Raw genomic sequence first — 1,122,533 nt, forward strand, 5'->3', positions numbered from 1 at the left:
AGATCTGGGTAATACTTTTAAACAATAAGGACATTTATTGATTTTAATGTAGAAGACTGGTTGATGTTGTAGATTCATTGAGTGGCTATGATGCTGTCAAAAAGCAATATTTCGAAAATAAATGAGAGTTAGCTATGGGAGGTTATGTTACAGAGCTGAATATATAAACATACAAATATTTTAACACAATTTTATAATTACATTACCAAAAATTATACAGAAAACGGACTAAATATATTGTTACAAAACGTGAGTATACAATTAATCTAACACAATTCAATAAAAGAAATATAATTTATAATAGGGCTACAGAAGATTATCAGAAAAAGGAAGATTAACATAAAAGAAAAGTAACACCAATTCAACACTTAATAATGCCTTAGATGAACTCAAAGACTATAAAATAAGATATATTATTGATGAAATACTGAATTTCATTTATAACTGTAAATGAACAAGAAACATACAATTGTGAATATATATTTATCTTTACAATTTTTTTGTTATTGGTCAAAATATGGATAAAGATTTATCATTTAATGATTTCAGTAATTAGTTAAGTGTGTTTGATAATCTTAATGAAATAGCTAGTGCTAATCAATGAATAAAAATATAGCAGAAACCAAATTATCTACCTGTAAATTAAAAAAACAAAGGCACAACTGTTTTAATAGAAGTAAAAGTAATCTCATTTGGTGAAATTGAATCTTGTATCAATAGATAACCAAATTCATATCTGGTGTTGAAACATAAAAAATTTACTGATGCACATAATCCAAATAGAACAACAGCAAAAAATGGAAGACAAAAAACTGATGGTACTTATACAGTTAGTAAAAATAAAAAAAAGTACATTTATTAAAAATTAGTGGGTGCTGGGACACAGTATAATAATTTTCAGGAACAAATAATGACTATATTAGACAAAATGATGAAAAATTTTAAAGTTATTATTTCTAGTTGTAAAGACGATTTGTGGCAAGGAGATTTAGTAAAAAACGGATTCTGAAAACTTGAAAGATATCTCAAAAGTAAATAACAGATATAAATACTAATTAACTGAATTGAAGTTTTTTCAAAGTTTGCTTAGAGTATTCCAGTTAAAGATAAAACTAACAAAAATATTTCAGAAGGTTTTGAAAGAATTTTAAAACTAATATATTTTAGATATTTACAGACCAATAATGTTAAAAATGTTTTTAACAGAGCTTCTAAATTACTTATTAAAAATATTAAATTAATCACTACTCAACTTTTACAGAATTAAAGGCTTTACATCTACATCTACATCTACATAGATAGAAGCCACCATGAAGTGCATGGCTTAGGGCACCCTGTACCACTACTTCTCATTTCGCCATCTGTTCCACTCACAAACACAACAAAGGAACAACCACTGACTGGACACCTCCGTATGAGCCTTAATTGTTTGTATCTTCGTGGTCCTTATGCAGAGTGTATGTTGGTGGGAGAAGAATTGTTCAGCAGTCAACTTCAAATGCCAGTTCTCTAAATTTTCGTAATAGTGTTTCCCAAAAAGAATAGCATCTTTCCTCCAGGGATTCCTACTTCAATTCCCATAACACTTACATTTTATTTGAACCTATTGGTAACAAATCTAGCAGCCATCCTCTGAGTTGTTTCGATGTCATCCTTAATATGACCTGGTACAGATCCCAAACACTTGAGCAGTACTCAAGAACAGACTCTACCAGCGTTCTATATGTGGTCTCCTTTACACCTAGCTGACATTCGTCACAGCAACTAGAAATTTTATCTAAGTCGTCTTATATCTTCCTGCAGTTACTCAGCTTCATCAGATTACTGTACACCATGGCATCATCAGCAAACAACTGCAGATTGCTGCCCACCCTGTCTGCCAAACCATTTACATGTACAGAGAACAACAGCAGTTCTATCACACTTCCCTGGAGCACTGACGATAGCCTTGTCTCTGAGAAGACTCGCCATCAAGGAAACATACTGTCTTTTATTATTTCAGAGGAATCTGTGAACTTATTCAATATGGTCAAACCCTTATTAACAAGATGCAGTGGGTCACCTTGTCAAATGCTTTCCAGAAATCTATAAATATGGGATCTGCCTATTGTCCTTCACTTGTAGTTCTCAGTATGTCATGTGAGAAAAGGGCAAGCTGAGTTTTGTATGAGCAATACTGTCTAATAATCATGCTGATCGTGGATGTAAGATGCTTAGCGTCAAAAAGTTTATTGTATTCGAACTGAGAATGTGTTCAAGGATTCTGCAGCAAACAGAAGTTTGGGATATTGGTCTGTCATTTCTCGGACCCATTCTTTTATCTTTCTTATATACTGGAGTCACATGCGCATTTTCCAGTCGCTTGGGACTTTGTGCTGGGTGAGAGATGTATGATAAATTCAAGCTAGGTAAAAGGCCACTGGCATAGAATATTCTTAGTAAATCGAACTGGGATTCCATCTGGACCTGGTGTTTTATTTGTTATCGAATTATGAAGTTCTTTCTCTACAACAGCTATGCTTATTTCTATGTTGTCCACATATGAGTCTGTCTGTCAAATGATGGTATGTTTCACTTGTGTGAACAATTTGTTTAATATAAAATGTAATACTTCGGCTATCATTTTGCTGCCTTCAACTGCTGCATCAGACTGTTCAAAAAAGAACTGAATGGAAGCATTAGACCTGCTTACTCATTTTACATACGACCAGAATTTTCTTGGGTTCTTTGACAGATCTTTTGATAAGGTGTGATAGTCATAGTTGTTCTACATTCCACATATACATCCTTTCACAAATGCATGAATGTCTACCAACTTTTGCTTGTTGACATTTGTGTGTCCACTCTCTAACCTAGAGTGCAACATCCTCTGCTTTCTGAGCATCTTACGAATTTCGTTATTAACACATGGTGGGCATTTTCCATCCTTTATCCATCCTTTACTAGGCATGTAACTTTCCAGACCCCAATTTACAGTCTACTTTAACTTTGCCATAATTCCTGACATCCATCTTATTGGTTCTCAGTGATGCTAATTCACAGTCTAAGTAAGATGTTAGTAATTGCTTATCATCTCTATCTATCAGAAACACTCCCGTAGTCTTCTTGACTGACTTATTAACTTTTATAATCATAGTTGCTATAATATAATCATGATGGCTAATCCCCATTGCTATACTTTCATGGTTGTTGAGATCTGGCCTATTTGTATCTACAGGGTCTAAGTTATTTTCATTGTGTGTGACCCTGCGCTAGCTGCTCAAGGTAATTTTCAGAAAACATGTTCAAAAGTATTTCACATGACTGTTGGTCTGTACCCCCACATTGAATCCATAGACATCCCAGTCTATTCAGGCAGGTTGAAGTCACTGCATGATATAAGAATTTATGTGTTATTGACTGTACACTTTCTCTGAATGACTGTAGAGTTGTTGAAAAGTTCAACACAATACCAAAATAAAGGAGAAAATTTGCTCGTCAAGGTAATTATAAATAGGTTGATATAGTTAGCAAACAAGTTGACAAATACCATAATACAAAACAATCAACAATAAAAATGAAGCTAAATAGATGTTAATGAAAAAACTAAAGATTACATTGTAAATGATAATAGACCAAAATATAAAAAAACATGATAAAGCTCAAGTCAGTAAATTAATAGATATTTCTGATAAAGGCTATACAACTAATTTGTAACCAGAAATGTTTAAAATAGAATATGACATACATTTTGATCAAATTACACATAAATTAAAAAATATAAAAGGAATTTATACGAACAAAAACTACAAAAACCAAAGTTAACAGATATATATGTTGTAGAAATAGTCATACATAAGCAAGATGATCATTTGTTTGTTAATGGTTTGGTTTTAAGAAATTACTCAGATAGTGAAGGGAGACGGAAATTTAATAGTCATGGGTGACTGGAATTCGGTAGTAGGACAAGGGAGAGAAGGAAACGTAGTAGGTGAATATGGATTGGGGCTAAGAAATGAAAGAGGAAGCCGCCTGATAGAATTTCGCACGGAGAACAACTTGATCGTAGCTAACACTTGGTTCAAGAATCATAAAAGAAGGTTGTATACATGGAAGAAGCCTGTAGATACTAACAGGTTTCAGATAGATTATATAATGGTAAGACTGAGATTTAGGAACCAGGTTTTAAATTGTACGACATTTTCAGGGGCAGATGTGGACTCTGACCACAATCTATTGGTTATGAACTGTAGATTAAAACTGAAGAAACTGCAAAAAGGTGGGAATTTAAGGAGATGGGACCGGGATAAACTGACTAAACCAGAGGTTGTACAGAGTTTCAGGGAACAATTGACAGGAATGGGGGAAATAAATACAGTAGAAGAATAATGGGTAGCTTTGAGAGATGAAGTAGTGAAGGCAGCAGAGGATCAAGTAGGTAAAAATACTAGGCCTAGTAGAAATCCTTGGGTAACAGAAGAAATATTGAATTTAATTGATGAAAGGAGAAAATATAAAAATGCAATAAATGAAGCAAGCAAAAAGGAATACAAATGTCTCAAAAATGAGATCGACAGGATGTGCAAAATGGCTAAACAGGGATGGCTAGAGGACAAATGTAAGGATGTAGAGGCTTATCTCACTAGGGGTAAGATAGATACTTCCCACAGAAAAATTAAAGAGACCTTTGGAGAAAAGAGAACCACTTGTATGAATATCAAAAGCTCAGATGGAAACCCAGTTCTAAGCAAAGAAGGGAAACTAGAAAGGAGGAAGGAGTATATAGAGGGCCTATACAAGGGCGATGTACGTGAGGACAACATTATAGAAATGGAAAAGGATGTAGATGAAGATGAAATGGAAGATACGATACTGCATGAAGAGTTTGACAGAGCACTGAAAGACCTGAGTCGAAATAAGGCCCCGGGAGTAGACAACATTCCATTAGAACTACTGACGGCCTTGGGAGAGCCAGTCCCGACAAACCTCTACCATCTGGTGAGCAATATGTATGAGAGAGGCGAAATACCCTCGGACTTCTAGAAAAATATAATAATTCCAATCCCAAAGAAAGCAGGTGCTGACAGATGTGAAAATTACCGAACTATCAGTTTAATAAGTCACAGATGCAAAATATTAACGCGAATTCTTTACAGACAAATGGAACAACTGGTAGAAGCCAATCCTGGTGAAGATCAGTTTGGATTCCATAGAAATATTGGAACACGCGAGGCAATACTGACCCTACGACTTATCTTAGAAGCTAGATTAAGGAAAGGCACATCTACGTTTCTATCATTTGTAGACTTAGAGAAAGCTTTTGATAATGTTGACTGGAATACTCTCTTACAGATTGTGAAGGTGGCAGGGGTAAAATACAGGGAGCGAAAGGCTATTTACAATTTGTACAGAAACCAGATGGAAGTTATCAGAGTCGAGGGGCATAAAAGGGAAGCAGTGGTTGGGAAGGGAGTGAGACAGGGTTGTAGCCTCTCCCCGATGTTATTAAATCTGTATATTGAGCAAGCAGTGACGGAAACAAAAGAAAAATTCGAAGTAGGTACTAAAATCCATGGAGAAGAAATAATAACTTTGAGGTTCGCCGATAACATTGTCATTCTGTCAGAGACAGCAAAGGACTTGGAAGAGCAGTTGAACGGAATGGACAGTGTCATGAAAGGAGGGTATAAGATGAACATCAACAAAAGCAAACCAAGAATAATGGAATGTAGTTGAATTAAGTTGGGTGATGCTGAGGGAATTGAGATTAGGAAAAGAGACACTTAAAAGTAGTAAAGGAGTTTTGCTATTTGGGGAGCAAAATAACTGATAATGGTCGAAGTAGAGAGGATATAAAATGTAGACTGGCAATGGGAAGGAAAGCGTTTCTGAAGAAGAGAAATTTGTTAACATCGAGTATAGATTCAAGTGTCAGGAAGTCATTTCTGAAAGTATTTGTATGGAGCGTAGCCATTTATGGAAGTGAAACATGGACGATAACTAGTTTGGACAAGAAGAAAATAGAAGCTTTCGAAATGTGGTGCTACAGAAGAATGTTGAAGATTAGATGGGTAGATCACATAACTAATGAGGAGATATTGAATAGGATTGGGGAGAAGAGAAGTTTGTGGCACAATGTGACTAGAGGAAGGGATCGGTTGGTAGGACATGTTCTGAGGCATCAAGGGATCACCCATTTAGTATTGGAGGGCAGTGTGGAGGGTAAAAATCGTAGAGGGAGACCAAGAGATGAATACACTAAACAGATTCAGAAGGATATAGGTTGCAGTAGGTACTGAGAGATGAAGAAGCTTGCACAGGATAGAGAAGCATGGAGAGCTGCATCAAACCAGTCTCAGGACTGAAGACCACAACAACAAAAGAACATATAAATTTCTATGGCAATTTCATACTCTAAAAATAACAGGATTTTTATAGTGTCAATTTATAAATTTACTATTATCACGAAAAGAGGTTCAGTAATGTTTTAGATATTTTATAAACTAAGGTTTATTATCTCATTCTAATTTTAACTGAATTTGATTTATTTGCATATTCTTTAATTTTTAAGTTCATATAGGTATCTTTTAATATTTCGCTATTGGAACCATTAGTTATATCATCTGCCATTAATTCAGGATATTTTTATTTTAATTAATATTAAGCCAAAAAAATTAAAAAGATTTTTTTGAGTGTACTCATAATTTTTAAAAACTATATATATATCTGAGCCTTTGCCTGGTACTTCTAATTTTAATGGTTTTTTATTTAAAAAAATTATAGGTTGATCATATGACATTTCCTTATTATTAAAATGTAATAAACACTAATCAAATTTCAATTATTGTTGCTCGTATTTATTAATCAGACTTTCAAAAAGTCTAGACTAATTTTTTATCCATCAGTAATGCAAGTTATTTTCGTCTTTAAAATATTATCAAATAATATGTTCTTCATTTTCCTATATTGCTATTTGTAATAGATATACATGATCGTTTACACAAAAAGGTTAAATATTACTAGATTTATTAATTATAGGTTAAGGATTGAGCTAATAGGCAGTTTTTCTTTAAGGACTGCAAAATATTTTTTATAATTTCTTGTTCTATCTAGATTTTTACATTTTTTCTATTCACTGGATCTATTGCTGGACCTATAAACCATAGAAAACATCATTGATCATTATTTTTAACATTAATACAAGCCTATTTTTTTATCTTCATCTGTTAATTTAATATTTGATGAACATATTAAATGGATCACATCTGTTGTGTGTGTGTGTGTGTGTGTGTGTGTGTGTGTGTGTGTGAACTGTGGTACGAAGCCTGTGAACGATATCACATAAAACTGTGCATTAAGAGTGAAATCTACAAATAAATATGCAAAAATGTAAATGTGAAATGTTAAGCAAAGTAGCTATATATGGGTATTTGGCTGCAATTTATTAAATAAATAAATTATTTTGAGTTTGATGATCGAATTTCTTAACTTCAATACTGGTCTGCATTCTGTAACCACAACAAAAAATAAAATTTATTTTCAAGCCATTGTGTCATTTCAATCTTCTTAAACTATTTTCGTAATATTTGGTTTTGATGCATTCAAGGCATTAGGTTAAACTGAGTTTAAATTATTTTCGAAATTTATAGTTTGTAATCTTTTTTAAAATGCGGTATTTACTAACTAATGATTGTTTTTCTGTTTTTGTTTTGTTTTTTCAAATGTATGTTAGACAGAAAATGAAACATTTCCTTTAATTATTTAGTTTCATTATTTTAAACAACTTCATTACTATTTTCCACTTTAGAATAGATTAACTGCTTCCAATATGTTCTTTTGATTCTTCTCAGATTGGTGATGACTGATGTTATTGTAAAAATAATTCATTCATCTTTTTTATCTATAATTGCTTTACATTATTTCTTTTACAACAGTCAATATGGTGAGCTACAGTGAAGTTTTTTAATTCTTCTTTCGTTTTTAAGGAAATAAAGCAATAGATTTTCAGAAAAATTAAAAATAAATATTTAATAATTTAAAAGACAAATGAAAATAAACAATTAATAGTTTAAAATAAAATAGAAAAATAATACATTAAAATGTAAATTGCAAAACAAGAAATCCAATAGATTACAAAAAATGAAAAATATACAATTACATAGGTTGAAATAAAAATAAATATTTCAATAGATTACACAAAAAATGGAAAAAACCGAGTTTAAATATTTTATATAGGTTCCGAATATTTTAATAAAAGACTTCAGGAGATAATTTATAACAAAAAATGTTTTACATCAGTGTAAAACTGAAAAAAAAACAGTTTTAAAAAAGTAAAAAGAGGTTATATTTTTTACATAGGTTGTGAATATTTCAACACTAGATTTAGGGAGCTAATTTATACAATAAAAAAATTCATTGTGTTTTTAAAAATGAAGAACAAACAAGTTAATTTTGTTTAAGTTTACATGTTTAGAAAAACTTTTTATTAGCTATTTATTTTTAGAATTTATATTTTTCGTGTTTATATTTAACACATTTTCATTAGATTTATATATTTTTTTGATTGTGTCTCCTGTACGAGATTATTTATTGAGTTAAAAATTATGGCTACCTGTATTTGAAACATTTTCATATTTAGCGAAAGATTTATAATTTTTTGTATTTTCAGCCATTGTCATTTTTATGTAAATTTATTTTTTAAATGAGTTTTCAATCGATTTGGTTCATGGGACTTAGTTGCAGGTGTTATTTGCGACAACCCCATCATATATTTTAACTGATTATGATGAAATGTGGGGCTGGGCTGGGAAATATCACTTACTAATGTATTTCTGAACTATATGTGATAAGCAGTTTCTGATAACCGTAATTGTAAGCAAACTAAGCATTATGTAAATGAAGTCACTTTGTGTATTAACTATACGCAAATTGTATTAAATGGTAGGTTATTTACTTGGTTGGGTATATAAAGTTTAAGGATAATCTTTACGACTTTAAGCACATATGGTCCTCATGCAAAGTATCCCCACCGAACATGCCTAACAGCGAGCAACTTACTTGTCTCACTTATTTGAAACCTTAATCATTATCAATAATATGGTTATGGTATAACTGGGTGTACAACGCCCCTATCATCACACTTAACTAGTATTGACTGCTATAGGTCAAGTGTATTAATTAAAGTGTGGCAGAGGGTACAACGTCTCCGTCATCATGTTTATGTGCTACTGACCGACATAGGTCAAGTGTACTAACCTATAATCTACAATGTTACGTTCATCTATGCTATTGACTGACATAGGTCATGCATATTAATTAAAGTGTGGCAGAAGGTACAACATCTCTGTCATCACAATTATGTGCTTATGACCAACATAGGTCATGCATATTAATTAGAGTGTGGCACAGGGTACAACATCTCTGTCATCGCACTTATGTGCTATTAACCGACATAGGTCAAGTGTAATAACCTATATTCTACAATGTTAAGTTCATCTATGCTATTGACCGACATAGGTCATGCATATCAATTAAAGTGTGGCAGAGGGTACAACATCTCTGTCATTACACTTATGTGCTATTGACCAACGTAGGTCAAGTATACTAACATATAATCTACAATATACCTTTGATGGGAATATTCTTCCACGGGTAACATTGTAAGTAACACGATAGGTGTGTAACATCATCGTGTCATAAAAAGGGGAAGTATTTAAAACAGCTAAGTCTTACTTAGTGTGTTGCATAATTGTTAAATTCAACTATAATGGCGTCCAAACTGTCGTGAAAGGGTAGTGGGCCAAACTTAAGTTTAAAGGGAAAGGCAAGGCTTGATGTCTGAACATGGTATGTGGCAACCAGGAGAGAAGTATGGTGGTTGATGTAACAGGGATAAATTAAACCAAACGTAACAAAGATTAGAAACCTTCGAAAAACATTTTATTTATCAGCAGCAGCTGATCGTCCAGAAGGTTTTCTTCATCGGATAGCAAGTGTTTAAAACATTACATCTCCTCTAGAATACCTAGCCTTGTTTTTTACCTCACAGTGCAACAGCTCAGTATTGGTTGGAGGATTGGGTGCATGGGCCACTTGGACCAGGTGCTCGGCGAAAGTCGAACCCCGTCTGCCATCACCACTACTCGTTGGCATATGCTCTTTATATCTTGCTGATAACGCCCTTCCCATTTGGCTGATGTAAAAGCTAGGGCACTCACCGCATGTGATTTTATATACCCCAGAGAGAATCGGTTTGTCCTTAGCTATTTTTAAAGAATAAATTAAATTTTTCTTAAGGCTGTTATTGGTAGAATGCCTTATAACCATGGTTCTTTAGAATTCGCCCTATGCTGTGTGAAGCTTTACCTATAAAAGGAATGGAGATTACGTTCACATGGTTATCATCTGCTGTGGCACCTCGTGTAGATGAAGTCATGCTTCTCTTGTTATTTACTCTCTTGTTATGGTTTATGCCCATTATTTTCGGCAATCACTTCGAGTGTTAATAATTCGTTCTCCAATGCCTCAGCAGAAAGGGGAATAGCGAGCGCTCTATGTAAACTGGAATGAAAGAACACCATTTTATGAAATTACTAAAAATTCTTACATCTTGCCACGCCTGTCATTATAGATTATCCTATATTGATAACATTATGAATGGGGTAGCGATTCAGCGTCTACTCTAAATTTTTCAGTTACATACTGCTGTGATTCTTCAAAGTGATAGAGAGACTGTCCTGTAGCTTTATTTCCACTTTTGATACTGAATCTTACCCACACTATCTCAGTTACACTTTCCAGTGCTAACTGGTGGATTTCAGTTTCTTGTCTACTGAAACAAATACAGTAACACCAATTCCTTCCAGCCTGTCTTCAGATACACACAGATTTTTCCCTGCTGTCAGTTTTGGGTTAATGATATTCAGGTTTTCTTCGTATGCTTAGGCAATTGATCACTAGCATTTAAACAGTTTCATTTGTTGCAGTAGTATTCTACATGAATGCTTCTGGGCCTAAAGCTATCATTATCTGGAATGGATAGAGAGTCTCCTAATCTAAAATGAAACGTTGTGTGGACTGCACACATCTGGGTAGTGATTCCATGAGGCAGTTAGGAGTACCTCACAATTCCCAATTTTATGTCGAAAGTCGAGAAAGTTACAGCCTAGCTTGTCACACAACCTTCAAAGTCACTGTTTCAGGCCTTCCATTCCACTCAGAATCACAGGTGACGATCAGTTCTGGGTATAATTCTGGAGAGTGTGTGCTTTTATTTAGTTCTGTGTGCAAGGCTAGTCTCCTCAAACTTGCCTTTAAGTCACTGGAGTGATTGAAGTATGATTTTGGATGACATAGCGTAACATTTCTGCCTGCAATGCAAACTGGACCATTACTTCAGGGACCCACATAAAAGGAAATCATTTTTTTCTAGTATTATTAAAGTTCAGAATGAAAACATAAAGTATGCAAATACAAATGTAGAAATATGTATAAAATAAGTAGCCTAATCAAATGCTGGTCTCCAGCGAAACTGTTTAATGGAATTGGTCAATGCTGAGTTGAATATAGTGCAGCTCTTGTAAAACTCAGTTCACAGCATATTGCTCGATCATCGCAAAAGAGCAGCACATATTAGCTACTGCAAAACAATGATATCAATGAAAATGTGTACCAGAGTATCACATTTAGGCATAAAACTATTCTTTCTTAATGTGTAGGGTACCTTAGGTTCTATTATGCACTTTCTTCTAAAAAATTAACTTATGACACACCTTTATTTGACAACAATGTCAATTATCCAACAGAGGTTGTGGAGTAGTAACAAACAATCAACAACCAACTCAGTTTCAGGTGAGCTGTCTTCACAGGAGGTTCACAGAAGTTGTAACCTGAAACTTTTCGTACTTTATTTGAACAGAATGGAATTTCCACTCTGCAGTGGAGTGCACATTGATATGAAACTTCCTGATGTGTGCTGGGCACTGATTCGAACTCAGGATCTTTGCACTTTACAGCCAAGAGCACCTGCCCACAAAAGATGTAAGTCCTGAGTTCGAAAATTTTTCTGCCATACAGTCTTAATCTGCCATGAACTTTAACTTTTTTTCGTTTTTATGAAACTATTTGTGGTGCACAAAAAAATAACAAGTGAGGACTGTTTCGAAAAACAAATTAGAGAAACTTGAATTCATTCGTTAGATAGTCCTGCTATCAAAGATTCTAGAATGTACTAATTTAGAATCCCAAATAATGCACTCAGCAAATGTACAGATTGAAACAGAGTGTTCTTGTGTTCAGAATGCAGCTGATAATTTATCTTGCTACCAAAAAGAGTTCGAAGAAGCAATGTCATCAGCTACATCTTTGGCAAAGAAATGGAACATTTCACAGTACCTCAAAAAGATAAAAAACATTCTGTTTAATTGTGTCAGGACAAGTAGGTGGTGGATCGAAATATGCATTTCAAAACCATTGGTTTTAGAAGGCAGTCTGGACGTTACTTTAGCCCAGTTTAAACCAGATTTGAGGGTATGTACAATATTGACAATTTCTTCGAAATTATTTTCCAATATTTGTAAATTCTGCAACCGACGAAGAGATTCACGTTTCAGCAATAATTCTTCTAAACGAGTATGAGACTGATTTATCCAGAATGTTTCCAGACGACGTGCTAGGTTTAAAAAAACGCCCTGAAGAAAGAAATAGCCTCATTAAACCCTGTGGTTGACTTCACACAAGTATTACTAAAAGAGAATTCAGTTGTAGCTGCTAACTTTGCAAATTTATGCACAGCTTTGGTACCTGTTTTTAACTATTGCTATCACTGTTTTTATGACTGAATGATCAAACATATAATGAATATATTATGGAAATTGAAGGTGGAGGAGGGTAAAAGAACGTAAAGGGAATGAACTATTTTTGTCATCTGTACCAGGACTTTATGTGAAATCAGTGGCGGCAGTGAAAATGTGTGCCAGACTGGGATTTGAAGCCAGGGTCTCCTGCTTACTAGCCAATTGCGTTAACCACTGCGCCACATGGACACAGCGCCACTTATCCACAGTCCCTGTCCATGTCCTCCATGCTTGCTACTTTGACATTCCCGCAGGAAGTTGAACATAATTGTACAAGACAGACGTATTGAACTCTGTATCCTAAATACCGGAAGTGACCGAACTGGTGCAATTGAAACCAGTGAAATCATCAATACCTTAGTGTCACAGAAGCTACACTGCATGGTTCAGTTTCACTATAGATCAAGGTGGGTGCAGTGAGGTTTTATAAGTAGAAGTACATCAAACACCAGATGGAAGTGTATGTCTATGTTTACTCACATTGAATTGTCAATCACTATAATGTAAATTTCTACTTCTACCTGCTGTAATTGAATCACTGAGTTGGAAAGTGGGTCATGTACCAGAAAATAGATTTTTCATGAGACACATGTAACTGTTTTACTATAAACTGGGTTTAAACATTGTGTTGTCGAGTTGTCGAGTAACAATTGGCTCCAGGATGAAACAATTTACACTATTACAACGTATTTTAACCATAGACTGTGGTCAGTAATCGAATCTGAATGAACTGGAGATTACCCCTTTTCGAACCACATGATGTGACTGAGGCGACTAGCGTTATGTTTGCAGCGGAATGATTGTGTTATGCAAGTTTATATTATTCATATCATTACAGCGCACATATTAATTCATAATGTATCCAAAATACAACCACAAACAAGATATAGCAAAGCACACAATAGTGGGTATGTTTCATCTTTATCTTGTCCATCCTTTGATGACTGCTGGCAGATATGTTATAAAATGGTTTCTGTTCATCAAGTATGTATTGCAGAATTTTCTTCACACTGTCTAGTTTCTTCTTTATTATTGGAACAGATCTACACCATACACTTGTTTATGGGAACATGGTTCGTTCTCTAACTCAATGCCCTTCTGAGTAGCAAATCTGTTGATGGGACATGATCCCCTGTCATATCAAATGATGCATATAAATATAAAGATCATTTACCTTCTGTAAACTTTATTTGAAAAATAAATTAACATTACCCCAACTCATCGATTCAATTAAACTTATATTGGTTACTGATAGCTTATACATTTTATTTTAGAGAGCCCAAATTTTTGTTTCCTCAGGCCAGCCCATATCATGTATGTTACACCACATTAACTGTATGTGTTGATCAACCCTGTCTCTTGCTCCCAATGCCATTACAAACTGCTTGTTCGATTTGCCAACGATTAACAGACACCTAACATTTTGTTCCTATGTCGCCCTGGAGTGGAAGCCCAAGAGGAGGAATGTGGCATATGGGATTAGTTTCAGTTTCAGTGGGAGAAAGCACTTCAAACACATTAGTAAGGGGACTGCATACAGAGAAAACAGATTCCAAGTGAACGGACTTTACTAACAGACCTTCGATACTACACTAGTTCAGCCCACAAACCCAGTTGCAGTACATTCCAACAGTTTGACAGAAATCAGATCGATTTCCATATTCTTAAAAACAGCAACTAATCTCCAAGGACTTAACTTTAAATTAACCTCACTGATTACATCTACAGTTTCTATTACGCTATTAAAGCTACAGCACTCAAAAGGTTGTTTATGGTATAATGTCACATGAAATTTCATGAAAATACTCAGTACCCTGGGTGTTGAACCCTTCACTTTTGGGGTCATGTGCACAGTCTGATTTCAGCCATCTTCTTTGACCCACATCAGCTGTGTGACATCATGAGTTCATAGTGGAAAGTATGTACTTATGTGTCAAAACTAAGGTGACACTCTACACAGTAGCTGTTGGGAGCGACCGTAAAAGGGAGGGTCTTAACATTTGCTCCCAGTAGCCAACCTGACAAATGTCAAATTACTTTGTGCATATAATACTTCGCTTGTTATTAAATGTTATCTGTGGTTGTCTTAGAAAGCAGTGTAATCCATGATGTTCGTAAACTACGCTGTTTGTTCAAAATATGCTATGATGTATGAGGGTGTTGTTATAGTCGAGACGGCATAAGAAGATCCATGACAGCTTGCGGCACTGTTGCGAGTTCTCAAATTCGAAGTGCTAACAGCTATAGGCGAAAACAGTAGCCCTCTACACAGCTCGGACAACACTGAGGCGTCACCATACAGACATTTACAAAGTAGCGTTTGTTATTGGGTGAGGTACGCCCACAAAGCTTTTGCAGCTAGCCCACTGCAACTGTCATGGATCGACTACGCTGACTCGACTATAGGATGGAACCTGAGAGCACATCCTGAACTGTTGAAAGAGAAACTACTAGCAATTATATATATTGCAAATATTTGACCGTTTCTCCTCTGTTTCGTTCTATTTCCAAGGGTAAGGTTAGGCAGGAATTTAAGAGCATAACATAAATTGTTGCAAGTTAAACGATTTGCAAGTATATTATTATGTTGTTGAAGATGAGGGGAGGCAGAAGCCTACAGTCAGTGCATAGCTCAAATTGTTGTGAGCGAAGCTAGTACTGGTAGTGATGTTATTTATAATTTCGATTTTTTCAAGTTTTTGAAACTTGCTGGCAGATTAAAACTGTGTGCTGGACCGAGACTCGAACTCGGGCCCTTTGCATTTCGTAGGCAAGTGCTCTACCAACTGAGTTTTTGTCTGTTCTTTTGTCGAATATTCCGTAGTGGAGGCATTGCGTGTATGAAATGGATTGTTCCTGTAGGAGTTGTGTTGTTCTTACCACTGTCTTACTCTTGTGGTTGGCGTTTGTGATGTGGTTTTAATAATAGTTCAGATTAACACGATCTAGACTTCGTTGTTTATTGCATAGTTATTTGCTTAGGTTTTTGATCTGTTACATTTCGTTTGTAGTGTGGCCCCAACTTTTTAAATATAATTTCTTTCGGTTGACTCTGAAGGAACTATATTTCGATTGTGTGGTTTTTGTGGTGTTTGTGTGTGTGTGTGTTTGGGGAGGGGGGGAGGCGGTAGCTGGAATTGCCGTCTTCGTTCGGCTATTTGGGTCCTGCATGAACTGAGATTCCACTGGCGTTGTGTTTTATATTTTTCTTAGGTTTATTATGCAGAAATTTGTGTGTATTATTTTTTTAATATTTCGTTATTTAGTGGGTGTATCTGGTATAGCTGTCTTCGTTTGAGCACACACGACACTTCTGAATAATGGAAAATTCGAATTTTATTTATTACTTTATTAAATTCTATAGTGTTTCCTGATACATTGATACATCCTTTATTGGGTTCAGAATGAAAAAATGATTGCGATATAGCAAATTTCAGCAGCATATACTGACAGGCCCCCTTTATTTAAACAATAGGAAACCATTAGTATTTCGCAAAACAACTTGAAAATTTCCGCTTTCAGCGATTCTGATTAGGATATTTATACATGTTGGTATCACTGCTGGTTTCCAGTGTATATAGATGATCATTTTTGCTTGTGTTTATTTTCGCTTCGTTGAAGTGTTTTGTCTATGGCCTACTAAAAGTTTCTTGCCTAAGTGTTACGGATATTTGTGATCTGTTAATTTCTAAGAAACAGTGCACGTGGAAGTCACAGCCTCACTGCGAGCGATATATATCGAACGCATGACTCTAGAAGCGAGAAATATGGATGTTGTTTTATGCTTTTACAATGGAACATCGCACGAGAGTAGTTCCTAACAGATGTGTCAATAGTGTATTCTAGGTACGGCGAAAAAGAAATGGTGCCTGTTTCCTACACCAGATGTGGTACTGTGCACGACGACTACATACCGTGAGTAATATAAGTGATATTATTCATTTCAATACATTCCCTTGAGTGAAAAAATTACTGTTACTCTCTCTTTTTAATGATTTTCTGGTTTCAGTACGTTCGTCTTATGTCATCCCCCTTGTCAACCTCTCGAGAATTGAGTGTTCGATATACATTTCTTGTAGTGAGGCCACGATGTGTACCGTTTCATAAAAAATTTCATGATTCGAGATGTTCATTGTTGTGCAATAAGTACTAACACTGTTACACATCTAGAAATTCGACAAAACAAAATTCATAGGTAACTAATTTACAAACAAAGCAGTCCATAGTACTGAGAAAAACTATCTATCTGTTCTTCTGGGAGTATCAAATCTCTGAGTTAACACTGAAGCTGTTTATTGTAGATCCTGTGTCCTTGGTACTGATCACACAGTTTCACTTGGCCCCTTTGCCATCAATGGAAGTCAGTTGACTTCATACTGCTCCAGAATGTTTACAATCACTACCAATATTAGTTACATAACAGCATCATGTGCCATAACAAAAGTCACTTTTGTGAATATAATGGTGATCCATGTGCAGTGTGACTGTTGATATTATTTGCAGATGCGAGTGATGATGCAGTATCTTGTCCTGGTAGCAAACAGCCATCAACTTTCATGTTACTTCTACGAAGCAAGAACCTATAACACGTTCATTCCTTTTATAAGTTGCAAGCTGGCTGCTTTGGAGGAAGGAGGTGTGGCTTGACTCACCAGCCAATCTGCTACGAGTGGATTACAAGCTTCCACTCCCAACATCCTGTGCTCAGGCAATCTGCACCATCACATTGTTTACATTTCGTTAGTTCCTTTATCAAAGAAGATGCTTCAATAATTAATAACTGATTTTGAAATTATATCACAATGGGCGCAGAATTTTGCCTCTAATGATGAATTAATCGTAGAATTCTATTGATAGGAAGATATAATTTGTTATGAGCAATTACATATTAATTTATTTAAAATATGTTTATCTCCCTAGCAACTTTATCTTACAAAAAGAATTTAATAGCTATATTTGCTGAAGTATATGGACATAAATATAATGAATTGAAGTATGTGGACATAAATACAAGTGTAATTATACACTTTCAGAATGAATTAATAAGTATTAAAAGAATGATAAGAGGAAGTTTGAAGCAGGATGAAGACTATGCTTCAGGCATTGACCACATTTTAGTCTAACACAGATCTTAATTCACAATTCCCTGCAAGTTGTACTTTTGAGATTATAGGTATGCATATGTCCTAAAGTTTACAAAGCATTTCACAATTTTTTTTGTGAAGGGCAATTGTTCATACTCATCTAGCAGACCTAAACTTTATAGCAGATTCAACTATAGAATAGAGAAATGAAATTCTGAAATACGAAAAATGTTCTAAAAATTAAAATATAATATACCATAACTTGTATTCTAGTAAATATACTTAATATGTAGAATTAAAGAGGTCTAATATGTCAGCCATATGACATGCATATGTGGTAAAAATCTGGTCTCTGTCAAATGACCAGTATTGAATTAAACAGTATTGAATTTGAAGAAGCATTTCAGATAATCAGTACTTAATTGTTGTTATTGTATAAGCATTAGTGGATCCAAAAACTGTTCAAATACTTGAAAATTATTATGAAAGTAATCTGCACTAACTGTGATAAAGAACAAAATTGAAATATACATACAGGACGAACAGTTGGTGAAAGACATACGTGCTGATTTTCACAAAATATAGAGTTGAAAAAGTACCCCGAGTCCTTCACCTCTACACGTAACCGAATTTTTCGATTCCACTTGAGTATTTTATGTCCATTTTTAGTTTAGTTTATTCCATACGAATTCATGTGCGTGATTTTTCAATTTGTTTGATTGCTTTGAATGATCTTATCTTTATTACCTTATTTTAGTTTGTACCCACCAAAAACGCGCTAATTCCCAACGTTGTCCCGTTAACTTAATTTCATTAGCTGACTGAAATATTTTGCATGTTTTTTACGTTTCTTTTCGACCATTATGGACCATTTTGTGGTCGCCATCTTCAAGGATGTCATCGGCCTGTTATTAAATATTGTCCATGTTTGTCTCATTAACTCAGGTAAACTATGCTCTTTACTCAAATTATGATGCCATGGGTCAAAGCAGATCGGTGACATCGGACGTTGCTCTATTCCCGACTTTGGCTAATGATGTAACAACAAGTACATAAATTTTACACAAACGTGTTTTAAAACGGCGACCATTGACGTTACCCATTCCCATGGCACCGAAATATAAACTTCAAACAGCTGCAGACTGTTAATAATAAATATTGAAGCTCATTGGACAAACACAGGAAATCGGGGATCTGGCCATGAGCAAACTACAACAAGAACTGCAGAATCACAACTACAAAATATACGAAACGAAACAAGCGAGGATGTGTGACGCAACGTTTGGTTTCAAAGACGCTTAAAAGACAAAATTAACAGGTATCGAAAACAACACTTGGCCAAAATAAATCAGTTTAAAAAACTGATACTAATACAAAGAGCAACAATGCAGGAGCAGAATGAAGAGACACAAAAGTTACCAATACAGATATCCAAAAATCAGTGCCACTGACGAAATATTTGATATAGAAATTATGATTTGATCTATACAGTTAAGCACTGGAGAAGTTGAAAACGCAAATCACTACAGAAAGTCAAAGGGCGATAGAAATACCGAAAAATAGCGATAAATAATGATATGCGGTATCAAAAACATCCATTGAGCTGCGTAGCCCTAGTTAGAACGCCGATACTTCTACAATATGCTAAAAACGGAGAGCTAAACATAACACAACAGGCGATACTAAAACACAAAAATTACGAAAAACCAACACAAAAGTCCAAAAATCGATAGCAGTACAAGAAGTCAAAAAGTGATATCAGCACAATAACTAAAAGTCGCGACAATCAACGAAACATGGTATCGAAATAAAACAAGTGATTGATATGTTAACATCATTATTACACGCAAACTGTGCCTCAATCATTCAAAGCAAGTAGCATGTCAGGCAAAAATTGTATATTTGGAAAGACTATGTATCTTAAATACTTCCTAGTTTATGTAAATTGTAATAACTACTCAGGCTCACTGCTACGACAAGCAGAGATACTGCATTATCTCTGACTGACGAATGACATCAGTCACCACTACGTCACAGTTCAAAGCATACGGGCAGTATCAAAGGCTCAAGTTCACCTACCTCGCTTATTGGCAAAAAAAACTGAATATCTGACTAGATTATCAATAAATGTGCGAAATACACGGATTTTGCACTTGACTAAGTCGCACCGTCTGCATAAGCATGCCAAACGTAGGTTCTGAGGCGCCACACCAGCCTCCTCAAAGCAGCGAAACTCATGGATCACTATCACAGGAAGTCTTTCACTTGAGATGATTAACAACTCAGTTATCACTTTAGCATTGGTTTATTAATTGTTATTTTCTCCTTATGGCGACAAACGAAAGCTTGTGAGGTGAATAGTCGCTAAGCTTTTTACGTATTAATGTTATTCCTTTTCTCGCTTGCTCAATATCTGACGTAAATTTTGATTGGCATTTCTGTTTTCGATCTCTGATTCTCTTCCTAAATGCGCAGTTTCATTTGTAGGCCATGTCTTTTGGTCATTTGTTTAGGTTACATGCTGAAAAAATATAACGACCCATGCAGAATCTTATAGAAGGTGCGAGTGGAGTGGTAATGTTAAAGTAATTTCTTTAATATTTTAGAACCCCTGTTTATCGCTTTATGTGTGCAATAAAAGTCTTACAACTATCACACAAGAAAAGAAACTTTATTAAGTTTTTTACCCTCAGACATGAAACATTGGAAGTATTTGTACATTTTCTTTTATAGAAATGAGTAATATTAAAGAGAAATTGGCATTTATCATTAACAATGCACAATGTTTACCAGTGGGCAATGTGCCAATGAACAAATGATGTATGATTTCATTGGTAAATTTGACAAACACAAACTTTTTGTCAAGAATTTTGAGAATTTCCAACTCTTCTTAGTGTCAAATAAATGTGAAGTGCAATATAACAGAGTAATGAGTTGGATGCCAAGAAATAAAAGCTGAACCAACCTTTCTGATATATGATAAAGTACACTCGCAAAGACTTTTCATGTTCACCTCATTTATGATCTAAGCAGAGAAAAAGGCAGATTTCTACAAAATTACAGTGCTCCTCGTTCTGCGAAACAAAAAAGACGATTTAAAAGTAATTTACACTGACAATAATGTACCACAGCCAACACCCACTGCTGGGACTTCTTGATAGAAAAGATGGCTAAATTAAATTGAATTCAAAGTGTGATTACAAGCAACCTTCTAACTCCAATCATCACTGAAGGATTTCTTCTGTGTTTTCTGTCTTCACTTCAGGACTGCACTATGCTATTTTGCAGGATATGTAGCCTAACTGCTAATTCGCTGATATATGATACAAGTGTGCAGCATACCAGGTTTGTGCAGTTTTTTAACTTGTGTTGTTAACCTTCAAGAATTTTCATTTCATTTATGTGTACTTATACCAAATAAATGTTTATATGAAACAGAGAATGAGGAAGAAAGGAAAGGGATGGGTGGGACTTCGTGACCTCCAACCACACAGGTCATTATGGTAATGTGATGGCGGACATTGAAAATTTCTGGTGGGCCAGGGTTCAAACCCAGATTTACCACTTCTCACAAACAGCTGCCCAGCCACTAAAATATGTAAATAAATATTTGGTATATAATTATTGTTTGCCACTGAGACAATGTCTTTTTACATTGAGTACTCAAGTAGTATGGGAGAGCATTGTAACTTAAAGAAAAGAACACATGATATTTCGTGTCCTGTGATTCACTCTAATGACAACTTTTAGATTCACGTGAATTAAGGCACGCTGTTGATTGCAAGGACAATAAATAAAAAGAAAGGAGTGTTTGATAGTAAAAACCTTGTAAAGGACGTATCAGAATCGGGAAAAATATTTCATTTGAAATATTTGGTATCAGCTACACAAAATAATTCACATTTTGTGAAAGTTTGACCTGAACATAACGACACCTCTGTCTTTGTGAAGAACAACGAAAAGACTGTTGACACGATTTGGCTACCAATGTGATTGAAGCTCTCCATAAATAGTTTTTTAGGCGATGGAAAACATTTTTCAGGAAACTGTTGGGCAATTTAATATACGATAGCTGTTTGTCATTTCAGATTTATCTCCGGAACGGTATTCTTAGACTTTAGTCATTTGTGCGTTAGCATTTTCTGGCATCATGTTTTACGAATTTGATAAACTACACCTGAACAGTGGCATCCACCCTCAACCTGTCTAAAATAACTGGTCATTACTGTGAAATACGTGAAAGCATTAATTTTTTTAGAATCAGATGTGCCTGGTATTAGGAAAAATTAACAGACAATTCGAATTTTTTGAATTAACAAGTTGTTAGTAAAATACCCATAATTCAAAAATTATCATAAGGACTATGCTACAGGAATTGTTGTAAAGTGGTGTATGTGTAAAAAATATTTAATTGTCATACATTAAAGTCTCGATTGCTAGAAGTAATTTAAAATGGGCTTAATTTTTGTCCTATGCTAGTCCCCTTTGTAACCATTATACCTGAAACTTTTTAGCTGTCAATGTGACGTGCAAATTATTTGGAACAGTTAGAGAAGATTTGGACAAACAACTGAGAAGAAGTCCATAAGGTTAAGGTCTAGGAGATAAAAGTAGATTTACGTTTTGTGTTTGTTGGGTATAAGTATAGCATAATGTATAGCATACGCGAGATGAACTGTCGTGGGGCAGCAGGGCACTTTAAAGGAAAGAAAGGGGTAATGGGTATCCCTGTCTTGAGGTTAGGTATGTCAGGAGGCAAGATAGTACACACGATAGCCATGCTCCTGATTGTCACCACAGAAGAAGCAAGGACCGATGGAGAAAAGGTCTACATTTCAGTTTCCTTTTCAGTAGCAGGGAAGCAGTGATGGATCCAATGTTACATAGTCCACATACATCTTGCTAAGCGACAGTACTGAAGAAGTATTTCGGTGTAAAAGTGCAGCACTCTTTGTCAACTGCAGAGGACAAAATGAGGCACGTGGAAAGGAAGATGTGGCATTGCAGAAGTGCTACAGAGGCGAGGTTACAGTCTATCTTAACGGGGTAGTGAGGGAAGGTCACATCTCATGTGCAGTGAAGTTACTGCAGGGTCAGAAAACAGAAAAATATTGCACAAAAGAAGTGGTTATGCCTGAATTACAGTTTCAGCAGGCAGCACATTGGTTGAAGCCTACCTTCTATAAAGTACTTGTAGCAGTCAGTTGTTTCTAACAGGGGAAGCACATGGCAGCAAAAAGGTTTTAGCTACACAGGAGTGGATTATGAATAAATGGGACATTGTGTGACAGTGGAGTCACCTTTCCGTCTACCTGCCACAGTTTCAGGAATAACCCTGCTGAGTATTTCACAGCTTCAACTGAATCTATGGAGGGATAACAGACATCAACTGGACTATGTTGTACCACATTTAGTACCCAAGTAACCTCAGTCGTTAGACAGGCTCATTAAAGGACAGGAGGGCGAGTCTCTGTGGAGGCGCTGATGCAGCATGTTGACCAGGACAAGGAGAACTAGTACCAAAAAGGAAGATATTATACCATGTATAACACCAATACTTACTCGACTCAACTTAGCCCTTGTTTATATGCATCACTCTAGTTTTTCATAAGGATAATCTAGGCTAAGGCGACCCAAGGGACCAGATCTTGTTAAAGAGGAGAGCAACTTAGCCCACTGGCCGTACTTGGTACGAAACACATTCTAATGGAAGTAGACTGCAGCTGCGCCAACTGCAGGCAAGCACCAGAGACACTGTGGAAGCGTTAAGCATATATGTTACAAGGCAGAGCACAATCCAAGCAAGCTCAGCCTGAAAGCATATAAATACCTAGATATGTTGTACTACAGTGACATGTGTTACTATCACAGCTCTAGAAGCACAGAGCTCTGACGCATGAGCACTGTCCAGAATGCTACTTGTGGTTCACAATTCGACTCTGTGACAGGGCAGTCCACCCTGAAACCACAGAAGCCAGAGCCATCCCGACTTCAGGCCAGCGCCAGCTCTGAGAAGCAACTTGCTGGCCATCATCACAGGGCAGTGGGGTCATGGCCATTATGCTTGCAGGATAGCACGGCCTTTATGCTTGCGGGAAAGCACTGAATGTGTGAGTTGCTCCAACACACTCGTGGCAATAAGGGCTGCACGGGCCTAAATCATCGCTGACAGGGGCAGATGTAGCCCACACTGCTGCTCAGCTGATGCCCTGCTCTGTCAGGATTTCTGGATGACACACATTGACACAGGAACCCACTGTACGCCTCAGACATGCTGCTGTTGTCTGTGCTGAACCATGATGGATAGCCATTATAAAGATATTTCGGTACTTTAAGCTGTTTGTCTGGCACTGTACCGTGTCTTCTTACACCCCTGTGGCTCCAGACCATTTCACAATCGAAGAACGATCATGGCAAGATTTTTGTTCCCATCTTCAATACAGAATTGTCAGTATATTTTTTGCTATACATATGGCCACCCCATTGTCCACCAATTTAAGTGCACAATATAGCCAATTTTAGCAGTTTTTAAATCTATGCTGTTTATACTACTAGTACTGTCTACTTTCTTAATTTTCTAAGCATACCAAACAAATATCCGGTTTACAATGATTGTTTCCCAACTAAGATTATTTACTTAGAGATCTCAAATACCTCATGACCTGGAGATCCTTCTGGTTCCCATACACACTGCCACAAATCAACCATTTCATTATCTGCCAAACATATGGTTAAAGACCAATGAGAAAGTACCACTCCCACACTGTTAGTGTTTTCCCAATATTTCCTTAACATTAGCTAACAGATAAAATATTCTATGGAAAACATCGACCATTAGACGAAGATCTTGACACTAATCTAAACTCACAATCCTTATTCCAATATTTTGTGACATTTGCTGACTTAGTACAAAAACAGTCATTTAAAACCACGAAATCAAGTGACATATTTCTAACCTTACTTCTTAATTGATAGGTCTTTAGGGCCCATTTCCATCGCAGAAAATGTGCATCAAAAGCAGCTGATCAGAAATTCACGATTTGTCAGATTGGTGCTTTCTACACCACCCTAGCTGCATTAGCAGGCTTCACAAAGTTGAGTCTATGAGACAACACATACAGATAATACGACTACTGAAACAAGGAAATGCATTATTCTTTTATCACTGTAAAAAATGAACATGCCTGTTTGTTAGAAATTAATATTGCTCTTCAAGTATCTTACCAATATGAGCTGTGAAATTCTACCTCAATCAAAATAATTCAGTTACTGAAAATTAATATGGTTGAAAGCGATATTGTCGGATCAAGTTTGTCACATATGAGCCTCCTCAATTCTGGATACATTCACACACAGAACCTACCTAATGTGTAGTATTGGGTTACTTAGCAGGATGGTACCAGTCCAATAATTTTACTGTGCACTTTTTCAACGTATATAGGATATTCTGTAACATGAAATTAACATATTGCACACAGAAACAATGCAGAAGACGAAAGTAAAGCATGATTCTTATGTTACCAGTCAGAAGCATCGTCTTCAATTGACATATGATGTAGAGATATACGAAAGCGGTGGACATACCAAGATGTGAGGTCAACTATGGCCATTCTCTGACAGGTTGTTGCCATGGTAATGCATATGTCTCTATTACTTTCTTGATCTGATCCAGAAGAACATTGTGTTGTAATTTATGCACAGGTATATCTATTCCTAAAGTGTATAACTAACGAGATAGCGCTTCAGTGAGCTGTGATACATAAATTATACTCATGATTACTGGCTTTTGCTTCATCTTTGCCACTTTAGGAAGATATTATTTCTCTTACTTAAAACAAAATTTCTTCATAAAATGGATGTTACACTATTATAAAATGAATTATTAGTTTGACATATAATAAATCGACAATATTAATAACAAAATTTGTATTTTTATTTCATTGATAAGTGATACTTGTGATGCTTCATCATTGCATTAGTCCATAATTTTACATCATTCAATAACATTTATGCTACTTTATGTTGAATGGTCTGCCCTATGCAAATGCTTAATGTGGACCTTGTCGAAAAACATAGCACATTTTTTTGGGAAATTGCTGATTTTAAATGACAGGATTTGTTGAGACATTTCTTCCATGTAACTCAAAAAAAAAAAAAAAAAATAAATGCTAACGTTAGCGAATTTTTAAGTGTACAGTTCACGAAAGATAAAATGTTCCCAAAGACATGCAGGTAGGATTAATGTGTACTCTGCAAATTCAGAGTATGACTTCTTCATACAATAATCCATTACAGTGTGAATGATACATTTATTTACTATGATAGATTCTTCAAAGTATCTGATGTTCATAGCTGCAAGACGAAACGGAAGTTGATTTTTCAGTTATGAACAATTACATGGAACACCACACTAATTCGTAGCCCACAAATGATGTTTTCTCCTTGTGAATGTATTGTGCAATAAGGGAATTTTGTGGATTAACTGTCATGATGGAATGTTACTTGTGGTCACACAATTTGTTGATCGGCATTTTGAATTTGGAGCTTCCTGATACCAGTGAGGAAATATAAGCATGTAATGAGTCACTGTGAGCCAGTGGAACCAATTTCTCTTACTGTTAGTGGCTGCACACATAATCAGCGACTGACATCTACAAACATGATACCACTCTCTCAGATACCTGCTTTTAATGGTGGAAGAGTCTAAGCTCAACACGTTCATAGATTATCCCACTGTCCAATAAGGGTTTTCTTAAGGAGAAATAAAACTACAGTGAAGTGTTTATGTACCTTAGATGAAGAAGGCATACAGTCAATGACATCCAGGAGAGCAAACTTGATTGACGTGCATAAACAATAATATATATATAAAGTGATTATTAAATAATGAAAAACCCAGAACGTAATTTAACAATATTATGAGAAGGAAAGTTGCTACTCACCATATAGCTGAGATACTGAGTCGCAATAAGCACAACAAAAAGTTTTGTTATGCCTATCTTCAACTCAGTGTCTCCGCTATATGGTGAGTTGCAAGTTTCCTTGTCATAATATTGTAAAAGGAATTATTGATTTTCTTTGATAATAAATTCTGTAATGCCTGATATGCAACAGCCTTTTTGTTGTTGTCTATGTAATCTAATGCCACATGCTATCAGTATTGTGGTGAAATGATCCTCAAACAACATTTGTGACTGAAAGAAAACCACACCGGCAGTTGTCACTGACTTTTCTTGTAAATTTCGCTGCTACTATAATTAAAAATGATGTATCTCCTATGTAGAAGTCTAAAGTACTACAGTCTTTCACTAACCTTGGCACAACAGACTGGGCAACTGCCTGAAAAGTTGTCATTTATGTCTAACAATAATTATTTGATAACAATGTGAAGATCATTGTGTTGGGTCACACTACTAGAACCATATGCTAGTGGTCAGATCAACAATTGTTCACAATTAGATGAGTGAAAGTGGCTCGTTGTCATCAGATTCTGGAAGGACTCTGTGGCTACTTGTAGGAATGCTGACAGATATACCTCCTTGCATATACTCAGTACCGTAATGCCAGATAGTATTTGAAAATATCTCACGTTATTTTACTTAAAGATTGTGTATTGTCAATATCACCAAGCACTAGAGAATATCTGACCAGAGCGATTTAAGCTTGATCTGGATGTTGGGAAAGTCAGAGTAAACTGTAAACTGACACACACTGAATAAATCTGAAATTTCAGAGTTCACATAACAGTACAGATTTGGATACATATTGCTTCCTCCAACTTAACATATCATAATGGCCTTAATTATCCAGTTACTGAAATAGCAGTATATACAACTGTCTCTTTCCACATAGAAAAGAATGAGATTATTTCACCAAGCCTGAATTCAATCAGAAGCTTTCATACGCATTTGACAAGCATATGTAAATGACTGCAATAAGTAAATTTGACGAAAATGCAAGGCTATTTTTATTATTTCAGCAATCTACTGAAACACCTCAAACATCCCTGTCATACATTCAAGTGACACATCAATCATGATTACAGTAGGACAGTGTTGAAATATTATCCCCTAAGACCTCTTTCTTGTCAGACTTACGTCTGACAGCAAAAAAGTCATGTGGGTGATTTAACGTAGATTTTAAAGCGACTGCTGCTCTCAAATGTCCTGTGAAACAAGTTGCTGCAATATGATGATTTTACAATGAAAGCTCTAATGACTAGATAGCTTAGTTCCTGATGACTCTTCCTGATTGTGTGGCAGTGGTCCATGAAACTTTCTCATTCCCAATGTTTCGTTCACAGCAGTACTTGACATCTTCAGATGTGCTGCTGATTAAACTGAGTCTTACTTTTGGTTGGCAAGATTCGCTACAACTGGACAAAATGTTAGGATTTGAAAAGTTTCATGGACCACTGCCATACAACGTGGAACATTCACCAACAACTAATAAGCTGATTTTCCTGTGTGAACAACCCACATACATGGTTATTTGAAGGTGTACCATTTTGTGTCAATAACTTGTCATGAATGCCACAGTTCTACTGGTGTTAATCAGTGATTCATGCCAGGTGTTGTGCCTCATCCCTCCGACACCTGTATAACTTGCCACACATGCCACATCTGAAGGATCAGTTGCCAGTGTGTATATGTAAATGCTCCTTCAGGACACTGATGCCCTTGAATCTCTTATGGCAAACACTACAGCTATATGAGCATTAATGACTGTGCTTCTCTGAATGCCTCTTCAGGCAGCTTCTGTGTGTGAATGTCTTGCTGCAAATGCCACAGCTGTATGGGTGCTCGCCAGTGTGCAGCCGAAAATGTTGCTTCAGAGTGCTACGGAGTGTGAAAGTCTTTTTGCAAATGTTACAGCAGTACGGGCGCTCACCAGTGTGCAACCCCATGTGCTGATTCAGTGTACTACTTTGAGTGAACGTCTTGTTACAAACGTCACAGCTGTATGGGCGTTCACCTGTGTGCAATAATGAGTGATGCTTGAGTGTGCTACTTTGTGCAAATGTCTTATTGCAAACGCTACAAACGTATGGGCGCTCACCAGTGTGCACACTCATGTGCCTTCTCAGGTCACCATCTTTCCTGAATGATTTGCTGCACACGTTACAAGTGAAGGGACGCTCGCCTGTGTGCACCCGTAAATGATCCTTCAGGATGCTGCTGGTTGTGAATCGCTTGTGGCACAAATCGCAGCTGTGGGGACTATCGTTAGCATGCAGCAGTGAATGCTGCTTCAGGTGAGTACTTTGTGTGAATGTCTTTTTGCAAATGTCACAGCTGAACGGGCGCTCGCCAGTGTGCAGCAATGAATGGTGCTTCAGTGTGCTACTTTGTGAAAACGTCTTCTTGCAAATGCTACATCTGTATGGTCGTTCACCAGTGTGCACAGTCATATGTCTCCTCAGGTCACTATCCTTACTGAATGATTTGCCACACACACCACAAGTGCAGGGACGGTCACCTGTGTGAACACGTACGTGATCCTTCAGAATGCTGCTTCTCTTGAATCTCTTGTGACACAAGTCACAGCTGTATGGGCGCTCACCAGTGTGCAGGCGGAAGTGTGTCTTTAAAGAGTTACTCCTTGTGAATGTCTTGTGACACACATTACAGGAATGCGGAAATTCATGACTGTCCACGTGGTTTTGATCTTTCGGGTGCTGCCGCTGTGGGAACGTCTTTTTGCAGATAGCACCCTTGCCTGCTGCTCCAGGCAGGGTAACTTTGGTAACCAAACTGCCACTGGCACCAGTGCCTTTGTTGCCCTCCACGCCAACGGGGACAGTACTGCACAAAAAGTGGAAAAACAGTGTAAGAAAATATTGTCTAACAGTAGAATTATGGAAATGAACAAGAATTTTAACATATGGTAGAATCCGAAATACCCCGCAACATCTCAATGAATGCAATAAATCTGGCAATGTCTACAATCTACGGTGTAAATGAGGAGCACACCAGCTCGATATCACAGAACATTTCTGCATTGAAGAGGCTGTTACAAGTCTTGAAGTCGCATGAAGCATGATTCTTTGGTAACAAGAGATTGCAAATTGGTCGGTTTATCTCTGATTTTGATGTTCTAAAATTCACTGATATTGTTTTGTTAATCCATTTATTCAGTTGTCATTAGAACAACTTCATAATTAAAAACATTGAATAACATGTTACACTTCACTTTTCATATGCAACATATATTGGAATGATGTGTTTCCTTTGACAACAGTAGTTATGATCTGAAAATGCTCTTGTTAAGCTTAAAACCAATTCACGACCTAAATTAATGTGGTAGAAAACCCCGAGGTGATTTTAATATATAACTGGTACTGTCATTGCAAAATGTAACAGCACAGAAAACTACGTGAATAAATGTCACTGCCACATATACAAAATTCTCTGGGTGGGGTTAGAAAAGACAAATGGATACCGCATGCATTTATCTTCAAACATCCCCATTGTTGAAACACACTAATGTCTTTGTACATGTTAAGGTACCGTTGTCATGGCCAGCCTACCATAGAAAAATCACCAATGAGTGACTTTTCTTAGACTACTACAGGAGATACTGACTCAGTCGGGCAACAGTTAATAAAACTTTTACAGACTAAGAAAGGGCGGTGTAGTTCTTGCAGGAAAACAGTATTTAAATAAAGAAGGATGGACAGAGAAAGGTTTATCAGAGATTTGTTTGAAATTTTGCACATGCATTCGTGTTACTGTGAGGAACACTGACAGCTACATCAGTCTCACCTGAAGTTTCATAAGTTTCAAGAAAATTAAGTTGGACGTTTCTTGCCTCATTTACAATCTAATTACAATTTTATTTGTTGACTGACTGATACATTTACTCATACAGAATGGCTCAATACCTAAATTATAAAATTAGTACTTGTACAGCTAAAATTCTGATTATACTACTACAGACAGTTCTGAATAAATTTTAAGGTAGTATGTTTATTAGTTTTCGGTTCGTACAGGAAAATAGCACAGTATAACCCGGATCATTCACTAGTGCACTTTATTCTGACACTGCTTCCTTCTATCAAATCTAAATTCACCTAATTTCCATACCCCAATCAATTATTTCAGCAAAGTACCTACTAATCCACTACTATCGAAGAATTAACAGAATTGAAACTAAATCAAACAGTCATTACAGGCAGTCTTCCAGCTCAGCCCACACAATGCGATTGTTACTATGCTCTTTTGTAGTGTACATGGCTTCAATATGTTCGCTTATGTGTGATCCAAGTGCGGAACATAGTACACTTTTCTTTAACTGTTTCTCTTTCTCGAAACTGAGTTGAAAATTTGTCCATTATTTTTCAGTTTTCCCTATTTCTAACTATGCCAAATAAATTAATAACTTGTAATTACTGTTTCTCAATGACATATGTTGTATGTGCATTGAGCATTTAAATAGTGTGTGATCAGTTTCTTCTGGTATCCCACAGTCATAACTATAAATCAAACTCTCACCAGTATGAAAAGGTTATGATGGATTGCATCTGCAAGCAGTGAAAAAGCTTTTTATTCCTCTTGTCCACGAAAAGTCTCTATTTTGTTATAGCTTAGATGTAGAGGAACACATGGTATGTGCTTTACACTCTTGACGATATTCCCACGGTTGGAGTCAGACCTCTCCAGTTACACTTCAGAGTCCTAGTTTACTAAGTACTTGCAGATGTAACAAAAATCTTAACTACTGAAATACCTCTTCTTTTACCAATTATTTCATGATTGCTGCTCATTTTCTAGGTCGTCTGAATACAGACACATTATTACAATAAGTGTACATGTAAATTTTAGGGAACCTTTAAACAGTCATGACCAAATTGCACAACGTTGAGCCTATGATCCATGGCCCACCATTAACACACTGCTCTGCATCTACTCCCATTTTATGCAACCTATGGTGAAGTGCATATTGTGTCAGAAAAGGGTGGTTTTTTTGCACTCCATTCCAGTATCGAGCACCAAACGAACATCAGTTTAAATGTCTCCATGTGTGTTAAAATTTGATGTAAACATGTTTTCCTTGTCCCTACAGGACTTACATATGATAGATATTGTAAATTTCTGGATTTCTCATTCACCATTAGTAATTGAAATACCTTAAAGTTGGTAAGAACTAATTAGTGCCCGCATTCAACATGCTTGTATAGCTTAATAGACACTGTAACACTGGCCAGCCTGAGTGTAGCCTTTACGTGGTTTTCCTCGCTCATCTGGGAAGATGCTTGACTGGTCCCCAATCTTCGCCACACAAAACACAATAACAAGTTTTTCAGTATTTTCGTTGCAGACTCCTAAGGTTTGAACAAAATCTGTCTCCATTCGTACTTCCCTTCCTTCTGCAAGTGCAATATCCCCACTTGGTCTCATTTGGTATAGGTGCCATACACTTCAACAATGTTCTAGTTGGGATCGATTGAGTGTTTTGTTAGAAATTTTCTTTGTAATATAAATGCATTTTCCCAGACTTCAAGCAGTGAACCAAATTCTGTCCACAACTTAATATATGAATGAGATAGTGTGATCTTTCCATTTCATATTCCCACAAATTATTACACCCACACATTTACATGAGCGACTGATTCGAATTGTGATGCATTAATATTGGCTATTGATACGCATTATTACATAGTATTTGGGAATGTTTAGAATTCTGGCACTTTATTCCGAATGTTTCAGGAGTTGATCATTAGGATTTCAATAGGTTCATTTGTGAGGGGCATTTACACATATACTTCAGGGTCTAAAGCTACCATGTGCACTGAATAGAGTCTCTAAATCTAAAATAAAACTTTGTATGCACCACAAACTCCTGGGTAGTGTCCGTGTGAGACATTTAGGAGTACCCTATAGTTCTCGACCCTATGGCGAAAGTCTAGGAAGTAACAGCCTAGCTTGTAACATAACCTTCAAGGTATCTGTTTCAAGACTTTCACTCCACTCAAAGTAAGAGGTGATGATGAGTTCTGGATACAGTCCTGCGGATTGTGTGCTTCAGTGAAGTTCTATGAGCAAGGCTGGTCTCCTCAACCTTGTTTCAAGTCACTGGAATGATGCAGGTATAACCTAGGATTCCAGACAGCAGGCACCATTCTTTCCATAATATGAAAATGATTCCACCCTTATTCAACACTGGATGCCGGAATAGCGTCTTGGATTAAGCCTCCAGGCAGACACTGTAACTGCATATATTGATCCATTCTGTAACTTGCTGCCATTTCCCTAAGGAGTGACTGCCAGTTTTCGTTGTGTGTTCAAGATTCCAACGATTAACAGAACCCTAAAAGTTTACTCTTCTGTCGTCCTGGTGTGGGATACTGTGATCTTCCTAAAGGTAAAATGTATCACATCGAATCAGTTTCAGTTTTAGCGGGAGACAGCACCTCATACATGTTGGTAACGTGACTGTGCATAGGATTGTACTTGGATTCACAGTAACTTTCAATTGTTCAACAGCACCAGATCGATTTCCATCTGCCTGAGAACAACAACTAGTCTGCAACTACAATGTCTTTTGGGAGTACTTAAGTTTAAAATAACATCACTGGTTGTGTCTCAATTATGAGGTTCTACTACGCAACATGGACGACAACATCCCTCTATGTACAGTATTAAAGCTGCAGCGCCCATTATGTATGGTATAATATGAGATTAAAGTTCCACGGAATTGGAAGAAGGCCCAGGTCATAGCAATCTATAAAAAGGGTAAAAAATCAGATGCACGTAACAAGCAGCCAATTTCACTGACATTGATTTATTGTAGAATTATGGAAAATATTTTGTGTTCAGACATAATGACCTTTCTAGACTCTGAGAAGACCATCTGCAGAAACCAGCTCGGCTTTAGGAAACAGCACTCATGCAAGACACTGCTGGCCCTCTTTGTGCATGATATACAACAGGCTCTAGATACCGGCTCCCAGGCTGATGTCATATTCCTCGACTTTCGAAAGGCGTTCGACTCAGTTCCGCACTGTCACTTGCTCAAAAACGTGCGCGCTTACGGTCTGCTCACTGACATATGCGATTGGATAGAAATGTTTCTAACAGACAGAGACCAGTATGTCGTCCTGAATGTGGGACACTTCAACAGAAGCAAGCATAACATCACGTGAGCCCATGGGCAGCGTAATAGGTCCTCTGCTTTTTGTGATTTGCATAAACGATCTGGTTGATGGTATTGAAAGTGGTATTAGACTGTTTGCCGATGACGCCGTAGTCTACAGGAAAGTAGTATCACACGAAAGTTGTGAACAAATCAAAGACGACTTGCAGAAAATAATTGTGTGAAGTAATGATTGGTAATTATCTCTCAATATTAGTAAGTGTAACCTACTGTGTATAACAAAGCGAAAATCCCCATTAACGTACAAGTACAAAATAAATGCCCATTCTTTGGAAGCGGTAACATCCGTCAAGTATCTGGGTGTGATTATTCGAAATGATCTCAAATGGAACAATGAGATTACACAAGTAACAGGTAAGGCGAACTCTAGATTATGGTTTATTGTTAGAATCCTGAAGCGATGCAGTCCTTCAACAAAGGAAATTGCTTACAATACGTTAGTTCGTCCAGTCTTGGAGTATCGTTCGTTTGTATGGGACCCTTACCAGTTTGGTCTGATTCAAGAGATTGAGAAGGTCCAAAGACGAGCGGCAAGATTAATGACTAGTACATTTAGCCATCGCGATAGCGTTAAAATCTCATAGAAAGTTTGAAGTGGCACGCACTTGCAGATAGACGGCGCGCTAAACAGTAGGGCTGCTCACTAAATTCCGAAATCCGATCTTCACCGGGGATGTAGAGCATATATTATTACGACAAACTTTCAAATCGCTCAATGGCCACAATTCAAAGATAAGGGAAATTAGAGCTCGTACTGAGGCGTTCAGAGAGTCGTTTTTCCCTCGCGCGATCCACGAGTGGAACGGAGGGGGGGGGGGGGGGAATATGACTTTGGCGCGAATACTGCCCTCCGCCACACACCGCTTGGTGTCTAGCGGAGTAAATATATAAATGTAGAAGATACTCGGAACTTTGGATGTCGAAATTTCTTTTGTCGAGTTTACACTATACAACAGCCTTGTGTAACAAACTCGACAGTAAAGGAAATTGAAAAGAAATGCTCACATTATTTAATGCAATTGTAATGGCAAACTAACTGGAAGTTGATATCACAATTGCATTGTGCACGTAACACAATATTATGCCACGGGAGTTTCCTTCGTAGGAGCTTTGTTTTCGAATACTTTCTTAGAACAAGCTGGTCAAAAAGGAGATAACAGTGCGAAATATTGCAGTAACAATGTGTTTATTTACAGGGTAATTATGAGAAACAATTTTGCTAAGGTATTGCTGCCAAAATTTGTAGAACACAACTGCAACTCGTATCCGTCGATTTATTGCAAAATAAGTTATACGGGGCACTCGTAAACTTCCGAAAACTATCAAAAACATACCTTGAATGGCGTGAAACACGCTATATTAAGGGGAATGATAGTCTGAATGAGGATGCTAATTGCCAAAATCTGTATAAAGCAAAAAGGTAAATTACAACTGACGACATAGTTCTACTTACTTTTTGCACAGCACTCGTAAACGTTATGAAACTCCTAATATATGACGACAGAGATAGTTTTACATGCTCTCGCTAGATAAAGCAGAGTCGTCGATAGCTGCGTTGTCTTTGGCCACTGACGTCATTATAAGCTCCAGAATGCTACACAAACACGATTTCAAAACGCTGACCTTCCCATGACACCTAAATATAAACATAAAACAGAAAATCCTGCAAATTCTTAATAATAAATATTGACGCTAACGAGAAAAATATTGCAAATCAGCAGTTCTGGATGGGGAGAAACTAAAATAACAACTGGAGAAATACACAACTGTAAAATATATAAAACGCCTCAACCTGAGAAACACAACACAATGGTTGGTTTAAAAGATACAAAAACCTCAACATTAGCATGAACCAACAATAACGGGCATTGAAGATATCACTTGACCAATACAGCTCAGCATAAGAGACCGATACTAATACTAAATGGCACACACCCAACAGCAATATAGAAAGCCAACAAAAGGTATCAATACAAATAGCCAAAAATCACGGCAATTAACGAAACGCGATATCGATACAGCTCAACTGAAGACAGATAGCAATACAGACAGCAAAAAACGTATATCAGTTAAGGAAGTCAAAAGGTGATACCAATACACATAGCGAAAATCGCGAGAACTATCGAAACATGGTGTCGAAAGCATTAGATTAGCTATATATCCCTAGTTAACTGGCCGATACCAATACTATGAGTCAAAAACGGATGGAAATACAAAAACTAAATGGCGATACCAAAACACACAGTTAAAAACTGCAAAAACTAACCAAAGGGGATGTCGAAAACATCACTGACCTATATAGCGCAAAGTAAGCACCAATGTCAATATAAACAGATAATAACAGAAAACAGTTAAAAAAAGCCAAAAAGCGATATCAGTACACATACCAATAGCTAAAAATCGCAGCTGTCTACAAAATGCGGTGTGTAAGTAAAACAAGTTTTAACAGGTTAACATCACTGTAACACACAAACTGAGACTCAACATCTTAAAGCAAATAGAACGTCAGGCAACAATTCTGTATTTGGAAGACGATTCCAAGTACATGTAAACTGTAGCCAGTGTTTTCGCTAGCCGCAAAGACAACCAAAGATATTGTATAATCCCTGACCGATGAATGACGTCACTCACACCAGTAGTACTATAGCATGCCTCAAGGCGGATGGGTGTTATCGAAGGCTCAAGTTGACCTATCTCACTTGTCCACAAAAAACTGGATATCTGCTTACAAATATACACCGATACTGCACATAACTGATTAAGTCACACCTTTTGTGGCGGAATGCCAAATCATGCCAACTCAGAGTAGCGAAATCCATGGAACTCTATCAGAGGAAGTTCTCACTTTATGGCTTTAACAACGTAGTAATAATTTTAGTTATGAATTACTAACTGAGAAAGCCTTTCAGCCCAATAGCCGTAAGGTTTTTTCTAATGTTAATATTATTGTTTTACTCGGTTTCTCAATATTTGACGAAGAATAAAGATTATTTTCTGTTTTCGATAATTGGTTCTGTACACAACAAGCGCACAGTTTCATTTTTGTGGATGTTTAGGTCACTTGTTGAAAAAGTAAGAAGACACCTGCAGAGTCTTATAAAAGGTGTGTCCAGTATGATGAATTTTAAAGCAATTTTTTTAATTTTTTAGATCCCTGTTTACAGCATTTTGCATTTTGAGTGTAATAAAAGAATTACAAATACAATACACAAAAACAAAATGCAGTAAGTGTTTTGCCCTGATATATGAAACATTTTTTTTCCTTTTTAGCCTGGTCATTCACAATTGAGTTTGCAGTAACGGTGAGTTATATTAAAAAGTAATTGACGTTAATCATTAATGCTTCAACAATGTGTACCAGTGAATAGTGTGCTAACAGTCATAGTAAATACGATTTTAATTGTAAATTTGACAAACATATACACGAATGTTGAACCCTTTTGTTACGAATTTTGAGAGATAGCAACTTTTCTTAACATAAAACACATGAAATAATACATAATAATCGAAACCTGAGTTAGATGCCAACAGCAGATCATTGCGGAAATAAAAGGTGAACCAAACATTCTGACATTCATTAAAATGTACTTCACCAACAATATGTACTGTAGCATATATTTGGAAAATCTGTTTATAAAATCTATAAAGGGAAAAAGACAGACTTCTACAAAGTTATAGCACTCTTCATTTTGGAAAACATATACCACTATTTGAAAGTGAATTACGCTGATTATGATATAAGAACATCACAACCAACACACACTACTGGTTGTTGTCGATGGGGAACATGGCTAAGTGAATTTACAACCAAAGAATGATTACAGGCAATTGTCTAGAGTCAGTCTTCACACAACAACTATTTCTATGTTTGCTGTTTCCTCTTCAGAATTGTAACTATGCTATTTTGCAACATAAATTGCCTAGTTTGTTATTCGTTAATGTATGATTAAATTGTGTAGCATGCCACGTTTGAGTAGTTCTCTTTAATATGTGTTTCTAATTTTTATAACTTCCCAGTACCTACACGAAAAAATGTTTACCATATAAGTATTGTTTCACACTGAGACAATTTCTTTCTACACAGACATTCAAATAGGAGAGAGATAGTGCATATGTACTGCCTACTTAGCAAAATGTGATGTGGAACTTGAGGGTTGGGTAAAAGGACTTAAAATGACTAACAGTCAAAAATAAGCTAATAGCACGAACAATAAATATGTTATAACCTGTTTGGACCCTGTTTTTTTCTTCAAACATGCTGATTCTAAAATAAAATCACACAATGTTTTCTGCTTGGTGTTTCAGGCTACTGACTAATTTAAGAAATCACTTGAAGGACTGCCCACTACACACACCCATAATCAGTTTCTGGTATTTTCTATGGCCTTTATTGTTGTGGTACATATTGTTCTAGGGAGATAATGTTAATTCTCGAGCTATAGAATCTTATGATGAGTAAAAGTTTACATATTTTTAAAACTAGTTGTAGTGTGGTCAGTTAAACTATATTTCATCAGTCATGTAGCATCTTTTATCTGAAAATAGAAGGTTGTTTACTATGAGAGATGTGATATTTATAAGGTTTTTAATGTTGTAAGAGCGTTATCTGCCTTGAAAATGGAAATTACTAGATTACTGGTTCCCCATAACATTTCTATTTCATCTGATTTCTCTTGCTGATTGTTTGCGTGTAGTAGAGTAATGTTGTAACAGATAGAACATTAAATACAGTAATGAAAAATTTTTCTCAAGTGCAACAGTTTTAAGTTTTCATAGAACTGCAGAACACTTCTTCACTTTCGGAAAAATCTTATTTTTATGTAGTAATTTTTGTAATTTCAAGAAGATAATGCAGACACAAAAACTGAATGCAGTCATTTAAAAATAGAAAAGGAAAATATATAAAACTTCCTCTACATGGCTTCCTAGATGCGAAATACTCAAAAGTGTCCAAGCTACAACACTCTCCCTTACACCATCTGTAATTCTGTCTGGTAGTAACATACTTTGTCACACATGAACACCTCATCAATCTGAAAGAGGTAGGACCATAACCAGTGGGAAAGTTTCATTCCATTTAGTGACTGACAGTGCCTAGTTTTCGACATGATTTGGACGAATGCTAACAAATGAAATGTTTGTTTGGAAATACAGTATTATCCATTTGGTGAAGGACACGACAATAATCTAAAATTACATTTTTCCTCCAGTTTACGTTAAATATTTACTGCCCTAGTACAAATATCATATACTCCAATTCCCTCTGCTTTTATCAACAGTTCAATGCCTTTTTTTAGGTGTCTCTGCTGTGGAATGTTTCAAAGAGCTTGGTCTGTCAGCCTGTACAGTACAACTGTATTCGAGTACTGTTGCAAGAAGAGTTATTACTTTGTATCACCTGGTGACACAAGCTTATGTATCCTTAAATTCGAATGTTGCTCTTTATCTACAATGTGGTCTAACAGAAGCCCAGAAATATCTTCTCCTAATGCCTGTAACTAGTAGGCTAGCCTTTCTAGAGTGCAGTGGTGAAAGTGTCATACTCAACAGTTGCGGTTTATGTTCTAGTCTGTTCCCTATAATGATGAAATTTCTTCTCTGATGCAAAAGGAAGGTTCTCATAAAATAATGATATCAACATATTTTAAACAGATTTATAGAGTCTTTGCGCAAGACATTGAGGACATTCATAAATTTCACAATTTCGAGCTTTCCATATACACTATTGGCCATTAAAATGGCTACACCAAGAAGAAATGCAGAAGATAAGCGGGTATTCAATGGACAAATATATTACACTAGAATTGATATGTGATTACATTTTCACGCAATTTGGGCGCATAGATCCTGAGATATCAGTACCCAGAACAATCACCTCTGGCCGTAATAACGGCCTTGATACGCCTGGGCATTGAGTCAAACAGAGCTTGGAATGCGTGCACAGGTACAGCTGCCCATGCAGCTTCAACACAATACCACAGTTCATCAAGAGTAGTGATTGGGGTATTGTGACGAGCCAGTTGCTCGGCCACCATTGACCAGACGTTTTCAATTGGTGAGAGATCTGGAGAATGTGCTAGCCAGGGCAGCAGTCGAACATTTTCTGTATCCAGAAAGGCCCATTCAGGACCTGCAACATGTTGTCGTGCATTATCCTGCTGAAATGTAGGGTTCTGCAGGGATTGAATTAAGGGTAGAGCCACGGGTCGTAACACATCTGATATGTAACGTCCACTGTTCAAAATGCCGTCAATGCGAACAAGAGGTGACCGAGACGTGTAACCAATGGCACCCTATACCATCACGTCGGGTGATACGCCAGTATGGCGATGACGAACACACGCTTCCACTGTGTGTTCACTGCGATGTCGCCAAACACGGATGCGACCATCATGATGCTGTGAACAGAACCTGGATTCATCCAAAAACATGACGTTTTGCCATTCGTGTACCCAGGTTCGTCGTTGACTACACTATCACAGGCGCTCCTGTCCGTGATGCAGCGTCAAGGGTAACCATAGGCATGGTCTCCAAGCTGATAGTCCATGCTGCTGCAAACGTCGTCGAACTGTTTGCGCAGATGTTTGTTGTCTTGCAAACGTCCCCATCTGTTGTGTCAGGGATCGAGACGTGGCTGCACGATCCGTTACAGCCATGCGGATAAGATGCCTGTCATCTCGACTGTTAGTGATATGAGGGCGTTGGGATCCAGCATGGCACTCCGTATTACCCTCCTGAACCCACCGATTCCATATTCTGGTAACAGTCATTGGATCTAGACCAACGCGAGCAGCAATGTCGCGATACGATAAACCGCAGTCGCGATAGGCTATAATCCGACCTTTATCAAAGTGGGAAACGTGATGGTACGCATTTCTCCTCCTTACACGAGGCATCACAACAACGTTTCACCAGGCAACGCCCGTCAACTGCTGTTTGTGTATCAGAAATCGGTTGAAACTTTCCTCATGTCAGCACGCTGTAGGTTTCGCCACCGGCGCCAACCTTGTGTGAATGCTCTGACAAGCTAATCATTTGCATATCACAGCATCTTCTTCCTGTCGGATAAATTTCGCGTCTGTAGCACGTCATCTTCGTGGTGTAGCAATTTTAATGGCCAGTAGTGTAACTTGGGAAGCAATGCATTATAGTGTATACCCTCCAATGCATGCATGCTAGTGTTGGAAATGTGTGTACACGTGTAAAGTTGAACAGAAAAAGGCATCGTCTGGATGGATCTTTATCTGCCTGGGCAAAACCAATGTTCACTATCACAAATTCCTCTTGACCCACAAGGACGTAATTTGAAAACGTGCAGCATCTTCATTCCTTCAGAACGTTCTGCTACAACGATTCTGCATTGCAGGTGTTACGTCTCAATACGTACATCTGCGCTGTTTCATTTGAATGGAAGAGGAGTTCTTTCGAAGCCGCTTATCATCACTGAAAAGGTGCATTAACAGAAAAAAATCTCAAATACCAAGGAGTTGTGTGACATAAACGAGAGCTGGTAGTTGTGTCCCTAGATCTGAAACATGATGTCTATTCAAATTTCGCACCAGTCGTGTAAGAGTTGTGCTACTATGCGAATGCACCTACATCTACATATACATACATACTCCGCAAGCCACTGCATGGTGCGGTATGCTGTACCACTACTAGTCGTTTCCCTTGCTGTTCCACTCACATATAGAGTCAGGTAAAAATGACTCTCTATATGGCTCCATATGAGCCCTCATTTGTCATATCTTACCTTCGTGGTCCTTACACACAGTATGTGTTGGCGGCAGAAGGATAATTCTACAGTCAGGAACGTCATCTTCCCTCCAAGAATTCCCACTTGAGTTCCCGAAGCATATCCGTAACACATGCAAGCTGATAGAGCCTAATGGTAACAAATATAGCAGCTTACCTCTGAACTGCTTCAATGTCTTCTTTCAATCCCACCTGGTGCAGATCCCAAACAAGCAGTACTCAAGAATAGATCGCACTAGCGCCCTATATATGGTATCCTTAACAGATGTACCACACTTTCCTCGAATTGCCCCAATAAACCAATAAATCGATCATTTGCCTTCCCTACCATAGTCTTCAAATGCTCGTTCCGTTTCATATGGCTTTGCAGCGCTACATCCAGATGTTTAAATGACGTGAATGTGTCAAGTAGGACCGTACTAAAGCTATAGCTCAACATTTTGGGTTTGATTTAAATACATGTTGTGAAAGTCGTTAGCGTTAGTCACATTTGAGATCAGATGTGGTGAGTTGATGTTAATCACGAATGCCTTTCCCGCGACAAATACAGTACTATCAAGACCTCACCGAGTCTGAATGTCTGCCCCTAGTAGCTGAGTGGTCAGTGCGACAGAATATCAATCATAAGGGCCTGGGATCGATTCCCGACTGGGCCAGAGATTTTCTCCACTCAGGGACTGGATGTTGTGTTGTCCTCATCATCATCATTTCATCCCCATCGACGCGCAAGTCGCTGAAGTGGCGGCAAATCGAAAGGCTTGCATCCGGTGAATGGTCTACTCGATGGGAGGCCCTAGTCACACGACATTTACTTTTACCTAGTTTGAATAACATAATCTAATAGGGCTAATAGAAGCTGAATGTTCACTTTACGACACTGAAAAAAAAAAAACTTAGCAGGAATGTAACCACCGTAGATGACTTTTGATAGAGATGGTCTCGAGAATGTACGGTCACGAGAAGTCTGGGTTCCAAATGACCACATGGCATTGTCAAGAGTGAAGACCATAGTGTTTGACATATGGCTCTGGCACATTGCATTGCATCTACAGGTGCAATTTGAGCAGCAGTTGGCACCACAGTGTCACAACGAAATGTTACAAATTGGTTATTTTGAGGAGAGTTCCAAGCCGTATGGTCTATAGCGTGCATTCCACTGACGTCAATCCACTACCATTTGCAACTTGGATGGCTGGTTGGTTTGTAGATTAAAGGAACTAGACTGTAAGGTTAATAGTCTCTTTTTTCCTTAGTCACACAGATCTAGGATTAAAACCATACTCCAAAGGAATTCTATCGCCTGAATTCCGGGAAAAGAATAAAATGCGTAAAACTGTGTGTTTAGCCACATCTAAAGGAGAAAACGAAAGTGTCAAGCCAAAATTGAAAACATTAACTAAAAGGAAAAAAGCGGTAGCAGGTGTTAAAATAATATAGCAGACGGCCTTGGCTGGCTCATCACAAGAATAAAAAAAGGATGAGCCAGTCACTCTGCAACACACTAAAATCTCCAGCAAAAAAAAAAAAAAAAACAAAAAAAAACATAAGGCATGTGAAACACAGACGCTGAAAAGACGAACACCAAGTCGAACAGACAGCACCAGTGGGAGGGAGAAAGAGTTAAATTCAGGTGGACTGTGGGCCTGAAAGATGACGCTGAGACGACCACCCTTAAATAGAATGACAAAAAACCCCTTCACGGTAAAAAACTTAAAACTAGATCAGCTGTTGAGGCATTGTCACCTAACACCATAGGTAGTGGGTCAGGAAGGTTGAAAGTCCGTCTCAGGGTGGCTAGATTGGGACAGTCCATCAAAATGTGGGCTACTGTCAGTCGAGAACCACAGCAACAGTGGAGTGGGTCGTCGTGACAGAGGAGATGACTGTGAGTCACCCAAGTATGGCTGATGCAGAACCCGCAAAGGACAATGGATTCCCTGCAAGTGGGTCACACGGATATCGCCCACACATTTGTCGTCTGCTTTATAGCATGTAATTTATTGGGTGCAGTTAGGATGTACTATTCAGTATTCCAGATCCAGAAAACTTTGTGGCATAATGCTGATGAAAGATCAGATTCCGGTTTGCCGATCTCTAGCCTCGGTTTACGGGTAGCCTCTTTGGCTAGCCTGTTAGCAAGTTCATTTCCCGGGATTCCGACGTGTCCCAGGATCCATATGAAGACCACTGACCGTCCACACCGTTCAAGGATGTAAACAGACTCTAGGATGGTCTTACCAAAGTATGGCGAGGATAACACTAATCGAGAGGTTGTAAGGTGCTGAAGGAGTCGCTACAAATGAGGAAGGACTCCGTGGGGCAGGAATGGGTATGCCCTAGAGCCTGAGAGATGGTTACCAGCTCTGCAGTAAAAACACTGCAGCCATGTCACTATTTCCTGAATGAGCATAACTGAACCCAATGTGACCATCAACCATGGAGCCATCTGTGTAAACTATCTCTGAATCCTGAGGCATGTCATGAAGAGAGACAAACAGGTGACAGAGTGCCGATGATGAACTAACTCTCTTGGGACGTGACAGGTCCAGACGAAGCTGTGGCCGAGATAGACCCCATGGAGGTGTGCATGAGTGGACACAGAGGAGAAGTGGTAGAGGGAAAGACTCGAGTTCAGTGAGAGGGGATACAGGGACTGCATTCGAATCCCCAATCTGGGATGCCACTGTGGGAAATGGATCGCCATCTTAGAGAAAAGGAGATGGTGATTCAGATGTCTAAGCAAGCTGTAAACGTGTGTGGTATACCTGGCAAGCAGTTGTCGCCTGATCTGCAATGTAGGAGCTACAGTTTCCACGAGTTATGCTGTTCACAGGGCTCAAATGGAGAGCTCCCATCGCAAGTCGAAATCCACAGTGGTGTAGAGGGCCCAGCATCCGCAATGCTGGGGTCGATGCTGAACCATACACCAGGCTCCCATAGTCAAGACAGGACTGTACAATGGCTTTGTACAACTGCATCAGTGGTGGTGGTGGTGGTTAGTGTTTAACGTCCCGTCGACAAGGAGGTCATGAGAGACGGAGCTCATGCTCGGGTTAGGGAAGGATTGGGAAGGAAATCGGCCGTGCCCTTTCGAAGGAACCATCCCGGCATTTGCCTGAAGCGATTTAGGGAAATCACGGAAAACCTGAATCAGGATGGCTGGAGACGGGATTGAACCGTCGTCCTTCCGAATGCGAGTCCAGTGTGCTAACCACTGCGCCACCTCGCTCGGTCAACTGCATCAGTGTAGGGCAGTCTGCATACCAATTGGTGTGGCTCAGGCAACGATGAATGTTAAGATACGGCCAGCACTTTTGCTTAAGCTGACGAAGATGGGGAAGCTAAGTTAAACAGGCGTCGAAAATCAGACCTAAAAAGTTATAAGAGTCCAGTACATTAAGGAGAAGGTCATCAAAATAAAATCGTGAGTGTGAGCGAACTCTATGACGGCGACAGAGGTGAGAGACGCAAGTCTTGGCGGCTGAAAAATGAAAGGCATGGGTGAGAGCTCGTGAATGCGCCTTTTGTATGGTTCCCTGCAGTAGATTTTCAGCAACACTAATAGTAGATCAGTGAAAGGAAATCCAAACGTCGTCGGCATATAAGAAGGCTGATACTGCAGAACCCACAGCAGCTGCAAGACTTTTAATGGCCGCTAAAAAGAGAGGGACACTCAATACAAATCCCTGCAGAATTCCATTCTCCTTGATATGGCGGGAACTGTAGGAAGCTGATTCGAACTCTGAAGGTGCACAGCGACAGAAAACTATGTTTAAAAATCGGGAGCAGGCCCTGGAAACCCCATTCACATAATGTTGCAAGGATGTGTGTCACCAAGTGGTGTCATAGGCATCCATCATGTCAAAAAAGGCAGCAATAAGGTGATGACGGCGGGAAAGGCCATTCGAATGACAGACTCTAGATATACCAAGTTGACAGTAGTGGAGCGAAAACCGCCCTGGGACAGAGCCAGAAGGCCCTGAGACTCAAGGAGTCAACATAACTGGTCGCTCACCATACGTTTGAGGAGCTTACACAGAACTTTGGTAAGGCTAAGAAGACGATATCTATCCAAATCTAGAGGGGTTTAGCAGGTTTTAGCTCTGGAACGATGATACTTTCTCGCCATTGTGACGGGAATTTGCTATCGCTCCAGATCTAGTTGAAGACAACAAGAAGATAGCCCTGGTAACGCACTAATGGTTAATCATTTGGTGATGAATGTGACTTGATCCAGGGGTTATGTTGCGACAACGTGTAAGGGCACTGAGAAATTTCCACTCACTGAATGGAGTATTATACGGCTGAGGGTGTTGTGTAGTAAAAGAAAGATACAATTCCACCCAGTGTTTTATGGTATGAGAGGCGGGATGGTAATTCTAAGACACAGAGTTTCGAGCATAATGCTCAGCAGACCGCTCTGCGATTGCATCTGGGATGTTACATACAGCACCATGTGTGGAAATGCCAGGTATACCTGCAGGGGTCTGACATCTATAAAGCCATGTGATCTTAATGGAGACCTGGGAAGGAGAGGTTCGGATTTCAATGGTGGATATGTACTCTTTCCAGCACTCCTGCTTCTGTCTCTTAATTAGCTGACAGACCTGGGTGTGGAGACATTTTAAGACAATGAGGTGCTCCATTGAGGGAGCTGCTTATGATGTTGGAGGGCCTGCCTACGATCTCTAATTGCAACAGCGATTACTGGCCACCACCAAGGCACTGAGGGCAACCTGAGGAACAATGGACTGTCAATTCAGCTGCAGAAGCAATGACTGAGCTGCAGAATCAATGGTTGTAGTAACATTCAGAATCATCACATCGACGCTGCCACGTAATGGAGATCCAACGGTGGTAGTGGAGGCTAAAGCAAACCAGTCAGCCTTAGTAAGAGCCAATTTTCACAAATGTCCTGGTGGGAAATTCTGGGTGAGAGACAAGAAGGGTGGAAAGTCTTCACTGCCACACAGTGAGCTCTCCAGTATATATATGGTAGAAGGCTAGGACTGCAAACTGAGACATCAATGGTCGAGTATGTGCCATATGCCACATGGAACTAAGTGCAGGCACCTGCATTTAAAAGGCAAGGGTCGAGCTTAGTTAGTAGATTCTCGACATCTTTATCATGGCCAGTAATATTGGTTCCACTCCCCATAAACACTTATGGGCATTGAAATTACCCGAAACTAGAAAAGTTGGGAGAGTTGAGAAATTAGTGAAACCAGTACATTTTGTGGTACTTCACCATCTCGATGAAGGTAGACGTTGCAGACGGCAATTGCCTGTGTTGTGCTCATCCTGATAGCCATAGCTTCTAAAGTTGTATGAAGCGGTGCAGGCTCGCTACAGACAAAGGTAAGGACATAATTCATACTCCACATGACACCCTGTTACATTCATTACGATTTTTGTAATAACCCCAATAGCCGCAAATGGTGGGGGTCCACATTGCTGGAAACCACGTTTCATGAAAGGCAATGCTGAAAGTGGATGAATGCTATGAGTTGTCATAGCCAGATAGGGGAAGAAACCACCACAATTCCACTGGAGGATGACCCTTTCTGCAGTCTGGGAAGCACAAAGGGATGGAGGAGGCATCAGGGTCATACAATGCCACTGGTTGAGTGCTTGTATCTATTACCATTGCTTTGGGGATGTCGGCGAAATCGAGGTCCTCAGGGATGCTGGAATTTTCAAATAGTACTCAGATGTGGAACCTGTAGGGAGTGATGACTTGGGGGCCATCAGAGTTTCTCGTTTCTTAACAGTCTTGTTCTTTGTCTGCCCTTTCACTGCTCTTCTCTAATGTAGCTTCAGGGACAGATTAAGAGTATGAAGCCCTTCGAGCAGCAGCTCAGTCAGCCACTGGTTGGTGACCACTTTGTCATGGGTGGAGACCTTGGAAGGTAGAGTCCCAAGGGACCCCTTCTGTGTGAGAGAAGCTGGAGGAGGCTGTTGCTTCTCCAGCTGGGGGATGGGAACGGATGTCCCCAGCATTTGGGGAAGCAATGTCCCAAAGCTGGAGCTTTGGAAGCAATGGACGAAGAAGTACCGCCAACTATCAAGGTGGGGGATGTTGTCAGGTGGCCCTGAAGGCCTGCTGCAGGAGGCATAGATGAAGGGGCTACCATTGCCAGCAAAGACGACGTCGTTGTAGCTGGAGCATAGGATGATATCAATTGAATGGGGTTCAAATGGCCATATTTCCTTTTAGCCTCTTGGGAAGTCAGCCTGTCCTGTATCTTGTATTCCATAATCTTCCTCTCCTTATGAACAACAATGCAGTCCAGCGAGCAGGAGGAGTGGTGCTCTCCACAGTTGAAACAGGTGGGAGGAGGAGCACATGGATTATTCGGATGCAATGGACGTTTGCAATCCCTACCTGTGGCTCTGGAATTGCACTGGGAAGACATGTGCTCGAATTTCCAACACTTAAAACACTGTATAAGGGGAGGGACGTATTGTTTGCAGCAGAACCGATGGGGAAGAATCACCCTCAAGAGCTGAGATGAAGCAACTGGTAGCAACCCTATTATCTTTTAGTCTCCTATAGACGTGCTGGATGTAGTGAACACCACGTCATTCCAATCAGGGGCTCTCCCAATGGGCGCCAACCAGCCACAGCAGTGGCCACCTGGTACCCAAAGAAGATGAGTATCTTCTCCTTGCCATAAGTGGGGAGTTTGTAGATCAGCAGTACGACCCCCATGTTGTCAAGGGGCTACAACCAAGAGGGTACATGACGACACTCTCAAGACAGACTGGCTACTGCACTGAATATTGGGTGCAGAAAGATCCATTATTATCAGGAGATGACGGTGCACAAAGGATGTAAAGTATGCACACCATAATACGTCCTTGCCCAAAAGGCAAATTACAGATGAAATAACATTTCCATTAGAGTAACAGGTGCAGAAGGTCTAAGCGCACAACGGATACATGATACACCCTGTAAGATGTCCTTTCCCAAATGACCCACACTTATGTAGAATTTTGAAACATGGAGGTCAAATCCTAAAAGGGGACCATAACTGATTAGGCTGGAAACTAGGAGACTCCTTTTAGTCGCTTCTTATGACAGGCAGAAATACCGCAAGTCTATTCTAGCCCCAAACACATGTGGGGTATTTGCGACTTCTATGGTGTCAAGTGAGAGCTAATGGGATGGAAGTTAGAGGTCTGTTTCCTTTTATGATCAAAGTCGGTTCTTTCTTGGTGTTGGTGCCAGTGATTGCTGTATGTTGGTTGGGAGGAGGCCAGAGTGTGTGCAACCGATCTGTCTGCATGTGAGACACACTGGATCTAAACCTGGAGTTATGTTCTGAGGTGCAATTTAGTATGACAGCAGAAGCACTCTCGTGGTTATCCTACACACTGATGGCCAATGTTTACATCAGTCTGATGATTCGACCTCTTCTGCTGCGATTCATGAACAGCTTCTGCGACAGTGTTTTCCAACAGGATAACGCATGCCAAACAACCGCTGTGGTAACCCAACACGCTCCACAGAGTATCAACATGTTGTCTTGGCCTGGTCGATCGTCATATTTATTTCTGATAGAATATATATCGGAAATCAGAGGACGACACTTCCAGCATCACCTATAATCATCATTAACCATCCCTCTATCAAGTGACGAACTGCAAGAGGCATGAGACTCCATCGCACAAACTACATCCAGCACCTGTATAACACAGTAAAAGAACATTTGCAAGCTTGCTTTCAACATTCTGGTGGTTACGCCGGTTATTAGTGTCTCATCACTTCACATTTGCAATGGCTTATCTCGCACTTACATTAACCTGTGATCTTGCAATGTTAATCAGATAAATATGTTACTTATACAAATGCATTAATGAAATTGCATTATTGTATATTAATTATTTTTTGGTGTTGCGATTTTTTCTCCTTCAGTGTATTCACTAACAAGACACAAACCTGACGCTGTCCATAAAACTAAGTGATAGGTATACATATTTTACATAAAGTTTCATAATAAGAAAAACATCTTGTGTTTATTTTCCGACGTAGATTGACAGTTTTGTTAAGATTTCTGTCCACTGGAGCAACATTCCAGACGTTGAGCCTTGCAATGAGAATGGCAGAAAATGAATTATTCATAGTAAATAACATCGACTACTGTTAGTAATAACCTACTACATTAAGAAGAGAGACCGATGATCTTTTAGAACAATAGAGTTAAAAAAAAATTTGAAAGAGGTGGACGCAAACTTCCTAGCTCTCCCTTCACAGCTCATGGCGCTATCAACTTTTTTTCTACAAAAATAGTAACAAAAGTGACTAGCTTACAATGAAATGACATAAATAAGGTGACAGCTATTTACAGTCATCAATTACAGCATTCACTGAATGATGAATGATATTTAATCTTTAACAGTAGGACATCGAAACGAACTTAACAACATCCTCCTTTCGGCAGGCATCTACACTGCCACTTCAAACTGTTGGCTGTTCAGCATCCGCATAGACTACAGCTTCAACAGTGTAGTGAGGTATCCGAAAAGGTATACACTGAAAATTCCTGGCAGTTTCAAACTGTGTGTTGCACTGAAACTTGAACTAAGGATCTTTGCCTTTCGCGAGCAGGTTCTCTACCAATTAAGTTACCTAAGCATGACTTACGACCTGTCGTCACAGCACTACTTCCGCCAGTACCTCATCTCCTATCTTCCAAACTTCACTGAAGCTCTCATGTGAACCTTTTGTTTGCGGAGATGTGGCTTAGCGAGAGCATGGGGGGATTCTTTCTAGAATGAATTTTCACTCTGCAGCATAGTGTGCGCAGATATGAAACTTCCTGGCAGATTAAAACTGAGTGCTGAGCCAAGACTCAAACTCGGGACCTTTGGCTTTCGCAGGCAAGTGTTCTACCAACTGAGGTACCCTGTCCTCACTGCCCTATTTCAGCCAGTAACTCATCTCTTACCTTCTAAACTTCATAGAAGCTCTCCTGCAAACCCTGCAAGACTAGCATTCCTGGAAGAAAGGATACTGGGGAAATATGGCTTAGCCACAGCCTGGGGGATTGTTTCCAGTATGAATTTTCACTCTGCAGCGCAGTAGGCATTAATATGACACTTTCTGGCATATCCGTTCTCGTATGACTGCTAGTCTTGCAAGGTCCACAGGAGAGCTTCTGTGAAGTCTGGAAGGTGGGAGTTGAGATAGTGGCGGAAGTAGAGCTATGAGGATGGATCGTGAGGCGTGTTTGAGTAGGTCAGTTGATGAAGCACTAGCCTTCGAAAGGCAAAGGTCCCGAGTTTCAGGAAGTTTCATACAAGCACACACTCTGCCGAAGAGTGAAAATTCTTTCTGTAAAGAAACCCCACGCTGTGCCTAGGCCATATGTCTGCAGTACTCTTTCTTTACAGGAGAGCTTCTGTGCAGTTTCGAAGGTAGGAGATGAGGTACCGGCGGAAGGAGAGCTTCTGTGAAGCTTGAAAAGTAGGAGATGACGTACGGCGGAAGTAGAGCTTCGAGAATAGGTTGTGTGTTGTGCTTGGGTAGCTCAGTTGGTAGTACTTGCCCGCGAAAGGCTAAGGTCTCACGTTCGAGTCTCTGTCTGGCACACGGTTTTAATCTGCCGGAAAGTTTCATATCAGCACACACTCCGCTGCAGAGTGAAAATTTATTCTGGTAAGGTATACTCTGTTTATAGATCGTATCAACAAAATCGATACACGTCAAAGTGATAAAAGTCCTGATATATCTCCTAATATCGTGTCGCACCACTTTTTGTCAGGCTTTAGTGGGACAACTCAACGTGACATGGGCTCAACAGGTTGGTGGAAGCCCCCAACAGATATACTGTGCCATACTCCCTCTATATTCGTTCATAACTGGGGATGTATTGCCAGTGCAGGATTTTGGGTACGAATTGACCTCTCGATTATGTCTCATAAATGTTCGATGGGATCACATCTGTAGATCTGAGTGGCCAAATCATTCGCTCGAATTATCCAGAAAGTTTTACAAAGCAATCGTGAGCAACTGTGGCCCAGTCACATGGCGCATTGTCATTCATAAAAATTTCATTGTTGTTTGGGAACATGAAGTCCCTGACAGACTACAAACGGTCAATGATCGGTTGAGTTGTACCAGAGGACCCAGCTCTTTCCATGTAAACACGGCCCAGACCATTTGAAGGCTTGCAGAGTGCCTTGCTGACAACTTGAAGCCATGGATTCGTGGGGTCTGTGGCGCTCTTGAACCCTATCAGCTTTTACCAACTTAAATCATGATTGATCTGACCAGGACACGGTGTCCCAGTCTTCTAGGGTCCAACCGAAATGGGCATGAGTCCAGGAGAGGCGATGCAGGCGATGCCGTGCTATTAGCAAAGTTACTCGCGCCGATCGTCCGCTGCCACAGACCATTTATTTCAAATTTCGCCACACTGTCCTAACGGATACGTTTTCCATGAGTCCCACATTGATTTCTGAGGTTATTTCACTCAGTGTTTCTTGTCTGTTAGCACTGATAACTCTACGCAAACGCCGTTGCTCTCGGTCGTGAAGTGAAGGCTGTTGGCCAGTGCGTTGTCTGTGGTGAAAAGTAATGCCTAAAATATGGTATTATTGGGACACGCTTGACACTTTGGATCTTGGAATACTGAATTCCCTAACGATTTCCGAAATGAAATGCCCCATGCATCCAGGCGCAAACACCATTCTGTGTTCAAAGTCTTCATTTCCGTTATGCCACCATAATCGCGCCAGAGACCTTTTCAAATGAATCATCTCAGCACAACTGACAGATCCACCATTGCACTGCCCTTTTATACCTTGTGTACGCGATACTGCCGCCGTCTGTATGTGTGCGCATCGCTATCCCACGGCTTTTGTCACCTCAGTGTAGCAATGCCTGCGTTGTACAGAAGTATGATGCAATGTTCCAAGCATGCATGTCTAAAGGGACAACTACAAGCCTTACGAAATACGTGAAATGTGATCACAATTGTGAGTATGGATAACCATCAGCTGTACAATGGAATGACGACAATGGAACTTTGTGCCGAACCAAGACTCGAACCCGTATTTCCCGCTAATCGCGAGCCTTACCGTTAAGTTATCCAAGCACGAGTCACGCCCAAAACCAAACTTCCATATGCCGTCAACCATTTATAGATTACGACTAAAGGTTGTAGACATATGGTCGACAACATATGGAAATTCGGGTGTGGCAGAAAGTCGTCCTCAGGTAGCCTAACTGCACGGCGACCGCGCGCGGTAAGCGGGAAATCTGCGTTCGAGTCTCCGTCTGGCCCAGATTTTCACAGTCGTCATCCATTATGTGACTGATGGTTGTCCATATTCGCAACTGCGAATACATTTCATGTATCTACAAACGTTATTATTTGATATTTAAGTATGAAAAACTGTAGAAAAACGACGCGCTTTTGATAGATCATTATGCTGTAGCATTGAAATCTACTATACAGATGACTCCAGAAACTCCATCCAGTACACTGAAACTATCTATCACGGAGTGTAATTCTGCTCGAGAAGAAAACTATATATATTGTGGAGACATTACTGTTACACTGAAGCGCCAAAGAAACTGGTATAGGCATGCGTATTCAAATACAGAGATATGTAAATCGGCAGAAAACGACTCTGCGGTCGGCAACCCCTATATAAGACAACAAGTGTCTGGCGCAATTGTTAGATAGGTTAGTGCTGCGAAAATGGCAGGTTATCAAGATTTAAGTGAGTTTGAACATGGTGTTATAGTCGGCGCACGAGCGATGGGACACAGAATCTCCGAGGTAGTTATGAAGTGGCGGTTTCCTGTATGACTATTTCATGAGTGTACCGTATTACGAATCTGGAAAACCATCAAATCTCCAACATCACTGTGAGCAGAAAAAAAGAATCCAACGACTACTGAAGAGAATCATTCAACATGACAGAAGTGCAACCCTTACGGAAGTAGCTGCTGATTTCAATTCTGGACCAGCAACAAGTGTCAGCATGCGAATCATTCAACAAAACACGATTGATATGGGCTTTCGGAGCCGAAGGTCCACTCACGTACCCTTGATTACTGTATGACACAAATCTTTACGCCTCTCCTGGGCCCGTCAACACCATCATTGGAATGTTGATGACTGGAAACATGTTACCTGGTCGGACGAGCCTCATTTGAAACGGTATCAAGCAGATGGACGTGTACGGGTATGGAGACGACCTCACGGATCCATGGACTCCGCATGTCAGCAGGGGACTTTAAGCTGGTGGAGGTTCTGTGGTGGTGTAGGGTGTGTGCATTTGGAGTGATATGGGACCCCTGATCTGTCCAGATACGACACGTAAATAAGCATCCTGTCTGGTCACCTGCATCTATTCATGGCCATTGTGGATTCTGACGGACTTGGGCAATTCCAGCAGGACAATGCTACGGCCCACACATCCAGAATTGCCACAGAGTGGTTTCAAGAACACTCTTCTGAGCTTAAACACTTCCGGCAGCCACCAAACTCCACAGACATGAACATTGTTGAGCATATCTGGGATTTCTTGCAACATGCTGTTCTGAAGGGATCTCCACCCCCTCATACTCTTACGGATTTATCGACAGCTCTACAAGATTCATGGTGTCAGTTCTCTCAAACACTACTTCAGACATTAGTCGAGTCTATGCCACGTTGTGTGGCGGTACTTCTGTGTGCTCGTGGGTCCTCCACACGAAATTAGGCAGGTGTACCAGTTTCTTTGGCTCTTCACTGTATGATACAGAATACATTACTGATAATTCTTTTGTACTGTTTTACTATGTACATAAGGATTGTCAGCAAATAACTATATTAAATGAACCAGTTACATTTGCCCTTGATGTCATCAGAAGTCTGTTGTTGGGCACGACAGGGTTATTGCAATAATGATGAAATTCCAATGTCTCATTGATTTGACATAATAACCACCGCATTTTTTTTTTTTTTTTTTTTTGAAGGACGAAATCTCTCTTCAGAATCCCTGTCCCTGTAATTTTCGAAAGGATTTCCCCTTTCCACAAGTACTCCAATACTGATGCTGCGACGATTTTCATGGTTACAGGTAAGACATAACATTTCTTCATCATCTATGCCATTTAAAACATCAAGGGCGCGCCATTTTAATATGGCACGTGTTTACTTTATTTTAATCTTGATCAATTCAAGATAAACGAGACTTCAACCTCGATCACCTTTAACCACGATTAACTCCCCCATTTAACTTTAAACGAGGTTGCTCCAGCCGCAATTTGCACCGACCAGGGTTAAATGCCGACGTAACCGCTGCTAACTCTTAGTAGACGTTGGTACAGTCGCCTGTCAGTGAGTGATGCATTCATGACTGCAGTCCTGTAGTCACGTATTACGAAACTGTGATATACTATAGGAAATTGAAGTGTAGAAATCTTGCACTAAATTATGTGTGTGTTCGTCAACAATGAATAAAAGATAGAAATGTAGTTATTTGTGTGGGCCTTTTTCTCTGTGAGCTGCAAGAAACATGGCAATATTTGTGGTCAACGTTATGCTTCGAAGTGACTGACTATAACCTGAGACAACATCTGCACCAAATGCATTCAACAATACTTTTATAAATCTAAAGGCACAGTGCCACAGTACTGCGCATTGTTTCGGTGGTTTCAGTGTGTCTCACAACCTCTGTGGGGCTATTAAATAATCAATACGTTTCTGGATCACGGCCTGGTTGTAACTAGACTATTGTAATCTCTTACATGTGATTAGAATTTCTGTACCTACAGAATTACTTCTGACACTATGGTGTTGTTATAACGAAAATTCCGCGATTATTTTACATTTAAAACTTGGAAGTCACAATTATACATGTAGTAACAACTTATTACTAAATACAGTTACAGCAAAACCACCATTGTGGACAAGGTACTGGACATCAATTAAAGACAGAGAGAAACACGTATATCAAAGCGAAGCGAAATTTATTTACAACACAATCAATTAATTCTCCATCCTTCCAACACCCTCACTTTTTCCTTCAACTAATTACGGTTAAAAATCGACACATACTTAGAGATAGATAACAAGCACAAACACTTAAGCATTAAGTATATCCTGATTTCACTATTAACGCCTTGAGAGACAGTTTACTGAAGTGTTCACTCATAGTTCCATTCAACATTTGTCTTTCCTAGATATAAGCCAAACTAGGAAACAATTGTTTCCAATGATGGTTATCTCTGTGAAGTTTCATGCAGATCTATGAAATACAAAAACTGTATTCCCCTTGCGACTGTGTTATGGCAATGGGAGAATCCTGCCAAGGAAGTGTGATGGTGGAATGTTACTTGATATCTATGAAAAAATGAACGCAGATGTTTTGCATAACATTTTATGTTGCACCCATTGTAATATCGCCACAGAGCAGGAGCCAAAGCCGACATCAGTATCAGTGGGGGCGACCACATCTGCCCCCAGAGTAGTGCATGTTGGATCTATTGGTGGGAATCATTCAATACCGCAGGTGAATGTTGAATTAAGTACGCTCATTCAATAACAGTAGTCTTCACTTCCATACCTGAGGTCGATATTGATGCACAGGACCTGAGCAGCGGGTGTGAACACAGGGATGGCAGCATAGTGCCTCAGCATAACATGGCCTGTACGCGTGTGACATCATCAACAGGAGGCTGATGTCAGCTCAGCACCCTGCAAGCTTCTGGCTGACTCTCAGTGTACTTTAGATGGCTCCAGGCATCTGGCAAGGCCGAGCAGATGCCTGCATGGTACCCAGGACACTTCAAGTCAGTCAGACTGTAGAGTGATTCTCGGTGGTAACAGTTTGAGACCCAGAACCATCAGGTCTAGCTGGTGGTTTGTAGTCCAGGAAGTTCACATAGCTGATGACGCTGCTCAGTTATGTTGTGACTCCTCAGCCATATACTGGACCAACAATTGGTGTGGAGACCATTATAGTACCAACAGAACTAAGAAGTCCAAAAACAAGTGCTGGATCTTGTGTGTTGTAAGAGAAGCCCGCTTCTCATCACACAGATGGCTGTGAAAGCATAGCGTTGTGCCACAGCATGAAACAACGCAACCCAGACCCGTTTTATTCCAGAATGCTATGTCACCAATATTTTAGCATAGTGACATGATTTCGCTGTTACAGTTCTGTATGCTCATCTGTTGCTGGTGATGAAATCTTTCCCACAGCTGATGCCACTTCCATACCTGAGGTCGATATTGATGCACAGAAACTGAGCAGTGGGTGTGGACACAGGGGTGGCAGCATAGTGCCTCAGCATAACATGGCCTGTACGTGTGTGACATCATCAACAGGAGGCTGATGTCAGCTCGGCACCCTGCAAGCTTGTGGCTGACTCTGAATATGGCTCCAGGCATCTGGCAAGCCTGAGCAGATGCCTGCATGGTACCCAGGACATTTAATGTCAGTGTTAACCTCCCCCCCCCCCCCCACCCCACTCAGGAGAATCTGACACTCCAAATTCCACATTGCTGATGAACCTGTGAACTATTAAAATATTATAACTTATTATTGATGTGTCTCTATCCCCCCCCCCCACACGCACACAGTTATGGTGATTCCTCTTTCACATTCTTATTTAAATTTTCACATTGTCTGTTCCTCCACCTTGCACTCTCCATCAAATGGTGCCTTTCAGCTGATATACTGACAGTGTTCAATAGTTATGGTCAATCCATTGGATTGGTAGACAATGGACTGGGAGATTGGATGCACAGATGGGTATCCATCATTGATCGACATAATGCTGATTGCATAATGCACTAGTTACACCCACTGCGGTCCTACTTCGTGAAAATATGTCCTATGGGCATCCTCCCACAACTCTACCATCACGAAATAGGTCTGTCTTGCATTTCCCCATTACAGTTTAGACTACCATGAAGGGACATGCCCATAACCTGCTCCCTTGTGGTATCAGCGCAGCTCTTCTAGTGTCAACTTTATGATCAAGCACAGGTTTCTTTCTGCCCTACTCTGAAAGGAACACGTGAAAATAGTAGGGAACTCTAAAACCATTCTACTATTACCAACTCTAGCGATACACTTCATGTCTTATTTTCCACATGTCGTGAACCAAGTGCCTACAACCTGCACTCATACTTCAGTTATGTATATTCCCATACAGGGGAGACACTTCCAGTAAAAGCCTCTTGAATGATTTCGGTTATTTTACGTTATTTCAGTTCCAGTGTTGTTCAGAAATATGATGCAAAATTCCATCAGACATGCATGCGTGTACAAGTTTTTTCTCCACAGGATGCTTTCTGCTTGGTGATGCTTCGTATCTTGCTGCCCATTCCTGCAGCTAGGGAAACTTTGCTTACCAAAATGTCACTATCACCAGTACCATTGTTGTCCTCCACACCAGTGAGGTTATCGATACAAAAATGTGGGAAAAAATATGTCAGAAATCAACTATGGAAATTAAAATTATAGTAACATATTCTAGGTCGCCACGTGACAATGGATTTTCATGACTGTACAGGATATGGCACACTCTGCAAACCAGGCTATAAATTATGTGCATATCGACTGGAAATAATTTTGTTTTGAGTCATTCAAGAGGCAACAGAGATTTAAGTTCATAGGAGGTACTATTTAAGTCCCAACAGTTTTTAAATTTGCCACAGAGTATTCACAAGAAGATACGTACGAATGTCCACTGATAGTGATGTTACGACAAAGCTAAACACCACGAAAACACACCTACAACCATTACTACATCAGACATAAGAAATTATGTGATACAGACTATAGGATCATAATCCACACTTTGTGAACTTCTACATATATACCCCACGTCTGTGTGAAAGACACTTAACTTCAGAGATTCCTTTTTTGTAACTCATTGCTATGTTGAAATATGTGACACGATTCTCATAGCCATCCTACTACCGAGATGCCATTGGCCACAAGAACGAATGAAACATTTTCCTTTCAATTACTCTAAACGATGCCACCTAGGTCGTGGAGCAGGAGAGAAAATATTTTACAGAGTGATGTAACACAGACTTCATGTTTCACTATGAAAACCCCATTTACATCTTGTGAATGACTGGAGAAAAAACTATTAACTTGACAATGGTTGGCCAGAAAAAGGCCCAACTTGGATTTGGCTCAAATTCAGTGCAGGGAATATCTTCAAAAGTAAATTGGCAACTATAATATCCTTCAGTCCAACATTCCATGTCTCAAAAAATAATTAGACATTGTTTGTATTATGTACATCCAAATTACGACTTTTAATTGTTGATACATTCGTTCACATACTATCGCCCAATATATTACAAACTGTGTTTTTCTACTGATACACAATTCCGATTATAACATCACAAGTAGTATTCCATTAATTTTAAATTAAAAAAATTGCTTATTAGCTCTACTACTTCCAACAGTCACTTGGACCCATACCACATGGATCACAATCACAGTCACAAGGAAATTGGTCCCATTCTGAGACTGTTGTATTTTATGAGCTCTAAACAACTCATATATATATATATATATATATATATATATATATATATATATATATATATATATATATATGAGTTGTTTAGAGCTCATTAGCAATTCACAAATTATCCACAATACTTTCCATGCTGAAACAATTAGTACAGATTAAATTACAATGAGGGAATATTTTATCCCCATTCCAGGATGGTTGACTGACCATTTTGCAATATATGGCTTACCTTTAGTGCAAGGATATTTGATTTGCATGGACAGGAGCCTGCTGGAGCCTTTACTTTTAGTTTGTAGTACTAACTGGCCCTATCTTCCCCTTTTCTTTATTTCTAACTTACGAAATATCTAGTTATACTAAATATCTGGTATATAAGGGTTGTGTCTCAATTGAGACAAATTGCATTAACATAGACTGTTGACATCCATTTTTACACCACACATCCCTTTTAGCATTGCACGTTTCTACTGTGTGGCATCTGTAATAGCTGTATGAAATCAAAGTGGCAAAGAAAAGCAATACATAAATGCAGTAGATAAGAGTTTTTCCCTTCAAATGATTATTTATGTTGTCGCTGTGAAACAAGATCCTTCTTATTGGTTACTATGCAAGACGCAATATATTTATTTTATTTATTTATTTATTGTTCCGTGGGACCACATTTAGGAGAAGTCTCCATGGTCATGGAACGAGTCAATACATGAAATTATAGCACGATTGTAGAAACAGATAAAATGAAATATAAGAAACATATTCAGGCGACAAGTCGTTAGTTTAAATAAAGAAAATCAAGAATGTAACACTGGAATTTGCTTAATTTTTTAGCTCTTCCAGGAGCTCCTCGACAGAATAGAAGGAGTGAGCCATGAAGAAACTCTTCAGTTTAGACTTAAAAGTGTTTGGGCTACTGCTAAGATTTTTGAGTTCTTGTGGTAGCTTATTGAAAATGGATGCAGCAGAATACTGCACTCCTTTCTGCACAAGAGTCAAGGAAGTGCATTCCACATGCAGATTTGATTTCTGCCTAGTATTAACTGAGTGAAAGCTGCTAACTCTTGGGAATAAGCTAATATTGCTAACAACAAACGACATTAAAGAAAATACATACTGTGAGGGCAATGTCAAAATTGCCAGACTATTGAATAGGGGTCGACAAGAGGTTTTCGAACTTACACCATACATAGCTCGAACAGCCCGTTTTTGAGCCAAAAATACCCTTTTTGAATCAGAAGAATTACCCCAAAAAATAATACCATATGACATAAGCGTATGAAAATATGCGAAGTATACTACTTTTCGTGTTGAAATGTCACTTATTTCAGATACTGTTCTAATGGTAAATAAAGCGGCATTTAGTTTCTGAACAAGATCCTGAACATGGGCTTTCCACAACAGCTTACTATCTATCCGTACGCCTAGGAACTTGAACTGTTCCGTCTCGCTTATAACATGCCCATTCTGTCTGATTAAAATGTCAGTTCTTGTTGAATTGTGGGTTAGAAACTGTAAAAACTGAGTCTTACTGTGATTTAGCATCAAATTATTTTCCACAAGCCACGAACTTATATCATGAACTACATTATTTGATAATGTTTCAATATTGCACACAAAATCCTTCACTACCAAGGTGGTGTCATCAGCAAACAGAAATATTTTTGAATCACCTGTAATACTAGAAGGCATATCATTTACATAAATAAGAAACAGCAGTGGCCCCAGCACCGACCCTTGGGGAACGCCCCATTTAACAGTGCCCCATTGGGACTGAACATCATTACCACTCTCAATATTGCGGAGGATTACCTTCTGCTTTCTGTTCTTAAAGTAGGAGGCGAACCAATTGTAAGCTACTCCCCTTACTCCATAATGTTCCAACTTCTGCAGTAATATTTTGTGGTCAACACAGTCAAAACCCTTCGTTAAATCAAAGAAAACACCTAACGTTCGCAACCTTTTATTTAATCCGTCCAAAACCTCACAGAGAAAAGAGACTATAGCATTTTCAGTTGTTAAGCCATTTCTAAAACCAAACTGTACATTTGACAGCAAATTATGTGAATTTAAATGCTGCAGTAACCTTGTATATACAACCCTCTCGATAACTTTAGCAAACACCGATGGCATAGAAATAGGTCTATAATTGTCAACATTATCCCTGTCTTCCTTTTTATAAAGTGGCTTCACTACCGAGTACTTTAATCGGTCAGGAAACCGACCACTCCTAAAGGAAAAGTTACAGATATGGCTAAGTACTGAGCTAACATACGTGGAACAATACTTCAGTATTCTGCTAGATACCCCGTCATATCCATGAGAGTTCTTGGTCCTTAGAGATTTAATTATTAACTCAATCTCCCTCTTGTCAGTATCATGGAGGAGCATTTCAGGTAACAGTCTCGGAACACTTTTTTCTAAGAGCGCTATATGATTCCCTGTTGGGACTAGGTTTCTATTTAGTTCACCTGCTATATTCAGAAAGTGATTATTAAGTACTGTACATATATGCGACTTATCAGTAACACGGACATCCCCACTATGCACTGATTCTATATTCTCGACCTGTCTCTGCAGACCAGCCACTTCCTTTACGACTGACCATATGGTTTTAATTTTATCCTGAGACTTAGCTATTCTATCTGCATACCACATACTTTTTGCCTTCCTAATAACTTTTTTAAGCACCTTACAATACTGTCTGTAATGGGCTGCTGCATTTAGATTTTGACTGTTTCTAACGTTTTGATATAATTGCCACTTTGTTCTACAAGATATTCTTATCCCTTTAGTCAGCCATCCAGGCTGCCTGTTTGTGCTAGTACCCTGTTTTGAACGTTCTAACGGAAAGCAACTTTCAAAGAGCACGAGAAAAGTCTTGAGGAAAGCATTATATTTATCGTCTACTGTATCAGCACTATCAACATCTTGCCACTCTTGTTCCTTGATAAGATTTACAAAAGTCTGTACAACAACTGGATCAGCTTTCCTAAAAAGTTGGTAACTATATTTAACATGTGTTGCAGCACAAAAATCTTTTAGACTTAAAATTTGTGCATCATGATCTGAAAGGCCATTCACTTTTTTGATAACAGAATGCCCTTCTAATAATGACGAATGAACAAAAATATTGTCTATGGTTGTTCTACTGTTCCCTTGCACTCTCGTTGAAAAGATTACGGTTTGCATAAGATTATATGAATTAAGGAGGTCTACCAGCATCCTTTTCCTTGCACAATCACTTATACAATTAATATTGAAGTCACCACATATAACTAACTTTTTGTATTTCCTATAAAGTGAACCAAGAACCTCCTCTACCTTTAGCAAAAATGTTGTGAAATCGGAGTCTGGGGATCTATAAATAACAACAGTAAGAAGTTTAGCTCCACTAAATTTAACCACACCTGCACAACATTCAAACACCTTTTCAGTGCAGTACTTTGAAACATCAATTGACTCAAATGGGATACCGTTTTTCACATACATGGCTACTCCCCCACACCGCAAAAAGCTCCTAGAAAAGCTGCCACCCAACATGTATCCTGGTATTTAATGATTATGAAATAATAATTCATGATAAAAACTTACATGACAGAACACATGATTCTGTGAATCTTCTGCAGTGTCCCAGGTCTCCTGATAACTTACATTTTTCGGATAACTGATTGGAGGAATATATAATTCATATTATGAGTCGAAGTGAGTTTGTTATGCTATATTATTGATGCTGGTAATACTGAAGAGTGGCGTTTAAAGTGGCTGTTGAACTGTGAGATTCTACAGTCATAGAGATGACGTTCATGACCAGTTAAACGTTCCTGTGAGTTGTCATTAATTATAGTTTCTCTGAGAAGACCACATGTGATAATTCTAGATATTGGACCTTAGATTATATGTTTAATTCGTATGTCATTCTCTGGACCTTAGGTTACATGTTTAACTCATTATCAACAAGAGAGACCGAAATAATGTTTTTCCAAGTTATAACCTTATATTGTTAACTGATGTGTGAAATGAATACTACCTCTTGCTAACAGTTGGAACATAAAAGAAAATTAATCTCATTTGAATACTGGTTCATACGGAAGCACAGGATTTCATTTGTGTTTTATTTATTTCACTTTTTGAATTACTGCAGAGAGAAAATTTCTGTAGCTCTCAAATCAAGAACAGGCATTTACCTTCCTCAGAGTAGTCCTTAGTTGAATGAATAACAATAATATCTAACGTGAGATTCGTATCTATATCTGTGGTCTTTTTTGCAAATAGTTCGACATTATTCAACAATCAGCGAATTTAGCAGAGCCAACAGGGAATAAAATCGGTTCAGCAATTGAATAAAGGACCCACGAACACAAAGGTAAGCCTATCATTACGTTTCCCAGTTATTGGACACACAAAACAAAAAGAGTAATTCCAGCATTTCCAATTAGAGAAAGAAGGTATGATCCAGAGTCATTCCAGTATCTACATTCACTGGTGTACATCAGCCTCTTCCCAGTCTCTTAAAGGTAAGACTCGTGCTAAATGGGAAAATATTAGTTCCTGTGTTAGTTGAAAGTGCATTGAACAGTGACTAACATATGGCATGTTCGAAAGGAGGAGTAGGTCCTCCAAAAGCTCCTGACCTCTTACAATGATGTTTCTCTGAACTACCATCACAGTCATGGCAAGCTTCACAAAACAGAGAGTGGGAGCATGCACACTAAAGCTGTGGCTGACAATTGCTGGTAAAGGATGAATTTTTCCTTATGAAATGATGTAGTCCTTGATACGCTCACTTCTTCACTATGGGATTCAACTGTTGAAGGAATCACTCTCAAAGTTCAGCCTTCATGTTATCGGGAAAGTTCTGTACCTATGTAAAAAAATTCTTTTTCGATTAATTAATGGGTAAATCAGTACTGTTAATGCAGTCTTCCTTTGTAACATAATTATGTAACTAATTTTTAAGAAATTTCGAATTTTAATTTTATTACCTGTTAATATTTCTAATGCTTAGTCATTATATTACTAGACAACATCGTATTATTTGATAACATTAAGGTAGTTTCACCTCATACCACTGTTCATATGAAGTGCTAGACTTTCCTATCCAGTGGGTAGGAAATGAATGACAGAGACACCTTCATAGTTCTTCCGTGAAACATGAATAAAACTATGTTTCTTGAAAATTTCCCAGGGGATGGAATATTCCACCGTCTTTCATGTGTGCATCTGGAACAACAATATCTTGGCTGTTAACCATACAGCCATCTTCAAGGCGAGTAAGTGAATGAAATAAAACTGCATTGCATAAAGTGGTTAAATGCACCACCAGCTTGTTGTGAATTTAGCTGAATAGTTAGCTGCTGAAATGTTGGATAATGAAATATCTGTCCCAGGTTCATATCTGGAATATGATGAAGTATGAATAAAATAGTAATACCGATTTAAGAAAAGAAATTTTACAAAAGAAAGAAAACATATGCTAACAATAGGGAGGCAATTTTAAACTAAAGTCTTCAAATTTTGAGTATAATATTATTATTTACCCAATGGACTATTTTGGAGTACAGTGACATTGACCAGGAATGACACAGAAATTTCCCATATTATTTTTATTAAAAGCTATGGTGATTCCAGCTGTTATGTGAAGTCACACCCACACCCTCAAAATTGGCATCTGTAAGCAACAGTTTCGTGAATTTAGTTACTATACCAGAAGTAAGAGAGTCATCATACTTGTCGGTTTCATACTATTTAATCATGCACGTGACACAACGTTTCTTATGATGTGGCACAATTTTGAGGGTATCAGTGTACATGGGACCATGATGTAAGAAGTTCTGTAATGCTGCTACAGAGATATAATTCTGCTGTCATGCTGGAACTGTGTAGAAAATGTTACTGAACCCCCCCCCCCCCTTAGATGAATATGCTCAACCAACTAAGGCAGCCATCAAGTACAGAAGAAAATAGTGCAACCTGTTATCTTAAGAAACATATTGTATCTTCAGGTATTCTACAGCTTCTGCCATCACCAGACATACACAAAGAGCAAATAGGCAGCTAAATAAAAAGTAAATAATAAAAATCACATCACTACACAAATGGCAAGGTGAGTATATAAATAGGTATACCACAGCAGGTCTGGACCATGTGGTGGGGATGTGGATGAGTAGTATATGACAGCATTTCTCACCAACTGGCGATGCAAAGTTGATTGTAACTCCTAGCAACAGTTTCTTTGATCATAACCTAAACTGATACTGTGTCACTACTTTTTTAAATGTAAAAAGTGTTTGGAACAACCACATTAGAGTGCTTATTACTGATTCCATAGACACCATACAATACTTCTGAAATTTTATTTTGGATTCCATTAAATAATCCATATTTCCAATGTTGAAACCAGTTAAATTCATCTCCTCATATTTTGCTACTATGAACTGAGGTTATATAGCAACTAACAGTTATAATAGGGAAACTGGTCTCATGGGTAATCTACTAATTTGCATAATTCCAAAACTATATCACATATTAATGGAAAAACTTATAATTCAAGAGTGAAATAGTGAAATTCAATTAAACAACCGTTTTCAAAAAACTTTTTCATTCACCTACTACTAGAGTACAAAATTTATGGTATGCACATACAACTGTATCCCAAATGCATCACATGAATCAATATTACCTCAATATGAATGATAATATTAAGTTCCCCATAACTTTGGAAATATTACCAACTAGCAAAATTTAAGACCAATTTCGACCTCAGAATTGAAATTCCTTTAAGATGAGATACATCACACATCATTTCAAGGTCGTTTTAGATTCCGCTATGTTTCATTTATTTTATTTTGCTAAGATGGCAGAATGGGTTTTGGAAAAATAGTTGACTCAAATATGGTTGCTACAACATAAATATACATTATGATTAATTTAATATCCAAAGAATAAAAGCCTTTGAGTATAAATTAATGTAATTTAAAAGAGTGCTAACCAACAGACAGCTTATTCTACTACAAAACACATATTTATACTTCGTTTTTGTGATCTCACACATCTTAAACTAGTGAGTACAAACATTTTCATATATAGATTTCTGAAATGAGCCAGAAGGCAGTTCAGAGGGAAGTAACATTGCAAAACGGCGTGTAAATCTATAGCACTTGTATTTTTGTGAATGCCTTCTAAATGTAGGATGACAGCTGCAAAGAAACATGGTTAATGGCTGTTGCTATTCTGGACTCATATTGTAACTCTCTTCTCTAATTAAATATTGTGCACTGTGTTTACGAAATAAATATCACAATGTGAATAAATTGTTCAAATTTATTAATATTTACCTGGCAGAGGTGAAATCTGAGACCAAACGCCTGGAACTTACAAGCACCAATTCAATTAATTTATGAATTCCAAAACTAGGATTTGTGACATCAACTGAATGGGGCGCAGAATATAATTTTTCATTGACTCAAGTTTACAGGCCGCCACAATCATCTCTATAGTGCTGTATTTACACAAACAGTCAGAGTCTCTGGATTGCTCAGCATGTTTTCTTTGGTTTCTTGACTGCCTCTAACATGAGTTTCGGCAAACCACTTCTATTCTATATTAGCATATAGCAGCTCATGACAACTGAGTATGGTCCTGTGGACAACTAGGTATAAGCAATGCACCCTATACTTCGTAATTCGTAAATTACAAATTATTCAGGTGGGGGAAACAACTACATGTATGTCTCACTTGGCAACAGTACACAATCCACTACAACTCAGCAAGATTGATTAAGCTAGATTACCTCAAAATACACTGCAAGTCACATTAATATGAACACCTGTCAAAAGCCTGAATAACCACCTTCTACAACACAGACTGCCACGATATGAACAGGAAAAGAGTCACTGAGGTTCTAGAATGTACCAACTGGAACATGGAGAGATGCCAACTCCAGTACCAAAGTCAGCTATCCTAGGCTTCTCAGTTGAGGATCCATGGCACATACAATCCGATTGAGGTGCTCCCATAGATTCTCGATTGCGTTTAAATCCTCGGAGTCTGATGATCAGGAGAATATGGTAAACTCATCCTGGTGCTGTTCGAGCCACACACATACACTGTGAGTTTTGTGACATGTTGCAGTGTCCTGGTGGTAGACACATCATGCTGAGGAAAAACATACTGCATGTAGAGGTAGACATGTTCCTCAAGAAAAGATGAATACATGTGTTGACCCAGTGTGTCTACGAGAATGGCGAGATCACGCAGGGAACACCACAAAAACATTCCTCAGATGATAACGTATCCTCCTCAAGACTGAATCTGTCCAATGTTTGTTGCAGGGTGTTTGCTTTCAGGCTTTTCATACTGTAGGAGCATGAACCAGGTACCTAGTGTGGGGGCCCATAGGCAGTAATGTTCGCTGAATGGTCGTTGAGCACTCATTGTTGGTAGCCAACAGGCTCATCTGGATGGTCAGTTGCGCAACAGTTGTACATCTAGTCATATGTATATATTTCCATAGTTGTCATTTACCCTTGTCATCTATGGCCTGTGGTCCATGACAGCTGCTTCAGCGCTGTTTTTGGATAGCTCCATTTTGGCATGCACAGAATGCTTTACCCAAGGTAGCACATGCACAGTTCACAAACTTAGTCATTTCAGAAATGTTTTCGCCTTAGCTCCAAAAGCCAATGATCACATTCTTTTGGACATCAGACAAATTGCTCAGTTTCCACATTACTACAACAGCTGCACTGTCTTCTGCATCTCCACCCCAACACTCTTTATATATCCTCCAGTATTAGTGCTGCCATCTGACATCTGTGTGTGCTTATTGTATGTTGACACTGACATTTGTGGTGGTCACATTAATGAGACTGGACCGTGTAAGCTTTACATGTTTCATGACTACTATGAAGTGTAGGAGTATATCAGAAGTGGAATACCACTCTGGTATTGTTGATGATTACAATGGATGCATCGCTATGGTGACAGGAATGAAGTACAAGATGAATTGAGAATGCTTACTATAATAAAAGTAACGTAAATAAGTTCAGACAAATAGTGCCACAGTAATTCTAATAATTCTTGGAGTAAATCATGACGACCACTCTCTTCCCCATGCAGCTGTTATGAAGGTTCTATATTAAAAGGTAACGCAACTCAAAGTGTCCCTGCACTGACAGTAAATACAAATTGGAGAAATGGTGAAATAGGGCGACACTTGGATAATCATCTTGGCTCTACAGTTCATATCAAGTGCTACCATAGATATTGTAATAGGATGACTGGAGCAGGTGACATGGTCTAGGTTGTAGGGTGTGGCTGGGTAGAAGAAGGTGGCTGTTTTTGGCAATCTTCCTCTTTATTGTTGATTCTCCCAGTACATTTTCCAGTAGCTCAGCCCCATCGCTCGTGTCGTGGTGGAATGCGATGCTGGCCTTGGTCAGCAAGAGGCGCGCTGGGCTGGGCCTCAGGCCGCTAACCTCCTACCGCCTGCACAGCTGCTGACCGAGCCCAGCGTCGTATTCCCCGGACTCCTTGCATCAGCACATATTTCGGCTGTTAAGGATTTATCCACAAAGTTGAAAACAATCTGGCGGCAGGTGAAAAAAATGAACACTAAAGCGTTAGAGAGACAGGACAAAATTCACAATAGAAAGGCGGCTTTACCCAAATATCATGTAGGACAATGAGTGATGATGACTAACCCGTATGTGCCAAAAGGAAAAACGAAGAACCTTGTATCCCGCTATCAAGGTCCTTTCCAGGTGATCGAGATGACATCGCCGGTGAATGTAAAATTACAGCTTCCAACTCGCCCAACTATTGTGCATGTGAGCCGAATTAGGCCTTTCAAGGGAAATTTTGAGGAACTTCCTTCATTGTCTGCAGTAACTTCTAGTGGAGAGAAAGATAGAAAAAGAATAAGAAAGAAGTAGAAAAACAAGAGAACCAAGTTAATTGTGGAAGCGATCACACATGCTACTATACTCTTAGGCCACGCGCAAAAAGGAAGAGCTAATGTGAGTTGTTTTTCTATTGTTTCTCAGAAGGCGTGACGATTTGGTAAACCCAGCAGTTCCAGCGTCGTGGGTTGCGCTGAAGAGGGAAGAGGGAAGGTGTGCACTACTTCTCAGTATAGTTATTCTGTTTTGCTGTTACTACTTAGCTGAAGCCTTGAAGATACGTCCTGTATCAAGTGGTGTTTTGTTCTTGCGACAACCGGACGTAATTAAGTTCAAATAGTTCAAATGGCTCTGAGCACTATGGGACTTAACATCTATGGTCATCAGTCCCCTAGAACTTAGAACTACTTAAACCTAACCAACCTAAGGACAGCACACAACACCCAGTCATCACGAGGCGGACGTAATTAAGTCCGGACATCAATGGACCTTAAGAGTGGTTTGTAATATTTGGCTGGTTGAAGACGAAATCAATAAATTAGAGGATACGTTTAATAAACTTCATCCCATGGTCGCTAATCAGTCAAGGTTTAATGACACACAGGGGGAATATCAGCTACTACGAAAAGCTCTTGCACGCTTACAAGCTCAGTTGCGGCAAACTGCAGGGTTAATCCCGCACGTCCGTAGAAAAAGAGGATAGTTCGACGCGGGTGGCCGTATTCTAAAAACTGTTTTTGGGGCCGCTGACGCGGAAGATATTAAAAGTATTAACGATACGCTACGGCAGGTACAGGATAATGTGAAAAGCAACCAGGGAATGATAGATCTTCACACAACCCAATTAGAGAGTTAGGAGAAAGATGTAGGTAACAATACGCGCCAATTGCGAGCTTTGGCCACGACCTTGATGTCCCACATTAAGGTCACAGCCGACACAACCAGTCACGACTTGGGTATAATCAGGTACCGGTTGGATAACATCGATTCACAGCTGATAATCGCTAAGCTGCTCCGTTTTCTTGCTGATAGTTTTACAGAAACACGCATAGAAGCCACGGAACTACAGGAGGCTTTGTTGCACGCAATGCGCGGGCACCTAACGCCTGTACTGTTACCTTTGGAACAACTTCGGGAAGGATTACGGAAAGTTCAATCGGAACTGCCCCCATCCCTGGAGCTACTGACGACATTAACAGACGAACACTTATCTCTGTACTACAAAATGGCCACTGTTACCAGTACGTGGAGGGGTACGCTGCTGAGAATTCACATCATAATACAATTAACATGTAAGGATTGTAAATTTGAATGCTACGCCTTGCATACATATCTAGTGAAGTGGGAAATTTTGCAGAAATTCGTACAATTAATCGTACAGGAAATACTGTTAGTGGCACGTAACAGACAAGCTCATGCGTTTCTCACTGCACAAGACCTGCTGCGTTGTCGAACATGTCCAGTTACCATCTGCCCCGCGGAATTGTTACACACTGATCCCAAATCTTGTGAGTATTTTCTATTCCGCTCTCAAGAACCAGTCGCGGAGTGCCCTAAGGAAATTATAGAAGGCACGGTGCAGTTCTTTCAGCAAGTGGGTCCACATTGGGTATTTTCAGTAACGGAAAACACAGTTTTTATTTGCGTTTGTTACGAGCCGGGTAAGCAAGGGAGTACGCAAAGAATAGAAATGCAGAGGCAGGGACTGTTAATTAACGGCACACAGTGTGACATTTCAGGGCCAACTTTCCGTTTACCGACCAATCGGTGCAATTCGTCACGAAAGAAAATCTCACTCTTTTGAATAGCACATTAGACCCGACTTTGCTCGCCTCTTTGGACCAGATGCTAGCAGCTCAGGATGGACATATAACTATGGAACATCTTTTTCAACGAGTGCATGAGTACCGTAATGAGCATAAGCAACGCTTACTAGTTATTGGGTCATCAACCACCGCCACCTGTATTTTTATCTTTGTCGTAGGATTAGTGTACTATCGGCTCAAGAGAAAGGTAGCCCAAATCCCGCCCCTTCCAACCTTTAACCTAAAGGTCCAGACAAAATCACTGAACAGTTTTCAGGTACTGGAGGAGAACACTGAGTAATGTTTATGGACAAAGATTAGACTGAGGATAGAAGTGAATGAACACAGTGTAAATAGTGAATCAATCGCATTTTGTGGTGTTTTTGAAGTGAACTGTAGTTGTTTTGACTTTTTGGTTGAATTTGGGGACGAATTCTTTTCGTACGAGGGAGGAATTGTAGAGGACAAGGAGTTATTTTTAGGAAATACGGTGTGAAATTGTGATTTAGTGTGTTTCAGTGCGCGATGCGCCAGCCTCACGGCAAACGGCGGACGAAGGCCGGCCAGCGCATTATGCAGGTGACACAGTTTTGCAATGAGCATCGGTATGTGTGTACGTTCGCGGCAGCCATCAGAACGCAGCATTAGCAGAATTACGGGTACGAGGGCCGCGTGTGGCGCGGTTGCGTTAGCCAATTCATCGAGAACCTTCTAATAAACACGCCGCCGCGTAACCGGCGGATTCAGCAGCGGTCTGCACTATTTAAGGGCATCAGAGTTGGGCGGCGGCATTCGGTTCGACCGATTGGGCGTTCGGTCGCTGTCACGTCGTTGTCATCAGTGACGCTGTCCATGGGCCAGCGGAGGGCATTGCCCGCTGCTGCACCAGCGACTACTATGTCATTCCTGTGCTTTCCTGCCCCCTCCCCAACTATGACACCATCAGGGTTGAATGATGTTCCTTTGTGAAATGGTGCACATTACATTGTTCGGTAACATTAATGTTTTTTTACTTTACTTCTCCTGTTCTTTCTTTAAGTGTACATATGGTCCTTATAGTAAAAACACAAGGATCAGAAGGCACTGATACGTGAAGTACAGGAATTTTCCTTGGCAACTATTTCACAAAACACAAACAAAATACCCAGAATGTGAATTTCACTCTTCAGCAGAGCGTGCACTGATATGAAACTTCCTGTAAAATTAAATCAATGTGCCGAGCCGAGACTCGAACTCGGGACCCATGGAAGACAAAGGTTTCGAGTTGGAGTCCCAGTCAAGCACGCAGTTTTAATCTGCCAGGAAGTCTCACAAATAAAATTGTTTGTCATTTAGATCGTTTGCTGTTTTTAGTTTAATTTTACAAAAGGTAAAAGTTTTTTAGGCTGAGAGCATAATATCATCACTCAAGCATGGGAACTTGTTAGTAAGCTGATTCATAACGAATTTGGCGAAACAGCAATTTTCTATGTCCATTTATTCTACAGATGTGTGATATTTAAAGCCCGTCTTAATTATCTTGTCATCAATGAGAAATTAAGTCATAATACATATGTAGTGTTTGGAAATTTGTGGTAAGTTCCTATGGGACCAAACTGCTATGGTCATCGGTCTCTAGGCTTACACACTACTTAATCTAACTTACACTAACGACAACACAACACCCACGCCCGACAGAGGACTCGAACCTCCAATGGGGGTAGCTGCACATTAGACCGCACAGCCATATATGTGGTGTCTGTTCTTTTAGACATATCAAAAAGACCAGACACAACACACATATAATTAAGGTGAAGACTGCCACTGATCTCTTCAATGAAGATGCACACCAGAACCGAAATCTTATGGTTAGTATTGTGTGGATAAGTTGAGAATTTGGGTCTGACAAGAGACATGTTACGTAGTCCACGCAGTTGTAATGACCACTGTGTCTCAATGGCTTACTCGTCAGTGCATCTGCCTAGTAAGCGGGAAACCTGGATTCGAATATCCATGTGGCACAGTTTTCAAAATTCCCCACTGATTTAAATCAATGACCAGTTGCAGACAATGTCTGCAATTCCTTTGTGTCTTAAATCATATCTTCCTTCCTTTAATATATAAAGTGAACATTAAAATAACAACTGATGAGTCATACCTGTTAAGCAAATAACGTATTCCACACTAGACACAAATAAATTTTTTATAGTTTAGGATTCCCCTGTAATAAATCGATTTTTCATCATTCACTTGGTTCTTGGATATCATGAGAAAATTACTGAATTTATTATGATGCCTACCTTTTGGCTGTTACAGAAATCAATAACATTAAATGAACCAATTCTATCTGTGCCCTATCGCTATAACAGGCAGTGAGAAGATAGTTCCATAATTTGATGTACATTAATTTTTCTTAATTTTCCTTTTCTATTAACAAGCAATATAGAATTGCAATGGTTCACATCAAAATGTAGGTTTCCCTCTATATACTTCCTGCAAATGCTGTGTATGCAATTAAATTTTCATTTTTTAATGGTGTGTGCTTGCCCATTTAATACTTTACTTTTGAGTAAAATATTTTTGTATGCATAAAACTGTACATCCACGTGAAAAGTTTAAAGAATTGCAATTTATGTAATAATTTGCGAGAAAGCCGAGTTTTGTAATATATTGATAGGTCACACTATGCGTAGCAGTAACAAAGCAGTCTGCTAAGAGAAGTGGAAACTCATTGTTGTCATGAGTGTGGCATTCCACATATGTGAACTTGCATATATATAGATGAAGTATAGAACAGGAGGTGGAGAAGTAAAATGTGTCTACACGTTCACTATTGTAAGCAAATACGTGAAGTACTAGGAGCAGATTGTAATATCAAAGTACTTTTTTTAAGTGGACGGTTTTCAGAGTTGCAAAAAACTGTGGTTTAAACATTTACAAGTGACTGTTATTGTGATTATTATTTTACAAATTTCCACTGAAATGACATACACAGTGCAGCAAACAGTATAATAGGCGTTTTAAACAAAATGTTATATATGATGTAGCGAATCATCATTAAGACATTTGCATGTTTTTAGTTCGGTGGTTGCCAAAACTTGTGTTTTGTGCACTGACTGTTATTATAGGTCATAATTAAATTAATATACCTTACTGACTGAATTATAGGATGTTTATTAAATAAATCATTTTCTACAGAGCAACCAACTTTAAATTGGATGCTGACGGGTTGTGTTGGTTGCTACTGGAAGTCGCAGTTAGATAAGTTTTACAGCTGTAGTGAAGCCACAATACATAGTACGAATTTTTTAAAAAAAATATATTCTAAAGAATGAAACATTGATTAACCGACTAAATACTATAACTCACTCCAAAACGGAAGAACAGGCCAAATTTTTTCATACACTTCGCAAAGGTTAAAAATAACCAACGAAAGAGTACAACAAATAACGCTGTAAATAAGAGCAATTCAAAATGTGCTCAAAGAACTGCGTTCCCAGTAGCCATTATAACTGCATCACTCGTCAAAGCCGACAGTTAGCTACATTTTGGCGCCTGCAACATATTCATTCCTTCAGAAAGCTGTCATAGCCATTCTTTGCAGCAGCCACGATTCCTCAATACTTCCACCCAGACTGAGTGGTCCTCGCAGCTGTGAAATACTCGTTCCTTTGGTTACAGTTAACAGGAATGGACTGCCAACATCGATCTGCTAAGTCCCACAGACATGTTTACAGTTGGAGGTTTGTATGCTGTTCTGGATAGCGGTTCTTCGGTATTCAGTTCTGTAAACACCAAGGGTGCACATGCTTTTTTATTAATTCCACATTATGCCACATGTTACCCATGTTACCAAAACTGTGCTAAGTTATTGCTAATGCTACATATGTGTGTGATGGAGCATAAAACTGAAGTCCTTGTATTTTTCTTTTTTCTTTGCTGTAACAACCCATACAAAAAACCTCACAGGTAATGTATTGGTGTTAGTCCTACATTCATTCAAGTTCAGGGAGGCAACATACTGAAAAGCTGCTTGAAAGGGCGTGTGTCCTGCAGTCAACTTGCTGCTGTCTACAATGAGATTGTGATAAGAAGGTGAGGAACATTTGCAAATGTTAACATGAAAGCTTGATGGGCATGGTGTCATGTCACAGCGGAAAATAACTATTGCTCAATAAAACTAAGTTTTTAGGCAAGGTGGCACTGGTGGTTCTGTGAGTCAATAGACCCAGAGGATGACCACTGAAAATATGGTAGAAACTTCAGCATCGTTTAGTGGCAGTTATTTGACAATATCACATGGTATCATAATCTGAAAACGTTCATATTAACTCACTCTGGTCGTTGGCAGCCTATCCATATATATATCTGCGATGCTGAGTTATATTATTATCAGCAGTGTTAATAGCCATACCAACTACTGTTTGCAAACAGAGTGGTCAGAAGTACTGCAATGACAATAAGGTGTGAATATGTCTCCATGGCTACCTGAAGCAAAGCTGATTGGCTCTCAATACAAAAGTAATGTAATGTAATGTTAGGTAATACATGAGAAGAGAAAATACCGTTTCACAAAAAGATTGGGTTTCATTCATTCACAATTATCAAGTACTGACGGGAGGTTTAAGGTTGAGCTAGCCATGGGTATAAGAGAGAACAGTGTACAGCACAGTGTAGTGACTTACTCTCAAAATTCAAAGATCTGATATTTCAGTGATGGTATAGATCCATAGTTTACAGTAACTTCTATTATGATCATGTTTTAATTACATATAGGGTTTTGACAAGCCCCATCCCTGCCATCTAATTTCCCATCTGCATATAACTTGGTAAAGACTCCACATAATTCAGCCACCTAGATATGTTTGCAGATGTCACAGCTACATAGGCGTTCAGTTTTGTGCACTGAATGTGCTGTATTAGAAGTGTGTTTCTTGTTCCTCAGTCACATGAACTTTGGTAACCAAATCACCAGTGGCATAACTACAACTACAACGAGGACAGTATGTCAGAAAAGTGAAAAATAGTGTGACAACATACTGCTACACAGTTCAGTTATGGGAACGAATACTTATATGTTCTTACACATGGATCACAAAATACCTCAGAAGGTCTTCAAATATACACTGCATAAGGCAATGTCTGCATTCCATGTTATAAATGAGTAGCACAGTGTTACAACACTAAAGAATAATACGAGTACATCCATAGTGATGTTATTTCAAAGTGAAATTCCAGGAAAATACTATTACAGACAACAGTAATCTATTGCATGACATACAAATTACATTAATTTACAGTTAGTTAATTCCACAAACAGCTAGATATATTCCTAAAATGTTTCATTTTAGAGACATAACCATTTTCAGGCTATCACACCCATCTGTAGATGGCTTCAGATATTTCCAGGGTGTGACATTCAACACTGACATTAAGAATATTACGAAATATGCTACAGTAATTTAATTACAATATATTTGTTGTTTGCAATTCAACAACATATATACATCGACATGAAAAGCCAAATGGACCACAACAATACAAATCGCCATATACTGATACTTATCTGAGTGATTATAAATATTTCACATTATACCTAAATAAACGCAAGTACTTTCGAGTATTTTTACTAATGAAACAATTCATAAAGTGGCATTAAATATTAAATATTCTTGTGCAGTGAAGGAGCAGATGACATGCTGTTAATCAGTACATACTGAAAATATTATCATGAAACCAGTTGTGGCACTAAAATAAAACCTATTAAGAAGTATATGTGGCTGGTTGAGTTATTCAGTAACTATCATTAATAGTCATGGAGTTCACAAGATCCAACATGGATAATATAAAATATGAATTTGTATTCAGATTTGTTATTGTTGAAGCTCATTGATGTGTAGGGACATGTTAAAACACTTGTTTTCATGAATGCCCTAGTTATTAGAAGTCACAGATCCAAATAAGAAAACTTTCTTAAACTACCATAAATGACACCATCTCTGTCATGGAGTAGTGGATAAAAATGTTTACAGATCGATGCACTATGGAACAGATATTGCACTAAGATTTCGTAATTAGGTCTTGCGAATGCCTAGCAAAAGCATTTGACTGACAAACGATGGTCAGAAAAATCCCATCATAAATTTGGTTGATATTTCGCACAAGATTTCGTCTTTGAATTATAAAGACAGATATAATCCCTAAGCCCTACAGTCCATAGTAAGTAACAATCTGAATTTTTTATGTTGTGTACTTCGCAATTACTAGTTTCCCTTTTTGTAGCATGATACATTTAATCATAGGTGACCACTTCAGACTAAATTATAGAATGGTCATAACTATGGAAACCAATATTTTATCTAATAACTCTTAGGCATTTCAATAAAAATGAGTAAGGCAGACACACCATGATTCTATTGCACCTGGTGCATACTTACAAGATACACTAATAAAATAGATAAACCCACAACAGTGACAGAGTATGGTTAAACAACTATTGATAATATCATAACGATAATACTTCAATACTAACATGACACTCGAACAGTAAACTCCACACTAGCTGTGTGTTTTGAATTCATTATTTACATTAATAGCAAGGCTGATGGAACTGAGCACACACTCAAACTTCAAGAATCTCACATTTCAATACATATCACTTTCCTACACTTTGTGTCTCATAATAACCACAATAATGCAATTGCAGAATTTCTGTAACATACAAAGGCATGTTGACATTCTTTTCTTTGTAGACAGTATCCATGCCATAACGTTGGACATCTGGATAGAACTTGGTAGAACTCTACATAATCATGCCATCTGGCATCATTCTGCTCGAAGGAAATTACTTACATTTGAGTTATATGTTGATTACAGTTGAAGTTGATATTATCATGAGGTTTTTATCGTTCCAGCAAATTATTGTAGCACTGTAACAATTCTCACGACACATTTAATAGATGTGAGTCCTATAATTATTATGATTACACTGGTGTTGCTGTTCTGATACTAAGCACGTCTAAGACTGACTCCTAAGCCAGCTCTGCAGTCAGACATAATTTTTACAACATAGTCATAAGAATCGAGACATGCATGTGAGTTGCTGCTCTTGAACCTCATATGAGACTAGTTACAGTAACACTAGTATTCACTAGCATGCACCTGCAGGTATAGCTTGAGACCTTTCCTGTGTGAACAGGTGAGTGCTCCTCAAGTCTGCAACTGCTTGTAATTCCCTTCATTCACACACCATAACTATATAGTGATTGCCTTTCATGAAGAAGTAGATGTTTCGTCAAGCTGCTGTTAAGTTTGTATTTCTTTTCACAAAATGCTGCATTTCTATAGTCTGTTCCAGAATGCAGCCACAAGTTCTCCCTGAGGTTCCTCCTCTGCACGAATGTTTTTATACTCATAGACATTAAAGACTTACAGATGTTCACCAATGTGGGGTTGAGAATGTTGTATCTGTTCAGCCTGGTGCCTAAATGACTTTCCACCCAAATCACAAGTTCAGGGATGTTCCCCATTGTGTAACTTTCAGTACTGCTTTGGACTACCATTTTATGTGAATGTCTTGTTGCATACTACACAGCGTTAGAGGCGTTCACCATGGTGGACCTTCGAATGTTGCTTCAGATGATAATTTAGCCTGAATGTCTTGTTGCACACACCACAGCGGTAGGGGCGTGCATCAGTGTGCAGCTGTGAATGTCGCTTCAGATGACCATTTAGCTTGAAACTCTTGTTGCACATGCCACAGGTGTAGGGGCGTTCACCAGTGTGCAGCTGAGAATGCTGCATTAAGTTACTCTTAAATGCGAATGACTTGTTGCATACGCCACAGTGGTAAGGGCGTTCACCTGTGTGAAGGTTTGAATGTATCTTCAGAGTACTATTCTGCGCGAATGTCTTATTGCACACGCCACAGCGGTAAGGGCGTTCACCAGTGTGCACCTGTGAATGTCGCTTCAGATGACAACTTAGCTTGAAGCTCTTGTGGCACACGCCACAGGTGTGTGGGCGTTCACCAGTGTGTACCATAGAGCGGTGCATCAAGTAGCTGTTAAATGAGAATGACTTGTCGCAAACGCCACAGCGGTAGGGGCGTTCATCAGAGTGGATCTTTGAATGTAACTTCAGACTACTGTACCGTGTAAATGACTTGTTGCAAACGCCACAGCTGTAGGGGCGTTCTCCAGAGTGCACACGCAAGGACATCTTCACATGAGAACTGGAAGTGAGTGTTTTGTGGCACTCACTGCTGGAATGCAAAAAATCACGTCTCATGTGAGTGTGATCCTTCAGATCCTGCAGACGTGCAAATACCTTTTTGCAGACATAACAACTGTACCTGTACAGCAGAAGCATTGCACTAGTTTTATTCACACAGGGTGCTTCCTGCCTGGTGGTGCTTTGTATCCTGTTGCCTGTTCCAGAAGCCAAGCAAACTTTAGTACGCAAACCATGACTATCACCAGAACCACTGTCGTCCCTGATGTCAGTGAAGTTATTACTGGAGAAAAAACAAAAAATGTCTCAGAATATTTTGTCATAACAGTACAAGTATGCAAATGAACATTATACTAACATAAGCTAGGACACTGAAAGTGTCAAGAGATCACCATGAATGCACATCATATGATATACCCTGCAAATCACGCTATAAATTAAGAGCACACTAGAATTAATAGAAGTTTTAGGTTTTTTTCTTCTAGAGGCAACAGAGAGATTTGAGCTCATATGAGACATTATTTTAAGCCCCAGAAAGTTTGAAAATTTCTAAGGGAAGCCACAGAAGATGATAAATGTATGTACATCCACTAAAGCAATGTTATTACAAAGACAAACACCAAAAACAAAGCCACAATCAATGCTACAGCAGACATAAAAATCTACCTGATACATAACGCTACTGCACACTGCGAACTTCTACATCCATATCTATACAGCACAAGACATGCTACCATCTGTCTGGGAGTCATTTAACTTCAGATACTCCTCTTTTTGTAGTTCATTGATATTTTCGGACATATAAGAATCTTTTCTTACCCAGTACAATATTGCAATGGCTGCCCTATTCCGAATTACAATACAGTGTTCCTTTGGACATGTATAAATGTCCAAAGGAAAAAGTACTGCAGGGACTGCAGCCATTATGAAATACGTGAAATGCATCCACATTTGGAACTATGGACAACCGTCAGCTGTATAATGGCACGACAACAATGAAAATTTGTGCTGAAGGGAGGCAAAAGTGGACAAATGGTTGACGATATATGGAAGTTTTGGTCTGGCCTTGAGTTGTGTTTCGGTAGCCAAACGGTAACGCGACCGCTCGTGATAAGCGGGGAATCCGTATCTGTGTCCTAGCCTGGCACGAATTTTCACTGTCGTAATTCTGCTATACACATGATGGTTGTCCATATTCACAACTGTGAATTACGAGTATTTCATGTATTTTCTTAGCCGTCCTGACTATTAGAACTCAAAGGTTACAAAAACGAATGAGCGATTTCCCTTAGATTACTATAAACGATGCTACCTTTGTCATGGAGCAATGTACAAAATATTTTAGAAAGTGGTGGAGTATGGTATTGATGATTCACTAACAAAAGCCTGTGCAGAACTTGCAGATGCCTGAAAAAAAAATACTTACATGACACTATGTGATAAGAAAGATCCAACTAGGACTTGGTTTAAACTTAGCACAGGTAACAGTTTTATAAGAAAATCGACAACTGCAGTACTCTTATATCACCTGGATGAAGTGATGTGTTGTACGACACATACCAAACTAACGAATAATGTATATATGGTTCTCGGGCGAGACGTCGGATGTCATAGTGAAAACTCCACAATATTTCGTCAGCGCAACTGGCCGACATCTTCAGGTGCGACGAACACACTGCTAAGGCAGGACCAGGGCTCCCCATTTATGCCAGTTTTAGGCAGGAAGTGTGCATGCGTGGAGGCGCCAAATTCGATGGCCAATAGCGACGATATCAACTGATAGCTGGAAGGACAGTAACGCCACCTACAGGATGAAGAACCAAATACTTCGGCGCACGCGCGGAGGCTGCCGCCGCTGCTCTGGGCTGCCATCGGCAGCCCCAGCGACCTCTGTCGGAAGCCGCAAGCAGTACAGCGCGTCCACGTAGGCGCCTTGATTATCCTCCCGTTGTCGAATATTTATGTTGCTGGCGAATCGTCGTCCGTCTTATGACCAAAAGTATTCCTCTCTGCTCGAAGCGACTTCAATATGGCCAGTGCTGGATCCCATGCTGAACTAAGCTGAAAGCCCGTGTCTCTGTTTACAAGATTCGTCGAGCTACGTATTTCCACTGCTTCCTTAATAACACTGTCCAAGTACGAACTTGTCGATGCGAGAATTTTTGTATGTAGGTAATTCATAGAATGGCCTGTACTGAGACAATGCTCGGCCACTGCAGACTTTTCTGGTTGCTCCAGACGAGTGTAGCGTCGATGTGCAGTGCATCTCTCTTCTACAGTGCGACAAGTTTGTCCGATGTACGACATGCCGCAGCTACAAGGAATCTCGTAAACACCGGGTCTTCTTAGGCCAAGGCTGTCCTTAGATGAGCCCAAGAGAGCTCTGAGTTTTGCCGGCGGACGAAAAACACATTTAACTTTATGCCTCTTCAATAGTCTTCCTATTTTTGAAGAGACACCGCCGATGTAAGGCAAGATGACCATTCCCCTTTGTTCTTCGCCTTCTTCCACTTCCTCACGTTGAGTAGCCCGCTTTGGTTGTAAGGCACGGCGAATCTCCCGTTCGGAGTATCCATTTTGTTGGAAAATGGTACGCAGATGGAGTAGCTCATTGGATAAGCTGTCTGAGTCTGATATGGCTCGTGCTCTGTGGACCAACGTCCTCAGTACGCCATTTCGTTGCGAAGGATGGTGACAGCTGGTGGCCTGTAAGTATAAGTCCGTGTGTGTTGGTTTACGGTACACTGAGTGACCTAACGTGCCATCTTCTTTTCTCCGTACCAACACGTCCAGGAATGGAAGTTCACCGTTTTTCTCCATCTCCATCGTGAACTTGATGTTGGGATGAAGCGAGTTAAGATGCTCAAGAAAAACATTCAGCGACGCAATGCCGTGATGCCAGATAACAAAGGTGTCGTCCACATATCGCCAAAAACACGTAGGTTTCAAATACGACGTCTGGAGCGCTCTCTCCTCGAAGTCATCCATGAAAAGATTAGCCACAATGGGTGACAGGGGACTACCCATTGCGACGCCGTCAGTCTGTTCAAAGTATTGTTCATTAAATAAAAAGTATGTCGAGGTGAGCACATGTTGGAATAACTCTAAAATTTCCCCATCCAGCTTCTCGCTAATGAGCAACAACGATTCCTGCAATGGTACACGAGTAAAAAGTGAGACTACGTCAAAACTCACGAGTATATCTGATGGTGCGAGTCGTAAGTTCTTGAGCCGACGAATAAAGTCTTGTGAGTTACGGATATGATGCTCACACTTTCCTACTAAAGGGCTCAATTGCGCTGCCAGATGTTTCGCGAGATTATACGTTGGTGCCCCGATATTACTCACAATAGGCCGCAGTGGCACATTATCCTTGTGAATTTTTGGCAATCCGTATAGCCTGGGAGGTACTGGCGCCTGTGTACGTAGTCTCTTAGCAACCACATCGGAGATCGTGCTGTTTTTGAGGAGCTCCAAAGTTTTCCGCTGAATTTTTGCTGTGGGGTCCTTATTTAGTGTGCGATATGCAGAGTCGTCCAGAAGCTGGTGCATCTTGCTCAGATACATCGATGTGGAGAGGATAACAGTCGCATTTCCCTTATCCGCCGGCAAAATCACAATATCAGGATCTTCTCGTAGGGATCGAACCACTGACCTCTCTGCAGCTGTCAGATTGTTCTTAGGCACTTGAGCCCATGTCAGAGCACGGCAAGTCTCCCGCCGGATCTCCTCGGCAGATTCCCTGGGAAGTTTTAGGATGCCTTTTTCGACGGAGCTAATGATGTCCAGAACAGGTGGTGTCCTCGGAGTGGGTGCGAAGTTCAATCCTTTCTCCAGGACCGATACCGCCGCGGCAGGCAAAGGTTTGTCCGCTAGATTGTATACAGTTCGTCTACGAACTTAGTTGTTCTCTTCTTGTGGTAAACGGCCCCTGAAGCGATGAAACTTATCAATTTGACGTGCTGCGTCTTGTTGTTGTTTCCAGTCTGAGAACGACCAAGTAGCGCTGTCAACCCACGTCCAAGAATCAGCGGACAGTCTTGACGATATCTTCAAATGAAGTTCCATGAGCTCTCTGGATACGAAGTCCAGTTCTCGGCGAGTATGGTGAATTCTTTCTCTTACCAGTGCGTGGCTTGCTCGATTTTTTATCCTTTTAGCGGCTGCAGAGGTTATGAAGTGCGTCACCTTAGCGAACGTCGGAATAACTCGATGATCTCGGCATCTTAATAAAAACGTAAGGGCACATAGCAGCCTGCTCTTCTTATTCCGTAGTTTATCAAAACTATTAACTTCTTTTACCATCTCCTCCCCGTACAGGTATCGGATGTGTTGCTTGAGGCTTTCCCGACGGACATGTTGTATATATGGTTCTCGGGCGAGACGTCGGATGTCATAGTGAAAACTCCACAATATTTCGTCAGCGCAACTGGCCGACATCTTCAGGTGCGCCCGATAACCATATATACAACATGTCCGTCGGGAAAGCCTCAAGCAACACATAACGAATAATGATTAACACCTCTAAAGTTTTATTTATATAATGAGTTTAGTATAGTATGCTGTTCTGAGGTTTGCTTTCTTTCTTTGGATGTACTCTGGGGTAGAAGGGATGCAGCATATCTGCAAGCCAGGATGACGATAGCACTCTTACTATGCTTCACATTATCTGCTTTATGAGGCAGTTTATTCCATGTTGCTGGGTCCTGCAAAGAGATATGGTGTGAACTATGGAAGAAGAACTGCCATGAAAATCACTATGATACCATGTCACTATTTTAGCTGCTGTTCAAGAGACAATTAAAGTCAGTTACTATAAGATGAAATTGTATTGAAGACATGTAATAAAACGGCTCATTTGTTACAAAGTATTGCATGAGGCGTTCGACTACTGTAACGAATCGATCAATACATTGATATTATCGAAGAATTCCTCCACATCATTTATTCAAGACCTTTTCGGTTTCGAGCAAAGAAGAAGTTGCCAAAAGAGACGAAGTCTACATTAACGAAGACACACATAGTTATTCTGGCTTTGCAGTTCAAGCACAGTAGGTCATAATTAGTAATTAATGCTGACCGAAGATTTATTCACAAGCATATCACATGAAATAACGTGCAGAACGCTTCGAGTTGGCGACCAAGTCCAGAACCAGAACATTTCTGTGCTGGAAAGCCGATAAAAATTTGATGAGAAGAAGAATATAACAGTCTTCACCATAAGAAATCTCATGAAATAGTGTGGTTGTCCTTAGCAATGAAGGTCAACATCCACAACTAAGCAGCAGTGAAAAATTTAATTGGCAGCACAGCAAACTCCGGGTAGCTGTCAAGAATCCCATTTAGGACTCTTCACTCTAGAACATCGGCAGATTTAGCCGCCGAACCGATGTACTGCAACTCAATATGTCCATCGCATAGAATCCGTCTTCCTGTCGTTATCCCAACATGGAGAGCTAAGAAAGAAAAACTTGGTGAGCTGTGTAAATTATAATTTGCTTTCCTTTTGTTATAGCGGTCGTATAGTATTCAGAGAACTCTTTGGTACGAGCTTTGGCCATTGACATAGGAAATACGCGACAAACGTCGTAAACAATGTGCCAATTGTGAGGTCATATCAGTGTCTATTTCGTGAACACAATAAAGAGAAGCGTTATGTACAAGAACGCTTGCAAGCGATATATGCATCGAATGCACTACTGTCATGGAGCAAGATACCGATTTTGTTTACACTGATCGGAACTACTACGACGAAAGATGAACGATGTGGATTTCGGTTATAGCGTTCACAACTCCAAAAAGAATACATGAAAATTGACCAATGACGACATAAAATGTAACTTCATTTATTTACTCTTCATTGATATCTCATCTTGGACAACTGCATGTGATGTGTGTGCTGCCAGTAGAATTCCTTTTTTTCCATAGGTAAACTTTAGCAATATCTCTTAAGAAAATTGGCAAAGTCTCACAGGGAAGATTCATACCACGTAAGGGCCAATCGTGGTAGATGCACTGAAAAATGTACAGTTCATCTCAGTCTCCCAGTTGTCATTCTCATTTGATCGATAATTTCATGGATCTCCATAATCGCTCAGTGTTCTGTGTGTGCACAGAGAGATCATCAGAAGACACGAATTCGACAGAATGGTTTACAAACTCGTGGTGAAATCCCTCTTCCTTCAAAGTGTTTTACGATTTCCATTCATCTGTAATGAGTTTGGTGCGAGACAAGATGAAATTCTTAATAAGAGACACTAAAGTTTGTTTAGTCATGAAATATACTTTCACACAGAAACAGTTTCTTGATTGTCTTTCTATGCCTCCAAATACCCAAACCTGTTCAGATTCGTTCTTGAGAAGTCATCCTTTCCGTACTTTCTAGTTGTTATCTGCGACACATGTATTTCCACAACCTTGTTAACACCACCTATTGGACCACCGTCATTAGTCACAATTACATAACACACTTCACGACAGACGCCATAATAGTCATGAACAGTATTAATCGCCAGTCCAATTTCCGACGCTGTGTTTTCCAGCATGTAATCTTTAATCCAGCAGGAAACCAAGATGATGCTATGCTGTATTGTCAGTTTAGAATAATCAAACCATGTGTTTTTCCTTATTCTTATTCTTTTCCGACATTTGCTACAATACTGTTGTAAAATGAAATCAGAAACGCTACTTTCTGAACACAGTCTGATGCAGTTCTCTCCATAATAACCCACGCAATTTCTAGTGTCGTGATTCGGCAGCAGATGACACTCCCACATTCAATGGTACTCAACATAGGAATCAATTTACGCCACATGGGACAGACACTGCTGAAAACTGTACCTCCTTCAGTCTGCTCTACGAGACTACTGAAAACAAATATTCTTCACCACTTGTTATGGATCAATGCTGTCGCTCGAAGCGAGATACTTTGCCACAGATTATGTGTCATTGCTCTAAACAAATTCGATATCTGCCGGCCGTTGTGGCCGAGTGGTTCTAGGCGCTTCGTGTTCGTGTTCGAAATGTGCAATAGGTGGAAAATTAGTAACTGGCTGGTTTCTGCGGATGAGGCAAGGCTTCCCCTCCAATTTTCACAGTCTCTTCAATGGTTTGACGACTAATGTATGGTCTTTCATTGACACGCAAAAGAAGAACATATGCCATAGCTTTTGTCGAGCGATCTTGCTGAAGAAGTGCTTTAAACTGTTTGAGGGTTGTGACGGATGGGACAGAATTTATTGTGCATCCCTGCCCGAAAAAATCAACCACAGTCACACTCTTTGCATCCCAGAATAGCGAAGCCACACCTTTCCCTGACGATTCTACAGTTTTGAACTTTCTCTTCTTTGGCGAGTTTTTTATGCCATTTCACTGACTGCCTATTTGATTCTGCTTTAAAAAATGTACCCATGTTTCATATGTGGTCACAATTTACGCCAGAATTTCTCTCCTACTAAACGGAAGAGCTGCAATGGTTGAGAGCAAATTGTTTTTCTTGCCTCTTTATTCTGGTCGATTAACATTCTTGTATATCCAAGTTCCACAAACCTTGAGTATCCCAGCTGTTAAGGGGACCACACCCTGCTTATCTAACCCATGTTAATTTAGGCAAGCATTTTACCCATTTCTGAAAAAAACTATTTGATGCAGGAACTTAATATTTTTACTGTGTTACATGATGCTAATAGAGTCTGTACTAAAATCTACGTTAGCCATTTTATAGTTTTTAAGAAATACTTTTCTTAATTTATTAGCAAAATTTGTTAAGTTTTTCCGCAGAAAATATTTTTTGTGAACTTTCCAATGGGGGAATATTAATTAATGTAGTACCAGAGGTTGTATTTTATGTTATGCAGAGTCTCTGAAAATTTCATTTATTTATCTATGATGGTTTTTGATATAATTGGGGATATGTACTGAAAATTTTAGTTTGTGGGAAACTGACTTTAACCCTTTGTTGTCTGACGGTACTTAAAAGTACCAGTAAGTTTTGACTCTCATTATTTTCTCGTGGAGCAGTTTCGTGATCTGAGAGCCTGTCGGTACGTAACAGTAACTCTGCTCTACTGTTTCATAGATGTTATTGTGCAATACATAGACATCTCTGGCGGTCAGAGCTTGAAATTGTTTTTCGCGCGCTGCTGTGAAAACATAAGATTGTATGTGCTTGTTTCCATGGAGTTGCCTGAATTTGTGCGCATTTTATTGAAACTTCCGTTGAGTTTTCCATTGTACGTACTTACCTTCTTTGTTTTTTTATAATAGTTTGAAGCATTACGTTACAAGTGAATGAGATAAAGTGGAAAATATAAGGCGGACTTATTAGTACCGTCAGGTTGTGCGAACACTTTATTGTAGCAACAATGCGTTACCTCTCACTAGTTGCTCTGTCCACTTTTTCTCACACAGAAATCGGTAAATACATTTGCCTGTGGAACAATTAGAACAAACAGGACAGGTTTGCCAGGGAATTTACCTAAAGAAAAATGTCTAAATCCAATCACAGAATGTCATCTTTAGACATAACAGTATTTCAATGGAAGGAAAATAAAGTAGTGTATTTTGCGTCAAACTTCCATGGCACTGAACAGAGCGTAGAGACAAGAAAACAGAAAGATGGAACTAGTATGACTATACCATGTCCAGTTATTGTATGTGATTACAATAAAAACATGGGTGGTGTGGATCATACAGACAGATTACGTTCAACTTATGGTCTTGACAAGCGATCAAAGAAATGGTGGCACCATCTCTTCTGGGGAGCAATAGAAACTGCTTTTGTCAATGCTTGCGTCATTTTCAGTGATTTACATGGGGCACTGCCACTGCTGGAGTTCAGGCGTGCTGTGGCTCTAGGGCTAATGAATGAACAGCAAGTGCCAAATCTCAAGAAGAGAAACTCTTGTAAAGATGAAATAACTCCCCCAAAGAGAAGGAAGGATAACTTTTCTCTTCCGAAGGATGTACGTCTTGGCAACCGAGGAAACCATTTTGTAATGTTCAGTTGTAAAAGAGGTCGATGCGAAATGTGTGCGAAAAATAAAATTCAGTCGAGACCACATTCACAATGTAGGACATGTAAAGTGTATTTGTGCTGCAATAAGAAAAAGAACTGTTTCCTACAATTTCATGAGGTATCACTAAATATGTGATATGTATATACTGTCAAAAATGTATAGCTAAGTTACTATGTATTGTGAAGTTGCTCTAGAATAAATTTATGCGAGATTTAAAAGAAATTCAGAAATATATTTCTGTAAATTAATTTTCAAATGTAAAAATATTTAATATTTATGTGGAATAAAGTACAAGTTATAAAAATTGGAGCATTTTTCTGCGAATGTTGTGATTCGTCCATGGAGTCTGATGGTACTTCTGAGTACCAGGTGAGAAAAAAGTTGTGAAAAATAAAATAAAATTTTACAAAAAATCCTACCGTCATTTGAGGCCACAATAGCATAAATTCTGCAAAGAAAATGTTAAAAAGTAAATTTTTTCTTATGTCAGGAAACAAAGGGTTAAAGAAAAAAACTTTTGAAATTTGTTACTTAGAGTTAATTAAAACTGTCCTGCTGCAGATGACGGCCCTTCTTTGGCCTCTAACAGGTCTTCCAGCTTCCAGCTTCTTTTTCACCTTCCTGGATATTTGTCTTGCTTTCTTGGCCATATTAGATGCAGACCTGTCAGCATCAGTTATCCTCATTTTATCACAACATTGCAGCTCAGTGATCATATTTTCACCAGGATTAATTACCAGCATTTTCAGTACCCAACACTTACCAATATTACCACAATTGAATGTAATAACAGCATCATGAACTCCTAGTTTCATTGTATGCATGCCCACAATTATAGTTTTAGGAAGGCGGTTCCAAATTATACTGTTGAAACATTCATCTACATCTATATCTACACACATACTCCACAAGCCACCTGACGGTGTGTAACGGAGGGTACCTTGAGTACCTCTATCAGTTCTCCCTTCTATTCCAGTCTCGTATTGCTCATGGAAGGAAGGATTGTCAGTATGCCTATGTGTGGGCTCTAATCTCTCTGATTTTATCCTCATGGTCTCTTCTGAGATATACGTCAGAGGGAGCAATATACTGCTTGACTCCTCGGTGAAGGTATGTTCTCGAAACTTCAACAAAAGCCCGTACCGAGCTACTCAGCGTCTCTGCAGAGTCTTCCACTGGAGTTTATCTATCAACTCCGTAATGCTTTCACGATTACTAAATGATCCTGCAACGAAGCGCGCTGCTCTCTGTTGGATCTTCTCTATCTCTTCTATCAACCCTATCTGGTATGGACCCCACACTATTGAGCAGTATTCAAGGAGCGGGCGAACAAGCGTACTGTAACCTACTTCCTTTGTTTTGGGATTGCATTTCCTTAGGATTCTTCCAATGAATCTCAGTCTGGCATCTGCTTTACCGACAATCAACTTTATATGATCATTCCATTTGAAATCACTCCTAATGCGTACTCCCACATAATTTATGGCATTAACTGCTACCTGCTATATTGTAGCTAAATGATAAGGGACCTTTCTTTCTATGTATTCGCAGCACATTACAATTGTCTACATTGAGATTCAATTGCCATTCCTTGCACCATGGGTCAATTCGCTGCAGGTCCTCCTGCATTTCAATACACATTTCCATTGTTACAACCTCTCGATATACTAAAGCATCATCTGCAAAAAGCCTCAGTGAACTTCTGATCTCATCCACAAGGTCATTTATGTATATTGTGAATAGCAATGGTCCCACGACACTCCCCAGTGGCACACCTGAAATCACTCTCACTTCGGAAGACTTCTCTCCATTGAGAACGACGCGCTGCGTTGTGTTATCTAGGAACTCTTCGATCCAATCACACAATTGGTCTGATAGTCCATATGCTCTTACTTTGTTCATTAAACGACTGTGGGGAACTGTATCGAACACCTTGCGGAAGACAAGAAACACGCATCTACCTGGGAACCCGTGTCTATGGCCCAATAAGTCTCGTGGACGAATAGTGCGAGCTGGGTTTCACACGACCGTCTTTTTCAAAACACATGCTGATTCCTACAGAGTAGATTTCTAGTCTCCAGAAAAGTCATTATACTCGAACATAATACATGCTCCAAAATTCTACAACTGATCGACGTTAGAGATATAGGTCTATAGTTCCGCACATCTGTTCGACGTCCCTTCTTGAAAACGGGGATGACCTGTGCCCTTTTCCAATCCTTTGGAGCGCTACGCTCTTCTAGAATCCTACGGTACACCGCTGCAAGAAGGGGGCAAGTTCCTTCGCGTACTCTGTGTAAAATCGAAGTGGTATCCCATCAGGTCCAGCGGCCTTTCCTCTTTTGAGCGATTTTAATTGTTTCTCTATCCCTCTGCCGTCTATTTCGATATCTACCATTTTGTCATCTGTGCGACAATCTAGAGAAGGAACTACAGTACAGTCTTCCTCTGTGAAACAGCTTTGGATAAAGACATTTAGTGTTTCGGCATTTAGTCTGTCATCCTCTGTTTCAGTACCATTTTGGTCACAGAGTGTCTGGACATTTTGTTATGATCCACCTACTGCTTTGACATAAGACCAAAATTTCTTAGGATTTTCTACCAAGTCAGTACATAGAACTTTACTTTCGAATTCATTGAACGCCTCTCGCATAGCCCTCCTCACACTACATTTCGCTTAGCGTAATTTTTGTTAGTCTGCAAGGCTTTGGCTATGTTTATGTTTGTGAAGTTCCCTTTGCTTCCGCGGAAGTTTTCTAACTCGGTTGTTGTACCATCTCTTACGATCTTGCTTGGCACATACTCATCTAACGCATATTGTACGATATTTTTGAACTTTGCCGCTGATCCTCAACACTATCTGTACTTGAGACAAATCTTTTAAGTTGAGCCGTCAGGTACTCTGAAATCTGCTTTTTGTCAGTTTTGCTAAACAGAAAAATCTTCCTACCTTTTTTTAATATTTCTATTTACGGCTGAAATCATCGATGCAGTAACCGCTTTATGATCGCTGATTCCCTGTTCTGCGTTAACTGTTTCAAATAGTTCAGGTCTGTTTGTCACCAGAAGGTCTAATATGTTATCGCCACGAGTCGGTTCTCTGTTTAACTGCTCAAGATAGTTTTCAGATAAAGCACTTAAAAAAATTTCACTGGATTCTTTGTCCCTGCCACCCGTTATGAACGTTTGAGTCTCCCAGTCTATATCCGACAAATTAAAATCTCCACCCAGAACTATAACAAGGTTGGGAAATCTACTCGAAATATTTTCCAAATTATCCTTCAGGTGCTCAGCCACAACAGCTGCTGAGCCAGGGGGCCTACAAAGACATCCAATTACCATGTCTGAGCCAGCTTTAACCGTGACCTTCACCCAAATTATTTCACATTTCGGATCTCCGTCTATTTCCTTCGATACTATTGCACTTCTTATCGCTATAAACACGCCTCCCCCTTCACTGTCCAGCCTGTCTCTGCGGTATACATCCCAATCTGAGTTTAGGATTTCATTACTGTTTATGTCTGGTTTTAGCCAACTTTCTGTCCCTTGTACTATGTGGGCATTGTGACTGTTTATTAATGAGAGCAGTTCTGGGACCATTCTATAGACGCTCCTGCGCCTAGGGAGGGAATTCTCTAACCTAAAAAACCCACATGTGCACTCCACACACACTCCACTACCCTTGTAGCTGCTTCCTGCGTTCAGTGCACGCCTGACCTATTCAGGGGGACCCTACATTTCTCCACCCGATAGCCAAGGTCGAGAAATGTGCACCCCAGATCTCTGCAGAATCGTCTGAGCCTCTGGTTTAAGCCTTCTACTCGGCTCCAAACCAGAGGACCGCGATCGGTTCTGGGAACAATACTACAAATAGTTAGCTCAGATTCTACCCTGCGAGCAAGGCTTTCCGCCTTCACCAACTCCGCCAACCGCCTGTAGGAACTGAGGATGACCTCTGAACCCAGAGTCATTGGTGCCGACATGAGCAAAAATTTGCAGTCGGGTGCACCCAGTGCTCTCTATCGCTGCTGGCAGGGCCTCCTCCACATCTCGGATGAGACTCCCCAGCAAACAGACAGAGTGAACACTGGCCTTCTTCCCCGACCTTTCCGCTATTTCCCTACAGGGCTCCATCACCCGCCTAACGTTGGAGCTCCCAGTAACTAATAAAACCCTCCCCCCCTGTGCCTGATCGGACCTTGCTGAAGGAGCAGCCACATGTCCACTCACAGGCAGAGCGGGCAATGCCACACGGCCAGCCTCCACACTGACCCTCCGCCTCATGCGCCGCAAACGCCGCTGAACCCACCACTCCCCTTGGGGAGAGGGTGGCCCAACCGCGTCCGGTACCCGCGAAGATGTCTCGACAGCAGGGACAGTGGGTGAAGCATGTAACACCTGGAGTGTACCATGCGATGCACCAGACTCCACACTGCCACTACACTCTGAGGCGGCAGCCTGTAGACGGCTGGCCACGGCCATCAACATGTTCAGCTGTTTGCGAACAGTGACCAGCTCCTCCTGCGTCTGTACACAGCAGTCACTCATCCTATCCATCCTAAGAAATCAATTTACTGTAGAGAGTTAAGCAACTTTTAACTAGACTGTTAATTCACTAAAGGCGGCTGATAATTGAGTAAACTGTGGTTACTAGACACTTCTTGTAGAAAACAATGAAAATAGCACTACCTGTCTCTGGGCTGTATTGAAAACAAACACTAGCACTACTGGCACTATGTTGAGTAAAGGGACTCTCTCTGACTGTATTCAAAACAAACACGAAATCTATGGAACACTTTTACTAGCACTCGACAATTAAAGATTCCTAAAAGCAAAAACACACGGAAGAAGAAGTGTCAAGTAAGAAAAATACGGTTAATACTTAAATTAACGTAGCTCGCTGCACAGCAGAAGTGACGCAGACGGCAGTTACGACAACACTGATTTGGGTTCTGTGTCTGCTTATGCATACATTGCCTTAGACGGTCAGGATGAGACAAGTATCTGAAAATAGGTTTAATTGCTGTAAAAACAGCAGCAGGAAGAAAATGCTGGTGAGAATAATATTCTCCAATTGCCTGAGCCCTATTGTATTTGTGCCACAAATTTTCTCCTGATGGACATAATCCATGACATGGCTTATCAGTAGAGGACTTATGGAAGAATATGGCCCAAACATCTCTCTTCATTGCCTCCATATTTTCTTTATTTCTCCTAATTGCCTGCCCATAGTATACCTGCAAGTTTTCTATTTCAGTTTTAGTTAATCGATGCTGTCCAGTCAACGATTTTCCATCTTCTTATTTTTTTCCTCTCATATCAACAGTTTTCACAGCCTTGCTCCCAAACGTTTCTGTACATAGCCTACACATTATATTTTGCTAATAATGGCACCTCCATATGGTTTAGAGTTCACCACATAATTGTATGCCTTACTGTCACCATCAACCATATATTTGGTGTACCATATGCCTCTTGTTTCTATGGAGCGATGTAATATTTGTTGTACTCCATGAACTTCCACACCACCACTTGTTCCTCTAAAATTAGCCACACAGTTGTGTTCTTTATGTTCTTTGACTTTACAGCATTTGCAATTTTTAGACATTATCTTCACATCTAACACTTAACTGGTGTCTACACTCATGGCAGTCACTACTCCAGTCAGAGAAGTATGTCCTACTTTCTGCCAACTTCCACCAAGTGCAACTCCAATATCTAAACATCCACTGCTTTCCTAGCAGCTAGTCTCATGCTTTCCTCACTGACCTCACATACAGCTTTCTCTAAAATTTCAGTCAGCTTTTCAAATTTATTTAGTGGTTGATGTAAGTTCATCACTGAGCAAAATGTTCTCCCTCCAGCCAGGCCCTTGCCAATGGATTGTAAGGCATAAACTAATCTAGTACTGATTTCATAAGGGCCACTTGCATCTGGTTTTGAAGAACTCACAAATGGAATCACAGCTGAGCATTTAGTGCAAATTAAATCCAAAGCAATTGCTAGGCTTTTCTCCTACTGGCACTCTCACAACTTTTCACACTCTGTGACTCACCACACTGTCTATGTTTTGTACACATTTAGAAATTACATCTGATAATATTCTCAAATTTATAATAATGTTACTGCACCACTTCCCACAGTAAATTTGTTGTAACTCTCTTGAAATGGTGAGAGCTTCTTTGATGATGCAATTGTTGAAGAATTACAGTTAGAAACATCGTTGCCATGTGACACAACCTCTTGTACAGAAAGCTTTCTAAACTTGTTTCCTCTAAATTGTCGTTTCGTGGAAATGCCTTTGCGTTTCGACATCATCAATAAACACAACATAGCACACGTAAACAGGCACTGCAAATATAAGTATAACAATTACTCGCAATCTCACTCGAACAAAATTAACCACGTGTTTGAAAGCATGTTGTTTACAAACAGGAGAAACAAAAGAATACCGACCATTGCATTCCAAGAATAGCCAACACACTCGGGAGTAAAAAAAAAAAATCTCTAATGTGCAATGTAGGGGATGTAAAGATCTAATATATATGCAGAAAAGAGGGTGACAGAAAAGTGGGCGTGGCACATAAACACACGTGGTCGGAAAATGCTCTTCAAATGCTCAAAAAAAACTTTCAGCAAAATACTTTGCAGAGTACTTCAAACCTTAATGTACCGAAATATGATGAAAACCGAAAATCAATATTTTTCGATCTGAACCATGGTGTGGTCCCCTTAAATAATCGTCATTGTGCTACCTTTACTGAGAGAGGTAACACGAGAAAAACCACCTGCAGTTGCCTGGCGGTCACCACGAATTATGTCATTGACTCGCTGAATGTTGTTAAGTGTCACTGCAGTCACACCAGCCCACCACTCTGTGTTTCATCAGACAATGGTGTTTGCCATTAAAGTTTGATACAGTAATGATCTCCGATACAGTAATGATCTTATCACTTAACTGTGCTGACATCCAGTGTTGCATTGCCGCACACATTTTTCAGTCTTTCATGAATATTAATGGTTGTTTCACTTTCTGCATTCACGAATTCTATCACAGAATGCTGCCTGATAAAAAAAATCGATAACAGCCATTTTGAAAGCGCTTGCAGTAATGGCATCTGTTGATGCAGAAAATTACTATTGCAGTGGATTTGAGAACCTTCGCGAAATAGCGCCAAATTCAAATTTTTTCACTAACAAGCCTTATTTAAGGAAATAAAAAATAGGAGGCATTACATTTTGGCTGCCCCTTGTACTTTGTGTGAAAATCTGGTTGCAAATGTCACAGCTGTGTGGTCATTCAGTAGTGTCCATTGAATGAACACTTTCCAACTTCTGAGCTTTGTGGATTTTTGTGATAGGCACCACAAGAATGCATAAATGTCTAACTGTTCATGGGTGTGGGGGGGGGGGGGGGCGCATGCATGCATGCATGCATGTGAGGTCTCCCTCAGGTCCCTTACATATGCAGACTTCTTTTTGCAAATGAAATACTTACGTTGACATACACTCTTCCTACTTGGTGGTGAAGTGTAACCAAACCACCAGTGCCATTACTACGAGAATCGTACACCATGCCAAAGGGGACAGAGCAGCAAAAAGTGAGATAATGCTGGTCAATGTACTAGCCAACCACGACTCTATTGCACTTGGCCTCCCACAGCAGTTATCAGAAACATGCAATGATGTTAGAGTAAATAACGTGCAGCGGTGACTAATGAATACACATAGCACTGTGAATGCTTTCAGACAGTTGTGCATATACAGTCAGGTAGCAGAGCATCTCCTTGTGGAATATCACAATAAAAACTCACGAAAATCCGACCAAAGCGCCCTTAGTCCCAGTTGCAATAATATAGTGGTTGACTAGTAATATGATACAATATGATCATGAAAATGTAAAATTATGTGATCTCACACATGGGTCACAAAAGTGTCTTGGAAGCTCTCCACAAATGCACAGCATAAGACATTCTCTGAAATATACATTATAAATTAGGAACACATCCACCAATAGTGACGTTTTTTGAAGTGAAACTTAAGGAAACCACCAGGTGTACAGCTTAACTGTTAAACTTAAGGAAACCACCAGGTGTACAGCTTAACTGTTAGGAGCAACCGTAATCTATTGCATAAAATATGAAGTTACATTTAGACAATCTCATTGTTGAAGCTCATTGACATGTTGGGATGTGGTATGACACTCTTTCCATTACTGCCCTACTTGTCAGCAGTCACCAGTCACAGATACAAATGGGAGACATTGCTTTGACTACCATAAAGGGCGCTACCTCTATCCTGGTGTAGTGGATAAAAACTTTTACAACCATGGAACAGATACTGCATGAAGATCTTTCAAATTACTAGCAAACAGTGAGGAACAAATGATGGTCAGAAAAATTCCATCATAAATTTGGTTGATATTTCTCTCAGGTTTTCGTTCTTGAATGGTAGTGAGAGGTAATACCCCCTTCCAGTCTACACTCCAAATAAGTAATAAAATCACATGAGATCTTTATGTTATGTACATCGCAGTGACTAGTATGCTACTTTATTCCTGGATACATTCATATGTAAATAACCGCTCCACTTCAAACCATGGAACGGTCATTAACACTGCAAACATATATTTTATAATAATTATTTACATTTTAATATAAACATAAGGAGCAATGCAAACACACCATCATGTTACTGAAATTGTTGCATGCTTACAACCTACTAATATGAATCCATAAACCCACAATAGTGATAGAGTAGAGTTAAACAACTATCAGCGACATGGTAACAATAATAGTTTAATACTACTGTGACATATAAGCAGTAAATTTCACACTAATAAAGAGTTTTGCAGCCATTAGAAACATTAACTTTAGGACAGATGGAATTCAGCACCTACTCAAAATTCAAAGATCTCATATTCCAATACATATTACTTTCCCAGCTTTAATGTCTCATAATGGTTACAATAGTGCAGTTGCAGGAACTGGGTAATATACAAAGGCATGTTGAGAGTCATTCTTTCTACGCACTATCCCTGCTGTATCATTTTACTGGCCACCTGACATCAACCCACTTAAAGGCTATTATTTATATGTGATAGATATTTTATTATAATTACATTTGAGGTTTCTGTGAGGTTTTTTCATCATTCCAACAATTTACTGCAACACCTTAACAATCCCCATGACACATTTAATTCATCTAATACTTATAACCAGCCGGCCGGAGTAGCCAAGCACTTCTAGGCACTTCAATCTGGATCCGCGCCACCGCTACGGTCGCAGGTTCAAATCCTACCTCGGGCATGGATGTTTGTGATGTCCTTAGGTTAGTTAGGTTTAAGTAGTTCTAAGTTCTAGGGGACTGATGACCTCAGATGTTACGTCCCATAGTGCTCCGAGCCATTTGAATCAATACTTATAATTATTTTGATGACACTGGTGTTGCATTTCAATTATTATGCAAGCTTAAATGTGCCTGTGTAGGCAGCTCCCCAGCCACACTTAACTATTACAACACAAACAGCCACAATTGTCGACACAGACATAAGATTTCATAATCTCAGGAAAGACGCTTCTGCTCTTAAACTTCTAAAGACGCAAGTCACAGCAACAGTAATATTTGGTAATTTGCACTGACAACTATAGTTTGAGACCTTTCTTGAGTGAAGAAGTGTGTGCCTCTCCAGTCTGCAGCTGCTTGCAAATCTCTTCACACACATAGCAACTATAGATGGGCATTCACTTTCACGAAGAAGTAGGTGTTTTCTCAATCTGCGGTTAAGTTTGTATTAGTTTTGACAAATGCTGCAACTGTATGATCTCTCACAGCATGAAGCCGCAAGTGTTCCTTGAGACTCCAGCGCCGCGAAAATGTCTTTGGACACATACTACAGTTGTACAAACGTTCACCAGTGTGTAGTCTCGAATGTTGTTTTCGGTCAGACTGCTTCCTGAATGACTTGCCACATACATCACAAGTGTAGGGGCGTTCACCGGTGTGGAGCATCGAATGCTGCTTCAGACTTCCACTTTGTGTGAATGTCTTGTTGCAAACACTACAACTGTAGGGGCGTTCGCCAGTGTGCTGCTGCGAATGTCGCTTCAGATGATCGCTGTGCTTGAATGTCTTGTTGCACACGCCACAGCCATAGGGGCGTTCACCAGTGTGCCGATTAGCATGCTTCACCAAGTAGCTATTAGATGCGAACGTCTTGTTACAAACACTACAGCTGTATGGACGTTCGCCGGTATGCAGTTCTGAATGCTTTTTCAGGTCGGAATTTGTTACAAATGACTTATTACAAACGGCACAGCTGTAAGGGCGTTCACCAGTATGCAGCTGTAAGTGTCGTTTCAAATGACCACTTAGCTTGAAAGTCTTGTTGCACACCCCACAGATATAGGGGCGTTCACCAGTGTGCACAGGAGTGTGTACTTTCAAACCAAAACTTGTAGTGAATGTTTTGTGACACACATTGCAGGAATGCAAAAATTTACTTCTGATGTCACTACTGTACATTAGATGCCTTGTACTGTTTTTATTCCCACAGAACGCTTCCAGCCTGGTGGTGCTTTGTGTCCTGTTGCCTGTTCCAGAGGCTATGGAAACTTTGGTAACAGAACTGCCACTGTCTCCAGTACTGTTGTCGTCCTCCACGCCAACGAAGTTATTACTGGAGAAAAATGGAAAAAAAGTCTCAGAAATATTACAACAACATAGCTACGGAAGAGAAAATTATACTAACATATGCTAGGGCGCCAAATGTGCCAAAAAATCCCCAGAATGCACATATTTTAGGTCCCAAAAACTTGTAAATTTGGGAGAGATAGTTCTGAAGAAGTAAAATGTATGTAGATCCACTAATAGCTATGTTACCACAAAAATAACATCAAGAAAACACGAACCACCATCATTGCTACAGATGTAAGAAGTTACATGATAGGGACCATGTAACTCAAAGTGCATACATTCCGAACTTCGACATCTGCAGCTGTGCTCCTGAAGCCATGCTGGCGTGTGTGTGTGTGTGTGTGTGTGTGTGTGTGTGTGTGTGTGTGTGTGTGTGTGTGGAGGACACTTAATTTGAAATGAAACTTCCTGGCAGATTAAAACTGTGTGCCCGACCGAGACTCGAACTCGGGACCTTTGCCTTTCGCGGGCAAGTGCTCTACCAACTGAGCTACCGAAGCACGACTCATGCCCGGTACTCACAGCTTTACTTCTGCCAGTACCTTGTCTCCTACCTTCCAAACTTTACAGAAGCTCTCCTGCGAACCTTGCAGAACTAGCACTCCTGAAAGAAAGGATATTGCGGAGACATGGCTTAGCCACAGCCTGGGGGATGTTTCCAGAATGAGATTTTCACTCTGCAGCGGAGTGTGCGCTGATATGAAACTTCCTGGCAGATTAAAACTGTGTGCCCGACCGAGACTCGAACTCGGGACCTTTGCCTTTCGCCGGCAAGTGCTCTACGAACTGAGCTACCGAAGCACGACTCATGCCCGGTACTCACAGCTTTACTTCTGCCAGGACCTCGTCTCCTACCTTCCAAACTTTACAGAAGCCCTCCTGCGAACCTTGCAGAACTAGCACTCCTGAAAGAAAGGAGTGCTAGTTCTGCAAGGTTTCCAGGAGAGCTTCTGTAAAGTTTGGAAGGTAGGAGACGAGGTCCTGGCAGAAGTAAAGCTGTGAGTACCGGGCCTGAGTCGTGCTTCAGTAGCTCAGTTGGTAGAGCACTTGCCCGCGAAAAGCAAAGGTCCCAAATTCGAGTCTCAGTCGGGCACACAGTTTTAATCTGCCAGGAAGTTTCATATCAGCGCACACTCCGCTGCAGAGTGAAAATCTCATTCTGGACTTAATTTGAAGTTCCTCTTTTCGTTGTTCACAGATATTTTGGGATATGTGATAATATCTTCTTAGCCATCCTACCACCCAGAAAACAAATGTCACTGAAACTTATGAACAACTTTTCTTCGATTACTATAAACGATGCCACCTTTGTCACAGGCAATTGATAAAAAACTGTACAGAATAATGGAACATGGAATTCATGTTGCACTAGAAAAGCCTGTGCAGATCTTGCAGCTGTTTGAAAACAAAAAAAGTGCTACTTATATGACAATGTGTGGTTAGAAGAAGGTCCAAGTAGGATTTGGGTTAAATTTAACACAGGTAGCGTCTTTAACAGAAAATCGACAGCTACAATACCTCTCACATTAACACTTCATAGCTTAAAAAATATAATTAGCCATTACTTGTGTTACATACAGCCTAATTGCGACATTTAATTGCTGGTTGACTGGTATATTTGTTCACACATTATTTCCCAATACTTAAATTAACTAGGTTTCATTGTTGGTATCTAATTCTGTCAACACAATTTGAAGTAGTACACACCTAATTTTAATAAAACACATTTATTAGCTGTACCAATTCCAAGAGCCACTTTGATTCATATAACACTGGACATTATTCTGGTCACAGGAAGGTGGGTTCCTTTCTGAGACTATTACGTTTTATGAAAGGTAAACTATTCTAAAATACTCACATTATTTAGCGACTGAAATAAATTATCTACGAAATTTTTCAGAATTAAGTTATTAATACAGTTTAAATTGCAATTGGAGAACCACCACAGGTAATATTACGTTTTTGTTTCCTTTCTGTGCATGTAATCTGGGTTTCGATGAATGCAGCACATCTACAAGTCAGAATGACTCTTATTATTCTTCACGCTATCAGGTGACTGGAAGGTTTATTCCATATCGTCGGGGCCTTCCTTGCAGATATAGCACACGTCGTGGAGGAAGAACTGGTGTGACAATCGTAATGAAGTCGTGAGGACAGTTGCAGCATTTTTGCTGTCATTCTGTTAGCAGTCATTTGGGCGAGAATTAACGTCAATTACTCTCAGATAAAACTGTATTGAGGACATGTAATGAAACAGCTAATTTGTTACAAGAGACTGCATGAGATGTTCCACTACTGTACTGAATCGATCAACATATTGGTATGAGCGAAGAATTCGTCTACATCATTTCTTGGAAACCTGAGATTTGAGAGAGACATGTTCAGCTTCCAGCACAGAAGAAGTTGTCGAAGGAGATGAACTCTACAGTAACGATGACATACACTGTTATTCTGCCTCTGCATTTCAATTAACAGCGACCAGCAATTCATTTACAAGTACAAGAATACCACATAATGTAACATATGGAATACACCACTGTGTTAAATAAATATAATGTATATAATGTATGTCTCTCTACTGACAACAGGACGATCAGATTCTTAACTACGAGTTTTGATGAGTTTAAGGTACATTATAGGGCGACCTCTCTTGAAGACATGCCTAGAACCTTTTCATACGACTGCCCCTAGTTTCAAGATACTGGATATTGAAGTTTCTTTGCATAACTCCTACACATGTGAGAGTATCATTTCGATCAAGCAAGCGTGACACAATGGTTAGGGTTAGTGGCTTCCAGAATGATGTGATGGGTTCAGACGCTGTCCATGTACTTTTTCGCCCTTAACTGTCACTGTACAGAGCATCACTAAACATTATATGGCACGAAAAATATTTCAAAAATAGTCAATTTCGTCGTAGTTAGCACATTAATAAATCAATGATTACAGCATATTATCTTCAAATGTGTATTCCGTTTGTGGTTGAAATTCCTAATATTTAGACAGCTCCAAAGAATTCGCAACGAGGGACAGAGTATTGGCAACTGTGGAAGGATTCCACATACAGATGAAAGTACTGATCTCCAATTTTGACCTCGATTATGTAATTAATACCGATCAAAACGGCTGCCATGACCATTTGACATACAACAGAACCATTGCATAACAAGGAGTGAAACCCCCCTGAAAAAAGATTAGGACAGTGTACTGTAACTTCATCAGGAAAGATATTTTCGTACATTTTCTTATGTATGCTAGAACAATTTGAGATATTTGGTCAGATTTTTCAAAAAGCAGTCAACCTCTTGGTTCATAGATTTCAAAAATACAATTCTGTCCTGCGCGAAATCAAGGAGTTCACGAAAGCGCTGACGAAAAGTTTAAAAAAAACGTTATTGCATCATGGGGAAAGTAGACTGATCAGATGCTTTACTATCAAATCTTTGTAGACGAAAGAAAAAGAAAGCTTCTCTACTTTAAAATCATCCCACGCAAATGTACAACACTTTTCAAACCTCATGATGTTTATTTTCTAAGCAGGTTAAAAGTTTTACGAAAAAAATTCAAAATGCTCCAGACTAATAGAAAAATCACTTTGAGAGAAAACTCCATAAAAATACATCCGATTATTCTGCGTCAATTTAGTTCTTCAGCTACCACAGGAATGATCAAATATGCGTGGTTGTCATCGAAGTTGATAGAAGAAAGTACAATCATTTTTAATTCAAGTGAACTGTATTTTCCAGTATTGCTTCGAAAACATCTGAGTGCTTTCACAGCAGCAGCTTTCATTACAGGTATGTGGTGTTCTACAAATTTATGTTTAGATTGCTTCTATGACAGGCGCCATCGCAAATCCTGTTGTAGCACAGCAAGTAATGCAAGAGGTAGCGAATAAAACGATTCTGCAAACTATGCTGTAATAAACGAAATAAACATTTCAAGAAAGTCTGCTGTCATGATTAATTCATTAATAAAATTGCTACGGTGAAAATGAGTAATATGGACGACACACACTATTTAATGATATTCTGTACAACGACACTGAAAAAAGGTTATAAACAAAATTAGAACCCATACCGCCAGCCTGACAGCCAGAAACTTTATCTGCTGCACTATGACAACTTAGTCAAAAGATGAGTAACGTTACTGGTATAGAAAATACGCACAAAACTTCAACATCTATTTCACCATGAACTAGGGACTGCTGCATAAAAGGCCGCTAACCAGGTACTCATGACAGAGCCCTCTGCAAAACATCTAAGACCCATCAAAATCTGTGATCAACATATCTGAAGGTTCGCATGTGTACCAAATTGCGTGGCAATTGGTTTTTATGCAACCTACCACTCACACTGAAGATGGCAGTCAAATTATTTGAAAATAAATACTGCTGTATCAGGTCCATGCCCAAAAGAAGATGGATATGGTGTCATATTTACAAGGAAAGAATTTTCCAAAGAAAGAAAATGTATACTACTAATAGGTAAGTATACAGTCAGCAATTTCTACATATTGTAGGGGACAAGGGGTTATTTTTAGGAACTATGGTGCGAAATTGTGATTTAGTGTGTTTCAGTGTGCGATGCGCCAGCCTCACGGCAGATGGCAGATGAAGGCTAGCCGGCACATTATGTAGGTGACACAGTTTTGCATCAAGTGTCGATATGCGTGTGCATGCATGGCAGCCATCAACAGCCAGAAGGCAGCATTAGCAGAATGACACAGATGTGGGCCACATGTGGCACGGTTGCGTTAGCCAACTCATCGAGGACGTTCTAAACAACACGGCGCCGTGTAACCGGCGGATTCAGCAGCAGTCTGCACTATTTAAGGGCATCAGAGTTGGGCGTCGGCATCGGTTTGACCGATTGGGTGTACGGTCACTGTTACATCGTCGTCGTCAGTGATGCTGTCCCTAAGGACCTGCCGGCGGAGGGCGTTGCCCGCTGCTGCACTGGCTACTCCCGGCGTTGTCACGAGATGCAGCGTCTGTAGGAGGCGAGCTGGGTCGGGCCTCGTGCTGCTAACCTCCTACTGCCTGCACAGCCGCTGACCGAGCATGGCATCACGTTCCCCGGGCTGCGTGCATCTGCGCGTCTCCACCACGACATGAGCGGTGGGGCTGAGCTACCGGAAAATGTATTGGAAGAACCAACAATAAAGAGGAAGATTGCTAAAAACAGCCACCTTCTTCTACCCAGCTGCACCCTACAACCCCGACCACGTCACCCGCTCCAGTCATCCTATTACAAGTAGTGTCAGTTGGGCAACCTGCGCATCACACACTCCTGTTACAATTGGTGACAGTAGTGGTCTCCCCCCTGGATTTGGAGGAAATTGTGGCTGGTAATCGACGAGGATAAGTGGAACATGAGAAGGGCAACAATGGATCAGAAACTGCTGAAACATGACAAGTAAGTGCCAATTTTTCGTTTGGTGGTTTGTCTGAACCTGTAGCATAGTATGTCTTCCTTTCCTGTTCTTCTTTCTGGGCTTACTGTAGTCTTGATTCGATAGCTGGTAGTGATGGAGGAGTCTGTGTCAGCCAAGGTGGCTATTCAGCAGCTACTTGAGCTAGTGTCAGAACTAGAGATAGAGCTTGCTCCGTCTAAAGAAGTGAGCAAGGATCGGTTTCCTGTTAATGCAGTAATTCTTGACACTAATGCTGCGTCTTTGGTCACCCGTCTCTCAGAAAAAGCTGGGGAGCATGTTATGATTTTGTTTGAGAACCTTAGGACGGCCACTAAATTGGGAAATTGGGGTGTAGAAACACTTTTGCATGTGGCTAAGTTGAAAGTAACTGGGGATGCCAGAGCATACATTACATGCCATGAAGAATTAAGGGATGTTCGGACATTTGAAGTATGCAAAAAAAGGGTTGCTGAAAAGGTATCGAAGGAAAAATACGTCTAGATACTATCGGGAACAATTGAATAGAATGTATCAAAGGAATGGGGAATCAATAGAAGCTTTTGTAGATCGAATTTGAAAAATTTATGTTAATACCTATGAGCTAACGGATTCTGATAAGATTAATTAAGCCATTCTGCAGGAAGCTGAGCAGAGGGCACTAGACGCATTTTTTCGGGGAATACAACACAAAACCTCCAGCAATATTACGATGGAATTCCCTAAGACTCGCAATGAGGCAGTCGGAATCGCTGTGGCATTAGAGGAAGTTGAAGCAGTAACAAAGACGTGAGACAGGAAAGCAGTGTTTAATGCAGAAATAAATAGTTTCAGATGCGGTTGCATAGGACACATTAGATTCAATTGCAAGGAAGTACAGTGCAGGAAATGCAGACGTTGGAGTCATCAGGAGCGTAACTGCAATGGGTCCTGGCAGAAAGATGATAGGTAAACCGCAAGATGGGCCCCACCCCCCTCAGTTAAATGGGCCAGGGGGTGGTGTGTCCACTATGCAACAACCCCGGTAAGGATTAATGCTAGTGCAGAATCAGTGGCAGTCTTTCTTCTGACCGGCTTGGTGAGGGGCAGACCGTGCAAATTTTTATTGGATACTGGGTCTCAGGTATCCGTGGCGAGTAGAAATGTACTCGATACAGTAGAATTAATACCACCATGCTGGGCGTTAAGTGGCGTGGGTGGGGGACAGGTGAAGTCACTCGGATCAGCGGTGTTAAACTTCAGAGTGGAAATGAGGAACTTCCAGGTCAAGGTAGAAGTTCTTCCAGTTGTTGGCAGCAGCTATGATGTCATACTCAGATTGGATTTCCTGGTTGCGCATCACACAAAAGTTAACCTGGAACGGCGTACAGTAGAACTGGACGGAATACAATTTCGCCTAGGTTCTGTGGCCGAAAAACCATTACTGTTGCAAGGAACCGCCCAGACGGTGGGTGGGCCACCTAAACTGCGTACAAGGTCCCTTAGGGTTAACTCGCGGGATACTATACCGAAGGGTACAGGGAAAATAATCTGAGCAGATTTTGGAGCTAGCGTGCTGATAAATTCGTTGTGTGTCGTTGAACCTTTGTCTGAGAATGAGCTGCTGGATAAAATGAAGTGTTTTATGCACCGTAGCGTGTCCTACGTGCGGGAGATAGAAGGGAAAAAGGTTGTGCCTGTCAGTATCGATAATTTTGACCTTGAAGAGGTGCAGTTAGCATGGGGTACTGTAATAGCGTATCTGGAGATAATAGGGGAAGATGAACTGGATAAGGATTTCGCAGCAGATTACACAATACCAGGAGAATCTGTCTGTTGATCCGCACTGAGGGGTAACGTAGCACATTTAGAAGGGTAAGACAGAGAAATCATGGAGAACCTTTTGACGGAATATAAAGAGTTATTTAATTCTCATGGTCCACTGTCTGCCACACCGTTAGTTCAGCATTACATCCCCACTGGGAATGAAGCACCAGTGTATAAACGTCCACATCGTGTTCCTAAAAGTTTACAGCCTGTCATGGAAGAATTTATTAATCAACAGCTTAGGGATGGGATAATAGAAACCAGTAGTAGTCCCTGGTCCGCTCCTGTCGTAATAGTGGTTAAAAAATCACTTGGTGGGGACAAGGCATGTCGTTTTTGTTGTGATTATCGTTTCCTGTATCAAAAAACTGTATCTGATGCATACCCAATGCCCAATATCACTGAAACTCTGGATAATTTGGGTTAGTGTCGGTACTTCACGACCTTGGATTTTCGAAGCGGGTACCATCAGTTGGAGGTCGCCCTGGAAGACCGACCGAAGACAGCTTTTTCAACACCTGCAGGTCATTTTCAATATCGGCGAATGCCTTTCGGACTCAAAAATGCTCCAGCAACCTTCCAGCGGTTACTAGATAGCGTGTTACGAGGGCTGAAACCTAATCAGTGTATGGTATATTTGGACGACATAATTGTTTTCTCAAAGGACGTGGAAGAACATGTGCGCCGTTTGAGCGAAGATTTCGATCGTCTGAAAGCAGCGCGGTTAATTCTTCATATGGAAAAATCTCATTTTTTGTTGCAAGAAGTCCGTTATTTAGGTCATATTACAGGACAAGAGGGTGTACGCACGGATACAAAACTTGTAGAGGCGGTAACGAATTTTCCGACACCTACAAAAGTAAAAGAGTTGCAGCTTTATTTAGGTCTCGCCAATTTTTACAAGAGGTATTCCAAAATTACAAGGCCCCTCATACAGTTGTTGAATAAGGGAGCAAAATTTCACTGGTCAGCAGAATGCAAAGAGGCTTTTCAAACGTTAAAAAATTTGTTAACATCTAGTCCAGTTTTGGCTTTTGCAGATTTTAGTAAACAGTTTATATTAATTTGTGACTCTAGCAATTTTGCTTTGGGTATTGTATTATCTCAGGAAATAGATGGTGGGCAGGAACACCCAATAGCATATGCTTCCAGACAGCTAAACAACGCAGAAAAAAAATGGCTCTGAGCACTATGGGACTCAACATCTTAGGTCATAAGTCCCCTAGAACTTAGAACTACTTAAACCTAACTAACCTAAGGACATCACACACACCCACGCCCGAGGCAGGATTCGAACCTGCGACCGTAGCAGCCTCGTGGTTCCGGACTGCAGCGCCAGAACCGCACGGCCACCGCGGCCGGCCACGCAGAAAAAAATTACTCAACAACTGAGTGAGGAGTTATTAGCATTAATTTTCGGAATAACATACTTCCGGCGTTATTTGTATGGACGACAAGGTGATTACTGACCATGCAGCACTTAAGTGGTTGTTGGGGCTTAAAGACCCAATGAGTAGATTAACTAAGTGGGCTTTGCGTCTTAGTGAGTACGATTTTGAAGTGATTCATCGACCGGGTAAATCACACGGAAACGCGGATGGTCTGAGTCGTAAAGTATGCACCATGGAATGCACAGGAATAAATGAGAACGAATGGGAGGAGGTACAAACCGCCGACACAGATTGTCAACGATTTACCTCGCAGCGACAGTTCGTCGTGGAAGACGGGATATTGTACCGTAAAACTAGGAACGGTCCTCGCATAGTTGTACCAGAAAAATGGCGTAGCGAATGTTAAGGCAAACAAATTATTCAATGTTTTCTGGTCATTCAGGTCGAAGAGCAACGGAAAGGAGGGTAGCACAGAGTTATTGGTGGTCAATGCATAGGCAAGATGTCAATCAGTACGTAAAGAATTGCATTCCGTGTGCTCAACAGGCAGAATTGAGTCATCAGAAAATTGTGTTGCAACGACTACTGGAAGCGGATAGAACTTTTCAATTACTTGGCTTTGACGTCTTGAAACCGTTTGGGCAAACATCAGCGGGTAATCGCTATGTTTTAACAATAATAGATCATTTTTGCACTGTGTGTCTATGACAGCTATTCCGGACCAGCGAGCTGAAACAGTGGCTCACGCCATGGTACATCAATGGATATTGAAATTCGGAACACCTGAAACTATAGTTACAGATCAAGGGTCAAACTTTATGTCCAATTTGATGAAACAGTTATGCAAGTTGTTGCATGTAAAGGAATTGAGAATGAGTGTGTTACACCCGCAGCCTTATGGTTGGACCGAGAGAGTTCATCGTACAATAGCTAAGCTGTTAAGTTATTATGTAAATTCGGAACACAACAATTGGGATACCCTATTGGCGCTTGTAACCGCGGCATATAACTCAAAAGTGCATGAAAGTACAGGATTGTCTCCGTATGAAGTACTGTTCAGTAGGAAGATGCCATCTCCGTTTGAATTGCTCAAGACCCCACCAGGAACCGATATTTCGGCTGTTAAGGATTTATCCACAAAGTTGAAAACAATCTGGCGGCAGGTGAAAAAAATGAACACTAAAGCGTTAGAGAGACAGGACAAAATTCACAATAGAAAGGCGGCTTTACCCAAATATCATGTAGGACAATGAGTGATGATGACTAATCAGTATGTGCGAAAGGCAAAACCAAGAACCTTGTATCCCGCTATCAAGGTCCTTTCCAGATGATCGAGATGACATCGCCGGTGAATGTAAAATTACAGCTTCCAACTCGCCCAACTATTGTGCATGTGAGCCGAATTAGGCCTTTCAAGGGAAATTTTTAGGAACTTCCTTCATTGTCTGCAGTAACTTCTAGTGGAGAGAAAGATAGAAAAAGAATAAGAAAGAAGTAGAAAAACAAGAGAACCAAGTTAATTGTGGAAGCGATCACACATGCTACTATGCTCTTAAGCCAAGCGCAAAAAGGAAGGCCTAATGTGAGTTGTTTTTCTTTTGTTTCTCAGAAGGCCTGACGTTCTGGTAAGACCAGTAGTTCCAGCGTCATGGGTTGCGCTGAAGAGGGAAGAGGGAAGGTGTACACTATCCTCAGCATAGTTATTCTGATTTGCTGTTGCAACTTAGCTGAAGCCTTGAAGGTACATCCTATATCAAGTGGTGTTTTGTTCTCGCGACAAGCGGACGTAATTATGTCTGGAAATCAATGGACCTTAAGGGTGGACTGTAATATTTGGGCGGTTGAAGACGAAATCAGTAAATTAGACGATATATTTAATGAACTTCATTCCATGGTGGCTAATCAGTTAAGGTTTAATGACACACAGGGGGAATATCAGCTACTACGATCAGCTTTTGCACGCTTACAATCTCAGTTGCGGCAAACTGCAGGGTTAATCCCGCACGTCTGTAGGAAAAGAGGATGGTTAGATATGGGTGGCCGTATCCTAAAAACTGGTTTTGGGACCGCTGACGCGGAAGATATTAAAAGTATTAATGAAACGCTGTAGCAGTTACAGGATAATGTGAATAGCAAACAGGGAAAGCTAGATCTTCACACAACCCAATTAGAGGGTTTGGAGTAAGATGTAGTTAATAATACGCGCTAATTGCGAGCTTTGGTCGCGACCTTGATGTCCCACATTAAGACCACAGCCGACACAACCAATCACGACTTGGGTATAGCCAAGTATCGCTATGCTGCTCCATTTTCTTGCTGATAGTATTACGGAACCACGCAGAGAAGCCACGGCACTACAGGAAGCTTTGTTGCATGCAATGCGCAGCCACCTAATCCCGGTGCTGTTACGTTTGGAACAGCTACGGGAAGGATTACGGAAAGTTCAATCGGAATCGCCCGCATCCCTGGAGCTACTGACAGACGAACACTTATCTCTGTACTACAAAATGGCCAATGTTACCTGTGTGCAGACAGGTACCCTGCTGAGAATTCATATCATAATACAACTAACATGTAAGGATTGTAAATTTGAATGTTATGCCTTGCATTCGTATTCAGTGATGTGGGAAATTTTGCAAAAATTCATACTATAACCGTACAGGAAATACTGTTAGTGGCACGTAACAGACAAGTTCATGCGTTCCTCACTCCACAAGACTTGCTGTGTTGTCGAACAGGTCCAGTTACCATCTGCCCCGTGAAATTGTTACACACTGTTCTCAAATCTTGTGAGTATTCTCTATTCCGCTCTCAAGAACCAGTCGCGGAGTGCCCTAATGAAATTATAGCAGGCACGGTGCAGATCTTTCAGCAAGTGCGTCCACATTGGATATTTTCAGCAATGGAAAACACAGTCGTTATTTGCGTTTGTTACGAGCAGGGTAAGCAAGGGAGTACGAAAAGAATAGAATTGCAGGGACAGGGACTGTTAATTAACAGTACACAGTGTGATATTTCAGGGCCAACTTTCCGTTTACCAGCTGTGATTACTGGAGGTACAATCATGAACCTAACATGCACATTGATCTATGTACCCGACCAACCGGTGCAATTCGTCACGAAAGAAAATCTCACTCTTTTGAATAGTACGTTAGACCCAAACTTTGCTCGCCTCTTTGGACCGGATGCTAGCAGCTCAGGCCACGCTCTGGAAATTTCTATGCCACCCCTGTGGATTCCTCGGCTTCTGACCAATTAGGGCACAGGAAGCCGTGTGGCCGTGTTGCATGTACCTGGCCACCCGCCACTGGGCCGCTCTCTCTCGATCACGCGCCCTGTAGCAATCAACATCTCCTGCTCTTGCCGGTGCAGCGGCACCATGGTCTTTGTTTTTTCAGTAGCTGCCACGCCAGTCAGACTTGTCCGAATGGCAGACACTGCATTTCCCTAGCTATGCGAACTACGTTTCGCCCCCGACTATGCTCTGGCTCACCCTCGCCTCCCTAGGCCTGACTATGTGACCCATTTCAATGCATTTACTGCCAATAAATGGCCTTTTAACTAAAATGTAATGGTTCATTCCTGCCCACCACCTTCTAAATCAGATGTCCTGAACAAAAATTGGTGTCAGAAATACGGATGCATTCCCATAGCGACTTTGTCGCTATTCCAAATTCTTCCGGCGAAGCGCCGGGCACTTTGTGCATTGAGTGTGCCAACCAGCCGGCATGTTCGCCCCACATGGGCCGCGGCCATAGAAATGCTCAGGGCGCACGCTGCAGTGTCGGAGGCACCTCAGTCTGAGGGAACCAGCCACGGGAGTCGGGCGCTGCTGCTGCCCGCCGGTGTCGCTGCCGAGTACTGGCCAAGCCAGCGTCGACTCCCGCCAACACATCAGCCGCCACCCGAGGGTCCAGCAGCCGCCCACTCACACCTGTGTCCGCTGTTGGCACGTCGCCAGCCGCCGCCACTCCGCCACGTCGTCGCCGCCGCCAACATGTCGCATTGCCTCCACCTTCATGTAAGTGGCGATGATGCTTCCAACTTTAACATCGAGCTCTCTGCCACTGGAGTAGGTTATATGTAACAAATCGCTCAAAAGAGGAAAGGCCGCTGGACCTGATGGGATACCACTTCGATTTTACACAGAGTACGTGAAGGAACTTACCCCCTTTCTTGCAGCGGTGTACCGTAGGTCTCTAGAAGAGCGTAGCGTTCCAAGGGATTGGAAAAGGGCACAGGTCATCCCCGTTTTCAAGAAGGGACGTCGAACAGATGTGCAGAACTATAGACCTATATCTCTAGCGTCAATCAGTTGTAGAATTTTGGAACACGTATTATGTTCGAGTATAATGACTTTTCTGGAGACTAGAAATCTACTCTGTAGGAATCGGCATGGGTTTCGAAAAAGACGATCGTGTGAAACCCAACTCGTGCTATGCGTCCACGAGACTCAGAGGGCCATAGACACGGGATCCCAGGTAGATGCCGTGTTTCTTGACTTCCGCAAGGCGTTCGATACAGTTCCCCGCAGTCGTTTACGAACAAAGTAAGAGCATATGGACTATCAGACCAATTGTGTGACTGGATTGAAGAGTTCCTAGATAACAGAACGCAGCATGTCATTCTCAATGGAGAGAAGTCTTCCGAAGAAAGAATGATTTCAGGTGTGCCACTGGGGAGTGTCGTAGGACCGTTGCTATTCACAATATACATAAATGACCTTGTGGATGACATCGGAAGTTCACTGAGGCTATTTGCAGATGATGCTGTGGTATATCGAGAGGTTGTAACAATGGAAATGTGTACTGAAATGCTGGAGGATCTGCAGCGAATTGACGCATGGTGCTGGGAATGGCAATTGAATCTCAATGTAGACAAGTGTAATGTGCTCTGAATACATAGAAAGAAAGATCGTTTATCATTTAGCTACAATATAGCAGGTCAGCAACTGGAAGCAGTTAATTCCATAAATTATCTGGGAGTACGCATTAGGAGTGATTTCAAATGGAATGGTCATATAAAGTTGATCGTCGGTAAAGCAGATGCCAGACTGAGATTCATTGGAAGAATCCTAAGGAAATGCAATCCCAAAACAAAGGAAGTAGGTTACAGTACGCTTGTTCACCCGCTGCTTGAATACTGCTCAGCAGTGTGGGATCCGTACCAGATAGGGTTGATAGAAGAGAGAGAGAAGATCCAACGGAGAGCAGCGCGCTTCGTTACGGGATCATTTAGTAATCGCGAAAGCGTTACGGAGATGATAAACTCCAGTGGAAGACACTGCAGGAGAGACGCTCAGTAGCTCGGTACGGGCTTTTGTTGAAGTTTCGAGAACATACCTTCACCGAGGAGTCAAGCAGTATATTGCTCCCTCCTACGTATATGTCGCGAAGAGACCATGAGGATAAAATCAGAGAGATTAGAGCCCATACAGAGGCATACCGACAATCCTTCTTTCCACGAATAATACGAGACTGGAATAGAAGGGAGAACCGATAGAGGTACTCAAGGTACCCTCCGCTACACACCGTCAGATGGCTTGCGGAGTAGGGATGTAGATGTAGATGTAGATTTTATGGGTCAATAACGCCCTGCTAATTTTGTAAACACGCCGATGGGAATGAGAGCGATGGAGCGGATACTCCCGCAGAGGCATCAGCCTCGCAAGACCTGCTCAAAACTATTAATATTCAAATGCACCAACTGTTCATACAAAACCAAGAATTTCTTGAGCAAAACCGCGTCTTGAAACAGACAGTGGAAGCCAGTGTGTGACCTTCAGTACCTGAGGCTAGCTCCACGCCTCTAACAAATGTGCAGCCAGTGACAACTAATACTAATTCTGTCACTACTGCAGCTACCACAATTTCAGCTAACACGGCAACTAAGTAATTTTCCTGCAGCTGATTTCATCCACACCTTTTCTGGAAAGTCCCATGAAAATGTGGCTATGTTCATACAGAATATTCGCGATGTGGGTCGCACTTATGCCTGGCCGGATGATCTACTGGTCAACGTAGCCACATTGAAATGGACAGGGGAAGCCAGAAGGTTTATAGAGACAGTGGACGAGCTGCGTGATGCGCGTGACTTTGACGTTTTGGCCCGCGGACTAACTACGAGTAATTCCGATACCAGAGGTACCGGATATTACAGGGAATAATTATCAACTCTTAGGCAGAAGCCTAACAAGGATTTTGGTGCTTTCGCAGATCGCCTATGAGCTGTATCTTGTCGTTCCTAAAAACTACGCGAAAATGCCAATGAAAATAGGATTTTGCGCTCAGAAGCAGAAGTACGTGCAGTTGATGTGCTTGTTCGCAGTATTGATCCCCGCATCAGAGGAGAAGTTAAAGGAGCCTCCGCCACCTCTTTGCTTGGCGCTGTTAATTTGCAGAAGTACACGAATATGAATTGCGCTTCTGCGCTGCTGCACCGTGTCCGCCGGATCCAGTACCGGTATTAGCAAAGGAAGTATTTTGTCAGCATTGTAGGAGACCCAACGACACGGCAATGCACTGTCGCGCACCTTTCTGCACTATTTGCCAGACGGTAGGTCATCTTAATAATGTCTGTCCAACAAAGTCCCAATTTGCTAACCAGATGCGCGGCCAACGCCGCTACGAGGGGTCACAAACTCGGGAAATGTATGGGGGGACAGGCTCTGCCACCCACCCACGCCCCCGACCAGAATAATACACTCGGTGAGGGCCGGAGAAAGTAAGGAGGTGGACCATGTTAGTCTAAGTGGCATACTCGGGAACAAAGTAGTTAAGATTTTAGTTGACATTGGTTCACAAATTTGTAGATAAAAATGACTGAAGGGTGCTACAGCCACCCTGATTTCATATCACTGACGTTGGTGAAGAAATAATGGTCCCTGCAGGTTCGTGTGTAGCGAATCTGCAAATAGATGAGAATAAATACTGTCAAAGAGATGGAAGTAGTGAGGTTAAATAAAGGTGATTTTGACCTCGTAGTAGGGAATGACTTCGGCCACCATTATCAGGGAATAGTGAATTATCGAACGCAAACTGTGCAGTGTGGGGAAGCAATTCACTGTTTCGGTAGTGTACCAACCCATCAGATCCGAAGAAGCTGTGAAAGGTGCCGTTCACAGTCTCCTACAAAACTGCAGATGTGGGCGATAAAAACCACTGATCCTGTAAGGATAAAAGGCGGAAGCGGAAAAATTCTTTGGATAGATGTCAAAAATCGGAAGCAGCTGAAGATAGACGTTCTGGTGGATGCACTCAGCCAGAATGATGTATTAGATCGTCAATCAGTTCATGTTAAGAGAAGTATTTGCCGACCGGAGAGAAAACAGAAAGGTTTTGCAGTACCGGTGAGCATAGATAACTTTGGTATGAAAGATGTAACACTGAAAGGTACTATTGTTGCTAGTGGACCTGAAATCTTGGAAGAAGTACGAGGAGCTGAAATTTCACAAAGTAAAGATGAAGAGGGATGGAGGAGAAAGAAGTGTCCAGTCAGATAAGTGGGTTATGTCGTGTCGTCATTAAGGAATCAGTTGACAGAGAAGTTGAGTCATTTAAACGTTGAGGAGAAAAAGATGATGCAGCCAGAGTTTGAGGAATTTTCTTGGTTGTTTGAAGAGTGGCAGTTTCTACCGGTCACGGATTTGGTTCAGCACGAAATTCCGAACGGTGAAGCACGGCCGATTGAGCAAAAACCATACTGTATACCATATCATTTGCAATCTGTAGTCGAGGATACGATTCAGCAGCAATTAGCTGCAGGAATCATTCAGCCCTCCTCAATTTCGTGGACGACCCCCGTGGTCGTCGTGCCAAAAAAGTCAGTAAACGGAGAGAAAGCCGGTTGTTGCACGTATTGAAACCCACAGCATGCTAGGTATATTTAGATGACATTATTATTTTTTTCTAAAATCATCTAAGAACATGCAGAAAGACTGAGGGATGTTTTGGAAATATTGAAAATAGCTCACTTGAGTGTGAAACTGGAAAAGTGTGCCTTTGCCCAATTGCAGGTACAATATTTGGGACATATAATAAGTGAAGAATGTGCCAAACCAGATCACTATTTGAACACAGCAGTAAAGGAATTTCCAACACCAACAAATATCAAAGAATTACTGTCATTTTTAGGCCTTACTAATTATTACAGATGTTTTGCGAACAATTATGCTACATTGCTAAGCCCCTGACTAAAAGATTGAAAACAAGATCGAGTTTTACCTGGACCAAGGAATGTGATGAAGCAACGCAACAAATCCAACATGTTTTAACTAGAGCCCCTGTACTAACATACCTCGATTTTGAAAAACCATTCATTCTGTTGGTAGACAACTCTGATTATGCTGTAGGACCATCCTGTCACAAGAAATTGATGGAGAAGAACGACAGCTTAACAAAGCAGAATTAAATTACAGTACAACTGAGAAGGAAGTCTTAGCGCTCATGTTTGTTTCGATGCTATTTATACGGGAGAAAATTTACTGTCATCACTGATCATGCTGCATTACAGTGGTTGCTAAGTTTTAAGGATCCTAGTAGCAGGTTGACTCATTGGGCTTTAAAATTGAGCGAGTTTGAATATGATGTAAAACATAAACTGGGCAAGTTGCATCAAAATGCCGATGCGTTAAGTCAGAAAGTTAATGATTCTTACCAATGATGTTTCTATTGAAGAATTGAGGGAAGCACAGCAAAGAGATGTTGAATGTCAGAAGTACGAAACTTTGCCTGAATTTTCTGTTGAAGATGGAATTTTGTATCGAAAAACCCCAATGGGTAAACGGGTGGTAATTCCGAAAGAGCTATGTTTCTAGATAGTAGCACAATGTCATGATAGCCTGCAAGCATGTGATAATGGTCTTCATGCCACTAATTGTCGAACAGTCATCCGCTATTTCTGGGAAGGCAGGCGGAGAGACATACAAAAGTATATACAAAATTGCTTGCCCTGCATTAAGAGGTCATTGGACCCTGAACAAAGGTACCCTTACAGCAAGTGTCAGAAGCAACTTGTCTTTGGGCTCTGGTAGCAGCAGATATCGTGGTCCTTTCCCTTTGACTCCACAAAATAAGAAAAATATATTGTCCATCATAGATCATTTTTCCAGGTTCTTAATTCTCGTTCCCATACCAGATACTGGTATGTCCGCAGAAACTGTAGCTCGTGCATTTTTCACCCACTTCGTGTTACCCTATGGAAACCCTAAAGCTGTACTTACAGATCAAGGCACGAATTTTATGTCCACATTGTTTACAGAAGTCTGTCGATTGTTGCAAATCAAAAAGAGGAGAATGACACCGTTTCACCCCAAAGCGGACGGACGCTTGGAGCGAGTCCATCACACTGTTACGCGCATGCTCTGTTACTATGTCAATAAAAACCACTCTGACTGGGACAGGTATGTCCAACACATCACGTCGGCATATAATAGCCATGTTCATGAAGCTACAGGATATTCCCCTTATAAAGCAATATATGGCCGACCTATGAATTCACCTTTTGATATTGACAGACTGGAATTAAATCCATAGACGTGAAAGGTTTGGCACAACGTCTAAAAGCCATTTGGAAAAAAGTGTGAGGGAACAATGCAAAAGCCACTGCTCAACAGTTAAAGAGGGTCACTCAAAAACCAAAAATGCCCGAGTACAAGGTAGGAGATCTAGTTATGTTAGGCAATTCAGTAGTAAAAAAGGGAAGAACAAAGAAGTTTATACTTATGTATGAAGGACTGCACCGTATCACGCGGCTTACTTCGCCGGTAAATGCGGAAATTAAGTTAGCAGAACACACAGTGATCGTCCATTTCGACAGGTTAAAATTGTATAAGGGTTCCGAGCTACCCCTGCTTGATAGTGAAACAGAGCCTGTTACAACAGTAGTTCCACCCAAGAAAGAAGGTAATACAACCACCTAGACCACAACATAAATATGCTCCAAGATCAAAACACTCCTATGGGTTACATTCCAGGGATTAGGTCGAGTATGACATGTAATCAGCTGGAAAAGTCCTGAGGGAGGCAAGAGAATTAATTGATGTAAACTACCGTCATCGCTATATATTTATTTAATTTACTGGCCAGATACAAACATTACCGAGTGCATAAACGCAGCGATAGGTACATATATTTAACAGAAAGTTTCATAATAGCAAAGACATCCAGTATGTAAATTGTGTTTACTTTCACACGTAGGCTGCCAGTCACGATAAAATTTTTGGGAACTGGACAACATTCCAGTCGTTAACCTTTGCGACAATAGGCTTACACATTACTTAATCTAACTTAAACTAACTTACGCAAAAGACAACACACACATCCATGCCCGAGGGAGGACTCCAACCTCAGACGGGGGCAGTCACGCGAACCGTGGGAAGGCGACTCATACCACGCGGCTACCGCGCGCGGCCAGCATCTCCGAGGTAGCGATGATGTGGAGATTTTCCCATACGACCATTTCACGAGTGTACCGTGAGTATCAGGAGTCTGATAAAACATGAAATCTCAGACATCGCTGCGGCCGGAAAAAGATCCTACAAGAAAGGCAGCAGCGACGACAGAAGAAAATCGTCCAACGTGACAGAAGTGCAACCCTTCCCCAAATTGCTGCAGATTTCAATGTTGGGCCGTCAACAAGCGTCAGCGTGCACACCATTCAACAAAATTATCGAAATGGGCTTCCGGAGTTGAAGGCCCACTAGTGTACCCTTGATGACTTCACGACACAAAACATTACGCCTCGCCAGAGCCCGTCACCACCGACATTGGACAGTTGATGGCTGGAAACATGTTGCCTGGTCGAACGTCTCTTTTCACATTGTATCGAGCGGATAGACGTGTACGGGTATGGACACAACCTCACGAACCCACAGACCCTGCATGTCAGCAGGGGACTGTTCAAGGTGGTGGAGGCTCTGTAATGGTGTGGGGTGTGTGCAGTTCACGTGATATGGGACCCCTGCTATGTCTAGATAAGACTCCGACTGGTGACACGTAAGTAAACATCATGTCTGATCACCTGTATCCATTTATGTCCATTCTGCATTCCGATGGACCTAGGCAATTCCAGCAGGACAATGCGACACCCTACACTTTAAGCATTTCTCCAGAGTGGCTCCAGGAACATTTTTCAGAGTTTAAACACTTCCGCTGGCCACCATCCCCAGACATGAACATTATGGAGCATATCTGGGATGCCCTGTAACGTGCTGGTCAGAAGAGATCTCCTTCCCCCCCCCCCCTCCCCTCTTGTCCTCTTACGGATTTATGGACAGCCGTGCAGGATTCATGGTGTCAGCTCCCTCCAGCACTACATCAGCCATTTGTTGAGTCCATGTCCCGTCGTGTTGCGGCACTTCTGCGTGCTCACGGAGATCCTGCACAATATTAGGCAGGTCTACCAATTTCTTTGGCTCTTCAGCGTATGTAAAGACGCTAACTACAAATGTCATTATTTGATACATAACACGTTAATTTTACCAAACAGACGTGCTTCTGATGATCAATGTGCCGTGCCTTTGAAACGCTATACTTTCGTAGCACACAAGTTATAAAAATAATAACTTCAACTACAGGATGTCGTTACCTATCTAAATGTCGTTTCCTGTAATTTTATTATAACAAGTCGTACCTAAAACGACGTGTTTTCGAGAGTTTCTCAATTTGCTGATGCTTTGAAACAGCTTATGTTCGTATCACGTACTCTAAAAGAAATAAAATACACAATGTTTAACGCCGTACAATATGTCGCCTAGATACTAGAATACATGGTAGGGATCACTAGGTGTACGCGTAGTAGCAAGCCGCGCCGTTGACGTCAGAGTGAACCTAGCAGCTCGCAATTGCCATATAGAATTGTGCTGCAATGCGTTTACCAGTCAATATAAAGTTTCCTGCGGCAGTGATAATTTTTATGAGTGACTGTCGACTGAGTTCCGAGCTGTATCATCATTATTAGTATATACTTAATATATATACATTGGTATATACTCTTTAGAGTAAGTTTTTAAGTGAAAAATAATGATTTGCTGCACGGTCGCCAGCTGTACTGAACACAGCAGAAAACGAATTTAGTTAGGAATAAAGTTTCATATATTTCAAAGAGAGAAAACAAAAATGGATAAATGCCGAGTACATGTGCATATTCGATTTCAGTTGAAAATGCTCATTCTTGCTCAATACATTTAAATGATTTGGATTATGAAAGGGATTTGAAAAGTGAACCGTCGAATATTCCATCGAAATGCAAGTTGAAAAATGATGCTGTTCCATCTGTAAATCTACAATTCTCTGGTGCTGATTTGGGATGTAGTAGTAAGCCTAATAATGAGAGAAACATCTGTGCTCAAAAACGAAGCTACGATGAAGAAACAGACGATATTTTACAAGTAAATATATCAGGAGCTCATGAAGGAATTACGACTATTTAAAAGGTTAGCAATGAAAACAAACACTGCTGTCAATGTGACGATATGTGATTACGCCAACAATTAAAATTATGGAAAAAGAAATAAAAGCCCTTTGGCAAAAGAATGCTCATTTATTGGATTTTCTCTCTCGATGTAGCGCTACTAAAATTAAAAAAAGTTCAAAAGGGGTTTCAGAGGCCGCTTTTTGATGGTCAACAACAATTGGTTCCGAAAGGGCTAACTGGTCATCTGAAGATATTGCAAAGGTTGCGACTGTACATTGCCTACCTTATGGAGTGTTATATTTTGTCAGGGACGCATTGAAATCTGCTCTTCCAAGTAAGTCACTTAAAAAAAAGACATGCAAATTCAGCTTTCCATCAGGTTTCATTGTCTTAAACCTTAGTGTTTTGAAAAGTAAAAAAAAAAAATGGCTCTGAGCACTATGAGACTTAACTTCTGAGGTCATCAGTCCCCCAGAACTTAGAACTACTTAAAACTAAATAACCTAAGGACATCACACACATCCATGCCCGAGGCAGGATTCGAACCTGCGACCGTAGTGGTCACGCGGTTCCAGACTGTAGCGCCTAGAACCGCTCGGTCACCACGGCAGGCTTGAAAAGTCAGTTAAAGTTATTAACAAGATTTGAGAAAAAGACCTAGTGGAGAGGCTTTACACTAGCGTTTCATCGACCATAGAAAACACAACTCAGCTAATGTAAAGCTTAATAACCATAGTAATCACACACTAAAACCTTGAGGATCTCGATTACATTCACGCCAGCGTGCGAGGTAAGCATGTTTGCGTCGTCAGCTTATAAACTTCAATGCAGTGCGATTGGCGAGAGGGTTCACGGTGACGTCATTGCTGACAGCCCACCTGTGTCTGAGCCCTAACGTGTACTCTAGTATCCGTGATATTGGGGGGGGGGGGGGCATCTTTTATTCTTGTGCCAGAAAACGACGGCGCATCTCACTTGCTACGTTCCACTCCTCGAGGCAAAAATCTTACGTGCCACGTTCTTGATTTCACGCTCCGCAGTGTATTGGAACATGGCATTCAACGCTGCGACGTCACCAGCTCCTCGTCCTGGTGCGTTTCCACGTCCCGTGAGAGGACGGCTTCAGGCTCAGACAAATTCTCCCGTGTGGCGACCGTGTGTAAGGAAGAATTCTGCAGCAAAGCCACGATCACTGTTCGAAGCAACAAGACATCGGCCCACCAGTTTCAGCGGTTCTGTCCTGCCGCAATTCCAATTAGTCGCGCGAATAATTATATTTACGCCCTCCCAACCGTTAATGTGGTTCGTGGTAAAGGACATCACATGCTGACAGCAAAAGGTGACCAATAATGACGAATAATTCACCTTGGTGATAAGCAATTTCGATCAATAACAACAACATTGGTGTAGGAACCAGAATGAGATTATCACTCTGCAGTGGAGTGGGCGCTGATATGAAATTTCCTTGCAGATTAAAACTATGTGCCGGACTGAGACTCGAACTCGGGACATCCATGTTTGTTATACTTGGTTGGTCAATGTAGGGATAGTTAATTATGGTTGCGGATGACGCTGGAGTTGTCATCAGACGCTATCCCACATATGCTTGATTGCAGATGTTGTGATCCAGTGGCCTAAGGAAACATGTCGACGGCCTGCAGTGCACGCTGGGTTACAACAGCAGTATGTGGACGAGCGTTATCGTGCTTTAAAACATCCTCTTGAATGCTGTTCATGAATGGTAGCAAAACAGGTCGAATGGCCAGACTGATGTACAAATTTTCAATCAGAGTGAGCGGGATAATCACAAGAGAGTTCCTAATGCCATACGAAATCGCGTCCAAGGCCATAACTCCAGGTGTAAGTTCAGTGTGTCTAGCAACCAGGTTGGTTGGTTGGTTGGTTGGTTGTAAGTCTTCAATTGGCCTCCATCTAATCAACACGCGGCCATTGCTGGCACTGAAGCAGAACTGGCTTTCATTAGAAAACACAACAAACCTCCACCCTGCCATTCAATGCGCTCTCACTTGACACCACTGAAGACGCTAATTGGGTGGTTTGGTGTCAGTTGAATGTAGGCTAAAGGGCATTTGGCTTGGAGCTGTCACTGAAATAACCGATTTGTGACAGTTCGTTGTGTCACTAGGGTGCCAATGATGCTGTAGATGCAGTATGATACACCCGAGCAACGACAGTGAACATGATGGTCGTTCCTCTCAGTAGTGAGATGCGGTCGTCCGTAGCTCGGTCTTCTTAGTATTGTACATTCTCATGACCACCAGCTGCATGCAATCACGTACAGCGGCTACATTCCTGCTAAATCTTTCTGCAATATCGCAGAAGGAACATACAGCTTCTTATACCCTAACACACGACCTCAAACAAACTCAGTGAGGTGTTGATAATGGCATCTTTGTCACCTTAAAGGCATTCTTGACTGACATCAAGTCACCACGTTCAATCTCAAAGGTAACAAACTTTCACGACGGGTACAGCGTTTATTTAAAGCAAATTTGATTTGCATCGTCATAGTGGCACTGCTAGCGCTACACTCATGTGACTGAAATCAAATTGTAATACACATCATTTTTCAGATATAGAAACACACCTACTAACTCATTTATGACGCACAAATCTTTCATGCTGTTGCGATTTTTTTTTCGTCATTGAACATTATTGTAAGGTTGAGTGTCTTAATGAGAAAAACTGGGAAACTGGTACCACGAAAACAAAAACTTGGTAAATGAGACCTAATATTATGACTTATTATAACCTCATTAAAAGGTCTGAGGCGCATAATATCCTCTACAAAGAAGAGACTGCCGTAGATCCCAAACTCCGGTTTTCATTGAGAAAGTTACAGATAAAGCAGAAAACTATTCATAAGTTTTATGGCCCTAAATAGGGAGACAGAAGTGACAAAATGAACAGAGCACATTGAAAGATGGAAGAAATGATGCAGACCTTCCAGAAACAGCAAACAACTTCAGCTACAAACAGAAACAGAGTTACTGATTAGAAACCATTTTACAAAACAAAGAAAACATAAGCATATAAGAGACAGGCAGACTGCAAATTCCACATATAATATCACCACTCACACAATGGGTTACCTTGGAATTTTTTATGAAGAAATTTTCTGTACTGCTTTTGTAACAAATTATGGTGTTTCCTGCTGTAACATACAGTGAGATGACAAAAGTCATGGAATACCTTCTAATATTGTGTCCGACCTCCCTTTGTCCAGTGTTGTGCAGCGACTTGACATGGCATGGACTCGGCGAGTTGTTGGAAGTCCCTGCAGAAATACTGAGCCAGGCTGCCTCTACAGCCACTGATAACTTGAAAGTCTTCGAGGTGCAAGATTTTGTGCATGACCTGACCTCTCGATTATGTCGCATAAACGCTCGATGGGATTCATTCATGTAGGGCGATTGGGTGGTCAGATCATTTGCTCGGATTGTCCAGAATTTTCTTAAAAACAACTGTCAACAATTGTGGCCTGGTGTCAATTCCATCACTGTCTGAGAATATGAAGTCCACGAATGGCTGCAAATGGTCTGCAAGTAGCTGAACGTAACAATTTCTAGTCAATGGTTCGCTCAGTTGGCCTAGAGGATTCAGTCCATTCCATGTAAAATTGGGCCACGTGATTATGTAGCCACCACCAGCTTACACACTGCCTTGCTGACAACTTGGGTCCATGGCTTCGTGGGGTCTGCACCACACTCGAACCCTACCATGACCCCTTACCAACTGAAACAAGGATTCATTTGATGAGGCCACTGTTTTCCAGTCGTCTAGAGTCCAACCGTTATGGTCACGAGCCCTGGGAAGGCGCTGCAGGTGAAGTCGTGCTGTTAGCAAAGCCACTTGCATCGGTTGTCTGCCTATATAACCCATTAACACCAAATTTCACCCCATTGACCTAATGTGATGTGGTAAGTTGATTTCTGCAGTGCTATTGGACAAGCAACACTATGGTTATTTCATGCAGTGTTGCTTGTTTGATAGCACTGACAACTCTACGCAAACGCTGCTACCCTCGATCGTTAAGTGAAGGCCGTCAGCTACTACGTCGTGCACAGTAAGAAGTAATGCCTGAAATTTGGCATTCTTCTTCCACTCTTGATGCTGTAGATCTGGGAATACTGAATTCCCTAATGATTTTCGAAATGGAATGTTCCATGCATCTAGCTCAACTACCATTCCACATTCAAAGTCTGTTAATTCCAATCATGCAGCCGTAATCATGTCAGAAAGTTTTTCACATGAATCACCTGAGTACAGACAAGAGCTCCGCCAATGGACTGGGATTTTATACTTTGCGTATTCAATACTTTCGCCATCTACATATGTGTATATCCCTATCCCATGACCTTTGTCAACCCATTGTAAAGCCATAGCCACATACTCAAAGCGCTCCAATGTAAGACACAATTTGCTGAATTTAGTTATTACATCAGAGGAAAGTGTGTAACCACACTTGCCACTTTGAGCGCTCGTTTATTCATTTATTGATTAAGGTATCGCCATTATGTGACACTTTGATCCTTAATGCATAGCACAATGCTGAATAGTCTGAGGAGCCTTGTGATCATTACATAAGAGAGAGATACTCCTGCCGCTATACTGGAACTGTGCAGAAAATTATACTAAACACCCCTCTTGTAAGTATGGATCTGACCAATAATCCAGTCATCAAGTACTGAGGAAGATAGTGATCATCTTATTAAAATTTATTTTAATGTATGTTTCCATTAAAAAAATTACCTTTAATAGTCTTTGCATAATCATGGGCAAATATAGAATAAAGAGGAAGCCGAATAAGAAGAAAATTAGAAAAATTATGTCACTATGCAAAAGACAGGGTGAGCCCGTTAAGTAGGATGCCACCCCAGCCACCAGATCATGTGGAGGGGCAGTGCCTGAGTAGGACATCTCACCGACAGCTTGCTACCTCACCCCTTTACAATACTCCACGTACGCCTGCAGTCAGATTCTCTGTATTGCTGTGAAGATGAACCTGCTATCACCACATTGGCGGTATAACAGGTGGGAGAAACATGGTGAGGTTCAGGATGGCACTAGAGATCATGGTACTTGCTCCAATCTGTATGTGTCTAAGAATGAATGGTCAATATGTCAGGAATGATCACCGAGAGCAAAAAGTCTAGTAAACATTGGCTCTACTGTGTATACCTTAAGAGCTCTGAGCACTCGTTCATTTTCACTACTGTGAAACACATCTCTTCCACTGAACAAGTGCTCATAGCCTTTAAGCGTGCATTTTGAGCCCACATTTAATGGGCAATTTTTTCTTCTCCTCACAACATGTGGAAAGCAAAGAGCTTGAAGTAAAAGAAATTTGATTCAGAGTCTTTAAGATGAAGAAACGCTCATAGCTCTTAAGATATGCATATTAGAGACTGTGTTTACTAGGCTTTCTTCCTTCAGATGATCCTACTGGGACATCCTGCGTATGATTCATGTGCTCCTTCCCACTGTTATGCCACCAGCAGCTTTGACTATGTCATTTTGAGCTGCTGTACATTAGTCGTTCGATAACAATAACATAATATTATCTTAACAAGTTTCTGCTCTTTATGAGTATTCTGTGGACGTTGTAGTTAAACAGATGGAACACATGGCTGTTCCACACAAAGTACAGGAAATGAATGACAGGATTTACTTGGCAGTTTTTCCATAAGATACAAGTAATGCTGTCTAGCATTTAGATATGCACGTATTTACACTAGAGTCTGCAAAATTGGGGCATAGTGTCATTACTCGTCCACTGTAACACATTGTTGAACATTATTATTCATAAATGATACAGACACATTCTCTGTTTATTCTAGAGGTAGACGATATTCATCATAACTATTAAAATCACAGTTACTGAGACATATCTGTTTAGCAATTTAATATGATGCACGTTAGACTCTATTAAATTTTTAATAGTTTGGGATTCACCAACAGTACATCGATTTTTCTCCATTCAGCTCTGTCCTGGCAAAGTTCAATCGTTTTCGAAGGTAACCGCTTATGTGAAGTTGCATACAAGCTACAGCGCACAAATGTCAGCTTCCTGTTGTGGTTATGTTGTCCGGTCAGGGGGATCCTGTGGAAGTAGTGTGGTGACAGAATGATACTTGGGGTCAGTTGCAAACGATACAGAGAGGTTTTGAAGGATGTTTAATATTATATCCTGCATTGACCAAACACTTTTGGTACAAATATTTTATTGCGCCACTATGATTATTCTGGATTCGCTGTGATGCACCAAGACAAATTTCTCCCACTTTTAGTGACCTCATAGGTAGTCAACATGTCACACCTATCTATATGACACCTGTACTGACAGCTGTCGGCATTTAATCATGGAAGAATCGAAGTCAACAAAGTCACATCTTATACTGCCATGACATTAGCATTTATTACGGAGGAAACTTAATTCAGAGAAATGAATACGATGTCTGTGGATGAAGCAAAATTAGACTGAATGATATTCAGAAGAACAAGTGTGAAGGACATATATCAGACCTATACATAGAACATAAAAAAGAATTTTCAGTTCTCTTTAATTTTGATTTCTGTTGACGCCTAGGTTGCAGATGAATTTTTAGTAGCCACATTATACCACATTACCAGTATTGTGCTATATACGAATGTGAAACAACTACAGCTGTCATGGTGTCATTTATTGTTTAGCTGTAGGCGTTCCATTTTCTTACATGAGTGAACAGCTGAAGTCCCCCAGACCTTCAATCACAAGAATTAACACAAAAAAGTATTGTAACAAAAAAATGGCTCTGAGCACTATGGGACTTAACTTTTGAGGTCATCAGTCCCCTAGAACTTAGAGCTACTTAAGCCTAACTAACCTAAGGACATCACACACATCCATGCCCGAGGGAGGATTCGAACCTGCGACCGTAGCGGTCGTGCGGTTCCAGACTGTAGCGCCTAGAACCGCTCGGCCACTCGGGCCGGCAAAAGTATTGTAACAAGGATTAGTAATAGCACATTTGTGCTTAATGGAGATGCACACCTAAATTTATTATTTTCGTGTTGTTTTTCTGTAGCTATGAATATGAAATAATGCTGCACATAATGTGATTTTTAGTAGCTATTTTACGCCACGTTCCCTCTATTCTGAGGAGGTACTACTAATAGCATATTTGTGCGTGACTAGCATCCACACCTGAATTTGTCATGTGTATTTCTGTAGCTAGTAATACGAAATAATGTTGCAAATAATGCAGAGGTATCAGCGCTATATTTCTTCAAGATTATCAGTATGCCAGTAGGTTAGAATATTGCTTGAAAAGACACATTGTCCCACAGCCCCCCTTTCACTCCTTAGCAATGAATCTACAGTACAAAACTGAGAATCATCTGGAACAATGACTCGCACTACTATGACCAGATGCCAATAGGCAGATCAACCACTGTTCGCAATCAGATGAGTGGGAAATAATTCACTGCTGCTAATAGAACCCCTTGGCTTCCAAGGAGAAGTTGAATGTCCATTCTTTACTCAAATGTAATGCAAGGTAATACATGAAAAGATACAATACCATTTCACTAAACGACTGGATTTCGATCAGTCACACCTCTCAAGTATTTAAGACTGCTTGACTACAGAGATTTAAGGCTCAAATGACCACAGGAAGGACAGAGAAGGATGAACTGCATTATGAAAGACGCTCCTAACAAAATTCAAAGACATAATATATACTTATTACTTCCTTCAACTTATGACTCATACTGACCATGATGGTACTGTTATAGAAACTGGATCACAGACATAGGGATGTTGACAAACTTGCCACATGGTACGAATAAAAATAAAACTTTGTTAATTTCGTCTGTGAAACAAAGCTATTACAATACTTAATCCAATGAAACTGTAAGAGTGAGTCACTCCAGCATTTTACAGCAACACATCGACCATCCCCACAATACATTTAAGTCAGTGGTCGTCAAACTTCTTGCTCAAGAGCCAACAATGGCATTAATGCATGGCATTTTGGACTTCATATGTATGGATCTTATTGTTACTTGATAACCTACATAAATTCGTACTTAACAAGCGTCCAATAGACAATTTATAGTAAGGAAGTGACAAGGTGGTCTCTGATCCCCCTCTCCCCATCCCAACCACTGATCGTTAAATGTCAGAACAAACTGTTACACTTCGTGTCGATCATTCTCTGTTTCAGACTGCTGCCTCCCTCAGTGCCCGCAAAGTTGTGACTCTGTGATTGCCTGATGATGTGTTCTTGTGCTGTCTATGTGGGCATGTGATTAAATGATTAACTAACAATAATTTCCCTGATATTTAATTGCATTATGGAATATGAGACATGATCAAAAACGTTTACATTATTTTCTGAATGACATTATTGTTTTATACATTGTGTTGTACTACAAAGGTCTTAATTTAATTTCGTATTCCTTGCTATAAATACATACTGTGTCTATAATGTTCATTTAGGAATCCATGTTACTTGTGTGTCAAAATTTATACCATAGCTGCTAATCGGCATTGGTTGCACATGCCTGTTAGTACTGGAAGATGGACAACGCAACACTCTGCCTGTTACAGCCTCTAACCATTCTACTTAACCTTTTGCCCCTGAGGTAAGCGACCAGCTTTACTTAGGTCATGGTTATCTTCCGAGCTTCAATTAAAACTAAGCACATCTTAAAAATATTTCTGTCTCTGTAAGAACTTCCGTTTGTTACTGAGCACGAAAACTACACTCTTGAGAACCTTGATGTTAGTTGGCGTTTTGGTTCAAAATGGTTTTCAAATGGCTCCGAGCACTATGGGACTTAACTTCTAAGGTCATCAGTTACCTAGAACTTAGAACTACTTAAAACTATCTAACCAAAGGACATCACACACATCCATGCCCGAGGCAGGATTCGAACCTGCAACCATAGCAGTCGCGTGGTTCCAGACTGTAGCGCCTAGAACCGCTTCGCCACTCTTGCCAGCTGGCGTTTTGGGATTCATTTGCTATTGTTAGCTGCATCCATATTTACTATAACAATGGATCTAAGTAAGTATGTTCCAAAGGTCCTCCGAAACCATCAGACCGTTTTCAAACAACTTTTATATGTATATCACTTACTGCCTGGAAGAAATCTCTGTTGTAAGTACCACCAATCTATAAAAGGCGTGATGGTAGGGATGGAAAGAAAAAATGTAGCCCATGACCCGTAAACACACAGACTTTATTTATCCATTATTCGAGAGCACTTAATGACTTGCAACAAACTTTATACAAAATTTCAAACGTTTATGGCACTTTTTCTCGCTGTCAACCCTGACAAAATGATAAAAGAATAAAAGGTTTATCGCTTAGTACATTTTCGCTGTTTATACGGTAAAACTAGCACATCAGGCGTGACCTTTTATTTTACTACTTCTTTACTACTAACAGTATTTGCGACACATTTTGCGGACTGTATTCACATATATCACTGAATGTACCTGCAAAATTACAACATTGTACGACACACAGTTCAAGGAATATGAGCTCAAACATTGAATGCACGAAAAACTGCCGCATCATGCATGAGTATAACTTCTTTGCTACTAACTATTTGTAACACATTTCACACACAGTATCAACATATGTTGCTGAATGTACCTATAAATTTTTAACATTGTAAATCACATCATTCAAGAGATAGGACAGCGTAAACATCTGCAGGGCGAAATTCGCTAGAGATATAGATGAGCTATGTCTACAAATATCTGTGAAATATGTGAAATCTATTGGACGTTCACATACATAGGCGAAGCTATGGGCTAAAATCTTCTCCTGAATCCCTGGGTCGATTTCGACCAAACTTTCTACACACACTACTTACTATATTGAAAGAAATATTGTGGGAGTGAGACCCAGTAACCTCGTATTTGCTTAGAAGTAATAATGTGGGAGAGAAGGGAGTAGGAAGAGATGGACAGAGGGTGGAGGCGGAGACAGATAAAGGGGGAGGAGGATACAGATAAAGGGGGAAGTGGAGATGGATAAAGGGGAGGAGGATACAGGATACAGATAGAGAGGGAAGAGGAGATGGATAGAGGGAGGGGGAGGAGGAGGAGGAGGAGGAGGAGGAGATGGATAGAGAGAGGAGGAGGAGGAGGAGGAGGAGGAGGGGGAGATGGATTGAGGGAGGAGGATAGAGAGGGGTAGCAGATGGATAGAGGAGGAGGAGGAGGATGGAGAGGGGTAGCAGATGGATAGAGGAGGAGGAGGAGGAGGAGGAGGAGGAGGAGATGGATTGAGGGAGGAGGAAGAGGAGATGGATAGAGGGAGGAGGATAGAGAGGGGTAGCAGATGGATAGAGGAGGAGGAGGAGGAGGAGGAGGAGGAGGAGGATAGAGAGGGGTAGCAGATGGATAGAGGAGGAGGAGGAGAAGGTGACGAATAGAGAGGGGAAAGGATGGAGATGGATAACGAGAGTGTAAGGAGATGGACTAATAGAAGATTGGAATAAATGCTTACCAAGGCCACGCTAGGTTATCAGATAGTGTCATTATAAAATATGGCTGAGAACCACAGGCCACATGAATACTTTGAGTTGGGTTGAATGTGACCTGTGGGATGAAGTTTGATGCCCATTAAGCTACATGATCTGTGCTGTATAAAAATTAATAGTACATTGATATTGCAGTTGCGATTATATCCCAGAGTAAGTGTGCCTCCAAAATACCTGTAAGTGAGCTTTCAATCATGACTTAACTCTTATAGCAAAAACAGTCATAAGAATCATCCTAGATGAGAAATTTCACAACCCCTCTTAAACTTCGTATGATGTAAGTTACAGTGACTAGAGTATGTGTCAGGATGTAATCACAGGTGTATTTTCAAGCCATTAAGAACACTCATTGTCTTGACACACATGCCGCAAATGTGGCTTGTGTGGCAGATTTAGTGCCTCTCCAGTCTGTGGCTGGTTTTAAATCTCTTCACAAACATATAACAAGTATATGGACATCAGTTTTTATGAAGAAGGGAATGCTGTCCAATATGCATCAATGTATGATTAAGAGATCGTTTTGACAAACAATGCAGCTGTGTCTTTCTGTAATGAGCAGCTGCGAGATGACCTTCTGGTAACCAGCTGCAAAAATCTGTTACAACACACAAAAGAAATATAGGGACATTCAACACTGTACAGCTGCAAATGTTCTTTAAGAGTATTACTTTTTGTGACTGCCTTTTGCAAACGCAAATAGATTTAAGCACGGTCGCCAGTATGAATCTGTGAATGCTGCTTCAATAGATCACTTCGCGTGAATGACTTGTTGCAAATACTGCAACTGTAGGGGCGTTCGCCAGTATGCAGCCTTGAATGCAACTTCAGATGGTTATTTGATTTGAATGTCTTGTTGCAAACACCACAGCTGTAGGGGCGTTCGCCAGTATGCAACCGTGAATGCATCTTCAGGTTAGTATTTGTTACAAATGTCTTGTTGCAAACGGCACAACTGTAAGGGCGTTCGCCTGTATGCAGCTTTACATGTTTACGTAGATGGCTATTTGATTTGAATGTCTTTTTGCAAACGCCACAGTTATACGGGCGTTCGCCTGTATGTAGTCTAAAATGTTTATGTAGATGGCTATTCGATTTGAATGCCTTGCTGCAAACGCTGCAGCTGTATGGGCGTTCACCCGTGTGCAGCCGTGAATGCTCCTTCAAAGTACTGCTTTGAGTGAATGTCTTGTTGCAAACGTTACAACAGTATGGGCGTTCACCAGTATGCAGACGGAAGTGCTTCTCCAAAGTGTCTCTCCTTTTGAATATTTTGCTACACACGTTACACGAATGCAACAATTCACGTTTGTCCACGTGTATGTGCTCCTTCAGATCCTGCGACTGGCTGAACGTCTCTTTGCAGATGTCACACCTGTGTGCCAGCTGTCTTATATCAGTTTTATTTCCACAGGATGCTTGCTGCATGGTGATGCTCTGTATCCTGTTCTCTGATACTGCAGCCAGGGACACTTTGGTAACTGAACTGCCGCTGTCACCGGCAGCATTGCTGTTCAGCATACCAGCACGATTAATACTGCAGAAAAGTGGAAAAAATTGTGTCAGAAAATATTTTCATAACAGTTCAACTATGGAAATAACAATTACACTAACATACGCTAGGTCTCAAAAGATCTCGAAACATCCCCATGAAGGCATGGTGTACAGCATAGTCTGCAATGCAGGTTACAAATTATGAGCAAATGTACTTGCATTAATAGAACTTTTGGCCCTCTTTAAGGGGAGCCGGAGGTGGTCAAATCCAAAAAATTACGATTTTTTTTTTTTTGATATCGAGGATTAATTGGAACATTCCTCTTTAATGTAAACTTTGAATTATTGTTCTACTCGCCCTAGAAGTGGAGTTATTACCATTTTCCCCCACGCCTGCAGAGGAAATGGGCGGCCGCTGAATGCATCTAAGACCCTCTCGTGACTTCCTGGCGAACTGCTTGGGATTTTCTCCGCCTGTTACGCGTACAGCGCCTTATTTTACGCATACAGCGAGTGTGCAAGGGTTGGCTACATAGTTTTCTGTGACAAATGAAGCGCTAAGACCGCGGAACATCGTCTCTTTGCTGTTTACCGTTTCGAATTAGTTCAGTGTTGCGCCTGTTTTGGTAGTATTATACTTCTTGTGTAAAGCGTTGTTCTGGTTATGACGCCACGTTTTAGTAACCGTGTATATAAGAAGATGAAGAACGTAGGGAAAATAAAATTAACACTAATAGCAAGTTGCAATACTACAATTATTGAAACAGTGTGTTCTTCTGCTAAGCAACACATGGCCGGCCATAGCCCTGTGACATCTTCTAGCACGAAGCTGACTGGTGGAAGTGACAGATTTCGTGAATATGTTAGTGACAGTGATGATATTAACGAAGTACTGAATATTGGATTATTATCTTCTGTGCTGAAAGAAAGTGTTCTGTGCAAAATGTGTTCAAGTGTAGGAGTGGGACTAGAGATAACAAAGCACTTTGGTTTAGCTTGTGAGATGAAGATAAACTGTGCATGTTGCAAGTATCAAGTGACTTTCTACAATTTACATGCCAGTCTCTTTGGTGAAAATGGACAATCTAGAGTGTTTGATGTGAATGTTCGACTTGTGTATGGTCTTCGATCCATTGGAAAACGGTCTGCTGCTGGTAAACTGTTTTGTGGTATTATGAACTTGCCATCACCTCCAAGCAAATTTGGGTACTACTGTGAACTGGTAGGTTCCTCTGTTGAAGATGTGGCTTTGAAAACCATGAAGGAAGCAGTGGAGGAATCTGTAGAAATGAACGGTGGTTCTAGGGATTTGGTAGTGGCATTAGATGGTTCCTGGCAAAAGAGGGGTCATAAATCCCTGAATGGGGTTGTAACTGCTACTTGTGGTGGTAGTGCAAAAGTGATAGATGTTGCAATATTATCAAAACATTGTAGGTGCAAAAATAAAATCAAAGGAGAGCACAGTAGAACCTGTGAGGCAAATTTTAGTGGATCAAGTGGAGCAATGGAAGTGGATGGAGTGAAACAAATTTTTGAACGTTCAGTTCCCAGATACAACGTTAGGTACAAATACTACCTTGGGGATGGTGACTCCAAAGGTTTCAAGACTATAGAGGAACTGAAACCATATGGAAATGAATTTGTAGTTGAAAAGTTGGAATGCATTGGGCATGTGCAAAAGCGTATGGGTGCTCGGCTTCGAAGGCTCAAACAAATTTTGGGTTCAAGTAAGCTCAGTGACGGAAAGACAATAGGAGGGAGAGGCAGGCTTACTGATGAGGTGATTGAACGTCTACAGAGATACTATGGGTATGATGTAAGGCAAAATACTAGTAATGTTAGTGACATGCGAAAAGCAGTGTGGGGATTGTTTCTTCATACTGCCTCTTCCAATGAATACCCTCAACACAGCCTGTGCCCAAAAGATTCCTGGTGCAAATATAATGCAAAAAAGGACTATGATCACAAACATGGTTTGCCAGCAGCTGTGATAAATGCAATGAAACCAATTTTTCATGACTTAGCACAGCCAGAATTGTTACACAAATGTCTACATGGAAAGACGCAGAATCCTAATGAGAGCGTAAACAATTTGATTTGGAAAGTGATTCCTAAAAGGGTGTTTGTAAGCATAAAAACACTGCTCTTTGGCATTTATGATGCAATAGCAACCTACAACCAAGGGAACAGTATGAAGTGTGAAGTTATGAAGGCATTAGGATTTACAACTGGGGTGAACACTGTATGAGTACTAAGAAATATTGACAGAGAAAGGATAAGAGGAGCAGAAAGAAGAGAAAGGCATATGAAGTATGATGGAACAACAGGCCAGAAAAGAAGACAGAAGAGGAAGCTTTTGGAGGATGAAGAAGAAGACCCTGATAATCCATCCTATAGTGCAGGAATGTAATGAGAAACTTTGATACCCATTTCCCGTAAATTAGAATTTTTCGAATATAAGGAACATTTTCTCAAAATCCACTCAAGCTAGAGAGATGAAATTTTTATACAGCACCTCTAGTGGTCAAACGTACATTGTAACACAACCATTTGGCAATATGTTCAGTAGTTTCATTTCAGTTTAATTATAAAGGAATCGTATGTAAAAAAAATTTGGGTCATTAATAAAAAAAAATAATTGGAAGGAAACTAGAAATGATACTCCAAAATCCCTCTGTCATAACTGCACTACTAAACCACTCTATATGTAAAAAAAAATTCAAATTTTTCTATTTGGTAGTTTATTCATAAATGTTCCTCAAACTTAGTGATTTTAACATGGGCAGCATAGGCACCTCTGGCTCCCCTTCAAGAAGCAACAGAGAGACGAGTTCATATGAGGCGTTATTTTAGGTACCAAAACATTGTACTTTCATCAGAGAATATTCACAGGAGGTAAATATAGGCAAATCCCATAATTTTTTACATTTTTATGCAGCGACAGCAACTGATATTGTTTATATAAGAATATACAGCCTACAGTTGCAGGTTAACTTTCTCATTAACCTGGGTTTCAACGTTAGTAAAAATGTCTTCTTCAGAACATACCATATTATTTAAATGTTTGCCTAAAACAACCCATGTCCTAAGTCAACTTTATAAAACTTGATGCATAACCATAAGGTTTTGTCACTTCTATTAAACAAGCTGTAGCAGGTTCACTTTAAGCCCGTTGTATGGTCCTCGCGGTCTGCAGTCTGTAGTCACACAACGAGGCCCATACAATGTGCTTAAAGTGAACCTGCTACAGCATGTTTAATAGAAGTGACAAAACCTTATGGTTATGCATCAAGTTTTATAAAGGTGACTTAGGACATGGCTTGTTTTAGGCAAACATTTGAATAATATTTTATGTTCTGAAGAAGATGATATTACTAACATTGAAACCTAGGTAAACGATAAAGTTAACCTGCAACTGTAGGCTGTATATTCTTATATAGGCAAATCCACTGATAGTGATGTTACTCCACAGTGTAACACGATGAAAACACACCCAGAGATCCAGTAGATGTAAGGAGGTACCTGAATGGGGCAATAAAATTTTGATACGTACATTATGACCATCTATGTCTACATACCAAAGCCATAATAGGGTCTGATGCAGACAGTCATCTTCAGACACTCCAACGTTAGCAGTTCACTGGTATGTTGTGACATGTAAGGCTCTTTTCATAACCATGTACAATCTAAAAGTCATTGTTCACAAAAATGAATGAGGAACTTTCCTTAGGATGAAGCCACATTGGTCGTGGAACAATGGATAAAATGTTTTACAATTGAAAATATTTTAAACTAATTGAAGTCCGTTTAGACCTTGCTGACACTAGGAAAAAATATGTACATGGCAATGGTTGGTTACATATGTTCTACTTGGATTTGGTTCAAATTTAGCACACGTAACGTCTTCAAAAGAAAAATGACAATGTAATTTCATGCTGTATGTGTCGTGTTTATCAAAATTACTACTTTTAAATGCTGATGCATTTGCCGACGCATTATAGCCGAATAGTCCCGAATTAGATGATGCAGTTTCGTATCAGTTCAAAGAATACTTGAGTCCCATTTCCAATTCGTACCTCACACGTAACTTGGTTGTGATTTCAATACACCATTAATACGTCGACGAAATTACATGTTTAAAGTCGGTGGTAGGCATAAAACATCGTCCGAAATTTATCCGACAATTATTTTATATCTATTTTAAAAAGTATATAAAAATATGCATGATGCCTTTCAAAGAGACAGCTTCCATTTCTTCCGAACTATGCAAGTCTTGACCTCGCAAGGCTGAAATTCAAAGAAATAGTATCAACAGCAATGGAGACATTTATAACAAATAAATTAAGAAGAGACGGAAGTGAAACCCCATCCTACACTAAACAAGCCAAGAAAGTTGCAGAAGCAACAAAAAGGGATGCCCAATTAAAAAAAACTCAAAATCTCCAAGATTGGCGAAGTTTGACAGAAACTCGGAATTTAATGCCAACTTCAATGCGAGATCTTTTAAGAGTTTCCACAATGAAATTCTGTTTAGAAATCAGCAGAAAATTCAAAAATATTCTAGTTGCATGCAAAGTACACCACTGGCAAAACACAGGCAATACCATAATTGCACAATGGTGATACCAGTGCCACTTAAGAGGAGTTACCAAATACTGTTTACCTTAATTCCCCCAACAAAGACGACGAAGCAGATATTCCACAATACAAATCAAGAGCCGCTGCCTAGATTACAGCCTAGAAGCAGATATCCTCTGAATAGTGACGCAACTTATATCTCTTAATAAAGGCAAATCTTCCCGTTCACATTTATTAACAGTCAGGTTTCTCTCAGCATATGCTATAGCCCCATACTTAGCAATCATACACAACCACTCGCTTGTAGAAAGATGCGGACCCAAAGACTGGAAAAATGTACAAAACACACCAATACCCAAGAAAGAGGACGTCGTTATCACGAGAAAGAAAACTGGCGTTCTACGGATCGGAGCGTGGAATGTCAGATCCCTTAATCGGGCAGGTAGGTTAGAAAATTTAAAAACGGAAATGGATAGGCTAAAGTTAGATATAGTGGGAATTTGTGAAGTTCGGTGGCAGGAGGAACAAGACTTTTGGTCAGGCGAACACAGGGTTGTAAATACAAAGTCAAATAGGGGTAATGCAGGAGTAGGTTTAATAATGAATAAAAAAATAGGAATGTGGGTAAGCTACTACAAACAGCATAATGAACGCATTATTGTGGCCAAGACAGACACGAAGCCCACGCCTACTGCAGTAGTACAAGTTTATATGCCAACTAGCTCTGCAGATGACGAAGAAATTGAAGACATGTATGATGAAATAAAAGAAATTATTCAGATAGTGAAGAGAGACGAAAATTTAATAGTCATGGGTGACTGGAATTCGGTAGTAGGAAAAGGGAGAGAAGGAAACGTAGTAGGTGATTATGGATTGGGGGTAAGAAATGAAAGAGGAAGCCACCTGGTAGAATTTTGTGCAGAGCATAACTTAATCATAGTTAACACTTGGTTCAAGAATCATGAAAGAAGGTTGTATACATGGAAGAACCCTGGAGATACTAAAAGGTATCACATAGATTATATAATGGTAAGACAGAGATTTAGGAACTAGGTTTTAAATTGTAAGACATTTCCAGGGGCAGATGTGGACTCTGACCACAATCTATTGGTTATGAACTGTATATTAAGACTGAATAAACTGCAAAAAGGTGGGAATTTAAGGAGATGGGACCTGGATAAACTGACTAAACCAGAGGTTGTACAGAGTTTCAGGGAGAACATAAGGGAACAAATGGCAGGAATGGGGGAAAGAAATACAGTAGAAGAAGAATGGGTAGCTCTGAGGGATGAAGTAGTGAAGGCAGCAGAGGATCAAGTAGGTAAATTAAAGAGACCCTTGGAGAAAAGAGAACCACTTGTATGAATATCAAGAGCTCAGATGGAAACCCAGTTCTAAGCAAAGAAGGGAAAGCAGAAAGGTGGAAGGAGTATATAGAGGGTCTATACAAGGGCGATGTACTTGAGGACAAAATTATGGAAATGGAAGAGGATGTAGATGCAGATGAAATGGGAGATATGATACTGCGTGAAGAGTTCAACAGAGCACTGAAAGACCTGAGTCGAAACAAGGCCCCGGGAATAGACAACATTTCATTAGAACTACTGATGGCCTTGGGAGAGCCAGTCATGACAAAACTCTACCATCTGGTGAGCAAGATGTATGAGACAGGCGAAATACCCACAGACTTCAAGAAGAATATAATAATTCCAATCCCAAAGAAAGCAGGTGTTGACAGATGTGAAAATTACCGAACTACCAGTTTAATAAGTCACGGCTGCAAATACTAACGCGAATTCTTTACAGACGAATGGAAAAGCAGGTAGAAGCCGACCTCAGGGAAGATCAGTTTGATTAATATTGGAACACGTCAGGCAATATTGACCCTATGGCTTATCTTAGAAGCTAGATTAAGGAAAGGCAGGCCTACGTTTCTAGCATTTGTAGACTTGGAGAAAGCTTTTGACAATGTTAACTGGAATACTCTCTTTCAAATTCTGAAGGTGGCAGGGGTAAAATATAGGGAGCGAAAGGCTATTTACAATTTGTATAGAAACCAAATGGCAGTTATTAGAGTTGAGGGGCATGAAAGGGAAGCGGTGGTTGGGAAGGGAGTGAGACAGGGTTGTAGCCTCTCCCCGATGTTATTCAATCTGTATATTGAGCAAGCAGTGAAGGAAACAAAAGAAAGATTCGGAGTAGGTATTAAAATCCATGGAGAAGAAGTAAGAACTTTGAGGTTCGCCGATGACATTGTAATTCTGTCAGAGACAGCAAAGGACTTGGAAGAGCAGTTGAACGGAATGGATGGTGTCTTGAAGGGAGGATATAAGATGAACATCAACAAAAGCAAAACGAGGATAATGGAATGTTGTCGAATTAAGTCGGGTGATGTTGAGGGTATTAGATTAGGAAATGAGACACTTAAACTAGTAAAGGAGTCTTGCTATTTGGGGAGCAAAATAACTGATGATGGATGATGTAGAGAGGATGTAAAATGTAGACTGGCAATGGGAAGGAAAGCGTTTCTGAAGAAGAGAAATTTGTTAACATTGAGTATTGATTTAAGTGTTAGGAAGTCATTTCTGAAAGTATTTGTATGGCGTGTAGCCATGTATGGAAGTGAAACATGGACGATAAATAGTTTAGACAAGAAGAGAATAGAAGCTTTTCAAATGTGGTGCTACAGAAGAATGCTGAAGATTAGATGGGTAGATCACATAACTAATGAGGAGGTGTTGAATAGGATTGGGGAGAAGAGAAGTTTGTGGCACAACTTGACTACAAGAAGGGATCGGTTGGCAGGACATGTTCTGAGTCATCAAGGGATCACCAATTTAGTATTGGAGGGCAGCGTGGAGGGTAAAAATCGTAGAGGGAGACCAAGAGATGAATACACCAAGCAGATTCAGAAGGATATAGTTTGCAGTAGGTACTGGGAGATGAAGAAGCTTGCACAGGATAGAGTACCATGGAGAGCTGCATCAAACCAGTCTCAGGACTGAAGACCACAACAACAACAACCCAAGAAAGGAAACAGGAGTAATCCGATGAATTACAAAACAATTTACATTAGAATTTTGAAACACATACTGTGTTCAAACATTATGACTTATCTTGATGTAAATGGTCTATTGACAGGTAGTAGGGATTCAGGAGTTATCAGTCTTGTGAAACACAATTACTGCTTAATCTCAGCCATGCGAAGTGGCCGCACAGTTTGAGGCGCCATGTACAGATTGCGTGGCCACTCCCTTGGGAGGTTCGAGCCCTCCATTGGACATGGGTATGTGTGTTGTTCTTAGCATAAGCTAATTTAAGTAATGTGTAAGTCAAGGGACCGATGACCTCAGCAGTTTGGTGCATTAGGAATTCATACACATTTGAACATTTTCTTATTCTCATAGAGTAATGAGTGCTTTCGATAAGGATCATCTAATTGATTCCATATTTTGATATTTCCAGAAGGCTTTTGACACCGTTCATTGCCAGAAAATTCCAGTAATGTTACATACAGTACATATGGTGTATGGTCTCAGCTGTGGGACTGAATTCATGATTTCCTGTCAGAAAGGTAGCAATTCATAGCAATCAATACAACGTCGTGGTTTAAAACGGAAGTGATATCTGGCATTCTGCAAGAAGCTTTTACAATCCCTGTGCTGTTACTAATCTAGGAGACAATCTGTGCAGCCCGCTTAAATTATTTGCAGATGATGCTGTCATTTACCATCTAGGAAAATCATCAGAAGATGAAAACCAATTGCAAAAATCATTTAGACAATAAATCTGTATGGTGCAGAAAGTGGCAGTTGACTGTAAATAAGGGAAAGTGAGAGATCATCCACTAAAATGAATCCATTAAATTTCAGTTACACAGCAAATCGCGTGAATCTAATGGGTGTCAGTTCAACTAAGTATTAGAAATTACAATTATGAACAACTTAAACTGGTATGATCACTTAGGTAACATTGTGAGAATGCGAATCAAAGACTGTGTTTCATTGCCAGAACAATCAGAAGATGCAACAAGTCTACTAGAGAGACTGTCTGCACTACGCTTGTCCATCCTCCGCTAGACTACTGTTGTTCAATATGGGATCCTTGCCAGAAAAGTTCAAAGGACGGCTCATTCTGTATAATTACGAAATATGGGAGAAAGTGTCATGGATATGATAAGCAGGTTGGCGTGGCAATTATTAAGAGAAAGATGGTTTTCGTTGTAGCGAGATCTTTTCGAGAAATTCTATTGGTAACATTCTCCTCCTTATGCGAAAATATTTTATCGACACCCATCTATAGGTAGAAGTGATCAGTGTAATAAAGAAAAACAACAACAAGAGCTTGCACAGAAAGATTTTCCTCTTCATTTTTTCTGCACACTTTTCGAGAGTGGAACGTTACAGGAATAGAATGAAAGTGGTTCGATGAGCAATTTGCCAGTCACTTACATGTGAGGTGCAGAGCTAGTCGTGAAGATTCACATGTAGAGAAACATATTGGGTGATACTAATGCTACACAATTCTGGTGATAGCACTATAAGCAGTACCCTATGAAGTTTAATGAAATGTAATTATTATTTCTACCAATTTCAAGAGCCACTTGGCCCCACATAACACTGATCACCATTCTCGTCATAGGAATCTGGGTTTCCTACTGTGGACATTACATTTAACGAAATGTAAACGAACCTAAAATACATCTTAATCAGAAAATGAGACAAATTATCTACAAAAGTTTCCACTATGAAACACAAAGTATTATTTAAATTACAATCTAAAACTGAACACAAGTAATGTTTTATGTTAAATCTACACTCCAGGACTGTAGATGTGCTATTTTGTAATACACAGGAGCTCACCTTTTGTTCTAGATTGTTGATTCATATGGACGAAATATCCTCTTTAAGACTTTATTTCAAATCCGTGCCGCTAATTGCTCCAATACTTTCCAGTCATCTTTATTTGTAGACGTGTCAGAAAAACGGGCAAACCCTCAAATGTGAAAACTTACAGATAAGTGCTGCCATCGCTCTCTGCGTATGGGATCCAACAAAATTGACATTGGTCTCACCCCTAAATGTCACTTTAGGATGTAGTACAATGAAGAGGATTTCTTGTGTTTGACTAGATATGATTTCTGTGATGTCAAAATGGGCTAACCTTTCCCTAAACTCTAGTTTCCCTTTATTGGAAAGAAGCTGCCTAGCTCAGTAGCCAACACTGCGCCAAATGATAAACAGACAACAGAGATTTATCTCTAAGTTGGAAAGATTTGGAGGCACACTTAGATTATATTGGAATTAATGAAAGTGTAAACACAAACTATAATCCTTGTATAATTTGTAATATTATTCACTTTATGTACCAAGTTTAGAGTGTTTCTAGTGTTCGGTTGGCACATTCAGTACACATCAGAAATACTGAACATGGCGGATGTAAAAATGGCGTATGCTGATGAAAGTGTGGAAAATCAGCGAAATTTATCGACAGAAGAAGCGTAGTCAAGAGAATTGGCGCAAAGAAGTAGTAAAGAGTACAATAATTATACGTATGTAGTGAAAAATGCAAATTCACAAGGTTGAGATTGAGCCTACGGTAGAAAATGTTTCGATATTGTATCGAAGTAACAATGATCTTAAAAATTCTTATGTACATTGAAGAGCCACAGAATGTGATACACCTGCCTATAATCGTGTAGGGCCCCTGTGAGCACGCAGAAGTGTAGCAACATGACATGGCATGGGCTTGATTAATGTCTGAAGTAATTCTGGAGGCAGCTGACACCTTGAATCCTGCAGAACAGTCTATCAATCCGTAAGACTACGATGGGGTTGAGATCTGTTCCGAACATCACTATGATCAATAATGTTCATGTCTGGGGAGTTTGGTGGCCAGCGGAGTGTTTAAACACAGAAGAATGTTCCTGAAGCCACTCTAGCAATTCTGGATGTGTAGGGTGTCGCATTGTCCTGCTGCAATTGCCCAAGTCCGTCGGAATACACAATGGACATGAATGGATGCAGGTGATCAAACAGGATGCTTACATATGTGTCACCTGTCAAAGTCGTATCTAGACATATCAGGGGTCCCATATCACTGCAACTGCACATGCCCCACACCATTACAGAGCCTCCACCAGATTGAACAATGCCCTGCTGATGTGCAGGCCCATGGATTCACGAGATTGTTTCCGTATCTGTACACTCCATCTGCTCTATACAATTTTAACTGAGACTCGTCCGACAGGGCAACACGTTTCCAGTCATCAATGGTCCAATGTCAGGCCCACACGAGGAGCAAAACTACGTGTCGTGCAGTCATCAAGGGTACATGAGTGGGCCTTCAGCTTCGAAAGCCCATATCAATGATGTTTAGTTTAATGGTTAGCACGCTGACGCTTGTTGATGGTCCACCATTGAAATCTGCAGCAAATTGTGAAAGGGGTGCACTTCTGTCACGTTAAACGATCGTCATTGGTCCTGTTCTTGCAGGATCTGACAACGCTTACTCCACTCTTTAAACAGGGACAGCACCACATTTTTAACGTAACAGTCAATGGCCATGAAACAACGGTCCACCACTATGGGGCAGAATCAGAACGCCAGAGAATAAAGTGTAAACATCTGAGAACAACAAAGACAAAAAATTCCAGACTGCCACTGGCGGAAATCATTAAGCTAATAATTTTTCAGATGCAAAAGGGCCAGTGTAGGAGGAGAACATAGCAATGGGAACAACTGCCGACAAGGAGTCTTACAGTGGGGTGCTGGAAACACGCTAAAGACAGAAATTCACTACAAACGACGAGGTCTGCTGCCACAGAAAGGGTTCCCATTACATGACAACGTCTGCCCACACACATTTCACCACACCACTGAAACCATCAGGACAATGGACGTTTAGCTAATAAAACTCCTCCCTACAGCACATATTTTGTTCCAACAATCTTTCATTTGTCTGGGTCGCTCGAAGATGCTGTGTGAGATCATCGATTTTCGTCCAATGTGGAGGCTGTAATGACTGAATCATGAGGGCTGCCAGAAAGAAAAAGTCGTGTAAGTATGAATATTAGCTGTAAGCCTGTAACTTAGGTTGAGGCATACAGTGCAAGTCACTTTCGTCAGTCCATTACGTGGCCATATGAATAGAGATACCTTTGATTTCAAGCTCACTGACTGTGAATTGGAGGTAAAAATCCTCGCAGCGACATCCTACCTGTACGCAAAAACAGCCCCAAATACCATATATAGAAGCCCTCAAACGGGACACAAGGCATAGTTCTACGGTACAGCGATCAAAAGAGTTCTTCCTAGGATGACAGACAGCCTATAGTGTTCACCATGTGAGTGATAATTGTCTTCAGTTCAGGTTGTTCACTATGAAGGACTTAAAAAGCTTGCCTTAAAGTACCTCTGGATTAGGGTTACTGATTTCTATCATACATCTGTCTACATGTATCAGTGTCTGCAAGTCACTTGATTTGTGACTAGTCTTGAACCTAAGGTTCCAACAGAACATGGTAGGTCCCAGGCTCGTCGTTTGTAGTAACACACATTTTAATAAGAGGACAAATGAAAAGATTCAGAACTGTATATCACTAGGAGAAAGAGAGATACCGCGTACAGAAAATTAAAAAGGCTTTGGAGTAAAGAGAAGCAGCTATATAAATATCAAGAGCTCAGAAGAAAAACCAGTACTAAATAAAGAAGGGAAAATTGAAAGGCGGAAGGAGTATATACAGGCTCGGTACAAGGGAAATGAAGTTGGAGGGAAAGGCATAAAAAGGAAAGAGGACGTAGATGAACATGAGATGGGTGACAGGATACTGCAAAAAGAAGTTGACAGACCACTGAATGACCTAATTCGAAACAATGCCCCTGGAGTAGACGACATACCCTCACAATTTCTGATAACATTGGGGGAGCCAGCCGTGACAAAACTATTCCATGTGATGTGTAAGGTATATAATACTCTCAGGATTAAAGAAGAACATTATATTTACAATTCCAAAATTAAGGTAGATAAACTTTGTGCAGCAGGCCACGGTTTTTGAGTTTCTAGAAAAATGTACAAAAGTGACCATCATGAAACATCTTCACCCCCCAACTAACCCTCACCAGTCATGATTTTTAGTATGTTGTTCGTAGCACTCCCTCCTAGCACTGTACAAAACTTTCAGACTACAGGAACTATACCTGATATTCCATCTTCTTTTGTCTCTATAGATTGGGTTGTTACATCATCAGCACAGTCGGCTATTTCAATCACATTATTAATTTAAACGTACCCATGAGAGTAATGAAAGAAAATCGACTACTACAGACGTTACTCTAAAACAAATTACGTTAACAATTCGATCCAAAAGTAACTCTTAAAACGTTCTCGTAGTCAGAAGACCTGACAAATACTACTATGTCATCATTTAAATTCAGAAAACTATTATATACAATTTATCTAAATGTCAGTTTCATCATTTCCAAGTGCTCAACTAAACTGATAGTGTAATGGTACAAAACTTAACTACATTACATTTCCTGCAAAAAAGCTCTAGTTCATTTTTTCTGTATGGCTAACAGTTTGCACGTTGCCAGAAGGGGAAAAGCTTGCATGTAGTTTTTGAAGACTTGCTATAATATTGTGGTTTGCATAAAATGACATAGCTAGGGGCAGCTGCAACACCCTGTATAACAAGACAAAAAAACTAATTATCAGACTTCTTCAATATTCGATTCTGTAAATGCTTACTATGCAACTGCATTTGTACTGTTGTTTATACAATGTTGTGCCACATTTTATCAGTACTGTGGTGAGCTGATACCCAAACTACATTTGTGTTTGAAGGGAAACCACACAAGAAAATTGTCGCTGAATTTTTGGTGTGATTTGGAATAATTGTCAACACCAAATATAGTACAGTCTATTGTAAGGATGCAAACACTATATTCCTTCTCTGGTCTGTGAGCCAACAGATTGGGCAACTAGTTGTATAGTCACTGTTTCTATCTAACAATGAAATTAGATAACAAAAGGGAAGAAAATTTGCGATATTCACTCACACTATTACCAACAGATGTTACTGTTAACATCAAACACTGTTCACAACTAGATGCATGGGAAGTGACTCATTTCTTGTTGTGCAAATCCTGATTATAGAATGGGAAATAGGTGAACTTGTTCCAACTTGATATTCCGCCGTTACGAGCAGTTATTGACGTTATGGGTATGAAGTTTGTAGACATCAGTTGCTAATTCTGTATGTTGTGACATATAGTAAAAGAACAAGATGTCATGGACTCACAGTAACTCAACAGTGTTCAACTATATAGCACTATATCACATCACTGGTATGATGAAAATCCAAATTCAAACTGTTTGTGCAATAGATTGTTGGTCAGATGTGGAAAGACACCATGTGTTCTTCAAGCAACGTCAACAGCTCAGTTTTCCTGCTAATACAACACAATGTAATGCTATATAATATATAAAAAGAAACCTGATATTGTTTGATTTAAGGGTTGGTTATTGAATCAGCACAATAAAGACTCAAGAATATCTGACAGGCGAGATTTAAGGTGTAACTGTCTCTGGGGAAGGCAGAGTATCTCAGAAAGTGTCATAGACTGCATAAACCTGAAAATTCAGATTTCACATTGTAGTACTGATTTGGATACATATTACTTCACATAATTTTAAAATATACCATAATGACCAAGATTATACATTAATTTGAGGCACACTGGGTTAATATGTTTGTCCAGCCAATGCTCATAGAAAAACTCGACTTTGATATATGTACAGTCTTAAACATGGTTTGCATGCTATTATGGAATATACCATTCTGTCTGTTATGATGATATGTACACTGGGTTCAGGTAACCCAGAAACAGTCATGAATTAAATAAAAAAACTATATCCTTCAACTTTCATGTTTTCTGTATCAAACAAAATTACACAATTACAGAAACTGAGGCATATATGCAGGAATGTGAACGGAATTTCTGTGTACATGTTGTCTGTGCTACTTTTGAATAGAACAATGTGAAATTACGCCATCTGCTTTGAATAAAGTCAGTTTTTATTCACATATTATCAGCATCTTTACAACAACATCTAAAATTGAAAAAAATAGGAGGCTTTTGTATTATTTCAGCAAACTACTTGAACACCTGAAGTATCTCTTGATACAATCAAGTGATATTAGTATAAAAATAAAAATGTTGCACTATCCCAGCAAGTGACGTATCATACAAGCATTAATGTACCACAAAGGGGCCCCTTAGACCTCTTTCCAATCAAACTCTTACAGCAAAAACTTATGATTCGTCTAAGACCAGTGATTATATGTCGATTTTCAAGCCACTTCTGAACTTAAACTTCCATCAACGCAAGTCACAGCACCAGTATCATTCCCCTGTGGGCACACCAAATATATACAGGTGTTTGGCAGAGTGTCATTTTCTTTCCATGACTTCTTGTGAATATTACAGATGCATCAACGTTAACCAGTGTGCCCTGCTGAGTGTCGTGACAAGTCCCTCTGACACCTGTATGACTTGCCACACAAGTCACATTTGAAGTGGCGATTGCCAGCGTGCATACGTAAATGCTCCTTCAGAACGCTGCTGAACTTGAATCTCTTTTGACATATACCACAGCTGTATGGCCGTTCATCGCTGTGCTTCTGTGAATGCGTCTTCAAGTGGCTTCTTTGTGTGAATGTCTGGTTGCAAACGTCACAGCTGTATGGGCGCTCGCCAGTATGCAACCAAATGTGCTGCTTCAGAGTGCTACTTTGTGTGAACGTCTTGTTGCAAACGCCACAGCTGTACGCACGTTCACCAGTGTGCACGGTCATGTGTCTCTTCAGATCACTATCTTTTCTGAATGATTTACCGCACTCATTACAAGTGCACGGACGGTCTCCTGTGTGCAGACGTAAATGATCTTTCAGAATGCTGCTGCTTTTGAATCTCTTGTGACACAAGTCACAGCTGTAGGGGCTAAACCCAGCGTGAACCAGCAAATGCTGCTTCAGGTGAGTCCTTTGTCTGAACGACTTTTTGCAAATGTCACAGTTGTATGGGCGCTCACCAGTGTGCAGGCGGAAGTGCGTCTTCAAATTGTCACTCCTTTTGAATGTTTTGTGACACACACTACAGGAATGCAGAAACTGTCGATTGCCCTTTTGAGGGTGAATTTTCACGTCCTGACACTGTGGAAACTTCTTTTTGTTGAATGCATCCGTGTCTTTTCCTGCAGGCAGGGGAACTTTGGTAACCAAACTGCCATTGTTACCAGTCCTGTAGCTGCCCTCTGCGCCAACGGGGATAGTACTGCACAAAAGTGGAAAAACAGTGTAAGAAAGTGTTTTCATAACAGTACAACTAAGGAAATTAACAAGCATATTAAAATACGCTAGGATTCGAAATATCCCACAGGATCTCCACAAATGCATTGTATCTGGAATAGTCTACAAAACTAGGTTATAAATTAGGACAATGCCTCAGTATCACAGAAAATTTCTGCCTTCAATGAGGCAATTAAAAGATTTGACCTCCTATGAAATATGATTTTTTTGTCATAAGAGTTTGCAAATTTCTCAGCGTATTCCCCAGAGTGAATTTTCCGATATTTTTGTTTAAGCTGATCTTTCCATCGCTTCCTGGTAGAAAAACTTCACAATTACACGTGAGAACCACAAAGAGTTGGTGCAAAAGATATGACAATTCACTCTCCATGTGTAATAGCTACTGCACTGTTGTGCACATAAAACGTAGCTGTAAACGTCGCCCGCTGATACTCTGACAGAATTTCATTTACTACATCAAGAGTCCTGACCCAGAGAATAATTTCGTATGCTGAGAGTAACATATGTCTGCACATGAATCCATCAGATATTCAAATGGTGCATGTACGTTCCTATGAATTATAAAAGGGAGGTATAGTAATCCAATTGTTGTGAAATTTTGTATAAACTTTTGTAAAGCTGATAGTTAACAGCAATTTAAATTTCAGTTTTTTAAGTAACTCTGGTACACAATAAACTATCGAAAATTCAGAAGTTATTACTTTCCTTGATAAATAAGGTCTTGAGATGTTAATACGTTTTCTGTAGATGCCAATGAAGGATGTTAACTAAACACTTGAACCTTAAATAACAAATAAAACAACATTTCAGTCAAAAGACAGGAAATCTGTATAATGCAATGTATTCAAACTACTACTGTTCATCTAATGGACAATATTAGATTTTTGTAGCTGAGAAACATTATATGTGATCTCAGGACAGACTATACTTCTGCAGAACTCACTAAGATGAGTATTATTGGTGTTAGTAAGATGAGGGAACAATATGTCGCACTGCTGCACACCAGTGTTGTACCCTCCTTGATGATGACAGTTAAAGTCTGATGATGGCCTTGTAGGCTGAAGACAAATTGTCTGGCAGCTACTAGTGGACACTTCTGCACACTAAATGTATTTCTCTTGAAATATCCCTATCGTTGAGGTTCACTGAGATGTTTGGACATGCATAGGCACTGCTGTCATGGTCACTATGAGCTATATGCGTAAATCAGATTTTCCACTTGTGTGTCGATTTATTGAATGATTTACTTGTGTAAGTGACTTTTCAGTCACTTTTCTGAATTATAGGCTGTTGGCGAATTTGAGAGTGCATTACTCTTTGTTTCTGGTGTCAACAATGAGAGAGGTTCAGTGTGCATCAGCCTGCTGCGAATGTTGCGGAGTTAGAGAAAGGTGCTGCATGGATGTGTGGCTAGGAGTCCGCACTGGTCTGATGTGTGTACTGTGTAGGGCTGTCTGTATTGTAATAGTACATGACCACAAAAAAATTAAGAACTGCCACGACAGTTGTTTTGTCAAATCTACAAAATGAATGTGGACTGTGTTCCACATGGGTTGACTTATGTGTTAACTTGCGACTTTCACAGACCTTTTCAGAACCTGGCAATGTAGGAGCCTACCAACAAAGTTTGTGAGTTCCGTCCCTACGATCCCACACATCAAGCCAGGGATTTCAATTCTTCCGAGCCAGAATTAGGTTCTAAAATGCTCTTCCGATTCATACATTATTTTTAGTTCAAATGGTTCAATTGGCTCTGAGCACTATGCGACTTAACTTCTGAGGTCATCAGTCGCCTAGAACTTAGAACTAATTAAAACTAACTAACCTAAGGACATCACACACATCCATGCCCCAGGCAGGATTCGAACCTGCGACCGTAGCGGTCGCTCGGTTCCAGAATGTAGCGCCTAGAACTGCACGGCCGCTCTGGCCAGTCATTATTTTTAGTCAGGTATATAATAGTATTTCCCAATCATCACCTAACCTGGGATTTCAGATATCATCATCCACTCAATTACTTGATCTTTATTGAAAGAAATAGTCCTTTTCTCTAAGTAAACAACAAATGTTATCGTAAAGAAAGCCATTGTCTCTTCCTCAAACTTCCAAATCAAATTAATTGTTTTTTGGTTACAGTTCCCATTCTTTAATTCGCTCAAATTCACCTTGGTTTGCATGCCAATAAAATTAGCGGTATTCCTTTCATTCAGACATCTTTGGGTGTCGATTACTATATTTATTATTTTAACTATCAAGACTTTATTCTTCTCCGCTCTTTTTATATTTTTTCAAACAGAGCTAAGTTTAAATGCAGAAGTAAATTTTAGTGATTGGACTAATGAAAACATGTTAAATTATTTTAGGTGGCATGTCTTCAGGGTCCAAAAATTGTTTAATGGAATCCAGAGCTTACGAGTTCTGTCAACTGGGGGCATTAACGATAGCTATCTTATTTTTGAGTGTGATAGTAGTCTGACAACTGACAGGATTCTTTTCAACCTCTCTGTCCTTATCGTATATATTGAAAAATAATCACATATTTTCATGGTGATTATTTCAACATCGACAGTTAAGACTGCAACAGCGCTTGATATACTCGTAGTATCGTCAAGAATATGGGCACGGATTCCAATTTCTTCCACGTGTTTTCCTATTTCTTCATTAATTTGACGAAACACATTCCTCTGGTCGCGTTTTTGAAGCCTTCTGAAGTTGATATTGGTATTGTCCCCACAAAACGCGATTAATTTATCTAATGGAATCTACAGTTGTCTTAAGGTGTCTAGACAAAATGCTGTTCTCTCCGATGTTTCGTTATTCAGCAAAACAAACTTCAACAGCTTCTGTTGGATTCCTTCAGTTTCAGTAAAGTGTCGAACAACTGCAGGAAACATCTTTCCAGCCTTGTAGTTTGCTGCATCAGTGCCTATGTTGTAAAATGAAACTTCTTGTAATTGCTTTATGCATTCGGGAACAGATTGTAGCGCGAGAATATTTTCAACAACCGCTGTTCCTTTGGTCCTGGCTGTAAACTGCTTTGTAGCGACTTTGGAGTCAGGATACGTTGCGACATTTAGATTTACGGAACTGAAGGACTGATGATGCTTGACAACTGTATAAGCTGTTGTCAGTTCTGCAGCAGCAAAGAACAATTATTCCTCGAATCTTCTTTAATCGTGAATGTAGAAACAGGCTTTGATGTCGACGCTACCACGGATCTATTTGTACGAGCCTTCATAGAAACGTGATGCCTCACATCTGTCTTATTTTCGTACGTTAATGAGATGAATCAGTTATGAATATCAAACAGCATTTCCTAATCCGTATGTCCTATCATGACAAAAGACCATTATTATGGTAATCGTTCAAAAACTGACATTTTCACTTTATATCCTTTGACATTTTCGTAAGTTTTGATGAGACAAGTTTATTAGTCGGTAATCAGTCGCCATTAACACTTGAGTCATCGAAGTATACGTCACCATACACTTCACGCCCTATATATCCGCGGTAAACACTTAAAACATTATTAACTTGCACTCGTTGTTCGTATTACGTTTAGAAAGAGTTGGCTTATCACATCGCTATACAAATGGGAACTGCCCGATTCTTCCGCGTGAAGCTGCTTAAGTGGTTCCAGCCGCTTACTACTGGAGAGGTCTGGTATTTGCCGAATGATGGCACTAGATCTAGAACGTGCCTGCATAGCCAACAGAGGACACGCAACATGTAACGCCATGTGTGAGACAACCTTGTCAACATAAACTTGTTGACATAAATAACTGAGGTTGCATTTACATTTTGTACAAACAGATGGCGCTGCTTAAGTACATGAGACAAGCTAGTAACAGTATTTTGCAAAATCGGGACTAAATTGATTCTTGTTGGGATGTTGGGACAAAAAGATCCATAACGATGACTGTTCTGATACATCAGGGTGGATGCCAACTCTATACACAGCAGGAAGATAATAGTGGGGGAGCTTGCAATGTGGCGATGCGCGCCGAAGCGACAGACAATGTGTAATCTCTGGATGCGTTCGATGCTGACTGCAGCAGTTACATGGTGAATCTGTTAACGAAATACGTAGCAGCGACTCGTAAGAAACCGCAAGAGCAACGTTGAATAATTATGTAGGAAAAATAGACTATGGTTCAAATGGTTCTGAGCACTATGGGACTTAACATCTGAGGTCATCAGTCCCCTAGAACTAACCTAAGGGCATCACACACATCCATGCCCGAGGCAGGATTCGAACCTGCGACCGTAGCAGTCGCGCAATAGACTATGGCTTTTAAAATTTGTAGAAAGATAGTTGCCAAGTATTACTTTAAGTGACTCGAGCAGAGAGATATAGAATGGCTTTTCACAAAAGAAGAAGAGAAAATGCGGCGCCTGGTTGGCTTTGTGGATTGTGTTGTTAATAGGCTCGTTAACAACGTAACAGGTGACACTTCCAGAACAGAAAAGTAATTCTAGGATTCGGATAAGATTGACTGTAATTAATACCTTCAGTGGCTTCAGTGTTCAACAGTACAGTGAAAGCCCTGCAGTATGTATTACACATTCCTCGCTCAGAAAAATTAGCCTATGTTTAAGTGAGAAATTTTCATCACTTTTGCCTGTAATTACAATACTATGTCAGGTAAGAACGAGTGCATTTTATGCTTTCCGTCTGGTCATCTAAGAAGTGTGCGGTAGTGCTAGAGTTTCTCCGAATATTACTTCATACTCTTTAAAAATTAAATGATATTCGAAGCTATAATGTCTCTATGCTCGTCCGTTTTTATATCTGAACTGCGACTGCTCACATCATTGCAGGTTAGTTCGACTGCTGGCTGGCCAATGCTGTCCAAGTTTAAAGCGCCGGTAAAGCTGTTATCCCGGATTATCGCTCAGTCTGTGTGTGTTACACAGCGTAAAACGTATCCTTATGATCGTACTTGACTGTACTGTCACAGCTTGGCTTCCGCTCCATGTGAAACGAAATCCAATGAGATTCAAGCAAACGCGGAAGTATACATGGCGTAATGTTTACACCGGGTTTATTCTTATGATGAACAGAGTATAGAAGTATTGGTCCGATCGTTGCACTAACACTTAAAGATGGAATTGAAAGGAGAGTGTCCCACAATGGGTTTTACATTTTTGATCTTTAATACCTGGAGGTCCCCCGCTCGCGGTAGCGCTCTCGCTTCCCGGGCACCGGGTCCTGGGTTCGATTCCGGCTGGGTCACTGAGTCTCACCTGCCCCGAGATGACTGGGTGTTTTGTCGTTTTCATCATCATCATTCATCAACATTACGGTCGGAGGAAGCCAATGGAACACCTTGAGACAAACTGGTAATAGATAATCTGACCCGATTGTAATTATATAACTTGTGTGTTTCGCCATTCTTTTATTTTATTTTCAGTTGACAGCAACTACACGTAAATAACAAGATGGCTGAAAACTAGACCTTCGACCAAAGAAAGGGGATTTTAAAGTGCTATTGGAAATGGGAAAACATAAAAGTGCAACCGACTGCGGGAAGAATTTGATATTGGGCCACCGTTTAACGAAATTACGCGACAAATGTGATAGGGAAGGAACTGTGCTTGGCCTGAAAAAGAGACTGTGTCGCAGGAAGAAATCAGTAGCGGACGAAAGAGGTGTGAGCACAGAGGTATAAGCTTCACCAACGTCGCCACGGAAGTTCACAGGGCGAGCTGCGCGTGAAATCAGGTGCCAGCAAATAAAGACTTCGCTCCATTTTATAGCAAGTGAGTTAGAAACCCTACATTTCCAGTTTGCTTCACGCGATGAATGACGACGACCAGGATTGGCACCTCGAACTTTGTGAATGGATATACAATAGTGAACAGTTGACAGACGTTATTGTTTGATCTGATAAGGCTATGCTTAAACTCAATGGATCCATCGATCGCCATAACAGTGTGTACTGTGACAAAGAGATAATCCTCATGGCACTGATGTATGAAATGTTAATGTTCCTGGGTTACCAGTGTGGTCTGGAGTGGTGTGCCTGTCTCTAAAGGACTTATAGCACCTTTCTTTTTGCAGGAACAGTGACCTTACAATGTTGCAGGAACGATTTGTATCAGCTGTTCACCAAATGTACTGAGATAATTTTTTTTTCAACAAGACAGTGCACCGTCACATTACCATCGTGATGTATGGTTATTCCTGGTTGAAACATTTCTTGAGAAGTGGATAGGCCGACGAGAAAGTGCCGAACATCCAGCCAGGCTTCCCGAGCACGCGCCTTCTTTCTGTGAGGAACTATGACGGACACTGCCTTCACCACAAAGCCACGTACGCTGGATGACACTAGAGAAGCGATTGTGACTGCCTGCCCATTAAATGGCAACTACTACGCATCTGTATGGAGCTGGTATCTGTACAGATATCATTGGTGATCTTGCACTCTCGATGAATGAAATTATAATGAAATCTAGACCTTTTAGCTGCTTACAGGCGTTGATAAATATCAACGGGGACAGTTAAATAATGTTTGCACCGACCGGGACTCGAACCCGGGACCGCCTGCTTACATGGCAGACGCTCTATCCGCCTGATCCATCTAGGGCACAGAGGATAGTGCGACTGCAGGGACTTATCGCTGGCAAGCTCCCCGTGAGACCCACACTTCCAACTTACTGTCCACACACTACATTTGTAGTGCCTCTGGACACTATACTCATTACTCGCGGCAGTCAATCTACCCATTCTCGTAAGAGTTCGGGCAGTGTGAGTGCATCCGCACTGAAGAAGATCATTGGCCAGTAAGCCTTACCTGTATGAAGATGATATCTGTTTTTTCATACATTACGAAGTCGAAGCCGATAAACGATCGTGCTGTCGTCGATATTTTGCTTGACGTCAAAATGACGTCATGTATGCAGGAAGTAGTGTGAAACGACTGTTATCCTCAGAGTTTTCTTTTATCTAACGTCATTGTATCTTCAACTTTCGAAAATAAAAAGAAATTTCCATAAGACCCAGAACTACGTCCGATTATTTATGAGCATAAATAATGACGCCACATAATTTGTGACCCTCTCAAAAACTTTCGTAGCTTTCGGTGGCGTAGGCGACCAGCAGCTAAATACGCACGGAGAAAATGAGCGACAGCAGCAAGATACTCCATGAAGTCATTGAGTAATGAGTGCTATCGACAGGTGATGTCAAATTGATCGCATATTTTTAGATTTCCAGAACGGTTTCGACACCGTTCCTCACAAGCGTCTTCTAACTAAACTGCGTGCCTGTGGAATATCGCCTCAGTTGTGCGACTGGATTCGTGGTTCCCTGCCAGAAAGGTCGCAATTCGTAGTAATAGACGGAAAGTCGTCGAGTACGACAGAAGTAATATCCGGCGTTCCCCAAGGAAGTGTTATAAGCCCTCTATTGTTCCTTATCCACATTAACAACATAAGAGACAATCTGAGTAGCACTCTTCGATTGTTTGCAGACGATGCTGTCATTTACCGTCTTCTAAAGTCATCAAACGGCCAAAACGAATTGAAAAATGATTTAGATAAGATATGTGTATGGTGCGAAAAATGGCAATTGACCCTGAATAAAGAAAAGTGTGAAGTTATTCACATGAGTACCAAAAGTAATCCGCTAAATTTCGATTACTCGATAAGTCACACAAATCTGAAGACTGTAAATTCAACTAAATATTTAGGGATTACAGTTACAAATAACCTAAATTGGAACGATCATATAGATAATGCTGTGGGTAGGGCAAACCAAAGACTGCGATGAACTGGCAGAAGGTGCAACACGTTTACTAAAGAGACTGCTTAGAGCATGCTTGTCTGCCCCATCCTGGAGTATAGCTGTGCGGCGTGGGATCCGCCACAGGAGGGACTGACGGATGACATCGAAAAAATTCAAAGAAGGGCAGCTAGTTTTGTATTATCGCGAAATAGGGGAGATAGTACCACTGACACGATACGTGAGGTGGCAATCATTTAAAAAAAGGAGTTTTTCGTTTAGACGGCATGTTCTCATAAAATTTCAATCATCAGTTTTCTCCTCCGACTGCGAAAACATTCTGTTGGCAACCACCTACATAGGGGGAAATGATCGTCACGTTGAAAAAAGATAAATCAGACCTCGCACAGAAAAATTTTAGTGCTCGTTTCTCCCAAACGCCGTTCGAGAGTGGAACGGTAGAGAGACAACTTGAAGGTGGTGCCCTCTGCCAGGCACTTTATTGCGAATAGCAGAGTAATCGCGTGGATGTAGATACAGACTGATGACATTAACGAACTTCAGAATGACATAAAGGCTTTGGAGCTTGAAATTCTGATACATTCTGGCATGAAGTCCATACAGGACAACAAAAACCGCGTTAACTCTCCAATGTCCACACATCGCAGCACGGTTGTCCAGGTGGCGCACGGTATTAGGCCAGGCTTCAGCCGTCTTCAAACGGGACGAGGCACCTAACGTTGACGATGACGCTGACGAGACATCCGACATCCGACCTCACAAAGGACAGCACTCCGCCACCCGGGACGAGCTGGTTAACGTGATCTGTGCCCTCAGCGCTCTTCAGCGGTCATTTTCGGCTTTATTTGGCTCGCAAACCACACTCTATACGAAAGAGAACGAGCGTAAAATAGCTGTTAGTTATTGTCGAAGATGAAATGGAAAAATCCAGAAGGAGATTCACGACTCGTCGATGGCTTGAACAAAGAATTTCTGGTAGAAGAACACTACATAATATTCTAAAACGGTCTGAGACACATATCTGTAGTAGTAGTTATTCGTTAACTCAATTGAAATTTCATCCAATTTTCGATTTTAAAGTGAATATAGTTAAGTTATAACGGCCAATATCAGTTTGCGCAAGCATAAATCCATATTCTCGATATTGCATTGTGTGCTGACACTGAAATGACGCACTGCATCACATAGATTTAAAGATCGAGGTTAGTTTCGTATCTTCATTCGAATGAAGAAACGAGGTTTTGGCAGCAGCTCATCATCAGCAAAAAAGGTATTTACCAGCAAGATACAAACATGAGCGAGTCCATAAACACAGAGACACGTACATATAAACTACTGGCCATTAAAATTGCTACACCAAGAAGAAACAAAGATGATAAACGGATATTCATTGGACAAATATATTATACTACAACTGACATGTGACTACATTTTCACGCAATTTGGGTGCATAGATCCTGAGAAATCAGTGCTCAGAACAACCACCTCTGGCCGTGATAACGGCCTTGATACGCCTGGGCATTGAGTCAAACAGAGCTTGGATGGCGTGTACAGGTACAGCTGCCCATGCAGCATCAACACGATACCACAGTTCACAAAGAGTAATGACTGGCGTATTATGACGGGCCAGTTGTTCGGCCACCATTCACCAGACGTTTTCAGTTGGTGAAAGATCTGGAGAATGTGCTGGCCAGGGCAGCAGTCGAACATTTTCTGTATCCAGAAAGGCCCGTACAGGACCTGCAACATGTGGTCATGCATTATCCTGCTGAAATGTAGGGTTTCGCAGGGATCGACTGAAGGGTAGAGCCACGGGTCGTAACACATCTGAAATGTGTATCATGATGCAGTAAACAGAACCTGGATTCATCCGAAAAAATGACGTTTTGCCATTCGTGCACCCAGGTTCGTCGTTGAGTACACCATCCCAGGCGCTCCTGTCGGTGATGCAGCGTCAAGGGTAACCGCAGTCATGGTCTCCGAGCTGATAGTCCATGCTGCTGCAAACGTCCTCAAACTGTTCATGCAGATGGTTGTTGTCTTGCAAACGTCCCCATCTGTTGACTCAGGGATCGAGACGTGGCTGCACGATCTGTTACAGCCATGCGGATAAGATGAATATCATCTCGACTGCTAGTGATACGAGGGCGTTGGGATCCATAACGGTATTCCGTATTACCATCCTGAATCCACCGATTCCATATTCTGCTAACAGTCATTGGATCTCGACCAACGCGACCAGCAATGTCGCGATACGATAAACCGCAATCGCGATAGGCTACAATTCGACCTTTATCAAAGTCGGAAATGTGATGGTACGCATTTCTCCTCCTCACAAGAGGCATCACAACAACGTTTCACCAGGGAACGCAGGTCAACTGCTGTTTGTGTATGAGAAATCGGTTGGAAACTTTCCTCATGTCAGCACGATGTAGGTGTCGCCACCGGCGCCAACCTTGTGTGAATGCTTCCTGTCGGTTAAATTTCGCGTCTGTAGCACGTCATCTTCGTGGTGTAGCAATATTAATGCCCAGTAGTGCATATTACAGAAAGTTTCATAACAGCAAAAACTTCCAGTGTGTAAATTGTTTACTTTCACACGTAGCCTGGCAGTCACGATAAAATGTCTGGGCACTGGGCAACATTCCAGACGTTGACCTTTGCGACAAGATTTGCACCAAATACATTATTTATGATAAACTACATCGACTACTGAGATAATAAATCTATGAAATGCATAAGAAAGACCCAGTCTCTAAGGCAAGAAACAGAAAAATAATATACAACATCAAAAAAAGATATGCATCCTTCCTGTTCCCAGAACTCCTGTACACAGACATTGACTGTGGATATTGTATCACAGCCATAGTCCCTTTGATTGTTCAGAGATGTCACTAAACCCGCCCAAAGATGTAAACAACCATGCCTATTAGACGGAGAGGGTCCAACAACCGATCAGTTCCAGGCATTCCAACACGAAGGAGGTACACGGATCATGTTGTCTGTAGTTCAACCATGCCTAGATGGTCAATACCGCGGTTAGATTGCGTCCACATTGTTACTTTGTGCCAGGAAGGACTCTTGACAACGGATGCGTCCAGGCATCTCGGAGTGAACCAAAGCGATGTTGTTTGGACATGGAGGAGATACAGAGAGACAGGAACCGTCGATGTCATGCCTCGCTCAAGCTGCCCATGTCTACTACTGCAGTGGGTGACCGCTACCTACGGATTATGATTCGGAGGAACGCTAACAGCAACGCCATCATGTTGAATAATGCTTTCGTGCAGCCACAGGACGTCATGTTGTGCGTAATAAGCTGCATGACGCGCAACTTCACTCCCGACCTTCCATTGCGAGGTCTATCTTTGCAACCACGACACCATGCAGCATGGTACAGATAAGCCCGACAACATGCCGAATGGACTGCTCAGGATTGGCGTCATGTTCTCTTCAGCGATAAGTGTTGCATATGCCTTCAACCAGGCAATCGTCGGAGATGCGTTTGGAGGCAACCCGGTCAAGCTGAACGCCTTAGACACACTGTCCAGCGACTGCAGCAAGGTGGAGGTTCCCTACTGTTTTGTGGTGGCATTATGTGGGGCCGACGTATGCCGCTAGTGGTCATGGAAGGCGCCATAACGGCTGTACCATACGTGAATGCATATTGGCGAGGCATTCGTCTTTGTGGACGATTATTCGCGTCCTCATCGTGCACATCTTGTGAATGACTGCCTTCAGGATAACGGCATCGCTCGACTAGAGTGGCCAGCATGTTCTACAGACATGAACCCTATCGAACATGGCAGGGATAGATTGAAAAGGGCTTTTTATGAAGGACTTACTCACCAAGCACTCTGAGGGATCTACAACGATTCGCCGTTGAGGAGTAGGACACTCTGGACCAACAATGCACTTGTGGATAGTATGCCACGACGAATACAGGCATGCATTAATGCAAGAGGACGTGCTACTGGGCATTAGAGGTACCAGTGTGTACAGCAATCTGGACCACCACCTCTGAAGGTCTCGCTGTATGTTGGTACAACATGCAATGCGTGGTTTTCATGAGCAATAAAAAGGGCGGAGATGATGTTTATGTTGATCTCTATTCCAATTTTCTCTACAGGTTCTGGAACTCTCGGAACCGAGGTGATGCAAAACTTTTTTTGATAAATGTATATGGAACAGGCCTCTGTATATGGAACAGACTACTCTGAAGCGCCAAAGAAACTGGTGTAAGCATGCGTATTCAAATATAGTGATATTTAAACAGGCAGAATAGGGCGCTGCCGTCGGCAACGCCTATATAAGACAAGAACTGTCTGGCGCAGTTGTTAGATTAGTTACTGCTGCAACTAATGTGTGTGAATTCCTAAGGGACAAAACTGCTGAGTTCATCGGTCCCTAGACTTATACAATGCTTAAACTAACTTATGCTAAGAACACCACACAAGCCCGAGGGGGGACTCGAACCTCTGACGGGACGGGACGGGCCGCGCAATCCATGACATGACGCCTCTAACCGTGCAGCCATTCGCCTACGGTTATTGAAAGTAAGTATGAGTGTTTCCGGGAGCACTTTCAATTATTGATTCCACAAGAACCAAACATTGTACAGATATCACACATATGTCATTTTGAAGTTTTTTTTCATGTATAACGCCACAGCAAAATTTGGTAATTTTCCGATAGTTAACGCTAGTCGCAAACATGGCGAGTTCAGCTGCGGAGTGGGCTTTCTGTGTGTTGGAGTTCAACAAAAACAAGTGTGCTACAGCTGTTCAACGGATGTTTAGAACCAAGTACGGTAAGAAGCCACCAACAGGAAAGGCCATTTACCACTGGCACAACAAATTCGTTACGACGGGTTTCGTGTGCCCGTCAAAGAGAAGCGGACGTTCCAATGCGTGTGAAGTGAATGTGGAGCACGTACGAGAGATATTTATTAGGAGTCCAAAGAAATCGGTGAGTCGTGCATCCTGTGAACTTGAAATGGCTCCAATGACTGTGTGGAAAGTCCTGCGACAGAAGCTGCCTATGAAACCATTCGAATTGGAACTAGTGTAGAAGCTCAGTGACAGCGACAAAGACAAGCGTTTTGAGTTTTGTGCGCTGTTGCAACAATTGATTGAGGATGGGGACGGCATTGTTGATTGCTTAATTTTTAGCAACGAAGCTACTTTTCACACTAATGGGAAAGTGAACAGGCATAATAGTCGAATCTGGGGTAAAAAAACATCCACACGAATGCACTGAATTTGAGTGTAATTCCCCAAAGGTAAATGTTTTTTGTACCTTGTCATGTCGAAAACTGTATGGGCCATTCTTCTTCGCCAAGAGCACTGTCACTGGATATTCCTATTCTGACATGTTGCAGCAATGGCTCATGCCTCAAATGCAATCGGACTCTCTGTTCATCTTTCAGCAGCATGCGGCTCCACCCCACTTTCATTGAGAAGTTCGTGGGTACCTGAACACGGATCTGCCACGTCGATGGATTGGCCATGGTACAGAAGGGGACAGCTCTTTCATGAAATGGCATCCCCAATCACCAGATCTCACACCGTGAGACATTTTTCTGTGGGGACACATTAAAGATCTGGTGTATGTGCCGCCTCTACCACGTGATGTAGCAGAGCTCTGAAACGAATAAGGGAAGCGACTGCCACAGTCGACCATGCCATGCTGGGATGGGTATGGCAAGAATTCGATTACCGTATTGACATCTGCCAGGTCATTCATGGTTCGCATATCAAATGTTTGTAAAAAAAAAAAAAAAACTTTCATAGTGTCTCTTTAAATGCAATAATGTATGACATCTGTACAATGTTTAGTTCTTGTCCAATAAATAATTGAAAGTTGTCCTGGAGTTTATGTATGCCCTGTATGTGGTCGAGTTTTACTCCGATGTACTGCAGGTTATACCGGTGTTGTAGTTGCTGTCCCCTCCAAGTAACATCCAGTTATTGCCTAGCTTGTCTACATATCAAGTGAAACGTAGAGACCCGTGATATGGATGGGTTAGGCTTCAGGTGGTTATTGTTCTAGTGTGCTACCAGATCTTCTAGGGGTGCAGTCAGTTTCATTTCTAACTCCTCAAATGTTCCTCCTCGGGATGCAACTGCTGTCTCGTCAGCATATATGAAAGACGTAGTCTTTGTTCCGACAGACTGATCACTGGTGTAGGTACTGTATAGAAGCGGTCACAGCACATTGTCTAGAGGAAGTTCCCTTGCTTTAGAGTTTATGTTTGCTTTTATCTAACGTCATTGAATCTTCCACTTTCGAAAATAAAAAGTAATTTTTTGTACATCAATTATTTATATGGATAAATTACAAGGTAAAAACCGAATATATAAAATGGTTTTCCTTCACTCACACTATCTCTGCTCTAATAATATATACAGTAGATTTTATCAAATATCCTGAGGCAGTTTGTACATATTTTCCATGTTCCGTTAACCATACTTTGACATTATCTTCTAAATATGCACTTTAATAAAATTTTTGAAGTTTGTCACACATACCAGAAGCTTATTTCCAAATGAGGTAACAGGTGGCAGCATTACCTATAACAATTACGTATGTAATAAGAACTGTTATGTATCCAAAAACGTACCATATCTATCATATATTTCTCCTTAAGACTTTCTGTTCATGGCGAAGAGTACCAAATCCAGTCTTATTTCGTTTCTTAAGTCCAAATCCTGGTAGCTAATCGTTGTTCTTTTTGATAATGACATCACAAACAACATGGCCGACATTTGTTTACATGACAATGTATATTGTAAGGGCATGTCAGGCGTTTTATTTTTTAAATTCATTTTGAGTTTTTAATTAAATCATGGAGACTGATATATTAGGTGAATACCGTGAATCACCAACAGAAGCTCCAGAACAACAGTTACCAAACTGAACACAATTTTCTATCAAAAGGTACCATATCCGTTTTTATTTACGCAACAACAAATAAACATGTAACAGAAAAACTATAATGTGTCTCAATTCCGTCTGAATATAACAAGAAAGCCATAAAACATATTCTGATGCTACCGTGGTTGTAAAACGTTTTTCGTCCCTCCTGTTAAATTAGATTTTATGCATTTGGTTCCTTTAGGAAAAGAGCATCTCATTTCACTGTATGTGTCAGGAAGTATTTGAGACACAGCAGCTACTGAAATGCGGAACATTTATTAAAGTCAATGTCTCCAGTTGATAATAATCAGAGTGTAAATCTCAGCTTTTTCTTCAGGTGGAATTGCTCGTCGTAATTATTCTTCTGCTTTTAAATACCCCCTTCAGTTGGATTGAGAAGTCAGCGAAAAGCGACAACCAACAAATCTGCACAGTTTAGGAATAATGCTAAGGAAAGCTGAACCAGCAATTCAGTGTTAAGTCCATTACCTCCACGCGTTTCATGCTTGCATGCAAATTTAGACACCTTCATTCTACTTTTCTTGCATACGTCATTTTGATTGCAAAGTCAAAAACAGCGCGCTCGCCAGGAAAAATAATCCTATCAGAATATCACAGTCTTGCATCGTGGCTAAAAATAGTGTTGTATCTAGCGAAACTCGTGTGACAACGTTCGTAGAGCCGGCTGCTGTGGCCAAGCGGTTCTAGGCGCTTCGGTCCGGAGCCACGCTGCTGCTACGGTCGCAGGTTCGAATCCTGCCTCGGGCATGGATGTGTGAGATGTCCTTGCGTTAGTTAGGTTTAAGTAGTTCTAAGTCTAGGGGACTGATGGTCTCAGATGTTAAGTCCCATAGTGTTTAGAGCCATTTGAACAATTTGAACGTTCGTAGAGTTGGCACGTTATCCCCGTTCTAAAGTGCTCTCTTCATTTCTTCCGGTGTAAACAATGGGCAAATTATCTGCGATTGCATGTTCGCTTCCACTAGCTTTGGTGTAGAATCCGCCAATGGATGTGTTCGTTTTTGTCAATCACAAGCTTAAGGCTTTTTCTTTTTTCTTTTTTTTGGTACTAGTGAAAGAAGTTACGACACTTTTCATGTCATTTGGTTCAATTCTGCTGTATCTGAAACGTCATTAGAACAAAATTTTTACGTATTCATTGTCATTTTCCGACAGAAGTTTCATCAGTTAGTTACCCATTTCGGTACAACAACCGCAGAGTTTCGTTTCAAACGTCCTTAAGCCACCAGTTTACCAAATTCCGCGTGTTTGTCAAATTATTTGGCAGTGTGCTGGTTTATTTTACGAGTTTGTCAAAGAATGACTTTGTCTGGCATCACTGAGAAATATTTTAATTGGTAACCGATTTGTCAAGCAATTTCGATCGTTTTGTGCTTATCAAACATAAGCCAGCTGCATGCCTGACTTCGAAGATTACGGACCTATTAGCGTGGACGTTCCGCCGCGTATTTTGGGCGAAAAAGAAATTGAGGTGCTGAGTACCATAAGGGCCCGAAGCACAGACACGAAGTTTTCAGACAAACAGGCATATGCAAAAATCAAATTTGTAGACAAGCCACATGTCTCCTAGATCTGAACTGTTTTTTTTAAAACTAAGTCTCCACAGCCTCTATTTTACAAAATTACCTTATATAAGCTAGTGACAATAATATCTTTTGACTATGGTAAAATTTTTAATTAATATGAAATTAGAATCAGAAGACAAAGAACAAATACTAAATGCACTACATACAAAATTATTACTACCTGTATGAACACTTCGTGGTCCTCGATACCATCATTTTTATTACGCAGATTCTGTGGCTTGAAGTTCAGATAAAACCTCAGATTACGAAGTGCTTCTACTGTGTACATGATGTAGACGCTAAATTATGTCGGCAACTATAGATAACAATTTAACAGCACAGTGTAACAAAATTTTGTTATGTGCTTTGGGCCAATTTGAAAATGAATATTCGACAAATATGGGAGGCAGCTTTTGGCGAATCCTCATATAAATAATGTGGGCTTACAGATATAGATAATACTGATTCACCATAAGATGTCAGGGGCATGCATAAATGGTGCAAACTCAAAATTGATGGTGTGCTTTACGCCCTTATGGTTCTCAGCGCCTCAATTTTATTGCAGTTTCTCTCTTAGCGTCATGAGTTACAATTGTGAAATTAATCTCGAAGGTTTATACGGACAGAAACAAAAGATCACAGGTCATTACCAAAATGGTAGAGGTGTTGCACCTTTCTCCTTCAAATATTACACAGCAAGACGTAAAGAGAAAAAAAAAATCAGTTTTTTGCCCCAGAAGTCCAATCGAGAATACAACAAGATAATACTGTCTTTTAATCCTTCATTTATTGTTCCGCGGGTTTCCATAATAATGTCTCTCAGCGTGCGAGATGCAATGCAGAATACAAATATTAAGTCTGTGAAATCTGCTTCAGTTCACAGATATCCCAAAGTTATATATATATAATCGTTGAGAGACTGAAACAGAATTCCACATAACTGTGTCCTCTTAATCATTGTGAGGTCAAAGTAATTCTAACAAGTCATTAAAAGTTTGATTGTCCATTTGGAGAAAGATCATGTTATCACCAAAGGCTGAGTGTGGTACTTCTTGTAGCAGATTTTGATGGGCCTCTGCCACTCAATTTCAACCATTCTCTATATCAACGTCCTGATTTCTTTTTAATCTTTGTACGCAGTGCTAAAGTAAATGCAAGAAATGCTTTGTTTGCTATGGTAGACATTCACACTAGTGCGAAAATACGACACAACATGATACAGAGCGAGAGGAGCTTCAGAAGTGATGTTAAGTTTGACAAACTTGGTTTACACATCTGCAAACTGATTTCACAAACACGCGAAAAGCAAACAGCATATATGACCAACAATTGTGACCGTTTACAAGGGCGATACAGACACAGATAACTCTTTGCAGTTCTAATTCGTTCATCACAACATTTAAGCCAATGTAAACAAACGCAAACGCAGTGACTTGTCAGCATCCGTAGCACACATATACTAGTGTTGTTACACTCTTGGCAGTAGGTCCTACGTATGTATTAGATATCTTATTACTATGTTACGTAAATGAACTTTAACAGATTTAATATATTAACAGCCATCAATGATTTTCACAATCATACTTCAGTTATGTAGTTTTTATCTCAAAAGCAGTGTACAGTATCTGTACTGTTGTGCTCTGACTGTCGCGCTAGTATACGCAGTGGAAAAAGGGCTGGCGTTGCTTCCTGATCTGTGTGAAACGCGCACGTGGAACACCGTAAAAATGGCGAGAAACAGGTAGTTCTTAATGTTTTTCACAAGTCTACCAATCCAGTGGATGACCGCTTCCCACGGATTATGATTCGGAGGAACTCTGACAGCAACTCCACCATGTTGAACGATGCTTTTCGTGCAGCCACAGGACGTCGTGTTACGACTTAAACTGTGCGCAATAGGCTGCATGATGCGCAACTTCGCTCCCGACATCCATGGCGAGGTCCATCTTTGCAACCACGACACCGTGCGGCGCGGTACAGACGTGCCCAACAGCATGCCGAATGGACCGCTCAGGATTGGCATCACGTTCTCTTCACCGATGAGTGTCGGATATGCCTTCAACTAGACAATCGGAGACGTGTTTGGATGCAACTCCGTCACGCAGAACGCCTTAGACACATTGTCCAGCGAGTGCAGCAAGGTGGAGGTTCCCTGATGTTTTGGGGTGGCATTATTTGGGGTCGACGTACGTCGCTGGTGGTCATGGAAGGCGCCATAACGGCTGTACAATACTTGAATGCCATCCTCCGACCGATAGTGCAACCATATCGGCAGCATATTGGCGAGGCATTCGTCTTCATGGACGACAATTCGTGCCCCCATCGTGCACATCTTGTGAACCTGCAAAATTACCTCGAGCAATCAAATAGAGAACCGACTCGTGGAGATAACATCTTGGACCTACTGATAACAAACAGACCCGAACTTTTCGACTCTGTAAGCGCAGAACAGGGAATCAGTGATCATAAGGCCGTTGCAGCATCCCTGAATATGGAAGTAAATAGGAATATAAAATAAGGGAGGAAGGTTTATCCGTTTAGCAAGAGTAATAGAAGGCAGATTTCAGACTACCTAACAGATCAAAACGAAAATTTTTGTTCCGACACTGACAATGTTTAGCGTTTATGAAAAAAGTTCAAGGCAGTCGTAAAATGCGTTTTTGACAGGTACGTGCCGAGTAAAACTGTGACGGACGGAAAAACCCACCGCAGTTCTACAACAAAGTTAGGAAACTACTGCGAAAGCAAAGAGAGCTTCACTGCAAGTTTAAACGCAGCCAAAACCTCTCAGATAAACATAAGCTAAACGATGTCAAAGTTAGCGTAAGGAGGGCTATGCGTGAAGCGTTCAGTGAATTCGAAAGTAAAATTCTATGTACCGATTTGACAGAAAATCCTAGGAAGTTCTGGTTTTACGTTAAATCAGTAAGTGGCTCGAAACACCATATCCACACTCCGGGATGATGATGGCATTGAAACAGAGGATGGCACGCGTAAAGCTGAAATACTAAACACCTTTTTCCAAAGCTGTTTCACAGAGGAAGACCGCACTACAGTTCCTTCTCTAAATCCTCGCACAAACGAAAAAATGGCTGACATCGAAATAAGTGTCCAAGGAATAGAAAGGCAACTGAAATCACTCAACAGAGGGAAGTCCACTGGACCTGAAGGGATACCAATTCGATTCTACACAGAGTACACGAAAGAACTTGCCCCCCCTTCTAACAGCCGTGTACCGCAAGTGTCTAGAGGAAAGGAAGGTTCCAAATGATTGGAAAAGAGCATAGGTGGTCCCAGTCTTCAAGAAGGGTCGTCGAGCAGATGCGCAAAACTATAGACCTATATCTCTGACGTCGATCTGTTGTGGAATTTTAGAACATGTTTTTTGCTCGCGTATCATGTCGTTTCTGGAAACCCAGAATCTACTCTGTAGGAATCAACATGGATTCCGGAAACAGCGATCGTGTGAGACCCAACTCGCTTTATATGTTCATGAGACCCAGAAAATATTAGATACAGGCTCCCAGGTAGATGCCATTTTCCTTGACTTCCGGAAGGCGTTCGATACAGTTCCGCACTGTCGCCTGATAAACAAAGTAAGAGCCTACGAAATATCAGACCAGCTGTGTGGCTGGATTGAAGAGTTTTTAGCAAACAGAACACAGCATGTTGTTCTCAATGGAATGCCGTCTACATACGTTAAAGTAACCTCTGGCGTGTCACAGGGGAGTGTTATGGAACCATTGCTTTTCACAATATACACTCCTGAAAATGGAAAAAAGAACACATTGACACCGGTGTGTCAGACCCACCATACTTGCTCCGGACACTGCGAGAGGGCTGTACAAGCAATGATCACACGCACGGCACAGCGGACATACCAGGAACCGCGGTGTTGGCCGTCGAATGGCGCTAGCTGCGCAGCATTTGTGCACCGCCACCGTCAGTGTCAGCCAGTTTGCCGTGGCATACGGAGCTCCATCGCAGTCTTTAACACTGGTAGCATGCCGCGACAGCGTGGACGTGAACCGTATGTGCAGTTGACGGACTTTGAGCGAGGGCGTATAGTGGGCATGCGGGAGGCCGGGTGGACGTACCGCCGAATTGCTCAACACGTGGGACGTGAGGTCTCCACGTACATCGATGTTGTCGCCAGTGGTCGGCGGAAGGTGCACGTGCCCGTCGACCTGGGACCGGACCGCAGCGACGCACGGATGCACGCCAAGACCGTAGGATCCTACGCAGTGCCGTAGGGGACCGCACCGCCACTTCCCAGCAAATTAGGGACACTGTTGCTCCTGGGGTATCGGCGAGGACCATTCGCAACCGTCTCCATGAAGCTGGGCTACGGTCTCGCACACCGTTAGGCCGTCTTCCGCTCACGCCCCAACATCGTGCAGCCCGCCTCCAGTGGTGTCGCGACAGGCGTGAATGGAGGGACGAATGGAGACGTGTCGTCTTCAGCGATGAGAGTCGCTTCTGCCTTGGTGCCAATGATGGTCGTATGCGTGTTTGGCGCCGTGCAGGTGAGCGCCACAATCAGGACTGCATACGACCGAGGCACACAGGGCCAACACCCGGCATCATGGTGTGGGGAGCGATCTCCTCCACTGGCCGTACACCACTTGTGATCGTCGAGGGGACACTGAATAGTGCACGGTACATCCAAACCGTCATCGAACCCATCGTTCTACCATTCCTAGACCGGCAAGGGAACTTGCTGTTCCAACAGGACAATGCACGTCCGCATGTATCCCGTGCCGCCCAACGTGCTCTAGAAGGTGTAAGTCAACTGCCCTGGCCAGCAAGATCTCCGGATCTGTCCCCCATTGAGCATGTTTGGGACTGGATGAAGCGTCGTCTCACGCGGTCTGCACGTCCAGCACGAACGCTGGTCCAACTGAGGCGCCAGGTGGAAATGGCATGGCAAGCCGTTCCACAGGACTACATCCAGCATCTCTACGATCGTCTCCATGGGAGAATAGCAGCCTGCATTGCTGCGAAAGGTGGATATACACTGTACTAGTGCCGACATTGTGCATGCTCTGTTGCCTGTGTCTATGTGCCTGTGGTTCTGTCAGTGTGATCATGTGATGTATCTGACCCCAGGAATGTGTCAATAAAGTTTCCCCTTCCTGGGACAATGAATTCACGGTGTTCTTATTTCAATTTCCAGGAGTGTATATAAATGACCTAGTAGATAGCGTCGGAAGTTCCATGCGGCTTTTCGCGGATGATGTTGTAGTATACAGAGAAGTTGCAGCATTAGAAAATTGCAGCGAAATGCATGAAGATCTGCAGCGAATAGGCACTTTGTGCCGGGAGTGGCAACTGACCCTTAACAAAGACAAATGTAATGTATTGTGAATACATAGAAAGAAGGATCCTTTATTGTATGAATATATGATAGCGGAACACACACTAGTAGCAGTTACTTCTGTAAAATATCTGGGAGTGTGCGTGCGGAAGGATTTGAAGTGGAATGATCATATAAAATTAATTGTTGGTAAGGCGGGTACCAGGTTGAGATTCATTGGAAGAGTCCTCAGAAAATGTAGTCCATCAACAAAGGAGGTGACTTACAAAACACTCGATCGACCTATACTTGAGTATTGCTCATCAGTGTCGGATCCGTACCAGGTCGGGTTGACGGAGAAGATAGAGAAGATCCAAAGAAGAGCGGCGCGTTTCGTCACAGGGTTATTTGGTAAGCGCGATAGCGTTACGAAGATGTTTAGCAAACTCAAGTGGCAGACTCTGCAAGAGAGGCGCTCTGTATCGCGGTGTAGCTTGCTGTCCAGGTTTCGAGAGGGTGCGTTTCTGGATGAGGTATCAAATATATTGCTGCCTCCTACTTATACCTTCCGAGGAAATCACGAATGTAAAATCAGAGAGATTCGAGCGCGCACGGAGGCTTTCCGCCAGTCGTTCTTCCCGCGAACCATACGCGACTGGAACACTAAAGGGAGGTAATGACAGTGGCACGTAAAGTGCCCTCCACCACACACCTTGGGTGGCTTGCGGAATATAAATGTAGATGTAGAATGATTTCCTTCAGGATAACAACATGGCTCGACTAGAGTGGCCAGCAGGTTCTCCAGACATGAACCCTATCAAACATGCCTGGGATAGATTGAAAAGGAGTGTTTATCGACGATGTGACCCACCAACCACTCCAAGGGGCCTACGCCAAATCGCCGTTGATGAGTGGGATAATCTGGAGCAACAATGCCTTCATCAACTTGTGGATAGTATGCCATGACGAATACAGGCACGCAACAGTGCAAGAGGACGTGCTACTGGGTATCATAGGTATTGGTGTATACAGCAATCTGGACCACCACCTCTAAAGGTCTCGCTGTATGGTGATACAACATGCAATGTGTAGTCTTCATGAGCAGTAAAAAGGGCGGAAATGATGCTTATGTTTATCGCTATTCTAATCTTCTATACAGGTTCCGGAACTCTCGGAACTGAGGCGATGCAATTTTTTTTTTATTTGTGTACGTAAGGTTATGAGAGTCATTCTTCCCTCGTACTTTTCCTGCCATATAATCACACATCTGCTTAGAAATTGGCAAAGAATCCAAATAGTTACGCCAGCAAATTTGATACCACCCAACGGCTGGTATTTACGTACACATTAGAGAACCAATTAATAAAATTAATACAATTTATTTTAATGAAAATATCCTTATTACTGCAACAATTCAATAATCACCAAAACATAGCATATCGATCACAGCGTTATAATAATTACGATTCATTGATATTGCAGTTGTGAAATTACAGAAGCTTTAGCAGAACTCCAAAGTACCGTCTTAGGGAGCCTTCCAAGAAGATTCACTTGTTACAGCACAAACAGTCATAAAAATCGTACTAGGAGTGAAATTTCATGTACATCCTAAAGCCACTGCTGCTCCTATGCATCTTATAACACAAGTCACAGCAGTACAGTAGTGGCAATTAAGACATGGGTGTTTGTAGGAAAATTAACACTGCCGGTTGCAATAGTCGTGCACAGTGTATATGCAATACTATGAGATTCATTACATCGACAAATGCACTCAGGTGGTACGGCGTTTCATGTCAGTAGTAATGTACATAACAAGACACCAACAGTTCAGGTGGCAGAGTGTGGAACTCCGTATAAAGATAGTGCGCTCTGTGCGGTGTTAGTACGTGCGTACGTGCCTTTACTAATCGCCAAAATGTTGAACCGTTCACGTATAGTGATTGATAATATCGATTGTTTGGGTACACGACATGGACAGAATGGAGCATATGGGCAAAGTACAAAATTATCTGAGGCATCGAAACGGTAACTTTTGCGCAAAAGAAGGCCACAAACGATTAGTCTTCTCAACTTCTTGCTGATTTACAGTGACCACTAACTACTAGATACGCATGACAAATTTTGTCAGATGACAAGCATCTTCCATTTACGAAACGACAACAGAAAGCAGCTTTAACACCCAAACGTAAACAACTCAGATTGGAGCTTGCTGGAAAACGTACACTATGTGATCAAAAGTATCCGGAAACGTGGCTGAAAATAAAAGTTCGTGGCGCCCTCCAACGGTAATGCTGGAATTCAATATGGTGTTGGCCCACCCTTCATGACAACTTCCACTCTCGCAGGCATTTGTTCAGTCAGGTGCTGGAAGGTGTCTTGGGGGATGGCAGCACATTCTTCACAGAGTACTGCACTGAGTAGAGGTATCGATGTCGGTCAGTGAGGCCTGGCACGAAGTCGGCTTTCCAAAATTCTCAGAGGTGTTCTATAGGATTCAGGTCAGGACTCCGTACAGGCCAGTCCATTATAGGGATGTTATTGTCATGTAACCACTCTACCACAGGGCATGCATTATGAACAGGTGCTCGACCGTGTTGAAAGATGCAGTCGCCATCCCTGAATTGCTCTTCAACAGTGGGAAGTAGGAACATGCTTAAAACATCAACGCAGGCCTGTGCTGTGATAGTGCTACGCAAAACAACAAGGTGTGCAAGCCCCCTCCATGAAAAACACGACCACACATAACACCACAGCCTCCGAATATTACTGTTGGCACTACACACGCTGGCAGATGACGTACACCGGGCATTCGCCATACCCACACCCTGACATCGGATCGCCACACTGTGTACCGTGATTCGTCACTCCACACAACGTTTCTCCACTGTTCAATCGTCCAAGGTTTACGTGGCTTACACCAAGCGAGACGTCGTTTGGAATTTACCTGCTTATGAGCAGCCGCTCGACCATGAAATCCAAGTTTTCTCACCTCTCACGTAATTGTAATAGTACTTTCAATGGATCCTGATGCAGTTTCGAATTCCTGCGTGGTGGTCTGGATAGATGTCTGCATATTACACATTACGACCATCTTCAACTGTCGGCGGTCTCTGTTAGTCAACAGACGAGGTTGGCCTCTATGCTTTTGTGCTGTACATGTCCCTTCACGTTTCCACTTCACTATCACATCGGAAACAGTGGACCTAGGGATGTTTAGGAGTGTGGAAATCTCGCGTACAGACGTAAGACACACGTGACACCCAATCACCTGACCACATTCGAAGTCTGTGAGTTCCGCAGAACGCCCCGTTCTGCTCTCTCACGATGTCTAGTGACTACTGAGGTCGCTGAAATGGAGTACCTGGCAGTAGGAGGCAGTACAATGCACCTATATGAAACATGTATGTTTTTGGATGTGTCCAGATACTTTTGATCACATCGTGTACGTTATGGACTTCAGAATGGGATAAGTGGTCTTCAGTAATGAGATGAAGTTTAATTTAGATGGGCTGGATAGATTTCAGTATTATAGGCATGATCCGAGAACAGAGCAGAGCAGGAATTAAGAATACGCAGAAATTTTACTGGCCGAAGTGTTATGATCTGGGCAGTCTTCTGCGCTAAAAGTAAATCACGCATTGTTTGGTTGAACACTATAATTAACTGTAATAAGCACACTGAAATGCTAGAGACAGCATTGATCAGAATGTATGAGGACCTAGGGAGAGGAAAATTTAATGTTTAACGGCATAATGCAAATGTGCATGTTTCTGCTACAACCAAAAAAATGGTTTCGAGATGAAGATATCGACGTCGTGTCTTGACTTGCACGCAGCCTGAATCTGAAACCTGTGGAAAACCTTTGAGGAATACTTGCAAGGCGTGTTTATTGCAATGGACGGTTATTTGAGGCCGTATGTGAGCTAAAGAGGGTGATATGAAACGAGTGGACGACAATTTCACTGCGTGACCTACAAACCTTAACGAAATCAATGTAGAAGAGAATTTTTGAAGTACGGTAAATAGGAAGAATGGAGGTTGGGCAAAGTACGAAGGGCGTTCAATAAGTAATGAAATACATTTTCTTTCTCGGCCAATATCTGTTGAAAAAAAATGCGGAATTTGTCGCGGAAGATTCCCGCTTCGTCCCCTACAGTTCCATAAGGTTCCGACGCGTGGTGGCGATACACGTAGCATTCAAATTGGCGTCTGTTACGGAGGTGCGTTCCAAGTAGAGTTCTGTCACTGAGTTTATTTTGGCGGAAAACCAGATCATCGCACATATTCGAAGGCGCTTACAGAATGTCTACGAAGAACTGGTAGTGTTTACTACCAGTGCTCGGTGAGTCGTTCTGTCATCATCACAACAAGGTCACGCAAATGCAAACCAACTTCTCCTTCTCTGTGACCATGCAAGGCCTCAAACGAGTCTGCATACCCGAGAGGAGCCCACAAAGTTTCACTGGACTGTTCTTTCTCATCCACCCTACAGGCAGAATCTCACACATTCCGCCTTCTATCTATCTGGCACAATGGAGGATGGACTCAGCAAGAAACAGTGCGCGGATGTTGGGGACGTCGCTGATTGGTTCTGACGTCGACCAAAAGAGTGGTACCATGCAGACATAAAGGCCCTCCCAGTATAGTGGCGTACCACCCTCACATTGAACGGATACGGTGTTGAGAAAAAGGGTTTTGTAGCCAAAAGAATGGGGAATAACATTGTGCTTTGCAGTCCCGAATGAAACCAACCGGCTTTCAGAAAAAAAAAAAACGCCCCTCATACTAACAGTCCAATAACCAACAGGACACCAAGTCTCTTCATACCAGTTATCTTCCCAGAAAGGCAAACACCTTATTTTGTTATTTGTGTTACGAAATAACCTATGTAATTCCGTCATGGTTCCAGAATGAGATTTTCACTCTGCAGCGGAGCGTGCGCCGATATGAAACTTCCTGGCAGATTAAAACTGTGTGCCCGACCGAGACTCGAACTCGGGACCTTTGCCTTTCGCGGGCAAGTGCTCTACCATCTGAGCTACCGAAGCACGACTCACGCCCGGTACTCACAGCTTTACTTCTGCCAGTACCTCGTCTCCTACCTTCCAAACTTTACAGAAGCTCTTCTGCGAACCTTGCAGAACTAGCACTCCTGAAAGAAAGGATATTGCGGAGACATGGCTTAGCCACAGCCTGGGGGATGTTTCCAGAATGAGATTTTCACTCTGCAGCGGAGCGTGCGCCGATATGAAACTTCCTGGCAGATTAAAACTGTGTGCCCGACCGAGACTCGAACTCGGGACCTTTGCCTTTCGCGGGCAAGTGCTCTACCATCTGAGCTACCGAAGCACGACTCACGCCCGGTACTCACAGCTTTACTTCTGCCAGTACCTCGTCTCCTACCTTCCAAACTTTACAGAAGCTCTTCTGCGAACCTTGCAGAACTAGCACTCCTGAAAGAAAGGATATTGCGGAGACATGGCTTAGCCACAGCCTGGGGGATGTTTCCAGAATGAGATTTTCACTCTGCAGCGGAGCGTGCGCCGATATGAAACTTCCTGGCAGATTAAAACTGTGTGCCCGACCGAGACTCGAACTCGGGACCTTTGCCTTTCGCGGGCAAGTGCTCTACCATCTGAGCTACCGAAGCACGACTCACGCCCGGTACTCACAGCTTTACTTCTGCCAGTACCTCGTCTCCTACCTTCCAAACTTTACAGAAGCTCTTCTGCGAACCTTGCAGAACTAGCACTCCTGAAAGAAAGGATATTGCGGAGACATGGCTTAGCCACAGCCTGGGGGATGTTTCCAGAATGAGATTTTCACTCTGCAGCGGAGCGTGCGCCGATATGAAACTTCCTGGCAGATTAAAACTGTGTGCCCGACCGAGACTCGAACTCGGGACCTTTGCCTTTCGCGGGCAAGTGCTCTACCATCTGAGCTACCGAAGCACGACTCACGCCCGGTACTCACAGCTTTACTTCTGCCAGTACCTCGTCTCCTACCTTCCAAACTTTACAGAAGCTCTTCTGCGAACCTTGCAGAACTAGCACTCCTGAAAGAAAGGATATTGCGGAGACATGGCTTAGCCACAGCCTGGGGGATGTTTCCAGAATGAGATTTTCACTCTGCAGCGGAGCGTGCGCCGATATGAAACTTCCTGGCAGATTAAAACTGTGTGCCCGACCGAGACTCGAACTCGGGACCTTTGCCTTTCGCGGGCAAGTGCTCTACCATCTGAGCTACCGAAGCACGACTCACGCCCGGTACTCACAGCTTTACTTCTGCCAGTACCTCGTCTCCTACCTTCCAAACTTTACAGAAGCTCTTCTGCGAACCTCAGATGGTAGAGCACTTGCCCGCGAAAGGCAAAGGTCCCGAGTTCGAGTCTCGGTCGGGCACACAGTTTTAATCTGCCAGGAAGTTCCGTCATGGTTGTTTATGCTTGTGTGTATCTACTATATTCATAATGAATTCGATATGTGTACGCTTCAGACACTGTAGAATTACTTTTGTAGCAACCCTGCATTTATGATTTCCACTACATCTACATGGATACTCTGCAAATCACATTTAAGTGCCTGGCATAGAGTTAATCGAACCACCTTCACAATTCCCTATTATTCAAATGTCGCATAGCGCGCGGAAAGAACGAACGCCTATATCTTTTCGTACGAGCTCCGATCTCCCTTATTTTATTATGGTGATCGTTTCTGCCTCTGTAGGTCAGCGTCAACAAACTATTTTCGCATTTGCTGGAGGAAGTTGGTGACTGAACTTTCGTGCGAAAAACGCCTTTGTTTTAGTGATATCCATCCCAAATCCCGTATAATTTCTGTGACTCTCTCTCCCCTATTTCGCAATAATACAAAACTTGCTGCCCTGCTTTGAACTTTTTCGAAGCACTCTGTCACTCCTATCTGGTAAGGATCCCACACCACGCAGTAGTATTTTAAAACAGGATGGACAAGCGCAGTGTAGGCAGTCTCCTTACTAGATGTGTTACATTTTCTAAGTGTTCTGCCAATAAAATACAGTCTTTAGTTTGCCTTCCTCACAACATTTTCTGTGTGTTCCTTCCAAATTAAGTTGTTCGTAATTGTAATTCCTAGGTATTTAGTTGAATTTACGGACTTTAGATTTGACTAATTTATCGTGTAGCCGGAGTTTAACGGATTCCTTTTAGCACTCATGTGGGTGACCTCACACTTCTCGTTATTTAGGGTCAACTGCCAATTTTTGCACCAGCCAGATGTCTTTTCTAAATCGTTTTGTAATTCGTTTTGACCTTCTGATGACATTTTCCAGTCTATAAACGACAACGTCATCTTCAAATAACCTAAGACGGCTGCTCAGATTGTTTGCCAAATCGTTTAAATAGATAAGGACCATCAAAGGGCCTCTAACACTACCTTGGGGAACACCAGAAATCACTTTTGTTTTACTCGATGACTTTGCGTCAATTACTAAGAATTGTGACCTCTCTGACAGGAAATTAAGAATCCAGTCACATAACAGACGATATTCAACAAGCACGCAATTTCACTACAAGCCGCTTGTGTGGTACAGTGTCAAAAGCCTTCTGGAAACTCAGAAACACGGAATCAGTTTGAGATCCCTTGTCAACAGCACTCAAGACTTCATGCGAGTAAAAAGCCAGTTATGTTTCACAAGAACGATGTTTTCTAAATCCGTGTTGACTGTGTGTCAGTAGATCGTTTTCTTCAAGGTGATTCATAATGTTCGAACAAAATATATCTTCCAAAATCCTGCTGCATTTCGACGTTAATGATATGGGCCTGTAATTTACTGCATTACTCCTACTACCTTTCTTGAATATTGGTGTGACCTGTACAACTTTCCTGTCTTTGGATACTGGTCTTTCGTCGGACGAACGATTGTATATGATTGGTAAGTGTGGAGCTGTTGCATCAGCATACTCTGAAAGGAACCTACGACTGTAGGAGTATTCGTCATTGGGCACTCGCCAGTGTATTTTCAGTCAGTTTGGAGCTCTGAGTGACCTGCCACACACATTACAAGTGCACGAAAGGTCCCCTGTGTACATAAGTGAGTGTTTCTCCAGGTTGCCAACACACCTGAATCTCTTACGACACAAATTACAGACCTATGGGCATTCGTTTGCATGTAGATGCAGATTCTTCTTCTCAGCATGTCGATGAAAACTACGTAAATGAGATGCTGCGTCTGAGAAAGGTGCACTGCTTTTGAGCAGGGTAGTGAAGAAAATTGATCATCATCTGTCCAACCTCCAGGCACAAGACAGAGCCCTGTTATCGCAGAGTCGCTGTTTTAACATGGCTGGCTTACTTAGGGCAATGCCCGAGGGGAGATTATTAAATATCTCAATGTTGGCCGTGACAGGATGTTTTCTGGGGGGCATCTCCTCTTTTGGTAGTATCCTATCACTTTTGGCTCTTTCCTGCCACCATTGTAGCCTCTCTTTTGCCTTTGACTTCACCAATGGGGAGGTACTTGAGATGATGATTTTACTGCTGCGAAGACGTCAAGAAACAGGTTCATGCTCATGAAGAGCATGTCTGTCATCAGTGTTGATTCTGCTCCTCTCGGATTTCGTTGTTACTATTCGACTGATATTGGGTGGAGCTGCTCCAGCCAGAGCCTGGATCTTCTCGACAGAGGTTGTGTGAGGCACACACTCACATGGCTGCAAGTTCGGTGAAGACCAATACCAACCTGTTTCGAGTGGCAGGTTTGGTACCACACAGGGTAAGTACATTCTTCCCCTGAGTAGCACAAGGCTACAGCCGACGTCCAAGGTACATGAGGGCTTGTTCCCCAACTTGTGCCATTGAGATTTTTTAAGATACTGTTTCGTGTTGCAATCTTCATTTTGACACTGTCAAAATGTTTCTTGAATATCCTATCACAAATAAGGCTGAGATGTTTAGGCACAGAGCTGTGATTGAGAGAAGTTTCCAACCATGAGGTTTTTAGACTGTAGTTAGCGTATTTGTTATGGAGATGGAAAGCGTTGACTACTTGTTTGCTTGGATTTGGCTTCCCACAGTTGGCCTCATAATAGTTTCCAATGTTGTCAAGAGCATACTAAAGGTGAGCTGCGGATCATTCTTCAGGTGAGTACTATGAGTGAATGTCCTGTTGCTCACATCACAGATGTACGGGCGATCTTCAGTGTGCGGACGAGTGTGCGCCTTCAAACTGCCACTCTGCGTGACTGTTTTGAGACACACACCACAGGTATGCAGAAATTACTCACTGACCATGTGTGGGCACCTTCACATTCTGCAATTGTGCAAACATCTCTCTGCAGGTGATATGTATAGGATAACAAAACCGCCACTGTCATCAGTACTACGTCTTCCATGCCAGTGGGGACAGTTCTGTAGAAAAGCGAAAAAAACTGTGTCACGAAGTAGTCATACAGTACAATTATGGGCCTCAGCATTTATATTAACTTACACATAATGATAAAATACCTCAGAATCTCTCCGCAAATTTGCTAAATAAGGCATTGTGTTTGAAATGAGGAGCACACCGTCTCCACAATAGGGATATTTGAGACTTCAAGTAAGGTAACTGACAGGTATACGTTCATATTAGGCATACATTTAAAAACCATAAGCTTCGAAAATTTCTACATTCCAAACGTAGTCACATCCACTGACAATGATGTTTTTTACTTTACGGTGTAATTGGTTCATACAAGTAATTCACTGCTAGGGAACACAGAAATCTAACGTGTAACACCTACACCTGCATACATATTTCGAAAAATACAATATGGTGCGTGGCGGAGAGTATCTTGTACCACAACTAGTCATTTTCTTTTTTGTTCCACTCGCAAATCGAGCGAGGGAAAAACAACTGTCTATATACCTCGGGACGAGAGCTAATTTCTCTGATCTTTGCGGTCCGTACGCGAAATGTACGTTAGCAGCAGTAGAATCATAAACCAGTAAGCTACAAATGCTGGTTCTCTAAATTTTTTTAATAGTGCTCCGCGGAGAGAACGTTGTCTTCCTTCCAAGGATTACCTCTTGAGTTCATGAAGCATCTCCATGATATCGCGTGTTGCTCGAATCTACCAGTAACAAATCTAGCAGTCCACCTCTCAATTGCTTCGATGTCTTCCTTAAATCTGACCTGATAGGGACCTCAAACACTCGAGCAGTTCTCAAAAATGGGTCGCACACATGAAGATATATTCAGACATGTTTATTGTTCGCCTGATTGACAAGTTGGGACACGACACGATACTGCAGTGATGACAGAATCGTAAAGGGTTGCCAGAAAAATGAAAAAAAAATAGTCTTAGTACGAATATTTGTAAGAAAAATTTTAAACTTAGATAATAACATACAGTTTCATCCACTTTCGCCAGTTCATTATGAGGTCATACACATATATATGTCGCTGATTTCACGCGCTGATTGCGAATTGAACGCAAAAGGGACCACAGTCACACACCATCTACAACCAAAGAGGCTCAAAAGTAGTATATAGAACCCACCTATCGACAATTAGGGCAGAATTCCTGCCAGCAACAAAGTTCTACGCCGACAGCCACCTAAACCAGCGCCTTGAATAAATACTTGCAGACAGCAGGAACTATGGGAGTGAGAATTAGCAGCTTCAAAATGTACTTTTTCCCCAATTTAAATTCTGATCAATATGGACATCTAAGAGTTTTGAAATTTCCAGCCTATTTATTATTTTCTCGCCCTATGTTACACTTGCCATTGGTGTAGCACCACTAGATGTGCAGAACTGAATATGTTTTGTTGTTTTAAAATCGAGGGTGAGACTATTGGCAGAAAAACAGTCAATGATACTTTCAAGAACGATATCATTTCTTTTGTTTCTGTATGTATGCTTGGACTGATCGCAAAACGAAATAATTCCTCTTGTTGTATATTAGATGAAAAATCGTTTACGTACATGAGAAACAATAGTTGAGCTGGGATTGAGCCTCGGGGAACCCAATACGTGTTTCAGTTAAGCTTCTACACTACGAAGGACTTGTAAAATTTTCCTGTTGGTACCCCTTGACTACAGTTAGTGGTTTCGTTTGAACGTTTGCTTATATGAACCTACACGTGGTTGTCACTTTCACTGTGGCGTGAAACTGAAACTATGGCTTCGACCAGAGCAACAGAAACTGGGTTCTTTCATCACTTACTGTCTGGAACACCGTCGTTATATGTTGCTGCGTGTACCATATTCCTAATAGTATGTTAGGCTGGTTACGCCATTTGTTCTAATAATTGGTTAATAATAGCTTACGGTTTCAAACCATGTCTGTCTTTTCCACCTACATTAAGTGAGTCTTGGACTTGACTGATAAACTAGTGTCTCAGTGCTTCAGCATATTAGTTAATGTTCCACAGAACATTTGCGTGATACAGTGTAATGATGTGGACCAGGTCATTTGAAGTACACATCACAACTTCATTTTTAAATATGGCTAGATGCTGCATATTTACAAAGTAGTGTCTTTTTTTAAATCTATACAGATGTGGGTTAGTAATTCCTTAGCACCACCTTCTACACATTACAGTAATATAAATTCTTTTACAGAACAAGAGTTGTAAAGGAGAAACTTTTTGGTTTGTCTCCAAACTTTATTTTGCAATGACAGATATTTTATATTCCTGAAAAGTTATCAGAAATTTTTGCTGCAGCATTGTGCACCACTTTTGTGCTAAAGACACCCTTGGTGTGGAATAATGTCATTTTTCCTTCTGGTACTGTAATTATGTACATCACTGTTCCTTATGAACTGCAGTGGATTATTTACAACAAACATCACGAGGGAATATATATACTGTCAATCAGTGGTCAGAATGCCCAACTCCTTAAACAATTGTCTAGAAAATGATCATGGGTGACCACCATATATCATCCTTACTGCATGTGTTAGTGCAAATAAGACTTTCTTTCTTAAAGATAAGTTACTCCAGAACATTATTCCATATGACACTACTGAATGACAACATGCAAAATATGTCAATTTACTGATTTGTCTCTCCCCAAGACTTGCAATGATTGTAAGTGCAAATGTGACTTAATAAAATCGTTTTAGGAGTTCAAAAATGTACTTTTTCCAATTTAAATTCTCATCAACATGGATATCCAAGAATTTTGAAATATCCACCCTATTTATTATCTGTTGACCATATGCAACACTTTCCATTGGTGCAGAACTGAATATGTTACGTCGTTTAAAAATTGAGGGTGAGAGAATTCGCACAAAAACAGTCAATGATACATTCAAGATTGAGCCTAAGGACTCGATACTATGTTGGTTGAATTACTAAGTACAACTCTCTGCATTCTTTTGGTTAGATATGACATTGTCCACTGGTTGGCTAGACCATGAGTCCCATAAAACTGCAATTTATCTAGGAAAATACTGTGATTCACAAAGTCAAATACCTGAGACAGATCGCAGGAAACACCAACTGGAACTATTATATAATTTAATGCCTGTAAAATATGACGAATGAAAAAGTAAATGGCATTCTCAATACAACAAAACTTCTGAAATCCAAACTGTAATTTGCCGAGGCTATTATGGATGCTGACATGAGGTACTATTTTAGAATACATCACCATCGCAAATTAGCCTGACATCCATGTCTGTTTACAGTATACTACAGAGACCTAAAAATATATTTCACCCTGTCGCCATTTCACCTCCGTAGGTAGCTGCTTGTGTGCCAGAGGTAAAGTACCAAAATTATCATGTCACCGCCAATCTGACATTCAAAGTATGTATGTTGCGACCCATGTCTGGTTATGACAGTTTTCATGGCTGCCCTTCTAACGAGAAGGCATCAATCGCAGATCCAAATCAGAGAATTGCTTAGCTTACCATAAATGACGTCATTTTCGTCGCTGAACATTGGATAAACAGTTTTACAGAACAATGGACCATGGAACAGATACTGTACAAAGAAAAATTCGTATGTAGATAACATCGCCTTCAGGTCTAAACTCCATGGCAAGTAACAAGACTGACTCAGACTTTTTTTGTGTGCATCACAGTTATTAAGTCCCTCGGTTACTGTGTGAAATATTTATTCCTACATAATCGCTCAACACTAAATTATAGAATGGTCATTACTACTGCAAACACGTATGTTATCTAAAAATTTCTGAGTGTCTGAATACAAACACAACGAGATATGCAAAAACACGATGACATTATTGCACTTGCTGAATACTTACAACCTACTAATATAAATACATAAACCCATAACAGTGACACTGTTTTGAGAAAAAACTATTGATCACATGATAGCAAATACACTTACATGCTGCTGTGACACCAATATCTTCGTACTAACGTGACACCCATAACTTCATACTCGGATGACACCCATACCTTCATACTATGGTGACACACAAACGTTTATGCTATATTGACATGCATTTCCACACTAGCAGATCATTTTGCAATGTTAACATAAGAAGTGATGGAAATAAGCAGAGGAGAACCGGCAGGTTAAATGGCAAAACGTTAATGCAGAAAAAGTGGGAAAACAATACATGCAAACAATGAGGCACATTTCAAATGTCACCAGCTTTTACTTCATTTAAACGCTGACAGAAAAAAATCGCAGCACCAAAACATAATTAATACAAATTAATGAAATTTCGAGAATACATCCGTCTAGGTAATGTATTCCAGTGATTAACACTGCTAGATCACAGATGAACGTAAGTATGAGATAAGCCAACACAAATGTGAAATGATGGTACATTCATAACCATTCTAACCGTCAGAATGTTGAATGCAGCTTGCAAACGTGCATGCCTTGTGTTGTACAGGTGCCATATGTCTGTTTGTAGGATGGAGTTCTATGTTTGTTACACTTTCTTGCTCAATATAGGGACAGTTAATGATGGTTGTGGATGACGCTGGATTTGTCATCAGACGCTATCCCACATATGCTCGATTGCACATGATGTGATCAAGTGGCCCAAGGCAACGTGTCGACACCCTGTAATACAATGTACGGTAGTACAGCGGGTCGAATGGCCAGACTGATGTACAAATTTGCAATCAGAGTGCGTGTGATAATCACAAGAGAGCTCCTAATGCCATACAAAATCGCGCCCAAGGCCATAACTCCAGGTGTAGGATCTGTGTGTCTAGTACCCAGGTTGGTTGGTAGTAGGTCTTCAATTGGCCTCCTAATCAACACATGGCTATCGCTGGCACTGAGGCAGAACTGGCTTTCATCAGAAAACACAACAAACCTCCACCCTGCCCTTCAATGCCCTCTCACTAGACACCACTGACCACTGAAGTCTCAAATCGGGTGGTGTCAGTGGAATGTACGCTACAGGGCATTTGGCTTGGAGCTGTCCTTGAAAAAACCGATTTTTAACAGTTCATTGTGTCACTAGGGTCCCAATGCTGCTGCAGATGCAGTATGATGCAACAGAGCCCCGACACCAAACATGATGGTCGTTCCTCTCGGTAGTGATATGCAGCTGTCTGTAGCTCAGTCTTCTTGGGACTGTACATTCTCATGACCACCGGCTGCCAGCAACAAGATACAGGGGCTACATTCCTTCCAAATATATCTGCAATATCACAGAAGGAACATACAGCTTCTCGTAGCCCTAATACATGACCTCATACAAACTCAGTGAGGTGTTGATAATGGCATCTCTTGTCACCTTAAAGGCATTCTTGACTAATATCAACTCACCACGTCCAATCTCAAAGGTAACTAACTTACACGACCATTACAGCATGTATTTAAAGCGAACCTGATTTGCATCCTCATAGTGGCGCTGCTAGCGCTACTCTCATGTGACTGAAACAAAATTTGAATACAGATCATCTTTCAGATGTAGAAACAAGCTTACTAACTCGTTTATGTCGCACAATTCTTTCTTGGCGTTGTGATTTTTTTTCGTCGGGTGTACATTAGTTGTCTTAATGATAAGAAACCTGAAAATCTGGTACCACGAAAAAAGAAAGTCGGTGAATGAAGACCTATTATTATGACTTATTATGAACTCATTAAAAGGTCTGAGGCGTATAATGTCCTCTACAAAAAAAGAGAGTAATGTAGAACCCCCAGAGAAGCGAACTGCAGTTTTAATTGTAAAAGTTACAGATACAGTAGAAAACTATTCAAAAGATTTATGGGCCCAAACAGGGAAACAGAGGTGACAAAATGAACAGAGCACATTGAAAGATGGAAGAAATTATGCAGACCTTCCAGAAACAGCAAACACCTTCACAACAGACAGCATCGAACAGTAGCAGAGTTACTGATAAGATTAGAAAACATTTTACAAAACAAAGAAAACATATGCATATAAGACGTAGACTGACTGCAAACGTCACATATAATATCACCACTCACACAATGGGCTATCTTGTAAAACAGCAACATTCATCACGAATTTTTTATAAGGCAATTTTCCGTACTGCTTTTTTAACAAAAGTCATGGGATACCTTCTAATATTGTATCCAATCTCCCTTTGTCTAGTGTTACACAACAACTTGACATGACATGGACTCGACAAATCGTTGGAAGTCCCCTGCAGAAATATTGAGCCAAGCTGTGTCTACAGCCATCGATAATTCGAAAGTTTTCGAGTTGCAGGATTTTGTACATGAACGTTCGATGGGATTCATGGAGGGCGACTGGGTGGTCATATCATTTGCTCGAATTGTCCAGAATTTTATTACAACCATTCATGAACAATTGTGGCCTGGTAACAATTCCATCATTGTCTGAGATTATGAAGTCGATGAATGGCTGCAAATGGTCTATAAGTAGCTGAACATAACAATTTCCAGTCAACGACCGGTTCAGTTGGACCAGAGGACCTATTCCATTCCATGTAAAAACAGACCACACCATTTTGTAACCACCACCAACTTACCCAGTGCCTTGCCGACAACTTGGGTCCATGATTTCGTGGGGTCTGAGTCACACTCGAACCCTACCATCACATGTTACCAACTGAAACAAGGACTCATTTGAACAGGCCACTGGTTTCCAGTTGTCTAGGGTCCAACTGATATGATCACGAGCCCTGGGAAGACACTGCAGGTGATGCCGTGCTGGTAGCTAAGGCACTCGCATCGGTCGTCTGCCTATGTCAACAAAAACACCAAATTTCATCGCATTGTATTTTATACTTTGTCTATGTAATACTATCGCCATCTGTATATGTGTATATCAGTATACCATGAGCTTTGTCAAGTCAGTGTAAAGCCTTAGACACATTCTCAAAATGCTCCAATGTAATAATTGCTGAATTTAGTTATTATGCAAGAGGAACTTGTGTAACCACACTTGCCAATTTTAGGGCTCGTTTATTCATTTATTCATTCAGGTATCGCTGTTATGTGACACTTCAATCCTTAATGCGTGGCACATTGCTGACTAGTCAGAGGGGCCCTGGGATCGTGACAAAGAGAGAGATACTTATGCTGCCATTATGGAACTGTGTAGAAAACTATACTGAACACCGCTCTTGGAAGTATGGATCTGATTAATAATCCAGTTAACAAGTACTGAGGAAGATAGTTATCATCTTATTAAAATTTATTTTAATGTATGTTTCCATAACAAAACTTGCCTTCAATTACCCCATAGTCTTTGCATCATCAAGGGAAGATAAAGAATAAAGAGCCAGCCAATTAAGAAGGAAATTACAAAAATTACATCACTACGCAAAAGATAAAATGAGCCTATACATAGGATGCCACCCCAGCCACCAGGCCATGTGGAGGGGCAGTGCGTGACTAATACAGTACAGCACATCTCACCGACAGCTTGCAGCTCCACTACCCCTCTACAGTACTCCATGTACGCCTGCAGTCAGATTCCCTGTATTGCTATGAGGATGAACCCACTATCCTTGCATTGACAGTATAAGAATTGGGAGAAACAAGGAGAGGTTCAGGATGGCACAACAGCTCATGGTACTTGGTCCCATCCGTTCATGTCTCAGAAGGAATGGACAACATTCAGGGATATGACAGGAATGATCACCGCAAGCAAAAAATGTAGTAAATATTGGCGCTACAATGCATACCTTAAGAGCTCTGAGCACTCGTTCATGTTCGCTACTGTGAAACACATCCCTTCTACCGAACAAGTGCTCATAGCCTTTAGGTGTGCATTTTGAGCCCTTGTTTACTGGGAAATTTTTTCTTGTTTTGGTCCATACTATCTCCTCCCAACATGTGGAAAGCAAAGAACTTAAAGTAGAAGGGATTTTATTCAGAGGCTCGAAGATGAAGTAGTGCTCAATGCCCTTAAGCTATGCATATTAGACGACGATTCCTCCTGGGACATCCTGTATATGATTCCTGTGGTCCTTCCCACTCAAGCGGACGTTGTAGTTAAACACATAGAACACATGGCAGTGCCACACAAAGTACAGGAAGTGAATGGCAGGATTTATCTTGGCAGTTCTTCCATAAAATACCAGTACCGTTGTTTATCATTTAGATACGTGTGTATTTTCTCAAAAAAGGTACATTTTGCATAAGAGAAAATATTTGCTTGATTTACAATAGTCTAAAAATTTGAGGTGTAATATCATTCCTCACTCACTGTAACACATTGGTGAACATTGCGATTCACAGTCAATAGAGAGACATTCTACGTTTATTCTAGAGGTAGACAATATTTATCATAACTATTAAAATCACAGTTACTGAGACATATCTGTTTAGCAATTTAATATGATGCACACTAGACGCTATTAAATTTTCAATAGATTGGTATTCACCAAAACTACATCGATTTTTCTCCGCTCAGCTGCTTTTTGGACGCTAAGAGAACCTATTGTCTCTATTACAGAGCTTTTCTTCTTATTGGTAAAATTCAGTCTTTTGAAATTAGTCACTACCATTTGTAACTTGTCAATGTAACAGGTAGCGCTGCAGCCATGACTTACTAGTATCTCTGTCCTCGCAAAGTTCAATCGTTATCGAAGGTAACCACTTCCATGAAGTTGCATACAAGCTACAGCACACAAGTGTCACCTTCCTCTTGTGCGTTGTTAGACCAGGGGGATCCTATGGAGGTAGCATGGTGACAGAATGATACTTGGGGTCAGTTTCAACCGAAACAGAGACGTTTTGAAAGATGTTTAATATTATATGCTGCGTTGACCAACCATTTTGGGTACAATCTTTTTATTGCACCACTATGATTATTCTGTGGTGTACAACTAGACACTCGTGATTCACTCTGTCGCACCGAGAAATATTTCTACCACTTTGAGTGACCTCATAGGGAGTCACAGTGTTGCATCTATCAATACAAACCCATACTGATGGCTGGCTGCTTTTAATCATGGAAGAATCAAAGTCAACAGAGTCAAAACTTATACTCCAACGACATTAGTGTTTATTATGGAGGAAAAGTAATTCAGAGAAATGAATATGTCGTCTGTGGATGAAGCAGAAATAGACCGAATGAAATTTGGAAGTGTGAAGGGCATATATCAGAACTATACATACAATATAAAACAGAATTTTCAGTTCTGTTAAAACGTAGGACGCAGATGAATTTTTAGTAACCATATTATGCCACATTACCAATATTGTGATGTGTACGAAAGTGAAGCAACTACAGCTGTCATTTATTGTATGGCGGTAGGTGTTTCATTTTCTTACATAACTGAATGGCCAACGTCCCCCACACCTCCAATCACAGGAATGAACATAAAGAAGTATTGTGATAAGCATTAGTAATAGCACATTTGTGCTTAATGGAGATGCACACCTAAATTTCTTGTGTATTTTCAAAATTTATTGTGTATTTTCAAAATTTGTGTATTTTCGTATTGTTTTTCTGTAGCTATGAATATGAAATAATGCTGCACATAATGTGATTTTTAGTTTCCATTTTACTCCATGTTCCCACTATTCTGAGGAGGTATTACTAATAGCATATTTGTGTGTGACAAGCATCCACACCTGAATTTGTCAGGTGTATTTCTGTCGCTAACAATACGAAATAATGTTGCAAATAATGAGGAGATATCAGCGATATATTTCTTCAAGATTCTCAGTATGCCAGTAGACTAGAATATTGCCAGATAAGACACATTGTCCCACAGCCCCCTTTTCACTACATAGCAATGAATCTACGGTACAAAACTGAGAATCATCTGGAACGATGAGTCACACTACTATGACCAGATGTCAATAGGCTGATCACACACTGTTCACAATCAGATGATTGGGACATAATGCACTGCTGCTAATAGGACTCCTTGGTTCCCAAGGAGAAGTTGAATGTCCATTCTTTACTCAAATGTAATGCAAGGTAATACACGAAAAGATACAATACCGTTTCACTAAACAACTGGATTTCGAACAGTCACAACTCTCGAGTATTTAAGACTACTTGACTACAGAGGTATAAGGTTCAAATGACCACAGGAAGGACAGAGGAGGATGAACTGCATCACGAAAGACATTCCTAAAAAACTTCAAAGATATAACAATTCAAAAATTATTACTTCCTTCAACTTGTGTCTCATACTGACCATGGGGGGGTACTGTTATAGAAGCTGGATCACAGACACAGGGATGTTGACAATTTTGCCACATGGTATGTAACTGTAAGACTGAGTCACCCCAGCATTTTACAGTAACATCTCAACCATCCCCTCAGTACATTTAAGTCAGTCATCGTTAAATTTCTTGCTCAAGAGCCAATAATGGCATTGTTGAGCGGCATCTTGGACTGCATACGTATGGATCTTATTGTTACCTGATAACCTACATAAATTGGTACCTAACAAGCCTCCAATAGACTATCTACAGTAAGGAAGTGACAAGTTGGTCTCCGGTCCCCCTCTCACCCTCCCAAGCACTTATCATTAAATGTCAGAACCTACTGGAACACTTCATGTCGATTATTCTCTGTTTCAGATGGCTGCCTCCCTCAGCGACCATAGAGTTGTGACTGTGATTACCTGATGAGGTGCTCTTGCGCTGTCCATGTGAGCATGTGATGAAATGATTAACTAACAGTAATTGAACTCATATTTAATTGTATTATGGAATATGAGACAAATCAGAAACGTTTACTATATGTTCTGAATAACATATTTGTTTTACTCATTGCTTTGTATTATAAAGATCTTAATTTAATTTCGTATTCCTTGCTATAAACACAAACTGTCTCTATAATTTTCCTTCATGAATCTACATTACTTCTGTGTCAAAATTTATAGCATAGATGCTGATCGGCATAGGTCACACATGCCTGTCATTTGTCAGTAGTGGAAGACAGACAAGGAAACCCTCTGCCTCTTACAGCCTCTAATCCCGCAGTAACCACTCTACTTACCCTTTCGCCCCTGAGGTAAGCAACGAGCTCTACTTAGGTCACGGCTAACTTCCCATCGTCAATTAAAACTAAGCACATCTTAAGATATTTCTGTCTCTGTATAGTTTTTCGTTTGTTACTGTGCCCGAAAACTACAATCTTAAGAATCTGGCGTTTTGGGATTCAGTTGCTAATTGCTTGATGCATCCATACTTATTATACAAATAGATCTAAGTATGTATGTTCCACATCTCCTCCTAAACCACCAGATCTTTTTCCACCAACCTTTGTACACATATCACTTACCATCTGGAAGAAATCACTGCTGTTGTAAGAACCAATAATCTATCAAAGGTGTGAGGGTAGGGGTGGAAAAAAAATGTTGCTTACGACACGTGAGCACACAGACTTTATTCATCCAGTATTTGAGAAAGAGAGCAGTTAATGGCTTGCAACAAACGTTATACACAATTTCAAACGTTTATGGCACTTTTTCTCGCTGTCAACCCCCACAAAATGATAACAGGAAAAAAGTTTATCGCTTACTACATTTTCGCTGTTCATGCAGTAAAACTGCCGCATCAGGCATGACCTTTTAATTCTTCTTTACTATTAACAGTACTTGCGACACACTTTGCAGACTGGATTCACACATGCCATTGAATGTATCTGCAAAATTACTACATTGCACGACACACAGTTCAACAGATATGAGCTCAAACATTGAGATGTGTGAAAAACTGCCACATCATGCATGACTTTATTCGCAACACATTTCACAGACAGTATCAACATATGCTGCTGAATGTAACTACCAATTGGTATCATTGTATGAGACATCATTCAAGAGATACGATGGCGTAAACATCCACAGGTCGAAATTCGCTAGGGGTATAGGTGAGCTATGAGTACAAATATCTGTGAAATATGTGAAATCTATTAGGTCTGTACATATGTGGACAAATCCACAGGTGAAAAGCATCTCCTAAATCCCTGGCTAAATTTCAACCGAACTTTCTTCACTTATTACTTACTATCTTGAAGGAAATACTCTGGGGGTGAGAACCAGTAACCTATCTGGCTAGGGGTAATAAAATGTGGAGAGAGAAGGGGGTAGGAGGAGATGGACACATAGAGAGGAGGAAGGAGGAGATGGACAGATGGTGGAGGCAGAGAAGGATAGAGTGGGGAGGACACAGATAGAGAAGGGGGGAGGGGTGGATAGAGGGAGGAGGAGGAGATGGATAGAAGGGGAGGAGGTGGATAGAAGGGGGTAGCAGATGGATAAAGTAAGGGAGGAGGTGATGAATAGAGAGGGGAAAGGAGGAGATGGATAGCGAGAGTGGAAGGAGGCGGACTACTGTAAGACTGGAATAAATTCATACCCAGGCAATGCTGGATACTCAGGTAGTATCACTATAAAGTATGGCTAAGAACCACAGGCCACACAAATACCTTGAGTCTTTGATGACCACTAAGCTAACTGATCTTTGATGTATAAAAATTAATAGTACATTGATATTGCAGTTGTGATTTTATCCCAGAGTAAGTGTGCCTCCAAAATATCTCTAACAGAGCTTTCAATCTTTACCTGACTCTTATAGCAAAAACAGTCATAAAAATCATCATAGACGTAAAATTTCAGAATCATTATGACGCCTCTCCCTCTCTCTTCAACTTCGTGAGATGCAAGTTACAGTCATTGGAGCATTTGTTGGGATGTAATCACATGCGTATTTTCAGGCCTTTGAAACACTTATTGTCTTGACACACATGCCGTAAATGTAGCCTGTGTGGCGAAGTGAGTGCCTCTCCAATCTGTGGCTGGTTTTAAATTTCTTCACAAACATATCATGACTATATAGACATCCCTTTTTCTGAAGAAGGGAATGTTGTCCAATATGCATCATGTATGGTTAAGAGTTTGTTTTGACAAACAGTACAGCTGTGTTGTCTTTCTGTAATGTGCACCTGCGACCCGAACTTCTGGTAAACAGCTGTTCACACACACACACACACACACACACACAAACACACACACACACACACACACACACACAAGAAACATAAGAATGTTCAACACTATGCAGCTGCGAATGCTCTTTGGTGTGATGGTCTTGTTACAAACGACACGAGATTTAAGCACGTTCGCAAGTTATGAATCTGTGAATGTAGCTTCAGAACATCACTTCAGGTGGATGACTAGTTGCAAACACCACAACTGCAGGGGCGTTCGCCAGTATGCGACCGTGAATGCTTCTTCAAGTTAGTGTTTGTTACAAATGTCTTGTTGCAACTGTAGATGGGTACTTGATTTGAATGCCTTGTTGCAAAAGCCACAGCTGCAGGGGCGTTCGCCAGTATGTGACCGTGAATACTTCTTCAGGTTAGTATTTGTTACAAATGTCTTGTTGCAAATGGCACAACTGTACGGGCGTTCGCCCGTATGCAGCTTTAAATGTTTACATCAGACATTCCTACTTTTGCTGCTCACTGGCATGTTGCGACATTTGAGCCTTGTGGGACTGATGACCTTAGCTGTTTAGTCCCCCTTCAACATCCCAACAACCACCACCACCATTTGAGGCTCTTTTTCACAGCTATCCTACAATCCAAAAGTCATTGTTCACATAAACGAATGAGAAACTTCCCTTAGAACGATGACACATTGGTTGTGGAACAAATGGTAAAATATTTTACAGGGTAATGGACAATGGAAAACACTTTACTTAAGCTTGATGGTGACTTAGTACCTACGTACTGCATTTTGAAAATGTGACTATGCCTATTCAGGTTGTTTTAGCTTTATCTCTAGACCATGCAATCGTAGACATATTATAGAATCCGGTATATCTTCTGAAGAAGGCTCAATTACTTGGGCTGAAACATAGGTAAAGGTTGGTTTCAATACCGCAATCGAGGGTGATAGTTTTTTATACAGGGTGTTCCATTGATAGTAACCAGGTCAACTATCTCACAAAATAAGAGACAAACCAAAAAACTACAAAGAACGAAACTTGTCTAGCTTGAAGGGGGAAACCAGATGGCGCTATGGTTGGCCCGGTAGATGGCGCTGCCATAGGTCAAACGGATATCAACTGCGTTTTTTTAAATAGGAACCCCATTTTTAGTGCATATTCGTTTAGTACATAAAGGAATATGAATGTTTTAGTTGGACTACTGTTTTCACTTTGTGATAGATGGCGCTGTAATAGTCACAAACATATGGCTCACAATTTTAGACGTACCATTGGTAACAGGTAGGTTTTTTAAATTAAAATACAGAACATAGGTACGTTTCAACATCTTATTTCAGTTGTTCCAATGTCATACATATACCTTTTGAACTTATCATTTCTGAGAACGCATGCTGTTACAGCGTGATTACCTGTAAATACCCCATTAATGCAATAAATGCTCAAAATGATGTCCGTCAACCTCAATACATTTGGCAATACGTGTAATGACATTCCTCTCAACAGTGAGTAGTTCGCCATCTGTAATGTTTGCACATGCACTGACAATGCGCTGATGCATGTTGTCAGGCGTTGTCGGTGGATCACGATGGCAAATATTCTTCTACTTTCCCCACAGAAAGAAATTCGGGGATGGAAGATCCGGTGACCAATCCACCTGTCATGAAATATGCTATTCAATACCGCTTCAACCACACACGAGCTATGTGACCGACATCCATGATGTTGGAAGTACATCACCATTCTGTCATGCAGTGAAACGTCTTGTAGTAACATCGGTACAACATTACATAGGAAATCAGCACACATTGCACCATTTAGATTGCCATTGATAAAATGGGGGCCAATTATCCTTCCTCCCATAATGCTGCACCATACATTAACTGCCAAGGTCGCTGATGTTCCACTTTTTGCAGCCATTGTGGATTTTCCATTTCCCAATAGTGCATATTATGCTGGTTTACATTACTGCTGTTGGTGAATGACACTTCGTCGCTAAATAGAACGCATGAAAAAAATCTGACATCGTCCCATAATTTCTCTTGTGCCCAGTGGCAGAACTGTACAAAACATTCAAAGTCGTCACCATGCAATTCCTGCTGCATAGAAATATGGTACGGGTGCAATCGATGTTGATGTAGCATTCTCAACACCGACGTTTTTGAGATTCCCAATTCTTGGGCAACTTGTCTGCTACTGATGTTCGGATAAGCCATGACAGCAGCTAAAACACCTACTTGGGCATCATCATTTGTTGCAGGTCGTGGTTGATGTTTCACATGTGGCTGAAGACTTCCTGTTTCCTTAAATAACGTAACTATCCAGCAAATGGTCCGGACACTTGGATGATGTCGTCCAGGATACCGAGCAGTATACATAGCACACAGCCGTTCGGCATTTTGATCACAATAGCCATACATCAACACGATATCGACCTTTTCCGCAACTGGTAAATGGTCCCTTTTAACATGGGTAATGTGTCACGAAGCAAATACCGTCCGCACTTTTGGAATGTTACGTGATACCACGTACTTATACGTTTGCCACTATTACAGCGCCATGTAGCACAAAGTGAAAAAAGTGGTCCAACTAAAACATTCATATTACTTTATGTACTACACGAATATGTAATAAAAATGGGGGTTCCTATTTTTAAAAAAACGCAGTTGATATGCGTTTGACCTATGGCAGCGCCATCTAGTGGGCCAACCACAGCACCATCTGGTTTCCCCCTTTAAGCAAGACGAGTTTCGTTCTTTGTAGGTCTTTCATTTGACGCTTATTTCGTAAGATATTTGGCCCGGTCACTATCAATGGACCACCCTGTATATTGGGTTGTCACGATTTCTGACTGGGCTGCAATGTTGAAAGTACTACAACATCTAACAGGTTACTGTAGGTGTGGTAGACGCTCAGATTTGTAAGAAAGTTTGTCTATCAATCTTCAATATGAGCAATGGACGCCTATCGCTGGTGAATCAACAAAAGAAAACACCAGAACTGTACAGTTAGTTTCACTATTTCATTAGGCAACAAGACACTAGACATACATTCACAATGACAGATTTACATGTAGCATGACATTAAGAGCTAAATATTTTATTTGAGGAGGATAAGCGGGGAAGATGTAACAATCGCTCAAATAAATGCAGGAAGGAGGACCGGAAATGTGTATTTCCTCATATAAACAGTTTTGCTATTACTCCAGGAAAAAGAATCCCAACATGACGTATTTGTACGTAATTCTAAACATTACTAAAATGTAAGTTTGCATCAAGATAAGTGCAGAGATAGCAACAAGGAACCACTGAGTAATGGCATGTGCTGTAAAATATTTTATCAGTTTTTGGATATTGGCTTTGCAAAAACACATAGTGACAACTGTCACGTTTATCACCTTAAGAGGCAAATTTAATCTGAGGAAAACGATCACAAAAAAGAAGCAACTAGAAGCAAAAGAACATCCATTTAAACAGGCAAATAGTGCCTACAAAAATCTCAAAACGGACTTAGAATATTCAAAAACTAATAATTCTGTTATGCTCATAGCTTTCATCAATGGTTGCATTGTTTTGCGACGTCAGACTATGATAGCCAGCATTGGTTCGATTTACTTGAGCCATTTGTGATGTGTTATCACCAATTTTCCCTTTTACAGTACTTTTTGCTACAGTTTTTGGTAATTTGTGCTTGTGGATGTTTGATATTGTACAAAACAAACCTTCACATATTATTGATCTTCTTTATTATCTTTTTTTCATGTTACATTCAAGTACAAACAATATGACAGATTAGAAACATTAACTGGTCCATACTGTATACATTTCTGTTATAAAAATAAGAAATAAAATAATCTGATATATTTTTCCAGCCTCATTTACAAAATCCCATTTTTCTCCATTTCCAAATACTGTGGGTCAGCTCATTTTTCCGCGCATTTCCTCATTTCTAAATACACTAAATAAGTGTCTGGTATGTAATGAGTCTCTTCCACTGAGACTAGTTGTGTTACAAGTAGGGTGTGATCCAGAGATCCTTCTGGTGACCACATTCAGTGGCACACATCAACCACATCCCAATCTGTTCAAGGTACATTCCATGACTAGCGAAAAAATATTACTTCTTGACTAGTGCGAAGGTGCTAGGTTTTTTGCTGACTGAAAGAGTTTTGTTTGCAATATTTCTTGAACACTGGCTAAGATGAGAAAAGTTTAACGGGAACTGTTTTTCACAGAGCGAATATCTCTGTGCCTTTTAACAATAATCAGCTGCTTCCTTTTTCATTGTTGGATCTACAGCATAAAGCAGCATGGTTGGAAGATTAAATTTCTTTTATTTCACGTCAGTGTTCATAAAATTGTACGTCCTCAGATGTTTTGGTTAGCAATGACCATCTTCAGATCTTTTTTATAAAAAAATATGTCTTAAAATGCTGGAGCCAAGTGCTATGTCTTATGCACATTAGGACAAGTTTTTTACAAAATAGATCTGAAGATGGTCAGTGCCGACTGAAACTGGTAGTCTGAGGACCTACAAGTTTGTGACCACAGACACGATAAAAAAATTTATTCTGTATTTTTGGATCACTGTCCCATTTGCAATCATGTCGCAGTTTGTGGCAGTTGGAAGAGGTGCATGAGCAATAGGTGTTCTAAAGCTACTGATGTCTCACTGTGACGTTTGTCTGTATTACAGTGCCATTCAAGGAAGGTGTCCCATAATTTCAGCCTTGATGCCTACACACTAGAAACGTTAAAACATTTGTGAATTCCTAAGGGAGCAAACTGTTGAGGTCTTTGGTCCCTAGACTTACACATTACTTAAACTAACTTATGCTAAGAACAACACATACACCCACGAGGGAGGACTCCAACCTCCTGTGGGAGGGGTCACACAATCTGTGACATGGCACATCTAACTGCGCCTACACATTAGAGCTGTACTTAACAATTTTTTATTGTATACATCCTGATAACAACCCGCCAGGGTAGCTGAGAGCGCTAATGCGCTGCTTCCTGGACTCTAGTAGGCTTGCTGGCCCACCAGATCTAATCCGGCTGGTGGACTAATGATGAGGGCCGGTGTGCCAGCCAGCATGTATGTGGTTTTTAGGCGGTTTTCCACATCCTGCTAAGTGAATACCAGGCTGGTACCCACATTCCGGCTCAGTTACACAGCTTTCAGGTATCTGAACACATTTGCACTATTCCATGGCTTAGGGGAGAGTTAGGTTAACATGGCCACTTTCTTTAAAATTGGTCTGAATCATTTTCTGTACAACTTATGAGTGTTTAATTTTATGGGAAGCCTAGAATACATATTTTGTTTGCAATGTAGTGTTCAAGGACACTGTATTACTTCCAGTTTGTGTGAAATCTGAGGTAATAAACTTCGTCTCAAAATGACCACTTAACCTAACCAGTAAGGTTAACTGGTCCGAGGTGATATGGTTAACTGGTCCAGGTAGAAAAATCAATATAAATACAGTAAATACATTTAAATTTGAGTTTTACAATGTTTTAAAGTATATTTCACCAACATTTAGTTTTTATTACATTACATGTCAAATGTACTGATTTAAATTTTAAATAAAAGCAGTCTTAGCGAAGGCTGTATTCATATAAATCGACACTGAAATAAATCATGTCTTCAAATCTTTGACGGAAGTCTTTAAGGGGCTGGGGTAGTTTCATAATAATGTCTGCAGTGGCAACAAATGCATTTTCATCTGTTATGGAAAATCTGTCAGCAGTTTGTGCTGCTTATAGAAAATCACTTCAGCCCCCGAACTAAGAGATTTGTTTCACAACAGCTACGTAATTTCTGAGTCTTTCTTGATTCCATGGACTTTAACAATTAAGAGGTCAACAGCTTTAATTTCTGAAATATCCTCATCTGCTTCAATATCTTCATCCCATGAACAATCGGATTCTTCTAAAACCAAGTGAGTGCTGTCTTCTGATGATGGATCTGGTTCTTGTGGAGTAGGTTTTTTTTTAATTCTTTTTATTCTTCTTTTCATCTCTGGCCTTCACTGGTGAACTTGTAAGAATAAGAGATTCTGCTTTCTTTCGGCCACGATTATCTCTTTTTCGGGGACCACACTTTGGAAATGGAAGCAAGGCTTCCGGAGCCACAAACAGTTCTGCTTTGAATTCTTGTTCATGAGGACAATGAGGAATGAGATTATAAGCGGAAGTTGAAGGAACTGGATGAGAAGCAGATGCAGGAGGAGGTGGAGGAACTGAACCTGGAACTGTATTAGGAACGTTACTTTCTGAAACAACTTCATTCTCAGTTGGCTCAAATGGTTGGTCTGTCACACATGAACACAAAACATCAGCGTCACTAAATGTTTCATTATTGAAAGGCATTATTCCTGTAGCATTGAAACCTTTGCTGATATTAGACAGAGTGAAAGCAGATGGAAACGTTTCACCTACTAGTCCTGCTACATCATAGATACGTAGTGTCTGACAAGGATGATTTAGTAGCCATCTGTCACAAGCTTTGTTGTAAAAGGACTTGAAAGGCCCAAAAACGGCGACATCCAGAGGCTGCAGCTTATGGCTGCAGTGTGGTGGTATTGTTAACAAAACTATGCCATTTTCTTTGGCAAATGTTATTGCCCTTATGGACATGTGGCTTTCATGATTGTCAATGATAAGAAGTTTTGGCTTTTCTTTGCTTCGTCGTTCATGTTTGGCAAAATGTGCCAATTCGTGCATAAATATGTCCCCGGTCATCCATCCTGAGGTGTGAGCCACCCCTGCACTTTCAGGTGGTGCATTGTGTAGCATGTGATCATGAAAATGGACACGTGGGAACACAAAAAATGGAGGAACAGCTTTTCCAGTGCTTCCAATTATGCCACACATGGTTACACACGTGCCTCTCTCTGCAGACGTTATCTTCCCCACTTGCTTCTGGCCACATGGAGACACTACCTTTCCTGGCTTCTGTACTGTTGTGATGCCAGTCTCATCAAGGTTGTAGACGTCTTCTGACCAAATTTGAAGTTTCTATAAGCTTCCTTCAAATTGATAGAAAATTTATCAACATTTGATTTATTGAAACTAGTAGCATGACTCAGACTAGTAGCTTCAGGTTGTCTAAGAGAGAGCTGATGCCTCTTCATAGAAGAACGAAGCCACTCCTTCCCAGCCATATTTTGTTGTTGCCAGTTTGCCAGAAGTTCCTTCTTGTTATCTGCAGCAAATTCATATGCTAACTTCCTCGTATCTGTGAATGATAAACCATAATGCATACCAGCGATTTCTTTCAAGTAGGAACACAAAGAAAGCTCCTCTGCTGGTGTAAACACCCTTTTATGCTCATTTGATGGCCTGAAGTTTACTTCATGGTCATCAGCAGATTTGCAGACATAATGTTTTAGCGTTGTTCGAGGAATCTGAAACCACTTAGATGCTGCACGAATACTAGTTCCTTCTTTGATAGCAGTCACTGCTAGTTTAAGATCCTCAGCTGAATACGACCGGTGGTTAGTTGTACGAATACGAACTCGTGGCCTCTGAAAGAAAAACTTATACCTCAGCTAAACCAGGCCTTAAGTACAGTTCATCACTATTCTAACTCAATATTACGTGAAATATTTTGAAATTAAAAGCTGTGTAAGTTACAAAAGTAAATAGTTATATTATGGTTAACTGGACTGGTCCACATAACCTAACTGCCTTGGTATCCAGTTAACCTAACCACACATTTTTCTTTTAATGTCGCTAAAACAACTGCTAAACTAACGTTAGTCAAAAACAGAACCACCTGCTGTAAAGGGTAAACACTTACAATTGTTATGGTGTATTTGACTTCACCAAAACTATTTCTGAAGCCACAAATAAACAACAACCAATATGAGCAGGGAAAAAATGTGGGAAATCGGAAACAAAGAAAGCCACACAAAACAGTTGTTTATTGCTTTTCGACTGTTACTGGTAGCTGAAGATCTTTGACCTGAGTAGTTACTTGAGTCATCTGCTGAAAGACACAGAAAACAGATTCTGATACAATTTATGGGTGAAGGACGCAGACAGCTGGGGTTTACTAATTCCATCCCAGGGGGTACAGGGTGGTGGCAGGAAGGGCAGCTGGCCACCCCTTAAATCCACGTGCCAAATCCGGTTAACCACAGCCAAACCTGAACAACTGCGGGACAAGGCACAAGGAATGGATAGACATCCTACAGAGGAGAACGTGTGTACCCAGTACTTAATTGTTCATCAACATGTTGACTGCCACGACGCCGTCAGAAGCCGCCTAACAGTATATCACACTGAAGGTTGTGTGCCCACCGGCCCAGCTGTGAGACAAACATACATTATCACGCATGTGGCAATCAACGTGTTTAACATCTTTCCCACCTTGGTCCGCACATGTGGACCCTGGTAAATTGTTTTTGTTTCTTCAATAAATAGCCGTATTTTTCTGCTCATAGACTGATGGTCTGCCAGCGTTGGCCTTCTAGTTCTCAGTTTTGAAATCAGGGCACAGCACCTTGCTAGGTACGAATCGTATATTAATCTACAGCTGGTTGTACATAGACAATTGTTACTTCAAAAAATGTAAAAAATATTTAAATAATTACTACGTCTAAATATTAAACTGAGAAAATGTGTTTTTTACTCATAGTTCACTAACTACTCTAGATGTTCAGAATTCGTTTAGATTTGTATAAATTTTGTTCATTACTATAAACTAATCCATTTTCTGAATGTCCTCGCACGTGAATCTTGGGTCATATTGAAGTCTGCTAATTTCAATTTCGTCTTCTATAATGGAATATTGAAACAATTGGTTTTTCTACACACTATACCAATGCACGAAATACTAACTGATGGACCGTTAGAAACGCTTTTTAATGAGAGCTATGCAGAATTATCTGATTGGGAAGATGAGGAATTCTGGTTTTTGGTGAAGATTGTTCTGCTGAGCTTGATGAAACTGACCACTAAAGAATAAGAACATTAAGATGTCATGTCAGTAGCTAGGAAGAGAGAGGACGTCCTTGTACAGTGAATTCCTCTGATAGTGAAGATACAGATGCTGTTGAAAATGTGGGTAAAAAATCAAGAAGAGCAGTGTTGCGACCAGTTTCAGAAGTTAGAGTTTACAATGTCGGCCAACTACCAAAATTTGTTGAGGCAAGGAGTGCCTCAAAACGCAGGAAAGCTTACTTCATTTCCAAGATAAGATACATGAGCGTCAAATGTGGAATGTACACTCCTGGAAATTGAAATAAGAACACCGTGAATTCATTGTCCCAGGAAGGGGAAACTTTATTGACACATTCCTGGGGTCAGATACATCACATGATCACACTGACAGAACCACAGGCACATAGACACAGGCAACAGAGCATGCACAATGTCGGCACTAGTACAGTGTATATCCACCTTTCACAGCAATGCAGGCTGCTATTCTCCCATGGAGACGATCGTAGAGATGCTGGATGCAGTCCTGTGGAACGGCTTGCCATGCCATTTCCACCTGGCGCCTCAGTTGGACCAGCGTTCGTGCTGGACGTGCAGACCGCGTGAGACGACGCTTCATCCAGTCCCAAACATGCTCAATGGGGGACAGATCCAGAGATCTTGCTGGCCAGGGTAGTTGACTTACACCTTCTAGAGCACGTTGGGTGGCACGGGATACATGCGGACGTGCGTTGTCCTGTTGGAACAGCAAGTTCCCTTGCCGGTCTAGGAATGGTAGAACGATGGGTTCGATGACGGTTTGGATGTACCGTGCACTATTCAGTGTCCCCTCGACGATCACCAGTGGTGTACGGCCAGTGTAGGAGATCGCTCCCCACACCATGATGCCGGGTGTTGGCCCTGTGTGCCTCGGTCGTATGCAGTCCTGATTGTGGCGCTCACCTGCACGGCGCCAAACACGCATACGACCATCATTGGCACCAAGGCAGAAGCGATTCTCATCGCTGAAGACGACACGTCTCCATTCGTCCCTCCATTCACGCCTGTCGCGACACCACTGGAGGCAGGCTGCACGATGTTGGGGCGTGAGCGGAAGACGGCCTAACGGTGTGCGGGACCGTAGCCCAGCTTCATGGAGACGGTTGCGAATGGTCCTCGCCGATACCCCAGGAGCAACAGTGTCCCTAATTTGCTGGGAAGTGGCGGTGCTGTCCCCTACGGCACTGCGTAGGATCCTACGGTCTTGGCGTGCATCCGTGCGTCGCTGCGGTCCGGTCCCAGGTCGACGGGCACGTGCACCTTCCGCCGACCACTGGCGACAACATCGATGTACTGTGGAGACCTCACGCCCCACGTGTTGAGCAATTCGGCGGTACGTCCACCCGGCCTCCCGCATGCCCACTATACGCCCTCGCTCAAAGTCCGTCAACTGCACATAGGGTTCACGTCCACGCTGTCGCGGCATGCTACCAGTGTTAAAGACTGCGATGGAGCTCCGTATGCCATGGCAAACTGGCTGACACTGACGGCGGCGGTGCACAAATGCTGCGCAGCTAGCACCATTCGACGGCCAACACCGCGGTTCCTGGTGTGTCCGCTGTGCCGTGCGTGTGATCATTGGTTGTACAGCCCTCTCGCAGTGTCCGGAGCAAGTATGGTGGGTCTGACACACCGGTGTCAATGTGTTCTTTCTTCCATTTCCAGGAGTGTATTTATATACCGTAAAAAATAATTGTTTTGAAGCTCATAATAAAATGTAGCATAAATATTTATGTACTGGGAGTAGCAAATTATTATTTGCCAGAAATTGATGTAAAAGTATGATTATTATTTTCTTGCATTTATGAAGTTTTTTAATGCACATATAAAACCTGTATTGGAAAATCATATTTTTCAAAAATTTAACATTGAGAGGCATATTTTCTGTGTGCCTCAGCAAACACTATTTACTGATTCAATTAAAATATATTACCGAATGTTTTTATTGAACAACGGGGAAAAATTTTTGTGGTAGGTTCCTATTGGACCAAATTGCTGAGGTCATCGGGCCGTAGGCTTACACACTACTGAATCTACCTTACACTAACTTACACTACGGACAACACACAACCATGCTGTAGGGAGCACTCGAACCTCCGACGGCAGGAGCTGCGCAAACCGTGGAAGGTACCTCACACCATGCAACTACCCTGCACAGCTTGGGGAAAGAAAATATGTGGCACAGATTAGTAAGTTTTCATGCTAAGTGGGACTTCAGGTCCACATATGTGAACTTCCATTTACGCCTTAGTGAACAATCAAAAAAATATTACATTTGCATATGGATCATGCTTGTTTCCTAGCTTGTTTGAAAATACTAAAAGAAAAATTTCCCGCGATTTTTTTAAATCTCAGGAATGATGTGGTTAACACTGACTTAGTTCTTGTATATGCTCACTTGCATAGGATTCAAACATACTAGTGAACGCATCTTACTGAAGTTCTGCCTCCTTATTATAAATAATTTTTTCCTTATTGGAAACATCCTTTTTTCGTAAAGTGTTATTATCGGATTTATTACTTTCTTCCACAATAAATCGAGAAGTTCAACGGATTTTGCATTTTAATTTCGTTGGCAATATTTGTTACGTTTAGCTGTTATATTATTCCATAATACTACGTTATTCGATAATATCAATGTAATTTTACCTCTTACCAGTGTTCCTATGGAAGTCAACAGTTTGCTACAAGAAGGGCAGGAAATGAGTTACAGGATTCCCTTCGCAACTCTCAGAAAGGAAAAATATAATGGGGATAGTGTGATGATGGAATTTACTTTTGCTGCATGGCAAAGTGAACATATGACTTTTCGTAGAACGCTTTAGTCTGTCTCTAACGACCTCGATGTCGACGGGACATTAAATCCAATCGTCCTTGCTTCCAGAACTCTTTACGAAGGAGAGTCAAAAATTATGTAAACTTTGGTCATATCACACTTGTAAAAATTTCGCTCTGCTTACAGTTGCAGTGACGTACGCATCGTCAGACTACAGTTGCTTACATTGCATTCTGTCGAAGGAACAACGAGCGTGGTTCAATTTCTTTCGTCAACATAAACTTTCAGCACAATATCAGGGTACTGCCATGTAACGCATAAATGTTTATTTCTGTGTCAAGATACTTGAAAGTGGACGGACTAGCTTGACATGTTGCAGCATGCACGTCGAGGGACACGCGAGTTACCATCGATATAGCAGCACCTTCATGGTTCTTCCTACTAACTTGGCTCCCATGAAGTTACTGCACAATGGGTACGCAAGATAGCTTACAGAAGAAACCAAGGTCAATCATGTTGTCATCTACCAACGCTTCCTCCACTCTTTAAACAGGGACGACAGCACATTTTTGAACATAACAGTCACTGGCCATGAAACATCGGTCCACCACTACAGGCAGAATCAAAAGGCCAGAGAATAAAGTGGAAACATCCGAGAACAACAAAGGCAAAAAATTCCAGGCAGCAATAATTAAGCGAATAATTTTTCGGATGCAAAAGGGCCAGTGTTGGAGGAGTACATAGCAATGGGAACAACCGCCGACAAGGAGTCTTACACTGAGGTGGTGGAAACAAGCTAAAGACAGAATCATAGCAAATGACGAGGTCTGCTGTCACACCCGTTTCACCACAGCACTGAAACCATCAAGACAACGGATTTTTAGCTAGTGAAACTCCTCGCTGCAGCACATATTTTGTTCCAACAGTCTTTCATTTGTCTGGGTCGCTCGAAGATGCTGTGTGAGATCATCGATTTTCGTCCAATGTGGAGGCTGTGATGACAACCATGAGGGCTACTAGAAAAAAAGTCGTCTAAGTATGAATATTAAATGTAAGACACGTAACTCAGGTGGAGGCATACAGTGTGAGTCGCTTTCGTCAGCCCATTACGAGGCCAGAGGAGATACCATTGATTCCGAGCTCACTGATTGCGGACTGGAGGTAAAAATCCACGCAGTCGCGTCCTACCTGCAAGCAAAAAACAGCCCCAAATGCCATATACAGAAACCCTCAAACGCCAAGAAAGGCAGAGTTCTGCAGTCCAGCGATCAAGAGAGTTCCGCCTCGGATAACAGACGGGCTATAGTGTACACCATGTGAGTGAGCATTGTCTTCAGTTAAGCTTGTACACTATGAAGGACTTGAAAAGCTTGCCTCTGGATTAGGGTTACTGATTTCTATTGTACATTTGTCTACATTTATCTGTGTCTGTATGTCACTTGCACTGTGACGAGACTTGAACCTGAGGTTCCAACGTCGAAGGTTCGTGGTTGTAGTAACACACGTTACTGTGTACACCCAAATCTTAGTACAGTTACAGACTTGGGTGACCTTCGTTCTGGTAACTGATTGGAGTATCTAGTAAGCCTCATCTACATTTTTATAAACCAGCGTCTGCATTCTTTGCATGTTCATTGCAAACACGGGAAGGATAAAAATCAGGCCAGTAAATCAACCCAGTGGCTCGATTCCCTTATATCTCCATAACTACTTTCTTAGCCTAACATCCAAGTGTTTCCGTACTGTCTCCTACAACAGAGATCTGAAAAATCTAAGCTATACACTGTCGCTGTTTCAGTACTGTTCACATCCGTTCGCGTACCAAGAAATGGATGACCTTAAATCCCGCATCACCTCTGATCTGAGAGTGAGCTTTTAAAGTAAGTTTGATGCGACCAATGTTGGGTTACGACAAGGTTAAGATTGTGGTGCGTAAGTGGCTTTTGCGAGCAACTTCTTCTTGGCAGGAATATGCAAGCTTGTGGGTCGCTGGACCAAGTGCAATAAAAAAGATGGAGAAAATGTTGAAAAATAACATGTCAAACCAGCTTTTTTCGTAAATAAATTGTAGAATGAAAGCGTATTTAATTTTTGACTCTCCCATGTATTGTACATTGCATCCCACTTTCGGTTTGGGTATGGACTTTTATTGTGCCACTGTGGTAATACAGTGGTGCAGAAATGGACGCTGATAATCAACTGTAAAGCTGTGGCGCCAAGTTCAGATGCTAGCCACCATGTGTGGAGTCAGTACATCACAACGATGGCACTTATACAAGCAGCTGTCTGCTTTTAATTTCGAAATAATCAGCATCAAACAGATTCGCAACTCACCCTGTCATGACATTAGCATTGCGATTGTACAATACATACAATTGCGGTGTAGTGAATATGAGACATAAGTAGACCAAGGAAGAATATTCTGAGCGACAAATAGGAGATCACGCGCGAGTGGCATGTGTTAACACAACAGACATGTAATGCAAAAATATAAGTATTGGCGTTCTTTGGTATTCAGTACTCTAAATGCCTACCATACAGTCATCCTCGTACTGTCGTACCTGGCTCATTACTACAAATGTTGGCAGTATTTTGATGAGTTATTACAAACTTTACTCTTCTGTCTGAAGGAAAACCACACATATGGCTGGGAGTACGATGTGACTCGCTGTTAATCTGGTGCTGAGAGGATTACAAGGGTATCTGATGACATTCTGATCATATATTGCTCAGTGACATTGAAAAGGCGCCACTTATTGAAGATATCCAAAGTAAGTTCACATTTGCGGTTTCCATACTCAGACAACAGTGTTGCATCAACCTCCCATTCGAAATTCTCAGGATGTCTTTGTTTCTTTCAGTAGCTCCCATATTTCACGATGTTCATTCTTAAATGCTTCTGCACCTACATGACTACTCTGGCATGTGCCTAGTAGAGGGTTTATCTAACCACCTTCGGACTCTTTCTCTCCCATTCCACTAACAACAGTGTGTGTCAGCTCTGTTTTCTCTTATTGTACTATGATGATAACTTTTTCCTAGATAGGTTGGCGAAATTAAATATTTTCTCGTTCAGAGGAAAAGGTTGGTGAGTGAAATTTCGTGAAAAGACTTTGTCACAACGAAAAACGCGTTTGTTTTAATGACTGCCACAGCAACTCGCTTATAATAGCCGTGACACACACTCCCCACTTCTTTATAACACAACACAAGGTGCACTATTTTGGACCTCTTCCATCTCCTCCGACAATCCTTTCTGGTAAGGATCCCATGCAGCACAGCAGTATTATAGCACATGACGGTCAAGTGTAGTGTAGGCAGTTTCTTTAGTAGACCAGTTGCATTTTCTATATTTTCTGCCAATGAACTGCAGTCTTTAGTTTGCATTCCCACAACAATATCTATCCGGTCATTCCAATGTAAGTTGTTCGTAATTGTTATTTATGACCATTTAGTTCAATTGACAGCCTTAAGTTTCGTGTGATTAACGTATACGTGAAATTTAATGGATTCTCTATTTAGAGTCAATCGCCACATTTCGCGCCATAAACATATCTTGTTTACATCATTTTTGCAGTTGGCTTTGATCTGCTGATGAGTTACTTAGACGGTAAACGACAGCATCATCTGCAAACAATCTAAGCGGGCTGCACAGATTGTCTCCTAACTCGTTTACACAAATTAGTAACAGTGGAGGGCCTGTAACAGTTCATTGGGGAACGCCAGATATTACTTCTGTTTTACTCAAGGACAGTTTTACTCGAGGAACAGTGGCAAAAGCATTACAGAAAGCTCAGAATATGGAATCAAGTTGACGTTCCCTGTTGACAACACTCATTACTTCGTGAGAATAAAGAACTAGTTGTGTTTCACAAGAATGATAATTTCTGAATCTGTTGTATGTTCAATATACCATTTTCTTCGACGTAATTCATAATGTTTGAACACACTATGTGTTTCAAGATACTACTGCAAATTGACGTCAGTGACATTGGTTTAGAATTCATTGGATTACTCCTATTTTCTTTTTCTTTCTTGGGTATTGGTGTGACCTGTACAGCTTTCCAGTCTTTGGAAACACATCTTTCTATAAGGCCCAGATGTATATGGTTCCTAAGTATGGAGGTACAGTGTCAGCATATGCTGAAAGAAATCTGACTGGTATACAATGTGGACAGAAAGACTTACCTTTATTAAGACATTTAAGCTGCTTCGCTACATGGAAGCTATCTTTTTCTAAGCTACTCATCTAGGCAGCTATTCTTGATTCGAATTCTGGAATATTCACTTCATCATATTTGGTGGAGGAATTTCGGAAAACTGTGTTTAATCACCCCGCTTTAGTGTGTGATTGGTAATATTACCATTGGCATCAAACAGTGAAGGTTTTGATTGCCTTGCCACTGTTGTACCTTACACATGACCACTCTGGGTTTTCTGCCAGATTTCAAGACAAAGTTTCATCATGGAAGCTATTACAACCATCCTGCACTCAAGCCAAGTTTCAGTAAAACATCGCCAACGTTGAGGATTTTCCATTATTTTGATTTTGTCATGCTTTTTTCGTTGCTTCTGAAACAGCGTTCTGAGCTGTTTTGTGTACCATGGGGGATTAGTACCATCTTTTATCAATTTACACGGTAAAAATCTTTCATTTACTGATGATACTATTTCTTCAAATTTAAGCCACATCTAGTCTACACTTACATAGTTTGGAAGAAGGGGAGATTGTCTCTTAAGAAGGCGTCACGCGAACTTTTATCTGCTTTCTTGAAGAGATTTATTCTGTGTTTATTTTTTGTGGATTTGGATGTTACGGCATTCATTCTCTGAGCAAATACCTTGCGGGCACTGATACCTTCATCCATCTTGATGCTCCGTATTTGGTCAGGATTATTTGTTGTTAAGAGGTGAAGTATGGTTTCGCAACAATTCACACCTCGCGTGGGCTACTAAACTAACTTTTCAAAATCATCGACGTCAAACAGAATCTCTGAGTCCGGTAACACCAGATTGGGGGGTGGGGGGGATGGGGGTGTGGGGGTGTGGGGGGTGGGAAGGTCGGTCGGTAGAGAGAAACAAATACTACTTTACTCCTATTGTTAAGTATAAGCCCTACACATTCTAACTCACAGACTTGAATTTCACTACAATATAAACTACGTCTAACAGTAACAAACACTCCCCCACCCACTATGGTCGCAGGTTCGAATCCTGCCTCGGGCATGGATGTGTATGATGTCCTTAGGTTAGTTAAGTTTAAGTAGTTCTAAGTTCTAGGGGACTGATGACCTCAGAAGTTAAGTCCCATTGTGCTCAGAGCCATTTGAACCATTTTCGAACCCCCCCCACCAACGGTATTTAACCTATCCTTCCTGAACACTAACTGCGGCAGTCATAGCAGTGAACTGATTGGGAGATACATGGGACATGCTGGACCTGCTTCCCTTGGATCGCCACATTGCCCCCCTCACCCCCCCCCCCCTTTCAAGTGATGTCTATTGTGAAAAGATTAAAGCTGTGTGACTAAAACCAGGATCACCTGCAGATGTGAAGAAAGGGCCACCAACAAAATGATTATATCTAAAGTGCTAAAAGTAAATGAAAACAAGTCGTTTCTTGTCAGAAGCTCGTTAGAACTCACAAACGAAACAGTATACTGTGATGCACTGCAGCAGAAATAGAAGCTGCCTCCCAAATGACGAGTTCTACAACCGAGTTCTACACAGCGTTAAAAAACCATTTGTCCGACAAAATAAAGACTTAAATTCTGAATCTAGTCTTCCAAAACTGCTTCAACAAACATGAACATAATGTAGTGTGATAGTTTTAACACTCTGACACATGGATAAATTACACACAAGGTAACAAGTCGGTGCAGAACTGGAATCCATTCAAGTACCTGAACAGATGAAATGACACGTAAAACGAGAGCACACTGAATTCTAAATTTATATTGGACGATAGAGTAGTTTATAATCGATTCTCGACAAAATAAAGTGTGACAAGTCACTACAAAATTCTACAGAAAACCTCAGACCTATTTCACTGGCTTGAGTATCGTACACAGCCGTGGATCGTAATGACGACGTTTGTGCTAATTCAAAAACATCGATGCATCAAAAAAAAAGTTTCCTTACATACCAATCACATGAAACCCAATGCACTCTGTCCACTCTTGAGATTCACAGTGCAGTCGATAGCGGGGTTCAGGTTGATGGTGTGGTTGATGACTTCAATACATCCTTTGGTATTGTTCTGCAGTTGCCAGTAAAGAAAATACTTATATGCAGAATACTGGCATGTACATGTAACTGGTTTCAAGAATTTCTAGTAAAAAAAAAAAAAAAAAAAAAAAACAACCTGAATTTTCATTAACTGAAAGGCCTCTCCGTAAGCGAAAACAATGTCAGGGCTACCTCAAACTAGGGTGACTGGAGAATACTATACACGACATACATCAGGGACAGGGGACATACTTTATGACTTCAGCAACAGGATGCTGTTCTCAAACGATTCATGTTTGTATAGGGAGAAAAAAAATCGTTGGAAACTTGAATGTAAATGCAGTGAAACTTGCAGATCATAAGTGACCGGTGCAAAGTTGCCTGTTGACCCTCAATGAAAATACGATACAATGTAATGACAGCCTGTCACAAGCGTAAAGTACCAAACAACATCTAACGCATGAGTTTTAAGATGGAATAGGCCATGGGGAAAAGCAGAGAATGGAGTACAGCATCACAGAGAGTCTCAAACTCATAATTCAGATGTGTCACAAACGATACACATGAAGATTGAAGTTACTCCCTCCAATTTTTATCTGTTCATAACGACCATCAATGTACAATTAGCGAGTTCAGCTCATTGAGCTTGTATAAGCTTGATAAAGCTATGTGAGTCTTTATAATCTCTAATGATGTGTCCAGCATTAGGAAATGAAAAGTCAGCCACACAAACATGCCTTGGTCTACGACTTATTGCCCCAAAAACAATACATCATTGACGCAAATACTGCCCATGAAAGCCTATATGTAGACAGTCTTTCTTTCCATCTACTATCTCAATTGCTTTTATTGTAAGATATCCTCACATCTGCATGGTATAGGTCAAAGGCCTCACATAATTACTTCATCAAACCCGGTTCCACTCAAAAGCTGTTTAAATTTGCCAAGTATGTTTATTACAATAACATAACTTTATGAAAACATGAGGCTTTTGTCTGATTCCATGATTTTACAGCACCTAATCAATGAACCTCATGACACACTACAAGTGATCCAAAGTTTGTAAATATTTAAAAATTACAGCTGTCCACCTGTCTTCTAAAGTTGTTGTTGGATGGGGATTGCCGTGAATGACTGCAGATCAGGGGCAGGCAAGAATTCAGCTCACAAGCCACACCCTGGCATGGCACGAGTACCATGGTGCTCAGCTTTGCTGCACGTTTCCCCCACTGGGACGGCACACTGTGAAAGTGTGTAGGGGTGGGGGGGGGTGGGGGGAGAGGGGCAAACTATGTAGACACTGCTTTTAAATAGCAGTGCAGTCACACTGCATACGACTTGGTTTTACAGTTCATATTTCTCAATTATTTGTGACACACTGAAGATGTAATATAACTTTTATATGGTACAAAATGTCAGCATATGGAAAGATACGGACTATTTCTTCTCCTCTCTCTCTCTCTCTCTCTCTCTCTCTCTCTCTCTCTCTCTCTCTCTCACACACACACACACACACACACACTCACTCACACACACACACAAACACACACGTCAAATGAAACATTTATCATGTTTGACACCTGTTTGTGGAGAAAGCAATATATAAAATTATGGACAGTCTTCGCATACAAGGATTCCTCTTCAAAACCAGAATTATCTTGCAGACCAGCCAGTTACATTTGCACATGCAACAGGGCGCTTTTCAAATGAAACAAGATCGAAAACCAATGCAAGACTGAAAGTGTACTCAAAACTGTTGCAAAACTATCCTTGTAATTCTTTCAAGTCCACAATAAACCATCCAAACTTTTCTTATCGTCAATGAGTTTAGGGAACTGTACTGTATTTGTCAGAATGTGTCTCTTCTATAATGCGATTCTCTTTTAAAATGCATCCTCTCCAAATCAATAATAAGATCTTTCTCACGTTGTAGACTGTGTGCAGTTATGTCACTTAAAATGCGACATCTGCAGTCCACTTCAGATGTCCTAACTTTAGTTCATGCACTACATGTTTCTTCACAAAATTAACAACAGCGAGTTTTAAATCGAAAAATTGTTCCGGCACACCCCTTGACTTAACCAATGTACCCTGTACTGCTTATTCAATTCCATCGAAAACTGTTGCAACTGACAGTAGCATAATGCGTACAATTTCATAAATTTTACTATTCATACGATCAATTTCAAGTGCTGCATGCCTGGGAATTTAGCGAAGAGTACCTCTTGACGTGCAGAACAACGAATCCCATCCACTGATGGTTGCAAGTCTTTGCTTTAAATTAAATTCTTTCTTCATGGTATTGCAAAGTCGTTTCATGGAAAATTTATCGTTCCTGTTGCTCATGCGACTGCACAATAGATATTGAGAATTCTCATTCATTTTTAAATAATTGTGATGACAGATCGCTAGAGTACCTCTTTTTGTTCAATGAAAGCTCTGGACATGTGAAAGTCTCTCATACAACAAACAGTGAATGATAAATAGCGCAGAAGTCACGATTCTGCAGAACTGAAGAGAGATGCCGACTGAAAAATGCCACACTGCAGCAGTAAATGAAACGTTGCTCTGCACCGAATACTTCCTCTGGGAAGGACCGAGCAAAGCTGACACAGCCCTACCCTTGACCCACACGTGTCTCACTCACATTACTGGCATGAAGTTGGCACATCCTCCTGTAACTGAATGCCGTGACAGATAGCTGCATACACAACTTTTTTACAGTGGCTCCGTAGGATATACATCTAATGGGTTGAGGTCCAGAGACCATGTGGGACATGCAACTGGACCACCTTGTCTGATTGACTGACAGGGATATACGCTGAGATACGAAGACTACAAAACTGCAGTTCTTAACACACAGTTTATTACAAAATGAGTTATGAGTTACACACTAGTTAGTTTCATCAGAAAATCCTCCGTAATATTCCTTGAATGGCATAGCAATACTCTAGAATAAGAAAGAATGATAGGGATATGGTATAGAAATGCTCTAGAGTATGAAAGAATGTTTTCTTGGGGGGGGGGGGGGGGCGTGTCACTGTCAAAACTTCTACAAAGCCAAAATTAAGATTGCAAATCGAGATGTAGTAAGAATTACGTCTTCTGCAGGACCTGCCAGGTCAAAAAGTTATGAAAACAACACAATATATGATCATGCCAATGATGATGTGACTTGTGAAACATGTATGAGGTAACTGCACGAAATGCACATACAATGCTGCACATACATTGCTACAATCTACAACTTTCAAATAATTTTTTTCCGATATACATGGCCTCACTTGCAGATAAACACAAAAATTGTAGTCAATTTCTATTTAATAATAAATGTGCAATAGATTTTGATTGTAACGAATTTAATGATATCTGCAACAGTGCCATGCCAAAGTTCAACACTGCAATCTCAATTTATCCCTCTCAGAGCTGCACAATTCGTTAAAAACCACCACAGGAATCCTTTCGATGTCAGGCATTTAACAACGTAATTGTTTTATTATTTACATGTTAATTATTACTTTAAAAGTGACAGCATCTTCACCCAATACTTGTAGGTATTACAAATGTTGATCTCTTACTCGTTTGTTCAATATGCGATGTAGAATAAAAATTAGCATTTTTTTTTCAAAATTTAATTATGTGCACAGCAAGCATGAAGTTTCATTTGTACAGACGTTTAGGTCATGCTGAAAAGTAAAACGCCTGATGCTGATGCCTTATTCCAGGTGTGCCTGGTATAATCAGTTTTGATGAATTTCTTCAATTTTTTAAGATTTCGTTCTTTTTAGCATTATGTGTGAAAGGCAGATGTTATAACTATTGCACAAGGAAGATAAACTGTCAGCCAGATATATCGAAACATACTGGAAGTATTTGGATATTTTTGGGCAGTCTGGTATTTCAAAACTGAGTTAGTAGTAAACATGAGTAATATCATAGAGTACCTGATGACAATATTAACAGAAACGAGTTTTCAGGACAATATTTAAACAAACACACACACACACACACTCGCTCACTCACACACACAGAGCCTTTTTTGTTAAGGATTTTATAACATATTACCCTGCCGAAATATAAAATATATGGTTCAAAAACAATCAACACAATTACCTATTAGTAGCTGATCATTGTGAAAATTAAAGGTGAACCACCATTCTAATACATAATGTAGTCTTCTTGAATACTAAAATATGTAGTAGTACATTTATGTAAAACCTTTTCCACACTCATCCCTCTATCACCTAAAACGAGAAGCGGAATTCTTATTTCAAAACGTAAGCACAACTTCAGGAATCAATTGCAGTGATAATCGTAACTTCCCATCAATACCCGGCACTGAAACTTTCAATGGAGGAGATGGTCCGGTGTCATTGCAACAGACGAGTTAACACCACATTTTTCAATCAGATCGAAAGGAAAGACAATGGAAAAACTCAAATTACGTTTTTCTTTTGTGTCATTACATGTACATATCTGCAATTGTGGTCGAACTGAAATCACTGTGCCAAAGTAGCACAGCACAATGCTTCACTAGCGAAATCAAAGTGGTGCAGCTTACACGTAAAGTAGAGATGGGCTGCGAATATGCACATTAAATGTGGCAACGAAAAATTTTTCAACACCTTACATGACCCTAATTGACAAACAGACGTATGAACCGTGGTAGACGTGAGACTTCAAATGTATTTTAAGCCACTTCTCCTCAACTTCTTAGAGCACATTCATATCCCTAGCAGCAATCACAACAATGCACTCACAAGTGAATTTTTAGGCAGGTGTCATGAGTCATGTGTGCAAAAGTAACAACTTTCTAGTCTATGAATCTCTAAGGAGTCGGCCGCTATGACCGAGCAGTTCTAGGCGCTTCCGTCCACAACCGCGCGACTGCTATGGTCGCAGGTTCGAATCCTGCATTGGGCATGGATGTGTGTGATGTCCTTACGTCAGTTAGGTTTAAGGAGTTCTAAGTTCTAGGGAACTGATGACCTCAGATGTTAAGTTCAATACTGCTCAGAGCCATTTGAACCATTTTTGAATCTCTAAGGAAATATATCACAAGCACATGGGAGTTCCCTCCAGTTAAGAACAGTATTGTATTTTATCAATGTACAGCTGCTAATATTCCCCCTCGGGTTCCTGATATTCCTGCACCTCTTACGACACACATTACATCTATAGGGCCTTCAGAAGTGTGCAGCAGCAAATGCTGCTTCAGGTGACAACCTCATTCACAGGTCTTGCTCCAGATCCCTGAGGCTTTACGAGCGCTCACCAGTGTGCAACAGTGAATGCTTCTTCAGGTGAGTACTTTGGTTGAATGTCTTCTTGCAAATACCACAGATGTAGGAGCGTTCACCAGTGTGCAGATGGGAATGACGTTTCAGTGCCTCACTTTCCACGAATGTCTTGTTGCAAACGCCACAGGCGTAAGAGCGTTCTCCAGTGTGCAACCGAGAATGCTTCTTCAGGTGACTATTTTTCTTGAATGTTTTGTCGCAAACGCCACAGATGTACGGCCGTTCAGCAGTGTGGAACCGCAAATGCTGTTTCAGGTTACTATTTTGCCTGAATGTCTTGTTGCAAATGTCGCAGTTGTATGGGCGTTCACCTGTGTGCAGATTCAAATGCTGCTTAAGTGCCCCACTTTCCTTGAATGACTTATTGCAAACGCCACAGCTGTATGGGCGTTCACCAGTATGCACACGGAAATGCCTATTCAAACTGCCACTCCTTGCGAATGTTTTGTGACACACGCTGCACGACCGCACAAGTTCATGTTTGTCCGCAGGTGCGTGTCCCATCAGTTCCTGCAACAGTGGGAACATCTTTTTGCGGAACCCATGTCTGTGCTGCAGACTCCTTGTACCAGTTTTATTCCCACAGCATGCTTCCGCCTTGGTTGTGCACTGTGTTCTGTTGCCTTTTACTGCAGCCATGGAAATGTTGGTAACCAAACCACCGCTGTCATCATTACTCTTGTCGTCCTCCATGCCTCTGCAGAAAAGCAGAGAAAACTGTCATAATGTATTGTCATATCAGTGCATCTTTGGAAATGAAAGATTATGTTAACAAATGCTAGGTAGCCAAATGTATCAAAAGATCCACAAAACTAGGTTATAAATTGGGAGCACACTACCTTAACAAGTTTAGGGCCCATAAGGTTGTAAATTTGTCAGAGTGTTTCATAGAAATGAAATGTAGCAAAATAACAGGCAGTGGGAGTACTGCAAAGTCAAACATTAGGGGTAGAAGAACTACCATTATCACTCCAATACTGTACAAAAATACCAGATAGGGACCGTAGAACTCTAATGCATACTACGTGAACTTCTACATCAATTCTGTACTTCGCTAGCCACCTATTGTAAGTGGCAGCTACTAATCTTCAGACATTCCTTTTGTTGTAGCTCACGCACGTTTTGGGACGAATTAAGATTTGTGTCTTACCCACCCTACCATCCACAGGTCACTGGTCACAAAAACTAATGGACGAATATTGATTTCAACAAAAAGTTTCTTTTTAATAATTCAGTTTACAGAACAAAGCTTTCCATTACATAAACTGGAACTAGCAGTTCAAACAGTGGTAACATCGTATGTACCCTGTGTCATCCGCTTCAAAGTGCTTTACAAAGTACATATCTACATGTAGAAATGACGTTTCGCTACATTATTTTGATGGCCAAGACAGGCTATACAAAATTGCGGCTGAAAGCCTACACACCGGAGCTGTAACTGAGGGCTGAGGCAACCAGACTTGCCTCGGTGAAAGATGCAGCTGTGTCTGCCCAGTATTTAATTGTTTACTAAATATTAATGTAGATCTTCTCCTTGTCTTCTGAACATGGGATGCAAGGAAAAACATGGTGCACATGTCATATTCAGCATCTGCAGAAGGGGTCATGTCTGCTTTAATGTTATAAAAAAGCACTCCATCTTCAGACCACAAGTGGCCTACCGGGACTGTCTGACCGCCGTGTGATCCTCAGTGGAGGATGCGGATAGGAGGGCCATGGGGTCAGCACACCACTCTCCCAGTCGTTATGATGGTATTCTTGACCGAAGCCACTACTATTCGGTCGAGTAGCTCCGCAATTGGCATCACGAGGCTGAGTGCACCCCGAAAAATGGCAACAGTGCATGGTGGCCTAGATGGTCGCTTTAATGTTATGAGAAAATTAACAGTCTTTTGTATGTATGGGTCCATGTCTGCTATGAATTTCTTGTGTGGAGTCTTTTCCTACTAAGTAATCTGTTGTTATATTTTCTAATAACCATGTTATTTCATAATTTAGCAATTAGCTAATTTGGCCCCAATGGGGATAATCAAAATACTTGTGATAAAAAGAACAATGCCAAAAGTTGTAGCTGCTACCAGACAAAACATTAAATTAAGGGGACCCCACCCTGCCTATCTAACCCATGTTAATTTAGGCAAGTAATTGACCCATTTCTGAAAAATTATTTGATGCAGGGCCTTAATCTTTTTACTGTATGTTACATGATGCTAATAGAGTCAACTGTACTAAAATCTACTTTATCCATTTTATAGTTTTTAAGAAGGACTTTTTTTAAATTTATTAACAAAAATATTAAGTTTATCTGCTGAAAATATTTTTTCTGGAACTTCCTAATGGGGGAATATTAATGTAGTACCCCCTACTTATACTTCCCGAGGAGATCACGAATGTAAAATTAGAGAGATTAGAGCGCGCACGGAGGCTTTCAGACAGTCGTTCTTCCCGCGAACCATACGCGACTGGAACAGGAAAGGGAGGTAATGATAGTGGCACGTAAAGTGCCCTCCGCCACACACCGTTGGGTGGCTTGCGGAGTATCAATGTAGATGTAGATGTAGATGCAGATGCGGCTTTTTATATTATGCAGAGTCCCTGAAAATGTCATTCATTTATCTACTATACTTTCTGATATAATGGGGCATATGTATTGAAAATTTTAGTTTGTAGGAAACTGACTTTAAAGAAAAAACTTTTGAAATTTGTTAGTTACAGTTAATTAAAACTGTTCTGCTGCATATGATGGCCCTTCTTTGGCCTCTAGCAGGTCTTACAGCTTATTTTTCACCTTCCTGGATGTTAGTCTTCTTTTCTTGGCCATATTAGATGCAGACCTATCTGCATCGGCTATCCTCATTTTATCGCGATGTTGCAGCCCAGTGATCATATTTTCACCAGGATTAATTCCTAGCTTTATCAGTACCCAACACTTTCTAATATTAACACAACTGAATGTAATAACAGCATCATGAACTCCTAGTTTCATTGTATGCATGCCTACAAATTCAGTTTTTGGAAGGCAGTTCCAAATTACGCTGTTGACACATTCATTTGGGTCTTGTGTCTGCCCATGCAAACATTTCCATAGAAGGTCAGGATGAGCCACGCCTCTGAAAAGAGATTTAATTGCTGTCATAATAGCAGCAGGAAGAGAATGCTGGCGAGAATAAGATTCTCCAGTTGCCTGAGCCCTATTGCATATGCAACACGAATTTTCTCCTGATGGACACAATCCGATATGGCTTATCATCGGTAAGGACTTACGGAAGAACATGGGCCAAAAATCTCTCTTCATTGGCTCCAGATTTTTATTTTTCCTAATTACCTGCCCAAAGTACAACTGCAAGTTTTCTATTTCAGTTTTAGTTAACTGACCCTGTCTGTTCAACAACTTTCCATTTTCTAATTTTTTTCCTCTCATATTAACAGTTAGTTTTCTCAGCCTTGTTCCCAAACGTTTCTGAACATGGCCAACATATTTTATTTTGCTAATAATGGCATCTCCATATGGCTTAGAGTTCACCACATTGTTGTATGCCTTACTGTCACTATCGCCCAAATATTTGGTGTAGCGTACACCGATTGTTTCTACGGAGCAATGAAATATTTGTTGTACTCCATGAACTTCCATACCACCACTTGTTCCTCTAAAATTAGCCACACAGTTGTGTTCTTTACGTTAATTTACTTTACACCTTTTGCGATATTTACACATTATCTCCACATCTAACGCTTTACCGCTGTCTACACTCGTGGCAGTCACTACTCCATTAAGAGAAACATGTCCTCTTTTCTGCCAACTTCCATCAACTGCAACTGCAATATCCGAACATTCATCATTTTCTTACACTGCTTCCCTAACAGCCAGTTTTATGCTTTCCTCACTGACCTCACATACAGCTTTCTCTAATATTGCAGTTAGTTTTCCAAATTTATTTGGTTGTTGATGTAAGTTCATCATTGAACAAAACTGTTCTCCCTGCAGCCAGGCCCTTGCCAATGGATCGTACGGCATAAACTAATCTAGTATTGATTTCATAAGGGCCACTTGCATCCGGTTTTCAAGAACTCATAAATGAAATCACAGCTGAGCATTTGGTGCAAATTAAATCCAAAGCAATTGCGAGGCCTTTTCTCCCACTGGCATTCTCACAGATTTTCACACTCTGTGGCTCACCGCACTGTCTACATCGAACAAACTTAGAAATTACATCTGATGATATTCTCAAATTTATAATAATGTTACTGCACCTCTTGTCACAGTAAATTCGTTGTAACTCTCTTGAAATGGTGAGAACTTCTTTGATGGTGCACTTGTTGAAGAATTGCAATTAGAAACACCGTTTCCAGGCGACATAACCTCTTGTACAGATAGCCTTCTAAACTTGTTTCCTCTAAATTGTCATTTCTTGAAAATGCCTTTACATTTTGTCATCTTCAATGAACACAACAAAGCACACGTAAACAAGCACTGCAAATGTAAGTATAACAACTACTCGCAATCACACTTGAACAAAATTAACCGCGTGTTTGAAAGCGTCTTGTTTACAAACAGCAGCAACAAAAGAATACTGACCGTTGCATTCCAAGGATAGCCAACACACTCAGGAGTAAAAACCAAAATCCCTAACGTGCAATGTAAGGGATATAAAGATCTAAAATATATGCAGAAAAGTGTGTGTGGCACATGAAAACGCGTGGTAAGGAAATGCTCTTTAAATGCTCGAAAAAAATTTTTTTCAGCAAAATCCTTTTCAGAGTACTTAAATAAACCTTAAACTAACGAAATATGGTGAAAACCGAAAATCGATCTTTATCAACCTGAACCATGGTGTGGTCCCCTTAAAACAGAAACATAAATATAACAAAAGTTTACGCAACTCTCTTACATCACAGTGAGAATTGTAATATACATAGCATGAAATCTTCGACACAGCTACGTTGCGGAAGCAACGAGGAATGGTGCCCCCGATACGGTTTTTGCAAAACCACAGTAGTTACAGTCACAGCCTGCATGTACTTCACTATTTAACGTACTTCACACTAGAAACGTAAAATACAATCATATGATATTACCTTCGAATGGCATAACAATTTACTATCTGGGACGTGAAACCCACTGTAGGTAACTGCATCATCTGCAACCGTCTGAGAATACTATTGATACTGATTGTCAGGACATTGATATAGGAAGGGCAGTCAAATGAAATCCAAACAGCGGCTACAACGGGACCTTGGAATGGTTCCACTCGAAAACAATAACAACATCCGTTAAGAAATTTATCCCACTGGGAGATGAGGCGATCAGTTCGTATTACATAGAACACAGTCGGCTGCAGATGGATCCACAACTGCATCCACTCTTGCACTTCCTCGTCCGACTGAAACGAGGTGAAAAGCACATGGTGAAATATCCAGACTGTACTAAGAATGTTGGCAACGGCCTTGCCGCAGTGGGTACACCGGTTCCCGTGAGATCACCGAAGTTAAGCTCTGTCGGGCGTGGCCGGCACTTGGATGGGTGATCATCCAGCCGGCATGCGCTGTTGCCATTTTTCGGGGTGCACTCAGCCTTGTTATGCCAATTGAGGAGCTACTTGACCGAATAGTAGCGGCTCCGGTCAAAGAAAACCATCATAACGACCGGGAGAGCGGTGTGCTGACCCCATGCCCCTCCTATCCGCATCCTCAACTGAGGATGACACGGCGGTCGGATGGTCCCGATGAGCCACTTGTCTCCTGAAGACGGAGTGCACTAAGAATGTTGCAGTTTTTCCCAACCAAACAGCTGCAAAGTAGCTTCGCTGATAGGCATTGTAGGGGCGGCCATTATCGTGCAACTTGATGATTCCGTTCGACATCACACCTGGACGTTTTGATTTTATGGTGCGTTGCAGTTTCTGCAAAGTGCCTTCATAGTGCTGCGCATTGATTGTGGTTCTACATTCGAGGAAATCGATGAGCAGACGGCCCCTGCTGTCGAAAAAGGAGGTCATTATGACCTTAGCGGAACTTGTATGAACAACTCTGGATTTCTTTGGCGGGGGGATGTGGGATGTTATCCCTGTTGGCTTTGCCGTTTGTTGCACTTGGGGTCGAAATGGAGGTACCACGTTTCGCATCTGCGACAATATGAGACAGAAACGGATGCCCTTCCTCGTACTACTGCAGAAGATGCGTCAGACTTGATGCCATTCTGTATATCTTATGTCTCTCCATGGGGTGATATGGCACCCACTGCAAGCAAAATTTGCGGAAATGCAATTGGTCTTTGATGATGCCATGCATGGAGCAATGCAATGGCTAACGCCGCTGATCTGAACATGAATTTCACCCTCCATGATTCGTTGGTCTCTCCATATAAGGCCATCAATCCGATCCATCACACCACATCAGGGGTAATGGCTCGATGGCCCTGTCTGGGGCATGGAACGTCTTGCGGTGATGTGTGCCCTTCCCAGAATCTCCTCTGCCACTCGTGCACACACGTCAGGGACAGACAACGTTCACCATACGTCCAGTAGGACGTGCAAATGTGAATTTCGCACACTTCAACACCCTCAGCCACCAGAAAACGAATCACACATCTCTTATCTTCTTTGGACGAACAGACTAGACCAGTCCACAAAATACAGTCATAATACAACTGCATGCACCTGGGATGTGGCACTATGCCGTTCCCCTATCACAACAGTGACAATATCAATGTGGTGCCACCTTTTGGATGTACTGTGGATTATGGTGGGTGTTCAGTTTTCATTTGACTGTAGTCTATATGACATGGACAGCAAGGGTTGTAACACTCTCTCCTGAATCACAGCTGAAGTCAAGTGCACATCTGTTGTTGAGCCTCCATCGAAAATAATTCCTTCCTTCCAAAGAATCCTCAATACACTTCTCTATACTATGCCTGAAGTTAATTCTGCACCTGTTGATGACTCTCCATTTAAAAGTAACATGCTCCATAATTCTTAATAAGGAATCAATAATGCACTACCAACACCCATAAGATCGTATTTTCGTTTATAAACGTTGACGTTTTACCGAGGAAGTGTTTCTCTAAAGTTCAGAAGTACTGCATTAATCTCTCTTTACTCACGGGTTTGTTTTGAGCAACAGGTTTCAGGATGACATGTGCAATTTTCGCATGATCCACGTTTAGAAATCCGTGCTGGTTGATATGAAGAAAATCATTCTGTTCGATAATCCGCACTATTTTACAACATATAGAGGAAAAAACAAAAAAAATTGGACAGTTGTATTACGGATTACTTCTGCTACCCTTCTTGTAAATGGGTAAGACCTGTGCTTGCTTCCACATCAGGAATTTTTGGGTTATTGTCTTTTAAATAGTTCTGAGATTAACGACAAATTTTATACAGATTCTGATACAATTTACATAAGGCCCTGGGACATTGTTTAATTTTAACAGCCTTTGCAGCGGCGCAATTACGATGTCCTGCCTACAGGAACGTCCACTCAACTAGCGGTGAACTTCTCCTCCTGCAGTCCAGTCCTCACGTCTCGCATGTTATAAAATGGGCAATGTTGCTCGGCTAGAGAAAGCTGTGGCGGAAACTAGACACACTACACGCCTCTACAGACTGTATCAAATTATTTTTAGTATCAACTTGGTGGAGTTATTAAAGGTTGATTAGTTTTATAATGAAAATTTCGATATATTGCTACCTCTTTTACACAAAACACCATCAAATCCGTGATAATCAGAAAGTTACAGTTTCATTATTCTCACGCGATCACATTCACTCATACCTTCTGGTAATTAACCTAACCAGTTAATAGAAAGCTTACAAAACAATGCTCGCTCTAATATTATCTCATCGAATGTGCAGTTCTTAGACAAAGCTTGTATAAAATGGTACATTTAGTACATTTAGAAGTCACACTTCACAGATAAAAACCAGGATTTCCGGCGTTCGTCTTTATCATTCGTTGGCGATTTCTTTGCGGCGCTCCACGGTCAAAATTTAACTCGTAATTGCGCAAAATCTATTCACAGTCCCTACTTCACACATCCCATCGTCATAGTGGCTGACCTCCGAACTGAACTCAGACTTCACAAATCAGTTCTTTAATTCATCAAATACGCGCAGACATCCAGTCTTTTAATTGTCTGAGAAACATTACACCACGTGATCTGTCAGTATAAACCCGCGCTAACACTCGTTTTTTCGTTATGAACCAATCACAACATATTAGCTCAGACTAGCAATTTATTAAAAAAACATATTTATAAAATCGACAAACATCAAAATATCTCCCTCTTTAAATAACTGAATTATCATAAAATGTTTCTTGTTTCGCCAGTACCATTAAATGAAGAACTGCACTTTACAAATTTCCGATCAGCATATGATTCACTCATGCTGCCTACATACATTTCTCACGCTAACGTATACTCAGTTAATAAACATATCAACAATTATTTATTATACTACTTCGTATTAAAGGCTTCATTTACACTAACACTCAAATACGAATATTCACAGAAGATACAGTTTTGTTCCCAAAATATACCGCTTTGACTGCTCCTGATTTTATTGCCCATAAGATGCTGACACCTGTCAGCCACAGCTGTCACTATTAGGAACTGCTGCTGGATCGGAATGCAAATCTGTCACGCTAGAATCATGGCTCTGAGCACTATGGGACTCAACTGCTGAGGTCATTAGTCCCCTAGAACTTAGAACTAGTGAAACCTAACTAACCTAAGGACATCACAAACATCCATGCCCGAGGCAGGATTCGAACCTGCGACCGTAGCGGTCTTGCGGTTCCAGACTGCAGCGCCTTTAACCGCACAGCCACTTCGGCCGGCTGCTAGAATCAAGACTCATTGTCTGTATGAGGCCCCTTACTATCATGAATTGATACATACTGGGTGACAAAAGTCAACGAGTACCTTCTAATATCGTGTCGGACTCCTTTTGTCCGGTGCAGTGCAGCAACTCGACGTGGAAGTCCCCTGCAGAAATATTGAGCCATGCTAGGTTAGGTTAGGTTAGTGTTGTTTAACGTCCCGTCGACAACGAGGCCATTAGAGACGGAGCGCAAGCTCGGGTTAGGGAAGGACGGGGAAGGAAATCGGGCGTGCCCTTTCAAAGGAACCAGAAGTTAAGTCGCATAGTGCTCAGAGCCATTTGAACCTGGACGTGCCCATACAACCATCTCAATAACGTAAGGACAACAAAACAGCCAGTCCCTGAGCAAAGAAAATCTATGACCCGACCGGGAATTGAACACAGACCCCATCGGTTAGTAATTCACCGCTCTGGCCACGCAGTTACCGAGGTGGACTGTCTAGGAATTTGCAAAAGTTATTACATTACGTTATCTATAGAGAAATGTTTTGCACAATACGTTTGCTCAACTATATCATAGAACAGCTCCGAGTTGTGGAACAGTTAGCCGGCCAGTGTGGCCGAGCGGTTCTAGGCGCGTCAGTCTGTAACCGTGCGACCGCTACAGTCGCAGGTTCGAATCCTGCCTCGGGCATGGATGTGTGTGATGTCCTTAGGTTAGTTAGGTTTAAGTAGTTCTAAGTTCTAGGGGACTGATGACCTCAGATGTTAAGTCCCATAGTGCTCAGAGCCATTTGAACCATTTGTGGAACATTTATAAAATTTCACAATAGCTCTTTGGAAAAGTATTCAACAGACTTTTCAGATTTTAACTGTGAACAGCTGCGTGGTGTCAGAACTTAGTTTATTCTTGGACAAATTCATGGATCAATCTGTGGCTGCACTCACTGTATTAAATAAAGTGAGAAACAAATAATTTTACCTGTATCCATCTATACTGTATTAAGGTGATATTTATTTCTAAATCTACATACAGGGGGTGGACAAAAATATAGGAACACCACATACACAAACGATCACCATGTGGTGTACGAAAATCTTTGCCATTCAAAACAGCTTCCACTTGTCTCGAAATGGATAAACATAGGCACTGTGTGGTTTTCAGGGGAACCTTGTAACATTCTTCCGGAAAGGTAGCCGCAAGTTAAGATAACAATGATGGAGGTGGATAGTGATCATGCACCCTTCTCTCCAAAGTACAAGGCGCAATAATACTGACATCTGGTGAAAGTGTGGCCAGAGGAGATGCGATAATCCATCCATGAGACCACAAAACGAGTTCTGACGATTCTGTCGTTTTGGAACCCAGGATTACCATTGAGGAAAAACACACTGTACCATGGGATGGACCTCATCAGCCAAAATGCTCATGTAATTCTTGATACTTATGCGACATTGCAGAGTAGCCATAGGGCCCATGGAATACCATGAAATGGCTGCCCACATCATCACCAAACGTCCACCATGTTTTGCTTTTGGGATGTTAACTTGGCCGGAAGTTGGAAAGAGCGTGCAACAAGTCTCATGCGACCAAATGAGTTTCTTCATTGCGCCATAGCCCCGGTTTTCTGGCTACGCCACCACGTTTTCCTGCTACGAACACTTCGACTGCTGATAAGTGGTTTTAGAATTTCCTGCTTCTGCAGCTCCCTTCATGTTGTATTGACGATGACAGGTTCACGAGTGCAACATTCAACAACGCAGCGACTTTTGCAGCTGCCGTCCTCTTATTTGTTGTCATAATCCTCTTCGATGACCACTGTGACGTTACCTATGGAATACCGTAAGTAGAATCTCTAACCAGAATCCCATACAAGCAAACCAATTGCCTATGGTTGCTCGCCTTTAGGTAAATGGGCTATGTACAGCTCTGCTTAAAAAGAAGGTTCTGAGAGACGAGGCACATGTCTGCTTTTATGCCCAGTCGCTAACTCGATGCAATTCTGCAGTGAGATAGTCAATGCATTGAGGACTGACATGCCAAGGGGCCCGGGTTCGATTCCCAGGTGGGTTGGAGATTTTCTCCACTCAGGGACTGGGTGTTGTGGTATCATCATCATCATCATCATCATCATCATCATCATCATCATCATCTATCCCCATCGACGCGCAAGTCACCGAAGTGTCGTCAACTCAAAAGGCTCACACCAGGCAACCAGTCTATGCGATGGGAGGCCCTAGCCACACGACATTTCCATAGAATTGCGAAATTTATAAAATAAAGAGAAACATTAAATAAAAATAAATGAATAATTAATAAAAGGTTTCTATACTAGTATTTGAAATTGTTATAGATGACGCCAGAGAATTCTGCTGAGTAATGTTTATTCATGATAGAATTTCTAAAACAAATGGTAAGTGGCCAGATGATAACCAGTTATAATATAGACAGAAAGATAACCTCATAAAATCCAATAAAGTTCCATTTAGAGATAGCATCATGAGAATGGTAGCAAAATCCCCACGCTAAATAATTATACAAGATGTGTGAAAAAATAAGTTCATTTCGTGATCACAATGCACGAAATATTCGCCAGCTCAAAATAGTTCAGATTTCAGCATGACAATTTACACGCTAACACGTGAAAGATAACGAGTGCGAACTCACTCTGTATCGTCTCAGTTCTGTAAGCAATCGGAAAAGTTAAAGTTCTGCAATGGAACGCACTGACACCCTTCAAAAGTTAAGGTATTCTAGCGGCTGTGTAGTCCGCGCAAAATGCCGTGGCCAGTAGTTGCACAGTCGTAAGGGCACGTGTGGGGAGAGTGGTAGTGGTGGGGGTTACGCGTAGGTGATGTAGGAGAAATGCCGAGCGCTGGAGAGGCAGTGCCTTTCTGAACTGAAATCTACGATCACATTTTTTTTTTTTAATATTAAGTGGAGCCTCTCCACGCCCACACTTGCATGGTCACCATTCAAGGAGATCTGTCACCACTGCTTTGATCAGAATCTAAAAAGAATTCCGCTGAAAATGCAGCGATGTATATCCGCTTGGTTTGTTAACCATTTGTAACATTCAGAGAAACGTCATGAGTGGCGAATTTTGAGTAAGACTAACACATTTCTCTTGTTGCCATGTTAAGATGTCCTGCTTTTGTAAAACACAGTAGAGTTTACACAGTGTCACCTCTCTAACCTGCTGCGCACATGCAAATGCGAGAGAATTCTGGAACAGTTGTTTATTAACGATCGTGGGGCATCAAACAGGCCGACTTGGAGCAGGAGAGGCACCAAAAGACATTTTAATTTACACTGTTTATACTTCTGCAAATAAATTCATAAAACTTTGTCAGCATGACCAGGAAGGATTCAGGATTTACACTCATAGTAGTGGAAGTTCAAAAACATAATAAAATAATTTTTTAACATGTGGAATTTCATCATTTTCTCACTTACTATTGGCTGCATTTATTGCTATAGGTACACTTTTCTTCATAAATAAGATAGATTCTTCGATGAATTTTGCACAGTATACAAACCATACTTACAGGTGTATGAAACTCTACAATTTTCCAAATCTACATGTAAAAACTGTGGTGAAAATTGAGATAATTAACTACAAAATCTGATTTTTTTCTAAATATGGAAGTTCAATGCAGTCAGTAGTAAGTGAAAAAATGGTGAAATTTCACATGTGAAAAAATTATTTTGTTATGTTTTTAAATATACACTGCTATGAGTGTGAATCCTGAATCCTACCTGGTCGTGCTGACAAATTTTTATGAATTTCTTTGTAAAAGTATGGACAGTGGAAATTAAAATGTCCTGTGGTGCCTCTCCTGCTCAAAGTCGACCCGTTTCAGTTCCTACCACTATCGATGGCCCCTAAAAATTACATTCTTTCATCGAAAAAGTCTGTATTTAGTGGATTATCAAGGTAGATAAAGGTTTTGCATAATAATCATATGGTACAATACTCTCCTCTTTATGTGCTATCATTTGCAAAATCTCATTTCGATACGTCAAACCGTTTATGAAATATGACGAATGTTATGGATAGTTCATTTTGGATTCATCACTGGCGCGGCGCGATCGCAAATGAGTGTGCTACATCAGACCAATTTTCTCGACATTGGTTCCACCCAAGTCTACAGAAAAATTCGATATGTTAGCTAAATTTCATAGGCAGCAACATATTACGTAATTTGCTCCAAAACCAAAATCATAGTAACCACCATTTTTCACTGCAACACTTTTTCGAATTTCGCGCAGTGTGTTACTTCCACGCAAATATCGCAATAACTACGACCATTAACGAAATATGGGCACATCATCATGAACCTGACATATAAAGCTATAAGTAACGCAAAAATGATTTTCTTTTACCGAATAGTTTCGTTTGAGAAAGGTTGCAGGGCGTGCGCCTCGATTCTGTTATTCTCGATCGGCCAAAAGTTGGCAAAAACTTGGTGGCCTCCCCTACTGAACAAACGAATGAATTCGCCCAGCGCTTTGGACGAAAACTGGTCACTGGGCATCGCTACCTTATCCTGTGCGGACTATACACCACCCAGAATCTATCACTCAGATACCGAATGTCGCACTATACTACAGGCAGGTCTGCCTCCTTCATGAACTTGCATGAAAGTACCCGAATCGCACCCTTGAGTGCACCACTCGAAGGAGTGACTCCAGTAGTCTTGTGCCACTGCTTGCTCCTCCTTAGATGAAGGCCGTCTGCACCAAAAACACGTTCTTAAGTTCTATAGACGTGGTCTGACTCAATGTGACCACTTCCTACACTAAACTAATATATTACAACAATATTTAAATAAAGAAATGTTATAAATATTTGGTCACACTCGGATCATTTACAATAACTATAAATAAAGATTTGTTCATAAATAAATAAGCCAAAAATTTTGCGTAAGTGCGCTCACTTTAATGGCAACAATATGTTGTTAAATATTGTGTAAACAAATATTTGTGAGTGCTTGATAGAAGTGCCTTTTGGCATTCTTTTAAACAGGAGTGTCAACTAAGAAATGCGACTGACCACTTCTTAAATTGTATTGGTTACTTAATGTAAAGTGTTATCATATTTAAATAAAGTTTTTAATATATTCCTTAAATAACGACACAAATATGGGAAGATATGATGTATTCATGTCGTATTTAGTTGCGGTGTTATTGTGGAGGATATGATATTCTGACAAACATTTGCATAATGAATAAGATATAATACATAATAAATCAATAAATAATTCAGACACATTGTAGTGCTTTTCAGGGATGATAGCTATAGTGCAACGCATATCTTTTTTTATTTTGGGAGAGGCAACACTTCGACGAGGTACTAATCCACCATTGTCGTGACTTTATTACTAATTTTAAATGTCATTTTTTCTTCTATTGTGCAACCTGAACCTGCAGCCATTCAAGGAAGAAGTTCGAGAATTTTAACTAATCACCCAGTACAAAGTGGTTATCAGGTCATGATATGCAAATTTCATTTTCAAAAAATCCAGTGTGCCACATCTTTAGCTGGACTGCTCCTAATACCAATCTGGGACAATTACAACGTGCCTTCTTCACTGCTAATTGTTCCTATTGTTCTGTTTGTCTTTCTTTCATGGTCGAGCGATCAAGATGCATACCTTTAGCTGTGATTATTAAGAATTGACACATAAGAAAAATAAGAACATTGATAAATGTATCAATGATGAGTTACCTCGAGCGGTGAAGTGGTAGTTGAGTGACTACTTTTCAAGCAATGAAATTTCAAAACCAGAACAGGCTTATGAATTTAAATAACTTTGACAAACTGTTAACAAAGATATGTCGGTTTGGCAACAAAATGTGTCTTCACACTTGTCCAATTTGCAAAATTAACTAAAAAAAGATACAGTAAAGTGTAACACATTCATCACCCACAGTTGCACCCAAAAAAGAAACTCTGAAAGTTCTTGTCACGTGCAAACTGCACGAAGTGTTGGTAATGAAGATGCGTACGGTACCCAGTTCCCCACTAATGACGTTTTGTATAATCCACGCGCAGTACCTAACTTGCCAACTGCATTACTAGACGAGAGTTTTAGTAAAACATCGTCAATTCCAGGTATTCATTCCGGCGAAAAAGTCTGTCCACCCCGTCGTTTTTCTTAAAGCATTCAAACCGGCCTTGCCTAGGACCTGGACAGAGCGACAAAAGATCAATTATATACTCGGCTAGATACAGGGTGAGGCCCTGATACGGGCATCAGAAACTGTGGACAACTGTATCGACTACGAACTGTTTGAATGCGCTTTTCAGAAACTAAGTTTGGCCAGGCTCTGTTGAGGAAGGGTTAAAAAACAAGTTTCTGAGCTAGAATTCTTTAATCTACGTCGAGGTAGTTAGGTAGTTAAAGGCGCTACTGTGGCTAAATACGACGCACTACTGGGACGATCCTGTCTCCAGGCCTTGATGTGTTGCTCCATGCCTGATGTGTTGCGGATTGTAAAGCAAAATTATCGTTTGAGATATGTGAAAAACTTTTACAGGTGCCAGAGGCAGTATAGAATACTTTATATATGTACTTAATTCACCGGTCTTACTCCAGGACGACATACACGGCTCACCAAATAACAAGAATATGACAGTCCACGTGACACAGTCGCAATAGTACAGCCAACCTAATTTGCGCCATAAAAGCTTTCTTAACTATGTAGTACCAGCTAATCAGCCGCCAAATGCGAATCCGGCTCCTCAGAACTATGGGCGAATTCGCCTAACAAGAAAAGGAAGTACAGAAACCGTTTTCATCCAGGGTACAGCAGTAATCATAACAGATGAAACAACAGTATTCAGGTACACGAATAATAATGGAAACTGTAACTACACTAACTGCCGTAATAACAGCAGTAACAATAACTTACTGAAACGGACAACGTCAGTGGTACCCGCCAAACACCAACAATAATTGTCCTGGGAACCTGTCTGCCAACAATAATAACAGTAACAACGCAAAATAACACGCAAAGTTGTGCAGTCCAAGGTGGCTGGAGGAGACACCTTCATCAAGTGAACGTAATAGAGCTAGCGAATGAGTTTCAACCGTCAAATGACGGCCCGGTAAACTAGATTTGGTCCCATTTTACACTCAGATGATGAGCGGGGACCAACACAGGGGCAAAAACCTGTCACACATTATTAACAAGAACCAGAATAAATCAAATAGTGATCAGATTCGTCCCGCACTCTCATTATGGTACAAAGAAAACACAGAAGAAAATCAACGAAAACACAGAAAAAAAACCAAAGAAAATATGAAACATAGTGGCCCACAAAATGAAATGGTACAGGTCACAGCACAACCTATCGTATGTGTTCTAACGACCAGAGTTGTTATACATGTGGGGACAGCAGCATATGCTGCAACATACAATTTGTATAAGAGGACGAAGACATTCGGCCACATTCCATATTTTCCTGTCAAGAAATGCCAAATCATGAGCACAGTTGCCATTAAGTCACGTGGGGTTAGGATGCAGGTTTTGTGACAATTAAGATTGGAAATGTAGTGATGGAATGCGCTTTCCTAGTTATTGATCATTTAGTTACGGACTGCCTACAGCCGTAGTTTCTCCTTAAGAAGATGTTTCCTGACGAAAGATTTAAGTAATTCTGGGGAAAGAAAAATTAAATCTAGGTAAATGGTGCCTGAGCTATTGTACACAATTCTTAGGCACTGATGACAGCCATAGAGTTAGCCATCATGTAACAACAGATGAGATACCACACATAAACAAACTCGTAGGTGATAAAATGATTGAATCTACAGTAACTATAATGGAACAACAAGGTAAGTTACATGCCTTATTACTACACTGTTTACAGGTATTTACATGAAACCAGGTATTATTAAAACCTATACTTACAATATGGAAGCTCGACCCCACGGTGTATTTTCCCACAACATATTTACAGGCTGACAATTATTGAGCTATATAAAATAAAACCGTCTTAAATTCTGAACATTTTGCGTCAGGACGTTCAAACTGCACGGTTGGCCGCGTGGTGTGGTGGGAATTAGTATCGTAGGTATGGTTTAGTTTAGCGAGGAAGCCCACTTTTTGATGGGTTCGTCACTAATTGGCGCATTTGGGGGACTGAGAATCCACAGGTAATAAAATGTTCCGGGCTATTATGCCGTGGTCAAATGGATTTCACATTAAAACACTACGTTTTGTCCCCTTCTGCGGAGGACGATATTCCTTGACGGCACGGTGAGTACCAAACGGTACGTGAAGGTTTTGGACGACGATTTCATACCCATAATCCAAAGTGACCCTGATTTCGACAAGATGTGGTCCATGCAAGACGAAGCTCGATCCCAACGAAGCAGGAGTGTGTTTGATGTCCTGCAGGAGCAGTTAGGGGACCGCATTTTGGTTTGGGGTATTCAACAGGCCACTGGCAGGGGCCTCGATTGGCCGCCATATTCTCCGGATCTGACCACAGGGACTCCTATTTGTGGGGCTATGTTAAAGATAAGGTGTACAGCAATAACCGCAGAACCACTGCTGAGCTGAAAACAGCCATTCCGGTGGTCATCGACAGAATCGATGTTCCGATACTTCAGTGGGTTATGCAGAATTTCGCTATTCGTCAGCGGCACATCATCGCCAATAATGCTGCCATGATGCCTATCGAATATATCATAATCTAAATCCGAATATCTGTAGTAATAGTAGAATAAAGTGTGTGCCCGCCGTAGTTTGCAACTAATTTACGTTTTTTTTCATACAGTTCAGTAATTTTCACCCTGTATGATCCCCTGGTCAGAGCGAGTGGAAGTGAGACATGAGACCAAGCAAACGCTAGAATGGAACATAATTGAACCATCTATATCACCACTGCAAGTGATAACCAAATCTAATGAAAATATTCGTCTTGTGTTAGACGCATGAGCCACAAATAAAATAACTGCATCTGCACACTCAATTCCAGAAAACCTCGAAGAGGGATTACAAAAATTTCATGGTGCCAAATACTTTACAAGTACTGATTCAAATCGTTCATTTTGGCACGTAAGACTAACCCAGAATCTAGAAAATATCGAGGCTTTGTTTTTGGCGGCCGGAGTTACCAGTTTTGAGCCCTACCTTTTGGACTTAATGTCAGTTCTGGAGTGTTCATCATTGCATCAGACACAATGCTATGGCCAGAACTGCTACAAAGTGTACCACTGCATGCTTGCGACATTCTAAAGGGAACAAATACTGGGAAATAAAATCTCGAAAGACTAGAAGAAAAAAAAACTAGTGGAGTTTTCACAAGAAGGAGTAACGTGAAATTAACAAAAATCTAAGTTTGTGTGTGAGGAGATCAAATTCTTATGCTCGTATCTGTTTCAAATTTATCAAGAACAAGGCAAGCATGGAAAAAATGATTAGCTTTGCCAGTAGAACACTCACTGAATGGGGGCATTCAAAAAATTCAATTACTACATTTATAGTAGAAACATAAATATACATAACGATCACTAAACTTTGAATTTGTTGATATTGTGCTGATTATTCGACCAGCACCTGGTGCAATGGTCATTGTTTTACAGGAATATTCATTTGAAATGATTCGCCTACACGGAAACAAAACATTGTACCTGATGCATTGTTTAGACTGCAACAAATCCAATCAAAAATGTAGAAAATCTAGTATAAGTAACAGACTATCGTAATTTACTCAAGACAAATAATATCGACAATACTATACTGATATGTGCAGAAACATGAAAGAACTACAAGAAGCAGATCAGCTATGGCGCAAAGTGAGAACACAGTTGAAACAAGATAATGTAAACAGTGTAGGATACTTTTACACCCTACACAATAATGTATTGTTCTACAGAAGGTGTCCCAACACAAACTCTTGGTGCATATGCATACCTGCTGAAAGTGTAGATAAGATCATTTAACACACACATCATACCTGGGGGTACTACGGAACTACAAACTGTGTAAGAAAACTCAACTCATACTGCTAATTTCTCAATATGCAATGAAAAGTACATTGATTACTCAGCACATGAGTCACGTCAGAAAGAAAAATACATCTACAAAACTAGTAAGACTGAATTGCACTCTATTTTGTGCAGCAAACCACTTGAAATCACAGATATTGATGCTGATAGTTGTAATGGGACACCCTCCTCTAACACTACCTTTTTTTTTTTTAAATAACCGATACCATGTATACTATCGATTCTTGTATAGGTGAACATTCTCGGCTGTTTCACTGAAGGAATTTCATTTGATTTTGTATACGATATATTATATTTCAGGTTAAAACGTAAAAAAATAAATTAATTTGTTACACTCTGTATGTGTGGTTAAAATTATTCTTCTTGTAAAAAATTTGAAATTACAAAATATCTGGCATATTTAAAATTCATATTATTAATCGCACAATGTAATGCTAATTATTAAATTTATGTCGATTCATTTACAAAATACTGATATATTTTAGCGAAGATTCTTCTTTTGTCAAGAAAGTCTTTAAACTCTTTTGCTTTGTAAGCTCTTTGGAATATTGTGATTACCGCAGAATGTTAGTAGTACTGGGCATACCTCTGATGGAGACAGACATATTTACATGATCGACACTAACAGTATAATTTGGAATATTAAGTGGAAATTGTAAAAAAGGTGTGATATTTAATAATGTGCAAAGGATAAAATACTAGAAATATACAGGCAAATCTTTATCAGTTATTTACTCATCAGGAATCCACAACGTTAAAGCAAAATTCCGCAAGAATGTAACCCTAGACGCAAGACGTCGAGCCAAGAGCAAGAGGAGAAAATGAAGGTGACTAAAAAGTTTTTCTTTTGTAAATTTTACGGCTCTCGAAGCTTTTGAAACTAATGAAGACACTAAGGAAAATTTAATAAAGACGTGTGAGAGGGTAAGATTACGTGGTCCATATCTGACTGCCTGTGGAGGCATCAAATAATAAAATGCACTATAAGACATCTTTTCCCAAGTTTGTAAAGCTATATGCTGCAAAGTCCATTAGGGCTACATTAATTATCAAAAAAATTTCTTATGATTACATTCCCACAGTAGGACACTCAAGACATTGCTAACGGAGAATGCATTTTCCTTCACTGGTTACAAATAGAATTTGTGCGAGAAAATGGCATACGAACAATTTTAATATCACTCTTTAAGTTGCAAGCCAATCCGTGTGAAAGGGTGTTCCACGAATTAAACAGGTTCGCATGCACCTATAGACATAATCAACGCATTCGCTGGGTGTAGTATCTTGATTTGTTTGACCAGGTAGTAAACCATCTTCCTATTTATGACACACAATACGCTCCTGCAGGCTTGATACTGAATGTGGGTAGACACTCTTCCGAAATCCGTGTTAATTGCACTCACTCCCCTATTGCACCTTAGAGAACTGCAGTACAGGCCCCTGTAAACGATCAATCGTGTTTGACAAAATCGCTCTTAACCAGCCAACACTAAACAACCGAACTAGGTTAATAATTGGCTCCTTTTACCGACCTCCCGACTCAGCAGCATTAGTGGCAGAACAACTGAGAGAAAATTTGGAATACATTTCACATAAATTTTCTCAGCATGTTATAGTCTTAGGTGGAGATTTCAATTTACCAGATATAGACTGGGACACTCAGATGTTTAGGACGGGTGGTAGGGACAGAGCATCGAGTGACATTATACTGAGTGCACTATCCGAAAATTACCTCGAGCAATTAAACAGAGAACCGACTCGTGGAGATAACATATTGGACCTACTGATAACAAACAGACCCGAACTTTTCGAATCTGTATGTACAGAACAGGGAATCAGTGATCATAAGGCCGTTGCAGCATCCCTGAATATGGAAGTTAATAGGAATATAAAAAAAGGGAGGAAGGTTTATCTGTTTAGCAAGAGTAATAGAAGGCAGATTTCAGACTACCTAACAGATCAAAACGAAAATTTCTGTTCCGACACTGACAATGTTGAGTGTTTATGGAAAAAGTTCAAGGCAATCGTAAAATGCGTTTTAGACAGGTACGTGCCGAGTAAAACTGTGAGGGACGGGAAAAACCCACCGTGGTACAACAACAAAGTTAGGAAACTACTGCGAAAGCAAAGAGAGCTCCACTGCAAGTTTAAACGCAGCCAAAACCTCTCAGACAAACAGAAGCTAAACGATGTCAAAGTTAGCGTAAGGAGGGCTATGCGTGAAGCGTTCATTGAATTCGAAAGTAAAATTCTATGCACCGACTTGACAGAAAATCCTAGGAAGTTCTGGTCTTACGTTAAATCAGCAAGTGGCTCGAAACAGCATATCCAGACACTACGGGATGATGATGGCATTGAAACAGAGGATGACACGCGTAAAGCTGAAATACTAAACACCTTTTTCCAAAGCTGTTTCACAGAGGAAGACCGCACTGCAGTTCCTTCTCTAAATCCTCGCACAAACGAAAAAATGGCTGACATCGAAATAAGTGTCCAAGGAATAGAAAAGCAACTGGAATCACTCAATAGAGGAAAGGCACTTGGTGCAGGGAGTGGCAACTGACCCTTAACATAGACAAATGTAATGTATTGCGAATACATAGAAAGAAGGATCCTTTATTGTATGATTATATGATAGCGGAATAAACACTGGTAGCAGTTACTTCTGTAAAATATCTGGGAGTATGCGTACGGAACGATTTGAAGTGGAATGATCATATAAAACTAATTGTTGGTAAGGCGGGTACCAGGTTGAGATTCATTGGGAGAGTGCTTAGAAAATGTAGTCCATCAACAAAGGAGGTGGCTTACAAAACACTCGTTCGACCTATACTTGAGTATTGCTCTTCAGTGTGGGATCCGTACCAGGTCGGGTTGACGGAGGAGATAGAGAAGATCCAAAGAAGAGCGGCGCGTTTCGTCACTGGGTTATTTGGTAACCGTGATAGCGTTACGGAGATGTTTAATAAACTCAAGTGGCAGACTCTGCAAGAGAGGCGCTCTGCATCGCGGTGTAGCTTGCTCGCCAGGTTTCGAGAGGGTGCGTTTCTGGATGAGGTATCGAATATATTGCTTCCCCCTACTTATACTTCCCGAGGAGATCACGAATGTAAAATTAGAGAGATTAGAGCGCGCACGGAGGCTTTCAGACAGTCGTTCTTCCCGCGAACCATACGCGACTGGAACAGGAAAGGGAGGTAATGACAGTGGCACGTAAAGTGCCCTCCGCCACACACCGTTGGATGGCTTGCGGAGTATCAATGTAGATGTAGATGTAGATGTAGATTTGCCAAGCACACGTTCAAACGATGTTTTTCGGTTTAATCTCACTTTGAAGCAGACGATTTTTGTGTGTGTATTTTGACAGTTGTCAGAACGGCGGATAAAGCAGTTCTGGCACTGTGTTTGAAGAAGAAACCCGTACACGTACCAAGACAGCTTGTCAATTTAACCATACTTTTGAAGCACAAGCTTTTCATGTATGCTGTGTTTTGGCACTAGTGGCAATGGCTACAAATGCAAATAAAACATTTCTAACATTGACTCTGGCACTGTGTTTAAAGAAGAAGAAAACAAGAGACTGGGCCAGAGAATGTATTAAAATGAGCAATATACAACTGAAAAACCGTTAATGGAAATGTTACACTGAGAACCTGGTGATTACGTAACTTTCTGCGGATGGACAGTGAAACATTTAATAACTTCTTCAGCGTTACATCCCCTCACATTAAAAAAGAAGACACAAATACGGGAAAATTTATTCTTACTACTTGGTCTTCTAATGACAGTTCATTACAATACCATACCATGGCAACATATAGCCCTCACTGGCCGTGGTAGAACCGGAGAACTTCGATTTCTTTTATTTCATTCCACTCCGCTTTTATGTTACTGTATGCGTAAAATACTGATTTTGTTCATAACCTCTTTATGTGTCATACAGGGGTTGGAAAGATGTGATACCTCTACCATTTTAGTAATTGTCAGCGCTATTTTGTTTTTATACTCGATAGTAATTTTCATAGTTGTGAAATCTCACGAAACAGTGAGATAAAATCTAATAAACTTTTTCAATAAACATATGTGACGACACATCGACGCAAATGTATTTGTGGAGATCCACTGCCTCCAGATGCTTAAAAAACATAAATATGGTCCGTAGTAGGCTGTAACGTGAATTTTATTTCATCGTGAGATTAGCTGATTTAGAATACTTGTCACTGTCAAGCACTTGTAAAACTAACATCGAAAAGCATTAGACTGTCTGGATGTATCGCATGTATAACTAAAGCTGACAACGACAAGTAGTCGTACAATTAAATAAAAATCACGTTAGCCAACTTCGCCATCATACTTCGGATCATGATAACTTTTAAACATCTACACAAGCAATGTCCGCCATCCTGTCAAACTTTCCATCAATCAAAATTTCTCTCAAACACGATTTATGCTTGACATACACGTTAAACACCACCGTACACGGTCAAATACTTGGCAAGCATAGTTACGTTTAACAAAAATCTCGAAAACATGCAAAATTATGAAGTAAGAAATTATGTTTTACTCAGAACTAACCGTAAAGTGGTTATTTACCCACAAATCCTAAAACCAATAAGATTCAAGGTTTGTAACCACACAAAGATCAAATATCTGAAAAAATTTCAACGTACACAAAACCAATAAATAAATATTATGAAAGGAAAGTACCAGCTACGAGAATATTTGTCATACTGATCGTTGGATGAACTAAAACACATATAACGAAACATATCCTGACTTCGTTTTGGAATGAGCATTATGTTTGCAACACGCGTATGTATCAGTAATAGAGAAGCTATTCTAGCTGGAATCATATTTATCCATTTTCCTACATACACACGTATTATTTTGCGGAAGACGTACTGTAGCACCGACTCATTTTTATCTGCGGTTTTCCATGTTTATTACGATGCTAAGTACTTTCACCTGTATAGATATAACGTTATTTTCTCTGAGAGCAGAGGTGAATGTCAAACTTACACACTGCTGAATATCAACTATGCTTACCGCATTTTAGTACTATGACATTTATTTTATGAAGAGGGTAAAAGATGGTCATTAACTTATAAAACTGAGTGACTAGTGTAATGCCAGAGATGATGTCCTGTCGATAAATGAAACCATTTATACGGATACACTGCACTGTGTGCTATGTATCATCGGAGCACACCATAAATACACAGGAGTATGTAATGTACTAGTCTGTTCACGAAGTACACATCAGTAGTACATTCACATAAAATACTAATCAGCAACATGAACGATAGTATACGGCAGACACGAAACTTGTAACTTGATGCTTTTCTTCTGCTCGTTTCGGGTGAGCATCTGTTTCTTTTGCACTTTAATCGTTTCTAAAAGTAGGTACTGTGGTATTTAGCACTCGTATACTTTAGGTTAGTGATGTCTTGTAGAGACTTTTCTCTGACGTGAATAGTATGTGTATGTAAGCAAATGCAATATTAACTTCATAATATATGAATGCTACACCCGGATTCTAAAGTATTTTAAGGCTGATAATTATTATTATTATTATTATTCGTTACAGTCAACTTTGGACTACGCTAAGCATCAGTCATTTCTTGTGCTTTTTCTTGCGTTCTTCCCAGTACTTCTTCATTTTTTCTGAGTGGGCTTCTTTACGTTCTTGCGACCAGGTTGTTCCCGTCTTCTTTGATTGCGTTCGGTCTTTGAATCCCTGTATTTTGTTGATGGCATTCCTATATTCCATTCTGTTGTAAACTGTCTCTGGTATAATGTTCATTTCTGCAATGTCTTCTTTTACTTCTTTCAGCCAGTTAATTTGTGTCTTTCTGCTTTCCATGTATTCCAGGATTTTCTTTGCCGTTCTTTCTGGTGCCATTCTTTTGACATGCCCATAGAAACTCAGTCTTCTCTTTTTAAAGGATGTTGTCAGTTTTTCAATTTTCTCGTATAACTCTTTATTGGATCGCAATTTATAATCCTGTCCATCCTTTTTAGGTCCTAAGATCTTTCTCAGTATTTTTCTGTCTTTTATTTCCAATTTCTCCAACAGACGTTTTCTGTTCAGTGGGATGCATTCAATCGCATACAAACTTTCTGGTTTTATTACCGCATTGTAGTGCCTGAGCTTGGCATTGATGGAGATCGACTTTTTATTGTATACATTTCGGCATAGCTGGTATGCCGTTTCCATCTTTATTGCTCTTTCCTGTAGTGAAACATTTGGTAACCCTGTCGGTGTAATCCATTCCCCTAGATACTTAAATTTATGAACTCTCTTAATTATTCCATATTTAGTTTGCAATGTCTGTGTTGGGTCTGTTTTGTCCTGTATCATCAGTTCTGTCTTTTCATACGATATTTGTAGACCTGTCTTCTCAGCGATCTCATGCAGCATTTCTATCTGAATCTTTGCTGTTTCGATGTCATCTGCCAATATTGCCATGTCATCAGCAAATGCCAGACATTCAATTTTTGTTTTATTTCTTCCTAACGTTATCCCATTTTTCACTCCAGCTTCTGCCATCTTCTTTCTCCATTCCCTGACCACTTTTTCAAGGACAATGTTAAACAACAGCGGGGAGAGCCCATCCCCTTGTCTAACACCTGTTCCAATTACAAACGGTTGTGACAATCTACCCAAAAACTTCACTTGCGATTTTGTTCCCGTAAGGGTTTCCTGGATTAGACTTCTGCTTTTATCATCAATCCCAAATTCTTCTAATGTGTTAATCAGAGTTGGTCTATCAATAGAATCATATGCTTTTTTGAAGTCTATGAATGTAATTACTAGATTTTTCGATGTGCGTGCGCGAAGTTGTATTATGGAGAGTAGACTGAATATCTGTTCACTGCATGATCTTCCTTTTCTAAACCCAGCCTGATATTCACCCAGTTCTTTCTCTACCTGATTTTCAATCCTGTTTTGTAGTGCCTTGGATAGGATCTTATAGGCCACTGATAACAATGAGATACCTCTGTAGTTATTTGCATTTGTCTTGGCACCCTTCTTATGTAACGGATGAATCAATGCTGTCTTCCATTCCTCCGGAATCTTCTCTGTATTCCAAATCTCTTCAAACAGCGCCTCGAAATTATTTATTAAGTTTTCTCCTGCGTATTTCAGTAGTTCCGCGACTAACGAATCTTTACCAGATGCTTTATTGTTTTTCAATCCTTTCAAGATCTCTTTAATTTCTTCTTTATTAGGTGGTTCAGAGTCTGGTAGCTTATTCTTAGGCTTCTCAAATGTCAAGGTTTCATCAGGTCTTTTGCAGCTTAGCAGCGTTTCAAAGTAGTTCGCTAGGTGTTGGCAAGGCTGATAATGGGTTAATTGAAATTTCAAAAATACGTGATTAGTTAAAAAGAATTAGTAAATAAAATGTCTTGGACAGAATCTGCAAATATAAAAGCCCATAGTAAATACGAGTCATCACACGAAGGTACCTAAACTTATACTACAATGAATACAAACTAGTGATGTGTAAGTCATAAAAAATGACCAGTCGTGTGGTGGGGTAGAAAATTAGGACATAGTGCATAATCCCAATCTCTGGCGGAGTGCTCAAGGAAAACTACAACAAACAGGAGCATCATTTCTGCCGGCTAAAAGGGTGTGCACATACCTGTGGGGAAACTGGAATGGCTTCCTCCAGAAGAATTTGATACCGAAGGGGTGTTGATGGATTCCGCAGCACAGGAGCTCAAAGCGCGTATCCAACACCAATCCTCGCTGAGAAAACTTCTCATCCCATAAACAACATGTGCCGCATCCATCGATCATGCTAAAACGGCCGCCCGCTGTGGCCGAGCGGTTCTAGGCGCTTCAGTCCGGACCCACGCTGCTGCTACGCTCGCAGGTTCGAATGCTGCCTCGAGCATGGATGTGTGTGATGTCCTTAGGTTAGTTAGGTTTAAGTAGTTCTACGTCTAGGGGACTCATGACCTCAGATGTTAAGTCCCATTGTGCTTAGAGCCATTTGAACAATTTTTATTTTTTTTGCTAAAACGTGTATAAGTAAATAAAACGTGGACACGGTAATATTCATGTGAATTTATCAACTCCCGACTTTTGTAGATAAACAACACACTAACACGATTTAAAAAAAAAAATCTTTTAAGCTTGGTCTGAATTCAAACTGGGCAATGTCCAAGTCTCTCCAATTATCTTAAAATCAAATAAAAATCAAAGATTTCTATTGTACACTGTACGAACATTCTAAATTTATGTGATTAGCTATAGTTACGGACGAAATTCAAACTTTATTTATCGTATATGTATATTTTTCACGTGTTTTCACTCTATGTGCACAATAGCAGTCCATCTTTTTCAACAGACTGATGGCGCGATACAAATGATTCGTGACTACTGGAGCTTACACTGCTGCGCGCATGCGAGCGAACACTGAGATGAGAAGCAGTAAGATTGCAAGGCATACTGAGGAAAATCGTGCCGGCTGGCCGGTCGCCACCACATGACTTCATGGAACCCACATCTGACATCCCTCCATTGGACTCTCGACCTGCATTGCGTCACGTACACAAATCGAAAAGTGTCCGAAACCAACTCTTCCTCACTTATCATACAGAGGCATACCTACAGACAAGCCTGTGCCAAGAACTTGACAACTAATGAACCATTCACTTATTGGACTGTTCTTGTCGAACAGATAAAAATTTGTAAATGAATTGATCTTTTCTATGTAGGGAATCTATCATTTTTACGAGCTGATTGACTGCTCTCAATAAAACAACCAACTGTGTCACAGTCATTCTAGGGAGTATTCAACTGACAGCGGGGCTCAGGTTGACGCTGCGTTTGCTGACTTCATGATAGCCTTTGTTACTGTTCCACAGTTGCCAGTAAATTAGTTTCTTACGTGTAGAACACTAACACAGACTTGCAGTTATCATCACCAATTTCTAGCAAAAAAATTCTAGTGCACCTTTAATAACTGACAGCCATACCGAAAAGCGAAAGCAGCGTCAGCAAACCTCAAAAGTACAGCGACTCGGGAATACTACACACGATATACATCAGTAACCTTCCACATCACTTGTCTGCAGCAACATGTTGCTGTTCTCAAACGACTCACGTACGTACAGGGAGATAAAAAACGACGAAACCTTGATTCCAAATGCAGAGACACACACAGATCGTCAGTACCTCGTGCAAAGCTGCCTGTTGACTCTCAACAGAAATATGATACAGCTTAATGCTAGGCAATAAATGAAGACATCTGATAATACGGAACCAAAAACAATCGGCGATCACTTATGACGGCCTGTCATAAGCGTCAAGTACTAAACAACATCGAAAGAGTGAGTTTTAAGCTGGAATAGGCCATGAAGTAAAGCAGAGAGTGCTGTAAAGCATCACACAGAGGCTTACTCTCAAACTTCAGAGATCTAACATTACCGGACACATGAAGATTACTCCCTGCACCAAATTACTCCCTGCAACTTTTATCTCCTCATAACGACCATTAATGTACAATTAGAAAAAAAAAACGTTAGGTACACAGAACTTTGTTGACAGTCCTTGGAGATAGTGATCCAAGGGAAATTTCTGCTCCTACAGTTTCGTATGCAAGTCTGCAGATATCACGTAGCAGTTTCAAACTTAAACAAGCTCAGCAAGCTTATAAACAATTCGGCTCACTGAGCTTGTATGAGTTTGATCCAGCTGTGAGAGTCTTTATAATCTCTGATGATGTCTCCAGCACTAGGAAATGAAAAGTCAGGCACACAAACGTGCTTTGGACCACAACTTAATGCACAAAAACAATTCAGCACTGACGCAAATACCGCCCATGTAAACCTGCTGACAGTCTTTTTCTCCACCCACCGTCTCAGCTGCTTTTAAGTGTGACTTATCCTCGCATCTGCAAGGTAGAGGGCAAAGACATCAAATAATTACGTCACCACACGCGGGTCCACTCAAAAGCTGTTTAAATTTGTCAAGCATGTTTATTACAACTTAATTTTATGGAAACATTAGACTTTTGTCTGACTCCATGATTTTACAGCAACAACTCAACAAACCTCATGGCACGGCCCACGTGACCTGAGGTTTATTAACATTTAAAAACTACAGAAGACAGAAGCAGGTCTCTTCTAAAGTTGTTAAACTATTTCTTTTCATAAACGCTACAACTATATTGTCCTTCCCCCATGTGCTGTCGATAATGTCCATGATGCTGTCACGCTGTCTAAGGTCATCAGGGTTGTCAATCATAAAACTGTTTTCCTCGAACATGAACGATTAAAAATCTCGTTCTTTGGCTTTCAAACCTCGTACATTTATCAAGCATTTAAAATGTTATAAAACCAGAAGTACGGCTTACTAAATAAGTGTGAATTTAGCAGGCATTTGTTAATTAAAAAATTTTGAATTGTACGAATAAAATGTTGCGGTTGCCATATTTTCTAGACCCAAATTCTGGACACCTCACTAGTCTCGGCTCTTTGGACCGTGCCGGGAGGAGGGGGCGTGGAGGGTGGGGTGGGACTATGATATAATTTCTCTCTCGGAAGTAACAAGGATTCGCAAAACGCATTATAAATTGACGTTAAATGAGAATGCACATTAATAAATAATTTCATCATGGGACATAACACTTGGGTGATAATTTATTAGTTCATAAAATTACAGAAGTACATGATATATTATTATTATTATTATTATTATTTAGACGATCTTTAAGGCACTTTAGTAAACTGTGTTGTTAGCTGACTGGAATATATTCCCCTCTCATTGGCGGTAAAAACCTCTTCGTTGCTTTGGCAAATGTTTGGTGACATTCAAAGTTTTTCGTTCCTGTTGTGCCATTGAGGTGCGACTTACGCCACGACACCGCCGCAGAACACTCAACTGTGGCGCCATCTAACCTACATTTGCATGTAACTACGAAATTTTTTGTGGTATTTTCTAGTCTTTATGTCTCCAAATATAATATCATGTACATCCTCAGCCTCACTGACACAGTTCTTATTTATGTTGCTGTATAATTTTTCCCTTGTCATAAGGCTGTACATGTCTTTTTTTTCGGTTCAAAATTGACGCAATTTCCAGTACGTATTGGTCCTTTTACACTCTCTGCAGCAAGAAGTGTCCTATTCATACTTTCCACAGTTAGCATGTTTCTTATGTCTGTTTTTATCAAATGAACCTTACTAAAAAATTCGCTCCCAGTCAGCGTTTGTATGAGGCAGGGACAGTGCATTTATAGGAAAAAAGAGCCAGCTCAGAAAAATCTTCAGTTTTCAGTAAAAGATCCCGAAACTTATCTGGCTCATTAATTTCATTCAATCTTTCAGGACACCGAGCTTGTGCGTTTAGCATCAGTCTCCAATGATCGATCTTTTTTGTTTTCGTGATCATCTGGTCAATTTTAAGCGGAACCACATCAATAAGGGGAATTATTGTTGGTAAACGGCTCCTGAAATTGTGAGAGAGCGCTGGCTCTGGTTTGAAAACTTGCAAGTTTGACAAGACAGGGTTCTCGATCATGTATCTTTTTTTTAATTTCTGTGGCAGCAACTTTGTAGAAGTTTTTGTAACATGAGAAGAATTGCTCAATATCTGCAGGATGTCTGACCACATCAGGATGTTTTATGAGCTCGTACACTTTGACGTCAAGACACAGTTTAGTGTTACGGAATTGATGTTGCTGACTTTAAGGGTGTATTTCACCTACGTTTGGCCTCATGATATATTCACGTTGTAGATAAGGCAATAGGATTTGCTGGTAGAATTCACGTATTTTCCCATGTAGATTGTGAATAACTACTTTCTCGCTTTGAAATTCCAGGCTGAATTTATTAAATAAAGGGAGCGACCATTCAAGGAAACAAAAATAAAGTTCGTAGGATGAGTTGCTGAGTTTTTCAGAAATAAATACTGCCTGATTTCGCACATCGGCTATGGCGTTATGTGCACGATTTGACGTGAAATCGATAAAAAATAGACGTAGGGCTTCCCACCGCTCTAATATTCTTTCAGCCACTGCTGACAATGAAAGCCATCTTGTCTGAGATGGCTTAAGAATGGAAATGACTGGAAGTTACGAAAATCAAACTGGCGTTTATCACTGTGTTTAAAAAAGATATAAATATCACGAGCTAGTTGCTCTACACTTTCAGGTAACTGTTTACGTGCTTCGCTGGCACACAAATGGGCTGAGTGACAAACACATTTCACTATTGTAATTCCTTTACAACATTTTTCAGTGGGACATTATAGCTGGCGAATGAATCGATAAGAGATCTGTATAAAATCTCGGCACTGGCTGTGGGAATATCATCAGCATAGGTTCTTTCCTTAAAAACTTTGTGCAACTCCCAAAATGTCAAAATGTGCTACATACTTTCAGAGCTTCTAGATCAAAATAGCGTACCACAACGCAAGCAGTTTTGACCGTTGAAATGTCGGTTGTCTCGTCCGTCATGACCGAAAATTTATATATTTTTTGTAGTTTTTGGGCTAATTCTGCTTTATGGTCAGCAACCGTAAATGCAATGTTATGTTCTTAGAAAAAAAAATCACGGCAAGTTTAATTTCTGCACGTGCTTTTTCTTTATTTTGTGGAGTTACACTTTTTTGGAATCCAAGCGTTTTTTCACTAGAACCAGGTTTGTTATTTACATATTTTTTGGTAGTGCCGTGAGTTTCTCAAATTAGATATTTCAGCTACCATCGATGTTCCCAGGAAAAATGCACACTTAGCTTTAGTTGAATCACTGGTGTCTGGCAAAAGTCAGTCCTTAAAAGCTGGATCCTTTAACCACTGATGTCTAAAATTTTTTGGGCGATTCTGCGATCACGTGTTACTTTCCTTTTTCCTTGCCCATACGCCTATTTTGGGTATTTTTCTTGGTGGAGTAAGAGTACAGGAATGGTCAGTGCCTTCCTCACAATCTTTCTCTGCCTCGTGATGACTGGGTGTTGTGTGATGTCCTTAGGTTAGTTAGGTTTAAGTAGTTCTAAGTTCTGGGGGACTGATGACCATATATGTTAAGTCCCATAGTGCTCAGAGCCATCTTCCTCACAATCACTCACAATTAATGGTAAATAGGAAGCACAAACAACTACACAAAAGACACTATACTACACGTATGGAAAAGAGAAAAGTAGATACTGCATACGGCGAGGCGTGCTATTTCCACTGATGGAGACACACCAGCGCTTAAATACTGGCGCACAGTGAGCTCAGAGGGCCGTAACGATCGCCAGATTTCGGTAAAAGAGCATTGAATATGTGTTCATGTTTAAATGTGTGGATACTTCATTATGAAATACCTATTGAAATAATACCGGACCACGCACTGTTAGACTGCATATGTTGGCAGCGCTACGATTTCAGTTCGGTAATTGTCGGTAAGCGTCGGAGGAAGGGGCCATCTATTCTTCGCTTGAGTAGTACTTTCGCTTTTATGATACTGACGGCAAATACAAAGAACGGAATTTGTTCCTTGCGGATTCCCGGCTAACTAACCGTAGTGTAGATCGCTTTTTCTTTTATAAGCTGATATGCTTACTTCGGGATAGCTTAGACTAAACTCTCCGTGTACGATTGCAAGTGTCAATTTTTGTATGACTGAAGGCCACTGAAAAGAAAATTCATATCAGTGAGAACAAAATTGTTTACTTTCCATTGGACTTCCTCGTGCTTATTGTCACGCACTGTAGTGTGCAAAATCCGAAACTTAATTAAAATTAATTCCAGAGATAGGCTTTATCAAGTAATTATTTTTTATGAATTGGAAGTAAATAAATACAATGTCATTACAATAAAACATCTATTTTCTTTAGTAACAGGAAAGTCACAGGCACGTTTCGTTTATGTCAAAATTTTAGAAATTTTAATTCTAACTAAAAAGTACAAAAATCTACCAACAGAAGCGCTAATTTAGAGACATTGCGCCATATTTAGTAAATGACCAAGACTAATTTATTAACATGGATAGTAGATTTATTCTCCTCGAGTATCACATTTACCAGTTTTTCAGTTGCTGAGTAACAATCTGTTGCGTATGTATCATTCCCATTCAGATTAGAAGTGTAAGTGTAAGCATGGGCATGGCCCACTATTCCTTGTGAAGTTTTTCTAGTTTCCAGGGATGATGGGTAAGCGCGGCAAGGAGGAACGAAAACAAAAGCCAACGCATAACAGCGAAAGGCAAAGGTCCCGAGTTCGAGTCTTGGTCCGGCACACAGTTTTAGTCTGCCAGGAAGTTTCATACATGAAATATATTATCATGTTAGCAAACTCATTATGGAGAAGTGGAAACTCTTCCTGAGGAAACCAATGTAAACGTCCTGGACTGTTTTAATGTGAAATGACATGTTTTAAAACAGAAATTACCTTGCAGATCAGTCAGACAGACCTGCACATACACAGGGGCGCTTTCAACAGCTCCAAAACAAATTTAAGACTGGCAGTGTCATCAAAATGTTTACGAAACTATTCTCGGAATTCTTTCAAGACGACAACGAATTATTCAAACTTTGTGTTTTCCTTAAAGCCACTGTGCTTGTCAGAATGTGTCCCTTCTTCAACGCGATAATCTTTTTAAACGCAAACCTGTTAAATCAGAAAAAGTTTTTCTCACATTGCAATATCTTACTGTGGACAGTGTGCAGTCTGCAGTCAAGTCACTTAAAACGCAAGATCTGCAATCCATTCCGGATGTTCTAATTTTCGTTTCTGAATTCTTTTTCCTTCATAAATTCAACAATTGCAAGTTTTAAACAGAAAAACCGTTGCAGACATGCCCCTTGACTTAACCAACGCACACTGCAGTAGTATATAAATTCGGTGAATCCCGTGTATTGATTGTTGTAACTTTTTGCTCTTTCATTATTGCTAAATCTTTTAAACTCTTTCCGCATGGTATTGCAATGTCATTTGATAACAAATCTGCGGGACCTGTTGCTTATGCGATAGTATTAATATACGAGGGTCGATCCAAAGCAACACCTATTTTTTTGTGGTGACTTCGGATATCCGCGCCACATGTTGGTGTAGTGCTAATGCTTGAACCTCCCTCTTTCCTTTGCAGAGGGTTCCGTTGTTCTGCGGTACTTGGCGCCAGCAGAGCAGTGTTCCGAAATGGAGTCTCATATGGACGAGCGTATAGATCAGCGGTGTGTGACTGAATTTCTCACTGCTGAAGAAACTGCGGCGACTGAAACCCATCGACGCTTCCTAAAGGTGTATGGAGACGATACAGTAAACGTGAGTAATGTGAGCCGATGGGTGCGGCATTTTCAAGGTGGTGGAAAGGGTATCCATGACAAGTCAAGGCACGGTCGATTCCGCACAGCTAACATCCCTAGCAATAAAGAACGTCTCGATCAGCTCATCCGTGCTGATCGGGGGATGACGACCGGAGAATTGTGTGAAAAGCTGAATATCGGCTGTAATGCCTTGGAAACAATGTTGGAACATCTTGGTTGTCGCAAAGTCTGCGCGAGATGGGTCTCACGGATGCTTACAGAAGAACACAAAACTCATCAAATGGAAATTTGTCGGGGCCTGCTGACCAATACGCAGCTGAAGGTGACAATTTTCTGAATAGCATTGTCACTGGAGATGTGGTGTCACCACTACGAGCCGGAATCCAAAAGACAGTCCACGGAATGGCGACATGCGAATGCTCTGTCGAAGAAGAAAATCTAGACACATCCGTCTGCAGGCAAACTGATGGGCATATTCTTCTGGGATAGCCAGGGAGGATGTCCTGGAGCCTGGAGAAGCTGTCAATTCAGCACGCTACAAGATGACACTGACTAATCTGAAAGCCGAATTTCCAGGGTAAGCCCAGAGAAGAAACCAACTTTCACACGAAACATGATAACGCCAGGCCCCACACCAGTTATCCGACCACGCAATTCATTGCAAAATTCGGCTGTACTGTCTTATCACATCCACCGTCCAGTCCCGATTTAGCGCCTTCAGAGTTTCATTTCTTTGGGCCTCTGAAACGTGGACTACCTGGCGAATATTTTCAAGACTCGGATGTTTTTCTCAAATCTGTAAGCAAGTGGTTAGTCTCAGCTGGTACCGATTTTTACAAGCGCGGCATGCAGGCTCTGGTTAATCGTTGGCAAAAGTTCATAATGAACGTTGGTGACCGTGGGGAAAAAATGAAAGTCTGAGTAGATGAAATACTGCTCTATTTAGCTCTGCTGTTGCGATTTATGTACCTCCAGTAGTTTCCAAATGAAAATAAGAGGCTTTACTTTCGGAACGACCGTCGTGTATTGAAAATTATCATCCGTCCTTTGTGTCATTTCCATTCATTTTGTGCAAACAGCCAATGGATCTGTAATGTCCTTCATGCCATTAAAAACAGCGAAGGGTAAACAGAGCTGATACCAGGATTCTGCGGAACGGAACAGAGTTTTGCTGGCCGAAAAATGCCACAACGCCATACTAATTGAAATGTCGTACTGCACCACGTACTTCCGAGAGGGACCAGGAAAACCGAAGCAGGTCGAGTCTTGGCACGCGCGCTAGACCAGTGAAGTTTGGCACGCTGTGGCCAGTCCTGCTGCAAATACACTTCACACATCTTTGAGCAGTGATCAAACGTGCAACCGTTGCGGTCCCCTCGGCATGCCTTGGCTTTTGAATGACTTGCCATACACACCACACGAGATTAGGCTCTGCTTCTAAAGAGCGCGTCATTTACGGCGGCGGCCGTGTTTAGGTTCGTTCTGCGCATCAGACGTCACAAAGCACAGTCAACCAATGAACAGCGAACGACGTTGCCAGAGCTCAACTGCAGTGTAGAGCACGGACGAGTGTCTTCAGTTTTAGAAACGTTCAGTCATAAATAAAGTAATAGAACAAAAGCAATGTCTTGATAGCAGACTTTCTTTTATAAAAAGTTTGGAAAAAGCATTCTTTACACCAATTGCTTCATATTCTATTAATTAACTAAACCAAACAAGCAATAAGTCTACTAATTCAGGCGATGGCAAAGAAAGGTGTTTGTATCATTCTCACGAACCGCTTTTTCGCAATGAAGAACAGCGGTAATTGTTTATTTCCTATTGAACTCCGCCGAAACGTGAGTAATTCATAGTCATACCAACAGTGTTTGTCGGTATTTTGCGTCACATTTTAAAGTCCTCCGGGTAGACAATTGAATGACGAGCTGCGTTAGCGAAATGGTAACCATGTTTGGCTGCTAAGCGAAAGGTTCTGAGTTCAAACCTTGTTTGGTACCTAATATTTTCTTTATTTAAAAACAATATCGAAGTGTCTTACTTCATGAATTTTATTTGTTTGAATGTAATTTTTTTGAAATTTCTAGTGGCAACTAAAATCGACCATACGGAAAGTATATGCTATAGACTTCTACCTCTGCAAACTCTTCCAAATTTCGTGCAATAGTTTACTACGTCTAATGCTGCACAATAACTGCATTGAACATCGAAACAAAATTAAGTCATTTTTGTGGGATGGGTATCAGTCAATAATATGTGAAAAAACCAAATTTTTGGGCCAAGTAGTTTTTGTAAAATCGAATGATAAGTGTGTCAAAGCAGTCTAAACACCATGTGTCTGCGAGCAGTGCAGTGATGACAAAATGGCACACAGCGCGGAATGCAGGGAGCACGTCTCTGTAGCAGTGAAAGCCGTGGTGGCTTTACTTCATAAACTGCGCGCTCCCCCCTAAACGTAAGTTTGCGAACTATACTATGGCGCTGCTTCTCTTGGCGCGTGCAACTGGCAACGCAGCAATCTCCCGCGTCTGGGCGGGCATGCGTGAGCCGCCAAGATAAAAGAATTGAACTATAGTGCTCCTTCAGGTTGCCGCAGCTCCTGAATTCATGACAGACGTCACAGCTCTACGGCCGTTCACCTGTGTACATATGCAAATGACAGTTCAGTGAGCTATAATGTGTGGCCATCTCGTTACAAACGGCACAACTGTATGAACTCACACTAGTGTGCATGCTTGAATATGGTCTCCGACTGCTTTCCATATAAAAAGTGGAAACAAATGTGTCAAAGGTGATGACAAAACAATTAACTCATGCATGTGTCATAAAATATCTTTTGATATCTCCATGAATGCACTGTGATAGGCATAGTTTGCGAACTAGAATATAAATAAGGAACACACTGTGCCAATATCAAAGAATATTTTTTGCTCCAATAAGTAAGAACAGTGATCTGAATCCATTTGAAGGATGGCTTTAGATCGAAAGCGTTTGTAATTTCTCAGAGTTTATTCACAGGAGTTAAACGTAAGCTAGTCCACTGACATCGATCTAACTTGAGCAGCTGTGACAATAACTGCTGTGAAATTTGTCATTTTCTGACTTTGCAGGCCCACTAGAGCCCCCAGCTGCGTGAAAGCAATTCATCATTTAACGTCACACTGTGCAGTAAGATTAATTTTGGTTTTTACCTCTTTTTTTTAACGCTTTATAATATTGATTACATTAAACTTACAGTTATAAATGATATGTCAAATGAAAGAGCAACTCAAATAGTTTTACCAAGAACCTTAGAAATGTTCAATGTGGGCACCATTTGTCGCACGGCACACACCAAGTTTATAACCCAAGCGCTGGATAGGCCGGCAAGGGGCCCAATGACAGGGCTGCTTTGCATGGCCTCCACGTTCACCCGACCTAACACCATGAAATTTTTTCCTCTGGGGCTTCATCAAGGATCGTGTGTACGTGCCTCTGCTACCAGCAGACCTCCCTGAATTAAGAAACCGGACTGAAGTAGCTGTTGCTACAATCACTGAAGACAAACTTATGAACGTCTGGGAAGAACTCGGATGTAGACTTGATGTGTGCCGTGTGATAAAGGACGCTCACATTGAACTTTTATAAGGTTCTTGGTAAAACTGTTTGAGTTGCTCTTTCATTTGACATATTATTTATAACTGTAAGTTTAATGTAATAAATATTATAAAGCGTTAAAAACCCAATATTCATTTATAAACACCCTGTATTTCTTGTTTAACAAGCATATTATATATCCATTGCTGACTCTTCGTGATACCGGTGAGCACTTTATGACAGCAATTTTGCGCAGAGTCTACAAATATATGCATGTTGATGCACTTCACTCGACTTTACAATACACTATTTTTTTAATGTCACTTCTTCACGTTATTGTGCAGATACACGACGTCTTTCTGCAATAGGTCATGTCTTCTGCAGCTTGTCATCCATTTCACGTTCTTAAAAAGAACGTTATTTTTTAGTGAAAGTTTGTAGGTTACAAGAAAATTGTAACTAAACTGTACTGTAATGTAGTGTTTCATTTCTCTTGCAGTTCTTAAACAGGATGACAAATTTGGTATCTTCTGTTTTGTTGTTGCTATAAGTGCGCCTTGTACGCTCTTTTATACTATCCGCATTAATCGGATGTCATATTCAGTACAGCCTACTGTCTGCTTGGCACGCCGCTGTCGCAGTGTGTGACATGATATTTACTGTATTCGACGCCCCACATATTCGTCTACCATGCAACTACAATTTTGGCTGCTGAAGGCAGGGACTGGAGGTATTCAATGCTGAGCACAGCACGAGGCTACGGAACGTAGTTGAACTCCTTAGTCGACGAGTGACTCACAAAAGAGCTACAGTGCTAGATGTGCTGATACAAAGCAGAGCAATGGCAACCATAAACAAAGCAAACAACAGTGGCTGAAGTTAACCTTTCGTCGGAAATGAATCTGCGGAATTTCGCAGAGTGGGGAAGAAGTGGAAGATGAAATACTAGCGTTTCTGCAATATGAACCAGTGGAATAGGCGGTGTCGTATACGCTCTTCTGTGCGGAAAACGTACATGAGCAGTACAACGATGATATGCGCTTAACAAGTGAAAGTGATACTTAAATACACTCCTGGAAATGGAAAAAAGAACACATTGACACCGGTGTGTCAGACCCACCATACTTGCTCCGGACACTGCGAGAGGGCTGTACAAGCAATGATCACACGCACGGCACAGCGGACACACCAGGAACCGCGGTGTTGGCCGTCGAATGGCGCTAGCTGCGCAGCATTTGTGCACCGCCGCCGTCAGTGTCAGCCAGTTTGCCGTAGCATACGGAGCTCCATCGCAGTCTTTAACACTGGTAGCATGCCGCGACAGCGTGGACGTGAACCGTATGTGCAGTTGACGGACTTTGAGCGAGGGCGTATAGTGGGCATGCGGGAGGCCGGGTAGACGTACCGCCGAATTGCTCAACACGTGGGGCGTGAGGTCTCCACAGTACATCGATGTTGTCGCCAGTGGTCGGCGGAAGGTGCACGTGCCCGTCGACCTGGGACCGGACCGCAGCGACGCACGGATGCACGCCAAGACCGTAGGATCCTACGCAGTGCCGTAGGGGACCGCACCGCCACTTCCCAGCAAATTAGGGACACTGTTGCTCCTGGGGTATCGGCGAGGACCATTCGCAACCGTCTCCATGAAGCTGGGCTACGGTCCCGCACACCGTTAGGCCGTCTTCCGCTCACGCCCCAACATCGTGCAGCCCGCCTCCAGTGGTGTCGCGACAGGCGTGAATGGAGGGACGAATGGAGACGTGTCGTCTTCAGCGATGAGAGTCGCTTCTGCCTTGGTGCCAATGATGGTCGTATGCGTGTTTGGCGCCGTGCAGGTGAGCGCCACAATCAGGACTGCATACGACCGAGGCACACAGGGCCAACACCCGGCTTCATGGTGTGGGGAGCGATCTCCTACACTGGCCGTACACCACTGGTGATCGTCGAGGGGACACTGAATAGTGCACGGTACATCCAAACCGTCATCGAACCCATCGTTCTACCATTCCTAGACCGGCAAGGGAACTTGCTGTTCCAACAGGACAATGCACGTCCGCATGTATCCCGTGCCACCCAACGTGCTCTAGAAGGTGTAAGTCAACTACCCTGGCCAGCAAGATCTCCGGATCTGTCCCCCTTTGAGCATGTTTGGGACTGGATGAAGCGTCGTATCACGCGGTCTGCACGTCCAGCACGAACGCTGGTCCAACTGAGGCGCCAGGTGGAAATGGCATGGCAAGCCGTTCCACAGGACTACATCCAGCATCTCTACGATCGTCTCCATGGGAGAATAGCAGCCTGCATTGCTGCGAAAGGTGGATATACACTGTACTAGTGCCAACATTGTGCATACTCTGTTGCCTGTGTCTATGTGCCTGTGGTTCTGTCAGTGTGATCATGTGATGTATCTGACCCCAGGAATGTGTCAATAAAGTTTCCCCTTCCTGGGACAATGAATTCACGGTGTTCTTATTTCAATTTCCGGGAGTGTAGGTGTCCAGCCGTGTCGGTCATCATCCTTGTCAGACAGGGAGCCAGAAATCCCGTCTCCAGTGAAACGTAGTAAAGGACAGTCGTTGTCCAAGGAGCGAGTACTAAACATAATTACGTACATCGAAGATCATCCGCAGCACAGTAAAAAAACAATTATGAACAGATTTCGAGTAAGTCCACAAAAATATGACCGTGCAGTGATTACGGAAAACTACGGATGTTTAAGGGTGGACGAGGCGCTCTTGTTACATAAACTGGTGTTTGCTCGTTTCATAGATGCTCGACTCAATTTGCAAGATGTGAATGATAGTGGCCTACTATGTTATGCACGTCAAATTCTGGGCGACACAGATTACAGTGATTTCAAGGGAAGCAGTGGATGGTTGCATAACTTCAAACACTGTTGGAAGACGTAAGATCACGAAATTTCAAACAAAGTGGTGCACAGAAAACCGCGTAATCGGCCTGAAAATTTGTAGATGAAATAAGCAAACTTATCCCATCGTTTGGTATAGAATTTATTTTCAGCTCCGACTAATCGGGATTTGAAGAGGAAATGCATATGAAAGGAACTCTGAAAATTAGAGGTACCAAGAGAGCTGTATCAACATCAACTAACATCAATGCCTTAATGCATTCGTATACAATTATGTCGAATGTTTAATCTGGATGGTAAATTGGTTGGAATGTTGTTTATTGCACTGCGAGAAGTTGGAGGTGCTCTGCCCCCTACGATTATTTCTCATGTGCGTGATCTTGCGATAACAGTAGGGAATATTTACGTCACAGCGAGCCAGAGTGGGAAAATCGCCGTAAGAGAACTACTGCTACGGTATGAGCACTGCTTTTGGCCAATAGCTGGTCAAAATAACTTGCTTCTGGGTTACTCCTGGTCTGCGTATAAAAATCATACTACTTTAGAGCAAATTATCCCACCTACAAAGCCGCCCGTGGTGGCCGAGCGGTTCTGGGCGCTTTAGTCCGGAACCGCGCGACTGCTATGGTCGCAGGTTCGAAACCTGTCTCGGGCATGGATGTGTGTGATGTCCTTAGGTTAGTTAGGTTTAAGTAGTTCTAAGTTCTACGGGACTGACGACCTCAGATGTTAAGTCCCATAGTGCTCAGAGCCATTTTGAACCACCTAGAAAGTGTGTGATGTTGCAATTCTTACCATCTGGAACCACAGGCCAAATTAAGCTTCAGTATGTTTGTTTCTTTCCGTGCCTGTAACACATATTATCGCTCTATCTGCAACTACACCTTAATGGACAACCAGTTTCACGATAAGCTCCCCCACAGACTGTTTCGCATTCGGTTGCATTCCATCATATTCCATTAGATCTCATCACCCCATTACACCTGTATGATCCTATTTGCATTCTTTAAGAGTGGATACCTAGCGGAACGGCATGCGTGATTTGTAACTCCCAAAGAGTTCGCCTTCGATCTCGATGGTGTGAATCTTTGTAATGACTGGGACGCGTCATTTTTCATTTGGTGTTCATGGTACAAGTTAATGGTTTGTTTTGAACGTTTCTTGAATGTCGACGATGTCCATTTTGTGGAGTGCCATACATACAGACCACAGAAGGTTGATCTCTGCACCTTCCGGACACTCACTTCCTATCGCATATCTGATATGCATGGTGAATCTTTAAAAGATAATATTTTTCCTGCTATAAATGTTAACACATTTTCAAATGATCCATACTAAACACTGAACTTGCGACCTCGCACTCAAGTGGTTCCTGGTTAGACTGAAGGTGAAGATCAGGAAAAATACGATGTGTAAGTAATTAACTGCTTAACTGCTAGAAACCCTATAAATCTAATGGAAACTATGTATATTGTTTTCACACATCCCCACGCAAACCATTGACCTAGCACTATTCCCCCAAGTGCTATGCTGACTGATGTTCTCCTTCCACCATACTTCGGACAGGGGACGAAACGGAAAAGGGGGGGGGGCGGCATTAGGTAGGGAGGGGGAGGGGTGTAATACTCCACAACTTCACTGTCCATTTCCCAACCCAGCTCATGCAGGACCCGATCCAGGTGATGTCTCTACATCAACATCCATCAACAGGAAGCCAGACCACTTCTACACACAGACAGAAGATGTAGAGGGCCAAAGAAATTATCCTACATACCTTCGACACTAGCACTCCAAGAAGAAAGAATACTGGAAAGTAGGAGATGGGAAAGTGGCAGAAGTAAAGCTGTGACGGCGAACCGTGAATCGTGCACGGGTAGCTCAGTCAGTAAGGCATTTTCTCACGACAGGTAAAGGTCCCAGGTTCAAGACCCAGCCCGACACACAGATATAATCTGTCACAGAGTGTTATTACACTACGTATCCTGCTACATGACCGGATAAAACTATTCGCGGAATTCTGGTGTTTAGATAATCATGACTCACTGTGTAAAGCCTCGAATGATTATAACAGCAAACGTCAAGCTAAATTTACACCTAACTCGTGAAAATAATGAACAGCGTAGAAACAATAATTCCGTAGTATAATTTGTAATCTGGAAGTAATGTACATTAGAACTTCATCAACACGCTTGTCACCTGACCCGAATGTAAAAAAGCGTATTAATATACATAGAAGTTTCAGACTCGCAGCCAGTCACACTTTACTACATCCACGATATTTCGACTGGTCACATGCCAACCATCTTCAGGTGGTACGGCCTTCCTAATTACTAGGCGGGTCTACTTCTGCGGCCAATAGTAGGCAACACTGGTGTTCGTCCACGTGATTTAGCCAAACATTTTGCTTTCATGGTCATATCATATACATAACTCGGCCGATTCCATCAAGACTGGAAACTCTCTATCGAATCAATTCTGACAGCTAAAATAGCTTCGATGTGGTATCACATTTTACAAATGCCTCTCTCGCAAAGCCATTAGCACTAACAAATTTCCGTTGGGCATCACTGCGTTGTTTCGGAATGCTCTGTCTCCAACCTATTTCATGTTCAACCAAGATTCTTTTGCGAAGGCTGCCGTAGGCCCCTGATTGCCAACTTTTTTCCAGATGACTTTGAGATTATAGCGGTGATATCAGCAGCTCTTCAGCCAACTGTATTTTGGCGGTATGTGGACGATACTCCCATAGTGTGGCCTCATGGAGAAAATAAATTAACTGGATTTTTACAAAATGTGAACTCCATTCTTAAGAACATAGAACATTCAATTCACTGTGGAACAGGTGAAGATGACTGTCTACTTTCCTAGATGTTTTGGGTCACTGAGTTTATCATGAGCCCACTCATGCCGATTTGTACTTACAGTTGTCGAGTTGCCATCAACACCGCAAAATACAAATGTGCTTAAAGCACCTGCACACAGAGCTCACACAGTCTCGGATCCATATAGTTTGCCCAAAGAACTCGCCCACCGAAGTACAGTTTTCAGATAAAAATGGCTCTGAGCACTATGGGACTCAACTGCTGAGGTCATTAGTCCCCTAGAACTTAGAACTAGTTAAACCTAACTAACCTAAGGACATCACAAACATCCATGCCCGAGGTAGGATTCGAACCTGCGACCGTAGCAGTCCTGAGGTTCCAGACTGCAGCACCTTTAACCGCACGGCCACTTCGGCCGGCACAGTTTTTAGAAATAAAGAATATTCTACCCAGCAGACTAACAGGACATTATCAGTCAAAGACAAAAACCAGGAAGTGTATAAAGTGGAAAGCACGCCAGCAAAATCTCTAGCTTTTCTTCCCCGTTGTTGGCAATATTTCACTCGAGACAGCCAGAAACCTCCGGCGATTTCTGGTTTAGGTGGTTTTGCGTCCAACACCAAAGACTGTACATCTTCTGGGATCAATGAAGAACAATTTGTTATTGCGGGAGGCTGTAATTACAATATATCTTACCAGTGGGGTACGGTTTATACGCGCCAGACGACTCACACTGTGGAAGAACAACTCGCGAAGTCTCGTAATACCAAATATCGTACCTCCAAACCCGTGCAAACACGCTTGGTGGAAAATCTGATAAACTGCGACAGCGGGATACAGCTGGATAATGCATGGAACCACGTCATCTCCATGATTTGCTGCCAACGAAGGCGACACAGTACGTCAGTGGGCACGCCGGGTGGCAACCCTGAAGACAGCCGAGTTCCGCAGATGCACCAGCGATGGCGCTGACTTACAAGGTAAACTTCTCATCGCACCCCCTCAGGTTTAGTAGTAAGATGGTCCAGTGTACAGTCCCTCAAAAACTGAACACAGATGAAGCATGAATACAGAAAGAAGGTGTGCTGAACTGCGAAAAAAATCAAATAGGAACAGTGAACGGTCGAAGATTAACAAGCGCAACACTGAGCGAAGTGTAAGAGCGACAGTGTCGTGGGTAAGTGGTCACGGTATTGGACTACATAGCGGGCGAGCCGCGTTCAAAGCAAACTTGTGCTTTTTTTTTTTTTAAACTGTCTCTCCGGTCATTGAAATGTTTATTCCCTTTCCGCAGTCTTGACAGTTGTCTCATACGATTGGTTACATATTTCGAGTCATGTCGTTAAGAATACGTTTCTGCCGCAAGTAAATGTGATGCATAGTCAGGGCAGGCGAGATAGCACATAGACGTCTCGCAGAAGTGGAAACAACAAATAAACGAATGTGATCTATGTTACAAAAAAAGGAATTCAAGAGTCAAAGCTTCCAAAACACAACATAACTTCAAAAACGTTTCGAAAATATTTCCTGACAGAGCACAGAGAAACTGTGTGATTGTGAACCTGCTGTGTTCATTTGTTGCAGTTTTTGTGACAACTATTATGTTTTCATCATTTCCTTGGGAGTGATCGCATTCATATTCATACAAACACCTATATCGGGCAAGGCGGCTTATCTCACCCACGTAAAATTAGATGCGTAGATAAAAAGATTCTTATCACATGACACACGCACTGTCACTAATGACGCGTATCGCAGAACAGACGTTTTTTACCGGTGGAGGATTCGATTAACTTATAGCCCTGTCATCAAACTTTTGCGGTTCCCATTCGAAAGCCACTTCATTTTCGGCTGCTAACAACGTAGTTGTGCATAATCAATTGTCATTATAGGTCCCTACCTTAAACCTAACTGTTGTAAACGGACGTAACAACACGACACAGACAAAAATGTGAAAACGTGAACAGTGGGGGGGGGGGGGGGGGGGGGGAGAAAGAACTGGCACGAGGGAAGCTTGAACACGGGTCGCCCGCTTGACAGTCCAACACGGTAACCTCTTCACCACGACGCCATTTCTATTCCCGGCTAATCTATATTGCAGTTCTTGGTATTGGACCATTCGCTGTTTCTATTCTGCTTCTTTTTCACAGTCCAGTACACTTTCTTCCTGTTTTCATGCTTGATCTCAGTTCGGTTTCTAACGGGCTGTCCTCTGGACCCTCTTACCACTAAATCTGAGAGGGGTGTGATGTGGAGTTTCCCTAGTTAGCCACACTACGACCTCAACATGTGTGCGGAACACAGAGCGCTAATAAAGTGTGTGGTGGAGTAAGTCTCTGTCACCAGGGATGGCGGCTAACGCTGATACACCTGGATTCCTGTTATACTGTTTCTTTTTCTTTCTTTTTTTCTCAAAGCCTTTAAGTGGACTCTTAAAACCGTTCAAAATAAAAGGTTTCTGAAATAACCGATTTTCAGTTATTTATTCATCTTATTTCCTGTAATAAACGTAGAAATCGAACAAGGATTGAAAATTTTTGATTCCATCAGTTTCACGATACACATAACAACAATATTAAAATAAATTGGCAAACGAAAGAAAACTTGGTCTGTCCACCGTTTGCTTCTTTTCTCGAAATGTAATAAGTGGTTGAATACTACAAAAAATCACCAGCATTCTCGTATTGATTGTAATTTTTTGAAAATCTGCTCAAAAATCACGTTGAATTGGGGATATCACTATTTGGACATTACGAGTAGCCAGTGATAAAGGGTAAAAACTGAGGTTGAAGAACACTATTTTTCGTGTTAATTTGTCCATTTTCAATGGTTACAAGAAGATAAACGCATGTTAAAAAGACACAGGCAGCAGATCAGCTGTTTTCTATTTTTATTGCAACTATGAACTTTTAAATTTTTGCCTTATATTATGTCACAAGTTTGTTGTGGCTGCTCCTATTTGTCATCTTTTAAAGCAAATGGGGCACTATACTTCACTAATACTGCACTTCGTAAAATATTTGCAGATTAGGGATGGTGCCATTCTGCAATATAAATGTCCGATAACGACAGGGAGAAACTATCATCTATATGAGATACGACAAGTCCCGCACATCGCATGTACACGGGTACCATCCTATAGGGAACGCCACATCATAACGGGTACATTGCTGTCCAAGCAATGCTGTACCAATTATTCTGCCACATGTTAGTTGCTCATTTCTGAGAGAGAGAGAGAGAGAGAGAGAGAGAGAGAGTTCCAGAATGAGATATTCACTCTGCAGCGGAGTGTGCACTGATATGAAACTTTCTGGCAGATTAAAACCGTGTGCCCGACCGAGACTCGAACTCGGACCTTTGCCTTTCGCGGGCAAGTACTCTACCATCTGAGCTACCGAAGCACGACTCACGCCCGATCCTCACAGCATCACTTCTGCCAGTATCTCGTCTCCTGCCTTCCAAACTTTACAGAAGCTCTCCTGCGATAGTTTGGAAGGTAGGAGACGAGGTACTGGCAGAAGTAAAGCTGTGAGGACCGGGCGTGAGTCGTGCTTCGGTAGCTCAGATGGTAGAGCACTTGCCCGCGAAAGGCAAAGGTCCTGAGTTCGAGTCTCGGTCGGGCACACAGTTTTAATCTGCCAGGAAGTTTCAGAGAGAGAGTTGTATATAATATTACCGGGCGTGAGTCGTGCTTCGGTAGCTCAGATGGTAGAGCACTTGCCCGCGAAAGGCAAAGGTCCTGAGTTCGAGTCTCAGTCGGGCACACAGTTTTAATCTGCCAGGAAGTTTCAGAGAGAGAGTTGTATATAATTATTATAATTATGAATTTAAATGAAGGGTCCTGGAATAGAATGAGCTAAGCCTATTTTTTTGTTTTTTGAGTTTTCACCATTATATGGAGGTATGGAACAGACCCAAAATTGCTACTAGACTTTGTGATAAGAAGAAAGTTCAGTCCCACTATAAACGAGCTCAGAGCTCAAAAAAACTTGGTCCATCAAGTGCTGGCCTTTCAAGTAAATAATGGTATAGGTTGCAGCCCTAATAAACAGTTGTCAAATGATGTGCATTGTTGGTCTTTAGATAATGCACTATAGTTTCTGCAGTTTTGTGGAAATGCTGATATGGAAAATGAGCCACTGAGTGCTGACATAGTGGAAGTGTGGAAGGAAGTCAGGAACTAACGAAAGAGAAAAGGCATGGCCACTTATATTATGTCAACAAAAATTAATGGAAACAGTTTTAAATGTTGCTGAGCAACAGTCACAACACTTTTTAAATGAACACACCACCATTTAACTGTTTTATTCTTTATCTAAGTACAACTCAAGTTTCACCTTTTATGCCATATTTAATTATTTGATTTTATGTCTTTAACATATATTTCAAGACGCTTAACATGTTGTCAAGCTCAAAGTTGACCATAAATTAAGAAAAATATTGGCTCCCCATGAAATGTCAGATGTAAAATCACCATCTTGTAGTAGATCAATAAATAATCATGGGAGTACATCATATTTACTAAAAAGTGGCTTATGTTGGTAAATAAAAGATGAGTACATTTTCTTAAAATATAATGATAGCAAAATCAGTCATCACGTTTTAAGGAAATGTCCTCATCTTTTACTTAGCAACATAATCCAGTTTTTACTAAATATGATGTGCTCCCATGATTATTTATTGATCTGTTACAAGATGGTAATTTTACATCTGACATTTCATGGGGAGCCATTACTTTTCTTAATGTATGGTCAACTTTGAGCTCGACAACATGTTAAGTGTCCTGCAATATATGTTAGAGACATAAAATCAAATACTTCAAAATGGCATAAAAGTCCAAAACCTGGACTGTAGTTATAGATATAATAAAACATTCAATTGGTGGAGTGTTCCTCTAAAAAATTAATGTCTCATGAGATGGGAGAAAACTGCCACTGTAGGTTACAATGTTTTGATAACATGCCTGAAGATACAAGACAAAATATTTTATAGGAATTCCATGTATCCGAAACTGTATGTCTGCAAAACTGCTTATTTATGTGGTCTCATTTCTGTACTTCTAATATAGAATAGAATAATTTGAAACAATATTTAACCATGTAGTCTACAAGTACAGAGCTTGAAGGCAAATAGGGGATGGAGTGAAGGAAGTTTTAGTTTGTTGTAAGGCATTTATGGCAATGAATGGCACATCAAAAAAATAAGATTCAATATTTTGTATCTTGTCTTTGAAGTACTGGGAACACCCCTATTGATATAAGAAGGAAACATGGGAACAGGCATTGGAAATTAAGTGATGAGACGGTCATACCATTGTGCAGAATATTTCCTGCTTTCCAGGTAGAAATAGTCATTACGAGTTAAAACCTGAGACAAAAGTTTACACCTCTGAGGAAATAGGTATAAATCAAATGCTCAATTTATTCAAAGTGGCTTACTCAACAGTTAAGGCATCTTATGAAACATATACAGACATATTTAATATAAACTTCAATATTTACTTTGAGTATTCTCTCACACATAAATAAAGTACCTGTGACAAATATATAGCCAAAGTTAATTGCCTGGAAATGGATAAACAATAGTGCACTGAACCAGCAGAAATAAGAGGAATTGAGTGTCAAATGAAGAATTTGAAAACATTAAATAATTTTTTTCAAAGAACATGCCAATAGGTTTACTGAGAGGAAGAAAAAAGCTAAAAAGGAAAATCAAAAGAGTATGGAAAAGGAAGTCATATGTACAGATTTTGGCAAAAATCTGTTTCCGTCTAACATTACAACTAACACTGTATATTAAAACAGTGATTACCTATGTATACTTGCAACATCCACTGTTTATCAAATGCCTAGGGTACATTTTTCCTTTATCCTGAATGTTTTGGCAAGAAAGGTAGTAGTGATGTCTTTTCAACTGTTCAATGATTCATAAATTCTGTTATAATGACTGTGATGGGGCCATAAAAAACCTTGATATATTTTGTGATATATGTTCCAGCTCGAATAAGAACTACATCCATAATGTGATTGTTGCAGTACTTGGTTGCAGTATAGAGAAGATCTGACACTGTAAAAGCAATATTTTTAATAAGAGGACATTCTCATTTGGGATGTGATAAAAACATGGAGCTTATAAATGAGAAAGCTCATACAGGACTCCCCATAATTTGGATAAAAGTGTTCATATCAAACTTCCTGGCAGATTAAAACTGTGTGCCGGACTGAGACTCAAACTCGGGACCTTTGCCTTTCACGGGCAAGTGCTCTACAGTTTTAATCTGCCAGGAAGTTTCACATCAGCGCACACTCTGCTGCAGAGTGAAAATCTCATTCTGGTGTTCATATCAGCTTGGTCAAGGCCTTCAACATCTGATGTTGTTAAATGAACATCTGAAGCTTTTTTCTGATGGATAGGATTCCTGAAGACCTCCTACAGGCAGAAGTTATAGAACTCTTTATAGTCAGAACTCACCTGAAATGGTACAAGATTTTCCACTGTTTTATTAGTAAGAATTTCAAACAAGAAACCGTTTGACTGATGGGAAATTCCAAGACTAGTTTGATGTATAAATGAACAAACATAGTTGAGCATTCTGACATAAGGTTTATTAGAAAGGACATTTTGAGGGTTAGAACTACCTTTATTATGTATAAAGGTTTATTATGGAGCACATTCTGTTGTGGTTGTTCGATTCATTTGCCTGGAGTGTTTCCTATGAGCTTTGTGTGGTGACAGGATGTAGTGCTACACATGATATTATCACAGCAAAGAGATATGTGGTTCCAAGGGATATCAATGACTTGAACGTGATGTACTGCACTAATGTTAACATATACTGAATCTTTTTGTAATAACATTTTGTTAAGTTATTTGAAAGTCAGAGACTGCATTGGATGTCAGCCTAACAAAGACACATGACTAATGCCTTGTTTGATGTATAGTCAATGTATTATGAATTACAACTGTGGCTTCAAGTTATGCGTATACTGATTTTGTGAACATTGGAATCAAATCGAGATTTAAGAAGATTTCATCCAGTCAAGAGTTTGAGGATTATTACAGAAGAGATGTGTAATTTATTGGTAACATACATTGTGACTGATCTCTAGCACACCCATGCTTGATGAATTCACAACAACCACACCCAAGCCTTATCAAATTCAGAACAACTTATAAGGTGTGGCTATAACATAACGGGGCTAATGCTGTCACAGAGTAAAAACACAAGATGAATGACCAGTAGCTGTGAAGTGTGAAGCCTTCTCAGTCAACTGCAGCATCTCTGGTGTCCGTAGCAAATCATTGTGGCTGTGGCTTTCATTTGTGTAAGAGCTGTTACTTTGTGTATATGGAAAAATGATATGAGTAATAATAGAGAACCAACTGTCATGGAATTTCATATGAAACTTGGAAGAACTGCTACTGAAACCCATTTTTTTACTAAAAGAAGTGTATGGCAAAGGCTGTTTTCATGTACAAGAGTTTCTGAGGGATTCTTATCAAGATGTCTGAGAAGATGCTGACAATGTCTTGTGCCTGGGACAACCCTCTACATAAAAAAGGATTAAAATATTGAAAAAGTAAGTGATTTGATTTGATCTGACCATCAGTTGAATAATTGATTGACTGCTGAAACTGTAGTAACTGACAGTGAATGTATAAGGCTAAATTTAAATAACCAATTTAACATGAGGAAAGGACAGGCAAAACTTGTGCCAAAAATTCTCATGAACGAACAAAAAGAATCTCATGAAAATGTTTGTACTTGCACTTTGAATACCACTGAAAATGATGACAGCTTCTTGAAATGAGTGGTAACATGTGACAAATCTTGTTTTTTTTTTCAGTTATGTTCCAGAAACTAAGTGCCAATCCATGCCCTGGGAGGGTCCAACTTCACTGCGAGAGAAAAAAGCTCGAAGGAGCAAATCAAGATTTAAAGTGATGGTAATTGTTTTTATATATATATATTTGTGGAATTGTGTATTTTCACTGGGATCCTGAAGGTCAAACTTCTGACCAACATTACTACCTTGAGGTTCGTGCTCAACTCATGAGAGGGAAAAAAAGGCCTTCAACATGGAAGAATGAGTCACAGGTTCTATATCGACAAAACCCAGTGACTCTACCACATTGTATGTTAAGAGGTTACTAGTGAAGTACAGCATCCCAGTGTTAAACCTGCCACCTCATTCCCTTACCTAGCAACATGTGATTTTTATCTACTTCCTAAGGACAAATCTGCATTACAAGGAACAAGGTTTTAGTCCACTGAAATAGCATGTTTCATCAAGAAGTTTTAAGAGGAAGACCTCCAGCACTGTTTCAATTAATGAAAAAATCACCTGAATCCTTGTATCGATAGATAAGGAGAGTATACTGAGAGTGACAATAACCAAAAATATATATTTTTCAAATAAAATATTTTAAAGCAATAGTTCTGTTGTTTTATGGCCAAACCTTTCATAGTGGAGTGTGGGAGACTGTTGCTTTGAAACTGGCTCATCAAGCTGAAGAATTCAATGGACTAGAGTTTGATTTGCCCGAGTTTTCCTATACTGATAAGATTGTACAGTAATCTCCACATGTTATTTAGTTTTTACTATGACATAGTTTCAAATTCTAAAATGTTCTACTTTATACTTTCAGACCTACTGCCCACATCTCAGGCGTGAGAAATACCAGGATCTGCAGATTAAAAAAAAACAAATTATGTGTTACACGCACAAGAATACTTAGCCAGTATACCTACCTATTGCTTGAAGCTCTCTGACTACACTTGTACAGCTTTTAAAATATAGTTTGTTCTTATTTCAAGTAATAAAGGAGGAGGAGGAGGAGGAGATTAGTGTTTAACGTCCCGTCGACAACGAGGTCATTAGAGAAGGAGCGCAAGCTTGGGTGAGTGAAGGATGGGGAAGGAAATCGGCCATGCCCTTTCAAAGGAATCATCCTGGCATTTGCCTGAAGCGATTTAGGGAAATCACGGAAAATCTAAATCAGGATGGCCGGAGACGGGATTGAACCGTCGAAGTAATAAAGGAAAAAGTAATGTTTATCCCCACTTAGAATTCATGGACTCAACCCCTTCTTCCACTGAGTAAATTATTCTTACTCAACTTCTTAACACGTAGCATCACAAGTTTGAATAGATGTACAATAACATTGTTACACATTTATCCCTCAAGGTGTGTAATTTTCACCAGTAAGTTTAAACCTTATAGCATTATAAGATCAAGAAAAGATTTAAGTAGAAATATTAATGTTCTGTAATAAACTTTATAAAACTAGACCCTTCAACTGTGTAGTTATCTGAAGACCTTCATTGCTCTAGCTAGCAGGCAGCATATATTATGGTATATTATGACAGGTTAAATAATGTGAAGACTCGACTCTGAAAGGGCTGTAGCAACATTTCTTTCCAACAAAGTACCAATTTATAGGTTATTACCATAGTCTTTGTACTCTGTGCATGGAAACAAAATTTTTCCATGCTACAAAGAAATACCATTTAAATAGAATAAAAATAGTGGAGGAAACAGAATATGATCTAACACATTTCCACTATGAGAGGCATGCAACAATTTAATGATGTTTTCAATCCCGTAACAAGTTTAAATTAAGATTACTATTCTAAATTAAATATTGCATCCATCCAATGACAGATAAGGAATTAATGAATTTTTAAGGAGTTTTGCAGATTTAATTTATAAAATGAGGAAAGCTGGTGACAGTTTATAAGGTTTTCTACTGGGTGGTAACAATAATTGGTATGGACTTAGTACAGAGGGATTTCGTACTATTTTGAATTTACTAAATGGTATGATTGGGTTTATATAATTTTTGTTAAGGAATGTTAGCGTATCTTAGTATAAGTAGTTAAGATCATTTCTTACACTGACATAATTAAGGAGTTTAAGATTAAGTTAGGGGTGTAACTGGCTAATGCAGTGTACTCCTCATACAGTATGAAAATTATTATTTTCATTGCTACTCTCTCCATAGGCTTTCACTAGTAGGGTGTTAGAACCAATTTTCAGGGCTTATGTGGAAGAAACTGATGGTGTCCATTCTATAGGACTGATAAAGATCTCTCTCGTCCAGCCCATCAGTAAAGTAACATCCTTCCCCCTCCCCCCCACCTGTCCATTAATGTATCCTGGGTCAGAGTTGGGAAGGGTATCTGTCTTTGTGGTCTGTCTTCTTTCCTCTTTATGTTCTAACTTGGTTAATCATACCTTTCCTTTCTCACTTCCCCACCTAGGTCACCATTCCATCTTCCCTCTTTCCATGTTCAACAGCTACATTGTGTGAACCCTTCTTATGTCCATACACTTAAATCTGTTTTCACAGGACAGATCATGTTGTAGCAATGCTTGAGTAGCTTGTGGACAATGCATTCTAACATTGGCATCACAAAGGAATTTTAACATATCCCAGATTTGACGTTGAAATGAATGACTAATGTAATGTATACATAATATAGAATACACAAATACAGTATAATAATAAGAAGGCCAAAAGGCTCTACGATTATAATAAGCGAAATATTGCAACAAATCAAGTACAAAAGATTGCTCTGCTGAAACAAGTACAATGCTCAATGGCTAGAGATATTTTATGACACTGAGCTAATTTAGATCCATATGGTAATTTGTTTCGAATGTAAAATAAAGATAATAATTATGATGGATAATAATACAAAAAAGAATACTATGAACACTTACCTGATGTAACTTGAACAAGTAGGTTTTGAGACACACAAAGTTATGAATGTCTTAAATAAAAAAATAATTCACCAACATAAACAAGAGACCAGTATAAATTATTTCCAAACATATGAAGGAAAGATGATTCTTGTTGTAATGTTTAACATTTGAGTTATAGTATTTACAAAATAGGAACACGCTTACACATTTATATGGGGCGGCATGTATGAAGGTACAGAACTTTCGTGGAATTAAAGCCAGGATTTTTCCCTTAAAGAGTCCAAGGTACAAAGTATTATGCACCCTCATTGTTCATACATCATCAGTAAATGTGTTGATATTTAATTTTGTTACAAGTTGTATCTTTTAAATAATACACAGGCATATAAATACTTGTTTTGAATTATATCTTTCGGTTTTTTTTGTTTGAGGTACTCCTTGGGTGGTGTACGACTGTTTTAGTTAAACGGAAGATGCACATCATTGCAGTAAGTACAGTACAGAGGCTCCAACACTGCAAGAACAGGTTAAGCAGAGTCTTGGAGAAGGCTATGTCAAAACTTGTCAATGAGGAATATATTCTAAATGTATATTTCTAAAAAAATGTTTCTTTTACTGTTAATTGTATTCCCATGCAGAAAGCATATCAGTGCATGGCCAGACAGTAAATGTCCATAGTTAAATAATCCAATTAAAATTTCATTCAAGAGTATGATTGAATTAGTAACCATCAACATGTTGTCTTTAAGCAACACCTGTGATTGTCATGCTGTATTATGATATGCCATAAGAAAATAAGTTCCACTTCATTTGAAAAAGTTAATAATAATAATAAACCCTGTGGAGGCCCGTGAAAAGAATAGGCCTCTGGTATGTTCTGCCAGTCGTAAAAGGCGACAAAAAGAACAAACCACTAATATGGCTAACCCCCCATTTTAGTGTAATTACTTGGTTCAGGACAGAACTAAAGAAGCCTCGGACAAGCGCCATCATGGTCGGGGACAACGCTTGGACCCTATGCCCACCCACAATGGTAGCGACACATCTAGTCTACACTTACATAGTTTGGAAGAAGGGGAGATTGTCTCATAAGAAGGCATCACGCGAACTTTTATCTGCTTTCTTGAAGAGATTTATTCTGTCTTTATTTGTTGTGGATTTGGATGTTACGGCATTCATTCTCTGAGCAAATACCTTGCGGGCACTGATACCTGCATCCATCCTGATGCTCCGTATTTGGTCAGGATTATTTGCTGTTAAGAGTTGAAGTATGGTTTCGCAACCATTCACACCTCGCGTGGGCTACTAAACTAACTTTTCAAAATCATCGACGTCAAACAGAATCTCTGAGTCGGGTGACACCAGATTGGGGGGTGGGGGGGATGGGGGGGGGGGTGGGGGAGGGGGTGGGAAGGTCGGTCGGTAGAAGGAAACAAATACTACTTTACTCCTATTGTTAAGTATAAGCCCTACACAATCTAACTCACAGACTTGAATTTCACTACAATATAAACTACGTCTAACAGTAACAAACACTCCCCCACCCACTATGGTCGCAGGTTCGAATCCTGCCTCAGGCATGGATGTGTATGATGTCCTTAGGTTAGTTAGGTTTAAGTAGTTCTAAGTTCTAGGGGACTGATGAACTCAGAAGTTAAGTCCCATTGTGCTCAGAGCCATTTGAACCATTTTCGAACTCCCCCACCAACGGTATTTAACCTATCCTTCCTGAACACTAACTGCGGCAGTCATAGCAGTGAACTGATTGGGAGATACTTAGGACATGCTGGACCTGCTTCCCTTGGATCGCCACATTGCCCCCCTCACCCCCCCCCCCCCCTTTCAAGTGATGTCTATTGTGAAAAGATTAAAGCTGTGTGACTAAAACCAGGATCACCTGCAGATGGGAAGAAAGGGCCACCAACAAAATGATTATATCTAAAGTGCTAAAAGTAAATGAAAACAAGTCGTTTCTTGTCAGAAGCTCGTTAGAACTCACAAACGAAACAGTATACTGTGATGCACTGCAGCAGAAATAGAAGCTGCCTCCCAAATGACGAGTTCTACAACCGAGTTCTACACAGCGTTAAAAAACCATTTGTCCGACAAAATAAAGACTTAAATTCTGAATCTAGTCTTCCAAAACTGCTTCAACAAACATGAACATAATGTAGTGTGATAGTTTTAACACTCTGACACATGGATAAATTACACACAAGGTAACAAGTCGGTGCAGAACTGGAATCCATTCAAGTACCTGAACAGATGAAATGACACGTAAAACGAGAGCTCACTCAATTCTAAATTTAGATTGGACGATAGAGTAGTTTATAATCGATTCTCGACACAATAAAGTGTGACAAGTCACTACAAAATTCTACAGAAAACCTCAGACCTATTTCACTGGCTTGAGTATCGTGTACAGTCGTGGATCGTAATGACGACGTTCGTGCTAATTCAAAAACATCGATGCATAAAAAAAAAAAGTTTCCTTACATACCAATCACATGAACCCAATGCACTCTGTCCACTCTTGAAATTCACAGTGCAGTCGATAGCGGGGTTCAGGTTGATGGTGTGGTTGATGACTTCAATACATCCTTTGGTAATGTTCTGCAGTTGCCAGTAAAGAAAATACTTATATGCAGAATACTGGCATGTACATGTAACTGGATTCAAGATTTCTAGCAAAAAAAAAAAAAAAAAAAAAACTGAATTTTCATTAACTGAAAGGCCTCTCCGAAAGCGAAAACAATGTCAGGGCTACCTCAAACTAGGGTGACTGGAGAATACTATACACGACATACATCAGGGACAGGGGACATACTTTATGACTGCAGCAACAGGATGCTGTTCTCAAACGATTCATGTTTGTATAGGGAGAAAAAAAATTGTTGGAAACTTAAATCTAAATGCAGTGAAACTTGCAGATCATCAGTGACCGGTGCAAAGTTGCCTGTTGACCCTCAATGCAAATACGATACAATGTAATGACAGCCTGTCACAAGCGTAAAGTGCCAAACAACATCTAACGCATGAGTTTTAAGATGGAATAGGCCATGGGGAAAAGCAGAGAATGCAGTACAGCATCACAGAGAGTCTCACACTCAAAATTCAGATGTGTCACAAACGATACACATGAAGATTGAAGTTACTTCCTCCAATTTTTATCTGATCATAACGACCATCAATGTACAATTAGCAAGTTCAGCTCATTGAGCTTGTATAAGCTTGATAAAGCTATGTGAGTCTTTATAATCTCTAATGATGTGTCCAGCATTAGGAAATGAAAAGTCAGCCACACAAACATGCCTTGGTCTACGACTTATTGCCCCAAAAACAATACATCATTGACGCAAATACTGCCCATGAAAGCCTATATGTAGACAGTCTTTCTTTCCATCTACTATCTCAATTGCTTTTAACTGTGAGATATCCTCACATCTGCATGGTACAGGTCAAAGGCCTCACATAATTACTTCATCAAACCCGGTTCCACTCAAAAGCTGTTTAAATTTGCCAAGTATGTTTATTACAATAACATAACTTTATGAAAACATGAGGCTTTTGTCTGATTCCATGATTTTACAGCACCTAATCAATAAACCTCATGACACACTACAAGTGATCCAAAGTTTGTAAATATTTAAAAATTACAGCTGTCCACCTGTCTTCTAAAGTTGTTGTTGGATGGGGATTGCCGTGAATGACTGCAGATCAGGGGCAGCCAAGAATTCAGCTCACAAGCCACACCCTGGCATGGCACGAGTGCCATGGTGCTCAGCTTTGCTGCACGTTTCCCCCACTGGGACGGCACACAGTGAAAGTGTGTAGGGGTGGGGGGGGGGGGGGGGAGAGGGGCAAACTATGTAGACACAGCTTTTAAATAGCAGTGCAGTCACACTGCATACGACTTGGTTTTACAGTTCATTTTTCTCAATTATTTGTGACACACTGAAGATGTAATATAACTTTTATATGGTACAAAATGTCAGCATATGGAAAGATACGGACTATTTCTTCTCCTCTCTCTCTCTCTCTCTCTCTCTCACACACACACACACGCACACACACACTCACACACACACACACACACACACACACACACACACACACACACACACAAACACACACGTCAAATGAAACATTTATCATGTTTGACACCTGTTTGTGGAGAAAGCAATATATAAAATTATGGACAGTCTTCGCATACAAGGATTCCTCTTCAAAACCAGAATTATCTTGCAGACCAGCCAGTTACATTTGCACATGCAACAGGGCGCTTTTCAAATGAAACAAGATCGAAAACCAATGTAAGACTGAAAGTGTACTCAAAACTGTTGCAAAACTATCCTTGTAATTCTTTCAAGTCCACAATAAACCATCCAAACTTTTTTTTATTGTCAATGAGTTTAGGGAAATGTACTGTATTTGTCAGAATGTGTCTCTTCTATAATGCGATTCTCTTTTAAAATGCATCCTCTCCAAATCAATAATAAGATCTTTCTCACATTGTAGACTGTGTGCAGTTATGTCACTTAAAACGCGACATCTGCAGTCCACTTCAGATGTCCTAACTTTAGTTCATGCACTACATGTTTCTTCACAAAATTAACAACAGCGAGTTTTAAATCGAGAAATTGTTCCGGCACACCCCTTGACTTAACCAATGTACCCTGTACTGCTTATTCAATTCCATCGAAAACTGTTGCAACTGACAGTAGCATAATGTGTACAATTTCAGAAATTTTAGTATTCATACGATCAATTTCAAGTGCTGCATGCCTGGGAATTTAGCGAAGAGTACCTCTTGACGTACAGAACAACGAATCCCATCCACTGATGGTTGCAAGTCTTTCTTCATGGTATTGTAGAGTCGTTTCATGGAAAATTTGCCGTTCCTGTTGCTCATGCGACTGCACAATAGATATTGAGGATTCTCATTCATTTTTAAATACTTGTGATGACAGATCGCTAGAGTACCTCTTTTTGTTCAATGAAAGCTCTGGACATGTGAAAGTCTCTCATACAACAAACAGTGAAGGATAAATAGCGCAGAAGCCACGATTCTGCAGAACTGAAGAGAGATGCCGACTGAAAAATGCCACACTGCAGCAGTAAATGAAACGTTGCTCTGCACCGAATACTTCCTCTAGGAAGGACCGAGCAAAGCTGACACAGCCCTGCCCTTGACCCACACGTGTCCCACTCACATTGCTGGCATGAAGTTGGCACATCCTTCTGTAACTGAATGCCGTGACAGATAGCTGCATACACAACTTTTTTACAGTGGCTCCGTAGGATATACATCTAATGGGTTGAGGTCCAGAGACCATGTGGGACATGCAACTGGACCACCCTGTCTGATTGACTGACAGGGATATACGCTGAGATATGAAGACTACAAAACTGCAGTTCTTAACACACAGTTTATTACAAAATGAGTTATGAGTTACACGCTAGTTAGTTTCATCAGAAAATCCTCCGTAATATTCCTTGAATGGCATAGCAATACTCTAGAATAAGAAATAATGATAGGGATATGGTATAGAAATGCTCTAGAGTATGAAAGAATGTTTTCTTGGGGGGGGGGGGGGGGGGGGGGGTGTCACTGTCAAAACTTCTACAAAGCCAAAATTAAGATTGCAAATCGAGATGTAGAAAGAATTGCGTTCTGCAGGACCAGTCAGGTTAAAAAATTATGAAAACAACACAATATATGATCATGCCAATGATGATGTGATTTGTGAAACATGTATGAGGTAACTGCACGAAATGCACATACAATGCTACAATCTACAACTTTCAAGTAATTATTTTCCAATATACATGGCCTCACTTGCAGATAAACACAAAAATTGTAGTCAATTTGTATTTATTAATAAATGTGGAATAGATTTTGACTGTAACTAATTTAATGATATCTGCAACAGTGCCATGCCAAAGTTCAACACTGCAATCTCAATTTATACCTCTCAGAGCAGCACAATTCGTTAAAAACCACCACAGGAATCCTTTCGATGTCAGGCATTTAAAACGTAATTGTTTTATTATTTACATGTTAATTCTTACTTTAAAAGTGACAGCATCTTCACCCAATACTTGTAGGTATTATTAATGATGATCTCTTACTCTTTTGTTCAATATGCGATGTAGAATAAAAATTAGCACTTTTTTCTAAAATTTAATTATGTGCACAGCAAGCATGAAGTTTCATTTGTACAGACGTTTAGGTCATGCTGAAAAGTAAAACGCCTGATGCTGATGCCTTATTCGAGGTGTGCCTGGTATAATGAGTTTTGATGAATTTCTTTCATTTTTTGAGATTTCATTTTTTTTTAGCATTATGTGTGAAAGGCACATGTTATAACTATTGCACAAGGAAGATAAACTGTCAGCCAGATATATCGAAACATACTGGAAGTATTTGTATATTTTTGAGCAGTGTGGTATTTCAAAACTGAGTTAGTAGTAACCATGAGTAATATCATAGAGTACCTGATGACAATATTAACAGACTCGAGTTTTTAGGACAATATTTAAACACACACACACACACACACCCACAGAGGCTTTTTTGTTAAGAATTTTATAATATATTACCCTGCCCATATATAAAATATATGGTTCAAAAATAATCAACACAATTACCTATCAGTAGCTGATCACTGTGAAAATTAAAGGTGAACCACCATTCTAATACATAATGTAGTCTTCTTGAATACTAAAATATGTAGTAGTACATTTATGTAAAACCATTTCCACACTGATCTCTCTATCACCTAAAACGAGAAGCGGAATTCTTATTTCAAAACGTAAGCACAATTTTGGGAATCAATTGCAGTGATAATCTTAACTTCCCAGCAATACCCGGCACCGAAACTTTCAATGGAGGAGATGGTCCGGTGTCATTGCAACAGACGAGTTAACACCACATTTTTCAATCAGATCGAAAGGAAAGACAATGGAAAAACTCAAGTTATGTTTTTCTTTTGTGTCATTACATGTACATATCTGCAATTGTGGTAGAACTGAAATCACTATGCCAAAGTAGCACAGCACAATGCTTCACTAGCGAAATCAAAGTGGTGCAGCTTACACATAAAGTAGAGATAGGCTGCGAATATGCACATACAAACGACCCATTAAATATGTAATCTTATCTTTTAAATGTGGCAACGAAAAATTTTTCAACACCTTACATGACCCTAATTGACAAACAGATGTATGAACCGTGGTAGACGTGAGATTTCAAATGTATTTTAAGCCACTTCTCCTCAACTTCTTAGAGCACATTCATATCCCTAGCAGCAATCACAACAATGCACTCACAAGTGAATTTTTAGGCAGGTGTCATGAGTCATGTGTGCAAAAGTAACAACTTTCTAGTCTATGAATCTCTAAGGAGCCGGCCGCTATGGCCGAGCAGTTCAAGGCGCTTCAGTCCAGAACCGCGCGACTGCTATGGTCGCAGGTTCGAATCCTGCATCGGGCATGAATGTGTGTGATGTCCTTAGGTCAGTTAGGTTTAAAGAGTTCTAAGTTCTAGGGAACTGATGACCTCAGATATTAAGTCCCATACTGCACAGAGCCATTAGAACCATTTTTGAATCTCTAAGGAAATATATCACAAGCACACGGGAGTTCCCTCCAGTTAAGAACTAGGTGGTTTCCTGAGATGATCTAATTGAGAATTTCTTGCAACAAATGTTGCAACAGTATTGTATTTTATCAATGTACAGCTGCTAATATTCCCCCTCGGGTTCCTGATATTCCTGCACCTCTTACGACACACATTACATCTATAGGGCCTTCAGAAGTGTGCAGCAGCAAATGCTGCTTCTGGTGACAACCTCATTCACAGGTCTTGCTCCAGATCCCTGAGGCTTTACGAGCGCTCACCAGTGTGCAACAGCGAATGCTTCTTCAGGTGAGTACTTTGGTTGAATGTCTTCTTGCAGATACCACAGATGTAGGAGCGTTCACCAGTGTGCAGATGCGAATGACGTTTCAGTGCCTCACTTTCCACGAATGTCTTGTTGCAAACGCCACAGGCGTAAGGGCGTTCTCCAGTGTGCAACCGAGAATGCTTCTTCAGGTGACTATTTTTCTTGAATGTTTTGTCGCAAACGCCACAGATGTACGGGCGTTCAGCAGTGTGGAACCGCAAATGCTGTTTCAGGTTACTATTTTGCCTGAATGTCTTGTTGCAAATGTCGCAGGTGTATGGGCGTAAACCAGTGTGCAGATTCAAATGCCGCTTAAGTGCCCCACTTTCCTTGAATGACTTATTGCAAACGCCACAGCTGTATGGGCGTTCACCAGTATGCACACGGAAATGCCTATTCAAACTGCCACTCGTTGCGAATGCTTTGTGACACACGCTGTACGACCGCACAAGTTCACGTTTGTCCGCAGGTGCGTGTCCCATCAGTTCCTGCAACAGTGGGAACGTCTTTTTGCGGAACCCATGTCTGTGCTGCAGACTCCTTGTACCAGTTTTATTCCCACAGCATGCTACCGCCTTGGTTGTGCACTGTGTTCTGTTGCCTTTTACTGCAGCCATGGAAATGTTGGTAACCAAACCACCGCTGTCATCATTACTCTTGTCGTCCTCCATGCCTCTGCAGAAAAGCAGAGAAAACTGTCATAATGTATTGTCATATCAGTGCATCTTTGGAAATTAAAAATTATGTTAACAAATGCTAGGTAGCCAAATGTATCAAAAGATCCTCAAAACTAGGTTATAAATTGGGAGCACACTACCTTAATCAAGTTTAGGGCCCATAAGGTTGTAAATTTGTTAGAGTGTTTCATAGAAATGAAATGTAGCAAAATAACAGGCAGTGGGAGTGCTGCAAAGTCAAACATTAGGAGTAGAAGAACTACCATTATCACTCCAATACTGTACGAAAATACCAGATAGGGACCGTAGAACTCTAATGCATACTACGTGAACTTCTACATCAATTCTGTACTTCGCTAGCCACCTATCGTATGTGGCAGCTACTAATCTTCAGACATTCCTTTTGTTGTAGCTCACTCACGTCTAACCTACCCTACCATCCACAGGTCACTGGTCACAAAAACTAATGGACGAATATTATAAATCACGCTACGCTAGCGAGGGAGTGGATAGAAATTTTTACAGAGCAATGGACTATGGAAAGTTAGGTTCCACTAAGAGAAACCTGTGTAAACCTTGCAGGCGCCTAGAAAAAAGATATTTATGTCACAGTAAACAGTTAGGAAAAACTAATATATGGTTGAAAATCTGCACGGGTGTTCTTCTTAAAAAGTATTGACAGCTATAATGGCCTTCTGGTCCTAATTATCACTTTCAAATACTGATGGGCTGGTACATTTATTCATACAGTATAGCCCATTAATTCGAATAAAATGTGATTATTAGTTATGTCAAATTGGACCCATTTAATTATAGCCACCAATCTGTTCCAAGGAAATAGGTTACTACTTGATGCTACTACATTTTATGAAATCTGAACTAAACTGAAACACATCTTTACTCGTAACTTCAGGAAGTGTCTACCAAACTAATCACTACCAAATACTTAATAAATTTACAATGTAAATTGCAATCAAAGAATGATCACAGTTAAACATAAAGTTGTAATGTCCACTCCATGATGTTGGACATTACAAGTTCTAATCTGTGCTCCGAATATGTGCGATTCAAGTGTTCAAGATAGTCTCTCTAAAAAAAAATATTCTTAAAAAGTACTGGTAACTGGTCGGTATTTCAATTATTTCTTCATTTCTACAGTATACTAAACACATTTCAGACTTTTAATAATTGCTTACTCTTTGAGGCAACTTGTGTTTACATATAACACTCAAATTGTGCACAATCAGAAGTTCCTGCTAGTACCTACATTCTGTGGAACATAATAATCTCTTTCCATTTCAACAACTGTAGGACACATGACGAATGAGAATGAATTACTCCATTTCTAGTCTGAAAGACGCTTGTTTTCCATGTTACTTGATCCTTGGCTAATACATGAAATGTTGTACTGGAATTCTTGTCCATTGGATAAAGGTCTTGACAACGGAATTAGATATCTCATTGCAAACTTTATTCAATACTTGTTGACCTAGTGCGAATTTCCCTACTTCAAAATCCTTTTGATTTCAACAAAAAGTTTCTTTTTAATAATTCAGTTTACAGAACAAAGCTTTCCATAAACTGGAACTAGCAGTTGAAACAGTGGTAACATCGTATGTACCCTGTGTCATCCGCTTCAAAGTGCTTTACAAAGTACATATCTACATGTAGAAACGACGTTTTGCTACATTATTTTGATGGCCAAGACAGGCTATACAAAATTGCGGGTGAAAGCCTACACACTGGAGCTGTAACTGAGAGCTGAGGCAAGCAGACTTGCCTTGGTGAAAGATGCAGCTGTGTCTGCCCAGTATTTAATCGTTTACTAAATATTAATGTAGATCTTCTCCTTGTCTTCTGAACATGGGATGCAAGGAAAAACATGGTGCACATGTCATATTCAGCATCTGCAGAAGGGGTCATGTCTGCTTTAATGTTGTAAAAAAGCACTCCGTCTTCAGGCCACGAGTGGCCTACTGGGACTGTCTGACCACCGTGTCATCCTCAGTGGAGGAATGTGGATAGGAGGGGCTTGGGGTCAGCACGCCACTCTCCCGGTCGTTATGATGGTATTCTTGACTGAAGCCACTACTATTCAGTCGAGTAGCTCCGCAATTGGCATCACGAGGCTGAGTGCACCCCGGTGGCAACAGTGCATGGCGGCCTAGATGGTCGCTTTAATGTTATGAGAAAATTAACAGTCTTTTGTATGTATGGGTCCATGTCTGCTATGAATTTCTTGTGTGGAGTCTTTTCCTACTAAGTAATCTGTTGTTATATTTTCTAATAACCATGTTATTTCATAATTTAGCAATTAGCTAATTTGGCCCCAATGGGGATAATCAAGATACTTGTGATACAAAGAACAATGCCAAAAGTTGTAGCTGTTACCAGACAAAACATTAAATTAAGGGGACCTCACCCTGCCTATCTAACCCATGTTAATTTAGGCAAGTATTTGACCCATTTCTGAAAAATTATTTGATGCAGGGCCTTAATCTTTTTACTGTATGTTACATGATGCTAATAGAGTCGACTGTACTAAAATCTACTTTATCCATTTTATAGTTTTTAAGAAAGACTTTTTTAGATTTATTAACAAAAATATTAAGTTTATCTGCTGAAAATATTTTTTTGGAACTTCCTAATGGGGGAATATTAATGAATGTAATACCAGAGGTGGCTTTTTATATTATGCAGAGTCCCTGAAAATTTCATTCATCTATCTACTATACTTTCTGATATAATGGGGCATATGTATTGAAAATTTTAGTTTGTGGGAAACTGACTTTAAAGAAAAAACTTTTGAAATTTGTTAGTTACAGTTAATTAAAACTGTTCTGCTGCATATGATGGCCCTTCTTTGGCCTCTAGCAGGTCTTCCACCTTCTTTTTCACCTTCCTGGATGTTAGTCTTGCTTCTTTGGCCATATTAGATGCAGACCTGTCTGCATCGGCTATCCTCATTTTATCGCGATGTTGCAGCCCAGTGATCATATTTTCACCAGGATTAATTCCTAGCTTTATCAGTACCCAACACTTTCTAATATTAACACAACTGATTGTAATAACAACATCATGAACTCCTAGTTTCATTGTATGCATGCCTACAAATTCAGTTTTTGGAAGGCAGTTCCAAATTACGCTGTTGACACATTCATTTGGGTCTTGTGTCTGCCCATGCAAACATTTCCATAGAAGGTCAGGATGAGCCACGTCTCTGAAAATAGGTTTAATTGCTGTAATAATAGCAGCAGGAAGAGAATGCTGGTGAGAATAAGATTCTCCAGTTGCCTGAGCCCTATTGTATATGCAACACGAATTTTCTCCTGATGGACACAATCCATGACATGGCTTATCATCGGTAAGGACTTACGGAAGAATATGGGCCAAACATCTCTCTTCATTGGCTCCAGATTTTTTTTATTTTTCCTAATTACCTGCCCAAAGTACAACTGCAAGTTTTCTATTTCAGTTTTAGTTAACTGACCCTGTCTGTTCAACAATTTTCCATTTTCTAATTTTTTTCCTCTCATATCAACAGTTAGTTTTCTCAGCCTTGTTCCCAAACGTTTCTGAACATGGCCAACATATTTTATTTTGCTAATAATGGCATCTCCATATGGCTTAGAGTTCACCACATTGTTGTATGCCTTACTGTCACCATCGCCCAAATATTTGGTGTAGCATACACCGACTGTTTCTACGGAGCAATGAAATATTTGTTGTACTCCATGAACTTCCATACCACCACTTGTTCCTCTAAAATTAGCCACACAGTTGTGTTCTTTACGTTAATTGACTTTACAACTTTTGCGATATTTACACATTATCTCCACATCTAACGCTTTACCGCTGTCTACACTCGTGGCAGTCACTACTCCATTAAGAGAAACATGTCCTCTTTTCTGCCAACTTCCATCAACTGCAACTGCAATATCCGAACATTCATCATTTTCTTACACTGCTTCCCTAACAGCCAGTTTTATGCTTTCCTCACTGACCTCACATACAGCTTTCTCTAATATTGCAGTTAGTTTTCCAAATTTATTTGGTTGTTGATGTAAGTTCATCATTGAACAAAACTGTTCTCCCTGCAGCCAGGCCCTTGCCAATGGATCGTACGGCATAAACTAATCTAGTATTGATTTCATAAGGGCCACTTGCATCCGGTTTTCAAGAACTCATATATGAAATCACAGCTGAGCATTTAGTGCAAATTAAATCCAAAGCGATTGCGAGGCCTTTTCTCCCACTGGCACTCTCACAGATTTTCGCACTCTGTGGCTCACCGCACTGTCTACATCGAACAAACTTAGAAATTACATCTGATAATATTCTCAAATTTATAATAATGTTACTGCACCTCTCGTCACAGTAAATTCGTTGTAACTCTCTTGAAATGGTGAGAACTTCTTTGATGGTGCACTTGTTGAAGAATTGCAATTAGAAATATCGTTTTCAGGCGACAGAACCTCTTGTACAGATAGCTTTCTAAACTTGTTTCCTCTAAATTGTCATTTCTTGAAAATGCCTTTACGTTTTGTCATCTTCAATAAACACAACAAAGCACACGTAAACAAGCACTGCAAATGTAAGTATAACAACTACTCGCAATCACACTTGAACAAAACTAACCGCATGTTTGAAAGCGTCTTGTTTACAAACAGAAGCAACAAAAGAATACTGACCGCTGCATTCCAAGGATAGCCAACACGCTCAGGAGTAAAAAACAAAATCCCTAACGTGCAATGTAAGGGATATAAAGATCTAAAATATATGCAGAAAAGTGGGTGACAGAAAAGTGGGTTGCCATATGATCACGCGTGGTAAGGAAATGCTCTTTAAATGCTCGAAAAAAAATTTTTTCAGCAAGATCCTTTTCAGAGTACTTAAAAAAACCTTAATCTATCGAAATATGGTGAAAACCGAAAATCGATTTTTATCAACCTGAACCATGGTGAGGTCCCCTTAAAACAGAAACATAAATATAACAAAAGTTTACGCAACTCTCTTACATCACAGTGAGAATTGTAATATACATAGCATGAAATCTTCGACACAGCTACATTGTGGAAGCAACGAGGAATGGTGCCCCTGATACGGCTTTTGCAAAACCACAGTAGTTACAACCTGCATGTACTTCACTATTTAACGTAATTCACACTAAAAACGTAAAATACAATCATATGATATAATCTTCGAATGGCGTAACAACTTACTATCTGGGACGTGAAACCCACTGTAGGTAACTGCATCATCTGCAACCGTCTGAGAATACTATTGATACTGATTGTCAGGACATTGATATAGGAAGGGCAGTCAAATGAAATCCAAACAGCGGCTACAACGGGACCTTGGAATGGTTCCACTCGAAAACAATAACAACATCTGTTAAGAAATTTATCCCACTGGGAGATGAGGCGATCAGTTCGTATTACATAGAACACAGTCGGCCGCAGATGGATCCACAACTGCATCCACTCTTGCACTTCCTCGTCCGACTGAAACGAGGTGAAAAGCACATGGTGAAATATCCAGACTGTACTAAGAATGTTGGCAACAGCCTTGCCGCAGTGGATACACCAGTTCCCATGAAATCACCGAAGTGAAGCGCTGTCGGGCGTGGCTGGCACTTGGATGGGTGATCATCCAGCCGCCATGCGCTGTTGCCATTTATCGGGGTGCACTCAGCCTCGTGATGCCAATTGAGGAGCTACTTGACCGAATAGTAGCGGCTCCGGTCAAAGAAAACCATCATAACGACCGGGAGAGCGGTGTGCTGACCACATGCCCCTCCTATCCGCATCCTCAACTGAGGATGACACGGCGGTCGGATGGTCCCGATGGGCCACTTGTGGCCTGAAGACGGAGTGCACTAAGAATGTTGCAGTTTTTCCCAACCAAACAGCTGCAAAGTAGCTTCGCTGATAGGCATTGTAGGGGCGGCCGTTATCGTGCAACTTGATGATTCCATTCGACATCACACCTGGACGTTTTGATTTTATGGTGCGTTGCAATTTCTGCAAAGTGCCTTCATAGTGCTACACATTGATTGTGGTTCCACATTCGAGGAAATCGATGGGCAGACGGCCCCTGCTCTCGAAAAAGGAGGTCATTATGACCTTAGCGGAACTTGTATGAACAACTCTGGATTTCTTTGGCGGGGGGATGTGGGATGTTATCCCTGTTGGCTTTGCCGTTTGTTGCACTTGGGGTCGAAATGGAGGTACCACGTTTCGCATCTGCGACAATATGAGACAGAAACGGATGCCCTTCCTCGTACTACTGCAGAAGATGCGCCAGACTTGATGCCATTCTGTATATCTTATGTCTCTCCATGGGGTGATATGGCACCCACTGCAAGCAAAATTTGCGGAAATGCAATTGGTCTTTGATGATGCCATGCATGGAGCAATGCAATGGCTAACGCCGCCGATCTGAACATGAATTTCACCCTCCATGATTCGTTGGTCTCTCCATATAAGGCCATCAATCCGATCCATCACACCATCATATCAGGGGTAATGGCTCGATGGCCCTGTCTGGGGCATGGGATGTCTTGCGGTGATGTGTGCCCTTCCCAGAATCTCCTCTGCCACTCGTGCACACACGTCAGGGACAGCCAACGTTCACCATACGTCCAGTAGGACGTGCAAATGTGAATTTCGCACACTCCAACACCCTCAGCCACCAGAAAACGAATCACACATCTCTTATCTTCTTTGGACGAACAGAGTAGACCAGTCCACAAAATACAGTCATAATACAACTGCATGCACCTGGGATGTGGCACTATGCCGTTCCCCTATCACAACAGTGACAATATCAATGTGGTGCCACCTTTTGGATGTACTGTGGATTATGGTGGGTGTTCAGTTTTCATTTGACTGTAGTCTATATGACATGGACAGCAAGGGTTGTAACACTCTCTCCTGAATCACAGCTGAAGTCAAGTGCACATCTGTTGTTGAGCCTCCATCGAAAATAATTCCTTCCTTCCAAAGAATCCTCAATACACTTCTCTATACTATGCCTGAAGTTAATTCTGCACCTGTTGATGACTCTACATTTAAAAGTAACATGCTCCATAATTCTTAATAAGGAATCAATAATGCACTACCAACACCCATAAGATCGTATTTTCGTTTATAAACGTTGACGTTTTACAGAGGAAGTGTTTCTCTACAGTTCAGAAGTACTGCATTAATCTCTCTTTACTCACGGGTTTGTTTTGAGCAACACGTTTCAGGATGACATGTGCAATTTTCGCATGACCCACGATTAGAAATCCATGCTGGTTGATATGAAGAAAATAATTCTGTTCGATAATCCGCACTATTTTACAACATATAGAGGAAAAAACAAACAAAAATTGGACAGTTGTATTACGGATCACTTCTGCTACCCTTCTTGTAAATGGGTAAGACCTGTGCTTGCTTCCAAATCAGGAATTTATGGGTTATTGTCTTTTAAATAGATCTGAAATCAACGACAAATTTTATACAGATTCTGATACAATTTACATAAGGCCCTGGGGCATTGTTTAGTTTTAGCGGTTTCAATATTTCTTAAACAGCCTTTGCAGCGGCGCAATCACGATGTTCTGCCTACAGGAACGTCCTCTCAACTAGCGGTGAACTTCTCCTTCTGCAGTCCAGTCCTCACGTCTCGCATGTTATAAAATGGGCAATGTTGCTCGGCTAGAGAAAGATGTGGCGGAAACTAGACACACTACACGCCTCTACAGACTGTATCAAATTATTTTTAGTATCAACTTGGTGGAGTTATTAAAGGTTGATTAGTTTTTTAATGAAAATTTCGATATATTGCTACCTCTTTTACACAAAACACCATCAAATCCGTGATAATCAGAAAGTTACAGTTTCATTATTCTCACGCGATCACATTCACTCATACCTTCTGGTAATTAACCTAACCAGTTAATAGAAAGCTTACAAAACAATGCTCGCTCTAATATTATCTCATCGAATGTTCAGTTCTTAGACAAAGCTTGTATAAAATGGCACATTTAGAAGTCACACTTCACAGATAAAAATCAGGATTTCCAGCGTTTGTCTTTATCAGTCGTTGGCGATTTCTTTATGGCGCTCCACGGTCAAAATTTAACTCGTAATTGCGCAAAATCTATTCACAGCCCCTACTTCACACATCCCATCGTCATAGTGGCTGACCTCCGAACTGAACTCAGACTTCACAAATCAGTTCTTTAATTCATCAAATACGCGCAGACATCCAGTCTTTTAATTGTCTGAGAAACATTACACCACGTGATCTGTCAGTATAAACCCGCGCTAACACTCGTTTTTTCATTATGAACCAATCACAACATAATAGCTCAGACTAGCAATTTATTAAAAAAACATATTTATAAAATCGACAAACATCAAAATATCTCACTCTTTAAATAACTGAATTATCATAAAATGTTTCTTGTTTCGCCAGTACCATGAAATGACGAACTGCACTTTACAAATTTCCGATCAGCATATGATTCACTCATGCTGCCTACATACATTTCTCACGCTAACGTATACTCACTTAATAAACATATCAACAATTATTTATTATACTACTTCGTATTAATGGCTTCATTTACACTAACACACAAATACGAATATTCACAGAAGATACAGTTTTGTTCCCAAAATATACCGCTTTGACTGTTCCTGATTTTATTGCCCATAAGATGCTGACACCTGTCAGCCACAGCTGTCACTATTAGGAACTGCTGCTGGATCGGAATGCAAATCTGTCACGCTAGAATCATGACTCATTGTCTGTATGAAGCCCCTTACTATCATGAATTGATACATACTGGGTGACAAAAGTCAACGAGTACCTTCTAATATCGTGTCGCACTCCTTTTGTCCGGTGCAGTGCAGCAACTCGACGTGGAAGTCCCCTGCAGAAATATTGAGCCATGCTACCTCTACTGCGAAAGTGTGGTCGGGGTAGAATTTTATGCACCAGCTGACGTTATGTTCCATAAATATTCGATGGGCTTCAAGTCGGGCGTTCCGCGAGGCCAAATCATTCGCTTGAACTGTACAGAATGTTCTACAAACCAAACGTGAACAACTATCGCCTCGTGACATGGCGCATTGTCATCCATAAAAATTCCATCGCTGTTTGGGAACATGACGTCCATGAATGGCTGAAAATGGTCTCCCAGCAGCTGAACATCCAGAGGAATCAGTCCACTCCATGCCAACACAGACCACACCGTTACGGAGCCACTTCCAGCTTGCACAGTACCTTGTTGAAAACTTGGGTCCATGGTTTCCTGGGGTCTGCGCAACACTTGAATCCTACCATCACCTCTTCTGACCAGTCGCCTAGGGTCCAACCGACATGGTCACGATCACAGGAGGGGCAATGCAGGCGATGCCGTGTTGTTAGCAAATGCACTCACGTCAGTCGTCTGCTATAACGCCAAATTCGCCGAACGAACACGTTCCTCGTACGTCCCACATTTATTTCTGCGGTTATTTTACGCAGTGTTGGTTGTCTGGTGCCACTGACACCTCTACGCAAACGCCGCTGCTCTCGATCGTTCAGTGGAGGCCGTTGGCCATTGCGTTGTCCGTGGTGAGGCGTAATTCCTCTAATGTGGTTTTCTCTGCTCATTCTTGACACTTTGGATGGTAGAATATCGAATTTCTTACGATTTCCGAAATGGAATGTCCCATGCGTCTAGCTCAAGCTATCATTCCGCGTTCAAAGTCTGTTAGTTCCCGTTATGCGGCCATAATCACGTCGCAAAGTTTTTCACATGAATCATCTGCGTACGAGTGACAGTTCCGCGAATGCACTGCCCTTTTAAATCTTGTGTACACGTTACTCCAGTCATCTGTATACATGCAAATTTCTATCTCATGACTTTTGTCATCACATCGGTGTAGGTGTGACGTAAAGGCACTACGACTCACCTTGACACTAGCGGATATACCATTCATTTCTGCCGTAATGTGAGAAATAAACCGCCTCTACCCACGGAACTTTCTATGTAAAAGAACACCTGAGAATGGTTCGCCCTACTACCCCCAGTTTCATTCCCGATGTTTTTTAGCACTGTCTTTAAAAAGACTGTACGGCATGGACAGCCCCTTCCATCATAAATTATTCTACTAGACATATATTAACGCATATATTAATTCACATTTGTGCCAGGGTTCCTCTACACGCTACAACACAGACATAAATGTTTCGAGTTCCTCCGCGATATGAGACAGCATTGCCTGTTTACCTATTTTTCTGAAAATATCTATCTTTCTACTTGTTCCAGTTAGCTTTTGTATTTTGGCAATCATTACGGCGACAACCACATTGATACGAATTTCAATCACGTCAGACCGCCAACTCATGAAATATGTTTCTGTTCGAAATAACCTTCTGAGTTATCTGTTCCACGTTGCTTTCAAAGAAGAAATTTAGTATTACATGATAGGATCCCTAGCTACACTTGCCATTTACAAAATGACACTGCCCTCTGGTTGTTGACGATAGAAGTCTTCTCAAATGACGTCATGACTACGAGATACACGTATTATGGTGTCAAAGTTTGATCCAAAGTTACATCTAGGGTGATCCAAATCGATATATGGTGTACCAACTACTTACATTATTAGAATTATGTTAACACTTCTCTCCCTCGATAACTTATTTAAATGATTTTGATTAGCTTGATTCGTGTTAATAATACCTTCTTAAAGGTTTCAACTAAACTTAGTGTAAAATAACTCGCCAAGATAAAGCCTGTTGAATGTTTGATGTGTCAGTTGCTACTAAAGGAGTTAGAAATTTTCGTGTAACATACCGAAGCATTTCTTTTAATTCACTGATTTTCTGGACGTGCCGGCCGGAGTGGCCGTGCGGTTCTAGGCGCTACAGTCTGGAGCAGAGCCACCGCTACGGTCGCAGGTTCGAATCCTGCCTCGGGCATGGATGTGTGTGATGTCCTTGGGTTAGTTAGGATTAAGTAGTTCTAAGTTCTAGGCGAGTAATGACCTCACAAGTTAAGTCGCATAGTGCTCAGAGCCATTTGAACCTGGACGTGCCCATACAACCATCTCAATAACGTAAGGACAACAAAACAGCCAGTCCCTGAGCAAAGAAAATCTATGACCCGACCGGGAATTGAACACAGACCCCATCGGTTAGCAATTCACCGCTCTGGCCACGCAGTTACCGAGGTGGACTGTCTAGGAATTTGCAAAAGTTATTACATTACGTTATGGATAGAGAAATGTTTCGCACAATACGTTTGCTCAACTATATCATAGAACAGCTCCGAGGTGTGGAACAGTTAGCCGGCCGGTGTGGCCGAGCGGTTCTAGGCGCGTCAGTCTGGAACCGTGCGACCGCTACAGTCGCAGGTTCGAATCCTGCCTCGGGCATGGATGTGTGTGATGTCCTTAGGTTAGTTAGGTTTAAGTAGTTCTAAGTTCTAGGGGACTGATGACCTCAGATGTTAGGTCCCATAGTGCTCAGAGCCATTTGAACCATTTGTGGAACATTTATAAAATTTCACAATAGCTCTTTGGAAAAGTATTCAACAGACTTTTCAGATTTTAACTGTGAACAGCTGCGTGGTGTCAGAACTTAGTTTATTCTTGGACAAATTCATGGATCAATCTGTGGCTGCACTCACTGTATTAAATAAAGTGAGAAACAAATAATTTTACCTGTATCCATCTATACTGTATTAAGGTGATATTTATTTTTAAACCTACATACAGGGGGTGGACAAAAATAGAGGAACACCACATACACAAACGATCACCATGCGGTGTACGAAAATCTTTGCCATTCAAAACAGCTTCCACTTGTCTCGAAATGGATAAACATAGGCACTGTGTGGTTTTCAGGGGATCCTTGTAACATTCTTCCGGAAAGGTAGCCGCAAGTTAAGATAACAATGGTGGAGGTGGATAGTGATCATGCACCCTTCTCTCCAAAGTAGAAGGCGCAATAATACTGACATCTGGTGAAAGTGTGGCCAGAGGAGATGCGATAATCCATCCATGAGACCACAAAACGAGTCCTGACGATTCTGTCGTTTTGGAACCCAGGATTACCATTGGGGAAAAACACACTGTACCATGGGATGGACCTCATCAGCCAAAATGCTCATGTGATTCTTGATACTTATGCGACATTGCAGAGTAGCCATAGGGCCCATGGAATACCACGAAATGGCTGCCCACATCAACACCAAACCTCCACCATGTTTTGCTTTTGGGATGTTAACTTGGCCGGAAGTTGGAAAGAGCGTGCAACAAGTCTCATGCGACCAAATTAGTTTCTTCATTGCGCCATACCCCAGGCTTTCTGGCTACGCCACCACGTTTTCCTGCTACGAGCACTTCGACTGCTGATAAGTGGTTTTTGAATTCCCTGCTTCTGCAGCTCCCTTCATGTTGTATTGACGATGACAGGTTCACGAGTGCAACATTCAACAACGCAGCGACTTTTGCAGCTGCCGTCCTCTTATTTGTTGTCATAAGACTCTTCGATGACCACTGTGACGTTACCTATGGAATACCGTAAGTAGAATCTCTAACCAGAATCCCATACAAGCAAACCAATTGCCTATGGTTGCTCGCCTTTAGGTAAATGGGCTATGTACAGCTCTGTTTAAAAAGAAGGTTCTGAGAGACGAGGCACATGTCTGCTTTTATGCCCAGTCGCTAACTCGATGCAATTCTGCAGTGAGATAGTCAATGCATTGAGGACTGACATGCCAAGGGGCCCGGGTTCGATTCCCAGGTGGGTTGGAGATTTTCTCCACTCAGGGACTGGGTGTTGTGGTATCATCATCATCATCAGCATCATCTATCCCCATCGACGCGCAAGTCACCGAAGTGTCGTCAACTCAAAAGGCTCACACCAGGCAACCAGTCTATGCGATGGGAGGCCCTAGCCACACGACATTTCCATAGAATTGCGAATTTATAAAATAAAGAGGAACATTAAATAAAAATAAATGAATAATTAATAAAAGGTTTCTATACTAGTATTTGAAATTGTTATAGATGACGCCAGAGAATTCTGCTGAATAATGTTTATTCATGATAGAATTTCTAAAACAAATGGTAAGTGGCCAGATGATAACCAGTTATAATATAGACAGAAAGATAACCTCATAAAATCCAATAAAGTTCCATTTAGAGATAGCATCATGAGAATGGTAGCAAAATCCCCACGCTAAATAATTATACAAGATGTGTGAAAAAATAAGTTCATTTCGTGATCACAATGAACGAAATATTATCAAGCTCAAAATGTTTCAGATTTCAGCATGACAATTTACACGCTAACACGTGAGAGATAACGAGTGCGAACTCACTCTGTATAGTCTCAGTTCTGTAAGCAATCGGAAAAGTTAAAGTTCTGCAATGGAACGCACTGACACCCTTCAAAAGTTAAGGTATTCTAGAGGCTGTGTAGTCCGCGCAAAATGCCGTGGCCAGTAGTTGCACAGTCGTAAGGGCACATGTGGGGAGAGTGGTAGTGGTGGGGGTTACGCGTAGGTGATGTAGGAGAAATGCCGAGCGCTGGAGAGGCAGTGCCTTTCTGAACTGAAATCTACGATCACATTTTCTTTTTTAATATTAAGTGGAGCCTCTCCACGCCCACACTTGCATGGTCACCATTCAAGGAGATCTGTCACCACTGCTTTGATCAGAATCTAAAAAGAATTCCGCTGAAAATGCAGCGATGTATATCCGCTTGGTTTGTTAACCATTTGTAACATTCAGAGAAACGTCATGAGTGGCGAATTTTGAGTAAGACTAACACATTTCTCTTGTTGCCATGTTAAGATGTGCTGTGTATTTAGTGGATTATCACGGTAGATAAAGGTTTTGCATAATAATCATATGGTAAAATACTCTCCTCTTTATGTGCTATCATTTGCAAAATCTCATTTCGATACGTCAAACCGTTTATGAAATATGACGAATGTTATGGATAGTTCATTTTGGATTCATCACTGGCGCGGCGCGATCGCAAATGAGTGTGCTACATCAGACCAATTTTCTCGACATTGGTTCCACCCAAGTCTACAGAAAAATTCGATATGTTAGCTAAATTTCATAGGCAGCAACATATTACGTAATTTGCTCCAAAACCAAAATCATAGTAACCACCATTTTTCACTGCAACACTTTTTCGAATTTCGCGCAGTGTGTTACTTCCACGCAAATATCGCAATAACTACGACCATTATCGAAATATGGGCACATCATCATGAACCTGACATATAAAGCTATAAGTAACGCAAAAATGATTTTCTTTTACCGAATAGTTTCGTTTGAGAAAGGTTGCAGGGCGTGCGCCTCGATTCTGTTATTCTCGATCGGCCAAAAGTTGGCAAAAACTTGGTGGCCTCCCCTACTGAACAAACGAATGAATTCGCCCAGCGCTTTGGACGAAAACTGGTCACTGGGCATCGCTACCTTATCCTGTGCGGACTATACACCACCCAGAATCTATCACTCAGATACCGAATGTCGCACTATACTACAGGCAGGTCTGCCTCCTTCATGAACTTGCATGAAAGTACCCGAATCGCACCCTTGAGTGCACCACTCGAAGGAGTGACTCCAGTAGTCTTGTGCCACTGCTTGCTCCTCCTTGGATGAAGGCCGTCTGCACCAAAAACACGTTCTTAAGTTCTATAGACGTGGTCTGACTCAATGTGACCACTTCCTACACTAAAATAATATATTACAACAATATTTAAATAAAGAAATGTTATAAATATTTGGTCACACTCGGATCATTTACAATAACTATAAATAAAGATTTGTTCATAAATAAATAAGCCAAAAATTTTGCGTAAGTGCGCTCACTTTAATGGCAACAATATGTTGTTAAATATTGTGTAAACAAATATTTGTGAGTGCTTGATAGAAGTGCCTTTTGGCATTCTTTTAAACAGGAGTGTCAACTAAGAAATGCGACTGACCACTTCTTCAATTGTATTGGTTACTTAATGTAAAGTGTTATCATATTTAAATAAAGTTTTTAATATATTCCTTAAATAACGACACAAATATGGGAAGATATGATGTATTCATGTCGTATTTAGTTGCGGTGTTATTGTGGAGGATATGATATTCTGACAAACATTTGCATAATGAAAAAGATATAATACATAATAAATCAATAAATAATTCAGACACATTGTAGTACTTTGCAGGGATGATAGCTATGGTGCAACGCATATTTTTTTTTATTTTTTTATTTTGGGAGAGGCAACACTTCGACAAGGTACTAATCCACCATTGGCGTGACTTTATTACTAATTTTAAATGTCATTTTTTCTTCTATTGTGCAACCTGAACCTGCAGCCATTCAAGGAAGAAGTTCGAGAATTTTAACTAATCACCCAGTACAAAGTGGTTATCAGGTCATGATATGCAAATTTCATTTTCAAAACATCCAGTGTGCCACATCTTTAGCTAGACTGCTCCTAATACCAATCTGGGACAATTACAGCGTGCCTTCTTCACTGCTAATTGTTCCTATTGTTCTGTTTGTCTTTCTTTCATGGTCGAGCGATCAAGATGCATACCTTTAGCTGTGATTATTAAGAATTGACACATAAGAAAAATAAGAACATTGATAAATGTATCAATGATGAGTTACCTCGAGCGGTGAAGTGGTAGTTGAGTGACTACTTTTCAAGAAATGAAATTTTGAAAAGATACAGGGTGAGGCCCTGATACGGGCATCAGAAACTGTAGACAACTGTATCGACTACGAACTGTTTGAATGCGCTTTTCAGAAACTAAGTTTGGCCAGGCTCTGTTGAGGAAGGGTTAAAAAACAAGTTTCTGAGCTAGAATTCTTTAATCTACGTCGAGGTAGTTAGGTAGTTAAAGGCGCTATTGTGGCTAAATACGACGCACTACTGGGACGATCCTGTCTCCAGGCCTGATGTGTTGCTCCAGGCCTGATGTGTTGCGGATTGTAAAGCAAAATTATCGTTTGAGATATGTGAAAAACTTTTACAGGTACCAGAGGCAGTATAGAATACTTTATATATGTACTTAATTCACCGGTCTTACTCCAGGACGACATACACGGCTCACCAAATAACAAGAGTATGACAGTCCACGTGACACAGTCGCAATAGTACAGCCAACCTAATTCGCGCCATAAAAGCTTTCTTAACTATGTAGTACCAGCTAATCAGCCGCCAAATGCGAATCCGGCTCCTCAGAACTATGGGCGAATTCGCCTAACAAGAAAAGGAAGTACAGAAACCGTTTTCATCCAGGGTACAGCAGTAATCATAACAGATGAAACAACAGTATTCAGGTACACGAATAATAATGGAAACTGTAACTACACTAACTGCCGTAATAACAGCAGTAACAATAACTTACTGAAACGGACAACGTCAGTGGTACCCGCCAAACACCAACAATAATTGTCCTGGGAACCTGTCTGCCAACAATAATACCAGTAACAACCAGAACTGTTCGCAAAATAACACGCAAAGTCGTGCAGTCCAAGGTGACTGGAGGAGACACCTTCATCAAGTGAACGTAATAGAGCTAGCGAATGAGTTTCAACCGTCAAATGACGGCCCGGTAAACTAGATTTGGTCCCATTTTACACTCAGATGATGAGCAGGGACCAACACAGGGGCAAAAACGTGTCACACATTATTAACAAGAACCAGAATAAATCAAATAGTGATCAGATTCGTCCCGCACTCTCATTATGGTACAAAGAAAACACAGAAGAAAATCAACGAAAACTCAGAAAAAAACCAAAGAAAATATCAAACATAGTGGCCCACAAAATGAAGTGGTACAGGACACAGCACAACCTATCGTATGCGTTCTACCGACCAGAGTTGTTATACATGTGGGGACAGCAGCATATGCTGCAACATACAATTTGTATAAGAGGACGAAGACATTAGTCCACATTTCATATTTTCCTGTCAAGAAATGCCAAATCATGAGCACAGTTCCCATTAAGTCACGTGGGGTTAGGATGCAGGTTTTGTGACAATTAAGATTGGAAATGTAGTGATGGAATGCGCTTTCCTAGTTATTGATCATTTAGTTACGGACTGCCTACAGCCGTAGTTTCTCCTTAAGAAGATGTTTCCTGACGAAAGATTTAAGTAATTCTGGGGAAAGAAAAATTAAATCTAGGTAAATGGTGCCTGAGCTATTGTACACAATTCCTAGGCACTGATGACAGCCATAGAGTTAGCCATCATGTAACAACAGATGAGATACCACACATAAACAAACTCGTAGGTGATAAAATGATTGAATCTACAGTAACTATAATGGAACAACAAGGTAAGTTACATGCCTTATTACTACACTGTTTACAGGTATTTACATGAAACCAGGTATTATTAAAACCTATACTTACAATATGGAAGCTCGACCCCACGGTGTATTTTGCCACAACATATATACAGGCTGACAATTATTGAGCTATATAAAATAAAACCGTCTTAAATTCTGAACATTTTGCGTCAGGACGTTCAAACTGCACGGTTGGCCGCGTGGTGTGGTGGGAATTAGTATCGTAGGTATGGTTTAGTTTAGCGAGGAAGCCCACTTTTTGATGGGTTCGTCACTAACTGGCGCATTTGGGGGACTGAGAATCCACAGGTAATAAAATGTTCCGGGCTATTATGCCGTGGTCGAATGGATCTCACATTAAAACCCTACGTTTTGTCCCCTTCTGCGGAGGACGATATTCCTTGACGGCACGGTGAGTACCGAACGGTACGTGAAGGTTTTGGACGACGATTTCATACCCATAATCCAAAGTGACCCTGATTTCGACAAGATGTGGCCATGCAAGATGAAGCTCGATCCCAACGAAGCAGGAGTGTGTTTGATGTCCTGCAGGAGCAGTTAGGGGACCGCATTTTGGTTTGGGGTATTCAACAGGCCACTGGCAGGGGCCACGATTGGCCGCCATATTCTCCGGATCTGACCACAGGGGACTCCTATTTGTGGGGCTATGTTAAAGATAAGGTGTACAGCAATAACCGCAGAACCACTGCTGAGCTGAAAACAGCCATTCCGGTGGTCATCGACAGAATCGATGTTCCGATACTTCAGTGGGTCATGCAGAATTTTGCTATTCGTCAGCGGCACATCATCGCCAATGATGCTGCCATGATGCATATCGAACATATCATAATCTAAATCCGAATATCTGTAGTAATAGTAGAATAAAGTGTGTGCCTGCCGTAGTTTGCAACTAATTTACGTTTTTTTTTTTTTTTTCATACAGTTCAGTAATTTTCACCCTATATGATCCCCTGGTCAGAGCGAGTGGCAGTGAGACATGAGACCACGCAAACGCTAGAATGGAACATAATTGAACCATCTATATCAGCACTGCAAGTGATAACCAAATCTAATGAAAATATTCGTCTTGTGTTAGACGCATGAGCCACAAATAAAATAACTGCATCTGCACACTCAATTCCAGAAAACCTCGAAGAGGGATTACAAAGATTTCATGGTGCCAAATACTTTACAAGTACTGATTCAAATCGTTCATTTTGGCACGCAAGACTAACCCAGAATCTAGAAAATATCGAGGCTTTGTTTTTGGCGGCCGGCGTTACTAGTTTTGAGCCCTACCTTTTGGACTTAATGTCAGTTCTCGAGTGTTCATCATTGCATCAGACACAATGCTATGGCCAGAACTGCTACAAAGTGTACCACTGCATGCTTGCGACATTCTAAAGGGAACAAATACTGGGAAATAAAATCTCCAAAGACTAGAAGAAAAAAAAACTAGTGGAGTTTTCACAAGAAGGAGTAACGTCAAATTAACAAAAATCTAAGTTTGTGTGTGAGGAGATCAAATTCTTATGCTCGTATCAGTTTCAAATTTATCAAGAACAAGGCAAGCATGGAAAAAATGATTAGCTTTGCCAGTAGAACACTCACTGAATGGGGGCATTCAAAAAATTCAATTACTACATTTATAGTAGAAACATAAATATACATAACGATCACTAAACTTTGAATTTGTTGATATTGTGCTGATTATTCGACCAGCACCTGGTGCAATGGTCATTGTTTTACAGGAATATTCATTTGAAATGATTCGCCTACACGGAAACAAAACATTGTACCTGATGCATTGTTTAGACTGCAACAAATCCAATCAAAAACGTAGAAAATCTAGTATAAGTAACAGACTATCGTAATTTACTCAAGACAAATAATATCGACAATACTATACTGATATGTGCAGAAACATGAAAGAACTACAAGAAGCAGATCAGCGATGGCGCAAAGTGAGAACACAGTTGAAACAAGATAATGTAAACAGTGTAGGATACTTTTACACCCTACACAATAATGTATTGTTCTACAGAAGGTGTCCCAACACAAACTCTTGGTGCATATGCATACCTGCTGAAAGTGTAGATAAGCTCATTTAACACACACATCATACCTGGGGGCACTACGGAACTACAAAGTGTGTAAGAAAACTCAATTCATACTGCTAATTTCCCAATATGCAATGAAAAGTACATTGATTACTCAGCACATGTGTCACGTCAGAAAGAAAAATACATCTACAAAACTAGTAAGACTGAATTGCACTCTATTTTGTGCAGCAAACCACTTGAAATCACAGACATTGATGCTGATAGTTGTAATGGGACACCCTCCACTAACACTACCTTTTTTTTTTTTGAAATAACCGATACCATGTATACTATCGATTCTTGTATATGTGAACATTCTCGGCTGTTTCACTGAAGGAATTTCATTTGATTTTGTATACGATATATTATATTTCAGGTTAAAACGTAAAAAAATAAATTAATTTGTTACACTCTGTATGTGTGGTTAAAATTATTCTTCTTGTAAAAAATTTGAAATTGCAAAATATCTGGTATATTTAAAATTCATATTATTAATCGCACAATGTAATGCTAATTATTAAATTTATGTCGATTCATTTACAAAATACTGATATATTTTAGCGAAGATTCTTCTTTTGTCAAGAAAGTCTTTAAACTCTTTTGCTTTGTAAGCTCTTTGGAATATTGTGATTACCGCAGAATGTTAGTAGTACTGGGCATACCTCTGATGGAGACAGACATATTTACATGATCGACACTAACAGTATAATTTGGAATATTAAGTGGAAATTGTAAAAAAGGTGTGATATTTAATAATGTGCAAAGGATAAAATACTAGGGGTCAACAGAAGCGTCCGATCTTACCCGTCGGCTTTGACCCGTGACGTAAGCGTGTTGTGGTGTGTGACGTCATTACGGCGCGGAGTTTGATTTGCGATTGTGGCGTGTTTGTAGATGTCTTGTTTTTGTTTGTCGTGCTCTCTGGTGGTGTGTTCTTGGGAGTTTTTTTTTGGAATACGGCCGCGGCAGCGGCCGCCTATGATTCGAAAATATTGATTTGACACTAATGAACATGTATACGTAATATGAAGCAATTTGATGAACATATTGATCTGTAGCGTAGCCCACTTGAGGTTAGGTTGGGAGTTTTTTTTTGGAATGCGGCCGCGGCAGCGGCCGCCTATGATTCGAAAATATTGATTTGACACTAATGAAGCCTGTGGGGGGATGGGGGGGCACTGCAGACTCCCCCCACCGCATAACGACACATGATGATCAAATTTTGAAAAAAAATGAAAAATTTTTTCCGTACCTGCTAAACTGCATAAGTGCCGATGTATGTAGGTGTAAGGGAAGCTTTCGTTTCTTAGTTTTCTATTGGGGGATGTGATCGGTAGGTTCTGTTGAGCTATATAGGTTAAGGGAAGTGTCCGATTATGGATAGGAATGTGTTTTTTGGTATTTGGTCAGTTTTGTGATGTTGATTTATTTCGTTGTTTTGCGTGGTTTTGAATGGCGGTCGGTGGCTACATTTCTGTATATTTAGTTTCTCCGCACCCAAAAACCCCTAATTTCCCACGCTTGTCCCGTTACAGTCATTAGGCTTTTTGTGAAACTTGTGTATTTCAGTGTTTACAATACGTATGCGATGTTTTTATATCCGCCATATTGGAATTGTTTATAGTCGTTTCCGCGGTATTTGTGACGTCATGGGTCAAAGCCGACGGGTAAGATCGGACGCTTCTGTATTTCCAATACTAGAAATATACAGGCAAATCTTTATCAGTTATTTACTCATCAGGAATCCACAACGTTAAAGCAAAATTCCGCAAGAATGTAACCCTAGACGCAAGACGTCGAGCCAAGAGCAAGAGGAGAAAATGAAGGTGACTAAAAAGTTTTTCTTTTGTAAATTTTACGGCTCTCGAAGCTTTTGAAACTAATGAAGACACTAAGGAAAATTTAATAAAGACGTGTGAGAGGGTAAGATTACGTGGTCCATATCTGACTGCCTGTGGAGGCATCAAATAATAAAATGCACTATAAGACATCTTTTCCCAAGTTTCTAAAGCTATACGCTGCAAAGTCCATTAGGGCTACATTAATTATCAAAAAAATTTCTTATGATTACATTCCCACAGTAGGACACTCAAGACATTGCTAACGGACAATGCATTTTCCTTCACTGGTTACAAATAGAATTTGTGCGAGAAAATGGCATACGAACAATTTTAATATCACTCTTTAAGTTGCAAGCCAATCCGTGTGAAAGGGTGTTCCACGAATTAAACAGGTTCGCATGCACCTATAGACATAATCAACGCATTCGCTGGGTGTAGTATCTTGATTTGTTTGACCAGGTAGTAAACCATCTTCCTATTTATGACACACAATACGCTCCTGCAGGCTTGATACTGAATGTGGGTAGACACTCTTCCGAAATCCGTGTTAATTGCACTCACTCCCCTATTGCACCTTAGAGAACTGCAGTACAGGCCCCTGTAAACGATCAATCGTGTTTGACAAAATCGCTCTTAACCAGCCACGGATTTGCCAAGCACACGTTCAAACGATGTTTTTCGGTTTAATCTCACTTTGAAGCAGACGATTTTTGTGTGTGTATTTTGACAGTTGTCAGAACGGCGGATAAAGCAGTTCTGGCACTGTGTTTGAAGAAGAAACCCGTACACGTACCAAGACAGCTTGTCAATTTCACCATACTTTTGAAGCACACGCTTTTCATGTATGCTGTGTTTTGGCACTAGTGGCAATGGCTACAAATGCAAATAAAACATTTCTAACATTGACTCTGGCACTGTGTTTAAAGAAGAAGAAAACAAGAGACTGGGCCAGAGAATGTATTAAAATGAGCAATATACAACTGAAAAACCGTTAATGGAAATGTTACACTGAGAACCTGGTGATTACGTAACTTTCTGCGGATGGACAGTGAAACATTTAATAACTTCTTCAGCGTTACATCCCCTCACATTAAAAAAGAAGACACAAATACGGGAAAATTTATTCTTACTACTTGGTCTTCTAATGACAGTTCATTAAAATACCATACCATGGCAACATATAGCCCTCATTGGCCGTGGTAGAACCGGAGAACTTCGATTTCTTTTATTTCATTCCACTCCGCTTTTGTGTTACTGTATGCGTAAAATATTGATTTTGTTCATAACCTCTTTATGTGTCATACAGGGGTTGGAAAGATGTGATACCTCTACCATTTTAGTAATTGTCAGCGCTATTTTGTTTTTATACTCGATAGTAATTTTCATAGTTGTGAAACCTCACGATACAGTGAGATAAAATCTAATAAACTTTTTCAATAAACATATGTGACGACACATCGACGCAAATGTATTTGTGGAGATCCACTGCCTCCAGATGCTTAAAAAACATAAATATGGTCCGTAGTAGGCTGTAACGTGAATTTTATTTCATCGTGAGATTAGCTGATTTAGAATACTTGTCACTGTCAAGCACTTGTAAAACTAACATCGAAAAGCATTAGACTGTCTGGATGTATCGCATGTATAACTAAAGCTGACAACGACAAGTAGTCGTACAATTAAATAAAAATCACGTTAGCCAACTTCGCCATCATACTTCGGATCATGATAACTTTTAAACATCTACACAAGCAATGTCCGCCATCCTGTCAAACTTTCCATCAATCAAAATTTCTCTCAAACACGATTTATGCTTGACATACACGTTAAACACCACCGTACACGGTCAAATACTTGGCAAGCATAGTTACGTTTAACAAAAATCTCGAAAACATGCAAAATTATGAAGTAAGAAATTATGTTTTACTCAGAACTAACCGTAAAGTGGTTATTTACCCACAAATCCTAAAACCAATAAGATTCAAGGTTTGTAACCACACAAAGATCAAATATCTGAAAAAATTTCAACGTACACAAAACCAATAAATAAATATTATGAAAGGAAAGTACCAGCTACGAGAATATTTGTCATACTGATCGTTGGATGAACTAAAACACATATAACGAAACATATCCTGACTTCGTTTTGGAATGAGCATTATGTTTGCAACACGCGTATGTATCAGTAATAGAGAAGCTATTCTAGCTGGAATCATATTTATCCATTTTCCTACATACACACGTGTTATTTTGCGGAAGACGTACTGTACCACCGACTCATTTTTATCTGTGGTTTTCCATGTTTATTACGATGCTAAGTATTTTCACCTGTATAGATATAACGTTATTTTCTCTGAGAGCAGTGGTGAATCTCAAACTTACACACTGCTCAATATAAACTATGCTTACCGCATTTTAGTACTATGACATTTATTTTATGAAGAGAGTAAAATATGGTGATTAACTTATAAAACTGAGTGAATGGTGTAATGCCAGAGATGATGTCCTGTCGATAAATGAAACCATTTATACGGATACACTGCACTGTGTGCCATGTATCATCGGAGCACACCATAAATACACAGGAGTATGTAACGTACTAGTCTGTTCACGAAGTACACATCAGTAGTACATTCACATAAAATACTAATCAGCAACATGAACGATAGTATACGGCAGACACGAAACTTGTAACTTGATGCTTTTCTTCTGCTCGTTTCGGGTGAGCGTCTGTTTCTTTTGCACTTTAATCGTTTCTAAAAGTAGGTACTGTGGTATTTAGCACTCGTATACTTTAGGTTAGTGATGTCTTGTAGAGGCTTTTCTCTGACGTGAATAGTATGTGTATGTAAGCAAATGCAATATTAACTTCATAATATATGAATGCTACACCCGGATTCTAAAGTATTTTAAGGCTGATAATAGGTGAATTGAAATTTCAAAACTACGTGATTAGTTAAAAAGAATTAGTAAATAAAATGTCTTGGACAGAATCTGCAAATATAAAAGCCCATAGTAAATACGAGTCATCACACGAAGGTACCTAAACTTATACTACAATGAATACAAACTAGTGATGTGTAAGTCATAAAAAATGACCAGTCGTGTGGTGGGGTAGAAAATTAGGACATAGTGCATAATCCCCAATCTCTGGCGGAGTGCTCAAGGAAAACTACAACAAACAGGAGCATCATTTCTGCCGGCTACAAGGGTGTGCGCATACCTGTGGGGAAACTGGAATGGCTTCCTCCAGAAGAATTTGATACCGAAGGGGTGTTGATGGATTCCGCAGCACAGGAGCTCAAAGCGCGTATCCAACACCAATCCTCGCTGAGAAAACTTCTCATCGCATAAACAACATGTGCCGCATCCATCGATCATGCTAAAACGGCCGCCCGTTGTGGCCGAGCGGTTCTAGGCGCTTTAGTCCGGACCCACGCTGCTGCTACGCTCGCAGGTTCGAATCCTGCCTCGAGCATGGATGTGTGTGATGTCCTTAGGTTAGTTAGGTTTAAGTAGTTCTACGTCTAGGGGACTCATGACCTCAGATGTTAAGTCCCATTGTGCTTAGAGCCATTTGAACAATTTTTATTTTTTTTGCTAAAACGTGTATAAGTAAATAAAACGTGGACACGGTAATATTCATGTGAATTTATCAACTCCCGACTTTTGTAGATAAACAACACACTAACACGATTTAAAAAAAAACAATATCTTTTAAGCTTGGTCTGAATTCAAACTGGGCAATGTCCAAGTCTCTCCAATTATCAAAAATCAAATAAAAATCAATGATTTCTATTGTACACTGTACGAACATTCTAAATTTATGTGATTAGCTATAGTTACGGACGAAATTCGAACTTTATTTATCGTATATGTCTATTTTTCACGTGTTTTCACTCTATATGCACAATAGCAGTCCATCTTTTTCAACAGACTGATGGCGCGATACAAATGATTCGTGACTACTGGAGCTTACACTGCTGCGCGTATGCGAGCGAACACTGAGATGAGAAGCAGTAAGATTGCCATGTGTACGTAGACTGCAAGGCATACTGAGGAAAATCGTGCCGGCTGGCCGGTCGCCACCACATGACTTCATGGAACCCACATCTGACGTCCCTCCATTGGACTCTCGACCTGCATTGCGTCACGTACACAAATCGAAAAGTGCCCGAAACCAACTCTTGCTCACTTATCATACAGAGGCATACCTACAGACAAGCCTGTGCCAAGAACTTGACAACTAATGAACCATTCACTTATTGGACTGTTCTTGTCGAACAGATAAAAATTTGTAAATGAATTATCTTTTCTATGTAGGGAATCTATCATTTTTACGAGCTGATTGACTGCTCTCAATAAAACAACCAACTGTGTCACAGTCATTCTAGGGAGTATTCAACTGACAGCGGGGCTCAGGTTGACGCCGCGTTTGCTGACTTCATGATAGCCTTTGTTACTGTTCCACAGTTGCCAGTAAATTAGTTTCTTACGTGTAGAACACTAACACAGACTTGCAGTTATCTTCACCAATTTCTAGCAAAAAAATTCTAGTGCACCTTTAATAACTGACAGCCATACCGAAAAGCGAAAGCAGCGTCAGCAAACCTCAAAAGTACAGCGACTCGGGAATACTACACACGATATACATCAGTAACCTTCCACATCACTTGTCTGCAGCAACATGTTGCTGTTCTCAAACGACTCACGTACGTACAGGGAGATAAAAAACGACGAAACCTTGATTCGAAATGCAGAGACACACACAGATCATCAGTACCTCGTGCAAAGCTGCCTGTTGACTCTCAACAGAAATATGATACAGCTTAATGCTAGGCAATAAATGAAGACATCTGATAATACGGAACCAAAACCAATCGGCGATCACTTATGACGGCCTGTCATAAGCGTCAAGTACTAAACAACATCGAAAGAGTGAGTTTTAAGCTGGAATAGGCCATGAAGTAAAGCAGAGAGTGCTGTAAAGCATCACACAGAGGCTTACTCTCAAACTTCAGAGATCTAACATTACCGGACACATGAAGATTACTCCCTGCATGAAATTACTCCCTGCAACTTTTATCTCCTCATAACGACCATTAATGTACAATTAGAAAAAAAAACGTTAGGTACACACAACTTCGTTGACAGTCCTTGGAGATAGTGATCCAAGGGTAATTTCTGCTCCTACAGTTTCCTATCCAAGTCTGCAGATATCACGTAGCAGTTTCAAATTTAAACAAGCTCAGCAAGATTATAAACAATTCGGCTCACTGAGTTTGATCCAGCTGTCAGAGTGTTTATAATCTCTGGTGATGTCTCCAGCACTAGGAAATGAAAAGTCAGGCACACAAACGTGCTTTGGACCACAACTTAATGCACAAAAACAATTCAGCACTGACGCAAATACCGCCAATGTAAACCTGCTGACAGACTTTTTTCCCACCCACTGTCTCAGCTGCTTTTAAGTGTGACTTATCCTCGCATCTGCAAGGTAGAGGGCAAAGACATCAAATAATTACGTCACCACACGCGGGTCCACTCAAAAGCTGTTTAAATTTGTCAAGCATGTTTATTACAACTTAATTTTATGGAAACATTAGACTTTTGTCTGACTCCATGATTTTACAGCAACAACTCAACAAACCTCATGGCACGGCCCACGTGACCTGAGGTTTATTAACATTTAAAAACTACAGAAGACAGAAGCAGGTCTCTTCTAAAGTTGTTAAACTATTTCTTTTCATAAACGCTACAACTATATTGTCCTTCCCCCATGTGCTGTCGATAATGTCCATGATGCTGTCACGCTGTCTAAGGTCATCAGGGTTGTCAATCATAAAACTGTTTTCCTCGAACATGAACGATTAAAAATCTCGTTCTTTGGCTTTCAAACCTCGTACATTTATCAAGCATTTAAAATGTTATAAAACCAGAAGTACGGCTTACTAAATAAGTGTGAATTTAGCAGGCATTTGTTAATTAAAAAATTTTGAATTGTACGAATAAAATGTTGCGGTTGCCATATTTTCTAGACCCAAATTCTGGACACCTCACTAGTCTCGGCTCTTTGGACCGTGCCGGGAGGAGGGGGCGTGGAGGGTGGGGTGGGACTATGATATAATTTCTCTCTCGGAAGTAACAAGGATTCGCAAAACGCATTATAAATTGACGTTAAATGAAAATGCACATTAATAAATAATTTCATCATGGGACATAACACTTGGGTGATAATTTATTAGTTCATAAAATTACAGAAGTACATGATATATTATTATTATATTATTATTTAGACGATCTTTAAGGCACTTTAGTTAACTGTGTTGTTAGCTGACTGGAATATATTCCCCTCTCATTGGCGGTAAAAACCTCCTCGTTGCTTTGGCAAATGTTTGGTGACATTCAAAGTTTTTCGTTCCTGTTCTGCCATTGAGGTGCGACTTACGCCACGACACCGCCGCAGAACACTCAACTGTGGCGCCATCTAACATACATTTGCATGTAACTACGAAATTTTTTGTGGTATTTTCTAGTCTTTATGTCTCCAAATATAATACCATGTACATCCTCAGCCTCACTGACACAGTTCTTATTTATGTTGCTGTATAATTTTTCCCTTGTCATAAGGCTCTACATGTCTTTTTTTTCGGTTCAAAATTGACGCAATTTCCAGTACGTATTGGTCCTTTTACACTCTCTGCAGCAAGAAGTGTCCTATTCATACTTTCCACAGTTAGCATGTTTCTTATGTCTGTTTTTATCAAATGAACCTTACTAAAAAATTCGCTGGCAGTCAGTGTTTGTATGAGGCAGGGACTGTGCATTTATAGGAAAAAAGAGCCAGCTCAGAAAAATCTTCAGTTTTCAGTAAAAGATCCCGAAACTCATCTGGCTCACTAATTTCATTCAATCTTTCAGGACACCGAGCTTGTGCGTTTAGCATCAGTCTCCAATGATCGATCTTTTTTGTTTTCGTGATCATCTGGTCAATTTTAAGCGGAACCACTTCAATAAGGGGCATTATTGTTGGTAAACGGCTCCTGAAATTGTGAGAGAGCGCTGGTTCTGGTTGGAAAACTTACAACTTTGACAAGACAGGGTTCTTCATCATATATCGTTTTTTTTTATTTCTGTGGCAGCAACTTTGTAGAAGTTTTTGTAACACGAGAAGAATTGTTCAATATCTGCAGGATGTCTGACCACATCAGGATGTTTTACGAGCTCGTACACTTTGACGTCAAGACACAGTTTAGTGTTACGGAATTGATGTTGCTAACTTTAAGGGTGTATTTCACCTACGTTTGGCCTCATGATATATTCACGTTGTAGATAACGCAATAGGATTTGCTGGTAGAATTCACGTATTTTCCCATGTAGATTGTGAATAACTACTTTCTCGCTTTGAAATTCCAGGCTGAATTTATTAAATAAAGGGAGCGACCAATCAAGGAAACAAAAATAAAGTTCGTAGGATGAGTTGCTGAGTTTTTCAGAAATAAATACTGCCTGATTTCGCACATCGGCTATGGCGTTATGTGCACGATTTGACGTGAAATCGATAAAAAATAGACGTAGGGCTTCCCACCGCTCTAATATTCTTTCAGCCACTGCTGACAATGAAAGCCATCTTGTCTGAGATGGCTTAAGAATGGAAATGACTGGAAGTTACGAAAATCAAACTGGCGTTTATCACCGTGTTTAAAAAAGATATAAATATCACGAGCTAGTTGCTCTACACTTTCAGGTAACTGTTTACGTGCTTCGCTGGCACACAAATGGGCTGAGTGACGAACACATTTCACTATTGTAATTCCTTTACAACATTTTTCAGTGGGACATTATAGCTGGCGAATGAATCGATAAGAGATCTGTATAAAATCTCGGCACTGGCTGTGGGAATATCATCAGCATAGGTTCTTTCCTTAAAAACTTTGTGCAACTCCCAAAATGTCAAAATGTGCTACATATTTTCAGAGCTTCTAGATCAAAATAGCGTACCACAACGCAAGTAGTTTTGACCGTTGACATGTCGGTTGTCTCGTCCGTAATGACCGAAAATTTATTTTTTTTGTAGTTTTTGGGCTAATTCTGCTTTATGGTCAGCAACCGTAAATGCAATGTTATGTCCTTAGAAAACAAAAATCACGGCAAGTTTAATTTCTGCACGTGCTTTTTCTTTATTTTGTGGAGTTACACTTTTTTGGAATCCAAGCGTTTTTTCACTAGAACCAGGTTTGTTATTTACATATTTTTTGGTAGTGGCGCGAGTTTCTCAAATTAGATATTTCAGCTTCCATCGATGTTCCCACGAAAAATGCACACTTGACTTTAGTTGAATCACTGGTGTCTGGCAAAAGTCAGTCCTTAAAAGCTGGATCCTTTAACCACTGATGTCTAAAATTTTTTGGGCGATTCTGCGATCACGTGTTACTTTCCTTTTTCCTTGCCCATACGCCTATTTTGGGTATTTTTCTTGGTGGAGTAAGAGTACAGGAATGGTCAGTGCCTTCCTCACAATCTTTCTCTGCCTCGTGATGACTGGGTGTTGTGTGATGTCCTTAGGTTAGTTAGGTTTAAGTAGTTCTAAGTTCTAGGGGACTGATGACCATATATGTTAAGTCCCATAGTGCTCAGAGCCATCTTCCTCACAATCACTCATAATTAATGGTAAATAGGTGGCACAAACAACTACACAAAAGACACTATACTACACGTATGGAAAAGAGAAAAGTTGATACTACGTACGGCGAGGCGTGCTATTTCCACTGATGGAGACACACCAGCGCTTAAATACTGGCGCACAGTGAGCTCAGAGGGCCGTAACGATCGCCAGATTTCGGTAAAAGAGCATTGAATATGTGTTCATGTTTAAATGTGTGGATACTTCATTATGAAATACCTACTGAAATAATACCGGACCACGCACTGTTAGACTGCATATGTTGGCAGCGCTACGATTTCCGAAACTTAATTAAAATTAATTCCAGAGATAGGCTTTATCAAGTAATTATTTTTTATGAATTGCAAATAAATAAATACAATGTCATTACAATAAAACATCTATTTTCTTTAGTAACAGGAAAGTCACAGGCACGTTTCGTTTATGTCAAAATTTTAGAAATGTTAATTATAACTAAAAAGTACAAAAATCTACCAACAGAAGCGCTAATTTAGAGGACATTGCGCCATATTTAGTAAATGACCAAGACTAATTTATTAACATGGATAGTAGATTTATTCTCCTCGAGTATCACATTTACCAGTTTTTCAGTTGCTGAGTAACAATCTGTTGCGTATGTATCATTTCCATTCAGATTAGAAGTGTAAGTGTAAGCATGGGCATGGCCCACTATTCCTTGTGAAGTTTTTCTAGTTTCCAGGGATGATGGGTAAGCGCGGCAAGGAGGAACGAAAACAAAAGCCAACGCATAACAGCGAAAGGCAAAGGTCCCGAGTTCGAGTCTTGGTCCGGCACACAGTTTTAGTCTGCCAGGAAGTTTCATACATGAAATATATTATCATGTTAGCAAACTCATTATGGAGAAGTGGAAACTCTTCCTGAGGAAACCAATGTAAACGTCCTGGACTGTTTTAATGTGAAATGACATGTTTTAAAACAGAAATTACCTTGCAGATCAGTCAGACAGACCTGCACATACACAGGGGCGCTTTCAACAGCTCCAAAACAAATTTAAGACTGGCAGTGTCATCAAAATGTTTACGAAACTATTCTCGGAATTCTTTCAAGACGACAACGAATTATTCAAACTTTGTGTTTTCCTTAAAGCCACTGTGCTTGTCAGAATGTGTCCCTTCTTCAACGCGATAATCTTTTTAAACGCAAACCTGTTAAATCAGAAAAAGTTTTTCTCACATTGCAATATCTTACTGTGGACAGTGTGCAGTCTGCAGTCAAGTCACTTAAAACGCAAGATCTGCAATCCATTCCGAATGTTCTAATTTTCGTTTCTGAATTCTTTTTCCTTCATAAATTCAACAATTGCAAGTTTTAAACAGAAAAAGCGTTGCAGACATGCCCCTTGACTTAACCAACGCACACTGCAGTAGTATATAAATTCGGTGAATCCCGTGTATTGATTGTTGTAACTTTTTGCTCTTTCATTATTGCTAAATCTTTTAAACTCTTTCCGCATGGTATTGTAATGTCATTTGATAACAAATCTGCGGGACCTGTTGCTTATGCGATAGTATTAATATACGAGGGTCGATCCAAAGCAACACCTATTTTTTTGTGGTGACTTCGGATATCCGCGCCACATGTTGGTGTAGTGCTAATGCTTGAACCTCCCTCTTTCCTTTGCAGAGGGTTCCGTTGTTCTGCGGTACTTGGCGCCAGCAGAGCAGTGTTCCGAAATGGAGTCTCATATGGACGAGCGTATAGATCAGCGGTGTGTGACTGAATTTCTCACTGTTGAAGAAACTGCGGCGACTGAAACCCATCGACGCTTCCTAAAGGTGTATGGAGACGATACAGTAAACGTGAGTAATGTGAGCCGATGGGTGCGGCATTTTCAAGGTGGTGGAAAGAGTATCCATGACAAGTCAAGGCACGGTCGATCCCGCACAGCTAACATCCCTAGCAATAAAGAACGTCTCGATCAGCTCATCCGTGCTGATCGGGGGATGACGACCGGAGAATTGTGTGAAAAGCTGAATATCGGCTGTAATGCCTTGGAAACAATGTTGGAACATCTTGGTTGTCGCAAAGTCTGCGCGAGATGGGTCCCACGGATGCTTACAGAAGAACACAAAACTCATCAAATGGAAATTTGTCGGGGCCTGCTGACCAATACGCAGCTGAAGGTGACAATTTTCTGAATAGCATCGTCACTGGAGATGTGGTGTCACCACTACGAGCCGGAATCCAAAAGACAGTCCACGGAATGGCGACATGCGAATGCTCTGTCGAAGAAGAAAATCTAAACACATCCGTCTGCAGCCAAACTGATGGGCATATTCTTCTGGGATAGCCAGGGAGGATGTCCTGGAGCCTGGAGAAGCTGTCAATTCAGCACGCTACAAGATGACACTGACTAATCTGAAAGCCGAATTTGCAGGGTAAGCCCAGGGAAGAAACCAACTTTCACACGAAACATGATAACGCCAGGCCCCACACCAGTTATCCGACCACGCAATTCATTGCAAAATTCGGCTGTACTGTCTTATCACATCCACCGTCCAGTCCCGATTTAGCGCCTTCAGAGTTTCATTTCTTTGGGCCTCTGAAACGTGGACTACCTGGCGAATATTTTCAAGACTCGGATGTTTTTCTCAAATCTGTAAGCAAGTGGTTAGTCTCAGCTGGTACCGATTTTTACAAGCGCGGCATGCAGGCTCTGGTTAATCGTTGGCAAAAGTTCATAATGAACGGTGGTGACCGTGGGGAAAAAATGAAAGTCTGAGTAGATGAAATATTGCTCTATTTAGCTCTGCTGTTGCGATTTATGTACCTCCAGTAGTTTCCAAATGAAAATAAGAGGCTTTACTTTCGGAACGACCGTCGTGTATTGAAAATTATCATCCGTCCTTTGTGTCATTTCCATTCATTTTGTGCAAACAGCCAATGGATCTGTAATGTCCTTCATGCCATTAAAAACAGCGAAGGGTAAACAGAGCTGATACCAGGATTCTGCGGAACGGAACAGAGTTTTGCTGGCCGAAAAATGCCACAACGCCATACTAACTGAAATGTCGTACTGTACCACGTACTTCCGAGAGGGACCATGCAAAACCGAAGCAGGCCGAGTCTTGGCACGAGCGCTAGACCAGTGACGTTTGGCACGCTGTGGCCAGTCCTGCTGCAAATACACTTCACACATCTTTGAGCAGTGATCAAACGTGCAACCGTTGCGGTCCCCTCGGCATGCCTTGGCTTTTGAATGACTTGCCATACACACCACACGAGATTAGGCTCTGCTTCTAAAGAGCGCGTCATTTACGGCGGCGGCCGAATTTAGGTTCGTTCTGCGCATCTGACGTCACAAAGCACAGTCAACCAATGAACGTTGCCAGAGCTCAACTGCAGTGTAGAGCACGGACGAGTGTCTTCAGTTTTAGAAACGTTCAGTCATAAATAAAGTAATAGAACAAAAGCAATGTCTTGATAGCAGACTTTCTTTTATAAAAAATTTGGAAAAAGCATTCTATACACCAATTGCTTCATATTCTGTTAATTAACTAAACCAAACAAGCAACAAGTCTACTAATTCAGGCGATGGCAAAGAAAGGTGTTTGTATCATTCTCACGAACCGCTTTTTCGTAATGAAGAACAGCGGTAATTGTTTATTTCCTATTGAACTCCGACGAAACGTGAGTAATTCATAGTCATACCAACAGTGTTTGTCGGTATTTTGCGTCACATTTTAAAGTCCTCCGGGTAGACAATTGAATGACGAGCTGCGTTAGCAAAATGGTTACCGTGTTTGGCTGCTAAGCGAAAGGTTCTGAGTTCAAACCTTGTTTGGTACCTAATATTTTCTTTATTTAAAAACAATATCGAAGTGTCTTACTTCATGAATTTTATTCGTTTGAATGTAATTTTTTGAAATTTCTAGTGGCAACTAAAATCGACCATACGGAAAGTATACGCTATAGACTTCTACCTCTGCAAACTCTTCCAAATTTCGTGCAATAGTTTACTACGTCTAATGCTGCACAATAACTGCATTGAACATCGAAACAAAATTAAGTCATTTTTGTGGGATGGGTATCAGTCAATAATATGTGAAAAAACCAAATTTTTGGGTCAAATAGTTTTTGTAAAATCGAATGATAAGTGTGTCAAAGCAGTCGAAACACCATGTGTCTGCGAGCAGTGCAGTGATGACAAAATGGCGCACAGCGCGGAATGCGGGGAGCACGTCTCTGTAGCAGCGAAAGCTGTGGTGGCTTTACTTCATAAACTGCGCGCTCCCCCCTAAACGTAAGTTTGCGAACTATACTATGGCGCTGCTTCTCTTGGCGCGTGCAACTGGCAACGCAGCAATCTCCCGCGTCTGGGCGGGCATGCGTGAGCCGCCAAGACAAAAGAATTGAACTATAGTGCTCCTTCAGGTTGCCGCAGCTCCTGAATTCATGACAGACGTCACAGCTCTACGGCCGTTCACCTGTGTACATATGCGAATGACAGTTCAGTGAGCTATAATGTTTGGCCATCTCGTTACAAACGGCACAACTGTATGAACTCACACTAGTGTGCATGCTTGAATATGGTCTCCGACTGCTTTCCATATAAAAAGTGGAAACAAATGTGTCAAAGTTTTGTCATGACAAAACAATTAACTCATGCATGTGTCATAAAATATCTTTTGATATCTCCATGAATGCACTGTGATAGGCATAGTTTTCGAACTAGAATATAAATAAGGAACACACTGTGCCAATATCAAAGAATATTTTTAGCTCCAATAAGTAAGAACAGTGATCTGAATCCATTTGAAGGATGGCTTTAGATCGAAAGCGTTTGTAATTTCTCAGAGTTTATTCACAGGAGTTAAACGTAAGCTAGTCCACTGACATCGATCTAACTTGAGCAGCTGTGACAATAACTGCTGTGAAATTTGTCATTTTCTGACTTTGCAGGCCCACTAGAGCCCCCAGCTGCGGGAAAGCAATTCATCATTTAACGTCACACTGTGCAGTAAGATTAATTTTGGTTTTTACCTCTTTTTTTTAACGCTTTATAATATTTATTACATTAAACTTACAGTTATAAATGATATGTCAAATGAAAGAGCAACTCAAATAGTTTTACCAAGAACCTTAGAAATGTTCAATGTGGGCACCATTTGTCGCACGGCACACACCAAGTTTATAACCCAAGCGCTGGATAGGCCGGCAAGGGGCCCAATGACAGGGCTGCTTTGCATGGCCTCCACGTTCACCCGACCTAACACCATGAAATTTTTTCCTCTGGGGCTTCATCAAGGATCGTGTGTACGTGCCTCTGCTACCAGCAGACCTCCCTGAATTAAGAAACCGGACTGAAGTAGCTGTTGCTACAATCACTGAAGACACACTTATGAACGTCTGGGAAGAACTCGGATGTAGACTTGATGTGTGCCGTGTGATAAAGGACGCTCACATTGAACTTTTATAAGGTTCTTGGTAAAACTGTTTGAGTTGCTCTTTCATTTGACATATTATTTATAACTGTAAGTTTAATGTAATAAATATTATAAAGCGTTAAAAACCCAATATTCATTTATAAACACCCTGTATTTCTTGTTTAACAAGCATATTATATATCCATTGCTGACTCTTCGTGATACTGGTGAGCACTTTATGACAGCAATTTTGCACAGTCTACAAAGATTTGCATGTTGATGCACTTCACTCGACTTTACAATACACTATTTTTTTAATGTCACTTCTTCACGTTATTGTGCAGATACACGACGTCTTTCTGCAATAGGTCATGTCTTTTGCAGCTTGTCATCCATTTCACGTTCTTAAAAAGAACGTTATTTTTTAGTGAAAGTTTGTAGGTTACAAGAAAATTGTAGCTAAACTGTACTGTAATGTAGTGTTTCATTTCTCTTGCAGTTCTTAAACAGGATGACAAATTTGGTATCTTCTGTTTTGTTGTTGCTATAAGTGCGCCTTGTACGCTCTTTTATACTATCCGCATTAATCGGATGTCATATTCAGTACAGCCTACTGTCTGCTTGGCACGCCGCTGTCGCAGTGTGTGACATGATATTTACTGTATTCGACGCCCCACATATTCGTCTACCATGCAACTACAATTTTGGCTGCTGAAGGCAGGGACTGGAGGTATTCAATGCTGAGCACAGCACGAGGCTACGGAACGTAGTTGAACTGCTTAGTCGACGAGTGACTCACAAAAGAGCTACAGTGCTAGATGTGCTGATACAAAGCAGAGCAATGGCAACCATAAACAAAGCAAACAACAGTGGCTGAAGTTAACCTTTCGTCGGAAATGAATCTACGGAATTTCGCAGAGTGGGGAAGAAGTGGAAGATGAAATACTAGCGTTTCTGCAATATGAATCAGTGGAATAGGCAGTGTCGTATACGCTCTTCTGTGCGGACAACGTACATGAGCAGTACAAAGATGATATGCGCTTAACAAGTGAAAGTGATACTTAAATAGGTGTCCAGCCGTGTCAGTCATCATCCTTGTCAGACAGGGAGCCAGAAATCCCGTCTCCAGTGAAACGTAGTAAAGGACAGTCGTTGTCCAAGGAGCGAGTACTAAACATAATTACGTACATCGAAGATCATCCGCAGCACAGTAAAAAAACAATTATGAACAGATTTCGAGTAAGTCCACAAAAATATGACCGTGCAGTGATTACGGAAAACTACGGATGTTCAAGGGTGGACGAGGCGCTCTTGTTACATAAACTGGTGTTTGCTCGTTTCATAGATGCTCGACTCAATTTGCAAGATGTGAATGATAGTGGCCTACTATGTTATGCACGTCAAATTCTGGGCGACACAGATTACAGTGATTTCAAGGGAAGCAGTGGATGGTTGCATAACTTCAAACACTGTTGGAAGACGTAAGATCACGAAATTTCAAACAAAGCGGTGCACAGAAAACTGCGTAATCGGCCTGAAAATTTGTAGATGAAATAAGCAAACTTATCCCATCGTTTGGTATAGAATTTATTTTCAGCTCCGACTAATTGGGATTTGAAGAGGAAATGCATATGAAAGGAACTCTGAAAATTAGAGGTACCAAGAGAGCTGTATCAACATCAACTAACATCAATGCCTTAATGCATTCGTATACAATTATGTCGAATGTTTAATCTGGGTGGTAAATTGGTTGGAATGTTGTTTATTGCACTGCGAGAAGTTGGAGGTGCTCTGCCCCCTACGATTATTTCTCATGTGCGTGATCTTGCGATAACAGTAGGGAATATTTACGTCACAGCGAGCCAGAGTGGGAAAATCGCCGTAAGAGAACTACTGCTACGGTATGAGCACTGCTTTTGGCCAATAGCTGGTCAAAATAACTTGCTTCTGGGTTACTCCTGGTCTGCGTATAAAAATCATACTACTTTAGAGCAAATTATCCCACCTACAAAGCCGCCCGTGGTGGTTGAGCGGTTCTGGGCGCTTTAGTCCGGAACCGCGCGACTGCTATGGTCGCAGGTTCGAAACCTGTCACGGGCATGGATGTGTGTGATGTCCTTAGGTTAGTTAGGTTTAAGTAGTTCTAAGTTCTACGGGACTGACGACCTCAGATGTTAAGTCCCATAGTGCTCAGAGCTATTTTGAACCACCTAGAAAGTGTGTGATGTTGCAATTCTTACCATCTGGAACCACAGGCCAAATTAAGCTTCAGTATGTTTGTTTCTATCCGTGCCTGTAACACATATTATCGCACTATCTGCAGCTACACCTTAATGGACAACCACTTTCACGATAAGCTCCCCCACAGACTGTTTCGCATTCGGTTGCATTCCATCATATTCCATTAGATCTCATCACCCCATTACACCTGTATGATCCTATTTGCATTCTTTAAGAGTGGATACCTAGCGGAACGGCATGCGTGATTTGTAACTCCCAAAGAGTTCGCCTTCGATCTCGATGGTGTGAATCTTTGTAATGACTGGGACGCGTCATTTTTCATTTGGTGTTCATGGTACAAGTTAATGGTTTGTTTTGAACGTTTCTTGAATGTCGACGATGTCCATTTTGTGGAGTGCCATACATACAGAGCACAGAAGGTTTATCTCTGCACCTTCCGGACACTCATTTCCTATCGCATATCTGATACGCATGGTGAATCTTTAAAAGATAATATTTTTCCTGCTATAAATGTTAACACATTTTCAAATGATCCATACTAAACACTGAACTTGCGACCTCGCACTCAAGTGGTTCCTGGTTAGACTGAAGGTGAAGATCAGGAAAAATACGATGTGTAAGTAATTAACTGCTTAACTGCTAGAAACCCTATAAATCTAATGGAAACTATGTATATTGTTTTCACACATCCCCACGCAAACCATTGACCTAGCACTATTCCCCCAAGTGCTATGCTGACTGATGTTCTCCTTCCACCATACTTCGGACAGGGGACGAAACGGAAAAGGGGGGGGGGGCGGCATTAGGTAGGGAGGGGGAGGGGTGTAAGACTCCACAACTTCACTGTCCATTTCCCAACCCAGCTCATGCAGGACCCGATCCAGGTGATGTCTCTACATCAACATCCATCAACAGGAAGCCAGACCACTTCTACACACAGACAGAAGATGTAGAGGGCCAAAGAAATTATCCTACATACCTTCGACACTAGCACTCCAAGAAGAAAGAATACTGGAAAGTAGGAGATGGGAAAGTGGCAGAAGTAAAGCTGTGACGGCGAACCGTGAATCGTGCACGGGTAGCTCAGTCAGTAAAGCATTTTCTCACGACAGGTAAAGGTCCCAGGTTCAAGACCCAGCCCGACACACAGATATAATCTGTCACAGAGTGTTATTACACTACGTGTCCTGCTACATGACCGGATAAAACTATTCGCGGAATTCTGGTGTTTAGATAATCATGACTCACTGTGTAAAGCCTCGAATGATTATAACAGCAAACGTCAAGCTAAATTTACACCTAACTCGTGAAAATAATGAACGGCGTAGAAACAATAATTCCGTAGTATAATTTGTAATCTGGAAGTAATGTACATTAGAACTTCATCAACACGCTTGTCACCTGACCCGAATGTAAAAAAGCGTATTAATATACATAGAAGTTTCAGACTTGCAGCCAGTCACACTTTACTACATCCACGATATTTCGACTGGTCACATGCCAACCATCTTCAGGTGGTACGGCCTTCCTAATTACTAGGCGGGTCTACTTCTGCGGCCAATAGTAGGCAACACTGGTGCTCGTCCACGTGATTTAGCCAAACATTTTGCTTTCATGGTCACATCATATACATAACTCGGCCGATTCCATCAAGACTGGAAACTCTCTATCGAATCAATTCTGACAGCTTAAATAGCTTCGATGTGGTATCACATTTTACAAATGCCTCTCTCGCAAAGCCCTTAGCACTAACAAATTTCCGTTGGGCATCACTGCGTTGTTTCGGAATGCTCTGTCTCCAACCTATTTCATGTTCAACCAAGATTCTTTTGCGAAGGCTGCCGTAGGCCCCTGATTGCCAACTTTTTTCCAGATGACTTTGAGATTAAAGCGGTGATATCAGCAGCTCTTCAGCCAACTGTATTTTGGCGGTATGTGGACGATACTCCCATAGTGTGGCCTCATGGAGAAGATAAATTAACTGGATTTTTTCATCATGTGAACTCCATTCTTAAGAACATAGAACATTCAATTCACTGTGGAACAGGTGAAGATGACTGTCTACTTTCCTAGATGTTTTGGCTCACTGAGTTTATCATGAGTCCACTCATGCCGATTTGTACTTACAGTTGTCGAGTTGCCATCAACACCGCAAAATACAAATGTGCTTAAAGCACCTGCACACAGAGCTCACACAGTCTCGGATCCATATAGTTTGCCCAAAGAACTCGCCCACCGAAGTACAGTTTTCAGAAAAAAATGGCTCTGAGCACTATGGGACTCAACTGCTGAGGTCATTAGTCCCCTAGAACTTAGAACTAGTTAAACCTAACTAACCTAAGGACATCACAAACATCCATGCCCGAGGCAGGATTCGAACCTGCGACCGTAACGGTCCTGCGGTTCCAGACTGCAGCGCCTTTAACCGCATGGCCACTTCGGCCGGCACAGTTTTTAGAAATAAAGAATATTCTACCCAGCAGACTAACAGGACATTATCAGTCAAAGACAAAAACCAGGAAGTGTATAAAGTGGAAAGCACGCCAGCAAAATCTCTAGCTTTTCTTCCCCGTTGTTGGCAATATTTCACTCGAGACAGCCAGAAACCTCCGGCGATTTCTGGTTTAGGTGGTCTTGCGTCCAACACCAAAGACTGTACAGCTTCTGGGATCAATGAAGAACAATTTGTTATTGCGGAAGGTTGTAATTACAATATATCTTACCAGTGGGGTACGGTTTATACGCGCCAGACGACTCACATTGTGGAAGAACAACTCGCGAAGTCTCGTAATACCAAATATCGTACCTCCAAACCCGTGCTAACACGCTTGGTGGAAAATCTGATAAACTGCGACAGCGGGATACAGCTGGATAATGTATGGAACCACGTCATCTGCATGATTTGCTGCCAACGAAGGCGACACAGTACGTCAGTGGGTACGCCCGGTGGCAACCCTGAAGACAGCCGAGTTCCGCAGTTGCACCAGCGATGGCGCTGACTTACAAGGTAAACTTCTCATCGCACCCCCTCAGGTTTAGTAGTAAGATGGTCCAGTGTACAGTCCCTCAAAAACTGAACACAGATGAAGCATGAATACAGAAAGAAGGTGTGCTGAACTGCGAAAAAAATCAAATAGGAACAGTGAACGGTCGAAGATTAACAAGCGCAACACTGAGCGAAGTGTAAGAGCGACAGTGTCGTGGGTAAGTGGTCACGGTATTGGACTACATAGCGGGCGAGCCGCGTTCAAAGCAAACTTGTGCTTTTTTTTTTTTTTTAAACTGTCTCTCCGGTCATTGAAATGTTTATTCCCTTTCCGCAGTCTTGACAGTTGTCTCATACGATTGGTTATATATTTCGAGTCATGTCGTTAAGAATACGTTTCTGCCGCAAGTAAATGTGATGCATAGTCAGAGCAGGCGAGATAGCACATAGACGTCTCGCAGAAGTGGAAACAAGAAATAAAAGAATGTGATCTATGTTACAAAAAAAGGAATTCAAGAGTCAAAGCTTCCAAAACACAACATAACTTCAAAAACGTTTCGAAAATATTTCCTGACAGAGCACAGAGAAACTGAGTGATTGTGAACCTGCTGTGTTCATTTGTTGCAGTTTTTGTGACAACTATTATGTTTTCATCATCTCCTTGGGAGTGATCGCATTCATATTCATACAAACACCTATATCGGGCAAGGCAGCTTATCTCACCCACGTAAAATTAAATGCGTAGATAAAAAGATTCTTATCACATGACACATGCACTGTCACTAATGGCGCGTATGGCAGAACAGACGCTTTTTCCCGGTGGAGGATTCGATTAACTTATAACACTGTCATCAAACTTTTGCGGTTCCCATTCGAAAGCCACTTCCTTTTCGGCTGCTAACAACGTAGTTGTGCGGAATCAATTGTCATTATAGGTCCCTACCTTAAACCTAGCTGTTGCAAACGGACGTAACAACACGACACAGACAAAAATGTGAAAACGCGAACAGTGGGGGGAGGGGGGGGGGGGGGGGGGTAAGAAAGAACTGGCTCGAGGGAAGCTTGAACACGGGTCGCCCGCTTGACAGTCCAACACGGTAACCTCTTCACCACGACGCCATTTCTATTCCCGGCTAATCTATATTGCACTTCTTGGTATTGGACCATTCGCTGTTTCTATTCTGCTTCTTTTTCACAGTCCAGTACACTTTCTTCCTGTTTTCATGCTTGATCTCAGTTCGGTTTCTAACGGGCTGTCCTCTGGACCCTCTTACCACTAAATCTGAGAGGGGTGTGATGTGGAGTTTCCCTAGTTAGCCACACTACGACCTCAACATGTGTGCGGAACACAGAGCGCTAATAAAGTGTGTGGTGGAGTAAGTCTCTGTCACCAGGGATGGCGGCTAACGCTGATACACCTGGTTTCCTGTTATACTGTTTCTTTTTCTTTCTTTTTTTCTCAAAGCCTTTAAGTGGACTCTTAAAACCGTTCAAAATAAAAGGTTTCTGAAATAACCGATTTTCAGTTATTTATTCATCTTATTTCCTGTAATAAACGTAGAAATCGAACAAGGATTGAAAATTTTTGATTCCATCAGTTTCACGATACACATAACAACAATATTAAAATAAATTGGCAAACGAAAGAAAACTTGGTCTGTCCACCGTTTGCTTCTTTTCTCGAAATGTAATAAGTGGTTGAATACTACAAAAAATCACCAGCATTCTCGTATTGATTGTAATTTTTTGAAAATCTGCTCAAAAATCACGTTGAATTGGGGATATCACTATTTGGACATTACGAGTAGCCAGTGATAAAGGGTAAAAACTGAGGTTGAATAACACTATTTTTCGTGTTAATTTGTCCATTTTCAATGGTTACAAGAAGATAAACGCATGTTAAAAAGACACAGGCAGCAGATCAGCTGTTTTCTATTTTTATTGCAAATATGAACTTTTAAATTTTTGCCTTATATTATGTCACAAGTTTGTTGTGGCTGCTCCTATTCGTCATCTTTTAAAGCAAATGGGGCACTATACTTCACTAATACTGCACTTCGTAAAATATTTGCAGATTAGGGATGGTGCCATTCTGCAATATAAATGTCCGATAACGACAGGGAGAAACTATCATCTATATGAGATACGACAAGTCTCGCACATCGCATGTACACGGGTACCATGCTATAGGGAACGCCACATCATAACGGGTACATTGCTGTCCAAGCAATGCTGTACCAATTATTCTGCCACATGTTAGTTGCTCATTTCTGAGAGAGAGAGAGAGAGAGAGAGAGAGAGAGAGAGAGAGAGAGAGAGAGAGAGAGAGAGAGAGAGAGAGTGTTCCAGAATGAGATATTCACTCTGCAGCGGAGTGTGCACTGATATGAAACTTCCTGGCAGATTAAAACCGTGTGCCCGACCGAGACTCGAACTCGGACCTTTGCCTTTCGCGGGCAAGTGCTCTACCATCTGAGCTACCGAAGCACGACTCACGCCCGATCCTCACAGCATCACTTCTGCCAGTATCTCGTCTCCTGCCTTCCAAACTTTACAGAATCTCTCCTGCGATAGTTTGGAAGGTAGGAGACGGGGTACTGGCAGAAGTAAAGCTTCGGTAGCTCAGATGGCAGAGCACTTGCCCGCGAAAGGCAAAGCTCCTGAGTTCGAGTCTCGGTCAGGCACACAGTTTTAATCTGCCAGGAAGTTTCAGAGAGAGAGTTGTATATAATTATTATAATTATGAATTTAAATGAAGGGTCCTGGAATAGAATGAGCTAAGCCTATTTTTTTGTTTTTTGAGTTTTAACCATTATATGGAGGTATGGAACAGACCCAAAATTGCTACTAGAGTTTGTGATAAGAAGAAAGTTCAGTCCCACTATAAACGAGCTCAGAGCTCAAAAAAACTTGGTCCATCAAGTGCTGGTCTTTCAAGTAAATAATGGTATAGGTTGCAGCCCCAATAAACAGTTGTCAAATGATGTGCATTGTTGGTCTTTAGATAATGCACTATAGTTTCTGCAGTTTTGTGGAAATGCCGATATGGAAAATGAGCCACTGAGTGCTGACATAGTGGAAGTGTGGAAGGAAGTCAGGAACTAACGAAAGAGAAAAGGCATGGCCACTTATATTATGTCAACAAAAATTAATGGAAACAGTTTTAAATGTTGCTGAGCAACAGTCACAACACTTTTTAAATGAACACACCACCATTTAACTGTTTTATTCTTTATCTAAGTACAACTCAAGTTTCACCTTTTATGCCATATTTAATTATTTGATTTTATGTCTTTAACATATATTTCAAGACGCTTAACATGTTGTCAAGCTCAAAGTTGACCATAAATTAAGAAAAATATTGGCTCCCCATGAAATGTCAGATGTAAAATCACCATCTTGTAGTAGATCAATAAATAATCATGGGAGTACATCATATTTACTAAAAAGTGGCTTATGTTGGTAAATAAAAGATGAGTACATTTTCTTAAAATATAATGATAGCAAAATCAGTCATTACGTTTTAAGGAAATGTGCTCATCTTTTATTTATCAACGTAATCCAGTTTTTACTAAATATGATGTGCTCCCATGATTATTTATTGATCTGTTACAAGATGGTAATTTTACATCTGACATTTCATGGGGAGCCATTACTTTTCTTAATGTATGGTCAACTTTGAGCTCGACTACATGTTAAGTGTCCTGCAATATATGTTAGAGACATAAAATCAAATACTTCAAAATGGCATAAAAGTCCAAAACCTGGACTGTAGTTATAGATATAATAAAACATTCAAATGGTGGAGTGTTCGTCTAAAAAATTAATGTCTCATGAGATGGGAGAGAACTGCCACTGTAGGTTACAATGTTTTGATAACATGCCTGAAGATACAAGACAAAATATTTTATAGGAATTCCATGTATCCGAAACTGTATGTCTGCAAAACTGCTTATTTATGTGGTCTCATTTCTGTACTTCTAATATAGAATAGAATAATTTGAAACAATATTTAACCATGTAGTCTACAAGTACAGAGCTTGAAGGCAAATAGGGGATGGAGTGAAGGAAGTTTTAGTTTGTTGTAAGGCATTTATGGCAATGAATGGCACATCAAAAAAATAAGATTCAATATTTTGTATCTTGTCTTTGAAGTACTGGGAACACCCCTATTGATATAAGAAGGAAACATGGGAACAGGCATTGGAAATTAAGTGATGAGACGGTCATACCATTGTGCAGAATATTTCCTGCTTTCCAGGTAGAAATAGTCATTACGAGTTAAAACCTGAGACAAAAGTTTACACCTCTGAGGAAATAGGTATAAATCAAATGCTCAATTTATTCAAAGTGGCTTACTCAACAGTTAAGGCATCTTATGAAACATATACAGACATATTTAATATAAACTTCAATATTTACTTTGAGTATTCTCTCACACATAAATAAAGTACCTGTGACAAATATATAGCCAAAGTTAATTGCCTGGAAATGGATAAACAATAGTGCACTGAACCAGCAGAAATAACAGGAATTGAGTGTCAAATGAAGAATTTGAAAACATTAAACAATTTTTTTCAAAGAACATGCCAATAGGTTTACTGAGAGGAAGAAAAAAGCTAAAAAGGAAAATCAAAAGAGTATGGAAAAGGAAGCCATAATTACAGATTTTGGCAAAAATCTGTTTCTGTCTAACATTACAACTAACACTGTATATTAAAACAGTGATTACCTATGTATACTTGCAACATCCACTGTTTATCAAATGCCTAGGGTACATTTTTCCTTTATCCTGAATGTTTTGGCAAGAAAGGTAGTAGTGATGTCTTTTCAACTGTTCAATGATTCATAAATTCTGTTATAATGACTGTGATGGGGCTATAAAAAAACCTTGATATATTTTGTGATATATGTTCCAGCTCGAATGAGAACTACATCCATAATGTGATTGTTGCAGTACTTGGTTGCAGTATAGAGAAGATCTGACACTGTAAAAGCAATATTTTTAATAAGAGGACATTCTCATTTGGGATGTGATAAAAACATGGAGCTTATAAATGAGAAAGCTCATACAGGACTCTCCATAATTTGGATAAAAGTGTTCATATCAAACTTCCTGGCAGATTAAAACTGTGTGCCGGACTGAGACTCAAACTCGGGACCTTTGCCTTTCACGGGCAAGTGCTCTACAGTTTTAATCTGCCAGGAAGTTTCACATCAGCACACACTCTGCTGCAGAGTGAAAATCTCATTCTGGTGTTCATATCAGCTTGGTCAAGGCCTTCAACATCTGATGTTGTTAAATGAACATCTGAAGCTTTTTTCTGATGGATAGGATTCCTGAAGACCTCCTATAGGCAGAAGTTATAGAACTCATTATAGTCAGAACTCACCTGAAATGGTACAAGATTTTCCACTGTTTTATTAGTAAGAATTTCAAACAAGAAACCGTTTGACTGATGGGAAATTCCAAGACTAGTTTGATGTATAAATGAACAAACATAGTTGAGCATTCTGACATAAGGTTTATTAGAAAGGACATTTTGAGGGTTAGAACTACCTTTATTATGTATAAAGGTTTATTATGGAGCACATTCTGTTGTGGTTGTTCGATTCATTTGCCTGGAGTGTTTCCTATGAGCTTTGTGTGGTGACAGGATGTAGTGCTACACATGATATTATCACAGCAAAGAGAGATGTGGTTCCAAGGGATATCAATGACTTGAATGTGATGTACTGCACTAATGTTAATATATACTGAATCTTTTTGTAATAACATTTTGTTAAGTTATTTGAAAGTCAGAGACTGCATTGGATGTCAGCCTAACAAAGACACATGACTAATGCCTTGTTTGATGTATAGTCAATGTATTATGAATTACAACTGTGGCTTCAAGTTATGCGTATACTGATTTTGTGAACATTGGTATCAAATCAAGATTTAAAAAGATTTCATCCAGTCAAGAGTTTGAGGATTACTACAGAAGAGATGTGTAATTTATTAGTAACATACATTGTGACTGATCTCTAGCACACCCATGCTTGATGAATTCACAACAACCACACCCAAGCCTTATCAAATTCAGAACAACTTATAAGGTGTGGCTATAACATAACGGGACTAATGCTGTCACAGAGTAAAAACACAAGATGAATGACCAGTAGCTGTGAAGTGTGAAGCCTTCTCAGTCGGCTGCAGCATCTCTGGTGTCCGTAGCAAATCATTGTGGCTGTGACTTTCATTTGTGTAAGAGCTGTTACTTTGTTTAGATGGAAAAATGATATGAGTAATAATAGAGAACCAAGCTGTCATGGAATTTCATATGAAACTTGGAAGAACTGCTACTGAAACCCATTTTTTTACTAAAAGAAGTGTATGGCAAAGGCTGTTTTCATGTACAAGAGTTTCTGAGGGATTCTTATCAAGATGTCTGAGAAGATGCTGACAATGTCTTGTGCCTGGGACAACCCTCTACATAAAAAAGGATTAAAATATTGAAAAAGTAAGTGATTTGATTTGATCTGACCATCAGTTGAGTAATTGATTGACTGCTGAAACTGTAGTAACTGACAGTGAATGTATAAGGCTAAATTTAAATAACCAATTTAACATGAGGAAAGGACAGGCAAAACTTGTGCCAAAAATTCTCAAGACCGAACAAAAAGAATCTCATGAAAATGTTTGTACTTGCACTTTGAATACCACTGAAAATGATGACAGCTTCTTGAAATGAGTGATAACATGTGACAAATCTTGTTTTTTTTTTTTTCAGTTATGTTCCAGAAACTAAGTGCCAATCCATGCCCTGGGAGGGTCCAATTCACTGCGAGAGAAAAAAGCTCGAAGGAGCAAATCAAGATTTAAAGTGATGGTAATTGTTTTTATATATATATATTTGTGGAATTGTGTATTTTCACTGGGATCCTGAAGGTCAAACTTCTGACCAACATTGCTACCTTGAGGTTCGTGCTCAACTCATGAGAGGGAAAAAAAGGCCTTCAACATGGAAGAATGAGTCACAGGTTCTATATCGACATAACCCAGTGGCTCTACCACATTGTATGTTAAGAGGTTACTAGTGAAGTACAGCATCCCAGTGTTAAACCTGCCACCTCATTCCCTTACCTAGCAACATGTGATTTTTATCTACTTCCTAAGGACAAATCTGCATTACAAGGAACAAGGTTTTAGTCCACTGAAATAGCATGTTTCATCAAGAAGTTTTAAGAGGAATACCTCCAGCACTGTTTCAATTAATGAAAAAATCACCTGAATCCTTGTGTCGATAGATAAGGAGAGTATACTGAGAGTGACAATAACCAAAAATATATATTTTTCAAATAAAATATTTTACAGCAATAGTTCTGTTGTTTTATGGCCAAACCTTTCATAGTGGAGTGTGGGAGACTGTTGCTTTGAAATTGGCTCATCAAGCTGAAGAATTCAATGGACTAGAGTTTGATTTGCCCGAGTTTTCCTATACTGATAAGACTGTACAGTAATCTCCACATGTTATTTAGTTTTTACTATGACATAGTTTCAAATTCTTCTACTTTATACTTTCAGACCTACTGCCCACATCTCAGGCGTGAGAAATACCAGGATCTGCAGATTTAAAAGAACAAATTATGTGTTACACGCACAAGAATACTTAGCCAGTATACCTACCTATTGCTTGAAGCTCTCTGACAACACTTGTACAGCTTTTTAAATATAGTTTGTTCTTATTTCAAGTAATAAAGGAGGAGGAGGAGGAGATTAGTGTTTAACGTCCCGTCGACAACGAGGTCATTAGAGACGGAGTGCAAGCTCGGGTGAGGGAAGCATGGGGAAGGAAATCGGCGGTGCCCTTTCAAAGGAACCATCCCGGCATTTGCCTGAAGCGATTTAGGGAAATCACGGAAAACCTAAATCAGGATGGCCGGAGACGGGATTGAACCGTCGAAGTAATAAAGGAAAAAGTAATGTTTATCCCCACTTAGAATTCATGGACTCAACCCCTTCTTCCACTGAGTAAATTATTCTTACTCAACTTCTTAACACGTAGCATCAAAAGTTTGAATAGATGTACAATAACATTGTTACACATTTATCCCTGAAGGTGTGTAATTTTCATCAGTAAGTTTAAAACTTATAGCATTATAAGACCATGAAAAGATTTAAGTAGAAATATTAATGTTCTGTAATAAACTTTACAAAACTAGACCCTTCAACTGTGTAGTCATCTGAAGACCTTTATTGCTCTAGCTAGCAGGCAGCATATATTATGGTATATTATGACAGGTTAAATAATGTGAAAACTCTGAAAGGGCTGTAGCAACATTTCTTTCCAACAAAGTACCAATTTATAGGTTATTACCATAGTCTTTGTACTCTGTGCATGGAAACAAAATTTTTCCATGCTACAAAGAAATACCATTTAAATAGAATAAAAATAGTGGAAGAAACAGAATATGATCTTACAGATTTCCACTATGAGAGGCATGCAACAATTTAATGATGTTTTCAATCCCGTAACAAGTTTAAATTAAGATTACTATTCTAAATTAAAGATTGCATCCATCCAATGACAGATAAGGAATTAATGAATTTTTAAGGAGTTTTGCAGATTTAATTTATAAAATGACGAAAGCTGGTGACAGTTTATAAGGTTTTCTACTGGGTGGTAACAATAATTGGTATGGACTTAGTACAGAGGGATTTCGTACTATTTTGAATTTACTAAATGGTATGATTGGGTTTATATAATTTTTCTTAAGGAATGTTAGCGTATCTTAGTATAAGTAGTTAAGCTCATTTCCTACACTGACATAATTAAGGAGTTTAAGATTAAGTTAGGGGTGTAACTGGCTAATGCAGTGTACTCCTCATACAGTATGAAAATTATTATTTTCATTGCTACTCTCTCCATAGGCTTTCACTAGTAGGGTGTTAGAACCAATTTTCAGGGCTTATGTGGAAGAAGCTGATGGTGTCCATTCTATAGGACTGATAAAGATCTCTCTCGTCCAGCCCATCAGTAAAGTAACATCCTTCCCCCTCACCCCCCACCTGTCCATTAATGTATCCTGGGTCAGAGTTGGGAAGGGTATCTGTCTTTGTGGTCTGTCTTCTTTCCTCTTTATGTTCTAACTTGGTTAATCATACCTTTCCTTTCTCACTTCCCCACCTAGGTCACCATTCCATCTTCCCTCTTTCCATGTTCAACAGCTACATTGTGTGAACCCTTCTTATGTCCATATACTTAAATCTGTTTTCACAGGACAGATCATGTTGTAGCAATGCTTGAGTAGCTTGTGGACAATGCATTCTAACATTGGCATCACAAAGGAATTTTAACATATCCCAGATCTGACGTTGAAATGAATGACTAATGTAATGTATACATAATATAGAATACACAAACACAGTATAATAATAAGAAGGCCAAAAGGCTCTACGATTATAATAAGCGAAATATTGCAACAAATCAAGTATAAAAGATTGCTCTGCTGAAACAAGTACAATGCTCAATGGCTGGAGATATTTTATGACACTGAACTAATTTAGATCCATATGATAATTTGTTTCGAATGTAAAATAAAGATAATAATTATGATGGGTAATATTACAAAAAAGAATACTATGAACACTTACCTGATGTAACTTGAACAAGTAGGTTTTGAGACACACAAAGTTATGAATGTCTTAAATAAAAAAATAATTCACCAACATAAACAAGAGACCAGTATAAATTATTTCCAAACATATGAAGGAAAGATGATTCTTGTTGTAATGTTTAACATTTGAGTTATAGTATTTACAAAATAGGAACACGCTTACACATTTATATGGGGCGGCATGTATGAAGGTACAGAACTTTCGTGGAATTAAAGCCAGGATTTTTCCCTTAAAGAGTCCGAGGTACCAAGTATTATGCACCCTCATTGTTCATACATCATCAGTAAATGTGTTGATATTTAATTTTGTTACAAGTTGTATCTTTTAAATAATACACAGGCATATAAATACTTGCTTTGGATTATATCTTTCGGTTTTTTTTTTTTGTTTGAGGTACTCCTTGGGTGGTGTACGACTGTTTTAGTTAAACGGAAGATGCACATCATTGCAGTAAGTACAGTACAGAGGCTCCAACACTGCAATAACAGGTTAAGCAGAGTCTTGGAGAAGGCTATGTCAAAACTTGTCAATGAGGAATATATTCTAACTGTATATTTCTAAAAAAATGTTTGTTTTAGTGTTAATTGTATTCCCATGCAGAAAGCATATCAGTGCATGGCCGGACAGTAAATGTCCATAGTTAAATAATCCAATTAAAATTTCATTCAAGAGTATGATTGAATTAGTAACCATCAACATGTTGTCTTTAAGCAACACCTGTGATTGTCATGCCGTATTACGATATGCCATAAGAAAGTAAGTTCCACTTCATTTGAAAAAGTTAATAATAATAATAAACCCTGTGGAGGCCCGTGAAAAGAATAGGCCTCTGGTATGTTCTGCCAGTCGTAAAAGGCGACAAAAAGAACAAACCACTAATATGGCTAACCCCCCATTTTAGTGTAATTACTTGGTTCAGGACAGAACTAAAGAAGCCTCAGACAAGCGCCATCATGGTCGGGGACAACGCTTGGACCCTATGCCCACCCACAATGGTACCGACACATCTAGTCTACACTTACAAAGTTTGGAAGAAGGGGAGGTTGTCTCATAAGAAGGCATCACGCGAACTTTTATCTGCTTTCTTGAAGAGATTTATTCTGTGTTTATTTGTTGTAGATTTGGATGTTACGGCATTCATTCTCTGAGCAAATACCTTGCGGGCACTGATACCAGCATCCATCCTGATGCTCCGTATTTGGTCAGGATTATTTGCTGATAAGAGTTGAAGTATGGTTTCGCAACCATTCACACCTCGCGTGGGCTACTAAACTAACTTTTCAAAATCATCAACGTCAAACAGAATCTCTGAGTCGGGTGACACCAGATTGGGGGGTGGGGGGGATGGGGGGGTGGGGGAGGGGGTGGGAAGGTCGGTCGGTAGAAGGAAACAAATACTACTTTACTCCTATTGTTAAGTATAACCCCTACACAATCTAACTCACAGACTTGAATTTCACTACAATATAAACTACGTCTAACAGTAACAAACACTCCCCCACCCACTATGGTCGCAGGTTCGAATCCTGCCTCGGGCATGGATGTGTATGATGTCCTTAGGTTAGTTAGGTTTAAGTAGTTCTAAGTTCTAGGGGACTGATGAACTCAGAAGTTAAGTCCCATTGTGCTCAGAGCCATTTGAACCATTTTCGAACTCCCCCACCAACGATATTTAACCTATCCTTCCTGAACACCAACTGCGGCAGTCATAGCAGTGAACTGATTGGGAGATACATGGGACATGCTGGACCTGCTTCCCTTGGATCGCCACATTGCCCCCCTCACCCCCCCCTTTCAAGTGATGTCTACTGTGAAAAGATTAAAGCTGTGTGACTAAAACCAGGATCACCTGCAGATGTGAAGAAAGGGCCACCAACAAAATGATTATATCTAAAGTGCTAAAAGTAAATGAAAACAAGTCGTTTCTTGTCAGAAGCTTTTTAGAACTCACAAACGAAACAGTATACTGTGATGCACTGCAGCAGAAATAGAAGCTGCCTCCCAAATGACGAGTTCTACAACCGAGTTCTACACAGCGTTAAAAAACCATTTGTCCGACAAAATAAAGACTTAAATTCTGAATCTAGTCTTCCAAAACTGCTTCAACAAACATGAACATAATGTAGTGTGATAGTTTTAACACTCTGACACATGGATAAATTACACACAAGGTAACAAGTCGGTGCAGAACTGGAATCCATTCAAGTACCTGAACAGATGAAATGACACGTAAAACGAGAGCTCACTCAATTCTAAATTTAGATTGGACGATAGAGTAGTTTATAATCGATTCTCGACACAATAAAGTGTGACAAGTCACTACAAAATTCTACAGAAAACCTCAGACCTATTTCACTGGCTTGAGTATCGTGTACAGTCGTGGATCGTAATGACGACGTTTGTGCTAATTCAAAAACATCGATACATCAAAAAAAAAGTTTCCTTACATACCAATCACATGAAACCCAATGCACTCTGTCCACTCTTGAGATTCACAGTGCAGTCGATAGCGGGGTTCAGGTTGATGGTGTGGTTGATGACTTCAATACATCCTTTGGTAATGTTCTGCAGTTGCCAGTAAAGAAAATACTTATATGCAGAATACTGGCATGTAGATGTAACTGGTTTCAAGATTTCTAGCAAAAAAAAAAAAAAAAAAAAAAACCAACCTGAATTTTCATTAACTGAAAGGTGACTGGAGAATACTATACACGACATACATCAGGGACAGGGGACATACTTTATGACTGCAGCAACAGGATGCTGTTCTCAAACGTTGGAAACTTGAATGTAAATGCAGTGACACTTGCAGATCATCAGTGACCGGTGCAAAGTTGCCTGTTGACCCTCAATGCAAATACGATACAATGTAATGACAGCCTGTCACAAGCGTAAAGTGCCAAACAACATCTAACGCATGAGTTTTAAGATGGAATAGGCCATGGGGAAAAGCAGAGAATGCAGTACAGCATCACAGAGAGTCTCACACTCAAAATTCAGATGTGTCACAAACGATACACATGAAGATTGAAGTTACTTCCTCCAATTTTTATCTGATCATAACGACCATCAATGTACAATTAGCAAGTTCAGCTCATTGAGCTTGTATAAGCTTGATAAAGCTATGTGAGTCTTTATAATCTCTAATGATGTGTCCAGCATTAGGAAATGAAAAGTCAGCCACACAAACATGCCTTGGTCTACGACTTATTGCCCCAAAAACAATACATCATTGACGCAAATACTGCCCATGAAAGCCTATATGTAGACAGTCTTTCTTTCCATCTACTATCTCAATTGCTTTTAACTGTGAGATATCCTCACATCTGCATGGTATAGGTCAAAGGCCTCACATAATTACTTCATCAAACCCACTTCCACTCAAAAGCTGTTTAAATTTGCCAAGTATGTTTATTACAATAACATAACTTTATGAAAACATGAGGCTTTTGTCTGATTCCATGATTTTACAGCACCTAATCAATAAACCCCATGACACACTACAAGTGATCCAAAGTTTGTAAATATTTAAAAATTACAGCTGTCCACCTGTCTTCTAAAGTTGTTGTTGGATGGGGATTGCCGTGAATGACTGCAGATCAGGGGCAGCCAAGAATTCAGCTCACAAGCCACATCCTGGCATGGCACGAGTGCCATGGTGCTCAGCTTTGCTGCACGTTTCCCCCACTGGGACGGCACACAGTGAAAGTGTGTAGGGGTGGGGGAGGGGGGGGGAGAGGGGCAAACTATGTAGACACAGCTTTTAAATAGCAGTGCAGTCACACTGCATACGACTTGGTTTTACAGTTCATATTTCTCAATTATTTGTGACACACTGAAGATGTAATATAACTTTTATATGGTACAAAATGTCAGCATATGGAAAGATACGGACTATTTCTTCTCCTCTCTCTCTCTCTCTCTCTCTCTCTCTCTCTCTCTCTCTCTCTCTCTCACACACACACACACACACACACACACACACACACACAAACACACATCAAATGAAACATTTATCACGTTTGACACCTGTTTGTGGAGAAAGCAATATATAAAATTATGGACAGTCTTCGCATACAAGGATTCCTCTTCAAAACCAGAATTATCTTGCAGACCAGCCAGTTACATTTGCACATGCAACAGGGCGCTTTTCAAATGAAACAAGATCGAAAACCAATGTAAGACTGAAAGTGTACTCAAAACTGTTGCAAAACTATCCTTGCAATTCTTTCAAGTCCACAATAAATCATCCAAACTTTTTTTATCGTCAATGAGTTTAGGGAACTGTACTGTACTTGTCAGAATGTGTCTCTTCTATAATGCGATTCTCTTTTAAAATGCATCCTCTCCAAATCAATAATAAGATCTTTGTCACGTTGTAGACTGTGTGCAGTTATGTCACTTAAAATGCGACATCTGCAGTCCACTTCAGATGTCCTAACTTTAGTTCATGCACTACATTTTTCTTCACAAAATTAAGAACAGCGAGTTTTAAATCGAAAAATTGTTCCGGCACACCCCTTGACTTAACCAATGTACCCTGTACTGTTTATTCAATTCCATCGAAAACTGTTGCAACGGACAGTAGCATAATGCGTACAATTTCAGAAATTTTACTATTCATACGATCAATTTCAAGTGCTGCATGCCTGGGAATTTAGCGAAAAGTACCTCTTGACGTACAGAACAACGAATCCCATCCACTGATGGTTGCAAGTCTTTTCTTTAAATTAAACTCTTTCTACATGGTATTGTAAAGTCGTTTCATGGAAAATTTACCGTTCCTGTTGCTCATGCGACTGCACAATAGATATTGAGGATTCTCATTCATTTTTAAATAATTGTGATGACAGATCGCTAGAGTACCTCTTTTTGTTCAATGAAAGCTCTGGACATGTGAAAGTCTCTCATACAACAAACAGTGAATGATAAATAGCGCAGAAGCCACGATTCTGCAGAACTGAAGAGAGATGCCGACTGAAAAATGCCACACTGCAGCAGTAAATGAAACGTTGCTCTGCACCGAAAACTTCCTCTGGGAAGGACCGAGCAAAGCTGACACAGCGCTGCCCTTGACCCACACGTGTCCCACTCACATTGCTGGCATGAAGTTGGCACATCCTTCTGTAACTGAATGCCGTGACAGATAGCTGCATACACAACTTTTTTACAGTGGCTCCGTAGGATATACATCTAATGGGTTGAGGTCCAGAGACAATGTGGGACATGCAACTGGACTACCTTGTCTGATTGACTGACAGGGATATACGCTGAGATATGAAGACTACAAAACTGCAGTTCTTAACACACAGTTTATTACAAAATGAGTTATGAGTTACACGCTAGTTAGTTTCATCAGAAAATCCTCCGTAATATTCCTTGAATGGCATAGCAATACTCTAGAATAAGAAAGAATGATAGGGATATGGTATAGAAATGCTCTAGAGTATGAAAGAAAGTTTTCTTGGGGGGGGGGGGGGTGTCACTGTCAAAACTTCTACAAAGCCAAAATTAAGACTGCAAATCGAGATGTAGAAAGAATTGCGTTCTGCAGGACCTGTCAGGTTAAAAAATTATGAAAACAACACAATATATGATCATGCCAATGATGATGTGATTTGTGAAACATGTATGAGGTAACTGCACGAAATGCACATACAATGCTACAATCTACAACTTTCAAGTAATTATTTTCCAATATACATGGCCTCACTTGCAGATAAACACAAAAATTGTAGTCAATTTGTATTTATTAATAAATGTGGAATAGATTTTGACTGTAACTAATTTAATGATATCTGCAACAGTGCCATGCCAAAGTTCAACACTGCAATCTCAATTTATACCTCTCAGAGCAGCACAATTCGTTAAAAACCACCACAGGAATCCTTTCGATGTCAGGCATTTAACAACGTAATTGTTTTATTATTTACATGTTAATTATTACTTTAAAAGTGACAGCATCTTCACCCAATACTTGTAGGTATTATTAATGATGATCTCTTACTCGTTTGTTCAATATGCGATGTAGAATAAAAATTAGCACTTTTTTCCAAAATTTAATTATGTGCACAGCAAGCATGAAGTTTCATTTGTACAGACGTTTAGGTCATGCTGAAAAGTAAAACGCCTGATGCTGATGCCTTATTCGAGGTGTGCCTGGTATAATGAGTTTTGATGAATTTCTTTCATTTTTTGAGATTTCCTTTTTTTTTAGCATTATGTGTGAAAGGCACATGTTATAACTATTGCACAAGGAAGATAAACTGTCAGCCAGATATATCGAAACATACTGGAAGTATTTGGATATTTTTGGGCAGTCTGGTATTTCAAAACTGAGTTAGTAGTAACCATGAGTAATATCATAGAGTACCTGATGACAATATTAACAGAAACGAGTTTTCAGGACAATATTTAAACACACACACACCCACAGAGGCTTTTTTGTTAAGAATTTTATAATATATTACCCTGCCCATATATAAAATATATGGTTCAAAAATAATCAACACAATTACCTATCAGTAGCTGATCACTGTGAAAATTAAAGGTGAACTACCATTCTAATACATAATGTAGTCTTCTTGAATACTAAAATATGTAGTAGTACATTTATGTAAAACCATTTCCACACTGATCTCTCTATCACCTAAAACGAGAAGCGGAATTCTTATTTCAAAACGTAAGCACAATTTTGGGAATCAATTGCAGTGATAATCTTAACTTCCCAGCAATACCCGGCACCGAAACTTTCAATGGAGGAGATGGTCCGGTGTCATTGCAACAGACGAGTTAACACCACATTTTTCAATCAGATCGAAAGGAAAGACAATGGAAAAACTCAAGTTATGTTTTTCTTTTGTGTCATTACATGTACACATCTGCAATTGTGGTAGAACTGAAATCACTATGCCAAAGTAGCACAGCACAATGCTTCACTAGCGAAATCAAAGTGGTGCAGCTTACACATAAAGTAGAGATGGGCTGCGAATATGCACATACAAAAAACGACCCATTAAATATGTAATCTTATCTTTTAAATGTAACAACGAAAAATTTTTCAACACCTTACATGACCCTAATTGACAAACAGACGTATGAACCGTGGTAGACATGAGATTTCAAATGTATTTTAAGCCACTTCTCCTCAACTTCTTAGAGCACATTCATATCCCTAGCAGCAATCACAACAATGCACTCACAAGTGAATTTTTAGGCAGGTGTCATGAGTCATGTGTGCAAAAGTAACAACTTTCTAGTGTATGAATCTCTAAGGAGCCGGCCGCTATGACCGAGCAGTTCAAGGCGCTTCTGTCCAGAACCGCGCGACTGCTATGGTCGCAGGTTCGAATCCTGCATCGGGCATGAATGTGTGTGATGTCCTTAGGTCAGTTAGGTTTAAGGAGTTCTAAGTTCTAGGGAACTGATGACCTCAGATGTTAAGTCCCATACTGCACAGAGCCATTTGAACCATTTTTGAATCTCTAAGGAAATGTATCACAAGCACACGGGAGTTCCCTCCAGTTAAGAACTAGGTGGTTTCCTGAGATGATCTAATTGAGAATTTCTTGCAACAAATGTTGCAACAGTATTGTATTTTATCAATGTACAGCTGCTAATATTCCCCCTCGGGTTCCTGATATTCCTGCACCTCTTACGACACACATTACATCTATAGGGCCTTCAGAAGTGTGCAGCAGCAAATGCTGCTTCTGGTGACAACCTCATTCACAGGTCTTGCTCCAGATCCCTGAGGCTTTACGAGCGCTCACCAGTGTGCAACAGTGAATGCTTCTTCAGGTGAGTACTTTGGTTGAATGTCTTCTTGCAAATACCACAGATGTAGGAGCGTTCACCAGTGTGCAGATGAGAATGACGTTTCAGTGCCTCACTTTCCACGAATGTCTTGTTGCAAACGCCACAGGCGTAAGGGCGTTCTCCAGTGTGCAACCGAGAATGCTTCTTCAGGTGACTATTTTTCTTGAATGTTTTGTCGCAAACGCCACAGATGTACGGCCGTTCAGCAGTGTGGAACCGCAAATGCTGTTTCAGGTTACTATTTTGCCTGAATGTCTTGTTGCAAATATCGCAGGTGTATGGGCGTTCACCAGTGTGCAGATTCAAATGCCGCTTAAGTGCCCCACTTTCCTTGAATGACTTATTGCAAACGCCACAGCTGTATGGGCGTTCACCAGTATGCACACGGAAATGCCTATTCAAACTGCCACTCGTTGCGAATGCTTTGTGACACACGCTGTACGACCGCACAAGTTCACGTTTGTCCGCAGGTGCGTGTCCCATCAGTTCCTGCAACAGTGGGAACGTCTTTTTGCGGAACCCATGTCTGTGCTGCAGACTCCTTGTACCAGTTTTATTCCCACAGCATGCTTCCGCCTTGGTTGTGCACTGTGTTCTGTTGCCTTTTACTGCAGCCATGGAAATGTTGGTAACCAAACCACCGCTGTCATCATTACTCTTGTCGTCCTCCATGCCTCTGCAGAAAAGCAGAGAAAACTGTCATAATGTATTGTCATATCAGTGCATCTTTGGAAATTAAAAATTATGTTAACAAATGCTAGGTAGCCAAATGTATCAAAAGATCCTCAAAACTAGGTTATAAATTGGGAGCACACTACCTTAATCAAGTTTAGGGCCCATAAGGTTGTAAATTTGTTAGAGTGTTTCATAGAAATGAAATGTAGCAAAATAACAGGCAGTGGGAGTGCTGCAAAGTCAAACATTAGGAGTAGAAGAACTACCATTATCACTCCAATACTGTACGAAAATACCAGATAGGGACCGTAGAACTCTAATGCATACTACGTGAACTTCTACATCAATTCTGTACTTCGCTAGCCACCTATTGTATGTGGCAGCTACTAATCTTCAGACATTCCATTTGTTGTAGCTCACTCACGTCTTACCTACACTACCATCCACAGGTCACTGGTCACAAAAACTAATGGACGAACATTATAAATCACGCTACGCTAGCGAGGGAGTGGATAGAAATTTTTACAGAGCAATGGACTATGGAAAGTTAGGTTGCACTAAGAGAAACCTGTGTAAACCTTGCAGACGCCTAGAAAAAAGATATTTATGTCACAGTAGACAGTTAGGAAAAACTAATATCTGGTTGAAAATCTGCACGGGTGTTCTTCTTAAAAAGTATTGACAGCTATAATGGCCTTCTGGTCCTAATTATCACTTTCAAATACTGATGGGCTGGTACATTTATTCATACAGTATAGCCCATTAATTCGAATAAAATGTGATTATTAGTTATGTCAAATTGGACCCATTTAATTATAGCCACCAATCTGTTCCAAGGAAATAGGTTACTACTTGATGCTACTACATTTTATGAAATCTGAACTAAACTGAAACACATCTTTACTCGTAACTTCAGGAAGTATCTACCAAACTAATCACTACCAAATACTTAATAAATTTACAATGTAAATTGCAATCAAAGAATGATCACAGTTAAACATAAAGCTGTAATCTCCACTCCACGATGTTGGACATTACAAGTTCTAATCTGTGCTTCGAATATGTGCGATTCAAGTGTTCAAGATAGTCTCTCTAAAAAAAATATTCTTAAAAAGTACTGGTAACTGGTCGGTATTTCAATTATTTCTTCATTTCTACAGTATACTAAACACATTTCAGACTTTTAATAATTGCTTACTCTTTGAGGCAACTTGTGTTTACATATAACACTCAAATTGTGCACAATCAGAAGTTCCTGCTAGTACCTACATTCTGTGGAACATACTAATCTCTTTCCATTTCAACAACTGTAGGACACATGACGAATGAGAATGAATTACTCCATTTCTAGTCTGAAATACGCTTGTTTTCCATGTTACTTGATCCTTGGCTAATACATGAAATGTTGTACTGGAATTCTTGTCCATTGGATAAAGGTCTTGACAACGGAATTAGATATCTCATTGCAAACTTTATTCAATACTTGTTGACCTAGTGCGAATTTCCCTACTTCAAAATCCTTTTGATTTCAACAAACAGTTTCTTTTTAATAATTCAGTTTACAGGACAAAGCTTTCCATAAACTGGAACTAGCAGTTGAAACAGTGGTAACATCGTATGTACCCTGTGTCATCCGCTTCAAAGTGCTTTACAAAGTACATATCTACATGTAGAAACGACGTTTTGCTACATTATTTTGATGGCCAAGACAGGCTATACAAAATTGCGGGTGAAAGCCTACACACTGGAGCTGTAACTGAGAGCTGAGGCAAGCAGACTTGCCTTGGTGAAAGATGCAGCTGTGTCTGCCCAGTATTTAATCGTTTACTAAATATTAATGTAGATCTTCTCCTTGTCTTCTGAACATGGGATGCAAGGAAAAACATGGTGCACATGTCATATTCAGCATCTGCAGAAGGGGTCATGTCTGCTTTAATGTTATAAAAAAGCACTCCGTCTTCAGGCCACGAGTGGCCTACTGGGACCGTCTGACCGCCGTGTCATCCTCAGTGGAGGAATGTGGATAGGAGGGGCTTGGGGTCAGCACGCCACTCTCCCGGTCGTTATGATGGTATTCTTTGACTGGAGCCGCTACTATTCGGTCAAGTAGCTCCTCAATTGGCATCACGAGGCTGAGTGCACCCCGATAAATGGCAACAGCGCATGGCGGCCCAAAGTACAACTGCAAGTTTTCTATTTCAGTTTTAGTTAACTGACCCTGTCTGTTCAACAATTTTCCATTTTCTAATTTTTTTCCTCTCATATCAACAGTTAGTTTTCTCAGCCTTGCTCCCAAACGTTTCTGAACATGGCCAACATATTTTATTTGGCTAATAACGGTATCTCCATATGGCTTAGAGTTCACCACATTGTTGTATGCCTTACTGTCACCATCGCCCAAATATTTGGTGTAGCGTACACCGATTGTTTCTACGGAGCAATGAAATATTTGTTGTACTCCATGAACTTCCATACCACCACTTGTTCCTCTAAAATTAGCCACACAGTTGTGTTCTTTACGTTAATTGACTTTACAACTTTTGCGATATTTACACATTATCTCCACATCTAACGCTTTACCGCTGTCTACACTCGTGGCAGTCACTACTCCATTAAGAGAAACATGTCCTCTTTTCTGCCAACTTCCATCAACTGCAACTGCAATATCCGAACATTCATCATTTTCTTACACTGCTTCCCTAACAGCCAGTTTTATGCTTTCCTCACTGACCTCACATACAGCTTTCTCTAATATTGCAGTTAGTTTTCCAAATTTATTTGGTTGCTGATGTAAGTTCATCATTGAACAAAACTGTTCTCCCTGCAGCCAGGCCCTTGAAAAATGGATCGTACGGCATAAACTAATCTAGTATTGATTTCATAAGGGCCACTTGCATCCGGTTTTCAAGAACTCATAAATGAAATCACAGCTGAGCATTTAGTGCAAATTAAATCCAAAGCAATTTCGAGGCCTTTTCTCCCACTGGCACTCTCACAGATTTTCACACTCTGTGGCTCACCGCACTGTCTACATCGAACAAACTTAGAAACTACATCTGATAATATTCTCAAATTTATAATAATGTTACTGCACCTCTTGTCACAGTAAATTCGTTGTAACTCTCTTGAAATGGTGAGAACTTCTTTGATGGTGCACTTGTTGAAGAATTGCAATTAGAAATATCGTTTTCAGGCGACATAACCTCTTGTACAGATAGCTTTCTAAACTTGTTTCCTCTAAATTGTCATTTCTTGAAAATGCCTTTACGTTTTGTCATCTTCAATAAACACAACAAAGCACACGTAAACAAGCACTGCAAATGTAAGTATAACAACTACTCGCAATCACACTTGAACAAAACTAACCGCGTGTTTGAAAGCGTCTTGTTTACAAACAGAAGCAACAAAAGAATACTGACCGTTGCATTCCAAGGATAGCCAACACGCTCAGGAGTAAAAAACAAAATCCCTAACGTGCAATGTAAGGGATATAAAGATCTAAAATATATGCAGAAAAGGGGGTGACAGAAAAGTGGGTGTGGCACATGATCACGCGTGGTAAGGAAATGCTCTTTAAATGCTCGAAAAAAAATTTTTTCAGCAAAATCCTTTTCAGAGTACTTAAATAAACCTTAATCTATCGAAATATGGTGAAAACCGAAAATCGATCTTTATCAACCTGAACCATGGTGAGGTCCCCTTAAAACAGAAACATAAATATAACAAAAGTTTACGCAACTCTCTTACATCACAGTGAGAATTGTAATATACATAGCATGAAATCTTCGACACAGCTACATTGTGGAAGCAACGAGGAATGGTGCCCCTGATACGGCTTTTGCAAAACCACAGTAGTTACAACCTGCATGTACTTCACTATTTAACGTAATTCACACTAAAAACGTAAAATACAATCATATGATATAATCTTCGAATGGCATAACAACTTACTATCTGGGACGTGAAACCCACTGTAGGTAACTGCATCATCTGCAACCGTCTGAGAATACTATTGATACTGATTGTCAGGACATTGATATATTAAGGGCAGTCAAATGAAATCCAAACAGCGGCTACAACGGGACCTTGGAATGGTTCCACTCGAAAACAATAACAACATCTGTTAAGAAATTTATCCCACTGGGAGATGAGGCGATCAGTTCGTATTACATAGAACACAGTCGGAAGCAGATGGATCCACAACTGCATCCACTCTTGCACTTCCTCGTCCGACTGAAACGAGGTGAAAAGCACATGGTGAAATATCCAGACTGTACTAAGAATGTTGGCAACGGCCTTGCCGCAGTGGATACACCGGTTCCCGTGAGATCACCGAAGTGAAGCGCTGTCGGGCGTGGCCGGCACTTGGATGGGTGATCATCCAGCCGCCATGCACTGTTGCCATTTATCGGGGTGCACTCAGCCTCGTGATGCCAATTGAGGAGCTACTTGACCGAATAGTAGCGGCTCCGGTCAAAGAAAACCATCATAACGACCGGGAGAGCGGTGTGCTGACCACATGCCCCTCCTATCCGCATCCTCAACTGAGGATGGCACGGCGGTCGGATGGTCCCGATGGGCCACTTGTGGCCTGAAGACGGAGTGCACTAAGAATGTTGCAGTTTTTCCCAACCAAACAGCTGCAAAGTAGCTTCGCTGATAGGCATTGTAGGGGCGGCCGTTATCGTGCAACTTGATGATTCCATTCGACATCACACCTGGACGTTTTGATTTTATGGTGCGTTGCAATTTCTGCAAAGTGCCTTCATAGTGCTACACATTGATTGTGGTTCCACATTCGAGGAAATCGATGGGCAGACAGCCCCTGCTCTCGAAAAAGGAGGTCATATGACCTTAGCGGAACTTGTATGAACAACTCTGGATTTCTTTGGCGGGGGGATGTGGGATGTTATCCCTGTTGGCTTTGCCGTTTGTTGCACTTGGGGTCGAAATGGAGGTACCACGTTTCGCATCTGCAACAATATGAGACAGAAACGGATGCCCTTCCTCGTACTACTGCAGAAGATGCGCCAGACTTGATGCCATTCTGTATATCTTATGTCTCTCCATGGGGTGATATGGCACCCACTGCAAGCAAAATTTGCGGAAATGCAATTGGTCTTTGATGATGCCATGCATGGAGCAATGCAATAGCTAACGCCGCCGATCTGAACATGAATTTCACATTCCATGATTCGTTGGTCTCTCCATATAAGGCCATCAATCCGATCCATCACACCATCATATCAGGGGTAATGGCTCGATGGCCCTGTCTGGGGCATGGGATGTCTTGCGGTGATGTGTGCCCTTCCCAGAATCTCCTCTGCCACTCGTGCACACACGTCAGGGACAGCCAACGTTCACCATACGTCCAGTAGGTCGTGCAAATGTGAATTTCGCACACTCCAACACCCTCAGCCACCAGAAAACGAATCACACATCTCTTATCTTCTTTGGACGAACAGACTAGACCAGTCCACAAAATACAGTCATAATACAACTGCATGCACCTGGGATGTGGCACTATGCCGTTCCCCTATCACAACAGTGACAATATCAATGTGGTGCCACCTTTTGGATGTACTGTGGATTATGGTGGGTGTTCAGTTTTCATTTGACTGTAGTCTATATGACATGGACAGCAAGGGTTGTAACACTCTCTCCTGAATCACAGCTGAAGTCAAGTGCACATCTGTTGTTGAGCCTCCATCGAAAATAATTCCTTCCTTCCAAAGAATCCTCAATACACTTCTCTATACTATGCCTGAAGTTAATTCTGCACCTGTTGATGACTCTCCATTTAAAAGTAACATGCTCCACAATTCTTAATAAGGAATCAATAATGCACTACCAACACCCATAAGATCGTATTTTCGTTTATAAACGTTGACGTTTTACAGAGGAAGTGTTTCTCTACAGTTCAGAAGTACTGCATTAATCTCTCTTTACTCACGGGTTTGTTTTGAGCAACAGGTTTCAGCATGACATGTGCAATTTTCGCATGACCCACGATTAGAAATCCATGCTGGTTGATATGAAGAAAATCATTCTGTTCGATAATCCGCACTATTTTACAACATATAGAGGAAAAAACAAACAAAAATTGGACAGTTGTATTACGGATCACTTCTGCTACCATTCTTGTAAATGGGTAAGACCTGTGCTTGCTTCCAAATCAGGAATTTATGGGTTATTGTCTTTTAAATAGATCTGAAATCAACGACAAATTTTATACAGATTCTGATACAATTTACATAAGGCCCTGGGGCATTGTTTAGTTTTAGCGGTTTCAATATTTCTTAAACAGCCTTTGCAGCGGCGCAATCACGATGTTCTGCCTACAGGAACGTCCTCTCAACTAGCGGTGAACTTCTCCTTCTGCAGTCCAGTCCTCACGTCTCGCATGTTATAAAATGGGCAATGTTGCTCGGCTAGAGAAAGATGTGGCGGAAACTAGACACACTACACGCCTCTACAGACTGTATCAAATTATTTTTAGTATCAACTTGGTGGAGTTATTAAAGGTTGATTAGTTTTTTAATGAAAATTTCGATATATTGCTACCTCTTTTACACAAAACACCATCAAATCCGTGATAATCAGAAAGTTACAGTTTCATTATTCTCACGCGATCACATTCACTCATACCTTCTGGTAATTAACCTAACCAGTTAATAGAAAGCTTACAAAACAATGCTCGCTCTAATATTATCTCATCGAATGTTCAGTTCTTAGACAAAGCTTGTATAAAATGGCACATTTAGAAGTCACACTTCACAGATAAAAATCAGGATTTCCGGCGTTTGTCTTTATCAGTCGTTGGCGATTTCTTTACGGCGCTCCACGGTCAAAACTTAGCTCGTAATTGCGCAAAATCTATTCACAGCCCCTACTTCACACATCCCATCGTCATAGTGGCTGACCTCCGAACTGAACTCAGACTTCACAAATCAGTTCTTTAATTCATCAAATACGCGCAGACATCCAGTCTTTTAATTGTCTGAGAAACATTACACCACGTGATCTGTCAGTATAAACCCGCGCTAACACTCGTTTTTTCATTATGAACCAATCACAACATAATAGCTCAGACTAGCAATTTATTAAAAAAACATATTTATAAAATCGACAAACATCAAAATATCTCCCTCTTTAAATAACTGAATTATCATAAAATGTTTCTTGTTTCGCCAGTACCATAAAATGAAGAACCGCACTTTACAAATTTCCGATCAGCACTCATGCTGCCTACATACATTTCTCACGCTAACGTATACTCAGTTAATAAACATATCAACAATTATTTATTATACTACTTCGTATTAATGGCTTCATTTACACTAACACACAAATACGAATATTCACAGAAGATACAGTTTTGTTCCCAAAATATACCGCTTTGACTGTTCCTGATTTTATTGCCCATAAGATGCTGACACCTGTCAGCCACAGCTGTCACTATTAGGAACTGCTGCTGGATCGGAATGCAAATCTGTCACGCTAGAATCATGACTCATTGTCTGTATGAAGCCCCTTACTATCATGAATTGATACATACTGGGTGACAAAAGTCAACGAGTACCTTCTAATATCGTGTCGGACTCCTTTTGTCCGGTGCAGTGCAGCAACTCAACGTGGAAGTCCCCTGCAGAAATATTGAGCCATGCTACCTCTACTGCGAAAGTGTGGTCGGGGTAGAATTTTATGCACCAGCTGACGTTATGTTCCATAAATATTCGATGGGGTTCAAGTCGGGCGTTCCGCGAGGCCAAATCATTCGCTCGAACTGTACAGAATGTTCTACAAACCAAACGTGAACAACTATCGCCTCGTGACATGGCGCATTGTCATCCATAAAAATTCCATCGCTGTTTGGGAACATGACGTCCATGAATGGCTGAAAATGGTCTCCCAGTAGCTGAACATCCAGAGGAATCAGTCCACTCCATGCCAACACAGACCACACCGTTACGGAGCCACTTCCAGCTTGCACAGTACCTTGTTGAAAACTTGGGTCCATGGTTTCCTGGGGTCTGCGCAACACTTGAATCCTACCATCACCTCTTCTGACCAGTCGCCTAGGGTCCAACCGACATGGTCACGATCACAGGAGGGGCAATGCAGGCGATGCCGTGTTGTTAACAAATGCACTCACGTCAGTCGTCTGCTATAACGCCAAATTCGCCGAACGAACACGTTCCTCGTACGTCCCACATTTATTTCTGCTGTTATTTTACGCAGTGTTGGTTGTCTGGTGCCACTGACACCTCTACGCAAACGCCGCTGCTCTCGATCGTTCAGTGGAGGCCGTTGGCCACTGCTTTGTCCGTGGTGAGGCGTAATTCCTCTAATGTGGTTTTCTCTGCTCATTCTTGACACTTTGGATGGTAGAATATTGAATTTCTTACGATTTCCGAAATGGAATGTCCCATGAGTCTAGCTCAAGCTATCATTCCGCGTTCGAAGTCTGTTAGTTCCCGTTATGCGGCCATAATCACGTCGCAAAGTTTTTCACATGAATCATCTGCGTACAAGTGACAGCTCCGCGAATGCACTGCCCTTTTATACCTTGTGTACACGTTACTACCGTCATCTGTATACATGCAAATTTCTATCTCATGACTTTTGTCATCACATCGGTGTAGGTGTGACGTAAAGGCACTACGACTCACCTTGACACTAGCGGATATACCATTCATTTCTGCCGTAATGTGAGAAATAAACCGCCTCTACCCACGGAACTTTCTAAGTAAAAGAACATCTGAGAATGGTTCGCCCTACTACCCCCAGTTTCATTCCCGATGTTTTTTAGCACTGTCTTTAAAAAGACTGTACGGCATGGACAGCCCCTTCCATCATAAATTATTCTACTAGACATATATTAACGCATATATTAATTCACATTTGTGCCAGAGTTCCTCTACACGCTACTACACAGACATAAATGTTTCGAGTTCCTCCGCGATATGAGACAGCATTGCCTGTTTACCTATTTTTCTGAAAATATCTATCTTTCTACTTGTTCCAGTTAGCTTTTGTACTTTGGCAATCATTACGGCGACAACCACATTGATACGAATTTCAATCACGTCAGACCGCCAACTCATGAAATATGTTTCTGTTCGAAATAACCTTCTGAGTTATCTGTTCCACGTTGCTTTCAAAGAAGAAATTTAGTATTACATGATAGGATCCCTAGCTACACTTGCCATTTACAAAATGACACTGCCCTCTGGTTGTTGACGATAGAAGTCTTCTCAAATGACGTCATGACTACGAGATACACGTATTATGGTGTCAAAGTTTGCTCCAAAGTTACATCTAGGGTGATCCAAATCGATATATGGTGTACCAACTACTTACATTATTAGAATTGTGTTAACACTTCTCTCCCTCGATAACTTATTTAAACGATTTTGATTAGCTTGATTCGTGTTAATAATACCTTCTTAAAGGTTTCAACTAAACTTAGTGTAAAATAACTTGCCAAGATAAAGCCTGTTGAATGTTTGATGTGTCAGTTGCTACTAAAGGAGTTAGAAATTTTCGTGTAACATACCGAAGCATTTCTTTTAATTCACTGATTTTCTGGACGTGCCGGCCGGAGTGGCCGTGCGGTTCTAGGCGCTACAGTCTGGAGCAGAGCGACCGCTACGGTCGCAGGTTCGAATCCTGCCTCGGGCATGGATGTGTGTGATGTCCTTAGGTTAGTTAGGTTTAAGTAGTTCTAAGTTCTAGGGGACTGATGACCTCAGATGTTAAGTCCCATAGTGCTCAGAGCCATTTGAACCATTTGTGGAACATTTATAAAATTTCACAATAGCTCTTTGGAAAAGTATTCAACAGACTTTTCAGATTTTAACTGTGAACAGCTACGTGGTGTCAGAACTTAGTTTATTCTTGGACAAATTCATGGATCAATCTGTGGCTGCACTCACTGTATTAAATAAAGTGAGAAACAAATAATTTTACCTGTATCCATCTATACTGTATTAAGGTGATATTTATTTTTAAACCTACATACAGGGGGTGGACAAAAATAGAGGAACACCACATACACAAACGATCACCATGCGGTGTACGAAAATCTTTGCCATTCAAAACAGCTTCCACTTGTCTCGAAATGGATAAACATAGGCACTGTGTGGTTTTCAGGGGAACCTTGTAACATTCTTCCGGAAAGGTAGCCGCAAGTTAAGATAACAATGGTGGAGGTGGATAGTGATCATGCACCCTTCTCTCCAAAGTAGAAGGCGCAATAATACTGACATCTGGTGAAAGTGTGGCCAGAGGAGATGCGATAATCCATCCCTGAGACCACAAAACGAGTCCTGACGATTCTGTCGTTTTGGAACCCAGGATTACCATTGGGGAAAAACACACTGTACCATGGGATGGACCTCATCAGCCAAAATGCTCATGTAATTCTTGATACTTATGCGACATTGCAGAGTAGCCCTAGGGGCCATGGAATACCACGAAATGGCTGCCCACATCAACACCAAACCTCCACCATGTTTTGCTTTTGGGATGTTAACTTGGCCGGAAGTTGGAAAGAGCGTGCAACAAGTCTCATGCGACCAAATTAGTTTCTTCATTGCGCCATACCCCAGGCTTTCTGGCTACGCCACCACGTTTTCCTGCTACGAGCACTTCGACTGCTGATAAGTGGTTTTGGAATTCCCTGCTTCTGCAGCTCCCTTCATGTTGTATTGACGATGACAGGTTCACGAGTGCAACATTCAACAACGCAGCGACTTTTGCAGCTGCCGTCCTCTTATTTGTTGTCATAAGACTCTTCGATGACCACTGTGACGTTACCTACGGAATACCGTGAGTAGAATCTCTAACCAGAATCCCATACAAGCAAACCAATTGCCTATGGTTGCTCGTCTTTAGGTAAATGGGCTATGTACAGCCCTGTTTAAAAAGAAGGTTCTGAGAGACGAGGCACATGTCTGCTTTTATGCCCAGTCGCTAACTCGATGCAATTCTGCAGTGAGATAGTCAATGCATTGAGGACTGACATGCCAAGGGGCCCGGGTTCGATTCCCAGGTGGGTTGGAGATTTTCTCCACTCAGGGACTGGGTGTTGTGGTATCATCATCATCATCATCATCATCATCATCATCATCATCATCATCTATCCCCATCGACGCGCAAGTCACCGAAGTGTCGTCAACTCAAAAGGCTCACACCAGGCAACCAGTCTATGCGATGGGAGGCCCTAGCCACACGACATTTCCATAGAATTGCGAAATTTATAAAATAAAGAGAAACATTAAATAAAAATAAATGAATAATTAATAAAAGGTTTCTATACTAGTATTTGAAATTGTTATAGATGACGCCAGAGAATTCTGCTGAATAATGTTTATTCATGATAGAATTTCTAAAACAAATGGTAAGTGGCCAGATGATAACCAGTTATAATATAGACAGAAAGATAACCTCATAAAATCCAATAAAGTTCCATTTAGAGATAGCATCATGAGAATGGTAGCAAAATCCCCACGCTAAATAATTATACAAGATGTGTGAAAAAATAAGTTCATTTCGTGATCACAATGAACGAAATATTAGCAAGCTCAAAATGTTTCAGATTTCAGCATGACAATTTACACGCTAACACGTGAAAGATAACGAGTGCGAACTCACTCTGTATCGTCTCAGTTCTGTAAGCAATCGGAAAAGTTAAAGTTCTGCAATGGAACGCACTGACACCCTTCAAAAGTTAAGGTATTCTAGCGGCTGTGTAGTCCGCGCAAAATGCCGTGGCCAGTAGTTGCACAGTCGTAAGGGCACGTGTGGGGAGAGTGGTAGTGGTGGGGGTTACGCGTAGGTGATGTAGGAGAAATGCCGAGCGCTGGAGAGGCAGTGCCTTTCTGAACTGAAATCTACGATCACATTTTTTTTTAAATATTAAGTGGAGCCTCTCCACGCCCACACTTGCATGGTCACCATTCAAGGAGATCTGTCACCACTGCTTTGATCAGAATATAAAAAGAATTCCGCTGAAAATGCAGCGATGTATATCCGCTTGGTTTGTTAACCATTTGTAACAATCAGAGAAACGTCATGAGTGGCGAATTTTTAGTAAGACTAACACATTTCTCTTGTTGCCATGTTAAGATGTGCTGCTTTTGTAAAACACAGTAGAGTTTACACAGTGTCACCTCTCTAACCTGCTGCGCACATGCAAATGCGAGAGAATTCTGGAACAGTTGTTTATTAACGATCGTGGGGCATCAAACAGGCCGACTTGGAGCAGGAGAGGCACCAAAAGACATTTTAATTTACACTGTTTATACTTCTGCAAATAAATTCATAAAACTTTGTCAGCATGACCAGGAAGGATTCAGGATTTACACTCATAGTAGTGGAAGTTCAAAAACATAATAAAATAATTTTTTAACATGTGGAATTTCATCATTTTCTCACTTACTATTGGCTGCATTTATTGCTATAGGTACACTTTTCTTCATAAATAAGATAGATTCTTCGATGAATTTTGCACAGTATACAAACCATACTTACAGGTGTATGAAACTCTACAATTTTCCAAATCTACATGTAAAAACTGTGGTGAAAATTGAGATAATTAACTACAAAATCTGATTTTTTTCTAAATATGGAAGTTCAATGCAGTCAGTAGTAAGTGAAAAAATGGTGAAATTTCACATGTGAAAAAATTATTTTGTTATGTTTTTAAATATACACTGCTATGAGTGTGAATCCTGAATCCTACCTGGTCGTGCTGACAAATTTTTATGAATTTCTTTGTAAAAGTATGGACAGTGGAAATTAAAATGTCCTGTGGTGCCTCTCCTGCTCAAAGTCGACCCGTTTCAGTTCCTACCACTATCGATGGCCCCTAAAAATTACATTCTTTCATCGAAAAAGTCTGTATTTAGTGGATTATCACGGTAGATAAAGGTTTTGCATAATAATCATATGGTAAAATACTCTCCTCTTTATGTGCTATCATTTGCAGAATCTCATTTCGATACGTCAAACCGTTTATGAAATATGACGAATGTTATGGATAGTTCATTTTGGATTCATCACTGGCGCGGCGCGATCGCAAATGAGTGTGCTACATCAGACCAATTTTTTCGACATTGGTTCCACCCAAGTCTACAGAAAAATTCGATATGTTAGCTAAATTTCATAGGCAGCAACATATTACGTAATTTGCTCCAAAACCAAAATCATAGTAACCACCATTTTTCACTGCAACACTTTTTCGAATTTCGCGCAGTGTGTTACTTCCACGCAAATATCGCAATAACTACGACCATTAACGAAATATGGGCACATCATCATGAACCTGACATATAAAGCTATAAGTAACGCAAAAATGATTTTCTTTTACCGAATAGTTTCGTTTGAGAAAGGTTGCAGGGCGTGCGCCTCGATTCTGTTATTCTCGATCGGCCAAAAGTTGGCAAAAACTTGGTGGCCTCCCCTACTGAACAAACGAATGAATTCGCCCAGCGCTTTGGACGAAAACTGGTCACTGGGCATCGCTACCTTATCCTGTGCGGACTATACACCACCCAGAATCTATCACTCAGATACCGAATGTCGCACTATACTACAGGCAGGTCTGCCTCCTTCATGAACTTGCATGAAAGTACCCGAATCGCACCCTTGAGTGCACCACTCGAAGGAGTGACTCCAGTAGTCTTGTGCCACTGCTTGCTCCTCCTTGGATGAAGGCCGTCTGCACCAAAAACACGTTCTTAAGTTCTATAGACGCGGTCTGACTCAATGTGACCACTTCCTACACTAAACTAATATATTACAACAATATTTAAATAAAGAAATGTTATAAATATTTGGTCACACTCGGATCATTTACAATAACTATAAATAAAGATTTGTTCATAAATAAATAAGCCAAAAATTTTGCGTAAGTGCGCTCACTTTAATGGCAACAATATGTTGTTAAATATTGTGTAAACAAATATTTGTGAGTGCTTGATAGAAGTGCCTTTTGGCATTCTTTTAAACAGGAGTGTCAACTAAGAAATGCGACTGACCACTTCTTAAATTGTATTGGTTACTTAATGTAAAGTGTTATCATATTTAAATAAAGTTTTTAATATATTCCTTAAATAACGACACAAATATGGGAAGATATGATGTATTCATGTCGTATTTAGTTGCGGTGTTATTGTGGAGGATATGATATTCTGACAAACATTTGCATAATGAAGAAGATATAATACATAATAAATCAATAAATAATTCAGACACATTGTAGTGCTTTTCAGGGATGATAGCTATAGTGCAACGCATATCTTTTTTTATTTTTTTTTTATTTTGGGAGAGGCAACACTTCGACGAGGTACTAATCCACCATTGTCGTGACTTTATTACTAATTTTAAATGTCATTTTTTCTTCTATTGTGCAACCTGAACCTGCAGCCATTCAAGGAAGAAGTTCGAGAATTTTAACTAATCACCCAGTACAAAGTGGTTATCAGGTCATGATATGCAAATTTCATTTTCAAAAAATCCAGTGTGCCACATCTTTAGCTGGACTGCTCCTAATACCAATCTGGGACAATTACAACGTGCCTTCTTCACTGCTAATTGTTCCTATTGTTCTGTTTGTCTTTCTTTCATGGTCGAGCGATCAAGATGCATACCTTTAGCTGCGATTATTAAGAATTGACACATAAGAAAAATAAGAACATTGATAAATGTATCAATAATGAGTTACCTCGAGCGGTGAAGTGGTAGTTGAGTGACTACTTTTCAAGCAATGAAATTTCAAAACCAGAACAGGCTTATGAATTTAAATAACTTTGACAAACTGTTAACAAAGATATGTCGGTTTGGCAACAAAATGTGTCTTCACACTTGTCCAATTTGCAAAATTAACTAAAAAAAGATACAGTAAAGTGTAACACATTCATCACCCACAGTTGCACCCAAAAAAGAAACTCTGAAAGTTCTTGTCACGTGCAAACTGCAGGAAGTGTTGGTAATGAAGATGCGTACGGTACCCAGTTCCCCACTAATGACGTTTTGTATAATCCACGCGCAGTACCTAACTTGCCAACTGCATTACTAGACGAGAGTTTTAGTAAAACATCGTCAATTCCAGGTATTCATTCCGGCGAAAAAGTCTGTCCACCCCGTCGTTTTTCTTAAAGCATTCAAACCGGCCTTGCCTAGGACCTGGACAGAGCGACAAAAGATCAATTATATACTCGGCTAGATACAGGGTGAGGCCCTGATACGGGCATCAGAAACTGTGGACAACTGTATCGACTACGAACTGTTTGAATGCGCTTTTCAGAAACTAAGTTTGGCCAGGCTCTGTTGAGGAAGGGTTAAAAAACAAGTTTCTGAGCTAGAATTCTTTAATCTACGTCGAGGTAGTTAGGTAGTTAAAGGCGCTATTGTGGCTAAATACGACGCACTACTGGGACGATCCTGTCTCCAGGCCTTGATGTGTTGCTCCATGCCTGATGTGTTGCGGATTGTAAAGCAAAATTATCGTTTGAGATATGTGAAAAACTTTTACAGGTGCCAGAGGCAGTATAGAATACTTTATATATGTACTTAATTCACCGGTCTTACTCCAGGACGACATACACGGCTCACCAAATAACAAGAGTATGACAGTCCACGTGACACAGTCGCAATAGTACAGCCAACCTAATTCGCGCCATAAAAGCTTTCTTAACTATGTAGTACCAGCTAATCAGCCGCCAAATGCGAATCCGGCTCCTCAGAACTATGGGCGAATTCGCCTAACAAGAAAAGGAAGTACAGAAACCGTTTTCATCCAGGGTACAGCAGTAATCATAACAGATGAAACAACAGTATTCAGGTACACGAATAATAATGGAAACTGTAACTACACTAACTGCCATAATAACAGCAGTAACAATAACTTACTGAAACGGACAACGTCAGTGGTACCCGCCAAACACCAACAATAATTGTCCTGGGAACCTGTCTGCCAACAATAATAACAGTAACAACCAGAACTGTTCGCAAAATAACACGCAAAGTCGTGCAGTCCAAGGTGACTGGAGGAGACACCTTCATCAAGTGAACGTAATAGAGCTAGCGAATGAGTTTCAACCGTCAAATGACGGCCCGGTAAACTAGATTTGGTCCCATTTTACACTCAGATGATGAGCAGGGACCAACACAGGGGCAAAAACGTGTCACACATTATTAACAAGAACCAGAATAAATCAAATAGTGATCAGATTCGTCCCGCACTCTCATTATGGTACAAAGAAAACACAGAAGAAAATCAACGAAAACACAGAAAAAAAAACCAAAGAAAATATGAAACATAGTGGCCCACAAAATGAAATGGTACAGGTCACAGCACAACCTATCGTATGTGTTCTAACGACCAGAGTTGTTATACATGTGGGGACAGCAGCATATGCTGCAACATACAATTTGTATAAGAGGACGAAGACATTAGGCCACATTTCATATTTTCCTGTCAAGAAATGCCAAATCATGAGCACAGTTCCCATTAAGTCACGTGGGTTTAGGATGCAGGTTTTGTGACAATTAAGATTGGAAATGGAGTGATGGAATGCGCTTTCCTAGTTATTGATCATTTAGTTACGGACTGCCTACAGCCGTAGTTTCTCCTTAAGAAGATGTTTCCTGACGAAAGATTTAAGTAATTCTGGGGAAACAAAAATTAAATCTGGGTAAATGGTGCCTGAGCCATTGTATACAATTCTTAGGCACTGATGACAGCCATCATGTAACAACAGATGAGATACTACACTTAAAGAAACTCGTAGGTGATAAAGTGATTGAATCTACAGTAACTGCAAAGGAACAACAAGGTAAGTTACATGCCTTATTACTACACTGTTTACAGGTATATACATAAAACCACGTATTATTAAAACCTATACTTACAATATGGAAGCTCGACCCCACGGTGTATTTTGCCACAACATATATACAGGCTGACAATTATTGAGCTATATAAAATAAAACCGTCTTAAATTCTGAACATTTTGCGTCAGGACGTTCAAACTGCACGGTTGGCCGCGTGGTGTGGTGGGAATTAGTATCGTAGGTATGGTTTAGTTTAGCGAGGAAGCCCACTTTTTGATGGGTTCGTCACTAATTGGCGCATTTGGGGGACTGAGAATCCACAGGTAATAAAATGCTCCGGGCTATTATGCCGTGGTCGAATGGATTTCACATTAAAACCCTACGTTTTGTCCCCTTCTGCGGAGGACGATATTCCTTGACGGCACGGTGAGTACCGAACGGTACGTGAAAGCTTTGGACGACGATTTCATACCCATAATCCAAAGTGACCCTGATTTCGACAAGATGTGGCCATGCAAGATGAAGCTCGATCCCAACGAAACAGGAGTGTGTTTGATGTCCTGCAGGAGCAGTTAGGGGACCGCATTTTGGTTTGGGGTATTCAACAGGCCACTGGCAGGGGCCTCGATTGGCCGCCATATTCTCCGGATCTGACCACAGGGGACTCCTATTTGTGGGGCTATGTTAAAGATAAGGTGTACAGCAATAACCGCAGAACCACTGCTGAGCTGAAAACAGCCATTCCGATGGTCATCGACAGAATCGATGTTCCGATACTTCAGTGGGTCATGCAGAATTTCGCTATTCGTCAGCGGCACATCATCGCCAATGATGTGCCATGATGCATATCGAACATATCATAATCTGAATCCGAATATCTGTACTAATAATAGAATAAAGTGTGTGCCCGCCGTAGTTTGCAACTAATTTACGTTTTTTTTTCATACAGTTCAGTAATTTTCACCCTATATGATCCCCTGGTCAGAGCGAGTGGCAGTGAGACATGAGACCACGCAAACGCTAGAATGGAACATAATTGAACCATCTATATCACCACTGCAAGTGATAACCAAATCTAATGAAAATATTCGTCTTGCGTTAGACGCATGAGCCACAAATAAAATAACTGCATCTGCACACTCAATTCCAGAAAACCTCGAAGAGGGATTACAAAAATTTCATGGTGCCAAATACTTTACAAGTACTGATTCAAATCGTTCATTTTGGCACGTAAGACTAACCCAGAATCTAGAAAATATCGAGGCTTTGTTTTTGGCGGCCGGAGTTACCAGTTTTGAGCCCTACCTTTTGGACTTAATGTCAGTTCTGGAGTGTTCATCATTGCTTCAGACACAATGCTATGGCCAGAACTGCTACAAAGTGTACCACTGTATGCTTGCGACATTCTAATGGGAACAAATACTGGGAAATAAAATCTCCAAAGACTAGAAGAAAAAAAAAACTAGTGAAGTTTTCACAAGAAGGAGTAACGTCAAATTAACAAAAATCTAAGTTTGTGTGTGAGGAGATCAAATTCTTATGCTCGTATCTGTTTCAAATTTATCAAGAACAAGGCAAGCATGGAAAAAATGATTAGCTTTGCCAGTAGAACACTCACTGAATGGGGGCATTCAAAAAATTCAATTACTACATTTATAGTAGAAACATAAATATACATAACGATCACGAAACTTTGAATTTGTTGATATTGTGCTGATTATTCGACCAGCACCTGGTGCAATGGTCATTGTTTTACAGGAATATTCATTTGAAATGATTCGCCTACACGGAAACAAAACATTGTACCTGATGCATTGTTTAGACTGCAACAAATCCAATCAAAAATGTAGAAAATCTAGTATAAGTAACAGACTATCGTAATTTACTCAAGACAAATAATATCGACAATACTATACTGATATGTGCAGAAACATGAAAGAACTACAAGAAGCAGATCAGCGATGGCGCAAAGTGAGAACACAGTTGAAAAAAGATAATGTAAACAGTGTAAGATACTTTTACACCCTACACAATAATGTATTGTTCTACAGAAGGTGTCTGAACACAAACTCTTGGTGCATACGCATACCAGCTGAAAGTGTAGATAAGCTCATTTAACACACACATCATACCTGGGGGCACTACGGAACTACAAAGTGTGTAAGAAAACTCAACTCATACTGCTAATTTCTCAATATGCAATGAAAAGTACATTGATTACTCAGCACATGAGTCACGTCAGAAAGAAAAATACATCTACAAAACTAGTAAGACTGAATTGCACTCTATTTTGTGCAGCAAACCACTTGAAATCACAGATATTGATGCTGATAGTTGTAATGGGACACCCTCCTCTAACACTACCTTTTTTTTTTTTAAATAACCGATACCATGTATACTATCGATTCTTGTATAGGTGAACATTCTCGGCTGTTTCACTGAAGGAATTTCTTTTGATTTTGTATACGATATATTATATTTCAGATTAAAACGTAAAAAAATAAATTAATTTGTTACACTCTGTATGTGTGGTTAAAATTATTCTTCTTGTAAAAAATTTGAAATTACAAAATATCTGGTATATTTAAAATTCATATTATTAATCGCACAATGTAATGCTAATTATTAAATTTATGTCGATTCATTTACAAAATACTGATATATTTTAGCGAAGATTCTTCTTTTGTCAAGAAAGTCTTTAAACTCTTTTGCTTTGTAAGCTCTTTGGAATATTGTGATTACCGCAGAATGTTAGTAGCACTGGGCATACCTCTGATGGAGACAGACATATTTACATGATCGACACTAACAGTATAATTTGGAATATTAAGTGGAAATTGTAAAAAAGGTGTGATATTTAATAATGTGCAAAGGATAAAATACTAGAAATATACAGGCAAATCTTTATCAGTTATTTACTCATCAGGAATCCACAACGTTAAAGCAAAATTCCGCAAGAATGTAACCCTAGACGCAAGACGTCGAGCCAAGAGCAAGAGGAGAAAATGAAGGTGACTAAAAAGTTTTTCTTTTGTAAATTTTACGGCTCTCGAAGCTTTTGAAACTAATGAAGACACTAAGGAAAATTTAATAAAGACGTGTGAGAGGGTAAGATTACGTGGTCCATATCTGACTGCCTGTGGAGGCATCAAATAATAAAATGCACTATAAGATATCTTTTCCCAAGTTTGTAAAGCTATATGCTGCAAAGTCCATTAGGGCTACATTAATTATCAAAAAAATTTCTTATGATTACATTCCCACAGTAGGACACTCAAGACATTGCTAACGGACAATGCATTTTCCTTCACTGGTTACAAATAGAATTTGTGCGAGAAAATGGCATACGAACAATTTTAATATCACTCTTTAAGTTGCAAGCCAATCCGTGTGAAAGGGTGTTCCATGAATTAAACAGGTTCGCATGCACCTATAGACATAATCAGCGCATTCGCTGGGTGTAGTATCTTGATTTGTTTGACCAGGTAGTAAACCATCTTCCTATTTATGACACACAATACGCTCCTGCAGGCTTGATACTGAATGTGGGTAGACACTCTTCCGAAATCCGTGTTAATTGCACTCACTCCCCTATTGCACCTTAGAGATCTGCAGTACAGGCCCCTGTAAACGATCAATCGTGTTTGACAAAATCGCTCTTAACCAGCCACGGATTTGCCAAGCACACGTTCAAACGATGTTTTTCGGTTTAATCTCACTTTGAAGCAGACGATTTTTGTGTGTGTATTTTGACAGTTGTCAGAACGGCGGATAAAGCAGTTCTGGCACTGTGTTTGAAGAAGAAACCCGTACACGTACCAAGACAGCTTGTCAATTTCACCATACTTTTGAAGCACAAGCTTTTCATGTATGCTGTGTTTTGGCACTAGTGGCAATGGCTACAAATGCAAATAAAACATTTCTAACATTGACTCTGGCACTGTGTTTAAAGAAGAAGAAAACAAGAGACTGGGCCAGAGAATGTATTAAAATGAGCGATATACAACTGAAAAATCGTTAATGGAAATGTTACACTGAGAACCTGGTGATTACGTAACTTTCTGCGGATGGACAGTGAAACATTTAATAACTTCTTCAGCGTTACATCCCCTCACATTAAAAAAGAAGACACAAATACGGGAAAATTTATTCTTACTACTTGGTCTTCTAATGACAGTTCATTAAAATACCATACCATGGCAACATATAGCCCTCATTGGCCGTGGTAGAACCGGAGAACTTCGATTTCTTTTATTTCATTCCACTCCGCTTTTGTGTTACTGTATGCGTAAAATATTGATTTTGTTCATAACCTCTTTATGTGTCATACAGGGGTTGGAAAGATGTGATACCTCTACCATTTTAGTAATTGTCAGCGCTATTTTGTTTTTATACTCGATAGTAATTTTCATAGTTGTGAAACCTCACGATACAGTGAGATAAAATCTAATAAACTTTTTCAATAAACATATGTGACGACACATCGACGCAAATGTATTTGTGGAGATCCACTGCCTCCAGATGCTTAAAAAACATAAATATGGTCCGTAGTAGGCTGTAACGTGAATTTTATTTCATCGTGAGATTAGCTGATTTAGAATACTTGTCACTGTCAAGCACTTGTAAAACTAACATCGAAAAGCATTAGACTGTCTGGATGTATCGCATGTATAACTAAAGCTGACAACGACAAGTAGTCGTACAATTAAATAAAAATCACGTTAGCCAACTTCGCCATCATACTTCGGATCATGATAACTTTTAAACATCTACACAAGCAATGTCCGCCATCCTGTCAAACTTTCCATCAATCAAAATTTCTCTCAAACACGATCTATGCTTGACATACACGTTAAACACCACCGTACACGGTCAAATACTTGGCAAGCATAGTTACGTTTAACAAAAGTCTCGAAAACGTGCAAAATTATGAAGTAAGAAATTATGTTTTACTCAGAACTAACCGTAAAGTGGTTATTTACCCACAAATCCTAAAACCAATAAGATTCAAGGTTTGTAACCACACAAAGATCAAAGATCTGAAAAAATTTCAACGTACACAAAACCAATAAATAAATATTATGAAAGGAAAGTACCAGCTACGAGAATATTTGTCATACTGATCGTTGGATGAACTAAAACACATGTAACGAAACATATCCTGCCTTCGTTTTGGAATGAGCATTATGTTTGCAACACGCGTATGTATCAGTAATAGAGAAGCTATTCTAGCTGGAATCATATTTATCCATTTTCCTACATACACACGTATTATTTTGCGGAAGACGTACTGTAGCACCGACTCATTTTTATCTGCGGTTTTCCATGTTTATTACGATGCTAAGTACTTTCACCTGTATAGATATAACGTTGTTTTCTCTGAGAGCAGAGGTGAATGTCAAACTTACACACTGCTGAATATGAACTATGCTTACCGCATTTTAGTACTATGACATTTATTTTATGAAGAGGGTAAAATATGGACATTAACTTATAAAACTGAGTGACTAGTGTAATGCCAGAGATGATGTCCTGTCGATAAATGAAACCATTTATACGGATACACTGCACTGTGTGCTATGTATCATCGGAGCACACCATAAATACACAGGAGTATGTAATGTACTAGTCTGTTCACGAAGTACACATCAGTAGTACATTCACATAAAATACTAATCAGCAACATGAACGATAGTATACGGCAGACACGAAACTTGTAACTTGATGCTTTTCTTCTGCTCGTTTCGGGTGAGCATCTGTTTCTTTTGCACTTTAATCGTTTCTAAAAGTAGGTACTGTGGTATTTAGCACTCGTATACTTTAGGTTAGTGATGTCTTGTAGAGACTTTTCTCTGACGTGAATAGTATGTGTATGTAAGCAAATGCAATATTAACTTCATAATATATGAATGCTACACCCGGATTCTAAAGTATTTTAAGGCTGATAATGGGTTAATTGAAAATTCAAAAATACGTAATTAGTTAAAAAGAATTAGTAAATAAAATGTCTTGGACAGAATCTGCAAATATAAAAGCCCATAGTAAATACGAGTCATCACACGAAGGTACCTAAACTTATACTACAATGAATACAAACTAGTGATGTGTAAGTCATAAAAAATGACCAGTCGTGTGGTGGGGTAGAAAATTAGGACATAGTGCATAATCCCAATCTCTGGCGGAGTGCTCAAGGAAAACTACAACAAACAGGAGCATCATTTCTGCCGGCTACAAGGGTGTGCACATACCTGTGGGGAAACTGGAATGGCTTCCTCCAGAAGAATTTGATACCGAAGGGGTGTTGATGGATTCCGCAGCACAGGAGCTCAAAGCGCGTATCCAACACCAATCCTCGCTGAGAAAACTTCTCATCGCATAAACAACATGTGCCGCATCCATCGATCATGCTAAAACGGCCGCCCGTTGTGGCCGAGCGGTTCTAGGCGCTTCAGTCCGGACCCACGCTGCTGCTACGCTCGCAGGTTCGAATCCTGCCTCGAGCATGGATGTGTGTGATGTCCTTAGGTTAGTTAGGTTTAAGTAGTTCTACGTCTAGGGGACTCATGACCTCAGATGTTAAGTCCCATTGTGCTTAGAGCCATTTGAACAATTTTTATTTTTTTTGCTAAAACGTGTATAAGTAAATAAAACGTGGACACGGTAATATTCATGTGAATTTATCAACTCCCGACTTTTGTAGATAAACAACACACTAACACGATTTAAAAAAAAAAAATCTTTTAAGCTTGGTCTGAATTCAAACTGGGCAATGTCCAAGTCTCTCCAATTATCTAAAATCAAATAAAAATCAAAGATTTCTATTGTACACTGTACGAACATTCTAAATTTATGTGATTAGCTATAGTTACGGACGAAATTCGAACTTTATTTATCGTATATGTCTATTTTTCACGTGTTTTCACTCTATGTGCACAATAGCAGTCCATCTTTTTCAACAGACTGATGGCGCGATACAAATGATTCGTGACTACTGGAGCTTACACTGCTGCGCGTATGCGAGCGAACACTGAGATGAGAAGCAGTAAGATTGCCATGTGTACGTAGACTGCAAGGCATACTGAGGAAAATCGTGCCGGCTGGCCGGTCGCCACCACATGACTTCATGGAACCCACATCTGACGTCCCTCCATTGGACTTTCGACCTGCATTGCGTCACGTACACAAATCGAAAAGTGCCCGAAACCAACTCTTGGTCACTTATCATACAGAGGCATAGCTACAGACAAGCCTGTGCCAAGAACTTGACAACTAATGAACCATTCACTTATTGGACTGTTCTTGTCGAACAGATAAAAATTTGTAAATGAATTATCTTTTGTATGTAGGGAATCTATCATTTTTACGAGCTGATTGACTGCTCTCAATAAAACAACCAACTGTGTCACAGTCATTCTAGGGAGTATTCAACTGACAGCGGGGCTCAGGTTGACGCTGCGTTTGCTGACTTCATGATAGCCTTTGTTACTGTTCCACAGTTGCCAGTAAATTAGTTTCTTACGTGTAGAACACTAACACAGACTTGCAGTTATCTTCACCAATTTCTAGCAAAAAAATTCTAGTGCACCTTTAATAACTGACAGCCATACCGAAAAGCGAAAGCAGCGTCAGCAAACCTCAAAAGTACAGCGACTCGGGAATACTACACACGATATACATCAGTAACCTTCCACATCACTTGTCTGCAGCAACATGTTGCTGTTCTCAAACGACTCACGTACGTACAGGGAGATAAAAAACGACGAAACCTTGATTCCAAATGCAGAGACACACACAGATCGTCAGTACCTCGTGCAAAGCTGCCTGTTGACTCTCAATAGAAATATGATACAGCTTAATGCTAGGCAATAAATGAAGACATCTGATAATACGGAACCAAAAACAATCGGCGACCACTTATGACGGCCTGTCATAAGCGTCAAGTACTAAACAACATCGAAAGAGTGAGTTTTAAGCTGGAATAGGCCATGAAGAAAAGCAGAGAGTGCTGTAAAGCATCACACAGAGGCTTACTCTCAAACTTCAGAGATCTAACATTACCGGACACATGAAGATTACTCCCTGCATGAAATTACTCCCTGCAACTTTTATCTCCTCATAACGACCATTAACGTACATTTTAGAAAAAAAAAACGTTAGGTACACAGAACTTTGTTGACAGTTCTTGGAGATAGTGATGCAAGGGAAATTTCTGCTCCTACAGTTTCGTATCCAAGTCTGCAGATACCACGTGGCAGTTTCAAACTTAAACAAGCTCAGCAAGCTTATAAACAATTCGGCTCACTGAGCTTGTATGGGTTTGATCCAGCTGTGTGAGTCTTTATAATCTCTGATGATGTCTCCAGCACTAGGAAATGAAAAGTCAGGCACACAAACGTGCTTTGGACCACAACTTAATGCACAAAAACAATTCAGCACTGACGCAAATACCGCCCATGTAAACCTGCTGACAGTCTTTTTCTCCACCCACTGTCTCAGCTGCTTTTAAGTGTGACTTATCCTCGCATCTGCAAGGTAGAGGGCAAAGACATCAAATAATTACGTCACCACACGCGGGTCCACTCAAAAGCTGTTTAAATTTGTCAAGCATGTTTATTACAACTTAATTTTATGGAAACATTAGACTTTTGTCTGACTCCATGATTTTACAGCAACAACTCAACAAACCTCATGGCACGGCCCACGTGACCTGAGGTTCATTAACATTTAAAAACTACAGAAGACAGAAGCGGGTCTCTTCTAAAGTTGTTAAACTATTTCTTTTCATAAACGCTACAACTATATTGTCCTTCCCCCACGTGCTGACGATAATGTCCATGATGCTGGCTCTTGCTGTCACGCTGTCTAAGGTCATCAGGGTTGTCAATCATAAAACTTTTTTCCTCGAACATGAACGATTACAAATCTCGTTCTTTGGCTTTCAAACCTCGTACATTTATCAAGCATTTAAAATGTTATAAAAGCAGAAGTACGGCTTACTAAATAAGTGTGAATTTAGCAGGCATTTGTTAATTAAAAAATTTTGAATTGTACGAATAAAATGTCGCGGTTGCCATATTTTCTAGACCCAAATTCTGGACACCTCACTAGTCTCGGCTCTTTGGACCGTGCGGGGAGGAGGGGGCGTGGGGGGTGGGGTGGGACTATGATATAATTTCGCTCTCGGAAGTAACAAGGATTCGCAAAACGCATTATAAATTGACGTTAAATGAGAATGCACATTAATAAATAATTTCATCATGGGACATAACACTTGGGTGATAATTTATTAGTTCATAAAATTACAGAAGTACATGATATATTATTATTATTATTATTATTTAGACGATCTTTAAGGCACTTTAGTAAACTGTGTTGTTAGCTGACTGGAATATATTCCCCTCTCATTGGCGGTAAAAACCTCTTCGTTGCTTTGGCAAATGTTTGGTGACATTCAAAGTTTTTCGTTCCTGTTCTGCCATTGAGGTGCGACTTACGCCACGACACCGCCGCTGAACACTCAACTGTGGCGCCACCTAACCTACATTTGCATGTAACTACGAAATTTTTTGTGGTATTTTCTAGTCTTTATGTCTCCAAATATAATATCATGTACATCCTCAGCCTCACTGACACAGTTCTTATTTATGTTGCTGTATAATTTTTCCCTTGTCATAAGGCTGTACATGTCTTTTTTTTCGGTTCAAAATTGACGCAATTTCCAGTACGTATTGGTCCTTTTACACTCTCTGCAGCAAGAAGTGTCCTATTCATACTTTCCACAGTTAGCATGTTTCTTATGTCTGTTTTTATCAAATGAACCTTACTAAAAAATTCGCTCCCAGTCAGCGTTTGTATGAGGCAGGGACAGTGCATTTATAGGAAAAAAGAGCCAGCTCAGAAAAATCTTCAGTTTTCAGTAAAAGATCCCGAAACTTATCTGGCTCATTAATTTCATTCAATCTTTCAGGACACCGAGCTTGTGCGTTTAGCATCAGTCTCCAATGATCGATCTTTTTTGTTTTCGTGATCATCTGGTCAATTTTAAGCGGAACCACTTCAATAAGGGGAATTATTGTTGGTAAACGGCTCCTGAAATTGTGAGAGAGCGCTGGTTCTGGTTTGAAAACTTGCAACTTTGACAAGACAGGGTTCTCCATCATGTATCTTTTTTTTAATTTCTGTGGCAGCAACTTTGTAGAAGTTTTTGTAACATGAGAAGAATTGCTCAATATCTGCAGGATGTCTGACCACATCAGGATGTTTTATGAGCTCGTACACTTTGACGTCAAGACACAGTTTAGTGTTACGGAATTGATGTTGCTGACTTTAAGGGTGTATTTCACCTACGTTTGGCCTCATGATATATTCACGTTGTAGATAACGCAATAGGATTTGCTGGTAGAATTCACGTATTTTCCCATGTAGATTGTGAATAACTACTTTCTCGCTTTGAAATTCCAGGCTGAATTTATTAAATAAAGGGAGCAACCATTCAAGGAAACAAAAATAAAGTTCGTAGGATGAGTTGCTGAGTTTTTCAGTAATAAATACTGCCTGATTTCGCACATCGGCTATGGCGTTATGTGCACGATTTGACGTGAAATCGATAAAAAATAGACGTAGGGCTTCCCACCGCTCTAATATTCTTTCAGCCACTGCTGACAATGAAAGCCATCTTGTCTGAGATGGCTTAAGAATGGAAATGACTGGAAGTTACGAAAATCAAACTGGCGTTTATCACTGTGTTTAAAAAAGATATAAATATCACGAGCTAGTTGCTCTACACTTTCAGGTAACTGTTTACGTGCTTCGCTGGCACACAAATGGGCTGAGTAACAAACACATTTCACTATTGTAATTCCTTTACAACATTTTTCAGTGGGACATTATAGCTGGCGAATGAATCGATAAGAGATCTGTATAAAATCTCGGCACTGGCTGTGGGAATATCATCAGCATAGGTTCTTTCCTTAAAAACTTTGTGCAACTCCCAAAATGTCAAAATGTGCTACATACTTTCAGAGCTTCTAGATCAAAATAGCGTACCACAACGCAAGCAGTTTTGACCGTTGAAATGTCGGTTGTCTCGTCCGTCATGACCGAAAATTTATATATTTTTTGTAGTTTTTGGGCTAATTCTGCTTCATGGTCAGCAACCGTAAATGCAATGTTATGTTCTTAGAAAAAAAATCACGGCAAGTTTAATTTCTGCACGTGCTTTTTCTTTATTTTGTGGAGTTACACTTTTTTGGAATCCAAGCGTTTTTTCACTAGAACCAGGTTTGTTATTTACATATTTTTTGATAGTGGCGTGAGTTTCTCAAATTAGATATTTCAGCTACCATCGATGTTCCCAGGAAAAACGCACACTTAGCTTTAGTTGAATCACTGGTGTCTGGCAAAAGTTAGTCCTTAAAAGCTGGATCCTTTAACCACTGATGTCTAAAATTTTTTGGGCGATTCTGCGATCACGTGTTACTTTCCTTTTTCCTTGCCCATACGCCTATTTTGGGTATTTTTCTTGGTGGAGTAAGAGTACAGGAATGGTCAGTGCCTTCCTCACAATCTTTCTCTGCCTCGTGATGACTGGGTGTTGTGTGATGTCCTTAGGTTAGTTAGGTTTAAGTAGTTCTAAGTTCTAGGGGACTGATGACCATATATGTTAAGTCCCATAGTGCTCAGAGCCATCTTCCTCACAATCACTCATAATTAATGGTAAATAGGTGGCACAAACAACTACACAAAAGACACTATACTACACGTATGGAAAAGAGAAAAGTTGATACTACGTACGGCGAGGCGTGCTATTTCCACTGATGGAGACACACCAGCGCTTAAATACTGGCGCACAGTGAGCTCAGAGGGCCGTAACGATCGCCAGATTTCGGTAAAAGAGCATTGAATATGTGTTCATGTTTAAATGTGTGGATACTTCATTATGAAATACCTACTGAAATAATACCGGACCACGCACTGTTAGACTGCATATGTTGGCAGCGCTACGATTTCCGAAACTTAATTAAAATTAATTCCAGAGATAGGCTTTATCAAGTAATTATTTTTTATGAATTGCAAATAAATAAATACAATGTCATTACAATAAAACATCTATTTTCTTTAGTAACAGGAAAGTCACAGGCACGTTTCGTTTATGTCAAAATTTTAGAAATGTTAATTATAACTAAAAAGTACAAAAATCTACCAACAGAAGCGCTAATTTAGAGGACATTGCGCCATATTTAGTAAATGACCAAGACTAATTTATTAACATGGATAGTAGATTTATTCTCCTCGAGTATCACATTTACCAGTTTTTCAGTTGCTGAGTAACAATCTGTTGCGTATGTATCATTTCCATTCAGATTAGAAGTGTAAGTGTAAGCATGGGCATGGCCCACTATTCCTTGTGAAGATTTTCTAGTTTCCAGGGATGATGGGTAAGCGCGGCAAGGAGGAACGAAAACAAAAGCCAACGCATAACAGCGAAAGGCAAAGGTCCCGAGTTCGAGTCTTGGTCCGGCACACAGTTTTAGTCTGCCAGGAAGTTTCATACATGAAATATATTATCATGTTAGCAAACTCATTATGGAGAAGTGGAAACTCTTCCTGAGGAAACCAATGTAAACGTCCTGGACTGTTTTAATGTGAAATGACATGTTTTAAAACAGAAATTACCTTGCAGATCAGTCAGACAGACCTGCACATACACAGGGGCGCTTTCAACAGCTCCAAAACAAATTTAAGACTGGCAGTGTCATCAAAATGTTTACGAAACTATTCTCGGAATTCTTTCAAGACGACAACGAATTATTCAAACTTTGTGTTTTCCTTAAAGCCACTGTGCTTGTCAGAATGTGTCCCTTCTTCAACGCGATAATCTTTTTAAACGCAAACCTGTTAAATCAGAAAACGTTTTTCTCACATTGCAATATCTTACTGTGGACAAAGTGCAGTCTGCAGTCAAGTCACTTAAAACGCGAGATCTGCAATCCATTCCTGATGTTCTAATTTTCGTTTCTGAATTCTTTTTCCTTCATAAATTCAACAATTGCAAGTTTTAAACAGAAAAACCGTTGCAGACATGCCCCTTGACTTAACCAACGCACACTGCAGTAGTATATAAATTCGGTGAATCCCGTGTATTGATTGTTGTAACTTTTTGCTCTTTCATTATTGCTAAATCTTTTAAACTCTTTCCGCATGGTATTGTAATGTCATTTGATAACAAATCTGGGGGACCTGTTGCTTATGCAATAGTATTAATATACGAGGGTCGTTCCAAAGCAACACCTATTTTTTTGTGGTGACTTCGGATATCCGCGCCACATGTTGGTGTAGTGCTAATGCTTGAACCTCCCTCTTTCCTTTGCAGAGGGTTCCGTTGTTCTGCGGTACTTGGCGCCAGCAGAGTAGTGTTCCGAAATGGAGTCTCATATGGACGAGCGTATAGATCAGCGGTGTGTGACTGAATTTCTCACTGTTGAAGAAACTGCGGCAACTGAAACCCATCGACGCTTCCTAAAGGTGTACGGAGACGATACAGTAAACGTGAGTAATGTGAGCCGATGGGTGCGGCATTTTCAAGGTGGTGGAAAGAGTATCCATTACAAGTCAAGGCACGGTCGATCCCGCACAGCTAACATCCCTAGCAATAAAGAACGTCTCGATCAGCTCATCCGTGCTGATCGGGGGATGACGACCGGAGAATTGTGTGAAAAGCTGAATATCGGCTGTAATGCCTTGGAAACAATGTTGGAACATCTTGGTTGTCGCAAAGTCTGCGCGAGATGGGTCCCACGGATGCTTACAGAAGAACACAAAACTCATCAAATGGAAATGTCGGGGCCTGCTGACCAATACGCAGCTGAAGGTGACAATTTTCTGAATAGCATTGTCACTGGAGATGTGGTGTCACCACTACGAGCCGGAATCCAAAAGACAGTCCACGGAATGGCGACATGCGAATGCTCTGTCGAAGAAGAAATTCTAGACACATCCGTCTGCAGGCAAACTGATGGGCATATTCTTCTGGGATAGCCAGGGAGGATGTCCTGGAGCCTGGAGAAGCTGTCAATTCAGCACGCTACAAGATGACACTGACTAATCTGAAAGCTGAATTTCCAGGGTAAGCCCAGAGAAGAAACCCAACTTTCACACGAAACATGATAACGCCAGGCCCCACACCAGTTATCTGACCACGCAATTCATAGCAAAATTCGGCTGTACTGTCTTATCACATCCACCGTCCAGTCCCGATTTAGCGCCTTCAGAGTTTCATTTCTTTGGGCCTCTGAAACGTGGACTACTTGGCGAATATTTTCAAGACTCGCATGTTTTTCTCAAATCTGTAAGCAAGTGGTTAGTCTCAGCTGGTACCGATTTTTACTAGCGCGGCATGCAGGCTCTGGTTAATCTTTGGCAAAAGTTCATAATCAACGGTGGTGACCGTGGGGAAAAAATGAAAGTCTGAGTAGATGAAATATTGCTCTCTTTAGCTCTGCTGTTGCGATTTATGTACCTCCAGTAGTTTCCAAATGAAAATAAGAGGCTTTACTTTCGGAACGACCGTCGTGTATTGAAAATTATCATCCGTCCTTTGTGTCATTTCCATTCATTTTGTGCAAACAGCCAATGGATCTGTAATGTCCTTCATACTATTAAAAAACAGCTAAGGGTAAACAGAGCTGATACCAGGATTCTGCGGAACGGAACAGAGTTTTGCTGGCCGAAAAATGTCACAACGCCATACTAACTGAAATGTCGTACTGTACCACGTACTTCCGAGAGGGACCATGCAAAACCGAAGCAGGCCGAGTCTTGGCACGAGCGCTAGACCAGTGACGTTTGGCACGCTGTGGCCAGTCCTGCTGCAAATACACTTCACACATCTTTGAGCAGTGATCAAACGTGCAACCGTTGCGGTCCCCTCGGTATGCCTTGGCTTTTGAATGACTTCCCATACACACCACACGAGATTAGGCTCTGCTTCTAAAGAGCGCGTCATTTACGGCGGCGGCCGAGTTTAGGTTCGTTCTGCGCATCAGACGTCACAAAGCACAGTCAACCAATGAACGGCGAACGACGTTGCCAGAGCTCAACTGCAGTGTAGAGCACGGACGAGTGTCTTCAGTTTTAGAAACGTTCTGTCATAAATAAAGTAATAGAACAAAAGCAATGTCTTGATAGCAGACTTTCTTTTATAAAAAGTTTGGAAAAAGTATTCTTTATACCAATTGCTTCATATTCTATTAATTAACTAAACCAAACAAGCAATAAGTCTGCTAATTCAGGCGATGGCAAAGAAAGGTGTTTGTATCATTCTCACGAACCGCTTTTTCGCAATGAAGAACAGCGGTAATTGTTTATTTCCTATTGTACTCCGACGAAACGTGAGTAATTCATAGTCATACCAACAGTGTTTGTCGGTATTTTGCGTCACATTTTAAAGTCCTCCGGGCAGACAATTGAATGACGAGCTGCGTTAGCGAAATGGTTACCATGTTTGGCTGCTAAGCGAAAGGTTCTGAGTTCAAACCTTGTTTGGTACCTAATATTTTCTTTATTTAAAAACAATACCGAAGTGTCTTACTTCATGAATTTTATTCGTTTGAATGTAATTTTTTGAAATTTCTAATGGCAACTAAAATCGACCATACGGAAAGTATACGCTATAGACTTCTACCTCTGCAAACTCTTCCAAATTTCGTGCAATAGTTTACTACGTCTAATGCTGCTCAATAACTGCGTTGAACATCGAAACAAAATTAAGTCATTTATGTAGGATAGGTATCAGTCAATAATATGTGAAAAAACCAAATTTTTGGGCCAAATAGTTTTTGTAAAATCGAATGATAAGTGTGTCAAAGCAGTCGAAACACCATGTGTCTGCGAGCAGTGCATTGATGACAAAATGGCGCACAGCGCGGAATGCGGGGAGCACGTCTCTGTAGCAGTGAAAGCCGTGGTGGCTTTACTTCATAAACTGCGCGCTCCCTCCTAAACGTAAGTTTGCGAACTATACTATGGCGCTGCTTCTCTTGGCGCGTGCAACTGGCAACGCAGCAATCTCCCGCGTCTGGGCGGGCATGCGTGAGCCGCCAAGATAAAAGAATTGAACTATAGTGCTCCTTCAGGTTGCCGCAGCTCCTGAATTCATGATAGACGTCACAGCTCTACGGCCGTTCACCTGTGTACATATGCGAATGACAGTTCAGTGAGCTATAATGTGTGGCCATCTCGTTACAAACGGCACAACTGTATGAACTCACACTAGTGTGCATGCTTGAATATGGTCTCCGACTGCTTTCCATATAAAAAGTGGAAACAAATGTGTCAAAGTTTTGTCATGACAAAACAATTAACTCATGCATGTGTCATAAAATATCTTTTGATATCTCCATGAATGCACTGTGATAGGCATAGTTTGCGAACTAGAATATAAATAAGGAACACACTGTGCCAATATCAAAGAATATTTTTAGCTCCAATAAGTAAGAACAGTGATCTGAATCCATTTGAAGGATGGCTTTAGATCGAAAGCGTTTGTAATTTCTCAGAGTTTATTCACAGGAGTTAAACGTAAGCTAGTCCACTGACATCGATCTAACTTGAGCAGCTGTGACAATAACTGCTGTGAAATTTGTCATTTTCTGACTTTGTAGGCCCACTAGAGCCCCCAGCTGCGGGAAAGCAATTCATCTTTTAACGTCACACTGTGCAGTAAGATTAATTTTGGTTGTACCTCTTTTTTTTTAACGCTTTATAATATTTATTACAATAAACTTACAGTTATAAATGATATGTCAAATGAAAGAGCAACTCAAATAGTTTTACCAAGAACCTTAGAAATGTTCAATGTGGGCACCATTTGTCGCACGGCACACACCAAGTTTATAACCCAAGCGCTGGATAGGCCGGCAAGGGGCCCAATGACAGGGCTGCTTTGCATGGCCTCCACGTTCACCTGACCTAACACCATGAAATTTTTTCCTCTGGGGCTTCATCAAGGATCGTGTGTACGTGCCTCCGCTACCAGCGGACCTCCCTGAATTAAGAAACCGGACTGAAGTAGCTGTTGCTACAATCACTGAAGACACACTCATGAACGGCTGGGAAGAACTCGGATGTAGACTTGATGTGTGCCGTCTGACAAAGGACGCTCACACTGAACATTTATAAGGTTCTTGGTAAAACTGTTTGAGTTGCTCTTTCATTTGACATATTATTTATAACTGTAAGTTTAATGTAATAAATATTATAAAGCGTTAAAAACCCAATATTCATTTATAAACACCCTGTATTTCTTGTTTAACAAGCATATTATATATCCACTGCTGACTCTTCGTGATACCGGTGAGCACTTTATGACAGCAATTTTGCACAGTCTACAAAGATTTGCATGTTGATGCACTTCACTCGACTTTACAATGCACTATTTTTTTAATGTCACTTCTTCACGTTATTGTGCAGATACACGACGTCTTTCTGCAATAGGTCATGTCTTCTGCAGCTTGTCATCCATTTCACGTTCTTAAAAAGAACGTCATTTTTTAGTGAAAGTTTGTAGGTTACAAGAAAATTGTAACTAAACTGTACTGTAATGTAGTGTTTCATTTCTCTTGCAGTTCTTAAACAGGATGACAAATTTGGTATCTTCTGTTTTGTTGTTGTTATAAGTGCGCCATGTACGCTCTTTTATACTATCCACATTAATCGGATGTCATATTCAGTACAGCCTACTGTCTGCTTGGCACGCCGCTGTCGCAGTGTGTGACATGATATTTACTGTATTCGACGCCTCACATATTCGTCTACCATGCAACTACAATTTTGGCTGCTGAAGGCAAGGACTGGAGGTATTCAATGCTGAGCACAGCACGAGGCTACGGAACGTAGTTGAACTGCTTAGTCGACGAGTGACTCACAAAAGAGTTACAGTGCTAGATGTGCTGATACAAAGCAGAGCAATGGCAACGATAAACAAAGCAAACAACAGTGGCTGAAGTTAACCTTTCGTCGGAAATGAATCTACGGAATTTCGCAGAGTGGGGAAGAAGTGGAAGATGAAATACTAGCGTTTCTGCAATACGAATCAGTGGAATAGGCGGTGTCGTATACGCTCTTCTGTGCGGACAACGTACATGAGCAGTACAACGATGGTATGCGCTTAACAAGTGAAAGTGATACTTAAATAGGTGTCCAGCCGTGTAGGTCATCATCCTTGTCAGACGGGGAGCCAGAAATCCCATCTCCAGTGAAACGTAGTAAAGGACAGTCGTTGTCCAAGGAGCGAGTACTAAACATAATTACGTATATCGAAGATCATCCGCAGCACAGTAAAAAAACAATTATGAACAGATTTCGATTAAGTCCACAGAAATATGACCGTGCAGTGCATACGGAAAACTACGGATGTTCAAGGGTGGACGAGGCGCTCTTGTTACATAAACTGGTGTTTGCTCGTTTCATAGATGCTCGACTCAATTTGCGAGATGTGAATGATAGTGGCCTACTATGTTATGCACGTCAAATTCTGGGCGACACAGATTACAGTGATTTCAAGGGAAGCAGTGGATGGTTGCATAACTTCAAACACTGTTGGAAGACGTAAGATCACGAAATTTCAAACAAAGTGGTGCACAGAAAACTGCGTAATCGGCCTGAAAATTTGTAGATAAAATAAGCAAACTTATCCCGTCGTTTGGTATAGAATTTATTTTCAGCTCCGACTAATCGGGATTTGAAGAGGAAATACATATGAAAGGAATTCTGAAAATTAGAGGTACCAAGAGAGCTGTATCAACATCAACTAACATCAATGCCTTAATGCATTCGTATACAATTATGTCGAATGTTTAATCTGGGTGGTGAATTGGTTGGAATGTTGTTTATTGCACTGCGAGAAGTTGGAGGTGCTCTGCCCCCTACGATTATTTCTCATGTGTGTGATCTTGCGATAACAGTAGGGAATATTTACGTCACAGCGAGCCAGAGTGGGAAAATCGCCGTAAGAGAACTACTGCTACGGTATGAGCACTGCTTTTGGCCAATAGCTGGTCAAAATAACTTGCTTCTGGGTTACTCCTGGTCTGCGTATAAAAATCATACTACTTTAGAGCAAATTATCCCACCTACAAAGCCGCCCGTGGTGGCCGAGCGGTTCTGGGCGCTTTAGTCCGGAACCGCGCGACTGCTATGGTCGCAGGTTCGAAACCTGTCTCGGGCATGGATGTGTGTGATGTCCTTAGTTTAGTTAGGTTTAAGTAGTTCTAAGTTCTACGGGACTGATGATCTCAGATGTTAAGTCCCATAGTGCTCAGAGCCATTTTAAACCACCTAGAAAGTGTGTGATGTTGCAATTCTTACCATCTGGAACCACAGGCCAAATTCAGCTACAGTATGTTTGTTTCTTTCCGTGCCTATAACACATATTATCGCACTATCTGCAGCTACACCTTAATGGACAACCAGTTTCACGATAAGTTCCCCCACAGACTGTTTCGCATTCGGTTGCATTCCATCATATTCCATTAGATCTCATCACCCCATTACACCAGTATGATCCTATTTGCATTCTTTAAGAGTGGATTCCTAGCGGAACGGCATGCGTGATTTGTAACTCCCAAAGAGTTCGCCTTCGATCTCGATGGTGTGAATCTTTATAATGACTGGGACGCGTCATTTTTCATTTGGTGTTCATGGTACAAGTTAATGGTTTGTTTTGAACGTTTCTTGAATGTCGACGATGTCCATTTTGTGGAGTGCCATACATACAGACCACAGAAGGTTGATCTCTGCACCTTCCGGACACTCATTTCCTATCGCATATCTGATACGCATGGTGAATCTTTAAAAGATAATATTTTTCCTGCTATAAAAGTTAACACATTTTCAAATGATCCATACTAAACACTGACCTTGCGACCTCGCACTCAAGTGGTTCCTTGTTAGACTGAAGGTGAAGATCAGGAAAAATACGATGTGTAAGTAATTAACTGCTAGGAACCCTGTAAATCTAATGGAAACTACACTCCTGGAAATTGAAATAAGAACACCGTGAATTCATTGTCCCAGGAAGGGAAAACTTTATTGACACATTCCTGGGGTCAGATACATCACATGATCACACTGACAGAACCACAGGCACATAGACACAGGCAACAGAGCATGCACAATGTCGGCACTAGTACAGTGTATATCCACCTTTCGCAGCAATGCAGGCTGCTATTCTCCCATGGAGACGATCGTAGAGATGCTGGATGTAGTCCTGTGGAACGGCTTGCCATGCCATTTCCACCTGGCGCCTCAGTTGGACCAGCGTTCGTGCTGGACGTGCAGACCGCGTGAGACGACGCTTCATCCAGTCCCAAACATGCTCAAAGGGGGACAGATCCGGAGATCTTGCTGGCCAGGGTAGTTGACTTACACCTTCTAGAGCACGTTGGGTGGCACGGGATACATGCGGACGTGCGTTGTCCTGTTGGAACAGCAAGTTCCCTTACTGGTCTAGGAATGGTAGAACGATGGGTTCGATGACGGTTTGGATGTACCGTGCACTATTCAGTGTCCCCTCGACGATCACCAGTGGTGTACGGCCAGTGTAGGAGATCGCTCCCCACACCATGATGCCGGGTGTTGGCCCTGTGTGCCTCGGTCGTATGCAGTCCTGATTGTGGCGCTCACCTGCACGGCGCCAAACACGCATACGACCATCATTGGCACAAAGGCAGAAGCGACTCTCATCGCTGAAGACGACACGTCTCCATTCGTCCCTCCATTCACGCCTGTCGCGACACCAATGGAGGCGGGCTGCACGATCTTGGGGCGTGAGCGGAAGACGGCCTAACGGTGTGCGGGACCGTAGCCCAGCTTCATGGAGACGGTTGCGAATGGTCCTCGCCGATACCCCAGGAGCAACAGTGTCCCTAATTTGCTGGGAAGTGGCGGTGCGGTCCCCTACGGCACTGCGTAGGATCCTACGGTCTTGGCGTGCATCCGTGCGTCGCTGCGGCCCGGTCCCAGGTCGACGGTCACGTGCACCTTCCGCCGACCACTGGCGACAACATCGATGTACTGTGGAGACCTCACGCCCCACGTGTTGAGCAATTCGGCGGTACGTCCACCCGGCCTCCCGCATGCCCACTATACGCCCTCGCTCAAAGTCCGTCAACTGCACATACGGTTCACGTCCACGCTGTCGCGGCATGCTACCAGTGTTAAAGACTGCGATGGAGCTACGTATGCCACGGCAAACTGGCTGACACTGACGGCGGCGGTGCACAAATGCTGCGCAGCTAGCGCCATTCGACGGCCAACACCGCGGTTCCTGGTGTGTCCGCTGTGCCGTGCGTGTGATCATTGCTTGTACAGCCCTCTCGCAGTGTCCGGAGCAAGTATGGTGGGTCTGACACACCGGTGTCAATGTGTTCTTTTTTCCATTTCCAGAAGTGTATGTATATTGTTTTCACACATCCCCACGCAAACCATTGACCTAGCACTATTCCCCCAAGTGCTATGCTAACTGACGTTCTCCTTCCACCACATACTTCGGACAGGAGGACAAAACGGAAAAGGGGGGGGGGGGACGGCAGTAGGTAGGGAGGGGGAGGGGTGTAAGACTCCACAACTTCACTGTCCGTTTCCCAACCCAGCTCACGCAGGACCCGATCCAGGTGATGTCTCTCCATCAACAGGAAGCCAGACCACTTCTACACACAGACGGAAGATGTAGAGGGCCAAAGAAATTATCCTACATACCTTCGACACTAGCACTCCAAGAAGAAAGAATACTGGAAAGTAGGAGATGGGAAAGTGGCAGAAGTAAAGCTGTGACGGCGAACCGTGAATCGTGCACGGGTAGCTCAGTCAGTAAAGCATTCTCTCATGACAGGTAAAGGTCCCAGGTTCAAGACCCAGCCCGACACACAGATACAATCTGTCACAGAGTGTTATTACACTACGTATCCTGTTACATGACCGGATAAAACTATTCGCGGAATTCTGGTGTTTAGATAATCATGACTCACTGTGTAAAGCCTCGAATGATTATAACAGCAAACGTCAAGCTAAATTTACACCTAACTCGTGAAAATAATGAACAGCGTAGAAACAATAATTCCGTAGCATAATTTGTAATCTGGAAGTAATGTACAGTAGAACTTCATCAATACGCTTGTCACGTGACCCGAATATAAAAAAGCGTATTAATATACACAGAAGTTTCAGACTTGCAGCCAGTCACACTTTACTACATCCACGATATTTCGACTGGTCACATGCCAACCATCTTCAGGTGGTACGGCCTTCCTAATTACTAGGCGGGTCTACTTCTGCGGCCAATAGTAGGCAACACTGGTGCTCGTCCACGTGATTTAGCCAAACATTTTGCTTTCATGGTCACATCATATACATAACTCGGCCGATTTCATCAAGACTGGAAACTCTCTATCGAATCAATTCTGACAGCTTAAATAGCTTCGATGTGGTATCACATTTTACAAATGCCTCTCTCGCAAAGCCATTAGCACTAACAAATTTCCGTTGGGCATCACTGCGTTGTTTCGGAATGCTCTGTCTCCAACCTATTTCATGTTCAACCAAGATTCTTTTGCGAAGGCTGCCGTAGGGCCCTTATTGCCAACTTTTTTCCAGATGACTTTGAGAATATAGCGGTGATATCAGCAGCTCTTCAGCCAACTGTATTTTGGCGGTATGTGGACGATACTCCCATAGTGTGGCCTCATGGAGAAGATAAATTAACTGGATTTTTACATCATGTGAACTCCATTCTTAAGAACATAGAACATTCAATTCACTGTGGAACAGGTGAAGATGACTGTCTACTTTCCTAGATGTTTTGGCTCACTGAGTTTATCATGAGCCCACTCATGCCGATTTGTACTTACAGTTGTCGAGTTGCCATCAACACCGCAAAATACAAATGTGCTTAAAGCACCTGCACACAGAGCTCACACAGTCTCGGATCCATATAGTTTGCCCAAAGAGCTCGCCCACCGAAGTACAGTTTTCAGAAAAAAATGGCTCTGAGCACTATGGGACTCAACTGCTGAGGTCATTAGTCCCCTAGAACTTAGAACTAGTTAAACCTAACTAACCTAAGGACATCACAAACATCCATGCCCGAGGCAGGATTCGAACCTGCGACCGTAACGGTCCTGCGGTTCCAGACTGCAGCGCCTTTAACCGCATGGCCACTTCGGCCGGCACAGTTTTTAGAAATAAAGAATATTCTACCCAGCAGACTAACAGGACATTATCAGTCAAAGACAAAAACCAGGAAGTGTATAAAGTGGAAAGCACGCCAGCAAAATCTCTAGCTTTTCTTCCCCGTTGTTGGCAATATTTCACTCGAGACAGCCAGAAACCTCCGGCGATTTCTGGTTTAGGTGGTCTTGCGTCCAACACCAAAGACTGTACATCTTCTGGGATCAATGGAGAACAATTTGTTATTGCGGAAGGCTGTAATTACAATATATCTTACCAGTGGGGTACGGTTTATACGCGCCAGACGACTCACATTGTGGAAGAACAACTCGTGAAGTCTCGTAATACCAAATATCGTACCTCCAAACCCGTGCAAACACGCTTGGTGGAAAATCTGATAAACTGCGACAGCGGGATACAGCTGGATAATGTATGGAACCACGTCATCTGCATGATTTGCTGCCAACGAAGGCGACACAGTACGTCAGTGGGCACGCCGGGTGGCAACCCTGAAGACAGCCGAGTTCCGCAGATGCACCAGCGATGGCGCTGACTTACAAGGTAAACTTCTCATCGCACCCCCTCAGGTTTAGTAGTAAGATGGTCCAGTGTACAGTCCCTCAAAAACTGAACACAGATGAAGCATGGATACAGAAAGAAGGTGTGCTGAACTGCGGAAAAAATCAAATAGGAACAGTGAACGGTCGAAGATTAACAAGCGCAACACTGAGCGAAGTGTAAGAGCGACAGCGTCGTGGGTAAGTGGTCACGGTATTGGACTACATAGCGGGCGAGCCGCGTTCAAAGCAAACTTGTGCTCTTTTTTTTTTAAACTGTCTCTCCGGTCATTGAAATGTTTATTCCCTTTCCGCAGTCTTGACAGTTGTCTCATACGATTGGTTATATATTTCGAGTCATGTCGTTAAGAATACGTTTCTGCCGCAAGTAAATGTGATGCATAGTCAGGGCAGGCGAGATAGCACATAGACGTCTCGCAGAAGTGGAAACAACAAATAAACGAATGTGATCTATGTTACAAAAAAAGGAATTCAAGAGTCAAAGCTTCCAAAACACAACATAACTTCAAAAACGTTACGAAAATATTTCCTGACAGAGCACAGAGAAACTGTGTGATTGTGAACCTGCTGTGTTCATTTGTTGCAGTTTTTGGGACAACTATTATGTTTTCATCATTTCCTTGGGAGTGATCGCATTCATATTCATACGAACACCTATATCGGGAAAGGCGGCTTATCTCACCCACGTAAAATTAAATGCGTAGATAAAAAGATTCTTATCACATGACACACGCACTGTCACTAATGGCGCGTATGGCAGAACAGACGTTTTTTACCGGTGGAGGATTCGATAAACTTATAGCCCTGTCATCAAACTTTTGCGGTTCCCATTCGAAAGCCACTTCCTTTTCGGCTGCTAACAACGTAGTTGTGCAGAATCAATTGTCATTATAGGTCCCTACCTTAAACCTAGCTGTTGCAAACGGACGTAACAACACGACACAGACAAAAATGTGAAAACGTGAACAGTGGGGGGGGGGGGGGGGGGGGGAGAAAGAACTGGCACGAGGGAAGCTTGAACACGGGTCGCCCGCTTGACAGTCCAACACGGTAACCTCTTCACCACGACGCCATTTCTATTCCCGGCTAATCTATATTGCACTTCTTGGTATTGGACCATTCGCTGTTTCTATTTTGCTTCTTTTTCACAGTCCAGTACACTTTCTTCCTGTTTTCATGCTTGATCTCAGTTCGGTTTCTAACGGGCTGTCCTCTGGGCCCTCTTACCACTAAATCTGAGAGGGGTGTGATGTGGAGTTTCCCTAGTTAGCCACACCACGACCTTAAAATGTGTGCGGAACACAGAGCGCTAATAAAGTGTGTGGTGGAGCAAGTCTCTGTCACCAGGGATGGCGGCTATCGCTGATACACCTGGTTTCCTGTTATACTGTTTCTTTTTCTTTCTTTTTTTTTCTCAATGCCTTTAAGTGGACTCTTAAAACCGTTCAAAATAAAAGGTTTCTGAAATAACCGATTTTCAGTTATTTATTCATCTTATTTCCTGTAATAAACGTAGAAATCGAACAAGGATTGAAAATTTTTGATTCCATCAGTTTCACGATACACATAACAACAATATTAAAATAAATTGGCAAACGAAAGAAAACTTGGTCTGTCCACCGTTTGCTGCTTTTCTCGAAATGTGATAAGTGGTTGAATACTACAAAAAAATCACCTGCACTCTCGTACTGATTGTAATTTTTTGAAAATCTGCTCAAAAATCACGTTGAATTGGGGATACCACTATTTGGACATTAAGAGTAGCCAGTGATAAAGGGTAAAAACTGAGGTTGAAGAACACTATTTTTCATGTTAATTTGTCCATTTTCAATGGTTACAAGAAGATAAACGGATGTTAAAAGACACAGGCAGCAGATCAGCTGTTTTCTATTTTTATTGCAACTATGAACTTTTAAATTTTTGCCTTATATTATGTCACAAGTTTGTTGTGGCTACTCCTATTCGTCATCTTTTAAAGCAAATGGGGCACTATACTTCACTAATACTGCACTTCGTAAAATATTTGCAGATTAGGGATGGTGCCATTCTGCAATACAAATGTCCGATAACGACAGGGAGAAACTATCATCTATATGAGATACGACAAGTCTCGCACATCGCATGTACACGGGTACCATCCTATAGGGAACGCCACATCATAACGGGTACATTACTGTCCAAGCAATGCTGTACCAATTATTCTGCCACGTGTTAGTTGCTCATTTCTGAGAGAGAGAGAGAGAGAGAGAGAGAGAGAGAGAGAGAGAGAGAGAGAGAGAGAGAGAGAGAGAGAGAGAGAGAGTTCCAGAATGAGATATTCACTCTGCTGCGGAGTGTGCACTGATATGAAACTTCCTGGCAGATTAAAACCGTGTGCCCGACCGAGACTCGAACTCGGACCTTTGCCTTTCGCGGGCAAGTGCTCTACCATCTGAACTACCGAAGCACGACTCACGACCGATCCTCACAGCATCACTTCTGCCAGTATCTCGTCTCCTATCTTCCAAACTTTACAGAAGCTCTCCTGCGATAGTTTGGAAGGTAGGAGACGAGGTACTGGCAGAAGTAAAGCTGTGAGGACCGGGCGTGAGTCGTGCATCGGTAGCTCAGATGGTAGAGCACTTGCCCGCGAAAGGCAAAGGTCCTGAGTTCGAGTCTCGGTCGGGCACACAGTTTTAATCTGCCAGGAAGTTTCAGAGAGAGAGTTGTATATAATTATTATAATTATGAATTTAAATGAAGGGTCCTGGAATAGAATGAGCTAAGCCTATTTTTTTGTTTTTTGAGTTTTCACCATTATATGGAAGTATGGAACAGACCCAAAATTGCTACTACAGTATGTGATAAGAAGAAAGTTCAGTCCCACTATAAACGAGCTCAGAGCTCAAAAAAACTTCGTCCATCAAGTTCTGGTCTTTCAAGTAAATAATGGTATAGGTTGCAGCCCTAATAAACAGTTGTCAAATGATGTGCATTGTTGGTCTTTAGATAATGCACTATAGTTTCTGCAGTTTTGTGGAAATGCTGATATGGAAAATGAGCCACTGAGTGCTGACATAGTGGAAGTCAGGATCTAACGAAAGAGAAAAGGCATGGCCACTTATATTATGTCAATAAAAATTAATGGAAACAGTTTTAAATGTTGCTGAGCAACAGTCACACAGCACTTTTTAAATGAACACACCACCATTTAACTGTTTTATTGTTTATCTAAGTACAACTCAAGTTTCACCTTTTATGCCATTTTTAATTATTTGATTTTATGTCTTTAACATATATTTCAAGACGCTTAACATGTTGTCAAGCTCAAAGTTGACCATAAATTAAGAAAAATATTGGCTCCCCATGAAATGTCAGATGTAAAATCACCATCTTGTAATAGATCAATAAATAATCATGGGAGTACATCATATTTACTAAAAAGTGGCTTATGTTGGTAAATAAAAGATGAGCACATTTTCTTAAAATATAATGATAGCAAAATCAGTCATTACATTTTAAGGAAATGTGCTCATCTGTTATTTATCAACGTAATCCAGTTTTTACTAAATATGATGTGCTCCCATGATTATTTATTGATCTGTTACAAGATGGTAATTTTACATCTGACATTTCATGGGGAGCCATTACTTTTCTTAATGTATGGTCAACTTTGAGCTTGACAACATGTTAAGTGTCCTGCAATATATGTTAGAGACATAAAACCAAATACTTCAAAATGGCATAAAAGTCCAAAACCTGGACTGTAGTTATAGATACAATAAAACATTCAAATGGTGGAGTGTTCCTCTAAAAAATTAATGTCTCATGAGATGGGAGAAAACTGCCACTGTAGGTTACAATGTTTTGATAACATGCCTGAAGATACAAGACAAAATATTTTATAGGAATTCCATGTATCCGAAACTGTATGTCTGCAAAACTGCTTATTTATGTGGTCTCATTTCTGTACTTCTAATATAGAATAGAATAATTTGAAACAATATTTAACAATGTAGTCTACAAGTACAGAGCTTGAAGGCAAATAGGGGATGGAGTGAAGGAAGTTTTAGTTTGTTGTAAGGCATTTATGGCAATGAATGGCACATCAAAAAAATAAGATTCAATATTTTGTATCTTGTCTTTGAACTACTGGGAACACCCTTATTGATATAAGAAGGACACATGGGAACAGGCATTGGAAATTAAGTGATGAGACAGTCATACCATTGTGCAGAATATTTCCTGCTTTCCAGGTAGAAATAGTCATTACGAGTTAAAACCTGAGACAAAAGTTTACACCTCTGAGGAAATAGGTATAAATCAAATGCTCAATTTATTCAAAGTGGCTTACTCAACAGTTAAGGCATCTTATGAAACATATACAGACATATTTAATATAAACTTCAATATTTACTTTTGAGTATTCTCTCACACATAAATAAAGTACCTGTGACAAATATATAGCCAAAGTTAATTGCCTGGAAATGGATAAACAATAGTGCACTGAACCAGCAGAAATAAGAGGAATTGAGTGTCAAATGAAGAATTTGAAAACATTAAATAATTTTTTCAAAGAACATGCCAATAGGTTTACTGAGAGGAAGAAAAAAGCTAAAAAGGAAAATCAAAAGAGTATGGAAAAGGAAGTCATATGTACAGATTTTGGCAAAAATCTGTTTCCGTCTAGCATTACAACTAACACTGTATATTAAAACAGTGATTACCTATGTATACTTGCAACATCCACTGTTTATCAAATGCCTAGGGTACATTTTTCCTTTATCCTGAATGTTTTGGCAAGAAAGGTAGTAGTGATGTCTTTCCAACTGTTCAATGATTCATAAATTCTGTTATAATGACTGTGATGAGGCCATAAAAAACCTTGATATATTTTGTGATATATGTTCCAGCTCGAATAAGAACTACATCCTTAATGTGATTTTTGCACTACTTGGTTGCAGTATAGAGAAGATCTGACACTGTAAAAGCAATATTTTTAATAAGAGGACGTTCTCATTTGGGATGTGATAAAAACATGGGGCTTATAAATGAGAAAGCTCATACAGGACTCCCCATAATTTGGATAAAAGTGTTCATATCAAACTTCCTGGCATATTAAAACTGTGTGCCGGACTGAGACTCAAACTCGGGACTTTTGCCTTTCACGGGCAAGTGCTCTACAGTTTTAATCTGCCAGGAAGTTTCACATCAGCGCACACTCTGCTGCAGAGTGAAAATCTCATTCTGGTGTTCATATCAGCTTTGTCAAGGCCTTCAACATCTGATGTTGTTAAATGAACATCTGAAGCTTTTTTCCGATGGATAGGATTCCTGAAGACCTCCTATAGGCAGAAGTTATAGAACTCATTATAGTCAGAACTCACCTGAAATGGTACAAGATTTTCCACTGTTTTATTAGTAAGAATTTCAAACAAGAAACCGTTTGACTGATGGGAAATTCCAAGACTAGTTTGATGTATAAATGAACAAACATAGTTGAGCATTCTGACATAAGGTTTATTAGAAAGGACATTTTGAGGGTTAGAACTACCTTTATTATGTATAAAGGTTTATTATGGAGCACATTCTGTTGTGGTTGTTCGATTCATTTGCCTGGAGTGTTTCCTATGAGCTTTGTGTGGTGACAGGATGTAGTGCTACACATGATATTATCACAGCAAAGAGATATGTGGTTCCAAGGGATATCAATGACTTGAACGTGATGTACTGCACTAATGTTAATATATACTGAATCATTTTGTTAAGTTATTTGAAAGTCAGAGACTGCATTGGATGTCAGCCTAACAAAGACACATGACTAATGCCTTGTTTGATGTATAGTCAATGTATTATGAATTACAACTGTGGCTTCAAGTTATGCGTATACTGATTTTGTGAACATTGGAATCAAATCGAGATTTAAGAAGATTTCATCCAGTCAAGAGTTTGAGGATTATTACAGAAGAGATGTGTAATTTATTGGTAACATACATTGTGACTGATCTCTAGCACACCCATGCCTGATGAATTCACAACAACCACACCCAACCCTTATCAAATTCAGAACAACTTATAAGGTGTGGCTATAACATAACGGGACTAATGCTGTCACAGAGTAAAAACACAAGATGAATGACCAGTAGCTGTGAAGTGTGAAGCCTTCTCAGTCGACTGCAGCATCTCTGGTGTCCGTAGCAAATCATTGTGGCTGTGGCTTTCATTTGTGTAAGAGCTGTTACTTTGTTTAGATGGAAAAACGATATGAGTAATAATAGAGAACCAAACTGTCATGGAATTTCATATGAAACTTGGAAGAACTGCTACAGAAACCCATTTTTTTACTAAAAGAAGTGTATGGCAAAGGCTGTTTTCATGTACAAGAGTTTCTGAGGGATTCTTATCAAGATGTCTGAGAAGATGTTGACAATGTCTTGTGCCTGGGACAACCCTCTACATAAAAAAGGATTAAAATATTGAAAAAGTACGTGATTTGATTTGATCTGACCATCAGTTGAGTAATTGATTGACTGCTGAAACTGTAGTAACTGACAGCGAATGTATAAGGCTAAATTTAAATAAACAATTTAACATGAGGAAAGGACAGGCAAAACTTGTGCCAAAAATTCTCATGAACGAACAAAAAGAATCCATGTAAATGTTTGTACTTGCACTTTGAATACCACTGAAAATGATGACAGTTTCTTGAAATGAGTGATAACATGTGACAAATCTTGTTTTTTTTTTTTCATTTATGTTCCAGAAACTAAGTGCCAATCCATGCCCTGGGAGGGTCCAACTTCACTGCGAGAGAAAAAAGATCGAAGGAGCAAATCAAGATTTAAAGTGATGGTAATTGTTTATATATATGTGGAATTGTGTATTTTCACTGGGATCCTGAAGGTCAAACTTCAGACCAACATTACTACCTTGAGGTTCGTGCTCAACTCATGAGATGGAAAAAAAGGCCTTCAACATGGAAGAATGAGTCACAGGTTCTATATCGACATAACCCAGTGGCTCTACCACATTGTTTGTTAAGAGGTTACTAGTGAAGTACAGCATCCCAGTGTTAAACCTGCCACCTCATTCCCTTACCTAGCAACATGTGATTTACTTCCTAAGGACAAATCTGCATTACAAGGAACAAGGTTTTAGTCCACTGAAATAGCATGTTCCATCAAGAAGTTTTAAGAGGAAGACCTCCAGCACTGTTTCAATTAATGAAAAAATCACCTGAATCCTTGTGTCGATAGATAAGGAGAGTATACTGAGAGTGACAATAACCAAAAATATATATTTTTCAAATAAAATATTTTACAGCAATAGTTCTGTTGTTTTATGGCCAAACCTTTCATAGTGGAGTGTGGGAGACCGTTGCTTTGAAATTGGCTCATCAAGCTGAAGAATTCAATGGACTAGAGTTTGATTTGCCCGAGTTTTCCTATACTGATAAGATTGTACAGTAATCTCCACATGTTATTTAGTTTTTACTATGACATAGTTTCAAATTCTAAAATGTTCTACTTTATACTTTCAGACCTACTGCCCACATCTCAGGCGTGAGAAATACCAGGATCTGCAGATTTAAAAGAACAAATTACGTGTTACACGCACAAGAATACTTAGCCAGTATACCTACCTATTGCTTGAAGCTCTCTGACAACACTTGTACAGCTTTTTAAATATAGTTTGTTCTCATTTCAAGTAATAAAGGAGGAGGAGATTAGTGTTTAACGTCCCGTCGACAACGAGGTCATTAGAGAAGGAGCGCAAGCTCGGGTGAGGGAAGGATGGGGAAGGAAATCGGCCATGCCCTTTCAAAGGAATCATCCCGGCATTTGCCTGAAGCGATTTAGGGAAATCACGGAAAATCTAAATCAGGATGGCCGGAGATGGGATTGAACCGTCGAAGTAATAAAGGAAAAAGTAATGTTTATCCCCACTTAGAATTCATGGACTCAACCCCTTCTTCCACTGAGTAAATTATTCTTACTCAACTTCTTAACACGTAGCATCAAAAGTTTGAATAGATGTACAATAACATGGTTACACATTTATCCCTCAAGGTGTGTAATTTTCATCAGTAAGTTTAAACCTTATAGCATTATAAGATCAAGAAAAGATTTAAGTAGAAATATTAATGTTCTGTAATAAACTTTATAAAACTAGAAACTTCAACTGTGTAGTTATCTGAAGACCTTTATTGCTCTAGCTAGCAGGCAGCATATATTATGGTATATTATGACAGGTTAAATAATGTGAAGACTCGACTCTGAAAGGGCTGTAGCAACATTTCTTTCCAACAAAGTACCAATTTATAGGTTATTACCATAGTCTTTGTACTCTGTGCATGGAAACAAAATTTTTCCATGCTACAAAGAAATACGATTTAAATAGAATAAAAATAGTGGAGGAAAGAGAATATGATCTTACACATTTCCACTATGAGAGGCATGCAACAATTTAATGATGTTTTCAATCCCCTAACAAGTTTAAATTAAGATTACTATTCTAAATTAAAGATTGCATCCATCCAATGACAGATAAGGAATTAATGAATTTTTAAGGAGTTTTGCAGATTTAATTTATAAAATGACGAAAGCTGGTGACAGTTTATAAGGTTTTCTACTGGGTGGTAACAATAATTGGTATGGACTTAGTACAGAGGGATTTCGTACTGTTTTGAATTTACTAAATGGTATGACTGGGTTTATATAATTTTTTTTAAGGAATGTTAGCGTATAAGTAGTTAAGCTCATTTCTTACACTGACATAATTAAGGAGTTTAAGATTAAGTTAGGGGTGTAACTGGCTAATGCAGTGTACTCCTCATACAGTATGAAAATTATTATTTTCATTGCTACTCTCTCCATAGGCTTTCAGTAGTAGGGTGTTAGAACCAATTTTCAGGGCTTATGTGGAAGAAGCTGATGGTGTCCATTCTATAGGACTGAGAAAGATCTCTCTCGTCCAGCCCATCAGTAAAGTAACATCCTTCCCCCTCACCCCCCACATGTCCATTAATGTATCCTGGGGTCAGAGTTGGGAAGGGTATCTGTCTTTGTGGTCTGTCTTCTTTCCTCTTTATGTTCTAACTTGGTTAATCATACCTTTCCTTTCTCACTTCCCCACCTAGGCCACCATTCCATCTTCCTTCTTTCCATGTTCAACAGCTACATTGTGTGAACCCTTCTTATGTCCATATACTTAAATCTGTTTTCACAGGACAGATCATGTTGTAGCAATGCTTCAATAGCTTGTGGACAATGCATTCTAACATTGGCATCACAAAGGAATTTTAACATATCCCAGATTTGACGTTGAAATGAATGACTAATGTAATGTATACATAATATAGAATACACAAATACAGTATAATAATAAGAAGGCCAAAAGGCTCTACGATTATAATAAGCGAAATATTGCAACAAATCAAGTATAAAAGATTGCTCTGCTGAAACAAGTACAATGCTCAATGGCTAGAGATATTTTATGACACTGAACTAATTTAGATCCATATGGTAATTTGTTTCGAATGTAAAATAAAGATAATAATTATGATGGGTAATAATACAAAAAAGAATACTATGAACACTTACCTGATGTAACTTGAACAAGTAGGTTTTGAGACACACAAAATTATGAATGTCTTAAATAAAAAAATAATTCACCAACATAAACAAGAGACCAGTATAAATTATTTCCAAACATATGAAGGAAAGATGATTCTTGTTGTAATGTTTAACATTTGAGTTATAGTATTTACAAAATAGGAACACGCTTACACATTTACATGGGGCGGCATGTATGAAGGTACAGAACTTTCGTGGAATTAAAGCCAGGATTTTTCCCTTAAAGGGTCCGAGGTACAAAGTATTATGCACCCTCATTGTTCATACATCATCAGTAAATGTGTTGATATTTAATTTTGTTACACGTTGTATCTTTTAAATAATACACAGGCATATAAATAATTGTTATGGATTATATCTTTCGGGTTTTTTTGTTTGAGCTACTCCTTGGGTGGTGTACAACTGTTCTAGTTAACCGGAAGATGCACATCATTGCAGTAAGTACAGTACAGGGGCTCCAACACTGCAAGAACAGGTTAAGCAGAGTCTTGGAGAAGGCTACGTCAAAACTTGTCAATGAGGAATATATTCTAAATGTATATTTCTAAAAAAATGTTTGTTTTAGTGTTAATTGTATTCCCATGCAGAAAGCATATCAGTGCATGGCCGGACAGTAAATGTCCATAGTTAAATAATCCAATTAAAATTTCATTCAAGAGTATGATTGAATTAGTAACCATCAACATGTTGTCTTTAAGCAACACCTGTGATTGTCATGCCGTATTATGATATGCTGTAAGAAAATAAGTTCCACTTCATTTGAAAAAGTTAATAATAATAATAAACCCCGTGGAGGCCCGTGAAAAGAACAGACCTCAGGTATGTTCTGCCAGTCGTAAAAGGCGACAAAAAGAACAAACCACTAATATGGCTAACCCCCCATTTTAGTGTGATTACTTGGTTCAGGACAGAACTAAAGAAGCCTCGGACAAGCGCCGTCATGGTCGGGGACAACGCTTGGACCCTATGCCCACCCACAATGGTAGCGACACATCTAGTCTACACTTACATAGTTTGGAAGAAGGGGAGATTGTCTCTCAAGAAGGCATCACGCGAACTTTCATCTGCTTTCTTGAAGAGATTTATTCTGTGTTTACTTTTTGTGGATTTGGATGTTACGGCATTCATTCTCTGAGCAAATACCTTGCGGGCACTGATACCTGCATCCATCCTGATGCTCCGTATTTGGTCAGGATTATTTGTTGTTAAGAGGTGAAGTATGGTTTCGCAACCATTCACACCTCGCGTGGGCTACTAAACTAACTTTTCAAAATCATCGACGTCAAACAGAATCTCTGAGTCGGGTGACACCAGATTGGGGGGTGGGGGGGATGGGGGGGGTGGGGGAGGGGGTGGGAAGGTGGGTCGGTAGAAGGAAACAAATACTACTTTACTCCTATTGTTAAGTATAAGCCCTACACAATCTAACTCACAGAATTGAATTTCACTACAATATAAACTACGTCTAACAGTAACAAACACTCCCCCACCCACTATGGTCGCAGGTTCGAATCCTGCCTCGGGCATGGATGTGTATGATGTCCTTAGGTTATTTAGGTTTAAGTAGTTCTAAGTTCTAGGGGACTGATGACCTCAGAAGTTAAGTCCCATTGTGCTCAGAGCCATTTGAACCATTTTCGAACTCCCCCACCAACGGTATTTAACCTATCCTTTCTGAACACTAACTGCGGCAGTCATAGCAGTGAACTGATTGGGAGATACATGGGACATGCCGGACCTGCTTCCCTTGGATCGCCACATTGCCCCCCTCACCCCCCCCCCCTTTCAAGTGATGTCTATTGTGAAAAGATTAAAGCTGTGTGACTAAAACCAGGATCACCTGCAGATGGGAATAAAGGGCCACCAACAAAATGATTATATCTAAAGTGCTAAAAGTAAATGAAAACAAGTCGTTTCTTGTCAGAAGCTCGTTAGAACTCACAAACGAAACAGTATACTGTGATGAACTGCAGCAGAAATAGAAGCTGCCTCCCAAATGTCGAGTTCTACAACCGAGTTCTACACAGCGTTAAAAAACCATTTGTCCGACAAAATAAAGACTTAAATTCTGAATCTAGTCTTCCAAAACTGCTTCAACAAAAATGAACATAATATAGTGTGATAGTTTTAACACTCTGACACATGGATAAATTACACACAAGGTAACAAGTCGGTGCAGAACTGGAATCCATTCAAGTACCTGAACAGATGAAATGACACGTAAAACGAGAGCTCACTCAATTCTAAATTTAGATTGGACGATAGAGTAGTTTATAATCGATTCTCGACACAATAAAGTGTGACAAGTCACTACAAAATTCTACAGAAAACCTCAGACCTATTTCACTGGCTTGAGTATCGTGTACAGTCGTGGATCGTAATGATGACGTTTGTGCTAATTCAAAAACATCGATACAACAAAAAAAAAAGTTTCCTTACATACCAATCACATGAAACCCAATGGACTCTGTCCACTCTTGAGATTCACAGTGCAGTCGATAGCGGGGTTCAGGTTGATGGTGTGGTTGATGACTTCAATACATCCTTTGGTATTGTTCTGCAGTTGCCAGTAAAGAAAATACTTATATGCAGAATACTGGCATGTACATGTAACTGGTTTCAAGAATTGATAGCAAAAAAAAAAAAAAAAAAAAAAAAAAAAAAAAAAAAAAAAAAAAAAAAAAAAAAAAACCTGAATTTTCATTAACTGAAAGGCCTCTCCGAAAGCGAAAACAATGTCAGGGCTACCTCAACCTAGGGTGACTGGAGAATACTATACATGACATACATCAGGGACAGGGGACATATTTTATGACTGCAGCAACAGAATGCTGTTCTCAAACGATTCATGTTTGTATAGGGAGAAAAAAAATTGTTGGAAACTTGAATGTAAATGCAGTGAAACTTGCAGATCATCAGTGACCGGTGCAAAGTTGCCTGTTGACCCTCAATGCAAATACGATACAATGTAATGACAGCCTGTCACAAGCGTAAAGTGCGAAACAACATCTAACGCATGAGTTTTAAGATGGAATAGGCCATGGGAAAAAGCAGAGAATGCAGTACAGCATCACAGAGAGTCTCACACTCAAAATTCAGATGTGTCATAAACGATACACATGAAGATTGAAGTTACTTCCTCCAATTTTTATCTGATCATAACGACCATCAATGTACAATTAGCAAGTTCAGCTCATTGAGCTTGTATAAGCTTGATAAAGCTATGTGAGTCTTTATCATCTCTACTGATGTGTCCAGCATTAGGAAATGAAAAGTCAGCCACACAAACATGCCTTGGTCCACGACTTATTGCCCCAAAAACAATTCATCATTGACGCAAATACTGCCCATGAAAGCCTATATGTAGACAGTCTTTCTTTCCATCTACTATCTCAATTGCTTTTAATTGTAAGATATCCTCACATCTGCATGGTATAGGTCAAAGGCCTCACATAATTACTTCATCAAACCCGGTTCCACTCAAAAGCTGTTTAAATTTGCCAAGTATGTTTATTACAATAACATAACTTTATGAAAACATGAGGCTTTTGTCTGATTCCATGATTTTACAGCACCTAATCAATGAACCTCATGACACACTACAAGTGATCCAAAGTTTGTAAATATTTAAAAAATACAGCTGTCCACCTGTCTTCTAAAGTTGTTGTTGGATGGGGATTGCCGTGAATGACTGCAGATCAGGGGCAGCCAAGAATTCAGCTCACAAGCCACACCCTGGCATGGCACGAGTGCCATGGTGCTCAGCTTTGCAGCATGTTTCCTCCACTGGGACGGCTCACTGTGAAAGTGTGTAAGGGGGGGGGGGGCAAACTATGTAGACACTGCTTTTAAATAGCAGTGCAGTCACACTGCATACGACTTGGTTTTACAGTTCATATTTCTCAATTATTTGTGACACACTGAAGATGTAATATAACTTTCATATGGTACAAAATGTCAGCATATGGAAAGATACGGACTACTTCTTCTCCTCTCTCTCTCTCTCTCTCTCTCTCTCTCTCCCTCCCTCTCTCTCACACACACACACACACACACACACACACACACACACACACACACACACAAACACACACGTCAAATGAAACATTTATCATGTTTGACACCTGTTTGTGGAGAAAGCAATATATAAAATTATGGACAGTCCTCGCATACAAGGATTCCTCTTCAAAACCAGAATTATCTTGCAGACCAGCCAGTTACATTTGCACATGCAACAGGGCGCTTTTCAAATGAAACAAGATCGAAAACCAATGTAAGACTGAAAGTGTACTCAAAACTGTTGCAAAACTATCCTTGTAATTCTTTCAAGTCCACAATAAACCATCCAAACTTTTCTTATCGTCAATGAGTTTAGGGAACTGTACTGTATTTGTCAGAATGTGTCTCTTCTATAATGCGATTCTCTTTTAAAATGCATCCTCTCCAAATCAATAATAAGATCTTTCTCACGTTGTAGACTGTGTGCAGTTATGTCACTTAAAATGCAACATCTGCAGTCCACTTCAGATGTCCTAACTTTAGTTCATGCACTACATTAACAACAGCGAGTTTTAAATCGAAAAATTGTTCCGGCACACCCCTTGACTTAACCAATGTACCCTGTACTGTTTATTCAATTCCATCTAAAACTGTTGCAACTGACAGTAGCATAATGCGTACATTTTCAGAAATTTTACTATTCATACGATCAATTTCAAGTGCTGCATACCTGGGAATTTAGCGAAGAGTACCTCTTGACGTACAGAACAACGAATCCCATCCACTGATGGTTGCAAGTCTTTGCTTTAAATTATACTCTTTCTTCATGGTATTGTAAAGTCGTTTCATGGAAAATTTGCCGTTCCTGTTGCTCATGCGACTGCACAATAGATATTGAGGATTCTCATTCATTTTTAAATAATTGTGATGACAGATCGCTAGAGTGCCTCTTTTTGTTCAATGAAAGCTCTGGACATGTGAAAGTCTCTCATACAACAAACAGTGAAGGATAAATAGCGCAGAAGCCACGATTCTGCAGAACTGAAGAGAGATGCCGACTGAAAATGAAACGTTGCTCTGCACCGAATACTTCCTCTAGGAAGGACCGAGCACAGCTGACACAGCCCTGCCCTTGACCCACACGTGTCCCAATCACATTGCTGGCATGAAGTTGGCACATCCTTCTGTAACTGAATGCCGTGACAGATAGCTGCATACACAACTTTTTTACAGTGGCTCCGTAGAATATACATCTAATGGGTTGAGGTCCAGAGACCATGTGGGACATGCAACTGGACCACCTTGTCTGATTGACTGACAGGGATATACGCTGAGATATGAAGACTACAAAACTGCAGTTCTTAACACACAGTTTATTACAAAATGAGTTATGAGTTACACGCTAGTTAGTTTCATCAGAAAATCCGCCGTAATATTCCTTGAATGGCATAGCAATACTCTAGAATAAGAAAGAACGATAGGGGTATGGTATAGAAATGCTCTAGAGTGTGAAGAATGTTTTCTTGGGGGGGGGGGGGGGGGGTGTCACTGTCAAAACTTCTACAAAGCCAAAATTAAGATTGCAAATCGAGATGTAGAAAGAATTGCGTTCTGCAGGACCTGTCAGGTTAAAAAATTATGAAAAGAACACAATATATGATCATGCCAATGATGATGTGATTTGTGAAACATGTATGAGGTAATTGCACGAAATGCACATACAATGCTACAATCTACAACTTTCAAGTAATTATTTTCCGATATACATGGCCTCACTTGCACATAAACACAAAAATTGTAGTCAATTTGTATTTAATAATAAATGTGGAATAGATTTTGACTGTAACGAATTTAATGATATCTGCAACAGTGCCATGCCAAAGTTCAACACTGCAATCTCAATTTATCCCTCTCAGAGCTGCACAATTCGTTAAAAACCACCACAGGAATCCTTTCGATGTCAGGCATTTAACAACGTAATTGTTTTATTATTTACATGTTAATTATTACTTTAAAAGTGACAGCATCTTCACCCAATACTTGTAGGTATTATAAATGATGATCTCTTACTCGTTTGTTCAATATGCGATGTAGAATAAAAATTAGCACTTTTTTCCAAAATTTAATTATGTGCACAGCAAGCATGAAGTTTCATTTGTACAGACATTTAGGTCATGCTGAAAAGTAAAACGCCTGATGCTGATGCCTTATTCCAGGTGTGCCTGGTATAATGAGTTTTGATGAATTTCTTTCATTTTTTGAGATTTCCTTTTTTTTAGCATTATGTGTGAAAGGCACATGTTATAACTATTGCACAAGGAAGATAAACTGTCAGCCAGATATATCGAAACATACTGGAAGTATTTGGATATTTTTGGGCAGTCTGGTATTTCAAAACTGAGTTAGTAGTAACCATGAGTAATATCATAGAGTACCTGATGACAATATTAACAGACACGAGTTTTTAGGACAATATTTAAACACACACACACACACACACACACACACACAGAGGCTTTTTTGTTAAGAATTTTATAATATATTACCCTGCCCATATATAAAATATATGGTTCAAAAATAATCAACACAATTACCTATCAGTAGCTGATCACTGTGAAAATTAAAGGTGAACTACCATTCTAATACATAATGTAGTCTTCTTGAATACTAAAATATGTAGTAGTACATTTATGTAAAACCATTTCCACACTGATCGCTCTATCACCTAAAACGAGAAGCGGAATTCGTATTTCAAAACGTAAGCACAATTTTGGGAATCAATTGCAGTGATAATCTTAACTTCCCAGCAATACCCGGCACCGAAACTTTCAATGGAGGAGATGGTCCGGTGTCATTGCAACAGACGAGTTAACACCACATTTTTCAATCAGATCGAAAGGAAAGACAATGGAAAAACTCAAGTTATGTTTTTCTTTTGTGTCATTACATGTACATATCTGCAATTGTGGTAGAACTGAAATCACTATGCCAAAGTAGCACAGCACAATGCTTCACTAGCGAAATCAAAGTGGTGCAGCTTACACATAAAGTAGAGATGGGCTGCGAATATGCACATACAAACGACCCATTAAATATGTAATCTTATCTTTTAAATGTGGCAACGAAAAATTTTTCAACACCTTACATGACCCTAATTGACAAACAGATGTATGAACCGTGGTAGACGTGAGATTTCAAATGTATTTTAAGCCACTTCTCCTCAACTTCTTAGAGCACATTCATATCCCTAGCAGCAATCACAACAATGCACTCACAAGTGAATTTTTAGGCAGGTGTCATGAGTCATGTGTGCAAAAGTAACAACTTTCTAGTCTATGAATCTCTAAGGAGCCGGCCGTTATGGCCGAGCAGTTCAAGGCGCTTCAGTCCAGAACCGCGCGACTGCTATGGTCGCAGGTTCGAATCCTGCATCAGGCATGAATGTGTGTGATGTCCTTAGGTCAGTTAGGTTTAAAGAGTTCTAAGTTCTAGGGAACTGAAGACCTCAGATATTAAGTCCCATACTGTACAGAGCCATTAGAACCATTTTTGAATCTCTAAGGAAATATATCACAAGCACACGGGAGTTCCCTCCAGTTAAGAACTAGGTGGTTTCCTGAGATGATCTAATTGAGAATTTCTTGCAACAAATGTTGCAACAGTATTGTATTTTATCAATGTACAGCTGCTAATATTCCCCCTCGGGTTCCTGATATTCCTGCACCTCTTACGACACACATTACATCTATAGGGCCTTCAGAAGTGTGCAGCAGCAAATGCTGCTTCTGGTGACAACCTCATTCACAGGTCTTGCTCCAGATCCCTGAGGCTTTACGAGCGCTCACCAGTGTGCAACAGCGAATGCTTCTTCAGGTGAGTACTTTGGTTGAATGTCTTCTTGCAGATACCACAGATGTAGGAGCGTTCACCAGTGTGCAGATGCGAATGACGTTTCAGTGCCTCACTTTCCACGAATGTCTTGTTGCAAACGCCACAGGCGTAAGGGCGTTCGCCAGTGTGCAATCGAGAATGCTTCTTCAGGTGACTATTTTTCTTGAATGTTTTGTCGCAAACGCCACAGATGTACGGCCGTTCAGCAGTGTGGAACCGCAAATGCTGTTTCAGGTCACTATTTTGCCTGAATGTCTTGTTGCAAATGTCGCAGGTGTATGGACGTTCACCAGTGTGCAGATTCAAATGCCGCTTAAGTGCCCCACTTTCCTTGAATGACTTATTGCAAACGCCACAGCTGTATGGGCGTTCACCAGTATGCACACGGAAATGCCTATTCAAACTGCCACTCGTTGCGAATGTTTTGTGACACACGCTGCACGACCGCACAAGTTCACGTTTGTCTGCAGGTGCGTGTCCCATCAGTTCCTGCAACAGTGGGAACGTCTTTTTGCGGAACCCATGTCTGTGCTGCAGACTCCTTGTACCAGTTTTATTCCCACAGCATGCTTCCGCCTTGGTTGTGCACTGTGTTCTGTTGCCTTTTACTGCAGCCATGGAAATGTTGGTAACCAAACCACCGCTGTCATCATTACTCTTGTCGTCCTCCATGCCTCTGCAGAAAAGCAGAGAAAACTGTCATAATGTATTGTCATATCAGTGCATCTTTGGAAATTAAAAATTATGTTAACAAATGCTAGGTAGCCAAATGTATCAAAAGATCCTCAAAACTAGGTTATAAATTGGGAGCACACTACCTTAATCAAGTTTAGGGCCCATAAGGTTGTAAATTAGTTAGAGTGTTTCATAGAAATGAAATGTAGCAAAATAACAGGCAGTGGGAGTGCTGCAAAGTCAAACATTAGGAGTAGAAGAACTACCATTATCACTCCAATACTGTACGAAAATACCAGATAGGGACCGTAGAACTCTAATGCATACTACGTGAACTTCTACATCAATTCTGTACTTCGCTAGCCACCTATCGTATGTGGCAGCTACTAATCATCAGACATTCCTTTTGTTGTAGCTCACTCACGTCTTACCTACCCTACCATCCACAGGTCACTGGTCACAAAAACTAATGGACGAATATTATAAATCACGCTACGCTAGCGAGGGAGTGGATAGAAATTTTTACAGAGCAATGGACTATGGAAAGTTAGGTTGCACTAAGAGAAACCTGTGTAAACCTTGCAGGCGCCTAGAAAAAAGATATTTATGTCACAGTAGACAGTTAGGAAAAACTAATATATGGTTGAAAATCTGCACGGGTGTTCTTCTTAAAAAGTATTGACAGCTATAATGGCCTTCTGGTTCTAATTATCACTTTCAAATACTGATGGGCTGGTACATTTATTCATGCAGTATAGCCCATTAATTCGAATAAAATGTGATTATTCGTTATGTCAAATTGGACCCATTTAATTATAGCCACCAATCTGTTCCAAGTAAATAGGTTACTAGTTGATGCTACTTCATTTTATGAAATCTGAACTAAACTGAAACACATCTTTACTCGTAACTTCAGGAAGTATCTACCAAACTAATCACTACCAAATACTTAATAAATTTACAATGTAAATTGCAATCAAAGAATGATCACAGTTAAACATAAAGCTGTAATCTCCACTCCACGATGTTGGACATTACAAGTTCTAATCTGTGCTTCGAATATGTGCGATTCAAGTGTTCAAGATAGTCTCTCTAAAAAAAATATTTTTCAAAAGTACTGGTAACTGGTCGGTATTTCAATTATTTCTTCATTTCTACAGTATACTAAACACATTTCAGTCTTTTAATAATTGCTCTTTCTCTTTGAGGCAACTTGTGATTACATATAACACTCAAATTGTGCACAATCAGAAGTTCCTGCCAGTACCTACATTCTGTGGAACATACTAATCTCTTTCCATTTCAACAACTGTAGGACACATGACGAATGAGAATGAATTACTCCATTTCTAGTCTGAAAGACGCTTGTTTTCCATGTTACTTGATCCTTGGCTAATACATGAAATGTTGTACTGGAATTCTTGTCCATTGGATAAAGGTCTTGACAACGGAATTAGATATCTCATTGGAAACTTTATTCAATACTTGTTGACCTAGTGCGAATTTCCCTACTTCAAAATCCTTTTGATTTCAACAAAAAGTTTCTTTTTAATAATTCAGTTTACAGAACAAAGCTTTCCATAAACTGGAACTAGCAGTTGAAACAGTGGTAACATCGTATGTACCCTGTGTCATCCGCTTCAAAGTGCTTTACAAAGTACATATCTACATGTAGAAACGACGTTTTGCTACATTATTTTGATGGCCAAGACAGGCTATACAAAATTGCGGGTGAAAGCCTACACACTGGAGCTGTAACTGAGAGCTGAGGCAAGCAGACTTGCCTTGGTGAAAGATGCAGCTGTGTCTGCCCAGTGTTTAGTCGTTTACTAAATATTAATGTAGATCTTCTCCTTGTCTTCTGAACATGGGATGCAAGGAAAAACATGGTGCACATGTCGTATTCAGCATCTGCAGAAGGGGTCATGTCTGCTTTAATGTTATAAAAAAGCACTCCGTCTTCAGGCCATGAGTGGCCTACTGGGACCGTCTGACCGCCGTGTCATCCTCAGTGGAGGATGCGGATAGGAGGGGCTTGGGGTCAGCACGCCACTCTCCCGGTCGTTATGATGGTATTCTTGACTGAAGCCACTACTATTCAGTCGAGTAGCTCTGCAATTGGCATCACGAGGCTGAGTGCACCCCGGTGGCAACAGTGCATGGCAGCCTAGATGGTCGCTTTAATGTTATGAGAAAATTAACAGTCTTTTGTATGTATGGGTCCATGTCTGCTATGAATTTCTTATGTGGAGTCTTTTCCTACTAAGTAATCTGTTGTTATATTTTCAAATAACCATGTTATTTCATAATTTAGCAATTAGCTAATTTGGCCCCAATGGGGATAATCAAAATACTTGTGATAAAAAGAACAATGCCAAAAGTTGTAGCTGCTACCAGACAAAACATTAAATTAAGGGGGCCTCACCCTGCCTATCTAACCCATGTTAATTTAGGCAAGTATTTGACCCATTTCTGAAAAATTATTTGATGCAGGGCCTTAATCTTTTTACTGTATGTTACATGATGCTAATAGTGTCAACTGTACTAAAATCTACTTTATCCATTTTATAGTTTTTAAGAAAGACTTTTTTAGATTTATTAACAAAAATATTAAGTTTATCTGCTGAAAATATTTTTTTGGATCTTCCTAATGGGGGAATATTAATGAATGTAATACCAGAGGTGGCTTCTTATATTATGCAGAGTCCCTAAAAATTTCATTCATCTATCTACTATACTTTCTGATATAATGGGGCATATGTATTGAAAATTTTAGTTTGTGGGAAACTGTCTACATCGGCTATCCTCATTTTATCGCGATGTTGCAGCCCAGTGATCATATTTTCACCAGGATTAATTGCTAGCTTTATCAGTACCCAACACTTTCTAATATTAACACAACTGAATGTAATAACAGCATCATGAACTCCTAGTTTCATTGTATGCATGCCTACAAATTCAGTTTTTGGAAGGCAGTTCCAAATTACGCTGTTGACACATTCATTTGGGTCTTGTGTCTGCCCATGCAAACATTTCGATAGAAGGTCAGGATGAGCCACGTCTCTGAAAAGAGGTTTAATTGCTGTCATAATAGCAGCAGGAAGAGAATGCTGGCGAGAATAAGATTCTCCAGTTGCCTGAGCCCTATTGCATATGCAACACGAATTTTCTCCTGATGGACACAATCCGATATGGCTTATCATCGGTAAGGACTTACGGAAGAACATGGGCCAAAAATCTCTCTTCTATGGTCCAGATTTTTATTTTTCCTAATTACCTGCCCAAAGTACAACTGCAAGTTTCTATTTCAGTTTTAGTTAACTGACCCTGTCTGTTCAACAATTTTCCATTTTCTAATTTTTTTCCTCTCATATCAACAGTTAGTTTTCTCAGCCTTGTTCCCAAACGTTTCTGAACATGGCCAACATATTTTATTTTGCTAATAATGGCATCTCCATATGGCTTAGAGTTCACCACATTGTTGTATGCCTTACTGTCACCATCGCCCAAATATTTGGTGTAGCGTACACCGATTGTTTCTACAGAGCAATGAAATATTTGTTGTACTCCATGAACTTCCATACCACCACTTGTTCCTCTAAAATTAGCCACACAGTTGTGTTCTTTACGTTAATTGACTTTACAACTTTTGCAATATTTAGACATTATCTCCACATCTAACGCTTCACCGCTGTCTACACTCGTGGCAGTCACTACTCCATTCAGAGAAACATGTCCTCTTTTCTGCCAACTTCCATCAACTGCAACTGCAATATCCGAACATCCATCATTTTCTTACACTGCTTCCCTAGCAGCCAGTTTTATGCTTTCCTCACTGACCTCACATACAGCTTTCTCTAATATTGCAGTTAGTTTTCCAAATTTATTTGGTTGTTGATGTAAGTTCATCACTGAACAAAAGTGTTCTCCCTGCAGCCAGGCCCTTGCCAATGGATCGTACGGCATAAACTAATCTAGTATTGATTTCATCCGGTTTTCAAGAACTCATAAATGAAATCACAGCTGAGCATTTAGTGCAAATTACATCCAAAGCAATTGGGAGGCCTTTTCTCCCACTGGCACTCTCACAGATTTTCACACTCTGTGACTCACCGCACTGTCTACATCGAACAAACTTAGAAATTACATCTGATAATATTCTCAAATTCATAATAATGTTACTGCACCCCTTGTCACAGTAAATTCGTTGTAACTCTCTTGCAATGGTGAGAGCTTCATTGATGGAGCACTTGTTGAAGAATTACAATTAGAAATATCGTTTTCAGGCGACATAACCTCTTGTACAGATAGCTTTCTAAACTTGTTTCCTCTAAATTGTCATTTCTTGAAAATGCCTTTACGTTTTGTCATCTTCAATAAACACAACAAAGCACACGTAAACAAGCACTGCAAATGTAAGTATAACAACTACTCGCAATCACACTTGAACAAAACTAACCGCGTGTTTGAAAGTGTCTTGTTTACAAACAGGAGCAACAAAAGAATACTGACCGTTGCATTCCAAGGATAGCCAACACGCTCAGGAGTAAAAAACAAAATCCCTAACGTGCAGTGTAAGGGATATAAAGATCTAAAATATATGCAGAAAAGTGGGTGACAGAAAAGTGGGTTGGCACATGATCACGCGTGGTAAGGAAATGCTCTTTAAATGCTCGAAAAAAATTTTTTTCAGCAAAATCCTTTTCAGAGTACTTAAATAAACCTTAAACTATCGAAATATGGTGAAAACCGAAAATCGATTTTTATCAACCTGAACCATGGTGTGGTCCCCTTAAAACAGAAACATAAATATAACAAAAGTTTACGCAACTCTCTTACATCGCAGTGAGAATTGTAATATAGATAGCATGAAATCTTTGACACAGCTACATTGTGGAAGCAACGAGGAATGGTGCCCCTGATACGGCTTTTGCAAAACCACAGTAGTTACAGTCACAACCTGCATGTACTTCACTATTTAACGTAATTCACACTAAAAACGTAAAATACAATCATATGATATTATCTTCGAATGGCATAACAACTTACTATCTGGGACGTGAAACCCACTGTAGGTAACTGCATCATCTGCAACCGTCTGAGAATACTATTGATACTGATTGTCAGGACATTGATATATGAAGGGCAGTCAAATGAAATCCAAACAGCGGCTACAACGGGACCTTGGAATGGTTCCACTCGAAAACAATAACAACATCTGTTAAGAAATTTATCCCACTGGGAGATGAGACGATCAGTTCGTATTACATAGAACACAGTCGGCCGCAGATGGATCCACAACTGCATCCACTCTTGCACTTCCTCGTCCGACTGAAACGAGGTGAAAAGCACATGGTGAAATATCCAGACTGTACTAAGAATGTTGGCAACGGCCTTGCCGCAGTGGATACACCAGTTCCCGTGAGATCACCGAAGTTAAGCGCTGTCGGGCGTGGCTGGCACTTGGATGGGTGATCATCCAGCCGCCATGCGCTGTTGCCATTTATCGGGGTGCACTCAGCCTCGTGATGCCAATTGAGGAGCTACTTGACCGAATAGTAGCGGCTCCGGTCAAAGAAAACCATCACAACGACCGGGAGAGCGGTGTGCTGACCACATGCCCCTCCTATCCGCATCCTCAACTAAGGATGACACGGCTGTCGGATGGTCCCGATGGGCCACTTGTGGCCTGAAGACGGAGTGCACTAAGAATGTTGCAGTTTTTCCCAACCAAACAGCTGCAAAGTAGCTTGGCTGATAGGCATTGTAGGGGCGGCCGTTATCGTGCAACTTGATGATTCCATTCGACATCACACCTGGACGTTTTGATTTTATGGTTCGTTGCAGTTTCTACAAAGTGCCTTCATAATGCTGCGCATTGATTGTGGTTCCACATTCGAGGAAATAGATGAGTAGACGGCCCCTGCTCTCGAAAAAGGAGGTCATTATGACCTTAGTGGAACTTGTATGAACAACTCTGGATTTCTTTGGCGGGGAGATGTGGGATGTTATCCCTGTTGGCTTTGCCGTTTGTTGCACTTGGGATCGAAATGGAGGTACCACGTTTCGCATCTGCGACAATATGAGACAGAAACGGATGCCCTTCCTCGTACTACTGCAGAAGATGCGCAAGACTAGATGCCATTCTGTATATCTTATGTCTCTCCATGGGGTGATATGGCACCCACTGCAAGCAAAATTTGCGGAAATGCAATTGGTCTTTGATGATGCCATGCATGGAGCAATGCAATGGCTAACGCCGCCGATCTGAACATGAATTTCACCCTCCATGATTCGTTGGTCTCTCCATATAAGGCCATCAATCCGATCCATCACACCATCATATCAGGGGTAATGGCTCGATGGCCCTGTCTGGGGCATGGGACGTCTTGCGGTGATGTGTGCCCTTCCCAGAATCTCCTCTGCCACTCGTGCACACACGTCAGGGACAGCCAACGTTCACCATACGTCCAGTAGGACGTGCAAATGTGAATTTCGCACACTCCAACACCCTCAGCCACCAGAAAACGAATCACACATCTCTTATCTTCTTTGGACGAACAGACTAGACCAGTCCACAAAATACAGTCATAATACAACTGCATGCACCTGGGATGTGGCACTATGCCGTTCCCCTATCACAACAGTGACAATATCAATGTGGTGCCACCTTTTGGATGTACTGTGGATTATGGTGGGTGTTCAGTTTTCATTTGACTGTAGTCTATATGACATGGACAGCAAGGGTTGTAACACTCTCTCCTGAAGCACAGCTGAAGTCAATTGCACATCTGTTGTTGAGCCTCCATCGAAAATAATTCCTTCCTTCCAAAGAATCCTCAATACACTTCTCTATACTATGCCTGAAGTTAATTCTGCACCTGTTGATGACTCTACATTTAAAAGTAACATGCTCCATAATTCTTAATAAGGAATCAATAATGCACTACCAACACCCATAAGATCGTATTTTCGTTTATAAACGTTGACGTTTTACAGAGGAAGTGTTTCTCTACAGTTCAGAAGTACTGCATTAATCTCTCTTTACTCACGGGTTTGTTTTGAGCAACACGTTTCAGGATGACATGTGCAATTTTCGCATGACCCACGATTAGAAATCCATGCTGGTTGATATGAAGAAAATCATTCTGTTCGATAATCCGCACTATTTTACAACATATAGAGGAAAAAACAAACAAAAATTGGACAGTTGTATTACGGATCACTTCTGCTACCATTCTTGTAAATGGGTAAGACCTGTGCTTGCTTCCAAATCAGGAATTTATGGGTTATTGTCTTTTAAATAGATCTGAAATCAACGACAAATTTTATACAGATTCTGATACAATTTACATAAGGCCCTGGGGCATTGTTTAGTTTTAGCGGTTTCAATATTTCTTAAACAGCCTTTGCAGCGGCGCAATCACGATGTTCTGCCTACAGGAACGTCCTCTCAACTAGCGGTGAACTTCTCCTTCTGCAGTCCAGTCCTCACGTCTCGCATGTTATAAAATGGACAATGTTGCTCGGCTAGAGAAAGATGTGGCGGAAACTAGACACACTACACGCCTCTACAGACTGTATCAAATTATTTTTAGTATCAACTTGGTGGAGTTATTAAAGGTTGATTAGTTTTTTAATGAAAATTTCGATATATTGCTACCTCTTTTACACAAAACACCATCAAATCCGTAATAATCAGAAAGTTACAGTTTCATTATTCTCACGCGATCACATTCACTCATACCTTCTGGTAATTAACCTAACCAGTTAATAGAAAGCTTACAAAACAATGCTAGCTCTAATATTATCTCATCGAATGTGCAGTTCTTAGACAAAGCTTGTATAAAATGGCACATTTAGAAGTCACACTTCACAGATAAAAACCAGGATTTCCGGCGTTTGTCTTCACCATTCGTTGGCGATTTCTTTGCGGCGCTCCACGGTCAAAATTTAACTCGTAATTGCGCAAAATCTATTCACAGCCCCTACTTCACACATCCCATCGTCATAGTGGCTGAACTCAGACTTCACAAATCAGTTCTTTACTTCATCAAATACGCGCAGACATCCAGTCTTCTAATTGTCTGAGAAACATTACACCACGTGATCTGTCAGTATAAACCCGCGCTAACACTCGTTTCTTCATTATGAACCAATCACAACATAATAGCTCAGACTAGCAATTTATTAAAAAACCATATTTATAAAATCGACAAACATCAAAATATCTCCCTCTTTAAATAACTGAATTATCATAAAATGTTTCTTGTTTCGCCAGTACCATGAAATGACGAACTGCACGCTAGAATCATGACTCATTGTCTGTGTGAAGCCCCTTACTATCATGAATTGATACATACTGGGTGACAAAAATCAACGAGTACCTTCTAATATCGTGTCGGACTCCTTTTGTCCGGTGCAGTGCAGCAACTCGACGTGGAAGTCCCCTGCAGAAATATTGAGCCATGCTACCTCTACTGCGAAAGTGTGGTCGGGGTAGAATTTTATGCACCAGCTGACGTTATGTTCCATAAATATTCGATGGGCTTCAAGTCGGGCGATCCGCGAGGCCAAATCATTCGCTCGAACTGTACAGAACGTTCTACAAACCAAACGTGAACAACTGTCGCCTCGTGACATGGCGCATTGTCATCCATAAAAATTCCATCGCTGTTTGGGAACATGACGTCCATGAATGGCTGAAAATGGTCTCCCAGTAGCTGAACATCCAGAGGAATCAGTCCACTCCATGCCAACACAGACCACACCGTTACGGAGCCACTTCCAGCTTGCACAGTACCTTGTTGAAAACTTGGGTCCATGGTTTCCTGGGGTCTGCGCAACACTTGAATCCTACCATCACCTCTTCTGACCAGTCGCCTAGGGTCCAACCGACATGGTCACGATCACAGGAGGGGCAATGCAGGCGATGCCGTGTTGTTAGCAAATGCACTCACGTCAGTCGTCTGCTATAACGCCAAATTCGCCGAACGAACACGTTCCTCGTACGTCCCACATTTATTTCTGCTGTTATTTTACGCAGTGTTGGTTGTCTGGTGCCACTGACACCTCTACGCAAACGCCGCTGCTCTCGATCGTTCAGTGGAGGCCGTTGGCCACTGCTTTGTCCGTGGTGAGGCGTAATTCCTCTAATGTGGTTTTCTCTGCTCATTCTTGACACTTTGGATGGTAGAATATTGAATTTCTTACGATTTCCGAAATGGAATGTCCCATGAGTCTAGCTCAAGCTATCATTCCGCGTTCGAAGTCTGTTAGTTCCCGTTATGCGGCCATAATCACGTCGCAAAGTTTTTCACATGAATCATCTGCGTACAAGTGACAGCTCCGCGAATGCACTGCCCTTTTATACCTTGTGTACACGTTACTACCGTCATCTGTATACATGAAATTTTCTATCTCATGACTTTTGTCATCACATCGGTGTAGGTGTGACGTAAAGGCACTACGAGTCGCCTTGACACTAGCGGATATACCATTCATTTCTGCCGTAATGTGAGAAATAAACCGCCTCTACCCACGGAACTTTCTATGTAAAAGAACATCTGAGAATGGTTCGCCCTACTACCCCCAGTTTCATTCCCGATGTTTTTTAGCACTGTCTTTAAAAAGACTGTACGGCATGGACAGCCCCTTCCATCATAAATTATTCTACTAGACATATATTAACGCATATATTAATTCACATTTGTGCCAGAGTTCCTCTACACGCTACAACACAGACATAAATGTTTCGAGTTCCTCCGCGATATGAGAAAGCATTGCCTGTTTACCTATTTTTCTGAAAATATCTATCTTTCTACTTGTTCCAGTTAGCTTTTGTACTTTGGCAATCATTACGGCGACAACCACCTCAAGGACATTGATACGAATTTCAATCACGTCAGACCGCCAACTGATGAAATATGTTTCTGTTCGAAATAACCTTCTGAGTTATCTGTTCCACGTTGCTTTCAAAGAAGAAATTTAGTATTACATGATAGGATCCCTAGCTACACTTGCCATTTACAAAATGACACTGCCCTCTGGTTGTTGACGATAGAAGTCTTCTCAAATGACGTCATGACTACGAGATACACGTATTATGGTGTCAAAGTTTGCTCCAAAGTTACATCTAGGGTGATCCAAATCGATATATGGTGTACCAACTACTTACATTATTAGAATTGTGTTAACACTCCTCTCCCTCGATAACTTATTTAAATGATTTTGATTAGCTTGATTCGTGTTAATAATACCTTCTTAAAGGTTTCAACTAAGCTTAGTGTAAAATAACTCGCCAAGATAAAGCCTGTTGAATGTTTGATGTGTCAGTTGCTACTAAAGGAGTTAGAAATTTTCGTGTAACATACCGAAGCATTTCTTTTAATTCACTGATTTTCTGGACGTGCCGGCCGGAGTGGCCGTGCGGTTCTAGGCGCTACAGTCTGGAGCAGAGCCACCGCTACGGTCGCAGGTTCGAATCCTGCCTCGGGCATGGATGTGTGTGATGTCATTGGGTTAGTTAGGATTAAGTAGTTCTAAGTTCTAGGCGAGTAATGACCTCACAAGTTAAGTCGCATAGTGCTCAGAGCCATTTGTACCTGGACGTGCCCATACAACCATCTCAATAACGTAAGGACAACAAAACAGCCAGTCCCTGAGCAAAGAAAATCTATGACCCGACCGGGAATTGAACCCAGAGCCCATCGGTTAGCAATTCACCGCTCTGGCCACGCAGTTACCGAGGTGGACTGCCTAGGAATTTGCAAAAGTTATTACATTACGTTATGGATAGAGAAATGTTTCGCACAATACGTTTGCTCAACTATATCATAGAACAGCTCCGAGGTGTGGAACAGTTAGCCGGCCGGTGTGGCCGAGCGGTTCTAGGCGCGTCAGTCTGGAACCGTGCGACCGCTACAGTCGCAGGTTCGAATCCTGCCTCGGGCATGGATGTGTGTGATGTCCTTAGGTTAGTTAGGTTTAAGTAGTTCTAAGTTCTAGGGGACTGATGACCTCAGATGTTAAGTCCCATAGTGCTCAGAGCCATTTGAACCATTTGTGGAACATTTATAAAATTTCACAATAGCTCTATGGAAAAGTATTCAACAGACTTTTCAGATTTTAACTGTGAACAGCTGCGTGGTGTCAGAACTTAGTTTATTCTTGGACAAATTCATGGATCAATTTGTGGCTGCACTCACTGTATTAAATAAAGTGAGAAACAAATAATTTTACCTGTATCCATCTATACTGTATTAAGGTGATATTTATTTCTAAACCTACATACAGGGGGTGGACAAAAATATAGGAACACCACATACACAAACGATCACCATGCGGTGTACGAAAATCTTTGCCATTCAAAACAGCTTCCACTTGTCTCGAAATGGAAAAACATAGGCACTGTGTGTTTTTCAGGGGAACCTTGTAACATTCTTCCGGAAAGGTAGCCGCAAGTTAAGATAACAATGATGGAGGTGGATAGTGATCATGCACCCTTCTCTCCAAAGTAGAAGGCGCAATAATACTGACATCTGGTGAAAGTGTGGCCAGAGGAGATGCGATAATCCATCCCTGAGACCACAAAACGAGTCCTGAAGATTCTGTCGTTTTGGAACCCAGGATTACCATTGGGGAAAAACACACTGTACCATGGGATGGACCTCAGCAGCCAAAATGCTCATGTAATTCTTGATACTTATGCGACATTGCAGAGTAGCCATAGGGCCCATGGAATACCATGAAATGGCTGCCCACATCATCACCAAACCTCCACCATGTTTTGCTTTTGGGATGATATTTAAATAAAGTTTTTAATATATTCCTTAAATAACGACACAAATATGGGAAGATATGATGCATTCATGTCGTATTTAGTTGCGGTGTTATTGTGGAGGATATGATATTCTGACAAACATTTGCATAATGAAAAAGATATAATACATAATAAATCAATAAATAATTCAGACACATTGTAGTACTTTGCAGGGATGATAGCTATGGCGCAACGCATATTTTTTTTATTTTTTTATTTTGGGAGAGGCAACACTTCGACAAGGTACTAATCCACCATTGGCGTGACTTTATTACTAATTTTAAATGTCATTTTTTCTTCTATTGTGCAACCTGAACCTGCAGCCATTCAAGGAAGAAGTTCGAGAATTTTAACTAATCACCCAGTACAAAGTGGTTATCAGGTCATGATATGCAAATTTCATTTTCAAAAAGTCCAGTGTGCCACATCTTTAGCTGGACTGCTCCTAATACCAATCTGGGACAATTACAACGTGCCTTCTTCACTGCTAATTGTTCCTATTGTTCTGTTTGTCTTTCTTTCATGGTCGAGCGATCAAGATGCATACCTTTACCTGTGATTATTAAGAATGGACGCATAAGAAAAATAAGAACATTGATAAACGTATCAATGATGAGTTACCTCGAGCGGTGAAGTGGTAGTTGAGTGACTACTTTTCAAGCAATGAAATTTCAAAACCAGAACAGGCTTATGAATTTAAATAACTTTGACAAACTGTTAACAAAGATCTGACGGTTTGGCAACAAAATGTGTCTTCACACTTGTCCAATTTGCAAAATTAACTAAAAAAAGATACAGTAAAGTGTAACACATTCATCACCCACAGTTGCACCCAAAAAAGAAACTTTGAAAGTTCTTGTCACGTGCAAACTGCACGAAGTGTTGGTAATGAAGATGCGTACGGTACCCAGTTCCCCACTAATGACGTTTTGTATAATCCACGCGCAGTACCTAACTTGCCAACTGCATTACTAGACGAGAGTTTTAGTAAAACATCGTCAATTCCAGGTATTCATTCCGGCGAAAAAGTCTGTCCACCCCGTCATTTTTCTCAAAGCATTCAAACCGGCCTTGCCTAGGACCTGGACAGAGCGACAAAAGATCAATTATATACTCGGCTAGATACAGGGTGAGGCCCTGATACGGGCATCAGAAACTGTGGACAACTGTATCGACTACGAACTGTTTGAATGCGCTTTTCTGAACTAAGTTTGGCCAGGCTCTGTTGAGGAAGGGTTAAAAAAGAAGTTTCTGAGCTAGAATTCTTTAATCTACGTCAAGGTAGTTAGGTAGTTAAAGGCGCTACTGTGGCTAAATACGACGCACTACTGGGACGATCCTGTCTCCAGGCCTGATGTGTTGCTCCAGGCCTGATGTGATGCGGATTTTAAAGCAAAATTATCGTTTGAGATACGTGAAAAACTTTTACAAGTGCCAGAGGCAGTATAGAATACTTTATATATGTACTTAATTCACCGGTCTTACTCCAGGACGACATACACGGCTCACCAAATAACAAGAGTATGACAGTCCACGTGACACAGTCGCAATAGTACAGCCAACCTAATTCGCGCCATAAAAGCTTTCTTAACTATGTAGTACCAGCTAATCAGCCGCCAAATGCGAATCCGGCTCCTCAGAACTATGGGCGAATTCGCCTAACAAGAAAAGGAAGTACAGAAACCGTTTTCATCCAGGGTACAGCAGTAATCATAACAGATGAAACAACAGTATTCAGGTACACGAATGATAATGGAAACTGTAACTACACTAACTGCCGTAATAACAGCAGTAACATTAACTTACGGAAACGGACAACGTCAGTGGTACCCGCCAAACAACAACAATAATTGTCCTGGGAACCTGTCTGCCAACAATAATAACAGTAACAACCAGAAGTGTTCGCAAAATAACACGCAAAGTCGTGCAGTCCAAGATGACTGGAGGAGACACCTTCATCAAGTGAACGTAATAGAGCTAGCGAATGAGCTTCAACCGTCAAATGACGGCCCGGTAAACTAGATTTGGTCCCATTTTACACTCAGATGATGAGCAGGGACCAACACAGGGGCAAAAACCTATCACACATTATTAACAAGAACCAGAATAAATCAAATAGTGATCAGATACGTCCCGCACTCTCATTATGGTACAAAGAAAACACAGAAGAAAATCAACGAAAACACAGAAAAAAACCAAAGAAAATATGAAACATAGTGGCCCACAAAATGAAGTGGTACAGGACACAGCACAACCTATCGTATGCGTTCTACCGACCAGAGTTGTTATACATGTGCGGACAGCAGCATATGCTGCAACATACAATTTGTATAAGAGGACGAAGACATTAGGCCACATTTCATATTTTCCTGTCAAGAAATGCCAAATCATGAGCACAGTTGCCATTAAGTCACGTGGGGTTAGGATGCAGGTTTTGTGACAATTAAGATTGGAAATGGAGTGATGGAATGCGCTTTCCTAGTTATTGATCATTTAGTTACTGACTGCCTACAGCCGTAGATTTCCTGAGTGAGAAAGACACAATAGTCAACTTCTCCTTAAGAAGATGTTTCCTGACAAAAGATTTAAGTAATTCTGGGGAAACAAAAATTAAATCTGGGTAAATGGTGCCTGAGCTATTGTATACAATTCTTAGGCACTGATGACAGCCATCATGTAACAACAGATGAGATACTACACTTAAAGAAACTCGTAGGTGATAAAGTGATTGAATCTACAGTAACTGCAAAGGAACAACAAGGTAAGTTACATGCCTTATTACTACACTGTTTACAGGTATTTACATAAAACCAGGTATTATTAAAACCTATACTTACAATATGGAAGTTCGACCCCACGGTGTATTTTGCCACAACATATATACAGGCTGACAATTATTGAGCTATATAAAATAAAACTATCTTAAATTCTGAACAGTTTGCGTCAAGACGTTCAAACTGCACGGTTGGCCGCGTGTTGTGGTGGGAATTAGTATCGTAGGTATGGTTTAGTTTAGCGAGGAAGCCCACTTTCATTTGCATGGGTTCGTCAATAATTGGCGCATTTGGTGGACTGAGAATCCACAGCTAATAAAATGTTCCGGGCTATTACGCCGTGGTCGAATGGATTTCACTTTAAAACCCTACGTTTTGTCCCCTTCTGCGGAGGACGATATTCCTTGATGGCACGGTGACTACCTAACGGTACGTGAAGGTTTTGGACGACGATTTCATACCCATAATCCATAGTGACCCTGATTTCGACAAGATGTGGTCCATGCAAGACGAAGCTCTATCCCAACGAAGCAGGAGTGTGTTTGATGTCCTGCAGGAGCACTTAGCGGACCGCATTTTGGTTTGGGGTATTCAACAGGCCACTGGCAGGGGCCTCGATTGGCCGCCATATTCTCCGGATCTGACCACAGGGGACTCCTATTTGTGGGGCTATATTAAAGATAAGGTGTACAGCAATAACCGCAAAACCACTGCTGAGCTGAAAACAGCCATTCAGGTGGTCATCGAAAGAATCGATGTTCCGATACTTCAGCGGGTCATGCAGAATTTCGCTATTCGTCAGCGGCACATCATCGCCAATGATGCTGCCATGATGCATATCGAATATATCATAATCTAAATCCGAATATCTGTAGTAATAGTAGAATAAAGTGTGTGCCCGCCGTAGTTTGCAACTAATTTACGTTTTTTTTCATACATTTCAGTAATTTTCACCCTATATGATCCTCTGGTCAGAGCGAGTGGCAGTGAGACATGAGACCAAGCAAACGCTAGAATGGAACATAATTGAACCATCTATATCACCACTGCAAGTGATAACCAAATCTAATGAAAATATTCGTCTTGTGCTAGACGCATGAGCCACAAATAAAATTACTGCATCTGTACACTCAATACCACAAAACCTCGAAGAGCGATTACAAAAATTTCATTGTGCCGAATACTTTACAAGTACTGATTCAAATCGTTCATTTTGGCACGTAAGACTAACCCAGAATCTAGAAAATATCGAGGCTTTGTTTTTGGCGGCCGGAGTTACCAGTTTTGAGCCCTACCTTTTGGACTTAATGTCAGTTCTGGAGTGTTCATCATTGCTTCAGACACAATGCTATGGCCAGAACTGCTACAAAGTGTACCACTGTATGCTTGCGACATTCTAATGGGAACAAATACTGGGAAATAAAATCTCCAAAGACTAGAAGAAAAAAAAACTAGTGAAGTTTTCACAAGAAGGAGTAACGGCAAATTAACAAAAATCTAAGTTTGTGTGTGAGGAGATCAAATTCTTATGCTCGTATCTGTTTCAAATTTATCAAGAACAAGGCAAGCATGGAAAAAAATGATTAGCTTTGCCAGTAGAACACTCACTGAATGGGGGCATTCAAAAAATTCAATTCTACATTAATAGTAGAAACATAAATATATATAACGATCACTAAACTTTGAATTTGCTGATATTGTGCTGATTATTCGACCAGCACCTGGTGCAATGGTCATTGTTTTACAGGAATATTCATTTGAAATAATTCGCCTACACGGAAACAAAACATTGTACCTGATGCATTGTTTAGACTGCCACAAATCCAATCAAAAATGTAGAAAATCTAGTATAAGTAACAGACTATCGTAATTTACTCAAGACAAATAATATCGACAATACTATACTGATATGTGCAGAAACATGAAAGAACTACAAGAAGCAGATCAGCGATGGCGCAAAGTGAGAACACAGTTGAAACAAGATAATGTAAACAGTGTAGGATACTTTTACACCCTACACAATAATGTATTGCTGTATAGAAGGTGTCTGAACACAAACTCTTGGTGCATATGCATACCAGCTGAAAGTGTAGATAAGATCATTTAACACACACATCATACCTGGGGGCACTACGGAACTACAAAGTGTGTAAGAAAACTCAATTCATACTGCTAATTTCCCAATATGCAATGAAAAGTACATTGATTACTCAGCACATGTGTCACGTCAGAAAGAAAAATACATCTAAAAAACTAGTAAGACTGAATTGCACTCTATTTTGTGCAGCAAACCACTTGAAATCACAGATGTTGATACTGATAGTTGTAATGGGACACCCTCCTCTAACACTACCTTTTTTTTTTTATAGAAATAACCGATACCATGTATACTATCGATTCTTGTATAGGTGAACATTCTCGGCTGTTTCACTGAAGGAATTTCATTTGATTTTGTATACGATATATTATATTTCAGGTTAAAACGTAAAAAAATAAATTAATTTGTTACACTCTGTATGTGTGGTTAAAATTATTCTTCTTGTAAAAAATTTGAAATTGCAAAATATCTGGTATATTTAAAATTCATATTATTAATCGCACAATGTAACGCTAATTATTAAATTTATGTCTTGATTCATTTACAAAATACGGATATATTTTAGCGAAGATTCTTCTTTTGTCAAGAAAGTCTTTAAACTCTTTTGCTTTGTAAGCTCTTTGGAATATTGTGAGTACTGCAGAATGTTAGTAGTACTGGGCATACCTCTGATGGAGACAGACATATTTACATGATCGACACTAACAGTATAATTTGGAATATTAAGTGGAAATTGTAAAAAAGGTTTGATATTTAATAATGTGCAAAGGATAAAATACTAGAAATATACAGGCAAATCTTTATCAGTTATTTACTCATCAGGAATCCACAACGTTAAAGCAAAATTCCGCAAGAATGTAACGCTAGACGCAAGACGTCGAGCCAAGAGCAAGAGGAGAAAATGAAGGTGACTAAAAAGTTTTTCTTTTGTAAATTTGACGCCTCTCGAAGCTTTTGAAACTAATGAAGACACTAAGGAAAATTTAATAAAGACGTGTGAGAGGGTAAGATTACGTGGTCAATATCTGACCGCCTGTGGAGGTATCAAATAATAAAATGCACTATAAGACATCTTTTCCCAAGTTTGTAAAGCTATATGCTGCAAAGTCCATTAGGGCTACATTAATTATCAAAAAAATTTCTTATGATTACATTCCCACAGTAGGACACTCAAGACATTGCTAACGGACAATGCATTTTCCTTCACTGGTTACAAATAGAATTTGTGTGAGAAAATGGCATACGAACAATTTTAATATCACTCTTTAAGTTGCAAGCCAATCCGTGTGAAAGGGTGTTCCACGAATCAAACAGGTTCGCATGCACCTATAGACGTAATCAACGCATTCGCTGGGTGTAGTATCTTGATTTGTTTGACCAGGTAGTAAACCATCTTCCTATTTATGACACACAATACGTTCCTGCAGGCTTGATACTGAATGTGGGTAGACACTCTTCCGAAATCCGTGTTATTTGCACTCACTCCCCTATTGCACCTTAGAGAACTGCAGTACAGGCCCCTGTAAACGATCAATCGTGTTTTACAAAATCGCTCTAAACCAGCCACGGATTTGCCAAGCACACGTTCAAACGATGTTTTTCGGTTTAATCTCACTTTGAAGCAGACGATGTTTGTGTGTGTATTTTGACAGTTGTCAGAACGGCGGATAAAGCAGTTCTGGCACTGTGTTTGAAGAAGAAACCCGTACAAGTACCAAGACAGCTTGTCAATTTAACCATACTTTTGAAGCACACGCTTTTCATGTATGCTGTGTTTTGGCACTAGTGGCAATGGCTACAAATGCAAATAAAACATTTCCAACATTGACTCTGGCACTGTGTTTAAAGAGGAAGAAAACAAGAGACTGGGGCAGAGAATGTATTAAAATGAGCAATATACAATTGAAAAACTGTTAATGGAAATGTTACATTCAGAACCTGGTGATTACGTAACATTCTGCGGATGGACAGTGAAACATTTAATAACTTCTTCAGCGTTACATCCCCTCACATTAAAAAAGAAGACACAAATACGGGAAAATTTATTCTTACTACTTGGTCTTCTAATGACAGTTCATTAAAATACCATATCATGGCAACATATAGCCCTCATTGGCCGTGGTAGAACCGGAGAACTTCGATTTCTTTTATTTCATTCCACTCTGCTTTTATGTTACTGTAAGCGTAAAATATTGATTTTGTTCATAACCTCTTTATGTGTCATACAGGGGTTGGAAAGATGTGATACCTCTACCATTTTAGTAATTGTTAGCGCTATTTTGTTTTTATACTCGATAGTAATTTTCATAGTTGTGAAATCTCACGATACAGTGAGATAAAATCTAATAAACTTTTTCAATAAACATATGTGACGACACATCGACGCAAATGTTGTATTTGTGGAGATCCACTGCCTCCAGATGCTTAAAAAACATAAATATGGTCCGTAACAGGCTGTAACGTGAATTTTATTTCATCGTGCGATTAGCTGATTTAGAATACTTGTCACTGTCAAGCACTTGTAAAACTAACATCGAAAAGCATTAGACTGTCTGGATGTATCGCATGTATAACTAAAGATGACAACGACAAGTAGTCGTACGATTAAATAAAAATCACGTTAGCCAACTTCGCCATCATACTTCGGATCATGATAACTTTTAAACATCTACACAAGCAACGTCCGCCATCCTGTCAAACTTTCCATCAATCAAAATTTCTCTCAAACACGATCTATGCTTGACATACACGTTAAACACCACCGTACACGGTCAAATACTTGGCAAGCATAGTTACGTTTAACAAAAATCTCGAAAACATGCAAAATTATGAAGTAAGAAATTATTTTTTACTCAGAACTAACCGTAAAGTGGTTATTTACCCACAAATCCTAAAACCAATAAGATTCAAGGTTTGTAACCACACAAAGATCAAATATCTGAAAAAGTTTCAACGTACACAAAACCAATAAATAAATATTATGAAAGGAAAGTACCAGCTACGAGAATATTTGTCATACTGATCGTTGGATGAACTAAAACACATATAACGAAACATATCCTGACTTCGTTTTGGAATGAGCATTATGTTTGCAACACGCGTATGTATCAGTAATAGAGAAGCTATTCTAGCTGGAATCATATTTATCCATTTTCCTACATACACACGTGTTATTTTGCGGAAGACGTACTGTACCACCGACTCATTTTTATCTGTGGTTTTCCATGTTTATTACGATGCTAAGTATTTTCACCTGTATAGATATAACGTTATTTTCTCTGAGAGCAGTGGTGAATCTCAAACTTACACACTGCTGAATATAAACTATGCTTACCGCATTTTAGTACTATGACATTTATTTTATGAAGAGAGTAAAATATGGTCATTAACTTATAAAACTGAGTGAATAGTGTAATGCCAGAGATGATGTCCTGTCGATAAATGAAACCATTTATACGGATACACTGCACTGTGTGCCATGTATCATCGGAGCACACCATAAATACACAGGAGTATGTAATGTACTAGTCTGTTCACGAAGTACACATCAGTAGTACATTCACATAAAATACTAATCAGCAACATGAACGATAGTATACGGCAGACACGAAACTTGTAACTTGATGCTTTTCTTCTGCTCGTTTCGGGTGAGTGTCTGTTTCTTTTGCACTTTAATCGTTTCTAAAAGTAGGTACTGTGGTATTTAGCACTCGTATACTTAGGTTAGTGATGTCTTGTAGAGACTTTTCTCTGACGTGAATAGTATGTGTGTGTAAGCAAATGCAATATTAACTTCATAATATATGAATGCTACACCCGGATTCTAAAGTATTTTAAGGCTGATAATGGGTTAATTGAAATTTCAAAAATACGTGATTAGTTAAAAAGAATTAGTAAATAAAATGTCTTGGACAGAATCTGCAAATATAAAAGCCCATAGTAAATACGAGTCATCACACGAAGGTACCTAAACTTATACTACAATGAATACAAACTAGTGATGTGTAAGTCATAAAAAATGACCAGTCGTGTGGTGGGGTAGAAAATTAGGACATAGTGCATAATCCCAATCTCTGGCGGAGTGCTCAAGGAAAACTACAACAAACAGGAGCATCATTTCTGCCGGCTACAAGGGTGTGCACATACCTGTGGGGAAACTGGAATGGCTTCCTCCAGAAGAATTTGATACCGAAGGGGTGTTGATGGATTCCGCAGCACAGGAGCTCAAAGCGCGTATCCAACACCAATCATCGCTGAGAAAACTTCTCATCGCATAAACAACACGTGCCGCATCCATCGATCATGCTAAAACGGCCGGCCGCTGTGACCGAGCGGTTCTAGGCGCTTCAGTCCGGACTCACGCTGCTGCTACGCTCGCAGGTTCGAATCCTGCCTCGAGCATGGATGTGTGTGATGTCCTTAGGTTAGTTAGGTTTAAGTAGTTCTACGTCTAGGGGACTCATGAACTCAGATGTTAAGTCCCATTGTGCTTACAGCCATTTGAACAATTTTTATTTTTTTATTTTTTTTGCTAAAACGTGTATAAGTAAATAAAACGTGGACACGGTAATATTCATGTGAATTTATCAACTCCCGACTTTTGTAGATAAACAACACACTAACACGATTTAAAAAAAAAAAAAAAATCTTTTAAGCTTGGTCTGAATTCAAACTGGGCAATGTCCAAGTCTCTCCAATTATCTAAAATCAAATATAAATCAATGATTTCTATTGTACACTGTACGAACATTCTAAATTTATGTGATTAGCTATAGTTACGGACGAAATTCGAACTTTATTTATCGTATATGTATATTTTTCACGTGTTTTCACTCTATGTGCACAATAGCAGTCCATCTTTTTCAACAGACTGATGGCGCGATACAAATGATTCGTGACTACTGGAGCTTACACTGCTGCGCGTATGCGAGCGAACACTGAGATGAGAAGCAGTAAGATTGCCATGTGTACGTAGACTGCAAGGCATACTGAGGAAAATCGTGCCGGCTGGCCGGTCGCCACCACATGACTTCATGGAACCCACATCTGACGTCCCTCCATTGGACTCTCGACCTGCATTGCGTCACGTACACAAATCGAAAAGTGTCCGAAACCAACTCTTGCTCACTTATCATACAGAGGCATACCTACAGACAAGCCTGTGCCAAGAACTTGACAACTAATGAACCATTCACTTATTGGACTGTTCTTGTCGAACAGATAAAAATTTGTAAATGAATTAATCTTTTCTATGTAGGGAATCTATCATTTTTACGAGCTGATTGACTGCTCTCAATAAAACAACCAACTGTGTCACAGTCATTCTAGGGAGTATTCAACTGACAGCGGGGCTCAGGTTGACGCTGCGTTTGCTGACTTCATGATAGCCTTTGTTACTGTTCCACAGTTGCCAGTAAATTAGTTTCTTACGTGTAGAACACTAACACAGACTTGCAGTTATCTTCACCAATTTCTAGCAAAAAAATTCTAGTGCACCTTTAATAACTGACAGCCATACCGAAAAGCGAAAGCAGTGTCAGCAAACCTCAAAAGTACAGCGACTCGGGAATACTACACACGATATACATCAGTAACCTTCCACATCACTTGTCTGCAGCAACATGTTGCTGTTCTCAAACGACTCACGTACGTACAGGGAGATAAAAAACGACGAAACCTTGATTCCAAATGCAGAGACACACACAGATCATCAGTACCTCGTGCAAAGCTGCCTGTTGACTCTCAACAGAAATATGATACAGCTTAATGCTAGGCAATAAATGAAGACATCTGATAAAACGGAACCGAAAACAATCGGCGATCACTTATGACGGCCTGTCATAAGCGTCAAGTACTAAACAACATCGAAAGAGTGAGTTTTAAGCTGGAATAGGCCGTGAAGAAAAGCAGAGTGTGCTGTAAAGCATCACACAGAGGCTTACTCTCAAACTTTAGAGATCTAACATTACCGGACACATGAAGATTACTCCCTGCATGAAATTACTCCCTGCAACTTTTATCTCCTCATAACGACCATTAACGTACACTTTAGAAAAAAAAAACGTTAGGTACACAGAACTTTGTTGACAGTCCTTGGAGATAGTGATGCAAGGGAAATTTCTGCTCCTACAGTTTCGTATCCAAGTCTGCAGATATCACGTGGCAGTTTCAAACTTAAACAAGCTCAGCAAGCTTATAAACAATTCGGCTCACTGAGCTTGTATGAGTTTGATCCAGCTGTGTGAGTCTTTATAATCTCTGATGATGTCTCCAGCACTAGGAAATGAAAAGTCAGGCACACAAACGTGCTTTGGACCACAACTTAATGCTCAAAAACAATTCAGCACTGACGCAAATACCGCCCATGTAAACCTGCTGACAGTCTTTTTTTCCACCCACTGTCTCAGCTGCTTTTAAGTGTTATTATTATTATTATTATTATTATTATTATTATTATTATTATTTAGACGATCTTTAAGGCACTTTAGTTAACTGTGTTGTTAGCTGACTGGAATATATTCCCCTCTCATTAGCGGTAAAAACCTCTTCGTTGCTTTGGCAAATGTTTGGTGACATTCAAAGTTTTTCGTTCCTGTTCTGCCATTGAGGTGCGACTTACGCCACGACACCGCCGCAGAACACTCAACTGTGGCGCCATCTAACCTACATTTGCATGTAACTACGAAATTTTTTGTGGTATTTTCTAGTCTTTATGTCTCCAAATATAATACCATGTACATCCTCAGCCTCACTGACACAGTTCTTATTTATGTTGCTGTATAATTTTTCCCTTGTCATAAGGCTGTACATGTCTTTTTTTTCGGTTCAAAATTGACGCAATTTCCAGTACGTATTGGTCCTTTTACACTCTCTGCAGCAAGAAGTGTCCTATTCATACTTTCCACAGTTAGCATGTTTCTTATGTCTGTTTTTATCAAATGAACCTTACTAAAAAATTCGCTCCCAGTCAGCGTTTGTATGAGGCAGGGACAGTGCATTTATAGGAAAAAAGAGCCAGCTCAGAAAAATCTTCAGTTTTCAGTAAAAGATCCCGAAACTTATCTGGCTCATTAATTTCATTCAATCTTTCAGGACACCGAGCTTGTGCGTTTAGCATCAGTCTCCAATGATCGATCTTTTTTGTTTTCGTGATCATCTGGTCACTTTTAAGCGGAACCACATCAATAAGGGAAATTATTGTTGGTAAACGGCTCCTGAAATTGTGAGAGAGCGCTGGCTCTGGTTTGAAAACTTGCAAGTTTGACAAGACAGGGTTCTCCATCATGTATCATTTTTTTTATTTCTGTGGCAGCAACTTTGTAGAAATTTTTGTAACATGAGAAGAATTGCTCAATATCTGCAGGATGTCTGACCACATCAGGATGCTTTACGAGCTCGTACACTTTGACGTCAAGACACAGTTTAGTGTTACGGAATTGATGTTGCTGACTTTAAGGGTGTATTTCACCTACGTTTGGCCTCATGATATATTCACGTTGTAGATAACGCAATAGGATTTGCTGGTAGAATTCACGTATTTTCCCATGTAGATTGTGAATAACTACTTTCTCGATTTGAAATTCCAGGCTGAATTTATTAAATAAAGGGAGCGACCATTCAAGGAAACAAAAATAAAGTTCGTAGGATGAGTTGCTGAGTTTTTCAGAAATAAATACTGCCTGATTTCGCACATCGGCTATGGCGTTATGTGCACGATTTGACGTGAAATCGATAAAAAATAGACGTAGGGCTTCCCACTGCTCTAATATTCTTTCAGCCACTGCTGACAATGAAAGCCATCTTGTCTGAGATGGCTTAAGAATGGAAATGACAGGAAGTTACGAAAATCAAACTGGTGTTCATCACTGTGTTTAAAAAAGTTATAAATATCACGAGCTAGTTGCTCTACACTTTCGCTGGCACACAAATGGGCTGAGTGACAAACATATTTCACTATTGTAATTCCTTTAAAATCACGTTGTAAACAAGTTTTTACGGAGTCGTTTTTACCCATCATGACGTTACATCCATCTGAGCCAAAGCCTACAACATTTTTCAGTGGGACATTATAGCTGGCGAATGAATCGATAAGAGATCTGTATAAAATCTCGGCACTGGCTGTGGGAATATCATCAGCATAGGTTCTTTCCTTAAAAACTTTGTGCAACTCCCAAAATGTCAAAATGTGCTACATATTTTCAGAGCTTCTAGATCAAAATAGCGTACCACAACGCAAGCAGTTTTGACCGTTGAAATGTCGGTTGTCTCGTCCGTCATGACCGAAAATTTATATATTTTTTGTAGTTTTTGGGCTAATTCTGCTTCATGGTCAGCAACCGTAAATGCAATGTTATGTTCTTAGAAAAAAAATCACGGCAAGTTTAATTTCTGCACGTGCTTTTTCTTTATTTTGTGGAGTTACACTTTTTTGGAATCCAAGCGTTTTTTCACTAGAACCAGGTTTGTTATTTACATATTTTTTGATAGTGGCGTGAGTTTCTCAAATTAGATATTTCAGCTACCATCGATGTTCCCAGGAAAAACGCACACTTAGCTTTAGTTGAATCACTGGTGTCTGGCAAAAGTCAGTCCTTAAAAGCTGGATCCTTTAACCACTGATGTCTAAAATTTTTTGGGCGATTCTGCGATCACGTGTTACTTTCCTTTTTCCTTGCCCATACGCCTATTTTGGGTATTTTTCTTGGTGGAGTAAGAGTACAGGAATGGTCAGTGCCTTCCTCACAATCTTTCTCTGCCTCGTGATGACTGGGTGTTGTGTGATGTCCTTAGGTTAGTTAGGTTTAAGTAGTTCTAAGTTCTAGGGGACTGATGACCATATATGTTAAGTCCCATAGTGCTCAGAGCCGTCTTCCTCACAATCACTCATAATTAATGGTAAATAGGTAGCACAAACAACTACACAAAAGACACTATACTACACGTATGGAAAAGAGAAAAGTTGATACTACATACGGCGAGGCGTGCTATTTCCACTGATGGACACACCAGCGCTTAAATACTGGCGCACAGTGAGCTCAGAGGGCCGTAACGATCGCCAGATTTCGGTAAAAGAGCATTGCATATGTGTTCATGTTTAAATGTGTGGATACTTCATTATGAAATACCTACTGAAATAATACCGCACCACGCACTGTTAGACTGCATATGTTGGCAGCGCTACGATTTCAGTTCGGTAATTGTCGGTAAGCGTCGGAGGAAGGGGCCATCTATTCTTCGCTTGGGTAGTACTTTCGCTTTTATGATACTGACGGCAAATACAAAGAACGGAATTTGTTCCTTGCGGATTCCCGGCTAACTAACCGTAGTGTAGATCGCTTTTTCTTTTAAAAGCTGATATGCTTATTTCGGGATAGCTTAGACGTGTACGATTGCAAGTGTCAATTTTTGTATGACTGAAGGCCACTGAAAAGAAAATTCATATCAGCGAGAACAAAATTGTTTTATTTCCATTGGACTTCCTCGTGCTTATTGTCACGCACTGTAGTGTGCAAAATCCGAAACTTAATTAAAATTAATTCCAGAGATAGGCTTTATCAAGTAATTATTTTTTATGAATTGCAAATAAATAAATACAATGTCATTACAATAAAACATCTATTTTCTTTAGTAACAGGAAAGTCACAGGCACGTTTCGTTTATGTCAAAATTTTAGAAATTTTAATTATAACTAAAAAGTACAAAAATCTACCAACAGAGGCGCTAATTTAGAGGACATTGCGCCATATTTAGTAAATGACCAAGAATTTATTAACATGGATAGAAGATTTATTCTCCTCGAGTATCACATTTACCAGTTTTTCAGTTGCTGAGTAACAATCTGTTGCGGATGTATCATTCCCATTCAGATTAGAAGTGTAAGTGTAAGCATGGGCATGGCCCACTATTCCTTGTGAAGTTTTTCTAGTTTCCAGGGATGATGGGTAAGCGCGGCAAGGAGGAACGAAAACAAAAGCCAACGCGTAACAGCGCAACGGCTTCTTCGCAGTACGGGCACGCAGTCCTCGCTTATTGTGGTGTGAACAACACGAAAGTGAACACATTTGCTGAAAGACCGCATTTGTGCAAGTTTATATTAGCTTACGGTACTTTTTTATACCAATGAATATGAAATATAGAAAAAAGTAAATCATGATGTGACACAGTTATTCAATGAGTAAGAGATGAATTACATTGAAAACTTTATTTTAATACAACGGATATAATCATTAACAAGTAAGTCGCAGGCACGGCATTCTTCTGGACTCTAGATTTCAGCGTCACCCATCATCATCATCATCATCATCATCATCACCATTAACGTCATCATTAACACTATCGCGTCCACTGCGCACCGAACTTCTGTTAATTGTAGTGCCGCACGTTGCAAAACGCATTCGTTGGCAGCAATGCGTAAAAAGACGGAATGTTCCGGACTCTGCCGACGAGCTCCGAGCAAAACTGAGGGAGCTAAGGGAACTAGGATAACTTAAAGAAGTACATTAAAATGAAAAAATCCGCGAATATACTCAATGCGTCTACTTTTCATGTAGCGCAGCCAACGTAGCCAAAGTGTAAAGACCTATTTACAATATAACGTGTTGCCAACAATAAAAAATCATGCTATAAAATTTCCTATGTCGGAATCTCGTACATAACTGTATCAGCCAGACCGTGTCCTCGTATCTCGCACAGCAGAACACAAATTTCGTATTTGTAGGAGGAACCTCGTACATTTGGCAACCCTGAAGCACACGGAGGAAGCGGAGAGAGAAGCTGTCAACGCGCCGCTTGTAAATAGTAGTGCAGTCGCACTGCATACGACTTGGTTTTACATTCCACATTTCTCAACAACATAGATCACAAACATAACAAAAATTCAGTATTATTTAATAATTTTTGGCACACTGAAGAGATAATATAGTTTTTATTTGGTACAGACGGTCGGCATACGGACAACTGCAAACAATTTCACAAATTTTCGCACTCAGGTTGCCGCGCAGTCATGACTTATTTCATTTCATAATCGAAAAACGGCCTTTCATATATACATGAAATACAGAATGAGATTTTCACTCTGCAGCGGAGTGTGCGTTGATATGAAAATTCCTTGCGGATTAAAACTGTGTGCCGGACCGAGACTCAAACTCGGGACCTTTGCCAGCGAAAGGCAAAGGTCCCGAATACGAGTCTTGGTCCGGCACACAGTTTTAGTCTGCCCGGAAGTTTCATACATGAAATATATTATCATGTTAGCAAACTCATTATGGAGAAGTGGAAACTCTTCCTGAGGAAACCAATGTAAACGTCCTGGACTGTTTTAATGTGAAATGACATGTTTTAAAACAGAAATTACCTTGCAGATCAGTCAGACAGACCTGCACATACACAGGGGCGCTTTCAACAGCTCCAAAACAAATTTAAGACTGGCAGTGTCATCAAAATGTTTACGAAACTATTCTCGGAATTCTTTCAAGACGACAACGAATTATTCAAACTTTGTGTTTTCCTTAAAGAATGTGTCCCTTCTTCAACGCGATAATCTTTTTAAACGCAAACCTGTTAAATCAGAAAAAGTTTACCTCACATTGCAATATCTTACTGTGGACAGTGTGCAGTCTGCAGTCAAGTCACTTAAAACGCGAGATCTGCAATCCATACCGGATGTTCTAATTTTCGTTTCTGAATTCTTTTTCCTTCATAAATTCAACAATTGCAAGTTTTAAACAGAAAAACCGTTGCAGACATGCCCCTTGACTTAACCAACGCACACTGCAGTAGTATATAAATTCGGTGAATCCCGTGTATTGACTGTTGTAACTTTTTGCTCTTTCATTATTGCTAAATCTTTTAAACTCTTTCCGCATGGTATTGTAATGTCATTTGATAACAAATCTGCGGTACCTGTTGCTTATGCGATAGTATTAATATACGAGGGTCGTTCCAAAGCAACACCTATTTTTTTGTGGTGACTTCGGACATCCGCGCCACATGTTGGTGTAGTGCTAATGATTGAACCTCCCTCTTTCCTTTGCAGAGGGTTCCGTTGTTCTGCGGTACTTGGCGCCAGCAGAGCAGTGTTCCGAAATGGAGTCTCATATGGACGAGAGTATAGATCAGCGGTGTGTGACTGAATTTCTCACTGCTGAAGAAACTGCGGCGACTGAAACCCATCGACGCTTCCTAAAGGTGTATGGAGACGATACAGTAAACGTGAGTAATGTGAGGCGATGGGTGCGGCATTTTCAAGGTGGTGGAAAGAGTATCCATGACAAGTCAAGGCACGGTCGATCCCGCACAGCTAACATCCCTAGCAATAAAGAACGTCTCGATCAGCTCATCCATGCTGATCGGGGGATGACGACCGGAGAATTGTGTGAAAAGCTGAATATCGGCTGTAATGCCTTGGAAACAATGTTGGAACATCTTGGTTGTCGCAAAGTCTGCGCGAGATGGGTCCCACGGATGCTTACAGAAGAACACAAAACTCATCAAATGGAAATTTGTCGGGGCCTGCTGACCAATACGCAGCTGAAGGTGACAATTTTCTGAATAGCATCGTCACTGGAGATGTGGAGTCACCACTACGAGCCGGAATCCAAAAGACAGTCCACGGAATGGCGACATGCGAATGCTCTGTCGAAGAAGAAATTCTAGACACATCCGTCTGCAGGCAAACTGATGGGCATATTCTTCTGGGATAGCCAGGGAGGATGTCCTGGAGCCTGGAGAAGCTGTCAATTCAGCACGCTACAAGATGACACTGACTAATCTGAAAGCCGAATTTGCAGGGTAAGCCCAGAGAAGAAACCAACTTTCACACGAAACATGATAACGCCAGGCCCCACACCAGTTATCCGACCACGCAATTCATTGCAAAATTCGGCTGTACTGTCTTATCACATCCACCGTTCAGTCCCGATTTAGCGCCTTCAGAGTTTCATTTCTTTGGGCCTCTGAAACGTGGACTACCTGGCGAATATTTTCAAGACTCGGATGTTTTTCTCAAATCTGTAAGCAAGTGGTTAGTCTCAGCTGGTACCGATTTTTACAAGCGCGGCATGCAGGCTCTGGTTAATCGTTGGCAAAAGTTCATAATGAACGGTGGTGACCGTGGGGAAAAAATGAAAGTCTGAGTAGATGAAATATTGCTCTATTTAGCTCTGCTGTTGCGATTTATGTACCTCCAGTAGTTTCCAAATGAAAATAAGAGGCTTTACTTTCGGAACGACCGTCGTGTATTGAAAATTATCATCCGTCCTTTGTGTCATTTCCATTCATTTTGTGCAAACAGCCAATGGATCTGTAATGTCCTTCATACCATTAAAAAAAAAATGGCTCTGAGCACTATGGGACTTAACTTCTTCGGTCATCAGTCCCCTAGAACTTAGAACTAGTTAAACCGAACTAACCTAAGGACATCACAAACATCCATGCCCGAGGCAGGATTCGAACCTGCGACCGTAGCGGTCCTGCGGTTCCAGACTGCAGCGCCTTTAACCGCATGGCCACTTCGGCCGGCACAGTTTTTAGAAATAAAGAATATTCTACCCAGCAGACTAACAGGACATTATCAGTCAAAGACAAAAACCAGGAAGTGTATAAAGTGGAAAGCACGCCAGCAAAATCTCTAGCTTTTCTTCCCCGTTGTTGGCAATATTTCACTCGAGACAGCCAGAAACCTCCGGCGATTTCTGGTTTAGGTGGTCTTGCGTCCAACACCAAAGACTGTACATCTTCTGGGATCAATGGAGAACAATTTGTTATTGCGGAAGGCTGTAATTACAATATATCTTACCAGTGGGGTACGGTTTATACGCGCCAGACGACTCACATTGTGGAAGAACAACTCGCGAAGTCTCGTAATACCAAATATCGTACCTCCAAACCCGTGCAAACACGCTTGGTGGAAAATCTGATAAACTGCGACAGCGGGATACAGCTGGATAATGTATGGAACCACGTCATCTGCATGATTTGCTGCCAACGAAGGCGACACAGTACGTCAGTGGGCACGCCGGGTGGCAACCCTGAAGACAGCCGAGTTCCGCAGTTGCACCAGCGATGGCGCTGACTTACAAGGTAAACTTCTCATCGCACCCCCTCAGGTTTAGTAGTAAGATGGTCCAGTGTACAGTCCCTCAAAAACTGAACACAGATGAAGCATGGATACAGAAAGAAGGTGTGCTGAACTGCGGAAAAAATCAAATAGGAACAGTGAACGGTCGAAGATTAACAAGCGCAACACTGAGCGAAGTGTAAGAGCGACAGCGTCGTGGGTAAGTGGTCACGGTTTTGGACTACAAAGCGGGCGAGCCGCGTTCAAAGCAAACTTGTGCTCTTTTTTTTTTAAACTGTCTCTCTGGTCATTGAAATGTTTATTGCCTTTCCGCAGTCTTGACAGTTGTCTCATACGATTGGTTATATATTTCGAGTCATGTCGTTAAGAATACGTTTCTGCCGCAAGTAAATGTGATGCATCGTCAGAGCAGGCGAGATAGCACATAGACGTCTCGCAGAAGTGGAAACAACAAATAAACGAATGTGATCTATGTTACAAAAAAATGAATTCAAGAGTCAAAGCTTCCAAAACACAACATAACTTCAAAAACGTTACGAAAATATTTCTTGACAGAGCACAGAGAAACTGTGTGATTGTGAACCTGCTGTGTTCATTTGTTGCAGTTTTTGTGACAACTATTATGTTTTCATCATTTCCTTGGGAGTGATCGCATTCATATTCATACGAACACCTATATCGGGCAAGGCGGCTTATCTCACCAACGTAAAATTAAATGCGTAGATAAAAAGATTCTTATCACATGACACACGCACTGTCACTAATGGCGCGTATGGCAGAACAGACGTTTTTTACCGGTGGAGGATTCGATAAACTTATAGCCCTGTCATCAAACTTTTGCGGTTCCCATTCGAAAGCCACTTCATTTTCGGCTGCTAACAACGTAGTTGTGCATAATCAATTGTCATTATAGGTCCCTACCTTAAACCTAACTGTTGTAAACGGACGTAACAACACGACACAGACAAAAATGTGAAAACGTGAACAGTGGGGAAAAAAAAAAAAGAACTGGCACGAGCGAAGCTTGAACACGGGTCGCCCGCTTGACAGTCCAACACGGTAACCTCTTCACCACGACGCCATTTCTATTCCCGGCTAATCTATATTGCACTTCTTGGTATTGGACCATTCGCTGTTTCTATTTTGCTTCTTTTTCACAGTCCAGTACACTTTCTTCCTGTTTTCATGCTTGATCTCAGTTCGGTTTCTAACGGGCTGTCCTCTGGGCCCTCTTACCACTAAATCTGAGAGGGGTGTGATGTGGAGTTTCCCTAGTTAGCCACACCACGACCTTAACATGTGTGCGGAACACAGAGCGCTAATAAAGTATGTGGTGGAGTAAGTCTCTGTCACCAGGGATGGTGGCTATCGCTGATACACCTGGTTTCCTGTTATACTGTTTCTTTTTCTTTCTTTTTTTTTTCTCAAAGCCTTTAAGTGGACTCTTAAAACCGTTCAAAATAAAAGGTTTCTGAAATAACCGATTTTCAGTTATTTATTCATCTTATTTCCTGTAATAAACGTAGAAATCGAACAAGGATTGAAAATTTTTGATTCCGTCAGTTTCACGATACACATAACAACAATATTAAAATAAATTGGCAAACGAAAGAAAACTTGGTCTGTCCACCGTTTGCTGCTTTTCTCGAAATGTGATAAGTGGTTGAATACTACAAAAAATCACCGGCATTCTCGTATTGATTGTAATTTTTTGAAACTCTGCTCAAAAATCACGTTGAATTGGGGATACCACTATTTGGACATTAAGAGTAGCCAGTGATAAAGGGTAAAAACTGAGGTTGAAGAACCCTATTTTTCGTGTTAATTTGTCCATTTTCAATGGTTACAAGAAGATAAACGGATGTTAAAAAGACACAGGCAGCAGATCAGCTGTTTTCTATTTTTATTGCAACTATGAACTTTTAAATTTTTGCCTTATATTATGTCACAAATTTGTTGTGGCTACTCCTGTTTGTCATCTTTTAAAGCAAATGGGGCACTATATTTCACTAATACTGCACTTCGTAAAATATTTGCAGATTAGGGATGGTGCCATTTTGCAATACAAATGTCCGATAACGACAGGGAGAAACTATCATCTATATGAGATACGACAAGTCTCGCACATCGCATGTACACGGGTACCATCCTATAGGGAACGCCACATCATAACGGGTACATTACTGTCCAAGCAATGCTGTACCAATTCTTCTGTTACGTGTTAGTTGCTCATTTCTGTGTGTGTGTGTGTGAGACAGAGAGAGAGAGAGAGAGAGAGAGAGAGAGAGAGAGAGAGAGAGAGAGAGAGAGTTCCAGAATGAGATATTCACTTTGCAGCGGAGTGTGCACTGATATGAAACTTCCTGGCAGATTAAAACTGTGTGGCCGACCGAGACTCGAACTCAGGACCTTTGCCTTTTGCGGGCAAGTGCTCTACCATCTGAGCTACCAAAGCACGACTCACCCCCGATCCTCACAGCTTCACTTCTGCCAGTATCTCGTCTCCTACCTTCCAAACTTTACAGAAACTCTCCTGCGATAGTTTGGAAGGTAGGAGACGAGGTACTGGCAGAAGTAAAGCTGTGAGGACCGGGCGTGAGTTCAAATGGTTCAAATGGCTCTGAGCACAATGGGACTTAACTTCTGAGGTCATCAGACCCCTAGAACTTAGAACTACTTAAACCTAACTAACCTAAGGACATCACACACATCCATGCCCGAGGCAATATTCGAACCTGCGACCGTAGCGGTCACGCGGTTCCAAACTAAAGCGCTTAGAACCACACGGCCACACCAGCCGGCCGGGCGTGAGTCGTGCTTCGGTAGCTCAGTTGGTAGAGCACTTGCCTGTGAAAGGCAAAGGTCCTGAGTTCGAGTCTCAGGCAGGCACACAGTTTTAATCTGCTAGGAAGTTTCAGAGAGAGAGTTGTATTTAATTATTATAATTATGAATTTAAATGAAGGGTCCTGGAATAGAATGAGCTAAGCCTATTTTTTTGTTTTTTGAGTATTCACCATTATATGGAAGTATGGAAGAGACCCAAAATTGCTACTAGAGTATGTGATAAGAAGAAATTTCAGTCCCACTATAAATGAGCTCAGGGCTCAAAAAAACTTCGTCCATCAAGTGCTGGTCTTTCAAGTAAATAATAGTATAGGTTGCAGCCCTAATAAACAGTTGTCAAATGATGTGCATTGTTGGTCTTTAGATAATGCACTATAGTTTCTGCAGTTTTGTGGAAATGCTGATATGGAAAATGAGCCATTGAGTGCTGACATAGTGGAAGTGTGGAAGGAGGTCAGGAACTAACGAAAGAGAAAAGGCATGGCCACTTATATTATGTCAACAAAAATTAATGGAAACAGTTTTAAATGTTGCTGAGCAACAGTCACACAGCACTTTTTAAATGAACACACCACCATTTAACTGTTTTATTGTTTATCTAAGTACAACCCAAGTTTCACATTTATGCCATTTTTAATTATTTGATTTTATGTCTTTAACATATATTGCAAGACACTTAACATGTTGTCAGGCTCAAAGTTGACCATAAATTAAGAAAAATATTGGCTCCCCATGAAATGTCAGATGTAAAATCACCATCTTGTAATAGATCAATAAATAACCATGGGAGTACATCATATTTACTAAAAAGTGGATTATGTTGGTAAATAAAAGATGAGTACATTTTCTTAAAATATAATGATAGCAAAATCAGTCATTATGTTTTAAGGAAATGTGCTCATCTTTTATTTATCAACGTAATCCAGTTTTTACTAAATATGATGTGCTCCCATGATTATTTATTGATCTGTTACAAGATGGCGATTTTACATCTGACATTTCATGGGGAGCCATTACTTTTCTTAATTTATGATCAACTTTGAGCTTGACTACATGTTAAGTGTCCTGCAATATATGTTAAAGACATAAAATCAAATACTTCAAAATAGCATAAAAGTCCAAAACGTGGACTGTAGTTATAGATATAATAAAACATTCAAATGGTGGAGTGTTCCTCTAAAAAATTAATGTCTCATGAGATGGGAGAAAACTGTCACTGTAGGTTACAATGTTTTGATAACATGTACGTCTGCAAAACTGCTTATTTATGTGGTCTCATTTCTGTACTTCTAATATAGAATAGTATAATTTGAAACAATATTTAACAATGTAGTTTACAAGTACAGAGTTTGAAGGCAAATAGGGGATGGAGTGAAGAAAGTTTTAGTTTGTTGTAAGGCATTTCTGGCAATGAATGGCACATCAAAAAAATTAGATTCAATATTTTGTATCTAGTCTTTGAACTACTGGGAACAACCCTATTGATATAAGAAGGAAACATGGGAACAGGCATTGGAAATTAAGTGATGAGACAGTCACACCATTGTGCAGAATATTGCCTCCATTCCAGGTAGAAATAGTCATTACGAGTTAAAACCTGAGACAAAAGTTTACACCTCTGAGGAAATAGGTATAAACCAAATGCTCAATTTATTCAAAGTGGCTTACTCAACAGTTAAGGCATCTTATGAAACATATACAGACATATTTAATATAAACTTCAATATTTACTTTTGAGTATTCTCTCACACATAAATAACGTACCTGTGACAAATATATAGCCAAAGTTAATTGCCTGGAAATGGATAAATAATAGTGCACTAAACCAGAAGAAATAAGAGGAATTGAGTGTCAAATGAAGAATTTGAAAACATTAAACAATTTTTTTCAAAGAACATGCCAATAGGTTTACTGAGAGGAAGAATAAAGCTAAAATGGAAAATCAAAAGAGTATGGAAAAGGAAGCCATATGTACAGATTTTGGCAAAAATCTGTTTCTGTCTAACATTACAACTAACACTGTATATTAGAACAGTGATTACCTATGTTTACTTGCAACATCCACTGTTTATCAAATGCCTAGGGTACATTTTTCCTTTATCCTGAATGTTTTGGCAAGAAAGGTAGTAGTGATGTCTTTTCAACTGTTCAATGATTCATAAATTCTGTTATAATGACTGTGATGCGGCCATAAAAAACCTTGATATATTTTGTGGTATATGTTCCAGCTCGAATAAGAACTACATCCTTAATGTGCCAAAAAGAGATTTTCACTCTGCAGCGGAGTGTGCGCTGATATGAAACTTCATGGCAGATTAAAACTGTGTGCCCGACCAAGACTCGAACTCGGGACCTTTGCCTTTCGCGGGCAAGTGCTCTACCACCTGAGCTACTGAAGCACGACTCACGCCCGGTACTCACAGCTTTACTTCTGCCAGTACCTCGTCTCCTACCTTCAAAACTTTACAGAAGCTCTCCTGCGAGCCTTGCAGAACTAGCACTCCTGAAAGAAAGGATATTGCGGAGACATGGCTTAGCCACAGCCTAGTGGATGTTTCCAGAATGAGAGTTTCACTCTGCAGCGGAGTGTGTGCTGATATAAAACTTCCTGGCAGATTAAAACTGTGTGCCCAACCGAGACTCGAACTCGGGATCTTTGCCTTTCGCGGGCAAGTGCTCTACCAACTGAGCTACCGAAGCACGACTCACGCCCGGTACTCACAGCTTTACTTCTGCCAGTAGCTCGTCTCCTACCTTCCAAACTTTACAGAAGCTCTCCTGCGAGCCTTGCAGAACTAGCACTCCCAAAAGAAAGGATATTGCGGAGACATGGCTTAGCCACAGCCTAGTGGATGTTTCCAGAATGAGAGTTTCACTCTGCAGCGGAGTGTGTGCTGATATGAAACTTCCTGGCAGATTAAAACTGTGTGCCCGACCGAGGCTCGAACTCGGGACCTTTGCCTTTCGCGGGCAAGTGCTCTACCAAGTGAGCTACCGAAGCACGACTCACGCCCGGTACTCACAGCTTTACTTCTGCCAGTACCTCGTCTCCTACCTTCCAAACTTTACAGAAGCTCTCCTGCGAACCTTGCAGAACTAGCACTCCTGAAAGAAAGGATATTGCGGAGACATGGCTTAGCCATGGCTTTGCTAGTTCTGTAAGGTTAGCAGGAGAGCTTCTGTAAAGTTTTCAAGGTAGGAGACGACGTACTGGCAAAAGTAAAGCTGTGAGTACCGGGCGTGAGTCGTGCTTCGGTAGCTCAGTTGGTAGAGCACTTGCCCGCGAAAGGCAAAGGTCCCGAGTTCGAGTCTCGGTTGGGCACACAGTTTTAATCTGCCAGGAAGTTTCATATCAGCGCACACTCCGCTGCAGAGTGAAAATCTCATTCTGGAAACATCCCCCAGGCTGTGGCTAAGCCATGTCTCCGCAATATCCTTTCTTTCAGGAGTGCTAGTTCTGCAAGGTTCGCAGGAGAGTTTCTGTAAAGTTTGGAAGGTATGAGACGAGGTACTGGCAGAAGTAAAGCTGTGAGTACCGGGCGTGAGTCGTGCTTCGGTAGCTCACTTGGTAGAGCACTTGCCCGCGAAAGGCAAAGGTCCCGAGTTCGAGTCTCGGTCGGGCACACAGTTTTAATCTGCCAGGAAGTTTCATATCAGCACACACTCCGCTGCAGAGTGAAAATCTCATTCTGGAAACATCCCCCAGGCTGTGGCTAAGCCATGTCTCCGCAATATCCTTTCTTTCAGGAGTGCTAGTTCTGCAAGGTTCGCAGGAGAGTTTCTGTAAAGTTTGGAAGGTATGAGACGACGTACTAGCAGAAGTAAAGCTGTGAGGACGGGGCGTGAGTCGTGCTTCGGTAGCTCACTTGGTAGAGCACTTGCCCGCGAAAGGCAAAGGTCCCGAGTTCGAGTCTCGGTCGGGCACACAGTTTTAATCTGCCAGGAAGTTTCATATCAGCACACACTCCGCTGCAGAGTGAAAATCTCATTCTGGAAACATCCCCCAGGCTGTGGCTAAGCCATGTCTCCGCAATATCCTTTCTTTCAGGAGTGCTAGTTCTGCAAGGTTCGCAGGAGAGTTTCTGTAAAGTTTGGAAGGTATGAGACGAGGTACTGGCAGAAGTAAAGCTGTGAGTACCGGGCGTGAGTCGTGCTTCGGTAGCTCACTTGGTAGAGCACTTGCCCGCGAAAGGCAAAGGTCCCGAGTTCGAGTCTCGGTCGGGCACACAGTTTTAATCTGCCAGGAAGTTTCATATCAGCACACACTCCGCTGCAGAGTGAAAATCTCATTCTGGAAACATCCCCCAGGCTGTGGCTAAGCCATGTCTCCGCAATATCCTTTCTTTCAGGAGTGCTAGTTCTGCAAGGTTCGCAGGAGAGTTTCTGTAAAGTTTGGAAGGTATGAGACGACGTACTGGCAGAAGTAAAGCTGTGAGGACGGAGCGTGAGTCGTGCTTCGGTAGCTCACTTGGTAGAGCACTTGCCCACGAAAGGCAAAGGTCCCGAGTTCGAGTCTCGGTCGGGCACACAGTTTTAATCTGCTAGGAAGTTTCATATCAGCACACACTCCGCTGCAGAGTGAAAATCTCATTCTGGAAACATCCCCCAGGCTGTGGCTAAGCCATGTCTCCGCAATATCCTTTCTTTCAGGAGTGCTAGTTCTGCAAGGTTCGCAGGAGAGTTTCTGTAAAGTTTGGAAGGTATGAGACGACGTACTGGCAGAAGTAAAGCTGTGAGTACCGGGCGTGAGTCGTGCTTCGGTAGCTCACTTGGTAGAGCACTTGCCCGCGAAAGGCAAAGGTCCCGAGTTCGAGTCTCGGTCGGGCACACAGTTTTAATCTGCCAGGAAGTTTCATATCAGCACACACTCCGCTGCAGAGTGAAAATCTCATTCTGGAAACATCCCCTAGGCTGTGGCTAAGCCATGTCTCCGCAATATCCTTTCTTTCAGGAGTGCTAGTTCTGCAACGCTCACAGGAGAGGTTCTGTAAAGTTTGGTAGGTAGGAGACGAGGTACTGGCAGAAGTAACGCTGTGAATACTGGGCGTGAGTCGTGCTTCGGTAGCTCAGTTGGTAGAGCACTTGCCTGCGAAAGGCAAAGGTCCCGAGTTCGAGTCTCGGTCGGGCACACAGTTTTAATCTGCCAGGAAGTTTCATCCTTAATGTGATTTTTGCACTACTTGGTTGCAGTATAGAGAAGATCTGACACTGTAAAAGCAATATTTTTAATAAGAGGACATTCACATTTGGGATATGATAAAAACATGGGGCTTATAAATGAGAAAGCTCATACAGGACTCCCCATAATTTGGATAAAAGTGTTCATATCAAACTTCCTGGCAGATTAAAACTGTGTGCCGGACTGAGACTCAAACTCGGGACCTTTGCCTTTTCTGGGTAAGTGCTCTACAGTTTTAATCTGCCAGGAAGTTTCACATCAGCGCACACTCTGCCGCAGAGTGAAAATCTCATTCTGGTGTTCATATCAGCTTGGTCAAGACCTTCAACATTTGATGTTGTTAAATGAACATCTGAAGCTTTTTTCTGATGGATAGGATTCCTGAAGACCTCCTATAGGCAGAAGTTACAGAACTCATCATAGTCAGAACTCACCTGAAATGGTACAAGATTTTCCACTGTTTTATTAGTAAGAATTTCAAACAAGAAACCGTTTGACTGATGGGAAATTCCAAGACTAGTTTGATGTATAAATGAACAAACATAGTTGAGCATTCTGACATAAGGTTTATAGTGGAGTGTGGGAGACTGTTGCTTTGAAGTTGGCTCATCAAGCTGAAGAATTCAATGGACTAGAGTTTGATTTGCCCGAGTTTTCCTATACTGATAAGATTGTACAGTAATCTCCACATGTTATTTAGTTTTTACTATGACATAGTTTCAAATTCTAAAATGTTCTACTTTATACTTTCAGACCTACTGCCCACATTTCAGGGGTGAGAAATACCAGGATCTGCAGATTCAAAAAAACAAATTTTGTGTTAATATAATAGAGGGAAACATTTCACGTGGGAAAAAATATATATAAAAACAAAGATGAGGTGACTTACCGAACGAAATCGCTGGCAAGTCGATAGACACACAAACAAACACAAACATACACACAAAATTCTAGCTTTTGCAACCAACGGTTGCCTCATCAGGAAAGAGGGAAGGAGAGGGAAAGACGAAAGGATGTGGGTTTTAAGGGAGAGGGTAAGGAGTCATTCCAATCCCGGGAGCAGAAAGACTTACCTTGGGGGGAAAAAATGACAGGTATACACTCACACACACACACACACATATCCATCCACACATACAGACCCAAGGTAAGTCTTTCCGCTCCCGGGATGTGTGTCTGTATGTGTGGATGGATATGTGTGTGTGTGCGAGTGTATACCTGTCCTTTTTTCCCCCCAAGGTAAGTCTTTCTGCTCCCGGGATTGGAATGACTCCTTACCCTCTCCCTTAAAACCCACATCCTTTCGTCTTTCCCTCTCCTTCCCTCTTTCCTGATGAGGCAACCGTTGGTTGTGAAAGCTAGAATTTTGTGTGTATGTTTGTGTTTGTTTGTGTGTCTATCGACCTGCCAGCGCTTTCGTTCGGTAAGTCACCTCATCTTTGTTTTTATACAAATTATGTGTTACACGCACAAGAATACTTAGCCAGTATACCTACCTATTGCTTGAAGCTCTCTGACTACACTTGTACAGCTTTTTAAATATAGTTTGTTCTTATTTCAAGTAATAAAGGAGGAGGAGGAGGAGATTAGTGTTTAACGTCCCGTCGACAACGAGGTCATTAGAGACGGAGTGCAAGCTCGGGTGAGGGAAGCATGGGGAAGGAAATCGGCGGTGCCCTTTCAAAGGAACCATCCCGGCATTTGCCTGAAGCGATTTAGGGAAATCACGGAAAACCTAAATCAGGATGGCCGGAGACGGGATTGAACCGTCGAAGTAATAAAGGAAAAAGTAATGTTTATCCCCACTTAGAATTCATGGACTCAACCCCTTCTTCCACTGAGTAAATTATTCTTACTCAACTTCTTAACACGTAGCATCAAAAGTTTGAATAGATGTACAATAACATTGTTACACATTTATCCCTGAAGGTGTGTAATTTTCATCAGTAAGTTTAAAACTTATAGCATTATAAGACCATGAAAAGATTTAAGTAGAAATATTAATGTTCTGTAATAAACTTTACAAAACTAGACCCTTCAACTGTGTAGTCATCTGAAGACCTTTATTGCTCTAGCTAGCAGGCAGCATATATTATGGTATATTATGACAGGTTAAATAATGTGAAAACTCTGAAAGGGCTGTAGCAACATTTCTTTCCAACAAAGTACCAATTTATAGGTTATTACCATAGTCTTTGTACTCTGTGCATGGAAACAAAATTTTTCTGTGCTACAAAGAAATACCATTTAAATACACTCCTGGAAATGGAAAAAAGAACACATTGACACCGGTGTGTCAGACCCACCATACTTGCTCCGGACACTGCGAGAGGGCTGTACAAGCAATGATCACACGCACGGCACAGCGGACACACCAGGAACCGCGGTGTTGGCCGTCGAATGGCGCTAGCTGCGCAGCATTTGTGCACCGCCGCCGTCAGTGTCAGCCAGTTTGCCGTGGCATACGGAGCTCCATCACAGTCTTTAACACTGGTAGCATGCCGCGACAGCGTGGACGTGAACCGTATGTGCAGTTGACGGACTTTTAGCGAGGGCATATAGTGGGCATGCGGGAGGCCGGGTGGACGTACCGCCGAATTGCTCAACACGTGGGGCGTGAGGTCTCCACAGTACATCGATGTTGTCGCCAGTGGTCGGCGGAAGGTGCACGTGCCGTCGACCTGGGACCGGACCGCAGCGAGGCACGGATGCACGCCAAGACCGTAGGATCCTATGCAGTGCCGTAGGGGACTGCACCGCCACTTCCCAGCAAATTAGGGACACTGTTGCTCCTGGGGTATCGGAGAGGACCATTCGCAACCGTCTCCATGAAGCTGGGCTACGGTCCCGCACACCGTTAGGCCGTCTTCCGCTCACGCCCCAACATCGTGCAGCCCGCCTCCAGTGGTGTCGCGACAGGCGTGAATGGAGGGACGAATGGAGACGTGTCGTCTTCAGCGATGAGAGTCGCTTCTGCCTTGGTGCCAATGATGGTCGTACGCGTGTTTGGCGCCGTGCAGGTGAGCGTCACAATCAGGACTGCATACGACCGAGGCACACAGGGCCAACACCCGGCATCATGGTGTGGGGAGCGATCTCCTTCACTGGCCATACACCACTGGTGATCGTCGAGGGGACACTGAATAGTGCACGGTACATCCAAACCGTCATCGAACCCATCGTTCTACCATTCCTAGACCGGCAAGGGAACTTGCTGTTCCAACAGGACAATGCACGTCCGCATGTATCCCGTGCCACCCAACGTGCTCTAGAAGGTGTAAGTCAACTACCCTGGCCAGCAAGATCTCCAGATCTGTCCCCCATTGAGCATGTTTGGGACTGGATGAAGCGTCGTCTCACGCAGTCTGCACGTCCAGCACGAACGCTGGTCCAACTGAGGCGCCAGGTGGAAATGGCATGGCAAGCCGTTCCACAGGACTACATCCAGCATCTCTACGATCGTCTCCATGGGAGAATAGCAGCCTGCACTGCTGCGAAAGGTGGATATACACTGTACTAGTGCCGACATTGTGCATGCTCTGTTGCCTGTGTCTATGTGCCTGTGGTTCTGTCAGTGTGATCATGTGATGTATCTGACCCCAGGAATGTGTCAATAAAGTTTCCCCTTCCTGGGACAATGAATTCACGGTGTTCTTATTTCAATTTCCAGGAGTGTAGAATAAAAATAGTGGAGGAAACAGAATATGATCTTACAGATTTCCACTATGAGAGGCATGCAACAATTTAATGATGTTTTCAATCCCCTAACAAGTTTAAATTAAGATTACTATTCTAAATTAAAGATTGCATCCATCCAAAGACAGATAAGGAATTAATGAATTTTTAAGGAGTTTTGCAGATTTAATTTATAAAATGACGAAAGCTGGTGACAGTTTATAAGGTTTTCTACTGGGTGGTAACAATAATTGGTATGGACTTAGTACAGAGGGATTTCGTACTGTTTTGAATTTACTAAATGGTATGATTGGGTTTATATAATTTTTCTTAAGGAATGTTAGCGTATCTTAGTATAAGTAGTTAAGCTCATTTCTTACACTGACATAATTAAGGAGTTTAAGGTTAAGTTAGGGGTGTAACTGGCTAATGCAGTGTACTCCTCATACAGTATGAAAATTATTATTTTCATTGCTACTCTCTCCATAGGCTTTCACTAGTAGGGTGTTAGAACCAATTTTCAGGACTTGTGTGGAAGAAGCTGATGGTGTCCATTCTATAGGACTGATAAAGATCTCTCTCATCCAGCCCATCAGTAAAGTAACATCCTTCCCCCTCACCCCCCAACCTGTCCATTAATGTATCCTGGGGTCAGAGTTGGGAAGGGTATCTGTCTTTGTGGTCTGTCTCCTTTCCTCTTTATGTTCTAACTTGGTTAATCATACCTTTCCTTTCTCACTTCCCCGCCAAGGTCACCATTCCATCTTCCCTCTTTCCATGTTCAACAGCTACATTGTGTGAACCTTTCTTATGTCCATATACTTAAATCTGTTTTCACAGGACAGATCATTTTGTAGCAATGCTTGAGTAGCTTGTGGACAATGCATTCTAACATTGGCATCACAAAGGAATTTTAACATATCCCAGATTTGATGTTGAAATGAATGACTAATGTAATGTATACATAATATAGAATACACAAATACAGTATAATAATAAGAAGGCCAAAAGGCTCTACGATTATAATAAGTGAAATATTGCAACAAATCAAGTATAAAAGATTGCTCTGCTGAAACAAGTACAATGCTCAATGGCTAGAGATATTTTATGACACTGAACTAATTTAGATCCATATAGTAATTTGTTTCAAATGTAAAATAAAGATAATAATTATGATGGGTAATAATACAAAAAAGAATACTATGAACACTTACCTGATGTAACTTGAACAAGTAGGTTTTGAGACACACAAAGTTATGAATGTCTTAAATAAAAAAATAATTCACCAACATAAACAAGAGATCAGTATGAATTATTTCCAAACATATGAAGGAAAGATGATTCTTGTTGTAATGTTTAACATTTGAGTTATAGTATTTACAAAATAGGAATACGCTTACACATTTATATGGGGCGGCATGTATGAAGGTACAGAACTTTTGTGGAATTAAAGCCAGAATTTTTCCCTTAAAGAGTCCGAGGTACAAAGTATTATGCACCCTCATTGTTCATACATCATCAGTAAATGTGTTGATATTTAATTTTGTTACAAGTTGTATCTTTTAAATAATACACAGGCATATAAATACTTGTTTTGGATTATATCTTTCGGGTTTTTTTGTTTGAGGTACTCCTTGGGTGGTGTACGACTGTTTTAGTTAACCGGAAGATGCACATCATTGCAGTAAGTACAGTACAGAGGCTCCAACACTGCAAGAACAGGTTAAGCAGAGTCGTGGAGAAGGCTACATCAAAACTTGTCAATGAGGAATATATTCCAAACGTATATTTCTAAAAAAATGTTTGTTTTAGTGTTAATTGTATTCCCATGCAGAAAGCATATCAGTGCATGGTCGGACAGTAAATGTCCATAGTTAAATAATACAATTAAAATTCCATTCAAGAGTATGATTGAATTAGTAAGCATCAACATGTTGTCTTTAAGCAACACCTGTGATTCTCATGCCATATTATGATATGCCATAAGAAAATAAGTTCCACTTCATTTGAAAAAGTTAATAATAATAATAATAATAATAATAATAAACCGCGTGGAGGCCCGTGAAAAGAATAGGCCTCCGGTATGTTCTGCCAGTCGTAAAAGGTGACAAAAAGAACAAACCACTAATATGGCTAACCCCCTTTTCGTGTGATTACTTGGTTCAGGACAGAACTAATGAAGCCTCAGACAAGCGCCGTCATGGTCGGGGACGACGCATGAACCCTATGCCCACCCACAATGGTAACGACACTGCTAGCCAACTGGATAATGGTTTAAATCGAAACAGAGGTGCTTTGCAGGATATGCTTCCTGCAACCACCCTAGAAGGAAAACAAAGACACAGGATGAGATGGTCAGATGAAGTTAATCGACACCTCATGTTCTGTTATTACCAAGCAACAAACCTAGGAACCAACACAACTGGATACAGATCACAAGTATACACAACATTTATTACCAGATACCCAGAATTAAAATTTTTAACAGAACAACGACTAGCTGATCAGATCCGTGTAATAATAAAAAATAACAGGATACCCCAGTCAGAATTAGAAAACATCAAACAACAAGTACAACAAATACTGGAACAAAATAATGTGCAATCAGCAGAAGAAGAAAATACAGTAATGGACTCAAACATCCCAGATCAAACAAACAAAGACCAACACGCATCAATTAAACAATCAGAGGAAAACGAAATCTTAAGACAGCCACCAGAACAAGCACAAATAGAACACGAAGTGACACACATGTTAGATATAGAAGAGAAATTTCAGCTGACATATATAGAATACAAAGACACAAATACAGACATTAGACCATTCTTGCATAGACCACCAAATAACCCACAAGTTGAAACAACAATAAAAACTATCAACACAATCATACACAACAAAATCAATGAAAACACAACTATCGAAGAGTTACAACTACTGGTTTATATAGGAGCACTCACTACACTAAATATACATACTAGGCAGAGATCAGAACCAACCAACACACAGAAGAAACCCACAAAACCAGCATGGCAACACAGGCTACAGATCAGAATAGAAAAACTGAGAAAACACATTGGACAGCTAACACAATTCATAAGAAATTAAATGTCAGAAAAAAAAAACGAAAAAGGTTAGGTGAAATCTCACAATGAGAAGTGATAGAGCAATTAGATGAAAAGAAGCAGAAATTACAAGCATTCGCCAAACGACTTAGAAGATACAAAAAAAGTGAAAATAGAAGGAAACAAAACCAAACATTCAACACAAACCAAAAGAAATTTTACCAGACAATAGATAACACACACATTAAAGTAGACAATCCACCAAGCATAACAGACATGGAACACTTCTGGAGCAACATATGGTCAAACCCGGTGCAACATAACAGGCATGCACGGTGGATACAAGCAGAAACAGACACATACAAGATGATACCGCAGATGCCTGAAGTGATAATTTTGCAACATGAAGTCACCCAAGCAATTAATTCTACTCACAATTGGAAAGCCCCTGGAAAAGATAAAATAGCAAATTTCTGGCTAAAGAAGTTCACCTCAACACATTCACATCTAACTAAATTATTTAACAGTTACATTGCAGACCCATACACATTCCCTGATACACTTACACATGGAATAACTTATCTGAAACCTAAAGATCAAGCAGAACAGAAAACCCAGCTAAATATCTCCCCATAACATGCCTACCAACAATATACAAAATATTAACTTCAGTCATTACACAGAAATTAATAACACATACAACACAGAACAAAATTATAAATGAAGAACAAAAGGGCTGTTGCAAAGGAGCATGAGGATGTAAAGAGAAACTGATAATAGATGCAGAGGTGACATATCAAGCTAAAACTAAACAAAGGTCGCTACACTACGCATACATTGATTACCAAAAAGTTTTTGATAGTGTGCCCCACTCATGGTTACTACAAATATTGGAAATATACGAAGTAGATACTAAATCGATACAGTTCCTAAACATAGTAATGAAACATTGGAAAACCACACTTAATATACAAACAAATTCAAATAATATCACATCACAGCCAATACAGATTAAGCGTGGAATATACCAAGGAGACTCATTAAGTCCTTTCTCGTTCCGCCTTGCTCTGAACCCACTATCCAACATGCTAAATAATACAAATTATGGATACAATATTACTGGAACATACCAACACAAAATCACACATTTGCTATACATGGATGATCTAAAACTACTGGTGGCAACAAATCAACAACTCAACCAATTACTAAAGATAACAGAAGTATTCAGCAATGATATAAATATGGCTTTTGGAACAGACAAATGTAAGAAAAATAGCATAGTCAAGGGAAAACACACTAAACAAGAAGATTACATATTGGATAACCACAGCGATTGCATAGAAGCGATGGAAAAAACAGATGCCAATAAATATCTAGGATACAGACAAAAAATAGGAATAGTTAATACAAATATTAAAGAAGAACTAAAAGAAAAATATAGACAAAGATAACAAAAATACTGAAAACAGAATTGACAGCAAGAAACAAGACAAAAGCTATAAATACTTATGCTATACCAATATTGACCTACTCATTTGGAGTAGTGAAATGGAGTAACACAGAACTAGAAGCACTCAATACACTTACACGATCACAATGCCACAAATATAGAATACATCACATACATTCAGCAACAGAAAGATTCACATTAAGCAGAAAGGAAGGAGGAAGGGGATTTATCGACATAAGAAACCTACATTATGGACAGGTAGACAATTTAAGAAAATTCTTTCTAGAACGAGCAGAAACTAGCAAAATACACAAAGCAATCACTCACATAAATACATCGGCTACACCACTGCAATTTCATAACCACTTCTACAACCCTCTAGATCACATAACATCAACAGATGCGAAGAAAGTAAATTGGAAAAAGAAAACACTACATGGCAAGGACCCGTATCATCTAACACAGCCACACATCGATCAAGACTCATCCAACACATGGCTAAGAAAAGGCAATATATACAGTGAGACGGAAGGATTCATGATTGCAATACAGGATCAAACAATAAACACCAGATATTACAGCAAGCATATTATTAGAGATCCCAATACCACAACAGATAAATGCAGACTTTGCAAACAACAAATAGAAACAGTAGATCACATCACAAGCGGATGTACAATACTAGCAAATACAGAATACCCCAGAAGACATGACAATGTAGCAAAAATAATACATCAACAGCTTGCCTTACAACATAAACTTATAAAACAACACGTTCCCACATACAGGTATGCACCACAAAATGTACTGGAGAATGATGAATACAAATTATACTGGAACAGAACCATTATATCAGATAAAACAACACCACATAACAAACCTGACATCATACTCACCAATAAAAAGAAGAAATTAATACAACTAATAGAAATATCCATACCCAATACAACAAATATACAAAAGAAAACAGGAGAAAAAATTGAAAAATACATCCAACTGGCTGAGGAAGTCAAGGACATGTGGCATCAGGATAAAGTTGACATTATACCAATTATACTATCAACTACAGGAGTCACACCACACAATATCCACCAGTGCATCAATGCAATACAGCTACATCCAAACTTATATATACAACTACAGATATCCGTAATTATTGATACATGTTCAATCACCTGAAAGTTCCTAAATGCAATATAACATGTACCATACAGTTAAAAGGAAGTCACGCATGATCAAGGTCCGCGTCACTTTCCATTTTTGACCAGACATAACGTCTGAGAAGAGACAGAAAGAATAATAATAATAATAATAATAATAATAATAATAATAATAGCAGTAATAAATCATGTAAATTGGAAAACACCACACACGTCCACTTTATACTTTATGTGGGCACACTGTTCTTCATTAACACACATTTCTGCAACATATTACTAAAATCGTCAAAGGTGCTGCAGACACAAATTAATTTCTGTTCATTAGAATACAACTCATTGACACTTTAGAACATGCAGTACATATCAAGGCTCCAGAAGCCAGGAATACAGTCTTCTCTGACTAGCTGATTCCAGCTGTGGCCAGTTACAGCTGTTATTATGTAACTAGACAAATGCCTTATCTGATGAATCTTACATCTTGCAAAAAAATTATGTCTACTACCATAATACAGTCTCAAAAATGACAAATGAACTTTTATTAAGCAAGTATTTACAAGTCTTAGGGACAGCATGTTACCTTCTCTATATAAGATCACACTGGTTTACCACTATACCCTCTATTCACTCAGTATGTGTGATCTGCTCCACTATCAGACAAATTATCACACACATTGACATTCTTAACTGTTCACAAGTTCTACGTTAATTTTTCATGTGAACTTCTTATTCACTACACACAAATTGTAATAATATATAAATGGTATACTATTACGTATTACAAGAATTGTGGATTTAAAGTAACTTTCTGTATCTTGGAACTTATTAAAGACACTGACTTGAAATTTAATTGGTAAATTGCTAGTGCTACATAACTCTTTTGTGAAAAATTTTATTAAAATTTATTTACTGAGACAGATAGCAATAGTATTGAAGGTTGGTGTATGATTTAACGTCCCTATATACACTCCCGTGCATCACATTAGTAATGGACACCTTTCCACAAAGCATCCACACAGGCATTCAGTACTGCCTCTAAAGCCCGAACACATATTGCTGCACAACAATTTATGAAGACTGGTAACAATATAAGCAGACAACATCTTAATCAGTATGTCCTCATGAGAGGAACATGTGTGACATTGGAGGAACTCATGAGGTTGAAAAAGGCTGGTGTGATGGCTATAAAACAATAAAGATAGAAAGGCTAATGAAATCCAGATGACCTTGAAATGGCAGTAGCAACTTGTCACATCAGAACAGAAGAACTAAGGATGGCTTCATGTAGAAACCAACACGCCACAACAATGCAAAAGGGACTGAATAAGTGTGCTATTTGGGATGAAACTTTAAACTACTTGCCTATGATTCCATTACATATTACAGGATACATAAAGTTAAGCATTTATAATCATCCCTTTGTATACAAGGTGTCCCAAAAGGAATGGTCAGAATTCAGGGATATGATCAGAACAATCATCCGAAACAAAAAAAGTCCACTGAACATGGGCTCTAAAATTCATATGTTAAGAACTGCAACCACTAAATTTTCTTGCACTACATTTTCAATACTGTGAAACAAATCTCTTCTACTGCAAACTCTCTGCTTTCCGCATTTTGAAAGGTGATATTATGGACCAAAACAAGAAAAAAAGTCCAGTATTCATGGTCTCTAAAGAGCATACCCTAAGAGTCATGAGAGCTTGTTCATCTTCACTGCTGTGGAACACCTCCCTCCTACTGAACAAGTGCTCATAGCTCTTAAGGCACGAATTTCAGAGCAGAGAGCAATATATCATGTTCAAGTCATTATTATCCCTTGGAACCGCATATCTCTTTGCTAGATCTTTTTTGCTTTGAATGATTGTCCTGTCACATCCCTGTATACTGACCATTCCTTCAGGGACACCATGTACATCTCAAGCACTACAATTATAGTATATTATCTATAGATTATTTTCCATGTGTAGAATATGCCCTAAGATGGCTTACAACTATCAGAGCCAATAGATTTGAACACAACATTTTTTTGGTGTAATGCTTGGATGCTAGTTACCACTCATTTGTTGCTATGTTTGATAATAGAATGATTTTAGCAGAAGATTTTTATGTAACTGGCTCCAAGTCTGCTTATAAATGTCCTTAGGTGTTTTCTCATGTATTTTTTCATTATATAATCTATGTACTATTTCTCCATATCATATGCCATACAACATGCAATTTGAAATAACATGATTTGTCACTATTGTTACATATTTCACTTCAATTTGAAGGCAACTTTACTTTACTTTCCTTAGTCTCTTATGTATGTCATTTTTGTATGTATATGAATACACTGTACACTGCACAGTCAAAAAAGTTTGTGATTGCAATCTAGGTTACCTCAAAATGAAATTGATAGGACACCTTTCTCTCATTTTCATTTCTGCTATGAACAAACTACCAAAAAAATGGAGGTGGCACTTGAGGTATGTGGACAACCAATGTATTCATGTCTACGAGGCAATATTGCCACTACAGTTCCAAGCTCCTCTAACTCTCTCCCTGTGGCAGAGAATGAACAACCAGTATTGCAGCAGTGTGAGCAGTATAATTATTGTGTGTGGTGTATGCTCTTGTTAGATAAATATTTTTTGAGGCACTTCTTTTGCAGGAAATGAACTCAGTCAATGGTTGCTGCATCTCAGATACAGCATCCTGTGTGTTGCTTATATTTCACTACCATTTCAGATACTTACTACAAACTTGTTTCATTTACATTTTTTTTTTCTTTTCTTATTGACGGTGTCTTTGTTTATTGTCCTTAGATGTTCCCTGTACTGGGCTGTACAGCAGATTTCTTACTTAGTGTATTTAACTCACAGTCATGAGCCTATCACTACAATCAACTTCTTAATAGAGTGTTGGTCCATCTTTGGAATACAATATAGCAGCAATTCTGCATGGCATGAATCTGAGAAGTCATTGCTAGGTTTCCACAGATATACAGCACTACGGCACACAATTGCATCTGGTGCACAAAACATCAACACAATTTCACTATCATGATCACCAAATCAGCGAAACGTGATTGTGAGAAGAATGGTTGTCCTTCTGGAAGATGCTGTTGTTGTTCAGCAAAGCATTAAGAATGAAGGGATACAGGTGATCTGCAACAATGTTCATCTAGTCCATACCAGTAATGCCAGCCGTCCAAAATGAAATAACCTAAATATGTCTACAAAAAATGCCAGAAAAAGCTCAAATAAATAGGGTGCACTGTTGTGAAGTTTCATTTTTGCATTAATTATACTGTGTAAGGTATTTATGGATAGAGGGAGGAGGTGGAGTATATATATAAGAAACTGCAGAAAAGTAGATATTGTTAGGAACTCAAACTGTATAAACAATTTCATCAAATTTTATGTACAGGCAAGCCAAAATGTAATCATATTTCAGTTTAAAATAACATTGGGAAATAACTGTTCCATAGAGTTTTGCATCATATCTTATATGAGTATATGATGTTTCATTTTAATGGCTTTAATAGCTAGAGAGAAAATGTATAGATATTCAGAAATGAAAAGCTTCCAGAAGCAAAAGCTTCAGCAAAGCACAAAAGACTAAAAATTTTGGTGCATGTCTTATGCACCTCATTAGAGAAATGATTTCTGGATGGATTTGTACTTTGAATGCAGATTTAATAAGATTTTATTTGTATGATATGCATATAAAATATCAGTCCATATTTAAAATCTTGATATTTTGATGCAAACAACCTCATGTCAGTTTCTTTCACATAACTATTTCTCACAATAAAAATATAAATAATGTTTCTGCTAGGTACTTACAAGACAAACTTTACAATATCTGCACTGCAATATTACATTATTCCTTATACTTAGCAAACTCCTGCACTCATTACAAGTTTGCTGTTCCCCTCCTAGGCTCAATCACTATCACATTGTCAATTGCAACTGCAAACTGTATGACTGCTGATTCAGCCTGCATAAATCAAAGTCTGCTTTGATTAGAACAGCTCCTTTTATTATTGTGAAGCTGCAATACCTTGTTAATGTCACCTATGCTGCAACAGCATTTCCACTAATGACCTCAACTGTTTATATTTCATAGTTTTATGGTCTTGGCGTGTCTCTTCCAGACTCATCAGCATACATATATACAAAACAGCTCTAGTTTGATTTTTAATCCAATCTAATAATACATTTTCATTGGATATTAAAGTGTGTTTTGAAATCTTAGTCCAATTCAAATGATTTTCCTCAGATCAACATGGTTTAATGCTTTCCTGTAGTAAAAAAAAAAAAAAGCTAGATAAGAAGGCAAATGGTTGTTAGAAAGAGCCGTGCTTCTGGACCCCAGCTAAATCACTCATTTTCCAGCTAAACGGTATTTAAAAAACTTCAATACAACAAAACTGTATCGATCAGGCAGTATGAGTACTTGATACCAATCGTCCTTACAATAAGAAGAATTAAATTTAACTTACAGATTATTACAGATGTAAAGATTGCAGCCCACATTTTCATATGATTTTTCTGATCTCAACAGATGAATAATTTTACCAGAGGGATGTATGAGCATCTCAAAGTATGCTATTTCCTTTACCCTATAGACATTACTTAATTAAAGGAAAGTACATTGTTGGTGGAACTGGAGAACTTGGCTGTATGTTGTCACAGTAGAATGAATACATCAACATTAAGGCATGTTTACACTGAGTTCAAACATGTTCTGCAAAACTGTTTGCAGCTAGTACTGGACTACCAATGTTCACAACATGTCAACAGGTTGGCAACACAAAACCAGTGTTCTACAGAGGTGTAGGTACACATCAAAGGAACACTGTTCCCACCCTCATACCACTAAATACCACAACACAGAGCTAGTGTTTGTTTTTGCTAGGTCTGTAGTGTTGGATGTTTGTAGGTTAGGGGCACCTAACGATAAGGTTATCAGCACCCATTTTGCCTGTGTGTAAACAGAATCATGACTCCCTGTGTGTTAACAGAAGCATGACTCCCTACAAAAAATTGCTTGGTGCCATTGGCAGTGATGTAGACAAAAAATTAAGTCTCTCATTCCTCAATACCACAGCAACAACAACAGGATTTGTTATCTAACTTTAAAATTTTTTTGTCCACACGTTATGTGAGCCGCCGCCCTATGAAACGATGGTGACAACAAAATAATATAGGATGATTTCTGTGAGGCAGAAATGAATGTATGTATGTAAGAAGTATTAGACAGCAGAAAACATGGATGTCGCAGGAGGATCATCAACTGTAGATTTCACTGTCACATTCTTTGGAAGAGTGAGTGGAATAGAAGCCGAAGAAGTTTTTGTTATTGAGAATGATAATTTTGGTTAATTTTAATATGAAATATATAATCAATTAATTATATCTCTCAGTGCTACAACATAATTGAAGTATATGATCAATTAATTATACCACTCAGTGCTATAACACAATTGAAATATGTTTACATAACACTTCAACCTTTCAACTAAAGCTTCACAAACTGCAGGAACTATTTGAGATATGGCTGGCTTTGAAATGTGGAATAAATATGCAACACTTTGATAGGAATCTCCCATTGCCAAAAAACAAAGAGTATCATCAAGTCTTTGCTTCACAGGAATAACTTTTCTGAAATTTGTGTCTTTCATTAGAATTTTAATATCGAACAGCAACATCCTAGTGAAGTATGAATTACTAGAACCATCCTCCAAATTCAGCTCATATGGCATGTCATTCTGGCCACGTCTTATATAGGCCTAGTATGTTTTTTCCAATACTGATGACTACATCTTTTTCTTTGTCAGCTTACTTCACTGAGTATTATTAATGCAGCACCACATACCATTAATTCTCCCTCTCCACTTATTGCATAGCACTTGATGCAGACATAATGCGAAATGTTTCTTGACAGTTCAGCAACAATGTGGATACATATTTAGAAATGTTTGTCACTATTGTAGGTGGGAATATGAACAATGAGCAATGTTGCCAACAAATTGGATCACTGGGCAGTGTTAATGTATTGCATATATGTGTGTATACCCATATATTCTCTGGGCACTTACAAAGTGAAGCTGCAAAACAACCCATGCACAAAATGAAAAACAAGGGGTGTAAACAACTGTACAATACCTTTCTGGTTCACTGCCACTGTTTATTGACTCTGATTCTTCTTTGAGATCCTGAAAGAGGTATTAAGAACATCTATAACAATAATAATAATAATAATAATAATAATAATAATAATAATAACAATAATACTCTGGATGATTGGAATACTGTGAGATATATACACTACATAAGAAGGAAGACAGAACTGATGTTAATAATTATAGAGGGACTTCCATTCTTGTGTGTGTTTAGAGTTGGGTATTCAACAGTGAGGTTATCAGTGCCTATTTTCATTCTTCCTGTCTCAAACACAATACTGTTGCAATGTCAACTGAACTGAACTGAACTGAACAACTTGAGGGCTAAATTCACAGATATCAAGAATGTTTCAGGCAACATGGATCTTGCCCAGAACAAATTTTAGTTCTGAAACTAATTCTCAGGCATAAGAATTATTGTGCAGCTTTGTGGATTTTAGAAAAGCTTATGACTAAATAGACAGAATGTCTCTCTTTAAAATTATTAATTGACACTAACTCACACAAATTTTAAGATAAAATTCTGGGGAGAAATTTCAGAACACTTTGAAATTAGAGGAAGAGTGAGACAAGGTGATGTTCCTTAGAAAAGGCAATCCAAGAGATGTGCAAACTTAAATCAGAGCTTAAAATTTAAGTAATCAAATTAGGAAGACTCACTAGAAACAAACAGCAACAATTAAAGAAACAGCAAAAAGAGCAGGGCTCCAAAAATCATTTGAAAAAACAAAATAGGTATCTACCAACAACCTGGCACTCAATATTCTAAATACTAAATTGGAGATGATCGAAAGAGTTTCTCAGTTCAAATATTTAGGTAGAACTATCTGCGATTACCTAGAAACTATTGGTTATGACATTTGCTGTCACAAAATTGAATCAACTTTCAGGATTACAAAAGATATCTATAAAAGCAATGCATCTCAAAAAACACAAAACAGAAGCATTTCAACACTATTGCAAACCAGAGTGTCTTTATTGGGCTGAGACATTCATTTTAAACAGAAAGAGACAGACATTTAAGACATCAAAAGAGGTAATTAAAAGTAGTCAAGAAAATTTTACATCCAAATTATACTGTAGATGGAACACAGAGCCTAAGAGCAAATAAAGAAATTGAAAAGCATGCCAACATTTATTTGAATATGAAAAAAAAAACAGGCTAAAATTTTATGGGCATATCAAAAGACTGGAATCAAGCACATTAACTACATGGGTTGTAGAATTCTAAGACATTCACAGTAAAACTAAAACTGAAACTATAAAATGGACTGGTGCAGTAACAGAAGACCTCAATGAAGCATGGATAACACAACTTGATGTACCAGTCCCCTTCTAACACCCTTCCTGCTTCATTCATCCTATGTTGTTTTGCTTCCAAATTAGTATAATTTGTTCACTCTGTTTACTATATGGTCACCAATTCTGGTGCAAAGTTCGTCATTAGTCTCATTTGAGTTGCTCCTCAAAACTCTCAGTCCATATCCCTGCTCAAAATGTTGTACATCCCATTTGGGAAGTTCTGTAATTTTTCCACTCACACAGATGATCACATTGTCAAAATGAATCTCATGATTAATAGCCTTTCACTCCAATTTTGGTCCCACCTCTGAATTTTTCATTTCCTTCATTGTTGCTTCAAGTATATGTTGAATTGTAGTCCAGAAAGACTACTTCCATGCTTAGACCCTTTTTAATCAAGAACTTCCTTCTTGGTTTTCCATTCATATTATTTCTTCTTGGTCCTTGTATACATTTCCCTATAACATACACAAATTTGTCTGAGTGTTTGAAACATTTTTCACTACTTTTCATTACTGAGCGCTGTTTCTATGTCGACAAATCTCATAAAAGCACCTTGAGTTTTCTTTAGCCTTTCATCCATTATCAAGCAAATATTTACATTAATTTCAATCAACTGCTGGTCATTGTGTATATTTGTTGGTACCAGCTCCACAACAATTTTTACCACTGTACCTTATTCTAAAGATCACAATCACAAGTCAGTCCGGTTCTCTCTCTTTTTAATTATTTGTTATCTAATTTCTAACCTACACCCATCCTTGTTCAATTAGAATGCTTGCATTTTGTTTACAAGTTGATTAAAACCTGGATACTTTTTCATACATTGGTCTAGGGTATGAACACATTTTGAAATGTCCATTTTCAATGCATCTGGTAAATCATCATAGTCAAAGATGACCACGATACATTATTAAACAATGGAAAATCCAGGATGGAATGTAACAATATAATGAAAGAGATAGTTGCTACTCACAATATGGTGGAGATGCTGAGTCACAGAAAAGCACAACAAAAAGACTGTTGGAAAGTTGGCTTTCGGCCAACAGGGCCTCTGTCAAAAAGAGACACCACACACACACACACACACACACACACACACACACACACACATGACCACAGTCTATGGCAGCTGGAGCCAGACAGCATTGCATTATGGGAGAGGCAACTGGGTCAGGGTAAGGAGGAGGCTTTGGCAGGAAGGGGGAGGGATGCAAGGTAGGAGTGGAGGATGGTAAATGCCTGCTCAGAGTGTGTGGGGATGAGGCAGAAGTAAGACAGCTAGGTGCAGTCAGGAGGTTAGACAGAGGGTGGGGGAGGGTAGTAGAAAAGGAGAGAAGTAAAAAGACTACATGCGTTGATGGAATGAGAGATGAGTAGTGCTGGAATGCGAGAAGGGAAGGGACTAGATGTGTAAGGACAATGACTAGCGACAGTTGAGGCCAGGAGAATTATGGGAACATAAGGTATATTGCAGGAAGATGTCCCACCTGCACAATTCAGAAAATCTGGTGCTGGTGGGATGGATCCAGATGGCACAGGCTGCAAAGCAGTCATTGGAATGAAGGACGTTGTGCTGGTCGATGTGCTCAGCAACAGGGTGGTCCAGTTGTTTCTTGGCCACAGTCTGTCAGTGGCCATTCATGCAGACAGGTTGTCATTCCCACATATAATGCTGGACAGTGGTTGTAGCCTAGCTTGTAGATCACGACTGGTTTCACAGGTGGTCCTGCCTTTGATGGGGTAGGTGATGTTTGTGGTGGTGGGATGATGTACGGGACAGGTCTTGTACCTAGGTCTACTACAGGAATGTGAGACATGAGACAAGGGGCAGGGAGGAAGGGTTGTGTAGGGATGGACAAGGATATTGTGTAGGTTCGGTGCACAGTGGAATACCATTGTGGGAGGGGTGGGAAGGTTAGTGGGTAGGACATTTCTAATTTGAAAGCACACTGAGAGGTAGGCATAACCCTAGTAGAGAATGTAATTCTGTTGGTCCCTGGGTGGTACTGAGTCATGAGGGGCAAGCTCCTCTGTGGCTAGAGAGTGGGGCTTTGGGAGATGTTGGATGACTGGAAAGATAACGCACTAGAGATCTGTTTTTGTACAAAGTTGGGAGAGTAATTAAGATTTGTAATGGCCTTTGGCAAAGGTGGTGTTCAATAGTGGTAAGGTCATGGGCATTCCCTTTACAATATCATCCCTAATACCCATGGCCTAAATGCTACTGAACACTACCATTCCCAATAGCTGACAGATTCCAAACTAAACACCTCCTTGCTCGTTGCCATGACCAACTACACCCTCACCCGCACAATTGCCTCTCCTTTGAAGGTATTACCTACAAAAAAATCTGGGTATGGCTATGGGCACCTGCATGGCACCACCCTATGTCACCCTATTCATGTGCCATCTAGAGAAATCCTTCCTAAAGATGCAGAATCCCAAACCTCTCACCTGGTTCAGATTCAATGATGACATCTTCGTGATTTGGATTGAGGTTGAGGACAACCTATCCACATTCCTCCAGAACCTCAATACCTTCTCCCTCATTTGCTTCACCTGGTCCTACTCAACCCAACAAGCCACCTTCCTAGATGTTGGCCTCCACCTCAAAGATGGCTACAGCAGTAACTCTGTCCATATCAAACCTACCAACCACCAGCAATATCTCCACCTCGACAGCTGACATCCATTACATACCAAGAAGTCCCTTCCATACAGCCTGGCTACCTGTGGCCATAGCATTGTAGTGATGAGCAGTATCTCTTGAAATATACCAAAAGTCTCACTGAGGCCTTCACAGATTGTAATTACACTCCCAACCTTGTACAAAAACAGATCTCTTGTGCCTTATCTTTCATCACCCATCACCTTGAACAGTCCCACCATCTGGCCACAGGGGAGCCTTCCCCTTGTGACTCACAAGGGAAACTACCCATCGCACTCCCCTCAGATTTAGTGGTAAGAGGGCCCAGTGGACAGCCAGTCAAAAACTGAAAACAGATCAAGAATGAAAACAGGAAGAAGGTGTACTGGACTGTGGGGGAAAAAAATTGAAACAGTGAACAGTCCAAGAACAAAAAGTGCAATATAGACCAGGCTGGACGAGAAATGGTGTCTTGGGTAAGTGGTTACAGTGTTAGACTGCCAAGTGGACAAGCCACGTCTGAACTTCCCTTGTGCCAGCTTTTTTTTTATGTTCACTTTATTCAAATTTGTGTCTGTGTTGTGGTGTAGCAGCTGTTTGCAACAGAAAGGTTAAAATAGGGACCTATAATGACAGCAGATTCTGCACAACTACTCTATTAGCAACCAAAAGGAAGTGGCTTTCGAATAGGAACTGCAAATATTTGATGACAAAAGACAAGTCAACCGAATCCTTGACTTGAAAATATGCCTAATGTGTCATACACCGCATCAGTGACAGTACGTGTGTCTTATGAGAAGAATCTCTTATTGATGCACTTAATTTGTACAGCTGGTAAGTGAGTGAGATATGTCTCCTTGACTGATATAGGCATTTGTACGAAAGTGAATGTTATCACTCCCTAGGAAAGGATAAAAACATAACAGTTTGTCATGTAAACTGCAACAAATGAATGCACCAGTTTCACAATCACACAGTTTCTCTGTGCTCTTTCAAAACATCTGTTTTTAATATTTTTACACTTGCATTTCATTTCTGAAGCCTTGACTCTTGAATTCCTTTATTGTAACATAGTTCACACCCATTTCTTTGTTGTTTTCATTTTTGTGAGACGTCCACTTTCATCTCATCTGTTCTCACTATTCATCACATTTACTTGTGATGGTACTGTATTCTTACCACATGATTCATATTCTATAACCAATGTATAGTATGACAACTTCCAGGACTACAGAAAGAGAACAAACATTTCAATGACTGGACAGACAGGTACGAATATTGTGAAGAAATAAATAAATGCCACAAGGGAGTTTTTAACATCTTGCCCACTTGCCAGTCCAACACTATGACCACTCGCCCACAACTTCATTGCTTTTTCAGGCTGCTCTATATTGCACTTCTAGTTTTTGGAATGTTCACTATTTCTATTTTGCTTTTCTTTTCACGGTTAAGTACACCTTCCTGTTTTCATGCCTGATGTATGTTCAGTTTTTGATAAGCTATCCACTGGGTCATCTTACCACTAAATCTTAGGGGGGGGGGGAGGGGGGGGGGTGATGGGCAGTTTCCCTCATCAGTACCACCCAGGACTGGAGAGACTGAATTACATTCTCCGTCAGGGTTAAGACTATCTCTCATCATGGCCAGGGTTAAGACTATCTCTCGTCGTGCCCTGAAATATCCTATTCACTAACCTCCCACCCCTCTCACAGTGGTATTCTGCCGTCCACTGAACCTACACAATATCCTCGTCCATCCCTACATGACCTCTGCTCACAACTCCTTGCCTCACGGCTCATATCCATGTAATAGACTTAGATGCAAGACCTGCCCCTTACATCATCCCATGACCACCTACACCAGTTCAGTTATAAGATCACCTATCCCATCAAAAGCAGGGCCTCCTGTAGAACCAGTCATGTGATCTACAAGCTAGGCTGCAACCACTGTGCTGCATTCCACATGGCATGACAACCAACAAGCTTTCTGTCTGCATGAATAGCTACTGACACACTGTGGCCAAGAAACAAATGAACCACCCTGTTGCTTAGCATGCCACCCAGTACAACTTCCTTCATTCCAATGACTACTTCACAGCCCCTGCCAGCTTTTCTCAATTGTGCATGTGGGAACTCTCCCTACAATATAACCTATGTTCCCATAATCCTCCTGGCTGAACCTCTGTTAGTCATTGTCCTTACCCATCTAGCCCCTTCCCTGTTTCCATTCCAGCACTACACAGCCCTCATTCCACCAAAGCACCTACTCTTTTTACTTTTCTCCTTTTCTACTGCCACCCCCCCCCCCCCCCATCCTCCAACATCCTCCATATAATCTCATGCTACACCTAGCTGCCTTACTTTCCACCTCATCACTGCACATTCCCAGCTACACTTTACTGCCCCCTACTCCTAATTCTGCATCCCCGCTCCCTGCCCCAGCATCCTCCTTACCCCCACCCAGTTGCCTCTCCCATAATGCACTGCTGCTTGGTGTGTGGCTCCAGCTGCCATAGACTGTGGTCGTGTGTGTGTGTGTGTGTGTGTGTGTGTGTGTGTGTGTGTGTGTGTGCACGCGCATATGCATGCGCACTTGCACACACCTATTTTTCACAAAGACCTTGCTGGCTGAAAGCTAACTTTCTGACAGGTTTTTTGGTAAGCCTTTATGGAACTCGGCATCTCCGCTATGTGGTGAGTAGCAACTATCCTTTTTGTTATCTTGGTACTTTATACATTATTTCTTCTTTTCCTGTGTTGAGGATCCATAATATATTTTGTGGAACAACATTCCCATCTTTAATGGTTAGCTTTATGTAAATTCTCCATAAATGTTTATGTATCCCGTATAATGCTTAAAATTTTTTGCATGACCTCTTCCGCTTCAAAATCATCTGGAATTTGAAATTACAATTGTGGTGATGGGAAATAAAGTTAACACTCAAAGGAAATGAGAAATGTTTGAGCATAATTAGAAATGTCATTTTTAATGTAAATTTAAATCTTGTCATGGAGATAACAGTGATGTGAATAATCCAAGAATGTGCAACTGAGCATACAGCCACTAATGATACAGAATTCAATGATTCCGGCAAAAGATACCACTCAGACTGGAACACAGAGTGTTCAATCCTTAAATCAAACAGGCTTGCTTTCACAATTACTCTCTGAATTTGATCTTAATGAACTGTACATAGACAGCCTTTGTGAAATTCATTGTCTGGGCAGTGATGAAATACCCATGATGGTAAAACAGTCCTTTACTCAAGGCAAAATGATCAACATTTGCATCTTGTTGGGGTCTAGTTAATGATCGACTCATCATTCGTGTTCATCACACTACTCACATGAGGAAAACTATTGTGCAGGTCCATTTGCCATCAGAATATTCAAATTAATGAAGACAAGGGCATTTTTCATGAACAGTTGTATGATCTATTTGATGAAATACTCAATCATGATCTTAAACTTCTTATAGATGATATGAATGCATTACTTTGGCAATGACTATATTATCCCGTAGCCTCCATGGAATCTGTATAGGCAATAGTTTCCTTTAACTTAAAATGATATGTAAGAAGACCTAGCATTCACCTGAAGGAAACAGTCTAAATTATAGTTACCACATTCGTTTGAACAGACAATGGAAGTCCTCTTTGTGAGATACACAAACCTATCATGCTGCAGACATTGGGTAGGGTCATTTCTTGGTCCGAGAGACCTTGAAAGTGAAGTTCAAATTGTGGCAATGCCAACAACATAAGCAGAAATCATCTGATGTAGCAAAGTGAAAGGTAAAGTAGGAAGTTCATTTGTAATCAGCCTTAAAAATCTATAGCAGGTATTTCAAGATCAATCAGATGATGTTGAAATGCCATGGTTTAAACTCAAGGATTCTGTGATTACATGTACTGTAGGGACAAGTGGAAGACAGAGTGAAACACAGAAAGAGCAATAAATCCAAGACCATACTTGGCATCCGATAAGATGAAAGGATGGTGGTGAAGTAATACAGTGAAATAGCTAAAGATCAGAAACTTCAATTTACTAAACAAAAATACATCAACTTACACTGCGGCATCAAAAGCAGTTGTAGAGGCAAAAAAAAAAAAAAAAATAAATAAATAAATAAATAAATAAAATAAAAATAAAAAAAATAAAAGTGATTTCAACAGAAAAGTAGAGGGGTGCAAAATGATGCATCTCGAATTGACACCAGGGCATTGTACCATATCATTTGAGAACTTTTACTTCAACATCTGCATCTACATCTATATTTACATCTACGTCCATGCTCTTCAAACTACTGCACAGTGTGTAGCAGAGGCCACCCTGTACCACTACGAGTCGTTTCTCATACTGTTCCACTCATGGATACAGAGAGAGGAAAATTGTCTACATGCCTCTGTATGAGTCCCTAATTTCTCATACCTTATCTCCATGGACCTAACACGAGATATATACAGGGCAAGTCAAAAGTCCTTGGACACTTCATAAATTGGGGGAAAATTGAAATGTGATCATGGGAACATAGGTTTGACATGGGGCCGTGACTTTTGGAGTGAATGTCATTCATGGCCGCCAGCTTGAAATCTGCCATTTTGGATTCAAGACATTTTTTTAAATGGGAAGGGGGGTGTATGACACATCAAATAACACTCGCTTGAGCTCTGGAATTTAGTGGTATAATTTGTTTTTGTCTATCTTGTACAGTTTAGAGGTTATTAATGTTCAAAGTTGGGAAATTACCTTCATACCAACTGTTACAACACATGTTCTACATGTTGTCCATCCCATGCAAAGCACAACTGTAGTCACCGCAACCACTCTGACTGCACACGAAGGAGAGTGTCTCCTGCAATTTGGTCATAGGCTTGTTGTATGCGTTCCTCCAGGTGTCTCAAATCATGGATCTTCTCATCATACTCTATCTGCTTAACATGTCCCCTGGAGGACTGCGACTACAGTTGTGCATTGCACGGGATGAACAACATGTAGAACATGTGTTGTAGCAGTCGGTATGAAGGTAATTTCCCAACTTTGAACATTAATAACTTCTAAACTGTACAAGATAGACAAAAACAAATTACACCATTAAATTCCAGGGCTCGAGCGAGTGTTATTTGATGTGTCATACACCCCCTTCCCAGTTAAAAAAAAAAAAAATGACTTGAATCCAAAATGGCAGATTTCAAGCGGGGGGCTATCAATGACATTCACTCCGAAAGTTGTGGCCCCACATCAAACCTATGTTCCCATCATCACATTTCAATTTTCCCTTTAATCTTCCAACTTATGAAGGTGTCCAAGGACTTTTGACTCGCCCTGTATTTGCAGTAGTAGGATTGTTCTGTAGTTAGCTTCAAGTGCTGGTGCTCTAAATTTTCTCAATAGTGTTCCCTGAAAAGAATGTCACCTTCCCTCCAGCGACTCCTGTACTAGTTCTTGAAGTGCCTCCGTAACATCTGCACGTTGTTTGAACTCCTCAGTAACAACTCTAGTGGCCCGCCTCTGAACTGCTTTGGTGTTTTCCTTTAATATGACCTGGTACGGATTCCAAACACTCGAGCAGTACTCAAGAATAGGTCACACTAGTGGCATACATGCAGTTTCCTTTACAGATGAACCCCACTTTCCTAAAATTCTCCTAGTAAATTAAAGTCTACCATTCTCCTTCTTTTACAATCCTTAGAGCCCCTTTCCATTTCTATCACTTTGCTATGTTATGTGTAGATATTTAAACAATGTGACTGTGTCAAGCAAGACATTACTAATGGTGTATCTGATCATTCTTGCTGGGGTCTTCAGTCCAAAGGCTGGTTGGATGAGTTCTCCGTGCTACTCTATCCTGTGCAAGCCTCTTCATGTCCTAATAACTACTGCAACATACATCCTTCCAAATCTGCTTACAGTATTCATCTCTTGCCTTCTCCTACATTCTTTACCCCCCACTCTTCACTCCAATACTAAACTGGTGATGCCTCAATGTCTCAGCATATGTACTATCACCTGATCCCTTCTTTTGGACAAATTGTGGCCCAGATTTCTTGTCTCCCCGATTCTTTTCAGTAATTCTTCATTAGCTACATGATCTACATATCTAATCTTTAGCTTTCTTATTTACCCTCTCTACTTCAGCAAGCATCGGTTATTTTGCTGCCCAAATAACAAAACTGGTCTATTGCTTTAAGTCTCTTGTTTCCTACTCTAATTCCCTCAGCATCACCTCATTTAATTTTGCTATATTCCATTATCCTTGACTTGCTTTTGTTGATGTTCATATTGTATCCTCCTGTCAAGAACTGTCTAGTCCATTCAACTACTCTTCCAAGTCTTTTGGTGTCTCTGACAGAATTACAATGTCGTCTGCAAATCTCAAGATTTTTATTTCTTCTTCCTGAATTTTAATTCTTACTCCAAATTTTTCTTTGGCTTCCTTTGCTGCTTGCTGTGTGTACAGATTGAATAACACTGGGGATAGGCTATAACCCTGCTTCACTCGCTTCTCAACTACTGCCTCCCTTTCATACCCCTCAACTTTTATAACCGCCATCTGGTTTCTACACAGGTTGTAAATAGAATTTCGGTACCCATCTTTTACCCTTGTTACCTTAACAATTTCAAAGAGAGTATTCCAGTCAACACTGTCAAATTCTTTCTCTAAGCCTACAAATACTATAAAGGTAGGTCTGCCTTTCCTTATTCAACCATCTAAGATAAGTTGAAGGCTCAGTATTGCCTCATGTGTACTTACATTTCTCCAAAATTTAAACTGATATTCCTCAAGGTCTGCTTCTAACAGTTTTTCCATTATTCCATACAGAATTAATGTCAGTATTTTGCAATCATTACTTATTAAATTGACACTTTGTTCATCTTTGTACCTTTCAGCCACTGCTTTCTTCAGAATTGGAATTATTACATTCTTCTTTAAGTCTAATACAGCTTGCATGCGAGAGGGAAGAGTTTTGTCATGCCCGGCTCTCTCAAGACTATCAGTTGTTCTTATGGAATGTTGTCTACCCCAAAGGCCTTGATTTGATTTGGGTCTTTCAGTGCTCTAATTCTTCTCACAGTATTACTTCTCCTATTTCATCTTCATCTAGATCTTCCTCCAGTTCTACACTTTTGCCTTTAAGTTCATCTCCCTTGTACAGTCCTAAATACTCCTTTCCCTTCTTTTTCTAGTACTGGATTTCCATCTGAGCTCTTGATATTTGTACAGCTGCTTGTCTTTTCACCAAAAATGTCTTTAATTTTACTGGAAGTGGTGCCCAATTTTTCCCTAGTGAAATGCGCTTCCAAATCCTTACGTTTGTCCTCTAGCCATTCCAAACATCATGGGTTTCTTTTTCCTACCCATCTGCATTAACTTACATTTTTCTACATATAGAGCTAGCTGCCACTCATCACATTAACTAGAAATTTTGTCTAAGTCATATTGTATCCTCCTAAAGCCACTCATCTTCGACTCTTTCCCATACACCATAGCACCATCCGCAAACAACTGCAGATTGCTTTCCACCTTGTCCACCAGATCATTGTGGACACAGAAACTAATAGTGGTCCAATTACATTTCCCTGGAACACTCCTGACGGTACCCTTGTCTCCGACGAAAACTTTCCACCAAGGACAACGTATTAGGTTCTACTACTTAAGAAGTCTTTGAGCCACTTACATACCTAGGATCTTTCCATGTGCTTAAACTTTCATTAACAGTCTGCAGTGAAGTACAATGTAAAATGCATTTTGGAAATCTAGAAATATAGAATCTGCCTGTTGCCCTTCATCCCTAGTTCATAGTATATCATGTGAGAAAAGGGTAAGCTGAGGTTTGCATGAGTAGTGCTTTCTAAAACCATACTGATTCAGAGACAGAAGCTTTTTGGTCTTAAGGAAATTTATAATAGTTGAATTCACTGTATCTTCTAAAATTCTGCAGCAGATGTTAAGATCACTGGTCTGTATTTTTGCAGGTCCTTTCTTTTACCCTCTTACATATAGGATTCACCTGCACCTTTTTTTCCAGTTGCTTGGGACCTTGACTGTTTGAGAGATTCACAATAAGTGCAAGCTAAGTAGGGGGGAGGGGGGGGGGGGGCAATGTCACACACTACTCATTGTAAAATCGAACTGGGATTCCATTAGGATATGGTGACTTACTTGTTATCAACTCTTTCAGTTGTTTCTCTACACCGGGGATGATTATTACTATATCATACATATGGGACACTCTGTGAAGGTAAACGACGACATGTTCGTACTCATCTGGGCCTCCTTTGTGGCATATGTCATATAAGGACATTATTTATTATGCTATGAGACCAAGAAACTGCTGTGTTCAGCTATATTTTTTATTACAATAGACCTATTTTGGCATGACTGCCATTGCCAGGTTATATCAGGTGATCTTGATGTCCGTATGATATCACTGTTTTTGCTGCTGTCACTATGGTATAAGTTTGCTTCTTTAACGTTGGTGGAACTATAGAAGGCATTAAACTATAGCTGGAGCAGTTACCTCTGAAGTCAATACAGCTGTCAATTAACATCCCTATGAAATAAATTTTCAAAATTGGAAAAGTTCAGAAATAACTGCTCTGGCTACATTTTAATTTCTATAGCTCCACCAACAACACAGAAGCAAACATATATAGTAATGACAGTAACCAAAATAGTGATATCACATGGACATCAAGACCACCTGATATAACATGATCATGGCAATCACCCCACAATAGACCTATTTTAATAAAAAATATAATCAAACACAGCAGTGACTTGGCCTCACAGCAAACTTATAAAGGTATGTTTGTATGATTCTCCTGTGTGAACAATTTCTTAAGCACAAAATTTAAATCTTTGGTGTTCAGTTTGCTATCTTCAACTTCCATACCAGACTGGTCAACGAGTGAATGCATGGAAGCTTTAGCCCTGCTTAGTGATATTACATAGAACCAGAATTTTCTCGCATTCTTGGTCAGATATTTTGGTAAGGTGTGACAATGTTAGGTGTTACATATGCTTTGCGAATAGATCTTTTCAAAGATGCACAAATCTCTACTAAACTCTGCCTGTTGTCATTTGCACATTGTCTTCTGAAACAAGGGCATAACAGCCTCTGCTTTGCCACCATTTTCTGAATTTCTTTGTTAAGCCACAGTGGTTCTTTTCCATCCTTAATCCATTTACTACACACATATCTGTCCACTGAATGATTCCCTATCTGTTTAAACTTTACCCATAATTCCTCGATTTCTATCATACCAAAGCTAAATGATTGCAATTCACTGACTAAGTTACATGCTAGCAACTGTTTATCTTCTCTTTCTAACAGAAACATTTTCCTAATCTACTTGACTCACTTATTAACTTCTGTAGCCATAATCATTTAATCTCGATCTATACTGATACCACCGATAAGGTTCAACCTGTTTGTAGCTACAAAGTCTAAGATATTTTTATTGTGTGTGGGCTGCTCAAGACAGTTTTTGGTAAAAGTGTTCAAAAAGTACTTCACTAGACTGTCTGTCTGTACCCCCCCCCCCCCCTCCCCCCTGCAATGCATCCATAGACATCCCAGTCTATAATCAGTAGATTAAAGTCTCCTCAAACTAGTATTGCATGATCTAGGTATGTACACACTACTGACCATGGACTTTCTTTGAATGACTCTAGAACTGTCACAATGGAATCAGGCGGCCGCTAAAAACATCTGACAATCAACTTGATTTCACCTACAACTGTCACACACAACAAGATGACTTTGCTGTCATACTCAATTTCAGCCTCAACAGAGACAATAGTTTTGTCAACTGCAATGGACACTCCCCCTCCTGTGGCATCTAACCTGTCCTCCTGATAAATGTTCTAAGACTCACTAAATATCTCAGAGCTTTCTACTTCGGGTTTAGCCAGCTCTCAGTCCCAAGAGTAATTTGGCATGAGAAATTTCCTGGAGGGCAATAAATTTGGGAACTTTGTTACAAATACTTCGACAATTTACTGATAAAATTTTGACAGTCAAAATGTCTTTACTCTAAAAGTAGTCTGATTTCCCCATGTGCACATCGACTGGTGAGTGTTCATGAGTGTACCTCATACTCCCACCTAGCCTAAAAATCTGCCATGTGCACTCAACAAGTACTCTGCTACCTGAATAGCTGCTTCCTTTATGTAGTGCATTCCTGACCTATTAAAGGGAGTCCTACACATTCCCACCCAATAATGTAGGTCTAGAAATCTGCAACCAACACTGTCACAGAGTTGACAAAGCCTTTGGTTGAGACCCTCCACTCAGTTCCAAACCAAAGGACCCAGATCAACTCTGGGAACAATGCCGCAGACTGCAAGGTCTGTTTGCACCCCATGTGCTAAGTTGGTTGGTTGATTTGAGGGAAGGGACCAAACAGAGTTATCATTGGTCCCATTGGATTAGGGAAGGATGAGGAAGAATGTCAGTCAAGCCCTTTAGAAGGAAACATCCTGGCATTTGACTGGAGATATTTTGGGAGTTCACAGGAAACCTAAATCAGGATGGCCAGACATGGGTTTGAACCATCGTCCTCCTGAATTTAAGTCCAGTGTGCTAACCTCAGTACCAACTGGCTTGGTCACGTGGGAGGTCAGCAGCCTCCACTACCTCCATCAGCCATCTCTATGAACTGAGAATGGCCTCAGAACCAACACGACAGGTATCATTAGTTCTGATGCGAGCCAAAACTCACAGACAACTGCATCCTGCAAACTGTATACATGCAGATAAGGCCACCTCCACATCTCAGATGAGGCCAACAGCATACATACTGAGTGCGCAATGGGTTTGTTTCCAGTCCTGAATGCTATCTTCCTAAGGTGCTCCATAACGCACCTATCATGGGGCTCCTGATAACAAGCAAACCCCTGCCCATATGTGCTTGCTCAGATCCTGCTGCAGAAATGACCACCTGTTCTCTCATAGGGTAAACAGGCAAGGCCAGACACCCAGCCTCCACACTGGCCCTCCATCTTGAGCAACACGAATGCAATACTACCCGCCATTCACCTTGCTGCGAGGGCAGATCCACTGCATCGGGTACATTACAAGGTGCCTCAGTAGCAGAGCCTGTGGGCCAAACAAGCAACACCTCAGGTGCCCCCTGTGACATGCCAGATTCTTTGCCACCACTACACCCCCAGACAGCAGCCTGAATGTGGCTGACTGTATTTGAAACTGCATTTAACTGTTTGCAAATTGTGACTAGCACTTCATGCATCTGCACAAAGTATACACACATCCTACCCATCCTAGCAAGACTAACTGAAAAAGTAAACTATAAAATCTGACAGATACTTGGACATGCAACTTGTTACCCTCCTGATGTGTTACCAATGGACACTGATACCTTAAGGAACTGTGCAGCTGTCTGTTCAGAAGAAATGACAACTGAGCTACGGACTGCCTGAATTTAAACTTACAATGCATGTAATTTAAGAAATACGCACTACCAAGAAAACACAGGAAAAGCTAAATATGTAACTTGTTGCCCTGGAGATTGTCACAGGTGATAGCTGGAGCCAGGCTGAACTGAATGGTCACTTGTCTGCAAAACAAACAAATGAGCAACTATTGTGCTACTTACTGGACACCGTAATTTTTCAGGCACCTCATAAATGATAAAACTGGAATACTTCTATCCACAAAAGATGAACAAGCTGCACAATGAGTGGAGAACATCAAAGAAACTTTACACCAGCCCAATCGATATACAGCTTACAACTTTAAAATGAGCCAAAAATGTAACAGCTAGTGGTAAAAACAGGTAATCTCACAAAAGCAGTTGTGTGTGTAGCATTCATAACATTTAAAAGCAATACAGTGGCTGAAATTATGTAATACAAGAGGCCTTATTTCATTTGTCTCTTTATTAAACTGTGTAATACCAAAACAAGTTTGCTGGCTTCCACAGCCAGTGTCATTTTGAAAAAAATAATTCTGAGTAATAGGCCACACCATTACAAAACACTAAAGCAACTAAATAGCTGATTTTTTGACTGTTCAAGGAGGAAACTTAGTTCCTTTAGGGTTTTATAACAACATGGCACAATGCCCAAAATTATTTTATTCAGAATGTGCAATGCCTGTTGGCAAACATGGCAATCTGCAGAAGACTTGGTGCGTGTGATCATTGTTAAACTACAAAATAAGGATATACAACCACACATACAAATTGTAGGGTATCAAGCTTCTATCAGTGGCAGGGAAAGTCTTTTTGCCTTGTTCAAAAAAAGATACAAACAGCAGCAAACTGTCAACAACAAGAAGAACAGGCTGTCTTTTGAAGTGGAAGGCTGTGCTTTGAACAAATACTTGTTCTGAAAAAAATTATAGAATAATGCACAGACTTTCACTGTTTGCTGTACCTTAACTTCATTGGGTTTAAAAATGCTTTCAACAGCATACACTAAGAATCATTGGAGAATACTGGAAGCCTGTGTGGAATTCCTAACCATCTCACTGATGTTTTCAGAAACCTAGTTGCTGCATATAAACATACAATGGATAGAAACCTTTTTTTTAGAATTCTGAAAGGTGTTAGACAAGGATGCATTTCGTCACCATTCCTTTCATATTGTCACATCATCACAAGACTCCAGACCAAGTCCACAAGCAAGATTGTCAATGAAGTACAGCACTTTGCACTGAAAGCACGCCTATTATGAACAGTAATTTACAGAAAGAATAAAAGAGAACTGCACTCCTGGACAGAAACTGCTGTACTTTACACAAGCATAGAATATGCCATAATATACAAACATGAGAAATTTCAAGAACTTTCCAGAATTGATAGGTAATAGATAACAAATAATTGCTGGTGGTTCGATTTGAGCTGGTGACCTACACCACACTACATGCAGCACAGTTTGTAGCAATGCTCCTCCTCCTGGAGAATTCCTCCAGGGAGTTCAAATGGTTCAAATGACTCTGAGCACTATGGGACTTAACTGCTGTGGTCATCAGTCCACTAGAACTTAGAACTACTTAAACCTAACTAACCTAAGGACATCACCCACATCCATGACCGAGGCAGGATTTGAACCTGCGACCGCAGTGGTCGCGCGGTTCCAGACTGTAGCGCCTAGAACTGCTTGGTCACTCCGGCCGGCCCCTCCAGGGAGTCAACTACAGCATCCTCAATCTAGATTTTGTGAATGGTCCTCTGCATTGAAGTGCTGGCAGATGCTTACGTTCTGCTCATCTTATCACATCCTCCTCACTATCATCATCATCATCATCATCATCATCAATGAAGGTAGCCTCTCCTATTGAAGCTTCACAGTTGCCGAGTTGGTCTTCAGTTTCCTTAAACGAGAAGCCCTAATATCAAACTGCACCTTACAACTGTAATATACAGAGGACATGAAAAACATCTCTGCACTTTTCTTTTCATGATGAAAGGCAATAATCTTCAACTTCACATATGACGTCCTACAAATGATGGCAGATACAATATAGCCCAGTAACAATTAAGTGACTTTCCTGAAAGTTGTATTTTCTGCACAGACATAAAGATCTATACCAAGTCTCTGGCACTGTGTCTCACTAGGCAGTTTGGCTTTATAGCATTCTCCATCTTCCTACTGTGTGTTCCAGGTGCTTAAATGAGCCAGCCATCTTGTTTCTTTGGTCCTGGTGATAAGGTATTTCAGATAGTCATCCTGAATATCATCTGGTTTGAAATGGAACCAGTGCACCCATCATCCTTTTGGCTTCATGACCATGCAGAAGAAAGAACAGTGTGAAGCGAGTAGTGTATTACTTATATGCAAATTTCACAAGGGGCAGTACTGTATCCCAAACTCCGTGTTCGACAGCAACATACATCCAGAGCATTTCTGCTAATATCTTATTAAAGCATTCTGTGAAGCCATTCATAATGGGTGTGGGCAGTTGTATTCCTGTGTATTATGTCACAACATGAAATTATTTCTGATACTATTCTCGACTGGAAAATTTTCTATGATCAGATATCAACACAAAGGATGCTCTATGTTTCAAAATGTCATCTTCTGTAAGCAGCCGTGCACTTTCCAGTGCTCCAGCAGACAGTACAGCTTTGGTGCCAGTATAGAGGGTGCAATAGTCACTGCAGACTATTACCCACTGATTCCCTTCAGTTGACTTTTGGAATCTCCCCAAAAGATAGATTCAGATAACAATTTGGTGGAATATCCATCTGTCAGTGGTATTCTTCACAGTGGCTCACACAGTGTCCAATACATTGACAGAGATGTGGGTGGTGGTATCAGAATCTGATTCTGTATGGAGTCTTCACATATTCCAGGTGACCAGATGTTGGAACATGATGGAGAAACTTCAGGATAACTGGCAGTAGCTGAACTGGGATGATGAGCAACTGTTTCTACTCAGGCAGACCATAGTTCCTCTTACATGAATGTTCCATTTACTAACTGGAATTCTCCTTCAGTTGGTTCCTCACTCTTCAAATCTTCTAGTGTTTCCAGCAATGCTTGATCTTCCCTCTGTTCAGCAGCCATGTCATTAACAAAGTGAGGACTCAGCTTTCACCCACACTGCTGTGTTCTGTCATAGGATTCCTCGAAAGGCAGTGTCCTTGCATTTGCATCCGTTTCTGTATACCACTTCCTAAAGTTTTAGTACCCATCTTGTATACCAACCCAATGGGTTCTTCGAGCTAGCTAGACAGAATGAAAAATGATGGTCCATCACAACAGTGAATGGTTTGCCAAAAAAATACATCTGGAAATTGTTAATTGTCAAAACAACTGTAAGGCACTCTTTCTCATTTGTAGAGTAGTTAATCTCACACTTGGAGAGTACTCTGCAACTCTGAAAACAACTTTTAGAATTTACGATACAACTGCACCTATACTATAATTGCTACTGTCAGGGGATTCTTGTCATACAGTGCTAGGACTGAAAAAGATGTTAGCACCTCCTTAACAACATGGAAAGATCTTTCGTGCACTTTGTTTATGAAATATTTGATGCCCCCCAGAAGTGGTTCTTGCAAGAGATATGATCCAGAATTCTTTTATGAACTGCTGGTAGTACAAGCACATTCCAAGAAAACTTTTCACATCACAAATATGTCGAAAAGTCAGAATATCTCCGACTGCTCTTATTTTCTATGGATTGTGACAGACTCCATGGCCTTTCACTAGGTGACCTACGATTTTTACTTCTTGGGCAGCAAAGAGAACTTTTTTGTGTTTATGCGGAGGCTTGCAGTCTGAACAGATTTCAATGCAGTTGCCAGGCAGCTTAAATATCTCCAAATATCTTAAAAAATGACAATGTCATCCAGATAGCATACACACAGCCCATTTAATGTGTTAAAGCACACTGTCCCTCATATGTTCGAAGATGGCTGGGGTGTTACATAGTCCAAATGGCATAACTTTGAACTCGTAGAGGCCATCAGGGCTTACAAAGACATTCTTTTTCCAGTCAGCCTCAATTTGTCCGGAGAATCTCCACAAGTCCACAGCTGAGAAAGATTTTGCTTTGCTCCTGTTGAACAGTCTAGGGTGTCATCAATGTGCAGCAGTAGGTAGACACTTAATACAAGTGCTGCCAGCGATATTCTACACTAGTACTAGCTAACTGGTGAATGATCCACAGTGTTGGTAGTGTATTACCATGAGCCACTTAGTTTATCTTTCCTCCACTTATGATTTGAAAGCATCCAAAAACTGGCACAGAAGAGCTAACACACAATGACATTGTGCCTTGCTCGTGGCCGCATCCTGTTGGCAGTTTGATATAGCTTCCTCCCCTGCATTATCTGTAGTAGTAGTAGTAGTAGTAGTAGAGCATGATTCGCCATCAGTAGCATTAATCTGTCCTGCCTACACTATTTCAGCTGTCCCCTTGCACACCCTTTAGGGAGGTGTAGCGGCTGCTCATGACCTCATGACAATTAGTGATCAAAGTTCTCCTGGACTACTTATAATGCTTATGACTGTTGCTGGTATGCAGATTTCTTTTCTGAACATGAGCAGCTTTTAGCAATCAATAAAAGCTTCATGTTTCTATGAGCTTCTAGACTGATGATTGAAACTCATCTCACTGATGATGGCAGAATACCTTCAACAACAAACGTCATCCAAGAGTGACAGTTATTATGTGTGGTTATTGAAATACTTTTGTCCACCTGGAGTTCTGCTCTCCCATGGCTATGACTTCTTGAGACCACTACAAGAAGTACTGTCTTACAATAATATTATAATCATGTTCTGCTAAAATGACAAATCCGAAGGGCTTGTTCTGTCACTGATAGTTACTCTTGCAGCACATGTTCCAGTCTGTTGGATGTATTTCCCATTTCCAATCTTCAACACCATCACTTTTGTATCACAGGACATAGTCTTCTTTAGTGAGTGACAATAAGCATTCGACATTACAGAAAAGGAAGTCCCTCAATAGACTAGTGCCCAGACAGGTTGCCCATCAATGATACGAGTGAGGTTTCTGACTTATTGGTGACTTGTCATTCTTTAAGCATTTTCATCTGTGGCGGCCTTCCCTCAACAGGTGGTCACTCATTTCATTTTCCTGTATTCAGCAGCTAGGTGAGCGCCTGGTGCCTCTGTATAGTGACAGGAAATACCTACAGCATTTCAGGAGTGACCTCATCCATGGTACGCCAACAGCTTCGTCCCACAGGTCGATTATAATTGTCTACAGTTGAATAGTGTGAATAGAACTACTGTGATGTTTGACATCAGGTAGCATGGTAGTTATGAAAACCTTGTCTTCTTTCTTTGCGGTAGTATCAAATACGTTCAGTGGAAACATACCACCATTTTGTCCTCTAAATGCCCGTTCGTTTGGAGAGCATTATACTAGGCAAAGGAGTTAGTTGTACGTGTCTTGGTCGGCTGCTTGGTTGTCAGTTGCAGCCTAAGTTCAAGTTGGCCACATCCATTCTTCATGGCATGTTTGACTAGTGGCAGAGATCAGTGTCAGAGACGGATGCACATCTTCAAAATTCTCTATTATTGCCTGACATATGGAGCTGTTATCTCCTGCATACCTGATATTATAGTTCTGCCTGCCGTAAAATGCTGTATCTCTTCTCTTAAAACCTAATGTTAAACAAAGACACAGTCACAGTAGCCTTCCCCAACTGGCACTGGGACCACATTTGGGAGCAAGCTACACTTCCTTCAACCAATTCTTTGTCTGCTGCATTTCCTAAATGCGCTGGCACCACTTGATGAATTTCATTGTTGTCATGACATCTTTTACCAGAAGAGCTCAGTACATGTTTTTTGTGACTTCTTCTCAGGTGTCAGATTCTGTCAGCTATTGGCATTTGGATTCACAATCTGGCATGGATCCCAAACATTCTAAATGTACATTCTGCTGCTAAGTGGACTTGCCACTGATTGTCACCAAATGTTTTCTTCAGTTCAGCCTGGGATTTATCCCAGCTACTGAGTTTCTCTTGTTTGTCCTTGAACCACTGCTGGGCTGTGCCATCCGAGTAAAAGTAAACATTTGCCTACAACATCATGTCATCCTACCTGTCGTATTTGGCAACCTAATCAAATCCTTTCAGCTATTTTGTCAAGTCCTGAGCAGTGTCTCCAGAAAAGAAAAGATTAGATTAGATTAGATTAGTTTTTCGTTCCATAGATCCGTTCTGAGGAGATCCTTATGGATGTGAAACATGTCACTTTTTTTAAGGTAAAATAACAATACTAATAGTATGAGTATATACATCATTTGTTTCTATTAAAAAAATTCTTCAACTGAGTAGAAGGAGTTGGCCACTAGTAAGTCTTTCAGGCTTCTTTTAAACTGATCTTTATTTGTAACTAATTTTTTTATGTTTACTGGCAAATTATTGAAGATGAGTGTTCCTGAGTAGTGGACCCCTTTTTGAACTAAAGTAAGTGCTTTTACATCCTTGTGCACATCATTTTTATTCCTGGTATTGTATGTATGAACTGAGCTGTTTGTTTGAAAAAGAGATATATTATGTAGGACAAATTTCATTAAGGAGTAAATATACTGAGAGGCAGTAGTTAGTATACCCAGTTCTTTGAAGAGGTTTCTACAGGATGTTGATGAATTTACTCCACAAATAATACGTATTACATGCTTTTGGACTCTGAAGACTTTTGTTTGACTTGAAGAGTTACCCCAAAATACTCGTATTATACCATATGACATTATGGAATGAAAGTAAAGTAGGCAAAGTATGCAAGCTTTTTCATTTTTATGTCGCCTATGTCTGCTACCACTCGAATTGCAAATAGAGATTTGTTAAGGCGTTTCTGCAGTTCTGTGGTGTGCTCCTCCCAAATGACTTTATTATCAAGTTGTAGTCCCAGGAATTTAAGACTGTCAACCTCTTCTATCTGCTCTTCTTCATACTTTATGCATATGCTGAGTGGAAACCTCTTACAGGTTCTGAATTGCTTATAGTGAGTCTTTTCGAAGTTTCATGTCAGTGAGTTGGCTTCAAAACATTTATTAATATCCATGAAAATATCATTAGCAGATCTTTCTAGAACTACACTCGACATACTATTTATTGCAATACTTGTGTCATCTGCAAACAAAACCAACTCTGCTTCTGACAGTGTAACTGATGAGAGATCATTAATGTACACAAGAAAAAGCAATGGACCTAAAATGGATCCTTGTGGGACACCACATGTAATTTCTTCCCATTCTGATGATGACTGATAACTTAATTCACTAGTCCCTTGCACTGACACCCTTTTAGATTAGATTAGATTAGATTTACTTTCATTCCAATTGATCCGTAGTGAGGAGGTCCTCCTGGATGTGGAACATGTCAGAAAAACAACAATACATGACAAATATTTACAACTAAAACAAATAAGCTAATGTACCATTCCACAGGTCCCAAGTGGAATGATCGTCATTTTTAATGAACACTAAGAGTCATTTTACAAATACTAATGCACTGAATTTAAAATAAAAAACGTTTTTTATTTATTTATAAGGTAATAAACATGTAATACAACTACTGTAATACTTATTTACAATGAACACATTACTGCACTGAAATGGTGCAGAAGTTAGATTACACACACACACACACACACACACACACACACACACACACACACACACAAATTTTCAGTGAACACATTACTGCACTGAAATTGTGCAGAAGTTATGTTGTACTTATATACAAATCAGTTGGTTTTACTAAGAAATTCATCAATGGAGTAGAAGGAGTTGGCCACCAATAAATCCTTTAGGCTTCTCTTAAACTGAATTTCATTGGTTGTTAAGCTTTTTATGGCTGCTGGCAAGTTATTGAAAATGTGTGTTCCTGAATAATGCACACCTTTTTGTACAAGACTAAGTGACTTTAAATTCTTGTGAAGATTATTCTTATTTCTAGTATTGATTCCATGAATTGAGCTGTTGCTTTGAAAAAGTGATATATTTTTAATGACAAATTTCATTAAGGAATAAATATACTGGGAAGCTGTAGTTAGTATCCCTAGTTCCCTAAACAGGCTTCTGCAGGATGTTCTTGAGTTCACACCACATATAATTCTTACTGCACGTTTTTGTGCCCGGAAAACTTTAGCTTGGCTTGATGAATTACCCCAAAAAATAATCCCATATGACATTATGGAATGAAAGTAAGCATAGTATGCCAGCTTTTTCATTTTTATATCCCCTACGTCTGACAAAATTCGCATTGCAAACAGAGATTTGTTAAGACGCTTCAGCAGTTCTGTGGTGTGCTCCTCCCAATTGAATTTATTATCAAGCTGTAATCCCAAGAATTTAACACTGTCCACTTCTTCTATCTTCTTGTCATCATATGTTAGACATATACTCTTGGGACACCCCTTACAAGTTCTGAACTGCATGTAGTGTGTTTTTTCAAAGTTTAGTGACAAAGAATTGGCTAGGAACCAGTGATTAATGTCCACAAATATTTTATTGGCTGATCTTTCTAAGACTACACTTGATTTGCTATTTATTGCAATGTTTGTATCATCGGCAAACAAAACAAACTTGGCATCTGGTAATGTTACTGATGAAAGGTCATTGATATACACAAGAAAAAGTAAGGGCCCCAAAATGGAACCTTGTGGGACCCCACATGTAATTAGTTCCCAGTTGGATGATGCCTGATAGACATGTATCAAGCTCTTTCCTAATAACACCCTTTGTTTCCTGCCAGAGATATAAGATTTGAACCATTTTGCAGCATTTCCTGTTACACTATAATATTCTAGTTTACTTAAAAGGATATTGTGATTTACACAGTCAAATGCCTTTGATAGATCACAAAATATACCAGTTGCCTGCAATTTTTTGTCTAATGAATGAAGCACATTTTCACTGTAAGTGAAGATAGCCTTCTCAATATCAGAACCTTTTAGAAATCCAAACTGTGACTTTGACAGTATGTTATTTGAGATAAGATGGTTATAAAGACGACGGTACATTACTTTTTCAAAAATTTTTGAGAATGCTGGTAACAGTGAAATTGGACGGAAATTTGATGCTATTTCTTTATCTCCCTTCTTAAACAGTGGCTTAACTTCAGCATATTTCAGCCATTCAGGAAATATTCCACTGATAAACGACTGGTTACACAGATAGCTTAATATGTTACTTAGCTCAGAATCACATTCTTTAATTAACTTTGTTGATATTTCATCATACCCACTAGATGTTTTTGATTTTAAAGATTTTATGATGGACATTATTTCTGTTGGGGTAGTGAGGGTCAAATTCATATTATGGAAATTACTTGAAATGTCTGGTCTAAGGTAATCCATAGCAGCATCTACCGAACCTGACAACCCCATCTTTTCAGTAACAGTTATAAAATGTTTGTTAAAAAGTTCTGCAACACTATACACATCTGTCACCAATGTATCATTTACTCTTAATGCTATTTGTTCCTCTTCATGTCTGGTCCTACCGGTCTCCTCCTTCACTATATCCCATATTGTCTTTATTTTGTTATCTGATATGACTATCTTTTCCTTGTAATATATTTGCTTTGACATCCATATTACAGTCTTTAATATTTTGCAGCATTTCTTATAATGTGCTATAGCATCAACATTGGAAATGTTTCGGATTGACAGATACAGTTTTCTTTTTGTTTTACAAGATACCCTTATTCCTCGAGTAATCCATGGCTTCTTTGTTGATTTTCCTCTAACCTTGGTAAGTTTTGGGGGAAAGCAGTGTTCAAATAAGGTAAGCACTTTATTAGCAAAAATGTTATATTTTTCATTCATGCCATGAGCACTGTAAACATCAGTCCAGTGAATGTCTCTGAGGAGTGTCCTAAAATAATCAATTTTTGGCTTACTGATTACCCTCTTGAGCTCAGATTTAACAGATTTTATATCCTGTTCAGTATTAACATTTAACAGAAGGAACTGCATGTCATGGTCTGAGAGGCCATTGGCTATTGGTTTTGTAATATAATTTTGTTCATTGGACTTTTCTATAAAGATATTATCAATGGCTGTTTGTGAGCAAGTGGCTATCCTAGTGGGGAACTTTACTGTGGGAATTAAGTTGAATGATAGTGTTACTAACTCAAATAAGTTCTTATTTGGAGAGTCTTTAAGGAAATCTACATTGAAATCACCAGCAACCACTATTTCTTTGTTTTTGGTTATTAAATGGGCCAGTACAGCTTCAAGGTGGTTTACAAACAGATTAAAGTTACCTGCAGGTGCTCGATATACACTTAATATTATGAAAGATTTTTTGTGAAAATCTAATTCTGTTGCACATGCTTCCATATGCTGTTCTAGGCAAAATTTATGAATGTCTATGTTCTTAAATTTATGACAGTTCCTGATGAATGTGGCAACTCCTCCTTTCTCCATTTCTGATCTACAAAAGTGAGATGCTAACCTAAACCCTGTAACACTTAAAAGTTCTATACCAGTGGTCACATGATGTTCAGAGAGGCAGATTATGTCAGCTGGGTTTGAAGACTCCAATTCATCTATGCATATAGTTAATTCATTAATTTTATTTCTCAGTCCTCGAATATTTTGATGCAATAAAGATAGCTGACATTTCACATTGTCTGAGTTAAAATTGGGTGGAGTTAAAATATCTGCTGACAGTTGAAAATTCTTAACCAATGGCTGTTTATGCTGATGTAATAAGCTGGAATTATGTTTTTTGATTTCTTTTTCAAACTGAAGGTTTGTCTCAGTTCTAACCTCTCTTAAAATTTGCTTTCTTTCTGTCCTCCCTACCCTAAAAAAGGGTCTTTTCTGAATCCTATAACCACTGGTATTTTACCACTCATGACAGTGCCTCCCCCCTTTAACTTTCCTGCTATTTCCCCAGCCAATTTACCCTTCCCCTTCCTGTTGAGGTGAAGGCCATGCCTAGTATAATCCCACCTACTGAGAGAATCAACATGAACCACACCAATGTGTGACCCCGCACCCGACATGAGCAGCCGTTCCAGCTCCAAATTAACTCTCTTGACAGAAGAGTTCAAATGAGGTCGGTCATGGCGCCCAAGAACAGATACAAACTCAACACTAGTATGCTTCGATGCTGATGCAATCTTCGCCAGGTCACACTCTATACTGTACCCAGGATTTCTGTCAATACTGTTACCTGCCCCACCCACTATAACCACGGTGTCTTCCTTAGTGAAATCTTTGCAAAGTGATCCTAAATCCTCTGTCACCTGCTCCAGACCAGCACTAGGTTTAAAAAAATTGGTGACCTGGTATTCTGATCCTAGTTCATCCTGCAAGAGTTTGTTTCCTGTTAGTGAGGTATGACTTGAAGCATTTTGCAGCACTGCCCGTGACACCATAGAATTCTAATTTATGTAAAAGGATGTTGTGGTTCACACAATCAAATGCCTTTGACAAGTCACAGAAAATATCTGCTGCTTGTAATTTGTTATTTAATGAATTAAGTACATTTTCACTGTAGCCTTCTCGATATCAGAACCCTTCAGAAATCCAAACTGTGTTCTTGATAATATGTTATTTGTGGTCAGGTGGTTCAGAAGCTGCCTGTGCATTACTTTTTCTAAAATTTTTGAGAATGCTGGCAAAAGTGAAATCGGTCTGTAATTTGATGGTATCTCTTTATCCCCTTTCTTGAATAGAGGCTTAACATCTGCATATTTTAGCCAGTCAGGAGATGTCCCAGTTATAATTGATTGGTTACACAAGTAACTTAGAATTGTACTAAACTCACAAGAACCTGCTGTAATTAACTTTGTTGATATTTCATTGTAACCACTAGAATGCTTTGTGTTTAAAGATTTTATTATGGAAGTTATTTCTTTTGGTGAAGTGAATGACATATTCATGTACTTGAAGCTATTTGTAAAGGCTAGTTTCAGATATTCAAGGGCATTATTTACTGATCCTGACAATCCCATTCTATCAGTAATGGATATAAAGTACTTGTTAAATAGATTTGCCACACTATGCCCATCGGTTACTAATGTGTCATCTACCCTTAATGCTATCTGCCCCTGTTCCTTTCTGGTTCAACCAGTCTCCTCTTTCACTATATCCCACACTGTTTTTATTTTGTTCCCTCACATTGCTATCTTCTTCTTGTAGTGCATTTGTTTAAATGTATGAATTACTTTTTTTAATATTTTACAGTATTCCTTGTATTTAGCTAAATCATCAGCAATGGAGCTATTCTTGGTCGACAGATACATTTTCCTTTTTGTCTCACAGGAAATCCATGGTTTTATTACAGACTTCTGTTTAATTTGAGTAACTTTTAGAGGAAAACAGTTTTCAAACATGGTACTGACATTGTTCATGAATGTGTTATATTTTTCATTCATGTCATGAGCACTATAAACATCTTTCCAGCTCATATCTTTGAGCAGTTTTCTAAAACACTCAATTTTTGGTTGGCTGACTACTCTCCTGTTCTCAGATTTAGGAGTCTTGATAACCTGCTTAGAATTTACATCTAAAACAAGGAGCTGCATGTCATGATCTGATAGTCCATTTATTACAGGTTTTATGACATGACTTTGTTCCTTTGATTTGTCTACAAAAATGTTATCAATGGCTGTCCTCGATGATTTAGTGATCCTAGTTGGAAAGTTTACAGTGTGAGTTAGATTGAAAGACAACATTACTAACTGCAGTAAATGTTTACTGGAAGACTCCATTAGAAAATCTGTATTAAAGTCACCAGCAATCAAAATTTCTTTGTTTCTTCCTGATAAATAACCCAAAAGAGCTTCGACATGATTTATGAATAGATTATAGTTTCCTGAAGGTGCAAGTGGCGAGTCCCTATGGCACTGGCACCAGTTTGCATCTCCTCCGCCTGTGGTGCTTTTTCCCTGACTGTGTCACAGCAGTAGGTTCCTGGAGTCATCATTTAAAGCTGGTTCTTTAAACTTTGTTAGTAGACTTTCTCAGGATAGTTTACATCTATCTTCATGTGTCTGTCAGTTCAGTTTCTTCAACATCACTGTTAACACTCTCCTCTAGGTCAAACAAACCTTTGACCATTCTCAGTATAGATTCAATATCCCCATTAGTGATATTAGATAAGCGTCCTACACGCTTGAGCAATACCCTAGAATAAGTCACATGCAATCCTAAAGCATTGACTGCACACCGACCAGCACAGTGCCACAGAACAGCATCAAGAAGTCGCTGACCCATGCGCCATTGCAAAGAGTGGGCTGTGTCACACCTCCAGGAAGACAGAGCACAGTGCCACCTGTCAATGCTGACTTAACCAGTTGCTCATCTCTGGTCAGCCCCAGTTTGGTCGCAGTCTTTGAGAGCATCAGTACTGACTAACAGGAAGACAACACTTACCTCACGTTCTGCAAGTATTAATAGCGAGTAAAGTAATTGCATGTAGGAGGCACAGGAGGCCATTTCATAACAAGAAGTTATGATTATTTTCTTTTTAGAAATAAAGTATCCAATTAGTTAGAAAGTTTAATGTACAGATCATTTTGGTTTTCTACCACCAGCCATCACAACTTCTCTCTCTCCTTGTTTGTGTTGGTGCTGACACCCACAGTAGCCAACACAACATGTCACACGAGTGATTTTCAAGCAATTTTCTTTGTAGACTGATTGCACTTCCCCAGCATTCTACCAACAAACCAAAGTCTACCACCTGCTTTACCCATAACAGTGGTCATTCCATTTCATATCCCTACAAAGTGTTACACCCAGGTATTAGTAGGAGTTGGCTGATTCCAACTGACTCACTGATATTATAGTCACAGGATATTATGTTTTTCCATTTTGTGAAGTGCACAATTTCACATTTCTGAACATTTAAAGCAAGCTGCCAATCTTTACACCAGTTTGAAATCTTATTCATATCTGTCTGAATATTTATGCAGCTTCTCTCAGTTAGTACTTCATTATAGATAACTGCATCATCTGCAAAAAGCCTGATTTTACTATTAACATTGTCTACAAGACCATTAATATACAACATGAACAGCAAAGGCCTCAACGCTCTTCCCTAGGGTACACCCGAAGTTAATTCTACATCTACCGATGACATTCTGTCCAAGATAACATACTGTTTCCTCCCTACCATAAAGACCCCAATCCAGTCACAAATTTTACTTTATACTCCATATGATTGTACTTTTGACAGTAAGTTTAGGTGTGGTACTGAGTCAAATGCTTTTTGGAAATCAAGAAATACTGCATCTTCCTGTCTGCTCTGACCAAAAGCTTACAGTATGTCATCTGATAAAACATGCTGGTTGGCAAAGAGGAGGTCATTCTGTTCAAGATACCTCATTACCTTTGAGCTCAGAATACGTTCTAAGATTCTACAATAGAATGATGTCAAAAATATTAGATGGCAGTTTTGCGGATCACTTCTACTGCCCTTTTCGTGGACAGTTGTTAACTGGGTGCTTTCTTCCAACTACTTGGCATGGTTTTCTGTTTGAGTGATATACAATAGATTATAGTTAAAAGAAGGGCTAACTCAGCTGAAAATTCAATATAGAATCTGATAGGGGTTCCGTGTTCCATCAGGCCCTGGAGCTTTGTTCAGTTTTAACAATTTTTTCTCAACACCACTGACACTAATACTTATTTCATTCATCCTTTCAGTGGTGGGAGGATTAAATTAGGGCAACTCTTCTGGGTTTTTCTTTGTAAAGGAACAGTTGAAAACAGAGTTAAGTATTTCAGCTTTTGCTTTGCTACCCTCAATTTCAGTTCCTGTTTCATTCACTAGGGACTGGACAATAACTTTTGAACCACTAACAGGCTTTACACGCAACCAGAATTTCTTTGGATTTTGTGAAAGATCATTTCACAATATTCTGCTATGGTGGTCACTGAAAGCTTCATGCATTACTCTCTTGAAAGCCAAATGTGCTTCATTCAGCATCTCTCTATTTATAGTCTACATTTGTTTTACACATATTATGCTGTAATCTCTGTTTCTTTAGAAGTTCCTTTACAGTGAGTGTGTACCATGGAGGGTCCCTCCCATTATGAATTGTTCTATTGGGTATGTATCTATCTGATACCTGGTCAATTATTCTTTTAAACTTGAGCCAGAGTTCCTCCACATGCTCCTGCCCTGTGCTGAAAGTTTCAAGTGCCTCACTGAGATATGACAGTACTGCTTTTATATCTAGTTTACTGAACATATATATCTTTCTGCTCATTTCAGTTGCCCTTTGTACTGTGGTAATCATTGCTGCCACAACCACATCATGGTACCTCACACCAGTTTCAATGTGGGAAAGAGGTCAGGTCTATTTGTTGCCATCAGAGCCAATGCATTTCCATCATGAGTGGAATTCCGAGCTATGGGTTGTAGGTACTTTTCAGAGAAGGCACTTAGTAATGTTTCACAGGATGTCTTAGCATGTCCACTATTTCCCCATTGATGGATATACATCTGTAATAATGTCAAATAACATGTTGCATTCTGACTTCTTCACATCTTCACTGCAGTAACGTGATCAGTGCAAAGTACTGCAGACTGATTTTCTATTTGATGGAACATAGTTACTACAGCCTAAAACTTATCAAACACACTTCACGTCTTTACATGTTTTGTGAAAAGTTTATTGTTGCATATTAAATATAAATGTTTAAGATTGTTTTACTTATTTCAAGCCAATTTCACTTAAGATCTGAGGAAGGAACATCAAAATATATCTTTTTTTCTGAATATGTATTATTTATTCTTATTTGAGATGTTCTATATCCTTGAGGATCTCCTCACTATGAATCTACAAAATAAGTAACCTAATCTGGACCATTGATTACATCTACATCTACATCATTAAGACTATTTTGCAATTCACACTTAAGCACTTGGCTGAGTAGGATAACTGTCAGATTATCTCTTGACCATTCCATTCATAAACAGCACAAGGGAAAGATGAACACTTAAATTTTTCCATTCAATCTCTGACTTCTGTTATTTTACTATGATGGTCATTTCTCCCTATGTATATGTAGGTTAAAAAACATTATCACATTCAGATGATAAAGTTGGAATTGAAATTTTGTGAAAAGACCTCACTACAATGAAAAAAACATTTGTTTTAATGACTGCCACACCAATTAGCAATAATACAAAACAAGTTGCCCTTCTTTGAACTTTATCGATTTCCTCTGACAATCCTATAGGATAGGAATCCCATACAGTAATCCAGAAGAGGACAGATAAACAGAGCTCAGGAAGTCTCTTTAGTAGATCTGTTATAGCTTCTAAGTGTTCTGCCAAATAATACAGTCTTTGGTTTCTCTTTCCTATGTGATGGTTCCAATTTCAGTTCTTTGTAATTGTAATCTCCAGTATTTAGTGAATTGACAGACTTTCTATTGTTTGGTGACAATCTGTGACAAAATATCTGGCATGGCCGATCTGTTGAGTCTTGAATGGAGGCAACTGGTGGAGGGGCAGTTTGTTGTTTTGTATGGCCTGGCTAAGAGAATCAGGGTAGGTTGGACAGAGCCACGCCATGAGAGAAGTGGCCAAGGACTTGCTTGTCTGTGGATGGTTCATATCATTGGGGAAAGTGCAAATCTAATATGCCTGGTAACAATGGAGGTGAATGCCAAGATGGCCTTGCAACTGAATGTGTTACATTAAAAGTATTGTATATCAATTTAAAAATTGCCAAAACTGCCTACAGTTGAGCAACTGAATATACAAGAATGTTTTTAGAATCAGCAGAAGCTCTAGAACACAATAAAATTATTAGTGTATTTAAATGGTAGCTTGTTTAGAAGTCATTGAAGTTTAAATGTTTATTTATTTATAACAAGTAATAACCATTATCAGACATGTTGTTAATACGTATGACACAGCAACAAACAGGTAGTGACCTCAGTTGCCTGAAGAGCAAGCCTGTCATTGGTATGCATGAAAACAAATCACACATAATATTTAATTATGCTGTGATAAAACAAATAATTTTGTACCTGAACATTATTATTTACATTTAGCATGTTGACATTGCAGTAGGGATTATGACATAATTTATGTAAATCTGACCTGCAAAGTTTGTGAAAAATTAGGAAATGTGGTTCAAGTCTCGTAGTGCCACAAGGACAAAAAGAATACAGACGTGTACTTGGCTAGCTTCTGTGCTTTCCTTTCTGAACAAAAGTAAAATAATACATTTAAAGGGTATAGAAAAGACATTTAGTTTTGGTATAAGATGAAAATACATAAAGATTTAAGAATAGTGATAGTACGGACTTAGTGTGATTGTAGTTGATCATACTGGGACACTAAAGTATTAAGCAAGTGAATAGTATGACAGTGTCAGAATTAATTTGATTTTTAACAAGTCTTACTGGAACTTTGAAAACATTGCAAAGGGTTGAAACTATGTTACATATGCTATGAAATCTGAGATTCATTAGTATTCAGAACTTTTTGATTGATGCTCTGCTTGCTTTGCTCTGCTGTATAGCTTGAATCATTTAGGAGGAGACTGTATGTCCCAAGCTGCCAAAGTAAAATTAGAAAACTTTGTGATCTTATCTTGGAAAGCTTTTAAGACACCAACTTCCAATTTTCTGTAAATAACAAATATAATTTTGTAAATAGATGCAAATAAGACTACTACAAAAATTGTATTATGAGACATGTTATAGTATTTTTCTCTTAAGTTTCATTTTTCTGGCTAAGTTTTGTAAATAAATGAACATAGAAACCAAAAATCATAAAATATTTTTATTATTCTAGATCCATATGTATTGAATCTTCTTCTTGGCATGCTGTGAACATTTTGTGTGTCTATCTTCAGCACTTTTCGAGAAAACAGGCCATTTACAGCAAAAATGTAGTTTTGAGATACTAAGGTTCAAAGTGTTATAGTAACATACTTAATGATTACATTACTTCATGCACAAAAACTGTCTTTGTCCATAATCTGTGTCCTTTTCATTGTCACAATCACCCAGTGCTTGCCTCTTTCTTTAATTTTTGCAGCTTTTGTCATTTGCTGAGGAGCAAACTCTGCTTGGCGTACATGAAGCACATCCAGTTCTCACAGTCCTCTAGAAGCATTCTGCCCTAATCTCACTCTTAGCTTCTCCCAAAACCTTCAGTATTTTGCACTTCCCATGGTTTAAATGTCATTTCAGCATCAGACACTGCTAACTTTGTACAGTCCTGTGCTGGTATTGACTAAAGTGAATGACATCAGTGGGAATACTGTTCAGGCCTACCACTCATGAGCCTCAGAATACTGACCCCATGGTCCACGAGAATTTTAATACCAACCTCATGAACTGTGTGATGCAAAGTGCTGAGGCACATTATTATGCATTGCTTAAATCTAAAATTACTACATCAACACTTGTATGTTATGATAATGGCCACCTTCAATGACTTAACATTAAGAGTTAGAACCTCTTACTTTTACTGCATTCATCAATAGTTACTGAAGCTCAGAAAGATCACAAAACATTCCTTTGAAGATTTTTTTTTTTCATGACAATTTTTTTTTTATGTTTTCTATTGTAGCCTGTACGTTCAGATGTCTTAATCTAATGAACATTCTTGGGCTAACTTAGAGAGAAACCACTTTGTTATGCATTGCAGGAATCTTTGATGTTACTGTAGAAATCAACTTTTGCATCACTCAGTCACACTTGGCAACATGTCACCCATGAAAACTGCAAAAGTTGCTTCAAACATTTTCATTTCATTGAACCAGTCAACTGAAGGAGAAATGAGTCCACCACCAAAGATTACAGAGATCCAGTCACAACCAGTGATGTAACCTGAATCCAGAAGAAGTGTCTCTGAGAATGAACCCAAGGAACTGCCAAGGTAAGATAGGATCTGGCCTTATGTGAAACACACTCTTATTTGTTATTTTATTACAGAAGAAAACTGGCAATTGACTCTCAATAATGAATATGTGAAGTCCTCCACATGAATACTAACAGAAATCTGCTAATTTCAGTTATGCGATAAACCACACAAATCTAAAGGCTGTAAATTCAGCTAAATACAGTTATGAATAACTTCAATTATAATGATTACATAATAATGTTGTGGGGAAAACAAACCATAGACTGTAGTTTACTGTGAGAACTCTTAGAAAATGCAACAGGTTTAATAGAAAGACTGCTTAAGACTACGCTGGAGTATTCCTGTATGCTGTGATCCACATCATATAGAGAAGGGAAGCTCATTTTGCATTATCACAATATAGGTGATAGGATCTTCTCATGAAATTTCAGTCACCACCTTTCCCCTCTGAATGCAAAAATATTTTATTGGCACCCACCTACATGGTGGGCTTGCACAGAAAAATTTAAATGTTTGTTATTCCCATACACTGTTTGAGAGTGGAATGGCAGAGAAATAGCTTGAAGGTGATTAGATGAAGCCTCTGCTGGGTGCTTAGTTGTAAAATGCAGCATAGTTTTCTCTCCTTAGCAGTTTTACCTTAATTTTTAATCTGCCTTTTCTTGTTTACAAGTAACATCTAGGTAAAGAACTACACATTGTTGATCTCTACCAAAAAACAATGCATGGATTATTCCAAAGACAATAATCAATAATACATAGAAATGTATTTCAAAAGAGGATGAACATCTGGCAATGATATGTACATAGTCTTTGCTGGCATAAACCTTGGCTGCATCTTCATACCAATTTCGATTTTTTTGTGATGGCAAAATGTGACTCTGTAATTATCTTTTCAAAGAAAAACACAAAAGCTCATTTTTTAAGTACCACTCATAATCTTTGGAAAGAAAATGATCTCAACAAACTTTGCATTATTCACATCAACGGATCAATTCTTTTACAGCATGAGGCCCATTTGTGCTGTAGTTCTCCTATCTTTAGGAAATTGATGGTAATCAACATCCAGAGTTTTAAGCAAAGCAACAGCAAACTGATTTCTAATTTTGCTCATAGTATGACAAATTGGCCAGCAAGAAGAATAGCTAATAAGCAACTGCATTCTATTTATTTTGACACAGGGATCCCGAGAATTTTCTTGCATTAACAATGCCTCCCGCTTCTCACTTCCTGTATTCCCAATGACGTCACACTGTTTTGCCTGCAGTCTGTGCAGGAAGTCAATATGGCATGCTCTGATAAATACATTGAAAAGAGGGTGTGAATGGCAGAGATAATTCTTGTCAACAATAAAACTTGACTATTGAATTGTCATCTGTCAATTACAAACTTATCTGTCAAGTCTGTATAGTTATTGTCCATATATCATTAATGATCATGGCTTCTTATTTTCTATTTAAATTGTTACCACGTTTACACTGATCAAAATAAGCAGGGGAACGCATATAGCAATGTCTGATACATTAAATCTATTTTGATACAGACACTAGCTGTGGTCTTATTGCATTTTGCTTCCAGTGTTTCAATGTACACAACAACTAAAGTCATTTGGCACCTATCAGCTGTGTTATACATTACAGTACCATGTGACCCCACAGAAGGAAGTGAATACCAATGTTCCAGTGTTCTCTAGTGAGGTACAAAGTCGTCAGTTGTCATTTGTGGGTATTGTATTCAACCAATTACATGCAATGCAACATCTTACTGCAGTTCAAATCACAAGGGCGGTCCCCACAAAGACCAACATCCGGCCATCCCTGTATTGCAACACTGTACGGCTGCCACCAGACCACTTCAAAATGGTTTCAGAAGGGCCACTAGAGCTGTGGTGCCCAATCAGACTGTAAGGAACAGGTTATGAGAAAAGGCCATACAACCCATATGTCATGTTTGAGTGGCTGGCTTCAGATGATGGCATTTCACGGCTTGGCTTCGGTTCTGGCGTTGTCATGTTGTCTGGCAACACTGTCACTGGTGAAACATGTTATTTGAGATAAGTCCGATTTCCTCTGATGCAAGGTGATGGGCATGTTAGGTGTGTGCAGACACTGTTGTGAGCAGTATCTGCCAAATGTTGTACACAAAATCAACACATTTTGCCACGATTCTGTGATAGTGTGGAGAGGCAACAGTGTTTACAGCCATACAGATCTTGTCACTGTTTTTACAGAGAGTACTCTAGGGCATTGGCTCCTTACCTAGCTTGCATTTAGCATCAATCTCTCTCCAAGAACAAAGTCCCAAGCAACTGGAAAAAGGTGCAGGTGACTCCATTATATAAGAAGGGTAAAAGAATGGACCTGCAAAATTACAGACCAAGATCCCTAACTTCTGTTTGCTGCAGAATCCTTGAACGTATTCTCAGTTTGAATATAATACATTTTCTTCAGACTGAGAAACATATGTCCATGAAACAGTATGGTTTTAGAAAGCATCACTCATGTGAAACTCAGCTTGCCCTTTTCTCACATGGTTTACTGTGAACTGTGGATGAAAGACAACAGGCAGATACCATATTTCTAGATTTATAGAAAGCACTTGACATGGTCCCCCATTACAGACTGATAAAGAAGGTACAAGCATATGGGATAAGTTCACAGATATATGAGTGGCTCAAGATGGCTTAAATAATAGAACCCAGTATGTTGTCCTTGATGGCAAGTGTTGCTTTGAGACAAGGGTATCGTCAGGAGTGCCCCAGCGAAGTTTGATAGGACCGCTGCTGTTCTCTATGTACATAAATGATTTAGTGGACAAGGTGGATAGAAACCTGCAGTTGTTTGCTAACAATTCTATGATGCATAGTAAGGTGTCATAGTTGAGTTACTGTAGGAAGATACAAGACAACTTAGCAAAAAATTCCAGTTGGATTGATGAATTGCAGGTAGCTCTAAATACGGAAAAACGTAAGATAATGCGGATGAGTAGGAAGATCAAACCTGTAATGTTCAGACACAGTATTGCTTGAGTCCTGCTCAACACAGTCAAATTGTTTAAATATTTGGGCATAATGCTGCAAAGTGATATGAGATGGAACAAGCATGTGAGAACTGTGGTAGGAAAGTAGAATGGTTGAAATCAGATTATTGGGAGAATTTTAGGAAAGAGTAATTCACCTGTAAAGGAGGTTACAAACAGAATAACGGTGCGACTTATTCTTGAGTATTGCTCAAGTGTTTGGGATTCGTATCAGGTCAGATGGAAGGAATACATCGAAGTAATTCAGAGGTGGGCTTCTAGATTGTTACAGATAGGTATGAACAACATGTACAGGGCTATTCCAAATGATTGAAGCGATTTCATAAATTCACTGTAGCTCCATTCATTGACATATGGTCACGACACACCACAGATACGTAGAAAAACTCATAAAGTTTTGTTCGGCTGAAGCAGCACTTCAGGTTTCTGCCGCCAGAGCGCTCGAGAGCGCAGTGAGACAAAATGGCGACAGGAGACGAGAAAGTGTATGTTGTGCTTGAAATGCACTCACATCAGTCAGTTGTAACAGTGCAACGACACTTCAGGACGAAGTTCAACAAAGATCCACCAACTGCTAACTCCATTCGGGGATGGTATGCGCAGTTTAAAGCTTCTGGATGCCTCTGTAAGGGGAAATCAACGGGTCGGCCTGCAGTGAGCAAAGAAATGGTTGAAATTCGTGCGGGCAAGTTTCACGCGTAGCCCGCGGAAGTCGACGAATAAAGCAAGCAGGGAGCTAAACGTACCACAGCCGACGATTTGGAAAATCTTACGGAAAAGGCTAAAGCAGAATGCCAGTTCGGCATTTCTTAAACAGAAGATTGGAAAACCGATGGATCGGTCGTGGTGGAGATCATGATCTGCAATTCATATCATGGCCTCCACGCTCTCCCGACTTAACCCCATGCGATTTCTTTCTGTGGGGTTATGTGAAAGATTCAGTGTTTAAACCTCCTCTACCAAGAAACGTACCAGAACTGCGAGTTCGCATCAACGATGCTTTCGAACTCATTGATGGGGACATGCTGCGCCGAGTGTGGGAGGAACTTGATCATCGGCTTGATGTCTGCCGAATCACTAAAGGGGCACATATCGAACATTTGTGAATGCCTAAAAAAACTTTTTGAGTTTTTGTATGTGTGTGCAAAGCATTGTGAAAATATCTCAAATAATAAAGTTATTGTAGAGCTGTGAAATCACTTCAATCATTTGTAATAACCCTGTGAGTGTTACAGAGATGCTTCAGGAACTCAAATGGGAATCCCTGTAGAGAATGGGCATTCTTTTTGAGAAACACTATTGAGAAAATTTAGGGAACCGGCATCTGAAGCTGACTGAAGAATGATTCTACTGCCATCAACATATACTGCACGTAAGGACCACAAAAATAAGATATGAGAAATTAGGGCTCATATAGAGGCATATAGAGAGTTGCTTTTCCCTCACTCTATTTGTAGATGGAACAGGAAAGAAAATGTAAGCGTAGGCTTCCGCGGCCGTTGTCTTCTTCAATAAAAGACATGTACAAATGAGAAGACTAATAGGGAAGAGGAGAAGGAGGCACAGAGCATTGCTGTGTTACCATATGTACAAGGGGTCACCGAACGTATTGGAAAAATTCTACGAAAAGCCGACATCAAACCAATTTTCCGAAGCAGAAACAAAATATCAGACATGCTCGGATCTACCAAGGATGCAGTTGACAAACTACATACAGCTGGCGTGTATGAAATTGGTTGTGCGTGTGGATTAGTCTACATAGGTGAGACGGGACGTCCGATTAGCACAAGGCTCTCGGAACATGAAAGATATATCCGCCTGAAACAACACACTAAGTCAGCAGTGGCGGAACACCGAGACGAGTGTGGGAAACAAATATTTTTTCAAGAAGCCCGCGTCCTGGTGAAACAGCCTCTCACTTTCAAAAGAAAGATTAGAGAGGCGATAGAAATAGCCTAAAGACCCGCCAACATGAATAGAGAGGACGGGTACAAGCTTCTGAGGTCTTGGCTGCCTGCAATAGCAGGGGTACGGAGCGGCGGCAGAGCTGTGGCGGCCCATGCAGACACGCGGAGAGCCGCAGTAGTGGTCGCGAGCACACAAAGCAATGGCACGCCGCAGCCGGCTTCTGGACAGCATGGAAACAGTGTGACGTCACAGCCATCACCTGTTTGCTATTCGTCCGTCTCCTCCAATGGGGTGGATTAATATAAAGGCCAATAGAAAACAGCTATTTCAGCCAATGACAGATAATAAAGGAAACACCAATAAAGCATACCTTTCACCCCTCCTCCTTTTACAGCCAATCAAGTAACGACACGGTTTTCTCGTGCAGCTATTTAAAGGAACCAAGTGTGTTCATTTAGCAGTTAACGTAAGGCCCTGATGAAGGCTAGCTGCAACGCTGGCCGAAACGTTGGTGCATTTTAAAATTATGACGATGCGGTCTGATACCCTGAAGAATTTTATTGAAGAGGAAAGAAAATGACTACTAGTGATACAGGGTACCCTCCAAAAAGTACCACATGGTGGCTTGAGGAGTATCTATGTAGATGTAGATGTTGGACCATGTAGTGGCTGGTGGATACTGTAATGGCCCTGAGTTTTTTCTCATGCATGATAATGCCAGGGTCCATGTGGCAGCTGCCACCACAGATTTTTTTGTGAAACCTGGACACTGAAGTAATGAAATGGCTGGCAGAGAGACCCAACCTAATTCCCATTTGGTACCTGTTGGACATGCTTAAGAGACATACCCGCAGTCATCCTGTTCCACCACAGACTGTCCAAAAACTCTCAGGGGTCCTCTCTGAAGAACTACAATGGATACACAGAGTCACATCTGTAGATTTATGCAGAACATGCCAGGTAGGTGTCAAGGTGGCATTCATGGCATAAATTTTACTGAAGCTCTCAAAGGCCAGTGGAAAGTACCCAGGATGACTGGCTGAATGATTGTTACCACTGTGTTTTCAACATCTGCCAGACAATTCAGTGCTGTTCTGTAAATGAACACAGACATAATGATGTTTTGTTGTGTAATCAATTTGTGAAAGATGAAGGTATAATTTGTAACATAAGAAGCCCTTAATTATTGCTCAATGGAGTATTGCTGATGCACAAAGTCATGGTCCCCTAGTTCTTTTGAGTGGTGTGTATATATTTTTTGATGGCTTCTGTTTATAGCCTTGGATAATAGTTTGTCACTGCAGATGAAATTTTGGTTTCAGAAAACATCACTTCATCGTTCCTGACTGCAGTGCATGCTCTGTATCAGCTGATTCTTCTACCATCTCTAGTCATTGAAAGCTTCTGTGATCCTGCAGGCATATTCATGCTTCTCTTTGTTGTTTCCCGTACATGGAATCTTATATACATCATGCCAGTGGGGGATGGGAATCATACTTTACAGATCTGAAGGGATGACATTTTAGTTTTTGGTCCAAATACCAGTCTAATGTTACGTTTCTGTAAAATCTTATCAATATGATCAGTTACATTTTCATCCATTGTCCTTAGTGTACTGTTATTTCATTGCAGAACCCTCTTTGCTTCTTTTCCTGAACAGCCTTTTTCCTGGAAAGCCCACTTCAAATGTCTTAATTTGTGATGTAAATATTCTGGTTTACAAATTCTTTTAGCTCCATCACCATGACATTTAATGACACTCCACTGTTGACTGGATGATGGGTAGATCTCTCATCAATATACTAGTGTGGACATAAAACACTGAACATAACTCACCGGCTCGTCGTCTCCACTCTCTGCCTCCTCTTCGTCTTCCTCATTCTCCGTTTTATCAATATTGGATGTGCTAGGTCCAGAAAAATCTTCTGAAGGTGAACATTCCTGTAACATTTAAAAGAAAATGCTACACAAGGTGAGAGATAGGACACAACACACTTTCAAGCAAAATCACAGAGAAATAAAGAGCACACTTCTTCAGCTTCAATCTACCTAATAAATGCCTTTGAAGAAATGATTGTAGCTACACATGTACTACTGAAAAAGCATCATACAGCAAATTTATGTAACACTACTGCTGTTGAAATGCATTGAACTCAAAGCAATTGAGCTGTCCTCCTCCTGCTCACCACCACCACCACCACCACCACAGACGGCTGCTCGGATTGTCTCCCAAATCGTTTATATAGCTAAGGAACAGCAAAGGGCCTATAACACTACCTTGGGGAACGCCAGAAATCACGTCTGTTTTACTCGATGACTTTCCATCAATTACAATGAACTGTGATCTCTCTGACAGGAAATCACAGATACAGTCACATAACTGAGATGATATTCCATAAGCACACAATTTCACTACGAGCTGCTTGTGTGTTACAGTGTCAAAAGCCTTCCGGAAATCCAGAAATACAGAATCAATCTGAAATCCCTTGTCAATAGCACTCAGTACTTCATGTGAATAAAGAGCTAGTTGTTTTTCACAGGAACGATGTTTTCTAAACCCATGTTGACTGTGTGTCAATAGACCGTTTTCTTCAAGGTAATTCATTACATTCGAACACAATATATGTTGTAAAATCCTGCTGCATATCGACGTTAACAATATGGGCCTGTAATTTGGTGGATTACTACTACTACCTTTCTTGAATATTGGTGTGACCTGTGCAACTTTCCAGTCTTTGGGTACGGATCTTTCATCAAGCAAACGGTTGTATATGATTGTTAAGTATGGAGCTAATGCATCAGTATACTCTGAGAGGAACCTAATTGGTATACAGTCTGGAAAAGAAGATGTGCTTTTATTAAGTGATTTAAGATAAGTAACATCAAAAAAGGAAAATAATTTGTAAGTTGCATGAAAAATACCACATATCTGTATCACAGAGGAGAATTTTCTATAAGTATTTGATATCAACTAACTTAAACAAGAATAATAAATAATGTGTCACAAGAACACTGTTAAAATTGTTCGAGTATGATAAAACTGATCGCAGTAACAACTTTCAACAAAGTAAGAATTACATTACCTGTTGAAAGAGTATAAATAGGTATGTGGCTGTGATTGCAAGAAAGCTAATTATTGTCTTGGGCTCAGTGTGTTTATATATTTGTCAGGCAGAGTATTATATGCTGTTCAGTTGTTAGTGCTTTGAAGCCATGTGAAGCCAAGACATTCTTATTCCTATCTATAATCACTACATTAAATATGTTTCTTTTGAGTTTATAGTGAGCTGCTCTCCAAAATAATTTTAATGCACTAGATAAGCAGTTATTCTGCAAAAAATTGCTTAAGTTTGACAGTTATACACTACGAAAAATGTGTTTACAGCAGCAGTTGGCATACATTACAACTGACATTAAACTTGCACTAACTCATAAAAAATCACTACAGCTTGAAATTAACTGCTACACGCCAGATGTTTGTTTTGACATAAGGAAGTAAACCGGTCATCATCATGAAAGTCAGTTTGAAGACTGGAGAATTTACTAGGCTTGGTCTGTTGCCTCTACAAATCCTTCCCTTCTTCAGAACTTAGTACTGACTTACACAGAGTTTAGCACAAATTCCATGAAAAGCTTAAACATGCCATTTTTCATATTGACAAATCACTGCCAGAGATGAAAGAAAAAATCTCAGACCTAAGTGGACATCAAACCCCAAGCCTTTGGATTTCAAGTCCAGCACTTACCCACTGACCTACCATGCCAAATAGCTTCCTCTGTCTAAATGTAAAGTTCATGATTACAAATGCATCAGTACTTGCAGAGAAAATGCTGCTCTATGTGATACAATGATCATCCGTAATACTATGACCTCCACACTACTATTGATATAAAACAGTCCAATCCATAGCAGTGTCACCTGGTGAAGAATGACCATTAATAAGACACATGCATGGTACGTGTAGTATCAGTGGGCATGCTGTCTATGTGTTGAATGGGGAAGGCACATGATCCGACTTTCACTGAGGTCAGATTGTGATGGTCCTTAGGCTCGGCATGAGCATTACGGCAACTGCATGACTTGTTGGGTGTTTGAGGGGTGCTGTGTGGTGAGTGTCTTCAACACATGGTGAAATCAAGCTGAAACCACGTCTAGGCATCATGGGTTTGGACGGCCATCCCTCATTACAATGTTGGATGTTCTAGGTTGTGCAGACTGGTAAAACTGGACAGGGGGCAAACTGTGATAGAACAAAAATCACAGTTTCAAGCTGGGCATGTAAAAGTGTGTCTGAACACACAACGCACCAAACACTCTTAAAGATGGGCCTCCAGAGCTGATCCCCTATGCATGTGCCAATGTTAACAGCACGACATCAGCAACAACAACAACAAAGGCACACATGACTATTGGCACTGGACGTTGATGCAGTGGCAGAGCGATGCATGCTCTGATCGACCCCAATGCCTTCTTTATCATGCCAATAGGAGAGTGCAAATCTGTCGTCTTCCAGGGAAACAGCTCCTTGAAACCTGTACTGTGGGATGGAGGCAAGTTGGCGGCAGCTACATTATGCCCTGGGGAACTTTCACTTGGGCACCCATAGGTCCAGCAGAGCTGATGCAAGACATCACAACCGCCAAGTAGTATCGTACACTGGTTGCAGACCACGTACACCCTTCCATGGCATATATGTTTCACAATGGCAATGGCATTTTTCAACATGACAATCCACGTTATCACAGGGCCAGGACTGTGACGGAGTGGTTCAGGTAACCAGTGGTGAGTTCTAATTGATGTGCTTGCCCTTCAACTCACCAAACCTGAACCCAATCAACCACATCTGGGATATAACTGAATGTAACATCAGAGCTCATTGGTCCCCTCCCCAGAATTTACAGGAATTAGGTGACTTGTGTGTGCAGATGTGGTGCCAGCTCCCTCAAGTGACCTACCAAGGCCTCATTGCATCCATGCGACAATGCGTCACCACTGTTATCCGAGCCAAAGGTGGACATACCAGGTATTAGGTAGTTGGTCATATGTTCTGGCTGGTTAGTGTATGTATAATGTAATACAAAGCATAGTGCAAAAGTTTATTTCACTATTTTATCAAATGAATATGATCACTTTTATTTTTACTTATGAATACCCATTTGAACTGCACTAAACACAAACTCTATATCACCAGCTGTGGAACTTATACTCCTAAGACTAATATTGAGATTACTGTGTATCAAATTCATCTGTGGCTTTTTGGTTGTTTTGGAAAAATGCTTCTAAGCCTTAAAACCACTTTGAACAATGGTAAGTGTAAATAATGTTATAGCTGTGGTCTTTAGTCAGGAGACTGATTTGATGCAGCTCTTTACATTGGTCTATCCTGTACAAGCCTCTTCACCTCTGCATAACTACTGCAACCTAGGTCCACTTCAATATGCATGTGTAGTCAAGCCTTGCTCTGGCTCTATGACAGATTTTTACCCCTCACATTTTCCACTCATAACCAAATTTGTGTTCTGTGATGTTCAGAATGTCTTATCAACTAGTCCCTTTATTTTAGTCAAGTTGTGTAATTAAGTTCTTCTCTTCCCAGTTTCAGTATCCAGTCTACACATGTGATCTTCAGCATTTTTCTGCAACACCAAATTACAAAATTTTGTATTGTCTCCCTACATGTACTGATCATCATCCACACTTCACTTTCATATAAAGCAACACTCCATACAAGTACTTCCAGGAAAGACTTTGCTACATTTTTAAGCCATCATTAGTTATTTTATTGACCACATAGCAAACATTTCTCTTACTTTTAAGAGTTTCATGTCATAATCTAATTTCTCTGGTATCATCTAATTTAATTTGACCATACTCCATTCCCTTTGTTTTACTTTTGTTGATGCTCACTTTAGAATCTCCATTCAACAAATCTTCCACATCCTCTATCTCCCTTTATCTACATTAACGATGAGTTTTCACTAAGTAATAATGCAACACATTTATTTCTGAAAGCAGGTTGGTTTTATTTGGGATTCCGATACATAACATTATTCCCCACTCTTCTGGTTACAAATCCTACTTTTCAACATAATCTCATGACTGTGATGGCCTTATGCCACTTTACTGGGAGGGGCTGTATGCCTTCACGGTATGATTTACTGGCCAACAACAGAGCCACCATCATGCTCCACCAACAACATCCCCATCATCCACAGGTTGTTTCCCACAGAGTGCAACCTTCACTGGGCCAGACAGATGAAAGTCAGAAGGTGTGAGATCCAGCCCATAGTGTGGATGAGGAATAACAGTCCAATGAAGTATTATGATCTCCTCTCAGGTGCACATACATCTGTGAGGCTTTGCACTGTCTTGGAAAAGGAGATCATTTGCACTTTTGTGGTGACAAACATGCTGAAGTTGTTTCTTCAATTTCCGGAGGGTAGCAGAGTGTACTTCTGAGTTGATCGTTCCACCACAAGGGAAACATCAACAGAATACACCTTCAGACTCCCACAACACCATCACAATGAATTCATCGGGTGAGGGTGCTACTTTGTACTTTTTCTTCAGAGGAGAAGTGGTGTGACCCCACTCCATGAATTGCCGTTTTGTTTCCAGTTGTCTGTGACAATGTTCAACAAAAAATTTTTTGCAATTAGCCTCATAACACACCAGTAAATCTGCACAGATGGTCCTTCATTGCTCTTTATGGTCTTCTGTTGGTGGAGAGGAACCCAACAGGCACAAGCCTTTGATTAACCCAATTAGTGGACAAGTGTTGCAGCACTACTAACACAGGCATATAGTTGTGCAACAAGATGTCAATTGTGATCAGTCAATAACTTCAAATTACAGGGTCCACAGCTTCCAACATATCTCAGGAGTCACAGCTGTGTGCGGCTGGTTGGAATGTGGAAGATCAAATAGGCTTGCGTGACCTTGTTGGATGATGACAGACACCTCACCCAACGGCTCACCATGCTTTTGTTCCCTGCTAGGTCTCCGTACACATTCTGCAAGAGCCTACAAATATCTGCAATGCTCTGGTTATCTGCAAAAAGAAATTCAATAACAGCTCTCTGTTTGGAACACATCTCTGTTGCAGACACAATTCTGAAGCCTATATACGTCTTGTGGTCTTCAGTCCAAAGACTGCTTTGATGTAGCTCTCCACACCACTCCATCCTGTGCAAGTTGCTTTATCTCAGCGTAGGTAATGCAACATACATCCTTCTGAATCTGCTTATCGTATTCATCTCTTGGTCTTCCTATATGATTTTTATCCTCCAGGCTTCCCTCCAGTACTAAATTGGCGATCCCTTGATGCCTCAGAACGTGTCCTACCAACCAATCCCTTCTTCTAGTCAAGTTGTACCACAAATTTCTCCTGTCCCCATTTCTATTCAGTATCTCCTACTTAGTTATGTGACCTACCCATCTAATCTTCAGCATTCTTGTGTAGCACCACACCTCAAAAGCTTCTATTCTGTTCTTGTCTAAACTGTTTATCATCCATGTTTCACTTCCATATATGGCTACACTCCACACAAATACTTTCAGAAACGACTTCCTTACACTTAAATCTATATTCGATGTTACCAAATTTCTTTTCTTCAGAAACTTTTTTCTTGCCACTGCCAGTCTACATTTCATATCCTCCCTACTTCGACAATCATCAGTTACTTTTCTTCCCAAATAGCAAAACTCATCTACTACTTTAAGTGTTTCATTTCCTAACCTAATTTTCTCAGCATCACCTGATGTAATTCAACTACGTTTTGTTGAACTGTGTATTGTACAATGATATCATTTTGTAGGTACCTTCAGCAATATGTAAGTACTATCTGCGAAATGTGCTGCGAATCAAGTTTGTAGTAAAGAAACAATAAATTAAAACATCATTCTTGATGATGTTTTGGTGTATGCCATTTTATGCAGTATAAACATTCAAATATTTATGACATTATACCTCTCGAACTATGTATCATATAATGATATAATTTTGCAGTACAGTCAATGGTATATGTGGATACTGTCTGCAAACTGTGTTCCAAACAAGTGTCAGTAGTAAAAAAAATATTAAATTAATATGTCATGACTGATGCTGAAGTTTTGCTGTGTGAACAGTGAATACGTAGTAAGTGATAAATTTTCTTCCTTTCACAATTTTGTGATGCGTGTCAGCGAGAAAAAGTTTTGCAAAGGTTTGAAGCTATTCGGGAAGTTTGTTGTAAGTTGCTAAGTGATCTCATTATCAAATACTGACTGAATCAAGTCCCAATATTTGGTCACCATCAATTACATTGCCTCAAAACAAAACAAGCAGTTTCCAACTGTTATGCTTGTCTTAATGCATTAAATTTTAACATAAGATTACCCATCTTAATTAGGAGATTATGACATAATTTTAAATTTTTTAATTCAGTCAACAGTTACACAAAACACTAAACATGTCATTTTTGTTGTCTCTGAAGCTGCATTCTGGGATGGTTCCTTAGTAATGTAGATGTGGAAAAAGGATGATCTCGAACCTCCAACTGCAAGCATGAACTTTTCCTGCCTGTTGACAGCGTCAGTTGCTGGCAAGCAGCAGTTGAGTGAGGTAGTGTATAGAGTTCATATCAGTTTTTCATTGTAATGGAAATGATGGAACAACTGGGGCAGCCCTACTGGTTCAAAATTTTGCCACAAACTGGGCAACGGCCAGTTGGAAACCATTTTGAAAATTCGGATGGCTATCAGTGACGATGTTATGGGCATCATACAGATTAAGGAGTGGTATGACCAGTTTAAAGGCGGCTGCACATTGGCGGAGAGCAAGCCATCCTCCAGTTGGCCAGCAACATGCTGAAATGACCAGGCCATTGCCAAAGTGAACACTCTGGTGATGTGGGACCAGCATGTGACTACCAGAGAATTGCAGAAGGGGTGGACATTGGTACTTTTTCAGCATATTCCATTCCGACCGAAGACATGGCCGCGAAGGGACTGTTGGTGTAATTCGTGCCAAATTTGCCGAAGGTGGAGTAAAAGCAACATTGTGTTGACATCTCACACAAATTGCTGGACTCCACAAAGTGTCCCTGACTTTGTGAACATTATAATCACTGGTGAAGAGACCTGGGCGTGTTGGTATATGTCTGAAACCAAATCCCAGTCATCACGGTGGAAGCATTTCTCATCACCGAGACCAAACAAGACCCGTGAAGTGTGCGGCAAGGTCAAAGTGATGTTGACTGATTTCTTTGACTCCTGTAGTATGGTACACCATGAGTACGCACCACAGTGTCAATCGCCAAAGAGTACTACAAGAATACTCTCCATCACCTATGTCATGATGTGCAGTGTAAGAGCCTGGACTCGCGGTCACTAGGAAATTGGTGCTTCCATCACAGCACATTCCCCACATTTGAGGTCAGTAAAAGGGACATGATTTCAAACAAGAGAGGACATTATGGCAGCAATGACAGCCGAGCTAAACTCTGTTCTGAAAGAGGCTTTTTGGGCTTCCTTCCAACAATTGCAGCACTGCTGGGAGACGTGTGTGGGGTCCCACAGGAAAGACTTTCGGAATGATTAAGTGTCCAATGCTCCAGGTAAGCCAGTTTTTTTTCCCCAGCCAAAGGTCAGATACTTTTCTAACAGACCTCATTATACGTACAGATGTTCCACATCTCCTCCTAAATCACTGGACCGATTTCAACCAAACTTGGTACACATATCACTAACTGTCTGGAAAGAATCATTATGTGGGTAAGAACTGCCTACCTATCGAAGGGTGGGAGTGAGGGTGAAAAACCAGTTAGCCCACGACAGGTGACCAGTATTGACCCAGTATTTGAGAACGAGAGGACTTAGCTACTTGCAACAAAATTACACATAATTTCAAAACTCTATGAAACTTTTTCTTGCTGAAATTCCCCCACCCCACTCACCACAGAATGATGAAAAGAAGAAAGTTTGCTTCTAACTACTCTATGTGATCAAAAGTATCTGGGCACCTGGCTGAAAATGACTTACAAGTTTGTGGCGCCCACTTTCAGTAATGTAGGAATTCAATATGGTGTTGGCCCATCCTTAGCCTTGATGACAGCTTCCACTCTCACAAGCATACATTCAATCAGGTGCTGGAAAATTTCTTGGAGAATGGCAGCCCATTCTCCACAGAGTCCTGCACTGAGGAGAGGTGTCGATGTCATTCGGTGAGGTCTGGCACAAAGTCGGTGTTCCAAAACATCCCCAAGGTGTTCTATAGAAGTCAGGTCAGGACTCTGTGTAGGCCATTCCATTACAGGGATATTACTGTCATGTAACCACTCCACCAGAGGCCATGCATTATGGACAGGTGCCCAATCGTGTTGAAAGATGCCCGCCATCCCTGAACTGCTCTTCAACAGTGGGAAGCAAGAAGGTGCTTAAAACATCAATGTAGCCCTGTGCTGTGATAGTGACATGCAAAACAACAAGGGTTGGAAGCCCATTCCATGAAAAATGTGACCACACAATAACACCACTGCCTCCAAATTTTACTGTTGACACTACACATGCCGGCAGATGGCATTCACTGGGCAGTCTCCATACCCACACCCTGCCATCAGATCGCCACATTGTGTACCATGAGTCATCACTCCACACAATGTTTTTCCACTGTTCAATCGTCCGATACTTCTGCTTCTTACACCACGTGAGGCACCATTTGGCATTTACCGGCGTGATCTGTGGCTTATGAGCAGCTGGTAGACCACGAATTCCACGATTTCCCACTTCCCGCCTAACTGTCATAGTAGTTGCAGTGGATCCTGATGCAGTTTGGAATTCCTGTGTGATGGTCTGGATAGATGTCTGCCTATTACACATTATGACCCTTTTCAACTGTCAGCGGTCTCCGTCAGTCAACACACAAGGCCGGCCTGTCTTTTGGGCTGTATGTGTCCCTTCATGGTGCCACTTCACTATCACACTGCAAACAGTGGACCTACGGGCGTTTAGGAGTGTGGAAATCTCACATACAGACGCATGATACCTATGACACTCAATCACCTGACCACGTTCGAAGTCCGTGAACTCAGCAGAGCGCCCCATTCTGCTCTCTCACTATGTCTAATGACTACTGAGGTCACTAATACGGACTACCTGGCAGTATGTGGCAGCACAATGGACCTAATATGAAAAACGTATGTTTTTGGAGGTGTCCGAATACTTTTGATCACACAATGTACATTTTCACTGTTAATACCATAAAACTGCACACGAATCATGACATTTTAATTTATTACTTCTTTACTACTATAGTTCAATTCTTTTATCTTGGCGGCTCGCGCATGCCCACCCAGACGCGGGAGATTGCTGCGTTGCCAGTTGCACACGACGCACGCGCCAATAGAAGCAGCGCCATAGTATAGCATAGTTCGCAAGCTTACGTGTAGGGGGGAGCGCGCAGTTCATGAAGTACAGCCTTCATGAGCGCATTAACCCTTTCGCTGCTACAAAGACGTGCTCCCTGCATTCTGCGCTGTGCGCGATTTTGTCATCACTGCACTGCTCGCCTGTGCAGACACATGGTATTCCGACTGCTTTGACGCTCTTATTTGATTTTTACACATCTTCTTGACTGATACCTTCCCCCCATAAATGACTTAATTTTGTTTCGATGTTCAATGCATTTATTATGCAGCATTAAATATAGTAAACAATTGCATGAAATTTTGAAGAGTTTGCAGATGTAAAAGTCCATAGAGTATACTTTCCGTATGGTCGATTTTAGTTGCCACAATGTTGAGAATGAAATGTAGACAGGATACCTAAATTTCATATAAAATTTACTGTATAACAATATCTCATTTAATTTAAGTACCACATAGGTGTCGTATGTAATATTGAAAAATATTCCATCTTTCGCGACTGTAACAAAAGTTTTATTTACACCGGGCACATTTGGCTTTATTTTAAAGCACTTCAATCAATCAAAAGGAAGTAGACAAAATACATTAAACAAAACTGTGGACTTACAAAAACATTAGGACTTGAATATACCGTCTATCAGTGAAGTGCTCTGAGCTATGTCAAATATAATTTTTGTGTGTGGCACTCACAAACAGCATTTATTTGCTAAAACACTGATCAGCCGACACAAACGTTGAATATTGTGTTACCGCAGCACAAAACTACGAAAGGTGACTTGGCAATGGAGGAGACAAAATACTGTCCACTGAAGATGCTTCAAAAGAGAGAAACGCGTCTGGTCCAAATAAGCCCCTTATTACAGTTGCAGAAGAGGAATATATCTCAATACCATAGGTAAAACTGCGACTGTGGAACAAAAACAAGAAAGAGAATATGAGTACCATTGTGTATGTACCATACCTTTCATTGATTGAAGTGCTTTAAAATAAAGCCAACAGCGTCTGGTGTAAATAAAACTTTTATTACAGTCGCGAAAGACGGAATATTTCTCAATATTACATACGACACCTATGTGGTACTTAAATTAAATGAGATATTGTTATACAGTAAATTTTATATTAAACTTAGGTATCTTGTCCACATTTCATTCTCAACATTGTGGCAACTAAAATCGACCATACGGAAAGTATACGCTATCGACTTTTACCTCTGCAAACTCTTCAGAATTTCGTGCAATGGTTTACTACATTTAATGCTGCACAATAACTGCGTTGAACATCGAAACAAAATTTAGTCATTTATGGGGGGACGGTATCATTCAAGATTATGTGTAAAAATCAAATTTTTGGGCCAAATAGTTTTTGTGAAATCGAATGATAAGTGTGTCAAAGCAGTGGGAACACCACGTGTCTGCACAGGCGAGCAGTGCAGTGATGACAAAATCGCGCACAGCGCGGAATGCGGGGAACACGTGTCTGCAGCAGTGAAAGGATTAATGAAGAGACAAAGCACTAGAAATTTCAAAAAACTCCATTCAAATGAATAAAATTCGTGAAGTAAGACACTTCGATATTGTTTTCAAATAGAGAAAAATTTATGCACCACACAAGGTTTGAACTCATAATCTTTCACTTAATAGCTCAACACTTTAACCGTTACGCTAACGCAGCTCGTCTGGGAATTAGACTCAATAAGAATTCTAATATGTCAAGCAAAATACTGACAAACACTATTGGTATGACTATGAATTATTCATGCTTCGTCGAAGTACAATAGGAAATAAACAATTACCGCTGTTCTTTATTGCGAAAAAGCGGTTCGTGAGATTGATACAAACACCTTTCCTTGTTATCGCCTGAATTAGGAGTCTTATTGCTCATTTGGTTTAATTAATTAATATAATATGAAGAAATTGGTATAAAGAACACTTTTTCCAAACTTTCTATAAAAGAAAGTCTGCTATCAAGACATTGCTTTTGTTCTATTACTTTATTTATGACTGAACGTTTCTAAAACTGGAGACACTCGTCCGTGCTCTGCACTGCAGTCGAGATCTGGCAACGTCGTTCTCTGTTCATTGGCTGACTGTGTTTTGTGACGTCATATGCGCAGAACGAACCTAAACTCGGCCACCAACATAAATGACGCGCACTTTAACTGTGCAAATAGTATTCACATACACAACTGAATGTAGCAGCAAAATTACATGACTGTACAATACACCGTTCAGGAGACATGACACCATAAACTTTGAGATGCATGAAAAACTACTGCATCACACATGATGTTTTAATTTATTACTCCTTTACTACTAATTCCATTCAAAACACATTTCGCAGACATAGGCACATATACCACTGGATATACCTCCAAAATTATATCATTGCAAGACACAGTTCTGGAGATATTACATCACAAACAGTGAGCTGCATAAAAATGAAATGTGATATATTTTAAATATATGACATATATTTCACATATGCATATGCAGGCAAAACTACAAGTAAAAAGCTCATCCTAAACCCCTGGAATTATTTCAGTCAAATCTGGTACACATGTTAGTTATGAATTGTAAAGAAATATGGGGGGGGGGGGGGGGGGGGATGGAGGCAGGGGGGAAACCACCAGCTTCCTAGTGGGGTAGAGTTGACAACATGGAGAAGAAGGAGGAGGAGCAGATGGACAGAGAGTGGGAGGAGTAGATGAACTGAAAAAGGGGAGGAGGAGATGGGCAGAGAGTGGGGGAAGGAGGTGGCAGAAGTGGGCAGAGGGGGGGGGGGGGGGGGGGGGGGAGTGGAGATGGACAGACAGAGGGGGAAGGACTAATAGAAGATTAGTATATACCCAGGCAATGTAAAGTACTCAGCTAGTATTTATAGTATATTCAATGTTAGCAAATTCTCTTTTCTCACCAGAAATTCTTCCCTTGCTGTTGACAGTCTGCATTTCAGATCTTCCCTACTTGCTCATCATCAAGTACTTTGCTGCCGAAATAGCAAAACTCATTTACTACCTTCAGAGTCCAATTTTTAATCTAATTTTACCAGCATCATCTTATTTAATTCAACTACATTCAATTATCCTTGTTTTATTTTTGTTGATATTCATCCTATCATCTCTTTTCAAGACATTACCCATTCTCTAATGTCTGTCCTATGTGGTGTATTTTGCCGTTGTTAAGTTGGCCATATATTTCTTTCACTACTGCAACGGTATTTTCTGCACATGGGTTACCACCCGTATTTGTCACAGTTACATCATGGATGGTTAGAAAATGCACACAGGTGTCCAAAACTAGTCACTATCAAGAAATTAAAAAAAAAAAGATACTTCTCAACACAATACACGATGGAGTTACAACCATTTATTTCAATTATAAGACAAGTTGCGGATCTACTTTTCACCTGCAACATGCTACAAATTCATAATTATCCATTCCATTCACAACTGCTTTTGCAAGTCCTTTGCAATCTTCGACATAACTGCAAGAACTGCTGCGATAGTTGCAACATCATCTGCAGACCCCATAGTTTTCATTTTCTCTGCTTCGATTTCAATACTCTTTCCAAATTTTTCCTCGGTTCCCTTTACTGGCTGCTCAATGTACAGATTGAACAGCACTGGGTATAGGCTACAACTCTGCCTCACTTCCTTTTCAACTACAGCTTCCCTTTCATGCCCTCTGGCCCTCACAGTCAGACTCTTATAACAGCTGTATAGCTTTTGTACATGTTATACTGCCTGTATGTCACCCCAGTTGCCTTCTAAGTTTGAAACAGTGTATTCCAACCAACACTGTCAAAAGCTTGCTCTAAATCTGCAACTGCTATTAATGTTGGTTTTACTATTGAAGCCTGTCTTCTAGAACAGGCATAGGATCAGTATTGCCATGCAAGTTTCTACATTTCTCTGGAACCCAAACCAATCTTCCCCTAGACTGGATTCTACCAGTTTTTCCATTTTTCTGTAAATAGTTCATGTCAATATTTTGCAACTGGTAGGTCCACAACATTGTTACCATCATTTTTTCTTGAACATGGAGTTTTTATTGTGACAATTTTACAGAATATTTCACAATTCAAAGTATTGGTCATCACTGATCACTACATTCTCTCATTTATCAAACAGTATACGAATGCAGAAGAACTGGGCATCTTTTGAGGAGACTCATGAATCAATCAAATTTTGTACTTGATATATGACTGGAAGCGCTGCTCAGCCATGTCATTTGCCACTGAAAGATAAAGGTGTTGTTGTTGTTTGTTGTTGTTGTTGTTGCTGTGGTCATCAGTCCTGAGGCTGGTTTGATGCAGCTCTCCATGCTAATCTATTCTGTGCAAGCTCCTTCATCTCCCAGTACCTACTGCAACCTACATCGTTCTGAATCTGTTTAGTGTATTCATCTCTTGGTCTCCCTCTACGATTTTTACCCCCCACGCTGCCCTCCAATGCTAAATTTGTGACCCCTTGATGCCTCAGGACATGTCCTCCCAACCGATCCCTTCTTCTAGTCAAGTTGTGCCACAAACTCCTCTTCTACCCAATCCTATTCAACACCTCCTCATTAGTTACGTGATCTACCCACCTAAACTTCAACATTCTTCTGTAGCACCACATTTTGAAAGCTTCTATTCTCTTCTTGTCCAAACTATTTACTGTCCATGTTTCACTTCCATACATGGCTACACTCCATACAAATACTTTTAGAAACGACCTCCTGACACTTAAATCTATACACGATGTTAACAAATTTCTCTTCTTCAGAAACGATTTCCTTGCCATTGCCAGTCTACATTTTATATCCTCTCTACTTCGACCATCATCAGTTATTTTGCTCCCCAAATAGCAAAACTCCTTTACTACTTTAACTGTCTCATTTCCTAATCTAATTCCCGCAGCATCATCCGACTTAATTCGACTACATTCCATTATCCTCGTTTTACTTTTGTTGATGTTCATCTTATACCCTCCTTTCAAGACACTGTCCATTCCATTCAGCTGGTCTTCCAAGTCCTTTGCTGTCTCTGACAGAATTACAATGTCATCGGCGAACCTCAAAGTTTTTATTTCTTCTCCCTGGATTTTAATACCTACTCCAAATTTTTCCTTTGTTTCCTTTACTGCTTGCTCAATATACAGGTTGAATAACATCGGAGAGAGGCTACATCCCTGTCTCTCTCCCTTTCTTCCTTCCCAACCACTGCTTCCCTTTCATGCCCATCGACTCTTATAACTGCCATCTGGTTTCTGTACAAATTGTAAATAGCCTTTCGCTCCCTGTATTTTACCCCTGCCACCTTTAGAATTTGAAAGAGAGTATTCCAATCAACATTGTCAAAAGCTTTCTCTAAGTCTACAAATGCTAGAAACGTAGGTTTGCCTTTCCTTAATCTTTCTTCTAAGATAAGTCGTAAGGTCAGTATTGCCTCACGTGTTCCAACATTTCTACGGAATCCAAACTGATCTTCCCCGAGATCAGCTTCTACCAGTTTTTCCATTCGTCTGTAAATAATTTGCGTTAGTATTTTGCAGCTGTGGCTTATTAAACTGATTGTTCGGTAATTTTCACATCTGTCAACACCTGCTTTCTTTGGGATTGGAATTATTATATTCTTCTTGAAGTCTGAGGGTATTTCACCTGTCTCATACATCTTGCTCACCAGATAGTAGAGTTTTGTCAGAACTGGCTCTCCCAAGGCCACCAGTAGTTCCAATGGAATGTTGTCTACTCCCGGGGCCTTGTTTCGACTCAGGTGTTTCAGTGCTCTGTCAAACTCTTCACGCAGTATTGTATCTCCCAATTCATCTTCATCTACATCTTCTTCCATTTCCATAATATTGTCCTCAAGTACATTGCCCTTGTATAGACCCTCTATATACTCCTTCCACCTTTCCGCTTTCCCCTCTTTGCTTAGAACTGGGTTTCCATCTGAGCTCTTGATATTCGTACAAGTGGTTCTCTTTTCTCCAAAGGTCTCTTTAATTTTCCTGTAGGCTATATCTATCTTACCCCTAGTGAGATAAGCCTCTACATCCTTACATTTGTCCTCTAGCCATCCCTGCTTAGCCATTTTGCACATCCTATCGATCTCATTTTTGAGACGTTTGTATTCCTTTTTGCCTGCTTCATTTACTGCATTTTTATATTTTCTCCTTTCAGCAATTAAATTCAATATTTCTTCTGTTACCCAAGGATTTCTACTAGCCCTCGTCTTTTTACCTACTTGATCCTCTGCTGACTTCACTACTTCATTCCTCAAACCTACCCATTCTTCTTCTACTGTATTTCTTTCCCCCATTCCTGTCAATCGTTCCCTTATGCTCTCCCTGAAACTCTGTACAACCTCTGGTTTATTCAGTTTATCCAGGTCCCATCTCCTTAAATTCCCACCTTTTTGCAATTTCTTCAGTTTTAATCTACAGTTCATAACCAATAGATTGTGGTCAGAGTCCACATCTGCCCCTGGAAATGTCCTATAATTTAAAACCTGGTTCCTAAATCTCTGTCTTACCATTATATAATCTATCTGATACCTTTTAGTGTCTCCAGGATTCTTCCATGTACACAACCTTCTTTTATGATTCTTGAACTAAGTGTTAGCTATGATTAAGTTATGCTCTGTGCAAAATTCTACCAGACGGCTTCCTCTTTCATTTCTTATCCCCAAGCCATATTCACCTACTATGTTTCCTTCTCTCCCTTTTCCTACTGTCGTATTCCAGTCACCCATGACTATTAAATTTTCGTCTCCCTTCACTACCTGGATAATTTCTTTTATCTCATCATACATTTCTTCAATTTCTTCGTCATCTGCAGAGCTAGTTGGCATATAAACCTGTACTACTGTAGTAGGCATGGGCTTCGTGTCTATCTTGGCCACAATAATGTGTTCACTATGCTGTTTATAGTAGCTTACCCGCACTCCTACTTTTTTATTCATTATTAAACCTACTCCTGCATTACCCCTATTTGATTTTGCATTTATAACCCTGTATTCACCTGACCAGAAGTCTTGTTCCTCCTGCCACCGAACTTCACTAATGCCCACTATATCTAGCTTTAACCTATCCATTTCCCTTTTTAAATTTTCTAACCTACCTGCCCGATTAAGGGATCTGACATTCCACGCTCCGATCCGTAGAATGCCAGTTTTCTTTTTCCTGATAACGACGTCCTCTTGAGTAGTCCCCGCCCGGAGATCCGAATGGGGGACTATTTTACCTCCGGAATATTTTACCCAAGAGGATGCCATCATCATTTAACCATACAGTAAAGCTGCATGCCCTCGGGAAAAATTATGGCTGTAGTATCCCCTTGCTTTCAGCTGTTCGCAGTACCAGCACAGCAAGGCCGTTTTGGTTAGTGTTACAAGGCCAGATCAGTCAATCATCCAGACTGTTGCCCCTGCAACTACTGAAAAGGCTGCTGCCCCTCTTCAGGAACCACACGTTTGTCTGGCCTGTCAACAGATACCCCTCCGTTGTGGTTGCACCTATCTGTATCGTTGAGGCACGCAAGCCTCCCCACCAACGGCAAGGTCCATGGTTCATGGGGGGAGGATAAAGGTGTTATGTTTGCAAATGCCTATGCTTACTGTATTACGCTTACAACTTACCAACTGCACCACCACTTGCCACTACAGACATCCATAGTCAGATCCACAAACAATGGCAGTTCACGCCTGTCGAGGCACAGACAGAGATTGCACTGTTGACAATTCCAATCGAAAGTTGCGGTATGTGTGTGAGCGTTCTTTCTGCTTGAAGAAAGCTTACATCCTGCAAATTATGTCTCTCGTTTACTTATGCAGAAATTAGCACTTAACACCACAATCAGCAATGACAATTCACAACAAATTGAATCAAAATTCACAAAACAACTCGCTACAATCATGTTTAATGCTCACATTAGCTACGGCATTTACAGTAGAGTGCTCAGAACACTACTGAGTGCTCAGTAGTGTTCCGAGTGCTTGTGGTTGTTGGAGCATTCATGACGTAGGTGTATAGAACGTGCTTAACTCGACCACTGTCATTCATGACTCCAACGAAAGTGCAAAATAGCAGAAGCAAAGTTGAACCAGAAGCAAAGTTGTAGACCGAATACCAAATAAACTGATAATTTGGTAGTATTCACAGTTATCGTCACCTGCCTTCTTTGGAAATGGAATTATTACATCCTTCTTGAAGTCTGAGTGTACGTGCCATGTCTCATAACTTCTTACACAACAGGTGGAATAGTTGTCATGGCTGGCTCACTTCTGGGGGAATGTCATCTACTCCAAAGGCAATGTTTTGACTTACACATTTTAGAGGTCTGTCAAATTTTTCCTGCAGTATCAAATTTCCTAGCTCATCTTCATCTACTTCCTCTTTCCCTTCTATAATGTTGCTTTCAAGCTCATTTCCCTTGTACAACTTTTCTATGTATTCCATCCATAATTCAGCTTTCTCCTATTTGCGCAGTACTGGCTCGTCACTTGAGCTATATTTTCATAGAGCTGTTCCTCTTTCCTCCACAGGTAATCAACAAACACGTAAGTAAAGAAATTACTGTCCTATGTTATGCAATGCAGTTACCCACAGATAAATAAAACAATACAAAAGACACACTCACCTCCACAGTGCCACTTAGTGGGTCCTGTGCGCTATCAAGGCCTTCGGGCTCCTCCCACTCTGGTAAACACTGAAAAAAAGTAAACAGAGTTATTTATGTGTGTTTGTTACAATGTCCATATGCATTATTAATCCTAGAAATACCAACGCATTTTCCAAAAATTGCATTGTTGAGGGTGGGGGGGATTCTTTATGCCCATCCTGAAAAAAGTATTTTAAAAAATCATATACTGTTGTTGACTTAGATCAATAACATACTTTTTACAGAAGTACTGACATGTCAATAGGATCCTGAACCTGAAAATATCTTTTAGCACCTTAGCAATATGAATACACTATAAATAACGAGCAATACCTTAAAAAAATTGTTAATTGTTGTTGACTTTTACTCATAACATACTTTTTAAAGAGATATTGGTGTTTAAATGATGATGGCATCCTCTTGGGTAAAATATTCGGGAGGGAAAATAGTCCGTCATTCGGATCTCCGGGTGGGGACTACTCAAGAGGATATCGTTATCAGGAGAAAAAAAACTGGCATTCTACGAATCGGAGCATGGAATGTCAGATCCCTTAATCGGGAAGGTAGGTCAGAAAATTTAAAAAGGGAAATGGATAGGTTAAAGTTAGATATAGTGTGAATTATGGGAATTAGTGAAGTTCAGTGGCAGGAGGAACAAGACTTTTGGTCAGGTGAATGTAGGGTTATAAATACAAAATCAAATAGGGGTAATGCAGGAGTAGGTTTAATAATGAATAAAAAAATAGGAGTGTGGGTAAGCTACTACAAACAGTATAGTGAACGCATTATTGTGGCCAAGATAGACACGAAGCCCATGCCTACTACAGTAGTACAAGTTTATATGCCAACTAGCTCTGCAGATAATGAAGAAATTAATGAAATGTATGATGATATAAAAGAAATTATTCAGATAGTGAAGGGAGACGAAAATTTAATAGTCATTGGTGACTGGAATTCGATAGTAGGAAAAGGGAGAGAAGGAAATGTAGTAGGTAAATATGGATTGGGGGTAAGAAATGAAAGAGGAAGCCAACTGGTAGAATTTTGCACGGAGCATAACTTAATCATAGCTAACACTTGGTTCAAGAATCAAGAAAGAAGTTTGTATGATTGGAAGAAGCCTGGAGATACTAGAAGGTATCAGATAGATTATATAATGGTAGGACAGAGATTTAGGAACCAGGTTTTAAATTGTAAGACATTTCCAGGGGCAGATGTGGACTCTGATCACAATCTATTGGTTATGAACTGTAGATTAAAACTGAAGAAACTGCAAAAAGGTGGGAATTTAAGGTGATGGGACCTGGATAAACTGACTAAACAAGAGGTTGTACAGAGTTTCAGGGAGAGCATAAGGGAACATATGAGAGGAATGGGGGAAAGAAATACAGTAGAAGAAAAATGGGCAGGTTTGAGGGATGAAGTAGTGAAGTCAGCAGAGGATCAAGTAGGTAAAAAGATGAGGGCTAGTAGAAATCCTTGGGTAAGAGAGAAATATTGAATTTAAATGATGGAAGGAAAAAATATAAAAATTCAGTAAATGAAGCAGGCAAAAAGGAATGCAAACGTCTCAGAAATGAGATCGACAGGAAGTGCAGGGATGGCTAGAGGATAAATGTAAGGATGTAGAGGCTTATCTCACTAGGGGTAAGATAGATACTGCCTACAGGAAAATTAAAGAGACCTTTGGAGAAAAGATAACCACTTGTACCAATATCAATAGCTCCAATGGAAACCCAGTCCTAAGCAAAGAAGGGAAAGCAGAACGGTGGAAGGATTATATAGAGGGTCTATACAAGGTTGATGTACTTGAGGACAATATTATGGAAATGGAAGAGGATGTAGATGAAAATTAAATGGGAGATATGATACTGCGTGAAGAGTTTCACAGAGCACTGAAAGACCTGAGTCGAAACAAGGCCCCGGGAGTAGACAACATTCCATTAGAACGACTGACAGCCTTGGGAGAGCCAGCCCTGAGAAAACTCTACCATCTGGTGAGCAAGATGTATGAGACAGGCGAAATACCCTCATACTTCAAGAAGAATATAATAATTCCAATCCCAAAGAAAGCAGGTGTTGACAGATGTGAAAATTACCAAACTATCAGTTTAATTAGTCACAGCTGGAAAATACTAACACAAATTCTTTACAGACGAATCAAAAAACAGGTAGTAGCCGACCTCAGGGAAGATCTGTTTGGATTCCGTAGAAATAATGGAACATGTGAGGCAATACTGACCTTACGACTCATCTTAGAACAACGATTAAGGAAGGGCAAACCTATGTTTCTAGCATTTGTAGACTTAGAGAAAGCTTTTGACAATGTTGACTGGAATACTCTCATTCAAATTCTAAAGGTGGCAGGGGTAAAATGCAGGGAGCGAAAGGCTATTTACAATTTGTACAGAAACCAGATGGCAGTTATAAAAGTCGAGGGGTATGAAAGGGAAGCAGTGGTTGGGAAAGGAGTGAGACAGGGTTGTAGCCTCTTCTCGATGTTATTCAATCTGTCTATTGAGCAAGCAGTAGAGGAAACATAAGAAAAATTTGGAGTAGGTAATAAAATCCATGAAGGAGAAATAAAAACTTTGAGGTTCGCTGATGACATTGTAATTCTGTCAGAGACAGCAAAGGACTTGGAAGAGCAGCTGAATGGAATGGACAGTCTTGAAAGGAGGATATAAGATGAACAACAACAAAAGCAAAATGAGGATAATGGAATGTAGACGAATTAAGTCAGGTGATGCTGAGGGAATTAGATTAGGAAATGAGACACTTAAAGTAGTAAAGGAGTTTTGCTATTTGGGGTGCAAACTAACTGACGATGGTCAAAGTAGAGAGGATATAAAATGCAGACTGGAAATGGCAAGGAAAGCATTTCTGAAGAAGGGAAATTTGTTAACATCGAGTATAGATTTAAGTGTCAGGAAGTAGTTTCTGAAAGTATTTGTATGGAGTGTAGCCATGTATGGAAGTGAAACATGGATGATAAATAGTTTGGACAAGAAGAGAATAGAAGCTTTCAAAATGTGGTGCTACAGAAGAATGCTGAAGATTAGATGGGTAGATCACATAACTAATGAGGAGGTATTGAAGAGAATTGGAGAGAAGAGGAGATTGTGGCCCTACTTGACTAGAAGAAGGGATCGGTTGGTAGGACATGTTCTGAGGTATCAAGGGATCATCAATTTAGTATTGGAGAGCAGCGTGGAGGGTAAAAATCCTAGAGGGAGACCAAGAGATGAATACACTAAGCAGATTCAGAAGGATGTAGGTTGCAGTAGGTACTGGGAGATGAAGAAGCTTGCACAGAATAGAGTAGCATGGAGAGCTGCATCAAACTAGTCTCTGGACTGGTGACCACAAGAACAACAACATTGGTGTTTAAGTAAGGCCTCAAATTTGAAAGCTTCTATTCTCTTCTTATCCAAACTATTTATCATCCACAGAAACACAGAACAAAGACTTAAATTTTTTTGGTTAAATTTAATTCTGGTAGACGAATTCATTAAAAACAATATTTTTTTCAAATATTTAAACTATTATGTAACTTACAAGATTACAGCATTTTCATAAGGTGCAATAAATTACCCCCCCCCCTCCTCTGCCCCCTTAGGTGTTGCAAGGGTTAAGTGGTGTCATGACCACCACCCAAGATTTATTTGCAATGTGTAGCAAATTACATATGCAGTAGTTTGGCACCTTCACAAGCTAACACATCTCATACTTTGGAAACCATGTGAAGTGCATGGCTGAAGATGCTTAGCATGGAACCGTATGTCAGGGTTTCTTCCTGTTCCAATTGGGTACGAAATGCAGAAAGAATGACTGCTTGAGCCTTGTTTACACCAGGGTGAATGCAAGCAATCACAAGCAAATAAAGCATTCACAGATAACTGACCACTGGTCACGACCATTTTCTTCTGTCCATAAACAAGCATTTCCACTGGAGGGAATAGAAGAGAATGAATAAAACTCGTCAACCTGCCAACCTTACAATGTTATGAACTCTGCTACTCTTTTTTATTATTTTATTTTTATTTTTTTCCCACTCTAATAATTCTCACATTTCACTCAATAAAACACTAGTTATAGCCACAATCAAAAAGCCTGATACTGTAGTAGGTTGGTTGGTTGGTTTGGGGAAGGAGACCACACAGCGTGGTCATCGGTCTCATCGGAAGGAAGTCGGCCGTGCCCTTTCAGAGGAACCATCCCGGCATTTGCCTGGAGCGATTTAGGGAAATCATGGAAAACCTAAATCAGGATGGCCGGACGCGGGACTGAACCGTCGTCCTCCCGAATGCGAGTCCAGTGTCTAACCACTGCGCCACCCTGCTCGGTACTGTAGTAGGAATGTTTTGCATAGTGAAACAGCTGTGTTTGACAAACCAAGCAAAATGGCATAGCAAAGGAAGAAAGCAGGAACCTGAATTTGTTCGTAAGCATGAAATGTGTGACGGTAGTGCACTTAACACAGAACTGCAGCTCTAGTCTCTCTTACGATTCTTCCAAACCTTTGAACATGTATCTGTTGTGAGTCGCCGATCATTCAAAGTGCCGCCGCACAATTACGCGCATCGTCTACATGCGGCGCTGTCTGCCAGGCATGCAGCAGCCTCGTCACCTAAGCGGCCAGCCATCCACCGGCTAATAGACTTGGACTCAGTGCTCATTCGAATGTTACCGTGTTCACATGTCTTGCTTTGTCAGCTTGCCCAGTGACATACGTGTCATGTTGTTTCAAAATATAAGTGTTCAACTTGACGTTATAACAATTGGTGATGAGGATGGGATTTTTCCTTTTCATCATTGACCCACAGGTTTCCATGGCTACTGTCGAGCAACTATTGCAAGGTCTCATTGAACAGCAAATGCTTCTAACATCGGCGATTTGCGATTTCGTTGCGGCATCAAATGTGGGGCGTTTCTCATCGTTGTATATACCTCCTTTTCCTCCTTACGACGAGACGGCGGAAGACTGGCCTGGTTACGAAAAACGTCTTTGACAGCACTTCTTGGCATTTCATGTCAAGGACGAACAAACATGTAAGTCTCTGTTTCTTTCATGGATTTTACCTCAAATGTATCGATTGTTGTCGCAATTGGCTACTTTGAAAGATCCTGCGTCTTTGTCCTTTGCTGAAATGTGCTCACTTTTGTCAGTCTATTTTCAAAAACAAACGCGTGTGGTAGTGTCTCGTGTTGTTAAACACAACCGCATCAATCCTATCGCGCTTGGGCTGCTGAACTTCACGGCCTCAGTCGAAAGTGTCAATTTGTTACTGACATTCACAAAGAAGCCTATGCCGATTCCATTGTATGGGATGCTATTATCCGGTCAGCGCCTGACAAAGAAGTTCGGCAACGTGCCCTTCAGTTGGCAAATCCGACTCTAGATGAAGTCCTATCCATTGGCAGTCTTTTGAAATTTCTCGCGCCACTGGGGCGCAAATAGAGGCGTGGGGTGACGTCGGGGAGATACAACCTCTGTGCATTGTTGACAACATGTGCGGCACATTCCCGCCAGCCGATGTGGCCACAGTACGCTACCACATGCAGCCTCAGCCTAACCGTAAACAACCCTTTAAAAAACTCCAGCAAAACCGTCGGCAACTTCCTTCATGACCGCGGTGTTTTACGAAACATTCACACGAGATTGTCCTCAATGTTGGGCTGTGTGTCACAATTGCAAAAAGAAGGGTCATGTGTCTTCCGTTTGCAAATACGACCGCATACATGATGTTCATGACCATGACGCTGATTCTGATTCTGTGTTGTCTGTCAATTGTACTTCTTCCCTTTCAGGGAAGTTATTCCTCACTGTCCAAATACTTGGTCGATATGCTCATATGCAGGTGGATACTGGTTCTGCTGCCACTATCATTAATTCTCAGACGTATCTTCAGTTGGGTTCACCACTCCTATCACCCGTCACTCGGCAATTACGGACGTACAATAAACAGAAGATTTCTCTCTTCGGACAATTTAATGCTGAGGTATCTTACAAATCCGCGTTCGCACTGTTCCCATACTTGAGGAGTGAGACACTGAAGAACATCTTCAGAACCTCCACACACTTTTTCATGTCCTACAGACTGCCGGTCTTAAGTGTAATCTTCAGAAGTCACAATTTTTTCAGGCATCTATCACGTACTTGGGGTTTCAACTCTCTCGGGATGGTATTCGTCCACTTCGGCAAACTGTCGCTGCGATCAATGCCCTTCCTCGCCCTACATCTGTTAAGGAACTGCAGGCCTTCTTGGGGGAAATAGCATACTATCACAAGTTTTTATCGTCTGCTGCTTCAGTGGCTCAGCCGTTGCATCACCTGTTGCATACAAATGTGCCTTTTCCGTGCCTTTTCACTGGTCCGCGTCATGCAATGCGGCTTTCCAGACATTGAAGACTATGCTGAAACAGGCCCCGTGCCTGGCTACTTATCGACCTGGCCAACATCTTGTTCTTGCCACGGATGCCTCTCAATACGGGGTCGGTGCAGTCCTTGCGCACCGTTTTTCTGACGGCTATGAACAACCCATTGCTTATGTCTCCAAAACACTCATGGATGCCCAACAAAAGTATTCTCAAATTGAAAAAGAGGCTTTGGCCAAAGCATAAGTTTGGTGTTTTTCTCTATGGATCCAAATTTCATCTTGTTACGGATCACAAACCACTTGTTTCCTTGTTTCATCCATCATCGTCACTTCCCGACAAGGCTGCACACCACCTCCAGCATTGGGCTCTTTACTTGTCTCGTTTCAATTATGAGATTCATTTGCGGCCGACGGATCAACATGCGAATGCTGATGCACTGTCTCGCCTTCCCATGGGTCCTGAGCTGGCATTCGATAGGGACGAACTTTTGTGTTTCCACCTGGATGTTGCCGAGCAGCGGGTTGTGGATGGGTACCCCGTCACTGGGGACAGGCTGGCGGCTGCTACGGGATCTGACCCTACCCTCTCACGGGTTTTACGGTGTATTCAGAAGGGTTGGCCATATCGTCCGTCCGCTAAGACTTCTGCCCCGTTGCAGAACTGTTACGCTCTGCGCTACCGCCTCATAGCTAGGGATGGTGTTATCCTCTTTCCACCGACAATGCTTCACTGCGTGTTGTGGTACCTGGATCTTTGCGTGCTTCGGTCTTGCGCCTCCTTCAACAAGGGCACTGGGGTGTCTCTCGCACAAAATCTCTGGCGCGCTGTCATGTGTACTGGTCTGGCATTGACTCTGAAATAGCACACATGGTCACTGCCTGGAGCCCTTGTGCGTCACACGCCACTGCCCCGAAGTCATCTTTGTAACTGTAGCCTTCGCCTGAGATGCCCTGGGAGCGCATTCATGCTGACTTCATGGGACCTTTTTTAGGTACTTATTGGCTCCTCATAATTGATGCCTACTCTAACTTTCCTTTCATTGTACGTTGCACGTCACCTACCACCGCGGCAACCACCAGTGCTCTTGCCCGCATTTTTTCTTTGGAAGGCCTTCCCTCTACTCTTGTTACTGATAATGGTCCACAATTTGCCTCTTCCGAATCCATCCACAATCAAACGGTGAGGCTGAACGACTGGTCCGCACATTTAAGGCTCAAATGCGGAAACTCCTGACTTCTTCTGCTGCTGATGATGCGCCAGTTTCTGGCTTCTTCCCGTTCCACCTCCATGGGCGACCACAGCCCGGATGAGCCGACAGCCCCACACGCTACTTCATCTACTGTGGCCTTCCACCTCACGGCCGCAGGTGCCTTCGCTTGGCCGGTTCACCACCGACGACCTTGTCTGGGTACTGGGATATGGCAGGCGGCCAAAATGGAGTCCGGGCCATATCTTACGACACCGTGGCTGATGACTGTACGAAATCCAGACAGACATGGGTGTTGCAGTGCATCATTCGGACCAGCTTTGGCCTCGTGTGCCGGCAACGCCTGTTCCGAATGCCACTACACCACTTTCGGCTCTACCTGATGCTCGGGGTCCTGGCATCTCTCATTACTCACAACGCATCCCTCTCACCGTCATCTCGGTGCCAGTACAAGAACGGACACTGCCAGGAGACGTGCCCATGCAGGAACTGGATGACCACCATCTGTCAGATCCTATCTACTCGCCTCCTTCTCCTATGGACGCCGACACATCGCCCATGTCTCCTGTTATATTAACTGGACTTGCCGCAATGGGCAGATTGGTGCACGGGGCCCCAGCCGATTCGACCCCCACATCTCCTGTCATCTCGACCCAGTATCATCGGGGACACATCCGTCCATGTGGGAAGCCTCCTCCTCGAGATTTTACGGCCAGTCAAAAAACACCTATGGACGTTAGCAATCTACAGGCCACTTCCATCAAGACCAGTGCAAAAATGTGAAAGGGGGGAAAAGTGTTGTGACTCGCCAATCATTCAAAGTGCCGCCACACAATTACGTGCGTCATCTACATGCGGCGCTGTCTGCCAGCCATGCAACAGCCGCGCCACCTAAGCGGCCAGCCAGCCAGCAGCTGCTGGACTTAGACTCAGTGCTCATTCGAATGTTACCGTAATCACATGTCTTGCTTTGTCAACTTGCTCAGTGACTTATACGTGTCGTGTCATTTCAAAATAAATGTGTTCAACTTGACATTATAACAATATCATTTGACACTTTTTGAATGCTTCTCATTACAACTGAGGTGGATATTTAAAAGCCGAACAGTAATTACTAATAACCAACATAACCTGAAGAAAGGTCATATTTAATTTAATATTGATATTTAATTTAATATTCACATTGTCAGAATTAGCAACCAAACACAATTATGCTAAAGTTGTCACATTTCAACGGATGTAACACTGCATACTAGTTGATGTTTGAAGTGATATACACAAAGTACTTCAAGCATGTTATTAAAGTAGGTATAAGAAAGATAATGTGAATGAAAAGAGGAATTGAAAAGAGGAATATGCATACAAATTGTCACATAGGATACTTGATAAAATCTGCTATACAGGTCGTTATAGGGCAGGAAGACTGATCACAAAAAAATTAAAAACCTCTAAAATAAAAGATACATCAGCCATGTAATTACAGCCACTATGGATGTAAGCAGGTCTTTTGGTCATTTTTAATTTTAATCAGGCTAAGAGAATCATATTCATACTCATTTACTTTCAGAGAAAAATAGTGAGCTGTTTATTTCCGGTAAAAATAAATACAACACTTGTGCTTATTCAGTCTGTTCTCACCTAACTAATAGAAGCATCTAATAAATTTATGGCCCCTCTCACATCTCCAGTTGGAACTATGAATGTTTTGGCATTTTTTTAAAATCATATTTCTTTCTTCAGTATTTGTACTGTGGATTTCTTGGATCAAACTAACATCTATGAGGTCTACTTTCTTCTGCTACCAACATTACATTCTCTCTAGACCAATCCATCACTTACCCAACTCATTTCAACAACAAAAGTAGTTCCCATGCAAAATTGCAGACAATGACAGTAGATGAAAGCTCTCTCTGCTGTCAGTGCTGAAGCAGCGATGATGTGGACTTTCGTCAACAGTTTGCTCAAAGGCCAATGGCCAGTGAAGCATGGGTGAGCAGCAAATGCAAACAGAACATGACCAATAGATGTTTGCCTGTGCTCACCTGCTGCTTACACCACAGAGAATTCTCATTTGTTGCTGCTCATTCACAAGTGTTCGCCAGGTATTAAAGGCCTCCATGGGTGCTGCAATTAATTTAATCTTGCCTTCACAATGTTTGTGAGTGGAATACGTAGTGGATAAAGAATATCTCTAGCTTCTGCATTGTTGTTGTTGATTTGTGGGAGGTGGCCAAACAGCGAGGTTATTGGTCCCATCGAGATAGAGAAGGATGGGGAAGGAAGTCAGCTGTGCCATTTCAAAGGAACCATCCTGGCATTTGCCCGAAGTGATTTAGGGAATCCGGACAGCCGAATGCAGGTTTGAACCATTGTCCCCCCAAATGCGAGGCCCTATTGGTGTGTAAAAATTTGCAAGCAACTTTCATGCTATAACTGACATCCATCTTCAAGCATCTGCCAATTCAAGTTTATCAACACTTCTGTCACACTCTCCTGCAAGTCAAACAAAACTATGTTCATTTGTGCTGCTCTTCTTTGCAAACGTATGTCACTTGTTAGTCAGCTTTCGTATGGGTCCCACACACCTGAGCAACATTCTGCGATGTGATGCACAAGCAGTCGCCTTTATACACAAACTGAATTTTCCTAGTATCCTGCTAATGATCCGAGGACTGCCACCTCCCTTGCTGAGGACTGAGCCTATGAGATCATTCCATTTGATACCCCTACAAATCATTACATCCAAGTATTTGTGCAAGCAGAAAGTTCTGAACTGTTACTGATCTTGCAGTCACAGAAAACTATTTTTCTGTGTTTTGTGAAGCACAGAATTTTACTTTTGTGAACACTTAAAATAAGCTGACAATTTTTGCACAAGAAATCTTGTCAAGTTCTGATTGGATCTTTCTTCAGCTTTTTTTGGACAGTACTTCATTAAAAATAACTGCACTATCTGCAAAAAATCTGAGGTCTATCTGGTTACTAACACACAATAATAACAGAAGCGTCCCAAAACATATCCCTGGGACACACCTGAATTTCATCTAGATCTACATACACACTCCAGAGGCCAACATAAGGTGCACAGCCAGAGTACCTTCTACCACTGCCAGTCATTTCCTTTCCTTTGCCACTCATGTGTGAAGAGAGGAGGAAAAGGATTTCTATATGCTTCTGCACTAAGCCCAATCCCTCATTTTGTCTTCACAGTCACTATGTGGCATGAATGTTTGTGGCAGTACAACCGTTCTGCATTCTGTCGCAATTGCCAGTTCTATAAACTGTGTCAATAGTAACTGCCCGGCAGATTAAAACTGTGTGCTGGGCTGAGACTCGAACTCGGGACCGTCACCTTTCGCAGGCAAGTGCTCTACAACTAGAGCACTTGATCGCGAAAGGCAAAGGTCCCAAGTTCAAGTCTCGACCCGGCACACAGTTTTAATCTGCCAGGAAGTTTCATATCAGTGCACAATCCGCTGCAGGGTGAAAATTTCATTCTATGTCAATAGTGTTTTGCAAAAAGAATGTCTACTTTGGCACAGGCAATTGAGTTCACATGCCATTTCAGTAATACCTGATCTAACCTACTGGTAAAAAGTCTAGCAACACATGCCCGAACTGCTATATATTCCTTTAATGTGGCCTGTGTGGGATCTCAAGCACTTCAGAAGTGTTTAAGAATGGATCACACAAACATTCTTCACATGGTCAACTGGTAGATGAGCTACACTTTCTAGTATTCTCCCAATAAACCAAAGTCAATCATTCACCTTCCCTACAACTAATTTTATGTGCTCATTCCATTTCATGTCCTTCTGCGACATTACACCGAGGTATTTAATAGATGTGACTGAGTCAAGTAGCATGTCACTAATATCTGTATTCAAGCATTACAAGAAAGTTTCTCCAAATCACCTGGATTAATATGCAATTTTCACATTTACAGAAAGCTCCAATTCATCATCCCCAAAAGAAATTCTTTCCAAGTCATCCCATATCCTCCCAAATCACTTAAAGATGGCACTGACCCAAACACTAAAGCATCAGCAGCAAACAGTCGCAGACTGCTACTCACCTTTCTTGTATATAGATAACTATGAGGGTAAGCCCAAAAGTAAGGTCTCCAATTTTTTAAACAATATACAGAAGCGATTCTATTTTCCCAAATAAATGCCATTTCAATTAACGCATTTTTGTAAATACTGACGTAGTTTTTGTATGCCCATGTCATACCAGTCCGCTCCCATGCTACTGAAGATGCGTCGGACCTAATCTTTGACCTCGTCGTCATCACTAAACTGCCTTTCAGCCAAGTGGTAGTGATGTCCCAGACAAATTGTTGCAGAAGATTCACAGTTTGACGGGCAATATGGACGTGAGCAATGTCGTGGAGAAGGCTAATTCCCTTGCTCAACATTCAACTTCGTCAGTTCTAAATTGCCCATCTGAGTTTTTTAATGTTGACAACACCTGTCAGCATTTCTTGTCCCACAAAACATGAAGTTGACCAACAATATTCCGTTTCATCCCAAAAACACAGTTGCCACAACTTTATTGGCAGATTGTATTCTTTTGAATTTTTGCAGCTTGGGTAAATCTGAACACCGACACTTACATGACTATTGTTTCATCTCATCAGGTGTGAAGTGGAAAGCCCAGGTTTCATCACCTGTGACTACTGAATCCAAAAGACTGTCCTTCTCACCTGCACAGCATTGAAGAAATTGGCGAGAAGTTTCAACACGTTGCCGTTCGTGGTCTTCTGTCAGCATTCTTGCGACCTACCTTGTGCATACCTTCCGAAATTTCAACACTTTAGTCAAAGTCTGTTGAACAGTGCTTTAAGAAACCTCTAGAACAACATTGCAGAGTTAATCAATATTGGTCTGGCATTCTTGAAACATGACTTGTTCAACCTTTGAGATAGTCTATTCAGGAATTGGTGATCTCCCATTCTTCTATTATCATGAATTTCAGTACGACCACCAGTAAACTCTCTACATCATTTGCTGACATTTTTGATATCCATTCATGTCTCTCCATACAATTCCGCCAACCATCAATGAATGTTGATCATCTTAATGTCTTCTAAAACTGAATAATGCCACAAAGTTCACACCTGGCAGTAGTGGGTAACGGGAGCTCCATTACAACTGGCTGCCAAGCTGAAATTGAAAGCTGCAGTGGAGGTATGGTGGTTTCTGCAAGGAGTGGAGGGAACAAGGAAAAAACCAGTGCAGCCAACAGCCACACAAACAATTTCACTGTAGCCCCAGTGCTTTGGGAACCTTACTTTTGGGATTACCCTAGTAAATAGGTCTTATCACATATCACATTTCTGTATGTCACTCCCAATGATACGTTTGTCTCTGATGAACATTTGCCGTCCAAGACAACATACTAGGTTTTATTACTTAAGAAGACTTTGAGCCACTCACATATCTCAGAACCTATTGTACATGCTCAGACCTTAGTTAAGAGTCTGAGGTGTGGCACTGTGTCAAATATTTTTTAGAAATTTAGGAATATGGAATCTGCATGCTGCCATTCACGATTCGCAGGCTATCATGCAAGAGAGGGCATGCTGATTTGACATTAGTGACATTTTCTAAATATGTGTTGATTTTTGGACAGAAAAGTGAAATTTATTATACTGAAACTTAAAATCTGCTCAGAATTCCTCGGCAAACTTATGACTTTCTGCCCTTTTTCTTGGAGTCCATTCCTTCACCCTCCTTACACAAGGGAGTCACTTGTGCATTTTCATGTCATTCAGTACTTTATACTGGGCTTTGGAACCACAGTTAATGTAAGCCAATGCTGAAGAGAACACTCCTTGAAACAGAATTGTGATTCCTTTTATACTACCATACCAGACTGGCCTATAAGTTAATGAACAGAAACCTTAAGATCGCTTAGTGATTTTACACAGATCCACAATTTTATAGGTTTCCCAGCAAGACCTTTTGCTAACATTTGACAGTGCAACTATGTATGACTTGTGCATTGATTTTTTTATAGATACACATATTTCCAGTAACTTTAGCCCGTAGACAAATCTGTGTTCTTTTTAGAACTGAGTGAAGCACAGCCTCTGTTTCTAAGCATTTTCCAATTTTAGTATTAAACTATGGTGGGTATTTTCCATCCTTAATTGACTTACTTGGCACATACTTCTTCGGAGTGCAATTTACAATCAGTTTAATCTTGGCTCAAAATTCCCACACATCCATCATACTGGAACTAAATTACATCTATTCGCTGTCTAAGTAGCATGCTATCGCCAACATCTTGTGATATATCATACCTCCCCTGGTTACAAGATAACTCACTCCTTCCATTTAATCTTGTAGTTTTATGTAATGTTCTCATCTTTTTTCATCAAGTATGCTCTTTATCAATTCAGTGCTCATTTGAACAACTTTATCAACGCTGCCAACAAATTTTCAGTTGTCTTGAAACAAATGAAGATGGGAGAGAGAAATGTAATTTGTCTGCTCTTTGTGGATGCAAATAGGTGCATTTTCACAGTAGATTTAATAAATAAATGCCAAGTCTAAAAACACATTGGCATGGACTAAATTAATTACCGATTTGTACAATTACTTTATATTTGTGTTAATAGAAGGACAAAGAAATAGGTTTGTCCAACTAAGCAACAAAAATATTTTATCTGTCAGTCCCACAGGATAAAATCTGAAAAAATGCTTATCTATCTTATCTATTCTTTACAGAATAAAAACTCCCCTAGTCTTACTGATCAATTTATTAACTTCAAAAACCATTGTGGGTATGATGACATCATGCTCACTAATCCATTTTCTTACTGGAACTGATAATATGATCAAACCAGTTTGCCCCTGTGAGGTCTAAAATACAGGGTTACTCTAAATGATGGACTAATTTTCAAAACTTCATATATCCCAAAATGCGTCATGCTCCATCTTTAACAGCACACAACGACAAAATTCAAGACACTTCTTTTTGTCATTGGGGTTGAGATTCTGCACAATTTGTAATCGGTACGGCTTGTACAGTAAATACTGTCTCAGAACTTTCCATACAGATGGTTGGGGTATTCCAAGTTCTCGACTGGCTCTATTGGTAGACTTACTGGGACTGCGCACAAAGCTTTCTTGAATCCGTCGGACAGCATCCTCTGACACATGCGGTCAAACTGTGCTTTTTCCTTTGCACTCTCTCCCAGTCTGTTTAAATTGCTTAAACCAATGGCTAATGGATTTGCGAGTTGATGGTCGAATACCGAATGTGGTACAAAATGGCCACTGCACTGCAATTTGCAACTCACTTTTCGTGAACTCAAGAACGAAGGAAACCTTATGCTCCACAGTCACCATCTCACTCAAACTGACAGTGAAATGGAATGACAGCCCTATTGTCAAGTGAACTCTACTGGCCGCTTCTGAAAGCATCACCACCTGCCCACCAAAAACTTCGAAACTGCCCCTTTTCAGTGGTATAAAGCTTGTTCATTTCGGATTTGTTCTTGAATACATACTAATTTTTGAAAATGGGTCCATCATTTAGAATAACCCTGTATTTCCATTACATTTGGACTGTCACATTAGATATTTGATTCCCAGACATACATCATACTGGAACTAGATTACATCTATTCACTGTCTAAGTAGGACGCTAACAACTTGTGATATATCATATCTCCCCTGATTGTGATATAACTCCACTGAACCTATAGATGTCACAATCTATACTTGGTAGATTAAAGCTGCCTCCAGCTAATACTAAACAATTGGGCAACTTCTGTGCTACTGAGCACAGACTCAATGAACAACAACTTTGGTCTAAGAACACTGGTCTCTACAGAATTTCTTGTGAACGTGGAAAACAATATATCAGACAGATGCAGCATTGCATAACACACTGCATCTCTAAATGTGTGAGAAGTGTTTGCCTCAGACAAAAGGAAAAATCCGCAGTACTGGAGCACAGCACATGATTCAATTTGAACAAACCAAGATGCTGTGTAGAGAGAAAGGTTTCTGGGACTCTATTATTAAAGAGGCAGTGGAGATACAAGTCAATGATAACCTGGTCAACTGGGATAGCGACTTCCAGCTCAGCATAGCATGGGACACAACATTAGCAAGAATATGACGAGAGTGCACCAATGGAGGGAGGATGGTGGTGGCAGATGGAATAAACAGGCCACACCTAGATGTGACTCTGGGACATGGCACATGCAGCTCCCTCCCACCATGTGCCTCAGTGCCAATTCCGCTCATGCCTGATTGGGTCGAATGGCACCGAGTATGCAGAGAAGCCCATGGTCCAGCAGCTATAAAAACCCAGACAAGACATGAACCTGACACTGTACCTGAAGATGGCGAGTAAGAAACTTGCTGAAATGTTGCTGGAGAAATACACATTGACTCGACTCTCAACTGGAGAAGATTTTATCATTTCGGATGTGCTTGGCATTTTCATCAGACATGCACGGCCAACCAGTCTCTTCCCTTTGCATTATGCAACCAACTTCAAAAAATTTCATATTCCAGCCACATATCTACTTGGGCAGATGAAGCGTTTTGCTGAATCAGCAATGGAATGCACATTTCACTTGAACATTAGATTGACTTCATGCAAATTACCATACACAAATTGATTTCTCTTGTGGTGTAGTCGCCATGTTGCTACAAACAGAAAACAGCGAAGTGATACGTGCAAGGTGTTTCTATCTTGTATAGTTTATATGTAATACACAACTGAAAATGATTCATTCTGAATCATTGAATACAATCTAATAGAAGTTTTGTTGGGTTCCAGAGCTTCGTTCAGTTTTAATGAATCCAGCTGTTTCTCAACACCACTGACACTAACACTTATTTTGTTCATCTTTTAAGTGATACGAGGATTCAACTGGGGTAGTTGTCCTGGATCTTCCTTTGTAAAGCAATATTTGAAAATAGAGTTCAGCATTACAGCTTTTGCTTAGCTTTCCTCAATTTCAGTACCCACCTCTTTCACTACAGACTGGAGATTAGCTTTGGTGCTAGTGGCAGCCTTTACATACAATATGAATTTCTCTGGGTTCTATGGAAGATCACACGACAATATTCTGCTGCGGTGGTCACTGAAGGCATCGCACATTGCTCTCTTGACAGCCAAATGCGTTTCACTCATAATTTCTCTATCTGTAGCCCCATGCTTTGTTTCACACCTATTATGTGGTAATCTCTGTTTTTTAGAAGTTTATTTACTGTGACTGTATGCCATGGAGGGTTTCTTCCATTACGAACTGTTCTACCGGGTATGTATCTATCCAGTGACTCTTCAGCTATTCTTTTAAACTTGAGCCATATATCCTCTACAAGCTCCTGTCCTGTACTGAACGTTTCAAGTTCCTTGTTGAGATATGATAGTACTGCTTTATTGCCTAGTCTACTGAGTGTATGTATCTTTTTATTTGTTTTAGTTATCTTTTGTACTTTTTTAATCATTGTTGTCACAGCCATGTCTTGGTCACTGATACCAGTTTTGATGTGGCCATCCTCAAAGAGGTCAGGTTTATTTTTTTCTATTTGATCCAATGCAGTTCCATCATGAATGGTGTTCTGAACTAACTGTTATAGTTAGTTTTCACAGAAGGCATTTAGTAATGTTTAAAAGGATGTCTTGTCAGACCCTCCACTAACAAAACTCTACTTATCCCAATTGATTGTTGGATGATTTAAGTCTGCACCAATGATTGTAGTCTGACAGGGGTACTTACATATACATGAACTTAAGTTTTCATTTACATCAAGAGACGAATCTGGTGGCCAATAGAACATTCCAGTTACCATTTTATGCCCACCCCTGATACCAAGTCTTGCCCAAATAATCTCACATACAGCTTCAATTTCTATTTTGGTGGATTTGAGTTTCTTGTTTACTGTGTCAAGTACACACACCTCCATTTCCTTTTAGCCTATCCTTTCAATATACACTTCCATTTTCCCCAAAAATCTCACTGCTATCAATTTCAGACTTCAATCAGCTTTCTGTACTATGAGGGTGATTCAATATGAGTTGTAAATGCAAGAATACCAAACATCATTTTAAATTTCGTGCCTATATGAATCTAGAAGTTGCAACACATGTTGTATGGAAGGTAGCTGACACAGTATCCTGCAGCCAGTGGTTAATGATCTGCAGTCAGACCATCATGGCAGGTGTCCTACGAGTGCATATCTGACAAGAACAATACAATTTTTTTGAGCCCAGGGCTATCCACAGAGCACTTACCCCATATATGGGATGAACCGTGGACCTTACCATTGGTGGGGACACTCACATGCCTCAGCAATGAAGACAGCCATAATGTAGGTGCAACCACAATGGAGGGGTATTTGTGGAGAGCCCAGACAAATGTGTGGTTCCTCAAGAGGGGTAGCAGCCTTTTCAGTAGTTGCTGGGGCAACAGTCTGCATGATTGACTGAACTGACCTTGTAACATCAACAAAAACAGCATTGCTGTGCTAGTACTGCAAACGGCTGAAAGGGGGAAACTACAGCAATAACTTTTCCCAAGGACATGCAGCTTTACTGTACGGTTCAATGTTGATGACATCCTCTTGGGTAAAATATTCCTTACCTAAAATAGTCCCCCATTTGGATCTCCAGGCAAGGACTACTCAGAAGAATGTCATTATCATGAGGAACAAAACTGGCATTCTATGGATTGGGTCATGGAATGTCATATCCCTTATTCAAGCAGGTAGGTTAGAAAATTTAAAAATAGAAATGGATAGGTTAAACTTACATATAGTGAGAATTAGTGAAGTTCGATGGCAGGAAGAACAAGACATCTGGTCAAGTGAATACAGAGTTATAAATACAAAATTAAATAGGGGTAACGCAGGAGTACATTTAACAATGAATAAAAAAATTGGAATGCGGATAAGCTACTATGAACAGCATAGTGAACACATTATTGTAGCCAGGATAGACATGAAGCTCACGCCTGCCATAGTAGGACAAGTTTATATGCCAACTATCCCTGCAGATGACAAAGAAATTGAAGAAATTTATGATGAGATAAGAGAAATTATTCAAATAGTTAAAAGAGATGAAAATGTAATAGTCATGGGGAACTGACACTCGACAGTAGGAAAAGGTAGAGAAAGTAAGGTAGTAGGTGAATATGGACTGGAGCAAGGAATGAAAGAGGAAGCCACCTGGTAGAGTTTTGCACAGAGCATCACTTAATCATTGCTAACACTTGGTCTAAGAGTCATGAAAGAAGGTTGTGTATGTGGAAGAGACCTGGTGACACCGGAAGGTTTCAGACTGATTATACAATGGTAAGACACAAATTTAGGAACCAGGTAAGACATTTCCAGAAGCAGATGTGGACTCTGACCACAATTTATTGGTTATGAACTATAGGTTAAAACTGAAGAAACTGCAGAAAGTTAAACTGAAAGAACTAGAGGTTGTAGAGAGTTTCAGAGGAAGGATTAGGGAATGATTGACAAGAACAGAGGAAAGGAATACAGTAGAAGAAGAATGGATAACTTTGAGAGATGAAATAATGAAGGCAGCAGAAGATCAAGTAGGTAAAAAGATGAGGGCTAGTAGAAACCCTTGGGTAACACAAGAGATACTGAATTTAACTGATGAAAGGAGAAAATATAAAAATGTAGTAAATGAGGCAGGCAAAAAGGAATACAAACATCTCAAAAATGAGAGCCACAGGAAGTGCAAAACGCCTAAACTGGAATAGCTAGAGGTCAAATGTAAGGATGTAGAAGCATATATCACTACGGGTAAGACAGATGTTGCCTAGAGAAATATTAAATAGACCTTTGGAGAAAAGAGAACCACCTGTATGAATATCAATATCATGGTAAAACAGTCGTAAGCAAAGAAGGGAAAGCTGAAAAGTGGAAGGAGCGTACGGAGGGCCCGTACAAGGGTGATGTACTTGGGGCCAATATTGTGGAAATGGAATAGGACATAGATGAAGACCAGATGAGGAATATAATACTGCATGAAGAGTTTCACAGAGCACTGAAAGACCTAAGTAGAAACAAGGACCCAGGAGTAGACAACATTCCGTCAGAACTACTGATAGCACTGGGAGAGCCAGCCATGACCACGCTCTTCCATCTGGTGGGCAAGATGTATGAGACAGGTGAAATACCCTCGGACTTCAAGAAGAGTATAATAATTCCAATTCCAAAGAAAGCAAGTGCTGACAGATGTGAGAGTTATCAAACCATCAGTTCAATAACTCAAGGCTGCTAAATACTAACATGAATTCTTTACAAACGAATGGAAAAACTGGTAGAAGCCAACCCCGGGGAAGATCAGTTTGGATTCTGTAGGAATGTAGGAACACATGAGGCAGTACTGACCCAATGACTTATCTTAGAAGCTAGGTTAAGAAAAGGCAAAACTACATTTATAGCATCTGTAGACTTAGAGAAAGCTTTCAACAATGTTGGCTGGAATACACTCTTTCATATTCTGAAGGTGGCAGGGGTAAAATACAGGGAGAAAAAGACTATTTACAATTTGTACAGAAACCAAAAGGCAGCTATAAGAGTCGAGCAGCACAAAATAGTGGTTGAGAAGGGAGTGAGACAGGGTTGTAGCCCATCCCTAATGTTATTCTACCCAGACATTGAACAAGCAGTAAAGGAAACAAAAGAAAAATTTGGAATAGGAATTAAAATCTAGGGAGAAGAAATAAAAACCTTGATGTTTGCAGATGACATTGTAATTCTTTTAGAGAGCAAAGGACTTGGAAGAACAGTTGAACAGAATGGACAATGTCTTGGAAGGAAGATATAAAATGAACATCAACAAAAGCAAAATGAGGATACTGGAATGTAGTTGAATTAAATCAGGTGATGCTGAGCGAATTACATTAGGAAATGCAGCACTTAAAGTAGTAGATGAATTTTGCTATTTGGGCAGCAAAATAACTGAGGATGGTTGAAGTAGAGAGGATATAAAATGTAGACTGGCTGTAGCATGGAAAGTGTTTCTGAAGAAGAGAAATTTGTTAACATCGAGCATCGATTTAATTTTTAGGAAGTATTTTCTAAAAGTATTTACATGGAGTGTAGCCATCTACAGATGTGAAACATGAACGATAAACAGTTTAGACAAGAAGAGAATACAAAATTTCGAAATGTGGTGCAACAGAAGAATGCTGAAGATCAGATGGGTAGATCATGTAATTAATGAGGGGGTACTGAATAAAATCGGGGAGAAGAGGAATTTGTGGCACAACTTGACTAAAAGTAGGGCTTGGTTGGTAGGACACGTTCCGAGGCATCAAGGGATGACCACTTTAGTACTGGAAGGAAGAGTGTAGGGTAAAAAGTACAGAGGGAGACCAAGAGATGAATACACTATGCAGATTCCAAAGGATGTAGGTTGCAGTAGTCACTCGGAGATGAAGAGGCTTGCACAGGATGGAGTAGCATGGAGAGCTGCATCAGACCAGTCGTTGGACTGAAGACCACAACAACAACAACAACAACAAAACCAACAACAACAAAACCAACAAGAACATTGTTAGAATTGTATTCCATGGATATTTATGCTTGACTTGATACAGGAATTCAGAAAACAACAAGAAAAAGTCACAAACAAGGAGTGTCCTGGCCACCCTAGTTATCTAGTGATGGCACAGTTTCCTCATCTAAGGTTATTTCACTACCCTTAGGACACATCAGTCTTGTGGGTTGCAGCAATTTAAGGAACCAAATAACCTTATTATACCCTGAGAGGTCACACATTAGATGCAACTGCTGCCACAAGCATTTTATGCTGCTGGCTTCTAGTGCATTTTTGAATGATGGGATAAGTGTTTACGCTTACAAGGAAAGTATATTGAAAAGGAAAATAAATTTCCAGCTGGTATCCACAGCTCTAATATCTCTACCCCAATTTGTACCATACGTATTGACTGAACCTCAGAACATTATGTGAGCTTCACTGCCTTTCTGAAGCATTTCAAACTCTGGCACTGTGTTGCAATGTGTTAGCAGTTAAATATTAGGATTTACATATTCTCACCAATAGGGGCATTCTTACGCTTATACTTCTGGGTCTTCTACCACTGTCATTACGTGGACTAGATGGAAAGTCACCTGATCTATAGTACCCTTGTGAGCATCAGCTACCTGGGTAGCAGCTTCTGTAGCGCACACCTGACCATTTAGTGTGACCCTACAGTTGTCAACCCTATGGTTCAAGTCCAGTAAGTTGCAGCCTCACTTGTCTGACAACCCTGAAGTCTCTGGTCCAGTTCTTCCACTTGACACAGAGGCAGGGGCCACAATCAGTTCTGGAGATGAAGCAGCAAACTGTACACTTTGTTGAAACCTTCTTGCCAGTAACTGGGGTGATCCAATTATGGCCTCAGAGCCCAGACAACATGGAGCATTTGTTCCAATGTGTGCCATAATATGCAGTTGGTATCACCCACTTCCTTCGATGGCTGCTGGAATATCCTCTTCAACATGCTGAATGAGACCCTCAGGCATACACACTGAGTGCAGCTGTTGTTCTTTCCTGCTCCTTGCTGCCATTTCCCTAAGGGGTACCACTGTTTGCCATATGTTTGAACTGTTCATGATTAGTAGACCTCCCTCTTTTGCATTTGCCCCTTTTGACGCAGAACAAAGCAGGTTTGCCCAAAATAGATGACATGAGTCCTCCTTACACGGGTTTTCAATTTCAGTTAAAGACAATGAGGTGTAACATGTCGTTCAGAGAATGAGATGTTCCATGTCCTTTATCTCAAATGGGTGACAGAAGGACTTTCTTGGGGGCTTTAAAAAGAAAACTGGTGATGGGAGGCAGGGGGGGGGGGGGGGGGAGGGGCACTTTAGAGACATGAATAAGTGTCAAAAATTAATTTCTTTTTAAGATTTTATAAGAGGGATTTTTTGTTAACAATTGCTAGTAAAATCACATAGAAATTCCTGGATTTATTAAGATTTTTTAGGGGAGGTATCAGTGTAGCAGTGCTGTAAGTTGGATAATAGACAGACAGAGACAGGACACTGATGACTGATGATATACTATTTTTTTCCACCGTTGGAGTTTGTTCTTTCTCTTCACGGTTACAAGAGGAGTTCTCTGGGGTAGCTTTTTGGTGTCTGCAACAGCGAAGTTGTGACCAGACCATTTTGCAGGGAATGTCAACCATCTTTTCCCCCTGTTGCCACAATGAAGAACTTAAGCAGAGGGAATTTCCTAGGGGTGGGGGGTGGTATGATACACAATGTTTCATGGCTATCTCCTTTCTCTCTTCAATCTTAATGAAAGCATCTTTCTTTTTCTTTCTTACTTCTCCAAAAGGAAGACCAACTCTGACTTTCCTGCTCTTTCATATTCACAAGTTTCTATCAGTGAAACTCTTCTTTCTTACACATTATCATAGTACCACCCTGTCATCACAGCGTACCCGAGGAAAATGACACACATGGGTATATATGAAGACAACACTTGGACAAAATTTTATGACTGAGAATTATGTGTCCACATTTCAGTCAAATCACATGTTATGGGGGAAAGGGTGGGTATAGCAAATCGACGAAAAATGTAATGGATGAATATGTGCATATTACACATTAATTATGGTAACACTGCAAAGATGGAAGAATTGCAACAGAATTCTCGTGGCATAAGGGAAGTGTTCTGACGTCCAAATAAAGTCACAAGCATTATTAGGGGCAAGGTCAACAAAATTAAGACACTTGAAAGTTCATGGATACCTAACCAAGTCAATATATTTTGTAATATGAGTATTATAAAGACAGGGAGACACTTACACATACCACTTAGTATTCATCCGGTAAGTATGTACAACACATTACAGTAAAAATAGGGAAAGGGTGAAAAAGAAGTTCAAATATGGTGGCCTAAAAACTTGTCTTTGGGTCATTGCTTGGTAATGTGTCAAATCTCTCAATATTACTGGAGAATGATTATCGATAGCAAAATTATTAATGATTGTATCAAACAGCTGGCGTATGTATCTTGATGATAAATGTATTCTTAAATGTTGAACTGTTTTCAGCAAAAGAACCAAAAAATGCTTAATTGTCAGATGTAGAGGAGACATTTGAGTGAGCATAGTTTTTTATTCTGCTTCTTTACTCATTTACTTTTATATTTCTGTACTGCTGTGAAGATAAAACGAGAGCACTAACATAAAACAGATTTAATAACAAAGAATTGCTGCCCAATATTCTACGATCATTTGATTCACATACTCTTCAGAAGATAAAAATCATCATGTAAATCCTTTACTGTGGTGGCAAGGTGTGAACTGGCAGAAGTTGCTATAAAATTCTAGGCACACAAGTTACATCTGCTGCTACAGAGCAGGCCTTCAGCACTTTTGGATTGTCCACAGTAAAAAAGGAGGCTCACGTCAGAGAGACCTGCAAAGATAACCTACCACTTCTATGACTTGAAACTGATGAATGTAGCAGGAACATGACCTAAGCCTGTTGACCCCAAGGAAAAACCCGTATCGAACAGCCCATGCAAAGACAAACTGGAAAGGAATCCAGTAGTCAGCAAGGAATCAGATTCAGGAGAATCTGAGGCAGTGGCGGATACAGAAAAACCTCAAGGAGGGGGGCACTAAAGATATCTTGAGCTACCTTTACTTTTACTGTAATAAAAAAATTTAAGTCACATGCAAAGTTTAAAAAAGTTTTATTTAAACAGATTATACACACATACAAGACAATGCCATCTTATGATCTAAAATAGTTTCTATTGTGGTTCTCTTCTGTAAATAATGTATTCTATGTGCCTTTTCTTCCTGGCAAATTGGTTAATTACATTGTCAATAGGACGATCAATGCCAGAGTGAGAGTTCAACAGAGCTAAGCCATTAACCCTAGCATTACCAACGGGGGGGCCTCGTAGGCCCACTGACTCAGTTTTTCTATGTCGTATCCACACCCTTTGATATATGAACTTGAAAGCAAAGGTAATTGTTCATTATTGAATGTACTATTGAGTCATTACAGAATTTCGGAATAAAAATGTAATTAAAATTCATTTACTTGATTTAATTCTCTGTGGGCCTTAGAAACCCACCCGTTGGTAATAGCAAGGAAAGATTTACGAGGTTGAGTCTCTCATTTCAAATTCTTACCATGAAACGAATTTTGGCATTGTTGCCTTCAGACATATTATTATGAAGCGGACCATTGTTATTTTCAGTGTTTCTGCTGCTGTTGAACCAGCAACATGAGTAGACATCGTTTACGTGATAGTTCCATTGAAAGAGTGCTAGAAGAAGTTTTGAACGAATCAGATTTAGAGGAAAGTGAAGTGGATGATGATGTGGAAGAAATTAGAACTGATTCATCGTCTGAGAATGAAGATGAGGTTGAAGCCAATCCACCAGATGATAATGATACGGAATGTGATAAATTCATTGCAAAAAGTGGACGAGGGTATATTACGAAGCCATCTCGACAATATCGGCGTTCTGTACAAAATATAGTGCGAGAAAGAATGGGGCTAGGACAACAAGGAAGAATTGCGTCTCCGAAAGAGGCTATAGAGCTCTTTTTTACACCTCAAATTATGAATCTAATAAAACTACACTCAAATGAAGAGGCTTCTCGACTAGGTATTCAGCAAACATATGAAGATGAGTTATTTTGTTATATAGGACTCTTGCTAATCATGGGTTCAAATCATGACAATAAGATACCTGTCCAAGATTCATGGTCTTTGCTTCAGGGCCGACAAGTGTACTATGGATCAATGAGTCGGACCCGATTTTTCGAATTGACTAAAATATTGAGGTTTGATGATAAGAACACAAAAATTCGTCGCCAGACTGACAAGTTTGCTCCAATGAGGGAAATTTTTGAAAGCTTCAATTCTTCACTTCCATTGTATTTCATTCCTGGTCTACATACAACAGTGGATGAGATGTTGTCTTTGTTCCGTGGTCGCTGTCCATTCAAGGTGTTTCTAAAAGAAAAACCTGGAAAATACGGCATTCTAATTCGAATGCTGTCTGATTCTGAGACTAGATATGTGATCAGCATGGACATCTATACAGGCAAGTCAGGAAATACACAGCATTCAAATGGACCGATGGAAATTGTAAAGAGACTAATAAAACCTATTGAAAAATCAGGCCGTAATGTTACCACAGATCGGTACTATACTTCAGTGGAGCTTGCTGAGACTCTAGGGAATGATTTTCACCTCACACTTGTTGGCACCCTACAGTCTAACAGACGACACATACCTGAAGAGCTGAAGACTACAACTGGCCGCAGTTTACACTCTTCCATCTTTGCTTATACTGACCCTCAGACACAGAGGCCACCAGTTACTCTTGCATCAACGCTAGTCCGCGAGAAGCCAAAATGACTGCTGTTGATGCTTTCAACTTATCACTCAGAAGGGGTGTTGAATGAAGACTCAAAAAAGACTAACATAAATCTTTTTTATAATTCTACAAAGGGAGGCGTGGACACCATAGACCAGATGGCAAGACACTACAGCACAAAGAGAGGAACAAGAAGATGGCCTTTGTCCCTCTTCTACACACTCATTGACATAGCAGCAATAAATGCATATTCACTCTTCCTCCTCAACTTTCCGAATTGGAAAAAGAATTTGCTAAACCGCAGAAGAGTTTTTATCACTAACTTAGGTCTCGAACTAATAAGATCTCAAGTAGATAAACGGGCACAAAATTTGTATGGACTTCAGAAGCCAGTAATAATGGCAATGGAAAGCATCACACAACGGAAGCTCAGCTGCTCTGTAGAACCATCATCCTCAACAGCAGAACCAGGAACACGTGGACGGTGCCACCTATGCTGCCAAGAAGCTGCATCTAAAAAGATCAAGTACAACAAGCTGGGAAAGTCAACTGTTACCTGCTCTCAGTGCCACAAACACGTCTGTGGGAAACACTGCAGGAAGACAGTGTTGTGTGAAAAATGCGTTGCAGAATGAGACAGTAAATTTTGTTTGCTTCATATAGTGTATCGAATTAAAAAAGTCGTTTTTATAAGAAAACACTATTTTGAAACATTATTCCAAAAAATATATAAACTGAATCTCATGATTTGTTCATTTTATTCCTATTATAATAACCTCTTTTATTATCCAGTATACAAAAACAATGTCTAAGCATTTTGAATTGTTATTAGAGGTATCAGAAGTAAATAAACTTGATTTATGATAAAAAAAATTGTGGTATTCTTTATGGGCCTTTGAGGCCCCCCCCCCCCCCCCCCCCCCCCCGGTTGGTATTACATGTAACAAAAAATACGTTGGTAATGCTAGGGTTAAGTCAACCCTCCTTCATAACATATCAGGATCACTACAATGGCCGCAACTTTTCTCGTAGGTATGTGGTAGCTATCTATGTGCCAGACAGAAACGTATAAAATATAATGATGTGGACGCACATTATACGTAGGAAAGTACAACTATTTGATAACTCAATTCAGTCGAGTTGAGTGACAAAAGAAACAAACAAATAGTGTGCGGGCTGACTGGTGGGGTCGGTGCAGGTTGCAATGAGGGTGGCCCCTCAAAGAGGGGGTGAATGGCCTGTGTGCCCCCCCATATGTATCCACTGCTGAGCTGAGGCAGAGTCAGAACTTCATGATTCTTCTTCAACTTATGAAGATCAAGAAACTGATTGAGAACATTTGTTAAATATTTTGCAGTAGTACAGCTCAAGTAAAAATACTACCTACAGGCTAGCCACTTAATATAAACTATACTTTATTTAAAAAATTACTTTAAGAGCTGACTATTGTTTCCTTCCTTATTAAATAATGCTCCAAGAATTGGCCTCTTAAAAATGCAAACAGTTGTGTTTACAGTCCAGTTTATTTCCTCTAATAACCCTCCCATAACTCTCAAGCAGCTTTCTCAGCTTGGTTACCCAACCATCAAAGAAGCAGTGTTGCAACACACATTTTCCAGTACACAATATCAGTTCAGATTTTTTTATATGTGCTGCTAATCAATTAATCTTTAAAATGCATGAATGTCCAGACGTTTATGAATTTTGGGCATTTGCCCAGGCATTTATCCTGGGAATATGTCCCAACCTATAAATGTCCAAGCATTTTACACCACTAATCAGCACAGAACTGTTAAGAGCTGTAAGTATTAATGTAAGACAAGACCTGAGGAAGATGAGAATGTACACACAGCAATGATCACTAGAGGCCAACATTAAAGGAGTAATGTCTTCTTCTACTTATAAGAGTACAAGCTGGGAAGGATACTTTATACAGAAATTGGAAAGTGATTGTGCTTGCGCCCAAAGGCAGCATGCTAGGAGGATAAGGGGTAAGTGGACCTATGGAAAGGGTGACTTACACCTTGGTTGGGGGGATCCGTGAAAGGAAGGGCCTGTACCGCTTTTATGGAGGGAGAGTTGAAAAGGGTGACTGGTACCTCAAATGCTAAGATAAGTGAGAAGTATTCACTCCTAGAATGAGGTGTAAACATACACACACAGGATGTTCACATTACAGAACCGTTCTCCAGAGATGTGTAATGTGGTATGGACCTGGTTGATTTAACTTCATAAATTTGAGTAAATTTCTTCTGCAGTTTAAGATAGCAAGTATCTGAGGTTAGGAATAGTTAAACAGATTGTCGATTCCAATCCAGGAGGTTACTCTTCAGGTAAATCAGTGAATTAAATTAAGTAATTTAAAACTGTGAACAAACAAAACATAAATACCTTTGTGAAAACCTGGAGTAAAGAGAACATTACGGTAAACTAGTGCCACTTATGTACAGCACAGAAAGCATGAATACTAGTTAAGTATAATATCTCCAGAAACCTACAGAAACGTTTCTGCATGACAGAATATGCATTTTTAAGGGAAGTAGATACCATGTAGCTTGTGTAATAAAGACAAAAGAAGAATTCTAAAGTGTAATCACAAAATTAAAATGTCTGAATGATGGAGCAGAGGTGAAACTATAGTATGATAAACAAAGACGGCAATGAAATAGAAAACTGTATGTGAGTCCCATAGGAACAGGATGCAAACATAGCCTGGTGATGGGAAGAAATTGGTTAAATATGAGCTGGTATGCAAAATCCCTCAGGGAATTGAACTGCAAGGAACCTCAGTATTTTGTAACGTTATAACATTACACAACTGTTTTAAAATTGAAGTTTATTGTAAAGTCATTAAATTTTCATAATTAAGTTCATGGACATAAAATCTTCCATCTCAGTGGGGGAATATGAGGTGTAACAAGTCATTCACAGAATGAGATGTTCCACGTCCTTGATCTCCATAAGCCAACTAAAGATATTTGTGGGTTAATGTTGTAAGTAAGTTGGAAGCATCCACTTTCAGGAGGTTTTCTTGGTGTTTGTGCAGATCAGAATTGTACCTATCCTGTGCTATCAGGCAGCAAACTGGCACTTCTTCCTGCTGAGTGGATTCATTTGTTCCATGAGGGCATGAGGGAAAGGCTGAGGGAAAGGCATGGAACACAGATGACCTCCATGACATCAAAGAAATCACCAATGCATTGATGTTCAGATTTTATTGTGCTATTGTCCAGAGTCTCACGTGAAACAGACATATGATTACATCTAACTGGAATATAACACATGTATAGTCAATTTATTAAGAGAAGTTAGAGTTGTACATAATAGGAAATACACTGAGTTTAACTTCTCTGAGTATTATTCCACTGGCACAAGACAAGTCTCTTTCAGCATCTTCGATGCAATGGATCGAAATACGCAGGGAAGAAACTGTGCCACAGTCCAACGGTACTGAATAGCAGGACACTTGCAGCATTTTTATTGTACAGCGAGTGTGAGGGAAAGTAAGAGAAGCTAGGAACCTAGCAAGATACGGAAGTTACAGATCGACTGTTGGACTGTTTCAATGGTCTATTCCTACCACTAGGAAAATAAAGATCAAGAAAACATTGCTACAGCACCTCGAACTATATGTAAATGACCTTCCATCTAATATACAACAAGCTGAATTACTTGTTTATTTGTAATTTGACTTAATCATATTAGGGTCTTAAGGCCCTCTGATTAGCTATTACACAACAATCTCAATAATAATGATAACAATTATCATTATTATTATTATTATTATTATCCATATATATTATAAAAATAAATTGTGTATGTGAGGGGGGGGGGGGGGGGGGGGAGTTGCACTCATGTGCATGCCTTTTTTTCCCCACATCTCCACCTTCACAACTTGAGCAATTTCAATCAAACTTCGTACACATATCCCTTACAGTCAGGCAACAATGGTTGTGAGAGTAAGAACAACCTACCTAATATAGCTGAGGGAATATTATATTATAAACAATGAGATGTATGTAAAACTGCAACATTATGCCTGATGTTTAAAAGTGTTACTTCCATGTTACTAACTCTATTTGCAATAAATTTCGCAGACAGTATCCACATATGCCACTAAATGCACCTGCAAAAGTATATCATGGTAATATACACAATTCAGGAGATATGGTATCATAAACACTGAGATGCATTAAAAATATCTGCCTCATGCTTGATGTTTAAATTTATTACTCCTTTGCTAGTAACTCTATTTGGAACATTTTTCTCAGACAGCATTCACACATGCTGCTGAATGTACCTACACAAATACATCATTCTATGACACATAATTCAAGAGATATGACATCAAACTCTGAGAAACATGAAAAATTGTCACACCATGCATGAAATTTTAATACATTTATTCTTTACTTCTAAGACACTGTTGCAGTCAAGTCAAATTAAGGAAATCCCTGATACTTGGCAGTGTTTTTAGCAGATTTCAAGTGCAAAGCGCAAATTTATGTACAAACACAGATGATTCAATTTTGAGCAGTTATTGGCTCAACACTCTGATGAACTGCTGAATGATGGTTCAGCTGATAACCAAGGAATCTTACCCTCTGTAAATATGAGGAACTCAGAAACAGAAGAACCAGTACCAAAACTTCTGAGGAAGTAGAGGCACCCATCAAGAAGCTGAAGAATGATAAGGCCCCAGGAGTGGATATACGAGGTGCATTCAAGTTCTAAGGCCTCCTATTTTTTTTCTAATTAACTACTCACCCGAAATCGATGAAACTGGCGTTGCTTCTCGACGTAATTGCCCTGCAGACGTACACATTTTTCACAACGCTGACGCCATGATTCCATGGCAGCGGAGAAGGCTTCTTTAGGAGTCTGTTTTGACCACTGGAAAATCGCTGAGGCAATAGCAGCACGGCTGGTGAATGTGCGGTCACGGAGAGTGTCTTTCATTGTTGGAAAAAGCCAAAAGTCACTAGGAGCCAGGTCAGATGAGTAGGGAGCATGAGAAATCACTTCAAAGTTGTTATCACGAAGAAACTGTTGCGTAACGTTAGCTCGATGTGCAGGTGAGTTGTCTTGGTGAAACAGCACACGCGCAGCCCTTCCCGGACGTTTTTGTTGCAGTGCAGGAAGGAATTTGTTCTCCAAAACATTTTCGTAGGATGCACCTGTTACCGTAGTGCCCTTTGGAACGCAATTGGTAAGGATTACGCCCTCGCTGTCCCAGAACATGGACGCCATCATTTTTTCAGCGCTGGCGGTTACCCAACATTTTTTTGGTGGCGTTGAATCTGTGTGCTTCCATTGAGCTGACTGGCGCTTTGTTTCTGTATTGAAAAATGGCATCCACGTCTCATCCATTGTCACAACCGATGAAAAGAAAGTCCCATTTGTGCTGTCGTTGCGCGTCAAAATTGCTCGGCAACGTGCCACACGGGCAGCCGTGTGGTCGTCCGTCAGCATTCGTGGCATCCACCTGGATGACACTTTTCGCATTTTCAGGTCGTCATGCAGGATTGTGTGCACAGAACCCAGAGAAATGCCAACTCTGGAGGCGATCTGTTCAACAGTCATTCGGCGATCCCCCAAAACAGTTCTCTCCACTTCCTCGATCATGTCGTCAGACCAGCTTGTGCGAGCCCGAGGTTGTTTCAGTTTGTTGTCACACGATGTTCTGCCTTCATTAAACTGTCGCACCCACGAACGTACTTTCGACACATCCATAACTCCATCACCACATGTCTCCTTCAACTGTCGATGAATTTCAAAATGGCTCTTAGCACTATGGGACTTAACTCCTGAGGTCATCAGTCCCCTAGAACTTAGAACTACTTAAACCTAACCAACCTAAGGACATCACACACATCCATGCCCGAGGCAGGATTCGAACCTGCGACCGTAGCGGTCGCGCCGTTCCAGACTGTAGCGCCTAGAACCGCTCGGCCACACGGGCCGGCGATGAATTTCAATTGGTTTCACACCACACAAATTCAAAAAACGAATGAGTGCACGCTGCTCAAGTAAGGAAAACGTTGCCATTTTAAGTATTTAAAACAGTTCTCATTCTCGCCGCTGGTGGTAAAATTCCATCTGCCGTACGGTGCTGCCATCTCTGGGACGTATTGACAATGAACGCGGCCTCATTTTAAAACAATGCGCATGTTTCTATCTCTTTCCAGTCCGGAGAAAAAAGATCGTAGACCTTAGAACTTGAATGCACCTCGCAATACAACCAAAACTCATTAAAATGCAGGAGAGGAATTGTCAAATGTTTCCACAAGCTTGTAGTTAAGTTTTGGATGTATGAAAGAAACCCTGATGATTGGATCGTAAGTATCATATGCACAATACACAAGAAAGGCGATACTATGCCGTGCTATAACTACAGGGAAATTTGTCTATTATCTACAGCATATAAAATATTCTGCAACATCATTTTAATAAGCTTACACCTGATGCTGAAAATGCTGTTGGCGACTATCAGTGTGGGTCCTGTCAGGAAAGAACAACTTACTGTTGATCACATCTTCACAATACGGCAAATACTGGAAAAATGCAAAGATTTTGGGACTGACACATTATCTCTTTATAGACCTCACATCAGCCTATGACAGTACTGAGAGGATGGAGCTGTATACAGCAATGGAAGAGTTAGACATTCCTAATACATTGATTGCCTTAGTGGAAGCTACTACGGAAAATATCTGGAGTCAAATTAAAATGCAAAATACGTTATCAAGTGCTGTGATCACAAAGAATGGAGTAAGACAAGGAGATGCATTACCCTGCCTTCTGTTTAATATAGCCTTGGAGAAGGTTATAAGAGAAGAGAAGGAGGAGGAGGAGGAGGAGAAGGAGATTACTGTTTAACGTCCCGTCGACAATGAGGTCAGTAGAGACGGAGCACAAGCTCAGATTAGGGAAGGATGGGGAAGGAAATCGGCCGTGCCGTTTCTAAGGAACCATCCCAGCATTTGCCTTAAGCGATTTAGGGAAATCACGGAAAACCTAAATCAGGATGCCCGGACACGGGAGTGAACCGTCGTCCTCTCAAATGCGAGAAGGTTATAAGAAGTGCGAGCATCTATACAAGAGGGAATATCCTGTATAAATAAGTTCATGTGCTGGCATATGCAGATGATGTTGATATAATTGCAAGAACATCAAGAGCAATGAAGGAAGACTTTGCCAGTCTGAAAAAGCTGCTAGAAAGTGAACCCATGGATAAATGAAGAGAAAACTAAGTATATGCCCGTAACTAAGAAAGATTATCGAAATGAGCCCCATCTACAAAACTGGTTTATATAAGTTTAATGTTGTGCAAAGTTGCACTTACCATGTGCATCAGACGTAAACTGTAAAAACAATGTCAGCTCCAAAATCCAAAAATGAATATTGTCTACCAACAAGTGCACCATGCCCTCAGAAAATATCTGGAAGCTAAGCTGATGTTCAGGACAACTAAAGTTCTGATGTATAAAGTTTTAGTACGGTGTATGTTAACATAGGGTGCTGAATCACGGACATTAACAAAATTTGGTGAAAGGTAACTGGGCATATCTGAAAGGAGGATCTTGAGACAAATTCTAGGGTCAGTGGAAGAAAATGGTATCTGGAGGAGGAGATTCAACTATGGCTTACTCAGGGCAAAACACCTCAAACTTGCACCACAAATATTACAGAAATTGACAGTGCTATTAATGTGTGGTTTTCACAAAAGGGATTGGTATTCAGGGGCTTGTATTGTTGGTCATACAACAGATTGTAATAATACTTAGAAAGTGTATTTTTGTACAAACATGCACTTTCTTAAATGGAGCAATGCTTATTGATATTAACAGAATAAAAGTAGGATAAATCAGAATGTTAGTGGTATTTGTCGCAGGATTCTAGTACGAGTCATTTACAAGATATCATATTTATTTTGAAAATTTCCCACATTGACACTTGTACAATACTTGTCGTAACACATACTAAAGAACAACACAAGTGCATACACCAGTTATGCGGATTCTGACAAGTAATGGGACACCTGACCAAGACAGGTTGTGGCAATACATACTTCCAGTCTAGTATGGAACAACTGCTGCACATGTGCTAACATTTCTGTGGAGATGTCTGAGCAGGCTGCAATAATAAATTTTTGTGTATCATTGGGTGTAGTTTGTATGTCCTTGTAGACAGCATCTTTCAGCTTTCCCCACAGCAAAAAGTCTAGAGGCATCAAACTGGATAATGGGTCAGCCAAGGCACAGATCCTCAGAGTCCAATCCAATGATTTGGAGACAATTTTTGAAGACATGCTGTAGTACTTCATGCACTACGGACTGGACAGCCATCATGTTAGTACCACAGGTTCCTCCTAGTCTGCAGAGGAATGTCTTCTAATATCCATGGGAGATGGTCTGTTAGGAGGCTGCGATACTTGTGCACATTCAGTGTTCTGTCTACGAAAAATGAGTATGAGCTGATGGTTCACTACCCACGCCACATGTTTACACTCCATGGGCACTGGCATTCCACCTGATTATCGACAGACCAATGGCACATGTTTCGGCAGTGTACCTGGCCACTATTGGTAAATGTGGTTTCATCACTAAACAAGATACATAATACATCTGGAGTATCCTGTCTTAATGCCAGTGTGCAGAAGTTAACACATTTGCCATAATCATTTCCATCTTGATGGAGAGAGATGTGATAGGGGTGGAACCTATGCTGATGGAGAATGCATAGGACACTTGCCTCACTCATGCCACTTCCTCATGCGATTGTGCGGGAGCTAACATGTGGATCAACTGTGACAGCATCAAGAACATTGATTTCCTCCTCTTCTGTTGTCACTTGTTTCTTTCTGTTACATTGGTAAGAATTACGCTAACATTTGCACGTAAGTGGTTGAAGATAAATAGTCACTGAGATGGTTGACGTCTATTGGGCTATCTTGCTGCAGACAACATAAAATAATGAACTGCATTCTCTCTACACTCTCCATGCTCGATGCGCACGTTGGGTTTTTCTGCATTGGTAAATCCCATCATCAACTCACAACTTACTGCTTGGATTGTCACACAATGACTGACTAGGAAGTGGCAGTGGCAGTGGCAGGAACACACAAGCACACTGTAAACAAATGTAACAACATTGTACCAACTAATTATGTAGGGTGCATGGCACAAATAAGAGTCTGAGTGGAAACTTCAGAAAATATGATATCTTGTAAATTATTTGCAGTAGACTCCTGCAACAAACACCCCGACATTCTAATTTACCCTAATTTTAGTTTGTTAATGTCAACAGGCACTGCTGCATTTAAAAACAGTGTATGTTTGCACAAATAATATGATTTCTAAGTATTATTACAATCTGATGATTGGCTGACAATACAAGTCCCTGACTAATGATACATTCTGTCAAAATAGCACATCAATAGAACTTTCCATTTCCACGATACTGACGGTACAAGTTTTGGGTGATTCACCCTGTATAATCTCTATACTGAACCAGACATTGTCAGCTACATTAAGATTAAAAGGCTGGAATTGTCAGGACACACACTGAGAGAAAATGACAGAATGATTAAGAAGACATTCAGTGCAGGGCCTGAAGGAACCAGGAAAGTAGGATGACCAGAGCTAAGGTGGAAGGAAGATGTCAGAGGGGATGTAAGGAAAATTGGAATTCAAAACTGGAGTTGTTCAGTAGTAAACAGGGAAGAATGGAATAACCGAAGGCCAAGGCTCACGAATAGCTGTTGTGCCGATGATGATGATGATGATGATGAATAATAACAATAATAATAGTAATGCTAATAATAATAAAATAATGGAGACATTAAGGGATAAAATGAGAGTACAAAATTAAAATTAAAATTAAAATGACAGTGGCTGTCAGGGAAGTGGCTATTCAACAGAGCACTCTGCAGAAAAGCGTGAGGGAAAAGTGGCTGGGGAGGGAGAATTGACAAGAGTAAACTGCAGACAGGCACATGGAAGAGATAGCAATTGCAATATATGATGTGTCATTAGCTGTCTATCAAAGTTTTGAAAAGATTTTAATTTCTCTAGTACTTTGAGGAAGGTTATTTTAAAGTCACATTCCTGGTTCAGATGATGATTTAGAGTAAAGAAGGAAGATTGGGTTTAACGTCCTGATGACATTAAGGTCATTAGAGATGGATCACAAGCTCGGATTGTGTCAAGGATGGGGAAGGATATTGGCTGTGCCCTTTCAAAGCAACCATTCCACCATTTGTCTGAAATGATTTAGGGAAATCGTAGAAAACCTAAATCTGGATGGCTGGAGATGGGTTTGAACCATCATCCTGACAAATGGAAGTCCAGTTTGTTAACCACTGCAACACCTTGCACAGTATGGTTGAGAATACATGGCAGTGTTGTGTAGCAGCACAAAGAGCACTTAGCTTTGCTGAGAACAAGTGTTTCTGCTGTGCTGTTCAGATAGTACAGGTTGAAGATAAATAAGAAGTAGTGCAATAATTAAGAAGATGATAGAGCAAACACAGGGTTTGATTATCTCTATGCTTACTGGCATTTGGGTATGATAGCTGTTCACAGGCAGGAGTGATATGGTCGAAATCGCACAAATCAAAAATGTATTGCACAGAAGTATCCATTGCCAGTTCCAGACCTCTCATGCACAAGTCCTTGTAGAATAGGATCACCATAACCTTGAGCGAAGTGATGTGATTTGTGGCCATAAAGGCATTTGTGAATCAGATAAGAAATTTCAGTACTGCAGTAGTTTCAAATGAAATTTAACTTGAGATTGATGACTACTACAATTATTATGGAAGCATTTATTCAAATGGTATTAGACAACTTCACAAACAAATAATAGATTTGCTAAAACAGATGATGTGTTCACATCAAGGTAATAGAATCTATCTCCTCTGGTTCAAAGACTACGTAAGCTACCAAGTATCAATTTTCTCTCGCGCTGGCTGGGTATATAGCGCATTTCCGAGGCAAGCAGGGAGGCAGATGGAACTGAGCGTCCAGGAGGAGCAACTGTCGTGCGCTGCGGCTGGAGCACAGTGTGCGAGAGAGGTGAGTGATGGGTGGGCTGCCTTGGTGTTAACACCCGATGCTGATCTGCTCTCCGGCCCTCAGGCGTTGGTTTTGGGACTCCATTTCTATCTGCTGGAGTTTCAGTCTTACCGATAATCTTTCTAGTGAGCATCATTCCAACGATAACTATGGTTATCGCAAAAATTAAAGAACTGCGCAGGTTCGTTCGTTGTATAAAAACTTTCTCAGTTCAGATTCAGATTATGATACTGGTGCTGCTCATTACTTGTCGTTAATTAATATTCGACTAAGCCGGGACATGCTAATTTGTTGCAAAAGAGGCATTTTGGTTTTCGTATGTGTATATCAGTGAATGTCCTTTACAATAGTAAAAGAGAGACGTGTAATTGTTAAGGTTTTTTACTCGTAATTAAGTTGCGGGGTTATTTTCTTAATTGCATGGCCACTATTTTATTGTGTTTTGTTTGCATGTTAAAGACTGTAACGTATTTATAAGGTCGTGGGTAGAAATGTTTCTAATAGCAGATTTCTGTGTGTTCTAGAAGGCTTTCTTGCTCTGGTTTCAATGTTTATGTACCTTGGCCCGGAGGAGTACGCGGGTCGTGTGGGTCCGCTCGGAGAGCAAGAGGGGCATGTGTCCAGAGCAGGACTGTAAAATTCTAAATTCTATTTTCTTCCTGTAATTTAGCACTCTTATTGAGCTATAATTGTATGAGTAGCTTATGCTTGAATGTGTGGTAATTAAGCTTGCAGAAATTTTGCTTTGTTCAAGGTTTGCTAAGATAATGTTGAACGTTCAATAATTTTATTAATTGGGTAAATATTTTTTTTAAATGCAATTATGCTTGTGTCTTTTTAATGTTGAGTTTTTCAGTATATTTTATTTGAGGGAAAGGTAAACTTTAGCCTGGTTGTGAGGCGAGTTTTTTCTGAGTTCACTTCGAAAGCCTTTGCTTAAATTTTTGGTGTTACTGAAATGGTTTAAAGAGAACTTGATAGTGATCGTATTTATTTTAAAATTTGTTTGCTAAAGGATAAAGAGTGTAATGAATGTAAATTGTACAGCATATTTTTTTGAGTACCAAGGAATGTGAACATGTGCTGAGGAACTACACTATAATAAAATTTATTATATGTGCAAACTTGGGCCTAGTCCTTCCTTGATCAAAAGTGACAGCCTGTTCTAAAGATTTTAAGTCACCGCTACAAATGGTAGCAGAGCGTGCTTCCTCTGTTTGCATTATATTCCTTGGTGCTTTGTTAACTGTATAAGTAATAGAATTATATTGGGTTGAGGGCCTTGTTTAAAATTCCCTGAGTGTTTCCAGCTCCCGTGCCATGGCAGTTCGCAGTGTGTTGGGCTTAAAGTATCTAAGAAAAGAACCACTGCGGTATGAACTTCGATTAAGAGGCGAAGGAGACGAGGGCAGCGTGGCCAAATTGAGCCAGCGGTTGCGAGGTATATTACACAAGCTTGTAAAAATCACTGCCGGTCCAGTAGGCGAGGTGAGTACCGCATGCGCCGCATGTCTTTCCTTATTGGGTGTTGTAAAAGAAGGCATTGAGGTTTTAGAAGGTTCTAGTCCCTCCCAAGCACAATTGTTATGGTTACATGCTCTGGTGGATCACATGGCTAATCGAGTTAGTGATATTCAGCTTGTTTGTGAAGGCAATAAATTTCTGAATGATATACGGGTGTTGCAACAAGAATTAATTTCACTGCAAAGGATCCTATTTACTTATAAATGGCAGGAAGGCGAAGGGAAGCAAGGCGTAGAGGAAGGTAGAAGGGGCAGTCTGAATACTGCAGTCCAGAGTTCGGAACAGTTTAGTAAACTGCCGAATTCCGTGTTACCACTACTTCAGGGAGTATGTAGCTTATCTGTAAAGGATGTTAATAGTACAAAAGAGCTATTATGGTTGATTGTTAAGTCTCGGAAGGATTAATTTGTCGGTTAATTTATCCATTGGCTGAAGGACAGCTAAGTCGAGTAATTAGTGAATTGTTAAGCCAAGGTGGTTCTTTGTTTTGTCTACGTCACACAATTTTGAAGGAGTTGTTACGTGAACGAAGGTACAAGGATCTTGTGGACGATTATTTTTATCATGTTCAGGATAATGATGAGTCATTGTCTGAATATGTCAATAGGGTCAGAACAGCTATGATAGCCCTATGCATTGAAGTAACCGAGGTAGATGCTGTGAGTAGCCTGCTTGAAGGTATGCGTCCAGATCGGTCTCAAGTGATCTTTGCAGATAAGCCGTCGTCATTTCATGATTTAGATAGATTGGTAGTGGGAACAGAAAATGTGCAGCAGTGTGATAGTAAGTGCAAAAGAGAGCGAACACCTGATACCAACCTTAAAAGACAGGAATTTAAAAAGGGATTTTCGCAGAGTCAAGGTCTGTCTGTGCACTATTTTAGATGTGGGAGTTTTGCACACCTTGTACGTAGTTGCCCTAAACCGCGTGATCATAATAGTTGACGCCAGAAGGCTACCCGGGAATTGAAGGGAGTTCGGCCTCCCTGCGGGTGTCGTATGGTATGTGCAGGTAATACTTCTCGCTTCCCGTTTGCTTGGGTGTCTGTGGGTTTGGAGCTGGTGCAGGGGTTGCTGGACTCTGGGAGTAGTGTATCCATCCTAGATTATAAGTGGTATATGGATAATAAGACTCGTGCCAGTTTACCACCCTTACAAATGACCGAAAGTGATTGTAGATCTGTGGCTAACGAACATTTAAATGTTGTGGGTAGTATAAAGTGTAAATTAAAGATTGGTGTATTTTCGTGGCCTTGGTGGTTTTTAATTATTCAGGGCTTGTCCGTATCTGTTTTGCTTGGATATGATTTTCTTGTTAAAATGGGTTGTGTATTAAATCATGCACGAAAGAAATTTTCCTTTAATTTTTGTCCGGGGATAAAGTTTCAGCTATGTGATCAGGAGAAGGTAAGTAGTGTGTACCATGTGCAGGAAGAGGGTTCCGATTTTGATCTTTGACATCTTTCCTGTGAGCAGGCTAGCAAGCTTTTAGATGTGCTTCACCAGTTCCCTGACGTTCTGTCCGAAAATTTAGGAGTGACACATCAGCTGTGTTATAAGATAAGGCTCAGGGATTCGAACCCTGTTAGACAGTCACCTTACTGGCTATCCCCTCCTAAGGTGAGGGAGTTATCTAACAGTGTAAGTAAGTTGTTAGAGGAAGGGGTTGTTGGACATCAGTGTCGCCATATGCCTTGCCAATTTTTTTGGTGCCAAAGCCTAATAATAGGGGGTTTAGGCCGGTGGTAGACTACCGGTTGTTAAACCAAAAGGTGGTGTTAGAATCAGCGTCCTTACCGGACTTGCAGACTTGTTTTATTTGGTTTTCGGAAGCTTAGGTCTTTTCCGTATTGGATTTAAACCAAGCCTATTATCAAATCCCATTGCATGAGGAGTCTAAACCATTAACGGCTTTCTGCACCGATTACAATCTGTACGAATTTAACCGTGTACAGTTTGGGTTGGCTACAGGGGACGGCAGTACTCTCCCAACTGTTAGATTCTGTCTTTGGTGAATTTAAATTCAAATTTGTCTAATTCTACGAAACTTTTCACAGCATATTGGAACCTGCAAGGAAGTAACATTCTGGGTGCATTGTAATCAGAAAATAAAACAGTGTTTCTCTAACATTTTGGGGATTGAGAGACAAACACCTATTTATGCTTAGTCATAGTGGAGAAAATGTGGCAGTAATTAATTAATAGAGCAGCATGCTGATGGCAGACTGTTTCTTTGTGTGTCCTAGTCAAGGGGTAGCATTAGAAAGAGTGTTATATAATGTCAATTAATATTGAGATTCAAATGTAGTCTTAGCATAAAATATTATAATGGTCAATGAAAGAATTTTATTTTAAATTACCCTAAAAAGAGTTGTATGTATTACAGATTTGAAGAGGTGGCAACTACAAGAGGAATTGTTCATATTTATGAGGTCAGTCAATGTTTTATGCCTGCGTAAGGGAACTAGAGGTATCCCCCATGACTGGGTAAGCCTATTTTGGTAGACACTTATGCTTCATAGGGGCTATCAGGGCAAGTAACATTGTTGTTAGTTGTATAGTTAAAAAAAAAAAAAAAAAAAAAAAAAAAAAAAAAAAAAAAAGCATAAAACTCCTAGATCTCTGCACTACAAGAGCCATGTTCGAGTAAAACAATGTCCATACGCAAACAGTGTTCAAATTTTGATAAGCCTTTATGAACCAGAAATGGATTACATAAAAAAACCTGTTGGATTGGATAATATTTAGAGAAATTTTATGTACATCTACAAGTTTTGTACATTAATAAAGTAAATTTTATGTGGAAGTTTTAACATATAACCACATCTAGGAGGATTTTCTGTAGAGGGGTACTTGTAGTTTGGTTAAGTTTTTGGAGAGGAAAATAATTTTTATGTTTTGTTGAAATATTGATTAATATGGTTATTTGATTTTGAAAGAGAAATTAAAATCTCAAAGTTAATGAATAATAAATGATGATACGAAAAATTAAATGTATAAAATAAATTACTGTAGTTCAAAAGAAAAATGCCTTTTGCATGCTGCATATTAAGGTTTTTTTTTTAAATTTATTTATTTATATTGTGCACCCAGATATGTTTCACCATAGTTACAAGGTACCTTCAGTGGGTGTACTGTCTTTTGACATAAAAATATGTACTTTAACTTATCAGTAGCAGAAACAATGAACATCATAGAACAAACCCTGAAATATAACAGCCAACTACCAGATGAACAAATCACAGAAATACACAAATTTCTGAACTGATAAGTGAACAGAACTACCTTCGGTTTAATAGTGAATACTATTTACAAGAAGATAGACTACCAATGGCATCCCCACCGTCAGGTGCCCTACCCAACACTTTCACAAACCACCTAGAAAACCTGATTTTTAGAAACATATTCACAAAGAGTTACAACACACTTTATTGGATTAGATGCACAGGTGATATCCATCATCTAATTGATGAACCTCCACAAAAATTTATCAGTTGCTTGCAGATATAAGCACAGTACATACAAAGATAAGAGTAGCAATGGAAAAAGAACATGACAACCAAATAAACTTCTTAGGATAACCATAAAAAAGAAAACAATCAGCATAGCTTTGAAATTCACCATAAACCTGCAAGAATGGACACTATCATGTGTTAGACTTCAAATCACCCATACTCACAGAAGCAATCAATATTCAGATACATGCTTTGTAGACTTAATACAGTACAACTCAGCATAGAAAACTACCAGTAAGAACTAGACATCATCTCACAAATAGCAGCAAACAGTGGGTGCAGTAGTATCTAGCAACAAAATTAAACAAAAAAATCAAACACCATAAACAGTCAATAAATATGACACACATTCAGCAAAAAACAACACCACAACAAAATACCACACAAACAAGCATACACAGCAACAGAACAACAATGACACAAAAAATACATGAAAACAGGAAAGAAGGTTCAAGATGGTACATGATGACCTACAAGCACAAACACACAGATTAAATAACAAACATATTCAAAAGACAAGGCATAAACATAGCATATAAAACAGACAGTTCAATCCAAACGTATATTCCAAAAATAACAAAAGATACTGACATCTACCAGAAAATAGGAATATCCTAATTACAATGCAACATATGATGGAAGATAAGTAGGACAAACCAGCAGAACATTTGACACACGGTACACAGAACCTATCTGAGCATGGAAATATGGGACAGGACATTCAACTTTTGAAGAACATTTAAGAGAAAATACCCTCAAACCTGCTACAAAAGTGAAAGAAATGAAAATAGTCAGAATAAATACTGAAAGACAGCTCCTAACCAATGATTTAGCTGCTGATATGTAAGTATTTTTCTGTTTTATTATAAACACTCCTGTTGATAGCCTAGTCGCTGATGAACACTCGCCAATGAGGACAACATACTGGGTTCTATTATTTAAGAATTTTTGAGCCACTCACATATCTGTGAACTTATTCCATATGCTCGTAACTTTGTTAACAGCCTGCAAATGGGGCACAGTGTCAAATGCTTTCTGGAAATCGAAATATGAAATCTGCCTGTTGCCCTTCATCCATTGTTTACAGTTTATCATGTGGGGAAAGAGCAAGCTGAGTTTCAAAGAAGTGATGCTTTCTGAAACCATGCTGATATGTGGACATAAGCTTCTTAGTCTCAACAAAGTTTATTATATTGAACTGAGAATATGTTCAAGGATTCTGCAGAAAATCGAAATTAGGAATATTGGTCTGCAACTCTGTTGGTCCCTTACCCTTCTTATACAGGGTGGTCCATCTGAAGTTTTGGATGAGATTATCTCAAAAACTATACATCGGGTAAAAGTAGTGGGTAACACAAGTTTGTAAGCTCAGAGGGTGACATCAAATGATACTACACGTGACGCCCAGCCCCCGCCCCCTTGCTTTGGGTGAGGTGGAAGGGGGGGAGGGGGGAGGGTTACTTTTAAATCTCAAATGTAAACACCCATTTCTTACTGCAGATTAGGATTCTCCATAAAAAAGCAATCAAGTTTTGTCTGAAACATTTTTTAAAACTATTGACAGATGGCGCTGAAATCAAGAAAAAAGTAAAATTGAGGAAGAACTCTGATTTATTTACAATTATCTGAGAAAGATGCATCAAATCGATACAATATGTGCACCAATTTTTTCGTTATGCCAAATTAAGCTATTTTTGTACAAAATGTACTGTATCCTACTTTAAGCGTTACCCAGAAACAACGATGTGGTCGTAGTAGAATGATGTTCGCATGGTGTGCTTCATTAGTGAGTCCCCTTGCCTCTCACAATTTGGGGTGCTTAATTAATGAAATTAGCCACAAAGAAATTGTTTAAAATTATCCTTATTTGCTTCAATGTATGTAGTAAATTGTCTGCGAAAGTTGTCCACAGTTTTGAGTAGCACATCCCGTGGTATAGCTGCACATGCTCTTTGAATATGTTCCTCCATATCATTTTGGGTTGTGGGCTGTCTTTCATAAACAATATTTTTTTAAATAACCCCACAAGAAAAAATCAGAAGATGTTAGGTCTGGTGAACGTGGACGCCACTGAATTGGTCCGCTGAATCCTATCCATCGACCAGGGTACCGTAAATTTAAAACATTCCGCACATTCCTTTTCCGAAATGAACTCAAGTGTCGTTGAAATTCAAACGCCCGCATTAAAGTAATATCATTCCATTTCACTGCTTTAATTTCAAAGTTCAGTTACAGTATTCATAGCTGGCTACAATATTTAGATTACACAAGCACAAATTAAGAGTGCGAGTTTTGTTACCATATTTTAGCTTACCTGTGACTGCAGCTCAGCTTGGTACATGCTAAATTTTACTATTGTTAATTGTTCAAAATCATTTAATTCAAGTTCAAAGTTAAAACTCTTATTTCTAAATTTCGTAGATTCAAGTAGCTCTTGAGATGATTGTTGAGGTAGCCCACGACTAACCTTATTTTATTTAATTTCGTAGTGCTTCAGAAGCAAAGTTCACTATTAATTTAAGTCACTAAATTAACTTTCAATTTTCCGGTTTTGTTAATTATTTTGCTAAATTAAGTCAGTGTAGCGAAATTTATTACATCTGACAAACATTCAATTTTCACACAACACGTGTCAACCTTCAGTTGCCACACTTTTAGTGCTAATTATATGTGCATTAACCTTTCTTTTTCAGTTATTATAGTAGTTGTCCACAGGAGTGACGACCGTAATTTTCCCCAAATCTCAAATATCTAATTAATGCCAGTTAATTATTTATGTAACGACCACACACTTACTTTCTTTATTAACTGTACCCTTTCTCAATTAATTTCCACCAATTTCATTTGCATTTATCCTTTCATTTAGATGTAACCCTTCCTCCCTCTTTACCAATAGATTAACTTCGGTGACGATTGCTTTTTCCAAATTTCCATTAGGTACATGCGGTTTAATTTTTCACTGTCATTTAGGGTGATAAGTGGGGGGGAGGTTACAAGTTCAACAGAAGGAAGGTGGATTAAGGCTTAACATTTTTTCAACAACAGGATATTACGATGGAACACAGGACAAGGACAAGGAAGGATATCAAATGCACCCTTTCAGAGAAAGTGCCTTGGTGTTCTCATGTTTTGCACAGTGGCTTGCAGAGCATATGTTTGGATGTGAAGACAGATGAATTTTAGTACTTACCGGAGGTTCTTGTTTAACAGATATGTACTCTATCTCTTGCTTAGGAAATGTGTGTGGTTCAGCCTCCACCTGAAACAAAGGAAATGAGTTGAGTACAGATGACATCCACATTACAAGAAGCACATATAAAAGCAGTCTCCATAACACAAATGAATATATTGTGACAACTGAAAGTTTTTGCTACAGCAGAACTCAAATCCACATAACTCGAACTTTGTGATTGGGTGATTTTATTTTATTTATTTATTTACACGTCAAGTTTCGTAGGACCAAATTGAGGAGCAAATCTCCAAGGTCATGGAACGTGTCACTACATGAACATACAACATAAAAGTAATAACAGATAAAAATAAATGTTCATGAACCTGAAAAAAGGTCAGTCCATAAGTTTAAGTAAACACTATCAGCAATACAATAAGAATCAGCTTAATTTTTCAAGGAACTCCTCGACAGAATAGAAGGAGTGACACATGAGGAAACTCTTCAGTTTCAATTTGAAAGCGCGTGGATTACTGCTAAGATTTTTGAATTCGAGTGGCAGTTTATTGAAAATGGATGCAGCAGTATACTGCACACCTTTTTGCACAAGAGTTAAGGAAGTCCGATCCAAATGGAGGTTTGATTTCTGCCGTGTATTAACTGAGTGAAAGCTGCTTATTCTTGGAAATAAACTAATATTGGTAACAAGAAACGACAATAAGGAATATACATATTGAGAGGCCAATGTCAAAATACCCAGACTTGTGAACAGAGATCAACAAGAGGTTCGTGAACTCACACCACTTATTGCCCAAACCGCCCATTTCTGAGCCTAAAATATCCTTCTACAATGGGAAGAGTTACCCCAAAACATAATACCATACGACATAAGTGAATGAAAATAACCAAAGTAGACTAATTTACATGTTGAAGTATCACTCACTTTTGATACCATTCGAATAGTGAAAATGGCAGTATTAAGTCTTTGAACAAGATCCTGAACGTGGGCTTTCCACGACAGCTTACTATCTATCTGAACACCTAGAAATTTGAACTGTTCAGTTTCACTACTCATATGCCCATTCTGTGAGATAAAAACGTCAGGTTTTGTTGAATTGTGTGTTAGAAACTGTAAAAACTGAGTCTTACTGTGATTTAACGTTAGTTTATTTTCTACAAGCCATGAACTGAGATCATGTACTGCACTACTTGAAACTGAGTAAATGTTGCACACATCCTTTACTACCAAGCTAGTGTCATCAGCAAACAGAAATATTTTAGAGTTACCCATAATACTAGAGGGCATATCATTTATATAAATAAGGAACAGGAGCGGCCCCAACACTGATCCCTGGGGCACCTCCCACTTGACAGTACCCCACTCAGATCCCACATCACAGCCGTTATCAACATTGTGAATAATGACCTTTTGCTGCCTGTTGCTAAAGTGAGAGGTAAACCAATTGTGAGCTACTCCTCTTATTCCGTAATTGTCCAACTTCTGGAGCAATATTGTGAGATCAACTCAGTCAAATGCCTTTGTTAAATCAAAAAATACGCCAAGCATTCGAAACGTTTTGTTTAGCCCATCCAGTACCTCACAGGGAAAAGAGAATATAGCATTTTCAGTTGTCAAACGACTTCTAAATCCGAACTGTACATTTGATAGCAAATCGTGTGATATAAAATGATCAAGTGAGAGGTAAACCAATTGTGAGCTACTCCTCTTATTCCGTAATTGTCCAACTTCTGGAGCAATATTGTGAGATCAACTCAGTCAAATGCCTTTGTTAAATCAAAAAATACGCCAAGCATTCAAAACGTTTTGTTTAGCCCATCCAGTACCTCACAGGGAAAAGAGAATATAGCATTTTCAGTTGTCAAACGACTTCTAAAGCCGAACTGTACATTTGATAGCAAATCGTGTGATATAAAATGATCAATTAACCTTACATACACAACCTTTTTGATAACTTTTGCAAACACTGATGGCATAGAAATAGGTCTAAAATTATCTACATTATCCCTTTCTCCCTTTTTATAAACCGGATTTACTACTGAGTACTTTAATTGCTCAGGAAATTGACCATTCCTAAAGGAAAAATTACAAATATGGCTAAATACAGGGCTAACATGTGTAGCACAGCACCATGACCTATTCTAATCTGCTGTGTTTTAATAACTTAATCAAAACAGCACATTTGCAGTCTGATGAAAAATAAGGGATGAATGTACAAAACTGCAGCTAACATACGAGATGATCATAAAGTTTCCATCTGAGGGTTGTACAGTTCACAACTGGAATGCCACTTGGGCAAAATTGTCACGAGCACTGAGGCAATCATTGCACCGACACACCACGTGGAACATATCTGTTTGGTAAAACACCGTCTTGCTGCGTGAAGAAATCCATAACTGCCTGCTGCACACTGTCACCCAACAGGAATTGTCATCCTTTCGAGGTTTTCTTATGGATTTGAATACACAATTATTGCACAGGGAGAGATCAGGACTATAGGGTGGATTCCCAAGTGTCCCCCGCTCGAGTCGACATAACCTCTGTGCACCTCGATCCTGTTTGCACACATTAGGTAACAACATACCCACAGATCACTTTTTCGTATTTACCGCACATGTGTCAGAAAGATACGAATGCCACACTAACCACCTGCCTATACGTCAGTGGTTATATAACCACAATGAAGATGTGCAATGTCACATGTATACTGCAGCAGCACCCTCAAATAAAAACATTTTGACTGCCCCTTACATTTTATGATATATGATTCTAAGTACCACATGCATTAATATGTATTGTTAAGTTTTTTTCCAAATAATACCTCCTAAGACTGTTGTAAAGCTGCTGGGCATAGCTGCCTGCTACACAGCTCAGTTTCTTCAGTGACTTGGGCTTAGGTAGTCTTTACATTTATTAACCTTCAACCATCTGTTGTGCCCAAATGGACAGTTTTACAGATAAATGACCTTGTTGGGGAGCACAGCAGACAAATATCTGTATTTTACAATCATTTTTCCTCTGTTTTAACTAGTAGCATTGGGGCACCTCCACTGTTAGATCCATGGGTGCAGTTGATGACTCAGATTCGCTATGTCCACACGTTTTAGAAGTTTTTGATTCAGTAGGTACATTTTCATGGATCCATAGCTATAGGTGTGATACTCATAACACAGAATGTTACCCTGCAGGAAGAATCACTTACAGGCACTGAATTTTATCTATCTTGTACTCAGGGGCATGTACTAGACTTAGCACTGATCACATTATACAACAACAGTTTAACGGATAGAATTAGCTGCAGAGTGAACTTGTTGGTAATAACAGGCAACTCTACCAAAAAGAGTCATTTGATAAAAACTGTAGCAACATCCAGTCACATCTCAAAAAATTCTCAATCTTGTACAAACCGAGAAAAGTTGTGCACTTCATGAAACAAAATAATACAGCAACCTTTTACTGCAGGTTTAATGAGTCACAGCTAAGATCAGATTTTGAGTCACCTGTTTCCTAAACTCTTTATATCCCTTGTTCTTCAATATTAACATTTTTATATGTTGAAACAGCACACTTCGAGCTATATGGTTTAGAACGTAAGTTGCTATTTCTGTTATAAAAGTAACTCCAAAGTTCCAGCCTCCATTATATCCATGATGGCCTCAGTTCTGGTAGATGTTAAATGCTGACAACAATATAGGACCTAAAACCAATACATTCATTGCCTGTTTAATGCTTTGAGAAAGATACATTTCCAAAGCCCATTATTTCAATGTGCTTGTCAAATCATATTTAGAATACATTTTAAAAAGAACATTTGTTTCTCTTTTGAGGTAAAAGTGATTTTATTTTGTTCAGCTTTCTGTATTTTATATTTTTCAACTGGTATACCGGTCAAGTTGTATTTTGGCACAAATAAAAATTACTGAGTAACACCTGGTTGGCTGGATCTTGAACCCTAGTGATTATTATTACATTATTGGAAACTTTGGGACTTGGATCAGGTGTACATGTTGCTGATTGATGGTTGTCTGTTAAAGATCCCAAGAAACCTTCTTCTGCAAGGCACTTTCAGTTCCAGCCTTCAAAAAGGATATTAATTACAAAAAACCGAAATGTCAGAGCATTTTACTATTCAAGGGGAACAAAGTTATAACACTGATACAGGAACTGATAAAAGTATCTGCAATAAGGGTAAATCCTAGGTAGGAGTAAAAGCAGCAGAGGTATGTGTTATATCCTAACCAGTAATGCCACCCGAGCATCAAAGTCCGGACGCCGTCCGCATAAGCAGTGCCAGCGAGACAGGAAATCGCCGCAAGTCTGCGCGCGCCACCGTTGGCTTCTGGTTTCTTAAGCGCTGGAGTCGCGAGCGCTAGGACAGTTCTGTATTCGCCGCTCAGCTGCATACTCGCCACCGAATTGTGTACTTGCTAGTCAATTGTGTGTTCATCGCAGCAGAGTTGTTGTTTGTCGTCAGCCGACGCTGATCTAGCCGCTCCGACTCGAACTAGACAGATTTCTGTAGACACGGAGTTCACTACTGTGTTTCTGTATCTTCGTTAATAAAGATAAGTACCGACTTTTATTTAATCAGAGTGTTTGGGTTTTCATCTTTCTGTTCACGGTTCCAGCGGACCAGTCGGCCCACTATTAAAAGTGTGGCGGTGACTTCGTAAGCCGTTTCTACAGCGAATTGCTTGTCGCTACGAACGCCGCCACAAAACTGGCGACGAGAACTTCCGAACTCGTGTGCAGGGCTGGTTCAACTTGTTTCTGGTTATACTAATTATAGCGATAAAATTTTGGGGGCTGGTTTATTCTGTGTTCACTATGTCTGCTGAATTACAACAGTTGATCTTGTTACAGAGTCAGCAAATACAAAGTCTGGTGGAAGCAATCGCCAAACAAGTGGCTAATCCTCCAACACAAAAGGAACAAGCACAGGCAGCACCACCTTTCCGTGCTTTTGATGCATCAAGAGAAGAATGGCGAGAATATTTCGCGCAGTTGCAGGCGCACATGACAGTCTACAAAATCACGGGTACTGAGCGGCAGCTTTATTTAATTTCCACTGCAGGCGTGGAAGTCTATCGACTACTTTGTAAGTTGTTCCCGGAATCCAAGCCAGAAGCTTTAGACTATGACGTTGTTGTTAACAAGCTTGCTGAGTATTTCGAGTCGCGAGTTCATGTGGCAGCAGCCAGATTCAAGTTCTTCAGATTAAAGAAACTGCCACATCAATCTAATTATCAGTGGTTAACAGATTTACGGGGCCTCACCCGTCAGTGCCGATTTAATTGTGTGTGTGGAGCTTCCTACAGTGATGTCATGTTACGAGACGCTATTACTCAAAACATTGCAGATTCTCGTATTCGTGCTGCTATCTTAAAGTTGCCTGACCCGTCATTAGAGACTGTGATGAACATCATTGAAGCCCAAGATACTTTTGACTATGCTGAGTGTGAGTTAGATCAGCCATGTATTTCTCAAATTGCCTGTGCTAAGCAAGTTATGTCACGCCCGCGGCCCCACCGGCAGAGTCAGACTGTAAACACTAGCCGGCCGCGTCATGTTAAACACATTCGTCAGCCGCGTGTGCAAAATGATAGAGTTAAGTCTTGCCCTAAGTGTGTTCTTGCTCATCCTCGTGAACGTTGCCCATTAAGAAATGCGGTTTGTCACTTTTGTCAAAGGAAAGGACACGTCCAGACTGTTTGTTTGCGTAAACGCAAGAACAATTCTAGTGCTGCCCAGCCCATGGATATTCATGTTCTTCAAAGCCAGCCCACCCAGAAGGTTGCATTTAAAGACTCTTCCATGGTTCGTGTGGGTAATAAACTTGTTCGCAATGAGCCACCCACCCAGCCTTCTGCTATGCGACCCAAGCGTAATTCAAACGCTGTAAAACGTAATGTACAGACTGCAAGTGAAGCGGGAGTTGTTGTTCCACCCGCCCAACCCACGAGTTGTCGTAAGCAGCGAACACGCGCTAAACGCGCTGATTTTGTGTCTTCCGCCTCCACTGCACCGATCCAGAGACAGTGTAATAAACTATTTGTGAAGCTACGCACCCAGGATAAGACCTTCAATTTTCAATTAGACACTGGTGCGTCTGTGACTCTCATAAATAGTGCTACGTATGCGGCTATCGGCCGCCCTAAACTTTCAGCGGCAAAACATTCTTTGGCTACTTATAGTGGAGAACAAATTCCTGTGTTAGGTGTATGTAGCATGCCAGCCACATTCCGTGGCAATACAAAAACAGTTTCATTCACAGTGCTCCGCGCTACAGACAGAGTAAACATTTTCGGATTAGACTGTTTTGACTTGTTTGGCCTGTCTATCCAAGACAAGGTGTTGCAAATTAATTCTGTTGTTGTTCCTCAAGACAGCATAACCGATTTGTGTAAACGATACAGTGACATATTTAAAGACAAACTAGGTTGTGCTGCGAACTTTGCCGCTCATATTACGTTAAAAGATAATGCTCAGCCTCGATTTTTCGTGCTCGTCCAGTGCCTCACGCCCTCCGGGCACCTGTAGCAGATGAACTTCGTCGTTGGCAAAACAACGGTGTTATTCAACCCGTTTCAGCGAGCCAGTGGGCTTCTCCCTTAGTTATTATAAAGAAACCGTCTGGTAAGTTACGTTTGTGTGCTGATTTTAAGTCGACAGTTAATCCTCAGACTGTCATTGATTCTTTTCCTTTGCCTAGACCGGACGAGCTGATGAATAAGTTAGGGGAAGCTCGTTTCTTTTCCAAAATTGATCTCCGTGAAGCATATTTGCAATTGCCCCTCGACGAGCAATCACAACAGTATTTTGTCATAAACACGTCATTGGGGTTTTTCCGTTTTCTGCATTTGCCTTTTGGTTGTGCGTCAGCCCCAGCTGTTTTTCAGCGTTTTTTGTCACAACTTCTGGCTAATGTGCCATCGTGTTGCAACTATTTAGACGATATTGTTGTGTCCAGTCGGACGCCTGCTGAACATTTCCATAATTTGGAGTGTTTGTTTACAGTGTTGTCTCAGGCAGGCCTACGTTGCAACATCGATAAATGTTCATTTTTCCTTACGGAGTAAGGACATGTTATTAATGCTCAAGGCATTCATCCCTCCCAGTCACATTTAGCAGCTATTCGTGATTTGCCCGCCCCTCGCAATCTGCATGAATTGCAAGCAGTTCTTGGCAAATTGACATATTATATTAGGTTTATACCTAATGCATCACAGATTGCTGCACCGTTGCATCGTCTCTGCCGTAAGAATGTTCCGTTTGTGTGGTCAGCTGATTGCCAATCAGCCTTTCAGCAGCTTAAAGAGGCTTTATTGAATGATCGTTGTCTGGTCCATTACGACCCTAACAAGCCTCTGGTGTTAGCTTGTGATGCCTCTTCTTTCGGCCTCGGTGCTGTGTTGTCTCACCGAGTCGGTAACACCGAACGTCCTATTGCGTTCGCATCTAAATTGCTAAACAAAGCTCAGTGTAATTATAGCCAATTGGACAAGGAAGCGTTGGCTATTGTGTTCGGTGTCACAAAATTCCATCACTACCTCTATGGTAGACCATTCTATTTAGTAACAGATCACAAGCCCCTGACGTCACTGTTTCATCCGTCTAAACCAGTTCCTCAGCGGACAGCTCCGAGACTACAACGTTGGGCTCTTTTGTTATCACAATACCAGTATGAGATACTGTATCGCCCTACAGCTCAGCATGCAAACGCTGACGCGCTTTCTAGATTGCCGATTGCTGCGGATGATGTCTTCGATTCCTCTGATGACTCTTGCCATCAGATTGACGCCGATGAGCATCAATCCCTCCGGGTTTTTCCGATTGATTATCGTCAGGTGGCACGTGAGACAGCTACGGATCCTCATCTGAGTTTACTATTATGTTTTGTTCAACGTGGTTGGCCGTCCAAGGCAAAGGACATATCGGATCCTGTGGTTCGTCGCTATTATCCGCAACGTCATCTGTTGTCTGTTTCGCACGGAGTTTTGCTGTTACGCACCGAGAATGACCAGCTTCGTGTAGTGGTTCCCCAAGTGCTCCAATCCAAGGTCCTCGACTTGTTGCATCAAGGTCATTGGGGAGTGGTCCGCACCAAGCAGCTTGCCCGCCGTCATTATACATGGGTCGGCATTGATAAGCAGATTATGCAGATGTCTACAGATTGTTCGACGTGTGCCGAACACCAAGCTGCTCCGCCTCAACGCTATTTTGAGTGGGCACACCCTGCCGGTCCCTGGCAGCGAGTACATATTGATTTCGCTGGTCCATATTGGAATTCTCGTTGGCTCATCGTGATAGATGCATTTAGTAATTTTCCGTTTCTTGTGCCCATGCAGTCTACAACGTCTGCACAAACTATACAGGCGTTGACTTCAATTTTTTGTATTGAGGGTCTTCCAGAAGTTTTAGTGTCTGACAATGGTCCACAATTTACCTCTGCTGAATTTGAAAGTTTTTGTTCTGCCAATGGCATTCGCCATGTTCTTACTCCGCCATTCCACCCTCAATCGAATGGTGCAGCGGAACGTTTTGTACGCACATTCAAGGATCGTATGGACCGCCTTCGTGCTACGCACTCTCGTCAGCAGGCCCTCATCACATTCCTGTCGTCGTACCGGACCACGCCACGCGACGGCCCTTCGCCTGCGGAGCTTCTCCACGGGCATCGTCATCGCACCCTACTACGGTTGTTGCACCCCCCCGGATCGACCCGCCGCTTCTGAGCATCGCACGCGTTTTCAGCACGACGACGCCGTTTTTTTCAGAGTTTATCACGGTCGCCGTCGTTGGGAACGTGGTACCGTGATAAGTGTCCAGGGTCGCGGTTTTTATACTGTTCAAGGTGCTACTGGGGTGCACGGGAGGCATCAGAACCAGTTGTGCCGCGCTGGCCGCCCGGATTCTGCCGCTCGTTCTTTGCCCACAGATTTGGTCCGCGGCGGGTTCCAGCCGCGCCTTCCGACTTTGCTGCCGCCCCCAAGGCAGCAGCAGCAGCCGTCGCCGCTACCACGCCGACAGCCCGTCCCGTTGATGCCTCCCGCGCAGCTTCATCTGGGAGCGCCCCAGGTGGTCGCTCCGGCGCCTGCGGTCCCTCTTCAGTCGCCACCGCCTTCGGAGCTGATGGACGTCGACCCCTCAGCCGGGCCGCCTTCCCAAGTAGTGGCTGTGCAGCCTGTCCTGCAGCCGCTTTCCTTGGGCACCCCCAAGGAGTCTGACACCGCAGCGCCTTGTCCGGCACCCACTCAGCAGCCGTCGACGCAGCGTCAGGAGACGCTGCCTCTCTTCGTGGGTCCCGACGCCCCGTGGCGTCCAGTACCAGAAGCTGCGCCCGTGGTCACAGGCGTGCACCCTGACCTCGGTTTTCAGTCGGTGTTTCCCGAGGCCCCGCGCAGCCAATGCTGGGGTGCGGACCGGGGACTGCCACCGACAACAGTCTCCGCCCCGGTCTCGTCCGCTACGCCTGCGGCCAGACCCCTCCCCCGCCGTCGACGCTCGCCACGTCATTATTCAACGACGTTGCGGCGATTTGGGGGGGAGGAGTGTTATATCCTAACCAGTAATGCCACCCGAGCCCGCTGCCAAAAGGTTGGCAGCATCAAAGTCCGGACGCCGTCTGCATAAGCAGCGCCAGTGAGACAGGAAATCGCCGCAAGTCTGCGCGCGCCACCGCTGGCTTCTGGTTTCTTAAGCGCTGGAGTCGCGAGCGCTAGGACAGTTCTGTATTCGCCGTTCAGTTGTATACTCGCCACCGAATTGTGTACTTGCTAGTCAATTGTGTGTTCATCGCAGCAGAGTTGTTGTTTGTCGTCAGCCGACGCTGATCTAGCCGCTCCGACTCGAACTAGACAGATTTCTGTAGACACGGAGCTCACTACTGTGTTTCTGTATCTTCGTTAATAAAGATAAGTACCGACTTTTATTTAATCAGAGTGTTTGGGTTTTCATCTTTCTGTTCACGGTTCCAGCGGACCGGTCGGCCCACTATTAAAAGTGTGGCGGTGACTTCGTAAGCCGTTTCTACAGCGAATTGCTTGTCGCTACAAATGCCGCCACAAAAGTATGTAAAGGTGTTACGGTAAAACCAGAAAAACAATCTCAGGTAACAGTTCTTTTACAGGACCACTATGGACCAGGTTGAATTGACATTAATTTATTTATTTATTTACACATTAAGTGCCGTAGCACGAAATACAGAAGAAAATCTCCAAAGTCATGGAATATGTCATTAACATTACAACATAAAAGTAATAACAGACAAAAATAAAATGTTTATGAGCCCAAAAAAAGTCAAACCATAAATAAATGCAATCAACAATAAAACAATAACCAGCTTAATTTTTCAAGGAACTCCTTGACAGAATAGAAGTGACCCATGAGGAAACTCTTCAGTTCTGATTTGAAAGTGCGTGGATTATTGCTAAGATTTTTCAATTCGAGCGGTAGCTTATTGAAAATGGATACAGCAGTATACTGCACACCTTTCTGCACAAGAGTTAAGGAAGTCCGATCCAAATACAGGTTTGAGTTATGCCGGGTATTAACTGAGTGAAAGCTGCTTATTCTTGTGAATAAGCTAATATTGTTAACAACAAATGACAGTATGGAATACATATATTGAGAAACCCGATGTCAAAATATGTAGACTCGTGAACAAGGGTCCACAAGAGGTTCATGAACTTACACCACTTATTGCCCAAACCATCCGTATCTGAGCCAAAAATATCCTTTTAGAATGGGAAGGGTTACACCAAAATATAATAACACACGACATAAGCGAATGAAGATAAGCAGAGTAGATTGTTGTGACTCGCCGATCTTTCAAAGTGCTGCCACGCAGTTACACGTGTCCTCTACATGCGGCGCTGTCTGCCAGCCATGCAGCAGCAGCGCCACCTAAGCGGCCAGCCAGCCAGCGGCCGCTAGACTTGGACTCAGTTATGATTTGACTGTTAAAGTGTACACACGTCTTACTCTGTTTACATGATCTGTGACTTTCATGTATCGCGTATTCCTTGAAATATATTTGTTCAACTTGACGTTATTACAATTGGAGACGAGGTAGTGATTTTTCTTTTCCATCATTGACCCACATGTTTCCATGGCTACTTTAGAGCAACTATTGAAAGGTCTCATAGAACAGCAAACGCTTCTCACAAATATGATTCGTGATTTCATCGTGGCATGAAATGCGGGGCGTCTCTCGTCGTCGTCTCTACCTACATTTCCTCCTCACGACAAGATGGCGGAAGACTGGTCTGATTACGTCTTCTACAGCACTTCTTGGCATTTCATGTCACGGACGAACAAACGTAAGTCTCTGTTCCTTTCATGGATTTCACCTCAAATGTATCGGTTGTTGTCACAATTGGCTCCTTTGAAAGATCCTGCATCTTTGTCCCTTACTGAAATGTGCTCACTTCTGTCCGTCTATTTTCAAAAGCAAATGCATGTGGTAGCCTCTCATGTTGCCTTTTATCGTTGTCAAAAACAACTGAATCAATCCTATCATGCTTGGGCTGCTGAACTTCACAGCCTCAGTAGAAAGTGTCAATTTGTTACTGAAGTTCACAAAGAATCCTACACCATTTTCATGGTACGGGATGCTATTATCCGATCGGCGCCGGACAAAGAAGTTCGGCAACGTGCCCTTCAGTTGGCAAATCCGACTTTAGATGATGTCCTATCCATCGCTCAGTCTTTTGAAATTCCTCGCGCCGCTGGGGCGCAAATAGAGGCACGAGGCAGCGCCAGGGAAATACAACCTCTGTGCGATGTTGACGAAGTGTGTGGCGTGTCCCCACCGGCCGACGTGGCCGCAGTACGGTCCCAAGCACAGCCTCGGCCTAACCGTAAACAAACCTCTAAGAAACTGCAACAAAACCCACGGCAACTTTTTTCATGTCCGCTGTGTTTTACGAAATATTCACGAGAAGATTGTACACAACGTGGGCCGTGTGTCACAAATGCAAAAAAAAAAGGGGTCATGTGTCATCCGTTTGCAAATCCGACCACATATATGATGTTCGTGAACATGACGCTGATTCTGATTCTGTGTTGTCTGTCAACTGTACTTCTTCCCTTTCAGGTAAGTTGTTCCTCACTGTCCAAATCACTGGTCGGGATGTTTGCATGCAGGTGGATACTGGTTCTGCTGCCACTATCATCAATTCTCAGACGTATCTTCAGTTGGGTTCTCCAATCCTATCACCTGTCACTTGGCATTTACGGACTTAAAATAAACAGAAGATTTCTCTCTTGGGACAATTTGATGCTGAGGTATCTTACAAATCTGTCGTTTGCACTGTTCCCATATTTGTGGTCGACCATAGTAAGGTGGAGAATCTTTTTGGTTTCGATGCCTTTGGCGTTTTTGGGTTCTCCATAGATGACTCTGTCAATATCGTCTCTGATGCTCAATTGGATTCCTTGTCGATGACATTTTTGTCCCTTTTTTCTCCTGGGTTAGGCCGTGCAATAGACTTTGAAGCTCATATCACACTCAAACCCACTGCTCCGCCTAAGTTTTTTTGGGCTCGGCCCATTCCTGAGGCCCTTCGTGATCAGGTCAAACAGGAGCTGGATCATCTCACTGCTTCAGGGGTCTTACTTCCTGTCACTTCCAGTGAGTGGTCCTCTCCTGTCGTTGTCGTTGCTAAGCCAAATGGTGATATTCGTCTCTGTGGCAATTTCAAAGCCACTGTAAATGCTCAATGCCTTATCAACACTTACCCTATGCCTCGACCCGAAGAATTGTTCACTAAACTTGCTGGAGGCCAGTATTTTTCTAAACTTGACCGGTCAGAAGCTTATCATCAACTTCCTCTCGATGCGCTTCCTGGCAGTTTCTGGTCCTTAACACGCCTTTCGGCCTCTATCAATACGGATTGCCATTCAGGGTTGCCAGCACCCCTGCTCTCTTTCAGCGATTCTTGGAACAATTATTGCTCACTGTCCCCGGGTCTATAAATTACCAGAGCGTCATTGTTGTCACTGGCTCCACCACTGACGAACATCTTCAAAATCTCCGCACACTTTTTCATGTCTTACAGACTGCCGGTCTTAAGTATAATCTTCAGAAATCAAAATTTTTTCAGGCCTCTATCACGTACTTGGGGTTTCAACTCTCTTGGGATGGTATTCGTCTGCTTCAGCAAACTGTCGCTGCGATCGATGCCCTTCCTCATCCTACATATGTTACGGAACTACAGGCCTTCTTGGGGAAAATAGCATACTATCACAAGTTTTTACCGTCTGCGGCGTCGGTGGCTCAGCTGTTGCATCGCCTGTTGCATAAGAACGGGCCTTTTCACTGGTCCACGTCATGCGATGAGGCTTTCCAGAAATTGAAGACTATGCTGAAACAAGCCCTGTGGCTGGCTACTTATCGACCTGGCCAACATCTTGTTCTTGCCATGGACGCATCTCAATACAGGGTCGGTGCAGTCCTTGTGCACCGTTTTTCTGACGGTTCTGAACAACCCATTGCTTATGCCTCCAACATGCTCACAGATGCCCAACAAAAGTATTCTCAAATTGAAAATGAAGCTTTGGCCATTATTTATGCTCTTCATAAGTTTGGTGTTTTTCTCTATGGATCCAAATTTCATCTTGTTACGGCTCACAAGCCACTTACTTGTTTCTTTGTTTCATCCATCAACGTCACTTCCCGACAAGGCTGCACACCGCCTCCAGCGTTGGGCTCTTTACTTGTCTCGTTTCAATTATGAGATTCATTTCCGGTCGACGGCACAACATGCGAATGCTGATGCACTGTCTCGCCTTCCCATGGATCCTGATCTGGCATTCGATAGGGACGAACTTTTGTGTTTCCACCTGGATGTTGCCGATCAGCGGGTTGTGGACGGATTCCCCATCACGGGAGACCGCCTGGCGGATGCTACGGGTTCTGACCCTACCCTCTCGCGGGTTTTATGCTGTATTCAGAAGGGTTGGCCATATCGTCCGTCCGCTAAGACTTCTGATCCGTTGCAGAACTACCACGCTTTGCGTTACCGCCTCACGGCTAGGGATGGTGTTATCCTCCTTTCCACCGACAATGCTTCGCCGCGTGTAGTGGTACCTGGGTCTCTGCGTGCTTCGCTCTTGCGCCTCCTTCAGCAAGGGCACTGGGGTGTCTCTCGCACAAAATCTCTGGCGCGCCGTCATGTGTACTGGCCCAGCATCGAATCTGAAATCGCACACATGGTCACTGCCTGGAGCCCTTGTGCGTCACAGGCCACCACCTCGAAGTCATCGTCACCGTGGCCTTCGCCTGAGAAGCCCTGGAAGCGTATTCATGCTGACTTCGCGGGACCTTTTTAGGTACTTATTGGCTTCTCGTTATTGACGCCTACTCTAACTTTCCTTTCATTGTCCGTTGCATGTCGCCTACCACCGCAGCAACCAACAATGCTCTAGCTCGCATTTTCCCTTTAGAAGGCCTTCCCTTTACTCCTGTTACTGATAATGGTCCCCAATTTGCCTCTTCCGATTTTGTGGATTTTTGTGCCCATCACGGCGTCATGCATGTCACGGCCCCTCTGTTACATCCACAGTCAAACGGTGAGGCTGAATGACTGGTCCACACATTTAAGGCTCAGATAAGGAAACTCTTGACTTCTTCTGCTGCTGATGATGCGCTTCTCCAATTTCTGGCTTCTTACTGTTTCACCCCAATGGGCGACCACAGCCTGACTGAGCTCTTCATCTTCTGAGACCTTCCACCTCACGGCCGCGGGTGCCTTCACTTGGCCGGTTCACCGTCGACGACCTTGTATGGGTACGGGGATATGGCAGGCGGCCAAAACGGAGTCCTGGCTACATCTTACGACACCGTGGCCAACGTCTGTACGAAATCCAAATGGAAACGTGTGTTGCAGTGCGTCGTTCGGACCAGATTCGGCCTCGTGTGCTGGCAACACCTGTACCGGATGCTGCTACACCACCTTCGGCTCTACCTGACACTCGGGATACTGGAATCTCTCATTACTCACGACACAGTCCTCTCACCATCATATCGGTGCCAGCACAAGAACTGATGCCACCAGGAGACGTGCCCATGCAGGAACCAGTTGATCATCATCTGTCAGAGCAACTCTATTCGCCTCCTTCTCCTACGGACGCCGACACATCACCCACGTCTCCTGTTATAACAACCAGACTTGCCGCAATGGGCAGATTGGTGCACAGGGCCCCAGCAGATTCGACGCCCACTTCTCCTGTCACCTCAACCCGTTATCATCGGGGGGACACTTCCGTCCGTACGGTAAGCCTCCTCCTCGAGACTTTATGGCCAGTCAAACAACACCTATGGATGTTAGCAATCTACAGGCCACCTCCATCAAGACCTGTGCAAAAAAATCAAAGGGGGGAAAAGTGTTGTGACTCGCCGATCTTTCAAAGTGCCGCCATGCAGTTACGCGTGTCCTCTACATGCAGCACTGTCTGCCAGCCAAGCAGCAGCAGCACCACCTAAGCGCCCAACCAGCCAGCGGCCACTAGATTTGGACTCAGTTATGATTTGACTGTTAAAGTGTACACTCGTCTTACTCTGTTTACTTGATCTGTGACTTTCGTGTATTGCGTATTCCTTGAAATATTTTTGTTCAACTTGAAGTTATTACATAGATTAATTTTCATGTTGAATGATCACTCACTTCAGATACCATTTGAATAGTAAAAATAGCACCATTAAGTCTTTGAACAAGATCCTGAATGCGGGCTTTTTACGAGAGTTTACTATCTGAACACCTAGAAATTTGAACTGTTCAGTTTCACTAATCATATGCCCATTCTGTGAAATTAAAATGTAGAGTTTTGGTGAATTGTGTGTTAGAAACTGCAAACACTGAGTCTTAATGTGATTTAGCATTTGATTTTTTACATGCCATGAACTTATGTCATGACCTGCACTATTTGAAACAGAGCCCGTGTTGCACACATCATTTACTACCAAACTAGTGTCATTAGCAAACAGAAATAGTTTAGAGTTACTCATAATGCTTGAGGGCATATCATTTATACAAATCAGGAACAGGACTGGCCCCAACACTGATCCGTGGGGCACCCCCCCCCCCCCCCCAACCCCCCACCCCCTCCACCCCCCTAAATTGACTGCACACTCTGCTCAGACCCCACATCACAGCTATTCTCAACATTGTGAATAATGACCCTTTGCTGTCTGTTGCTAAAGTAAGAGATGAACCAATTGTGAGCTACTCCCCGTATTCCGTAATGGTCCAACTCCTGGAGCAATATTTTGTGATCAACACAATTAAACACTTTAGTTAAATAAAAAAATATGCCTAGCATTTGAAACCTTTTGTTTGACCCTTCCAGTACCTCACAGAGGAAAGAGAATACAGCATTTTCAGTTGTTAAATGGCTTCTAAAGTCGAACTGTACATTTGATAGAAAATTGTGTGATATAAAATGATCAATTAAGCTTACATGTACAGCCTTTTCAATAACTTTAGCAAACACTGATGACATAGAAATAGATCTAAAATTGTCTAAATTACCCTTTTCACCCTTTTTATAAATCGGCTTTACTACTGAACATTTTAATCGTTCATGAAGCTGACCATTTCTAAAGGAAAAATAACAAATATGGCTGAATACAGGGCTAACATGTACAGCAAAGTACTTTAATATTCTGCTAGGCACTCCATCATATCCATGATGGATGGATGATTTAATTATTGACTCAATCTCCCCTTGTCTGTATCACAAAGGAGTATTTCAGACATCAGTCTTGGAAAGACATTTGCCAAGAAAGTTGTATTATTCCCTGTAGAAACTAAATTTTTATTCAATTCACAAGAAATGCTCAGAAGATGACTGTTAAATACAGAACATTTATCTGATTTATCAGTAACAGAAATATTTTTACTAAGAACTGACTTTGTATCATTCACCTTGTGCTGCTGACCAGACACTTCCTTTGCAATTGACCATATGTTTTTAATTTTATCCTGTGAATTAGCTATTCTATTTGCATACCACATACTCTTTGCCTTCCAAATAACATTTTAAGCACCTAACAATACTGTTTGTAATGGGCTACTGTAGCCTGATTGTGACTACTCCTAACATTTTGGCATAAGTCCCACTTTGTTCTACATGGTACCCTTATCCCACTAGTCAGCCACCTGGGCTGCCTATTACTGAACTTTTATTCTGCAAGAATGTCTTTAAACAGATATCTGGAGCTCAAATGGATGAGAATCTGAAGTCCGAGAGCTACCTGATGAAGCTGAAGAGCAGAGCCGAATAAAAAGTAGTCATCTCATAATTATGTGTCACTTTAATACAAAACTGATGGCAATTGTTCAAAAAAATTAATTAATAGTTAGGTGCTATGTAATTCTTTCTAGTGGTCACTAACTATTTTGTACCAAGAATAAGTATTACGAAATATCTATATTATTTTTCATTTTTACCCATCATTTTAAAACCAAAACATTTCCAGAAACCGTTCCGTACATGTTACAGTTGCAAAAGTCATTATGTTCAAAGTAAATCAAACAATGGAAACCCCAGGTAGGAATATCAACCATGTAGAAAAAAAAGATTGTCACTTACTGTAAAGAATACACGTCCAGTTGCAGACAGGCACAATTAAATAACACTCACATAAACAATGTAGGAAAAAAAACAGATTGCTACTTGTCTTTTTAATTGTGCCTGCAACTTGATATGTCTTCTTTATGGCATGTTCAAAGAAAATATTTATTTTAAATTAAAATATTGTGGTATGATTTATGGGAAGTATAAATATAAATCCAGAATATAAAAGAAAATTGTAATAACTAAAGAATAACAATAAAACCAAATAGCAACTCAGTGACAGTTTTCTCTTGTTTCCAAAAACTTTTATTACATGAAGATAAAAGACTTTGGACACAGACAACTCAAATGTCCTTGCAGTATCTGAGAGGAACAAAGAGTAAAGGCATCAAGTGGAACAATCACTTTAGCTTGGTTGTAATTAAAACAACTAGCTGCATTTGAATCACTGGCTGGCTACTGAAAATCTCCAGTTTTCCTATGAAACAAATACATTACAATGGTCAGTCTGATCCAAAACAGATTGGAATAATATGAAACATTAAATACGTGAAAAAAATGAGGCTGTACCACTTGGTCATAGGTGTGTCAGCTTTTGTGAGAGAGTGTAATAGAAACTGTGGACAAAGTCAACTGACGAGATACCAAATACCCCCTGAAATTAATTTATAAAAAACAAGAATCAGCTATCAGGGTAGAATGCATAAAACTTTTCACAAATCATGAATCTCTGCTGAAGGAACTGTGAAATTAAAAATTCATACCGGCATGCAGCAAAATGAATAAAAGCAATCATTTTTGTGAGGCTTCATCCATTAACTGATTAGGAGAAAGGCTAATACATACCATTAAAGGCTAATATATACCAATAAAGAGTGCAACAACACAAGAAAAGGAAAGTTGCTACTCACCATATAGCGGAGGTGCTGAGCCGCGATAGGCACAATAAAAAGATTCACACAATCATAGCTTTCGGCCATTAAGGCCTTTGTCAGCAGTACACACACACACACACACACACACACACACACACATGGGTGTGAAGAGGCGTAATCAGATTCTACCATTCTGTGGAATGCCTGCAGAAGGTATACGAGTTGCATTGATAAGAAGAGCAGACGTGAGTGAAAATCAAGGCCTCCGTGGTGCAATCGGCTAGCGCGTTCGGCTGTTAACCGAAAGGTTGGTGGTTCGAGCCCACCCGGGGGCGAAATCGTTTTAATCGCCACCGAGGTGAGGACATATGTCGACTTTGATAGAGATACACAGCTAGTGTGACGACTTGGCTGTGTTTGAATGATGCCACAGAGCCTTATACACATTCAGCCAAGTGACAGTGAAGGTAAAAACATGGCCCTACGCAGACGTTGTACTGTTTTCGTATTTATTCACATGTGTGACACTGCAGTAGAGCGACGCCCACTACAAAACACGTATTATTTACACTTAATTTCAGCGTATACACCGCGACTGCCATATGACAGGGCCTCTCTCTCGATGTCGATCTGCATTTGGCGTCTCTTAAGTGTCGGACTGCAGTAGGCCGCTGTTGGCCGAGCGACATGCAGTCGTGTGTGTGTGTGTGTGTGTGTGTGTGTGTGTGTGTGTGTACTGCTGACAAAGGCCTTAATGGCTGAAAGCTATGATTGTGTGAATATTTTTATTGTGTCTATCGCGGCTCAGCATCTCCGCTATACGGTGAGTAGCACGCACGCGCGTACACACACACACACACACACACACACACACACACACACACACACACCACAACACACACACAAGCACACACATTTACAGTCTCTGAGAGCTGAAACTACACTGCGAGCAGCAGTACCAGTGCATGATGGGAGCGGCAACTGGTTGGGGGTAAGGAGGAGGCTGGGGCGGGAAGGGGGAGGGATAGTATGGTGGGGGAGTGATGAACGATGAAGTGGTGCAATTTAGACGGAGGGTAGGAGAGAAGGTGATTGGGGGGGGGGGGGGGGGGGGGGGTAAGTTGTGTAAAGAAGAGAAATAAAAATAAAAAAAGGTACAACAACAAATCTCCCATGCCATATCTTTCCAGTCTCCCACCACCTCACAAAGTCCCACAGTCCGGCCACAGAGGAGCATTCCCCTCATAACTCAGTACCATCCGGGACTGGAGCAATTGAATTACATTCTCCGCCAGGGTTTCGATTACCTCTCCTCGTGCCCTGAAATGAGAAATGTCCTACCCACTATCCTACCCACCCCTCCTACCGTGGTATTCCACCATCCACCGACCTACACAATATACTCATCAATCCTTACACAACCCCTGCTCCCAATGCCTTACCTCATGGATCATACCCCTGTAATAGACCTAGATGCAAGACCTGTCCCATACATCCTCCTACCACCACCTACTCCAGTCCGGTCACTAACATTACCTATCACATCAAAGGCAGGGCTACTTGTGAAACCAGTCACGTTGTCTACAAGCTAAGCTGCAATCACTGTACTGAATTCTATGTAGGCATGACAACCAACAAGCTGTCCGTCCGCATGAACAGCCACCGACAAACTGTGGCCAAAAAACAAGTGGACCACCCTGTAGCTGAAGAAGCTGCCAAACTTGATAGCCCCACCTCAATGACTGCTTCACAGCCTGTGCCATATGGATCCTTCCCACCAACACCAGCTTTTCTGAACTGCGCGGGTGGGGACTTTCCCAGCAATACATCCTATATTCCTGTAACCCTCCTGACCTCAATCTTCATTAGTCACTGTCCTCACCCATCCAGCCCCCTCCCTGTTCCCATTCCAGCACTACACAGCTGTCATTTCACCGCCACACCCAGTCTTTTAATTTCTTTTATTTTTATTTCTCACCTTTCCGCTACTTACCCCCTCCCCCCTCCGCATCTTCTTTCCTACCCTCCATCTAAACTGCAACACTTCACTGTCCGCCACTCCCACCATACTATCCCTCCCCTCCCCGCCCTAGCCTCCTCCTTACCCCCACCCAGTTGCCACTCCCATCATGCACTGGTGCTGCTGCTCGCAGTGTAGTTTCAGCTCTCTAAGACTACAGATGTGTGTGCAAGTTGCACTTGCGTGAGTGTGTGTGTGTGTGTGTGTGTGTGTGTGTGTGCACGTGTGTGTATATGTGTCTACTGCTGACAAAGACTTAATGGTCGAAAGCTATGATTGTGTGAATCTTTTTATTGTGCCTATTGTGGCTCAGCATCTCCGCTATATGGCGAGTAGCAACTTTCCTTCTCTTGTACTGTTACATTCCATCCTGGACTTTCCATTGTTCTAATAAAGAGTGCTTTTTACAACACTATTTGTGGTGTAAATATAACGATACAGTTTAGTGTTCTGTGTGTCATACTTGTGACAACTCACTACGATTACTGTTACATCTGAGACTATGTGATCATCATATTCCTATAAATTGTTACAACTGGATATTTGTATGAACTAACTAACACCAACTGTGATTGAGTGGTATTATAATCATAGGACCTTAGGTATTTTTCTTTTTGTGAAGTGCAAAATTTTACATTTATGAACACTGTTGTCACTATCTGAGGTTTTGATTTTTGAAGTTTCAAGTCCAAATTTTGAAAATACACTTTTGCTAAAACATTTGTTTCAAAATTATTGGTGAAAGAGGTGAAACCAAATGGAAGCTTCACTACATACCTAGTGTGAACTTGGGAGCTGCCAACTTATTTGCCCTATTGGAGCATGCTGTACAAGAAAATACTTTTTGCTCTCAATACCTGACAAGGTCAAGAAACAAAATGTGAATATCAGAAAGGCTTTACATATGGGTACTACATACCATTTCCTCCTTTAGTTTGCAATCTGAGGATATGTTGGCAGCATACCTCCATTCCTCACATCTTTCTGACATTTTCTGCATTTTTGTGTAGGAGTTATGGCCAACATTGCTTATAATTTGATCGGGTCCTCCTCCGACTGTTTTTCCGTCGACAGAGCTCTTCATGTGTAAATAGATGATCAATAATCTGTGCTCTTCATTCTACAATGGCATTCCACAAACTTTCTTTCTCCCACACTCTTTTACGAGTTTTGTAATTCTTGGTAATAACTGTGCACTTGATTTTCAGAATGTGCGTGTAACACCATGTCACGAAAGAAATCGGTCTTTTCCTGCTGGTTGAAATTCCTTTTTATGACACAGTGCCACCGATTGCATAATCAGCAGGTGCAGGTGTTCAACAAGGATGACAGCAACGACCACCTTGGAAGGCACTGCAACCGAATGAACTACTTTGCCATGCCTTTCCTAGATGCCAGTCGCTTGCCAGATGACATCCACTACTTGGAGAGCCAATAAGAGAGCAGCTCGTCATCACAACCACAGCAGCCAGTAACGTGTATTGACGTAATTCAATAGTTGGAGTCCACACAAAGTAGCCAGCAAGCTACCATCTATGACAGTTGTCTGTGAGTGATATGACCTCCAGTATAGTCGATCTCGAGCAATTCATCTCAGAAGGTAATCTGGTAGATACAGACTTGCAAGAGAAACCATCAGACTTGAAAGTATGTCAGGTTGCGGACTTAGTTTTTGGAAGTTACATGTTCCAGGAAGTGCTATTTGCATTCAGTTATACCAGGGTTCTACATTCCATTTGTGTGTTCTAATAAATGCAATAAATGCAGCTCCTATACTTGGATTGCTTATTTGTGTAGCTGTCTCTGACACTACACTGGTGCAGTTGGTCATTTTGACAGATGATTCAACAACAAATCAGTGACACAATCGAATAGTCAACACATATACGACAGTGGTGCAGTGAGTACTGAGTCAAAGCCTAAACACATTTTAGCCTACTCGGTACTACGGTTCGAAGCCTCCAGTTCTCTGGTACTTGTTCAGGAACTGAACATTTTCTTGACTGTTTTCAAGTGATCTGCACAGATGTTGTGGCTACTTCCCTCATGGTACTTTCTGTTTCCTTTTGTGGCACAACTGCAGTGCAGTGGACTTGCTCGGAACTCTGAGTATTTTGTAGGTGGTTTCACCATTTCCATTGTGGCCTTGTACTGGAATTCTGGACAGTGTTTTGCTCTCCTTCAGCCATTCATTGCACATTCTAGACTACGAATTCTTATTGTGTGTGTAATATTCTACGAGAGGGGACCCAAAAATAACTGGAATTTCTTTCTAGAAAGCATATACTTTATTGTTTTTAAATACAACCATAATCTCCTTCGAAGTACTCTCCATTATCATTAATACACTTGTCCAAACGTTCATTCCAATGTTCAAAGCACCTTTTAAATTCGTCCTCTTTGATACCTGCTAGCACATTCATGACATTGCATTTTACGTCTCCCACATCTGCAAAACACTTCCCTCTCAACTCTCTTTTCATCCTCGGGAATAGGAAGAAGTCCAAGCGTGCTAAATCCAGCGAATAGGGCACATGGGTCAAGGTAGTCGTCATCGTTGAGGCCAAAAACTGGCGAACGCTGAGAGACGTGTGCGCGGGAGCGTGGTCACGATGCAGGAACCACACGCCATAATCCCACAAAGCCGGACGTTTTCACAACAAACTTCGGCGAATCCATTTCATAACCTCCAAACAGAATTGTTGGTTAACTGTCTGGTTTTCAGGGACAAATTCAGAGTGTACGATCCCTTTGATGTCAAAAAACAGATCAACATCGTTTACACATTCGATTTCACTTGTCGAGGTTTTTTTGGTTTAGGTGAGCCAGGTGACTTCCATTGTGATGACTGTTGTTTACTTTCTGGATCGTACCCATAGCACCATGACTCATCACCTGTAATGATTTTGTTGAAAAAATGTGGATCATCTTTGAACGCGTCCTTCATTTCGAGACAGGCTTGAACGCAACAATCCCTTTGATCTCCGGTAACAAGCTTCGACACAAATTCTGCTGCCACTCTTCGCATCCCCAAATCGACGGTCAAGATGCACTGAATTGAGCTCCAGGACAACCTGGACAAGTTCTTGAGTTGGTTGATTGTCCTGCGTCGGTCTTCACTGATGAGATCACGGATTTTGTCGGTGTTGTCTTCGCTTCAAGCAGTTGAAGGTCGACCGGAATGGGGCTGATCTTCAACCACCATTTCTCCCTTTTTAAACTGAGAAAACCATTCGTACACTTGCATTTTACTAAGAGCATGGTCTTTGTAGGCTGCCTGAATCATCGCAACAGTTTCTGCTGCGTTCTTGCCGAGCAAGAAACAAAACTTCACTGCCGCATGTTTTTCGTAAGAACTAGCCATTTCCTCTTGTCACGTCTGCACTGTACGCACACTCAAAGAACTGCCAAAGAAACCACACTTCTCACTGTTGGGTGATGCCATGTGGTATAATGACTCAGAAGAGCTCCTACTACAAACCTCTGGCGGCGCAACCTGCTACTACAAGTACACGATGTGCAGCATTACGATTCCGGTTACTTTTGGGTCCCCCTTGTAGATGGTGGAACTTGTGGGCTTCTCATTCCCGTGTTTAATCTCTTCCTGTCCCTGCAGATTATGCTGGACGCACTGGTAGTTGTTCAGGGCCAGCTGCTACAGCACTCAGAGGACAAGTTGCACACAACCTAGATGTCCAGCATCCTCTGCCTGTGTTCCCTCCGTCTGACCCGGGACGGGGCCAGTGGACCTGCTATTTGGACCCATTCGGATCAATACTTTGCTGCTTATAGCCCTCATGGTGAAGTAACAAAGTGTGCATTTTTCTTGTCCACCGCAAGCAATCTGGACAATCCTATTTTGAATGGTTTGCCTCCTTGGAAAGCCTAACGTTTAACTGTCAGACTGTATGTGAAAATCTTAACAATGCCCTGCCTTAGGTAGATTACTCAGTGCTCAGAGAATTGTTACTGTTCACATTTTGGACTTAGGGCTTCAAACAACCCCCTCCACTTGGGCAATCCATCATTAAATGAATGCTTATCAGTGGTGTGTGCTTTTGAACAAGTCCCATGCTCTGTGTAAGCATTACAATGCAACAATTCTGATGTGTTTCAGAATCCCGCCATTATCAATGATCATCCATCAGGTTGTCACAACCAGCCACCCAGACCTCGGGTCCACTAAGGATCCAATCCCGCCCTTATCCCGCCATTTGTCCACCACCTAGGCTTCATGTCATGCTTCATGACCTGGGCCCAGTTTCATCTGCTGGAAGCTCACCACCACGACCTCGGTCTTCACCACAGGAACAGGACTCACTGCCTACCGGTAACCTATTGTTGCCTGACAAATCTTACACCCAGTGTTTCATCGACCACAACACGTTGTCTCATACTGTTCAACACCTGCACTTCCAACTTTACCACAAAAGGGGTACAATTACAAAACTTGAGCTGCACTGATCCTTCTGGTGTTACAGAAAATTCAGTGTTTCTATGGGACTTGTCCCCTCAGGCTTGGAAAGTTGATTCTCAAACTTGTGATTTTGAAAATAAGGTGTAAGCTCTGTACTACTCAGAACATTTGTTCTACTATAAATTCTCTTACACATCATGCTGATAATGACAAAAACTATTTGTTCTCCAGTCAATTCTGTTCAAAATAATGTGATCTCAGTTCTCAAATGTTTTGGTGACATGATTTTTGTGAATTGGACACTGATGGACATAGTGTTAAATTTCCAATAGATACTGGATCTTCCAAGTCTATTATTAATGTGAATATTTATGCTTTAATTGGTTCTCCATAATTTTTCTCTTCTCATACTTTCAAAAACTAAAATAACCACTAAGTGACACTTCTGGTTGTTGCCATGCGCACATACAGTACAATTCAGTCAACACACTGCCACAGTTTCTTGTCACGCACTTGTGCACATCAACTAACGTTTTGGGCCTCGATCTTTTCCAGCATTTACATTTCTGTGTCCCTGATCCGCGTGCTCCTATCCAGATCCCTGATGTGGCTGACGTGGTGACCCACTACCTATTTCTGCACCTAGGCCGGAACTGCTGGTGCAAAGGGATCATTTCCCATAGCATTCCAGAGGGCCTCTTTGGGATACAATTTTGATGATAATTCTGGATTCTTCCACTGGGTACCCATACTCAGGACAACCCACAGGTGTTCCCCACCGTCCAGGTGCTTTGGCAAATCTACACTGGACAGCCTACTCCACCCCATCATGTCGTACTCTGTTGTGCACTTCGTGCCAAGCGATCATTCATCGTTTGATGCAGTTGACTGAGTGCGCCTCTACCGAGGCATCTCAAACAGACCTGCTGGCAGCTTTCTATGTCTGTCTCCAGCCCCCACCCAGTGTCCTTTTTGTAGATGCCTATCTCTGATTCGGCTCTCTTTCAGGTTCTTTTTTGTCAAGGACATACCATGCTACAGGAGAAATCTGCCCACGCCTTCGACTTCCCATCAGTGTTGTAGGTGGGACAAAGTGGGTGTTGCCTCTCCTCTCTTCCACTGCTAACCTATGGCCATGCGTCAGTTTCTTCAGTCTGTTCCCAGTTCGGGACCCTTTCCAATTCCAGTTGCTGTTTTCTCACAATCCTGCAGAGGAGGGGATGCTCCACCATTTCACTGCCAGTGGCAGTGACCTATTATGACAACCAGATGACCAACAACTGAGCAGCCGGCAGTCGTCACTCCACTCACAGTTCCAAGGTCAAAGGAGCAAAGGTGCTTCACTTCCTTTCCCATGGTGCCTGCCAGATGACATTCCTTTGTACAGCACATAATGACTCATTGTATTACACATGATGGCCTTTCAGCAAGGCTAACAGTAACAGCTGCCTTGACAGGGCACTACAGCCAACAGAACTACTTTCCCACTCCTTCCACAGATGCATATCCCCTACCATGCCATGAGCCAATGAGCGAGCAGCTCATCGACCCAATCAGTAGTAGCCAGTCACATGGCTTAAGTGTAATTCATACTCATGACAATACCAGTTCCGCAGCCTCTACAGTCAGTTCACAGTTGGAGTCCACCCTAAGAAGCCTGCGAGCTACCACCTGCGGCAGTTGTCAGTGAGCTGTATCACCACCAGTACAGTGGAGCTACACAAAGTTGTCTCGGAAGATAACTTGGTAGGTACAGACTTGTAATCGAGGAACTATCAGAGACTCGTAGCATGTCAGGTTGCTGACTTAGTTATTGGAAATTACCTGTTTCAGGGAGTGATATTTGTATTCAGTTACACCTGAGTTCTACATTTCTGTATCCTGATTATTTATTTGTGCAGTTGCCCGGCACTTTTTTTTTTTTTTTTTTTTTTTTTTTTTTGTCATCAGTCTACTGACTGGTTTGATGTGGCCCGCCACGAATTCCTTTCCTGTGCTAACCTCTTCATCTCAGAGTAGCACTTGCAACCTACGTCCTCAATTATTTGCTTGATGTATTCCAATCTCTGTCTTCCTCTACAGTTTTTGCCCTCTACAGCTCCCTCTAGTATCATGGAAGTCATTCCCTCATGTCTTAGCAGATGTCCTATCATCCTGTCCCTTCTCCTTATCAGTGTTTTTCACATATTCCTTTCCTCTCCGATTCTGCGTAGAACCTCCTCATTCCTTACCTTATCAGTCCACCTAATTTTCAACATTTGTCTATAGCACCACATCTCAAATGCTTCGATTCTCTTCTGTTCCGGTTTTCCCACAGTCCATGTTTCACTACCATACAATGCTGTACTCCAGACATACATCCTCAGAAATTTCTTCCTCAAATTAAGGCCGGTATTTGATACTAGTAGACTTCTCTTGGCCAGAAATGCCTTTTTTGCCATAACGAGTCTGCTTTTGATGTCCTCCTTGCTCCGTCCGTCATTGGTTATTTTACTGCCTAGGTAGCAGAATTCCTTAACTTCATTGACTTCGTGACCATCAATCCTGATGTTAAGTTTCTCGCTGTTCTCATTTCTACTACTTCTCATTACCTTCATCTTTCTCCAATTTACTCTCAAACCATACTGTGTACTCATTAGACTGTTCATTCCGTTCAGCAGATCACTTAATTATTCTTCACTTTCACTCAGGATAGCAATGTCATCAGCGAATCGTATCATTTATATCCTTTCACCTTGTATTTTTATTCCACTCCTGAACCTTTCTTTTATTTCCATTATTGCTTCCTCGATGTACAGATTGAAGAGTAGGGGCGAAAGGCTACAGCCTTGTCTTACACCCTTCTTAATACGAGCACTTCATTATTGATCGTCCACTCTTATTATTCCCTCTTGGTTGTTGTACATATTGTATATGACCCGTCTCTTCCTATAGCTTACCCCTACTTTTTTCAGAATCTCGAACAGCTTGCACCATTTTATATTGTTGAACGCTTTTTCCAGGTTGACAAATCCTATGAAAGTGTCTTGATTTTTCTTTAGCCTTGCTTCCATTATTAGCCGTAACGTCACAATTGCCTCTCTCATCCCTTTACTTTTCCTAAAGCCAAACTGATTGTCACCTAGCGCATTCTCAATTTTCTTTTCCATTCTTCTGTATATTATTCTTGTAAGCAGCTTCGATGCATGAGCTGTTAAGCTGATTGTGCGATAATTCTCGCACTTGTCAGCTCTTGCCGTCTTCGGAATTGTGTGGATGATGCTTTTCCGAAAGTCAGATGGTATGTCGCCAGACTCATATATTCTACACACCAACGTGAATAGTCGTTTTGTTGCCACTTCCCCCAATGATTTTAGAAATTCTGATGGAATGTTATCTATCCCTTCTGCCTTATTTGACCGTAAGTCCTCCAAAGCTCTTTTAAATTTCGATTCTAATACTGGATCCACTATCTCTTCTAAATCGACTCCTGTTTCTTCTTCTATCACATCAGACAAATTTTCACCCTCAAAGAGGCTTTCAATGTATTCTTTCCACCTATCTGCTCTCTCCTCTGCATTTAACAGTGTAATTCCCGTTGCACTCTTAATGTTACCACCATTGCTTTTAATGTCACCAAAAGTTGTTTTGACTTTCCTGTATGCTAAGCCTGTCCTTCCGACAATCATATCTTTTTCGATGTCTTCACATTTTTCCTGCAGTCATTTCGTCTTAGCTTCCCTGCACTTCCTATTTATTTCATTCCTCAGCGACTTGTATTTCTGTATTCCTGATTTTCCCGGAACATGTTTGTACTTCCTCCTTTCATCAATCAACTGAAGTATTTCTTCTGTTACCCATGGTTTCTTCGCAGCTACCTTCTTTGTACCTATGTTTTCCTTCCCAACTTCTGTGATGGCCCTTTTTAGAGATGTCCATTCCTCTTCAACTGTACTGCCTACTGTGCTATTCCTTATTGCTGTATCTATAGCGTTAGAGAACTTCAAACGTATCTCGTCATTCCTTAGTACTTCCGTATCCCACTTCTTTGCGTATTGATTCTTCCTGACTAATGTCTTGAACTTCAGCCTACTCTTCATCACTACTATATTGTGATCTGAGTCTTTATCTGCTCCTAGGTACGCCTTACAATCCAGTATCTGATTTCGAAATCTCTGTCTGACCATGATGTAATCTAATTGAAATCTTCCCGTATCTCACGGCCTTTTCCAAGTATACCTCCTCCTCTTGTGATTCTTGAACAGGGTATTTGCTATTACTAGCTGAAACTTGTTACAGAACTCAATTAGTCTTTCTCCTCTTTCATTCCTTGTCCCAAGCCCATATTCTCCTGTAACCTTTTCTTCTACTCCTTCCCCTACAACTGCATTCCAGTCGCCCACGACTATTAGATTTTCATCCCCCTTTACATACTGCATTACCCTTTCAATATCCTCATACACTTTCTCTATCTGTTCATCTTCAGCTTGCGACGTCGGCATGTATACCTGAACTATCGTAGTCGGTGTTGGTCTGCTGTCGATTCTGATTAGAACAACCCGGTCACTCAACTGTTCACAGTAACACACTCTCTGCCCTACCTTCCTATTCATAACGAATCCTACACCTGTTATACCATTTTCTGCTGCTGTTGATATTACCTGATACTCATCTGACCAGAAATCCTTGTCTTCCTTCCACTTCACTTCACTGACCCCTACTATATCTAGATTGAGCCTTTGCATTTCCCTTTTCAGATTTTCTAGTTTCCATACCACGTTCAAACTTCTGACATTCCACGCCCCGACTCGTAGAACGTTATCCTTTCGTTGATTATTCATCCGGCACTACACTGGCGCAAACGTTACAGTAGGTCATTGTGGGAGATGAGTCAACAACATAGCAGAGGCATAGTTAATACATATACAACAATTAGGCTTTACCATGCATTACACACTGGTTTCCAGAGGTATTATGCAGATTATGTGGAATTTGACCGTAGGTTTATAAGCAACATACAATTTCTATGTTAAAACATAGGTACATATTGGTCATTTAATTAACTATTTTTTTCTAATGTTTATCTACAACAAAATCTGGCAAATGTAATACAGACACATACCATATGCTTCAGCAGATAAGACAACTGTTGAAGCATAAAAAAGTAGCTCAAAATTAGAGTATTCTTATACACAGATATAAAACATAGACTGAAATTTATAGAAATTAAAACCATTACAAAATAAAATAAATCACTCCCCAATGCATTTAAAACACTGCAGAATCCTCACGATCATCATCTAAGGAAAGCAGTTCCCCAAGTGTATCCTCACTTTGTTGAGAAGCTTGTCATATGGGTCCCATTCTGCACCTTGTGAATCGATTTCAGCTTCATCATCAGTATCCCATAATAAATCGTCCTCAGTATCATTGGTAGCATTGGAAACCCCCCTTCTTGAAGTATTTGGTCACTGTTTGCACTTTCACTTTTTCTCATGATCTGATCACAAAATTACACATAAAACGTCAAGTGATGCAGCCCACATAGCTCCACCTTTATTACGTGAATTTTTGACATCATCATCCAATTTTTCCATTGTTCACGCATGTGGGTTTTAAATGGTTTACTCATAGAGATGTCTGTGGGTTGTAGCATCGAAGTCAAACCACTCAATGTGACAGAAATCTTAATTGCTAAGTGCTATGAGATTTTTGGTATTATCAGTTATGTGACTCAAGAACATATGTCACACTCCACAATTTTACAACATTCTCATCCGTCCAACCCTTCTTGTAAAAATGTACAAAAATGCCTGGCAGAAATTTTATTTTAGAAATGGTTTTCCGCTTGAAAACTACCGTAGCTTTTAACATTGTTCCATCTGTGATGCACATTAATGCTAATGTAAACCTGGTCTTTCCATGGTCTGTACTTCTGACTTTAACAGTTTTTACACCTTTTGTTTCCATAGCCCTATTGTTTTCACAATGGGTTCATTGGTGTTTCATCCATATTTCCAATATGAGACAGTGGAAAATTGTACTTTTGCCTCATATGAATAATAAGCTTATGAAAACTCATAGCTTTAAGGTCAAGATCTTTCTGTAATTTTTATGCAGCTTCTGCTTTCTGCTATATTACCAGATTTTTTTTATGTTTGTGAAATGATTGCATCAACCTAAAGTTGCTTAAAATTCTTTGGCGTGCTATGGATTGGCTCATGCCAACTTCAGTGCATAAGCTCTAATCATATTTCTTATAACAACATCACAATTCTGCGTCTGTTCTTATAGCCATTCTGCAATGCTATTTTACTTGGCCAGCAAGCTAATATTTTTTCATTGGCATTTTTAATAGCATTTTCATTCTTTCATCAATCTCTAGCCATCTTCTCTTTTATATTGAATGCCCTTGCTGCAGCATAGTTGTTTTATTCTTTAGCCTGTTTTATGATCTTTAACTTGAACCTTGCTTCATATTTCCTTCTTTTTGTTGTTTCCATCATTAAGCACACACTTCACAAATTTCACAAACTGTTTGAATACACAATACAACATATTATAATACTTAATAGCTGTATATTTGAGAGGCAAAACCATAACAATGCTAAAGGAGGCTTTTGCTTCATGATGTGATGATGATGATGATGATGATTGATTTGTGGGGCATTCAACTGCGCAGTTATCAGCGCCTGTATAAATTACCAATCTTTATTCAGTTAAATCTCGCTAATTTCACAAATTATGATTAAATGATGAGAACACCACAAACATCCAGTCCCCAAGTGGAAAAAACCCCCAACCCAGCCAGGAACCAAACCCGTGATGCCATGACACGTCCAACAGTACCAAGTGTTTAGTAGGACAGGACGGGCAAGTCCACAAAAATGAATACCAAATATGATGCTTTTATAAATACTCAAGATCATTACCGTAATCAGTGTGCTTATTATTATCCAGATGACCACCATTCTAAACTAAATTTATAGGCCACTGATAGTTTGGAGATCATCTGATAGGGCGGGCATATGGTAAAACTACATATCTTTGACAAAAATTTATACTTAGTCTCGTCTGAAGGTTGTCTTATTTGCCGAAATATACAGTACATATAATATTTATGCAGAAATTCATCTGTGGAGGAGGAGGAATTGTCCTAAAGAAATGAGTTGTTTGTTATTATAATGTTCAGTATCTGTCAGCACCTTTTTTCCCAATGTAGGTAGTCCAACAATTTTACACTGCATAGTTCACTCTTTGCTGGCAAGAGTAAGTTTTCGTTGTGGATAGAGAGGGTTATTTTTGCTTCCAGTGTTGTGTTTATGGATGCTACTATTATTTTTAAATTGTGCCTCATTTCTTCACAATTAACTGCACAAGAGAGTAAATGTATTGTGAGGCTGACATTAGTATGCTTAATCATCTAAATGGTTCCCTACATGAAATTTTGGGATGAGCGCCAGATTTTATCCTTACATCACATTTCTGTGCAATGAACTCTTTGTATTTATGTGTGGGCTGCAGCAAAATGTTACTCCATAAGATAGAACAAATGGAAGTATATGAAGTAAGCTAATTTTCTAATGTTTACATCAGCAAAATGAGCAGCTATGCACTGAGGAAATGTTTCTGCATTCAAGCATTTTAGATCTATAATATTTTAAAATTTGTACATGCCTGGAGCAGTAACCATAGAATGAAACCTTCTTGTAGAAATAGTAGACAGCCAATCAGGTGCAAATTGGAAGGTTTATTAAAGCCCCTTTGGCATAGTTTCAATGTTTATAATAATGGTTTCTTCATAAGGAAAATATAGAAAACTGGATTACATGTTGTGGCAGAGGTACATCAAAACACAGCCAAAAAGCATCGCCAAATATAAAATCTCACCTCCATATTATATTAAAACATGCACAACGTGATTGTTGCCATATGGTACTTCCTCACCAATGCACAACTAGTGTGCTAGCTGATTTGCGTGCATACTAATGAGCACTTGAACTGTAAATCATATATTATATAGATCTTCTAGTAAAAACAGTAAACAGTTAATCAATTGCAAATTGGAAGGTTTCTTAAAACCCCTTCAGTTCATATCTGTGCACTAGCTGTACATTGGTGAGGAAGAGCCATATGACAACAACCCATGTTTTAATTTAATATGGAGGTGAAATTTTATATTTGAAGATGTCTTTCTGGTGTATTTAGAAGTACCTCCACCACAATATGTAATCCATATTTTCCTTATGAAGGAGCCATTTTTATAAACCATGGTAAAGGGGCATTAATAAATCTTCCAGTTTGCAACTGATTGGCTGCTCCTTATTTCTACAAGATGATCTATAATATATGTTTTACAATTAAAATTCTCATTAACATGTGCACAAAGTAGTTCTGAACATTAAGTTTTACATTTTTCCTTTCCTCTATACTAGTACTTATGACTACATATGTTGGCATGTACAGAACTGAATAAACTGTGTTTTTTCTAAGTTAGGTGATTTACTGAGAAAGGATCAGTCCCATTTTTAAGATTTCACATATTGTTCTTTCTGTATCATCATTCCAGATAAAACAAGTTCAAGAGATGAAAGAGAGGCAATTTAGAATTTCACACACCATCAATAACAAGGTCATTACAGATGAAGAACAGGGTGAGAAGAAAGAAGGAAATAAAACGCATCCTTTTCAAAGGAATGCATCCTTTTCAAAGGAATTATCTTGGTATTACATCCAATCAATCATGTTGAGCACAGCAGCTTGCAGATAACATATTAGGATGTAATGATAAGTAAATTTTACTACTTACTGAAGGTTCTTCTTTAACAGATATGAACTCGATCTCTCGGTTAGCAGGCACGAGTGGTTCAGACTCCACCTGAATCAAAGAAAATGAGTTAAGTACAGATGAAACACAGAGTACAAGAAGCACAGACAAAATAAGTCTTCTCACAACAAATGTATATGTCAAGACAGTTAACAGTCTGTGCTAGACCGTGATTTGAACCCGTGTTCCCCACATTTCATGACCAGGCTCTGAAACTGTAAGATTATCTGGAGGTGAACTTTGTTCAGATCTTACACAGACCTTTTTGTATTTGAACCTGGTATGTGGAAGGTGAGAATGAATTTTGTTAGTTGGAGAATTTATAGGAACTGATACAGTGCACAACTTACTCCACTATCAGAGGCACTGCCTGTTTTTACCTTGAGATCTGGTTGTGTTACATTAGCTAAGTCTTAAACGTATAAATTGGCATCAATTTTAGCATGCCAGTGTCAATAGTCTTTGTGTAGAATTTGTCATGAAAAACAAATATTTGTGGACCAGTCACTTCCAGCATTAGGCTATCTGAACATACTCAGACTCCCACTGCCAATGATGTATCCTCACACGATTTATGAACACCACTGCATGAGGTTGTCCAATGGGGTATGTGATGTATCATGTGGTAGATTATGGAGCTGTTCTCCACTGATACCATTCCTCATTCCATCCCACCCCCTGCTCCCCGTGTGAAACTGTCCCCACACGCCCCATGGAAAAACCTCATATAGTGGTATTTAGAAATCATGTGAGTGACAAAGAAAGTCTGAGTATGGTTTCAGTTCTCGTTCATATCAACTAACACCATTACATCTTTGTTGTTTTTGTCCCTCCTGCCTTATTCTTTCATTTAACTTAAAGAACATACAAATTATCCCTGAAATTTGTTTAGTACCTGTTGCAGAGCTTGTAAGTTTAAACATATTCAGCTGCCAATCAGGTGCAAGTGGACATACACTTTTGTAGGCAAGTGCCATTAAGCTGTGGGCAGAATTAGCTAGGAAGTTGAAAGCAGTGTGAATTTGCGAAGGGATGGCAAATACCAACAGTGTACTCACACAAGGGATGGAAAGACTGGGAGGGGGGAGGGGGGGAGGGGGGAGGGGGGGGGGAGGGGGGCGGGGGGGAAGACACCTTACTGTGATTTCCTCCTGTGTGCCAACTGCAGAATACTGGCCATAAAACTGAAGAGTATGTTTCCAATGACATACATTAAAACTAAGTACCACTGACACTTTGTATCGACAAAATGAATTCATTGCTTCTTCTAATTTGCCCATATGATCAAAACTGTGGAAAGTGGGCTACCTTACTGAAACTTTCCAATCACACAGCAATGCTGTGTGCAATCACATACCGCCACAAACAAGATCTAAATGGCGACTGCTAGCAGCCGGTTGCAGCGGTGACTGGAAGAAGTAACATTTTTGTATCATGAGTAGGTTTGGCACGGATGTCATTTAAGTAATACAGAATCAATTATTAATGGTAGAACCCTCATATCCAGTCATCAACAAATGTTATGAAAGAAAATCTGTATCGAACTTCGACAAATCTTAATCTCTGTATATGCAAATAGCAGCTCTAAGCTAATTGTTATTTGTGAAATTAATGATAAATTAATTGTGCAATAATAAAACTGCCTGTTATTCCAGTCTGGTACCACTTAGCATAAATTTAAGTAATAGTATGAGTTGGTTAGGAATATCTTCATTATTTTCTTTGACTTGTTATCTGCTTGTAAAGGAAAGTATCAAAATCTTAAATAACATTGATAATGTTTATGTTACCAGCATCTTTTGTAGAAGTAATTTTACACGGGGGGATTGTGCATACTTGTGGAAAGATCAATAGAATATAGAGCAACATTCGATTTCGATTCCCTTAGTAAAGAATGTATATTTGAAAGCTGCTGCCTAGAGTTAGGGCAAAAATTTGTAATTTTATCTGCATATAGAATTCCAGATGCAGAAAAAATGAAACATTTTTGTCTAAATTCCAGTGTCTATTGCAAAAATATCAAAAATAAACCAAGAAAAGAGTCATAATAACTGCTGATTTCAACGTGAAGCCAATAACTCAACAAAATTCAATGACATGATCCAAATTCAGTGCTAATGCCACTGATTTCACTTGAGGAAACGAAATGTCTGCAACATGTATAGATAATATTTTAACCAATTATACTTACAAGAAAGCAAATACGTTTTGTTTAGATTTAGGACTTTCTAATCATTGTGCTCTGTTTATGGAGTTACAAAAAAAATAAAGCTTTGCTCAAAACATGTATACCATCAAACACCAGTTCAACAAAGAAAATATGAACTTATTGCATAACTGATTAACTAGGATGGAGTGGGCTATAGATCACAGCATTTCACGTTCTGAAAATTTTCCTACTTTCTTGGAAAAGTTCCTGCACATTTTTAATGAAACTTTCCTCTTTACTTTACTTAATAAAAAAGTAGGAAATAAAGCAAAAGGGATTACTGAAGGAGTAAAAATCTGTAGTGCAAGAAAAAGAGGGCTACATAGGGAACAAAAACATTACAAAAAGGCTGATTTTGTTAACTGTGTAAAAAAATTACAAAAAAAAATTTTAAAGACAGCAAACGAACTGGGAAATAATAGATTTATTTTGGACAGTGAAAATAAATCAAAGTGACGAAAGCTGAAACGGGTGCTACAACTAGAGGGCATGATATTTCTGAAATCAAGATAAAGGATAAAACTATTGTAAATCCTGCTCAAAACTTCTGAATTATTTAATGAATTCTATTTAAATGCAAACACCTCAAACTTCAATGTAGAACATTACACAGATAAGAAAGATTTCTTTACCATTGAGTAATTTCCAGGTGGACTTTTCAGTATATTTACCAAAACTACTATAAAAGATCTGGTCAGGTGACTACAGGGTTATAAACACAAAATTAAATAGGAGTAATGCAGGAGTAGGTTTAATAATGTATAGGAAAATAGGAATGCGGGTAAGCTACTACAAACAGCATAGCGAACGCATTATTGTGGCCAAGATAGATACGAAGCCCACACCTACTACAGTAGTACAAGTTTATATGCCAACTGGCTCTGCAGATGACGAAGAAATTGAAGAAATGTATGATGAGATAAAAGAAATTATTCAGATTGTGAAGGGAGACGAAAATTTAATAGTCATGGGTGACTGGAATTCGAGTGTAGGAAAAGGGAGAGAAGGAAACATAGTAGGTGAATATGGATTGGGGCTAAGAAATGAAAGAGGAAGCCGCCTGGTAGAATTTTGCACAGAGCACAACATAATCATAACTAACACTTGGTTTAAGAATCATGAAAGAAGGTTGTATACGTGGAAGAACCCTGGAGATACTAAAAGGTATCAGATAGATTATATAATGGTAAGACAGAGATTTAGGAACCAGGTTTTAAATTGTAAGACATTTCCAGGGGCAGATGTGGACTCTGACCACAATCTATTGGTTATGACCTGTAGATAAAAACTGAAGAAACTGCAAAAAGGTGGGAATTTAAGGAGATGGGACCTGGATAAACTGAAAGAACCAGAGGTTGTATAGAGTTTCAGGGAGAGCATAAGGGAACAATTGACATGAATGGGGGAAAGAAATACAGTAGAAGAAGAATGGGTAGCTTCGAGGGATGAAGTAGCGAAGGCAGCAGAGGATCAAGTAGGTAAAAAGACGAGGGCTAGTAGAAATCCTTGGGTAACAGAAGAAATATTGAATTTAATTGATGAAAGGAGAAAATATAAAAATGCAGTAAATGAAGCAGGCAAAAAGGAATACAAACGTCTCAAAAATGAGATCGACAAGAAGTGCAAAATGGCTAAGCAGGGACGGCTAGAGGACAAATGTAAGGATGTAGAGGCCTATCTCACTAGGGGTAAGATAGATACTGCCTACAGGAAAATTAAAGAGACCTTTGGAGATAAGAGAACGACTTGTATGAATATCAAGAGCTCAGATGGAAACCCAGTTCTAAGCAAAGAAGGGAAAGCAGAAAGGTGGAAGGAGTATATAGAGGGTCTATACAAGGGCGATGTACTTGAGGACAATATTATGGAAATGGAAGAGGATGTAGATGAAGATGAAATGGGAGATATGATACTGCGTGAAGAGTTTGGCAGAGCACTGAAAGACCTGAGTCGAAACAAGGCCCTCGGAGTAGACAACATTCCATTGGAACTACTGACGGCCTTGGGAGAGCCAGTCCTGACAAAACTCTACCATCTGGTGAGCAAGATTTATGAAACAGGCGAAATACCCTCAGACTTCAAGAAGAATATAATAATTCCAATCCCAAAGAAAGCAGGTGTTGACAGATGTGAAAATTACCGAACTATCAGTTTAATACATCACAGCTGCAAAAATACTAACACGAATTCTTTACAGACGAATGGAAAAACTAGTAGAAGCCAACCTCGGGGAAGATCAGTTTGGATTCCGTAGAAACACTGGAACACATGAGGCAATACTGACCTTACGACTTATCTTAGAAGAAAGATTAAGGTAAGGCAAACCTATGTTTCTAACATTTGTAGACTTAGTGAAAGCTTTTGACAATGTTGACTGGAATACTCTCTTTCAAATTCTAAAGGTGGCAGGGGTAAAATACAGGGAGCGAAAGGCTATTTACAATTTGTACAGAAACCAGATGGCAGTTATAAGAGTCGAGGGACATGAAAGGGAAGCAGTGGTTGGGAAGGGAGTAAGACAGGGTTGTAGCCTCTCCCCGATGTTGTACAATCTGTATATTGACCAAGCAGTAAAGGAAACAAAAGAAAAATTCGGAGTAGGTATTAAAATTCATGGAGAAGAATTAAAAACTTTGAGGTTCGCCGATGACATTGTAATTCTGTCAGAGACAGCAAAGGACTTGGAAGAGCAGTTGAATGGAATGGACAGTGTCTTGAAAGGAGGATATAAGATGAACATCAACAAAAGCAAAACAAGGATAATGGAATGTAGTCTAATTAAGTCGGGTGATGCTGAGGGAATTAGATTAGGAAATGAGGCACTTAAAGTAGTAAAGGAGTTTTGCTATTTGGGGAGCAAAATAACTGATGATGGTCGAAGTAGAGAGGATATAAAATGTAGGCTGGCAATGGCAAGGAACGCGTTTCTGAAGAAGAGAAATTTGTTAACATCCAGTATTGATTTAAGTGTCAGGAAGTCATTTCTGAAAGTATTCGTATGGAAGTGAAACATGGACGATAAATGGTTTGGACAAGAAGAGAATAGAAGCTTTCGAAATGTGGTGCTACAGAAGAATGCTGAAGATTAGATGGGTAGATCACATAACTAATGAGGAAGTATTGAATAGGATTGGGGAGAAGAGAAGTTTGTGGCACAACTTGACCAGAAGAAGGGATCGGTTGGTAGGACATGTTCTGAGGCATCAAGGGATCACCAATTTAGTATTGGAGGGCAGCGTGGAGGGTAAAAATCGTAGAGGGAGACCAAGAGATGAATACACTAAGCAGATTCAGAAGGATGTAGGTTGCAGTAGGTACTGGGAGATGAAAAAGCTTGCACAGGATAGAGTAGCATGGAGAGCTGCATCAAACCAGTCTCAGGACTGAAGACCACAACAACAACAACTATAAAAGATATAGAAAATATGATACTATCAGTAAAAAGTAAAACATCGGCAGGATGGGATAGGATACCAGCAACAGTGTTAAAAATGAGTCTCTAAAATAAGTGCACAGTCACTATCTACAATAGTTAACCAGCCCCTTCAAGAAGGTTATTTTCTAGACACACTGAAATACGCAGTAGGTAAGCCACTATTCAAAAAAAGGCACAAAAGAACATATGGGAAACTATTGCCCAATTTCTCTTCTTCCATCACTATCAAAAATATTTGGAAAGGTAGTCACCATACAAATTCAAAATTTCATAGAAAAATTTAAAATAATCTCAAAAAATCAGTAAGGGTTCCAAAAAGGTAAAAGCACAGTGTCTGCAGTAAACCGTTTTGTAGATAAAATTAGCTACTCTCTAGATCACTCACTGCATACCAGAGTAATTTTCTGCGACCTAGCAAAGACTTTTGGTAGTGTGAACCATTCCTTGCTACTCTGTAAACTGGAAAAGTGTGGAATTAGGGCCATGGTATTAGAATCGTTGAAGTCTTATCGAACCAACTGAAGACGATGCTTTTATAATCAGAGCGAACAACTTATACTTCAAAATGGAAAACCATTTCACATGGAGTTCCCCAAGATCCTGTCTTAGGTCCCATTCTGCTTCTGTTTTACATAAATGATCTACCACGTAATATTGAGTGGCACTCAGTTTTAACTGAAGAAGACACATCTGTAATCATTGAAAGTAACAATACTGACCAAATTCCCCAAACTGTATTAAATACTTTAGAAAAATTAGATACCTAGTCTGATTTAAGCGGGTTAAAATTAAACATGGAAAAGTCTCAGTTAATGGAGTTTAAAAACAAATAAGCTAAATTAAATGATATTCAGGTCAGTCACAGCAACCAAGACTTGCAGGAAGCTATCTGTGTGAAATTCCCAGGAATGCAACTGGATAAAAATCTACCATGGGTCTCACATATACAGTAGCTAGCAAATAAATTAAATGCCGGTAGCCTGGGACTTGCAATGAGAGTATTGTACAATGCTACCAGTATGGACATGAGAAAAGTAGAAAATCACACCTACTTTGAGTCAGTAATAAGGTACGGAATTGTATTTTGGGTAACTCAAACAATGTGTGTCGAATATTAAAATTCAGAAAACCATCATTAGAAATATGCACAATGTAGGGCAAAGAAAATCATGTTGACCACTTCTAAAAATTCTAAGTATATTAAGTGTACCTCACTGTACACCTCTGAGCTGATTATCTTTGTACACATTACCCTGACTTATTAGCAGCAAATTGTTTTCAACATGATTACAACACCAGAAATGAAAATAATTTTATGGTGCCCACCTACCATTTAAACTTTATGCTCAAACTTCACATTATGTGGATACAATGAAAGGAAGAAAGGAAGAAAGGAAGAAAAATGCTCAGCATGAATTTAGAAATACTGAAAAAAAACCTTATATGAGAAACTAGTGAAGAAATGTTACTATGCAGTAGAAGAATTCATGAATGACAACCTGTAAATTTGAGCAGTAGAGAGCAATTACTTAGGACTGTTAATTATCACTTTTGAAAAGAAATTATTAATTGCTTAGTTAATTAATTATTCAGTACAGTATATTATATTGCTGATATTATAAGGAAAATTGTAAACCAGTTTTTTGTATTTTCAAGGTTCTCCTGCACATTAAGTCAATGACTTGAAATTGTATGTCACAAGACAATAAAGTTTCATTCTGTTCTATTCTGTATTTTTTCTCTCTTCCATGACATCATAAGAATTAGACTTTCTATGCTTATTTAAATATTGTGTGTGGTATGTAGATCCGAATGGCTAAAAAGAGACTAGTATCAAAAGATAAATCTTTTGAGGTATATGACTTACATGTTTTGTGATAAATTAAATGTCATCTCAAAAATATATATTTGTAAAAAAAAAAAAAAAAAAAGAGGAGAGAATCTGCAGGCTAATCAGGCCATGAGATATTGAATGCCAGGTCAGCCTCAGTCTGTCAGTACTGCGAAGTCAGCCACTGGGTCGTTCTGCCCAGAAGTACTTAGAGGTAGTGAATCTGTGACAGGCACAATGGCTGCAAACATTCAACTGCTAGAAACATTTTCATATGTTTCAGACTTTGTCAATTTTACTGCTGATTTCACTGATGGAAAATCTTGCTCAAGTTTTGGACTCTTAACTTGTTGTTGTTGTTGTTGCGGTCTTCAGTCCTGAGACTGGTTTGATGCAGCTCTCCATGCTAATCTATCCTGTGCAAGCTCCTTCATCTCCCAGTACCTACTGCAACCTACATCCTTCTGAATCTGCTTAGTGTATTCATCTCTTGGTCTCCCTCTACGATTTTTACCCTCCACACTGCCCTCCAATGCTAAATTTGTGATCCCTTGATGCCTCAGGACATGTCCTACCAACCGATCCCTTCTTCTAGTCAAGTTGTGCCACAAACTTCTCTTCTCCCCAGTCCTATTCAATACCTCCTCATTAGTTACGTGATCTACCCACCTAATCTTCAACATTCTTCTGTAGCACCACATTTCGAAAGCTTCTACGAGGTGCATTCAAGTTCTAAGGCCTCCGATTTTTTTCTCCGGACTGGAAAGAGATAGAAACATGCGCATTGTTTTAAAATGAGGCCGCATTCATTGTCAATACATCCCAGAGATGGCAGCACCGTACGGCAGATGGAATTTTACTGCCAGAGGCGAGAATGAGAACTGTTTTAAATACTCAAAATGGCGACGTTTTCCTTACTTGAACAGCATGCAATCATTCGTTTTCTGAATTTGCGTGGTGTGAAACCAATTGAAATTCATCGACAGTTGAAGGAGACATGTGGTGATGGAGTTATGGATGTGTCAAAAGTGCGTTCGTGGGTGCGACAGTTTAATGAAGGCAGAACACCGTGTGACAACAAACCGAAACAACCTCGGGCTCGCACAAGCCGATCTGACGACATAATCGAGAAAGTGGAGAGAATTGTTTTGGGGGATCGCCGAATGACTGTTGAACAGATCGCCTCCAGAGTTGGCATTTCTGTGGGTTCTGTGCACACAATCCTGCATGACGACCTGAAAATGCGAAAAGTGTCATCCAGGTGGGTGCCATGAATGCTGACGGATGACCACATGGCTGCCCATGTGGCATGTTGCCAAGCAATGTTGACACGCAACGACAGCATGAATGGGACTTTCTTTCCGTCAGTTGTGACAATGGATGAGACGTGGATGCCATTTTTCAATCCAGAAACAAAGCGCCTGTCAGCTCAATGGAAGCACACAGATCCACCGCCACCAAAAAAATGTTGGGTAACCGCCAGTGCTGAAAAAATGATGGTGTCCATGTTCTGGGACAGCGAGGGCATAATCCTTACAAATTGCATTCCAAAGGGCACTACAGTAACAGGTGCATCCTACGAAAATGTTTTGAAGAACAAATTCCTTCCTGCACCGCTACAAAAACGTCCAGGAAGGACTGTGCGTGTGCTGTATCACCAAGACAACGCACCCGCACATCGAGCTAACGTTACGCAACAGTTTCTTCATGATAACAACTTTGAAGTGATTCCTCATGCTCCCTACTCACTTGACCTGGCTCCTAGTGACTTTTGGCTTTTTCCAACAATGAAAGACACTCTCCGTGACCGCACATTCACCAGCCGTGCTGCTATTGCCTCAGCGATTTTCCAGTGGTCAAAACAGACTCCTAAAGAAGCCTTCACTGCTGCTATGGAATCATGATGTCAACGTTGTGAAAAATGCGTACGTCTGCAGGGCGATTACGTCGAGAAGTAACACCAGTTTCATCGATTTCGGGTGAGTAGTTAAATAGAAAAAAAATCGGAGGCCTTAGAACTTGAATGAACCTTGTATTCTCTTCTTGTCCAAACTATTTATTGTACACGTTTCACTTCCATACATGGCTACACTCCATACAAATACTTTCAGAAACGACCTCCTGACACTTAAATCTATACTCGATGTTAACAAATTTCTCTTCTTCAGAAACGCTTTCCTTGCCATTGCCAGTCTACATTTCATATCCTCTCTACTTCAACCATCATCAGTTTTTTGCTCCCCAAATAGCTAAATTCCTTTACTACTTTAAGTGTCTCATTTCCTAATCTAATTCCCTCAGCATCACCCGACTTAATTCGACTACATTCCATTATCCTCATTTTGCTTTTGTTGATGTTCATCTTATACCCTCCTTTCAAGACACTGTCCATTCCATTCAACTGCTCTTCCAAGTCCTTTGCTGTCTCTTGGCAGAATTACAATGTCATCGGCGAACCTCAAAGTTTTTATTTCTTCTCCCTGGATTTTAATACCTACTCCAAATTTTTCTTTTGTTTCCTTTACTGCTTGCTCAATATACAGATTGAATAACATCGGGGAGAGGCTACAACCCTGTCTCACTCCCTTCCCAACCGCTGCTTCCCTTTCATGCCCCTCGACTCTTGTAACTGCCTCCGGTTTCTGTACAAATTGCAAATAGCCTTTCGCTCCCTGTATTTTACCCCTGCCACCTTTAGAATTTGAAAGAGAGTATTCCAATCAACATTGTCAAAAGCTTTCTCTAAGTCTACAAATGCTAGAAACGTAGGTTTGCCTTTCCTTAATCTTTCTTCTAAGATAAGTCGTAAGGTCAGTATTGCCTCACGTGTTCCAACATTTCTACGGAATCCAAACTGATCTTCCCCATGGTCGGCTTCAACCAGTTTTTGCATTGGTCTGTAAATAATTCGCGTTAGTATTTTGCAGCTGTGACTTATTACACTGATAGTTCGGTAATTTTCACATCTGTCAACATCTGCTTTCTTTGGGATTGGAATTATTATATTTTTCTTGAAGTCTGAGGGTATTTCGCCTGTCTCATACATCTTGCTTACCAGATGGTACAGTTTTGTCAGGTCTGGCTCTCCCAAGGCCGTCAGCAGTTCTAATGGAATGTTGTCTACTCCCGGGGCCTTGTTTCGACTCAGGTCTTTCAGTGCTCTGTCAAACTCTTCACGCAGTATCGTATCTCCCATTTCATCTTCATCTACATCCTCTTCCATTTCCATAATATTGTCCTCAAGTACATCGCCCTTGTATAGACCCTCTATATACTCCTTCCACCTTTCTGCTTTCCCCTCTTTGCTTAGAACTGGGTTTCCATCTGAGCTCTTGATATTCATACAAGTGGCTCTCTTTTCTCCATAGGTCTCTTTAATTTTCCTGTAGGCTGTATCTATCTTACCCCTAGTGATATAAGCCTCTACATCCTTACATTTGTCCTCTAGCCATCCCTGCTTAGCCATTTTGCACTTTCTGTCGATATCATTTTTGAGACGTTTGTATTCCTTTTTCCCTGCTTCATTTACTGCATTTTTATATTTTCTCCTTTCATCAATTAAATTCAATATTTCTTCTGTTACCCGAGGATTTCTACTAGACCTCGTCTTTTTACCTACTTGATCCTCTGCTACCTTCACTACTTCATCCCTCAGAGCTACCCATTCATCTTTTACTGTATTTTTTTCCCCCATTCCTGTCAATTTTTCCCTTATGCTGTCCCTGAAACTCTGTACAACCTCTGGTTTACTCAGTCTATCAGTTCCCATCTCCTTAAATTCCCACCTTTTTGCAATTTCTTCAGTTTTAATCTACAGTTCATAACCAACAGATTGTGGTCAGAGTCCACATCTGCCCCTCGAAATGTCCTACAATTTAAAACCTGGTTCCTAAATCTCTGTCTTACCGTTATATAATCTATCTGATACCTTCTAGTATCTCCAGGATTCTTCCATGTATACAACCTTCTTTTATGGCTCTTGAACCAAGTGTTAGCTATTATTGAGTTATGCTCTGTGCAAAATTCTACTAGATGGCTTCCTCTTTCATTTCTTAGCCCCAATCCATATTCACCTACTATGTTTCCTTCTCTCCCTTTTCCTACTGCCGAATTCCAGTCACCCATGACTATTAAATTTTCGTCTCCCTTCACTACCTGAATAATTTCTTTTATCTCATCATACATTTCTTCAATTTCTTCGTCATCTGCAGAGCTAGTTGGCATATAAACTTGTACTACTGTAGTAGGCATGGGCTTCATGTCTATCTTGGCCACTATAATACGTTCACTATGGTGTTTGTAGTAGCTTACCCGCACTCCTATTTTGTTATTCATTATTAAACCTACTCCTGCATTACCCCTATTTGATTTTGTATTTATAACCCTGTATTCACCTGACCAGAAGTCTTGTTCCTCCTGCCACCGAACTTCACTAATTCCCACTATATCTAACTTTAACCTATCCATTTCCCTTTTTAAATTTTCTAACCTACCTGCCCAATTAAGGGATCTGACATTCCACGCTCCGATCCGTAGAACACCAGTTTTCTTTCTCCTGATAACGACGTCCTCTTGAGTAGTCCCCGCCCGGAGATCCGAATGGGGGACTATTTTACCTCCGGAATATCTTACCCAAGAGGATGCCATCATCATTTAACCATACAGTAAAGCTGCATGCCCTCGGGAAAAATTACGGTTGTAGTTTCCCCTTGCTTTCAGCCGTTCGCAGTACCACAACAGCAAGGCCGTTTTGGTTAGTGTTACAAGGCCAGATCAGTCAATCATCCAGACTGTTGCCCCTGCAACTACTGAAAAGGCTGCTACCCCTCTTCAGGAACCACACGTTTGTCTGGCCTCTCAACAGATACCCCTTCGTTGTGGTTGCACCTACGGTACGGCTATCTGTATCGTTGAGGCACGCAAGTCTCCCCACCAACGGCACATGGTTCATTAACTTGGGACATCATTAGGCAGTTTTATAGTCATTCCGACGTTAAATAGCATTTGATCATGTTTATTTACGTACACAAATGGTGCATTGTGACATATTTACATGCCTATCATGTGAATTAAAGGTACAGACTCTCCATGTGTTCTGAAATGGCAGAATTCATCACATACCAATTCTTCCTAGTGTGATTATCTTCCATACATGTACACTTATACTGGAGACCTTTAATTTCATTTACTTTGCTTGGTGAAGAAATAGCACCTTAGTGCTATTTCAAATTGCTTTCCTCTAAGTGAAACTTTTCATATATTTTAATTAAGAGTAATTGTTAAAATTTGCAAAATGCCTCTGAGCAATTACCTGGTGTCACGACTTAGTGTAAGACTTGCACTCGTGTTGCCATTCTATGTATACATTCAATGTCCCCCACCAGTCCTACCCAGTATGGGTCTCATACACTTCAACAGAAGATAAACGGCATGAGTATTTTGTAAGCAGACTTCCTAGGACTGACTATATTTTCTTAACATTCTACTAATGAACAAAAGTCTGATAGTTGCTTCATATGCAACTGAGTCTATGTGGGCATTCATATTCCTGCAAATTGTTACAACCTGATATTTGTATGAGTTGACCAACCCTAACTGTCACCCACTGGTATTGTAATCATAGGACCCTTGGTATTTTTCTTAAGTGAAAAATGTTATGTTCTTTAACACTGTTGTCACTACTGATGTTTTGATTTTTGAAGTTTTAAGTTCAAACTTTGAAAATTCACCTTTGGTAAAACATATGTTTTAAAACTATTGGGGACAGAGGTGAAATCAAACGAAAGCTCTGTTACATCCCTAGTGTACACTTGGAAACTGCTAACTAATTTTCCCATATCTGATCATGATGCACAAGAGAATACTTTTTGCACCCAATACCTTTGGGGGGAGGGGGGGGGGAGGAGGAAATAAAGAGTAAATATCAGGAAGGCTTTACATTCAGGTCCTGCATACAATTTCCTCCTCAAGTTTTCAATCCAAGAATATGTTGGCACTATACCTCCAGTCCTCACATCTCTCTGCCATCTTCTTCACTTCTGTGTAGGAGTTACAGTCAAAATAATTTTGTAAGTTCATCTGTATACTTCAGCTGTGGTCTTCCTCTGGCTGTTTTTCCATTGACAGGTCCTTGTTTTATTGGTTTTAGGAGTTCTTCATGTATCAATAGGCAACACATAATCTGAGGTTTTTCTTCTAGAGGGTTGGGTTGTTTGGGGAAGGAGACCAGACAGCGAAGTCACTGGTCTCATTGGATTACAGAAGGATGGAGAAGGAAGTCGGCCGTGCCCTTTCAAAGGAACCATCCCAGCATTTTCCTGGAGCGATTTAGGGAAATCACAGAAAACCTAAATCAGGATGGCCGGACGCGGGATTGAACCGTCGTCGTTTTTCCTTCTAGAATACTGTTCCACAATCCCCTTTTCTCCCCCAGACGGCCTTGTCATTTATGTATTATCAGTCCATTTTGTTTTCAGGATGTGCTTGTTACACCATATCTTGAAAGAATTCCATCTTTTTTTTCCTCATTTACCATAGCTCAAGTCTCACAGCCATACACTGCTACACACCAAATAAATGGTTCCAGAAACATTTTCCTTATTTGTAGGCTGTTACCTTTAGAGGCTCTATTGCCATCTTTTAATGCACACAAGTACTGATTATTTTTTGCACTTCATCACCACAGTCACTACGTGTTTTAATGGTGCACACATTCTCCTGTACTCTCAGCAGACAGGCCTCCTGCCTGTTTATCGAACAGCTTAGTTACTGTTCACTACTCAGCGTTCTCAACATTTGGTAAATGTGTTAACTGCTTCCTTATTTTATATAATCTTTAACTCAATACTGGTTCACAAGCACTAACAATCTTGTGTGACGATATGTGTTTTAATCTAAGGCAGTAAACAAAAAATAATGGTGAACACACCACTCTTTGTTAGTTTGATTCACACCACTAATTAGATAACACATGATGCAAACCTAGTTAACATGATCTTGGTCCACTTTTGGATATCAATACAGCACCAATTATCCACAGCATGCATCTGAGAAATCCTTGCTAGATTCCTTCAGCTATGTGGCACATGATGTCTATGCAAAGGTCACACAATTCTCACGAATAATAGACCAGTGGTTTGTGAGCACGGAGTTTGCACCTGACAGAATGATCCATTCATCCAGGTCACACGTTTATATTGAGCCACAGAATAATGCTGAAGATCCTCGACCCATTGCAACCATTACTGATGTGTTGGTTCAACATGGAAACACATAGGTGTCACCTTCTGCAGAGCCCCACATTCAACATTGTGTGATGAACAGCTTGATCAGAAACTCCTGTTCCTGCACCAGCACTGTACTCTGTCCTCAGCTCTCCCATAGATCACTTTACATAGCAGATGAGCCCCTGACCTCCACAGACTGGGATGAGGCATGAACATCTTTTCGGGTACTTGTGGTTTGACCGTTATTCAACCACTTTCCCCAGAGGCTCATCACAGTAGCAAGCAAACACCCAACCAGATTCACTATTTCTGAAATGCTTGTTCGGTGGTGCTGGGCTGTAACAATCTGCCCTTTGTCAAAATCGCTTCTGTCAGTGTATTTCCCAATTTGGGAAACATATCATCACTAGAATAATTCCCCATTTGTCTCTTCTCTATTTTAATTATTTCCCTACTGTGTCACACGCCCATAATACCTCCAGGTACTATTTAGTCTCACTAGTGTTCCGGCTCATCAATGTATCTGCTTCTACATCTACATGATACTTTCCACTGTACCAGTTATTGGGGATTCTCCCTGTTCCATTCACATTTGAAGCACGGGAAAAATCTTGAAACTTCCGTAATAGACTTTCTCAGGATAGTTTACGTCTGTCTTCAAGAACTTCTAATTCAGTTCCTTCAGTATCTCTGTGATACTCTCCCACAGATCAAACCAACCTGTAACCATTCATGATGCCCTTCTCTGTATACATTCAATATCCCCTGTTATTACTATTTGGTATGGATCTCACACACTTGAGCAGTGTTCTAGAATTGGTTGCACGAGTGATTTGTAAGCAATCACCTTTGCAGACTGATTGAATTTCCCCAGTATTCTACCAATACATCAAAGTCTACCACCTGCTTTACCCATGATTGAGCCTATGTGATCATTCCATTTCACATCCCTACAAAGTACTACACCCAGGTAGTCATGTGGGTTGACCAATTCCAGCCGTGACTCACTGATATTATAGGATAGTACTTTTTCTTGTGAAGTGCACAATTTTACATTTTTGAACCTTCAAAGCAAGTTGCCAATCACTGCACCACTTTGAAATTTTATCAAGATCTGACTGAATTTTTATGCAGCTTCTTACAGATAGTACATCATTACACATAACTGCATAACCTGCAAAAAGTCTGAGGTTACTATTGTCTGCAAGGCCACTAATATACAACATGAACAACAAGGGTCCCAACACACTTCCCTATGGTGCACCTAAAGATACTTCTAAATCTGATGATGATTCTCAATCCAAGACAACATAGTGCATTCTATCTACAAAAAGCCATCAATCCAGTCACAAATTTCACTTGATACCCCACATGATCATACTTTTGAAAATAAACATAGGTATCATGCTGAGTCAAATGCTTTTCAGAAATCAAGAAATACTGCACCCACTTGCCTGCCTTAATCCAAAGCTTTCAGTATGTCAAGTGAGGAAAGTACGAGTTGAGTTTCTCATGATCAATGTTGTCAGAACCCGTGCTGGTTGGCATTGAGGTGGTCATTCTCTTCAAGATAATTCATTATGTTTGAGCTCAGTATATGTTCTAAGATTCTACAACAAATTGATGTCAAGCATGGATTTGTGGATCACTTCTAATCCTCTTCTTGCAGATGGGTGTGACCTGCGCTTTTCTCTACGAACTGCGCATAGTTTTTTGTTCCAGAGATGTACAGTAGATTAGAGTTAGAAAAGGGGCTCTCGACAGCATTGATATTATTACTTATTTCATTCATCTTTTCAGTGGTACGAGAATTAAATTGGGGGAATCTGCCTGCATTTTCCTTTGGAAAAGACCATTTGAAGACTGAGTTAAGCATTTTAGCTTTTGCTATGCTACCTTCAATTTCAGTTCCTGCCTCCTTCACAAGGGACTGGACTATTAACTTTGGTGCCACTAACAGCCTTTACATATAAGCAGAATTTCTTTGGGTTTTGTGAAATATCATTTGACAATATCCTGCTACAGTATTCTGCTGATATCACTGTTGCAGCCATTACTATTTGTTTCCCGTATACTGATATTTACAGACCAATACATAAAGTGTCAGACATATTGAGAAAGGATAGTACTCATCAAAACAAGAAAAGTACGTGCAATAAACATGGATTCGGAAAGGCTTGCTCACTGAGATGTGAACTCTTGTTCATAGTGGCCAAAGACATTCAGATGTGGATATGAACACAGTTGCTGCTTGGATCTCTATCAATAATGTCAACAGTGTGTTCTGGTGCAGCAGAGCATTTTAATGTCATTCTGTATCATAGTAGTCTAAGTACACAACATTCCAAACTTTAAGCAGTCTATACTCAGTTGTGTGATCACACTGGGTTGTTGGTGTTGTTGCACAATAAATTACTCACAACCCTGGGTACGAAATAACACTAGTCAGTACAGAGGTGGGGGTACTAACTTTACTCCTGGAAGGACCCAATGATACTACAACACACAAATATACAGTCACTTTAATACAACTTGAGCAAGATGAAACACTTAACTTTGCAACAATCCACATCCCCAGGAATGTCATTGGACAATAAGGTATCACTCTATACGGAACAAGATGCTAGTCTCTTCTCACGAAGTACAACTGACTATAAACACTTATACAGAGTTCTGTCTAATACAACTGTCATACTGCTGGCTTGGTAGAGGGGCCATGCTGCTGTCTTCAACAATAGTTACTAACTGGGCTGAGTGGTACTGTGCTCAGTTGTAAGTCAGTGAGCTGATGTAGTGGCATACAGAATCTCCCCTTGGTGTGTCTATGCCACCATCCCTCATTTGTCATTGCTTCTGGCAGCGACTATGCTTAACTTTGGTTCCATCAGGGAAAAAAAATGTAAGTTAATGTGGATGAGTAAAAAAATAGACCTGTAATGTTCAGATACAGCATTAGTAGTGTCATGCTTGACACAGTCACGTCATTTGAATATCTAGGCACAACATCACAAAAGCTAAATGAAATGGAACAAACATCGAAGCACTGTGGAAGGGAAAGTAAACAGCTGACTTTGGTTTATTGGAAGAATTTTGAGAAAGTGTGATTCATCTGTAAAGGCAACTGCATATAGGACACTAGTGTGTGTTACTCTTGAGTACTGCTACAGTGTTTGAGATCCCTATCAGTTTGGATTAATGTAATACATCAAAGCAATTCAGAAGTGGACTGCTAGATTTGTTACCGGTAGGTTCAAACAACACGTATGTATTACAGAGATGCTTCAGGAACTCAAATGGGAATCCCTCGAGAGAAGGCAATGTTCTTTTCCAGGAATACTATCAAGACAATTTAGAGAACCAGCTTTTGAAGCTGACTGTAGAACTATTCTACTGCCGCCAACATACATTTTGTCTAAGGACCACAAACATGAGATGCAAGAAATCTGGGCTCATACGGAGGCATATTGACAGTCGTTTTCCCTTCACTCTATTTGCAAGGGGAACAGGAACAGAAATCACTAATAGTGGTACATGGAACATTCCACCATATGCAATAAAGTGGCTTGAAGAGTATATATGTAGTTGGAGATGTACAAATCTTACCTTGGCACCTTGCTCTTTAGACAACACTACATGTATTGTGATGTCTACCTACTTACGCAGATGACTTAATTTTTGTGTTTACTGTTATTTGGGGGGGGGGGGGGGGCGGTTGTATTCACAAATGGTTCAATTCATTTTCTTTTCTCTTCTCACCCGCTGGAATTGAAGCCTACTATGCCATAATGATATGGCAGACTTGATTTTTTTTTTTTGCTATGGTTCAGCAAATGGAAGGGGGCTGCAGTCCATGCCCTCGATGTTGAAAAATATCAGTCTGACACAGAACAAAAGAATAAGCTATTACAGCCAATCTTGCAGTGTCTTATTGTCACAATCTCACTCATTTTACACATCAGAGATGGATAAGCATATGCTACAATTACTGCACAAAATTCCTGAAACAGTGCATGACTACTAGCAGCAACAGAACACACGAGACATTCCCTCATCTGCATGGTACTTTGTGTACAATTTCTGTATGTGTACCATCTTCAATGCTGCCAGGCCACTGGGTCACAAGATCACCACGGCAGACTGTACTTCTATAAGCAACTCTTGCAAAAGCTGTGTGCTCGTCAGGTGGCTACTGTGTCCACCAGAGTCACTATCTGTGTGAAGGAGATTTTCTCCAGTCTGCAGGTGATGGGTTGGTTTTTCCCCAATCCTCCTAAATAGTTACTGTTATAACCTTTAATCACAAATAATTGCATGGATATTCAAACACACTCACTTAGAAACAATAGCTCATTACATGATAACAACTCAGTATCTCTTATTCGACTGCCAGTGCCGTTCGTAGCTAGGTGGCGCTCCCACGCTCAGCCGAGTTGCGGAGCGCCTCTATCGCCGTTTGCGCGTACTGTCGTGGTGGCACTGTTAAATGTCGTGGCACTGTCACAACAGTTACGGGCAGAGACCACACAGCTGGTTTATAGGTTTGCGGTTCACCTGAAGGCCAATGCTTTCTGACATCCTCTTGACAGGAACTTCTGAAGGTCCAGCCTGAGATTTCTATTAGTAGAAACTGGAAATAGCCAATGAAAAAACCTATATTACAGCTTCTGATTCTGATCAACTGAAAGGCCTTAATGCTATAACAATTTTGGGGAGAGTTTGGAAGTTCACTAATTCATCTACTGGCAGCCCCCACAGGGTTGAGGTGCAAGTTGTAGGCTCTGTAGCGTGGAGTTCCTGTTCTGAAGTCAGAAGTCATTGACCATTTTTTACCAAGAAAGATATTTTTCATATACAGAAAGAGTACAATCTGGAATTATTGGGCAGTTTTCTTTTGGTTTCTTTGAAGTTATTCTAGGTGACTGTTGATGTTGGGAGAGAGTGCAAATACTCTATAGCAAGAGGCACCTTATAATGCAACTTGGAGCCATTAGCTGGCTGGAAATAAGAGTTCACTGCGCGTAGCAGACCCAGCGAGGTTTAATTGGAGAAAATAAATTTCATTCGCTTCCATGGAAATTTTTGAGTGTGTCTACTGTACTACTGTTTTGAAGTTGTTGAGATTTTTCCCGAAGTTCTGAGGAGCCAGCTGGAGGGGTTTACTGGAGCGTTAGCAGTTTGTATATTCCAGTCCAGTGGTCACATCTCAGAATCTTCCAGAGAGTAGTTAGGATGACAGCAGGAATTTTAATTATTGACTTTGTAATAATCAGAAATTAAAATGTCTAATGAAAAACATCACCAGGAACCCAGTGTGCCAGTGTAGAAAATTAAAGTGGATCCACCAATAAATGTTTCTTGTTTTGTTTTGTTTTAGGCACAAAAAACAACTGAGGTCATATGCGCCCAAGTCAAAACAATAGAACACAAACACACAGATGATGGAAATTACTATACGCCAGTCCAAACGGACAGAATAAGAGACAGCTACACAAGGCACGTGGAAAAAGGGCTAAAGGAACACCAGACAAAAATGGAGATCCAAAACTAAAAATTAAATGGCCTTCGCCATATTGATTCGGTGGATAAAAAGTAAAACACTGGTGACAGCCCACGCGTCATTCACTAAAACAGCTGATAAATCAGATGGCAAACCCAAGATGGAATGTAAATTGATAAGAAAGGGGCATTCCAGCTGTTAGTGGTGGACAGTTAAAATTTGGGAGTGATGCATACAAAGTGGTGGGGCAGCGCCACTGAGCAGATGACGATGGCTAAAAAGGCAGTGCCCAATATGCAGCTGAATTAAAATAATCTCCTCCCAGTGGGAGTGCAGAGAGGAGGTCATCCAAGGTGCCAGGAGAGGCTTAATAAGACGAAGCTTATTCCCGTGAAGGGAGCACCATTGACATCACCTCCTGACAGACGGCAACGCAGAGATAATCGGAGGGAATAGAGGTACTCGCAGGCTGAGGTATGAGGACTGCAGCCTTGGGAGCAGCGTCAGCAGCTTCGTTTCTTGGCAGACCAACATGACCAGGGACCCACAGAAACATGACATTGGCTCCACCAAGAGTTAGCAAGTGACAGTTTTCCTGGACCCGCAGCACTAAGGGATGAGCAGTGTACAGCGCACATAGACCTGAGGGCACTGAGTGAGTCTGAGCAGAGGACACAATTGGGAAGGCTGTTTCACCGGATGTACTCCATGGCCTGATACAAGGCGAAGAGCTCGGCTGTGAATACTGAGGAGTTGTCCGGAAGCTGATATCGAAAGACACGGGTGCCAATGATGAAGCCACACCAGACCCCACGGTCAGTCCAAGAGCCATGAATGTATACAAAGGTACTAGCGCTAAGTTCCATGCGAAGGTCGTGAAACTGAAGGCGTTAGACCGAGGCTGGAGTAGTGTCCTTAGGAAGCAAATGAAGGCCAAGGTTAACATGGGCTTCACAAAGCGCAGAAAGATGAATAAACGGATTGACCGTGGCAAAGGACTGACTGTCGTCAGAATGTGAAACTACAAGGAACAGCGGTGCAGCAGGAAGAGTCTTCAAATCAGTAGCCTCATTATGTTTATGTTTTGTTGACATCAATGGAGAGGATGAGTGACTCATCGTGAGGAAATCCCCCACAACTGCCAGCGTCTCTGATGGCCCGCTCCTTCCAACTGGGGCCCCCTTCACAAGGGGGCACACACCTCAGGTCACACCTCCCGAACACCTGACAGAGGGACCAATAGGCAATCTGGGAAGGTAGCAACTGAGACAATCACCCCTCCCTAGGCCTGGCCTGTACCAGGCGGTACATGCGAACCCTACCTGTCGACCCGGGGCTGGGAATTACACGTTACCCAGTCACCTTTTATGCGTCAGACGCTTCATGAGGGCACAGGGAGGAAGAAGAAAAAAGAGGATCCTCAAATGCCGAAGTGGAGGAATGAGAGGAGAAGGGAAACAAAGAAAGGAAATGGGAGCTAAAAAGAAAGTTGAAACTGTTCGCAGGTCAGCGACAGAATGCACAACATTCCCAATAATACCCCAAGGGAGTGGAAAAAGAATAACAAGAGGATAGACATGCAGCACGGAAGGGAAAAAGTGCTGTAAAGGCTGGGGCCCTATGGTAGCCAAGCACGAATCCGCCAAAGAGTGGCAAGCCCCCTGGGGGAATAAATGCTCTTGATTACCTCTGCAGAGCAGAATGTCATGCAATTTGTCTCACGCACCATACTTAGCTGTGAGTTAATGAGTTCTGATGGTGGTTGCAAGTGTGATTTAACACCACAGAAGCTCTGAGAGGGGTCAAAAGGAGTATTTCAGGCAGTTTGAATTCTCATAATCATCCTGAATGGGTTGATAAAAATGTGCAAGTAAGCACAGAAAGATGAAATAAATATTATTTCACAATCAACGAACAATTTTTATTGTAAATAAATTATTTGGGCTTATGTGCTACAGAGATTAAATGGGTAGTGTTACACAGATTTTCTTATTAATGTATTGTCTACCCTACTGGAGTATGTGCCACATAGGCAAAGCCTACAGGTGTGGTTCATGCAAAGGGTTCACCAGTACATTTTTGCAGCAGTGCATTTGAACATCTGGTGCTGAAGTTTCGGGACTGCTGGACTGGTCAAGGAGCCCCCCCCCCCCCCCCCCCCCCAGACTTGATCTCCTTGTTTTCCAGACTTTTAGACACTTGCAATCATTATTCAGTAACATTCCAGCCAACAACGATAAGCCTACAGTACAGTGTCTTCAATATGGGCCAGCATGCACACCAACAATCAGGTCAGCTTCAAAGAAATTGCGATTTCTAATGCTGGAGGGAAAAAGGATGCACTGTTACAAAAAGTCATCCCACAGAGGCATTCCTCCAAACAAGTGATCTGATCTCACAAAGTATGTATTTCCAGAACCACGTTCAATACAGTTGTTTCTTTGTTTGTACGAGTACTACCATCACTACACTTTTTTCTGTTTTTAACAGTTGTTCCAGACACAAGCAACTTGCCCATATACATGGTTCTACAGAACACATACATCATAAATAAATTAATTATAGTGGATTAAGACTTTCAAAAATTCTGAATAAGGCAGCTCTGACTCTTTCATGTTTTTCAAATTTTTCTGGGGAGGGAATTTACGAAACATATTAGTTTTGTCATTACAATTTGACAAAACAAGAGAATGGAGAAATCAGAAAAAAGAGGTGCAAACATTATCTAAACAACACACCAAGCAACCACAATAATGCAAAAACTGTCAAATGTTGATTGCCCACAAAATGTAGCCGTGTTGAATCCACATCTTAAGTGAGGCACTTTAAAGGGCCATTATTCCAAAAGTATAGGCACATATTTATGGCTTTCAGACTTAAAATAACAACACAGAAAAATGTTATAACTTCAAGTTGAACAAATATATTTCAAGGAATACGCAATACATGAAAGTCACAGATCAAGTAAACGGAGTAAGACGTGTGTACACTATAACAGTCAAATCATAATTGAGTCCAAGTCTAGCGGCCGCTGGCTGGTTGGCCACTTAGGTGGCGCTGCTGCTGCATGGCTGGCAGACAGTGCCGCATGTAGAGGATGCACGTAACTGTGCGGCGGTACCTTGAAAGATCGGCGAGTCACAACAAAAAACAGTCAGATTTTTATCATCTCATTACAAAAAAATGAGATGCAATGATGTTGGCTCACAGGAGCCAAAACAAGTCTGGGTGACAAAAGATCTTAAGATGGCAGATAATTTATTCTTCCTCCTTTATTGATAAAGGAGCTGCTGTTTTCCAACTGTTATTTTTGAGATACTCCCCAAATTATAACAAACAACATAATAGTTCATATTAATAATACTTACTGGCTCCTGTTTGACGGTAACCCCATCACAGGCAGAACTAGTATGTTGTTCAGGGGCAGTCTCCTGTAAGAAAAACACAACTGAAGGCAAACTACAAAGAACAAACTGAGAATAAAGCATAAACTAGAAAATAAGGTACAAAGTTCTGTATCTGTAGGCTGGGAAATTCTTGCCTCCTTTAATAGTTATTTATTTTCTTGTTTATTTGTTTATTTATTTTGCTGAACTTCAACAAATTTATAACTCTTGGATGGAAGTTGACAATTAAGCCAGTCTTTAACTGTTCTGTATCTATGTAGATTCAGTCAATAGGAGACTTGAGATTCTGTATGCCAGAATCTAATTATCTTTTTTTAAAAAAAATTGCCCTTGGATATAATACAGGACACGAAAATGGAATTTTTTCAGAAATTCAAATTGAAATGAAAGGAATATCTCATTAGCCACTCATTCTATAAACTATTTATTTATTGTTTGTTGCAGCAAATCATTTTTAGGGCACTGTTTGCAAATATGATATACAACAAGCCAGGTTAACGTAAGTAATTTATAATTACAGTACATACTGATACTACATGATCAACAAAATGAGAGTAAATAATAAGATAAAGCAACACATTTAACACATAATTATACAAGTAACAATACTTGATGCATCTGGCTTACTTGTAGTGCTGTTTCACAGGTTCAGAGACAGAGGACAGTAGATGCAATTGTCAAGCAAGAACTGTTTCAACTACATTTAAATGTATTTAATGTTGGTATGCATTTTAAGCAAGAATTGTTATATAACTCCAGTATGACATATACCTCTTTTGCATTAATTTGTATTTCGTCCTGGAAAATGTTGTTAGCACTGTATTTTGTGACTCATAACACTGAGCTAAAGCTTTTAGCATGCAAAAGCATGTAATATGACTCATTTGTGGTGTAAATTCAAGAACATCGTGTAGAAACATGTTCAAAGAACTTTACATTATAACCACTGCTTCTCAGTATATTTACTCCTTAATGAATTTTATTGCAAGTAATATATCTCTCTGTTTCCAACCAAAGCTCAATATATAGTGTCAATACTAGGAATAAGAACACTCTACATAAAGACCTAAACTCACTTACCATGGTCCAGAAAAGGGTCCAATATTTCGGAACACACATTTTGAATAAATTGCCAGCAACCATAAAAAACTTGGTTTCAGATAAAGAACAGTTTAAACAGAGTTTGAAAGACTTTTTGATAGACAACTCCTTCTACTCTATAGATGAATGTCTTAACAGGGACTAGCTTAAGTAAAAATGCCTGTTAGATTTCAGTTTCGACAACACTTGGTCACAACAGTCAAGATTAGGTATTAGTGAATGATAAATTTATTACAAGGACATAACTATGTTTCATTCTGATAAGAGTGTAAATTCTGTAAATATTAGCATGTCTGGTTTACTGTAATGTATTCACCTATTTTGACAATCTCGTGGCAAATGATCAGAGTAGTGAGTATTATATTCTGATGTTTTATATTTTTTTTTATTTTATACTTTCTAATTTGTTCCATACTCACAAGAATCATCTCATTTTTTGGGTCTATGGAACAAAAACTTAATCTAATCAATGAAACCAAGTTCAACAGATGTACCCTATCATAATATACCATCAAATGTCCTCTATTCTTGAAGAGTAATTGGTACAACCATAGCACCACAATATAATTAGTAGGTGAACAATCCCATGTTGTATATATAGAGAAGCTGTAGGTTATTGAAAATAAAAAAATTTCTCTTAATAATGCAAGATACTAGTTTGCAGCTTTTTTAAAAGAAAAATACAGTAATGGTAACTATCTTCAAATAATAGCAAAAGCTAGTTAAATTCATATTAGATTTTAAAATATTTATCTTTTTCAGAAATGCTTTTGTTGTTTCTGCAGTTTTGTATTTTATGTCTTGCACATCGTCACTTTTCATCTACAAATTTTAGTGTCTTATTTCCTAGTCTAATGTTGTTTGAGGGACTTACAATATATCAGGTTAAAGGGGGGGGACCTTAACTCCGCTGCTAATTTTGTATACTAAAGTTTTCTGATCCCAAAAGCAAGCAATATGAATTATTTGTTGTGTGAACTCACAAACAACCTGCAGAGGACTGTTTAAGGAACTGGAGATACTGACTACTGCTTCACAATGTATTTTATTTCTTAGTGAAATTTGTCATTAAAAGTGTCTTTTTTTTTTCAACCTAATAGCTCAATTTATGGAATCAATAATAGAAATAAGAATGATGTTCACAAAGATTTAAATTCACTTACTTTGTTTCAGAAAGGTGTCCATTATTCAGCAATACACATTTTCAAATTTTCAATAACATGCTAGCAGCCATAAAAAGTTTAACTAATAATAAAGTTCTATCTCAGAAGACTCTAAAGGATTCATTTGTGGCCAACTCCTTCAACTCTATAGGTGAATTTATTAGCACAACTGATTGATGCACGCACATCATTAATAATATCACATAATGCATATATTGTAAAGGAATACTGAAATCAGAACTGTGTAATTCTTTTTTGCTTTACTACTCTCAATTTCTGTGTCTCCCATGACTGTCTAGGCACTTATATGTCAGCAGTGTACTATGATGTCTTACTCACACTACTCTACCTACCACTATGTGGTCTGCAGTCAGTAGTGTGGTTTGAGTCATGTTGTAGGCTATGTTAGTTTTTGTCATGTTTGTGTCTTGTTGTGCAGTACTGTCAACCCTGGGTACGTGTCATGGTGTTTTACCTTCTTCCAAATGTGGATTCACTTATGTGTTTACTATTGTACTGCTTGTACATAAAAATGGTGCAGTACATTTACATTTTCTCTCCTCCATCACTTGTTAGCAATGGAAGCCTACTACTCTGCAAGTGAAATGGCAGATGTGATATTCTGCTAGGGTTTAGCAAATGGACATAGCCCGGGAGCCAGTGTCCTCTACGCTGAAAAACACCCACAGTGCAGAGTGCCCTCTGGTAAGCTGTTTAGCAGACATTTCCAGTGTCTGAGGGACACAGGTATCCTTGTACCTTGGGAGAGTGACAGTAGAAGATCCCACACAGTCTGTATACCTGATACGATGGAGCGTGTTCTACGCTCAGTGGAAGAAACCCCTGAGACCAATGTGCGACAATTAGTAGCAGCAGAAGGAATGTCTCACTCTCTTATCTAGGAGAGGAGCTACTTCATGAACAACTGCTGTACCCATATCATCTACAGTGCATTCAAACCATAAGGTCACAGGATCATCATGGCAGGCAGTGATTCTGTCAACGGCTGTTGCAGAAGTGTGCTGCAGATCCATTGTTCGTATCAAGGATTTTTTTAGTGGTAAGGCAGGGTTCACAAGAAATTGTGTTATGAATTCAGGGAAGAGGACGGCAACATTGATTTTCAATCAATGTATCGGCAGTTGTACTTGTCGACAGATTAATAGGGTCATCATGGTACCACAAAGGTTAACTGGGGTGCATTATCTGAACATTCTCATTAATACACTCCTGGAAATGGAAAAAAGAACACATTGACACCGGTGTGTCAGACCCACCATACTTGCTCCGGACACTGCGAGAGGGCTGTACAAGCAATGATCACACGCACGGCACAGCGGACACACCAGGAACCGCGGTGTTGGCCGTCGAATGGCGCTAGCTGCGCAGCATTTGTGCACCGCCGCCGTCAGTGTCAGCCAGTTTGCTGTGGCATACGGAGCTCCATCGCAGTCTTTAACACTGGTAGCATGCCGCGACAGCGTGGACGTGAACCGTATGTGCAGTTGACGGACTTTGAGCGAGGGCGTATAGTGGGCATGCGGGAGGCCGGGTGGACGTACCGCCGAATTGCTCAACACGTGGGGCGTGAGGTCTCCACAGTACATCGATGTTGTTGCCAGTGGTCGGCGGAAGACCGTAGGATCCTACGCAGTGCCGTAGGGGACCGCACCGCCACTTCCCAGCAAATTAGGGACACTGTTGCTCCTGAGGTATCGGCGAGGACCATTCGCAACCGTCTCCATGAAGCTGGGCTACAGTCCCGCACACCGTTAGGCCGTCTTCCGCTCACGCCCCAACATCGTGCAGCCCGCCTCCAGTGGTGTCGCGACAGGCGTGAATGGAGGGACGAATGGAGACGTGTCGTCTTCAGCGATGAGAGTCGCTTCTGCCTTGGTGCCAATGATGGTCGTATGCGTGTTTGGCGCCGTGCAGGTGAGCGCCACAATCAGGACTGCATACGACCGAGGCACACAGGGCCAACACCCGGCATCATGGTGTGGGGAGCGATCTCCTACACTGGCCGTACACCACTGGTAATCGTCGAGGAGACACTGAGTAGTGCACGGTACATCCAAACCGTCATCGAACCCATCGTTCTACCATTCCTAGACCGGCAACGGAACGTGCTGTTCCAACAGGACAATGCACGTCCGCATGTATCCCGTGCCACCCAACGTGCTCTAGAAGGTGTAAGTCAACTACCCTGGCCAGCAAGATCTCCGGATCTGTCCCCCATTGAGCATGTTTGGTACTGGATGAAGCGTCGTCTCACGCGGTCTGCACGTCCAGCACGAACGCTGGTCCAACTGAGGCGCCAGGTGGAAATGGCATGGCAAGCCGTTCCACAGGACTACATCCAGCATCTCTACGATCGTCTCCATGGGAGAATAGCAGCCTGCATTGCTGCGAAAGGTGGATATACACTGTACTAGTGCCGACATTGTGCATGCTCTGTCGCCTGTGTCTATGTGCCTGTGGTTCTGTCAGTGTGATCATGTGATGTATCTGACCCCAGGAATGTGTCAATAAAGTTTCCCCTTCCTGGGACAATGAATTCACGGTGTTCTTATTTCAATTTCCAGGAGTGTATATTGCCTACCTTGCTGGGAGCTGTGCCATTGCAGCAACGAACACAAATGTGGTTCATGCACGATGGCACATCAGCACACTTTCATTGCAATGTGCGTGAACATTCGGCGCAGACATTTCAAGACCGCTGGATTGGTCACAGGGGGTGCGGGTTGGGGGAACACCTTGGCCTGCTCATTTCCCAGACCTCAATCCCCTAGACTTTTGGTTACAGGGACACTTGAAGGAATTGGCCTATACCACGCCAATCAACAATGTGCGGGCACTTCAGGCTCAGGTCTTCAACGCGTGCCACGTATACTTTAAAGGGTACATCATTCCTTACACCGGAGGGCAGAGAGGTGCATTGTCATAAATGGATGCAAAGTTGAATACCTCCCATAAGCACGTGTTTATTGCAGAAAGTATACATTTCTGGAACCACACTCACTGGACTTATCTAAAAAAGTATGCATTTCCAGACCCATGTTCACTGGACTTACTTTTCTTGTTTCGATGAGTACTACCACCTCTCAAAGTATTCAAAAAATTATATATTAAAAAAAACAGTGTTCGGTCAGCTGTTTAAATTAAAATCACTGGTCCTCTAAATGATTTTGTTCAGAGCTAAATGTTTCAAATTCATCCTTCAGATATGAAACTACTGCCTCTGTATTTAGTTTACTGAACAAGTTAATCTTTCTACAGACTGTGATACAAGCTTATGCACAGAAAGCATCACATCAGTCAGATCTATTTATTACCAGTAGTTCTATCTAACACACTGCCATCATAGTGCGCTTCTGAGTGATACTTTTCAGAGTGAGCAATTGGTATTGTTTCGGCATAGTCCACATCAATTCAGGAAGGCTAGGTAAAATCTTATCTTCATAGTCTCAGATGTTATTGAATTTAGCACATGTTAAAATGAAGGAGCAACACGTATTTTTTTTGTTTACACCAAAAAAATTTCTGCTCCAAGATACAGCCCTCCAAAGATGACATTGAGCATATCATTTTGAAGATGCGAATTCTGGAAAATGCTGTATCTCTGGAACAGTTCTAGATATTTTGTTGGGCTTTCTTTTATTTGAAAGATAACTGCTTTATGATTACAAAGAAATCTTCCATTTGGACTTATCTGTCAAAGTTCTTTTACTATAGCATAGTGAATGTTTTTTTATAATTTATGGAAAAAAATTCTTTTTTTCAAAAATGCCAATCCATAAAATTTTGATTTTTTTCTGTTAATTAGTGCCATATAGTTCTACATTCCCTTAAAAGGATAGCTTCCACTTTTAGGATGAACAGGTTTTATAAATTATTGAAATTTTTGCCATACAAAAAACCTGTTTTATTACCACATTATCACATAACAAGCTTATAAAAATCAAAACCTAGTTTTATTTTAAATGGTTCCAAAATGTATATGAAAAATCCAAAAATTTAAAGGTTTCAATTTATACAACTTCTGTGCATTCTGTTTTGTACTTAAATTAGCCAGTCAATGAACTAAAAATGTGTTCCACTGCTTTAGTATCTTCTTTTGATATAGAGTGATGCCTTCCTGTTGAACCAATAGGAACCGGTGCACTTACAATCTTCAAAACATTGTGAACAGGAAGTGAGCACTGATGGTATTGTTGCTGTCCTTCACCTGGAATCCTGTATCCAGCAGCTGGTCCATGTGGAAGCATGAAGTTCACTACAGTTTCGTTGAACTCATAACTAGTGTCTATAATCTCTGCAATTCATCAGTTATAGTCATACACACACACCACAAACATCCCCCTTCTCTGGTTGTGAATCTCAACATTATCCTGCTGTTCCTGATGTGTTGGATGCACGAACAAAATTTCTTCTTTCTTGCCCTTTAAAGTGCATGCAGTATGTGTTAGCCCTCCACTTTGAGTCCAAAAATGTGTCTTCTGCATTCCTTTCAAGGGAGTAGTTTGTTTGGACAATTCTTCTTTTTTCTGCTCATGGAATTCTTCAATTTCCTCCTTGAACAAAAGAATGAGGGCTGTAGATGTGTAAGATTTCACAACTCTCGTAAAATCCTCAGCACTCTGAATTGCAGCTGTATTTGGTCTGCAAAGATTACGTTTTATAGCATGGTGCTTCAACAGGCCTCCTACACCATCACAAGGCCCCTTTCTGGGACCAGTAGCACTGTATACCCAGTCAGTTGGCACAAGAAACTTACTCAATTCAAACAACTGGTACTGATTTTTAAAATGACTAGGAGCACCATCAGAAATGATGATGATCTTCTCTGTCCCTGTTTGCAGGTCAAGAATTCTGTACATTGCTAGCAAAGCATGTGCTGAGTCATGTCCTGTGCCATCACTTACAACTACAACACTTGTGGTCTTGTTTTGAACATATGTCCCTCCTGTAAAAACTGAAACCTGGTCATTACTCCAATGTTACCATTGTACTTCTTCTGGAAGAATTACAGACCAGTTCTCAGCAACATCACAGTGAAGCAATAAACACAGTTCTTTAGCCTGTACACACCTTTTCACTTCTGCAAAGTGTTGTTGTTGCAATTTCTTCACATGCTGGTGTGTTACTGCTTTCACTGACCATTCACCAAGTTCATCAATGAAACTGTCAAAGGCAACAGTTTTCTTAATTAGTTTATTTTCCTCCCATGTTGCATATGTTATTTCTGCAGAGATATATGCTACGTCTTCCAGGCTAACTGTCCATAAAGACAGTCCTCCCTTTCTGGCGGAAGTAATCATTCTCATCGTCTCCAATATGGAGCCTATGACATCATTACTTAAAAACAACAACAAACACGAAAGCACATATAAAAACAAGAAACACGTTCCCTCCAAAAATATAATCAAACTAACGGGATCAGCACAGGAAATTGGGTATTTTTGTGTGGGGACAAAACTAAATATAAACACATACAAACACACACCACGACCACAAACTACACCAAATTAATAACATAAAAACAACACAAAATTCTCACATTCCGCTACACTCACAATATCCGCAGGAATCAGTCACTTCCCTTCACTTACATAGCTCACCACAATTGTTGATACCACAAAATAAAATCCAACAACACCCAAAAATTATAATCAGACTGCAACTATCGATACCACAAAAACAACAACTTCCCTTGACCTATATAGGTCAACTACAACTGACGATACCAAAACACAGAGCAATGACGACACATTGGAATCGGACACTACCCTTGACCTATATAGGTCAACTACAACAAACGATACCAAAAAATTGGAATCGGACACTTGCCTTAGGTACATAAATCAACTACAAGTGACGATACCAAAACATCAAACACCTGCACCTGCGATAAATAAACACACACACACACACACACACACACACACACACACAAAAGACACACAAACAAACACAAACATACACACAAAATTCAAGCTTTCACAACAAACTGTTGCCTCATCAGCAAAGAGGGAATGAGAGGGAAAGACGAAAGGATGTGGGTTTTAAGGGAGAGGGTAAGGAGTCATTCCAATTCTGGGAGCGGAAAGACTTACCTTAGAGGGAAAAAAGGACGGGTATACACTCGCGCACACACACATATCCATCCACACATATACAGACACAAGCAGACATATCAGAAGTGCAGAGGCAAAGATGTTGTTGAATGACAGGTGAGGTATGAGTGGCGGCAACTTGAAATTAGCGGAGATTGAGGCCTGGTGGATAACGGGAAGAGAGGATATATTGAAGAGCAAGTTCCCATCTCCGGAGTTCGGATAGGTTGGTGTTAGTGGGAAGTATCCAGATAACCCGGACGGTGTAACACTGTGCCAAGATGTGCTGGCCGTGCACCAAGGCATGTTTAGCCACAGGGTGATCCTCATTACCAACAAACACTGTCTGCCTGTGACCATTCATGCGAATGGACAGTTTGTTGCTGGTCATTCCCACATAGAATGCGTCACAGTGTAGGCAGGTCAGCTGGAAAATCACGTGGGTGCTTTCACATGTGGCTCTGCCTTTGATCGTGTACACCTTCCGGGTTACAGGACTGGAGTAGGTGGTGGTGGGTGCATGGGACAGGTTTTACACCGGGGGCGGTTACAAGGATTGGAGCCAGAGGGTAGGGAAGGTGGTTTGGGGATTTCATAGGGATGAACTAAGAGGTTACGAAGGTTAGGTGGACGGTGGAAAGACACTCTTGGTGGAGTGGGGAGGATTTCATGAAGGATGGATCTCATTTCAGGGCAGGATTTGAGGAAGTCGTATCCCTGCTGGAAAGCCACATTCAGAATCTGATCCAGTCCCGGAAAGTATCCTGTCACAAGTGGGGCACTTTTGTGGTTCTCCTGTGGGAGGTTCTGGGTTTGAGAGGATGAGAAAGTGGCTCTGGTTATTTGCTTCTGTACTAGGTCGGGAGGGTAGTTGCGGGATGCGAAAGCTGTTGTCAGGTTGTTGGTGTAATGCTTCAGGGATTCCGGACTGGAGTAGATTCGTTTGCCACGAAGACCTAGGCTGTAGGGAAGGGACCGTTTGATGTGGAATGGGTGGCAGCTGTCGTAATGGAGGTACTGTTGCTTGTTGGTGGGTTTGATGTGGACGGACGTGTGAAGCTGGCCATTGGACAGGTGGAGGTCAACATCAAGGAAAGTGGCATGGGATTTGGAGTAGGACCAGGTGAATCTGATGGAACCAAAGGAGTTAAGGTTGGAGAGGAAATTCTGGAGTTCTTCTTCACTGTGAGTCCAGATCATGAAGATGTCATCAATAAATCTGTACCAAACTTTGGGTTGGCAGGCCTGGATAACCAAGAAGGCTTCCTCTAAGCGACCCATGAATAGGTTGGCATACGAAGGGGCCATCCTGGTACCCATGGCTGTTCCCTTTAATTGTTGGTATGTCTGGCCTTCAAAAGTGAAGAAGTTGTGGGTCAGGATGAAGCTGGCTAAGGTAATGAGGAAAGAGGTTTTAGGTAGGGTGAGAGGTGATCGGCGTGAAAGGAAGTGCTCCATCGCAGCGAGGGCCTGGACGTGCAGGATGTTTGTGTATAAGGAAGTGGCATCAATGGTTACAAGGATGGTTTCTGGGGGTAACGGATTGGGTAAGGATTCCAGGCGTTCGAGAAAGTGGTTGGTGTCTTTGATGAAGGATGGGAGACTGCACGTAATGGGTTGAAGCTGTTGATCTACGTAGGCAGAGATACATTCTGTGGGGGCTTGGTAACCAGCTACAATGGGGCGGCCGGGATTATTGGGTTTGTGAATTTTAGGAAGAAGGTAGAAGGTAGGGGTGCGGGGTGTCAGTGGGGTCAGGAGGTTGATGGAGTCAGGTGAAAGGTTTCGCAGGGGGCCTAAGGTTCTGAGGATTCCTTGAAGCTCCGCCTGGACATCAGGAATGGGATTACCTTGGCAAACTTTGTATGTGGTGTTGTCTGAAAGCTGACGCAGTCCCTCAGCCACATACTCCCAACGATCAAGTACCACAGTCGTGGAACCCTTGTCCGCCGGAAGAATGACGATGGACCGGTCAGCCTTCAGATCACGAATAGCCTGGGCTTCAGCAGTGGTGATGTTGGGAGTAGGATTAAGGTTTTTTAAGAAGGATTGAGAGGCAAGGCTGGAAGACAGAAATTCCTTGTGTCTGTATATGTGTGGATGCATATGTGTGTGTGTGCGAGTGTATACCCGTCCTTTTTTCCCCCTAAGGTAAGTCTTTCCATTCCCGGGATTGGAATGACTCCTTACCCTCTCCCTTAAAACCCACATCCTTTCGTCTTTCCCTCTCCTTTCCTCTTTCCTGATGAGGCAACAGTTTGTTGCGAAAGCTTGAATAGCGTGTGTATGTTTGTGTTTGTTTGTGTGTCTGTAGGCCTGCCAGCACTTTCATTTGGTAAGTCACATCATCTTTGTTTTTATATATATATATATATATATATATATATATATATATATATATATATATATATATATATATATATATATATATATATATACAATAGAGGGAAACATTCCATATATATATAGAAATCAGAAAATAAACAAAACTCTATCACACACTATAACTCAAAAACAACATAATCACAAAACAACCTCCACCTACCCAACCCACCTACATCCACAAACATTACCAACAACCCCCCCCCCCTCCATACACACACACACACATATGCAAAACCTCCCTAACTAACCACATATAGCCTATACATTTTACTAACAGCCATAAAAAAAATGTGAAAAATTAATTGCTCCCCAGAGATGCTCTTTCACCAGCGATACTCATCTAAATGAGATTGCAGGTTAGAAGAGCGCCTCTTCCCCCTCCCTATGACTGATTTAACTGCCCCCCCCCCCCCCCCCAAAAGAAAAAACCTTCTATTGTATTAGTATGTGCCCCAGTCTCATAATTCTTGTATTCTGAACTACGATTGACAACTAAATGGTCATAACCCCCTTCCCCAACCTCCTATAAGACGAAAAAGCATCTGAAACTACTGCACTCCCCTCCTCTATATACTCTTCAATTAATCCCACCAGTTCCCTCTTCGTATGGCCATACAAAACCCTGAAAACACCATCTGCCTATCCAACCTCAAAATAACGGACCGCCACATCCTAAACCAACCGGAGACTTACCCCTCCCGTATTTTCTCTTTCCGAACTGTGACTCATCTACCTCGAACACCACCGCGGCCCACCCAACTTACCCCTGCACTTCACTATTCATAACATACTTCCCTACAAAAAGAAAACCAATCTAAGACAGTCCTATCACTCACACCAGTTTCATGATTGCAAAAACTGATGGAGGAGCTATAACAAAAATAATAAGTCATCAAAACTCTCTCTCTCATGGCCAACCTAGACTTCTCAAACCAGGTACGGCACCTAATGGAGCGCCAAAGGTTATCCCCTCCGCACCGCCACATGTAACAGTCCCTGATCCAAGATGCCGAAACAGTGGCCAACCGCATATTCTCTTTACAGACACTGCACTTGACTATTTTGGCCACCAGTCCAAACTTCTGCAAAACTTTAATGAGGCACATCGTGTCTTCCCCCATCTCAGCCCACAACTGTGAACTGTTAATTTCACTGCCATATCCATACCTAACAAAAGAAGCCACAAAATAAATTAAATGCCTTACCACACGACAAACAGCAAACCAATAACACCAATCGACACCGCAATCTCATAAACAAAAAAAATTCCAATTGTAAAACTCACTGAAACCAATTCCGTTCTCCAATCATAGTCAACATAAATTAACTCACACTGTGACCAACAGCGCTCAAATGGACCCAATACAACACATAACATGTGGACCACACACGCACACGCACACACACACACACACACACACACACACACACACACACACACACACCACCACCACCACCACCAGAGGACACCACCAACCGCAACAAGATGAAATCTACAAACACAACAAATTCAAACTAAACTCCATGCTGTAACACAACAAGATGACATTGACAAACACAACCAACTCATAAACTAAACTCCATGCCATCATGACGTCAGATACAACACCATATGTCATAGGTCAAAGCTGATGGGGGGGATCGGATGCCTCCGTTGAATCCTTTTACAAACCTCACATTTCTTGATTTGTCTACCATGTACTTTAATACTGATGGAACGTGATTCAAAATTGTTTTCTTTGAAAATGTCTCCAGAATAATAGTTAAAACTTGCATCTTTTCACTGTAGGTTGCACAATATTCAACAGCTGAATTGATATTTGTAAAAAATCCTTGGCAAGAGGTGCAAGAGTGCTTTGATTCGTTTTCTTCTGAAGATGGAATTTCTACTTTGAAAAGTGTGGTCAGTTTTGCTGTAGTGTACTCATCCATAGCTTTAGTAATTACTCTGCACTTTCTTGATGCACAGAGCTTATGTCTCGACTTCACTGACCACAGTTTCTTCACAGGACAAACACCTACCTCTGTAGTTAATTGATTCAGGGTATTTAATTCTTCCTCTATTGATGCAAAATCTGCATCATCTGCACTTTGTTCTGATACTATCACTGTTGTTATTCTGTCAAAACATTTAGAATCCAAAAAGTCATCACTGGAAACATCTTCCTTTGAAACAGAGACTTCAAATGAGAACACTTATTTCCAACCTGAACAAAGTCTGTTTTTTTTTTATTGTCTTATATATCACTCTTTTAAAGATATGCATATAGTCAGCACACTTCACTCTCCTGTGGCCCCAGTCAGAAGACACGTCCTTTTTACAAAACACACTGCAACTGTGTCAACTGGCAAATTTCTCACGAAAACTCGGAACTCACTGGATGGTCTCAGATATCTTAGAAGTCTCTTCAGTAAACAAATTAGCACTGAACAACTGCAATACAGAAACTTGCAATGAACAACCGTGACCAAGAAACTACAGTAAAGTGTGAGAAATATCTGCAATAATGAAAGTGATAAGAAGTAACTGCAACAAAGACAATATTAATAAACATTGTAACAAAGAAATTAGTAAGAAACAACTTCAGTGAAGACATACATTACCCTTGAAAGTTATAAAAAAAAAAAGAAAAAAAAGAAAAGAAAAGAGAGATATAGATTAAAAAAAAAAAAACTGGCCAACTTAAAACTTAAAAGTGGAAGCTCTCCTTTACAGAGAATATAGTACTACATGGTGCTAATAAACAGAAAAAAATCTAACTCTTCTGGATTGACATTTAAAAAAAAATTTTTTTTTCATGTAAATAAAATAATTCAACAGGCAACAGTAATAGAACTTTGGCAGATATTTCAAAACGAAGGATATCATTGTAATCATAAAGCAATTATCTTTCAAATAAAAGAAACTCTAACAAAATATCTACACAGATATACAGCATTTTAAAACTTTTTCTGAAATGTGCATCTTCAAAATGGTGTTCACAGTGCTATCTTTGGAGGCCTGTATCTCGGAGCAGGAATTTTTTTGGAGAAAACTAAAAAATACATGTTTCTTGCTTACTCCTGAATTTTAACATATGCTAAATTCAATAATATCTGAGACTATGGAGATAATCCCCCTGCCCGAAGTGATATTGATTATGCATTCCGCAGGATGTCTCCTCAACACACCACACACTAAACAGTAATTACCGGTGTCCCAATCAACTGTTGTATGATTAAGTTCTCCTCTGATGTGAGCATATGATTGGAGAACATATCTGTCTAATAGTGGTTCTTCCAAAAAAGTCTTTGTTTACAAATGAGGTTGAATCTGGCAGTTGATAGACGGTCTCAATCTTATGTTGATGGCCACCATTGATACTATGTATTGTCTACACGATCTCACTAGCATCTTCAATTTCTATTTCAATGGACTTCAGCTTTTTGTCTACTGTGACAAATACAAACATCTTAGTTTCTCATTAGCCTATCCTTGCAATATACACATATACGAGCTCCACTCCTCTTTACAGCTGCTTCAAACATTGGGACTTTGATGCAATGCATCACTTGGATTTCAACTGTTTCATCTATGCAGGCCACCTCTTTGAACTTTAAATTAATACTTATGGGCCTCATACAGCTATTGTTAATTGGTCTGGATCAGGAGTTGCCGAACCAGAAAAACCACAGCCAGTCATCTCATTAGCAGCCTTTGACTTATAGGGCACCCCTGAGCCATTTAAGAGTACCATAAGGTTCTCAACCCTCTAGTTAAAGCCTGTCAAGTCACAGCGTAGCATGTCACAGTATCATTTAAGTCTCTGGTTCAAGCCTTCTGACCGGGGAGCTAGACTGAGTTCTAGGGATAATGCTGCAGATTGTGAGCTTCAATGAATCCCTGTGAGCAAGGGTGGCCCTCTCAACCTTTTCTACCATCTGTGGCAATGATCCAACTGTGATCCTGGAGCCCATATGACAGGCATCATTTGTTCTACCATGTGGTAGTACATTCTGCAATTCATTGCACCTTGTTCCCTCAAAGAAGCTCTTTGCTAAACCATTACCTTGTTGAATAAGATAGACTGCACATGGGGATCCTTCACAACCCATATACTATTTCACCAAGGGATAGAATCATCCACAGTATGTTCTAATTGCCGATAATGAACAGACTACTTATCATTTCACACATGTACTCTTGACACAGCAGCCCTTTCAAAAGGTGAAGTTTGACACACAGGTTTAGTTTCAGTGGGAGGTAACACCTCAGATTCATTGATACAGGGAGGGGGCATATTTTGCCAGCACCTTCGTCCCATGCACAGGCATGGTCCCCAAATCAATCACTAACTAGCATTTTGATCATATCAACAAGGAGCAGTGTGCACTCATTTTCTGGATAGGAGACACTACCTAATGGATATGATAATACTTAAGATACCTTTCCTAGTTCATCCAACACACCCATTCATAGCATTGTGCTCATTATATCACAAAGGACACCATTCTTAGTACAGTTGAATTGCTTATTTCAATATTTACTCATTATTATATACAGTCCTACAAATCTGTCTAATGAAGATTACAGTGACAGACTGAGCTGTAGTGCACCCTTGGATCTTGGTTGGGTTGAGAAGTGATAGACCTAATCCAATTTTAAGCTTCCAAATTAAACAAATGCGATATTATAAAAACACAGCTAATATACAGTGAAAAATCAAGTTTATATATTCGTCTTGTGGTGCTTTCTTTTTACTGTTAGGGTCCATCATTGGTTTAGCAATAAATATAGGCTATTTTGAAGATTTTGCCTTGAGCAAAACGATTTGTTTTTCTCTTGTACCACTACCAGTGAAAATCCCAACCAACAAATAAGAAATGAGGACAACACAGTCGTGAAATATCGGATATACTGCATAAGAAGTGATCTTAACAGCGGAATGTGCAGTTCAGTAAAATAGGAGGGAACTCACTGATGGTGGTGTAACATCATTCATATTAGTGAAGAGGAAATAAACAAGAAATTGGATTTTGGTCAATATAGAATTTTCCTAACATATTTGAAGTCTGCAGAAAGTGGCTATAATTTGTTTTGTTAATACAATGTTCAATGTTTCACCAAGAACCCATAGTAGAATCAATTATTTTGGTTAGCTTTCTGAAATCCACTTTTGCCATCCAGCTAGATAAACTCCCAAAACTATGGTACGGTTTAATATAATATCGATACAATGTTTAGTGAATTTTATTCATGTTATATTTTACATAATATTATATACAACCTGTCCTACGGAAAGCAAAAGTTAGTGAATTATTGCCTCCTTGAGTGAAATATATGCGATAGTTGTCGCTACGGTAACACTAACCATTTCCACTGTAATTGAATCCCTTCAGGTAATTTCGTTCCACATGTAACTTATGTTTCACAAATGCAAGCCGAAACTCGATCACAATTCCGGCCCACAGCGCACTACCGGTAGTGTCTTTGTTTATTTATTTGTGTTCAGCATATTTACTAGTTTACGATTTTGACAGCATCGACGGAACAGAAACGTGTACTATCTTTGGCATCCGTCTTCAAAGTACTGTTGCTGTTCCCAAAACGATAGCCTCAGTGTATTTTTTTTTAAGTTAGCAGCGTGTATGGCCAACGATATCATGTTGGTGCAGTATATGAATCCATTGGATTATAGCATTAATTTACTTCCAGAGAAGCGTTCCACTGAGGAAATTACTCGTGACGCTCAACGCTGTTTAAAATCATTTTACGTCGATAATATACTGTGTTGGTATCGCTGCCACTAAACAATAGACAGCCTAGCTGCCCGTTGATTATAGATGTTGTTATCCCTGTACCGGGTGTTTCAAAATGAATTTTGGGGTTTCATTCAACTCACTATTATAAATAGCACATCAAATGAAAAAGCAATACAAACAGATTTGTTTTTTACATGTGCAAGCTGTAAAGCTTTAAGAGTACTTAAGGTTGCTGCATGACGATGAAAATGTTCTGGATCGTGTCGTCTTCAATGATGACTGGACTTGTCATCTAAATGAAAATGCGAACACACACTCGCATCTGGGGATCAAGAAATCCACATGAGATGATACAGTTGCAACGAGACTCTCGTAAATTGAATGATTTTTGTGCCACATCTCGGTGGAAAGCTTACGGGCCTTTCTTGTAACAGGTGTTTCTTATCTTGATGCGCTAGTACTATGGCTCTCCCTTCAGTTGGAAGAAACTGCACGTCGCAATAATATTTGGTGGCAAGGTGGTGCGCCGCCTTACTCTCATAACTTATTAACGCACACGATGTTGCAACCTCAGCATCGAAAGACGAAATAATTAAAGTGTTGCAAGAGGATAGAAACGTTCTGTTAGCGAGAATCAGCGAGTTAGAACAAGAACGAAGAAAATGTGTAAGCAGTGAAAAGTGGTGTAGCGTAAAAAGTGCGTCGAACACACACAATTTAAAATCGCAACTAAAGATGTACTCGTGTTATAATGTATCTGCAACGCCAACGGTATCCAGAAAAAGTGCGTCTGAACAAGTAAGTGCACTTTCAGATAAAGAAACTGTTCTGATGTCAGCTGGTAAAAAGCCAGTGCAATGTGTAAGGGTTACTGAAGGCAGTGTTTACACGGCAATCAGCGAAAACGAATCTGTAATGAACGATACCAATAGTGTTCAAGTAGATAATCACCTGGACATATGAAACTAAGTTACGAGTTAAGGAATGCAGTACGGAATCCAAAAGTTTTAATAGTGAGTGACAGCAAAGGCAGGTACTGCAGAAACATTCTGGAGACAAAACTAGACACAAAATATGACATTCAAAGTTTTATTAAACTAAATGCTCCTCTCTGTGAAGTTTTTAATCGAATTGACAAGTTAGCAGAAGACTTGAATGCGAGTGATACTCGTATATTAATGGCTGGGTCGAACGATACTGAAGACTCCCACAACGACATTGTGGAAAGCATTGATAACGTCTTACCAAGTGTTCTCCAACTCAGTAACAAGACAAATATCATTTTGCCCCCAATTCCTAAAAGATTCGACAAAGAATATATAAACAAAAAAATTGATATGGTTAATCATCATTTAGTGCAAACAGTGAACTATTCAAAATCTTGCAACAAAAGTGGAATATCCATAAACTTTGAAACGGAAAGACTGCCTCGTGATAAATTCCCACATCACGGATTCCACTTGAACAGACAAAATAAACAATCGTACAAACATAATGCAATTGTCTTTGAATCGACCAGTCTACCTGAAGACATCAGTGTTTACCCAAAATAAATACAATGTGAAACCCAGTGCAATACAAGTGCCTAAAATGAAACAAATGCTGCTTGACAAGTGGATTACCATTAGAATCACCACAGCACATGGAAGGCAGGACCCAGAATCCAGGGAACCAGCTAACAATAAGACACCACCCACACCTCAAAACAAGGAGGTTTTTTTTACACCTAACAATACTAGATGTAAAAAAGAGGTAAGTGGTCAAGCAAGACACAACACAGTTCCTGCTTCATACTTTAAATTATTCCATCAGAATGTCCAGTCTCTTCCCAACAAACTGAATGAAATACAAATCTTGTTAAATGATATGAGTGATATTTCTGTTTTATGCTTTACTGAGCACTAGCTAAATAAAGACATGATAGAACCAGCACACCTACCTCAGTTTAAATTAGCTGGCACATTTTGTAGAGAAGTGCTAAGGCATGATGGTAGCTGCATATATGTTCGAGAAGGTATAGATTTCACTAACATAACCAAATTTGACAGCTTATCTAAAGAAAGAGACATATAACTCTCTATAGTAGAACTGCCAACTAGAAATTCTGTAATCATCTGTGTATATAGGTCACCAGATGGTGATAAAAAAGCTTTTTTATAATCATATGGAAGAGCTGTTAGAGGATTTCAGCACACACCAAAAAAAAAATATCGTATGTGGAGATTTCAACATGTTGATTTCTCCAAACCCAGTAAATTTAAAGATGAAATCAAAGATTTACTGAAGTCCTTTAACCTAAAACCAACTATAACTATCCCAACTTGTATAGCCACTACTTCTGTAACAACCATAGATCAGGTGTTCGTCAATACGTATAAATATACCTGCAACACACACAGACTGCAAACAATGGTTTTAGTGATCACAATGCCAAAACACTAACGATCGTTATTCCAGGAAACACAAAAGCCCAGAAGACAAGAACTATCACCAGGAAGCTTAATAATGAAAACATAGATTACTTTTGTTCTCTCTCTCTCTTGAGAAGAGAAATCTGGACCGATGTTTATAGTTCAAACAACACAGATGACAAGTTTGATAAATTTATGGCCACGTACAAAAATTTTTTTGAAATAGCCTTTCCTAAAGAAACGTCACTTATTAATTCCTTACACAAACCAAATAAATGGATCACAACAGGGATAAAAACATCATCCCACAATAAGAGGGACTTATATAAATACTAAAAGCAAACCACAAATCCTGTATTTATCAACTACTTTAAACAATATAAACAAATACTTAGCAAGTTATAACAAATGGAAAGTGACAAACAAATAAAAAATTACAGGAATCAGACTAAAGCAACCTGAAGTATCATAAAAAGAGAAACAGGTACTACATCATTAGCCCATAAAAATATAGAACTTCATGAACACAACAATAAAATAATCAACCCCATAGTAGTGGCAAATAAATTTAACAACTACTTTTCTAACACTAGCACGCCACCTGATTACCAAACATTACAACTCACAACCAGACAGCAATACACTCCAGTCAAATACAAAAATTCTTACAAGAACCCCATTTATGTCTCCTACAACACCTGAGGAATTATCTGTCATTATAAAAAGGTTACCCAATAAGTATTCAGCAGGTACTGATGAAATACCAGCTATTATCATCAAAGCAAGTGTAACATCTATCGTAGAACCATTAACGGATATTTTCAATTCATCATTCATGAGTGGTATATTCCCGAAAAATCTGAAAATGTCGAAAGTGACACCACTGTACAAGAAAGGGGACAAACATGAAGCTGCAAACTATAGACCTTTATCAGTATTGTCAGGCTTTGGCAAAATTCTTGAAAAACTATTTCTTGGAAGGCTAACAGCCTTTCTAAATAAAGAAAACATAAGTGATCCGCAACACGGATTCAGAACTGGCAGATCAACACAGTCAGCTATTTATACCTTCTTAAATGAAATTGTAACTGCAGTAGATAATAAGCAACATGTGTCTGGCATATTACTTGACCTTAGTAAATCATTCGATGTAATTGATCATAATACTCTGTTGCAGAAGCTAGGTAATTATGGAATACGATGCCTGCCAAACAAGTGGATACATTCCTACCTTCATGACCATCAACAGATCACTCAAATAAAATACAAAGACATAAAAACACAAAAAATTTGTAATTTTTACAGTAATGCACAAAACATTACATATGGACAGTTGGGATAACAGAAGTGTCTGATTCCACCCCTCTGCTTAGGCCAATTACGTCACCAATATAGCGGAAACGACCATTCACAACAACTTCCATACTGCTCCTATGACGCAATCACGTAAACATGACAACAAACACGAAAATAGATCGAAAAACCACCAACCAGATATTCCTCCAAAAATATAATGAAACTAATGGGACAAGCGGGGGAAAGTGGGGGTTTCTGGGTGGGGACCAACAAAATATAAACAAACACCATTACACCAAAAAAAAAAAAAAAAAAAAAAAAAAAAAAAAAAAAAAAAAAAAAAAAAAAAAAAAAAAAATTGTTATCCTTACATCTCCACATATAGCCATCCCTGGTCCAAGACACCGGAACTTTAGTAAGACTCATTTCTTCACGACACACTGAACACTTAACGACTTCAGCCAACAGACTGAATAGCACTGTCCCCCATCAGTTCCGACAACTGAAAACTGTTGACCTTGTCAGTCTTATCCATACCTACTAAAGCCACAAACAAAGCAATTTACCAAACTTCACACATGACGAACGGAAAAAAACTACAATAACGTCAACATAACAAAACCAAAATCGTTAACTCAGTGAAAAATATTCTGCTGAAAGCACCGATACCACACACATGCAAAGCTACCACACAAATGAACCCTATACGCCACAAAACATGCTACCCATAAACACACCACCAGAGAGAACCACCGACCGCAACAATACGCCACCTATAAACACGCCGCACATGCAAATCAAAAACATTACACAACACATAAACACCCCACCAGAGAGCACCACCAATCATATCAAAACGACAGCTACAAACATGCCCCTCTCACAAACTAAACTCCACGCCGTCGTGATGTCACACACCCCAACAGCCTTATGTCACAGGTCAAAGCTGACGGGTGGAATCAGACGCTTCTGTTGACCCCAAGGGTCAATCCTTGGGCCAATTCTTTTCAATCTTTATGTTAATAATTTGTCATGAAAAATAACTAAAGGGATAACGGTACTTTTTGCAGATGACACAAATATCCTAATCAAATCATGTGAAGAGGAAAGCCTACAAAAAACAGCTACAGATATAATACAAAATTTAACACAATGGTTCAGAACAAACAAGCTAATAATAAATAATGAAAAAACAGTGACAGTCAATTTCCATAATTCACAGAAACTAAATCCTGCAAGACCGATTTTTAAAAATGATGGAAAAACTGTCTCACTTGTGAGCGACATAAAATTTTTGGGTATACATATTCAGCAAAACCTAAAATCATGTAATTAAAAAGTTAAACACACTTCCGTATGCAGTAAGAATCCTCTCACAAAATACAATCTGTGCATTAGTGATCACAATGTACAATGGTAGTATTCACTCACTGCTGATGTACAGCATTATCTTTTGGGGGAACTCCGTAGGTACAAAAAAAAAAAACAAAAAAAACATTTAGGCTACAGAAAAAGATTAAAAAGATTGTTAGATTAATAAACCATGTTAAGTACAGAGACTCCTGTCGACCAATATTTAAAAATCTCAAATACACTGCCTCTTCCATGTTTATGTATGTGTGAAATATTAAATTTCACAAAAGGAAGTATTTTAAAAGATGGAAATATCTTCAAGTATAACTGTGATTTCCACCCTCATGATACTAGGCAGAAGCATTATTTGTATGTCAATACAGTAAGTACAAACATTTGTAAGAGGGGAGTGTATCATACTGGCATAATGCTGTACAATCACATGCCATCCTATTTGAAACAGATGCAAAATTTACAAAAGTTTAAAGTGAAACTGAAAGAGTACTTGCTTGACCACTGCTTCCATTCTGTTTCCTAGTTTTTAGAGTACCAGAAAAATATAGTGTTACTGCTCAAATATTCTTAACCAATCTATCATTTTATTTCATTATATTAATTTCATCATCAATATTCAACATGTATTGAAAATTTTTAATTATTTATCTTTTCAAAATAACAATGTGTATGCTGATGTATATACTGTACCAACCTGACTTGTCCTACATTGTTTGTGCAAAATATGTAACTAAACACAATTTACAGACCCAATAAAGAAATACAAATACCATACCGCTGGATTGGTCGCAAGGAGACGTACGGCAGAGCGTTTCGTGTGACTTCCACGCACACCTGATGTGATGCCCTGCGATCTTTGCCTGTTATTGAAGCAATTGTTGCAGCCAAACACACTGATCAAGTTTTTTAGCAAACTCACCAATCGTCTCAATGTGGGGCTTGTGACAAATGGTGCTCACATTGAAGACTTGTAGTAATAACTGTTTGAGTTGCTCTTTCATTTGATGTATTATTTGTAAGTCAAATGTAATAAATGCTACAAAGCCTTAAAACCCCTATATTCATTTTGAAACACCCGATACTGTTGGGAAGTTGAAAATAGGCCTAATCAGAAATGGAAAGAAAACACATGTATAACTAGTGTATTCAAACAGGAATTGATGAATTAGAAGTTTTTCGCAGCAATAAATGCTGGACATGTCACATTCCTATTCCCTTGTTACAATTAAGTTATGGATTCCACAATAAATTGTCCAAGGAAATGTAAAATATTACTAAAACACGTCTGTTTAGTAATGCAGCCAAACATTATTCATAGGTGATGCATACTACACAATTGGAGATTAGGCAGGTTAGTGGGTAATAACGAAAGGGGATAACTACAACACCTGTTGTTTTTCTGTACATGATTATGGTTTAGTGTTTCCACAAGTAAATCGTGTCAAAATGTAAAGTGCAAGAGAGTGATGTCTTGTCATTTTCTGGAGTTCAATGTCTCACTCATCATGAGGAGATACTTACTCAGTTTTCCTTTTTTCTGTTTTGTTCCCAATACATAACTTTATTTACAAATGAGAACATGATGTATCACAATAAAATGCATGTCTTAAATAAGAAAAATATCACTAACTAATAATAAAAATATTGTTGAGCATGAGAAATAATTTGTTTTCAAACTTAAATGTCTTCTTGTAAAGTGTTTTGCTCTTTTCCTTACCTTTCTTCGGGCCTCCGATGGGTTATCCTACTCCAATATTGTCAAATGTTACTTCCAGCATGTTGACAAATAATTTTTTTGTCTTGCAGATCTTTTGGTTACCAAGTACACCACTTTCATGTAGGTAATGAAGTTGGTAAAGTTATCATCCCCTCTGATATTAATTATGTGACTGACATAATGTCCCAGAAACCACATTATAGTGCTATTTTTGTGGTAGGATACAGTCTGGATGCAGGCCGAAGTAGGATGTCTTGTGGATAGTTGATTTCAGAGCTCCTTGTTTCATTTACTTATTTATCTTTATTAATTCAAGGATCAGCTCATAATGATATAGGATTTATCAAGGCAATATAATGCCAATAACTAGGCCAAAATATAATACACAGCATACAGCAACATGCTTTAACAGGATAGGACTGTTAACCTACTGGGGTAGGACAGGTGCTCGGCCATGGCCTTGATTAAGGGACCATCCCGGCATTTGCCTTAGCAATCCAGGAAAATGCAAATCAGGATTGCTGGACAAAGCACTTGAATCCTCCTGAACATGAGGTCAGTGTCCTAACAGCTGTAGTGCCTCATTGGGTAATTCGTTATTGTATAATGCTCTTTCATTGATACACTACTTATTTCAGGTAACTTGCTAAGCCAAGCATTGTTTCCTTCTTCACTGCCCACATACTGAGGATACCTGCTAATGACTCCTGGAAGGCTTCTAGTCACTTGCAATTTAAACCACTCTTCACTGGCACACGCCGTAAGACATTCCCTAGACTGGACTGAACTTCTGGATTGAATAAATACACCACAATCAACTTTCCACTTGAAAAACTAAGCCAACATACATACTGTCATGTATTATACATCTTGACCTGATTCCTGTGAAAGCATTAAATCATAACAATGTACAATAATGTGACAAGATGCTGTAGTGTCTTGTTTCTTTACTATCCACCAGTCTTGAGTATTGTGTAATATGCATTACTTACGAAGAATAGTTAACTGTCTTTTTAAACAAATGTGTTTTAGTTATCATTTTCACTTCCTTCGGCAATTTATTATACAATTTTATCTCAATATAAAATTCTGTTTTGAGTTTTTTGTTTGTTTTTCCAGGGTAAATGTAACTCCAGATTATCTCTTGACCCATGATTATGAAAAGAACTGTTAGTACATATTTAGAAGTATTTTCCCTGATATACACCACATATTATGTATGTACTCACTTGGCGCAGTAAGAACGCCTAATTTTTTAAATAACTCTTTACATTGAGCTCGCCTACTACATCCAGTTATTATTCTCATGGCCATTTTCTGCAGATTAAAAATAGTGCCCATGTTTTGTGCCTCTGATCCCCAGAAAAGAATCCAAAAGCTGTGAACTGAGTGTATGTGGGCATAGTATGTCACCACCAGACATTGGGTGTTACAAACTTATGCTAACATTCTAAATCATGCTGGCGACACCCTTTTTGCGAGTATCTTTGTATGTGCACTCCATGTTAGTTGACAATCATTGCTCATCCCTAAAAACTTTGTTTTTGCTACATAATCTATACAATTATCATCTATGCCTAAAGTATTAGAGTTGCTTCCCGTCTTTATGCTGAAATGCATCCTGTCCATTTTTCTTATGTCCAACAATGATTATTGCATACTATTCACCTGTAAACATCCTTGAGGGTTTCATTTGCTGTCTCTAATAGGAGTTTTGATGTTTTATCATTGACTTTGATGTTACTGTCATTGGCAAAGAGAACTTTTTATCCATGTCTTACACTGTCTGTAAAGTCATTTATAGGTATTAAGAAAAGAATTGTACCCAATACACTACCCCGAGAAACAGCTATGTTTATCTATTTCCTGGATGACAATTGTTTTGTTAAATTTATCACCAGTATATCTTCACTTTTGCACCCTGTTTTTCAAGTAAGACCTAAACCACTTATTCACTGTTCCTCTTACAACTAGCACTCCTAGCTTATTCAATAGTATTTTACTGTCAACAGTGTCCAAATGCCTTCGACAAGTCTGAGAAAATGTCTGTAACAAAATCTTTCCTGTCAAAAGCTTCAAGTATCTTTTTTGCAAACTGTGAAATGGCTGGTATTATACTTCTTCCACTTCTGAAACCAAACTGCGCTTTGCTAAAGTGGCCATCATTAAAAAAGGTTGTCAGTAGGGAAAGTCTATTACTCTATTCCTGATCCAGCTCCAGTTACAAAAATGACCACAGCAAGTGAAATGGTGAAGAAGGGTATCATCTAATCCACACGAGAGGCATTCATCCTTGTCATTAACACTATTCTGTGGAGCTTGTTGTTTGTTTCAACACTATTATTAACAACCCTGTACATTGTAGATATAATATGCTTTGAGGGTTGTGCTTGACCATAAAGTTTGCCTGTCAGTCATTGGTTGCTTGTGTCACACTTTCTCCATTCATGCTGGAAATCTCGTCATGTTGTTTGTCTATGTAACTGACTTGAAGGAAGAATTCCCTGAAATGCTTTATCTTGCAGTTAACTTTGCTTATGTTGATTGGTGGATGCAGACTTGTTGGGTGCACAGTTTAGAAAAGCTTACAAGTGATATTGCCTGAACTTCCATTTAGCTTGAGAAGCAACACCATTGCCTTTCTGTTGATATGAACAAGTTCCAGCCCACCAGACTCCTTCAGTTTGGCTAACATAACATACAACAGCCTGCATATATTTCCTAAACTATCTGCTAGCTAGTTGCTTCATCCTGTTGCCTTGCATTTTTTGAATTGGAAAAACTGTGCAATATACGAGGGTTGTGTTTTAAGTAAGGGCAGTTTTTATTTTTAAAAAAAAGATACAAATACTTTTGTAAAAAAACTTTTATTTTCTGATTCTACATGCTTTTACCTATTTTTCTACATAGTTGCCTTGTTTATTTAAGCACTTGTCATACCGTACAACTAAGTTTTTAATTCCCTCTTCAAAGAATTCGGCCGCCTGCTCCAACAGCCAAGAGTTCACGGCCGCTTTCACTTCATCGTCGTCATTGAAGTGCTGCCCGCCAAGATGGTGTTTCAGGTACCGGAAAAGGTGAAAACCGCTAGGAGCAAGGTCGGGGCTGTATGGTGCATGGTCCAAAACTTCCCAGCCAAAAGAATCAATCAAATCCCGAGTCTTTTGGGAGGTGTGAGGCCTAGCGTTTTCATGCAGGAGCGAAACTCCTTTTGTCAGCATGCCGCGCCTTTTGTTTTGAATTGCTCTGCAGAGCTTCTTTAGAGTTGCACAGTAGGCATCTGAGTTGATTGTCATTCCTCGTGGCATAAAGTCCACTAGCAAAACACCGCGCCGGTTCCAGAACACAGTTGCCATAATCTTGCGCTTTGACAGTGTCTGTTTGGCTTTGACCTTGACGGGTGAGGTTGTGTGTCGCCATTCCATCGATTGTCGCTTCCTTTCGGGAGTGATATGGGATACCCATGTTTCATCTCCAGTGACAACTTGACTCAACATGTCATCCCCTTCTTCCTCGTAACAAATCAAAAAGTCCAATGAAGTGGTAAATCTCTTCCCTTTGTGGTCTTCTGTGAGGAGTCTGGGTACCCACCGATAACACAGTTTCTTAAAGTTTAGGTTTTCAGACACAATTTTGTACAAAACCGATCTTGAAACTTGTGGAAATTCCAAAGAAAGAGTGGAAATTGTGAATCTTCTGTCCTCACGAATCTTTGTTTCGACTGCAGCCACCAAATCATCAGTGGTCACAGAGGGCCGGCGTGAGCGTTCTTCGTCATGGACGTTTTGATGGCCATTTTTAAACTCTTGAACCCATTGACGCACTTTACCTTCACTCATTGAGCTACGGGACTATACGCGCGAACGGCCCTTACTTAAAAAACAACCCTCGTAGTATGCTTTGGAAAATACATAAATGTTAATGTTTTGGAAAATTCATAGGTGTTGGAATGAAGTGGAAGAAGCCATAAAGAGGATGAAAGGGGGCAAGGCACCAGGTTGGGACGAAGTAACAGTGGATATGATACGAGCAGCAGGAGAAGTAGGAACCCAGTGGCTATACAGAGTGCTGAGGGTGGTGTGGAAGGAGAACAGAATTCCTGAGGATTGGAAGAAAGGAATTATAGTCCCGATCTTCAAGAAAGGGGATAAAAGGAGATGTGAGAACTACAGAGGAATCACCCTGCTATGCCACTGTGGAAAAATCTATGAAAAGATGCTGGAGAAGAGAATAAGAAGCAGTATTGAAAGTAGACTGCAAGAGGAGCAGTACGGTTTCAGACCGGGAAGATCAACAACGGACCTCATATTTGCGGTAAGGCAACTGCAGGAAAGGCACTATGAGTACGGGAAGGACTTAATCATGGCCTTTTTGGATATTGAGAAGGCATATGATAGTATCTGTAGGGACAAGCTCTGGGATGTGCTGAACGCAAAAGGGATAGATGAAGAGATTACACGAAAAGTCAGAAAAATGTATGAGGGAAGTGAGAGTTGTGTGAAAGTGGGGAGGGAACGTACTGCATGGTTCAAGCTGGAAAATGGGCTGCGACAGGGAAGTGCACTTTCGCCTTTATTGTTTATTATTGTTATGGATGAAATCCTACAGCAAGTATCAGATGCAATTGGAGATCATAAAATGAAAGCAGTGCTTTTTGCCGATGACCTGATGTTATGGGGAAATTGCGTGAAGGAGGTGCAAGAGCAGTTAGATGCATGGGAGGCAACGGCAGCACAATATGGAATGCATTTCTCTGCAAAGAAAAGTGAAATAATCGTCACAACAAGGAAGAAGAATAGGCCAAATGTGGATATAACTTGTGGAGGGGAAAAACTACAAGTGGTAGAGAACTTCAAGTACCTGGGAAGCGTGATTGAAAGTAAGGGGGGAAATGCAATGGAAATAAATGAAAGATGCAGAAAAGCAGGGCAGTTCTACAAATGCATTAGGGGGCTTATTTGGAGCAAGGAGGTGCCACAGAAATCCAAGGGAATTATATACCGAACCTACTTTGTCCCCATATTGACATACGGAAGTGAGACATGGGTAATGCACAAAAGCGACAAAAGTAGAATACAGGCTAGTGAAATGAAGTTCCAGAGGAGCAGGTTGGGTGTAACAAGACGAGACAGATTGCGAAATTTGTATGTGAGGGAAAGACTAAAGGAGGAACCAGTACAGGACAGGATAGAAAAATCAAGACTGCAGTGGTATGGACACATGAAGAGAATGGATGAGGGAAGAATTCCAAAGAGGATGTTTGATCTGCAACTGGAGGGGAAGAGGCCCAGAGGAAGACCAAGAGATAGATGGGTGAAGGGAGTGAAGGAATGTGTGATGAGAAGAGGAGAGAACTGGACGAAGGTGGAAGAGGGGGAATGGTGGAAAGACAGAACACGGTGGAGAGGCTTGTGTTCCCGACAGACCCAGCCAGTGGCTGGAAACTGTCCAAGATGATGATGATGATAGGTGTTAATGATTGTAATTTTTTCAATTAGTTTCACTGCACACCAGCTATATCCCACAATTGCCCTTTGCATTTTGTTTTTCGCAGATCTCCAGTTTTTGGCTACCATATTTGGAAGGCACGTATTGAGATTGTGGTACGCCTAGAGTTTTTTCTTGGCCCACAAATCATGCCCATCATATATCTAGGATGTTGTATCTTAATGTTTAGAAGTTTACAATTTTTATCACTGAGTTGTATCCCTGACACCGTGCTATTGGAGGGAGACACTCACTACAGTATATATCACTGATGGGCTGTGAGTGCAATATCTGTGACTTGATCAGAGACTTCAGTGTGATTTTAGTGTCCATGTGTTACAGTTGTGTGTCTTTATCTGTGTATGCAATTGTTCAATAAAGTGTAAGTCTACAACATCACGTTATACCAGAATGAGATTTTCACTCTGCAGCGGAGTGTGTGCTGATATGAAACTTCCTGGCAGATTAAATCACTACCACTTGATGGCTCATCAACAACATAGGAACCTACAGCATTGTAGCCACTAATACTGTCATCGTCTTGCTGCCTTACATGGACATTCTCTTTTAGGAACATCATAAAACCAGACCCAGTGATGGACTTATTACACCAAATCCACCTCTCCTTGGTTGTATGACATACCGCGCTTGTGTGCCTTGACAAGGGCCTTTGCAATGCAGAATCTTTTGCCCTGGCACCTCATCCCTACCTGATATGTCGACCATCCAAGACAATTAACAGTAAGACAATCATACATCAATGGACACACACAAGCAGTGTGCCTCTTCAGCTGATGAGCTCTTGGTGATTCACTGACATTACACCAATTTCTGTGTGTCATCGTACGCACTCTGTATGAAGAAAATGCTTCTGCAGTGTAATAAAACATTTGGTGCCCTCACCATGGCGTGTGAACAGCTTACAGTCTTTTCGCCCAGCCATCTTAATGACAAGACTAGGAGTGCACTCATGAACTTGGACCCACTGACCAGTTGTGCTCACCAGCAGTCCAACCACACTGTCTCCCTTATCTACCCAGCATCCACACTGTCACCTATCGCGGACATACAATGAAATACACATGACAGTACACTGTGCTTCTTCTTGCCACCTGGCTTCTCCGCTGCTGGTATCTTTGGGCAGCATATTGTTGCCATGTCTCTTCCTCACCAGTCACTGCCACGGAGCTCGTCCGCCACCTGTTGTCGATCTTCACACGATGACACTGACTCCACTGACTGCATTCACCTGGGTCTACATTCGATTACTGTACAGCTGCCACAGACTGATGACGCTCTACAACACCATTATCAGTTGTACTATTCATGTCCAACTGTCGCAGACAACTTCAGTGCCTCTTACCGACATGAGTTAACACAACAGTGCCAGACTCTATGCCTGCATCTCCATCTACACCAACTTCAACCATGACATGAAATGGATTGGTGCTCAGCATTCATCCCCTGTCTTTGCCTCCAGTCCACCAGAGACAGTTACCACACATGCCACACCCATTACTACCTCAAGGCAACCACACTGCCCTCTTCACATTATAGACCAACGGGGATTATGCCAAATAATGGCTGAAATGTGTTAACTTTATCTGCTACATTGAAAATGGTCAGTGACCAAACTATAGAGCAGATAGATAAAGCACGTGTTGCAACTGACTGCTACGCTTTCTTTTACCAACAGAAGTAAGCGCAGTTGCTGAGCACTTCCAGATGGGCTCAAATTTATCTGGATTTCTACAAATTGCATGCCACTGAAAACTTGCAAGCTTTGATGACTACACCAGGATTCATTTATAATGTTTTTAACTTCGCCCTGCTTGAGCAGCACTTCTACATCTATATCTGTACTCTGCAAATCACTGTGAAATTCATGGCAGAGGGTACATCCAAGTGCACCGACTAATAGGGCCTTCCCTGTTCCATTCATGTATGTAGTGTGGGAAGAAAGTCTGTTTGAATACCACCATACATACTGTAATTAATCTAACTTTGTCCTTAGGATCCCTATGGTGGCAATATGTGTACGGTTGTAGTAACCTGTATTCCTAGAGTCATCATTGAAAGCTAATTCTTGAATCTTTGTTACTAGACTTGCTTGAGATACTTTCCTTCTCTCTTCAAGAGTCTGCCAGTTCAGTTCTTTAACATCTCTGTGATCTTTGACCATTTATGCTGCTCTTCTCTCTATACATTCAATATACCCTGTTAATCCTATTTGGTACAGGTCCCACACTTGGGCAATATTCTGGGATGAATTGCTCCATTGATTTGTAAGCAATTTCCTGTGTAGACTGATTGCATTTCCCTAGTGTTATACTATTAAACTGATGTCTGTTATCACATCTTTAAGACAGCAGTTTTCGATTTCAAGTGGAAGGTTAAATACACAAACAACTTTAGAATCAACATCCTTCCTGGTAACAGAAATACAGGATTCAGCTGTTTCATGAAGAATCTGTACTGCTCCAGGTCATAATAAGCTATCTGAACTTGGTTACCTGTGATGCCTATTATATCCACTATCCAATCATGCACTTCCAGTGAACTTGGTTGTGCAGCATGTGTAGAGTTGTCGAATTCGTATTGCAGAGTATTTTTCCTTGGAACCTCGACAGACATTTTGCTACTTAACCCAAGTGATTAACTGTTCTCAGATATCTGCACTTAAGTGTAAGATATGGATTTCTTTGTGAATTTCTTCCCAGACAGAAATCAGAATAATACTTTTTTTCCCACCTAGACTCACCAGGAGCCACCCTGATTGTATCGTTGTTCTCCAGCAGTCATTTCTAAATTATGGTTATTATTCAGTATCCAAATTATAGTCTTTTTTTATATTTATTCTGTGTCTACATCAGTTAGATGGCATGGGTTTTTTTAAATTATGTGAGCATATTGTTGGCAAATATTTTAAGAGGAATGTTCTCACATGGCAGTAGGAAGCTACTGTTGAGTAGTAATTATTTTTATGTTTTGTCGCTGTGCATGTAGAAGTAACTTCGGGTGTGTCCCAGGGAAGTGTGTTGGGACTCCTGATGTTCATGTTGTATATCAATGACCTCACAGACAATATTAAAAGTAAAATCAGGCTTTTTGCAAATGATGCAGTTATCTATAATGAAATACTATCTGAGAGAAACTGCATAAATATTCAGTCAGATCTTATAATATTTCAACATGGTGCAGAGATGGCAGCTTGCTGTAAATGTTAAGAAATGTGACATTGTGCACTTCACAATATGAAAAAGTATAGTATCCTATGTCACTGAGTCACTGTTGGATTCGTCCAACTCATACAAATACCTAGTGTAACACTTTGTAGGGATATGAAATGAAATGATCACATAGGTTCAGTTGTAGGTAAAGCAGGTGGTAGACTTTGGTTTATTGGTAGAATACTGGGGAAGTGCAATCAGTCTACTAAAGAGATTGCTTACAAATCACTTGTGCAACCATCCTAGAATATTGCTCAAGTGTGTGGGACATGTACCAGACAGGACTAACAGGGGATATTGAACATATACAGAGAAGGGCAACATGAATGGTCACAGGTTTGTCTAACGCATGGGAGTGTGTTGAAGAGATACTGAAGGAACTGAAATGACAGATTCTTGAAGATGGATGTAAACTATCCCAATCAAGTCTATTAACAAAGTTCCAAGAACCAGATTTAAATGATTATATTATATGAATGGCTATACTACAACCCCCTACATATCACTCACACCGGGATCATGAGGATAAGATTAAAATAATTATGGCATGTTCAGAGGCAATCAAACAATCATTTTTCCTGCATTCCACACATGAATGGAATGAGAAGAAACCCTAATAACTAATACAATGGCATGTGCCCCCTGCCATTCACCTCATGGTGGTTTGCAGAGTACAGATGTAGGTAGATACGAGGGTCGGTCAAAAAGTAATGCCTCCCATTTTTTTTCTACTTAAAGTAATTAAGTTAAGTGAAAAATTTGAATTTGGCGCCATTCCTCAAACCTTCTTCTGCAATCCACTGCAGTAGTAACTTTCTGTGTCAACAGGTGGCAGCACAGCAGAAGTTTGTAAGATGGCCGACATCGATGTTCGTTTGAGACAGCGTTGTGTGACTGAATTCTTGAATGCAGAAGGTGAAACGCCCATACGCATTCATGAAAGACTGAAGAAGGTGTATGGTGTTGTGACAGTGGATGTCAGCACTGTTAGACGATGGGTTCGTCGTTGTAAGGAAGCTGAAGGGCAAACACCGTTGACTGACGAAAAGCGGAGCGGCAGGCCGGTGAGTGCAGTGACTCCACACAACATTCAGCAAGTTGATGACATCATTCGTGGTGACCGTCGGGTGACTGCAGATGAAGTGTGTCGCATTATTTCTCTTAGTAAAGGCAGTGTGATCACGATTATTAAACAATTGGGGTACTCAAAAGTTTGTGCACGGTGGGTTCCAAGAATGTTAACCGATCAGAATAAAGAGGCAAGGAAAACAATAGCCTCCCAACACTTGCAGCGCTTCCGTTTGGAGGGAGATGAGTTTCTGAAAAAAATTGTGACCGGGGACGAAACATGGGTGCATTTTTTTGAACCCGAATCAAAGAGGCAGTCAATGGAGTGGCGTCACACAAGCTCGCCGAGGAAGAAAAAATTCAAAACTGTGCGATCGGCAGGGAAAGTTATGGCAACAGTTTTCTGGGATACAGAGGGTGTGATTCTGGTTGATTTTTTGGAGCAGGGATGCACAATAAATTCTGTTCAATACGTCACAACCCTCAACAAACTTAAAGCACGTCTTCAGCGAGTTCGCCCAACAAAATCAATGGCAGATGTTCTTCTTTTGCATGACAATGCAAGACCACACACCTGTCGTCACACCTCTGACGAGATTGTCAAAATTGGATGGGAAGTTTTGCCTCATCCCCCATACAGCCCTGACCTGGCACCATCAGACTTCCATCTGTTCGGGCCACTAAAAGAAGCTCATCGTGGGATTCATTTTGAAGATGAGGAGGCCGTCAAAACATCCGTGCGTCAATGGCTTAGGAAGCAGAGCTGTGATTTTTACCGTGCTGGGATACATGCCCTTGTTCAAAGATGGACCAAAACTGTAGAGATGGGCGGAGATTACATTGAAAAATGACAAAATGATCCTCAATGTTGTGGTTTTCAACCTATGTAATTGCATTTAAATTTCCTGACAATTAAACGTAGAAAAAAAATAGGAGGCATTACTTTTTGACTGACCCTCGTATTACATCTAGATCAGTCAGTTATTCTTGTCAAGTATGTTACATGTGAATGTGTTGTATTAAACATCATGAAAATGGTTACTCATCACTGAAGCAATAATCTACCAAGAGGTTAATGGTCCATATACATGGAACTGAACACTGGCTGTGTAACTACTACTCAGTTTTTATATAGTAGCACACAAATAAGTTAGTAATGTGCTGTAAACCAGCAAATACTCCAAAGTAATGATGGCTGGCAAAAGATCTTGTGGAGAGCTTGAGGAAATTCTGGTCCCACATAAAATCACTAAGCATGTCAAATGCTTCTATTCATTCACTCACTGACAAGTGGATTGTGTCAGTAGAAGTCAGCAAAAGGAAAACTGAAGTTTTAAATGTTGTGTGTCAGAAATCATTCATGCAGGAGGACCATACAAACATGCCCTTATTTGACTGTCATACAGATTTCCATATGGAGGATTATAGTAGTAGGCATCCCTGGTGTAGAGAAGCAACTGATAGAGTTGAAAACAAATAAGTTTCTGGACCCAGATGGAATTCCATTTCGGTTTTACAGAGAATACTGTAAGTCATTGGCTCCTTACTTAGCTTTCATTTATTGTGAATTTCTCACCCAATGTGAAGTCCCAAGTGACTGGAAGAAAAGTGCCAGTCAATCCTGTATACAAGAAGAGTAAAAGAATGGACCTGCAGAATTACACATCAATATCCTTTACTTCAATCTGCTTCAGAATTCTTGAACATATTGTCACTCTGAATATAATAAATTTCCTGAATGGAAGAGCTTCTGTCCACAAACCAGCAGGGATATAGAAAGCTTCCCTTGTACAAAACTCAGCTGTCCTTTTGTCACATGTGCCACAGAGTGATGTACTTTGGGCAAGCGAGAGATTGTTTGTTTACTCTTAGGACAGTGTATCTTTGACATGTTGTATTGTATGTTCCGTGACACATCGGAAATCGCGGATTATAAATATTACAATGACAGATTGGGAAGCATTCTGAACCGCCTCATTAAATTAGATGAGGATATTCACGAGTTGTTAGACGATGATGAATATGAAGAAGATGTTCTTAAATGCGAAGATTATATAGACACCACGAAACTCACAATTTCTCGATTGTCTCACGAAATAGAGAAACAGCTTGCGAAATCGGTAGCACACATAAATATTCCCGATAATCTGCCAGTACAATCTGTAACAATGAGTGTTCCCACAGCTTCAGTAAAACTTCCACCGATCTAGCTTGAGCCTTTTTCAGGCGATCTCAAGACATGGGCACGATTCTGGGAGCAGTTTGAGCAGTCGGTTGACAATGATCTAACGGTAACTACAATTAATAAACACATCTTTCTTCGTGGCTATCTCTCGGGAGAACCAAAACATTTAGTGGACGGTATTGCAGTGATGGCCGAGACGTACGCAGAAACAAAGAGGATTTTCCGAGCGCATTCTGGCAACAAGGATCGAATAATTCAAGCCAACTTAGATTATCTCGAAGCCATAAAACCAATTCAGCTGTCCACCCCAGAGGAACTTAATTCAACATTTATTAAATGCCTGTGATGTATTCAAGCTCTCCGGGCACTTGGGGAAGATGTGAACGGATACGGCCGAGTCCTCGTGCCGAAAATTTTACGCGCTTTTCCGGATGACATATGCCGACGCTGGATAATTCACGCTAAGCGTACGGGAATATCCAAAGGAGACATTTTGCATCTGATGGAGTTTCTGAATGAGGAAGTCGACGGGGCGCTTACCATGCAGAAGATACGCGGTGAATTTTCCAGCACTTCTAGTAACCTTCCCACTGCGTCCACACTTCACGTACATGCGAAATCTAAAAGATCGACTCCGAAGGATACCAGCATAAAGGAACCATTGTGCGTCTTTTGTGAATCTTGCGGTCATTGGGCGCAAGACTGTAAGAAGATCGTACACGTTAATGATCGAATAGATAAATTGAAACTAGCAAACAGATGCTTTCTTTGTCTTCAACGTGGGCACAAAGTGTCAAATTGCAAAAAGAAAGAAAATGCTCGGTGTGTTAACTGTTAAAGACTGCATCATAAGTCCATTTGTGAGGTACGGAAGGATATTAGGAGTCCTGCAGGTCAGACATACGTTACTTCCATGGGAAAGGTATCTGTCGCTCCCCACGGACACACGTACCTTCAGACAGCTCAAGTATGCATCTCAGGACCTACAGGAGTGAACAGGACAACGTGATGTCTACTGGACACAGGTAGTCAGTCCAGCTTCACAGCAAAATCGCTGATTGATGATCTGAAACTGCAAACAGTAGACCGACAAGAACTAACCGTTTGTTCCTTTGAATCGAACCCTACACGCCCACGCCACTGCTGGCTTGTTCAGTTTAATATGAAAGGGCTTTGACAGAATTCTTCAGTGCCACTTACTGCCTTCGAAAGTACTCACGTTATTTCTCACCAGCCTTCGGTTCCACAACATATAAAGAGTTTACCAGATGCCCATAAGATTACGCTAGCAGATCCGAAAACTGATTCAACAGAAGATCTTCCCGTGAAGATTCTTATAGGAGGTGATTTTTATTGAAGATAGTGAGGCACATTTCGCCCATATGCATCTCTGAAACCTTAGTGTTAGTTCCTTGTCTGTTTGGCTGGATACTTAATGGTAACAAGTCAAGCCTGTGTACATGCAACCTTGGTAAATTTTGCTGAGACTGACCAATCTCCTCTGCACTTGGACAATGATTTCGGGCACTTTTGGGACTTGGAAACTATAGGGATAACTGCCGATCAGGATCTACCTGTGAACAACAAGGATATGAGACTTCTTCAAGAGTTTAGAGCATCTTTCTCTATAAAGGTCATCGAGCAGTGTTACACTTCCCAAAAGACAACATACAGTGCTTTCGAGTAACAGACCGATCACGGAAAAACGATTCAAGCACCTTAGGGAAAGATTTCAACATCAAGAGACCTTTAAGCAAATGTATTTCGATCTTATGTTAGACTACCTTACGAAGGGGCAAGTAGAGGTCGCTCCCACCCCACTCTCAGGAAAGGAGCTATATTATCTCCTTCATCATGCAGTGAGGAAGGAGAAATACGGAACCACTAAGTGGAGAATAATCTTTGTCGCTTCATCTCACGAAAACAATGCTCCTTATCTGAATGAGGTATTAGAAGTAGGACCGAACCTATTACCAGAAATTCTGGAAATTTTACTGCGTTTCTGACTATATTCTGTGGCTATCGTCGTGGACATCATACGAGCTTTCCTTCAGTTAATCTTGTACAAAAAGGACAAAGACTTGACCTTCTGGTTCAAAAGTAGCCAGGATCAAACAGGAAATCTTCAAACGACGGACGAACTAACAGAGGACTGTTTTAACAGACTCCCATTTGGCCTGACCTGCAGCCCATTTTTACTTTCTGCAACACTAAGAGAACTTGCCGACAAGTGTATGACAGCATTTCCCACTGTATCGCCATTTATAAACAAGACTGCATACATGGACGACTTTGTGATCTCAGTAGAAGGTGATAATTTGGTGATAACTATATACTATGAACTTGTAACCGTAATGAAATTGATCAGTCTCCCCTTATCAAAATGGGCTACCAACTGTGAACAACTCGAAACTATCTGGAGAGCAGAAGGGTGAGAACTCCACACCCAGACTCAAGTTTTAAGCGTAGACTGGAACAACTCAGCTGACTACTTCTGTATCGATCCTAGCAAAATCATCAGAAGGTCATCAGAAGAGCCAGCCACCAAATGACTCCTTTTACAATGTACGGCTAAATTCTATGACCCACTCGGACTGTTTTACCCTGTTTCTCTTATTGGGAAATTGCTATTCCAGGACACATGGCGCCAAGGAATTTGCTGGGATGAACTTATTCCCTGGTACTTAGGGGCACGATGGCGCACTTGGATATCTAGCTTACCTTCATTGTCACATATACATGTCCCTAGACGGATAGCTACAGCTCATGGAAGAGACTCTCAGCTGCACATACTCTGTGATGCCTCAGAAAAGGCATATGGAGCAGCTTTGTACATTCGTAGTGTCTTAGATGATGGTGTCGTAATCCATTTAGCCTGTAGCAAGAACAGACTTGCTCCTATTAAGAATGTGACATTGCCTCGACTTGAACTTTTAACGGCAGTAGTTGGGACCAGATTATTGTGTTATTTTTGCCACGCAACAGACTTTAAAATTACCCATGCGATATTATGGACGGATTCTACAAAAACACTAAGTTGGATTCGCTGTGATCCTAACAGATGGAAGACCTTCGTTTGTAATCGTGTAACTGAGATACAAACACACACGACTCCCATGCAGTGGAAACACTGCTCAGGACCAGACAATCCCGCTGACCACTTCTCACGTGGACTCCTCAACTACCAAATGAATTCTCTGAATATTTGGTGGCATGGGCCGCCTTGGCTTACACGCCCTCCTGAATGCTGGCCAAACGATACTCCAACAATGGTACGACTTCCTCCCGAAGAAAAGAGCAAGAAAACCCAGAGCCAAGTCTTGTTGATATCTACACCAACCAGCCTTCTGGACTTATTTAAATTCAGCTCATACTGGAAGCTCATTCGTATCACAGCATGGACTCTCCGCTTCCTACCCAACATTCGTCAGAAGAATAAATCTTCAGGAGAACTTACAGCCACCAAATTATCAGCTGCCAAAATGTATTGGATTCGAGTGGGCCAGAGAGATTCCTTCCCCAGTGAATTAAATGCACTTCAGAATAACTTACCACTGCCAAAAGAGTCAAAAATCGCTCAATACAATCCTTTCATAGAAGATGGACTGATACGTCTAGGAGGTCGACTGTAGTGCACTAGCCTAAATAGGGGACAAAAACATCCTGTACTCCTTGACGGTTCCCACCCCTTCACACAATTGGTTATTCGAGAGACACACATCCGCCTCCATCACTTTGGCGTTCGATCTGTGCTATCCGAACTGTGAACCGAATTTTGGATCCTTAGAGCTCGTCAGGCCATCAAAAGAATCCTACACTCATGCCTCGCATACAAGATCTTGAAGAATCCACGAGGGCAACAGATCGAAGCACCGCTGCCACCTGAACAAGTTTCACCTGCCAAACCATTTGCTGTAACCGAAATAGACTTTGCTGGCCCACTATTCATCAAAGTGGGGAAGGAAACGCACAAGTCATATATCACTCTTTTCACGTGTGCTACCACACAAGCTGTACACCTCGAACTCTGTGCAGACCTGTCAACGGACAAGTTTCTTATGGCACTTCAGCGATTTGCCGGAAGACGCGGACTACCCCACAAGATATATACAAATAACGTGAAAGCACTTCATGCCATGAATATGGAACTAGCCCAACTTTGGAAGGCATTAACCACCACAAAAACTTATCAGTTCCTCGCCCACCACAGTATTACTTGGATATTCATTGTCTTCCAGGCGGCTTGGTGGGGAGGATGGTGGGAAAGGATGGTGCGCACTATAAAGCGTTGCCTACGGATGGTATTGGGACTCGCAAAGCTCACTGAGGAACAACTGAACACCACCTTGATCAGTATTGAAGCCGCGGTGAACTTCAGGCCCATCACACCAGGAGATGGTTCTGATGTACTCACATCTTCCCATTTTCTGACGGGAGAAAAACTTACGACTGTTCCAACGGGACCAGAGCCTTCAGCGATCACCAATTTAACAAGGGAATTCCAACTGAGTCAGCAACTCTGTGACAGTTTAGGAACCGTTAGATTAAAGAATACCTATTGGAACTCCAGAACTACCATGAAGTAAAACGCCCATCGGGACGAGTCATCCCCTTTCACCCTGACGACATCGTGCTGATCCAAGAGGACCTTTGGCCGTGACATATGTGGAAGAAGGCCAGGATAGAAAAGGTACTACCAGGAAGAGAGGGCAGGTTAAGGACGATAATATTCCAGCCACCAGAAGGTCACATCATTAGTCGTCCTGTGCAGCTGGCCGTACCTTTGGAGGTCGACCAGTGTGGGGAGGATGTCACAGAGTGATGTGCTTCGGGCAAGTGAGAGACTGTTTGTTTACTCTAAGGACAGTGTATCTTTGATATGTTGTATTGTATGTTCTGTGACTATGAAATAAAGTGTTGTTAGACTGCTAATCGCTGCTCTACTGTGATTCACGACAACATGATGTCCTGTGAACCATGCATGAAGGGCAGCAGGCAGATTCCATAGTCCTAGATTTCTGGAAATCATTTGACGCAGTGTTCCACTTCAGACTGTTAATGAAGGTACGAGCATACAGAATAGGTTCACAGGTATGTGAGTGGTTTGAAGACTTCTTAAGTAACTGAACTCAGTATGTTGTCCTTGTTCGTGAGTGTTCATAGGAAACCAGGATATCATCAGAGATGCCCCAGTTAAGTGTGAGTGGACTGGTCTTATTCTATATATAACATAAATGATTTGTCAGACAGGGCGAGAAGCAATTTGTGGTTGATTGCTGATGATACTTCGGTGTATGGAAAAGTGTCATTGAGTGACTATAGAGGAATACAAGATAACTAAGACAAAATTTCTAGTCGGTATGATGAATGGCAACTTGCTTTCAATGTAGAAAAATATAAGGTGCTGCAGATGAGTAGGAAAAACAGTCCTGTAATTTTCAAATGCAGCGTTAGTAGCATGCTGCTTGATATAGTCATGTCAATTAACTATGTAGGCATAACATTACAAAGCAATATGAAACAGAAGGAACATCTGAGGATGGTAGTAGAAAAGTGAATGATTGACCTCAGTTTATTGGAAGAATTTTTAGAAAATGTTGTTCATCTGTAAATGAGACCATATATAGAGTCCTAGTGGGGCCCATTTTTGAGTACTGATCATGTGTTTGTGATTCTCACCATGTTGGATTAAAGGAAGACACTGAGGCAACTCAGAGGCAGGTTGCTAGATTTGTTACTGGTAGGCTTGATTAACACATATTACAAAAGTGCTTTGTGAACTCAAATGGAAATCCATGGAGGCAAGAGGATGTTCTTTTCATGCGACACTATTAAGAAAATTAAGAGACTCAGCATTGGAATCTTGTGGGATGCTGCCCACTCATCTAATATAGGGTGCCTAGGGAGCTGTTTTCTTGGATAGCTAGACAACATTCAAGAAAATCTTATTAATGGAGTTTGTTACAGTAAATTGAATTGACAGTCTTATCTTTGCCTTTTTACAAGGAAGTGTTGCAAGCAATTGGCAACATGCAAATAATCAATGCCCTTCGATATATGCAATATCCATCCAAGCAATTAATATAGATCACAAGTCCCGGCTAAATCATTTTGATCATGGCTCGTCTTCTAGTGCAGCTTTTCTAGTGTAGGTCTTCTAATGTGGCTCTTATAGTGCAGCTCTTCTTGTGCCTGTCTTCTAATGTGGCCAAGGCTATGCAGAGTGGCGCTTATATTCTCTTTGTATAGAGGCTGCTCCTGTCATGGTGTTGTCCTAGTCAGCTTGCTATTGGCTGATGTCATCTGAAAGTGCTCTCTGTTGTATCATTCTGGGCCAACATGCTGGTGCTTGATGTTACACCAGAACAAATCTGATTGCAGAACAGTTCTAATGCTGTGAAAGTGCAATGTGTGTAAGGACCACAAAGATAAGATAAAAGAAATTAGTGCTTGTACAGAGGCATAGAGACAATTTTTGAATGGAACAGATGAGGAAATGACCAGTAATGGTATAAGGTACTATTTGCCAAGAATCCTGCAGACTACGTATATTGATGTAGATGTAATATCGGCAAATGAAAGCGCATTGAGAAATGTCAGTTACATGCTTTAAGTTCACAGACAATAAATTTTTGTCTTTCACCAATCGATTCTATTAAGCCACAATTGTAAATTTTGTCAGAGGTGCAGCACACAAATGTCAATTAAATATCTTGGCAATTTTAGTCAAAGAAGTTGTACTCAATAGCAGCCAGACAATAGGACAAACTGAGCAATGGATGAAGTTTTGGATTGAGAAAGATCTTGAGGCACGTATCTTTAAAGATTTGAATATCAGCAGCAACATAGCCAGGAAATTAGCAAATTGCAAGTCAATCTGTCAAATGCTTAAAAAATTAAAAATGTGGTATGGTGAGAAATCTAATGTAACAGTTCAAGGCTTCTGGAGACATTTCTTCAATTACATATACAATACTAGTACATCATATGAATATAATAGAGGGAAACATTCCACGTGGGAAAAATATTTCTAAAAACAAAGAAGATGTGACTTACCAAAGGAAAGCACTGGCAGGTTGATAGACACACAAACAAACATACACGCAAAATTCTAGTTTTCACAACCAATGGCTGCTTCATCAGGAATGAGGGAAGGAGAGGGAAAGATGAAAGGATGTGGGTCTTAAGGGAGAGGGTAAGGAGTCATTCCAATCCCGGGAGCGGAAAGACTTACCTTAGGGGGCAAAAAAAAAAAAAAAAAAAAAAAAAAATCTGGATGTAATTCATGCTGACTTGTGTGAAATGAATCTCATGTCATCAGGAGGACAAAGATATATTTTGTCATTTAAAGAAGATTTTCCCCATTTCCATTCTGTTTGTTTCCTGAAGATGAATGATGAAGCTGTTTCTAATTAGAAACTTCCATGTAAATAGTAGAAAATCAGTTTGGAAAGAAAATACCAATAAAGTGTTTGATGTCAAACAATGAGGCCAAAATAAAGAACACTCTCATACTCTAGGTGAACTTTGACTTTTTCACCTAAAGATGAACTTGTACACAGTTCAACTAAACAGAATAACTGAAAGAGTCAGCTCAATCAGCAATATATGGTGACCTGGAGGGAATAATGATGAATGTCACGTTTCAATGTTAGTTGAGATATTTGAATTTTAAAGTTTGAAACACTTTGTTACCTATGAAAGTCATAATGGGGTGACAACATCAGCAGTAAGCAAACTCCAGTGTCCTAATGATGTAGTGGAACAGTTTCAGGAATGTCTGACCCATAGCATTGGAGAAAATGCAAAATGAAACGTCAGTGACCAAATAAAATTGGGAAGAATGATTAATCTACTCCAGATTGTTTACACATGATTTCCATTTTACACCATTTAACACCATTGAACTCATACATTCTTAAAACACAAGTTCTGTAATTTAACACTGATGAATAACTTCACAGTTTAAGACTCGCATCCACCCACAGTGCTGAATCATCTTATAAAATATTTTTGATTCCTCTGTTGTTAAAGGTCTGGACAGTTCCTAAAAACCAAAACCAAGAAAGTTTGTAGTTTACTGTTGCATTAATAGTAGTAGTATCTACATCTACATTCTACATTGATACTCCGCAAGCCACCCAACGGTGTGTGGCGGAGGGCACTTTACGTGCCACTGTCATTACCTCCCTTTCCTGTTCCAGTCGCGTATGGTTCGCGGGAAGAACGACTGTCTGAAAGCCTCCGTGCGTGCTCTAATCTCTCTAATTTTACATTCGTGATCTCCTCGAGAGGTATAAGTAGGGGGAAGCAATATATTCGATACCTCATCCAGAAACGCACCCTCTCGGAACCTGGCGAGCAAGCTACACCGCGATGCAGAGCGCCTCTCTTGCAGAGTCTGCCACTTGAGTTTATTAAACATCTCCGTAACGCTATCACGGTTACCAAATAACCCTGTGACGAAATGCGCCGCTCTTCTTTGGATCTTCTCTATCTCCTCCGTCAGACCGATCTGGTACGGATCCCACACTGATGAGCAATACTCAAGTATAGGTCGAACGAGTGTTTTGTAAGCCACCTCCTTTGTTGATGGACTACATTTTCTAAGCACTCTCCCAATGAATCTCAACCTGGTACCCACCTTACCAACAATTAATTTTATATGATCATTCCACTTCAAATCGTTCCACACGCATACTCCCAGATATTTTACAGAAGTAACTGCTACCAGTGTTTGTTCCGCTATCATATAATCATACAATAAAGGATCCTTCTTTCTATGTATTCGCAATACATTACATTTGTCTATGTTAAGGGTCAGTTGCCACTCCCTGCACCAAGTGCCTATCCGCTGCAGATCTTCCTGCATTTCGCTACAATTTTCTAATGCTGCAACTTCTCTGTATACTACAGCATCATCCGCGAAAAGCCGCATGGAACTTCTGACACTATCTACTAAGTCATTTATATATATTGTGAAAAGCAATGGTCCCATAACACTCCCCTGTGGCACGCCAGAGGTTACTTTATCGTCTGTAGACGTCTCTCCATTGATAACAACATGCTGTGTTCTGTTTGCTAAAAACTCTTCAATCCAGCCACACAGCTGGTCTGATATTCCGTAGGCTCTTACTTTGTTTATCAGGCGACAGTGCGGAACTGTATCGAACGCCTTCCGGAAGTCAAGAAAAATAGCATCTACCTGGGAGCCTGTATCTAATATTTTCTGGGTCTCATGAACAAATAAGGCGAGTTGGGTCTCACACGATCGCTGTTTCCGGAATCCATGTTGATTCCTACATAGTAGATTCTGGGTTTCCAGAAATGACATGATACGCGAGCAAAAAACATGTTCTAAAATTCTACAAGAGATCGACGTAAGAGATATAGGTCTATAGTTTTGCGCATCTGCTCGACGACCCTTCTTGAAGACTGGGACTATCTGTGCTCTTTTCCAATCATTTGGAACCCTCCATTCCTCTAGAGACTTGCGGTACATGGCTGTTAGAAGGGGGGCAAGTTCTTTCGCGTACTCTGTGTAGAATCGAATTGGTATCCCGTCAGGTCCAGTGGACTTTCCTCTATTGAGTGATTCCAGTTGCTTTTCTATTCCTTGGACACTTATTTCAATGTCAGCCATTTTTTTGTTTGTGCGAGGATTTAGAGAAGGAACTGCAGTGCGGTCTTCCTCTGTGAAACAGCTTTGGAAAAAGGTGTTTAGTATTTCAGCTTTACGCGTGTCATCCTCTGTTTCAATGCCATCATCATCCCATAGTGTCTGGATATGCTGTTTCGAGCCACTTACTGATTTAACGTAAGACCAGAACTTCCTAGGATTTTCTGTCAAGTCGGTACATAGAATTTCACTTTCGAATTCAATGAACGCTTCACGCATAGCCCTCCTTACGCTAACTTTGACATCGTTTAGCTTCTGTTTGTCTGAGAGGTTTTGGCTGCGTTTAAACTTGGAGTGGAGCTCTCTTTGCTTTCGCAGTAGTTTCCTAACTTTGTTGTTGTACCACGGTGGGTTTTTCCCGTCCCTCACAGTTTTACTCGGCACGTACCTGTCTAAAACGCATTTTACGATTGCCTTGAACTTTTTCCATAAACACTCAACATTGTCAGTGTCGGAACAGAAATTTTCGTTTTGATCTGTTAGGTAGTCTGAAATCTGCCTTCTATTACTCTTGCTAAACAGATAAACCTTCCTCCCTTTTTTTTATATTCCTATTAACTTCCATATTCAGGGATGCTGCAACGGCCTTATGATCACTGATTCTCTGTTCTGTACATACAGAGTCGAAAAGTTCGGGTCTGTTTGTTATCAGTAGGTCCAAGATGTTATCTCCACGAGTCGGTTTTCTGTTTAATTGCTCGAGGTAATTTTCGGATAGTGCACTCAGTATAATGTCACTCGATGCTCTGTCCCTACCACCCGTCCTAAACATCTGAGTGTCCCAGTCTATATCTGGTAAATTGAAATCTCCACCTAAGACTATAACATGCTGAGAAAATTTATGTGAAATGTATTCCAAATTTTCTCTCAGTTGTTCTGCCACTAATGCTGCTGAGTCGGGAGGTCGGTAAAAGGAGCCAATTATTAACCTAGTTCGGTTGTTTAGTGTAACCTCCACCCATAATAATTCACAGGAACTATCCACTTCTACTTCACTACAGGATAAACTACTACTAACAGCGACGAACACTCCACCACCGGTTGCATGCAATCTATCCTTTCTAAACACCGTCTGTACCTTTGTAAAAATTTCGGCAGAATTTATCTCTGGCTTAAGGCAGCTTTCTGTACCTATAACGATTTCAGCTTCGGTGCTTTCTATCAGCGCTTGAAGTTCCGGTACTTTACCAACGCAGCTTCGACAGTTGACAATTACAATACCGATTGCTGCTTGGTCCCCGCATGTCCTGACTTTGCCCCGCACCCGTTGAGGCTGTTGCCCTTTCTGTACTTGCCCAAGGCCATCTAACCTAAAAAACCTCCCAGCCCACGCCACACAACCCCTGCTACCCGTGTAGCCGCATGTTGCGTGTAGTGGACTCCTGACCTATCCAGCGGAACCCGAAACCCCACCACCCTATGGCGCAAGTCGAGGAATCTGCAGCCCACACATTCGCAGAACCGTCTCAGCCTCTGATTCAGACCCTCCATTCGGCTCTGTACCAAAGGTCCGCAGTCAGTCCTGTCCTGTAGTAATAGTCTATAAAATATTCAGTAGACATTCCTGCAAATCTTTCCATTTTAGGAGCATAATGAGCAAGTCTGTCCAGTAGTCTGGACCTGGTAGTGGAAACTCTTGTTCTGGGAGACTTGATGAACTCTTCTTATGGATCTATGTGATTACCACTTTATCCCACAAACTGTTTTAGCTTCCTGACCTCTGTGATGTAATGTGTGGCTGGTTATTCCCTACCTGTACCTCCATGAGTGGTCTCTAAGGCACAGGTAATCTCCTTTGTGCACTCTATTACATGAAAAGAATGATGTCCAATGTAGAAACATTGATCGATCATATTCCACAACTTGAAATGGACACGGTTTCAAGTGACTGACATACAACATAATACCAGTCTTTTGGTACCTCCATCTGAGCAGTTTGTGATATTAAACCTATGTTCTTGTCACACTTGAGGTATGAGTGCCCTCTTTCTGGAGATGTCATCGTAACTGTTTCATGGCACTAGCAAACCATCCATATGTAATGAATGTATCTAAAAACAGTAAAGTTCTTATTTTGTTCAGTATCACAGAATTTGTATAATTGTACTACATCAGGAGAAAGAATGTGAAATATGAAATGGTGAAGCATCGATACAACTTCATCTGCACCTTTCTTTGCTACAGTCTCCTCATAACAACAATAAAATATTGAAATTAGAAGGAAGGTCAGTGTTGGCCATAATATTGATGGTTTATTGATAGCAACATCGATTTTCAATCACATAGTGATCATCTTCAGTGCTGTGGTGTACAAATCAAACTCATAGGCACTGGCATCAAGTTATTATCAGTAACAAAAGCTAAGAAACGATCACAATAACTTTTAATATCTTAATATTTTTAGTGCCAATGAATACCTCAACAGATTCTATACACAGACCTCTACAATATAGCAACACAATCACAAAATCACAAAAAATGGACATTCATTGTTATTCTCTCTAGGTCTTCATATGCATGAAACCTGAATAAGAATCCGTGGCTATTCGTCCACAAGACTCAGAGGGCCATAGACACAGGTAGATGCCGTGTTTCTTGACTTCCGCAAGGCATTCTATACAGTTCCCCACAGTCGTTTAATGAACAAAGTAAGAGCATATGGACTATCAGACCAATTGTGTGATTGGATTGAGGAGTTCCTAGATAACAGGATGCAGCATGTCATTCTCAATGGAGAGAAGTCTTCCGAAGTAAGAGTGATTTCAGGTGTGCCGCAGGGGAGTGTCATAGGACCGTTGCTATTCACAATATACATAAATGACCTTGTGGATGACATCGGAAGTTCACTGAGGCTTTTTGCAGATGATGCTGTGGTGTATCGAGAGGTTGTAACAATGGAAAATTGTACTGAAATGCAGGAGGATCTGCAGCGAATTGACGCATGGTGCAGGGAATGGCAATTGAATCTCAATGTAGACAAGTGTAATGTACTGCGAATACACAGAAAGATAGATCCTTTATCATTAAGCTACAAACTAGCAGGTCAGCAACTGGAAGCAGTTAATACCATAAATTATCTGGGAGTACGCATTAGGAGTGATTTAAAATGGAATGATCATCTAATGTTGATCGTCGGTAAAGCAGACGCCAGACTGAGATTCATTGGAAGAATACTAAGGAAATGCAATCTGAAAACAAAGGAAGTAGGTTACAGTACGCTTGTTCACCCACTGCTTGAATACTGCTCAGCAGTGTGGGATCCGTACCAGATAGGGTTGATAGAAGATATAGAGAAGATCCAATGGAGAGCAGCGCGCTTCGTTACAGGATCATTTAGTAATCACGAAAGTGTCACGGAGATGATAGATAAACCCCAGTGGAAGACTCTGCAGGAGAGATGCTCAGCAGCTCGGTACGGGCTTTTGTCAAAGTTTCGAGAACGTACCTTCACCGAAGAGTCAAGCAGTATATTGCTCCCTCCTACATATATCTCGCGAAGAGACCATGAGGATAAAATCAGAGAGATTAGAGCCCACACAGAGGCATACCGACAATCCTTCTTTCCACGAACAATACGAGACTGGAATAGAAGGGAGAACCGATAGAGGTACTCAAGGTACCCTCCGCCACACACCGTCAGGTGGCTTGCGGAGTATGGATGTAGATGTAGATGTAGATAAATTATGCAGGCTTCACAATAAATAAAACTGGAAGAAGTTCAATAAAAAGAAAAAGTTTGACTGAATTGTGCTTGGGAAAAAGGAAAATTATCTTACTAAGTTGAGAAGCCTTGGATATGACTGCTGTGTACTGGGAAGGATCGCAGCTGAAGAAAAACTGAAACTAAATCAAAGGAAGGAAGCTTTTTCTGATATGATTTGGATTTGCCCTGATGACTTATCACTAAGGCCAGAATTTTTCAGTAGCTACCAAACTTATTCTGGGAAAATCAGAGGCTTCCTGCATTTGAGAATAGTGCCTTGGATTATGTCATTCATTCACATGACATGTTACATAAATCCTGTCATGGGTAGAAATTAATAAGCACACACCAAATGAAATGCCGTGTGTGCATTACTAGGCATTAATTACTTGTTTTGTAGATCATATTCATAAAAAATGTTATGATTTGGTAGTTGTCAGCTGAAATAAATGTAGAACACATATTTTAAAATATGAAAGAAACTACATAAAGCCACATGCTGCCAATTTGTACAAATTTATAATCTGTATAAATGACATCATTTTTATTCAAAAATTACTCTGTGGTATAAATTGGTTGGTTGATTCAGGGGAGGGAAGAAAATGGCGAGGTTATCAGTCCCATCAGATTAGGGAAGGATATGGCAGCCATGACCTTTGAAAGGAACCACCCTGGCATTTGCCTAAATCTCAAGTACTGACATTTAAAACAGGCAGTTCTCACCACTACAATATGAATAGTGTGTGTACTATCTCTGCAACAGAAAATTGTAACTGTAAATTCTTGGGTGTGTATGTTGATGAAAATTTGCGGCGGACATACCCCATTAATTTTGTATGCAGAAAAATCAGTAGTGCCATATATCTCTCCAGCCAGCTAGCAAAGATAGTTCCTAGCCAAGCACTGAAATTAATATATTATGGAACACTTTACCTCTTTCTCAGTTACAGAATTGAACTATAGGGCTGTGCAGCTGACGTACATTTAAAAAGAATACTACTACTACGGAAAAGAGCAATAAGACATATACATGGGATGGGACATAGAGATTCATGTTGTGAAGTGTTTGTGCAGCACAAACATCTGACAACATATTCTCTGTACATCTTCAAAATAGTTGTATTTTTTATAAGTCAACCAACAGAAGCTATCAAGGGCAGTGATGTACATGATCACAACACTACAATAAAGTGTAACTATTTCTGTAACAGAACAACATTAAAAATGACTGATAGAAGTCCATATATCAGTGGTTTGATTTGGTATAACAAGCTACCAAACACTCTTTTCTAATAGAAAAATGTTTATATTCTTTCAATGAATTTTAAGATAGTGGTTGTAACATGAGGCATTAGCATATCAGTTGTAATGTGATAAATGTAAAAAATAGACATAAGAAGCAACAGGTATAGGATATAGTGTATTTTATAAATGTAAATATAGCCATAGTATTAAGTCTGACGTTTGCAAAAGCCATCATTACGATGGCTCTAAGCAAAGAAAATGTAAATAAATAAATAAATGAAGCAATTTAGGGAACTCACAGGAAACCTAAATGAGAATGGCTAGATGCGCGTTTGAACCATCATCCTCCCGAATCTGAGTCCAGTGCACTAACAACTTCGCCACCTCACTCAGTTTTACTCTGTGGTATATAAGGGGTTATTATCGAGAAAAATCTTTAATCTACATTAGGAAATGCTTCTATTGTCAAGACGTTTTATTCCTATGGCTAGATTGTCAAAGAGTTTTACAGCTACCACTCAGCTCTGCCTTGTTTCACTTAGAAATCTCTCTCATTTTGTTGGAATGCTTAAGTATTCTTCTTCTTCTGCTTTTACAGCCTCATTGGACCACTTCAGTCAATCATTTCTGGTCCTCTTCTTTGGTATTTTCCCCTTCCGAGTGGCCCAGTATCTCTTCATTCGTTCCGATGCTTTTAGTCGTTCCTTATCTGTAAATACCCTTTTCATTGTATGTCGTTTGTCAATTTTTGGTTTGAATCTTATTTCTGTGTCCCTCAACTTCTTTAAATTTGGCGTTTTGTTCTGCAAATCATCCAGAGTTATTTCCAGTTCTTCCATATCCTCTCTTATTTCCTTAAGCCATCCTCCTTGTTGTTTCAAATTCCAGAGTTTCTCAATAATTTTCCTTGATAATCTGGTTTCTGGTGTCCTCAGAAAGTGACCACAAAAAGAGATCCTTTTCTTTCGTATAGTATCAGTGATGGGCTCCAGTTCTCTGTATACCACTTCATTTGGAACTATCCACCATTGCCCAGCTTTTTGATATTTCTTATTTATGCATGTTCTAGCAATTCTTCTCTCTACTTTTAAAATTTTGTCAATTCTGTTTTTCTGTGAGACTTTAAAAAGAGTTTCACTTCCGTATGTAACCTCTGGTTGAACCACCGTCTTGTAATGTTTTAATTTTGTTTTAATTGATAGACATTTTTTATTGTACGTAGACCATGTTAGTTTTTGAGCTTTTATCATTTTATTAGTTCTTGCTCGCCATGCAGGTTTCTCGTCCAATTTATGTGTTATAATTTCACCCAGGTATTTAAATTGTTTCACTATTTTAATTTCCCTATTGTTCACTGTGATGTGATCTATTACAAGTGGATCCGTTACCATTATTTCAGTCTTTTCAAATGATATCTGGAGTCCTAATTTTTGTGCTATATTTTGTAAGCTTGTTATTTGTTTCGGGGCTTCCTGAATATTATTAGCTAGTAATGCTAGTTCATCAGCAAATCACAAGCAATTTAGGTTTATTTTATCTTTCTTAGTTCCAATTTTAATATTCATAGGATTTTCCTTGTACCATTCTCTCATTACATATTCAAGAGCACAATTGAATAGCAATGGTGATAAACAATCTCCCTGTCTCAACCCTGTTTTAATCGTAAATGGTTCAGATATTTCTCCTCTAAATTTTACTTTGGATTTGGTGTTTGTTAAGGTTAACTGTATCATTTTTATTAATTTAGGATGAAGTCCAAAATTCCTTAATATTTTCATCATTGAAGATCTATGGATGCAATCATATGCCTTTTTGAAATCTACAAAGGTTATGACTAGTTGTTTTTGCCTTCTTTTGTAGACATCCATAACTAACTTCAAGGTGATTATCTGTTCTGGGCAGCTTCTCCAGGATCTAAATCCTCCTTGATATTCTCCCAGTTCCAGTTCTAATTGATCTTTACAGCGGTTGTATAGTATTCTTGACATGATCTTATACGTGCAGTCCAAAAGGGAAATTCCTCTATAGTTGTCTGGATTTGATTTTTCTCCTTTCTTATGTAATGGATGTATTATAGCAGTAGTCCAATTTTCTGGTAATTTCTCTTCATTCCAGATTTTTACTATGCATTGGTGTAATGCTATCTTTACTGGTTCTGCTGCATATTTCCAAAGTTCAGCAAACGTTTGATCTTCTCCACTTGCTTTGTAGTTTTTGAGTTCTTTCAAAGCTCTGTAGACCTCATTAATTGTAGGTGGATTTATATTTTCTGCTGGTGTTTTAATTGGGGTTTCTGTGTTTATCTGAAGAAGTTCTGGGGGATCTTCACAATTTAGTAACTTGTTAAATGTTTCTGCTAGAATTTCTGTATTTTTACTATTGCTATGGGCTAGGTTATTTTCTTTATCTTTTAACATTAATGTTGGAGGATCATATCTTTGTAATTGTCTGCCAAATATTTTGTAATAGTCTCTTGAGTTTGTTTTTTCACTATTTGTTTCTATCATTAGAAGTATATCTTTTTGGTACTGACGTTTAACTCTCCTTATTATTTTTTGTGTTGTCTTCCTTTGTTTTGTGAGTTCCAAATATGATTTTTCTGTTTTTTCATTTTGATGCCTTAACCAGGCTTGGTGTCGATCCAACACTGCTTCATCACATTCATCGTTCCACCACTGGTGTTTTTTCCTTGGATTTATAGGGGCAACTTGTTCAGCTATTTGTTTCAATTTGGGAATTATTTCTTCCAGATCATCTGTTATTTTTATATCCCTGGTTTGTGCTTCATAATCCTCATTTTGTATCAGTTTATGAGGGTCATAGGTTTTCTTCTTCTTCTGGTGGGATTTTTTCTTTGCTAATGGGGTTAATTTAATTTTAATTTTTATCATGTAATGATCTGATCTGGTATCTGTCCCTCTCAGTACTTTCACATTGTAAATTTCCTTGTGGTAATTCTTATCCATGCAGACATGGTCCAGTTGCCATTCTCCTTTTTTCCAGTCTGGATGTTTCCAAGTTTTTAGTTTACTTGGTCTTCTCTTAAAATACGTCGACTTTGAGATCATGGCATGGTTTCTGCAAAATTCCACTAGTCTTATGCCATTTTTGTTTGTTCTTCTTTGTGCTGTCCATTTCCCTATTATGTCTCTATATCTCTTTTCCCTTCCTAACTGGGCAATGAAGTCTCCAATTAAAATTTTGATGTGATTTTTATTAATGTTATTCGTCGTTTGATCTAAGAGCTCCCAAAATTTTTCTACCTCTTCTCTGTGTTCTTTTTTATTATTTTTATCATTTGTCAGGGCATGGGCATTTATTATTGTGTACATTTTATTTGCAGCTTTTAGAGTTAATGTTGAGAGCCTGGGAGATTGTGCTTTAAATTCTATTATGGACTCTATTATTTTCAGACTCACCACGAATCCTGTTCCAAATTGTGGACACTGTTTCATGACTCTTTTCACTGGTATTCCCTTATAAATCCTATAAATCCTATAAGTATTATTAGCATAGTTTTACTCAATATTGTCCAGTGGAATAGTCTTCTGGAGCCAGCCAACTAAAGTAGAAGAAATACTTCTTTTGCAGAAGTGTACTTTAAGAATATTACCATATATCTCTGAATCCAAGATGACTCTTCGAATGTGAGATGAACACCTGCTGTTTGACAAGGGACTAGAAAAAAAGATGTATACACATACTAGGCTTACTTTGAAAATTTACAAATGGTTACCATATTACAGGCAACTGAAGGAGGCAGTAAAAAGGTTGATTTCTGCATTCAATGCTGGTGTCAAATGCCCCTGGAAAGCATTGTGGATTAACTTCCCATGATTCTTTAGAAGAGCATCTGGCCCCTTGTTGCAGACTGTATGGAGCCAATCTATAACAAAAAACTCACTGGTCATCCATCATTCTCCACTGCAACAAAATATGACACCAGGTGGCAGCTTTCCCTGTGGCATAGCTTTATGACTGAGGATGACATAGGGTTGATTCGGGGCATGGGACAAAATCGTGAGTTTATCAGTCCCATCGGCAGTTCCATTGTTCCATTGCAAGCACACACAACATCATGGTGATCTGCGATCCCTCATTGCCACCAGTGTGAACCAATACACTTTTGCCACCTTTCTCTTCAACTGTTATACTGGATGACATGTCGAGGTAAACAGGGGTCTCGTCAGCTTTTCCAGTTGGCCATAAGGTGATAAGCATGTTTCTTTCTCAGTCTTATAACATACTGCTAATACTTGACCAACTTCTCCATGTATGATTCTGGAGGATGCTGAGCACGGGATGTTCGATGTTGCAGCACAGATCCATTGTGTGGTGTTATCCTTGTATACCACCCAGATCTGGCTTTATATTGGACACCACATTCCTGTGCCCATTCATGAGCTATATTTTGTATGATATTGTGGGACACTGCCATTCCTTCTCTACATTTCTCAAGTACAAATACCACTATTTCCATTTTAGTATTTTTGAAACATACATTCTGTGGGTCACTGAAAGTCTTCCTAGTAAACTTCACATTTTTCGGATGTCTTTTGTCCTTTTACCATTTTGAACATCTGTGATTCCATATTTCCTCATAGCTGCACAATTGTGTGTTGCTTCTGGACGTCAAACAACTACAATTTTTAAATTTGTCTCATAATAATGCCTGCGTCCTGTTGAAAAATTCAGTGTGGAACCATGTTGTTCCACAGTGTGATCTATTATGCACTTTGCTATGCATCTTGGACCAAAGTCAAACAACAACTGGTAAATTTTTTTTATAATGAACACCTTCTGCTATTGTAAAATAATACTCACAGTGCATGTGTACATTCAAAGTTAAAGCAGTGGGCATGGCAGAGAGCAAAGTTTCAGGATAATAGAAGACTGAAGTTCTATTTGGTGAAGAAAATAAAAACTCCACATCACATGCCGCAAATGCAAGACAGTCCTTACTCCTGGGCACAAAATTTCGGGAAAAAGCTCATTGTGGATTCAGATGTACACAGTATCTAAAGTTGATGAGCTAACACCTTGCAGAAGTCTCAACAATAACACTGATATTCCTACTCTTATCTGACAATACATTTAGGCCTACAACGTAATGGTGCTTGTGGCCAATAATAGGTGTAAATTTAGGATGCAAGCATGTAAATATTGAAGTGTGCTGAAAAGTGTGCTCTTCAAAACCCAATTGAGGGTCTACTTAGATGTGGAGTAATAGTCCTCACTATTGAGGACATGTAATAAAATATTGAAAGAGAGAACAGAGAATTGTTCAGCATCTGCATATATATCATAATAGTTTCAAGACTTGTGCATTTCATACTCAAATTAAATACTAGACCATTTGGATTTCTACCTGAATGCACAAGAAACATGGTTGGGAAAAAATCGTCTTTGTAGATTCCCGCATGGTTGAATAAAAGTGCTGCATAAAAATTAATGTCTTCATGGATAAGACCGTAGCCATACTCAAAGGCATTTGTATGAAAACTTGCTACCAGTGTTCTTTCTGGGTAAACATTGTACTCCAGTTTAATGGTTATTTCATACACGGTAGTTAAGCAAATGCAATACATGGGCATTTGATTTCTCTGCTTTTTGTTTACTATAACCTAATATGAATCTTTTTTGTTTTAATTTTCTTTATTGCTCACGGGAAGAAAAATCGTAGGGAGAAGTGCACACTGTGGGTTGTGAAATCAGTATTCATTTCCCCTGTGAAGCTATGCATAATGAAATTTTTATGGACCTTAATTTTCATTGTTAATCATAGTGCAGAAAGCATTTGTTGTATGGCACCAACAGTCCAGGGGGTTATGACTGTAAGTGGCAGGAAACCACAGTACTGAAATAAGTTTGTGTAATTTGAACCGAAAACTGTCTGCCAACAATAAATTATATAATAAATTTTGTAAGGCATGTACTGGCATCTGAATATAAATTTATGAAAATCAAAACCAGTAATGGCTATATTTGTATAAAACAAAAGACCTGTTCAGAATATCTCGATTAATACCACATACTGCAATGAAACTTATTTAAAATGAGGGGGGGTTAGAATCATTACAAATTCAGTAGGCTAATGGATGTTAGTTATTCCAGAATATGTCCATAGTGATGAAAACCTAAGCTACTTAATATTTTTGAAAGCATTATCTGAAGAGGAACTACCAAAGATTATAAAAATGCTGAAAGCAGCCAAGTGTGTCAATCATGATTGAGATGTCAAACTATGTCATCAGGCAGATGACAGTAAAAGTAATGGCACTACTACTGGATGGTATCAACTGTCCATTCCAGGAAGGTATATTTCCCTAATTGTGTGCTTCTGGGTGTATGACCAAGTTGTTGCTTCCATTTTATGTACAGTGTTCTACAGGTACCATGAATTGTGCTTTTATGTGTACTCCCTACCTCCAACAAGTCTGGCACATAACAGCACAATTCACAGCATCTGAAGAAGATGACTGGTTCAGTCATGAAAACAGTGCTCAAAATGGAAAAAACAAATTGGCCGTATATCTGGAAGCACACCATTTGATTAATCATACCAAGAAAACCAGAGAGATCAGGTATATCTCCTGGTCAGCTTAAATGAAGGAAGAACCTGTGTACTAATTGTTAAAAGATGATGATGATAATAATCCTAATACTAACCAGTATCTTTAGTATCAGACTTTTCAAAAATATTAGAAATTTTCTTGCTTTATGGAATTATTGTGTTTGTGGGCAAAAATAATGTAATAATGAGAGCACAGGATAGATATTGAAAAGTCATTTTTCCCTCACTATATTTGTCAGTGGATCAGTAAAGGAAATGACCCTTTACCATGCACCAAACGGTGGCTTACAGCATATTTATGTAGACACAGAGGGGAACCAATAAGCAGCAATTGAACATTTAACAAAAGTCATTGTGTAGTCTTTGGTGGTTTTTGTTGTTGTTGCTGCTGCTGCTGTGATCTTCATTCTAACGATTGGTTTTATGCAGCTCTTCAAGTTAGCCTATCATATGCAAAAATTTTCTTCTCTGCAAAACTACTGCCATCTACATCCACTATTTATTTATTCTCCATAGGCAAATACAAGATTTGGTTTGGGATAAAAAATATGACAAAAATTAAACTACTCTGGTCCTCTGAATGGAATTCATTAATACTATAAGAACCCTTATTTTTATGAAACACCTCCAAAGCTACTTCCTGTTAAGCATTCCTAGTAGTTCTGAAGATTTTATACATTTAGTTCCCTATGTAATATGGGTTATTGTCTGCACATTTTGTATTATGGCTTGCTGGCTGTTAAAAGAAATCTATTTAGTGTTATAAACATGTACATCACTGTTTAGACTACCACAGTGCTTGTATTTTAAACTTTTACTCATAAGTTGACGTTTCTGTTTTCTGTAACATCTACTATGAGATGTGGTTCTGGGATGACTGTGTTTGAATCAAGATCTAAGGCATAAATCATTTGAAATTTTTTTTATATATATAACATTTATTTTTACAATTATTTAGGTGTTGTTTAAATAATCCTTGTTCATTTTATTGTGCTTATTGTGCTAAATAAAGCATACAGTATTTTACTTTTTATCAAACAAAATCACATGCTTCTGGCTGGTTTTTTTCTAAGTATACACAAACAAACTGTAAGAGAACTGAATTTTATGTTCTGAAAAGTTATGATACCTCTGTAGCAATTACATTTTCATACAAAACTTTTTTTCTAAGTATACACAAACAAACTGTAAGAGAACTGAATTTTATGTTCTGAAAAGTTATGATACCTCTGTAGCAATTACATTTTCATACAAAACTAAATTCCAGGGTTTAAACTTGCTCATAAATATTTCACTTGAATGATACAAAAGGCAAGTTCGCAAAATTGACATTCAGTGCTGGGGCGTACATTTTTATTTATCACCTCTCAGAACACACTTGATTTTAACTAGGACAAAAGTATTTTGTTAGATAAAGAGAAAGGTTCACATCACCATTGCCCTGAAGTTCTTCCTCTGAATGATTCTGTTGTTCGCTAGCAGAACTGTGATCACTGGTTATTGTAAAATTGTCTTCTTTTTTCATCTATTGCTTGATCTATATCACTGACATGTATCTCTATCTTCTGATTAACAATTTCATCAAACTCACAATTATTAAAACTGATCCATTCCTGTGAACACTTTAGGTACTTTACTGGAGAAAAAAGGTACTTAATTCACACAACTCTAGGCACAGTCTAGTGGATTGCAGCATCTGTCACTAACATGTATCAACAACAAACAGAGAAGGCAATAATGCAACTGACAGTAAACCATTGGTTAGCATTTTAAGGGAGGGGGGAGGATAGAAATATTCCTCCAGGACTAACCTCAGAGAGCGAGATCAAAAATTTTCCTGTTATCTGAGAGATCAGTCCTTGAGTTAAGGTTTAAGATTGGTTGTACAAATATACACTGCTGGCTACTGAAATGTCTGAGAGATCACACCTTGTGGGTCAAGGTTTAAAATTAGTTGTACAAATGTACATTGCTGACTATTAAAATTGTAGGACCAGAAAGGATAGCAAATAACAAAATTTAATTTTTTGTGAGTGCATAACACAGTAATGTATACCTTGACTCATTCCATATCCCTAGAGGCTTCCTTCTTAATATAGGCACATTGTTCCCTGCTTCTTCAAATCTATGCCACAGAAGCTGACAAGTAATGGCATGGAAGTCTCTCAACAATCTGTGACCAGATGTTTTCAACAAACGAGAGATATGGAGGATATGCTGGCCTAATATCACCACATATTTCTAGAAGACAAGGCACAGCCAACACTTCAGAAATGTAATTACTGTTACTCAAATTAGCAGCGTGCCAGGTGCAGTAGCCCTATTCTGTAGTATTCATACCATTTGGTTCCACAATTTAGTCTCGGCAGTGATGTCATTTTCAGTTCGGTAGCCAAAGTTGCTATTCTGTACGCTACTGAGAGCTGTTACTGATTGGTCAACCTGTAGATTTTTGTCTATTGTACTGAGAGATGTGGATTTGTCATTAAGGCTGTCTGTACCATTCAGTGTGCTTTGATTGAGGAGAAAAATTATTTTAGAAATATTGGGTGATTTTTAGTTTTGGATGTAGCAATTATGTTTCATTGAAGAATCACTGGGATGCGTCCAAGTGGAAAGGGAGATCATAAACATTATTATGCATGTGTTTTAGCCAAGGATCATTGAAGTGGACATTGTGTACACAGTACTATTAACAAGGAGGCAAGAGCAACAAAGGTGGGTGAGCAGTTGGAGGAAATATGGTGCCACATGATTTGCCAACGTAATCAGTGGGATGAGATGAACCCTTTTGAAATCACTGAGAGCAACTCTGTGGCTAGGTACTGACTGACTGAGCAGGAAGATGGCTCATAATTTGGTTGAGTAACTTCATGAACCCATGAAAGAGCTATAGCCATCCCTTTGCACCTGAAGGTATATCTCTTTAGCAAGCCCTGAAATGACTAAATCAGTTGAACAAGCTATATCAGTCATCAAATTTTTAACACAGGTAGTTATTCTGAGGAAGGCCAGACATATTGATTGAAACTGGACAATACTGAGGTGTCTTACTGCATACTGGTTTTGTTTTAAATATAGCAGACATTAACAACAGACACATAATGCCAATACGTGAAGCCATTTCATTGTCACAGGGATGTGAACATACTAACTTCTCATTTTCTTCCACCATTTCCACTTATATATGACGGACACTATTCACTATAAACACGCTTTTCGAAAACAATAATGGATAATGGGAATAACGTGTCGGGTAGTTGTGTCTGCTGGTCACTTCTGGTGTGGGGCACTGCGCATGTTGCAGTGTGCTGTGTCAGGAGCACATCATTGCGTGATCATGCCTGCAGTTGTGGTTACTTGTCTCCAATTGGCTGGTGTTAGGAGAGATGCCAACGTGGCACAGGTCCACCTCAGTACCTCGGGAACAATTCCAACTTGCTACTGAATGGCTTACAGAAATGACTGGAGGCTCATTTGTGGCAACTCTAATGCTTAGTGCACTCACCTGCTGAAATGATTGGCAGAGCGACTGAATGATACAGAATGGGGCTGCTAGTACCATATGATGACAGTGAATGAAATCTGGCAAAATTCATTCTCAACACTCGTAGATATATACTGATCAGCCAGAACATTACAGCCACCTACCTAATATCCAGTATGTCCACCTTTGGCACAGATAACAGCAGTGACACTTCATGGCATGGAAACAATGAGGCCTTGGGAGGTCATTGGAGGGAGTTGGCATCACAGCTGCATCTAATTTCTGTAAACTCGGGAGAGAGGGAAATGAGCTTTAATGCCTCATTTAATCTCATCTCAGATGCGTTCCATTGGGTTCAGATCAGTGAGTGGAGGGGGGGGGGGGGCATCACATTGATTGGAACTCACCACTGTGTCCCTTGAACCACTTGATAACACTCCTGGCCTTGTACATGATGCATTATCTTGTTGAAAAATGTCACAGCCGTTGGGAAACACAATCATCATGAAGGGGTGTACATGGTCTTTAACCAGTGTACGATACTCCTTGGCCATCGTGGTGCCTTACATGAGTTCCACTTGACCCATAGATGCCTACAAGAATGTTCCATAGAGTATAATGGAGCTACCACAAGCTTGTCTCCACCCATTTCTCTTGAGTGACAATATTACTCAATTTTCTCACTACACTTCTTTTCTCCACAATAACCCCACATGTGGTGTGTAAATCTAATAAAGTCAATTACATAATCTTCAGGTATACAGATGCACCGACAGTTCTATTCCGGCACTCGCCGATGAAATAGCACAACTTAGTATATTGTGTAGTACTTACCTAGATCTCCATCTTCCTTGCTGTTCAGTTTCTGCTCTACCCTCCTCCAGTGAGGATCATTTTCTTGTAAATTGCTCATTTCCTAACACAGATTTAACTAACAGGGTTTATAATTTTCATCTCGTATTAATTAGATTTTAAAATCTGATGTCTCTTCATTTAGTTCTGTAAATTCATTTAATTCTTATTAGAGTTTATAAAATGCATTGGCTATAGTGTTTTGTACTTCTTTTATATGTATTATTTCAAAACTGAATTCATTTATAGATAAAGTTTGACGGTCACAATAAATTTGCAGATGTTTTCCCACACATAGTATTCAAACTTCCAAAAGGCCCACAGTATAGGTAATGCTTTGAGTTTGGTAGCACTCAGTGAGTGTCTGGCTACAACACTAATTACACAATTTGTGCTGTTTCCATCTATTTCTGTAATTTGAAACAGACGAGCACCAATATCCTGAAATGATGCATCTGTGCTTTAACAAAAATCTTGTGTTATGTCTGGATGGTGTAAAATATTTGCATCTACTAAAGTTTTCTTTATGTCCTGGAGGTCTCTTTGGCATTTATCAGTCCAAAACCATGTATTGTTGTTTTCTTAATAAGTTCAGAGGGGGTTACTGTTCAACAACTGCTCAGGTACAAACTTCCTAAAGAATGAAATTAGTCCTAGGAAAACCTTTAATTGTTTTCTGTTCCGTAGTGTAGAAAAATGTTTAATAGCTGCAGTCTTTCCAGGAGCAAGTAAAATATTTGTGGCCCAAAAATTTTATTTCTTCTGTTACAAATCAGAACATTTGTAAATTAACTGTAACATCATATTTAAGAAATTTTTGAGCACCTCCTGTAACAAATCTAAATGAACTGATCAACATACATGGTGATTCTCTTGTGAAGTGCTGGTCTCAATACAGTGTCCTGTGCTGCTATAAAGACACCTGCAATAACACTGAGTCCAAAACTTAATGCACAAAAATGGTAACTGTGACAAGAACATAAAAATATGGGGCATTTCCTACTTTCCATGTGCAGTGACACATGTCAGTAGGAAGAGTGCAGATCCTGAGATGTTAAATGTGTTACACATTGAAATTTCAAGAGTTGTTCATCGATATTTGTGGGTTTTGTCCTTACAGGAACAATGATTTTGTTAATGGAGTGAGCATCAGTTACTAATTAAATACTACTGTTTGCCTTATTGGTGGCCAGCAACAGGCTGCAATACAGAGGATTCGATTCTATTACTTGTCAAGTTAACATTCTTTCTATTTCCATAATCACTGCCTCTTTCTTTACACAGGTGATTGGGTAAGAATTATAACAGAAAGTTTGATATGGATATATGCCCGTTTTGTAATGGTAATCTTTTATAATACCTGTTATTCTACAAAATACCTGTTCATTCTGTATGCATAACTTACATAACTGCTGCCTTTGTGCCTCAGCCAAATGACCAGACTCCCCACCCTTTTCATTGATGGTATTATGTGGTATTGGAATATGTGATGTCTGACACCTCCCCAGACTGATGACCTGAGATGTTAAGTCCCATAGTGCTCAGAGCCATTTGAACACCTCCCTACTGCATTAATCATTTATTAAAAGTAATTCATTATAGGTAAGATGAAAATTTACTTTATCGCTATTTTGGGTATGATTTTCTTTCATTGCAAACAAATTAATTGATAAAATCTCTTTATCAACGTACAAGCTGCATTTACCAGTGCCTACATTGAGGTTTGCCTTAAACTGTCTGAAAAACTCCATTTCTAGAATTCAATTCATTATTAACTTCTCATCCGCAAGAAAACTGCATTTGACCATAGTATTATCAAAGATAATAGGAATGCATGCTTGCAACTTGACATTTTGTGTCTTGTTTCCTATGGCTGTTAATATTTTCCAGTTCTGTGTAGGTAAAGTGGGTACATATGCGTCCTTTGCTATTGCGTCAAACAAACTCTTGCACAAACAGACACACGTGTATCCAGAATTATATGTACTGGTACATTTCCTATACTTGCATGTATTATTGCTTGTACCACTTCCTCTTCATCCTTCCTTGTCTCTTTCAAAAATAACTCCTCTCTCAAGTTGTGTTCCTCATCATACCTCAGAAAATTAATAGTTATTGAATGCAGTCCCCTAAATCCAGGATCTGGCAAGCTGTTTGGAAATGATTTTTAGTGTAGTAACTTCACTAGTTCTCACAAAAAACTCAAATAATGCAATATAGAGTTCATAAGATTTCATTTGAGAGCTCATAAGACTTCATGTAATAACATGCCTTTTAATGCAAAATTGTCTACAAGGTAATGTATTGCCTCACAGTAATTACTTTTTGACACAGAACATTTATGATCAAGGTGCAGAAAATTTTATATTTTCTGAAATTAAATTTAAAATATTATTTGGTTTTCTTCTCATTTGGAATCTTTTGACACTTGTAACAACAAATTCCATAATTTTAAACAACAGTAGGTGTCATACACTTAAACAATACATTATAGTAATCACTGCATATTCTGATTAATGAGTGTAAGGTTTGTATAATTTTCAACATTGTTTACCCAAATGTCCTCAATTTCCTTTTGGTACTTAGTTGTCATGTTTTTCGATGTTACAGGGATTACTTTCTTGAGTTTATCACTAATGAGGACCTCCTACAAACAAAGTTACTGTTGCTTGTATTTATCCTAAAAAAGTGGTGGTTTCAGTTCTCTGAGACAGCAGACTTGTGTGCAAGTTGTGTTTGCATGAGTGTGTGTTTGTGTGTGTGTATGTCAGTCTACTGCTGACAAAACCCTCAATGGCCGAAAGCTATAATAGTGTGAATCTTTTTGTTGTGCCCATCAGGTCTCAGCATCTCCGCTATATGGTTAGTAGCAACTTTCCTTCTCTGGTACTGTTACATTCCATCCTAGATTTTTTATTGTTTGATATCCTAAAAAAGACTTATTTGCCCTTTCCATTGTCAAGTTAATACATTTAATGCTAATTAATGCCCAAATCTGAAGCTCTGATTTTATGTGGTTTTACTTTCCCGATGGTATGGCGAAAAAATGTTTTAGATAATTGTGTAGTTGTCTGAAAAAAGCCAAAGAATAAATAAAAAACTTATAATGATAGACAAGCATATGACACAAAGTACTTATTTACTATAACAATTCATGGCTCCAAATGTATTGGTTTTCTTCAGCCCACCACTTCCTTTATCAAGGGACACTTCCAATGTCTTCATAGTGCAATCAGTTAGAACAAACAAATTAAAATAGTTCATTGTCACTTCTTTCTCCCATAACAAGAAAATTATAAGTATTGTGGAATTTGAGCTATGACACAGGAAAGAACAATACCATAGATCTTTGCATGTTTAAACATACTTCAGTTCTATGTATAAAATTGTTAAGATGTCTATAAATGCATGTACAAAGTTTCATGATATTTATGAAGGTAGTCTATGTGTACCAGCAAAGCAATAACTCTCAAAATGAGCTAAGTGCTATATGAGCTGCAATGCACCATCCCAATACCATGTGATCTGAGCACAGGAGTTGTGGACAGAATTCTCATCCTATGTATCTGAATGCTCACTCCATAGACATTTCAGTGGTATGGTTTTACAAGTCTGGAGATTCAACTGCACTTGCATAACAAAGATGTAAAATTACATATGATACCATGAAACACATTGTGTTTTTATTTTCAATGTTAACAAAAACAAAGGCCATTTTGGATCCAACTACTAAACATCATGATGGTACAACGAAAAAAACTCATTACCGCAGGCCCCAGTCAATAGACTGGGATCGTCGTGAGCATCGGATTCCGGGGGCTCATGGACATCATGAGAAGAATCGGAGCTTCTCAAACTCCCTCAAGACCAAACGCAAACACTACATCAGCACACTCAACGTGAACACACTGATGAAGACAGGAAAGATGAAACAACTGACAGACACTCTCGAAAAATTTCAAATCAAAATATGTGCACTGCAAGAAACACAATTCACAGATGAAGACCATTTCAACACGGAGAATTTCAGAATATACAAAGGAAAACCATCGAGACAACTGAAAAACCTAAGGCTTTTTGGCACAGGATTTGCAGTACACAGGCCCATCACGGACAGCATAATCGACTTTTCGTCACCAAACGAAAGAATCAGCACCATCACAGTGAAATCAGCCAGTAAATCCTACACAATAATCAACACACATGCACCGACTAATGACTACAACAGGAAAAACCCGGACGAAATTGGTGACTTCTGGACGACAATGGAAGAAACTATCAGAAAAATTCCTGCACATATAGTCAAAATAATACTGGTTGACTTCAACGCTAAACTTGGAATAGAAAAGATATACAGACATATCACAGGAAAACATACTCCACACAAGGACACCAACAAAAACGGTAAACATATGATAGACTTGTGCAAAAGCCACGACCTCCCCATTATGTCAACAAAATTCAAGAAACCAACACGAAAACTTACCACATGGAAATTCCCCAGCGGAAAGCAAGAACTACAAATCGACCACGTAATAGTCCAGAAAGACTCACAAAAAGAAATTTTGAACATAGACACCAGTAAAAGCTACTTTGACTCAGACCACCACCTACTACAGATCAGGATTCGTCTTTTGCCCAAGAAAAAGCTCCAGAAGAACAAAATTGTTAGACCAGATCCAGAATACATTACCTTAAACCAGACACAAAAATTACACATGACAGACTGGACACAACTTTCACGAAGAATCCGAGAGGCCATGAAACTAGCAAATGCACCACGAACACGGAAACACCCTTGGTGGAACCACACATGTGACCAAGCTATTGACCAACGAATCAGTGCATGGAAAAAATTTAGTAGCCATAAATCCCAAGAGAACTGGATGAACTTCTTGAAAACACAGAAGCAATCAAGCAAAATCATTCGCAGTGAAAAACGACAGTACGACAAACGGCGACTGACAGAGATCGAATCGGACTTCATGAAGAACAATACAAGAAACTTCTACAGAATGTTCAGAGAAAATATGACTGGATATAAACCACCCAACTTGTGCTTCAGAAGACCAGATGGAACCCTAGAAACCAATACCAAAAACAGTTGTGACATTCTGGCAAAGTACTTTGAAAAACTGCTCAACACGGACCCCCCTATGGAAGAAATGACGACAAAAACGAGCACATACAATCCAGATAGTGAACCTCCAACTCTAGAAGAAGTTAAAGAAATAATCAAGTCCCTCAAGAATCGTAGAGCAGCAGGAGAAGATGGCATCATCGCGGAAATCTGGAAGTTACAAGACCCAGAACTCACCAAAGACATCCACAGGATCTTGGAAGACATCTGGAAGACCATGAAAATTCCTGACGACTGGAAAACTGCCCTGATACACCCACTACACAAAAAAGGTGACAAGACTGACCCGAACAACTACAGAGGAATATCCCTACTACCGGTCACATACAAGATCCTCTCTAAAGCTTTACTGAACAGACTAGAATGCCAGACCAACCACTTGACTGGGGAATACCAAGCAGGCTTCTGTAAAGGGCGGTCTTGTGCGGAACAAATTTGGAACCTCAAAATGATTTTACAACACAAACAGAACCTGATCATTACCTTTGTTGACTTCAAAAAGGCGTATTACTCTATCGACCGGAAAACTCTCTTCAAAATTCTAGCAGAATACAAAGTAGACAACAGAACACGAGCTATCATAGAGCAAATTTTAACCAACACGACCTCCAACGTAAAGTTCTGTGGGGAACTATCAGAGCCCTTTGAAATTCGCACAGGTGTCCGACAAGGCGATGGCCTCTCACCTCTCCTTTTCAATCTGGTTTTAGATAAGGTCATAAAAGAATGAGAAACATTACAACAGGGGATAACCTTAGGAAACCTACAGATTAAATGCCTGGCTTTTGCAGACGATTTGGCGATTGTCATGAAAGGTATAAAGGAAACAAAAGACGCTATTGAAAAACTGCACAAAATTGCTTCCAAAACTGGACTACAGATCTCTTACAAAAAGACACAGTTTATGAGCACAAAGAAACTCTCATCTCTGAACACAAAGTATGGCATGATTTACAAAATGGCAAACTTCAAATACCTTGGTGAAACACTACAAATGAGTGGACATAACAGAGACTCAAACGAAGAAAGAAAGACTAAACTGGACAAGGCATACAAAGTAGTGTGGAATCATTACAACAAGAAGTCTATCTCACAAAAAGCCAAATTACGCCATTACGATGTGGTGGTGCTCCCCGAGGCACTATATGCAGCAGAGACCACACTAATCCCAGGGCATACACGTATCAGACAATTAGAAAAAGTAGAACGGAAAATACTTAGAAAAATATTTGGCGCAACTAACAACAATGGAATATGGATCAAGAAACCTACAGAGGAACTGTACAAACATACGGAATCACAGAAAAGACTAGAAAACCCAGACTACAATTCTACGGCCACCTATACAGAATGCCATCACACAGGCTGACCAAACATATCTTTGACTGGGTAACAACTAGAAACAACAAATGGGTGGTAGAGGAAGAAAATGACCTGAACCAACTCAACATAACAGCAGACTCAATAAACGACAGAATAAAATTCAGAAACATCATTAAGAAAAGTAAACTACATGAGATACAATGTGACAAACGAACAGGCATAAAATGGACCGAAGAATGCAAGCAAGATCACAGCCAGAAGATGAAAGAAATATGGCCAACCAAAAAGGCAATCAAGATGAAGCCAAAGACACAAAGCCGACAAAAAGCATGGACAGAGGACCGGAAATAGAAACACAGCGAGCGAATGAGGGAAGTTTGGGCAGCAAGGAAGGCAGCAAAAGGAACTGGCCATGTAGTTTAGTCCAAATGCGCTCTTTAAGGGCAAAACACCAATTATACATATATATATATAAAAACAAAGGTGATGTGACTTACCAAACGAAAGCGCTGGCAGGTCGATAGACACACAAACAAACGCAAATATACACACAAAATTCTAGCTTTCGCAACCAACGGTTGCTTTGTCAGGAAAGAGGGAAGGAGAGGGAAAGACGAAAGGATGTGGGTTTTAAGGGAGAGGGTGAGGAGTCATCGCAATCCCGGGAGCAGAAAGATTTACCTTAGGGGGAAAAAAGGACAGGTATACACTCGCACACACAAATATCCATCCACACATATACAGACACAAGCAGACATATTCAAAGACACAGAGTTTGGGCAGAGATGTCAGTCGAGGTAGAAGTACAGAGGCAAAGATGTTGTTGAAAGACAGGTGAGGTATGAGCGGCGGCAACTTGAAATTAGCGGAGGTTGAGGCCTGGCGGATAACGAGAAGAGAGGATATACTGAAGGGCAAGTTCCCATCTCCAGAGTTCTGACAGGTTGGTGTTAGTGGGAAGTATCCAGATAACCCGGACGGTGTAACACTGTGCCAAGATGTGCTGGCCGTGCACCAACGCATGTTTAGCCACAGGGTGATCCTCATTACCAACAAACACTGTATGCCTGTGTCCATTCATGCGAATGGACAGTTTGTTGCTGGTCATTCCCACATAGAAAGCTTCACAGTGTAGGCAGGTCAGTTGGTAAATCATGTGGGTACTTTCACACGTGGCTCTGCCTTTGATCGTGTACACCTTCCAGGTTGCAGGACTGGAGTAGGTGGTGGTGGGAGGGCGCATTGGACAGGTTTTACACCAGGGGCGGTTACAAGGGTAGGAGCCAGAGGGTAAGGAAGGTGGTTTGGGGATTTGATAGGGATGAACTAAGAGGTTACGAAGGTTAGGTGGACGGCAGAAAGACACTCTTGGTGGACTAGGGAGGATTTCATGAAGGATGGATCTCTTTTCAGGGCAGGATTTGAGGAAGTCGTATCCCTGCTGGAGAGCCACATTCAGAGTCTGATCCAGTCCTGGAAAGTATCCTGTCACAAGTGGGGCACTTTTGTGGTTCTTCTGTGGGAGGTTCTGGGTTTGAGGGGATGAGGAAGTGGCTCTGGTTATTTGCTTCTGTACCAGGTCGAGAGGGTAGTTGCAGGATGTGAAAGCTGTTTTCAGGTTGTTGGTGTAATGGTTCAGGGATTCCGGACTGGAGCAGATACGTTTGCCACGAAGACCTAGGCTGTAGGGAAGGGATCGTTTGATGTGGAATGGGTGGCAGCTGTCATAATGGAGGTACTGTTGCTTTCATCTTTCCCTCTCCTTCCCTCTTTCCTGATGAAGCAACCATTGGTTGTGAAAGCTTGAATTTTGTGTGTATGTATGTGTTTGTTTGTGTATCTATCAACTTGCCAGCGGTTTCATATGGTAAGTCACATGATCTTTGTTTTTAAATGTATTTTTCCCGCGTCGAATGTTTCCCTCTATTATATTCACATCATTAACTTGAACCCAACAATTACGTTTGTTATTGTCACTGTTGCATTTCGATATCTTTTCTGTAGTCTTATTTTCTCTTTCTGCTTTTGCCAGTAGGTTCACTTTGTATTCACCTTCTCCTTTTTACCATAATCTACTATACAATTTTATCCCGCCTATATATACTCAATATTACGTAACCCACTTCCAAACCATAACCAAAAATTTTTTTTTCCGCTTTCAACACTACTGCTGCTATAAAATCCACCGTTTCTAGTTCAGAAACAGTTCCTTTCACCTATTAAACAACCATTTTGGCTAGTTCTAATAACTTTCGCTTTATTTCCATTTGCGTTTTTCCCACATCATTGATCATTTTTAGCCGCTTCCTTTGTCAGATGATTGTTAGCCTCATTCTCATAATCTGCCACCACAAAACCACTCCTTTTAATACATTTACACGTAGTTTTTTCTAAATTTTCCCGAATTTCTCCACCCTTTAACGTGTTTTGGCGGCAACACAACCACCTAACCTTTATGCACGTCGTTGTCTACCAACCGAAGTTCACCACAGGATCAACACAGTCCAGCTTTAACCAACACTTTTTCGCCTTTTTTCACACCAGATCTCCAGTTGCTTTCTAGTTCACCTTTATCTCTCCCCATATATATATATATATATATATATATATATATATATATATATATATATATATATATATATATATATATATATATATATATATATATTTCAGCCTCATGTTACACTTTCCACCTTCTAATACCATGTCACCCTCACAACACCCCCATAACGACTCCATTAAGTTTTATTTACATTCCCTCCGCAAACATGCCTTCGCCCTAGCCAGATTACGCTCCCATATTTTATATTCTCAGGCTTGTCTGACATTTGGCATTACCCCCAAAGGCCTCACACTTAAAGTTCCCATCTCTGGCTGCAACCCTTCTTTCCATCAGTCCCTATACCAGTTCCAAACTGAATAATCCATTGCCCTCACCCACCTAATCCTTCACCTACACATCAACTCAGCCAATGAACACACCTGTCAACTCCTATCCTTAATAAAAGTCCTCAATCTTTCCTATCCTTAATAAAAGTCCTCAATCTTTCCTCTCCCGCATCCACACCGGCTGTTCAAAGCATCCTCCTACAGGCCAACTGCAAATTAGAACAGCATGCCACCCTCCACCTCAAATAACTATCCAATCTCCTGGTTTCCCACCTCCGGAAAGGCAACTCACTCACCCTTCACAACCTTTCCAGCAACCCTGAACCTCCTCTCATTGCACACAAACCCAGTCTCTCCCATCTACTCAATCTCCCACTTCCAGCTCCACTCCCTCCAAAACCTCAAAATTCCAATCAACACAATCTGGAGCCACAACACCCTAATTCAGTAGTTAACCTTTCCTCCAAACCTCTCTCCCAATCCGAAACCTCTGTCCTATCCAAAGGCCTCACCTTCAACCCCCTCCCAGATTCAACCAAACAGCCCTCGTCAAAGATTTACTGTCCTACACTTGTATTCTCTGCTGGAAATATCAGTTTGCCATGAAGATAAATGATCCTAATCTTACTCCTAATGATCCAACTCCCCAAGACACTATCCAAATTGAACCCTGCCTGGAACAGTTCCATCCTCCGTCACAGCGGGACCCACCTCCTCTTCCTCAAAATCACCCTCTCCAAACCTTCCAGGAATTTCTGACTTCCAGCCTTGCTTCTCAATCCTTCTTAAAAAACCTTAATCCTACTTCCAACATCACCACTGCTGAAGCCCAAGCTATCTGTGATCTGACGGCTGACCGATCCATCGCCATTCTTCAGGCGGACAAGGGTTCCAGGACCGTGGTACTTGATCGTTGGGAGTATGTGGCTGAGGGACTGCGTCAGCTTTCAGACAACACCACATACAAAGTTTGCCAAGGTAATCCCATTCCTGATGTCCAGGCAGAGCTTCAAGGAATCCTCAGAACCTTAGCCCCCCTACAAAACCTTTCACCTGACTCCATCAACCTCCTGACCCCACCGACACCCCACACCCCTACTTTCTACCTTCTTCCTTAAATTCACAAACCCAATCATCCCGGCCGTCCCATTGTAGCTGGTTACCAAGCCCCCACAGAATGTATCTCTGCCTACGTAGATCAACACCTTCAACCCATTACATGCAGTCTCCCATCCTTCATCAAAGACACCAACCACTTTCTCGAACACCTGGAATCCTTACCCAATCTATTACCACCGGAAACCATCCTTGTAACCATTGATGCCCTTATACACAAATATTCCGCACATCCAGGGCCTCGCTGCGATGGAGCACTTCCTTTCACGCCGATCACCTGCCACCCTACCTAAAACCTCTTTCCTCATTACCTCAACCAGCTTCATCCTGACCCACAACTTCTTCACTTTTGAAGGCCAGACATATCAACAATTAAAGGGAACAGCCATGGGTACCAGGATGGCCCCCTCGTACGCCAACCTATTCATGGGTCACTTAGAGGAAGCCTTCTTGGTTACCCAGGCCTGCAAACCCAAAGTTTGGTACAGATTTATTGATGATATCTTCATGATCTGGACTCAGAGTGACGAAGAACTCCAGAATTTCCTCTCCAACCTCAACTCCTTTGGTTCCATCACATTCACCTGGTCCTACTCCAAATCCTATGCCACTTTCCTTGACGTTGACCTCCATCTGTCCAATGGCCAGCTTCCCACGTCCGTCCACATCAAACCCACCAACAAGCAACAGTACCTCCATTACGACAGCTGCCACCCATTCCACATCAAATGGTCCCTTCCCTACAGCCTAGGTCTTCGTGGCAAACGAATCTGCTCCAGTCCGGAATCCCTGAACCATTACACCAACAACCTGAAAACAGCTTTCACATCCCGCAACTACCCTCCCGACCTGGTACAGAAGCAAATAACCAGAGCCACTTCCTCATCCCCTCAGACCCAGAACCTCCCACAGAACACCAAAAGTGCCCCACTTGTGACAGGATACTTTCCAGGACTGGATCAGACTCTGAATGTGGCTCTCCAGCAGGGATACAACTTCCTCAAATCCTGCCCTGAAATGAGATCCTTCCTTCATGAAATCCTCCCCAGTCCACCAAGAGTGTCTTTCCGCCATCCACCTAACCTTCGTAACCTCTTAGTTCATCCCTATCAAATCCCCAAACCACCTTCCTTACCCTCTGGCTCCTACCCTTGTAACTGCCCCCGGTGTAAAACCTGTCCAATGCACCCTCCCACCACCACCTACTCCAGTCCTGTAACCTGGAAGGTGTACATGATCAAAGGCAGAGCCACGTGTGAAAGTACCCACATGATTTACCAACTGACCTGTCTACACTGTGAAGCTTTCTATGTGGGAATGACCAGCAACAAACTGTCCATTCGCATGAATGGACACAGGCAGACAGTGTTTGTTGGTAATGAGGATCACCCTGTGGCTAAACATGCCTTGGTGCACGGCCAGCACATCTTGGCACAGTGTTACACCGTCCGGGTTATCTGGATACTTCCCACTAACACCAAACTGTCAGAACTCCGGAGATGGGAACTTGCCCTTCAGTATATCCTCTCTTCTTGTTATCCGCCAGGCCTCAACCTCCGCTAACTGCAAGTTGCCACGGCTCATACCTCACCTGTCTTTCAACAACATCTTTGCCTTTGTACTTCCACCTCAACTGACATCTCTGCTGAAACTCTTTGCCTTTACAAATGTCTGCTTGTGTCTGTGTATGTGCGGATGGATATGGGTGTGTGTGCGAGTGTATACCTGTCCTTTTTTCCCCCTACGATAAGTCTTTCCACTCCCGGGATTTGAATGACTCCTTACCCTCTCCCTTAAAACCCACACCCTTTCATCTTTCCCTCTCCTTCCCTCTTTCCTGACGAAGCAACCATTGGCTGCAAAAGCTTGAATTTTGTGCGTATGTATGTGTTTGTTTGTGTATCTATCAACCTGCCAGCACTTTCATATGGTAAGTCACATCATTTTTTTTTTTTTTTGTCCTGTCATGTACAAAAGCAGGTCATGCATAAATTGTTGGGCAGTTAGTTTTTATGTACACAGGTGAAAATGATTTCTATGCATGCATACACTATGTGATCAAAAGTATCCGGATACCTGGCTGAAAATGACTTACAAATTTGTGGTGCCCTCCATCAGTAATGCAGGAATTCAATATGGTGTTGGCCCACTCTTAGCCTTGATGACAACTCCACTCTAGTTGGCGTACATTCAATCAGGCGCTGGAAGTTTTCTTGGAGAATGGCAGCCCATTCTTCACAGAGTGCTACACTGAGGAGAGGTATCAATGTTGGTCAGTGTGGCCTGGCGTGAAGTTGGCATTCCGAAACACCTCAAAGTCATTCTATAGGAAGTAGGTCAGGACTCTGTGCAGACCAGTCCATTACAGGGATGTTATTTTCGTGTAAACCACTCCACCACAAGCCATGCATCATGAACAGGTGCTTGACCATGTTGAAAGATGTAATTGTCATCTCTGAATTGCACTTCAACAGTGGGAAGCAAGAAGGTGCTTAAAACATCAATGTGGCCTGTGCTGTGATAGCGCCATCAAACAACAACGGGTGCAAGCCCCCTTCATGAAAAACATGACCATATCATAACGTCACTGCTTCCAAATTTTACTCTTGGCACTACACTCACTGGGAGATGTGTTGTAATAATAAAAAAAGTAATAAATAAATTAATAAATATTCCTAAATATTATTCAATATGCATATGGAAACATTTTATAAAGTTATATAACACTATTGCATTATTAGAAATGTTCTGTAGGCTATCGGACTTCACTTACATTCCAAATGTAGTTGCAATCAGGTGCTTGTCATAATCAAGAAAATCCTCCTTACATGGTCTCACTTTACTTCAATAAATAAAAAATACTTGGTACTGTTGTTCAGTACACTATTTTTCATGCACACACATGATACATAGAACTTGTAATACTTCATACTTAAAATCGCACATCTTCGTCATTCTTCTACATATGAGAGAGAGTGTAACAACCAAAAACCTGTATAAATAATTGAATGAATGTGTTTGTGTTTGTCTGTGTCTTACACTGCATTCATAGTTAATGTCTTTGCTGATGCTTATAATTGATCAGTGTTTCAATTTTTTAAAAATAAATATTAACTTTATGGTATCCTGAGGGTCTTTCACCCTGTGTGTACACAATTTTCCCCACTCTGTGGTATGGAGACATACAGTGTTTTTTGTATTTACATTTGTCAATAAGGGTTGATGCCCTGTATTTGTCAGCTTCCCTTTTATTTAATGGAATGGATATGTAAGCTTCTCCTATGTATGTTAAATTCCTGCATGAAATTAAAAGGTTATATACATAATATGATAGTCCATTATATATTTGAATGTAGCGTGCAACAATAGTGTTCAGGTTGCTTCATTCTCACCGCCAGGTTTAGCGCTGGTGCACTGGCCGATTTGGCAGCTAAGAGCTAGATGCTAATGGTCAACATGCTAGAAGCCTCCATCACACGTGCAATATATCACTTTTTCAAACCAACAGCTCAATTCATGGGATCAATACTAGAAATAAGAATAATCTTCACTGGGATTTAAAGTCACTTAGTCTTGTACAAAAAGGTGTGCATTATTCAGGAACACACATTTTCAATAACTTACCAGCAGCCATAAAAAGCTTAACAACCAATGAAATTCAGTTTAAGAGAAGCCCAAAGAATTTATTGGTGGCCAACTCCTTCTACTCCATTGATGAATTTCTCAGAAGAACTAACTGTGTGTGTGATATTATAATTTCTGCACAGTTTCAGTGCAGTAATGTGTTCATTGTAAATATGTGTGTGTGTGTGTGTGTGTGTGTGTGTGTGTGTGTGTAAGTACAATCTAACTTCTGCACCATTTCCGTGCAGTAATATGTTCATTGTAAATAAGTATTATAGTAGTTGTATTGCACGTTTATTACCTTATAAATAAATAAAAAACTTTTTTATTTTAGATTCAGTGCATTAGTATTTGCAAAATGACTCTTTCATATAGTGTTCATTAAAAAATGACGATCATTCCACTTGGGACCTGTGGAATGGTACATTAGCTTATTTTGTTTTAGTTGTAAATATTTGTCATGTATTATTGTTTTTCTGACATGTTCTACATCCTGGAGGACCTCCTCACTATGGATCAATTGGAATGAAAGTAAATCTAATCTAATTTAATCTAATCTGCACTCACTTTCTTAGTGTTGATTTCACACTGAGTGTCACACTTTCACCTGAGTATCACATATTGAAGAATTGCGATGGCATTTGTCTTCGTTCTGGGTGCAGTGGGTGTGTGATTATTGTTCAAAATCCGATGCTGTCCAATTTTACAGCTTGGCCATCATTATTACCCATCGAACTTGCATTTTAAGTGGAGAGAACGCCGACCAACAGCACCCATTAATGAGGTGTGTGCCTGCTCGAAAACTATAGTTCACTTGTTAAAGTGTCAATCATTGTGAGCCACGATGCTCAGAAGTTATTTTGTTGTACTTGCATGTTCATGTCATGACACTTGACTGTCCACTTGTTGAAAGACACATGCAGCCATCCAAAACATTGTATAAATTGCTTGTCTCTAAAGCTGATTTCTTCATATAGAGTTTGGTTTCCAATGAAAATTCATACAAGTATTGAGTTACAACAATATACATAACATGATAGCTTGTACCTATGGATGACATTCTGTCCCTCGCTTATACTATGAACATAATTTTCTTAAGTTTTAAAACATCCTAAACTTTTTCAGTATTACAGAAGTGTCCAATTTCACCCGTCTGCTTTGACCCATGACTTCATCAATATGGTGGAAATGGCTATTCTAAGCAGCTCCAATATGGCGCCTATGATGTCACTACATACACACGACAACTAACACAAAAGTACATATAAATAAGACAATAAAATCTCCCTCCAAAAATACCATCAAACTAATGGAACAACCGTGGGAAATTGGGGGCCTTAGGGAGGGCACAAGCTAAATATAACCGTAAAAAAAAAAAAAAAAAAAAAAAAACCACACACCACGATCACAAAACTCACAAAATGACGAAAAAAAAATTTACAAAATCTACAGGAATCAGACACTTTGACCTACAGGTCAACCACAGCTGACGATACCAAAACACCAATGCCTACAGCAAAAACTGCGGAAATTGGAATCAGACATTTCTCTTCACCACAGCTGACGATATCAAAACACTGATACTTACATATAAAACTACAAAATTTGGAATCAGTCATTCCCTTGATCTATATAGGACAACCATAACAATTGGTACAAAAAACCAACACCTATAACTACAAAAAAACTATTACTTACTACCAACAAATTTTGGCACTGCAAAGTCTACAAACACAACCAACTCATAAACTCTGCGCCGTAATGATGTCACACACCACAACACCCTTATGTCATGGGTCAAAGCAGACGGGTGGAATCAGACGCTTCTGTAACTGGTTTCTGTTACTACAGTTTGTTTGTTAGCTTCAACTTATCTTCGTTCATGTGACGTATACAAATTAATTACATATCACATTATTACGACACAATAAAAGCATGTGATACATTTATGCTTCATTTTATAACTAACAAAACCAGAGAAGGAAATGTTGCTACTCACCATACAGCGGAGATGCTGAGTCGTGATAGGCACAATAAATTGTTGTGCCTATCATGACTCAACATCTCCGCTACATGGTGAGTCGCGATAGGCACAATGAATTGTTGTGCCTATCACGACCAACATCTCCACTATATGGTGAGTAGCAACTTTCCTTCTCTGTTATTGTTACATTCCATCCTGTATTTTCCATTCTACCATTTTATAGATAGGCTTTTATCACTTATGAGAGCTCATTTCTTATTTAGGTACAGGAAGGAGAAAACATTTGAAATAGGGCCAAAACATTGAGCATCGCTGGCCTAACTACGCTTGGCACCTCCTCCTTGTTTGGGAGGGAAGAAGAGAAATACTCTTCTGGTTCAAAAGTTTATGAGGAAATGTTACTCAATGATGGACTAGTTGCCAAGGAATTGAAATAATGTCCACCAACTAATCACCCATGTAGTATCACATTGTTTCTTCATGTGTTAGTGCTGTTTACTTAAATTCATGTGTAGCTTAGTGTGAAATCTGATGTTTTAACCATCGTAGATTTATCTTTCTCAAATACCTGGAAATGTCAGTATTCAAGCTTTCATAAGACGTGATAAAATTAATTGGTTTTTGTAAAATCACACACTTAAATGTTAGTGTGTACTCTGCAGCGAATAGATACTGATAATTGTCAAGAGGTATGCTGTGACGATGCATATTTCAGTTTTCATTTGTCTTATGACCTTTGTATAAATATCCCTATAACTAAATTGTTTACTCAAGGTGCAGCCTGTTTCATTTGGTACCTGATATTCTCGACGTAATTCTCTTCTTCTGCACTGTGACATTGCACTGGTCACTGAAAGAAAAAACTTAAAACTAACTGCATTATGTAGCTCAGTGGCTGCTGATGCACTTGGTCATTACACACATCTGTAGATATTTTCATACGTTGTGTAAATTCATAGACATTTGTCTATTCTGTTACCCATTATGAACATTTACTCTGCAAAGAAAATTATTTGATTTTTCTTACGGTATTTTGTCGTTCGTCCTTAGCTTACATGTCTCGTGCAGTTTTTCATAATTCTTCCTTTTGGTTGTAAATATATTGTATACAGCTTAGTATCTAATTAAATCTCTGTGTACCTATATCAATAGGTTCCTTGGTTCTTAGATAGTATATGTAATTTTGTAGTACGTCTGTTTACTTTGTATCTAATTTAAATACATATTGCATTCCTATTTTGGTTGCACCTTCTGCCAGTCTGTCGCGCATGTGCACATGTCAATGCCTCCTCTCCTGTTACTGACGTCAGTGTGTATTGTTGAGCGTGGACAGCTGAGCCATATCCTAATTTTGTTTATACTTTGACTTAGCATGAAGTGGTATATTACTTCTCAATGCTGTTAATTTTATGCCTTTGTGTACAAATCAGAAGAATTACTTATGCCTATACACATTACTTTATCTAAAAAATACTCTCCAGAAGAAAAATTAGACTGAGAGTTAGGTACACTATGTACAATTATCTTATGATAGAAAGAAAAAATGCTACCTAGCTTCATCATTCTATAAAAATTTTATGTCATTGTGGAGGTGGAGACCCTTGTGTCTTCCTGTGTTCTCATAAACTAACCTGTGCATCCCAGGGTATGGTATTTTGGAATTTACATATGGTCCTGAATAGAATAATTGCCACTTCTTATTCAATTTGAGAATTTTTGTTGATTTAGGAAGTGCCCATCAAAGAGGACTTGTTGCCCTTCAAAAAATTGTGTAACATGTTTCAGTGTCTTATTATAAATTTTCTTCCTATACTCAGCCGTGTTTTCTAGTGTAACCATGGCTTGTTTGATTTTGTCTTGAATTTTAATTTCTGTAGTGGGTACCTTTGGTATGCACGACTCCCACTCATTCATTTGTTTTGTCTGGAACATCAATTCATTAGGTGTGAAACCTGTTGAAGAATGTGGAAGGTTTTTGAGAACTTGCATGAAGGGAGTTACGTACTCTACCCATTGGGTGTGTTAGTGAGGGGTGTACCTCTAATAAACTGGTTAAATTCTTTAAAGACTCGTTCTACTGGGCTTGCTTCTGGGTGAAAAAGGCTTACTGATATATGCTTTATGCCCTGTGCAATCATAAATTGTTTCCACTTTTTCCCGATGAAATACAAAGTATTAACAGTTAATAGTACCTTTGGTTTACCTACTCTTCTCAAAGAGTCTCCCTAAATTATTTTTCTGATATTTGTGGCTGTTGCGTTTTTAATGGCATAAATTTTGATATGTTTTGAGAAAATATTGTTTAGTGCTACTACGTATCTTACTCCTCCTTTACTTCTTGGATATGGGCCAGCTATGTGGGTTTTTTTGTGAGTATTGGGTGTAGCTCAGTATATTTTACACATTGGACTGTTTTGATTTTTGACATACTGCACACTTTCTTAATACTTGTAGGACTCGTCTTCTGGAATTTGGAAAATAACAAAGTGTTGCAATTTTTGCAGTACATTTGTCTAATCCGTAATGACCCCATACTTCATATGTGTGTCTTATAAATTCGTTGATATAATCTCCGGGAATACACACACACACACCATTGATCAGATTTTTCATAGTTCCTATGAAACAAAATGCCCTTGTACTCCTGATACCCTTTACTTACCTTTCCACCTCCATCCTGCTTAAGGTTTCGCATGACTTTCGTCCATCTGTGATCTTGCTGTTTATAATTTTCGTTTGCTTACAAAACTTATGGTAATCAGGCTGTTGTGTTGTACCTTGCATTAATAATGTTTTGACTTCTGCATCTTGCTCTGTTAATTCACCAAATTCCTCTAAATCTTGTGGTAACCTAGACAAGGCATCTGCAATAACATTTTGACTTCCTTTAATGTAAACGATCTCTAAATTGTATTCTTGTAAATATAGACTCCACCTAGCTAATCGACGTTGTAATAGTTTACATATGAAAAGAAATGACAGTGACTGATGGCCACAGTAAACTTTTGTATTCTTGCCCCACAAAAAATATTCAAACTCCTTAAATGCCCATATTAGTGCTAAAATTTCCTATTCTGACACAGAGTAACATCTTTCTGCTTCTGATAACGTGTGACTAGCAAAACTGATGACCTTGGTTACTCCCTCACCTTCTTCCTCTTGCATATGGGACAAGTATGCCCCCAGCCCTTGAGATAAGGCATCTGTGCATGGACGAAAATCCTTGGACATGTCAGGGTGGCTAAGAATGTCTGCATTGACTAAAGCCTGCTTAATGTTATTAAAACCCTCTTGACACTTACCATCCCATAACCAAAGCCTATTTTTTCACAAGTTGAGCAATGCATCACTGTTCATCAGTTGCTGTGGTATGAATTTACAAAAATAGGATGCTAGCCCTAAAATCCTTTTAGTTGTTTTTTATTCCTTGGAGCTGGACAATTGTGTATGGCATCAAGTTTTTCAGATCATTTAATATACCTTGTCCTGACACAACATGTCCTATAAATTTGACTTGCTCCTTTCTAAAACTAGACTTTTTTAAATTTGCTGTTACTCCATAATCTGCAAATCGTTGGAGCATCTGTTCAATGAGCCTGATATGTTTTAACTAAGTGGGTGTGGCTGTTAACATGTTGTCTACATAAACTGTGATTTAGATATAAACACTCCTGCACTAATGTTCAGTTCAAAAGGTAGAACACGGAATTTGTAACTTCTGCCACCACAGACAAATGATGTATATTTTCGAATTTCTTCATGGAACTTTATTTTCCAGTAGGACATCATGAGATCAGGTATACTGAAATATTTTGTATTGTGAAACATTAAAAGCTGTTCATCCAAGTTGTCTGGTCTTATGTGTACTGGCACTATAATCTTGTTGCTACCTCTAGCATCAAGAACTGATCTTACAGAACAGTCTGGCTTATTTACTGATAATATTGGACTGCAATAGGGTGAAAATGAAGGTTGTTGTAATCCACCATTTAATTGTATGATTGATCTCTTCTCTTTCTGCCTCTTGTTTTGGCCATGGAATAGGATATGACATTACACAAAATGTCTCATGTGGATAGACTTCAAATTTATATTTATAGTCTTTGATTACTCATGGCTCCTTACTGAAAACATTTGCATACTTAAATAACTAGTTAGAAAGTTCCTGTCATTGCATCTCATGTAGTACCTGTGATTCACTTAGTTTCTGCTCTACCAATTTGTAACTAACCTCAGGGTGTACTTCTTGTCCAGTATCAGATTTGTTTGTGAAATAGGAATATTGTACTATCGCTTTTGGCTCTGCTTTGTTTTTGTTACTTACATCAGATGTTTTGACTAAGTTGATAGGAACAATCTGATCCTTTACATAAAAGTGTCATTTACCATTATCTACATCAATTTGTTTTTTGTATGTTCTTAATGTGTCCATGCCAATAACACAAATAACTATATGTTTGTCAATTACAAGAAAGTTGCACTTCACTCTAAAATGTTCAATTTGTAATGGAATAACTGCCTGATGTTAAACCAATTTTGTCTTATTGCCTGTGGCAGTTTGCACCTTGCAATTTTGTACAGGAAATGTTGGGAATTTGCCTCTCTTCTTCATTTCACAAAAAATGCATTTGACATTAGGTTGGTAGTTGAACTTGTATCTAAAATTAACTGCATGTCAATATTAAACCACCTTAATGATTGCTTGTATTTGCTCTTCCTGGACCGTATCTACTATATTTAACTCATGCTGATACAAATCACCCTTGATGTCACCTTGTTTACGAAACATTTTTGTAGTTTTGTTTTGCCCCCAATCCCTGAGATGTCAATAGCGTGGGGCTTAACTACCACTGGTTGGTGTTTTCCAATGGTGTAGTAATTACTTGGAGTAATTTCACTGAGTTGCAGGTTTGAGTCCTGTCACGGTTCCCAGTTGTGTTGTAATAATAAAAAAGGAATAAATAAATTAATAAATATTACTAAATATTATTGAATATGCATATGAAAACATTTTTTAAATTGATATAACACTATTGTATTATTAGAAGTGTTCTGTAGGCTATCAGACTTTGCTTACATTTAAATTGTACAAGCAGGACTCTGAGAACACTGGTGCTTTTCATAATCAAGAAAATCCTCCTTATAGGGTCTTCACTTCAATAAATAAAAAATACTTGCTACTGTTGTTCAATATTCTGTTATTCATGCACACATATGATACATAGAACTCATAATACTTCATATTTAAAATCACACATCTTCATCATTCCTCTACATATGAGACAGAGTGTAAAAACAAAACGCTGTACAAATAATTGAATGAATGTTCTTTCATTTGTCTGTGCCTTACTGGACATTCATAATTAACATTGCTATGGGGGTCTTCCATCCTGTACCAACACACAGATGGTGCCACATTGTGTACTGTGATTTGTCACTCCACACAGCATTTTTCCACTGTTCAATCGTCCAATGTTTATGCTCCTTACACCAAGTGAGGCGTTGTTTGGCATTTACCAGTGTGATATGTGGCTTATGAACAGCCGCTTAACCATGAAATCCAAGTTTTCTCTCCTCCCGCATAACTGTCATAGAATTTGCAGTGGATCCTGATGCAGTTTGGAGTTCTTGTATGATGGTATGGCTAGATGTTTGCCTATTATACATTATGACCCTGTTCAACTGTCGGTGGTCTCCGTCAGTCAACAGACAAGGTCGACCTGTACGCTTTTGTGCTGTATACGTCCCTTCATGTTTCCACTTCACTATCACATCAGAAACAGTGGACTAGGGATGTTTAGGAGTGTGGAAATCTTGCGTACAGACATATGACACAAGTGACACCCAATCACCTCACCACGTTCGAAGTCCGTGAGTTCCGCGGAGCACACCATTCTGCTCTCTCATGATGTCTAATAACTACTGAGGTTGCTTATATGGAGCACCTGGCAGCAGATGGCAGCACAATGCACCTAATATGAAAAATTTATGTTTTGGGGGTGTCCGGATACTTTTTATCACATAGTGTCTTTAAAATTACAAATAATGCACTTCATCCATTTAAATATTCTACACTAGAGCAAAAGTAGTGATGCTGTAAATATGTCATTAAACATGTTCTGAAGGCTTTAGGCTTAGTACATGCTTTTAGTTTTGAGGGAGTTTGTTACAAAGTTTCACTCCCACGTGAGGAAGTAATGGTTTGAAAAAGGGATGTGTTGATTCAGATCGTACAGAAGTTTATGTTTAATACAATAAGGTGTTTGTGAACATGGCAATTAGGTTTTTCTTCCCAGTCTGTGTCCTAATGTTTATTTTAAACAATATAAGAGCACTCTGGCTTCAGGCCACAAGTGCCCCATCGGGACCATCCGACCGCCGTGTCATCCTCAAGTTGAGGATGCGGATAGGAGGGGCGTGTGGTCAGCACACCACTCTCCCGGTCATTACAATGGTTTTCTTTGACCGGAGCCACTACTATTCGGTCAAGTAGCTCCTCGATTGGCATCACGAGGCTGAGTGCACCCCAAAAAATGGCAACAGCGCATGGCGGCTGGATGGTCACCCATCCAAGTGCCGGCCACACCCGACAGTGCTTAACTTCAGTGATCTCATGGGAACTGGTGTATCCACTGTGGCAAGGCTGTTGCCTTTAAACAATATAAGAGTTTAGATAATGTAAATATATGGCAAAAGGAGAGGAAGATTAGAGACCTTAAACAGCATTTTACATCTTTATATGTGTTTCTAGGTTTGTGTCTAAACAAAAATAAACTCGGTAAGACAGAGTTTACTTGGCTCCTTGATGACATTAGCAGTGAGGCTGAGGATGTCAAATTCAAAACATAAGTCACTAAATTCAATAAAGTCTTCTTAACAGTAGCTGAAAACACAAGGGACAAAAAATAGTCACTCAAACGCAGGTTCACTAGATTAGAGACATTCAGTACTCCACCAGCCAATGCTGATTTTTACCAAATTAATTTGTGGCTTGCTTAGTCCCTCTTGTAACCACATCATATCATAGATATTGACCAAAAATCCGTGCTAGTATTTGGAAGAAAGTACATGTCACTTCAGTTTACAAGAAGGGAACAGAAGTGACTAACAAAACTGTTGTATAACAGGTTTGACATCCATATGTTGCAGTATCTTAGAAAATATTCTGAGCTCAAATATAATGTGTTGTGAGCATCTACATCTACATCATATTTTGCACGCCACCTAGTGGTGTGGTGGAAGGTACTTTTTGTACCACTAATTGAGCCCTCCATCCCTGTTATACTCGTGAATAGCACATGGGAAAAATGATTGTTGACAAGCTTTTGTATTGGCTCTAATTTCTCAAATTTTCTCCCTACGGTCATTATGTGAGATGTAAGTAATATGTTGCCTGACTCTTCCCAGAGAGTGTTCTCTTGAAATTTTGATAATAAATCTGACTGACCTCCTCCTTACAAACTAGCATGAAAACATCAGTCATTCAAAATGCAACTTGCTCTTTCCTCACAAAATATTCTGGAAGCTGTGTATCAAGGCAATTTAGGTAGATGATATATTTGTTGACCCTCCCAGGGGACACCACCTTATAGTAGGCACCTTCAGCACCAGGCGGGAGGGTTTGCATGCTTTGTTGAAGTCAAGAGCTATGTTGGCGGTAACATAGCTACTGGCAGGGTCACCCAAGCAGGATTGATCTCGACAGAGGAGCCAGAGAAAGTGTGTCCCACAACATTGGGCAGGAAGGGCTGCAGAGGCATAGTGAAGCCAGCTTGCCTAGAGGAGTAAACCTCATACAGATCCTGGTCCTCCAGGTTGGGGGTTGGGCATGCGACCAAGAACTCCATACTGTAAAAAAAAAAAGAATACTACGGAAATTCAACAGAAGCCTTGGAAACTGGATGGAATGCATGTATCAAGACCCCAGCAAAGGAAACCGAAAAAGGATCTGACAGTAGCATCGTGGAATATGAGGACAATGCTTCAGCCTGGAAAAATGAAAGAAATACTCAATGAAATTTTAGAATTCAAATATGATATCATAGGGCTACATGAAATTAGATGGCAAGGGAATGGGCAGATAGATAAACCTGAGTACTCATTGGTATATAGTGGACCAGAAGAAAGAACAGGCCAACTTGGAACAGGATTTATAATAACTAGGGAAGCTAGGAAAAGCCTTCTAAAATTGAAACCCATAAATGAAAGGATGTGGAGACTCAGACTAAGAGGGAAATTTAGGAATATATCAATAGTTAATGCACATACACCAACAAAGGAAAAAGAGGATATAATTAAAGAACGGTTCTATGAAGACTTGGAAAAAGTATGCTGTGCAATAACTAAATATGACCTGATGCTAGTAATAGGAGATTTTAATGCAAAAATAGGGAGGAATGAACATCCATATGGAGTTTCTGGAAAATACTAAGGGAATATCAGTGTGGCTTTCAACCAGACAGAGGAACAACTGATCAAATATTTGTGATAAGACAAATGATGGAAAAGTTCTGTGAATATGATATAGATCTACATTTCCTATTCATCGACCTTAAACAAGCCTTTGACAGTGTAAATCAGCAAGAACTATGCAGAGTACTGAAGAAAGTTGGTATAAGTGCTAAACTAATAAGACTAATCAGAATGACAATGACAGAGAGAAGAGCAAAAGTAAAGGTCCTTAGCAGAACAAGTGAAAGCTTTGACTTTAATAAAGGTGTGAAGTGAGGTGATAGTCTCTCTACTGTCCTATTCAATATAGCCCTGCATAGGTAGTAAATAAAATCAACAAAAGAGGCACCATACTTATGAAAACTAGCCAGATATGTGCATATGCTGATGACATTGCTATAGTAAGAAGAAATACTAATACGCTCCTAGAAACATACCAGGCAATGGAAACAAAAGCCTTAAAAATTGGTCTCATAGTAAATGAAGACAAAAGAAAATATATGGTAATGTCACAATCTGAAGCCAGAAGAACCCCTAATAACCTAAACATCAATGGGAAATGCTTCAAAGGAGTGTCCTCTTTTAACTACTTGGGAGCCCTAATAACAAATGATAACAGTATTGGAAAGGCTATGGGAAAGAATACGAGCAGGAAACAGAGCTTAGTTTGCAAATATGCAACTTTTCAAAAATAGTCTTGTTACAAAAAAAACTAAACTGCTAATATATAATTCCCTAGTCCCCCCAGTTATCACGTATGGGTCAGAGGTATGGACATTGAGAGAATACAATAAAAATGCACTAAGAACCACTGAGCAGAAAATACTACACAAAATCTATGGGCCAATAAGGGAGGAAGATGGCTGGAGAATAAGCTACAATGCCGAATTACAAGAGTTAATACAAGGCAGGGACATAGTAAAATTTGTGAAATCACAGCAAATACAATGGCTAGGACACTTGGAGAGAATTGCCCAAGATAGAATTCCAAAGAAAATGATGAAAAGTATGATCCATTCACCTAAGTGAAAAGGGAGACCTAGAAGAAGATGGATTGATGAGGTAATAATGGATATCACCAGCATGGGAGTCCGGGGATGGAAAAGAGCAGCAAATAACCGAGAAGGGTGGAGGAAGAAGCTAAGGCTCACCAAGGGCTATAGCACTACTGAAGAAGAGAAGAAGAAGATATATTTTTTGACTTCTGGAAACATTTGATTTGTATGACACTTTGATGATGCAGTTATCTATAATGAAATACAGTCTGAAAGAAGCTGCACAAATGTTCAGTCAGATCTGGATAAGATTACAAAGTGGTGCAAATAATGGAAACTTGCTTTAAATGTTCAGAGATATAAAATTGTACACTTTACAAAATGAAAAAGAAGTAGATCCTGTGACTACATCATCAGTCAACTTATACAAATACCTCGATGCAACAATTTGTGGAGTTATGAAGCAGGTTGATCACTTAGGCCCAGTAATTGGCAACGTTACTAACAGACTTTGGTTAATGCAAAATCTACAAAGGAGAGAGTTCAAAAAAAGTAAGTGAGAACCCTGGGTCAGGGGAAACAACTTACTGGGTGGGGTGAGAAGGAAGTACTGATTGTCAGGGACTGCAACAGACAAGCTTTGAAAACCTGAGAGCCTAAAGATGGAAGATAAGCAAGACAGAGATTACTAATAAAACATCATGCCTGAGTTAATAATAGCAGAAAGCTAAATGCATAGTATATGGTAGAGGTATTGGGGGAGGGGGGGGGGGGGGGGAGAATAGACAAGTTAGAAAATAAAAGATATAGAAAACAGAAAACTGAAAGGGATTGAAGAAAGGAATAGTTACTGAGAAGAAATGCTGAAACTGAAGAAATTTACATACATTAAGGCCTAGTGGGTGGCAAGAACCATGGGCATGGTTGTAACACCAGTTCCCATCTGCAGAGTTCTAAGAAACTGATGTCTGGGGAACATCCAGATAGCATGTGTGGTGAAACAGGCACCGAGGTCATGACTGTCATCTTGTAGAGCATGTCCTGCAACAGGATATTATGTATTTGCCCATATACACTCTCTGTCTAGAAAGCTGAAGTGTCAGTGGGAAAAAATTTCAATCAATGAGGACATTCACACAGAAGTTTTTGGATTTCTCTGTTAACACAAGGAGTAGATATCTATCATTCCAGAAGTGGACTATTTGTAGGACACTCTGACTGTTGTTTACAGAGACTTTGTAACTATGGTAAAAAAACAATGTCATGTGTCTGTGTCAGTTTGAAGTGTAGTCAGCATTCAATAAAATTTACTTAGTGTGCCATAAGAATGTGTAACTTAGCATTTCAAGCCCCTGAATGTAGGTGCATATGCAGTTTCATAAGTGTTGTATGTGGGATGGAAACATAATACTTGAAATTCTTTGATGGAGCAGTGTATAAAATAAGGAAAAAGCAAACAATCATCTTGCCATGCTGAGGGGAGTGTGTATTCAGATCTCTGTGAGGATTGTTGGTGAATTTGTGTACTACTCCTGGGAAAAAAGCTAGTGCTCAAAAGCTAGTGTGAATGCTGGCTCCTGTTACATGTTATGTGCTCCAGACATCAATGCACTATATGTGAGTGATCACCTTTTCTTTATTTCATGTATTGCTCCAGACATAATACTTGGATATTCATTGACTTTTGTTGTGGATACACATCTGACAAGCCATATGATATTGTCTCAAGCTACTAATACTTTCGTACTACTGAGTTCACACCCTGTGTCTGTTTATGCCATTGTTTCATTTTGCTGCAGTCACAATCCAGCCACCACAACGGCTATACAAATAGTAAATTTCTGTTTATGTTGTGAATGAAATATTTATTTTTGTGTTAATGGAATGGTGTTTTTATGCTCACCACATGGGTCATCCTCACATGGTATTTGAGAGAGTGGTTTACTTACACCACCATACAAAACTGCATCGAGAGTGCTGGAATGGAAATTTATTAGCTGCATGTCATGACTTAACAATTCAGAGTGGCCCTTAACATCTAGCTGTGCTTGAAAATCACAAAATTTCAATTACACTAAATATTTTCAGTAGCCATAAATGGAGTGACTACATTTGGTACTTGAATAAGTTAGATTTACATACAAAAGAACAAAAGAGATGTGCAGTACTTCTAATTGTTTATTTCCAGGATTACAATGAGTTTCGTCTTTCTCAAATGCATTAAATCTTATAGGAGTTGAGTGCAAGTACAACATCACTTTTCTTGTGTGTACAGTCTTACTCAGAGCTGTCTGTGCAGTCTGAGCTATCTTCAGCATCTTCCACATTTTGTTCAGCCATCGGCACACACACACCTCGAGAACCACACTCCAAGCCTGGACTACACATTGTGTTTTCAGGAATGAATTTGCGGCAGATTTCTCCCTCCTCTGTCCAGAAAAAAGACAAATATATATGTAAATTTATTTGTAATAATAGATTACTACTCATAACCTAGAGGAGGCACTGAGTGACAGACAGTCACATAAAGATGAACATTAATGAAACTGACAAACTGCAGGGATGGATTCCTGACTGGAAATGGAGGAACAAAGGTCCTATGAACATGTGTCCAAAATTGGACACTGTGTGTGCAATGACAACGAATCATCCCAGATCACAGTTCAGAGCTTCATTGCATCCATGTCACAACAGATGGTCAAAGTGGCCTCCGTGGAATTGCTCCTTGTAGGTGGGGCACTTGTCAGGAGATTCTACTAGGGAAATTCTCAATATCCTGTAGAATCTGGTCTCCAAATCTGGCATGCGGACAGTTCACAGCCTCCCTTCATCTGTATCAAAGGATCCATGAGCACACAAACACCCAAAAGGGTCAATTGAAGGCATAAAGTTGGTAATAAGTCTGCGATTGTAATGTGTCACTTTATCTGTAAAGGTCTGTCTCAATGACACAAATTATTTGTGTGATCAAGACAGATCTTTACAAATAAGGTGCCCAAAAAGGACTTGAAATGTTGTGTGATGTGGTTGGTGTTCTGTGAGGCTCCTTGTTTTGGTATAGCTGCACTTCCTCTCAATCATTTCTGTCTGCTTGACCACACACAAACACTATCTCAGTTTGTTCCCAACATGAATACCAGACCATTCTGCTACACTGTGTCAGTGACACAGCCTGCAACACACAAGGAACACACAGCAGGTGGTTGGCTGATTTGGAGGAAGGGAGAAAAAAGTGAGGTCATCATCCCATCAGATTAGGGAAGGATGGGGAAGGAAGTCAGCCATGCCCTTGTAAAGGAACCATCCCAGCATTTGCCTGAAGAGATTTAAGGAAATTGCAGAAAACCTAAATCAGGATGACTGGACATGGGTTTGAACCGTCATCCTCGCAAATGTGTGTCTAGTCTGCTAACCACTGGTACACCTCACTCAGTGCTGCATGTGGTCAGAGGGGCTCTCATTCATCGGCACCATCTAATGTGGCAACGGCGTATTTCCAGACACATATTCATAGGACCCTTTTTTCCTCCATTTCTAGTCAGTGATCCATCTCTGCAGTTTGTCAGTGTTGTTAATATTCCCCGTGTATTTATAAGTAAGTGTGTGTGTGTGTGTGTGTGTGTGTGTGTGTGTGTGTGTGTGTGTGTGTGTGTGCATGTACACACATGCTTATGCGTATGTATGAGTGTGTCTAAGGAAAGACTTTTTCCGTAGCTTAATCCTCCTTTAAATGTAACAGGTGGCACTGATAAAAGTAGCCCATGTAAGTATAAAGAAAAATGCAGTGAAATTACAGAACTTAAGAGCTGAAATGGACTTCTCATTTATTTAAAATGCAAAATACAGAGAAAAATACATTTTTAGGAGATTATGAAACTAACCCCTGCAACATCAGTACACAACTATGCATGTCTAAGCATATTCAGGTACTCCCTGCATAAAGTTTGGATATCGATGGTGGCAACTTCATGGATGATGTTGTCTTTCAGTTCTTGTATTGTGTGTGGATTTGTTACAGACACCTTGCTCTTAAAGGAAAAAAAATCACATGTTAGATCTGGCAAATGTGGTGGCCATAAATTCTGCTGTCAGTTCGTTCCTCAGAGAAGACATCATGGACTTGTTCCAGGGATATCTTAGACATGTGGTATGTTGCACCATCTTGCTAGGAGAAGCAGTATTGTCTTTCATATCCAGTTAGTTGGGCACAAAATGTATCTACAATTTCCATATATGCAACAAACACCACACCAAGTGCCAATTTTTTCATCATGGAGTGGCTGCTGACGCACAATATTAGGGTTCTCCATTGCCCAGTATCTTGTGTCCTGTCAATTCACATGACTGGAAAGATGAAACCATGCTTCATCCCTCATGATGTAATGGAAAGGGTCTAACAAAATAACACTGATGTTATTCAAAAGCCATGTGCAGTGATCTACATATTCCTGAATATCATTCTCCCACAATTGCTGCACAATCATCACATGATATGGCTTTAAATTAAGACTTTTCCGTATCTGCTGGCAACTCTTCCTACTCTCATGTGCCTCTTGGGCAAAGTAATGTGTAGACTTCTTTGGACTCTGAATAATTCTCCTGCAAATGCCTACAAAAACTTCTGGTGTATAAACTGAAGGAATTCTTTGTTGTTTTACATTTTGCAGAGATCCATATGTGCACCAATTTGTATACAGACTCTGTATAGCTCTGTCTGCTGGCAGTCATCTATCCAGACAGCTGACCCCAAAAATTTCATGAGTTTCTTTAATCAAACCTGCTTTCACATACACTTCCACGCTTTCAATTTTTTCTTCTATTGAGAAAGTTATTTTGCAGACCATGAAGAGGAACATCCAATGTCACTGATGAAATAAACTGAAATGCTGAGAGAAGAATGCTAACAGTTGATTATTGCTATCAATTGTTGTAGCTGTTTATTTCAGAAGTTGAAATATTGCATTTGCATGCAAAGGGGAGGCAGGCTACTTTTAACTGTGCCACCCTGTACTTTAAATGTACTTGTCTGCCTCCTCTATGTGCTGAAGAACAATCTGACGTATTCCATTATGTTTATTCCATTCCACATTTTCGATTGTTTAGTAACAGTCATATATATGAAGACCTTAATCAGATAACCAACATCAGAGAATCAGTGAATTCCTTAATTCAGATGTATATGGATGCTTTACTAAAAATCTGGACCATGCCCACTGTTGTCATTTTTGAGTTATGCATTGCTTTTTGCAGCCAAAAAAGAGATCTGCCACAGGAAAAAATTGACCAAGTCTGGGTGTGTATTTCCTCACCATCTGTTGACAGTCAGTGTACTTCTAATAAATGGGAGCTCTTTGTTCAGTTATACAGGGTAGCCAAAATAAAAGAGGCCTCATGTCATACAGACAATTCACTGATCTATTGTAAATACAGAATACAGAGTAGTAAATTGCTATTACAGCAACATTTGAACATTCAGTAAATCAGTAGTTCACAGGAAATGCTGAAAGTGTTCACCATAAACTTTGATGTACAATTCAGCGTGTCTCAATATGTTTCTGGAGACTTGCCAATTCATTTGGTGTGATTTCAACAATCACATTGTGAATGTTTGTTTTCAGCTCTTCAATGAATGTGGGTTGTTACTGTAGACTTTAATCTTCAAATTATCCCGGAAATAAAAATCACAGGTAGACAGATGGGGCCTAAATCTGTAGAAATTGTACATTCTTCTTCAACAGCTTCATGGATGTGTTGTTGTTGTTGTGGTCTTCAGTCCTGAGACTGGTTTGATGCAGCTCTCCATGCTACTCTATCCTGTGCAAGCTTTTTCATCTCCCAGTACCTACTGCAACCTACATCCTTCTGAATCTGCTTAGTATATTCATCTCTCGGTCTCCCTCTACGATTTTTACCCTCCACGCTGCCCTCCAATACTAAATTGGTGATCCCTTGATGCCTCAGAACATGTCCTACCAACCGATCCCTTCTTCTGGTCAAGTTGTGCCACAAACTTCTCTTCTCCCCAATCCTATTCAATACTTCCTCATTAGTTATGTGATCTACCCATCTAATCTTCAGCATTCTTCTGTAGCACCACATTTCAAAAGCTTCTATTCTCTTCTTGTCCAAACTATTTATCGTCCATGTTTCACTTCCATACATGGCTACACTCCATACGAATACTTTCAGAAATGACTTCCTGACACTTAAATCAATACTGGATGTTAACAAATTTCTCTTCTTCAGAAAGGCTTTCCTTGCCATTGCCAGCCTACATTTTATGTCCTCTCTACTTCGACCACCATCAGTTATTTTGCTCCCCAAATAGCAAAACTCCTTTACTACTTTAAGTGCCTCATTTCCTAATCTAATTCCCTCAGCATCACCCGACTTAATTAGACTACATTCCATTATCCTTGTTTTGCTTTTGTTGATGTTCATCTTATATCCTCCTTTCAAGACACTGTCCATTCCATTCAACTGCTCTTCCAAGTCCTTTGCTGTCTCTGACAGAAATACAATGTCATCGGCGAACCTCAAAGTTTTTATTTCTTCTCCATGAATTTTAATACCTACTCCGAATTTTTCTTTTGTTTCCTTTACTGCTTGCTCAATATACAGATTGAACAACATCGGGGAGAGGCTACAACCCTGTCTTACTCCCTTCCCAACCACTGCTTCCCTTTCATGTCCCTCAACTCTTATAACTGCCATCTGCTTTCTGTACAAATTGTAAATAGCCTTTCGCTCCCTGTATTTTACCCCTGCCACCTTTAGAATTTGAAAGAGAGTATTCCAGTCAACGTTGTCAAAAGCTTTCTCTAAGTCTACAAATGCTAGAAACGTAGGTTTGCCTTTCCTTAATCTTTCTTCTAAGATAAGTCGTAAGGTCAGTATTGCCTCACGTGTTCCAGTGTTTCTACGGAATCCAAACTGATCTTCCCCGAGGTTGGCTTCTACTAGTTTTTCCATTCGTCTGTAAAGAATTCGTGTTAGTATTTTGCAGCTGTGACTTATTAAGCTGATAGTTCGGTAATTTTCACATCTGTCAACACCTGCTTTCTTTGAGATTGGAATTATTATATTCTTCTTGAAGTCTGAGGGTATTTCGCCTGTTTCATACATCTTGCTCACCAGATGGTAGAGTTTTGTCAGGACTGGCTCTCCCACGGCCGTCAGTAGTTCCAATGGAATATTGTCTACTCCGGGGGCCTTGTTTCGACTCAGGTCTTTCAGCACTCTGTCAAACTCTTCACGCAGTATCATATCTCCCATTTCATCTTCATCTACATCCTCTTCCATTTCCATAATATTGTCCTCAAGTACATCGCCCTTGTATAGACCCTCTATATACTCCTTCCACCTTTCTGCTTTCCCTTCTTTGCTTAGAACTGGGTTTCCGTCTGAGCTCTTGATATTCATACAAGTCGTTCTCTTATCTCCAAAAGTCTCTTTAATTTTCCTGTAGGCGGTATCTATCTTACCCCTAGTGAGATAGGCCTCTACATCCTTACATTTGTCCTCTAGCCATCCCTGCTTAGCCATTTTGCACTTCCTGTCGATCTCATTTTTGAGACGTTTGTATTCCTTTTTGCCTGTTTCACTTACTGCATTTTTATATTTTCTCCTTTCATCAATTAATTTCAACATTTCTTCTGTTACCCAAGGATTTCTACTAGCCCTCGTCTTTTTACCTACTTGATCCTCTGCTGCCTTCACTACTTCATCCCTCAAAGCTACCCATTCTTCTTCTACTGTATTTATTTCCCCCATTCCTGTCAATTGCTCCCTTATGCTCTCCCTGAATCTCTGTACAACCTCTGGTTCTTTTAGTTTATCCAGGTCCCATCTCCTTAAATTCCCACCTCTTTGCAGTTTCTTCAGTTTTAATCTACAGGTCATAACCAATAGATTGTGGTCAGAGTCCACATCTGCCCCTGGAAATGTCTTACAATTTAAAACCTGGTTGCTAAATCTCTGTCTTACCATTATATAATCTATCTGATACCTTTTAGTATCTCCAGGGTTCTTCCATGTATACAACCTTCTTTCATGATTCTTAAACCAAGTGTTAGTTATGATTATGTTGTGCTCTGTGCAAAATTCTACCAGGCGGCTTCCTCATGGGTGTATGACACTGAAAACCATGAAACATGCGGCGTAGCATCATCTTGCTGGAAAAATGCATACTTCATTTTTCCTCAGTCACTGTGTAATAAATTGTTGCTAAATTCTGTTACATACGCTTCGAAGTTCACAGTGTTGTTACAGAAATTCTGACCTACAACCTGTTGGTCTGAACTGCACACCAAACACCTAATTTCAAATCATGCAGAGGCACCTCAAAGAGTTCCCTGGGATTGTCTGTTGACCAGTAGCATGTATTTTGAGAATTCACATACCCATTAAGGTGAAACTATGCTTAGTCTGATTTTAAGTAAAGATTTGAATCCTTCAGCAACATGCATGATTAACCATTTTCAATAGTGTTGTCACTGTGTGTAATCTGTAATTTTAATGCTTGCATCACTCTTACTTTGTATGCTCACATATGTAACAGTTTCAACATGTTTTGATATGACATTCATTGAATGCTTAGTTGGGAGGATAGATGTCTAGTCAATTTCTGTGGATTTTTTACCATAGTCTTGTGAGCACATTCAATATTTTCCAGTGACAAACTTTCTTTACATGGTTACATTTAGCATTAATGACTGAACCTGTTGCTCTGAATTTAATGATCAATTTCTGCAGAGTCTTCTTGCAGGAGCAGCGGTCTCTGGATATTTTATCATGAACTTTTCATTTAATGTATTAAATGAATTACGGACAAAAAAGTTTCAACAATAAGCACTATTTGTTCAACTGAAAAAGGCATTCCACAGAACTGTATTCACAACAAGCTTCAAACTCACTACTGACACACCGTTGATCTCTAAATTGCTGCTTGATCTCAACTGACATCATGTGATCCCTCTTGAGTACTGCCCTAGTGTTAAGAAATAGCAACACCCAGATACTTCAGATATCATGTTCAGAATAACATGGGGGCTTTTTTATCTTGGCCACTCTTTATAATGGACCATGTCTACTGTTGTCGAACATAGCAGACTGTGATTTGGCATTTCACATTTTCAATGATTTTGGAGATGATGTATTTTAGTACAGTGTTTGTTGATTTTTTTCAGTAAGTGAATCCTTTTGTAATGTCCACTTTTGTTGTGGAGTACCTACTTCATATCTATGGTATATTTTTAATGTAACATTCTGCAAATGGGTTATCTGAAACAAAAATAGGATTTATTCCAAATAATATTTATTTGCTCCAAAAAGTAATTTCAAAAGTAGCCCTAATGTTCTCAAAGTAACATCAATTTATAAAAAACAGGAGTTTTAAATTTTAATGTGATGGTTGGTTTTGATTTTTATTTTCACAGATGTATCTAATGATAGGCTTTATGGTTGAATTCTCATGACAGGTTTGGCATCAAGTCTGTTTTGGTATGTATGTTCTCTCAACACATAATCTGTAAATTGTAAAAGTATTAACATGGGCTCTTGCAAAAGTTGGGGATATTGACCTTTTAAGCTTCACCAGAAATCCACTACCAACATTAATTAAAATATTTCTTCCAATGATGAAAGAGATACTGGTTTCATTTTCTTCTGCTGCCGTGATCATGCATTGACAATAACTGGGTTTCTAATTCATAGTTTCTTTTAATTTTTAATCTGCTGCTCATCTTGAAAATGGGCTTTGTCTGAATGGCCTGCTACAATCACACCTGTTGGTACCAGATGGCTGAGTTCGACATTTACAAGGGTTTCTAATAAATACAGCTTTATTTGCAGCCAGTGTTGCATTCATATCAACTATCCAAATTAGTAAGAGGAAGCAGGGTTTGTTGTCATTGAATTTTTTTTATTTTGTAAACTTGTTAACTGTTATTGCTTGATTGCAATTTATTTTCTCAAATCTTACAAGAAAAAGCATGTAAGTTTTGCAGCACTCCTGAGTGATCCTCACAAAATCCCTGGGTTCCACAGAACACAATTTAAGAAATGGTGAATTAGTAAATATAAAAAATGTATAACATATCTGAGCATACCAAGTAGTAAGTTAAAATCAAACAGTGGAAAATCCAGTATGGAATGTAACAATATTATGGAAAGAATAGTTGCTACTCACCATGCTGAGTCACAGATAGGCACAAGAAAAAGACTGTCAGAAAGTTAGCTTTCAGCTAACAAGGCATTTGCAAAAACAGACATAATGTCTTATGGGATAACAGCAATCAGTGATTTTATAATGTTACTTAAAATCCATCTTGATTGCAAATTTTTTATTCATATGACCGGTTTTGGTTCATTCAGAACCATCTTCAGATCTGATATTTCAGTTACAGGAGTAACCTGTCCAAATCCAGTTCCGCCGCCCAAGCCCGGTAAGATTGATGGGGCTGTTTCTGACACCGGTAGAACGCCACGCGGGCAGCAAAGACGTGGGTGTTTTTTCGGTAATAGTTAGACAATAAGTCACACATTTCTTGGAAGGACAGAGAGGCAGGTTCCCACAGAGGGGCTAACTGAGATAGCAGCTGATAGATCCATGGGGAAATCCAAGATGGAAATAACAACTTACACATAGGAGCGTCGACAACACCGAAAGCCAAGAAGTGTTGCTGCAAACGCTTTTCATAATCCTCCCAATCTTCAGCGGCCTCGTCGTAAAGAGGGAATGGAGGCAGAGAAGAGGAAGACAGACAATGAGTAAGCGACATCGACAATGCCTGAATAGCAGCCGTCAGCTGTGTTTGTTGTTCAATGAGTGCCTGCATAAGCTGTTCCATGTCTGCCCCGTCACGAACACACAAATCCACAATGCAGTGAAAATATCCCATCCTTGTCCCCAAAAAGTGTTATAACCTTTAATCACCAATAATTGCGTGGATATTCAAACACACTCACTTAGAAACAATAGATCATTACATGATAACAACTCAGTATCTCTTATTCGACTGCCGTGCCGTGACATGCGGCCGGCGCCGTTCGTAGCTAGGTGGCGCTCCCGCGCTCAGCCAAGTTGCGGAGCGTCTCTATCGCCATTTGCGCGTACTGTCATGGCGGCACTGTTAAATGTTGTGGCACTGTCACAACACTTTTCCCCCCTTGAAAAAAAACACTCACTTCCTTGGAGACATGGACAGTGCGGAGATATCCATGGCCTCTTGTGAGGCCCCGAGAAGATCCCGTGGAGAGACTCGAGAGTATGGTTGAAAATGTCAAGGATGGGAGCTCGTGCATGGAACGTGCCTCCTGGATGAGATGATGGGTGAAAACTCCAGAGCAGCATCCATAGGTGTCATGGACCTGGGAGTGTGCTCCAGCGAGATGGGTCCCAGAGAAGGCGGCGTCGCGACTGGGGCCGGTTCCGGCGTACTCGGAAGCGGTAGCGACGTCGGCTGCATCAACACGTACGGTAGATTGGCAGCAGTGACAGGACTGGCTGCTCAGGCTGGTGGAGACGAAGGAAGGGGCGGTGACACTGGCGTGGCCACCACTCGTGGGTGCATCTGGTCGTAATGGCGAACAACCGTGCCGTCGTCCGTACGTATTTCACAAAGCCGGCGGCAGCAAAGAGCCTGGACCACCCCTGGAATCCATTTAGGGCGAGATCCATACCCTCGTGCCCACACGTCAGCACCCACCGAGTATTTTCCCACACTAGGGGACACAGCACAGGGCCTGACAGGGTGAAGCAGGTGCAGTAAAGCGCGCGGTTGGCGGCCATGCAAGAGTTCAGCAGGGCTGCGATCACCCAGAGGCGTGAAGCGATAAGAACTCAGAAATTGCAGCAGAGTGTCATCTGTGGAAAAATCACTAAGGAATTTTTTCATCTGGCTTTTGAAAGTGCGGACAAGGCGCTCGACCTCCCCATTCGATTGCGGATGAAAGGGCGGTGCTGTAACATGATAAATCCCTTGTCCAGTACAAAAGCCACGGGAGGCCTGCGAAGAGAACTGAGGGCCATTGTCTGTGACGATCGTGGATGGAAGAACTTCTAGCGCAAAGATTTTGGACAAAGCCAGCGTCGTTGCCGCAGTGGTGGGCGACGGACATCGAACAACAAACGGAAACTTCGAGAAGGTGTCGATCAACAGTAGCCAATAAGTACCGAGGAAGGGGGCAGCAAAGTCAGTGTGCACCCGTTCCCAGGGCTGCACCGGATCAGGCCACGGAGAGGGCATAGTACGAGGTGCAGCCAGTTGTTGAGCACACTGACCACACGCAGCAACCATGTGGGTGATTTCCTAATCAATACCGGGCCAATAAACGCGCCTGCGGGCCAGGGACTTAGTCCGAGAAATACCCCAATGGCCTTCATGCAACAGTTTGAGAACATCTTTGCGAAGAGAGGTGGGCACCATGACCCGTGGAGATGCGCCATCCATGGGCAGAAGAACAACACCATCACGAACAGACAGACAAAGGTGCAAGGCATGGTAGTTGCGAAGGGGATCCAATGCCCGGCCCTTGGTCCTGTCTGGCCAACCCCGTTGAACAAAACAGATCACCTAACACAGGACCAGGTCCTGCGCAGTAGCTGACGCAACCTGCGAACCTGTAAGTGGAAAACCCTCGACCGCACGACGTGTGGAAACAGAGTAGTTCATCACGATCGAAAACCGGGTCGGGGCCCATCAGCAATCGCGATAATGCTTCAGCATTGGGGTGCTGGGCTGTGGGGCGATAGTGAATCTCATAGTGAAAACGAGACAAGTATAAGGCCCAACGTTGCAGGCGGTGAGCTGCCTTATCCAGAAGTGACGCCGATGGGCTGAACAGAGAGACCAGCGGCTTGTGGTCGGTGATGAGGTGAAACTTAGAACCATACAAAAAAACACTGAACTTTTTTAGAGCATAAATGATAGCGAGCACCTCCTTTTCGATTTGAGAGTAACGCCTTGCGCATCTTTGAGGGTCTTGTAAGCATAGGCAATGGGTCGTTCCAACCCATCCTCATACCGATGGGTGAGAACAGCCCCGAGGCCATACTGTGACGTGTCAGTCACCAGAACCAAGTGCTGACCCGGACGGAATGTGGCAAGACAAGGCGCCAACTGCAAATGAGCCTTCAAGTGGACAAAAGCCTGCTCACACTCATCGGACCAACAGAAAGGGACGTTTTTGCGTAACAGCTGATGCAAAGGATGAGCTACCACCACCATGGATGGAATGAATTTGTGATAATAAGCAATCTTGCCTAGAAACACCTGAAATTCTTTGACCGTAGACGGCCGGGGTGGAGCGTTAATGGCTGCAATGTGCTGATGTAGAGGACGTATACCCTCATGGGACAAATGGAAACCAAGATACACAATGGAGGGTTGGAAGAACTGTGACTTGTCCAGATTGCACCTCAACCCAGCTGAATGCAAAACCCGAAACAGTGAATGCAAATTGCCAAGGTGCTCCTCAGTGGAGGCCCCTGTGACAACAATGTCATCCAGATAGTTTATGCAGCCGGGAACGGAAGCCGTGAGCTGTTCCAAAAACCGCTCAAAAATGGCCGGCGCGCTAGTGACACCAAATGGTAACCACTGGTACTGATACAACCCACAAGGAGTGTTGATGACGAGAAATTCCTTGGAAGAAGCATCCAACGGCAACTGATGGTACGCCTCCGATAAGTCAAGTTTGGAAAAGAACTGGCCCCCAGTGAGCTTGGTAAATAACTCCTCAGGACGGGGAAGAGGATAAGTGTCAATGAGGCTCTGAGTGTTGACAGTGGCTTTAAAATCACCACACAATCACAGACTCCCATTTGGTTTAGAAACCACCACAATTGGCAATGCCCATTCGCTGGAGGTAACAGGAAGGGGAATCCCTGAAGCTGTTAACCTGTCTATCGCAGCCTTGACAGGTGCACGCAATGCCACTGGAACAGGGCGTGCCCGGAAAAACTTAGGGTGAGCTGTATGTTTAAGAGTAATGTGGGCTTCAAAATCCTTGGCATGACCCAGACCAGCAGAGAACATGGACGAAAATTCAGAACACAATCCACCCAGCTGTTGATACGGAATATCCTCAGATATGAGGTGCACATCATCATCAATGGAGAACCCGAACAACTGGAAAGCATCATAACCGAACAGGTTTTCAGTGCCCGCATGATCCACCACATAAAATGTGAGGGGCCTAACAACAGACTTGTAGGCAGTGGAAGCATCAAACTGGCCAATGATAGGAATTTTCTGTTTATTATAAGTTCTCAGATTTCGCATAACTGGAGACAAGGGAGGGGAGCCCAACTCCAAATACGTGCGAGAATTAATGAGAGTTACTGCAGAGCCAGTGTCCACTTGCATGCGAATGTCTTTATCCAGAACACGAACAGTAACAAACAACTTATTTGTTTGAGAAAGCACACAGTTAACATCCATGTCCGATGCCTCGCCCTCGTCGACAGGAACTTTAGGGCACTGACACACAGAAGCAATGTGGCCTTTTTTCCTATATGAATTACACGTGGCCCAACGTTTTGGACTCGTGGCCCTGTCATGCTGTACAAAACAACGTGGACAAGAAGGAAGTGCGGAACGAACCTGCTTCTGTGGTAGCTGTTGTTGCTGTGAGCGTTGTGGCCCAACGCGACGTTCTTTACGTGAGTGAACCGCCGCCACATCTTCGTTCTCCTGTGAAACAGGCAAATTGTCTGTGTTGAAAGTTGACTGTACAGTGCCTACATCACACCACGTGTCTATTTGCGCGCCAACAGCATGAGACACTTCAAAGAATTGAGCGATGCTTAGAACTTCCAACAACGACGGATTTGGCAGTTTTAGGGCACGTTGCCGAACTTCTTTATCAGGAGCAAGCCATAGAATAGCATCCCTAACCATTGAATCAGCATAAGACTCATAATGAGTGTCCGAGACAAACTGACATTTCCTACTCAGACCATGTAGTTCCGCCGCCCAAGCCCGGTAAGATTGATGGGGCTGTTTCCGACACCGGTAGAACACCACGCGGGCAGCAAAGACGTGGGTGTTTTTTCGGTAATAGTTAGACAATAAGTCACACATTTCTTGGAAGGACAGAGAGGCAGGTTCCCACAGAGGGGCTAACTGAGATAGCAGCTGATAGATCCGTGGGGAAATCCAAGATGGAAATAACAACTTACAAATAGGAGCATCGACAACACTGAAAGCCAAGAAGTGTTGCCGCAAACGCTTCTCATAATCCTCCCAATCTTCAGCGGCCTTGTCGTAAGGAGGGAATGGAGGCAGAGAAGAGGAAGACAGACGATGAGTAAGCGACATCGACAATGCCTGAATAGCAGCCGTCAGCTGTGTTTGTTGTTCAATGAGCGCCTGCATAAGCTGTTCCATGTCTGCCCCGTCACGAACACACAAATCCACAATGCAGTGAAAATATCCCATCCTCGTCGCCAAAAAGTGTTATAACCTTTAATCACCAATAATTGCATGGATATTCAAACACACTCACTTAGAAACAATAGCTCGTTACATGATAACAACTCAGTATCTCTTATATGACTGCTGTGCCGTGACATGCGGCCGGCACCGTTCGTAGCTAGGTGGTGCTCCCACGCTCAGCCGATTTGCGGAGCGCCTCTATCGCCATTTGCGCGTACTGTCATGGTGGCACTGTTAAATGTCGTGGCACTGTCCCAACGGCTACGTCACATAAAAAAAAAACGTGCATGTGAAAGTTGCTGAATTTGGACGGGTTACTCCTGTAACTGAAATATCAGATCTGAAGATGGTTCTGAATGAACCAAAACGGTCATATGAATAAAAAATTTGCAATCAAGATGGATTTTAAGTAACACAACAAGGCATTCATTGAAAACAGATGAAACACACACACACACACACACACACACACACACACACACACACACACACACAGAATATTTGAATAGTGAATTGCAGCCGATTAAGGAATGAGGTTACAGATGTTTTAATTAAGATTGTAATAGTTCCATGTTTAAAAAACGCATACTCTCATAATCAGTGTGTGCAGAAGGGGTGGGTAACAAAAGAGAGACCCAGAAATGCAGAGAATTAAGCTTCTCCAGATTTATTTCTTTTTCAGTCTCAATTTGTTAAAGATGTTAATTTCTACTGACATGTCAGCAAGGTAAATCCACTACTGCAGATGAGCATATGTATGAAATTGAAATTCTCAGACAATTACATATGTGTAACTGGAATTCATGACCTTGGGAGTGAGGAGTCATCAGTGTTTATATTTTATGAGAGGGACAGACAAAATTTGATCATGCATAATTTTCCTCACAATTGAATAATGGCATGATGGCTATTGTAACATTTTTCTGCAGTTGCCAAGGATTAAAGAGGAATTTAAAAATTGCTATATTAGGATGTTATCTTGTTACAGTGGATTGCATGTAAGAAGGTGGCTTCATGCTGCATCCTCTGAAGAGAGGGAAGGAGAATGCTTTGCAACACTGCCGGTGTCTTCTCTGGCTGTGTCCCATGACTCACACTCCAGCCACTGCTTAGCATGCTAACTGGGAAAATAGAGAGGATTGCTGCAATGGGTCACTGTGACTGCTTCTGATTCTGCCTAGCAGAATTTATGAAGTCAGAAAACTAATGCTATCAGTTCTTAACATAATACTTCTTGTGTTTGCTTTATGCCATCAATAATTAACAATGTAGTGGCTAAGTACCCTCACTACACTCAAACTAACATGAAAATCAATGTTGATGAGGGGATTGTACAAACTTAACCTCAGTAATTTGAATCGTACTGAAAGGGTGTGTGTAGGGCATGACAGGGACTTCAATGTATGTAGGCAATAAGACACAACTTTCCACTATTTTCAAGAAAATCGAGTTTGAAAATTTTAGGTGTGCTTATACACTTTCTATGATCATCAATATGTAAGGATCCCACAGATGAGTGAGTAAGAGCTTGGTTTGATAAGTGTGAGGTCTGTGGATCAAATCTTGCTGCTGGCACTACTGCTTTTTGTGAGCTATCTACACCAGCATCCGGTACACGGTTTGATATCAGGGGTATGCCATGAAGTTGTGTGATGACTGACAACTATTTATGAATGAAAATCAAGTTTGTTTTGCAACAGACATTTTGAAAAATGAAGCACATGCAAAAATTTGCCAGTCATTACATGTGATATACATGACTATAATTATTGTTTTCCATGTTTGTACGATCAGTGTCTTCCTGATTCTTGCCCTGCTCTGTAGGTTCCACATTATACTTGTCACAAATGTAGATACAACAATAAAAGTAAAAAGATTCTCCTGAAAGTTGTCATGTACCATTATTTTATTTCCAATTTCCTTTTTTTCAGGATAAAGTTTATGAAAATAATAAATGAATGAAGGAGTATTGATAATTTGCATGGCCATATTGAAGTTACCTGGTAATGGAAAAAAAAACTGATAGCAGTGAGATTCAATCCAGGACACTCACTTTTATAAAACCAAGCCCTGACTTACTCACCTGCAGACTCCTTGAGGATGCTGTCAATATGAATGAAATTGGTGAGGAAAAGTTTGTATGGTGCCCTTGTAAATTTCCTACATGTGCCCCCATGTGCATGCTACAGGCAGAAGAGGCAGAATGATATTATTGCCTAGAGCATCATGTGTTACACTTTTCCTCACCATTGTGCATTGCCCAATCCCTTGCCTTCTCAGGTGCACATCACTACAGCAAAGAGGCAAATAGAATAGGGCAGCAGTTTATGAGAACAAGTCACAGTTTTCTACAAATTCAAGTGGATTTTGCTGATATATAGATGGCGTGTTTCATGAAAGATATTTATTTTCATATTGCTGGATGGCATTTATTGTCAAAAGTGAAGGATAAAAATTTAAGGTGGTGAGATTGCTGACTTTGTGTCATATGCTGAGTGTATTAACTAGTTTATCAGTCACAGAAAGAAGGCTACTGAGGGACATTAACTACTATAGCTGCACACTGCAAACACCCAGTGTTAATGAAATTCAGATAGTGTGCAGGTGACACTGAAGATTAGAAAAATGTGTACATTGCGAGATGGAAGGAGAGCAATTCTCTCTGGCATGCCAGAACCTGTGGTGTTCTATCCAGATGCAAAGCTAAGAAAAGCCTTAATAAATAGCTCTCTTACATACTCCCTGTGTATCATACCTCCTAGCTGAACCTATTATACGATTATAGACCTGATGAAGAAGACAAGTGACACAGACCTGAAGATCAAGATGAATTCAAGTGCAGGTAAATAAGGAGAAGCTGTGGTTATGTAAATGTTTGGGTATGCTGTCAATTTGATAGATTTGCTCCAAAAGTTTATGCAGTGAAAGTCTACAATGTAAATATGGTCCATTTTTCCTCAAAATCCCTGTTACTGTACAATAAGTGTCTAAACATTTTTTTTCTGATAAAGTAATCCCTGGAAGGCAAATTTTACTGCAATTGTAATTTTATAAAGTTAATTATATTCTATGAAATATAATAAAATGATACATTTGTCTGTGATATTTGTTAATTTGCAATAAATAAACAAAAGTATATAAGTGTGTTTTTTTCAGAATGTAGTCATGGCCCATAATTTGTAGCATCCATTTTTTTGTATGTATGATTACTACTGTATGCAATTTAAAAATGAAGAAACTGTTTTTTTTCTGCATACTCTTATTTACTAATGAGCTATGGACTCAGTTTCTGAGTGCACTAAGCTTATATAGGTAGTATTTTCACAATATGGGATAATGTTTTAAGAATTGTAAATGCTGTTGGCTATAGAACATCCTGTGGAGACATTTCCCTTCAACAACCTTGGCATTTGATATCTGTTTCTAAGTGTAAAATCATTAATGTCCTATGTTATTACAAACATTTTTCTCTCAAAAATGTGGACAGTAGTGAAGAATGTACATTTTAAGCCCAACACATGGTGGGATATTATTGTTTTCTTCTTCTTTTCTGGTCACATGAGCATTTCACAATGCCATTACCTGTCTCAACCAATGAGTGGGTATCTTCAGACTGTCAGTAGATAAAAAAGGAATACAAGGGATCATTGTATACTCCATAAAATCTATCCAAGTAATTATCTACTACAGAAAAGGATAAAATCTTGCAGCTGGCAGCATGTCCCTTTGGGTACAATGTTTTTCTTTTTCTATCTTTATGTAGGTAATTACTTGGTACATTTTATATATTATAAGATGATTATTTGTATATCCTTTTTATTTTCTGACAATCCAGAGACCGCATCTAACTGGCTGAAACCAGTAATAGCACATTAAAATATGACTGTGGTTAAGTAAAAAAATACAAAAATAAAAGATACAATGCAGATCTAATATTAACTAAAAATACCCTAAAAAATTAAGAGTTTCTTTGATGATATACTTCCTCAAACTAGAAGGAGTTGCCAAAAAAATTCTTTAATTCAGTCTTGAACTTCATCACCTTCCTCATATTACATTTAATTTGCTCTAATTAGCATGTTGTTAAATACATAGGATGTCCCAGGATAAAAGGTCAATAGTCAGGGACATGACACAAAAAAGTCTTGTAAACATGGTCTCTAAAACACATACCTTAATACAATAGGCACTACTTCAACTTCAATGCTGCAAAACAAATCCCTTCTACTTCAAGCTCTGTGCTTTCCATATTTTGGGGGCTGGTAGTATGGACCAAAACAAGAAAAAAATAAACAGCAAATATGGGTTCTAAGAGCTGTGAGCACTTGTTCATCTTCACTATTGTGAAATATATCTATTCTACTGAACAACTGGTCACATTATAGAGCCCATGTACGTTAGACAATTTTTTCTTGTTTTGGTTGATACTACCTACTCCCAAAATATGGAAAGCAGAGAACTTGCTGTAGAAGAGGTTTGTTTCACAGTATCAAAGATGAAAAAATGCTGTGTGTTCTTAAGGTATGCATGTTTCTTATACTTTTCTGCTTCAAATAATCATTCCTGCAATAGCCCTGAATACTGACCATTCATCCTGCAACACCCAGTACATGTATTCTTGTACTTCTCTCCTTTGTGTACTAATTCTAAGCTGTTGAATTCTTTGCAGAAGATGCTTTTGGTCCTAGTGTTATATTCATATTATGCTCTATACTTTTCAGAAAAATACAGTATTGGTAATGTCAAAGAAATCAATGAATATGTATGTACTGTGAAACATCTGCCAAATTACCATTATTTTGATGATGCCTCTGCAGGATATTCTAGACATAATACAAAATATAGGTCTTTTTACTGTATTCTGAAAACACTGTCCCTCTAGATTGAAAAAAAATACCCCTGTAGATAATAAAAGACTACAGTACTTACTCAAGTATATCCAGCATACATCACAACAGCCACAGTTCTTGATGACTCCTGAGGGACAGTAGGATGGTAAAGTGGGACAGGGCTCATCACACATATTTGGCAGGCACTGCACAATGCCACCACGTGGATGATGATGGCCAAACCTGTCATCGGCCAGAGCAAGGCAGGCAACTGACAGAACTAGGCACACATGTCTCAGGAACATCTGCAAGCATAGCAAGGAATGGGCAGTCATAGTACAACAGGTGTCACTTAACTCATTCATGTATGTGTTAAGAAGATCCCATCAAGAAAGAGAACCTTCAGAGATGTAGAATGAGTCAAATAATATGTCAGTCAAAGATGAGGACATCATAGAAAGTGGACCAGTATGCCATATTAACTATAAACTATGTCTGTTGCCTAATGCTGTCCACACTTAACCCATCTAAATTCAGTAAAATAGTATCAAAGCTACTACTTTAAAAAAAGCTGCATCATGCTGTTGGCTGCTTACTGCACAGCTGCTGTTTATATGCTATTAGTAGCTTAATATTTACCTGATTGCAATTCTATGTTTCGAAGAAAATATCTTTTTATCTGTAAATACTGACTTCTTTTTACACTATGTTACTATCTAGAAGTAACTGGATAAATAAAAAACTTCTCCCCAAGTGGCAGCAGAAGAATACACTTATAAAAAGGTATTAGAGTCTACAAGCTTTTGGAGCCAGTGGCTCCTTCTTCTGGCAGAAGCATTGAATGGGAAGGGAGAGAGGTGAAGGAAAAAGACTGGTGAGGTTTAGGGAAAGGTTAGAGTTTGGAAAAGTTGCCCAGAACCCTGGGTTAGGGGAGGCTTACTGGATGGGGTGAGTAGGAAAGACTGATTGTTGGAGACTCCATCAGCCAATATTTGAAAACCTGAGAGCTTAAAGGTGGAAGACAGGGTAATATGCAATAATATTAAAGACAGAGATTACTGTTAAAACATTGTGCATGAGTTAATAAGAGCAGAAAGCTAAGTGCTTTGTATGTGATAGAGGTGGGAGGGGTACAACTAAAAATAGATGTGTCAGAAAATGAAAGATGTAGAAAACTAAAAGGGAGTGAAGGAAAGAATAGTTACTGGGAGGAAATGCTGATACCAAACAATCAGTCTTTCCTTCTCATCCCATCTGTTAAGTAAGTCTCCCCTGACATGGGGTTCTGAGTGACTTTTCCAAACTTCACTCCTTTTCCTAAAACTCACCAGTCCTTTTCCTTCACCCCTCTTCATTCCCTGTTCAGCCCTTCTGGCAGAAGAAGGAGCCACTGGCTCTGAAAGTTTGCAAACTGCAAAACATTTTTACATGTGTGTCCTCTTGCCACTGCTTGGTGAGTAGATTTTTTATCTGCCCAATTACTTATATTTTCAACAATTAGTTATTCTCATTGGTACATTACTATCTGTCATACAGATTTATTATAAACATTTCTACTTTGCCACATAGCTAACAGAACTTGTCAGTCCCAGAACCTAGGTATGCAGATAAAATGTAGAAAGAGGAGCTAATGAGGTATACTTTTTTTTTTCTTTTCTTCTGGTAGGGATTCCCAATTTCTTTACATAAAAAGGGAACTCATCAAATATCTGTCCATCAGACTATGTAACTTTATTCTGGTTCCTAGACAAAAAAGCCAAACCTACATGAAAATCATTTTTGTATCTTTTATTACAACTGTGAATATCAATGTTCATTTGAAATTGGTTTTTAGTATCAGCAACAAACATCATTAACAAGTTAATGTCTTGGGAAATGAGTCGAAGAATTCCAAGATCCTTAAAACAGTTTCTGTGACCTGTACATTTATTTACTTTGTGCTACGTTTTTCATGCTCACTTCTGCTGAACAAACACTTCATTTACTTTATTGACAATTATGAAAAGGATAGATTGAGTACTCACCATAAAAGACGATATGCTGAGTTGAAGTAAGGGACAAGGAAAAGACTGTTACACAATGACCTTTTGGCCAAAGTCTTCTTCAGAGAGAAAAAAAAAGAAAGGAAACACATACATTCATGCAAGAGGGCACGCCTCATGCACACATGACCATTGTCTCTAGCTGTTCTGGCCAGAGCAACTGGAAATAGTGGTTATCTGTATGTGAGTTATGCCTGCTTGTTTGAATGTGTGCCAGTTTTCTCTTCTTTTCTGAGCAAGGCTTTAGCTGAAGGCTCAGTGTGTAACAATCTTTTACCATGCCTGTCTGCAACTTAGCATGTCATCTTTACAGAGAGTAGCAATCTACCCTTTTCATAATAGTTGATATTCCAACCTGGACTTTCCATTGTTTCACTTTATTTACTTCAGGAGCGCTACCCCAGAAGATAATTATGTAAGACAACAGGAAGCGAAAATATCTGGCACAAGCAAACATTTTTGTCTTTAGGTCGGTACGGTGAGAGCTGATAAAATTCTGTCTGGCTTCCAACAGCATCAAATGATTTAAAATTCACAAGCTTTGACTGGGTTCTCCTCAGGCATTGCCAAGTGCTGACTGGACAGTAGCCAAGAAGAGCTCAGTTAAAAGCTTCTGATTTTTAAACTAGGTGGATAGAAGCCCGAGAGAATTTCATCAGCATGTATCATTGTGGAATCATGCATTCATATACAATGAGAGATGCTTCTAAGGGCACAACACACAGAACTGAGCTGCTTCGTTATTTTATCTATGTGTTGACTTTTTTTATTTTTTTTTTATTTGTTTACATTTTAACTTGTTGTCCAGTGGACACCATATTGGAACTTGTCAGTGCCACATTTTTATTTTCTAGTACACAGCATGATAGGCCTACATGCAATGAATTCAGCACCTGATCCAGTGACATTTAGCACAAAATTTCAATTTTTGATTTTCACTTAAATCAAAAGGATGTTAAAGTGTCATTTATTTATGTATGAATGTGAAAATAAGTCTAGAAGAGTTATTTTAATGTAAGTACTGTAATACCAAAAGTTTTGTCAAACATATTTTGTAATCTTGAAAAATCCAGTATTGTTAATTACTGTTATTATATTTTACTATTACTTATGGCATTAACTTTTAATTTAAAAGAATATGGTCAAAATTCCAACTGGTTATGATAAATACTCAAAGACAATTTTATTTCATTGCCAAGTATTATATTTGGATAATTAGGTATATCTAGATCCACTTTGCTTTTGGGATTGTGTACTGGAGTTCCTTGTATGTTACACTAATGTACTTACCAACTGGGCATAGTGCATTGTGAAGAATGAATCTAACAAGTGTTTATTAAAATGTTGATGAAGAAAATTAAATTTCTGTGGCTTTTCATTTAAAGTTTCTCGCAGAAGATATTATGAATCAAATGACATCTTTCATCACACAGGAAATACTCCAAGAATACTGTTGCAAGTATTTGAAAAAGCTGTAATGGACATTATTCATAAAAAAATAAGTGATATTCATAAAAATAAGTGAGAAATTCAATCATTAACACTCAGAGACCAATTAAAGTAGAAGTTCTAACACTGATTTCTTTTTTCGCTTTTTAAGATACTGAAAGAATTCAAATGAACCATTGCAAAGTGAAAAGTGAGGTTTGTCAAACACTAATTCAGTTTTAGATTTGTCATCAGGTTAGAACCCCAAGAGTATGTGCATAGTGTGTTTCATATAGTGTATTATCATTAATGTTTACTTCTGGTTATACCATGTCATTAATGCTCATTTAAAATTGCATAATATGGATCTTTGTAAGATTAAGATTTAAACTGTTAACTATTAATCACTTGTATGGGTCTCTGTGAAGCCTTGGCCATCTCATCATAATCAAAGGTAACCAGTTCCTGAAATATAATGGTTGCCACTATGATGCATTCTGTCATTTCATTATTATTTATCTTACTTCACTTGTGGAAAGTACAGGAAAATATGACACTAAACAAAAGAATGAGACTAAACAAGCATACAAAAATGCTAAGAAACTAGTATAAAATTACATCAAGTGAACTCTTGGAGAGGATATTAATATCACAGCTCCATCAGAGCCTTATGTCCAGGAATGTAGTGACACAGCAGCTTTCGGATGGAGCTGTAGGAAGTTGTTCCAATTTCTGTGAAATCTTCAGATTGGAAATTCACTAATAATGTGAGCTGTTGTTCACTCCAATGCACAACAATTACATTCTGGAGACTTCTTATGATCCTCCCTTCATAAGAGGGTGCTTTTGATCTTGCATGTTTGGCTGAGATGCAGTTGTTGCTACTCCAGATTTTTCCTGGGAGCTGCACGAGCGCAGGTGATACAGTTTGGCCAGTGTGATACTCCAGGCTGTGACATGACGGATTGTGTTTATATGTGAAATGGAGGGTTTGGTTGTCAGCAGCACTTGAATGATGCGTGTGCCATGACATAGAGGGTGGCTGTGGTCTGAGTTGGGCTTCTGCATTTGTGTTGACTGCTGTGCTAGGGCTTAATGTCTGTGTGTTAGCTTGTGTCAGGCCCATTTCTGTGTGTGTTGGGCACTTTCTGTCAAAGTTGAAAAAATACAGAAGTGATTTAAGCTCAGCTGTTGGACGCACAATGGCAGTTAACTATTGTTCACATTTGCGCTTATACAAAGCAAACGTTTAACTATACGACAAAGGACGATACATTGTATGAATGATCGGAGCACCATGATTCTGTCAGAGTGCAGATATTATTTGTAAACATTGTATATTGAAAGATACAGCACTCAGAAGTTTTTCTGTAGGTGCCAACTGACAAAGGTATGATAATTTATTTACTAAATAATGTACAATGAAGATAGGTCAATCAAATTGTTGCTCCCAGCCAGATGCTTTGACCGGTATGTACAAATGATTTATAGTGTAAATATTTAAGCAGTGACACACATTGCAATTGGATTTAATTGAAAATTGATTTAAAATCTATCACAAAATAAAAGTTCACATACAGAAAGGCAGTATGCATTGTCAAAGATTTTAACAAACTATTTAAAATCCTTAGTTCTTAAGATTTACATTTTTTATTGTGTGTTTTCTTGTTTGTTTATAATTTTGCCTAGTTTCATCCTTAATATGAACTATCAAATATACATAAATTCTGAGTAGCACACAAAAAAGAGCAGTAAAAATCCATTAAGGAAGTGGTGTCAACTTAGTAGTTTTAATAATATTTAATGGCACCAACAGAAAGAACCCTTTTTGAGCATTGCAATGAAGGTTGCAGCTATTCAGTTTTAATTATTAAGTGGAATATTACACATACAATTTAATATAATATATTATATTAGACTAGAATTTCAGCATGTAGCTAATGATCCAGTCAAATAATTCTCAGTACTCTGTACCAAAACATATAATACAGGGTGGTGAAACTGCGAACCTCATTAAGCGATGCATATGAGAATTTGCTGAAAGTGGTGGACTGAGGCCATATATGGGCTGACAGCCATCATGATGTACAGAGGTTTTGTCATGACCTGGCTGCGGTAGGACCTGTGCTGATCAGAGAGCATTCTGTGTGAGATAATTGAAGCAACATCTCAGACAGACTGAGCAGTGATTCTAGCTTCACATGCTTTAGGTACAGAAAAGTTTGGACAGTAGTCCAGTAGCTGGACTTAGAAAACTCAAAGCCCATTTAGGTGTCTGATTGTTTTTGCCAGGTGACAGTCTAGACTTGTGATTCTTGCGTGATGTTTCTGACTCTGTTTCTAAACACAAAAGTTGGAAACTTCCTGACAGATTAAAACTGTGTGCCAGACCGAGACTCAAACTATGGACTTTTGCCTTTCACGGGCAAGTGATCTACCAAGCACGACTCCCGACCTGTCCTCACAGCTTTACTTCTGCCAGTATCTTGTCTCCTACCTTCCAAACTTTACAGCTCTCCTGCGAACTGGTTCTCAGGAGAGCTTCTGTAAAGTTGGAAGGTAGGAGAGGAGATACTGGCATAAGTAAAGCTGTCAGGATGGGGCATGAGTCATGCTTGGATAGCTCAGTTGGTAGAGCACTTGCTCGCACAAGGCAAAGGTCCCTAGTTCGAGTCTCTGTCCGGCACACAGTCTTAATCTGCCAGGAAGTTTCATATCAGCACACACTCCGCTGCAGAGTGTAAATATCATTATGGCACTAAAGTTGGACTTTGTTTCAGTTTTAGCTCCAAAGACTCTCATGATTTTTACTACAAATTGGCACTTAGATTTTAGCGTTGTGTGTATGTTTGACTCTAATTAGGTGTGAGTTAGTCTGCAATTTATTCTGCTTTAATAATTAGCATTGAATATACTTGAGGATTTCCAGCAGTTTTAAATTTATTAAATTTTATACAGTGAGCTTAACCTGCTGCTATGCTGGGGGTTCAAGTCACTTTTAATCACTTGCAGAAATAGTTGTTGCCACCAGTATTTGAGTTTATGTGAAAATTTTAAAGACAATAAACTTTTATTAGTGAAAATTTAAATATTAGAGAAGTGGATCATAATTTCATGTAATTTGCTCCTGTACAATGCCCAGTGATTAATTAATTGTCTTACTGTTTAATTGCATCAGCAACAATTTGACATAATTTTTTCAATTATAATATGCATGGGAAAGGGAAGACCCCCAGTGAAGATGAGAACCATCATATTTAATTTACAGCCAACTACAAATTTCTTTCCCTGTACCATCACAAGGTCTTGTTTGGCAAATGATGTCCTTCCAAATCTGAAGGAGTATATTGATGAATCTGCTAAGACCTCTTACAGGCTTCTGAGATATAAGTTCGATATGTGGAAAGCAGGATTCGGTTTTGTTAACCCTGATGATTTTTGTTATATGGGCATGGCATGCTTCTGTGCATTAAGTTTCATCTCCTATTGTTGGAGATCTCATCACAGGCTATAAAGACTCAAATAGCAATTTCCTGGACCATAGCTAAGTAACAAGACATTACTGGGCAGGAATAATCACAAGTAAAGATGGACAGTGCAATACATACATAATAGAGGTGAGGTGATATGTTTCTAATGAAAAATGACACAGATTTCACCTCATGGAAAAATAGGATAACAAAGATAAACAATATTCATGTTTGAGACAGGTCAGACTGTCAATATAAAGGTAAGAAATGTGCCCCCGTTGGGCGCTAACTCAAAGTATTCACCTATTATTCATGATGGATACTAAACTGTTGAGGAGTCCTCGGGGATATTGGCCCACTCCTCTTTTGAGGTGGTTTTCAATTCTTGCACAGTTTGAGAAAGGGATGTCTTCAACATTAGGAGATGAAGTGTTAGCCACAGAAATGTGCTCATGACCCCAGCTTAATGCTCACACAACTAAAATCTCTATGAGTTCAAATACAAGCCATGAAATCCTGCATTGCATGATGAATTTTCTTAGTTAGAGAATTTTTAGGATCTATGTTGCATACCTCAGTCCACTCACAAACCATTCCCTGTTTTTGACTGAGATCTGGTGGTGCTACATTAGGCAAGACTTAAAGTGTGGGGACAGGTGTTGATTTTAACATACCTGTGACAGTTATCCTTATGTAGAATGTCATGTCAGTTGAAAATTTGTGACAGGCTGAGACTCAAAATCAGACTTCCTTCATATTAACTACTGGACTGTCTGAATGTGCCTCTAACACAGATTCAGACTATTATAGCCACAGATGTCTGCTCCTGTGATTTATGAATACTGCTATCAGAGGACGTCCCACGAAGTATATGGGGATAGTATCACTGGGGGAATGGATTTGGTGGACGAGAGTAGCTTACTCTGGATGTGGACCATATGAATTAAATTCACTGATCTAAATGATTGGATGAAATCAGTAAAAATGCAATACCATGAGGTGTAAATGTAATGGCGTCAGCCAAGGCAGGACCTCAGTGCCGTATTCAGGATGTGAGCTACAGCCAGCTGGTGTAGCACTTTGATACCCTGGCAGTGACCTCAAAAGTGACCCAGTTCTGTAGGCAGTGGCAAACCTTTGGGAAGCTTCAACAGCACTTAAGCACGTGGCAGCACTCGTCTTCCAACTGCCTCACTTTGGATGAATATGTACCCCTAGCCAGCCAAAGAAAATCATCAGCACAGCTAGGCTGGCACTGACACTTGCCGCACACCACTCTCTGCTGTAAGGCTGGTGACATTCTCCTGATGCAGTTAAAATCATTGCAACAAGGCTGCCAACCAAAGACCGCTGCCCAACAGCCTAGCCTTCCATCTCACTCTGGACACCCGATGCCAAGATGCTGTCATATCATTCTGACTTAGCAACAGCTGACCACTAGAATGTACCAGTAGTGAGGCCATTCACTACCGGCTGCCTCCTCGAGAAACATTTTTGACCGCATTTCCACATCAGTGCATCTAAGCCTGAAGTTTGATACACATCGTGTGCTGTCTGCCTGCTGCAGGCATGCTGTACTATGTTTGTTTATAGTTAATAATAAATAACTTTTACAACAACTGGCTCCCTTCATCACCTACACCTCACCCACATCCAGCAGAGCGACATTTGCATGATATATGCACTTTTACAGAATGTTGATAAATGATAAGTGAGTTACTATTTTGATTTACTGTACATTTCCACTCATCAAAATGCTGAACCACTCACTGAATGATTCTTCCTGTGAGAGCCTATGTAAATTTGATGACTGTGTATTGAAAAGTATCTTCATTGGTGTTATACGTTATGCTGCATATCTATTATGACACATGAGAGAGCAGAAGCGGCGGCAGAGTCAGATAGCAAAAGCACTAATGATGTGGACCAGGAATGCTGGCTGACACTAACACCATTGCACACAGATGCAGTTAAAGAAACTGCAAGAGTAAACCATGAAGTTCGCCACTAATGTTGGAAGCTGTCATCGAATCAAAGCTCTGCTCCTTCATCCATTTTAGCAGTTGTTTGATAGAGTTCTTAGTAGTTTATGTCCAAGCAGGCACATTGAGCATGAAGATACATGAGGAGCCAGTACTGTAATTTGTAATGTGAAATAATATGCTTTGATCTCCAAAGTTGGCGTGGATGCTTGAGTCCTAGCTGTGAAATATTGGGAAGTACTAATAAGGTAAATTTTGGCGCAAGGTAGATGAAAACATGTGACCTGGGTAAAAGATCTTTGTTTTCGATTGGTAGTGGAAAAAGTGGTGTGGCCAAACAGGAAATTGCATGATTTTTGTTGTCTCTCTCAATTAGTGAGCACACGTTATATATGGCTGTGGAATTACTTACATTTTCAGGGGATTTTCTTTACTCAACTCTTTGCCAAACAGTGTACGACTCTGTAATAAACAATATACGCCTTTCTAGTACCCTCATCTTTTTAATTTGACAGTTATTTAAAAAAGTGTTGTGATACTAAATATTAATTAATGTCTGGTAAATAAGAACATGACAAAAGAGATCTAAACTAACAAATATCATTATTTTTAGTGTCACTCTACAAGTTGGCTCAGATGATAAAATTGTTTCAACAATGCACTTTTGGATGTAGAAGTTATTTTTTTAGGTGCCAGATTTTTAACTGAATGTCAGTTCAAGTGGTACAGGTTATAATTAAAGATCAGATGCACTATATTATACTTAAAAAATTTCTTAAAAGGAAAGGATTATGTGTACAAATATAATTCATGTATGAATATAAACATAAACTCATTGAGTTTGTTTTGTGCTCCCCATTTAGTGTTATGAGTGCAGTGCCTTGACAAAATGGTGTCAAAGAAAGAAAAGCGTTTCATGTGTTGGAATGTGTGGAATGTTTATCTGTGACAACAGTGCAGCATGAAGTCAAAATATATCATGGAAAAGAACCATCAACTACATCGTATGCAGAGCACTGTACATTGGTCTTGACAATTTTGGGAGGCTTGTTGTCTCTGTAAACAGAAAAGCACTGGTCAACCCAGTGTGCCAGATGCAAACATAAGATGGTGAGGGAAAGTTTTATATGGAATCTAAAAAAATCAATGCTCCTTACAAACCAAGAACTCTGAATACTGCAGTAAACTGTGTGGAAGATATTTCTGTGGTGTCTAAATCATACTACCTGCAGGTCATGCAACAATTAAAAAAAAACTCTGCTGCCACTTTCAATTTTGCATCACAATGCAGGGGACAGTAGAGGATGAACATTTTAACAATAAGGTGATATTCAGCTAAGAAGCAACCTCCCATTTATCTGAGAAAGTTAATTGCCACAATGTAAGTTTGTGTGGCACTGAAAATCTCAATAAACTGTGGCACATGAATGACATTCATGAAGGGTTAATTTTTTTTAAGTAGTCTCACAAACAAAGTTGTATGGGCCATTTTTCTTCTGTGAGATGACTGTGGTAGGTATTTATTACCTCAGTATACTGCAGTTGTGGTTCTTTAAACAACTGACTGCTGATTCCATAGTTTTCATCTTCCTCTTCATTGGAGCATCAAAGGTTGTCACTATATAAATGATGAACTACTGCATCACTTGATTGGGTGTAGTGGCTCTGTTCACTTGGCCACTGCAAGTCACCTTCCCAAATGCTTTATGACTTTTTTCTGTGGGAGTACAGAAAGGACATCTCCCCTCTGAGAACACTGGAACAGCTGAGAGAGTGCTCCAGTGCACTGTGATGTCCTTTTGCAAGATGTTGCTGTGTAATGCTATGTAATGTGTAATGGTACAGATTAGTATACCATCTGATCCCCCAACTTTAGTATAGAAGCTCATACACAGATCAGAATCAAGCAAACTGTTTCACTTGCTATAAATTGTGGTCATTCTCTAATGCCAGCGTATTATCTGTCTGAAATTATAATTATACTGAGTGCTATACCATTAAACTTCAAATTATTGTTATTTTATGTAAAACTGTCTTCCAGAGCATATTGTAGCAACTTGAATTTAACTTAAAAAATACTTACAAAATTTCTGTATAACTTTTATCTACATAAATTTGTTGATATTGTGCCAAAGAGTCAGGAAGAATGTTAGCAGGAAAACTACTGGGTAATTAAAATGTAAATTAACTTTTTTCTGTGTTTACAAAATGTATTTCACTGAATTTGGTCTAAAAATATGCCATCTAAATTCTGCTTGTGTGAAACGTGTCAGCACATTTCTTAGTAACAAATCCTTTATTCAGACTGTCAGAGATTTAAAATTTTAATTATAATTTCAACAAAGTGTCATTTGAACAGTGCTATGAAATATGCTGATTGTTAGACATTATTTATACAGCAGTAAATGCGCTCCCAGTTCGGTTTGCCAAAATGTTACATAGAGTCTGATTTTAGGCATAGTTAAGGCAGGTTGTCTGTGTTGGTTGTTGCCAGAAATGGGTGTTGCCATGCTTTTCTTTGATTGGAGCAATAAATGAAGAGAAATTTTAAAACAGTGTTTGGCTTATACATTCTGCAATTACTGAAGATCTAAGCAGAGCTACACTTTCTCCCAGATAAGTATATTTCCCAGATTGTTATCGACTACCTCAGATTTCAACTTTTTTCCCCCTTTTGCATCTGTTTCATCCTTCTCATGATTTTTCCCATATATTTGGGTGTATTTTTGCGAAATTTATCAGACGTAATTCTACTTTATTTAAGTGATTTTTCGTATTTTTTCCACTACCATAGATCCTTGCTCCTTCCATCTGCATCAATGCAGAAAAGTTTCCTTATCCCTAGCCAGATGCCAGTCCCACATACCATTCCTGCATTGTTACTTGGCTATGGAATCCCCCCAAATCGCCTTACCATCAAATTACCCATATCTGGCTGCCACCCCTCCTTCCACAATGACCTCCACCTGTCCAGATTCTGCCAATCCTTAGCCCTCGCCAACATAGTCCTGCAAAACCATATCAACTAAGCCCAAACCTCCTTACAGTACCATCTCTAGATCTGCAAAATTCTCATGCTATGCAGTCCCAACTTCCTGGAACACGTAATACACATTGAAACTCTTGCCCTGCAGGAACTTGAACAACATGCAAAACACCACCTCAAAAAGCTCTCCATCCTGCTCACTTCCTACTCCTGCCTTGGAGCACCACTAACCACCACCTCCACAACAACCTCCAAACCTCCCCCACATCCATTCATAGCTGACAAATCCTGTTTCACAGACCTACTACACTTACCCCACCCTTCAAAACTCCCTCCCACCACCACACAGAATCCAGAACCTAAACGGGCCCATAACACACTCATGAACCTTTCCTCCAGAAGCCTTAGCCCATCAGGAATATCAGTCCTTTCCAAAGGCCTCACCTATTCTTCTCTCCTTCTCCCAGTCCCTACAGTGGTAGAACTTTTTTTCCACCAACCTTACCAATCAGACTCAATCAGAGACCAATACCTAACCCAGTCTAACTCAGTTCACTACTCCATCCAACCATGATCAACCCCCACTGCCCCGAAATCAATCCCAGTCAACTTTCCAAAATTTCTTAACTTCGAACCTTGCCTCACTATCATTCCCCAAAGCCCTCAACATGCAGACTAACCTCCACAGAAAGAAGTGCAGTCCACCATCTAAAAACTGATCCTAACCTCACAATCCTACCTACAGACAAAGGCTCCACAACTGTTGCTTTGAACTGTGAGGATTACCTGGCAGAAGCACTCCACCAGTTGTCAGATACTTCCACTTACAAACGTTGCCACAATGATCTCATTCCAGAAACCCAGCAGGATCTCTACTCAAATCCTTAGGCCCATCCCAGAACTTCTCCCTGGAGTCCATCTCTCTACTCACCCCCCTCCCCACCACCCACTTCACGCACTCCTACCTTCTACATGCTTCCTAAAGTCCATAAATCTAACCATCCAGGACACCCCATTGTGGCCAGTTAATGTGCTCCCACTGAGATACTCTCTTCTCTTGAAGACCAACACCTTCAGCCTGTTACCTGGAACCTACCCTCATATGTAAAAAATACCAACCATGAAACTTCCTGGCAGATTAAAACTGTGTGCCCGACCGAGACTCCAACTCGGGACCTTTGCCTTTCGCGGGCAAGTGCTCTACCATCTGAGCTACCGAAGCACGACTCACGCCCGGTACTCACAGCTCTACTTCTGCTAGTATCTCGTCTCCTACCTTCCAAACTTTACAGAAGCTCTCCTGCGAACCTTGCAGAACTAGCACTCCTGAAAGAAAGGATATAGCGGAGACATGGCTTAGCCACAGCCTGGGGGATGTTTCCAGAATGAGATTTTCACCCTGCAGCGGAGTGTGCGCTGATATGAAACTTCCTGGCAGATTAAAACTGTGTGCCCGACCGAGACTCGAACTCGGGACCTTTGCCTTTCGCGGGCAACCTTTCTTTCAGGAGTGCTAGTTCTGCAAGGTTCGCAGGAGAGCTTCTGTAAAGTTTGGAAGGTAGGAGACGAGATACTGGCAGAAGTAGAGCTGTGAGTACTGGGCGTGAGTCGTGCTTCGGTAGCTCAGATGGTAGAGCACTTGCCCGCGAAAGGCAAAGGTCCCGAGTTTGAGTCTCGGTCGGGCACACAGTTTTAATCTGCCAGGAAGTTTCATATCAGCGCACACTCCGCTGCAGAGTGAAAATCTCATTCTGGAAACATCCCCCAGGCTGTGGCTAAGCCATGTCTCCGCTATATCCTTTCTTTCAGGAGTGCTAGTTCTGCAAGGTTCGCAGGAGAGCTTCTGTAAAGTTTGGAAGGTAGGAGACGAGGTACTGGCAGAAGTAGAGCTGTGAGTACCGGGCGTGAGTCGTGCTTCGGTAGCTCAGATGGTAGAGCACTTGCCCGCGAAAGGCAAAGGTCCCGAGTTCGAGTCTCGGTCGGGCACACAGTTTTAATCTGCCAGGAAGTTTCATATCAGCGCACACTCCGCTGCAGAGTGAAAATCTCTTTCTGGAAATACCAACCATGTACTCCACCAGCTCTCCACAGTTCCTTTTCCTTTACCACATGGTATCCTGCTCATCACTATTGATGCCACCTGCCTTTACACTAACATTCCTAATGCCCATGGCCTTACAGCTATTGAACACTATGAACACTACCTTTCCCAACACTCGATGGATTCCAAACCAAGAACCTCCTTCCTTGTTACCAGGACCAACTATGTACTCACACACAATTACTTCTCCTTTGAAGGCATTACCTTCAAACAAATACGGGATACAGCTATGGGTACCCGATTGGTACCATCCCATGCCAACCTATTCATGAACCATCTAGAGGAATTCTTGTTAAAAACCAAGAATCCTAAACCCCTCACCTGGTCCAGATTCATTGATGACATCTTTGTGATCTGGATTGATGCTGAGGACAACCTATGTACATCCTCCAGAATCTCAACAGCTTCTCCCCCTTTTGTTTCACCTGGTCCTACTCAACCCAACAAGCCACCTTCCTCTAGATGTTGACCTCCACCTCAAAATGGCTACATTAATACCTCCAGCCATATCAAGCCTACAAACCACCAGCAATACCTCCACTTCTCCACTTCAACAACTGCCATTTGTCCCATACCAAGAGGTCCCTTCCATACAGCCTAGACACCCATGGTCATCGCATCTGCAGTGACGAGTGGTCCCTCTTGAAATACACCAAAGGTCTCACTGAAGTATTCACAGACTGTAATTGTCCTTCCAACCTTGTACAAAAACAAATCTCCCATGTCTTATCTTTCCAGTCTCCCACCACCTCCCAAAGTCCTACCATCTGACTGCAAAGGAGCATTTCCCTAATAACTCAGTACCACCCAGGACTGGAGCAACTGAATTACATTCTGTGCCAGGGTTTTGACTACCTTTTGTCATGCCCTGAAATGAGAAATGTCCTACCCACTATCCTTCCCACCCCTCCCACAGTGGTATTCTGCTGTTTACGAAACCTACACAATATACTTGTCTGTTCTTACACAACCCCTGCTCCCAACCCCTTACCTCATGGCTCATACCCCTGTAATAGACCTAGATGCAAGGCCTGTCCCATACATCTTCCCACCACCACCTACTCCAGTCCAGTCACGAACATCATCTATCGCATCAAAGGCAGGGCTGTGTGTGAAACCAGTCATGTGACATACAAGCTAAGCTGCAATCACTGTTGCATTATATGTGGGCTTGACAACCAAGTTGTCTGTCTGCATAAATGGCCACTGCCAAACTGTGGTAAAGCAACAATTGGACCAACCTGTTGCTGAACATGCTACCAAACATGACATCCTTCATTTCAGTGAGTGCCTCACAGCCTGTGCCATACAGATCCTTCCCACCAATACCAGCATTTCTGAAGTGCGCAGGTGGGAACTCTCCGTGCAATACATTGTACGTTCCAGTAACCCTCCTGGCCTCAACCTTCATTAGTCACTGTCCTCACCCATCCAGCCCCTTCCCTTTTCCCATTCCAGCACTACACAGCCATCATTCCACCACCACAATCAGTCTTTTCATTTCTCTACTTTTCCGCCACTGGCTCTGAAAGCTTGTAAAAGTTAAATCCTTTTGTGTGTGTATTCCCCTGCCACCCCTGCTGCCCCTGCTGCTGCTTGGTGAGTAGATTTATTTATCTATACATTTACATTATATCATCAATAATTTATTATTTTCGTTGCTACATATATTTTGTGAGGTAGAAATAATTTAAATGAAAAAAATTAATACTTGATTACTTTTCTTGTTGTCAACATTGAAAACACAGTTGGCCCTAAAAATTCATATCATTGTCAATACTTAAAGATACACCTTTATAGTAGCTGTATCTTTCATAGCACTACAATGGCAGGCTTGTAAATAATTGGCTTTGTTGTGCTAAGGAAGTCAGACATAATGAGATTTTCACTCTGCAGCGGAGTGTGTACTGATATGAAACTTCCTGGCAGATTAAAACTGTGTGCCTGACCGAGACTCGAACTCGGGACCTTTGCCTTTCGCGGGCAAGTGCTCTACCATCTGAGCTACCCAAGCATGACTCACGCCCCATCCTCACAGATTTACTTCTGCCAGTACCTCATCTCCTACCTTCCAAACTTAACAGAAGCTCTTCTGCGAACTTTGCAGAACTAGCACTCCTGAAAGAAAGGATATTGCAGAGACATGGCTTAGCCACAGCCTGGGGGATGTTTCCAGAATGAGATTTTCACTCTGCAGCAGAGTGTGTGCTGATATGAAACTTCCTGGCAGATTAAGACTGTGTGCTGGATGGAGACTGGAACTTGGGACCTTTGCCTTTCGCGAGCAAGTGCTCTACCATCTGAGCTACCCAAGCACGACTCACGCCCCGTCCTCACAGCTTCGCAGGAGAGCTTCTGTTAAGTTTGAAAGGTAGGAGATGAGGTCCTGGCAGAAGTAAATCTGTGAGGATGGGGCATGAGTCGTGCTTGGGTAGCTCAGTTGGTAGAGCATTTGCCCGCGAAAGGCAAAGGTCCTGAGTTTGAGTCTTGGTCCAGCACCCAGTTTTAATCTGCCAGGAAGTTTCAAAGTCAGACATGTTTGAAACTTCTGTTGAATGAAAGTTGTACATCACTCAATGTTACTATAGGAAATCTGAGAAAGACTGCTCATAACCAATTAAATATTATGGTACTCAGCAACAGTGTGCCTTTGCTTTTTCTCCCCAAATTGTTCCAATCTTAATGTTGATCTAAGTTTTAATTTTCTGGCTGGTTATTTTAAATGTGTTGCATGTCAGAGACTGATTATATTTATGACTTTGCTGTGGTGACACCAGTGTTACATTTTGTGTCAATGAACTTGTTATTTAAATGGATTACACACACCTCTGATATACACTGAGGTGAGAAAAGTCATGGGATATAGTGTCAGAACCCCTTTTGCCCAGCATAGTGCAGGAGCTCAATGTGACATGGCCTCAACAAGTCACTGGACGTCCCCTGCAGGAATACTGAGCCATGGTGCACCTATAGCCATCCATAATTGCAAAACTGTTGCTGGTGCAGGATTTTGGGCATGATCTGACCTCTTGATTATGTCCCGTATTTGTCCAATAGGATTCATGTTGGGCAGTCTGGGCGGCCAAATCATTCACTTGAATTGTCTAGAATGTTCTTCAAATCAATTGTGAACAACAGTAGCCCAGTGATATGGCATATTGTTATCCATAAGAATTCCATTGTTGTTGGGAACATGAATGGCTGCAAGTGGTCTCCAAGTAGCTGAACATAACCCTTTCCTATGGTTCCATTGGACCAGAGGACCCAGTCCATTCGTTATAAATGTAATCCACACCATTATGGGGCACTACCAGCTTGCACAGTGCCTTATTGACAACTTGAGTCCACAGCTTTGTGGGGCCTATGCTAAACGAACAAATCTTAGTGTCAGCTCTTACTAACTGAAATCAGGACTTATCTGACCAGGCCACAGTTTTCCAGTCATTTAGTGTCCAACTGATATAGTAACAAGCCTAGGAGATACATTGCAGGCTATGTCATGCTGTTAGCAAAGGCACTCGTATAGATTATCTGCTGACATAGCCCATACATTGGTCATCTGCTGCTTTAGCCCACCAATGCCAAATTTCTCTGCAGTGTCCTAATGGATGTCCCAAATTCGTTACTTAAGTTACTCTGAACAATGTTGTTTGTCTGTTAGCACTGACAACTTTATACAGACTCTGCTGTTTTCGGTCATTAAGTGGACGGTGTTGTCCGAGGTGAGAGGTAATGCCTGAAATGTGATATTCTTGGCACGCTCTTGGCACTGTGGATCTTGGAATACTAAATTCACTAACAATTTATGAAACAGAATATCCTGTGCATTTAGCTCCAACTACCATTCCACATACAGAACCCATTTATTCGCATTATGTGGCCATAATCACATTGGAAACATTTCCACATCACTCACCTGTTTGCAAATGGCAGTTTCACCTATGCATTGCCCTTTTATACTTTGTGTACGTGATACTGCTGCCATCTACGTATGTGCATATAGCAATCCCATGACTTTTCTCACCTTGGTGTAATAGGTTTGTAACAATTTACGATTCATAGTTGGCTATTTGTGTAGAGTATGTAATTTTTCTGAGAGAGTTTCTTCTGCTTTGGAAGATTTACTTCGAGTTGTTGGAGTAATATCATTTGCATATGTTGCTGCCAGAATTTTTCTTTTGTATTTAAACAAAAGGGGAGTCAACACTGACCCCTGGAGCAATGAATTTTTTTATATCAAAACATGTTTTCCTACAGTGACTCTGAAAGGGTTATTTTTAATCAAATTCTCCAGACAGAGAGAGTTCTCAACATCATATTCAATATTAGAATAAAAAGTAACCATTTAAGTCACAATTTCTTCTCTCTTTTTCATAGTGACTAGTTTTGGTTATCATAAGCACACCTGACTAAAATTAACATACCTATATCACATCAGGGGTCAGTGCACGGAGCCATTGTATACTACCAGAAGATAACCACCAGTAGAAAGAAAAGAAACTGCAATTCTTCTATTTATGTTTACATGTACTTCTATACTCTGCGAACCACCCTGAGGTGCATGGCAGACGATATGTCCCATTGTATCTGTTACTAGGGTTTCTTCATGTTCCATTCACATATGGAGCATGAGAAGAATGATAGTGTGAATGCCTCTGTGCATGCAGTAATTATTCGAATCTTATCTTCATGATCTCTGTGTGAATGATACATAGTTGGTTGCAGTATATTCATAGAGTAATCATTTAAAGGCGGTTCCTGAAACTTTGTTAATAGACTTTCTCAGGGTAGTTTTTGTCTGTCTTCAATAGTCTTCCAGTGCACATCCTTTAGTATCTCTGTGACACTCTCCCACGGATTAAGTAAAGCTTTGACCACTTATACTGTCCTTTTCTGTATACGTCTAATATCCCCTGTTAGTCCTGTTTGGTATGGGTCCCACACACTTGAGCAATATCCTAGAGCTGATCTCATGAGTGATTTGTAAGCAATCTTCTTTGTAGACTGATTGCACCTCTACATCTCCATCTACATCCATACTCCGCAAGCCACCTGACGGTGTGCGGTGGAGGGTACCTTGAGTACCTCTATTGGTTCTACCTTCTATTCCAGTCTCGTATTGTTCGTGGAAAGAAGGTTTGTTGGTATGCCTCTGTGTGGGCTCTAATCTCTCTGATTTTATCCTCATGGTCTCTTCGCGAGATATACATAGGAGGGAGCAATATACTGCTTGACTCCTCAGTGAAGGTATGTTCTCGAAGCTTCAACATAAGCCCGTACCGAGCTACTGAGCATCTCTCCTGCAGAGTCTTCCACTGGAGTTTATATATCATCTCCGTAATGCTTTCGCGATTACTAAATAATCCTGTAATGAAGCGTGCTCTCTCCATTGGATCTTCTCTATCTCTTCTATCAACCCTATCTGGTACTGATCCCACACAGCTGAGCAGTATTCAAGCAGTGGGCAAACAAGTGTACTATAACCTACTTCCTTTGTTTTTGGATTGCATTTCCTTAGGATTCTTCCAATGAATCTCAGTCTGGCATCTGTTTTACCGACGATTAGCTTTATATGATCATTCCATTTTAAATCACTCCTAATGCCTACTCCCAGATAATTTATGGAATTAATTGCTTCCAGTTGCTGACCTGCTATATTGTAGCTAAATGATAATGGATATTTCTTTCTATGTATTCGCAGCACATTATACTTGTCTACATTGAGATTCAATTGCCATTCTCTGCACCATATGTCAATTCGCTGCAGATCCTCCTGCATTTCAGTACAATTTTCCATTGTTACAACCTCTCGATACACCACAGCATCATCCGCAGAAGGCCTCAGTGAACTTCCTATGTCATCCACAAGGTCATTTATGTATATTGTGAATAGCAACGCTCCTACAAAACTCCCCTGCGGCACACCTGAATTCACTCTTACTTCAGAAGACTTCTCTCCATTGAGAATGACATGCTGCATTCTGTTATCTAGGAACTCTTCAATCCAATCACACAATTGGTCTGATAGCCCATATGCTCTTACTTTGTTCATTAAACGACTGTGGGAAACTGTATCAAACACCTTGCAGAAGTCAAGAAACACGGCATCTACCTGGGAACCCGTGTCTATGGCCCTCTGAGTCTCGTGGGCAAATAGCGCAAGCTGGGTTTCACACGATCGTCTTTTTCAAAACCCATGCTGACTCCTACAGAGTAGATTTCTAGTCTCCAGAAAAGTCATTATACTCGAACATAATATGTGTTGCAAATTCTACAACTGATCGACATTAGAGATATAGGTCTATAGTTCTGCACATCTGTTTGATGTCCTTTCTTGAAAATGGGGATGACCTGTGCCTTTTTCCAATCCTTTGGAATGCTATGCTCTTCTAGAGACCTACGGTACACCACTGCAATAAGGGGAGCAAGTTCCTTCGCGTACTCTGTGTAAAATCGAACTGGTATCCCATCAGGTCCACCGGCCTTTCCTCTTTTGAGCAATTTTAATTGTTTCTCTATCCCTCTGTCATCTATTTCGATATCTACCATTTTGTCATCTGTGTGACAATCTAGAGAAGGAACTACAGTGCAGTTTTCCTCTGTAAAACAGCTTTGGAAAAAGACATTTAATATTTTGGCTTTTAGTCTGTCATCCTCTGTTTCAGTATCATTTTGGTCACAGAGTGTCTGGACATTTTGTTTTGATCCACCTACCGCTTTGACATAAGACCAAAATTTCTTAGGATTTTCTGCCAAGTCAGTACATACAACTTTACTTTCGGATTCATTGAACACCTCTTGCACAGCCCTCCTCACACTACATTTCACTTCACGTAATTTTTGTTTGTCTCCAAGGCTTTGGCTATGTTTATGTTTGCTGTGAAGTTCCCTTTGCTTCTGCAGCAGTTTTGTAACTCAGTTGTTGTACCACAGTGGCTCTTTTCCACCTCTTATGATCTTGCTTGGCACATACTCATCTAACACATATTGTACGATGGTTTTGAACTTCATCCACTGATCCTCAACACTATCTGCATTTGAGGCAAAACTTTTGTGTTGAGCTATCAATATTCTACCAATAAACTGAAGTCTACCACCAGCTTTACCCATGACTGAACCTATCCCCTGTTAGTCCTGTTTGGTATGGGTCCCACAGATTTGAGCAATATCTTAGAGCCTATCACATGATTGATTTGTAAGAAATCTTCTTTGTAGATTGATTGCACCTCCCCTGTATTCTACCAATAAACCGAAGTCTACCACCAGCTTTACCCATGAGTGAACCTATGTGATCATTCCATTTCATATCCCCATAAAGTATTACACCCAGGTATTTGTATGATTTGACTGATTCCAACAGTGATGCATTGATATTATTATAGTCATAGGATACTACGTTGGTTTGTTTTTTTTTTTTTTTTTTTTTTTTTTTTTTTTTTTTTTTTTTTTTTTTTTTTTTTTTTTTTTTTTTTATGAAGTGCAAAATTGTACATTTCTGAATATTTAGAGCAAGTAGGCAATCCCTGCACCACTTTTAAATCTTATCAAGATCTGACTGAATATTTATGCAGCTTCTGTCAGACAGTACTTCATTATAGGTTGCTGCATTATCCACAAAAATTCTGATTTTACTATTAATACTGTCTTTAATGTCAGCAAGAGCCCCAGCTCACTTTCCTGGGCACACCCAAAGTTACTTCTACCTCTGACTCTCCATCCGAGATAACATCCTGTGTCCTCAGTACCAAAAAGTCTTCAGTCCAATCACAAATTTCACTTGATACCTCATATGATTGGACTTTTGACAATAACTGTAGATGTGGTACTGAGTTAAATGCTTTTCAGAAATCAAGAAATGCTGCTTCTGCCTGATTGCCTTGATCCAAAGCCTTCATTATGTAATGTGAGAAAAGCGTGATTTAGTTTTCATATGATCAATGTTTTTGAAATCCATGCTGGTAGGCACTGAGAAGGTCATTCTGTTCAAGATACCTAATTATGTTTCAGCTCAGAATATGTTCTAAGATTCTACAATAATTTGATGTCAAGGGTATTGGATGATAGTTTTGTGGATCACTTCTACTACCTTTCTTGTAAATGGCTGTGACGTGTAATTTTTTCCAAGAACTGGGCATGATTTTTTTGTTCAATGGATCTATGATAGATTATATTAGAACAGCAGCGAACTCAGCCACAAATTCAATATAGAATGTGACAGGGGTGGCAATTCTCCTGGGTTTTTCTTTGTAAAGAAATGTTTAAAAATGGAGTTAAGCCTGTTGCTTTGCTACCCTCAATTTCACTTCCTGTCCTATTTGCTTGGAACTTGACACTAACTTTGGTGCCACTAACAGCCTTTACATATGACCAGAATGTTTTCAGGTTCTATAAGAGATCACTTGACAATATTTTGCTACAGTAGTCACTGAGGGCTTCACACATTGCTCTCTTGACAGCCAAATGCATTTCATTCAGAATCTCTCTATCTATAGCCATATGCTTTGTTTTACACCTATTATGCAGTAATCTCTGTTTATTTAGAAGTTTCTTTACAATGACCGTATACTTTCGAGGTTCCCTACCATTATGAACTATTCTACTGGCTGCATTTCTATCCAGTATGTGGTCAACTATTCTTTTAAACTTGAGCCATAGTTCCTCTACCTGTACCTGCCCTGTGCTGAAATTTCAAGTTCCTCATTATGACACAACTGTTTTTTTTTATCTAGTTTACTGAACATATATATTTTTCTGCTTGTTTTTGTTGTCCTTTGTATTTTGGTAATCATTGTTGTCATGATCACTAGTACCGGTTTTGATGTGGACATCCTCAAAGACGTCAGGCCTATTTGTTGCCATTAGATCCAATATATTTCCATCAGGAATGAGGTCTCTAACTATCTGTTCTAGGTAGTTCTCAGAGAAGGCGTTTAGTAAAGTTACACAGGCCTTATCATCCCCACCACTAAAAAATTAATATTGGATAATTAAAATCTCTACTGATGTTTATGATATGATTGGGGAACTTATGTACATGTAAAAGGTTCTGAAATTCCAATACGTTGCCAAAATTTTAAATTTACTGCAAAAATATTAGCAGCAGTTCGAATAATGGACTATCCTCTGCCCCTGTTACATAGACTGATCATTCATTTTGATTTCTTCATCAGCTCTTAATCTACTCTATGCTGACTGACAAAATTTATGGATTTGTTGTTAATACTCATGAAATCATCCTTCTTACACTGAACTCAGAGAACAGCAAGTTTTAATACCTGTTTGAAGAGGTGTCATACCAACCATCTTGCTGAGAATTTAACATATCATCAGTTCACAACCTTTTAGATTCTCTCTAAAATATAAACTACCTTTGAAATTATGTATTTGAATTAGTATTAACTACAGAAAATTTTTCTTATTTCAAGAGAAGTTACAGAGAAGACAATTGAGATCTGCAAACTTTCACACAGTGTACTATTTTTTTATTTTCTTCTGAAACAATTGAATCAGTTGTCTTATGCACTGTTTTGAAATATCAAGAACACGCACATTTATGGCATAATCCTGCACAACATAAATATTTTACTGTCATGTGGCTCTGTTCCCTCTCTATCTTTTAATAATAGTTTTCTTATATTTTTCTTATCCATTTATTTTGCTTGCCTAAGAAGATAGCATACAACAGTATTTTGAACCTCTTTCTTCTAAATAACCTTTTAATTGCTGTTCATTTCACTTACAATAAATGATTCTCTACAGAGAAAGCAATACAGTATTTTTCAGTCAGTTCTGCCAGTACTAAAATGGAACATATGGCATTTACTGTGATTCTGCCAAGCCGTGTAATTGTGTAGATCATAAATTTTACCCGAAAAACTAAAATTTTATGACATGAAAGGCAGGCATTTGTGTGGACAGAATCACACTCTAACAACAAAATGCATGGCCATACTAAAATTTGATACAGTATGAATAAAACTAAATTCAGAGAGGGGAAACATTAAATACTGAATCTTGCCAGGTTCAACACTTAGACTACATCTGTTCTTGACCTATATAAATGATATAGCTTGAACATTGAAGGACTGTTGAAAAACTGCGATGTATTTAGAGGACCTAATTATAATTGTTATTAACTCAAATATATCCATACCAGGCACAATCAAGAGGATGATGAAATCTGCTAAGGTCTGCTTCATGGCAAATTCCTTAACCCGTCATCTTCCAAAAATTGTATTATACAATGCCAAACAAATAAAAATTACTTAAGGGACTAGAAGAACTGATCATTGAGTACACATAACATGAATTTCCATGTGTACATAAAGATATCAGTCTGAGGTGGCATCAGGCTATGGATAAGTTATCTAAAAAGCTCACTTCCTCCTGATTTGTACAAAAAAGCGGTACAGACAAACAAATGGTTGCAATATCAGAAAAACTGGATGATTTATTTGAGAGAATGAGCCTAACAAGTTGATCAAATCAGTTATGCATTAATCCGCCCTCACCCTTATCCAAGCAATTATTCAGCTGGGCATTGAGGGATACATTGCCAAATTCTGTGCAACTGGTGCATTAGAATGTTAAAATCTTCAGCTCCAAACATTCTCAGTTGGGTAGAGACCTGGTTAGCGTGCTGGCCAATTTATGGTTTGGAAAGCATGAAGACAAGCAGTAGGAACTCTTGACATGTGCAGGCAGGCATTATCTTGCTGAAATGTAAGCCCAGGATGGCTTGGCATGAAAAGCAACAAAATGGGGTTAGAACATTGTTGATTTATTGCTTTGCTGTAAGAGTACCACAGATGTCGCTCAAAGTGGTCCTGTTATCAAATGAAATGGCACTGCAGACCATCACTCCAAGTTTTCAGGATATCCCACACTTTCTGAGGTGTCTTCAGACACATCTTTGCTGGTCACCAGGGCTCAGTTTGAAGTGGTAAACATCACTGAAGACACTTCTACTCCATCCAGTGAGATGCCAATCTGAGTGAGGGCAACACCGCAGCAAACAGGCTGTTGTTGCACAGAGGTCAATGGCAGTTGGCACAAGGAATGCCATGAGCTCAGCCCCTTTCTCTGAGCTGCCTATTAATAATATGTGCTCACTGAAGCATCAGTTTCATGTCATATTGATGATAATGATGAATCCAGTGTTCTCAGTACCTTTCTGATGATTGCTCAGTCATCACATTCTGTCATCTTTCTAGCATGAATTCTTCTTTCTTCATGCTGTATTCAGCTATGTTTCACCCAATCCTGCCATCGCCAAACAGTAGCATCATTCCCATTCAAATGTTGAGTGAGGCACTGATCACCCCAATCAGCTTCTTTGAGCTGAACTAGATGTCTGCTCTCAAATGCTGATATCTATTTTGTTCATGTGCCTGCTTGTGGGGAATAGACTTTATGCCCTGGCATCAGCATGTCCCCTGTTTATTATCCTTGTCAGCTTGGTGGAACTGTTCTGCAGTATCATACATTCATATACATTCATCAATCAGCTGCCAAAGTTCACAATTTTGAATTTTCCATTGATACCTGTATGGATATCAATTTGTGACCAATTTATATAACTCCTTCATACTGCATATTCAGCCCCCCCCCCCCCCCCCCCACCTACCCACCACTCCTGCCACAGAGTGGATATTAATACCCTGGCAGAGCATGTTAATAGTAAACAGACATTTTGCAGTTAATACAACTTTATCTGTAATGAAGTATTGTCTGAAAAAAATCTGCACAAATATTCACTCAGAGCTTGATAGGATTTTAAAGTACTGCAAAGATGGGCAACTTATTTTTATATTTTCTGAAAAGTAAAAATGTCCATTCCAGAAAATTAAAAAGTATTATATGACTAAGATATCAGTGAGTCACACTTTGAATCAGTCACCTCATACAAATACCTGTGTTAAACAGTCTACAGGAATATGAAAGGGAATGATCACAAAGGCTCAGTCACAAGGCAAGCAGATGGCAGACTACAGTTCATTGCTAGCATACAGGGTAAATGCAATCAGTCTGCAAAAGAGATGGCTTATGAAACATTCATGCAACCTGTCTTAGAATACTGCTCAAATGCATGAAACCCACATCAAATAGGACTAATAAAGGATACTGAACATATCCAAAGAATGGCAGCACTAACTGTCATAGGTTTGTTTAATCGATGGGAGAGTGCTATGCCAAATTTGACAACTGCTCCATGAAAGCCTACACACAGAGTTTCAAGCACTTTTAGTAAGTGAAAAATCTGGGACTACACTACAGCTGCACATGTGCCACTTGTAGACAAGGTTAGGTTGATTACAGCATGCACAGACATATTGAAGGTTTCATTCACACTCTGTATGTAAATGAAATGAGACAAAATACTAATATACAGAACATTCAGAAAGTACTCCCAGCCACACACCTTTCAGTGGTTTGCAGAGTATGAATGTAGATGTTATCCCAACAAATACAAGAATGTTTCAAACAAGTACACTGTAGATGCAAGTTTTTATTTATTTATTAATTAATGTCTGTGGACTATTCTATACAATGTTATAGGACAAGTTTACATGAAGTTTGAAAAACGTTTATATACAAACATAATTATAAAAAATAAAATCAATTCATGCTTTCTGAAAGTTTTTACATATTTACATAGTTACTTATGAAACATTACATTGATTTTTGATTCGAGGAATTCTTTAACACTGGGTAGACAAGTTTGAATCAAGTGCCATTTTAGTTTATTTTTGAAAGCAGACATGATTTCTATTATCTGTATGGATTTTACCAAATTATTGAATAAAGGCATCCTTCTTTTGCAGTGTCTTTGTCAGTTAACTTAAGCCAATTTTCTTCAATATGATAATCATGCTGCAATTATGGCTATATTTGTTTAATGATGCAGTATGGCTACTTTTTACATAAATCCTTGTTTCATATATGTCTAGTGATGCTACTGTTACTATGCTTAGTTCACTGAATTTATTTCTACAGGAATATCTAGGATATAATTTTGTTATGCATCTTACAGCCCTCTTTAGTAGCTTTAGCACTCTTTGCATGTACACATTTGCAGAATCTTCCCAGACCAGGATGAACATGAAATTTGTGAATGAACTAGCCTATAGGGCATTGTTAGCAGTTGTTGTGTGTTTATTGTTGTTGACATTATTCTCATCATACATGTACTTGAACTCACTTTACAACAAATATTATTTATATGCTTCTCCCATGTCAAGTACCTATTGGCTGTAACACCCAGGAATTTTATAAGTTTCTGTCTCTTTTAGATCACTGTCTCTGAGCTTGACATGTGTTCAAGTTAGGTATTCTGTTTGCTTGTGTTTACATATATGTGGTTTTATTAACATTTATAAAAAGATTATTTCCTCTGTAATAATTGTTTCCATTTTCCACATTTAGAGAAGCTTGCTTTTGTAAGTCATCTGTAGAGGTACTACTTATAATAAATGATGTGCAGTCTGTATATATGACAGTATTTCCACCTATTATATTGGACACATCATCAGTATATAAAATAAAAAGTAATGGGCCCAGCACTGATCCTTGAGGCCCTCCATATTTAACAGATTCAAAATCTGGGTTGACATTTGTAATAGTATTGCTCACATTTTGTTTTATTTCTACACACTGTTTTCTATTTTCCATGAATGATTTTATGATATCAACTGCTCTCCCCCTTATACCATAACAGTTTTTAATAATATGTTGTGGTATACACAATCAAGAGAGTTGAAAGGTCAAGAAACATGCCAAAAACTTTCTTTCATTCATCTAGTAGCTTAGTTACATGCCCTATAAATTAAGCTACTGCTGTGTTCATGGCTCTACCTCTCCTAAACACATCCTGGGCCTCATTCAGAGTATTACATTTTTCTGTAAAATGTACTGTTCCATCTTTAATTACAAATTCTATTGTTTTAGGTAAGACAGGTGTAATAGCTACTGGCTGATAATTTCCTGAAACTATCTTGTTGCCTGATTTTATAATAAGGTTCACTTTACTCTTTTTTAAACATGTCAGGAATATTTCTTCTGCCATAGCTAAGTTTATGAGAAAAGTCAGATGCCTTACCACCCACTACAGGAGGATTTAGTTAGTCTAGTAGATAATTGGTGTATTATTTTTACTGATTCATGTTCATTTGTTGGGAAAAGGAACAAATGCATTGTCTTATCAGGAGTACTTTGTATGTATTTCGCGTCAGGAGAGTTTTGCTTCATTAATTTGTCCACTACCTCAACACAATGTTGATGTAAAATATTACTGACTTCTATAGGGTCCCTCATTTGCATCCTATTTTTCTTTATAGTTATGATTTCACCATTTTTCATATCTACATCTTCCCTCTCTTTCCTTATGTGTGACCACATGGTTTTTGTCTTATTATTACGAGCTGTGATAGGAACCCTAATTATTCAATTGAGAGTGACCTGGTAAAGATAGCTTCAGCAATGAGAAACAAGACATACTGGTGTTGGGCTTGTGTCTGCTCTGATGCACCATGACTGGCCTCATTTAAATTCTTCTGTTATGAGAGTTAATTTATGGGTGGAACAGTTACTTGGATCAGGTATAGGGTCTCATACCAGTGTGGTTCCCATTGACTCTATCAGCAAGTGGGACAATACTAGGCATGGCCTTCACCTCAAGGGAAGGGAAAACTGTCTGGGCTAATAGCAAATAACTTAACTGGGGTGGGGGGCACGGTCATAAGTGGTAAAAAAAAACAGTGGTTAAAAGTGACAGATCAGCTGTTCTTTTAGGGTAGGGAGGACATAAACAAAAGATGTTCAGAGACAGGCTGAAAATGACATTCACATTGGTAAAACAGGCAGCCAGAAAGGAAATTATAATGTATACAATTCATGGAGACAGTCTCTGATTGAAACTAGAGATACTCAAGAATTGACAGAAAAATTAGGTTCAGGCAATTGTAATTCAGCAAGTGCACAAAATCAATTATCCTTACTGCATTGTAATATCCAAGGACTAAGGGTTAAGCTTAATGAGTTGCTTATTTATGCTGAAGAATTAGAGTTGAGCAAACCAGTTGATATAATCTGCTTCTATGAACATCATGTGACCACTGGTACAGTTATGTTAAATGTTACAGGATTCAAGTTAGCTTCTTATTTATGTAGAGAAAATATGGATAAAGGAGGAGTTGCCACATTTGTCAGAAACTGTTTTGATTTCAAGACTACTGATATTAATAAATTTTGCTCAGAGCAGTACTTAGAAGCTTGTACAACAGTAGAAGTATTTCATAACAAGTCCTTTATAGTAGTAGGTATATACAGATCACCTTCAGGAAATTTTAACCTCTTCATAAAAAAATCTGGAAGCTCTGTTGTCCCATCACATGGTAAAAAACAAGGAAACAGTGGGCACTGGTGATTTTAATGTGGATTTATTGAATAGCTCTGTCAGTGAATAATTATTGCAGTCAGTAACACTATCATTCAATTTTGTTCCTACTGTGAACTTTGCAACTAGGATATGTAAATGCTCTGAGACTGCTATTGATAATATCTGTGTAGATAAATCCAGGGAAAAAAGTCATATCACAAAACCAAAGGTAAATGGGGTATTTGATCATGACATGCAGCATCTTGTGTTAAATGTTCAAACTTTTCAGGATAAAAAATCTATTACATCTGAGTACAGTGGAATAATAAATAAGTCAAAAATTGAGAAATTCAGGAATCTGCTCAAATACATGAACCAGATAGATTTTTACAATACTTCTGACTCAAATGGAAAATACAAAACATTCATTAATAAAGTTACTGCCTCTTTTGAAAATTGTTTTCCCCTAAAGGTACCTCAAATCACACAGAAGTCAAAAAGTAAACTGTGGATTACACAAGAATTAAAGATATAATGTGGAACAAAAAGGAGACTGTATTTACTATCTAGGAACAGCTCTGATGTTAGAATTATAAAAAATTACAAAGAATACTGCAAAGTATTGAAGCAAGTAATCCAGGAATAGAAGCAGATTCATTATGAGAAAGAGATAATTACATCAGGCAACAGAATAAAAACTGTATGGGATATAGTGAAGACAGAGGCAGGTGGGACCAGAAAGGAAGAGGAAAAGATATCTCTAAAAATAAATACGACTTTGGTAACAAATGCATGTAGTGTTCCAAACCTCTTAAACAAGTACTTCGTTTCTGTTACTGACAGCTTGGAGTTGTCAGGTTCAGTGAATAGTGCAATGCAGTATCTGAGACAAGTCTTTAAAAATAGCTTCAGTAAAATGGAAATGACACTCACATCTCCCAAAGAAGTAGCATCCATCATAAAATCCTAAAAATCTAAGTATTTCAGTGGTTATGATAACATATCAATGAAGTTAATCAAAGAGTGCCCATTCAAGTTGAGTTCTGTCTTTTTATTTGTGTAATCAATCTCTTATCACTGGAACATTTCTGACTGGCTAAAATATGCTGAAGTTAAGCCTCTTTACAATATGCGGGATAAAGAGATACCATCAAGCTATTGACCAATTTCACTTTTGCTGGTTTTCTCAAAATTATTGGAAAAGGTAATGTTCAAGCATCTCCTTAAGCATCTGACTGCAAATAATATATTGAGCAAGTCACAGTTTGGATTTATTAAGGTTTCTAATATTGAGAAAGCTATTTACACTTACAGTGAGAATGTGCTTAATTCATTAGATAATAAATTAGAGGCTACCGGCATTTTCTTACCTATCTAACAGGAAACAAAGGGTGTTGTTGCAAAATACCTGTGCAGTAAGCAGTCAGCCTTCATCTGACTAGGAATTAATTACATGTGGTGTTCCTCAAGGTTGCATCTTAGGTCCATTGCTTTTTCTTCTGTACATTAATTACCTCTAGTCTGTTACATTGCCAGATGCTAAATTTGTTTTGTTTGCAGATGATACAAACACTGCAATAGGTAGCAAGTCAAGTACAGATTTATAAATGGCCGCTAATAAATTTTCACTGACATTAATAAATGGTTTAAACCTAAATCACTGTCATGAAACTTTGAGAAGACCCACTATGTGCAGTTCAGAGCCTGTAAGAGATTTCCTTCTAGCATGTGTATAACATATGAAGACATGCAGATCAAAAAGTTTGACAGTGTTAAATTTCTGGGATTAAAACTCAATAATAAATTCATTTGGGAACGGCATACTGCAGAATTGCTTAAGTGCCTTAACAAGTTTGTATTTGCAGTGAGAATGATGTGAGATGTAGGAGATATAAATATAAAAGACTTTCATACTTCGCTTACTTCCATTTTATTATGCCGTACAGGTCATATTCTGGGGTAACTCATCAAACTGAGCAAAAGTTTTTAGGCTGAAATGCATGTGATAAGAATCATTTGTGGTGTAAATTCAAGAACATAATGTAGAAACCTGTTCAAGGAACTTTGTATTCTAACCACTGCTTATCAGTATGTTTATTCCTTAATGATATTTGTTGCAAGTAATATTTCTGTATTTCCAATAGCTTGATACATAGTACCAATACTAGAAATAATAGCAATCTACATAAAGACCTAAAATAACTTACATCAGTCCATAAAGCGGTCCAATATTCTTGAACACACATTTTCAGATAAATTTCCAGCAACCATCAAAAACTTGGTTTCAGATAAAGCATGGTTTATACAGAATTTGAAAGAATTTTTGATAGGCAACTCCTTCTACTCTGTAGATGAATATCTTAGCATAGACTGTTAAGCCAGCTTAAGTAAAAATGTTCAGTGTTGACAGCACTTGGCCACAACATTCAAGATTAGGCAATTTGTGTATGATAATTTTATTAATAGAGCATAACAGTGTTTTGTTCTGACAGTATGTTAATTCTGTAAATATTAGCTGTTTCAGTTTACCACATTGTAATCACCTATTTCAACAATCTCCTGCCAAATGATCAGGGTAGTGAATATTACATTCAAATGTTTTATGTTTTCATGTTTTACTTTCTGACATGTTCCACACCACAAGAATCATCTCATTTTTTGGGTCTATGGAACGAAAACTGAATATTTTTTTTTTATCAATTTCTTATATGATCTCTTCTTGTCCATATAGGCATCACAGTTTGATTGTGTTGGATTTATCTGAGATTGTTTGTACATAGTTTTGCACATAGTTATTGCACTTAACTTTTGTATTCCTACATACTAATGCACATGCAAGATAATGTTTTGGAGAATGATTCCCATCCCTTATTTATGTTTGCTGTTTTGTATATGATTGCTCCAGTCATCGGATTACATTAATCGTTGTAGCCTCTATAGGCTTGCTTGCTTTGTTTGTCACAGTCCTTTAATGATATTTTGTGACATTAATGATAGATGCAGACGAAATGAATTAAAATTTGCGTTGCGGACGAGACTCAAACCTAGGTCTTCTTGCTTGCTAGGAAGAAATGTTTCAGGGAAACATTTAATTATATTTTATGACATTGTTATCTTATCTGTTACCTCTGTTAATTCCCCATGGGGTTCAGAAATGGCTGTGTCTTTGACCAGTACTTTTTGTCTGTCTATTAATGTCCCTATATCTTTGCTGTACCTTGTGGGACTATTTACTACTAGATTTAGATCAGACTTGTTGATTAGCTTACTGAAACTCCTTGATTAACAGCTTTCTTTCAGTGTGTTGATATTTTGATCATCTGCTACTACTATATATACAAATTGCCTAACAGTCTTGTCTAAAGCAAAAATATTCAACAAATTATAAAACAGACAATAAATAGCAATGTATTTGACAGATTAATTACAAAATATTTGCAACACCACTACCTTTGTTCAGTAACTGGATATTAATGTTAAGTTTATACATATATAAATATGAATATTTGTCCTTGGAAACACTGGATTTAAGTCAAACCTACTGCATCATCTAGTAAATTACACCACATATAATCAAACAGATTGAATAAGCAGATAAGCAAATGAAATTAAAGCCATGTCTGAGCAGTCTTACATTGGTGTATTTTTCGTGCTGTTTTGTGTGCTGTTAGAAATCCACTAACTTTGCAGCTGTCTGGAAAGATTAGTGTCAGAACATTTTGCCTTGCCCCTTACCCTCATATCAGCAACACCACCACATGTGGGCAGATATTCCAAAGAAATGCTTATGGCTATAAGATAAGCAACTGCTGGTTCTGCTAAATCAGATTCCATAGTGCTGAGCTAAATGTGTCACTTTAACCTTCCACAGGAGGTTGCACTGATATAACAAGCAATAAGGTGTAAGAATATATGTCAGATAGTTTTATACCAAGTCCACAGAATACTTGTAGCACTGAGTTGAACATCTTGACATTAAATTTAAAAATACAAACATTGTACACGTTGTTACTTGAAGTTCCAGTTTATCAGTGTAAACAGATGGAGAGTGAAATATTGTACAGAGCAAATGGAAACAGCAAAAGAAACATAACTCCAAAATTTAAAATGGTTTTTAGATATTAGGTAAAATACAGATTTGCATTTTGGGCACAGATTTAAACCAGATCCACCCTATTACAATATTACAAGACCAACTTCTCAGCAGCACCAATAAGTGATGATATTACTTTGGTCACAGTTCATTGATCCTACAAATATGTATCTGTGAAAAAATCAAGGATGTATATTTTATTTAAACACTATACAATGAAAAGACTTAATGTATTACAGTACTTGTATTAGTTAAATAAAAGCTGAAACATTAATTTTAAGATCATTGTGATGATGTACAGTTCATTGGATATAACATCTCACATCTACATCCATAATCTGAAATCCAGTGTGGAGTTATGCATGGCAGAAGGTACTTTCCATTGTGTCATGTACTAGGGCTTCTCTTGATTCAATTCACACATGGAGACTGGAAAAAATGATTACTTAAGTGCCTTTGTGCATGCTGTAATTTGAGTAATCTTGTATTCGAGGTCCCTATGGGAGAGATACATTCGCAGATCCATCACTTAAAGCTGGTACTTTAAACTTTGTAAGTAGGCTTTCACATGTTACTTTACACATACCTTAAAGAGTTAGCCAGTTCAGTTTCTTCAGCATCTCCATAACATAAATCTGTCAAGATCAGTTGATAGCAGACATTCTGAGACATGAAGAATTATTGAGTTAGATAATGTGAGGAAGTGAGGAGAATAAAAATTGTAGGGGGATCCCAACTGAAAATGCAGTAGGCAGGTTCAACTGGATTTAATTGTCAGAAGTTATTCAGAGATGAAGGATAGACTGCCATGGACAGTTGCCTTAGACTAGTTACTGGACTGAAGACCACAACAATGACCACAACAATAACAACAACACCAACAAAAACATGGGTTTTTGCAATTTTAAGTATTAATGTGTTGGCTGTGAACCAGCTGTAATCCTTTTCTGTTATTCACCTGGCTGTGTTTGGTACAGATGTGTTAGGATCTTCTATCAATGTACATGTATCATCAGCAATCATGGCAGTTTTTGAAGAGGCCTTCAGTATTCCCATTAAATCATTTGTGTAGACCACAATCAGAAATGTTCCAAACACCCTACTTAATGTTCTGTTATATTAACCCTTTCAGACCCGACTTTTTTATGGAAAAAGGAAAATTTTTATTTATGTGTTAATGCTCTTAGATGACTTTTTAAAGAATTTATAAGCAAGTTTTATACAAAATTCTGTGCCTGTTTTCAAAACATATTTTGTATATTTGACTTCATTATATTGACCAAAATAACTAATTTCGAAATTTTCTCTATTGTAGTGATTAGTAAAATATTCATTCAACAATTATCATGCAAAATAACAATAAAAATATTTGATTATATGGTGTAATATATTGAACCAACCACAACCGTGTATATTGTTGTTCATCATTTGCTACGCTGTCTTGCTGATATTTTCACAGTGAAGCCCAACAGTTGTCAGCCCTTGTACATGATGGAAAGATTGAACACTCACAAATGTATGCTTCAGGTTAACATTGGTAAAAAGTACTTCTGCTGCAGCCAGGACGCAGTAAAATTTAATGTACACAATTGTAGCCAGAGGGTCTGAAAGGGTTAAGATTAACATTAATGTTAATCTTACTCCTGTTGTTTAGTTTTTTTATTACTACATGTATCTATTGTGTGTGTGTGTGTGTGTGTGTGTGTGTGGGTGGGTGGGTGGGTGAAGGGTGAACTGCCATGGACAGTTGCCTCAGACTAGTTTCCTGCCAAATAACAGCTTCAGGGGCACCAAGCTTAATGTCCCTGTTCGATGGACAGATCCCAACCAACAGTGTCACATGCCCTTACTTCATGAGAAACTGTGGAGAGGTTTGGTATTTAAACCAGGACACTGGCACAAAGTCTTGCAGTCATGAACTTTATGCCACCACCTCATCTCCCCTTGCATGCCAAATACTGGCAGTGAAATTTTTTTCAACCACCAGGATCTGATCTGGTGCTTGCCCCTGGGCTGAATGCCAATGCACAAGCACATGTTAGCGACTTTGGGCACGGAGGTAGGTTACCAAATTCCTGCTATACCATTTCCTAATGTGACACTCAGTTTTCAGTTGTAGAGACATGACTCCATACACACACTGTCTCTAATGAACTCATGATCAATGGGACATTACAGTTTTCCTTGAACTAAGTTTGAATGATTGAAGTGCATTATGAGATGTCTACCAGTGGTGACCATTCCTGCTACTTTGGGTTCAACTCTAAATGAGACAGCAAATGACTAAAACATCTAGCTGAATCATACTGAGCCAAAATTTTCACCATGCTAGACTCAGTGTCATGAATGAGTTTTGTTTTTCACTTTGATCAATGTTCCAGTGATCTAGAGCAGTATTAATACCCCTTTCCATATTTTCTGTAGTGTTATAACCTGTAAAAGTCTTCACAACAGGAAATATGAGTTACAGCTGGATTTCAGATGACCAATGAGCTGTGAAACTGTGAGAATACCTGAAATACTTCTTTTGATTTTTTTTCATAAATTCTGTCATAGATGTCAGGAACAACATTTTGGAAAATTTTATAGGGTGATGAAGCTAATTCTAGGAGTCTTGTAAATCTGGTCCTTTCTGTGATAGATAGTGGCTTTTAGACTAGTACAATCATTTCTGCTATTAAATAATATGTTTTTGGTATTTTGCATTGTTAAAATCCTAGACAAAGAATAGGGTTTAAGGTAGATTAGGTATTTTCTGTTAGCTGAAATATTGTGTCTGTTGTTCCTAGATTTGTCCTCTTCACAATGTCAATTTCTCCATAATGTCAGCTACAGATAGGTTGGGAAGGGCCCAAGTGGTGAACTAGTGAGACTGGTTATGTGCATATAGTGTAACCTATCAGGCCATATAATGCCTTGTATTGAATCACACAATGTGGTATGCTGGGTATGCTGACAGAGGGCATAACATTAGGCATTTTGGGGAGAATGCTTGAAAGAGATGTGGAAGTCTGTGGGAGCAATGGAATTTTAAGCCAATGCAGAGAGTAAGTGATTGAAGATATGAGTGCTGTAAATAGGTTTGCTATGTGAATTACGAATTTAACAGGTCCTAAAAGGTCTACACCAGTAAATACATGGTTTGATGTCCCAGAATGCAAGAATCACATGTGGAGCTTTTACCTTTCTTTCCAGTTCCACTCTCTGCTCTTTCTGCTCGATCTATTGTCTATTAAGGTAGTTGTAAACAGTAGTACAATGATGAGAAAGTGAAACATAGATTATGTCACAGCAGTATCTTATAGTCTGTGTTTTTTGTTTTTACATCATGTGACACCGTCTCAAAGCAGTGTAGTGAGGCACTGATACCACTGATGCAAGACAGATCAATATCCATGATGTCATTGTTACATCGCTCCTGTTCCCTTGTGGCTCAGTGAGTGTGATAGCATAAAATCCACCTAACAAATCTGTCTGAACATGTGTAGCATAATGGCAGAATAAATCAAGTATCAGTGGATTATGATGAAGAGAGAATTATTGGATATTATAGAATTGTAGAAAGGACACAGGTTGTGGCTGGTAAAGCACCTGCTTGTAGCTGGTAAAGTGCCTATGGTTAAGTAAATAGGTCAGTGGTTCACAGAGTTCACAAAACATAATATGCTGGGTCGGCCTCTCAGGAACAAAGGGTGAAGTTTAGGGTTTAAACAATAGTTCTCCAATGATTATGATTATAAATGTGACTATTGTTACTGTCGCACAGATTTCTGTTGTAAATACATTGAGAGCCAAAGAAACTTGTACACCTGCCTAATATCGTGTAGGGCCCCCAACAAGCATGCAGTAGTGCTGCAACATGACATTGCATATACTTGACTAATATCTGAAGTAGTGCTGGAGGGAATTGACACCATGAACCCTGCACGTCTGCCCATAAATCCGTAAGAATACTAGAGGGTGGAGATCTTTTCTGAACAGCACATTGCACGGGCAGCGGAAGTGTTGAAACTCAGAATAGTGTTCCTAGAGCCACTCTGTAGCAATTCTGGGGGTGTGTGGTATTGCATTGTCCTGCTGGGATTTCCCAAGTCCATCAGAGTGTGCAATGGACATCAATGGGTGCAGGTGATCAGACAGGATGCTTACGTACATGGCACCTGTCAGAGTCACATCAAAATGTATCAGGGCCCCATATCACTCCAAATGCACATGCCCCACACCATTACAGAGCCTCCACCAGCATGAACAGTCCCCTGCTGACATACAGAGTTCACGGATTCATAATGTTGTCTCAACACGCGTGCATGTCCATCTGCTCGATACAATTTGAAACTTGAATCGTCTGACCAACCAACATGTTTCTAGTCATCAAAGTCCAATGTCAGTGTATACAGGCACAGGTGAGGCATAAAGGTTTATGTCATGCAGTCATCAAGGGTACATGAATGGGCCTTCAGCTCCGAAAGCCCACATCAATGTTGTTTCTTTGAATGGTTCAACACTGACATTTGTCAATGGCTCAGAGTTGAAATCTACAGCAATTTGTCAAAGGGTTGTACAGCTGTCACATTGAATGATTCTTTTCAGTCATCATTGGTCCCATTCTTGCAGGATCTTTTCCTGGCCACAGCGATGTCAGAGATTTGATGTTTTTATCAGATGCCTAATATTCACACTACACTTGTGAAATGGTTGTATGGTACAATCCCCAGTTCATCGCTACCTTGGAGATGCTGTGTCCCATCGCTCATGTGCCAACTATAACACCACATTCAGACTCACTTAAATCTTGATAACCTGCCATTGTAGCAGGAGTAACCAATCTAACAACTGCGCCAGACACTTGGCTTATAAAGGTGTTGCCGACTGCAGCATCATATTCTGCCTGTTTACATATCTCTATATTTGAATACTCATGTCTATACCAGTTTCTTTTACACTTCAGTGTAATTCAACCTAGGCTCTTCTTTAAAAACCTGTGTGCTTTGCGCAACTTACTCAAAAAGCATAATAGATAATTAGGACAGCATGTCACATGAGATATGAGATAACTAGGTCAAAGAAGATGAGTAGTGTAGTGCTATGGCTTGGTATGGAAACAAGGAGGATAATACATAGTCCATTCACATTAATGTGACCGCCACCTACATTCAGTGTGTAATAACTACTCACAGGCTGCAGGCGGCAGCAGTGGAGGGGGAGGGGTATATAAATTATGTTGGGGGACCAATCACTGTAATGAGGAAACAGCACAATTTATTTGACATCCAATACTGAATGATCATTGGCTTTCAGGCCAAGGATGGAAGCTTTTCCAACATGACTAAGTTTTAAAACTCTTTTTATGCTGCCATCATTAAAGTGTATTGTGCGTGGCAAAATGGTGCTACCCAAATGTGGCACTGAGCAAACTGTGGTACACTGTGGACCATAGCTGACAAAGATGAGCAACAGCTGGGGAGATGTGTATGGGGGAACAGAGGCATATCTGTCGAACAACTGACCACTCAAATGAAATAAGGTGTTACCAACAGGGTCTCCTCAATGACCATTCAGTGAACGTTGCTGCTTATGAGATTCTGCCGCAGGGATGTGGTCTTTGTATAAATGCTGAGTGCTTTTCATGGGTAATAAATGCTGGATTTGCAAACCAGCACTGCAACTAGATATACATTGAGTGGTGACAGGTGGCCTTTTCAGCTGAATCTTGTTTTATGCTTCATTGGACAGATGACCATTGGTATGTATTGGTGGGAATCATCGGAAAGCTCCAAGCCAGAGGAGGGAGTGTTATGGTATGGGGAATGTTTCTGTAGCATTCTAATGGTGATGGCATCATTCTGAGGGCACAGTGGATCAACACCAACCCTTCATGCAGTTTGTTTTTTCTCTGCACGATGGCATCTACCAGCAGGATAATGCAATGAGGCATATAGCTCATAGTGTGCATGTGTGGTTCAAAGAGCACCAGGATGAGTTGAGCATGCTCCTTGGGCCACCAAACTCCCTGGATTTGAGGCCAATTGAGAATCTGTGGAACCATTTCAACTGGGCTGTTCATACCATGGATCACCAACAGAGAAACCTAGCACTGGAATCAGCGTGGTTCCACATTCCTGTTGGTATCTTCCAGAAACTCATTGACTCTCTTCCTGCATGTCTTGCCATGGTTCAAGCTGCTAAAGATGGTTATTCAGGCTTTTGACAGGTGGGCGCATGAATGTTACTAGACAGTCTACATGGACAACAGAGGATGCAAAGTTTCATAACATTAGTGCGATTATTGTTGTAGGATTTGTTTGCCACAGCTGCTGGTGGACTGAAAGAGAGTTATGTGCTCCTCAGGGAGACAGCCTGGAGTATGCTGCATGGAGCAGAGTGGACCATAAAAGGGAACTTAAGAGTGTGTAGTGTCAGTGTATAATACATCTCTGGTACATGTTGTGTAAGTTTTCAGCAAAAGCTAGTTGCTGAAAACATATTAATTGTGGATTTCAAATGTGTCTAGGCATCTGCTTAACTGTTGGAATGTCACATATGAACTCTTATACAGGGTGTCTCAAAAGAAAGTTTATGTTTGAAGAGCTCTCTGCACACGCACAACAAATCGAAGAATAGTGGGTGGGTATGTTCATTGCTTGCTTGGCCTTTAGGAATTCATTTGATATGGATCACTTCTCTGGAGTGGGCCATGTGTTCTGTGAGAGAGACTTTCACAAAAATCGTGGTTCAGTGACTGTAGCATGGAGGAAATTTTGCAGTGGTCATGGATTTCGTAATGTAAATGCAACCAATGTGTCTATACTGTGAGTTCATGAAATTTTCCTTAACAAGTGTTCCCCTTATCCAGAAATGGGTCAACACATTTGTGGAGACAGTTTCAATACTGGCAAAATTGAAACCTGTGTGACTAAGCTCGTCAAGAATGGGTGAATCAATGGTGAGTGCCAGCCTGTTCGTGATGATCCTAACATCTCCATTCATAAGTGTGCAACTTCTTTAAGTGTGCATAAATCAACATTGCACCTAATTCTGCAGAAATACCTTAAACTTCATCCTTACAAAATCCAATTTGTGCAATAATTAAGGCATCAGAATGGCAGATATAGGCTGCAGTTCATTAACGATGTGACTGAGTGCTCTTCATTTAACAATATTTTGTTTTCTGATTAGGCTTATTTTCAACTAATGGTCACATCAATAAGCAAAGCTGCCACTACTGGAGTGCAACAAATATTAACCAGAAGTATGAGAAACCCCTCCATTCACCAAAAGTTACTGTATGGGCTGGGATGTCAGTTTGAGGAATAATTCACCCATTCTTTATCAAGGATAAGAGCAGTCATGCAGTTCCAGTGAATTTGGAACATTATTTGACAATGTTAAATGATTTTTTGGTGCCTGAACTGCAAAACTTTCCCAGTTATAACTGAAGAACATGGTTTTAAGATGAAGCCACAGCACACACAACCAAGGGGTGTCTACACTGTGAGTTCATGAAATTTTCCTTAGGAAATTGATTTCCAGAACGGGTGACATAAACTGGTCCCAACACAATCCAGATTTAAGGCCCATGGATTGTTTCTTATGGTGATATGTCAAATCTACAGTGTATGTCAATAACCTGACTGCTCTGGAGCAATTGGAAGAAAATATCCACAAGGAAGTGGCAGCCATCCCAGTGTCTATATGCTGAGCCATCATTTAAAATTTTGTTCATTATTTACATGAGTGCCATAGGCATACTGGATTGGATTTAAATGACATTAATTTTAAGAAGTAAATTCCTAATCTGTATATTTCAATGGCAAATAAAGATACTGTTGATAGACTTCCATTTCCATTTTATTTTGCAACATCAAATTTAAACTCTATTTTGAGGCACCCTGTAGATGTCATGAGCTAAAGACTAACCAGATGTGTCTGCAATGTGTGGTAAAGAATTAACTAATTCCAGTTATAGTGACAGAGAGCTTAGGCAAATGGGCTTAATGCCACAAAGCAGGCCACTTGTGGCAATATGCTGACACAGCGTCATGCCACAGTGCTTACTGTGGTTATTGTTCACCTGCCAGACAGTGCCCATCAGTAACTGTAACTAGGGACACTTTTGCATGTGGCATACATTTTTTCTGCAGATGCAATACCACAACAAACCTGTTTTGATGTAAACAAATATTGATCATCCAGTTAGCTTCAGTTATTGTCAAAAGTACAAGAATCTGGCCTCAGCAATCAGAGACTGTGGTCATGTGTGTGTGTGTGTGTGTGTGTGTGTGTGTGTGTGTGTGTGTGTGTGTGTGTGTGTGTGTCTGTGTGCATGTGTGTGTGTGTGTGTGCGGTGTGTGTGTGTGCATGTGTGTGTGTGTGCATGTGTGTGTGTGTGTGTGTGTGTGTGTGTGTGCACGCGTGTGCATATCATGTGTAGCAACTATCCTTTTGATAATATTGGTACAATCATATTGAGTGTCAAGGGAAATTTTTGACTATACTGAGGACTTTTTAGTAGAGAGAATGCAGCATGTTAACTTGGATGGAGAGTCATCATCATATGAAAAGGTAGCTTCAGGTGTGCCCCAGAGAAGTGTGTTTGGACCTTTTCCGTTCATAATGTATATGATCTTGCAGACAACATTAATTGTAACCTCAGACTTTTTGCAAATGATGCAGTTATCTATAATGAAGTACTGTCTGAAAGAAGCTGCATAAATATTCAGTCAGATCTTGGTAAGATTTCAAAGTGGTGCAAAGATTGGCAATTTGCTTTAAAAGTTCAAAAAAAAAAAAAAAAAAAAAAAAAAAAAAAAAAAAAAAAAAAAAAAAAAAAAAAAAAAAACCAACTCTTACAAATATCTGGGTGTAATACTTTGTAGGGGTATGAAATGGAGTGATCACATAGGCTCAGTCATGGGTAAAGCAGGTGGCAGATTTTGCTTTATTGCTAGAATACTGGGGAAGTGCAATCATAAACTTAGACAACATAGTATATGGAGAACAGCAACACAATGCTATATTTAAACTAGAATTAACACTCAGTATCACAATAATATCTGTTTATTTACCAGTTTCAGCTTATGTAAAAGCCATGTTCAGAATTTTTGGTCCCCTATGGCTGGTGCTGGTGGCTCCTCAGTTGTCTCATTATGCCACGAGCATATGATAACTCTAGGAATATACTACTACCACCTATGTATCTCTCACAGAGGGATCCTGAGCATAAGATTAGAATAATTACAGTATACACAGACACATCCATACAATCATTCCTCCAGAGCTCCATTCACTATGTGATCAAAAGTAAATGGACATCTAGCTGAAAATGGCTCCATTGGTAATACTGGAATTCAGTATGGTGTTGACCCACCCTTAGACTTGATGACAGCTTCCACTCTTGCAGGCATACATACAGTCAGGTGCTGGAAGGTTTCTGGGGGAATGGCAGCCCAATATTCATGGAGTGCTGCACTGAGTAGTGGTATCAATGTTGGTTGGTGAGGCCTGGCATGAAGTAGGTGTTCCAAAACATCCCAAATGTCTTCTATATGATTCAGGTCAGGACTCTGTGCAGGCCAGTCCATTACATGGATGTTATTCTTGTGTAACCACTACGCCACAGACCATGCATTATGAACAGGTGCTTGGTCATGATGAAATATGCAATTGCCATCTGTGAATTGCTCTTCAACAGTGGGTAGCAAGAAGGTGCTTAAAAATCAATGTGGGCCTGCACTGTGTTAGTGCCATGCAAAACAACAACGAGTGCAAGCCTCTTCTATGAAAAACAAGACCACACCGTAACACCATCACCTCTGAATTTTACTGTTGGCACTACACACACTGGCTGATGATGTTCACTGAGCATTCGCCATACCCACACCGTGCAATCAGATTGCCACATTGTGTACCATGATTCACCACTCCAAACAATGTTTTCCATGTGATCAATCATACAACAATGTTTATGTTCCTTACACCAAGCGAGGTGTCATTTGGCATTTACCGGCACGATATGTGGCTTATGAGCAGTAGCTTGACCATGAAATCCAAGTTTTCTCACCTCCTACGTAACAGTCACAGTACTTGCAGTGGATCCTGATGCAGTTTGGAATTCCTGTATGATGGATAGCTGTTTGCCTATTACACATTACTACTCTCTGTCGGCGGTCTCTGTCAGTCAACAGATGAAGTCAGCCTGTACACTTTTGTGCTGTATGTGTCCCTTCACATTTCCACTTCACTATCACATCAGAAACAGTGGATCTAGGGATGTTTAGGAGTATGGAAATCTTGCATACAGATGTATGACACAAGTGACACTCAATCACCTGACCATATTCGAAGTCCACGAACAATGCATCTAATATGAGAAACATATGTTTTTGGGGTGTCCGGATACTTTTGATCACATAGTGTATGTGAATGCAATGGGAAGAAACCCAAATAACTGGTACAATGGGATGTATCCCCTGCTATGCACTTCACAGTGGTTCACAGAGTATGTATACAGATGTAGGCGTGTGCTGAACCAGTGAGTCATTTTGTAGTGTCAATGTCCATCGTGAGGTCGCCACCATTCTGCTACCATCACGATGGGGCTGTCTGCCGAGAGGGCCCAGGTGTCATGCAATGGGCTGAGGGTTAAACTGAGGCCCCCATAGCCATCTCACCAGCACCAGTTGCTGTCAGCCAGCTACTGGTCCAGGGTTCACTCCTTGGACATCTGTGCCTGCCATTTGCAGTGGCCAGTGGCGGACTCATCATCCCACACTCAGCAGGTTGTGTCAGCCTGCCATGTCAGGCTGAATATGCTCAGTGCACATCAAGGACCATCAACTATGGAATGACGAAGCATACATGGGCCACCCCAAGCATAGCAGTGACCAGAATCCCAGTACAACACTTCAGTGCCAGGGTCCACATGTTAAGGCCCACCTTCCAGTACTTCCTGACATGGGCCTGAGTTGTACTATGGAGTACTGGATGGAATAAAAATACTACAAGCTTATGAGTAGCTTATGACTCACCCTGACCAACCATCCACCACCAGAGAGTACCTAAACCCTCTACAACATAAAATTTCCATACATTGTTGTCCACCTTTGTGTAATCTCCATATCTCAGTAAATTCTGTTTCATATGTCCCTGTGTATATGCTTAAACCGAGGATACAGAAGCTGTGACTTTGTTAAGAAACCTTTCATTTTGTTCATATTTTATGTAAGGTCATGCTATGTGATAAGAGGACATCCAGAAATGTTATATCAGTGATTCGAGAAAGTTAGCTTGGCATTCCCTGGACACTGAATGGGGGCTACTCCCTGGAATTAAAAGAGACAATAAATATTTGGAGGGACTTGTAGATCAGATTAGATTAAATTCAGTTTTGGTTCCATAGACCCTAAAACGAGATTATTCTCATGGGCATGGAACATGTCAGAAAGTATAACATAAAAACATAGATCATTTGAATATAGTACTCACTTCTCTGATCACTTGTTAAGTGATGTCAAGATATGAAAATACATTACAGTATACTGGAACTGCTAATATTTACAGAATTAATACTCTGTCAGAATGAAATATTGTTATGCACTAGTTGAGCTTCAGTATGAGGAATCAGTTTATTAAAGAGATAGATATTATTTCTGTATTGTGTTGTAGAAAATGATTGTACAAGAAATTTTGACATAATGGAATACATGCAGTATGGTGAGGAGTGATGTGTGAAGGATATGGATTAGTTTAATCCTGCTCCACAGTCCTTGTAATTCTGTGTGAGTTTATAATTAATGTAAATGCATCTTCTGGTAAAACATTATTAAAATCTGATCACACAGTGCTCCATACCAACACAGATATATGGACTCCTTGTTACTTCATGAAGATGCAGGGAAAAAAAGAAGGTAATTGCGTCATTAACAAGCAGTATTAGAACAATTTCAGAATTTTCACACCAAAGATATTCAGTACTGGTGAATACAGTCTCCTCCATGTAATGGTATTCAGTAAATCTGGAATTTACAGAAAAAGATTTAGGGAGTCTTCTTGATACACAAGGGACAGATTAAATTGTTCACACTTACAATACAATCTTTCACAAATATTATTGTAATTGCTGTATTTGATATAGATATACAGTACCTCATAAAAAATTTTCTAGTAACTGCATGATTTTCCCAATCACATTACTCATCATAATTTTTGATAAGAGTGCATTATGATGTACTCTGTTGAAAGCTTTGGAGAGGTCCAAAAATACTCCTGCTGTGTGGGATGTTCCACTTATTTTTTCAATTACATAATGGGCAAACTGCACCACCACTGATGTTATAGTCTGACTGTTTCTGAAACTGTTCTGAAAATCACCTGATATATCAGCACTGTCACAATTTTCCAAAATTCATTTTAACATAAGTTCCTCAATCATTTTGGTGAATTTAGAACTTAATGCACTAGGTATGTAATTAATGCAGTAGATCTTTAGATTTAAATGTGTACATCCTCTTTCTTGTTAAGAGTGCAACTACAGCCAGTCTTGACTTGTTGGGGAAACACTTTCTTAAAAAGAACACAGCTTTTCATGTAAACAAATGTTTTTGTTAACTCATGTTTACATTTCTTCAGTACAAATGCAGAAATTGCATCTAATCATGCTGAGTTTTTCTTTCTGAGGCCACCAGTAAGCTGCCTGCTGTAGATAGTGCACTCCAGTTCTGTTCATTAGTGGTCCTATATGTATGCTGTGCATCCTATTTCATACAGACAATACTTTCAATAATGTCCATAAAATATTATTAAAAATATCTCTAAGTAGGAGACAACAGAAACATCACCATTATTCACAGTTAGTTCTACATTAATTTTGCTTTCTTTTGCATTTTTTCTGATTTTATTTACTATTGACCAGCGAGACTTTGAAAAGTTATCTGAGTTTTGTATATGTTAGCTAATGCCTTTCTGCTTTCAGCTTCCCAGTCTCTTTGCAGAACTGATATTTGCACTGCAAGTAGAATTCTTTATATAACTCAGAGAACACCCTGGGGCACAACATGCAGTTCAGCATAACATGCTTGATTTCAGTGGCTGCTCCACCACCAGCTTTTCTGACCTGCAGTGATTCTCCACTCCCAGAATTATCCTGTCCTCAGCCTACGATAACTTACTGTCCCCACACTTTCCACCCAACAGTTTCCACCACTGTGCCTCCTCCCTATTCTCATCTACCACCCTCTTTGTGTGCTGCCCTCTCCCAATGCACCCACCCATCTGTCTCCTTCGCCTCTCCTCTCTACATTTGTTCCGCATTCCCCCCTTCCTCATCTCCATGCACCACAGCCTTCCAATGCTGTACCCCACACCCATACCCTGCTATCCATTCCCCTGCCAGTGATGGTGGTCGTGCATGTGTGAAGTGTGCTTGCTTGTGTGAATGACTGTGCATTGTGTGTGTATGTGTGTGTGTGTGTGTGTTTTTCCATTACTGAAGAAGGCTTTGGACAAAAGCTTAACTTAATGTTACTCCATTATAATGTGATTTGTATAATCAAGTGCCACAGCCAGGTTACAAAAAAATTCCAGTGCATAAAATATTGTCATTCAGATATTTTAATACATTGTTATTGAAATGGCAGATAGCATGTATAGTGAAGAGTAGCTTCGGAATTCACATTGTGACTGGTGACTCAGTTCAGCAGTACAAATACAATGAAAATATATGGGGTGACAAAAAAGTGTCTGTTTGAAGGCTGTACAGTCCAAAATTGGTATCTCAATCAGGCAAAACTGCCATGAGCATTGACAAAATCTTTCCACTGATGCACTAGGTTGAGCATATCCATTTAGTATAACACTGTGTCCTGTTGTGTGAAGAAGTCTGTAAGTGCCTGCTACATATCCTCATCTGACAGAATTGTCAACCATTCAAGGCATTCTTTAAAAGACTGAAGATGTGATACTGGCATGGAGAGAGATCAAGACTATAGGACAAGTGCCCAAGTGTCTCCCATTTGAGTTGGTGTAACTTCTGCATTATTTATTTGTGATGTGAGGACAAGGCCCTTTCCTTTTCCTGGACTACATTAATGATTTAGAGACACCTTTGTACTCCCAATTAGTAAGTTATGCAGATGATACCTCACTTTTGTTCTTTTGCAAACAAACTAATGACTTGACATTGGCTGCAACTGATGGCTTAAGTCAAATAACTGCTTACTTCCATGATCAAGGTCTAAAAGTCAGTATTAGCAAGTCCCAGCTATTACCATTTAAACTTGTTAATTCATACCAAACCTGTATTGATAATATAAGTTGCATCAAAAAAGTAGACACTGACAAATGTAAATTTTTGGGGATATACCTTGACAAAAATCGTAGATCGGTAGACCATATCAATTTTTTATGCAATAAAATCAGCAGTTATCTGCACTTAACTAGCAAACTATTGAAATTAGTCTCTGAACAAACATTAAAAATTGCTTATTATGTAACAATATTTGCATATATTAATTATGGAATAGAGATATTGGGATGTGCTGCTGATAGACACATGAACAGAATCCTAACACTGCGGAAAAGAGTAATCAGGGCCATGCATTGACTATGATACAGAGATTCATGTAGGGAAACCTTTGTACAGCAAAAATATCTAACAGTATCTTCATTTTATCTCAAATGTTTGTACTCACTCAATGAATACTGATATTAAAATGTAGCTATTCTTAAAAGTAGGCCCAAATCTTCTATTTATATGGTGTACTATGCTGAGGGGATGGTAATATATATTATTTTTGTAACAACATGCTGTAAATTCAAATGCCTATACTATGAAACAACTATATGTTACATTATGAAGTACTTACCATACATTGCCAAGTGCCATTGCCGTAAGTGGCTTCTTGTACATGTGGCAAATTTCTACTGTTTGTACAAAAATTGCATAAAAATGCTATGATGTTTGCAAAAGTCACCAGTTGGTGACTATATGGAAAAAAAGATAATAAATAAAAATGCATAAAAATGTTTTCTCACGAAGCAACAGCACCCCATATCACACCATTCCACAATGGCGGTTTTTGACAGACATGCTGCCCCATACACCTTTTTCATTCCCTGATTGATGTCTAACAATGTTTGTTCTTTGGCATCCAACAAGAGAACAACAGCATGTTGCTCCTGGTTGGACACATTTGGTAATAATGTCACCATACTTCACATTTACACATTTACTGCATGTAAATTGGAAAGATGCAAATGCCACACTAATCCTTGGCTAAAAGTTGGTGCTTCATTAACTACATTGGAGTAACATTACACTGAATATACGCTGCAGCAAAGTTCGCAAAGAGATACTTTTTCATCATGCTTTACACATATTGAAACTATACAATAACTAAATGAAAACAAACTCATCTAAATAATTCTTGTGTAGTACTGATGGCTAGGAAATGGTTCAAGTAGTCACTTATTCAGTAAGTTCTTATCAACACATTTTACAAACAGAATAGAATGACCTATCCATCAGAAACTGACTGCAGACAGCTGCAGAACTCCTCTAAAAATCAGTTATTTTACCTCTTGGCAGTCTTCAAACATATGAAACATGTACATTAGTTAAAAGCAACGCTGACAAAGTCAGCAAAAATGTGAATATCTGAGATCATGTAACAAAACATGAAATGAAACCCCATATTCAGACAATGCATACCTCTGCTTTTAAAAAAAGCACAATTTAAGCAGCTATACAACAACCTGCCAACAGGTATAAAAAAGAACATGAAGTTTCTCTCTTTGTTAACAGGAATCTTGAAGCTATCATCATTGATGATTGCTATAACACTGCAGCTGAATTTTTGGTACATGTGTGCACAAAGAAATATGAAGTCAATTACAAGGATGATTGTAAAAGAAAGGAGTACTGATGTAAAATCCATGTAAAAAATATTTTGTGTTTATACCATCTCTAACTCTGCCAGTCACGTACAGATTTTTCAGCTTTGTTAAACTAAAGAGCAGTGCGTGTACCAATAGACCCAAAACTACCAAAATTCTATTTGTACAATATTTTACATAACCTTATTATTCATCTCATAATTTCCAGTACACTGAAACTAGTGCCACATTTAGTTTTGTTTCAAACATTGCTAGTTAAGAGAAATTGATCAATGAAGTTCTTGCAACAGCATGCAATGGTAAAATTAGTGTAAGCTAGTCACCAACTTTCAGAGAATTGGCATAGCTAGTTGGATAGTCCTAATTTCAGGCTTTCCAGTAGTTAGTTTCACTTTTCCAAAGACTAACTAACTTAACTAATATTCATAGTTAAAGTTTAGGCACTGCTGACCAGAGAGTATTCTTATATTAACCAACAGCTGACACAGAGCCCCCCCCCCCCCCTCCATACAGAACACTGGGGGGGGGATTAACACTTCTGTTGATTTCTTCATGCAGGCATGCCTGACCAGCCATACCATGGCTAGCTGCCTAAGCATGGCACAGTTGGACAGTTTGTTGGTGCAAGTGGATGAGTGAGGTGTGATTGCTGCTAGTCAGTAAAGATGATATTGTATTAGATGAAGGGAAAGTTATTGTGGTTGTCCATAATGAGATTGCTTATCAGCACTGGAGTGGGGTGGAGCCTTAAATGGTGGAAGTAGTGGGACCATAGCTACAGGTGTATCCTGCAATGCTGGCAAATGCTGAAACTGTGGTTGTTTCTTAGTAACTGTGAAAGTGTGGGTTCTGTCTGCTGACAACCAGGTAGTGACAGTACCTGGTCAATATCCTGTGGAAGTCTGTAATGGCAAGAGAATATTCCAGGAGATATCCACTCATTGCACCAACGTTCCCTGTGCCATTCTCCATGACAAGAAGGTCATTGGCTAGTTTAACTGAAATCTCATCATAATGAAACTGTTGCATGTCTGCTCACATTACAAATATGTTGTCATTTAGACTGATGCAAGTACTGTCATCTGTGCAATCAGTGCTATTTACAGATGCATTGGAGGTATTCTGTAGGATCCACATCGGCTCAAGTCCATTGATGGTAACAGTCGTTGGTTTCCCATGCAGTAAGATGTTAAACATGTTTTTCCCCATTTAATCACTCTTGGCAGGGCCGAGTAGGGCAGTTGCAATGCCGGGTGAACAGTGTCATCTGTCAGCATTATGTAGGTTGCAATCCTTTGGAGATTAATGAACAAAGATTTTGTGTGAACTACACTCCTGGAAATTGAAATAAGAACACCGTGAATTCATTGTCCCAGGAAGGGGAAACTTTATTGACACATTCCTGGGGTCAGATGCATCACATGATCACACTGACAGAACCACAGGTGCATAGACACAGGCAACAGAGCATGCACAATGTCGGCACTAGTACAGTGTATATCCACCTTTTGCAGCAATGCAGGCTGCTATTCTCCCATGGAGACGATCGTAGAGATGCTGGATGTAGTCCTGTGGAACGGCTTGCCATGCCATTTCCACCTGGCGCCTCAGTTGGACCAGCGTTCGTGCTGGACGTGCAGACCGCGTGAGACGACGCTTCATCCAGTCCCAAACATGCTCAATGGGGGACAGATCCGGAGATCTTGCTGGCCAGGGTAGTTGACTTACACCTTCTAGAGCACGTTGGGTGGCACGGGATACATGCAGGCGTGCATTGTCCTGTTGGAACAGCAAGTTCCCTTGCCAGTCTAGGAATGGTAGAACGATGGGTTCGATGACGGTTTGGATGTACCGTGCACTATTCAGTGTCCCCTCGACGATCACCAGTGGTGTACGGCCAGTGTAGGAGATCGCTCCCCACACCATGATGCCGGGTGTTGGCCCTGTGTGCCTCGGTCGTATGCAGTCCTGATTGTGGCACTCACCTGCACGGCGCCAAACACGCATACGACCATCATTGGCACCAAGGCAGAAGCGACTCTCATCGCTGAAGACGACATGTCTCCATTCGTCCCTCCATTCACGCCTGTCACGACACCACTGGAGGCGGGCTGCACGATGTTGGGGCATGAGCGGAAGACGGCCTAACCATGTGCGGGACCGTAGCCCAGCTTCGTGGAGACGGTTGCGAATGGTCCTCGCCGATACCCCAGGAGCAACAGTGTCCCTAATTTGCTGGGAAGTGGCGGTGCGGTCCCCTACGGCACTGCGTAGGATCCTACGGTCTTGGCGTGCATCCGTGCATCGCTGCGGTCCGGTCCCAGGTCGACGGGCACGTGCACCTTCCGCCGACCACTGGCGACAACATCGATGTACTGTGGAGACCTCACGCCCCACGTGTTGAGCAATTCGGCGGTACGTCCGCCCGGCCTCCCGCATGCCCACTATACGCCCTCGCTCAAAGTCCGTCAACTGCACATACGGTTCACGTCCACGCTGTCGCGGCATGCCACCAGTGTTAAAGACTGCGATGGAGCTCCGTATGCCACGGCAAACTGGCTGACTCTGACGGCGGCGTTGCACAAATGCTGCGCAGCTAGCGCCATTCGACGGCCAACACCGCGGTTCTTGGTGTGTCCGCTGTGCCGTGCATGTGATCATTGCTTGTACAGCCCTCTCGCAGTGTACGGAGTAAGTATGGTGGGTCTGACACACCGGTGTCAATGTGTTCTTTTTTCCATTCCAGGAGTGTATGTGTTTGTCATGGTATCTTGAGATGAACAATGTGCTGCTTCACCTTGCTGTTGAGCAGAGGAGGTTCTTTCTCTACTGGTGGTTGAGATGGTTTTGTGAGGTACACTAGTAGAACTAGTGGTTTCCTATTAAGGATTTCTGTTAGGATGCATGTAGAATTTCCCTTTATCTGAAAGCATACCTAAAAGTGACTGTGACACGGTTTCTGCCCACTCCCCTCAGTTGCACATGAGGGCTGTTTTGACTGTGGGGTGCCAGAGTTTCACTGGTCCATTACTTTGAGGTTGGTAGGTTGTGGGTAGTGGGAGTGTCAATGTTGTAGTATAAGAAAGGCAGTCTTGAATTTGCTCAAATTCCTCTTCTATCACTAACTTTCAGAGAACTGACATTGCTAGTTGGATAGCCTTACTTTCACTCTACCCAGTATCTGCTATCATTTTTCCCAAAACTAATTAACTTCAGTAATATATTTAGTAATTAAGTAATTTAGTAAGGATAATTTCATCATTTGAGTCCATGGGGAGGGTCCAAGTAACAATGCTCCCAATAGACTGATTGAGACCACAAATGCAGAATAAGTACACTTTATTGCTCAGCAGCAGTACATAAGAACATGTGTGCTTACTACAGAAACTCAGAATGAGCTGACTACAAAGACAGTCCTGAAGCAGAGAGCTACATAGTTGACTGGAGAGTTTTATTATATTAGCTGATTCAATTACTGTGGGATTGCCACAAGACCTTTGGTGAGTTTCAGTACTATGTGTGATATCATGCTTTTGTTGCCCTAATTTTTCTAAATCAGATATACCACACTAGGTTAATACAATAAACATCTAATTAAGAAGTTAACAAAATTATCAAAATTTCAAATATGGCAATTTTGGATGAAAGTGGGGAATCCACTATAGGAGCATACAGTGTATTACTAAAATAATACCTTAAACTTTAATAATTTTCAAGCCAGATATAATTCAGTTAAATCAGATTATTTTTGGAAACAACAGGTTTTCAAAACCACTAAATATTCACTTTGCAGTTTTATGAACTAAAATGTAATTACCAAAAATCACAAAATATACATATTCCAGTCTACGTATATTCCACACCACACAGAAATCTTCAGTCTACAGCCAGAAAGGAATCAGTCAACATCTGCAGGTCAGTTTGTAGGTTAACATTATGAAGTTAAAGAATTATTAGGAGTCCAGGCTTGGCAGTCATCACAATAACATCACATAGTAACTTTGCTGTATTTTGTTAATTTCTTAGTGTAAGTCTACAATGAACAAGCATATGATTAACACATATATGAAATTTTACACTCCGAACCCACTCAATCATCATTTCTCTGTCAGAGTGTGCATGAAGATAAATACTTCATTCAATAGGTCTGTAATGCACTATGGAAATTATATCTAATTGTCTATTGTCTCATGAACTGTGATTTGTGAAAATTCAAGTATGTGTTGACAATAGCGTTAAATTTGATACAGAACAGTTAATGTAATATGTTACCTCTGCTATTAATCGTAAAGTATATGTGCTAGTCTAGTGTTTGTGAAATATAAAAGGAAGTGTAAGCTAGAAAATGTTTAATTTGAATAAATTTGAATATGTGAAAATTTGAAGTCAAGTATGTTGCGTTTGTCATTGAACTGTATGAATTCCAATAAAAGTAATTTCAGGTTATGAGATTTCATTTCTGGTGCAACACCAAGGAATTTTGATCCACCACCAAGTTAGTACCATTACATGTGGTAAATTCTAATCTGTAATAAAACTGTAGTATTCAAAGAAAGGTACTTAAATCATTTTATATGTAAGTGAGATATGAAATTATAATAATATTGTAATAAATATTACTACATGCATTTATGTAAAATATGTTAGTATAACACTTTCACACCATGTCAGCATATTTGTCAAATATAATCATGGAGGCCCACCTTTTGTACACCATCCTTCAAATGCCTTGCACAAAACTGATTCAGCTACAGAAGGGAACTCAGAATTAGTAATAAAACTGCAAAATGCTATTAAAGTACAATAGACACTAAGAACTGTAACGTAATACTAATACAGTTCTGTCATGTAAAACAGTTACTCAATAGACACAGTAAGGTGACGTAAGTCATGGGATAGTGTTATGTTCATATACAGTTGGTGGTAGTATCATGTACACAAGGTAAAAACAGCAGTGGATTGATGGAGCTGCCATTTTTACTGACGTAATTCATGTAAAAAGGTTTCCAACATGATTATCACTGCACAATGGGAATTAAAAGACTTTGAATGTGGAAGGGTTGTTGGAGATAGATGCATGGGAAATTCAATTTTGGAAATCATTATGGAATTCAATATTCTGAGATCCACAGTGTCAAGAGCATGGGAAGAATACAGATTTCAGGCATTGCCTCTCACCACAAACAAAGTAGTGACCAATGGCCTTCACTTAACCACCAAGAGTGATGGCATTTGGATAGAGTTGTCAGTACTAAAATACAAGCAACAATGCATGAAATAACTGCAAAAATCAATGTGGGCTGTATGACTAATGTATCCATTAGGACAGTGTGACAGAATCTGGTGTTAATGGGCTATGGAAGCAGACGAACAATGTGAGTGGTTTTGCTACCAGCAAGATCTCATCTGCAGCACCTCTCCTGGGCTTGAAACCATATTGGGTGGACCTAGATGACTGGAAAACTGTGGCCTGGTCAGACAAGTCCTGATTTTAATTGTTAAGAGATTCAAAAGTGGTGCAGACCCCACAAAGCCATAGACCCAAGTTGTCAACAAGGCACTGTGCAAGGTGGTGGAGGCTCCACAATGGTGTGGGCTATGTCTACATGGGATGAACTGGGTCCTCTCATCCAACTGAAGTGACAACTGACTGGAATTTGTTATGTTCAGCTAATTGGAGACCATTTGTAGGCATTCATGGACTTTATGTTCCCAAACAATGATGGCTTTTTTATGGATGATGGTATGCCATATCACTGAGCTACAGTTGTTCCTGATTGATTTGAAAAATATTCTGGACAGTTTGAGTGAATGCCAAACATGAATCCCATTGAACATTTATGGGACAGAATCAAGAGGTACTGGCAACAGTTTTACAATTATGGACGGCTATAGAGGCAGCATGGGCCAATAAATCTACAGGGGACTTTCAATGATTTGTTTGAGTCCATGCACCACACCAGGCAAGAGGGAGTCTGACATGATATTATGAGGTATCCCATGACTTTTGTCACCTCAGTGTCTAATAGTAAGCTACAAATTTATCTGTTTATCAGTTCATTCTGTGAGAAACTTACTGTGTTTTACCTCCAATTTATATTATTTCTGTCAAATGTAAGATGAAAACAATAAAATAATGTTACTATCTGGATCAAGTACGGATTCTCTGAATTGTCCAAGACACATCTTATGAGAAGAATAAATCCATTTCAACAACTCTTATTTAAAACATTTTTGGTTGAGGAGTACAATCAGAACATGTTGGCAGTTTATTAGCACTTGCTTACAGGACTTTATATTTGCTAAAGTACTGGCTTTGAAGCATTACACATTCTGTTTATTGTCTGAGATACATATTTACATCTTATATCACCTTCTAAATTTCAGTGAAGTCATTCACTCAGGGCTCTCCTCCTCACTGCTGGAAACATTAGGCAGATGTTCACATATGCCACTACTGCTGCAGACAAGACCAGGACCACACAGTGTGTTTCCTTGAAGGAACTTGCGACACAGCTGTCCTTCATCTAAACAGGCAAATAGAATGCCACTAAGATGTGTGCATTAGAGCAAGGCCTTGGTCAAAGCAGGTAAGATGCTTGATGTCATTAAATAGTTATTTACATGTTCTGTGGGGCACAACTGCAACCTCTTGTTATGGAATGAGCCAGTTCTGAAATTATAGTACAGCTTCTTGGCAGAAAATATGCCAACATATATGAGTTTTTTTATTCTTTTCTCTTTATATATCTATTTATTTTACATACATATGGTAATTTATATTTAACTATGTTCAGTCTCTCTCTCTCTCTCGCTCTCTCTCTCTCTCTCTCTCTCTCTCTCTCTCTCTCTCTCTCTCTCTCTCTCTCTCTCTCTCTTTTTGTAGTATTAAATATTCAGAACCTCTACAATTGAGCAGGAGTTGTTGAGCAGACATGATTTCAGTTTGGGTTTGAAGTTAATTTTATTATTTATCAAATTATTTACATCTCTGAGTGGGTAGATGACCCAAGATTTTTATCACCAAATGCCTCACTCCTTTCTGTGCCACACGAAGGTTGAGTGATGGATAGTGCAAGTCATTTCCCTTTTTAGCAATATATACTGCCTAAAAAAAGTGTAGCACCCAGAAGATATGGTTGGATGTCAGAATAACATTGTACTCTTATGCTCCATTGATGGATATGTAAGTGACTATAGTTGCATTTCTTTGTGGCATGTAGAATGGCCACCAGAATGCTTTAGTGTTGTCTGTGTTTAGTGTTATTGCCAGGCCTGGTATGGTGTATAAGGGCTGTGTTCAATCTCACATACTGAGTGAGTCATATATCAAGTGATAGCTGTAAAAGACATGGAGTTGCTGCATATTTGTGTGAGGCAGCAGTATCGGCAATTGAAAGTGTGTGAAAGGGGCCTCACGGTGGATCCCCATTTGATCAGTCAGTTGAACGCAACAGTATCCAGATTTGTGGGGTAATCAGATATGACACCGTTCTGAAGTCTGACTGCACCATTAAGTGAGGGTCTGTAGTTTGACTGCACTGTTACGTGAGGGTAGGCATACTTGTTATTGAGATTCGACCACCTCTGACCATCATGAGAGAGAATTGCCATATTGTCAACTGAGCACATTGTTAGCCATTCACAACTGTGCCTGCTATCCAATTACAAGCAATGAGCTCCCAGCAATATTCTGTCACCTCACACCATTGGTTGAGTACTAGAAGTAGCAATACTACGGAGCTGCCATCCTGGCTCACATTAACACCACAACACAAAGTACTGTGTCTCGAGTGGTGCAGTGACTAGGAAATGTGGACAGCTGACGAATGGTGTTGCATTAATCCCTAACATCCCAAAATCCCATGTGATCCAGTTCAGAACAAAACAGTCAACATCGCAGGAAATTAAAATAAACTATAAAAATCGAAATCTGGAAGATGTGGATTCATTGAAATTTTTAGGATTAAACCTAGACATGAATTTAAATTGGAACAAATATGAGGAATATCTAGTAAACAAACAATGTAGCTTTGCATTTTCAAGGGAAATATTGGGAAATGCCACTGACATGGACACAAGCAAACTTATGTACCATAGATACTTCCAGTCAGTTATAGGGTATGGTTTTGTGTATTGGGGAAATTTGAGCAACTTAATATGTGTACTGAAACTAAAGAAAAGATTTATTAGAAACATGTGTGTTATGCATCCATGGAAGTCATGTTGTCTATTATTTAAAAATCTGAAATAATTAACAATTCCCTCCCTATGCACCCATAATATTAACATTCTTTTGTATAGTAGTTTAGAATTATCCTAGGAGAACTGCTTACATCACACTTATAATACAAGAAATAAAGAAAATTTTATGCTTCCTGCACATTGTTTAAATTCATATGGTCAGACTTCCCAGTATATGGAAATGAAAACTTACAACATACTAAGAGCCAAGAACATTCTGAGTGTGAACCTAGATTCACTGAAAATCAACCTACATGATACTCTGCTTCAGTGATGCTACTGCTCACTTGAATATTTCATGAACAACGAACTGGATATCTGAGCAGGATGTAGCTTATTAGTTGTCTTGTTATGTGAATCTGTAAAGGTATCTTTTCACAAAAAAGTTATATCTATGTCTAAATACACTCCTGGAAATTGAAATAAGAACACCGTGAATTCATTGTCCCAGGAAGGGGAAACTTTATTGACACATTCCTGGGGTCAGATACATCACATGATCACACTGACAGAACCACAGGTGCATAGACACAGGCAACAGAGCATGCACAATGTCGGCACTAGTACAGTGTATATCCACCTTTTGCAGCAATGCAGGCTGCTATTCTCCCATGGAGACGATCGTAGAGATGCTGGATGTAGTCCTGTGGAACGGCTTGCCATGCCATTTCCACCTGGCGCCTCAGTTGGACCAGCGTTCGTGCTGGACGTGCAGACCGCGTGAGACGACGCTTCATCCAGTCCCAAACGTGCTCAATGGGGGACAGATCCGGAGATCTTGCTGGCCAGGGTAGTTGACTTACACCTTCTAGAGCACGTTGGGTGGCACGGGATACATGCGGACGTGCATTGTCCTGTTGGAACAGCAAGTTCCCTTGCCGGTCTAGGAATGGTAGAACGATGGGTTCGATGACGGTTTGGATGTACCGTGCACTATTCAGTGTCCCCTCGATGATCACGAGTGGTGTACGGCCAGTGTAGGAGATCGCTCCCCACACTATGATGCTGGGTGTTGGCCCTGTGTGCCTCGGTCATATGCAGTCCTGATTGTGGCGCTCACTTGCACGGCGCCAAACACGCATACGACCATCATTGGCACCAAGGCAGAAGCGACTCTCATCGCTGAAGACGACACGTCTCCATTCGTCCCTCCATTCATGCCTGTCACGACACCACTGGAGGCGGGCTGCACGATGTTGGGGCGTGAGCGGAAGACGGCCTAACCGTGTGCGGGACCGTAGCCCAGCTTCATGGAGACGGTTGCGAATGGTCCTCGCCGATACCCCAGGAGCAACAGTGTCCCTAATTTGCTGGGAAGTGGCGGTGCGGTCCCCTACGGCACTGCGTAGGATCCTACGGTCTTGGCGTGCATCCGTGCGTCGCTGCGGTCCGGTCCCAGGTCGACGGGCACGTGCACCTTCCGCCGACCACTGGCGACAACATCGATGTACTGTGGAGACCTCATGCCCTACGTGTTGAGCAATTCGGCGGTACGTCCACCCGGCCTCCCGCATGCCCACTATACGCCCTCGCTCAAAGTCTGTCAACTGCACATACGGTTCACGTCCACGCTGTCACGGCATGCTACCAGTGTTAAAGACTGCGATGGAGCTCCGTATGCCACGGCAAACTGGCTGACACTGACGGCGGCGGTGCACAAATGCTGCGCAGCTAGCGCCATTCGACGGCCAACACCGCGGTTCTTGGTGTGTCCGCTGTGCCGTGCGTGTGATCATTGCTTGTACAGCCCTCTCGCAGTGTCCGGAGCAAGTATGGTGGGTCTGACACACCGGTGTCAATGTGTTCTTTTTTCCATTTCCAGGAGTGTACAACTCCATTTTATTAACTATAGCTTTATATGAGTAAATTGTATTAACTATATTTTGATGTATCTCCAGTACTCGAATCAAATGATTACCATATGTATATTATGAGGGAAATAGATTGCAATTCACAAACCACAACTGGAGGAGTTGAGAACAAAGTCACCAGGTCTGGATGGAATCCCAGTCAGGTTTTTGTAATGGATCATATTATTATTCTTTTCTCTTGTTCTTTTCTTTAATAAGTTATTTAGTACCAGCGATAATATTATTTATCAAAAATGTGTATTATAACCATACATTAAAGAAGTGTTATTAAAGTTATTATGGAGACACAGTTTATATACAGCTATTTACATAAATAACTGTCCCTGTTCATCATTTTGCCAATGCCAAGATCCCTGCAAGAGGACCAAAGCAGACAAGAGGAATTTGCATGAGCAGAGGAGGGGCAATCCAGTAACAGCATTGGTGGGGGTGGGGGGGGGGGGGGGGAGAGGGGGGGGGTAGTGACCAGCTCTATGCACAATGGTGATAACGAGAAGTACGTAGATTTAAATGATGAATGTTGACCTTAAATGTATTGAATATTGAAGGTCTGTTGATACAGGGTGTTCAAAAAGTCTCTCCACAGTGCTGTATGATTGTAAGCCGTGCATGTCGCATGATTGTTCATCTGCTGGGTTACTCCTCTTCAAATGGACTCTCCCAACATTCCACTGTTTCATTTATACTAGCCAGTGTCAGCAGTATCATTGGTGCATGTCATTATGTGTTGACGTGAACATTTAAGTTTAGTTTCTTTGTTTGTTTGTTTCATTTTTGTAAGTGTTAAAGTGCTAACCATTGAAGATCATGTGTTCAACAAAATGGAAGGGATATTCTTAATTAAACATTTTTCACTGATGAGGTGTGGTTTCATTTATCTGGGTACATGAACACACAAAATCCTCATATGTGGAGTACTGCGAATCCATTGTTTATCTTGAGGAACCACTTCATTCTGTGAAAATAGGAGTTTAGATTGCAATTTCTAAATGTCAGATTGTGGGCCCCATATTTTTCAACGAAACAATACATGCACAATACTACAGTCACATTCTGTATCCATTCATAGGAGAACTTGTGTTAAGTGAAATACTGAATGGTTATTTTCAACAAGATGGTGCAACTGTGCATACAGCTTGCAATTCAGTGTCACTGCTTGCTGATGATCGCATTATTTCACAGGGACTTTGGCCTCCAGGATTGCCTGACCTAACACCACCTGACTTTTTCTTCTGGGGTGCAGCAAAAGCAATTGTGTATAAAAACTGTCCAAAACCTATCAATCAATTGAAAACCGCAATATCCACTTTCACTGCTTCTGTTACAGAAGAAATGTTACAGCTTGTGTTTGGAAACATGATTAGATGAATTGAACTGAACAGGGGGGTGCTTTCAACATTTAATGTGAAAATTTGTAAGTAAAAATGAATATTCAGTAAATTAATAACTTGTATTTCACTGAGTTTCATTTTGGTATATTCACTACGGCATATGGCACATGTGGCTAACAATCATATGGCACTGTGAAGAGACTTTCTGAACACCCTGTATTAGTGCCAGTTAAATTTCACTTTGGATATGTGTACCTCCCAATTTCTTTCACTTACTCTTTCCAATTTTTTTTTTTTTTTTTTAATACTAATTCAAGCAGCAATTATTAATCAGTTTCCATTATATATTATATTTTATGCCTGCCTCCTGTTCTGCCACTATTCATTTTTCAAAGAATACTCTTTGGCATTGGCTCCTTACCAAGCTTGCATTTATCATGAATCTCTCACCCAGTGCATAGTCTAAGCAATGGGAAAAAAGTGCAGATGACTTCTGTGTATATGAAGTAAAAAGAATATACCTAGAAAATTACAGGCCAAAATCCTGATCATTGGTTTGCTGCAGAAGCCTTGAACTTATTTGCAGTTTGAATATAATAAATTTTCTTGAGACTGAGAAGCTTATGTCCACAAATCAGCATGATTTTAGGAAGCATTACTTGTGTGAACTCAGCTAACCCTTTTCTCACACAATATACTCTGAGCTATGGATGAAAGGCAACACTTAGATCCATATTTCTAGGTTCCCAGAAAGCATTTGACATGGTGCCACATAGAAGGCTGTTAAAGAAGATATGAGCACATGGAACAGGTTCACAGATATGTGACTATCTCAAAGACTTTTTAAGTTATAGCACCCAGTATGTTGTGCTAGACAATGAGTGTTCAACAGAGGCAAGGGTACCATCTGGGGTGCCCCAAGGAAGTGTGACAGGACTACTATTATTCTTTATATACATAAATGACTGGCAGATGGGATGAGCAGCAATCTGTGGTTGTTTGGTGATGATGCTGTGGTGTATTGTAGGGTGTTGAAGCTGACTGACCATAGGAGGAGACAAGATGACTCAGACAAGATTTCTATTTAGTGTGGGAGCAAGCTCTAATGTAGAAAAATGTAAGTTCATGCAGAAAAGCAAACCAATAATGTTTGCATACAGCATCTAGTATCCTGCTTGACAGTCACAGTATTTAAATATCTGGGTATAATTCTGAAAAGTGATATGAAATGGAATGAGCATGTGAGACTGTGATAGGAAAGACAAATGGTTGACTTTGATTTATTGGGAGAATTGTAGGAGAGTGTGATTCATCTGTAAAGGTGACCACCTATAGGATTCTAGTGAAACCTGTTCTTGAGTACTGCTTGAGTGTTTAGGACTGTACCAGGCCAGATTAAAGAAAGACATCAAACCAATTCAGAGATGGGCTTCTAGATTTGTTTCCTTTACATTCAAACAACACACAAGTGCTACGGATGTGCTTTGGGAACTCAAATGGAATTCCTAGAGGGGAGGCAACACTCTTTTCCAGGAACAGTATTGAAAAATTTAAACTGGCATTTGAAGTGGACTGCAGAATGATTCTGCTGCCTCCAACATACATTGTGTGTAAGGATCGTGAAGATAAGATATGGGAAATTAGTGGTCATATGGAGGCATATAGACAGCCATTTTCCCCTCATTCTATTTTCAAGTAAATGGAACAGGAAAGGAAATGACTAGCAGTGGTGTGGGGTATGCTCTGCTACACACCATAAGTTGGAATGCAGAGTATCAATGTAGACATAGGTGTAGATGTAGAACCGGTGACGTTTCATTTTGTTTCCTCCTCCTCTTCTGGGTGTTACACTTCTTTTGTTATACAGTATATTTATGATAATAGAGTTGTCTTCAAATTGTGTGATTGTTGACTACATACTTGACCTAAACACAAGAGGGGTCAATTGTTTTGCGTATTTTCACTTCTATTGTTTTACAGAACTGTCTCTTCTGGAAGTTCACCTAAGGAAATTAAAATGTCTATTTAACAAAAATGAGCTGTAAGAATATCGTGTAAAGTAGGTAACCATACTCTTGCTGAAACATTTTTATGGATGTTGGAATTCTTGCACTCATTTCCCATTAAATGTATTCCTTAATAGTTTCTGTTGCCAATAATAAAAATTAGTTTCAGCCACACTGTGAGTTAGACAGTCACAATGCAAGACACAAAGCATACAGCTTGCGACAGAGCAAGCTGGGATCTTTTTACTTCATCTCTTGCTTTGCCATCTGCCTCCTTAAAATTAATTTTTTTCATTTTTGACTAATTACTGTTAATATATATGAGTATAATCTGCATTTTCATAAAACAAAAAGGTTGGCCCTCAATCTTAAAAAATATAGTACCACATCTAATTTTGTGCTTAATTTTGTGTATGTCATCAATTTACTAATTTATTTCGACTATTCCTAGTTAATATCTTCTGTTATAGGATAAAAATCAGTAATTGTTTTGTAACTTAAATTTTATTGTTGACTTATAAACAAACATAAATTCCATATTAATTGTAAACATTTGGAAGATGAAACACTGGCATTCCTTAAGTATTTATTTGGATCTATTTGGAAACATGTTAGCAAATCCAGCCCTTAATTAATTCCAAAGTAATTATGAGGTTTGTCAAAAGTAGTGTTTGTATATTTATATCTGTTAATTAAACAATGGAAAATCCAGGATGGAATGTAACAATACCAGAGAAAGAAAGTTTCCACTCACAATATAGCGGAGATGTTGAGTCATGATAGGTACAACAAAAAGATTCACACAATTGTAGCTTTCAAAGGCCTTTATAGCCGAAAGATAATTGTGTGAATCTTTTTGTTGTGCCTATTGCAACTCAGCATCTCTGCTATATGGTGAGTGGCAACTTTCCTTCTCTGGTATTGTTATATCTGTTAATTGCATGATTTAAACAAATAATTCAGCTTAGTAGAAGAAACTGTTAAAAAGATGGACTTTTTCTATATATTCAGTTAATTTAATGAGTTATGTTTTAATTGTAATTTCTGTAACTTAAACATCAAACAATGTGTAGTTTCAGTAGCTATTATTGTGATGATATAAAAAGGTCCAATTTTTGGTCTCGAGTCAGTCAGTCCATGGCCACGTTTCTGACGAGGGACTCGTATTGGTTGGGCCAACAACAATTCATCAACTTAACTGTGAAATAAGTGTAATACGAATAGGCCTTGTGTTAAAACAATGACAGTGTCTGTTTAATATGTACTGTATTACTGTGCAAGAACTGTGAACTGTGTGGTTCAGTTTCTCCTGCTCATAGATATTCAACAGTAGCAGTATGCTGATGTTTGCCTGCAACCTATTATTGAGGCTTATCAAAAGTTAACCAACAGTGAACTGGCCATATTAACTGTGTAAGATTGTGGTGTTGTGAACAGGGAGAGTAAAGAACTGTGAAATGCAACTGTGCACTTGTTGGTTACATCATTTACAGGAGTCAGTGTTGAACTTCCGCCCCCTTTCTTCAGCCAGTATAGCAATGCAGTATGTCGACACCGAGGACAATCAATGAAGAAACACTAGCAACAATTTTATGAGGGTCATCCACAAAGTAAGTTCCCTTTCTCTTTCTATCCACAGCAGCACTATGATTGCAGTTCTGAGCATGTGCAGCAGTTACTCTGACTCCAGGAGGAGACATGTATGCCATTTTCAGATTGCTGCTGCCGATGTGTGCTTTGTAGTGCTTATTTATAAAGTCAGCCATAATTGAAAATGCCACCACATGTGAAATCAGATCTGTGACCCATTTTCTAAACACAAAGAAAATTAAACCAAAGCAAATTCATCAGCAAATCTACAAGGGTTATGGACAAAATGCTATGAGCAATTCAATGGTTAGAAGAGGGGTCAGACTGTTCAATAAAGAACGTGATCAAGAGAAAGGTGAAGAACAAAGTGGATGCCCATCTGTGGTTACTGATGAACTGGTTCACACAATTGAAGAGAAGATTAAGCACAACCATAAGTTTACACTTAGTGCCCTTGCTGTGCAAGTTCCGCAAATCTCATGACATTGTTACTGAAAAACTGAAATTTCGAAAACTTTGCTCATGTTGGGTACCCAAAATTCTTACTGAACAAAAAAAAACAAAAAAAAAACAATAGATGGGCAGTGCACTTCAGTTTTTAACACGCTACAATGAAGAAGGCAATGGTTTTCTTTACTTTATAATCACGGGGGATGAAACTTGGGTATCGTATGATACCCCTGAAACAAACCGGCAATAAATGAAATGGAGGCACTTTTCATCGCCAATGAAGGTTAAGCCTAAGCAAATCTTGACACCTTGAAAAGTCATGTGCACCATTTTTTGGGATAAAAGAGTCATTTTGTTGATTGATTTCTTACCATGAGACCAAACAATCTATGCACGTGGTTACTGCGAGACCATTAAGAAATTGTACCACGCATTACAGAACAAGTGCTGTGGATTACTGTGAAAATGTGTTTCCACTATAACGCCCAATGTCACACTGTGAATGTGACCAAACAACTCTCATGGGAATTTCACTGGGACGCGTTTGATCATCTTCCATACAGCCCGGACATCGCTTCTAGCGACTTTCATCTCTTCTTACACCTAAAATCTGTCCTTGGTGGTAAACATGTCAGTGATGATGATGAACTGAAAGAACATATTACCACATGGTTGAATCACAGGCAACAACCTTCCATGAAGAAGTCACACAAAAACTTGTGCCACACTATAAGTGCCTACAAAATTTCAGAAGCTATGCAGAAAAGTAGTTTAACAGTTGTAGATCTTTCTACAATAAACATTTTTTCTGCATCTGTACATGTTTGTTTTGTATAACAAAATAGAACTTACTTTGTGGACATACCTTGTATATTGTAGTTTTAATTGGGATTCCTTAACTCAGTCAGTAAAAATGGAACTCATTGAACCACTTTGTTGTCCATCTCTCTCCTGTCTGTCTGCTCTCTAACCATTAAAAATGCTTTTCCTCAAGAATGGGCAGACATGTCTAGTTCAAATCTGTGTCATATACTAAAGTCTATAATCCCTTGGCAGTATAAAAAATTGAAGCTTCGAAGTTAATGCACTCAAAAGATACAGCCATTCATATCACATATTTTTATATGCACAAACTCACTCATCAAAACTTACAGGGTACTTCCCATTGGCCTAGAATCATGAAATTTGGCAAGAAGCAAGGTTTCACAGAACAACCAAAAGAAAAAAATCTGATAAATGTATTTTGTAATTATATCACACAAAAAAATATTTTCTCTTTTACTATAGACTGTCTGTCTGTCCATCAGTTATGACCCTCTTTTCTAAGGAACAGGTAAATGTACCAAGTTAAAATTTAGGTCACATACTAAGATCTATAGGTCCTTGGTGGCATAACAAATACAAGCTTCTAAGTCAATGCAACCAAAAGATAAGCATAAATATGTCACACATTTTGATACTTACAAACTCACTCAATAAAATCTATAGAGCACTTCCTATTGGCCTAGAATTATGAAATTTGGCAAGAAGTTAATGTTTAAAAGTACAACCAAAGGAAAAATGTTGATTTGTGATTATATAACATGAAAAAATATTTCTTTTGCCTTCATTTATCTGATTAACAGTAGCTACAAAATGGCAAAAGAAATTTTTTTTTGTGATATTAATACAAATCAAGACTGACATCGGATAACAAATAGCAAAAGAAATATTTTTTTCATATGATATAATTACAAATTACCATTTTTTCCATTGGTTGGGATGTCAAAAATTCCTTTTTGCCAAATTCATGATTCTACATCAACGGGAAGTGCTTTATAGGTTTTAATGAGTGTATTTGTTAGTTTGTGACATAAATAGTCTTCTCTTTTGGTTGTGTTGACTTAGAAGCTTATATTTTGTTTTGTTTTCAACTCCTTCAGTTGTTGAAGGAGTTGTGAATTATGATTTATTCATCTTGTAACACACATATGCTAATCATTTGATTGGAGTACAAAAGACATGTTAAAATGTGATATAAAACTATACAGTGCACAGATTATGTATATAACATTTTATTGTCTTTTGTTAATGTATACCTTGCCACATTCCACATTCCTGAAACTGCTCCTTCTTGTTGGGAGGGGGGGGGTCTATGGAACACATTGAATGAATGACAGTACTTCTGAGTGTGTCTGTGTGTCTTTGTGTGTGTGTGTGTGTGTGTGTGAGAGAGAGAGAGAGAGAGAGAGAGAGAGAGAGAGATAGGTGGGGGAGGAGGAGGGAGTGGAGGTTAAAAAGACAAAAGAGAGGGGAGGGGTAGGTGTCCATTTTCTAAACTGTTATATGCACTCATGTGCCACCCCCCCCCCCCCCCCCTCGCCACACAACCCTACTCCCCACCCGCCCGCCCAATCACCTCCTGAGGAATCTTTTCCTCTCCCCACTTTTGTCTGTATTATCCATCTTGGGATTTCCTTTTACCTAGTAATAAAGCACTGTGTTACTTACTCAGGTATTTCCAGCAAACGTTACAGCAGCCACACTTCTTGATGATGCCAGAGGGACAGCTGGGTGGAAGTGTGGGACATGGCTTGTCACACTCCAGCGTAGCACATGCCACCCAAGGAACTTCCTGTTCTGGAGTGGATGCTGTTTGATTATCTCCAGCACCTGCGTTGGTGGCTGTGACCAGGTAACCAGCCAGTAACAGTAAGCTTATGTGGAAGGGTGACATCTGTAACCTGACAATATCAGTATGGAATATCATCCTGATAGAGACTTTATTTCTGTCCTCTGCTTCTTCCACACTGTGAAATCTAGCATGTGGAATATCTCCAATTGAAAGGTTTGGTGCAAGAGGGGATAACTGTAAAATTCACATATGTGTGCAGTAAAATTAGTTGCATCTTTGATGCAGGAATGAGGTATATCCACAGGAAACTGATGGTAGTATGTGTGGTTAAGTCTTTACTCCCTCTTACACATAGCATTGTGAGGTGCTAGACCAACAATGAGGGCTAGGACTTGTCAAGCTTGCAGTTTTGAATATAAAGTAAATGTGAAATGCAACAGTTTCAGAAATGTATGCCTCTTTATATGTTACCATATAGAATAGTGGCGTTTAATACAATATTGTTTCTTTTTAGATTAGGATGGGACCAGAGGAATTTAAGCTATGCAAGACAGGATTCAGTCTAATATATGAGCATGCCAAAAACATGTGTAGAGTTCATTGCAAGTTACATAGCAGCAAACATTATACCTCTATATGACATGAGAGAAAAGCATGAAACCAGGTCCAATGCAATTCTGGAAATCATTAGACAACAGATAGACTGTCATGTTAAAAGTTTTCAAAAAGTACATCCCAATACTGCAGGAAAAGAGTAATAAATGTTATTTGTCTCCTGAGTTTAATGTGAGCAATATGTATGACACATGTATGGAGAAATATGAGCAAAACCAGCACATTTTGAAGGTAGAGGATAAAAGGTATAAACCTATTGTCTTGTATAATTACTACTGCATTTACTTTCAACAGAACTTTAATTATGCATTTGAGAACCCTTTAATGGACACTTGCAGAATCTGTGACACAACTGCAAATCAAATGAAATGTACTGAATCTGAGGAAGAAAAGAAGAAACTTGCAGCTGAGAAAGAGTTGGATCTTAGAAAAGCTGAATATTTGTGCAATGCGCTGAGAGATAAATCTGGAGAGACATGGAAGGAGGCTTCTACTGAAACACTGTTTATTGACTACCAGCAAAACATGCCACTACCCAGGTATCATCTACTGATGCATTTGACAGTCATTAACCTTAGGGTGCACAATTTCTGTGTCTTATTCTATAAAGTCAAGAATAAGACAGCACAAATTTATATGTATATGATGAATTGACTGGGAAGAAAAGTGCAAATGAGGAAATCACTGCTTTGAGAATATACTGAGAGGAGATAGCAGGCATCTATACCTATTCTCAGACAGTTGCTGTGTCCAAAATAAGAATATGGCACTAGTTCAGTAATTATTTGTGCACGTTAATGTTGGCAGACTAGAAATCATTACCCACCAGTTTCCTGAACTAGGTCATAGTTTTATGCACTGTGATAGGTAATTTGGTCTAATCAAGAAGAACACATACAGAACAGATACGATTTTTCTGTCACAGGAATATTAGAAAATAGTGAAAAAGATGTCACCATCAAAGTCCCATGTAATCAGCATGAACACTGCTATGATAACAAACTTTGTGAGTCATCTAAAACCTTACTTGCTAAAAACATTTAAAAGTGATACCAAAGATAGATTTCTAGTGCCTGTTTTTTGAGAGTTTTGTTACATTCACAATAGTGACATGATAGAATGTAATGTATCTGCAAGCATGTCTACCTTCACCTAGTTCAGGCTGCTGAAAAAGCCTCAGAATATTACCTTCACTGCTCCATATGCATAACAAGAATGTAGAATATAGAAAGTAGTTTATTTGTCTCATAACATACAGTTACAAATCAAAGATTTTTGTACTGGAGACATGTAAATTTACTTTAAAAAATAAATTTATAGTAATTGTCATATCTAATGAGGCATTTCTGAATTTTTAGACATGAACAATTAACAAGAATATACATAACAATTATGGTAATTTTGCATTTTGCATTACAATTTATACAATATATTAACAATTTATTATACAATACACAATCTTTACTGTTTCTTTTCTTTTGAAATTGCCAATCTGTCCTGCATGAATTCTTCAATTGAATAACAATATTTTTCCATTAGTTTACTAAATAACAATGTTTTTAGTGGGTCAAACTCCATATTTAACAGTTTTGTGTTATTTAATTTATTGTAAATGTTTAATCTCTTGTACAATGATGTTTGGGTGTAAAGTTTTAAATTATGAGACCGAAGTTTGAAACTGTGTCCGTGATGAGTACTGTAATTGTGGTTGAAATGAAAATTGTCAAGTGAGTTTTGATTTTTATACATGAAAATAAAAGTTTCATTGATGTACAGAGAAGTAATGGTTAGTATTTTTTTAATAATGGGTGACATAATGCTCTTTTTTGGACTAAACACATTTCTTATGATTCTCTTTTGAAGAGTAAGTAATCTTGGGCTGTTCATTGAGTTTCCTCAGAACATTTTTCTGTATCAAATCTCATAGTAGCTGTGGTAGACTACCTTCCTGGTGTCCATAAGTGTGGAACCAGATAAGACATTCATCACATAAGTTAGGTTGTTTAGTTTGTTAGCTAAGTAGTTTACATGTGCCTTTCATTTTAAATTTTTGTCAAGATTTAGGCCTAGGAATTATACATAACTTGCTTCAGTCATTTCCTGATCGCCATGCACTATTTTTATGGGAGACGCTGATGTTGTTTTAGCACTGAACTGTACTAATTGTGTTTTTGTGACATTAAGTTTTAATCCATTATGCTGAAATCATAATTCTAGGTTTCCCATTACATTTTCCACAGTACCCTGAATTTGTTCTAAATTGCCATTTACAGTTAAAATCGAGGTGTCATCTACAAATAAAATGGAGTGAACATCAATGCTTAAAGGTAAATCATTTATGTACGGCAGGAAAAGATGGTGTTGATGTTGTGGTATTCAGTCCAGAGACTGGTTTGATGCAGCTCTCCATGCTACTCTATCCTGTGCAAGCTTCTTCATCTCCCACTACCTAATGAAACCTACATCCTTCTGAATCTCCTTAGTGTATTCATCTCCTGGTCTCCCTCTATGATTTTTACCCTCCACACTGCCCTCAGTACCATGCTGCCCTCCAATAGTAAATTGGTGATCCCTTGAAGCCTCAGAACATGTCCTGCCAACCAATTGCTTCTTCTAGTCAAGCTGTGCCACAAATTTCTCTTCTCCCCAATCCTGTTTGATACCTCCTCATTAGTTATGTGATCTACCCATCTAATCTTCAGCATCCTTCTGTTCTCTTCTTGTCCAAACTATTTATCATCCATGCCTCGCTTCCATACAAATACTTTCAGAAAAGACTTCCTGACACTTAAATCTATACTCGATGTTAACAAATTCTCTTCTTCAGAAACACTTTCCTTTCATTGCCATTCTACATTTTATATCCTCTCTACTTCAACCATCATCAGTTATTTTGCTTCCCAAGTAGCAAAACTCATTTACTACTTTAAGTGTCTCATTTCCTAATCTAATTCCCTCAGCATCACCTGATTTAATTTGACCTTTCTTTCAAGACACTATCCATTCCATTCAACTGCTCTTCCAGATCTTTTGCTGTCTCTGAGAGAATTACAATGTCATCAGCGGACCTCAAAGTTTTTATTTCTTCTCCATGGATTTTAATTACTACTCTTTTTCTTTTGTTTTGTTTACTGCTTGCTCAATATACAGACTGAATAACATCAGGGATAGGCTACAACCCTGTCTCACTCCCTTCCCAACCACTGCTTCCTTTCATGCCCCTCGACTCTTATAACTGCCATCTGGTTTCTGTACAAATTGTAAATAGCCTTTTTCTCCCTGTATTTGACCCCTACCACCTTCAGAATTTGAAAGAAAGTATTCCAGTCAACATTGTCAAAATCATTCTCTAAGTGTACAAATGTTAGAAATGTAGATTTGTCTTTCCTTAATCTATCTTCTAAGATAAGTCGTAGGGTCAGTATTGCCTCACAAGTTCCAACATTTCTACGCAATCCAAACTGATCTTCCCTAAGGTTGGCTTCTACCAGTTTATTGTATGTAAAGAATTCATGTTAGTATTTTGCAGCTGTGACTTATTAAACTGATAGTTTGGTAATTTTCACATCTGTCAACACTTGCTTTCTTTGGGATTGGACTTATTATATTGTTCTTGAAGTCTAAGGATATTTCGCTTGTCTCATACATCTTGCTCACCAGATGGTAGAGTTTTGTCAAGGCTGGCTATCCCAAGGCTGTCAGTAGTTCTAATGGAATGTTGTCTACTCCTAGGGCCTTGTTTCGACTTCGGTCTTTTAGTGCTATCATATCTCTCATTTCATCTTCATCTGCATCCTCTTCCATTTCCATAATATTGTCCTCAAGTACATCGCCCTTGTATACACCCTCTGTATACTCCTTCCACCTTTCTGCTTTCCCTTCTTTGCTTGGAACTGGGTTTCCATGTGAGCTCTTGATATTCATGCAAGTGGTTCTCTTTTCTCCAAAGGTCTCATTAATTTTCCTGTAGGGAGTATCACCTACTCTTTTCAACCTGTACTTGGAAAATATGATTGACCAATGCTCATTAGATGACAAAGGAGTAGAAATTGGAGGAAGAAGAGTAGGGTGCTTGAGATTTGCTGATGACATGGTCCTTCTAGCCACAGGGGAAAAAGAATTACAGGATTTGGTGGACACCATTGCAACTAATGGAAAAAAATATGGAATGAAAATTAACACAAATAAAACAAAAGTATTGGCAATAGGAGGATATAAGGAACTAAAAATTGTGCTGAATGGAGAAAAACTAGAACAGGTGCAAAATTTTAAGTATCTTGGAAGCAGGATAGACACCGACTGGAAGTGCACCACAGAAATTAAAACAAGGATAGCAATGGCAAAAGAGGCGTTTTATAAGAAAAGGAGAATCTTCTGCAGCAGTATGGACAGAGAACTCAGAAAGAGACTCATAAAATGTCTTGTATGGAGTGTTCTTCTATATGGCGCTGAAACATGGACTATGAGGAAAAAAGACAGAGAAAGGCTGGAGGCTTTTGAGATCTGGACATGGCGGAAGATGGAAGGAATAAGTTGGATGGACAGAGTAAAAAATGAAGAGGTACTGAGAAGAGTGGGAGAGAAAAGGCAGTTACTAGATGTAATAAAGAGAAGAAAAAGAAATTGGATTGGGCATATATTAAGAATGAATGATGGACTGATAAAAACAGTTTTAGAAGGTTATGTAGAAGGGAAAGGAAGCGAGGAAGGAAGAGATTCCAGATACTGGATGACATGATGGACGGTACAACATACAGCAGCCTTAAGAAGGAAGCAATGGATCGCAGAAAATGGAGAGGCAAAGGACCTGCTAATATAGCAGATAACTGATGATGATGATGAGGGAGTATCTATCTTACCCTTAGTGAGATATGCCTCTACATCCTTACATTTCTCCTGTAGCCATCCCTCCTTAGCCAATTTGCACTTCCTCTCGATCTCATTTTTTAGGCGTTTGTATTCCCTTTTGCCTGCTTCATTTACTGCGTTTTTATATTTTCTCCTTTCATCAATTAAATTCAATATTTCTTCTGTTACCCAACGATTTCTACTAGCCTTCGTCTTTTTACCTACTTGATCCTCTGCTGCCCTCACTACTTCATCCCTCAGAGCTACCCATTCTCCTTCCACTGTATTTCTTTCCCCCATTCCTGTCAATTGTTCCCTTATGCTCTGCCTGAAACTCTGTACAACTTCTTGTTTAGTCAGTTTATCCAGGTTCCATCTCCTTAAATTCCCACCTTTTTGCAGTTTCTTCAGTTTTAATCTACAGTTCATATCCAATAAATTGTGGTCAGAGTCCACGTCTGCCCCTGGAAATGTCTTGCAATTTAAAACCTGGTTCCTAAATCTCTGTCTTACCATTATATAATCTACCTGAAACCTTTCAGTATCTCCAGGCCTCTTCCATATATACAACCTCCTTACATGATTCTTGAACCAAGTGTTAGCTATGATTAAGTTATGCTCTGTGCAGAATTCTACCATGCAGCTTCCTCTTTCATTTCAACACCCATTCCATATTCATGTACTATGTTTCCTTAACTTCCTTTTCTTAATGTCAAATTCCAGTCACCCATGACTATTAAATATTTATCTCCCTTCACTATCTGAACAATTTCTTTTATCTCACCATACATTTCATCAATCTCTTCATCATCTGTGCAGCTAGTTGGCATATAAACTTGTACTACTGTAGTAAACGTGGGCTTTGTCACTATCTTGGCCACAATGATGCGTTCACTATGCTGTTTTTAGTAGCTCACCTCCACTCCTATTTTTTTCATTCATTATTAAACCTACTCCTGCATTATCCCTATTTAATTTCGTATTTATAACCCTGCATTCACCTGACCAGAAGTATTGTTCCTGCTGCCACCGAACTTCACTAATTCCCACTATATCTAACTTTAACCTATCCATTTCCTTTGTTAAAGATAAGGCCCTAAAATTGAGCCTCGTGAGACCCCTGTACAAATCTTTTTCCAGTCCAAGAATGATTTTTTTCCATTTGAATTTAGAATAATTCTCTGTTTTCTTTCTGACAAATAAAATTTGAACCACTGCAATGCCCTGTCCACAATCCCATATCTCTCTGACTTGTGTAGAAGTAGCAAGTGATTGACTGCATCAAAAGCTTTGATCAAACCACAACATTTTTACTCTTGTCTAAAGCAGAGCTTACCTTTTCAGTGAATTCCCTGATAGCATTTATTGTATTTTTATGCTTTTGAAAACCAAATTGATTTTAACTATAATGTTGTTTTCTTTATGAAAGTTTTCAAGATGTTTTGCAAAAATCCTTTCTACCACATTAGTAAAAACTGGCAGGAGGGAAGTAAGGCAGTAATTTCCCATGTCATCTGGTGAGCCTTTCTTGAACAGTGGTCCTATTTCAGCATAATTTAACGCATCTGGGATACATCCTTCCTCAAATGACTGATTAATAATTTTAGCCAATGGATGAGAAATAATGTTATAAACAGCCTTGACTACAGTGGTTGGAATTTCATCCCACTGAGCTGATTTCTTTTTTTTTTCAAAGACACAATAGCATCTTCTACATCTTTTGAGATAATTCTTTTGAATGTTTTAAGGCTTACATTTTGTTTTATATTTACAAAGTTGACATCTACCTTGTCCTGAAGAGCTGTGATAGCTACTTCTGATTTTGCCACATTTATGAAGAAATCATTGGAACAGTTTGACATTTGAAAAATGATCTATAATTATATCATTTTTAATTTTTATTTGGACAGTTTCTTGACACTTGTTCTTTACTCCCAACTCAGATTTGCCTTTTATTTATTTTCTTGCTTACTAATATATAGGTTGTTAGCCAATTTTTTTGCTGCCTGTACAACTTTTTTGAATGTATTCTTATATCTCTTTACATTCCCCACAAAGTCAGAATTTTTGTTATTTTTTTAACTCATTATGAAGCTGTCTTTTCCTGGCACTAAAAACTTTTATTCCTGGTGTAATCCAATTTATTTTATTGGCCGTTCTTTGCTGCCAGGCTTGAGGGGGAAAAGTTTCTTTGAAAACATAAGGAAACAATTTAAGAAAGTTTTGAAAACTTTTTCACTTGACACACTATTATCTAGAGGGCAGTTTGTAGTTCTTAGTTTGTTATAAAATATATTTACATTCTCTTTGTTAAAGTTCCTTTTAGAAGCTGCCATTGAAACTAGCAACACTAAGAGGCACAATGGCACTGATGGAGCAGTACATATAATGCACTGACATGTGGGACTATGCAGCACAGAAGTGATATTACATGATGGAAGTGAAGATTACACTGACTCTCTTACAGAAGACAAATGCAGTGTATAAATATTGAACATTCAACTTGCTACGGTGACTATTTTTATGTTGTTTTGTTTGTATATTCAGATTCAAAGAGCACAAGTCTTTATTCTACGCTTGCTTGTTCATCTTCCAAATTAATGATTTAAATAAAGACACATTCCAAATATTTAAAAATATTAATATTTTGGTGGAAGTCAAAGATAACTCCATTTTAAAATTATATTAATATAAATTATACTAATCAGTCTGAACTTTTCAATTGTACCCGTGCATCACAGCCTTAAAGTGGGGGCTTCAAGAATATATCTCTCTGAACTATTCAAGAGAATACATTGATTAGTTTTGTGTCTCTCCTGAAAAAAATGCTATAATGGAATTGCCTTTCTCTTGCATCAGACCCTTCAGCTGCTTTTGCATCACTTTAGGAGTAAATAAACACTTTTTTTTTCTTCTTACATTTTGATTTTGGGCAACAGTTATCTAAAAATATGTAAATTACTTCATACACTATTTTTCCCAAATCCTTATTATTTGTACAGGTAGGGATTTTCATTTCACTTATAAGTGTATAGAATCATGTGCTCCAAAAATCTCAAACCCACTAATAAACTGTTGCTGGAACATAGATATATACTGATTTAATATGCTGTGTCCTGAATTTAGAAATCTGTTTGAGTTTACTTAACAACTGGAAATTTATGAACTGACTGCATTTTCTGTAATTATTATTTATTTTCTGTTATTTAAAAATTCATTGTAGCTGTCACTAGAAAATTACATATCAGTTGAAATTGGCAGATAGCAGAAAATATACAATACTTACAGTCAAAGGCAAACATTTTTCTTATTTATAAAAATGTACATAATGTGGTACCTGATGAAATGGAAATAATTTGAAAATTATTTTAATTTTTTATGTATAAATGTACCAATCAATATTGCTTGAATTTTGCTTAAAAAGGGAGAACATGTTTAGTTACTATTTAAAATGGTGTATGAATTACTGAAATATACAGGCAAAGTTTATTTATTATGTTAACAGAAAAAAAGGTAGCACAAACTGTGCAAAATAAGTTTGAACACATTCATATCAAAATCAAAGCAGATCTCAATCAGTATACTGTAAACTGAGATAATGTGAGTAAAGTGCTTGGGAAATTATTAATGGCACCATAAGCGCAAAAGACAAGCTAGATCCACATGAATACCTCCACCAAACAGCAACAAAAATTACATGATGTGTGAATTATTTATCCAGTATTTTTAAAAGATTACCAATAACCTACTGCCATGTATCACTGTACCACTACAACCATACTTCCAGCAACAAACAGGTCAATTTTTCCAACATCCAGTAGGTGAACAAGAGGTATTAAAAATCTTAAGAGCCACAAGATCTTCTTACTCAGGCAGAAATAATTGTATCTTAGATTGTTTATTTGAGAATTTTTCAGTGGGAGTTGCCACACTCATACATAACGTGATAAACAGTTCAATAAACAGAGGGTGTTTACCAGAAGCTTTAAAGACTTCAAAGATAATTTCAGTCTTCAGGAAAGGAACACACATCACATAAACAATTATCATCATGCTTCTAACAGCTATATGTAAATTGATTGAACTAACATTAACAATGAAAGCAGCATTTCTCAGTCAAATGGAGTTGTTCACCAAACATCAGTATGAATTTCATAAAAACAGTAGTGTTAGTTATGCACTTTTCTGTTTCCCCAATAAAATTCTTAAATCCTTCAACCAAAAGGAATTTTTCGTCTAGACTTTTTACTGGCTTTGATATCATTTATAATTCACTGGTGATTCAGAATCTAGATTCACATGGTATCAGAGACACAGCAAATCTACAAGTACATCTATGCTCTACAAACCATTGTCAAGCAAATGGCAGAGGATATATCCCATTGCAGAAGTTATTACAGTTTTCTTCCCATTCCATTCACATATAGAGATTGTGATGAATGGTTGTTTAAATGCCTCCAAGAATGCTGTAATTACTCTAATCTTGTCCTCACAATCCCTGTGGGAGTGATATGTACAAGGTTGTAGCACACTCTTAGAGTCATCAATTAGAGCTGGTTTTCGAAACTTCATAAGTAGACTTTGTTGGGATAGTTTACATCTGGCTCCAAGAGTCTTACAGTTCAGTTTCTTCAGCATCTCTGTGACACTCTACCACTCAGGGTGTATATGACCTGAGACAACTGGGAGGTCCAGGAAAAACCCAGGAATTTTTTCATCTGGGAGAAAATAGGGAAAGCCCCAGGAATAGTCTAGAATTTCGGGAATTTTTCATTGTTTTAGTTTTCAGTTAAATTTTTGTGATTTTGACTGGTAAGAACCAATACACTAACAAAGGATATTACTATATACTGCTACTGCTGAATAATACTGTACCAACAAAATATGAACGAGAGAAAAAAAACGAAAAAAAACTTAAGTTGCAAAGGAAATGTGCCGTATACAACAAAACAGTGCTCATACAAGCGTCTGCCAACAGCAAAGTGTGCCTAAGGCTTTAGGAAGACTATGCAATGCTTTATAACAACAAATTGCCTCCAATGAGCGTGACAAGACAACTGTTTAAATTAGATTAGTTTGATCTGTTGCGGGCAGGCTCTTGGGCATGCGCAGTTGAGTCGCGTATGAGTAATGCCTTCTCCTGCTTCTGGTTACAGAGGTGTGGCTGGGTGCCACTACTTAACATTGCCCCAGTTTGGAAATATAGTAAATCGGGGCTGATGTACAGAGCAGTCTGAGTTGAGGTGCGGAGTCTCCACGTGACCTGTGAATTTGTTGTTTCCTTTTCGTTAATACTCTCATGTTAAATGATAAACAAATGGATTGTTGTGGCCGGGAGCTATCAAATGAATTAAAATACGTTAGTATGATTACGGAAGGCTAAAATATGCTATTCGTTCCAGATTTTATTTCCACCTTTCTGACAGTCAAGAATTAATCGCCTTAGAGAACAATTTGGCTTAAAATTAATCTTTTCTGCTGAGGCAGTCAATTTATTTGAAATGAAGTGTTTAATTTCACATGAATGGCTAGTTTCAACTATTTGCTGCATTTCAAGTGCATGTATGGCATCATGGCATAATAAAGAACCAAACATGAGATAATACAGTACTGGTACTCCAAGAAAATTTACATACGAATGTGCATTTTCAGCCGAATTCTGCGTTTTAGTATGGTTCACAAAATTCTGGCGCTCTTGAAGTATCGTCTGATGTCTTGTTTCTTTTATGACGTATGTAAGATCTTTTAATGTTTTACACATACAACATATGGGCTTCCTGCGTCATCGTAGCTGTGCAAGTGCAATGACACCTGTTATCTGGCGCTCTCTTGCAACTGCTGAAACGAACCTGTTTCTAACAGGTCATGGGAAAATATTGCAAATGGTGGTTTGAAAAGCGTTACATTAAAAGCAGATTTCCTTTTATGCAAGATGAACTATGTGTGAGAATGTACGATGAATTTCTTAAATCACAAAGCGTTTGACTCTCATCTAAAAATCAACGACCATTTAGAAGAATTTCGAGCCCAGAAGATCAGACTTTTATGTCGTTATTAAAAATTCTACTGGCACATTTGTGTGATGTTCTTAAAGTGTAAGACGTGCAAAAAGAGATCAGCATTATACGTGGAAGCTTAGCTTCTCTTCCAGCTTATTAATCTTCAAGACCAATATTATATGTGAATACTATGTATATTAATTTCAACCATTAACTTTTCGTATTTGTGTGCTCGTGCTACTGAAGAGTGATCTTGCTATTGGCTTACTACATCACATGTCATCTGCTGCCATCAGCTGGTGAAATCATGTGACATGAGCTATGACTGTCTTACAAAAGTGCATCGCAATCTTGATTTCAAAGTTTCGGAAAGTAGCATGCGGTGTTTGGTGGAATTCAAATTTATACATTCATAATACCAAAATATGCAGTGTACAAGCCGGCTGAAGTGGCTGTGCAGTTCTAGGCGCTGCAGTCCGGAACCGCGAGACCGCTACGGTCGCAGGTTTGAATCCTGCCTCGGGCATGGATGTGTGTGATGTCCTTAGGTTAATTAGGTTTAACTAGTTCTAAGTTCTAGGGGACTAATGACCTCAGACGTTGAGTCCCATAGTGCTCAGAGCCATTTGAACCATTTTTTTGCAGCGTACATGTTGCAGCACATCAAAGGTCTTTCAAAACGTGTTTTCCCCCCTGAGTTCCGTTTTCTAAAGTGCCGGCAAATTCTACTCCAGTGTATAGGCCTAAAACATAAGCATTCAAAGGATTGATGAGTTTTACTGTACTGAGGAAGAGTATACTGTCACTTAACACAGAAAAAATGTATTTTCAGTGTGGGGGAAAGTATATTTTTAACCGGGATATCCGGGAAAAATCCAGGAATTTTTTTTCCTTGTCCACGTATACACCCTACCAGTGAACACACAGACCTGTAGCCATTTGTACTTTTCTTCTCCGTATATGTTCAATATCCCTACTTAGTCCTATTTGGTATGAGTCCTACACACTTGAGCAATATTCTAGGACAGGCCACATGAAAGATTTATGACATATTTTAGTCTGACTGAATTTCCTCAGTATCCTGCCAATAAACCAAAGTCTGCCACCTGCTATAGCCACGGCTGAGCCTCTATGATTACTGCAATTCATTTCCCTACAAACTGTTACACCAAGCTATTTGTATGAGTTGACCAATTCCAACCAAATTCATGGTTTCAATCCTATCTCATCAACCAAAAGCCCTAACATTCACCAATCAACTTCTATTAAACCTCCCCAACACCTCTTCTGTGTTACCTGCAGATGATACAAATTTGTCCTTTCAGTCTTCTGCAATAAAAGTACAAGATTAATGAGACAGCCAGTAGGCTCCTCTTCTGGCTACAGGAGAGTAAGTTGTTGCTGAACACAAGCAAGACAGTTAATATATTCTTCTGTCCATTCAGAAAACATCCTGCCTAAATGGAGCCCTTAAAAATTCATGGTATAGAAATTAAACAAGTAACAGAGACATTTTTGTGGGTGTGGACTGATAGTAGATTTCGGAGCAGAATCACGCCATGCACTCAGAATTCTCAAGCAATCATGTGATCTAACATTCTCAAAACTGGGTATCATGAAGTTAAACACTCAATAGTGACATATGAGATCACTGTTTGGACGACTGTTCACAGAAATAATTTAATAATTTCCTTGTAGAACTCATGCTAATAAAAATAATGAGAAAATACTAATGCAGCTAACCACCAGTCCTGCACTGATGAGCTAAAAACACGACTACCTGCTTAATAGGTGGTTTGTCCATTTTTGGAACAAAATACATCACTGCTTCTGTATATCAGGAATCCAACAGTTTGTTTGTAGGCTTGTGGAGGTATGTGCCATTATATGTCTTTGAACAGGTCAAGTAATTTTTGTAAATAATGGGCTGCTGATTTTTGCATGCAGTGATGGCGGATGATAGTGACCCAAATGGGTTCCGTAGAATTTACATCAGATAAATTTGGTAACCGAGACATCAATGTGAGTTCATTGTAATGATCTTCAAGTGACTGTAGCATGATTCTGGCTCTGAAACATAGACAATTTTACTGCTGAAAGATGACATTTTCATCGGGGAAGACATCGAGCATGAAGTGATGCAGGAAGTTCACAGCAGTCAACATGTCTTCAATTACTACAACAGGTCCCATGCAAGTGGAAGAGAATTTCTCCCATAGCATAACACTGCTCCCACAAGCCTGTGTCCATGGTGCACTGCACGTTGTGAGCCAACATTCATTTCAATGACGGCATATGTGTAGATGACAATCGGCCTACTGTAGCAAAAATGTGATATACTGAAAGAGTCAACATATTTCCAATGATCAACAGCCAAATCCCAATGGTCTTGGGCCCATTGTAATCATAATTGATGATGTTGTTGGGTCAACATTTAAACACATAGGGGTGGTCTGTTGTGGAGCTCCATGTTCAACAATGTATGATGAACAGTGTACTCCAAGACACTTGTGCATGCACCATCATTGTGCTCTTTCAACTGAGATGCCACAGATCTCCATCTATCCTTCTTTACAGAGCAGATAAGTCTCAAAACCACTCATTCTGTGAATAAACGTGGACATCCAATGATTTAGTACCTAATCGCAGTTCCATTGTCCTTCTACCTCTTTCTGTAGACGCTCACAACAGTGCCACATGAACATTGACCCAGGTTTTCTGTTTTTGAGATACTCATTCACAAGCTCTGCCTGATAATAATCTGTGCTTTGTTGAAGTCCCTTATCTTAATGGATGTCCCCATTTGCAGCCCACATCTTTGCTAGGGTGATCCCTCATCTGTGGCTGCTCCACTTACATACTTCTGTTACGTCACATGCACACAATGCCACTGTGTGGCATCCAACATCATGGTGTGCAGTGGTTATAGTATTTTGGCAGATCATTGTACTATAAACTGTGTTTTACTTATGCAGAGTAGGATAGAAAAGATGATCCAAAGGCTGAGGACAAAATATTAATCAGAAGTCATGTTGTGGAAAAAATATGGCAACCTACTCTTCAACAAACAACTCCTATCCACTAGAAACAAAAATGAAAACATTTAGGAACACTGTAAAGAAAATGCTACATTTTGTATTCTGCTGATGAGTACTTTAAGGCAAACTTGCACTGTCTATATGTCCTCATTTGCTCCCTCACAAAATTAAGTTTTTTATTTTTCATAGTTTGTCAGATACCAGAACATGTAGACATCAGAATAGGAAAATTAAAAAATATCTGCATCATGTGTAGAACATAATACATACTGCTAAAATGTTGTTGAAACACATCTAAAGTTTTCATTGTAAACTTAAAATGGTATCTCTCCCAGGATTTATATTAGGCAGTCACTTCTGCAGAAAAGCACAAAATTGTGATGACAGCTGTACCTACATTAAAAGTGATGTAATATTTGTACCCATTCAATTCCCAGAAGATATCCCCAGATAAAGAGATCCAGAAATACAAGAACTTGAAATATGAAATGTGAATATAGCCATACTTTTGTTAGTACAGGACCCATAGTAGGGATACAAACACTTTGCTACAAAATTTATAATCTCTCCTTTACAAGTTAACAGAAAAAAACAGATGTCTGATTCTATGTGATGACTTTAATATTGATTTTTCTGTTTAACCTAAGCAATAAACTGAATGACTGAACCTCCTCTTCATATGTAACATGAAACCTACATTATAAACAGCAGCACATGTAAATAATACATGAGTTCCAAAATACACCACATATTTACTATTGTGCTTATGAAATAGGTTTTGGGGATCACACTGTATGAATGATACCACCTGCCTGGTTAGCCAAGAGTGCTAATGCACTGCTTCCTGGACCCAGGTAGGCCTGCCGGTGCCAGATCGAATCCACACAGTGGATTAACGATGATGGCCCGTCTGCCAGCTAGCCTGGATGTGGTTTTAGGTGGTTTTCCACATCCTACTAGGTGAATACTGGGCTGGTCCCCATGTCCCACTTCAGTTACATGACTCACAGACATTTGCAAGACGTTTACACTATTTCATGATTTACACTAGATGCAGGCAGCCAGGGTACACTGATTCCATCCCAGGGGATACCACAGGGTGGCAGCAGGAAGGGCATCCGGCCACCCCTTTAAATTAACCATGCCAAATCCATTGTAACTTTCCTGACCCTGTGGCAATTGTGGCACAAAGATGAAAAGCAAAAGAAAGACTGTATGAATGATACCAAGAAACCAAATCATTCTGTACATCCCAGTGAATCGTCAGTAACTACTGCTAGAAACTTCAGTGTTCAAAACATAAATTCACATAAATTTGGTAAATTATTAAGCGCCTTCCAGTGCTATTTTGAGTTTTGATTTCCACTCAGAGAAGGGAAAATCATAAAAAATAATACAATAGGTAGTTCGATCACTCCATGCATACAGGTTTCAAAGAAGGAAAAAATATTTCTCAATCATGTACACCCAAGCAAACTGAAATCATTCCAGAATTTGATGTTTATTTTAAAAGATACAAACAGATCTTTAAGAAAATTATCAGAAAGGGGGGGGGGGGGGGGGGGGGAGGAGGTGGAACATTGTCAGGAGAGAAACTGGCAGCACCCAAGAAAATCACTGCAACATTAATCTGCTTAAAAGTGGAAACAAAATTACTGACTCGTGCAGAATAGCTGAGGTATTTAATGCATGTTTCACACATGAAGCATGTAATCTGACAGAGAAACACCAAAGAACAGCTTTTGAAAATAGAGACCAGCCCAAAACTTATTTCAATGCAAGAACATTCTTTTTTTATCCAACAGATGAAAAGGAAATACTGAGAATTAAAATAAAAATTTTCTTTGGGCATAGACAATTTGTAACAGTGCTAACTAAGCCCCTAACTCATCTCTGCAAATCCTCATTATTTAGAGGTGTTTTCTAGAAAAATTAAAAATGGAGAAGGTAATATTTTACAAAAGGCACATTACATTCAAAGAGAAAAATATTATTGTAGTAAGTACCCCACACAGAATCAGGAAATATAAGAGAACAGACATTGACAATTTTGATTTTGTGAATGAACCCTTGACTGCAGTAGACCAGAAGGAACATGTGTGAGCAATATTTCTGGGCCTCAAAAAATCTTTGATATGATAGACCACAACTTACAGCTTTGAAAATTTGAATATGTAGGTATTAGGGAGTTGGTACATGAATTAGTGACATCATTCCTCAAAAGCGGAAAGCAGATAGTAGAAATCACACACCAGGAATAGAATACTATTTATACCTACCATTATAAATGAAAATAAATTATGTATGATGTGCCTGAAGGATCAGATTGTGCTAAGAGCTGTTCTTGATATTTATCAATGACCTAGGCTCGTCCAGCAACTACCAGAAGGCTACAACATTTGTAGATGACCTGAATGTATTGATAAAAGGCAAAACTGCTGCAGAACTGCAATGTAAAATAGTAAACTGCAACTCACATTTTGCAGAATGGTTTACCACTAGCAATCTTGTTGATGATGCAGAGATAACTGTCACAGTGGACCTTTATACCACACAAAACAAACATCTATTAACACTCCCCTCCCTATATATCTCTTTGGTAAACAATTATAAATGGTAAATTTCACAAAATTTCTTAGAAAACGGATTCAGGGAAACATGAAATGGAACATACATATCATTTACATAAGTTAGAAGATAAGCATGATTTACTAGGCCATAAAAATACCTGTACTGGGTGTACAACAAAAGAAACAGTAAAAATGTGTGTTATACCCAAGCAGAATAACTGTTATGATATGGGATAGTGGGCAACTTGCCAATTAGAAAAAGCTGTTTCACAGTACAAAAAGAGGATGATAATAGTGATTGAAAATGCAATTCTCAGAAACGTTTGCAAACTGTATTCAAAATACTCCAGATACTAGCACTGTCCTGCCTGTATACTCCTGAGGTATTACTTATGTTAACAAAATTTCAGAGGCCAAAGAAAACTTAGTACGTAAAACTCAAGCAGCTCAACAGGCAAAAATTGGATCTTCACAGTGAGTATGCAGACACAACCCTCAGACAAAATGGACCACTGCAAACTGGGAAAAAACTTTACAATAAACTTCCCCACTGCGTCAAGACAAAAAAGAAATATAAAAATTCAAAATGGCTCTAAAAATACTTTTGCAAGATAGATACTATTTTACTGTAAGTGAATATTGGTGGCATAAATTTAAACTATTTCCCTCTTTCTTTTGTGTGTATAAATCACTTTTGGTGTATAAACTGTACTATTATGTTAATGTTTTATATTATACTGTTTTATTGTACTGTGTACATGCTAAAAATTATTTATGGTATTGAATTAATTTTACTGTTGAATATCACTTATTTAAAACCGTGTTTTAAGGTACAAAAAGCCATATTCTATGTCAATGATTTAATGAAATGATGCTTAACAATTTGCATGGTAATATAGCAGCTACACTGTTATCTACAACCACCATTAAAATACTATGCACTTGAGTGTATGTGAAAACTTAGTATATTAAAAAAAGATTTTATCAGTTTTACAGACACACATTTTATCAATTTTACAAACAGACATGTAGTTAAAATGTTGCTGCAGTTCTCAGTGTGGGGTAACCTACCGTAACATGTGGTACAACTTGTTACTATAACAATACAATCCCTCATGCATTACTTTTTGATTCTTGTGTCATATTATGTTGACTCATGAGAGCAGCAAAACTGTTCAAATGCAAGGAGAAGGACATCTAAATTAAAGTATATAAACATGAAATAAACTTTCCATTCGCTTCATCATACAAGGTATGTTCGAAAAATTAATTAACTACATTTGAAAAAGCTTTATTAACAGCGTCTGTACAAAGGGTTGATATTCTTGAAATCCCCCTCCATGACCATATACAATTTTTTCCACCGATTCTTACATGCCCGTAATGTTCTCTCAATTGCTCATACCAATCTTATTCTGCACTACTGCAAAAATGATGGATTACTGCTCACTGTAAACCATTGGGTTGCAGACAGGGTCCACTGATTAGAGCTGTCATAGCTACCATGGACAGCTCTGACCACAGCTGTCAGTGGCAGTGGTCATGTATGAGGTATGCTTGCTTCTGTGGAAGTGGTGTGTTTTCTTCAGTTATGAAGGTTTTGGCTGAAAGCTGTATCGTGTAATGGTCCTTTTGTTGTATCTGTTCAAAGCACATTGAGTCATCTTTACAAGCAGCAATCTATCCTTTTCGTAACACTGCAGAATAATATTAGAATAAGCAAGTTTAAATTGTCTTTTCTGACACTGAGGGTGTGGTTCTTGAAGAGTTTGTGTGTTTTCATGCTGAATAAGACTTTGGCCGAAAGCTATAATGGGCAACTGTCTTCCCCTGAGCCTATCTGCAGCTCCACAGGGCCTCCCTACAGTGAGCAGCAGTCTAACCTTTTCCTAACATTGTTAATATTTCAAACTGAAGTTTCCATTGTTTAACCTTACTCTGTTTTGAGGGTGACAGGGAGTGTCATTTGGCACACTGAACTTCATCTCTGGGTTATACTGAAATGTCCATGTTTCAGCACCAGTAATGTTCCTTCAGCTAACTCATGATCAGCATTCAACTGGCCTTTAGCTAATTCATAAATAGTTTGGGGACCAGCTTAATGCACATCTTTTGCATGTTCAATTCCTACAAAATGATATGTGATGCACAACGGTTTTTGGTACACTCAGAGTGTTAGCTAACACTCGTTTGATGGTCAGCATTCAACAACCCACACACATGAGTCACAGTTTCATCAGTTTGACTAGTTGGTGGCCATCCATAGTGGGGAGTCATCATCCACCCCTTCCTGATGTCTCCCTTATAACTTGCACTTATGGAAGACAAGACTCCTTGTTAAGCAGTTTATGACTTTCTGCAGCTTTTTTGCTAAGTTTTGTGCAGAACTTGACTGTCTAACATTGTTTGAAAGTACTTCCAATACATGGCCTTCAAATAGAAGTGCTCTAAATTAGCAAACCTGACAGCACCAGTGCTTGGAGTAGACTGACCTAGTGTGTAGTGTAAAGCTGAAGGTTCCCCCGTCCCCTGCTAACTCAAATGGCCCAAACATAGTGCAATCAGTTGGGGAATGGCAAAAAAATATATTTCATGACCTTTTAGACATTCTCTGTATAACAGAATTTATTCAATAATTCATGCATCATGTTCTATAAATCCCACATAAGGCAGAGCAATCTTGTAAGGTTTTGCATTAACAGAGCCATTGAAGACTACTATTGTAATCTATATTAAGAAACATTTAACAGTAGTCTAATCTGTGCATGCTGATAATTACATTTATTGCTTTAAATACTTGTTAGAAATGCAGTTACTTCAAAAAATTGGCCATTATGCCACTCAACTGCTGTTTTTAATCCTATTTTGCGGTAAACATTTGTGTAGCTCTACTGATTTCAGTCAACACTGTCAGACTGTATGCTGGAAAAGCTAAAAGTGTGTAATGTGAATGTTAGTATTAACTGAAATTTACAAGAAATGAATGACTTGGAGCATATGTGTGAAAATTGCTAGAGACTTCTAAAAAGTTTGGTTATGAACTTTACACTATAATCTTATTGCACACTTTTGTGAAATAAATACTTTTATGCCTTATTTAAAGAGCCACTTAAGATTTAGCCATAGAATGATATTGAATGATTGTAATAATATTGAATGATTGTATGCTAGTTATGCTAGGAGTATTGTACTCAGGTCAACACAAAGAGAGAGATTTTTAAGTTCAAAGCAGGCAAAACTGAGCTCCTTTTGTTAACTTATACATTTGCTGGCGCCACCCCAGTATGCCTCCCTGCTTTACCATTGGTATGAATATTGATTTATCAGCAGAAAATGTGTGTACTACCAGATATTATAAAAATATCTTACCACTCCATGGATGTAGTTACAGAAGAAACAGATATTGTCCTGCAAGTACACAATCAGCAGTGCACATGTGCAGATAAGACTTTGACACTTTGGCCTGACCTGCACCTTTAGCTTCACTCACATTTCAAGTGTCACAAGCCATAATAGATCAATACAGCAGCTGATGCATGTGATATTTGTCAACAGTGTGTCATAAATTCTCTATTTTTTTTAAAAAAAGCAAAAGAATACCTCATCAGGCATTACTTCTACAACAAGTCTAAATACTTGCACTGAGGAATGTAAATTCTGCCCAACCTTAATATTTTTATCAGATAGCTCTTCATTTTGCAAGTACATAGAGAGCTAATAGTGATCTGTGTGAAGTTAAAGTGCTGTGTTTGAAGTATTAGATAATAATAGCAGCTGAGTAATATAGCAGGTGAAGCAATTGCTTCTTTTCAGAGAAGCAAAATGTGTAGTACTAAATTCTACACAAAACCAACTGTTCACTATGGAGTGAATTGAAAATTGGATATGTCAAAGATTCTACATGTCAAATCTCACATTTGTCAGGAAATTAAGAAAAACAATATATCTCTTTTTGTACATAAATAATTTGTATCCAGAACATTCACCTTGCAGTATTGTTCTGTATCCAGAAAATTGAGAAAGTATTCTGATGGCACAGAAAAGAAAAGAATATTTATTAACCTCATTCAATTACCTTTGTCAAAGTTTACATTTGGACCAAGTTTTATACAATAATAAATTACATATACAGAAAACACACAGTAAATAATCAGTTTATTTAAGAAATATAAGGTTTTATCATCACTTAGACTAAACAAATTATATGATGATTAGTGTTTATGAATTCTTAAACTGAGTAGTATTCATGGTATTTGAGCCAAGTTTTAATATTCTCTTATATTTATTTAGTGGTACTGTACAAGCTGAGTCTGGTAACTTACTGAAAACTGCTTAAGCAATTATAGTTATTATGGACTAGAGCAAGTCTTGGGAAGAAAAATCTGAGTAACTGTTTCTGGTATTGTGTACATGCACAACATATCTCTTGTTGATTTTTTTCATATATTCTCTAGTAAATATTAAACAGTTATATATGTTCAGTTTACGCACTATTATGATGCTGAGAGATCTAAAGTAGTTTCTGCAGGTCCCTCTGGGTGTTAATCCTACTACGCATCTGATTGCATTATTCTGTTATCTAAAAATATATTTAGTACCTAGTAGTCCAGTCAATGAAGGAAAATTAGGGGAAAAAATTGTGTAGTCACAAATTTTTGCACCATGCTAAGGGGGAGTGTCCCGAAAACATTAAAAATTCTGAATGGTGGGCTGTGAACATTGGAGTTAATGGTCATTTAAAGCTCACTTTTTTATGTTCCTATCAAATGGCTCAAGAACTATGGCTCCTAGTGAAAATGTTCCCTAGAAAAAAATTAAACTATTTTAAATTTATACAAAATGGTCCTATTCATTTCTCCTCTAGACCTAGTAGCTTCCATGTTGCAGGGGATGGAAAAACCACAGATAATTTATAAAAATAGTCCTTTAAGGGGATAAATTGGTGTTTATTGTTAAATGAAATGCTTAAGAACAAATATTAAATATGTGTGTCACATCTAAGTGCACTAGAAGTATATTAAGGAATAAATTGTGTTATGAGGGTGTAACAAGGCAGACTGACACTCCTGGGGAGGGGGTGGGGGGGGGGGAGGGGGTGCGTGGTGAGGGGGGTCCACAAAGTGTGATAACATAATACAAGCACTAGAAAAGCATAAGGGCAGATTCTACATAAATCACTGTACCCTGTTATACACTGTTGGAGGAAAATTGAGTTTTAGTCATTCTGTATGGCAGTTGTAGTGTTCTTCCAGGAAAGGCAACTTCCCACTAAGCGTGCTGCTTGCTCTTCAGTTAACAGACAGACTATACTTCACCAGCTTTTCCTGTCCAGTTCTCTTATGTGAGTGGACAAAATAACTTGACTGGGCTTGTTTTTATATAATTGAGCTATTCTCAGTATATTAAGTGACCACTTTTTCGCAACTGTTAAGACAGCTTTTATGTAAAATACATTTCCGTAAACAATGGCCAAGAAGTGCTAAGTCATATGTGTGATGTCATCGGTGACATGTGTAGTGTTGGTGGGAAACTGGTTGGATTGATACCCTATGAATGTGTGGTAAGTGAATCAACTCATTGCAGCCCACTTTGAAATGCCAGCAGTTCCCGCATGGAACCAATTTATGCAGTCTATCAGTAACAGAGTTAATGATGAGAGAAGTACAGTAACTTTCTGATCATTCATTAATTCACTGCCAAGTGACTACAGTGCAGTTATGTAGCTTTACAATGTGCTGTCAATGAAAGACAACAGCAAGAGACCAGCCTTGGCAGCCAGAGACTGTAGTCATGTGTTTATGAGTTGTACGTGTGTGTGTGTGTGTGTGTGTGTGTGTGTGTGTGTGTGTGTGTGCTTTTCATGAAGGGGTTTCAGGCCAAAAGCTTCTTGTTTGATGGTCTTTTTGTTGTACCTATCTGCACTTCATCATCTCTGTTATGTGGTGGGTAATAGTCTATTGTTTTCATAATTTTGTCATTATTCTATCCTGATTTTTCCATTGTCTAAACAAACAGAATGTAACATATGCAATTGCTGAGCATTGCACTGGATACTCAATGGAGTATGACAAGACAACAATTTTGGCCACAGCAACATCCTTTTGAGACTCCATCATAAAAGAATCAGTGGTAATTCACAGACAGACAATCTTATCAACCGTGACAATGGCTACCAGCTAGATAATGTGTGGAACCCCGTCATCTCTTCTGCTCCAGACGAAGACGTCAGAGTACTCCAATGGCCTCAGCAATTGACAATGCCGAAGACAGCTGAGTTCAGCAGTTCCACCAGCGAGGGCGCTGCTGGTGGGCGGTGTGGTTTGGCTGTCCATATGATTTTGACGCATGCGCAGAATACTCGCTGCACGCTATATATTACAGAATGGAGGGCATCTTTGTCAGTCTTCGATGGCTCACCTGAGGATGGCTGGCAGTTGTCCAGTCAAAATATTGTGGATGGAAGCTAATGATGACCGGCTGCAAGCCCGAAATCTTTTTGAATATTTAGTTCGCCGGGAAAATTTTAAATTTCACAATGTTACTCTTATCACCACAGAAACTACTTATGTAATTTAATGATACAGAATCATGATCTGAGGATGGAAATACTATCACATCACATGATTCTTCTGTAGTATTGAAACTGACAAAGATATTGTCAAGACATACTTCATCTCTTGTTGGTCTATTATTGATAAAGTGCAGATTGTACTGTCTAAGAAAATTTTTGAGCTCAGTTACGCTATGTTTGGCTGCTGTTACATCAAAATCTGCATTCAAATCTCCACCTATTACAGTGTCATAATGTAACCATTTTGTCTTTCTAAATACATCTAACAGCATGTCCAGTTTTTCTAAAAATACACTAATGTTACCCTTAGGTGATCTGTATAAGGCTACTATCACTAACTTAAAATTGTCACTAACTGTACCAGTGGCTTCAAAATTCAGTTTGTCACACAGCTAGTGTTGATCCAACCTATTGATGGAGTGGCTGAGGGACTGGTTAGTATACATTGCCACACCTCCCCTTTTATGCACTTTTCTATGGTAACCATTTTCTATTTTATAGTTATCAAATTTGATAGCTCTAAGTTCACCTCTGTTGCCCAGTGTTCACTTAGAAAAAAAAATCAAATTTTTTACAATAAATTCTTTGTCTTTTACTCCCTGAACATTCAGACAGCAAATTTTAAGAACAGAATTGTTATTGTCTTTAGAATGAACAGTTTGGTTAGGAGCTATAATATCTTTTACACTACCTATTTTATGGGCTTCTTCATCTTGCTGTGTTCCACTAAAAAATCATGTAAATGGAGAGGAGGCACTGTTTTCTGTTTACCCACAACAATGTATACTGCTTCCTCTGCTGTAGTTCTCTTCCTTCCTTTCAGCAGGGATGTAGTTATTGTTGCTGGTGTAACTTCTGCTGTGGTTTGTGGAAGTGCTTCTATAGCTGATACATTTTCTACTACTGCTTCTGATGAAGCCAGTGGTAACATGATGTTGATGTAGGCCTAATTTCTTCTAGAGATGTAGCTAGAGATGTTTCTTCCTCATCTGCAGTTGGTGCATTCTCAATTTGTTTTGTCATTGGCAAGTTATTTACTTGATACAGTTGTTACAAATCTAAATAGTTGGGGCTACAAAGTAAGTGTGGTTGACACTATGCTTGAAAATCACAGTGCAGTAATCATGAAGTTTTGGGCAAATCAGCAAGTATTCAACAAATTTCCAACTGGCATTCAAATTATGTCTTCAGAAGTAGGGTTATTAAAAAGAAAAAATTAAATGGTTTCAGAACTGCAGTGTCTTCTACAGATTAGCATCAAATATATTAAAAATTGACACCAAGTGATACATTCACTTCCAATTTCCAGGCTCTTAATGCCAAATTTGATGAAAATTTTCCACTGAAACCCAAGAGATATCCACTTGCCAAATCAAAATACACACAGAAAACTTTCGAATTAAAGCACTAGTATACCTCTAGTTTAGCTAAAATAAAATGCATTGTACAACTGCTAAATCATAATTTGTGTCAAAGCCACTGAAGTAATTGATTTTAACGACAGATTCTACTGCAGTTATTTATAAGCCAAAAGGATTTACAGAATGAAGAAGAGAAAGGAAGGGAGTAAAGCACCAGATTTATTGAAGAAACCCACAATCCTTGCAAGGCAGCATGGGGACTTGTTAATGAACATAGGATAAGGCTCACCTATTGCTTTAATTTTTGCAGTCCAGATGAATTTAATGAATATTTTATAAACACAGTGGAAGTACAGTAGGTGAATTTCCTGACTTCAGAACAGATCCTGCAGTTGCTGTGAAATTTGAAAATAAATGGAGCATGATAACGTGGAAAAGATTGTACCCAAAGGCATAATAAAAATAGTAAAAGACTACAAAGATTCAGAGAGCCCTGTACTATATTAAAAACTATAATCTGTAAAATTGCTCAGTCACTGTCAACAGTAATAAATAAATGCTGCCTCACTAGGGAATTTCCAGACTTCCTGAAAGTTGTTGTTGTTGTGGTCTTCAGTCCTGAGACTGGTTTGATGCAGCTCTCCATGCTACTCTATCCTGTGCAAGCTTCTTCATCTCCCAGTACCTACTGCAACCTACATCCTTCTGAATCAGCTTAGTGTATTCATCTCTTGGTCTCCCCCTACGATTTTTACCCTCCACGCTGCCCTCCAATACTAAATTGGTGATCCCTTGATGCCTCAGAACATGTCCTACCAACCGATCCCTTCTTCTGGTCAAGTTGTGCCACAAACTCCTCTTCTCCCCAATCCTATTCAGTACCTCCTCATTAGTTATGTGATCTACCCATCTAATCTTCAGCATTCTTCTGTAGCACCACATTTCAAAAGCTTCTATTCTCTTCTTGTCCAAACTATTGACCATCCATGTTTCACTTCCATACATGGCTACACTCCATACAAATACTTTCAGAAATGACTTCCTGACACTTAAATCTATACTCGATGTTAACAAATTTCTCTTCTTCAGAAACGCTTTCCTTGCCATTGCCAGTCTACATTTTATATCCTCTCTACTTCGACCATCATCAGTTATTTTGCTCCCCAAATAGCAAAACTCCTTTACTACTTTAAGTGTCTCATTTCCTAATCTAATACCCTCAACATCACCCAACTTAATTCGACTACATTCCATTATCTTCGTTTTGCTTTTGTTGATGTTCATCTTATATCCTCCCTTCAAGACACCATCCATTCCGCTCAACTGCTCTTCCAAGTCCTTTGCTGTCTCTGACAGAATTACAATGTCATCGGCGAACCTCAAAGTTTTTATTTCTTCTCCATGGATTTTAATACCTACTCCGAATTTTTCTTTTGTTTCCTTTACTGCTTGCTCAATATACAGATTGAATAACATCGGGGAGAGGCTACAACCCTGTCTCACTCCCTTCCCAACCACTGCTTCCCTTTCATGTCCCTCGACTCTTATAACTGCAATCTGGTTTCTGTACAAATTGTAAATAGCCTTTCGCTCCTTGTATTTTACCCCTGCCACCTTCAGAATTTGAAAGAGTGTATTCCAGTCAACATTGTCAAAAGCTTTCTCTAAGTCTACAAATGCTAGAAACATAGGTTTGCCTTTCCTTAATCTTGCTTCTAAGATAAGTCGTAAGGTCAGTATTGCCTCACGTGTTCCAGTATTTTTACGGAATCCCAACTGATCTTCCCCGAGGTCGGCTTCTACTAGTTTTTCCATTCGTCTGTAAAGAATTCGTGTTAGTATTTTGCAGCTGTGGCTTATTAAACTGATTGTTCGGTAATTCTCACATCTGTCAACACCTGCTTTCTTTGGGATTGGAATTATTATATTCTTCTTGAAGTCTGAAAGTAGCATGCACAATAGCAGTTTAAGAAGAAGGGTAATCCAAGTGAAGTGCCAAGTTGCTGGCCTATATCTATAATACTAGTGCTAGCTAAGGTGATGTAGTCCATAATGAAAGATTATCCATTAAGTTATTTTGAAGGAAATAACTTTTATGATACACAGCACAGCTTTCGGAAGGGCTGGTCAACTACAACAACAGCACTTGACTTAGTTACAAATATAAGTCATGGTGTTAAAGACAAGGAGTCTATAGCACTGGTACTCTGTAGCCTTGGTAAGTCATTTCATGTATCCCACATAAGACCATTCTCAGCAACCTAAACTCATATGGTATTGGAGGAGCTGTTCTACAAACGCTTGAATCCTACCTAAATAACAGATGGCACATTGTGTCAGTGCAAAAAACAGAATCAGGGATCCATAATTGGGCTCCTGTTGTTCTTAACTTTTGTTAGTGACATAGGTTCCTATGTGCACACCTTGCAGTTTGCAGATGATACAACTTTGTTCTCAAAAGGGAACAATGTATTGCAAGCTGTTCAACAAGCAGAAGTCCTATCCACTGAAGTCAAAGCCTGATTCATCATGAACAAGATGCAAATTAATGAAGAGAAAACACAGGGTATGATATGCAATCTAACTGATATTGGAGCACTGGGTGACACAGCAGCTGTCAAGTTTCTGGACTTTTTCATTGAAACCAAGTTAACCTGGCAACAACACACTCAACATGTATGTTACGAACTCTTGTGCATCCTGTAGCCTTTGAGGAAACTAAAACGCGTTATACCACAGTAGTCCCTAACAGTATACTATACAATGTTCCAAAACCACACCTGCTATGGGCTGTTACTGTGGGATCATTCTGCAGGCTGCAAGAATGTGCTTTAATTGCACAAGAAAGCACTGAGGCTCTTTATCTGAAGCAAAGAAACTGACCACTGCAAACCAATTTTTTCCAGATTAGGAGTTTTGACTGGTTTTAGCCAACATATTTTCACTTGCCTTATTCACACAAAGACACATCGTGAGACATACAGAAGGAGAAATCAAGTTCATCCACACAACACTCACTATAAAGACAGTATAGACAGGCCAAGATGTCAATTAACTAAGATGCAGAACAGCTTCCCAATGGTGGCTCTAAAGTTATTTATTGCTTTACTTAAGGACATTCACTCATTACCAGTTGAATAATTTGGAACTAAAATCTTATGCATACTAAGAGAACAACCTTCATACAGTATATAAGAATACTTCTCTAGTGACAGAACATTGTCTAACTGAGCTGTAACTCAGTGCCAATGAAAGCAGCAGCAACTCTGCTATTTTACTGCACTGTGTTCTAATATCAATTGCCTTATTGTTGTAATGTATGTTGTAATCTAGTTCTTAAATATATGTTTTATAGCAGCCACTTTAGTATCACAGTTTAACATGCCCGGTTAGCCATGCAGCTAACGCACTGCTTTCCGGGCAGGAAGGCATGCTGGTTCCTGGCATGGATTCGCTCAGCAGATTAGTGTTAAGGTCTGATGTGATGGCCAGGCTGTGGGTGGTTTTTAAGGTGGTTTTCCATCTGACTCATCAAATGCAGGCTGGTTCCCCTTCTTCCACCTCAGTTTCACTATATCGGCAATTGGTGCGCAAACACTGTGTCCATGTACACACACACACCACCATTACTCTACCATGCAATCATTTGGGATTACACTCATACGGTGTGAGACATTCTCGGGGGGGGGGGGGGGGGGGGGGTCAACTGTGGGCTGAACAACACAATAACCCTGGGTTCGGTGTGGGGTGGTGGTGGGATGAGTGGACTGCTGCAGCCTATTGTGGAGTTGTGAACCACTGAGAGCTACAATGGGGAGGAATGCTCTCCATTATTCCTAGGTCCTCAGTTCAGTACAATACAATGATAGTTTAAATGTAAATGTAAACACTGTTCGGCCTTTTACATTGGCATGACAACCACCAAGTTATCAGTTAGGATGAATGGGCATAGGCAGAGGCTGTACACTAGCAACACAAAATATCCTGTTGCAGAGCATGCACTATAACATGACAGCCATGACCTTGGTGCCATCTGCATTCTTTCCCCAGACACCAGTTTCTCAGAACTCCACTGGTGGGAACTGGCACCACAACATGTCCTTGGTTCTCACCACCCACCCAGCCTTAATTTATGTCAATATCCTTGGTCTCAGCATTTCTTCAAATTAACAATTCCTTTCTTCACTCTCCTTTTTATTTTTTTACATCTGTCATTTTATTACCTGTTTTTTTTTTGCCATCTTCCTCCCACCTTTATCACATAAAATGCACTTAGCTATTAGCTCTTATTAACTCACGTATGATGTTTCAGCAGTAATATCTCTGTCTTGCATATTACCCTACCTTTCTCCATTAAGTTCTTAGGTTTGCAAATCTAGTCCTGTGCAGTCCATAACAATCTGTCTTTCCTTCACATCCCACAAGTAAGTCTCCCTGAACTGGACTTCTGGGTGACTTTTCCGAACTCTATCTGTCTTCCGAAACCTCACCAGTCCTTTCCTTCATCCCTCTTCCTTCCCCTTCAACCCTTCTGCCAGAAGGAGCCACTGACTCCAAAAGCTTGCATATGTAATATTTTTATAAGGGTTTTTTACTGCTGCTGCTTGTTGAGTAGCCCTTTTATCAATCCAATTACATTACAGTTTAAATTGAAATATTTTATTAATTTTATTGTAGTAATATTATTGTAAATTTGGCGCTGTCTGTCCAGCCATGGCTGGTGAATGACGTAGAACTGGTGATACATTCTTAATATATTCTTGCAAAGAAGTAACTTCATACTGTAAAGAATTACTGCTACACTATTTAGTCATTCATTAATTTCTCAACACCAATTGCTACACATATTATTATCTGACATCCGAATAGTAATAGTGATGTTTATTTTGAAAAACTTCCCATTTTGTTATCTAAAAAACTTAATCTCCATGCATCCATAAAGACTGCACTGTTGAGCTGAGAAAAAGGATAAGATGTTAAAAAATTAGTTCAGATGCATGTAATGAAATGTAAGAGGGATTTCATTATTTTCACTATACTCACTGTGGATAACAAACTGAAACTGTTATTTAAACTTGTAATTAATTTGGGTATAATAAGCAACCAGTCACTTTTTTTGTATTTTGATATGATCTGTTGTACAATTAACTAGTTTTCAAGCCACTGCAGGCTCATCATCAGATGGAGGTGTAACAGTATCATTATCTGGACCACATGCATCTAGATCAGAGCCAGCCACAGTGTGTCAAACTTCACTCTCACAGGGTGTGCAAGCCACTTGCAGGCCAAGGCCTGGCCTGTCTCAGAAGTACGCAGAACAGTGTAATATTTGTTTAGTAACGTGGTGTGGCATTTTCCAATCAGCACAACTCTCTTTAGTTTGGCAGAATCCTGATGTCAGCACTCTTTACCATTTTGTATTTGTTGTGGCATGAAGGTTGTTCACAGTCCCAGTGACTGTCTGCACAAAAAGAGACAGTCCAGCAATATATTGTTACATGCCTTTAAAATGAATAGGAAAGACAGAAGAGAGGGATGAGAGTTGTCAATATATACTACACAATTGCATCAGTGGCATGTACTGCAAATTTCCGATGGAACGACATTAAAATAACATGCAGAAAGAATATAAAGATTTACTTGACATTAAAAGAGCAAAAAATTGCAATGATTGACAGATGGATTCGTTGTTCTGTACATCAAGAAGCACTTTGTGCTAAAGTTGCAGCATGGAGCACATGAAGAAATTTATGATGTGAATAGTAAAGTTTCTGCAATTATATGCATTATTCTACTGTCAGTTGCAACAGTTTTTGATGGAACTGAACAAAGCACATGAAGACGTTATATATTACTGCAAAGTACATTGGCTAAGTAAATCAGAAATCTTGGAATGAATTTTCAATTTAAAACTTGCTATTCTTCAATTTACAAAGGAAAATCGAAATGCCGTGTGACTAGGGCCTCCTGTCAGGTAGACCATTCGCCTGGTGCAAGTCTTTCGAGTTGACGCTACTCCGGCGACTTGTGTGTCGATGGGGATGAAGGAAAACGGAGTGCAGGAACAAAAATTATAACATCTGGAATGGATTGCAAACCTCTAATTTTAAATGGACTTGACTGCAAACTGCCCACAGTAAGCCAATACAAGGTGAGAAACAACTTATTTTTAACTGAATGGGGATGCATTAAAAAAAAAAAAAATCACTTTGTGTAGGGAATACATTCTGACGATCATAGACCAATTCCCTAAGATTACTGGTATTTATGAAAACATGAGGTCTGAATCATTTGTTTTGACCTTGAAAGAATTACAAGGATAGTTGACCAAACATTTGGAGGACACTGCCTATCTTACGTGTCTTTTCAAAACTGTTTTTCATTTCAGTTGCAAGTGCCCCTGTGCATGCACAAGTGTAACTGACTGATCTGCACAGATGTAACTGACTGATCTACAAGGTAATTGCCATTTTAAAGGCAAATCCCTTTAGTGTTTGTTCAGGACATGTATATTGCATTCCTCAGGTTGAGTTTTCATGTCTCTGTGAGAAGGTTTCCAATGTGCGACAATATTTTGATCAATGCACACACGTGTGTGTGTGTGTGTGTGTGTGTGTGTGTGTGTGTGTGTGTGTGTGTGTGTGTGTGTGCAGGTGTGTGAGAAAGACTTCTTTTTTTATTATGAAACTAAAGAAGTCACAATTATATGGTGACCTGAGTGCAAAAATATGTGAAATTGTCTGCATCCATCCTTATGTTCACAGTTTGTACCAGATAAAACTGTATATTGTCTTCAGTGAAAAAAAAAAAAAAAAAAAAAAAAAAAAAAAAAAAAAAAAAAAAATCTAATAATAATGAAAATTTGCCTTTCTTTTAGATCTATATTGTTGAGAAATTTGAAATATAAAATAAAGTTCTATGTAGAGCAATGAAGGACTATGCAGTGCAAATACATTGCCATCTGCATGTCTTGTGTGGTGTGTTCAAAGTTTCTGCTGTTTCCACTCCTCATGCTCAGACCATGTGGTATGGTGGTAGGGGAAGTGTGCAGTCAGGCTGAGCACTGTGGTATTTGCGCCACAGCATGGCTTGTGAGCTGAATTGTTGGCCACCTCTAAGCTGGATGCTAGCTCCAGTATTTGAATTACCAGGCTGTGCACTGGATATAACCCTTTAACACATGGCTTCCTCCGCCAGTGGGAAGATCCGTCACTCTGTGCCACTTTCAGTTCAGCATATTTTGGCAACTTATTGATATTAGGGCAGACATAGGTCTCGAAGGAGATCTCCCCATCAACTTCCCTGATACTGATTCCAGTTGCAAGAGTGGTGAAAGTTTGTGAACTGTTAGTCCTCATCCCTAAATTGGTGGGGAAGGGAGGCAGACTTTAATGCATTACAAACTGCTCCACATGCAGGGACAGTCTTTGTCCCTGTCCATGACATTGGCGTGCTGACTTTTCACCAGGGCACCGATGCCCATGATGTTGAGTGCCCCTCACCTCAAACCATCATCATCCAGTATTTGGAAGGAAAAAGATTTGTGTTTATGTGGCATCATGACCCTAGTGCCTAGCTGCACATGATACAGATAGTGTTCCCACAACATATCCACCTGATTATGAGACTACAGTGGCTTCAAAATTAGTTAATGATACAGAAAGTAAATCATATCAAAGGACAAAAATGCAACTGGTTGTATAATACACCCACATAAACTACCAATATTGATGATTTTTTTTGTAAATTCACACACACACACACACACACACACACACACACACACACACACACAAAAAATATGCTAAATGTAATATTTCATGGTGAATATCACGTGTCCACTGTTTTAAATTGTACTCTATGATTACATCTTAAAATGTTCTCAGATGTGTGCAACCTATACCAAATAAAATTAACAGGGGATACTGAATATATGTACAAAGAATGAAATCACAAACAGTCATAAATTTGGTTGACCCATAGGAGAGCACCATGGAATATTTGAAAAATTAAACTGGCAGATTCCCAAAGATAGGTGGAAGCCTACTTACAGAGTTTCAAGTACTAGTGTTAAGTGATCCATCTAATAAAATACTAAAACCCCCTTCACATCACTTCCACAGGGACCCCAGATAATTTTAGACTGATTACAGCATCCCCAGATGCACCTAAGCAATCACTCTTTCTGCACATCATAAGTGAATGGAGTGCAGAGAAGCCCTAATACAAAGTTCAATGTGATGTACTATCTGCCAATGACCACTCAACAGTGAATTTCAGATTATGGACGTGAATTCAGATGTAGCACTTTCCCACTGAAGAGCGTCTTCACACAAACTCTCAAAAATTAATGTTTCATGTTTCTGTGACCAGTTGTAACCATAGATCTACATTTTACATAATATCTATAAATCATTTTAAATCAATTGAGAGATATTTCTTTCATTATTTCCATTGGCTTTTTGCAATATTTATGTCTCCATCTATTTACACTGCTAAGCTGGAATGCTGAACAACAATGTGTGCAACATTAGAGATCAAACACAATAGCTCTCAAATTGGCAACAACAGCTCTTGCAACTGCAGCAACATTTTACTTGTTTGTATTTTAATCTGAATATGACTAACTCAATGCTACACGTATTATGTAGAGTTCATTTAAAACTGTCAGATGTACATTATTATACCTTACTACTGCTATATCAGTGTAACCTCTGATGGCAGGGCAAAGTGGCACACTTAAGTCAGCACAATACAATCTGCTTTAGCATAGGCAGCAGCTTCTTGTCTCACAGCCATAAGCATTTCTTTGTAATATCTGCTCACATGTGCCACAGTGCTGCTGATATAAAGGTGAGGCAGTTGGCAAAATCTCTTCACACTAGCCACTGAATAAGTAGATTTCTCATAGGAGCACACACAACAGTGCCAGAAATACAGCAAGGTGAGACTTATCACACATGGCTCTGATTTCATTTAATTCTCTATTTATTTAGTCTGATTATATGAAGTACAATGTACTAGATGATGTAGTAGGTTTCCAAGAAAAAATATTTGTGTCTATTTTTGCATATACTAAATATTCAAACATTCAGTAGATGAACTATAGTGGTATTGTTAGATATTTTGTAATAAATCTGTCAAATACATTGCTATTTATTATATATTTTATAGTTAATGATATCAATATAATAGAAGGAAACATTCCACGTGGGAAAAATTATATATAAAATCAAAGATGAGGTGACTTACCGAACGAAAGCGCTGGCAGGTCTATCGACCTGCCAGCGCTTTCGTTCGGTAAGTCACCTCATCTTTGATTTTATATATAATATATTTTATAGTTAGTTAGTTTCATGTTCCACAGATCATTTGTGTGATGAATTGTAATGATGTGGAAGGTTTAAGTTTACATTCACATAGCAAATTAATTTCTGAATATGGCTACATACTGAACATCTAACTGTCAGACATTTTACACCTCTTGGTAAGTGACCAAAAATTTTTGTTGCAGCACTGTGCCCAACTATTTAAACAGATGTCTGCAATATGACTGTGGGTGAGCTCTATATGTTACTCTTACAGCACATTTTTGAGCAATGTAGACTTTCTTTCTTAAAAATTAGTTACTCCATCATATTTTGTAGTAATTTCCTGAACACTTTGATTTGCATTTACAACATACATGTCTGGCACATGCTTGTCTGTTGATACAACTTCTACATTCATACTCTGCAAACCACTGAAAAGTGCATGGCAGAGGGTTCTCTACATTGCATCACAATATTAAGACTTTCTTATTTCATTTACACACAGAGCACGGGAAGAATAGTTCCATAAATACCACTGAGCACGCAATTGTTTTGTGATCCCTACAGAAGTAACATATCCATAGCTGTTATATATTCCTGGATTCCTCACTCAATAACAGTTCCTGAAACTTTCTGAGTAGGTTTTCTTGGGATAATTGGGAACTATCTTCAGTCATCTGCCTAGTCAGATTTTTCAGCATCTTCACAATGCTGTCCCACCTATCAAACAAAGCTGTGAACATTCGTGCTTTCCTTCTGTCTCCATGTTTAATATATCCTGTTTCTCCTATTTGCTCAGGGTCCCACACATCTGAGCAATATTTTAAGATGGTTGCACATAAGCTGTCTCCTTCAGAGACTGTATTTTCCCTGTATACTGCCAATGAAGTGAAATCTACTGTAAGAAATGCAAAACACAAATGCTAACTCTAATGCAATTTATTTACCAACCAGTTTCAGATCAGGATCATGTTCACAGTAGTAAAATATGCAATTATAAAACCAAAATTACACATAATACATTTTTGAAACCTAATTTACATAATTTAAGCCAAGCCAAGCTGGTGCAAATTACTGCAAATGAAGACATTAAACTGAGCCAGTTTAATGTTTCAGGGATTAGGACCTGCATTTTACAGAGTTATTGCATTCAGAATTCTTCTGCTTGGCTTAAATTATTTATCTTGGATTTCAAGAAATGTATGATATGTAATGTTGGTTTCATAACTGCATATTTTGCTACTGTGAACATAGTTCTTGACTGAAAGTGATCAGTAAATAAACAGCATTAAAGTCAGCATCACCGGCCGAAGTGGCCATGTGGTTAAAGGCGCTGCAGTCTGGAACCGCGAGACCGCTACGGTCGCAGGTTCGAATCCTGCCTTGGGCATGGATGTTTGTGATGTCCTTAGGTTAGTTAGGTTTAACTAGTTCTAAGTTCTAGGGGACTAATGACCTCAGCAGTTGAGTCCCATAGTGCTCAGAGCCATTTGAACCATTTGAAAGTCAGCATCTGTGTTACACATTTCCTACATTATATGTATGCTGATACCTGCTGAGAATGTTTTAAATGAAGCCTGCCACCTTTGTGATTGTTCCATTTCATTTCCCTGAAAACTGTTAAATCCCGGTACTTGTATGACTTGACTGATTACAACTGTGACTTATTGATATTGTGGTTGTAGGATGTGATTTTTTCTTTTTTTGTGAAGCACACAGTTTTTCTTTTCATTCAAAACAAGTTGCCAGTCTTTGCACTATTTTGAAATATTATCAAGAACTGACTGAATACTTGTGCAGCTTTTTTCAGATAACTCCTCCTCATAGATAATTGCATCACAAAGTATCTGAGGCTTTATTTATTTACTTATTGGTCCTGTGAATCTAGGATTGTACAGAGTATGAAAGATATTAGATAATTTGTTAGTTACTACACATGGTTCTTGTAGTTTTTTCCCACATTAGTTTAGCAGAAGTTAATATTACACAATTTTTTATTATTAAATACACTTTACAAAAACAATCTTAACTGGTTCTGCAGTTTTGTTTTTCTCCCTTACTGTATAGAAGCAGTGCTCCACCAAGTAATCTTCCACTGTTGATTTGAAATTGTTTCTGTTCTTCGTTACTGTTTTGTATCTTGGTAATGCATTATATAGTTTGATGCTGGGATAGGGTATGCCTTTATGAATGGTACTGTTAAACATGTTGTGCAGAAGCAATGTACACATTAGTTACATGCTATGCATGGACTGCTGCTGTTTTTCTTTTATAATGGTTGCATTTTCTAATATGTAAAGATATGAAAGTTGTAGCAATTTATTTTTCTTAAACAGCAGCTTGTGTGATGATCTTTGGTCTACCTCTTCCACTAGTCTAATAACCTTCTTCTGTAATCTCAATTATCTCCGGCTTGCTCCACAATTTCCCCAAAATACTAACTTTAATTCAACATTGAGTGAACATAAACAAAATATATGGTCCTGAGCTCATCTTGTGATATACAGTTTCTTAGTACTCTTATTTTGATACATATTTTGCTCAGTTTTTGTTTATGTCTATCCCATTTCATATTCTTTTGTATCCATATACCGAAAAATATTGTATATTCTGTTTTTCTTTCTTTCCTTTTTTTATGGTTTGTCCATTTATTTCTACATGTGGATTAGTTGGCATCCTCTTCTGGGTGGTGGATATGACTAGTGCGAAAGTTTTTTTCATTTTATAAGCAAGATGTTTGCATAAAAGTATTCAACTACATTCTTTGTGACAACCTTAATGATGTTGTTTTCAAAGGTTTATTTGATAAAAAAAAGAACAGTATTAGACCCAAAATGGAACCTTGGAGAACTCCACAATTGACCATCAATAAATCTGACTGATGGGCACTGACTGCCCCCTGTACATCGTGTGTTATTTCTATGAGCTGTTTTGTCATGGAGGTATGATTTAATCCAGTCATATGCTGCTCCCCTAAACCCCAATGCTGATTGGTGATATCAAATACACTACTGGCCATAAAAATTACTACACCAAGAAGAAATGCAGATGATAAATGGGCATTCATTGGACAAATATATTATACTATAACTGACATGTGATTACATTTTCACACAATTTGGGTGTATAGATCCTGAGAAATCAGTACCCAGAACAACCACCTCTGGCAGTAATAACGGCCTTGATACGCCTGGGCATTGAGTCAAACAGAGCTTGGATGGCATGTACAGGTACAGCTGCCCATGCAGCTTCAACACAGTACCACAGTTCATCAAGAGTAGTGACTGGGGTATTGTGACAAGCCAGTTGCTTGGCCACCGTTGACCAGACATTTTCAGTTTGGGAGAGATCTGGAGAATGTGCTGGCCAGGGCAGCAGTTGAACATTTTCTGTATCCAGAAAGGCCCATACAGGACCTGCAACATGTGGTTGTGCATTATCCTGCTGAAATGTAGGGTTTCACAGGAATCGAATGAAGGGTACAGCCATGGGTCATAACACATCTGAAATGTAATGTCCACTGTTCAAAGTGCCGTCAATGGGAACAAGAGGTGACCGAGACATGTAACCAATGGCACCCCATACCATCACGCTGGGTGATACGCCAGTATGGCAGCCTTGGTCTCTGAGCTGATAGTCCATGCTGCTGCAAATGTCGTCGAACTGTTCGTGCAGATGGTTGTTGTCTTACAAACGTCCTCATCTGTTGACTCAGGAATTGAGACATGGCTGCGTGATCCGTTGCAGCCATGCAGATAAGATGCCTGTCATCTCCACTGCTAGTGATACGAGGCCGTTGGGATCCAGCACGACATTCCGTATTACCCTCCTGAACCCACCAATTCCATATTCTGCTAACAGTCATTGGATCTCGACCAATCCGAGCAGCAATGTCGTGATACAATAAACCACAATCGCGATAGGCTACAATCCGACCTTTATCAAAGTCGGAAACATGATGGTACGCATTTCTCCTCATTACACGAGGCTTCACAACAACGTTTCACCAGGCAACACCAGTCAACTGCTGTTTGTGTATGACAAATCATTTGGAAACTTTCGTCATGTCAGCACATTGTAGGGGTCGCCACCGGCGCCATCCTTGTGTGAATACTCTGAAAAGCTAATCATTTGCATGTCACAGCATCTTCTTCCTGTTGTTTAAATTTTGTGTCTGTACCATGTCATCTTCATGGTGTAGCAATTTTAATGGCCAGTAGTATACTTTTGATAAGTCTATTAATGTCATTTGCCATGTCATGATATACAGTGAGAACAGGAAGTGTCCCACATACTCCTCTGAGGAATGCCTGATGATGTTTCTACTTCTTTCAATGACTGCATGATCTGTTGCAGCCATGCAGATAAGATGCCTGTCATCTCGACTGCTAGTGATATGAGGCCGTTGGGATCCAGCACGACATTCCGTATTCCTGCCAAGTAATCCTCAATCCAGTCACAAAGTTTGGTTGATATCCCACATAATTACACTTTTGTAAATAATTGTTTGTGTAGTATCAAGGCATATGTTTTTGGAAGTTGGGGAATACTGAATCCATCTGACCAGCTTCATACATGGCTTTCCTGATGTCATGTGAGAAAAGTGAAAGGTTATAACTACAAACCAGAACTGAGGTCTTTGGATAACTAATACATGTCAGAGTGGCAGGTGAGATTGATATCTATTTGCATGTTTTACAATTTCATGTAGTGCGTCTCTCTTGAACTTTACTTCTGGTCTCTGAAAATAATTTTTTTGTAAGATTAAGGGCTGATTATAAGAATCTGTTGACCATAGATTGATATGTAAAATAAGGGAAAGGAAGCACTCACTACATCAGACTGATGTGTGGAGAGCAGAAATATATGAAAGGAAACCCTGTTTATGGTAGCTTTTGAGTTTTTGCTCTGTTTCTGGTAAAGGTACACTCATTCACACACACAGACACCCAAATTCGCACTCCTCTGTGGCCACAGTGGTGTGGTCTCACTGTGGCCATGGGAGTGAGTGTTTGGGTGTCCATGTGCTGTGTATGTAAAGTGTGCTATAAAATAATGTCTACTATAGAAAGAACAAGAGCTTTAAAGCAAGTATGAATAGTGTTTTCTGTTACATGATTCTATGCTCTATACACCAGTCCATTATATATGGGTGGTTGCCTTTTACTTATTTTAGATATTGTTCCCTCCAGAAATTTCCATTATTGTTCCACTTTGATCTTAGATTAACATAGAAAATAACCTCAGATCAAGAATTCTGTGTTGTATAAAAATTAATCTCAGACTTGGACTTAAGTCCTCTTTGACTGGTGAAATTTCAGAGATCAGTCAAGCTCAAAAGTAATCATCAGTTTACAACCTCACAAAATTACATAACACTTTTATTTTATGCAAGTATGAGTTAAAAAGAAGTAATAGGAAATAATAAAGAATTTGTTCTCAACATAAAAATGTTAAGTAAATATGTGAATACTCCAACCTCACACTGCTGAAGCTCAAAAAAATTTTTTTTGTTCAAGTCTGTATGGTTAGGGTATGGAAATTACTGCCTATATAAATAAGAACTGCAGGTAATAACTGGTCTCATAACAATTTTTGAATATGATTCGTAACTAATAAAATTAGTTTAAGACACTTACAGCCAGTTAATGACAGACTAAGGAAGGGAAATTTGAAAAATAATAGACAATACTGACTGACCACCGCTTGTAAAAATGCTCCCTAGGGTTGAATAGTAGCAGGAGCACTTTAAGTATTCAGTCAGTTTTTAACTACAGAGCAGCTGCTTAAACTACTGTGGCAACTGCAATCATGTTGCTGGACAAAAATAGTAGTATGAATATGTAAACCAATAAGTAATCATCTATTCTGGTGGTAAGATATTCAACAGGTTCTCATCTAACATAAAACAAGAAATTGAGAATATCCAACATGTCAGAAGAAAATTGGAAATAAACCTCGTTAGCCGCTCATTCCACAACTTATGTGAATATTTAGATTCAGTACAGAGAAGTCTGCCTCCGTAGTTGAGCAGTCAGTGTTGGTGATTGCCATGAGGAGGACCTAGGTTTGATTCTGAGTACTGTCAAGGATTTTTCCTTAGTGGAGGGACCAGTACAGCAAGTATTCAGCTCTGTAATGACAATTGACAAGCTACTTGACTTAGTGATAGAGGCTCCATCATGTGAAAAGTCTACAAAATGGCTGGGAGAGTGGTGTGCTCACCACGTGCCCCTCCATACCACAACTGTATGATGTTTCAAGGCAGAGGATGACACATTGGCAGGTAGATATCCTACGGGCCTTCATGGCCTGGATGAGGAGCTCATATTTATACTGCTGCTTACCATAAAAAGACAATACAAGTTGCAGATAGGCACAACTAAACAATTAAAAGACACTCACATATAGCTTTTGGCCATAACTTTCATCAGTAAAAACACACACACACACGCAGACACATCCATGAATCCAAACCACACTGGGTATAAACCAGCAAAGTTCAATCACATGTAATGAGTAATTCACACACACACACACACACACACATCCATGAATCCAAACCACACTGGGTATAAACCAGCAAAGTTCAATCACATGTAATGAGTAATTATAAGAAGCATCTAACTTTAATCAATAGTTGTACACTCTCCTTGAGTACACACACAAAGTCGCGATGACCAGGGGTACCCAAAGCAGAGTTAAGCATGAGCTCACCAACACTCAGGTTCCAGTCAGATACAATATGCAGTACTCAGGATAAATACAGGTAAACAGAGTCATAAATATCATTGATTGACGACATAATTGAGTACCTTGAAGACCAAAATCAGTGTATGAAAGCAGACATGTATACATCTTGTTATATTGTCTAAAGTAGTAAATGTCTTCCACACCATTTGCTAATTGTCCATTCAAACTAACCTACATACATAAAGACCTAGAAGATTCATTTAAAATTGAATAAAAACATACTGATTTAAAGTTATATAATGTGTTGGGAAGTCAATCCCCCTACTTGAAAAAAAAAATTCATTTATGTGAAATAACACTGTCTTTGGCAGTCTTGGCTAACAAGTTACAAATCTCAGTCACAACAATGATGTAATTGACAGATGCTTGAGTACATTACCCAGCACCTATGATCTCTTGGAAGTTGACTGGTCCAGCAGGGTACAGCCATACAGCAGTGTGGGGGTGGGTCTGCCCACATCTTTCAGATTCCTCCCTAGAGTTCTAATCACATGCTGGAACAGATAGGTAATTCATGATAGCATTCACATCAAATCCTGAAACATCATTTTGTGTACTATAAATGCTGTTAAACACCTTTTCTGGATCACATGGCATATGCTCTCCCTATTTATATCCCAAAAGCAATTATGTAGGATTTACATCGGATAAGATTTTAAAGCATTCACATATGAGGCATTAATAAACAGAGTTAAATGCAATGAAAAAAAAATGAACTAACAAGGTGATTCACACAGATATACTAAGATACTATTTCTAATTTTTGCAGTACAAATTATGAACATTGTCCCATTTCAAAATTGTAAAAGGATCTACTCATTTAGTCCCATCGTATATATGTATGAAATTCTAAAGCACAAATCTATTACAAAACATAATTATATAGTGTATCATAGATTGTAACTCAGTCAGTAGATAAGACAAAACTTTAGAAATCACATCATCTTACATACCACATTCCTGACAAACAAAACACAATTATGTAGTTGCATAAAGCTGCAAATAGATTTAAACTCAGTCAATAGATAAGACAGAACTGCAAGAGTTATATCATCCCACATACTAAATTCATGACAAACAAAACACAACTATATAGTCTAATGAATCTACAAATGAAGTGTATATTTTCTTGTAGACTAGGGGCCATTATGCATCCAGGTTCATATGTCTTGTCCTCTATACTAAAACTTAACAGTACTTGACATTTTACATACTTGCTTTGCTTACCAGTTGCTCCTCCTATCCTTACACATGCAACAGGCATTTCCACAAAATTCTTACTATACTGGATCTTGTCTCTAAATTGTTCAGATATACCACAAATCAAGCTACCTGCATCAGTCAAACAGTTCCCTTCCCACTGACCAATCTTAATCTTAATGTAAAGACACCCAAAATCTGAATTACCATCTCTGTTATTAGACACTTCATGTAAAAGATCACTTTCAATTTCATTGAATGCTACATCCACACTGACTTTACAGGGTTTTATCCACTTTACTGGTATCATGCCATTACTTTGGTTACTCATGTTGTCAGGTAAAGATTGAACACAATGAATGGATTCCATAGAACAACTAACATCACTTATTACAGAACGAACCCAAAACATATTACTGCCAAAATTACACTTCCGAATAGATCATCTTTCACTTAATTCCACCAATATGGATACAAATTTTGGCTAAGCACAGCTAACTTATTACAGAATGCACATTTATCTATGTTATCATCAATATGGTTCCAAATAAACTTCAAGAAGTTTTCACCTTTTTTCTGTAGGCTTACAGATAACTCATCTTTACTGTCTGGATCATTACTCTGCATGACATTAATGAAAAACTACATTGACTAGATTGGTACTCCATGACTCTCACTTACATCATCACATACATCACTAACCTTATCTGTATTATCAACATCATTCACAAATAACTATGAAAATTTATTATTCTTAAACTCTACAAATACCTGATGCTCATCATCCTCGTCATATTCTCTCAAAAGTACTTCACCAATAACATCATTACTAAGACAAGTCTCATCTCCATCATAGTCACATGCCTCACCTTAAGCTACTAGTCTCAGACTTATCAACCTCAGTTATTTCACAGCTCTCATTCACATCTACATCAAAAATACCACCTCATTCAGATCCCATACAGTCATCATCTGATTTACATACATCAATAATACTGTTTTCTGATCAAGAGAAGGAATCATTAATACATACTACATCAAAATTCTTATTACTCTCACATTCTGGTTTGTGATTGGCACCTACATTACAATAATTAAGCATAGTCTCCCAGAACTTTTGATCAAACATAAATGAGAAATCTGACATTCCTTCTGTTCAACTTTAAATACCTGTGTCATATCATTTACACTATTATTATTGTCTCCTTGCAAGTGTAAATTAGGGGTCCTGTGCTTGTTGTGTTTCCTCACCCCAAAACTACGGACCTTCATTGAGGTGGACTGCTGTTTCCTGAGTAGTTACCTCTATGATTGTTTCTCCTACTAAATTGCCCATGGTTACCCCATTATTCCTATTCTGCTGATGCTCAAAATTTCTGTCTCTATTAACATTTTGATCATGATAGAAGTTACCATTATCTCTGTTTCTGTAGTAATTCCCATTGTGATTTCTGTCATTTCAATTATTATGGTACATACTTCTTTCTACTGCCCTATCGAGCCTATCAACATATTGTAAAAATTGTTCAAGACATTCGTCAGGTCCATGTACTAAATTCCACTACAACCTTTCTGGTAATCTCCTTTTGAGTGCATCAATCAAAGTCATTTCATCAAATGGTTTGTCAAGGTGTGTTACTTCTTTAGTTGATTCTTACAAAACTCTTTCAGAGTACTGTCCCTATTCCCATAACTATGACCATTCAAAAATTCACTATTAATTCTCCCTTTTCAGCTTCTGACCAAAATTTATTTAAAAAACTTTATTTGAAACTTTGATATGTCTCCCACTGACTTAAATTTAAATTTACCCATAACAGAGATTTTCCTTGAAGACATCTTTTAACAAATTTAATTCTTTTATTGTCACTCATGCCTTGTCTGACAGAAAACTTTTGATAGGAATGTTGGACCATGCAATACCATTGTTTGAATACAGATTTCTGTAAATGCAATTTTCCTGAACTGCAGAAATTTTTTGATCGAAAACATTTACATTAGTTTGCACATTGTTTTCACTATTTAAAATTTTTTACGTAAACTGCTAAAGTTTTAAAATGATAATTAAATCAAGACCCTAAGCTGTCGACAGGCATTGATATACATCAACGGGGACAGTTAAAAATGTGTGCCCTGACCAGGACTTGAACCCGGGATCTCCTTTTTACATGGCAGACGCTCTATCCATCTGAGCCATCAAGGGCACAGAGGATAGTGCGACTGCAGGGATTTATCCCTTGCATGCTCCCCGTGAGACCCACATTCCCAACTTAATGTCCACACACTGCATTCGTAGTGCCCCTGCCCATTACACTCATTACTCATGACAGACAATCTTACCGAGTCCCGTAAGAGTTCAGGTAATGCGTGTGCATCGAGCACAAAAGAAGAAGGTCAATGGCTGGTTACCCTTAACTATATATGAAGATGCTATCTGTTCTTTCAGACTATTAAGGCTAACCAGCCATTGAGCTGCTTCTTCTGTGCTGGATGTACACGCATTGCCCGAACTCTTACAGGACTCGGTAAGATAGCCTGCCGCGAGTAATGACTGTAATGGGCAGGGGCACTATGAATATAGTGTGTGGACATTAAGTTGGGAATGTGGGTCTCACAGGGAGTGTGCAAGAGACAAATCCCTGCAGTTGCACTATCCTCTGTGCCCTTGATGGCTCAGATGGATTGAGAGTCTGTCATGTAAGCAGGAGTTCCCAGGTTCGAGTTCCAGTCAGGGCACACATTTTCAACTGTCACCAATGATTTATATCAATGACTGTTGACAGTTTAGGATCTTGATTTAATTATCATTTCATTCTAAGAGAGATGCATGGTCACCAATGGTATATGTTCTTTTGGACATGTCTGAAAGAAAAGATACCATCTTCATATATGCTGAAGTTTTGTTCAATTTTTTCCATTGCAGCCTTCTGTGCAACTCTGAGTCCTTAACATTCTTCATCTGTCTTCCAGATTCAACAATAAACTCATTTTCCAAAACAATCAATTTATTTTCTAAGACATCAACTTTTTCATTCACACATTTTAAACCCTCCGACAGTTCATTTTTTAACTCCGAAACCTGATAACTAAGTTGGTCTATTTGGTAATGCACCCTATCCATTTTACTATTGTTTTCAGTTTTCAGGACATTCAATTGTCATTGCAGCATAGTAAATTTTTTGGTTAACTGATCATTAACTGCACTAAATTTTCTATTTTTCTCTGTCTTCAATTCCTCTAGTTTTGCCAAAATCAACTGAAAAATATAATTCTTTGCTGACTACAATTTCACTAATTTCAAACATGTCCTGACTGGACCCCACAGCTTTCACTTCTGCATCACTACTACCCTCATCTCTATTCATTTTGTTAACAAGAACACTAGTCCACAAACAAATTAATTTCACAAGTAGTTTGTACTTATCTTTCCTTTTTGATGTCCCTCATTGTAGTTGTAAAGTCCTCTTTCAATTGATGTGGGCCATCATTGTTGGTAGTGCCTCGTCACTGCTGATATGTCTTTGTTGAGCAGCCCTCGGTCTTCTTTCTTCAAGTGATTGGGATTTCATTTATACATGAACTGCAAATTGCACAACCCTTCTTCTGCAATAGACAAAACTTGATTATCAGTGAACTGATCCTGTATGATGCCACCACTTGCAATCTTACCCTCCCTCACATCATTTATTGACTGTCACTTACTTCAAAATTAAACTCTTTTAATAAGCTTCGAGAGGAGTAAAATTCACAATAAACTTTTTTACTTATCTTCTTTTCTCGTAGTTGGCTTCAGTCCTTCACATCTAGGGGTTGATTCTTGAGGCTGAAATTTTTGACATTGTAGGTTCAAAATGAAATGATAATACTGAAGTAAGCCTGCTCCATAATTTCTGTTTCTGTAATTTTTTTTATTGTATCACATATTTCTACATCACACTGCCTTTACAATTTCCACTTCATTATCAAAAATTACATCATTATTGCCAAACATAAAAATTCAACTGATCACATAAGAGGAATGCCCACTACTATTAAATTCTGTGGTACTAACGATATTCCAAAGAGTTTACAAAATTTATTGACAAAGCACTTTCTATTAATTTCTATGATTATATTATATGAATCTAGAGATACATTTAATAATTAGCATCATATTGTGCAATTAATAACAGGAATTTTAAGTGTTCTGAATATTTCATAATTTCAAATGTTTCTAAATAAAGAGTAATTTTAACTGTACATACAGAGTTAGTACATGTTGATTGTAACAAAGAAAATAAAGAAATTACTTTTTATACAGTTTAGTCTGAAATATACCACATCATATACAAAAACATATGAAATTCTTTTAGTTAAACAGCTGAGATAATATTAACTTGTTTAAAAGGTTGAAAGTATTTTTGGAATCAATAACCTCTGGTGAAGAAAGGTAACATTAGAGGAGAGTGTCCCTTTACAACATGCACAGAATGTGCAAAATTAGTGTATTTTTCTTCTTTCCAGTCTGTTGTATCTTATGGAATAATGTACTGGGGAGTAAATCCAAAATTATGTTCTTTGCAGATGATACAAGCATAATTATAAATGATGACAGTAAGTCTTTATCTACTACAACTGAAAAAGTTCTAAAGTATGTGCAGCACTGGTTTCATGCTGATAAGTTAATAGATCATTAAAATAAAACAAATTACATGCAACACAGTACAGTAAATGAGAAGGATGACCATTTATTATTTGGTGATCAGGAAATAATGAAAGTATAGTCTACAAAGTTTTTGTGCATGCACACTGATCATGACTTTAGATACACAGACTGTATCATATACATAACCCACAAACGCAATTCTGCATTTTTGCACTAAGAATAATTTCTTGAGTTGTAGCACAGAATGTAATTTTCTTATTTCCATTGTATTGTACCTTATGGAATAATGTTCTGTGTAACAAAATCTTTTTTGAAAGACACTTTTAAATTACAGAAAAGAGTATTTAGAATTATTAGACACAACTCTCCACAAACACACTGCAGGCCATTATATGTGCAATTATAAATACTTACACAACCATCTTTGTACATATTCAAAAGTGTACCATAAGCAAAAACACAGTCGAGTAGTTCACATATAAATTCAGATTTCTGTAACTCCAATGCAAGTATCAGTAAGAACCTACATGTAGAAAGAGTAAGAAAAACAAAAGGAAATTGAAGAAGAGGGAAAATAAGTCAGAATTAAAAAATTACCTGTTAAATAAATGTTTTTATAACCTGGAGGAATATTTTGAATCTGTAAATCACTAACAAACTCTTATACTGTACTTTCTTCATCGCCATTTCAATCATACTGTTCTCATTGTAAATTTTATATTTTGTTTGTATGATTATTTAACTGCAAATGATGTGCTTCTTGAAGTATACTGCATGTATATCAAATCATGGTGTACTTTTTCAGAGAGTATATATGAGACCAATGCATTACATCTACATCTGCAACTAGACAGATACTCTGCAAGCTGCCATGCGGTAGATGGTGGAGGGTACCTTGCACTACTGGTAGTAATTTCTTTTTCTGTTCCACTTGCAAATAGAATGAGGGCAAAATTTCTATCTATATGACTCTGTATGAGACTTAATTTCTCATATGTTATCTTCACGGTCCTTTTGGGCAATGTATGTTGGTGGCAGTGGAACTGTTCAGCTGTCAGCTTCAAATGCCAGTTCTCTTATCTCAATAGTGTTTTCAAAAATAATGTTGTTTTCCCTCCAGTGATTCCCATCTGAGTTCCCGAAGTATCTTCACAACATTTATATGTTGTTTGAAACTGCTGGTAATGATGCAGCCTGTCTCTTAATTGCTTCAATGTCTTCCTTTAATCTGCCCTGGTACACATCCCAAATACTCAAGCAGTGATCAAGAATATGTTACACCTGTTTCCTACATGCACTTTCCTTTGCAGATGAACCACACTTTGTTAGAATTCTCCCTACCCCTCTCTACCAAGTCCTCACATGCCCTTTGTTTCATTTGATATCACTTTGCAATGTTATGCATTGATATTTAAAGTATGTGACTGTATCAAGCAGAACACTACTAACGCTGTGTCCGAACATTATGGGTTTGTTTTTCCTACTCATCTGCATCAACTTACATTTTTCTACATTTAGTGCTAGCTGCCATTCATCACACCAACTAGAATTTTGTCTGTCATCTTGTACCCTCCTCCTACATCATTTATGTACGTAAAAAACAACAGTGGCCCTATCATACTTCCCTAGCACACTCCTGATGGTACCCTTGTCTCTGATGAAACTTGCTATTGAGGACAATACACTCGGTTCTATAACTTAAGAAGTCTTTGAGGCACTCACATACCTGTGAATCTATTCCACACAATTGTACCTTTGTTAAGAGCCTGTTCATTGAGTCATTTTAATACATTATAAAATGTTAATTTCATATTTGTTATATTAACTTGTATAATTGTGCTAGACATATGCTGTATGGCATTATGTCAGTTCCTATAACATGTGAGTGATGTGAAGGATGTTAATAAACTAAACTATATATATTTTTGCTCTTCTTTATCTGATGGTTAGTAATTGGGTATATGTTTACACGTGGACAATGACATCAAAGTTCTAAAACTAGTGGTATTTGTAATTATCATGGCCTTTAGGTTCATTAATTAGCTCATGAACTCCTAATAACCAAATGAACAGAATAAACACTAAAGTTAATTTAGAGAAACCATATGTCAATATCAAAGGTTTTTGGATATTATGCATGACATAAAAATAATAATATTGAAGATATTTGCAAAAAATAGAAAGGATGTTTTGGAGGGAAGTAAAACGTGACAGGGGGAAAGAATCCACCTACTTGATTGCACGCTGCCCTGCTTGCAGATGTTCCTGAGACCTGTGTGTCTAGTGCTGTTGGTTGCCTGCCTCGCTGTGGCCGATGACAGTGACGACCACCGTGACTCACGCGGTGAAATTGTGCAGTGCATCCCACATGAGTGCAACAAGCCCTGCAACCCTCCACCATACTACTGCCCCTCAGGAGTTGTAAAGAACTGTGGTTGCTGTGATGTATGCTGGATACACTTGAGTAAGCATTGTATGCTCTTAATAGCTATGGGGATAATTTTTCTTAACATCTAAAAAAGACCATTAAAAATTTATATTTTGGCAACTGTTTCACAATGTATATGCAGGGTGTCCCAGAAATGTTGTAACCAACATCAAGGCATTGTAGAGTGTGTCTCAAGGAACAAATTGAGGACAGGAATCCATTCCCGGAAACGTCATCTGACAACTCAACAGAAGACTGAAGTTATAGGCACTGGTGCCTACCAGTAGGTCACCCCTTCAATAGCAAACATGACTTTGTACACTGATGAACAGGAGGCACAATGTTTCACAGTGTCATTTGTTATCCAGTGGTCTTGATTGATTGCCACGATTACAAGTGGAGAAGATGGAGATAGCTGTTGCATAGAAAGGCCATGTTTCCTATGAGTTTGATGTTCTGTTGCCTCGGTGGATGATGGTTTTGGCAACAAGTTTCCATCTGCAGTATATATTTCTCCTGTAACCCTTAAAAATCTGGAATTTTCAGCACTTAAGAGAAAAATAAATTGCAGAGTGAAAGCTGTGTCCAAAACTGTCATCCAATAGGGCAACAGAGCATCACTTTCATAGGATACAAGACCTTTCCATGCAGCAACTAGCTCCATCTACTCCGTTGATGATTGTGGCAATCAGTCAGGATCACTGAATAACTAATGACATTGCACAACGTTCTGCCTATGGTCTGCCACTGTACTTGCTGCAGAAGGGGTTGCCTAGTGGCAAGTGCCAATGCCTGTAACTTTGACACTCTGTAGCATCACTTAATGAAACTTCTTGACAGATTAAAACAGTGTGCTGGACCAAGACTCGAACTCAGGACCTTTGCCTTTCACGGGCAGTGCTCTACCATGTGAGCAACCCAAGCACTACTCACGATCCATCCCCACAGCTTCAATTCTGCCAGTACCTCATCTCCTACCTTCCAAAATTCACAGAAGCTAAGATGGTAGAGCACTTGCCTGCAAAAGGCAAAGGTCCTGAGTTGGAATCTCGGTCCGGCACCCAGTTTTAATCTGACAGTAAGTTTCATGTCAGTGCACACTCCACTGTAGAGTGAAAATTTCATTCTGGAAACATCCCCCGAGGCTGTGGCTAAGCCATGTCTCTGCAATATCCTCTCATCCAGAAGTGCTAGTTTGGCATGGTTGCAAGAGAGCATATGTGAAGTTTGGAAGGTAGGAGATGAGATACTGGCACAAGTGAAGCTGTGAGAATGGGTTGGGAATTGTGATTGGGTAGCTCAGATGGTAAAGCACTTGCCCATGAAAGGCAAAGGTCCCAAGTTCAAGTCTCAGTCTGGCACACAGTTTTAATATACCAGAAAGTTTCATGTCAGTGCACACTCCACTGTAGAGTGAAAATTTCATTCTGGAAACATCCCCCGAGGCTGTGGCTAAGCCATGTCTCTGCAATATCCTCTCATCCAGAAGTGCTAGTTTGGCATGGTTGCAAGAGAGCATATGTGAAGTTTGGAAGGTAGGAGATGAGATACTGGCACAAGTGAAGCTGTGAGAATGGGTTGGGAATTGTGATTGGGTAGCTCAGATGGTAAAGCACTTGCCCACGAAAGGCAAAGGTCCCAAGTTCAAGTCTCAGTCTGGCACACAGCTTTAATATACCAGAAAGTTTCATGTCAGTGCATACTATGCTGCAGAGTGAAAATTTCATTCTGGATCACTGAATGAAGTTCCCAGACATGGGTTCCTATCTTCAGTTTCTTCCTTGAGACACCTGCTACAGCCCCTTGAGGTTTATCACAACATTTCTGGGACACCCTGATGTCCTTCATCTTGATTTATGATCGTACACACCAGTACACCATGCTGGTAAATCTGATGGAAATAAATAACCACAGACTTTGAGATGTGGTACAGCAGAACTTCATTTTTTGCCAATATAAATGTTGTGTTTACGCTTTTAAAACGCCCAGGAAAGCTTTAAAATTACGTTTTAAGAATTCTAAATTTCAACCCCCCACCCTGGAAGGTCAAAGTAGTGGAACCTCTTTTTTTATAAATCAAGCACTGGTCATTACCAATATTTTACTTTTTTAACAAAGACTGCAAAGCATGTATATATTTTTAGGACCAAAAACATCTTCTACAAAGGCTTTCAATGGCTTAGCATTAGTACAGGCAATAGAGAGAAACACATATGTTCAAAAACCTGCTAACCAGGGCATATAGGTAATGTGGTGGAGTTTCTGACTGAATTACATAACTTTCTTTTAGCAACTCTTCCTACTCCATTGAAAATCTTTACAGAAACGCTTAATGTTTTAGGATATTTTACAGTTAAAACTACACCTATAATAAAATAATATTGGAAAAGAATGGCAGACTGTCTTGGAGAAAAAAGTAATTGACTTACAATTGACTTACATTCCTTCACTTTTATATTTTATTGGCAAAATTGCATGAGCTTTGCACACTGTTGTTAGCAGTTTCAAGTCAGTCTGTCTGTTGACAGTTAGAAAGGTGAAAATGTAAAAAAGAATAAATTTATGCTTAAAGACAGATACTGCAAGCTATAAAATGTTATTGTTTTCTCTCATTATGTAATTACTTGTTAGCTATGGTAGGTTATACAATGATTCTTTGTATCCCCTTTTGACCTACTGACAGTCAGAAGACGACTACTTACAGTCAGAAGCTGGTAATGTCATTAATGTGAAATGTGATAGTGTCAAAAAATACAAAAATAAAAGAGACAATAATATTCCACAGTGCTGTCATTTCATTTTCTTTCATGTAAAATGGTTAGAGGTTGTCAGGACCAGATCTTTAGCTTACGGCAAATAATGGAGAAGTGTTACGAGTGAAACAGGGAATTGTATCTATGCTTTATAGATCTAGAAAAGGCATATGACCGGGTTCCTAGGAGGAAGTTATTGTTTGTTCTACGAGATTATGGAATAGGAGGTAAACTTTTGCAAGCAATTAAAGGTCTTTACATAGATAGTCAGGCAGCAGTTAGAGTTGACGGTAAATTGAGTTCATGGTTCAGAGTAGTTTCAGGGGTAAGACAAGGCTGCAACCTGTCTCCACTGTTGTTCATACTATTTATGGATCATATGTTGAAAACAATAGACTGACTGGGTGAGATTAAGATATGTGAATACAAAATAAGCAGTCTCGCATATGCGAATGACTTAGTTTTGATGGCAGATTCGATTGAAAGTTTGCAAAGTAATATTTCAGAGCTAGATCAGAAATGTAAGGACTATGGTATGAAGATTAGCATCTCCAAAACGAAAGTAATGTCAGTGGGAAAGAAATATAAATGGATTAAGTGCCAAATATGAGGAACAAAGTTAGAACAGGTGGACGGTTTCAAGTACTTAGGATGCATATTCTCACAGGATGGCAACATAGTGAAAGAACTGGAAACGAGGTGTAGAAAAGCTAATGCAGTGAGCGCTCAGCTACAATCTATTCTCTTCTGCAAGAAGGAAGTCAGTACCAAGACTAAGTTATCTGTGCACCATTCAATCTTTCGACCAGCTTTGTTGTATGGGAGTGAAAGCTGGGTGGATTCGGGTTACCTTATCAATAAGGTTGAGGTTACAGATATGAAAGTAGCTAGGATGATTGCAGGTACTAGTAGATGGGAACAATGGTAGGAGGGTGTCCACAGTGAGGAAATCAAAGAAAAATTGGGAATGAACTCTATAGATGTAGCAGTCAGGGTGAACAGGCTTAGATGGTGGGGTCATGTTACACGCATGGGAGAAGCAAGGTTACCCAAGAGACTCATGGGTTCAGCAGTAGAGGGTAGAAGGAGTTGGGGTAGACCAAGGATAAGGTACCTGGATTCGGTGAAGAATGATTTTGAAGTAATAGGCTTAACATCAGAGGAGGCACCAAAGCTAGCACTGAATAGGGGATGATGGAGGAATTTTATAAGGGGGACTATGCTCCAGACTGAACGCTGAAAGGCATAATCAGTCTTAAATGATGATGATGATGATGATGATGATCATGTAAAATGATATGGAGATACGTGATGACTGTCCAATTTCTCTGATGAAAAAAAGAAATAGATGTAATGACAAAGGACATTAATCAATATATATTGAGAAACAATTTCCAAAATACCAAGGCTGCTGAAGAGAAGAGGTGTCTGGGATGTTCTAGACCCAACACCATATACAACTTTTAAAACATGCTCCTGTTTTGCGAAAATACTATTCCTGTCATTTCTTACCCCAAAAGTTGATTCCATATCTTACTAGTAAAATGAACATGTGCAGAATAGATTACTTTCCTCATTTTTGAATTGCCTGTAGTAGTAATTAAATATACCAATCAAATGTTTGAGGAATTGAATGATTGACTAAAAATTGTGGGTCATGTCCATATTCTGTAAAAAACACACATATATACTTTCCTTTGTTTATTGCAAATTACACAAACAGCACAACAAGTATATCATTTTATTATATTTTCTGGAATATAATTAACATTAGAAAATTGCAGTTACAGTGAAAATTATCTTCTTGTGATTGCTTTGCCAGAAACAAACTCACATTTGTTGTCCAGCAGCTGGGATTTTGAGGGAAAGTAGATCATGTCCCCATCAAGGGGACTCATTGTGTGAAAGTTGTAGGCAAATAGGTAAAATTGACAGCATTACACAATCACAGCTTGTCGTTCTTTAGCATGACTGGAGCTGCTGATTTACTGATCTTCACCTTCAGCAACATACCACTTATCTCCTTCTTTAGATCCATCCCATTATATTATATTCAGGTAGAGGGAGGCATGTTAAGGAAGAGGTTTGTTAAGGCTTCTTTTAGCTTTGGATCCATGATTTTTCCCCATTCTGGATAGAAAAGCATAGGCTCTAGGATACCGTACCTATCATCTAGCAAACTCCAGATTTTCCTAGCAGTTAAGTCAACCACAAACTATCTGAATTTCATTAACATGTTAAAAGGTACAAACATAATATTGGAAAGGAAGGGAAAAGACATGACGGAGTCACATCAAGTAGTAATATTAGTGGAGACACTTTTAAAATAAAACACACAAATATCAAAAAGGGAGGTTAAGAGTTTGTCCCTACTCTCTGCAGGTGAATTGAAAGTTTTAAAAATAATTGGAGCACCAAAAAATAAAAATTTTAGGGTTAGGATGGAAAATCAGCAAAAATGGTACAACACAGTGCTAGATATATTGCAAAGCAACTGATTTTGCCTACAAATTTAAATTTATTGAGAAAAAAGGAGTAATCCCAAAATATTTAAAAAGGAGCAAAGCATTTCCAGCATTTAAAGAAAAAGATAAAGGAGATCCAGGAAACTATTGACCCATAACAATCACAACAGTTCTTTCTAATATAGTAGAAACAGTAATTAAAGATAGAACTATAAACTTCAGAGAGAAACGAAACAACTTAAATTAAGCACTATATGTGTTTAAAAAGAGGAGATTCACTAAGACTGCATTGACAAATTTCACAATACACATTGTTGAGGGCCTTGTCAAAGGAGAGTATCTTACTCCTTTCAAAAGCTTTTGATTGCCATAAAAATTTTGTAGAGAAACTGGACTGCTACAACATAAGAGGAAAAGCCATGGATATTATAGAAACCTCTGTTGAAAACAGACAACAGTATGTTGAAATTAAACATCAGTGTGGAAATATAGAGAAAAATGTCAACTCTGATTTTGTGCAGTTAAACATGGAGTAGCTCATGGTTCAGTATTAGGACCTCTCCTCTTTATCTTATGTATAAATGATATGCCCACTGCAGTAAATGAAAAAGTAATTGCATATGCCAATGACACAATTTTATTGGTATAGAGTGACTCAGTACAGGATATGGAAAAGATAGTTGGTAAGAACATGCAAATGGCAGTGTGGTATTTTTTGAGATAATGATTTAATGATCGACAGAAAGAAAACAATATGTACAAAATTTGCAATAAAGAAAACTAACTGCCAAGAGGATTTTATTCTGAACATTGAGGATGTAGACTTAGAAGAAGTGGGCTGTGTTTCCAGGAACAGAGGTGGACAAATTTCTGACATAGCAAAAACCACACTGATATGATCTTTTCTAAAACAAGTACATACATATACTTACTCAAAACAAAACTGTGCTATATGTTGAAAATGGAAACGTTGCTAAAATTGTGCTACAAGATTATTTTCCCATGAATATTGTACCATATACCACTATGTGGAGGAACAGCAGATCTATACATTCAGAGAATTTTAAAACTTTAAAAGAAAGCCATTAGATGCATAGTAAACTAACACTATGGGAATCCTGCAAAAACAAATTCATAGAATTTAAAATATTTGCTGTACCAAATTTGTCCATACATGAGACAAAACTTATTTTAATGGTAAATTGTACAGCACTTGTAAACAAGATTTTCATGACCACAACACAAGAATGAGAGAAAATTATCATGCCTGCAGTAAATGATTGAAAACAACCGATAGGGACCCTGCAAGTGCAGGAAGGTTATTTTATAACAGACTGACACTTTGCATAAAGAGTGAAAAGAAAGTCACAACATTCAAGTAAACCTCAAACGACATCTCATCTCTCAATGTTAGTATAAGGTGAAGCAATACTTGCAGGTGAATCCATGAAAAAATGTCATTTTAAAGTTGGGAATGGAGTAAAACACTTTCTTTTTCATTTGGAAATAAATTTTGACAGAAGGAAAAAGAATAACAGACTGTAGTGGTGAAAATACAGTAGATAACATACAGACCAACTGTATTTGGTGCAAATATGATTTAAATGAGTTTTCACTATGTATAAATGTGTAAATGTCTGCCTGTGTAGCTAAGTGGTTAATATGGTTGACTGTAATGTAGATGGCCCAGGTTTGAATCCTGGCCAGGTGGGAGATTTCATCCACCCAGGGGCTGGATGTTGTTTTGTCATCATCATCATTCATCATCACCAACCTGCAAGTCACTAAAGTGGTGTCTACATCTACATCTATAAGGGGCATTCAAAAAGAAATAAGCTGGAGGATAATTACAGAAACCAGTATCTGTATGTTAGAAGTATTGACCCTGGCTGTTGAGACACTTGTCTCACTATGACACAAGTTGGTGAATGGCTATCTCATAAAATTCCTGGGCCTGCGATGTTAACCAATTCTGCACATACAGCTGGACATCGTCATCCAAGGTGAATCATTATGCTGACGTTCTTCTTTGACTAAGATGGCCCCCTTCACTTCCTGCAGCATGGGACAACAGTGAATGCCCAGCATTACTCGCAAACCTTGATCACTCTTTGCCAAGAAATCAAATCAAAACAACCAGGCAATCTCACCCGTGGGGTCATTCAGCTCTACGACAATGGAAAGCCTCATATGGCCAACACAGTCATGGCACTCCTGCAAAAATTCAAATGGGAGGTTCTTGGCCACCCTCAATGCAGTCCAAACCTCTCTGGTTGTGATTACGCCATTTTTGGCCCCCTTTAAAAGGCTCTGAGGGGCAAACAATTCACCTCAAATGATGATGTCCAGCTGTACATGTGGAACTGGTTAACATCACAGCCCTGGGAATTTTATGAGACAGCCATTCACAAGTGTCTCAACAGCCAGGGTCAATACTTCTAACATACAGGTACTGGTTTCTGTAATTTTTTTTAAATTTTTATTTGGTATGCGTATTTCATCGATCTGTACATGCGAGTGATTCGCCTGTATGTGGAATGTGTCAATACAATTGTACAAATACAATTAATTCTATAGCATAGTAATATAATACAATGATATAGATATTAATAAGTGTCACTTTTTCTCATTTACAAGCTGTCATTTAACTAGTATAGCAATTCTCAATATAACGTTATAACTATAACATTAACATAATATTGTATCATCCATCTAATAACTAAGAGACTAAATACATCTATCATTAAGGGAGGGCATTACTTCTGGAAAATAATTCATCTAACGAGTACAGTGGATGGTCAAGCAGGTATTTTTTTAACATACCTTTGAACAGTGTTTCATTTTCTCTTGTACATCTAATATAATTAGTCAATGCATTAAAAATCTTTATAGCAACATACTTTACTCCCCTCTGTACAAGTGTTAAATTTCTTAGTTCAACATGTAGATCATCTTTACCTCTAGTATTGTAGTTATGGTATGAACAATTTGTTTCATACTGAGCATAGTCTTTATTAACTACATTCATCAGAGAGTATATGTACTGACATGTTGTGGTCAGAATACCTAACTGTGTAAAAAGTTTTCTACATGAGGTTTGTGTAGGAACCCCACACATGATTCTGACTGCTCTCTTCTGAGCAGTTAAGATTTTTTTTGAGGCTGGTGAATTACCCCAGAATATTATGCCATAACTCATTAATGAGTGAAAGTACCCAAAGTAAGATGATTTTAAAATGTTGATGTCCCCAAAATGTGTAATGATTCTCAGAGCAAAAGTTTCTGATGAAAGCCTTTTTAGAGTAAGGGACACATGCTCTTCCCAGTTGAGCCTACTGTCAATGTGAACCACCAGGAGTTTAGTGGTTTGCACCTGTTCTAGTTCCTGGTTGACATGAGCAATTACTATATTTTCTAGAGTTTTATTTTTTGTGTGGAACTGTATAAAATTGGTTTTTTAATATTAACTGAAAGAGAATTAATTGAAAACCAAGCTGCAACTTCTCTGAGTATATCATTAACATCAGTCTCCAGATCAGCAGTAGACTTACCATCTACGATAATGCTTGTATCATCAGCAAACATTGTGAATTCACAATTTTTACTAATGGACAGGGGTAAATCATTAACATATATTAAAAAACAGCAAGGGTCCAAGGGCAGATCCCTGGGGAACTCCATGCTGAATTTTGCCCCATTCAGAATCCACTAGATTAGAAGATCCTTTGTTGCAGCCATTTAGAACCACCTTTTGTTTCCTGTCTTCAAGATATGATTTTAGCCAGTTACCTATAGGCCCTTTGATTCCATAATGATAGGCCTTCTCCAAGAGTATCTTGGCCTTGGAAATATCACAGAAGACACCAACTGGTGACTTCTTACTATTAATAGACTCCAAGACATCATTTGTGAGTGAATACATGGCATGCTCTGTGGAAACCCCTTTTTGAAAACCAAACTGTCTGTAGTTAATAATATTAAGTTTATCAAGATGTGCCACAATCCTGTTATACACTGCCTTTTCAAGAACCTTTGAAAATGTTGTTAAGAGAGAGGCAGGATGATAATTTTTGACATCTGTAGCATTGCCAGACTTGAAAAGAGGTCTTACAATGGCATATTTCATTCTCTCTGGAACAACTTCCTCATAAAGAGACGTGTTGCAAATGTGAGCAAGTACTACACTTACATCATTACTGCAGGCTTTCAACAGTTTACTAGAGATGTTATCTATACCAGAAGATCCTTTACTTTTAAATGAGTGATTTTTTTTTTATTTCATTAACAGTTATGAGTGTTACATTTATATCATTAAAACATTGTGGGAGGTTAAGTTTCAGAATATCTGCAGCTTCCCTTATGTCACCACTGCAACCTATTTGAGAGGTGACACTTAGAAAGTGGCTGTTAAATGTGTCTGCTATCTGTTTACTATCAGTTATTTCCAAATCGTTAATTTTTAGGACAGCAGTTTTTTCATTGTCAGATGGTGCAGTACCTGTTTCCCTCTTTCTTACACTCCAAATCGTTCTGATTTCATTGTTTGAACAGTTAATTTCAGATTGTATGCACATACTTTTAGATTTTTAAGGACTTAAGTTAAGATTTTGCAGGATGTCCTATAATATTTCATCTGGAGGGGATTATTGGATTGTCTGGATATTATATACAGTTCTCTTTTTCTCTGGCATGATGTTTTTATGTCCTTGATGAGCCATGGTTTTTTGCTTGATTGCCTGTTCTGTAGTCTACAGACCTTTTTTGGAAAGACATTTTCAAATATACCTGATAATTCATCAATAAATAAATTATATTTTCTATTAACATCATTTGCAAGATAAACATACCTCCAGTCAGTCTCCCGAATGCATAATTTGAATTTTTGGATATTTTCCTCATTCATGTTTGTAATGGTTTTCCACTGTGCACTAGCTTTGTAATTAGGCCTCTGGTTCATTTCTTTTTGAATGCCCCTTATACATCTACATCGATACTCTGCAAATCACATTTAAGTGCCTGGCAGCAGGTTCATTGAACCACCTTCACAATTCTCTATTGTTCCAGTCTTGTATAGCGTGCAGAAAAAACGAACACCTATGTCTTTCCATACGAGTTCTGATTTCCCTTATTTTATCATGGTGATCGTTTCTTTCTATGTAGGTCAGTGTCAACAAAATATTTTCACATTCAGAGGAGAAAGTTGGTGATTAAAATTTCGGGAGAAGGTTCCACCACAATGAAAAACACCCTTGTTTTAATTATGTCCACCCCAAATCCTGTACCATTTCAGTGACACATTCTCACCTATTTTGTGATAATACAAAATGTGTTACCCTTCTTTGAACTTTTTTGATGTACTCCATCAGTCCTGTCTGGAAAGTATCCCACGCTGCACAGCAGTATTCTAAAAGAGAACAGACAAGTGTAGTGTAAGAAGTCTCCTTAATAGATCTGTTACATTTTCTATATGTCCTGCCAATAAAACACAGTCTTTGGTTAGCCTTCCCCACAACATTATCTATGTGTTCCTTCCAATTTAAGTTGTTTGTAATTGTAATTCCAACGTATTTAGTTGAACTTATGGCCTTTATAGTTGACTGATTTGTCATGTAACCAAAGTTTAATGGATTGTTGACTGATTTGTCATGTAACTAAAGTTTAATGGATTGCTTTTAGCACTCATGTGTATGACTTCACACTTTTCATTATTTAGGGTCAATTGCCAATTTTTGCACCATAGAGATATCTTTTCTAAATCTTCTTGCAACTTGTTTTGATCTTCTGATTACTTTATTAGTCAATAAATGACAGTGTCATTCGCAAATAACCTAAGTCAAATGAAAAGACTTGCAGTAGTTGGCCAAACAGCCATAGATGGGGTCTCCAGACCAAAAATGCCATTCAGTTATTTTGTTTCAATGTCTAAATATTTTCTGCATTATGGGTAACATATATGATTGAAAAAATTAATTTTCAGTTTTTGTTCATGTCTTCACATCTTCTGCAATATGCCACAAAATGTAAAATTTGCAGACTTTCCTTATGTCTGCAAAATTGTTCTATAAATTATTGTAGCTATCAGTATTTATCATCACTGTGTACTACTCTCAATTGTCTGTTCACATTATTATCACAAAAAACTTGTTTTTATGTAACAATGACAAACTTCTAAGAATTTTTTTTATTCTGTATAAGACTAGCAACATGACATGTCTAATATCATTCTAAAATATTATTTATAGGTAGAAAAATAAAGTGAATAATCCAATTTTACCCTCTCCTCTCATGTCACATAAGCACAGCAGCTTTCTCACTCACAAGGTCATGAAAGTAGAATTTCAAATCTATGCATACAGTCAGATATGATATTGGGTAATTTATTTGTTAATACTACAACCACAAATATCTGGTCATACCTAGAACCATGGCCATGCCTGTGTCTCTTATGACATTGGTAATTTTCTGTTCAATTAGCCATTATCAGTCCTTTACTGAGGCTACTAATGAATTTATTCTTTGAAATGCTGGATATTTTATTTATTCTTTGAAGTGCTGGATATTTTATTTAAAAATTAACAAAAATAAAGTAGCTATTCACAAATTATGAATTATTATTAAGAAAATTTACACAAATTTCTTGGGTGCCTTACTGGCTAGCATCACATAATGAGCACAAATTATAGTCTTTTGATGTGCATTTATTACAGACAGCTTGCTTACACTTATGACATTTTACAAATGATTTGTTTCCAATGCAGTCAGACTTTACATGGCAGTGTATTCCCTTTTCTTGTCTGTGAGGGATATCTTCAGGGGTGGCAAGAATCTTCTTGGTTGCTATGTTCTTTTCCACAAGCTACTCTCACAGCTACAGTATGAAACCCTGTATTTCAAATTTTTCTTATTTGGAGGGTTGTATGGTATCTATGAATTTATCCCATGTGAATCCAGTAAGTTGCAAAATGTGTGAGCAGGTCAAGATCTGAATGGTGCTTCAACTGACTATTGTGAGCCATTTCATTGATGTGACCAGTCCATATTTAGGACAGTTATAAAATGTAATTGTATCTGGCTGCTTTTTCAAACAGTATCAACTTTCACACAAGGATGCATAGTGCCAATAATCAGTACTTTCTTGCTGCTCTTTCCCTGATAAACAGTCAATGTGATACCATTTTTCTTCAACAATACTGTGCTATTTGACCATTCTTTTGCCTTCTTGACAGAGACTGGTATTTCCCTGTAAGATCAATTTATGTTGCCCACAATACTTGTCGAATTTGCTTTTGCGGTTTCAGAGAGAGTCCAGGAGACAAAAAAATTGTCATGTGTGACATTTATTCCCTTGTTTGAGTAAGGATGCACCAATTTTTCCACAATTAAGTTGCTCATTGCTCAGCCTAGTCACATCTTTTCCTAGATAAATGGAAGCATTCACAATATATTTGGAATGGCCATCCAGTACTTTTGCCCATATTTGTCTGGTTTTGAGTCAATGAACTGTGTGAACCTGCAGTGGCACTTTGAAGGAAAAAGCTGTTCATTGATTGCTACATATGCACCTGATACATAGCTACATTGTGCATTCACAATAAACTCATACCACTTTTCTGTACCACTTTTCTTCCTTCAGTTTGTCTGATTTTGTGGATCTAATGTCAAATCTGAGAGAATGCATTATCTCTATGAATTTATCATGAGCCATTGCTGCTTCATGAAATTATTTCCCCAGTGCACTGACCACAGTGAGCCTACTAATAAGCCCTTAGCTCCTAGTGCACCATGGACAAACAATATAGCTATATAAGATTCCAGTTCTTCAACTTTAATAGTCCAGATATCTCAATCCAGCACTTGATGTACTTTGGTCTCAGTGCATTTTGCAACATGTTCCAAAATTTTGTCCATTATCAAAAGATGCCAAGCACGATAGCGATCTCATCCCATTTCTTTGAAATGGCTTACATGTACCCTTGACAACATCCATACAATATTTATTGTCAACAGATGGGTAAATAAAATAAATAAATATTAACAGAGGGTCCCCATGGTCTTTGAATTATCAATATGTGCCTGCTGAGCAATCACCTGGTCGTTCCATCTAGAGCTACAATATCTCGACCTGAAAGAAACTGAATAGTCCACAACATTGGTCATTTCTGTATCCATTGTAGTCCTGGCAACACCCATGGCCATGAGTAGATCTAGACTGTGTGGGAGCTGTCCCTATAAAAGTCAAAGGTTAGTATCAAAATACATAGAGTGCATTCACAAACACGCCTTTATAAATCTAGTGTTGTGCCTGCAATAACTCAAGAAAGCTCCAACATATAAACATAATTATTGCAAGAAGAGTGTGTCTTTGCAGCATACAGGTAAACGTTAGTGTATAAGTTCACAGCATTTTTATTTCACACATTGGTATTCCAGTTGCTACCAGTTTATTTATCAACTGTAGTTCTATTTGTAGTTCATTGTTCCTATTTGAATTCGCATATTGTCATTTTGTAATTTGGAGATAGTGAGTGGAGCTGTGGATGCTAGAAAAAGGAGTGCCAAGTGGAGAAATTGGAACATTTCTGACATATCCTTCTGTTTGAGTTCAATAGAGGAGTGACAGCAGTGGAGGCAGCCAGAAACATTTGCTCCATGTATGGGAATACTGCCATTGGATGGAGCTCAGTAACAAAATAGTTTTCTCATTTTAAGAAGGATTATTTTGATATTAGTGACTCTCCCCATTCAGCCATTCAGGAAGACTTTCAGGGTTCGATGAAGATCATTAAAACACATTGCTCCACAATGATCCATGTCAGTGTACTTGAGAATTGGCAGATATTAAGCTCGAAATTTACAAACCAAGAAAAACCTGAATTTCCAAAAGCTGCTTGTAACATGGGGACAGATCCAACAGATGAACATGAAATGTCCAAAGTAGCAAAAGCTTGAAACCTAAAATGTCAGCAGGAGTAGATGAGGTGCCTGTTTATATCATAACAATGACAGCTGCACAAATCACGAGGCCCTAGGCTTATGTAGCCAGCTTATCATTTTGTGAAGGACCAGTCCCGGAAAGAATGAAAATGCCAAAATTTAAGCCAATATTAAAAAATGGCGACAAGCATAAGGCAGAAAGCTTTTGGCCGATATCCCTCCTTCCAGCATTTTCCAAAAAATAGAAAAATTAAGAAGCGCAGAATGAACAAATATCTAAATGACCATAAGTTACTAAACAGAAATCATCAGGCCTTCCAAGCAGGTAGAAATACAGAAACAGCACTAATGTCTTACACTGAACAAATAATCAAAAATCTAGAAAAAGACAACAGCATAGTAGGAATAAATTTAGATCTCTCCAAAGCATTTGATACAGTCAATCACAGCATTCTTTTAGGAAAACTGGAAGCATCAGGTATTCGTAGGACAGGAAAAATGTGGTTTGAATCTTACCTACAAAACAGAACACAGATTATAGGACTGATATCAGATTGCTCCAACTACAAAATAAATTTAGTGTCAGATGCAAACAAAATGGAAATAGGATTGCCGCAAGGCAATATTCTAGGTCCCTTATTATTTCTTGTCTACATAAATGACTTTCACACCTCAGACGGAGCAGCAAAGGCCATACTATTTGCAGATGACACTAGTGTGATAATAGATACACCAGAGCAAATGCTACAAACAACTACTGATCAAGTAATAATGAATGTCCACACTTGGTTCAATGCAAACTGGTTGACATTAAAAGCAAATTAAAAAACTATATGCCCTTTGGGAAAACATGTCAAAATGTAAATCTTGATTTGTTGTTGGGTGACAAGGTCATAGACAGAGTAGCATCAACAAAATTGCTGGGGATTCATGTAGATGAAAATCTTAATTTTAATTATCATGTAATGAAACTTGTGCAGAAACTTAACTCAGCCTGTTTTGCTCTTAGAATTATTGCAAATGTTTGTACTGACGAGGGTGCCAGGATGGAATATTGTGACCATTTTCAGTCTCTTACAACATATGGAATAATATTTTGGGTTCCACCACTTGCTGTCTAAAACAAATCTTTCTGTTACAGAAGAGGGCTATCCAAATAATAACACACTGTCATCCACAGACACAATGCAAACCTTTATTCAACATGCTTAAAGTTCTGACAATACCATCCTTATATGTATACAAATGTGATTCATATCTTAGGGCCCACCTTGCAGATTTTCAGACAAATGCCAACTTGCATAACTACAATATTCGAAATAGCACAGCACTCCACACTCAGCGACCAAAAAGGACCCACACACAAAGGCATGTGAGCCATATTGGTGCAAAACTCTACAACATACTGCCAGCCAACATGAGAAAGTTAGAAGATGAAAACAGCTTTAAAATAGAATTTAAAGATTTCTCCTTGAACAGTGTTTTTACTTGGTAAATGACTACTCAGGTCAATTCTGATAATGTTTCTATTAAGGCAAAACTGGAAACCCTGTCTTTCATCCCCTAAAGTTTCTGTTAATTTTTTAAATCTGATGGACAGCTGTTGAGTGTGGTAAAATCTTTACTGAATTACTGTAATGAATATAAGGGCTTCCGGCTTCTTGTTGTTGTTGTGGTCTTCAGTCCTGAGACTGGGTTGATGCAGCTCTCCATGCTACTCTATCCTGTGCAAGCTTCTTCATCTCCCAGTACCTACTGCAGCCTACATCCTTCTAAATCTACTTGGTGTATTCATCTCTTGGTCTCCCTCTACGATTTTTACCCTCCACGCTTCCCTCCAATACTAAATTGGTGATCCCTCAGAGGCCTCAGAACATGTCCTACAAACCGATCCCTTCTTCTACTCAAATTGTGCCACATGCTCCTCTTCTCCCCGATTCTATTCGATACCTCCTCATTAATTATGTGATCTACCCATCTAATCTTCAGCATTCTTCTGTAGCACCACAGTTTGAAAGCTTCTATTCTCTTCTTGTCTAAACTATTTATCGTCCACGTTTCACTTCCATACCTGGCTACACTCAATACAAATACTTTCAGAAATGACTTCCTGACATTTAAATCTATACTCGATGTTACAAATTTTTCTTCTTCAGAAACACTTTTCTTGCCATAGCCAGTATACATTTGATATCCTCTCTACTTCGACCATCATCAGTTATTTTGCTCCCCAAATATCAAAACTCCTTTACTACTTTAAGTGTCTCATTTCCTAATCTAATCCCCTCAGCATCAGCCGACTTAATTCGACTACATTCCATTATCCTAGTTTTGCTTTTGTTGATGTTCATCTTATACCCTCCTTTCAAGACACTATCCATTCTGTTCAACTGCTCTTCTAAGTCCTTTGCTGTCTCTGACAGAATTACAATGTCATCGGGGAACCTCAAAGTTTTTATTTCTTCTCCATGGATTTTAATACCTATTCTGAACTTTTCTTTTGTTTCCTTTATTGCTTGCTCAATATACAGATTGAATAGCATCAGGGATAGGCTACAACCCTGTCTCACTCCCTTCCCAACCACTGCTTCCCTTTCATATCCCTCGACTCTTATAACTGCCATCTGCTTTCTGTACAAATTGTAAATAGCCTTTCGCTCCCTGTATTTTATCCCTGCCACCTTCAGAATTTGAAAGAGAGTATTCCAATCAATATTGTCAAAAGCTATCTCTAAGTCTACAAATGCTAGAAATGTAGGTTTGCCTTCCCTTAATCTTTCTTCTAAGATAAGTCGTAGGGTCACTATTGCCTCACGTGTTCCAACATTTCTAAGGAATCCAAACTTTTATTTATTTATTCTTTGCCCATGGACTCCAGCTGAAAATCCGACTGAGAGTATTGGGTGTGTCATACTATAGCCTATTAACATCAAACTTGATTTCATTATATAAATGAAACAAATAATTAAACAGAAATAGTCCATAATGATACAAAGGTTTTACATGTTTCACATTATATGTACACACAAATCCAAACAACATTCAGAAATGATAATTGTTCAAGGTACATTTCAGTAATGATATATTTCAACACCATCTTAGTATTCACTCAAACTGTATATACATTTCTCTGTGAGATATAGTTTCAAATGATTTTTGAAACATTTTAGATCTGTTTCTTTTTTAATGATTTTGGGGAGTTTATTTAAAAACCTTTTGCCTGCTTCTTCTGGGGCAGTCATAGACAGTTTTAGATTTCTGTTTATGATGTAGTAATTTTCATTTCCTCTTGTACCGTGTTTGTGTACATCTTTATTTAGGAGGTGTTTATCACTTGACTTTACCGCCATTATGCTTTGGTATATGTACAGTGAATATACTGTCATAATATTATAGTGTACAAAAGCTTGCCTATAGCTCTGTCTTGGTGGTATTTTTGCAATGCACTCACTGCCATTTTCTGAATTCTGAATATTCCTTTTAGGTAGCCAGCTTGTGCATTTCCCCATATATGAACAGAATAAGACAAATGTGGGAAGACAAGTCCATAATACATTGATCTGAGGACTTTATCATCCACAGTCTTAGCTGTTTTATGCATGATGAAGATCTGTTTGTTTATCTTTTTACACGGTGCATCTATGTGCTCCCCCCATGCCAAATGTTTGTCTATTATAGTTCCTAGAAAATTTGTGCTGGTTACTTCTTTAATAGTCTTTCCATTTATATTAACATTTATATTATAATTTTCACTATTCTTGGTCTGAAATACTACATTCATTGTTTCAGACTGATTCATAAACAGGTTGTTTTGTGTTAAATATTTATTTGTATTTTCAATAGTCAGGAGTGCTTACTTCTCAAGCTCCTCCTTTGTGTCAGCTGTGCAAATGATTGTTGTGTCATCAGCATACATTATACGTTTCTGATTTATATAGCTAGGGAAGTCATTTACGTAGAATATAAATAGTATTGGCCCAAGCACAGACCCTTGCGGCACACCGTGTTTAACTGTTTGTAATTCTGATCTGTAGTTTGTTATATTTCCCCCACTAGTATGTCTGATTTCTGTGCATTGTTTCCTATTTGTAATGCATGATTTAAGTATGTCATAGCATTTTCCTCTAATTCCATACTGATATAATTTCATCATTAATTTTGAGTGGTTCACACAATCAAATGCCTGAGACAGGTCCATAAAAATCCCACAAGTCTTTTGTTGCCTGTCAAGTAAATTAAGAATGTGGTCAATTATATCTGTTGATGCTGTTTTTGTTGACTTCCCTTCTCTGAAACCATGTTGTGATGAATGCAGTGTACTGTACTTTGTTATAAAACTTACAATTCTATTCTTTATTATCATTTCATAGATTTTAGCAAATGTTGAGATCAATGATATTGGCCTGTAATTTCCTAATTCATCCCTGTTCCCTTTCTTAAATATTGGCTTCACTTTACTTACTTTCAGTGAATCTGGAAATATACCTTCTTCTATCGCAGCATTCATCATGTGTGTCAATGGTTTTAATATAAATTCCCTGCATTCCTTTATGAGATGTGATGTGACACCATCCAAGCCAGATGAATGTTTAATTTTAAATTGTTTTATTAGGTTTGACACTTCTGCATCTGTTGTAGGTATGAAAACCATAGTATGATTTGTATGTGGGGGGTTTAACAATTTACTTACTGCATTTGTTTTATTTTGACTTATTAATTCGTCTGCTACAGTAATATAATATCTGTTAAAAGTGTTGGCTACTTCGAGAGGGTTTGCGTTGCTTTTCCCACTCATCAGTGGGCAGATGTCCTCTGTCCGATTTGTTACTTTTCCTGTCTCTTCATTAATGAACGACCATAAACCTTTCAAGTAGTTCTTTCCCATATCTATAGACATCCTGATGAATGATCCTTTAGTTTCTCTGATAAAACTACAGTACTCTTTCTTTTTTATTTTATACAGTGTGTTGTAGGCCTCAGTATCTTTTTGTTTGGAGAGGTCATAATACACTCTCAGATTATTTCTGGCATGGATTACTTCTCCAGTCACCCAGCTTTTCTTTTTTTGTTGCTGTTTGACAAGCCTTTTACTAACAGGACATGTAACATCATAATAATTATTGAATAAAGAATAAAACTGGTTCCATTTGGTGTTTGCATCTTTAGCTGCATATATTGTATCCCAGTTTTCTGCCTCTAACATCTTTTTTAGCAGATTTATGTTATGTGGGTAGTTCTGTCGTCTCATCTCCCATATCTTTTGCACTGAATCACTAGTCTTCATATTTATGTCTATCATGATTGCAAAATGGTCTGCTAATGTGGAGTTTATTACCTGTGTGTCACAATAGCATGTAGGAATATTTGTTATTACGTGATCAATAATAGTTTCACAATGCTTTGTTACTCTGGTTGGTTTATCTATTTTTATTTTTAGATTGTATATGCACAATAATTCCAGTAGGGTCTTAGTATTGTCTGTATTTTTACTCGTGTCTATGTGCAGATCTCCTATAATGATCAAATAAGCATATGTTTTTGAGAGGTGTTGGATTATATCTTCCAGCTGTTCAAAGAAGGTTTTAATTATACCATTTGGTGATCGATACAAACCTAATACACAACATAAATTCCCAGCAATTTTAGTTTCCAGTGCTGTAGCTTCAAAGCTCAATTCTACAGCATATTTTGTTATATTTATGGCTTTAGTTGATTTATAGTTAGAAAAAATGGCAACCCCACCACCTTTATAGGAAGTTCTGCAAAAACTGGCTACTTTCACATAATTCTTCAAGTTGTACATTCCTATGTGATTTTCTTTTACCCCATGTTCTGTAACTACTAGAATGTTTGGCCTATACTCCTGTAATATTACCTAGAGTTCCTCTGTTTTACTGTTTATGTATTGAACATTTTGGTGAAGTATTCTAACAGTTGGCTTTAAATGTAATAGTTCCCCTTCCTGTAATATACTAAGCACTTCACTTGCTCCCTTTGCTTCTGGTACTATGCAGTGATTTTTTTCAGTTTGTGTCATTAAACCTGGATCGTATCTTTGTCCGGTGTTTATATTCCTCTCACTATTGTGACACTGGTATTTATGATGGACAGTTTTACTTACATCTTTCTCCATGTTCTCTTTCTGCTTACTCGGTACCATAAAAAATCCTCACTTAGTGTAACAGGTCTCCTAGTTCTCAGGCATCTGTCTTGATTGGAAGCTGCTTCTGCTGTTGATCTCCCAGGCCTCAGGTACCTCTTCTGTGTGGTTGCTTTTGCTGGTGGCTCCTGTCCGCCCCGACTTGGTGACTGCCCTTCTTTGTCAGCTGCTGCGGCTAATGACCTTTGTATGTTTTCCTCACATGCATTTTCATTGCCTTGAGGTAGTATTATGGGGTCTGCTGTTCTGGATGCTGTTGCTGATGACGACAGCTCTGCTGATGATTGTGGTGATTCTGCTGCTATTGGTTTATCTGACACTGCTGCTGAGAATATCTGAGCCTTTGCTGCTGCTAACTTATCTTCCCCGAGGTCGGCTTCTATCAGTTTTTCCATTCGTCTGTAAAGAATTCGCATTAGTACTTTGCAGCTATGACTTATTAAACTGATACTTCGGTAATTTTCACATCTGTCAACACCTGCTTTCTTCGGGATTGGAATTATTATATTCCTCTTGAAGTCTGAGGGTATTTCACCTGTCTCATACATCTTGCTCACCAGATGGTAGAGTTTTGTCAGGACTGGCTCTCCCAAGGCTGTCAGTAGTTCTAATGAAATGTTGTCTACTCCGGGGGCCTTGTTCCGACTCAGGTCTTTCAGTGCTCTGTCAAACTCTTCATGCAGCATCATATCTCCCGTTTTATCTTCATCTACATCCTCTTCCATTTCCATAATATTGTCCTCAAGTACATTGCCTTTGTATAGACCCTCTATATACTCCTTCGACCTTTCTGCTTTCCCTTCTTTGCTTAGAAATGGGTTTCCATCAAAGCTCTTGATATTCATGCGAGTGGTTCTCCTTTCTCCAAAGGTTTCTTTAATTTTCCTGTAGGCAGTATCTATCTTACCCCTAGTGAGATAAGCCTCTACATCCTTACATTTGTCCTCTAGCCATCCGTGCTTAGCCATTTTGCACTTCCTCCCGATATCATTTTTGAGACGTATGTATTCTTTTTTGCCTGCTTCATTTACTGCATTTTTATATTTTCTCCTTTCATCAATTACATTCAATATTTCTTCTGTTACCCAAGGGTTTCTACTAGCCCTCTTTTTACCTACTTGATCCTCTGCTGCCTTCACTACTTCATCCCTCAGGACTACCCATTCTTCTTCTACTGTATTTCTTTCCCCCATTCCTGTCAATTGTTCCCTCATGCTCTCCCTGAAACTCTGTACAACCTCTGGTTCTTTCAGTTTATCCAGGTCCCATCTCCTTAATTTTCCACCTTTTTGCAGTTTCTTCAGTTTTAATCTACAATTCCTAACCAATAGATTGTGGTCAGAGTCCACATCTGCCCCTAGAAATGTCTTACAATTTAAAACCTGGTTCCTAAATCTGTGTCTTACCATTATATAATCTATCTGATACCTTTTAGTATCTCCAGGGTTCTTCCATGTATACAACGTTCTTTCATGTTTCTTGAACCAAGTGTTAGCTATGATTAAGTTATTCTACCAGGCGACTTCCTCTTTCATTTCTTAGCCCCAATCCATATTCACCTACTATGTTTCCTTCTCTCCCTTTTCCTACTCTCGAATTCCAGTCACCCATGACTATTAAATTTTCGTCTCCCTTCACTTCCTGAATAATTTCTTTTATCTCATCATACATTTCATCAATTTCTTCGTCATCTGCAGAGCTAGTTGGCATATAAACTTGTACTACTGTAGTAGGCATGGGCTTCGTGTCTATCTCGGCCACAATAATGCGTTCACTATGCTGTTTGTAGTAGCTTACCCGCACTCCTATTTTTTTATTCATTATTGAACCTACTCCTGCATTACCCCTATTTGATTTTGTATTTATAACCCTGTATTCTCCTGACCAAAGTCTTGTTCCTCCTGCCACCAAACTTCACTATTTCCCGCTATATCTAACTTTAACCTATCCATTTCCCTTTTTTAATTTTCTAACCTACCTGCCTGATTAAGGAATCTGACATTCCACACTCTGATCCATAGAACACCAGTTTTCTTTCTCCTGATAACAACGTCCTCCTGAGTAGTCCCCGCCCAGAGATCTGAATGGGGGACTGTTTTACCTCCAGAATATTTTGCCCATGAGGATGCCTTCATCATTTAATCATACAGTAAAGCTGCATGCCCTTGGGAAAAATTACAGCTGTAGTTTCCCCTTGCTTTCAGCCGTTCGCAACACCAAAACAGCAAGGCCATTGTGGTTAGTGTTACAAGGCCAGATCAGTCAATCATCCAGACTGTTGGCCCTGCAACTACTGAAAAGGCTGCTGCCCCTCTTCAGGAACCACATGTTTGTCTGGCCTCTCAACAGATACCCCTCCGTTGTGGTTGCACCTACGGTACGGCTATCTGTATTGTTGAGGCATGCCAGCCTGCCCACCAACGGCAAGGTCCATGGTTCAAGGGAGGGGGGGGGGGGGCCTTCCTGCTTAGGGAAGACAAAAGCAAAGCCTTAGAACAAACAGTCTATGCAGTTACAATACTGTTAGTATACATGCATAAAAGGTTATATTACTGTGTCTTGTATGACCAAGTATTATTCTTTGTACATTTTCTGTAGAATTTTGTATGTATTATTCTTTGCGCTATTTAATGTAAAATTTTGTATGTTCCTTTTGTACTAATTGTCTCCCATGAATTTGCGTGTACTTTTGGACAATATCCATACAATATTTATCGTCTATGGATGGATAAATAAATAAATAAAATAAAATAAAATAAATGTGATGAACTGTGATCATTCCACCATCGTGTGACATCTGGCATGAAATGGGTAAGTTCCAAAAATCATGTGTATGGGTACCACATGCTCTAAGCCACAGTCACAAAAAACAATGGATGGCTATACATGCATCTCTGCTTACTTGTCTCCAATTGGCTCATGAACAACATCAACCATTACTATCCAGTATCATTATTGGTGATGAGAAATGGTGCCTTCATGCTAATATAAGGAAAAGAAAGGGCCCAAACAAAAACGCAGCTCCCCATACAAAGACCTGCAAGCATCCACAAAAGGTAATGTTATGCATTTGGTGGAATAGCAATGGTGTGGTGTACTATAAATTGGTTCCCCAAGGTGCAACCATCACTACTGCCATTTATGATTAATAACTGAGATGTCTTCTGGATGCAATCCAAGAGCAGTGACCAGGAAGACAGTGTGAAGTGATGCTACTCTGTGATAAATGACAGAAAACTCTATACAGGAATTGGGTTGGGAAGTTATTCTACACCCACATTATTCTTCTGATCTTGTTCCCTCAGATTTTCCACCTTTTGTGCTCTCCATCAAACAACCTTCAAGAAACTTCTTTTCTATATGAAAATGTGGTCCAAAAATGCCTTGACAAATTCTGTCCCCCAAAATCATGTGGTTTCTACAGTCATGGAACTGAAAAGTTGCCACAGCATTGACAGACTGTTGTAAACAGTGAAGGAGAATATATTATTGATGACTAATGTCTCTGTTATGTGAACTTATGAAAAACACTACTTATGCACCAACCTAATAAAATAACATATAAACATGCTTACTTTCTTCAGCATTATTCAATATATCATCATGTTGTGTAACATCATTTCCTGATGAAGAATCTTAAACTATAGGTTATGGCAATTCTTCCTCAGATGAAAACACCAGTGGCTAACCCTTAGATTCATGAACCAAAATCTCACTTCAGCCATTTACAATATCCTGTTCTGTTCTAAGGCATTTGGCCATAATACTTGTGTATATTACAAGTACTGTTTACACAGTTATGATGCATTACAAACACTGTATTTCATGGGACAAAGCACTGTTGGTGTGATACTTGTGTACATTTTCAGACATGTTCCAGTCTATCTTCCTCCCCTCCACTGCTAGAGAACTGCTAAGGTAGTGACATTAAAGTGAATTTTGAGTTTGCTGGTCAAAGGTAATCTAAAAATAAACATGAAGCTATATGAGATATTAAATCACTATAAGCACAGCATTTTCCCATGGTTTTAAGTGAATCTGGATTCTTCTCTTTTAAGGTTTCCCAATAAAAAGTAAAGTGAAGTGTGTTCAGTAATTATCTAATTTGATAAAAAGTCACAGAAATTCAGCAAACTAGGCAACAATGGAAAATACTGAGAAACCAAAGAATTGTGGAATGGGTTACAAATGATGCAGCTGCAGCTGTTGTGTTAATACCTTTAACAAGCTGAAACTAAGTGAGATGTGTTCCTATAAAATCTTCATTCTTTGCCTTTCTAAATCTCTCTCTTGCTACCCGTACTTTCAGGCATCTGGTTATCAATTTTAAATCAATCACATATTTGCCAGGCATCCTTTTTTTACACAAAAATATTAAAATCTTCATTAAAATTTGTCTGTAGTCCCATTCCTTAATGGGGCACACTGCTCTACCCTTGTATTTTAACTTAATACTTGGAAGACAGATATTTTATGCATGTTGTGTATTTATTGACTCAAATTCCTTAAACTCATCTCCACAGCAACCTGGAATTCCATGAAGAGCACTCAGGTTTGACAAAACTTATGTATTTTTTCTCATTACACTGAAGAAAGTAATTTACAATGAAATATATCTACAAAATTAAATTGGATAGTTAGTACAAATGCAACACCAACATGTAATAAGTCTGTATTTATTAGAGACCCTTACAGACAGTAAACTCAGCAATGAATGGCAGACTGCACATGGAATGATTGTGGCAGCCCATCCAAACCAAGTTCATTTTCCAGATGAATAGCAGATTAAGTATCAATGTAGGATTCAAAAATGTCAAAACTAGACATGACCCACTTTCTTACTCAGGCATCCAAATCTACATGATTATGATGTTTTACTAACTCTTTGATGTTAGTTTTCTAATTAAGTTCTTTTCCATACATAATTATAAGTAAGCTAAGGAAAATGTGGGAGGTAATAAAAGCAATGAAAGAGGATAGATTGCTACTCACCACATAGAGGAGGCAGCAACTGACACACAGGTACATTTAAAGTAAGAGATAGAGCCAGGCATTTGATCTACTTTTAAATGTTCTTTAAATGTGCCTGTCTGCCACTCAGTATCTCTTCTGTGTGGTGAGTACCAATTTATGATTGTAATTCAATCTACATGAAATTTTTATCATATGTATATTCTTTTGTTCTGCACAGAAAATGGAGAAAGCTGCCACAAGAGAGTTCCCGAAAACACAATGTGCGGGCCACATTTAGTGTGTGGTTCTAGAGGTGCGTGTGTGCCCCTGGCTAGAGAAAATGTGGAAGATGATGAAGACAGCTCCGACAGCTCGAACAGCTCTGAGTAAGACCCTGCATACAAAAAAGCAATGCCGTGCTTGCACGTAACTTCTATAAGTTTTAATATTTTTCAGGAAGATGAAGTTCAATGTAACTTATAGATAATTCTGAAAATAAACCATTATAAGTATTATGTATTTCTTTTGTCTTAGTATATAAATGCATGATATACACATACTGATGTACTCGGACTGAGCACTATTATACAAGTTTATACAATTTTTTTGGCCTTTTCTGTAGTTTCTTGTAGCATTTTCTCTTCATACATGTTATAATGTATTTTTTAAACACTCGTCTGCATAATACACATTTAAATTCTCCACTTGGTTCATGAAATCTGTTGTTGATACATATTTTATGATGAAACACATGTATTGCCCAAGTATTGTTGCTACATGGCTCTTTTTCTGACAGCTGTGCTCCAGCTGTTATCCTGATGGCTGGTGTGTTGTAGAATAGGTTTGTTGCCTTGTCTTCTAGTCCATAACATTAATTCCTGATACGGTCCTGTGTAAGGTAGCCAGTGTTGTAATCCATGAAATAGGTCTCTTTCACAATCACATTTGTTAATTTGTGATGGCGCTGTTTCTCCTGCTCCTCATGCCCTCTTCATGAATGCATCCTCACTTTTTCTATTCTTTTCATATTGCTGATCTATAAGTTTTTCCCATATGATCTCTGCTCCATACATTACAACTGGCACCACTTCCTCTGTATAGTGTCATCTGTGTTCTTGTCAATAGATTGGTTATGTTAGGGGTATTATATGAAGCTTTGATGGCAGCTGCTGCTCTTCTTGGATATGCATACTGAAAAATGTTACAGATAAGTGTAATGTAGCTACCAGGTATTTGTATTTCACTAGTATTTGCAGTGTTTCATTGTATAGAGCTATACTGACTTTGAATGATGTTGTTCCTCCCTTCCTGGATGTCAGTTGAACAGTCTTCTCTTGGTCTACCTGTAGGTCAGTTATCTTTTCCCAAGTTCCTAGATCTTGACAGTGCCTTCTGTAAGTCCTCTCTTACTGCTGATCCAATCACCATGTCATCTGCATACAGAAATATTTCTGATTTTGAGATTTCTTCTATTATGTTTGTCACACCTGCTGTGTAGATGTTGAACTCATAGGGTCTTCTTGGATAGCTCCATTTGTCTATATAATTTTCTCTGAAACATCAAAACTGTTATAATGTAGTTTATTTGGATCAGATTTTGCTGAAGGCATGCCTTGATTGCCCTCACTAGTGGGCTGGTCTCCACCCTCCCCCCCCCCCCCCCCCCCCTCCCTTTCCATCCTCCCTGGTCACTTTCTTCAGTCTGTCTATTAATTTTCCTCTATTTGTTGAGTTGAACACTTCCCTGAGATCTACAACACAGATTGTGTGGTATAGTATTTTACCCCCTGTACTGTGCTCCTGCCCTTCATAGAGCCAACCTAGCATTCCAGGATGTTTCTCTTGACTGAAGTAGTCTTTTGTTGAGTATTATTGTGAATATTTTGAAGGAAAAGCTTTCTAGCCCTACACCAATGATGCATGTAACATATGGTGAGGAAATAATAAATAGACTGGAAACGTCAGAATTCTTAGGTGCCCATATTGATGAGAATTTACAATGAAAAATGCACATTTTGTAACTCCTAAAACAGCTTAGCTCAGCCACATTTTTACTTAGAATTATTGTAAACCCTGAGGAGAGACAAATCAGTAACTTGGCATATTTTGCATATTTCCATTCAGTAATGTTATATGAAATAATATTGTGGGGCTACTCATCTTTAAGAAACAAAGTCTTCATTGTTCAACAATGTGCTGTAAGAATAATATGTGGTGCACCAACAATCTTTTTGTGGACATCTGTTTAAGGAGTTGGGCATTGTGACTAATGATTCACAATATATTTATCCCCACATCAGGTTTGTTGTAAATAACCCACTACAGCTCAAAAGAAACGAAGATGTATGTAATTACAATACCAGAAGAAAAAACAACATTCATTACTCCACATTAAGATTGTTTTTAGCACAAAAACAAGTTCACAATGCTGCAACTAAAATTTTGGTCACTTACACAGTGACATAAAATGTCTCACAGACAGTGCAGTAAAATTTGGGAAAAAGCTGAAAAAGTTTCTCCTTGACAATTCTTCCTATTCCTTGGAAGAATTTCTACTTGTAGCCATATTTACAAATTAATTTACTGTATGAATGTAAATTGATTCATTCCATATTACTACAATTTATTGAGAAAAATGATCCATGGGACATGAAACTAACTCCTCCCCTCCCATTGTACAGGACTTTATTGCTGATGTTTCCCAGTTTTCAAGAATTATTCCTGTCTGTAGGCACTTGTTCATGAAGTCCCTCCATAGTTTCTCCAGGCTGCCAGTGGAGTGTTACATGTATATGCTGTCTGGACCTGCCACTGTCTTGTTCCATTCTTATTTTATTGGTTTTTTTAAATCAATTCAAATTTGAGTGCAATCTCCATTGCTTGCATTTCATGTGCCTTTTATTTTTTCTGTTCAATTAATATTTGCAGGATATGTGTTTCCTGCTTCTCGACATTAATTTCTCCTTCTGTGGGTGAGACTTACTTCCTCATTGCTATGAATGGGCCTGATTTATCATCTGTTGCTAATCTCATTGCCTCTTTGTTGATATATTCCAGTCTTTTCCTTTTATTATAGATTTGTATTTCCTTCTTTTTCTGAATATGTAGCTAAATCTTCCTGTTGTCTCTTTTTTTTTTTGCTATGTGTAGTGCCTGTAGGGTTTCTTTTCTTTATCTGTAGCACCCTCAGTAGCATGATTCTGGTGGTTGGCTTCTTCTTTTGGTTTTTTGTGGCTCTGTTTAATACTTCTGGGGATATTTTTCAGGGCTTTTTCTGTTTTGCCTTTCTTTTTGGTCCCTTGCTTTTTGGTGTCATCTTTGTTTACCTCTGCTATTTCCTGTTGTATTTTTGTGGAATATGTTTGGTCCAGTTGCTTCTTTTCTCGGTTGTGATGTGCTGATGTGGAAGCTTGGCATTAGCAAGATATATTTCCTTATGGGGGCTCCTGCTGGGGACCATAATTGTTTAAGTTTCCTCCTTTATACAACACTAAGTCAGTAGCACTGGTTATATCCCACATATGAAGGTATTTCATTTATATTTTCAAGTCCAAAACCTTCCTCATCTAGTGTTTCTACCAATATGTGTGCATTAGCATTCCATATATCAAATCTACAATTCAGATCCCTGGCTAGTGTAACATTTATGCCATATTTCATTTGTTCGGTAGCTTCCAATACCAAAGCCACTATGTTTCCAACTGGTAAACCTGGGTGTGTATATATATGCCTATTACTGTTATTGTGGCAGCTTTGATTTTCATCATATTTTCCTCTTTGACAACTCTTTTGATGTTCCTGATTCCTCCTCCAGGAGGAAGATGACTCGCTCTGTTGGTCTCCTCTCCTTGACATTGCTATTGCATGCATGGCATTGAAGCCTTGAAGTTCTTTAGCTTCAGAGAAGAAGTCTCTGTGAATATTATGACATTAATTTCCTCCATTATCTCATTTCATACCAGATGGTTATAATTAAACTTTCACTGCTTGATCTGATGTAAAACTATTTAGTGTACAGAAACCAACTTTATAAGAATGATTTTCAGACAGTGTGATTTGTGCTGTTAGTAGTGTTGATGTCATGACTTACCGTTAGGCACTGGTACAACAACGTAGGGCTGAAACACAAACATCAGTGTGGATTACACTTGCAGATAGCTGATATGGGTCTGGACAAGGTGAGCTGGGCTTCACTTATATAGCTTTGTTATCAAAATGACAGCAATACTGTTGTCACTCCACAAGTACTGGTTTATTAAAGGTATATGGAGAGATCATTTTCCAGCACCATGACTAAAGAATCTGGTTTGGAATTTCAAATTAACTGGCAATTTGGAATTGCTCCTGGAGGAGGGTGATGGCCGATGACACCAAAAGTTGCTGAAAAAGTTATTGTTTCCACAGCTGAGAATGCTGGATACGATATGCTGTCTTCAAACAATGTACAAGCTGTGTAATGACAGCTGAACATTCCACAGCCCATCATACAAAAAATGCTGCTAACAGTTGCAGATTGGTATGTCTAGTGTGGTTCCAAGCTGTCAACGATGCAAATGGTCATCACATTGAGCAATGTTTGTAGCCTAGTATGTAAACATGGTACACAATTAACAAATGTTACCCTTTCCTATGGAAATTAAAATGAGTTTCTTTCAATGATTTATCGATTATTTCTCTTCCACATGTCCTCACAAATGATCTCACAAACTTTTATTATCCTACAATCACTTGTTTTTCATGGAGGCCCTCTCAAGTACTGAAAATTTAATTCTGTTGATCATTTTCCTTGATATCCTGATACATTACCCTGACAGTCTCCTATAACTCCATTCTGTGACGGTTTGCCCTTTACAAGCATAATCTGTTAGCATCAGGCCACTGCAGTCCCAAAGCACACCCAGCATTGCCTTCTCCGATGATAATTGGGTATTCATCTTTTTCAACTTCGGTAAATCCAAATGTTTCAATTGCTTGCTTTGTTACTTTGTCTCAGGGTTAGACTGATATGTCCAGCATTCATCCACTGTGATCAGTTGGCTGAAGAAGTCATGTGGGGTGTCCTGATACAGCTGCAACATTTCTGCTGCTGCAACGATTCTGTGGGCTAGTTGAATGGATGTGATGAGTTGCGGAATCCATCGGGTGGTGACCTTTGTCATGTTCAAAAGGTTATGCAAGATGCTGAAATCTGATTTCTCTTGTTCTCTGGTACCATTTCAATAGTGATATGCTGGTCTCAAGTAAAGCTAATCACTACTCCACTTTATCATTGCAATGTTTTCCTTTGATGCTGCATGTTTCTGCTATGTTCATTCTAATCAGGATCCCCCTCCACCAGTCAGTGTTGCCAGCTGTCAAGAATCAAAGAAACACAGTCCGTAACGGTCACAGTACACTTACTTTCTGAACATGCCTCATAACTTTGGGTCACAACATTTTGTTTTGACTCCTCTAGGACTGTGTTGTGATCTCATCATGTTCCAGGACTGTAGATGTGTACCTGAAAACCAACCAAAAAGTAAATATGTAATTTTATTTTTGAGATGATAATGAAAACTTTATGACTTTCTTCATAAGTTTAATATGCAATTTCTTGTTGTACCTAAGAGGAATTAAATGTAAAATCAAAACACCTTCAGCCGCCTAAATTTCCACTCATCATTTTATTTTGGCAACCAGTTTCAACACTATATTACACCATCTTCAGGTCCCCTGACCAACGTGTAGGCAGAACCCCACCTCCAGTCCAGTCAAAACAGATACCAGAATTTAGTGACTGGTATCTGTAGATTTCTTCTTGACACAATAACTCCTTCAAATACAACTTGAACAGTTGGAAAATGTCGTTTGAAGGGAGGTAATGACTGAAATTTGGTTTTCTCATCACTCTCCTGACACTGTGGATCTCGGAATATTAAATTCCCTAATGATTTCCAAAATGGAATGTCCCATACATCTAGTTCCAACTACCATTTCATGTTTAAAGGCTCTTAATTCCAGTCATGTTCCATCAGAAACCTTTTCACATGAATGCAAATGACAACTCCACCAATGCACTGCCCTATAATACCTTGTGTACACAATATTAATGCCATCTGTATATGTGCATATCACTCTCCCGTGACTTTTGTAACCTCAGTGTATGTACTCCAGGCCATGTGCAAGATATGTATACCCAGATACATTGAATTCAGATACATTGAATTCAAATGGAATAAAGCTGCCGCAGTCTCTTGCCATCTGTATATGTGCATATCACTCTCCCGTGACTTTTGTCACCTCAGTTTATGTACTCCAGGCCATGTGCAAAATATGTATACCCAGATACATTGAATTCAAATGGAATAAAGCTGCCGCGGTCTCTTGGAGAGGCCGTGCACTTTTAGCTCCAAAATTTGTTGACAAATAGTACGAACTTGACTATTGTAGTTTGCCATGCAGTCAACTGTTTCCTTACATTTATGATCTCTGTTACACTCATTAGAGGTTTGTGTGTTTAAAGTCATGTTCATGTGAAGATATGAGCTTGTTTTCTTATGAGTTTATGACAACATCTGATATGGAGACAATTATGAGTTGGTTGGCTGCAGAAAGTGATGTCAGATTGTTTGGTGAAGCATCTAATAGCAATTATCCTGAATACTTTTGCTGAGAGTTCTGATTGTGAGACCAATGACTCTGATGCAGGTGGACTAAAAAATAAAAAAAAATAATAAGATGTAACCAAAAACATTAATTATTTTACCACAACCTGTAATGGAATTGCTGATCATGTGAAAATGACTGGAATATGTGATGAATTGGATTTTTACCAATTGCTTTTTGATGACCCAGTTTAGGAAATGGTTGTCACCTTGACAATTTGTTATGCTGTGCAACGAATTATTCAGAGCATTATCAATGAAAAATATACAGAAGAGAAGGAGGAGGAGATTAGTGTTTAACGTCCCGTTGACAACGAGGTCATTAGAGATGGAGTGCAAGCTTGGGTGAGGGAAGGATGGAGAAGGAAATTGGCCGTGCCCTTTCAAAGGAACCATCCCGGCATTTGCCTGAAGCGATTTAGGGAAATCACGGAAAACCTAACTCAGGATGGCCGGAGACGGGATTGAACCGTCATCCTCCGGATGCGAGTCCAGTGTGCTAACCACTGCGCCACCTCGCTCGGTCTTGTACAGAAGACAACAGACTACAACAATGAGTGGACACAAATAATGATGAGATGCTACATTTTTTTAATTTGTTTTGTGGATTAATTTGGATTGAAAATCTACACTCAAAAACTACTGGCTCAAGAATCCACTATACAAAAATCAAGTAAGGCTTTGTCCAGCAACAGGTTTGAGCTCATTTGAGTATGTTACATTTTTTGGACACTTGTAGCACAAGAAAAGGCAAACTGTACAAAATTTCACCATTACTTCATCCAATACATGATAAATTTTATGAAGCACATTTTTCTGGTGAGAAAGTGTGTAATGAAAAAACTATCTACTTATACATCTACACACATACTCCACAAGCCACCAAATGGTGTACTGTAGAGGATACCCTGTAGTGCTACTAGCCATTTTCTTTTCTGTTCCTCTCATTCCTCTCACAAATAGAGCGAGGGAAGAATGATTATCTATACATCAGCATACAAGCCCTAATTTCTCTAATCTTATCTTCATGCTCCTTATGCAATATGAATGCAGTAGCTGGCAGTAGACCTGTTCTGCAGTCAGCCTCAAATGCCGGTTCTCTAAATTTTCTCAATAGCACTCCTCAAAACACATGTTGCTTTCCCTCCAGTGATTCCCATCTGAGTGCCTGAAGCATCTCCATAATACTTGCATAAGGTTCAAACCTCCATTAACAAGTCTAGCAGCCCATATCCCAATGTCTTCCTTTAATCTGATCTGGTGTGGATTCCAAACACTCAAACAGTAATCAACAATGGATGACACTAGTGTAATTTATGTGGTCACCTTTGTAAATGAACCACACTTTCCTAAAATTCTGGCAATAAACTGAAGTCACCCATCCGCCTTCCCTACTGTAGTCCTTACATGCTCATTCCATTTCATATTGCTGTGCAGTGTTATGCCCCAATATTTAATCAATATGAGTTTGTCGAGCAGCACACTGCTAGTACTGTATTTGAACGTTTTGGGTTTCTTTTTCCTATTCATCTGCATCAACATACATTTTCCTACATTTGGTGCTAGCTGCCATTCATCACACTGACTAGAAATTTTGTCTAAGTCATCTTGTGTCCTCCTACAGTCACTCAATGATGACAACTTTCCATACACCACAGCATCATTAGTGAACAGCTGCACACTGCTGCTTACCTTGTCTGCCAGATTTATATGTGAAGAAAATAACAGCAGTCATACCAAACTTTCCTAGAGAACTCCTGAGGATACCCTTGTCTCTGATGAACACTCGCCATCCAGGTGCACTGTGGTGCTCTTTAGGGGAGGCTGGGGTTTTGTCAGTATATTCTAGGAGAACATCATAAATATAGTCTTAAGCTGTTCAAGCTGTGGGTTCAGAGAGATTACATTTGGCATCTGAAAGTTGATGCTGGGAAGGGGATTGCTTCACCAATTATGACTTTTTTCCCATGTAGTGGTGGAGTTGATGGGTCACAATCTGTATGTTGACATGTAGTACATGAACATCGCATTAGCCCATGGAATGAATATTCAGTGCACCTCATTGGTACATTCAGGATAACAGAAAGCAGAATCCAATTAATGTGGTGAAATGAGAGGTCAAGAAAGGTGTAATGCTATGTAAGCAGAACAGAGTAACACATGTATAACTGTAGGAAAATGGAAGGGCAAGAGAGATGTCTTGTTTCTGATCACTAAAGAGGTTCCAGAAACTGTAGCAACCACATCAGGAAAAGGAGCAATACAGTGCCTCAAAATGCTTCATAGATGTGTCAGATCAAATGCCGTCTTATGTCTGAACTTTGAACTCCTCAAAAATACAGCAACTGTCAATGTTCAAGCTATCTCCAAACAAGTAATTGACAAAAACATGCACATAACTGAATTTTGAGAGAAAGCTACAATTACATTGATAAACACTGGAAACCCCAAAGGATAATCAAGAACATCAAGTTCACAGAACAATTTATTGCAAGAGACAGGCAGCAACAAAAACATGTGCGCATTCAGTCGCTGAAGATACTCTTAAAAAGTTGGTCGAGTTGAAGCTATAAGGAAATCTCTCTAGTATTAATACTCTAAGTATTGTCCAAAAGTAAAGTTCATGTGCTTGGAATGTTTTTCTTTTCTTTTTTTTCACACTTGTAAAGTAAAGGGTACAACCTATTAATTAATTCAGATATGCCATTACATCTGTTGCGAATTTGTAAACCAACCTTTTGAGGTATTTACCATTAAGCATTTATATCAATTTTGGTCTGTTCTTCCAAACAATAAGTGCCATTAGCCTGAAATGCTGAAAGCAGTACTGATTTGTTAATTAAAGTTGTGCATAATTCCTATACACATGGCCTAGTAGGAATGATATTGAAAAAATTAACTTCACATGCAATGTGTCTAACAAATATACAAACTGGAAAAAATCACATGATACAAGTCCAGTAACCAATGTGTTAAGCAAACACACCATTTTATTTATTTATTATCTCACATTTTGAAGGTGATACAAAGCAAATCAACAGGTCGAATTTGCAACACACAGTTGCCGAGAAAATAACAGCTATAAATAAAATCACACATCTACTACCTAGTCAGCCATATATAGGAGCATAAAGCTCAAAGTATTCAATGCTGGCCAACATGTTTTCTTTAAAAAATTTATATCATCATAAATTTTGTAGTCTTCTGAAATTGACAGATTAGTCTGTTAAAATCAGTAAGTGAAATAAATTTCCTAATTGTTTAACTGAGAACTGAATTTTGTTCTGAAATGCATAACACGTTTTATGATTTTAAACATACTAATATATGATTATTAGGGTAAGTATGATATGAAGTGTTGGCCTGAGGTATCAGGATGCAACATTTACACGCTTATATAAGTTTTGTAACAAGGATGTTTCACATAGAATGCCATTTATTATAATGATTCATATTCTGTCATTAATTTCATTCCAACTTTAGAAAGTATACGCATATCTCTGCACTGGTTTGACTGTGACTAATTGCTTCTTGGATATAAAAAATAAACAAGTATCATTTTGTAATTGCAGGATAGTTTTTGTAAGGACTGAAATTGACATTCTGTTTGTATTTGTGAAATAAACAAACAGAAATGTTAGGAACATTTTCCAACTAATACTTTTCAAAATATAAACAGCTTTATAAAAAAACATTGTTAGCAAGCATATTTTATGAATTTCAATACTAAAAGATAAAAGCTGTGTCAAACTTTATGTCGCTGAGTGAGAGGGAAGAATTAATGCATAACTGAAATATGACAGTCTGTGTGCCCCAGTGAGATTTTGATTGTAATCCATAACTTTTCTGTTTCTAATAGTGGGTGGTGTAGGAAAAATATACGTAAGGAGCGATGAATCAGCCATGTGTGTGTCAGTTTTCCGACAGTTTTTGTGAGCCAGTTTTGTTATAGTATTATGCAATAAATGTGATTTTGAAAGAGGATATCGTGTCTCCCTGTATTTCCTGAAATTTCTCTTACCATTATCAAATCAATAGTCACACTGATAAGAACTCAGCAAGCAGCAGCACATTTTGGTGGAGCAGATAACTTACAAATTGTTTTACAGCTACTACAGCAATGGAGAATGCTGAGAATTGAAGATGAGTATTTGCTGCTTAATTGTTACACCCAGGATATTTCAGAGTGCAGGACAGATGGTCTATGAGGTTAGGATAGGTGGTCAGTCATGGCCTCAATTAAGGAAACATCCTAGCATTTCCTATAAGTGATTATGGAAAATGACAGAAAACCGAAATCAGGATGGCTGGAGAGAACACCACCAACCATCTGAGAATGAGGCATTGTCTTAATAGCTGCAGTTCCTCATTTGGGTAGTCCCTATTGTACAATGTTCCTTGATTTAAACACAATTTGCTTCAGGTAACATGTATTATAAAACATAGTTCCTTTTTTCATCACCACACCATCTGGTGACTCCTGGACTGTGATGATGCTCTTGTGGCACTTGCAGCAACTTTAGCCCATTCAAAAAGCTGACTCTATGCTCCCACATATCCAAATATGTTCCTCAGTACACCATAAAAACTGCATCAGCATCCTCCTGTGGTGAGAAAAATGTTGAAGTCAGGCGAATGACAAGACATTACTGTGATGCATTTTTCATCTTAACACGTGATGTCCGTGTGGAAACAATAAACAGTGATCATGTACTGAAATGTGACTTTTTTTGTAGTTATCCCCTTTATTTACCCACTGCTTGGAGTCCTCTAAGTAATTTTTAATTCTGCAGTATGCATTACTTAAAAAGAACGTTTTAGGCACCACCTTAAAAAGATATATTTTAGTAATCTTTTACATTTCCTGTAGCAATTTATTTTAAAATTTTATTCCATGACAGAATATGCTGTTTAAGGTCATTTGTTTGTTTTCCTGGAGTAAATGTAAGTCCAGCTGGCTCTTGTTCCAGATTATGTATAGAAATATTAGTGAAATACTTAGTAATGTTTTCTCTGATATGCAGGTAGGATGCATAATTTTTTTAAATAATTCTTTACAATGACATCAGTTACTATTTCCGCTATTATTCTTATGACTCTTTTCTGCATCCATGTTTTGTGCCATTGGACCCAGAAAAGAATACTATAGCTAAGAATAGAATGTACATGGGCATAACATGCCACTACAAAATTTTGGCTATTACAAACTACTGCTAAAACTCTTAAGATCATGACATACTGATGACATTCTTTTTGCCAGTACCTTTGTGTGTTCATTCCATGTTATCTGACAATCAGTGTTAATACCTAAAAACGTTGGGTTTGTTACACACCCTATAGATCTGTCATATGTGCTTAATGTGACAGAGTTGTTTCACCACTTTATTCTGAAATGTATACTGTTATTGTTTGTATTCTTTGTGTTCAACCTTAATTTATTACATTACAATACCAGAAGGAAAATATCACAGTCATTACTCCCCATTAACGTTGTTTTTAGCACAAAAAAAGGGGACACACAATGCTTCAACTAAAATCTTTGATTGCTTACCCTGTGATATAAAACATTTGACAGACAGCAAAGTAAAATCTGAAAACCAACTGAAAAAGTTTCTCCTTGACAACTCATATTTCAAAGAAGAATTTCTATTATTGTTATGTGTAAAAGGTGGTGGGCAGGTATTACTAACTCACATCTGTATATTAAAAAAAAAAATCCTTGTTAATGTCAGCACGTAACCATATTTACATGTTAATTTGCGATGTGAATGTAAACTGACTCATTCCACACCATTACAATTTATCGTGCAAAATGATCAATGGTATTCTGGCATAACCACAAGCACTGGCACAAAGATGAAGAATGCAAGAGCAGAGAAGGCTGTGAGACGACGTCAGGCAATAGGCCGCTGACTAGGACGGCACCACGACAGGAGCAGCTTCTGCATGAAGAGAATATAAGTGCTGCTGCCACCAGCCTTGACAGGACAGTAAAGAAGTAGAAGATGGACACTCATAGAAACCACACCTTAGAAGAGAGCACTATGATAGCCATTATTAGTGATCCGTGAACTGTGTGACAAACTTGCACGAGCATTGTGTATAGCAAAGAACACTGTTTGCATGTTGCCTGTCGTTTGTGACAACTCATTGTAAATCCAAAGTGAAGTATTGTCAATCTCCTTTACTGTAATAAAAACTATTAATGTGATTTGCTTGAATTGTTGTTGTATACGTTATCCGAGAAAGCAGCATCCTTTAGGCACCCTATACGAGACGTGTGGGTAGGACCCCACACATGGAACATGAAACTAAGTAAGTAATAAACTAATTAACTTACAGCCTAATTTCAAACATCTTTGAGGGTTTCATTTGTTTCCTGTAATAGGAGTTCTGGAGTTTTATCAGTGACTGTGATGTTGCTGTCATCAGCAAACAGAACTTTTTCTCCATGTCTTATATTGTCTGGAAAGTCAATGATACATATTAAGAACAGAACTGGACCCAATACACTACCCTGATAATTGTTTTACTTAAAAACTTATCATCACCAGATGTGTGAACTATCTACACCTTCCACACTCTGTTCTCCAGGTAGGACTAGAACTACTCATTCGCTGTACCTCTTATACCTAGGGCTTTTAGCTTGTTTAGTAGTATTTTATCCTGGAATAAACAGTTGATAATATATATTAGGGTTGTAATTATATCTGCTGTCATTTGCTTGATAGATAATTTGACTTCTGATCATGATAAGTGTACTTGGGTGCTTTTAATTTATTTCATAACCTTTGCCAGTTCCTCTTCTGGTAACAGTTTCAAACATATTGAGCAGCTTGAGATTTCCGTCACCGTGGTCATATACTGGAATAACTTACAACATCATAGGCCAACTACATTCACTCATTCATGCCAGAATGAAGGAATGAGTCTAACTTCCCCCAACTCCCATTTCTGTCACTCCCCATAAAAGACTCAACATTGTCCAGGGGATTATTTTCCACTGCAACTTTCTCTTGTAGTCTGCCGATGAGGTCCATGCCAATTTAGAACAGCAGGGTGTTCACTTCATCCAGTGCATTGATAGGGGATCGAAAGACAATAAGGGTTGCTACTGGTGCCTTCATCTTGGTCTTTGAGGGTGATTCATTGACAGGAAAGGTCAAGTGATGGTTTACTGATGTGACGTAAACCCATACATCCCTGCCCCTATACGGTGCTATAAGTGCTGGAAATTTGGGCACATGTCTTCCCGCTGCAATTGCAGTGCCCAAAGTTGAGACTGTGGACATCCACTGCATCCAAATAATCCGTGTGCGCCTCCTCCCACTTGTGTCAGCTGCAAAGAGCACCACTCCCCCTGCTGGCCATACTGCACAGTACTTCAAACGGAATGGAAAATTATGAAGTACAAGACCCTGGACCGCCTAACTTACTAAGAGGCTAGGCGTACATCAGAACGATTGCAACCCATTCGCTTATCACCTAAAAATGCTGCAGCCATGTCGACTTCCCCCTCACTTATGACTTTAGTCCCGTAATCTCTGCCACATACAGTGGGCACCTCCGGGCTGTCCAAATGCATCCGCTCCCTTGTTGGTTTGGGGCAGCTCTTCTTCAATCACTCCCAAAACACCTACTTCAGGAGCAGTAACCCCCAAAAGACCGGGGACATCAGTCCCCTCCCCAAAGCTGGAAAGGCCACAGCCTCCTCCCTCACGGAAGGGGTCCCTTGGGGCTCTCCCTTCAAAGGCCTCCACTAACGCCACAGTAGACACTTGCCAGTGGCTGAAGCAGCCACAAGCTGAAGGACACAGGGCTTCACAGCCTTCCTCCGTGTCTGAAGCTGCTTCAGAGAAGTCCTCCCAGCAAGCACCTGAAGAAAAGCGAGAGAGCAAGCAAACGAGGAAGAAGTCTAGCAAGAAATAGGACCCTCTGGTGGCCCCAACACCACCACCCCCTACCAGTCCTGTGTCTGAGGACAAAGTGGAGATTTTAGCATCCCCTGAGGACCTGGATCTCACTAACATCTCATCTGCAATGGCAATGGATACAAATACTCAACTGGTGGCAGCAGGTGATGCTGGGGCATAACCTGACTCCTTGGTCACTACATGCCTCTCTCGATTCCAGAAAGCATCACGATCCAGTGGAACTGCGGCGGTTTTGTCTCCCACCTGGCTGAGTTATGACAACTTCTATGCATCACACCTACTTTTTGCATTGTCCTTCAGGAAACCTGGCTCCCATCTATCCAATGGAGAGCACATGACGACTTGTGTGGTAGTGACTACTTTGCACTTTTCCTGTCCCTACCCCAGCATTGTCATCTTGATGCCTGCCCAGGGGGCTCTTCCCAAGGCTGACTCAAACACTTTCACGTTCGCTACCACTGTTGAATCTCTGTTGCATGCCGCCATTGATGATATGACTCACACCATCACTAATACCATTATTGCTGTGGCTGAATCGGCAATCCCTTGTTCCTCTAGTTGCCCCCCAGCAGAAGTCTGTGCCTTGGTGATCGTCGTAAATCGTTGTGGCAATTAGAGACCGTAGGTGGGCCCTCCAACATCATAAGCACCAGCTCTCCCTGGAGTACCTCATTGCCTTCAAATAGCTCCATGCCCAGGATCACTTCCTCATCAAACAAAGGAAGCAGGAGTGTTGGGAACGCTATGTCTCCACCATTGGAACATAAACCTCCTCCTTCCAGCTTTGGACCAAGCTCCCCCGAATTTACGGCTATCAAACCCCTGCAGGCGTACCTGGAATTTCCACAAATGAAGCTGTATCTGCCAATCCAGACATAATTGCAGAGCATCTTGCTGAGCATTATGCTTGCATCTCTGCATCTGCAAATTACCACCCCTACCCTTCATCTCCTCAAACAGAGGGTGGGAAAACAAAACCTCTCTGTTGCTCCATGCCACTCTGAGCCATAAAATGTTCCCTTCAGTGAGTGGGAATTTCTCAGTTCCCTTGCTGACTGTCCTGACATACCCCCTGGTCCAGACCACATCCACTCACAAATGCTGAAACATCTGGCAGCGGATTCCCAGCACCATCTCCTTCCCGTCTTCAACTGCATCTGGAGCGATGGCGAACTCCCGTCGCAGTGGCGGGAAAGTACCATCGTCCCAGTGCTAAAGCCTGGTAAGAAGCCAGTAGATGTTGATAGCTATTATCCTATCAGTGTCACCAATGTTTTGTGCAAGCTACTTGAACATATAGTCAGGCAGTGGTTGTGTTGGCTACTTGAGTTGCAGGGCCTTCTGGCTTCGTCCCAGGGTGGTTATTGTCAAGGGTGCTCCACCATTGACAACTTGGTGCAGCTGGAGTCTGCCATTCGATTAGCCTTTTCCTGGTGCCAACACCTTATTGCCCTCTTTTTTGATCTGATGATGGCCTACGATACCACTTGGCGACACCATATCCTCGCTACTCTGCATGAGTGGGGTCTCAGTGGCCTGCTTCAATTTTTATACAGACCTTTTTGTCACTTCGCACTTTCAGAGTCCATGTAGGTGCTTCCCACAATGCACCCCATATACAAGAGAATGGGTTCCCACAGGTCTCGGTCCCGAGTTTCCCACTGTTTTTAATTGCCGTCAATGGTCTCACATTAGCAGTAGGATTGTCAGTATCTCCCCTTCTATATGATGATGATTTCTGTATTTCCTTCTGCTCCTCTTCTATTGTTGTGGCTGAATGCTGGCTGCAGGGAGCTATATGGAAGCTGCAGTCATGGGCCCTCAGTCATGGATTTCAGGTTTCGGTGGCCAAAACTCGCGTCATGCACTTCTGTCAATGTCACACTGTCCATTCCCATCCAGAACTTTACGTCGATGACCAATTACTAGATGTAGTGGAGACTTACTGCTTTTTGGGATTGGTATTTGATGCCCGCTTAACTTGGCTTCCCCATCTTCATCTGCTTAAGGACAAGAGTTATTCGATGCCTGAGACACACCGACTGGGGTACTGATCTTCCTACACTGCTGCAGCTGTACAAAGCCCTTGTACAGTCATGTATTGACTATGGGAGCCTGGTGTATGGTTCAGCATCACCCTCCACACTGCACCTGCTGGACCATATCCACCAGTGTGGAGTTCAGCTCACGAAGCGAGCCTTCCAAACAAGCCCCATGAACAGCCTCCTTGTGGAAACTGGCTTTCTTCCATTGTGGTTTACAAATTATACTGCCCACATTCATAGTTCACCTTGCCATCCAAGTTACCTTCTCCTTTTCCCTAACATGGCGATCCATCTGCTGCAACTGTGGTCCAAAACTGGGAATCCCCTCACCGTCTGTGTCTGGTCACTTCTTAAAGAACTCGACATTTTACCCCTGCCACCATTCCTGTAGGTCCACTTCCATACACCTCCATGGTCCATACCTCAGCCACGGCTTTGGCTGGACCTATCCCAAGGCCCAAAAGACTTCGTCCCACCTGAGGCCCTCCGTCAGCAATTTCTCTCTCTTCTCAGCGAGTACAAGGGCTCAGAAATAGTCTACATCAAATCAATGATTGACAGTCCTTCGGCTTCGTTTATGCTCATGCTGGACATACTTAACAGTGCTCCTTGCCAGATGGCTGCATGTTTTCACTGCAGAGTTGTTAGCCATCTATTGCGCCTTTGAGCATATCTGCTCCTGTGCCACTGAGTCCTTTATCATCTGTAGTGACTCCTTAAGCAGCCTACAAGCTCTTGAGCAGTGCTTCCCTCGACACATTTTGATAATGACTATCCAGGAGTCTCTTTATGCCCTTGGAAACGGTGGACGTTCTGCGACCTTCATTTGCACCCCAGGACATGTTGGGATACTGGGCAATGAGCTTGCTGACAGCCTTGAAAAAACAGGCTACCAGTAAACCAACTTCGTAGATCAGCCTGCCGGAGACTGTTCTCCAATCGGTCTTACAGTGCAACCTTTTTGCGATCTGGAATACTGAATGGTGCACCCTCACTCAGTACCCCAAACAAACTCCGTGTTATCAAGGAGACAATGAATATGTGGCAGTCATCCATGCAAGCCACTTGCAAGGACTCTGCTGTCCTTTGTTGATTCTGCATCAGCCATACTTGGCTAACAAAATGGTCACTTCCTGTCGCGAGAACCCACCTCGGTGTCACTATGGCTCCCATATAACTGTCATCCACCTCTTGTTGGACTGCCCAATTTTAGCCACTCTGCAGTGGACTTTTAACCTTCCCAGCACTCTATGTATTGTAGATTTAGTTTTACATTTTATTCATGAGAGGGCTTTTTATCGTACCATCTAATATTGAGTGCCTGGCCTACTCTTCCAGGCCTCCACTCTCCCTCCCTTTTATGTCTTTGTCTTAATTAATGAATAAAAAAAAATGTGCAGCATTATCATATTGTCTGACTGTCATGGAACGAGTACAGCAGCTATTCCCATGGAAAGAGTATAGCCACTATTATGGCTAGTAGTGAACCTGGTTTCAGGCTTGTGAGTATTACATAACTCAGTGCCTCTCAAATGAGAAATGAACAGTTGTGATAAGCTAGTTGCAGCTGGCAGTGGCTGTGTACTAACTGGAGGTGCAAATGATGTCTATAAGAATAAGTGCAAAAATGCTGAGCCTGTTCTCATGGAAACCCTGTAAAAAAAATACTGGAAGTGAATTTCATCATTGTTCATGTACACCATATGCATGACCCCATGGAAAACTCATGTGAAACACACAATACTGCAGATGGACAAAATTCTCAAAGCATATCTGGAGAGTGTCTGCGAATGCATCTTTTTGTTTATGGAAACAGTACTGTTAGAGATGACTTCACCAAAAAATGGTATCCATCAGAACAGAAAGGGGAAAGAAGCAATGGTAGCTGAAATCCTTAGGATTTTGAACTCTAGTACTGTTGCAGCTGAGGTTGGGTCACACACAGTTGAGGTCGGGCCACTTACAGCAAATGTCAGGTCACCTAGAGCAGAGGCCAGGTTACCTGCAGATGAGGCTGGGGCATCTATAGCAGGCAGATGACTTTACACTAGCAATGGAGGACCCCGCATCAACAGCCGAGGACACCTAACTGACAGTGGAAGACACTGTACCAGCTGTGCGAGTCATTTTGCCAGCAGTTGGAGCCCTTCACTGACAGCTGAGGACCTCGTGCCGGCACTCGGAGATCATACACCAGCAGCAGTAGGAGAAGCTTTGCTGGCAGCTATAGATTCAGCCTCACCGGTAACTGCTTTGGAGAGCACTACAATGCTGCCAAAAGGAAGACCTGCAAGGCACAGAAAACGCCTTGAGGGTGTTTGGTATCCCACCTCAAAGTAGCTCAGCTGCCACACTGCCCGGTGTGAGCACAACTACCACCAGTTCCGATTCGAGTGGACTTCATATTTTAAGCTATAATATCCAGAATCTGAGGAATAAATATTTCAAACTTGAAGCTGCTGTTACGAATGTCAATATTGACTGTATGTTTATCGTGGAGCACTGGTTCAGGTATTTTGAATTGGGTTTTGTCAGTATTAATCATCGCAATTTGGCTAGTCAGTTTTTTAGGAAGGATGCAAAAAATAGTGGAATTTGTATTTTTCTTAAAACTAATGTGGAATGTAAAAGAAAGTAAGAGGCAGAAGCTTTGAGTATTGAAAAGCAGTTTGAAGTTCTTGCTACTGAAACGCTTGCAGAGCAGGGTAACATAATAATTATAACAGGTTATAGACCACCTATTGGGGCATAAATACATTTGCCAATAAATTGGAGTCTCTGCTGGATATTACATTTACTGAAAAAGCCACTGTCATTGTTGCCAGTAGGCTTTTTTGAGTCATCAGTCTTCTGACTGGGTTGATGGGGCCTGTAGTACCATGGAAGTCATTCCCTGATGTCGTAACAGATGTCCTGTCATCCTGTCCCTTCTCCTTGCCAGGGTTTTCCAGCTATTCCTTACCTCTGATTCTGCGCAGGATCTCCTCGTTCCTTACCTTATCAGTCCACCTGATTTTCAACATTCGTCTGTAGCACTGCATCTCAAATGCTTCAATCCTCTTCTGTTCTGGTTTTCCCACAGTCCATGTTTCACTAGCATACAATGCTGTGCTCCAAACATACGTTTCCAGATGTTTCTTCCTCAAATTAAGGCCTGTGTTTGATATTAGTAGATTTCTTTTGGCCACCAGGAATGCCTTTTTCAACAGTGCTAGTCTGCTTTTGATGTCCTTCTTGCTCCTTCCCAGTAATATCACATACATAAGGTATAAAATGGCAGTGCATTGGCGGAGCTGTTACTTGTACTCAGGTGATTCATGTGAAAAGCTATCCGACTTGATTACGGCTGTACAACAGGAATTAACAGGCTTTGAACACAGAATGGTACCTGGAGCTATATGCACAGGACATTCCAGTTCAGAAATCGCTAGGGAATTCAATATTTCTGAGATGTACAGTGTTAATAGAATGCTGAAAATGCCAAAATTCAGACATTAGCCCACACCACAGACAACGCAGTGGCTGATGGCCTTCTTTACAGACAGAGAAGAGTGATATTTGGCATCTACAAAGAGTTATCAGTGCTAAGAGACAAATAACACTATGTGAAATCACTGCAGAAATCAATGTGGGACATACGATGAATGTATCCATTATGGCAGTGTGGAAAAATTTGGCGTTGATGGGCTATGGCAGTGGGTGACTGATGCAAGTGCCTTTGCTAAAAGCATGACATTGCCTTCAGCGCCTCTCCTGGGCTTGTGATCACATTGTTTGGACCCTACATGAATGGAAAGCCATGGCTGAGTCAGATGGGCCCAGATTTCAGTTTTTCAGTTGGTAAGAGCTGATGATAGTGTTTGAGTGTGGCACAGACCCTGCGAATCCATGGACCCAGTTGTCAAGACATTGTGCAGCTGGAGGTTGCTCCATAATGATGTGGGCTGTGTTTCCTTGGAATGGACTGGATCCTCTAGTTCACCTAAACCAGTCATTGACTGGAATTGGATATGTTCAGCCGCTTGGAGACCATTTGCAGCCATTCATGGACTTCATAACCCCAGCTGAATTGTGTATGGACAAATAAACAAACAAATAAAAGAAAGTTATGCTTGTGTGAATGTGTGTCTTTTTCTACTTTGGAAGGAGGCCTCTGTCCCAAATGCTTCAAATATTTTGGCAGTTTTTTCCTTAGTGACTCAATATGTTCTCTATATGGTGAGTAGCACTCTATCCTTTCCATATTGTTGTTATTCTATCATGTACTTTCCATTGTTGGAATTTAATACTGATTACACAACATCCCACTATGTACTTCCCTTGTATTTTTTTCAGCTATAAAAAATGAAACATATTATGTTGCAGTAAATACAGAGCACAGAAACCATATGCCTTGTATTATATTTGATTAATTACTGTGCACGAAATACCTATTAAACTGGAGTATAATGTCTACTCAGAAAGAAAATTAATGTTAAATTTTCGTGGAGATATCTTCGAATAAAGTTGTGTTCTTATCCACACAGTTTACCATTTTTATTCAACTGATTGCATTCTCATGCACTCAAGCAGAAATCTACATAGTCTTTTTCTATTACAATTGTTTTATTGCATTCTTGGCACTCAAGGAGATATCAAAGTACTCCAGAATTTAATTTCAGTATTAAACACATTCAGCTTGAAACTATGAGATACAGGCAGTTGATGAATTCTCTGCTGTTCCCTTAATATTTCATTATGTGTCAACAATCTCAAGGACTGTTACACAACCTCTAAACCGATTATAGGCCTAAGTGTTAAAAAGCGCACACTCTTCGGCACACATAAATATTTACAGGCTTGCATCTTCAATTTACTCCTACTATTAAGAACAAATACCTTTGACGTGTAGGTCAAAAAGTAGTCGCACATAAAAATAAGAATCCCAACATCCCTGTAGAGGCTTCAAATAGATGTACACAGGTGTAGGTCTACATTTACCAACTTTACATAGTATTCTTATAGCATACTTCTGTAGAATAAATACTTTTCTGACTTTAGTTGCATTGCCCCAGAAGGTTACTCAAATGGCCAATACTGAGAAACTATATTAGGAATTCTGCAAGCAGTCCAACACAATGAGAGAAAGTTGAAAGTATAACATAGACTTAACTTGGTGGGTTGAAATGTGCAGTTGTAAGACTCTTTGACAATCCACCCATGAGAATAAAATACCAGACAGATAACAGATGTTTTTTAAGTTAATTAAAGCTGTTTCATGATAACAGCTCTTCCTACACCTGTACCATACAGAAGTTTTTGAATAGATATACTTAATCATTTATACAGAAAAACCCTTATAAATGGGCAGAACAAAACCACATAAATAGTTTTTTTCACCTTTTTACGTAAGTATTCTCTGTTTGTTTAGTTGACACATTCCATTACATAACATTTATCGTGGGTACGATCAATGGAACACGCAACTAACTGAGCTTTTTGATGAAATTATCCACATTCATTGGGATTCCTAAGACTGTCAAATAAAGTGTTTCATCTTTAGTGTGTTCCCCTTTTAGTCTCTCCTCATTCTATTCAATATTTCAGGGGATGACAGTATGCATCAAAAGAAGAAAAAAAAAGTCTCATAACCAAAGGAGCTACATATGATCGCTTGTTCAGAGGAGGCGCTCAACATGATGCCCATTCATCTCAATGCATGTCTCAGCCCTTTTGTGTAAGGACTCATGCATACTTTGAAATCACCCTGATCGGTTTTGGATGTGCTGAGATGCACGGAAGACATGATGGTGTAGTGTCTGCACATTGTTTCTTGGAGTGGCATAGATCAATTGCTTCATGTGTCCCCACAACCAGAAGTCTAGAGGATTTACGTCTGTGGAACGAGCAGGCCAAGGTATGGAACTCGTCGAGCAATCCACCAGTTTTCAAATGTCCTCTCAGGAGCCGACACACAATGCAGAGGATGTGTTGGTGCGCCATCAAGCATGAACCACATCGGTAGTCTTCTTGACACGGCACATCCTCCAGCAAGATAGGCAGTATGTTCTTCTGAAAGTGGTGATAATGAGTCCCAGTTAATCTCTGCTGTAACACATACAGCCCTAGTAACCTATCGCCAAAAATACCTAACCATACATTGATTGAGAATCAATCCTGATGCCTTGTTTCTTGAACCTCAAGGGGATTTTCATTAGCCCACACATGCTGATTATGGAAATTTACAATGCCATTTCTTGTAAACCATGGCTCATTAGTAAACAAAATCTTGGAGGCAAATTGTGGATCTGCGCCACACTACCACAAGGACCATTGGCAGAATTGCTCTCTGGCAGGATAGTCTTGCAGCCTAGAGGCCTGGATGCACTGAACATGGCACAAATACAACTACTGCTTGTGAGGTACCATCTAGACCAGAGGATGACTAACACCTTCAACTGTTGCTATTCATCACATATTGATTCCAGGATTGTCGTCCACTGCACTTAGAACACGCTCCATTTCAGACATGCGAACTGAAAGAGGTCTTCCACTGTCTACTTTCTTTGGGGCGCTAAGGAACCAGTTCCTGCAAGACGCTCGAACAATCAGCTGAACAGGTTAACAAACGGTATCCTGGATGCTGGAAATCATTCAGTGTAGAGGTTACGGGCCCTCAGATTAACTTCATTTGCTAGACACAGAATTAAATCATGTCTGCCATTTCCCTTGTGGAATAAAAAGGCTCCATTGCTAGGTTGTGTCAGAATATCAGCAAAAGAGAGAACATACTGTACTGCACCACAAACATCACAATAATATGTACATTAATGTGACCTGCAAGTAGGCTGAACATTATGGTATGAACCTGGAGAAATATACATTAATGTAAACAGATGTAACAAGACTATGGTACTGCAACAGTGGTGACCACATCCGCAATCACATGTTCGTGATGCCTTCCTACTTCACAGTATTCCACCCCAGGGGTAATGATTAACGTTAACTATCGGATAGTCGTCCATAGTAGGATCGGTAATGCATTGTCATGGATACCATCACAAGAGCACCTCCTACGAACATGTGCTCGTGTGTCGTATCAGAACGTATGCTTTGTAGGACCCATGGCCATAATACATTTGTCATTTGTGTCTTGATCTGATGCATACTATCATCCCCTAAAATATTGGATAGCTTTTTTAACACGCTGTATTTAAATATACTGACACCTCCGACAAACATGACGAGCAGTCATATGACACAATGTAATAAAAACAACAAATTATTCACGTGAATGTTAAAATACACATTCAGCGCAAAAAGGTTAATAATATTAAATGATCGACGTTACAAGGATATTACCTCATTTCTTGTAATTGGAGGAAATGGGTAAACTTTAAACATAACTAGGAAATATGAATCCAACATGCTCAGTTTCTGTTCGTACATAACAATGTTTGACAAAATCCGCTATCAAGTTCTTTCTTACAGTTCGTTCTCTCACCGCCGCTTATTTTGAACGTTCCACAATACACGTCCTTGTCTAATCCTAACCTACTCTGCTAATGTTGTAGTATAAGTTTGCATTATTTCTGTGATGCGATGCAGCACAATAAACACGCTGTATTTAAGTATACTGACACCTCCGACAAACATGACGAGCAGTCATATGACACAATGTAATAAAAACAACAAATTATTCACGTGAAATTGGTACACTGTCTTCCAATCTTTTTTCACTTACAATTATCTGCTAGATTTTCTTCATTCCTTTGGAGTTATGGAGTTTCTTTGTTAAAGTGTTCTCTAACTGCTACATCAGCTTTGTTACTTTTGTCAGTTTTTTCGTTACCTTCTAATTCGATCTTGGACTGAGATTATTTTAAGCTTCTTCCATGTCATTTTGCTCTGGTGCTTTTGGAATTCCTAGTTCTGACGAAGAAGATTTGACAAAATTCAACATTGAACTGGCCAGCAATTGGTCTCCAAAACTTTGGCCCTCTGTGTTTTTCCACTTGGACGATGTCTAAAGAAGGGAAGTTCCAGTAGTGACATGCCTGGAAACCAACATCTGTTGAGTCATGGGTGAATTTGTCCTGTCATTCGTAAAAGTAGGCAGCGCCGGAGGAGTTCCCCACGCCTCCTGACACGTTTTCTCAGCCCATCTTCTCAGTGAAGCACGCACTACTTCAGATACACTAGGCTCTATCCGAATTTCTTCGCATGTATGGGTCACACACCTGTCATGTCTGTACATTGTGGATAGATTGTGCATACACCAATACTTTTAAATGTCCCTACAGAAAGAAATCAAACGGATTAAGATCTGGTGAATGGGGGGAGAATGCTATTGGAGCTCTTCGACTATAGTTAAATTCTTTTATCTCGACGGTTCGCGCATACCCGCCCAGACGCGGGAGATTGCTGCGTTGCCAGATTGGCAGATGCACACGCCAAGAGAAGCAGCGCCATAGTATAGTATAGTTCGCAAACTTACGTTAAGGCGGGGGGGGGGGGGGGGAGCGCGCAGTTTATGAAGTAAGGCCACCACGGCCGCATTAACCCTTTCGCTGCTACAGAGACGTGCTCCCCGCATTCCGCACTGTGCGCGATTTTGTCATCACTGAACTGCTCGCAGACACATGGCGTTCCGACTGCTTTGACACGCTTTATCATTCGATTTCACAAAAACTATTTGGCCCAAAAAATTTGATTTTTACATATGTTCTTGACTGTTACCTTCCTCCCATAAATGACTTAATTTTGTTTCGATGTTCAACGCAGTTATTGTGCAGAATTAGTTGTAGTAAACCATTGCATGAAATTTTGAAGAGTCTGCAGAGGTAAAAGTCCATAGCGTATACTTTCGGTATGGTCGATTTTAGGTGCCACTAGAACTTTCAAAAAATTACATTCAAACGAATAAAATTCATGAAGTAAGACACTTCAAAAAATGGTTCACATGGCTGAGCACTATGGGACTTAACAGCTGAGGTCATCAGTCCCCTAGAACTTAGAACTACTTAAACCTAACTAACCTAAGGACATCACACACATCCATGCCCGAGGCAGGATTCGAACCTGCGACCTTAGCGGTCGGGTGGTTCCAGACTGAAGCGCCTAGAACCGCTCGGCCCCTCTGGCTGGCTAAGTCACTTTGATATTGTTTTTAAATAAAGAAAATATTAAGCACCGAACAAGGTTTGAATTCAGAACCTTTCGCTTAGCAGCCAAACACTTTAACCATTACGCTAACCCAGCTCGACATTCAACAGACTTCCTGGAGGACTTTAAAATGTCACGCAACATATCGACAAACACTGTAGGTATGACTATGAATTACTCACGTTTCGTCGAAGTACAATAGGAAATAAACAATTACCGCTGTTTTTTATTGTGAAAAAGCGGTTAGTGAGAATGATACAAACACCTTTCCTTACTATCGCCTGAATTAGGAGGCTTATTGCTTGTTTGGTTTAATTAATTAATAGAATATGAAGCAATTGGTATAAAGAATGCTTTTTCCAAACTTTCTATAAAAGAAAGTCTGCTATCAAGACATTGCCTTTGTTCAATTACTTTATTTATGATTGAATGTTTCTAAAAATGAAGGCACTCGTCTGTGCTCTACCTTGCAGTCGAGCTCTGGCAACGTCTGTTCATTGGCTGACTGTTTTGTGACGTCAGATGCGCAGAACGAACCTAAACTCGGCCGCCGTCGTAAATGACGCGCATAATTCATCACGCATAGAAAGTTGCAGTGAAGTATTTTCGCACGATCCACAGAAAGGAAGATGATGCGCCATTGTACTTACACTAGAATTGTCGCCTTCCTGCAAGGTTAACCTTGGTGCAGAAATCAGTGATACACGGCTCTTGTTAATCTATTTGGTAAAGTATATAGCCCTGCCAACACCGGTTTCCGTGGGATCAGTGATGCTAAGTGCTGTCGGGCAGGGCTAGCACTTGGACGGGTGACCATCCGGTCTACCGAGCGCTGTTGCCAAGCTGGGTGCACTCAGCCCTTGTGAGGCAAACTGAGGAGCTACTTGATTGGAGAAGTAGCGACTCCAGTATCATAAACTGACATACGGCCTGGAGAGCGGTGTGCTGGCCACATGACCCTCCATATCCGCATCCAGTGACGCCTGTGGGCTGAGGTTGACGCGGCGTCCGGTCGGTACCGTTGGGCCTTCATGACCCGTTTGGGCGGAGTGGAGCTTTGACCAGTATTACCTTCTGTGGGAGTGTGACACTTTTTTTGAGCACTCTGTATTTTAAATGACATCTCTGCAAAAGATATAAATTTATCTAAAAATTGATTTATTCTGGTCGATAAGAACAATTGCTCATTGATAAAAATGAAATAATTGTGAGACAACTGTTAATTCATTTGTTACAGCCAGCATTTACATAGCAGTACTTAATGTGAATCAAATTATTACGTGTAAAAGAAACGCAATCTAACTAAGTGCAAAACAATGTTTCAGAAGTATAGCGAAAACCATTTTTTAGCGTTAAGGTGCTTGAGTTCACGAAAAAATTTTAATACAGTGTTGGAAAGCATTTTAGAGACACTTCCCTGTCAGGTTGCACACCATGTTGGATGCTGGTTGAGGTTGCCGCTAGGGCACGTGTGACATCTCTTCATTTTCTGCGTTGTTGGCCCATTTCCTATCCTCTCGTTTTAATGTTGCTCCCCCTGCTCTTGCTGAACTGCTGCTTCTGTTTGTCAAACCGCCAGAAATAACTTCATTCCTAAAAATATGGAATATATGACTACTACAAATTTCATGACAAACTGTTGCACGAAATGCTAGTTTCCAGCTCCTTGACGCAATATCAGCTGGAGGCGACTTTAACCTACTGAGTATGGACTGGGACGTCTATGGCTTCATTGCAGATAGTATAGACAGGCAGTCTTGTGAAGTTCTTTTGGAAACGTTACTTTTGAAAACTGTCTTGAGCAGCTAGTTCGACAGCCCACACGCAATAAAAATATTATAGACCTTGCAGCTACGAAGAGGCCTCACCTAATCGATGGCTTTAATATAGAGCAGCGATTAGCGACCATCATGTCCTCATAGCAAATTTGATTACTAAAGTTAATAAATCAGTGAAGGAGATTAGCAGACTATTTCTTCTGGAAAGAGCAGGTACATAGTTGTTAGATCCCACTCAGACAATGAACTGACATCATTTAGTTCCAGTACGATGGACGTAGAGGAACTATGGGCAACGTTTAAACGGACTGTAAATCATACTCTGAAGAGTACGTGCCGAGTAAACGGATTAAGACCCATCGTAGTTTAACAAAAGAAGTCGGAAAGTTCTGAGGAAGCAAAGACTCTTACACTCTCGATTCAAATGAAAACGCGCAAATGACAACTGGCAAAAGTTAATAGAAATTCGTGTGTCTGTAAAAAGTTCGATGCACGAAGCTTACAGTAACTACCACTGTCATACCTTTGTACCAGATCTTGCCGAGAACCCAAGAAAAAAAATTGGTAAGTGGGTATTAGACATCTATCCACACACTTCTTGAACAGTCTGCTGTGACCGTAGAAGATAGCAAAAGTAAAGGCGAAGTTTTAAATTTTGCATTTAAGAAATCGTTCACACGGTAGAATCGTACAAACATACCGTGGTTTGACTATCGAACACATTCGCGTATGGAGGATATAGTAATAAGTATCGCCGGAGCAGAAAAACAACAAAAAGAGTTGAAAGTAAGTAAGTCGCCAGGTCCTGATGGAATCCCAGTTCGGTTTTACGAAGAGTGCTCTAGAGCATTCACCCTTTACTTATCCTGCATTTATCGAGCTGTTTCTCGCGCAGCGCAAAGTTCCAAGTGACTGAAAAAAGCGCAGGTGATACCTGTATATAAGAAGGATGAATATAATACATTTTCTTGAGAGGAAAAAGCTTCTGTCCGCAAATCAGTACGTGTTTAAAAAGCGTCGCTCCTGCGAAACTAAGGTTTCTCTTTTGTCATATAAGATCCTGCGCACCATCGATAAAGGGCAATAGGCAAATTCCATGTTCCTAGTGATGTAACTTGATTTGCACGTTTTGCGGTTCTTCAGTGGATATGGACCGAGAAACAGAGAAACATGCTGTTCACACACAGAGAATTCAGACATTAATGTTTTATACATTTAGTATCAAGCAATAAAAGTAATAAACAACTTTGCTTGCTGTAGCTGCAGTGTCAGTTGCTAACAGTAGATTTGAAGGTCGAAATACACTGAAGCGCCAAAGGTATGTGTGTTCAAATACACAGATATATAAACAGACAGAATACGGCGCTGCGGTCGGCAACGCCTCTATGATACAACAGGTGTCTGGCGCAGTTGTTAGATCGGTTACTGCTGCTACAGTGCCAGATGATCAATGTTAAGTTGGTTTGAACGTTGTGTTACAGTCGGTGGACGAGCGACGGGACGCGGCATCTCCGAGGTAGCGGTGAACTGGGGATTTTCTTGTACGACCATTTGACGAGTGTACCGTCAATATCAGAAATCCGGTAAAACATCAAATCTCCGATATCGCTGCGGCCTGAAAAAGATCCTGCAAGAAAGGGACCAACGACGACTGAAGAGAATAGTTCAGCGTGTCAGAAGTGCAAGCCTTTCGCAAATTGTTGCAGTTTTCAGTGCTGGGCCATCAACAAGAGTCAGTGTGCGAACCATTCAACGAAACATCATCGATATGGGCTTACGGAGCCAAGGACCCACTCGTGTACCCTTGATGACTGCACCACACAAAGCTTTACGCCTCACCTGGGCCCGTCAACAGCGACATTGGACTGTTGACGACTGGAAACATGTTGACTGGTCGGACGAGGTTCGTTTCAAATTGTATCGAGCAGATGGACGTGTACGGGTATGGAGACAACCTCATGAATCCATGGATCCTGCATGTCAGCAGGGGACTGTACAATCTTGTGGAGGTTGTGTAATGGTGTGGGACGTATGCAGTATCATTCTGACAGGTGACACGTATGTAAGCATCCTGTCTTACCACCTGCATTCATTCATGTCCATTGCGCATACCGACGGACTTGGGCGATATCAGCAGAACAATGCGACACACCAAACGTGCAGAATTGCTACAGAGTGACTCCTGGAACACTCTTCTGCGTATAACGCTTCTGCTGGCTATCAAACTCCCCAGACATTAACATTGTTGAAAATATCTGGGATGCCTTGCAACGTGCTGTTCGGAAGAGATTTCCACCCTCTCGTACGGATTTATGGACAGCCCTGCAGGATTAATGGTGCCAGTTCCCTACAGAACTACTTCAGATATTAGTCGAGTCCATGCCACATCACGTTGCGGCAGTTCTGTGAGCACGCAGGGAGGGGGGGGGGGGGCTACACGATATTAGGCAGGTGTACCGGTTTCGTTGGCTGTTCAGTGTACAGGGTGTTACAAAAGGTACGGCCAAACTTTCAGGAAACATTCCTCACACACAAATAAAGAAAAGATGTTATGTGAACATGTGTCCGGAAACGCTTAATTTCCATAGAGCTCACTTTAGTTTCGTCCACCTACGCTCAGTGCAGCACGTTATCATGATTTCATACGGGGTACTCTACCTGTGCTGCTAGAACATGTGCCTTTACAAGTACGACACAACATGTGGTTCATGCACGATGGAGCTCCTGCACATTTCAGTCGAAGTGGTCGTACTCTTCTCAACAACAGATTCGGTGACCGATGGATTGGTAGAGGCGGACCAATTCCATGGCTCCCACGCTCTCCTGACCTCAACCTTCTTGACTTTCATTTATGGGGGCATTTGAAAGCTCTTGTCTACGCAACCCCGGTACCAAATGTTGAGACTCTTCGTGCTCGTATTGTGGACGGCTGTGATACAATACGCCATTCTCCAGGGCCGCATCAGCGCATCAGGGATTCCATGCGACGGAGGGTGGATGCATGCATCCTCGCTAACGGAGGACGTTTTGAACATTTCCTGTAACAAAGTGAAGTCAACGCTGGTACGTTCTGTTGCTGTGTGTTTCCATTCCATGATTAATGTGATTTGAAGAGAAGTAATAAAATGAGCTCTAACATGGAAAGTAAGCGTTTCTGGACACATGTCCACATAACATATTTTCTTTCTTTGTGTGTGAGGAATGTTTCCTGAAAGTTTGGCCGTACCTTTTTGTAACACCATGTATAATGACAGCTGATTCTGCACAACTACTCTATTAACAGCCGAAAGGGCTTTCGTATGGAACCTCAGATGGTTGATGACAAGGCAACAAGTCAACTGAATACCCCACCAGAAAACTGGTTTGGGGTGTCGTACCAAAACAATAGGAACTCCCCATCTCAACCCCCTTCCCCTCATATGTAGCGGTAAGATGACCTAGTGGATAGCCCGTCAAAAGTCATTAGTCATTATTGACAGTACGTGTGTCATATGACAGGAATATCTTGTCAACGTACCTAATCTGAAAGAGTGGTAAGTGAGTGAGACATGCCTCCATACCCGATGTAGGTGTTCATACGAATGTGAATGTGATCACTCCCAAGGAGATCATGAAAACATAATAGTTCGTCACATAAGCTGCAACAAATGAACGCACCAGTTTGACAATCACAAAGTTTCTCTGTGCTTGCGTCTCTTTGTTCTAACATACAGGGCTATTGCAAATGATTGAAGCGATGTCATAAATTCACTGTAGCTCCATTCATTGACATATGGTCACGACACGCTACAGATACTTAGAAAAACTCATAAAGTTTTGTTCGGCTGAAGCCGCACTTCAGGTTTCTGCCGCCAGAGCGCTCGAGAGCGCAGTGAGACAAAATGGCGACAGGAGCCGAGAAAGCGTATGTCGTGCTTGAAATGCACTCACATCAGTCAGTCATAACAGTGCAACGACACTTCGGTACGAAGTTCAACAAAGATCCACCAACTGCTAACTCCATTCGGCGATGGTATGCGCAGTTTAAAGCTTCTGGATGCCTCTGTAAGGGAAAATCAATGGGTTGGCCTGCAGTGAGCGAAGAAACGGTGGAACGCGTGCGGACAAGATTCACGCGTAGCCCGCGGAAGTCGATGAATAAAGCAAGCAGGGAACTAAACGTACCACAGCCGACGGTTTGGATAATCTTACGGAAAAGGCTAAAGCAGAAGCCTTACCGTTTACAATTGCTACAAGCCCTGACACTCGATGGCAAAGTCAAACGCTTTGAATTTTCGGTGCGGTTGCAACAGCTCATGGAAGAGGATGCGTTCAGTGCGAAACTTGTTTTCAGTGATGAAGCAACATTTTTTCTTAATGGTGAAGTGAACAGACACAATGTGCGAATCTGGGCGGTAGAGAATCCTCATGCATTCGTGCAGCAAATTCGCAATTCACCAAAAGTTAACGTGTTTTGTGCAATCTCACGGTTTAAAGTTTACGGCCCCTTTTTCTTCTGCGAAAAAAACGTTACAGGACATGTGTATCTGGACATGCTGGAAAATTGGCTCATGCCACAACTGGGGACCGACAGCGCCGACTTCGTATTTCAACAGGATGGTGCTCCACCGCACTTGCATCATGATGTTCGGCATTTCTTAAACAGGAGATTGGAAAACTGATGGATCGGTCATGGTGGAGATCATGATCAGCAATTCATGTCATGGCCTCCACGCTCTCCCGACTTAACCCCATGCGATTTCTTTCTGTGGGGTTATGTGAAAGATTCAGTGTTTAAACCTCTTCTACCAAGAAACGTGCCAGAACTGCGAGCTCGCATCAACGATGCTTTCGAACTCATTGATGGGGACATGCTGCGCCGAGTGTGGGAGGAACTTGATTATCGGCTTGATGTCTGCCGAATCACTAAAGTGGCACATATCGAACATTTGTGAATGCCTAAAAAACCTTTTTGAGTTTTTGTATGTGTGTGCAAAGCATTGTGAAAATATCTCAAATAATAAAGTTATTGTAGAGCTGTGAAATCGCTTCAATCATTTGTAATAACCCTGTAGTTCACACCCATTTTTGTTGTTGTTTCCATTTCTGTGAGACGTCTATGTGGTATCTCGCCTGCTCTCACTATTCATCACATTTATTTGCGACAGTAATGTATTCGTACCACGTAAGTCATATTCTATAGTCAAAGTATGGTATGACAACTGTCAAGACTACAGAAAGAGAATAAACATTTCAAAAACTGGTAGAAGCCGACCGATCAGTTTGGATTCCGTAGAAATGTTGGAACACGTGAGGCAATACTGACCCTACGACTTATCTTAGAAGAAAGATTAAGGAAAGGCAAACCTACGTTTCTAGCATTTGTAGACTTAGAGAAAGCTTTTGACAATGTTGACTGGAATACTCTCTTTCAAATTCTGAAGGTGATAGGGGTAAAATACAGGGACGGAAAGGCTATTTACAATTTGTACAGAAAGCAGACGGCTGTTATAAGAGTTGAGGGACATGAAATGGAAGCAGTGGTTGGGAAGGGAGTGAGACAGGGTTGTAGCCTCTCCCAGATGTTATTCAATCTGTATATTGAGCAAGCAATGAAGGAAACAAAAGAAAAATTTGAAGTAGGTATTAAAATACACGGGGAAGAAATAAAAACTTTGAGGTTCCCCGATGACATTGTAATTCTGTCAGAGACAGCAAAGGACTTAGAAGAGCAGTTGAACGGAATGGACAGTGTCTTGAAAGGAGGGTATAAGATGAACACCAACAAAAGCAAAACGAGGATAATGGAATGTAGACGAATGAAGTCGGGTGATGCAGAGGGAATTAGAATAGGAAATGAGACACTTAAAGTAGTAAAGGAGTTTTGCTATTTGGGGAGCAAAATAACTGATGATGGTCCAAGTAGAGAGGATATAAAACGTAGACTGGCAATGGCAAAGAAAGCGTTTCTGAAGAAGAGAAATTTGTTTACATCGAGTATAGATTTAAGTGTCAGGAAGTCGTTTCTGAAAGTATATGTATGGAGTGTAGCCATGTATGGAAGTGAAACATGGATGATAAATAGTTTGGACAAGAAGAGAATAGAAGCTTTCGAAATGTGGTGCTACAGAAGAATGCTGTAGATTAGATGGGTAGGTCACATAACTAATGAGGAGGTACTGAACAGGATTGGGGAGAAGAGAAGTTTGTGGCACAACTTGACTAGAAGAAGGGATCGGTCGGTAGGACACGTTCTGAGGCATCATGAGATCACCAATTTAGTACTGGAGGGCAGCGTGGAGGGTAAAAATCGTAGAGGTAGACCAAGAAATGAATACACTAAGCAGATTCAGAAGGATGTAGGTTGCAGTAGGTACTGGGAGATGAAGAAGCTTGCACAGGATAGAGTAGCATGGAGAGCTGCGCCAAACCAGTCTCAGGACTGAAGACCACCACAACAACAACAACATTTCAATAACCGGACAGACAGTTCATAATGTTGAGAAAAAAATGGCATGAAGGAGTTTTGGATACAACTCGCCCACCCAGGAATCAAATACTATGACCACTCACTCACGACGCCATTAATGTTTCAGGCTGCTTTTTGTTGCACTTCTTGTTCTTGGACCGTTCACTCTTTTTGTTTTATCTTTTTTTCACAGTTGAGTACACCTTCCTTCTGTTTTCATGCATCATCTGTGTTCAGTTTTTGATGAGCTATCGACTTGGCCATTTTACCAGTAAAACTGAGGGTGGAGGGGGGGGGGGTGCAAAAGTTTCCCTTGTTAGATGGTACTCTCCCTAGTTTACCGAGCGAGGTGGGGCAGTGGTTAGCACGTTGGACTTGCATTCTGGAGGACGACGGTTCAAGCCCATGCTCGGCCATCCTGATTTTGGTTTTTGGTGATTTCCTTTAATTACTTCAGGCAAATGCAGAGATGATTCCTTTGTAAGAGCACGGCTGGCTACCATCCCCAACCTTCCCTAATCCAATGAAACCGACGACTTCATTGCTTGGTCCCCTCCCCCAAATCAACAAACTATCTCCATAGTTTGACATGATTTCTTAAATATATCAGTTTAAATATTGAAAATTATGTATTTCAACTTAATATATGCACATAGACATAAAAGAATTCAAAAGGAAGGAAAGAAAAGTCCTGTTCTGGTGTCCAAAGATCCTTGTTCCACTAATCCCTAAGTTCTTTAGTAGATGCTGGAACGAGGAAAGCTGGCCGCGGTGGCCGTGCGGTTCTAGGCGCTTTAGTCCGGAACCGCGTGACTGCTGCGGTCGCAGGTTCGAATCCTGCCTCGGGCATGGATGTGTGTGATGTGCTTAGGCTAGTTAGGTTTAAGTAGTTCTAAGTTCTAGGGAACTGATGGGTAAGATGTTAAGTCCCATAGTGCTCAGAGCCATTTTGAACGTGGAAAAGATGCAGTTCGGTACAGAGAATTCAGATATTAGTTTATTCTACACCCAGCATCAAACAGTGTAAGTAATACATAACTCGGTTGCTGTAGTTGCAGCTTCAGTTATAGTACGCACAGCAGATACGAATTTTGAACGCCGCGCGGGATTAGCCAAGCGGTCTCAGGCGCTGCAGTCGTGGACTATGCGGCTGGTCCCGGCGGAGGTTCGAGTCCTCCCTCAGGCATGGATGTGTGTGTTTGTCCATACGATAATTTAACGTAAGTAGTGTGTAAGCTTAGGGACTGAAGACCTTAGCAGTTAAGTCCCACAAGATTTCACACACATTTGAACATTTTTGAACGAATGTTGAAATATTTGCAAAGGTTTCCAATTCAGTCAGCCTTCAATACAATGGCTATTCCGTAGGTGGCAAGCCCTAACGGCTGTGAAAGTCGGTAAATGTTTTGAAATGGCAAACACACACGAAAATGGGCACTGTGCTTCTGTGATGGAACTTAAGTACACCTACCGCTGCAGCTGCAAAGAGAGGATGCTCGCATCTAATTGGCAGCGGCGTAACCATTCGCAGCAGGAAGCGCCCTAGTGCCGCGGTGGCGGCTGTAGGAAACGCGGCGGCGTAACTGGCGGCCAGCGTGTTTGAAAGTGCAGCGCACCGTATGGCTGCCGAAACCGCACCTAAATTTCCATAAAGCGTTTGGCACTGTGCCACACTGCCGACTGTTTACGAAGGTACAACCATGCGGAATGGATTCTCAGGTATGCGGCTCGAAGACTTCCCAAGTAGCAGAATACAGTATGTTGTTCACGACGGCGAGTGTCCATCAGAGGCAAGGGTATCGTCAGGAGTGCCCCAGGGAAGTGTGATGGGAGCGCTGTCACTTTCTACACTACTTGCCGTTCAAATTGCTACACTAAGAAGAAATGCAGATGATAAACGGGTATTCATTGGACAAATATATTATACTACAACTGACATGTGATTACATTTTCACGCGGCCGGCCGAAGTGGCCGTGCGGTTAAAGGCGCTGCAGTCTGGAACCGCAAGACCGCACGGTCGCAGGTTCGAATCCTGCCTCGGGCATGGATGTTTGTGATGTCCTTAGGTTAGTTAAGTTTAACTAGTTCTAAGTTCTAGGGGACTAATGACCTCAGCAGTTGAGTCCCATAGTGCTCAGAGCCATTTGAACCATTTTTGAACATTTTCACGCAATTTGGGTGCATAGATCCTGAGAAATCACTACCTAGAACAACCACCTATAGCCGTAATAACGGCCTTGATATGCCTGGGCATTGAGTCAGAGCTTGGATGGCGTCTACAGGTACAGCTGCCCATACAGCTTCAAAACGATATCACAGTTCATCAAGAGTAGTGATTGGAATATGGTGACAAGCCAGTTGCTCGCCGGCCGCGGTGGTCTAGCGGTTCTAGGCGCGCAGTCCGGAATCGCGCGACTGCTACGGTCGCAGGTTCGAATCCTGCCTCGGGCATGGATGTGTCTGATGTCCTTAGGTTAGTTAGGTTTAAGTAGTTCAAAGTTCTAGGGGACTGATGACCACAGTAGTTAAGTCCCATAGTGCTCAGAGCCATTTGAACCATTTGAACCAGTTGCTCGGTCATCATTGACCAGATGTTTTCAATTGGTGAGAGATCCGGAGAATGTGCTGGCCAGGGCAACAGTCGAACATTTCCTGTATCCAGAAAGGCCCGTACAGGACCTGCAACATGCGGTCGTCCATTATCCTGCTGAAATGTAGGGTTTCGCTGGGTCGAATGCAGAGTAGAGCCACGGGTCGTAACACATCTGAAATGTAACGTCCACTGTTCAAAGTGCCGTCAATGCGAACAAGAGGTGACCGAGACGTGTAACCATTGGCACCCCATACCATCACGCCGGGTGATACGTCAGTATGGCGATGACGAATACACGCTTCCAATGTGCGTTCACATCGATGTCGCCAAACACGGATGCGACCATCATGATACTGTAAACAGAACCTGGATTCATCCGAAAAAATGACGTTTTGCCATTCGTGCACCCGGGTTCGACGTTGAGTACACCATCACAGGCGCTGCTGTCTGTGATGCAGCGTCAAGGGTAACCGCAGTCATGGTCTCCGAGCTTATAGTCCATGCTGCTGCAAACGTCGTCGAATTGTTCGTGCAGATGGGTGTTGTCTTGCAAACGTCCCCATCTGTTGACTCAGGGATTGAGACGTGGCTGCACGATCCGCTACAGCCATGCGGGTAAGATGCCTGTCATCTCAACTGCTAGTGATGCGACGCCGTTGGGATCCAGCAAAATTATCTGGACACCCCCAAAGAGAGAGGTTTTTCATATTAGGTGCATCGTGCTGTCATCTACTGCCAAGTACTCCATATCAGCGACCTCAGTCATCATTAAATATCGTGAGAGAGCAGAATGGGGTGCTCCGCGAACATGATCAGATGATTGGGTGTCACTTGTGTCATGCGTCTGTACGCACTCCTAAACATCCCTAGGTCCATTGTTTCCGATGTGATAGTGAAGTGGAAACGTGAAGGGACACGTACAGCACAAAAGCGTACAGGCCGACCTCGTCTATTGACTCACAGAGACCGCCGATAATTGAAGAGGGCCGTAATGTGTAATAGGCAGACATCTATCCAGACCATCACATAGACATTCTAAACTGCATCAGGATCCACTTCAACAAATATGACATTTAGGCGAGAGGTGAGAAAACTTGGATTTCATGGTCGAGCCGCTGCTCCTAAGCCACACATCACGCTGGTAAATGTCAAACGACGCCTCGCTTGACGTAAGGAGCGTAAACATTTCACGATTGAACAGTGGAAAATCACGATACACAATGTGGCGATCCGATGGCAGGGTGTGGGTATGGCGAATGGCCGGTGAACGTCCTCTACCAGCGTGTGTTGTGCCAAGAGTAAAAATCGGAGGCGGTGGTATTATGGTGTGGTCGTGCTTTTCATGAAGGGGGAGTGGACCCCTTGTTGTTTCGCGTGGCAGTATCACAGTAGACAGATGTTTTCGGCGATAATGGAAGCTGTCATCAAGGCTAAGGGTGGGCCAACACCAGCCTTACTGATGTAGTGCGGCACGAACTTGTGAGTCATTTTCAGCCAGGTATCCGGATACTTTTGATCACATAATGTATGCAGATGTAGATTAGACAGTTTCATAAAAAGATCTCGATAAAAGCTTACAATAATTTTATAGACGTTGCAGAAGAGTATTTGGCCAGCTGACATTTTTATGTATGTACACATTGACATATTGTGTATCAGCCGGAGGCTGCTCTGAACGCCACAACTACTTCGTTAGACATGCTTCTACTGGAGAAGCTACGCTCTCGCTCTCTACAGACCTTTGAACTGGCTTACAGACAAGCTAGAAACGTTACACAGAACTTTAAAATCATAGGGAAAACCGAAAACCTTGTGATTGTGTGGGTTTGTATGCCATCCACAGAATCTGCTCATGGAGCCAACGTTCTGAGCAGAATGGAAGGAATGCAATACTGAGTCTCTGTTACAGACGGTCATCAGTTTGGCTTTAGGAAATGTTAAAGCACCTCACAGCCAGTGTTGAGTTTCCGTTTGATATTGGAATGGAGATCTTAGATAAATTAAAACACTGTTATCGAGCACGTACACCAAGAAAACGCGTTAGAGGGTGTAAAATGGCGGAAGTGTTCGATTCCCAAAAAATTGTATGTATGCCACAGTGAGAGGTCAGTGATTTACGATGTGGAGAAGAACCCAGAGGGGAGGATAAGCATGGATGCCCAATAGAGGTCTGCTCGGATTAAAAAAAGGCGCAAGGCAAGAATGCAGTTTGCCTTCCCTACTGTTCAAGCTACACTTCCAATAAGCAGTGATGGAAATTAAACGAAGTTTCAGAAGGAGTGGAACGATATCACTGTTAGGAGTCACTGATGTCATTTCTTCACTCAGTTAAAGTGAGGAAGAATTATGTAATTTAAGGGTAATGAAAAGACTATGCATTTAGAACATGCGCCGGCCGTTGTGGCCAAACGGTACTAGGCGCTACAGTTTGGAACCGCGCGACCGCTACGCTCGCAGGTTCGAATCCTGCCTCGGGCATGGATGTGTGTGATGTCCTTAGGTTAGTTAGGTTTAAGTAGTTCTAAGTTCTAGGGGACTGATGACCTCAGATGTTGAGTCCCATAGTGCTCAGAGCCATTTTTTTTTTTTTTTTTTTTTGTAGAATATGCAGCAACAGAAGACAAATGAATAGAGAAAGATTAGAAATGATAATAGCGACAAAATGTCGAAATCGGAACCACGTAGCAGCCGAAGTAACTAAATTGCGATCCCTTAGAAGGAAAGTAGCACAAGAAGGATGAAGCAAACAATACATTAGAAGCGGAGTAACAGCAGTTGCACTTCTAGACTAAAGACGTCCATTGGCAGGAAACAGAGGACTTGACTTGAGACGAGAAATTATCAGAATCTGTGCCCTCGAACGTGTACGCGGTCCAGTCGCATTAATGTGGCAACCTGCCAAAGCGCAGGTAACCACCTGTTGCAGTGCAGGTCGCTAAGAGCACCATCACCTAGAGACAAGGCCGCGGCGCGAAATTCATAGCAGGTCGTGACGTCACTCCACGCGGGCTACCATGTTGTGTTTCGAAGCGTTTGTTTATCTACACGTTTGTTGGATCGAGTGCTATATTCACGCTTAAAACTAGCGATTACAGTGTTTACGTGTAGTGAAGCTACTGTGAACATGGTTTACAAGTGTTGTGTGCCAAGGTGTCGTGGGAATTACGGAACTCGACCGAAAGTAATGTTGTTTTCCTTTCCGAAAGATGCGAATTTTCGTTGGAAATGTCTTTCAGCGATTCATCGGGACAATTTCCAACCCACTGAGCACACGAAGGTATGTAAAAACTATATACCTAGTACAATTATTATTTTTTTCTGGTGGAATATCTTGCATTTTGGATACATTTGACTAAAATTGTGAGCAAAAGTTCGCAGTAAATAGGCCTAGTATTCGTTATCAAGTGGCTTTATTTTGATTTTGAAAACGAAATATAAATTTGTGGCTCGTGTTACTTTTTATTCGTCTTTAAATTTCTCTGCAGTTCGTATTTTGTTACGCATTACCGATACGTTTTATTCTCTATTTGTGAGGGGGTGTTGTTTTTCACTCTCGCATTATTTAGCATGAGTGCTAACGAATGTTGAAACTGCTGTTTTCATAATGAGATTTTCACCCTGCAGCGGAGTGTGCGCTGATATCAGCGCACACTCCGCTGCAGAGTGAAAATCTCATTCTGGAAACATCCCCCAGGCTGTGGCTAAGCCATGTCTCCGCTATATCCTTACTTTCAGGAGTGCTAGTTCTGCAAGGTTCGCAGGAGAGCTTCTGTAAAGTTTGGAAGGTAGGAGACGAGATACTGGCAGAAGTAAAGCTGTGAGTACTGGGCGTGAGTCGTGCTTCGGTAGCTCAGATGGTAGAGCACTTGCCCGCGAAAGGCAAAGGTCCCGAGTTCGAGTCTCGGTCGGGCACACAGTTTTAATCTGCCAGGAAGTTTCATGCTGTTTTCATGTTTAAAAAGCGATCTCTCTGTATGAAGCATATCTGTGTTATTTTTCGATGTGTCAAACAATGGAACAAATTAATCTAGAAATAGGTTAAATTTATTATTGACGTTTTTAGCTTGACACATTGTCTCATTCCAGCTGCTGCAAATGCCTGCTGAAGGTTTGTAGATTTTCACTGTTGACTTAGCTCAAAATCTGCCATATTTTTACAGGAAAGAAAATTTACATTACAATAACAACACATAATTGTTTTTGTGACGTGAGTTAAAAGTGATTGTTTGCTTGGGGAATGTACTCAGCTTTCCTGAGGGAGCTCTATAAACAGTTACACAATATTTATTTAGGATACTGAAGGCAGAGGAATTTAATATTATACACCGTATTAGTGCAGAATTTTTCAAGTGAGTGTAAATAATAGTTGTCTGGTCCTGAAAGAATGTACTTTATCACAGTACATTTTTCACAAATGTACCTTGTTTTATCATATATATCGCAATATTATTTACATCCCGCACTCGTACGTTTTCACTGGCTATTGATAAGTCTTATGCATTTACATTACCGGTAAAAAAGAATTATGAACTATAGTTTCTGCTATATCGCGATTGATAAAGTTACTTATTTTAACCATTCGGCAAAGTACTCTCCTCTTTGCGTGGTATCATTTGCCAAGATCTCGTTTCGTTATCTCCAACGGTTTACGAGATATGACAGGCGTTATGAATATTTCATTCCCGCGCGTTGCGGTCGGAAGTGAAGTTGCTGCAGACGCTCAATTTTTTCGAGATTGGAAGCAGATATTGATCCAAAGTTTTACGAAAATTTCAAAACCTCATCTGTATTTCATACTCAGCAATAGAATGTATAATATGCATCAAACACAAATTCATAGCGACCCCTATTTTTGATGGCAACGTTCTCAAATTTGATACTCATATGTGAAATACCACAATAGTTACGACCATTGTCGAAATGATTGGCACTTCATCATGAAGCTGCCATATAAAGCTAAAAGTATTTCAGAAATTAATTATTTTTTACGGAACAGGTTCTGTAAAACCGTTTGACAAAGATTTGCAGGCCGTGCGTCTCGATTCTTTAAGCGCAGCGCCAAGCCAACCCTGGCCCGCTTTGCGTGACGTCACAAGAGCGCGCCGCGGCCTTCTCTTTAGGTGGTGGTGCTAAGAGGCGCGAAGCAAGAAAGTCAGTGATGCTCTGGAATGTGCCGACACAGGTGTGTAGCCACGCCAACTCCGGCGCCGCGGCCAGCTGCGCTACGTTTCTCAGCTGAGGACCCATGGCGGGAACAGTCCCACAGAGGTGGTCCCATAGACTCTCGATCTGGTTTAAAACCGGCGAGGTTAGTGCTCAGGGGAGTACGGTAAACTCGTCCCGGTGCTCCTCAAACCACGCACGTGCACTGCGAGCTGCGTGGCAGGTAGATACCATCGTGCTGAAGAAAAAAACAAACTGCCTGTAGGAGTGAACATGTCCTGAAGAATAGTTGAATACTTTTTTTGATTCTTTGTGCCTTCCAGAAAGACGGGATCACCCACGGCATGCCACGAAAACAGACTGCAAACCAGAACGCTTTCTCCTCCAGTCATGACCCTTCCAACGATTGTTGCAGCGCCGCACACACCATCTGCCATCTGTCCGATAGAGAATAATCTGAAAATGCCACCTATTGCCACTAAGTCGACGTACGGTTGCGGTACTGGCGTGCAAATTTCAGCCTGATGAAAAGCAGTCAGCGTGGGTGCATGAACCGGGCACCTGCTTTGGAGGCCCACAGGCAACAACGTTTGCTGAACGGTCGCTGTCGGGACCCTGGTGCTTGCCCCTTGCTTCATCTGGGCGTCAGTTGCTCAACAGTTGCACGTTTATTCGCCTATACAGGGTGTTACTTTAAGGTACGGGCAAACTTTCAGAAAACATTCCTCACACACATATAAAGAGAAGATGTTACGTGGACATGTGTCCGGAAACGCTTAATTTCCATGTTACAGCTCATTTTAGTTTCGTCCACCTACGCTCAATGGAGCACGTTATCCTGATTTCATACGGGATACTCTACCTGTGCTGCTAGAACATGTGCCTTTACAAGTACGACACAACATGTGGTTCATGCACGATGGAGCTCCTGCACATTTCAGTCGAAGTGTTCGTATGCTTCTCAACAACAGATTCGGTGACCGATGGATTGGTAGAGGCGGACAAATTCCATGGCTCCCACGCTCTCCTGACCTCAACCCCCTTGACTTTCATTTATGGGGGCATTTGAAAGCTCTTGTCTACGCAATCCCGGTACCAAATGTAGAGACTCTTCGTGCTCGTATTGTGGACGGCTGTGATACAATACGCCATTCTCCAGGGCTGCATCAGCGCATCAGGGATTCCATGCGACGGAGGGTGGATGCATGTATCCTCGCTAACGGAGGACATTTTGAACATTTCCCGTAACAAAGTGTCTGAAGTCACGCTGGTACGTTCTGTTGCTGTGTGTTTCCATTCCATGACTAATATGATTTGAAGTGAAGTAATAAAATGAGCTCTAACATGGAAAGTAAGCGTTTCCGGACACATGTCCACATAACATATTTTCTTTCTTTGTGTGTGAGGAATGTTTCCTGAAAGTTTGGCCGTACCTTTTTTGTAAAACCCTGTATACATCTCTGCAGCTGTTGTGCACAACTATCATCTATGGCCCATGGTGCACCAGAGTTGCCTTGCGGCAGTTTTGGATAGTACCCTTTTGACAGGCACAGCACACTTTAATGATGGCGGTACTCGAATAGTTTACAGACTTAAGCGCTTCAGAAATGCTTCCTCCCTTGGACTGAGAGCCAATGATCATGCGCTTTTGGATTTCATATTAACCGCTTCGTTTCCGCATTACAACCTTGACTGCACTCTTTTCCACTCACTGACTCACTCACTCACTCACTTATAGCACGGACTGATCATCGAGTCCGATGTGGCAGGAGTCTAAGCAGCGAAGCTGCTGTTCCTCCTTGGTAGGCACTGGTGGTATCGATGGCCTCTGGTATGGATGGTCCTCAGGCTACTTCTGAAGATTCTCGAAGTAGGCGATGGCGGCTGCGTCCTCTGGGGCAGATTTTCTTCTGCCAGGACGCCACTCCTCCTTCAGCCACTTCTCGGCGATCTGGTATATGGGCTCCCAGTCGTCGGCGGTGAAGATGGGGAAGGCGTTGGTGGCTCGTAGCTCCTTCCAAGACACCACCTCGTGCAACAGACCACGAGTGTGGCGGAGGTCACACGGGCGGTGGGGAAGGGGAGGTGTTGTGTACGTAGTTCCGCGTAGTCAGCGTGTACAAACTTTACCACTAGAGCGCACCTCACTAAGCACAACAGTGCAGGTGCAGCGCTCGTCGGTCTCCGCACTACGAGATGGCGCTGCCATAGAGACGGACCAAATTCTGTTTCTGCCGATCCGCGTATTAATATGTAATGCAGCCAATGATATTGCTGCTAACGTAGAACCATTTCTCCTCGCGGATCACACTCGCACACTGATACCTGAATGCGCGAGGTATTATAACGAGTGTACAGACCTCCAATTAGTCAGTCTGCATTGGTCTGCACCAGTCTGTACCAGTCTGCATTAGTGTACCAGTCTATAATCAAGTTTCAGTCTGCGCCTAATAAGATTACCATATTCCTGTACATAGCCATGAAGATAAATGTATAGACACTTTTGTCAAGTATCAGAGATATATGTGAGAATAAGATTAACGTACCAATACCAAAGGAACTTCAGATTGTCAATTGTAAATAGCATCCAGAACCAAGTTAAGTAATTTTTATGCTTGTTATTATTTTAATAAATGTGCGTGAAAATTAATCAAGTTCTGTTTTAAGTTGGTCACCGTCAATCTGCTACTCTAAGCGTGCAAGTGGCATTTCTATCTTCTGACCTAACGGCACAAGATAAAAACGCCACGATAAGACCACGAGACATATTGCTGACACTCGCCTACTTCGTTCGAGCGACAAGTCAAATAATCTGATGGTGTGTATACTGAAGGTCTTACAGTACGCACACCACAGGAGGCTCGGGCACGTCTGGCGGCTTGAAAGGATATGTATGGGTTGTCCCTATGAGGGTACGACGCCGCGATCTTCTGCACACTGCACACTGCGCTGATCAGGGAGCGGCAGGCACAGGGGCAGCTCCTCCTCCTCTATCGTCTCTTCCTCGACGTGGGAGGTGACTGGCGGCGCCGTTTCCCCGGTTCGTGGGACTGCCGCCACAGAGGGAGGCAGCCCAGGTGACATGACGTCCATCGGCACCCGCGGTGGCGAGACCGTGGACATCAGTGGCGGCGTCCACCCGCTTCGGGCGCACCGCAGGGGAGGCGGGCACCTTCTTGAGAGCTCGCAGCAGCTCCTCACGCAGCTGCTGGAGCTGGCGATGGACTTCCACGAGCTCTTCTTTAAGCGTGGCCCGTTCGGCCGCAAAGGCGGCTCGGAAGCCGACCGTGGCGTCGTCGTTGGCGGCTTCGATTCGGCGCGGCTCGCACCCCTTGCCAGTGCGCTGTTGGGGTGGGGTGGGGGGAGGGGGGGGGGGGGGGGGGGAAAGGCGGCCGTCATGTCGCGGCGGGCTGGCGGCGTAGCTCCTGAAGCTAGGTTTACACTAACAAGTCGCTTGTACAAGTTATTGCGAGCCGCTTGCAGCTTTGTTTACACAGCAGCGCAAGAATTAAGCAAGATTCTTCCGCAAGTTCTTTGGGAGACTTGTGTCAACAACTTGCTGATACTGTTTACATATGCTTTCAGTACCAGTACGAGTGTCAGCCAAAGTATAAAATGACAAGTAGGCGGGTGGGATATGCTGCAGCTCTTGTAATTATAATGAAAAACGTGAAAAAGAAAAACAGAAGTATTTGGGTTAGAGAGTGGATAATAACAAGATCGCTGAATGGTGCCTATAATAACCTTTTGCAAGAACTTATCGAGAGCATGGATACTTTTGAAAACTTCTGCAGAATGTCCTCATATGCTCTGGAGTGTTTGTTGACGTCAATAGCGCCCATCATATCAAAACGAGATACAAACTTCCGTACTGCTATTTCAGCAAAGGAACGTTTGCTAGTCATAGCTATAGGTGAACTACGAATAAAATAGGCCTTTTAATTTATTTATGTGAAACATACAACCAAATAACGTTTGAATTTTGAAATCTTTTCTTCGTAGGACACTCATAGAAGTCCCTAATGTGCTTGTTTCATATTCCCGTCAGCGCGATTTCTCTGATCGTACCCGATGTGTGTAGAGCCATTTTTGACGTCTTGAAAAGAGAAAATTATTTGAAGGTATGTGAAAATACAACAATGAAATTAAATTTTTATGGAAAACCTGCAGCCGGCCGGAGTGGCCGAGCGGTTCTAGGCGCTACAGTCCGGAACAACGCTGCTGCTGCGGTCGCAGGTTCGAATCCTACCTCGGGCATAGATGTGTGTGATGTCCTTAGGTTAGTTAGGCTTAAGTAGTTCTAAGTTCTAGGGGACTGATGACCACAGAAGTTAAGTCCCATAGTGCTCAGAGCCATTTGAACCATTTTTTGAAAACCTGCATTTTACAGAATGATATGCTTGTAAAAATGTTTTTTTTCTAATGCTCATATAATGGAAAGTGACAAACTAATTAAATAGAACATGTAATAATTACACATCGTCTTTTTCTAGACTCCTAAAACTACAAGCGAGTGGATGCAGTTGGCAAAGGGGTTGTGTCTTCAAGTTATGCTACTTTTTCTGTGTACTTCTTTCACAGATGTGTCGAATATCGACGAGATTTCATTTAATGCGCTCATCTTCTTCACTCCATTCTTAAAGTCCCGGTTAAGCACGTTCCATATTTCGTAGTAGCTCTACACGGCTTCAACAAAATGTTCTGTACCCTGCTTCATCCATTCCCCTTTCTCCTCCATTTCTGAAACTTGTTTGCATATAATACGTAAGATGGTTGTATAAAATTAAGTCATCACATTAAGTAAAATGTTAAATATGAGTGTTATGCAGACGATATACTTAGTACAACTTGCGCTTCTTACTTGCAGGAAATAGAAATAAATCCTAAAAGCTGCAAGTTACTTGCAGATACTCCTTGCGTGGTGTTCACACTGGAAGCGGAAAACGTGCAGCAAGTCACTTCCGCAATAAATTGCTACGGTCGCAAGTCGACTTGGCGATATGTTTACACTTGCAAATCGCTCGCTCGGCAAGTTCCTCCGCGCAAGTAAATTGCTGCAATAACTTTCTAGCGTAAACCGAGCATTAAGATAGCCGCAGCTACGCGAGTTGGCGGCGTGTGAGCCGCCGCAGTTCGCGCATCTGCTGGCCACCCTTCGTGGCTTGGTGCAACTGCGCGTGTCGTGAGCTTCCGCGCACTTCATGCACGCGACGGCGTTCTCGCAAACACCCACAGTGTGCCCCAGCTGCTGGCACCTGTAGCATTGCACGATCTTGCGCTTCCGCTGAGTGCGCTTCGGCTGTCGTCGGCGGCCGCTGTTGCTCCCCATCGCGTTGATGAGAAGCTCAAGTGCGGCTACGAGCTGCTTTCCCTTGCGTCCCACGTCCCCCCGACACTCTTTATATATTCTACACTGCCAGTGGTGCTATCTGCCGTCTGTGAGTGATTATTGAATGTAAACGTCGAACACAGGTGGTGTTTACATTAACGTGACTTGACCCTGTAATTGTATGGAAGTGTAACGTGGACTGTACCTTCAATCGAAGCGTTTGAGCTGGGTGTCTCCGAAGGATGGTGGGTTGTTGCTGTTGTGGTCTTCAGTCCTGAGACTGGTTTGATGCAGCTCTCCATGCTACTCTATCCTGTGCAAGCTTCTTCATCTCCCAGTACCTACTGCAACCTACATCCTTCTGAATCTGCTTAGTGTATTCATCTCTTGGTCTCTCTCTACGATTTTTACCCTCCACGCTGCCCTCCAGTACTAAATTGGTGATCCCTCGATGCCTCAGAACATGTCCTACCAACCGATCCCTTCTTCTAGTCGAGTTGTGCCACAAACTCCTCTTCTCCCCAATTTTATTCCATACCTTCTCATTAGTTATGTGATCTACCCATCTAATCTTCAGCATTCTTCTGTAGCACCACATTTCGAAAGCTTCTATTCTCTTCTTGTCTAAACTATTTATCGTCCATGTTTCACTTCCATACATGGCTACACTCCATACAAATACTTTCAGAAATGACTTCCTGACTTTTAAATCTATACTCGAAGTTAACAAATTTCTCTTCCTCAGAAACGCTTTCCTTGCCATTGCCAGTCTACATTTTATATCCTCTCTACTTCGACCATCATCAGTTATTTTACTCCCCAAATAGAAAAACTCTTTTACTACTTTAAGTGTCTCATTTCCTAATCTAATTCCCTAACATCACCCGACTTAATTCCACTACATCCCATTATCCTCGTTTTGCTTTTGTTGATGTTCATCTTATACCCTCCCTTCGAGACACTGTCCATTTCGTTCAACTGCTCTTCCAAGTCCTATGCTGTCTCTGACAGAATTACAATGTCATCGACGAACCTCAAAGTTTTTATTGCTTCTCCCGAACTTTTCTTTTGTTTCCTTTACTGCTTGCTCAATATACAGATTGAATAGAATCGGGGAGAGGCTACAACCCTGTCTCACTCCCTTCTCAACCACTGCTTCCCTTTCATGTCCCTCGACTTTTTTTGTACAGGAAAGGGAGAGGGTATCCACAGAATTGGCGAGGAACGGAATACGTGGTAAACTAGATGCAGGGGACAGGATGATAGCACACTGTTAAGTCTCAGTGAACATTAATGGTACTATTAGGAACTGTAGCGGGCAAAATGTTTAGTGGAGAACAGAGATCGACACATACACAGCGAACAATTCAGAACACAGAGTGAGATGAAGAGAGTACCACCGGAGACGTAACTTTGATCGTAGCGGGAAATGTGGTCCTCGATTAAAAGTGCTACTTACCGTTCTTCACAAACAAAGTAATAGACAGATGTCAGAGAGCGTCGCTGACCGGCAAAACTCCAAGGTAGACGGTCTGATCTACACAATAGTACTTTCTGATTATTAATTTTTCAGCAATTTTTCTCTACCCTCCTGTGAAAATTAATATGCAGTTAGTGGGTACCCACTACTGTTTTGTAAACACATCTATAATGAATATGTTTCCCAGGTTTAATATAGGCTCGAAAACGTGAGTGTTGGCGTTGTATCGAGCATCTAGGGAGGAACTTTGAACAGAGTGGAGGTAACACCATCTCTGCTCAAATGAAGGTAAACTGACCGCGAATATTGGGGATGCACAACATAAATGATTATCATATTCGGTGAGCAGCCTTCCCATGTTATCCACCAATATCTGTTATTTCTGGAGCAAAGTACTGCCTCTGGATAACAGCGAGAGACTGGCTAACTACTTCGATATCATTTCCAAACGCGCGAACTGAAATGCAGTTACCTTGAAGTACAGATGAATGCAAAGCAACACACCCAATAAAGAAATATCTAGAATAGCACTTGCTTACTATAACAGACGCCCTACCGTGAAGCAGTCGAAATAGAATGAGCAATGGAAATCGGATGTGGACATGACGAATTAAGAACTTACGTTTGCTAGAAAGGTTCCGGTAAAATGCAATACATCTATAAAGAGAACAACATTAACTACGTTATAGCGAGCAGTTCTAGAAGAGACGTGGTTCATTTTCTCTGCATAGAGCATGCAGTTGTCTTCCGTAGAAAATCTTGTAAGTTCCACCTGTTAATGTATGAGACAGGTGAACATTTCTTTCAAAGTAACTTGAAAGCAATTTAACAAAGGTCTTGCGATAATTTAACATGTAGCACGTAGCTGTGTTGGGTTCCGATTCTTGGTTGGTTGGATGGTTGATTTGGGAAGGGAACCAAACAGCGAGGTCATCGATCCTATCGGATTAGGGAAGCATGGGGAAGGAAGTTGGACGTGCCCTTTCAAAGGAATCATCCCGGCATCTGATTCTTGGATTACTGTGATCATATTGTCTAGTATACTAACAACACAGATATACAGGGTGTTACAAAAAGGTACGGCCAAACTTTCAGGAAACATTCCTCAACACAAAGGAAGAAAATATGATATGTGGACATGTGTCCGGAAACGCTTTCTTTCCATGTTAGAGCTCATTTTATTACTTCTGTTCAAATCACATTAATCATGGAATGGAAACACACAGCAACAGAACGTACCAGCGTCACTTCAAATACTTTGTTACAGGAAATGTTCAAAATGTCCTCCGTTAGCGAGGATGCATGCATCCACCCTCCGTCGCGTGGAATCCCTGATGCGCTGATGCAGCCCTGGAGAATGGCGTATTGTATCACAGCCGTCCACAATACGCGCACGAAGAGTCTCTACATTTGGTACCGGGGTTGCGTAGACAAGAGCTTTCAAATGCCCCCATAAATGAAAGTCAAGAGGGTTGAGGTCAGGAGAGCGTGGAGGCCATGGAATTGGTCCGCCTCTACCAATCCATCGGTCACCGAATCTGTTGTTGAGAAGCATACGAACACTTCGACTGAAATGTGCAGGAGCTCCATCGTGCATGAACCACATGTTGTGTCGTACTTGTAAAGGCACATGTTCTAGCAGCACAGGTGGAGTATCCCGTATGAAATCATGACAACGTGCTCCATTGAGTGTAGGTGGAGGAACATGGGGCCCAATCAAGACATCACCAACAATGCCTGCCGAAACGTTCACAGAAAATCCGTGTTGTTGACGTGATAGCACAATTGCGTGCGGATTCTCGTCAGCCCACACATGTTGATTGTGAAAATTTATAATTTGATCACGTTGGAATGAAGCCTCACCCGTAAAGAGAACATTTGCACTGAAATGAGGATTGACACATTGTTGGATGAACCATTCGCAGAAGTGTACCCGTGGAGGCCAATCAGCTGCTGATAGTGCCTGCACACGCTGTACATGGTACGGAATCAACTGGTTCTCCCGTAGCACTCTCCATACAGTGACGTGGTCAACGTTACCTTGTACAGCAGCAACTTCTCTGACGCTGACATTAGGGTTATCGTCAACTGCACGAAGAATTGCCTCGTCCATTGCAGTTGTCCTCGTCGTTCTAGGTCTTCCCCAGTCGCGAGTCATAGGCTGGAATGTTCCGTGCTCCCTAAGACGCCGATCAATTGCTTCGAACGTCTTCCTGTCGGGACACCTTCGTTCTGGAAATCTGTCTCGATACAAACGTACCGCGCCACGGCTATTGCCCCGTGCTAATCCATACATCAAATGGGCATCTGCCAACTCCGCGTTTGTGAACACTGCACTGACTGCAAAACCACGTTCGTGATGAACACTAACCTGTTGATGCTACGTACTGATGTGCTTGATGCTAGTACTGTAGAGCAATGAGTCGCATGTCAACACAAGCACCGAAGTCAACATTACCTTCCTTCAATTGGGCCAACTGGCGGTGAATCGAGGAAGTACAGTACATACTGACGAAACTAAAATGAGCTCTAACATGGAAATAAAGCGTTTGTGGACACATGTCGACATAACATCTTTTCTTTCTTTGTGTGTGAGGAATGTTTCCTGAAAGTTTGGCCGTATCTTTTTGTAACACCCTGTATTTAACGCTGTGCAGTATGTCAGTGCTTGTGCACTTTCAACGTTCAAAATTATAGCCCTCAGGGATAGACTGTCGTTTTGAATTAACTGCAATCAGCACCACGCACCTTTCTAAACTTCAGTCGGTTAAGAGATTCTCTAAACGTATGTTGATTGAACTGCTATCCGTGGTTTGTTCTGCTCTGACGCACATTGCAATCGATGCAGTCTGTTGTAGTAGAATTTTTTTCACGAGTCTCACGAAATGTTCTTATCATTGTTCCAAGATCTCTTTACTGCCAGTCAGGGTGGTAGAAATTAGCCCTTAACCGGAATCGTGAATCATTTTAAAGCGTCTAACAATGGAAACGCACGGAGCTTGAGTTTCGCGCGCCAGTGTAATCTCGGTACATTGTGAGGTGCACCAGGGCCCGGGAGCTTGCTGCTTGAAATTTACTGGTAGTGGAGGTAAGTGCCATCCCTGGGTCCAACTTGACCCGCGATTCCAGATACGGGATTTTTTTAGTCAGTGTATACTGACTTATTTTCTGGTGTTTCAGGCACTTTATTGCCACAATGCAATCTTTAAGTGATTTTCAACCTTGTGGTGAAGAGAACATAAATGACGATGACGTAAGTGATGATGATAGTACACAACAAGAAATTTCTTACGATTGAAGTAATTCATCGTCTGATGATTCAGGAGAGAGAGAGAGATAGCTTATAAAGGCACATTTGCATGCCGAGCGTGAGTTTCCTCGGAAACGCGAAATATTAATTAAATAAATAATCAGTGACAAATAAATAAAGCCTATGGCACACAACTGCAGCGCTGTGTCGCTGATAAAACAAAAGCACAATTACGTTACTCTTATGTTTGATTAAGAAAGAGAGAGCTCTGGTTGAAGTGGTGCGAGAAGCACGTATTTTATTTTATTGTCTGGCACACCGCCATATTTCATGTTATAGAAGAATACTGCGAGTTGCAACCACACTAGGCACTCGATTCTGTAAAGAATTTATATTTATAAAAGTAAGTAGGATTATGAACTGTAGGCTTATTCATTGAATATATCTGATTTAACTAACTGTGTAACTTTTTTATGTTTAGTAGACAATCACTTCTGTACGACGCATTGGCATGGCTGGCAAATTATTGAAATATTGAGATTTAGATTATGAGTCCGCACCTACCGCAGCAGTCTTTGGAAACGATTTAATTACGAAGTCCGATTATTTCAGTTTTATTTCACGGTCAACTACGAGTAACATTGCCTTTACGAAAAAGCCATTGTCAAGCGTCTGATAACGAATAATTAAACGTCCACGTTCCAGATAAGCAAAATATTAATTACAATTGCAATCACAATCACCATCATACAGATAGAATAATCAATATCAAAACAACAATATATTTTTATTTATATTTAAAATAACAATATAACATTTTTTATTTATTTTATTTATTTTATATTGGCGACTGCGTGTCGGACTTGTTATTTTGTCATTTGTTACATTGTTCTCTTTGTTTCATGTAAAAAAAAAAAAATCAACTTTCTGGACCTGGACGTCAATGTATGAGAGATAACAAAATCTGAAGATATTTTCCAATTCTGAAATTTTGCGGGAAGATGCAATGAAACTTCCAGCAAAATAAGGTAAGACGCAGCATCTTTGCATTAGCAGGCTTGACCAGACGTATAATTCAGTGTATTAGCTTTTCAGTAAATTCTGTAGTGTTTCTTTTCTGCATAACAGTTTCAGTGATAAATTTCATTCTCAGTACTTTTCCCTAAACAATAACGTATGCAACAATACCAATACACGAGTGTACAATATGGCCGACTTCTGTACGATATCATGTAACATGGCCAGCAGCCATTACCAATAATCTCAAATTCAGTTTATATTTTTAAATTAACAGACAGCCATTGTTGCTACGAGCGATTCATGCTCAACTACATTTTATTTTAAAATCAGTGTCAAAAATTTTCTTGAAACATATATCACGTGTGGCATGGTAATAACTAGAAAACAATACGCAAAAATGGAACAGCAAGGACGTACTATTCAGACGCAATCCGACTCGGACGTGAGACAAGTGTTAGAAAATGACTTTACGACAGCAACCGGTAGTGACGATTCATCAAACATTGACGCAAGTGTTGACGAAAATTTTGACGATAGGCCGTCCACTATAAAAATTTCAAAATCTCAATCAGAGCCCATGTTAATGCATGACGTCACGTCTAATGACGCGGCGGGGGCAGAGACCTTGCAAACGGTAAACATTGCCGACATGTTACAAATGCTAATGAAACAAAACGCCGAAAACATGGCAACCTTAAAGGCACAATTAGAGACACAAAATGAACAGTTAAAAACACAAAATGACGAAATCAAATCTGATCTCATAGCAATCAAGATAGGTAATGACACTTTATGTAAGCGTGTGGAACTTATAGACGCCACACTGACCAAACAGATGACCGAACTCAGTACTAAATTTTCCCAGCTCAATACGAGACAAGAAAAGACTACAACTGACGTAGCACTTTTACAGACACAAGTAAAAAACCTTAATGTCACGTGTGAAGTTCTTACTGAACAAATTCAAACATATCCTTCAGTACATGACAATCTTGAAAAACGAATTACTGACGTACAGAATAAATTTGACAATGTTGAACAACACCTGACTGACATCTTACAATCAGATGCCACAGCTCATTTTCAAAATATTAATAAAGAATTTCATGATTGGGTTGAGAACAAGGACAAACATTTTGATAGATGCTTATGTGAAAATTTACCAACAATTGTGCACGACTCCGTAGCGCAATACATTACTAATAACAAACAGCTGATCAGTGACGCAGTACAATCCGTCACTGCACCCATGAGACAATTCACCGATCAACTACAGTCTGAATGTAACGAAAATATCAGTCAAAATGTACAGTTCAGAAACCAATATACATTCGAGTATGATACACACATTCCGCACACGACAAATACACAAGAACAAAACACACCACGACTACAACACATACCACGATGTGGAAACACAAACACAAGCTATTATCATGGTAAACCACAGCAACATTATCGTAATTACTCGCCAGCTGAACATACCAGTAATTACAGTGGAATAAATCCATATCACAATGCGAAGGAAGATGAAAGCTTAATGAAACACAGGCAATTTCAGATTTTTATCCCAGAAAAACGAACCATTCATCCGGTGATTTTTCTTAAATCTTTTAGTAACGCATTTCCACGCACTTGGAGTGACCGGAAAAAGATTTCATATATTGTCGGTTACATCCAAGGCGATGCAGCTGTCTGGGCATACAGTCAAGCTGACGTATGTACCACGTACAGTGAGTTTGAGCGTGCTTTTCTGAACAAATTCTGGTCGCAATCCGTCCAGGAGCGACTCAGAAGACAAATTTTAGAACCTGAAACTTTTAACAGTAAAAATGGTAACTTACGCAGATATTTTGAAAAATACTTGAACATGGGACACTTTTTAGACGAACCAGTCGCAACGCGTGATATACTCCGAGCGTTGAAGGCCAAATTGCCTTTCAACATTAAGGAAAAACTTCTACATATCCCGGATGACGATTCAGATTATTTTTTAACAGATTTAGATTCGGTTGACATGTTACTTGAAGATCAGCGCTTCGCGCGGCAAAACAGCAGCCACAATGTTTACACTAGTGGTATGCAAAACATGCAGGCTTGCCAACACAATTCTGGCGCGCCCACAGTTGGATACGCGGTACAACAAAAACAGCAAACTCACATGCCGTCTCAGTACGGAAATCAAAATCAACACGCGTATTCCAATACAAACAATAGTTACAACAGTAATAACATTTCATGCGGCAATCCATACAAGAGGCACCGCGGTAATAACTACAACGGTAACAACGGATACAAAGGTAATAACAAAAACACAAACAGAAATAGAAATAATAGTAACTACGAGCCAAGACAGCATCAAGGTTGGACTCGTAACGATCAGTACTTTCATTCAAACTCTGCTTTACCACAGCAGCCACCAGGACAAAATTGAAGCATACCTTACGACCGACAGGTAAGTTATAATGCGCAACAGCAACAACAACCGCAAAAGTTTGGAGATCATAATAGGCAATATCCGAATGTGAATATAATAGAAATGACACCTGATGCACAACCTCAATCTGTGTCAGTACCTAGTACAAATTATAATCCAACAAACTAGAAACAGTCACTACTTTGCCCCAGGTCGTGGCTGAAGAATTCTTGGGGGCGACTTCAATGTTAATCAGTTATTCGACACCACACTTGAACAACAGAATAATGATATGCTGAGTAATTCTAAACAAAAACTACCTGTTTTATTTATAAGATACAACCACAATAACAATATATCAGATGAACTTTTACAAGACAGTACACAATGTCGGTTAAACACAAATGAAATTGTTTTAGCATCTACTACTGGTGTAGTAGGTGGGATTCCAACTACTATTATCCTAGATACAGGTGCAGCTGTGAGCGTTTTGTCTTTTAATTTCTATAAAAAGATGTGTGAATTGGAACCTGTGCCTGAGTTTCCTGCCCAAAACTGTAAAATAACTACTGCACTAGGTAATAAGTCATGTAGGGTTACGAAGCAAGTTTTTGTAAACGTTAAAATAGGTAATGGAACCGTACAATGGCCATTCCTGGTTGTACAAAACCTTGTGACAAATTGCATATTAGGAATAGATATTATGAGCGAGAAGGACTGCGTTATAGACTTCTCCAAAGGTAAATGTATTTTAAATGATAAAGGCAGTGTAATTATTATTGATTTGGACAGGAGAACTCTAAAGCATGACAAACACTGTACAGGGTACAAGGTTCAGTTAGTACTTGACAATGACATTCAAGACATGCAAACACACTCATCTGACACAGAGCTAATGGACTTGAAAACATTGCTTGATCATAAGATAAGTGAAGCTACAGCTCTCAGTGTACATGAACGTATAAAACTACAGGAAGTGTTATCCAAATATTTACAAGTTTTTACCAAACGATTAGGTGTTATCAACACGTATGTGTACAAGATTGAAGTTAAGCCTCACAAGATCTTCTACCATAAGACATATAACGTACCGTTATCTCAACGACCTGCTGTGTGGCAAGAATTAAAACAAATGTTAGACTGGAAGGTCATTGAACCATCCACCTCACCTTATTGTAGTCCTCTACTTGTCAAAAAATCAAATGGAAGCATTAGGTTAGTGTTAGACGCACGAGCTATTAATGAAATAATTTTACCGGTTCACACAAAACCTGAAAATTTAGAAGAGCAATTACAGAAATTTCTAGATGCAAAATATTTTTCCACAATAGATCTCGGTAATTCGTTTTGGCAGGTGGGTATCACTCCTGATTCTCGGAAATATACTGCATTTATGTTCGGGGGGCGAACCTATCAGTTTTGTGTTCTACCCTTCGGACTGAATGTCAGCTCGGGGGTATTCATTACAGCCCTGGATACCGTGCTTGGCGACGATTTAGTTGAGACAGTCACACACTATGTAGATGATATACTGATAGCTACACAATCTTGGAATGAACAGGTTGACACTCTTCAAAGAATTTTAGAAAAATTTGCACAAGCTGGAGTCACAGCCAACCTAAGAAAATCAAAATTTGGTTGCAGTGAGATAAAGTATTTAGGACATATCATTAATTCACAGGGCATACGTCCGGATCCCAGTAAATTAGATGCTATCAGAAACTTTCCTAGCCCTCGAACTAAAAAGCAGTTAAAATCATTCCTTGGGCTATGTTCATTTTTCAGACGTTTTTTGCCACAACCACTTTTGAACAGTAAACATCTGCTAAATCTACTCAGAAAGAATCAAGTTTGGATCTGGTCGGAACAGTGCCAGAATGACTTTAATACAATTAAACATGCTTTAGTGAATGCTAACATATTGAGCCATCCAGATTTCAATTTAGATTTTTGTATGACTTGTGACGCTTCACGTACTGGCTTGGGCTGTTGCTTATTTCAAGTTGTAAAGAATAAAGAGGAGGAACAGATAATAATTATTGGGTTTGCGAGTCGCACTCTAACTGAATGTGAGCGTACATACTCCACTACTGAGTTAGAAACACTTTCCATAGTATGGGCATTCAAGAAATTCAATTATTATTTATTTGGAAAACATACGGTAATTTACACCGATCACCAGGCCCTGACATTTTTGTTAACTTGTAAACTTGTACATTCTAGACTATCACGATGGACAGTTACACTTCAGAACTACTCTTTTGAAATTAAGTACATAAGAGGTAAGGACAACACCATTGCAGACACTTTGTCTAGACTTCCACAAGGTATGAATGATACCAACAGTGACTTAGAAAATATAAATGACTACAGGATTCTCTTAATGCAAGACAAGCAGTATCACCAATATTATATTGATATGTGCAGAAACATGGCTGAATTACAAAAATCTGATCCTCACTGGTATAAGATAATAACATTACTGGTAGAAAAACACAATCATCCTTTGACTAAGTGTTACAAGTTACACAATGATGTGTTATTTTACCGCCGACATCCAAATGCTACTAACTGGTGTGTATGCATTCCCAAAGAGTCTGAACGTAATCTAATTTGGCACACACACTTAGTTTGGGGTCATTATGGGACGAAAAAGTGTTTGGCAAAGCTCAGTACATACTGTTATTTTAGCAATATGAGAAGAAAAATTTACAGGGAACTAAAAACATGTGTCATATGTCAAAAATCAAAACCTCAGAATTTATCCACAAAAACAGATTTACATTCTATTTTACCTAGTAAACCCTTGGAAATTCTGTGTACTGACATCAGTGGACCGCATCCAGCAAGCTCTGGAGGCGTCAAATATATCTTAGCTTTTTACGATATATTTTCTAAACATGTAAAACTTTATGCTTTAAAATCCGCCACTGCAAATGCTATAATACGAAGATTCTCAAGTGATTACCTGACGCACGTGGGAAAACCTAAAGCAATTCTATCAGATAATGCAGCATACTACTCTGGGTACAAATGGAGAAATTTCTTGAAGGACAATAACATTAAAAGTATATTTATTTCGAGGTTTAGTCCACAATGTAACGCGACTGAGAGACTTTTCCGAGAATTAAATCGATTCATGAGGACCTATATTTCATCAAAACATACTAATTGGGTGTCCTACCTAAGTCTTTTCGAAGACGTACACAATAACTTAAATATTTACGATACGAATTACACACCTAACGAGATCATGTTCAATTGCAAACAGAACGATCAGTGGATAGAACCATTACCTAAGTTGTCAGACAAGGAAATCACACCTGAACAGAAAATAAAAGAAGTATTGACTACATTGACACATCACGCACAAATACGAAACAAACATCACAGAAACATAATAAAAAGAAAACAAAATTCGAGGTAGGAATGCTTGTACTACTTCGTACTCATCATAAATCTGTAGCACTCAAACGACGCAACGCTAAGTGGCGTCTGCTATATGAAGGACCTTATATAATTTTTAACATACCGCATCCTGGTGCGTATCTGTTACAACATCCTAGAACTAACAAAATTATTGGGCTATACGCACACCGAGATCTTAGAGCATTTCATGCTGAATAATGTCAAAGTCATACCCATCAAAATATTGCTAAGCAACTCGAAAAACTCTGTTGTTACAACACAGATAATAAGTAGTATAGAAATTTTCATTTCAGCGGTTCCAGTGACGCAGTTGAAGACAGAAGAACTCTTCTTTCAGCGCGCGCCTCCACCTGAAAGACGGAATATTAAAGTAAAATTTATGATTACGTAGCAGTGGATGACATATTAATTTTTCACGGAACATTTGTTACTGAAGGTACCACTGACTTGGTGTGACACCTGACGAACTGACAGACGTCATCTGTGAAGCGACCTTTTACTTTGAGAAATAGATTAGACGCACATCTCTCAACACGAAAAGCATCTATCAGTAGTCAAGGCCACACAGACACTCTACACACACGCACAAAACGCGAGGAATCGAACATTTTCTCTCTCTTACTATTTTGAATATTTATTGAGTAGTGAAAACGCCTGGTCTTGCCTACTGATGTAATGAATGTTGTGTCTAACCTATCTTAATTTCAGATGACATCACAAAAAACATCGATAATATCCCAGCAGAACCGCTAAAGAGGATGTAAATGTCTGCAATTCATGTAATCAAATGTGACACAATGTAATAACCTATAGCGATGTAATGATGATGTAAACATGTTTATGTGCAACTATATTATGTTTATGCTAAGAAAATATGTGACGTGTGTATGTATAATTACTTATTTTTTTAACTGATGTATAGTGCAACTGTTACTATGTAAAAATTTGAACAAAACGAGTGCCAAAAAGACATTGCATACTGAACCACTGTTCACGGACATTAACGAACATTACTAACTCTGCAACTACGCGGAAACCTATGTGAAAGAAACTGTTAATGCCATTCATTATGCAGCGTATCTATGTGAACGCGATGAACGATTTCCTTGATTAATAACTACGAACATTTAGGTGAGCTATATTCAGCAAAAAACTAAAAATGTGAAGTGCATAATTCGTGCATCGTCTAGTGATATTACTACAGTACCCAACTTCGAGATGTTAACTGGATTAAATGGACACAAAGTGCCTGTCCAGAAAACAACATGACGGGTGGAAGAATTTTGGTTGGAACTTCAGGGAATGAAATGTTCTCGAAATGTGACGGACACTCTTACCTGGACTGTCCAAGGATCGACGCCAGCTATGTGCCGTCCGAGGTTCTGCAACCAAGCTTCCACGGAATGTAAAAAACGAACTGCACGTGGACCAATTACTCGACGGGTCACGTCTGATCTGTAATAAGCAATGCTTTTAGTCACAACGAACTGCATCACTACGACTATAATGGAAATGAGAAATGGACACGCTTATGTATTAATCACGTTGTTATACAACGATGTTACTGTGATCAAAAAACTTTACCACGACGATACTAACCTGTAAAAAATTATTGTGCAGCGGATGAATATGAACTGTAATAACGACACGATGTGTATAGGTCAACGCACCTGAAAAATACGGACATTTTTCTTTGAAGTATTTCAAAACAATACTATGTAACTAAGAACATTCAACAATCTAAGTTGTATTGTGTTATAACAAATATTGTAAATTTAAAACTAAGTTACCTGTCATAGAATGTAGTCTTCATATGTAATCTTGGTTGAATATTTTCTTTGTGCAACGACTGAAAAACGCGCGCACACGAACAATATGAACTGCAATACTGTGCCGCGTGATCTAACTGTACGATATAACGGCAGTGCCGCAGTTACACAGACGCTTCTGCGCATGCGCACACTCTATCTGCCAACATTAGAACTTTTACGGCGCACCCGCGTCATTCAAATTTTGTATATAATGTGTATAATGTGTAATGTAAGTCATGTAAATAGTTGTAGATAACTTAGATTTTCTTGTGCCTTTAGGTGAATTGCTCGCCTGCAGGTGTGTCCTTTCGCCTCGCAATTCAGGGGGCAATATAAAGGCACATTTGTATGCCGAGCGTGAGTTTCCTCGGAAACGCGAAATATTAATTAAATAAATAATCAGTGACAAATAAATAAAGCCTATGGCACACAACTGCAGCGCTGTGTCGCTGATAAAACAAAAGCACAATTACATTACTCTTATGTTTGATTAAGAAAGAGAGAGCTCTGGTTGAAGTGGTGCGAGAAGCACGTATTTTATTTTATTGTCTGGCACACCGCCGTATTTCATGTTATAGAAGAATACTGCGAGTTGCAACCACACTAGGCACTCGATTCTGTAAAGAATTTATATTTATAAAAGTAAGTAGGATTATGAACTGTAGGCTTATTCATTGAATATATCTTATTTAACTAACTGTGTAACTTTTTTATGTTTAGTAGACAATCACCTCTGTACGACGTATTGGCATGGCTGGCAAATTATTGAAATATTGAGATTTAGATTATGAGTCCGCACCTACCGCAGCAGTCTTTGGAAACGATTTAATTACGAAGTCCGATTATTTCAGTTTTATTTCACGGTCAACTACGAGTAACATTGCCTTTACGAAAAAGCCATTGTCAAGCGTCTGATAACGAATAATTAAACGTCCACGTTCCAGATAAGCAAAATATTAATTACAATTGCAATCACAATCACCATCATACAGATAGAATAATTAACATATTCAAAATAACAACATTTTATTTATTTATTTTATTTATTTTATAAGCTGGCTGTCAAGTAGTGCATATTTTCGAAGTAAAAAATCTATTCAAGTTGTCTACTCATCCACCAGCTAGGTCCAGAGTCAGAATACACAACATCATCACTCACCTGCCTGGTCTCATCGGCACGGTACAGCTCGGTCAAGAACGGAACGTGTCACCAATTGAATCATGACAGTTGCTGATATCAGATGAAATTATCACACATATTTGCACTCACACTAATCAGAAAACAACCGAATACTCAGAAAAGTATAAAACTAATGCTACTTACACTAACCATGTGAGTATTATAGAAATGAAAGCATTCTTGGGGTTGTTGCTATTATTAGGTATATTCGAATCTGGCCATGAAGATATAGAAAGTTTATGGGAAACTGAGGGAACAGGCCAAGACATACTCAAAATAACGAGTAAAGCGATTTATGTTCCTGTTACCTGCATTGAGATTTGATTATGTGAATGCTAGGGAAGAAAGAAGAACTAATGATTGCGCTGCTCTCATCTCAGAAATATTTCGAAATTCCATTCAGAACTGTCAATAACACTATAGCTGCTCAGAATATTTGACAGCTGAAGAAATGCTATGCCCTTTTAGAGGGAAATGTTTTTTTTAGGGTTTATATGAAATCGAAGCCTGCTAAATATGGCATCAAGATTATGTGCCTTTGCTATGCTAAAACACACTATTTATACAATGCTCTTAGCTATGCGGGGAAAGCAGTCACTAATAAAACAAGATAACTTTCAGTTCCAACACTACTGCAGCTTGCAGAATCTTTATGTGTAAAAAACACAAATATAACTGCCGATAACAGGTTCTCTTCTGTGGAGCTGGTTGACGAACTGATTGAGAATGATTTCACTTACATTGGAAAGATGCGCAAAAATAAAAGGGAAATACCACCAGAATATTTAGCCAATAAACAACGGGTAGTAGGATCTACGTTATTTGGTTTCGTGAAGGATAAAACATTGGTATCTTATGTCCCAAAAAAGAATCGAAGCGTAGTGGTGATCTCATCAATGCACCATGACAATTCAGTCAATAAAAACTGTGGAAAAGCTGAGATAATTCAGTTTTACAACAATACAAAAAGTGGTGTTGATACGTTAGATCAGAAATGCGCCAATTATTCAGTCTCTAGAAGAACTCAACGATGGCCATGCGTAAATTTTTCAGCAATATTGAATGTTGCGGGTGCAAATGGATTCGTATTATGGAAGGCACTAATGGTGGAAGACGTATGAGACGTAATTATTACATAAAAGAAATCGGACTAAATTTGATAACGCCATTTATCGTAGAAAGAAAGATGGAGTCCTTCATTTTCAGTCCGGGCGCTAATGACTATAGCAGTTTTGCGTCCTAAAACCATAACCAAGAAAAAAAAATCATTTTCAGTAAATTTGAAGAGGAGGTTAGATAATTTTCTAGGGGCAGCTGATGAACCACAAAATGACCTACGACTAGAAAATTCGTCTTGTAATCCAAGTGGCTCATTAAAAAGAGGAAGATGTCATTCATGTTATTCTAAAACTGACAGAAAATAATCATAAAAATGCGACAGATGTTTTAAATTCATCTGCAAACGACATGCACAAAAAAAGTGTTGTGTATCAAGTTCTGGTACTGATATAGGTAACATTGAACACTTCCATGTTTCGTTTTCATTATTTTTATTTCTGATTGATGGCATAAAGAATCCCTATTTATGTTAAGGGGAAGTTATGAGAAACTCCATAGAATATCTAGGTTTTTTAGTCTAAGCCTTTTTTGTAAATATGTGGCATTCCAAAGTAAGGAACGAAATTCTTGTGAAATATGAGACATAGGTCTTAAAGTTAAAAAGATAACACAATGTAAACTTTTTGCTCAGTAAAACTTGATTTATATTTGAAACAAAATTTATTTTAATACAGTCATTACGCATTTACATATTAATTATATCTTTTATGGGGATTATGTTGAATTTTTATTCAAGGGTCCATTTGGACCCGCGATTCCAGTTGTGTTCGTCAAAATATCGATTCCAGTTAGGGGTTAAGCAGTTTTCAGGGTTCCAGATCACCAACGAGCTTATTTAAATCTCCCAAATGGTCGCTGTTTGATGACGCCGAGCCGTCTACTACCTGGAGTCACACATTTTGCGAAGTATTTACTTAGGCTTAATGAAACTATGTTGAGAACGCTTGAGAAACATATTGTTTGTTCAGCTTATAATGTGAACCAAATAAAGAACCTACACCTTAGTGCTACTGCTTCCATTAGACTTCACCAGATCACTAAGAAGCTCACAAGTGAAAGCATAGTCAAGCAAGGTATTTTCATATACTGAAACGTACTCTGAGCACTTAAAGAGGAATTTTCGGATCCTTAAACTGGTGGGACAAAGGAGGACTACGTGGAACTGGAACAGATCCCTACTGATGTTAGATTACAAAACCTAATGGAAACAAATTTAAAAGTGGGTCTGTATGTTGTTGTTGTTGTTATGGTGTTCAGTCCTGAGGCTGGTTTGATGCAGCTCTCCATGCTACTCTATCCTGTGGAATCTTCTTCATCTCCCAGTACCTACTGCAGCCTACATCCTTCTGAATCTGCTTAGTGTATTCATCTCTTGGTCTCCCTCTACGGTTTTTACCCTCCACGCTGCCCTCCAGTACTAAATTGGTGATCCCTTGATGCCTCAGAACATGTCCTACCAACCGATCCCTTCTTCTAGTCAAGTTGTGCCACAAACTCCTTCCCAATCCTGTTCAATACCTCCTCATTAGCTATGTGATCTACCGATCTAATCTTGAGCATTCTTCTGTAGCACCACATTACGAAATCTTCTATTCTCTTCTTGTCTACACTATTTATCGTCCATGTTTCACTTCCATACATGGCTACACTCCATACAAATACTTTCAGAAACGACTTCCTGACACTTAAATCAATACTGGATATTAACAAATTTCTTTTCTTCAGAAACGCTTTCCTTGCCATTGCCAGTCTACATTTTATATCCTCTCTACTTCGACCATCATCAGTTATTTTGCTCTCCAAATAGCAAAACTCCTTTACTACTTTAAGTGTCTCATTTCCTAATCTAATTCCCTCAGCATCACCCGACTTAATTCGACTACATTCCATTATCCTCGTTTTGTATAGCTATTAAAATTATATCAAAATAATATCATCGAAAGGAAATAGAACTAATTAACGCTGATCAAGAGGTTCTGTATTGAGGGCAGTTGAATAATACAAGGACTGAATGAGGCGGCAAAGAAGTTAATTGACGAAAATCGCCTGCTGTGATTTTCGTAAACTGAATATGGTCATCGGAACCAAGTTTTCGGAAGAGGTGAAAGCTGAATTTGCGACTTACGTAAGATTCCCTTTTGATAAGATAAATGTTGTACTTTTAAATAGGGTAAGACCACTTTGTGATTTTCCAGCGTAGGTTTTTGCGTTATAGCTGAAAAAAAAGAAAAAAAAGTATCTGGTGAAGAGCTTTCTGGAAGGCAGTAGAAGATCAGTGTTCTCTATAGATTAAGATCATCGTATGCTTACGAGAAATATTCTTGATTATATATAGACAAAATGTGTAGGATATTACTGATGGAAGACACAGAAACTTAGCAACTTATTCGCTGCATTTTCTCTACATACTGGGAGCAGCAAATCCTGCGGAACGTGTATAATGCAGCCTGTGAGGTAATTTTAGTTCATGGAAATACTTTGGGTGTTAAAGAATTACTGCGCTCTCAGAAATGCTTACTTTATGAGAAATAGGAACAGTGTAAATTTATGCAGGTGGCAGCTTCGACGTCATAACGAAACCGCGACGTTCAAGGAAACAGCTGCTGCGTATGGTCGACGAACGCCGATGGCGGTGAAGATATATAAGGGGACGCGGTGGCTAGAGATCGCACTGGCAGCCACTCACTGCGAGAACAATGGGTGCGCACGTCCTCTGCGCGCTGCTGTCAGTCTTGTTGGTTGTTATGGCGGAGGAGAGAAACACCACAGAAGGTGAGTATACTTCTAGTTAAGATTACACTTCACAGTGAAACGCGTAAAACGTATTAGCGCCTGCTTCAAAATTTTATAGCCTTTCCTTTCATTGCCAGATATTAATCTACGCACTATTTATTCTTTTTTCCCACCTGCCTTCTGTCTAGATTGAGATTCGAGCTCGGCACAGGTACTGAAACACAACATACCACTTCGTGAAACACTTTCAAGAGTGTCGAAATCTTTTTGACAAATCAATAGCATGAAGCTTAAGATATCCGAAAATAAAGCTTCGTTTCTAGCTGACTGTCCTATTCCGAAATGGCGTAACATCTGCTTTATAAACACTAACCAAACAATAAAACAACGCATATTATTCACATTCAAAATAATAAATATGTGAAAATCATTCAGTTAAATTACACTTTTTTTTTATAACATATACTTCTCTGTTCATGTGCAGTAACCATATTAAGAAACGCAAGTAAGCCCACAACATTTTGAACAAAATAAGGCGTAGAGTGACAGTTATTAGACATATACATAAATTTAATGTAGGTATAATTGCAAGCAATCTGATTGACGTATCACTGATAGTGTAATGGTGAACGGGAAGGGCTGGGAAGCATGGTGAATTTATAGTAACGGTTCGAAACACCATGCAAGCCAAAAAAATTTTCTGTTATATTTTGTTATTTATTCGAATTATTTGGCGTTATTTGTGAGTCTATAGTCACTGTGCCTATTATTCACAATGATTCCCTTTGTGTGGATGGAAATTAGCAGGATGGGTAAATTACCCATACTAACGGAATGTGGGAATCCCAGTAGCATATCCGTTGTTTCCGTAGTTTGCTCCCATCTCCAGTTCCGTTTGTGGTGGTTCTTCTGTCTTCAGCTATGGCTGTCCTCAGCCAACTGAAAAGTATGAAAGTCACACGACACGAAAGCAGCGCATTTGCTGCAGGAAATACGAAACTGCCAAGACGCCTAAGTGATAGATTCATACTTTCTGCGATATGATTAGCGCTCTCGCACCTCATTTGTGTTTATATGGACATACTTATACAGTAGACATTCAAGATGATAAAATGTGTAGGTTTATTACATTACAAAACACAAACTTTAGCGCTCTCGCACCTCATTTATGTTTATATGGACATATTTACACAGTAGACATTCAAGATGATAAAATGTGTAGGTTTATTAGATTACAAAACACAAACTGTTTCACTGTTTCGAAACAACGCATCGAAGCAATACATTGTACTGTTTCATTTGTTTCGAAACAGTTACGTGTTTCAGTTTGCCCATCTCCAGTGCACATCAGAAATATGAAATTAAGATCTACGTTTAACACTAGATGGCTTCTTATGATAATAAATGGTCTCTCTTCTTGTATTAGTGTTCTCTTTATGTCCGCCACTTTTTAATTCACCTGCAAGATACTATGTTTTTTTCCCGATTTTGATGATAAATTTTTAGCTAGTCTCATTACTGGCGCTTTTCATAACATTCAAGAGGTTATGTAATTATTTCCCCAGTGCCATCTGGTAATCATTGACATTCATTTACTCCGAATTTTAACTCCATTTCGTAACATTACTTTTGTTTCCTTCATTTCTTCTTCGACATACAGGTTGATGACGAGAGAGACGGTATCCCTAAACAATATTTATACTTCACGTCCTTCTTAGATTGGAAATGGTTCAAATGGCTCTAAGCACTATGGGACTTAACATCTGAGGTCATCAGTCCCCTAGACTTAGAACTACTTAAACCTAACTAACCCAAGGACATCACACACATCCATGCCTGAGACAGGGTTCGAACCAGCGACCATAGCAGCAGCGTGGTTCCGGACTGAAGCGCTAGAACCGCTCGGCCACAGCGGCCTGTACTAAATTGAAGATTTCCTTGCTGCAATAATAGTAATGAAACAGAATGCTACTATAATTGATGTTGTTTTATCACTGTAGACTATACAGTGGCAACAGTTCTATTTCATCTCTATCGCCGTTTTCAGTCTATCTGCCAGCAAATACGCTTTGTTAACAGTTGCAAAATTAAACCTAATAACGGCTTTCCCCTTTGATATTTGTCAACACCTGTAAGCAGCTAACAGTCTGTATTCCATTGTAATAACAGTTTCGGTTGACTGTGTGTCGGCGTTTACATCCGTATTGCACCGATGGCGCTGCCTCTATCCTATAATCTTATTGCAAGCTAATTTTATTTGTTAATCATTTACTTTCAGAATGAGATTTTCACTCTGCAGCGGAGTGTGCACTGATATGAAACTTCCTGGCAGATTAAAAATTTGTGCCCGACCGAGACTCGAACTCGGGACCTTTGCCTTTCGGGGGCAGGAGAGCTTCTGTAAAGTTTGGAAGGTAGGAGACGAGATACTGGCAGACGTAAAGCTGTGAGTACCGGGCGTGAGTCGTGTTTCGGTAGCTCAGATGGTAGAGCACTTGCCCCCGAAAGGCAAAGGTCCCGAGTTCGAGTCTCGGTCGGGCACACAGTTTTAATCTGCCAGGAAGTTTCAATCATTTACTTTATTTCTGATTGTTGTTGTTGGGAAATGTCAGCTTAGGTCTTTTATCGATGGTATATCCTGTTGTAGGTTTGACAGCTACGACTAACAGCAAATACAGCGATGCTGTGTGGTTACAGTTTGTTTATTTATTTGTCTATATATCGTAATTCTCGGGTATTACTTACTTCACACTAATTCCTGTAAACGTGACGTCATTTAACGTCACGCACAACATCGACAACCACAGGAACTGATATGGACTTTCGTTAGCGTTCGATGTGGACCTCTCTCGCATGGGTAACAGCTTACATATGTCTCTAGCGGCAGAAATATACCAACGGGACGTGCAGGAGAAATTGTGAGATGATTGTTACCCGCGAAATATTTGTGACAATAAGAGTATGAATGTTGCCTATTTGTTTCTGTCTCGGGTTCTTCGGCCAGCGTTCGTCTGATGATTTTACTGACGTTTTGCCAGCACGAGTGGCTGGCATTGTCAAAGCTTCACCCTCTATTGTCGGTGGTGGAGTTGAGCTCTCGGCCGCAGACTGCATGTACCTGGCGCGCGAACGTCCGATGTCGGGAATATACCGCTTACCATGCACATGCGCAAAAGTTTACGTCGGAAGGACTGGACGATCATTCAACACCAGGATCAAAGAACATACGCGACATTGCAGGTTGGGGCAGGTGGAGAAATCGGCCGTGGCAGAGCACGCGCTGAGTGATACCGACCATGTAATAAAATTCTCCGACACGGAAGTTCTGGCTGTAGAGAAGCACTATCACACCCGGTTGTTTAGAGAAGCTGTAGAAATACAAAAACACGGGAACCGCTTCAACAAGAAAGAGGAAAGCGTTAAAGTAAACGGATCCTGGCTTCCCGTACTGCAGCGAACGACCGTCGCAGGTAGCAAGAGGAGAACTGCACCGGAAATGACCGTGGAGAAGCCCTCGGATGTTGGCGCGCCAGGTACATATAGTCTGCGGCCGCGAGCTCGGGTGCAGTTCACCACCGGCAATGGGGGGTGAAGCATTGGCAATGCCAGCCACTCGTGCTGGCGAAACATCAGTAAAATCATCAGACAAACGTCGGCCAAGGAACCCGAGACAGAAACAAATAGGCGGTTTGTCAACAACTGGCCACGAAAGCCTTAACAATTTAGTATGAATGTTATTGCTCATAGTTTCACTCGCAACAATTTAAGCTGCCCTCTTAGGCCATGGCCTAACCAGACAGTAAGCAATAGCCAAATATTCGGAACTAAACAGAAAAATACATTGAAGAGCTAAAGAAACTGGTACACCTGCTTAATATCGTGTAGGGCCCCCGCGAGCACGCAGAAGTGCCACATCACGACGTGGTATGGACTCGACTAATGTGAAGTAGTGCTGGTGGGCATTGACACAATGAATCCTTCAGGGCTGTACACAAAGAGATCTCTTCTGAACAGCATGTTGCAAGGCATCCCTGATATGCTCAATAATGTTCCTGTCTGGGGAGTTTGGTGGGCAGCGGAAGTGTTTAAGATCAGAAGAGTGCTCCTGGAGCCATTCTATATCATTTCTGGACATGTGGGGTGTCGCATTGTCTTGCTAAAATTGCCCAAGTCCATCGGAATGTACAATGGACATGAATGGATGCAAGCGACCAGACAGGATGCTTACGTACGTGTCACCTCTCAGACTCGCATATAGATGTATCAGGGGTTCCATATCTTTCCGACTGCACGCACCCCACACCATTACCGAGCCTCCACCAGCTTAAACAGTACCCTGCTGACATGCATGGTTCATGGATTCATGAGGTTGTCTCCATACCCGTACACGTCCATCTGCTCATTACAATTTGAAACGAGACTCGTCCGACCAGGCAACATATTTCCAGTCATCAGCAGTCCAATGTCGGTGTTGACAGGCCCAAGCGAGGTGTAAAACTTTGTGTCGTGCGGTCATCAAGGATATACGAGTGGGCTTTAGGCTCCAAAAGCCCATATTCATGGTTCGCACACTGACACTTGCTGATGGCCCAGTCTTGAAATCTGCAGCAATTTGTGGAAGGTTTGCATTTCTGTCACGGTGAATGATTCTCTTCAATCGTCGTTGGTCCTGTTCTTGGAAGATTTTTTCCGGTCTCAACGATGTCAGAGATTTGATGTTTTACCGAATTTCTGATATCCCTGATACATTCGTGAAATGGTCTTACGTGAAAATGCCCACTTCATCGCTACCTTGGAGATGCTGTGCCCCATCGCTTGTCCACCGACTACAACACCACGTTCAAACTCACTTAAATCTTGATAACCTGCCATTCTAGCAGCAGTAACCGATCTAACAACTGCGCCAGGCACTTGTTTTATACAGGGTGTTACAAAAAGGTACGGCCAAACTTTCAGGAAACATTCCTCACACACAAAGAAAGAAAATGTATGTTATGTGGACATGTGTCTGGAAAAGCTTGCTTTCCATGTTAGAGCTCATTTTATTACTTCTCTTCAAATCACATTAATCATGGAATGGAAACACACAGCAACAGAACGTACCAGCGTGACTTCAAACACTTTGTTACAGGAAATGTTCAAAATGTCCTCCGTTAGCGAGGATACATGCATCCACCCTCCGTCGCATGGAATTCCTGATGCAGCCCTGGAGAATGGCGTATTGTATCACAGCCGTCCACAATACGAGCACGAAGAGTCTCTACATTTGGTACTGGTGTTGCGTAGACAAGAGCTTTCAAATGCCCCCCTAAATGAAAGTCAAGGGGGTTGAGGTCAGGAGAGCGTGGAGGCCATGAAATTGTTCCGCCTCTTCCAATCCATCGGTCACCGAATCTGTCGTTGAGAATCGTACGAACACTTCGACTGAAATGTGCAGGAGCTCCATCGTGCATGGACCACATGTTGTGTCGTACTTGTAAAGGCACATGTTATAGCAGCACAGGTAGAGTGTCCCGTATGAAATCGTGATAACGTGCTCCATTGAGCGTAGGTGCAAGAACATGGGGCCCAATCAAGACATCACCAACAATGCCTGCCCAAACGTTCACAGAAAATCTGTGTTGATGACGTGATTGCACAATTGCGTGCGGATTCTCGTCAGCCCACACATGTTGATTGTGAAAATTTACAATTTGATCACGTTGGGATGAAGCCTCATCCGTAAAGAGAACATTTGCACTGAAATGAGGATTGACACATTGTTGGATGAACCATTCGCAGAAGTGTACCTGTGGAGGCCAATCAGCTGCTGATAGTGCCTGCACACGCTGTACATGGTACGGAATCAACTGATTCTCCCGTAGCACTCCCCATACAGTGACGTGGTCAACGTTACCTTGTACAGCAGCAACTTCTCTGACGCTGACATTAGGGTTATCGTCAACTGCACGAAGAATTGCCTCGTCCATTGCAGGTGTCCTCGTCGTTCTAGGTCTTCCCCAGTCGCGAGTCATAGGCTGGAATGTTCCGTGCTCCCTAAGACGCCGATCAATTGCTTCGAACCTCGTCCTGTCGGGGCACCTTCGTTCTGGAAATCTGTCTCGATACAAACGTACCGCGCCACGGCTATTGCCCCGTGCTAATCCATACATCAAATGGGCATCTGCCAACTCCGCATTTGTAAACATTGCACTGACTGCAAAACCACGTTCGTGATGAACACTAACCTGTTGATGCTACGTACTGATGTGCCTGATGCTAGTACTGTAGAGCAATGAGTCGCATGTCAACACAAGCACCGAAGTCAACATTACCTTCCTTCAATTGGGGCAACGGGCGGTGAATCGAGGAATTACAGTACATACTGACGAAACTAAAATGAGCTCTAACATGGAAATTAAGCGTTTCCGGACACATGTCCACGTAACATCTTTTCTCTATTTGTGTGTGAGGAATGTTTCCTGAAAGTTTGGCCGTACCTTTTTGTAACACCCTGTATAGGCGTTGGCGACCGCAGCGCCGTATTGTGCCTGTTTACGTATCTTTGTATTGGAATAGGCATGCCTATACCAGTTTCTTTGGCGCCTCAGTGTATTTATTTCATTTCTCGGTCTCAAATCAGACAAAAATGTTCAGAAACAGCGAGTATTGGAGAACATGCTTGTATTACATTCATAAGAGAGTCTCAGAATGTGTTAACACTAAGATGAGAAAAACATTACGATGTTGTGAGATGTAAACCTACAACTGTCGTCTCCATAGTTCCATAGTGCACGACGTTATCCGCTGCTTTAGAGCCTATTACCACAATATCTCTTGTAGGCTTGTGAGTTTCTGCCTGTTTGTCCTACACTGAATTAATCAAAGTCTTTACAATGGATTTTGTGTATGTCTGGTTGTAAATATAGTGGGAGTTTTGTTTCCTCGGAATGGTTCAGTGTTTTCTGGCTCTGTCCGATTCCGTACGTGAATTTAACTGTTGTCGACTTTTGTAATGTGTTCAGTTCGTTGGATATAGATCCTGCGTAAATTCTTGGGTAATTTCCAAGGATGTTTGCCTATCAAACACGCAGTGCCCTAACGACAGTATCGAACGTGCGACTCGATGTCGACCACACGACTCTGGCGGCGCGAGTTACTGTAAATGTTTAGTGCCTTGCCAGAGAAACATAATTTATGGTTTTCTGTTGTCAAAGCAATGAGTGAAAGCATTGCAGTTCCGAGTGCCAACAGTCCCACATCAAAAAATACCTAATTCCTTGGTTACGTAGTGTGGGAAATTGTTTGAAATTTAGTTGAGATTGCCGACTTCTTCCAAATGAGGAAGGCAGGAGCAGTGTAGAATGTCATGCAATCAACTCCGTGAAACTTCGGAAGAAAGATGTGTGGATGCTGATTTTTCTTTGCAATTGTACTGCTCTTGTGTCACAAGAGAACATGTGTGAATAAGAACACATGGTGTAACTGTTCCAACTTATCCATCGAGGAGAGTATCATTTTAGTTATAACCGCTACAAGCGACAGTTTCTGAAACACTATTGTCCACGAACACCCTGTGTGATTACTGTGGTTTCTGCCCAGAAGACTGTTACGTTATGGTCACGAAGTGGAGTTATCCGTTACGTGGACAAAACAAGGTTGTGGAAATAGATGAATCGAATATAGCTACCCGACAGGGCGACTGTTGAAAATTAGGTAGTGGGTATTTGACAGCAATGAAACAGAATCTCGCAAGTGCTTACTAGTTCCAGTTGATTCAAGGGGAAAGCAAACTTTAATGTCTCTTATAAAGCAGATTATATTGCCACGGACGAAAGTGATAACAGACGGCTTTAAGCCACACGCGAGTGTATGTTTCGACTTTACCGGCGGTCAAAGACGAGATTATCACCGTCGTGACACTAGAATAAACGAATCAGAATAAAATGACTAAAATTTTTCTCACACAGTGAAGTAGAAATCTATAAAATTCAGTCCCACCTCTTCACGTTGACCCACAAAATCACTCTATCGCACTCACCTTAAGACAACGGAGTAAAAGGGATTGAAACAGAAGTAAAGCTGCAGAAGAGTGTAAAGAAAGACACAGGGAAATGTAACCGTCAGACCACTTACAAAAATCATGGGGAGCCAGCCACCCTGTTAACACAGTATGATCGTCTCCATAAAATTTTAGGAAACAAGTTGGACAGTCACAAAACCTTGAGACTCTCACCACATTCGTTTGAACGTTACTTGAAATCGCGGGGCAGATCTATCGGCAAATGTGCTGCAGCCCTCTTGTCAGTAGGGAGTTTAGTTGTTGCTATGAGGTTTTCCATTACTCTCATACCTAATTTTAGTTGTATACTATACTCTGCATCTAGCAACGTTTGTTCGTCGTTTGTGAAGTCCACATTTGTTAAATTCTTTTTTCTTGTGTAGAGCTGGAATGGAGATGTATGTTTCTGCATCTCTTGTGCCTTTATCCTTCCTGAAGCGAAAGTTTGCTCAGCATATCCTTAACTTATTGCCCGCATCTCGTGGTCGTGCGGTAGCGTTCTCGCTTCCCGGGTTCCCGGGTTCGATTCCCGGCGGGGTCAGGGATTTTCTCTGCCTCGTGATGGCTGGGTGTTGTGTGATGTCCTTAGGTTAGTTAGGTTTAAGTAGTTCTAAGTTCTAGGGGACTGATGACCATAGATGTTAAGTCCCATAGTGCTCAGAGCCATTTGAACCTTAACTTATTTTCCCAGTGTTTTGTGTGGCAGTCTGGTCAGAAATTTGGATACATAAGGAGACTAATCAATAATGAATAAAGTACTTCATTTTTTCAATATAAAAAGGGAAATATATTCTTCATAGTTGTATTATATCACACTTAATTTCCGCTTTTTGAGATAAGAAGAAATCTTTTTCACTTCCATGTGACCGAGACTTGATGTAATACTGAATATGGAAATAATAGTAAAGCATATTTGGCTACCTCTGCATGATATACAAATATGAAACAGGAATTTTTTTATTACTGGTCATGTTTGTTAAAAAAATCTCTATTGCCCAGTTTGTGAGACGTTGTTCTCGTGAAGACTGAAGAGAGAAATTAATACTAAGAAAGAGTTTGAGTGAAGAATTAACTTCTTATTAGTATCTGTTGATAAGTGACTCTCAAGAAACATTATTTAATAGCGTTCCATGGATGATTTGTAATTCCTTGTGAGATCATTTTATGACATCAGTAATAAAGCTGAGGTTATTTCATGAAAGCAAAAGCTGGAGAGAGAATGTATAAAAGTAGCTATTGTGAAGAAGGGCAAAGTAATTTCCGTGAAAGTATTCGTTTAGGTAGAATAATTGGATATCAGTGTTCAATATGTCACACGTTGCAGTTATTACGTCACCAGCATCTACCTAACACGTACAGGCAGTTTCATCGGTTTCCCTTCAGTGGCTCTCGCATGTGCTAACGTTTGAGGCTGTAACGATGTTATAGTTCAGGCTACTAAAGCCCGCGAAAGAGATAGAAAGAAGTCAGAAAGCTTCTCAATGTACCACTCAGAACTTTTCACAATATTTCTAATTATTAAAGTACTACTTAACATGTTGCATTAAAATGGAATGAAATTACAATGAAATGAACACCCTTAGCTGCTTACAGGCGTTGACATACGTCAACTGGGACAGATGAAAATCTCCTGCCTACATGGAAGACGCTCTATCCATCTGAGCCACCGAGGACACAGAGAATAGCGCGACTGCAGGGATGTATCTCTGGCACGCCTCCCGCGAAACCCACACTCTCGACGTACTGTCCCGCACTACATTCGTAGTGCCCCCGCCCATTATACTCATTACTCGCGGCGCGTTGCCGATTCTCGTAAGAGTTCGGGCAGTGTTTGTGCATGCGCACAGGGGAAGAAGATGGTCAAGTGGCCGGTGAGCCGTAACTATATATATACTAAGATGGTTCTTTCGAAGAAGCCGGTCGTTAATGATGACTGGCTGCAACTCTGGAATTTCTTCGGTAACTCAGTTCACCGGGAAAATTTTTAAACTGACATCATTTATTGTTGTCAGACTTCTGCCCTCACTCCTACGAAGTCATAGGCCAAATTCGCTGTGCATAAAATTGTGGGAATTTTTTAAAAATGGCAGCAAATACAAAATAGCTTAAATGAGCTACGGGATCTCCACATCCGTCTGATGTTACAGCTGCACAGAATATAAAATAACGGGAAATTAAAAAACCCAAGGTGGACAGTTACTGTCCTTTTATTTCCCCCAAGTCATCAGTGTCCCGACTGGTTTGATGCGGTACACCACAAATTCCTCTTCTGTGCCGTCCTTCCCATTTCAATGTGGAAATTGCAGTCAATATTCTTAGTGATTTGCTGGATATTCCAATCTTTGTCTTTCACTACCGTTTTACCCTCTACAGTTCCCCCTAGTATCATGGTAGTTATTTCCTGATGTCTTAATAGAAGTCCTACAATCCTGCCTTTTCTTCTTGTCAATGTTTTCCATGTATACCTTTCACCGCCAATTTTGTGGAGAACCTCCTCATTACTCACTTTAACAGTCCACCTAATTTTCAAAAAATGGCTCTGAGCACTATGGGACTCAACTGCTGAGGTCATTAGTCCCCTAGAACTTAGAACTAGTTAAACCTAACTAACCTAAGGACATCACAAACATCCATGCCCGAGGCAGGATTCGAACCTGCGACTGTAGCGGTCTTGCGGTTCCAGACTGCAGCGCCTTTAACCGCACGGCCACTTCAGCCGGCCCTAATTTTCAACATCCTTCCTTAGCACCACATGTCAAATGCTTCGATTCTCATCTGTTCCTGGTTTCCCACTGTCCATGTTTCATTACCATGTAATTCCGTGCTCCAAACGTACGGTCTCAGAAATTTCTTCCTCAAATTAAGGCCTTGACTTCTTTTGGCCGGTAATGCCCTTTTGGCCAGTGCTACTCTGTTTTTATATCCTCCTTGCTCCGTCCTCCATGGGTTATATTGCTGCCTAAGTAGCAGAATTCCTTAGCTTCGTTTACTTCGCATTCCCCAATTCCGATGTTAAGTTTCTAGCTATTCTCATTTGTGCAAGTTCTCATTGCTTTTGTCTTTTTCTGGTTTACTCTCAATCCATACTCTGTACTCATTAGACTGTTCACTTCATCCAGCAGATCCTGTAATTCTTCTTCACTTTCACTGAGATTAGCAGTGTCATCAGCGAATCTTACCATTGACATCCTATCATCCTGAATTGTAATCCCACTCTTGAACTTTTTTTTTACTTCTGTCCTTGCTTCTTCAATGTATAGATTGAACAGTAGGTACTAAAGGCTACACACCTGACTTACACTCTTTTAACTCCCAGCACTACGCTGTTTGTCGTCCAGTCTTGTTGTTTACACTTAATTTTTATACATATAATACGTTACCCATCTTTCGGTACAGATTAACCCCCTTTTTCTCATAATTATGAACATATTGCACCATTTTACATTGTTGAACACTTTTTCGAAGTCGACAAACCCTATGAAGGTATTTTGTTCTTTCTTCTCTCTTGCATCCACTATCAACCACAACGTTAAAGCTGCCTCTCTGGTGCCTTTGCCTTTCCTAAAGCCAAACAATTTTGTTCTCCATTCCGTATTCCTGAATTTCCCTGAACAGTTTTGTACTTCCTTCTTTGATCCATCAATTGAAGTGTTTCTTCTGTTTTCCACAGTTTCTTCGCCGTTACCTTCCTTGTACCGGTGTTTTTCTTTCCAACTTCTGTTTTCGCTCTTTTTGGAGATGTCCATTCCTCGTCAATTGAATGAACTACATACTAAGCTATTCATTATCGCAGTATCTACAGACTCGAGAACTTCAAGCTACCTCTTCATTCCTAAGTACTTCCATATCCCAATTTTTTGCGCACTGATTCTTCCTAATTAGTCTCGTAAATTTCAGCCTACGCTTCATCATTACTGAATTGTGATCTGACTCCATATCTGCCGCTAGGTGCGCCTTACACTTCAGTATCTTATTTCGGAGTCTCTGCCTGACCGTGATGTAATCTAACTTTATCTACTGGTCTTTTGCAAGTATACTTCCTCCTCTTGTGATTCTTGAACTGTGTATTCGCTATAAGTAGCTGAAACTTGTTGCGGAAGTCAGTTAATCTCACTCCTCTCTCATTCCTAGTACCAAGGCCATATTCCAATGTAAACCTTCCTTCTATTCCTTCCCCTACAACCGCATTCGCATCCCCCTTGTCCACTAGATTTTCATCTCCATTTGCGTACTGAATTTCGTTTTCAGGATACTCATATACCTTTCCCTATCTCTTCATCTTCCACTTACCACGTCTGCATGCAAATCTGAACTATTGTCGTCCGTGTTAGCTTGCTGTCGATTCTGATGGAAACAATCCTAACACTGAACCGTTCACAGCAACTCGCTCTCTGTCTCTCTGCACAAATTTTCCCATAGTGATCGGAATTATAGCAGATTACTTAATACAGCACTACGTTACAGTGGTGTACTGAGTAATTTGTTATAACTGGGAAAATTAATGCAGTTTTCCTGTGCCATGGAATGTTTGCTGTATTTTTACTTTACAAGGGGAGCTATGTTACAGTTTTACAGGTAAAATAAGCTTATTCGTTATGAGTTCACTGTAATAGGTCTATATTGTTACAGTTTTTTTGTAACAGGTGGCAGTTTGGTAAATTTTCCCTGTGTCATGGAGCATTTCCGTAGAATGTAAATGTAACAAATGCAGTATGATACTATTTTTGCTGTAAAACGAAGCAATTTGTTATAAATTCACTGTAATACAGTCATTTTGTTACGGTGTTGCTGTAATATGCGGCAATATGTTGTAATTTTGCTGTAATACGGAGTATTTTGATAAAAATTTACTGTAACTCTGATGTTTTGTAACAGTTTATGCTGTTACATCTGGAAGTTTTAACGTGGGCACACTGTTTAAATTTCAGTACTACATGTGAAAATTTGCTACAGTTTTGTTATGATTTTGGGGAAGTTTGTTACAGTTTTGTTGTAATGTTAAGCAGTTTGTTGGATTTTGACATAGCATATAGATTCAAGGGGTGAAGGGTTATGTAGCCAGCATAGTGTAGCAGCAAATAAAGTGTTATCAGCGCACTGCATTTATTTGTTCTTCAAGAACCACTCAGAGCGACACGTGTTTTGTTTAAACGGCAACAGACGAATGGTTCAATTTGTGCTGTATTCCCACTTCACATAAAATATTTGATGTCAAAACTTCATTCCAAGTATTTCAGAGTTCCCTTCATTAAATCGTATCCACATGACCTGTATTAACTCTAAAATGATGATTTTCAGAAATATTTCTAACTGCAGTCAAACGTATTTCAATGTGCCACAATATAGGTGACTTGTAGACATGTAGAATTTCCCCTTATCCTCACACAGAGACACAAAGCTATTTTAGCACTCATATCATGCCACCCCTGTCGCTGTTCATCTAGTATGCAACGAGACAGAACTTCCTCCAGTGAAAAAGAAGTATTGTTCTGCCATGTTTAGAACTATTTGCAACACTTGTATGTATGAGACTTCCATAATTCTTTTATAAGTTAGAAACTATGATCTTTGAATGTGACTTTGTGGACTGTTATTACTTTAGGTCTAATGCGAGGGAAGACAAATATCTGGAAGAGTATTTCAATGCAAAACTCCTTGATATGAGCACAAAATTGAAAAATCAAATTGCACCCTCTGTTTTCGTTTGAGTCTGTCAAACTGTACAGGTGCCAGATGTCGGTTTCTGGGATGGGGTTCCGTGTCTGTTGCACTTAGTCGTTCAATGCAGGGATGGTTAATGCTCTTTGTGGATGATGCAGGAGTTGTCGTACAGTGACGCCCAAATGTGCTCGTCTGGAGAAAGATCTGGTGATCGAGCAGGCCAAGGCCACATCCCAACACTCTGTAGAGCGTTTTGGGTTACAACGGCGATATACGGCCGAGCGTTTTCCAGTGGGGAAACATCCCCCAGTAAAGCTCTTCACGAATGGCGGCACGATAGGTCGAACGACCAGCTTGGCGTACAAATCTGCAGTCAGGATGCGTGGGACAACCAGGAGAATGCTCCTTCTGTCATATGAAAGTGTTCCCCAGACCATACGTCCAGATGTAGGTCCAATGTGTCTAGCATGCAGACAGGTTGGTTGCAGGTTCTCGACTGGACCCCTTCTAACTAACACACAGCCATCATCTGCACCAAAGCAGAACCAGTTTTCATCAGAAAACATAAGAGACCGCCTCCCTGACCTACAATGAATTCTCGCTTGACACCACTGAAGTCGCAAATGGCGGTGGTTTGGGGTCGGTGGAATGGGCGCTACATGAAGTTTACCTCGAAGATCTTCTTGAAATAATCGCGTTATAATAGTTCGTTGTGCCACTGAGGTGCCAAATGCTGCTCAAATTGCTGCTGCAAAGCAGTGATGATGTTTGGTTTGTGACGCGCTCAACTGCACGGTCATCACCGCCCATACAAAGTCCCAATTTTTACACTGTCCAACTTTTTATACCATCCAATCTAGCCACTGTCACGAATCATGATGATGATGATGATAATAATAATATACAATGGCGTGTGACGAGGGCCTCCCGTCGGGTAGATCGCTCGCCTGGTGCAAGTCTTTCGATTTGACGCCACTGCGACGACTTGCGCGTCGATGGGGATGAAATGATGATGCTTAGGACAACACAACACCCAGTCCCTGAGCGGGCCCTTAGGATTGACAGTCCGTCGCGCTGACCACTCAGCTACCGGGGGCGGACAACGTATGATGATGATGATGATGATGATGATGAAGACAACACCGACGCCCAGTCCCGCCACTCTTATGCGACTGGTGCAAAACTTGGATATACAGGGTGTCCGACTCAAACCTCCCTGATTAAAAAAAAAAAAGACCCAGGAAAAAAAACCGCAGTAGATACGACAATGAAAAATGCACCACATTGTAAAGCACCTCAAAGAATATATTTATTTATCGTTATTACACCCCCACATGTGAACCATTTGTAGCATGAAGAATATCGAGTCTACACTCCTGGAAATGGAAAAAAGAACACATTGACACCGGTGTGTCAGAGCCCACCATACTTGCTCCGGACACTGCGAGAGGGCTGTACAAGCAATGATCACACGCACGGCACAGCGGACACACCAGGAACCGCGGTGTTGGCCGTCGAATCGCGCTAGCTGCGCAGCATTTGTGCACCGCCGCCGTCAGTGTCAGCCAGTTTGCCGTGGCATACGGAGCTCCATCGCAGTCTTTAACACTGGTAGCATGCCGCGACAGCGTGGACGTGAACCGTATGTGCAGTTGACGGACTTTGAGCGAGGGCGTATAGTGGGCATGCGGGAGGCCGGGTGGACGTACCGCCGAATTGCTCAACACGTGGGGCGTGAGGTCTCCACAGTACATCGATGTTGTCGCCAGTGGTCGGCGGAAGGTGCACGTGCTCGTCGACCTGGGACCGGACCGCAGCGACGCACGGATGCACGCCAAGACCGTAGGATCCTACGCAGTGCCGTAGGGGACCGCACCGCCACTTCCCAGCAAATTAGGGACACTGTTGCTCCTGGGGTATCGGCGAGGACCATTCGCAACCGTCTCCATGAAGCTGGGCTACGGTCCCGCACACCGTTAGGCCGTCTTCCGCTCACGCCCCAACATCGTGCAGCCCGCCTCCAGTGGTGTCGCGACAGGCGTGAATGGAGGGACGAATGGAGACGTGTCGTCTTCAGCGATGAGAGCCGCTTCTGCCTTGGTGCCAATGATGGTCGTATGCGTGTTTGGCGCCGTGCAGGTGAGCGCCACAATCAGGACTGCATACGACCGAGGCACACAGGGCCAAAACCCGGCATCATGGTGTGGGGAGCGATCTCCTACACTGGCCGTACACCACTGGTGATCGTCGAGGGGACACTGAATAGTGCACGGTACATCCAAACCGTCATCGAACCCATCGTTCTACCATTCCACAGGACTACATCCAGCATCTCTACGATCGTCTCCATGGGAGAATAGCAGCCTGCATTGCTGCGAAAGGTGGATATACACTGTACTAGTGCTGACATTGTGCATGCTCTGTTGCCTGTGTCTATGTGCCTGTGGTTCTGTCAGTGTGATCATGTGATGTATCTGACCCCAGGAATGTGTCAATAAAGTTTCCCCTTCCTGGGACAATGAATCCACGGTGTTCTTATTTCAATTTCCAGGAGTGTATATTCAAGTTCTTGCCACGTTCTTTGTAAGATTTCCTCTGTTGTTGTTGCAATCGCATTAGAGATACGATGTCGCAACGTAGGAATATCGCTCACTTTGGTCGCATACACGCTGTCCTTCACGAATCCCCACATGAAGAATTCAAGCAGCGTAATGTCGGGTGAACGTGGTGGCCAGTCAATGGGTCCCTCGTGTCCGACCCAACGATTGGGAAATTTCTTATCTAGGAACGTGTGAACAGTCGTTGACCATCGCGGCCGAGCTCCTTCTTGTTGAAAAATGATGTTGGGTTGCAAGTCTTGTATCTGAAGGTACACAAACTGCTCCAACATGTCCAGATACACTGACCTATTCACTAAACGTTCCAACAATCCTGATCGAGCGAGGTGGCGCAGTGGTTAGCACACTGGACTCGCATTCGGGAGGACGACGGTTCAATCCCGCGTCCGGTCATCCTGATTTAGGTTTTCCGTGATTTCCCTAAATCGCTCCAGGCAAATGCCGGGATGGTTCCTTTGAAAGGGCACGGCCGACTTCCTTCCCTAATCCGATGAGACCGATGACCTCGCTGTTTGGTCTCTTCCCCCAACCAATCCAATCCAACAATCCTGTCGTGCATTAGTCTGCACCAGACGTTTAGTTTAGGGCTATCACGAACGTATTCAATGACAACGTGCGGATTTTGCGAACCCCAAATCAGAACATTATGTGTATTAACTCTTCTGATAGATGAAGCTGGCATCCATATCAATACGCTGCAGCATAACTGCAGCAAATTGCTGTCGGCGTGGCTTGTCGTTGGGTGTCAGATGTTGCGAAGACGCTGGTGGACTACACAATGCAATGCTGATCAAGATACTTCAAGTTGCCTAGATGCTTTAAGAATTGACTTACGTGGGCTTCTGAGAAACGTTTGTCTGATGTCCTCTGTCTCTTCTGAAACTCCATAACGTGCACCGCCAGAATGTTTCAGAACACTTCCTGTTGCTACAAACTCCCTATAGCATTCCTTAATTGTTTTCACATCAGGTGGATCACATTCGTACATACGACGATAATTTCTTTGCACAGTAATCGACGATTTTGTTTCTGCAAACCACACTACTGCTTGCGCGCGCTGCTGTGGAGTCGTCATTTTCACTTTATGCGACCATTCTGCACTCTGGCGACTGGCAATTCTGATGCAGGAATATAAATTCTCTGATATGCTCTACAATGTGATGCAATTTTCATTGTCGTATCTGCTGTGGTTTTTCTCTTCTGGGTCCTTGAAATCAGAGAGGTTTGAGTGGGACACCCTGTACTTCTCTCAGATCTCGAAACACGCCTATCATCTTTCGTTTGTATCACACAACTCTTTCACCAAATATCTGGTTGCCTCGTACAAACATGTTTCGTTCTCTGAATTGAATATAAATTTTTTGTCTTTTGTTGGATCTTACGTCTATCTACTGAGAAGCCCGGTTGGTGCTTCTTTAGTATCTGCCACTCATCCGGCAAGTCATATATTCGGTAGCGAATCTTAGAAAGTATGAGGATTGAAATTTTAATAGTGGCAACTATTTATTTATAAATATACAAAACATACATATGTTTCAAAGCTTTACTGCCATTCGGGGTAGTCACGAGCATTGTGCAGAATCCGTTGCCAGCGATGTAAATGTCATACGCTAATCTTAGCAGCACCACTTGTCTTAATAATTCGAGTGGAGCAATCTGTTGCCGGAAGAATCTATATAACATTTCTGGAACGAATGCCATGCAGTGCTTCGTTTATCTTAGGAATCAACATGAAGTCACAATTGCTTAAGTTCAGGGAGAGCGTTGGCCGATGCAGCTCGTCTCAGCCCCATCGATCGAACAAGCGTCGCAACTTGGGCCACATCATCCCGAGCATTGCCCTGCGAAATGATGGAGGGGGGTCCTGCAGAAATTGTTGCTGCTCCTTTCTCTAAGCTGTTGATTTTAGGAACGTAGTCTGAAACCAGCCTAGATTCTTAAGACGAAGCAAGCATTTCATATGATTAGCTTCGGAACTGTTACAGAATTTCGCCGGGCAGTGGACGACTCCACTCGTGCTATCAACACAAGTGGCTTTGCTATAGGAATCGTACGACTTCCTCATCTCTGGCAGTGGGTTACACGCAATCCTGGAGACTGCTTTGAACGTCAATATAGCTTTGAAACATGTATCTGTTTTGTATAAGTTGTAAATAAGTAGTTGCCACCAGTTACAATTTCAGTCCTCATGGTGCACGAACATTCCATTGTGCAGTCTCCCAGAGGACAAGAGTCACTGAATTTTTGTACTTCCCTCCAGAAATTAATTATAGACCATAGTACAAAAGTTGGAATTTTGAAGTCAGAACTAAGCTGAATTTATAGCCTTTTTTCTGGAGTGGCTAATGTGTAAGTGAGCTGATGGCATTTTCACATTTCCCCGACACTGCTTAAGTCACACAGGCTGTGAGTTGAGATGTCCATCACATTGTTAATGTCGTGTGACTAGGGCCTCTCGTCGGGTAGACCGTTCGCCGGGTGCAAGTCTTTCGATTTGACGCCACTTCGGCGACTTGCGCGTCGATGGGGATGAAATGGTGATGATTAGGATAACACAACTCCCAGCCCCTGGGCGGAGAAAACCTCCGACACAGCCGGGAATCGAACCCAGGCCCTTAGGACTGACATTCAGTCGCGCTGACCACTCAGCTACCGGGTGCGGACGTCCATCACATGAGAGCAAGAAACGAAGAAATGTGGATTCTGCTGCGTTACAGTGACTGAAGCATCGAGTGAAATCAATAGTGATATGCTACCCTTCAAATATGAAAACCTATAGACAATTTCTTTTGACCGAATACAGCTAACTCCCCATTAAAAAGTTTGCGGATTACCTTACTTGTGGATTATTCGTGCATAGTTCTGAAATTTATGAAGAAATGAAAAGCGAAAGTGGAAAAGTCTCCTATATAGAGAACGAATATGTTCATTTAGAACAGAAATTTCTGATGGTTAATACGTAGATGACGAAAAGATCCGTGAGGATGTCTGTTGAGGTGCAAAGAATCACTATTTCAGCTGTTAAGCTACGCGAATGGAGGCCAGAAACAGTTTAAGGCACTTTCTCTTCAGTACTCCTTCTCAGTGGATTAACCAAACCTCCACATAAACATGACGACGAGATATCAGAGAGGATCCAGACATAGTGGTACTAGAGGTCAAAAAAGGTATTGCAACAGTACTATTACCTCATAGTTTGTTTGTTGATGAGATGTGTGGTCTAAGTGTCTCTTCCTGTAGGGACATTGACTGTGGCAGAAAACGGAATACTACCTTACATTCTTTAATCTCTCACAATTTTAACTTGGAGCATTTGGCCCTGACTTTTTTTTTTAATTTATTGGTTTTCGGACCGTGCCCATTGGAATGTGATCTATGACGATACGAAACATAAGCACAAAACAACACCCAATCGCAGAGTGGAGAAAATCTTCGACCCAGCCGGGAATCGAACTCGTGCTGCTTCGTTTAGCTGCCCCAGCGGACTGGTCTTTACTCAATTCTTACGCATGACAAGGCGGAGGGACTCTTGAAAGGAAACGATATTCGGCGAATGGACTGGCAAGCCGGTACCAACAGGCATCAAGCAAGTGTCAGCGGTACTGATGGAGGAATGGTACACCCTGCCACAAGAACTTCTTACCAATCTTGTGGCCAGCATGGGAACACGTTGCAGAGAATGCATTACCGTGCGTGGTGGTCAGACGCCCTACTGACGGCCTATTAAGAACCGTGTCCGGCCTATTGTAATGCTCAGAAGACCATCACGAATCTCAGTGATTTGCGTGTAATTATTGTCTTTGAATAAAGTGTCATTTCTATTCGCCTCACTGCGGTTTCCATTTGGTTACCTTCTGCACTTCCCTTTAGCAGTTATTTCTCTGTACGGTCCAAGTTACCTGGCAGTGGCACGTAATGCTGAAGTTTCGCACTCCAGTGTATTATTCGTAGTAAATCTCTAGAGTTAACAGATGTAGAGAATATACTACACTACTGGCCATTAAAATTGCTACAGCAAGAAGAAATGCAGATGATAAACGAGTATTCATTGTACAGATATATTATACTAGAACTGTCACGTGATTACATTTTCACGCAATTTGGGTGCATAGATCCTGAGAAATCACTACCCAGAACAACCACCTCTGGCCATAATAACGGCCTTGATATGCCTGGGCATTGAGTCAAACAGAGCTTGGATGGCGTGTACAGGTACAGCTGCCCATGCAGCTTCAACACGATACCACAGTTCATCAAGAGTACTGACTGGCGTACTGTGACGAGCCAGTTGCACGGCCACCATTGACCAGACGTTTTCAATTGGTGAGAGATTTGGAGAATGTGCTGGCCAGGGCAGAAGTCAAATATTTTCTGTATCCAGAAAGGCCCGTACAGGACCTGCAACATGCGGTCGTGCAGTTCCCTGCTGAAATGTAGGGTTCCGCAGGGATCGAATGAAGAGTAGAGCCAAGGGTCTGAAATGTAACGTCCACTGTTCAAAGTGCCGTCAATGCGGACAAGAGGTGAACGAGACGTGTAACCAATGGCACCTCATACCATCACACCGGGTGTACCATCACGCCGGGTGATACGCCAGTATGGCAATGACGAATACACGCTTCCAATGTGCGTCCAGCGCGATGTCGCCAAACACGGATGCGACCATCGTGATGCTGTAAACAGAACCCGGATTCATCCGAAAAAATGACATTTTGTCATTCGTGCTCCCAGGTTCGTCGTTGAGTACACCATCGCAGGCGCTCCTGTCTGTGATGCAGCGTCAAGGGTAACCGCAGACATGGTCTCCGAGCTGATAGTCCATTCTGCTGCAAACGTCGTCGAAATATTCGTGCATATGGTTGTTGTCTTGAAAACGTCCCCATCTGTTGACTCAGGGATCGAGACGTGGCTGCATGATCCGTTACAGCCCTGCTAGTGATACGAGGCCGTTGGGATCCAGCACGGCGTTCCGTATTACCCTCCTGAACCCACCGATTCCGTCTTCTGCTAACAGTCATTCGATCTCGATCAACGCGAGCAGCAACGTCGCGATACGATAAACCGCAATCACGATAGGCTACAATCCGACCTTTATCAAAGTCGGAAACGTGATGGTACGCATTTCTCCTCCTTACACGAGGCATCACAACAACGTTTCACCAGGCAACGCCGGTCAACTGCTGTTTGTGTATGAGAAATCGGTTGGAAACTTTCCTCGTGTCAGCACGTTGTAGGTGTCGCCACCGGCGCCAACCTTGTGTGGATGCTCTGAAAAGCTAATCATTTGCATATCACAGCATCTTCTTCCTGTCGGTTAAATTTCGCGTCTGTAGCACGTCATCTTCGTGGTGTAGCAGTTGTAATGGCCAGTAGTGTATGTACGGTCAAAGTTACCTGGCAGTGGCAGGTAATGCTGAAGTTTAGCACTCCAGTGTATTATCTCATTCGTGGTAAGTCTCGAGAGCTAACAGATGTAGAGAATATACTAGCATGAAAAAGAGTGCAATCTATTGAAAAGAAACCTTCATTCTGATGATGTGGAAATAGAAATTACAACCATTGCATGCAGTTTCGCGTGTTTCGGATACGAAAATCGTGCTTGATAAAGCTTTCACTCACAGACTGCAGAGGTGAAAAAAAAAATGTGGAGATGGAGGTAGTTGCGTTACCAAGTAAGGTTTGTGAAGGTAACTCTGTGAGCGTGCGTGACTGTTCCCTAATAACATTGCCTGACATTAGGAATTAATTCCTGACCATAGAATCCTCACGTGTGGGGCATCACAGTTTATTTCTCATTGTCAGACGTTGTAATTCTGGTGACGTGGTGGACACATTAAAAGATACAGACAATGAAACTGACATAACCTGGGATTTAAGTACCCAGGGACTCGACAGAGAGCAGAAGGAAGGGAGAGGGAGGGAGATTAAGCGGGCATCGGCGACCGACGACAGAATAAAGACGTGGCGACACGCGACCATTGAATGCCCCATGAACCGTCTGGGGCCATTGGAAGGAGCGTCGCAGTGGTCGCCGACATAACAACGCCGCATGCTAATTTCGGACGCAGTTACTTAAATATGACACGTGAATGATTTGCAATTGATTTTTGGCTCCCTTACTTGCCATGAGATAGCGTCATGCAAGTCTGCTATCAGGTTTCGAGGGGCGTCGAATAAGTAATGCAAGACATTTTTTTCTGAAAGCAGATCTGTTTTATTCAGGATTCCAATACCCCACATTATTCCCCACTGTTTTGGCTACAAAGCTCTGTTTTTCAACATCTCCGTTCAGTAGTCTGGTCTTACGCCACCTTACTGGGAGGGCGAGCCAACTGGTCGACGTCGGAGCCAACATCTTGCTGCATCAATTGTCACGTCGAGCCTAGTAACGCGCAAGCAACTCAGCACAGATGGTCCTTCGTTGCCCTTTATGGTCTTCTGTTAGGGGGCACACACCTTTGAGTATCGCAACTGGTGGAGGGGTGTGTCAGCACTACCAACAGAGACTTCCAGTTGAGTAGCTGCGTGTTTGATTGTGCACCTCGAGTGAGACTGTCCGCACGTTCCAGCATCGCAGGAGCCACAGCTGCGTGGGCCGGCTGGAACGCGGGAGATCTGAAACAGAGATGGGTAGTTCATGACCGAACGGGTGCAAAGGAACGGTTCACCAAGATGAACGAAAAGACCGAGGAACGAATTCCAAGGAACGATCGGCTCATAGTTTACTTCGGTCGCGACGGTCTACTTATAGTTCCCGGGAACGAGGAACGATCGGTTGGTTCATAGTTCACATCGGTCGCGGCGGTCTACTTATACGAGGGCCGTTCAGAAAGTAGCCCCCAGTTGATTTAAAAAAATACGCCAAGTTAAATAAAAATATTTTAATATATACATCTTACAACTACATCTTTGCACTATTTTTCTACATAGTCTCCATAGCGATTGAGGCACTTATCGTATCTCTTCACAAGCTTTGAAATTCCTTCTGCATAAAAATCACCTGCTTATGCCTGGAGCCAGCCTGTGACCGCATCTTTGAGCTCTTTGTCGTCATCAAACCGCTGTGACCCGAGCCATTTCTTCAAATGCATGAAGAGGTGATAATCACTTGGCGCCAGGTCTGGGCTGTAAGGTGGATGGTTGATAACGTCCCACTTGAAGGACTCAAGAAGGGCCGTTGTTCTGCGAGCAGAGTGAGGACGGGCGTTATCGTGCAAAAAAACGATACCGGTAGTCAGCATACCACGGCGTTTGTTCTGCATAGCCCGTCATAACTTTTTTATTGTTTCACAGTACACGTCTTGATTAATGGTCGTACCACGTTCCATGAATTCAACCAACAACACCCCTTTGGCATCCCAAAACACCGTTGCCATCAGTTTCCTGGCAGAAAAATCTTGCGAGGCTTTTCTTGGTTTGGTAGGCGAATTTGAATGTGCCCACATCTTTGATTGTTCTTTTGTCTCAGGGTTCACATACTTAATCCAGGTTTCGTCACCGGTCACAATTCTGTTTAACAATGGCTCTCCTTCGTCCTCATAATGTGACAGAAAGTCTAATGCAGAGGCTATTCTTTGAGTTTTGTGGTGGTTGGTAAGAATTTTGGGCACCCATCGTGCACAGAACTTACGGTAACCCAATCTTGCTGTCACTATCTCGTACAAGAGAGTTTTAGAAATCTGTGGAAAACCAGTAGACAACTCCGACATTGAGAAACGTTGATTTTCACGAACTTTTGCATCAACTGTCTGAACGAGTTCGTCAGTCACCAATGATGGTCTACCACTCCTCTCTTCATCATGAACGTTTTCTCGTCCACTTTTAAATAAACGTACCCATTCACGGACAACTCCTTCACTCATAACACGGCACAAAGCTCACGATGAATAGCTGCTGCAGAATATCCTTTGGCTGTAAAAAACCTTATGACAGCACGCACTTCACATTTGGCGGGGTTTTCTATTGCAGCACACATTTCAAACTGCCACAAAAACTAAACTAGCGCAGGTACGACGTTCACTCGACCACGGCTTGATGCCGACTGACCTGTTGAGTGCGTGAACGCACAGATGGCGTCGCTACTCCCCCACAACCCGCACTGTGACCAATCAGAGGTTACTTTCTGAACCGCCCTCGTAGTTCCCGGGAACGAGGAACGATCGGTTCATAGTTCGCTTCGGTCGCGACGGTCTACTTATAGTTCCCGGGACCGAGGAACGATCGGTTCATAGTTCACTAGTTCACTTCGGTCGCGGCGGTCACTTCGGCAGTTCTCGTTCCAGCCTCGGTCGCATGCTCGTCTCAGTCTCGGTCTCCCTCGGCCGCACTCCTCGTATTCTTCGCATGACGACCTGCCTCAGTTCCACTGTCGACTGCTCCTCGTTAGTTCAGTATCCAGTTGTTCGTTTCGTTCAATGCGCTCAGATATTTTACATGTGTTGCAAACTGTTCTTGCACTTGGTTCTGGCTATTCAGCGTCCACGACCGGTAATCAAAAAGTATTTTACAGTTACATAAATTACATAAAAATTACGTTGTATGTAATAGGTACGTCTTTTCAGGTAACAAAAGGACATATCAGCTCACTTCATTATATCGATGAACAGCAGAAGACATACTTATAACAACGCAATTTTTTTTTTATTCATATATTTTTTTGTTTCATCGACTTGATTTAGCAGCTAACTTTGAATAATTTGCTTAATTTTTAGTGTAAGAAAATTCATATAAAACAATTTTCGTGTATATTTCATATACAAAACATTACATTTAGGAACGCTCTAATTATTTTTAAGTTTAGTTGTTTCCAATTTGCATCACCTGCTAGTTTGGTTTCTTTGAAAAAAAAAAAGTGAGTTGTGGGTCATTTTGGCTCAGTCGGAAAAGGGGTGCCTCTCCATTTGAAAAGACATAGATTGCCATAAAATCATATTTACTTATTATCTCAAAAACATTTGTTCAGAAGGAGCTTTCAAACCAAAAACTTTATTACTGCGAACTTAATTATTATTATTATTGCTGCATTAACGTTAATAATGCAACACAAAAACCTAATTTTTACTAAGCGTGTGATGCAAGTATGAGAAAACCACATTTTATTTTATGATTCCTTGAAGTCTCTACTTCGCCTACGAACTCAGAGACAACGTGAAGTATATATAGGGTGTAAACGATTATTGTTTACAACGTAGCATAGCTATGTAGTGGAAGTCGAAACGAAGAATTTTATACAAGACACTTGTGGTCTGTTAAGTTGGGAAACAGCCACCAACAGGTTTACAAGACTACATGAGCTGTAGCCCATGCGCGTCGTGTGAGATTTTCATGTTCTCTTCTCCAGCTCTCTACACAACGTCATCGACTGTTTCGCAATTGTTGCTTGCATTAGCTTGTTATTTCTTCACTGCCTAATTATTATATGTTTGTCTGTTTGTTGTATCTTCTCGTAACGGACAACACATCGTCCATAATTGGCGAGCAGTCTGTACTCGGGGCCGGTTTTCCGTGCGCCACCCTATATTATTTCCCTGCGATCAGCCACACAAGGCTACGGTTGGCTAAACGACAGGTTCTGCAGAATCACAGAAATTACTTCTAAAAGTGTGTAAGAATTCTGTAATGAATAAAAACTCTATACTCCAGGGGGGAGGCAAGTGCCCCCTCTTGGTGCCCTCCATCCTTCAGTCACTTACACTACCAGTTTTCAGTTTTTCATAAGAACCATATACCAAGCACAAATGAACGATGAACGAGTAAAAATGAACGGTTCCCAAAAAAGAACGATCAGCAGTGAACTAGTTCCCAAGGATGAACGAGTCTGCCCATCTCTAATCTGAAATGTTTGGGAGGCCTCGTTGCTATGATGACAGACGCCTCGCCCAACGAGTCACCCTAGTTTTGTTCACTACCAGGCCTCCTTAGACATTCTGCTAACGCATGTGAATGTCTGCGAAGCTCTGGCTTTCCACCAAAAGAAAGTTAGTGACAACACTCTGCTTCGAACGCACCTCCGTTACAGACGCCATTTTGCAGGTTGCGAATAGTAACTTCATGAAACTATAGGAGGTTAAGCGGGAATATTTCACGGTCCACAACAAATTCCGCATTGTTTTCAACCGAAACTGGCCGAGTAAAACAATGTGATGCATTATTTATTGAACATCCCTCGTATTATTATTATACTCATTGTATTGTACACCAGCAAAAGTGTTACACAAATTTAACAAATAAGAGACATATGAGCAACTATTCACATTACACGAATTTTCAGCAACCCAAAATCCAAAAGAATGCCGTTAGACGCAATTGATAGGAGCGCGCCGTCGGATGCGTCATGTGGGTTCTCGATAACAGCATCGAAACATCCGTGAGGGCAGCCTTTTACAATGCGTCTCATTGTCTGAATACCACAACAGCGGCTCGCACGGTCAGTGCAAAAGCCCCATTTGTGCATTTTGTCTGTAATCTGTTAAGCTGTACCCGCACCTCTCTAAGGTGATGAAAGGAAAGAATTTTAACAATTGGGTTGTCAATAAGTTAATGGATCCCGGTTGTCGTGGCTTGACACACAAATTTGGTTCAGCGTCCCGTGGACAACATTTTGTATTCTATTTCTGCTTCTCTTCCGGATTGGAGGCGTTTCCTACACAGCGAGAACGAATCTTCGTTACGAAGGGTTCATCATTTTTAGAAGCTTTCTGGCAAAATTCGTAGAGGGACACTTTTCGGCGAAGGCGAGCTCGACAGTTGCTCGACTGTATTGGTCACCAACATACACTCGTACGTTTAGATCTAACAGTGCCACCGTTAGTGGTTCTCCTAGCTGCATTCAGTTCTTATGAATGTCAGATTTCTTCCCATGAGCGCCACGGGGCGATACTGTTGATCAGTGTTCCGCTGCAGAGTACGCCAGCGGAAATACGCGGAGAAATAATGTATATGTTTTCGTGCACTGCCTGCCAGCTTCCTCACCGGATTAACTCGTATTTGTTCCTTCGTAGCTGCCTAGGAAAGATGCGGTATGTTAGCGTTTTGTCTAATATGACACAAAGTTTGTATTGCCGTAATTCACAAAATTCCACGTATTATCGTTTCTGTCTGCATTTAATGCCCTAGATTTAATTCTAAAGGTGGCAGGGGTAAAATACAGGGAGCGAAAGGCTATTTACAATTTGTACAGAAACCAGATGGCAGTTATAAGAGACGAGGAGCACGAAAGGGAAGATGTGGTTGGGAAGGGAGTGAGACAAGGTTGTAGCCTATCCCCGATGTTATTCAATCTGTTTATTGAGCAAGCAGAAAACGAAACAAAAGAAAAGTTCGGAATAGGAATTAAAATCCATGGAGAAGAAATAAAAGCTTTGAGTTTCGCCGATTACACTGTAATTCTGTCAGAGACAGCAAAGGACTTGGAAAAGCAGTTAAACGGAATGGACAATGTCTTGAAAGGAGAATATAAGATGAATATCAACAAAAGCAAAACGAGGATAATGGAATGTAGTCGAATTAAGTCGGGTGATGCTGAGGGAATTAGACTAAGATGAGACACTTAAAGTAGTAAAGGAGTTTTTCTATTTGGGGAGCAAAATAACTGATGATGATCGAAGTAGAGAGGATATAAAATGTAGACTGGCAATGGCAAGGAAAGCGTTCTGAAGAAGAGAAATTTGTTAACATCGAGTATAGATTTAAGTGTCAGGAAGTCGTTTCTGAAAGTATTTGTATGGGGTGTAGCCATCTATGGAAGTGAAACATGGACGATAAATAGTTTGGACAAGAAAAGAAAGAAGCTTTGGAAATGTGGTGCTACAGAAGAAAGCTGAAGATTAGATGGGTAGATCACATAACTAATAAGGAGGTATTGAATAGAATTGGGGAGAAGAGGAGTTTGTGGCACAACTTGACAAGAAGAAGGGGCCGGTTGGTAGGACATGTTCTGAAGCACCAGGGGATCACGAATTTAGCATTGGAGGGCAGCGTGGAGGGTAAAAATCGTAGAGGGAGACCAAGAGATGAAAACACGAAGCAGATTCAGAAGGATGTAGGTTGCAGTAAGTACTGGGAGATGAAGAAGCTTGCACAGGATAGAGTAGCATGGACAGCTGCATCAAACAAGTCTCAGGACTGAAGACCACATCAACAACAACAGATTTAACGTAAAACACTATTTCAATCTAACGTAACAGTAATTTACGTTTCCTTCCACCTCAAAAAAAAAAAAAAAAGCCATGTCCTTGTACGAGTATGACTGCATTGTAACATCTTTTATTCTCAGGTACTTTGCAAACTACGTATTTGTTTTCGTATGTCATAAATCAAAACATGTGGTGTACATTGAAAACCAGTTTTTGTTGACCGAACGAAAATGGTTTACAATGCAGTGCAACGTTTATGAATGTGAAAATGTAAACACCTTTGAGGACATATTTCATTGAAAGGAAACAGCTAATACTAACGTACGAAATGGACATTTACGTATGTTGCTTCACAACAGAAATATGTAGCGCAACCATTTTGATTAAATGTTTATAATTTGTAAATTATTGTTTATCCTAGGACAACTGACAGGAAACCAATGTATAATATGCGTTGATGGAAACCAGTATGTGGCTGGATGCTGTACACAATCAACAATTTATTTTCTGTAACAGCCACGATCTCCAACCATGTCTGTATATGACAAAATTGCATGACACAAAGCTACTTTGGCTTATCGTTGTACTTGAATATGTCAAGAGAGCCGCACATTTCCTTGTGCTAGGCGGTTAGAAGGATGGAATAGACATACTTTCTGTTTTAGTAATATTAGGTTTAACGCCCTGAGTATTAAAGTTTCCATAAAGGTTCAAATGGCTCTGAGCACTATGGGACTTAATTTCTGACGTCATCAGTCCCCTAGAACTTAGAACTACTTAAACGTAACTAACCTAAGGACATCACACACATCCATGCCCGAGGCAGGATTCGAACCTGCGAACGTAGTGGTCGCGCGGTTCCAGACTGTAGCGCCTAGAACCGCTCGGCCACTCCGGCTGGCTTTCCATAAAGTTTACTGAGACTATTTGTTATGTATTCTTCAAATTCATGAAGATCTTTAATGTGAAATTGTGAAGTCATCTGCATACAGAAATTCCCAACAGGTCGGAAGACCAGCTGCGCTGAGACTGAATAACACTGGAGCAAGTGATGCATCGCTAAACTAAGGTATAACTGTGCTAAGAGAAACTGAACTACGGTTGAACCATGAAATGTTAGTAAGCAGATTGGATCGAACTGATTCGTGCTGTCAGCCTTTCCAGGAGGTACCACGAACCATACACTTCGGGTATTCCATTGACCGATAGGGCAGAAAGTTTCTTTTCCATACATTCTGGGTATTCCATTAGCCGACAGGGCAGAAAGTTTTCTTACGTTTCTATGAAGTGCTGATGGCTGACCATCGTCACATTTCTTCTCCTTCCACACAGACACAGACATACATACACACGCACACATATGCACACACGAAATAGATAAACAAATAAATGAAGAAAATGAAAAAAACTTTGAAGGAAATATTTTAAATGTAAAGACCGTTGTAAAGATCGACCCTCGCCTTAATTAAAACATGAAATGTTTAATTAGGATATCATATCCCTGAAAATCGGCACCTAGATACTACAGCACCTAGAGAACATAATCCTTGTTCTCTTCTTTGTGGCGCAGATATATTCATACATCTACATTAATAAGCAACCATTTAGCAGAAAATCTAAATACCACTAACAATTGTTACGTAGGGATATATCAAATTTTTATGATCCACTCTATTTAGAAAATTACTGGGCACAGTTGAAGAAAATAAAACCTGTTGTACTAGTGGACGGAGTGGAACATAAGGGGTGGTGTTTGATTTGTCTAATATTAGAATAAATTAAGGAACAAAAGAATCTCTTTAAATGCTTGATTTACCAATATAATCTACAGTGTTCTGCGGTAGCAGCCCATTTTAAAAGCTTCTATTCTGGAAACATCCCCCAGGCTGTGGCTAAGCCATGTCTCCGCAACATCCTTTCTGCCAGTAGGGCTAGTCCTGCAAGTTTTGCGGGAGAACTTCTGTGAAGTTTGAAAGGTAGGAGACGAGATACTCGCTGAAGTAAAATTGTGAGGACGGGTCGTGATTCGTGCTTCGGTAGCTCAGTTGGTAGAACACTTGCCGCAAAAGGCAAAGGTCCCGAGTTCGAGTCTCGGTCCAGCACACAGTTTTAATCTGCCAGGAAGTCTGGAATCAGCGCGCACTCCGCTGCAGAGTGAAAATTTCATTCTGGAACCAATATGATTATACACTGAGTTTCAACGTGGTTCAAGATGAGCTGTGATAGTAATCTAAATGTCCTGGGTTCCAGGTTAGATTGTAGCCACTGCTTAAATTTTGAATAAAAATCGTCAGCAATAGCTACCGAAACTTCTGACATAAAAAGTCACCCTCGTTCTATCAACGGCTTCGGCAAGGGACAAGGAAATGACAGACATGGGGCATCCTATTGACCGTGGGAGGGAAAAAGCCCTAAAAGAGTGATGAATCTGGAACGATTAACGGCAGAAGGATGCAGAAGGCAATGGAAATCATTGCATTAAAGAAAAAAGATACGTATACAGAGGACATGTGTCGTGTAACTGGAAAGTGTCGTGATTCGGAAATAGTCTCCCATAGGGACCTCTGGGAGGGAAACTGCCAATGGGAGACCGCCATGAGACAAAGACTGATTACTCAAAGAAAGGGTAATATTCTGCGAATTGGAGTGCGGAATATTAGAAATATAACTGTGGTAGGGAACCTAGGAAATCTGTAAAGGGAAATGCAAGAACTCAGTCTAGGTTTAGTGGGGGGGGGGGTCAGTTAAAATGAAATGGAAAGGAGATAAGGATTTCTGGTCAGACAAATAGGTGGTAATGTCACCAGTAGCAGAAAACGGCGTAACAGGAGTGACATTGGTTATGATTAGGAGGGTAAGCAGTGAATGGCTGACTGTGAAGAGTTCAGTGACAGTGATAGGATTATTCTCATCAGAATCGACAGTTAACCAAAGCCACATCAATGGTTCCGAAAAACTTGCCGATTTCGCAAGCAGTAGAGGATGAGATAAAGAGGGTATATGACAATATCGATCGTATAATTTAGTACTTAAATGGAGATGAAAATGTAATAATCATGTGTACCTGTAACTCTGTAGTAGGCGAAGGAATACAAGACACAGCTACGGAAGCACATCATGCTCGGCAGTAGGAATGACAGAGGAGAAAGACGAATTGATTCTGCTCTAATTTTCCGTTGGTAGTAGCAGATGAGCTTTTCTAAATACGCGGGAGGGGAGAAAATATTTAATAAAGGTCTCGAGACGCGACAAAATGAGCTGGATTACATGATTGCCAGAGAGAGAAAACAAAATTGTGTACTGGGAACTAAGGCGTTCACCGGAGCAGATAAAGACTCAGATCGCAATGTAATGGTGAAGAGGAGTCTGAAGTTTAAGAAAATCGTCCGCAACGATAAATGCGGAAAGTCGTGAGATTCTGAAGTACTGAGAAATGGTGAGATGCGTTTGAAGTTCTCTGAGCCTTTAGGTACCGCAATAGTGAATACCACAACAGAATGCGAAGGAGGAGGGGAATGGACATCTAAAATTGACAGTCACTGTCGCTTGGCAAGAAACCTCATATGACAGATGAAATACTTCAGTTCATCGGCGACAGAACGATATACAAAGATTCAGGAAAGAGAAACAGGGCTAAAGTAATACACTGAGGTGGCAGAAGTCATGGGCCAGCGTTATGCACATTCCAGAGGCGTTTGAAAAGTCCGTACGAAGTCCGAGAGCTGGCACCACCGGCGCTTATCGAGGTCATGTTTAGTTAGTAGCATCTTTGGAAAGAACGCACACCAAGTTTCAGCCATATTGGTCTATATCTTTGTGTTTGACATTCGTGTGAATCAAGGAAGTCGAGTGATTGTCAAAAAATGGACGAAACAGAATTTCGTGTAGTGATTAAACATTACTTTACGAAAGGCAAAACGCCTCAGGAGACTAAAGAGAAGCTTGATAAACATTATGGTGACTCTGCACCTTTGATTAGAACGGTTTATAAGTGGTTGCAAAATTTTCGGAGTGGGCATATGGGCACAAGTGATGCTGAACGTTCTGGACGCCCTGTGGAGGTTACGACTCCAGAAATCATCGATAAAATGCATGACAGAAGAGTTAAGGTGCGTGAGATTGCTAGTGCTGTGGGCATCTCAGATGAACGGGTACATAATATTTTGCATAAACTTTTGGACATGAGAAAGCTATCCGCAAGATGGGTTACGCGATTGCTCACGCTTGACCAAAAACGGAATCGTGTAAAGTGTTGCATGGATGGTTTGCACCTGTTCAGGAAGAATCTGCAGGACTTCAAGCGTCGTTTCGTCACTGTGGATGAAACATGGATACATTACTATACTCCTGAGACCAAAGAACAGTCTAAACAATGGGTTACCAAGGGAGAAACTGCACAAAAAAGGTGAAGACCATTCCTTCGCCCGGAAAGGTTATGGCGACTGTTTTTTTGGGATTTGCAAGGGATAATCCTCATCGACTATCTAGAAAAGTGTAAAACTATTACAGGTGCGTATTATTCATAGTTATTGGACCGTTTGAAAACCGAGCTGCAAGAAAAACGCCGGCGATAGGACCACAAAACAGGCTTTTTCCATCACGACAATGCACCAGCACACACCTCAGCATTTGTAGTCGCAAAAATAATGGAAATAGGATTCCAACACGTTTCACATCCCCCCTATTCTCCAGACTTGACTCTGTCGGACTACTGTTTGTTCCCCAATTTGCCGGGACAAAGATTTTATTCAAACGAGGAGGTGATTGCAGCAACTAATAGCTATTTTGCAGACATGGACAATTCTTATTATTCGGAAGAGATCAACAAATCAGAACAGCGTTGGACGAAGTGTATAATGTCTAAAAGGAGACTATGTGGGAAAAAAAAGGTTTACCCCAAACACGTAAGTAGTTTCTATTTTTGCACGACTTTTCAAACAGCCCTCATATGCAGATGGCGGCAATATGTTGTACACAGGATATAAAAGGGCAGTGCATTGGAGGAGCTGTCATCTGCACTCATGTGCTTCATGTGAAAAGGTTTCTGACGTGATTATGGCCAACGGCGGTAATTAACAGACTTTGAACATGGAATGGTACTTGGAGCTAGACGCATGCGGCTTTCCTTCTCGGAGATCGTCAGGGTATTCAGTATTCCGAAATCCACAGTATCAACGGCGTGCCGAGCACGCCAAATTTCAGCCATTATCACTCACCATGGACAACAGAGTGGCCGACGGATTTCACTTAACGACCAAGAGCAGCAACGTATGCGTAGAGCCGTCAGAGCTAACAGACAAGCAACACTGCGTGAAAATAATATCCACAGAAATCGATGTGGGACGTATGACCAACTTATCAGTTTGGACAGTACGGCGAAATCTGATGTTAATGGGCTCCGGCAGCAAGACAATTGACGCCAGTATCTTTGTTAACAGCATGACATCGTCTCTCTTGGACTCGTGACCATATCAGTTGAATTGGACCTTTTTTCTTCATTTGAGTCATCAGACTGGTTTGATGCGACCCACCACGAATTCCTCTCCTGTGCTAACCTCTTCATCTCAGAGTAGAACTTGCAACCTATGTCCTCAATTATTTGCTGGATGTATCCCAATCTCTGTCTTCCTCTACAATTTGTAGCCTCTACAGCCCCCTCTAGTACCATGGAAGTCATTCTGTGATGGCTTAACACATATTCTATCATGCAGTCCCTTCTCCTTGTCAGTGTTTTCCACATATTCCTTTCCTCTCCGATTCCACACAGAACCTCCTCATTCCTTACCTTACCAGTCCACCTAATTTTCAACATTCGCCTGTAGCACCACATCTGAAATGCTTCAATTCTCTTCTGTTCCCATTTTTCCACAGTCCATGTTTCACAACTATACAGTTCTGTGCTCCAAACGTATATTCTCAGAAACTTCTTCTTCAAATTAAGGCCTATGTTTGATACTAATAGATTGCTCTTGGCCAGGGATGGTCTTTGTTGCCAGTGCTAGTCTACTTTTGATGCCCTCCTTGCTCTGTCCGTCATTGGTTGTTTTGCTGCCTAGGTAGTAGGATTCCTTAACTTCATCTACTTCGTAACCGTCAATCCTGATATAAAGTTTCTCGCTGTTCTCATTCCTACTACTTCTCAGTACCTTCGTCTCTCTTCGATTTACACTCAATCCATATTCAGTAATCATTATACTGTTCATTCCACTCAGCAGCACCACCACCTGTGAAGGTCTCGCTGTATGGTGGTACAACATGCAATTTGTGGTTTGCATGAGCAATAAAAAGGGCGGAAATGATGTTTATGTTGATCCCTATTCCAATTTTCTGTAAAGGTTCCGGTTCTATTGGAAACAAGAAGATGCAAAACCTTTTTTGATGTGTGTATAATGAATTTTATTGATATACATTTCATACAATTAATTTTTAATTTTATGTATGTATCATAAATAACGATTTACAATCATTTAGTGACTTCCAAAAAAACTGAAGGGAAAATTAAAATACGACCATAAAGATAATTATAATGTCAAATACATGAATAGCAACAATAATTAAATGCTGAATCCCAGTTGTGCCAAACATTTGTAATAAACCTGATATCCTTCCGTGTTGAGTACTGAAAGGACATGTGTGTGTATAGATAGTGAAACAACTGTAATAAAAGCGATAGTAATCAATTTCTTAACCATTCTTAATCGGTGGCTTCTATTCAGTGAGCTGCTTTCCCAAAATTTGTAATTTCATTTTTTATTCTGTATGTAAAGGAACTATGAATTTTGTAGAAAATGTGACAACATTTAAGTTTAGGCAAAAATATGCTGTGTGACAGCATGAAGTCAGCAATAAGACACCACACAGACTATTGCTATAGAGCATTGCGATCTCAAGAAAATGGACAGCTTTTAATCCTTGTATTTTTTAATATTACAATGACGACAACTGTAGTGAATTAAGACGAATATGGGTCTGAGTTTTATGGAGTCTATACATACTGAAAGCAATCGCCGTATTATACTATTTTTGGCGGCTATTTTAACCATTTTGGAATTGAGAAAATTGTATCTGACCGTGGATGAGCTTAGAAAACTTATTTCCACTTAAAATGTTAGGTACTGCTAACGAATGATTCGCACAATATATGATATTACATTTCAGCACGTGTCCAGCGCTTTTCTTGAATTTCCTTGGGCCTCAGTTTCCATATATAAAAATTTACATCCATGCAAGTTTTAGGGATGTGTGGGGATGACATGTTAAATTGTATCTGCACCACAGTCTTTGTATTTTAAATGCGTCATTTAATTCTGTAATTTCTTTTCATAAGTTCACTTAATTTACAACCCATTCATATTTCATGCACAACACTACAAAGGTACAGATGTGTACTCTCTGCTACTTATAAACACAGCACAGAATGCTGTATTAAAGGTGAACGCTGTTGCTTATGTACTATGATTAGCACTGTTCGTATCTGATACGAACATATGAAATCACATTCACATACATAAAAGGTATTCAAACTGGGTTCAAAATGACAGAACTAGGTTTCAATGGACATCCACAGAACAGAAGTGGCAAAATTTTTTGCTGTGCTGTTTACAAAAGATAAAACTTATGTTGCACCAAGTTAATTGAAGAACATTTAAATTGCTATTTTATGCCAATCAGTGAACATTGCAACAAATATAGTTACAATGTTATTGGTAAATGACATAGCTTTCACTAAAAATTATATTTAATATTCAGTTACAAAACCTGACAGAACTTCTGTTAGTGAACAATGTAACCAAAATAGTTAAATCATTATTTAGAAAAGGAATTAGCTTTCACTGTCAATTTTATTTAATATTCAGTCATAATATTTCATAGAAGTTAAAGAAGTTTGAGAATTCTATTTTCCATTATGTACACTGACAGATTACATCTGCATCAGATCATAAAATAATATTATTGTGGAAATACCATAACAGTAAATATTGCAAAAATAAGAAACATTATCATTCATGTATAGCTGACTTATTAAATACTGAACACAATATAAAAATACATCATGGAAAGTGTAACACAAATTCATGGCAACAATTTTTACACATGAAACTTTTTGATATAATTCAAAACAAAATGAGTTTGATAAAAGCATAGAAGAAAAAAAAATATTTCAAAACATTTGTTGAGTTAAAACTTCTTACTGTGTGGCCTACAATCTATATCAAGTATGAAGTTTTTTCTTCCATATATAGTTACAAAGGCAAGTGCTTCAGCTTGTACATTATTTTTGAATGTAGCACATAACAATATTGCTGTTTCTGTGTAGCCACTGCATGTGTCATATTTATGCTCTGAAATTATATGAGATGACATTGACTTCTCCTTTCATTTATGTAACTGGCTAAAAATCATGAAGTGATTCACAAGTATTCCAGTAATTATCTGTTTGCTATAAGTTGCATCTCTCTTATGGATATACTTCATATCATCCATTTTTTCAGATATGGAGTATTTGGCTTAAAATGACCATATAATGAGTAATCAGTCAAAAGCCTATTCTTATGATTAGTTTGAAATACTGCAAGTATGTAGTAATGCATATCAACTCCTTAGAGGTATAGTAATTTGTGATATCCAGCTCCAAATTTTCCTTCCACTTCATCCAGCCGCCTCCATAGCCTCTAATTAATAGAAAGACATTTTTTTTAGGATTTTCAATATGATTTTTTGTCGCTCAAGCTCATAACTAGTCTCAAATATAAAAACTGAAACTTGCATTTACATATTTTCTATTACAAGTTTACCTTCAGTTGGAAGAGTATGTCTTATCTCAACTCCTACATTATTATGATCAGTCAATCTAAAGAGAGAATCTCCTGCACTTTCACTCCAGGAGAAGCATGCAGTAAGAATACGCTTCCATATCACCTCCTTATAATCTTCCAAAAATCCCCCAACTATTTCCAATGGATAAAAAATTTCATTACTCTTACTCTTTATTTTATCATTATTAACTCTATGACCTTCCATACATATTTTATCAGAGAGATATGAAGTCAATTGCAACAAAAGAGATGATGAAATGAATGGATGTTCTGTTCTACATAATTTCCTTCCTTCATGGTTACAAAATCAAACAGCTTTATATTCATCAATAAGATTTTATTGAATTTCCTATCATACAATGGAAAGTCTGTTCCATTCGCTGTAACAAGACTAAATCTCATATACAACTGAGGATGCTTAGGATTCATCCATCCATCACCAATATAGTATGTTCATCTCCATACCCTTGTTAGCAATAGTCATGTTATTTTTTTGTCTTCTCATTCACAGAAAAACACAAACTGACAATTCTCAATCTTGTCATTTATTAAGGTAAAAATCATTACTTAATTTCAATATAACTCTTACAGTGGTCCCACTAAAATACACCAAAGCATCATTTGTATCAATCATGGTTAGAAATAACTCTTGAGTTTCATCATAAATATCAACAAGGAGTAGAAGAGTTGATCAAAAGATTATACATGCATCAAACTAAGAATTAGGCTTAAAAGAAGCAACGATATGTGTCTCTATAAAAGTGATCAGCATCCTTTACAAACACACCATAAGCTTAAGTAAAGCTTATATTAAAAAGTTCAAATGCAAATATTTTAGGAACATCTTTAACGATAATATTTTCAGTGGCTGCAACAGTTTGATTACAGAAACATAACAAGCTCCCAATACAATATTTTCTTTCCATATGCAGCTTAAGCTGTAACCCAATGGTCCTCTATTTAAAAGGTCATCTGCTTTATTATTTATGTTAGGTATCTTTGTGTGGATAAATTTTCTATGTTTTGCCAAGCCTACTGATCAACAGTTAAATATTGTTACTCCATCACAATACAGTTTTTTTTTATTTTTCTTTGTGATTTTTGAAGTTGCTGTAGAAAAGCCAACCAATAGGTGACATAGCTATTTCTTACAATGGGATTGAAAATGTCTGCTTCAGTTCTTACTTTGTTTTAAAATAAATGCGAATGATTTCAGGAAAGTTATATTCCCATCTTGAGGTGTACAAATCTAATGAAAAAAGGAAGGATACGGAGTATAAATCCACATACTATATAAGGAATTCTAATGAAGTGACTACCAATGGTAATTCACTTACAAAGACAACCAGTAAATTCGATCGGGTTAGTCAGTTTAGAAAATAGGGAACCCAGAAAGCGAAATTAGGTGTATGAGGGTCTCAAATAATGTGAGTGAAAAGGTCAGCAAAAGCTGAAAGCATTAAAATTGAACAGTAGAATGAGGAACTGACATAGTCAACTTTGGTCGCATATGCAGATACCAACCTGCAGTGAGGAACAAGTGGACATGATGTTGTGGTAGTCAGAGGAATGATTGGGCAGCGTGCTGTGGAAGGTAAACTAATGACCGATGTGGGTGCCCTCTAAGAAGACCCATCATGTGGTGGGAAAAGGAGATGAAGAACTACGACAAATGACTAGCCTAAACGCCTACAAACCGTTAGAACAAAGTACTGATATGGAATTGAGGGTAAAAATATAAAAATAATAAAAACAGTATATCTGCAATGAAGTATTAATAGCCTAAACTGGTAATCATTTAATGGTGCTAATGTCGTAAGAGATAAATATAATAACGTCTTATGAAAAAACAATGTTCATAAGAACGGTTATAAAACGAAATTAGGCGAAGATACATAAAAACTAGTGGTACAAATGCAGTGTGTGTACAGACGTCATGATTCTTGATGAATAAACAGTAGTCGTAAGAAACTGTTATAAACGACATTACTAACATTGACTGGAGAGCTGCATGAAACCAGTCTCAGGACCGAAGACAACAACAACAACAACAACATTGACTGGAAAGAACAAGCTGTCATTAGAATAAAATGAAAACAAAATGGAAAAGGGAGAATATGGTACAGGAAGGATGGGGTGGGTAACAAAGTAGTTTATGACATTTTTCAGAAAAGAGACAACTAACAGCATGATCCACAGTTCATCAAACCATCCTCTGAAATGAACGATGTCCCTGTTGCACGCCATGTTGCACTGTGTCAAGCAAGTTACTCTTAGCGAACATGATCACGAAAAAGAAATCGGAATCATGAAATATGGTGACGTACTAACGGTTATTCGACTTCAGCTGTAGACCCTCTCAATCCGCAAATGAAAAGTAAAGAGCTCAGGAGAAATGAACATACAATAACCCAGGATAATTTGCGATAAGCTTAACAAACGGCTTATAAAAGCCAGGGTAATGCCAGCCTTTTACTTTCCACAGAGAGATGATCCGCAATACGAGGTGTGGCTAGAAAAAAAACGGACTAGTACTGGTGAAACAATAAAACGAATGCAATAAGGCTGAAAGTCGCGTGGCCTGTCACGTGACTCTCGCTCCGCCTACTGCTCGAGTTTCATCTGCCTCCTGCACTCAGTCTGCCCGTGGCGTCTGTTTTAAGTAGTTGACGTTTTGTCTGTGCGTCGGAAAATGTTGAGTGTACAGAAAGAACAGCGTGTTAACATCAAATTTTGTTTCAAACTAGGAAAATCTGCAAGTGAAACATTTGTAATGTTACGACAAGTGTACGGCGATGATTGTTTATCGCGAACACAACTGTTTGAGTGGTTTAAACGATTTAAAGATGGCCGCGAAGACACCAGTGATGACACTCGCACTGGCAGACCATTGTCAGCAAAAACTGATGCAAACATTGAAAAAATCGGTAAACTTGTTCGACAAGATCGCCGTTTAACAATCAGAGCAGTGTCTGAGTTAACAGGAGTTGACAAGGAAAGTGTTAGGCAGATTCTTCATGAAAGTTTCAACATGAACAAAGTGTGTTCAAAAATGGTTCCAAAGTGTCTCACAATTGAACAGAAGGAACGCCGAAGAATGATTTGTTCTGACATCCTGGAAAACATTGAAAGTGATCCCACCTTCTTACAAAATGTTATTACTTGCGATGAATCTTGGTTTTTTACTTACGATCCCGAAACTAAACACCAATCGATGCATTGGAAAACTCCTGGTTCTCCACGACAAAAAAAGCACGAATGTCAAAATCGAAATTCAAGGCAATGATGATTGTTTTCTTTGACATCAAAGGGATTGTGCACATTGATTGGGTACCAGAGGGACAAACAGTGAATCAGCATTACTACATTAGCGTCCTGGCTACCCTACGTGAGCGAGTACGGAGAAAACGGAACGATTTGTGGAGAAAAAAGTCATGGATCCTTCACCAAGACAATGCCCCAGCTCACAGTGCGTTGTCAGTGAAGACGTTTTTGGCAAAACACAACATTCCCATCTTAGATCATCCATCCTACTCACCTGATTTGGCCCCCTGTGACTTTTTTCTTTTCCCTAAAGTCAAGTCAGCTTTGAAAAGAACTAGATTTGAGACTGTTGAAGCAGTAAAAGAAAAAGCGACGGAAGTAATGTATGGACTTACCGAAAATGATCTGCAGCATTGCTATGAACAGTGGAAAATTCGTATGGAGCGGTGTAGAGACCGAGGAGGAGAGTACATTGAAGGAGATAACATGAAATTGTAAATAATTGTAAATAAATGTTTTTTCCAGCATCAGTCCGGTTTTTTTCTAGCCGCACCTCGTATAAACCCTATGAAGCCAGAAGTCGTAATCCTTGCAAAAGCTCTGAATTTATCAAATACGCTGAAGCAACTACCAGTGCTTTCATATTGGACAGAGTGGATGCACATTCAACATCCGGTTTAAAGAACATCAAGACATCCATAATTCCAAATCCGCTGTATTCCACCACTTAGAAGAAAATCAGCTCTGGACCTGATATAGATGCTGCTCTGAAGATTCGTCACACCACCCTAAAACATGAATGCCTAACATTTTATAGGAAACAGAAATCTTGAAAAGTTCATATCAGAGCCTGTCACGGTCTCAAACGAACAAACTATGCTAAAGCGCTGGGTTCTGTTGAATACTTACAAATTTCTTAAATTAGATTCAAGCTCCACAATAAACCTCTCATACCTCCTTTCAGGATTCTTGCATAATACTTATTAAAAATTATATATATTAATTCACATATTTTAAGGTGTTCCTATACACCCCTTTCCCCTTCCTCCCCCATCAATTACGGCATTCCCATTGCTCTACGCATTCCTCTTCTATATCACTGAAACATATTTTTTTCTTTGCTCCCCTTTTATTGTTGTGCCAACTTTTTTAGTTTACAGTTTGATAGTATATTGTTATTGATATCAAACTAGTAATAGTAGTATGCTGCTTCCCACCTTTGAAGCCCTTCTCTCGCCCCCTTCCCCCTTTTACTTCTTATTTTAATTTTATTCTTTTGGCTGCTTATCCTTCCCAGCCAATGTCCGTAATGTCGCTTATAATACAGAGTGTTCAAAAAGAATATACGTATTACAAAGTATCATTTTGTCCAAACTATCGATCACTGCGCCTCGGCTCGGCTATTGGAGAAACGAATACATAGTCTAGTTTATATTAATAGCCGCTAGATGTTAGTTGACTTCTGTTTTGCGTGGTAACCATCATACGCTTAAAATTGCTACTCTGCAGCAGAAATCATTTTTTGTTCTCGAGTTTGCGAAGTGAAATTCCGTGATTACAGTGCAAAGACGTTTCATGTTGAGTTACCAGATTGATCCTCGGAAAGGACGGAACATTGGCAGATGGTATCGACAGTTTCTGGATACAGAATGTGTATGGAAAGGAAAGAGTCCTGGCCGCCCTCGTGTTCCTGAAGAAAATGTTGCACAAATTCAAACTGCTTTCCAACGTAGTCCTTCCAAATCAACACGTCGTGCCAGTCGGGAGTTGCAGCTGCCTACAACAACAGTTTGGCGTCTTTTGAGACGTCGGTTGGTTATGAAGCCGTACAAGTTACAGCTGTTACAAGCTCTGCGTGTGGCATTTTGTAACTAGATTCTTGTTGCTATTGACAGTGATAACACTTTCGCACAACGCATTGTGTTCAGTGATGAAGCGACTTTCCATGTCAGTGGTCAGGTAAACAAACACAATGTTCGAATTTTGGGCCTACAGAACCCACATGCAGCAATTGAACAGTTACAAGATTCGCCCAAAGTCAATGTGTTTTGTGCGATTTCCCGATCACCTGTTTACGGCCCATTCTTCTTTGATGGAAACACGGTTAACAGTCAGCAGTATCTCGATATGTTACAAATCTGGTTGTTTGCGAGGCTGCACGAACACAACTTCATTTTTCAACAAGACGGGGCACCCCCTAACTGGAGTCGCCAATTGCATGAATAGTTTTTGCAGAATATTATTTCTTGACGTCAGTTTAGCTGCAGCCTTTGTTACATGCTGTTTAAATGTTGGCATGCTGCTCTCATAACTCCAAAATTCAGTGGGTATTTGCTATGAGTTAGGCAGTTAACCTTGTAAAATATGTCCAGTTCTCATCAGCTAGGATATCACTCAGATGAAGACAAGTGAATTCAGTTTTGTTAGGGTTTGGATGAAGTCCACATTTACTAAAGTATTTTTCCATTTTACTTAGCTGTTTTGTTAACATATTTTCGGTGACGTGTATTTCATTGTGTATGTTGTTATCACTAAGTAACCAGCACGACCAAACTCCTGGACAGACTGACTGGTCAGAATCCAACCTGTTCTATAGACATCTTTTCTTTTTTCTTTTATCTTGATACATATTCTGTTATACAGCAATGTCTCAGGTAATTTGTACATTGTTCTCAGAAGGGCAATAGGACGAGAACTATGAGGTTTGTTGATGATTTACCTGGTTTTGAGATGACAATTACCTTGGTTTGTTCCATGTCATGGAATGGATCCGTCTTGCATATTGTGTAGAAAAAAACTGGCCTAGCGATGTTCTATCATATCTATCATGGTACAGGAGGAATTATGGGATGTTGTATTTTTCCAAGGAGAGTACGTTCTATGAGTATAATGAATTCACAAAGAAGGTGTTAAGAGATGGGACAACTGATTTATCACAATTTGGCACAGACCACATTAAATCATCTGCATTAATTCCAGAGATAATAACATTCCTGAAGTTACAGGTCAAAAGTTGGAACATTTTACTGGTTTACAAATGGAGCTAGTAATTAAACTTTGTCCACAAAAGGACATACCACTGAATGAGTTATGTGACAATGAAAGAGGGAATGCAAGGTGTATTAAAACTAAAGATATCATTAACACAAAATTGATTAAAAGACCTTTATGGAGCACAATAATGATTTCCATTTTACATTACCACATAGATATATAAAAACGATAAGCTGAGAGGACTGTAGAACTACGACAGTTTGGAATATTGTGTATGAAGGTATGAAAGATAAGTTAGACAGAAAAGTACATGTGTTAGAATTTTTAAAAGAATAACTGAAATTAAATAGCATATTGTATCCACTGAATTATTTGAATATTAGATATAGCTTATGAGAAAAATTACATATATTTTATGATAGGTAGATGAAACAGGTATTCATTCCATAATGTAAACAGCCATCTCCTGGTAATACTAAAATAGTTTACATTTCTCGAAATGAAACTACATTCTATGAGGTTTACTGAGCTTAGAGCTCTAGCTAAGAGCCAAAATCTTTCAGATTACGTGATAATGAACTCATGCACTTCATCCTTTGTGGCCAGTCATTTCCATTTGCTGAAGATTTATATGAAAAGCTGCAGAAACAAATGTACATCAACATCATTTAACTAAGAAAGCGTTTCCAAGTAGATTTCAGACCTGAGAAATCAAAAATAACCCCAAAATTATAGTTCCACAACAAATTATAACATTAGATAAATGTACAGTATATGATCACAGGAAAGATAACACTATAATATTCCATGAATTGGAAGTGGGCCAGCCGTAGTGGCCGAGCGGTTCTAGGCGCTTCACTATGGAACTACGTGGTTCGAATCCTGCCTCGGGCATGAACGTGTGTGATGTCCTTAGGTTAGTTAGATTTAAGTAGTTCTAAGTCTAGGGGACTGATGACCTCAGATGTTCAGTCCCTTAGTGGTTAGAGCTATTTGAAAGTGAGATTGATCTAGATCTGTGAGTTCAATTTGAATATGAGATTAGAAACAGAAAGTTTTGTATTCTCAGCATGTAGCTATAAAATAGCAAATGATACATGTATAACTACAGGTTACCAAGATGAATGATAGATAGAATAATAAGATTACAACTAGGCATTAATGAAATACAACATTTCATGGTTCATCCCATATGAAGCAAAAACTAAAAAAAAAAAAAAATAGCAAAGCAAATGTAAATGTTACAAATAATGATCCAAAGTGTTTTCTTTTGGCGATAGTATCAGAATTATATGCAGTTAGTCATGGTAAGTGTAAAAATTTTAATTGAACAGTTGATGGAAGAATTCGAGAGGACGCTGGTGTCAATAGAATACCAAGTTGAAAGTGATGACACGCATAAACATGAATGTAAACTTAATATGTGTATTAATGTAATGTGCACATAATGTAAAATATGTAGCATATCCCTTAAAGGCTAAAAAAATTAAAAGAAAATAAAGATCTGTTCTACATGAAAGCTGATGACAGCTTTCAGTACGGTTAGATTAAAAATTTGTCTCATTTAGTTTGTTACTAGCCTAAAAGATATGCTGAAAAGATTATATATGCAGATTAGGTGTCAACACTTACTTCAGAAGATAGTCTAAAAACTCACGAAGGAGGTGGTTCAATTATTTAGGCATTTCGAAATGTACCAATTTAAGATGAATGCATGTTATTTTTAATTTATAAACATACAATGCCTGCACCATTTGTAATGTACACTGATTTTGAAAGCTTCGTTTTGGAGCTGGATACATGTAAACCAAAACCATATGAATAAAATATAATGATATATCGAAAAATGTGAACTTGAACGCTGTTGATAGAATGTGAAATACAGTAAAGTTCATTAAAATGATCCAGTAGGTTTATAGGCGCCCTGAGGCACATTAAGTGTTCATTGAATTAGTGAAAAAAGAGTTTGAAACAAATGGACATACACATTCACTCGAATGAATGATTTAACACAGAAACAACACTTAATTTATTCCAAGCCTAAATGAGGTCCATTGTGTAAAGCACCATTTACATTAGAGAACAGGAAGGTAAGTGATCATCATCATCTCACTGGGATTATTAGATTTATCAGAATTTTAAGTAATTAATACTCAACAATTCTTTACTGATGAAAAGAAGGCTCTGGTTATGAAAAAAAAAACGTGTGTGCCCATTTGAATGTATGAATGACTGAAATTCTACAGCAATAATTATGATGTGAGTAATGATGATTAAACCAGGTAGAATTAATGAGGAATGAGTTCAATATAAGAGATAATGGTGAATACCATTATTTTTTCTAAAAAGTGTTGTTCTCTTATTTGAATTTTGAAATGCACAACAATCCATCGTCAATAATCTGTTATACCATACCTAGCCAGATTTTAACCATGGTGTGGGTATCGTCAGTGCTGTAAAATGCAAGTACCGTCCTTATTACCGCTTGCCTATACAAATTTCAGTTCACACTGAAACCCATTTCTGCGTGCTACCACTGACCATCATCCAATGCAGAAACGTCCTGTTCTGAGGATCTTGAAGCATCGAGCAGTAGCCCTTTGGGACTCTGAAAACTTGGCAAAGAAACTGAGACACTTACGGGAAGTATTCAAGGAAAACAGGTAGGGGAATTGACAGAATCAGCAAGGAATCTCTTTGGTGGTGCATACGCTGAAGGCCCCCAAGGATGACACGAAAAAGTTTGCCTTTTCGCCGTTCTGTGGCTCAGTGAAAGGAAAAGTGGGCCGCTTCTTAAAGACGCAGAAAATGAAATCGGTCTTTAGGCCTCCAGCAAAAATTCGACAGTTCATGAAACCCATGAAAGACGATGCAGGTCTCAGAGTACCAGGGGTATATAAAGTACTAGTTGGGTGTGGACCGACATATGTGAGAAAGGCTATGCCTGCTGCTGAAAAGCACTGTGTAGAGCACAGAAGCTGTTTCTGCCTACTGTTTCCTGAGAAATAAGCAGTAGCAGAACGGTCTCTGGAAAAACGGACGCCAAAATACATTCAGCAAGAGATCTGTTAGTAAACAGACTAATGGTTTCTCGGATGTCGTTGTAAAAGAAGCGATCGAGATAAATATTTGTTACAGTATCCTCTTTAAGACTGCGGTCTGTAGCTAGCAGAGCTTGCAACATGAGTGCAGGAAGATTGAAGCAGGCCGTCGCATGTATGCAGTGAAAACATCACCATATATGGTGCTGAAATGATCACCAGTGACGTCACAGAATGCAGCGCGAGGACCACAAGAAACACAGGCTGTGGCACATGCGTCACAGCATGTGATAGTGCAGGTCGTACAAGTACCAGTAGCCATTTCTGGCGGGGAGCGAGTAACTATTTCAGACGAGCTTAAGAACTATTGAGTGTATGTTTAAAAGTATGCACGCTCTCGATAGCTAATGACCTGGTTAAAACCTTTAGTGGGTACCATTTTAATTACATATAGATTCCCAGTAGGCCAAGCATGGAGCCAAGTTTTGTAGACAAGCCGACTACTGTGACGTCAGAAGTTCGTTGCGGGGCCGTATTTCTTGTCAGCCCCCAGGTAGCGTGACTATATAAGGACAATGGTACAATCACAGGAGTGCCAACACATGGCAATCGCCAAAGGACACTCGGCCAGAGGGCTCATGAGTTTTAAACCACCTGACACACCTGAAAGCCTGAAGGAATTTTATCAGGCTATTGTTCTGTAGTATCTATTAGTCTGGAGACATATCATCTGACTTCCTGAAAAATGTCATCCACACAGTCCCGAAGAGCATATACGTGAGGGAAATATTGTCTAATCAGCTTAACATCTCATTCATCCTAGGAGTGGGCAAGAATAATGTATCGCAAAATGACGATTAGTTTGGGTGTAGGAAAGGAAAAGACACCAATGGGGCAGTACTATCGTTCGCTTGATAATGGAAGCAATATTCAAAAAATAACGGCATATACATAGAATTTGTCGACCTAGAAACAGAACTGTACAATGTAAAATGGGTCGAGATGTTCGAAATTACCAGAAAAATAAGTGAATGGTATAGGTAAAGATAGGTAGTACAGAATATGTACAAGGACCAAGAGCGAAAATTAAGACAGGAAGAACAAGACTAAAGTGCTTCCTTTAGAAAGTGTGTAAAACAGGAGCGCAATCTTTCTTCCATACTGTTCAATCTTTATATCGAGGAAGAAATGACGGAAATAAAAGCAATATGTAAGAATGGGATTAAAATTCGGAGTGAATGTTTGTCAGTGGTAAGATTCACTGAAAACATTGCTATACACAGTCACGATGAAGAAAAGTTACAACATGAGTTGAATGGAATAAATTCTTTAACGTGAACAAAATATGGATTGAGAGTAAATCGAAAAAAGGCGAACATAGTTCGAAATAGAAAACAACTTGACTAGCGATAAATCTTTTCAAGCTAGGGATTGCGAAGTAAAGTAATTCTGTTACACTTAATTACAGTTTTCAAGAAAGGTCGTAGAACAGACACATGACACTACAGTCGTATATCTATGACGTAAGTCTGTTGCAAAATTCTCAAACACGTTTGATGCTCGTGTACTGTGATGTTTCTGGAGACTGAATGTCTCATCTGTAGGATTCAACATGTACTCCGCAATGGAAACCCAGCTCGCTCGATTCGTCTACAAGACCCAGAGTGTAGTAAATAGAGGCGTCCTGGATGGGGCCGTGTTCGTTGGCACACAGAAGCCGTTCGGCACAGTTCTGCACTAACACCTTACATACAAAGTACCAGCGTATGGAATGTCAGATCAGCTCCGTCTCTGGATGAAATACGTCGTAACAATCAGAATACGACATGTCATTCTTGACGGACAGGAACCTATAGACGTAAAAGTAACTTTGGTTTGACTAAACAGAATGTTGTTACATCATTACTTTTCACGGTATGTAAATAAATGATCTAGTGGTTAATGTTGGATGCCTTACGATGCTCTTTGTGGCTGATGACGTTGCGCGCAGAGAAACTGCAATGCTAGAAAATTATAGTTGCAAAATCTGTGAAGACCAGCAGAGATTCGAGGGTTGGGGCAGAAAGAGGCAGTTGACCCTCAACATAACGAAACATACTCCGCACAAATAGGCAAATTGTATTTGTAAAATATGATAACTGGCTAATCACTGGAAGCAATCACATCCATTAAACATCTAGGAAAGTGCGATGGAGTGATTTAGATGGGAACGTTAGTAGTAGAACAAAGTTCATATGACCCCACTCTGCATTGTTGCCAAATTTACACAAGATGGCGGAACCAAGCTGGCAGTGTAATTGAGTAAGACTCTTTCTGTATTTGACGAGCTTTAGGCCACTTTTGCAGGGTTTAACTGTCAGTGCAATATGGCGATCTGTACAAAATAGTTTTGCCGCTGAAAGTCTCCTCTGCAGAAAGGTGGACAGTGTGTTGCATCAGCATCAGTAATTTTGAGGCTAAATTCAGTAAGAGCCGATCATAATTTTCCATTCATTCACAAGACATCCTTCGTACCAAAACATAGGACCTTCTGTAATGCGGTGAGAACGTTTGCGTTTTGGAGACGTTTGTTGAAAGCAAGACTTATCGATTTCCAGGAAGGTTAACAAATGGTTCAAATGGCTCTGAGCACTATGGGACTTAACTACTGTGGTCATCAGTCCCCTAGAACCTAACTAACCTAAGGACATCACACACATCCATGCCCGAGGCAGGATTCGAACCTGCGACCGTAGCAGTCGCGCGGTTCCGGACTGCGCGCCAGGAAGGTTAACACTTGATGGACGGGGTGCCACGTTAGGACCATCAGGAGAAATGCATTCGGTGTTATTCTGGGCTATTTTCGTAAACAGGTTCTGTTAGGACAATAATTTCCATGCAGACAAGCTGAGACATCGCGAAACCTCCTACAAAAGCGACTGTTAACTATTTGTGTGACACTTTACAATTTCCAAGAGGTCAGCTTAGCTCTTATTTACATCACCATGTGACAACAGTATAAAACTGACAACCTTTTAGATGCCCCTGCGATGGTAAGCCACTATGCGAACATTTTGCAGCAATGCATCAACAACGGTGGGCAGATAAACACATTCACAGCTAGACGTAGCTCACATGTGCCATTAGCATTGCTAGGAACAACGCACCCTGTGCTGTTCTGGGAAGCATTGGAACAGATTTCCATAGCATGACCTGTGACGTCAGTATAACATTGAGAACCTTTTAGCTGCATCTGTGAAGGTGTGTCACTCGGCAATTAGGTCTTTGCTGGACCGCAGGTAGAGAGGCATCGCGCCAGCAATGGTAAACACGAGCGCATCCAGAGGGTGACTTGGCTCTTACTTCCACAGAATGTGACGTCAGTAGAACACTCGAAGAATTCTAACTGTATACCCAAAAATAGATGCAACTATCACCTGCTGGCTGTAGGTGATGGCAGCCTGAGATAAATGGCTTGCACCCCTGCATTTCTCTGTCCGGCAGTGCCTCGCTGTGGCTTTGGCACATGCACACATTGGATCCTCTGATATGTTGCGGTTGACGATAGTTCGAAAGCGTTTTTTTATGTGCAATGAGTGTTTGTGCAGTATATTATTATCAGCTGTTTAAGCGTTGTGAGCATGTTGGCAGAGCCTTTTGCATGCATTATTTTGACAATTTACGAGTATCTTGCATGTCTGTACATCGAAGTACTGAATTATTTCAGTAATTTACGAGTAGTTTGCAGGTCTGTACGCTGTGTGTTGTGTCCCCCAAGCACGTCAGTGTGAGTGTATTCTATCAGTGTAATAAATGTACGTGAAATCCATCCATAAATAAACTGTTCCAAAATAAATAAGTACACTTCTTCCTCTCTCCAGTAGCGCAGCGTAGGCTGAGTCATTTTCCCGCCATTTTCCCCCTAGACCGCCATGGGATGAAACCACCCTCTGGTGGCAGTACTGCGTACCACATCAGTTGGACTCAGGACCTCATGGTGGACACACTGGATGGAGGTACTGCCTCAAATTGTTTAAATAAAGACTGCCAGCAAAATAAAGACTTATGTCCATCCTATCCAGCAGCCCAGCACAGGCTGAGTCCTTTTCCTACCAATTCCTAGGAAGAGGTGGCGGTTGGATGACTTACGTTAGTAGTGGTAGCCCTTTTCTCCTGCCATTTTCTTAGATTAGCGGAGGTAGCCCAAGTGATCTTTGTTCCACCAAAATTTGAACTTCCCACCATTTTCTGGGGGAGAGGAGGGGGAGGCAGGGGAGGGGGTTAGGTTAGTGGAGGTAGCCGAATCAACGTATATTCTCGCCAAAATTTGAACTTCACATCATGAGGTCATTGTGACATTGCCATCTGTTGCCTTCATCTTGGATCCGCCATCTTGAATAAATCTGGCAACAATGCAGAGTGGGGCTACACAAACTTTGTCCTACTACTAAAGATCACATAAAACCTTTCGAAGGTAAGTTAGATGACAGTTTCAGACTGACTGGAAGAATACTCAGGCAGTGTACTTCATCGATCATTGCTTGGATATTGCTCGTTGGTCTGGTATCCGTACCTTGTTCAGTAAGCACGAAAACGTTACCGAGATTCTCAGCCACATGCAGTGGCAGACACAGCAAAAGAGGCGCTCCACATCTCGATGTGTAGTTTACTGTTAGTTCCGAGAGCGTACGTCCCTAGAAGAGTAAACCAATATTTTACTTTCTCCTATGTGGTTCTTCGGAAAAGACTATGAAGGAAAAACTAGGGTGTTACCAGTTCATAGGGAGGATTACAAAACACTATTTCTTCCCGCGAAACATTCATCACAGGAACAGGAAGCGGGGGAAATGTTGATACCACACAAACACCCTCTGCCAAGCCAAGTATGGATGTAGACGGAGATGCAGAAGGGCGATAGAACAGAAAGGGAGTATAAGAAAGGGCAAACACAGGATGGCGTTACAGTACATGGTTAGATTTTTCTTCAACTTTACAGTTTCTTTTTAAATCTGTGCAGACAGCAACCTGATCACCCAACGTCTGAAGCAGTTTTTCGGCGTTCGTGTGATCATGGGCCCTTTCAGACAGACGCCCAAATATGGCTTGAAATGTTGTATTATGTGGCTTGGGTCTGTGAGTGTACTTGTTTTGGTATAGCAATGCTGCCTCTCGACCATTTCCATCTGCTTGCCAGTACACAAACACCATTTCGGCTTGTTCCCGACATCAATACCGGGCCATTTTGCTGCTTACAGTACGCGGTGTCAACCACACAGCCTGCAATAAGCAAGGAACACGCGGTACATGGTCAGTGCCATCTACTGTGGCGACAGTGCATTTCCGGACACATGTTGGTAGGACGATTTTTCCACCATTCTTAGCCAGGAGTCCGTCCCTGCAGTTCGTCGGTTTTATTAATGATCACCCTTTTATATGTGCATTGGACAATCTCTCCGATAAGTTCTCTGAGAGCGCTATTTACCTCCAACACAATGATTTGTGGTTTCTCTGCTATCATTAAACGAGCGTACTTTCTTTTGCAGATTCTGGGGCAGTTTGTCAATATCTGATGTTGCCGGAATCAAGTAAGTACATACGTATGTGTATATATAACAGCCTTTAGCTCTAGAAGTGTTTCTTTAAGCTTACGCTAAAATATACAACAAAATACGTAGCTCTATGGTTTCTACCATTATTATCTTTCTCATTGAGGTTGAAGAATCATTTAGTGTTAAGAAAAGACCTACCAAGCGACCGTCTTCCAGTGCCACACACTTGGGCAAGTAAAACAGAAAACAATATTTGTGAAAACGATTTGAACGTACTCGTATTAACTGTATTCCCCGTTTGAGATGGGTTATACACTTGCTCATACTTCTTTCACAGTAACAGGTAAAATATACAACACATGAATTATCGATCGGGTCCTGTGTCTTATTACCGTGCTTTGAAAATTTACGTGATCTCACTGCTGTAAATTAGTTTTCTTGCTCTTGCGCTGTTCTACATCCTTTGTGGATGGAATTGTTAACATGAATACAGCATTCGGGTCTATAAAAATAGGGAATTTGATATTTTGCCATCGGCTTCTGTTAACACTTGCATCTAACGAGTACATTACGTCTACACGAAAATATTTACCCCCCACGAGCCATGGTATAGACCATGACGGTGACATATATGTCAATAATAGTGCTTTCCGCCCTGTTCCCCCTGGATTTAAATAGAGGTAAAAATAGCTGAAGGGAAGCTGCACGTCATGGTCCGTAGTTTGTACTAATATTTTAATATTTAATATCTCAAAAACTTTGGAATGATATGTTAACCAAATAATATTGTGACCTCTATGTTACATCAAGACGTTAAGACCACATGATGGCGTACCACTAAGACTGTATAACGTTACCAAAATTCATATACAGTACTGGCCATTAAAGTTGCTACACCAAGAAGAAATGCAGATGATTAACGGGTATTCATTGGACAAATATATTATACTAGAACTGACATGTGATTACATTTTCACGCAATTTGGGTGCATAGATCCTGAGAAATCAGTACCCAGAACAACCACCTCTGGCCGTAATAGCGACTTTGATACGCTTGGGCATTGAGTCAAACAGAGCTTGGATGGCGTGTACAGGTACAGCTGCCCAAGCAGCATCAGCACGATACCACAGTTCATCAAGAGTAGTGACTGGCGTATTGTGACGAGCCAGTTGCTCGGCCACCATTGACCAGACGTTTTCAATTGGTGAGGGATTTGGAGAAGGTGCTGGCCAGGGCAGCAGTCGAACGTTTTCTGTATCCAGAAAGGCCCGTACAGGACCTGCAACATGCGGTCGTGCATTATCCTGCTGAAATGTAGGGTTTTGCAGGGATCGAATGAAGGGTAGAGCCACGGGTCGTAACACATCTGAAATGTAACGTCCACTGTTCAAAGTGCCGTCAATGCGAACAAGAGGTGACCGAGACGTGTAACCAATGGCACCCCATACCATCACGCCGGGTGAGACGCCAGTATGGCGATGACGAATACACGCTTCCAATGTACGTTCACCGTGATGTCGGCAAACACGGATGTGATCATCTCGATGCTGTAAACAGAACCTGTATTCATCCGAAAAAATGACGTTTTGCCATTCGTGCACCCAGGTTCGTCGTTGAGTACACCATCGCAGCGTCAACGGTAATCGCAGCCATGGTCTCCGAGCTGATGTCCATGCTGCTGCAAACGCCGTCGAATTGTTCGTGCAGATTGTTGTTGTCTTGCAAACGGCCCCATCTGTTGACTCAGGGATCGAGACGCGGCTGCACGATCCGTTACAGTCAGGCGGATAAGATGCTTGTCATCCTGACTGTTAGTGATATGAGGCCATTGGGATGCAGCCCGGCGTTCCGTATTACACTCCTGAGCCCACCGATTCCATATTCTGCTAACAGTCAATGGATCTCGACCAACGCGAGCAGCAATGTCGCGATACGATAAACAATCCGACCTTTATCAAAGTCGGATACGTGATGGTTCGCATTTCACCTCGTTACACGAGGCATGACAACAACGTTTCACCAGGCAACGCCGGTCAACTGCTGTTTGTGTATGAGAAATCGGTTGGAAACTTTCCTCATATCAGCACGTTGTAGGTGTCGCTACCGGCGCCAACCTTGTGTGCATGCTCTGAAAATCTAATCATTTGCATATCACAGCATCTTCTTCCTGTCGGTTACATTTCGCGTCTGTAGCACGTCATCTTCGTGGTGTAGTAATTTTAATGGCCACTAGTGTAAATAACGAGGTATTGTATCCAGAGTATTGTGTTTGACATTAATGTGACAGCTAGATATTCACGCACCGCATCAGCTTTAGAAAGGCATTCAAACACAAAAATGATGAAGTATTATACATAAAGTATATATTTTTAGAATCAGGAAGAATCACAGAATTTCATTAACTTAAAGAAATCCATTTTTTGGGCCCTCGCGACATCCAAGTCCCCATAAGTAACGTGACCTAAAACAACACCGATCGCAGGTAGTCCTAAGCTGAGAACCGTGAGCCAAGCGGCTACTGGTAGGAAGCGAATGTTTAATTTTGTGCTGACATAAACAGCTTCACCTTACAACGGCAACTTATGCTCGTAGCAACTGTCCTAAGTTATGTCCGCCCGTCTCAAAAATTGCATTACAACATTCATTGCCAGAACTGGTCCACGTGTCCCATCCTGGTGAATTTTAAAATTTTCCAGGCCAAATGAACGTTAAAAAAGTTTCGAACTTGCTGACAGTCGTTAACTACATACGACGATATTTCGGCTGGGAGGGCCTTACAGTCACCCTCAGGCGGAAACAGACGAAGAATGGCAAAGAGGTCCTCCGAACCACAGTTCATTAGCGGGCAGTGAGTATTCCGCGCAAGACACGCGATCGTGCTGACAGCGAAGCCATACCAGCCGGCGGCAGCGGCCTCGCTGGTGAAGTCCGAGAACCCAGCTTCCCGCAGCTCTGCTGTTTGCCACATCCGTGGCTCTAACGAAGTAGGCGAGTGTCAGCAATATGTCTCGTGGTCTTATCGTGGCGTGTTTATCTTCTGCCGTTAGGTCAGACGATAGAAATGCCACTTGTACACTTAGAGTAGCAGATTGACGGTGACCAACTTTAAACAGAACTTGATTAATTTTCGCACACATTTATTAAAATAATAAAAAGCATAGACATTACGTAACTTGATTGTGGATGCTGTTTACAATTGACAATCTGAAGTTTCCTTGGTCTTGGTACGTTAATCTTATTCTCACATATCTCTGATACTTGACAAAGTGTCTATTCATTTCTCTTAATGGCTATGTACAGGAATATGATAATCTTATAAGGCGCAGACTGAAACTTGACTATAGACTGGTACAGACAAATGCAGACTAATGCAGACTAACGCAGACAAATGCAGACTGACTAATCGGAGGTCTGTACACTCATTATAATACCTCGAGCATTCAGGTATTACTGTGCGAGTGTGATCCGCGAGGAGAAAAGGTTCTACGTTAGCAGTAATCTCATTGGCTGTGTTACATATTAATCATATTAATACACGGAACGACGGAAGCAGAATTTGGTCCGTCTCTAAGGCAGCGCCATCTCGTAGTGCGGAGACAGACGAGCGATGCGCCTGTGCTGTTGTACTTAGCGGGGCGCGCTCTAGTGGGAAAGTTGTGTACGCGCTGACTACGCGGAACTATGTACACAACAATTATCAAACTCCTTTGAATGTGCAGTGGAGGTACATTGTCCAGCAATAGCAAACTTGTCTGGTGGCGAAAGGCGAGTATAGCGTTGACTTTTGGTAGTGCCCAGTGTCTGGCCATACCATATTGGCATGGTTCTTAGTAAATTACAGGCTTCCACAACTACATTCGCTGATTGTAGAAGGTGGACAGTCTCAGATAATGGTCGGAAAACACTTTCATCTGAAATTTACAGAGAGTTCTTATTATATTCAGCAAAATATTGCCAGGACAAGAAAGAAAAATAGAGATTTTGTCGATGTGCTCTGTGTATAATTCACATCCTCGTCCAAGGTTTCGACCGATGGCGCCCATTAATCTGTTAGGTAGAATATCCATTTTCCCTGCCCACGGTCATTATGTGAGCCAGCTTTTAAGGCGAACTATCTGGATCTTTCAGGGTGTGAGTTCTGCGTGCAAGTGTTTGAAGCACATTCATATTTTGCTATGATAATGAGAACCCCACAATTTTAAATACAGATGAGCATGAGTGGGCTTACGATTAAGTGAATGCGCCAGCGAACCGTCATTCTTCCATGGAACAAAAGCATAAAGGAAAGGCAGTCGACGATCACTCTCTCTTTGTATTGTGAACTAGATGACCTTAGGACTACGCATGGAAATGTCTGTTAATTTATCATCTCAATGTAGCCATACTTCGAAGGTATCGTCCACATAGTAAAAAATACAGTTGGTTTAATGGCCAGTGATTCAAGCACTCTCTCCTCAACGTCCCCCACAAGAGTTGGCCAACAAGGGATACACATGCTTACTGTTGCAAACGCCCGTCGTTCTTACAACAACAAAAAAAAAAAAAAAAAAAAAAAAAAAAAAAAAAAAAAAAAAATATTCTTTGTCCAAAAAATAAAATTGAGTGAGGAAAGAGCATGCTAAGAAAAGTAATCATGTCTACCTTTAACGTATTATCAATTGCTCCAAAGGGTCTACGAGAGTGACCTTCGTTAAATATGCTAACTGAACAGTTCGAACTGTTTGGACGCAGACTCGCAGGTCTGTTGACGGTATTTGGCGAATTACACATACGTTTTAACCTTTTCCCACCAACAGTCAAAGGGAGCAAGATGGTTGACCGAATCGTACGTAGGAGCATCAGTGATGCATACAATTAGCCATAATAAAACTAGACCATCTACACTACTGGCCATTAAAATTGCTACACCACGAAGATGTGCTAAAGACGCGAAATTTAACCGACAGGAAGAAGATGCTGTGATATGCAAATGATTAGCTTTTCAGAGCTTTCACACAATGTTGGCGCCGGTGGCGACACCTACAACATGCTGACATGAGGAAAGTTTCCAACCGATTTCTCATACACAAACAGCAGTTGACTGGCGTTGCCTGGTGAAACGTTGTTGTGATGCCTCGTATAACGAGGTGAAATGCGTACCATCATGTATCCGACTTTGATAAAGGTCGGATTGTAGCCTATCGCGATTGCGGTTTATCGTATCACGACATTGCTGCTCGTGTTGGTCGATATCCATTGACTGTTAGCAGAATATGGAATCGGTGGGCTCAGGAGTGTAATACGGAACGCCCTGCTGCATCCCAACGGCCTCGTATCACTAGCAGTCAAGATGACAGGCATCCTATCCGCCTGGCTGTAACGGATCGTGCAGCCACGTCTCGATCCCTGAGTCAACAGATGGGGCCGTTTGCAAGACAACAACAATCTGCACGAACAGTTCAACGGCGTTTGCAGCAGCATGGACTATCAGCTCGGAGACCATGGCTGCGATTACCCTTGACGCTGCGATGGTGTACTCAACGACGAACCTGGGTGCACGAATGGCAAAACGTCATTTTTTCGGATGAATACAGGTTCTGTTTACAGCATCGTGATGGTCACATCCGTATTTGCCGACATCGCGGTGAACGTACATTGGAAGCGTGTATTCGTCATCGCCATACTGGCGTATCACTCGGCGTGATGGTATGGGGTGCCATTGGTTACACGTCTCGGTCACCTCTTGTTCGCATTGACGGCACTTCGAACAGTGGACGTTACATTTCAGATGTGTTACGACCCGTGGCTCTACCCTTCATTCGATCCCTGCAAAACCCTACATTTCAGCAGGATAATGCACGACCGCATGTTGCAGGTCCTGTACGGGCCTTTCTGGATACAGAAAACGTTCGACTGCTGCCCCGGCCAGCACCTTCTCCAAATCTCTCACCAACTGAAAACGTCTGGTCAATGGTGGCCGAGCATCTGGCTCGTCACAATACGCCAGTCACTACTCTTGATGAACTGTGGTATCGTGCTGATGCTGCTTGGGCAGCTGTACCTTTACACGCCATCCAAGCTCTGTTTGACTCAATGCCCAAGCGTATCAAAGTCGTTATTACGGCCAGAGGTGGTTGTTCTGGGTACTGATTTCTCAGGATTTATGGACCCAAATTGCGTGAAAATGTAATCACATGTCAGTTCTAGTATAATGTATTTGTCCAATGAATACCCGTTTATCATCTGCATTTCTTCTTGGCAATTTTAATGGCCAGTAGTGTACATGAATTTTGGTAACGTCATACAGTCTTAGTGGTACGCCATCATGTGATCTTAACGTCTTGATGTAACAAATGAAAATTGCGGTGTGCGGAAGTTTTCCGTTAGACTCGTCCTGCAGTGTCATAATCAGTCTTCCTACAGTTAGAGACCTTATCAGACCATACATGTTATCAACATACAAACTATGAGGTAATAGTAGTGCTGCAATACCAGTTTTCGCCTTCAGTAATTCTACATCAGGATCCTCTCTGATATTTCGTAGTGAACCAGTTTCTGTGGAGATTAAGTAAATGAATTGAGGACAAGTATTAAAAAAAGTCTCCTCCATCTCCTTCCTTGTTGTTATTAAATTTTACTAGTGATGACATTTGTCACACCTGAAAAGTTACAACGACGGGACATTCAAACAAATTTGGTCACGTATACTCTAAAATCTGTTGAGGCTTTTCATTTCCTGGTGTATGTGATAACCAAGTCCTCGATCGCCACGTCTTCGCACTTGGCCTCACCGCATTCGTGCCACTTAACTTCTCAGACTCTAGTTCTTGCGCACCCCAGTATGGCTTCTCGTGAATCTTTTCGTCATCTGTGTATCAATTAACAGAAATTTGTGTTCTAATGAAAATATTAAGAGTTCCAGATAAATGTAAACGCTCTTTGATAGTTAATATCTTTGGAACAAAACGACATAGTCTGAAAGTTGCAACGTGGAATGTGTACATTCCGGGGTCGCTGCACGCTGTGGCAGAGAAAGACTCGGATCCAAGGACGGAGTACTGCAAGTGGTTTGAAGGCATGCTTCGCGAGAGTGAACGGATCACACGGATGATTATCTGGCCTGACGAGGCGCAATTCAAACTGAACGGTACTGGAAAACGCCACAACTTCGTATACTGGGCTCCTGAAAATCCTCACAGTCACATGGACAAACACGTTAACCTACCATGCGTTAGTGTGTAGTGTGGTCTGTCATCCCACAGTTTGCTGGCCCACCCTTCCTTGATGGTACCGTAACTGGCAGGTGTATCTTCATGTGCTGCAAACATCGATTTTACCTGCCATCTGAGAGGTGTTAGGAGGTGAAAGATTTTTACCTACAGCAAGATTCCGCTCTGCATCACTACCACAGACATGAACACAGCATACTTAGATGAAAATCTGTGTGGATGACGGATAGGCCCGTAGAGGAGCTGTTGAGTACCCAACACGGTCTCCAGACCTTACACCTCTTCGCTTATACTGTTGGGGGACCTTGAAAAATGAAGTTTATCAACGGAAGCCAGCTACACTGAATGAGCTACGAGAAAGCATCGAGGCGTCCTGTGCGACTCTCGAACCGCCAACAATGACAGCCGTAGTTCGGTCAACATGTCAGCGGCATCGACGTTGTTTGGCTGCTAACGGACGTCACTTTGAACACACAAAACAACCTCCCCCCCGTGCAAGAATTTTAACGATATGTCATTTTGTTCCATTAATACTATCAAAGAGTGTCTACATTTTTCTGAACCCCTCTGTTTCTTCTAATTATAACAGGCTTCTTCTACATCTACGTTATTACTCGGCTATTCACAATAAAGTGCCTGGCAGAGGCTTCAATGAACCACCTTCATGCTGTCTCTCTACCGTTCCACTCTCGAACGGCACGCGGGAAGAACGAGCTCTTAAATTTTTCTGTGCGAGCCCTGATTTCTCTTATTTTACCGTGATGATCATTTCTCCCTATGTACACTCCTGGAAATTGAAATAAGAACACCGTGAATTCATTGTCCCAGGAAGGGGAAACTTTATTGACACATTCCTGGGGTCAGAAACATCACATGATCACACTGACAGAACCACAGGCACATAGACACAGGCAACAGAGCATGCACAATGTCGGCACTAGTACAGTGTATATCCACCTTTCGCAGCAATGCAGGCTGCTATTCTCCCATGGAGACGATCGTAGAGATGCTGGATGTAGTCCTGTGGAACGGCTTGCCATGCCATTTCCACCTGGCGCCTCAGTTGAACCAGCGTTCGTGCTGGACGTGCAGACCGCGTGAGACGACGCTTCATCCAATCCCAAACATGCTCAATGGGGGACAGATCCGGAGATCTTGCTGGCCTGGGTAGTTGACTTACACCTTCTAGAGCACGTTGGGTGGCACGGGATACATGCGGACGTGCATTGTCCTGTTGGAACAGCAAGTTCCCTTGCCGGTCTAGGAATGGTAGAACGATGGGTTCGATGACGGTTTGGATGTACCGTGCACTATTCAGTGTCCCCTCGACGATCACCAGTGGTGTACGGCCAGTGTAGGAGATCGCTCCCCACACCATGATGCCGGGTGTTGGCCCTGTGTGCCTCGGTCGTATGCAGTCCTGATTGTGGCGCTCACCTGCACGGCGCTAAACACGCATACGACCATCATTGGCACCAAGGCAGAAGCGACTCTCATCGCTGAAGACGACACGTCTCCATTCGTCCCTCCATTCACGCCTGTCGCGACACCACTGGAGGCGGGCTGCACGATGTTGGGGCGTGAGAGGAAGACGGCCTAACGGTGTGCGGGACCGTAGCCCAGCTTCATGGAGACGGTTGCGAAGGGTCCTCGCCGATACCCCAGGAGCAACAGTGTCCCTAATTTGCTGGGAAGTGGCGGTGCGGTCCCCTACTGCACTGCGTATGATCCTACGGTCTTGGCGTGCATCCGTGCGTCGCTGCGGTCCGGTCCCAGGTCGACGGGCACGTGCACCTTCCGCCGACCACTGGCGACAACATCGATGTACTGTGGAGACCTCACGCCCCACGTGTTGAGCAATTCGGCGGTACGTCCACCCGGCCTCCCGCATGCCCACTATACGCCCTCGCTCAAAGTCCGTCAACTGCACATACGGTTCACGTCCACGCTGTCGCGGCATGCTACCAGTGTTAAAGATTGCGATGGAGCTCCGTATGCCACGGCAAACTGGCTGACACTGACGGCGGCGGTGCACAAATGCTGCGCAGCTAGCGCCATTCAACGGCCAACACCGCGGTTCCTGGTGTGTCCGCTGTGCCGTGTGTGTGATCATTGCTTGTACAGCCCTCTCGCAGTGTCCGGAGCAAGTATGGTGGGTCTGACACACCGGTGTCAATGTGTTCTTTTTTCCATTTCCAGGAGTGTATGTGGGTGCCAACAGAATGTTTTCGCAATCGAAGGAGAAAACTGGTTATTGAAATTTCATGAGAAGATCCCGTCGCAACGAAAAACGCCTTTGTTTTAATGATTGTCACTCCAATTCACGTATCATGTCTGTGACACTATCTCACCTATTTCGCGATAATACAAAACGAGCTGCCCTACTTTGTACTTTTTCGAAGTTATCCGTCAGTCCCACCTGATGCAGATCCCACATCGCACAGCAATACTCCAGGATAGCGCGGACAAGCGTGGCGTAAGCAGTCTCTTTAGTAGACCTGTTGCACATTCTAAGTGTTCTGCCAATGAACTGCAGTCTTTGGTTTCCTCTACACACGACATTATCTATGTCATCGTTCCAATTTAGGTTATTGGTAATTGTAATCCCTAAGTATTTAGCTGAATTTACAGTCTTCAGATTTGTGTGACTTATCGCGTAATCGAAATTTAGCTGGTTTCTTTTAGTACTCATGTGAACAACTTCACACATTTCTTTATTCAGGGTCAATTGCCACTTTTCTCACCATATATATATATCTTATCTAAATCATTTTGCAAGTCGTTTTGATCATCTCATGACTTTACAAGACGGTAAATGACAGCATCAGCTCCAAACAATCTAAGACCGCTACTCAGATTGTCTCCTATCTCGTTAATACAGGTCAGGAACAATAGAGGGCCTATAACACTTCCTTGGGGAACGCCAGATATTACTTCTGTTTTACTCTATTACTTTCCGTCTATTACTACGAACTGTGACCTTTCTGACAGAAAATCACGAATCCAGTCGCACAACTGAGGCGATTCTCCGTAGGCACGCAGTTTGGCTAGAAGACGCTTGTGAGGAACAATGTCGAAAGCCTTCTGAAAATCTGAAAATATGGAATCAATTTGACATCCCCTGTCGATAGCACTTATTACTTCATGAGTATAAAGAGCTAGTTGTGTTTCACAAGAACGATATTTTCTGAATCCGTGCTGACTATGTGTCAATAAATCGTCTTCTTCGAGGTACTTCATCATGTTCGAATACAGTATATGTTCCAAAACCCTGCTGCAAATCGACGTTAGTGATATAGGCCTGTAATTCAGCGGATTACTCCTATTTCCCTTTTTGGGTATTGATGTGACTTGAGCAATTTTCCAGTCTTTAGGTACGGATCTTTCTGGTTTCATATCATATTTGTTCGAAAGTGTTCGAAGTATGCACGTGAACAAGTAACCCACAAGCGAATAATCCGCAACGCGGCATGCCACCAGCGATTACATTGTGGGATTCGCATCCTTCTGTAACCGTAACATCATAGAATCAACATTCCTTCCACATACGGACTATTCTGGTTGACAGTTTTATGGACATATCCTTAAGTGATCGCTGTTATCAGTGACCTGTCCCAGCGCCTCCCCCTCCAATATTTACATACAGGACTGGCTGAACGAAACATGTAGCTGAAAATATCGTGAAGTAATCTGTATCATTCCTACTGCATTACCTCCGAAGTTTTATTTTATCTAGTTATTTATTAATCCAGGGATCACTTCATACAGATACAGGTTTTCTTATTACCAAAACTAAAATATACAGGGTGAGTCACCTAACGTTACCGCTGGATATATTTCGTAAACCACATCAAATACTGACGAATCGATTCCACAGACCGAACGTGAGGAGAGGGACGAGTGTAATTGGTTAATACAAACCATAAAAAAATGCACGGAAGTAGGTTTTTTAACACAAACCTACGTTTTTTTAAATGGAACACCGTTAGTTTTGTTAGCACATCTGAACATATAAACAAATACGTAATCAGTGCCGTTTGTTGCAGTGTAAAATGTTAATTATATCCGGAGATATTGTAACCTGAAGTTTACGCTTGAGTACCACTCCTCCGCTGTTCGATCGTGTGTATCGGAGAGCACCGAATTACGTAGGGATCCAAAGGGAACGGTGATGGACATTAGGTACAGAAGAGACTGGAACAGCACATTACGTCCACGTGCTAACACCTTTTTATTGGTCTTTTTCACTGACGTACATGTACATTACCATGAGGGATGAGGTAAACGTACACACGTGGTTTCCGTTTTCAATTACGAAGTGGAATAGAGTGTGTCCCACTAGAAACGCGTCGACGTATGTGGTATCAACATGATGGTGCACCTGCACATTCCGCAATTAACACTAGGCTGACCCTTGACAGGATGTTCGACGGGCGTTTCATAGGACGTGGAGGACGCATAAATTGGCCAGCCCATTCTCCTGATCTTACACCTCTGGACTTCTTTCGGTGGGGTACGTTAAAGGAGAATGTGTACCGTGATGTGCCTACAACCCCAGAGGATATGAAACAACGTATTGTGGCAGCCTGCGGCGACATTACACCAGATGTACTGCGGCATGTACGACATTCATTGCGCCAGAGATGGCAATTGTGTGCAGCAAATGATGGCCACCACATTGAACATCTATTGGCCTGACATGTCGGGACACACTCTATTCCACTCTGTAATTGGAAACCACGTGTGTACGTGAACCTCACCCCTCATGGCAATGTACGTGTGTGTCAGTGAAAAAGACCAATAAAAATGTGTTAGCATGCGGACGCAATGCGCTATTCCAGTCTCTTCTGTACCTAAGGTCCATCACCGTTCCCTTTGCATCCCTACGTAATTCGGTGCTCTCCGATACACAAGATCGAACAGCGGAGGAGCGGTACTCAAGCGTCAAATTCAGCTTACAATATCTCCGGATGTAATTAACATTTTACAATGCAACAAACGGCACTGATTACGTATTTGTTTATATGTTCAGATGTGCTAACAAAACTAACGGGGTTCCATTTAAAAAAACGTAGGTTTGTGTTAAAATACATACTTCCGTGCATTTTTTTATGGTTTGTATTAACCAATTACACTAGCCCCTCTCCTCACGTTCGGTCTGTGGAATCGATTCGTCAGTATTTGATGTGGTTTGCGAAATATATCCAGCGGTAATGTTAGGTGACTCACCCTGTATAGCTCTAATGGACGTGTAAACAGAATATATAAAACTATTTCACGACGATATAACGCAAAGTCGGCCGCGGCCATGATGAACGAAACATTTCGCATTCGCCTGTAATCCACAATAGCGTTGGAAATACTGTTGATAATAGTGCTGCTTAAACAGAGTTATTTAACACAGCCTTCCAGAATTTCTTCACCAAAGTGTTCAAAAATTCGAATCAAGATCAGCAGCCAACATGAGTAACTCAGAAGTAGATGTCCTCGGGTAGTCAATTTAGTGACTTATTAAAAGCAAGTCTTCCTGTCCAGACAGTACACCAATTAGGTTCCTCTCAGAGTATTATGATGCAATAGCTCCGTACTGAACAACTATATAGAAGCGCCCGCTCGACGAATAATCCGTAAACAGAGGCTGGAAAGTTGCACTGGTGACACCAATACTTAAGAAAGGCAATAGGAGTAATCCACTAAATTTCAAGCCCATATAATTAACGTTGATATGCAGGAGGATTTGGAACATATATTGTGTTCGAACATTATGAATTACCTCGATGAAAATGGTCTGTTGACACATAGTCAACACGGATTTACAAAATATCGTTCTTGTCAAACACAACTAGCTCTATAGTCACACCAAGTGTTGAGTGCTATCGACAAAGGGTTTCAAATTCATTCCATATTTCTAGATTTCCAGATGGCTTTTGACACCATCCCTCACAAGCGGTTTGTAATCAAATAGCGTGCTTACGAAATATTGTCTCAGTTATGCCACTGGATTCGTAGTTTCCTGTTAGTGAGGTCACAGTTCGTAGTAATTGATGGTAAGTCATCGAGTAAACCAAAAGTGGTTTCTGGCGTTCCACAAAGTAGAGTTATAGGTTCTCTGCTGTTCCTTATCTGTACAAACGGTTTAGGACACAATCAGAGCGGCCATCTCAGCTTCTTTGCAGTTGATGCTGTTGCTTATCGCCTAGTAAAGTCATCAGAAGATGAAAACAAATTGCCAAACGATTTAGAAAAGGTACAGAAATCAGACGGCAGTTATAAGAGTCGAGGGACATGAAAGGGAAGCAGTGGTTGGGAAGGGAGTGAGACAGGGTTGTAGCCTATCCCCGATGTTATTCAATCTGTATATTGAGCAAGCAGTGAAGGAAACAAAAGAAAAATTCGGAGTAGGTATTAAAATCCATGGAGAAGAAATAAAAACTTTGAGGTTCGCCGATGACATTGTAATTCTGTCAGAGACAGCAAAGGACTTGGAAGAGCAGTTGAACGGAATGGACAGTGTCATGAAAGGAAGGTATAAGACGAACATCAACAAAAGCAAAACGAGGATAATGGAATGTAGTCGAATTAAGTCGGGTGATGCTGAGGGAATTAGATTAGGAAATGAGACACTTAAAGTAGTAAAGGAGTTTTGCTATTTGGGGAGCAAAATAACTGATGATAGTCGAAGTAGAGAGGATATAAAATGTAGACTGGCAATGGCAAGGAAAGCGTTTCTGAAGAAGAGAAATTTGCTAACATCGAGTATAGATTTAAGCGTCAGGAAGTCGTTTCTGAAAGTATTTGTATGGAGCGTAGCCATGTATGGAAGTGAAACATGGACGATAACTAGTTTCGACAAGAAGAGAATAGAAGCTTTCGAAATGTGGTGCTACAGAAGAATGCTGAAGATTAGATGGGTAGATCATATAACTAATGAGGAGGTACTTAGCAGGATTGGGGAGAAGAGGAGTTTGTGGCACAACTTGACTCTAAGAAGGAACGGTTGGTAGGACATGTTCTGAGACATCAAGGGATCACCAATTAAGTTTTGGAGGGCAGCGTGGAGGGTAAAAATCGTAGAGGGAGACCAAGAGATGAATACACTAAACAGATTCAGAAGGATGTAGGTTGCAGTAGGTACTGGGAGATGAAGAAGCTTGCACAGGATAGAGTAGCACGGAGAGCTGCATCAAACCAGTCTCAGGACTGAAGACCACAACAACAACAATGGTGCGAAAATTGGCAGTTGACCCTAAATAACAAAATGTGTGAGGTCATCCACACGATTGCTAAAAGGAATACTTTACACTTGAGTTACACGATAAATGAATCAAATCTAAAAGCCGTAAATTCAACTAAGTACCTAGGAATTACAATTACGGACAACATTGGAAACAAGACACAGAAGATGCTGTGGGAAAGGCGAACCCAAGACTGCATTTTATTGACAGAACACTTAGAAGATGCAACATATCTACTAAACAGACTTCCTACACTACGCTTGTTTGTCGTCTTTTGGAGTACTACACTCCTGGAAATGGAAAAAAGAACACATTGGCACCGGTGTGTCAGACCCACCATACTTGCTCCGGACACTGCGAGAGGGCTGTACAAGCAATGATCACACGCACGGCACAGCGGACACACCAGGAACCGCGGTGTTGGCCGTCGAATGGCGCTAGCTGCGCAGCATTTGTGCACCGCCGCCGTCAGTGTCAGCCAGTTTGCCGTGGCATACGGAGCTCCATCGCAGTCTTTAACACTGGTAGCATGCCGCGACAGCGTGGACGTGAACCGTATGTGCAGTTGACGGACTTTGAGCGAGGGCGTATAGTGGGCATGCGGGAGGCCGGGTGGACGTACCGCCGAATTGCTCAACACGTGGGGCGTGAGGTCTCCACAGTACATCGATGTTGTCGCCAGTGGTCGGCGGAAGGTGCACGTGCCCGTCGACCTGGGATCGGACCGCAGCGACGCACGGATGCACGCCAAGACCGTAGGATCCTACGCAGTGCCGTAGGGGACCGCACCGCCACTTCCCAGCAAATTAGGGACACTGTTGCTCCTGGTGTATCGGCGAGGACCATTCGCAACCGTCTCCATGAAGCTGGGCTACGGTCCCGCACACCGTTAGGCCGTCTTCCGCTCACGCCCCAACATCGTGCAGCCCGCCTCTAGTGGTGTCGCGACAGGCGTGAATGGAGGGACGAATGGAGACGTGTCGTCTTCAGCGATGAGAGTCGCTTCTGCCTTGGTGCCAATGATGGTCGTATGCGTGTTTGGCGCCGTGCAGGTGAGCGCCACAATCAGGACTGCATACGACCGAGGCACACAGGGCCAACACCCGGCATCATGGTGTGGGGAGCGATCTCCTACACTGGCCGTACACCACTGGTGATCGTCGAGGGGACACTGAATAGTGCATGGTACATCCAAACTGTCATCGAACCCATCGTTCTACCATTCCTAGACCGGCAAGGGAACTTGCTGTTCCAACAGGACAATGCACGTCCGCATGTATCCCGTGCCACCCAACGTGCTCTAGAAGGTGTAAGTCAACTACCCTGGCCAGCAAGATCTCCGGATCTGTCCCCCATTGGGCATGTTTGGGACTGGATGAAGCGTCGTCTCACGCGGTCTGCACGTCCAGCACGAACGCTGGTCCAACTGAGGCGCCAGGTGGAAATGGCATGGCAAGCCGTTCCACAGGACTACATCCAGCATCTCTACGATCGTCTCCATGGGAGAATAGCAGCCTGCATTGCTGCGAAAGGTGGATATACACTGTACTAGTGCCGACATTGTGCATGCTCTGTTGCCTGTGTCTATGTGCCTGTGGTTCTGTCAGTGTGATCATGTGATGTATCTGACCCCAGGAATGTGTCAATAAAGTTTCCCCTTCCTGGGACAATGAATTCACGGTGTTCTTATTTCAATTTCCAGGAGTGTATTATGTGGTGTGGCATCCTTACTAGATAAGATTAATGGAGTACATCGAGGAAGTTCAAAGAAGGGCAGTACGTTTTCCATCATCGAGAAATAGGGGAGAGAGTGTGATGGACATGATACAGGGGTTGGGGTGGACATCATTAAAAGAATGGCCTTTCTCTGTGTGGCCGGATCTTCTCACGAATTTCGATCACCAAGTTTCTCCTGCCAATTTGACGCCGGCCTACGTAAGAAGAAACGATAATCATAATAAAATAAGGGAAATCAGAGCTCGAATGGAAAGATACAGGTGTGTGTTTGAGAGTGGAATAATCGAGAATTAGTGTGAAGGCTGTTCGACGAACCTTCTGCCAGGCACTTAAGTGTGATTTGCAGAGTAGTGATGTAGATTTAGATGATGTAGAATGATATAGGAAACCTATGGGAAAGCTAAATCAGAGCTAGACATAACTGACTCTACCTTCCCTTATACGAGGTCAATGTCTTAATAACTACACTGACTCATTTAGTAGGTTCTTATTGTAATATCAAGAACTGCACTGTTTCACTTGGTTCCTCCATAAAGTACAATGTTTGTTTGGTCATACACAAATTTCACTAGCTAATTTATAGTATAAATCACAGTTTTGCACTGCCCCATTACACACACAGTGGGGTCCCGCTGGTGAGACAAGGTCCATGAACGTGTACATCTTCGTGTCCTTTCTTCAGTCCGTCTGGAAAACTGAGTCAGGTTTTCTCACCATGAGTTAGATGTTGACCTCAGGAGAATGTCAGAACATTAATGTTCTATAGATCTCGGCACATTTTTTTGCAAAAGCGTGCTATTGTGATCTTATATTATGATGTAAAGGCCTTTGTAGTTGTAACATACCATTAAAACCAGTACTGTGACTCCCATAAGTAATCTAAGTAATCTATAGTTGAGAAGTATGCACCAGTTTTCACAGTAATTTTATGAGTCCCTGTGTCCTGTATGTCTGACAACCGGTGGACAATAACTAAACAGATGTTCTGGAGTGCCTACTTTGGTGCAAATGATAATATCATTCATGTGCCTTTTGATTTTGTACACGTTTGTAGCATATTGACTGTGGATGGGCACAAAAATTATGAGACTGTTTTGTGGGTTAAGAAATCTCACTCCTGCCCGTGATGTAACAGAGATTTAACTGATTTCTCCTGCCTGTACTGTAAGTGGTCTATTCACTTTGCCTCACTTGTAAAATGCTATTCAAATCTCCTGTATGCTTCCATTCGATTACTTTGCATTATCTAATGTTCGACTTATCTTTTCCTGATGTCCAGATAATGCAGGCCCGTTGCCAGAGTTACCAACACCGGACGCAGTGACAGGCAGTAAGTGTTGTTAATCTTAGCTGTATACTTCAGTGGAGTCTTGTGACTAAGTTCATAAATTGCAGTTCATGGGCCATATGCTCACGCAATGCAGCACAGCTGACAGTAACAGACAGTAATATATATTTGTTGTATACCCTGTTTGTTTTCAAGGTAAGTGAAAATTGGCTACCTATAGAGCACTGTATACAGGGTGTTACAAAAAGGTACGGCCAAACTTTCAGAAAACATTCCTCATACACAAAGAAAGAAAATATGTTATGTGGACATGTGTGCGGAAACGCTTACTTTCCATGTTAGAGCTCATTTTATTACTTCTCTTCAAATCACATTACTCATGGAATGGAAACACACAGCAACAGAACGTACCAGCGTGACTTCAAACACTTTGTTAGAGGAAATGTTCAAAATGTCCTCCGTTAGCGAGGATACATGCATCCACTCTTTGTCGCATGGAATCCCTGATGCGCTGATGCAGCCCTGGACAATGGCGTATTGTATCACAGCCGTCCACAATACGAGCACGAAGAGTCTCTGCATTTGGTACCGGTGTTACGTAGGCAAGAGCTTTCAAATGCCCCCATAAATGAAAGTCAAGAGGGTTGAGGTCAGGAGAGCGTGGAGGCCATGGAATTGGTCCGCCTCTACCAATCCATCGGTCACCGAATCTGTTGTTGAGAAGCGTACGAACACTTCGACTGAAATGTGCAGGAGCTCCGTCGTGCATGAACCACATGTTGTGTCGTACTTGTAAAGGCACATGATCTAGCATCACAGGTAGAGTATCCCGTATGAAATCATGATAACGTGCTCCATTGAGCGTACATACTGACGGAAATAAAATGAGCTCTAACATGGAAATTAAGCGTTTCCGGACACATGTCCACATAACATCTTTTCTTTCTTTGTGTGTGAGGAATGTTTCCTGAGAGTTTGGCCGTACCTTTTTGTAACACCCTGTATACAAGCGCCCGCTCGACGAATAATCCGTAAACAGAGGCTGTAAAGTTGCACTGGTGACACCAATACTTAAGAAAGGCAATAGGAGTAATCCACTAAATTTCAAGCGCAAATAATTAACGTCGATATGCAGGAGGATTTGGAACATATATTGTGTTCGGTCATTATGAATTACCTCGATGAAAATGGTCTGTTAACACATAGTCAACACGGATTTACAAAATATCGTTCTTGTCAAACACAACTAGCTCTATAATCACACCAAGTGTTGAGTGCTATCGGCAAAGGGTTTCAAATTCATTCCATATTTCTAGATTTCCAGATGGCTTTTGACACCATCCCTCACAAGCGGTTTGTAATCAAATAGCGTGCTTATGAAATATTGTCTCAGTTATGCCACTGGATTCGTGGTTTCCTGTTAGTGAGGTCACAGTTCGTAGTAATTGATGGTAAGTCATCGAGTAAACCAAATGTGGTTTCTGGCGTTCCACAAAGTAGAGTTATAGGCTCTCTGCTGTTCCTTATCTGTACAAACGGTTTAGGACACAATCAGAGCAGCCGTCTTAGCTTCTTTGCAGTTCATGCTGTTGCTTATCGCCTAGTAAAGTCATCAGAAGATGAAAACAAATTGCCAAACGATTTAGAAAAGGTACAGAAATCAGACGGCAGTTATAAGAGTCGAGGGACATGAAAGGGTAGCAGTGGTTGGGAAGGGAATGAGACAGGGTTGTAGCCTATCCCCGATGTTATTCAATCTGTATATTGAGCAAGCAGTGAGGGAAACAAAAGAAAAATTCGGAGTAGGTATTAAAATCCATGGAAAAGAAATAAAAACTTTGCGGTTCGCCGATGACATTGTAATTCTGTCAGAGACAGCAAAGGACTTGGAAGAGCAGTTGAACGGAATGGACAGTGTCATGAAAGGAGGGTATAAAATGAACATCAACAAAAGCAAAACGAGGGTAATGGAATGTGGTCGAATTAAGTCAGCTGATGCTGGGAGAATTAGATTAGGAAATGAGACACTTAAAGTATTAAAGGAGTTTTGCTATTTGGGGAGCAAAATAAGTGATGATGGTAATGGCTCTGAGCACTATGGGACTTAACATCTATGGTCATCAGTCCCCTAGAACTTAGAACTACTTAAACCTAACTAACCTAAGGACAGCACACAACACCCAGCCATCACGAGGCAGAGAAAATCCCTGACCCCGCGGGGAATCGAAACCGGGAACCCGGGCGTGGGAAGCGAGAACGTTACCGCACGACCACGAGATGCGGGCAAGTGATGATGGTCGAAGTAGAGAGGATATAAAATGTAGACTGGCAATGGCAAGGAAATCGTTTCTGAAGAAGAGAAATTTGTTAACATCGAGTATAGATTTAAGCGTCAGGAAGTCGTTTCTGAAAGTATTTGTATGGAGCGTAGCCATGTATGGAAGCGAAACATGGACGATAACTAGTATTGACAAGAAGAGAATAGAAGCTTTCGAAATGTGGTGCTACAGAACAATGCTGAAGATTAGATGGGTAGATCATATAACTAATGAGGAGGTATTGAATAGGATTGGGGAGAAGAGAAGTTTGTGGCTCAACTTGACTAGAAGAAGGAACGGTTGGTAGGACATGTTCTGAGGCATCAAGGGATCACCAATTAAGTTTTGGAGGGCAGCGTGGAGGGTAAGAATCGTAGAGGGAGACCAAGAGATGAATACACTAAACAGATTCAGAAGGATGTAGGTTGCAGTAGGTACTGGGAGATGAAGAAGCTTGCACAGGATAGAGTAGCATGGAGAGCTGCATCAAACCAGTCTCAGGACTGAAGACCACAACAACAACAATGGTGTGAAAATTGGCAGTTGACCCTAAATAATAAAAAGTGTGAAGTCATCCACACGATTGCTAAAATGAATACTTTACACGTCAGTTACACGATAAATTAATCAAATCTAAAAGCCGTAAATTCAACTAAATACCTAGGAATTACAATTACGAACAACATTGGAAACAAGACACAGAAGATGGTGTGGGAAAGGTGAACCCAAGACTGCATTTTATTGACAGAACATTTAGAAGATGCAACATGTCTACTAAACAGACTTCCTACACTACGCTTGTTTGTCGTCTTTTGGAGTACTATTATGCGGTGTGGCATCCTCACTAGATAAGATTAATGGAGTACATCGAGGAAGTTCAAAGAAGGGCAGTACGTTTTCCATGATCGAGAAATAGGGGAGAGAGTGTGACGGAAATGATACAGGGGTTGGGGTGGACATCATTAAAAGAATGGCCTTTCCCTTTGTGGCCGGATCTTCTCACGAATTTCGATCACCAAGTTTCTCCTGCCAAGTTGACGCCGGCCTACGTAAGAAGAAACGATAATCATAATAATATAAGGGAAATCAGAGCTCGAACGGAAAGATGCAGGTGTGTGTTTGAGAGTGGAATAATCGAGAATTAGTGTGAAGGCTGTTCGACGAACCTTCTGCCAGGCACTTAAGTGTGATTTGCAGAGTAGTGATGTAGATTTAGATGATGTAGAGTGATTTAGGAAACCTATGGAAAAGCTAAATCAGAGCTAGACATAACTGACTCTACCTTCCCTTATACGAGGTCAATGTCTTAATAACTACACTGACTCATTTAGTAGGTTCTTATTGTATTATCAAGAACTGCACTGTTTCACTTGGTTCCTCCATAAAGTACAATGTTTGTTTGGTCATACACAAATTTCACTAGCTAATTTATAGTATAAATCACAGTTTTGCACGGCCCCATTACACACACAGTGTGTCTCGAGAACTGAGTCAGCGTTTCTCATCATGAGTTAGATGTTGACCTCAGGAGAATGTCAGAACATTAATGTTCTATAGATCTCGGCACATTTTCTTGCAAAAGCGTGCTATTGTGATCTTATATTATGATGTAAAGGCCTTTGTAGTTGTAACATACCATTAAAACCAGTACTGTGACTCCCATAAGTAATCTAAGTAATCTATAGTTGAGAAGTATGCACCAGTTTTCACAGTACTTCTGCCCATGATGTAACAGAGATTTAACTGTTTTCTCCTGCCTGTACTGTAAGTGGTCTATTCACTTTGCCTCACTTGTAAAATGCTATTAAAACCTCCTGTATGCTTCCATTCGATTACTTTGCATTATCTAATGTTCGGCTTATCTTTTCCTGATGTCCAGATAATGCAGGCCTGTTGCCAGAGTTACCAACACCGGACCCAGAGACAGGCAGTAAGTGTTGTTAATCTTAGCTGTATACTTCAGTGGAGTCTTATGACTAAGTTCATAAATTGCAGTTCATGGGCCATATGCTCACGCAATGCAGCACAACTGACAGTAACAGACAGTAATATATATTTGTTGTATACCCTGTTTGTTTTCAAGGTAAGTGAAAATTGGCTACCTATAGAGCACTGTATACAGGGTGTTACAAAAAGGTATGGCCAAACTTTCAGGAAACATTCCTCACACACAAATAAAGAAAATATGTTATGTGAACATGTGTCCGGAAACGCTTACTTTCCATGTTAGAGCTCATTTTATTACTTCTCTTCAAATCACATTACTCATGGAATGGAAACACACAGCAACAGAACGTACCAGCGTGACTTCAAACACTTTGTTAGAGGAAATGTTCAAAATGTCCTCCGTTAGCGAGGATACATGCATCCACTCTCCGTCGCATGGAATCCCTGATGCGCTGATGCAGCCCTGGAGAATGGCGTATTGTATCACAGCCGTCCACAATACGAGCACGAAGAGTCTCTATATTTGGTACCGGGGTTACGTAGACAAGAGCTTTCAAATGCCCCCATAAATGAAAGTCAAGAGGGTTGAGGTCAGGAGAGCGTGGAGGCCATGGAATTGGTCCGCCTCTACCAATACATCGGTCACCGAATCTGTTGTTGAGAAGCGTACGAACACTTCGACTGAAATGTGCAGGAGCTCCGTCGTGCATGAACCACATGTTGTGTCGTACTTGTAAAGGCACATGTTCTAGCAGCACAGGTAGAGTTTCTCGTATGAAATCATGATAACGTGCTCCATTGAGCGTAGGTGGAAGAACATGTGGCCCAATCAAGACATCACCAACAATGCCTGCCCAAACGTTCACAGAAAATCTGTGTTGATGACGTGATTGCACAATTGCGTGCGGCTTCTCGTCAGCCCACACATGTTGATTGCGAAAATTTACAATTTGATCACGTTGGAATGAAGCCTCATCCGTAAAGAGAACATTTGCACTGAAATGAGGATTGACACATTGTCGGATGAACCATTCGCAGAAGTGTACCCGTGGAGGCCAATCAGCTGCTGATAGTGCCTGCACGCGCTGTACATGGTACGGAAACAACTGGTTCTCCCGTAGCACTCTCCATACAGTGACGTGGTCAACGTTACCTAGTACAGCAGCAGCTTCTCTGACGCTGACATTAGGGTTATCGTCAACTGCACGAAGAATTGCCTCGTCCATTGCAGGTGTCCTCGTCGTTCTAGGTCTTCCCCAGTCGCGAGTCATAGGCTGAAATGTTCCGTGCTCCCTAAGGCGCCGATTAATTGCTTCGAACGTCGTCCTGTCGGGACACTTTCGTTCTGGAAATCTGTCTCGATACAAACGTACCGCGCCACGGCTATTGCCCCGTGCTAATCCATACATCAAATGGGCATCTGCCATCTCCGCATTTGTAAACATTGCACTGACTGCAAAATCACGCTCGTGATGAACACTAACCTGTTGATACTACGTACTGATGTGCTTGATGCTAGTACTGTAGAGCAATGAGTCCCATGTCAACACAAGCACTGAAGTCAACATTGCCTTCCTTCAATTGGACCAACTGGCGGTGAATCGAGGAAGTACAGTACATACTGACGAAACTAAAATGAGCTCTAACATGGAAATTAAGCGTTTCCGGACACATGTCCACATAACATCTTTTCTTTATTTGTGTGTGAGGAATGTTTCTTGAAAGTTTGGCCGTACCTTTTTGTAACACCCTATAGAACTGGCCGCGCGGTTAGAGGCGCCATGTCACGGACTGCGCGGCCACTCCCGCCGGAGGTTCGAGTCCTCCATCGGGCATGGGTGTGTGTGTGTGTTGTTCTCAGCGTAAGTTAGTTTCAGTTAATTTAAGTAGCGTGTAAGTCTAGGGGCCGATGACCTCAGCAGTTTGGTCTCTTAGGAATTCACACACGCACATTCTATAGAAGGGCAACTTGTTGCAATTTCACTGTTAAGTGCTGAGATTTATTACACTTTTGGTGTAACATGAGGCAACTTGTTCTACACAGTCTAGTCACATTGATGTGACCATCGCTTATGTTCAACATGCAATAACAAATCACAGATGGCAGGTAGCAGCACTAGCAGCGGAGGCCATTAAACCTTTTGAGAGAGTTCACAAAACAGTGCGTTAGTTATCACATTGTAGAAATTGAACGATTTTTATGACGTCCAAAAGGGCATGATCATTGGTTTTCAGGCCAAGGGTGAAGAATTTCCCAAATGCCTAAGTGTGTCAGCTGTTCAAGTGCTGAAATGGTTAAAGTATAACGTGAACGGTAAAATACCGCTATCCACAACTAATGCTGAGGCAACTGCAGTGCACCGTGAGCCATCGACAACAGAGGATGGCTGTGTAGATGTGTACGAGCGAACAGATATGCAACTTCTGAGCAGCCGAGCACCTAGCTGAATCAAGGGGCTGCTAATAACATCTCCTCTAATGCTGTTCGGAGAAGGATGCAGTGTATGGGCCTCTGGAGAAGGCGCCTGCTTCATGCACCCCTACTGACCTCATCGGCGATGAATACTGGAGCTTACACACTGATACTGCTACTGGATGTCCACTGACAAGGGAAAGGGAACCTCCCCATCGCACCCGCCTCAGATTTAGTTATAAGTTGGCACAGTGGACAGGCCTTGAAAAACTGAACACACATCAATTGAGAAAACAGGAAGAAGTAGTGTGGAACTATGAAAAAAATAAGCAAAATATACAAACTGAGTAGTCCATGCGCAGCATAGGCAACATCAAGGACAGTGTAAGCGCAGGAGCGCCGTAGCCCCGTGGTTAGCGTGAGCAGCTGCGGAACGAGAGGTCCTTGGTTCAAGTCTTCCCTCGAGTGAAAAGTTTACATTCTTTATTTTCGCAAAGTTATGATCTGTCCGTTCGTTCATTGACGTCCCTGTTCACTGTAATAAGTCAAGTGTCTGTGTTTTGCGACCACACCGCAGAACCGTGCGATTAGTAGACGAAAGGACGTGCCTCTCCAATGGGAACCGAAAACATTTGATCGCAAGGTCATAGGTCAACCGATTCCTCCACAGGAAAACACGTCTGATATATACTATACGAAACTGATGACGGCATGTGCGTCACATGACAGGAATATGTTGTCGACCCACCTAACTTGTACACTTGGTGAATGGGTAAAAAGATTCTTCTACCTCGCCCGATTTAGGTTTTCTTGTGGATGTGATAGCCACTCCCAAAAAAGTGATGAAAACATAAGAGTTTGTCACATAAACAGCAACAAATGAATTCAACAGTTTCAGACTCGCACAGTTTTCCCTGTGCTCTGTCATAACTTATGTTTTTAACGTTTTCAAATTTTTCGGTGCGTAGACCGTCAAATCCTGCATATGTCCAAACAAATCTGAACATGTCCTGGAATTTTGGAGAGCGAAGTTGATAATACAAAAAATTAAACTTTTCACTCGAGGGAAGACTTGAACCAATGATGTCTCGTCCCGCAGCTGCTCACGCCAACCACGGGACCACGACGCTCCTAAGCCCACATTGTTCTTGATGTTACCTATGTTGCGCATGGGCTGCTCAGTTTGTATATTTTGCTTATTTTTTTCGTTGTTCCACACAACTTCTTCCTGTTTTCTCGATTGATCTGTGTTCAGGTTTTCAAGGTCTATCCACTGTGCCAACTTATAACTAAATCTGAGAGGAGTGCGATAGGGAGGTTCCCTTGTGAGTGGCGACAGGTGACCTTTCCAGGTGAATCACATTTTACGCTCCATCGAACAGATAGCCACTGCTGTGTATAGCATAAAACGTCTGAAAGCAGACACCCTGCAACAACCGTGTGAAGCAGGGCCGCACAAGGTGCATGCACCGGTGCATCGCACAGTGCAGAAGACGGCTGCGCTATGTTGACGACGGTGCAGATCCCGCACTCCTCGGCTTCGCGCAACAGCCTTGCCTCTCACTTCCTTACCTTGTGTCGCTCGCGCCGCCTGTCTCGACCTGTTTCAAAGCTTTACCCTGTTGTCTTCGTCATTGCCAAACACTAATGTACACTAGGTGGAGAGCTCAGTTTGGTGTACCGGTACAAAAGAGATTTATATAATAACTGAATGGTAACAATTTTAAATTTGGTTTCAACACAAATGTATCTTCCTATGTACTCTTTTATTTTATTTGCAATTTTGCTACTAAGATCTGGAACAATAGATTGGCTGACAGCAATTCTGAGAGAATTTTTTAAATTACAATTAGAAATACTCGCACGCAATCTAGTTTTTGTACAAGACAAAACAGAAAAAAACCTTTCACATACACAAGTGGAACCAAACATAGAAATAATCTTCGCTGCTTCTCTGTGTAACTTGGGAAATTCCTCCTTCGGCAAATTCTGGTAGAATTGGAGCAAACCTTTTGTATTGTAAAACACATCCTTTCGGTGAACATCGCTTTGCAAATCAATTAGTTCGAAATGTAAATCTGAAGGCATACTTTCAATATCCATCGAAAAAGGTTTCACAAAAACATCGAGAATTGGCTGCAGGTAGGTAATTTCCTTAAACAATAACAAAGCCAATGTTAATAAATGAAAGTAATGTAATCCGTTGTTTCGAAGTACTAAAATGCGATAGATTTTAATAAACATGTAATGTGTACTATTGGTTTTAATGTAATGTTACACTTGCATATGTAACGCAATCTCCTTTATTTAGCTGTAAGTCATATACCGGCACATTACCTGGAATCGGTCGTTAACCGCATTTTCAAGGGATTGTAGCACCTCGACGTATTTTTCAAAGCGCGCTCCTTCCTGCACAGTTGCTGTCAAACAAAAACATAGTACCGTTTTGATTAGAGCGGTTACAAAAATCAGGCTGTTTTAATAAAGGTACAATTTATATCTCGCTTACCTAGTTCAGGAAAGTGTTGCGTATTTTTCTCTGAAAGGTTGTTTTTGAGGAGCTTCAGTTTATACTGGAAAGCGTTTATTTTGCTGAACGTATCGTTGATGAGATTGTTTTCTTTTTGGAGTTTCAGACTTAAATCATTTAGGAGAGCCATAATGTCTGCTAAAAATCCTAAATCAGCTACCCATTCAGGGTCATGAAAAAGTGGCTCCGGACGTCATTTTCTCTCCAAAAACTGAGCCACAGTGTGGCGTGGTCGAAAAATTCGGGAAATCACTTTCCCTTTGCTCAGCCAGCGCACCTCAGCGTGGTAGGGAATATCTGGATACTCCTCTTCAAAGGAAATCAAAAATTCTTTGAATTGACGATGAGTGAGTCCATGAGAACGAGTGTAGTTCACGATACGCACCACTACCTTCATCCCATCTTGAAGACCGATAACTTTCGCACAAAAAGCCTCTTGGTGTGCAAAACAATGAACGGAAGGTAAGTTCGGCATGTTAAGTTTTTTCCGTAGTAGGCCAATAAACCCTTTTGCTTTACCGCACATTGCTGGTGCCCCGTCCGTGGTTACGGAAAACAGCTTTTCCCAAGGGAGTCCTATTCCTTCAGCTGCCATTTCAACAGCTGCTAAAATAACCGCCCCTGTAACAGTATCCTTCAACGAAATCATATCCAGGAGCTCTTCCGGTACATGTAGGTCGTCGTCCACGCCACGCAAAAATATTGCTAACTGAGCCGTGTCGTTAATATCCGTGGACTCATCAAGTGCGATGGAGTACGCTAGGAAGTTTTCAATTTTGGCTACCAGTTGTTCATTCAAATTCTCAGCAATGTCGTTGATTCTCCGATGTACTGTCATTCTGGAGAGTGGTATTCTGCTGTACGCGGGAGCTAATGTGAGATTCATTGTCTCTACTACGTCCAACATATTGTTTTTTATTAATGGCCCGTCCATAAATGGCCTCCCAGCTCTTCCTAAACGTAGAGCAACTTTGCAACTAGTTCTGAGAGTCCTTTCGCAACACCCCTCATCTTCTTCACCCTAAAGTGGAGAAAAAAAGATATGTTAGAAATAATTTATGCGTAAACGAAAACTAAGGAATCTAAACAAATGTTATTTCGTTTCGCGTGACCTTTAACCACAATGTACATGCTAAAGTACTTGCAACAAACCTCGTTTGTAGATACAGAATTCTCTTCTGCAAGAGTTTGCAACTTCCGTAATTCTTCCTCTCTGGCATCCCCTGTTATATCACTATACTTTTCTGAATGCAATTTGCTGTAGTGCCTTTCAATAGACGATTTTTTGACACACGTAATTAGTGTACCGCAGATTAGACATTTGGCTTTATCGTCACAACGCACAAAAAAGTGGAAGTGTTCCCATTCCGGTTTAAATTGACTTTCGGCAATTTTCCCCTTTTTTGGAGCAGATGGTTCCATTATTCCGGCAATTGTCTTGCGCTTACGTATTCCAATGTTTATTAAGCCGTCTGGCACCACACAGCGTCGGCCTCAAGAAGCAAGCAGAGTTGAGGCGAAGTATGCCGAGTTGAACCGATGCACTGTGCAGGCACTCGCTGCTCCACGCTTTGCACGCGTGCGGTTTTCCGTGTTTGTGCGGCCCTGGTCTGAAGGGTCCAGGCTAGAGGGCATCCCTTGGGTTATGTCGTCACTGGGAAAGGTACACTGTCTCAACGTAAGTATGCATCTGTACTTGGGGACTACGTTTGTCCTATATGTAGTTTGTTTCTCCTCAGCAAGATGTCTTCTACCAGCAACACAGTTCAACAGGCCACAAAGATCGATGTGTATGTGTGTGGTTCAAAGAGCACCATGATGAGTTCAGCGTACTCTCTTGGCTACCAGACTCACTGGAATTAAACCCACATGAGACTCCGTGGGACCACCTCCTGTTCAAGCCATGGATCCTCAACCGAGAAATATAGTGCAGTTGGCCACAGCACTGAAATTGGCGTGGCTCCATATCCATATCGGTACCTTCAGGAGCGTCACTGATTCTGCTCCTGCAGGGCTTGCACTGGTTCACTCTGCCAAATGTGGTAATTGATGCTTTTGGCATGTGAACGAATTAATGTGACTGGACAGCGTATTTTCCCTGTAACTCGGGGCAACTTGTTCCTGCTTCACTGTAACATGGGGTAGTTTAGCGCAATTTCACTGTAACATGGGTAGTTCGTTACAGTTTTGCTGTAACATGGAGAATCTTGTTATAGTTTGCTGCAACATTGGGGTATGCTTACAGTTCTGCTGTAACATGGACTAACTTATTATAATTTCACTCCATCGTGGGGCAGCTTGTCAGAGTTTCACTTGCTTACGATAGAAATGTTTACACTGAAAATCAATTTCAGTATAATAAGTTATCATAGTTAGACTGGAAAGTCTGGTAGCTTGGAGCAACTTGTTACAGGTTCGCTGTAACATAGATGGTAACTTTTTGTAAATTCCTTTGAACATGAGGCTAACTGTTATAATGGGGCGGTGTGCCAGAACAAGTCTCAACTGTTTAATCACTGGCATAATTTAACTTGTGGACATCTGAAAATGTGCATTGATACAATCAGCAAGCTTGTCATATCTCACTGAGTTGAGTTAGATTAGCCTACAGGGTAATGACAGTCACCACATCCTCCAACCACCTAGACAGTCTCTGAGGGAAGGATAAAATTATGACCACCATATTGGATGTGTGATGTAATGACAGTGAAGATGTCGGCTCATCATCTATGGCCTACCCATTAGTATTTGGGAGTGGGGTGTGATAGTGATCACGATACTGCACAAATGTGGTAACAACAGTCACCATGTCAACTGCCCATCACTCCCCCAGCCAGTGGCATCTATGGGGTACTGGTCGTCTTCATATTTCTCATGTGGGATCCTGATAGTCTATTATCTATGCCCTACCCATTAATATTTGGGAGTGGGGTGTAATAGTGATCATGATACTGCACAAATGAGGTAATGACAGTCACCATGTCAACTGCCCATCACTCCTCCAGCCAGTAGCGTCTATGGGGTACTGGTCGTCTTCATATTTCTCGTGTGGAATCCAGATAGTCTATGGCCTACCCATTAAGATTTGGGAGTGGGGTGTGATAGTGATCACGATACTGCACAAATGGGGTAACGACAGTCACCATGTCAACTGCCCATCACTCCCCCAGCCAGTAGCATCTATGGGGTATTGCTCGTCTTCATATTTCTCATGTGGGATCCTGACAGTCTATGGTCTACGCATTAGCATTTGGGAGTGGGGTGTAATAGTGATCATGATACTGCACAAATGAGGTAATGACAGTCACCACGTCAACTGCCCATCACTGCCCCAGCCGGTAGCATCTACGGGGTACTGGTCGTCTTCATATTTCTCATGTGGGATCCTGATAGTCTATGGCCTACCCATTAGTATTTGGGAGTGGGGTGTGATAGTGATGATGATACTGCACAAATGGGGTAACGACAGTCACCATGTCAACTGCCCATCACTCCCTCAGCCAGTAGCATCTATGGGGTACTGGTCGTCTTCATATTTCTCATGTGGGATCCTGATAGTCTATCATGTATGGCCTATCCATTAGTATTTGGGAGTGGGGTGTAATAGTGATCACGATACTGCACAAATGGGGTAACGACAGTCACCATGTCAACTGCCCATCACTCCCTCAGCCAGTAGCATCTATGGTGTACTGGTCGTCTTCATATTTCGCATGTGGGATCCTGATAGTCTAGGGCCTACCCATTAGTATTTGGGAGTGGGGTGTGATAGTGATCACGATACTGCACAAATGGGGTAATGACAGTCACCATGTCAACTGCCCATCACTCCCCCAGCCAGTAGAATCTATGGGGTACTGGTCGTCTTCATATTTCTCATGTGGGATCCTGATAGTCTATGGCCTACCTATTAGTATTTGGGAGTGGGGTGTGATAGTGATGACGATTCTGCACAAATGGGGTAACGACAGTCACCATGTCAACTGCCCATCACTCCCTCAGCCAGTAGCATCTATGGGGTACTGGTCTTCATATTTCGCATGTGGGATCCTGATAGTCTAGGGCCTACCCATTAGTATTTGGGAGTGGGGTGTGATAGTGATCACGATACTGCACAAATGGGGTAGCGACAGTCACCATGTCAACTGCCCATCACTCCCCCAGCCAGTAGAATCTATGGGGTACTGGTCGTCTTCATATTTCTCATGTGGGATCCTGATAGTCTATGGCCTACCTATTAGTATTTGGGAGTGGGGTGTGATAGTGATGACGATTCTGCACAAATGGGGTAACGACAGTCACCATGTCAACTGCCCATCACTCCCTCAGCCAGTAGCATCTATGGGGTACTGGTCGTCTTCATATTTCGCATGTGGGATCCTGATAGTCTAGGGCCTACCCATTAGTATTTGGGAGTGGGGTGTGATAGTGATCACGATACTGCACAAATGGGGTAACGACAGTCACCATGTCAACTGCCCATCACTCCCTCAGCCAGTAGCATCTTTGGGGTACTGGTCGTCTTCATATTTCTCATGTGGGATCCTGATAGTCTATCATGTATGGCCTACCCATTAGTATTTGGGAATGGGGTGTGATAGTGATCACAATACTGCACAGATGGGGTAACGACAGTCACCATGTCAACTGCCCATCACTCCCCCAACCAGTAGCATCTATGGGGTACTGGTCGTCTTCATATTTCTCATGTGGGATCCTGATAGTCTATCATCTATGGCGTACCCATTAGTATTTGGGAGTGAGGTGTAATAGTGATCACGATACTGCACAAATGGGGTAACGACAGTCACCATGTCAACTGCCCATCACTCCCCCAGCCAGTAGCATCTATGGGGTACTGGTCGTCTTCATATTTCTCATTTGGGATCCTGATAGTCTATTGCCTACCCATTAGTATTTGGGAGTGGGGTGTGATAGTGATGATGATACTGCACAAATGGGGTAACGACAGTCACCATGTCAACTGCCCATCACTCCCTCAGCCAGTAGCATCTATGGGGTACTGGTCGTCATCATATTTCTCATGTGGGATACTGATAGTCCCCATGTCAACCTACAATAGTCCTTCACAGCTCTGTTTGTGATTATTGCATACTTTTACTGTCTTTTATTACAAGTGGCTGGTTGCGACTATTAAACAGCATGGACTCCCTAGAGCACTGAAGGCTTTCATAGTGCCCAACAACAAATGCGCAAGGAATGACAAGAATAATAAAATTTATGTTTGATTACAGTTTTGAGTCACTGAACCCTCTGAGGACTGTTGCTGCTGATATAGTGGGCAATCCAGAGTGTTTAGTGCAAAATTTTACCCAGAAAGTAAGTTAAACACATCACTTCATTCCTTACCCTTAATTATAATTTTCGTTGCTAATATTTCTCACTCAGTCACAGAGCCAGCATTTACCACTGTGCCAGGAATCAATACAAACCCGCCTTGAGAACTTTCCTTCTGAAATTAGTCAATCTACAGTACAACATGCACCTAGACCTGATGGAACGAATTTTTAAACTAATTCTGTTCATCAAACTTCAGACAGTTAATGAATTTAACTTTAAACATAATCATAGCTTTTAGTAGCAGAATGAAAGGTCTGTCAGTCAGTCATGTTTTAACTGTCCTATTACTGAAAGCGAAATTCAATGACAAGAATCGCTCCCCCCCCCCCCCCCCCCCCCCCCCGCCATATACGGAAACACTGATTTAAATTTAACCATAAATATCAATTAATAATTAGGCACTCGGCGCTTGATTTTCCGATGTACGCATATTCTGAGGTCGAATTCAATATTCCAATAGGTAGACTCACTTAATAGACAATATATCTTATCAACATGCATTATCTTTGATATCGCTTGGTATCACTATGTCAGGATCGTCACCAGTATTTCGTAGTGCAACAATTTCTACGGAAAAGAAGTTGATGCACTTATGAGTAGGATAGCACATGACAAGCGGTTGCAATGTGGCACTCGCTTCGTTCTATCTCTGTAATTGCATAGAATCCACATTTCTTCGTTAGTTGCACTCCTGTGGAGGACAGTTTGCAGGATCATATCCTTAAGGGATCTCGCATCTCATAAGCTTGCCCCCTAACTGAACAGAACTTTTACTTACAGGTATGGCTGAAGGCTGTGGGTGGTCGAATATGTCGTGAAGTATTCCGTTGCCTTCCTCGATGCTGTGGTTGCATTACTCTCCAAGATATATTTTATATATTTATTTATCCATATCCGGATCATCTCAGGATGATACAGGATTTGTTATTACCGAAATCAAAATAAATAGCTCTAATGCACATACACACGGAACATATGTCAGCAGAAAATGACAAGTGGTCGGCCTTACCTTCCAAAATGTATTTTATTTATTTATTTATCCATGTATGGATCATCTCAGGATGGTACAGGATCTGTTATTACCAAAATTAAAATAAATAACTCCAATGCACATACACACAGAGTATATATGTCAGCAGAATAAGACAGATGGTCTGCCGTGGCCTTGATGAATGAACCACTTCAGCATTTGCCTCTAATATATTGGGAAAGCGGTGGAGAGCTTAAATTAGAGATAGGCGTAAGAGGCTCCTTCCACCTGTGTATGAGATCATAGACTTAAAACTGCACTGCCTCATTTAGTTGGCTCTTATTCTATAACGTCCCCTTCGTCATACACGGTTTCCATCAGCTAAGTTATAATACACAGTTCCGTTACACACACTTCGGACACCCACTGGAGACCCCAGGACAAAAAACGCGCGCGTCACGATGTCCTCCCTCGAATCCATGTAGAAAATTGAGTAAGCTACCCTGCAGGTGAGAAGGATGTTGGACTCAGGAGTGTAACAGGTCGGTAGTATTATGTGCTTATCTTTTTCTAAGAGGATCTTCTGTTATAATGTCAAACGTTGTTTTAGTTGATCTCTTGCATTTATAACCACTGCATTGAATCCCCTCAGTAATCTGTAACAGTATGTATGCATCAGATTCCACAGAACTTTTTTGAGATCCAAAGAGTTTAGTGACTAGCGATCATTACACGATGCTGCGTAGAGCATCCAGTCGCGACACAGGTGCCTAAATTGCCAAAAGCGCTACTGTAATTCATGTTCCTTTTGATTTTGAACAGATTTGGACTGCAAATGGGTAGGTAAAGTGTCGAATCGTTTGACGATTGAATAAGTCTTGCCTGTGCTATTTCTATGATGTAAGAGAGAAATTCACATTTTCTGCTGTCTCTTTTGTAAGTGATCAATTAAGTTTGCTTCCGTTCTAAATTGTGTCTTCTGCATGTTTCCATTTGATTGCCTTGCCTTAACTATTATTGGGCTCCTCTTTTCCTGATTTCCAGACACATCGAACATGTATGATAAAACAGAAAGTGTTGTAGGGTCTTTGCTGTTCCTTATCTATATAAACGACTTACGAGACAATCTAAGCAGCCGTATTAGGTTGTTTGCAGATGACGCTGTCGTTTATCGACTGGTAAAGTCAGTAGAAGATCAAAACAAATCGCAAAACGATTTACAAAAGATACCTATACGGTGCGAAACTTGGCAATTGAGACTAAATAATGAAAAGTGCGAGGGCGTTGACATGAGTACTAAAAGGAATCCGCTAAACTTCGGTAACACAATAAAACAATAAAATCTAAAGGCCGTAAATTCAACTAAATACCTAGTAATTACAATTACGAACATCTGAAATGGGAAGGAACACGTAGAAAATGTTGTGGGGAGGGCTAACCAAAGACTACGTTTTACTGGCAGGACACTTAGAAAATGTAACAGATCTATTAAGGAGACTGTCTATACTACGCTTGTCTGCCCTCTTTTAGAATCCTTACCAGATAGGATTGACGGAGTATATCGAGAAAGTTCAAAGAAGGTCAGCACGTTTTGTATCAACGCGAAATAGGGGAGAGTGTGTCACTGAAATGATACAGGATTTGGGGTGGACATTATTAAAACAAAGGCGTTTTTCTTTGCCGCGGAATCTTCTCACGAAAATTCAGTCATCTACTTTCTCCTGCGAATGCGAAAATATTTTGTCGACGCCGACCTACATAGGGAGAAACGATCACCATAATAAAATAAGGAAAATCGGAGCTCGCACCGAGAGATATAGGTGTTCGTTTTTCCAGCGCTCTGTTCAAGATTGGAATAATAGAGAATTATTGTGAAGGTGGTCCGATGAACCCTCTGCCAGACACTTAAATGTGATTTGCAGTGTGTCGATGTACACGTAGACGTTACCAGAAATACTAACTGCAGATCATCCAGTATCATACTATGCGTGTCTGTTATCTTAGTAGCATATCTCACTGAATTGTTGTAACTAAGTTCATAAACTGTAATTTATGAGACCATATACTCATACAATATAGCACAACTGACAGTAATATAGACTGTTAGTATGATCTGTTTATTTCCAGGGGAAGTGAAGTTGTATGCTGATGATTTTATAATGATACTTTGAGTAGCTGAGACTCACTGCCTATATACTGTCATTTTTTGGTAATAAAATGCTATTAGATACAGGAGCTGTGCATATTCTTATTGTAACATGGGGCAAGTTGATACAGATTCGTTGTAACATGGAAAACGCGTATCAGTTTTGTATAACATGTAACAGATTTGCTGTAATATGGGACAAGGTGTAACATTCTCTCTGTAACGTGGGGCAACTTGTTTTAGCTTCACAGTGACGTGGTACAAATAATTCCAGTTGAGCTTGGTTAAACTAGCAACAGCTGCACAGAAAAATCGTTAGACCGTCAGAATAAATTGTAGTGGAAAGAAACAGTACAAGAACGTGTGAGGTACAAAACCTTAACAATAGATATTTTATGGCATAATGTTTGACACGGTCTTTGATGCAAAAAAAGGATCGTGGTTGATAGATTGCAATACTTCTTATGATCCTAACTTTACGTGCAGTAAAGCACGCATTAATCAGTTTATAAATAATACACAACAATTTCGATAAAGTAAAATTCTTTACATTACTCATTCTTGTGTTATAGCCTCATATTTTTAACAAGATGTTTGCCTTGACACGTTATTTTGCTCCTGTTGTTCTAATAAAGAGACAGACTTTGTAAAAACCAAGGCAACAATTGAATATTGTTTCCATCTCATCGAGTAGTTGAGCAATGGCCATTGTTGATGGTGAGGGCATTCTTCCAGCTGCATCTCATACGCATCTAAGGAGAATCCAATGATTTCAAAACGAGACCAGCTTCTGAAGTTTTTACCATTTACTTGCCGTAGTAATTCATCAGCAGTTCGGTGGGGCCAGTTTCTGACAGAAGCGAGAGCAGCAGATTCACAGTTTGGAGACAATGGCCGGATCATACGCAATTTGTGCTCGCTCAGATGTTTCGCAAGTCACTGTTAAATGATCCGAAAGTTATCTCAGGGACGCGCTCTGGTTATAGCAGGATGAAATCGGCGGCCCAACGCGAACTGCATTCGGCACATTGGGCCCCTTTGCTATGATCCGCTAGCCTATCTGAATCAAATTTTACGACAATCATAAATCATGTACAACTTGATAATTCGGGTAGTACATTTCCTTTCAAATAAAACTCATTTTAACATATTTAATTATGTATCAAAACTAATTGTACTACAGAGAGAGAGACTTACATAAAATACATCTGCTCAGGTCGATGGAGACAAGAGAACAGAATAGAGTATAATTTGCCGAGAGGAGCTTCGCTCGTCACTTACATTTTCTTAAAAAACATTTGAGAATACCATTCGTCCGATTCGTTTCAGCCACAGGTTGATTTATCTGATATCGTTGATCTGAATCCACAGTTCATACACGTTTTATTATATTTTTCGTAGATAACATGAAACATTTGCTTATGAAAAGAGCGCACATTCGCGCAAGAAAATAATTTTGTAATTTTATTCTATGTAAAAAGAGATGACGTTCTTCAAGTAATTCTTCAGCCTTCATATTTGCCTGAAGTCACAGTCACCGTAACTACTGTATAAGTATACTCAGTGCCAATAATTTTACATGGAGTTTTATATTCTAAATTAAATTTCCATATGTCAGCCGTCATCTCACAAGATGATATTTAATCGGACTGAGAATTTTGTCATGGTGTTCTTTTCCTTCACTCGCTTTTGGTTCTGATGTGTGTGTAGCCAGTTGTATTTTTCGTTCTCACACCATTTTTGTCTTGGGAACATCTGTTAAATTCAGCAAATATGGGTTTAACAACAATTCCAATGCAGAGGAAATCCAGGTATCCCTTCCAGCAGCCTGTAGTTTTGGTGACAGTGAGTCCTACACAAGTAGCTTCTCTCCTTCATTACTCTCGCCGAAGGATTTGCAGCAGGTCTGTGTCTTGTAATCAAAACCTGCTCAGTATTATTTTGTCAAAACATTTCTTCCTGTACCCTATAGATGAATTGTGGACCATTGTCTGTGAGTATTCTTTTTTGTTTACAGACACTGACAAAATAATGATTAACCATTTTCGGCAACATTATTTTACTAATAGATCTCCGCAATGGGTAGAATTTTCACACATATTTGTAGCCTACTTCTGGTACTGTGATTACTTCTGTAAATTTGTCAAGTGATTTTGCCAGATGGCTTAGGAGTCCCTTATTCAGTCTGGTACAATTGAATGCATCTGTCTTTGACGTCTGACCATAATAATTCTCGCCTTTCGGTGGGCATCACATGTGTGCTGTGCTTTTTGAACCTTTTCATTCATACCATAGGCTATAAATTCTCTTCTCAGTTTGTCATTGCATTTACCAGCACCAAAATGCACATTGCTAAATCAGATGTATCATACAGGGTGTTTATAAATGAATATCGGGGATTTAACGCTTTATAATATTTATTATACTAAACTTACAGTTATAAATTATATGTCAGATGAAAGAGCAACTCAAACAGTTGTGTTTGGCGCCAGTGCGCATGTGCAGCGCGCAATGTTTCCGCAGCAGTCCGCTAGACAGCGGTAGTAGCGAAGATGGCGATTAGTGAACAGAAACCGTTTTGTTCTTTGCAGTTTGCAAAGACCGAATCTGTAGTTACTGCGCAATGTGTGTTCTGGCTGAAGTTCGGTTGTTATCCTCCAAGTGATAATAACATTCGTAGATGGTATCATCAATTTGAAGATACTGGTTGCCTCTGTAAAGGGAAGAGCACAGGACGACCAAGAGTTAGTGAAGAGACTGTTGAGTGAGTGAGAAATTAGTCAGGAAGCCTAGTCGTGAATTGCAAGTTCCCAGTCGACTATTTGGAAAGTTTTAAGAAAACACATACAACTATGTCCTTGTCGTTTACAGTTATTATATGCTCTAAAGCCGGCAGACCATAGATTACATGCCAAATTCGCAAAGGAAATGTTGTTTCCTGATGCTGAAGATTTTCTGAATCACGTTGTCTTCAGTGATGAATCGACATTCACCTTAGTGGACTTACTAACACTCACAATGTGCGCATCTGGGGGCTCAGAAAATCCTCACACGGTGGTGCAAATGCAACGAGATTCCCCTGAAGTTGTTTTTTGTGCCATATTCCAGCGGAAAGTTTATGGGCCTTTCTTTTTTGGTGAACCTACTGTAACTGGCACTTCTTACATTGATACACTAGAGCAATGGCTCTTCCCTCAGTTGGAAGAAGATGAGCCAGAGAACTTCATATTCCAGCAAGATGGTGAGCCACCTCACTGGCATAGCGAGGTACATGATTGGTTGAACTTCACTGTAGCCAAGCGCTGGATTGGCCACTAGGGGCCCAATGACAGGGCATGCTTTTCATGGTCTCCACATTCACCTAACCTAACGCCATGCGATATTTTCCTTTGCAGCTTCATCAAGGATCATGTGCATGTGCCTTCGCTACCAGCAGACCTCCCTGAATTAAGAAACTGAATTGAAGCAGCTGTTGCTACAATCACTGAAGACACACTTATCGACATTTGAGAAGAACTCAGCTATAGACTTGATGTGTGCCGTGTGGCAAATGGTGCTCAATTCAACATTTATACGGTTCTTTGTAAAACTGTTTGAGTGGCTCTTTCATTTGACATATCATTCATAACTGTAACTTAAGTATAATAAATATTATAAAGCGTTAAAACCCTGATATTCATATATAAACACCCTGTATTATCTTTTCAATTATATGCTCCGTAACACCCACTCACCACACTCACTTTGACTTATCTTAATGGTTACATAAAATGTTGTTATATATTGGGCAGGAAATGTGAAGATTCTCTTGACCTGTGGAAGTACTGGGTCCAAGTTTTGTTCAAGCCATGTATTCTTTATTAGTTTCTTCGTATAAACTTCAGGCAGAATTCCTTTCATCAGACTGATCCCCAACATATATCATTGGGGATCATTTTCATTAATATTTTGAACACATGGTGGCATGCTAGGTAATGCTGCCCCATATGCAATTTGAAGCTGATGTTCCTGAAGTGCAAGAGTCCATACAGTCAGTCTTCTAGGGGTAGTTTGCTTTCAAGCAAGGACAGCATCTAGTGATTTGTCACTACCTTTTTTGTTCTTCCTGTGAGATAATACTGGTATTTCTTAAAATCCGAAGGGATTGCTAATGTTTCTCGCTCTGTAATCATATATTGGGATTTTCACCTTGTTAATGCATGACTTACAAAGGCTATGGTTCTTTTTCCTTCTTCAACAGTGTTATCTACCTGATTAAGATGCACACCTAGCACAGATCTGATGAGTTACAACCCATAAAGAATTTTTTATCTAAGTCTTGGTGTGACAGGATATTTATTTTATATAACTTGCTCTTGATATAAAACCATCGCTGACAGTCTTCAGTCCATTTCCACAGAGCTTTGGTCTTCAGGATGTTCAATAAGTAAGGGTTTTTCAGCTATTGCACCCCCTACGAATTTTCTAAAAAATCTGTGTAATCTGAAGAATCTCTCTAACTGCTTTTGCAGTGAGGTACAGGAAAATATTTTATGGCCTATAATTTTACCTTTACACTTACTCAATCCGTAATTCACTAATAATGTTGCTCTGTCTTTTTCAAATCCATATTTCTCATGTTCCCGGCATGCTAACTTATTTGAAAGCAGTTAAGATATAATTTAAAATTTATTGATGCTCCTGCCAAGTCCCTGTAGATATTAAAATATCATCGATGTAACCAGTAGCCTCATTTTAAAATTTCTCTACTAGTACCTTGTCTAACGACCTACTGAAGGCTGAGGTGAAAATATTGAAGCCAAAAGGTGGAACATAGTAATGATGGCTTTTGCTTTCATATAGAAAGGTTGTATACTGCCTTGTATCTGTAAGTAATGGAATCTGCTAATAGCCACATTTAAATTAGTACTACGGAATATTTTCACTTCATTGAATTTTTAAAGCAATTTCTCTAGGCTCTGAGGTATGTCTCTCCCTGTGGTAATACGATTTTGCTCACTGGTCGGGCATCTGTTATTCTGGGGTTACAATTCCTTTTCTCAACAACACACAGAGGATGGTCGTATGACTTGATCTTTCAACGATTCCAGCCATTAACATTTTTTTTTTAATTTATTTACCCGCAGCTTCTCGTTTTGCCTGAGGAACTGCGTAGTGTTTTATGAAGAAAGGTTCATGCTTGCTTACTTGTAATTTACTTTCTGAAGTCTTGATTATACCTAGTTTGTTTGCAAAACTTGGGCCAAAAACTGAACTCCGCCCAAACAGGTCATGAAGGCCCAACAGTACCGACCGGCTGCCGTGTCATCCTCAGCTGACAGGCGTCACTGGATGCGGATATGGAGAGGCATGTGGTCGGCACACAGCTCTCCCAGCCGTATGTCAGTTTACGAGACCAGACCCGCTACTTCTCAGTCAAGTAGCTCCTCAGTTTGCCGAACAAGGGCTGAGTGCACCCTGCTTGCCAACAGTGTTCAGCAGATCGGATGCCCATGGAAAATATCCAACACCTGCTTTCTTTACGCCCTTTCTGTGTCCTTGTTTAGGGTTCTCAACGTTAAAATGGTCTTCCCATCCCCACTGTTTCTTGTTCAATCCTGCAATGTCAGTCTCGAGTACAAGAAGAGATACAATCTGTCCGCCGGCCGGGGTGCCCGAGCGGTTCTAGGCGCTGCAGTCAGGAACCGCGCGACCTCTACGGACGCAGGATCGAATCCTGCCTCGGGCATGGATGTGTGTGATGTCCTTAAGTTAGTTAGGTGTAAGTAGTTCTAAGTTATAGGGGACTGATGACCTCAGAAGTTAAGTCCCATAGTCCTCAGAGCTATTTGAACCATTTTGAACACTGTCATTCCATGTTAAAGCTTAATATTGTCACTCCTATCACTTCATGTGCCACCAAGACACGTTCAAATGCAATAACATTTTCTTTTCCTTAATTACATGCTTTAACACTTTAATTACCAAAGCTTAAGCGAGCCTGCTGTTTCGCTAACCATTCTACACCGAATATTATGAACAATCCCAGACCAGACACGAGCAGCGCCGAAATCTCATAAAATCCTCTCACTAATCAGGTGAAACTACATCGTTCCAGAGACCTTTTCACTTCTCAAACATTTTATATATATATGCAGGCTAAATCGATGAACGAAAATTTGTACCAAGACTGGGATTCTAACCTGCTTTTCCTACTCATTAGGCGGATGCACTGACCACTACACCACTCTGGCGCAGTGACATTTCTTCGATGCTGAGGTGCTAGTCCAGTACAGTTGGAGAGACTCTACAATGTTATTCATGATCAGGGGGAATGGCAAGTAGGCTGAGGTGTGAATGGGAATTTGGTTTGGCGAGGGAGACGTGCTTAGGATAGTCCTTGTGGTTGTGCAAAGCCACTGTGCCAGGGCGGCATTATGATTAGCGCATCTGCCTAGTGGGTGGTAGACCTGTTTTCGAATCCTGGCCTTGATACAAATTTTCGTTCATAGCTTCAGGCTGCATGCAATTCATAGATGTATGAGACTTAAAAAGATCTGTGGAGCCATACAGTTTCATTTGATTAAAGCACCTGTGCCTGAGGTTCAGGCAGAGAGCCCCAGTTTCGTTCAATGATGAGTTGCTGTTCCAGTACAGCTGGAGAGCCTCTGCATTTCTGTTCGAGTTTAGGGGGAATGCGAAGTAGGCTGAGGCGTGAATGGGAAATTGAATAGATGAGGGAGGCGTGCTAGGGTAATCCGTTCAGTTTGTGCAAAGCCACTACACCCCAGCGGTCAGTTCGATTAGCGCAGCCATAAGGTGCAGATGTCTGCTGTGTCGTGCCAGTTGTGGAGCTCAAGCGCGCGTCGTTTGCTTCTCGCCGCAGTGTGTCGAGTGCCTCTTACGAGCGACCCTTGGCACACTCTTATCGCCGGACAAAAATCAAGATCGCGTTCCACGCAGAATATGCACCACCAAGACCTTACGAAATTGGGAACATTATACAGGATGATTTTCACCTGGATCTGCAGAATGTCATTAACATTCACTTTTCCATCATTGGGAACGTTATATATGTCAAGATGCTCATCGAAGAACTGTGTAGCGAAATCGTGCGCCACCACGCGCGAAACTTCAAGTTGAAGCACCAATCAATACATTGGTGATGTAGTGACTGACCACACAGGTTTCGACCTGTCTACGATCAGGGTTTTCTAACTCCCGTTCGAGGTCCCGCTGGGCGACGTCATGTTGGCTTTCGATCCGTATGGCAATGTACTCAGTTTCCTGGCCGAAAAATGAAAACCTTTGAGGTGTACCCCCTACTCAACGGCGTCTGTCAAGCGAAAAGTCAACTGGTGATACGTGTGCCGTCTTACTTGGTTATAGGTGAATGCAGGTCCATCATTATGTATGGCACATGCACTGTCTGTGGCCAGGGAGGGCATGTTCACCAAAACTGTCTCCAGTGCAGACTTGTACAGACACAACTCAGTGACACCACATCTAGTCTGCCATCGACTGTTCTTCCTGTCACCTATGCCGTGGTCACTGCACCAACTTCTTTCAAGACCCACACCATCTCTCACCGGTGACGACTACCATCATGGAGACTAATCCGACACTTTCCACATCACTGCAACTAGAGTCAATGTTGGAAGGAGACACTCGCCTGCCTAGTACCACTAGCCGTGACACACATGTGGATCTGATGCCTGGCATTGTACTGACTTCTGCCTTCTTTCCATCTGGCAAGGAGGTGATGGACAACTACTCCTATTCCAACACAGAACAGCATGTATGTAAACAAAAGGCCCCAGGGAAGAGCAGAAGCAACGCCATGTGCTCTCAGATGATTATCTTCAAAGAATGGGGCCAAAAGATGACGAGAACATGTCCAATGATGCAAAGTCCTCTGATATGCAGACGTCGGACGATGATGTTCCTCTAACGTCCTGGGTGGCATACCTCCTGTTGTGCCAACTCCACCTGCGTACATGGCAGATGACCTGTCGAGGGACACCAAATACACCACATCTATATTGACACTGTGCTAGTGCCTGGTGCTGCAGAAGGGCATGTCCTGATGAAGCTACGACACAGTGACTGAAAACGCGATGGATGCTGCGGATGGTCTGCACATGACAGCTGCTGCCAAAGTGGATGCCACCTTTCTGGTAGACATGAAGACCCAAGAGTACTAACTGGCGACTCTCAACATCAATACCATCCACGCACGCCATACATGGTGTTACAAGGTATGTTGAATGCGGCAGATATAGACATTGTCCTCCTCCAGAAGGTCTCTGTCGAGGATTTCATTGGCCCTTCCCCACACACTGCTCACGTCTCCCATACATCTGCCACTGGCAGCGGTGTGAGAATCGTTCTCCATGATGGCCTAATTGCTGAAGACATCACCTTTTTCCCTGACACTGTCACTCTGCATGACATCAAAATCGTTAATATCTATGTGCTCTCCAGATTGGGACCACGCCCTGAACTTTCCACTTTCTTCACAGATGCGGTAACACCCCTCTTTATGGGACACCAGGATGCCATAATCTTCAGTGGGGCTTTTAATTCCACCCAGGCATCGAATACAACTGCCACACTAAGTTCCATATATGAAGCAAAAGGGCAGATCTCATTCATTATACCAGCCACCCCTCCAGCTGATTAGACCACATCTATTTCTTGCACTCCATTGTTTGAGGCACACGGCCGCTGAAATATGGCCCACAGATTTTTCTGACCGTGAGGCCTGTACATGCACAACCTTGCACTGCTAGATGTTATGGCACGAGCGAGTCTCCTGGAAACTGAACATGGGACACCTACATTCATCTGAATGCCAACAGCTCATGGATGCAACATAAACATCATGTTCCTGTCGGAAAGGGGCTTACCCAATTGCACTCTTTTGGTGGTTGCTATGTGCCAAGCTGGCTCTTAGAAAGGCATTGATTGCGCGGATCACGACACTGTACTTGAATGCACCTTGGGTAGAACGGATCACGAAAGGCCGTCGATTTATCACATGATGGAATGCTGTAACTTACGCCAATGGTTGCTGCGTCACAACACAACATGCGAGTGGGAATGTTCTCTACACTCACTACAGTCAACTGTTTGCGGATACCATCATCCTTCAAACACAGCTGAAGAAACCTCTCGCCATACATACGGCACACTACTGTCAGAAACACAGATTTCATTACTTGAGGTCAAAACTGAGGAGGAAGTCACTGTAGCTATACTGGCTGGCGTGCCTCTCAAGTCTCCAGGACCTGATGGCATCCCATTAGAGTTTTACAGGAACTACCACCAATTACTGGTACCTGCCTGGACAGACAGATGCTGCGACTTGATGTCCCTCAAAGTGCAGCCTCCTGGTGTCTTCCTCGAAGGATTGCTCATTCCTGTCAATAAACCAAATGGTGGAATCCCATCAATAACTATCACCCCTATCGCTCCTGAACAGTGATATGAAGATCTTTACCCAGCTTTTGGCAGCACTTCTAGCGGCCACCTGATACATAGTGTCCTACGATCAGGCCTTTTTAGGAGGCGATCACAACATCTGGGCTGCCTTATGTCGTACTGTGACAGGACTGCACTTGTGCAGATGTGGCATATCACAGGTGTCTTGGCCTCCCTTGATTTCAGTAGGCCTTCGATAGAGTTGATCACTCCTCTCTGACAGTGGTGTGACAGCTTTGTGGAAGTCATAATCCGACTAATCCGGGGCACGACATCTAGGATTTGTGCAGTGGTTGTCTTATGCCACAGTCCTGGTACAATTATCGGTGCAGCCAGGATGTATTCTTTCCGCAATCCGTTATGCTCCCGCCGTGGAACCGTTACTTGTGGCCTGCGCCAACACCTAATCAGGATGACTCTTGGTGGACACACTTTTTCTTGCACTGCCTATGAGGAGACCTGGTCCTCCTCCTGCGCAATGGCAAAGATGTTCAGGCAACGCTGGAATTGGTGGAGTCATACGGTGCTCATTTGGGCAGTGTCCTTAATACTCGCAAATCTCAGACTTTACCTATGGGCAGTGGTCTGTCTGGTGAATGCGTCAAGCCCCTCCATATCTGTGACTTGGTACGATGTATGGGTATTGATTTTACAGCCGACTTGTGGCGATCAGTGGCCCTTAACAGTAGGCACTTATTGCACTGGATCCGAGCAGAGCTCCGTCACCATTGACTCTGAACCCTGGACATTCTGCAATGGACCAATTTTGTTAATGTTTATGCCATGTCGCAGATCCCACACGTGGTGCAGACTTCCCCCATTCTGCCATAAATGGCCAGACGTGTATTGGCTGCATTGAGTTCCTTTGTGAATCAAGGCTTGTTATTTAAAGTCAACTACGAGTCCCTCACCCTCCCAAACGACAAAGGAGGCCTCAATCTCTTTGTCGTCCACCATCGAGCAACAGCCTTCTTTCTAAGCACACATGTCAATGTGTGGCCTCTGATGAGGGCCCTTACCTCAGGTTCACTCATTGCCGCAGTGCCGCTGGCAGACGTCCTATCGCCATTTTTCTGCTTGAGATAGTTGTTTCTTGGAGATAGCTACATCGGGACTGTGCTTCTCCCTCCTCGTCTACTGACGGCCACGGTAGTGTATGCCTCGCTGCAGTCGCGGCTTCCGACGAATGTGATTGAGGAAAAACATCCCCTGGGCCGGTGGAATGCCGTATGGTGGGCAATGACCGCCCCTACCCTTGCGTCGGATGTCCAATCCACCCGGTATGTGACGCTTAATGGGATGCAGATCTGCCAATCATGTCTCCACCGGGTTCACCTGGTGCCATCAACATTGTGTAAGATGTGTGGCGTGCCGGACGACGATATCCATCAACTTGTGACTCGAATAGTGCTTTTGGTCCGCCAGATACCGGCGTTCATCACACGCATGGCTCCTTACCTCAGGTTCACTCATAGCCGCAGTGCCGCTGGCACGCTATGATTTTGCGTTTGGTGCATATTACACCATATGTTGCTGCTTATGAAATTTAACTAACGTGTTGAATTTTTCTTTAGACTTGGGAGGAGGTCTCTATCTGCCTCCAATCTCGAGGAAATTTATCCCATGTAGCGCGCTCACTCCCGATCTCACGCATACGAGAACGAAATATTCACAACATCCTTCACATCTGCTAAACCACTCGAGACACCGAAACGAGATTTTGGCGAATGATAGCACACAAGGAGGAGAGTATTTTGCCAATTCGTAAACACATGGAACTTTCTTATCTACGGCGATATATCAGTAGTTATGCTTCCTGTTTTATTTTTTTCACTCCAGTGACTGCAATTTTTCAAGAGTTATCGACAGCTAGTGAAACAAGAGTTTCCTAGTATGAAAATAAGCATGACATTTCTTCCCTCATATTACTACAAACTGAAACTATGAGGCTTTTCGTAAGCTATTGAGCTCTCTGGTTGCCAATTACTTGTTTAATGAGGCACTCTGTTTCAGAATTCTGTCGCAATAACTGCTGTAAGATGAGTTTGTGCAAATTATACTGTGTTTTGGCAAAGGAAGTACAATAAACCTGTCAACAAGAAAAATGTGGCCGTTACCCACAAACGGTGATGCTTCTTCGAATGAGAAAAGGTTAACAAAAAATGGTTCAAATGGCTCTGAGCACTATGGGACTCAACTTCTGAGGTCATTAGTTCCCTAGAACTTAGAACTAGTTAAACCTAACTAACCTAAGGGCATCACACACATCCATGCCCGAGGCAGGATTCGAACCTGCGACCGTAGCGGTCTCGCGGTTCCAGACTGCAGCGCCTAGAACCGCACGGCCACTTCGGAAAAGGTTAACAATTCACACAATAATGAATTACCAGTTCTGTTGGACTTGTGGTTGAATTTCCGTAACCAATCGTATTTTTAACACTGAACGACTGGAATGGAAACTTACCATCTGAGCAGTATTAAAATAATGACGAACGTTCCCGTCAGGCGGAATGATAGGCACATGCCAGATGCTGGTTACTCACCCACAACTTGCCAAACTGACAGTATTATTGATTATTGAGAAAAATAAACAACTGATCTGTTGCACAACACAATGGTCAGTGGATTGTCAGCAGCTGAGAATAATGCGGGCGACAAGAGTGCGGAAGCTAGCCACGTGTGCCTTGTGAGCGGGAGTTCGCGTCGTTCGAAAAACGTTGTCATGAAAGTTTTCTGTTACCATTTCAAGAAAACTGTTGCAGAATCGCATCGAATGCTTGTCGTAGCTTCCGGCAAATATGCTCTTGGAAAAACAGTGTTTCGAGTGGTTCAAGAAATTCAAAAGTGGTGATCTGACATGAGAAACAATGAGAACGGGAAACAACCAAAAAGTTCAAAGACAACGAACTGCAGGCCTTACTGGATGAAGATGATACTCAACTGGAATTCGCGGAACAGTTGAATGTGACGCAGAAAGCAGTTTCTCTTCGGTTGAAAGCTATGGGAAAGGTGCAGAAAGTGGGAAAATGGGTTCTGCATGAACTGAATGAAAGACAGCTAGCAAATCGAAAGACCACTTGTGAAATGCTGCTCACCAGATACAGAAGAAAGTCTTTTCTCCATCAAATAGTGACAGACGATGAGAAATGGATCCTAAGCGTCGTAAATCATGGGTGAATCCAAGCAAACTATCGACATCCACTGCAAGACTAAATCCCTTTGGAAAGAAGACAATGCTGTGTGTTTGGTGGGATCAGAAGGGTGTGAGCTGCTAAAACCCGGTGTAACCGTTAACACTGATCGATACCAGCAGCAGACGATCGATTTCGGTCGAGCATTACGTGAAAAATGACCGTAATATGAAAAAAGAGAACACAAAGTCATATTGCTCCATGATAACGCCCCATCACACACAGCAAAACGGGTCAGGAAAACGATCGAGGCATTCAGTTGGGAAACACTTGACTAGGGCATGCGGCTTATTCTGCAGACTTGGCTCCGTCCGATTATCATCTGTTTGCATCACTGGAACACGCTGTCGCTGAACCAAGCATCAGTTCGTATGAAAGTGTGCGGCATGGCATTCATTGCCTGCCAGAGAGGTGGGCGAAATGTATGGTTTCAAACAACAGACGTGTAATTATTACAACCAAAGCCAGCCGTTGTGGCCGAGCGGTTCTAGGCACTTCAGTCTGGAACGGCACGACCGCTACGGTCGCAGGTTCGAATCCTGCCTCGGGCATGGATGTGTGCGATGTTCTTAGGCTAGTTAGGCTTAAGTAGTTCTAAGTTCTAGGGGACTGATGACCTCAGATGTTAATTCCCATAGTGCTCAGAGCCATTTGAACCATTACAACCAAATTCCAGTTGCATACTTCTGCACCTGATAAATATCGATCTAAGTGATGATAATGGCTTACGTGCTTAAGAAATGTTGCTGTGGCCAAAATTATTGTGTTATCACATTCTAGTGAATGTGTGGTGGGATAACAATGTACACCAATAGCAGACTTGCTAAGTAGCAAAAGGAGCGTGGAGAAACGACGCTTGGTGCAGCGTCATCCCACGCTGAGCGTTTTCTCCCCATTCCACACTGACAACGTATTCTGAAAATTCCAGCCTTCTGCAATAACAAATTGTCCCCCACTGATCGTAGAACATCGCCATTCTTATACAGTGGGCGGATAACCATATTCATCTGGAATTACGGGAGAATTCTTGCTGTATTAAACAAAATTGGCCCGCGACAGAACAAAAAGCTGTAGATTATGTCGGTGGGCTCTGCTGTTAATCCACATCCTGGGTCGTAGTTGTAACTGACAGTGCGCTATTAACCTACCAAGTAGAATATCTATTTGCTCTCGATTCTGTCTGTATGCGAGCGAGTTTTTTAGACAAACTATTTGGATCTGAGGCTGCGTGAACTCTGTGTACAAGCGTTTGAGCACATTCGTAGTTTGTTATGGATGATGAGGACTCGACGATTGTAAATGCAAATTCGGCATGGTATGGCTTACGATCAACTGAAAGCCCCAGAGAGGCGTCATTCTCCTACCTAGTCAAAACATCCAGGAAAGGCAGTCAACTATCATTCTCTCTTTCCTTTGTGAACCGATGTTCTTATTGATGGAGTTGTGGTGATGTAAAAAATCCATTATTGTATCTTGTCCTTGAGGTCACTCTATGAAAGTATCGCCCATATACACTATGTGATAAAAAGTATTCAGACACCCCCAAAAACGTACGTTTTTCATATTAGGTCCACTGTGCTGCCACCTACTGCCAGGTACTCCATATTAGCGACCTCTGTTGTCATTAGACATCGTGAAAGTGCGGAATTCACAGACTTCGAACTTTTTCCGGTGATTAGGTGTCACTTGTGTCATAGGTCTGTACGCGAGACTTCCACACTCCTAAACATCCCTAGGTCTACTGTTCCCGATGTATAGTGCAGTGGATACGGGAAGGGACACGTACAGCACAAAAGCCTACAGAGACTGCCGACAGTTGAAGAGAGTCGAAATGTGTAATGGGCAGACATCTATCCAGACCACCACACAGGAATTCCAAAATGCATCAGGATCCACTGCGAGTACTATGGCAGTTAGGTGGGAGGTGAGAAAACTTGGATTTCATGGTGGAGCGGCTGCTCATAAGCCACACATCACGCCAGTAAATACCAAACGATGCCTCCCTTGGTGTAAGGACCGTAAACATTGGACGATTTAACAGTGGAAAAACGTTGAGTGGAGTGACGAATCAGTGTACTTAATGTGGTGATCTGATGCGGGGTGTGGATATGGTGAATGCCCGGTGAACGTCGTCTGCCAGCGTGTGTAGTGCCGACAGTAAAATTCGGAGGCGGTGGTGTCATGATGTGGGCGTGTTTTTCGTGGAGGGGGCTCGCACCCCTTGTTGTTTTGCGTGGCACTATTACAACACAGCTCTACATTGATGTTTTAAGCACCTTCTAGCTTCCCACTATTGAAGAGCAATTCGGCGATGGCGATTGCATCTTTCAACACGATCGAGCGCCTGTTCATAATGCGCGGCCTGTGGCGGAGTGGTTACATGACAATAACATCCCTGTGATAGACTGACCTGCACATAGTCCTGACCTGAATCCTATAGAACACCTCTGGGATGTTATGGAACGCCGAGTTCGTGCCAGGGCTCACCGAACGACATCGATACCTCTCTTCAGCGCAGCACTCCGTGATGAATGGACTGCCATTCCCCAAGAAACCTTCTAGCAGCTGATTGAACGTATGCCTGCGAGAGTGGAATCTGTCATCAAGGCTAAGGGTGGGCCAACACCATATTGAATTCCAGCGTTACCGATGGAGGGCGCCACGAATTTGTAACTCATTTTCGTCCAGGTGTCCGGAGACTTTTGATCACATAGTGTACCTACCAAATACAGTTGGTTTAATGGCCACTGATTCAAGCACTGTTTCCTCGAAGTCTTCCATAGAAAAGTTGGCCAGAAAGAGAGAGACTGTTTATGGATTTCCAGCATGCTGGGTTAATATCTTTTCGCGATCTGAATCTTCCCTCATGACAGTTTTCGCGAAAAAACTTTACACGTAAGTATGTAAGCTCTTGCGTGAGACAGGGTTGTAGCCTGTCCCCGATGTTATTCAATCTGTATATTGAGCAAGCAGTGAAGGAAACAAAAGAAAAATTCGGAGTAGGTATTAAAGTCCATGGAGAAGAAATAAAAACGTTGAGGTTCGCCGATGACATTGTAATTCTGTCAGAGGCAGCAAAGTACTTGGAAGAGCAGTTGAACGGAATGGACAGTGTCTTGAAAGGAGGGTACAGGATGAACATCAACAAAAGCAAAGGGAGGATAATGGAATGTAGTCGAATTAAGTCGGGTGATGCTGAGGGAACTAGATTAGGAAATGAGGCACTTAAAGTAGTAAAGGAGTTTTTCTATTTGGGGAGCAAAATAACTGATGATGGTCGAAGTAGAGAGGATATTAAATGTAGAGTGGCAATGGCAAGGAAGCCGTTCCTCAAGAAGAGAAATTTGTTTACATCGAGTATAGATTTAAGTGTCAGGAATACGTTTCTGAAAGTATTTGTATGGAGTGTAGCCATGTATGGAAGTGAAACATGGACGATAAATAGTTTGGACAAGAAGAGAATAGAAGCTTTGGAAATGTGGTGCTACAGAAGAATGCTGAAGATTAGATGGGTAGATCACATAACTAATGAGGAGGTATTGAAAAGGATTGGGGAGAAGAGAAGTTTGTGGCACAACTTGACAAGAAGAAGGGACCGGTTGGTAGGACATGTTCTGAGGCATCAAGGTATCACAAATTTAGTATTGGAGGGCAGCGTGGAGGGTAAAAATCGTAGATGGAGACCAAGAGATGAATACACTAAGCAGATTCAGAAGGATGTAGGTTGCATTAAGTACTGGGAGATGAAGAAGCTTGCACAGGATAGAGTAGCATGGAGAGCTGCATCAAACCAGTCTCAGGACTGAAGACAACAACAACAACATGTAAGCTCTTAAAATGGCTTACGTGCTATTACGGAATACAACATTTTGAGAATGGGTTCAGACTTCAAAAACTGATCATCAATCAAATAAAAAAAACTGAATTTCGCAACTTTGGCTATTTTCTACATCTAAAATGGAGTGACAGGTTTACTCATTGCAACGCGATCATTCTGATAAAAATATTCTTGGTCCAAAATAAAATAGGTTGACGAAAGAGCATGCTGGAAGAAAGCGATGACGGCCACAGCAAACTTATAACCAATTAGTCCTAAGGATATGCAAGAAGGGTCTTCATAAAATGTGGTACTACATCAAATCTATCTGAAGATACCGAAGTGCTCAGATCTAGAGCCCCTCGTCTACTGACAAAAATCATAAAAATTACGCAGCACTTGCCAAATAGTCTCAGCAAAGGAGCAAGATGTTTGGGTAAGTAATGTGTAGTGTATTATCACGTAACAATACACCCCACCTTGTTGTTGGTAATGGAATGTCAAGTTTCTGTCTAAGGCCAATAGCAGTCGCATGGGATCTGGCAGAACGCCTGCTGAGCCACACAGCGCCTGCAGTGGCTCCGGTCGGAGAGCGCCTTCTGCCTCTGTGGAACACCACTGCAGCCAGCAGCCGCTCGCGTCACTCGTGCTTGGAGCCACTTCCTTGTGACATCGATAGCCGGACTTTATTTCTCGGTGCAATATTTGTAATGAGTATTTGAATGCTTGGAGATACACACGTTAAGTAAATCTTCTTCTGTTTGCTGTGGTAACTTGTTCGCTAATATTTCTGCTCCTGTCAAGCTTTCGTACCATGTCAGTTGCTGCCCACCTCTCCTTACCATTGTATACGAAGCCATACAAAACATATACAGGGTGTCCGAAAAGTCTTTCCCTGATTACATAAATTGATAACTCAGGCTAGAAGTAAGATACAAATATGAAACTAGTGTCTAATTGTTTACAAACTATAAAAGTTTTTTTTCACACATCAGTAAACTTCCACATGAGCACCCTTGGTAGCACGTAGCACCTCTAGGCGAGTTCAATTTCCGTCCACACATTAGCCAATATCACTGGAGGGATCGATTCAACGACTGTGGTTATCCGTTGCCACAGGGTTTCAAGATCTGGTACACGTGTTCGGTAGACCTCGTCCTTGACATAACCACATAAAAAGAAGTCTAATGGGGTTATGTCAGGAGAGCGTGGAGGCCAAACCGTTGGCCCATCTCGACCAATCCATCGCCCAGGAAAGGTCATATCGAGATAAGCACGGACGTCCAAACCCCAATGAGGCGGTGCACCGTCTTGCTGAAACAAGACATCGGGGTGATACTGAAGCAGCTGAGGAACAGCATACAGTTGCAACATGTGCAGGTACACTGGAGATGTGATGGTAGCCTCAGCGAAGAAGAATAGCCCGATAATTCGATCGTGCAATAGCGCGCACCAAACATTCACCTTTGTGCTGCCTCTGGTGCACTCCATGACCTCGCCAGAGGGTTGTGAACGCTACATGCGTACATTATGGCGATTCACTACTCCACTGACAAAAAAGGTCGCTTCGTCGGAAAAGGCAATTCGTCTGAGATAACCATCATCGTCCTCAATACGTGATAGCATTTAGACCGCAAAGTCATATCGACGTGTACTGTCATTGGGCAACAAGGCCTGAACGATTTGCACTTTGTTTGCACGAAACAATAAACGTTTGTGTAAAATGTCATGGAGAGAGCTTTTTGGCATCTGTAATTCACGTGAAGCCCTGCGCACCGATTTCTTCGAACTTCGCAGAAAAGACTGCCTTACAGCTTCCACCCTGTCTGCTGAGGTTCTTGGTCGACCAGACCTTGGAAGGTCAGCAACCGATCCTGTGTTCTTTAACCTCTCATACCAGGCTTCAATGCTCTTGACATCAGGTGGATTCCTTCCAAATGTTGTCTGGAAGTGTCTCTTCACTGTGGTTGGTGGTCGTGTCTCATGGTACCACAGGACACACTGTGCCTTCTCCTGATCGGTTAACATGGCTTCTTGGGCACTGCACCTCATCCACTACTTACGTACTGCAAACCTAAAACAGAAAAAAACTTTGATAGTTGTAAACAATTCGACACAAGTTCCATATTTGTATCTTATTTCTAGCCTGAGTTATAAATTTATGTAATCAGGGAAAGACTTTTCGGACACTCTGTATGAGAACAGATGTTGCTTACTATTATCCATAAAAGACCATCTACATTAATTCTGACAAGGCCATACAGTCTTATTGGTACCAACAATGTGGTTTTAAGCTTTTGATGGTCTCTTGATGTAGCAAGTGAGAGTCAAGGAATGCTGAAGTTTTCCGTCGGTCTCGTCGTACAGTAACAATCAATTTCCCTACTAGTAGAGACGCGTACTAGAGCACACATCTCATTAACAAACAAATTATGAGGTAATAGTACTGTTGTAATGCCTCTGTGTCAGTATCGTCTCTGATATTTCGTCGTCATATTTGTGTGGAGGTTTAGGTAATGTACTGAGGAGGAGCACTGAAGAGAAAGCGCCTGTTTCATTAAGTATCTTTTCTCACCCCGGTTCCCACGTTCTGAACGGTGATAACTTCTGCATATTCAAATAAAACTGGTCTCGTACACTCCGGCAACAGGTCAACGCATTCAGGTGTCTTCATGTGTGTTACGACGGATTTGTCGACCACTACGCCTTTGGGCTTTTCCACTAAATACACCTTGTTCTCCATATTCGCGTAACTTAACTGCTCAAATCGTGATTATTTGCATCACAATAGACATCCTCACAGATCTTTTCGTCATCTACGTATTAACCAACAGAAATTTTTGTTCTAAATGAAATTATTCGTTCTCTGTATTGGGGGAATCTTCCACTTCCGTTTTTCATTTCTTCATAAATTGCGGAACCATGCACGATTAATCAAAAAGCAAGGTAATCGGCAAACTTTTTAATGAGGAGTTAGCTGTATCCGCTGAATAGAAATTGTCTGTAGCTTTTCATATTTGTAGGGTAGCATATCACAATTGATTTCACTGTGGCACTCGATGCTTCAGTCACTGTAACGTAATAGAGTCCACATTTCTTCGTTACTTGCTCTCAGGTGATGGACAGTTATTATGGTTATATCTTTAAGTGTTCGCCATTCTCAGTGACCTTCCCCACAACTGTACAGAACATTTAATTACAGGGATAGGTAAACTCTACATGTACCTGAATACGTTGTTAAATAATTCGTTGCCTTGGTGGATGTTGTGGCTGTCTTATTTTCCCAGATTTATTTTATTTGCCTATTTATTATTTCAAGGATCATCACATAACTATGTACGACTTGTTGTTAGAGAAATTAAAACAAATAGCCATAATTCACATACATACAGAATATATAAGTACGTTTCTCCAGGATACGACAGGTGCTCAACCATGTCCTTGACGAAAGAAATCTCCGAACAGAGTCCTGTGATGATCTGTGATAATTATGGAAAACTTGAATCAGAGCCAAACATAGGAGACCCCATTCGACCCCATTCTCCTGGGCATTGGGTCAGTGTCTTAAAAGCTGCAGTGCCCCAGTTACTTGGTCCCTGTTGCACATTGTCGCTTCGATGATGCATAACTTCCAGATAACTTATAATATAAAACTTAGTTTTGTACTGCACCACTGCACGCACCATGGGCACCACCAAGTCCCCAAATAGTTCGGCTGGAAAAATGAGTTAATCTCCTTCCACATGAGTAAGATGTAGAGTCCAGAAAAATAAGAATCATAGGGCATTACCATAGTGCACTGCAGATATTGGCACAATTTCTTGTGAGTGCGTGGCAATGAGATCCGTTATGGTGATGTGACAGCTTGATATAGTTGTAACCTTTCGGTAATACCAGGACTATTAACCACCTAAATAATCTATACTTGTGCACAAGCTTCCTCAGTACTTTTTTGCGGTCCATTGTACCTAATGTCTGACGACCGTTACACAATGCTCAGGTAGAGCATTAGGTATTAGTAGCATATCTCATTGCACTCTTGTAACTAACTCATAAATTGTAACCTATGGAGTCACATACTCACACAATACATCACAACTGGCAGTAATGTAGATTGGTGGTAAGCCCTGTTTGTTTACAAAGGAAGTGGAAACTGTCCTTCTGCAAGATGTATAATGTATCATTTGCAGTAGTGTATCTATAACAAGCAGACTGTACAAATTACACTCCCAATAGCTGACACTTCGTGTGGCTGACACCATTAATAGCTAAGAACAGCTGACACCACCACTAATTGAACCCCCTGTAGCTGAAATTAGCAGTAGGTGAGACCCACTGCACACGCAGACTGTCAGCTTATGGTGGTAGAATAGAATGTAAGATCCAGCAGCTGTGCCCAGCTTTGCTGTAATGTGGGGCATGTTGTTGCAGTTTAGTGATAACATGAAGTAACTTGTTACTGTTTATTACAACTCACCTTGAGTACTACGCTGTCAATAGCTTTAACTGGAAAATCTTTATATTGGAAAACTTTGCATCATGGGGCGCTTGTTTAGTTTCACTGTAACATGGAGGGAATGTATTTTCAGGTTCCCTGTATCATGACTTCTACTGTTGCAGCAGTAGGAAGGGAGGTAGTGTGCCAGAATGAACATAGGTTGATTAGTCAATAGCATGATTGGTATTGTGAACATCTGTACATGTGAAATGATGCATTCTTCAAACATTTTCTGCTGAGTCGAAATAAGTGTATGAACCAGATAATGACACAGGCCCACCAAATGGAATCTGGTGATCATCCTATTGCATGTGTGGGCTAAAATGAAAGTCACCATCTCAACAGATCATCGATATTCCAGTGTGTAGCATCTGAGAGGTAATTATGGTCACCATGTTCACATGCAGTATGGTGACAGTCACCATGTCAACTTCCAATAAGTCTCCACTCCTCTACTCTAATTGTAATCACAGTGAACTTTTGTCATATTTTTTTAGGAGAGACTGATAGCAGCTACTAAACTGAGTGCGCTCACTATAGCATTCAAGCCATTCATAATGTCTAACCAGAAACTCGCAAGGAGTAATAAAAGGTACAGTTTTAGAAATATGTCGGCTGGAACTGAACTCTCTTTCAAATGTTAACCATCTGTAAAATCTGTTTGAGCATTATTTGGGTTATTGTACTTAATCGTGAGTGTTTAGTAGATATTCGCAGGTTCTGTGTAAAAACAAAGTTAATGCATTATTTATTTCCCTACCATGATCTGTCATTTTCATAGTTAGTATCTCATACGCTCCTGCTGTAATACTTGTGTCACTCAATTACTTTTCTGTTGTGCATCCTTTCAGACAGTTAAAGCAATACCAGTTATTATCTTGGTTAGATAATAATGTGTGTATTACTTGTTACTTTCGTGAGCTTTAATAACCATTGTAATAATCTCTTTTACTACTGCTGAGGAAAGGCAATGCAAAAAAAAGTGTTTCTTTCAGATAGTCACAACAGAATAGTAATTACTGCACTAGCTATATGAGCATGAAGTAACCACATTAAAACAGTGAATTCTCGTATTAATAATCCTGTGCAAAAGCACTCATATGCTGCATTGCTCAAGGCTTTAGCTGTCTGAATCAGTTCATACAATACATGGAAAGGTAATCACTTTGAAAATGCACACTATCTCATTTGCTCTGAAGCACAACTAATGATCACTTCATTAATTATGAAATTAATTTGAGGTTCTTTGCAGTAACACACTGTGTTACATAAAATGAATAGTTTGGCAGAATAATATTTTTGTCACTAATGGACACTATTTCTTTATGTCCTATATTGTACAAACTAACAAAAATTATCAATTTGAACCCTGTAAAAAATGCATAAACAATGTTTCGATCTTATCTGTTGACAGTCTTAGTCAATGATTTATACGCTCAGTTGGTGGCTTTTCTTAGATATAGGCATTTTAATTCCTATAACAGCTCACATTAAAGCTATCCTCTTGAAGTGCATTTATGTATATTTGTACTCCACCTGCTGTATGTGATGTAGATGATTTATTAGAGACTGATACAATACATCTGTTGCAATAGTCCTTTTTCCTGAAGAACTATAACAGCTGTGCCCATATGAGATATAAGTATTCCATGTACTTGCACTCATATTGCAGTTATCAGAAATTGACTTTACACACAAAATAAATATCACAGGGCACTGCTCTGTTTTCTTACAGAGTAAATAAACTCACATCATGTCACATTTACCACACTCAAATTATTCTCCCTCTGTAGAGAGACCAATCTCACTGCATCATACTCCACTTACTGCCTATTGCAGACTGTGTCTTCATATCTGAAAATTCTGCTGTGTGTAATAACTTTTTGCACCCTCCATGCCATCTGCTCTTCCCCAGTGCAGAGATAAATAACTACTGATACTGATTGAGATAAGATTATATATTAAGTTTTACAAAGTTTTACATTACCATTCTCTTTGACTATCTCTACTCATTTATGTACCTACAATTACTAGTGTATACACTTGCACACTTGTACATAGCTTGAAATATAGTGTAATGAGTGAAGCGAATATTTTATAAAATACATACAAGAATTTTTTTATATATTTTGTTGCTATGTTAGTTGCTAATTAGAGTAGAAACGTTGTAATTTAACAAGATCTGCAACTGCTTCCTTTAAAACAATGACTGTGCTAAAATATTCTGATAAAACTGAACTTAGTTATTCTTCCCAAATTGAATTTATGTGGCTCTTGAGGAGTGATTGAAACGAAATTAATTAAATACTGTGATAATGCAACCCATCAAATTAACAGGTCTCCACTTTTTATGTGAATGAACATTGCATTAACTGTAGTTACTGTTCCACTTAACAAATGATATCTGTGGGATAGGGTTTAAGCAAATTCAATGTAATGTACTTGAAATAATAAGATAAAGCTTTTAAGAGTTAATGGTTACTGTAATTATCCCAAAAACGCTGTAAACCACAGTTTTTCTTAACAAATGTCTGGCTTTCCTATTACATGTCAAACTATCAATGCTTATCTTGTCAGAAACACTGCAGTTGTAAATGTGATGTTAATAATTTTCTGCAGTATCCACCTTTATCATATTAATTAGACAGACCATATAAGCCATATTGTCTATGTTCTGGGGCCATTCTTTAAGTATGATGGTACTATTCCTGTAGCACCGTAACTTTGCATGGAAGTATCTTGCATCTGCTGCTGTATTTTATATGAAATGACATATTACTAATTATCGATGTCCTCCATAAACTGCGCCAGTGTTAGGACAAAATATTAAAAACTTGAACACAGCTTTCCATGACCCCAACAAACCACTGCTAGCAGTCTATTTCTCCCAATTCCGTGTGTCTTCAGTTCTTTTCATTAAAAAAGGGCGTTCCAAAACAAGTTCACCTGCTAATTCTATACTAGTACCAATCATTAGGTCAGCCAAATTGACATTTCCGCCATAGTAAAGGTTTACAGGCCTAATGACTTTCCAGTTTTATTTGCTTCATGACACTCTTCCCATTGCAATAAGCTATTATGTTCTCAGGAATAAACCAGATTTCACAAATACGGCTTATTTAAGTACATCAGATTAAAACACTGAAAGAAATAGTTCAGTTTATGTCTACTATATTAAACTGTTACATTTATCTTCTGACACACCTTTCACCACATTCACATTGAAATTTTCATTAATAAGCTATCTCTGTAGTTTACAACATTATGAAAATCTTAACAGAATGCTGGTCCATTACAGAATGACCATAATTGTCCAACCAACAGTATCTAAAGCGGTTACAATGGTAAATGGTTACACTGCAAAATGCTGTGGAGTTGAGCAAGTTGTTGCTGTCAATATCTGACTCCCCCGTAGCTGCCACCCAATGTACATACACACTGTCAGCTTCTGGTGTTAGAGTACATCTTATGATCCATCGGTTAACAATGCTGTTATTTTGTGACATGTACAGTGTGAAGATATGTCATATACACTGTCAGTTTCTCATGCTGGAGTACTATTTTAGTTCAGAGCACCTGACTGCTTGTGTCACCTATCACTGCCTTGCCAGCTTAACATTTACAGCAGAAGAAGACAGACATTTTGTTCTGCAAGATATACTGAATTCTCCAGGGTGGACTTCTTGTAATGTTTGGATGACTTTAAAATTATGTTAACCCTCATTAAGTGCACATATAAATGTTTGTTATTATTGTTCAATATATTATTTCATCACCATAACTTTTGATTGGCAATAATATAGCTTTTAGAGGTGAGTTTTCGACGTAATTAGCTGTGCGGATAACATTCTTTCCTTTAGAAATTTGTATCGACAAGTGGGCTTTAAGCAGTAATTCAGAGCAGCAGTAGTGCTCATGTGTGTTTTGCAGTGATATACACAAATTTTTATGTTTCTCCTAAATGTAATGTATGGTACAGAGAAGGAACTCTTCTGATCTACCACACTGTAGTTTATCTCAATTATGTCAGTATGCAAGGCACCTGTATTTTCATAGGTAGTAGACACTATTACAATTTGGAAATACTGAATTTAATGTTCTATTGTAACTGGAAAGTGGTGTACAACAATCAAACTTAAGTCATCAACAAGTGCCGCTTAAGCCATACCTTCTACTAGTAGCGCCAATATGCAATGCATGTGTATATTCTTTAAAACCCATAGAAAAATTAAGTTATGAGGAAAGTGCAATACTAATTTTTGTTCTGAAATCTTACATGTGTTGCGTAACACTACAACTTTATTGAATTTAATTTCACAGTCAGAAATTGGTGACCATGCTTGCATACTATGATAAGCAATATATATATATATATATATATATATATATATATATATATATATATATACAGGGTGGTCCATTGATAGTAACTGGGCCAAATATCTCATGTAATAATCATCAAACGAAAAAACTACAAACAATGAAACTCGTCTAGCTGGAAGGGGGAAACCAGATGGCGCTATGGTTGGCCCGCTAGATGGTGCTGCCATTGGTCAAATGGATATGAGCTACGTTATTTTAAATAGGAACCCCCATTTTTTATTACACATTCGTGTAGTACGTATAAAAATATGAAAGTTCTAGTTGGACCACTGTTTTCGCTTTGTGATAGATGGCGCTGTAATAGTCACAAACATGTAAGTACGTGGTATCACGTAACATTCCGCCAGTGCAGACGGTATTTGCTTCGAGATACATTACCCATGTTAAAATGGACCATTTACCAATTGCGGAAAAGGTCGATATCGTGTTGATGTATGGCTATTGTGATCAAAATGCCCAACGGGCTTGTGCTATGTATGCTGCACGGCATCCTGGACGACATCATCCAAGTGTCCGGACCGTTCGCTGGATAGTTACATAATTTGAGGAAACAGGAAGTGTTCAGCCACATGTGAATCATGAACCACGACCTACAACAAATAATGATGCCCAAGTAGGTATTTTAGCTGCTGTCGTGGCAAATCCGCACGTCAGTAGCAGACAAATTGCGCGAGAATCGAGAATCTCAAAAACGTCGGTGTTGAGAATGCTACATCAATATCAGTTGCATCCGTTCCATAGTTCTATGCACCAGGAATTGCATGGCGACGACTTTGAATGTCGTGTACAGTTCTGCCACTGGGCATAAGAAAAATTATGGGACAATGACAGATTCTTTGTATGCGTTCTATTTAGCGACGAAGCATCATTCACCAACAGCGATAACGTAAACCGGCACAATATGCAATATTGGACAACGGAAAATCCAGTATGGCTGCGACAAGTGGAACATCAGCCACCTTGGCAGTTTAACGTATGGTGCGGCATTATGGGAGAAAGGATTGGCCCCCTTTTATCAATGGCAATCTAAATGGTGCAATGTATGCTGATTTCCTACATAATGTTCTACCGATGTTACTACAAGATGTTTCACTGCATGACAGAATGGCAAAGTACTTCCAACATGATGGATGTCTGGCACATAGCTCGCGTGCGGTTGAAGAGGTATTGAATAGCATATTTCATGACAGGTGGATTGGTCATCGAAGCACCATACCATGGCCCGCATGTTCACCGGATCTGACGTTCCCGGATTTCTTTTTGTGGGGAAAGTTGAAGGATGTTTGCTATCATGATCCACCGACAACCCCTGACAACATGCATCAGCGCATTGTCAATGCTCGTGCGAACATTACGGAAGGCGAACTACTCGCTGTTGAGAGGAATGTCATTACACGTATTGCCAAATACATTGAGGTTGACAGACATGATTTTGAGCATTTATTGCATTAGTGTGGTATTTACAGGTAATCACACTGTAACAGTAATCGCTCTCAGAAATGGTAAGTTCACAAAGGTACATGTATCACATTGGAACAACTGAAACAAAAAATTTAAATGTACCTATATATATATATATATATATATATATATATATATATATATATATGTGTGTGTGTGTGTGTGTGTATACATATATCTTTGTGTGTGTGTTTGTCAATTCCAAACTGTTACTTATATTTTGGTGGTAAAGATTGCATTTTATATTTTAGAGACAATTACCATTTATCTACATCTGGTTTCACCACTGTTTTTCGTCATGTTTTTTCTCTGTCTCATTCCACCACCATCTTTGATTTTCATGTGTAGCAATTAAATATTTACATTACTTTCTTGTGTACTATGAAAACATTCAGTTTTATTCAGTGCAACAAAGATTTCCTGAAATCACTTCCTTCCTTCCTCAACTGGCGTTCACTCAGTTTGTTTGTGCTTACATTGTATATTTTTATATTGCATATTTTAGTTATGTTGTAATTATTTACTAGCTGACTGTGGAGCTTTGGAACCATAACTACAATTGGTAAATAATGCAGCCTTACTCCCAAGTTGGTTATGTACATAGGCATGAGGAGGACTGAAACACTAGTAATAAAAAGGAGTAATGGCAAATCAGCTTCCAGTGTAGAAAATGATGTGTTACCATCTTCCACCATAAAATGTTGCTTGCTAATGTGAAATATCACAGAAAACTTTGAAACTATGGAATTTCTGTTTAGTATATTTCTTAGAAGTAACTAGGCACAAAAATATAAGTGATGTACCAAATTTCAGCGTTCATTGAAATGTCTTGGGCACAATTATTGACGTATATGTGTGTGAAAATACGATTAACATCACACAATACATTTTTTGCGTTGCTGACATCTTTTTGGCATACGTATTGGACTTGGATAGCTCGACACAGAGGTGGAAGATATTAAATTTGATGGTCAGTTGTGCCTTACACCAAGTGTGATATACAATAATCGAAATTTTTACATTCACATGCACCACTTTTCTGCTGAGTTCATGACAGAAGCACTGCATGTGTGTGTGTGCGAAGGGGAGGGGGGGCTGGTATCCCACTGAAATTCTAAAGCAATTCATTTGATACAAACATTTTTTTAACATAGCGCTACCTAATGACAGCCAAATGCAGACTAAGTATTGTTTCAATATAGAAATACTACATAAGCACATTAAGATGAGTTGCAGATCAGCAGGTGTGGTTAGGTCCTGCCAGCAGACAACTTGGATGAGTTCCTGGACAATATCACCCATCAGCTGCACAAGTCAAAGCCACCTCTCTGACTAACATTCCTTTGAAGAGACGCCGCAGGTGCTAGTCACTGCAGTAAACATAGCATCTGGCAGGGTGTCATCACCAAAGAGTGTTTCACAACTCTAATAAGGAAGGAGCAAAATTGCTCTTTTTTAACAAACTCCACAGAAGGTGCTTTTGTAAGGAAAATTTAGAAGTATGGACTTTCTTCAAAATATGTCACATCAAAGAGACAAACATTGAAACATGGAGTGATTTAATATTGATTGTTCTTTAATGTTATACCTAAAGATCTGTCTTTAATTATTTTCGAGAGAATACAATTTATTGATATCAGATTGAAAAGGCAGTTTTTCACAACAGTAGTATATTGGTGGGGTTTCTGGCTCAAAGAACATTTTGGAGTAAAATTTCCAGGTTGCAAACCAAGAATCTAATTTTGCAGTTTTGCCAACCAAAAAAACTCATTTATCTACATTTTAAAAAATACAAATTAACCTTTTTTCATAAAAATTTTTAAAATGAAATAAATTTTATTCTTTAAAAATAGGAACGCAGAAATCTCGTTTGCCTCTATCAAAGAAAACAAATTCTGTTTTTCTCATTCAAAATTTTTCAGATCTAAAAATATTATTCTTTACAAATACAGACTAAAAACTCTCATAGCTACATTTGAACTGAAATCGTTTTAATAAAAATAAAAAATCAAATTTCATTCTATATAAATGCAATCAAAAAAAGTATGATAAACTAACCAAAGTATTTAAAGGAGATCTGTGGAAATTTATTATTTTAATATGAAAGAAAGAAATAAAGAGAACAGAGCTAAAATATAAAACTTTAAAGAACTTCGATCAATTGCTAAAACAGAAAATTTCAAGAATTAATCCAAAATTAATAAAGAAAAATTAATCTGTCTGATTGTGAATCCTATTGACAATATTAATAACAATGATAACAATAATGATCTGATATAAAAAAATCTTTAAAAAACTACTTCAAATCTGTAAAAATGAAAAACAAAAAATTAATCTAAACTGAGAAAAAGTTGTTTAATTGAATTTATCACACAATCCAAGGTATATTTAATAAAGATAACGATTTAGTAAAGATAAAGTAAAAAATCTTTAAGTGATCTTCGTAAAATCTGAAAAACTAAAAATTGAGAAATTATTCTAATCTAAATAAACAACATTGAATCTCTCATAGATTCATTAGAGAAATATATTAACAATAATGACAATGAGAAAAATATTAATAATAACGGTAATGAATATTACTTACAAAAAGCTTTAGTAGATAAACATCCAGAAATTAATCATAAACTTGTATGAGGCTTCAATTTTCTAGATGATGAAGATTTTTTAAAAATCACCTAAAAGAATTTCTAGAAAAGGTTCTGCTTTCAAATCAAGAATAAATACTTCTCGAATTAATAATAATTATAATACTGTTAAACAACAAGAACTTTATAATCAAATTAAAAAGAGAAGTAATCATTAAATTAAAGAATATTTTAAAACCAATTAAAGTTAATTTTTTTTGCAGTTTTCAAAGTCAAGAAGAAATACAAGTATTTAATAATAGGACAACTAATCGAGTATTATTAATGACAACTGATTTAGAAGACTATTAACAAAATCAATCAATAAACTCTTAAATGAAATGGAAGAAATGCAGAGGTAAAATTCTGGTTGGTGTTTATTTTATATAGATAGCTTAGAATAAAATAATAATTACATCACAAATTTTAGTTTATCTTATATCAATTTTCCAAAAGTGATTAAAGATGAAAACGCTGTCATTAATGTAAAAAACAAAGAGCACAAATTCTAGATAGAAACTCAGAAAGATTTCAAAATTATAAAAACTTTGAATTAGATTTAAATTAATTTATTGAATATGCAAAATCAATCTATCAGTTCAGTTGACAGATATTGCAAAATTTGAAAAGATATAAAGTGCTTCAATTAATAATGATAACTGTGCTGTATTACAAAATGGAATTAATACATTACCAAGTAGTCACAATCAATTAAATACAAAAAATATGACATGAATGGTTTCTTACAACAATCAAACAGCAAAATAAAAAATAAAAAATTATTTTGTCTTTAATATTTTCTCATATGATAATTTTTATGTATTTTCAAATAAAATTTACAAACACATTTTCCATAAAATAATTGGACTCTTGCATAATAGTAGCTGCTTTCGATGTTTTATGATATTTTAAAGCTAATCTCATGATTCATCAAAGTTATGATTAGATTTAGCAGAGTTTTTAACTTCCTTTCCATATTTTCCACAATAAATATTTGTAATTTATAATGAAGATGTTCTCTTTGTTTCCATCTTTTATGATCCTTACTACTGAACTTGAGTGCAAATTATGTGTTGTTATTTTAAATTCTCTCTGAATTTCTATTTCTTGATTGAACAATGAGCAAATCATTTCATTTTTGCTTTCCATTTGTTAGCAGATGATTTATTTCAATGAAAAAAATTAAAAATAATTAACTTTTTCTATATAACAATGAAGTAAGTTGTGGATCAAACAATAAGAAACATATATTTAATAACAAACACCTTTTAGTAATCATTGATGAAGAAAATAATCTTTGGTTTTATGCAAATCAAGTTGTTGATACTTTGAGATATAAACATTCTTGAGGTGATATAAAGAAACATGTAGGTAATTAAGATAAGAAAACTTATAGTGAATTGATAAATATCTCAAATATAAATAAATATTTACACCCACATAGAATGTTCATTTAAAAAATAATAATTTCGTTATTAAAAAAACAAGAACTTCAGAAAACTTAATAGATAACTTCATTAGTCATTTTCATCTAAAATTATAATTAAATCAATAATTCATTAGCATCACCTTCTATTGTTTTAAAAATGAAAAATGTGAAATACAATGCTGTATTAAAAAGTACAGAAATGGGTTATACGTAACAGAATGTAGAATTGCAGTTGAATGTGATGAAAATGATCATCATGATCGAAACATAACATTCGAAATTGAAAGGCAGATAGAAACTGAAGATCAATTGAAGCATGAATTTTTTCACTACAAGCAGATAATGAAAAGTTCAGTTTTTATTATGTTATCAATAGAACGTATAAAAATATTTTAAAACAAGTCAAGGTGAATAAATAAAAATTAAAGAAATTTTAAGAATTGTTTGTTATCAATATTATTTCAATTCTTTGGATAAATATTCACCTGAACAATTGTGTGCTGATATAAATAAACTACACACGGTTCTTAGAATAGAACACTAAATTTCAAAGAACTCAATTCATAATCAATTTTAAATTAACATTGATAAGAATATTTATATGCATCTCATATGCAAATTCTATTAAAAACTTATCATTCCACCAAATCAACTGTAAGTTGTCCAAATGACTTTGGCATTAATTATATTCAACATCAAACATGTTTAGATTTTCAGTGATAAACTCATTTATATACAAAAAGTTTATTAGTGTTTTAAAACAAATACATTACAATCATTTACCCATCTATTCTGTCAATTATAAAAACTTTACCATGTAACATATACTTTATTACCTTTCTTATTTTAAAACTTTTTCAACCTTTAAAGATCTGGAAAATTAGTTTTCAACGTTTCTTGTTCATAAAAATTTCATTAAATCTCAAGATTTATTTGTAATTAACATCTTCAATTTGAAAAATTTCAGTTGATGAATTTCCTGTATATCCATTTCCAAAAATTCCTTTCAGTTTACTTATGCTTAAAGTTCTGTAAAGTTTGGAAGGTACGAAACTAGGTACTGGCAGAAGTAAAGCTGTGAGAACGGGGCATGAGTCGTGCTTGGGTAGCTCAGTTGGTAGAGCCCATACCCGCGAAAGGAAAAGGTCCCGAGTTCGAGTCTCGGTCCGTCACACAGTTTTAATCTGCCAGGAAGTTTCATATCAGCACACACTCCACTGCAGAGTTAAAATCTCATTCTGAAAAATCCCCCAGCCTGTGGCTAAGCCATGTCTCCGCAATATCCTTTCTTCCAGGAGTGCTAGTTCTGCTAGGTTCGCAGGAGAGCTTCTGTGAAGTTTGGAAGGTAGGAGATGAGGTGCTGGCAGAAGTAAAGTTGTGAGAACAGGGCGTGAGTCGTGCTTGGGTGGCTCAGTTGGTAGACCACTAGCCTGCAAAAGGAAAGATCCCGAGTTCGAGTCTCAGTCTGGCAAACAGTTTTAATCTGCCAGGAAGTTTCATATCATCACACACTCTGCTGCAGAGTGAAAATCTCATTCTGGCTACTTATACTTAGTTTATCACCAAGCCAGCTGGTGGTTCTAGGCACTTCAGTCTGGAACCGTGCGACTGCTATATTCGCAGGTTCGAACCCTACCTTGGGCATGGATGTGTGTGATGTCTTTAGGTTAGTTAGGTTTAAGTAGTTCTAAGTTCTAGGGGACTGATGACCTCAGATGGTGAGTCCCATAGTGCTCAGAGCCATTTTTCTATCACCAATTTTATATTTAGAACCTTTATCTAAGAAATTAGTTACATAAACAGTTCTAAGTGAGATTCTTACAGTTTTTTTCATCTTTCGGTTGCTTTTTCATTGTTGAATGGTTTGTTACTATATCCATCAACTGATTTTGAAACTAAGTCAACCTATTTTTAATATTATTGACAGCAAGTTTGTTCCACATTTTTTCCTTTCAATTTTGTATTAACTCGTTCAACAGCAGTTGCTTTTAATTCTTTACAAGTTGAAAAATGGCTGCTGTTAAATTTTTCATTAATACTTGAAAATCTTTAGTATAAAAGTCTCTGCCACTATCTATTTGCAAATTATTTTCGTTTTCTCGACTCAAATATGTTTTCGAAATAATCAATTATATTTTTACCTGTTTTATCTTTAACCAGAATTGCCCATGCAAATTTTGATAAAACATCTATTACAGTTAATAAATATTTATATCCTCTATTTATTTTCGAAATGAGTTTCAAATTTCGAGAATCCATTTTGATTAAATAGATAACTATAGATCAATTCCAAAAGTAATAATGCTTTTTCTTTTAAAATTGTTTCTTCTTGGTCTATGTAATTCATTAACAATTTGTTCACAAATATTTAGACCTTCACATACAAAGTTTTCTTAATGGATTTCCTTTTTCTAGTTTTACAAATAGAACAAATACCTTCAATTCTTCGTTTTTACATTATTAGTTGTTAATCTATGAGGATGAAGTGTTTGAGTAAACTCTCTGCACTTCAAATAGTAAATACAATTATCATTCTTCATTTATGTAGAATAAAAATAATTAAATTACATCAACAAATACAATTATCTTTATGCCATCTGGAACAGTGTTAACAGTATCTTTTATTGTAACACATAGAAAACTTGATTTGTGAACTATTTTTATTCTTTTGATTTCACTAGCTACTTTGCTAAGTTTATTGTGATCACTCATCCAGATATCAAATTCATTAAATGTAAATCTCTATTTATTTTCTTATCAACAACAACAACTTTTTAACATAAAATAATATTCACTGATATAGCATATTTTATTGTTCACCTCCAGTCTTGAATGTAGATTCAATAATTTGTTTATCATATACTTCATAATTAAGTTTTTGTAACTCACTTTCGTATGGATTAAATGTATTCCTGAACACAATCTTTAATTTCCTTTTTTTTGGGAAATAATTCATAGTTCTTGTTTATTAATATAATTGGATGAAGTTTTCTCACAATCTTTCTTGGATTAATAATATTGAAACATAATGAACACATTTAAATATTATGATATAGGTTCTAAAAGTCTTGTTCCCTAGCATCTTTCACTAACTGCATCCAAATTATCAAGTGGATCACTGATATTAACTATTCATTGGTTTTCTAAATAAATATAACATTTAGCTACTTTAACAATGTTATGTTATTGTTATAAAATTGTTTAAATTCACTAACTATTTTTTAGTCCACTGATGGTTGAATATTTTCGATTTTTGAAATGACTTCATCATTAAATTTTGGATCTAACAGCTTAAGTTTTTTCTTCATTCTAAATCGCTATTGAGTTATTTCAAAAATGTCCATTTATAAAATTTAAAATATTGTTGAACTGACAGTTCATACAGAATAATGTCAAAACAAATAAACACAAATGTCCATGAATTACTTTGTCGCACTTTTCTATTCTCTCGATATTGTAGGCAAGATTATGTTTCCCAAATACTTAACTAGTTGTTGTGGTATATTCCCTACATACAAATGAAAAACAAATTTTAAATCTTTATTTTTATTGTAACAAATCCAATGAGTTCCAATATGATGCGAAGTAGCTACACTTACTATTCCACATTCCAAATAGTTTTGTTCATATTTTTGTTAGCGGGAAATTTTCACAACGCAAGTAAATTTCCAACAGTTTTGTCTTTCTTTCTTTTTTGTACATAAGTTAAAATGGTTCAATAATGTTGAACTGATCATTATTGAGTTTAAGTTCAATTTATTTTGAATTAATTTTGATTTTTGGTAAAAAAGTATAGACAATCGGGCAGTTGAGATTACAAAATTACAAATAATTTTTATAATCCTTATTCATTTCTACCAAGCTGTGGGTTTAAGCCTACTTCATCTCTCACAACATTTAAGCCCATTCCTAATCTTCGATTTCCGTACATTAGTCCTCTAACTGCAGTTGCAGCAATGGCTCATATACATTCTTTGATTTCCAAATAATTGTGATTTTTTATCTAGTTCATGAGTTTTTTCTAATTCAATATTAACTCCATAAGAAATCCCATTTTCTTTGCATGCTTCACCTAATGTATTAATTCCTTGATCTCCTCTGCCTAATATTTTCTAATTTGATTTCCAGACCACAAAATTGATAACGTGGAAGAAGCATCTGAAATGATATTTTATTAATCAAAGTGTTTAATAATTCTTTACCATTTTTTTCACTTTTGCAAAATGTATGTGGTAAATTATTGAAAAATCTAAAAAAAAATTTGCATTCCTTTTGGTACAATCATAATAAAACCAATAAATTTGTTTGTTAACATTCGCATTACTCCAACTTTTTCATTATATAATCTTTATTTCCTGCTAATTCTTCACCACGAATTACTGTTAATATGTCGATTAAATCTGTAATGTCATTCATCCAAATATGTTTTTCCTGAATATTTTTTTCCTGAAAATATTTTTTTCTGATTTCAGCCACATTTTCTAATGAATAATTAAGATTTCTTTCTGAAAAACTAGGAAAATACTGTATAAAAATTGTTTTAATCAAGTTATTATATTTATTTTCTCCACTTGATTACATAATATTTGAACTACTTTCGTTATATACAGCATTTGAATCAAATAAAACTCTTGCATAATTTTAGAAATAAAGATGATCAAATTATGTTCCTAAATCATCCACAGTAATTTTGTAGTTAAAAGTTTCATTAATACTTCTGTTCCTTCATATTCTTTTTCACCAATTTTTAATTTATCACTGTTCAATTGTATTGGACATTTCCCAACAAAAATAAATTGTTCAGCAGGTATAAATCATTAACTCATCTTTAATATCATTAATAAATTCTTAAATTCATTCATGTACATTTATTTTTAACATCTTTTTCTTTTAAGTTTTTCCATAATTCTCTAACAAGCTATTTATTTCCCATTCACTTAGTACATAAACTCTATAATCACTTCCATAATGATTAATTGTTGGAATATCATTAATTCTTCTAAATAATGTTGGTTATAACGAACCATTTGTTTTTCAATTTCTCTATTTTCTTCTATTGCTTTTAAAGCTTTTTCTCTTAATCCATCAATTCCTTGGTTAACTTTTGCAATTGTAACTATTGCTAGTTTTTCCCTTTTCTTAAATACTTGTTATAATTGTTCTTTGAGATACATATTTCGTTTGGCTGTTTAACTTCAGGATCATATTTTCCGTACATTTATTAAGAACAAAAAATATGATGATAAATTTTTTATTTCACATTTAACATTTATGACTAACTTTTATGTTAAATGATGTATGTTTAACCTTTACATTCAACATTTATGTTCACTGCTTCTATTTAATGTATATATTTAATGTGCTCAATTTTTATTCTTAACTTTTTCTCTATATTTGCCTCCATTAATTTTCTTGTCATATCTGTCAAATCAAATTTATTTTTATTCCAATATTTGCTACAAAATTCTTTCATTTCAGCAAAACTTAAATCGCCAACAACAAATTAATGAAAAACATGATTTAAATTTGTATCATTTTATCTTAAAAAGTATTAAAATTCACTCTAACGAAACTAGGGAATTTTGAATACATTTGACTTAAATAAAAACATTCTACTCCTTTATGTATTCCTCTAGTACAATATTCTCTTATATATGATTTTCAAAATGAAATACTCAAAAACCTCAACAGAATTACCTTCACAATTATCTAATGGAATAATTTAATTATTAATTTTAATAAAGTTACTATTTTTCATTAATATTATCTTCAGTTCCTCATATATTTTTATAAATTATCGATATTGTGGTTGATCTCAACTTTTTGAATGATCATACAAATCATTAATTTTCCTCCACTTTAACAATCCAGGTGGTAAAATAAAATTATAAGTAATTGATGTTGTTATATTCACAGATATTTGGTTTTATAACTGCACATATAAATGAGTTCAGAAAAGTTTACCATGATAATTTTTTTTTTCTAGAATCTTTAGTTTTTGGTTCATAGTCCATCGTGTATTGACATAATTTTTCTTAATATAGATAGATAGAATATTCCAATTAAATGATATAGCCTCTGTTCTGAAGATATATTAACTCTTTCAATAAGAGCAACTTATGAAAGTGTTTCACTAGGCGGCTTTTATTCAAATTTTTAACTCCAAATATTATATCAAAATATAATAAAAGATACTTTGATGCAAAGACAATAGAAATTTCAGTTGATTAATACAGTATCAAAAATTTAGAAAAATTTATTCAATCTAAAATGAAAATATTCATATTAAAGCTGATAAAATTTTGTTTAGAATTGTTATTGAAAGTGATAAAAGATTATATGTGAATGAAGAAGATGGCGTTGGTAAAGTTTTAGGATTTAATAATCAAATTATTGAACCCTCTAAACAACTGTTGCTAAAGATGTTACTAAAATAATTCATTTTGAGTTAATTAATATAGTTTTGGTTAAATTTTAGGATTTAATAATCAAATTATTGAACCCTCTATAAACTGATGTTGCTAAAATAATTACTTTTGAATTAATTTATATAAATTTTAGTTTTGCCGATGGAATTTTTTTATTCATAATATTCATTTTAATCAAGAATCTAATATTATTTCTTCATTTAAACCTAATTTTGAATTTCATAATCCAACAATTTATGAGCCATATGACCCAACAAAAAATTTTATTTATCGATACAGTTCAAAATTTAGAAATAACTATAACTGAAGGAAATGATATTTCAATCGACTTCAATGGTTCTTATGTAACAGTTGTTTAGGAAATGAATTAATAATTTTTCACTTAATAAATCATGAACCAAATCGAAAAATATAAATTTTACTCACTTCCTGTTACTCAGAAAACAGGAAATAATTGAAATCCTCCTTACAGGGAAACAGAAAGTGAGATTGGTGATGGTTGGATTTATCCAAATCTTCCACAACTTTATGACTCGTGATGTTTTTCACACAATGGTACTGTTTTCTCAGCATATTATGGTAATTCAAATTTTAAAGTTATTGGTAAATAAGTTTCAAAATTGTTTGACATTATTACAGTTAAATAGGAAATAATATTGTATTTAGAATCGAATATCCTTTTATTTCTTCTGCAACTCTATTTAATCAACTACTTCCATTTTGAGTGAATTAAATATGGAAAACCATGTTCATAATAATGGAATAATGAAACCTAAACAAAATTAAGTTCTCTATCCATTAGAATTATTTGGTTGATTTTTAAGTTTATAAAGAAATTATATATGAAAGTGATTTAAATGTTGTTTTTACTTGGAATTCGAGAAAAAAATCAGTAAGCTTCTATTGTTCATTTGACTACTGAAAATGGTAACTTTACACTTCAAAAAAATTTAAAATTGTTAGAAGTATGAAAATTCGTGTTCCTATGTTAAATAGCAACCAGAATATTCACCTCAAGAAAGACTGAAAAATGCAAAAATTTTATTTTCTTACTTCAATCAATTTAATTTGCTGTTTTAAAGGGAAAAAGAAATTTTGAACTAGATATTACTTATTACTATAATACTACTGATGTTTATATACCTTACTATATTTCTGTTGCTTTCCAAACTAATCATTAATTTTTCAATTAGGCTTATATGATACTTCTTTATTCGATCATGTTAAATTAGACAACTTCATTCTCAGAAATAGAAGAAATGACGTTCTTCCTCTAGTATTCTGCAACCTTTAACCACCGAATAGCATTTAAAAACTTATGATTCCCTTACAGACTGTAAAAGAATAACCTATTTAAATAATGATGTAAATGAAATTTCATAACATTTTATTCAAATTTATCCTATTTATGTAGTTAATATGTCTAGAAGAATGAATGTTTTAAGTACTCAAAAAACACAATGAAATTATGTGCATCCTTTAATGAAAATGTACCAAATGTTACAACTGTATATGTTACTATGTATGGTGAAAATAATTTAATGTATGATTCACAACATAGAATGCTAACTGGAAATTTCTAATTGCAAAAATGAATAAAAAATAAAGAACTTTTAACTTTGTAATTTCATGTCCTTTTGAAATATTTTCAGAAAACCAGAGGAGATAAAAACTGAAAATTTTAGTTTTTCAAAAATTAATTTTTTTCCAAAAGTTTGGAAAATGTTTTAATTGTTGATTCCCTAAATTTTTTATGTAAATAAAAATGAACAGGAATGGTAGCATTGAAAATCTATTAGCTGAACTTAACAATTATAGTAATGGTCGTTCAGAAGTGTTTTCTGAATTATCAGAACTTAAAAAGCATTAACCATATATCATTTTAAAAGCTGAATTTTGCCAGCTAAATTTGGTGATAAAATTTCATTACCTTTAGATGTTAAATATAAAATTACTCTACCAGATCGATATACTAAAATCTTTACAAATGATGATAATTTAGATAAAATTGTAGGATTACAATTTATTTATTCTGGTTAAAAAACAAATAAAGATCGTCTAATTCGTGTTATTGAGTCAGAATAAATGTTAAAAACTTTTTTATTTTCTTTGAATTAAATTACAATTTCCTTCCATGTTTTTCAATCACTCAACTTCGTTTGACATTTTGTTTTCATTATATTTATGTACACATTGGTTGGTGAATATTGCAAAATTAGATTCTTGATTTGAAACCTGGAAATTTTACATGAAAATGTTCTTTGAGCCAGAAATCCCACAAATATACTACTCACAACTTCAAGGAAGGAAAAAGATCTGCCATCTAGCAGTCAGTAAGATGCTACACACCCATCCTGAACAGCTAAAACTTGGAACTATTCAAACAAATTTGGTCCTGTATACTCTAAAAATAGTTGTTTTGGTGTACATGACACTCAAGTTATCGACTGGATGTCTTCAGACTCTTCTATTAGACTGATTTCTTCACCAATTACATGACACTAACTGCCACATCTAGATTCTTAGGCATTACAATCTACATCCTCACAGATCTTATCTTAATCCATTAACCATCAGAAATGTGTGTTCTACATGCAATTTTTCGTTTTGTATGCAGCAGAAGTATTCAAATTTCATTTCTTATTTCTTCAAATATTGCTAAACAGTGCAGAAATAGTCCACAATTCGGATAATCTGCAACCAAGTTGATGAATTATCTGTACTTTGATCAAAAGAAACTGCCTGCAGTTTTCCGAAGTATTAGGGTAGCACAGTAATTTCACAGTGACACTCGCTCCACCTGGTCACTGTAACGTCGTAAGATCCACATTTCCTCATTACTTCCATTCATGCTGTGTAGTTTTCGTGGACAAATGCTTAAATAACAGACTGTTTTCAGTGGCCTGCGACACAAGTATACAGAGCATTTACTGACAGGAATGGGTGAAGGCTATGAGCATATGTTGTTAATTAGTCCATGACCTTGGTAGATACTGTGGCTTCCTTAGCTACCAAGACTTAATTAATTTGTTTAGTCACTTGTCTAGAGTCATGTCATATCTATATAGGATTTATTATCACAAAAACTACAAAAAATAGTGCTAATTATGTACACACAGAATGTATATGTTTCGCCAGGATATGACAGTTGGTCGCACATGTGATTGAAGAAGGAACCATCGCGTCGTTTTCCTACAATGGTTTAGGAAAACCATGGAATACTTACATCACAGCCGAACCCACAAGACTCCATCCTCCTGTAAATGAGGTCCGTGCCTTATTAACACCACTGCGTCATTTAATTGGTCCCTGTTATACAGTATTCCTTTGATCATAGACAATTTGCATCAGATAACTTATAATATAAAACTCAACCTTCTACTGCACTGTTGAACCCTCAATGGACACCTACTGGGGACATAAGGAGAATGAGCATACACATTTCCCTGACCTACCATTAGTCCATCTGGAAAACTGTGTCATTCCACTTCCTCGTGACTTGGATGTTGAGCTCAGAAGAATGACAGACATTACTATAATGTACTATAGAGCTTAGCACACTGTCTTGTAAAATCATGATACTGTTAACTTTTATTTTGATATGAAATGTTGTATTTATAGCTCATTACTATGAACTATTGTCTCTCCTCCAAGTAATTTCAGATCGAGTAGCATGGATCAGTGTCAGCAATACGCTTTTGAGATCCATATCCTTTAAGTCTGCCAATCATTACACAATGCTCTGTAAAGCAAACAGTTTCACAGAATTTATCTAGACTGACCACACTGCCACAAGCGTTACTGTAGTTCACGTCGCCTTTGTCTTTGTACATATACATAGTGAATGGCCTGTGACTGGGCAGGTAGAGTATCACATCATTTTACAAATTGCTCTCTACATGATGACATGTATAAATTCATATTTTCTCTTGCCTATGTTGTAAGTTATCCATTCATTTTGCTTGTAAAATATGATATTCTTTGCAGATCACCTACATGCTTCCATTAGATTGCCTTGCATAACTAATTTTGGGCTCCTTTTTCCCATGTTTTCAGAGCCAGGGGCCTGGGAACTAGGTGCGCCAGTAGCAGAACCAGAGGACGTCGAGGAATATAGACCAACACCTGCATACGAAGCTGGTAAGTGTCTGTTAATTTTAGTAGCATTTCTGATAGCCTGTTCACCTCCCAGCAGCTGAAACGTCCAGTACTGCTACTACCAGTAGTTGAACCTGCCAGAAGGATGGGCGCTAAAGAATACACTGATGAGCGCCCATAACACCATATCCATCCATGCCAGAAGACGAGATCCATTACACATACACCCAGGCAACATGTGGCGACAAGACACTATTTAAGACTGAGTAATTGCCCCCCCCCCCCCCCCCATGAACCACGGACCTTGCCATTGGTGGGGAGGCTTGCGTGCCTCAGCAATACAGATAGCCATACCGTAGGTGCAACCACAATGGAGAGGTATCTGTTGAGAGGCCACACAAACGTGTGGTTCCTGAAGAGGGGCAACAGCCTTTTCAGTAGTTGCAGGGGCAACAGTGTGGATGATTGACTGATCTGGCCTTGTAACAGGAACCAAAATGGCCTTGCTGTGCTGGTACAGCAAACGGTTGAAAGCAAGGGGAAACGACGGCCGCAATTCTTCCCAAGGGCATGCAGCTTTACTGTATGGTTAATGATGATGGCGTCCTCTTGGGTAAAATATTCCGGGGGTAAAATAGTCCCCCATTCGGATCTCCAGGCAGGGACTACTCAAGAGGACATTGTTATCAGGAGAAAGAAAACTGGCGTTCTACGGAACGGAGCATGGAATGTCAGATCCCTTAATTGAGCAGGTAGGTTAGAAAACTTAAAAAGGGAAATGGATAGGTTAAAGTTAGATATAGTGGGAATTAGTGAAGTTCGGTGGCAGGAGGAACAAGACTTTTGCTCAGGTGAATACAGGGTTATAAATACAAAGTCAAATAGGGGTAATGCAGGAGTAGGTTTAATAATGAATAAAAAATTAGGAATGTGGGTAAGCTACTACAAACAGCATAGTGAACACATTATTGCGGCCAAGATAGACACGAAGCCCACGCCTACTACAGTAGTACAAGTTTATATGCCAACTAGCTCTGCAGATGACGAAGAAATGGAAGAAATGTATGATGAAATAAAAGAAAATATTCAGATAGTGAAGGGAGACGAAAATTTAATAGTCATGGCTGACTGGAATCCGAGTGTAGGAAAAGGGAGTGAAGGAAACGTAGTAGGTGAATATGGATTGGGGGTAAGAAATGAAAGAGGAAGCTGCCTGGTAGAATTTTGCACAGAGCACAACTTAATCATAGCTAACACTTGGTTCAAGAATCATAAAAGAAGGTTGTATATGTGGAAGAAGCCTGGAGATACTGACAGGTTTCAGATAGATTATATAATGGGAAGACAGAGATTTAGGAACCAGGTTTTAAATTGTAAGACATTTCCAGGGGCATATGTCGACTCTGACCACAATCTATTGGTTATGAACTGTAGATTAAAACTGAAGAAACTGCAAAAAGGTGGGAATTTAAGGAGATGGGACCTGGATAAACTGAAAGAACCAGAGGTTGTACAGAGTTTCAGAGAGAGCATAAGGGAACAATTGACAGGAACGGGGGAAAGAAATACAGTAGAAGAAGCATGGGTAGCTTTGAGGGATGAAGTAGTGAAGGCAGCAGAGGATCAAGTAGGTAAAAAGACGAGGGCTAGTAGAAATCCTTGGGTAACAGAAGATATATTGAATTTATTTGATGAAAGGAGAAAATATAAAAATGCAGTAAATGAAGCAGGGGAAAAGGAATACAAACGTCTCAAAAATGAGATCGACAGGAAGTGCAAAATGGCTAAGCAGGGATGGCTAGAGGACAAATGTAAGGATGTAGAGGCTTATCTCACTAGGGGTAAGATAGATACTGCCTACAGGAAAATTAAAGAGACCTTTGGAGATAAGAGAACCACTTGCATGAACATCAAGAGCTCAGATGGAAACCCAGTTCTAAGCAAAGAAGGGAAAGCAGAAAGGTGGAAGGAGTATATAGAAGGTCTATACAAGGGCGTTGTACTTGAGGACAATATTATGGAAATGGAACAGGATGCAGATGAAGATAATATGGGAGATATGATACTGCGTGAAGAGTTTGACAGAGCACTGAAAGACCTGAGTCGAAACAAGGCGCCGGGAGTAGAAAAGATTCCATTGGAACTTCTGACGGCCTTGGGAGAGCCAGTCCTGATAAAACTCTATCATCTGGTGAGCAAGATGTATGAAACAGCCGAAATACCCTCAGACTTCAATAAGAATATAATAAATCCAATCCCAAAGAAAGCAGGTGTTGAGAGATGTGAAAATTACCGAACTATCAGTTTAATAAGTCACTGCTGCAAAATACTAACGCGAATCCTTTACAGACAAATGGAAAAACTAGTAGAAGCTGACCTCGGGGAAAATCAGTTTGGATTCCGTAGAACTATTGGAACACGTGAGGCAATACTGACCCTACGACTTTTCTTAGATGCTAGATTAAGGAAAGGCAAACCTACGTGTCTAGTATTTGTAGACTTAGAGAAAGCTTTTGACAATTTTGACTGGAATACTCTCTTTCAGATTCTGAAGATTCCAGGAGTAAAATACAGGGAGCGAAAGGCTATTTACAATTTGTATAGAAACCAAATGGCAGTTATAATAGTTGAGGGGCATGAAAGGGAACCAGTGGTTGGGAAGGGGGTGAGACAGGGTTGTAGCCTCTCCCCGATGTTATTCAATCTGTATATTGAGCAAGCAGTGAAGGAAACAAAAGAAAAATTCGGAGTATGTATTAAGATACATGGAGAAGAAATAAAAACTTTGAGGTTCTCCGATGACATTGTAATTCTGTCAGAGACAGCAAAGGACTTGGAAGAGCAATTGAATGGAATGGACAGTGTCTTGAAAGGAGGATATAAGATGAACATCAACAAAAGCAAAACGAGGATAATCGAATGTAGTCGAAGTAAGTCGGGTGATGCTGAGGGTATTATATTAAGAAATGAGACACTTAAAGTAGTAAAGGAGTTTTGCTATTTGGGGAGCAAAATAACTGATGATGGTCGAAATAGAGAGGATATAAAATGTAGACTGGCAATGGCAAGGAAAGCGTTTCTGAAGAAGAGAAATTTGTTAACATCGAGTATAGATTTAAATGTCAGGAAGTCGTTTCTGAAAGTATTGTATGGATTGTAGCCATGTATGGAAGTGAAACATGGACGATAAATAGTTTGGACACGAAGAGAATAGAAGATTTCGAAATGTGGTGCTACAGAAGAATGCTGAAGATTAGATGGGTAGAACACATAACTAATGAGGAGGTATTGAATAGGATTGGGGAGAAGAGGAGTTTGTGGCACAACTTGACTAGAAGAAGGGATCGATTGGTAGGACATGTTCTTAGGCATCAAGGGATCACCAATTTAGTATTGGAGGGCAGCGTTGAGGGTAAAAATCGTAGAGGGCGACCAAGAGATAAATACACCAAGCAGATTCAGAAGGATGTAGATTGCAGTAGCTACTGAGAGATGAAGAAGCTTGCACAGGATAGAGTAGCATGGAGAGCTGCATCAAACCAGTCTCAGAACTGAAGACCACAACAACTATTGTATCAGGTTTTGCTATAACATGGGGAAAGCTATTACAGTTTTACTGTGACATTCAACAGCACCTTGACAATGGATTGCTGTAACAGGGAGCAACTTTTGACCACTTTGCTATAACATGGGTAAACGTGTTAGAGCTTCACTGTAAGATGCAGCAACTTATTACAATTTCATTCTGATAATTACACATACACGTAGACAGAAAGATAGAATACTATTTAAGGATGAGTAGCAGTACTGAGTTTTGCTATAATATGGGGAAAGCTATTAATGTTTTATTGTAACATGAATTGCCTTACTACTGCTTTGGTATAACATGGAGAAACTACTAACCATTTTGCTACAATATGGGGCAATTTTTTACAGTAATAAATACTGGAAGATAGTTATGTTATAAAAACAGTGAATGAGGGACTAGCAGTGTGAGGGGAAGAAAAGGACACAGTTGCCATTAAAATAGTGGAAGTGACAGAACAGTGCTACAAAAGAGTGAAGGGACAGTTCCAGAGGGGGGGGGGGAGGAATAAAGAGAAAGAGAAAAAATAAAAGTGAATCAAAGCCAGTGATAATGAGAGACAAATTGTATGATAATGACAATGAGGAAGACAGAGATAGTGACAGTGAGAAACCACAGAATGAATAAGTGATAAAGGTCAACTGAGAGCGAGTGGGTATGAGCGACTAACAGCGATAGGCTAATGGGTGTGTGTGAGTTACAGTTAGGAGAGCGTTTTGGAGTACGAGGTGAGTTGCATGTTAAAAATAGCGCCAAATGTTTGCATGCCAAAATGTATGGGAATATTTTTAAAGATGCTGAGGAAGGTATAATGAGGCAGCTGGCACCCCACTTTACAGTCAGAGTATATTAAATAAACACGAACATATTCACATTTTAGAGCATTTTTGCACTAGTTATGAAGTGCTGTATCATCTATCATTTCAGTTGCATGGGCGAGGGGTTGGGGAGAAGGGAGGCGTACGACCCAGGACGAGTATCAAAATGTTAATTCAATGACATGATTGGACTTGCTGACTTCTCTGTATGAGCAGTGATATATTTCTGTCACACCTAATGAAATCTGGGAGTGGTAACAGTATTTGACATGTGGGGTAATGACAGACACCCTGTCAGCTTACAGTGACCCTATGCATCTTTACTCTAATTCTAATTACAGTGGACTTTTCGTATTTTTTTTGAGTAGCACCTCGAGACTACCGAACTACAACACCTTGCTTCAGCGTCCAAGGCTATCATAGTATCTTACTACAAATTCACAAGCAATAACAAAATGAAGAGTTTTAGAATTGTTTTGGCTTCAACTAAACTCTCTTTCAACTACTAACCTTGTGTAAACTTGTTTCAACATTATTTAGGCTACTGTGCTCAATGTCGAATGTTTAGTGGCAAATTGGTAATTCTAACCAGAAACAAAGTTAAACACATCACTTAATCTCCTGCTATGAATTGTCAGTTTCTTAATTAATACTTTTATTCCCTTTCATTGTAATACCATAATCACTTAATTAATTCTGAGTTGTGCACACTTTCAAACATTAAAAGCAACAGCAGTTATTATCTCAGTTAGCTAATAATGTGTGTATTAGTTGTTACTTTCGTCAGTTTTAATGAGCAGTGTAATAACCACGTTTACTGTTGCCAAAGAAAGTCAATGCAGCAACAGTGCTTTTTCAAATAGTCACAACAAAATATTAATAACTGTACTAGCTAGCTTAGGACGAAGTAACAGCATTAAAACAGTGAATTCTCGTTTTATAATCTTGTGCAAAAGCACTGATATGCTGTGTTGCTAAAGGCTGTAGATATATAGCAGTTATCACAAATTGACTTTACACACAAAATAAATATCACAGGGCACTGCTCATTTTCTTGACATAGTAAATACAGCTCACATCATGTGTGATTTACCACAGTTAGTTTATTCTGCCTCTGTAGAGAGCACTGTCCCTGTGTCATACCTCACTTATTGCCTATTGCAGACTGTGTCTTTGTCTCTGTGAAAATTCTCCCATGTGTAATAACTTTTTACACCCTCCACATCATCTGTATTTCACAAATGCAGAGATACATAACTACTGATACTGATCAAGGTAAGACTACAGATCAAGTTTTACATTATCATTTTCTTTGATTACCTCCACCCATTTCTGTAGCTACAGTTACTAGTATGTACACTTGTGGATAACTTGAAATCTACATGTAATGATTAAAGCAAATATTTAATAAAATACATACAAGAAAAATTTGAATATATTGTGTTGTTACGTTAGTGGTTAATTAGAATGGATATCTTACAATTTCACAAGATGTACAAATACTTCCTTTACAGAAATGACTGAATTAAATTAAATCCTGTCATAATGCAGCCATTAAATTAACAGGTCTCCACCTTTTACATGAACGAACACTGCATTAAGTGCAGTTGCTATTCCACTTAACAAATGATAACTGTGGGATAGGACTTAAACAAATTCAAAATAATGTGCTTGAAATAATAAGATAAAGCTTTTGAAAGTTAATGATAACCATAATTATCCCAAAAACTCAGTAAAGCATAATTTTTCTAAGTAAATATCTGGCTTTCCTGTCACTTAACTGTCACTAGCTTTTCTTGTCAGAAATGGGAACGACAGAGAAAATTTTGCCATTTCACAGGGCAAATGGCTTTCCAATTTTATTTGCTCAGTGATATTCTTCTCATCGTAACACACTATTACTTTCTGAGGAAGCAAACAAACTTCACAAATATGACTAATTTAATTACAAGTCTCAAAATGTTTAGTTAATGACATGATTGGACTTGCTGACTTCTCTTTATTTGCTGTGATATATCATTGTCACACACAAATACCGTGTCAGCTTACAGTGACCCTATGCATCTTTACTCTATTTGTAATTACAGTAGGCTTTTATCGTGTTTTTTATGAGTAGCTCCCCGGGACTACTAAACTGCATGATCCTGCTTCAAAGTTCAAGGCTATCATAGTGTCTAACTACAAACTCACAAGGGATAACAAAATGAAGAGTTTTAGAAATGTTTTGGTTTCAACTGAACTTTCTTTCAACCGTTAACCTTGTGTAAACCTGTTTCGACATTATTTAAGCCACTGTGCTTAATCTGGAGCGTTTAGCAGAGAATTGGTAATTTTATCTAAAATCAAGGTTAAACACATAACTTAATCTGCTATTATGAATATTAAGTATGGGTCCTTTAATTTCCTATAACAACCCATATACAATCTATCCTCTTGACGTGCATTTTCATCTGTTTGTACTCCACCTTCTGTACATGATGTTGATCATTTATTAGAGACTGGTAATTATTATTTAGACCAGAAACCTTTGACATGGCATCTGCTGTATTATTCCTCTTTCCTGAAGTACTATAACAGTCACACTGACACGAGATACAACCCTACATTATTCCAACTACTTGCACTCATATAGCAGCTATCACAAATTGGTGTTACACACAAAATAAATATCATAGCCCACTGCTCAGATTTTTTACACAGCAAGTACAACTCACATCCTGTCAGATCTAGCACAGTTAGTTCATTCTGCCTCTGTAGAAACAGACCAATCGCACTGCATCATACTCCACTTACTGCCTATTGCAGACTGTGTCTTCGTCTCTCTGAAAACTGTGCTGTGTGTAATAATTTTTCACACCCACCAAGTCATTTGTGCTTCCCCAGGGCAGAGATACGTAACTGTTGATACTGATCAAGGTAAGATTACAGATCAAGTTTTACATCATTATTTTCTTTGACGACCATCACCCACTTCTGTAGCTACAATTATTAGTGTATACACTTGCGCACTTGTCCATAACTTGAAACCTATGTGTAATGATTGAAGCAAATATTTTATAAAATACATACAAAAAAATTTCAATATGTTTTTTTGTTACATTAGTGGTTAATTAGAGTGGATACGATACAATTTGTCAAGATCTGCAGCCACAATAATGACTGTGCTAAACTATTCTGATAGAAATTAAATTAGTTATTCTTCCCAAATTGAATTTACATGAATCTTTAGGAAAGATAGATATGAATTTAATTAAATTCTGTGATTATGCAACCCACCAAATTGTCATGTCTCCACTTTTTACGAGAATGAACATTGCACTGCTGTTAGTGTTCCACATAACAAATGATAACTGCGGGATAGGTTTTAAACAAATTCAATCTAATGTGCCTCAGGTAATAAGATAAAACTGTTGAGAGTTAACAATTATGGTAATTATCCCAAAAACACAGTAACTCACAGTTTTTCTTAACAAATGTCTGTCTTTCCTGTTACATGTCTATCACTAGCTTTTCTTGTCAAAAATGAAAACGACAAGGAAAATCCTGGCAGTTCAGAGCCCAAATGACTTTACAATTTTATTTGCTCAATGACACTCTTCTCATTCTAATACTGTTAATTTCCGGGGAAGTAACCAGACTCCAGAAATATGACTTACTTAAACAACTCAACTTACAACATGAATTAATAAATTCGGTTGATAACTAATTCAGTACACTGTTACATTTATCTTATGAAACATCTTTCCCCATATTCGGATTGAAATTATCATTAATAAGTTATCTGTAGTTTACAACACTAAGAAAGTCTTAAGAGAATGCTGTTCCATTACACAATTAATATAATTGTCCAACCAACAGTTTCAAAAATGGTTACACTGGTAAATGGTTGCACTGCAAAATGCTGTGGCGCTGAAAAATTTGTTGCAGTTTACAGAAACATGGATGGCAACTTCCTACAGTTTCACAGCGATGTGCAGCAACTTAGCTTTGCTGTAATGTGGAGAGCAACTTGTTACAGTTTTACTGTAACATGGGGCAACCTGTTTCAGTTCTATAGTAACATTGATATCTGACTCTCCGTTAGCTGAACCTGCTGTACATTCACATGCTGTCAGCTTCCAGTGCTAAAACAGAACTTATGATCCAGTAGTTAACAACACTGTCAATTTGTGACATGTGTAGTGTGAAGTTATATCGTGTACACTGCCAGCTTCTGATTCTAGAATACTATTTTTGTTCAAAACGCCAAACTGCTTGTCCCACCAATCAGTACCTTGCTTGCTCAGCATTACAGCAGAAGAAACAGACATTTTGTTCTGCAAGATGTACGTTCTCCTTCTTATAATGTTTGGGTGATTTTAAAATTATAAGAATCCTCAATAGACGCCCATATGAATGTTTATTACTGTTGTTCAGTATGCTATCTCATCGAAGCGTTATGTTTCCCATTGTCTAATGTCAGAAGGACACAATGTTTCGAACTGCATGATGAAGTCAATACGTTATCACAGGATCACCAAAACCTTTGGTTGGCAGTGATGTAGATTTTAGATATGAGTTTTCGACGTATTTAGCTATGAGGATTACATTGTTTACTTTGTAAATTTGTGTCAACAAGAGCACTTTGCGCTGTAAGTCAGTGTAGAAGTGGTGCTCATCTATGTTTTGCAATGATATGCTCAAATTTTAATGTTTTTTCCCGAATTTAATGTGTAGTACAGAGAAGGAACTCTTCTCATCTACTAAACTATTGTTTATCTCAATCACATCTGTATGCAAGGCACATGTATATTAATAAGTAATACAGATTACTACGATGTGGAAATATTGAATTTAAAGTTCTGTTCCACTTGATAAGTGGTGTAAAACTATCAAACTTAAGTCATCAACAAGTGAGCTTAAACTATATGCTCTACTACTTGTACCAGTACGCAACACAAGTGTATATTCTTTAAAACTTATATGAAAATTAAGCTATGAGACAAGTGTGATGTTATTTTTCTTCAGAAATCTTACATAGTTTGTGAAATAATACATCTTTCTTTTGGGGCAGTATTTGAATTTATGTTCATAATCAGAAATCGGAGACTGGACTTGTGTACTATCGTAAGCAACATGTGAACATGTGTGTGTGTGTGTGTGTGTGTGTGTGTGTGTGTGTGTGTGTGTGTGTGTGTGTGTGTGTGTGTACATGTGCATGTGTGTGCACGAGCGCATGTGTGCATGCGTATAGCTCAAACCATTACTTAATGTAGTAAATATTTATACTTTGGTGGAAAGAAATGTATTTTCGAGATAAGTACCATATGTCTCCATTTTGTTTCACCTGTATTTTTAGACATCTCTATCTCATTCCACAACCATCTTTGATTGTGATGTGTAGTAGTTAAATACTTCACTTCATTAAGTTCTCCTTGTGTATTACAAAAGCATTCAGCTTAAGCTACACATTGCAGTAAAGATCTCATGAAATGTCTTTATTCCTACTTTCCTAAAATGGCATTCACTAAGTTTATCTGTATGTGGCTCCATTGAGTGCTTTTATATTACATATTTTAATTAAATTTTTTGTATTATTTGCTAGCTAATTGTGGAAAAGACTATTTAGAGAGCTTTGGAACCCTAGTTACAGTAGTTAAGTAATGCAGTCTTACTCAAAAGTTGGTTTCACAGATAGGCACGAGAAATGTTGAAACACTAGTAATGAAAAGTAATAATGGTAAATTAAAATCACCAATTATATTTTTCTGCTGTAGAAAATGATGTGTTACCTTCCTTGCTAACGTGAAACATTACAGAAAACTTTTAAAATGTGAAATGTCTGTTTGGCATGATTCTTTCAAGGAATTAAGCACAAAGGTGCAATTGATACACTCAATTTGAGAATTCAGTAAAATGCCTGTGGCACCATTTTTGACGTGAATGTGTCTGAAAATAACACTGTAAGATTTGACAAGCACAGTGTATTTTTACCGTTGCTGACGTATTGTGGCAGACATTTTGAATTTGGATAATTCAACATAGATGTAGAAGAGATTTAATTTGTCAGTCTGTTGTATCTTACACAGTTGTGATACAATAATCGAATTTTTTTACATTCACATGCACCACGTTTCCTCTCAGTTCATGAGAGAAGTACTGCATGTGTGTGTGTGTGTGTGTGTGTGTGTGTGTGTGTCTCACGCTTCACTAAACCTTTAAGGCAATTCACTTGATGCAAACATCTTTGTCTTAACATGCCACGATCTTACAGCAGGCAACTGAAGATTAAGTATTGTTTCAGTATTGAAATACTACCTATCTCTGAACATTGCACTTACCTTCGTTTCAGTGGTCATGTTATGCGCCTGTTTTTCCCATAACTGCCGCACACCTAACGCAAAATCAGAGTTGCAAACACTACACGTACTAGAATTATTAATTCCACTGGCTAATGAGGTATATATCAGTACCTGTGATTGCCAGTAGCTAATAAATGTAGTTTAAATTCTTATACTGTATTACATGGTTCACCTTAAATAAGAGGCTACTCAGGAAACACATTAAGCTACAGGTCAACAGGTGTGGTTAGGTCCCACAGGCCAGCAGGAGAAACCTACCTTTGACCAGTTCCTGGATGGGATCACCGATCAGCTACACACTTCAATGCCACTTCTCTACTGCCTGCGAAGATCCCAACACATAGTCCCCCCCCCCCACCACCACACTTAAGGTCCATCCCTGATCGACAAGATGCTTCACCCAACCCGACTAAAAGGCAACACATGAATTTCGCAGATATGTTATTCCTAGAACAAGAAAAATAAGTTTGCAACATATAATGCAAAGATCTTAAGGTATTAATGTAAGTATTTACAGGCATGACTCCGATAACAAGTATTATGGATGAAGTAGAAGTATTTATAACTTAAAATGGTTTACTGGTACCTAATGGTACTTAGAAGGATAATACGAAGTATAGTCTGTTGGTAAACCGTAGAGTGAGCGAGCGAGTACCAACTCTGCCCACCCAGCTACCTCACAAGGCGCTTCTACAGGCTGTTTCAGAACGTAGTACCGGCCATGCCACAGTGTACGCTTTAAATCTGTGGCAACGCCATGTACAGTTGCGTTCTGGCAGCGTTTATTTTTAGACAAATACTTTAAGACCATAAGGAATACGAAAGACGATAGGTTCTTCCAAAACACAACATTATAGACTAAATAATTTTAACATAAGAACCAAAGTCAGTGATTCTACTACAAACACAGAACCGAATGCCTGTTCTTGTGTCTGTGTGTTCCTCTACTGCTTTTAGTAAAACGAACCCCATATGGTGGAATCAATCAGTAGAATTTAAGACTTGTTCTTACTTTGCATTTCTACTAAAAGAAATTTTCTTTGAAGGCCTGCATTGAAACTTAACAATTCTTGCAACAGGAAGAGTGTTTAAAAAGTAATGAGAAATTTATAATTTTGTGCGTTGTATTTGCACTACTTTTTTATCACTGACTTCCTAAACATGTCCGAAAAGTATCTCTACAATGTTATGCATATTGGGTATTTACTCTGTTGTCTGCTGCAAAAAAGGTTACATGTGTTTTGGTAGTATCAACGATAATTTATTTTGTATATAAATAGAGTAGAGAATCTGTATTAAATTTTGTTATAAGAACGGAATAAAATGTATCAAATTTTTAGAAATGTTAAATATTGCTTTTGGTGAGTAAAAGCGGTCTAAATATTACAAAGTGGGCCATAGGGGAAAACAGCTTTACAAGTATGGTTGAGATTAAAGAAAGAAACAGTTCCAAATATAAAAAGCGCTGGCGTAGGTGTATAGTACGTAATGGGGAATCTTTTGAAGAGGATAACTTTGCTGTATATTAAAAAACAAAGTTCTTACCAAAAAATAAAAATTAATATGTGAACGCACTTCATATGTCAAGTTTTTTACATAGATGTCCATAATTGGTGTACTTGTTTCGAAGGAAATTGTAGCAGTGTTAAGGATAGCTATTGCACAGGTGTTTTAACCAATATGTAATAGACTCAGGTATCCGAGATAGAGTTTTAGTGACACAATACATTCAAATGTTGTTGCTTCATAAGCATCAAAAGTTTTACGTGACTGAATCACGTTCTACTAGTGAAGAGTTAAGTAATATTATTGTGAGGTTCTTAAATTATTATGATTTTGTACAACCAGTGATGGAGATATTTATTGCTTTGGATCACATCTGACTGTATTTATCTTGGAAAACTGTTTAACACTTTTATTACTATGTAGTACATGTCTAACAAAGAAATTTTATAGTGTATGATCATAGTCAGGATTGTAATGACACACAACGCATTTTTTAAGAAATTATTCATTGTCTATTTACATACATCATATTTTAAAGGTCATCATCAACAGTGTCACTGTCATTATCGTTGTCATCGTCATCGTCGTCACTTTGTAAATTAATAACTAGAGCATCTAGTAGGTCTTCAATAATCCCATCTTTAACCCAGTACTCTCTTTAAATTTCTTACATGGAGGCAGTATGCACTCCTGTCATCTTGAGTTATCGTTTAAAACCCTGTAACAGTTGCGACAAGTGTTTGTATATGCTTTTTCTCGGTTACTGCAAAATTTAGTTTGGAATAAAAAATGGGAACTCAGAAAATTGCTTCATACCTTCTTTCACCAACTGCAGCAACTTCGTCATTGAAATGTCTTCCTCTGGCGAAATAAAAAATTTTCCCACGCCATTTCAATTGGATTTAAGACACAGTTGTACAATGGAAGTTGAAGGACAGTGTATCCATGAATTTCAGTTATTTTATTAAATTCAAATACTTTGTCTTCCGGCTTTTGTTGTTTAATTAAATCAAATAATTTTGTTTTTCTCATTGATAATTCAGCTTACACATTATTTTTTAACAACAATTCAATCATTTCTCATGTATTTGAGGACCTAGTTGGAGCTTTGTTATGCTCCTTGTTGTGACCTGAACTGTTGTCCATAAAAATAACACAGTTCAGTGACAGATTCAGAATTACTTTATTCGATATCCAATTTGAAAAATTTACGTAGTTCATTTGCCAATGGTAGTCCCCTGTTGCACATCCCACTTCATAAATTAACTGTGCATAGGGTAAAAACCCATCTTTTAACCCAATATTGACCACCATAATCTTATTGCTGCCGCTAATGTTGTCCACAGTGCTATCAAAACCAGGGCCCTACCAACATTTTCTATATGTACTATTGTTGTCCACCAAAGTTTCATCAATATAAAAAAATTTTCTGCCTATCTCTCTTAATTTCCTCACTTGGTTCAGGTACTTACATCATCAGCCAATTGTATCCACTCTCTCTACCAGAATCTTTCGTTTACTTGCAGATCTTTTCTAGGTAAATCCCATTTCACTCAGTGTCTTATGTAAAACATCTTTCTGCCAACGAAAATGGATTTTTTGTTTAACAGCAGTAAGTAATTTCTGCAATGTCAGCATTGCTTTTTGGTTTATGTAAAAGTCCTCCGTCGTTTCTCGAATGACCGATTTTGTGAAACTGACTATAACAATGAGTTTCCTCCCAAAAGTATTAATTTTCCTTCGTGACAATTCCAGTAAACCATGCAGTTTATTTTTGTGTTTCTTCCTTATGCGTCCTATTGTGGCAAGGCTGACATTTGCATAAACTGCTCTGGTTGGGACTGGTAATATTAGCCAACAGTTTTATGGTGTCGCCTCTTTATCACATGCTGTAATAACATTAGAGACGATGGAACGCTAGTTACTCCACAAATACCTCCTCTTCTTCGTATTCTGCACATTTTCTTGCAAATCAGGTCGATTATCCATCACTTCCGAATACTGAAGTATATCAGTAAGCATACAAAATTAAATGACCGACACTAGCAATTAAGATCCCTCGAACAGGACGATGTGTATCGCTGCACGCCGATCTACAGCGCTAGACAGGTAGTGGGCAATTGATTTTGGGTGCCCCTGTAGGTGAGTGGCAGAGTTCTTCCGGAAAACGCCACTTCACCCACCAGAAGTGCTGCTCACTCTTGAGTTTACTGACAGATTCTACCATAGCAAATATGTGAGTGGAACAAAAAATTACAAATGGCTTAAAATAGTCAATGAAAGCGAAGTACAAATGTGATATCTGTTAATTATAATGTGGGCCAATTACCATCAAATTAATTGCTTAATATAATGTGATCTTTCGGGAAAACTTTACACTTCACAAATAATGCCGTTGGCAGTGTTACATATTTTGTTAATAAAAGCTTGTGATGCAGAAGGTGGCAACAGAATTTATTTATTTATTCATCCATTCCCAGATCATGAGACACAGAACAAACATAAATCAAAACAGTAACACAGCACAGCAAAAATACTGTAATATGTCAGTATGTACATAAATGTAAGGTTGATTCACCAAACAGCTTGCACTATTTGCATTAGTGGCACTGTCTTGTTTCAAGTCTCTTGTGCCTCAAATGTTCTAAAAATTCTGCTAGTGAATAGAAGCAATGATCTAATAAGGATAGACAGATCAATTTGTTTATGATGTTCTTAATTGACTCAATATCTTTATGTTTATAAAATGTACATTGACTCATAAGAGCTAAAGAAATGAAGAATATAAACATGATTTTGACAACGAAAGCGTTATGAAGCCAGTCATATTTTCCATGCATGACACATGACATATTACATTTTATAGTATTTGTGTATGTATGTAAAGTTTGAAGGAGGTGTATTCTAACACATCAATTATTGTTATAATTACACAATGCTTCAATGGAATGACTAATTCACTCCAAAAATACATGCTATTTATTAATTTACTTTCAGTTTATCTGTAGTGACTTTAATGTAGGGTGGTTGCAAGAGTGCCTTAAAGAAGTAGGAGCTCTTGTTTTGTATACTTGCTGTAGTGTCTGTTCTTGCTACGAAAAAGTGAATATTTAGCGTTTTCAGTAGTCCTTTTCCTTAAAAGCGTCTCTTTTATTAGAAATCCCAATACTCGCGACGAAGGCCGAAATTTTGTTACATAAACATTAAAATATCTGCTTAAGTTTTCTTAATAATTTAAATTTCCATAAAACAAGGCAGCTGTTTGTTTCAGTAGTGTCTATTCTTACCAGAAAAGTATATTTAAACGCTTTAATCAATATTTATCAACACTGTTTGTGTTGTTTACTAGTTGACAGATGCGATGTAAGCATACAATTTCTGAGTTGTAAACGTTTAAAAACATATCGAAACAATCATTATAAGGTGATTTCTCTTAAACCAAAGTAACTACTAATTAATTCTTTTGCCACTATATCTCTAAATCAGTACGAAAACAGTGGCAACAACAGAAAACAATATATCGTTGTGTTTGTGTACTTCAGCCAATAACACGTTCTCGGCAAGTCTAATACATTCTTTACAGTTAAACTTAATTCTTCTAACGAATTCGACCATGAGTGAGAAATATATAAGATGTTATAGGATAGTGAGTAGGGTGATTTGTTGCCAGTCTTGTAGGAAATATTCTCACTGGGGAGTGGGAGGGAGGGAGGATGCAGTGGGGAGAACACTGGGAAAACAGAAGAGGCTCTCTCCTGGAACTGCAAAGATTGCAGTAGGAACATTTTAATTGGAGAACAGAAAAGGAAGCAAGGAAGAACTGATCAGAGTCAAGAGAGATAGAGGGGAGGACAATGGCTGGGAACTGACAGCTGGAAGGAAGAAAGGGAATGTGATATGATAATTTTATTATCAACACCAAAACAGTTACCTACCACTGCCAGAGTTAAGTGGAGAAGAGCCTCAGGTAGGACTTGGAGCAAGAAATGTACAATACATTTCAATTGATGTCTGGAAGCCTAGAAGTATACAAGGAGTTGGGAAGAAAAAAGAGCTGCTGGTAGGTAGTAACTGTGGGTAAGATGTAAGTCCTCAGGTACAGAAAAAATAGGGCAGCATACAAGGTCCCAAGCATTTTCAAACCAAGTACAGGGCTACATCAAGTGATGGAGGGCTTAAGGTCTTCATTTAAGGATTTCTCAAAAGATGACCATGTGGTGATGGTGGATGGGGAGGGGAACAGTTTGGACAGGAATGTGGCATATGACATAGGTAGTGACCTGGACAAGGCAGCTTCCCTGGCACCAATGCACACTTTGATGAACTGTTCCAGTGTCATGATCAGGGACACCTATATGGAGCTCTGAGCAGATTAACGTGGGGTTACCGATGGCACTGACGGTAGTCAGCTTCACACATGTTGCTGTCATGCCAGTTGGTGCTATCAATAGATGGTGTGTCATTAGAGACAGCCTAGACCTCAACAAGATGAGGAAAAGAAGATTGGTACAACAGATTCATCAAAGTATATGGGGTGGATCTCAGGCCAAGCATGGTGTAATATATGTTGTCATACATAGAAGAAGTAGACCTTTTTATTATAAATTCAGATAACAGATTCCTCTGACTAAAGAGTACTTGCAGCAGATAAAAAATTCTAAAACAGTCATTCACAATATGGATACTACATGTCATAAGAAAAAAAGAAACCATTGGAAGAAGTATCATGGGACAGTCCAGAGACTTAACAACCCATCATCAAAATCATACAATCAAGAAAACATAAAATACAGCTCTGTGAAGTTGAGATCCAATCTTTGAACTGCACACTAGTTTCTGTCACTGAGTACTGGTGTAAAGACACAGAAATCCAACATATATTATTATCATTGTATGAAAGGACCGACTGTTGCTGTAGGGCATTAAGTACCTCAGTTCCATGAAAAAGATTTGCAATGACACAGAGTTCTTAAACAGCTATTCTGAAAGTTGTGATGAAACTATCAGCGGTCAAGTATCCAATTATATATTTTTGATTATGAGAGAAGCAAGGGATCTCCCCCATTCTGGGCCAAGCTGCTGGAGTTGGTGGTCATATGTGAGTGAGGTGTGTTTGCTTGTGTGAATGAATTATGTGTGCTTCTGTTTTTCTGATAAAAGCTGTGGCTGAAAGCTTATGTTTAGGTGTGTTTTAATTGTGTGTGTCTGCAAAACTTTACTAGTAATCTTTGTGGTAAGTGGCAATATGTCTTTTCCTACATTGTTGATATTGCTACCTGGAGTTCCAACTGTTTGACTTTCGACAATGTATGTTAATAATGGGCCTGTGTTGTTGCATGCAACTTATAGAAAAGGAAACAGTGAGGGAGAATTTTGGATTGAGATTGAGATGTACAACTCCCTCATTTTAAGTAAAGGAACTGTAACATGTAGGAACCTCATGGACCTGATTTTAAAATATGAAGCAGCTTATCAATGGAAGTCACTAGTAGGAACAAAACAGACCTGGAAAAACTGTTACATCTATTATGACTCAAGATTCCTACTTATTACAGTTATTCATGTGTCTAGTGGTTAGGCTATTCATCACTGGCACCATGTGACGTTTTAAATATCATTTCTTTGGTCATATGATAATTACTACAAGGGTACGGCATCTTACAGCAAATACATGAGATGCCTCTCAGATTGGAGAAGTGAATACCCTATTCTCCAAGCAGTAAAGGAAATGTAATAAGTAAAAACAATGTAAGGAATCACATTCAATGAACTGAGAAAGTAATTGTAGGCCACCAAACCACAGTATTTGTGGACTGTTCTGTTACAGCAGTGAAGACACTGTGGGGATGTAGAATCACTGGCTCTACTCCCCGAATAACGTCATTGCCTGCAGCATGAACAACTGTATCTTTATCAGAAGAGTTCTCTATTGAATGCACTCTATGTTACATGCATTCTGTATATGCTCTGAGACTAAAAGTATTCACAGTAAGTGAGGAGAGTGCGAGTGATTGTTTATTGTCATATTACCATGACTCCTCCCCACTACCTACAACACCAAAAGAAACATGCACTAGCCCACTCTCAAAAAACGATCCAAATCCTGCACCTACAAGAGATCCTGTCATGAGGACATAAGAGTAGTGACCATGACAGCTAGAAGACTATGGAAGAAAATGCTTCAATGTCAAACCCTAGTGATTGGCATCCTACCAAAAAGCTAAATACTCCCCAACCCATTCAACAGCGATGCTTCAACATCTGAGTCTGCAAGTCCTGCTTCTCTTACCCCACTGATCAGTTGCACACTGTCACAATAGCAGGGGAGAAGTGACAAAGTAGCTAAAATTGCACTCATGTAATGGATTACAGATTTCACATATAGGGACTGAAGCCCAGGAAAAACCATTGTGTGTTTTTGTAAGGAACACTTTTGAACCTATTGACACTCCTGTGATGGGAGACTATAGCCTCCACTGACGAAAAGGCATTACATTACCAATGAGAGAGCAAAAGGTGGGCTGGCTGTATTTGTCAATGCCACATATCAGCCTTTACTGTGCCCTTAATCACCTCAGTTCAGGCAGTTGCTGTCATGGTACATGCCTATTTCACATCGCAGTGTCTTCCACCACATGATCCATGATAGTGAGACCCTCTAAGAGGTTATTGCACATTTCTCTCATATATTTTTACTACTAGAAGATTTTTATGCATACAGCGCAGTATGAAGGTGAGTGACACCTGACTGATGGTTTGAGAAATTGAGGGTCTCACACATACTGAAGATATCATTCTATAGTACACAATGTAGCTACCCACTTGAGCACTGCTACAGGGTCATCTACTACCATAGACCTATTCTCAGCCTGCATTCTCATCCTGATAGAAATTGTTGTGTATGTGATTTCTTCCCCATCTAAACCCACACATCAGATAAAGTAGACCCTCTGTCATTTTCGTTGATGGTAGATTTTTGTGTGTTCAGAGAGTGGTTAGGGTTGTCCAAATATGTTTCACATTTACAGCTCAGCAAAATTATTCTGTTATATTTTTAATTATTTTTTTCCTTTTTAACAAGAGTTTATCTAATAACTCAATGTTGTTGTTTATGAAATCTATGTAATCCTGAATGCTTTTATGATGCATAAAGACAGCCAACTGCCTGCCTAGTGCCCAGTTAGCCATTTTGGGCATTTCCACTTTATTTTTTCTGAATCCCCCAACCATGTGTCGGGGTAGGTGAAAATTAACCTCATTTTGCGCATATTTATACATAATTATTATGTACTGCTGCTTTATTTTGTTAAATAGTGTTATTATACCATCTCTATTATTTTGAAAACCCTCACTCTATAGTTAAAATGTCTGATTTCATTTCTGATTTATAATACTAATCAGATACAACACACACTGAAAACATAACAATGTATAACACTGTATCCCAGAAAGTTATTTATGTCAGTTCATAACATAATTAGCTGCAGCATACATGTGTAACTGTTATGCATCCTGTATTTAATGAAACATCATTTCTCAATGAAATGCTACAAAGACATCTATCAATGTACCTCAGATCATAATAAGATTAGGTTGACATAGAAACTCTAGAGGCAGTGAAGGAGATTATATAATTGAATTCTGTGTGAAATATTCATTTGCCAAAACATATTGAAATTAATTGCAGTAATGCAAATTTCTTCCCATGAAAAGAACTCATCAGTCTCATTATAACACTGGATCCAATATATTTAGTGAGTGTTGACAGTTTATTTATCGATAGTTAGCTTACATTTCTCTCTTGAGGTCATTCTTGGTGTTAAGCTTTTTCAGTAGATCACAACTGAAAATGTAGCTATCCTATTTCCCCATGAAAATTTTTGCATATCACCAAAAGACTTTAAATATTATCAATTACCTGTACTGTGAGACCCAATATTTTTATTTCAAAAATTTTCTGCACAGAAGCACAAGTTTCATCAATTGCATCCTTATGCAGTCAACATCTCGGATATTGGACATAAAGATGCATAACTTGAACCCCAGGCATTATGTGTAAGAACACAGAACATAGAAAACATTCTTGTTCAATCAATATCCCCTGACAAGAAGAAAGGGACCTGACTCCACTCTAACTCAATCTCCCATGGTATTAAGATATCCTGACTAATTGTTTGGGACTGATGACCTTCGCTGTTTAGTCCCCCTTAAACATCCCAACAACCACCACCACTAATTGTTCAATGTGTCATAAGCATTGGCATGATGGTAGGTGGCATCAGCTCTCAACTCAAGCAAGCAGCAGTACTCTACCACATGGTGGCCTGCACTTGGATTTCATTGAAGAAAACTAATAAACTGATTAGAAATGTATTCCAAGGAACTGCAAGATAATGAGATAAATGGTGTCTGTTAATCCTTTATTTGCTTATGTCACATACCAGTTTTTCCACTATTAAACATGAACAATAACCTAGCTTCATGGGAAGTGATATACCAATGAGAACCATTTGTGTTGTATACACCGCAAAAATGAAATCTTTCATAGTGTAATAGAGTGTACTAGTTTTGAAACATTAATGAAAAACGAAATCTGTGAACCAGCCTGAATCTGAATCCAAATACCACACCAGCTTTTGCAGAGTGGCTCTCTTGCCAATCGAGCCAGTCATCAAACATTGATAACCTATTACCTCTTTGCATATCTTTCCAAACAAAACAGTGGCTCTCTCCAAGACCTCCCAGGAAGAGCTTTAGTGAATGAAATGAGTGACGAATTCTTACTCACAGCCTAGGGGTTGTTTAACTGTCAAATTGAGAGAGATTAGGAGGGAGGTGCTGGGGATAAAATTGTGAACCACCTATGACGTGTGCTTCAGAGGTTCCATTTGTTTTCACCTTCAGTACATTTACATTGTGTAACATATTTAGGATGACCAGATTTTCCTGACACCATAGCACAGAGAATAGCATTTAATTGTGTAGGAGAGGCAAAGCAATAATGAAGATGCAAATTCTTTAATGATATTATTTTAGTGAATGGTTAAATTTCTATAAGTTATTAACACATCAGAGTAAAACAAATGTGAAGAACAAGCTGCATCTATCCTGGGACTCAATATCTGATGTTTCAAAAAGATCTTTGAAGGTGCAGTAATGTCAAAACAGTTAATCATTAAAAAAGTTTACGTGCAAATTCCTTTCACTTTGAAAACTGCAGACTCAATCATAGATTGTTAGATTTCTCACTAGTCGTACCAATGACATATCAAACGATATTTGAATACACAATCTGTGCTACACTACATGCCACAATTTCAATTGTTTATTTGGAAGGTAAACCATATTAACATTTAAAAATTGTAGAGTTTAGAACATTATGAACTACTTCCATACATACGGTACCAACAGTACAGTGAAATTATAGCATGATAGATACATTATATCTGGTATAAAATAATTCGAAGTTCACTGAGTGAACTTGGCAATATACAGCCAATCATTCAATTGCAGATACATTAGTACAAAATGAAATACCATGAATAGTAAAGTATTACAGAAACAGATTTCAGCTCGACATATAAGAATACATAGTTACATTGTGCACTAAATGAGAAATCCTCCTTCAATCATGATGACAGTGAATGAACAATCTTACATTACTGTAAATGACAAAAATAAACCTATAAGGGTTGAGAGTACTTATTTGTTTTCTCCTCCAGCAATTTTGATCTTACTTTCCAATCTATAATACATGCATGCATAGCCCACAAGAATAACAGTAATTATATAGAAAACATCCCAAGAATCTATCAACAGTGTCAGATTAGGACATTCTTAAGTTTAGGGCACTAGCCATGCCTTAGATGACAACTTCGGCAATTATATGTCAAGACTCAAACTACTTCAAGAAGCTAAAATTAATAACTTTGCTGGTGCGTTATATAACATCAGAAATGTTTCAGAGGGCATATTCATTGCGTGAATTATGCCACAAGAAATCTTGCACAATGATGAGGTTACCATTATTTGTGTTAAAACTGTCAGAAAGACAGACACAAATTTTCCTCTTGTACCAATCTGTTCATCTCAGAATAGCATTTACACCAATGTCCTCAATTATTTGCTGCATGTGTTTGAGTTAAACCAGCAATTAATGGTGGTAAGTCAAATGGGTGCCTTTAAATGCAAAGTGTGTGGGCAAAAATATAATTATGGAAAAAATCTGAAGCAGCATGTTTGCAAACACCATCAACAGGAGCTGCCTGTTACCACAAAAGGGCCTGCAGCTTCTCACCAAAGCTACATGTGTGATGACAATTTTTCTCTTAAAAATAATTTGTGTCACCACCAACAAAATATTTATGGTTTGTGGCAACAGGCATTGATCTTATTTGTGTTAAAACTGTCAGAAAGACAGACACAAATTTTCCTCTTGTACCAATCTGTTCATCTCAGAATAGCATTTACACCAATGTCCTCAATTATTTGCTGCATGTGTTTGAGTTAAACCAGCAATTAATGGTGGTAAGTCAAATGGGTGCCTTTAAATGCAAAGTGTGTGGGCAAAAATATAATTATGGAAAAAATCTGAAGCAGCATGTTTGCAAACACCATCAACAGGAGCTGCCTGTTACCACAAAAGGGCCTGCAGCTTCTCACCAAAGCTACATGTGTGATGACAATTTTTCTCTTAAAAATAATTTGTGTCACCACCAACAAAATATTTATGGTTTGTGGCAACAGGCATTGATCTTTAAGTGGGGATCATACACAATATTAAGTAGTTCTAAATAAGACTGGATATATCTTTTACAATTTGCTTATGAAATCAACATGAATTCCAAATACCTGCAATTTTTAAATGAAAATGAATTTTTACAGTGGAAAGAATAAGCTGAAAGTACAACACATTCAAAGTTTGTTAAAATGCATTGGTCTGTTAGCTCTACACATTATTATGGTTGCCATTGGTCAGATAACTTTATCTCCACAGGTAAAAGCACAAGACATATTAAATTACAGTCAGCAAGAAAATGCGCTAAGATAACTTTATCTCCACAGGCAAAAGCACAAGACATCTTAAAATTAGAGTCAGCAACAAAATGCATGAAAAGTGCCCTGCAGAGATGAAAGAAACAGTACACGAAGGTGAAACATACTAAGTAATTTTTTGTAGACCCACATTGGTCATAAGCAAGAGTGAAGCCACATGTATTGAGTTAAAAAGAATGGGACAGCTTAGGTATATATATTGCAATAGGAATTCCAATTGACAAAGCTCTAGACAACATATGAGCAAGTTTGCAGGATTCAAATTTCCACAGAATCCATTTGCCGGCTGAGTAGGATTTATGTAACATTGCAACAAGACCTGTCCTCCAAGTCAATCAGGCATCAAAATTATACAATCATTGTTAATGCTTCCGTAAAAGAAGTGAACTATGGTGCAAATATGGGTGGCATTTTAAAAACAACAACAACAACAACTTACTAGAGAACATCAAGAACTGAGGAGTGAAGGTTTCATAGTAATCATAATGACAAATGCACAATGCAAATGTTAACAAATATTCTTCAAACCCATGGGCTTAATGGGAATGACTAGAAGTTAGCACTGTATTAGTACTGGATGATCTCAGGTAAGTGTTTCCATGTGTTTTTCTGGTTTTGAACAGGAACTATGTGAAATCAGAGGTTGGACCACTTTGCCCCAATGTATTCATTTGTAATTTGATAGAGCCTAATAATTAGAACAGGACGATAGTAGCTCCCACAGCGAGTCTTTATTATACCTGGCATGTGGCTAGACCATGGTAAACTAATATAAGAGGAAAACTACCGATCTGAATAAAAGAAGTAAGGATAACCAGCTCATTAAATGATTGTCAGTGCTGAGAAATGTAAGAATTTCAGGAATCACTGCAAAAAGCACTGCAGAAGATCAGTAGTGACCCTGACACATCAGAATTCACTTTATACTTCAACACACACTGTGAGGGAAAAAGTGGCATATTGGGCCTATTGTCATAGAATATATGCTGGTCTCAACACCAACATGCACATGGAGAGTATGCATAGAATGTTAAAGGAGATACATGGCAATGTAAGGTGGATAAAATGACTGGGCAAAGGCATATATACACTGATGTCACCAGTTACAGCCGAGGTGTTTGACCGGCTTATAGTGAATGTAAAAGGGAAGGTTACAAGCAAAGTTCAGAATGTTTATCATAAGCACAAAACTAATAAAGAAACTGGACTGGCCTAATTAACAAGGTAGATGGTGACTGAGAAGTACCATCTACAACATCTTCAGAGGTATATATTGTTAAAGATAACATTGTTAGCTCTGAGTGTAAATTAAAATGTACTGATTGCAATGTGTGCATACATAGGTATAGTATGAATTACAGTATTAGATTCAATATGTATGAGCTATACATTTATGCTGTTTGTTGAGATGACAGTGTGGATGAAAATACCCTCGAAACTTCAGAAGTATCAAATTTATTGGTTACTGATGTTGAAGTAGACATGCAGTAAATGAGAGACAAGCAATTTTAGCCGAAGCAAGCAGAAAATCTATTTATAGGGCACTGGAGTGATCTTTGGATGAGAAACAGAAGCTTGTTTCAGTGTTTCCCAACCTTGTCAGTGGAATTAAATGGAATGAACTGCAGTTAGCTGAGAAAACTGTGTCATCCATCATGGTAAATGTAGGGTCTGAGCTCGAAACAATTTCTTCAGAGAAATAGATAGGAGCCAGAAAAAAAACTAATGCCACAGAGTAGGCTGTTTTCATTCAAGTAGAACACAGCATGTAACATTCCTTTGGCTGTCGCTGATGCTGAAGAAATCCAATTCTTAATGACTGGACCAGCAAATAAAATTCACATCAGGTTAGATACTAGATCAGATTAATACTTGTTTCAAAGATCATGAATACAACACGCTGTAATGATGTCGAATGCATCAGTTTAACAAAAGGTTTCTTTACATGACATTTTGTGTTTTATCGAGGAAAGTAAAGGAATTTTATAGAAGCACTATAATGTGGTGTATTACTACATGAATTATTGTTACTCATTTGGAGTGTTACTGTGGCAACCCAGCGATGCCAACAGCATTTCAGTCTCTAATTCTACTTATTATAGATGCCTTGACCCCCCAACTCTTAAGATATCCTGAGAGACTGAGTGATCTTCAGTTCTGGGATCAGATATGGCAGCTCCTCTCCAATCTTCTCCTGAGGCAGTTCTAGAGAACAGTGTGGAATGCTATCTTGAACTGAAAATGGTGGAGACATCTCAGGTCCTTTCAGTCTGCTTTCAGAGCAACACACTTTGGACTGTAAAGATTTAATTAGAATAAAGGCATGCCATATTGCTACGAAATAATAACAGCGTGAATAATGATTAGTGTCACACTGGGCTGAAAGCCAGTATCAAAAATTCTTATATTAACTAAAATACCATTACATATCCGACTTGCCATTCACTAGGCCTCATCCCAACTTATGAAGTGATGGAATTCCATGGACATTTCTGCTCCCCTTATGCCAGCTGGATAAGGCGAAGTGGAACCCAGTCCTGACCTTCTGAACTACACACGTTGAGGATATCAGCTGCTCTCCTCTTGAGGCAGTCTGAAGGGCCTGACTCAACATCAGTGCCAAGCTCCAAATGTGTGGGACTTCCCTCATTAGTCATTAAGACAGCTTAGTTCGTTCAGCATGTAAACATTTAATCAGAATTCAGACATGTCACATTGCTACCAAATAATAACAATGTGCATAATGGTTAATGTCATACTGGGCTGAAAATCAGTATCAAAAGTACTTATATTGTGCGCTATTAACTGCAGTACCATTACATACCTGAATTGCCATTTTCTAGCCTTCATGAGGCTGAGTGGATCCCAATCACCACCTGTGAAGTGATAGAATTCCAAGATCCTTTCCATTCTCCTTCTGGCAGCTAGGTAAGGCTGAGTGGATCCCAGTCCTCACCTTGTGTACTCCAAATGTTGGGAATATCAGGTCCTCTGTTCTTGAGGCAGCCTGAGGGGCCTGAATTGACACCAGTGCCAAACTCTAAATGTTTGGGACCTCCCTCACTGATCTGTGAGCTGGCATATCCAGACTGCGAGTAAACACTGCATTGAAGTTATACTGGTTAGAAGGAATATAATTACAACTACTAATCTGCCAACTCCAGAACTGCCACTTTAGAAATTTTGTAGACCTAACTGTGAGTAAATTAGAAAGTTTTAATTAGGGTATCTTCACATATTACACAGGCAGTCATCAGATGAAACACTATTACTTTAACAAACAGGGTTACTTCTTTAAAACAAACCATGTTGCATACCTTATGTGCTGGTCACTCAACTTCGGGTATGTTTATTCTCGCCCCGAGCTGCTAATGTTGCGAACTGGGACTGTACCCATTCTAGTGTTGAGGGTGCATAATCGGGACTGTAAGTAAATTATAAATCAGAAGGTAGCCACACTACGCTGCTAATTGAAAGCAACATTCTTACTATGACCTAATATGTCAATTTTAATGAACATGAGGTCGTTGGAACAGTGCCACAGACATTTGATATGATGGGTCCCACCAAGTGTTACCTGTGCTGTGCAGCCCATTTGATATGGCATTACCATGCTGCACAGAAAGAATGTGGTTCATGCCCAGTCCTGTAAATAAATTTTACATTACAATGCAGACACAGTAAAACAGAATATAAAGGTATTAATGTACAGAACGGATATAGAATTTCATTTTACTCAAATAATGTTATCGCCATTAGATTTATTTTATACACACCTGATGCATCGTGTTGAACAACTGGCTGCCATAACATAGTGCATGATTGCTCCACAACATGGAGCTGATTGTGGGTGTCAAGCCCTGCAAATAAATTTTATCTTATGAGACAGACAAATTGATGGCTACTGAAAGGTGGACTATACTCTACTGCAAGTAACTTTTAAATCAGAATCCAAACACGCTACATTGCTACTGAACAGCAAAATTATAAATATTACTTAACCTGACATCTTTATTTGGTATGAGGGCATTAGAGCAGTATGAGACACATTTGGAGTAATGGGTCCCATCAAGTGTTACCTGTTGCACTGTGATACACTCTTGATGTGATGTAAGTATGCTGCATGGCAACAATGTGGTTCATGTCCAGCCTGTTAATTAAATTTATATTATAACTCAGACATAGTAAAATAGAATATAAAGGTATCAACATACACATATAAATTCAGAATTTCTTTATGCTCAAATAATGTTATCTCCATTAGATTTACTTTATACCTGACGTACTATGTTGAAGAGCTGGCTGTCATAACATAGTGTATGATTGCTCCACAACATGGAGCTGATTGTGGGTGTCAACCCCTGCAAATAAATTTCATATCACAATTGAGGCAAAATTGGTAGGTACTGAATGTCAGCATACACTGTACTGCAAGTAACTTATACATCAGTTCCAAAACACACTACATTGCTACTGAATAGCAACATTCTAAATTTTACTTGATCTGTCATGTTTACTTGCTAGCTGATTGTGGGTGTCAACCCCTGCAAATAAATTTCATATCACAATTGAGGCAAAATTGGTAGGTACTGAATGGCAGCATACACTGTATTGCAAGTAACTTATACATCAGTTCCCAAACACACTACATTGCTATTGAATAGCAACATTCTAAATTTCACTTGATCTGTCATGCTTACTTCCTATGAGGACATTAGAGTAGTATCACACGTATTTGGAATGATGTACCCCATCAAGTTTTACCTGTTTTGCTGTGCTGTATGGCATGAGTATGCTCCACAGTAACATCATGATTCATGTCGAGCTTTGCAAATAAATTTCATATTATAATTCAGGCAAAATTGAGAGATACTGAAGAGAAATTTTTATATTAACCAAGAATTACATTCTACTTTGCCAATGTTCAACACATAAACATATCTACTCAATAAGTTGAAAATGATACATACCCTCATCCAGAAGTAATCTTATTATTTCCCAGCTTTCTTCAGCATCTGGAACAGCCAGAGAAATATTAATTGCTGTTTTCTCCTTGGTAGAAAACAGTCTCCTCTGTGGTGTAAGTTCTCTTTTCTGGCTCCCATCTGAAGCAACTGCTTCTAGCTCAAACAGCCCCTTGAAAGGTAACACAGCTTTTTTGGCTAAATGCGGTTCAGTCTCTGTCATTCCACTGACAGTATTGGAAAACACTGAAATAAGACTCAGTTTCCCTCTCTCACTGTTTCTCCCTCAGTGGTAGCTTCTACATCCACATCAGTACCCAGTACCTCTGGACTTTCCAGGAGATTTTAACCCACACTGTCATCTAGGTAAACAGTGTGAATGTTATCACACAAATTGAATCTAATACTGTAATCCATACATGTACAATAATACACTCCTGGAAATTGAAATACGAACACCGTGAATTCATTGTCCCAGGAAGGGGAAACTTTATTGACACATTCCTGGGGTCAGATACATCACATGATCACACTGACAGAACCACAGGCACATAGACACAGGCAACAGAGCATGCACAATGTCGGCACTAGTACAGTGTATATCCACCTTTCGCAGCAATGCAGGCTGCTATTCTCCCATGGAGACGATCGTAGAGATGCTGGATGTAGTCCTGTGGAACGGCTTGCCATGCCATTTCCACCTGGCGCCTCAGTTGGACCAGCGTTCGTGCTGGACGTGCAGACCGCGTGAGACGACGCTTCATCCAGTCCCAAACATGCTCAATGGGGGACAGATCCGGAGATCTTGCTGGCCAGGGTAGTTGACTTACACCTTCTAGAGCACGTTGGGTGGCACGGGATACATGCGGACGTGCATTGTCCTGTTGGAACAGCAAGTTCCCTTGCCGGTCTAGGAATGGTAGAACGATGGGTGCGATGACGGTTTGGATGTACCGTGCACTATTCAGTGTCCCCTCGACGATCACCAGTGGTGTACGGCCAGTGTAGGAGATCGCTCCCCACACCATGGTGCCGGGTGTTGGCCCTGTGTGCCTCGGTCGTATGCAGTCTTGATTGTGGCGCTCACCTGCACGGCGCCAAACACGCATACGACCATCATTGGCACCAAGGCAGAAGCGACTCTCATCGCTGAAGACGACACGTCTCCATTCGTCCCTCCATTCACGCCTGTCGCGACACCACTGGAGGTGGGCTGCACGATGTTGGGGCGTGAGCGGAGGACGGCCTAACGGTGTGCGGGAGCCCAGCTTCATGGAGACGGTTGCGAATGGTCCTCGCCGATACCCCAGGAGCAACAGTGTCCCTAATTTGCTGGGAAGTGGCGGTGCGGTCCCCTACGGCACTGCGTAGGATCCTACGGTCTTGGCGTGCATCCGTGCGTCGCTGCGGTCCGGTCCCAGGTCGACGGGCACGTGCACCTTCCGCCGACCACTGGCGACAACATCGATGTACTGTGGAGACCTCACGCCCCACGTGTTGAGCAATTCGGCGGTACGTCCACCCGGCCTCCCGCATGCCCACTATACGCCCTCGCTCAAAGTCCGTCAACTGCACATACGGTTCACGTCCACGCTGTCGCGGCATGCTACCAGTGTTAAAGACTGCGATGGAGCTCCGTATGCCACGGCAAACTGGCTGACACTGACGGCGGCGGTGCAAAAATGCTGCGCAGCTAGCGCCATTCGACGGCCAACACCGCGGTTCCTGGTGTGTCCGCTGTGCCGTGCGTGTGATCATTGCTTGTACAGCCCTCTCGCAGTGTCCGGAGCAAGTATGGTGGGTCTGACACACCGGTGTCAATGTGTTCTTTTTTCCATTTCCAGGAGTGTACTTGTGTATGCACACATTGCAGTCTGTACATTTTAATCTGCACTCACAGTTGACTCTGTTATATTCAACAATGTGCACCTCTGAAGACATTGTGTATGCTACTTCACAGCCACCATCTACCTCAGTGATGAGGTCCTTGTCCATTAATGAACTGGTTTTGTGCTTATTGCGAATGTACTGAACTTTGCTTGTAACCCTTCCGTTTACATTTGCACTGAGAAAGTCAGACATCTTGGCTGTAAGTAGCGACACCAATGTAGATATGCTTTGTCCAGTCGTTTTATCTTTAACGTCCTATGCATACTCTCCACATGCGTTTTGGTCTTGAAACCAGCATACATTCTTTGACAGTAGGCTCAACACTCCATATTTCCCTCATAGTGTGTATTGACATATGTAGGAAATTCTGATGAGTCAGGGTCACTACTGAACTTCTGCAGTGCTTTTTGCAGTGATTCCAAAAACGCACTTACACTTCTCAACATGGACACTGATTTAATGAACCAGAACGCCTCATTTCCTTTATCCAGATCTGCAATTTTCTTCTTGATATTAGTTTTCACACTCTTTCCACCTGCCAGGTACAAGAGTGTCCCATTTTAAGAGCTCTCATTATCCAGAACTTTGTCATATGGAAGTCCCTTTACAATATCTGTTGCTACAGTTTCCTGCTCTTTTTGACTCAGGGACAGGTGGCTTAAACCTTGTTTGTGACCAATGTGGGTCGACACGAAAATATGTACTTGGTATGTTCCACCTTCATGTACAGTTACTTTCATCTCTCCAGGGCACTTTCCATTCATTTTGTTGCTGCCTGTCTTGTGCCTTTACCTTTGGAGATAAAATTGTCTGACCGATGGCAACCATAATAATGTGTAGAACGAGTAGACCTATACATTTTAAAAAACTTTGAATCTGTCGTACATTCAGTTTCTTCTTTCCACTGTAAAAACACATCTCCAGTTGAGGATTTCAGATCATCAGAATTCTTATGAATTTCATGAACAGTTTGTAAATGAACTATCCAACCCCGTTTTGAACTACTTTCAAATGTGCATGATGTACATTTAAAGAACAATGCCCTTTCCTGTAACCTATGAATATTTCTTTGGCAGCAATACAGTTTATATTTAAGAGAGAAAGACTTGTCACACTCATAGCACTGAGAAGAAGCTATAGGCACTTTAGTGGTAACAGGCGGCTGCTCTTTATGAGTATTAAGTCAGCACATTGAGCACACTAAGAGATTATTTAGCGATGAAACGCAACCCACACACAAAAACAAGATATAAAAAAATAAGACAAGATTCAAAAAATTAAATCAATAAAAATTTAATAGAACAATGAACTCTAGATCATGTAATTTATAATCTTTATTTTTAGATCGATTCATTTCTTTATACTTTAGTTTAAAATCACCATCTTTAAAAAATTGGAAGTCCCAGTTAGTTATTATTCTATTGAACCTGTCTGGAAAAATAATTTTAAATTTATCATCAAGCTCCACACAAATGTTCTCCCCATATCTAGTTTTTAAGCGTTCATAACCTGTAATGTACCTTTTTTTAAACAAATTAGAATTGCTTCTATTATTTAGATTCTCCAGTAGAGTGTCCATTTATATAGAATAAAATTTTAATAACCTTTTAAATTTTTTAATCTTATAAATATGGGTAATGTATGGGATGAATTTAAATTTGACTTTCTTGTCAATGCAGATAAGAAAATACGAGAGAGACAAGTTGAATGTAATATTTCCAACGAATATTTTAAACCATCTTTAATTATAGAACATTTGAAAAGGCGGAACCATGATGCAAACATAAGTGATATAGAAATATAGCAGAAAATGGAGAACTCAGATTCTCTTTCTTATGACTGTAAAAGTAATAGTGAATCATAATTTACCTATAAATAATTTAGGAAAAAGATTACAAAATTACATTAAAGACTACTCATTATTTTTAAAAGCTTCTTTTATCATACTGAAATGAGAATGCTTTCTTATTCTTTCTGTTGACTAGATTTTTTAGCATCAACATCTCTAGTGATCTAATTGTATTCTAACTGTGTCTTTTCATTCACTTCACTTTTGATTGATCTTATCGCAGATTCGCCATTCAGCTTTTGGATATTCTTATAGTTTAAAGTGAAGCCGCCCTTACTTTAATCTCTGTTTTTTTATCATGTTTCTAATAATAGTAACTCTTTGGACCAGTTGAAGCCCAATCTGTAATCCAGTTATTTCCTAATTCATCAGTCCATTCAACTGACACACAACCTGTTTCCACAGTATATCCTCCATCATCAATATATACTACAGAATCAGTATCAAAATATATAACAGATTCTCCTAGTTTATCTAACATACCATATAATCTAGGTCTTGCATGTGATGTAGAGAATGCAGCTATAAAAATATTTGTAGCTGTATTATTTTCCACACAATAATCCTTTAAATGAACTTCATCTGAACCATACTGTCATTAAGAAAACTTATATCTATATTATCTAATAGACCGTGCAATAGTAACTCATAAAAACGCTGTTAATTTGTTACTTACTTTGTTTGATTCATATTTTGATTTTGCCCAAATTTCTCCCACAATGAATTAAAACATATCTTAGCATCTGTTCGTTTTCCTTCATTTTCTTTCATGCTATCAGGATCTAAGTCAATGTCTAATTCCTCTTTAACTGTTTTGGAATACGCTTTGCCAGTTTCAAAATCATGTGGACTGTTCTCTATTTGCTTTTTCAGCAAATCTTTCACATAATTTTTAAACAGCATATTGCTTTTATTTTTAAAATCCCAAACTTTATACCCATTTACAATTTCATATACTTTATTTACAGCTTTCTTCACTTCATCAGTCATACAATTATGAATAAAACTTCTTTCTCATCACTGTGATTGCATTTATCTATTTTTTCTTGAGCACATTTGATGCACAAAGGAAACAACAGTTTCTCATTTTTATCGATTTGTATATGTGCAGACAAAACAGGCTGATACAGTCCTCTAGACGCCAATACTTTATATTTTTTAAAACCATACCAATTTTTAGAATAATATCTTGGTCTATATACTTTTCTTGGATTTTGTTCAGGATAAAAGTCATAAAATTGCACAATAGGATAAAGACTACATATGTCAATATATTTTATATATGTGCTAACACCATCAGCTTTAGCCCTTAATTTTATTGCATTTGTTCGACCATCGTGAAAAGCATCTCTGCTATTCAATGGTTCAACAATTTAAGGTAACTGTTTTAATTTCTAAAACGTTTTTATATTCTGCTGAGTTAAGCCAATCACATTCCCACATCGTTACTAAATTGTATCCTGCATTTCGTATTTCTGCACTTCTCATTAAGGTCTTTTGATAAAGGCCATCCATTGTTTCTTTATTTCTATTGTTAATTGTCTCACTATTGAAACATTTATTAGAACCATGCCAGAAACAACTAAGGTATGGATAAACAGTATTAGTTTCTTTATTAACGCCATCTACTTTTGCACCACTATTCTTACTTCACCATAATTAAGAGCATGTGAGATATTGTAATTGCTTGAACTGTTTAGACCAAGCTATGGATTCTTTACTATAATTCTCTTTCTGTTGTTTATCCAATACACCAATTGTATTTTCAAGTAAATATTTGGATCTGTAAACAGTCATGCAAACCCCAGAGAAGATTAAATAACAGAATGGGTCTATATTAGCTATTTCTAAGAATTGTTTTCTCAATTCTAAACAGCCCCTTCTTCAAATATCTACATCAGAATTACAGTATTCAACAACTTCTTCATATTGAAGACATAATTTTCATTAACTCTTGAGGTCTGCCATTTGAAAAATGCTTCTCTATGTTTTGGCTTCATAGTGTCCACACAATAATATTGATCATCTGGAATAGGTCCTATGTAATTTTCATTTTCTTGTGTATGGAACAAATGATGGAAGCAACTCTTCTTCAATTCTTTCAAATCAAATGTTTTTGGAAAACTACTAAGAGGGCCTTGTACAAATTACTGCTATCTATAATTTTTAGGCCTAACTGTTTGGTCTCCAATAATGTCAGTTTTGTTCCTGTGTAGACAGTATATAGCTTTATTGTATTTTCAGCACAGTACTTCAAAATGAATTGGGAATCGTAACCTTTTGCATAGTGAGCTATGAATGTTTAATAACTGTTTTTTTTTTCAGATATCAGCTACCTACATAATTCTCCATTTGTCTTAAATTTATGAACAGTATCTCCATTAAAATTGTGAACAATTGTGAGATTCGAAATATGTATACAAGCTTCTTGAGCTTCATAATCAAACCACATGTATCTTTCTGTATAGGTACAATACACTCTCTTAGAAAATCCATCTTCACAGCATTTAACCTGTTAACCCATAACTATTTTATACCATATGAAGCATTGCTAAACAAAAAATCTTTGAATCCTCCATTAATACAACAACCATCTTTATCACAATTTGGGCAATCTTGCACTATAAAATCCTCACCAAATTTTCTTTCACAAATACCTCCTTTTTGCATATTGTATTGCTTGTAACATATACGATTTCCAATTGTGACTACTTCTTTAAAATTCTTGAAAATTTAAAAACAACATTCATATTTTGAGATCCCAAACAAATTTTTTTACAGCCCTTACATTTATAAGCTGTGTTACAAACTTCTTGGTTATTGTTTAAGCATTCTTCATTATAACAGTATTTTGCACTTTTCACAGTATATCTTACTTTCCTTGGTTTCATATTCTGAACCTTTGCATAGAATTCAGATTTTTCTTTCTATTATGCAATTATGTTTATATTTGTTGTTATATGATTTATTACAGTTATCACAGAAATATAATGATCATAAAGAAGCTGTCATACTGTTAATAACATCAAAATGGCTGTGATCTTTATACACATATATCTTTATTTCTTTCTTGGGACCACTACTGATAACTGAATTGAAATTCTCAGTACATACATTTATTTGGATATCCAACAATTCTCCAACGTTTTTAATGTCATCTAGTGTAAACCGTTCTTCAGCTTATTCACCCATATGATTACATAATATGTCAGTTAGTACTTCTTGTAATTTGTATTTATATCCTTCTCTAATTTGCTTAATATCGTTTTAGTTAGTTCTCTGTCCAAAATATTATTTGTATGGTGTGTTAGTTCAACAATTACTGCTCTAGGACAACACAAATTATCATCTTTTTTAATTCTTGTGATACATATTTTAGCCTTTTTGTCTTCAGCTAGATTTATTATTTTTTTACCTTGGCCACCTCTAGGAACACCTATCACTTGAATATTAAATGAGGTATCTGCTATATCGATAGTCTCATCAGATCTTAAAATATCTCTGATTTTATTGCACAAAACTTGAACAGATTCTCCAGTATTACTAAATGCTTTAATCGTGTGGTAATTGGATAAAACATTGTTGGTTGTTATATTCAACTTATCTCCTTTCCTAAAATTAGTTCTCTTTTTAGCTACATCTACCATAGAACTGAATGCATTCGTTATGCAATTTGTTTTATCACTGACAGTACTGAGTTTGGAAAGATTGGAATCATTAATACCGATTTGGTAGTCAACAGACCATACTTTCAGTTTTTGATTAAATCTCGATGGCTCAGTCTCTTTTTTTGCTCAAGTAGTTTGCTACTGAATGGATAAATTTGATCTGGTCTCACTATTTTTTCTTCTATCGGTGGTCGCGCTTTTTCAATAACATCATCATCAAATTTGAAAACATAATTTATATTAGGTACTCTTTTCGGTCTTGATCTAGTCTTTTTGAATAATTCTGGATGAAATTTCAACTCTCGTAACTGAGTAGCATTAACTAACTCTGATTTCTTTAATGTGCTGTATCCTTTAATACTAAGATTTTTAGCTCTAGCTTTGAGTGCACTTACTTTCAAATTCTCGGGAGTTCTTGTAGGAGGAGGTAAATTAATTGAAACGATTAAATTAACTAAATAATCTTCTTTAAATCTGTTCCAAACTCGTAAGTTATTCCTTCTGCAATAATCATGGAGTTGAGCGACTGTAAACTCTCTCAGTGAGGCTTCCATTTATTAGAGATAAAAACATTAGCTTTACAAACAATGAGAGTTTCAGAATATACTGTCTTCATTTTCAATTATTTTGATGTGTCTATTTGTCAGTAAATGTTTTTGAAAGCACTTTTGACTATTTCTTTTCCACACTTACACACTATTTTCTTCTTCCAAATATCTTCTAGTTGACAACTCTTGTATCTACTTCAAAGCTTGTCCCTAATCCACGACTGAAGTAAAAACAACAAAAATCTTTAATTTCTTGATAACCAATACATTTTTTACAATGTGCCTCACTTTGTTGTTCCCTATTTAACTCCTGTTGAGAGTAAAAACAAAGAAAATCTTTCATGTCCTAAAATTTTTCCAAAGGGTTCTTGAGATAAACTATTTAAAGTGTTCTATTTTATTATTATATGTGTTTCTTCCGAGCATTTTAACACATTCTTTACACACATGTGAATTTTTATCCTTTGTATATTAATGTGAATGAAAGTTACCAATTGACTCCTCCACTTCGCATTTTTACACTTTTTCAAAACTTCTATTTATTGAAACAATTTTTTCATTAAATTAATTAAAAATATTACTTAATAAATGAATCCTCTCTGTTGTTGCTGTCTTATAGAAAGTTGCACAGATAAAGTATTTACAATCTTAAATTTCTTCCTATCATTAGTATTTTTACTGTGTATTTTTATCTCGTTTTGCAGTGGATTACACACTTCATGAAAGAGAAATTGTAATCTTTAATGACACACTCTTATGGATATTGTCAGAGTGGCAACCTTTGCACTGAACCTTGACTGTTCATCCCCTCTGAAAATTCAGTTTTATGAATTGCAGGTGGTAAAGACTTACTGTGTGAAAAATTTTGTATTTTATTTAGTATGGAATTACAGGATCAATGAGCGTCAGTCCTGAAAAATTAACAGAGTGCTATGGAATTTTTATTCTATATAAATGGAGTTGATTCCATCAACATCAAATACATCCGCTACTGTTGTTGAATTATCTATCATGAATATACTAAAATTTATTAACCTCAATAACTATCAGCTAAATTTGGGAAGCTGGTTTAGAGATATTTGGATTCCTTTATTTGAAGAGAAAATTGTGTTAATTACTAATGATATTTTGACTTTTTTGTATAGAATTTCAGGAGATAAAAATCTGACAGCTGAAAATTTTAGACAAATAAAACGAGAATTTCTTAAGTAAGGAATTTCAGGTTCCCTAAATTCCAGGGCCTGAATTTTTAGACTCAGCATGTTTAAAAGGAATCTCAGTGCGTAAATATGTAAACACTGCATCTTTAAGAAGAAATAAAGGCCATTATCTCGAATTTCTCAAACAAAATGGTATTCCATGTACACAGTGCTACAGCGTTCTAATTTATTTACTATATTTTTATTCTATATAAAGGGAGTCAATTGTAGACTACATTAACAACAAGCTTACATATAACAACAAGCAAGTTCTTATGATTACTCATGAAAATAATGATCCATGGTTAAAAGCAAAAGATGCTGCTGAAATATTGGAATATAAAGATACTGACCAAGCAATTAGAAAGAATATAGATACAGCTGAGACTAATATGTTAGATATTTTGAGACCTGTCCAGCATATGGGCCTAACTCATAATGAAAAAAGAACAATATTTATGAATGAAACTGGATTGTGTTGTTGTTTTGGTCTTCAGTCTTGAGACTGGTTTGATGCAGCTCTCCATGCTACTCTGTCCTGTGCAAGCTTCTTCATCTCCCAGTACCTACTGCAACCTACATCCTTCTGAATCTGCTTAGTGTATTCATCTCTTGGTCTCCCTCTACGATTTTTACCCTCCACGCGGCCCTCCAATACTAAATTGGTGATCCCTTGATGCCTCAGAACATGTCCTACCAACCGATCTCTTCTTCTAGTCAAGTTGTGCCACAAAATTTTCTTCTCCCCAATCCTATTCAATACCTCCTCATTAGTTATGTGATCTACCCATCTAATCTTCAGTATTCTTCTGTTGCATCACATTTCGAAAGCTTCTATTCTCTTCTTGTCTAAACTATTTATCGTCCATGTTTCACCTCCATACATGGCCACACTCCATACAAATACTTTCACAAACGACTTCCTGGCACTTAAATCTATACTCGATGTTAACAAATTTCTCTTCTTCAGAAACGCTTTCCTTCCCATTGCCAGTCTACATTTTATATTCTCTTTACTTCGACCATCATCAGTTATTTTGCTCCCAAATAGCAAATCTCCTTTACTACTTTAAGTGTCTCATTTCCTAATCTAATACCTGGATTATATTCTTTAATTTTAAAATCTAAAAAAGAAGATGCTAAACAATTTAAAAGATGGGCTACTCATTATGTTTTGCCATCGATTACAAAGTATGGTGAATAAAAATTACAAAATACAGCCAATTATTTAGAGAATAAAGTTGACAGTAAGAGAAATATGTTAAATGTCGTTAGAAATATAATTCAAGAGAAAAATGAAATTAATGACAGTCATGCCACTCCTCCAACCATGAATCGTGGAAACCATAGCGAATTTATTTTAATCAAGAAAAATCATGTTTGGGAATATCCATATTATGTTATAAGAACTTAAAATTGTTCCATAAATTCTAGATTGAATGAATTACAAACAGATTATCGAGAAATGGAAATAACTTTGAGAATGAGAAATCTGTATAATTTAATGAAAGAAAGATTACCAACAATTTCTCAAGAAAATCATTTCGATACGAGTTTAAATGAAAATATTCTTATAAGAGACATAATGAACATTAAAATAGATCTACTCTCTGAAAATTTTTACTTTTTTGTATGGAATTATAGAGTGCAAAAATCCCCCTCTACAGGAATCTGATTATCTTCTTTAAAATCTGAATTAAACATCACTTACGATTTATAAGATAACAATATTTTTATTTACCCAACTATTCACAGGATATCCTTTCTCAAAAAGTCCTTCCAGTTTATTAATTCTAACTTTATCTCCTTTTTTAAACTTCTCTTTTTCATTAGGCACAAATGTTTTGGGTTTCTATTTCTTTTCATTAATTTCTATTGGTTTCATTTTTATAACTGAATGTTTTGTGTTATTATATTCATCAACTAATTTCGAAACTAGTTCAAACGATTTATAATTTTCTTGAAGACTAAATTTCTTCCACATCTTTTCTTTAAGTGTCCTGTTAAATCTTTCAACAACAGATGCTTTTAATTCTGCAAAAGTTGAATAATGATTAATATTGTATTTCTTCATCAATTCTTGAAAATCTTTGTTATAGATTTCTTTACCATTATCTGTCTGTAAATTTTTTGGATGCCTCGACTTGAATATTTTTTTCAGTAGCATCAACATCATTCTTACCTGTTTCATCTTTTAATTGACATTCGTAATCCTTCTACCTTTAGAGCCAACGTAACCTCTAGTTACTTTAAATATAGTATTAAATTCTTTATGAAATAGTTTAATTACATTATTTATTTTGGATCTGTTCTGGATTTACAATCTTTTATTTTCCATTTATAATGTTCAAATTTTGAAATTAATTCATTATTACTTTTGGCTGAAAATCTAAATCGTTATTGACCTTATTACCATAAATGACCATTTATTAAAGTTAAAATCCCATTAAACTTGTAATTATTGGACAGCACTTTAAATTCAAATAGTCATACATGACCACAAATTACTTCATTACAATTTTGCATTATCTCAGCATTATAGTACAGATCTCTTTTCCCCAAATAACTAACTAGTTTCATTGATTTATTAGCGCCAAATGAATCAAAAACAAATTTTATATCTTTATTCTTATAATAAAAGTTCCAATGAGAACCATCATGATCAGTTGTATCTGAATTAGGTATTCCAGATTTGCATTCTCTAGAATGACTTCGTAATTGATCAGTCATAAAAACGCCATGAAAGTGTTTAATTTTTAATTTGTTTGAATCAATTTTTCTATATCGAAAATACCTAATGCATTACAATAGAAATCTATACTTTTTAAAACTCTTTTAGATACTGCACCTTTCTTTTCTATTGCTTGATTATGTCTTTTCTGTTCTGTCAATTCTGCATCAGCTTTTTTCTTGTTTATTGCTGCGTTTGGAAGTGCTGCAGATCCACCAGCAAGTGAACCAGTAGTTGCTAGACATGGTAATGCAGCCAAAAGTAATGGTAAAAATGCAGCTTCATGTTTTGTTAATAGAGTTCCTTCCTTCTTTGTGTTAGATATTCAATAACCTTTTTCACAAGAGGAATACCTAGTGTAATGAATGAATTACCACCAGTTTCTTCTCTTTTTTTTCTTCTTTGAGCAACAGATAAATATGGTTCAATACTGTCAAATGTTTTTCATTCCAGTCTTTGGCGATGACCAGTTTCAGTCCATAATGACCATCCTCAGATCTATTCTACACCATGTCCTAAAGTGATAATGCCATAATGGCATCATCAAAACATGTAAATATAATCAGCATAGCATCGTCACATAGATCTAAAATAAGGTGTAGAGTAGGCCACATCATCCACACAGTCATTATTGGAACTGGCTACTGAAGCACAGTAGCTACCAGAAATCTGTTTCTTACATCCTACCTAGACGTCGCTAGTGTGGGCTTGGATGTAGTCATCATTTGCGCAAAAACGTAATCTGATAAAACCACATTAGGTAAAATGCATGTAGCAGACTTTTAAATATTGATAGCTATTATAGAAACGAATTGTGATACATTAAAAGACGAATATAGTTACCCATATAAAATTATTAAAAGGAAATATAAGACGAGAGTAGGTCCGACCCTTTTATGGTGAATTTACGGTCAAAAATTAATATACATGGTACATTGCCTGTAGCAACCTATAAATTACCTGTGAAATATAAAATGTCTATATGACAGCTGAAAAAAGACAGATCAAAGATCAGCGCCCTCTGTTGGGTCGGCTGCCAGAATGTTTTCGGGCGCACACTGATCGTCAGAACTTAACCATTAGACGGTTTTACATACATCCCTATCTGTCTCCCACAGAAAACGTTTAAACAACATACTGACAGTCAATAAATAAAGTTATATAGTCTGGCCATACATTCCATGAATAGGTAGGACATAATCAGTTACAGGATTAGAGCGACTAATGTATGGAAGTAAGGCAAATGCCTACTGTTCTCGACGTAAATTATCAAGCAAGCTAGGTATAAATACATGAGTCATTATTTGGTTATCATAGGACGTTATCAAACAAAGCGAAGTAGACGTTGGGCATAAAATCGGTTTGTCCATTGAGTACCCTAGTGGGCTCATGCTCTTTGGATTTGTAAATCTCAAACTCGTCCAACAAGTCGAGAGCGCATACAACTCTCAATATTGCGTACAGTGTGGCTGGTTTCTGCCAAATGCATTCCCAAAGCAGTTTTGTTATATGTATGCAAATGCTCCATGAATCTTATTTTAAAAGTCTGACCGTTATAAAATTTGTCATAACTACTACAAACGATCTTGTAAACACCAAAACCGTCAAATTTATCAGAGTCCTTACTAAGATTATGTTTTACACTGAGTTTCAGAGTGTTGTTAACTTGAAACTCACATCTAACCTTGGATTTACTCAAATACTTTTCTATTTGTTGGGACATTTTTCCAAAAAAATTCATTGGAATAGTTTTCAGGTTTTCTTTATTCTTTCTTTTTTCTAGATAATTGTGGGTCTGCTTACTATTTACTTTCTGTTGTTTTATCCTATTTTATGGGCGCATAATATCATTAGCTGAGAAACAGTTGGCTACTGCAATTTACCTTAATATACTAATTTCTTGGCGTATTTCGTTGTCGGCCAATGGTAACCTAAAAAGTCAGTGGAGGTGAAAAAGGCCCTTTTATATCGTGGCAGAACGCATGAACTGGCTCCGATAATAGTTCCTGAACATGTAGGCTTTCTGAAAATCGAAAATTTATGTCTATTATCAACCTTCTTAACGGTAAGGTCTAAATAGTTAGTGGAGCCTGCTTCTTCTATTTCTGTAGTATACGCTATATTTTGGTGCATGCTGCCTATGGCTTGAGCAAATGCGGTAACATCATTCTCGTCCCCCTCTAACAGTAACAAGATGTCATCGACATTACGTTTATAATATATAGCCTTGTCTTTCAGTCATGGAAATATAGCAAAGAACTTACATTCTAAGTCGTTCATGAAAATGTCTGCTAACGTACCATCCAAACTGTTACTAATCCCAAGACCATCTTTTTGTTGCTATATTTTGACATTGAAGGTAAAATAGTTATAAGCTAACGCAAATTCTAAAAGTTCTATTAATTCTGTGTATTCTGCAGTACTAATCTTGTTATGAGTTAGCAGATTACGTTTAATGATGTGAATCATTTCCTTATCGGGCCATTACTGAACTGTTTTTCACCCCAAAATTGGCAGAGAAAGTGTACACTGCTTTCAGTTTGTTGTTAAGAAACTTATTTAGTTTACAACAAAAGAAGGTAATAAAATTGTAGTAGAATCTATGGAAATTCGTGTTCCTGTCGTAAAGTATGAACCAGAATATTCACTAGAGCTAGAAGGAAAAGACGAAAAAAATCCAAAAATTCCAGTTATTTTCTTTGAATCACAAACAGCTGAAATAGCCAAATTAGAGGGGAAAAAATTTTGAACTATATATTACTAATTATTATAAGTCTTCAGAATTTTATATGCCTTACTTTATTTTCGTTGTTTTACAAACTAAACGAAAATATAATCAACCAACTGATTCTTCTTTATTCGATCAAGTTAAATTCCAAAATACCAATGTGACCAAAGCAAGAAATGAAGTTTTTACTCAATAACTTTGGAATCCTGATCAGCCAAACGATTATCTGAAAGCATATGATGATTTCCTCGATTTTAAGACAGTCACTCAATTGAATGACGATGTCAGTGTAAATCCCTTCAGCTTTATTGAGAATTATCCTATTTTTGTTATAAATATGTCTAGGAGAATAAGTGTTAGCCACACAGAAAACCATGCAGCTCGTTAGAATGAAATTACAATGAAATGAACACCCTTAGCTGCTTAGCTGCTTCCAGGCGTTGACATACGTCAATGGGGACAGATGAAAATGTGTGCCCCGACCGGGACTCGAATCTGGGATCTCCTGCTTACAGGGCAGACACTCTATCCCTCTGAGCCACGGAGGACACAGAGGATAGCGCGACTGCAGGGATTTATCTCTGGCACGCCTCCCGCGAAACCCACATTCTCATCGTATTGTCCCGCACCACATTCGTAGTGCCCTCGCCCTTTATACTCATTACTCGCGGCGCGTTGCCGATTCCCGAACTCTCAATTTGTGAGATCAATTCAGGGTGTTTGGAAACGACTGGAAAAGGCAGGAAGACTAAATGAAGCAGAAAGGTTGTTTACCGCAGTATAGAGTGGGGTAATGGGTAATGCTGTCCAGCCCCAACATGCAAAAAGGGAAAATGAAGAAGTTCCTCACGAGGTATCAAGGGTCATACCGAGTTGTTGAAACCACATCTCCCATTAATGTTAAGCTTCAGCAGCCAACTAGAACAACGATAGTACACATTGAGCGGTTACGGCCATTTAAGGTTTGCCCAGATATGACTCCAGGCATGTCACAGGAAGGAAAGAGGAAAAAAGAGAGAGTGAAGATAGGTGCTAAGCACAGAGAATATCAGGAAGATAGAGTACAGCATGAAGTAACATATGCTTTGCGATCCAGAAAGTAGTAGAGTATTTGGAGTTTTTTTTGTGTCATGTATCATTGGGTTTGCGTAGAGTAATTAGGCATTGTTTTTTCGTATATGTGGTTTCGAGTATTGTGAGTCTGCTGGGGCAGCAGTCTTTTAAAGAGGATGGAAGGGGAATGGTGATCCCTGTCCTCAGATTACTGAAAAGAGAAGTGTAGCGCCTGACGTATGTGCAGTGTCCTTGGAGGAGAAATCAAACACAGTTCTGGAGAAAAAAATACGTCGGAGGAAAAACCGTAATAAATGTGTGTTGTACGGTGTCAGAGTCATACGATTTCCTGTTTAAATTTTTAGTTATCGACAGTGCTGGGTTAGGAAAGTCCTGTTTATTGCACCAGTTCATATAATGTAATCAGGATGAAAGTAGTCACACAATCGGTGTTGAGTTTGGATAAAAAATAGTGGATGTTAGAGGAAAGCTGTGAAGCTACAGCCGGTCATGGTGGCCATGCAGTTCTAGGCGCTCCAGTCCGGAGCCGCGCTGCTGCTACGGTCACTGGTTCGAATCCTGCCTTGGGCGTGAGTGTGTGTGATGTCCTTAGGTTAGTTAGGTTTAAGTAGTTCTAAGTTTAGGGGACTGATGATCTCAGCTGTTAAGTCCCATAGTGCTTAGAGCCATTTGAACCATTTTTGTGAAGCTACAAATATGGGACACATGCGTGGTGCAGTTATTTTTAGCCAGGTGGAAAGGAATATACTGTCCAAGGGACATCGTGGAACCAAAATTGAGCTTGCAACAGGTCGGAATGCATTGGATTTTCTCCACCTCCAAAAACTAGGTAGTAGTAGGAAGTTGGTTTGAGCGGGGAGTATTTGCAGAAGCGAAACGTATGGAGCTCGAGAGGAGCGGAATTCTAATCAATGGAAGTAAGTGTAACATAATAGGACCAACCTTCCATCTGCCAGCGTCAGTTTCAGGAGTCACGCAATTGAATGTTACACAGCCACAGCTGTACTGGCCAGAAGCCACTTTAGAGATTTTGTCAAGGCAGAATCTGACCTTGTTAAATCAAACTTTAGAGCCAGTTCTGTTGAGATCCGTAAACCAGTTCATTTTAGAGCAAGAGGGGCGCATATCAGCCGAAAACTTGTTTAACATGTCGCTCAGTATAGGGAAAGGCAACAGCAAGGAACGATCAATCTGAGCACCTCTGTGCCAAGTGTCATCGCAGCCTTAACTTTGCTATGTGTTGTTTTCTTTCTGATCAGGTGGAAAGCTAATTCTAAGAGGGAACCAAGGGTAGTCAAAATCCCAGTGGATTAGATATCTAGAGTGTGAGACGAGTAGGTAAGGGGTAAGTGGTCGTCCAGTAACGAATTTTTACGTTTTGTTTCATGTCATGGTTTTAAGAGGGCACTAGACCACTTTTAAGTTTTCTAGTAGTAAGGAAATATGCCATAGGTGCCAACCCAAACAAGTTAAGAGCAAGTTAAGGGTCGACCCGGGGACTGGGTCTTTCTGAAGAGGGGAATAATGTAGTGGCACCACAGTTTAGGATAGGGAAAGGTAGTTTTGTGCAGTATTCTGAGCACAAGTTACAGCCAGGTGCGAGCCAGATTGCAGTGAGTTACGCATACTTACAGTTGCGAAGTAGAATAGAGGCCACAGGGCCGCCGAATTGCTGAAAGAGCATACATAGCTGTTTTATTTGTCTCAAGTCGCAGGCAGAAGGGGCCCACTGGCCAACCTAGCGTGCTATGAGTACATGACACAAAGGGGCGTGCATGGCGAAACAGAGGCGCACTGCCGAGTATAAATAGGTGCCATTTTCTTACGATATTCATTCAAGTGTGGCAGCTCTCCTGGATGGCGGGACGTGTCACACCACCGGCTACACGCAGCAGCAGATGGGTCGCCAAAGTTCTGGTCCAAGGTGGGTCACTGGTTCGACCCTCTGAGGCCAACACAGGGTGCATAGCCAGCCAGCCAGTGGCGAGCCACTCCATAGCTCACTACTGCAGGCAGTCGTCCTGGTCTGCAACACACGCTGGAGTCATCCCGAGGCTAGGGCCACAGAGTCAGACGTCGGATTGCGGGCGCTTGTGGTTGTCGCAATCTCAGCTATGCAGCGAGGAAGGAAGCAGCGGCCCACTAGGCAGCTCCTAGCCGAGCAGTGCTGAGCCAATGGGGAAGAAGACTGCTGAGCCAGCTGCTGGCGCAGCCCTGACGACGCAGTCCTACAAGGCCAACACACAGCAGCACGTTGCACTGGGTCGCTGGGGCGATGGCCTCAGCATTGTGAGACCCTGTGACGCGGACCGAGGTGTACAGGGGCACTGTAGTGGAAACAAATAAATCATTTGGAAAGTTCTCGCCGAGTTTGAATATGGCTCCACCTGGCACCACCCACTACGAATGCTAGGCTTGCGTCCTGAACAGCTACAACTTCCAAATATTCAAACAAATTTGGTTACTTATACTCTAACAACAGACAACATATTTCATTGTTTTGATGTGCATGACGACAGAGTCCCCAATTATCATGTCTTCACACTTTTCCATCAAACTGATTTTGCTCATCATTTGCACATAAATTGCATCACAGTATATATCCTCACAGACCTTATAGTCGTCTGTGTACTAACCATCAGAAATGAGTGTTTTAGATGATTGTTTTCATTTTACGTGCAGTAGACGTATTCAGATTTCATTTTTTGTTTATTCAAATACTGCCAATCTATGCACAAACAATCCACATGTCAGATAATCTGGAAACTGGGTTAATGGGAATTAGTAGCACTTTGGTCAAAATAAATTGTCTGTAGATTTTCATAGTAATAGCGTAGCACATCGTTAGTGATTTCATGGGGCCACTCGCTCCCTTCGATCATCATAACGTCATGGAAAGCACATTTCCTCGTTACTTTTGCTCATGTGGTGTAGTTTCTGTGGTGAAATCCTTAAGTGACCACCGTTCACACTGACCTACAGTGACAAGGATATCAGAAGGTCACATGTGACTGCATATGATATCGATTAATCTATGACCTTGGTAGATACTGTGCCTTCTTACCTTCCAAGATATATTTCGTTTTCACTTGTCTACGGTCATCTCATAACGCTATAGGACTTATTATTACAAAAAATGAACTAAATAGCTCTATTCCATGTGCAAACAGAATATATATGTTTAACCAGCATATGACAACTGGCTGGACATATCATTGGAGAAGGAACAATTGCATCGTTTTCCTATAGCGATTCAGGAAAATAGTGGAATATTTACATGTTAGCCAGACACACAGGACTCCATCCTCCTGAATAAGAGGTCATTTGCTTATCAAAGTCACTGCCTCATTTCATTGCACACTGTTGCACAATATTTCTTTGATCGTACACAATTTTCGCTAAATAACTTACAATATGAAACACAGTCTTCTACTGCACTGCAGAAAAATGACACTGTGATCTTTAATTATTATGTGAAGTGTTGTTGTAGTTATAACCCATCGTTAATATCCACTACTGTGAATCCCCTAAGTAATCCCTAATTCTGTAGCATGCACTATTATCAACAACTGGGTGTTTGAGGTCCAGTTTCCTCTATGCCTGACAAGCACTGCACAGTGCACCATAAGGCAACAGTCTCACAGCAGTTTCTCTGGAGTGACCACACTGCCAAACAGATTGCTGTAGTGATAAGGAGAGACAGAGTAAACGGTAGTTACAACGAGGAAGAGAGAGACAGTGACAGTGAGAAAAGACAGAGTTAGTACATGTAAGTAGAGGATGGACTGCGACTGCGCAGATAGAGTATCACATCATTTTTCAGATTGCTCCCTGCATGATGACATGGATAAATTCATTTTTTCTCCTGCCCATGTTGTAAGTAATCCATTCATTTTGCTTGTAAAATGTGATATCCTTTTCAAGGCTCCTATATGCTTCCATTAGATTGTGTATTTCCAGATTCACAGGGTTTGTACCCAGATATACCAGCAATACATATTCCAGAACCGAGCAGGGAGTATCTGTCAGTTTCAGTGGCGTATATGATTTTACTGTTATTACATAAATCGTAATCGATGTGGCCATATGGTCACATAATACATCACAACTGACAATGATATTAACTGATTAATATGCCATGTTCGATTTCATGGGGAGTGATACTTGTCTACCTGACAATATATAATTTTCCACAACAGAACAGGTTTATCTGCAATGATTTGACTGTTCATTTCCCAGTAGATGACCCTCCAGTACTGAAACCACCAGTAGCTGACACTGCCAGTAACTGACACTGCCAGTAAGTGACACTCACACTGGCTGACTCGCCCCAGTATCTGCAATCAGCTTATGGTAATTCAATACTATTTAAGATGGAGTAGCTGAGCCAAGTTTTACTATAACATGGAGAAAGCTATTACCAATTTACTGTAATATGGAGCACCTAGTTATTGGTTTACTGTAGCATTGAGCAACTTGTAACCGTTTTGCTACAACATAAGGCAACTTGTTAAAGCTTCACTGAATATGCAGTGACTTATTACAACTTCGTTATAATAATTACACATATACATAGACAGATTATGATGATAAGGGACCGATGACCGTAGCAGTCTGGTCCCTTTAATCCCTCCAAACCAACCAACCAATTATGATGATAGAATGCTATTTAAGATCGAGTATCTGTGCCAAGTTTTGCTATAACTAGGGGAAAGCCATTATAGTTTTACTGTAACATGGGACATCTTGTTACTCGTTTGCTGTAACATACAGTAACTTGTACCATTTTGTTATAACTTGGGGCAACTTGCAGCTTCACTGTAACAGTGTTACAGTTGCAGTGTAACATGGGCAACATATTACACTCTTCTGTAACATAATAAAAATTATACAGTTCTGCTGTAAAATGAGGTAATCTGTTACAGTTTCATTGTAGCATTGAGCAATGTGTAACATCTTTTCTGTAACATGGGGCAACTTGTTACAATTTCAGAGTAGAATGAGACAGCTGGTTACAGTCAGAGTTGGTTACACTAGAAAATTTGCGTTGAAAAATAGTAGAATTGTCAAATGTTAATGTGGAAAATGTTGATATCAATATGCATGTGGTGGAGTATGTACATAATATGTTTCCAGTGCTCGTACCTCACATCCTATTAGTGATAAAAAGGTAGAGTCCTACCTCGAGTCCTATTAGTGATAGAAAGGTAGAGTCAAGTGTCTTGGATAGCCCTTGAGCTAGGGACCATTTATATACCCAACTGGACGATCGTCTTGGTGTCAGTATCCAGCAGTACAGGCTCCACATATGATTATTACGCACTTCCTCCTGCTTGGAAAAATGGAGCAAATCGATTGGTTCTCTTTGCATTTGATGTGGTCTACGATGGGTTTTTTGGGGCTTGTGGAGGCACGATTAATTCATGAGTGATTCCTCAAAACCCGACAAAAAGGGATTTTTTACTTTATATTCAAAGTCACCAGTAGGTCAAAACAAAACTGAGGATTCCAAGACGGATATGCACATACAAAAATTCTGTAATTTTTATGATGTATTCCTAATATCTTCGTATCTTTAATCCGTTTCCAGGTTACAGAGGTTCAAATTTACACTACTTCTACATATAAAATACGCTCGTAAAATCCTGTTTGAGACGAAAACGTTGTGTATAAAGTGACATAGCACGAAAAAAATATGTTATAAAGTGTTTTCACTATCATCTGGGAATCCCATGTCGAAGTCCCGAAGCATTTTCAATTCTTTTTTGCACACAAAATTATGTCTGAGGTGTAAAACTAGTTTTCTGTTACTTCAGTTTCACATAAGTAAACTATCTACATTTTAATGACCAATACGTTCCTTTTATGTGATGTACATGTCCTGTTCCAGCAGAGACAAAAATGCTCCTATTGGAGCGCAAAAAATGCGAGCACGTTTGCTTAAAAGAATGAATGAAAAATGGAGTCCAATTGCCTTATTCTACCTTCCCAAGCACCTTTAAGAATTTTCTCAAGAATAGCAGTGTGAGATATAGAAAGGGACACAGTTGCCATGCAAATAGTTGACAGCGAAAGAGCATTGTTAGAAAAAAGAGTGAAGGGCTAGTGTGTGTATGTTGGGGGGAGGGGGGGGGCAGAAATGAAAAGAAAGATGAAATGGAATTGGGTGTGATCCGGTGATAATGAGAGACAGAGTAAATGCTAGTGACAACAAGAGAGAGAGTGTGACAGTGTGAAGAGACAGACTTAGTACATATCAGATGGAGTGTGGCTGTACAGGTAAAGTATCACATCATTTTGCAGATTGCTCTCTGCATGATGACATAGATGAATTCATATTTTCTCTGCCTACGTTGTAAGTGACCCACTCATTGTGCTTGTAGAGCAGGTCTCCTACATGCTTCCATTAGACTGCCTTGTCAAAAATCATTTTGAGCTCTTTTCCCCTTATTTCCAGATTCAGACACCTACACAGACATGCCAGCAATGCATTTTCCAGAGCAGAACCGTAAGTGTCAATCAGTTCAAATACTGATTGTACTGTTATGACATAAATTGTAATCTATGCGGCAAAGTGCTCACATAATACATCACAACTGACTGTAACTGGTAATATGCTTTGTTTGATTTCGAGGGAAGTGATGTTTATCTACCAGCACGATATATAATTTTCACACCAGAGCAATCTATCTACAATGGGCAGACTGTTCATCTGCCAGCAACTGACTCTCCAGTACTGAAAGCGCCAGTAACTGAAACTGCCAGTAGATGATGCCCCCACTAGCAGACACCCCCAATAGCTGTGATCAGTTACACAAGTACACAGTCAGCTTATTGTGATAGAATAGTATTGAAGACTGAGGAGCTGTGCCAAGTTTTCTTATAACATGGGGAAAGCTGTTACTGTTTTACTATAACATGGAGCACCTCATTACTGGTTAGCCGTAACATGGAGGAACTTGTAACCATTTTGTCATAACACGGGTAATTTGGTAAAGATTCACTGGAGGATGCAGCCACGTATTACAATTTCATCACAATAATTACAAATTAACACAGTCAGCTTATGGTGACAGAATACTATTTAAGATTGAGTAGCTGTGCCGAATTTTACCATAATGCAGGGAAGGCTGTTACAGTTTCACTGTAATGTGGAGCATCTTGATAACAGTTTGCTGTAACATGGACTAACTTGTAACCATTATGTTACAACATGGGTCAACTTCTTACAACTTCACAGTGCAACTTATTACAATTTCATTGTAATAATTACACATATATACACTAAGCTTATTGTGACAGAATATTATGTAAGACTGATCAGCTGTGGCAAGTTTCGTTATAACATAGGGAAAGCTATTACAGTTTTCCGGTAACATGGAGCACACTGTTACTGCTTTGCAGTAACTGCAACAACTTGTCACCATTTCGCTATAACATGGGGGAACTTGTTGCAGTTTGTAACATTCAGCACCTTATTACAATTTCATTGTGATAATTACACATACACATGGACAGTTTATGGTAACAGGATACTATTTAACATAGAGTAACTGTATCAATACTTACTATAACGTGGGGAAAGCTATTGAAGTTTTATTGTAACAAGCAGCACCTTGCTACTGGTTTGGTGTAACATGGAGCAGCTCATAGCCAATTTGCTATAGCATGGAGCAATTTTTTACAGTAATAAATACTGGAAGATGGTAAACGATGGTTGTGTTATAGAAAGAGTGAATGAAACAACAGCAGTGCGAGAGAAAGAAAGGGACACCATTGCCATGAAAATAGTTGACAGTGCTAGGAAAAGAATCAGCAGACAGAGCCGGGGGGGGGGGGGGGGGAGGAGGGGAGAGAGGAATAAAGACAAAGAGCAAAGAGAAAATGGAAGTGGATGAGAGTCAGCGATAATGAGAGACAAATTATATGATAATGACAATGAGGAAGACAGAGATAGTGATGGTGAAAAGTCACAGCATAAGCGGTAAGGGAGGAATGAGATTATGCAGCAAGACAGAGCAAGAGGGAGACGGTGAGAGGAGTAGGACAGAATGAAGGGCACTTTGGCTGCGCCAAAGAAGGCAACGACAAAGAGACACGAAGAGATAATGGCAATGAGTTGGGCTGAATTAATTAGTTAGGAGCGGATTGGTATGAGAGACTAACACCAATGGGTTACAATTATGGGAGCTTCTGGAAGTACGAGGTGAGTTGCATGTTAAAAACGCGCCAATACGTTTGCGTGCCAAAATTTGTGGTAAAATTTTGAAGGTGCTGGGGAATCTAGAATGAGGCAGCTGGTACCCCCACTTTACAGTCAGAGTGTTTTACATAAACAGGAACATACTCGCATTTTTCCGCTGGCTACGAAGTGCTGTATCACTATCCTTACACATTTGCGTGGGGGGGAGGGAGGGTGGTAGGATCCAGAACAAGTCTCAAAATGTTTAGTCAACGACGTGATTGGACTTGCTGACATCTCTTCATTTGCAGTGATACATCATTGTCACGTCCAATGAAATCTGGAAGCGACTACAGTTTTTGACATGTGGGATGATGACAGGCACCATGTCAGCTTACAGTGACTTTATGCATCTTTACTCTATTTGGAATTACAGTGGTTTTTATCGTCTTTTTTATCAGTAGCTATTCGAGACTACCAAATTGCATGACCTTGCTACAGTGTTCAAGGCTATCATAGTGTATAACTACAGACTTGCAAGGTATAATAAAATGAACAGTTTTAGAAATTTTTTGGCTTCAACTGAACTCTCTTTCAAATGTTAACCGTGTGTAAACCTGTTTAAATATTCTTTGGGCCACTGTACTTAATCTGGAGCGCTTAGTGAAAAACTCATAATTCCATCTAGAATCAAGGTTAAACACGTCACTTAAACTCCCTACCATGAATTGTCATTTTCAAAATTAACAGTTTTATTTACTTTCATTGTAATGCCATAATCACTTCATTACTTCTCTGTTGTGCTCACTTTCATACATTGAAAGCAGCAGTAGTTATATCTCAGTTAGATAATAATGTCTGTATTAGGTGTAACTTTCATGCGCTTTATGAGCAGTAAAATAACCTCTTTTACAATTGCTGAAGATAAGCAATGCAAAAGGTTTTTTTTCAAATAGTCACAACAAAATATTATTTACTGCACTAGCTAGCTGAGCATGAAGTAACCACATTATAATAGTGAATTCTCCTTTTAATAATCGTGTGCAAAAGCACTGACATGCTGCACTGCCAAATGCCTCAGTATCTGAACTAGTTCATACAACACATCTTTGAAGATGCACACTATGTCATTAGTGTGTCGTCTCCATGAACGCCGGCTCTAAATGTGCAGCGCGCCACGGACGCAGGTTGGTGGGACCAGTGTTATGCTACAGGAGACATTCTGCTGTTCTTGCATGGCACCTATAGTAGTAATCGATGAACACGTTGATAACTATGAGCCACCTGCATCTCTTCATGTTTGATGCCTTCCCCGACTGCGAAGTCATCTTTCAGCAGTACAATTGCCGGTGTCTCGGAGCCAGATCTGTGCTACAGTGGTTTGAGGGGCATTATAAGGAACCCACGTTGATGTATAGGGAGCAAATTCACCCGATGCAAATCCTGTGGAACCCAGCACCGCTTACGCAAGTCAGTGACCCATTATTTACGCGAATGGTATGTCCTGTGCGTAGGCATACCTCCACAAATCTGCCAACAAACTATCGGGTCCCTGATGCGCAGAATAAGCGATGTATTTCGTTCCAAAGACGGACAAATAGACTGTTGGCAGGGAGTCAATGTTTTGGCTCTTCAGTGTATAAGGGAGTTACACTTATTTGTCTGAACAGAAATATTTTTGTGATGGTGTATCTCTGGCAATTAAGAATAGGTGTCATTAATGACTTAATGAATAATGAAGATGCGTCAGGATGTAGCAACAAAACTGTATACTCTCTGGGTACATAATCTTCTAGTGTCATAGTGTACTATAGTCGGAAAAAATCGGGTCAAGTGCGTGAAGATTCACATAATGCTCCTGTGTCTATAATAATTTCCATCATCTGGACTTTCATTGGATTTGATACTATAACAGGGAGATAAAATCTGAGTGTTTTGTATTCACACTGAGAAATGTGACTCAATGCAGTATCAGAAACAGAATGGACATGAACGCAGGCAGGATGGGCGCACTACAACATTACTTGGAGAAATGACACTGCTCGCTGTATGCCTCTGTTCAGCCGAAGGGGCACGTTTATTGCCTCTTCCTACTACTTACTAACACGATAAAATATGAAAGACCCACAAAAGCTTCTCATAAGTCTAAACAAACCATTATTTGGCCCCTCTCTGTTCATGAAAGTCAGCCCGCACGCTATTCGTTCGTTCCTTTCGTAAGTCGACTCGACTGAATCGAGTTATCGAGTAGTTGCACTTGCCTATGTACCACGCGCGTCCCCGTCATCGTATTTTATACGTTTCCGTCTGGCACATTGATAGCTAACTCAGATCTACGAGAAAAGTCGCGGCCATTGTAGTGATCTCGATACGTTACTCTGTCTGGCATTTGTTCGAGAAAAGTCGCGAATATTTACTGCTTTTTTGTACAGAGAACCTTCGATACGTAGCGTTATATAAATACGGACTATTTGCTGAATAGGAACCAAGTTTACATTCATAAGCAGAAATATTAAGACCGAAGAATGAATAAGTAAAAGTCCTAGTTGTAGCAAGTGCATCCTAGTTGGGGCCAGTGCATGGCACCGGCATTGCCGCAGTGGCTACACCGGTTCCCGTGAGATCGCCGAAGTTAAGCGCTGTCGGGCCTGGTCGGCACTGGGATGGGTGACCATCCAGGCCGCCATGCGCTGTTGCCTTTTTCGGGGTGCACTCAGCCTCGTGATGCCAATTGAGGAGCTGCTCGACCGAATAGTAGCGGCTTCGGCCAAGAATACCATCTTACGACTGGCAGAGCGGTGTACTGGCCCCACGCTCTTCCTATCTGCATCCTCTACCGAGGATGACACGGCGGTCGGATGGTCCCGGTAGGCCACTCGTGGCCTGAAGACGGAGTGTGTGTAGCAAGTGCAAGTGCGAAGATTAGTCAAGAGTGAGAGTGATCAGTTGATCACCAAGTATTAATAATAGTAATTCATAGTAATTTCTCCGTAAAAATATTGTTACAAGACTCGTGACAGTATTTTTACTAATAACGTTACAAAAGTTTCCCATACCTAACTCGACTCGTAATACGAGTTAGGTATGGAAAATTATTGATGCGTATATCTCCGGTGATAGTGACTTTCGAGAAGATTCCTAAAAACGAATTGTTACTATATAGGCCCTCTATCGAATGCACCAGAAAGGAACGGAATCGACAATAAAAGTTCCTCGTACACAAATAAGAATGACTCTTTGTGACTGAAAAAGACACTAATCGGAGAGATTCTTCAATACAAACTAACGAGCATAAACGCCCTTAATGATCGTGATTCTGTTATGCAAACGTTCTCTGTTTGTCCTAGATCTGACTATCCAACTTTGCACACGCTGTACAAAATATTTGCTTGGCTATCTGCGTCTGTTGCTAAGCAGAAAGATGTTTTTCAACATTGCGGCGTACAAAGATATGGCTGAGGTCGACAATGAAGGAAGTTCGACTTAATGGCTTAGCTCTGTTGAAAACTCACCCTAACATTGATTGTCCTATTGACGATGTAATTAACCAATTTTCCAGGAAGAGTAGGTGCATAGAGGTGCATAGGCTTCATCATTTAAGGAAGAGAACTACAATTGTAACTTTCTTGTATCATAAGATGGCGTTGTCTCGTATATGTGTATAATCAGTTTAAGTAAAACTTTCTTAAACTTTACATGTGACTTGTTTATTTTTTATTATGGTGAAAGTAAAGGTAGCTCCTTGAGGTTTTTTTGTATTCGCCACTGGTACATATAAACAAGAAAGTAGTGGTTAACATTATGAAACATGGATAAAATATAGTAGTTAAGGAAAAACGTTCAACGCATCTTTCTTAATAAGTAACATTAATTGATTTTGGAACGACGAAATTAAATAATGGTAACCGTATTACCTATATCTCGGAACACTCTTTGTGAAAAATCGAGGAAGGCATCTTTTTCCAGCTGTCGTATGATGGGTGCGAAAAAAAGGTTTCCTATTTCAGTTAATCTGAGTGGTTACATTCCGAGATGAAATGGGAAAGGGCTGTTAGCAGATGTACCAGAGTGGACACTGCTCGTTGTTATAGCCCCACACAGCCTCGACTAGTGAGAACTTCGTATGGATGTTGCTAACACATTTCTCGAACTGTTGTTTCAGTGCAAGAAAAAATAAACTGCTATTGCACTGAGGAACTGAATAACACTGCAATAAATTATTTACCTTACATAAATCACATATTCACTGTGCTCAACAGAATCACATTATTTGGTGGTAACCTGTATGTCTTCCTCTTGCATGGTAATGTAGGCATGACGTCCGCCTCCGTCAGTGCTGGTCCTCGGTTTCTTTTGAAGCTTCAACACCGACCGGTCCTTTCCAATTGATTAACCAAAAGCTCCACACCTCTTTGATTACCATTAAATAATTTGTTAATCGTAAAGTATGTAAAGACATTATTTAATGAAATTTAGTGTGACTTTTTTTAATCTAGGAAAAGAAGGTGAGCAGTGCTCTCGTATGATTGTTCTTTTGGGTTTAGTTTACAGACGCTGTCCCGCAAGAAATCTATTGTGTCACTAAAATTAAGAGGTGACTTTGCCTTAATTTGTAGGCTTCGAGAAAGCTTTTGACAATGTTGACTGGAATAGTCTCTTTCAAATCCTCAAGGAGGCAGGGGTAAAATACAGTGTAGCAGCACCACCGTTTAGGATAGGGAAAGTTAGTTTTGTGCAATATTCTAAGCACAGGTTACAGCCAGGTGCAGGCCACATTGCAGTGAGTTATGCATACCAACAGTTGCGAAGTAGAATAGAGGCCAAAGGGCCGTCAAATTGCTGAAAGAGTATACATAGCGGTTTTGCATGTCGCAAATCACAGGCGGAAGGGGCCCACTGGCCAACCTAGTGTGTTAGGAGCATGTAACGCAAAGCAAGCGAATGGCAAAACAGAGGTGCACAGCCGCGTATACAGGGTGTTACAAAAAAGGTACGGCCAAACTTTCAGGAAACATTCTTCACATACAAATAAAGAAAAGAAGTTATGTGGACATGCGTCCGGAAACGCTTAATTTCCATGTTATGGCTCATTTTAGTTTCGTCAGTATGTACTGTGCTTCCTCGATTCACCGCCAGTTGGCCCAATTGAAGGAAGGTAATGTTGACTTCGGTGCTTGTGTTGACACGCGAATCATTGCTCTACAGCACTAGCATCAAGCACATCAGTACGTAGCATCAACAGGTTAGTGTTCATCATGAACGTGGTTTTGCAGTCAGTGCAATGTTTACAAAAGCGGAATTGGCAGATGCCCATTTGATGTATGGATTAGCACGGGGCAATAGCCGTGGCGCGGTACGTTTGTACCGAGACAGATTTCCAGAACGAAGGTGTCCCGACAGGAAGACGTTCGAAGCAATTGACTGGCGTTTTAGGGAGCACGGAACATTCCAGCCTATGACTCGCGACTGGGGAAGACCTAGAACGACGAGGACACCTGCAATGGACGAGGCAATTCTTCGTGCAGTTGACGATAACCCTACTGTCAGCGTCAGAGAAGTTGCTGCTGTACAAGGTAACGTTGACCACGTCACTGTATGGAGAGTGCTACGGGAGAACCAGTTGTTTCCGTACCATGTACAGCGTGTGCAGGCACTATCAGCAGCTGATTGGCCTCCACGGGTACACTTCTGCGAATGGTTCATCCAACAATGTGTCAATCCTCATTTCAGTGCAAATGTTCTCTTTACGGATGAGGCTTCATTCCAACGTGATCAAATTGTAAATTTTCACAATCAACATGTGTGCGCTGACGAGAATCCTCACGCAATTATGCAATCGCGTCATCAACACAGATTTTCTGTGAACGTTTGGGCAGGCATTGTTGGTGATGTCTTGATTGGGCCCCATGTTCTTCCACCTACGCTCAATGGAGCACGTTATCATGATTTCATACGGAATACTCTACCTGTGCTGCTAGAACATGTGCCTTTACAAGTACGACACAACATGTGGTTCATGCACGAAGGAGCTCCTGCACATTTCAGTCGAAGTGTTTGTATGCTTCTCAACAACAGATTCGGTGACCGATGGATTGGTAGAGGCGGACCAATTCCATGCCCTCCACACTCTCCTGACCTCAACCCCCTTGACTTTCATTTATGGAGGCATTTGAAAGCTCTTTGTCTACGCAACCCCGGTACCAAATGTAGAGACTCTTCGTGCTCATATTGTGGACGGCTGTGATACAATACGCCATTCTCCAGGGCTGCATCAGCGCATCAGGCATGCGATGGTGGATGCATGTATCCTCGCTAACGGAGGACGTTTTGAACATTTCCTGTAACAAAGTGTTTGAAGTCATGATGGTACGTTCTGGTGCTGTGTGTTTCCATTCCATGATTAATGTGATTTGAAGAGAAGTAATAAAATGAGCTCTATCATGGAAAGTAAGCATTTCCGGACACATGTCCACATAACATTTTCTTTCTTTGTGTGTGAGGAATGTTTCCTGAAAGTTTGGCTGTACCTTTTTGTGACACCCTGTAAATAGGTGCAGGTTTCTAACGAGATTCATTCAAGTGTGACAGCTCTCCTGAACGGCGGGTCATGTCACACCACCAGCTACACGCAGCAGCAGATGTGGCGCCAGCGTTCCAGTCCATGGTGGGTCGCTGGTTCGATCCTCTGAGGCCGACGTGGGGTCCGTAGCCAGGCAGTGGCGGGTCACTCCACGGCTCACTACTACGGGCAGTCGTCCTTGCTTCCAACACGACAGAGGCATCCTGAGGCGATGGTCGCAGATTCTGACTCCCGATCGCGGGCGCTCGTTGCTGCCGCAATCTTAGCCACGCCGGCAAATAGCACGCTGCTGGCCTCCCATGGCTCCCACCGTGTGGCGCTGAGTCTGCAGGGATGGAGGCCCCTGAGTCGACTGCCAGTACCCTGACGACGACGCACTCTGCTGGTGTATGAGGCCGACAAACAGTGCACTCACGGGTCGCTGAGGCAGCCATTCTGTGCCAAGCTGTTTTGCAGACATAGGAGTGGTGTCCTCAGCATTGTGGGACTCGGTGACGCAGACTGAGGGGAACACGACACTGTAGTTGGAAACAATAGATCACTGGAAAGCTCAGACGAGTCTTAATATGGTGCCTTCTACCTCTTCCCACTACATTTGGTCGTCCTGATACATTCAGTGGCAGAAGTTGCCACTATATCTGGTGTCAGAATACCGGACATGTCTGTCCAGTACAACATTCGAGCCCACTGCCCGCATTACATTCACAAGATGTAGTGGTTCAAATGGCTCTGAGCACTATGGGACTCAACTGCTGTGGTCATCAGTCCCCTAGAACTTAGAACTACTTAAACTTAACTATCCTAAGGACATCACACACATCCATGCCCGAGGCAGGATTCAAACCTGCGACCGTAGCAGTCGCACGGTTCCGGACTGTGCGCCTAGAACCGTGAGACCACTGCGGCCGGCAAGATGTAGTGAGTTTTGATCAGTTTCCTTTTGAGCATTGGACATGTTCTTGCCTTTTTGTGTTTTCAGTATAGCCTGCCAGGAGCCACATTGTAGATGTTTTGGATGGGCATAGTATTTCTTTTTTGTTGTCTAAGTAAGTGTTGGTGTATTTGAGGCAGTAAGTTTTTTTTCGTGGCATTTAATTACTTTTGTATTGGTTTGAGTATGATGTTATCGAGTATGATGATACTAAGTTGTAGGGAGTCGGGTTATTCTTGTACTTAAATGTTTTGTTTCGGGATTAACTGGGAACGAAAGCAACACAATGGCAGGGTCAGGAACGCGAGGTGTGTCGGAACCAGAAGCGGTACGGATCGGATTTTGTTGGAAAAAATAGCACAATTGACAGCAGACAATACGCAGTTGAGAAATGAATTAACATCTGGAGGACCAGTCGTTGTTGCCGAGGATGCCGCTGCAGGAGATTGAGCCAGCTGCCGTGAGATTGATTATTACGTTTTCTGGCAAGGCATCTGAGGATGTACGATCGTCTGTGGAGGACTTGGAGACTTCACCGCTGATGAATGGTTGTCTGATGAGCAGTTGTTACATATAACCAAAATTAGATTAACAGGTGAAGCGAAAATATAGGTAAGGTTTTCTGAGCTCTTAAGGAAGGCAGGACAGTTTAATCAGTTGAAGCAAGGGCTTTCACAAAGGTACAAAGAACAGAATAGCTCTCGGCACTTTAGAGAGAGGTTAAGTACAATGACAAAGAGACAGGGGGAGACGATGGAGAAATTTGCGGACAGGATAAGGGAAATTAATGAGTATACTTACGAATTGGGTCAGAGTGAAGAAGCGAATAGTGTTCTGTTGCAGGAGGCTGAGAAAAAGGCACTTGATGTAATTTTGAGAGGGTTACCGGCGCATATGTCACGGAAAGTGCGTGAAGGGGCTCCGACAGATTTGTATTCAGTCATTCAGCTGGCAATTTAATGTGAGGAAATAGACGTGGCAACAGGGCTACGCAAGAGGCAAACAGTGTTTACAGCGGGTCGTACAGGACATGTGCAGAGGCAGCGTACCCAGTCACCGAGGCTTAGAGGAAGAGGATGGAGAAGTGGAGATAGGAGAGATGGACAAGCGTTAAACGGCAGAAGGGGCCCAAGACCCACCTATGGGAGCTCTCGTTCAATTTCAGCGCTACGAATGCATATGCAGAGGTGGAATGTTCAGTGGTAGGATCCATAGGAACTGAAAATGTTAAGATTTTGTTGGACACAGGGGCGCAAGTGTCAGTGGCTACTAGGAATATAATGGGACGAAGGAAGCTAGACCCACCACATTATAGGTTGCGGGGAGTGGGGGATAAGGAGCTCACGCCTTTGGGGTCGGTGACAGTTGACTTTCGAATAGAGAAAGTCCGATTTAATGCATGGGTGAGCGAGGTCTACGACATGATCCTAGGAGTAGATTTCTTGCATCAACATCATGCCAAAATTGATCTTGGACAACGAACTGTGGAACTTGGTGGAATGTTATTTCAGCTGGTGGAAACTGTTGTCAATGCAGAGCTGTCGCGAGGGGTATTCAGCGTAATGAACAAACCAATTGAACCGCGTACATTAGCATTAAGGCTTAATTCGCATGAGTGTGTGTCTAGTGGCACTGGGAAGTTGCTTTGGGTAAGTGTGGAGTCGAATCTACCTGTGGGTACAGTGTGAGTTATTGAACTATTTGATGATAATGTAATTTTGGGTCCATTGGGTTGTTTTGTGAAACGTAGTGTTGTATACATACGGGAGGGGAACGATGGCCGAGTAGTTCCCATGAACGTGGATAATTTTAGCGCTGTAGACGCGAATTTGAGGAAAAGAGCTTTAGTAGCAAATTTGGATGTACCAGATGACGAAGACTGGTGTTCGAGAGGTAGGCAAAGCGATCAACCACTAACTGTCGATAGAACTGCATTCCGTGACAAAATTAAGCATTTGATAGGAGGAGAAAGAGAGCATATGGAGGAATTATTGTGGGAATTAAGGATTTGTTTTTTCCACAAGGGCCGTTACCAGCAACTCCATTAGTTTAACATATGATGCCAACAGGGAATGAAGCACCTGTTTACCGTAAACCATGCGAAATACCGAGGTATTTGCAGTCGATTGTGGAGGGTTTCATTAATCAGCAGCTTGCGGACGATATTATAGAGCATAGTAATAGTTGCTGGGGAGCGGGCATTGTCGTTGTGCCTAAAAAATCTATGGATGAAATTAAGAAATACAGGTTCTGTTGTGAATACCGATACCTCAATAATAAGACAGTAACGGACGCATACACCATTCCCAACATATCGGAAACTTTGGGTCACTTAGGACAGTACTTTTCTACGATGGATTTGACAAGTGGTTATCATGAGTTAGACGTGGCTCCAGAGGATCGTCCAAAAACTGCTTTCTCTACTCCTGGAGGCCGTTACCAGTACATCAGAATGCCATTCGGTTTGAAAAACGCTACGGTAACGTTTCAGAGGTTCCTAAACAGTGTCTTGAGGGGTTTGAAACCACGGCAGTGTCTTGTCTATTTGGATGGCATTATAGTGTTTTCAATTAGTATGGAAAAACATAGACAGCGGTTAAGGGAAGTCTGTATGAGGTTAAGAGGAGCTCGTTTGACGTTGAGCCTGGAGAAGTGTTTTTTGCAGTAGAAGAAGTAAAATATTTGGGTCATATTACCAGTACGGACGGAGTGCGAACAGGTCCGAGGTTGGTACAGGCTGTAAGGGATTTTCGGGAACCAAAAGTAGTTAAGGAAGTGCAGCCATTAATCGGAATTTGCAATTTCTATCGAAAGCTCGTGAAGGGTTTTGCAGATTTATCACAGCTGTTGACGCGATTGTTACGGAAGGGTGTGAAATTTGTGTGGACAGAAGAGTGTCAGAAAGTGTTTGACAAACTGAAAGAAGTGTGAACATCAAGTCCGGTTCTTATGTTTCCAGAATTTGAAAAGGAGTTTATACTAGCATGTGATGCATCGAATCAAGCATTAGGGTGTGTTCTTAGGAAACTGATGGGAATGAACATCCTGCAGTTGAATGCAGCACAGAGGAATTGCTCAACAACAGAGCGGGAGATGCTTAGCGTAATCTGTGGAATCACATATTTTAAATATTATTTATATGGAAGAAGATTTCGGGTAGCGACAGATCATGCTGCGTTGAAGTTGTTGTTGGGGTTAAAGGATCCGTCCACTAGACTCGCTAGATGGGCCGTGAGGCTCAGTGAATTCGACTACGAGGTGGTGCACAAGCCTGGGAAGAAGCACGGTAATGCGGATGCACAAAATACACTCCTGGAAATGGAAAAAAGAACACATTGACACCGGTGTGTCAGACCCACCATACTTGCTCCGGACACTGCGAGAGGGCTGTACAAGCAATGATCACACGCACGGCACAGCGGACACACCAGGAACCGCGGTGTTGGCCGTCGAATGGCGCTAGCTGCGCAGCATTTTTGCACCGCCGCCGTCAGTGTCAGCCAGTTTGCCGTGGCATACGGAGCTCCATCGCAGTCTTTAACACTGGTAGCATGCCGCGACAGCGTGGACGTGAACCGTATGTGCAGTTGACGGACTTTGAGCGAGGGCGTATAGTGGGCATGCGGGAGGCCGGGTGGACGTACCGCCGAATTGCTCAACACGTGGGGCGTGAGGTCTCCACAGTACATCGATGTTGTCGCCAGTGGTCGGCGGAAGGTGCACGTGCCCGTCGACCTGGGACCGGACCGCAGCGACGCACGGATGCACGCCAAGACCGTAGGATCCTACGCAGTGCCGTAGGGGACCGCACCGCCACTTCCCAGCAAATTAGGGACACTGTTGCTCCTGGGGTATCGGCGAGGACCATTCGCAACCGTCTCCATGAAGCTGGGCTACGGTCCCGCACACCGTTAGGCCGTCTTCCGCTCACGCCCCAACATCGTGCAGCCCGCCTCCAGTGGTGTCGCGACAGGCGTGAATGGAGGGACGAATGGAGACGTGTCGTCTTCAGCGATGATAGTCGCTTCTGCCTTGGTGCCAATGATGGTCGTATGCGTGTTTGGCGCCGTGCAGGTGAGCGCCACAATCAGGACTGCATACGACCGAGGCACACAGGGCCAACACCCGCCATCATGGTGTGGGGAGCGATCTCCTGCACTGGCCGTACACCACTGGTGATCGTCGAGGGGACACTGAATAGTGCACGGTACATCCAAACCGTCATCGAACCCATCGTTCTACCATTCCTAGACCGGCAAGGGAACTTGCTGTTCCAACAGGACAATGCACGTCCACATGTATCCCGTGCCACCCAACGTGCTCTAGAAGGTGTAATTCAACTACCCTGGCCAGCAAGATCTCCGGATCTGTCCCCCATTGAGCATGTTTGGGACTGGATGAAGCGTCGTCTCACGCGGTCTGCACGTCCAGCACGAACGCTGGTCCAACTGAGGCGCCAGGTGGAAATGGCATGGCAAGCCGTTCCACTGGACTACATCCAGCATCTCTACGATCGTCTCCATGGGAGAATAGCAGCCTGCATTGCTGCGAAAGGTGGATATACACTGTACTAGTGCCGACATTGTGCATGCTCTGTTGCCTGTGTCTATGTGCCTGTGGTTCTGTCAGTGTGATCATGTGATGTATCTGATCCCAGGAATGTGTCAATATAGTTTCCCCTTCTTGGGACAATGAATTCACGGTGTTCTTATTTCAATTTCCAGGAGTGTAGAAAGGTAACAAAAGTAGAAGTCATAGGTTATGACCTAGCAGTATGGCAAGAATTGCAGGATGCAGACACCGATTGTAAATTGTATCGGACTCACAGTTTAATATGTACGACGGTCTTCTGTGCAGGGAAACGGAGTTAGGACCAAAGGTAGTAGTGTCAGCGAAGTTGAGGGATGAGGTCATAGGAAGGAAAGAGGAAGAAAGAGAAAGAGAAGAGAGGTGGTAAGCACAGAGAAAGCCAGGAAGGTAGAGTACAGCATGAAGTAACATATGCTTTGCGATCCAGAAAGTAGTAGAGTATTTTTAGTTTTTTATGTGTCATATATCATTGGGTTTGCGTAGAGTGATTATGCATTGTATTTTCATATTTTGTGTGCATCTTCGAATATAGCCTGCTGCTGACAGCAGAACAGTCCACTACAACAGAGAACTAAAGGCTATTTACAATTTGTACAGAAGTCGGATGCCAGTTATAAGAGTCGAGGGACATGAAAGGGAAGCAGTGGTTGGGAATGGAGTGAGACAGGGTTGCAGCCTCTCCCCGATGTTATTCAATCTGTATATTGAGCAAGCAGTAAAGGAAACAAAAGAAAAATTCTGAGTAGGTATTAAAATCCACGGAGAAGAAACTTTGAGGTTCGCTGATGACATTGTAATTCTGTCAGAGACAGCAAAGGACTTGGAAGAGCAGTTGAACGGGATGGACAGTGTTTTGAAAGGAGGATATAAGATGCACATCAACAAAAGCAAAACGAGGAATGTGGTCCAATTAAATCAGGTGATGCTGAGGGAATTAGATTAGAAAATGAGACACTTAAAGTAGTAGATGTTTTGCTATTTGGGCAGCAAAGTAGAGAGAGGATATAAAACGTAGACTGGCAACGGCAAGCAAAGCTTTTCTGGAAAAGAGAAATTTGTTAACATCGACTATATATTTAAGTGTCAGGAAGTCTTTTCTGAAAGTATTTGTGCGGAGTATAGCCATGTATGGAAGTGAAACATGGACGATATACAGTTTAGATAATAAGAGAATAGAAGCTTTTGAAATGTGGTGCTATAGAAGAATACTGAAGATTAGATTGGTGGATCACATAGCTAATGAGAAGATATTGAATAGAATTGGGTAGAAGAAGAAATTGTGGCGCAGTTTGACTAGAAGAAGGGGTCGGTTGGTAGGATACGTTCTGAGGCATCAAGGACTGACCAATTTAGTATTGGAGGGTAAAAATCGTAGAGGGAGACCAAGAGATGAACACACTAAGCAGATTCAGAAGGATGTAGATCTGCAGTAGTTACTCAGAGTTGAAGAAGCTGCACAGAACGGAGGAGCATGAAGAGCTGCATCAAACCAGCCTTTGGATTGAAGACGACAACAACGACAACGGCGATGTTTGTCATTGTTTCTGAAAAGGGAATAGAAAGAGAAAACTGGAATCGAACTATAAGACCAGACAGAGTAAATACAAGCAAACTGTATAGTATGAAACATATAGATAATTTTAAACAAATTTGTGTTGCAACCGAAAGCGTTTGTTATGTTACATCACAACCAGCTACTTTTACATGACAGTTTTGTTCGTGATGAACAAAGAGCTTCCCGTCGGACCCACCCGATTAATTGTAGACCCAGTGTTTTCAGTCGATCTCGCAAGGGAAACTCCCTGTCACACTCCCCTCAGACTAAGTGGTAAAATGGCCCAGAGGATCGTCTGTCAAAAACTGAACGCAGATCGAGCATGAAAACAGGGAGGAGATGTACTGAACTGTGAAAAAAGGAAGCAAAAGAGAAACAGTGAACGGTCGACACTCAAGATGTACAACATCGAGCGACTATGAAAAGCCATAGTGTTGAGGTTATGTGCTCACGGTGTTGAATAGCGAAAGAGGCGACCCGTGTTCAAATCTCTCTCGTGCCCCATATACACTATTGGCCATCAAAATTGCTACACCACGAAGATGACGTTCTACAGACGCGAAATTTAACCGACAGGAAGAAGATACTGTGATATGCAAATGATTAGGTGTTCAGAGCATTCACACAAGACTGGCGCCGGTGGCGACAGAAGAATGTAATAATTGCAATTCCAAAGAAATCCGTCGCTGACAGTTGTGAAAATTACCGAACACTTTAACAAGTCACTAACACGAAATAGGGACTTTGTATGTTACTGCAGATTTTGTCGGTCACCTCTAGGAGCATGCCTGGAAAGATTTTTCGATTTAAGACCCGCTATTGCTTAATTTATCAAAGAAAAAGGGGAACAGGAAAGGAAATTAGAACAACTGAATTAGATTGCAGATCTCGCATTTTTAGCTGACTTGAATTCACTCTGCCCACAATAAGACATTGTGAGAAACAACATATTTTTGATTTGATGGGAGTGCATCTAAAAAGAAAATCGCTTTGTGGAAGGGATAAATTCTGGCCAGAAATACTGTCCATTTCCCCACGCACACTGGCGTCAAAGAAAACGTAAGATATAAACAATTCATCTTGGCCCTAACAGGAGTACAAGGGTAGTTTTTTAAACTTTTTCAAGACATTGTCAATCTTAGATCTGTTTCCGAGACTGTTTGCCGTTTCAGTTGAAAGCACCCCTGTGCATGGGCAGATGACATCGCAGTCCGAGGAAATACCACACATGAAGGGATGCAGCTAGTTCGGAGATGTCAAGGTGTCTTCCATTACTACCACGCAAGTGCGTGAGAAAGTCTCCCATAGCATAAGAGTGTTCTCAACAGCCTGCGTCTGTGGTGCGCTACACGTGTGATTCATCAGAAACGGTTTCTATTGATTGATGGTCGAATCCCAATGGTTCTGTGCCCACTGCAGTCATAACTGAGGAAGTCGTTGGGTCAACATGTGCACACGTAGGGCTAGTGTGCTGCAGAGCTCCAATGTACGAAGAACGGTGTGTTCCGAAACGCTTGGGTGTGCACCAGCACTGTATTCTTCGGCAGAGATGCCACAGAACACTATCTATCGTACTTTACAGGGCAGACAAGCCTCCAACCCCACGTTCCGTGAAGAGTCGTGGACGTCCAACCCTTTAGGGCCTAGTGGTACTTTCACTGTCCTTCTATCTCTTTCCGTAGATGCACACGGCAGTAGCACGTGAACATTTGAACAGCTTCGATGTTTTCGAGATACTTGTTCACAGGCTCTGCATAATAATAATGCGCCCTTTGTGAAAGTCGCTTATCTCAATGGATTTTCCCATATGCAGCCCCAGGGTGATCACCCGTCCGTGTTTGCTCAACTTACACGCACTACTGGCCGTTAAAATTGCTACACCACGAAGATGACGTGCTACAGACGCGAAATTTAACCGACAGGAAGAAGATGCTGTGATATGCAAATGATTAGATTTTCAGAGCGTTCACACAAGGTTGGCGCCGGTGGCGACACCTTCAACGTGCTGACATGAGGAAAGTTTCCAACCGATTTCTCATACACAGACAGCAGTTGGCCGGTGTTGCCTGGTGAAACGTTGTTGTGATGCCTCGTGTAAGGAGGAGAAATGCGTACCACCACGTTTCCGACTTTGATAAAGGTCGGATTGTAGCCTATCGCGATTGCGGTTTATCGTATTGCTGCTCGCGTTGGTCGATATCCAATGACTGTTAGCAGAATATGGAATCGGTGGGTTCAGGAGGGTAATACGGAACGCCCTGCTGGATCCCAACGGACTCGTATCACTAGCAATCGAGATGACAGGCATCTTATCCGCGTGGCTGTAACGGATCGTGC

The 1,122,533-nt window shown here is 40.0% G+C and overlaps 5 protein-coding genes, 1 non-coding gene and 1 pseudogene across 15 annotated transcripts; 3 read left to right on the forward strand and 4 right to left on the reverse strand.

The window, feature by feature from the left end:
- Positions 1-26,118: 26,118 nt before the first annotated feature.
- LOC124550890 (zinc finger protein 501-like) lies at positions 26,119-627,873 on the reverse strand. Of its 7 annotated transcripts, none has more exons than XM_047125666.1 (9): positions 627,677-627,873; positions 611,522-611,584; positions 587,937-588,005; positions 554,259-554,327; positions 508,983-509,051; positions 490,798-490,902; positions 449,730-449,779; positions 79,364-79,525; positions 74,811-79,270 (listed from the first exon to the last, which is right to left on the reverse strand). In XM_047125666.1, the coding sequence occupies exons 1-9, from the start codon at positions 627,677-627,679 to the stop codon at positions 78,607-78,609; spliced, it is 1,254 nt and encodes a 417-aa protein (XP_046981622.1). In that variant the 5' UTR covers positions 627,680-627,873; the 3' UTR covers positions 74,811-78,606. The 7 variants fall into 7 exon arrangements, with proteins under 7 accessions (XP_046981617.1, XP_046981622.1, XP_046981621.1 ...); XM_047125665.1 differs by having other exon boundaries at positions 74,811-79,273; XM_047125661.1 differs by lacking the exons at positions 74,811-79,270; positions 79,364-79,525 and adding an exon at positions 26,119-29,721.
- LOC124550892 (gastrula zinc finger protein XlCGF71.1-like) lies at positions 130,430-131,971 on the reverse strand. Its single transcript, XM_047125668.1, has one exon. The coding sequence runs from the start codon at positions 131,963-131,965 to the stop codon at positions 131,243-131,245; it is 723 nt and encodes a 240-aa protein (XP_046981624.1). The 5' UTR covers positions 131,966-131,971; the 3' UTR covers positions 130,430-131,242.
- Trnan-guu lies at positions 572,973-573,046 on the forward strand. The gene has a single exon. It is a non-coding gene; the product is annotated as a tRNA-Asn (tRNA).
- Positions 627,874-694,979: 67,106 nt separating the features above from the next.
- On the reverse strand, positions 694,980-695,096 carry LOC124551624 (annotated as a pseudogene).
- A 4,955-nt stretch (positions 695,097-700,051) lies between these two features.
- LOC124550865 lies at positions 700,052-806,223 on the reverse strand. 3 transcript variants are annotated; one of them, XR_006967735.1, is made up of 5 exons: positions 806,075-806,221; positions 785,512-785,744; positions 773,903-774,056; positions 718,261-718,465; positions 700,052-700,320 (listed from the first exon to the last, which is right to left on the reverse strand). XR_006967735.1 is itself a non-coding variant. In XM_047125609.1 (4 exons), the coding sequence occupies exons 3-4, from the start codon at positions 718,463-718,465 to the stop codon at positions 700,169-700,171; spliced, it is 357 nt and encodes a 118-aa protein (XP_046981565.1). In that variant the 5' UTR covers positions 785,512-785,744; positions 806,075-806,223; the 3' UTR covers positions 700,052-700,168. The 3 variants fall into 3 exon arrangements, 2 of the variants coding, with proteins under 2 accessions (XP_046981565.1, XP_046981564.1); XM_047125609.1 differs by lacking the exon at positions 773,903-774,056 and having other exon boundaries at positions 806,075-806,223; XM_047125608.1 differs by lacking the exons at positions 700,052-700,320; positions 718,261-718,465 and having other exon boundaries at positions 773,794-774,056.
- On the forward strand, positions 803,084-860,754 carry LOC124550866. 2 transcript variants are annotated; one of them, XM_047125612.1, is made up of 3 exons: positions 803,084-803,179; positions 834,806-835,010; positions 860,478-860,754. In XM_047125612.1, the coding sequence occupies exons 2-3, from the start codon at positions 834,806-834,808 to the stop codon at positions 860,627-860,629; spliced, it is 357 nt and encodes a 118-aa protein (XP_046981568.1). In that variant the 5' UTR covers positions 803,084-803,179; the 3' UTR covers positions 860,630-860,754. The 2 variants fall into 2 exon arrangements, with proteins under 2 accessions (XP_046981568.1, XP_046981566.1); XM_047125610.1 differs by lacking the exon at positions 803,084-803,179 and adding an exon at positions 806,415-806,495.
- A 64,956-nt stretch (positions 860,755-925,710) lies between these two features.
- Positions 925,711-1,058,991, forward strand: LOC124551249. Its single transcript, XM_047126245.1, has 6 exons — positions 925,711-925,795; positions 977,848-977,889; positions 995,314-995,364; positions 999,520-999,570; positions 1,054,360-1,054,443; positions 1,058,915-1,058,991. The coding sequence occupies exons 1-6, from the start codon at positions 925,720-925,722 to the stop codon at positions 1,058,989-1,058,991; spliced, it is 381 nt and encodes a 126-aa protein (XP_046982201.1). The 5' UTR covers positions 925,711-925,719.
- Positions 1,058,992-1,122,533: the final 63,542 nt, after the last annotated feature.

This window comes from Schistocerca americana, chromosome 9 (genome assembly GCF_021461395.2).
Source record: "Schistocerca americana isolate TAMUIC-IGC-003095 chromosome 9, iqSchAmer2.1, whole genome shotgun sequence".
In the NCBI taxonomy this organism is placed as follows: domain Eukaryota; kingdom Metazoa; phylum Arthropoda; class Insecta; order Orthoptera; family Acrididae; genus Schistocerca; species Schistocerca americana.

Coding starts and splice junctions, on each gene's coding strand:
- LOC124551249 (XM_047126245.1), top strand. CDS start 925,720: ATGGGTGCGCACGTCCTCTGCGCGCTGCTGTCAGTCTTGTTGGTTGTT. Junction 925,796..977,847: donor GGAGAGAAACACCACAGAAG/GTGAGTATACTT, acceptor TTTCTTTTGCAG/ATTCTGGGGCAGTTTGTCAA. Junction 977,890..995,313: donor TCTGATGTTGCCGGAATCAA/GTAAGTACATAC, acceptor CCTGATGTCCAG/ATAATGCAGGCCCGTTGCCA.
- LOC124550892 (XM_047125668.1), bottom strand. CDS start 131,965: ATGCAGCAAGCATCCTGTGGAAATAAAACTGATATAAGACAGCTGGCA.
- LOC124550865 (XM_047125608.1), bottom strand. Junction 774,057..785,511: donor CGTTTGCTGGAAATACCTGA/GTAAGTAACACA, acceptor TTGCCTGTTTAG/ATGAAGGACAGCTGTGTCGC.
- LOC124550866 (XM_047125612.1), top strand. CDS start 834,806: ATGTTCCTGAGACCTGTGTGTCTAGTGCTGTTGGTTGCCTGCCTCGCT. Junction 835,011..860,477: donor TGTATGCTGGATACACTTGA/GTAAGCATTGTA, acceptor TGTTCTGCACAG/AAAATGGAGAAAGCTGCCAC.
- LOC124550890 (XM_047125661.1), bottom strand. Junction 588,006..611,521: donor TTACCGTCAAACAGGAGCCA/GTAAGTATTATT, acceptor TCTTTGATTCAG/GTGGAGTCTGAACCACTCGT. Junction 490,903..508,982: donor CACTAAGTGGCACTGTGGAG/GTGAGTGTGTCT, acceptor TAAATGTTACAG/GAATGTTCACCTTCAGAAGA.